Source organism: Ambystoma mexicanum, chromosome 2q (assembly GCF_040938575.1).
Source record: "Ambystoma mexicanum isolate Mex_15411 chromosome 2q, UKY_AmexF1_1, whole genome shotgun sequence".
NCBI classification, from domain to species: Eukaryota; Metazoa; Chordata; class Amphibia; order Caudata; family Ambystomatidae; genus Ambystoma; species Ambystoma mexicanum.
The window spans coordinates 1013872328-1015025760 of record NC_090924.1 but is presented as its reverse complement, the minus strand read 5'-3'; the positions used below and the strand labels follow the sequence as shown (position 1 = coordinate 1015025760).

At 45.6% G+C, this 1153433-nt stretch overlaps 2 protein-coding genes across 3 annotated transcripts; both read right to left on the bottom strand.

Moving 5' to 3' along the window:
• Positions 1-89084: 89084 nt before the first annotated feature.
• LOC138568828 (uncharacterized protein F54H12.2-like) lies at positions 89085-90389 on the bottom strand. The gene has a single exon (XM_069646599.1). The coding sequence runs from the start codon at positions 90387-90389 to the stop codon at positions 89085-89087; it is 1305 nt and encodes a 434-aa protein (XP_069502700.1).
• Positions 90390-231800: 141411 nt separating this feature from the next.
• ST8SIA6 (ST8 alpha-N-acetyl-neuraminide alpha-2,8-sialyltransferase 6) lies at positions 231801-796675 on the bottom strand. Of its 2 annotated transcripts, XM_069648347.1 has the most exons (9): positions 796320-796673; positions 710208-710336; positions 558031-558084; positions 504300-504392; positions 428738-428824; positions 344360-344504; positions 325906-326018; positions 306920-307012; positions 231801-239020 (listed from the first exon to the last, which is right to left on the bottom strand). In XM_069648347.1, the coding sequence occupies exons 1-9, from the start codon at positions 796613-796615 to the stop codon at positions 238543-238545; spliced, it is 1488 nt and encodes a 495-aa protein (XP_069504448.1). In that variant the 5' UTR covers positions 796616-796673; the 3' UTR covers positions 231801-238542. The 2 variants fall into 2 exon arrangements, with proteins under 2 accessions (XP_069504448.1, XP_069504449.1); XM_069648348.1 differs by lacking the exon at positions 504300-504392 and having other exon boundaries at positions 796320-796675.
• Positions 796676-1153433: the final 356758 nt, after the last annotated feature.

Genomic DNA, 1153433 nt, shown 5'->3' with positions numbered 1-1153433 from the left:
TCGGTTGCGGTACTGGGCCTCCATGGCATGTGGGACGACCAATTCCACATGGGTGCAGTCGATGGCACCAATGCAACCCGGTATGCCGGCAAGTGCATGGAATCCCACTTTTGTGTTGGTAATTTCCTGCTCCGAGCGTGGTAGGGAGATGTAGTCGTCTGCGTGCTGCAGGAGGGCATCGAGCACTTCCAATAGTGTCCGTGAGAACAGTGGCTGAGAAATGCCATGCAACTGTCCGACTGTGTGCTGGTAGGTGCCTGTGGCCAGGAAGTGGAGTACAGACACCTCCTTCAGTAGGGGTGGGATGGCGGTTGGGCTGTCTATCATGCTGACAAGGTCAGCCTGTCTCATGTCCACAATGGCGGCTATGGTGTCCCGGTCCAGACGGTAGAGGGTGTGGATCTGCTCATCAAATATAACGTACTATTGTTCAATGTCCTTGGGACAGGGGCCATGGCGAGGAAGCAATGATTGATATGAATGGTTTGGGATGCGCAATAGCGACATGGGCGATGAGGCCGGACGTTCCCAAATACATGTTACTTCACAACACTGGCATTACGGGCTGGGGCTCTGTGGATTTTGCAGGCTGTATAACGCACAGACTCAATGGATATTTCTAATGTTATGTGAGTAAATAATCTGGCGTTTTAATCCCGGGATGAGGGAATGATGAATGGATGCATGGGCCGGTGATTTGATACAGAGTTTGCCATGTACAGGGCTTCTTGGAATCTATACGCCTCCCCTACGCTATGTGATGCAGGGCTGCCATAGTGGGACCATCGTCTATCTGGCCTTGTTGAGCCCTCCCTGTCTCGACGCGCCATGCACGTTACCAATCCCATCTGATGGATTCTGTTTTGACAGACGCATGCACAGGTACACTCGTTTGTGATGGTGTTTACACCTCGATATAGATAGTTATGAGTCGCAAGTGGTTTTTGGGTGGTGATGAACCTTTGGAGTGGGCTAGCATGCATATGGCTGTGGATTTAGTGTGATCATTGAAGTGAGTTGTTCGAATGTAGTTCTGATGGCCATTCTGTTCTTTTTCTTTTCTTTTGGTTGACAGGTATCTCCTCCCCTTTTGCCACTGCCATCTGTATGCCACTCCTGCAGATGGGTTTTACTCCCGACACCTGCTGCTTCGTGTTAATCAGTGGAGCAGCATTACGATCTTATGGGACGATCGCCAATGGGCCACATGCCCTTACGCAGTACTGGTGGCTCGGAGCAACATTTCGGCCTTTCAGCTGGACTAGTGCCTCCCCATTGGGACGGCCCTGCGGTTGTGTGCGCTTCCATGTTGCCTTTTCGTACGTGAATGTGGCTCTGTGTACCATGATGGAACAGGGCGTCACACAAGTAGTGGCTGGTCATTTCTTGCGGATGCAGCCCACAATGGTGAAATGTGTTTCGGAGTTCATGGCCTGATGGCTGTATGGGCTTGGTGATTTTGTTGTGCATTAAATTTCTATTCTGATTTGGCCCGTGTAGCGTTCTTCTTTGCAAGTGATGTGGCATATTCCTATTTGGGGAGCGATGTATTGTGAGGAGATCTGCATTGGGTTCCAGCTTCGGAGTTTAGTTGCGTGGTACTGTACTGGACGCGTTTGCCTACGAAGCCCGTGAGGTCAGGGATGGGGGCTGCCAATATGACTGTTTGGATGTTGTCATGCTCAGGGGCGGGGGATTGGGTTTTGTGTAACAGATGCCGGTCAGCCAGGTGGACTGGTGGAATGATGTGATTTTCGGAATATTGCTGGTCACAGGTGCCTGTGTTTGCGTGCGTTTCTTGGTGGGGGACTGTGGTCATGTCCATTGGGATGGCTTCTGTACTCGTGCCATCTGTGCCCTGCAGCTCCCATTGGCCCCTCTTGTGTTTCATTTGTTCGTTGGCATGCATGGGTGACTTGTGCATTTCAATGGTTGCATTGTGACTTCATTGCACCTACGGGGAGTTGTACTTTGTGGGCAGGGAGCGGTGTACAGGCACTCAGTGGGGCCGTTTACGGTTGATTCGCGATGCCGTACTTCTCACCATGGCGGTATGGTTCATTCCGCCATGCTTGATGGCGTTAGGTACATGTCCGCTAGGGTCGGAATTGGCGTACCCTTGCGCCATGGTGGTGTTTACGGTTTGGCATGGCGCGTGCGCGCGTGCTTGGTGCAGTTAGCGTTGGCGTTCACTACGGTGTCGCTAATGGCTTCGTACTTTGCGGTGACGGGTCATAGTCGCACCGAGCGCTATTCGATGGCGGTATTGCATTTCCGCCATCGTTTTCCGAATTCCACCAGGGTCGTAATGAGGGCCACTGTGATTTATGCTGTTTTTGGGAATTTCGAATCTAGGTGAAACACAGCCTCCAGACTCATTTAACATTGTGTAACCTACTGCGATTTATGCTATTTATGAACATTTGAATCTAGATAACTGTGCAAAAATTGTTAACGTATCCATTTCTATAGCTCCCTCTGATTATCATGTTTAGCCTTGCCTAGCCTTACCTTTCTTAGTATTTAAGTCACTCATATGAACACACTATGCATCTGCCATTACTCTACACTGTTCTACTCAGAACCATCCTCCATTTGATTACCCTACAAGACCTGTCCATGACCCAGTCACAGAACCAACTGCCACATGCCCGTGCATCTCTTAAGTTTGCTGGCATGGCCACCACAACTTGTAGCCTCCTACAGAGAAACCATAAACTTCAGGCCAGACTCCCAAGAATCTATGATCCCCGAACCAATGCCCACCTCTCTATTAATCGCCCGAGGGACGTGCAGCCTACTCCCAATATCTCGCCATATAAAGATAACAATGGCCAACACCCACTTCAACTTAACTGTCGAATCTTCAGAGATCCTACCTCCTCCTCAAACTGCCAACACAAAGTTCAGCCTTTAGCTGCCCAACCTACCCAAATTGGCATAAAAGGAGCATTAATAAATGCCTGCTCCATGGTAGCCCACGCTACAGATATAGCAGACTTTATCCACAATGAAAACATTGACCTCCTGGCCATTAGTGAATCCTGGCTTCATCCTGCGCCAGGCCCTGCAATCATGCTAGCCACCCCGGACACCTATACTCTTATAAGATCGGACCGCACCTCCTCCAGAGGCGGGGGCCTTGCTATAATTGTTAAGAATAACCTAACGATAAGACTTTCCACATGCCATATTACTAATTCCTGTGAATCCCTCACTGCTAAACTCACTATTTCCAACAATCAAACTATCACCATCCACTTGATATACTGACCACCAGGCCCTTTAGGTTCCTTTGAGGAAGACCTTATGAACTTACAATCTGACAACCTAAATAACTCATCACAATGCCTCATCCTAGGAGACTTCAACCTCGGATTTAACAACCCACTAGACCCTAACGCCTCACAGATTAATAACTCCCTTGAGGAACTAGGATTTACCCAAAAGATTACTGAACACACTCATATTAAAGGAAGAACCCTCGATTGGGTGGCCGAACACAATTGCCCCACCATTACACTGCTATATTGCCTCTGCTTTGGTCCGACCACTACCTAATATCCTTCTTGCTAGAAGCCACACCTCCCACGAACACTAGCAGTGTAGCACCTGCTGTTCCCACCAGAAACAAAAGAAATATTACTCCGGAAAATCTTATCCCCCTCATCCTTCCTACACTGAACGCTATCGCAGACCAGACGGACCCATCCACTATGGTAGATATGTACAACAAAGTGATGCTCGCATCCTTAGATGTCATTGTACCATTGAAGGTTAGAAAGAGCAAACCGCGCCAACATTTAAACACTTGGTTCTCGCCCCATCTGAAAGCCATCAGACACGAGAAATGTCTAAGAGAAAAAATCTGGAGATCAGGCCCCTCAGACCTCAACAAAAATAACTTGAACAAACTTGCCACCCTCTACAAAAAAGAAATTATCTTAGCTAAACAAACCTTGTATAACTCCTGAATATCCCAAGCCAAATCAAATACCAAAGAATTGTTTGCCATCCTTAAAGAAGTAGAATCTCCCGTTCAAGCTCCCGACTCCTGCCTTAAGGACAAAAATTGGTGCACAAGCATACAGAATGCCCTGGCCAACAAGATCACAACTCTCCAGGCGAAGATCAACAATAAAAAAGATACCCTTAGTGCCACTAAGACTGGTATCAACGCTACTACGCCCAAGACTGTCACGAACATCATACCTCTACTCCAGACCACCCAGACCCCACCTACACCTCTGACCCCCAGCTTCCACTTTCACAAAGTGCCCATCAAAGAAGTTGGAAAAATTATCCTCACCTCAAACCGTCTAACTGTCATGGTGACTCATGTCCAGCCCAAATCATAAAAGACGCTGCCCGCGAACTCTTCCCATTCATCACTAAACTTATAAATGCCTCATTCACATCAGGCACCATACCCAGTAACCTAAAACATTCCTGGGTCCTCCCTCTCCTTAAAAAAAATAAACTCTTGACCCTTCCATCACTACTAACTATTGCCCCATAACTACAGTACCATACCTACTGAAAATCTTGGATAAAGTAGCAAATCTACAAATCCAGCACCACTTGGAACAAAACCACCTCCTAGGAGTGCGTCAGTCTGGCTTCAGACCTCAGCATTGCACTGAGACTGCACTCATAGACCACAAGGCACAAATAGACACATTGAGAGTCAAAGGTAAAACGGCACTCCTGCTACTCCTTGACCTCTCAGCTGCGTTTGATTTGGTAGACCACTCCATACTCTGCAACCACCTGGTCTCAGTGGCCTGCTTCTCTCAGGAGGCAGTCGCCTGGATCCAGTCCTTCCTTGATAATAGGACAATGCGAGTCTTCTCTCCTCTAGCAGCTGCGGACCCTACGCCCATATCATGTGGTGCACCTTAAGGCTCCTGCGTGTCTCCTAACATTTTCACAAAGCCCCTTTTCGATGATCTAGACGGTCTAGATATCACCTACACAAATTATGCCGATGATACACAGATCCTCATCCCGTTGACGGGAGATTATGACAAGGATTTGGCCTTTGTGAACAGAGTCTACCTCATCATCCAGGCATGGATGGCCTCTCACGGTCTATGCCTGAATGATGAGAAAACAGAACTCCTCATTCTAGGCACACCAGCCAACATTAAAAAACTCGGTCCTAACTACGCCTCCCTCATAATCGATAACAATAACATTACCGTGGCCAAGTTAGTTAAAACTCTCGGCTTCTACATAGATTCTATGCTTACCTTTGGTAAACAAGTAAACGCTATGGCGTCAGCTACCTCCTACTCCTGAAAGCTGATCAGGGCAGCTAAGCCTTTCCTCACACCCAACAACTGCATTACTCTAGCGAGAGCCCTAATCTTATCCAAACTGGATTATTGCAATGCCCTATATATAGGCAGCAACAAATATATTACGTCCAAAATTCAGACTCTCCAAAATAATGCCCTGAGAGATGCCCTAAGTCTCCCCAAAAATGCCAACAATCTGACCTTAGGAGATCCGTTAACTGGCTCTCTACGAAAGATAAAATCCTCCTCAAAACTGCATCCTTGACACACAAATGTCTCAACCAAGCAGCCCCACAATACTTCACAGCCAGATTCACTAGACAAACAGCCTCTCAGCCCCTAAGAAAAACTAACTCGAATCTACTACTAGTACCTAGATTTAAGCTTACTAAATCCGGAGGGAGCAGCTTCCCTGTCAAAGCAGCACAATGTTGGAATTCCCTCCCCCCCTGCTTTGAGGGAAGATTTACACTACCTACAATTCATACCTAGTCTTATTCACTGGCTAAAGGAACATGACATCTGACCTCACCTCATCTGTAATCCTCCCGTAGTACTTACTGTATATATGTGACTTCACTGTTCTTTGACTACACTTATTCTTGGCTCTTACTGTATATACCTATTATATCTACCCTGAATGTTGCTGTTGGTGTTGTTCATGCATACAGCATTGTAACCTTAGCTGTACTCATTCCTGTGTTCCATGTAACTTATGTAACTTAAGCTTAACAACCCTCTTTTTGCCTTCACGCCCGAATACCTCTGGGTCATGCGTGTACTATAAATAATAAAACAAACAAACAAGATGCGCTTCAGGCGATGGTATTGGTGGAGTCAGGTAAGATGCGCGTCCGGCGATGGTATTGCTGGAATCAGGTAAGATGCACTTCAGGCGATGGCATTATTGGAATCAGTGTAGAAGCACTTCAGGCGGCAGTGAGCGTTACGCTGCTATAAACAGACTAATGCAAAGCGCTTGCATGCGGGTGGGGCAGGCAGCCATACCCCTTTGTTCTGTCTTGTGGCACCACCCTGCCACTCCCAGAAGATGCTGCACGTGCAGCCCAATGTATTCATATGACCACGCCTGACCTGGATGCACGTCGAGGTCCTGCAGGGGAGGAAATAACACATGCACCAGAATAAAAGTGTGCAGAGCACACTTTCTCATGAGCCTGGTGCCAAAGGTGCCAGGACTGGGTCCAACTGGACCCTTTATGTGATGGAGCTTGTCGTCCTTACTCTGTGGCCATGACAGACGTCTAAAGTGTACGCTGGATTGTCTCGATGGCAGAGGAGGGGCTTCCGACATGCTAATGGCACACTATTGCAGCACGTGTCACTATTGGGCAGACTCATAGATGCACAACTCCCATCCACCGTAGCAGTCGTGAAGTGCCAGGCACACACAAGGGAGGAGGACCTGATCTCCCACGGCAACAAAGGCGCAGAAGCAGAAGCAAAGCATGCAGCATACTTTACAGAGATAGATGAGTTTGATACCCCATCTAACACACACTTATGCTTGCACAATATGATATTGAAGGAGGGGTATAGTTCACTACCTGCCGCACAGATAATGGAATTTCAGAGGAGAACACCACTAGAAGAAAGGGAGCTATGGGTGAGGAGAGGATGTTCAATATCCCATAATGACGCATTATGGTGATGGGAGAGTAGAGGCAAACCAGTGATCCCAGTAGCATTACTGAAAATCGCACTCACACAATTGCACCATCACACTCACTTGAGTAGGGATGTACTTGCAGCACATATTGGGGAACAGTGGTTCCGTCCAAATATGGAGGAGCACATAACTGCATTTATGAATAACTGTACTGTGTGTAAAAAATACAATGCAGGCCATACGTTGAGAGTAGTGCAAGGAGCAATTCCCTGCCCCATTGGGCCTTTCCAACACCTCGATGGAGACTACGTAGACATGATCCAGGTCTGCCAAGGGTACCGCTATATGATAGTGGCTGTGTGCCCTTCTTCCCAGTGGACTGAAGCAGGTCCCTGTTCACACCCTGATAACCTCAGAATGTCAAAATTATTTGTTAGAGAAGTTTTCATATGATGGGGGTGCGACGTCCTGCGGTCAGACAATGACCTCATTTTGTAAACAAGACTTTTGAACACAAAACAGCCCTGCTGGGAATTACGCATAAGCATTCCTGTGCTTATCACCCACAAGCGAATGGACTATGCGAGTGTCTCAATGGCCTACTAAAAGAAAGAATTGCCAAAATTATATCCACGTTAGAAAAGAAATGGCTTAATTTCCTACCCCTAGCCTTCTTCATATTGCATAATCAGCCTGGATCCGACCACCATTTAACTCCTCATGAGGTTGTGACAGGACTATGCATGCGACTCCCACTGGCTCCTCCCACCAGAGTGCTGGTAGACAGCCATAGTTCTGCCGTTGTCTTAGGTGATGAAATTCACCATTACGTTGCTTCAATGGTGGCTAGTGCCTCTTTTATCTCTCGACACCTGAAATCCTGGCGAGAGAGGTTGAAGAAGGTTGAGGAAGACAACACACCAGCATCGAGCTCAGAACTGCTTAAAAAAATGCCTCTTTATCAAGGGAATTCTGTGTATTTAAGGAACTTCATAAGGCCCTGGTTTAAGCTCAAGTTCGAGGGACCCTTTGCTGTAGAGCAGTCCACTGATCGAACAGTCAAACTAAGTGGCAAGAAGGCCTGATATTACATTGGAGATGTCAAGCCCTGCTGGGGTGAGACCTCCTCCCACCAAAATGATGATGGTTTGATGCAAGAAGAAGAACAAGAAGAAGGAGAAGCACCACAGCGAAGATTAACCCGGTCTATGACCAGAGCTAGAGAAGAGCAAAATGCAGAGCTAGATTAGGCACATTCTCTCACGCTAGGTATTCATTGTGAAAGTAAAGACATTGGTCTGAATACAAGGTTTTGTACCTGCACACACCTTTTGAGAAGCACTTTCTTAAATAAATTTGTGAACAAAACTGAAGGGATGATATCACCTAGATTGTTCTTCTATGCTTTTCTTCTTTATGTGGCACACACGCACCACTCCTGACACATGGAAGTCCATCCATTGTTACATAACTGAATAGGCCCAAAATCTGCTTGACGTGGGAACACTTGTTTTTTGCAGCACTTGCCCAATACTACAGGAGGAGAGCTTAACTAACTCACTAAACTAGTAACAATGCAGTTTTTGAGGTTTTTCAGGTGATTTTACAGACTTTTGGATGACACAGAGGACATCCAGTGCTACAAAAAATTGTATTTGTAATTCAAACTGTCATGTTGATGTTTTGTGCCAACTGCTGTCTCTACCTGTTTATCCTCTTTGCACTGTGCAGGATTCTATTTTTGCATGCACATACTATGGTTCCCACTAACGCAACCCCTATCCCTACTCTTACAGAAGCTATATCTGGGCAGTTGATTAATGCTGTCAAAGAAGTAACAAGACTCAAACGTACTACAGATGTAGATTTTGAACAGGTACATTCCTGTCTAACAGACTTGGCCCATACATCTAACAACATGTTGTATAAGCACATGACTAAGGTGGGGAAATAAACCATGAAGGAGAGCTGTTATGTGTGCTCTCTCAACCCCTCTGCCATGAGTACATCCAGAACATTCGTAACAACAGAAATTCTAGCAGGCAGGGCTCAATGCCTCATGCACATGTCACAGAGGCAGATTTTCAGGAAGATGGGCAACATTTAAATGGATGTCGCAGAAGACGTTCCTGTATAAAGATAACTATATCAAGACCCAAGAAATGATAGATGACTATTGGAGCACTGACAAGATAATAGAGTACATTCCTGATGGCCCACACAAAGGAGAAGCCAGAATATTGACACAAAAGGAATTGCAATACCCTAAGACAGAACAAAGGGAGACAGGAGGAATGTCAGGATGCTGGAGGTGACCCCAGTTACACAGCTGAAGGAATGAAAAAGGGAATGGTTGGAAGCAAAGCACATGTGCTCCTAACAGTTCCAGTAGAAGTGGTCCAGAGGGAGAATGAAGATTGCCTCACTGAATGTGAAGCAAGTGCAGAACTGCTCACCTGGGTGGAGAATGAAGCAGGTCCTATGCCAATTCTACTGCTCGAGAGTGGTTCATTGTGTTTCCAAAATGATGGTCCAGTGAAGGTTGGAGAAAATAAAGGATGCAAATGAATATCAAAGACACCAGGCATGAAGGTCGGCACTGCAGTACCAATGCACCACTACTGGGCCTGTGGGTCCAAGGCATATATGCAATTACCGCTGAATTGGGGAGGAGTGTTTTCTTTAGTAGAGTTGAACACAGCAGCATTAGTAGTACCTCAAAAAAGACATACAAGTGGACGCGTTCCTTAAGATGAATACTCATCAGAGCAAGAAGAGATCTGTGGAGCTGGCAAAATTGAAAAGTGGAAACTATGTGTCATCAAAAATGGAAAATGCGTTAGACACCATACCACAAGAGCACAGGCTGCTCATCAGAACAGAGATGTTCTTTGCATCCCTCGTTCCAGCCATTCAAGCAAATGTGAATACCAAGTGGCTCCAGATTACGCAATGGGAAATGATATAGACTCAACAGTTAAGAGGTTCAACGCCGTTAAGGAAGAGCTGAGAGATGTCTGATTAAGAACCCTGCTGAACAGATAGGTCCTGGACCTTCTCATAGCCGTGAAAGGAGGAGTTTTCACCAAGATCGGGCCTTCCTGCTGTACATATTCACCCGCTCATGATGAAGAAAAGGGAACCCTAACAGAGACTATCACACAATTATCAGACCTGCACGCTAAAATGGAGTCAGTGACAAATGCTATAGGACAAGACTACGACTGGCTGACATACATCTTCTCCTGTGTACTGTCTTGGATGGCCAACGGACTGAAAGTACTGATAGGAGCTTTGGTACTGGTGTTGCTTGCCTTGTGTGTCACCAGAGTAGCAATATCACAATGCAGGAAGACTACTGAAAAGACTATATGGATGAAGGTACTAATGGACATGAAGACGAAAGATGACAAAGAAACGCATACATTTTACACACTGAAAACACAGCTCACACAGTGTCCTCTGTACCCGCCAGGTGCAGTGTTAGTTTTTCCTCATGACTCACGTGACATCTTGGGGAAATGGGCATGGTGTAACCCTGGTGGTGATCTAGAGTTTGGATGAACAAGTGAAGTACCATGGACATCTAGGAGGAGTGACCAAGGTCTGGGTCCCGAAACTGTACGTGACCTGGGAGGCTTGTTTGAGGTGTCTGGTCAACTTGTTGACCAGAGGGGGGATTGAAGAGGGGAGCTGAAGTGTGGCCCTCATGGCTTCCACCTAACTCACAACCCGAAGACAAAAAAACAAGAGATGAGCATCACTCCTGGGCCCTTCCTCGCCATCGGTGATGTACCGCAGATGTGAGAAATGATATTCACTCAGAAAGCCATTTGAGCCATACCCGATTGACAACGTGGAGGAAATGCAGTTATCCTCGATCAAACAAGTTGACTGATTATAGCCTTGCAGAAGCTGAGAACACCATCACTGTCATCTGAGACATCATGGCATAGATGCGTTAGACATGAAGCATGTATGCATCCGTGCACAAAGCTACACAAACACAATATGTGTTGCAGACAGGCACAAAACAAATACTTATGACTCACATAAATAATGGACTGACACTCACGCATGTATATACTTTGCTAAGCGGAAACAGCAAGACGCCGAAGACTACATATACCTAGCTTGCTCATGCTTAATTGCAACTAATATGGACAGCCATACAAATAAAGATGGAAGCCATAGTTGCATTGAAGTGAATGGGGAAAGGATGAAAGATTCATCCATTCAAAGCACAGATAGGTTTCCAGCACAGACACTGTGCACAGCCCTGCCAAGGACGAGTGGAGATGGAATTTTTCCAGTTAGCCAAGGTGATAAAGCACCTGCGAGGGAAACAGCATAACATCCTCATAATTACAAGCAGAAGAGCTCCATTGCATGGATCCTCCACACGTGACCTGAAATCACAGGACAGAGCCCATTCATTTGAGGTGGATGGGGGAAAAGCTGTTCCCATCGAACCAGCGGTGGAAAGATACAACTATTATACAGGTTCAAAGCTGAATGTTCTGTCTCAGGTCTTAGGTGATCAGAGATGGCAACTTACTGTGAACACACAGCATCTTTTGGATCATTCCCAACCTTGTAGAGTTTCACTTGGCCTGTTAGCTGTTCAGTGGTCCCAAGGCTGAGAAGACCTGTTCTGCCCAATCCCTGACTGCCTTTCACATTAATCACACTATGTTGCATGAGCCAATTACCTTTATGGCAACCTGTAACTTTGAATTCCTGACACTTAGACATGGTCCTAGGAGGAGCCACCAGATATGGCGATCCAATAATCAGACTAACCCACATAGACCATATAACCCTTCACCACCAACAATCGGGCTTCCGCCCGCTCATAGCACAGAGACGGCTATGTTGGATCTATAGACCAAGATGCTTAATATCATAGATAAGGGAAAAGCTGGTCTTCTTATCCTTTAGATCTGAGCACAGTGTTCGACTTGTTAGACCATAATCTACTCAAGACAGCACTGAAGAAAACGGCAAATTTCTCAGATGAAGCGATAGGATGGATAATGTCTTTTCTTCAAAACAGAACATCTAGAGTACATTGGGGAAACATGTTCTACATAGAAAAAGAAATCACCTGTGGGGTCCCACGGGGCGCCAGTATGTCCCTGCTCCTTTTCAATCTGTATCTAAGGTTTCTCTGCACAGTCCTAGATAACATCAATACATTCTTTACCAACTACACGGATGACACTCAGCTGGTAATCGAATTAAGCAGAGACTATCAGAAAGATAACAAGCAACTATCATTGGTATACAACACTGTAGAGCAGTGGATGGATACGAATTGGATGTGCCTTAATGGCAAAAAAACAGAGCTCATGGTTTTTGGTACAAACCTAGCCAGAACAAAGCTCCATCCCTCATATAGCGCCTTCACAATAAAATATACCCAAATTCAAGTGTTGGGCAAGGTCAAGACCCTTGGGATGATGCTGGAAGCATCTCTGGGGTCAGAAGCCCAAACCCAATACATTAAAAAAACATGCTCATACCATCTTTGTTTGCTAAAAGCCATAAGACCCTACCTATCAGAAGAAAACAGCGCTGCTATTGCAAGAGCCAGCATCTTGTCACGCCTTGACTATGGAAATGCACTCATCCTAGGATCCAATAAACAATGCTTCCCTGACTATCAAGTTATACAAAACAATGCAGTAAGAATCATTTAACAGAAAACCAGAAATCAGCATATCAGTGAAGCAAGAAAAGGACTGCATTGGTTAAAAATTGAGGAAAGGGTCCAATCCAAGTCTCTCACACTGGTACACAGATGTATCTTTGGAAAAGCCCAAGCCTATCTTAAATCTAAACTTACTCTAAATGTGCCTAACAGAAAGCTAAGATCGGCGGATCAAGCAATGTTTGTTGTGGCCACCTACAGACGCAAAAACGGTGCAGGCAAGTCCTTCCCTGACTCAGTGGCTGGCTTATGAAACAATCTTCCGGTTCATTTAAGACTGGAAACAAACTATCTGCGTTTTCGTAAACTACTGAAAACACACATCTTTAAGGAAAAGCAAGAATTTGAATCCCGCCCTGCTCTCTTTTTATTCTTTTAATGTCCTGTGCTTTGTGTTCTGCATCTGTTCTTCTGTGTTCATGTATCTGCGCCCCGAAGCTTGCGAGCTACATATATAAATAAATAAATAAATAAATAAAAATAGATTGTATATGTTTTTTTCCTTGAATAACCAATTCCCTTCCGTGATAGGTCTTTTGGGTTGTAACTTGGGTTGTGATGTCACTAGCAGTTAAAACCAAGTGACACACGTTTGGAGAATGAGAGCTTGTGGTAACATTGTGTTTTTCCAGTTGCGATCCCTGTCATTTTGATTGGTAATAAAGACTGTAAACTTTGCCTATGTTGAGTCTTCCGTTCTTATAGCGGGTGATTTTGTTGGGGCACAAGTACCCTCTTGCTGGTAACCGGGGTAGCTGCTAAGAGTGCCCCTGCCGCTCCCTTACAATAAGGTACTAGGGATACAAGCAAAGGGGTGGGCTGAAATTCAGGCAATAATAGTGCATCATTGCAGGAAAAGGCAGGGGCAGGATAAGGAAACAGCAGAGCAAGCTGTGATGAATCAACGGGGCACCAGTGGTCCAGGGATAAATCTCGGTTTCTAAACGATCAATCAGCCCCACACCTCTAGTACAACAGAAGGGATCTGAACAGATAGGAAATACAAGTCAATTATAAACCTCCTTGTCCAATTTTGGTAATGTGGACGAAACGGCAGGCTTGCAAGGTCTTGGACCGTTGGTCAGTTGCAACACAGCAAAAATACAATTATCACCCAATGATAAAAGGGACTGTCCAGTCAAGATTGTATACAAATATCTACTTTATTATTATTACAACAGACAGTTCAAGCACAGTACAAAATACAAACCACGCTGTAAAGGAACACAGAGGACAGACAGTTTCACGAAGGAAAGGGATGCACTCTAGATACTGACAGAAGGATAGTTGGTAAAGCAATCAGTCTTAACTGTTCAAGGTTATTTGGTTAGAGGGTGCCAGGGAGCAAGGGGTTGTAAATGCCACTAGGGGCCTTTGGAAAAGGCCCAGGGGGACAGAACCACAATGTACATGGTGCTTGAGATAATCTTGATGCTGGACACTGTTGAATCGGTTCCAGGATGCTTTGTAGCTCCTGCGACAGAGTTCGAGACGGGAGACAGCTGCGGGTATCAGGCAGCAGGCAGTTCAGCAAGTGAGACTGGAGAGTTACATGCAGGCTGGCCCACATGGCAGCTCAGGGTCAAAAATCATTGTATCTTTGCTGGTTGGTGGATGTGGAACGCTTGTCGAGGCGTCTCAGACGGCTTTAGTGACTGCAGTGTGACAACAGTCAGTGGTGCAGCCGGTCACCGTTTGAGGGCTTGACTGCCTAGAAAATGTCCTTAAAATATGGATGCTGGTTGATGCTTGTTGTCGTACTTCTCCGAGCTTCTTCACTAGGAATGTGTCGTCCTTTAAGGTGGAGGGCCCAAAGCTGAGGAGAGTTTTTTGCAGGTAATGGCCTTGTCCTTTGTTCAGAGACTCTCTGGCACTTCCCACCTAGGAAGCTTTCTGGCAGAACATAGCAGGGCAGGGCATGCTGTGTGCTGGCTTGGTACAGGTTCTGGAGCTGCTGGATGTGTCCTCTGAATCTAGTATCTCCCTATGATCCCAGGGAGATGTTATGGGGAAGGGATCTTGCTTCCCTCTTGTAAATCATGGCCTTCCTTCACTGGCAGAAGCTGTAAAGCAGACTGCACCTTCAGCCAGGGTCCAAATAAGACCTTCTTACTCCTTTTGAAGTCATCGGATGGTCTGCCAAAAGAGGGGCTCAATCCTTTTTTAAAGCCAAATGGGCCTCAGTTATTGGTGGAGTCTAAGCCTACCTTAATGTACCAATCCTGGATCCCCAGCAACAATCTTCTGTTATGCGTGAGGTCATAACCAGCTTGCTTTGCAACAGTAAAGGAAAGGGCTGACAACATGTACTGCTAAGTCCCACCCATCTTTCTGTCTGTTGTGGACCAAAGTGTCTCTCTGATTAATTGAGCTCTCTGTGACTCCTGATCAAAGCGCAGGTCTTGAAGTTTGTGGTGAGAACAGACTTTCTGTCTCCATCAAATCACATACTTCTTCCCTCTGAAATGGGGTTCCCTCCAGGGGTTGCCTACTGTAAACAGTTGTCCCAGAGATGACATTCACTGACCTTCATACAGAGGGATGGGAGCGAGCTTCAAGTTGACACATTGCATATCAAAGAGGTGTTGGGTTTCCTGTCCCCTTTTGTCAATTCTGCAATTAAGCCTATTGCAGGCCTGCTTCAATAAACTCTCATCAGTATGCGCTGCCACCAGCAGAACCTAGAGAATAGAGAGGGCAGATCCATGGACCCTTTGGTATTTTAATTATGCTGGCCATAACAGGAGGAAGTTGTTGCCTTCCCATGACTATTATGTGTTTGTTGTGCGGTGAGCAGAGGAAGCTGCGTGTGGATTAGCCCCACACGTTTTATGAAGTTGTTCTCCCATCATTCATTTCAATTACAAAACTTCAAAAAAGCCCAGGTGAGCGCAGAAGGCTGAAGCAAAGTTAGTACAGAAGAAATTGGTGAAGTTAAGTGTAGAAGGGGTACTGATTACCAGCTCCCCAGAGGGGCAACAGGACACAAGACAAGCACTGGAACGGACAGAAGGTTACCAGGGGTACCCAGACTATAGACAGGGTGGGGGACGTTATCAGAGGGGAAGAGCAAGTTTCTAGGGAGGATGAAGATGTGGATTTGGGGGAATGAGGCAGAGGTTTGGGGACCAGGACCGTGTTGGAGATGTGGCAGGAGAGGACACTTTGCGTGAGAGTGTAGGAGCAGACCAGTATGTTCTAATGATCCCATTATTTATCCTAGTGGGCGTGTGCATGCACTTGCATACCATCTGCCATCAAAGATGAGGCCCCCAATTACCCCAGGCCACTGTGATGAATCCTGTGGAGTCCTCTCAAAGACCCTACCTAAAGTCTCCTCCCAGGCAGCCACTACCTGATCCTAACCCTGGGAGTGGTATTAGCCAGTAGGATCACCGGGGACGAGAAGGAACCCAAGGGAATGGAAGGACTCCGTTGGGAGAAACGCGGTATTTGTCTTCCTCAGAGGGAGAGATTTCAGTGATGCCAGAGTATGCAATGTCTTGCTGTTAGAGTGAGGTCTCCTTTCCCAAAGTTATCCATCTTGGTGGTTTTGAAAACTGTCATAATCACCATAGGAAACAAAATCCGTCGTTTATCAGGAGTAAGGCCCCCTTCACAAAATGTGTCCCATTTAAAGTGGTAAAAACTCTTGTAGTGAACAGGAGAATAATAAATATAGGCATCAGAACATTAACATTTTAAGTTCTGATAGAGCTAACTCCCACTTAGATCCGAACAAATTATTGAGCCCTTTTAAAACTCCTTTAGAAGATTAATAATAAGAGTGAAGTGAGTAATGTTGAGTAATATTCATAATAAAATGAGTAATTTGAACATTGGGGACCACAAGTGCCACAATGCCCAAAGAACTGGGGAGGAAGAGGGATCCAGAGTCACTAGAGGCAAGGTGGTTCTGATAACCACACCTGAGTGGGACCTTTGAGTATGTAAGGCTCCTCCAGGTGCAGGCCATCAGAAGTAGAAGGTGGAGTGATTGCAGAAACTCCACGTGACAGCGGCAACTGAAGAAGAAGGAAAACAGAGCCACTGCAGCTGCCATTATCTACAGAGCAGAGGATGGACTGAGAGAGTCTCCAACTGTGAGGGCATTGAATGCAAAGGTTGCACAAAAGGAAGAGTTGTTAACAAAAGCTTTCCCCCCTCTGGCGGCCTTGAATTCAGAGGTTGTGCAGCGGGAAGCATTATTGAGAAAAGCTTTCTCCACTTTGAAGGCCGTGAATGCAGAAACGCTGTCCCCCAAGAGAGAAAGAGACTCTCCACATTGGAAGGTGAGCTCAGTGGCAGGCAAGCACCAGTGTTCCTGGGGCAAGGAACGCTCCTCTCCCGATCGGTGCGGGCCGTGGGAAGTGAAACAAAGTAGTTTTCCATGCAGAAGGAGGCAGAGGAAGCAGAAGGCACTGTAGCAACAGAGCTAGCAGACACCACAAATACAGCAATCTGTGAGTTCCCCACTGCTAGGTAACGCTTGTACGGTTCGTAATTGCCCGATAACCATTAATGAGAGCTTTCAATACTGAACTGATATAATGAAGTTAAAGTGGCAGAAACAGAACTTTGGGAGCAGACAAGACGGTCATATTTTGTACTTATAAGGGTATCAGTCATTGCCAAAGCCACAAGAAGGCAATACTAGAGGAAGTTAATAATAACCATTATTGCCAAAGCCAAGAGGGAGCAATACTGACAGAAGTTAACAAGAACCATTATTGCCAAAGCCAATAGAGGGCAATAATAAAAGCCAGAAAACAAGAACCATTATTGCCAAGAGAGGGCAATACTGAAGCCAGTTAACAAGAACCATTTTTGCCAATGCCAAGAGAAGGCAATACTAAAGCCAGTTATCAAGAGCCATCATTGCCAAAGCCAAGAGAGGGCAGTTCAGAAGAAAGATAATTATAAACCCTAGTGCCTGGGTGAGAGAAAGACAATAGTTGGAGAAGACCTTAACAAGCAGTGTCTCAGCCAAAGATGAACAAATGTGATAGACAGCCATTGTCAGCATTTTTTGTTGTCACACTGGGAAAACAAGAGTGGTAGGAAGGACACCCTCCTGATAGAAAGTTTTTGTTATGAACACACGTGAAAAATTCCACACTCTCCTCCGGTATCTGAAAGGTGGAAACAGATCCCGGGGGAAAGCCTGGGAAAACCTCCTGGGGAATAAAACTCAATAGATGATCTGGAAACTGTTCTGACAGAAGCCGTTTGTCTTGGGAAGTGATCAAAAGAGTCCCAGTGTTTTTCTGGAATGCTGACAGCAGGAATGAGCAAATAAACATAGAACAAGAAGTATTAGTAAAGCAGACAATGCATAATAGGTGAGGGTAAAGCTCAGATAACCTGGGTAGGTTGTAAATGGCAAGGACCAGAACTCAGCTGGAGAAATGAAATACTGTTCACACACAATAATCTAGAAATGTAAACAAGAATAACAAGTGAAATTGGTATTTACTCTTCTTTGTGCGTTGTCATAGCAACGCAAGAGAAATTCCGGCTTGTGAGAGCTGCAGGGTTTTTATGGCAGCTCGAGGCCAAGATAATGCAATGCGTTATGCCATGAGGAAGTTCTTTAGGAACCACAATGCTCTGGCTCGCAGGAGCCGCAAGGTATCAAAAGGCTGTGGGTTTCGAAAAATGAATGCAGAGAGCAGTACTAGTTTTCCTAGGGAGTGCAAGTCTTCTGGTATGAATAAAGTTATACAGACAATCACGCTGAATACCAATAAGATAAGGGGAACGTTTTGCACGTAGAAGGGTAAGGCGGTCTTGCGGTCTTGGAGTATGGGTTGCACTGGAGGCTGCAAGGCTCGAGGAGATCCTGACGTCCCTCTGCGGCACATGAAACAAATAGAAAATGGAGATAGGCAACAGCGAGGCGGGTAGGGAGAAAGTATATAAACAGAGAAATACCAGGAAGGATTAGAAGTGGATATACTTACAAAGGTGCTAGGGTCAAGATTAAACCAACACACCAGGCTAGCTGTGTTGATCCTTTAAATAGACTTGCTGAGTGACTATGAGCCAGCACTTTTGCTAGTGGTCATTTGGAGAACAACTAGACAGTTGAAAGAGCTCCACATCTGAGGAGCACTTGACAGTTGTAAGACAGTTGAAAGAGCTCCACATCTTAGGAGCACTTGGGCACCATGTTGGATGAGTAACAAAGGGATCTTACTCTCATGTATTTCCACTTGCACCATAAGGACCATGGGGGATCATGATTCATGACAGTATTCTGGAGGAGAAGAGTATAACCTGCATTGCATGTGACAATCAAAGAAGTGGAACAAATAGCACCAATGTTTATCATATTTTCCTAAAAGAAGTACCCAATACTTATTTTGTTGGAAGTTAAAAGACTAAACTGTTTGAAATTAACTTTACCATCGAAGTACTTCTAGTGTTAGGAGCTTGCAATCCTGGCAGGTGATTATACCAGGACAGGGACTTTGTAGTGGTAGTCCTGGCAGGTGTGTGGACCAGGAAGAAGTTATTGAAGTACTGTGTTGTGGTTAAAGTCTGTGAAGAAGAAGAAGTGGCAAGACAACTAAAGTATTTTGTATACTGTTGTGGAATGATCCTGATAAGACATTGTTGGTTATACAGATGAATTGTGGAAGTGTCTTTGTTTCCTGAGAGGAAGTTGTGTTGAACTCTTTGCTACAAGTAGAGAGATAAAGACTTGTTGTCTAGTTGAAGTATTGGTCAAAGTCAAAAGTGGAAGAGCTTTTGAACAAGAAGAACTTTATAAACCGAACTTGTTTGCAAAATTGAACTTTTCTATTTTGAACTGTTGATTGAATATCCTGCTTTGAGTCTGGGGAAGGGGATCTCAGGCAGGTTACAAGGATATACTGTTATCAGGTTTCTGTTAAATGTAACTGTCATTTCTGTTGTCTTTGAAATTGCCATATATTACCCTTTTGAGTTTGATGTATGTTCAAGTGTGAGGGGCAGATTCCTTTTGTTAGATTGTTTATGTTAGTTTATTTTGATAGGTTAGGGACAGTGAGGTGTTTTCCACACCCTTTTGAATTAAATGGCAACCTATGAAAAACCATTACAAAATTGTCCATCTAACATTTCTGACCCCTCAGACCCCCCACAAGCGCCTAACCCCAAACTGTCACCACAGTATCAGTATCAAACACCTCCACACCAACAAATTCAGAACCCAGATCCGAATCCTGCACAAGTCTACATACAGCAGCAATCCCCATGCCCCCATCTCAGCCATGGGACAATAACCCCCTGCCACAAGGTATGGTAACCCATTACACCAAAGCGAGTTCCCACTTCTGGGGTCGACCACCTATCCCCAATAAGAAAGCCCAATAAAAGACTTGATGTGCCTAGTCATGTTAGTCACCGCCAACCTGGAAGAGGAACCCCAGTTAGATGTAAGGATAGGTAGTAAAACATTCACCTTCATGGTAGACACAAGAGCTACAAAGCCTTGTAGTAAGGAAGGTCACTTTCCCTTATCAGGAAAAGTGAAAGACACGCATGGGTTGTCAGGGGCTATAATGTTGGTTCCATTTACAGAAGACTTACCAATCAAGGTAGGTACCTGAGAGATGGTAGCCCTGTTATTATTTTCAACAGATACCCAGTGAACGTAAGGCAGGGACCTCGTGAGCAAGCTAAACATGACTATTGCATTTAGTGAGGACGGTGCAGTGTGCTCAACCCCAGGAATAAATCATGCTAGGGCCGCTGTTATAGCATGAGCACTTTATAGTGATGCCTCCAGGAGTGCCAATACATCCATATTTGTTTCTATATGGAGTAGCAGTGTCATTGGGATAGGGGCCAGGAATGAGAGACAAAATGTGGAGAGTGCCAGTGGAGTTTGTGTTTAGGCCAGCAGCCTCTCAAGAACATGCCCCAGGTACCATCCTCACATGAGATTTAGAGGCAGCAATAATAAAAAAAGATACAGTAGTACTGTTAGGGACTGACGAGGATGGAAGTGAGTGGTGCGCAGTTTTGTGTCTAGATCCCACTGAGCCATTGCAGAGGTTGTCCGACGAGGAGTTGTTTGAAGGTGTTGATAATGATGGAGAAATTATTTTTGAAATATGTATCCCTTGTCAGGTCATGGTGCAGCACAGACAAGTACTTCAAAGTACACCTGTGGCCAGACCAGTACCCACTTACTTACAGGAAGACATGGCAAAAGTACTGTGGGATATATTGACCCACTCAACAGCATTTCACCACATCACCAAGCTGCAGCTGTGCAAGAAACAGCAAATGGCTGTGCTGGCTCCTGTGCGCACCAGGACCTCAAAACTGCATTTTTGCAGCAACAAAAAGATGGCTGCACCATCCTGCCAAGCACACTTCAGGCAGAATGGAACAAGGGGACACACGAAAGGAGCGTGCCAGTGTGTTCTGAAACATATAAATGGAATTAAGTGAAAAGGCAGAACTGCTTTGCTGAAAACCCAAAATTCCCCTTCAAAATTAAACTTTTTTACCCTTTAAAAATTCTGCTTTGACGCGAATTCCTTCTTTTCCATCATAAACTACTATGATTAAAAAGGCCCTGCCATGCCCAGGATATTTCATTGTGCCTCAGCAAAACCAGGCATAATTCTGGAATGATAGGCCATGTCAGACCAACTCTGAGAGAAATCAATAAGGAACTTCACTTTTGCTTGTACGGGAACATGTGTTTATTTCTTTCCAAAAGTATCCAAAGCTCAGCAGTTCAAAGAGACTCTGACTCTCTGAGCCAGGTCAGTTTCAATGTATCTGTGCTTCAGACAAAACTCCTGCTTTAAAGAAAATGACTATGGCTGCAAAGACAGTGTGGGAATCTGATGGAGCTGCCAAACCGAATTTAACGAAAGAAATGCTAGCTTTTCACCACATTTGTAAAAATGGGCCTTTGCAAACTGAAGGAAAAAAATGGCCTGTTTGAAAAGTAAATTGTTGAATGAAAGCTTGCATTACCTAGCAATGTGAAGAGATTGTGTTGTTGGTGATAATACACACAGGGGCTATTTTATTCCACAGGTTTGCTTTAATTCAGGACCCAAAATAAGGAAATAAAGGCTTTAAAACATATGGGCTGAATTTGCAAGCTCTAAAAAAACAGTTATTCCAGAAGACAGAGCTAAAAGCTTCCCCCTAAGGAAGGGAGCCACACCATAAACTCTGAGCAGATAGTAACACCTAAATGATAATTGCTAGGTTATAAAGAATCGAGTCTAGGAAAACCCACTGACAATGGAACTCCCAGGGCAAGGAAGTTTGAAGTGTGAAGGGGCAATACAACCTTCAATTAAGATGAGAAACCGCCACCTTGCTTTGAAGGAAATGACAGTTGGTAACAGTTGAAGGAAGAAAAAAAATGATCCAGTGACAAAGGACTGCCATTTGTTTCCAAAGACTATTTCATAAATAAACTTTAAAGACTTTTATCTCTGCAGCAAGACTTTGTAAAAATGTAGAATTTTCGCAGTGTAAAAGTGAATTTTTGGGCTTTCTTTTAAGACATGGTAGAATTTGCTGACACCTTGGGGACAGAAATGTCCCAGTCTGGTGGATTACAAGAAAAGCATCCATGTTGCAAATGCGAATGTTTGTACATACATCTCTTATTATAATCCACACCCATGTATAAAGTTATAGAATTTTGAGTAATATAAATCCCATTGAAAAGTGCAAAAAACTGGTAGAAGGGCGAAACAAGGTCTCACGGACTGGAGGATTGGACTGCTATGTGCTGCACAAAATATGTAATCTGTGTATATAATTTGCTAAGAGATTTCAATTGTATAAATGTTTGTTTGTGGAAAAATTGGATTTTAGTTAAAGTAACTATGGGAGGTTTTTGGACATTATAAAACTCACATCATAAATGTGACATCATTTTCCTGAAATCCAACCAGCTGAGAGCGAGGCGGAGACTATCGCCTTTGTTCAATCCTGTTAGAGGCGTGTTTAATTAAGCCTGCCCAGTCATATACTTTGATGATGTCACCATGCTCTATATAAAGAGCCCCTGACAAGACACACACTCTTATTGACGTTCCTGCGCTGCGTTCCTGTTCCATCCAGCCAGACTCCAGATCCCAACTACAAGGCCAAAGCATTGCTGGCCATAGTAAGAGCCCACTGCAAAAACTCAAGCAGTGCTGATCCTATTCCCAGCAAGGCCTCAATTCTGAAACCCCACTAAAATCCCTCAATAACCAAAAGGGAAAGCTGTGGTGTTTCTGGGGAGCATCCTGATACCACTAACTGCATGCATCCGGCCATCCAGCTGACCTTTAGTATCCAGTGACCAGAATTACCAGTCCAGCAGTGCCTTCCGGTGACCAGAACTGCCCAGCTGTTTGCCACGCGCCCTGCTGTGTAGTGACCAGAACCATTGACTGTCCAAAATCCACCCAGAAGCAACCCAGAGCAGATCTTGCATTGTCCTTATCTCATTCTCTAAGTCATCCTACCCCTACTCTGATAACTTGTTAAAACTGTCAGAATCATTCTGGGAACCCTGCCTTTGATTTCTAGTGCTAGGGCCATCTCTTTAGTCATTTTGTCTTGTTAATCCTAAACCATTAGTTCTATTTCGAGTGATCGGACTGGTTTCGCCAGGGTCGGGCTCTGGGGTGAGAGGGTTGAACTCGTGAATCCACCCTGGAGCTTACTGTGTCCCTCTTTGGTTGCCTAGCCTGAATACTCTAGTGTACAGTAAAACTGTTCTTGTCAGAACTGATTTCCTTTCCTTTTTCACAGCTCCATTTTACTCAAAGCGCACCTTTTTATATCTTGCATAACTCATCCAATTTACCAGCTAGAGATTTAATTTCACTTCCATATTGTTCCTGTGATATACCTCTATCCCCCTCCAAATCAGTGTATTGCATCCGTTTTTATTAAAAACCGTTTGGGTAATTTCAGGCGGAAATTGCAAAATTTCAAAGTTTCTAACGTGTCATTTTGCTGCAATCTATTTTAAACTTTCCACTCATTTACGAACTGTCTGCTTTTTGTAATCCATTCTTTGTGATTGTTAGTGTATTTGCATTGTTGCTTTAGTGAGGAATTATATTTGCTTCAAGGTTTTTAACACGCATTCATTATTTACTTGTCCATTTCCGAGTATCATTTTATAACATTGCAAGAGGTTTGGAATCTGTTTTTCTCTCTTATTTGGGGAGGCGAGGTCAGATTTGGATTCTGATTCTTTCCTATTATTTCTGGTTACCTGCTGTGTCCCTTCAGAATTCAATTATTTGGGGGTTGAGGGAACATTGAAGGGGGAAATTCTAACTTGGGTGCTATCTTTCCTAAATCAAAAAGTACTCCTATTCCGCTGTGCTGTGTCTATGTTCCACTAGAAGGTTAAACCCAGTGCATTACTCAAGTTCGCATTGTAATTATCACCCCATTGATGATTGCTGCCCCATATTAAAAGTGTGTGATTTCTTTTGAATTTTAAAATAAATAAATATATAAATATTGTATTTTACCAACCAGCCTGTTTCATGGTCCATTGTGACCCGGGGTATTTGAAAAGGGAGTGTGATATGAGTGGTGTACCATCTCAATATTGAATCTATATATATAAAAAGATAAGCATTTCAGTTGTGCGCTGCATACTAGGCCGAGACCAAGGTGTGTGTCGCCTGATTGAAATCCTTAACAGTACCCAGCACATTGTGGTACAGTAACCCCCACGATGTGGGTTTATTGAAGAGCATAGGGGTCGTTCACATAAAGCTGCAGCAGGGTGCAATATTACGTAGAGTACTACAATGCCCATTATCCATAGAGGTAGATGAGGGGATTTATATCACCATCATGGCATTATGACAGCAGGCCATAATAGTGCCATCACAATCCCATGCAGCACAGCTATATATCCTGCCAAGAAAGCAAAGGGTTCAAGTTGGAATCTGATACAGAATCTCAGCCCTTTGAACAACATTGTAGAGGCAGAATTCCTGATAGTACCGAATGTTCCCACGATCCTTTGTAACATACCAACTGAGACCACGTATTTTACTGTAACTGATTTGAAAAATGCATTTTTCTCCATTCCATTTTTAACAGTGTATTGCATATGGATTTAGGTAACATACACGTTCAGACCATTATCATTCAGTATGTAGATGACCTCTTTAAGGAACTCATGGTGGCAACAGTAAAGACAGGCACAAGTGATCACAGTTCAAGGGTGTTTATTAAACTGTATGCATGGGTGAATAAAATGCCTAATCTAAACCTAAAGCTAAAATGGGAGCAAGCTACAACCATCAAATAATAATAAGGCAGTCCTAGTAGCATCTTGTCAAATAAAAAGAGCCTATACAAAAGAAAACTATTGCTATTCCTTACCACTAAGTTACAAAAAGAGTGTGAGATAATGTTCACTGAAAAGAAAGAAGTGTTCTCAAAATGATAAGTCAGGATGGTATGTCTGGGTCTCTCTTCCCCACGTTTTAAGCACGGGACAAGGCGGAACTCTTGAGCACAGCACACTCCTGGACCTCTCCCTCACAAGGCTCACAAGTCCATTCAATGATACCAGAACCATCAAGGGCCAAGTCTCTTTTCTACAAAGTCTCTTGCCTTAGAAGGCCAGCTGGATCAAAAACACAAACAACCAAAAGTTCCTTTGGTGATCTTGCACGATGGGTGATTGCGTTGAGCCCCTTGGATCTCCCTCTGCTGGGCTCGGATCCTTCTTGCAACATGGGCCTCCCTCTGCTGGGTTCACTATGGCCTTTCACTCTGAATATCACGATGCAGGATTTACTTCTCTCAACCTGGACCTTGGCACCCCTCCGTCGGGTTCACATAGCTATCTTTTAACACAGTTCCTGAATTTCTAACACAGTTCATGATTTGCTTCATCTCATCAGAAAGCGTGTTTTCCCTTCTCCTAGCTTCTCTTGGCAATGGATCAAAGACTTTTGATTGTACAAGGGGTTTGATTTGACCCTTGTAGGACCACTCTGATACCTCACACTTCCCTTTCCTAGAGCCTTCTGGTAGTTGCGTGTCAACACAAAACAAAAGGAGGCCAGCGAGAGTCCTTCGAATGAGCACTCCTGCGGCGCCGGACCACTCTGCAGCTGGTCCTTCTCTGGGCTTTCCCAAAAGTTCAAACACACACAAGTTCATTGTTCCCAAGTTCCTCACGTTCATATAATGTTGTCACTTGCAACCTTGGGCTCAACACAGTTTGGTTTGCTATCACCTTCCTCAGACTCACCGGCTGTGCTGAACCCGTTGACTTGTCTTGTTTCTGGAGTCAAGGATAGTACCATGGTAACCAGCATGCCACCCCACCTGCGCTATCCATGCAGGAGGCCCCCATGCACTGTTGACATCTGCTACTCCACACGCCAGCTGTAAATCCCAGTCTTATCATTTCGTTTTCGGAGGCTTTCCAGGTCTGAGCTGAAAAGGGCAAGGGCAGTTCCCCCTTCGGCGTCCCTCCAGGTCTCTGCACGTTTCTCCTCTATTTGAACTGCCAGTCTGGTGTAGCTGCTTCCTCGTGTTTTCGGCCTTGCTCGTAGCATGCTTTTGTGCTCCGCCTGTGGGGAAGGTAAAGGGCCATCAGGTATGCATGGTTATTGTCAATTGCCTGACTCTGCCTGACCCGTGTGCTGGGACAGGTCAGGTAAACGGCTCTGGTGTTAGTCCATTGTCTGTTACGGTGTAAGAAAGTGTTCAATTTCGGAAAGGGGGCGGGGGAGTAGAGCCTCTAAATATCTACAGGGTAGGATGAGCAAAAGGTATTTCAAGGAAGGGTGTACCGCGTCTCAAACTTCGGTGTCCCACTTCCACTCCCCAAAGACCCCTCATCCAAGTGATCCTCCCCCACTGGTCCACCCCCAGGAACTGGATCCAATGGCTATGGCCGTGTCCTGGCCACCTGGATGACAGATCTCCAGGGACTAGCGGGTGAGACACCTTCAGGTTTCTCACACCTCCAAGTGTGTAGTAACACCGAAGAGCAGAGCAGAGAGGACTCAGTGGCACTACTGACATTGCTTGCAGAAAAGATGCAGTATTTTAAGAATTAAGTGGTGTATTTAGGGAAAATCATATCCTCAGCAGGAAAAAGGGTAACCCCAGGGAGAGCAACTGCAGTACAAAACACACCACAGCCTACCACCATGAAAGAGATGCAATAGTTTCTCAGAATATGTAACTATTGTAAAGCATGGATTTTTGACTACTCTACCTAATGTGAGGAATCTGAGGGCGTCCTCACTTCTTTCCCCAAAATATCCTCCTCCCAGGAAGCCAGGGAAAGACTCAAAGGGAATATATAGTAAAAAAATAACAATTATTTATTCAATATCTAGTTATTCTAGGAAAGGAGATGTGCATTAGCCATGATGTCACATCTGGTATCTCGAAACTCAGTGAACAAAGTTGCATGAAATTATAAAATAGAGTAATGATTTTTAAGAAAAATGAATGTATGCCTTTATTATTCAGACACGTTTGAAAGGTATTCGTGGCATAAAATATAAAACACAGTTTTAGTGAGTGAAGAAAGAAGAAATAAAACTTAAGTTCATTCCGAATAAAAACAGTTGGTCAATACATTAAGACCAATTATACAATGCCAGAGGTGCAATTAGAACAATTATTGAGTACACGAAATAAGAGAGAAGAAACAAATCTGAAAATTAATTCATCCATTTTGATAATCCATAGAGGTGTGACTTTTCTCATCTAGAAATATTCATAAACCCTCTAGTGGACATGGTACTCAAATATCCATGTATAAGTCTGCCTACGTCTAAGTGGAAATCTTGATTTCACAATCGTGTACCTTCATGTCGTTTGGGCACATTGGCCTTTTCGGCGAGGAGCCAAATGCTTGACATTCAATACCACCTTCTCAGGGCAATAGAAAAAAACCCTAGAAGGAAGCAGACAAAATCTGATCCAGAATGCGTAAAAGTGTTCAAGTTAGGGGTTCTCTAATATGATTAAAACATCTGCCCATGAGATCGCAACTTCCCGGGTTTGAACTAACCCTTCACATAACAGAGGAAAAAGGGGAGGGGAGTTCCAAAAAGTAGAATCTTCAAGACAGGGAGAACTGTGCAGTGGATTTACAGCCTGTCGAATGAGTCAGTGATTTAATCTGGGCTGTGGTCTGATGCGTAGGCTGCTCGCATTAATTACACAATGGGTACCTTTTTGCTATGGTCAAAGTCCACTTCTTCTTTATAGAAGGTCCCCGAAAATGGTTGAGGGCCAGAGTTTCAGAGTCCACTAGTTGGGAGCCTGCAAGGAGACAGCATGTAGTATGGTGGTTACATGTGCGGCAATAATTCAAGGGAAAAAGGCGTGTGATCAGTCTATATAAAACACAAATATGTAAGTAGAGATGCATGCACACATACCTGAATAATCAATGGTTTGTCGTGTGGATGGTCTCCTATTGGGAACGGGCTTCCTCCTGTCCTAGTGGCGACTTGATCGTAAACTGCAGTCAGATTACTGCAACAGAGAACGCATGGAGTTTTTTCTTTGTTTAATTAAAAGTTTCATGCGTCCATAATTATGCTCACACTAAAGAATACTGTTAGATGTTTAGAAAAGCGCTTACCTTCCCATGTTTGAGCACACCAGAAAGCGTATCACATGGTGTTCCTCGGCATGGATCCCGATAGTCAGGCCTGGGTTGCCATTGTAATGTAATGCTTTTCTAAGCTGAGCTCAGTAATCACCTCTGCACCTCAGCTTCGGGTACTCCCATATCTGGTTCCATATTAAATTAACAACCACCAGGGTCCACGACAAACAAAGGCCCTTCGTGACAACTGAGGGTGGACCAGTAGAGGCCCTGTCCAACTTTAATATTAGTGTTTGACTTGGCCATTCTTGGCTGTAAGCATCTTTTTTAATAATGTTCACTGACGACTTCTATGTCTCTGTCACATAGAAGTGCGACTTGGTATGCACAAATACACATGCATCACAGCTTCTAACACCTTGTTTACTTAGGGCCTGATTCACGTAACGTTTTCCTATGGGATTGCACCTTTCTAAAAGGCTTCAGTGAATAAGGCATTTAGTATTTTGAAGCTGCTCAGCAAATGCCCAAAACACCTTCTATACCAACTTAACAGCAAATGTACCTAATAAGCAGCCAACTGCGTCTATGAGTTGCTTCATGAAGTGCCATAACCAGTGCTATGCGAGTGTAGAGGAGGAGTCAAGTACCCCCACACCACCGGCCCTGCCTACATTACCTGAAAAGTATGAACCAAAGTATGTGACGTGTACTGACCAGCTAAACCAGCAAAGAGACGAGCGTGGCCTCTGTGCAGTACCCATAAGAATACCTACACCTAAGAGAATATGGGAAGTGAAGTACCCATTTAGGAAACCATACCTACATTCAAGACAATATGATGGCCATTTGAACGCAATTCCTGACGAAGCAAAGAAACTGAATGACCAGGATGAATGGTGACGTCATACAAAGTTGACTCGACACCCAGATAGAAAGATAAACAGATCAGAGAGACAGACGATTTACAAGGAAAGAAGAGTGTAAAGGATAAGTGACATCTTGGGATCAAGATGAAGAAACTTATGCCACAAACATGATGAAGATTCTTAGTTAGTTTAAACGTGTAAAGATGCAATGAAGCACAAGCAGCAAAGCAATCATGAAGCTAGCAGCATGCTTTTAAATAGACTGCGGCAAGCGCCAACATATGCATACATACCTCATATATACATATGGATTAAGTAAAGAATAAATATTTCCACTACGTATAAAGCAGTCATGAACAACGAGGAAGGCCTTAAGTCAGTGTTGCAGTTACAAAAGCAATTGAATTAAACAGAATATATTTCAGCTAAGGAGTTCAGCCAAGAAAGCCACGGTCTTGTCAGAACTAGAATTGGCTGACATTGGATACAATTAATGTGAAAGAACAAAAGCTCCTGTTCAAGACGGTCAAGTGAAAACAAAAGACGTCAGGGGACTATTGGAGAATAAAATCAAATACAAGAAAAGGCTCAAATCATGGTATCAAGTTACGTGATGGAAGAAAGTTGGACGCATGAGAAGATCACACCTACGCACGGAAGCCAGACAGTACCCATACTCCTTAAAAAGTCCCATAGAACAGTACAAACTCAAGGCCAACTTCAAAGCACTAATTGACTCTGGGCCATTGAGGTGATGATGGAGTGTATTTTTAATTGGTGGGAAGCTGGTATCAAGACAAGCTCACCCCCACCTGGTTCTTCGGTCTGCGTGCTGCTCACGTAGGTGGAAAGTTATTGAAAGGGCTTAGAAGCCAACTAATTGTAGGGGACCACGTAGTTGAGGGTCCTATTGTTTGTATAGCCAATGGGACATTGTACATTTAGTGATGTTCATAGTGGCCATTTTGAAGGGAGGGCTTAGTTGCCCCACCTGATGTTAAATATCCAATTATTTCTCTTTGTTACTCTATACAGATATTACACCTACACTTAGTTGTTTACTTAGAACCAATCCCGCTTCCCAATAAGTTTCTGAGGTTTGCCACATAGGATGACGTTGGTAACGAAGCAGGTCAACACGTCAGCTATGACCAATTATGGGTTTAAAAACCCAGCTTTTTTATGAAATAATTGAGAGTTAGAGTATCGAGCGATTGCTGATGTTCGTTGTGCTCCCTGTTTTAAAGACTTGCATTAAAACAGACAAACTTTTTCCAAGCTATTTGTGTCATCTGAATTATTGATGTTTGATTAAAATCTGTATCCCCATCCATCTCCAGGGTATTGCTACTCATCTTAAAGAGCTGGAAGCATCCAGTTCATGAGCGGTTACCATGATGATACATCAACAATCTAGCCTTTCTTATGTTGCAAGGCATGGTTTCACAAAGCAAAACTGGGTTGCCATGATAATGCATAAACTAACCTGGATACGCCTTCTGGTGTGCCGCACGTAGGCCTCACGGCAACATAACACTCCCCCTAATGTTAAGCATTAAATTACAATGGCAACGCAGGCCTGACTATCAGAATCCAAGCCGAGGAACACCACGTCAAACGCTTTCTGGTGTGTTCAAACATGGGACGGTAAGCGCTTTTCTAAACATCTAGCAGTATTCTCTAGTGTTAGCATAATTAGGGCGTATGAAACTTTTAATTAAACAACAAAAAAACTCCATGCTTTCTCTGTTGCAGTAATCTGACTGCAGCTTATGATCAAGTCACCACTAGGACAGGAGCAGGCCCGTTACCAATAGGGATGCATCCACACGACAAACCATTGATTATTCAGGTATCCGTGCATGCATCTCTACTTGCACATTTGTGTTTTATATAGACTGATCACACGCCCTTTTCCCTTGAATTATTGCCAGACATGTAACCACCATACTACATGCTGTCTCCCTGCAGGCTCCAACTAGTGGACTCTGAAACTCTGGCCCTCAACTATTTTCTGGACCATGGCAAAAAAGATTCTAATTTTGTAATTAATGCGAGCAGCCTACGCATCAGGCCACAGCCCAGATTACTAGTTTATTAAACTAGGCTCCTTTCTCTTGACTTTCTCTTTCCTATAGAAATCACAGAAATCACAGACTCAGTAGACAGGCTGTAATTCCACTGCACAGTTCTCCCTGTCTTGAAGATTCTACTTTTTGCAACTCCCCTCCCCTTTTTTCCTCTGTTATGTTAAATGAAAAATGTTAAAGGTATTTGTACCACGCAACGTCACCAACAGAGTTGGCTCCCAGGGGCTCTGGCGGATCTGCAAATGAGAAGGTGGGATGGGTTAGTAGGGTGAAGAGGGAGTAGGATAGTGAGAGGAGTGGTGTTCTGTTGGCAGCTTCATATCGGTATACACTGTGCGCTGAGCTTTGGTGCGAGTATCGTAGCGAAGTCAGACCTCGTGTGCTGTTGGTGCGGCTTATGTGTTGTTGGGGTGTGGTGCATTGCATGCGGCTTGTGGTGCAAGAGGTGGTTGTGTGAGTTTTTTGAGAGATAAGTATGCAGAAAGTTGGAGCTTTTGGTTAGTGGGTTATATGTTTTGCAGCTAATCTTCACAGTATGGCTGAATGCCTAGATTTCGAGAATCCTGCATGGTGTGAAACAGCAAGATTTGAGAGTCCTGCACAGTGGGAGAGAGGCTCACGCCCAATCGAGTACAGTGCCCCACACAGGTGGATTTGAGAAACCTTGAATAATTCAGTACAATCCCAAACACAGCCAGATCCGAGAGTTCCATATAGTGGGAAAGAAGTCCACGCCCAACAGGAAAATTGGGGTTTTTGCACAGCGCCCTCCCTGTTGTGGTCTAATGAGCTATGTATAGTGTTGTGTTCTAGTGAACTAGGTATATTGAGATTGAAGTGTCTTTACTCCTCCTGGTATCACACAACACTAATAGATTGCATATTCACAGTCACCAGAGTAGGGCATAATGTTAATTGTTAAGTGTTAAAGGTATATGTTTCGCACACCGTCACCAGTGGAGTTGGTCCCCAGGCGCTATGACGGATCTGTAAACAAGAACTAAAATCCTGGTTGTAGCACATCTTGTTTGGTTTGGATTATATTACTACCGGTAGGATTAGTTACTACTATCCTTTCTTGACCGTAAGGCTGTAGAGGGTTTTAGTACGGCGCACTCCCTGTTGTGTTCTAATGAACTATGTATTGAGTTGTACTATGAGTTGTGGTGTCCTGCTATCTATGTGAATTTGTCTGCTGGAGCTTCAGGTGTGGTGTAGAGCCGGGATGCTCTGGATGAGTCGTCTAAGTGCTTCCCTCTTGGTCTATGTGTTCAGTCTTTAGAGTCCTCTTCTTGTGGCTCTCTCTCATTATGTCTTATGGTATGTCATGGAGTGCGTTCCTTTGGACTCGTTTGCTGGGAGAGAACTGGGATCAGTATCTTTATTCATTGTTGTTTTAGTGGTGTAGGTGTTCTTGTGGGTGGTCTTCTAGTTACGCAGTGAAGAGCCAGGATTTAAGCAGTTTCCTGAATACAAGATGGTTGCTTATATTACGTATATTCTTTGGTAAATCATTCCAAGTTTTCGGTGCCTGGTGAGAGAAAGAGGATCCTCCGACTTTTCTTCTGTTGTAGGGTTTCGGTACCAGGCGGATGTCGTTGCTTGATCTGATCGTTCTTGTCGGCTGGTGTAGGCGTAATTCATCTCTCAGGAATTCTGTGCCTTGGTTGTGTATTGCTCTGTGCGTGATGCACATTGATTTGAATTTTATTTGTTGTTTTATTGGTAGCCAATGTAGTATTTTTAGCGCGGGTGTGATGTGTTCTCTTCATGGTAGTTTGAGAAGGAGACTGGCTGCCGCATTTTGTATGTGTTGTAGTTTTTTAGAAATTGTTCAGGCATACCCAGGTATAGGCTATTGGCATAATCTACTCTGGACATGACCAAAGTGATGATGATAAGTGTTTTGTTGGCAACTGACAGGCACGGTAGGATCCTTTTTTGCCGCCCGCAGGAGAAAGAAGCATTTCTTGAGCGTTTACTTGTGGCTCTAGAGTGAGGTTGTTGTCCATCAGGACCCCAAGGTTTTTTCCAATTGGCGATGGTGCTGGGGTCGTACCGAGTTCTCTTAGCCCAGGGATGTAGTTGGTGTCTCCTCCATTTTCTGTGACAATCATTATCTCTGTTTTGCCTGGGTTAAATTTGAGGTAGTTCAGGTTCATCCAATTGAATATATCGCATTTCTCTAGTGTTGTGTTTTCTTCTCGGGTGTTTTGTATTTTGAAGATTATTTGTGTGTTGTCGGCGTAGTTGTAACAGGTGAGGCAATGTCTTTTGATGATTTTGAATAATAGATACAGTTAGATGTTGAATAAAAGCGGGGAGAAGGAGTTTCTTGGGTTGAACTTCAAAGGTTTCATCCATACGGTTTTGGTTCTGTTTGTTAGGAAGGATTTGATCCATACTAGGCCGGTGTCTGTTCTTGCCAGTGCTCTTTATGAGGATGTCGTGGTTGACTGTGTCGAAAGCTGCAGGTAGGTCTAGAAGTATCAAGGCAGTACTGTTGTCCGAGTCTGAGTTTGCTTTTAGGTCATCCCATATTGGGAGGAGAGCTGATTATGCTCCTCTCATTGGTCTGAAGCCAACTTGTGCCTGGTCTAGCAGGCAGTGCTCTTCTATGAATTCTTGGGTTGTTTTGTAAACGTACGTTTCTAGCAGTTTGGCTATGTATGGGATATTGGAGATGGGTCTGTAGTTGGATAAGTCCTCTACGTTTTCTACTATGTCTTTGAGTAGTGGCCTGATGTACGCCGATTTGAAGACCTGTGGTACTTTACCTGGTGAGATCGAAAGGTTGAGGACATTCCTATGGTATTCCATGGGAGTTCCTTGTTTGAGAATTGATTTGTATATGTCCGGGGGGGCAGGGGTCTTCAGGAGAGCCTGATTTGTTGCTTTGGTTTACCAGTTTGATGAAAGTCTCCACTGATATTTCGGGAAAGCTTTGTAGTTTGTTCGGATGGTCCGCGTGAGGATAGGTGGGGACTGTAGCGTGATCGCGTGGTCTGCTTTGTATGGTTTGTTGGATGGTAATGATTTTCTTTTTGAAGTCGTCTCCTAGGTCATTGTATAGTTTCATCGACGGAATTGGCATGTTGTTGCATCCTTTTTTTTTATTTTCATTTATGATTTTGAAGAGTTTTTTTGGGTGTTTGGTGCTTTGAAGATTCGGTTGTCGTAATGTTTCCTCTTCGCTTTTTGCATTTTAGCGGATCTGTTGCAGACATTTCAGTTTGTTTGCAGGGCTGTTGTTGATCCTCCATTCTGATTCTTGTTTTCTTTTTTTTCTTTTCATGGCGCTGAGTAGAGGGGTGAACAATTTTGCCATTGTTTTTTTACATGGGGGAGTGAAAGGTTTTTCTTTGGCAATGTCATCTAGGGTTGTTACGATCCAGGTGTGGAGTAAAGCTACTTTTTTGTCCAGGCCAGCTTCTTCCACAATGGTTGCTTGTGGTTTGCTGAGTTCCAGGAGTTCAGTTAGGTTGGAATTTTCAGATGGTTCTCCAGTTTCTTTTCATGGTGATTGGTGGTTTGTCTTGTTGCTTGTTTATTAGAACGGCCATTATGATTATGAATGGAATGATGAGGTGGTCGCTCCAGGGTATTTGAATTGGGGGTGCTGTCGTAATGAGTTCTTTATTGGCGAAGATTGCATCCAGTGTATGCCCTGCTGAGTGTGTTGCTCCTTTGACTAGTTGTTGTAGATTCATTGCTGCTAGTTGGACGGTTATAGATTTTTGTGTGGTTGTGGTATCTTCATCAAACCAGATGTTTAAATCTCTGAGGATAATCAGATGATTGTGTTTGATGGCTAGGATGGTGATTGCTTCCGTGGAGGCGTCTACAAAGGTTGTGTTGTAGGTTGGTGGTCTGTGTATCAGTATGAATTTAAGGTTTGTTTTGGGGTTTACTGATAGGCATAGTATTAAGGGTTCACATTTATCGATGTTTAATGGATCTTCCAGTTTGATAGCCAGGTGTTCCTCGTGCATGATTGAAAGCCCCTCCCCCTCTCTGGTTTGCTTTGATGCATTTGAAGTTTTCAGGCAGGCTGTTGCTGAGGGTGATCTTGTAGTTGTCATCTAGCCATGTTTCAGTTACAAATAGGATGTGGATACCTCTGTCGGATAGGTGGTCGTATATTTCGGTTGAATGTTTGGACATTGACCTTGCGTTTATTAGATTACAGTGGATTTTCTTGGTGTGAGTTTGTTTATTGGTTGTTCCTTGTTCTGGTTTGTAGTTCAGTCGTGGTGTTTCTCTATTGATGTTCATTGGATGAAGAACAGCGACGGCTGCTTCTTCATTGAAGCGGTCCACTAGGTTGATTGCATGGCTGTTCAATCGTAGTGCTTCTCCAGTGATGATGATTGGTTGAAGATCAGCGATGGCTTCTTCTTCATTGAATCGGTCTGTTCGTTTATTGGAGGGTTGTTGGTTACCAATGCTTCTCCGTCTTGTCTGGTATGTTGTGGGTATCGATGGGGGCCCTCTGTTCTTGTGATGTATGGGGTAAGGGGGTTGGAATCACCCCACTCTCTTTCGGTTGTTTCGGGGGATTCTTTGTATGTGTCGAGATTTCAGTGTTGTTGGGGTATCGACGCACCGTGGTTGTCACGAGGTAAGGTGTAAGAAATAAGGATTTTTCTCTTACATAGTTTGTTCTGGTGATAACCGTGCTGGGTGGGGTGTTTGCTGCATTTGAGGCTGCTTCTGCTAGGTGCTGTTGGCTTTGTGTGTCCATGGACATAGTTGCACGATCTAGCTCTCTTTCTCTGCGTCCCTTTCTGGGTCAGGTCATTTTGGTACACAGTATTGATGTTTCTTTAGTCTTGATATGCTTGTATGCTCTCGGGTTGAGTCTGTCTTTCCTGTCGATGGGTCAAGTGTGTTTCCAATGGGTGCGCTGAAGGGGTTTATGGGGTGTATTTGTATTTATTCAATTTATAGAGCGCTTTAATCCAGAACGCTTTACATGGAAACACCAAGATTACATAGAGAAATTGGAAGCATACTTAAAAACATGAGACGAACCTTCAAAAAAACAATATGTAGAATAATTTATTTAGGTATATAACAGAGAAACAGAGCAGGGATGGAGTAAGAGGGAAGTAAAGAGGTTAACAGGACGGGGAATGAAGAAGATGAGATTTCCAGGAAGAACGGAAGGAGGGGTATGAGGAAATGGAGCGGATAGAGAGAGGGAGAGAATTCCAGTTTAGGGGGGCAAGGAGCTAAAATGATTGGAAATGAGAAGGGGCAGAGGGTGGTGGGCGTTCAGCTGTCAGGTGGTTTAGTACTCAGTTAAGGTAAGTAGTGATAGATTTTAGGGTATTGGCAGGATATCGGGACTTGATTTCACCGCTGTGGATGATAAATGATGTCAGGCAGTGCTTAATGCTTCAATTGGAGCCCGGACGCACTGCGGGCTCTGTTTCAAACAGTCTCGGGCGGACGTTCAAGTGGCTGGTTTTGTGACCCCTTGGCAACTAGAGAGAGGTCTGGGTTTTAGGGAGTAATAATTCGGTGCCCCGATCTGAGGTGACTGGACAGGGGAGAGGCCTGGCTTCAGGTAGTGACTGAACACAGCTAGATACGAGGGTCCCGTATAGTGAGGGAGAGGCCCACGCCCAGCAGAACAATTGAGTACAATATCAAACACAGCTTGATTTAAGAGGCAATTGAGCAATAGTGTAAGAGACCAAATACAGCTAGATTTGAAAGACAATTGAATAATTGAATAATTCAGTACAATCCTAAAATCTAGCTGGAACCGAGGATCCCGTCCGGTGGGAGAGAGGCCAACGCCCAGCAAAGCAAATGAGTACAATGCTAAACACAGCCAGGATTGAGAGTCAATTGAGTAATTGGGCACAATACTGAATGCAGTTAGACCTGAGAGTCAGTTGTATAATTGAGTAAAATGCTAAAATACAGCTGGATTTGAGAAACAATGGAATAATTCAGTACAGTCCCAAGCACAGCCAACATTGAAAGCCAACTGAACAGTTGAGCACAGTCCCAAACACAGCTAGACCTGAGAGTCCTGCACAGTGGACGAGAGGCCCACGCCAAACAGAACAACTGAGCACAGTCCCAAACACAGCCAGACCGGAGAGTCCTGCACAGTGGGAGAGAGGCCCACGCCCAACCGAACAGTTGAGCACAGTCCCAAACAGCTAGACCCGAGAGTCCCGCACAGTGTGATAGAGGCCCACGCCCAACTGAACGATTGAGCACAGTCTTAAACACAGCTAGATTTGAGAGTCCTGCATAGTGGGAGAGAGGCCTACACCTAACAAAGCAATTGAGCACAGTCCTAAACACAGCTAGCTTTGAGAGTTAATTGAACAGTTGAGTACAGTCCTAAACACAGCTAGATTTGAGAGTCCTGTATAGTGGGAAAGGGGCCTACACCTAACAGAACAATTGACTACAGTCCTAAACACAGCTAGATTTGAGAGTCCTGCATAGTGGGAGAGAGGCCTACACCTAACAAAGCAATTGAGAACAGTCCTAAACACAGCTAGCTTTGAGAGTTAATTGAACAGTTGAGTACAGTCCTAAACACAGCTAGATTTGAGAGTCCTGTATGGTGGGAAAGAGGTCTACACCTAACAGAACAATTGAGTACAGTCCTAAACACAGCTAGATTTGAGAGTCCTGTATAGTAGGAGAGAGGCCTATGCCTAACAGAACAATTGAGTGCAGTCCTAAACACAGCTAGATTTGAGAGTCCTACACAGTGGGGGAGAGGCCCATGCCCAACAGAACAATTAAGTACAGTTCTAAACACAGCTAGCTTTGAGAGTTAATTTGAGTACAGCCCTAGACACAGCTAGCTTTGAGAGTTAATTCAACAGTTGAATACAGTCCTAAACACAGCTAGATTTGAAAGTCCTATATAGTGGGAGAGAGGCCTACACCTAACAGAAGAATTGAGTACAGTCCTAAACACAGCTAGATTTGAGAGTCCTGTATAGTGGGAGAGATGCCTATGCCTAACAGAACAATTGAGTACAATCCTAAACACAGCTAGCTTTGAGAGTTAATTGAACAGTTGAGTACAGTCCTAAACAGAGTTAGAATTGACAGTGATGGAGCAAGTGAGACAGTGATAAATAATCACAATGTTTAGATATGTTTGCTTAGCGGCTAGACTTTGAGGGTAGAGTTATTGCTCTACTCCCCACCCAGGCCACTCCTACCGTATTAGTCCTAGTAGTTGCTGCTTGACGGCTGGCCACTGGCTTCCCCTGCTGACACCTGCAGACACAATCTGGAGCCACTTCTTTTGGAGCTGCCCTTTGCCTCAGGCCCTTCGCCGCAGGGACTGCACTAGCAGAGTGCTGCCCTGGGAGGGTCACTTATGTCAGGAGAGTTCAACCAATCATGGGACGGGGGCATGCTGGGAGGCGGGAGGTGGGTACAGGGAGATGCGGAAGCAGCTGGGCCTGGAGAGGGGACACAGGTCGGGCAGAGGGTGCAAGAAAATTATTTCATGACCTAAAATGGGCACTGGGCAGTCCTGGGGCCTTTCCACTCACCTGTGGCTGAAAAAGCAAAGTGGTGAGGCGATGTGCAGGCCAGGGGCTAGGCCAAGACCAAGCACCGGGAATTCAGTTCAACCAATCGGGGGAAAGGGGGAAGGCTGGGAGGCGGGAGGTGGGTACAGGGGGATGCGGAAGCAGCTGGGCCTGGAGAGGGGACACAGGTCGGGCAGTGGGTGCAAAAAGATTATTTAATGACCTAAAATGGGCACTTGGCAGTCATGGGGCCTTTCCACTCACCTGGGGCTGAAACAGCAAAGTGCAGAGGCGATGTGCGGGCCGGGGGCTACGCCAAGACCAAGCATGGGGAATTCAACCAATCAGGGGACAGGAGAGGGCTGGGAGGCAGGAGGTGTTTACAGGGGGATGCAGAAGCAGCTGGGCCTGGAGAGGGGACACGGGTCAGGCAGAACGTCCCAAAAAACTATTTCATGACCTAAAATGGGCACTGGGCAGTCCTGGGGCCTTTCCACTCACCTGTGGCTGAAAAAGCAAAGTGGCGAGGCGATCTGCAGGCCAGGGGCTAGGCCAAGACCAAGCACAGGGAATTCAGTTCAACCAATCAGGGGAAGGGGGGCAGGCTGGGAGGCGGGAGGTGGGTACAGGGAGATGCGGAAGCAGCTGGGCCTGGAGAGGGGAAACGGGTTGGACAGAGGGTGCAAAAGGATTATTTAATGACCTAAAATGGGCACTGGGCAGTCCTGGGGCCTTTCCACTCACCTGTGGCTGATAAAGCAAGGTGGTGAGGTGATGTTTGGGCCGGGGGCTAGGCCAAGACCAAGCACAGGGAATTCAACCAAAAAGGGGGTGGGCTGGGAGGCAGGAGTTGGGTACAGGGGGATGCAGATGCATCTGGGCCTGGAGAGGGGACACGTGTCGGGCACAGGGTGCAAAGGATTATTTTACAACCTAAAATGGGCACTGGGCAGTCCTGGGGCCTTTCCACTCACCTGGGGTTGAAACAGAAAAGTGACAAGGCAATGTGTGGGCTGGGGGCTAGGCCAAGACGGAGCACAGGGAATTCGACCAATCAGGGGATGGGGGCGGGCTGGAAGGCAGGAGGTGGGTACAGGGGGATGCGGAAGCAGCTGGGCCTGGAGAGGGGACATGGGTTGGGCAGAGGGTGCAAAAATATTATTCCCCCACATCCTAAAATGGGCACTGGGCAGTCCTGTGGCCTTTCCACTCACCTGGGGCTGAAACAGCAAAGTGGCGAGGCAATGTGCGGGCCGGAGGCTAGTCTAAAACCAAGCACGGGCAATTCAACCAATCAGGTGACGGGGGGCGGGCTGGAGGTCGGGTACAGGGAGATGTGGAAGCAGCTGGGCCTGGAGAGCGGACACGGGTCAGGCAGAGGGTGCAAAAGATTATTTCACAACCTAAAATGGGCACTGGGCAGTCCTGGGCCCTTTCCATTCACATGGGGATGAAACAGCAAAGAGGCGAGGCGATGTGCGGGCCGGGGCTAGGCCAAGACCAAGCGCGGGGAATTCAACCAATAAGGGGAGGGGACGAACTGGGAGACGGGAGGTGGTTAAGTTCAAACCCGGGGAGTTGCGATCGCATGGGCAGATGCTTGAATCATATTAGAGTATCCCTAACTTGAACACTTTTACACATTCTGAATCAGATTGTGTCTGCTGCCCCCTAGGGTTTTTTTCTATTGCCCTGAGGACGGTGGTATTGAATGCCACATGAAGGGACATGATTGTGAAATCAAGATTTCCACTTACACGTAGGCAGACCTATACATGGATGTTTGAGTACCATGTCCACTAGAATGTTTATGAATATTTCTAGATGAGAAAAGTCACACCTCTATGGATTAGTAAAATTGATAAATTAATTTTCAGATTTGTTTTTTCTTTCTTATTTCTTGTACTAAATAATTGTTATAATTGCACATCTGGTATTGTATAATTGATCTTAAGGGGCCTCATTACGACCCAGGCGGTAAGTTACCGCCTGGGTCGTACCTTTACCACCATGGCGTAAACTACGTTTACGCCATGGTGGTTGGCGGACTTACCGCCCCATTCCGAGGTTGGCGGGGCGGTAAGTCCCCAATCCCCATTTACCCTTCCCCATTCCCATTTTTGCCCCATAGGGCATAATGGGAGTGGGGAAGGCGTTAATTACGCCACCGTAAATTACGGTGGCGTAATTAACAACAAGGTCCCTTAGCGCCATGGATTTTAACACCTGCAGGTGTTAAATCCGCCATGGCGCTAAGGGACCTCGGAATCAGGCGGTAAGGGTCGGCGCTGTTTACGCCGCCGTAGACCCCTTACCGCCTGGGTCCTAATGAGGCCCAATGTATTGAACAACTGTTTTTATTTCTTCTTTCTTCACTCACTAAAACTGTTTGGGTTTTATATTTTATGCCGCCAAAACCTTTCAAACTTGTCTGAATAATAAAGCCATACATTAATTTCTCTTAAAAATCATTACTCTAGTTAATAATTTTATGCAAGTGTTCACTGAAAATTCGAACACACATGACCACCACTTAGGTACTGGGACGAGGAGGCCACCATTAACACAGAAGAAACATGAGTGGTCTTGTTGTTGGCCTCATTGTAATGGAGCCAGGAACTTTAAAAATTGCTCAGCAGAAAAGCAAGGGAAGATGCCCGGAGAGAGGCACGGAAAGGTGCCCAGAGAAGTGTGCCAAGGAGAGTACCAGTGCTGATGCTATAGCGGCAACAAGGCACCTTCCTGAGATGCTGGAAGGTATAGAGAGCGTGGTCCAGTCCAGCGAGCAAGAGGGGCTTGTTGGCAGCCTGAGGCAGAGCTGAGGAGGCAGTGCGGCATAGAGCGAAGGTACCAGAGGCGTCGGAAACTCTCAAATGCACACAGGCGCAGGACCACTGAAAGCAGACTGGTGGGGCTCCAATTGAAGCAGCGGGGAAGTGAGGAAGCCGTGGAAGAAGTCGTATGCCAGGGGGAACTAGCAAGAGCTGACTGAGATTGGAGAAGTGTCTCCGGAAAGCCGCAGGAAGCAGAAAGCAGACCATGACAAGACTGATGAGTCCACCTGGGTGAAAAGGGGGCCATGGTCACACTGGATGGGCGGCATAGTGGAAAACAGTTTGAACTTTTATCTGAATTGAAGATAAACGAATCCTAAAGTGAAAACCTAATGATTGTATTAAGAAACCATGAAAGCCTGCATAATTAACAGTTGAATAAGCAAGCATTGCCAAGAGTAGAATAATCAAGCATTGCCAAGAACCAAGAAACAGGAGAAAACAAAGATAATGAAATATAGATGCAAAAGGAACCTTGGAGAAGGATGCCACGGGTTATAATTAAGAACTGACAGAGTGAATAAGCTTCCTAGCAGTAGAGAGTACTGGGAAGCTTATGAGGAATTGTGCACAAGAACTGTGCCAATAATTGGGTTTCCAGGCAGGAGAGTGTACTGGGAAGCCTATGTTGGTTTACAAGTGAAAGCTGTTGAACAAGGGAATGATGAGCAAACAAGTCATGAATCAAGCTTCAGGAGCACTTGGGGGGGGGGCTGGAGAGCCCGACTAAGATGTCAGTGAGCCTGTGAGCTCTCCGCACCACAATAGAAATCCGTTCAAGATCCGGCCGTTCAGAGGACCCATAACAATGCAGTGAAAGTGTGGCATATCCTGATGTAGCCTGGTGCGTTCAGAGCCCCACAGCACGGAGTAACAGGCGAGCAAATTTGGACCGCATGACTGGTGCGTGGCACATGGTGAAGGAGGAGGCGCTGGCACAGTAGATTCGGAGGTGACCTCTGGCTGTAAACTCCAACCAGCATGGGTGCAGCCGTGCTGGGTCAGTGTAGTGGGCTGGGGCGCTCCATGAAAACACGCTGCTGGAACACCAGCAAGGACAAGAACTGCTCAGGGGTCCGGAGCACCAGCGGTGAGTGACGAACAGCACTGCGTCGCCCCGTGAGGGAGAAGGAGTGCGGCATATGAAGCTGGGGCAGCGTGGTGCACCAGTAGATGGCGTATTATGCACCCTGCCTCTGAGCAGCCCCCCCCAGACCTCTGGGAGCATGGCGTGCAGGAACCAGCTGATCCAACCCCTGTCTGGAACGGGGAACACCTGAGGCTTTAAACAATACAGGAGGAGGAGGAGGTGGACCGAACGACAAGAGGGTGCAAACGCCTTGTACAGTTCTGACATGTTTCCTTTATTCATGTATACAAGAAAAGATATTGCAGAGGGATTTAGAGGAATTAAAAGCAACACATATATGTTGACAATCTATTCATGTTTATATTTTATTTCTATATATTTGATACTTATTAGGTAGGATTAAGAGGATATAGGTAGCTCAATGCAAAGTAGAAAGATTTACTCTGCCACCCAAATGTAACAAAATAAACCATTGCAACTAAAGACTTATCATTGAAGTACCAGCCTTAACCAGACAGCAGGTACCAGAGTATCTATGGATTCGGCTCTATGACTTCTAAATTATTTTAGTGTTCTGTCAAAACAAATTCAAAAGCTTTATTGGGATGGATCCAAACAAGCATACACATACAACATACACCTCATTAAAATCCCCCAAGCACTCCAATTAACATGCAATATTACTAAAACTCATGTAATACGAAAAACAACACTAGTAGAATACTGCGGGAACTGTAGACTAAACACCTGTATCACCAGCTTCACAGTAACTGATTACATTGTGATATTATCCCTTACTCTATCTCTTGACTCACACACACACACCAGGGGTCACATACAATCCTGTGCCTCAGAAGCCAATGATTTCCCTGCAAAGTGTAACAAAGTGGACCTCCAGTACTTCAGGTAAGTTACAGGTTCCTTTATTGTCCATGTCCAGTACTCTTCCTCAAGACACAGGGATGGTAGGGGACACAAGATAACAAGGTAAGAACACCGGGCTCACCCCCACACCCTTCTTCTCCGCTCACTCTTAACTCTAACTTCCAACCGTCACTCACAGAACCCTGCACACCAACATTCCACCTAAACATTCCAAGAGGTGATGTCACACACTGAAAGCAGATTACTACACTTCTCCCCCCCTTAGAAACACAAAAGCCAAATACTACGCCAACGCTTTCCAGGGAAGACAAAAATGAATGACAAGGTATTGTGACCAGCACGGGACCTTAACACCCCAAGACACCACGCTACCAGAAATGCCACAACACAGCGGCCGCCTATGTGTAGAACCTCTGGCAAAACCAAAACGGAAATCCAACAAAAGGACAGCATTAACTGGACACCAACGGACCAAGAAGGAAATGATTTCCAACGGCATGCAACCAAAACAAGACAACACCACCCCTCGGTCACACCTCGAGGCCACAAAAATAAAAAACAAGCACTTACGCCAGTCCCGAGCTGCCCCTCAGGACCTAGGGCTGCCACCCCTAGCCAAAACTATTGTTAGCGAACACTAACACAACTAACACCTAACCAACTTAGCCACCTTAGCACAAATCACCTTCCACTTCGGTCTGCCACCCCAAAGTCTCAGAGCTGCACCTCCAAGCGCAAACCAACACCCCCAAAGGAAGCAACAACAAATGCCTAACAACCGAGGGGCCACTTAACAACTTTGACAACAGTATGGGGCAGAACCACAACACCATGCTGTTACACTGGTCACAAAACCGTTGGCCATTCCCTCTATCCACAAAATCCATTTAGAACACACCAGGAGACAACCTGACATACCAGACACGGAATCAGGAGGCACACTGGCAAAGCAAAAATAGAACACCACCTCGTCCAATAGGATAACACTATGGACAGTAAGAAAAACTCCACTCAACTCAGGCATAGCGACCAAAACAGAGATTACAACGCTATGAATCAATACAGCGAACACTGCCCTGAGAATAACACTCCGCCAAAAGTGACTTATCCTGATATACGCTCAGGCACTAATGACCACAACATACAGGCCAAAGCGACCAAACCTGAACTATCAGGCACTAATCACTACAGTAATGAGGTGACCTACCCTGGAAAGACCAGGCACCCAAGAACATCTAAAGTGACCCACCCTGGACAGACCAGGCACCAAAGACCATAATCACACCTCACTCCAATGACACCTAACCTGAAACCACACAGGTAGATGCAACCAAAGGTCAAGAGATCAACAACACACGCAAAAAAAAAAATAGTGACCAACCCTAGCACAACCGATGCCAGGCACTAAACAATTGCAGTTCAAAACACATGACCTCAGATGCGCCAGAACACTTGCACGCACCCATACAGTGCACTCTCGGACGCAACACTGATAACATTAACCATACACAACATGACATATCTAAAAGCATTAATGCAGGCATCATAAAAACAGGTTTCAAAAACACATGTTGAAAACATTGCACAAAACATGTTATTAGAATAAATGATGACCCCCCCTGCAAAGTCCTCAGCTGTAAAATAGCACTAAAAATATGTGCAAAGACAATGTCATTGTTGCTTGCTAGAAATCAGTGTTCCCAATGAAAGTTGACACGTGGACCACCACCCACAAGTCCATGAAAATTGTAGACCCCGCACCTTACATCCTAAGTAAGAATGCAACCCAATTTATACTACTAGTGTATAACATTAGTCCCAGTAACGTTCCATCCAGCAGGTGAAACATTAATACAGCACTGGCAATTACAATCGCAAAAGTTGTTAATCAGTACACCTCCGAGGAGCATTTAATTACAAACCTCCCACACCAACCCTTCAATTTCAGAAAGGGACCACCCCGACCCCTCTATACTAGGGTATAGATTTCCCACAGGGCCACAACACAGTGACACCACAGGAAACAAACAACGGCCACCTACATCTAAGTGAGGGATATCCCCGCCTTGAGACTAATCAAAGGCGCTCATCTCTAAACAAATGGGCCACAACAGATACAGCACTCAAACACAGGCACGCGGCCCCACACTAACCTGACCCCAAATTTCGGCAATCCATTAATCAGGAAGTTGCTCCAAAGCCCGCACTAAATGAAACAGGCCTCATAGATTCATCACTTCCCGGCATATTTCCAAATGCAGTTTGAAAACCAGAAGAAACCATTCACCGCCGTGTAACGCTTCTCCGCTCTCTCTCTTTCCGGCACGTATTTTCCTCTTCCAACGAGCTGTGAACGAGGCTTGGAATGCAGGAAGGCAACGTCCGCCGCACACGTGACGAACTGGGCAAGCCTCTGCCAGCTGAAACGTCACCATTGCTGTTTGATGCATAGAACAACAACCAAGGATCACGCGACTGCTGTAGGAGCAGCGCCCCCAACTGTGACGTCACCACAATAAAGGAAGCACTGGCCAGGCCGCACCTCGGGGACTGCTGCCTCACCGACATCAGGCGCATCCTGAATGGAGCGCAGGCAAGGGCCCGATCCCTCGACTGAGACAGGACCGCCTCCTCCTTCATCCAGACCGCGACCACGGACCAGCTGACCACACGCCGGATGAAGAGCGGGATCTTGACACGATGCCGCTCCGCCCACCGACGCCGCAGCAGGAGCCGGCACCGCAAACAAAACGAACCGCGGGAACATGTCCTGCCCACACATCAAGGGAAGCACCATCACAAATTCACCGCCGTGCCATGAGGGGGAACAGCGGGGAAATAGTCCTCTGCGCCACGCTGCCGAACGCAGCCTCCTCCTCCGCAGATCAGCGCCCACACTTTGGTGCTCTTCAGGAGCCGCTTCCCCCTCCTGGACCAACGCAACACGGCAGGGCCTCCTCCAGCCCGGAGTGCGGAACGCTCCTTCTCCTGCCGACTCTGCAGCACAATAGAGTCGCGCTCCGAGTGAGCGGCGACAACACAACAGCCCGGGCCCGCTCCTCCGCATTAATACTGTCCACAAACTAATGAGGCATCACAGGCACGGACCTCACCGATGACAGCAATCTCGACTCTCGGCCAAAAGGACACAGGCCCGCCTGGGTGTGGGGGGACCATACGGGGGCGGTGTTCCAGGAGTGCTGCACCCCCCCCAGCAGCGCCATACGGAAGGCAGTCCACCTACCATCCCATCCTCGTCGCCAGTGTAACAAAGTGGACCTCCAGTACTTCAGGTAAGTTACAGGTTCCTTTATTGTCCATGTCCAGTACTCTTCCTCAAGACACAGGGATGGTAGGGGACACAAGATAACAAGGTAAGAACACCGGGCTCACCCCCAGACCCTTCTTCTCCGCTCACTCTTAACTCTAACTTCCAACCGTCACTCACAGAACCCTGCACACCAACATTCCACCTAAACATTCCAAGAGGTGATGTCACACACTGAAAGCAGATTACTACACAAAGCACCAGAGGTGATGGCCATCCACTCTAAATTTGCTAAACAAAACTTCCTCTGAGGGGTGGTCATTAGCTGCAAATAGTGCTCAAATGATCATGATGTTTTTAAATCAAACTCGGTGTGGAGCTTTGGGTTTAAGTAAGCCAAGTGCAAGATCTCATTGTCAAATTCTCAATACCAGAGCTTCAGTTCCTCGAGATCTTCCTTTAGAATGGACTTTGGGTGCTCCCATGCCCAATGCACCTGCAGTTTCTCAAGCCATTACTGAATATAAGATAAATATGCCAGTATTCCTATATCCCTCAGTTGCCACATCTCCCCCTAAAATGCCTTGTACACGGAGGGGCAGGACATGGCCCAGCAGCAAAACTATGGTGACAAGGCCTTTAGGGCAACACCATGGATAATTTTCCCAACCACCAGTCCCCCTCATGTTAAGATGAATGAGGTGCTCCCTGGCACTTGAAGAAGGCATTTTAGAAAATAATTTTCTTCAACAACAGAGCAGAGACATTAGCACCGCCCCACAGCGTTTTCCCTCAAATAGCCCCCAAGATTGTTTTCGCTTTGTAAACCTTCACTGGGGCCAATATCTGTGAAGAACCCAATCGTCTATGAAATGCCAATAACCCTCCAGATGCAAATGCCAGCAAAAGATAGCTTTTGACAACCAGGTGACTACATAAACCAGACGATGCCAAGAGAATGGCTAGGTAATCAAACCAGGAGACTTTCTTCAGACTTTACCCCTCAAACACGTTTTTTTGATGGATGAATGCATAACCATAAACTTATAGGTGTTAATAGATAGCACCGTATGCCTACAATAGGCCTGAAAACTAACAACTTTTCTCAGGCCATAAGGGGTAACATTACCAGAACATCTGCAACATTGCCCTTTGTGAGTCAATCAACCAGCTCCAGTCCCCTTTCAAATAGACCAGCTGCCTCTGGGGAACCACAAGAGGGTTCATGGAGACCACCTTCATTAGGGGCTGGCAGTTTATCCCCCATCAATCCCTCATGTTTCCATTTTCAACATATACCCTGATATAAGGGTAGGCGTAAGCGAGATTTAAGGCCCAAAATCATGTCCACCAGCCCTGGGTTAGATAATGTAAGATCTGAATGGCATCATTGTGAAAACCCCCTGCCCCTCATGACAGCAGTTAACTCACCATCCTGCCTATGAGTCATGATTTGTCCTGGAAGATTATTGATAGGTACTATCGTTTTCATCACAGGCAGTGAACCACCTTGTTTTTTAAACATTCAATGGATTTATATTGGACTTTATCCACTGCGCGGTTAGGCCCATTTACTAAATCAAACTAATGGAATGCCCAAACAAATCTAACAGATCTTGGTGTGGGAAGAGTTTGAGGCTTGTGGTGGTGCCTGATACTTGTGCCAGCATACTGTGGAGTTTACGGTGGATTTGAAAGGGTGCCCAGAAAAGAAGTTAGGCCTAGCCTCACCCTTTTGCTCCGACGATAAAGAACTCCCAGCCCATCCCAAGGCAACCCAAACATGGCTCTAAACATTGGTCTTTATGTCATGGTCAGGTGTGGAGCAAGATGGACTATATTGCACCACCTAGGTCACTGGCTTCCTGCATCCATCCTTCAGAAGAGGTACATTCCAAGGGTGACGATAGGGTCTGACCCCAGAGATAAGGCAACCTTGTTTTTGAAATCATGAAGAGCACATATAGCCTTTTTATGTCTTTTTATACCCTTCTATACTACACCAAAGGAGGCTTTCCATTCATTAATAACGCTGTGCATTAAAATCAGTGACTGGCCACATAAGCAGTAACTTTCTAGCAGCTGGGAACAGCACAGGTTGTCCGTTGGTGTCTATCTAGTGCCGGGCTGACTGAAGCACATTCCCTGTTGTGAATTCCCATTATGACAAGGCTGACAGCAGGTTGAATGAGGTTGAAACCCTGGGATACATTTAATAGGCCCCCCCTTTGGTGGTATCTGAGGGTGTATGGGTGTAAAGCCATCCTCAGGACCACTGAAAGGGTTAAATCTTCTTGTACCTGTCTCAAACAGGCAAGGTGTATGACTCCATCTCCCAGTCCAACCCCTTCATTCTCACTCAGTGTGGTGTCCACTCTGCTGGCATGAGTCACATGCTTGGTTTGAAATGTAGTTCACCTGCGTCCCTTAGTGTACAGTCCCACCTGATCTTAAGGACGTTTTAGGAGTGCTGTGAAAGATGTTACAATAGGATGACTATTTTCAATCTTGCCATTTCTTGTAGATGCCCCAGAGGGGGATTATGAGCAGCCTATCACTTGGCCACTCCCCCTAAATGAAAGAAGGCACCATTAACTCCTTAGGTGACAATGTGCCTGCACAACACTACTCCCAAAAGTAAACTCAGCTAAAAAAGGAGAAAAGCGGATGGAGAAGGTGATGACAGGGGTGAAGGCGAAGCAGGCAGTTTATCCGAGCAGTAACCTCAGCCACCTGTCTGTCTGCCTCCTACCTCCACTCCAATCCCTCAAGTACACGCGTCTGCCACACCACAAAACAGTATGCAGGTTTTCAGGGCTTACAAGACATTAGAGGTTCATCAGAAAACGTAGGAAACTGTGGCTGCTTCCAGTATGTGTCTAACCTCACTTCACCTTTCACGCCACTGATCCACACAGTCACCAAGATCTCCTGGAGCACCCCGAACCGACCTCGGCATTGGTGTCATCAGCACGAGCCCCCTTGTCAGTCAGCATGACTACCCGAGCATGGAAATGGGGAACTTCACTCCAGCACTGACCTCCTGCTTACATGTCAGCGATAGTTGACGGAGGAAGGTTAGGGGAACTGGGAGCAACCACAATGAGAGGACATCCGATACTGAAACTCACAGAGACAGAGGCCACCTCCAAGGCTCTCCCCTCGTGACATCCTGCATAAGACTACTGTTAACCTGCTGCATAACTCCTCAAATTGATCACCAATATTTCTCACGTTCATGGTCATTCACTACACAGGCCCTCATTACGACCCTGGCGGAAATCGAAAAACGATGGCGGAAATGCAATACCGCCATCGAATAGCACTCGGTGCGATTATGACCCGTCACCGTAAAGTACGATGCCATTAGCGACACCGTAGTGAACGCCAACGCTAACTGCACCAAGTACGCGCACGCGCGCCATGCCAAACCGTAATTACCACCATGGCGCAACGGTACGCGAATTCTGACCCTAGCGGACATGTACCTAATGCCAACAAGCATGGCGGAAAGTACCATTCCGCCATGGTGAGAAGTACGGCATCGCGAACCAACCGTAAACGGCCCTACTGAGTGCCTGTACACCACTCCCTGGCCACATTGCACAACTCCTCGTAGGTGCAATGAAGTCACACAATGCAACCAGTGAAATGTACAAGTCACCCATGCATGCCAACGAACAAATGAATCTAGGGGCTCCAAGTGCCTTGTGAGTGGCCATCCATATTTGCCATGGCACCATTGCCGCACTGATGCAGCACAGGCATGTGAAGGGTCAAGTCCAGCAACATGAACAGAAAAATGAGACAAACAAAAACAGGCCCCCCCATCGACTGACACCAGTGTAAGGCAACATTCAAAGCAGTATCCTGAGTGAGACTGCACCAGCCCTGTACTCCTGCCAGTAAACAAACCAACCATCAGCATAAGCATGTACCACACAAGTTGGCAGAGTGACTGAGCAGCCAGGCTCATCTCAAGAGGGGCCAATGGGAGCTGCAGGGCACAGATGGCACGAATACAGAAGCTATTCCAATGGACATGACCTCAGTCTCCCTCCAAGAAACGCACGCAAACACAGGCACCTGTGACCAGCCATATTCTGATAACCACATCATTCCACCAATCCACCTGGCTGACCGGCATCTGTTACACAAAAGCTAATCCCCCGCCCCTGAGCATGACATCATTAAAACAGTCATAATGGCAGCCCCTATCCCTGACCTCACTGGGCTTCGTAGGCAAACGCGCCCAGTACAGTACCACGCAACTATACTCAGAAGCCGGAACCCAATGCAGATCTTCTCACAATACATCGCTCCACAAATAGGAATATGCTACATTACTTGCAAAGAAGAATGCTACACGGTTAATATCAGAATAGAAATTTAATGCACAACAAAATCACCAAGCCCATACAGCTATTAGGTCATGAACTCCAAAATATATTTCATTATTGTGGGCTGCATCCGCAATAAATGACCAGCTTCTTCTTGTGTGACGCCCTGTTCCTTCATGGTACACAGGGGCTACATTCACGTTCAAAAAGGCAACATGGAAGCGCCTAGAACCGCAGGGCCGTCCCATTAGGTAGGCACTAGTCCAGCTGAAAGGTCGATATGTTGCTCCTAGCCACTAGTACTGCGTAAGGGCATGTGGCCCATTGGCGATCGTCCCATAAGATCGTAATGGTGCTCCACTGATTAACACGAAGCAGCAGGTGTCGGGAGTAAAAGCCATCTGCAGGAGTGGCATACAGATGGCAGCGGCAAAAGGGGAGGAGATACCTGTCACCCAAATGAAATGAAAAAGAATAGTATGGGCATCAGAACTTCATTTGTATTACTCACTTCAATGATCACACTAAATCTACAGCCATATGCATGCTAGCCCACTCCAAAGGATTATTCCCACCCAAAAACCACTTGCGAATCATAACTATATAAATCGAGGTGAAAACACTATTACAAACGAGTGTTTGTGTGCATGCGTCTGTTAAAACAGAATCCATTAGATGGGATTAGTAACGTGCATAGACACAAGTGTTTGAAGGCGCGTCGAGACAGGGAGGGTTCAACAAGGGCAGATAGACGATGGTCCCACTATGGCAGCTCTGCATCACATAGCGCAGGGGAGGTGGATAGATTCCAAAAAGCCCTTTACATGGCAAACTCTCCATTAAATCATCTGTCCATGCATCCATACATCATTCCCTCATCCCGGTATGAAAACGCCTGATTTTATACTCACATAACATGTGAAATTGCCATTGAGTCTGTGCGTTATGCAGTCTGCAAAATCCACTGTGCTCCAGCCCGTAATTCCAGTGTTGTGAAGTAACATGTATTTGGGAACGTCCGGCCTCATCGTCCACTACGCTATTGCGCATCCCATACTATTCATATCAATCATTGCATTCTCGCCATGGCCCCTGTCCCAAGGACATTGAACAATAGAACGTTATATTTGCAGTCAGACCTGTGGGCATCTCCTCGCCGCTAGCTGAAAACCGAAAGCGCCGTCCTTCGAATTCCTCATTTGCAACATCACGTCGAAAAGGCATCTGTGACCGCTTGAAATCACAAATTCATCCATGTAGTGCGGCAGTGTGTGAAAATGGCAACTGGCTTCACTCACAAATGGGACGCCCCGCCCGTCGGTGAACCTCGGTACAGTGCTGCATGAGGGCCCAGCGTTAATCGAGTACTACATTCCACTGACCCTTCACAAGTTTGTTCGCGACTGCAAAGATAGTATGTGAAACAATGGGACCATAGCAGAATGAACATATGAACCAATATTTCACTGCCATCGGGAACAAATACATGATTGTAATAGCAAGATGCCATTCGTCGAATTGCAGCGTTGTGTGCGGGACGTGCTCGTCCAAAGGGGATTGCAGCTTGCACAGGTGGAATGAATCACCACAGGTGGAGGCTATACAGCCTGAAAACACATAAATTGCACACCCAACCCCTTCCCACAACCACACCCACTCCAAAATGCTACCGGCAGGACTAGCGATGTTGGCCCTGGGGGACCTGATAGCACTGCAAGTACTCCAACTTCAAGAAGAAGACGAACACCAACTACTATAACAACCGGCCGCACAGAGGAGACGCAGGAGGAGGAGGAGGGCAAGGCAGGGCCAGCAAGGGCCGCCAGCACAGCCACTACCACCACGCAGGCAGCCCGCAATCCCACGCCTCCGAGCACATCCGTTCAACCTCACTGCTGAGCAGATCCACACCCTCTACCGTTTGGACCGGGACACCATAACCGCCATTGTGGACATGACACAGGCTGACCTTGTCAGCATGATAGATAGCCCAACCGCCATCCCACCCCTACTGAAGGTGGTGTCTGTACTCCACTTCCTGGCCACAGGCACCTACCAGCACACAGTCGGACAGTTGCATGGCATTTCTCAGCCACTGTTTTCACGGACACTATTGGAAGTGCTCGATGCCCTCCTGCAGCACGCAGACGACTACATCTCCCTACCACGCTCGGAGCAGGAAATTACCAACACAAAAGTGGGATTCCATGCACTTGCCGGCATACCGGGTTGCATTGGTGCCATCGACTGCACCCATGTGGAATTGGTCGTCCCACATGCCATGGAGGCCCAGTACCGCAACCGAAAACAATTTCATTCTCTTAATGTACAAATGGTGTGTGACTCCAACAGGATCATTACACATTGTTGTGCCCGATTTCCTGGATCAACCCATGATTCTATGGTCTTGAGGAACTCTACAATACCACGCTACATGGAGCGACACGCAGGGAACAGATCCTGGCTACTCGGTGAGTCTCATTTCATGCATGATAATGTGGGGTATGTGATGCGGCAATGACCTGGCAGGAAGGGGGGGGGTGCGTACGTAGCAATGTCATTCCACAAACATCCTTTATTGTCCACATACAGGTGATGCCGGGTATCCACTGAAGAGATGGCTCCTTACACCACTCCGGAACCCACAGAACCAGCATGAGGAGGACTACAACCATGCCCACTCACGTACCCGTGTAGTCATAGAACAGGCATTCGGCCTACTGAAGATTCGTTTCCGCTGCCTCAGCAGGTCTGGCGGGGCACTCCTGTACCGCCATGAGAAGGTTGCAAAGATGGTCATGGCATGTGTCATGCTACACAACATGTGCATACGTAGAAATGTGCCCATGCCCCCTGACGCAGAACTGCAAGCACCTGAAGATGGTCATGATGAGGGTGGGGATGTGGCAGCACCTCAAGGAGTCCGCGAGGCACAGGAGGGCCGTGACATTCGTCAGATTCTCATAGTTTCAGGCTTCTAGCACTCACGCCTGGTGGCTGATACATGGACACGGGACTTGTGGCACTGTGTGTGTCTGGAACATGCACAATATGGACTGTACGCCTATAAAGGCCTCGTACACAAAGATCAATGTCCACACATCTCATTGGATGATCGTGCATTGTTTATAGCATATGTGAAATTATGTTACACACCCCATCGACCCGCCACCCAAGTGAGCCCAACACACCCCCTCCACCCTCCTACCTCCCCCCCGAACACCAGTGTCCGAAGATGCTCATTGTCAGTGGGCAGACGCTATTGCAAGCCCCCTCTCCGGGTATCAGGGGCACCCCTGCCTGTGGAGCACAGGTTCCTCCCAGATCTACGTTGGGGGCTGCCCTGGACGGAACTTGCAACGGATGATGTCTCTGCCTGCTCACGTCCATGCATGTCCCTAAGGGTTTGTGAGAGCTCAGTGAGCACACGGCGCACAGCGGCAAATTCAGCACATACGTCTTTGGACGTCGCATGCAGTTCCCCCCTCAGGCTCTCGGTGCTTCTCTCCATTTGTGCCCTTAGTGTCTCTGTACTTCTCTCCATTTCTGCCCTAAGTGTCTCAGTTGATGTTTCTATGGCTGCCTTAGTACCCCCACATTCATCAGCATGTTCCTTGAGGAGCGTGGCCAGTTGCTGCTGTTGCACGATCACCTAGTCGAGGGACTGTTGCCTCTGCTGTGCCATGGCCATTTGCGGTGGTGTCACAGAGGGGCTGGTCACCTCATGTTGCCTTGCCACAGGGCTTGTGGGGGATGGCCAGTCGTCGTCTTGTGGGTGCCCCTGCGTGGTATCCTCATGGTGTACGGGATGGAACAAACAGGGGGATTGAGACAGGTCATGGATGGATCTTACTTCGACATCCCCGTTTTCTGTGTCGGAGCATGCTGCCATTAATGCAGTGTCACCTATGGTGCTGCTGCCACCAGAAGCAGTGCCTTCTGTGGCATCCATTGGGGGGACCTGTGGTGGTGCTTTTGTGGGCATGCTGGCTGCTGGGGTGCCTGTTGAAGTTCCCTCCTGTGTGCTGCCACTTGATTTGTGCTGCAGCCGTGTCTTGATCCGTGCAGCTGAGGTGGAGGGTCTTTGGCCGTTGGTCTTGGCCCTCTTTGCAGGTGTGCTGGTAGGGGTGTCCTGGAGCTCGTCGTTTGAATCGGACCCTCTGGTGGAGTAAAGGAGGGCGAGCGTTATTAATGGGTCTGTGGAAATTGGAATGGCAATGTATCACATGCATTGGGGTGGTACCTGAGGGTGATTTGGGTCGGGGCCTTGGAGGTGGTTTCATTTTTGTGTGGATTGAGGATGCAGTTGTTTTGCAGCCTGCAGTTAGGGTGTGCCTGCTGCACGTGTAGAGGGTGTTTTTAGGATTTTTAATTATTTATGTATTTAATGTGACTTTTAAAGTGCGCTATCAGGCCAATGTATGTGGACGTTCTCCTGGACATGTGTTTCTGTTGCACTATGTGGACACATGGTACTTCACATGATTGGACATTGTGGATTTAGCATTGTTTTATTTGGCCCACCTACCTGATTCTTCGGATGTCTGCACTCCTTTCTCCATCCCTCCGACTCCCTCTATACTCTCCATTCCAATGGTGGAGGCACAGATTTCTTCCCAGGGGGTCAACTTGATGGGTGATTCCGATCCTCCCCCGGTAGCTGTGGCAATGTTACGGTTGGCGGATAGTATGCTCCGCACACGTATCCGCAAGTCGTCCCATCGCTTTCTGCATTGCTGTGGGTTGCGGGGTGCGGTCCCCACCGCACTTACCCGCTGTGCCACCAGGGCCCATATGGCCTTCTTGTCCGCAAGTGCCGTCCTGGTCATTTGCGTCGAGAAGACGACGGCAGCATTCTCCTGGAGGGTCTCTGTGAGCACGGTGAGTTCCTCACGGGAGAAGTGGACCTGCCGCTTGCGGTTGCATGCTTTTTTCGCTACTTTTCCCATTTTTATTGCTTTCACTAGGGTGGATGATGGGTTGGGATGAGTCTCAGGGTAGTATTTTTAATGGTTGTGTGGAAATTCTGATTTTATAGGTGTACGGCGTGCTGTTTCCCGTTCCGGGACCATGTTTTTACTTCCGTTTCCGTATATTTACGGTCACCGTACTTTCCGATTGCCGCTCATTGCGGTGACCGCTAAGATGGGTGGCGGAATTGCACCTAGGGCGCCGTACGGCGGCGGTGAGGGCCGTTTTGGGGACATTTCCGCCATCGCAGACTTTGCACTTCCGCCATGGCGTAGTGCTCGTGCCCGATGGGTCAGAATTAGACGCACTTTGCTCCGTCGTGCAATGGCGGAAACGCTATTTACGCTATGGCGGTCAGGTCAGTCACTTTCCGCCAGGGTCGTAATGAGGGCCACACTCTTTTGTGGAGAATATCAATGAAGATGACAAATGTTCTGAAAATACTTCAGTACAATTGGTGTTGTATGTAGGAGAACTTTATATCTGACTATCAAGTGAAGGGATGCATTTGGTGTACACATACAATTTTAATGCAGAATTTCGTAATAACGTCCGACTAGATATAAATAATAAAAACAAATATACAATTCCTATCCACTTCCCAAAATAAGAAGGTAGATTTGCAAGTTTCTACACGTGTTTTTGTTCCATTTCTTTATATCGCGGAAGCCCGGGTCGGCAAAATACGACAAACGCTGTTATTATGCTGTTTATTCGGTGTTGCCAGGTTGGCCGCATATTACTTGAGTCCTCCGCTAATAGGTACTATTGACTTTTTATTGTCAACCAATTTTGGCAAAATTCAAAACTTAAATTCTGACTCATTGTGATTTATTCATGCATGCTTTTTGGATTGGCTGCTTTAAATTGGATATTTCAGTTTTACCTGGGATTAAAGTGGATTGGTCCTGTTCATTGCAATGGACTTAAACCGCATGAACACAATTATTCTGCCCTATAGAGGAATCTGCTTATTTTACTGCGCAGTCTGCAATTGACTTCATTGGTTGCAGGATAGTGAGAAGGAGGGGGGGCAGACTCGGGATGCCCCTTAGGACGGTCGGACGTTCCCCGCCTTCCTGGCATTTGTTACAGTTTGCACATATCTGCGCGTTGCGCGGCGGGCGGTTTGACTTTTTCCCTTCTATTTGTACAGCGCTGAATTGAACAATAAGTGTGGCCATTTCTTTTACCAGAATTACTGTATAATTGTATGTTTTTATTTGCAAACATCTCATAGTATTTTATTGTTTTACTTATATTGTTATCATTGCTCTTATATGGTCATAGCTTTATAGCTATAAATCAAATTATAAACTGGGCTATAGCATGCTGCAGAAAGTTATAGAAGTAAAAATAAGAAATATGGCTGCCTAGCTGTTTAGGTGCTTCTATGGAAATTGTGAAGACTGTAGTCCGAACACCGGGTAATTACTGGCTCCCATAAATATGTCCAAAAGGAAGGCTCCTACTTCTGCCTCTCTGGAAGACAGGCAAGAGAAAATATCCAGAATGTTCAAGCCAATTAAAGAAGTTCATATTATATTTGAGATTAAGGGGCTACTCAATGATATTGAGGGCTCTAATGGTAAAAGTTGTCTTGTGGCTAAGAAAGATACTTAAAGTGGAGGGGCAGGTTTCACTTGTGAGGCCCCTGACGGGAACTGTGATCACTCACTGATACCATTTGATCAACCCATAACACCAAAAATAAACACTTGCAATATGCGAGTACGCAGTCAAAGTAAGGACCTGCTTGATCCTTTTCAGGTAGAAAAAAGGCCAGCGCAGGAAAGTGGCAACAAGTATGTACTGCCTATTGTTGGGAGGGGTGGCGGATATGGCTCTTAAAGTATAGTAACAGGTATAATTGAGTGCCATCCCCACGGGGAAAGTGTGGGCCCATTGACTGAAAGAACTGAAACAGAAGATGAATCTGCGGAGAAGAGAAGTGGTCATTGATTATGTGAATTCCAATGATACCACTTAGTAATACATTCTTTCTCTTGCAGATAGAGAGCAAATAGTTTCCACTCTGGCTAATGGCCCCAAGAGGGCATATAAGAAGAGGCTTGCTCCAGAAATAAAAATGTAAAGGATAGAAAGCCATTAGGTAGATCACCCTTAATTGAAACTGATGCCCCAACGGACAAGAAAGTGACATGTGGGACTGTGCAGCCTGATAGCGCGATTCCCCTAGAGTTAAGAAGAAATAAAGTCATTGGTAGATGATGAATTGGGTAGTTGCTTGAGAGATCTGGTTGATGAAATTAAGGCATTAAATTAAGGAAAGTATTGCCTCTTTGGCGTCTATGATCGAAGTTAAAGAACCTAAAGAAGTATTGGGTCCCGTTTGCGGTGGGTCCCGGTCCAAACCCAGACAAGGAAAAAGTGAATCCAGTATTGACTACCCCCATCACCTCAGAATACAAAGGGGCAAATTCTAGAGATAACTATAACCGAGATCAGGCATGACAAGAACATGTTCCTATGCCTAAGACAAGCTTGGTACAAAACCATAATCTTCGGAAACGCTTCGTTTATTTGGGGCCTGTAAGAGCCGCTAATGAGCCAAGTAGAGTTGGGAACCCTCTTATTACTAGCAGGAATTGCTGTAGAGAAAAGCCTAATGCTCTGAGAAACCACCTTTTGTGACTATGACTAATGTGCAAAAACTCTTTTGGAACAAATATGGAACAAATATGAGGATGAGAAGGCTCTAAAAAATAAGTGCATTTTCTGGCTAAGACATGTTAAGGGATGTCTCTCTATTATAAGATCAGACATAGTGAGATGGTGCCGGGTTCCAATGCCTTATCAGTATGCTGATTATATTTAGGTGTTTTTGCGATCTTGGCACCTGGCTGATGGTATTCTGGCAATAGACTTCCGGACACTCCTGCCAGAAGGGACGACGATAGATTACATCCTGATCTCGGCTAAGGTTTGGGCAAATGTTAGTAGTTTTAGAACACATAAAAGAGCTGAAAGTGACCACAAACCTTGGAGTGCTTCAATCCAATTTGATAAGGCTATTCATTTATTATTAGGAAAACTAGGAAGGTAGAAGTCATAGCCCTTATGGTCATGCATGCAAATAGGTGAAATGGACTAGAGTGATTGAGCAAGACTTAAAGACCCCCATATATAATACAGTCGTGAACAAACTTGCAAACATTTGTGCAGATAGTATTTCCGATTGGGAAATATTAAATGAATTCAATAGAACAGTATAGAACTTGGTGCCTTTTTTGACCTGTGCACCCCCTACAGTTAAAAAACTTGCAACAACGAAATGACATTGGTATGATAGAGCATGTAGAGATGCAAAGAGTATGATAATGGAATTTTCAAAGGCTCAAGGGGTTGTGGATAAGACACAACTCTGTCTGTATAGATCTGATTACAAAACTATAGTAGCAAAGAAAAAGAAAGACTTTGCTACCCAAAGATGGGAGATGTTGTTATGGGCTCATTTAGAAGGGGACGATATGTCCTTCTGGAAATTGATTGTGGGGAAATAGGTGAATGGGGAATCCAGTCTGCAATGCTGTATTATGTCTGAAGCATGCCAAGAACATTTTGCAAACTTATGTGGTGATTCCGGTGTGATTGATGCTCAGAAAGATACATTGATCTCATGTATGAACCTTAACCTTAGAGATGAGATTCTTTCATTTAGTATAGGAGACGTTCAGAGGGCTATTGCAAGTCAAAAGAGTGGGGAAGTCTCTGTGTTGGATGGGATACCACTTGACCTTTATAAAGAAGTGCCATTGGTATGGGGTCCAATATTGTGTACAATTTTTAATGCTGTAACCAGATTGGGTATAGTGCTGATCTCTTGCAGAACTGCAGTAATTGTGCCAATATATGAAAAAGGGTGGGAGGGACTCACCATTCAACTACCGGCCTATCTCCCTTTTGGATAGCGTTGGGAAAATATTTACCAAGGCTGTTTTGTCTCACCTTCAATCTTGGGCCAAAGAAAATGAAAATATAAGCGACTTACAGGCAGGGTTCGGAAAAAATAAGATACTGTCGATCAAAGTTTTCAGCTGTTACGGTTGATCCAGAAGTACACCGTATTGTTGAAAATGAGACTGTATGCTGTATTTGTGGATCTCAGGACAGCGTTCAACAGCATCCCGAGGGAAACCCTGTGGCAGATAAAAATGTATCTCTGCCCATTCGGATGCTATATACTGACAACACAGCAGCTGTACGTTGCGGATTATCTGGATAAATATCCATGCCTTTTGATGTGGTGAAGGGGGTGAGACAAAGCTGTGACCTTGCCCACCTACAATTTAATATATATATTGAAGAAGTAATCAAGTCACTAACCCAGGGCTCTATGTAATCCCCTAAAATAGGCCAGGATTGTTATCCTGCTTTATGTTTAAAACTTTTTTTTGTAAGCTTTATTTAACTTTGCTTGACATTACAACAGAGAGCAATAAGCATTGTATGAACCATTGACATCTGGCATAGTAAGCACATAATAAGACAAAGTCGCAGTCTAGGGACTCAACAGAGGAACTGATAGACTTCACATCATAAAAGTGGGTGCCAAAACATGAATATGGACATATTAACAAGGGCCAGGATCAGGAGAGAGTTCAGTATCGCTGTCATCCCCATCTTCAGCAGAAAGGGAGTATAGATAGGATCGATAAGGGGCCAAGATGTTCATGGGTCTACTCGTTGCAGGCTGCATGGTGGACCAGCGCTACTCCACATCCGAGGCCCAAGTGACAGCCTGCAGACATTGGTTGATGGTGGGTGCACCAGGGCGCAAACCCGCGCAACAGTATACAGCGGGTTGCGAGCAACATGCAGAGACTGGCCAGCCTCCTAAGGTCACAGCCTGTACGGGGAAGCTCGTGGACTAGTCATGTCATTGGGGACGGAGTAATAGTACAATCTAGTATTTGAGATATCGCCTCACATACCTCCTCCCAGAATGATGTAAGTTTTGGACAGGACCAGAGCATGTGTATGGAATCAGCGTTGTCTGTTCTGCACCTCAGGCACTCAGAAGTCCGATCCCTCGACATATGATGGAGCCTAGTCAGGGTATGGTGATAGCTGTAGAGTACTTTAAACTGGATCAATTTGAACCTGGAATTAAAGGAATGTTCCTGGGTGCGAGCACACATGAATTCCCATTTCTGGTCGGTGATATCTATATCCAGGTCCTTATTCCATACACCTCGGAGCCCTTCCCATGAATGGGCTGCCCTTCCCTGAAGAAGGCCATAATGCCTGGCGACCCTCCCCCTGATGGTGGTACCCATCATGATCTCAACATCAAGCAAAGAATAGCACTCAAAGCTCTGTCCCACACCCATAAGTGCCTATCTAACCAGGCTCCTATGTACTTATCCAATACCATTCCACGCCACACCTCAACACAGTCTACCAGAACAGCCCAAACACACTGTCTTAACATTCCACGCTTCAAGCAGCAACGAGCAGGCAGGGTTAGCGTCCCTGTTCTCGCCACAAAAAAATTAAATGCTCTCCCTCTATCTTTAAGAGAGGAAACTTCTTACCCCCTAGTCTGGAAAACAGTCAAAGCATGGCTCCATGAGAAAGACCTCAATCCTGCTGCATAACCACGACCAGACTTGTACATACCTATGTCAATTCCTGGATTTTGTAAATATTGTTGTATTTATGTAATTTTGCATCATTATACTATTGTATACTTGTAACTTCTTTTGTATAATACAGTTGTATCCCTTGCTTTGCTTGTCATGTAACCTGTAAGCTTAGCGCCCCGATGCCTTTGGGCTCAGTGCGCTCTACAAATACATAAACTAAACTAAACTAAACTACAGAAATGCAACCGAGTGACGCCCCTGTGTTGGCACCGTGCACTCAGCAGTCTATGAGCACCACTCGCAATAGATACTGGAGCGGCAGCCGCAACGGCCAAGGCTAAATTGTTTAATCAAGGAGGGATGACACTCCCCACCACCAGCCTGGATAATGTCCCACGTACCGGGGTTTTAAGGGGACAGCGGTCATGTATCCCTGGGGCAGAACAGGTGTACAGTTCACATGGGTAATCAGGATGTCTGTATAAAAAGATAGAGGCAGCCAGCTAGGTATATATGTTCACAACAGATGTCGCAGTGTTGCTCCCCCCACAGTCCATACACAGTGGTCACGCTACACTCGCTACGTGGTGCCCCAATTTTCAGCACCATGTATGGGTCAGAATGGGTTGTATCCTCCCACGTGGTCAGAGCAATTCTCAGAATTCTCCGGTCCAAGTTGATCCTCCCCTCCTCTCTGTCCGGACAACTATGAACTGCTGCGACCCCCAACCTGCAGGCATTGGGTGCACTCAGGGTGTGCAGGATGGAAGCTCACCAGGCAAGTAGTGGTGTATGGAGAAGCGAGCTCATCAAGGAATGCGCGTTGGCCAGTGGAGTCTGGGCACCCCTCATGCGCCCCCTAAGCCAACCGCGGCCTCCCTGACTCACTCTGTGGCAGCAAGGTGGGCTGTGGTCATCAGCAATCAGAAGGTCTCATGTGCATTCAGTGTAGCCCACCAGCTCTCTCACCTCCTCATCCCGGGTTGCATATATTTGATCAGCCTACACTGGGGGTGCGGGACATGGCACCCCACAGGGATGGCGTGCATATATTTTTTGTGGTTACTAGAATGCAGCAGGGCCGCTGCAACACTCCTCCGTGATCATGGACGTCCCTCCGCCATAAGGGACAAGTAGGCAATGGTATCGGTGAATGGTATCCCGACCAGCATGATCCCACGGAGAAGGGATAGCAAATTCTCAGCAGTCCCATCGAGGGCCACCGGACCGGGAGCGGCCTACACACGTCAGCAGCCAACCACGAAATTGCATGTTTGAAGGAAGGCGTGGGGGTACCTGCTGTTGGGATCAGCCGGAGCCTCCTGCTCAATACAGCCGCCGTCCGTTCCTAGGGTTCTGTGGCAGACCGACACGTGAGTCCCCCCCAGCAGGGCAATCGCAGCTGGGCCGGCTCATGCCGTTGCCCGCCTCCACTGCGGTTGTTGGTGTCCCTCCCACTGGCAGCAGGGTCCGTCGCCTCAACCACACAGCCCAGGCATAGCAGTCCGCTCCACACCACGCCCTCCTCAATGTATGCCCGGAGAGGCCTGTGTCTGTGAGCGATGCGGCCACCTCGTCAGCAGCGGCGGTGTTGCAGTGGTCAAAGAGCGGGGGGGGTCCTCCACCGCTCGGCACTCCCCCGGTCTCACTGGTGTTGATTCCGCAGGATGGGGGATAACGAATGGGGACACAACTTACTCCGGAGAAGTGTTTCATTTGTGGCTCCTCCTCTGCCATGGCCCCAGGAGCCACGCTCACACCAACACCAGGACACCACGCTGCTCGGAGGCGGGTGGCGGATCACACTCCAAGCCTCGGCCAGCAAGCCTCGGCCAGCATGCCGAAAGATGTAGATATATCCAAATCTGAATGTCAAGAATGACCAGGACTGGAGCAGTCTCCGCTCCAAAACTTCAGGCACTGATCTGTCTGCTTTTCACAGGATAAGGTGGCACCAGTGAGGATTTTTAATAACTCATGATGTTGCCCACGAAGGAGCTATCGCATCAAGCAGCCATTGCTTAGCTGTGCAACAGCGCCCACCCCCACCCTGCTTTATTTTACGCTGATGATGTGGTGATATTGTCTACCTCTCCACAGAGACTAAGGATGGCATTGAATATATTTTTTTATGAATATGAGACTCTCGGATTACAATTGAATACTGATAAAACAAAGGTGTTTAAGCATTGCTCTCAAAGTTCAACAAATTGGATAGCTATGTTAGAGAATGTAAATTAGAACAGACAATGTTCTATGATTACTTGGAGTGGTGTTCACAACTTGCCGAAGCCTGCGCCAAACTGGGAAAGTATAATGGGGCTACCCACTCCTTTTTCGTTAAACATGGGAGAAGGCAATTTCGCCTGCTTTGCAGTTATATCGAAAGCAGGCAATATCATCCTCAAACGTTTGTGCAGAAATGTGGGGTTTCGGTACTATGCAAGCACTTGAGATAATGGAAAAGAATTGGAAATCAGCCCGTTAGTAGATCTGCTTGCTGTAAAATCAGTATAATATTGCCTCAGGTGATGAAGTATGGAAATACCAAGAAGCATTAAAACATCTCTAGAGCCTAGAGGGGGGAATGTATCCCATGTGTATTTGTATTTGTATTTTATTTATTTGTATAGCTCACCCAACCCATAGGTATCTGGGCGCTTATCTTAAAGGTTACATGTGTTGCAGGATACATACAAGGATATGGTATAGACATAGTACAGCATTAGTATATGTTACATATTTACATACAAATGGTACAATACAAGAAATAAATATGATACATCAGGATATGTACAGCGGGCAGTTGACGTAATAGTAGGAGCCTGTTCTTATTGTTCTTGAGATGTGAGCCAGGTTTTTACATTTTTTCTGAAGTTGAGATAGGATGGTTCTGCTCTAAGGGAAAAGGGCAGTACATTCCATTGTTCATCTGCTAGGACCGGGAAACTGCTACCCGGTGCTTTCTGAAGCTTGAATCTCGGTATTTTGATGCAATGTTGTTGCGAGGATCTAGTTGGGCGGTCTGAGAGGTTCAGTACCAATTTGTCATTCAAGTATTTAGGTGCTTGTGTGGAAAGACATTTATGTGTGAGTGAGAGTGTTTTGAAAACAATTCTTTGGCTGATTGAAAGCCAGTGTGCACTGCTTCTAAGTTCCGAGATGTGGTTGGATCTGAGAACGTTCAACGCTGGTCTGAGTATGTTATTTTGTAGCATTTGTAACGTATTTAAGTTCCGTTGGCTAGTTCCTGAATAGAGGGCATTACAGTAGTCTAGTTTAGATAAGCCCTAGCTATAGTAATGCAATTGGCCGTGGATAGGAAAGGTCTGCATGCCATCATTAATTTACAGTTGTAAGCTGTAGTCGAGACTGTCGCGCTAACTTGTCTAGTTAGTGTTAGTGAAGAGTCAAGGTACATGCCTAACGTTTTTACCCCCTTTGAGACTTTTATATTGTTTGCGTCGATAATGAATGAGTCAAATAGTTTGTATAATCTGTTAAGTCTGGTTGACATCTAATGAGGAGGAGTAGTACATGTGAAGAAGCAATTAATAGGGCTGAATGAAGCTGCACTATGGGAATTCCCTGACAGAATAGATACATCTGCTTGCCCCAGGATAAAGAGAACAAAAACATAGAGAGATAAAGAGCTGATGCGGGGAAAGGTAAGAAGCATCAAGCTCCCTCTTCCCTGCTAACCACCTCTTTCTGCTCTGTGACTTTCTCTCCTCTACTTCTGCTCATTTTTGCTTACTGGCTGCCTGGTGTACCCTCAGAGGCTCCAGGTCCTAAACTCTCCTCGCCAGTCCCCTGCACTTGCCCCAGCACTTCTGCACTTAGGTTACTACCCATGAGAGTGGTATCTCTCTACACTTGACCCATGTTCTGATTGGACTGGGTGCACTTGGTTCCTAATGCCCCTCCACGCACTTCCTTTTCCATGCACCCGCATGATCTGAACGTACAATACCTAGTAACATAGTTTGTCTTGTCTTCCTTATGTCTTCCCCTCCCGTGCATGGTTGCGCTTTGAAACACTTGTGTATAGCACATAATAAACAATCAATCAATCAATCAATCAATCAAACTGGGATCAGCCTACATTGAGGGCAAATTAGACTCCGGTTTTGAATATTATCTTTATCACATACAACTGCCATATGGGAAATCCCTGTATAGGCGTTTTAGGATGGGATTGCTTTACTTAGCATCTTTTATTAATCTTGGGACTAAGGCAGATCAGGTCTATTCCCTTTATGTGGTCTAGGCATGGGGACTGTTACTCATTTTTTGTTCATTTGTGCCCAATTGAAAGATCTGAGAATTTGATATTTAATACCACTTCTTAGGACAACCAGACCTTTACTGCTGAAGCAAATACAGTTTGTAGACGCTCTATTGAACTCCACATTGTATTTGCAGTAGCTCACTATATCCATAGGGCATGGCCACTCAGATTGAAGTTACTGAATAAGGGTATGATTTACGGGGGTCAAAATATTTCTATATAGTAGGTATTCACACTTTAGGATGCAGTGATTGATTCAATTTTAGGATTTTAATGAGGTTGCAAATATACTCTCCTCTTTATTTTAGGATAATTTAAAGGAAAATTTGAAAAATATCTGAATGTTTTATCGGATATTACTTGTATGTTTGTTTTTATCTATGTACTTTAGTTTTTTTTTATACCAAATAAAGTATTAATGACTGACTGACTATATCGTGGAGAAGAAAAGATCATGTAAAGCAATGTTATTAGTGCCTGAGGACCATATCTCAGTCATGAAAAGTAGGTCTAAGATGTTATCTAAGATGACATTTTTTATGAAGATGGATGAATCATGCACGTGCGCATCGCTAAGCATGCTTTATCCAAATGCTTGCGTGCCAGGGAAGTCATTTGGGGGTTGCCAGGGGTTGCATCTGTGGCCCATGAGGTCTCCCTTGCTACCCCCGAGGTCTCCGTTGCTACCCCTGTGGTCTTCCTTGCTAACCCTAAAAATATATACATATATTTTTTAAATGAAAGCTCATTGGCTGTGGCTAGCGCCATGTGGCTCTTTATTTCCGGAGTGGATGGCTTTCTTGTCTAAGGCCTCTTAAAAAAACAGGGGGTTGCACAAGTCTAACACTCTGAGCAGTGACCCTAAGGAAGAAAGAATAGGAATAACAAACAATTTGTTTTCTGGAATTCTATACAATATTTGCTAGACTCATTAAAGATTTATTTCAGGCCCATTCCAGGGGGTGAGTCAATGATTTAGTCTGTACTTAAACACCTCAAGTTCACAATGCAGACAAAAACCTCCAAAAAGCATTTAGAGTTTAATAAGCATCCATTTCGGACTATGTATTTAGATTTTTGCAAGTTGCAGTTATAGCATGTTTAGTTCCTACAGTTGTCTCTGTTACAATCATCACACGACATTCATCTCGTTGTCCTCGGTCACTTGACAAAATCTTTGTGACAAAAAGCTTATGTACAGTGTAGAAATGTTTGGCCATAGCACATGGGCCTCATCAGGAGTCTGGCGGATCCCGACGGTTATACTGCCAGCGCAAATAGCGTTACCACTACTTGGTCTGGTGCCATTAGGGCCGGATCATGAGTAGTGGTACAGCGTTAAGTTCCCATTTCCCATTGGGTCCACTAGACCCAATGGATTTGGGGGCCGTTATTAACACCAGCAGTAATTGCATCAGCGGTAATAGTGCCAAAAACGGCAAAAAGCGGGCAGTAAGGGGCCATTTTTACCTGATGGTAAAATTGCCACTCACTGCCCGACACATGATTGGGCCAACTCTTAAATGCAGCGGTAATAGCGTTACCACTGCATTTAAGGGCTAAAGCCCAACTCATGATGAGGCCCGAAGTGGTCCTTGATTTCATTGTGCCGCAATTAATGCTTTCTTGTAATGTGTCTATCTTTCCTATCTCCCTGGAATAATGTTCAGGATGTTTATTTATTTGTTTGATTGGGTATTTATAACGCACCTATGCACAAGTGTATGAGGTAACCGAGTAAGGGATGCCATGTGAGTACGCTGCTTTGCTTGTGCTACTTTAAATTCTTTACTACACAGCCATGAACCCTCCCAATGGTATGATTTTGCCAACCTCTGAAGCCGAAAAGTAGATCCACGCAGGCTTGACATGTGGCCAACTTTGCACCAGACGTGCAGATGAACTGGCCTGCTGTTATATCTCAGTTACCAGTTTAATGGTATCCACTACAGAGTGCAATTTGCTTTCTGACTTTGAGAACTTTTAGAATGCAATTACTCATTTTACTATAGCCAGTAAGATAACTCAGTGGGTTGAGCGCTTGATGTTGCGATGTGTGTGTCATCTGCAGGTTGCAAGTTCGAATCTCGGCAAGGCCAACTCAGCCTTTCATCCTTCTGAGGTCGATATATGTATATATGTTTTATATACAGCGCTTACGTGTAAGTGCTATATAATAACACAACATTATCATTTGGTCTTGGACTTCTGCTTGCATTCACAGTAATATGGTAATATGAGCCTATACACACTGATATTAATGATACATATGGTGGTCCATTCCTCTATGAAATGTATATAACATTACAGTGATATCGTAACCATTTTTTTCATAGTGTACTTAGTAACAATGCCATGTGATGCCACTTCCTGTTTTGCCAAGGCGTGAAAGGTTGTGTTGCATCGCTTCTCATGATGTCACTTTGGGGTGGGGTCAAAAGATATCAGCGGTCAAGGGTCGTGTGATATCACATTCGCTACTCCAGGACTTTTTGATAAATGACCGCCGTGTTGTGTGCCCCTGTGCAAGTGTTTGGATATGAATGTTCATATGTGCATGAGCATGTGCATTCATGTAAGTGCATGGGTGAGAATGGAGATAATGCATATCTGCATGTGTGTGAATGCATCTATGAATACGTGTGAGGGCATTTGCTATAACATGTCTATATATAGAGTATGGATGTAGTAGGTTGGCATGAAATATAAATGCCTGCCAATATCAGGAGGTCAGTTCTTGGTATATTGATTTATTCATTTTGTCATTTGTTATGGCGCCTCCACCATAATTATGGTCCCAACAGGCTTTTGTTTGAACTCCCTGGAGTGTTTGTGGGCGCAGCGGAAGTATACTATGGACTAAAGTGGGGATTGTGTTTAAGGAGATAGAGAGTTATGTGGGAAGTTACAGTTCGAAACGTATGTAATTAAAAGTAGCTTCATTCTTATGGCAGAGGTGATGTACAATAGTGTTTGTGTTATATCTGAGTGCAGGGTGTGTGGAGTGAGACTGCGTCTTACATTAAGTTGCGAAGGTGTGGTGTACGATGGCAGAAATGGGATAGCTGTGCAAACAACAATGTCTACTTCCAGGTTATGTATAAGGAGCAGTGCTACGTTTCACACTTGATCCAAGGACTAGATGAATGCATAATGCATATGTCAAGAGTCTCATTACATATGAAAACACAAAGGAATATAGTGAGATTAGATGGCATGTGTTTCTTTGTCCTGGGCATATGAGGGCAATTCTTGAACTATAGTATGAGTACCTGATGAACTGTGTCTTTTGGTGGCAGTGGGGATGGGCTGCGTGAGAAGAGTTTGGGACTTGTGGAAGACAGCAGATTAGACCTCTGGGAGAAATTAAATGCTTTTTGCCCTTGCCCTGATAAATACCTGATAAACACCTTGCCCTGCCTCAATGAGCCCTATCCTTGAAGTGTAAAAGTCCACACATTTTATGCTGCCCGTCTGCTGAACCTTAACTTTAAGCCTCCCATAAACCTTAGTAGGTTATGGTAATGTCTGGGTTTCCAAGCCACCCCTTTCCCTCTTTTGCCAACTCTCAGATGCTTGGTTTGCTCCTCAAGTGCTATATTGTATCTGTTTGAGACAGAGAGAGAGAGAACGTGGGAAAGAGTGAAAGAGAGATTGCATTGGGAACTAGGGAAATGGGGCCTGTCTGCAAATGACCACGGAAAAAAAAGCAGGGTTACAGGATATTTTGCCTTATGAGGACTACTCCCACCCTCCCTCGACTAACTGACTCCCCTCTTCTACAACCTTATCCTAACCGATCTGTGACTACAATGCCTTCTGAATTTTACATTTAGAATCATATTGTTGCTTGTAATTTTTGAACGAAAGGGCCTAGAGATGTAATATTTTCTATCAAATGTTCAGGGTGAACCACTCTATTGGCTGGATGTAATGCAATATTTTTGTGGTATTATGTTCATTATGTAAACAAGGTGAATGTGGATATCTTCGCAAAGCAACGATTGCCATATCGTAGTGTTCATACCGGTGAGCTCGTTATTCTGAGATGGGAGTGGTTTTTGTGTCATGTGTCAGCTGGAAAATGGTAAAATTCTGTAACTCATCCCCCATAAGAGATGAAAGTCACATCATTTGGGTTGTCTAGGTGAGAGTCGTCTGATGAACTGATTAGTGGGTTGATCACGTCAATTGTTTAATGTTGAAATCTCCAAGATGGCATCACATGAAAAGGGAGGGAAACTTGGTGTAGAAGTTACTCCCATTAAATAACCCTCTTCATTAATATGCCCAATGAGTGCAAAGGGGATGGATTAATGTGATGTCACTTTTGGAACATAATCAGTCACATACACTGATGAATTAGATCAGAAAAATTATACCTTTAAGGGGAGTGGTCTCTGCTCTGTAAAACTTAAAACCCATACATTCTGGGAACCACTCGCTCACTCACTGTCTGTCTGACAGAAGGAGAGAAAGGAGAATTGATAACAATAGAAGGGAACATGGAATTGTATTGGTTTCCTTTAGGACCCATTTTCGGCTTACTAGCAGTAGAATACAAACAAGGCCTACCTGGATTTAAAGACCTAGGCCTTCTTCAGTGAATGGAACAGCAGACAGACCCCCATACAGAAAGAAGACAGTCTGTAGAGGGAAGCTGGCCCCATTTGCTGACTGATGTCTGCCTGCTCTCAGAAGGGGAGAAGTGACCCAGGCCTTACTCTAAAGGTGAAAAGTTTAAATCCCAGCCCTTTTTATTAGTGAAAGTAGTGAGGGCGTGGGGAAGATACATTGACTATACATCCTGAGAAATTAATAAATATTTCAGAAATGTATGTGCTTCTGAAAATATATATTGGATATAGTAGGTCTAATTGTGTGTTTACAGGGTGATCCCCTGAATCCGTCTCTGTGTGATGTGCAAACACAAAGGAAGTATTCTGGTAGCCAAAAGAATATCTCACTGCAGGCATACTTCAAGAAATAAGGTATTTGAAGTAATTTCTGGTTACATTATCAAACTGAATTCTGTTACTAGTGCTGAACCGCTCAAGACAAAAGGGATGGTTATTAACTGTTACCCATTTTCCCACCTTTAAGATACTCATTAAAAATGGCGAATGTATACTTTTACATGGGAATGCAACATAAGCATCCTTGAAGGTACTCTAACAGACATACATTTTTATTTGTAAGTGATTCACATGCAGGAATGTTAAGTAGCTTGTGTCAATTTAGTTTTCTACAATTGTTATGGCAGTCTCAAAAGTCTCAAATAACCCAGAGGAACTGAGTCAATCCAAACCAGACTCAATGAAGGAGTAGACAAAGTGCAAGGCAAAATACAGATTTATTATCATCCAAATAAAGCAGGCACAGCATACAAGCATTAAATTCTTGCAGCTCTCAGAGAGCAAATACAGAGCACTTGTTTAAGTTCCACAAACGCGTCACTAATTACATAACATAATCTTAGGTACAGAACCTATTGGGATCACGTAATGGACAGTGGATTTTGCTACATACAGAACATATAGGTATTAAACATTTTATTGGGTTATACATATATGATGGCCCCACCAGAAACCACCCCTGTATTGATAAACGTAAAAATGCATCGTCTATGCATTAATGGATTGGTTGGCATACTATTTGCAGGGCGGCATGAAACTACAGGTTTTGATAGGTTGGCATCTTGCAAACCAGCCTTGGACACTTGACAGGTCATCAAGATATGAGCCAGACTGGGTGTAGGGAGAGAGAGGCCCATGGGCTGTCCATTATTCAATTAAAGAAGTAACCATCTCTCATTCGCAGGCCAGACTGGAAAATCTCTTTGTTCTCGACCTTGTAGGGCAGCTTGTATACTTTTTGGGGAGAATGGGAGGTGTCCTATTTTATGCTGGATCCTAATGAATAGCCACTGTTTTCCAATTATAAATCACATGTTAGAGGACCATGAATGAAATTGAATTAACTTCTATTTATTGGGATGTGTGTGTTATGTTTTCCGTTTCACCAGGGACACTCATGAGTTATTCTTCATGGAGGTTTGTTGGCTTGCTATTTTCCTGCACCTGGTTAACAAAGACTGGTTATTACCTTTCATTAATCTGGGAGTATGCTGATTGTGTCTTGGGAACTGCTATCTCGCGTCTTCATTCTGCTGTTAACATCCTCCCTGTTTCATTCTAGCCTTGGCACTACTTGCCAGCTACCATCTGAGCTCTGCACAGATCTGTATTTCTGTGGATTCAGCTTTTTGAGTTCTCTCGAAGTCTTGAGGCCTTTGTTTATTGAAAAGCATGATGCGGCTTCCATTTTCCAGAGTGTGGATGGCCAATTACACTCTGGCTTCTATGTTAGTGAGCTATACTCACATGTCATTCATGTTGCATTCTACTTATGAATTGGTTCAGTTAATGTTCTTCATGTCTTGTGGATGCTATGTTAATATTCTTCATATATGAATGCATATATTACCTAGTGTACGTGGTCTTCATGTAGAGTGTATCTTTGCTTTGTGTCTAATGCCTGTGCTTGTTACTGTTGCAACGTTAGCTCGACTGCTTTTGTCATCTTAAACTTAGATTGTCTCTCTGTCCGGTTGTACCTGCCTGGGATATGGGTGGTACGGTTGTCTTAGTGAGTAATGTTTCTCACCTGTGCGGTGGGGCAGAAGCTAGGGATGATGTATTCATCTGCCTCCCAACACAAAAGTGTTTGAAATTATGACATATTTATTGAGTAAGGGGGAGGTATCTATTTTCAATCAAGGGGAAGTTGAGATATTTAGATAGGTGGGGATATTCTGATTCAACTTGTTTTAATCATATGAAAGCTTTATCCTGCACTCTCATGCATTTTCCATCTGTGGTGCACCCAGAGTAAAAAAAGAAAATGGGTAGATGGTGACCTGTGTGTTTACAAAGGTCTATTCAACTAAATGTAGCATTAAAAAAAGTAATGCAACCACTGTATTGATCATTCTTTGGTGAAGTTGACATTTCTTAGATGCATAATTTGTTTATATTTAAATTGATGTTATTATTTCTATTGATTGATTATTGATTTAATCTATGCCCAGTAAAAAATAACATGGCTGTACCCTGGGACCCCAGAGTCTGACACACATCTGCCCCTTGGGCACCCCAGCGCCTTACACGCACGCACAAATACCATTATTGTGATTATATCTGATTGTGGGGCTCTGGCACAGCATGGGGCAGGCATGGCATTTTTTTACTGGCCATGGTTGATAAAAACAAGCATGTTAAGTGTTATTGTGTAGTTATACTATCATTTCTTATTGTGGTATGATATTTTATATTGGGCAACTTTGATAAAGCATGCATGATACATGTTATTACGAAGCTAGACTGGCATTTCTATGCAACCAGTCTACCCATTTCTTACTGTGGCATGACATTTTGTATTGGGCATCTTTGGCAAATAAAGCATGATATGTGTTATTACGAAGCAAGACTGGCATTGTTCATGCAACCAATCTAGACATTTCTTACTGAGGAATGTAATTTTGTTCTTGGCATCTTTAATAAAGCAATCGGGATCAGTGGTATTATTCTTACTGTGGCATGACATTTTGTACTGAGCATCTTTGGTAATACAAGCATATGTGTTATTATGTAGCTAGACTGGCATTTCAATGAAGCCAGTCGAGCAGTGCGTGCTCAATGCAGCCATTGCAGTCCGAGCTCAAATGTTTAACTCTCCTGATGTGGAAAAGAGGACGTTTCCTGTGGCGATGCAAGAGAAGGTCACCTAGGCTTTTTTTTCTTTGGAATTCTAGGATATGTAATTTTCTTAAATAGGAAAGAACAAAGTAAAAGCACCCGTATCCAAAGCGAAAATCGCAGGACCAGATGGCTTTCTCAAGCATGGACACATGAAGTTTGAGAGCTCTGGAATCACAAGTTTAAAAACCAGTACAATACTGAGATAAGGGGCTTTCTATAAACCACAGCTAGCGGCATGGGAGGTGAAGCTAGGAGAGGGATGGGGTGTGAGAGGGAAAGACATGCTGTGGGTATTGTTGGATTTATATTCCCCCATTGACAATCCATGTCCATGCTAGTCTCTGTGACCATTTTCAAGTACTACCTGCCTCATCCCATTTAAAACACCCTTAATGCAGGATCTGTTTAACCTAGCTCTGTGCTTTTTAGGGGAAGCTTCTGTTTTTGCTAAGCCGTCTTTTTTAAGCTACTATATACCAGCACCTCGTGTAATGAAAATGCTTAACCAAGTTGTCCCTCCAAGCATATAATCAATAAGCCTCTAAGATAATAATAATCAAAAAAAATATTATCTAATATAAGATATAATAATCAATATGCATCTGTTGCGTTGCACTGAATTCCTGTTCATAACAATCATTGACAAAATCAATAGTTGTGGCTCCTGTGTAGTAACTAAATAGCATTTGCCAGGCAGTGTCCTGATACCTAAATGCTAACACCATTTGCCAGCTGGTACCATCTTATCACCGGATAGCACCATTATGACAGTGCTGGGAAAATCCCCTTCCTGTGGTCACATAAAAGCCAACAGAGTTGGATTTTCCAATGCATGTTTGTTCTGCAAGTTGGCCCTCTCACACAAATCATGCATTTGTCCTAGTTGCTTGTGCATTTGTCACTATTTTTTTCAATAGGGACCAACATATTGGATTCAGTGTTGATTGTGGTTTGGCCTAGAAAAAGGTTTGGATTACATTGAAGACGATAAGGCATACATTATATCCACTCCGAACAGTGCGGCTGGCTACAGTCACTTTGAATCCATTTCCGTGCTCATTTCGAAAGTTATCGAAACACCGTGCTACAGATTAGTTGGTATGTCGTACAGTTTTAAAAACAATAACATATGAAACTCACATCAACAAATAATGAACTTTTCAAATAGAACCCTTCTGTGAAAGAGACAAAATAATGCAAACAGATCCCAGTCACTGTCATCAGCCTGGGTGCCAAAACTGATGCATCAAATGTGCCTTTGGGCTTTTAATCCCAGCTAATAGAAATGTATTCCTTTGGGTCTGGAATCATTTTCATGCCAAGGACACTTAAGCAATTATGCAAGGGCCCCGTGTGATATGCTCTGAGAAAACATGCACACCATTGATTGAAAGCATTCAAGGTACGTTAAGTGTTACTATCCCCCGAGGGATTGGAAATCATTCTCTAAGCATATTAGCATCTAAAAATAGAGTGACGCATCAGAATACAGTTAGAAAATGAGAATGTCTTGATCTGTTTCTGAATGGAGGACTTGAGAGAATCTTAGTTTTAACATTGCCAGAACTATTGCACTGGAGTACAGATAGGGAGGAGAGGAGGTGTGTGGAGGGACATGCAGCTTTTACGTATTGGGTGGTTATTTACCCTTCCAGTGACAGCCCATGGCCGTGCTAATCTCTATGGGCATTCTCACCCACTGTAAGCCCCTCCTCCTGAGATCTCTTAGAGGTAGCTCTATCAAGCAGTTAAATCTGCTTGATAGAGCACTTCAACAGCAAGACACAGCTTTGTTTCCCTCTCGCCAAAGGTGTGCCAATTTATCTGTGCCCTAGTACCTTGAAACATCTCATTTGCTTGATGGAATTACCAATAATGATCTCGGACCGAAATAACCATACAGACCCAAAGAATATGGCAAAGTACTACTTTATTATCAGCCAGCATAAAATAAAGTATGTTACATCTGTGTTTTAAAGGGCTAGAAAAATCTTCTGCGAGGTAATGGCTTAATTGCATCCTTAAATGCACTATTGGTGTAATAACAATGTCTGAACCATGTATCCCTTCAGCAGCATGATTTATAAGCACCAAAGTCCTGTTAAAACACGAGCTTTTTACCTTGTATTTTGGTATTAAATATGCATTTTCCAGGCTCTCATACCATATTCCAAGGTACTCACCCCTTATCCCAGCTGTTGCCATTTCATGGCGAGGTACTACCAATATATCAGTACCTCGTAAAGTCCTATCCCATACCTATATGAAAGCGAAACCTGCTGGCTTTGCCAGGGCTTGCTCTTTACTCAATGGTCAAAGGCTGTCTTTAAATAGAGCTAATTGTAGCACGACCTTGTGGACCTGCCCTGGGAAGGATTATGTCCTCCATGCTGACCACTGCAAAGGATTTCCCAACCGAGATTAGGGCTGGAGTCACTGTTTCCAGCAGCTTCACTTTCTCAGCCTATGCTGGAGCTCTTCAATGTTACAATGATATGTACTCAGAGGGGCAAGAGTTCCTGCTTGGCTCCTGATTCTATGTGGGTAAGATGCACTTAAAAAGCAAGACACAGCTTTGTTTCCCTCTCGCCAAAGGTGTGCCAATTTATCTGTGCCCTAGTACCTTGAATCATCTCATTTGCTAGATGGAATTACCAATAATGATCTTGGACCGAAATAACCATACAGACCCAAAGAATATGGCAAAGTACTACTTTATTATCAGCCAGCATAAAATAAAGTATGGCAATCTGACGAATAACAGTCAGTAATTCACATATTCACACCCAAATGTGATTATACACAGGTTTTATACCTCAATGTGCATTATTTATGATGTCATTCTATGTTGCAAACTAAAACCTATTGAAGGGAGGGATTGGTTAGGGGAACATATGTACCTATAGTATACATAAGTGTTAACTTCATTGGCTGCCCGTTATCTGGTGGGCAAGCCTCGAACTACCTCTAAATACCTATAATAGTGATTATAGTGGAACAAATGGCAGCGGGTTGGTCTCTGTAACATTGTATAGCATGTTGCTACATAGACCTCTGATTGGATGGCTTGCTTTCCCAACCTTGGACCTTTGGCTTGTTACCAGCACGTAAGCAAAATGAAACTCAGGTGCCGCAAGCAATGTCAGACTACTCCACACTTTCCCAATTAGTCTATCGTCTCTCATCGGTAGGCCTCAAGCCAACGCCTCTCCTTTGTAGTTGACCTCAAAGCCTGCTCTCTGTTCTGGGACATTCAAGGGAGTGTAGGCACACTATTATCTTCATTTGGGCTTAATGAATAGCCCTTGTTTTCAACTTCTGAATCACGTGTGAGTATAACACCAATGTATCCATCTCAACCTTCTATTTACTGCTATTTTATTCAATTGTGTTGGATGTCAGTAGTGGAGTAACCCCCCTTTCATCAAACTCAAAAGGGGGTGTGGTTTGCATAATGTGACAGGTGGCCACGCTCCCTTTACCCGGAAGTCCCGCCCTAACCGGATATCCCGCCCCTTGGGGTGTCCATGGTAACGCAGGTCCCTCCTTACCGGATGTCCTGTGCTGTAGTGACGTCATGTGTTGTGTTGAGGGGCGTGGTGGTGTAGGAAAGGGCGTTTCCCGGGGGTGATGTTGTGGGTGAGGTAATATTTTGGGGGCTAGGTGTGGTCCAGCATGGATGGTGACATCACGAGCGTGTCCCTGAAGTTTCCCCTAAGGCCTAACCCAATAGTGACGTAATGCGTTGTGTTGAGGGGCGTGGTGGTGTAGGAAAGGGTGTTTCCCGGTGGTGATGTCGTGCATGAGGTAATATTTTGGGGGCTAGGCGTGTCCCAGCAGGGATGGTGACATCACGGGCGTGTCCCTGATTTTTTTTTTGTAAGGCCTAACCTAACAGTGATGTCATGGCTTGTGTTTAGGGCGTGGTGGTGTAGGAAAGGGTGCTTCCCGGTGGTGATGTTGTGCATGAGGTAATATTTTGGGGGCTAGGCGTGGTCCAGCAGGGATGGTGACATCACGGGCGTATCCCAGATTTTTTTTGTAAGGCCTAACTCAATAGTGATGTCATGGCTTGTGTTTAGGGCGTGGTGGTGTAGATAAGGGCGTTTCCCGTTGGTGATGTCGTGGATGAGGTAATATTTTGGGGGCTAGGTGTGTCCCAGCAGGGATGGTGACATCCCGGGCGTGTCCCTGAAGTTTTTTCTAAGGCCTAACCTAACAGTGACGTCATGGCTTGTGTTTAGGGCGTGGTGGTGTAGGAAAGGGTGTTTCCCGGTTGTGATGTCGTGCATGAGGTAATATTTTGGGGGCTATGCGTGGTCCAGCAGGGATGATGACATCCCTCTGGGGTTAAGCTCCAGGGTTTTGATGAGATGATGTAGGTATGAAGTTGTGATGTCAGGGGGGCAGGCCGGGGGGCGTTGTGGGGGTGATGTAGTTGTGGGTCCTCCCCTAGGGGTGGAGTATGGTGTATATATACAGAAGGAGCACTGGAGAGAGGTAGACGGCGCTCTTGGAGTCTGCGCTAGTATGCATGGTCTGACCCTATGTTTAGGTGGGCTGTGTGTGTGTGTGTGTGTGTGTGTGTGTGAGTGTGTGTGTGAGTGTGTGTGGATGTGTGTTTGGGTGTGTGTGGCTGTGTGTTTGGGTGTGTGTGGCTGTGGGTTTGGGTGTGTGGCTGTGTGTGTGTGTGTGTGTGGTTGTGTGTTTGGGTGTGTGTGTGTGGGTGTGAGTGTGTGTGTGCTTAGAAAATAAGAAAAGATTAACAGTTATAAATGTTGAGCTGTGTTGTGGTAAAATGTGGTGCAGAAAAAAAAAAGCTTTGTTTTTTTATGGATGAATCATCCAGGCAATGTAGAGTTAACTGGAGTCTTTAAAGAAGTTTTGTGACGTTGAGGGAACGATCAATATTTCGGTCGCACTCTGATGTGTAGCATTGGCTCATGTTTGTAAAACAAGTCTTACTTTCGTTTTGTATGGAGCATGGAGTTTTAAGCCGTGCCATTGTATGTATTTGTAGAGTCTACGTGTACCATTTGGAAAAGGCCACGTCCGCAGATCTAAGAGGTTAGGGTCCTGTCTCTGACGATATACGTTTCTATGTAAATTGATATAAAGTGGGCTGACTAGCTAAACATCAAACAGTCTAGGTTATAAATATACCGGTAACAGGAAAGCAGCCTTTTCATTTACACTTTTGCGCCTGAAGTCATGGAGTTTGAAAACGAAGTAAGTGCATTTTTTTTTTTATCTTTAAAAAATGATTCAAGGTGTATAAGTATTGATTCGTTTTATTTAGAGATACGAAGCACCGTCCTTTTACGATGAATTTGACTGCCAAAAAATATTAGACAAGGGTATGTGTATTTTGTTTTATAAGTGTAGAATTAATGTTATACTTGGAAAAAGGTTAAATTGTTTGAAAAAGAGTCCCGTGAGTAAAACAAAAGGCAATGTAAACGTAGGAGGTTCTGCAAAACCAAAAGAATTGTATTTAGGGTTTGTGTATGAGGCTAATAAAGCTATACTGTGTGTTTTATTTATAATAGATACGACTAAAGATGAGAACATAGGCGCTTTACAAGGTAATCTGGATGCTTAAAACCTGTTTGTTGTTTGCCGCTTTGTAAAGGATATATGTGTAGGTAATCTCTAATATTGATTAGTTAGACACGCGGTGGAGAGCGAAGGACTTTGAGTTTTTGAAAGGTTTCAGGCAGTCATTGTTTTAATGAAAGAAAAAAAAAAGAAAACAGCGGCCACATGCTATTTTAGATAAAATAAAGATGTTTCAGATGCTTATGGGACCCGTGCAATGTAAAAAAAAAAGAAGCTGTATTTGACTAGCCAATCTATAATATTGATTTTTTCACTGACCAGGACACCGTGGATAAATATTGAACAGCAGTGTATAAATGAACATGGCCATCGTAACTTTTTAAAATGAATTATTTGGGTTACAAGTTAATGGCTTTTATGAAAATTATGTTTTTAGTTAAAACACTAATACAAGCAGGAATGTTAACATGGTTTGCTTATAAGTGGAGGGTGCAACCTTTAAACGGAATTTTCAGTTTGTATTTGGCTGTGGTGCGATTGTTACACTGTGTAAAGACACGATGCGACTTATGTATTTAGACACGTGTGTTTCTATAATATTGATTTTTCTTTGACCAGGACACCGTGGATAAATATTGAACAGCAGTGTATAAATGGACATGGCCATCGTAACTTTTTAAAATTAATCATTTGGGTTACAAGTTAATGGCTTTTATGAAAAATGTGTTTAGTTTAAAGCTGTAATAGAAACATGACGTTTTAAAGTGGAGGGTGCAACCTTTAAACGGTATTTTGAGTTTGTATTTGCTTATGGTGCGTTTGTTACACTGTGTAAAGACACAAGGCGGCTTATGTATTTAGACACGTGTGTTTTGTAAATGATATTTTAGAGCGTTTTTTATTTGAACACCTGAAGTCTTAGGATATTAGGGTTCAAGGTGTGATCACATATGAATTAAAAATGTATGCTTTTGTATTAACGTTATAGTAGACCGTGTCTATGGGAAAAAGGCTTCCCAAAAGAGGAAGCATGTAAATGCTGCAAATTCTAAACTTGTGAAAGATACACCGGCGTGTACGAAAGGTGATCCAATTAATTTTAATTTTATAGTGGTGTGTGTGTTTGTGTGTGTGTTTGGCTGCAGTATGTAAGGATTAATGTTATAATGTTTTTATGTAGATTTACATATGTTGGGAAAAGCAGAACATGTTGAGGGTCAGCCGAAAAGAAAGCGCTTAGAGGTGGATACGCATGGTACGTGATTTATGTTTGCTTAGCAGCTTTAAGGCTTATTATAGTTTATTTTTTTATTTTTTATGGGTTTTGTATGCTTTAGAAGGAAACAATTATTAGTATTTATGAGCTTCTTTGGTTATAAGGAATCACACTTATGTTTTAGTTTTGTAAACATGTATCTCATTATGTTATGGTCAATTTTTTAGGGTCTAGTGTTGTGAAGAAGTCTAAAGGATTAGCACATGGTACCTCTGGATGGCGGCCGCCGATCGTGTGAAAAAAACAGGCCAGAACTTAGAGCATTTTAAGGGGATTTTGAAAAGGACCTATTCAGGGGACAGCACCCAAGGTATGTTATTTATGCTTGCTAGCTTTATAGATTAAAGGTTTATAAAGGTATCTAGGGGATATATTATTATAGGTGTTTATGTGATTTTATTGTTTTAAAAGGAAGCATGTATTAGGTTATAGGATGGTGTATGTTTATAAGGAATAGGCTTTTGCTTCGAGTTTGTAATGTTCTTTAAATTATGTTTATTTTTAGGGTCTAGTGTTGCGCTTACGCCCTTTGCGGTCCCACCAACGACTCGTGTGAAGAAAACAGGTCAGCCCTACACAGAACACTTTAGCACAACACGGGAGGGGGGTTATCAGGAGTGTTTGGGGCTCCAAAAATGTTTAAAGAACTCTAAACTAAGTTTGAAAAAAGATGTACGGTTTACAGGGATTCAACCTGTTTTAAATATGACTAACTCTGAAGCTGTGGAAGATCAAAGTATTCAGGTAACTCCGGCTGATCCCCCTCAGGCCCGGTCTGTTAGATGTGATAAAAAAACAAGGTCTCGTGTAAAGGTTATACCACCTATAGACCCATCAGCTAATAGATAGCAGCTGGAGAGTATAGGTTGTGGCGATATTACCCCGTCTAATGTGCTTTCATCTTTAAAGGTAGTAGCCCCTTTAGACCCAATACAGGCCGTTGTTAGGGCACGGTCTCCTGATTATGGATACTGTACACCGCCCCATACCTGTTCACCCACAATCCCCAGCAGTGAGAGGTATGTTGATATTCCCCAAAATTTTGAACCAGCGTTGAAGGTACCAGGTGTACCAATAGCCCCTGATTCTGAAAATGTTATAATAATTATAGACTCCCCTATAAAAGAACCTCTTGGAGATTTTCCTGCTTTAGACCCAATACAGGATACCATTAGGCAACAGTCTCTGGATTGTGGAGATTATTCAATACCCCATACGTGTTTACCTACAAGCCCCAACAGTGAACAGTGTGCTGATATTTTCCAGAATTTCAAACAGGTCCCTTTGGTACCAGATATACCAACAGCCCGTGCTTCTGAACCTGTTATAATAATTATAGACTCACCTGTAAAAGAGCCTATTGTAAATCCACCTATAAAAGAGCCTGTTGTAAATCCCCCTATAAAAGAGCCTATTATAGTTAACTCAGACTCCCACATAAAATTAGCTTGTGAAGAATTTGTATATGCCTCTGTTATTTGTAGGTTAAATGACCCCCCTAAGCCGTTAGATCTTTCAAGCACAGGGCCAAATGGTGTGAACAAACGGGTGTGTGCAGTGAACAATTTTCACAAGCTTGATAATAAACCGTTGTCTCCCCGACATTCCTTTAAACATGTTAACACACCAGCCGCCCGGGTGACGGTTCCCTGTTATAAAAGGGGTGACACTGCTAAGCGATTATTTGAGGTAGATGTATTAAATAGTAAAAAAGGAAAACATTTACCAGGTATACAGAAGAAAGTAAACTTAGGCTGCCAGAGGTATAGATTAAAGCAAAAGGGTACTAAAAAAGCTTTAATTGATACACGTCGAGGTGTTTGTAAGGCCAAACACCTTTTGTTCAAGATGAAATCTAAAACCAATGTACTGGCCCAAGACTATAAAAAACAGTCTTTAAAAAATAAAGCTAGGGCTGTTCCAAATCAGTTGACAATCCCTATAACAGCATTAAGGACTGGGTTAGGTCCTGGGAAGTCCACAAATGGTATAGATGTAATGACACCCCCTAGCACCATAGGGTATGGTTTGGAAGATGTGCATACACCCCCTAAGCCTGTAGACACACCACATTTACCTGTAAAAGGTACAAAGGCCTTGCGTTTAAAATGGCTTCGCTCGAGGAGACAGAGGAAAATGTTTTTGAAATGCTTAAAAAAAGCAAATGCTATCATTACCCGCCGTGCAAAGAAAGATTTAGAGCTTCACTCTCCAGATACACCTGACACGTCTGATACAGAAACTGTTTTTTTACAGAGTTTGGGAACTTACCATCATGATATACCAAAATATAAAAGTGTTGAATACTATGAAGTTTTTCGTTTTATGAATCTAGATAGGATAACCTCAACAGGTCACGCACTATTACTGATAACAGAATCGGTTGAGAGGCTTGTTTCCCACATTTTGGAATCTGCTGGTCCTAATGACTTTGTCCAGATCCGTTTAGACAGTTCTACTTTAAATAGACCTCTTTTTACCAGACAAACCCACCGACAGGTGTTTGATGTTTTAGAGTTTTTAGAAAACATTGGCCGTTTGCTAAGTAAGGCTGAGCTTCTTGTAACGGAACCCTTAAGAATTGTAAATGTGATTGTTAGATCTAGAGAGGGTGGCGTGTACAGGCCTTTAAAGAAAACACTCTACAGTATGATTGTGGCTAAGAAGAAGCGTTGGCTTTTGGATTTTAACTATGGGGACTTAAATATATGTATGGCTGCCAGTATCATAGGTCTGCTGGAGCCTAGAACTGTTACTGACGGTTACATACAAAGAAAGGCTTTAGAGGTCCACCAGACTCTGGGTATACCCCCTGACATCATGGTTGGTTTTAATGAAGTGTGCCTATTTGAAGATTACTTTGGGGTGGCGATCAAAATTTTGTATAATGAAGACCGGATTTGGAAATATTTTCCCCAGGGTGACAATTCTAATAAAAACACTGTCTACCGTTTACATCATGAGAAACACTATTACGGCATTTTAAACCTACAAGGTTTTATAGGGGTAAAGAATTTATGTCCTTTTTGTTGTCATATATACAACAATCGAATGGCTCACAAATGTAGATTACATTGTCACATGTGTCAAAGAGATGGGTGTCTTGTGTTGGACGAATCAAAGTTTAAATGTCCCAAATGTAAAACTTTTGCCCGGTCTGAACAATGCCTTAAAAAACACATTGAGAAAGCAGCGCAGGGTTTAGCCCAATGTTATTTGAAAACGGACTGTGTTTCATGCGGTCGCTTTATAAATGCTAATCATGAATGCCGTGGTAAAATTTGCCCTAGATGTAAAATTGAAGTTGTTTCATTGGAGGACCATTTGTGTTACATGACAGTTCCAAAAGATGTGGCTAAAACTGAGGATTACATTGTGTTTGATATAGAGTGTATGCAAGAGACAGGCATACACGTCCCAAACTATGTTTATATCAAACATTTGACGGGTGATAAGACGTGGTCCTTTTATGGTATAGACTGCATTAAGCGTTTTATTACTAATTTCTTGGATGAAAAATTTAGGGGGTATAGCTTTCTGGCACACAACAGTCAGGGGTATGATTCCTTCTTTTTGATACATGAAATGATTAAAGAACGAGTAGCAGTCAAACAGGTAATGCATGGTGCAAAGCTAAAACTTTTAGAGGTAATACCCTTTAAAATTCGGTTTATTGACAGCTTAAATTTTTTTCCTATGAAGTTAAGTAAGTTGCCTAAAGCTTTTGGATTTCCAGGGTCGAAAGGTTATTTTCCGCATTTTTTTAATACCCAGCATAATCAAAACTATGTGGGTCCTATTCCTCCTGTGGAGTGCTATGGTTCAGAATTTATGATGTCTGAAGAAAAGGAGGCATTTCTAAAATGGTACTCAGAGACCCGTAAAGATGTTTTTGATTTTAAGAGGGAGTTAAAAAGGTATTGTCGCGAAGATGTTAATATTTTGAGAACAGCCTGTAACATTTTTAGAAACGGTATCATTGAGCTAACCCAAAAGAAGCACATTTTGAAACCCAATACTCCTGAGGAGTTAAAATATGTGACGTATGTTGATCCATTCACTTTTATCACGCTAGCTAGCATGTGTATGCATATATATAAACAACTGTTTCTTGAGCCTGAAACAATAGCCCTAGTGCCAATCGACTTGTATCATGGAAAACAAAAACGTTTTTCTACCCCTTCTATACAGTGGTTGATGTACTTGTCCCATCAAGATGGTATACCTATACAACATGCCCTGCGTGGAGGGGAAAAAAAGATTGGTCCCTATTTTTTAGATGGTTATGCGTGTCTAAATGGGGAGGAATTGGCCTACGAATTTAATGGTTGTTTTTTTCACGGGTGCCCCCGATGCTATAAGGAAAATGACTATAACACCATGATGGGCTGTACTAATGACCATTTACATAGAAGAACACTTTTAAAAAAGAATTTTCTTGAAAACAAGGGTTTGCGCGTTATTACACTTTGGGAACATGAGTGGACAGATATGCTTAAAAATGATGAGGGGCTAAACATTTTTTTGAAACAAACACATCTACCAGAACCCTTAGAACCCCGTGATGCTCTCTTTGGGGGAAGGACTAATGCTGTTAAACTTTACCACGCGATAGCTCCTGGTGAAAAGATACATTACTTTGACTACACCAGTCTCTACCCCTTTGTTAACAATTCAAAACCATACCCGCTAGGACACCCCAAAATTATCTATGAAGATTTTGGAGATGTTAAACAATATTTTGGACTGATTAAATGTCAGGTGTACCCCCCTAAAAAACTTTATTTCCCAGTGCTCCCTCAAAGAGTTTCTGGAAAACTAATGTTCCCACTTTGTATGACTTGTGCCACTACAAAACAAACTGAGAAATGCACACACAGTGACGAGGAACGCTCTATTACTGGTACCTGGTGTACTGTTGAGATACAAGTGGCCTTACAGAAAGGATACCGGCTTGGTAGGATTTATGAAATATGGCACTTTGGGAAAGCTACAGTAGAGCTGTTCACAAAATACATTTGTCTTTTTCTTTGAGACAAACAGGAAGCGTCGGGTTACCCCGAAAGTTGCAAGGATGATGAATCCCGACAGCGGTATATAGACGAGTATTACAAACACCAAGGGATACGGTTAAGACCCGAGTTTATTGAAAACAATCCCTCTAGACGTCAGTTAGCTAAACTGTGTTTAAATTCCTTATGGGGTAAATTTGCGCAAAGAACCAACCTTCCAAACACAACCATTATAACAGACCCCGAAGAGTTGACCGCTTATCTTTTTGATCTGGGCTATGACATTTTAAGCTTACAGTTTATAGATGAGGAAACAGCGTGTCTTTGCTGGAAGTATGCCAAAGAGTTCCCAACGTGCTCCAACAACATAAACATTTTTATTGCATGTTTTACAACAGCCCACGCCCGTTTGGAGCTTTATAAAGTCATGGATGCCCTCCAAGACCGTTGTTTGTACCACGATACTGACTCTGTTATTTTTGTCAGCTCACTCGGTGACGAGGACCCGCACCTGGGTGATTATCTAGGTAATTTAACAAGCGAACTAGCTCCGGGAGAGCACATTGTAGAATTTGTTTCTGCAGGTCCCAAAACCTATTCCTATAGGACATCCAACTGTTGTCTGTATGAAAGTAAAGGGTATCACTTTAAATGTTAGCAATAGTATAAACATTAATTTTGACAGTGTAAAGGAGCTGGTGCAAGAATATTCTTTAAACAACATAACCAAAAATATCACAGTTCATCAACCTTCAATAGTGCGTAAAAAGAAACAATGGGAGATTAGCAGTGAAACGCTGCAAAAAACCTTGAGGTTAGTATTTGATAAGCGTGTGCTTACTGCTAATTACAAAACATTACCCTATGGTTATTGAAAAGGGAACAACGTATACGATGGATACCCGGTTACAACACCCTTTTTCATGCGTGTTAGCGGGACCTTCTAGCTGTGGTAAAAGCTATTTTATTAAGCAGCTATTAGAAAACGCACCCTCTGTTATGAATACCATTCCTGAAAATGTTATCTGTTTTTTTTCTTGCTGGCAGCCCTTGTATAATGAATTGGCATCTAAAATACCACATCTGAAGTTTGTGGAGGGCTTACCAAATTCTTTGAATGACGACCGCTTGCTACCACCAAATCTTGTTAATATGATTATTGTAGATGATCTTATGATGGAATGAGGGCATAGCTCGGAAATCGAGAAAGCTTTTACACAATACTCACATCACAGGAACCTTAGCATTTGCTACATTGTTCAAAATGTATTCTATCGCGGAAAGGGCAACCGCTCCATAACATTAAACGCCAGCTATATAGTGTTGTTTAAAAACCCTAGAGATAAACATCAACTAACCATCCTAGCGAGACAGATGTACCCGGGTAATACCCGTTTTTTTATGGAGGCTTTTGAAGACGCTACCTTAAAACCTTACGGTTACCTCTTGGTGGATCTAAAAACAAACACTTTAGAAGACTACAGATTGAGGACCGGTGTTTTCCCTCCTGATATACCCGTGGTTTACGTACAAAAGACGTCTAGAAAACCACAGTGAAAAACAATCTTTCCTCATTAGCGACGATGACCAGCTACCATGACGGCCCGTATACGTAGGAATTTTGCTCTTCTTAAAATGCTAGTAACAGCTCCACCCCAACAACGGAAGGCCATTTTGTGCTCAGCCTCTGATGATCTAGTATCGGCTATAGCAGAGATTGCCTTCAACACTATAAAAGGTAACGTTCCGTTATCCACCCAGCAACTAGGCGTTTTAAAAAAGAAAAAACCCTCCTTAAAAAGCTGAGTAACAAGAGGTCGTCTATAAAAACCAAAAGAAAGCTTCTAAAACAATCTGGGGGTTTTCTAGGGGCACTCCTAGGTTTGGCATTGCCTCTAATTACTAGGCTTTTAGGGGGTGGTTAATGGAGCATGCCCAAAAGATGTATTTGGTTGACAAACGTCAGTTGGAGGGTATAAGTACCCCGAAGCGGGAAGAAGCAGATATCCGAAAATCAGCCACTTTAAGGCTTGACTCTGAAATGCAAGAGGTTTTAAAGCGGCATGATTTATCAGACTATGATAAAGTGGGGCTCTATTCAACTATTCTACAAAAATACTTAACATACTTTAGACAGGTCGAAAATGAGAAAAATAAACTGATGTTGTACATGCCCCCTGAAGACCCTGCAATTAGCTCCAAGCCCTCCCTTTCAACCTCTGCCCCGGATCCTATCGTAATGGAGGTTTTGGACACTATTAACCCCCGTTATCGGAAAAATGCAGAACTTTTGATGAACAAAATGGGAAGTGAAAAAAACGTGGCAACATGGAACAACAAGGGAGAATTTATCTATAAAGGAACAGTTGTTAAAGGATCAAATGTTCACGATTTAGTTCGCAGCATTACCAACCCTCAGGCTTTTGGAAGACACACAAAACCTCGAGGTTGGGACCTGTTTATGCAAGCAGCTGCCGATGTGAACCTGCCCGCAACTTTAATTGGAAATATGGGACATCGCGAACTGTTGGAAAATTTAAAAGACTCTGAGATCAAACCTTTAACAGCAGCTATTGAATCATCTGAAATGTCAATAAAAAAAAGAAAAAAAATTAAAGCCAGTAAACGAGCCTCTTGGTTTAACGTGTAACCTCATTTTTTTTTTCTTTAACAAAATCTTTAACCGTTGTAAAATATGTATATACATGTATATCTTTTTTTTTTATTTTTTATTTTTTTACTATTACTTTTCCAGTCTGCAAAAAAAAAAAAAAAAATAATAAGTTCATTGCAATAAAAATATTATTCATACTTTCAAAGGCGTTATGTCTAATCATTTTGATCATGTCTAACATGTTTATAAAATATTAAATAAATGAAAAAATAAGACAAAAAAGACTGTTTCAATTAAAAAGAAAATGTGTTGATTTATATGTGTACACAATTTAAGGTTTAGTAATAAGACTACATTTTTGCCAACGATCAAAAACATTTACAGGGGATCTCCGAAAGCTGTTCTTATTCACAAAAGCAGTAAACATGACATCATTTTGCCGGAGGTCCAGTGAATAGGTCTGCATAACCCTTATCAGCGAGTGTTTCTCAGACATGTTAGATACAAAGTAACAGGAGTGCTGGCTACATGTGATGTCTTCAGGATGTTGCACAGGTGTTTTATTATAATGTATAACGGGTGCTATATCCTTCGCATAGTCCAGGATAGCGCCTCTGTATATGGGGTGGCTTGGGAAACACCCCAGGCTGTCAAAGACTGTTATTGTATCCTTGTTTATAAACATACCTATCCAATGGGTGCCTTCCTGATCTTGGGGATCGGTGTTCGCCACAAGACTAATGTGTCGCTCATTACTTATGTCTCTTGGAAGGTTATCACATGAATACACACCCTTGAATGTTTTCTTAGCGTGTTTGTCTTTACTTAGAAAACGCTTGATCTGGTAAGTATCCATTACATGTCGTACAGGACTTGTCGTTGATTGTTGAGTTCCATAACCGAGTCAAATAGAGCCATAATAATTAGATTCACCGTGTTTGGTAAATTTGCAGCAAAGCGTACCTCTATGCCTAGATTACCATTTCTAATAAGATTATAATGGCCGGTTGATGTATTATCAGGTCTCAAATCAAAAGCTAAGAGAGTATAACCCCCATCATAATCGTCCCGGGGTATCACAAAACCTTTATCATGCAGATGTTTACCGCTGATGGAGACAAGTCCCAAATACTCCCTAATTGTATTTTTTTGTTGAAAACTGGGACTGTAGGCTTTAGACGGTATAACGACCCCGTCTTTAAAAAGAGATGCGTAGTTGATGTTGTAATGTTTAAAATTAAAAGGGTTGCTGGCGCAAGCCCCAGAAAAAGCTGTGTTGTCCACAAAACCAATGATGATTATTTTCGGTAACTTTCCAAGGAACAAGTTATCTTGACTGGCGACACGGCTACCCGCTGGAACACTGAAAATTTTCAAAGATGTCCGCTCCACCGGATATTTTAAGTTTGATACTTGTAGAGCATCAGCATGAGCTAATCTGACCGTGGGTGACACATTCACCCTTTTAATAAATAAACTAGCTGATACTATAATCAGCTTGTAGGCTTCAGCATCATCGCTGTTGAGGCAAAAAGCATCTTTATTTCTAGAAAGTTTAATTTTCAGATCAACGCCGTTTACCATTAGTTTCTCCTGGAAAAATAGATCGGAGTGTAGACGGCCTAGTAAATCAAAATTTCTGCTCCCTCTGGCATGTGTAGCTCTTTTTATAAAACCTGCATTAGCCCCATCTAGAGCATAATCCTCCATATGGCCTGCTGTGACCTTATAGAAAAGCCCCGCTGTAAACTGAGTGTCCAAAGCGTCATTGCTGTAGTTCAAAATGCTTTCTATATAGGTCCTGTACGCATACAAGTTGTCGCTCTGTGTAATCAGCCGGTCGCCTAGAGTAATATCCACTTGATTAAAGAGGGTAGCCACAGGGTAAGCAATCGTAGCAACTTTAGCCGTTGCGGGGATAGCTGATCCATCAGCTTTTGTTATTTTACAAGTGAGGTAAAGTAACGTGTCATTTAAATCCAGATACATCTCTGTTGAGCCTGATATATAAAACTCTATAGGCGCTAGCGGAGATAGTGCAGCAAGGGGAGCCACTTTCATGAAAAAGCTGTTTTCAATGCTAGTTTGTGTCGGGGGTACAGCAAACAGATCGAGTTCAGATTTCACACATTCCCCCGAAGCACAATTGATAAACGCCATCTTTTAGAAAATATTAATGCCGGGGCTGTTTTTTTTTTCTTGACCGATCTGTTCTTGCGAGTTCTTTTTCTCTTCTGAGCCGTTTTCGTTGCTGATCCTAGTTTTTTATGCATTCCTGGAGGGCCCCATCTGTGCAGTGATTTCCTTTTTCCTTTTTTTGTGTTGTTTTTCACATAAACCAGCCCATAACCCTCTTGCGGTGGTTGGTTAAAACGATTTGCGATGGATGTTGTAGCCGTAGACACCACATCTTTAGCAATATTTGTGGCTGCTGTTTTCACATGTGGTTTGGCTAATTCAAACCCCTTTCGTAGAAACGGCATAGCCCTTCGAAAGAGGCTTCTAAAAATACTTCCGAAACCCGCACCATACATAACGGGTGCCCCTTGAAAGTAAGGTTGATTGCCATAACCAGCTTGTCGGCGGTAATAATCCCTATAAACGTACGGCTCCCCATAGTTTTTCATAAATACCATGTTTTTAATAGTCTTTTTCTCGCCTAGGACGGAGGTGTAGTTTCACTAGGACCTTCCCGTATTTAAATGACACCAACTCCCCCTGATCATCCCTTATCTGTATATTGATGGTGTCAAAATGACTCTTAGAAACCGGTATATAATCAGGTTTAATATATTGTATATTAACAATGCCATTATTTTCACCTTTCACCTGGGCTGTTCTCATTAGCGGGGCGTACGAGTCACCGACCCTTTGATATTCTACTATATCACTGTAGATCATAAAACTGTAAAATCCCCCATCAATATCAGCACGTGTTTTGTCCAAATCTTTAGTACTTTTTACATGTTGAACGGTTCCCAAAACACGAAAAAGTTTCCCAGTACATATAAACTCGGTGGTAAGATCTGTCGATTTTAGAAATACTTTTCTCTGCACCTTATCCAGAAACAATTGTATATCAGAATAGCGTTCAATGTTTGCGAGACTTTTATTGATAGCCTCTAGCAAAACTTGTATACTGCTGTAAAATCCATGAGGAAAACCGGCGTGTACAGGTCGATAGGACCTTCACGTTCGATGGTAAATTTGGCCTTTCTTCTAGACACAGTGTCCCATGTATGGGGGTATTGAATCTCCATTAGACCCGCTTCCCACAATCCTTGTAAATCAACGGGTTTAGCCATTTTAACACAATAATTTGATATTTCATTGTTTGGGAATGTATCGTGAGAAGCGTTACTGGGTAAGGTGATATAAAATCCACTGCTTTCCATCTTCTCAGGGAGCGCCTTTGCTTTGTAGATCCTTTAGAGATGAAGCGCTAACCCAACTGTTAAATTTCTCAGGCCACCCTGTCCATTTTACCAGACTGTGTTTTTTATTTCCTTTACCTTTACTCTGAAGAATTTTCCTAACCCTATAAAAGCGTTGGGGCTCATTGGTGACCTTCTGTAACTCTTCGGTATAAAAATTACCGCTCACACCATCACCATCATAATCAACCAGCTGATAGATGTAAACCCCCTCTTTCACAGTTACTTTGGTCACTATAAATATTTCATCCGTAAATGATTGCTGATACCCCTTTGTAAAGACACCTTTAAGCTTAGAAACTCGGACATGGTGCCCCACGCGAAAGGATGGTTTCTTGACCTTCTTCTTTACCATGTCAGCGTACAAGTTTTTCCAAACAGTTAGAGAATTTTCAGACGTTACAGAATTTGGAGTCATTTTTATAGAGCGATGATAGCTATGGTTGTACGCCTCTATGAAACGTTGTAATACGTCCACATAACGATGTGTATTCTTTGCTGTAAAATATCGCCAAATCTTAGATTTTAAGGTTCTATTAAAGCGCTCAACAACAGCCACCTTAACTTCGTTATACGTTACAAAATGATACACGTTATGTTGTTTTAAAAGATTTTGGAAGGGTCTATTTAAAAACTCCTTACCAGCATCCGTTTGTAATTTTACAGGCACCCGGCCTTTGCTAAAAACATGTTTAAAAGCTGCCGTCACTCTTGATCCAGTCTTATCCTTCAAAACTTCGGCAAAGGCGTATTTTGATAAAATATCAATAACCGTCAAGATGTACTGCGCCCCGTCGTTCTGCTTCCCATAGGTCCGCATATCCACAATATCACCCTGCCATTGTTCGTCTATTTGGGAAACCACTGTTCTTCTTCTGTTAAAACGTTTTCTAGCATTTTTATGAAGACTATATGCCTCTTCACCAGATAACCATTCCTTAACAGCTCCGCGTGAGCTAGGTTTCTTGTCATGTTGTAATTTTTTATAAAGAGCATCAACACCCCCATAACTGCCAACACCGCTTTCATCATAATAGCTTTCATGCATGCTTCAATAAGAGATGTTCACCGCTGAAACACTTCAAAAAATAAACAAAGGCATAATGGGTGAAAGATGATTTTATTACAACTCTTATACATATAGCGTCTGGCACAACGTGACCCTTTTTGATATTTTTTCTGCAGCCTTATAAATAGCATTATACAAAACTCCCCGTTCCCCCCGCATATAACTCTGTATACATAAAACACTTGAGGCATTTAAAAGTTCATACAATTCGCGGTCCTGTAAAACGTATCCTTTAATGCTAAAGTAATGTTCATACAATTGCTCCAACAGCTGATGTAACACCTCTCTAGGGTGTAAATATAAAGAACCCACATCATATTTGTACAAATGCCAGTATTCATCCAATACCGGGAGCCATGTGTTGGTACATATGTTACCTATACACATCAAACTTTTACAAATAGGCTCTGGTCGGGGGGTAGGTATCTGTAGATATTTCAGGGTATCTGGGGCAATTTCCGATATCCGCTCTTTCAGCATAGCGTATAACAGTTTTTCCTCACATACACGGCCCGGTTTCAGTTTACGATCCACACGCCTTGCTGGCCCTTCAGAAATCTTATCCTAAAAACAAATATACACATATAAAAAACAAAACTCTGTTTATTTCTCCTCTCTCTTTAAAACAGTTTACGGCGTGCTACACAAGGCTTCAGGGGATTCCCAAAAGTGTATAGGTCACAAAAATCTTTATCCATTAAACGGGCTACCCTGTTTCTAAAACGCACAGGACCAGCCATGTGTAAAGATCTCAATTTTTTCTCGGGATTGCGGCAATGGTATATTTCTATCCATGTTTTAGATAGAACACTCTCCATACTAGCATGTACACGCATGCCCATGCCTTTATATACAGCTTTAAGCAGCTGAAAACCTTTATATGAATTCAACAGAAAACATATCCGACGTATTGCTCTAGCGTGATAATTCAGAAGTAAACAGTCATGAGCATCCTGTTGCGGGTCATCGCTTTTATGTCCATAACACCAGCGGTAATAATCACGCTTCAAACACACTTTCACTACACAGGCCGCAAAAGCCTGAACAGTTGAGGTTTCCAAAAAAGTCATAGCTTCCTCTTCTTCTTCATCAGAACTTTCAAAGCGCTTTAAACAAACACACTTCTTACACATATTGCGGGCTTGTGTTGCTGGACTTTCGATCATTTTTGAACAGCAGACACAGTAAAAATTGACGGTATTAAATGAAGACCGCTGACTTTCAGTACCGTCAACTTTATCTGCCATTTTCTGCAATTCAAAAAAGAAAGAAATGTAACTCTTCAATACATATATATATATATATATATATTTTTTAATTTTTTTTTTTTTAACACATAGTTCACACACACACACACACACACACCCCTTTTCCTACATACCAATTTACACAGAACAGGCCCCTCCGCCTCCGCCTCCATAGCAACAGCTGCATCCATAGACAAACCGGCCTCCACAGCATCTGCTGTCTCCATAAACAGCCTATCTTCATCAGCGCTTGTTTCCAACTCCGGGGTCATGGCTACCTCTGGAAACAGCTCATCCAAAACCCCCAGATCCGCATACAAAGGCTCTTCAAAAGTCTTCATAGATTCGTCCATAGCCTTCAGATCGGCCTCTGTATAGTCTGCATCCATTATACCAGCCTCTACACCATCAGCATCTTTAAAGGGATAAGATTCAGGAGGTCTCATATCACCCAGATTCATTAAAAAAATGCCCTGGCTCAACTCATCCTCATACGCCATTCCACTATAAGTGGGACCTTGCGATTCCTCATCAGCTACAGGAATTATTGTTGTCGGACTTCTAGGACTATCAGCCTTTTCAGCGGTGTTGCTGACGTCTTCCCCTCCTGTATTCTTAGAGTAGTAACTGTAACGCTTCATGATTCAGGGGTATTGTAAGCATTATGCAAATAGTACAGTCAGACTCCAAGAGCGCCGTCTACCTCTCTCCAGAGCTCCTTCTGTATATATACACCATACTCCACCCCTAGGGGAGGACCCACAACTACATCACCCCCACAACGCCCCCCGGCCTGCCCCCCTGACATCACAACTTCATACCTACATCATCTCATCAAAACCCTGGACCTTGACCCCAGAGGGATGTCATCATCCCTGCTGGACCACGCCTAGCCCCCAAAATATTACCTCATGCACGACATCACAACCGGGAAACACCCTTTCCTACACCACCACACCCTAAACACAAGCTATGACGTCACTGTTAGGTTAGGCCTTAGAAAAAACTTCAGGGACACGCCCGTGATGTCACCATCCCTGCTGGGACACGCCTAGCCCCCAAAATATTACCTCATCCACGACATCACCACCGGGAAACGCCCTTATCTACACCACCACGCCCTAAACACAAGGCATGACATCACTATTGGGTTGGGCCTTACAAAAAAAATCAGGGACACGCCCGTGATGTCACCATCCCTGCTGGACCACGCCTAGCCCCCAAAATATTACCTCATACACGACATCACCACCGGGAAACACACTTTCCTACACCACCACGCCCTAAACACAAGCCATGACATCACTGTTAGGTTAGGCCTTACAAAAAAAAAATCAGGGACACGCCCATGATGTCACCATCCCTGCTGGGACACATCTAGCCCCCAAAATATTACCTCATGCACGACATCATCACCGGGAAACACCCTTTCCTACACCACCACGCCTCTCAACACAACGCATTACGTCACTATTGGGTTAGGCCTTAGGGGAAACTTCAGGGACACGCCCGTGAGGTCACCATCCCTGCTGGACCACGCCTAGCCCCCAAAATATTACCTCACCCACGACATCACCCCCGGGAAACGCCCTTTCCTACACCACCACGCCCCTCAACACAACACATGACGTCACTACAGCACAGGACATCCGGTAAGGAGGGACCTGCGTTACCATGGACACCCCAAGGGGCGGGACTGCCGGGTAAAGGGGGCGTGGCCACCTGTCACATTATGCAAACCACGCCCCCTTTTGAGTTTGATGAAAGGGGGGTTACTCCACTACTGGTGTCATTACACTTCTTTGCCTCTGGAGACTTGCACACTACATCTTACATGGACTTTCCACATCTTTAATTGTCTAATACTTGGCTCTTGCAGATGTTTTCTCCTTTGCTTAATCCAAGAGAAATATGTCTTACGTATATGGCTTATCCTTTTGACTCCCTTTGTACATTTATTCCTTGAAATAGCATCCTTGATCCCAACCAATAGACTCCACTTTATTCCTCAAACAAAGCTGTTTTTCCAGAGTCTCCTGACTCGGCAGCCCTGCCTGGTCTGTCTCCAAGGTAGCTTGAATAGTTTTAATACGAGTCTGACGTCCATCTTCCCATCATGGCCGCTCGAGCCATGTTATGCTTTCCTCTGCAGCAAGTTTCCATATGTCTCCTCTACCTTGTGTTTCTGTGTATATACATTTATGAATCAGCAGGTTACTTTATCTTCTTTGCATATACGATTTCTTCATATTCGATTGCATGTTTCTTTTGTTGCTTCAGTTACATCTTTATTCTTTGAGTATTTGATAACATAGTTTATTTGGGATCTATGTGATTATTGCGACGGCTGAAAATGCCGACTTTTTTTTTAAACCCCTTTACACCACATATATATGCAGTTGGAGACCCCCCGTAGCCCTCCCATATTAATATTATATTCTATAGCCCCCAAATATATATATGTGGTGTAAGGGGGGGGGTCACAAAAAAAAGAGTTGGCATTTTCAGCCATCGTAATTCTGAGGGCAACATTTTGGTACAATTCTGTTTATTTGTATAACGCCTATAAACAATTTTTATATTGTTTCAGTGAGTCTCAGTATCTAACCTCTATGATGACACTCTGCTCTTGTCAGATTTCACTCATAGCTCTATGATGTGCAATGGTGGGTGCAGAAATGCTTCCACCCTCTCAGTGCGAGCGTACATTTGATACGGTTGTCTGAGTGCATATTGTCTCTGATACACTCAATGCAGTATTGAGATGATACCTGTTGTCCCACATAGGGCTCTTCTCCTATTTTTCCAGTATGACGAATGTGCGGGTGTGCGAGTTAGGAATAACATGTCCACCTGCTCCTCTCCAGATCGTAGCATGGGATCCAAATGTCCAGTGAGAGGCAGATTCTCCAATATCCTCCTGTCAGCTGAGCTTTCCTGCTCTGCAGGGTCAATGGACATCACACCAGAGGAAGCCTGGGATTTCTGCATACCCAGTGGAGAAAGACTACAGTCCTTTCAAGCTGAGGGAAATAATGAACAGATGAGAGTGCTAAGGAGATCGAAGATTGAAAGATAGTGAGAGAGGGCTAAAGGGAGAGAAAGAGTCGGAGCAAGAACGAGATGGGGATAGAGGAAGAGGAATTGAGTAGTGATGTGAACAGTAAGATCCAAGCGGGTAAGTTACAAAGACTGCACATTTGCACTACATGCCAGGCATCCATTATACACTGTATAAAATGGCAAACAAGGTATCTGGGCATAAAGGGAGGCTTGTGGAAATGCTAGAATCCTCAAATACTCATCTACCAGCGTATTCAATGAGAGGCGTGAGAGCTCACATTTGGGGCGTTTAAAAGAAGGACCGTCCTCTTGAGGCATTCACGTTCTGCAACGGAAATCTGGACGCTGCTTGGGAAGCAGGAAAGAAATGGAAACCTTTACTGATGTTGGTGGAAAAAGAGGTGAAAACTGCAGGCAGAAGATGTCCTTTCCCTCTGCTAAGTCCACGCGGCTGACAAGAAGTCACAGGTGGCCATCGGCATGTCCCCTTTTCATTGTAGACCCTGTATAGGGCTGCCCTTTTGTAACAGACTGACACAAACAGTTATTGCAGTGTCTTTAGCAGCCAATGTAAGATAACAGAAAAGATGTGTTCTAGCTAGGCCACCCCGATCATTTACAAGAAACAATTGGTAGAAAGCCAAGATGGGGAGCCTCTTCCGAATTGGCTACCTGGCATCCTTTAAAACACGGGCACAGGTAAAAACAGATATCAACCGTGGAACAGGAGCTGAGTGCCACAAAAATGATGAAGGCTATTGTGGTGTGCTGTGAAGAGTGGGATGAAAGGTGCACGAATTCGAGCAAAGCTTCAGTTGCAAGTTGGGGATTGAGCAGAGAGGTCGCCACTGCTCAGCATCCTGAACCGTTGCTGAAACTCACTTGGAATTACAACAAATGGCTTGGATGACAGGAGTTTACATGTATTAATGTGGATTAACAGCCTGTGTTGCATGACTATAGATATTGTTTCAATATCGTATATGAATTGAAGAGATGTGCATATAAACTCTAACGTAATGTGTTCAATTGTAGGATATGATGGGCCTCGTGATCAATATATCTAGCAATGTGAGTTTTAACATTAATGTTATCTGACACTAAGCTGTTAATGTTGTAACAGTGTAATAACAGTCCACGTGTGGTACATTATCCAGCTAGTACTGGCTTTTAGGGTTTAGTAACAGGACCATCTGATCCTAGAGGGAATTTATGATGTTATACATACCGAGCTTATTGAGTTGCACATAAGATTTTGTGTATCAGAATATCCCTTTGACATGGTACATAGCCACATAATACTCGGTATGCGTAAGTATAACAGGCGTTGACTGCGTCCATAGAAACGTAATAACAATGGTATAGAGCCACTCCCATCCTCCTGTTACTATGAGAGGGCAGGATGCAAGGCACCGTCACGACAGCACGTATGCTGGACGTGACGTGACACCTCTGGGGGTCTCCATAGCAACCATATAAACGGGTTTCCGCGATGCGCGCCCACGCGGACGGCATCGACATAGAGAGAATGCTGTAGCTGCTTTAGGTAAGTTTGACACATCAGTATATGGTTATGATATGAACCACGCATGGGCAACAAGGTACTAAATGTAGATCTACATTATTATTATTACCTTCACAGTTAATGGAGCATTTCGAAGACTGCGCCTGGATTGCCTAAGGTAACACTGTGACATGAGAGTGCAATTGACACGCTTGTACACACACTTAAAAGACTTATAACAGCTATGTATATATTCTTGATTCACAGCTACAAGGCTCATATAATAAGGTCTGATTGACTAGATTCTTAGACTGTGTGAAATATATTTGCATAACACATGACTAGGGCTCACGAACTAATGATGTATCCTAATACTACTTTCATATTTCGTTTTCTTTTTGTGCACAAATATGGCTGACTATGGCATGTATATAATACTATATGTAATATCACTTGATTTATTTTACTTATTTGGTTCTATCATATGTGTAGCCCTGAGGATGGAGCTAGACTCCGTAATGCATCAGCTTTGAGCCATATTGTTCCTGTCATAGAGAAGGTTCGCTTTTGATTGCTGCATACTTACCGGCTTGCTGCCGTAGCCCAGCGCCCTGAGCTGCAAAGAACTTGCGCCGAACAGCGCCTGCTTGCTTCCTGGAGGAGGCGGAGCTTGGTCACGTGACAGACCACGTGACATTTCATCGGCATAAAGGGCAGCACAAACCACCCTTGCGGCGTTAAGCCCGACGGAGTAAAGGTCGCTGGCTGTTGTGCGGCTGTTCGGCGCCGGAGGTGCTCATCCTGAAGTTAGACAGGAAGCGATTAAGGTGAGCTGAGCAGAACACTGCTTAAACGCAGTTGGTATCCTTGCCTATTGATAATATTGATCTGTAAACAGTGATTCTTCTTGATCATATCACATTACTGTAACAGCTGGGCCTGGGCCAGGGAGACTGCGGGGGGTTGACCCCTTTGATCCCTTGAACCCTGTGAGCCCAGCGTGCCCGGAGAGCCCATTGAGCTTAGCCGAGCTGACCCGGTTGGACAAACTGATTGAGAAAAAGAAATTTATTTTGGATTAATTGAGCATATCTGAGCTCTTACGCCCGGAAAGGATAGGCGTAGGATGTCTGCAACTTATGGCAAACCTAATACCGAACAGCTGGCATGCGGGAAACAGGTGCCTAATGCTCCAACACACACGGAGAACCAGATTCATCACCAAACTAGATTACAGCTGCGGCGATGGAATTCGCTAGCTTCCTCTAGCAAAACCACACGCGCCCTCGTAAGCAAGTCAGATTGTGACTACAAGAGTATGGAAAACAGCCTAACACCTGACTTTGCTTTCGAACATGGTCTAACTTCTGTTACAAATCAGATACAATCTGGGAGTCTACACTCCAAAACAGACTGTTATACCCTAACGAGCGAAAAGGAGGTCGCGGACCTTACTATCATTAATCACCAGGATATCACTCAACCACATGCTGCGAGTGCAAACCGGATGGTGAGCTGCCCGGCCGACTTGTGTCCCGTCAGTTTAAATCCCGATGGAGCCCGCGAAGGAGAATCACTCTGCGAAGCTGAGACCCAATGCGTGTGTGATCATGCGCGAGGACTTTCTGGTGCTATCTTCAGGCCGTCTTCAAATGATGGAGAGGGGGTGACTCTCGTCCCCATTGTAAGTGGAACCGTGCCTTCAATCTGTCAGACCGAGGATTCCACTTGAAGCTCGCTCACAACGGCCATAGAACTCACACAAACAACCTTAAAGAGCCCTCAAACAAACGGAGAGGAGGCTCCTTGTAGAAATTCAAATTGTTGGATAGACTCTGCACCCCTTGATGCCTTACCTGAAAAAAAGAGCCCAGCGCACGAAGTTACTTCAAATGACGATGAAGTATTCTTGCAAGCCCATCACTCCACAATAGAGACTCTATGCTGCGAGGAGATCAACAGTACAGGAATAAATAGACGGAACTCGTTGGAGGTCGTCAACAAAATTCTAAACAACATTTTCTCTATAAACAAATTACGCAGCTCTTTCAGTAAAGAAAATGTGGATGCCACGAGACAAAAGCCCAGTACCAAAGAGGCTATCATAAACATCATGGAGGTATTGCACGAGTCGCTGAGCGCATCGTCTATGCAGAATCGGAACAACACCTATGGGAAACGCAGGCGCATTGAAAATAGCGTATCCCTTACTCTGCCGTGCTCACAGAGGAAAGGCACGAATCCACCTGTCCTGACAATAAAGAGTATCGTAACACCTACTCATACGCATAGAGGTGCTCACAAGGCAAGAAAATCATCTACCTCCTCGTCCTCATCCCCTGACTCGGTTATCTCAGATCAAAACTACACCAAACCAAGATACTCTAAACCTCGACAACAGGCATCTTTTCAACAAAGGAACAAAGAGGCACGTTCAGAGCTAGTGGGTTCTATAATGAAAGAAATCCAACCCATAGTGATGTCGCTTGCCATTTCATTAGCTCCATTCATAAAACTCTACGAGCAAGTGGACAGGAATCTGAAGGACCTGACCACCCTGGTCGCAATGATGAACTCTCGCAATTGGTAGCCATGGACATGGAAATCACATTAACCAACCAGGTACAGCGCGATTCTAATAAAAGAATAGAGGCCTCCTTAAACACCCTGCTTGATCAAAGAAAAACTAATGGTATGGAAAAAAAGCTGCTGGTTGAAATCACGAAAGAGGCACTTAATTTATTAAAAGCAAAGAAAATTTCATCTGAGATCGCCAGAGAGGAGACCATGCCTGTCAATTCGAATCAACAGGAAGAGAGTGTGTCTTACAAGAGACCGAGTGGTCAGGCGACTCCAAATCTGGCACCTTCATCGAACACTGCAGTATATTCATCTGACCAGACCGCATGCATGATAGGTCGAAGACATGAACAGTTTGACCTAATGCTGCCTCCTATAGACCTAACTAAAGAGGAACACATACAGCAAGACAAAATACAAAAGAAAAAATGCCTGGATACTCAAATAAGAACTGAAGCACTGGATAACTCGATGGAAACCAACACACCATGCTCCACTGTATTCGAGGCTGGTAGAAGAGAGGTTCCCGAACCAAAAAACATGTCCTGCTTCGAAAGTATTTTGGAAAAAACGAGATCATCTGATAATCCAGCTGTGCTGGATCCACAAACACCAACTACCTCATCAGACGTAAGCAAATGCGGAACCCTTCAAACCAGCAAATTAACGATCCCTGACACAGAGGAGACAACATCTTTCCGATCTTCAAGGGAAACACCAATCAATTGCATGAAACACTTAAAATCCAAGTCAAAAACGTCACAATGTAAAAAGTCTAAAAACCAATGCAGCAAGAACTTTCGACGTGGTAATGACTCCAGAAAGTTCTTACGTAACATAAAGACTGTTAATGTTACTGTAAATCAAAATCTAAGAGCGGAAGATCAAAATCTAAGTGCAAAAACACAAACTCAGCACAAGGAAAACTCTGAAACGGCAAATGTAGGAGAATTAGATGTAAAATCACCTGTGGATGTTAACAAGGACGACGAGCAAATTAATGAAATACTGAACTTGTCCACCCATGAGGATGCAGATGAATTGGAAGCACCTGAATCTGCCTTACTAAATGGGCCACTGACAGCCCATAAGGTTCCCCTTCAAGAGAATGAATCGACTAACATCGAGCCAAACAATATGAACCCAATGTTGGCTCCCACTGATCCAATCCCTCAAAGAATATGTTCGCTGATACCGAAGTTGGCAAAAACAGTATACGAGCAGGCCCCTGAGACAAGCCCGATTTTCCTAACAATGAAAGAAAGAAGAGATAACCTCATCAAGAAAAATGCTGAAAGAGAAAAATGGGAGATGGACATAAAAAAAAAACACCCCTTACTCTGAATGCTCGGAGGAAACTCGAGGGGTGCAAGCGGAAGTTAGAAAGTTTGTACCCATTAACCACAATGGGAAGAGGTCCCTTGCAAGAAACAAATTTGTGCCGAAACAAATGCTCGAGGAGTCTAAAACAGGATCAATATTTCAAACACAAAAAAAGTCGGCAAAATTCCTGTTGTAGTGTACAAACTGAAACTAGAAAGAATTGAAAGTCGAGATGATCTGATCATGAACCGCAACAATGTTCTATGTCTCTTGCACTGTGTACCGCGTCTGCGAACCATACAATCGCTTGATATTCAAACGCTGGAATTCCCGCAAGAAGGCCTGAATGATCATGTGATCCTCCATCTGAAGTCAAAAATGATATTTAACATTATCTTAGAGGCAACTTCGGAGATGATGTCATTAGGTTCTGACATCTTGGAATTAACCGACAGAGACAATTATAACGAACACATACAAGAGCACACAGATGCTTGGTCAGCTTCTCCTGACAGGAAGAAATCCATCGAGACTCAGATTTCAGCATCAACGCGACAGGACCAGACACACCAGCTAAAACTGGATCATGAAAGTAGTCACGACATACAAAATGTGACATACAATGAAAGAGTCTTGGGGGAGCAAATCCAAATAACATTTGCTAGTAACGAAGCCTCCAATATGAAAAACAGCAAAAATGAAGCGAGAAACTAATGAGATGGAATAACCTGAAAATTGGGGGTGGCTCGCTAAGGCCCTGAATAAGACAAACCAAAGTTAATGCCAATCAGAGCCCAAGTTACAAACGATTAAGATTGGATCCTGGAATACCAGAGGATTCTCAAACTTGTTCCAAGAGCTGGCTTTCTGATTTGGATATTGTCTGTCTACAAGAGACGTGGATGGGCAACTGCCCTAGTTCTGGAGACTATGAGATTGCTTTCAATCCCGCCATCAAACAAACACTTGGTAGACCTATGGCAGGCTTTTTAACCTTGTTGAAAAAAATCTCTGGACACTATATTATCAAATCGGAGAATGTGTCACATCACATTCAGGCAGCCACAATTGCACAGAAGAACACAGATAACAGGAAAACGCATTTTCTAAATCTATACTGGAATCACAAAACAACTTGCGGCACTGGCTACATAGATGAAGTTACATCGGTCATAGACGAATGGCAAGAGGCTGATGCTGACGCCAATATTGTGATCTGCGGAGACCTGAATTTGAATTGCCTAGCACCAATTAAAGATCTTAAAGTGACCAAAACTAACAAATCTCAACTCGCTAGTCAATGGATGCTAGAGATGGAACTAAGAAACTTGACAATGATGAATGGAAATATCGCAGGTGATATCCCGGCCAAACCAACATGGTCCAGAGGCAATCAACGATCCACGCTTGATTATTTCTATGTCAGCGAGAAAGTACACCAAACGTCGATCTCGCTTGAGGTGTATCACACGTCCCTGATTGATTATAACTTTATTTATAAATTTTGTCACTTGCTACAACCAATGGACTTAAACGCCCAGCATGGAACTTTCCTCTACTGATCGAATCTAACAGAGTGAGACTGAGGCTAAAGAAGACGGAGGTTTCTCACATTATAACCTCGTATGTAGAAGAGCAAAAAGAAATCGAGTATACCCATCTGCTAGTCGATTATAAAGAAAAACAACAGGGCTCTAAAGCCTGTGGATTCGTCACAAAACACAAATTTAACCTAGAGGTGAGAAAAAGGAAGAGAGAACTGAGAGCGCAAATAAGACATCTGCCAAACTTGGATTTTAACATCTACTTAAACACGAAAAGAGTATGTAAACAAAAATACAAACACTGGCTACGAAACCATAAAGCAACTATGTTGCAAAATGACTCAGAATAAATAATGGAAAAGCTGCAAAACAAAAACTCCTCTGAATTCTGGAAGCTAATTAATAACAAAGGAATGCCGCAAATGGCTTTGCTGGCTAATGTTATAACCAAAGCTGAATGGGTTAAACACTTTTCGGAACTGTACAGCAAAAGAAAAACTGTAAAAGAGAGCTCACCACCCAACCTCGAAAGCTGGAATTTAAACTTTGAAAAAAGTGATATTGAGGAGGTAATAAAAAAAGCCAGCTCCTCCAGAGCTCCAGGTCCCGACAGCTTAACAAACCACACTATCAAAGAAAATCCGGAGAGGTGGACAGAATTATGCTATGCTTTGTTTCACAGAATATCGGCCAATTGCAAAAGCCCCGAATCGTGGAAATGTGCGATAATTATCCCAATTTTCAAAAAAGGGATCCCCGCGGATCCAAAGGACTATCGACCCATTGCGCTACTAGATGTGTTGGGCAAAGTGTATGCTACCCTATTACAGCAGCAACTAGCGAAATGGGTAGCCAAATCAAAACATCTCGACCCACGTCAGACTGGCTTTGTCAAGGGAGTTGGATGTGCCTTGAATTTACTACTGATAAATCTACTCAAAATGGAAGCCATAAGAACTGGAACCAAGATGTATCTAGCCCTAATTGACTTCTCCCACGCCTTCGACAGCATAAATCGAGACCTATTATGGGCCAAAATGAAGGCCTGGGAGTGCCCTGAAAATTTGATCGCAGCCATCCGTGAACTCCACACTGGCACAAGTATCAAAATCCGACTTGATCAAAAAGGCACCCTTTCTGAAGCTATCAACACCTTTTGTGGAGTCGAGCAGGGTTGTCCTCTGGCTGCAATAATATGTAATCTATTCCTATCAGATATTGGAGGTGCAATTGATAATGTATGATCCTTTTCTCCGAAAATACATAGCTCCGCAATAAGTTGGATGTTGTATGCAGACAACCTGATATTACTGGATACCACACCAATAGGTCTACAGCGTAAGATGGACGCTGTGGAACAGTACGTAAGAGCTAACGGTCTACAGATCAACAAAAAAAGTGTGAGGTGTTAACATTGCAAAACTTGAAGAACTCAAAGAAGAAGCCATTTAAATGGCACTTAGGGAACGAATGCCTAAGTAACATAACAAACACAAGATACTTGGGCAAGCAAGTTAATACCAATCTGAATGATAGTCCCTGGGAAGAGATCGTCAAAACCAAATGTCGGCAATTTGCTTGCCAAGGAAGCATCTTACATAAAAAGTATGGCAAATTCTCCATAAAACCGGTAAGGAACTTCTACTGTCAAAAGGTAGTGCCTGCACTCATATATACGGCGCAACAAATGCATTAGGTCGCTCCCCTGATGTTTGGTCGACTCTAGAAAATATCTTTTGGGTACGAGTCTTGCAATTACCGAAGGGAACCTCAACTGCTTGCATCAGATATTAATTAAATCTAATATCAATCAATGCACGAGTTAGTTGGAACATGTTGAGCCTCTTCCGGAAGGTGACCATGAAAGAAGTAGCCCTGCAGTTTGAGATACTCCAAAATCCAAGCAAGGGAAATCCTGAGTGCCTTCTATCACTATGGAATAAACGTTGCGAGGAAATTCTTGCCTTTTACAATGTAGACCTAAAAACTCTTTACGACAATCCGAATGCAGCAAAAAGCAAAGTCTGGTGCCTAGATTGGATTCTTACAGGGGAGCTTAGGACATCAAATAAGCTAATGAAAGACACCCCGCCCGAAGCCAGAAAGCTAAACAAGCTGCAGAATTACGTCGATATATATCCAGATAATGTGAGTAGATCGTTGAATATACTGTTTTGACTAAATGTCTTCAAAACTAAAGAGTGGCTAAGAGAGTTACGTAAAACAGAAGACTCCAATGCAAAGTGTAGATTCGGCAACCAGATGGACGAAACGCTAAAGCATCTAACACTCTTTCGTAATGGGCTACATGAGCAAAGATCGCTGACTAAATACCAAACACCAAGTGCTGATGAATTGTGGCAAGCCTTGTTTGATAGTCGTGAAAAGCAGCTTAACTATGCCTTAATCCGCTTTTTGACTCTGCTGGAAAAAGTTTTGACGTAGTACAGGACGTTGGATTGTTACATGAAAAACATATGTGGGGAAATATGGATATCTGTAATGCTGTAATGATGTACGTGTTTCTTTTTTTAAAGGCTAATTTTTGCCAAAAAAAAATTAAGAAAAAAAAATTGTGACTTACGAAACTGTTGTGCCTCGAAGAAACACATTTTTCATATTGGTCTATGTTGAATTAAAACATAATTTTGTTTTATGTAACTGTGGACACAATCCTATGCATTATAAGCTAACATAGAGAAATATTAGATGAATTAATTGAATTACACAAAAGGAATATAATGATAAGAATCACCACAACTTAATAACTCATTTTCGAGTAATATGAGAGCATCAGGCATTACTTGGTGGACACACCTGGTTCTTGTGTTTTAGATGACAGCAGTGTCTTGGGAGTCTCACAGGTCTTGCCTGTGGGTTCTCGAGATATCTCTCTTATTTATTTATAGGCGCTTATACAGTAAGTCAATTCTGTTTCAAAGCGCCCACAGGGCAACAGGGAGGGAACATGGGATTGAAAACAATGAATAAAGCAGAAGATAAAGGCAAACCTACTATGCCTTGTGAGTATTTAGAATGTGCAAGTGCAGCAAGAAGAGGGGAAGTGTGGGGATGGGGGGAAGTGGTGGAATGTCCTTGCTCGTGGCTGAGCAGCAGATGAAGTACATAGTATGGTAAGTGCTATGCACCCTGGAGCCACTTCGGGTAGAAAGTGCAAACCTACAGGATTGAGGCTGGTGGGTGCTGAGGGAGGTGCTGTGAGGTAGGCAGAGGCTGGGGCGATTGGGTATGGGAAGCCAGGTCCCCAAAGGAAACATAAGGGCCATGGCCACCAATCACAGCAACTGTGAGATTAGCAGAGGAGGGAATAAGGGAAGGAGGAGGTGAAGAGGAAAGTCTTGAGGAGCTTCTGGAATTTGAGGAAGTCCTGCTCAAGATGAAGAGGAAGGGGGAGACTGTTCCATAAGAGGAAGCTAGCTGAAGAAAGTGATGGATCTCTGTTTAGCGAAACTCTTTACACAGAGGGAGTTGGTGCCCGAGGACCGCAGCAGTAGAGTGAGAGTTTTTAGTAAGAGAAAGTTGCAGATAGCGTGGTCCCAGGCCCAGATAGCCTTGTGGATGATGCAGAGGGATTTGAATTTAATCCGTGCCACAATCAGTGAAGAGTTATTCGGGCAAGAGATATGCAGTCTCTGGGCTTAAGGCCAAGGATACGTCTCACGGTCCTATTCTGGATTAGCTGGAGGGGTCGTAAAGTGGAAGAAGGTAGATTTAAGAAAAGGCTATTGCAGTAGTCAAGCCTAGAGAGAACCATGGCTCCGGTGACATTGAGCTTCTGGGGGAAAGTGAGAAAAGGGAGAATTCCTTTGAGAAGGAAGAGTTGAAAGTGGGACTTCTTGGCAATGTCCTGAGTGTTATGGAGGAAGGAGAGAGAGGAGTCTAAGATGACCCCAAGGTTTCCGGATTCAGAAGAAGGAGTAGGAGGAGAGCCAATAGAGGATGGCCAGAGTGAGGGGACAAAAGAGGGAGCAGGGGTCCCAATGGGAATGATCTCAGTCTTGCTGGCATTGAGGCAGAGTTCGTTGGAAGTACACCAGGACTGGATGGCAGTTAGGTAGTCAGGGATGATGGACGATGCAAGAGGGTCTGCAGGAAGTTTGAAAAAGAGTTGTGTGTCATCTGCATAGCATTGGAAGTTGGCGGAGAAGAAGGAAATGAGGAGTGCTCACTGAGCAAGGTAAGGTTGAAGAGCCAGGGGAAAGGTTTAAGCCCATGAGAGACACCACAGGTGGAGAAGGTAATAGGTGAGAAGGTTTCCAAAATAACTTGGGACAAATGGTCAGTTAGGAAGCAGGTAAGCCAGTCCAGCGCCCGCTCCAAGATACCAAGGGTGTCATGGAGCCGTTTTATGAGGAGAGAATGGTTAACCGTATTGTGGGCACAGGAGTGATTGAGTAGAATGAGGACAACTGGAGAGTTAGAGTCCAGAGATGCAAGCAGTTTTTCACAGGTGTTCAGAAGAGCAGTTTCCATGCCTATGGATGCTCGGAATCCAGATTGATGGTCGTGGAGACCACCAATAAGTTTAGTGTGTGAGGTAAGTTGTGGAAAGGCAGCTTCTCCATCAGTTTCCCAAGGAAGGTTGTGATAGAAATGGGGTGGTAGTTGGCTCGACAGGTAGGGTCTACTGAAGATTTTTCAGGAGGGGGTGCACAAGGGAGAGCTTGAGGGAGGATGGGGAAGATCCTGTGGCAAAAGAGTGGTTGCAGAGATCAGCGAGTGCAGAGGCAAAAGAGCCAGTGTTGTCCTTGATGGTTCTGGGGGAGCAAGGGGAATCCTGTTTGGAAGAGACCTTCATGGAACGGACAACTCTGGTGACTTCTTCAGGTGTGACAGGGGAGAAGGGGGAGAGAGAGGAAGAAGGAGGGCGAGAAGCCGTAGGAGGCAAGGGGGTGAGGGAGAGGTTGGGCGGGAGGGTAGCAAGGGTGCTCAGGATGTCCAGAGTTTTAGTGGTGAAGTGGGTGGCCAGTGCGTTGCAGAGGGCTTGGGACAGAGATGGGAGGAGGAGACTGCAGAAGGGTTGGCTAGTTCCCTGCAGATTTTAAAGAGTTCAGCCGTGTTGTTGGATGCACCCGATACCCTGTGCCTAGATGTGGGCCCTTTTCTTGCACGGATGGAGAGTTTGTATTGCCTTTGGAGCAGGCGGCAGGCCAGTTTATCAGAGGGTGAGCCTGTGATGTGCCACTTCTGTTCCACACCTCTGCACTTGCATATCATGGTTGCAAGTTCAGAGTCATACCAGGTGTTACGTTTGGAGGTGGGTTTCAGGCAGATCTTCATGACTGGGGCAAGAATGTCAATTGTGTTGGTAATGGCCAAATGGAGGTTCCTGAGAGCAGAGTCAGTGGTAGAGTCTAGGGGGAGGGAGAGGAGGGATGAAGGTGGATGCGATGGCAACAGCTGACACTCGTTTCTTTTGATAGATGTTCATGAACAAGGTTGGCAGGGCTTTTGGAGGAACGGTCAAAGGGCCGAGGGGCCCCAGATGAGAGGAAAGGAGAGAATGGTCTGACCAAGAGAGTGGAGTGACCAGGGGGGGCCGAAAGAGAGAGGTCAGAATGGATAAGGGCGTCCAGAGTGTGTCCAGCTGAGTGGGTCGGGCCAGAAGAGAGAATGAAGGAACAGTGATGTGCAAAGGTCAAGGAAAAGAGTGGATGATGTGACAGGGGAGTCCAAATGGATGATATGATATGATATGATATGGTATTTGTAACGCGCCTATACACAAGTGTTTCAAGGCGCGACGAGGCAGGGAGGGAGGGAAACAAGGGGAAGACAGACAAACGATCCTACTAGGCCAGGTGTCATTCAGATCGCGCAAGTGCAGAGGTAAGGGGAAAAGGAGAAAGTGCAGGGGGAGGAGGTGGGGGGGAAGTGCAGTACAAGGTAAGTAGCGTAATAAAATAATAAATAATAAATAAAAAGGGCCAGCTGGTGGCAAGTGCGAGGTAAGTGCAGAGCAAGTGCTGAGAAGTGCTGGGAAGGGGGGCTGTAGGGATACAGTGACAGTCCCACAGTGCAGGGGGAGCTAGGGAGGCAGTGCAAGTGGAGAGTGGCTGGGCCCTGGACCGAGGTCGCTGAGAGTGGCCCAGATGCAGGTTTAGTGCAGAATTCAGTGGGGAGTTAAGCAGGTTTAGCAGGGGAGAGGGAGAGAGAAGGCAGAAGCGAAGAGGAAGGTTTTGAGGTACTTCCGGAACCGGAGATGGTTCTCCTCAAGTTTCAGGGAGGCAGGAAGGCTGTTCCAGAGGGAGGCCCCTGCTGCGGAGAGAGATCTACCCCCAGCTCGTTGCTTCGAGAAGCGGCTGACCATGAGGGAGTTGGAGACGGATGAGCGAAGGGCTCGTGAAGGAAGATATTTAGGAAGAGAGAGTTGAAGGTATTTAGGCCCCAGGCCCCAGAAGGCCTTGTGGACAATGCAGAGGGTTTTGAACTTAATCCTCGCAGCCATTGGGAGCCAGTGAAGAGATTTCAGTCCTGGAGAGATACGGTCCCTGGGCTTGAGGCCAAGGACAAGTCTCGCAGTTCTGTTCTGGATAAGTTGCAGAGGGCGGAGAGTGGAGGCAGGCAGATTAAGATAGAGGCTGTTACAGTAGTCCAGCCTTGAGAGAACCAGGGCTCGGGAGACAGTGAGCTTCTGGGGGAAGGAGAGGAAGGGAAGAATACCTCTGAGGAGGTGCAGCTGGTAGTGTGACTTCTTAGAGACGTCAGATATATGAGGAGAGAAGGAGAGTGTGGAGTCGAAGATGACCCCGAGGTTTTTAGCCTTGCAGGTAGGGGCGGGAAGGGGGCCAAGGGAGGCCGGCCAGAGAGCTGCAGGGAAGGAGGGAGTGGGTGTGCCGATGAGTAGAATCTCAGTCTTACTGGCGTTAAGGCAGAGGTCATTGGCAGCACACCATTCCTGGATAGCAGACAGACAGTCGGAGATGAGGGAAGGAGAGGAGGAGGCCGAGGGTAGCCTGAAAATGAGCTGGGTATCGTCCGCATAGCACTGGAAGTGGGGGCAGAGAGCGGCGCTGCGGTGGGCAAGGAGTGCCAGATACTGGTTGAAAAGCCAGGGAGAGAGGTTGGATCCCTGGGGGACACCACAGGTGGAGAAAAAGATGTCAGAGAGGAAGGAGCCCATTTGGACCTGGGAGGGTCGACCGGAAAGGAAAGAGGTCAGCCATGCCAGAGCCTGACCAGTGATACCCAAGTTATCACAGAGACGGTTGAGCAGGATGGCATGGTTGACAGTGTCAAAGGCAGAGGAGAGATCGAGCAGAATGAGAACACAGGGAGTGTTGGAATCGAGGTTAAGGAGCAGGTCCTCACGGATGTTCAGGAGAGCAGTTTCCGTGCTTCTGGCCGCTCTGAAGCCGGATTGATGGTCATGAAGATTACCAACAGATTCAGCATGGAGGTTAAGCTGGGAGATGGCCAGTTTCTCCAGGAGTTTGCCCAGGAAGGGAGTAATGGAGATTGGGCGATAGTTGGCCGGGCAGGAGGGGTCGGAAGAGGGTTTCTTGAGGAGGGGGTGCACAAGGGAGTGCTTGAGGGGGGATGGGAAGACTCCAGAGGCGAATGAGTGGTTGCAAAAGTCAGCCAGGGCTGGGAGCCAGTGAAGAGATTTCAGTCCTGGAGAGATACGGTCCCTGGGCTTGAGGCCAAGGACAAGTCTCGCAGTTCTGTTCTGGATAAGTTGCAGAGGGCGGAGAGTGGAGGCAGGCAGATTAAGATAGAGGCTGTTACAGTAGTCCAGCCTTGAGAGAACCAGGGCTCGGGAGACAGTGAGCTTCTGGGGGAAGGAGAGGAAGGGAAGAATACCTCTGAGGAGGTGCAGCTGGTAGTGTGACTTCTTAGAGACGTCAGATATATGAGGAGAGAAGGAGAGTGTGGAGTCGAAGATGACCCCGAGGTTTTTAGCCTTGCAGGTAGGGGCGGGAAGGGGGCCAAGGGAGGCCGGCCAGAGAGCTGCAGGGAAGGAGGGAGTGGGTGTGCCGATGAGTAGAATCTCAGTCTTACTGGCGTTAAGGCAGAGGTCATTGGCAGCACACCATTCCTGGATAGCAGACAGACAGTCGGAGATGAGGGAAGGAGAGGAGGAGGCCGAGGGTAGCCTGAAAATGAGCTGGGTATCGTCCGCATAGCACTGGAAGTGGGGGCAGAGAGCGGCGCTGCGGTGGGCAAGGAGTGCCAGATACTGGTTGAAAAGCCAGGGAGAGAGGTTGGATCCCTGGGGGACACCACAGGTGGAGAAAAAGATGTCAGAGAGGAAGGAGCCCATTTGGACCTGGGAGGGTCGACCGGAAAGGAAAGAGGTCAGCCATGCCAGAGCCTGACCAGTGATACCCAGGTTATCACAGAGACGGTTGAGCAGGATGGCATGGTTGACAGTGTCAAAGGCAGAGGAGAGATCGAGCAGAATGAGAACACAGGGAGTGTTGGAATCGAGGTTAAGGAGCAGGTCCTCACGGATGTTCAGGAGAGCAGTTTCCGTGCTTCTGGCCGCTCTGAAGCCGGATTGATGGTCATGAAGATTACCAACAGATTCAGCATGGAGGTTAAGCTGGGAGATGGCCAGTTTCTCCAGGAGTTTGCCCAGGAAGGGAGTAATGGAGATTGGGCGATAGTTGGCCGGGCAGGAGGGGTCGGAAGAGGGTTTCTTGAGGAGGGGGTGCACAAGGGAGTGCTTGAGGGGGGATGGGAAGACTCCAGAGGCGAATGAGTGGTTGCAAAAGTCAGCCAGGGCAGGAGCCAGGGAGTCGATGTGGTCCTTGATGGTTTTGGAGGAACAGGGGTGAACCTGTTTAGACGAGGCTTTCATAGATCGGACTTGTCTGGAAACCTCATCAGCAGAAAAAGGTGGAAAAGCAGAGAAGGAGGGCGGAGGGGCTGCTGCAAGAGAGCAAGAGGAAGAGCCGGGAAGAGAGGGAGGGAGGAGAGCGGAGGAGAGCGAGGATGTTGAAATTGCCCATGAGGAGGAGATTAGAGGTGGTTGAGAGTAGGGAGCAGCATAAATTAGCCCATTCAGAAAGGAACAGGGAAGTAGCGCCAGGAGGCCTTTAGATGGTAGCAATGGTCAGAGAGGAGGAGGGAGAGATGACCAGCTTGCAGACCAGGCTCTGAAAGGAAGTGTAGAGCTGGGTGGGTATGATGGAAGAAGGAACCCACTAAGGGAAGATTAAGGCAACCCCATCGCCAGCACAGTGAGGTTGTGGCTTGGAGATGATCTTGAAGCCATCAGGGACAAGCGAGTCAAAAGCAGGGACTGAGCTGGCATTCAACCATGTCTCAGTAAGAGCGAGAATGTCATGGTCAGTGTCTTCAAGAAGGAGGCAGATGTCAGTGGAGTGTTGGTTGGCTGAGCAAGCATTAATTGTAGCCAGGTGAAGGAGGTCTCTGCCTTTGAAGGTTTTCTGAGATGGAGTACAGGGAAGTGGTACACCAGTCAGAGAGGGAGGGACAGAGAGAGTGGTAGGGGGAGAGGCAGGTGAAGGAAGGAAGTTAATGAGGGATGTCAGGCGCCAGACAAAGAGGAGGAGGTTGGATTGATGACCCTCAACTAAGATAGCGCCTGTGTGGTAGACATTAATGATGCAGCTTGATTATGAGAAGCCGGCCAAGAGGACTTGCCACTTGATGCCACCATTAATGCAAGAGGATGTGAAAGAGAGGAGAGTGGAGATGAGATGAGGAGTCCATAGATCTGGAGAAGGGACAGAGAAGAGGATATTAGTGAAGACCTGTCTGGAAGTTGCGCTCACGTAGGTGTCTGTGATGGGTAGGCCAAGGTTTGTGGACAGGATGTCTTTTTTGTGCTTTTTCCTTCCAGACTTTGTGAGACTGGGAGGATAGGTGATAGTGTAGCAGTTAGAGAAGATAGGTGAGATGGTGAGAGTTATAGTGGTTAGTTGAGGAATGAACAATGAATGGCTGCAAAGCACAGTTCTAGCTAAACTCGCTAGGAGGCCCATTAGTCCCAAAAGGCACAAATGCCATCCAAAAAGGAAATTGAAATTTCAAGAAACAAGGGGCACAAACGCAATGCAAAGAGGGTGTAAAAGAGCAGAGATGTAAAAGCGCACACACCTAAGTTCTAATTTCAAACGCAGGGACACACATACAATGCAAAGAGGGTGCAGAGATGTAAAAAGTGCACACACCGAAGTTTTGATTTCAAAAGCAGGGGCACCAATGAAATGCAAAGAGGGTGCAGGGATGTAAAAGCGCACACACCTAAAATGGAATTTCAAAAGCAGCGACACAAATCCAATGCAAAGAGGGTGCAGGGATGTGAAAGCACACACACCTACATTTGAATTTCAAAAACAGTCTCACAAATTCAATGCAAAGAGGATATAAAAGAGCTGAGACGTCAAAGCACACACACGTAAATTCGAATTTCAAAACAGTGGCATACTTAGTTTAGTTTATTATTTATAGGGCGCGCCATACCCTGGGGCATCAGGGCGCACAGGATAAGAATATGCTCAGCTTAGTTACAAGTACATAATAAGTAGTAACAGTACAAGGGTATCATACAATGTACAGTATATAGTAGGCATATATATACACGGCCGGAACTAGGTCCAGAGCCAACACAGTTTTACAGGTGTGGATATACTATCGGGAGTATACAATAATATATACAGTAGTAATATACATACAATATATAGTATACAATAATATATACAGTAGTAATATACAGGTATCACTTGCAATGCAAAGAGGGTGCAGAGATGTAAACGTGTACATATCTAAGTTTGAATTTCAAAAGCAGTGGCACAGATGCAATGCAAAGAGGGTGCAGGGATGTAAAAGCACAAGTGTCCAGTCATAGTTTCGAAAAAAAGGCATTCGATCCTTTGTATTTCGAACAAGTCACCTACAGCCAAAAGCGCATACACCTAAATGCAAACCTCAAAAACAGGGGCACACATGCAATGCAAAGAGGGTGCAGTGATGTAAAAGTACACACACCTAAGTTCGAATTTCAAAAGCTGGGGCACAAATACAATGCAAAGAGGGTGCAGATATGTAAAAGCGCACACACTTAAGTTCGAATTTCAAAAGCAGGGGCACAAATGCAATGCAAAGAGGATGCATAGATGTAAAAGCGTATAGACTTAAGTTTGAATTTCAAAAGCTGTGGCACAAATGCAATGCAAAGAGGGTGCAATGATGTAAAAGAGCACACACCTAAGTTCGGATTACAAAAAGCAGGAGCACAAATGCAATGCAAAGAGGCGGCAGAGATGTAAAAGAGCACACACCTAAGTTCAAATTTCAAAAGCCGTGGCACAAATGCAATGCAAAGAGGGTGCAGAGATGTAAAAAGCACACACACCTACAATTGAATTACAAAACAGGGGCACAAATGCAGTGACAGAAGAAGTAGGTTAGGTGAGGCAAGAAAGGCACAGACAGGAGCCTTAGAAGTGGGCCTTGGGAGAATCTTCAAAACAAGTCACCGTTCCCCCTACACAATAGTGTAAGAAGCCACTCAAGCGTTTCACCTGGATCCGAGGTTGTGCTACTGCTTCATTGGAAACCCCAGTTGTCCGGATTCAGAATCACTGAAGCAAATGAACGCCCCCACCAGGAGTTAGGCAATCCAAGCAGATGCTAGGTGGCTCCTCCAGACCACTCCGTTATCGACACCAGAGTGTAGGTCACTCAGAGGGAAAAATGAATTGCACACATTGCAAGAACACAGTGGCTGATTAGTTGAAAGCTGCCTATTTTCATAATAGTAGGACTATAGATTTAAAAGCTTTACACTCAGAATAATGGTACAAACTAGCCTAATCATGTCAGTAAACAAAAGCAAGTGTTCCAGGTATGTGATGTCATCAGTGATGTCATCAATGACATTTGTGATGTCATCTTTCATGTACTAGTTGTTAGTATTAGAGTGCACAGTGGTGGCACGAGTTATTGTTGCTTAGCTTGCCATACCTGGTGAATTTCTGAGATTTTCGGTTTTACTTGGAACCATAACGTCCCTTTAATCAATTTTTTTCATTGAATTTCATAGGTTTTCATCAGTGCACCCTTAATTTCTTACAACTTACTAATATCATACTTACCCCAAAAGTTTCACCATAAAACTCTGCATTCCCCACTTTCTAGCATAATTATTAACACTTTATACACTTTTTGCAACTTTTTCTATGTTCGTCGATGTCCGTGAATGTCTGAGGTCATCGCAGACTTTTAGAATAGTGTCACGTGACTACGCACTCGGGTCCATGCTATGCGAACAGTTTGGAACAGACTTTTCTGCTGATCTAGGCACTTTCCAGCTCAAAATGTACACTTGCACAGCTCCTACTCCTTTTCTTACTCATTTTACTCATTATCCATTAACAATCTACCACAGAGCACATACTTGAAAGAATATTAGCAAAACTGCTATTTATCTAAAAAATGGCCTCAGCTATTACCATCCCTCCTCACCAGAGCCACTACCACCACCACCATCTGTAGGACCTACACAACAATAAAATCACAGTACTTCCAAAGACCATGAAGAGGAAGTGCCTACCTATAGCACCAAGAGAGAATCATGGGTGTGGCAGTTCTTTACCACTGTTGGGAATGTACCAAAGGCTAAAGCTACCAAAGTAAAATGCACTGAGTGCAGTGCAACATTGTACTCTGTCGTGGACTACTTGGACAGTACTCCTATCGACCACCTTCATGTGCCCCCACACCAAATCCAACCACTGCAATGATCTCAGAAAGGTTGTTCCTTTCTTAGCAAGTAGTAGGCTGTCTTCCTCCACCTCATCTTCCTCAACCAATACTGTAACCACACAATCTACTTCTGTGGGACACAAATTCCCACCAGATACCTTTCAAGTGATAAAAGAAGATGTTGATCCAAATCCTTCGAAGACAACGGTACTCTGTATATACTGCAACACACCACTCTGCAGGGGGCAGCAATTTCAAAGTGCTTTTGAAGCTGTAATCAAGGAGCCTGAGAAACACTGCCCCTACCTTAGATGTAACACACACACGCAACATCTTCCCCTGTCCACCTGCCCCTCCATATTAGTAGTTGGTGCCTCATGTCCCTCCCCACCTTACTTTCTGACCTCTCCTGCAAAAAAGAGGTTCTTTTTAGGAACCGCCTTTCACAGGTAAAAAATAGAATTAAAAAAAAATATTATAGACTCCATCTACTTTACATTTCTCAGTAGATTAGATAGACACATTTCATTGGCATTTTGTGTTATGCTAATGGTAATAATGTGGCGTTCATCCCCCGTTTCAGGGGCTCGAATTGAGAATAACGGCCCGTCAGCCCAAGTTATCGGCCCAAGTGAAGCGAGGGCCGATACCAAGGGCTCCGGGCTGTTATCCCCCGTTCCAGCCCTTGCAACAGGGGATGAAGGCCAATAGCACCCCGGGTTGCCAAACTGTACCCACGGTGCTAAGAAAAAGGATTTTCCTTCCTACAGCAGGACGCGTGTGGCGTCCCGCTATAGGAAGGAAAATCCTTTTCCAAGATGTCTGCCTTGGAAAGGGAAGCCTGCATGAGGTGAAGAGAAGAAGTGAATGTTGCAGCAGCACCCACCACTGCCGAAATAAGGTAAGTAGGTGGGGTGTGAAAATAAAATAAGACAGAGGGTGGGGGGAAGATGGCAGCTGGGAGAGCCAGCCATCAGGTGACTTGGAATGCGGGCTTGTCCCAGCAGTTCAAGCCTGCGTTCCTAACCACCTGATTGGCTGGCTCCCCCACCCAGGGTGTTAATGGACAATTGTATACTACAGAAAAATATAAAAGGACAGAAACAATTTTCTGTCGCAAATACTTTTGTCTAGCATACGGTAAGGCCCATAATCAATTAACCATTATAACTATCCACGGTCTCAAGAGTCCTCTTTCCAGGCCATGGATCATTAAAAGACCCAGGTGGCAGGTGCACACCATCGCAGAGGGCAGCCCTTGTACCCTTTTTAATTTTATATTTGTAACACTCCATCCTTGCCTGCTTTCAAACTGTCACATATCCATCCACCAATCACTTCCAAAAACTTTACATATAACCCTATGACCATACTAGTCTTCCACACACCAACTGCCACTTAACAATCTTCTACAAATCTTTTGCAGCTGCATTTCCCTTACTTATACAAGAATCGTACACAATGCTCCTATAAATGCACATGTGCATTGTGCAGTAAGAGAAGTGCATAAATAGAAGGGGCAGTACGAATGGGTAAGTGCTCATGAGAACCCAGGAGGGGAATGCCAAGGAATCCCAAGGTGGGACGCCACTGGCTAACTACTGGAGCAGAGGAGTCCCAAGGGTGGGATGCATCTTAACTGTAACATCCCTTTAACAAAGTTTTTTCTGTCAATTTAATCAGTTTTTATAAGTCAAAATGTTTCATGGAGTTACATCACTGCATATAACTTATCAATAATTCCTCTTTTCATATATATGAAAGATGGTTTTTTGCAACACATACTTATGTCTGTCATCATCACTAGTGCATGCTGGGGGTGGAAATCATTGTTCAATTGCCTACGGCAATAGGCTCCACCATGGCCCCAGCCAAACCAAACCACCCCTATTATTCACTGCACCTACCCTGCATTCTAGCTCAGTGTCCACTACACTCTAATAATATAACCAATGGCCAGTGCTCATTGCTTGCAGCCATGACCAGTCTCCAAATTCATGGGGCTTCACACCAGGCCGCATCCCTGAAAAACAGACAGACACTAGGTCAGGCAACAACAGGTGGTCTTATGTATGTCAATCCTTTCGGGGCGCAGCCTAGAGACCTCAATCAAGAAAGTCAGACTATTACATTGTTTCATTGACTGTGGTATAGTTGGACGATTCTCATGCAATGGGATGGAGCAGAATAAAATGTCACTAGGTGCAGATGGGACGACCTCCCCAAGCTTAATCCTAATTAAAGAAGGTAAAAAGGTTAATTCCAGCAAGTATAGCACAAACCTCTTGTGGTTGGTGGGACTTTACTACTGAGAAACTGGAAGACAAAAGTGAGAATATGGATAGAAAGTTGGATTATGGAAACACCATCCCTGTCATAATGGAGAGCGTAACTTATATGTTGCATGATAGGCAGGTCCTATTTGAGCAAATATGGAAGATATTCCTTGAGTCGTTTGGGTGATGGTGCTCTTTACCTTGGGTCTGGAACCTTTGGATGTGCAGATGTTTCCGACAGCAGCTCCGTACAGCCCTAGCCAGCATAGTTTATGGTGATGTATCTGGGATGTTGTACTCCAAGACATGAGAAGAACCTCAGGTTGTAGACTCTTGCTTTATACCCTACCGTTAGCTGTATTCAATGGGGCATGTGTTATTCCTTAATTAACCTAAAAGAAAGATGTTTGTGGGAATATGGTACGCCATGAGTTGATCATTTGCATTCTTTCTGAACATTGGTTTGAAGAGCTTTTGAGGGTATATCTTTTTGTAATGAACTGATCTTCCCTTTTTTGGATTCAGGAATTCTGAAATAGAGCAAATGAAAGTTACAAAGGCACAGTCAGTTTCTATACCAAATTACACCAGATTAATGAGTCTCTCAAAGTGAAGGATGTCCATAGACTCAGGTACATTTTCTGTATATATTTTCATAAATGAAGGCCCTCCTGTTCAAGATAGATCTGATTGTTGAACAGGTTGTTTCCTTATATATACACGGATATCAAACCTTTGCAGCTTCTAGGTTACCCAGGGCACATAATAACATGTTGATATTGTATTGGCGCATGAATGGCAACAACATAGACAAATACAGATTTCAATGTGTCATTTTGCCATAACATGTTTATGAATGCCGTTAACTGTTCCCAAAACATGTTTGTTTTCTACAGTTGCTTTTCAGTATCTCTAAAAATGGATTTCCTATATCTGATGCATGTGACGTTATAAGGTAGTCCTTGATATACATATGCGGTATGAATAAATAGAATAAAAAGCAAAGATATAAAATGAGTGTCTGGACCTTTTATGATGTAAATACATTTGCATAAAGAGGTCTGTGAAACCCTCTACCGGTATGAACATGGCCCATTGACCTGTTCTTGGGTGGATGGCCCTCGGAAGGTCTCAACCACACTTTAGCTCACTGTGTTTTTCACAGAGGACAAATTTCCATACACATATCAGTCTTTGTCCCACCCATAGGTAGTCCAGCACCGAAATAGTAGGCAATTCTCCTCTGAACAAGAGTACCAAACAACAGCAACCCCAGACACGTGTTTCAGCCTAGTCGGGCCTCATAAGTAAGGTGGAGCTGTGCCTCTCTAAGAACAGTGAGCACAGTACATTTTGAGTAGTATTTGACCACTACTGAGAATGACATAATCTCATGCTTACATATGGGTGGTGAGGTCTGCAGTATGGCAGTAACCAATCCTTCTCTGGGAGATATCCCATCACCTGATAAGAAATGTCAATCTGTGAAGTTCTAAAACAGCATTTTGTAAAGTTAACCTGCCCGACTAAGTTTGGCCAACGCTAACTTCAATTTTGCATCATAGTCCTTGGTAGAGGAACCCATTACTAGGATATCATGCTGATAGTAGAACACTCCAGAGATCTCACCTAACACCTCCTTCATTACACTTTCAAAAATGTGGCGGTAGATATTAGTCCAAAAGGCATCCTTTTAAATCTAAATGTGCAATCCTTAGTGATGAAAGTGGTGAGATCTCTGGAATCAGGATGTAGTTTGATCTGATGGTACGCTGATGCTAGATCAAGGGTGGAGAACACTTCAGCACCAACACTTTAGCACCAGCCATGAAACTGACCATCTCCCCAATGTTTGGAAGGGGAAAGCGGTCTACTACTGCACATGTATTTAAGGCTCTTAGATACAAATAGAGGTGAGCACTTCCATTGGCTTTCTAGCTACTACCAACAGGGAGCACCATTCAGAAGCCTCAACTGGTTCCATAATGTCCTCAACTGACCCTTTCTTTAGTCTAATTTTGTGGCACCTCCCTTTTAAGCAGCCTAACTTTTCCCTAATCACATAAGGTGCATTGTTTTCAGGCGCTACAGTGATGGTGTCTACACAGCCGGGAACCGTGGGGTTGATGGTCAAGCCCATGCTGCGCTGCTGGTACCAACCTAAGAAGCAACCTCCTTTGTAAGAGACATAAATCTTGTCTTTGGTCATTTTGATTTTGAACTCCCATGTTGCCAGAAAACACCCCAAGATGGTTATGTTTGAGCCATCGTAGGCACTTGCCCTGACATGAGATGATTTCAAGCTAACATTGGAAAATTTGGACTGCCACGTATCCCTATTAATGATGGTGTAGTCCGAACCTGAATGAATAAGCATTTTTACTGCTACACCATTAATAAGTACAATTGAGTGGGACGTCTCGTCAATTTATTTTACATATGGGCCCACCTTGCATACCGACCAACTGACACCATGGGCTCCATCATCAGAAAAAGATTCCTCTGGACATTCCTTCTTAGCGTTCTCATACATCTCCTTCACACCTTTCTGGGAGATATTTTGACAGCACCTGGTGAAATGACCCCTTTTTCGACATTTCACACACTGAACTTTGTGTGCTAGATGAGAGTAACTCCCACATCTGAAACATTTTCTGGGACCTGAAGACGCTACCGGTTTGTTACTAGCAGATCATTCATCATCCTTTGCCGCCCGTTCATCTCTTTTTGCTAGGAGTTTCTTGTTTTTTGAGATGACACCACACTAATGGTGTCTTTAGGCTCTTTTGAGTCAATTTCTAACATATGTTCTACCCATTTTGCAATTTACAACACATCCTCTAAGCTAGGGTTGCCCCCCTTGCCCAGATCTCCTCTCTTATTTTTATTTGTGTAACCTTTAGCATAAACTGACCACGAAGGCACTCATTATAGGGTAAGCCAAAATTACAAGTGTTGGCAGGCTCCCTAAGGACTGTAATGAAGGCTTCAATTGACTCATCTTTGGCATGTTCCCTTGTACTGAAGTGATAGTGCTGTAAGATAATGCAGACCTTCATTTCATAATGTTTATCTAATTTCTTTAAAATTCCATCATATGCAGTGGGTAAATCTATGCCTTCACCAGCTGATTGGGGAGTTGTAGCCAAGTCAGGAAGGCTTTATAAAAATCTGCCTGTTCTCATATCCCAAACAGTGCATCAAGAGGGCTCTTCACCTCTCCTTATTAAAATTCGGGCCATGGATTGCCTCCCTCCATGCGTCCCATGGAACCAATGGTTCACCAGGGGTCTGGAGAAAATTAGGAGGTAGGTTAGACATGTTTGTTCAGACAACAGCAGCTGTATGCTATTATGAGATGCGCTATAATACTGATAATCTCAATAGTATCGAGGGTTGGGGAGGAGGGGGCAGTGAAATGGTGACAAGGGTGTGTCTATAAAAGGGGAAGGAGGAAATAAAACACTGTCCTGTACATACTTGAACCAAAACACAGTAAGCAGTGCAGACCTATGACAAAGGTGAGAACTCAATCGCAAGGAACTACACGAAAACACCAAACACATACTACGTAAATCGAGAAATAGCCACATATCAATTAGGAAAGTAAACCTATAATAAAATGCATATAATAAAATGTAAGGGTTTGATGGACTCTACAACAGGAATAAATAATTATGATAACTTAGGTGAGGAAGTTGATATTCATAAATCGTAGCTGCGATAATGTCAGTCAAGTAACAGCACAGGATGCTCCGGACTCGGTGCTCGAAGTCAGTCAAGATAGTGACAGTTTGGTGGTACAGACAGTGGAACACAGATTTCCTTACTGGTAAATTCGGATAACTAAAGTTTAGAGAGCAGGAAGGCCAAAAGGGCACTGGATCTGAAAGTCTTTCATATGTCTTCTTGCGCCGTGCTGGTAGCAGGGTGGCGGAAGGCTGGGAGAATGAAGAAGCTGTACGGCCCTGCAAGGGATTTAGCTGCTCCGTAGCAGATGTGGGCAACAGATCGCTGCTTTGCCATTCCGGCCGTAAGGAGATATCCGTAACCTACGCGGAGTGCAGCGCGAGGAGCCTAGGGCAACAGAAAAGAGGCGATACAATGAGCGGTCACTATGCCTGGTTGCACAAGTGGCGTGGGGGCAGGAAGTGAGGTGACGGCAACCATGCAGGGAAGTTCCGCTTCTCAGGAGCTGGCAAGGCAGAAAGAGTCACAGAGGAGATGCAGTGCCAGAGGTAAACCTTGAAGAAGTCAGTTTTCTTCAGTGCAGTCAGGAATCAAGGCCACACCAGTGGATAAGAAGATGAAGCAAGAAGAACGGAGCAATGAGAAGGCAGCAGGAAGGAAGCAGGAGTTCCTCTCAGCTAGTTGCCATTCTGAAGTGAAGGATGCCTATAGACTCAGCTACGTTTTGTAAGTATTTATTGTTATAAATAAAGGCCCTCCTGTCCAAGATAGATCTGATTGCTGAACAGGTTGTTTCCTTATATATACACTGATATGGAACCTGTGCAGGTTCTAGGTCACCGAAGCAACCTAATAACATGTTGATATTGTATCGGCACATGAATGGCAACAACATAAACAAATACAGATTTCAACGGTGCATTTTGCCATGACATGTTTGTTCACTACAGTTGCTTTTCAGTTTCTCCAAAAATGCATTTCCTATAACAGATGATTATGGGCTTATAAGGTCATTATTGATATACATATGCGTATGCTATATAAATAAATATAATACATAATTGAGTAAATTTCAGCCTGAAACAGACACAATGGCTGAGTTTTGGTCTCGCATTTTGGGTGGAACCTCGGTTCACTTAACTTGTTCGGTTATTAATTTCCTAGACAAAGTCACAAAATGAAGAATAAGGAATTAGGAAAGATGGTTCAAAGACAGCAGTAAGAAACGTGAATGAAAGTAATGAAACAAAAAAAATTGTAATAAAAGTTTGAAATAAACTAGATGTTACAAAAAAAATATATATGTATAATACAATACACATACATAACATGAGTGTCTGAACATTTTGTGATGTAAATATATGACAGTCTCCCATCCTGCTAAAACATGTAAGGCACATCATCCATGAACATTGCACTCCAGCCTATAAATGCATATCCTCTGTCCGTTTCTCCACTGCAGAATGAAAGTATGCGGATTTATTCTTAGGCATTTGGTTTCAAATGGAGACCACTTAAAATATCCATTTAGTGGTTTGATGCTACAAGCATCATTCGGGTACTAGCGTTGTATTTGATTTGCATCAATTAATTTAGCATTTTCTCAGCTCTCTAAATCGTGTGATTATGTAAAGTAATCGAGGCCTGGAATTTCCGGTGTAGAAATGAAATGTAATGCATGAAATGAGAACAGAAATAATTCATCTCTATGTCTTTATAATGTAATCCCTTAGCAATGCTGCATACTTATATCCCTAGTGGGTTTTAAGGGTGGGTTTAATTGCCGATGGGAAGGGCAGGCGTTTCCCATTTATGCAGGAATTGGTCAGACGTCAATCCATTAGCGCTCATTGAGGCTTCAATTTCCATAGACCATTTTACAGAGATTAGGGACGTCTTTTTATGTACAGAATGCACAGGTCTTGTGCTGCATTTATGCAGCTTCAAGCTGCTGCCTCGCTTTAATGAGTATAACTGCATATAAAGAATAGTTCATCCCTTGCCTTCATCCAGGCTAAACAACGCTAACCCAGCTCCCTGCAACCCAATGGTGTTAATCCTTGTCAATAACAGGACAGGTTTTGGGAAAAGTTGCTGATTCCATCCATTTCTGCTACCAAGTTCAAATGTTCATAAAAAAAATCCCCAGATTTGAGTTTCGGAAGGGCTTGATTAAAAGGACGCAGGTTGCAGCAGCCATTTTGGGCACCATCAATTTATTGCTATTATCTTTGCAGCTGTTCTCAAGGACAAGTGGTTTTTCGAGACAGAACAAAAAGATGGATCCCTTTAAATACAGCGTTCCAGTTAAAGGTCATTAACAAAGTGCACGCCTCATGAGTCATCGCACCCTTTCAGACATGTGTGCCTTGTGCAACAGCGGAATACAGATGTGTGGCAGCGAAGGGAATCAGGAATTGACGGATATTGCTCCAGTTATTTTGAACTGATAATACGAAACGTAGGCATTGACACAGCCAGTGGTTTTGGTTTCGCTATAGTATGAATCTTCTCTGCTTCATGGCAATAGGCTAAAGGAGTGCACAGGACATAAACAAAGGCATGAGGACAACGTGTGCAATGCAGACAAAGATCATGCGGGAAGGGTCTGCAGGTGGGATCATGCACACGTCTTTGAGGGGTGAATCCGCTGGAGGGTGATTCTTAGGCCGAGAGCAGCCTCATATGGTAATGCAGTGTGATCAGGGGTGTTGCTATGTCTGGAATAGTTCCGGGGCTACGCTAATGTTGAGACTGTCGGGACTCGGGGCTAGCTAGCCTTTTGGTTGTAGCTCCTGGGCTTCTATCTGGTGCTACAAACAAAGGACCCGGCGCTATAGCCCCCTCAGTCCCTCCACCCCCCAGCAACGCCTCTGAGTGTGATCAAAGAGCCATCTTCTTATTCCCATGTGCTGCCATTATGGGTGGAGCTGCTGCCATGTAATGGCCAGGTATTCTCACAACATGCCAGATATTCCCATTCAGTGTTACAGGGAGTACTATTATTTGTTAGCATACTTACACATTTGCTCAGATATTGCTATTGATAAGCAGGCACTGCCATCAAATTCCAAGTAGCTGCAATCAGAAGCTGTGACACAGAAAGACACATACTACTGTCATGTGTCCAGCTACTCATCCATTGTGATATGATATGATATGATATGGCATTTGTAACGTGCCTATACACAAGTGTGTCAAGTAGTGGCATCCATAAGCGTAGACAGGGTAGGTCCTGAGCGGCCAAGGCCCATCCAAAATCTATGAATGTGCAGGCTGAGGAGCAGCTGTCAATCTGCAGCTCTTCCGCGCATGTCAGTAACGAGGAAGCTCTCCCTGCTTCATGGTTCCTATCTGCATGGAGTGTGGGAGCTGGCGGCCTACGGAGCAGCTGATGACATTGGGCCTCATTACGACCCTGGCGGAAATCGAAAAACGATGGCGGAAATGCAATACCGCCATCGAATAGCGCTCGGTGCGACTATGACCCGTCACCGCAAAGTACGAAGCCATTAGCGACACCGTAGTGAACGCCAACGCTAACTGCACCAAGTACGCGCGCGCGCGCCATGCCAAACCGTAAATACCACCATGGCGCAAGGGTACGCGAATTCCGACCCTAGCGGACATGTACCTAACGCCATCAAGCATGGCGGAAAGTACCATTCCGCCATGGTGAGAAGTACGGCATCGCGAATCAACCGTAAACGGCCCCACTGAGTGCCTGTACACCGCTCCCTGCCCACAAAGTACAACTCCCCGTAGGTGCAATGAAGTCACAATGCAACCAGTGAAATGTACAAGTCACCCATGCATGCCAACGAACAAAAGAATCACAAGAGGGGCCAATGGGAGCTGCAGGGCACAGATGGCACGAATACAGAAGCCATCCCAATGGACATGACCACAGCCCCCCCCCCCCCGAAACGCACGCAAACACAGGCACCTGTGACCAGCAATATTCCGAAAATCACATCATTCCACCAGTCCACCTGGCTGACCGGCATCTGTTACACAAAACCCAATCCCCCGCCCCTGAGCATGACAACATTCAAACAGTCATATTGGCAGCCCCCATCCCTGACCTCACTGGGCTTCGTAGGCAAACGCGCCCAGCACAGTACCACACAACTAAACTCCGAAGCTGGAACCCAATGCAGATCTCCTCACAATACATCGCTCCCCAAATAGGAATATGCCACATCACTCGCAAAGAAGAACGCTACACGGCCCATATCAGAATAGAAATTTAATGCACAACAAAATCACCAAGCCCATACAGCCATTAGGCCATGAACTCCAAAACACATATCACCATTGTGGGCTGCATCCGCAAGAAATGACCAGCTACTACTTGTGTGACGCCCTGTTCCATCATGGTACAGAGAGCCACATTCACGTACGAAAAGGCAACATGGAAGCGCACAGAACCGCAGGGCCGTCCCAATGGGGAGGCACTAGTCCAGCTGAAAGGCCGAAATGTTGCTCCGAGCCACTAGTACTGCGTAAGGGCATGTGGCCCATTGGCGATCGTCCCATAAGATCGTAATGCTGCTCCACTGATTAACACGAAGCAGCAGGTGTCGGGAGTAAAAGCCATCTGCAGGAGTGGCATACAGATGGCAGTGGCAAAAGGGGAGGAGATACCTGTCAACCAAAAGAAAAGAAAAAGAACAGAATGGCCATCAGAACTACATTCGAACTACTCACTTCAATGATCACACTAAATCCACAGCCATATGCATGCTAGCGCACTCCAAAGGATCATCACCACCCCAAAACCACTTGCGACTCATAACCATCTATATCGAGGTGTAAACACCATCACAAACGAGTGTACCTGTGCATGCGTCTGTGAAAACAGAATCCATCAGATGGGAATGTTAACGTGCATGGACACAAGTGTCTGAAGGCGCGTCGAGACAGGGAGGGCTCAACAAGGCCAGATAGACGATGGTCCCACTATGGCAGCCCTGCATCACATAGCGCAGGGGAGGCGGATAGATTCCAAGAAGCCCTGTACATGGCAAACTCTGTATCAAATCACCTGCCCATGCATCCATTCATCATTCCCTCATCCCGGTATAAAAACGCCTGAATATTTACTCACATAACATTAGAAATATCCATTGAGTCTGTGCGTTATGCAGCCTGCAAAATCCACAGTGCCCCAGCCCGTAATTCCAGTGTTGTGAAGTAACATGTATTTGGGAACGTCCGGCCTCATCGCCCACGTCGCTATTGCGCATCCCAAACTATTCATATCAATCATTGCATCCTCGCCATGGCCCCTGTCTCAAGGACATTGAACAATAGAACGTTATATTTGCAGTCAGACCTGTGGGCATCTCCTCGCCGCTAGCTGGAAACCGAAAGCGCCGCCCTTCGAATTCCTCATTTGCAACATCACGTCGAAAAGGCATCTGTGGCCGTTTGAAATCACAAATTAATCCATCTAGTGCGGCTGTGTGTGAAAATGGCAACTGCCTTCACCCACAAATGGGACGCCCCGCCCGTCGGTGCAACTCGGTACAGTGATGCATGAGGGCCCACCGTTACTCGAGTACTACGTTCCACTGACCCATCACAAGTCTGTTCGCGACTGCAAAGATTGTATGTGAAACAATGGGACCATAGCCGAATGTACATATCAACCAATGTTACACGGCCATCGGGTACAAATACATGATTGCAATAGCAAGATGCCATTACTCGAATTGCAGCGTTGTGTGCGGGACGTGCTCGGCCAAAGGGGAGAGCAGCGTGCACAGGTGGAATGAATCACCACAGGTGGAGGCCATACAGCCTGAAAACACATAAATTGCACACCCAGTCTCCTCCCACAACCACACCCACTCCGAAATGCTACCGGCAGGACTCGCGATGTTGGCCCTGGGGGACCTGATAGCACTGCAAGTACTCCAACTCCAAGAAGAAGACGAACACCAACTACAACCGGCCGCACGGAGGAGACGCAGGAGGAGGCCAAGGCAGGGCCAGCAAGGGCCGCCAGCACAGCCACTACCACCACGCAGGCAGCCCGCAATCCCACGCCTCCGAGCACATCCGTTCAACCTCACTGATGAGCAGATCCACACCCTCTACCGTTTGGACCGGGACACCATAGCCGCCATTGTGGACATGACACAGGCTGACCTTGTCAGCATGATAGATAGCCCAACCGCCATCCCACCCCTACTGAAGGTGGTGTCTGTACTCCACTTCCTGGCCACAGGCACCTACCAGCACACAGTCGGACAGTTGCATGGCATTTCTCAGCCACTGTTTTCACGGACACTATTGCAAGTGCTCGATGCCCTCCTGCAGCACGCAGACGACTACATCTCTCTACCACGCTCGGAGCAGGATATTACCAACACAAAAGTGGGATTCCATGCACTTGCCGGCATACCGGGTTGCATTGGTGCCATCGACTGCACCCATGTGGAATTGGTCGTCCCACATGCCATGGAGGCCCAGTACCGCAACCGAAAACAATTTCATTCCCTGAATGTACAAATGGTGTGTGACTCCAACAGGATCATTACACATTGTTGTGCCAGATTCCCTGGATCAACCCATGATTCTATGGTCTTGAGGAACTCTACTATACCACGCTACATGGAGCGACACGCAGGGAACAGATCCTGGCTACTCGGTGAGTCTCATTTCATGCATGATGATGTGGGGTATGTGATGCGGCAATGACCTGGCAGGAAGGGGGGGGGGTGTGCGTACGTAGCAATGGCATTCCACATCATACGTTTCTCGTCCACATACAGGTGATGCTGGGTATCCACTGAAGAGATGGCTCCTCACACCAGTCCGGAACCCACGGGACCAGCATGAGGAGGACTACAACCATGCCCACTCACGTACCCGTGTAGTCATTGAACAGGCATTCGGCCTACTGAAGACTCGTTTCCGCTGCCTCAGCAGGTCTGGCGGGGCACTCCTGTACCGCCATGAGAAGGTTGCAAAGATGGTCATGGCATGTGTCATGCTCCACAACATGTGCGTACGTAGAAATGTGCCCATGCCCCCTGACGCAGAACTGCAAGCACCTGAAGATGGTCATGATGAGGGTGGGGATGTGGCAGCACCTCAAGGAGTCTGCGAGGCACCGGAGGGCCGTGACATTCGTCAGCATCTCATTGATGCATGCTTCTAGCACTCACGCCTGGTGGCTGATACATGGACACGGGACTCGTGGCACTGTGTGTGTCTGGTACATGCACAATATGGACTGTACTCCTATGATGGCCTAGTACACAAAGATCATTGTCCACACATCTCATTGGTTGATCGTGCACTGTTTATGGCATATGTGATATCATGTTGAACACCCTATCGACCCGCCACCCAAGTGAGCCCAACACACCCCCTCCACCCTCCTACCTCCCCCCCGAACACCAGTGTCCAAAGATGCTCATTGTCAGTGGGCTGTCACTATTGCAAGCCCCCTCTGCGGGTATCAGGGGCACCCCTGCCTGTGGAGCGCAGGTTCCTCCCAGATCTACGTTGGGGGCTGCCCTGGACGGAACTTGCAACGGATGATGTCTCTGCCTGCTCACGTCCATGCATGTCCCTAAGGGTTTGTGAGAGCTCAGTGAGCACACGGCGCACTGCGGCAAGTTCGGCACATACGTCTTTGGACGTCGCATGCAGTTCCCCCCTCAGGCTCTCGGTGCTTCTCTCCATTTGGACTCTCAGGCTCTCGGTGCTACTCTCCATTTGGACTCTCAGGCTCTCGGTGCTACTCTCCATTTGTGCCCTTAGTGTCTCTGTACTTCTCTCCATTTCTGCCCTAAGTGTCTCAGTTGATGTTTCTATGTCTGCCTTAGTGCCCCCACATTCATCGGCATGGTCCTTGAGGAGCGTGGCCAGTTGCTGCTGTTGCACGATTAACTGGTCGAGGGACTGTTGCCTCTGCTGGGCCATGGCCATTTGCGGGGGTGTCACAGAGGGGCTGTTGACCTCATGTTGCCTTGCCACAGGGCTTGTGGGGGATGGCCAGTCGTCGTCTTGTGGGTGCCCCTGCGTGGTATCCTCATGTTGTACGGGATGGGACAGACAGGGGGATTGGGACAGGTCATGGATGGATCTGACTTCGACATCCCCGTCTTCTGTGTCGGAGCATGCTGCCATCAATGGGGTGTCACCTATGGTGCTGCTGCCACCAGAGGCAGTGCCTTCTGTGGCATCCGTTGGGGGGACCTGTGGTGGTGGTGTTGTGGGCATGCTGGCTGCTGGGGTGCCTGTTGATGTTCCCTCCTCTGTGCTGCCACCTGTTTTGTGCTGCTGCCGTGTCTTGATGCGTGCAGCTGAGGTGGAGGGTCTTTGGCCGTTGGTCTTGGCCCTCTTTGCAGGTGTGCTGGTAGGGGTGTCCTGATGCTCGTCGTTTGGATCGGACCCTGTGGTGGAGTAAAGGAGGGCGAGGGTTATTAATGGGTCTGTGGGTATTGGAATGGCATTGTATCACATGCATTGGGGTGGTACCTGAGGGTGATTTGGGTCGGGGCCTTGGAGGTGCTTTCATTTGTGTGTGGAGTGAGGGTGCAGTTGTTTGGCAGCCTGCAGTTAGGGTGTGCCTGCTGCACGTGTAGTGGGTGTTTTAGGGGTTTTTAATTATTTATGTATTTATTGTGAGTTTTAAAGTGCGCTATCAGGCCGATGTGTGTGGACGTTCTCCTGGACATGTGTTTCTGTTGCACTATGTGGACACATGGTACTTCACATGATTGGACATTGTGGATTTAGCATTGTTTTATCTGGCCCACCTACCTGAATCTTCGGATGTCTGCACTCCTTTCTCCATCCCTCCGACTCCCTCTATGCTCTCCATTCCGATGGTGGAGGCACAGATTTCTTCCCAGGGGGTCAACTTGATGGGTGATTCAGGACCTCCCCCGGTGGCTGTGGCAATGTTGCGGTTGGCAGAGAGTATGCTGCGGACGCGTATCCGCAGGTCGTCCCATTGCTTTCTGCATTGCTGTGGGTTGCGGGGTGCGGTCCCCACCGCACTTACCCGCTGTGCCACCAGAGCCCATATGGCCTTCTTGTTCGCAAGTGCCGTCCTGGTCATTTGCGTGGAGAAGACGACGGCAGCATTCTCCTGGAGGGTCTCTGTTAGCACGGTGAGTTCCTCATGGGAGAAGTGGACCTGCCGCTTGCTGTCGCACGCTTTCTTCGCTACTTTTCCCATTTTTCTTGGTTTCGCTAGGGTGGATGACGGGTTGGGGTGTGTCTCAGGGTAGTGTTTTTAGTGGTTGTGTGGTTTTTGTGGTTTTATAGGTGTACGGCGGGATGTTTCCCGTTCCGGGCCCATGTTTTTACTTCCGTTTCCGTATATTTACGGTCACCGTACTTTCCGGTAGGCGCACACTGCGGTGTCCGCTGTGATGGGTGGCGGTATTGCACCTAGGGCGCCGTACGGCGGCGGTGTGGGCCGTTTTGGGGTCATTTCCGCCATCGCGGACTTTGCACTTCCCCCATGGCGTGGTGCTCGTGCCCGATGGGTCGGAATGGGCCGCACTTTGCTCCATCGTGCAATGGCGGAAACGCTATTTACGCTGTGGCGGTCCGGTCAGTCACTTTCCGCCAGGGTCGTAATGAGGGCCATTGTGGTGTGTGGAGTCTGGAGGGAAACAGACAAGTAAAGAAAGCATTTTTGCTTGTGTGAATGTGTGACTGCGAGGATTGCATGTATGTATGTGTGCAAGCATGCAAGGGTGTGCATGTGCCCTTAAAGGTATGTATGTATGTTTTGCTATGGATGTTCTGTGAGTGCGCGTGTATGAAGAATGCAGTGTGAATGGTGTACATGGTGTACATGGGTGCGAATGCATATGTGAATAGGAATGCAATGTGAATGTTCTGGGTGCTAGTGTGAATGACAGAGAAACTGTATGGGTTTGTGACTGGCGGGTGAATGTGTATGAATGTGTGTGTGTCTGTGTATGTGAAACTGGGGCCCAGAGGGGCATTGGAGCATGAGAATTATTTGACAGAGCATGGTATGCTTTAATGGTTTTCTTTGAGAAAGCAAAGCCAACTTGAGTTTTATTAGGTGAAGGAGGGCCTTGGTTGGAGTGTGGGAAGGTTAATACAGTGGCCTTCATTACAACACCAGCGTTCAACCATGGTGCTATTAGCACCATGGTTGGTGCCGGTGTTGTAATGGGTCCGCCATGGTTCAATGGGGAATTACCACCCCATTCCGAGGTTGGTGGGGTGGTAATTCCCCATGCCGCCATGGCCCTTCCCCATTCCCATTTTTCGCCCCATAGGGCTCTATGGGAATGGGGAAGGCGCTAAGTACGGTACACAAATTGCGGTACCGTACTTAGCACCAAGGTCCCTTTGCTGGTCCCTACTTTAACGGCTGGTCTAGACCAGCCGTTAAGGTCGGGTCCCGCAAAGGGACCTCGTAATCAGGCGCTAATGAGTTAACGGCGCTGCAGCCTTTTACGGCGCCGTTAACCCATTAGCGCCAGGGTCGTAATGAGGCCCAGTGTGCCTGGTTGCATACTACTAGGGCATGGAATGTTGTGCTTGCATTATGGGCAAAGCCAACATGAGTGTTCTTATATTGTGGATGGAAGGGCATGTTTCCTTACTGTGGCATGGCATTTTCTATTGGTGTCAAGGTCGAAGGCAAAATGGTAAGTGCTCTTACAGGGGGAGGGGGCACATTTTTGCAGCCCACAACACATTGTTTCTTACTGTGTCATGACATTGGGGCAAATACAACATGATGAGTGTTCTTATATGGAGGGTAGGAATATGTGTACGCAGCAAGGGCATGTTTTCTTACTGTGGTATGTGTTTCTTTACTGGAGTTAAGAGAAAGACAACAGGAGTATGTTCTTACGTAGGGATACTGGCATATATTGCAGAGCCAGCATGAACATGTTTTGTTACAGTATCACTACTGGCATTATGGGTAATTATAAAGTATGTTACTGAACAGTTTTAGGCAGAAAAAGACAAGGTGGGACATCAGCGCTTGTACTGATAGATTGGGGGGTTGATTGGCTGCGGATGGAAGCACAATGTGGATTGCCTGCCTAGCAAGCCACAGTCACAATTGTAGTTCAAAAGAAGGGGTTGCTTCCACACTGCGTACTGATCATGGCGTCCACAACACAGACCGAGCGGAAACGCGGCCATCAATATATGGAAACTTGCCTGAATAACGCAACTGCGTGATACATAGTAGAGAATTGCACTTGCAAGCCAGCAATTATTACCATAAACAAATTGTGCTAGTGGCAATCACCAATGTCAAAAGCCTCAGAGGAAGCGCCTGAAGCTCGAAACACGTGTTAGGTTGTGTTGAAACCTATTAATATATACAGCTTTTGCAGGGATTTTTCCATAATTATAAAGCATGACATTTCTTTTTACACTGGAAGGGTATAGGCAAAATGTGGGGAAAGGCATAATGAAGATGCGTTGGAAAATGCTTCTGTGCATTGTTGGTGACTTGGCATCTCCTGGATTTTTTTAACGTCTTACCCTGAAAAAACAATTGTAAACTGTGTGGCTTTTTACCTAATTTTCCACAGAAAGCATACCGTAAAATGCACCATTATTGAACATTCGACTGGGGGCAGAACAAACCCTCTACATAAAGTGGGCTCCCCTTGGAGAGGGTCCTACTACATTAGCTACAAGCCCCCACTTGTTAGACAATCCTGGCTATGACTCTGGTGCCGTCCTGTGCACGTGTATTGGGGAAGGACCATGGGGGACAATATTGAAGGATGAGGGAAGGGAAAGGTAGTCCCATTATTGATAGGTCTTATCATATTAAGCATGTACTGCCATCATATGCTCAGGTACAACCATCAGGGGAAAGACCGCCCACAACATGCCAAGGGGCTCATTCCCTGTTTGGCGGTAGTTTGGCAGAATTACTGTTACCGCCACTTGTCACTGTGGGTTTTCCACAAGATTACAAGTGGCGGTAGGTAGTGTAAATCAACATTTTCGTGACTGCATAAAACTCTACAGGGATTTCAGTAGAATTCCACCAGTGATAATTCCGCTGAGTTTGATGATTATTCCTCTGAATTATTCGTTTTGCTGGAGGTAAATCCTCCACTTTATGGACAAATTCAGAGTTTGGCGTGGTGGGAAAAATGGCAGTGATGGAATTACTGATGGAATTACTGACACTTTTGTACCGCTCCACCACACTTTGAATGAGACCCCAAGGGCTGTCATCCAATGCAATGCCTAGGAGCCGCAGTTACAACTCAAGTAATGCTCTACCGCACACATGTGTCTATACAATGCCTTGGCGTTGTTTTGCATGATAGGTTCTTCCAGAACGTTCCAGGTAATGCCACTCAGTGTTGTTTTATGACCACATTTCCCACAAAGTCATATATTACCATAATTTACACTGGCCCTTATTTAGTATTCTGAAGCGGCCTAAAGGTAGTTTGAGTGTTTTATAAGAAGAGTAATAATAAATTAAAATGCCTTGCTTTGCCACTATTTTCAATGCGTTCACATCATTGGTCCAGGCACTGCCATACATCCACACACCTTAACTAACGTTCCCTCAAACACTCACATACCCTGGTACCCACTCGTATGTACACCCACACATATACAGGCACCCATTCAAATACATAGACAACACACGCTTCCCTCTGCTGCATGTTGCCTGGTTGAGCACTGAAGCCCTCTGTTACTATTTCCCCCGCCCCTCTGCACGTCCCCTCCTCTGGCAGATGAACCCTTCTAATAACAACCTAACTATGTGTACCCATTACTGCTAAGCTGGGAGGGGATAGGGGGGTGGGCAGTCAACACGACAGCGCCATAGAATAATGATTTCCCACTGGACAGGATCCAATACTCCGGCCCATAGGCACCACGTGGTATGAGGGAGTCTGGAACATTCCAATATTGTAAGCCACCCTGTCACAGAAATCTTCAAAGGCATAACACGTTTGCAGCCCCAGCTTTTACTGTCTGGCCTCTTAGCAGGAATTTGCTGCTTCAAGTTTCAAATGATATGCATTGCATTCATTTGATACGTGTAAAGTGAATTGTAATAAACTGGACACTGTTATAGACAAATAAACAAAAACAACTTTACTTCCGCATGGGAAGGTACGCAGACGACAACTGTAAAATAAGGTTGAATTTAGTCCAATCAATCCTCTCACACCCTCTAGTAACAACTAACAAAAGTTGTCCCTTTGTTGTACAATATATACCATTAGGCAGTAAAACCTCTCACACACCCCATCCCTCGCCCTGTAGCGCCCCCGAACGCCCCCGAACGAGGGTCCCACAATCAAGTACTTCTACCAAGACTTGAAACAGCAGGAGAGGGAGCGAATGATGCCTGCTAATGACATCAGAGCATATGGGGGGATTCAAGCTGCCTGTGCCTGCAGAGGACTGGGACAGGGAACATAAAGAGATCATAGACGAAAAACATAACGTGGACGAAAATGGCTCCCTAAGGCTGTGCAATAGTTCCTGGGAGAATGGGGAAAGTGGGCTTTTGAATTTAGTTGCACTTATGCAGATGATTCAGACTATGCCCAGTGAAAGCAGAGCCATGCCAGCTTGGAACAGGTGTAGAACCAGAGAAAGAGGGCACACACTCCTTGGAATTTCACTCAGAAGCTCTCACCTAGACAGAAAAGGAATTCTTGCTCATGTTTCCAACTCGTGGTCAGACAGGATCTCTGAAATGGTTGATTAATGTCTTTTCACTCCACCTGGCAACTGGATCCGTTCTGCTACAGACCCTTTGAATTGAATATAGAATGGGATAGAGGAAACAGGAAAAAAATAAAATAGATACACATTTGCAGAATTGGGGGTTGTTCAAGGGTCCATTCTCTTTTTGATGAAACAAATGTAAGCTGACATAGTATGACTGAACACTACATTTCTGTTGTTTTTTTGTTCCTGTGTCTTTTGGAGCACAGCAAGGCACATTGTAAGTCTCTGTACAACAAATCAAAACAAAAAGTCAAACACCTTCTTATCTAACACCCCCTACCACGACAATGCCACCCCAAAACTCTGGGACAAATAACAGACTATTCTTAATCTAAATATTCTGTTTTATTTTAAATACCTCAAAATAATGAAAGGTGGTCCCCTAACTTTGAATGGTTAGGATGTCACCTACAATATTCCATACAAATGCAGATAGTTTGTTTCCAGGAGAAATATAACCTGATTGCCATTATCTCGCCAATAATTACATCCAGGATACACACAAACATACACTCATTTAACAAGAAGTCTGAATAACTATTTTAGACAAACTGTGCAGCATTCAAATTATTACTAGCGTCATCATGACATTTTAATAAAAACATGAAATATTCTTATCAGAAATTAAATGTACTATATATTTCACATAATTTGCCCAAACACCATCAACAAATGATGGCATCAGAGAAAAACATTGGGGGTCATTACGACCTGGGCGCAATGGGATACCGGGCACCGGTAATGACACCAGTGCCAGTAATCCCTTTGCGCCCTATTCCGAGGTCCCTTTGCGGGTCCCTCCCTTAATGCCTGGTTTTACCAGGTGTAATGGATGGGACCTGCAAAGGGATACCGGGGTCAATAAGGGTACCGCAATTTGCGGTACCTTTATTGACGCCTTCCCCCTTCCCATTGAGCCCTATGGGGGCTCAAATGGAAATGGGGAATGGCTTTTCAAATGGGGATTTACCGGTCCCGCCAAGGTCAGACTGGACCGGTAAGTCCCCATACCACCAAGTCGGTGGCGGTACCGGTATTGGTGCTAGTCATGGCGCTAAAAGCGCCATGACTAGCACCAACCTCGGAATGAGGGCCATTGGATTCAGATTAAAGGTGTGCCCAATAGCAGATTGAGTGTTCGGCCGAATTCCGAATAGTTGACGAAGTATTCGGCCGGGGCCGAAGCCGGAGCTGTATACCTGCATTTATAAAAAATAAAGCTACACTTACAAATAAATATTTAGTACATTAAGCGCACACTTTTAAATATGTGTCCCTGTATTTTTTCTCTTTTTGTTAACTATAGCATATCTCTGTTTATATAAAAAAAAACATTTTGCGGTTTGTTTCTTTGTGCATTCGTGGCAGTAGCTTCACTGGACCACTGCTGGGCTGGGACACAGTTACTGAGAAGTACCAAGCACTAAGAGGGGTATTTGGCCTCAACTTATCAAATGTTTATTTTAGGTCTGCCCTTCTTTTGTCTTCTGGCTCTAGCAGGGCAATGCAATAGGCTGCAGTGATTACATCGATTAGCACCCTGCTGATGGCTAAAGAGCCACTGAATGCAAACAGTTTAAATGCTAAAACCAATGCATAGGGCCTCATTACAAGTTTGCCGGTCTGGAAACAACGGTACCGGTAAGCTTGCCGGTGCCGTTGTTTCCGGACCGGCAAACTACGAGTTCTGCGAGCGGGAGCCTTTCAGCCCACCAGGTCTGACCTGGCGGGTGGAATGGCACCCGCTCGCAGATCTTGGCGAATGCACCGGCACCATTCATGAATGGTGCCGGTGCATCCAACCTCCCCATTCCCATTGTGGCCAACGGGATTTAAATGGGATTGGGGAGTAGTATTTTCCGGCGCCTGGGAATGGGCGATTACCGGGTCTGCCGGGGCTGTAATGCCCCCGTTATTGCCCATTCCCGGGCGCCAGAAAATTCATGACTGCCGGTATTTACTGACACGGCTACCGCCAGAGTGATAATGAGGCCAGTGAATTCAACAGTGAGGAATAGACCATTTTCCTGTACGTGATTAGTTTGATATTCCTACACCTGAATGTCTTTAATTACAGAGTAAATGCTAAGCTTGAGGCTTTTCTTTGAAGTTTTAAAATAATAAAGCTATCGCTCGGCCCACTAAGCTATGTGTGCTTCTTTCTTTTCTTCTGCAAAGCATATGAAGATTACGGCGCATATTTGCACCTTTAATATTTATCCTTCTTCCTTTCCTAAATGTTACCTATATGCCTCTTAAAAATCCTTCCTGCAGATTGCTGGTTCTCCGTAGACCACAGCTTTTAACAACCAGAGGAGTCTTGGCCTGGGCCTTTTGTGCGGATCTTCTGGCATTTCCAGTTTTAAACATCCACACCTGGCCATTCTTTTGGTTTTCGCTTTTCCAGGAGTTATTTTATTCATTTTATCATACTATTTTTATTTCGCGCCCATTCTGCATTTTGTCAGGCTCAATGAGCTGAATGATAACAAGGATGCTAAAGGAAGTCCTGTCCGTGTTGACTTTTCTTTAGTACAAATATGATATGATAAGATATGGCATTTATAACGCGCCTATACACAAGTGTTTCAAGGCGCGACGAGGCAAGGGAGGGGAACAGAGGGAAGATAGACAGCGATCCTACTAGGCCAGGTGACATTCAGATTGCGCAAGTGCATGGGAAGGGGAAGGAGGGAAGTGCAGGGGGTGGGGGGTGGGACTGACAGTGCAGTACTTGGGATAAAAATAAATAACAAGAGTAAAAGTACGGCCAGCAGGTGGTCAGTGCAAGGGTAAGTGCAGACATCAGGTGTCAAATGCTGGTAGTGGGACTGTAGGGATACAGAAAAACGGTCCCCAAGTGTGGGGGTTGCCAGGAAGGCAGTGCAGGAAAGCGACTGTTGGGGAGGGGACCTGGGCCCGAGATCAGGGGGTGGCCAGGTAACCAGTACAGTTTCAGTATCAGCCAGGAAGTCAGCAGGGGAGAGGAGGAGAAAAAAGCAGAAGCAAAGAGAAAGGTTTTGTGGTGCTTCGGGAACCGGAGATGATTCTCCTCAAGTTTCACAGAGGCAAGGAGGCTGTTCCAGAGGGTTGCCCCAGCCGAAAAAAAAGATCTACCACCAACTTGTTGCTTGGAGAAGGGACTGACCCTGAGGGAGTTGGAGGCGGATGAGCGGGGCCTGAGAAGGAAGATATTTAGGAAGAGAGAGTTGAAGGTTTTGAGGCCCCAGGCCCCAGAAGGCCTTATGGACAATGCAGAGGGTTTTGAACTCAATCCTCGAAGCCACTGGTAGCCAGTGCAGAAATTTCAGTCCTGGAGAGATGTGATCCCTGGGCAAGAGGCCAAGGACAAGTCTCGCAGTCCTGTTCTGGATGAATTGCAGAGGGCGGACAGTAGAAGCAGGCAGATTTAGAAAAAGGCTATATTAGAAATATGTGTGTGACCAGTGACTAGGACATAAAATGAATTCTTAGAACTTTACATGTAAACTAATTTCACTAGCACTCAATTTGTCAAAATAAATCAAGCGCACATGTAACACATTTGCTTATATGTAAATACATCTGTAACTGCTGTTGTGAGTGTGTGAAGCCCACAGCTGCATAGATCGCCTCTCCAAACGTTGATTCTCCCCAGTCTCCCCTTTGTTACATTTGAAGTTGACCTTATGCAGCTCATCTCCACTAACCTCAAACCCACCACCAGCTTATTATCCTGGGAGACTTCAATCTCTGCTTCAACGATCTCGCAGACACAGATGCATCAGCTCTTGTAAAAAATACCTTTGTCTTGGGCTGTAGCCAATGCATCCTCAACCCCACCCACTTGCAGGGGACTACCTTAGATTGGCTGCTGGACCACAACTGTATCATCTCCATCCTCTCCACTCACCCTGTCTATGGACTGACCACCAGTCACCTACATGAAACACTTGTGTATAGGCGCGTTACAAATGCCATATCATATCATATTATATCATATCATATCACCACGACATCCCCTTCAACCTCCCTATTCCAAACAAACGTGCCAAAACCTTCACCCTTCTACCCCCACTTTAGCCTGCAGAAACCATAATCTCACTAGTGCTTGTCGTTGCCCCCTACTCAACAATCAACCACCCCCTCTCCTCCACCACGACATTAACTCCCTTGTCAACCATTGAAACTCTCTGCTAGCTAACGCAGTTGACTCCCTGGCCCCACATAAACCTTGCAAAGCAAAAACTAGCAGACACGGAAATTCCTGGTTAAACCTGGAACTCTGTTTCATCCATGCCAAAAAGCAGGCAGCTGGAGCTTTCTTGCGCAAGGACCCAACTGCCATTAATGAAGCCCTCTTCTCAAACATCTCACTGAAATGCACACAAGCTTTCCACACTACCAAAGCAATCACCTACAACAACAGAATAGTTGCCTCAACCTCAAGTTCTCGAGAACTGTTTACAATTCTCCATGAACTGGAATTCCCCATTACCCCCCCCCCCTCCACCATCTTGAAAGACAATCTCTAGTGCAACAAAGTCCAAGACGCCGTCATTGGTAAAATCTCACAATCGCAGGACAAAATCAATTCCAAACTAGCCTCAACTACCGCTGTCCCAGACCAGCACACCAGCCCACATACTGCCCTTCAACTTCCACCTCACCTCCGAACATTACCTTAACTTCTTAATCAAAGGGCTCAAATCTTCACGTTGTAAAAATGACACTTGCTCAGCCTTATTTGTAAAAGAATGAGCAGAACCTTTACTCTGACTTATTACCAATGTTGTCAATGCTTCCTTTGCCTCCTGCTCTCTCCCAACCTCCCTTAAAGAATCATGAATCACCCCTTTACTCAAAAAACGTTCTTTGGACCTGACCATCCCCACTAATTACCACCCTATAACCACCATCCCCTTCCTACTGAAAATCATAGACAGAGCCACCTACCACCAAAGTCAATCTGGCTCCTGCCCCAGATACGGAATGGAAACAGCTCTCTTCGACCTAAAGAATGAGCTTGATGACTTCAATGATGCTGGCAAACTCTCCCTCCTCTTGCTCCTAGACCTATCTGCCGCCTTCGATCTCGTTGACCACCATACCCTATGCCTCCACCTCCCTTCATCTGTCCACTTCTCCTCTGAATCTGTCAAGTGGTTCTCCGCCTTCCAGGCCAACAGAATTTCCAGAGTCTTCCCAGGTTATGCTTCTGCCCCTCCCACACTGATCTTGTGTAGTGTCCCACAAGGTGCTGGTGTCTCCCCTACACTTTACAATGTCTACACAAATCCTTTATTTGACCACATGGACTCCCTTGGAATTTCTTACACAAACTACACGGATGACACCCAAATTCTCATTCCCTTCTCCGGTGTCCATTCTCAAGACTCCCTCAAACTGAACACCATCTATGAAACGATCCAAACCTGGATGGCCTTGCACAGTCTTTGCCTGAACAATGAGAAAACGGAGCTCCTTCTCGTCAGAGCTCCGGCTCACCTCGCCAAACTCGACAATGCCTTCAGTTTCTTCAACATCGATGGCCACAAGATACCTATCTCTTCATCTGTGAAAACACTAGGGGTGTAATTCATAGAATTCAGCGCACAAGTGGTGCACGCGGCTGGCGCACCGTGTGCGCGTGCAAATCCCTGCGCCAGCCGCGTGCGCCAAAACCCATTTCCGCGCACAGCGTATTCATGGATTCCAGCCACCAAAACCAGCCGTGGCGCTTAGTGGCGCAGGGACCTTGCAGCAGCGCCAGTTACGCCCCCAAGAACGCCTTCCGCGCAGGGAAAAGCCATCAAAATCCCCAATCCAGGGCAAAGGGCTGCGCTAACCCTGTACCAGCACGGCAAGCGGGCTACGTGTATTTCAGGGGTTCACGTGAAGTTTCTCACGCGATCGGGCCTGGGGGAGCGTGCTACGTGTATTTCAGGGGTTCGCGTGAACTTTTTCACGCGATCGGGCCTGGGGGAGCGGGCTACGTGTATTTCAGGGGTTCGCGTGAACTTATTCACGCAATCGGGCCTGGGGGAGCGGGCAACGTGTATTTCAGGGGTTTGCGTGAAGTTTCTCACGTGATCGGGCCTGGGGGAGCGGGCTACGTGTATTTCAGGGGTTCGCGTGAAGTTCCACACGCGAATAGCCTGGGCGCATGTATTTCAGGGGTGCGCGGGAAGTTCCACACGCGAATAGCCTGGGCGCGTGTATTTCAGGGGTGCGCGGGAAGTTCCACACGCGAATAGGCTGGGCGCGTGTATTTCAGGGGTAAGCGGGAAGTTCCACACGCGAATAGCCTGGGCGCGTGTATTTCAGGGGTGCGCGGGAAGTTCCACACGCGAATAGCCTGGGCGCGTGTATTTCAGGGGTGCGCGGGAAGTTCCACACGCGAAGAGCCTGGGCGCGTGTATTTCAGGGGTGCGCGGGAAGTTCCACACGCGAATAGCCTGGGCGCGTGTATTTCAGGGGTGCGCGGGAAGTTCCACACGCGAATAGGCTGGGCGCGTGTATTTCAGGGGTGCGCGGGAAGTTTTACACGCGATTTCGGCAGGGTACGTGTATTTCAGGGGTGCGCGAGAAATTCTACACGCGATTGGCCTGGGTACGTGTATTACAGGGGTGCGCGAGAAATCCTACACGCGATTGGGCCTGTGCGAGTGGGGCAGTGTATTACGTGGGTGTGCAGGAAGTTGAAGAGGTGAATTGCCAGTGTGGGTCCTCCCAGGTCTCCCCTCTACCCCCTCCACGACCTCTGCAGGCAGCCCACACCACAGGGGACTACCCTGCACCCCTGGTCATGTCCCGCAGGCAGCCCATCCACCATGGGCATGCCCCCCAGCCAAGCCACATGTCCCCTTGCACCCCCACCCCCCAGCACTGTGGGGCACCTGCCAGCAGGCCCCCAACCATGTCCCACTCATGTCCCCTTGCACCCCCACCCCCCCAGCACTGTGGGGCACCTGCCAGCATGCCCCCAACCATGTCCCACTCATGTCCCCTTACACCCCCACCCCCCAGCAGGCCCCCACTCATGTCCCCTTGCACCCCCACCCCCCTGCAGGCCCCCACTCATGTCCCCCTGCCCCCAGGTCCTGACGAAACGCAATCATGGCAGTAATGGGCAGCATACCCAGCACAAACACCCAGCCAAGGATTGCATCCACCCACATAGTAGATGCAATTACATGATACAACCCCAATGGCAAGTATGTAAATGAACACATGTCCGTCACACACACATACACAATGGGTGCAAGTGAATGTCAAAACCCATATCATGACATGCATGAAACCAATGAGAAAATACCACAAATGTAAGTAATAAATATATGTATTAAAGATGAAAATGAAGTAAAGAAATAAAACACACAACAATGGAGATGACAAAACAAATGGTCCATGTCCGAGAACTAATAGAAAAAATCAAAAAACAAAGGAATCCAAAAACTAATGTAGTCCAAAGAAAAATAATGGGGGGAAAAAATAAGGAAAAACCATTGCCTCATGGTGAACACAAATATAAATCCAACAAATGTTTTCCAAACATCAAACTATGTACAAGAATATCCCAGGGTCCATGAGCCCAACACCATAAATGAAACCTACTACTACTAACTAATAAAAAAAATATATACAGAAAAGTGGCCATTGTCCGAGCGGTCCAAAAAAAACTTAAAAAATAAAGCAAACCTAACACTAACTAACTAAAGAACTATATACAATGGCAGTGGGCAAGTCCTGCGGCTCACTCTGTGATGTTGCCGGCCAGGGCATCATCGAACTCCATGTCGATGTCCCGGAGGCGGGACTCTGTCCTGGCCCCGAGGTCTCGCAGGGACAACCCCGTGTCCACCTCAAACTCCCTGCGAGCTTCCTCGAGGCACTCAGCCCGCCTCAACGCCCGACGCATGGAGAACTCCGCCCTGACCATGGTGAGCCGCTCCTCTTCCGCCCGCTGCCGCTCCGCACCTATCCGCTGGACCAACTGCTCCCACACGGAAGACACTGCCATCCCAGGGTTCTCCTGCCCTCCGGCCGATGCCTGCCCCTCTGATCTTGATGGCCCCGAGCCATGATGCCTCCCACGTCGAGCCTGCTGCTGCCTCCGACGCCACTGCCTCTGCCAGCACGACGTCATCCAGGCTGATGGAATCCACCGATGCCGTCGTGCACGTGCCCTGCCAGATGATGCCGGCACATCCTCCATCTGCAGGGGGACAGTTGCTGGTGTGTCCACCCCTGCTGGACCTTCGACTCCCGACTGTGGCAGGGATGGGATCCCCACCGAGCTGGCTGCATTGGTCAGGGCAGGTCCACAGGGGGCCCTGGTGGCATTTGGGCCGGAAGACGGCAAGGAGAACGACTGGCGTATGGTCTCAACAGAGGAGGAGAGGGCCGCCAGATTGGCCGACACATGCAGGAAACCCCCGAACATGGCCGATCCCAATTGGGCCACGTCGGCACGGTGCTCTTCGTGATGACGTGCGTGCTCCTCCTGGAAAGCACGCACGGCATCACGAATCACAGCCGTGCGCATCGCAACCCCAATCAGGACCTTCTCCACACGGCCAGGGGTCCCCTCGTCCGCAGGTGGAGGGGAGTCAGATGACATGGACATCCCCTCTACCTGCGGACGGGCCTGGGACGGGGCATCCCTGCTGGTGCAAGGTGGTGCACCCACAGGTTCAGGGACAGCGACATGCACAGGCCCCTCCACGCTGACCTGTGATGCCTCCTGCCCCTGCCCCTGGACTGCACCACTTGCACCAGCAGGGATGCCCCCACCAGGCCCCATGTGCGCCTCAGTGGCGGCCTCCTCCTCCTCTGTGGAAACCACCAACCTGGATGGCTCCTCGCCGTCTACCGCCGTAGCAGGCCCCTGTGGGGGCTCACCCACCCCTTCCGCTGCAGCCGTGGGGGCATCCCCGCCGCCTTGCTCCACAGCGCCGTCTCCGCCCTCTCCTTCACTAGTCGCTGCGTAGAGGGAGACATAGAACACAAGCATCAGGGTACTGTACAATGGTCCCCTAGACAGGAAGCAATAGCAGATGAGTGCCACTGTCAAAGTACACTTCCATCATGTCACACCACAACACATGTGTCAGTCCAGGCAAAACACACACAGTGACAGTCATTATGCGTGCCATGGACATTTCAATGCATGTCCAAGGGACTCTCGAATCATACAATGTAATGGGACTCACATGCATCATGGGTCATGCCTATCACATGCACACACTTCACCTCAGTCACATCCATCTGGCCCCGTACACCCCAATCACAGTGCATACAAGGATGACTAGGCTGCATCAGTGAATCTGTACATTGTCACAGACATGTGTCATGCATCCATGGCACTCACAAGTCACAGACACGCAGGTCAGGCACACAGACATGGATACCACATATGTATCTGGCATCAGCACCCATCCCTCGCCCCCACCCATGTCCAGGAACAGAGACTGCCATGCTCTCATGTGTGCAATCTGCACAGGGCTCCCCATGTCGCATTCAAACACATGCAACAACCGTGCGGTTCACAGATTACAGGTCGCACATGCATTCCCATGATGTCCCTGCACACATACATGCGTACATGGCCTATGTCACACATGCAGGCAAGTATCAGACAACCAGCACACTGCTACATGCCCTGTCTCACACAGCAATGCTTGGCCACTTACCGCTCAACTCCAGACGGGTCTCCCTCTCAAGGACTGGGCGTGGAGCGCTGGGTGTGCGCGTTCCAGGACCCTCAACTGGATGGAACTCATGCGGCCCCGGCCCCCCTCCACGAGGCGCCGGGCCTTCCTGAGGGTCCTGGACCTCAAGTCTTCCCAGCGCTTCTTGACCTTCTGGATGGTGCGGGTTGCCACCCCCTCCGCGTTGATGGCAACTACACAGTCGGCCCAGATCCTGTCCCGTCCTTCCTTGTTGGCGCGGGACGATCCGAAGAGGGCATCATACTGCCCCAGGACTTGCTCCACCAGGACACCAACTTCGGTGGCAGTGAAGCTGGTGCCCCTCTGCCCCTCTGGCTGGGGGTTGCCACTGGTGCCAGATGTTGATGTGCCCGACATGGCAACCCCAGGGGCAGGAGTGGGTGGGCAACTGGGTCCTGGGGCTGGGCTGTGGAGCGATGTTATCCGAGTCGGGCGTCTTCTGTTCCAGCAGGGGTGGACACAGCAACTGGACCCCTGCAGATGGCTGATGTGCAGGTACCAAATGGCAGGGCACGGTGGCAGCAGGCAGGCAGGCAGCAGCAGATGGCACGTGGGAGGCTGCTCGGGGCACTGGGGGGGCAGTGATTCGGCCTTCTGGGCAGGAGCGTGGTCTTCCGTGTGTTTTCGCGTGGCCAGCTTGATACGGAGTGATTTGGCACGTGAAAATCCTGCACGTCAGCGTGAAAATCGAGGAAAGGCCCTTAGCGCGTAAGCGCGTCAGCACGCGTACGCGATTTCATTAGACCCAAGGCCCTTGCAGCGTAAGCGCGTCTGTGACGTTTTGCGCATGGGCGTTGCCCTGGCAGGGCTTGGTGATCCCGCGTGCATTTATGTTCTGTACGTGCTTTTCGTGCGGTGCGTGTGTTTTCCATCCGTTGGGGTTCACACGCTATTACTTCACAGCGGGTGTTGGCTACGCGTTCTACTACACGCAAGGCAGACGGTGAGTGGTACCCCGCTCCCCCAGGCCCGATCGCGTGAGAAAATTCCCGCGCACCCCTGAAATACACGTACCCTGGTGAAATCGCGTGTAAAACTTCCCGCGCACCCCTGAAATACACGTACCCTGGTGTAATCGCGTGTAAAACTTCCCGCGCACCCCTGAAATACACGCGCCCAGGCTATTCGCGTGTGGAACTTCCCGCGCACCCCTGAAATACACGCGCCCAGGCTATTCGCGTGTAAAACTTCCCGCGCACCCCTGAAATACACGTACCCTGCTGAAATCGCGTGTAAAACTTCCCGCGCACCCCTGAAATACACGTACCCTGGTGTAATCGCGTGTAAAACTTCCCGCGCACCCCTGAAATACACGCACCCAGGCTATTCGCGTGTGGAACTTCCCGCGCACCCCTGAAATACACATAGCACGCTCCCCCAGGCCCGATCGCGTGAAAAAGTTCACGCGAACCCCTGTAATACACGTAGCCCGCTCCCCCAGGCCCGATCGCGTGAGTAAGTTCACGCGAACCCCCGAAATACACGTGCCCCGCTCGCACAATTGCTGTATGTTGCCACTTTTGTAATGCGCAGGGACGCTACCGCCTGCCTTCGTGTGGCGGACGTGTATCGGCTTGTGCGTGTCTTTCGCTGTGCGTGGTTTCGCCCTATTCGATTCTATGAATACGTGTGGTTCGGGTGCGTGTGGGCGTTCCGTCTGCTTCCCTGCAGTACATCCCCAGTTACGCCCTTGTTTTCGCGAGTTGTTCCCCATTCCGCGCGTTACGCCCCGTGTTCCGCCCACTTTCTGGTGTATGCGCCGAGGTTGTGCGCTTTCACTGTGCGCATCGCGCACGTCTTTTGGGATGTTGCAGTGACGTGTGCGCAATGCACGGGTTTGGCGCACATCCCGTGGTAAACACGCGCAGGGACTTCCATGTATCGCACGTTTTTTTCCGCTTGCGCTTGCTTGCGCCTGCTTGCGCCTGCTTGCGCGAAGATTTTCGGCGCACGTTTGTTCCATGAATCGGCCCCTAGGTATCCACCTAGATGCCACACTCAACATGTGCCGTAAAATCGATCACATTACCTCCACAGCAGCCTACACCACCAAGCTCATCTACACAAGTACACCATTGCTTTCCTCTGACAAGCACCTCAGCATTGCAAAGGCTGTCATCAGCTCAAAATTGGACTATTGCAATACCCTGCTCTGTGGGCCTTCTGAAAAAAATGTAAACAGGCTCCAAGTAATACAAAACAATGTGCTCCATGCTGCACTGGACCTGGGAAAGTGCAACCACATCTCTGACGACAGAAGAACTATTCACTGGTTTACCATCAGAGAAATAATTAAATTTTAAATTCTTTCAATCACACATCACTACCTATTGAACAAAGCACCTTCGTACCTAGCTCAGAGACTCAACAGACACATGACTGCCAGATCTCTGCATTCCAAACACAGCCATTGCCTCATTATACCAAGATTCAATCGGAAAAGAGCCAGGGATACAGTTTCCCGGTGTCTGCTGCTGCCCTCTGGTACAATCTACCACTTCCCCTTTGTGTTGAACCCTCCTACCTTTTGTTCAGAAAAAAGCTCAAGACCTACTTGTTCAACTAACACAATAATGTATATCCCCTTTCCCACTCCTCTCCACCTGTTATGACTGTAACCAGCAACTAGTTGCCCAAGGGCTTTGTGCGATTCCACAAATGTAACAAATAAATAAATAAACAAATAAATAAATAAATAAAATCAGATACCCTGCCTGCCCTGCCCCTGTAAACTCTACTCAGATTTATCTATTTAATGTCTGTGGGTCATGCACACTGCAATGCTGTTTTATACCTTTCTGACAGCTTTATTTTCTCACAGAATCTCGGATTTACAAACCACAGTGTGTTTTTAAGCCGAACAAGTGCCTGAACTAATTATAAACATTGAAATTCGGCTTTGAGTGACAAAATAAGCTTCTGCTGAATATCTTATTTATAGCCGTAATTCGTCCGAATACTTATATATACATAATACACCCCTAATTCAGATAGAACTTTCTTATTTCTCAGGGTAATTCTACACTAGATGAATGGCATTGTTGGTTTCTCCTTTGGGAATATATATAAAATACAAGGCATGTTATGTTATGTTTAACCACTTTGTCTACAAGCTTGGGTTTAGGATTAAAGTGCGTATTTTGGGAAGCACAAACACTGAATACATTTAAAGACTCACCCAAACAGGAGAGATTGAATTTGAGATGGCAAAGGAACCAACACTTCATTTGCACTTGCCAATGGCAGCCCGCTTAAGGCAGTTATTTGGTTATTTAAATTGACATTGTGTCCTTAAGAATAAAGGAAATACACTAACCTTCTTTCTGTTCCACTTTAAGAGGTTCAGCTCTAGTTGGGATGTCACAGGTCAAGAAGTCTATCAATTCCTGCAAATTTGAGAAGCGCATTGTACACCATGTCACAAATTTGGGCATACGTTATTTCAGTGAAAACATGATTTTTGGGGAAGACTATTTTACATATATATCCAACAGGTTTCCCTTATAGCCCAGTCACCATTCTTTTACATAGCTGGTAAAGGTTTCTCCTAAAAAAGTTTCACTTGCTATAAGTGGCTTTAACTAATTCTTAGTACATACATCCGAATACACCCAGATTTATTGTTCTCAATTTTGGTTTGTCTTTTAAAGGCGCAGGACAGGCAGGAACATGACAAGCTCCGGCCATCTCTGACAGATAAACTCTGCCCCTAGTCTGTCCCCTGATTTAAAAAACACTCTCAGGCAATCTGGTTCTGTCTTTGGCAAAGCTTCTGCACTAGGTTTTCTCTGGAAAAGCCTTCATAAGGGGGATTTCCATCAGTTCTGTCCAAGATGGAACCTCAAATGTTATGTTATGTTACTTGGCATTTATATAGCGCCTTATGTATCATTGGTATGATCTCAAAGCGCTGGTAGGTTTAACGCCCTCGGGAAGTCAGTAGAGAGAAAGAGTCATAAGGTGTGTGTGTGCACCGGATATGTGTACAGCTGGTGTGGCAGTTGCATGTTAGCTGCTTCTTAGCGGTAGGTGTAGTGGTTGGGAGGTCAGGCATATGTGTTCATTCTGGAGGGATGACGCCCAGACTGATTTGTGGCTGCGTTAGGCCTGAGGAGACGATTAAGCTAGCGGTGTGCTCAGCTTATGTTTAGTTAGGATGATGTGGAGTATGTGGCGGGTGTTAGTATGAGAACAGCTATACCAAATGTGTCATAGTATCGCTGTGTCATAGTTGCGTGTTGGTGTATAGGAGAGAGTAAGCGTGGTGGTGTAATATGGTGGTTATCATTTATGCACTTGAGATCGAGCACTCCAGCTGTACCATCTATTCTATCTGTTTTATTTACTCTGTCCGTTCATTCCACTTCATCTGATCATCCATTTCGTCTGTTGCATCCATTTGGTTATCAGTAAGGCGTTTAGGATCGGGCATTCCATCTGTTTCATTCATTTTGTTCATCCCGTCCGTTTGTTCTACTACGTCTGTTCATCCATTTATTTTGTTTTATCCATTTAATCTAATTCATCTTTCCATCATTCCATCCACTCAACCCATTGTCCACATAGCTTACTCCCTCCATTCCATAGACTCATTTCATCCTTCCCATCCATTTAATGTGTTCAATCAGTTTCATCCTTCCTATTCATTCGATCAGCTCAGTGCGTTCCACCCATTCAGTCAGCTCCATCCACTAAGTCCATTGCTTCCATACTATCGGTTCCAAGCACTCCATCCTTTCCATCCACGCAACCATTCCATCCACTCCATCCGTTCCATCCACTCTACCTGTTCGATCCACTCCATTTGTTCCATTCAGTCTATTTGTTCCATTCACTTTGTCCACTCCATCCATTCTATCCACTCCATCTGTTCCATCCACTTCATCTGTTCCACCCACTCCATCTGTTCCGACCACTGCATCTGTTCCGACCACTCCATCTGTTCCCCCCACTCCATCTGTTCCATCCACTCCATCTGTTCCATCCACTCCATTTGCGCCATCCACTCCATTTGTTCCATCCATTCCATCTGTTCCATCCGTTCCATCTGTTCATCCGTTCCTCTGTTCATCCGTTCATCTGTTCCATCGGCTCCATCTGTTCCATCAATTCCATCTGTTTCATCCACTTCATCTGTTCCATCAACTCCATCTGTTCTGTCAACTACATCTGTTCCATCTACTCCATCTGTTCCATCCACACCATCTTTTCTGTCCACTCCATCATTTCCATCCACTCCATCTGGTCCATTGACTCCGTCAGTTCCATCCACTCCGTCTGTTCCAACCACTCCATCCGTTCCATCCCCTCCATATGTTTCATCCACTCTACCTGTTCCATCCACTCCACCTGCTCCATCCACTCTACCTGTTCCATCCACTCTACCTGATTCCATCTGCTCTACTTGTTCCATCCACGCTACCTGTTCCATCCATTCCAGCTGTTCTATCCAGTCCATTTGTTCTATTCACTCTATCCACTCCATCTGTTCCTTCCGCTCCATCTGCACGTTTCCTGTGGGGCATGCTCTGGTTGTGTGCAGATTTCATATGTTTTACCCCCCCTTTATTTTGATTGGTCGCAACTATTTGTCCATGTGACAATGGGAGGTGTTTCTCACCTTCCATCTGAAGTTATGATCCAATTTCAATAAAATCTATTTTTATCCTTAGTTTGTTTTAGAACTGCCCATTATCGAGACCTTAATATTTAACATCACATGAAAATCCTGTACATGTAAACATCCTTCATGTTCCAATAACTTTTAATAGGAGAACCTCATAGAAATATGTAAACATATTAATAAATCACACATATTAATATATTGTTTTTATAATTGGAAGATGGCGATTGTTTATTTATTTATTCATTTAGCGCTACAAACCCTCAGGTATCTGAGAGCCTCTTATTATTACCCATGGTGTCTGGTGGTGCTCATTTATCAACCTCAGAAGGATGAAAGGCTGAGTTTGGCCCTGCCGGGATACAAACCTGCGTTAGCAGGCTCTGCACAGATGGCGAAGCGAGTGCTGTGCTATCGGACCAGCTTTACTACATTCAAATCTGTTTTCATTTGTTAAATCAATAAAAAAGTTTCAGATTTTATGACCAATACTGTGATTTAGTTTTTGATAACAGTTAAATCAATATATTGTTTTCATTCATGTTTCCACAAAAATGAACTATTAACTCAAAAGCTGCCTCAGTCACCATAACCCTCCTGGTCTTGAAGCAGACACACAACATATGGTAGTTTATGACTCTGCCCAAGGTCAACAGGTCGAGGACTCCATGAAATGTGCCTTATGATGCATTGATTCACTAAAAAACAGATCCATGACTGTGGTCCAGCTCCCCCTTATAAACTGTGAGACACCACAGAAATTGTGATTTTCTGAAATGTAAAGACCATATTTTTTAGGATTTTTATGAATTCCCACATGCTCTGAATTTTCCATCCGTATTTGTTTGGCTAAGCTAATGGATTAGTTACTGATTAAAGGTATGTTTTGTTACAGAAGAGAACAGACATTTGAACCTATTGTCTTTTGAAATCGGATGAATAAGCACAGGCTAGATTTCTACTGCATTTTGATAATTTTTCCCATATACAATGTTCCTTGGATCAATATGGTCTTTGCAATGCCCCCAACGTATTGGGGAGATGGCTGGAGTCCAAGTGGAGTGATTAGACTCAGAATGGCCTCCTGGAATTTAACTATTTCCCAAAGCAGAGGAGGTTCTGTTGGAGTATGAGTTTGGGGAGGGAGATTGTTCCAGGCCATGGGTTCTGCCACTCCAATTCGGATTCCACCTCTATGCATGCATTTTATTCTGGGTATCCAGAGAAGGCTAGTGTTTGAAGATTGCAGGTTTCTTGATGGAGCGTAGTGGCCCAATTCTTCTGTCACTGAGGAGGGCAACATTCTCACTATTGGTAGATGGACTTTAGAGAGAAGCCTGAAATCAATACTTTGTCCTAGCGGGAGCCGGTGGAGGCATTTCAGACCGAGCATATGCATTTCAGACTGAGCATCATTTTTGCCACCTCTTATCTCCCAGATGTAGGTGTCCAAGAATGTTTTTAGCATTGAAGTAGTCCAATCTGGATAGGACTACTGCCTGAACTGAGAATCAATAAATCAATAAAATGTTTATGATATGATATGATATGATATGATATAATATGGCATTTATAACGCACCTATATGCAATTGTTTCAATGCGCGATGACGCAAGGATGGGGAAGCAGAGGGGGGACAAAGACAACGATGTTGCTAGGCCAAGTGACATTGAGATATTGCAAGTGCAGAGGAGAGGGGACGGGAAATGTGCCAGGGGGAGGGGAGAATGGGCAATTGCCGAACATGGGATAAAAAACAAGTAGTGTGGCCAGCAAGTGGCAAGTGCGAGGGTGAAAGTGCAGACAGCAGGTACCTAATACGTGCAGGTAAGGGGACTGTTGGGTTGCAGATACAGACCTAAGTGCAAGGGTTGCCAGGAGGCAGTGCAGGGGTGCAACTGGGTGGGCAGGGAGCTGGGCCCAAGTTCAGATGGTAACCAGGTGACCAGTGCAGTATCAGACAGGAGATTAGCAGGGGAGAGGAAGAGAGAAGGCAGAAGCAAAGAGGAAGGACTTGAGGTGCTTCCGGAACCTGGAGATGGTTTCAGAGAGGCAGGGAGGCTGTTCCAGAGGGAGGTGCCAGCCGAAGATAGAGATCGGCCCCCAACTCGTTGCTTGGAGAAGCGACTGACCCTCAAGGAGTTGGAAGATATTTCCGAAGAGAGAGTTGGAGAGAGAGTTGGAGGTATTGCAGTCCCAGGACCCAGAAGGCCTTGTGGACAATCCAGAGAGTCTTGAACTTGATCCTTGCAGTCACTGGGAGCCAATGGAGAGATTTCAGGTCTGGAGAGATACGATCCCTGGGCTTGAGGTCAAGGCCAAGGACAAGTCTTGCAGTCCTGTAGAGGCAGGCAGATCTAAAAATATGCTGTTGCAGTAGTCCAGCCTACAGATAACTAGGGCTCTGGAGACAGTGATCTTTTGGGGGAAAGTGAGAAAAGGAATAATACTGGTGCAGCCGGTAGTGAGACCTCCTAGAGACGGCCATGATGTGAGGAGAGAAGGAGAGGGTGGAGTTGAACATGACTCCAAGTTTTCTGGCTTGAGTGGAAGGGGAGGGAGGAGAACCCAGGCAGGGTGGCCAGAGTTGATTGAGGAAAGATCAAACAGCAGTCCTTATCGAAAGGCTCTCAGTCTTTCTGGCATTGAGACAGAGTACATTCAAGTGAAACAGTTGAAATAATCATACCAACATTTATTGTTGAAAAATAAATAATTGACTTCATTAAAAAGCACATTTAATTTTATCAATTACATCTCAAGGCACATACTATTTCATTTTTTTACACTGAAAACTGCTTGCAGGCACTGTGTGGATGCTCAAAACTACCTTTGTTAAACATTTAAAAGGTTTTCTGTGTTTTTTTTTCCAGCAGCTGTAATTGTTTTCTAAATGGTGTTTGCTACGTGCCATACATCATATTGATGTTTCTATGTCTGGGAAGTGCTTTCACATAGCCCTGGCAATTGAAATGTGTAGTCCTCTCGATTGCAGAAGTTGAATGGATTTGATGAAACTATATTTTTCCATGGCAACAATAGATGTACATTCAGTTACTTGCACAACCACCGAACTCACTATTTTTTTGGTTTCCGTGTCTTGTAAATGGTAAGTGTAGTATATAGCAGAAAAACCAGGACTGTTGCACTATTCATCGTCAGCAAGCCAGAGACTTTTGGGAGCAAGAGCATTGTAAATTGACAACTTTTCGAGTGTCCATACCTTGCTAATAGCTGGGATCAAGAAATCCTTCTGATATTTGTAGTATTGGATTTTTGAAAGGAACTGGAGTCCCACATAGTTAGAACAGCTTGAAAGTGGACTGAATGTTGATCTGCAAAACAACAATGCAGATGAACAATGTACATTTCCAGCAGGCACCTTTCCAAGTATAGGTTGAGCAGACCATGAAAATGAGGTATGGTGGTATACACAGCTACCCTTGATCTGCCCACTGGTACCTTTAACTAAACGAGTAAACTTCACCAATGGCACCCCACAAATAGTTAGACGCAATTTATGATCGCATTTAACCATTTTCATGATCTCGAGCACACAGCAGTCGAATACAATGTATTTTGGTTCCTTTAACAGCCAATCATCTAGAGGTACAGTGGATTGCGATTCCATTGAGGGTGATAAGTCGTCAACACTAGGAAGAGTGTAGTCCACATCACGAGCACAATCGTCAATTAGTGGCGAAGATGCTTCAGTTATTTCTGTGTGATACTTCCGATATGTCCACATGTATTGGGGAAACGGGTAACATTTACAGCTTCCTAAAAATAATTTGTTTATAGGGTGTTGATTGTGTGGCCGGTTCTACAAGCAATTCAGCAACATCTACTGTGTTGTCCTTCTCTTCTATTTGATGTTGTGTGGTGTAACAATGATCCAGGCATACTTTGCATGGGTCACTGCTGACATTTAATTAAAATTCCAGCGCTGGGCTGCTGCATCACGACACTGAAACTTGCGTGAACCATGCTCAGCCTCAACATGTAGCTGCTCCCAAGTCATGTCTGTTTGGCAACCAACATCATTGGTTAATCTAGTTGTCTGAGTCTTTATGCTCTTCTTCTTCCTAGGCCTCTAATGCACGAGAAAATAAACATGCTTAATTTATAGCTCACATACAGAATAGATCAATTACAACTTGAAAATGTATTATCAATGGAGTAAGTCCAAAGCAAATTAATTTTGTCTAAATACCTTTCTGTTATGTAGCCTTGTTTTGCGGTTTTTCAAGAAACTGCCAAATTGGATTTGGCGACTACCAGACCAAGCTGAAAACAACATTTTTACATTGTATTAACCCTAAAATGTGCTCTTCCATCTAAAGATTCATACATCCCTATATCAAAATATAACAAAATGTCATTACGGAAGCAACTGAAACATATTAAATATTAATTTACTGTAAAAGTGGATGATAAGTGATATTTTACAATTTGTAACGTATACATCTTGTCCTTGCATCTCTTTAATTTTGGCCACTTCAGTAGCACAGTCTTTGTACATAATAAATTCAAAGAAAATTGAATACATTTTCGAATAATGTAATGTTAAAAGCTTTCCATCTCACAAAGTACAACTTGAGGAAGTGGTGTTAATGATTGTTGACCTTGCAATATGATTTAAACTCTATACAAAATTAAGTTTCATCCTCCAATTAACATTTCTAAATTAATAATAATGTGGAGACAAACAATGTATGTATGTGTAGCATTTTTAAAATACGTATATGAAAACTGTACATGATAACCTTCAGGGATGTCGCAGTGAGTTGGTTCGAGCTCACCCTGGAAAACATATTGATTCAATTGTGTCGCCTCTAAAGCCTTTTAATGTTATTTTGTTTCACCTATTCTATTTTTCACTAAGCAGCTATAGTTTCTGAACTAAAACAAACATAATTAATATGGTGAAAGGGTCACTTGGTTATTCAGTGGCAAAGTACATTTTTCTGAAGGTTTACTTTCATTGCTGCATGTGTTTCTGTTATATATACAGCACAGTTGTTGATTTAATGCTTTGCAGTTTGCTGACAGTATTGAAAATCACCACAGAAAATTTCAACTCAAATGGTTAAAAGCATATTGATAATCTATAACCATTAGTATAAATCAATACATTTTCACTTCTATTACCTCATCCTCCAGACCGGTTGCAGTAGAAGAATAGTACATTGTCGAAGATCGAGGCTAGGCCTATTTAATGGTAATTGAAATAACAAAGATGTACGAGCAAAATCCCCAAAAATTACATTGAAAAGGTCTTTATTGACAAAGTAGCTGAAAAGTAAACATGATACATAACAATAATCAATACGTTTTTGGTTGGAACGTGAACACATATATATTTTGTGTAGTCGCATGTGAAGGATTCTTCTAAACAATTTACTTGAAAGGTGATTAAGGGCACTGTGGACTCCGGAGTAATGGTTGATGTAGTATCATGGTCCTTTAATCAATGAAAATAGTCAAAACATTGTTTGTTAGAAAATGTACATTGGTATTATAACTTATACCACATCAAAAATAAAAAAAGAAGTTTGTGTGCAAGTCTCACCATTAGGATGTTGGACGTGTCTGTGATTGCTTGTACACATCTTCAAAGAAGTGCATACTGCAGACGTGGAATCGATTGCCCCTCAGGTCATCCAAGACACTTGGTTCTGCTTTTCAATTTCAGACACTGGAAATCCGCAGTTGGAGAACCATGTTCTTATTAAATTTAAATCCTTTGGAAAAACATGAAGGACTGTACTATCACTTTTAGCATGGCTGGTATTACTGCAACCAAAAACGATGCCAGAAGGCATTGTTCGATTGCCCTTAGGATAGCAGAGGGGGGACGGATGTGGATGAGGCGAGCGCAAATAGCCCGGAAGACAGTTAAGGGACAGCGACAAATGTTGATTGCAGGGACGGGGTCTTCAAAGGGGAGTCTGCAGACACCGGGTCTGGTGTGACCATGTGGACAATGGTCCCTGTGCGGAAGAACTCTTTGAGGTGTATATGTTATTCAGCACCTTGAGCATTCCCATCCACCAAGCCCCCTTGCGAGCGCACGCCCACTGGTGCGAACTGTCATTGGTAGTGGAGGATGTGGATGAGGTAAGCGCAGAAGGCCCGGAAAAATGTTCAAGGGACACAGAGATATGCTGATTGCAGGGACGGGGTCTGCAAAGGGGAGTTTTCAGACACCGGGTCTGTGGAAGCCATGTGGAAAATGGTCCCTGTGCAGAACAACCCTTTGAGGTGTACATGGTATTCAGCACCTTGAGCGTTCCCATCCACCCAGTGCCCTTGCGAGCGCACGCCCAAAGGTGCAAACTGTCATTGGTAGTGGAGGATGTGGATGAGGCAAGCGCAGAAGGCCCGGAAAAATGTTCAAGGGACACAGAGATATGTTGATTGCAGGGGTGGGTTCTGCAAAGGGGAGCCTGTAGACACCGGGTCTGGGGTGGCCATGTGGACAATGGTCCCTGCGCGGAAGAACCCTTTAAGGTGTACATGGTATTCGACAGCTTGAGCATTCCCATCCACCAAGCCCCCTTGCGAGCGCACACCCACTGGTGCGAACTGTCATTGATAGCAGAGGGGGGATGGATATGGATTAGGCGAGTGCAATAGGCCTGGGAAAGCAAGTCAAAGGACAGAGACATATGTTGATTGCAGGAACGGGGTCTTCAAAGGGGAGTATGCAGTCACCAGGTTTAGGGTGGCCATGTGGACAATGGTCTCTGTGCGGAAGAACCCTTTGAGGTGTACATGGTATTCGCCACATTGAGCATTCCCATCCACCAATCCCCCTTGCGAGCACCACACCCACTGGTGCGAACTGTCATTGATAGCGCAGGTGGGATGGATGTGGGTTAGGTGAGTGCAATTGGCCCGGAAGCCAGTCAAAGGACAGGGACGTATGTTGATTGCAGGAACAGGGTCTTCAAAGGGGAGTCTGCAGTCACCATGTTTGGAGTGGCCATGTGGACAATGGTCTGTGTGCGGAAGAACCCTTTGAGGTGTACACTGTATTCGGCACCTTGAGCATCCCATCCACCCAGCCGCCTTGCAAGCGCATGCCCACAAGTGCAAACTGTCATTGATAGCAGATGGGAGATGGATGTGCATGAGGCGAACACAGAAGGCCTGGAACAATGTTCAAGGGACACAGAGATAAGTTGATTGCAGGGACGGGTCGTCAAAGGTGAGTCTGCAGACACCGGCTCTGGGGTGGCCATGTGGACAATGATGCCTGTGCGGAAGAACCCTTTGAGGTCTACATGGTATTCGGCACCTTAAGCGTTCCCATCCACCCAGCACCCTTGTGAGCGCACACCCACTGGTGCGAACTTTCATTGATAGCAGAGGGGGATGGATATGGATTAGGCGAGTGCAATAGGCCTGGGAAAGCAAGTCAAAGGACAGAGACATATGTTGATTGCAGGAACGGGGTCTTCAAAGGGGAGTATGCAGTCACCAGGTTTAGGGTGGCCATGTGGACAATGGTCTCTGTGCGGAAGAACCCTTTGAGGTGTACATGGTATTCGCCACATTGAGCATTCCCATCCACCAAGCCCCCTTGCGAGCACCACACCCACTGGTGCGAACTGTCATTGATAGCGCAGGTGGGATGGATGTGGGTTAGGTGAGTGCAATCGGCCCGGAAGCCAGTCAAAGGACAGGGACGTATGTTGATTGCAGGAACAGGGTCTTCAAAGGGGAGTCTGCAGTCACCATGTTTGGAGTGGCCATGTGGACAATGGTCTGTGTGCGGAAGAACCCTTTGAGGTGTACACTGTATTCGGCACCTTGAGCGTTCCCATCCACCCAGCCGCCTTGCAAGCGCATGCCCACAAGTGCAAACTGTCATTGATAGCAGATGGGAGATGGATGTGCATGAGGCGAACACAGAAGGCCTGGAACAATGTTCAAGGGACACAGAGATAAGTTGATTGCAGGGACGGGTCGTCAAAGGTGAGTCTGCAGACACCGGCTCTGGGGTTGCCATGTGGACAATGATGCCTGTGCGGAAGAACCCTTTGAGGTCTACATGGTATTCGGCACCTTAAGCATTCCCATCCACCCAGCACCCTTGTGAGCGCACGTCCTCAGGTGCGAACTGCCATTGATAGTGGGGGGAATGGATGAGGATGGGGCTAGCGCGATAGGCCAATGCATGTGTTATTGCACACCAATATCGTTTTTTTAAAACTGTTTATTATCTTTTAAAACAACAACCAACAACAATAACAAATATACAAACAAACCATAAACATCACTCTGGCACTTTCAGCGGGAGTCCGCTTCTTCATTATCTTCATGGAGCAATTTGCGGCTATTTTGTCCTGGTCTGCCGCTATCCTTTGGCCTGTTCTCAAATCTGTTTCTGTTGCACATCCTCCCCTTTTTTGTGGCACGGCATATGTCTATTTATTTCCTAGTCAGTGTTCGTCTCTGCTGCCAGGGTCATCTATATTGCTCTCTGCTCCTTGTCCAAATAGGTCTTGCATCAGGGAGTTCCATGCCATCATCTTTTGCCCGCTTTCCGCTTCTCCTCTCTGCACCGCCCTTGTCCACACCACCATTTCTACCAGTGCCCACCTCTGAAGGTCTGACCACCATGAGTCTATAGTTGGGCCCGCCCTGGTGTTCCATGCCATCGCTATCTGTCGTTTGGCCAGTATGCACACCAAGTCTTTCATTTTGGCCAGATGCATCCTTTGTCTGTCTCCTCTTGGAAAAAGGCCCAGTAGGTACCACCGGGGTTCCATGCTTGCATTTGGATGCCACCTCCTGCCACTTTCTCCTTGATTCCTTCCCAAAAGGTCTGTATCACTGGACAGGACCAAAACATATGCAACATGCCTGCCTCTTCATCGGAACAGCGGGGGAAGTTACGAGGGTGTCCCAATTTCATCATGGTCATCCTTCTGGGCGTAAGGTATGCCCTATGTGTGAGGTGCAATTGCACTTGCCTGAACCTTGCGTTCCTGGACACTTTCTTCGGATATCTCAGCACTCTAGCCAACTCCTGCCTGTGGAGCTCCCCTCTCAGCATTCTCTCATTTGTAGCACTTGCACATTGTTGGGTTGTAACAGCTGTTCATATATCCTGGAAGTCATGTGCCCACCTTTGGAGATGTCATACCATGTGCCCAACCCTCCCTCCACATCCTCTTCCTCTGTTCATTCCACCCATCTCTTCTTGATTGTCGTCATCATGCTGTTATGTAGGAGAAACTGACCTCCCTGGATATCATAGTCCTCTACAATGTTCCGGAATTCTGCCCATTGTCACTCTTTCCTTCGATCACCTATCTGTGCTACTCCCTTGGGCTCCCACTGGGATCGATAAGTTGCAAGGTTTCTGTGTCTGGGCCTGCAAAGCCCTCCAGGGGGATCTGTGTTGACCTGGGATCTTTCCTCCCCTGCAGTTTCCACGCTCTGCCCCATAAGGTTATTGCAAGTCGGACCATGTTTGGTAGTGTCTTTATCAATGATTTTTCAATCCACGGCAGTTCCCTCAGGTAGTACTGTTTCAGCGCCGGCTGGAAAAGTATTGTGTCTATTGTTGTTTCTTCCTCCAGCCATTTGACCACAAATTGCAGTTGCCCTGCCAGGTAGTATCCGGCAATCGAATGCCTCCTGCGTCGTAGTCCCTTTGCAGAGTCATCATGGCTATCCTGCACCTCCACCTCACCACAGGAACGTTCATGCTAATATGTTCAGTTTTGTGAAGAAAGGCCAAGGTATGTCATATGGGATGTTCGTGAAATAATATAACATATGTGGCAGTACCACCATCTTCAAGAGGGCTGCCCTTTCCATCATCCCCAGCATTAGTGTCCCCCAGAAGTCCATAGCCTTCTGCGTTCTGTCCAGGGCTGCCTACGTGTTGAATTTGTGTGTGTCCGCTGTGTCATAATGTATTTCTTCCCCAGATATCGGAACGAGCGTGGTGCCCACTGAAGACCCGGGATTGGAAGTTGGTCCTCTGGGACCTGTCTTTGGCCCGCCATGAGGAACAGTGATTGATAGCTATTCCGGAAAGCCTACTGTACGCATCAATCGCTTCTAGAAAGCAGGGCAGGTTCTCGCGCGGGTTCCTGCCAAACAGGAGCATGCCGTCCGCATAAAGCGACATTTTATGCACCACTCCATCAATATCTATCCCTGTATCCCATATTCAGCTCTAAGGAAAGCCGCTAGTGGTTCTAAAGCCAATATATACAAATGGGTGAGAGTGGGCAACCCTGCTTGGTACCTCTATATATCCTCCAGACCTCTGAGACATGCCGTCCAGTTATAACTCTGTCTCTAGGATCCCTATACAGCAATCAATGATTCCTTCCCCTATACCAAAGTGGGCGAGGACAGTCAGCATCCACCCCAGTTCATGGAATCAAAGGCTTTAACAGCGTCTAGCGACGCTATAGCGCATTCACCCTGTCTTAAATGTGTCCAGTCCACTACGTGGTGCAGCCTCTGGAGATTCCACAATGTGTTCCTCCATGGTACATAACCCGTCTGATCCGAATTGGATCAGCGTGAGTATCACCCGTTTTAGGCGGTTAGCAAGGACCGCCATAAGGATTTTAACATCTTGATCAATGAGGGAAATTGGCCTATAGGAGGTGTACTCCAGTGGTGATTTCCCAGGTTTAAGGATCGGTTTAATCACTGATTCCGACATGCTGCCTGATAGCTGTTCTCTCTCATACGCCTCCTGATATATATATCAAGCAATCTCGATGCTATAGTGCCCTTGTACGTCTTGTAGAATTCACTTGTGAGCCCATCAGGGCCTGGAGATTTGCCTGACATTTCAGTGATTATTGACTCTATTTCTTCCACTGTAAGGGGTTCATCTAGTGGGTGGGCTTGTTCTCCTGTGAGTTTCGGCAATCTTATCTCTGCCAGGCCATCTGCTATATCCCCGGGTCCACGTCAGTGTTAGGGGCATACAAACACTCATAGAAGCGTGAAAATATTTAGTTAATGCCCTGCTGGTCTCTAACTTCTATCCTGGTATCATCGTGTACTGCAATAATTGGGTCTTTTTTATATTCCTGCTTAGTGAGCCTCAGCGCTGTTAGTTCTCTGGGTGCCTCCCCCATAATCCCTGCCTGGTGTTCCCCCTCTTCTATCTCTTTTTCCAGTTTGCCAGAGCCTCCCCTTTTAGTCCCCCCGTCTTCCCTATTGCTGCCCCCCTTACTACCACATTAAACGCATCCCATAGCATACCATTACCCTCTACACTTCCCTCATTGTGGTCAAAATACTCTTCTATCTCATCATGCAAGTATCCCTCGAATTCGCCCTCCTTCAATGCCTCCGCCCTTAGCCGCCATGTTGGTTTCAGAGCCCTTCTATGAGTGTGTGCCGTGCCCATGTTGCTAGTATTGGTGTATGATCGGAAAGTGTGCGTGCTTTAATATTTATCCCTGTAAATTCTTTCAGAGATTCCGTGCCCATGCCCGTAAATAGTCTATATGTGTGAATATTCCGTGGGGTGCACTATAATGTGTGTACCCTCTCTTCTCACCGTTTACCTTCCTCCAGATGTCCACCAGCTGTAATTGGGTCAGAATCGTTTGTAGCACCTTGGCTGGGGGTGCCGGCTTCTTGTGTTTGTCATCCGACCTATCCAGGAGTGGATTCAACGTGCAGTGGAAGTCTCCAGCCAGATGAACGTTGCGTCTCTGTATTGGGCTAGTTTAGGCGCAAGTTTCTTGAAAAATTCTGTTGCATTGTGGTTCGGTGCATATGTATTTATCAGGCATACTTCCATATTTTCCAGCATTCCATGCACCAGCACTAGTCTTCCTTCTGAGTCACCTTCTTGCTTTATTAGCTGGAATGGTACTTCCGGGGCCACCCATATCAGTACTCCGTTTGCATAGTTCGAATATGTGGAGCTGTAGATCTGGCCTCCCCATTTCTTGTCCACTTTGGTCTGTTTCTCCCTTGTTAAGTGAGTCTCTTGCAACATTGCTATTTTGACCTTCATTCTGTTCAGCCAGGCATATACTCTAAGGCTTTTCACATAGGCATTGAGCCCTCTAACATTCCAAGTTGCAATCGTTATCTCATCTGAGCTCGTAGTCGCTGCAGGCTTTCCGGCTCCACCGTCCCATAGCCATATGTATGCCCTCTGCTCCATGTCTCCATTTCAATGCTCCCACATAGAGTGGTCTAGCTTCTTGTGAACGGGTTTTCATCATCCTCTCTCTAGTATCCACCTGTATCTTTGACTCTATGGGTCTCCGGCCACGGTTATTACTGTGAGCCTCGGCCCCTTGCTCCTCATCATTCCCGCCGTCTTTTGCTCCACTTCCATTGCTCCTTTATATGCTGCTTCCTCCACTGTTAGTGCCATCTACCAACCAACCAACCACTCGATTAACTATAACTATAAATATAACTATCAAACCAATGCCCAGCCACCCTCCCCGTGCTTGGGCTCCACTGCTTCTCTTGCTCTTACCGCCGAAGCGGCACCGGCCTTCAGCAGCGTGATGCCGCAAAACTGACATCTCAAACTCATAAAAACACTCTGGGGTTGTGTGTCCTGTCGACCTCTGCTGCAGGAGGCTCTGTTGCTTCTCTTAAAATTCCTTCTGGCTTGCTTGATTCCATTGTCTTAAGTGTCTCTACTAATGTTTGGGTCCCATTCCTCATTGCCGGGGAAGATTCCCGTCGTCATTAGCATTCCTGGGCCCCTGCTGGGGGATGCCTTGCTGGTCCATCCATGTGTGTGCTACATCTGTTGTCTCGACGAAGCACATCCTTTCCTAGCGTATCACCTTGAGTTTAGCCGGATATAACAGCATGTAGTGCACACCTAACGCCCCAAGGCGTTCTTTTGTCGGGCCAAACCGCGTTCTCTGCTTCTGGACCATGACCGTATAGTCTGGGTATATGGTGATCCTGGAAGAGTTCCTGGTGATCACTCCCCCTTCTCTTAAAAATGTCAATATTTGAAATTCATGATCTTGGCGATCATTGATCTCGGGGGGCTCCTGGTGCAGGCTCCCTTGTCTGGGCTCTGTGTGCTCTCTCTACCACAAAAACCTGGGACAGCACACCCACACCGATCTCCTGGAGCAACTACATACTCTGTTGGGTCCCTGCCTTCTTCACCTTCCGGCAGTCCCACTATACGGATGTTATTCCTTCGTGCCCTCCCTTCTGCATCCCCCGCCCTGCATTCCAGGGTCTTGACTCTCTGCATCACTTCCTACATTTGCGTCTGTGTGATTGCGACATCTGTGGTATTTTGCTGCACCTGCTGTCGTCACTCGGTCCGTCAGGTTTCGCGCATCCTGGCAGAGGAGGCCCACATCCACTATGACAGTGACAGTGTCTAATCTATTTTCTAGGGACGCCTTCAGGGTGGCAATTGCCTCCAGTATAGGACCCTCACTTGCACTACCCACTTGTTGTGCGGCACTTGTTGTAGCCATCGCTGGATTTGACTGGGCCAGTTGCCTGTTTTTGGATTTTCTGGTAAAAGAGTCTATCGTGGTGTGTTTACCCTTTGTTCCATTGATCCTAATTGGCATTATTACCTGCAGGAGGCCCCTCGCTCACCTACGATCTGTTATGCCTTTTCGCAATCTTCCCCACACTTGTGGAAGGTGTCTTGGTACCCTAGTGCTGCAGACTGACCATCTGCTATGCAGTCTTTATTCAGAATGTGTACGCTCCCACCTCCGTGTCTGGGTGGGTCCTGATCTGACCTCTTGCGGCCATCAGATGGGCATGTATGAGCCAGTGTACTGTGGTCTCCCGCGTGGTACAGCCTGTCTTGCTGTTGATAGCCAATGTCACCTACTGGTCCAAATGCTGGTGGTAATTCTGCAAGCCCTCTGGCTATGCTCCTCACTAATTGTTCTCCTCCATACTCATCCTAGCCATCATACAGTGTGTGGACCTCCCTGAAGCAGTCGGACCTTCCCGTGGGCGAATAGACTTCGTCCTCGCACGTACAGGGTGTACAAACCAAAGTGATGTTTACTTTTATGTCAGCTATTCTCTGTGCCCTGCACCATGCATCATAGCGATCACTCTCAGTGAAAGGGGTCGCCCACATACCCCGGCACATGTCCACATCTCTCCTAACGGGCACTGAACCCCCGAAGTTCGAATGCAATCTGCCACAGTTTGTCCCTTCCCCAGTCCGGGGATATCCTGGCGCTTATAGGAGACTGCTCTGATCAGCCGTCTCAATGGAGCATTGTTTGCCGATGTTTGTCCCTTCCCCAGCTCGTGGATATCTGGATGCTTGTGGACTCTGCTCTGGCTAGCCGCAGGAATAGACTGCAGCCTCCCACGTCTCTGTATGTGGATGATGCTGTCCCCGACGTGGCACCTTCCAAGCAGGCCACCTGTTTGCACAGCCTTTTAAAGGTCTTCCCGGTGCCAGGCGACCTCAATCCGGCACCGCTCTTCGTTGGCAGTAGTCACAGGGATTGCAACACTGGGTCCTCTCAGATCTGTCTTGCCATGGTCGCCTGCCGGGTGTAGACCGGGCTGCCTACTTCACACAAGGGGCCGCTGTTCGTACCGTTACTGTGGCCCCTATTGAAGTGCTCTGGCCCCTCGTGGTCCATCCATGTCCTCCGCCTGCCTCCCGGCCTGGCCTCCTTTGTGACACTCCCCAGCGGGTGTGCGCCGCTCGATTCTCGGGTGTCTTGGCGCAGGTCGTATGCTGCTTATGTGCCAGACAGGCTATCTCCGGTCACCCCGGCAGCCCTGGGCTGTTGGGCCGTCCAATGTGGTGTTTGCTTCGATGGGGCCTCAGCGTCCTCCTCCTTTTCTCAAAATGTCTCTGTGGTTTGCACCGACCTCCAGCGCACTGCCGTCCGTCTCAGGGGCAGATGTCCCACGTTCCGCCTCGGTGGCTCTGTGCTAAGACAGCCTGGGACTTCCCTTGGTGTTCTGTGACCTGGAGACCCTCTCTGCTTCAGGTTCAGGACAGTCTCACCGGTCTGCACCCGTGGCATGATCACCAATGCCACTTGTGCCTCTGTTATGCTCACCTGGTCTCTGCGGTGACGTTGGGGAACAGTTGCAGCCCTCCCTGGAAATGGCTTCCCTTTGTCAAGCTTCGTCCCCTGCTCGTGTGTTGTGGACTGTGCTGGTTGTTGGCACTGCCCCAGCGGGAATATAAGAGGTTGTGAGAATGCTGTGATATAACTGTTGTGTCCCTCAAATCCTTCTTCCCAGAATGTGGTGAGCATGCGCCGACCCATATAATCTCACCTGTTTAATGATGATGGCAAGTTCTCTGTCCTGCTTCTCACTGCAGGGGCACTTTAGATGGACCGAGTTCCTTCGCTGGTCCATGTGCGTGGCAGCCCAGACCGGCTGTGGCTGAACCACTCCAAAGGTAAGTATCTTTTTAATAATGTCTTTCCTTGATTATTGTCCGTATCCTTTTATAATGTCTTTCCTTCGCTTTCTCCCAATAGGTGATATGAGGCCCAGCGGTATTTGCGGTGCAAGAAGCAAGCCCCAATGGAAGAGAAGGGAGTTCACGATGTTCCAATAGATGGTAAGTTTTGGTTTTAAGGTCAAGCGTGAGGATTTGTCTGAGCGGGTCCTTAGCGTAATGTCTTTAGCGATTTTCTAACCTTGTTTTGTCTTTTTCTCTTGCAGGAACTGTCTGTCGATGTCGGACTGAAGTGCTGCTATCCTGCCGGCGAATGAAGGATGCCTGGATCGCAATGATGCTGCCCGTAAGTGCTGTGGTTGTTAGCCGGAATCAGGTAAGGATGGGCTCTGGCGGCGGTTGCTGTTGGAATCATGTAAGGATGCGGCCCGACTGCGGTTGCTGCTGGAACAGATAAGGATGCGCTCCAACTGTGGTTGCTGTTGGAATCAGGTAAGGATGCGCCCTGACTGCGGTTGCTGCTGGAATCATGTAAGGATGCGCCCAGACTGCGGTTGCTGCTGGAATCCGGTAAGGATGCACTCCGACTGCGGTTGCTGTTGGAATCAGGTAAGGATGCACTCCAGACGGCGGTGAGCGTTACGCTGCCATAAGCAGATTAACGTGAAGCGCTTGCATGCGGGCGGGGAAGGCTTAAATAGCCTGGCTCCTGCCACGCCCATTAGTTCTGACTCGTGGCCCCACCCTATGACTCGTAGAGAATGCTGCATGTGCAGCCCAACTCTCTCCTAAGGCCACGCCTGACCTGGATGCACGTGGAAGCCCTGCAGGGGGAAACCAGCACTTGCACCAAAATAAAAGTCTGCAGGGCACACTTACTCATGAGCCTGGCACCAAAGGTGCCAGTACTGGGTCCAACTGGACCCTTTATGTTGTGGAGTCTGTGGTTCTTGCCCAGTGGCCATGACAGCACTCCCCCTCAAGGCCCCTCTCACGGGTGCTCTTCCTCCTGGTCCTGGCGTGGTGAGGTTGTTGTGATGGAATTGTCTGATTAGTCGTGGAGCATGGACAAACTCACTAGGTTCCCATGTACGGTCTTGAGGTCCATAACCTTTCCAGTCTATAAGGTAGTACAATTTCGATTGCACTATCTTGGAATCCAGAATAGTCTTGACCTCATATTCTGGTTCCCCTTCTATGATGTTGTGCTCAGGTGGTGCCTCAATCCGAGTACCTGGTTTCATTGGTTTCAAGAGAGAAACATGGAACACCGGATGGATCCGCATATTTGATGGTAAATCCAAATTCATGGCAGCAGGGTTAATTATGGTCTTGATGGGATAAGGTCCCAGGTACCTGGGATGGAAGGATCGTGGTCCTTTCAAGGGAATGTTCTTGGATGCCAACCAAACTTTGTCTCCAACATGATAATGTTGAGCCTCTCTTCAATGTCGATCTGCACATTTTTTCTGTTGTTCTTTGGCTCTGGTCAGATTTTCAGCTACTTCTTTAAGGATTCGAGTGATAGTTTTGTGCAAGGTTGTAACTGCTGTCATTTCTAATTCGTCAAGTGAATCAAAAGTGGACGTTCGAGGATGTCGACCATGCACTGTGTAGAATGGGGTCTATCCGGTGCAAGTGTGGATGGAATTATTGTAGGCGAATTTGATCAACCAAAGGATGTTTTTCCAGGACTCCTCAGTTTGTTGTAACATACACCTCAGGTATTGCTCCAAGGTCTGGTTGATCTGTTTGGTTTGGCCATCGGTTTGGGGATGATGACTAGTGGATAACCTGAGGTCAATTTTGGCTATTTTGCAGCACCTCCTCCAGAGTGCTGAGACAAATTGTGTTCCGCGATCTGAGATCAATACGGATGGGAATCCGTGTAGCTTGACAATCTGTTCCAAAAACACGGTGACAAGGGCAGAAGCAGTGGGAAGTCCCTTCAATGGAATAAAATGGGCCATCTTGGAGAATAAGTCCACAATAACCAGGATAGTGTTAAATACATTGCAGGGAGGAAGATCAGTGATAAAGTCCATAGACAGCGTATGCCAAGGTGCTGGTGGTACAGTCAAAGGACGTAGTAACCCTGCTGGACTTAACTTCTGAGATTTGTGTTGCGTGCAGACACCACAGGTCGCAATGAATTGGGCAATGTCTTTTCTCCAGGTTGGCCACCAATAGCCCTTTTGTATTTTAGCTCAAGCCTTGGCAATACATGGGTGTCCTTCCACTAATGAATCATGATAGTTTGCTATTATCTGGTGTTGCAATTTCTTGTCCGGAATATATAGTCTCCTTTGAAAATGAGGTAGATCATTTTTGATGGTGTATTGGTCTCCTCTAGCTAGCCACTCCTGTTGTGTTGCTTGGTTCATCCAAGATTGGAGATCGGTTTTCAAGTCATCCAAACAGGTGGTTGTCGCAATTTGGTTTTGGATTCATTCTTTGGGAATGATGGTCACTGGCTCAGACGTGGTGAAAGCTTCTTTGTCCTCCCTCATGCGTGACAGAGCATCTGCTTTACCATTGCGTACTCCTGGTCAGTAAGTGATGATAAAATTGTATTCCGCAAAGAAGAGAGCCCAGCGAAGCTGGCATGAGGATTGGGCGTTGGCAGTCTTCCGGTATTGTAGATTGTGGGGGGGGCACTGTTGCACTCGAAGAAGATGGCCGCCTGAGTGAGAGCTCCGAGCTGGGAGGTGACATCCTTGTGAATATCTGCGTTGGTGGACCACATTCTACCGAGGTGACACCAAGGAATTGCTGCTGGAGACCCCCGCCAAAGACCATCCGAGCCCTGAGCCGTCAATCGGCTCTGTGCTGAAGTTCTGGGCTGCTCTGGGAGACCGGGGGACTGCACCAGCCCGATCCGACCCTCGCTTCCAGAGGAGACGGCTTCTGAGGGCAGCGATACCGTGGATCTGAGGCTTGCTGTAGGGGTTGGGCGCTGCGCCCAACCACCTGTAAACCCTAACACGGGTTGTGCTGGAGACCGCTATATCCTGAAGGGGAAAGGCATCCCCCCGCTGCACGCCACGACTGTAACAACCCCGGCCCCCCACCACCGGATCCTGTGGTTCATCTCGGCGTGGTGGGGGCTGTCACCTGTGATCATCCCTGGGACATCGAGCGAGCCCGCTCTGCCGCCTTCCCTATGTTGACGTGCTGAGGCGGGTGACTCCTGCTGCAAGGCCACCGATAGCCGCGCAACTTCTGGGGGCCGCGCCTGCATGGCTGGATGGGTGCGGCCCGTGCCTCCAATATCAACGGTGAGTCCCTGGGGCTGCGGCGGCCTCGATCTCCCCTCCCCCACAGAGATAGCTCCTTCTGCTCCCGGCCTGGCCCCCCCTCTGGGACGCTACAATTTGCACCGGGACTCGCCATATCCTCCATCTATGTGCCGCAGCGCGGCGGGGGCAGGGCCTCATCCTAGCCCCCCAAAGTCTCCCTTACTGCTGCAGCTGGACGGGAGCTAAGCTCTCCCACGAGACCAGCCAAACGTTGTCACTGGCCATAAGGGACACAAACTGTACGGCCATCAGTATTCCATTACTCTAGTGGAGGGGCATCTTAACACTTGCTCAATGTTGGAGACCACAACCCATTCACATAGCCACAAAGCCTTCAACAATCACCAACTCAGATTGAATTACCACACCACCTAAAGGACCCTATCCAGCTGTACTGGTCCTGATAGAAGCAATCCTGATAAGGGCTACAGGTAAAGTTTCTTTGGATACCTGGACCCCTTCACCCCCACCCAGCTGCTGTGTGCCTACTTTCTCTACTTCAACAGGGTGGTCACGAACTTGCAGTGTGTGACATCAGCGGCCCACGACACGCAACACCTAAACTAACTACACCCCTATTATCCCTGCAACCCAGGAAACGGTTGCTGGCATAACTAATCGGCGCACACCAAGGACACCCACCTGCCTGTAATTCGGGGTTGTTATAATTGAATTCCAGCTCGCCTTCTTTCCCTCAACCACCCAGTGACTACCTTACCACCTTGATTACCCGACACCCTGCTACTGGACAGAAGGCAGCCCTTCCCGGTGCCCACAAACCCTTTGTATCGCCTCACTCAGTTGTTCAATACAGATGCCCCGGTTTCACACTCTAATTTAGTGAATCTCGATTCTGGTTCCACCTGGAGATTCCTGTCACCGGGCCCCCATCATACCTGCATAATTTACCACCTGGCTCAGTATCTCTGGCCACAGATTGGGTCTGTTACTTATTACTCCAAGACCCCACATTCAACCAACGTGTCAAGATCCCATAGTTCACTCAAAATCTGCTAGGTACCTCCAGTCACCCCCACCCACCCTCTTGACCATTGCCTGCAAACTACTTACCTCCTCACATGCTTTACTTCTTTCCTCTGGTTGCCCAAGTCTGCAGAACCGACCCCAGTTTATAGCATGACTAAAGGCACTGGGAAAAAGCAGAGCTCTATTAACATGTTTACTAAAACAGTGTCTAAACTGGCTGACGAGGCACCGGAGCCTGAACCCACCACTTCAACTCCCCTGGACTCCATAGACTCACAGAAAATGGTGGAACATATACGTGAAGGGTTTACCACTCTGCATTCCAAACTGGATGACATGAATGGCACCATATCCTCAATCAAAACACACATTGAGAAAACCGACTGCCGTGTTGCTGAAATTGAGACGAGGGTGGGTGCTACGGAAGACGACGTGGGCTCTCTATGTGCAGAAGTCTCCTCACTCTCTAGACAAGTACTTGAGGTAGAAAAAAAAATGAGGATCTTGAATCGCGCTCTAAATGCAACAATCTCCGCATAATTGGGGTCCCCGAGGACGGTATCAAGGAATCCATGGAAGACTATATTGCGCGCACTCTACTAACACTCTTGGACTCCCCCAAGCTCTTGCCGCAGTTTGCAATAGAGAGAGACCACCGTGCCTTAACAACAAAACCCTGGCCTGGTGCACCCCTGCGCTCCATTATAGCCGGGGTCCTAAATTTTCGTGATCGAGACGTCAAAGGCAAACTCTTCCTAGGATCCTCTAGGATTCACTTGTACCCTGACTTCTCTGTGGCTGTCCAACAGGAACTCAAAACCTTCCTGGCAGTTAAGAAGAAACTGCGAGATCTGGGGGTCAAATATTCCATGCTGTATCCCACCAAGTTGAGAATTGAACATTCTAACCAGGTTTTCTTTTTTACAATTCCGGAAGAGGCCTCCAAGTTCATAGACGACCATTTCCCCGGATGATTGATCATTGCCACACCACTCTGTTAGCGCTATGTATTCACTGTTCAACTTTTACTAGGCTGGACGTTCCCCCGGCCCATAGATATGGGAGATCTATCCTTTCAGTCATGTGCAGATTGTTTGACCTGGCTCAACGACGTTTTGGTCTCCCTGCCATAAGGACCTACCTATCTCACACATTGGGCCTCATCACGACTTTGGCGGTAACCCTTAAATCCGCCGGATTTGAGGGTCCGCCAAATCAGGACTTCGGCGGATTTGCCCCAGCTCTTGGCTGGGGGAAATCCACTGAAAATTCACGCTATTACCCCCGGCGGGAAATCCACCGGCGGTAAGAGCGCACATTTTCCCCATTGAGCCCAATGGGGAATGGGGCATTCCCGAATGGGCTCAATGGGGAATGGGGAATTACATTACCGCTGAACTTGTGATCCGGCGCTATTAGCGCCGGGGAGTTCGGCGGTAGGGCTAATACCACCGGCGTTAATACCACCGGCGTTACCGCCAAAGTCGTGATGAGGCCCATTGTCTTTTTCCAAGCACCATGTCTATCCTTAATAGGCCCCCAGCCCGGAGCATTACCGCCAGGCCAGCTCACAGGCCCCCAAGCATTGATGCCATTGGTTTGGATTTGGTTAATGGGGTATGGGGTTATCATTCCTCTGATTGGGGAAGGGTTGTGGATGGGTGTGGGTTGGGTTGGTTGTTATATTAAAAAAGGCTTAACGCTCACAGAGGAAGTAGAATATGGGACAGTGCCAGGACAGTCACATGCTGGGTGAGGTCTTGACTGTGTATCCCAGGCTTCGGGCCCTTGGTTGTCACCCCATCAAGTCTCAAAGTCTACTCGGCACCCCTATCCCAATGGGGGATGATAATTTAACATTCATGAGTTGGAATGTGCGGGGGTTGGGTAATTATAAGAAAATGCGACATTTACAGCTTCACGCTGAACGACATGGCATTAAAATCCTTTTTTGCAGGAAATGCACGCTCGTGCTGAGCACTGTGAGAAATGTGTTAAAGTGTGGGGTCCCCAAAGGTACTATACCAACTATTCTACCCAAGTTCGGGGAGTCATGACCCTGATCCACAGAAGCCTCAAATTTACCTACAGGTCTTCTCAGGTCGACCCACAAGGCAGATATGTACTGCTCCATGGTGCCCTACAAAATAAAGAGGTGGTGTTATTAAATATTTACGGTCCTAATGTGGATGACCCTGAATTTTACCTACACCTAGCCTCTCTCTTAGAAAGCTTCCATCTGATCCCGATCCTTTGGGGTGGCGACATTAACACCATACTAGATGTGAACCTTGACATATCGGGTTCCAGACCTCGCCAACTCTCCAAAGCAGCCCACTCCATTCTGGCATCACTTTCCCGGCTGGCGATCGTAGACGTATGGAGACTGATATACCCGACTCCCGGCCATATTACTTCTACTCCTCAGTACACCGACTCACACTCTAGGATTGACAAATGGTTGATATCAGATATATTGATAAGGAACGTTTCACACTTGTCGATTCTCCCTAGAACTCTCTCCGATCTCTCCGGTGACCATCTCCTCTGCTGGGGTCCAGATTACGATAGAACTCAGCAGTGGAAAATGAAACCTCACTCCATACTTGACACAGCCTTCAGTTCTGAACTGGAGACCGACATCAATGACTTCTTTGAAATCAACACTAATTCAGCCTCTTCACAGGTCACCCTTTGGGAGTCTGTAACAGGCCTCTTTTACAATAACAATAATAAACAGAGCCAATGAGTAGTTTGCATGGGTTGAGAAGAGAACCCGAATCTTTTATTAACAGTCTCTTTTACTTATATCTAGGTTTTATGAAAAAGGATACGTCTTTTAGGCTGACTTTTCGATGTTTGGTATCAAGATCTGCAGATCAGCAGGGTGAGGGTAAGTTCTTTGTTTCTTTATTGTTCAATACTGAAACCTTTCTCTATATCAATAGATGTTTTCCTTTTTGTTAAGCAACACTGAATAATTGTCTCTCTATTCACTTTCTCTTAATCCTCTGTTGTTATCTATTAATTTTTTTAATTCTTTTCTCTGTATATTCTCCATCACTCTGTTCTTCTTTTTTCCTCTTGTTTCTTTAATCTTTACTTCCTACAAGCTTAGTTCCTCGGTAAGTAAATAACGTTGGTTTCAGATTGTCCACCTTTGTTTACAGACGCTCCTTCAGAACATGTAATGATGAAGTCTGTGTAGTAATTCGTTATAGACCTCAATCTGTTTTAACAATATAAACTCCTGTGCGAGCGTTGTTTAACTTACAGAGTCTCTCTGACCTTTCATTAAAATATAGCCTTCTTATCATTGCCTCTTTGAACTTCACTCGTATCTTCAGATTTCCATATCTCCCCACCCCTTCACGTTCAACCGCTTCATAAACGAAAGGCCAGGCGTTCTGACTGAATACGGTCTTTGATGTAAGGCATACGCGGCTTCATGCACTCGCCGTCATGTCAACAACCCTTCTTCACGGCAATGCAGAAAAATGACTTGCCTCGCCGTTAGACGCTGCTCTGTTGGCCGTACATTCACTCGTTCAACTCGGCACACAGAGACCGCTTGCAACGACTCCACTAGCGCTGTCAGTCTAGAAAAATGGATACCTCTACTGTGTGACCGCAAACGTATTTTGATGGCCGTGGGCCAACCGTCTCATGCACGATATGACAGAATATAGGTTTCCGAGTTTGCCAATGAACGGCCCTTTAGATGTAACAAGAATCGCCATTTTGTTTTCTAACCATTGCTCATTGCTTTCTGTTCTTATTGCTTTGCAGTACATTTTCTGCTTACACTGCTCGACAGTAAAACATTGTTGTCTGCACGTAAAAGGACAAGGCCGCAGGGCCACGAGGATAACAAGAGTTTGTTGAAACACAACGTAGGCAGCGCCAGGAAGAATGCCCGGCTCCCTCCCGAATGTAGCCTTGAAGCAGGGCTGCCGGGCATTTAATCATTTCGCAGCTGCCAGCCAGTCTCGTTATATGGTAGAATATGTTAGAATAAAGCAGCTAAAGGCTTGAATTATGCTCTTTTTACGTCCCCCTTTGCTGAGCCCCGTTAGAGAGTGTCGGCTCCCAGGACACGAATAGCACCTCATAGATAGCAAGGTCTGGAATGCAACTCTCCCCCTGTATGTAGCTCGCTTCCAAGAACAGAAGCGCTGTGTTCTGTTCAACAACTGAAAGATGCCTCTGCACTCACAAATTGCAAATTGTTACTAGAATAGATGTTTGAAGGTGTCATAGTTGTCAAAAATGTCCATCATCACACCAAGTTCAAAGAAATCCAATAAAGGGGGGTGTTAAACATGTCATAGCTGATTGTTTGATATGCATTTTGTATATATGTAACTGATGTACGTAATTCACTCTCTTGCGTCCCTCGAGGTCTAGAGATACACGTCGCGGGGCGTGAGACTGAGTTGGCCAATTGACACTTTTGCTTTGCAATAAACCCTAGCTTTGGGAATACAACCTCATGTCTGGCGTATCTATTGTGTGTGGTGACTTGCTTTGTTTCCATAGACGTAAGGGACCCCTAGGTGCCCCTTTCAAGATGGTGCCCGAATAGGGACCCTCCCCCACTTGTTCCATCGCATACGTTGTAATTGAGTAAGGCGGAGAACGGCGAGGACGGGACGATCGAGCCGGGATCAAGAGGTGTTCGGGGCGCCCTTTAGAAGTGATGAGAGACTCCTTTGCAGATCTGCACACATCTGATCCCTGATCGACGTGCCTGGCTAGAGAACAAGGAGGCAAGTTTCCCGAAACGAGGCGGAAGCCAAGAAACGCAGACACGACGTCATTTGGTGCGTCAGTATACAGACAACTTGATTTATCAGGTGAGTCATTCCCCGATTCAAAGTAATCCTGATATTGGTTGAGAGTTGACTTTGCAAAATCAAACGCCCTAGGGAAGGTTGATTAACCAGGGGGAAGGTTGAAACATGCCTGGGGTATTATCCACCCTAGCAGGGTTTTTCTGCTGTGGTAGATAATCTTTGGAAGATGGCCAAATTGTACCACCTGGGGGAACGCCGGCGTATGAGATGTATGTGAAGTATGGAGTGGGTGCGAAAATATATTGTGAGATTTGGCATAGGCAAACCAGAAAGCAACAAGACCATCAGTGGCTGATTAATGGTAGTTTTGAGATAGCGAGAATAGATAACTTGGAAAGGGTGTTGATAAGAAAGAAAGCGCGTCCTGCAGCATTTGAGACTATTAAAGACTGGAGAGCAAAGCATGCGCGCAGGCATAAATCGAAAGGTGAAGTAGCGGAAGAGAAAGAAGAGGAGGAGTGGACTGAGAATGCAGGTACTACTGCAGCAAGTAGTAGGACACAATAGAGGGATAGGGAATGCACAAGGAAGGAGCAATTCGATTATGCATGGGGGAACAGTGGGACCAAATCAGTGTGCGTATTGTAAGGAGGAAGGACACTGGCGAGAGCAATGTCCGCATCTGCAGAATAGAAATGGGTCTGGTCAGAGAAGACAGCATAGAGGACACCAAGGAGCGAATGGACCAAATAGGAATAGTATGCAGCAGCACCACAATAACAGAGGTAATCAAAACCAAGCCCAAAACCAAAATGCCCCTAACCAGAGCCAGGGACAGCAAAACCAACAGTATATAAGCCAGGATGGGGGAAATAGAGGAAAGAGTGGGAACGTTTTTGATACACAGCCAAACACGTATTACAGTATTACAGTAACAGCAATGATTACACATCGGACAATGTGTTATTTCCCCAATAGGACAGCCCAGGACAGGGGTCGGAACCAGTGTCTATTCCCGTGAATCAGAGAGGACCCTACGTAGAAATGAGAGTTGGGAATGAGAAGCACCGCTTTCTTGTAGATACAGGAGCGCAGAAGTGTTCAATAGACCACCACTTGGTTCCGGATATACTACTGTCAGGGCAAAAGAATGTTTTTGTAGGGTTCGCAGGTACACCAGTCATAAACCCAGTGTCCCAACCAGTCCCAGTCACTATAGGACCATTCACTGAACACTGTCCTTTCCTTTTAACAGAACATTGTGGGGAGCACCTGTTGGGATTAAATTTGTTGAAAAATTAGGTTCCGTTATACATTGCACGGCAGACGGGGTTCCTAACGATTTGGCCACACGATGCCCCTGTGTCAGAATTTATGTCCGAAACTTTACCAGGAGAACTAAGTAAAGTGCCAACCTGTATATGGGCAATGCATGACAATGATGTAGGATGCTTGAAGATAGAGCCAGTAAAGATCATTTTGAAAGAAGGTGTTACCCTACCGCGAATTCCCCAATACAGAATTTCGGCTGAAGGTGAGAAAGGATTGAAAAGTATTGTTACAGATTTGGTGAAATTAGGGGTAATTGAAGAAATTACAAGCAGTACATGCAACAGCCCGATTCTTCCAGTTTATAAAAAAGGAGGCAATGAAGTACCATACCGTTTTATAATTGATTTGCGCGCATTAAACAAGGTAGTAGATCCACAATTTCCTTTAGTGCCAGATGTCACTACAATATTGACAATGATGCCTGTTTCAGCAGAATATTTTAGTGTAGTTGATCTGAAAAACGCGTTCTTCAGCATTCCAGTGGACAAGGACAGCAGATATTTGTTCGCGTTCACATTAGGAGGACGATCATTTACATTCACGCGGATTCCGCAAGGTTACACGGAAAGTCCGAGTGTTTACAGTAGAGCATTAAAAGAGCAGGTAGACATTAGTAGAATTACCAGTGGGTTGTGTACTCTTGCAATACATAGACGATCTATTGTTAGCTGCTGACACAGAGGAGATTAGTAAAGAAAGCACTGTATTACTATTGTCACACCTAGCGGCACATGGCCATAAAGCTAGTTTGAAGAAATTTCAATATAATCGAAAGGAGGTGGCCTATTTGGGCTACCTACTTTCGAAAGAAGGGAGGAGGCTAACGCCAGAACGCATAGAAAGTATTTCTTGTATGCCTATTCCAAAGACACAAAAAGGAGTCAGAGCCATAATAGGCATGGCTTCATATTGCCGACAATGGATTGGTAATTTTGCGTTAATTGTGAAACCGAGGGTGAATTTGACTAGAAAAGATGCGGTTATGCCGTTGCAGTGGGATGAGGAATGTCAGAAAGCATTTGATCAATTGAAAACTGCATTATGCTCGGCTCCAGTTTTGGGTACACCGAATTATGAGAAGGTTTTTAGACTGTTTGTGTGTGAAAGTGAAGGATGTGCATTGGCGGTTTTGACACAGGAACAAGGTGGAAGAAATAGGCCATGCAGCTATTTTTCTTCTGCGCTGGACTCTGTAGTGCGCGCACGATGTTTGCGATCTGTCGCGGCGGCTGCTGCGTCAGTGAAACAAACGGAAGGGATGATATTGGGGCACACTTTAATTCTGATGGTGCCACATGCCATAGACGTTCTATTAAATAGGACACAGACGCAACACCTCACCTCTGCTAGATTGACAAGATATGAGATTATCTTGTTCGAGCCCCATATCCAAATTATGAGGTGTAGCGCTTTGAATCCTGCAGAATTAATGCCACTACCCATAAAAGAAATTGGGGAGAATGAATCACCCCCCCACCATTGCTTAATGGTCACTGAGGAAGAAACCAAGGGGAGAGTTGATTTAAGTGATACCCCACAGAAAGAGCCAGATGGAGAGTTATTTTGTGACGGGTCATGTTTTAAATTACCAGATGGCACGACAACTGCCGCGTACGCTATCACTACCCTAGAGAGCGTTGTAGAAAGCAAAATAATCCCTTACAATTTGGGCACAAGCTGCAGAGATAATAGGATTAACCAGAGCCTGCGAGATTTCTGAAAATTTGAATGTGAATATATATACTGATAGTCAGTTTGCTTTTGGGGTGGTTCATAACTTTGGTCGACTCTGGGCTGAGAGGGGGTTTTTGACATCACATGGTGCCAGAATTCAACATGGCCCTTTCATTGTACGATTGCTGTCTGCACTCATGCTTCCAAAACGCCTGGCAATAGTGAAATGCGAGGCACACAAAAAGGTAACATGCAAAGTAGGAGAGGGAAACGCGTTTGCAGACAGAATTGCGAAACAAACTTCCACTGATTTAAATACCAAAATGATGACGGTTCAGACTGAGGAAGCACCCTGTATGATAGAAAATGGAGTTGCCACTGTCAAAGAAATGCAGGCCGAAGCTACGGCCGATGAAATACAAGCGCAGAGGGCTCTGCTGAGTTAGATCTGGAAGGTTGTTGGGTGGACAAGGGAACTAGAAACTGGATGTTGCCAAATTCCTATGTGACTGCAATGGTCACAATGGCCCACACCCCTACCCACATATGTGCGAAAAAGATAATACAGCACCTATCTATAGTATGGCAGAATGTAAACATAAAGAAGAATGCAGAGAGGTTGGTGCAGAACTGTATCACGTGTTTACAACACAATGTAAGAAAGGGAACAGTGACTCCAATAGGCAGTTTTGGCCCACCCTCTATGCCGTTTGAGGTGATCCTTTTTGATTTCATAGAGATGCCAAAACTTAAAATACGTCTTAGTGGTGATCTGTGCATTCAGTAAGTGGGTGGAGGCATATCCCTTGAAGGACTGCACAGCAATGAGCACGGCAAAAGTAATGCTTAAGGAATACTTTACCCGATTTGGCTTGCCCCGTGTCTTATGGTCCGATAATGGCCCACATTTTGTGGGTGCAGTGGTGTTACAGATATGTGCGGGTCTTCAGATTGATAAGAGATTCCATAGTTCAAGGCATCCGAGTTCAGCCGGTCTTGTGGAGAGGCACAACGGGATTCTCAAATCAAAGATCAGTAAAATATGTGCGGGAAGCAAGTTGAGTTGGGTGGATGCATTACCAATAGCACTATTATGCATGCGTACGTCTGTACAGGCTAAAACTGGGCTCTGCCTGTACGAAACCGTAATGGGGAGGAGGGCAAATGTTTGGTGCGCACCTCAGCCAAAACGACTTAGAGAGGTAGAACATCCTGTGCTTAGTACTTATTGTGGCCTTTTAATGCAGAAATTGCATTTGATTCATCAGCAGGTGCAGGAGGCATTACCAGTGAGATACACCGGTCCGGGGCACGCGCTGGAGCTAGGAGACTGGGTGCTGCTAAACATTTTTGAAAGAAAGTCATCGTTAGCACCCAGGTGGCGCGGCCCCTATCAAGTACTCTTGGCAACGCAGACGACGATACGGGTGGATGGACGGAAGTCGTGCATCCATGCCACCCATGCCAACTGCACTGAAAGACTTGCCTGACCCAGATGACCAGAAAGAGATAGCGGTCCCAGAAACGGAAGAAACTGTTGCCAGTAAGCAGCCACCAAATCTTCCCAAACGAGAAGTGAAACTCGAAACAATGCCTGAGACGATCGCCAAAAAGGGGGAAGGGCAAAGAGTGCCCCAACGTTGCCCAGCAGAATCGACATCACTTTTGGCCGACATGAAATCTGCCTTGCAAATACCAGCAGAAACGAAACGTGTACCTCTTTGGCGCCCACCAGCACTTGCCAGCACGCCAAAGACCGAATCTGCATCACTGGCGCGGCACACACCAGCACCTGCAGTAGCGCCACAGGCTGACTTTGAGCCTGAATCTGGAAGAGCACCGGCACTGTTCACGGATCACACGATACCAGGAGTGAGGCGATACGATTTGCGGCCTCGAAAGACAAAGTGAACCACAGTTCTTTGGTGTTTATGTCAACCTCTGGTTCTGCTCATGGACGGAGAAGGAACTAGAGGTGTAGAGGAGAGAAACGTGAGAATTGTGCAAGTCGGACAATTCAAGACTCGCGGCTCCTCGGTGCGATTATAAAAAGTACATGTGTCTGGAACCAGAGCGGACAAGCTGGGCGCACATGGTACTAAGGCAATAAGATAACTGATCAAGAGTCCTCCAAGCAGTATGAGAAAGGACAAGTGCCTGAAAATAAATAATCAAATTCAGGCTATAAAGGACTGGCAGAACTGAACTGTGACAATTCCGTTGAACTTATTGACATCAGAGCAAGTGCAACAAAGAGAGATATCCACGACAAACTGTAATAAGGAAGAAAAGGACGATGAGAAACATGTCGGGACCGGTTCCAGCCTCCTCCTGCACCACTGCTGAGAATGAGTCAGTTATAAAGACTGTAAGCTTAAGAAAAACATATGGTAAAAAAATTGTATGCTGGCACTGACAATAATTATGTGCTTTATGAGCGTGGTTTGATGGCTCTATGGGATGAAGCATGTGAAGTGGGCAGTCTTCCCCCTTCTCTCCGTGAAGCCATAATAACGGTTTTACTTAAGCCCGGCAAACCCCCTACCCAATGCGGCTCGTACCGCCCCCTCTCTCTCATTAACTGCGACATCGAAATTTATGCCAAATTGATAGCTCTACGTCTAGCCGCCTTTATGCCACACATCATCCATCCAGACCAACCGAGATTTATTCCTGGACACTCCAACTTGAATCTGAGACGCCTGTTTAACATTATTAGTAGAATAAACCCGGAAGTACAAGCAGTGGTAGCCATGCTGGATATGCAAAAAGCATTTGACTCTGTGTCATGGAAGAACCTCTGGCTGGTCCTCGAAAATAAATGTAAATTGGGACCCAGATTCCGCTCCTGGGTTAGGCTGCTTTATTCTGATCCGGTGGCCAGGGTCCGCACTGAGGACAGATGCTCATCCCTCTTTCGAATTGCCAGAGGTACGAGACAGGGCTGCCCCTTCTCTCCTTTAATCTTTGCCATAGCTATGGAACCGTTCGCTGATATGATGCGTCAGTCCCAGCTACATTGAGGTTTATGAACAGCCGGCCAGTTAGATATTATTTCTGTATATACCGATGATGCCCTGCTCTATATTCGGTGCCCTGCTATCAACCTTGCCCTGATACTGGAGGATGTCATCCACTTTGGACGCGTTTCTGGTCTCAAAGTAAGCTGCTCCAAATCCACCCTGTTCCCACTTACTGAGTGTACACTTCCCTCTCCTGATCTTATGGGGTTCACTTGGTCCCAGTCAAAATTCATTTACCTCGGTATAGAGGTGGCTCGCCGCTCTGAGATGCTGCTCGAGGAGAATTATCAGAAATACATCATTAAGCTTGCTGAAAAGGCTTCTGGCTGGGCGAGACTCCCAATCTCCCTGGCGGGCCGGATCGGTATCCTGAAGATGGTCGTACTTCCCCAACTCCTATATAGGTTCATAAACCTACCCTTGTGGCCGGGTGATGGTTTCTTTCAAACATTAACCGGTACTGTTAATGCCTTTCTGTGGCACTCTGGTGCAGTTCGACCTAAACTTGGGACATTGACCACCCCTATGGAGAGTGGCGGATTCAGCGCCCCCGATTTTCTCAGATACTGGTTGGTGGCGCAGGCCCAATTTGGTTCACACTGGTTCAACGCATTGGACCCTCCCCCACACGTCACACTTGAGAGACTGGCAGTCAGTGGACGAGATATCCGATCCCTGATTCTTACCCCTCAGCCGATTGTGCTAGATTCACTTGACCCTGTCGTTAGCACGTCCCTTGCCCTCTCTAAAATCTGGAAACTATCAGAAACGCCCTATCCCTTTCATAAGCATAGTCGCAGCTGGACTGGACTTATCCTTATCAGGGATCAGTGAAGGAACTAGATCCCATTCGATGCGCCCCTGCCAGAAGTAGCAGGACGGAGAGCTTATCTTCCATAATTCACAGGAGAGCTTTATGGGCTGGCGTATGCTCACAGAAACCGTACTTCGGGGTGAAGGGTTCGAGAGGAACAACAATCATAGGTTGGCGCACTCACACACTCTTATCTCCACGCAGGAGCAGTCTCACCACGTACCACTGCTCACAGCTTTTCTACTGAGGGAGAGGCCTCAAGGGAGGTGATTCAAGTCCAGGGAGGGCTGCAACTGTGCCCCAATGCCTCCGCAGAGACCAGGTGAGCGTAACAGTAACTTCAACTCCTCTAGGGGGAAGGTATCCAGACTATATGCTCTGCTACAAACTAGATCTACCCCTGTGTTTGACAAACTGAAACACACATGGGCAGAGGACCTGGGGGTGGAAATGACATGTTCAACGCTGGAGTTTTATGTGTGCACGCACCCATAACGTGTCCTTTAACTCCCGATTAAAGTTAATCCAAATCAAAGTCTTGCACAGATAACTCTACACTCCAATCAGGCTGCACCTCATGTCGCAGGATCACTCCCCAAGATGCCCCAGGTGCAGATCCGATAGCGCTACATACATCCACATGATCTGGTCTTGTCCTCAACTGGCACAGTTTTGGGAGGAGGTATGCTCTACTATGTCTACTATTTTAGATCACACTATGGCCCCGTCCCCATTACTATGTCTCTTTCATGACTTCCCTGATTTTGTCCATGACTCCAAAAAACTGGCTGGCCTCTGTATGCTACTCGTTGTTTGCTGCATTTTACTATGCTGGCTCCGCCCTGGAGCACCCTCACACATGCAATGGCTCAGGGCGGTTAAGTGGGCCTCGAATACTGAAGATTCCTGGTCTAATCAACAGCCAACACATTTTAAGCCCAGGAACATTTGGTCGAAGTTCTGCTCCTATATGGCCTCTGCATCTACAGACTCCGATGTTGTGTCCCCCGCACTCTCCTCTCCCGCCTCCACCACTACTTGAATCGACGTACTGTTGATTGTCCCCTTGTTCACTATCGTAAAGCATGTGCACACTTTTGAATCCGAACTGTATGTACTGCATATGTCATTGCCTGCTTCTAATGGTTACTCGCTTCTTCTCTGTGTTGTCAAGCTAAATAAATAAACGTTTAAACAAAAAAAGTATTGTAGATTGCGGTGATCCGTGATGACTGTGACCGTGTGTCTTGCCCCCAGAAGATAGTGTCTCCATGTTTTGAGGGCTCCCTTAATCGCTACCAGTTCCTTGTCAATGATTGCATAGTTCAACTCTGGTGCAGAAAACTTACGGGACCAAATTGCTCTTGGATGTAATTGTCCTGTGTCAGGGTTCTTTTGCGATAATACCGCTCCCATGGCTACGTTGGCGGCATCTGTTTCGACCACATATGGCAGGTCTGGTCAAGGGTGTTGAAGTACTGGTGCTGTGGTGAAAGCGAGTTTCAGCTCCTGGAAGGTGTTCACCGCTTCAGGAGACCAGAAGAATTTCTTATTTTTTCTCAGTAGGGAGGTAATTGGATGAACTATCTGTGAAAACCTTGGAATAAGCCGACGATAAAAATTGGTGAATCCGAGCACACTCTGTACTCCTTTTGTGGATGTTGGCGATGGCCATTGAAGGATAGCATCCACATTGCATGTGTCCTTGTGTACCCCTCTTGGTGTGAGCATGCAGCCCAAGAATTCAACTTCTGTAACATGGAAGAAACACTTTTCTAATTTGGCAAACAGCCGATGCTGTCGAAGTTTTTCCAAAACTGCTCTTACATGGCCGACGTGGTCCTCCTTGGAAGCCGAGTAGATAAGAATGTCATTTATGTAGACAAGTGCGCAAACGTCCATAATTCATGAAGCACATTGTTCATAAAGAATTGAAAAGCCGCCGGGGCATTACATAACCCAAAAGGCATGACCTGATACTCGAAAAGCCCATATTTGGTTTGGAATGCTGTCTTCCACACATCCCCCTTTTTAACTCTCACAAGGTGTTGTGCTCACCTGGTCTCAGCGGAGGTGTTGGGGCACTGTTGCAGCTATCCCTGAACTTGAATCACCCCATTCAGGCCTCTCCATCAGTAGAAAAGATGTGAGCGGTGGTACGTGATAATACTGCTCCTGCATGGAGATAAGAGTGTATGAGTGCGCCAATCTGTGATTGTTGTACCTCTCGAACCCTTCACCCCAAAATATGGTTTCTGTGAGCATACACTGGCCCATAAAGCTCACCTGTCAATTATGGAAGATAAGCTCTCCGTCCTGCTACTTCTGGCAGGGGCGCATCAAATTGGATCTAGTTCCTTCACTGATCCCTGATAAGGATTAGTCCAGTCCAGCTGCAACTATGCTTCTCTTTATGATTGGTAAGTCTTTCTTGAATTCTTGTGATGCTGTATGCTGTTCATTCCGTTTAATGTCTTTATATGTTGCTCCTATTTATGCCCGCAACAATGTCTCTCTTCTGTTTTCTTCCCTTAGATGGAAATGCGGCCTCAATGCAGCTGTGAGACGCGAGTCGATGCCGGATGGAAGATGGATGCTACCGCAATGTCCGACAGTAGGTCAGTGATGGTTTAAGGAAAAGCACGAAGTATGGCGAAGTGCAACCTTAAACTTACTGTGTTTACAATGTCTAACTGTGGAATCAGAAAAATACAATATTAAGGCTGTTACACCAAGCAAAGGGAAATACACCGACACAGGTTTGTAAAGATTCCCAGAATCTTTATTACAAAACTGAACAGTATTGGACAAAGTACACAAATAGCTATTTGGCTGTCAATACATCACAGAGACCACCAGCAGGGTTCAATGTGAGCAGTGAGCAGAATTTCCTAGCTGAACATCAGCGTATTTATACAGTTTGTTATAATGATGTCCAGCCTCTTACGAGTTAATTATACACTGGGCTAGGGTCGCGCCAGGTTCATTTCCTAATTTACATATCCCGTGCATGCGGTTTACTTTTAAATACATTTACTAACAGACATTATTATTCTCTAATTTAACGTTACACTCTTTACATATTGCTTTAATACAAATCAAACAAATGTTTCGCATGTCGTATTTGGATAGCATTATTGTTCTTGTATACTTGTAAGTTAACATTGCTAATTCAAGTAATCCCCTGATCCCGAGGTCAACAAAGGACAAGGTCTACATGACCCTAACATGTAGCCTGAAGGCAAGTTGGACATTAACCCTCCTACAGAGGCTGAAGAGGTTAAGGCAAGAACAAGAGCACACGAGACGGCCATTTTAGACTACAGGGTGACATTGTACAATAAACTAAAATGGCAGTTCTAACCTAAAATGGAGGCTTGATTCACTTGAGGTCACGACCTTGTAATACGGATATCCTCGCAAAGCGACTGGGCATAGGCCAACATTACAATGAGGATGAAACAATATTATATCAATTCTAACAAACCCTCCTTTTGGCCTATGCCAAGTGCTAAACTACCTTCAATCACTTTGCGACTAACTCCATATTTCAACATCTATACATCCCGAATCATTGTCTGACATATCTATTGCCATTAGATCTGACACCAGAGTTTCTTTTAACACATACTCTTTGGAGACCTTCTCTGGGGTGTATATTTTATGCCCTAATACACTTGTTGCTTGCGCGCAACATCCCCCTAATACTGAGCATATACCAGGGAGACACTGGGCCTCATTACAACCCAGGTGTTAAGGGTTTAACGGCGCTGTTGGCGCCGTTAACCCTTAACGCCTGATTACCATTTTAACGCCTGCTTTTAGCAGGCGTTAAAATGCAAGGCGCTAACCCGCCTTGGTGCTAATTATGGCACCGTAATTTACGGTGCCGTAATTAGCGCCTTCCCCACTCCCATTATGCCCTATGGGGCAAAAATGGGAATGGGGAAGGGTAAATGGGGAATAGGGATTTACCGCCCCACTCACCTTGGAATGGGGCGGTAAATCCGCCATCCACCATGGTGTAAACAGAGTTTACACCATGGTGGTAAAGTAGGGAACTTACCGCCTGGGTTGTAATGAGGCCGACTGTATACAACAGCAAAGAAAGAAAAAACTTCCCAAGATAATCAGCAGGGCCGAAAACAACTTCCATCCCCATGACCGTAGGAGGTCCCAAAACCATGCACCAAGTTCCCAGTTTTCCTCAGGAACATGTACTTCTGAACTAAGAACATGTAGATTTTGGATAGCCCTAAAGATCGAGGAGTCTGGTATGTAGACGCAGCAAGCGGTCCCCACTAATTTACATACTCCTCCACGCTCGGCCAGAATGACATCTAATGCCATTCGGTTCTGAAGAGCCACTAATCTTATTGCTTTCTGTTCTAACGTCATATTATAGAGTATGTGAGTGGTCCAATTGATGGTTCTCTCCAATACTCTCGCTAGTCTCCTGATATCTTCTGAATTCGTAATTTGCCCAAAAAATGGCACAAAGGATTTCATGATATCTCCTAGAGTTTGCGCTGGAGTATCCCCTTTCACAACTCGTTGTGGACGAGTTTTCGAAACATCTGCAGTACTGGCAATAAATACCCCAGGTAGTAGAATCCCTAAATAACAGGTTCCTTGCCAATCCCTGGGCAACCATGGAAATGCCACATTACCGCAAACAAAATAGACAGGTTCGCCTACGTACAGAGGTCTGTTCTCACTAGACAAATTTGCAATGTTGGCGCACTTTCTAAAATTACCCATTGACCGTGTTCCATTCCTCTGTATGCAGAAGGATACTGAATCGGGGCTATGGTTAACAGAATAAGATGGAGGCGTGGCATCCTTATTGCCTATAGGAGCCATTTTCAAAGAGATTCAAGACTGAAAAGGACGAGAGAATCTATCAGAAGGCCTAACAGAAGCAACGTTTGGCTTACTTCTATTTGCAAAAAGCGAGCAACCCAGGGGCATCAAAACATGCTTTTCAAAGCTATTTACATTTGTACCATCAGAGTTCCCTGAGATGCTGTCATTCCATCGGCCAAAAAATAGTGCTCTAAGAAAAGCGTAACAGGCAGTTTTCAAAGTTAAAGGATAAATATACCAGCCTAGCCCCTTATCCCCATGTTGCGGTAGATGTGAACAGATCCAACAATTGGTCTTATTTAAAATTGCATGAGTGGCATTCATAATTAACAAAAGGGTATTATTCTGATAGTTTAGTCTATGCAAAGAATCTCTAGGCGATAAAGTATGCAATTGCACGGAAGGAGTGGGGATAACAGATACATTTTCAATAGGTAAAAAGTCCTCTAGCGGATATGCTTCCTCCAGATACCATAATCCAAACCCAACAGTTACTAAAAATCCAGTAATTATCACAAAAAGGCAACAATACACTTTGGGGGTCCCGTTACATGCTTGATCATTGTCTCTGCTAGTCACATGTTTATCTAAAAGTTCGGTACGAGCGGTAGCGGGTGCAGGCATTGTAGTCTTCAACTGAAAAAACACCAATTGTTTGTTTGCTGGCGACTCCAGTCGCGTGTCTTCTTAATGTCTTTCCCACAACCCTCAGCCAACAGAATCTTCCCGTACAGTCAAGCCAAAAGACAAGCCCTCAAATGATTTTTTTTTTCAGTCGCACAGTCAGACCATGCTGTACGTTTACTTCCTTGGACGCAAAATATATTTCGCAGTTTCTGGTGAGGACAAAGTGTCGTCACTTCCTCCTGGAAGTGGTGAATGAACGGAAATGGGATCAGAAAAGGATTGATCCGGAAGTTCCACTGTTGGGGAGTGCGGAAACAAGATGGCCGTTCTGTCTGGCCTTGCGGATTCTGGAGCGGTCTCCGATTCTCCCTTGTTGGTTGTTGCTGTTTCAGGCACGCTAGTTACAGCAGTGGGAAGGGATTCTGTATCTTCTGTATCGTATGGCACGGGCTGTGGGATCCGTTTGGTGTGCATTGCATGGATCCAGTTCTTACGACCCGCTACCCGCACAGCAATCTGGGTGACTAGCAGGACTTGATAGGGACCCCTCCACCGAGGTGCAAGGCAAGACGACCTCTCTAAAAAGTTTCGTGAGGATCCAGTCGCCCAGTCGTAGACTGTGACCGGAACCCTCATAGCGTACAGGTAATGCCTCTCGCACCTGGTGATAAATTGAAAACAGATTTTTAGTCAACTGGTTACAGTAATCTGAAAGAAGCACATTTTCTATGTCCCGTAGTGAACTGCTTTTTGGCAAACCCCAAATATTAGCAGGTCTTCCCATTACCACCTCAGAGGGAGAGAGCCCAGTCTTAGTTTGAGGGGTTGTTCTCATCGACAGTAACACGATCGGTAAGGCGTCCGGCCATTTTAACTTGGTGCCAGCACACGTTTTAGCGAGCTTGTTCTTTATAATACCATTATGCCTTTCCACTAATTCGGCACTTTGGGCATGTCTGGCCGAATGGAACCGTTTGTCAATCTGTAATCCTTTGCAAATTTGTAGGATTACAGTAGCGATAAAGTGTGGCCCATTATCCGACCAGATGACCCTCGGCAGCCCGAACCTAGATAAAAACTCTTTCAAACGAGTTTTTGCTGTGGTTATGGCCGTTGCATCTCTAACCGGGAAGGCCTCAACCCACTTACTAAAGGCACAAATGACACACATTTAAGATTGTTACAACGTTCCATTTCAATAAAATCAAAGTGAATAACCTCAAACGGAACAGAAGGTGGAGCAAAACTTCCTCTAGGAGTCGAGGTACCTTTTCCTACATTGTGCAGCAAGCAGACCATGCAGCCTTGGACAAAATGCTCTGCAGTTTTTAAAATCTTATCATTAACCCATACACGGTGTAGCATTTTAGTCAATTTACGCGCACAAACATGTGTCAGACCATGAGCCATAATAACCATCATTGTAACGTAGGCATCAGGGAGTAACCATTTTCCTCCAATATTGTCCACCCAACACCCATCATCATCCAGTCTCCCTGCACCCTCGATCCATCTCTTAGTTTCCTCAATGGTAGCATCTGCTTGAATGTCTTTTACAGCATCGATACTTTTACCCAAAGTGCAAACATTTACAATTTCTCTTACAGCATACATTTCTGAACTGAAATCAGTGGCAGTTTGTTTAGCTATCTGATCGGCGAAAGCATTCCCTTTTCCTACATCATCTGTAACCTTTTGATGTGCTGAACATTTTATAATAGCTAACTGAACTGGGAGTGCGAGTGCTGAAAGTAATTGCACCATTAAAGTGCCATGCTGAATTTTCGTTCCGTGCGAGGTCAAGAAACCTCGTTCTTTCCAAAGTCTACCGAAATTGTGGACCACCCCAAAAGCATACTGACTATCGGTGTATATATTTACTGTAAACCCTTCAGAAAGTTCACAAGCTCGAGTTAACGCTATAATTTCTGCGGCCTGTCCGGAATTATGCATAATTCTTTTGGTTTCCACAATCGTGTTTAAAGTAGTGACGGCATAAGCAGCCGTGGATCCGTGGATGTACCGTCTGGAAGTTTAAAACAAGAGCCACCACAAAATAGCTCTCCTTGTGGGCTATTCAAAGGCGTGTCTTTCAGATCGATTCTGCCTTTGGTCTCCTGTTCTGTCACATAAAGGCAATCGTGTGACGTTTCGTCACCATCAACAGTATCCAAGGCCATCTCTGCTATCTACTCTGTCATCCATTCATGGATGAGTACGAATTTTATGGCCCTCAATGCCGATAAAACTGAGCTTCTCATAGCAGGTTCAAGCCACATGTTAAAAAACCTTTCTAAGGAATACGACTCATTTGCCATTGCCAATGTATCCATTCCAGTAGCACGCAGCGTTAAGACTCTGGGCGTCACTATTGATGCCGAGCTGTCAATGCGCCAACATGTTGCTAAAACCAGGGCATCCTGTTGCTGGATTAACAAGCAACTCTTTGCGTTGCGGCCGTTTCTCTCTGTCAGCAATATGTCTCTTCTGGCAACGGCCCTTGTTAATTCTAGGTTAGACTATTGTAACAGTCTCCTAGCAAATACTTCTGCTGCTAATATCACTGCTCTCCAGACAACCCAAAACGGCGTAGTCCGAGCCATGCTAGGTCTGGCCAGGCACTCTTCTATTACTGATGCCAGGAAGAAATTGCACTGGCTGCCCATCAAGCATAGAGTATCCTTTAAGATACTCACTCTTACCTTCAAATGTCTGATTGGTTCTGCACCCATCTACCTGACCCAGTGTATTCATTGCTACGTCTCCGGCCGTTCACTTAGGTCCACTGAGCAAGCCATGCTCACTCAGCCCCGTTTTCGAACTGCCAGGTTCGGCAAAACTATCTTCAGTGTCTCAGCCCCTACTCTCTGGAACACTCTTCCTCTCCATCTTAAGAGCTCCTCCTCACTGACTCAGTTCAAGAAAAATCTCAAGTCCCATCTCTTCAATGCTCCTTAAATCTTCATTTCATAGTTCCCCCTGAGATGTCCGCTTTTCAACTGTCTGTTTAGTATTGTCTTTTTTGTTTTGTGTGCGCCGTGAGGCCTTTGGCCGATTTGGCGAGTTATCAAGAATTAAAATAAATAAATAAATAAATGTTGCGAGACAGGTAAAAGTTCAGCCGGATTTAATACACAACACCTCTGAATTTGAATGTGGGGGGCAAACAAGATTAGTTCATATCTTGTCAATCGTGCAGGAGTGAGGTGTTGCGTTTGAGTTCTATTCAATAAAATATCTACAGAGTGAGGTACCATTAGGGTTAACGCATGACCAGGACCATTCCCTCACTATGTTTTACAGACGCAGCAGCAGCAGCAACAGCGCGCAAACATCTTGGCAAAGTGCATGCTACAGGATCAAGGGCGGAGGAATAGTAACCGCACGGCCTATTCCTCCCTCCATGCTCCTGCGTTAATACAGCCAAAGCACATCCATCACGTTCATGCACAAACAATACAAAGGCCTTGTCATAATTCGGAGTTCCTAAAACCGGTGCTGAACACAGCGCAGATTTGAGCAAATCAAATGCTGTCTGGTGTTCCAATGTCCATGGCAATGGCAAAGAAATGCCCTTCTTTGTCAAAGCCAGCATTGGTTTAATCGTTAACGAAAAGTTAGGGATCCACAATCTACAATAAGAAGCCATACCTATCAGGGCTCTAACTTCCTTCTGCGTATTTGGGACAGACATGCCAGAAATAGTCTTTATTCCTTCAGGTGTCAACCATCTTCGCTCCTTTGACAGGAGGTAGCCTAAATAGGAGACCTCCTGACAACAATATTGGAATTTCTTAAGTGAAGCTTTGTGGCCATGTTTTGCTAGATGACAAAGCAACAACACGGTGCCTTCTTTACAGGCGCTCTCAAAATCAGCAGCCAAGAGGAGGTCATCTACATACTGTAGTAATGTGCAAGTAGTAGGCAACTCGAGAGTATCGAGCTGCTCTATCAATGCCCTATTATAAATACTTGGACTCTCAGTGTACCCGTGTGGTGCACGAGTGAATGTAAACGAGCGTCCACCTAGGGTAAACGCGAACAAATACCTGCTATCCTTGTATATGGGAATACTGAAAAACGCGTTTTTAAGATCAACAACGGTAACTGAGTGGCAGAAGCCGGAATCATGGTTAGTATCGTTGTAACATCAGGTACAATAGGAAATTGAGGAGCCACAATTTTATTAATAGCATGTAAATCAATTATAAAACGAAAAGGGAATCGCATTATCACCTTTTTTGTATACTGGCAAAATGGGGCTGTTACATAGGCTACCCGTTATCTCCTCAATTACTCCACGATGTACAAAATCAGAAACTATACATTTCAAAGCCTGTTCGCCTTCAACTGAGATCTTATACTGCGGGATGCGAGGCAATTTTACTCCATGTTTCAAAATAATTTTAACAGGTTCAATTTGAAGAATGCCCACATCATTATCATCAATTGCCCATAAGCATTCCGGAACATTACTGAATTCTGGCGGCAAAGGTCGAGTCAAAAACTGAGAGGCGAGTGATTGCTGAGGTGAAATTGTTAACCGAACTCCGTCCGGAGAACAATGTATTACTGCATGCAATGCCTTCAACAAATTTAGCCCCAGCAAGTTCTCCCCACAGTTTGTGGTAAGTAGAAATGGACACTGTTCCGTGAAGGGACCCAGTGTTATCGGTACTGGCAAAGAGACCGGACAAACTACAGGTGTGCCTGAAAACCCTACGGAAACGTTGGACTGCCCTGACAGGGGAATATTTGGAACCCATGAATGATCAATGGAACATTTCTGTGCTCCCGTATCTACTAAAAATAGATGCTTCCTATTTCCCACCGCCATCTCAACGTAGGGGCCTTTCTGATGAACGGGAACAGGCGTAGGTTTCAAATCCTGCTTCGGGCAATCCTAGCGAAACAGAATATTATCAAAAGGAAGCTCTTCAGAGAGGTACGCGACAGAAGGGTGATCAAAAATGTTTCTATTATCCACATTCAAAACTTGCTTATCTTGTGAAGGAGGTTGCTGTGATTCTGGTGCAAACTGACCTCTGCCATGGCCCCCTGCACATGGGCGACCTCTGGATCATCTACCCATGTTCCCAAATGACCTTTGCTGCAAGGTCGGACATTGTGCGCGCCAGTGGCCTTCCTGCCGGCAATAGGCACACTGGTTAATGGTTACCGGAGCCAAGGGCGCTCTTCCCTGTGGAATGTACTGACCTCTAAATTGATTACCCCCTCTAGGGCTTCTAACAATCTGTTGTAATAAAACTTTTGTTTTCAGGTCACCCTTTTATTTCTCAAGTTTTTCCTTTTCAGTATTTACACGATTTTCATAGTACTGAGCCATATGCAGTACTTCTGATTGAGACTTTGCCTGCCAAGCGCTTTCAAAAGACATAGGCCTCATTACAAATCAGAAGGTCCGGAAATAACGGTGGTGGTAAAACCGCCGCCACCGTTGTTTCCGGACCGCCTGATCCCGACTCCTGCAGGCGGGAGGTGATGTTCCCGCCAGGTTTGACCTGGCGGGTTTAACACCGCCCGCCTGCAGGCGGACGAGGAAACACCGGCAGCATTACGAGATGCTGCCGGTGTTTCCATGATCCCCATTCCCATTGAGTCCCATTGGACTCAATGGGAATGGGGATTAACATCATTCCGCCTCCGTGATTCCCGGAAAACCGGGGTTGTAATGCCCCGGTAATTCCGGGAATCACGGAGGCGGAATGGTAATACGAGTCTGGCGGTAACCAGGCGGTTTTACCGCCTCAGTTACCGCCGGACTCGTAATGAGGCCCATAATCTGTAACTGGATGTCAGGCAGCAATCCACGTACAAATTTGTTGAAAAACAGCCTTTTACCTGACTCTGTGCCTAAGTCTTGTCCACTGAAATCTGAGAATACCTGCTCGAACCGATTGAAGAAATCGGTAGCACCCTCAGACTTTCCTTGGACACAGGCCGTAAGCTTGTCCCAAATGATTCTCTTTTCAGGAACTATAGTTTTCAATTTTACAATAATTCTATCAGGCAAGGTTAATATCACTTGAGGCGGTCATTCGCCAGCTGGTCTTTCTCTATCTAGCCTAACCATGTTATCCCATGTATCTCCCAACCCAGGTATGTCATCTATAGTCCTAATCTGTTTCCACAAATCGACTGGCAGGAGTACGGGAAATAATAGGTCAATATCACTTAAGGTGAATACCGACGACTGTAAGACCGACTCTATTTCTTTATAGAATCCGGTCGGATTCTTTGTTATATCGGGAATAGATTGCTTTATGGTGTTCACTTCCTGTCTTGAAAACGGGACGTGAACAAACTGTGATAGGTAATTTGCAGGAATTTCTCCAGCGACTATACCTCGTCCAGCATCGGCCGCAATCTCAACTTTCGGGACAAATGTCAGAGGGACCTCTCTCATAGGCAACTGAGAAGTAGGCAGCTCCGAACGCTTACTAAGCAACAGAGCCAAATCAAGCGCTAGGGCAGTCGAAGAAGTATCAATCAAAAAGGCTCTCTTATAAACACTCAACAATTGTGCGGGACAACAAATCTTTCTTTTTACACACTCATTCTGCAGGTACTCTACCATCACCTGTATCACTTTCTTTTGCATTTCTAACGTATACTGACTATATGTGTCATATACTTCATCTCTGGTTATTGACATATCCGAAATCCATCTTATCCCATCCTTTATACAAATTCGCGCTTCCTCACCTTTTAATTCACGGCGGGGAGAAAACCGTTTCTGTAAGTACATAATACCTAAACTACCACCATCTGCTTCCTCATTCTGTAACCCTTCCAACTCCTTCCTATACTCAAAAATCCTCTCAACATGCTCATATAACTTCTCCGCAGTATCTCTGGAGAACGCTAAGGCATTCAAATCCCGTAATCCCTGTGGGAAATCTTCATCGTTTAATCTATTCCACATTATACTCAAATGAGTCCCTAATCCTTCAATAAAAAGATTTTTCTCAGGAATACCTTTTAAATTTTCGAGTGTGGAAAAAACATCGGCTTGTTCACCCTTCTCCATACAATGTTTAGCCCAAGCAATCAATTCACTCCTTTTGTCTGGGGACACAGTATTATGAGTCACAACCCTTGGTCTTGCTCCCTGGTCTACTACAAGCGATACAGAATCACTTGGAAGAAGAAGAGTAGGCACATTCTGAATATCAATAGGTGGAGGCAAGGGTGCAGGCAAAGGAGCGACGGCTGGAAGAACAACAGGAAGAACGGCAGGGAGAACTGGAGGAACTATAGGAGGAGGAACAACAACGGGAAGGGGCAAAGAGCCAGGAGAGGGACGTACGGAGGTGGCGCGGAGGCATCGGGCCTTCGTTCATGCAAAAGTTTATTAATCAATTCATCTGACGTATGAAAATCTTTTGAAGGGTAGATTTTTTGAATGCCTAATTGAAACGCCCTGTCCGTGTTCCTAACTGACTCCAATTGTTTATTTTGATCATATATCCGTGCCTTTTCGACACTTGTCATATGTCTACGCATATGTTTCTCTCTACTGTTTTGTTGCTGCAAAGCTTCTGTTTTCCAACTGTGCAATGCATCAAATGCTGCAGGTCTAGCCTTTTTCTTTACTAATACAGACTCTAAATATTCTATGCGAGGGATTTCAAAACTACCATTGGTTGGCCACCGAAGATTAGAATTATGTCTGGTCTGTCTGTGCCAAATGTCATTAAATGTTATACTACCAAAGCCTTTCTTACAGTACATAGTACATGCCGGCGACCCCTCCTGTGGTGCGGGACGGCTATCTTCCAAAGATTGTCTGTCGCTGCGGAATAATGCCCTAAAGCAGGCAGACAATTTCCCAGGCATATCAAAGTTCTGGTGTTACCTGGTTAAATAATTGTGATCGCGAGTACAATGCTCCAAATTCAAATTGTCAGGGTAAGATTAAGAATCGGGACACGATTCACCTGACCAAAGGACTGGGAGGCCCGATTGGGTTACTAAGGACAATGTTAAGGACCCACGTGTCTGGTGATTTTCGGCAAATTTACCCACCTCGATACATGGACCCTCGTCAAGATAGCTCACCGTTCAGGGATCGGATCGTGCAGTTTCGTCGAGGAATTCGCTTCTCGTCTAGAGTGGCCATTTCTGTTGGCACCGTCCGATCCCGGTCCGATAGCCGAGCCAACCTTCAACGAGAAGAAGTCAATCCTGAGGGTCCCTATTCGGGCGCCATCTGTGGAATCAGAAAAATACAATATTAAGACTGTTATACCAAGCAAAGGAAAATACACCGACACGGGCTTGTAAAGATTCCCAGACTCTTTATTACAAAACTGAACAGTATTGGACAAAGTACACAAATAGCTATTTGGCTGTCAATACATCACAGAGACCACCAGCAGGGTTCAATGTGAGCAGTAAGCAGAATTTCCTAGCTGGACATCAGCGTATTTATACAGTTTGTTATAATGATGTCCAGCCTCTTACAAGTTAATTATACACTGGACTAGGGTCGCGCCAGGTTCATTTCCTAATTTACATATCTCGTGCATGCGGTTTACTTTTAAATACATTTACTAACAGTCATTATTATTCTCTAATTTAACGTTACACTCTTTACATATTGCTTTAATACAAATCAAACAAATGTTTCGCATGTCGTATTTGGATAGCATTATTGTTCTTGTATACTTGTAGGTTAACATTGCTAATTCAAGTAATCCCCTGATCCCGAGGTCAACAAAGGACAAGGTCTACATGACCCTAACATGTAGCCTGAAGGCAAGTTGGACATTAACCCTCCTACAGAGGTTGAAGAGGTTAAGGCAAGAACAAGAGCACACGAGACGGCCATTTTAGACTACAGGGTGACTTTGTACAATAAACTAAAATGGCGGTTCTAACCTAAAATGGAGGCTTGATTCACTTGAGGTCACGACCTTGTAATACGGATTTCCTCGCAAAGCGACTGGGCATAGGCCAACATATACAATGAGGACGAAACAATATCATATCAGTTTTAACATAACCTTGTCTTCTGTTTTTCCTTGCAGGCGCTGTTGTCGACAATGGAGTGTGTCATGCTGCGGTGCCAAGATGAAGATTTTGGCATTCCGGAAAGTGTAAAGATGAATACTTGGTTCACCGAAGAGATGTACAGGTAAGAACAGCTTCCCCCAGTTGGTAAGTATGCTGGCAGGAAACAGGATGTCCAGGAAGCAGGATCTTCAAAGGTAAGTCTGACCTCAGGTGATGGTGAGCGTTACGCTGCTTGCAAGTGCAGAATAACGTGAAGTGTCTGTCTTGAGGATCGGGGCAGTTTATATAGCTGAGATCATGGGCACGCCCATTAGGGCAGGCTTACAAGCCACACCCTGCCACTCCCAGAGCGTGAGCATGTGCAAAGGCAATCCATTAGCAGCCACACCCAAGAATACACCTGGGGCTGCTTAATGGACGGAATATTCAAAGTTAATGCATCCTGCTTAATGGATGGAATGTTCAAGGTTAATGCATCTGAAGTGCTATGTCCATAATAAAAGCTTTTTGGTGTTAAATGGATGTTCTTGTTTACTTTTGTTCATGAGCCTGTCGCCAAAGGCACCAGGACAGTGTCCACCCAGGTCTCCTGTGCATGTGACCCCTGCATGCCTGTGCCCCTGACTTCATGACCATGACACAAGGTGATAGGCTCCTCGTAGGTCCAGTTTTGTGTAAATTCTTCACCTGATCTAGAAGCTCTGGAATAAGTGGCAGGGGGTATCTGTTCTTTACTGTGATTTGGTTAAGCGCTCTATAATCTATACAAGTTCTTAAGTCGCCCTCTTTCTTTGGTATGAAAAAGAGAGCCGAGGAGGCAGGGGACTTAGACGGGCGGATAAAGCCGGTAGCTAGGTACTGATCCAGGTAAGATTTTAGATGCTGGTTTTCTTGCTCTGTTAGAGCGTAAATTCGATTGCAGGGAATTTGGGCTCCGGACACCAGATCAATTTGGCAGTCGTAAGGCCTGTGTTGAGGCAGGGTGTTCGCTTGCTCTTCTGGAAGACATCCTGGTATTCCAGATATTCAGGGGTTAGGGAACCAGAGAGTCCCATAATGGATTTTGCCTTGGGTTCCCGGCTCTTCACATTTTTGTTGTAGGAGATGTTAGCACATTCTTGAGGGAAGGTCAGCACTCGTTTTCGCCAGTCGATCCTAAGGTTGTGGGTTTCCAGCCAAGGCATTCCTAATATCATCTGGAACTGAGGAGCTCCAATGAGATCGAAGGAGATGTCTTCTTAATGACCATCCTGACACATCAGCATGACATTTTCGGTATGTTATGTCACTGGGCTGGATGACAACTGAGAACCATCCACTGCTGTGATGTTTTCCGATTTTAGCTTTTGCCAGAGAGGAAGGCCCATTCGTGCAGCCCCGATCTTGATTAATATAATTTCCTACTGCTCAGCTATCAATATATGCCTCCAAGGCATGTACCTTTGACGGTTGTTGGTGGTTGACCAAAATTACCGGAATGACGAGATGTGAGATCTGTGCAGATTCCTTCTTTTCGCTGGACAAGTGGACCCCTACGCTTGTCGGGCATTCGAGTTTTCTGGATTTTGTTCCTTTCCATTGTTGCCATTGTCCGTTGCACCAACCATCTTCTTAGGGGGTTTTACCGGGCATTCCCGGAGGAAATGTCCTGCTCTCCCACAAGATAACCAGATCTGTTGTTGTATTCTTTTCTCTCTTTCTGCCTTGGTGATAGGACTCCGTAATCCCCCAATCTTCATTGGTTCAGTTTGTTCGTGGGTTTTGGTTTGGTTGTCCCGGGGTCCCATATAGACCGACCTCCCTTTAGTTCTTGTTTGATCCATTTTTTTGTTCTGCAACCTATGGTCAAGCTGCACAGTCAGGTTGATGTATTCTGCACAACCCTCAGGGGTATTGACTACTTGAGCTACAACATCCTTAAGTTCCCCACGTAAGCCCTGATAAAAGAGTGTGGTCCTCTTTTCTTCTGGCCAGTTTGTCTGTGCTACGAGATGATTAGAAGAAGCGATGTAGGTCAGCAGGTCTTGGTTTCCCTGCCTGAGTGACAATAGTTCATTGTCCAGAGCTTGCCCTTGAGTATGCCTAGCAAACAATTTTTCCATCTCCCGCTGAAATTCCCCAAGTCTCGGAGTAGTGGGTCATCCTGGTTTACTAATGGTATCGACCAGTCCGCTGCGCTGCCTCCTAAATATGAGAGAACAAAAGCGACTCTTGCGCTATCGTTAGGAAAAGCCCCAGGCAGCACAAAAAATGGAGGTGACATTGGTTCATGAATATAGCGTATTTATAGGGGTCGCCGGTAAAGCGTTCGGGCGGGGCCAGTGGCACTGCACCTAGAAGAACCACTTGAACTGGTGGTGATGGCTGCGGCATGGGAGGATGGGCAAGCCCAGGTAATGGAACCTGACCTGCGTGGGTCTGAAGCATTTGTCTTGCCAAGTCATCAGTTTGTTCTCGAGCTACAATAAGGTCCCTTCTTAAAGCATTGGTTTCTTGTCTGGAGGCATGGACTTCTGTCTGTAATTCCCCAAGTAGCTGAGCCAACTGGTCTGTTTCCGAGGTTTCCATAACTCCCAGGCAGAGATTCAGAGAGGCTTTGCGTTATGTTACGCTCACCTGGTCTCTGCGGGGACGTTGGGGCACGGTTGCAACCCTCCCTGGAAATGGCTTTCCTTTGTCAGACTTCTTCCCCTGCTCGTGTGTTGTGGTTTGCGCTGGTTGGTGGCACTGCCCCTGCGAGGATGGTAGGGTTGTGAGAATGCTTGTGAGAATGCTGTGATATGACTGCTGTGTCCCTCAAACCCTTCTTTCCAGAATGTGGTGAGCATGCGCCGACCCATATAGTCTCACCTGATTAATGATGATGGCGATCTCTCTGCCCTGCTTCTCACTGCAGGGGCGCTTTACATGGACTGAGTTCCTTCACTGGTCCATGTGCGTTGCAGCCCAGACCGGCTGTGGCTGAACCACTCCAAAGGTAAGTATCATTTTAATAATGTCTTTCCTTGATTATTGTCTGTATTCTTTTATAATGTCTTTCCTTCGATTTCTCCCAATAGGTGATATGCGGCCCAGCAGTAGTTGTGGTGCAAGAAGCGAGCCCCAATGGAAGAGAAGGGAGTTCACAATGTTCCAACAGATGGTAAGTTTTGGTTTCAAGGTCAAGCGCAAGGATTTGTCTAAGCGCGACCTTAGCGTAATGTCTTTAGCGATTTTCTAACCTTGTTTTGTCTTTTTCTCTTGCAGGAACTGTCTGTCGATGTCGGACTGAAGTGCTGCTATCCGGAGATCTGCCGGTGAATGTTGGATGCCTGAATCCACGATGATGCTGCCCGTAAGCGGACTCCCGGGTAAGTGCTGTGGCTGTTAGCCGGAATCAGGTAAGGATGGGCTCCGGCGGCGGTTGCTGTTGGAATCATGTAAGAATGCGGCCCGACTGCGGTTGCTGCTGGAATCAGGTAAGGATGCGCTCCAACTGTGGTTGCTGTTGGAATCAGGTAAGGATGCGCCCTGACTGCGGTTGCTGCTGGAATCATGTAAGGATGCGCCCCGACTGCGGTTGCTGCTGGAATCCGGTAAGGATGCACTCCGACTGCGGTTGCTGTTGGAATCAGGTAAGGATGCACTCCAGACGGCAGTGAGCGTTACGCTGCCATAAGCAGATTAACGTGAAGCGCTTGCATGTGGGCGGGGGAGGCTTAAATAGCCTGGCTCCTGCCACGCCCATTAGTTCTGACTCGTGGCCCCACCCTATGACTCCTAGAGGATGCTGCATGTGCAGCCCAACTCTCTCCTAAGGCCACACCTGACCTGGATGCACGTGGAGGCCCTGCAGGGGGAAACCAGCACTTGCACCAAAATAACTCCCGGGTAAGTGCTGTGGCTGGTAGCCGGAATCGGGTAAGGATGAGCTCCGACTGCGGTTGCTGTTGGAATCAGGTAAGGAGGCGCCCCGACTGCGGTTGCTGCTGGAATCAGGTAAGGAGGCGCTCTGACTGCGGTTGCTGTTCAAATCAGGTAAGGATGCGCCCTGACTGTGGTTGCTACTGGAATCAGGTAAGGATGCACCCGACTGCGGTTGCTGCTGGAATCAGGTAAGGATGCGCTCTGACTGCGGTTGCTGTTGGAATCAGGTAAGGATGCGCACCGACTGCGGTTGCTGCTGGAATCAGTTAAGGATGCGCTCCGACTGCAGTTGCTGTTGGAATCAAGTAAGGATGCGCTCCAGGCGGCAGTGGGCGTTACGCTGCCATAAGCAGATTATCGTGAAGCGCTTGCATGCAGGCGGGGCAGGCTTAAAAAGCCTGGCTCCAGCCACGCCCATTAGTTCTGGCTCGTGAACTCACCCTGCCACTCCTAGGGGATGCTGCACGTGCAGCCCAACTCTCTCCTAAGGCCACGCCCGACCTGGATGCTCTCCTATGGCCACGCCCGACCTGGATGCACGTGGAGGCCTTGCAGGGGGAAACCAGCACTTGCACCAAAATAAAAGTGTGCAGGGCACACTTACTCATGAACCTGGTGCTAAAGAAAAGTTTGGGAATTATTGCAAAAAAAAACAATTGTTCGGACGATAAATCTACAGTGGAACACTTTGGCTTCATTCCACAATGAGTAAATTAATCAATTTACGGAAACATTATTGCGTCAGTGATTCGTCAAACTTACATTGATCTATGGGATCAACCTATTATGTTACCCGTCTCTATTGTCAAACAAATAAGATATATAGAGTGAACTTAACCGTTACTTGTATTACGAGTGGCAACTATAGCTCAAAATGTGTGCATAAGGACCATCATCATTTGCATCACAGATCTTGAAAGGCAGGCTGCTCTTCGGTAACGCATAGTGGTGGTGTGTCTTCTTCGTCAATGTAGTTCAAGCAGCCAGATGTTTCTCTGCAACAGCTGTTCTCCACCACAGTAGGCAAAAGCTCACAATGAAAGCAAGTACACCAGTTGGAAAAGTCTTCCATACGACTGGGTTCAGGCTCTGGCGATTGATCCTCATGACTTTCATCTGATTCCACATCGTCCCCACTTCGTTCTCTTTCAAGGATCTCCTCTTCCGAGCATTCAGGCCCATACATGTAGGGCTGACTTTTTGCCATAGTTCCTGAATAGTGAAGAAGCATAGAATCAATAGAGAGGTAAATAAACAACTTTGTGTTTGTGTAAAGCAATGAAAAGAGGTTTCCTATTAACATTAAATGTTAAAGAAAGACAAGCAAAGAAACAGCCAATGTCACAAAAGTGCACCGTAAAAAGGCAAGATTAGTAGTATCAAACTGAAGTTCCCATGGACACGTTTTTTAAATATGGTTTGGAAAAGACATCTGTACATAATATAAGAAATCAAAAGCGACTACTAGGTTAATTGATTTTAGGGTTTATAAGTACCTATTCTCAGTGTGTCGTACTTGGCAGAGAGGTGAAAAGAGCAGAAACAAGTCAGGGAGGCTTGAAATGAAATACACTGACACAACGGAAAAAGAAACTCCAATGATGGGTGATCAGAAAGGGATTGTTTATACTTGTAGAGGAACGAGGCGTCTTGCCATGTCTATGGCAACACGTCAAAAGATTGCACCCAGAGGACCTTGACATGAGACGTGCATTGGCATTGTGAAATGGGGTGTGAGCGTTTAGTGATGTCAGCATTAGGGGTGGGCGATCAAAATCAGTGCTGGGAGGGCACTTGAACTTAGGGTGATAGATCAATGGATAAGAATAGCCATGTCTGTATCCTCGGACCTGCAATCACACATAATCACATTCACCTTTAATGTCATTATGGCTGACTGCAAGGCACTGGCACACCATGGGGCAGGCATGGCTTTATTTTTACTGTGCATGGTTGATGAAGCAAGCATGATAAGTGTTATTATGTAACTAGTCTTCCATTTTAATGCAGCCAGTCTAGCCATTTCTTATTGTGGTATGATATTTTATATTGTGCAGCTTTGATAATGCAAGCATGATCCAGGGTATTATTCTTTCTGTGGCATAACATTTTGTACTGGGCATCTTTGATAAAGCAAAAATTATAAGTGTTATTATGAAGCAAGTCTGGCAATTTTTATGCAACCAGTCTACCCATTTTTTACTGAGGAATGACATTTTGTATTGGGCATCTTTAATAAAGCAAGCAGGATCATTGGTATTGTTCTTACTGCACAATGACATTTTTTTAGGCATCATTGATAAAAACAAGCATAAGTGTGATTATGTAGCTAGACTGGCATTCCAATGCAGCCTCTCAAGTCATTTCATATTGTGGTATGACATGTTATATGGCATCTTTGGTAAAACAAGCATGATAAGTGTTCTTACAAAGCAAGACTGGCATTTTCTATTCAACCAGTCTAGCCATTTCGTACTGAGGCACAACATTTTGTATTGGGCATCTTTGATAAAGTAAGCAGGATCAGTGGTATTATTCATATTTGGCATGACATTTTTTATTAGGAATCTATGGTAAAACAAGCATAAGTGTTATTATGTAGCTAGACTGGCATGTCAGTGCACCCAGTCCAGTCATTTCTTATTGTGGTATGCTGTTTTGTATTGGGCATCTTTGATAAAGCAAGCAAGATATCATGTAGCTCAACTGCCATTTTAGTACAGCCAGTTTGGACATGTTTTCATACTTTGGCATGCACTTTTAATGGTAAAGCCAAATGGAGTATGTTCTTATGTGGGGATACTGCCATATATTGGCAGAACAAACATGTAAATATTTTCTTGTAGTATCATTACTGGCATTATTCACAAAGGAAACTTGAGTATGAATAATAGGGTATAATGGTGCAGTCAGCATGGAAATGTATGGGCACAGCCAGTGTGAAACTGTTTTATACTTGCACATAATGTGGGAAAAGGCATCATGAAAATGTGTTGGAGAAATGTTCCTGTGCAATGTTGGCGACTGCATCTATTGGGTTTGTTTTCATGAGTTACCCTACAAAATCCAATTGCAAACTGTTTGTGAGTTTACCAAATTTTTCTAAAAAGTGTGCTCTAAAATTGCCCCATTTTCCCCCATTATTTAAAAAAAATTCTCAGGGGAAATGACCCCCCAAACCAGCCTTGAGTTGTGCGGGCTCCCTTGCTGCGCTCGATCGCTCTGGCATATGTGGGAAAAATATTTTACGCACCTCCAGTTAAAAAGTCACAAAATGTACTAACGTTCCATTAGACTACAGGGTTTCATTCCCTTTCCCCTGAGTCATTCCAGTTTTATCTAACTTGTCTCAGTGTCTTTAATGCTCACAATCAGTCTTTATCTTTACTTGGCAAACTTGACTTCAAGGCTTTGCCAAAAGGAAGAATGGCTTGGCTGGCATATCCAGCCTATTTGAGGGTCCCAAACCCGGATCCCAGGTGCTGCAGTGGGGAAGGACAGCCTGGTTCTCTCTCTCCCTAGCTGTGCTGAGGGTCCTCAACCCTTTCTATAAATTGTTGAGGGTCCCAGACCCTGTTCCTAGTACCCCTCCTCTTGGTCCACTTTCATGCCAAGTAGGGTACTCAATGTTCTTGGATTTAAAATTCTGTCTCTCTGTCGTCCTTTCCACCCATAACCTTGGTGTACTCAACTGGGAAGGACTCTGAATGTCACTGGTGTAGACAAACTTTGTATTTCTCTGGATTGGAGTTCGGAGTATACTTCCCCAACATGGGTCCCAGACCCCCTTCACTTGGTCATTCACAATGTTGCCTTATTTCAATCTATCTCTGATCCACAGCCTTGGTTTACTCTCCTGCTAAGGTCTGTGACTACCGCTTGTACATGTAAAGTTTGTATTCGCCTTTATTGCTGTATGGTATGCCTTCTTGTTTTGGGTCCCAGAACCCTTTCAATTGGTTAGTCACAACGTTCTCTTTATCTAGATTCTCTTTCTTCTACAGCCTTGTTTTACTCTCCTGCCAAGGTCTGCAGGTGTCACTTGAATCTGTAAAGTTTGTATTCCCCTTTGTTACTGGTTGGCGTATGCCGTCCTGATATGGGTCCTATACCCCCTTCCCTAGGTCACTCTGTCTCAGTGAGTATTCCTTCTGTTCTTTGCTCCTGCCCCCTTATGCTCTCTGGGCCTCCCCAACCCTGGGATCAGCCACCCTTGTACCTGTAGGGTCTTGGCTGTCACCCTCCGGTTGTTCGCGGGTGTCCCTGGATGGTCGGTGGCTTCTGCTGCACACTGCAACATTCTCTGGACTTCCACGCATCTTTCCTGCAGCTTGGCAGCAGTTTTGATGCACTCAGGTCACTGGTGGATATATTCCTCCTCTGGTCTGCCTTCTGCCTCCGGGGCCTTCCACGAGTATGCTTCCCTCCTGGACACCGTCTGCCTCTCTGCACTGTGGGTTTGCACGGGCCTTGCCAAGCTCTTGGTCAGTACTGAGTCATGAATTAAGATGCCATTCTTCTGTTCCCTCTCTGCATTTGAATGACAGCTGACCAATGGGATTACTAGAAAGACTAGAGGGTGTGCCTTTGTTCTTGTCAGTGATCCACATTAATCGTAGCCTATTCCTCATCCAAAGTAGTTCTTGTCTGAGATATACTACAAACACATAGGGGAATGGAAGGTAGTGTGGAATTGGAGGGGTTTTGAGGGAAGGTGGGAGGGTCAAAGGGCAACCGTGTTCCATTGAGTTGGTCACTACTCTCATTGGGATTCTCCCTCCCCATGAGATCCTTCTGCTGAGTACCACCCCCAGGGGGATTATCGGATAGTGGCCTCACCTTCCTGGCCTCATGGAAAGGAGCTCCCCCATCTAAAGTAGTGACAATACCTCGGGATACGTTACATATCGAATACCCAATGTCCAACGTGATTAATTCGAACACTCAGATGCCGGGGGGCAATATTAGCTGAATGAGGAAGATGGTGAGCAGTTAACTGGTGACTCATATATGTAGGCAACAAAAATATAGACTAGCAGGCACTGAGACCTTATGGGACCCTCTAGGGTGTCTGTGAGTGCCCGAGTAACTGAGTGTGTGAATGGTGCACATGTGATAGCATAATGTGCATTACCTCACCTTTGTGCTTTTGTTGTGCCCGTCAGTTGCATTTGTGCTTGTACGCCTACTAATTTGCCTACTAATGCTACAAGCATAAGACTAAAAGGCTTCATTTAATGTGTATACATGCAAAAGATGAAACCCTTCCAATCCCTCCAATACCTTCAATCCCCCCAACAAAACAGTTGGGATTGGTGGGTAGCTAGTATTGATTTTAGTTATTTAGTAATTATAGAAGTACTTGCAGAAGTACCCGTTCTCTGAACGGGTTCTGTAGACAGACATGATAACACTGATCCTGTAGGTCTCTGTTCCGATTCGCTTATCACACGATGTGCTTTGCACTCGGAAGTAAACTTCACTGAGTATAGGCGTTTGTGGCTGGCTGACATACCCCGGAGCAGACGTTGGGGGGGAGGCGAGAGTTGGTGTGTTGATGCATACTGGGAACTTCTGTGCTCTCTCCCCACCTGTCGCTTCATACTGGCGTGGTGCAGTTTGTTGCAGTGCATTGCAATGCACATATCCTGGAAACCATGCATTCCTTGTTTTGGGACCGGTCCTTCTACACCACATTGATGTTTCACAGATTTCAGACAACTGTCTCATGTGGAAAGGTGCTGAAATCCAGGGGACGGGGTGGTGTGTCCAAATGTCATGTAGCTAGTAATGTCTGGAGGATCCTAACTGGTAACTATGCTAACTTTGGTTCAGATTGGCGAAACAGTGTGGATTGTATAAGGAACAATGTTTTGCCAATCCACAAACCCACAAACAGATGTTGACTTGTGCTGAAATCCAGGGAACGGGGTGGGGTTTCCAAATGTCATGTAGCCAGTAATGTCGAGAAGGTCCTAACAGGTAACTATGTAGAATTTGGCACAGATTGGGGAAACAGTGTAGAATTGTATAAGGAACAAAGCTTTGCCACAAACCCACATACACATTTTGACTTTTGCTGATATCCGGGGAAACGGGAGGGGTGTCTAAAGGTCATGTAGCCAGTAATGTCCGGAGGGTCCTAAAAGGCAAATATGCACAAATCTCGCCACAAACATACACATTTTGACTTTTATATATATATAGGTTTAACAACTAGTATTTCAGCACAACAATGGTTCGGGTACGAGAGAGGGATTGGTAACTCAATCCCACTCCCAGCAACTAACTAACACTTGGCATAAACATCATCTCTAATTCAATACTGGCTTCCAATATTCTCTCGAGTATGCCAGAACCTTAATATGTAAAGCAAAATTGAACACAATGCAAGCAGCACAAATGGTTAACCTAAGAACTTAAGACAATGTGCACCATATGAAGATCTAGTCAGGATGAACAAAACATCTTTTGACTTTAATTTTAAATCAAAGAATGACTACTTACCTGAGAAAGAGGGAATTGAAAATATTGATGATAGAACACAAATTATGAAGAAGAAAATGATGGAGTTAGTTGCACAAATGGATTAAAAGGCCATTAAAGGAATAAGGCACGGAGGCCACCAGGGGGCGCGCTCATGGAAGCCGCCTGAGTGTGTTCTCTTCCCTATCCGGGACCGTTAAGTGGCATGAGCCCCCACTTATTGTACCCCCCTGCACGGAAACTGAAGAGTGCGTTGGTGAAAGGCTGTGGCACAACAGGTCCAAAAAGCGGAAAGAATCACCCCAGGAAAAGTGGAATACAAACCTGGTGAACTTTGTGGTGCGGATTTCCCACAGCGCTGGATCTGCAAAGCGGCGCGTGGTAACTGAAATCCCTCGGAAGGGACCAGTACCAGGAGAAGAGAGGAGGGCCAGCCGGAGAGTGCGAGGAAGGTGAGCCTGTGCACCCCACCAGATCCTGGCGGGTGCCTCACCCCGTGTGAGTGAAGGGCCGTCCCTCCCTCTGGCCCCCACCCAGCGGTCCGCCTAGCGAGAGGCCCGCAGGGCTGGGAAAGCGCGAGGACACCCAGAAGGAGGGGCCTTTGTGGGTGCACCAAAGAACCACAGGAGTGCAGCCCGCAAGCCATCCAAGGGGATGTGGACCGTTCCCATTGGCCAGGGACATGGACCCCCGCGGATCGGAGCACGAGAGGGATGGACTAGTGAAAGGATCTGGAGGTAATTGAAGGCTATGAGGTGAACAAGACAGCGACGGAGCTCCGACCAAGCTTGGGTGAGAGGAAGGAAAGTTTAAAGCCCTAACCAGATGGGGGGGAGGCGTCATGAATACCCAGGTCCCACAAACATTCCCTCGGCCTGCAGCAATGGGCTACGGTGCATGATATGATATGATAGGTTATTTATAACGCCCTTAATACCCAGAGGTTTCTAAGCGCGGACCCGGGGATCGAACCTGTGCTGCTCCGTGTCGTCTTGTTTCCAAGTCGAGCACGTTGCCTCTGAGCTATCCTCCCAAGAGCATGGAGGCAAAGCAGAGGTTAGCCACATATAAGTACACGCCGAACCACCCCGGACCTGAGACCCCAGGGCAGAGTAAAATGGCAGCAACATTGGAGGAATCAGCAGCTACCAAAAAGGGCGTGGCGGCCATAATGGAAGAAATGAGGAACATGAGGGAGGACATTGGAAGCAGAGTCAACAATATTACCCAGAGGATAGATAAGATGGAGGAGTGGCTGAAAGAAGTCAAGAACAATCAAACCTCCATGGACACCCTATAGACACATATGGACCTGCGGATGTCAGAAATTGAAAGCCGGGAGGAGGAATTTCGGATGAAGATGAACGATTTGCAAAATCTCGAAAGGCGGAATAACCTTAGGTGCTTCGGAATCCCAGCCAGAGAAGGGGAGTCAGAGCACAACTTGAAAAAACCTTTCGTGAGGTTACGAAGTTGGTTTTTGGCAATGACACGCTTGATGAGGCAAAGATCGAGAGGATACACCGGGAGTGAAGGGCTACTGGGGGCCAAAGGTAAGTCCTAGCTCGGTTTCATAATTACGCAGACAAAATGAAAATCCTTGAGAAAGCGAAACAAAAGGGCCAAATCACCTATGGCTCGGCTAGAGTTATAATTTTGGACACAAACACAGGCTGAAGACAGAGGGAGACATTCGCAGGGACATGAGCGAGCTGCTGGGTGGATCTGACGGCGAGAGGAACCAGGGCAAAAGATCAGATGACGATAGACAATGGTGCTTCAAAGGGCTGAGGAGGAGGTGAATGCCTGGACCCAGGAAGTACAGGAAACTGAACGCATCACCCGTGGTTGACCGTTGCAGTCCACTGGGGATACAGTTAGGTTGATAATTGTGAATTATGTGTGTTTTAAAAGGGTTTCAAGGTGGTGACGGGGCCTTGGGAGTGCCCCTGCTGGTTCATATTATCGTAATATGGCAGAGGGATTGCGTGGAACCCACAGGGGGCGTGGGTAGATTAAGCAGACGGGGCCCAGATTGAGAGGGGGAGGAAGGAGATTCAATGACAATGAGGATGGAGAAGTGACGGAGCGGGAGAGAAACGGTCCCAGCTGGTGGTCCGATCTCAGCTCGTTGATGACAACTGGGTGGTGTTGGGCACCCCTGAAGGGGGAGGAGGGTTGGGAGGGAGGGACGAAGGTGTTAGGAATAAGGTCTTCTTGAAGTTGAGTTTCATCAGTTGTGAGAAGGTGGAGTTGGGGACTTGGCTGCCCGGGGAGGGAAGGAAAGATAATGGTGGTGAGATGTTACTATAGCAGTAAATCTAGGTACCCAGGGGGGTGGACATCTCAGGGTGGGAACGTTGAATGTCAAAGGGATGGACTCACCAAAGAAAAGGTTGTTAATGGCCAGGGAGTTCCATAGAGCGGGTCTTGATGTGATGTTCCTTCAAGAGAAATATGCCAGGTGGTGGATTGGGACAGAAATTTTGGGGCTCCGGCCCTTTGAGGAAAGCTGGGGTCGGTCTTCTCATTGGGAAGGGGCTGAAAAATGGAGGTGACCAAGGTATAGGCAGATGTAGATGGCAGGGCCCTCTTGGTTGTTGGTACTGTACAGAAGGTGTGTTTTAAGTTTGTTACAGTTTACTGCCCTAACTAGGGCCAGCTGAGGTTTTTGTCGAAAACTCTCTCGAAATTGATGCTTGAGGCCACAGGCCATATAATATCGGGGGGTGACTTTAATATGTGGGCTGATATTAAATTGGATAGACAAGTGGGAGATGCAGGAACAGGGGACCCTCCTGGGAGAGGTTGTGGGGAGGTCCAGGAAATGATAGGGGTTTATGAGCTGAGAGGTGAATGGCAGCATCGTCACCCAAATGAAAAGGGGTATACATTCTACTCTGCCCCACACCACACTTTCACCAGAATAGGCTATGTGTACATTTCAAGGGGGCTGCCGGAGGAATCCCTGGGTTCTGAGATCACTCCGATCACATGGTCAGACCACGATATGGTAACAGTGGATCTAAATAGGCATGGCCTGGTACATAAGGGGTCGAAGTCGAGGTGCAATGAGTCATTGTGGAAGAACCCTGTGTTCCGCATGGAAATGATTATTGAAAATGTGGAATATTTTAAAATAAATAATAGGGGAGAGGTTTTAGAGAGGATGGTATGGGAGGAAAGGAAGGCGACATGGATGGGGATCCTGATTAGGGAAGGGGCAAGGAAGCAAAGGGAGCTGACATTAATTGAGAACAGGCTGAGAGAGGAGATCATCTGCCTAGATAGAAGGGCACGGAATGCCCCCGAAGAGAGAGACGATAGAGTTGGTGAGGCGAGGAAGGAAAGGGAAGAGCTTTGGCTCCTTGAAGAAGGGCAAACAGTCAGGAAATTACAGTTCCTGAAACAAAGGTTCTATGAGAAGGGAGATAAGGCAGATGCATTACTGGCAGTCAGGTTACGGGGACAGCGGACCGAGAGATGGGTGGCGGCCATAGAAGGGGGAGATGGGACGCGGACCAGGGGACGGAAGGGATTCAGGAAGCATTTGCATAATTTTATGAAAACCTATACAAATCGGAAGCCAACCCAGAGAGGGAGGACATGTCGACATGTTTGGCCAAAACGCAGATGCCAAGGCTTTCCCATGAGGAGGCTGAGGCACTGGAAGCCCCAATTCAATGGACTTTCACCTGGTCTACTCGCCTGCCAGGTCTACAACTGCAACGTTCTCTGTTCTGGTGTACTCTTCTGCCAGAACAGGATACATTGTTACAAGGTCTTCTGACCTGGTGTACTCTCCTGCCAAGAAAAACTACTAACTACAAGTACTTCTGTGGTAGCGGTCAACTTCATTTCCAATAATGTAGCAATGTCTCTTGCTTTACAACATCAAGCATGAGAATTTCTTCACAGGAAACAAGAACTGCACGGTGCAGTTTATAACACATATGTGATTGCCACACACAATACAGTTTATGCTCCACTTCTCTTGAATATCTTCTATCAGAAGGTCGGCCTTCCTGCCACTCTTTGTTATTACCTAAATGCTGATAGTGATTCTTTCTCGCTTTCCCACTTCCTTGACTCAGGCAATGTAGGTTTAAGCCACTTCCTTTTATGACTTCTTTTACAGATGGGCAATAGTCTTTCCAAACACTGAAATCCTAAATTGCCTTCTGTTTGCTTGGCCAATACTGGTTGTTCACAAATTGCCCTGATATTATCCTCTCTTCGCTTTGGCAATTGTAGATTTTATTTTCTTCTTGGTGTGTTGCCCTTTGCTGGCTTTTTCTATAACCTACTGTATTATTATCACACCCTTCTGGTTTGGTTATGAAGATCCTGCTCTGCCGTTTGCTCCCTTTTAATTCAGCTTGGTCAGAATAATTAACCTGCTTTACATAGGTTCAGCATTCAAAAAGTTTCTATTTTTGAGTTACTTTGTTTATCGTATTTTGGGAATTAAAATCACTGGATTTGGCCAGTGGGCTGTTACGGAGCGCTACGGTGTCACAATGCAACACTGAACTCACCGGGTCTGGCATGTGCATCCATTTTCCCGCTGCCTCCAGGACTTCTGCTTCAGTTTCCCAGTATGGTTCTGCTACTTCTTCTTCGCTGCTTCCCCGCATCTACCAATTTCTGAGCCCCCCTGGCTCCCACAGCTTTCCGATGCTCAGCTGCCACTGGTGTTCGTCAGACAGTCGGGAAAACTGCAAAATGGTGTGCTTTCCACTGCGTGACCTCTGCAACTGCAAAATCGAGCTAGCGATACCCTCTCAGAACCAGCAGTAACTTCAAACACTCCAATGGTCCAGGCGTCTCAGCTCTTCATCCACATCTGCTGCCATGTGGAGGTTACAAATCTGCTCCACACTCTGTTTATACTCCTCTCCTTCCTAATGTTCTGCACCTAAGAGGGCTTTTTATGCCTCCCAGTCTCCCTAAAGCGTAGGTCATTATTCTTAATGAGCTGCAACCTGCAGTGCTGTGCCCTGGCAGTCATCTTCTTTGTCCCCTTACTCAGGAAATTGTATTGCTTGAAGTCCCTAACATCGAAATTGGCCTTTTGAACAGTTTCTATTTTACAATAGGCCACTAGGAGGTCGGTGTCTTGGGGAAAGTTATACAAGGGGTTTTCCCATTCTTCCTGACCTGATGCCCCCCTCATGTGATCCTCCCACAGAACACCACCCTCTGGGTCAGGATCGGAAAGTGTCTGCCTTTCCCTAGCCACATGAGAAGGGCCCCAGGCCAGGGTCTCAGGGTGAATCATCTCTGATTCAAACATTATACGCACTAAAAACCAAAAACTCCATAGGTAGTCCCTGCAAAAATTAGTGGAATAGCAGAGGGAGAGAGAGAGATAACAGTTGACTCAGAGGAGAAGACATGTTGGAACTCATGCAAGTTCCATTTCGAAATCTGAATAAGACAGTTTTGGCAAAGACAGAGGACAACAATTTAGAGAAGGAAGAGCCCTCTTTTGCCTTCCTCAAGAGGAATGAGTAAGAAAGTATCTGCTATTTTTATAATTCATGGTACAAACAAAGGGAGGTAAGACTTTACAATATAACCAAAAGAGAAGACTAACAAATGAAAAAGGAAGACATTTCCATCTATAGCTGCGAGTTTTCTTGAACCATCAGTGAGTTCTATCCTCTAAGTACATGCATCTTGTATCATTTATGAAGCTGTCTAATAAAGATGTGAATTACTGTGCTTCTCAAGTGGCCTTTGTCACTCCATTGGTGCCCGAAATGATACTGGATTGCAAAAATAATCTAAAGCACAGTGGGGTCGTATTTTTACACAGGGATTAACTGAAGTAGAAACTGAACCACCTGTAATGCAAGGATCCCTCTCTTTGGATCCACTCAGCAATCTACCCATGCATCCTGTATCCAATCATCAGCTGGCAAATTAGTAGTTAATTTGAAACATGAAGACCGACACGTGTTACATCACTCATTTAATGAGAAACACTCTGTTAATCTTACTAAGAATATGCAGTCCTGATTTAACGCTGCTGGAGATATAGGACGAAATTTGGCACAGCTAGCAAATGACTCTGAGCTACGGAAAGCAAGCATTATTTGCAGCTAAGAATACTCGATGATAAATGACACTCATTGAGGCAACTTTGCTACTTATGCTAGTACAGCTAGAAAAAGTGTTAAAGGCGGGCCAAAGGCCCAACATTGATTTCTGTCCGTTTTATAGCACCTGCCAACCTAAATGTGCAGAAGGTGGTATAACGTATTCAAGCAGAGTCAGCCATGGGGACTATCATTATAAAAGAGTATGATAAAATGTTATGGGACTGGTTGAGGACATTCATCAATTTAAAAAATATTACCCGATTACACTGTTCTGTGGCTGGAGGATCCAACCACGCACCTGCTGGTATACAGGTTTAGGGGGGCAGACAATACACCTTTATTCCCCTTAAATTAATACTTGACCCACCTCTTACCTGTTTCCAAACCCTGATTACCTTAGCGCTAGATCACCTTGGTGGCCTCGACTGGAAATAGACAAGGGACGAAAAGGCAAAGATTAGGGCAGGATGGATTTCCCCTAAACCCCCAAGCAGAAAAATATGTGGTTAGAAAAACGTTCCACACAAATGAAAAGGCGGACAACAGAATGCTGGTCTATGGTTCTTTAGTTGTTTTTTAGATTATCTATAGATTTTACACGTTTTGTGGTAAAAGGGGGAATCAGAAGTATTTACAATACAAGCTAAACCTAAGCAGCTGTGTAACTAAAAAAAATGTAAATATATAACAAGTCCTTTTAAAATATATTTTTTTTCTTATTAGTGTGTTAAATCAATAAATAACTTTTCACACAATGTAATACAAAATCAATTTAACATTTATCAATAACATACCACATATTATTACACTAAATTCATTATGCAATTTATGACTTCAATTCCAAATAATAATAAATACTTAGCTTCCTAAATTCGTTTCTTAAAACCAGTATATCAAATTAAAACCTAATGTAAACATGCTACTCTCCATCTCCTTACCACTTAATACTGTTTTCCAACGTTCTATCTTACTTTTTATTTATTTTCAATAACCAACCACAACTGCCCAGAAACAGTGATCATAGATACTTGTACTCCATCTAGTAATCAGTCCCACCACAATGTAGGTTTAATGTATTCAACGTAGTACCCAAATGTCCCTAAGTGTAGCATATGTTCCTTAGCCCAAGTAGCACAACAGGTCAGAACATGTCTGTTGGTTTTCCAGCATGGCAAGTATTATCACAATGGGCCTCATTACGAGGTAGGAGGTAGCCATGGTGCTATCAGCACCATGGCTAGCCCCTTACCGCATTCTGGGTCCGGGTTCTCGGAATAGGGACTTACCGGGTCATTCCAACCTTGGAGGACCCGGTAAGTCCCCATTCTGAGAACCATTCCCCATTCCCATTCGAGCCCCCATAGGGCTCAATGGGAATGGGGATGGAGCTAATAATGGGCCCGCAAGTAGCGGGACCCGCTAAGGGACCTCGTAATGTTGTTGCCGTTAACCCCTTACCGCCGACCCCGTAATGAGGCCCAATGTCTACAATATCTCTGCACTTCTGCCAATCCGAGTCTTGGCCTGCATACAACTGATGTGGGAAGTTTATTTTAATCTTAATAATAAATAAAATCTCCTTAACTGTGGAGAAGGACATTGTATCAAGTACTTCTCAGGCTAAGTCAAAATGAAGCCCTGAAAAAATATTCTAACTTTTTAGGTGTGCTACATGATCGTGGCTTTTACACAAATCCCACCCCTTTGCATTTTTTGGTGTATTCCTGTTTCAGTCGATCATTTCCCTTCTCCCATTCCGGCTCCCATCCTATATCCTTTATGTAAGGAATGAGCTGTGTTTCTTGTCACTACTTCCCCCAATAGGCCTAGTAGAGGGCATTTAGGCTCTTTCATAGCTTTAATATACAAATGGCCTTGTTGTATTGTCACACACCCACAACGCGAGATCAGCCCCAATTCTAGGCGAATTGCTTCCATTGGTGTTCCCCTCGAAAATTCAATGTTTCCTCCTGCCCTTACCCTCAAGTTTGTTTAATTATCCCTGATGGTCCCGACAGGTGGCCTTCAAACCATACAGTATTGCTGCTATAAAACGTTGTTTCTAGACTGTTGTGATGCCTTTTAGGCTGTAACTAGCTATCTGTACTGCATATTCTTTTAGCATTGCCATTAGAGCCACACCCCACCTTTGTTTTATTTTGGCTAATTCTACGTTCTTCTTCACAACCAATATTTCTGTTGCTAGATAAATATGGGAAGTGACCTGCTCAATATTCCCATCAAGCAGATCTAAGGGTTGGGGTTTTCCTTTTCTTCAGGCCGTTCTCTGTGGTATATGTGTCGCAGTTTTCTTAAGCCCAATGTAAGTATAGCCGAAGATTTCTATTTTAGACAGACAATTGTAGACCTTCAAAAGTCGATCAGGCCAATTGGATATTTAAAGGTTGAGCAGCATAGGCACCAACGCACACCCCTGTTTCAGTCCTTTAGAAGTTGCTCTTTCTTTTGTGAATGTGCCCATGCTGTCCAACCTCACCAGTATCCTTGTTCCCTGATGTAATTGTATCAGAGGAGTCAATGATATTGAAGGGTATATTACAGCTCTTACATTGTGCCTATTATAAATTACGGTCTATGGTGTCGAAGGCTGCTTTAGGATCCACATATAGCCCGTACATGGGAGGTTTATTAAATGTATAATCCTCTTCAATTAAAACATTCACAGTCAAAATCTTATGGGTAGAAACCAAGTTGTAGTTATTTTAATTGAAAAGACGCAAAGACCTTTCTCCTTACATCTAATAAAGATGAAAGTCTATATAACTTGACGGATCTACTCAATCTGATTTTTTTATAAACTGGAATCAATAGGGCTTTCTGCCATTAGGCGGGTACTACTCCAACCTGGGTAGTTTTTTCAAATAGATCAAAGAGGATTTCAAAAATACAAAAACAGTTCTTTAAAATCATAAAAGGTCCTATAAAAATATATGCAAAGTCTCTATACAGTGCTCTGTAAAAAAAAATTACCTATATACTCCTTACTTGGGAGTATATCCAGCCTGTCCAGGGCTGTCTCAAGGTCCTTGTTGCTACTGTTGGATGTTGTTAGTGGTGATCAAAGGTTCTCTGGCAGGCAAACAGTACTCTTGATAGGCAGGCAGCAGCACATGTCAGAGGCCGCCCAAGTCTTTACTGTGACTGGGCTGCATATGTCAGATGAAGCCCAGCAATTACCAGCAGTGCAGAGGAGTCGCTTGATTCAATCTGGCCGGGATGTGTATGTTGGGTGCAGCCCGGTATTTACTGCATCAGTGGGAGGGGCCCCCACAATCTCCTCAACCCAGGCCACGTCTGCCAGGTGTGGCTTGGGGAATCTTGATTGGCCTCCAGGCTGGGGGCAGTCCTTTGTAAATTAAATAAGGAGCCCGGGAGGCCTTTGAAGTTGGGCGCTGCCCGCTGAGGGGAGCACTGGTAATTACAGAGCCAGGGCCTGCAGCGGTCACTAGAAGATTGACTGCGGGTGGCAGCTGTGATTTTGACTACTGGCCTGCTTCTCATGGGAGTGCCACCATGAAGGCCTGGGCAGTGGCGGTGCAGGGCACGGAGGGTCTCTCAACCCTCCTTTGTGAGGGTTGTGAACTGTTGTCCCAAAGGCACTCCACTCGTGCAGAGTGCACGAGGGTCCTTTATTGTTTTTCTTTTCCCCTTAAAGGACCCCTGCATTGCTTCTCATGCCAGGGATCCTTTTTTCCTTTTATTTTTTTATTTTTTCCTCAAAGGGGGGCTTACAGTCCTTTTAATGGGAGCTCTTAGGGCCTCATTACAGATTTGGCAGTGTTCCGGTGGTAAATCCAAAGGAATACCACCAAGCAGATTTACTGTTACTGCCACTTGGTCTGGCGGAATTACCGAAAGTTTCACAAGTGGTGGCATGGCAGTGTTAGTCTCCATTTATGGACTTCATGGGGGTTTCGGCGGAACTACCACTTGCAGTAATTCCACCTGTGGTAATTCTACTGATTTTGGAGATTTTTGGTGTTAAGGCAGCACTATTTTGCTGCTTCTTTCTCCTCTACCTCCCCTCCTAACCTATAGTATGGTGATGCAGTAATGCAGCATTAACTGAGTTACTGCTGTTTTAGCACCATTTGTACCGCACTGCAGTACTTTTAATGAGGCCCTTAATGCTAACATTTCCAGAGAGAACACTCCAGATGAACTAAAACATCAACATGAGCTCCGGTACATGCCAAAAGCTTCTGCACTAAACATCAATATGAACTCTGGTAAAATCCAGACGTTTGTGTACTAACCAAAAGACAAGTGGAAGGCCTTCTGAACATTTTACACATAAATAGTGTAATTTACCTTAATGGTAGAATTGAGGGTGACATACCTGCAAATGGGACTTTCAGAGATAGAATAAAAATGCATTTATCATAGACTATTGCATTATATCCATGAAATACTTTAGTAGATTTACTTCATTTTAGGTAGCATGTACTACTTGCTGTGTTCACATTGCTCTGGTCTGCTGTATATCAACCTCAGTTTTCCTTAGAGAACGTCATTGTCAGATGCCATCAGCTATGTGCATTAAGAAGGAATCGACTGGGATCCTTAGGCCTAACTAGATTTTGCTACTTTTGTATTGAGAATTATGTTACTCATTTATCAGTGGAGTCTGGTAATAAACTGATCAGGGTGTTCCAGGATTTCACTGAGTGAATTAGCCCATCAATTTCCAGTAAAATCAAAATGCCATGACGGAATTGTCAACCCTTTTATTTTAGTGAGTCGCCATGGTACTATAAAGAAGTATGATGATACTAATACTAATAAATTATTATGAAAAGTATATTGATGTAGAAATCAGGTTACTCATGCAAAATTAAGACCTAGCTAGAAATAATAAATGGAACAGAAAAGTCAGTGCAATTGGGAAGGACTACGGCAAAACAAGAATTCCAAGGGATTTAGGAGATCATAGCAAGAGCCCAAAGCCAGTTATCCCTGATATCTAGCACGCCTATATCTGAAGATAATTGGGACAGTTAAGACCGCGTCTCTATCACTCAACACCAACACAATTCAACGGAGATAGCAGTATATAGATTAAAGGAATTATACAGATCCCATCTGGTTTTATCAGTTATAAAGTGCAATCAACAGGGTGGCGAGGACTACTCACTGGAATACATTGAGGAAATGGGGTATACTAGAGCACTTATTAAACATTATTGAACTGCTCCCAGTTATGGCAGAATTCGATTCGATTCAGAAGGATGTTTAACAAAAAACGGGTTTGACCATCAATGGCCTCAGACAAGGGTGTACCCTGGACAGAAACTATTTTTGATCTACTGCACAAACTTACCTCTTGTATTGAGAAGAACCAGATCTTTCCCCTTTAAATTACATTGTGCTCAAAAACAGAAGCCGTTATACCCTGTGATAAATCAACTTCCGGGATACCAGTGATCCTGGTGTGAACCATCAATCAGCCCCACACCTCTAATACACCTGAACGGATCCAAACAGATTGGAATAACAGGCACATCATAAACCTCTTTGTCCAACTTTGGTAGTGTGGATGAAATGGCAGGCTTATCTCGGAAAGGTTGTGGATCGTTGTTAGTTGCAATACAGCGAAAATACAATTATTACCCACTGATAAAAGGGACTGTACATTTAAGGTTGTATCAAACATATCTATTTAATTTATATCACAACAGACAGTTCTAGAGACACTATGAAATAGAACCCACCTCGTAAAGGAGTGAAGAGGACAGACAGTTTCAAAGCAGGAAAAGGGATGCACTCTGGATACTGACAGGAGGGTAGTCGCTATGGTTAATAACCATACAACTTTACGGTTTCTTGGCTTCCACACAAACGGAGCACTGGGTCTTACTATGTCTCTAGGGGGACAGAACCAGAATGTTCCTTGTACTGTAGATATTATTGGTGCTCGACAGATTTTAGTCAGCTTCAAGGTGCTTTGCAGGCTTCTGCGACAGAGTTCGAGACGGGAGTCAGCTGTGGGTATCAGGCAGCAAGCAAAGCTGGATGACACAGCGGCTTGGGGTCAGGAATCATTGTCTCTGTACTGACCAGTGGATCTGACGCACAGTTCGAGACGTCACAGATGTCTTTAGGTGACGGCCGCTTGACAACGGTCAGTGTTGTCATCAGTTGCAGATCGAGGAACTCGACTTGCTCGAAAATGTCCTTTAAGGCAGACTTCAGTAGATGCTTGTGGAGGCACTTCTCCCAGTTTCTTCAATGGGCTTGTGTCGTCCTTTAAGGCAGACAGCCCACAGCTGTGGAGTATTAAGCAGGCAACTGCATTGTCTTTGATTGTAGGTTCAGGGACCTTGTGACACGTCCTATTCAGGAAGCTTGCTGCAGAGCCTAGCAGGGCACACTGTGTGATGGTGGGGTACTGGTTCTGGAGCATCCTCTGAGATTTATATCTCCCTCTGTTTCTCTGGGAGATGTTTGGGGGAGGGATCTTACTTCCCTCTTTGGATCGCCTGGGTTTCCTTCGCTGGCGGAAGCTGTAAGGCAGACTGTACCTTCAGCCAGGGTCCAAGAATGAGTTCTTCTAGCTGCTTCTTGTAATGCCTTCAGATCATCTGCTTAAAGTGGGCAGCCCTCTTTTAAAGCCAAATGGGCCACAGTGATTGGTGTAGGATAAGCCTACCTTAATGAACCAATCCTGGGGTCCCTACCAACAATCTCCTGTATGCGTGACATCAAAACCAGAGTGCAATGCAACAGGAAAGGTAAAGGGGCGAAAACAGGAACTAAAATGGTGAAAAACTTCTCTCAGCAGAAAGCTCTGGCCACACTCCCTGGTGAAACTAAGTCCCAATCACCTTCCTGTTGTGTTCAAATTGTGTCTCTGGTTAATGGTCCTCTCTATATGGTCCCTGTTAAGGCGGCAAGTCTCTCTTGAAGCTGCGGTGAGTCTAGACTATTTGTGTCCTGCAAACCATATTCTCGTACCTTATGAAGGGGGTTCCCCTAGCGGGGTGGTTTACTGTAAACAACACATGCTGAGGGCGGTAACTGTGGGCCTGTTTGAAGTACCCTCTATTGTTATGTTAATTGCTGCCACCAGCTGCAGAGCCTAACAAAAGATCAGGATGGATCTATGGACCCTTTGTTAGTTAATCAGGCTGTTCATGGCAGGGGCAAGCTTGGTCCCCCCCCTTCCGGAAGATGACATAATGCACTACTTGCTGTCACCTTCCAACTAAATATGACAGGGCGGACTGTGCCGGTTGGCTGTATCCACACAGAGTACACAGGTCTATGTGTTTGTCATGGTGTGAGTGTGATGAGCCCCACACAATTTCCTGAGGATGGTCTACCATCATTTAATTTAATAAAACATTTTAAAAAGCCTAGGGGAGTGCACGCCTACCACGCGGATTGTTGAATTCCTCACGTACCGAGACAATGCCATTACCGGTTGATCATCCAAACAGAGCCCTGTCAGCTTTTAAAGAGTATAGTCTGGAGAATAATATGAAAGTCGATAGTCAAAAGACGAAAAACAAATTGTTTTTTCAAGTAAACTATAGAAACGTCAAAGTACCTGGAAGATGTTCTCATACACTCTTGATCAAGTAAAGAATTACAAATACCAGGATACCATTTTTCAACAGACTCTAAGTTGTTTAAATCAATTTTTGGTACTGTCAAATAGAGAAGTTGTTGCCACCAATGGCACCTCGAAATAGCATAAAAATGCATTGTGTGATTTTTTACCTGTGCATCCCACCCCATTGATTCCCAATGCCAGAGCTCTGTGCCACAGAGCATCTTAATTAATGTGGGCTGGATCCACTTTGCTGATTCATGGGAAAAACTGGAGAAGTATGTAAGAGTCAATGAGGTAATCAAGACTGATATTTGTCACGTGGCCACCGCTGCTGATCAGAAATATTGTCCCTCAATGGATAACATGGTGGACATCATTGCCTATTGCTTGCTTTGAACTGAAGCTCTGTTCCTTTTTTGTTTTCCTGGCTAAATGCAAACAGTCATAGAGCAAGGAAATCAAGACCCTCAGTGAGGCTCACAATACGGATTTCCCTGTGGCATGGCTTATGGTTTCCCACAGGGTGTTCATACCCTTAGCATAGATTCCGGTTAGGGGTTCCCATACAATGTGTATAACCTGAGGAGGGTATGTTGGATGTGGTGTAAACTGGTCAATGGCTTTTTCTGCAGTTGTATCACTCATCGAATTCTAACATAAAAAGTGTGATCCGAATTAACCATTTTGATGACATGTGGCACATTAGACAAATCCACATCTATTGGTGTATTGATACATGTGCGCACACATATTGTATGTGACGTGTGTGTCCTGTTTGGTATTGACCTTCACCTCCTATCGCAACACCTCCAAAGTCCTCAATGACAGCCAGGTCAATTATGGTCATGGCCTTCTCAACCCATGGCTGCAGCACTAGTGGTGGAGGGTGGCATTCTGCAGCTAGGTGCACCTCCCTATATTCCGTTACCAGGCTTTATTAAAGGTGGACTGTACTTCTCCCCCCCCCTTGTAGCAGGCAGACAATTGCAGTTTATTCGAAGAGAGGCAGCTTCTTGATCTTACTGAGGCATTGTACTAAGGGGTGAAGAGAGGTTCAGCGTATGTTTAGGCTACATCATTTGTGCACAACTGTTTGGGGGGATGCAGCTTCTTCCTTACTCATGTGCAGGACACACTCAGGGGCTTGCAAGAGACATAAATATACATTTCACACAATGTGCCCAAAAGTTCATTAATGTTGTTCTCAAAATAATGCTACTTCTCTTCCTTCTCTATTCCCCTGCTCTTGTGCCTTGATCTCCTCCTATGATGTCTCCAAGCAACTCTTTGCTGATGACAGTCAGATCGTCTTACCCTCCTTATCTGATGAGCTACAGTCAAGAATTGATTTGTAGTTTGGGGGGTCTATGGATGATGAGTGCATGAGATGAGACGCTGTGTGGAATTTGATGATGGAGGTGGAACCTGGGAAGTGTCTAGGTTCCAGGAGTGTCAATTGAGGACTTGGAGATGGAGAAGGAACCATATACCCTTGGCTCCTGTTTCATACCTGAAACTGGAACTAAGAATAAAGAAGCTTTCCTTTTTCATATGTGCCTCGGTCAGTCTGGTTCCTGCTTCGAGTTCATTCTTACCTGGCCCAAGGTACATCATTTTGGCAACGAGTTTTAAAAGGAACCCAGAAGGAGATGGAGATCGTGAAAAGGTTGCAGAAAGCGAAATCCAAGAAGAGGTGAAACACTGTCAGTAGATGCAGTCCCGGGAAGTGATGTGGCACCAGCATTAGGACCCAACAATGAAGCAAAGAATCCTGTTAGGAAGAGGGAGGCCAGCATCAAGTTTATAAAGGCCAACCACCTCTAGTCAGTGCTACTGGAAGACGTCGCAGCGCATTGACAGTAATGGGGAATGTCCCTACTGCAAGGTCCTTGGCCACCAGTTTACAGGAGCTGATTGCGCCTGTTCTGGAAGAGTGCCGTAGCGCTCAGGAAAATGAGCATCTCGGGACACGTAGTCCCTCTCTAAACAGATGTGCAGAGCTTGGGAGGCCACCAGCCGAAAATGAAAGTTGGAGCCAATGCAGAGGTTTTTTGTAAGGTCAGCGTGGCACATTAGCAGCGCGCACCTGCCCGTTGCCCCTGCATTCCAACTTTCCCATTGTTGGAATGCACTGGAGCCAGCACCATTTTTGTTCCACGATCACCCGAGGAACATTCGAGGAAAGGGGGTTTTTGTGTGCGCTGAGCGTGGTGACGTGCACTGATGATCGGAGCTCCAAGCTCCGAGATCAAGCTTGACTGAGCAACCCGTGGTCAATTAAGGAGAAGCCACATGTTTGCAGCAATTATCACGCTTGGAAGATACATCAGTGACTAGAGATTAATGCACTTAAATGTGAAATGTGCAAAGGTGCTCAGCGGTGGCTGAAGATGAGGGGTTGGTGACATTTGGTAGCAGCAATATAAAGAAATCTTTCCAGACATGATGTACTGTGAGAACCCTTGCCACGACAGTAATGGGGAGAGAGAAAGCAGTTCCAAGACAAGGCACTGTGTTTTACTTAGAGTGGCAGCATCAGGCAGCAGTGGTACGCGGTCAAGCAGAATTCATCTTGATTTAATATGCCGGCTGTTCCGGAGAGGGTACTAACGCTAGTGAGAAATGTGTGAGGGGTCAGAAATGAGACATGGGCACAAGGTTGTTGTATTTTTCATTAAAGACATTTTATGAACTAAAAATGGGTTGGTAAAATGGCTTTCTAGCCTTATTTTAAAGAGGAACTTCCCTAGCTAGAAAGTAAAAACTAAGGATCTGTCTATATCAGGATGTCAATAACTGAAACAATGTCTTGTGTCCGAAACAACCTATCCTGATCCTCACACAACAAACAAACATCAAAAGCTGCAAGGCACATGCCTTTAACTTGATGTTTGGTAACGTGTTCAAAACCAAAAGTATCGTTTGTGTATCCTTGTCACCTTCTTCATGGTTCACCGCGTGATTTTAGATTTCGGGGCATGTCCTTTAGAGCAAATTGAGAGTGGTTGTTATGCTTGGCGGCCCCCAGTCTTTGTTTGGATCTTTAAATGACGCCCCCTGTGCCATACTATTAGATTTCCTTGTTAGTTCAGACATCGGCAGTGTTGTTTGTGTATGTATTTTTGGGGCCTCCATTCTACATGAGTCAAATTCACGTTCATGGTCTAGAGACTCAGAGTGTAGAAGTTCTAGAGGCTCAGGCCTCTGTAGTTCAGAAATATATGAGGTTGTACGGGCAAAGATTTCCAACGAAATGTTAAAGGGTAGTTGAGGGGGAGGGGCATTCCACAGAGCGTTCATGGGGTCCCTTCGTTCATCATTAATCCCTAATGTGATGACCGCCTCCCCTCTCTTGTTATGTGTATCAACATCCAAGTGTTGACTGTAATCCGACTTGACCAGTTTACCCGTATTTCAGTGCTTTAAGTGGTGTAAGCAATCGAGGGGGTCATTTGGGGGCGTGGCTTGTGGGAGGGGCGTGGCCGACAAAGTACACAAATCGTAAGGTATGCACACAAATATATATACATGTTATATATTTGTATGCGTACCTTACCATGGTTTGTGTACTATGCAAGCCATCTTTTCTAAACATAGAAATATGCAACATATTTCTATGTTTAGAAAAGATTTATTGCAAAGTACACAAACCATAGTAAGGTACGTACACAGATATATAACATGTATATTTTTGTGTGCATACCTTAAGGTTTGCCTAGTTTTCAGGCCATCTTTTTAAACATTTTGGGTTTATAAAAGATGGCTTTGAAAGTACACAATTCAAGCCATCTTTTATAAAGCTTTGACTATGGACAAAAGTGTCAGTCGGCAAAGCTTTATAAAAGATGGCTTGCATTGTGTACTTTTCAAGCCGTCTTTTATTAACCTCGAAAAATGTCGAGGAATCCCCAGGTTCGCCGATGGTTAAAGACACCTCGGTGACCTGGGGAAACAAAGCGACAGTAACTGCCTCTGATGACCTCTCACGCGAGGGATCACCAGAGGCAGTTACTATGACTGACGGAAGTGGCAGCCAGCCTCAGCGTCGCTGTGGCTGGCTGGCACTTCTGTCAGCTCGCCTGACTTCATGGCAGGCGCATCTCCCGTCGCGGCCGCAGCCACGACGGGATAATGCATCCTGCCAATGTTCCGGTGGGACTAGGGGGGCCCTGGCAGGGCCCCGGCTCATCCCCACTTTTTGGAGACTGCCGCGGCCTGGCCCTGGCAGGCCCCGGCCCACTTAAAGCACTGCCGTATTTAGTTGTTCGATAGATCTCGAGTCTATGGTCACTTTCTCCATGCAAACGTCTTGTGGCCAGCAGTCTGCCAAGTCGCCAAGGCCTGCCCAGACTGCAGAGACTGGGCCTCATTACACGGATGGCGGAGAACCATGGCGCTATTAGCGCCATGGTTCATGCCGGTAAAGTACCGGCACCGCCTTGGCGGAAAGGGGAATTACTGCCCCATTCCAAGGTTGGCGGGGCGGTAATTCCCCCTTCCACCATTGCCCTTCCCCATTCCCATTTTTGGCCCATAGGGCTCAATGGGAATGGGGAAGGCGCTAATTACGGTACCTCAAATTGCGGTACCGTAATTAGCTCCCTGGGTCCCTCTGCGGGTTGGTTTTTAACGCCTGAAAAAAGCAGGCGTTAAATCCCCCAACCCGCAAAGGGACCTCGTAGTAAGGCGGTAAGGATTTACCGGTACCGGTAAATCCTTACCGCCATCCGTGTAATGAGGCCCTGTCTCACCTCGTCTCAGCTCTATGACATTCTTACAAAGGAGAATTGCATTATTCGACCATATCCTAAATTGCTTATCGTTCTATAGTCCTGCATTGAAAGCTTGTGTCAAAGTCATATATTTCCTGACTAGGTAATCCTCACAGCTGTGCATTGCACAGGCTTCCCTTCGACCTGGTTTGCATGCATTTGAAAATAATTTATCATCAACCACTCACTCGATCCCAATGCTATCTTCTATACGTGATTAGCAGATGGAGGTCAGCAGTACTGTATCTGCATGAGGGTGGTGTTGATTCAGTAGGATCACATATGTCCCACAATTCCCCACCTCAGTAGGCTGCCAGCCCACTCCTTCCAAGTGTCCCGTTAAAGACATTTGCAAAAAAGGGACCAGTTGCACAAGAGTACAGCTGAACAAAGATAGAAGAAATTGCTAAAGAGCTAGCCTCACAAGCTGGAAAAGGATTTCTGCTTGTGTAGCTGGTGGGATTTTCTTGGAATACTCTATATCCAAAAAGGGAAACTCGCCCAGAATTCCTTTTTTCATAATGAATGCATGAATCTCTACTTTTGTGTCATTTGCTTTCATTAAAGAAGTGTATGTTCTGCCTCTCTCTCGACTAACCTATACTGTTTTATCGACACTAATGAATGCAACTTACTTGATTTTGTCCTTTTTTTCTAGGTTGGCTTTGACAGCATTTTTATTGTATAAAAGCTGGAACACTACCTCTGGAACTGCATGTGCCATTTTCTGACTGTGTAGATGGTACTACACCAATCCAGTGTTTAAGTAGTTAAATACTTAAAGAGGTCATCAACATAGAGGCAGTTGAACTGGCAACATATAGAGGAGCTCATTTTGAAAGAAATGCATCATTTTCCCGTAGGAGGTCGCTCATGTTTACACTTATGTGCAATCGGGTCCGACTGGGCAGTTTTCGTCATTTGCAGGAGTAAAGTGATGGTGGAAGGAGGTATCAAATGTTGGCGGTAGCTCTTTCATGTCAGCCTCTTGCACTCTAGATTCCAAAATGCCATGTTATCTTGCATTGTATAGCGTCTCCTGTCAGGAGTCGAAGTGCTTTTGTCTGTTTGAGTCGCAAATGAGGATTGTGATACAACATTCTGTAGTGGTAGGGAGGAGCAAAGTTGGCTAGATAGTTGGGATGAGGGTGACGGATAGATAAGATGATCAAGAAGGTGTGTGAAGGAAGAGATGGAGAAGCTATGTGTACAATTGGACCGAATTGAATCATGGGACTCAATGTTATTCTATCGGCTGCAGCGCCAAAAGGAGAGATAAATGGAGAGAGGTTTGCCAGGCCAAGGGTTATGTCTGGAATTGACTCCATAGTGAGCCTGAGCATGCTGCCCAAGAAAATACAGAGGGCAAAGCCCTTGTACTCCCTTCCATTAAGCAACATTAAGTGCTCTATGAAAAGTGCTTAACATTCACAATTTGGAGGTTGAGCCACCAAAGCCAACAAACTTTCCAGTTCTGTTTTGGAGGTAAGAAGCGTGCAATTTGTTGAGTGAGTTTATTGTTAAATGATTTATGCTTTGGCTCAATTTGTCACATTAAGGATTACTAAGTGCTCTAAAAGGTGCTTAACGTGAATCATCTTAAAGCAAAATTAGGTGTTCTACAAAAAGTGTGTTCATCATTTGGATGGCGAGCCACGAAAAGCCATCATAACTTTCTAGTTATGTTTAGGGAGTAGGGCACACACAATGTGCAGAGTTTCCTGGTAAATGTGTTCCCATAATTTGGCACATTAAGCAACACTAAGTGCAGTAGGAAAGAGTGCTTAATGTGAATAATTTGCAAGTTGGGCCACCAAAAACCATGGAACCTTCCAGTTATGTTGAGGGAGTAGGGAATGGGTAATGTGCAGAGTTTCGGGTAAATGGTTTATATTTTGGCTTAATTCGGCACATTCACATTATTAATTGCTCTAAGAAAAGGGCTTAGCGTGCAGGTGGAGCCACCAAAAACCATGCAACCTTCCAGTTATGTTGAGGGAGTAGGGAATGGGTAATGTGCAGAGTTTCTGGGTAAATGGTTTATATTTTGGCTTAATTCGGCACATTAAGCATTATTAATTGCTCTTAGAAAGGGGCTTAGCGTGCATTATTTGCAGGTGGAGCCACCAAAAACTGTGAAACATTCCAGTTATGTTTAGGAAGTAGGGCATATGTAATGTGTTCTATGTGAATCACAGACTGCCTCCTACTCCTGTGTTTCAAAAGTAAATGTTGTTAGACCCATACCAGCAACAAGGAGTTGACACTGCTATTAACTCCTAATGACCAAACTAAAAACTTCATGTTTTCAAACAAGAAAAGCATTTCATTTCACATCAGGGTTCCTGTGTTTTCAAGAAGTTAATTTCTTTTTAAAAAAACATATAACGTACCGTCTAACAACATTTTCTTTTGAAACACAGGATTAGGAGGTAGTCTGTGATTCCTATAGAACACGTTATACGTACCCTTTATATCACAGACCCCTCGAGAACAAAAAAAAAAATTGGCGGGTGAGACCTGTTGTATATATGGGCATATGTAATGTCCAGAGGTTCTGGCTAAACGTTTTATGTGTCAGCACAATTTGGCACATTAAGCAAGCGTTCTAAGTAAAGTGCTTTACATTCATCCTTTGTACGCTGGGTCATCAAAAATCATGAACGTTTCCAGTTATATTTACGGAGTAGCACAAGCAATCGGCAGAGTTTCTTTCCAGTTATGTTAAGGGAGTAGGCAACATGTAATATGCAGAGTTTCAGGTACATGATTTATGTTTTTGCTGAATTTGGCACATTAAGTAACATGAAGTGCTCTAAGAAAAGTACTTGGGGCCTAATTCACAGAGCGTTTTCCAATGCGATTTTGCCATTATAAACTGCTTCTGTGAATTAATGTGAATAATTTGTAGGTTAAGCCACAAAAACCATTATATTTTTCCAACTATGTTTATAGACTAGTACACTTGTATTATGTAGAGTTTCTAGGTAAATGAATTATCTTTCTGCTTAATTTATCATTTTAAAAATAAGTGCATAAAGTGGACCACCAAATACCATGGAACCTTCCATGTACATTTAAGAAGTGGGAAACATGCAATTTGCAGAGTGTAGGGGTGAATGACTTATGTTTTTGACACAATTTGGAACATTAAGCAACGTTAAGGGCCTGATTTACAAAGCGTTTTTCAGTGGGGTTTTCCCATTCAAAAGTGCTTTTACAAATCAGGCCCTAAGTGTTCTAAGAAAATTGCTTTACCTGAATAATGTGTAGGTTGTTCCACTAAAAAAACATACAACCTTTCAAGTACCTCTCGCCCTGGCTTTTCAACCAATACCTGCCAACTCTCGCCACTGCATTGCCATTTTCTGCTCAAGTTTCCAGGGCTACACTGATGACACTCCACTCATTTTCAGGCTGCCTTCGGCCACCTCCTCTCCCTCTCTCATCTCCCACTGCCTAACTGCCATTCAAGATTGGTGTGCCGCCATTGATCTTTGTCTGAATGCCAGCAAGACTGAGATCCTCCTCATCGGCACACCTTTTCCACCCTTTCCCCTCACTCTTTGGTCGGCCTCCTTTGGCCCTGGTCCTACCCCCACTTGCGAGGCTAAGAACCTTGGGGTCATTTTTGACTCCTCACTTTCCTTCTCCGCCCACATCTCTGATGTCCCCATAAAAGTCAAACTTCCTACTGCACCTCCTCAAAGGTACTCTGCCTTTCCTCTCCTTCCCCCAAACACCCATGGTCTCCCAAACTCTGGTTCTCTCTAGGTTGGACTTTTGTAACAGCCTCTTTCTAAATCTACCTGCCTCTACTCTCCGCCCTCTGCAACTAATCCAGAACAGGATTGCAAGACTTGTCCTTGGCTTCAAGCCCTGGGTTCGTATCTCTCCAGCCCTGAAATCTCTCCATTAGCTCTCAGTGGATGCAAGGATTAAATTCAAAACCCTTTGTATTGTCCACAAGGGTTTCTGGGGCCTGGGTCCAAAATACCTTCAGCTATCCCTCCGCAAATACCTCCCCCTCAGAGCTCTTTGCTCCTCTACCTCTAACTCCCTCAGGGTTAGTCGTTTATCAAAGAAACAAGCTGGGGGTAGATCTCTGTCTTCGGCTGGGGCCTCCCTCTGGAACAGCCTTTCTGCCACTCTAAAACCTGAGGAGAACCATTTCTAATTCTGGAAGCACCTCAAGACCTTCCTCTTTGCTTCTGACTTCTCTCCCCCTCTCCCCTGCTGATCTGTTCTCTCTTGGCACCGTGCACCTGGGCACCCTCTGTCCTCCGGGCCCAGGTACCTGCTCACCCTGCCACCCTCCCGCACTGCCTCCAGTCCATCCATTGCAATGGGGTCTGTATCTGTAACCATACAGTCCCTTCCCCCTTATTCTTCCTGCACTTATCAGACCTACACTGTCTGCTGTCTTAAACCAGGCACTTGCCACTTGCTTGCTGCACCACCACTGTTTGTTGCTTTTATTATTTATTTATTTATTCATTATTATTTATCTGTTTCTCCTTTGCTCCGCACTTTCCCCTCTCCCTCTCCCATGAACTTGCACGTTCTCAATGTCACTGGGCCTAGTAAGATTGTTGTTTTGTTCTCCCCTGTTCCCCTCCCTTGCCTTGTCACGCTCTGACACACTTGTGTATGAGCGCGATAGAAATATAATATCAATATCAATCAATAAGTATGTTTCGGGAGTAGGACACTTGGAATATGCCATTTACTCATGGGAGGCAGCATTAACAATGGATTCCAATGGAATCTGCCTGCTTTTTGCTGGTGTAAAAAGCAAGTGGATTTCATAGGAATCAACTGGTTTTACACCAGCATGATCTGCTGGCATAAAACCAAGTGGTTTTTGATGGCAGAGGGGAAATCGTAGGCTGACATGTAAACTTGTTCATCCCCACATCTCTCTTTGCCATCTAAAAGCACTAAAATGCCCCTGAGCCTTAGCAAAAGAGTTATGAAAGGAGTAACATCCCTACACCTGTCTTTGGCACCATTGTTTATACTCTGGAGACTTGGAAAATGAACCCCAGATTGCCACTGGTGTGACTGATGCTTTTCACTCGCAATGATCGCAACATAGAATGGTGATTTACCAACGTCTTTTTCCTGTTTTGCATAAGAATGAGGGACAACTCATTGGATTTTTTTGATTTTTACACAGACCCTTATGTTTTTGAATTTTAGTAAGGGAAATGCCATATCCTAACATGATTTTATTCTGAGAAATGGTTCCAAGATTGTGTTTATGTGGATACAATTGGTTAGAAGAATGCAACAAATCAATTAAATGTCTCACACAGACATACACATATAACATTTTTTCAAATTCATTTTTATTTTCAATTTGGTCCATCCCATAAATAGCAAAATAAAATTTAATATACATATTTGTTCAAGTTAACAAAAATAATTATCTTGTCAAAATGTTTAAATTTAAAAAAAATGAAAAATCAATATAAAAGTACAGTGAACAAGTGAAATACAATGGTTTCCTGAGATGATGAGTAATAAATAGCTCTGAAAAAGGCCCAAACAAAGGTTACTGTATAAAAAAGAATATGTACAATTCAAAGTGTACAAATTACATTGTCAAATTCCAAAAACAATTTCAGTGCAACAAATACTTTAGCAGTGGAAGTGCAGGGTTTTTAAAACCCACTCAGACAAATAAGCATCAAGCTTCAAGAACATTTAAAAAAATCTCTGCACAAAGGATTATATAAACACAAACACTTCATTTTGCTTTGGTTCTAGGTGTGTTCTTTCATAGAGAATCTTGATTACATACAATTATTTTTCCAATTGCAATCACTCTCCAATTGTCTATATTCTACTCAATGCAATTGGAAAGGGATTGAAGCCATAACCACTGTATGACAAAATGATTGACATCTATGTGTATTTTCATCTAGTGCATGTTCACTGATTTTGCTCATTTTCAGGGAACATGGGAAACAGATGAAAAAAAGGGCAAGGGGTAAAATAATAAAAAGGTAGGTGGGTATGGGATGCTTGCTCCTCATTTATGTTCAAAGGCAAGATGCAAATACACAGCTGCAAATGTTGTTGATGCGAATGTATGGAGATGTAAATTCAGTAGATCCAAAGATTCGAAACCTGTGCATTAAAATGCAATTTCCTGGAAATGTTGTCATTTGTAAATTATCAGCTAGAAATTAAACTGATTAAATTTAACTCACATTGAGGACACATCAAAATACTGCATCCAAGTCATCTTTTGGCTTCAGCATATGACAAATCAGATCGAAAAGCTATAAGTGAAAGTTTGTGAAATGGTGCTCAAGGCTAAAACCCCTTTTCAACTGAATTTACAAGCAATAGAAAGAGGTGCCACTGCGACCATCATTCCTAGACCTATCACGTCTAACTGAAGTGGGAACTGCACAGAATAGTTGATAATAGGTCACTTAAACCCACATGATAACCTGCTCTGCTCTATACCAAAGAGTAACATTTTACCACAAAAGTCCTTCCAAACTTCCTGAGGGTTTGGTGTCTGACTTTTGTGATGAGGAAAGGTAATTACATTAATGTAGCTTGCCAAAGACAGACACGCCATTGCTGTTGCCTCTGTCATTCTCATAGCAATATAAATACATAAATATTGGCAGCAGACTAAAGTCAACCACGTCCATATAGTTGTCAATATTCTCTACCTGTAATACCATCATAGATTCTACTTGGTGTCTATTTTTTGTGTGACTGGCGTAGCCTGAATGCATGTGCTGGATGTCAGGTCCATGATCTTGATGTTGTTTCTCTGAAGATCATACTTATGCCACCCCTTAGCACTCTCCCACCAAATATTATCTCATGACACGCTAGGGATTATGTTGTTTATTAAAATTTGGTATAACAATAAATGTATTTATTCCCCTTTATTTCTAAACGTGAGCATTAAAACTGATAAGGAAATTGCCAAAACAACAAGGGCCACAAGGAAAAGGTCTAGCCGAAGGAGTTGGAATGAGGGGATATGGGAGAATCTGCCCACACATGCAAGTGGCGGGTGGGGAAAAATGGTCAGATCGAAATTACAAAAATCAATGTAACCTGCTTGGGATGAATCAACATAGAAGCTACCTACTGTCTTATTAAATGTATATCTTGAGGTATTCAAAGGTCTATATGATATTAGTCATCCCTCTTTTCTTACCGAATATCACTCTAGCATTTTTCTCTGCAAGATCTCTGGGAAAGACAGTGAATTCTGTTGCTTCCTCACCTCTTGACCCTCTCTAATCGATCATCACCCTTCTATTGACACAGAATTCTTAACCGGACACAATGCACCATATCAGTCCTGATCAGTCATTTGTATTATGCGGGCAGAACTTACTTGTTGCTGCTAGTTAAACCTCCCACTACGCAAAAGAGCCATCATGCCTGTGGCTCCTGCTCTACCTTTGTATGCTGATTGAAATCTTTGAGGACATGGGACAGGTTACTTGGTAGATTCCTCTTCTGTGGAAAAGCCTCATGTACCCTTTTCTAAATTATGTGCATCTCAATACATTTTTCCTGTCCTGAAATCCATGACCTTGAAATAGACTGCACTAAATATTAGGTTCCACCAGTCATAAAATAAAACTCTACATGTTGTCTTACACTGTTGCACATTTTCATCTCTCCCTTTTGATGTATCAACGTTTGGCACATCTTAGGGTCACCTCCAGGATCTAGGTTGATTCCCTTCTGGCTCCCCTGTCTAATGCACAGTTAGCTGTGGAAGCTCAATCCTGAACTTTAGCCATACATGCACTGTGCATGTACAATATGTTAGTGCACAAGTGTGTGTGTGTGTTTGATTATTTAGCTTTCTTGATACTCTGATACATGTTTCCCCTTCTCCCCTGGCCAATACATTTATATAGATGTATCGCCCCCATTAGCTTATGTTTTAAAAATCCTTTTGCTCCTTTATTGACTTTCTGCAATGCTCTCTTTACAGCAGGAATGTCTTCTCCCATGTTCCCTTCCCCCACATGAGTTTGCTTTTGCACATCTTGGGCAATAATCCGAAAGCTGAGTTGTTGATCAGTGCAGCACACAGTTCACACTGCCCATGTGTTTACACGGGGAAATGCAAGAAGGCTTCTGATGCTTATTCAGCTGCAGAAATTCCTGCAGTGCAATGAAAATGGGACAAGCAAACACCACATTGTGCATGCTCAGGTCATCATGCACACCCTTTGAGCATGCACTACATATGCACAGGAACGAGTGAATGTGCAATGGAATGGTTTCTGACCCTGTCACCTCTACACCGCAGGAGGTTCTTTGCATGTACAAGTATCTGAAGACTGTGCGGCTTTCCATCACTGACACATGTTGAGTGTAGGCTAAAGATTGGTAATACTGCACTATTGATTTTGGCTCTGCTGCTTTTTAAAGTTCTTGGGTTTCTTCTGCTTATAAAAACTCTTCCACATTCGTTATATAGTATAATCATTTCTCCTTGTATTTAGTTGCCCAGTGTAGAAGGTTGATGCAGCTATAATGGAAGCCTTCATCGTCATTCCTGTAGTTGATCCACGCTCACTGCGCTAGTTGCTATCTGGTGAATTTCTTCATCTATTTAAAGTAATCATTTCTACACTTTACTGACCCTGCACTCCTCTGAAACACCTCGAATGCTTTTCTTAGACATAACTGTAAGATACAGGGATCTCCAGGTCACAATTGTGCTCTCATCTCATGGCCGGTTATGTTTCCCCTATGACTCAATGCAGGATTTACAAATTCTCCATCACAAAGAGCTCCGTCACTAGGGCTATTTGCCATGCCTTCTCCAAGCAATGTTTGGATCTTCATTGCCAGAATTTGCAACTGGGATGTTCCAGTCAACACGAGGAAGTCAAAAGTCTCCCAAAAGAGGTCTCTAAGATGTGTCCTCCATACCATGGACAGAGTCAACAGTCTCTGTGTCCAGCTCTAAATTCGAGGAAAGTGGTCTGTATAAAACACAGACGCTTATAGAAATCTCTTATCCCAACCCTGAAGAACAACCTTTTTTGCCCTTCGAACAATGACATTGCAGCTGCTTTTACTCTGGTGTTGCTATTTCATAGAGTTATTCTAATCCCTAATCACAACTCTGTACTTTGTAAATAATGTTAACCCGGGTATCCGAGCATTGATATAGGTACAAGGCTTAAAGTACACTGCTTTGAAGGTGCTTAGAATTGATTTCCCGCTCTTACGTATGGAAACACATACAAAATGAAATCAGCAGTGCAAGCGCGAACGCACTGTCAAAGTCACTGTCTATTCTCTAACGATCCGATATTCATGGGCTGTGCCAGCCCCTGAATTGGGAGGACGTAAGCCCTCCCACTTTGAGGCAGAAAGTAGCATTCTGCTGTGATGCTCAGACAGGGGCTTCCATGGGAAAGGGTTGTGAAGGCAAAAGCCTGTCAAATTTCTCACCCCGGAGAGTGGATTGTTAATGTTGCAGCAGCAGCAAACACAGAAAGCTAGAGGCCCAAGCCTGTCCAGGAGACATCACTGTATCCCCAATGATGAAGTCAAAGGCCTAACTGCTGCACTTAGATTTTAGATGACCCATGCCTGCAATAATTAGCATCTCTTTCTGACACGAAATAGCCTCTGAATGTGAGTGATGAAGATGCAGCTAACGGGCCAAAGGAAGGAAGAATAGCTATTCAGACTCCTGGACTCGGAGGAAGGTGGGGTTTATAGCCCAATAGGATAATGGCCCCACTCACGACCAGCTTTTTCAAAATGGTCATTCAGCCCCTCCACCCACGACAAACTTTCAAAATGGTCATCCAGCCCCTCCACCCACGACCAGCTTTCAAAATGGTCATCCGGCTCTCCCTCAAAACTTTGGGGCTGTCTCCGCCCCTGCTTCTTTGATGACAGTGAGTTGGGAAGGTATACCTTTGAAAATGCGTCTGCTGTACCTAATCTCAAGCCGGAAATCTACATAGAAAATGTATTGTTCTGACATAACTTTTTTTCTTCGCACAGGACTCAAATTCTCCCAGCATTTCAATATGCTTCTCAACATGTTAGACTCAGATATAGCCTTGAGGTGAGTGCTTTTAAATAAACAAGTAAACACATGTGCTTTGAAATGTGTGTGGCTGAACATATCCATAGACACACATTGACACAGCTCTGGCCATCTGGTTTCACTGATATCAATTTGGTATGATTTAATAGAAATGTAGAGCTTACCGAGGATTGGGGAAGGCAACATTTCAACAGTGTAGGCATATTTAGATGCAATTGTGAAATCTATGAAGTAGCTTTATAATTAAATTAAAATGATGTGCTTGAAATATCGTCAGAATTAGGAGCGTATTATAAGCTAGCACTATGATTTGGTATACTCCAATTGAAATGTAAATCTATGTGTATTATCTTAGCAAGTGAGATAGACCAGTGACTTAACGGCTCGTCTCCAACAGCTGCGTTTAACCTGCAGTCACAGGTTCCAGTCACAGTAGGGCCAACTCAGCACGTCATTATTCTGAAACTGATTACATGAGTTCCATTGCATTGGATAGCACTAGCACTTATTAAAGATTAACTGGAAGGGATACAGCATCAAATGCTAAAGATAAATGCATGCTCCCTTTCAATGACAAAGGTAATACAATATATTATGTGCCCCTGACTGCTTACGGAAAGTGCCAAATAGCCGGTAGGACATAGGACACAATGGGCTTCATTCACAAAAATTTTGTAGATCAAATGAGCAAATATCCATGTGCATCTCTGATTTACACCTGTTTGTTTATACCTGATTCACAGAGGTCAAAGATGTAGTAAATCTAAAGATGGCTGAAGGGCATCTTTGAGATGCTCATGTGCAAATGCGAGCCATAAAGATTTGTACAACGGAAGCTGAAATAGGACTAAGCATCTGCAGATCGGATCCAGTTTTTGGTTGTGTGGGCCAGATTCTCATATGCTTGCGCTGGAGAATGAGGAGATGCCTGTCACCATTTTAGATTTGCTCCAGCTGCCTTATTCCTGATTCAAAAAGCACTGGATTGGAGTAAATACAGAGATGCATGGAGCAAACCTAGTATGTCAGTATCTCAGAAATGATCTAGCCATCTCCATGATATGATATTTATAACGTGCTTAATACCCAGAGGTTTCCAAGCGCGGACCCGGCGATCGAACCTGTGTTTCACCCATCGTCTTTCAGACCAAGTCAAGCACGTTGCCCCTGAGCTATCCTCCCAAGACTCCAGCTTTTCTCTAGTTTTAGACCTGATGAATCAGATCTGCGCAGGAAGTGCAAATTAGAGATGCTCACAGTCATCTCCTCATTTGCTCCAATGCAAATTTTATAGAATCAGGCCCTGTGGATCCGGTGTATAGACACAGTTGCAAATCTGTGATGATTATGGATATCTACTCCTCTGATCCAGTGCAAATCTTTGAGAATCCAGAGTATTATTTTGTGTTCACTGACGTAACAATGAGGTGATATCAACTGACTATTCAACTGTACAAGAACGGTGTAAGTGTTACTAACCTCAAGTCAATTTGATGACATGTTTAATATCATAATGCACCTCAGACATTACATGTGGTTAAGAAGGGCCTGTGGCCCATTTTAAGCACTCGGTTGACACAGTTTTCTCAAATCCTATGCTAGCCATCTCTTGTAAACGATTGCACAGGCACTGTGCAAACACAGCCAACACACGTTGCTTGACTTTCTGCTCAGGACACACATATATGTCCTAAATGCAGATTTGTACACATATGCATCATAAAGATGATCAACTGATCAAATTACAACAATCAATTTTGCATTTCATTTCAAATCCTTATACATCATCTTTAGGACTTAATTGCTTTGCTCGTGTGTGCCTATGTTTGGATGACCACCACAGCAGGTTAGATTGGTGAAAATTCAGTGGTATAAATGTGACCCTTAGATATTTTAGAAAACACTAGGTTCAAAGTTGATCAAAGAAAGAATTTCATAGGAGCGCCCATAATCACACATCATCCCCTGTTGGGGGAAAACCTATTATAAAAACCCTTCAATCTTATATTTTGGTTTTATTTTCACACTCGCCAACCTGCAGCTTAAGTATTCCTTTGTTGTGAAGTTGCAGATACTGGATAAATTCTTTGGGCATTGCATGGAAGCCGGGCTTTGGCAATTGGTTGTCGTAATAGTGGTGACTTATTAAATTTCCTTCTGTATTTTTGGAGAATGGCCAGAACCCATACAGCTTTACATGGTCACAAAGTTCTATGGCTGCGCTTGCTATCATCAACCCCGTAGACAAGCGATATGCTCGCACACCGTTGGCTCTCCAGAACTGGCCAAGATTTTTCAAGTACTTGGGATGAAAGAAGATCGCCTTCTGGTTTGCTTTTGCCTCCTTTAGGGCATTGAAGACCTTAAAGCACACAGCGGTGTTGCTCCTGTAGGAAAATGCAGGTAGTAGAAAGTATGCATCGCCGTATTTTGATATGTTCTGAAGAAATACTGTTTTCTTCTGACTCAGCTTGCCATATCTGTTGAAGAAAAATATGACAAATATATACTTAATAGAATCCTCCAGTGAGGCCATGCAATCCAACCACAAACTGTATTGATAATTGCTTAACAGTACTTATAATTCATGCAGCTAGTGAAAAAGATTACACATTAAATTCAATGACCCTGAGCTACATCACCTGAGCTATTGCACCAATCAAATAATTTGTCTCTAAGAAAAAGTGCTAATCACAGGTACTTAGAGTTCATAGGATGCTTCCTAGAAGTCAAAATTAAGTTTTGAGTTGCGCAGAAGTATAAACGCTTTAACAATTACATGGCATGGCGCTGAACAAAGTTCTGGTCTTCTACCTTCAGCTGCATCCCGTCTCCGGCCTCCTAATATGTGCCATTTGGGAATCACCCCTCAATGAAAAACGTCAGCTATCTGTGCCTTAGTAACCAGCAAGAGCCATGAGAATTGGCAATGTGAAGACGACTATATAGACCATGGGTCTGCAACGTTTGGCTCTCCAGATGTTTTGGAATACACGTCCCATCAGCACTAGCCAGCATAGTCAACGGTGAAGGACTATGGTTCTGTAGTCCAAATTAGCTGGAGAGCCGCAAGTTGCAGACCCCTGCTTTAGACTAAGTCCCTCGTTATGAGTTTGGCAGTAATGTTAAAACAGGAAGTATTGTAACACTGCAATGTAGCCAGGGCTTGACAGCTGCATTTAAACATTTCAAAACGTGTTCCTTGCAGCACTACATCTGTACGCTAAACTGACATCAAGCACAGTTGCCAGCATCCAAATGCAGCAGCATGTGTTCCGGTGCTGGGATAATGATTTTTGAGCCTGTCGGTATGCAATATTTCAACTGCAGAACATACAAAACATCAGCTGTGAATACAACGACTACATTAGCGTTGTTGTATAGGGCAATAAACGGCCGTCTGCTTGTATGTATGTGTAGGAGGTGTCTGTGCGTGTTTGTATATATATAAACATTTATAGGATATTTCTCCTATGAATAAGCGGCAGCAAATCATTGACTGTTTTTTCCTGTGTGTTAAAGAGCTGGAAAGCAGTAAGTAGAATTAAATGGGCTCTCTTACGCACTCGCCTCTTGCATTAACTTCAAGTCTGTGATCTTGTAGCTAATTCCTGCAGCATGCACGGTGTGAAAGCAACAGGGGAAAACTGCCCTGATTTCGTACCGAGTGTGCTGACGCCTCAAATTATTTGCCTTGACATATTATACCTAAGGTTGTAAATAATCTGTTAAACATGTAATTTAACACTTTTAATTCAACTTCACAAGTTGCTAGAAGTTTCAACGTAACTTTGCAACTTCACAAAGTCGGAACCTTGCCGCATACCCAATACTAATGAGAGTCCTATTTCTATGACCTTTGGAATGTTCATGAATGTTCATGGTAGAGTGCAGAAGGAAATACATGCTGTCTGTCAGAATCAATAGCTGCTCGAAAAGAACTTGATTTGAAATCAGAATCAGAAAACGGTCTACTGCAGACAGTCCCGCTCCATTAATCGCATCTATAAAATGCAATCAATGTTCTTCAAAGAATGTCTTTTAATTGTTTTGGCAAATAGAAGCACACAATTAATCTGAGAGTGACGGTATATGTATCAAAAATAAAATACATTCAGCGAAAACATTGTAGGGATATTTCAAAGTGGTCAATATAGTCAAAACTTGTGCAAGGCACTAACTGAGATATACTGTAGCTGAAGCCCACAGCCAGACTTGTCTCATATTAAGGGAAACATAAAAAGCGGATCAATACGTCTGATTTCCAAACACAATCCACCATAAATAGAAACTTGTCAACCCACAGAAAAATAAAATTATAGATAATAATATATAATTAATAGAGTGTGATTGGAATCCATGGATAAATCACAAATAAAGCTGAATAGTTTGCATTCGCCAGATCTTAGTGGACCATTTCCTTATCGACTTTGGAATTTGAAAATTCCATGTGCAACTTCAGACTGTGTCCTCGTTTTACCAGCTGCTAATCCAGAACTCCAGAACATTAAGTGACTTAAAGAAAAACGTGTTGGTGATATACCATAGGCCCAATGTTTTGGCAAGAAGCTAAATACAACTCCCCTGAGCAGTACCCGGTACCACATGTAAGATGGGATTGTCCACCGCTTGTAGAGGTGCCACTTTGCTATACCCATGCAGCTCGTTGCTGCAATGCGCTATTGCTAAAGATCAGGGCTAAACGTAACCTCCATTATACATAGGAACGCTGCATGTAGCCACACATGACTAGGCCGTTAATGTGGCCTGCTTGTCTATGTGCAGGTTCTCTGATAAACACTAGATAGTTGAAACCCATGAAACCCAGATCTTTGAAAGGGTGAAAGAGTTCAAGTCCTTGCTTATGCTTCTGGGTTTAGTGCCCATGACACTTCACTTTGACACAGTTATGGCAAGGTATTGTTCGCCCATTCACTTCACATGGGCAGTGATTAAAACCTGTAATATGCACAGAGACAGAGTTCTAGATATCGAGAAAGCATTGTCTGCGCATAACAATGATCTCACATTACGTGATCCAGTCCTGGGTGTATCAACAGTAACAATGCTCAGTTCATTATTTAAGGAGTGAGTATGGATATTAAACAATAGAGCCACCATAATTCAACCTGTCTGACAACCCTACTACATGGAAAGATTTAGTTAGTTGTGCTTGTTCTATATGTTGAGCAGCGGGCATCATATCTCCATAAAGGTTTTGTAGAATGTCTATGAGACCAGAGACTAAACCCATATCCCACAATGTCAACAGCTTGCTTAATTTTCGCCCTGGAGGCTTTACCCAGGAAGCTTCCAGAGTTCTGTATAACATGATATAAACATTCAGAAACCTAGTAATAATGGGAAGAACAAAAAGGACATTCATCACATGTTTAAACCAGTTTAAGTTTACAACAGGATAGCAACTAGAAAATACCCTGCAATGAGAAAACCATCAGAAAAACATAGTCATAAAAATCAGAGAATAAAAATGGCATCACTCAGATAACAGAAACAGTAAAGTTTCGAAACTAAAACTAAAACTAAAAGAATAAATAAAGGGAGCCAATTTCAAGGATTAAGGTAGGACGTTCCGAAGGTGGCGAACTGCTACAGAAAAGGATGTTTTATGGGAGTTGTGGGGGACTTTTCTTGTCCTGGGATCCTGGCAACAAACAAGGTGAAGTATTCCTAATTCCAGAGACCTAAGCCTCAATCAGCAGTTTAAGGGAGGGGTCACTGGGCTGATGAAGGACTCCAAAGGTAACCAGTGAAGGGAGTGCAGAAGTGTAGTTTCATGATCAAACTGAGCTATATGTAATGATATCATCAGCTGCCATCACCAGACAAGCTTCTGAACGAAAAACCTACTTAATGTGTCATGCTACTGCTTGATAAAATTCAATCAAAAGAGCACAGACTCCATCCATATGAGACAGGACAAGGGCTTGCTATGTGGAATTAAAAGGATCCTCAGTAAAGTAGAGAGTTTATCGTCTCAAGCTGGACATGTTACAACTAGACCTTCTTGGATGCAGAGGCTTTGAGGGAATGTTTTGTGCTCAATACAACAATAGGCACATGCGGAGATCCAGTAGGTAACCAAGACCTTTCTGGTGCCAGGCAGATAACCAAATCATTGCCAGCTGCCTAGTTGTATCTGACGCAGATGAAAGGAATTCAGACTTGCTTGTTTTGAACTTCAAATTCGATAAGAGAGACCAGGTGGTGGGCATCCTACTCTGATGGCACCCATGCATAGATGTGGGAGGCATCTGCACACTGCTGCTAGAAGACCCTGCAGCCAGAATAAGATCCTCCAGCAGATCCATATATCAAATATACACTATGTGAGGAAGAATGAACCCCAGAGAAACTCTGAAGGCTACAGGGAGGGAGGAAGACCTGGTGAATCCTGTCTAAACGAACAGAAATGTGACAGAAAGGAACGATTGAAACCACTCCAGTATCACGTTTCAAGTAGCCATTCATGCTGTCTGAATGGGCAGGATTGTCTTGTGGTCCACCCTATCAAAGGTCACAGACTCAACAACACAAGCAAGCAAGCCCCCATTAGCAGTGATTTGGAGCATACAGCCTCCACCTTGACACCGACCTTCATAATGCTATGCCGAGGATGGACTGATAAAATCTTTGTTCAGTGTGGCCCTGCATCTGTACAGACACAGCTTTGTCAATACTCTTCCCTAAAAGGCTATACTAGTGATTGTTTGAAAGTTACTCAAGATGGATTCATCCAGGGAGTAACCAGGCCATGTCCCAGTTGATCCAGAAAAACATTGTGCCTTTAGAATAGACAACCATGGTTCTGACAACAAAGGTGACATAGTCAAACGCTGCTGTCTGGTCTATAAATCCGAGCTATGTGACCATTGCCTCATAACACATGTTTGCTTGGCAATGTGTGTAGGTTGAGGCACTTCTATGTTAGGCTTAGTCCTTCAGCTGAAACGTATTGAACATTGTCACTACCTACTTGCGCTACACTAATTTTAAAATCCTACAGAATACTTAAGCCAAGTAATATTAGATAGAGTTGGTGTTGCCCTGATCACCCTTTTCAAAAATTGCTGCATCCTTTATCATTGCATCAAAGATTTCTGGGCAAGTGGGTCCAAATGTCAGTACAATATTTTAATAAGTTCTTAGGCATGCCATAATGGCTTGGACTTTTATTCATTCCAGATCTAGAGATAGTCTGACAGTTTCCAAAACATCTGATTGGTGTCATATTTATTTTAAGGCTTTGGTTTATGAGACCTTCGGCAACTTGACTTAAAGGAATAGTGCACTCAATAATGTTATTCTCCCGAGCATTCAGGCATGTGGTTTAAAGCAATCTGTTATCGATCGTAAAAATACTTCCTATGCACCTTACCATATTTTTTCTCACTTTTACACATGCAAAATCAAGCATCGGGCGCGGCCATTTTGTGCTAATCTTATCCGTTGCCACATTGTCCTAAGTTGAACTGCCCTTGCAGCGCTAAATCATAGCCCCCGCCCCTGAAGCTGACATCCTTAGACGCTCACGGCCCATTTCACAATGCAAATGCATGTCTTGTTTCAACGTTCTCTGTGCGGCAGCTAATGACGCTTCTCCATGGAAATGGCAGGACGCCTCTTTCCTCAATAAGTATAAACAGACCACATCAGAGTTGCTTTTTCAATCATTTCACTGTCTTTTTTTCTATTCCCTGTGAATCGTTTCTGCTCTGTTCAGCTATCTTCGTTGCTCGTAGCCTGTGCAAACAGATACTAGTACTAGCATTACTATCAATTTTAATATTGTCCTATAATGGCAACAATACAGCCCTACCAGTACGAGCCAGAGTATTCCAAGGTGGAATTAGCTGAAAGAGAAAGATGCAGAAACGATGGGGCATCGGACGACAGTTGGGAGGACGAATCACTGGATCCTGAGCCAGAGCCTAGTCGCATGGAAGACATCTCCACCTGGTGTACCTACAATCGGTGCAAGATCATGCCAACCGAGGACGAGAACTACTGCTGCAGAGAAAACTCTGGGTGCTTGGCCTACATATCGGAAGACGAGATACGGCTGCAATGTATTACTGAGCAGCATGACTCACAAGGTCCGTGTTGAGGATTATGATGGTGCTTATGTACGAACTTCACGCAACAGTTCGCCCTCGCAATCCAAGTAACGAGTACGTGTACTCTAGATGTGATGTAATTTAGGCCACTAACATTTCATGTTTGTATCCTATATTGTCGTAACTTTGATCTATCACTGCCAAATGAATGTAGTCTGGCAATTCAATACATCTGTCGTGATTTGGGGAAACAATATTTCTCTGTCCCCCAAACGTTATGGATTGCATGGGTGTTCACATTTGTAATGTGTCTACACTTTAAAGCCCAAGTTGATTGATCAATGAAGTAACATTTGTACTGGCAACTATGCCAGTGGATACAAGATTGCATTTTCAACTAAGGTTTGTACACTTATCATGTTCATTTAAATACAGTTGGTATGTTTCTCTTCCAAAGGTGGTAAAGGCTCATGGCCTATTGTTTGTTTACATGGTGGCTTCATGGGAGGCTTTGATATCGCGTTCGACGAGTAATACCCGCCTGCGTCGTTGGTGCCATTCGAGTCAAATTCCCCAGTGACAGCGGTCAGTACAGGGGATTTTCCCACACTGTGCTGCAACCCGAAGTATACAATTTGTAGTACATTTGTGCCATCAACATCAGCAACAAAATAAAATAAAAATCATCTTTTATGAATAGTTGTTTTCATTTTTCATTGAATCAAGGACACTCTCACCTGTCCTGGCAGGGCTGGCAGGGTGGGAATGGCCAAGGTGCCAAACACCATGTACACTTCAAAGGTATCTTGCTCACATGGCCTAGCCAGACCCAGTGTCTCGAGGCAAGCTCCCCTGAAGCAGGCCACGCCCCTGCAATCCACATAAGTGTGTCTCCATTCAGCAGTTTTCCAGGCCTTTTCTGCATGCCTCATGCCCCTCCATCCACCCTCCAGTTTCAATGGATGTTCGCACATGTGGCCGTGCCCTCCCAAGGGGGCTGGCAGGGTGGGAACGGCCAAGGTGCCAAACATGATGTACATTTCAAAGGTATCTTGCTCACATGGCCTAGCCAGACCCAGTGTCTCCAGACAGGCTCCCCTGAAGCAGGCTGCGCCCCTGCAATCCACATAAGTCGGTCTCCATTCAGCAGTGTTCCGGCCCTTTTCTGCATCACATACACATCCACTTTTCTAATTCTTTATAAACCCCTTGATAGTTATCCTGAGAACATCTGTGAGCACTGGAACTCAACTCGTGATCGGGCTACCTGTTCTCCTGCTACTATCTACCCTGCTTGCTGAATCCAATTGTGTGTTAGTCAAGGTAAGGCAGGTCACCTAATCATCTCTTTTTGATCTCAAAGTTACTAACGAATGTACCTAGTAGTGTAATTTTCATTCATCTCAATGTCTTTACCATTGTCTACTGTTTTAAGTGTTCTTATCTCGATATATAGCAAATTTCATCAGTGTCAATTGTGTTAGAATTGCATCTTTCTTGAACCATGTCTATAAACATGTTTCCTTTTGATGCATGAAAGTACATTCAACGGACGAGTGACACGTTACGATTTACGTTGCATCAATCAATTCTGTATGAAAGTTATCCTGGTGTATATTCGACTACGCTACAAAGGTTTTGCTTCTTTGACCAAAAAAACATTGCATAGAAAACTTTGGAATGATCCCATCAATCTCATGCATTCAGTAGAATTGTTTTGTAATCATGTGTACTTTTTTATACAGATTTTTCAAGAATGCCTGCTTGTATGGTTTTCGGTTGTCGTTCTCGGAGCCATGTCAAAGGTATGGGCACTATCATGCATAAATTCTCGACAAATATTGATTTATTAAGAGAATGGGTTGGGCTTTGTGGATTTCCAGTGGACGAGCTTAAAAGTAGAGGCAAGGATGTCTTAGGAGACTCGAGGGCCAATTGATTCTGCATCTGCAGGCTGCACTTTACCCTGGATATGTATGACCAATCGCAGTACACAAAGAAAGCATCGACTCAGAACGTCTCGTAAATTGGTTCCAAATGCAATTCCAACTCTATTCCTGCACAAGCTGCCTCAGGTGAGTCCCGGATGATGAATTGCATATTTACCAGATTGTATTACTTTTTAACCATACCACATTTTATTACACATCTGTCCCTGTTTTATGGAGCATCATAGAAAGTAATTATGACCGTAGAAAACAATGCCATAGTGCCCTTCAAAAGAAGCATAATCTTTTCGTAATTGTGTGCTTAACATGTTCAGTTTTTTATGAGAACATACTGCGTGTAGCATAGACCCTCGCAAGTGACGACACCACCGACATGTACAGTATATCAATGGTGAGCCCTACAGACTTGCAGAAGTTCATATTATCAAGAGTTGGATCTTCCCACGTATCTAATGCAAATCTAATTTTCCCTTTTACCACTTTGTGACAAAGCACTGAAAATGAAGGAGCAAGATTTTGCATCCATTTCTTTTCCGGAGTCAACAACAACTTCTAGCGCCTATCAGGTAATTTTATTTCACTTTTCAATTACGAGAATGTATTATGCTTGGAATTTCAAATAGTATGAAATTGCTTATGTATCCTGTCAGTTGTTTACACTATCATTTAAGGGTTTCTCTTTATGTGTACCATTATCTGCATCCCATTATCTCTGTTCCATTTCACTGTTTTCATCCATACTAAAACAAGTACTGTGTTACAGGGGGATGCTGGTACTTTGACTACAATTACATCATCCTTTGGAGCTGGTCCAGAATATGAGGTATGCGTACTGACAGTTCCCTTGAATGAAAGAAAGTAAATCTTACATAGGATACTATTAGATAGTGACATTCTTATAAACATGCAGTCTTTCAAACTTTCATCATTTCAGCTCTAACATTACAATTTCTCCCTAATGCAGAATACATTGCAAAATGTTTGAGGGCAACATTCCAATCAGTATGTTTGGCACAGTGATCTCTTATCCAGTACACTTTCCATCAATCAGGTGACATTCGAAATGTATATTTTGACTAAATGACGTACAATGTTTATGAGGGTATGTATGTAAGTGATGTGTGCGATGAAGATTTTAATTTAAAACATGTTTGATTCTTTTTTTTTGGATCAGAGGTGGTGGAACAGCTTGCTGGTGCGGTCATTACAGAGAAGACCACGGTTTGCCAGAAAATCAAGAAAACAAGGGTAAATAAAACAATGTTGTTTTGTTTTCTCAAAGTGTTTTGGGCTGGTGTTTTTTTAATAACATGTTTTTTTCTTTAAAGTGCTATCTACTGTATGTGTGATTTACATTGAACTTGTTTTTACAACCCATCTCCTAGAGGCCCAGAAGGAAAAGAATACAAATGAAACCAAAGATACTGCTTGCAAAACAGATTTCACCATGGAGCAACTACTATTTGAGGCGCAGCGTGGTCCAGTCAATAAGCAGACTCGAGATGCTTATCTCCAATGGCCAGAAAATGAATTGAATGTGACCGGCAAAGCCAGCAAAGTGTTGTTGGACCATTGCTACAATGTGAGAACTTGACAAGATGAAGATGAAACTGAATATAATGAAGATGCATTGGAATTCCTTGAGGACCACTTGACACAATCTACACCCGCAAAAAAGGTCCACCCAATAAACATTTGTTGTTGACGGTTTCTCCAATTCGTGTGCAAATAACACAAGCTGAAATAACAGAGACTGAAGCTTCAATGCAATTGACAGAGGAACTGGCCAAAGATCTCAACTACAGTTTGCTTAGTTTGGGTGAATTGTTCACCACTGTTGAGTCACAAACCATAGTGGCACCTGTATATTGAAATGTGGGCTGCTTAGAGTTTCCCTCCAACTGAGGGTATTTGGCCTGAGGCTATTTTGGCCTCTGTTTGTTTGTTCTGTCTCTCCAAGGCAGACCTGCATCCACTCATTTAGCGAAACAGTAGTACCTGTATATTGAAATTTGAACTGCTGATTCATTTTCTTAAGGTACTATACATGTGTTTGCATTTCCCTCAAGCGATGGTTTAATTATTGCCTGCCTTTATCTTCTTGTCACAAAAGTGCACTGATTTGTCTCTCTGTTAGATCTTTCTTGTACTTGCAGTTCTATTTTTTATTGTCTTACTCTCATTCTAAACTGCATTTCCTACTCCTTGTATTTATTAACCTTATCCATTTGAGAACACAACAATAAATCACTTTGTGAAAATAAGGAATGTTTTCTGAGTACAAATACTGTGGCTAAATAATATTTGTGATTTCCTTGTTCTAGGTCACACTATTAACGTTGTTTAAACATATTTTTGCAAAATAACTTAGTTATATTCTAGCAGAGTGGATACTTTTTGGTATATAGATATTTCTTACATTAGTCCCAATCCACTTTCTGCTTTAAGGGACGACCTCGATATGTCTTTTTTATGAGAGTCACAAACCATAATCATGCAGGACGATTGGCTAATAAGGGAGCAGAAATACATTGTATTCGACAACTACCTGGTAGAGATTATACTGATGCTGAAATGTGTGCATCCGGTGAGGGGGAAAATATGCAGGGAGCCATTGGTGAATGTGACACGTGTATTAGAAGGCACTTACCTGAAAATCCAAGCCACCTGTGCCCACCTCCATGATATATTTTCATGGTCCGCTCAGCCGATGCTGGGCAAAGTGCCAGCTGGAAATCTACTGTGTTCAGCAGCTCTACTTTTCAGTAGCTCTACTTTTAGTAAGTTGTCCAGTTTCTGTCAATTTGTGGGACTTCAGTTCCTTGCTAAAATGCAGTACTACAAACATCAAAGAGAATTTGTATTCCCTGCTATTAGTCAAGCCTGGAAAATTGAACAAATGTCAATTGAAAGGACATTCTCTGGCAAACGGTTCAGGCGAGCTGGCGATGGACAGTGTGACAGCCCCGGATTTTCAGCAAAGTACTGCACATACCACTTTCAGGACATGGAAACTAAATAATGGTGAGTTTGGAGGTCCTCAGTGTCCATGGAGAAATATGGTTTCATAAAATCCCTCGAACATCTTCAATCGAGTGGAATGCAAATAGACCTCCTAGCCACTGACAGACATGTTTCAATAGCCAAGGGCAGTTTCCAAACATTTGCCATCAATTTGATGTATGGCACATTGCCAAATCAATCAATAAAAAAAATCACAGCTAGCTGCAGGTAAAAAAAAAGGGTTCTGAAAATATTTTACAGTGGTCCCAGTCTTTCAGCAACCATCTTTGGTGGAGCTCCAAAACTTGTGATGGGTCTGTGGAAATTCTACTTGAAAAATGGCAGATGTTGATGCACCACTGTTCCAACGTTCACTCATGGCATCAAAACCAACATTTTCACCAATGTGCACATGGACCTTTATCGGAAGAACAGGAACACAAGAAGAAGTGGTTGGTTCCATCTTCACCTCCACACAAAGCTCTTGAGAAGATTGTGTTTGATAAAACTCTTTTAAGACACCTGAAGAGACTCACAGAATTCTGTCACACCGGAGATTTGGAGGTGTTCTACAATATGTGCCTAAAGTACAGGCCCAAGAGTTTGCATTTCGGCATAGGCGGTATGCAATATCGAACATTACTAGCGTTATTAGCGCATAACGAGAACATGGGGAGAGAACAATCGAGAACTGAGGAAACTTTGGGATGCTTCTTTAGACAATGGCCTTTGCAAAAAGAAGCAAAAAATGGGTGGTCAAGCCAATATATCAGGAAATGGAATTCGATTTTGTGAAAGATCTCACTTTGACTGTGTTGGACATGCATACTCATGTAATCAATCATGATCTTGTTCCTAGGACACATACATTGCCACAAAACAATGCAAAACATTGCAAACGTACCCTGTCCATCAAAAGCGGACCTTGTTGAACAGTTGACTTCCCGGTATAAATGATTAACAGTGGTGTGTATATGTGTTCCACAATGTTTGTACATTGTGCATGACTAATGGAAATCTATGTAACTTGAATTTCAAAGCTATTAAAAGTATTAAGAAGTATTAAGCGTCCAAATTGTCTTTTCAAATGTATACTCTGTCAATTTATTTTGCAAGAAGTGCCTGTTGGAGGATGACATACAGGGGCTGATTCATGGAATTATTTGAGCCGAAAAACGGGGATTTGTGCGCCATTCTGGCCGCAAATCCCTGTTTAACAAATGGGGATTTGCGGGCAGAATGGCACACAAATCCCCATTTTTCGGTGCAAATAATTCCATGAATCAGCCCCAAAGTATAACTCTGTGTTTTCCCCCTTCCTGCTTTTGGCCAGCTCTTGTGGGTCCTTCACTGATCAGGTCATGGGAGGGTCAGATGGATATCAGCATGAAAGCAACTGCAGGGTCTGCAGTTGCATTAGCATGCACGTGTCCAAATAGACAGAATAAATACACATCCCACTAAGGAATATCACCTAAGCTGAATAACAAACGTGGCATGCAAGAACTAATGACTCTAAGCAAAATACTGCATGAAAGGGGGCTGTTGGTGTGAAATAGGTGCATTCTGACCTATATTTTTATGGGGGCATGTGTTAGGGGTCATTGCTTTTGGATGCCTTATCAGAAGGGCTGATCTTTGATTTGCGGCCTTTGGAGTTTTACGATTTCAAACACAGTGGGGATAGGTGTTAGTGTTACCCAAATATGTGACCACTCTAGATTAGGTATATGGTAGGTGAATTTGTGGTGGTGCGGGGATAGGGTCTGGTGACCAGAAGCATTCAAAGGGAATAGAGGTCATGGGTTCAGGGGATCATGGCCTGGCAGGGAGGGGTTGGAGCAGGCGTTGGTCTCACATTCTTGGATGAGCACATTTTGTCAGGGCTCAATACTCGGTACTTGCAAAAATGAATTGCTGCATTTCCATAAGAACAGCAGACGCGCTGAGCTGATAGAGGACAGAGGTGGTTGGGGCTGGCTGTGCACAGTGCTGGGAGAGGGAGAGTGAACAGTTCACCAGAGGGGCACGGGTCTCAAAAAATAAGGCGTTTTGGTAGGAAACAAAATGGAGTTCAAAGAATACACATTAACACAGCGTTAATACACTTATATGAAACATGGGTGATGCAAATAGGTACAGGAGGGGTGGAGATGTCTCCCACCTTAACAATGATATTGCTTGTGGGCTATTCACACAGATGCATCCTGTACAGTATGTTTTTGATTTGTGGCTTCCCTTCACCAAAAGGAAACTGCATACACACTCCTAAGAAGGTTCAATTGTTGTTCGTCCTTGGAAGAAAGGGAGGATTTGCTATGGATTGAATGACGGGAGGTGTGTAAACCCGCAAAAATGATAAGGTTCACCATTTCAAAACTGGACCAAGGAACATGTAATTTCATTTCATGAAAACGGTTGATCTGAGCGGACACTCTGCGTTACGCCAAGAGAATGGAAATATCAAATATAATGTACGTTTTACTGTAGACGAGTTTATAGACAAACGATTCAAGGTTTCATTTTATGACCGGTATTGTTGTCTTACATTGTAATGGGTTGTTGGTTGGGGCATATTATGATGACACGCAAACACAACCTGTATGTATTTGTCTTTGTCCCGGGCACATGAGCAGTCCAGCACCGAAATGCATGGAGTCCACGACTGGGTTCCCCCTGGTTCCACTAACGCCAAGTTTGTTGCTAATATTCCGTTATAATACTGTGTATGTGTTGTTCGAATTCTTCCATCAGCTTCCGCATCTGCATCCCATTGCTAAACATACTCCACAGCACTAACCTCTCACATCGTAGACTCCAATTATACACATTGTTTTCTCTGTGTTTCCATTGTGTTTTCTCTGTGTTTCCATTGTTTCTGGTTTGTGTTCATTATTAGGTTTCACCCGGTGCAGAATTAAAAGGTAAATGTATACATTATAATAAAGAACAGTGACTGAGATATATTTTTGTTATGTTTTCTACACAGCTACATCCCTCATTTCTATGAATGTCATCGATTCCAGATACCCAATGACGGGTTCTTTAGCAGGCAGTGGCAGATACACCTAAATGGCTGGCTTACAATTACTCTGATGTGGGATTATCGCCCCCCAGACCAATATGCCCATTTGTGGTACCAGCAACAAGGAGTAACCTGCCATCGTTTACGGTGGTCTAGCAAGAAGCTGATGCCGAAGCCTTGCGATTCAATGTGAGTCCAACGTGCTTCTTCTACCGAAAGGAACACTGTGTGCCTCATGTTAAAGATTTGATGTTTGAAAACAAAGAAATTAAAAATTCGGTTGAATATGGAAAATGGCGGATGTTCTCGGAGCGTTTATTGTGAAATAAAAGCACATTATACATTGCAGAGTATTAGTGTTTCCTTTAAAAATAGTGTTTTCTATTCCGATTTGGGATGCGCTGTGCTGTGAGAGGATGTGTGTGTTGATATTCCGGGTTCTGCGTCAACTAACGTTAAGACCTAGGTGATGACTGGGCAGATTTGGCTACGCTGCCCACTAACGTCATGAAAATAGGTGGAGAATATCGCTAGGAATAGTGATTTCAGCTTCATGGGCGGAGGATATGATCTAGTGCCACAAAGGCAGTTCAACTTAGGGCGATGCAGCAACTAATACGTTTACCACAAGATGGCCACGTCCCTCTGCCTGATTTCACATGTATAAAAGTGCTGAAAATTAAGGTAAGGTGCAAAGCAAATGTTTTTACGATCGTTCACAGTTTGCTTAAAACCACATGCCCGAACTTTTAAAAATGTTGAGCGCACTATTTCTTTAACTCCTCCTTGTTAGTTACTGGGGGGTCATTATTTTAAATACTATAGTGTTTCACCCACTAAGCTAAGATGTGGGAATGAAGAGGGTAGGCAAGAATTCAATAAATTATATGACACTGTTTTTGAATAGCCACAGGGTGCAGAACTCTAACAGCAACAAATTGGGACCTTTTCATTTTTCAATCTTATGTCCTAGATGGATGAAAGCACATGTTTATTTGAAATGGGGGAATCTTAGGGAAAATGGGAAAATGCATTAAGCCAACACTGAATCCAATGCTGATATTAGCTGGGCAGAATAAATAAGAAGCCAAAAAGGAAATACTTTGAAGAAAATGTAAGTGATAGTTACAACATCTGGCACAGTACACAAGAAAGTAGTCAAGCAACAGAACATCAAAACGTGCCACAGAAAATGATTTTAACATATAATTAGACAGGTTTGCCTGAGAATATCCGACTGGCTCATGTTGTGCGAAAACCTTGAAAGACCCCGACCCCACCTAAAAATCGCATGAGTTTCAGTGTTGGGCAAACTGCAGTAGACAATGAAATGCACATGTTTCAGGCTGTTGTGTAGCAGGAACTGGAGTACCGCAATATGTTCATATTTGTAGCTTCTGTTTAGCAGGGAGAACCCACACAAGTAGATGTATGAAAATTGCAGCCTTAAAGCAACGAGTGGTGAGTCCTTGTTGCGAATTAAGAATGATTGTAGCCGAGTTGTCTGCAAAAATGGGTTTCCAAATATTGAGACTGCCCAATATATAGAAAATTCTGTAATGAAAAACCTGTGGAAACCGTAATTTGAGCCAACACAATAATTGTACCAGGAAGATTGTTACAATATTTTGATGAGTTTTTTATTTTAATGAGAGACATTGGGCCTCATTACGACCCAGGCGGTAAGTTACCGCCTGGGCCGTGACTTTACCACCATGGCGTAAACTACGTTTACGCCATGGTGGTTGGCGGACTTACCGCCCCATTCCGAGGTCGGCGGGGCGGTAAGTCCCCAATCCCCATTTACCCTTCCCCATTCCCATTTTTGCCCCATAGGGCATAATGGGAGTGGGGAAGGCGTTAATTACGCCACCGTAAACTACGGTGGCGTAATTAACTCCATGGTCCCTTAGCGCCATGGATTTTAACACCCGCTAAAAGCAGGTGTTAAAAGCGCCATGGCGCTAAGGGACCTCGTAATTGGCGGTAAGGGGTCGGCGCAGCTAACGCTGGCGCTAACCCCTTACCGCCAGGGTCGTAATGAGGCCCATTTACTGTTATTGGGCCTCATTCCGAGTATGGCGGTAAGGGATAGCGGCCACCGCTAACGAGAGCGGTGGCGGTAATCCCTTACCGCCATACTCCGAGTTCCCTTTCCGCCATGGAGGTTTTAACACCTGCTTTTAGCAGGTGTTAAAAACCATGGCGCTAAGGGACCTTGATGTTAATTACGCCACCGTAATTTACGGTGGCGTAATTAACGCCTTCCCCACTCCCATTATGCCCTATGGGGCAAAAATGGGAATGGGGAAGGGTAAATGGGGATTGGGGAATTACCGCCCCGCCACCCTTGGAATGGGGCGGTAATTCCGCCATCCACCAAGGCGCTGCCGGTCCGGGTACGGCGTCAACCAAGGCGTTAATAGCGCCATTGGTTAGCGCCGTACTCGGAATGAGGCCCATTGTGTCTTAAGGTATTAGAAGGCCCTCGACACGCGTTTCCCCACTTGACAAATAGTGGTTCATCAGGACAATGAGTCATGAATTAACACAGATTGGTATTCAAATGTGTGATTCGCTGGGACTAAGTTTCCTCCTTATTGGATCATTTAAAAAAAGTGAAAGATGGATGCACGAAATTCTTGTCACCCTTCTATGTGTTCCTAAACTGTCCAAGAAGATGTTGAATTCGCCAGAATACGTTTGTCCTCGCTGCCATGCTGTTTTAGCCGGACAGATTATTAGAAGCACTCCTTGCTGTTCCCAACTTCATTGGGAAGCATTTATTTTCTTCCTCACACTTGGGAGTTTAAATAGGAAGAACATTTTCCATATGTACAACTTTTGTCAGAGAGTTGGTCTTCAAAACCTAAAAAAACCCCATCTGATACCTGTTATCGCTCCCAAAACAAAAGAGAAGAGTTTGAAGTTATCCATTCTCAAAGAAAGTGGATCCCAAGTGAATAATGGAAACGAGATGTATGTGATCCTTTCTCTTCCAGGCAGATGGTCAGTGGGCCTGCAATGTGTGACCAACTATGTTAAAGAGCGGACAAGCTTTTTGCCCAGGACATGGTCATGGTGAGGTTCCAATGTGCATGATCCTGGGTTGAAACAGACCTTGCACAAAAGTGGGTGTATTTTGGGATCCATGCCACCAACTGCTTTGTGATGGCTGTCTACAGAGCCGACTAGGAAGTATCTGATCATGTTAACTGCAAGGGGATGGCGTGGTAGGTCAGCTGGAAGATGGAGGGCCTGATTGTGGCCCAGTTTTAGGTGTTAAAGGAGTACATGCCATTCTGGGGTGCATGGCCTACCACAAAGTAAACTCAGGGCTGGCTAACATGCAAACAAGTCCTGGGGAAAGAGAGAAAAAGCAGCATAGAACATATTTCTATTTTTTTCTTTGTGTATTAATCAACTTACAAAGAAATGTTAGACCCTGCCAGTGGTGCTCCTCTCCTTCATGCTGCACTTCTTAATACCCGCTCTCTATGTCTTCACGGTGTGGAGATTCCTGATCTTCTGATGTCCATCAGTCCTGACTTACTTGATGAAGCCACACCGTCAGAAGCACTCCTTGCTGTTCCCAACAGCTACTCCCTTCTTCGTGCTGACCATATTAGTTGTCGGGGGTTGGGGTAGCTATTTTTAAAAATTCTCTTACAACACGTCACTTACCATCATTGTCATTTATAGACCCTCAAGGGCTCTCCCTTCTTTTGAAGAGCAGTTCTTAAACTTATTAAACAATGTTTCTCAGGCTTATTGGTTGATGTGGGTGGTGTCACTAAGTCCCAGACACCAGTCTGGGGGTTGGGTGATTTCAATTACTGGTTCAATGCTCCCCCGACACTGCCACTGTCTCATTAATGTGCACCATCGAACACTATAGGTTTCTCCCAAATGGTGTCTTCCCCACTCATATTGCGGGGCATACCCTCGATTGGCTTCTTGTTCATCATCTCTCATTCACTAATCTGATTGTCTCTCCCTGCATCTGGTCTAACCACTCCCTGTTGTCATTTGACATTATTCTTCCAGAACCCCCGCCAGACATCACACTAATACTAGATCTGTTGTGCGTATGAGGATGAAGGTATTTTCTTTTTGAACTACGCTGATGACACACAGGTCCTGGTCCAACTCTCTGGAGTGTACTCCCAGGATGAACAAGAGCTTAATAGAATTTTCACATTCATTGAAAATTGGATGATATAATCTGTCTCTGAACAAAAGCAAAACAGAGTTGATGATAGTGGCAAATCCCAACCACCTTGCCAAACTGGACCCCACATACAAATCATTTAGGCTAGGACTAGTGGAAATCCTCCATCAACCAAAATTAAAAATACTACGCGTGGTATTGGACCAGTCCCTCAATATGAGAGCACATGTGAGTAGCGTTGTCTCAGTCTGGTTTATTACGTGAAACTACTAGCCCATCTGAGAACCTTTATCTCGTAAGCGAATGCTGAAACCATCGCTAGAGCCATAGTTGATGCAAAGATCGACTATTGCAGCAGCCTCCACTTCAGTCTGTGCAAAGCTGACTCCAACAGACTTCAAGTAGTCCAGAACAGAGCAGTCCGAGTAACTGCGGGTTTATCCCGGCGGGATCACGTCCCAGCCACCACGGCGTGCCTTACATTGGCTGCCTGTCAAGGCACGCTCTAAATTCAGACTACTGACACTTGTCTTCAAATGTAGACTTGGCACAATGCCCAAATGTCTGCAAGATCACATCCTAGAGAAGGTCAACAGTAGGGCACTAAGATCAAGCTACCAGAGCCTGTTAGTACTCCTGCGATGCAAACTTAAGAAGGTTGAGAACAGGGCCTTCTACATTGCTGTGCTCAAACTCTGGAATTCACTACCACACACCCTCAGACAGCATGCCTCTATCACGACGTTCAAGAAGGCCCTTAAGACCTGGCTTTTTTATTGACCACTGAACTTTACATCTTCCACTTATCTGCCTGTTTTCTTCACCCGCCGATGACCTCGACCATTTTTTTGTTCCTTGTACTTGTTTGTCTTGTATGAGCCCTCACGCCTCAGGGCTCATGGCAGCGCAATATAAATTGATTAAAGTAAAGTAAAGTAAAAGTATGTGTAACCAGAAGTCCCTAACTCCTGAAAATTCTCTCCCTTGCTTCGCGGCAAGCTTGGTGTTCTGGGGGACTTTGGAAACGCTGATGAGCTAGCCTGTCACATCACAAATATTCTTGAGGAAGTTACTGATCAGTTAGCACCTTTAAACGATCAGTCCATTAAAAGTGAATCCATTCACAAAGGCTGGTTTAATGATATCATACTACAACTTAGGTTAAAGAAACAGACCGCTAAACGTTGCTCGCTAAAAATACCCTCATCGACGACTTTGGCCAACTATAAAATACTGCTCAAACAATACAAGGATGCGATTATTACAGTTAAATCCTCTTTGTATAATGACAGGATCTTGAATGCAAACTCTTTGCCATTCTAAGTGAGTTCAAGGGTAAGCCAGGTTCTGTGCAGGCCCCAGCGAAAGACAAAGATTGGTGTTGAACCATCCATGACTCTTTTATCAATAAGGTTATCACACATCAAACTAGCATTCAGTCCACCAGGGACACTTGCCATGGCATGGTTACATCTAATGTGGGCAGTACGAAAGGGGATCTTTCCACACCTACTACTCCTTTATCCTCCTTCGTCCCCTGTTCCGAAACGACCATCTCTCAAATTATGTCCAGTATGAAGCCCACATCCTGTCAGGGCGATGCCTGGCCTTCTAGCATCTTCATTAAATGCATGGATGTGCTCTGTTTCTGGGTTACAAAATGTATTAATCTTTCCTTTGCCAAGGGGTCTGTTCCATTATTTCTAAAAGAGGCCTGGGTCACCCTCTTTTAAAAAAGGAGAATCTCAATCCCTTCCCTGTGGATAATTATCATCCTATTACAAACGTTCCCTTTATCTTGAACATTTTGGATAAAGTGACCTATACCCAATTTCAGAACTTTATCGAGGGGAATGACAGTCGGGGTTCAGAATGGGGCACGGTACCAAAACTTCCATGCTAGACTTTAAGGCAAACCTTCTACATAGTATTGATATTGGGCAACCAGCAATATTGATGCTGCTGGATCTGTCCCCTGCTTTTTATCTAGTTGATCATGTACTGTTAGAGGATGGACTCTGGATTGTCTCCTGAGGCAACTCAGTGGATCTCTTCTTTTCTTGGCCCCCGGGTTGCAAGAGTAAGTGCTGGGGATGTCTTTTCTAAGCCTACCCTGACCACTTGTGGTGTCCCGGAGGGGTCATGTCTCTCCCATTCTCTGTTGAACATTTATATCACCCCCTTTCTGAGACTCCTTGACAGCCTGGGTGTCCACTATGTGAATCATGTAGATGACACCCAGGTTGTCGTACATTTCTCTGGTTCCTACTCTGAGGACCTGGCCAACCTTAACTCTATTTATGGCTCAATCCATGCGTGGATGGCTACCAATTCTCTTGTATTGAATGCCAAGAAGACAGAACCCCTGAATGTTGCCTCTAGCTATAAACTGAAATCTCTTTCATGCAAATACACATGCTTTCTTATTCTTGGCACCACGATTTTCGTGGCTAAGAAGGTCAATACCCTGGGTGTTGTTTTAGATGCTGAGCTCACAATGAATCAGCATGTCGCCCAGATTAGACCCTCCCGTGGCCTGATTAACAAATTGTTATGCAACATTTAACCATTTCTGATGCATGAAAATGTTGCAACTCTTTCTACCATCCTCATTAATTCTCGACTGGACTACTGCAACAGCCTTCTGAGTGGTTGTTCGCAGTCTAATATATCTTCTCTCCAAGTTACAAAGAATTGAGAAGTTTGTGCTGTCCTTGGTCTGTCAAGACGAGCTCATATTACTGCGTCCAGGCGGGAGCTGCATTGGTTGCCTGTGAAGCTCAGAATATTGCATAAGATCCTTACCCTGACACATAAATGCCTTCTCAATCTTGCTCCTAACTATCTCATGGCCCGTCTTCAACCAAATGCTCCGTCCCGTCCCGTACTCTCAGGTCACAGAACAAACTCAGACTTGCACACTTGTTAAGGCTGGTGGGCGCAGCTTTTATGTTCAGATTCCAACTGCTTCGAATCTACTCCCATACAGCCTTAGAGCTATCGCGACAACATTAGAGTTTTAAAAAAGTTGAAAACATTTCTCTTGAACCTATTGCCTGACTAATTGGTCTGGCACTTTTTCTTCTTACTGGCTTTTAGACCTACTGTTTTTCCTTTAATGCTCAGTTCTCTCTGTCTGTTGTGTGTGCGCGCTCTGAAGCCCACCAGTATGTGACGCGTTTACAAGAATTTGTAATAAATAAGTATTCATTCGAGATATATTCTTTAATTTCTTCAATTTAAAAGTCATTTGTTTCTGTGGCATGTATTTGGGCGATTTATCTTTTTATTCCCTCACTACTCCTAACTCCACTTCCATACATTAAATATCTTGTATACATCTTGATGCTGAAGGGCTTTGTTCTAGGTTTTCCTTCTAATTTTGTTGTAAAGGAACACTGCTCTCCATCACCTTAAAGTAAGAAACATTGCTGGGACCCCTAGCAGTATACATTGCACAGATATATGGGTTATGGAAATCTCATATCCCAATTCAGACCACTTTGCCTTGGCTAGGCCATACATTCTCCAAGCTTTAAGTGTTTTCATAGACAAATACACTCCACATAAGCCAAGAGCTCTTCCAATTTTGCATGGCAAGTGCTTTTCAAGACTCTCAACCCCACCCCCCTTTTTTTTGTACAAGGTCTGATCTTGGCTTGGCAGCACCACAGGTAATATGGCTCACAGGGCAAGCTTTATATGTTCCAACCACTCTTCTCATGTTCCAAGTGCTTGTCTCATCCACTCGGCAACGCTTGTACCGCTCTCGCCTTCTCATTGGCTCATGTGACTTGCCTGCCTGTTCAATACAGCATATGCAAATTCTCCTCTTCACTTCTTAGCACCTTATGTGGAAAGTGATAACAAACAATGTGGAGTCAGGGACCTGAGGGGTGGCGTATTGTCCCCTGTGTACCCTTCCTGCTTCCCAGTGTGTGCCGCGTGCTTCCAGCTACACTGGCGGTGCAGCTGAGGTTTACCCCATTAAAAACATGTAACTTTAAAAAAAAACATGTGCACAAGAATGAAGTGTTGATTCCCTGCTCACTGCAAACAATGCTGTAGGTTGTCATTGCTAGGCAACAGCGATTCAGCACTTTTCTTCCTCATCTTTTGGATTCCTGTGATGTGTTCTGCGATTTGCTGCCCCTATGCCCGACCGATCTACGCGGAATGTAATGCCTGAAGAGAATTAAAGTACATGTGAAGGTAGGTTTAATGTGTGTGTGCATGCACCAGTGCGTGTATTGAATGTAATGCAATGTTTGTGTCAATGTGTTTGTGAATGTGCTTGTGAGTGAGTCTGTGTGCTTGTATGTGTGTGCTTGTTCATGTGACTGACAGAATGTCTGTGTGCGAGTATGTGTGTAATTGAGTGTGTGTGTGTGTGCGCGCAGTTGCATGGCAGGATGTGTGTGCTAGGACAGGGAGCCACCCATTGCACCAGCAGCATGCAGGGGACAGACATTGAATATGCATTTTCTTGACCAGGCCTTGAAGAAAGTGCAGAGGGGACTTTTTAAAAGCACTTTTAGGAACTTCCCTTGTCTACAGCTAAGTAAATCTATCTGTATATGTAAACAACAGGAATGAATTAAAATGGTGTAGTTTAAAGATTTCAAAGGCAAAAGCGAAGTGGCAAAATAGTAAATATGGTGTTAGGGACGCAAGCATTTCAGTTGGTGCTGTCAAAATAAATGGAACCCAAAGGTATTCCACTAAAGGAAACAAATGCCGAACAACTGGACTGCTTCTTTTTAAGTTGGAAGGACAGCACTTAACAAGAAATAGGGAAAGTACCTAATTTAAAGTGAAGAGGAACCCAATAATGCATTGCTTTATTCATTAACATATCCCCCAGTTATTTGCTTCCAAGAGAGACCATGCACGACAGATGACACAGAGTTGCCACATGTGACAGTGTACAGAAAGCAAAAGAAAACCGGCGCCAGTTGCAAAACAGGTAAACATTATTAATGTTGAAAATAAAATTGGTCTATGTATTAACCTGTAATACTTTGAATCACAAATATTGGTATATGTGTTAAATGAAGCACGGCAGTGTATCCACCTTTCCGTTTTATTGACAGTGTTTAAATTGTGTTGTGATCCTTATTCATCTTATGTCAGACACAACAGAATGAAGTATAAAGAATATTTAGTCAGAATGGTTTACATTTTGGCAAAAGCATTCCACTAAAGGACACTGATACCAAAAAACTGCACTGCCTCTTTTTAAGTTTGGAATAGACAGCACCCAAATATTACATTGTTTTATTCATTAACATTTCCCACCAGTTATTTGCTTCCATCAGATACTGCACCCGACAAATAATACAGAATTGCCACATGTGAACAGTATATAGAAAGTTTAAGAAAACGGTTGCCAGTTTTAAAACAGGAAACATTATTAATTTTGAAAATCACATTGGTCTATGTATTCACCTGTAATACTATAAATCAAAAATATTGGTAAGTTTTAAATGAAGCACTGCAGTGTATCACCTTTCCATTTTATTGACAGTATTTAAATTTGAATGTGATTCTTATTCACATAACATTACTCCCCTGCCTCCAAAGCCCTCTTCTCCTCCCTTGCCAAAACTACAAAAGGAAAGTCCATGCTGCCAAAGTCAAAGCTACAATTCCAGAATTAGTAATGCCTCATCCAACTCCCGGGAACTTTTCACAATTCTCTGGGAACTACAGCCCCTTCCCTGCAGCCAGACCTGTCAGTAGACACCATCTGGTGCGAAAAAATCCAAGTAGCCCTCACTGCAGAACTCAATTCTCTCAAAGGAAAAATCATCATCACCAACCAACTTGCTATGCTCACCAAACCACCACTGCCCACAGCATCCACCCCCTTACAGACCCACACCAGCACCCCGTTCAGCTTCCATCCGGTCTCAGACATGGATGTCACCATAATTGTCAAGAGTCTCAAACTGTCATGCTGCAAAGGTGACAACTGCCCAGCTCCAATCCTCAAAGACTGTGCCAAGACCCTCATGCCCCTCTTTACAGCCATCATCAATGCTCTCCACCAACTCTGTGTCAACTTCCTTGAAGGAAGCATGGGTACTACAGCTCTTTAAGAAACCCTCCCTTGACCCATCCATTCCAACACACTACCGCCCCATTACTTTGGTTCCCTGCCTCCTGAAGATTCTGGATCGTGTTGCCTACATCCAGGTCCAACAGTATCTTGAGGAAAACAACATCTTGGGTACTCACCAATCAGGTTTCCGTCGCAAACGCAGAACGGAAACTGCCCTACTAGATTTGAAAATACAAATCGATGCTGGCAAATCTGCCCTCCTGATGATGCTAGACCTCTCTTTAGCATTTGATTTGGTAGACCACCAAATCCTCTGTTCTCAACTTGTCTCAACAGCAAACTTCTCTCCATCAGCCACCAATTGGGTGAGGTACTTCCTAGCTGACAGATCCTCTTGTGTCTTCATCAATGACTTCTCTTCAGAAACCCACTCCTGTCACTTGCGGAATGCCCCAAGCCTCATGCCCCTCCCCCACCCTCTACAATATTCACACAAAACCCTTCTCCAACCATCTTGACATACTAGGGATTTCATACACAAACTATGCTGACGACACGCAGCTCCTTATCCCCCTCTACGGATCATACACCCAGGACTCGGCAACCATAAACTCTGCTTACGAGGTCATACAAAATTGGATGGCTTCCCACCTACTTTGTCTCAATGACGACAAAACTGAAATCCTCATCGTCGGCACAAACTCCACACTTCGCAACACTGATCCAGTTTACAAGGAATTCATCATTGACGGAAACCGCATCACCACTTCTGCCACTGCCAAAACTCGTGGGGTCTACCTGGATGCCAACCTCAATCTCTCACGTCAAGTGAACTCGATCGCCTCAGCAGTGGCTTACGCAGGAAAACGCCTTCATGCCAGCAGTCCCTTCCTCTCCACTGCCAATAGCTTAATAATAGCAAGAGCTATCACTGGAGCCAAGTTCGACTATTGTTCACGGGCACGTCTGAACGCAATATGAACAAAGTCCAGACTATCAAGAATAATACCCTCCAAGCGGCCATTGGCCTCTACAAATCTGACCATATCTCAGAAGGAGAGCTGCACACTGGTTGCCCATCCGGGAAAGGATTACATTCAAAACATTGTCCCTGGTCCACCAATGTCTGTCCAACACTGTCCCGACTGGACCTTCCGCAGAAAAATAAAGACGTGGCTATTCAACTCACTGTATTACTCCTAAGAATATTGCATCCCCCCACTGCTTCTCCCCTCACCTCCCTTCCTCTCTTTTTCCTATTGTAACATGTAACTTTGTAGCTTTGTACCTCTTTTTCCTAATGTAACATGTAACTTTGTACCCTAATGTAACTGGCACCTAGATACTCGAGAGTTTTGTGCGTTGTAACAAATGCAAAAATAAATAAATAAATAAGCACAAAGGAGTGAAATATAAAACATATTTAATCATAATGGTTTACATTTTGTCAATACAATAGTATTAAATAAGCCTTCCATGCACATAAAATAAAAAAGGCATTGGATAGTTTTCGAAATGTTTGTTTGGTTGTCTTCTTGCTGAACTCACCAGAAGTAAAAACTTCATTTGCCCTACTTATATATTCCAATGAGGGTGTGTGGAGTGATTTATGTTCCCTTGAGATTGGCATTGGGCCTCTCGGAGTTGAACGATTCATGGTTTGTTGCCAAAAGAACCCATTTGGCCCACCATGAACAAAGGTCAATTTCAAATAGACCCCTTGCACAAGAGCCTAAATACTTGAAAATACATAAATTAAAATTATCCAAAAAATGAAACTTCGTAGTGTGCCAATTGATAACTTTCAGGCCTGTTTTTCTAAGTCCTTGCATCAAAGAGGTATTAATGCCAGTAATGTGTCCTTTGGACATGATTGCAGGCAATGATGCCAACCAGATACAATCTAATGGATATTCATTAAATGGAGCCCATGTGTCAATGAATCCTGGCTAATTATTAGCTAAGGACAAGCCTGGGCCTGTAAGTGTCCCATTACATTTAAAGTAGATAATATCTTGCAGTTTCAGCACAGAAAATTATTTTCATTATAAAATTACAACCATATGAGTTACAAGCAAGCCAAAAGGTATGTTTTAAAGTGTAGAACCTCCTCGTTCAGATGACACAAAATTGAAATGGTCTACCATCTTTAATAAGTAATACAATTATTACTATTCATGATGATATCTGACATAGCAATGCTGCACACCCGGATGTGCATCTGGGCAATGGGATTACAGAAATCCATGTTCTATTGACATGGCGTGTTGCTATGGAAACATATAAAAGGAAAACTGATTTAGAATTCAATATTAGTTTGAGCAAATGGGCCCTTTTTTCTTCACTTGCATAGAAATTATAATCAACCAATGAAGATTGGGGATATGTATTATGTAGGAGTGACGGACTATAAAGCAAGCCAATAGAAAGATTTGACCAATCAAATAGTGTGCCATAATCATGACAAACATGGCCATATCACACATTTTGAAAAGCAGAAACACACTACAGAGGGGAGGGATTCTTACTTTGGAAAGAAACACAGCACGGAAGAATATTAGCTGTCTCCACTATATGGGCATGGACACCATTTGGGGGCCACCAGGGGTCACAGCTACAATGACTGCTGACTCCATTGTAAACTCTGGCACTGCCTCAGACACAGAGCTTCTTATTTGGCATCAATTTCAATGTTTTATGTTTCTTAGGTATATTATTTTGTGCAAAAACGCTCCACGTTTTAATGTTACTGTGGCTTAGATTCTCATGTATTGAGGTAAAATAGATGGTACTATATCAGATTTATATGTATAGTGCTTCATGCCTGACTCCTCCTACTTCTAAGCACTGTAAAAAGAGGTGTTACTATTATGAAATGTAGGAATAATCAAATTATCAACCTCAGAAGGATGAAGGGCTGAAAAATAAACTTGGAAAGTGCAGGTGCCACAAGTCAGAGTTAAGCTTTTAACTTGCTGACCTATCCATTTGTGACGCAGAATGGTGTTTAATAATTGTGCAATTAAAAAGAAACATGTAATAGGATATCTAGCACCACCCTCCACTGTGCCCCTCTAGTCCTTTTTCCTTTTTAAAACAAAATATCACACTACTGTTATCAGGTTTACTGTTGGGCAAGGGCATATTGATCCTGCTTCTAAGAGTTCTTCTGCTTGGGTGGAGTAGTTCATTGGCAATCTTTTCATAATCAATGTTCATATTCGGCTGCCTCGAGGTGCATTACTGCGGCAACTGTATGTATTTGGCCTGTCTCTTGGTCAATAGTCGCTGACCCATTTATAAAGAGAATCTCACCTCCCTCTAATGGGCTGTCACTTGCCTTGGAGATGTCATCTTCTTCCCCTTCATAAGTGATGCAATCATGGTTTGCTAAGTCTGCGTGTGTGTACATTTCTTTTAGGAAGGTAGCTGGGTTCACTGTTTTGCATCGTACGATATAAATGTTTGAGCTTGAGAGGATAATTTGATAAGCCGATGCTCTTTGTGTGGTCAGGGTAGATTTCAACCTTTCAACGATGGTGAATACTGAGTGTTCAATGTTCAAAGTGATGGAACAGCCCGTGACAATAGTGGAACTATTTTCAATTGCGAACGTAGCTGCAGCAAGTGCCTGTTTGCATGAAAATTGTCCTTGCATTACAAAGTCTAGTGGGCCACTGTAATAGGCCAGTGGCCTGTGGGCCATGGCACTTTTCTGAGTCAATATCACAGTCATGAGTTGGCCATTAGAATGGGAAAATATATAGAACTCTTCAGTATAATCTGGGGCTGCAAGTTCTGGGGCTGTTGATATTACTTCCTTCAAATCGTTGAAACATTTTAACATGTCAGCTGTCCATCTGAGGCTGCAATTGTCTTTTTGTGCTTCTTCGATGGCTCAAAGGAGTGACCTGGTGTATGCTGCTTAGTCTAGGATCCATGCTCTGCAGTAGTTACACAGCCCTAAGAATGTGTGCATGTCTTTCACTGTGGTGGGCCGGGGATTGAGCTGACAGAAGCTGCTCTGTCTGGTATTATCCTTTTGCCATTTGCTGATTAACCGACCCATATATAACACTACTTGTTGGTAATATTGCAATTTGGCCTTGTCAACCTTGTATCCCTTTCGGGCAAATAATTGCAACCGTGTGATGGAATTCCTTCTGCAGTGCTGCTCACTGTTGCTGCATACAAGCAAATCCTCCATGTACTGGATGATCGTGCTGGGTACTTGGATGTTTCCTAAGTCAGCATGTAGAATCCTGTTAAGAATGTGTGGGCTCTCACAGTACCCCTGGGGCAAACGAGTATGTTCGTAGTGATTTCCGCCATTGGGAGTTGAGGTGTAAGGGTATCGAGAAGAAAGCATTTTCAAGTCGACTACAGTAAAGTGAGTTACTTGTTTGGGGATACTGTACAAAATGGTGGCGGGGCTAGGCACCACAGGAAACTCTTTGTGTACTACATCGTTTAGGGGTTGTGAATCCTGGATCATACCCCAATTGCCCCTCATTGCCTTTTTCACAGGGTATATAGCTGTGTTGCATGGGGATTTGGATGGCACTATTATGCCTTGATCAAGTAGGGCCTGAATTGTGTCTTTAATTCCTTCTTCTGCCTCTGTAGATAGTGGGTACTGTTCTACTCGGGACAGCACTGCTCCTACTCTTAATTGTATATGCACCAGGGTCACCTCTTGTAAGAGCCCAACATTGTGTGGTTTGGTGGTCAATAATTGCTCAGGTACATACTCTAAGTCTGTTTCAATGAACAGGCGCAAGGCCACAACAGCCATCAAGGAGCATTGCACTCTTCGGTACTGCACAAGGATTTCACAGGGGATGCACATGTCTAGTATTATTTCTCCATCATTGTCATTGTTCTCAAATCATTCTGCATCTGTTACATCTTTTAGGGGCACAGTGGGGCCAATGCAAAGTACTGTGCACCACTTGCACCCATTCCTGTCAGTGCCTAGCACAACCACTCTTCTGGCTGATATCAACAAGCCTTGCAAATCTAAAGACAGGATGGTGGCTGCAACCAATTCTGTTAACACCACAGGGTGGAAGATGAAATCTGTCAGCACTCTCCAACACCCCTTAGCAACCTGTGGCACTGCCTCGAGAAGCACTGTTATTCCATAGATGACCATGTCTTGGTCTACAGGTATTCCATAAACCACAACATCTCCTACCATTGCATGTATCACTACCATTGCCCTCATTGTGCACATCCCTTGTGTGGCGCAAACAATACCATGATCGGTAAATGAGATTGTCATGTTTGAGCAGATCCCTACCAAGCAAGTTGACAGGAGACATTTCAGAATAAAATAGAGGGGCGTGCACCACCCTTCCTCCCACTTTTAGGTCTAGATCTTTTGTATACAGAACCATAGAAATTGCCCCCAAGAACCCATGCATGTCAAGGGTTTTGCCTGATAATGGAAAGTCCCCTTCACTGATGCATGATTTTGCAGCACCTGAGTCGACCATAAAAATGAAATGTTTGTTTCCTATCTCTGCCCAACAAAGGTTCCTTATCAGGGTTGAGGATCAATGACAGGACCGGACATGCAAGAGTTCTCTGTGGGCTGTCCTAGTCAGAAAGGGGCCACTGTGCCATCAGGGTTCTGTTAAATGGGGTTGTTCCATTCCCTTGTTGTAATGCGGGCTGGGGTATGTACTGCTGGACCGATTGTTGCTGCTGCATGGGTGGGGCAGGTATCTGCGAGGGTAATTGTGAGTAGGCCTGGTGTATTTCATGAGGTATGGAATTTATTTTATTTTCTGGCCTTGCGAGGGTCCCTGAGGTGGTGGGTCATATTTATACCCCGTCCACTGCCTGCTTCTACACTCCCTTGAAAAGTGTCCACACTTCCCACAGGTCCAACATTGTGAAGGGCCCGATCCCACCTTCTCTAGGGCCCATCCCAGCGAAACTCTCTCCCCACACTCCCCGAAAACCCACCTCTTCCTCGCTGTTGCACTCCTTGTAGCCACTGTACGCCGGGGTACTGTGGACCTCCGCCCCACTGCCCTTGTCCTCCTTCTGACCAGACTGCAGCTATCCTAGTGTTGACAAAGTCTTGGGAGTTCACAGCCACCTCTGTTTGTGCCGGCGTCAATACTGACGCCTGTACAGTGGCCTTGGCTAATTTGTTTTGTACTAGTTTCACTTCCTCTGCTTGTCGTCTATGCACCATTTCTGTGACATGCTCTTTGATTCTCTTGCAAATAGGTATTATTATGCTCTGTATTTTGGCCCAACCCTTTGCTTCAAGGCCTAGATCTTATCTAATGCTTTTTGTACTTCTTTGGACAGACCCTTTTTGATGCTAAAATAGAAAATGGTTATCAACTGATCCCAAGAGTTGCCCCTTTCCAATCTCCACATCTCCTGAAGTCTAAGAATAAACAGAGAGGGCTCTTCATCATCGCCCATAGTGCATTGCATTATTGACTGTAGGTCGGGTGTGTCCGGGAATGCTCGCTGCAGCGCTTCCCATATCTTTGATCAAATCTTCTTAAAGGATGCTCCATCATGTGTATCGTTTCCCAGACTTACTCCTGGGTACCCGACTTTTACCCACATATCACCAGCCTGATCTCCGATAGTAGCTACCAATAGGCTTTTGATGTCCCCTAATCCTGCTGTCTGTTTTTCAAATGCATAGAACCACTTAACCACACCCGCCATAAAGGCTGGGAGCACTTTTATTAGGTTGTGTGTATCCATCTGTGCCCATGGCAAATAATGAGGCCTGTCAGCCCTCTTATGTATAAGAGGCATTTGCATTTTTGCTCTGTACCACTCAGGGCTTTTTCCACTTCCCTTTTTCCTTGCTATTGCTATCCGGCCAAACCTGCTCCTTAACCTCCCATCCCATAAGCTTTCCACCCAAGGAGTCTGTTCAGGCACTTATTCTATTTCCTCATTCTCGTCATCCTCAAATACATCAAATGTACTCCACCCATCTCCATCACCTCAACGAGAAACACCATTGTCGTAACCTAGGCTGTCCGCCCGTTCACTTCCTTCTCCCTCTTTCTATACATGTTATAGGTGTATTATCTATTCTGAATAGAAAGTCTCCTGCTTTCCACCCGTCTGATCCCTGCTCTACCGGTCTGTCAGCCTGCACTTCATTTTGTACTGTTCGCAGTCTATTAAATTCTGCTCTTGCTGATTCCAATGCCACCTCAAAGTCCCTTTTATTGACGTCAGCATGTGGTGCGGCATTCGGAGGGGACACATATGGGGCGGTGGGGCTATCACTGCTGTGGAGACATACATCGGGTTAGTGTATTCCACTATGGGGCGGGCTGTAAATTGGTATATCCCTCCATGCTCTGTTGTTGTCCCGCCCTCCCAGTCACCCTTTCTACCGTCCTGGCTGTCCCCTCCTTCACAATCTTCTGTGTCTTCGAACATCTTCCAAATATCTAGTATGTCCTTCCATTTCTGTAGGTGTTTCCCTTATATTTAGCTTCTAGAAATAGGGACATGTGTTCTAGCATGCTCTTGTTATGGGAGCCTGCTCTGGCCACGAGTGGGTCACCCCCCTCTTCTGGTTTCCCTCACACTCTGTTTATAGTATTTCTCAAGTCTGTCCCAGTACAGTGATAGGGCCCTATACATATACTCTATAGGGTTTTTCCCCACCCATGATATTGATGGTCATGCCCTTGTTGCCCTTACGCCTTCGCTAATGTGCTGCGCATGCTGCTCATCAAAAAAGGTCAGTTATTCATCCTCTCCCGCCCGTCGAAAAATCAAAGTACCTTTCCCCGACACCCAATCTCTCACATTATATACACTCAAAAAACTCACCACACCCTACGAAATGGCCCACCTTGGGCCTCCACCCTAAACAATAAAAAACACAAAGAAAACAAGCTACAATAAACTGAAATAAAAATAACTACTATTCCTTGGCCCAGTACTTAAATGGGGCCCCTATTTATTTCCTTTTTTCCTCCATTATACAATACTCGTGATACCACCTTCTCCCCTAGCTCAGGAAAGATCCCTACCTTTCCGTTTTCCTTTTCGTAGTATTCTCCTTAAAACCCTTATAGTACTAACAAATGAAACAAACCACATCCACTCCACACCAGCAACCTCAATTTGCATGTGCTCACACTCTTCACACTTTCCCATATACCTGTCCCCCACTTGTTATCGCTTGCAAGTGTATACTCAAATGCACGTGTTCACCCAAACTCCTCCGTCACAGGGTTGCAACAACACCAGCCTGCACTCTCCTCAGAGCCGTGCCCCGCTCCAAAGAGCAGACAGGCATTCTGCAAAGATGGCTCCTGTAAAACCACTCTGGGAAAAAGGCCCAAGAAACCCTGGCAAGGATAACATGTTTTTATCTCTACAAAAGTAGGTGTGCCAGAAAAAACTCTGCTGCCGAGAATGTTCTGACGAGAAGAGGTGCAAACAGTAGCTTAAAAGGGGGCACAGCGTCATTCATATACATTGAAAACCCACGTGGCTGGTTGGTACAAACCTATTTTGGGTCAGCCTACTTCATAGGGCATGCCAGGCTATTGGCCCCAGCCCAATCCGTCTATCTTCCATCACTTGGGGTCTGCTGGGCTCATTTTCTCCAGGAATCAAGTTCGAAAAGGCAATTAGCTACATTTGAAAAATACTGCTAATGTATCATTACACAGTGCACCTGGCAGGCTCGAAGACCGGCAAAGCGGGCGTTTCTAGGTCATAATAAACCACACACATCCCGATTACGTCTCTTGACTTCCAAGGTTTTCATCCTCACTTTAGAACTGTAAGTTATCCCTCCCTGCACCTGGTGTTACAAATCACGCTTTGGGAAGTAAAGGGGGGACACCATACTCTTAGATCTTTTATGGTTGATTGGTTTATGCTCGGTGGTCTGGGGTCGACTAATATCTTGGAATTCAGGGGTCTTAGGACTGGGGCAGAGGCAAGGGCCATAACTAGTGGTTGGCTGCGTGGGGGTAGGAGGCCTGCTTTGGCCTGACTGTGATAACACATACACCAAGGTGCCCAGAACTGTCTCGTGGCCTTTCAGGGAACATTCTTTCTTAGAGCAACATATTGGCACATTTTAGAACAATGGAGGATTTCTGTGAAAGTTAGCAGCAGCATGGGACCCTTTCCTTCCAACTTGCGGCCTTTGTTTAGCACGCTGAACACATCTTGGCCATGCATTCCCAATAATTTGATCATGGCTACAAAAATGGCATATATATATATATATATATATATATATATATATATATATATATATATATATATATATATATATATATATATATATATATATATATATATATATATATCCACGCGCCCTATATCCAAATCACACATAATATTATGATTGTGTGGGGACCTTTGGGACGCCCCCTACTCCTGGGCTATTACAGATCTCTCAAGGGGGCTCACCTCACTCTAAAGTGCCTGGGGGGGGGGGGGTTGGATCACTGCTTTCCCAACAAGTGTCATGTTAATAACAAATGTAGCCCCCTCTCAAACCAATGCATTATCCAATGATGTGGTATGTACATTTAAGTAGAAATGCCTGGTAAGATAAGCTTAGCGGGTTAAGTGCTCACTGATGGAATCTATGTGTATTCTGCAGGTCAAAGGGTTGAATTCTAGCAAGGTCTACTCAGACTTTCATCATTTTAGGTTGAGAAATTAGCATTAATTTTGATTTCCGGGTAAAATAATTGTATATAATAGTGTTTTATGTCAAATGTTTTGAGGAAAGTGCTATATAAGTAATGGATTATTACGAATGCCTAAGTAATAGCATCCATAACTCCAATGATAGGTTCATAGATGCATACATTAAGATGCCCTTGTTGCATTTAAAATACCAATTTCACAAACAAGATGTGCTTTTAAATGTGCAGAAATTAGGGTCATCCCCCTATGCCTGTTGGGAAATCTTTTTTAAGTGTGACATCAGAGGTGTAAACTGCTGCTGTCACACTTGCATTTCCATCCCCAAACAAGGGATCAAAATGTGTTATCTTTTAGCATTTCACAGAGACATGCCTGCAAAGAACAATTTGGTGGTTATGGATCATTTGAGGCTGAGCTTGGAACATGATGGAATCAATTACAGGAGGGGTGGCAAATATAGTAACTCATACCATGCATACATAGCATGGTATTTGAGTCTGCAGTGAAAATGTAATGGCAGCAATTAGGCATGTGAGGCTCTTCCTTACATATGTCGACCGTACACAGTGTATGAGGCATCAACTGACATTTGGTGGCATTGCTGGACATTTGAGGATGCACATGGCATATCATAGAGAAAGAAACAACTGGAAATATAAATCTGTAACTAATATAGTGTGACTGTAAGGCTATAACAGACATAAGATGGCAGTATCCTCAAATAGAGTCTACATTTACCATATGGTATTGTGACATCACCTGGACATGTGGGCCTTTACTTGACACGTGATTGATGGACCTGACATGTGCAACTATAGTTGGTCTAAGAAGGCAGTAAATGGTAATGTAAGGCTGCAGTGGCATAAGCATGGCAATGCCTCTGGCCTATGTTGGTTCGAACAGAGCTACTTATGGCATAACATAGCATGAAGCACGATCTAAGAAACCATTTATTTCTTTTTTTAATTACATGACCCTCTCCATGCAATATCAAAGCAGTACGTTAGTTCACATTTGGTTGGTAGCAAAAAAAATGTCATGTCTTCATTTTAGTATTTTATGAAATGTAAGCTTACGTACATATTTACACCAGTTAGTCACTTTAGGTTAGGATATTTGGATTCAATTACATGGTCTGTTATTTCATGTGATATCATCAGGGTCAAAAGTTGTATGACATCACTTCCTTTGATGTCGTTTGGTGTCATTGGGTGTGTGACATCACGTCTGCTACCCCTGGCCTTTTGGTGGACTGACGTCATTGTAGGGTGCTAAAAATGGAAGATGGCCCTTGTCCATGAGGGATGTTGAACAGAGGCAGACCTGATTCTTGAAAAAGCGGGCGAGAAAGCCACTAGGAGGGACCTGTTAGCTGGGAATTCCCTGGGAACATTTGATGGTGTCTGCTGGCTTCATCCACACATAATTATTCAAAGTAAATATTGGGATGTCATTTCCTCTAGAGGGTTTTCATTCCAAATAGAAAAATCTTGGTATTTTGTCTGAAGTGCAACACATTTTCCCATTATATTTAAATCTTCGTGAGATTTGACTGCATGTAGACAATATAGCGTTTCTGCTAACAGAGTGCAGGAGGTGACAAATTATTAGTCCTAGGAAGAGAATAGGATAGGGTAGTTTGCTAATGTAAGCTGCACCCTGTTTTCATTGTACCTAAAGACGAGGGAGATTACATTAAATACAAAAATGATTTGCAGGCCTACTCTAATTGCCTATGTCATTTTTTTCTGATATCGGTATAGGTTATTATTGGGATGACCTCTAAATAATGTAGTAGGACCATTTTTGACTTTATTTTATGTAAATACATGTAACCATAAAACACACAGGCTGTTTCTCATTCCAGAATTGTGGATTGGCACTATATACTAAGGGTTGTTAGATCAGTGGTGCCCACCTGGTGAAAAGATCATACGAACCAAAATTACTAACATTGCAGTTTTGCAACTCCTGATCTCATATCTGATCACACAAATAATAATTTATAATAAATAGGAAGGAGTTCAGTGCAACTTAGAAACATGTTGTCCTTGAAGTGTGGCAACTGTGTGGCGCATAGAATTTAATGCTGAATGTGTTTTCTCATGCAAATTGCTATAGCTATTCTCATAGCTTCTGAGCACTGTCTTTGGCAAATGTGCATCTCTCCTGCTATTCATCTCCAGCTGCCCACACGCAGCCCTCAGCATCTGTCTCCCAACCCAGAACAATTACAACTCCATGCATGCCTCTGCAGGCTCTGATTTAAACCCCTTTTGTCTGCATCGTGATTGGATTTTTAGGTTCTAATAGGTGGTCATCCCCTGATCGTCAATGGAATTGGACAGTACTCTGACAATCCCTCCTCTTCACAATGGCACCTTGCTACACGCATTAAAAAATGCAGTGTCTACCATTTTGATGTTCCACTTCTTTTTTAAATTTAATTGTTTAAAAAAGAAACAATTTTTACAAGATTGTTCCTTTTTTTTTTTTTTTTTTTTTTATTGGTTAATCATAGGTAAACCTTTAACAAACGCCAAATAAGAGTCCGAGAAACAAGATTCCAAAGTTCCTCAACTAAAGTATTATTTGAGTTCCAATCGTTTTAGTTATCCCTCCAATGGAAGCCTTCACCGCAACAGATACACCCAGTAGTCTTAGGGCTCCTGTCTCTCCTCCATTTCCGTTTCTTCCTGGTCCAGATTTAGGGATTCGACAAACTTTAGTGCGTCAATAGTTCGACCCACCTTTTCCGCTGTTAGAAGGCGTTCCCAGTATTCTTCTTCTGTTTCCATCGTGATGTTGCTTATATAGTTGCCCAAAAACGCTAATCGCTTTGGTACCAGAACCGGGCATGTTAGCATCACGTGTCGCACTGATTCAAGTTGGTCCTTCATTTTGCAGAACCTGCAGAGCGCTGATGCTTTTTCAATGAGCCGTCTTCTCAGCTTAACCTCTCGGGAATGCCAAATATTTAATCTACATCGTAATAGCAGATCTCTATAATGTTTAGATGGAAATTTCTGAAGGTATGGTGGGAGAATATTTAATGCTTTACGTTCCCAGACGATGTTGTGAGCCCAGTTTCCTGCCAATTTAGTGACCTGGGTTTCCTCCCAGTCTTTTTCCCGCAGGATTCTTTTGGCCTTGTCAGGATTACACTTCAGATTTTCCAGTGAGATACCTAGATGTACCAAGGTATCCTCACATCTCTTCTTCCAGTCTTGAAAAATTATATCTTCATTGGGCAGACTGTAACGCTCACCTGATTCTCGCAGAGGCGCCGGTCTTGACTGGGCGACTACCGTATCTTCAAAGGTGATGTGTAGCACCCGGTTGGCTCTTTGGGCTGGACCTCTGTGCACTGTATGCCTGACGTGTAGAGTAAGATGTCTGCAGATAGAAAATATGGGGTTAATGAACTGGGGTTATTGGGGTGTCCCTATCTCTTTCCTCTTCTCCTCTCCTGTAGACCCCCAAAGGTTAACGCTCTCACCTTAGGTAAGTGAATGCCGAGCTCTCCATCTGCCTCGGGGCAGGGTGCTGTAACCAGTTTCTTCACTGGATAGGTAGCGCAGGCCTCTTGACTTCAGAGGACTGCTGTCCGTCGTTTACTGCACGAACGGTAAGTTTCGAGTCATTCAAATGTCTTTAAAGTCTTTAGTAATGATGTCTCTTGTTTTGCAGGGTTCCGGCGATGGCGGATGACGGGCTGAAGTGAGTTGAAGATGGAGCCCGTGTGATGAATAGAAGCGCCTGGAAGCACGTAAGTAAGCGCTTGTTGCCTGCTTCACTATGCGCTCTAACTGTCTTTTTATTTTGCAGGTACGAGTTCGGAGCGGCTGCAGGGTGCCGGAATACCCACTGGATTACATGTGGAAAGGAGTAATGGCACGTGAGTATTAAAGTTCCCCAATGTCTTTAAACGCACCTTGTTTTGTCTTTCAGATGCGGGATGCAGCGCCGAAGGCCTCCGGAGCGTGCGAAGAGTTGGTAAACTTTTGTCTTTCAGATGCCGGAATGCAGTGTGAAGACCTCCGGAGCGCACTAAGAGTAGGTAAGCCTTTGCCTTTCAGATGCCGGAATGCTAACCTGTTCTTTCTTGTCTTTATAGGTGTTGCTGAAGACTGGATTCAGGATGGTAAGCCTTTGCCTTTCAGATGCCGGAATGCTAACCTGTTCTTTCTTGTCTTTATAGGTGTTGCTGAAGACTGGATTCAGGATGGTAAGCCTTTTTCCTTAGGCCCAGGACCGGATGCAGAAGACACGATGAGCGTTCTGCTGCAGAGGTTGCAGAATAACGCAAAGCAAGATTCATCCACCGGGTGTGGTTTAAATAGCCTCCTGTAGTGCTTAGGTGTCTCCTTCCACAGCCACGCCTAAGTAAGAAAAGAGTTCCTGGTGAGAAAAGAGTTCCTGCCTTCCAGAAGAGTTCCAGTGTTCTGAATCTAGGGAGTGGCTCCAGCCCCACCCAACAGGAAAAGTAGTTCCAAACAGAAGAGGATCAGAGGCTCAACTGGCAGGCAAGTAAGCAGCATGGTCTGCTGAAGGTAAGTCCACCCAAGCATTATGAGCCCGGCGCTTCCAGCGCTGGGACTGGGCATATTTATGAGCCTGGTGCCACTGGCGCCAGGACTGGGTCCAAAAGGTCCCAATTGGGACTGGTTGGCACTCGGAACCTGGGTTATGGATCTGCTTCCAAGGGAGTTGGGAAAACCCTGACCTTTTGGAAGCAGAGATCATGACAGTACCCCCCCTCAAGGCCCCTCCCAAACAGGGCTTCTCCGGGGGTTTTGGCTTGTCAGGAAATGTTCGGTGAAATCTTTTGATTAGGCGAGGAGCGTGGACATATTCAGCAGGTTCCCAGGATCTCTCTTGGGGGCCGTAGCCTTTCCAGTCAATTAGGTAGAATAGTTTAGATTTGGAGATCTTGGAGTCCAGAAAGCTTTTGACTTCAAACTCGAGTTCTCCATCCACTAGGATAGGTTTTGGAGATTTGGTTAGTCGGGTTTGAGGTTGCACGGGTTTTAATAGAGAGACGTGGAAGACCGGATGTATCTTCATGTGCGGGGGCAAGTCCAACTTGACCGCTACTGGGTTTACTATGGTAGTGATGGAATAGGGACCAAGGTATCTTGGGTTGAATGTGCGTGGCCCTTTTAGAGATAGATATTTGGTGGATAACCAGACTTGATCCCCTACTTGATAGTGAGGGGCTTCCTTCCGATGTTGATCTGCTCCTTTCTTGTATTGTTCTTTAGCCCTTTGAAGGTGAGAAACAGCTTCCTTAAAGGCTTGGGTGATTGTAGAATGCAGGTAGTCTACTGCTGGTGTTTCAAGATCTTGGAGGGGATCCAACTCCGAGGTTCGAGGGTGACTGCCGTACAAAAGAAAAAACGGGGTTTTCCCAGTTCCCGAATGGACAGAGTTATTGTAGGCATACTCGGCTATCCAAAGGATATCTTTCCAAGTTTTTTCAGTTTGTTGCAGCATGCAGCGTAAATACTGTTCCAGAGTTTGATTGGTCCTCTCGGTTTGTCCGTCGGTCTGAGGGTGGTGACTGGTCGATAGTCTCACATCAATTTGAGCCGACCGACAGCAACTTCGCCAAAAATGAGAAATAAATTGACTACCTCGATCCGAAATTAGAACCGAAGGAAAACCGTGCAGTCGGACGATGTTTTCGAGAAATTCTCGGGCCAGAGTTGCTGCTGTTGGCAAGCCTTTGAGCGGAATGAAATGCGCCATCTTGGAGAACAAGTCCACGATTACTAGAATCGTATTGTATCCGGAGCATGGAGGTAGATCGGTGATGAAGTCCATAGAAAGCGTATGCCAAGGGCGAGGTGGGATGTCAATAGGGCGTAAGAGGCCTGCTGGTCTTTCCTTTTGACTCTTGTTTTGGGCGCATACTCCACAGGACATTATAAAGTCTCTGATATCTTTTTTCCAAGACGGCCACCAGAAGTAGCGCTTGATCTTTTCTGAGGTCTTGGCTATACCGGGATGACCTTCCATTAAAGAGTCGTGATAACAAGAGATTACTTTTTTCTGTAAATCTGTGCTGGGTAGGTATAATCGTTCTTGGAAATACAATAAGTTGTCCTTTACTGCAAAGTCCTTTCCCTGCAGATGCCAATTCTGTATGTCTGCTGGAGTTACAAGTTGCCTGGCTTTATCCTTAACTTCCTCTATGGATTCTGTGGCGATTACACCCAGAATTCTTTGTTCGGGAATGATTGGTACAGGTTTAGGGTTGACCAAGTGTTCTTCCACTCCCATCCGAGAAAGGGCATCGGCTTTACCGTTCTTTGTACCAGGTCGATAGGTAATTATGAAGTCAAACTCGGCAAAGAATAATGCCCAACGGAGTTGTCTAGAGGATTGGGCTTTTGCGGTCTTCAAATATTGCAGGTTTCGGTGATCCGTAATCACAGTAACGGTGTGTCGGGCCCCCAGCAGATAATGCCGCCAAGCCTTAAAGGCAGACTTGATAGCCAGAAGTTCCTTGTCAGTAATCGTGTAATTGATTTCAGGAGGCGAGAATTTGCGGGACCAAAATGCCACGGGATGCAACTGATTGGTTACCGGGTCCTTTTGTGATAGAACTGCCCCCATGGCAAGGCTTGAAGCATCAGTTTCCACGATGTAGGGGAGTTTGGGGCGAGGGTGTTTTAAGATTGGTGCAGAGATAAATTTAGTCTTCAAATCCTGGAAAGCTTGTTCCGCCTCGGTAGACCATTCAAAACGTTTGTTTTTCTTTAACAAGGCAGTGATGGGCTGGACTATTCGAGAGAATTCGGGGATAAACCTGCGGTAAAAGTTAGCGAAGCCTAACATGCTTTGCACACCTTTTACGGAGGATGGTGATGGCCATTTGAGAACTGCATCGACCTTCTTTGAATCCATACGCACTCCGCCAGGTGATAATATGAATCCCAAGAATTCAACTTCAGTCACGTTGAAAACACATTTTTCCAACTTAGCGAAAAGTTTGTGTTGACGCAATCTTTCGAGGACCATTTTCACGTGTTTCCGATGTTCAGATTCCGATGAAGAATAAACGAGGATGTCGTCAATGTAAACAACAACACATACATCTATGAGCTCTCTGAGGACATCGTTCATAAAATATTGAAAGGCGGCCGGGGCATTGCAAAGTCCGAAGGGCATGACCTGATATTCAAATAGCCCATACTTGGTGCGGAAGGCCGTCTTCCATTCATCGCCCTCTTTTACTCGTACCAAGTGGTAAGCTCCTCTAAGATCCAGCTTTGTATATATGCATGCTTTTCTGACTTGGTCCAGGAGTTCAGGGATCAAAGGTAACGGATATCTATTCTTAACGGTGATCTGGTTCAGGGAGCGATAATCGATACAAGTTCTAAGGTCTCCTTCCTTTTTTGGAACGAAGAACAAAGCTGAAGAAGCAGGGGACTTGGAAGGACGAATGAACCCATTTGCCAGGTATTGATCCAGGTATTGTCGAAGGTGAAGGTTCTCAGGCTCGGTGAGGGCATAAATTCTACTACAAGGAGGAGTAGATCCAGGTATCAGGTCTATCTGGCAGTCATAAGACCTATGAGGAGGTAGAGAGTTAGCCTGATCCTTCCGGAAAACATCTTGGTATTCTAGGTATTCGGGAGGTAACTGGGGAGTCTCTGAAGAAATTGCGGCCAGTGCAACACCAGGTGGAGGGTGACAAGTAGAGACACATTCTGGAAACTGGACCGTTCTTCCTCGCCAATCGATCAGAGGATTGTGTTTCTCTAACCAAGGTATTCCTAGAATAATCTGAAACTGAGGGGCCTTGATCACATCGAACACGATCTTCTCATGGTGTCCATCTTGACTTACTAGCGTCACCTCTTGAGTGGTATGCGTTACTGGCCCGGAGGCTATCTCCGTACCATCCACCGTAGTAATGACGTCCTTTACAGCCTTGGGACAAAGAGTTAGATTCATCCTCAAAACCATTTCATGATCCACATAATTGCCGATGGCACCGCTGTCGACGTAAGCTTCAATTGCATGTAATCGATCCGGATTATCAGGGCTAATGAGGACCATAGGTATCACGAAATGCGAGGTCACGGAACTGGTTTTCACACTCGGCAAGAGGACCTCTATTCTTGTCGGGCGAGGTCGTTTCCCTGCTCAGAGTTTGTAACTTTGGTAACTGCAGCTCCTACTGCCTTCTTGGCAGGTTTCACCGGACAGTCTCGAAGAAAGTGCCCTGAGTTTCCGCAATATAGGCATAATTGCAACTGTTTCCTCCTTTCCCGCTCCCTTTGTGTTAGAGGACCTTTCAGACCCCCTATTTGCATGGGTTCCCCGGAGTCTACTCCTTTGGAAGGAGTTGGCGGTTTGGAAAATACTCGAGCATCAAACTTGGAACGATCGGCCTTCCTGTTCTGCAGCCTGTGATCTATTTGAACGACCAAGTCTATATAATCCGAACAGTCTTGTGGGGGATTCACTACTTGGGCTAAAACGTCTTTGAGCTCTCCACGTAGACCTCTATAAAACAGCGTAATCCTTTTGTCCTCAGGCCATTGAGTTTCCACTATTAGTCTATTGAAAGATGCAATATAAGCCAAAAGGTCGTGATTACCCTGTCGCAACGAAAGAAGCTCATTGTCCAAGGCCTGCCCCTGTGAATGTCTTGCGAACAGTTTTTCCATACTAAGCTGAAAGGCTTGAAAATCATGGAGAACCGGATCATCTTGATTAACTAGAGGGATCGACCAGTCTGCCGCATTGCCACTAAGGTACGAAAGTACAAAAGCTACTTTTGCTTGATCAGTTGGAAAGGCTGCTGGCCGGCATAAGAAGTGCAACCGGCACTGATTGATAAATACTGCAAACCTCTTTGGGTCACCAGAAAATCGTTCGGGCGGAGCCAGAGGTACATTCCCAGGTAGGTTGATCTGCACTGGATTCATAGAGGATGTTGAAGGAAGATTTGCCCCTGATGCGGGTAACGGGGTCTGTCCGGCTTGTGACTGTAGCACTTGTCTAGCAAGATTGTCTGTTCTCTCCTTGGAAATAATTAGTTCCCTTCCTAGAGCATTCGTTTCCTGACGAGCTGCATGCACTTCTGCCCTTAGTTCCCCAAGTAACCGGGCTAGGGGGTCAGTATCCGAGGTTTCCATAGCACCTGGGCGAGAGTTTTGCGGTAGGCTTTGCGTTCTGTAACGCTCACCTGATTCTCGCAGAGGCGCCGGTCTTGACTGGGCGACTACCGTATCTTCAAAGGTGATGTGTAGCACCCGGTTGGCTCTTTGGGCTGGACCTCTGTGCACTGTATGCCTGACGTGTAGAGTAAGATGTCTGCAGATAGAAAATATGGGGTTAATGAACTGGGGTTATTGGGGTGTCCCTATCTCTTTCCTCTTCTCCTCTCCTGTAGACCCCCAAAGGTTAACGCTCTCACCTTAGGTAAGTGAATGCCGAGCTCTCCATCTGCCTCGGGGCAGGGTGCTGTAACCAGTTTCTTCACTGGATAGGTAGCGCAGGCCTCTTGACTTCAGAGGACTGCTGTCCGTCGTTTACTGCACGAACGGTAAGTTTCGAGTCATTCAAATGTCTTTAAAGTCTTTAGTAATGATGTCTCTTGTTTTGCAGGGTTCCGGCGATGGCGGATGACGGGCTGAAGTGAGTTGAAGATGAGGCCCGTGTGATGAATAGAAGCGCCTGGAAGCACATAAGTAAGCGCTTGTTGCCTGCTTCACTATGCGCTCTAACTGTCTTTTTATTTTGCAGGTACGAGTTCGGAGCGGCTGCAGGGTGCCGGAATACCCACTGGATTACATGTGGAAAGGAGTAATGGCACGTGAGTATTAAAGTTCCCCAATGTCTTTAAACGCACCTTGTTTTGTCTTTCAGATGCGGGATGCAGCGCCGAAGGCCTCCGGAGCGTGCGAAGAGTTGGTAAACTTTTGTCTTTCAGATGCCGGAATGCAGTGTGAAGACCTCCGGAGCGCACTAAGAGTAGGTAAGCCTTTGCCTTTCAGATGCCGGAATGCTAACCTGTTCTTTCTTGTCTTTATAGGTGTTGCTGAAGACTGGATTCAGGATGGTAAGCCTTTGCCTTTCAGATGCCGGAATGCTAACCTGTTCTTTCTTGTCTTTATAGGTGTTGCTGAAGACTGGATTCAGGATGGTAAGCCTTTTTCCTTAGGCCCAGGACCGGATGCAGAAGACACGATGAGCGTTCTGCTGCAGAGGTTGCAGAATAACGCAAAGCAAGATTCATCCACCGGGTGTGGTTTAAATAGCCTCCTGTAGTGCTTAGGTGTCTCCTTCCACAGCCACGCCTAAGTAAGAAAAGAGTTCCTGGTGAGAAAAGAGTTCCTGCCTTCCAGAAGAGTTCCAGTGTTCTGAATCTAGGGAGTGGCTCCAGCCCCACCCAACAGGAAAAGTAGTTCCAAACAGAAGAGGATCAGAGGCTCAACTGGCAGGCAAGTAAGCAGCATGGTCTGCTGAAGGTAAGTCCACCCAAGCATTATGAGCCCGGCGCTTCCAGCGCTGGGACTGGGCATATTTATGAGCCTGGTGCCACTGGCGCCAGGACTGGGTCCAAAAGGTCCCAATTGGGACTGGTTGGCACTCGGAACCTGGGTTATGGATCTGCTTCCAAGGGAGTTGGGAAAACCCTGACCTTTTGGAAGCAGAGATCATGACACAGACCAGGTCTTGCTAAAACATTAAATGGCTGTGCCGGTTTGTCCAAAATACACTTCCGAAATAATGAAAGAGATTTCCACACCGTGATTGAAACCATAGATTGAAGTCTAAGTTCCGATCTTATCAGAACTAAGGGCAGTGAATTCGGAAGATGTAAAATCCTTCGCCAGAAGTAGGCCTTGCACAGATTCCAGCTTTCCCATCTCAAAGACAAAAGTGCCTCTGCTCCATATGTTAATACAGCCACCACCTTTTGCTTATAAAATGTGATGATTGGCTGCAATGAAAATTTTCCATATCTGTAGTGCAGTAGGATTCCTTTATTAGTTAACGCTGCAAGTTTCTCTCGAATAAGGGTGTATTGTGCTTGTTTATTGCAATTTTTATTTATCCTAATACCCAGGTAGATGGAAGTATCCACTTCTTCGAGTTTCTCTTGATCCAGCATCCATATCTGTCGTTTCCCTGCAGGTTTTTTCCCACGACTCGATTTAATGCACAGTATCATTGATTTCTTTACATTGATTTGCATGTCGTTTTCTTTCAGGTATTTGTTGAAAGCTTCAATTCTACGTTGCAAACCAATAGGGGTCTGATCTGCAAATACTGCATCATCTGCGTATAACATCCACGGGACTTCCATACCGTTCACTTTTGGAGGGAACGCACAGATCCTTTCTTGGGATGTCTTCATATCCGCCATGTAGAGAACAAATAGAAAGGGAGCCAGAGCACATCCTTGTTTGATTCCCCGAGTGGTATAGATTTTTCTAGATAACCCTCCATTAGCAGTAATTTGGACCTGGATTGAGGTGTTGGTATACAGCGCTTGGATTACTGCCAACAGGGCGTTCGGGCATCCCCAGCTTCTCAGTTTCGACCATAATCGCTCTCTGTTGATACTATCAAATGCCTGTTGAAGATCAATAAAAGCCAGATAAGTTGTTGCATTGTCTTTCAAAGCCTTAGCTTTCAAAAGGTTTAACAAGAACAGGTTTAGAGATGTCCCCACCCCGCTTATAAAAGCGGTTTGTCTTTCATCTAGGATGTTGATTCTTATGGCCCATTTTTTTAAGTTCATTAGTAGAATGGCTGCAAAGAGTTTCCCAATAGAGTCTAACAAGGCTATTGGCCTATAATTTTTGGGGTTAGATCGATCTCCCTTTTTGAAGATGGGAACTATATACGCCTCCGTCCATGTTGTTGGAATTTGCCTTTTTTTTGCTATTTTTTTGAAAAGGACATAGATCAAATCAGTCCAATCTCCGCAGTTCTCTTTTAGCTTTTTGCAGTTCTCTTTTAGCTTTTTGTTGGAAATGCCATCCGGACCAGTTGCCCTGGAACTGCTGAGCTTTTTAATAAGCATCCGTATATCTTCTCTGTCGAATTCAAAATCCCATGCTGATGTCGTATTTCTTTTTTCTAGGGGTATACCCATGGTTTTCCCCTTAAACAATGCATTATAGTGCCAATACCAGTCCTCCTCTGAGACTTGATTTACACCAATTGCCGACTGATTCAGATCTCTATTATTAATTAAGTCCCAGGTACTTCTTGAGTTGTTGGTAGATAGTGCCGCCAACATTTTTTCAGCGTCTCTTTGAGTTCTTAAGAAGCGGGTCGAGCACAGCCAGTTTTTATAGGTTTGCCGGCATTTCCTCAGGAGAATCTCTTTCACCGGGGAATTTTCCTTTTTAATACGTTTAAGATCCGCTCTATATTGCTTCCTTTTGGTGACCACAGAATCATCGTACGCGTGCTTTCTTTCAATTTTATTCACTTTTGCTGGATCATACTTAACTACAAAAGCTTCCAGGAGCCATTTATATTCTACTGTCTCATCGCCTTTGTTACCCGCTTCTTTAAAGTCTTTCACCAGCTTCGGTATAACTTGATTTTTAAGTCTCAGTCGGTTTCTTCCCCAGGATACTTCTGTTTCCTTCCATTTTTTCATCGATGATGTTAATGTGATATTCCATGCTAGTTCAGTTCTCAAGAGGCTGTGATCGCTACTTGCTTGTTTGATTATTGTAAATGTTTTGATCCAGGGTAGCGTGTTGTTTCCGACAAAGCAGTAATCTAAACAGGCTCCTGTTTTACCGCTATGCCATGTATTTGCACCCAATAGATCACCTTGGGTCTGACTATTTAACATCCTCATGTCACGAGTACACATTTCCTTCGTCCAGAGACTTTCTTTACCTCGTAGATTTTCTATATCTCTTATTTTTCCTTTCTTGTCAAGGAGTTTGATATTCAGATCCCCATTTAATAAAATTAGCCGTTCTTTGTCTTCAATCATAGATTTATCTATTGCATTCATGATGGTTTTTAGATAATTTTTCTGGTTCGGCATATTTTCACTCCAATAGGTATTGATTAGAGTCATCGTCATTTTTTTTTGTTGTTGATTATTTGTCATGTTCTCAGATTACTCCTTAATGTCTTCTTTAAGGTTGATTGTTAGTATCTGCACATAGGGATTTGGGGCCGCATGTTCCAAAACTTGTAGTGGCGAGTCCAATTTCTTTAATACCATGAGGCCTGCATAAGGTCTACCTCTAGGGCCTTTCTTAGCCGGATTAAAGTAGACTTCATAGCCTTCACACATAGGTGCTTCACGCAGCCACGACTCCTGGATCGAAATTAGGTCGTAGTCAGCCAGGAAGTCACTTTCCTTAGAGAATAAGTGTTGAAAGCCTCGGGTATTCCATGAGGCACAGGAGACCGATCTTTGCTGGGCCTCCTCACTCTATTGCTTCTTCTTAGTGGTGCTCGTATTCTTTGGTTCAGGCCGCTCATTCGCTTTCAGGCCTTTATGAGATTTACCCTTCCTTGGGTTATCCGAGTTGTCCACCGTAAATCTCAGATTTTTCAATTTCTCATCTGAGAACTTCAGCGAGGTGGCATTTGCTTTCTGAGATTTAACGTCACTCTTTATTTCCACCTCCTTCACTTTGTCACTTAGTTTTCTGGGCCTTTTCCCCAACTCCTCCATATCTCGTCCTTTATTATTATGGTCCTTCAACATATATTTTTTATTATTGCCGTCCTCCATCCACACTTCCCTGGGTCTCCCTTTGCCCCTTGTTGTTTCTTTTGGATTCTTCAGTTGACTACTCCAATCTACGTCCTCCAGTCGATAGCCCTTTAGTTTAAGGCAGTCTTCAGCCTTTAGGAATTTTTGTTTTACTTCCTTTGAGACGAGATGTAATATTACTTGATCCATCCTTCCTTCTTTTGGGAATTCCACAATTCTTATATCGTCAGCTGAAATCGCTCTGAGCGCTGGAGTTTGTTTGCATAGAGACATCACGTAGCATCTATTCAAGAGGACCTTCCTCGGCCCCCTCGATGTAGTTCCCAGTTTCACAAAGTGGTCTTTGGAGGAGGGTGTTTGCTTATCAGTTAACGACTTTCTACTATTCTTACTGCCCATACGATCTTTTTCTCTACTGTGACTTCTTTGTTTTAGACTAGGCTTCCTTGGTTCAAAGTGGACGGTGTTTCCCTTATGAGCCAACTCCCTCCTTTTTTCTTCTAGTGTTTTAAACCTCGAATATTCTATTTCCATGTCATAATCATTCCGAGGAGAGATCATACTTTTACCTGTTCCTTTCCTAGGCTTACTAGATCGATCCTTTTTCTCTGTCTGCTTGTCCTTCAGATGGCAATTCAGCTCGTCCCTATCCCAGTTGTCAATTGTTTTCCATTCTGACGGCGTGATGTTTCCCCACCCATCTTCATCGCTGTTATTTGAGAAAAGTTCGATTAAGTCACTCAAAACGGCTGATTGTTCCAAGTCCTCCATTTTTCTATCTGCTGATGGCACAGATGTTTTAGATGCAGTTTCACCCTCGGCTTCTATGCAATCCAAGACACCCATCACGAGTTCTCTTCTTGGCTTCTTGGTACACTGTGGGTTTTCCCTTCTCGGTGGTGTTCTTAAATTACTCAGGAATGCTCTTGATCCATTCACCTTTCGTTTAAGTGTTTCGTTTTTGGTTTTTTTCCCCTTTTCTTTAAAATTGTTTGCAGGCAAGGTTTCTGGTTGATGTTCCTTGGATTTATTACCCGTACCTGCAAAGATAGCAAAGCTCAATTGCTCTTTTATGGGGGAATTGTCTTGTTTTTGGCCCTCCTTACTGCTCGGGGAGATAAGAATTACATCTCCACATAGCTGTTCTGGTTCGATGGGCTTAGTGACTTTTCCTTGTTTCAATTTCATTGGCCCGTTACCTCGGTTAGGCTGTTCTACAACTTGCAGGTCCAATTTACTTTGTTTGTGCTGGGATCTCATCCATTTACAGTCTTCTAATACTGCTTCCATAAGGAGTGATTTATCACTAGCGTCCCTTCTGGCCAAGTCACCCAGACGATTTTGCCAAGTCTGAGTTTGTTCTGCTTCTTTATCTACTCTTGAGTTTAAATTCTGTAGAGAGAGACCCGTTTGCCGATTTGCTTCCTTAATTTGCAGAATCGTCGTGGTTACCTCTTGGACTGAATCTTTAATGACTTCATATAGTTTGAGAAAAGGGGCCAGCGAAATATTCAATGAGGTCATCACCACTTTTTGAATATGTTCACTGTCCTTAGCTCGATCGATTGAACAGGCCTCACTGATTAGTTGTATTATTTGATCTTTTTGAAGGAGAGCTGGCGGTGTCATTACCTCATCTATTATCGAGGTCTGTGTCATTTTAGATGCCCTATTGTGATCGTTGACCATTGATTGTCCCTTAGGGTCTTGATATCGCTTATCTGAAAAGGAGTTGGTTTTCTCGAAGTTGGTCATTTGCAGTGGTTTGATGAGTGATTGGGAGTTCAAAGTAGTCTCCGCGTCATCCGTCATGCAGGGTCTCCCTTTGGTTTGATCCCTGTCCAGGGCGGCCATACTCTCATTTATTAGGGAAAAGCTTCTCCTTTTTTCCCTTTCAATTTTCCCCGTCAGTATCATGATATCATACTTAATTTTATTTGCCAGGCTTAAGTTAGTCAATTTTATTGGTGATTGCATCAAATTGCTGCTAGTCCCCGGAGTACCTGGGAGGGTCATCCCTTCCGTTTCCGTTGGACCTCGCTTATCTAGACAATTCTTTGGAGGGTAGTTCTCATTACAAGCGGGCATTTCAATCGTTAACTTTTCTAAGTGCCCGTATGTACAACCCCTCTCGATAACTTCTTTTGGTTTTGAGTCTTGTTGTGCTACCTGGTTTCCATCTTGTGTTTTCTGAATACTTTTGACCTTAGCTAAGGGAACACAGTTATCTTCTCTATAAGGTTGAAAAATGTCAAAAGTTTCCGAATTTGACCCCCTTAGGTTCAATTGTGATGTTTTCCCCTCCTTGACAGTTGTAGAATCGACCTGGGCCTTTTCCCATTGGGCCAGTACATGGTCTTCCCAGGAGCCTCCAGAGTCCTCAAACACTTGAGAATCCTTGCTCATGTAATTGGGTGTTTCCCTCTCCACCTCCAGATTATTTGCTGGTTCTCTTGGTAATTTAGGGGAGGCACTTATACATGGCTTTTCCCCTACCTCTTGTGAGCCTTCCATACTTGCCTCAAGTTCGATGCCTGTTTGATTAGATCTTTGTATCGGGTCATCACCTAGTTCACCCGAAGAGGGGGTCTCTTCGCTAGGAGGTCCCGGTACCGCCTCTCTCACCTCTAGGTTGCTTTCAGGAACCTGTCCTTCGATTATTTCCTCAAATCCCATATTGTCCAGGTTATCCAAGGTCTCCCCTGGTCGATCTTCCAGTGGGAGATGGGGCTCAGCTGGATTAATAGTATAATCATTAGGAGGAGTACCCCTCTCACAATGGTGGTTTCCTTCTGGCTTCCCACTAAGGTGCGAACATCCCTTTACATAATCTAATGACCTTTTGAGTGTTATAGGTTGTGCTTGACTTCCGATTGTCTGGGGTGTAGGCCCACCATTTGAAGGAACCGTACAGGCCATTGGTTGAGTCGGGGTATTTGGCACTAATAAGAGAATGTCTGATTTTGATCTTATAGGGGGGCTAATACTCCCCATGTCTATAATATCCCCCACAGAACCGCTTTTTCGCTTTTTACAGAAAGGTAGACGAGTCTGTTTCAGCATTTGCGATTTTTGGGGATATTCATTGCTCTCAGTCACCCCTGGGAGTGACGCCAGTCTTTGCCTTACCTGCAGCCTTGTTCTCAACCCCGTCTCCGGCTTATTTGAAGCTGCAAGGAATGATTTCATCCCAGCGACGATTTTAAGTAGGGATCAGGTGAAGAGATATACGCAATCACCACGCCACCAAACAGCCACACAACAGCCGACGCCCTCTACTCCTATCGGGCTCAACGCCGCGAGGGTGCGCTGTCTCTGCTTTTGTGGCAGAGGATGTCACGTGAGCGGTCACGTGAGCCACAAAGCTCCGCCTCCTCCAGGAAGCGAGCAGTTGTCTGTGACTGCCTGTGGGTGCGCGAGTGATGACAACTCCCAGCGCTTACTCCAGGCACAGGCGCAGCGTCCTGAAGATCCCAATGCTCAGGTAATGCACAGTTAAAGGTCCGTTTTCAAAATGAGAAATGCGCCGCTCGGCAGCGCTGTCTCTGCTTTTGTGGCAGAGGATGTCACGTGAGCCACAAAGCTCCGCCTCCTCCAGGAAGCGAGCAGTTGTCTGTGACTGCCTGTGGGTGCGCGAGTGATGACAACTCCCAGCGCTTACTCCAGGCACAGGCGCAGCGTCCTGAAGATCCCAATGCTCAGGTAATGCACAGTTAAAGGTCCGTTTTCAAAATGAGAAATGCGCCGCTCGGCAGCGCTGTCTCTGCTTTTGTGGCAGAGGATGTCACGTGAGCGGTCACGTGAGCCACAAAGCTCCGCCTCCTCCAGGAAGCGAGCAGTTGTCTGTGACTGCCTGTGGGTGCGCGAGTGATGACAACTCCCAGCGCTTACTCCAGGCACAGGCGCAGCGTCCTGAAGATCCCAATGCTCAGGTAATGCACAGTTAAAGGTCCGTTTTCAAAATGAGAAATGCGCCGCTCGGCAGCACTGTCTCTGCTTTTGTGTCAGAGGATGTCACGTGAGCGGTCACGTGAGCCACAAAGCTCCGCCTCCTCCAGGAAGCGAGCAGTTGTCTGTGACTGCCTGTGGGTGCGCGAGTGATGACAACTCCCAGCGCTTACTCTAGGCACAGGCGCAGCGTCCTGAAGATCCCAATGCTCAGGTAATGCACAGTTAAAGGTCCGTTTTCAAAATGAGAAATGCGCCGCTCGGCAGCGCTGTCTCTGCTTTTGTGGCAGAGGATGTCACGTGAGCGGTCACGTGAGCCACAAAGCTCCGCCTCCTCCAGGAAGCGAGCAGTTGTCTGTGACTGCCTGTGGGTGCGCGAGTGATGACAACTCCCAGCACTTACTCCAGGCACAGGCGCAGCGTCCTGAAGATCCCAATGCTCAGGTAATGCACAGTTAAAGGTCCGTTTTCAAAATGAGAAATGCCTTAAAGATCTGTCTTTCAATCTAGAGTCAAGAAGGAAAGAAAAGAAAAGAAAAAGGTTCCAATTGTGCCAGCCTCTGCCATTCGAAGAGGAGAAGGAAGAAGAGGGGGAGTTTGATCGCCTCAAATTATGTGGTCTGTTTTGTCAGGTTCCTGGCGTTTCAGTAGCCCAAGGCTTTCGTAAAAGCCTGGCAGTGCTATGGTCCATTTGATTTTCGCTCTACTCATCAAATTATTCAATTTCTCCTCTTTGTCAAGATAGTAAAATTTGCCAAATAGATGACCCAAGTAGAGAATGCGGGCCCATCCACCCCTCTAAAAGTGAGCAGCAAGTGTTTGAGTGTTTCAATTGCATCTGGTTGGCGGCAGAACCGGCAGAGGCTGGTAGTCGCTTGTTTTCGCCTAGCTAATATCTCATTTGTATATAAGATATTCAGGCGGATACGCATGAAGTTTTCACTGAGCTTCTTTGATGGACACTTCAGTAGATAGGCACTCGTTTCGTTGACTTTTGCTGAATTGTCCGGCCTGTTCTGCATAGATTTTACAAGTTGTACTTCGTCTATTGTTTGTATCCACTCTCTCTCCATCACTCGCCTCTTTACTTTTCCTGGGTTACTAAGGAGGTCGTCTTGAGAACAACCTGCCCATTCAAGGCGTTGGTTGTTTTTCTCCTCCCAATCTTTGGCGCAATTTACACGTACCTGCTCTAATTTCTTGCTCAATTGCCTTGAGTATCCATGGTGGATATGGCAAGAGCATCTTTCGGTAGAGCATCAGTTCGTTCCGTATTACTATGGAATTTAGTGACTGGAGTGTTAGTTCTTTCCTGATTACCGCCACTGGGGTTGATTGTGGTAGATTTAGCACTTTACGCCAGTACAGGCCTTCTACTTTCTGCCAGAAGAGTGGCAGTATGTGAGGCATTGCTTCCGTGCCATATGTTAGTGTGGGGATGACTTTCATCCTGTAAAATGTCAAAAGCGGTGCTATTGAAAATCGGCCGAACTACTTAGACAGAATTCTGGTCTGTGTTGTTAGGAGGTGTAGTTTTTTCAGGATAGTTTTGCACATCGGAGTTTCTTTCGTGTTCTTACTCAGTATGACTCTGAGATACTTGAACTCTTCCACAATTTCCAGGGTTTCCTCACGTACCTTGCATACAAATTTCGTTTTTTCACTCGTGCCTTTTCCTAGGATCATGACTTTGTTTTTTTCTTGGTTCATTTGTAGATGGTTGACTTGGAGGTAGAAGTCGAGGTTTGTGAGTTGTCTTTGAAAACCTATCGGCGTTTGATCCATTAAGACAATATCATCAGCATATATCATTCTTGATATTCTCTCTTCACCTAGTCTTGGAGGGAATATGCATACTTTTGCTTCGTGTTCTTTATAATCCAAAGTATATGCGTTATGGAGTGCCGGTGCGAGAGGGCATCCCTGTTTCACTCCTCGTTCAATTTTTATCCAAGATGACAAAAGGCCCTGCTGGTTCAGGCGTACAAACATCGACGTGCCACTGTACAATTCCTTGATAAGATTAAGGATTTCTGGTGGGCAGTTATGATTTTCTAATTTTTCCCACAAAAGGGTTCTGTCCACACAATCGAATGCCTTTGTTAAGTCAATGAAAGCCATATAGATTTCTGGATGGCCCTCGATGACTTTGGCCTTCAGAGTACTTATGGCTAAGATGTTGGCAGTCGTTCCTAAGTTTTTTACAAAACCTGCTTGTAGCGGGTCGGTCATTTTGCCAGACATTGCCCAACCTTGGAAACTTTCCAGGATGAATGCAGCAAAGAGTTTCCCAATCAAATCTATTAGTGATATGGGCCGATAGTTGCTTGGGTTGTCTCTCGGACCTTTCTTAAAAATAGGCACAACTATCACCTTCTTCCAAGGCGGGGGGATGGTTGAAGCTGTGTTGCAATTCTTGAACACTTCTCCCACGAACTGGGACCAGCTTTCGGCCTTTTGCTTAAGATCGAAGTTGGTAATGCCATCTGGGCCAGCCGTGCGTGACCCATTGAGTTTTTTTATTTTGGTAATGATAGTTTCTTGATCTGTAGGGAACTTCCATTTTTACTTTTTTAGCAGTCAGTGAGGATATTAAAGATTTCATGGGGGCTTTGTAGAGTGCCTCGAAGTGTTTAATCCAACTCAATTCGCCCACTGCGTTGGTCAGTGGCTGGTTCTCACCCTTTATTTTTCCGTTGACGAGCGACCAAAACTCCTTTGTTTTCTTGCTGCAGATAGTGCGTAGCATCATTTCTGCATCGTCTTGATTTCGCTGATGTTTATTCTCTCTCAGCCACAGTTGGTATTTTTTGTCACTTTACTTGATTCAGCAATGTCAATTTCCAAGTCTGATTTATTTGCTTTTCTTTTTAGTTTTCTGTTAAGCTTCCTTTTCTCCACCAATTCTTTGTTAAAAACGTGAATTGTCAAGGTTGATCGTTGAGCACCTTTTTTTGCAGGATTTTTGTGAACTGCCAGGGCTGAAGAGTAGTCTGTGATATTCTCGCAGTTATGTCTGCCCCGACTTGCGCATGCTGCGTATTCTTTCGTCAATGTGTTGATTGCAGCAGCCGAGAGTTGGATACGGATACCATGTGTATCGGCTTCAAGAGATGCGTGTGTTCCTCGTTTGTCTTTTATGCTTGTGTACCACTCGTATAGCAGTTAAGTTTTGATCGCTATTTATTGTTCTTCTCACCTTGAAGACGGCGAAATGTTCTAAAAGGCTTCTTGACACATGAATGTAATCAATAACAGCCTCTTCGCCCTTTCTTTCCCATGTTGGAATGTGACTCGGCTTTACACCATTTATCAAATGCAGGTTATGCAGGTCTCTGGATTTCATGAGTCTGGACCACATCGCGGCCCTCCCTCGCAAATTTCCCTTGCCGGCTAATAGGTCAACGTTCAAGTCTCCTGCAATCATTATATGTTTGACATCTTCCTCAATTAGGGCTGCATCAATTGTCAATTCCAGCTCCATCAAGAATTGATCGTTCAATATTCGCAAGGGTTTCCAGTAGGTATTTAGAACCAGGATCTTTTCTTGCGACTCTTTTTTAGTGCTTGAGGGAGGAGCAGACCAAGTGATTCTCGATGCCAAGATGAATTCGGATCTTTTAATAACCTTTGTCAAGGTCAGGGTGCTTCCTGATTTGACAGCTGTTATTATTCCTGAACGGGGTCTTCCTTTGGGACCTTTGTGGGCCGGAGAGTGTGCCAACTCAAAACCGTCCAAAAAAGTTTTGCAAATGAGCCATGTCTCCTGCAGACATAATACGTCGAAACTGGACAAAAGCACATCCGATTTTGCAGTCAAATGGGAGAAGCCCCTCGTGTTACAGGATGCCAATGTCAATATAGGTGTAATGTCTGATCACTGGGGTTTAGAATCCAAGGCCCAGGTGTCCTTGTATGGTGGCTATTTTACTCTCAGCCGGTTGACTTGCTTCTTAAACCAATCGCTTTTTTCATTTGGAGTAGTGGGCAATTGCTCTCCGAAACTCCAGCCTTGTTTGCCTTTAGAGGACGGGCCAATTTCTGTCGTTTGGTGTGATCTTTTTAGAGTCGGTTTATCCAAGTAATCCTCCTTCCGGTGAGACCTATCTGCTAGATGGTGTAGCTTTTCTTTTGTCAGTTCTCATGACTGTATATGCTCGTTGGTTGTCCGAATGTTCTTTGCTGCTTTTTCCCCCACTACTCCACGAGACTGGGTTGCTCTCTCTGATGGTCCTTGTGGTTGCCTTGGGAGAGGGTGTCTCAATCTAGGCGAGTTGTAGTTCTGTTGGGACCTTGTAGTTCTTCCTTTCAGCAACACTTTAGAGCTTCTAGGCGAGGTCTCACGCGTATGTTTTTCCACAAATTTAAGCGTCGCATTTGTTGCAAGGCTAAGATCTAGGCCAAGGTGTTTTAAGTCCTCTTTAGTGCTCCATAGTAATTTTTGGGCTTTGGTCGAGTTGATATGTCCTTTCTTCCACTTCATCATTTTCATCATTTTCAGATTTACTGCACCTCTGACTCTCCCAGAGACTCTCTCACAAATTAATGAAATATTGCGCCTGATTGCCTGGGTACTCGTGAACTCTTCAAACGTATGGACTGGCAAAGTCCAAGTCCATTGTCTAGGACTAATACCAACTCCTTGTCACAAGTATTTGGACCAGTTGCATACCACAGGGTAGGCCTACGGGTGTTGACTGACCGATGTTTAGCTCCTTAGCGTACTTCCTAACATGCTCTCACCCTAAGCTTTGGCCTCTACTGTACAACAGAGGTGGTGGAGCTACATTGTGGCACTGCCTAGGCTTATCTTCTGAATTTCCTGGCTTGTGAGCATTTCACACAGCAATATACCATTTAGATATATTTTGCTGCACAATGTCACTGTTTGAAGATTAATTGGAGGATTTCTCATTTTCTTATATCGCCAATTCTCTTTTAGTCTTGATTTGATGTTCCAATTTCTTTAACTGGATCTATCGCTTTGGTTTTCATGAATGGCTCTGAATTTGGTAAACCAGTACCGAAAATGACAGGCTCGGGTGCCTTGTGCATTACGCTGCTCTCAGGAGTTTTCAGTCACTTCTTGTAGTTTTAACAGCTAAAATATAAAGGTAGTTTGTCAGCTGCTTCCAAAGTCCAATCAAACCAGTGTCCAGTAATCTTTTATATTCAGAGATATCTTGTATTTTATTATATTCGTTCTTTTTTGATTTTGGATTTCTCTATCCTTTTTCTGCATTTGCATCTTCTCAGGAATCGCTTCTTTCCCACAAACCAACAGGGAACAGTCTGACCATTTTCCTTCTCATAGTGTGCCCATTTTCATAGTTGTATACACATAGCGGCTGTTTTCTTAGACTATTCCCATTAAAGTTGGACTTAGTAAGACTGGCTGACACCACATTGGAAACGAAACGATATAAGCAGTACTACATATTGTATAACATTCCCACCGCTGCAGAATAGCATGTGAGCTGAACCACAAAGGGCCAAGAGAAGCTGCTTTGAAGTTCCTGTGATAAGCACGAAAACCGAAAGTGTACTCCTTGGGGATGATTTCGTGAGTGTGCAAGTCCACGCCTCGCTCACAGGTTTCAATATGTTCAAATGAATTGCTGCAATTTGGCAAAATTAGGATTGGGTTGGATTTTCTTCTTGGAACCTGCCCTGTCTATGTGTGTTTTTTTGTTCCTTTTGCTGTGCTGCTATTAAACATTTACCAAGCCTACCTTATTCATCTTTTGAATCTCGTGCATAGATTCATGTAGGTTGTAGGTAGTTTCTTGTACCTATTACTTTACCAGCTCTAAAGAGCTCAGGAGAAGTAAAGTATCTTCAAGTTGAAGGGCAAAGGTAAGGAGGGCAGAATGGTAACTTGCATCCAGGTTAACGTTTGGAGGAAACTTTGTTACTCGTATATGGTGTGCTTTTATCTTACATTATGTAATGAATGCACATTTCCAGGAGAGATCCCTAGGAGAGAAATACTGAGGGACTGACGTAGCAAACTTGGGCATTCACAGAAGAAGCCACCGGGAAGTGCTCAGACAGAATATGCAAAATCATGTGCCAGAGCTCTTTTATAAGAATGTTACTCAAATGCAGATGTTTTTTCATTGAGCTGCGAGCTCTTCTAGCGCCTATATCTGGTTGCAGCGTAAACTGACGGATTGGAAAATCCATCTAAGTGGTGATTTTGCTTTTCAGAGTTACCAAGAGATTGTGCTTATTGAATGTACACACAAATGGCAATGCAATTGTTTATTGGCATCAGATTTCAAATTGCAATTTCACAATGATTTATTTCATTACATTTTCTTTTCTTTTAATTTAAGGTCCAATTTTCCTTTAGACAAACGGTGTAGACTAAAATATATCACATTATTATTCATAGTTCCTTAAACTTAACATACCCAACACATTTAAACAAATGATGACATCCATGTATCCTAATATATGGCAGACATTCAGAACCCTTTCCGTTGTGCTGAAAGAAAAAGTTATGCTGATGTCCCTCATATAGATCCTGCGCACGTGCCGGATATGACTGAATAGTAGTTCCTGATGAGCAATCAAGTTGAATTAAAGTTGGCATGGTCTCCTGGACACTTCGTGGCCAGTGAACACAGGTTCTAAGGGGCACATGTGTATAAAATGTGCCTGGACGCATTATGCAATCGTTACCATGTCAAGATCCCCAGAACGAGGAACCCCAGAAAGGGAGATGGTGATAAGTGTTGCCAGCCAGGATATGGCATGACCTCCCACTGGCACTCAGAAGGGTGTCAGATCAAAGAACATTTAGAAGACATCTCGTTACACACCTGAATAATATCCTTCACCCTAACATCTCAAGTCAATGAACTGCTCTGACACGTGAAGCTGTTCTTCGGCGACAGGAAGACACATCAGGGTTGACAAATGCACTTAACAAGAATCGATTACCATAGCGGAGGATACCCAGCCACTTCATTCTCGGGCTTCTGGAGAATTGCCGGAGAATGGTGTAAGCGCGTCTGCACGGGTGCCAGACGTAATTCCTGTGGCATCTCCTGCTGTCCTGCACCTGATTGGTGAGGAGGGCTTCTTCCACAGGGCATCTGCATGCTGGCACAGAATCCACGCTTGCTCTCTGCTCTGCAGTGTGGCTGCAGGGAAAGGTAGGACAAGCAGATGCCTTTCCTTTGAATTAGGCCACGTATTGGGAGATCCTGTGCACCCTACACCATTATGCAGCACCGCAAAATCATTTCTAATGCCAAATATGTCCTCAAAAATTGATTTCTCTAGTCTTGTCACTGTGCTATGGTGCAAAGTTTCCCCAGAAAGAGCACATAACTATCACGGTTGACAGTTCGGCTGTTGGCCAGTCTGCAGGGTCTGCCAGCAGTGTGCCCATATGCTGCAGTAAATTGGCAGAGGTGGGCAGACGCTGCTGGTAGACCCTTGAAACGAGGTATATTCGCAAATGGGGGGAGAAAGTAGAGAAAGATTATTTTCCATATTTTTCCCTCATTTGGGAATTGAAGAATTAGTTCCATAGAATCTTCCCTATTCCATCCGAACATTCTTTCATCAATGCCAATAGGAATGAACAATTCCTCCAACTATGTAATCTTGTAGGGACTCATAAAAATGGCAAATAATTAACAAATACTTTTGTGTCCTCTATTTTGTCTGTTGTGTGGACACGCAATCAAAAAAAGAAACATGGTATGGGCAAAGCCATGATTCACCACCAACCCAGAGCCGGCTAGCACACTCTACACTATTCACAGTCAGAGCTGTTTAGCAGAGGTGGAAAACACCTGGACGCCCCAAGAAAACAGGAGTGGAGCGGGAAAGGCCTGGGGGCAGGGAGACAGAGAGAAGATGAGATCAGAATGGTAGCCGAGAGAAAGAAATCACTGCTAACCTGATTAACCAGGTAAAAAGCACACAGGAAGCAACCATCGATCCGCATAACTGCATCACAGTCACAAGAGGAATAACCACTTTGTACAAGAGATCAGCACAACAATGAAAAACCAAGAACGCCCACAGAAAATGTGTACGTGCTGTTTGAAAGCAGCAAAAAAGAGGAGCACAAATTGCCCAGACAGTACAATAAGTGTTTACTGGTGCTTTTGAAACACCACAAACCTCACCTAGAAAGAACACATTCACAAAGGAGTATGTGAATTTGGCTTGCAAAAACAAGTGAGGCTACATGAAATTAATATACCAACATAGGTTTCTGTGCTTTAAACACCAGAATTGTATTTCTATAGTTTTATTCAACCAGAAACACACTACAAGTTACAAACAGGCAGGCCTGCCTTAACCGAGTTATTGAGCATTTTTGGTTAGGGATTCTCAGAGTATGGAAGGTGTATTGAGTGGGTAAATGAAAACATGAAAAAACTAAATAAAATGGAATGCACACATTTGAGGTATATTGCGAATTACATCAAAAATAATATAATAACATATTTACTTAAAGTTTGAACAGGGCAGGATAGAGAGGGAAGACGGTGGGAAGAAGGACATGCAGATAATAGAGGAAACAGTGTGGAGAATGAGGGAGTATCTACAAGGCTAAATGTGTCAGAGAGATTATGTAGAGTGCAGATAGAAGAGACGTGCAAGTGGGAAGCAATAGTGAGCAACTCTGACAGACAAATGAGAGCTGCCTCGGGGGAGGGTTTTCTGGAAAAACCAGATTGGAGGGAGACACACAGAGCATTGGGCTCCAGTTAGTTCATGGTATGGCTGAAGACCAGGTTCCCAGGGATTTCAGAGTGGCAAAGGAGCAGGAAGATGAGTCAGTAGCAAAAGGGATCTGTAGGGCCAGCGGTAGGTTTCTTCAAGGTGTGTATGGCCGCGGCCACCTTGTATGAGGCTCGGAAGATGCCAGCTAACACAGAAAGGTTACAATGGAGGCGAGGTGAATGCAGGTATCTGATTACAAGCTCTTTGACTTTTTGGGGCGAAACGGGCTCAGTAGGAGCACAGAATGGGTTGCCTACATAGAGAATGCAGTACAGGTAAAAGAAAAGTGTGATATGGACAGGGGGTGGGGCTTGAGGGTGGTAGAGTGGAGGGAGGGAGAGATATACAAGATTGCACCATGAGTTCCATATTTTAGTTATTTTAGCAGAGACATGGGTGTCAAAGTCATCAGCGGAGAGGGTCAGAATGTGGAGCGAAGTTTGGAGGGGCAACCATGGAATGGAGGGTTATGGAATGCTTTAATTGTGAGTGGGAGAGGATATGCAATTAACATAACAGGAAGGTTTAGCAAAGTCTATACCAGGACAAGTAGAGATTCCATGAAGGCAGCAAGCACAGCAAGCGAGCAGGCATTGTGCTAGCAGTCCCATTGGAGGTGCATAGTGGATCCCAGCTTTTAGATAGCTGGTGAGAACCATGGTTGAGGATGAGAGGGAAGTAAAGAACAAGCCTTGCAAAAGGGGGCAGCCGGAGGTGTGTTTAACTCTATCCAAATACAAGTTCGATAAAGTGAGCACATGGAGGAGAGCTTGGAGGGCAGTTATAACATTGTCAGAATAGGGGACCATGGAATCAGGCTTGAATTTTCGTTGAGCAATAGGCAAAAATGTAAATAGAAAATGGAGGGCGGTGGAGGGTGTGAAGCGGATGAGTGTGAGAGGGTCACATAGAGAGCAGTGGAGTAAAGTGAAGCGGACAGAAAGCTGAGATCTAGCAACCTCCCATGGTTGTAGGTAGGAAGGTGCCTTAGACTGCCCAAAGAGTGGTGAGATAGAGTGTAGTCCAGCTTTACTCAACGGGCCTAGATCGTGTTGTTGATTTTAAGGTTGCCCATGATGATAGCAGTGACATCAGCTGGGAGAGTTTCGAGCATTAGGCCAAGATCACAGAAGAAAAGATTGGGGATGCCAGGTGGGCAGTAGATAAGTAGGAAAATGAGAGGAGAGGGACCGAGAAATTGAGCGACTATGTGTTTGAATGAAGGGGGGGGATAAAATTAGAGGGGTGAAGCTGGGCCGAAGGTGTTTTCTGAGAAACTGTAACACCAACACCACTTCAAAGGGAGTGGGAGAAGATAGTGCCAGTGGGGCCAGTGTCAAGCAGCCATCACAGAGAGTTCGGGAACAGTAAGAATTATTTCTTTATTTCTGAAAGATCGGCATTTCAGAAGGCCAGAGAGGGGAACCAGAGGTGTAGAAAGATTTCAAGTTGCCCCTTAAGGGGTACATTTGGGGGAAAAGAGGTTGGAATGGGTAGGGTGTTAGTGAGAAGAATGACCGGGGTTTTGTTTGAGAAAGCTATGAAGGACGAGGATGGGCGAAGAGGACAAGAGAGATGGGGAATAGCAGGATAGATCGTGCAGCAGCAAAATAGAGAGAAAGAGAGAGACAAACCAGGAGAGTCAAGTAAATATTTGGGAGCATGGTGGGTACATGACAAATGAAGGAGACGGTGGGATAAATTGTGGGAATGTGACCAGGGGTGCACAGAGGGTTGGCTTTTACTAGATCTGTAGGTTTAAAGTACAGCAGAAACAATGAAAGTACAGTGAGCAGGGTCACTAATAACCAAATTATATTTAGCTGGCTCACGAGTGACTAAAGGACTGTTTGTAGGGCCAGCAGCAACCAGTGTACAGTTAGCTGGGTAACTAGCAACAACATAAATACAATTAGCATTGTCACTAGTGACCAAAGTAATGTTATCATGGTCACCAGTGAACAGAGTACAGTGAGCACCAGAGACTAAAGAGCAATTTGTTGGGCCACTAGTAATCAATGTACAGTTAGCAGGGTCACTATCATCCAAATCACATTGAGCAGTATTATTAGCAAGCAAAGTACAGTTATAGGATCATTAGCAACCAAGTAAAAATAAGACTCAGCCGGCCACTAGTTTACGAAAAACAGTTCAACAGGCCACTAGCAAACACAATACACTTAATCAGCCCACTACTACTGATTGTAATGGTGCCATGCATGATGTAGCTTCTAAGATGAATTAAATAAATACGGCTGAATGTGCTCCCAAGGAAAGAGGTTGTAACGCGTTAGAAGCAGATGTCTGTTGAGGAAAGTGGCTGCAGATTCGGTTGTCCCCAGGGCAACCTGGAGACGATAAAGCATCTGCTACTGGAATGACCCAAACTACCCGAGCTAAGAGAGAGGCGCCATTAGAGGAATGGTGGTCCATTTTAATACAAGGGCATCCGGTTAGTTTGGTGTTATCAGCGTTGAGAATATTAATCAGATGTTCTATGACTCAAATCTACCAATTTAATACATTTTAGAATGTATGGTGCTAAAATGGATAACCTACCACTTGAATGAAGCTGAAGTAAGGATGTAGACACGTGTGATTTAAAGTAAGAGAATGTTAGATTTGTGATGTGCAAAAATAATTGTTAAAGGTGGGCCTTTGTTTTCCGTACTGTATTTTCTCTAAAGAGATTATGTAAGGAACATAATTTGATGTCAAGAAGAACATATTTAGGAAATGTTATAATAGCTTACTAATCCTCTTTTAATAGTTTTATAGCATTGTATGCCGAGTGTGTATGAAATGTTAAGATAATGCATTTTGATTGAGTTATATAATATGTGATGTGTTTAGCAAGAAGGTTTGTAGATCCAAGCCAATGTTCAATGAAACATTATAATAATAAATAAATAAACCTAATGATGAACTCTTCAAACGGTTGCCAAGAACTGATGTTAGCACTCTGCAGTCTTTTAAGGAATGTACTTCCCTGCAGCTCTCTGGCCAGCCTCTCTTGGCGCTCTTCCTGCTCCTACCTGCAAGGCAAAAAACCTCGGGGTCATCTTCGACTCCACACTCTCCTTCTCTCCTCATATATCTGACGTCTCTAAGAAGTCACATTACCAGCTGCACCTCCTCAGAGGTATTCTTCCCTTCCTCTCCTTCCCCCAGAAGCTCACTGTCTCCCGAGCCCTGGTTCTCTCGAAGCTGGACTACTGTAACAGCCTCTATCTTAATCTGCCTGCCTCCACTCTCCGCCCTCTGCAACTCATCCAGAACAGAACTGCGAGACTTGTCCTTGGCCTCAAGCCCAGGGACCGTGTCTCTCCAGGACTGAAATCTCTACACTGGCTCCCAGTGGCTGCGAGGATTAAGTTCAAAACCCTCTGCATTGTCCACAAGGCCTTCTGGGGCCTGGGGCCTAAATACCTTCATCTCTCTCTTCCTAAATATCTTCCTTCCCGAGCCCTACGCTCATCCGTCTCCAACTCCCTCAGGGTCAGCCGCTTCTCGAAGCAACGAGCTGGGGGTAGATCTCTCTCTGCGGCAGGGGCCTCCCTCTGGAACAGCCTTCCTGCCTCCCTGAAACTTGAGGAGAACCATCTCCGGTTCCGGAAGCACCTCAAAACCTTCCTCTTCACTTCTGCTTTCTCTCTCCCTCTCCCCTGCTAAATTCTTCACCAAAACTGCACTGATTCTGCAACTGGGCCACTCTCACCGACCTCGGTCCTGGGCCCAGTCACTCTTCACTTGCACTGCCTCCCTGGCAACCCCTGCACTGCGGGACTGTCTCTGTATCACTACAACCTCCCCCCCCCAGCACTTGTCTGCACTTACCTTGCACTTGCCACCAGCTGGCCCTATTTATTTATTATTTTATTTCTATTCTACTTATTTGTACTGCACTCCCCACCCTCCCCCTTCCCCTTGCACTTTTTCCCTTCCCCCTACCCTTGCGCGGTCTGAATGAAACCTGGCCTAGTAGGATCGTTGTCTGTCTTCCCCTTGTTCCCCCCTCCCTGCCTTGTCGCGCCTTGAAACACTTGTGTATAGGCGCATTACAAATGCCATATCATATCATATCATATCATATCATACTTGTATCATAGTTTTTTCTAAATCAGTAGACAGTGTAATAGGGCCAGAAGAACTCGACCGCTCCTCTCATCATCCAACCCCACCACAGACAAAAAGTAGAGAACAATAAGGATAGCTCCTAGCACTTTGGCATCAGGTTGCTTTCCCAAGGAAATCCCATAGTAGAGCCCATACCCCTTGAATGTTCATAGGAGGTGTTGATCAGAGGTGTTACAAATATAGCAAAATGAAAATAACACCTGCTTTGCATCTAAAACAACTGAATGAGGTATTCCTGGGAGAAATGCACCTGTGGCAAGGCAGCTAGCCACAATTTCTGATCAAGATGGCCGCCTACACCAATTGAGACTATACGAGGGGCACTGGAATCTGAGATATCAGTGGGACTGGATGTTTCGCCAACTAGAACCCAAGTGGACCTGAAACATAGAGCTAGAACCCAAAGACCTAACAAAGCCCATCCCAGACCCCACCAACACCACAACAGAAGGCCTGGACATCTCGGGATATTGATTGCTGGGTGGATGACCAAGGGTCGTTATGGCATGCCTCTTCACAACAATGAGGGCTGCATCGGTTGGAGAAAATGTAGATCAGTTATCTCGCCTAAGTTTCCCCCGCTCCCTCAGTAAAAATCCACCTGAACCTTGCAGCATCACAACTTCACGACTCCAACATGGTGATTGCTACATGAATATTTTGACATTATTTTACTTAACATTAATTTCAACATAATTTCCTTTCATATGTTATTGTTCGAAATTATGGAGATCCCTTCAAAAGCACCTAGCCCCCAAACCCTTCACTTTCCTTTTCTCTGACCCTTTTCCTCTTTAGTTTGTATCTAATGATTTCATGCCACTTTTAGATCTCAAAACTATTTTTTTCTTTTTCACTTAGGCATTTGTATCCGCACATCCCTTGATTTCAGGTAATGCAGCTTTGTTTTACTCTACAGCAAAATTGCCACACTAAAGCAAACTTCAGCAACGTATTGGTGTCCCCACATGACGATATTGTGTGGTCCGCGGTGCATCGGCAGAGCGGTTACAGAGCGCTCTGACCGCCGAGCCAAAACAGAAGCCATCTTTTATTTCATACTCTTCCATGGTTTATTAATTTCTGGTCCATGAGTGAGAGCTTTGACAGGTCCCCTATCATCACACCTTGACACCAAATGTTACTGTTAGTCCTGAAGAAGGTATGCAATTAAAATGTCACTATCCATGCTATATTAAAGGAAAAGTAAGTTGTCAGGATTGGATCAAACCCTTTGAACACCTCTGTGCGGTTTGCAATGCTTCCAGTCTCCTCTCTCCGTTTCAGGTATTTTGCAGCACAAGTCTTCTGCGTTCCTCAGGCTTTGTGGACCTACCTTGGCTTTTATAAGGGCATATTTCTCTTGGGTTGTATCACCTATCCTTGCTTAGTCTCATTTGGTTCACACATCATCTCCCAGAATGCACTATTCCCCCTAAATTTCCTTTACTGATTTAGGTTAGTTTCTGGGGTAGAAATTTGTTTACGAGATTGCCAAAAAAATCCATAGATTTCTTCCTGCTGCTACAGTCTCTCTCCTTTAAAAAGCAGATGTCGACGGTCGCCTTCTTCAAATGCCACCGTTACTTGGCATTGAATTCTGAATCCCAATGTATGATATTCCCATATTGGACTCTTTTTCTGTTTCTTGGAATTATGTGTTTCAATGTCTCCTCTCATTTTGGTAACATTGGTAACATTATCAAGTTCCCTCTTTGTGATGTTTTTTGCCTATGCCTTGTCTCCCAGAAAGCTGTGCCTCGCTTATTTTCTTTCCTATAATAGGCACTTCCTGTGCATCAAAATGTATTTCAATGTAACACTTTGAGCTGGCCTCTTTCTCCCAAAATGCAGCACATTTCGTTCTTCCTTATGTTACTTTTCTTTCTTGATCAGATTTATGTATTTCAATATTTCTGTGATTCTCTGGAAATAGGCTCTTTTTCCCAGAAGGCAGTGCTTCAGTTACCTTCCTTCTAACAATGAACTCTCATTATCCGAGTTCAGTATGCCAATGTTGTTTTTCTTGATTCCTTAATGCTTTTGGGATTTTACTCTGTCTCCCAGAATGCAGTGTGACAACTACCCTATCTCTTGCTGAATTCTCTTTTCTATTCCGTGCTCAGTGCTTCAATGCTGCGTTCCTAATTTTGAAAAGCTTCCTGGGATTGTATTCTGTCTACTAATGTCAATGACATGTTTTAATTCTAGTTCTCCTCGCTCTTTCTCTCCATCGCTGACCAAGCCTCTCCCCTCTGGGTTCCCCTGGTTAGCGCCCATTGATTTCTTGCCCTTCATACCTCACTTGTCTCTGAGCCCCCTCTCTAGTTCTATTGTCTCGCTCACATGTCTCTGATTGGCTCCATTATCTCTCTCACGTCTTTTCAGTTGACCAACTCTTCTACTCAGTTCTCATCTCGTCTTATGTCTTGTATTTGTGGGCCTTCCCTCTGATTCCAATGTCTTGCCCATGGGTCTCCTGTTTGCGAGCCCCCTCGTCAGCTTGGTTCAGAATCATCCAAAATGACCAAGATTAAAAGACTGAACGGGGGATTTGGCAGAATTTCGGCCGTTCGAAAATTCCAAACGGCCAAAAACTCCAACCAAATCCCCCATTCGGTGTCCCCCGCACCCTTGTTCACTATATTGTGAGTGGGGATAGCGTGGGTGTCCTGCCGCAGCCGACCCAAAAAGCCCCCCCAAAAAAAGAAGACCCTGCGGCGCCTGTTCCTGATCACGGAAGTGAAAGGGAACAGGCGTTGCAGGGACACAGCGAGTCGGCAGCCGCCGCAAGGTAAGTAGGGGATGGGGGTGTCGGTGGGGTCTGGGGGCATGAGTGGTTGTGGGGCCAAGTCAGAAATGTTCACGGGAGAAAAGACCAAAGGTTATTTCGGAAAAATAATCTTCGGTCTTTTCTCCCTCTAACATTACCTTTGCAGGCTTTCAATCCCGATCCCTCGGTTCCATCAGCACCAACAATAACTTTCATCTTGCTCTTTCGGGCCTGGGCTGAGCCTTTGGGCATTTGTAGTCTGGAATCTCTGAAACAAAGCTCACTCGATTGGGAACGTTCAATGCGTTTGTCTCCCTTCGGCATCCGGCGTCTGTGTTGCTCCATTCGTTCTTGCCCTACGTTACTGGCTTGATTTCTGACTTCACTAGCGGTATGATCTGTGGTTCTCCCTCTCTGTGTCTTGCTAACCACTCTCTGGACTCGCTGTTTCTCTGTTGCATACCAAAACCCTGCTGGGCTATACCTCCAACTCCACCTACTTCCCCACAGGCTCCCAGAATCCTTTTATTTATGGGCTGTGTTATAGAGCTCCTGAACATATGCAGGGTAGAAGACTTTTTCATGTTGTGGTCGTTCTCTCCAGACAAAGCTCTCCATTTCTGTTTTTTCGTTGTCACTTGATACACAAGCATTCATCCATTGACCACACTCTGGTCTAATGGATATCTGAGCTGTGCAGTGATTGTATATTCTGACAAGGATATAGTGCTGCAAAGTCATACCAACGATAGCTGTGTGCTATAGAAAACACCTTTGACATTGACATAATGCTTAGGTTGCAAAAAGCAAAATATCCAGACACCAAACAGTAGTACGACAACGTTAAGGTTTAGCAAACACATAAACAATATAGTGGTTCTTTTTAAAAGATCACTGTCTAGACAAATAGTGTATCCACCTGAAGCTTAGCTTAATGAACCCCAAGTCTGTTCTGCTATTTTATCCAGATGCTTGCCTTGCTGACCATATATCTAATCTTTACATAGTGTTGCTAATGGATATATTACATGCGTTGATAGGATTTGCCTAATACTTACCTAAGTGCTATGATGCTCGGATTTACAGTCACAACGTTTGTTTTGTTTCCAACATCCTTGTGAAAATCCCCATTTACAGGCGGCAGGTTGCATCTAGAGATTAGAAACAATAATTAAAAATGTCTTTTAGCTTTGCATACCACTTTTGCAGTAACTTTATCAACTTACCTTGCCTTGACCTTCAATTGAGTAACCTTTGAGTACCAGGAGCATAATGCTCAATTCAAATCCTGCCCCAAAGTCCCATAGCTGGACGTCCATTGCACAAATAGTGCTTCAGTTTAGTGAATTTGAAATAGGATTTTTTTAGATTTCAGGAAAGAGCCTAACATGTTCCTCTTCACTTCTTCTTTCTCTCTCCCTCTCCCTTGCTAACCTCCTCTCTTCTCTCCTGCTTCCATCCCTCGTTTGCGTCCCCAATCTGCTCAGCTAGCTGAATGGTAGTCTGGTACATCTCCAGAGCCACACAGGTCCCAGCCCCCCCCCCCACCGCGCCAGTCCTACACTTGCCTCTGAGCCTCCGCACTCTGCCTGTCATTACTGCAATCAGAATACGTTCCATGTGAGTGGCACCCTCCCTCGCACTTCTGTCTGCGCCCTTGCACAACCTTGAATGTACTTGCTTAGCATGTTTGTCTATCTTGTCTGCCTCTGATTTATTTATTTATTTATTTATTTATTTATTTATTTATTTATTTATATTAATTTTTGTAACGCGCCAACATGCCCGTGGGCCTCAGGGAGCACAAAGAACAAGACAAAGACAAACAAGCATAAGAGGCAGATGGAGAAGCGAGTCAGGAGATTATTCCAGGTTAAATAAGTGAGTCTTTACAGCACATTTGAACGCTGTATAGCTCTGGATCTGCCGTATACCAGCTGGAAGTGTGTTCCATAAAAGGGGACCCTGAGCATCCAATGTAGTACCTCCAAATTTGGCTGAATTTAGGATAATTGAGAGTGACCTCAGAAGAAGAGCGAAGGTTCCTCACGTTAGGTTTGATGACTATACGGGATGACAGATAGGTTGGGCCGCTGAGACTGAGGCATTTATGGGTCGTAGTAAGCATCTTATGCGTTATGCGGTGTTTGACGGGTAGCCAGTGGAGTTTTTTCCTAAAAGTAGAGATGTGTGTGCGGTGTGACTGATTGAAAATATCACGCACGGCATTGTTCTGTGCCACTTGTAAGGATTGGATGTTAGAGGCTGTGGTGCCCGCCAGGAGTCTGTTACAATAGTCCAATCTTGAATTTATCAATGCAGTGGACAATAGAGCACAGTTCTCTTCCGATCTGAATGGTCGAATATATCTAATTCTCTTGTTTATAGCACCACAACTAGATTTAATGCAAGAAATATGGGATTTCATGGAGAGTTCCTCATCAAGTACTACTCCTAAGGTTTTGACTTTCTTTTGAACTATGATGGTGTTATTGGCAATATGAAAAGAGGCGTAGTTAGGGTCAAGTTTTGCCCGGATGTTTTTAGATGCCACAATAAGGAATTCAGTCTTTTAATCATTAAGAGCAAGAGAATTACAAGCCATCCAATCTTGTATGGCCTTATATATTCGGTTAATGGTTTCTGAATCGCTGCTGTATGAGCCACTCAACTGAATAACACCCTGAGTGTCATCAGTGTAATTCGGATATTGCACTCCTAGTTTGTTCAAAAGATCGAGAAGGGGCCGGATGTAAAGGTTGAAGAGCAGCGGTGACAGACAGGAGCCCTGAGGGACTCCACATGTCTGAGAGATAGGAGAAGATTGTTTATCACCCACGCAAACCCTTACAATTCTGGGACCCAGAAAGGAAGCAATCCATTTGGATGCAATTGCAGAGCAATTGGCAACCTCTCCGAGCCTTGATACTAGTAAGATATGATCAACTAGGTCAAAGGCTGCGGAGAGGTCCAATAGCATGAGCAGAGCAGCTTGGTTTTTGTCAGCTATGCTAGCAAGTGTAGATTTGAGATCCAGCATAGCTGTCTCAGTTCCGTGACATGCTCTATATCCCGACTGACGGGTACCCAAGATGTCGTATTTTTCAACATGGGCCTGTAGCTGTAAGTAGGCCAGTTCGTCAAGTATCTTGAGAACATAGGGCACGTTAGTTATGGGTCTGTAATTCTCACTGTTGGCTGGGTCAAGGCCTTCTTTTTTCAGTTGAGGAGTGATCCATGCTGACTATAGCAGGTCCGGCACCAGACCCTCATCAAAGGAGAGGTTAACCAGTTTGGTAATCCATGGGACCAGGGTCTCTAAGGACTCCTTAAGAATGCTGGTGGGGCAGTCATCTGCTGGACAAGATGTCTGCTAGGGAAGTCATCTGCTCTTCCTTCCCTAGCTGGTTATGCATGCGTGCATAGGCGCACTGAAGACCTACATTTTGTTCTTGTATGCTCCTCTCCTGCCCCCCCTACTTTTTCCCCCACTCTTTGTTATGCACTTATACTAGTGGAAACGCTACTTTTTGCTGTTAGATCATTCGGAATCTTCAGGGCCTAAGAATGATTATGTTTATCCCCTTGTTCTCTTCCTGCCTTGAAGCGCTTTGAAGCACTTCACTTGTGTATAAGCGCTCTACAAATAAACAATTACAATTACAATTGCTTGCTGTTGCATTTTCATTTATTTACTATTTGGAAAATAAAATGTCGGAAGTATGTGAGAGGTTTAAATAATCATTGTGTGTTGCTGTACATCAGAGTAAATAATTAATTTTAATGGTTACGTTTTGTGAAACTAGGCATTTATCGTATATTTACCTTGTTTTTTATTGAGCACTTTTAATGGTCATGCTGCCTTAATGGCTGCTCCAAAGCTCATCCTGTAGGGAAAGTAGGCGAGGAGGGTGTGAGAGTAGAGGTAAGTGAGATGGGAGCAGGGGGTGCCTCAAAAAAAGTGATGCGAGAGAATAGAACATAATTCAATTTAATCAGAGGGACAGGCATCACAGGAGCGTTGTCAGCGTGTTCGTGCACCTATCATGATGACCTCTACTCTTACTGACGGTGAGAGAGAGTTCCGCAAGATTGGGCCCTACACATCAAATCCACTGACTTTCGGCCTCTGTCTACCAAGGAAAAGAGCAGGACGTTCAGGATCTTAAAGGTTGTAGCACTATCTCCTAATATCAACAAATTTCAGGCCTTTGTCACGCAAGTGTAACCACGTCTGAAGTGTTGGAGCTGTGTCCTTCTGGCAGGTATAGAGAGAGTAGAAGGCTTTTTGGAAGGGAGACTGAGTAATTATAATCAGGGGTTTGTCCCAGGAGGGTCCACGATTCAGGTGGCTTGCAATGGATAGATGTCATGAGATCATGGTATGGTAAGAGCAAGGAAGAGTGTGCACCATCATCCTCGAAATAACAACGCGTGACATAAGTAGGGCATATCACTCTATAAGCGGACATTCTAGATGCCTGAAAAGTCAGTGAAGTATACTGATAGGGAACAATACCTTAAAATGGCTGATGGGCAAACACCCCACCATGCCCATTGAGCACAGCAACCGAGCAAATTAGAGTGAGGTTTCAGAAAGGTTTCAGCCTGCCAACCAACATAGTAAGTAGGGTGCGCAGAGTGCCTTGAATTCATACCTCAGGCACTGCATTCTCTGAACCACAGGTGTATGCCACCATAACCGTTAGTACTTTGCGTATCGTAAGGACTGGGGTCTACAGACTGCCCCATCCCCTAATCTACCAATGCCCACATCATTGTTGCATACAGTGTCCAAAGAATATTTGAACGATTAACAGAGAGGAAACAGAGAAAACGAGAGAGAAAAAGAGAGGGACAGGGTTTGGCGGTGGCAAGGTGAGAAACTGAAATGGGAGTTGTCTGCTTAGAGCGGTGGTAGGAGTGTGGAAGGAGACATTGTTAAGCATGCTCATGCTTTGCTTTGACTTCTAATGCGTGTTTATGACTTTCAAGCCTTGTCATGCTATGTTATGTTTGCCTGTATGCAGCTTCATGATTGTGCCTCTCAATAACCTGCCTATCAAAGTATTCACTGACTGCTCCCCTCCCCCCCCCCCCCGCTCACATTCTACATGGAAACTGAACACCCCTCCAAAATGCGGCCAAACAACAGAACGCTACACCTCCACAGCCCACTTAAATACCACATCCCCAGCATATGCATTTTAGCAGCGCGGGGACACATTGCGCTCCTCCGACACAAATGCCTCAATGCTCTTGGCACAGAGCATCTAGAAACAGATCCACACACTGACCTCAAGGTACGTCCGGTCTACATACATCCACACAACCACAAAGCTATATGGAATTTCTTTTTCTCACCTCTAACTCATGCCCTTCTATTTCAGATCCACCAGAGGGAGTGAAGTGTGCCTGGCAGTGGAAAGCAATATGAAGCCCAGTAACATAGCATGTTGTGTATCCAGGTTGTGGGTGTTCACAAAGTCCAGTTTATGGCTAAGATTTTGAGTAGACCATGTAGAAAATGATCTTTAGTGAATGACTCTTGGAGTGTGCAGAGTGAAGGGCAAAGGACGTGGTGGGAGAAGTGCTGCGTTTCAAAGAGTGTAATTACACTGATTCCAATGGAGTTAAAAGCAACCTACTCTGTTTTCTTAAGTCACACATAGCACGGATGCTTCTGCTGTATGCGATAAACATAATACAAAAAAACTTTGAATTGTAATCGCAAGTGTCAAGAATCCACTTTGAAAATAACACACAAAACTACATCAGGCAAATAATATTTGTGTCTGATTGTGAAAGAATAAAAGCGCAAGGGGGAGGAATGACTGCAAGGGGAAGAATTACAGTGCAAAGGGGGAATGACGGTGCAAGAAGAGGCAAGAATGACAGCTTAAGGAGGGGGAAGAATGGCAGTGGAAGGAAGGGGAAGAATGACAGTGGAAGGAGGGGGAAGAATGACAGTGGAAGGAGGGGGAAGAATGACAGTGGAAGGAGGGGGAAGAATGACAGTGGAAGGAGGGGGAAGAATGGCAGTGGAAGGAAGGGGAAGAATGACAGTGGAAGGAGGGGGGAGAATGACAGTGGAAGGAAGGGGAAAAATGACAGCTGATATTGTGCATGTTCAAGAGCTTTCTCTTTTCTAAGGTTGTAAGTTAGACCTCATTGTTGGGTATCATTCCTCTGGGCAACCCCTCCCTTTGGAACAGCATTTTGAGGGCTTCTATCACCATGTTGGCCGTTATGGCAGATAGAAATAAGGATTTGGATAAATAATCTACTATTACAATGCCATAACTCTGTTCTGGTTCTATGGTTTCCAATGGACCTATGAAATCCAGACCAATCCTTTCCAATACCCCATTGAGGGTTTCTGTGGCCATTAAGGGTGTGTGCCTCACTCTTAGGCGTTTATCGCTGTTTATGCATTCATGTCATCTTTTAAGTGCAATTTTCACTTCATTATCCAAGTAGGGCCACCAGTATGACTCTCTATTTTCCCTTCTTTTTTTATTTTATTTTTTATTCATTGGGTATTTATAATGCGCCTATACACAATGTGTTCCAAGGCGCAACAAGACAAGGTGGGGGGAGAACAGGGATCACAAGTCCATATTGGTGCCTAGATGACCTGAATGAGCATGTTCTATTATGGTGCTTCTCAACATTTGTGGGGGCATCACTTTGCCATTTCTAAACAGCAGTCCATTATCTGAGTAGAGTTCACTGGCAACTTTCCAGAAGGGTCATAAGCTCTTCGGTACTGCTTTCTCATCGGGCCATCCTTTCCTTATCCATTGTACCAATTTGGGCAGTATGACTCAAAGGTCAGTTAAGTGTGGTGTTGGTGAAGAGTACAGCCATTACTCTACTCCAGAAAACCCACACTCCTCTTATTACCTGTTATCAAGTCTAATTATGTAAGGCAGCCATTTTAGCACTCAGTCTAAGTGTGTAAAATAACTATGCTCTAGATGTACAGTAGCCATACTTAACGCCCAAAATGTTGGTATAGCTTTGTTATAGGCCCCTGCTGCGCTCTGAGATATAACTTTGCTGCGCCCCATAGATAGTCATTATGTTCGGCACCATAGCTAATTTGTGTTGAACGTTGTCATGCCCTGTAACTAGCCATCGTAAGGCAATACAGGCGGGAGGCACAACCGTTACTGTGCTCCAGAAACCTAGCCACTCTTACACTAACACTACTCTGTAAACAGTGCTGACATAGTTGCCCTATGAGTTGAATTGTGCTATCCTCCAAAGTCAGCCATTGTGATACACCTCATAGTTTGGCCATTGTTCTGAATTGTGGAAGAAAATGGCAGACATAATGCAGGATTTAAATGTGTTTTGCGGGAAATTAAATGTGTTGCGGCCAAATGTATTTTGGGGGCAGGAAATGTGTTACAACAGACATATTAGGAAGATTAGCAATGCATTTAATTTGGATAGATCTGTGAGGAGTAGCCATGCATCACATTCAGGTAAATTTGCAGGAATAGCCATGCGTCACTTCTAGATAGAATTGTGAAGATTAGCCATGCGCCACATTTGGGTAGATTTGTAGAGAATAGTCACGCGTCACATATAGATAGAATTGTGAAGATTAGCCATGCAGCTTATCTATATAGAACTGTGAAGATTTGCCATGTGTCACATTTACATGGAGTTGCGAGGATTGGCCCTCCATCACATTTGGGTAGTATTGTGAAGATTGGCTATGCCTCACACTTGGTTAGAATTGAGAAGATTAGTCATGCATCACATTTACATAGAATTGTGAAGATTGGCCACGGATCACATTTAGGTCAAATTGTGAAGATTAGCCATGCATCACATTTAGGTAGAATTATGAAGATTAGCCATGTATCACATTTAGGTAGAATTGTGAAGATTAGCCATGCGTCACATTTGGGTAGAATTGAGAAGATTAGGCATGCATCACATTTACATAGAATTGTGAAGATTGGCCACGCGTCCCATTTAGGTCAAATTGTGAAGATTAGCCATGCATCACATTTAGGTAGAATTGTGAAGAAGAGCCATGCGGCACATATTAATAGAATTGTGAAGATTAGCCATGTGTCACATCGAGATAGAATTATGAAGATTAGCCATGTGTCACATTTGGGTAGAATTGTGGAGATTAGCCAAGATGATCTCTGATCGAGGCATGCTACCATGGGAATTGATGCCATAAACTCCTTCACCTGGGGCGCAATATCAAGTATGCATGGGTTGGACATGCTCATCTTTTGCTCGCAGACATTCACTACGCTCTCCAATCAGATGAGCTCCCTAGCACTCTTAGCTCTCAGAAGGGGCAATAATACGATATAATTCAGCAATTCAAACCATAAACTGCCACAGGAATAACCATCCACCCGCTATAAACAATTACCCTGGACCCGTAAAATAAGTCCACTGGCACTTATAACCGAGCTTCAGCGATGGACGGACTCAGTTCCATCTCAAGGGAATACGCCCTGAATCCGGCGAGGAATCTGGCACGGCAAGCTCCTGCAAGTGACATCGAGCTGCTGCCGCCTGTCATCAATACTCAGCGCACTGCAGATCAGGAACACTCTAACCCCTGCTGCATATATCGCTGCCAGTTCAGACACACCACTTACATCACAGACTGATCTGTTGCTTGACCTTCGGGCATACCGAGTATCGGTCTTCATATCTAGGATGTATTATATGTCCAATAGAACAGAACTGAAGTAAATGCACACTGAGAAGGTGTCATCCTATAAGCAATCTACATGCCCAACAAGACACAGGAATTGAGACCATGGTGGATGTTGCTGGTCCCTGGGCCCACTGAACACCAGTCATCGAATCTAGCTGGGACTCGTAAGTCTGATAGAACAGAACTGGATGTGACTGTACACTGAGAAGGTATCTTCCTAATAAATAATGGCACACTCAACGAGACAAAGGGACGACCATAGACAAGCAATTCGCTTAACTCAATAAAGATAAGCAAAAGGGCCAGTTAAAACTGATGACACTGACAAGCAGGCATAGACAAACTCTGCGCTAGACTGAGAATATCTCCCAGCGAACCAATGCTCCAAACCTCTAGAATAGACACTGTCAGCTCAGTGGGCACTGGAAGGTAATCTGAAATAGGGTTCTTCCACCAATCCGCACAGACACTCACACGTACCAATATGCTCACTCTCTCCTCTACACCAACAAACAATAGAATGCAGCTATAGCCCACAAAACAAATCTGCCTAGCTGCACACATAATCGCATACACAAGCTCCACCACCACCAGAATGCAAACTCCGAGGTCAACGGCCTTGCTGCACACATTCTACTGACCTCACACAACCACTGCACCACACCTAGCATTAGAATGCAGCTACAAACCACGTTAACCGCACTGGCTGCACACATACAGAGTGCACACAAGCACTATTTATTACCCTACTCTCTATACTGACCGGGACTACGATCCCCGAGGGCGTTCAACCCACAGCGCTTTGAGATCATACCAATGGTATATAAGGCGCTAACAAAAGCATGATAACATAACATAACATAGTTGCATCCTGCACTATCCAATGTTTTTTCACACATTTGAAGGCCACCTATGTTTTCCACAGTGGCTACTGCATTTGTCTTTTATAAATGTGCTGTCTTCCTTATTTACTAGATTGACATCTCTGCAGTTTTTCCATCCTGGTATGTTTCAGATGTCAAAGGCGTATTCTTCAAATTTGTATCAATGGCTTGTGATCCAACACTAAGTAGAACATGGTTTCCCACACATAGGTTCAAAAATATTCTACGGCCCATGTACAGGACAACATCTCTTTTAAAATGGTGCAATAGTTATATTTTGGTCCTGACAGTTCTTTGGAAGCGAAATGTGACTACATGTTCAGCATCCCCTTTCTTCTGTGTCAATGTCACTCCTATTCCGCATTTGCTGGTGTAAATGGTAATGTAAATGTTCCATTGTGGATGAAAAGGCTTTAAAGATGGTACTTCTACAATCATTCTCTTCGCCCCTTCAGATTCAATTTTGTACATAAGTCCAGGTGTAGTCAACAACTTTTCTGAGTAAACTTCCCATCTTCGCAGTAATTTCTGAAAACTGTGGTACAAACCTACTATGATGTTCGGCAAGTTCCAAAAATGATCAAAGTTTATCCTTGTTATTTGGTGTTGGGGAATCTACTATGGTCTGTAGGATATTCTTTTTCGGTTTTGTGCCATCTGGCAATATTGCGTAACTCAAGTAGTCAACTTCTTGAGTTTTGATTTTACACTTGTCATATCTGGATCATAGCTGTTTTTTTATTTTTACACTTTGTAGTTTTTCAAGTACTTCTTGAAGCACCTTGTTGTGGATTTGTTTGTCTTCAGCATAAAGTAAAACGTCATCTTGCAGGAAACATTCCTGATTTTATTCAGCAGTGATTCCATCACTCTTTGGAACGCTGAGGTGGCAGATGATAATCCAAGTGGCACATGCGTGAATTGATATGTACAAAAAGGGATAATAACGATGTGAGAGGCCTTCATACTTTCTGCAATTTGATTTGATGATAGTCATCTCTCATGTCTAATGTTGAGAAGAATGTGGCATCTTTCATCATCAGTTTGAGGTTGTTTATTCTTGAAATGGGATATCTCTTTGTAACCACTTCTTGGTTCAACCTGCTTAAGCCTATACAAATCCGCTATGCTTTGGACTTTGTTCTGTGTTTTTTTGTATGAGAACCACAGGACTCAGCCACACTGATGATTCTACCCGCTCTCTGGTGCCTTATTTTATAATTTTCGGCATTTGTTCTTGGAACGCCACTCAGGCGGTAGCGGGCACATGCCTGACTCTGTGTTTCACTGGAATCACACCATGTTTCAATTGTTTTCTATGTACATAATGTTTTATGCAAAAACAAAAGATGTGATGGCTGGAGGGTTTAGAATGAATCTTAACCTCTGTCATCGCTCTGGACGACCCTCCAGACCATTGTTCTTCATCTGCTAAGCCATTACAGAAAAGAGAAAGACCGTATGCAAATCAGGCTTGGTCCCACCCGAAAAGGGGAAGCTCAGCCCAAACTGCTAGATCACATGGCTTCTGCACGAGACCACAAGCATCATGTGATGATGTCATCATTTCTCTCGCAGGGATAGCCTCTTCACATTTGGCCAGGGGATGGCAGCCACAACCTGATCCTGACAATGGTGGCAGCTATTTGAGGGAGGATCCCATGGGAGGAGGCAACCCTCAGGGGCGGAGCCCGACATCATCAGATGTTACATGGTATCCCCCTTTTCCCTTAGACACTGACAACTTCTCTGTGATGCTGCAGGCCTCCATGGCATGCAAGCGACATCAATCGCAACAATGCACAAACCATCCATGTGAGTCAGAAGGCCACAATGACATGGGTCAGTGAAGCCATGACACCCCTTCCATCACTATCAGGCTTTATGGGCAGGGGATGACGTAGGCACGTATCACCATTGCACTGCAAGGTAGAAGGTACAATGCTCATCAGTGGCACACATCACAACCCAACCCCTTGCTTGCACACTGGTCACCCATGCACAGTGAACACAGTAATCATCGAATCAATCCTTGAGCCCATGTCCATCAATGAACAACCGTGCATGTGTGTGTCAGACCTACGAGCCCAGCAACTGCTGCATACCACAAAGGCACGCATCGAGAAAATGATGCCCAACATAAGTCAACATGACTCTCACATAACTTAATGCACACCAATCAGCCGACTGCACTACATGCAAACAAAGCATCAATGGTCCTGACGTACATGTGCACAGGTGACCCCATAGGACAATCAGGCCCAGTTCTGGACGTCCAAAGCAAGCAAGGCACCCCACACCTACCACATGGTCACCCTGAATCACTGAATGCTACATCCACACTGGCAGTTACATTAGGCATGACCTCCCGGAGGCCCAACAGACTGATGCCATAGTACAAGTGACAGTGAATGCTGACTCGGCATGCACCTCAACACAAATGTACTATTGCACGTTTCAATGTCTCCCAACAGGCACTCAAGAGATCCAGGAAACATCTGAGGTGGCTAGACCCTCCACGACACCAGCACCAATGGGTGACACAAAGCCAACAGGTTAAGACAGGGCACGGAGCGGGCCACCAAAAAAAAGGCCCCATGGAAGCGAGACGCCTACTGCCATGTCCACTAATGAGATGGATACGGCCACAAGGCCTCCTCCACAGGAATTATGGAAGCAGCTCCACCAGCAACAGGGGAAACTACCACCACAGCTGGGTTTACTATGGATACACACATGAACCAGAGTGGGGACGACAGCCTGCAATGTCAGCAGCCCACAGCAGCCACAGCAGACGTGCTGTCCGAATCCACTTCCCAGAGATCAAGCCACCTGTTCAGCATTTCTCCCCAGAATCCTCACCCCTGCGCAGCTATTGCCACTTCACTTGCCTCCTTCACACCAGTCCTGCTGTGCACTTGAGTCTTCATCCGATGAGCGGACTGAGCCAGATCGACGTTTATCACGTGATGTGGGCGATAGTCCTAGACAATCCCCACAGCCAGTGCCGGGCCCCGCACTGTAGGCTCTCTGGGAACGGCTCAACAGAATGGAGCTGTGGCAGTCTGAGATGCGCGCAATAGCCCAAGAACAATTGGGACATTCACAGGAAATGCGGGATGTCATACGGGGTGCAGCAAGACGGGTGTCCCGACGGGTTCATCGACAGCAATGCCAGCCACACCTGTGTGAGCCAGAGGCTGAGGGAGCTGGTCGAACAGTTATCGGCCTCCCATGAGACTAAGGCCTGGGGCATCAACCTCACCATGGAACACCTCCGGAGTAGTGGGCAGGGGAGTTTGGTGTCGCAACCCCTACTGAGGGGTCATTGGCAAGCACCCCACCCATGCGATCACAGCGCTGTATGTCACATGATTCCAAGCCTGCGAACAAAGGGGACAAGAGGAAGCGCTTGTGGTTGATTGTGTTGGGGCTGAGAGATTAGGGTGGGTGATGGTGTTGGGGCTGAGGGAGTGGAGTGTGTGATGGTGTTGGGGCTGAGGGACTGGGGTGGGTGATGGTGTTGGGGCTAAGAGAGTAGGGCGGGTGATGGTGTTGGGGCTATGAGAGTGGGGCGGGTAATTGTGTTGGGGCTGAGGGAGTGAGGTGTTTGATTGTGTTGGGGCTGAGGGAGTGGGGTGGGTGATGGTATTAGTGCTGATGGTAATTGGTTCTGTAGAATAAACACAGTTGATTCTTGATCAATTACAATGTTTTTATTCAATGGTCTTGGATATATGCACTCAGTGCATGTACAGTGACGTATGGGATGCATGTGTGCCACGTCAGAATAAATTGTCCTTGAGGTCCTGGGGGCCATTCTTCCTTCCCTTACTTCCCCACGTATGTCCTGTGGTGCTCTGTAGTCCCCTGCAACGTCTTCCTTATCTGAGCCTGGGGGAATGGTCATCATCTGGAGGGATTTCTATGTTCCTTTGTATGCACAAGGTGCGCAACATAGCACATATGACAACTATTTTTCTTACTTTCTATTTTGCCTAATTTCTCTGGGCTGTACATGAGGGCACCACCTGTGTGCTAAAGGCACCTGAATCTGGCTTTCAACAATCCGAATGAGCGCTCAATGCATCACCTGGTCCTCCTCTGGGCCTAATTGTAGGCTGTCTCCTTTGGTGTACCAGAGTTTCTCACACGTGTCATCAGCCATGATAACTGCAGATAGCCTGTGTCACCTGCAATACATGAATAGACTGTGTGAGAAGTGGCGTTGTGTGGGTCAGGGTACATGTATATGGTCCTGATGTAATGCTGACAAATATGCGCACATCATTGCATGTGGCCGGTGCACCCTGATTACAATGCAGTCGATGGGAATTATTGTATATGGTACACTTGCAGTCATGCACAGTGTATGGAGCATCATTCATCAATTTTTGTCTATGCAAGGTCATCAACATTGCAGTTGTCGCTATTGATGTGCCTGTAGACCATGTGCAGACCATTGTGATGCTTTGTCAGGGTATGGGTTTGACGGGTGCCCTGATTGCATTCTTTGGTATTGCATACTAGGATGTACTGCGTAGTGACATGAGTTCAGTCTGTGTGCTAGGGTAGGTCAGTCATGGTTTGTCGCCTGTTCTATGCTTTATTGTTGCTGCATCATGGGACTTGTAGTTGTGGCACATTACTCACCATTCCATTCCCCCATGTGTGTCACAGTGATATGTCTTTTTTGGATTGACTACTACTTACCCACAAGTCAGGTAAGCTGTCCTCTGTGTGTGTCCATGTACGCTGGTAGAGTGCTGTTCGGTGTCCAGTCAACTGGTCGACAACAAACTGGTCGACTGCAATTTGGTCGACACCATTTGGTCGAATGCCAAATGGTCGAATTTTTTTTTTTTATATATATGTGTTTTGTGGGTTTTCGTGTGGGGAAAAAAATAAAAAAGAAAAAAAGGGGGTTGGGGGGGGGCCCCCCCCAAAAAAAAAAAAAAAATGGGTAAAAAAAAAAAAATTCGACCATTTGGCATTCGACCAAATGGTGTCGACCAAATTGTCTGTCGACCAAATGTTTTCGACCATTTGACTGGTAACCGTGCTGTTCCTCAGTATCATGGCAACAATGGCTGATTGTGAGTTCGCCGTCACATGTCATTTGGACATTCATGGAATGGTACTGTTTCCTGTTCCAATATGCCTGATCCATTGCCTGTGGGGGCACCAAAGCCACATGTGTGCAATCCAATGTCACTATGGTGTCGGGGAAGTGAGGAATGGTGTAGAAACGTGCCTTTGCTGCATGCACCTGCTCTTGGGTGCTGGGAATGAAGATGTGCTGATGGGCATGCCTCATGAGTGCATCCAGGACTTGGTCCTGAATGTGGGCTGGGACATCCCATGCCGTGTAGCCACAGTGTGCTGTAATCTGCCTGTGGCACAGTAGTGTAGAACAGACACAAGGTTCAGCGGTAGACGGGGGGGCAGTTCTGATTGCAAGGTCACTCTGGAGATCGGCCTGGATCAGGGTGAGCAGGTCTGTGATGGTGGGATGGTCCATCGATAGAGGGTCATTGATTGACTGTCAGTGTCCATGGGGATGGGCAGACCAGTGGTATGGGTGACCTCTGCAGCACACATCTCCTGCGCCTTTGTGATGCCTGTCTCCCTCCCTCCTGGGGTCTTGCGTGCTGCTGTAGCTGGATGTATAGTAGTAGGTTGTGGATCAGACGACGTCTGCTTGGGGCTGCTTGTTGCTTGGATGTGTGTTGGGAGAAAGTGTGTCCATCTTCTGCTCCTAGAGAGTGGATCTGGTGCACCTGTGCCTTCATTTCAGTTACCTGTCTGCATTTTTGGTGGAGGTGATCTGATTTTGGCAGAATTTGCTCCAATTTCTGGAGGTAATACCACTGATTTTGACCTCGAAATTAGGCAGTAATAGGTTTGCATTTTTGGCAGTACTTCCAGGAATTATTGAAGTAATCACTGCTGGGGGTAATTCCGCTGGAGGTCATTCTTCCAGCGGGATAAGTGCCAAATTTTCTTAAGTCATAATTTGGCATAGTGGTAAAGTTGGCGGTAGCAGATTTACCACGTACTGTCATACTTATGAGGCCCATAATCTAAGGTCGTTGAGCAATTCCCATTTCACCAAGTGGGACATAGAGCTTTCCTTGTCTGGTCTTTCAGGTTCAGGCAGCCAAAGGTGTACATGTACATGACTCTACCCCATTCAAAGTACTCCGCCTTCCCTGCTCTATGCGGGTAGGAAGTATTGCTAAAAGTTGGGTCCCCATCGTTTATTAATAGGGAATAAGGATGGCAATGGGCATTAATATCACCAGCGATTATTATATATTAAAATGTCCTCCATGGATTTCATAACAATGGTAGCGTGCGCTCCACCTGGAGGATCGTACAAATGTATAATTAGCAAGTGATTTCTAGGTGTTAAAAATTGCTACAATACAGCAGCTAATCATGGTGGAATAGTATTTGAAGCGAGCACATGCCCCAGTAGCCGAGCCTCCAACTGGGCAGCCTTTCTCTTTACCTACTGACAGGGGATGCTGACATAAGAAAGAGCGAAAGCCGTGGGTGTTCCAGGAGAGCCACCTTGTGGGTTCATCTTGTAGAGGCCGTCAATAGAGTCTGCCTCCCAGGGGTTCAGGAACCCAACTTTCCTTTTCCTTGTGAGTCGTCTGTCCCATGCATAGGTTTCACGATGCTGAAAGACGACTTGCTTTTTTAGAGTTGTTATTACCCACCAAGAATTGGCCACCCACAGAAGAATTTGGGCAATCCACCAGAGGACCATTAAGAGATTGCATCCGACATACCGTTAGAAAATAGCCCAAAGTTTGAAGCTCCACATAACAGTTACTAAGCAATTCAACTATCACGGGTGAGACGAATTCAGTTAGAACCCAGTTAGTCTGGCAGTCATTTTCAGGAAATTCAATAAGCACAATATCTTCAGAATGGATGGACTTAAGCTGATCAATTTGTTGAAAAATCTCCAGTAAGAAAGATTTGTTTAAGAATGGGCTTGCAGAGGTCGGTTGAAGGTCCTCCAATTTTATCAATTTGGCCAAAGTTCTTTGGGCAGGTTGGCCCTCCCACGTGACAGATGTGGGCATTTGTTTGGAAGTGATCAAGTTGGAGCCTGGAGCAAATTCTGTGTTCAAAGGCAATCCAGAGTTAAGACCTCCATACCCTAATTAGTTTGGCACAATTGGTAGACAAGTCTGCTGATTACACGTGGGAATTGGCCCAGGGTTAGGGTCATCACATCCTTCATGGATGGCTACCGATGGTGGGTAATTCTGCAAATTTAAATTACCCATGGGTCCATTGCCAACTTCAGGTACCTGAGGGGCCAATCCCGGGGCGACTGATTGTTGATTTGCAGGGTGACCGGTTGATTCAGCTGGACCTTTGTTAGAGGTGAGCCATCGGTCTAAGGGGGCGCGCAGTTGTACCTGGTGAGTTTCACTGTCGGGTTAAGTATTCATGATCGTTAAGCACGGCAGCGTTTTTCCATTTATTTGACCATTTAGGGCTGGTGTATAGTTACATTCTTTCCCAAGATTGGTGGTTGGTGCGAAAGAGACCTTCTTGCGAATTCGCCAGATTGTGCACACGATTAGAACATTCCCGATGCCTCTGCCGTCTGAGATGCCCTTTCTTAATGGTTGGCGGAGAGTCGGTTGGGGCCATGATCTCTTCAATGGAAGGTGAGGACGAAGAAGTGCTGTTCAACTCTGCATCACACAATAGTGCAGCATTGACCCTTTCCAAATCAGCTGAGGCCAGAGGGCCAAGGGGAAGAGCAGAGGGAGTCAATTTGCTGTTTAGAGAAGGGAAAGTAGATGTCGCTTCACAGATATTAGTTACCGGTTCTGTACACGAAGTATCATTTCTCACATCCACTTTGTTATAGTTTTCTAAGATAATTTCCACCATCCTGGGCAGTATTGTCTTAAGATCTGGGTGCTCCTTTGACGTACCGGAGCATAGTCTGAATAATGTGTTGAGTGAGACAGCAGCTGCATTTATGGTGGGGGTGGGAGATTCTCCCTCCTTGAAAGTAGAATCTGAGGTGGTAGAAGATTCTCATCTACTTTCACAAGCTGATAAGTCAGAAAGAGAGACCAACCGCTCCACGTCAGTACTGGTAGAAAGATTTCTGTCTATAATATTGTCATATTGGGTGGAGATTTTTAAAGCTCTTCCATTACCACCCAAAGAATCATGTTGGTTCGATAACAAATCATTACTATCGATAGTGGGCGATGAGTGTTGAGTCCACTGGACAAGAGTATTGTCACAAGGCAAGTGTGAGGGCAATGTGGAAATGATCTCAAAGGCACTCGTAGAGGTAGACGGAATGGCATGAAAGAACCCAGTGATGATTGTCTGCGCCACAGAAGTGGTGTTCATCTTATTCTCCTTAGGATGGGGCATCTTGCAGCATCTTTCATGTTCTAAAGTAAGGGTAGGACTGTATCTTTGTTTCCCTTGACGTATAGCATTACTTCAGAGTGTACTGGTGAGCGTCTTAGTGGGTTTCGTGTTCTGCGAACTGAGTGCCAATCCCAGTAAGATGGTAGTAATGCAGCAGATGGGAATAGTGATAATGTTCATGCAAAGGGCTTAGCAATGAAAGAAAAGCAGCCTATCAGAAATCAAACAGTCAAAGTCGTGTATTATTAAAGTTCATACAGAAACAGTCAGCTCACTGTGTCGACTGCTCGGCTGCTAGACTGCACTCTTCGAAGCACTCCCCAACACATGCACTCATGCGCCTCAGACCCTTTTGAAGTCTTACTTCCTGTGCTGGCCCCGGCACTGGGAAGGCAGGAACATTAGTGGAGCTCTGAGGGATTGCCACAGTCAGGCTGATAGATCAATCCCAGGACAAGGGTTGAGCAAGATAGGTTTCGCCTCAGAGCTAGCAAAGCAAAATCCAGGTAGGAATAGAGCAAACAGAGCACTCTGCGAGGCACTCACCGATGCAAATTCATACCAAGGAATACAAATGCCAGCATTTTCACATAGAACCGCCCACTTCAGCCCATCTGGTGTTCCCCACTCAGCTAGTACCACCAGAATGAGGCTGAGACAAAACACATGATTGAAGTAGAAGTGAGGCTAAAAATTGAGGCTATGTCGAGTGGTGGATAGGCACCCGATACACAATGGCAGAAGGTTCTGTAAAGAGGTCCAGCAGCCATGCCTACCCATGTCCCCGGACATTGTCACCTCTAAAAATAAATTTGATCAAGTCCTTGTCTGGCAGAATGCAGTAACCGTTTACAAAAATGTATGTTTTTTTAGGGCCTGTTGGCAATATGTCCTTTCTTCAGATACTAGGGAGTTATCCCCATCCAAAGTCAACTTGTCGTCCCATTGTTCCACCACAATTGGTTATTGGAGTTTTACACAAGACCACTGACAGAGATCTCAGTATGCTTCAGTACTTCACTCAGTCCTGATAATATTCTTTGCATTCTGGAACGTGTAGCTTTGCTCTTCCCAGCTTAAATTCAGCACTAGTTTACACGTCCTAGAATTCAAAGGAAAAAAGGACTCAAATCCTACTGGAGCATTGAATGTGAGAGGATTGCACTGATGATTAAGGATAATTGTGAGGTCTTCAGCTATGTGAATGATGTGTTCCTCTGCCACCATACATAGTAACAGGCGTGGGCAAAGCCAACAGTTTTAACTTCAGTGTAGGCATGGAATATGCATCTGCCATGCACTGCCATAATGGCACTACCTGGCCATAATAGGATGGCAACAGCTGATAAATAGTGGAATTGCCAGGGCATATGATAGCAGTACCTGGAAAATGCCTCTATAATACCAAGCCAAAATTGTTGGCTTTGTCAACGTTCGTTTTTAAAAGCACTCATGGTTAAGATATTTTTATTAGACAAGCAGCATATTTAAAGCTACAATTAAGCAGTTAATTCTCGGCAGACTCCTTAGAAATAACACTGGCAAGGCAAAGTTTGATGTAACAGCTTAATAGAGCTAGCTCAAAGGGATTCCAGGAGGATATCTTTTGGACTAGGAGGGGTGGTCATAAGTGGGAATGTCATCTCCCTCCTACTGCAACACAATAGTTTTGGCTTCAAGGTGGTGCTTGAGCCCCACCTAAAAGCTACACATAAAAATAAAAATTCAGCTGGACCTTAAAAGCCACAGACCACAGAAAGATTCTAGCAATGAGCCCACATATAAGGGTCCCCCATAATAGTACATAGTTCACATAAAATCACAGCTTGCAACATAAAGCAAGTGATATGGAAGAAGGTTTTACCAATACAATTTATACCTAATGACACACCCTATGAACCATTTACATTACATTACAATCGAATATGACCACACGTTTTAAATGTCAGATATTAGAAAGTTGCTGAAACATGCAGTATAGCTGCTGTGCTGTACGTTGGAATTCAAATGAGGACATTTTGAGGCATACCTAAACACAAAATCTGACTCGTCAATTTCCGCTCCACAGCTGCTGTTCTGCAGAATTCCGCCATTCCCAACCACAGCGCAGTGCTTATAGGAGCGCTCCACAAACGGCTGTGACTAAGAAAACAAACAAAACAGGCGTCATAAAAGCACACTCCCTTTGGTATAGTGTTTTTATTTTTAGAATTTTTAAAGAACAATGTAGTCCAAAAGCTACAACTTAGATCAGAAGAAGAAATAAGAATAAAAATCATCGAATAATGTAAACATCACACTACCTGTGAACTCTTTCTATTTCTGTTAGAATGAGTGTGCACTCAGTATTCTGATACACTTACAATAGCTATGAAGCAAGGTTTATTTACAAAATGACTTCCCAGCCAGCCATAAAGGCACTTTGTTGTTGTAGCCATTAGGTGGCGCTGTGAGTGCTGCCTATCAGTCGAAACTAGGAGATACATTCGGATGCCCTTTCCCACTTCCTTTGCGCTTTTGCGAAAATAAAGGGACATTTCTGCGCATTTCAATGCTCATACCCAATCCACAAATCGGATGTGCTTCAAAATGCGAACAAATTAATGACCCACCCCTGTGTCTGTTTAGAATAAGTGCATGAGGAGGTTATTTCTGAACCTTTCATGGATTTTCTTTGACGTGGATAGAAACAGAAGTGGGAGAGCGGCGGTTCAGACCTGGGGACTGAGCTGGGGACCTCTCCCCATGGCGTGGATGATCACAACACATCCTCCCTCCATTAACATTTCAACATTAGATTTAGGATTAACATGTGTCATACATGACTAAAATACAGAGAACAATAGAAAATGATTCACAGCAATCAACAATGGATGTAAGCTTAACATATATATAAGAGGCACTCTATATTACTATTGCTAACACTATGAAATGCTACTCATAACCAACACTGTCTCCCTCCACTAAGATGTACGCAGGAATCCTACAACATCTACGGCACACAGTCCTGCCACTGTAGCGGAACTCTAAAATGACCCTAGCGCGTATTCCTTCAAATGTCGAGGAATGTTGTGTACTTGCACAGGTCGCCCCCTTCAGCGGTATCACATGCACTCTCCAGGATCATCCATGGCTTCTACTCTGCCATTGGCTCCTCCCTCTGAGACACTACAACACGAAAAACATTCCTAAATCTGGAGAGTTTTTGATGGAAAATGGGAGGCCCCCGGGTAGTGTTATCAGCTCTATTTTGTTTCTTGTAGCGGTGGATGGCTTTATAGAGAGAGTTCGGGAGTGTGGTTGTCAGGTGGGATTCTATGCAGATGATGGAATGATTTGGGTTAGGGGTAAGGTGGTAGAAGTGATTCAAAGAAGGTTGCAGGAGGCTTTGGAGGTAATGGAAAGGTGGTGTCAGGATTGAGGTTTTAAGGTGTCCTCCTCTAAAACGTTGTGTATGTTATTTAACAGGCGACGCTTTAGTGTCAGTTTGGATCTCAAGTACAGCGGGAATGTGTTGGTCCGGGTGTTGGAATTCCGGTATCTTGGTGTGCTCTTGGATGAGCACCTGTCATGGAAGTTGCAAGTGGAAAATACGGTGGTAATATGTAAACGGCGTCTTAATTTGTTGAAGGCGGTGTCGAGTCAAGAGTGGGGTGGAGGGTAGAGGAGTATGAGGATGTTGTATGTGGGGTTGGTCAGGAGTGTGCTGGAGTTCGGAGTACAGATGCAGTGCAATTATAGTAGGACTCAGCTTAATGTGATGGATGGTGTCCAGGCAAGGGCAATGAGAATTGTGACTGGGACTGTTCGTTCATCCCCCACAGAGGCTGTGCAAGTGTTGGCAGGGATGTTGCCATTGGATTTGAGAAGGGAGGAGCTGAGTGCTAGGTATTGGTTGCGTTGGAAGTCTCTCAGTGTGTGGCATACTGTGAAGAAGTGTATGGAGGTTAATTGGATGCATGCTTATAAGAGTAGGAGTTGGGAGAGGAAAGGGGGGACTTTTGGATTCCATGCAGACAGGCTGGTGAAACGATTGGGGGTGGAGGGGTTGTGTATGGTGGAAGATGTGGATAGGGTTGTAGGGCTGATTTGGATCTAGCATGATCCAATTGCCAGTTTGGATTTGGCCACAGTGATGATCAAGAAGGGTGGTGATAGAGGGGTGATTAAGAGATTGGCGGTGCATTATGTGGAGGGGAAAGTTGGCGCTCAAATATATACCGATGGTTCAAGGGATCTGGAGAGGAACAGGGTTGGTATGGCTTGCTATTTTCAGGTGGATGAGGAGTTTTGGGTGGCTAGCTTGTCGGATTATCTATCTGTCTCTACGGCAAAGTTGATGGCTGTTAATATGGTGGTGCTTCGGATTATGGGGAAACAGTTGGCTAGGGTGATGGTGTTTGTGGATTCGATGAGTGCATTGTTGGCTATCAAGGAGGGGAATTGTGATAGGAGGGATATAGTTGTGCTCATTAGACAGCGATTAGAGGAGTGTGTTGTAGGGGGTACCGTGGTGGTGTTGTCTTGGGTTCCCAGTCATTGTGGGGTCTTAGGTAATGAGTTGGTGGATCGGGCTGCGTATAGGGCCACGTTGCAGGGGGGAGGTGGATGTGAAAATCCCATGGAGTGTGGCTGAGGTACAGGTGATGGTGGCTGGAGAAATTAAGGATATTTGGCAGGATCAGTGGGATTTGAGTTCAAAGGGACAGCTGTTGTATGCAGTGTGCAGGGAAGTGCAGGTGCAGGCGTTTGAGGGGGGTGGAGTTGACACGAAGGGAGGAAACTATTTTGAATCACCTTTGGGTGGGTCATGTGGGGTTGGCGGGATGGAAGAGTTTAATGGGTAGAGTTGCATCAGAGGCGTGTGAGGCTTGCTGGTGCCCAGAGACGGTGCGTCATTATATGTTGGACTGTGTGAGGTTTGATGTGTAGCAAGAATCGCTCAGAGTCAGGATGAGTGGCATTGGAGTGGTTGCACAGGGGTTATCTGATCTGTTCTGTTGGGAAAGAGAGGTGTTGGATAAACAGTGTAGGTTCCTGCTTCAGTTTGTGCAGGAGACGGGGAAGTGGGATGAGATCTAGTGGAGGTGGATGGCTGATTGGTGCGTATTTTGGCGAACATCATCTTAATAGATGGAAATCGTCGACTTTGGGTTTCTGGAGTCATCACAACAAGAAGAAGGAGAAGCATCCATCATCGTTACAACCTCTTCTGCTTCAGGACATTGTTCAACTCTTTCCACATGAACTACTCTGTCTAGACCCCATCTTTTAACACTCTCCAACATGATAAACTCGCAACCAAACTAAATTATCTTCCTGGGGGAATATTAAGGTAGCCCTCTGATGGCCACCCCCTACCAGCACATAATCATCCACTCGTACAGCCAGCTACATTCTGCACACTCTTTTTGCCATCATAATATTGTTGATGTTTTAGTTTATGAGTCCTAATTTTCTCCATCACTACAGCACACTTAATTCCCTGCCATCCATGCAGGACACAGCCAATTTTGAAATATCCTATCCCACATCGTGCCAAACAGTGCTATTCCCATTGTCACATGCAGTGTGTGCCTATACGCCCATTCCATTCAGTCTAACTCAAATGTCCAATCCAACCGGCTGACCAGGGACAAATATAGACTGTCCTTTATGGGACGGTTGACCCTCTCCACTAGACCATTACTCTTGGGATTGCACAATCCTGTGTTCACTGCATGTACACAGTAGTCAGTTTAAGACTTTTTCATCATACTGGATGTGAGCTGGACTCCATTATCACTGACAATTGTGGCTGGTTCTCCTTCATGGTTGAACACCACCTGCATAAATGGAATAATTATTCTGAAAGTAGCTTCTGGTACAAACTCCTCTTCAATGTATAGTCTACCAACACAGTCCCAGACCCTATGGGCCTCATTACAACCCTGGCGTTAAGGGGTTAACGGCGCCGTAAAAGGCTGCGGCGCCGTTAAACCCTTAACGCCTGATTCACACTTTAACGCCTGCTTTTTGCAGGCGTTAAAGTCCAAGGCGCTAAGCGACCTTGGTGCTAATTACGGCACCGTAATTTACAGTGCCGTAATTAGCGCCTTCCCCATTCCCATTGAGCCCTATGGGCCAAAAATGGGAATGGGGAAGGGGCCATGGTGAATGGGGATTTACCGCCCCGCCAACCTTGGAATGGGGCAGTAAATCCGCCATCCACCATGGCGGAATCCGGCATGGACCATGGTGCTAATAGCACCATGGTCCAACGCCAGGGTTGTAATGAGGCCCTATGTCTATCACATTGATCCCACCACATCCAACACAACCTTGGACCAGACCTTCTCTAGTACCGGTACTGGGAGCAACTCTGGTGTACTCTTAATGAAACACTTGCCACTTCTCGTGCATGCTGTACATTGCTTAACCATCATCGCCACTTTAGCATGCATGGCCAGCCGCCAATACGTCTTCATGCAGCAATGTTTTGTTGCACTCCTTCCTAGGTGCCCTTCAAGGGGCAACGCTATCAGCTTAGACCTGATACCTCTCAGATGGACTATTCTATTACCTTTCACCTCCAAACTCGCGCTCTGCTAATTCATCTTTAATCACAGCAAAACACCTGTTGCAACTCGGTTGCGACGGCCATCGTTCACAAATGTACTTTCTAACATTTAAGAACTGTTCATCCTCCTGTAGGAGAGCTTACAAACTACTTTTTTTGTAAACACTTTATGTGTTGCATCCTGTATGGAGGCTACCACACTTTTCCCTTCCTGCCATACTGAGTCACCGGACCTTCACACGGCCTATAGGATAAAAAGTCAGCCACTGTTTTCTTGCTCACAGGAGGAAATTCCAATTCAAAACTGCATTCTTGTAATTTCGCCAGTAACCTCCCAAAGTGTGGCAACGCTCTTACTGACCCCTGGGTTGGGAATAGATGCACTATTGGCTTTTGGCCTGATGAAAGTGTAAACAGCCATCCTCAATTACATGTTCTAATGGGTACTTCAATGTCACGCTGCCTTTAAGTCAACATTGCTCACAGACCGCATTCAGAAACATCAGCAGTTACAAATGTTCTTGCACACAATTAAAATATATGTGGGTCATGTGTTCCCTCTTTTCTCAGAATTTCAAAACTCAAAGCACACTGTTTTACCACGCAAACTGCACTCCATTCTTCAACGATTCTCTCAGAACGTTTCTCTTCTCTGCACAATTTGCCACAAATGTGAAATAATACTCTACTAAACCTAAAAAATTACTGCAGCTGTTCATTGGTTTCCAGTTGTCTGGCTTCCGCCATAGATTTATTTATTTATTACATTATTAAGCGCACAAACAGCCCTCAGGCATTGTGGTGCTGTTACAAGAATACTTTCTTAGTTGGATTAGATACAGTGAGAAGTGCTTAGTACATGTAAGGGGAAAGCCTGCCCTCATCTTGCAAAGGCGGCCACATCATTACATGTGGTTACAATTTGAAAGGTCCAAGTCATGCAACATTAGAGGAGCCATACCGCATGTTGCAGGGCGGCTGCACACACAATGCACAAGAGTCAATTTGGTGGACAACATTAGAAGAGCCATATCCCATGTTGCAGGGTGGCTGCACACACAATGCACAAGAGTCAATTTGGTGGACAACATTAGAAGAGCCATATCCCATGTTGCAGGGTGGCTGCACACACAATGCACAAGAGTCAATTTGGTTGGCAACATTGGAGGAGCCATACCCAATTTTGCAGGCTGGCATCAGTATGCAAATGCAAGGATTAATTAGGGGGAACTATTGGGCATTGAACAGTGGGTTCAGGGGGAGGGAGGACAACAGGGCAGGAAAGGGGGTGGGGGGCACAGACATCATGGGGGACCAGTGGGGGGGCACACACATTATCACAGGTGACCGTTGGGGGGGCACACACAACATCACGGGCAACCGGGGGGGGGCCCACACATCACAGGCGACCGGGGTGGGTGGGGGTACACACAACATTATAGGCGACCAGAGTGTGTGGGGGCACACACATCAACACAGGTGACCAGGGAGCACACTCAACATCACGGACGACCAAGAGGTGGTGGGGGCACACTCAACGTCACAGGCGATCAGGGTGGGTGCACACTCAACATCACAGGCGACTAAGGGGTGTGGGGGCACACACATCATCACAGGCGAACAGGGGGGGTGGGGACATACACAACATCACGGGCGACCACTATACCCTTTTAAATAACAGGTTAACCGAACATCACACCAGGCTAGGTGGTGTGTGCTTTAGATTTCAGATTAACAATAATTACGCAACAAGGTGTCATTTAACACTGGCAAGTTAACCACACAATATCAGGGAGTCGGAACCGAAATGCGTGGTGGGCATAGCGGATACGTTTGTGAGCAAAAATGGTCGAGTTGGGGACAAGTTACTAGCATGTGGGTGAATGCGGGGCTATTGTGGAATCAGCCAGGCAAACATAAAGAACAGGGGGAAATGCATTCATACGAGTGCTGATGCGTATGTGTTAAGGCTGCTAAGATTTGAACAAGGCAACTCAACAATACAAAATGATAGGGACAGTGCTACGCTGTGGGATAGTTCAGTTCTCTTGTGCACAAGCGGCAATGCGGTCTCCTAAATCGCAGCGCCGGTGATCGCGGACTGGTGAACTTTGATCGAAGAGAAAGAGAGAAGGGGTTTGGCAGCGTCCTGTTGGTATGCTCGGGCAACTTAGGCAACAAAGGACATGCAAGGTCAAGCTGGGATTGTGCATCAGCAGTTAGGGAATGTCTCAGTGGTACTTACAGTCTTGAGGTCTCTGTCTAAGAGGCGCGTTTGAATGTTGGTGGTGACGTAATTGGGCAGAGGAGCTGGCCCGCGGCCCTTAGGCCCGGACAGGCACTGACAGGGAAGGCCTTGTGCTTGTAGGCCTTAGGCGTTGGGGGCCGGCTTCCACCTGCCGGTGCCCATCACTGCCCATAGGCCAAACGAAGAGCGGTTGCTAAGCAACCAAGTAAAGAAAAATAGCTTGAGGCAGCGGCAGCCATCTTGGGGGAAAACCCACAGAGCACCAGCTCCATGTGAGACGTGCTGGTCAGCCAGGCAGCCTGGCAAGGTGAAATCGAGTTCTCATCAAGTGGTGGGTCCCCCGAAGTCGGATGATCAGTGTAGGTGTTGGATTAGCAAGCAGGAGGATTCGAAGACTAGGTGCTCCTGATTTGACCAATCCTGGCTTAGGTTTGAGTTCCTCCACCCCAATTCGGTGTCCTAAATAGCATACCTCAAGCACCTTCATCTGACATTTTTCCAACATGAGTGTCATGCCAACTTACGCCAGTCTCTCCATCACCCTGCAAAATAATTAACCACATTCCTCTTCTGACTCAGCATGTAGAAAGATATGATTACAAAAGCATGTCATTCCTTTCCCCCAGCAAAGAGATTGTCCATCAATCTCTGGAATACTGCAGAGGCTAATGCTAAACCAAATGGCATCCACATAAACCGATAGAGTCCCAAAGGTACCACAAAATATGTTAATGGTCTGGATTTCAGGTGCAGGACTATCGGGTGTTATGCAAAAGACAGGTCTAGAGAAAACAAAACAGGTCTCCCTCATCATATCTATGTTATCACTTGTACTTGTGCATCCTTTCCTGGCTTCAGCTCCATCTTTAAATCCCCTTGGTGATGCCACCCCAGCAGGCTTCCACCTTTGAATACTTAGATATTTCACCTTTAGTAACCCTGTCCTTAAAAACGATTTCCCCTTCAAAATACCCCAGAACTTCAATGTGGTAGCAGCCATAAAATGATGGTTCAATATCTGATCTCACTGTTTTTTGCATTAATTTCCCTAGCCATTGTTGAAATATTTTGAGGGGAGTTATAGTGCATGGGAAGCCCGAGTGAACTAACACTCTCCACATTTTGTCATTTACCTACTTTAATCTCTGCTCAGTGTGCTCTAAATACTGCCATGGTTCAGTAATCTGTAGCATTACCTTACTGCTATCTCTGTGGTCTTCTACCGCATCTATCATTTTCCTTTTCATATCGTCTGTTGTAACCACACATAACCAAATGATATCCTGAGATAACGATACCTCTGTCCCCTGCACACCTTTTAATTGGTAAAACCAGTAAATTCTAACATTATAACATTATGGTTAAATATTCACTTTTAGATTCAATATTTTACTGTAGTTATGCAGACAAAGATGTTATTTGGTTATTGTTGGTGTGTGCAGTCTCCTACTGCATTTTACATTTAGTGCAGTAAATTCATGAGCTCTTCAAGCTAAGTCATGCCAAACTTCAGAGTAGGGCTTTCAGACACATAACATTAGTAATAAACATTTCTGTTCGCTCTAGTTTATGGAAGTATTTTAACTATGTCTATTACTAATGTTACATGTCAGCTAACACTTAATTTCAGAAATGTTTGTAGCTTTTATAGTAGGCATGCTCATTCAGGTGTGAGCTAATGTGGCAGGAAACAGGGTTGACGTGGGAGGGGGGAGGCAAGGGTGAGCAAGTAAACCAAGGGTGATCTAGTGTTGAAGGTGGTAGGCAAGGGTGAAGTTGGGTGGGCGTTGTTAGGCAGAATCCTGTGCAGTGCCCTTAGGGACCACTACACACAATTAAGACTTCAAGTGGTAGTACAAGTTCACCTTTGGTACAAGCCTGTACTACACTGTTAAAGTGGTAGCAGTAGCGGAGCAGCCAGACTTATCTCAAGAGTAAATGAGCAGTAGCAGAGATTACACAAAGGACCACAATTACTGTGACTCAAGCAAACACTGACTCAAGGTTTCAGGTAAAAAAATACAAGTACATTTGTTAAACCATCTGTTATAAAACACTTCACTTCTATAAATTCGAAACCACACATAAAATACACTACACACAACCAATTCCACTTGTGTCAGCAAATTCAAGGTAAGTACATTAGGATTTGACAGACCGGTGTTGCGATACTAACGTGTACCCGCGAATAGAAATGCTCACGAAGTTAAAACACACTTTGTACTTTAGAATTTCAAACAAGGGAAAAGTGAATAAAAATCATAGGCAATACTTTTTCAAGGCAGGGAGATTCGAGGACTTATTCAAAGATACAGATTAAAGTCAATAGGCCTGCACCAGTGTCAATGGATCAGATGCTCAGTTTTCGAGGATCACACATTGAACAATTCGAGATTCAAGTTGCCAAGAGTTCGTAAAGATTGTCAAATGGAAGGGAAAGTTATAAGAAGGAGGGAAGAAAGAGCAAATCTTCATGTAGGAAAAGGGTTCACCCCGATTCCGGCTGGTCAGACGAAGAGAATGACCAAGTGTGCATTATTCCATTGGAGAAAAGCTGGTGCCACAGCAGTTGTTGTTGGTAGTTCCTGCAGACTCACGGTTCCTGCGGCTTCAAACGTGGAGACAAGAAGGAAGAGATCTGGAGTGATCTGCACTACCCAGGGATGAGGCCAGCAGCAGCGAAAAAGACAACGATGAATAAAAGATGCGCTCCTTTAAATCAGGAGAGGGCTCTTCTGATGGCTATCCGGACCACTACAGCACAGCAGTGATTTCGACCCAGGAGAGAATTCTCTGACTGAAGAAAAGACGAGCTGGTTGGTCCCACCAGGCTCAAGGGAAGAAGACTCCGGACTGGATCTTCTCTGGACGTTGAAGGGGTAGATAGCTCAGGACTGCAGCAGGGCTTCACCGAGACTCGGGGTTGCAGCAGCTGTCTTCTTCTCTGCTTCTCTTCGGTTCCTTGCAGTTCCAGTGGCGACTCTGACTTCTAGCCCAAGAGTCCTGCCTTTTATGCCAAAATCCCCCATTCACTCAGCCTGGCTGTCAATCACTCAGCAGGGGGGTTGTCCAGCCCGGACAACCACCTCAGCCAATCAGCACAAAGTGCGACTTGGGTCTCCAAGGAGACCTTGTGCAGGGGGTGACTACACCCCTCCCTCACAGTCAGCCCACCTAGCACCCAGAAGCCAAAGGAGGGCTTCTGGTCAGAAGCCCGCCAAAGGTCAGCAAACAAAGGAGGCAAACCTGGTTTGCCGTGCAAAGAAAGACCCAAGAAGGGTGTTAACATAAAGAAATTGCGATTAAACCCAACCGGAGCCGAAATAAAAAGTATTTGGGCTAGCGGGTTTAAAGTTCGAGGCTACTAAAATAGCCTAAAACGTTACCACGTTATGTAATGTAATCGCGGTAGGAAAATTAGGGTAGGTACCACTGCCAGCAGCCAAGTCTTAATGTTAAGGGAGCGAAACAAGGCTCCAAGAGGTACAGATAAAAAGGGCTAAGAATTAACCCTTTCCAATACTCCATGTAAGATGGGGTGTACTGGATCTGTGGTTAAATGACTATGTAAAGTTAATGGCAACTTTACCCTTTTCTGGGGACAGTAGTCAGCCCCAGAAATGGAGTCGGTGGGAAGTCTAAAAGACAACCTTGTGTCACTGCACTGAAGGTGCTGTGTAACACACAAAAGAGTGGGGCTACTCAAGTGGTGTACTCCAGAGTCCACAATCACAAAAACAGATGAAATACACATGGCAAAACACAGGTAAGAGTGGGGGGAAAAGCACACACTCTTACCCAGTGAAAAAATAAACTCCAGAAATGCAGCAAAGCTGCTGAGGGACTCACGAAGTAAGGGAAATTAGCCATAGAATTAAAATTCTCCCTAACACTCACCACCTCCAGACTAAGGGACAGGAGGATTTAATCCACTCCTGGATGTATCTCATACCTCTAGTCGTTTATAAACATCCTAGAGAGACCATCAGCATTTTGGTGGTGACTTCCTGCTCTGAGCTCAATGAAAAAATCAATTCCTTGTAGGCAGATTGACCATCTGAGTAAATTTGGGTTTTGCTTTCATTTGCATCAGCCATCTCAAGGGTTGGTGGTCAGTCTGAATAATGAAGGTAGAGCCATACAAGTATGGCCTAAACCTCTTCAGTGACCACACAATATCAAAACATTCACGTTCTATTGTTGCCCACCTTGTCTCAGGATCCTTTAACTTCCTGCTGATGAAACAAATGGGGTGTTCCCTACCTTTCTCATCCAGTTCACTAAGGACTGCACCTATACCTACATTAGAAGCATCAGTTTGTACAATGAAGGGTTGGTGATAGTCTGGAGCTCTTAGGACTGGAGCTTGACAAAGGGCTTTCTTGAGACCTTCAAACGCTTGATTGCACTCCACATTCCACCTGACCTTTCAGGAAATTTGGGAGAGGAGATGACTTCAAGGGAGAAGCTATAGTCCCATAGTTCTCAATGAAGTTCCTGTAATACCCAGTGAGACCTAGGAAGGCTCTCACTTGGGTTAGAGTAGTAGGGGTGGCCCAGTTTTGTACAGCTTGTACTTTGCTAGGCAATGGCCTTATTTCACCTCCTCCTACCTCATGTCCAAGGTAGACCACTGTACTCTGACCAATTCGACATTTACTTGCCTTTATTGTCAGATGGGCCTGTTCCAGAGCCTGCAATACATATCCTAGGTGATCAATATGTTCTTTCCATGTAGGGCTGAACACTGCAATGTCATCCAAGTATGCCATGCAGAAGTCCTCCATCCCATTCAGAACTTGATTTACCATCCTCTGAAATGTAGCAGGTGCATTCTTTAATCCAAAAGGCATTACCTTGAATTGGTAGAGGCCAGCTGGGGTGGAGAATGCAGTTTTCTCCTTGGCATGGTCTGTCAGGGCTATTTGCCAATAGCCTAACGTTAGGTCAAATGTGCTGAGGTACTTGGCTGCACCATGTCTGTCCACCAGCTCATCTGTCCTAGGCAAAGGATGGGCATCAGTCTTTGTGACTGCATTTAGAGCTCTATAGTCCACTCAGAATCTCAACTCTATGGATCCTGCCTTTGGTACAAGCACAACTGGGCTAGACTATGGGCTTGTAGAGGGTTCTATATCCCCGAGATCAAGCATCTTGTTGGCCTCATTCCTTATGGGTTCTTACATTGTCTGACATTCTGTACCCCCTGCTTTGACAGGCAAACAGTCACCAGTGAGTATATCATGCTGGCCCCAAGGGGTCAAGCCTGGTGAAAGTGAGAACAGGGAGGCAAACTAATTTAACAGTAACTTGCACTCATCCTGCTGGTCAGATGTGAGACTGGAAGAGAGATTAACTCCTTCCACCTGCTCATCTAAAGGTAAGCCTCGGAGGAGGTCCGGCAGAGGTTCACTCTCCTCCTCCTCCTGAGCTGAAGCTATGAGCAATGCCCCTATGTCAGGTCTAGAGACATACAACTTTAAACGGTTGGTGTCAAAGACTCTGGGAGCCTCCTTAGGATTGCCTAAATCCACCAGATAGTTCACCTCTCCAAGTTTACCCACAACTCTGAAGGGTCCTATCCATTTTTCCTGCAAGGCCCTCTGCCTTGTGGGGACCATAACAAGAACTAGCTGGTCTTGAGTAAACTCAACCATGATAGCCTTCTGGTCATGCCAATGTTTGACCACAGCTTGACCAGCCTTCAAGTTATCACTTGCCTCTGCCATCATGTGTGACATTCTCCTCCGGAGACCTATCACATAGTCAGTCACTCTGACTGGCTTGAGGGAAGGAGCACTCTCCAACCCCTCCTTAATCAGGGCCAATGGACCTCTGACTGGATGGCCATAGAGAAGTTCGAATGGACTGTAACCTACTCCCCCCTGCGGGACTTCTCTAGATGCAAAGAGAAGGCGTGGCAGTAGAAGGTCCCACTTTCTTTTAAGGGGTTCTTCTAAAGCACCTATCATGCTCTTCATACTTCTGTTAAACCTCTCTACCAGCCCATTGGTTTGGGGTGGTAGGCAGTAGAGAACTTGTAGGTGACTCCACAGGTTTTCCACATGGCTTGCATGCAGTGGGACATTAAATTTGATCCCCTGTCAGATATCACCTCCTTAGGAAAACCTACTCTGGTAAAAATACCAAGTAGGGCCTTATCCACAGCCAGAGCCGTAACAGTCCTCATAGGTATGGCTTCAGGATACCTAGTGGCATGATCTACTATAACCAGGATTAACCTGTTACCTGAAGATGTGGGAGGGTCAAGAGGACCAACAATATCAATCCCGACCCTCTCAAAAGGAACTCCCACCACTGGGAGAGGCACCAGGGGTGCCTCATTCTTGCTCCACTCTTACCAGAGGTTTGGCAAGTGTGGCAGCTCCTGCAGAATTTGTCTACTTCTGAACCCATCTTAGGCCAGTAGAGGTAAAGAGATAGCCTTTCCTTGGTCTTCTTAAAACTTAGGTGATCAGACAAAGATATCTCGTGGGCTAACTGCAGAAACTGTAGTCGGTTCACTAGAGGTACTACAAGTCTTTTGCAGTCTCCAGGGGTTGGCTCAGTTGGTTCACTGTAGAAGAGGCCATCTTCCCAGTGCAACCTATACTTTCCAGGCTCAGTCCCATTGAGCTGAAAAGCTGCCTGTAGGCACCGCCCTTCAAGAGTAGGACACTCTCTTTGTCCTCTGCTGAAATCTGCCCTGTTGGGTCCACCTCTGCCAGTAAAGACTGCAGCTCAGGATGGTCAACAGGGTCAAGATCTCCAACCAGAGTAAGATCTTCTTCTAGATCTGATTCCTCAGTATCTAGTGGTATCATACTGGGTTGAACCTCACACTCAGCCTCAGCTAGTGGAGGAGTCCCCGATGTGACTTTGGACAGTCTTGGAGATGTCCTTCTGGGCACAGGAGTGCTTGCTGGTTTGATGCTGGCAGACTTGGGTTTCCCCTTCATCTCTTCCTGTCCTGCAATAGCAGTAAGTCCTGTGGACTTGGGTGATAGTTTCCTCTATCAGGTCCCCAGGAGAGCCTCTCAAGGTTCTCTCCCTTGCAGAACTTGTGAGCTCCTGCTTCCTTCTGCTTGGGACCCTGGGGGTACTAGACACAACTCAAAGAGTTTTAAGGTCATTACCCAGCAGGACCCTCCCAGGTACGTTATTCTGCACACTTACAGGTATTCTGACAGTCATGTCATTACACTGGATGAGAGCTGGTAACTGGGGAACCATTGGCACAGGGCCTCCAGCTAACTTAGCTAGGTGTTTGGGTGCCTTAGCAACATCCTCCACCTTGAAAAAACATTCATCAACCACAGTTATTCTGGCTTCAGTGTCTCGGATGGCAAGGGTCTGCTGACCATTCACAAGAACACTATCTTTGTAATACTCTTTAGTATTATCTGGAATTGAGTTATAGACATCTAAGTTATGTTGTTCCCAAAGGCTCAAGGACACTAAAACACTAGCTGAGACTCTCATTGGCTCATCAGCTAGTAGCTGAAAGTTTCCACTGGCTGTAGGTACTTCATCCACCTGGGAGAAGGCTAAGGAGACAGTGTGGACCCCTGAAGGTTTACCCTTACATCTGGGATCTCCTTTCACGTGGTCAGTTGACCCACAAACAAAGCATTTACCAAATGCTTTATTAAATGGAGGTTTGTTCTGGCCTCCATCTGGTTTGGGACCAGATGGTACACTACCCTGATTCGATTTCCCTTGTGGCTTACCCTGGTTATGTTTGAAGCACTCTTTTGTATTGGAATTATTGGAATTCTCCTTGGTGTCTTTCTCTGGCTGCTTTCCCTCATCCTCCTTCTGAGTTACCCCAGAATCCTTGTGAGTAACCCTGTTGGCAACCCACAAGTCAGCAGCCTTAGCCAACTTCTTAGGATCTATCTCCTTTGAATCAGCCAACTGCTGTCTAAACTCAGGGGAGCAGACATCAAAAATAGACTCCAACATTACAAGATTCCTCAAACTTTCATAAGAGTTTACCTTGTAACACTTAATCCAACCATCTAAGTTTTTCATTCACACACCCAGGTAGCCCAAGGGGTACCATCATGCTTTTTGAGGGTCCTAAACCTCTTCGGGTACTGGGAAGGGGTCTTACCAAATCTAGCTATTAATGGTAGCTTCACACTCTCACAATCCTGTTTATCCTCCTCCCCCAACTCCATTACAGCATCACTTGCAACAGGGGGAAGCCTAGGGAAAAGCAAAGGAATGAACTGATTCCCTGAGATACCTCGAATCCCATGATTGTACTCAAACATTGCTAACCAATCCAAAACATCAAGTTTAGTCTCATACATACCAATCATTTTCTTTGGCATACGGGGTCTCTAAGGGCTGGAAGACCTAGAAGACTGTGGAAGAGAAGCATTTTCCAAAGACAATTTCTTCATTTCTAGTTCATAGTTCAGCTCCATTTCTCTGACCCTTAACTCTTGATGTTTCATAGCAGTTTGAATATCAATACGTTTCACTTCTAACTCAAGTCTCATTTTCTCTAGTTTAATAAACTCAGGAGTAAGAGTAGGACCTGTGGGGGTCCCTGTGGACAGAGGTTGTGGTTGCTGAGCAGGTAAGGGGTTGGTAGGAACTCCTAACAAAGGGTTATCTACTTCTTCTTCAACACTCTCAGAATCAGAAACATCAGTATCCACATTTGCTGGAGGGGGTAGGCCCTTCTGTCCCACTCTCCAGACTTTGTTTTCCCAATAACTTAGCAACCAGTTCAGATTGTTTTCCTTTACCAGAGAGACTCCTCTACCTACACATGGTTCGCAAAACCTCAGCAGTGTAGTTGGAGAGACCCTCTTCAGTGTAGCTTTCCATATTTGACATGATTTCTTAGTTAATAGAATTAGTTGTGTTTAGCCTTGTGGTTAGTTGACCCAAAGCAACAGCAGCACTCTGTGTAATCACTATACTTCCAAATCCTCACCTCTGTACACCAGTGTTAGGCAGAATCCTGTGCAGTGCCCTTAGGGACCACTACACACAATTAAGACTACAAGTGGTAATACAAGTTCACCTTTGGTACAAGCCTGTACTACACTGTTAAAATGGTAGCAGTAGCGGAGAAGCCAGGCTTATCTCAAGAGTATATGAGCAGTAGCAGAGATTACACAAAGGGACCACAATTACTCTGACTCAAGCAAACACTGACTCAAGGTTTCAGGTAAAAAAATACAAGTACATTTGTTAAACCATCTGTTATAAAACACTTCCCTTCTATAAATTCGAAACCACACATAAAATACACTACACACAACCAATTCCACTTGTGTCAGCAAATTCAAGGTAAGTACATTAGGAATTGACAGACCGGTGTTGCGATACTAACGTGTACCCGCGAATAGAAATGCTCACGAAGTTAAAACACACTTTGTACTTTAGAATTTCAAACAAGGGAAAAGTGAATAAAAATCATAGGTAATACTTTTTCAAGGCAGGGAGACTCGAGGACTTATTCAAAGATACAGATTAAAGTCAATAGGCCTGCACCAGTGTCAATGGATCAGATGCTCAGTTTCCGAGGATCACACGTTGAACAATTCGAGATTCAAGTTGCAAAGAGTTCGTAAAGATTGTCAAATGGAAGGGAAAGTTATAAGAAGGAGGGAAGAAAGAGCAAATCTTCGTGTAGGAAAAGGGTTCACCCCGATTCCGGCTGGTCAGACGGAGAGAATGACCAAGTGTGCACAGTACCTTATTCCGTTGGAGAAAAGCTGGTGCCACGGCAGTTGTTCCTGGTAGTTACTGCAGACTCACGGTTCTTGCGGCTTCAGTCGTGGAGACAAGAAGGAGGATGTCTGGAGCGATCTGCACTACCCAGGGATGAGGCCAGCAGCAGCGAAAAAGACGATGAATAAAAGGTGCGCTCCTTTAAATCAGGAGAGGGCTCTTCTGATGGCTATCCGGACCAATACAGATCAGCAGTGATTTCGAGCCAGGAGAGAATTCTCTGACTGAAGAAAAGACGAGCTGGTTGGTCCCACCAGGCTCAAGGGAAGAAGACTCCGGACTGGATCTCCTCTGGTCGTTGAAGGGGGTAGATATCTCAGGACTGCAGCAGGGCTTCATGGCAGCCCGGACAACCACCTCAGCCAATCAACACAAGTGTGACTTGGGTCTCCAAGGAGACCCTGTGCAGGGGGTGACTACACCCCTCCCTCACATTCAACCCACCTAGACACCCAGACGCCAAAGGAGGGCTTCTGGTCAGAAGCCCGCCAAAGGTCGGCGAACAAAGGAGGCAAACCTGGTTTGCCACACAAAGAAAGACCCAAGAAGGATGTTAACAAAAAGAAATTGCGATTAAACCCAACCGGAGCTGAAATAAAAAGTATTTGCGCTAGCGGGTATAAAGTTCGGGGCTACTAAAATAGCCTAAAACACTACCACGTTATGTAATATAATCGAGGTAGGAAAATTAAGGTAGGTATCACTGCCAGCAGCCAAATCTTAATGTTAAGGGAGCGAAACAAGGCTCCAAGAGGTACAGATAAAAAGGGATAAGAATTAACCATTTCCAATACTCCATGTAAGATGGGGTGTACTGGATCTGTGGTTAAATGACTATGTAAAGTTAATGGCAACTTTACCCTTTTCTGGGGGACAGTAGTCAGCCCCAGAAATGCAGTCGGTGGGAAGTCTAAAAGACAACCCTGTGTCAATGCACTGAAGGTGTTGTGTAACACACAAAAGAGTGGGGCTACTGAAGTGGTGTATTCCAGAGTCCACAATCACAAAAACAGATGAAATACACATGGCAAAACACAGGTAAGAGTGCAGGGAGAAAGCTCACACTCTTACCCAGTGAAAAAAATAAACTCCAGAAATCCAGCAAAGCTGCTGAGGGACTCACTGGGTAAGGGAAATTAGCCATAGAATGAGAATTCTCCCTAACAGGCGTATGAATGGGTAAGGTAGGGTAGGTGGGCATGGCTGAAATGGGGCTGAGGTGGTTTAGGTGGGTATGGGCAGGTGTGAAGTAAGATGGGCTGATGAAAAGATGTGAGGTAGGATCAATGGGAATGGGCAGGTGTGATGCATGGAGGGTGGAGGCGGGCAAGGTACTTTAGGACTGAGGTACGGTGATTGGGGTATGGCAAGCACGAGTAAGGGCACTGGTGAAGTTTGTCCGGGTTGGCTAGGGAGTGTAGGTGGGAGGCACTGGAGTAGACAGAGCTAAAGATGGGTGGGGCAGGAGGAGGTGAGGTAGCGTGGTAGAGAGTGGTGAGATAATGATGGATGGTGGGTGGAGAGTTATGAGGGTGGCTAGAGGAGTAGGTTGAAGTTGAGGGGTAGAGAGGGATGAGGGAGCATGTGTATCAGGGATCAGGAATGTAGAGGCAGGTCAGACAGTGTGGGTGGGTAGGGTAGGCAAGAGTGTGGCTGAGATACTGGGGTGCGGCTAAAATGGAGGTGAAGCGAAATTCACTAAAAGCACAATAGACTATACCACTGTTTTAGAAATCTCTTCAAGGACTACCATTACAAGCAGTGTTTCTATTTTTCAAAAACTTGAAATATAAACCTTTGCAAACAGGTTAATGATAGTTTTCTTTTAAAGCAGACCCGCAATGCCAAACCTCTGTATAAGTGAAGGCAGAGAGAGACCATCTCACGTGTGATCCACATGCTCCAACTACACAGACTCACCTGCGGCAACATCTTGAAGATGGTCTCTGAAATGACTATGTTCTTTTTGGTATCCACTTCATAGCTCATGTTACTCCCCAGCGAGGTATTATTTTGTGAAACAATGAAGTTGTTGACAGCGTTGCAACATGAGGCAAGTTTCGACCTGTAAAAAAAAAAGAAAAGATACAAAATGATGTGTGCGCAGTGTGGACTATCAGTATGTGGCCAAGACACCAATTGTCGACATGCATTCGATCCCTCAAAGAGAAAGAGCATTATATTGTAAATACAAATTGGAAGGGGTGATTTGAGACAGACATTTTTAGAATACTTCTGTTGCATATGCAAGGCGTATCCGTTCTGCTCTGTGGCTTGTAGTATGGGCAGAGATCTTCTACACGAGTGCTAAACCCACTGAGTTAGCTGACTGGATATGTTACTGGGACTGAAATAGTCATATGGTGACAAGACGCTAAAAGGAATACCTTGTATAATATATCACTCAGTGAGCAATGCAGAATGCAGCGCTAGAACAGGCTGTTGCAAATATAATGGTCGAAACAATGGGCCTCATTACGAGGCTGGCGGCCGCGGAATGATTGGTGCCGGTAAGGTACCAGCACTGTTCATTCCGGGCCGCCACATTACGAGTTTGCTCGCGGGCCAGACCAGACGCGCATACCGCCACCCGCGAGCAGACCAGGATGCTAACAACGGACCCGTTATTAACGGGTCCGTTGTTAACATCCTCCTCATTCCCATTGAGCCCTATGGGGGCTCGAATGGAAATGGGGATGTACCAGGTCCGGGTCCTGAGAAAAGGAATTACCGGGCCCGCAAAAGTAGGAATGGGCCAGTAATTCCCTTTTTCCGGGACCTGGACATGAGTTTGGAAGCAGCCATGCCACTAAGAACGGCATGGCTACCTCCAAACTCGTAATAAGGCCCAATATCTAATGGACATCCAATGGACGCACATATTGACGCACAGACCTCACATTACTGCGCTACTGTTAAAAGATGCCAGCCCAAAGGCTGGCTGTCCACATCCTGTACCGCTGCTCTCGAGCTAGGTCCACGCTTTAAACTATACAAAATAAAATAAAAAAGAATGGGCCTCATTACGGGTCTGGCAGTAACCATGCCGGTGATACCGCCGGGTTGCTGCTGGACCTGTAATTATTTACTGGTGTCTGACTTCCCGGTTACGCCGGGGGATTACAACCTTGGTGGACCGTAAAGTCAGGCGCCGGTAAATTGTAAATTCCCATTACCGGCACCGTTGATTCCGGACCGGCAGGCTCAGAATGAGCCCCAATGTCTAACAATTCTATTTCCTATGTTTATAAACAAGATCTGGGTAAAATCATGTTTTTGAAGGCATTCTTCATGGTCACAACATAGTTATTCAATCCTTTATATCACTCTCTAAGGTTGTCTGTGCACCCAGCTTCCCCTTTCCGTCCAGCGCCTCTTCTAAAATTCTACAAAGCTCGAAGCAAGACTGACCTCTGAGCGGCCATTTTATCCTCTCATCATAATCCTGAGGTTGTCCAAATGAGCGTGTATGTGTACCATCACTTTCATGTTAAGGTGAGTGTTGTGAAAAATGAAATGAGTACCAGACCCAGTATTAATCAAGCAATCACTGATCCTTTTCTTAATTGAGTACCAAAACAGCATTTAATTTTGTGGGCTGGACACTGTTTGGTTGTCAGTGTTGCTGAGCTTTTGCATTTCTTACAGTATACATGAACACTAATAATTAACAAAAAATAAGAAATAACACATGCAGTGTTAAATCCCTGCACCATGATCCTCTAATCCCTTACACGAACTGCCAGAACTTCAGCACCATCCGCAGAGCCCATCTGCGTCCCCCTCAACTCCTCCCGTACAGATAATGAGCCCGCAGTGTGTAGGCACAATTCCGCATGACACACACAGTGGCAATGTATGTCTCCAAATTTTATGCTGATCACCAACTTTGGGGGAGCCTCTGTCGCTGCAGCTCTCACTGTACTTTTTACTATAAAAAATGCAGCAGCCCCCCTACAATATATTTTTGTTTTTTCTCTCGTTGCAACGGCTGGGGTGGCTCTAGCAAATGTACTCCTGGCAGCATGACTGTTACCCAGGAAGCCAGACAGAGAGAGAGAGAAAGGGAATGACAGACAGAGGCAGAGGATGAGACAGAAAGAGAGAGAGCGGTACAGTCCTAGATTGGCGCATGGCATGCCTGGTACAGCTCGAACTGATATAAACCAATTCTTAAATGAATGTAGGTCCTGCATGGTAGGAGCATGACTGCATTAGATAACTGTTATGTGTAGCTTTCACCATTCTGATCTTGAAGTGTTTTGGAACCCCCACCTGCCATGCTACCTACTAGCAAGCAATCCAGCTGCCATTCTACCTGCTAGCAAGCAATCCACCTGCCTTTCTACCTGCTAGCAAGCAATCCAGCTGCCATTCTACCTGCTAGCAAGCAATCCACCTGCCTTTCTACCTGCTAGCAAGCAATCCACCTGCCATTCTTCCTGCTAGCAAACAACCCACCTGCCATTCTTCCTGCTAGCGGGCAATCCACCTGCCATTCTACCTGCTAGCAAGCAATCTACCTGCCTTTCTTCCTGCTAGCGAGCAATCCAGCTTCCATTCTACCTGCTAGCAAGCAATCCACCTGCCTTTCTTCCTGCTAGCAAGCAATCCACCTGCCATGCTACCTACTAGCAAGCAACCCACCTGCCATTCTTCCTGCTAGCAAGCAATCCACCTGCCAATCTACCTGCTAGCAAGCAATCCACCTGCCATTCTACCTGCTACTTTTACATAATTCCCCCTACTTTGGAAATTAAAATTCCTTAAAGTCATGCAAAGGATTTAGATGCGTTCTCTAAGGAATTCTGAAATAGCCAGCAGAGATTGAATTAAACTGTTATGGAGAAGAGCTAACTAGAATATAGTATTAGCATCTTTGTTTCACTAAGCCAGAACATCTTCACACTTGTTCAATTTGATATCAGCTAGATGTAACATAATTAATCAACAAGCATCTCTGATTCGTTCAGGTGGATAGCTCAAGGGTGACATGGGCCATGCCTGCACTTCACACGTTCAAATCCCAGCAGTGCTGACTCAACCCTTTTTCCTTCTAAGGTCGATACATTGAGTACTGTTGCAATTGGTATAGTACAAGCTATAATTACAGTACAGAAAGAATCTGGCATGAAATGTGATCTAAAAACCTGGCATTTTTCCTATAAGTGTTGGAATGACCTCACATCCTGTAATTTCTGGGTTCCGAGAAACAGTGTCAATTCAGCCCGACTGCTGTCTCGTAAATGCAATTTAATTCTGTAAGCTGATTGTCTCTACATGACCATTCAATATAGGAAAGCAACCATTTAAGTCTAATTGAGGTATTCTAATGCATGCTAATCCCCAGTGCCCGTCCCCACCTTTTCCCACCACCATCAGCCTTCACCCACTCCCTCTCTCCTACTCTACTGATCAGTCACTCCACCACTCTACTTACACTTTCCCAACTATCTATAGGTAACGAACAGGAAGACATATAGGAATGGTTTATGTCATTTCACTGATCGTCGGAATTTCGATTTTTTTTCGAGTGTTTTTTTACCGAAAAAACGCATTGAAATTCTTTTCTTTTTATTTGTGTGGGTGTCCCCCTACAAGCCCATCTCCCTATTGTTCCCAACCCCCCCTCCGCTTAAATACACTTTCCCAACCCACCCCCTATATATTTCGATTCGTTTTTCAGTAAACAATACTCGTAAAAAAAACAATCGAAATTCCGATAGTCGATGAAAGGACGTTCTACCCATAGGAAGATGGTCCCTCCACGCCAAAGCAAAGCACGAGAGGCATGCAGTGGCTACTCTAGCAACCCACCACAGTAGGAATCTAGGCGCACCAGCATTTCATAGGAAGGCTGCATAGCGAGGGGTGACCTGAGGCCGGGTTCAGTGGAAGAGGGTGGTCATTGGAGTGGGAGCAACATAAGCACACAGGAGGACAGAGACAAGAGTGCTGTAAAATGTGCCTGTTCATAGGGGTCGGGGTATGGCCAGGAGGCAGCAGGCCCAGGAAAAAGAGTGAAAGGGGGGGACAGAAGGCATGGGCAACGAGAGGAGAAGGAGGGAAGGGATCATTGGGAGTGATGGGCATAAGAACATCAGAGTTTAAGGCTACGGCTCTATGGGCAAGCAGGGTGGCCTGAGCCAGGCTGCGGTGGTACGCAGGATAGGGTACGCCTCAGACAAAGCAGAAGACATGATGGGGAGAACAAGGTATCAGCCGGCAAAAGCAGAAAGGAAACTCAAGCAGCTCATCATGGCAGAGGTGGCCTATCAGGCCACCCAGTATTCCCTGCCTAGGCCACTTTCACCTTTCACTGGACCATGGCGGATGCTTGCTCTAACAAGGTTCACCATGGCATGCCAGGGGCAGTGGGCGTTGGGGTACATGACCTTCTCGGAGGGGCCTGTTAGAATCCTTTAGTGGGTTCTTGAAATGAAGACGTCACTCAAGAGACTGGGGCTGCCTGAATGGAGAGTCCGGAGCCCTGGGGGTTCTAGTCTCAAGGACATTAAGGAAGGTCGATCCAACCATCCCTGCACCCTGTATCATCGGCACACTCTGCTATTATACAAATGTAATCTAATAGACCACCTCGTAGCACGACGCCTTCTATTTGTTTGGTGATTAGCATTGCATGTTTAGTCCAAGCCTGCAATTGCAAAAATGAAAACGATTCCCAAGAATTAGTCTAATGGAGCTATAAGCACACGGGTGATCTGGAGCACCGTGATCCCTTTCACCGGAAGTTTACCCTCACCGGTATCAAGGTCAGCAGAATGACCTCCATATTACGAACCAAAAGCCACATGCAAAATGAGTCTGCACGAGCTGTTCAATGGAATGATCTGCAAAAACCATAACCGAACCATAAATCGGCCACTCCTTGGCAGATTTAACATTACAGTGAGTGCTTCTGAAAATGAAAAATGGACAGAATTCGAGTACGGTGCTGGCACAAACAGGAAACTGAGCGACAGGCATCTTTAAAAAGTCAGTCCATTGAAAATCACCAATTTCTCAAAGGAATCCAAGGGAGAAGGAGATGTTAATCATGCCAATGGGTCTGAATAAGGGTCTGAGCGCCACACTTTCCAGAGGCAGAGTTCAAAGAACATTTTATTTATATATTTATTTATTATTTAAACATTAGTTCAGCGCACTTAACCCGTGGTCGTCTAATCGCTGGTTACAGTTTAGGAAGTTTGTTACAGTTAATTGCAAGAAGAGGCAGGCGCCACAATTCCGTGCAGGTTGCATGCTACATAGTTTCAGGTGGAGACAGGTAGGAAATTACACGCAGGTTGCAAGTTACGAGGTGACAGGGGTAGCCAAAATTGCACATATACACGCAGGTTGCGAGTTAGGTAACTACAGAACGGATACCAGGTGCACATTAATTTGCAGCACTTTAAGGGCCCAGCACTGACAAACAAGCATCCAGAGGAAGACAGCCACCTGAACATACATCTGCATCAAGTGTTAGCTGCTTGGATGGTGCTGGCTAACACAAAGAACATAGAACAAAGGTGGAATGACCATAAGGTTAGGGTCCATAAATCTCCTGCTGATCAACCGAGCGATCCACTTGAGGAAGGCACTCTGGAGCCCCTAAACCGCAAGTGTACCCCACAATCATACGCTCCACATGCTTAAGTTATCTGTGAGGACGCTAGTTGAGTCTATCGCATGCTGTAATAGAAGTATGTGTCTGAAGCCAGCGTGCCCGGCTCGTATTAACCTGCTACCCGCGTTCACTCAAAAGGGGTCACCCAGAAAAGAGGCTAATATTTGATAAATGCAAATTTGTCACCGTTGCAAACCTGTCATGTGCATGTGGCATCTTGTGTTTGGAGTGGGAGTGAGCTTCCCAGTCCATTGCACTCCACGATAACTAGTCACCCTCTGATGCATGCAGTCCCCAATGCATGAAGGAGAACGTGCTCCACAATAGAAATTCCAGTGGGCCCAGCGGCCATACACTGGCCAAAGGACATGTACTGTGGTGAGTTGGTAGATGCCCCCATGCTTTTTTGTAAGGGGCAAGCTGAAAGGGACTGGGATAGTCTAGCCACTTCCCGATGTGCCTCCGAGAGGGTGGAAGGATTGGGATCCCACAGATTCAACACACCCACCAAGGAGCAGTATTATTTCATCTGAGGTATCCAAGACCCCACCGTCCCGGTTGTCTAAAACCTCACCTCTCAAAAAGGAATGTCAGGCAAAGACCCCATGGAGCAGAGCTGAAACAGAGCGTATGACAGGCCAGGAAATTGTAAGAAGCTCTCTATGTTCAGTTCTAAACCTGCAGAGTTCAAGCAACTGTTCCTGGGGGGGAGGAAACAGAGTGACTGTGAACTGCAGGGTCAGAGAGAGACAGTTGGGGAGACTGCGCGTCTGATTGTGGGGTACACAGACCACTATGTACCAAAAAGCCACTTCGAGAAAGAGTCAAAAACGGCAGATTATAATTACATGCCCTTAAAGCAGCAGAGACAACAGCTGAAACGAAATACATAATTAACCAAAGCAGAGACTCATTTCCACATGTTCAAAAATTAAACCCCAATCCAAGACTATGAGTCAAATCCCTAACTATCTGAGACAAATGACAACATCTGGTACACTTAAAGGAAACACATAAACCGTGCAATGAAAACCGGTTGAATCCAGTGTGTGCGGCAGACCAGGAGCAGAAGGACATCTTCCCTGCCACTTCCTGTTGAATCAGGCTGAGCGCCACTTGGTACAAGGTGGCTACATTGCTGGAGGAACTACTGGGGACCCAGACCCTGATGCAAGGGTGTGAAATCTGCAAGTATAGGAAAAACCTGAATGCTGAACACTGAGAAACCAGGTCGTGGTGAGATATGCAGAAGGGAATTCTGTGAAACCAGGTTGTGGTGAGATTTAAAGAAGTGAATGCTGGTAACCAGGTCATGGTGAGAGCTAAATAAGTGAATACTGGTAACCAGGTCATGGTGAGAGCTAAAGAAGTGTATGCTGGTAACCAGGTCATGGCGTGACCTAATGAAGTGAATGCTGGTAAGCAAGTCATGGTGAGAGCTAAAGAAGTAAATGCTGGTAACCAATTCATGGTGAGAGCTAAAGAAGTGAATACTGGTAACCAATTCATGGTGAGAGCTAAAGAAGTGAATACTGGTAACCAGGTCATGGTGAGAGATAAAGAAGTGTATGCTGGTAACCAGGTCATGGTGAGATATGCAGAAGTGAATTCTGTGAAACCAGGTTGTGGTGAGATTTAAAGAAGTGAATGCTGGAAACATGGTCATGACGTGACCTAATGAAGTGAATGCTGGTAAGCAAGTCATGGTGAGAGCTAAAGAAGTGAATGCTGGTAACCAATTCATGTTGAGAGCTAAAGAAGTGAATACTGGTAACCAATTCATGGTGAGAGCTAAAGAAGTGAATACTGGTAACCAGGTCATGGTGAGAGATAAAGAAGTGTATGCTGTTAACCAGGTCATGGTGAGAGATAAAGAAGTGTATGCTGGTAACCAGGTCATGGTGAGATATGAAGAAGTGAATTCTGTGAAACCAGGTTGTGGCGAGATCTAAAGAAGTGAATGCTGGTAACGAGGTCATGGGGTGACCTAATGAAGTGAATGCTGGTAAGCAAGTCATGGTGAGAGCTAAATAAGTGAATGCTGGTAACCAGGCCATGGTGAGAGCTAAAGAAGTAAATGCTGGAAACAAGGTAGGTCATGACGTGACCTAATGAAGTGAATGCTGGTAAGCAAGTCATGGTGAGAGCTAAATAGGTGAATGCTGGTAACCAGGTCATGGTGAGAGCTAAAGATGTAAATGCTGGTAACCAATTCATGGTGAGAGCTAAAGAAGTAAATGCTGGTAACCAGGTCATGGTGAGAGCTAAAGAAGTGTATGCTGGTAACCAGGTCATGGCGTGACCTAATGAAGTGAATGCTGGTAAGCAAGTCATGGTGAGAGCTAAAGAAGTGAATGCTGGTAACCAATTCATGGCGAGAGCTAAAGAAGTGAATACTGGTAACCAATTCATGGTGAGAGCTAAAGAAGTGAATACTGGTAACCAATTCATGGTGAGAGCTAAAGAAGTGAATACTGGTAACCAGGTCATGGTGAGAGCTAAAGAAGTGAATACTGGTAACCAGGTCATGGTGAGAGCTAAAGAAGTGTATGCTGGTAACCAGGTCATGGCGTGACCTAATGAAGTGAATGCTGGTAAGCAAGTCATGGTGAGAGCTAAAGAAGTGAATGCTGGTAACCAATTCATGGCGAGAGCTAAAGAAGTGAATACTGGTAACCAATTCATGGTGAGAGCTAAAGAAGTGAATACTGGTAACCAATTCATGGTGAGAGCTAAAGAAGTGAATACTGGTAACCAGGTCATGGTGAGAGCTAAAGAAGTGAATACTGGTAACCAGGTCATGGTGAGAGCTAAAGAAGTGTATGCTGGTAACCAGGTCATGGTGAGAGCTAAAGAAGTGTATGCTGGTAACCAGGTCATGGCGTGACCTAATGAAGTGAATGCTGGTAAGCAAGTCATGGTGAGAGCTAAAGAAGTGAATGCTGGTAACCAATTCATGGCGAGAGCTAAAGAAGTGAATACTGGTAACCAATTCATGGTGAGAGCTAAAGAAGTGAATACTGGTAACCAATTCATGGTGAGAGCTAAATAAGTGAATACTGGTAACCAGGTCATGGTGAGAGCTAAAGAAGTGTATGCTGGTAACCAGGTCATGGTGAGATATGCAGAAGTGAATTCTGTGAAACAAGGTTGTGGCGAGATCTAAAGAAGTGAATGCTGGTAACGAGGTCATGGGGTGACCTAATGAAGTGAATGCTGGTAAGCAAGTCATGGTGAGAGCTAAAGAAGTGTATGCTGGTAACCAGGTCATGGTGCGATCTAAAGAAGTGAATGCTTGAAACAAGGTCATTGCGTGACCTAATGAAGTGAATGCTGGAAACAAGGTCATGGCGTGACCTAACAAAGTGAATGCTGGTAACCAGACCATGGTGAGAGCTAAAGAAGTGAATACTGAGAGATCAGGTCGGGTGAGATTTAAAAGGTTGAATGCTGAGCAAGCAGGTTGAGTGAGATCTGACCAAGTGATTGTTGACCTGACCAAGTGATTGATCAAAACCAAGTCTTGTAGAGACCTGATCATGTGAATACTGAAGAATCAAAGTCATAAGGAGATGTGAAGCTATGAATGCCGAGCCCCTTTGGTCTGGTGAAGATCGTTCCTGATTCCTAGAGTCTAAGTAAGAATGACCTGTTGAGTAAACGGAATACCAGCGGTTGCAACAGAAAGAGGCTGAGGTGAAGCCAAAGAGAAGTCTAAGACGCCAGAGACCTTGGAGAACTCTAGAGGGAGAGACTACAAGTATGAAGCATGCCAGCGGGGTCCAGACTGTGAGTAAACCCTGGGAGAGCTTTCCCAGGAGAAACCTCTTCTGTTGTGTTATAACAATAGGTCTGGACATTGTAGAATGCATTTTATGACATGTTCTGCTGGCCAAAACATGACACAGGACTTGCTAATCATAGGTTTGGAACTTTCTGTTGATTGCATTTTTGAACATTGCTTTATAGATTAGGGGGGCCTTCGATGGACAAGGACTTGCAAGATTAGGTTTAATAAACCACTTGGTGAACCGCATTTGACATTTGTCCCGTGTGCCATTGCTACAACTCCCTGCATTATCTACGTGCTAACCACATGTATGTCAAGCATGCAGAATCACGGTGCCAATTAGCAGTTCCAATATGACTTGCATAACTGTATTTGCCATTTTTCATGGAACACACAACGAAAGTTCCACTAACAAGTGTGAACATCATCTTTACCCATTGTAGTGCAAGGACCCTATCACATCACCTACAGCATGAAGGGGCACAATGTGTGTTGGATAAACATTGAGAGAAACAGTAACGTCCATAAGACCAGTTGGCAGCAACTTCAATAACTGCCCAAACAAGCAACAAACAAATAATCTGGTGCATATATCCCAGGGTGCCACTCCAAGATCTACCATGTGTTAAGTGTACACCCTTCTTATCATGAGACTTATTCAACTGTCCCCACATTGCATGAGTGTCATGCATAACAATCTCCTGGATAACATTGCAAGTGGCAGCAGGTGACATCTCTCCCAACAGGCGTCCAAGCTGACCATGGAGAAGATGAAAGTAGCAGTACCGTTGGGATGTTGGCTGCTGCTACCCAGCATTGGCAGCGACCACCTGCCCCGAGGCTGCAGGACGCAGTACTTCAAGATGCCACACCACTGTAGGAAAGACACCAACTAGCATCTGGTCAGTCAAGACCACTACCTCTGCCTCCAGTGAGCGTCTAGCCACCCCCACCAATGTGGCCACCTCTATCTCTAATGTACATGTAGCTACACCCATCAGCATTGGCCACAACCACTCCTGCCTCCGATGAGCATGTCGCCTCGTCCACCATGGCTACAATCAACTGCATCCACATCCACACCCACCACTACAGCTATCACTATCTTCGCCTCTGTTGCGCCTGCAGCCACGCCAAACACTGTGGACTCCATCACCCCCGCCCCATGCCTGCCCGAACCAGTCCCATGACCGATCCCACACACTCCTGTCACTGCTAGGGTCATTATAAACCTGCTGGACTCATTTCAGCATCCTGTTCATTCCTCACTACTCTTTCAACCTTCTCCACTGCTCTGGCATTGAGATTTAGCTCATAATGATGATGAAAGTACAGATGATGGAGCAGGTGGAGTTGTGAGGATGCAGCACTATGACACCCACCGCCCTTTTCCCCCAACACACTGCAAATGCCGCCTGGAACAAACTCATCAGCATTGAGCAGCGGCAGTAAAGGATGGACAGTAAGAAACTCACAGGCAATGCGCAACATTGAAGGTTGGCTTGTGTCATGGACAGGCAGTAAAGGCACATCTCAGAGGCAGTGCTGTCATCACTCTGCTCAGAGGGTGCAGGAATTGGCAGAGACTGTGTATACTGACCAGACACTCTGCTGTTGGCCACGACCTTCAGGCCCCTGCAGCTCTGTGGGAGGACTCAGCCAGCTCCATCTCGGCCACTCCCATTTCGTGATCTATAGCCAGCAGCCCAGGTAGGCTTCTCAGTGCAATGTGATGCACTCCCAACCAGCAATACTGGGACATGTAAAGCATTCCCGACTTGATTTTCATCTGGCATTGGGTTGTTGGATGATGAGGGTAGAAGAAAGGCTTAGGTGCAGACTTCAGACTTTTATTTTTGGAGGTTAATTCCACCGGTGCTAATTATTCTAGAATAAGTGCTGTTATTTTAGGAGGAAAGTCTTCAATCAGTAATTCTGCCAACAAAGAGCACTACCGTTTCGTGGATTTCTTTTTAACAGTCCAGGAATTCCCAAACACAGAGAAACTGATGTGGTAAGAGGCATATCAATAACTGTGTTCTCTGGCGATCAAACTTTATGCTGGAGAAAGGAAGCATCATGTGCCCCGCTGGCACAATAATGCCAATGGATATGAAAATGAACAATGCTTGCTCAGCGTGTTCCCAATCTATAACACTCACATGTGAGACATCACTTCTCTTAGCCCAGGACGGACAGCCTCAGAGAGGGTAAGAGTATCACATCTAACCATGACGGCCAAGAGCCCTAATATAGGCTTTGGTCATTCCTCTGACCCTCGGTGCTCTCAGAGTAACCAACCAATCACAGTCCTCCCTTAATTACCCCGGACAGGTTGAAAACCCTGAGGGAAAGACCCAACCAGGGGGATTAGGGAGAGAAGTATATATACAGCTAGCTTCAGTGGATGAGTGTGGGCTTTTGGAGCAGCCTGTGGTTGGCAGATGGAGCAAGTTACAGGCACTGTGGAAGATAGGAGGCAGGTGGGGGAGAAGGAACCAGGAGGAGGTGGTAGGAGTTTAGAGGGGGTGGTAACATGAGATTGTAGGAGGTAGTAACAGCAGGAGTATGAGGGGGTGAAGAAGTAAAGGAGTTGGTTGTACGTGGAGGAGGTGGTGAGACACTGGAGGCAGTGGAAACATCTGGACAAGGAGGGGTGAAGACGTTGAGGTGGTGGCAACAGGTGAAAAGGTGTCAGGAATCTGAATGAAGGGGTAACATCAGTAGGGGGTAGTAGCCCAAGGAGGAGGTCGGGCCCAGTTGGGTCTGGGCAGAACCAGACAGTGAGAGGAAGAAGGAGACTGGCAAGCAGGTTACCATCGGAAAAGAGGGGCAATGGGAACACATAGGTCACAGGTAAGAATGCTGAACCTGGGCTATAGAGTCTGGTCACTAGCAAGTGGAGATGGGAACTCCTGGCTCTAAGGCGAGTCACACCTGCACTTGGTAGCGATGGCCTAGCAGGAACTGAAGGGGAGGAGCCTAACAGCAGAGGGCTGATCTCAGCTTGGAGGACAGAGGGCTGGTGTTTGATTATTTTTTGTTGTTGAACAGATTACCTTGTAAAAATAAACTACTATAAATGAGTTGTCATTTCCGCATCCAACGAGGACTCTGTGACGTGTTATTGTTGTATTAGAGCCCATATGCGAGTTGTTAGTGTATGTCCTTTACCTGCTTTTGTGCTGGTTGTCTGGTATCGATGTGCAAAAGGCTGTATGTAAGTTGTCAGCCTGTGTCCTCTACCGATTCATTTGCTGGCATTAGTATTCTGTGTTATGAACATCTCCAAATCTGCACTAAGAGCCCCGCTGAATCCAATGACTCTGGCTTTGCATATGTAGAGGGTCTGTTCTGTCCAGTGGGGGTTAGGGGAAAGTATTAGACCCAGGGTCTTTGGCAGTGCTTGTTGGTATGGATGTTTTCATTGAGCTCTGGCAACACGCTGCCTTTCCCAGACTAAGGCATGGATAGTGACAGTGGATGTTGGGGAGCAATGAGCCCATTCCCATAGTCTGGAGATATTCACAAAGGGTCTGGAGTAGTGGGCACTGCTCGGGGTGTCTTACAACAATTCTGGAGAACATTAAAAATCAGGCTTTAGAATACAAACCTGACTTATTATTTATCATGTGTTCTATGTCCAAGGTTTACCCACAATGTTTTATATCACAACACATGCAATGCATTCACAATTTATATTGCCTAGTATAAGCTGATTTTTAATATAGTTCTCCAGCTTGTACCATTTTGCTAGTTTACTTTTGTTTTTTTTATTCTGATTTTTAAGAAGGCATGTTAAAAGTTTCCTTAACTTAAAGGATTGACTTTTGCTTTTAATTTTTAAGACAACATGTTCCCATCACTGACATATATAGCAGGCAGTCTGAATGTTCTCATTAATACCAGCTATGTACATCATTTAACATGTGAGCTCTCTTCATATCATATATTTTACTTCAAAATATCAAAAGATACTCTTAAAAACAAAACAAGACTCAAGGCCCAACTAAAACACAAAGACGTCGACGAGCGAATTGCAGAAAGCAGTTGAGAACAATCAAACAGCCATTTTAAGCGACTCTATATTAGAGAACTGAAACCCAAAACTAGTACAGATGATGTCCGTGTGAACACACACATAACACCAACTTTGGTAGACTTTGCAGCAACACTAAGCACATGCACACCTCACACGATAATGTTGCCCTGACCGCGGGTATGGCTTGCAGTGGGCCTGAAAGCCTGTGGGACTGCTGCACCCTGCACTATAACCCCTACAGGATCCGGACTGATTGCCTTTATTGGTGACCTGGAAAGCAGAGGACAGAACATGAATGAGCCAAGAACTCTATACTACCACTATATCCCTCAGCATCTTACAACCAGACAGGTGTGAACTGTTGGGCTGGACAGGGGGGCCTACACTGGAATACCCCATAGAGCCACACTGCATCCTTATTATGGGGAGTAAGACATCTAGGAGTGAGGAGAATGGCCAAATTAGACAAACATGCTCTGTCGAAGCAATCAGACATGACCAGATCAGCAAGTGCTGACCCGGCAGAACCACAGTTACCTGCACAGGAATTATGGCAAGCTATGCAGGAGGGCATGCATCAGAAAACAACTGGTAGTGACGGGCCACTGGCAAAACTGTATACAGAATATATGGAACTGTTGACCCCTCAATCGCTGGAGGTCCATCAGGTGGCACAGACCACAGGTGTAGAGCCAGTGACTACTCTGCTGCTGAAACTGGGAAAAGAACCCTTGGAATGCTCTTCATATAGACCGCCGACACAACTTTCTGTGGATTCCAAAGTGTTACGTTAAATTCTAGCCTTCTATGGTGCATTAATACAGCATGACCAAGAAGGATTCAACCTCAGTGCAGTGGCACGAGATGATAGAGGTCGAAGAGGGGTCAGAAGGTTATGCAATAGCTTTCCTGGATGCAGAGAAAATGTTCAATTCAGTGAACTGGGCCTTTCTCTACCACCACATGGAAGCTACACTAGTAGGACATAAATTCCTTAGCTCAGTGTGATTGTTAAAGTCAACCGCTATTGCAAGAAGGAAGACTGGGGACATTTTATCTGAATCTTCGTGGATGTAGGGGTTATTCGGCAGTGCTGGCCTGTGTCCCTGCTTCTTTTCGCCATAGTTATGGAACTGCTGGTGAACAGGCTGATGGGCGCAATGGTTGCAATGGGAATTACATTGAGTGAGGGGGAGCTGATAGTAGCTCTTACGTGTTCCTTATCCCACCCCCTTCCCACCCGCTTCCCCCCATGGTCCGATTCTTGTTCGGCAATAAGTATTCATGTACACAAGTACGCACTCCACAAACATGCATACACATTCGCATTCCCCCCTTTCTAATCCGCTCCCTGACTCTCCGGCCAGCGCAACGTTTCCCGATCCTTCACCACATGTGCAGTAACGGCACAAGATGTGTTCCCCTACAGGCCATCGGCCAGTGAAATCGGCCTGTCGAGGAAATGTTTTCAACAAAACTGGCCAACTTCTGACCATGCATCACCTTAATTGCTCTCTCTAGGCAGGAAGATGTGGGCAAAGGTGTTTAAAAGCTTATGACATCAGATTCCATGTGCGAACCAATGCCCATGGTGGTCGCGTCCATAGATTTGGGCTTGAAACCTTGAACCTGAGAGGGCTCTGAGATAGCTGTTGACTATTGTGTGAATGGCTTCCTTATAGCCGATTGAATGGTCGCCAGTTATGAGGTACCAAAGGAAAGCTTCCTCCAGTTATATGGGCTGACCAAGGTTGCCTGAGAGAGCGAGACGGATTTTCCAGAAGAGCGGGCAGGTTCTGCAGTACCTCGTTCTTTGCGGGTCAAAACCAGAAAGACAATTCAAAGAAAGTAACAGGAAGACAAGGTAAGACTTATTGACCATTAATATCGTGCACACAATCCTTTCAATTGTTTTTGATCGTGTTTAATATCAAGTGTTGCTAATTATCCAACTAAGCAGTATATAACGTATCCACTTCACATTGATAAAAAGATGAGGCCTCTGTGCCCAGATTGGAACCCTGCGAACTGCATTTTCCCCACAGATCTTTAGAGCAGGCACACTAGCACATACATTTTAAGAAAAGTGAAGTTCAATGCCTTGTCTCCTCTGGGCAATGTATGCCTAGTTAGAATCACTCTTGTTTCCACTTGCGCCTTTGCTCATCACGCCTTCTCCAGCCCCATCTCCTCGTCTTCTCTATCCACCACCCCATGTCTATTGCAGCTTCCTGCAGCCTTTCAAATTCTGCCTTGAATTTGTCTTAATCTCCATGGCAGGTTTGGGCTGTGTACTGATTGTTTCAGAACGATCACTGAATCTCCTCAATTACGGTTAGAGATTTGAGGATCTCACGTTAAGAAGCAAAGATGAAGACCCTGTTTCTACCCTGGGCCCTGGGATGTCTAGCGCTTGAGTGAGAGGGAGGAGCATAGGGTGGCTGAGGTTGTGAAGCAGTACCAGCCAAAGGAGATTTGGCTTGGCTCCTAGGGATGGGTATACGGACGGCACATACAAGTGGTGTTGATATGATAATAAGTTTGTTCAGGCACTACACAGGAGTGTCTGTTTAGATTGCAAAGTTAATTCAGCTACGCTGATTATTCATTGTGGAGAAGCTCCCTTCATGTAGAGGATTTATTATGAGGACAACCTCATCTTGTAGATTTGATATACGATACCTCTGTTGGTGTTGATATGATGGCTGCTTCACAACAGCATCACTTTGATGCAACACGTCACATCTGATTCTTCTTTTCAGGTTTGCTAAGTGGGACCTTTCGGTGCTGTATCTGATTGGACAAAACACTTGCCCTGTGTGTAAAAGATACGGTGCCCCCACCTGGAGTGTAAAAAGGGAGCAAACTCCAGGATCCTCCTATGAATGAATCCAGATGATCACAAAACATTGGACAAAGTGGCAAAAATCGTGGATGCAACACTTGGAAAGTGGAATAACATGCAAAAACAAGAAAGTTGACTTGCAAGCCCTTTGAGGGTGTTTCTGTATTTCGGATTATTTTCTCCAACATGGTTAGGACATAAAGTTTGAACCCCTAGGCTATGGAATAGTGGTAAACACAACGCAGTGGTAAGGGGCACTCTAATAACACTTTCACAGAATGACCTTACAAATGAATTAAATACAGTTACATTGTGTACCATACCACATTAATGCGACTTTAGGTCAATGGCAGCAGTTCAATAACTCTAAATATGGTGAGGTAAATGTCAATAAATAACAGAATAAATCATCTTGTATCCTGCATAACCCAATTAGGGTTATGCAGGATACAAGATCAAACGAAGTCACCCTCTCAGCTCTCAACTTTGTATTAAACCTGTTGGTAAACGTGTTTGAAATGTTAAAGGGCAAAGTCCAGATTCATTCAGGGATATTGCTAGAACCAACTAAAGAAGTGGAATAATGTGAATCCTCAATGGTGGGTTTAAAAAATGTACTAAATACAACAATAGTACCATTACTAAAAAACACGTCAGAAGAGGTTGTAAAGCAAACCCTTGAGTCAACTATGATCAATGGGGTCCTGCAAGATTTAAACATTGGAAAAAAAGAGACACAGGACCTAATCATCAAACTTCTGAATCATATTATCGGAAACAATTAACCTGAAAAAGAAGAGGAGCCCGTACATTTGGACGACAGGCTAGGCTTAACTTTTGATGATAGCCCCTTCTCAGAATCAACCATGGAATAATTTCGCAGAATGGCACAGGCAGCAGAGAGTGAAATAGCAGAACCTTCAGGAAGTCACCCAGACATATGCTCCAAATATGCACAAGGGGAAAAGATTACTGAGAAAGTCTGGATGGAGAGCACGCACCAGAGCTATCGGGGGATACACCACCAGAAGGAAGGGCGGGGAAAAAAAATCAAACAACAAGGAATCAAAAAAATGAAAGAACACAGGGACGACAAGTGTCATCAAGGCCTTAACAGACCCAAGTTTGGCTGACACAAATGGACTAGAGAGCCCACAGAGGGTGGCGTATCGGACTGAATCAAGAAATCAGGAGCAATATACCACAGGAGCAATGGACCAAATCAAAGACAAGCAACAATCGAAGAAAGATAAGGCCAAACAAATTCTGATATACAAGTGGCTAGGCCGGGTATAGGCATAGAGACAGAGGAAACATCGGATCTTAAAAAGAATGCCACTATAGACAGACCTCAAAATCACAAGGTATTAACCCAAAAATAAAAGAACCAACAGCCCACCGCCAACCCCCGAAATTAAGACAGCGAGTAAGCCAATTAAATGGGGCCCTGTCTTCAATGTAGGGAAAAAACTGACATTAAAGCAATCAAGAGATCAGAGTGTGTTGCTTAAAACATTGTCATCCTTAGGGCTAAAATTGGTTACAATCTTTCTACAAGGAAAGTCAAAACAGCAGGAGGGGGGCCCAGAGAGTGATAAAAAGATGTCACCTGCGGGCCCACCACCGGAGACCCAAGTGGGTGGAAGGTTCACCATGTCAGACAGAGTCTCTCATAATATATCAGATAACTCAGTGAAAGGAAAAGAGTCCAGAGACTCACCTAAGGGGAGGAGAGAGGAGGAGGACACAGCAATACATCAGGACACAACAATAAAATTAGAAGAAATGGCTCTTACGCCTTCCCAAGACTCTGGCTCAAGAGTATAACAAAAACACTGAACTATAAATCATCAAGGTGCCATCCTGGCTCACCTAAAGAAAGTCCTAGATCTGTACCTGTGGCTGAGGTGGGTTTGAAATCAAAGGTGGACGCAAAAGGAATTTTGACAGTCTCTAAGGCACTGCAAACACATGGCCTAGAGGTTTACATGACCTTGCCTGAAAGAGACCTGTCGACATATACGAGGGACCAAGCCTTAGGGTTTGACCCCAAAGCAAACAAGAGAAATAACACCATAGAAATGTCACACACATAAACAACCAATGGTTGCTCGGTTGAGCAAGGCGAGTCCCAAAAGAAAGCTTGGTCTATGCTCCCCAAAATGTTAACCCAGGTCTTTCAGAAGCTAGGAGGGGGAATGGAATCCCGTTAGTCAGAGGGAATGACAAATTGTGAGTTGGAAGACACAGGGCTATAATTCCTTCAAAACAGTATGAAGGAGGAAATCTTTGGGAAAAACGACCTGATCTTTTTTCAAGAACCTTCCATCTAGAGGGTTTAACATTTTAGCTTGAGCAGGTGTCACTCTAAGGGAGGGGTAGGCCGTCTGGATGTCTTACTATATGATATGATATGATATGATATGGCATTTGTAACGTGCCTATACACAAATATGTAGTTTGCAGGACCTCCATAATAGTAGAATCAGAAACCATTGCTACCTCACAAAAGGCAATCCTAGCGACAAAATTGGGTCTACGATCTGATGATGGTTTGAAAACAATTATTGATATGAACATATCTTGGAACCCTGACTGTACCAACCTCACACATTTTCTGGAATCATTGGCATATTTCCTGACTAAAGTGAACTTAGAACACTCGGGCACTCCCGTTGTTATAGCAGGAGATCTCAATACACAATGTATTGCTACCACTGCTACGGATGACAGATTGAGAGCAAAAAGAGTTACTGCAGTGGGCAGAAGAAAGATGGCAGCCTTCTTTGCATAATGGAATATGAACATGATCAACAGTTCTTTAGAGAGGGATGTCCCACCTATGGTGACCTATAGATGGGGCAACTCCACCTCTACTATAGACTACATGTTCCTTTCCCCCAAACTATTTCAATATTTAAACATTTGAGATTAAAGACGGTGGAACAAGTGATCAAAATCGCCTAGAGGCGGTAATATCTTGGCACTCCTCCAGAAAAGTGGAATACCATAGTCAATCTCTTCCCATGAATAACGGTAAAAATAGATTGGCAAAGTACAGAAGAGAGGGAAGGTGCCGGAATGACAGGCTGCAAAGGGCTTATCAAGGTATGCCAGAAAATGCCCTGAAGCAAAAATGTATCCCGTTGTTCTTCCAGGATTTCTTATGACCCTAAGATTGCCTGATAAGACCAAATAAACACAAGCTGACAATACATTAGCACACATTTGACGAGCAGACCTGGGCAAAAAAGAGAGAAATGCGTAATGTCCTAAGGGACATGAGGACTAAAATCCAAGACCTGGATGAATATAAAAAAAGAGCAAATAAAATCCAGAATGCACCTAAAAATTGGTCCCGGGAACGTCAAACTCTACGCCTGCAAAAAGATGGAGAGCGGATGCTTGATGCATTGTGCAACAAAACCTCTCTCAACTTCTGGGCAATAGTTAATTTTGCTGAGGCTCCTCAAATGAATGCCCAAACAAATTTCTTACCAGAAATAGAATGGATAAACCATCTCATCTCCCAATATTAAAAGCCACTGGAAACTTCCAGCTTTAATATCCCTAACGTGCCCTGGAAGTTCAATTTTGCAGAGATTGACGTTGCTAAATTGATAAAAAATGACATCTTCCTCTCGAGCAGCAGGTACCAATGGCATAACCTAGCAGGTATTAAAGGGTAACGTTATCTTGTGGCCTCAGCTGCTAATGCGGCTGTCTAGAGAAATCTTGGTAAGAAGACTCTTTCCCCCATCCTGGAAGACTTCCATTGTTATCCCTATCTTTAAGAAGGGGAATCGAATGGGCCCGATTAATGATTGACCGATCACTCTCCTTGATGTAGAAAGCAAGTTATTTGCTGGACTTCTGTTGAGAGAGCTAGAGTACTGGGCGAAACAAAGAAACATTCTTTCCAAATTCCAAACCGGGTTCCGTAAAGGCCACTCAACATCATTAAACGGAACCATATTAGCGACCCTGAGGGATAAATCTGAGCTCAAAGGGGAACCAGTACTTCACAGGCATGGATAGGCCCATCTAAAGCTTTTGACCTGGTTAATAGGGACGGTCTCTGGGTAAAGCTCGAGAATTGGGGAATTCCAAAACCTTTACTGGCCATGCTGGCCTCTCTTCATAAGGACAACACAGTGATAGTGAGACGAGATAGTGGGGGCCTACTGTCAGAACATGTGAAAGTCCAGAGGGGAGTCAGACAGGCCTTCATGGTGGCACCCTTTCTATTCAATCTCTACCTAGCGGATTTGGGAAAGGCGATGTAAGTAACAGCTTTGGTGAGCCCAGATATCGGCAGTTGTCCGATTAGATGGTTGGCATATGCTGACAACATCGTCCTACTAGATAATATAGCAGTGGGCCTCCAATGTCTGCTGAATTCAATTGGCATCAAAAATGAAAAAAATATTGGTAAAATATTGCACATTTTCCATAATACACGTGATTAAATATTATACAGTAAAAGTGATCCCGATTATCTTATATGGGATAGAAGTGAAACCCCTGGCTTGGGAAATGAATTGGCAGGACTAGAGGGTCACATATGGAAGAAGGTTCTTGTCCTCCAGCAGGGTCTCCCCAAAAGCCAGCTTAAGATACTAGCTAGGCTTAAGATCACTTAAGTCACAGGCAGAATGGAAGCTAGTGTAAGAGGATTCAATTCAACACTACAGCTAAGTCAATGCCTAGTCTGGGATACTGAATGGAAACCCTTATTGATATATCTTTACGTCCAGTTCATGCGTTCTGGATGACTACCCCTATATAACACCCCTCTCTTGGAATCCCCCTGACCCCACTGAGCCAAGAAGTAGTTCTGTTTTGCAAGTTTAAAGGGTTTATTTAATAATTTAAACAATAGATATATATATCACACTTTATAATAAATTAATAATTGAATATCACACTTAATCTGAGCAGTAATCAATAATGGATAGTCCGGCACTAGCACACTTCTTTATAATCAATGATGACTGGTTATAGGATGGATAAGATAGCAACAATACTTTTATGGTTTCAAATGGATGCAAGGTGGAATGAAATTGCAGTACAGAAATACTCAATATGATTTCAACAAAACAATGTAATCACTTTTCTCTGGCAATCCACTCCCCCCTTTATGCAATGCAAGGAAATGGAAGGAAAGCACACAGTTCTCAGAAATGCAATCAAATGTAATTCAGTCCACCCCAGCAAGCTTAGACTACAGAAGTTTGAAACACAGGCCCAAAATGCTTTTATATGTGCTGGCAATGAAGTGAAAAATATGCTAAAATGCTTTTAATTCCCTCTAGAGGTTCAGGGTGAGTGGTATCTAGTTAATATTAGTCCAGGCTCACTCTAGCAATGATTCAGGGATGGTTCTTAAGAGGCAAACAAATTTTTAGCAAGGAAAGCAAGGAAGCTGCTGTTTTCAAACGTGGCTGGATTTTTAACCAAATCGCAAATCGGCAAAAGTATGAGGAGTAGGAAGTCGGTTCTAGACTTGTTGAAAAGTCGAGATTCTAAGCTTTCAGAGGAAAGTTAAACCAAGTTCCTAGCCCAAACGGTTCCAGAGATACGGACGATTAAATAAAGGTAGTTTTTTGGATTTGAAATTTTAAAAGTTCAAAGCGACAGGTTACAGCTTGCAGATAGAAAATGACAGGTGACAGCTTTGCAAATGACAGGTGACAGTTAGGAGGCAGTTCTGGTTAAATTAAAATAGATTGAATTATATTATTTTAACTAAGAGATTGGTTCTGCACAGTTCTGCTAGGTACTCACAATATATTTTTGAATTAGGCCTCGCCACGGATCTGGTCAGGTTTTGGACTGGACTCTGGTCTGGTCTCAGCACTTTACAGTGATCTGGGTCAGCCCTCTGGTTCTGCTAACAGCGGTCTCCGGTTCACCTGGTCTCTCTCTGGATACAACACTGCTCTCTGGCAAATGGCAAGAGTTCTTGCAAAGAATTCAAACATGTGGAGTCCCACAAGGTTCTTGTGTCTCCCCCACTATGTACAACATCTTCACGAAGCCCTTGTTCGATGATCTAGATGATCTGGGTGTTACCTACACTAACTATGCGGATGACACTCAGATTCTCATACCACTTTCAGAGGATTATGAACAAGATTTGGCATTGGTGAACAAGACCTATCTCATCATTCAGGCATGGATGGCCACCCACGGGCTATGCCTGAATGATGACAAAACGGAACTTATCATACTGGGGAACAAACAAAACATCAATAGATTAAAAGAAGAATACTCCTCCTTCGTCATAGACGGCAACACTATCAAGGTGGCAAAAGAGGTTAAAACATTAGGGTTTTACCTTGATTCCCACCTCTCCCTAACCAAACAGGTGAGCGCAATGGCATCCAGCACCGCATATACCTGCAAGCTGATTAGAGCCGCAAAACCATACCAATCCACTGCCAACTGCCTAACCCTTGCTCGAGCATTAGTGCTGTCGAAATTGGACTATTGCAACGCACTATACTTAGGGGCCAATAAACATACGTTGCAAAAGATTCAAACACTACAGAACAATGCTCTTAGAGCTGCCTTAGGAATTCCAAGAAGGGAGCATATTTCAGAGGCTAGAAGACAATCCAACTGGCTCTCCACAGCGGACAAAATCAAACTCAAGACAGCTTCTCTAACTTTCAAAAGTATCAACCATCTAGCACCCAAATACCTAGCTGCTAAATTCAACAGAAAAATCTCCACTAGACCCACCAGAGAAGCATACTCCAACCAGTTAGTGATACCCCCATTTAAACTAAGTACGGCCGGAGGAAACAGCTTCCCGGTCAAAGCTGCCTAGCTTTGGAACTCCCTCCCGCCCGGCCTGAGATCTACCCAATCCTACGCTCTCTTCAGATCTAACTGTATCAACTGGATCAAAGAAAATGACCGATAGTCCCGCCCTACACTAACATAACTACTGTCCTACAGACGTACTATGCACATAATTATATACTCTCTATCTTCCTACTGCATATTTCCTGTACATATTATGTTATATGTTTATATTATGCACAATGTATATTCTCCCTACTGTCCTGCATTATGTAATTTCTACGATGTATAACCACCACTTGTAAGCATGCGTAACCTGTAAAGTTTAAAGTATCCTTGAACAACGCGCCCGGTTACCCTCGGGTTTGGTGCGCGCTATAAATAATAAACAAACAAACAAACAAACAGCTCGCCTGGCTGTGAATAGTGGAAATGATTTGAGGCCTGCTAAAGAGGGATTTAGCTTGTAGTTGACCTCTCTGCTACAAATTCTGAAGTAAAGTCTTGGTCTCTGAAGGTGGATAGATTGAAGTCTCTGTGTTGGCTCTCTGGAGGTTGATGGAGGTAAAGTATGGATTTTCCCAGCAGAGCGTCCCGCAGCAAATGGAATTGAATGTCTCTATCTGTCCTGACTGTCTGCTTTTATGTGTTTTGAAAGTGGGTGGAGAGGCTAGCTTTCTAGGCCCTACCCCTCTCCACTTGTCATTGGCCACTTCCTCCTCTTCCCCTTGATTGGGGGAATGAAATGAAGTGTCATCATGATGAGGTCTGTTTATGATACAGAGAACCCACCCCTGTCAACTTTACACACAATCTATATCTGATCCTAATACATACTTCCCCGATAGACAGTTGTTTGGCATTGCATACACACATCATGCATTTACTGATGGTAGCCCCTGTTCCAATTCTGTCGTTTCTAGGAGCTTGGGTTCAAAAATGGCAACATATTTCACTTTTTGGTCGGGTTACCAATATTGGATTTGTCCCCGCATTTACACAAATGTTCGCAAAGCATGTGGGCATTAGGTGGTGGAGTGTCAGATTTTTAACATACATACATTTAGAGTAATATCCTCTTTTCCGCTAAAACCCCCCCTGAACATACCACCGGGTCCTAACACGTCTTCAAATGTGCACAGAAAAATCACAAGAATAATGATATCACTTATAAAATTTTCACAAGTCTGCTCTATGAATGATCCATCTTTTTAGATTTATGTTTTGGCCCCAAGGGGGTGTGGTTTCCCCCCAGCACAAGGTTGAATTTCTGGTTTTTCCAGTTCTGCCAAGCCAGCTTGCTCTCACAGGCAGTGCTCCTCCCCTTTCCTTCCAGGAGGAAGCCACTTTTACGACCCCCCACCCAATAAAACATTTGCCTGAGTAAGGACAGGGCTTTGCTCAATTTCCTGCAGAGCCCAGGTAATTCAATCAGAGAAGTGTCATATCCCTTTTGGTGGGAACAGCAAAAGGCAGCTAGGCCTGGGAACACAGCTGTTTTGCAAGTCTCAACTCGTGTCGGGGGTAGCTGGTGGGCAGAATTCAGTTTCATTAAGCCAGGTTTCAGATAAAATGTCACTTTTTGTTCCCCAGTTTAAGTCAAGACAATTTTTACATATGCAGCTAGAATGCTGATTCTAAGTTCAAAACTATGACATTTCAACAGTGACAAACTATGTGACACTCAAAAGTAGGTCACTCAGTTAATTTAAACATTTTCGAGTTTTGGTAGTTTTAAATCCAGTTTCAGTTAGGCTGCTGCAGACCTGCAGAGCTCAGCCAGTCTTGTTATGAACATTCAAGTCACTTCAGAATATAACTTTACATTGTATCCACCTCTCAGTAAGTCTTTCTTTGGCCTGCTTTGGGTTCAGTTATTCAGTTTTACACAAAAGTCTGGTGGTTTTAAAACGCCGGCTTTCTGATAGTGGTGAGTACTGGTAATGCAACCATTTTGGGGATTTACGAAAATGAATTCCCCACAGTTCTAGGTTGCTTTTGGCAATCAGCATTGCCATTCCCAATGGTTTCAGGCTACTGTGTGGGTAGTCCAATGGTGGTTTTAGGCAGTGCCCTTCTGTGCCCATAACATTGGCAAAAATGGGTGGCAGCCTATTCTTCATGCATTTCCCTGGGCATTTTCTGGGAAGCTCTGGCCATCATGATGTTTTCAATGCCAGTACTGCACAGTTTTTGTGGTAGGGCTCGGATGCATGGGTAAAAACATCCCACAAACCCCCCTCTTGCCATGGCCATTCTGTTTCACTGATGGAACTCGCAAGATCTGGGATGTTTCCCTCATCTTCTTCCGGTAGATGGCATAGTTCTGCATCTTTTCCTCCATCCGGTACTGATCGATCGGTTCTCCTCGCCGGTCCTGATGGGAAGATTGGGCGGTACCCCGGGCCCCTTGCGTCTCTGATCCCGGTCTCCAGATCGTCCTCCCTGGCCAGTCTCAAGGTTTTCTTTCTCCTAGGACGACAAAGGAAGAGCGGCAATACCTATTCATAGACATTTTTCCCCCACCATTGATATAGTGGGGTGGCATATAAATTTATAGTCAAAACATATGAACATGCACATTTCTTTTTGCATTCAAAAACGAAAACACCCACATTGAGAAACTCAGAATTTGATAGGCGATATATAGGATATTTTAAATTAGAACTGAATGAATCTGAGACAGTACCTTCTAGGATTCCAGAGGATTCCTCCAGTTGTTGCAGAGTGTGCCTGGGATGGCAACACTTCAACTGGTTAATGTGGACCCACTTGTCTTCCCCTTCTGCCAAACCGCCTTTGGGGATGCGGATCTTGTAGGCCACAGGGGAGATCTTGTCTATAATCTCAAAGGGTCCCTTCCATGTAGGCAAAAATTTGCGCTGTTTGGCCTGGTTCCTTTGGAAATTGTATAAATAGACCCGGTCCCCCACCTGATAGTCCTTCCTGGAAGTTTTCAGGTCATAGTGGGTGTAACGCTCACCTGATTCTCGCAGAGGCGCCGGTCTTGACTGGGCGACTACCGTATCTTCAAAGGTGATGTGTAGCACCCGGTTGGCTCTTTGGGCTGGACCTCTGTGCACTGTATGCCTGACGTGTAGAGTAAGATGTCTGCAGATAGAAAATATGGGGTTAATGAACTGGGGTTATTGGGGTGTCCCTATCTCTTTCCTCTTCTCCTCTCCTGTAGACCCCCAAAGGTTAACGCTCTCACCTTAGGTAAGTGAATGCCGAGCTCTCCATCTGCCTCGGGGCAGGGTGCTGTAACCAGTTTCTTCACTGGATAGGTAGCGCAGGCCTCTTGACTTCAGAGGACTGCTGTCCGTCGTTTACTGCACGAACGGTAAGTTTCGAGTCATTCAAATGTCTTTAAAGTCTTTAGTAATGATGTCTCTTGTTTTTCAGGGTTCCGGCGATGGCGGATGACGGGCTGAAGTGAGCTGAAGATGGAGCCCGTGTGATGAATAGAAGCGCCTGGAAGCACGTAAGTAAGCGCTTGTTGCCTGCTTCACGATGCGCTCTAACTGTCTTTTTATTTTGCAGGTACGAGTTCGGAGCGGCTGCAGGGTGCCGGAATACCCACTGGATTAGATGTGGAAAGGAGTAATGGCACGTGAGTATTAAAGTTCCCCAATGTATTTAAACGCACCTTGTTTTGTCTTTCAGATGCCGGAATGCAGTGTGAAGACCTCCGGAGCGCACGAAGAGTAGGTAAGCTTTTGCCTTTCAGATGCCGGAATGCTAACCTGTTCTTTCTTGTCTTTATAGGTGTTGCTGAAGACTGGATTCAGGATGGTAAGCCTTTGCCTTTCAGATGCCGGAATGCTAACCTGTTCTTTCTTGTCTTTATAGGTGTTGCTGAAGACTGGATTCAGGATGGTAAGCCTTTTTCCTAGGCCCAGGACCGGATGCAGAAGACACGATGAGCGTTCTGCTGCAGAGGTTGCAGAATAACGCAAAGCAAGATTCATCCACCGGGTGTGGTTTAAATAGCCTCCTGTAGTGCTTAGGGGTCTCCTTCCACAGCCACGCCTAAGTAAGAAAAGAGTTCCTGGTAAGAAAAGAGTTCCTGCCTTCCAGAAGAGTTCCAGTGTTCTGAATCTAGGGAGTGGCTCCAGCCCCACCCAACAGGAAAAGTAGTTCCAAACAGAAGAGGATCAGAGGCTCAACTGGCAGGCAAGTAAGCAGCATGGTCTGCTGAAGGTAAGTCCACCCAAGCATTATGAGCCCGGCGCTTCCAGCGCTGGGACTGGGCATATTTATGAGCCTGGTGCCGCTGGCGCCAGGACTGGGTCCAAAAGGTCCCAATTGGGACTGGTTGGCACTCGGAACCTGGGTTATGGATCTGCTTCCAAGGGAGTTGGGAAAACCCTGACCTTTTGGAAGCAGAGATCATGACAGTGGGTCTTCATACTCTCAGCTGATCTTTCTAGATTCCGCTGAGCATAGGCAAAAGCATGTTGAAGGTGTTTCCTTAAATTCTCCACATACTCATGAGTTGTGGAGGCATTTATGAGTGTCTGCTCTTGGGTCCTGTAGAGCAAATGCTGCGGAAGCACCATCTTGCGTCCAGTCATCAACTCAAATGGTGACATTTTGGTTGCAGATGAAGGGGTAGATCTGATGGCCATTAGGACCAGAGGTAATCGGATATCCCAACTTGGCCCAGAATCTGCCACAAACTTCTTTAATATGCTCACAATGGTTCGGTTATATCTCTCTACTGCCCCAGAAGAAGCTGGCCGGTAAGCAATATGCAACTTCCTTTTGACCCCCAGTATCTCCCACATCTTTGTCATTACTTCACTGGTGAAGTGGCTACCTCTGTCTGACTCAATCCTTTGAGGTAGACCAAAACGGGAAAAGATGTGGTTAATCATCAGGGCAGCTGGTTTTCTGCCTTGCAGTTTGGGGCTGGGAGACATTCCACCCACTTGGTAAACAAGCATGTAACGGTCAACATGTACTTGTTTCCTCTAGTCGAGCGAATCACAGGGCCTACAAAGTCGATTTGCAAATCTGACCATGGCAGTGTCATTCCCCTCTTTTGGAGAGGTGCCCGGTGTGTGAGGGATGTTGGCTGAAATTGTGCACACACAAGACACCCCTTCAAGTATTGGTCAAGGTCCTGCCCCATGTGTGTCCAGTATGCAACCTCTCTTAGATTTCCAGTGTTGTGTGAAACCCCCTATGACCGGTGGTGGCCGCATCATGGGCGTGACTTAACATCAGGCTTCGGAATGAGGTAGGAACCACCCACTGATCGTGGCCAGCTTTGGATTTCCTTACCAGCAAACCGTCTTGGATTCGGAACATTTTTGGACATTTCATCAACACTCTTAGGTCCTCTTTCCCAATGTAATCGGTATCCGTCAGGGGAAAGTTCTCAGGGTCCTCAAGGTGTTGGTAAAACTTACCAATAATTGGATCCCCCTTCTGAGCTGTAATCAAATCAGCATCAGGGGTCTCCTTGCTCCATTGGGCAGTTGAAAGATCATTGTGAGCATTTGTCTGGGACCTAGTGATAGCAGTGACCTGGATTTCCCCCAACAGGGACTCTATTTCTATTAGATTCTCTTGGATGGCCCGGGTTTTGGCCAGCTGATCAGCTAAGTCATTTCCAGTTTTGTCTGGTCCCTCTACTTTGGAATGACCGTTGATCTTTTTCCAGTAGATGGTCATCCCATTCGATGTGACCAGATCATCAATGTTTTGGATTAACTTCCCATGTTTCAAGGGTTTGTTATTAGCACATAACATGCCTCTGGTTTTCCAATTAACCAGGTGCTCCACAAACCCGTTCCGTACATAATCCGAATCGGTGATTATGACCAGTTCGTGGAGTTGATGTTGGACAGCAGTGAGGATGGCCTGATGCACAGCCATCAATTCTGCCACCTGACTGCTTCGGGGACCAATTTTGTATCCAGCGGAGGGTTCTGGGAACTCCTTCACCCATGCATTCCCTACGCCAGCCACCAGTTCTTTCTCCCCGTCGTTGTCAACATGGTACGAGCATCCATCCACATAGACAGTGGGCATTCCCTCACACTTGTCCTCTTCAAAGACTTTGTGTGGGGAATTAAGGTATGCCTCCGTGTTGTCCTTGATTTTTAGACTTTCGTCCTGGAGACAGTTTTCTCTGGCACAATCATGAAAGTCAACCAGACCTTGCGCGAGGGGACTCTTCTTGTTTTGGCCATATCTGACCTCCACAGGAAAGCCTTGCATTGACAGAATCCAGGAAGTAATTCGGGAATTACTCACATTCCCGGCTCGGATTCTGTCACTTTGGAGATATTGCAGAGGCTGGTGTGGAGTCTCCACTATGATGTGTTCCCCCTGGATAAACGGGCGGTAATTCCTCAATGCCCACACCGTTGCCAGGAGTGCCTTCTCACAATCGTTGAATTTTTCCTCCACAGAGGATAAAGTTTTGCTCGCATAGGAGATTACTTTATTGACCTTGTCATGCTTTTAGTATAATACTGCCGTCAAGCACGTATTAGAGAACCCCGTCTCCAGGAAGAACTCCTTGTTTCTGACAGGGTAAGCTAGGCAAGGCGCTTGTGAGAGGCTTCTCTTGAGTTGTTTTACCGCCTGGCTTGTTCTGGACCCCATTCCCACTTGACCCCCCCCTTCAGGAGATGAATCAGGGGTCTGGTGATCTCTGCGTAGCCCTCAATGAACTTTCTGCTGTAATTAGTCAGTCCAAGGAGGCTCCTTAGTTCCCGCAGAGTTGCGGGGTCTTTCAGTTTCTGAAGTGCTTCCACTTTCTTTTCCTGGGGACAGAGACCCTGAGGAGTAATCTCATGCCCCAAGAAATTAACACGGGTTCTACACCACTGTGCTTTCTGAAAGGAAAGTTTTGCTCCGGCGGCCCTCAACTGGGTCAGAACATAACGGATCTCCGCTATGTGTTCCTCCACAGATGAACTTTTGATGAGGACATCATCTACATAAGCCAGGTTACCCCTCACACCCAGGTCGGGCATGGCCTTGTGTAGGAAAATGTTGAATTCATTGCCGGAGTTGAGGTATCCGAAGGGAGTCCGGGTCCATGTGTACTGCTGGCCCCCAAAGTTAAAAGCCAGCTTGTATTGGTCCTCCCTACTGACAGGCACAGTCCAGTATCCATTGGTCAGGTCTATTGCAGTGAATACCTGTGACCCCTGGATCTGGGCCAGCCCTTGGTCAATGTAGGGCAGAGGCCATTGGGAAGTATGGACCCGTTTGTTGAGCTCCCTGAGGTCGGCACAGAGTCTCCACTGGCCGTTTGGCTTCAATATTCCCAGCACCGGATTATTGAAAGTGCTGTGGACTGGACGGATTATTCCCCGGGACTCAAGGTTCTTAATTATTTCAGTAAGGGACTCCATGGATGCGAGAGGCAAACGATATTGCTTCACAAACACTGGAGTCATGCCAGGGTCCGTGGGGATTGTTGTTGTGTGGATGTCGGTGCGACCACAGTCATATGAGTCTACCGCAAAGAGATCTTGGAAATCCAAGAAAACTTGTTTCAACTTTGGCTTTTGTTCCAGAGTCACACAGGGATCAGGTAGGTTGACTCTCTCTTCCACCATCTGCCTGAAGCCTGGAAAGACTTCTGGTTTGGCTATCTCAGCGGCCTCCTCCAGCTGGGTGGAGAAGTCCCTGGTCAGAGTGCTGATTTGGACTGGAGGCTTCAGGTGGGAAAGGCAACCCTCATGGACCTGGAAAATCACCTCATCCCTCCTGAAGTCACAAGTCACATCTTCCTTACCATAAGGGCAGGAAGTGTACACCAGGAAGTTCCCCCCATGCCGGGTAAACATCCTGTCGGGTGTTATATTGTCCTCCTGTCACTGTCAAAACAGTCCTTGGGGATTGGTCCTAACAGTTCATTTCCTAAATCGACGGAAAAATGACGGTCATCAACCGCCATTCCAATAATGGTGCCTGCGGCTAGAGTAATACTCTTTAAGTCGCTGTTATCCACCTCTATTAGAATGGTGTCATGTTCTATGTTGACTAATGGAGTTGGGTTTACCCCCAACCCTTGCTGTTGGAGAGAAGCATTTAGATGTATATCAGCATCAGGGTTTTTCAAATGTTGTCCTCTTTTAACTTTCACTTCCAGGGAGAATTGTCGGGTCCTTTCTGGGATGGTGACTTCCTCTTTGATCTGAATTTCAACTGCATAAGGTAGCAATTGAGCTGACCTAAATGCTTTTTATGGATCATCAAAGCCCATGGGATTATCCGCTAATCGGGACCAAGCTTTGAAGTTTATTAGGTCCAAACTAATGGCAAAGCGATTGAGAATGTCACTGCCTAAGTAAAAGGCGGCAGTGACGTCTCGCACGACCCAACAATTGTGGACTATGCTCTTGTTGCCAATGGAGATTTTGAGCATACACCTGCTTGGCAGGAGATGTTTGGAATTGGGTGCTTCCAGGTCCATTTCCCATTTGTCTATCAGTTTGAATGTGGGAATGGCTGGATCTTTTGGGAGTTGGCGGAACATGGCTTCGCTGATGAAGCTCTTACCGTTGTTCACACACACTCGAGCGAGAACAGAGTACTTCCCATCATTTAACTGAACAGGGATGAACAACTGCTCTCCAATTTGCTGAATATCAGCCAGGCTCTGAGCTGATTTCACATCTTTTTGGACTATAGGAGTGGGAGTTTCTGATTGTGGATTAGTAAAGAATTTCAAAGTGTTTCCTTCCAGCGTGGAGTACCACTTTAAACTGGAAGGAAGGTTGATTTTCAGAAATAGATAGGACCCCCCCATCACCAATCTGTTATCCTACTGCTATTACTGTCACGTCTGGAGTTTGGTTGTTCTGGAAGTGAAATTCTACCTGGTCAGATTTTTGTTCAACCATGTGGCATGTGCCGTTTAAACAAACATGGTTGACACACTGTTTTAATTTTATTGGTCGGCTAGTCTGGGTCCAGAGGACCTTGTTTACACAATCTATTAGAGGTGACAACCTTCTCAGGAGGTCATTCCCTAGTAAACAAGGGGTGCCCTCTGGAGTCACTACTATGACTGGGTGTTTCACCTTGTGTCGCCCAATTTTAATGTCCAAATCTGCAGTCCCCTCGACAGGAATTTCCTTCCCGTCAAAGTTCTGTAGTTGTCCAGGAAGAGAGGTGAGAGGAATTCGGTAATTCTCCCCCCTTCCTGCATTTAGTTCCTCAAAGGCCCTTTTGGACAGAAGGGTAGCTTGGGATCCAGTGTCCACCAGTGCCAAAATTGTACCCTGCCCCTGTACTTGCACCGGGGCATAGTATCTTCCCTCCTTCTCCTCAAGGGGGCACAGATAATGCACATTTTTGGACAACTGGTGGGCTAACTTTCTGGTTTTGGACATTGCTAGAGAAGAGATTTGGGCAGAATTCTCTGGAGAGTCTTGGGAATCTGAAAGACAGAGTTGGCAACTGGAGATCAGAGCCATTGTGGGTTCCCCTGGTTCCGGTTCTGGGCCGCCCCCCCCCTTCTTGGAGGCAGTCACCAGGATGGATTTGAACCAGGGAATTTCGGTATTGTGGGTTCTTGGATGAGATGATGGGCGGCGGTAGCTCAGTCTCCATATCTCCCCCGTCTGAATTGGCATCCCTTGGGACCCATTTTTCCTTGGGAGGAGTCCCCCCATCTCTGAAGGAGAAGGTCCTTTCCCCAGGATCCTCTGAGGATCCCTCTCCCTCAAATTGGAAGATCTGTATTTCTTCCACAAAACGGGTCTGTTTGGGTCCTTTGTTTCTCCTACCCCCCCTCTGCTCCTTGGGAGGCAGGCTTTCAGGGGCAGGAGATTTTGTTTCCGGTTCCTGGTTTTCCAGGGGCTGTTTACCAGTTGGGAAGGAAGCTTCCTCCAAGGCTTTACACCACCCTTCCCCTTGTGCCTCCTCCCTGGGAACCGGTGTGTTATCGGGGTGCTGCCCCGTCATTGTTCTGGAGCACCAGGTCCAGAGTTTGGGGCATTCTGCGGTGGCATGCTCATCTGAGGGTTCTGTTGAGCCCTCAGTATGTGACCCAGATCCCGTGCCATATTTTGGACCTGGCGCTCTAACTGGGAAACCCGCTCAGGCTGATACGGGGCTCTATTTTCTCCCCTGGGCTGATCCCGGGAAGGGTAGCTATCCCTTCTCTGGTAGTACCCCTGGTTGGGAAGATTTTGGTACCCCTCCACCTTTGGCCTCCCCTCTCCCGGATTAGGTTGTCTGGGCTCAGGGAATTGGGGAAAGAAGGGTGGAGGATTTTGGGGCTGGAAATTGGGCGGATACCTGGGGAAAAAGTTCTGCCCAGGATTTGGAGACTTTCTGCCCTCCTGGGGGAAGTTAGGAGGGAAGTTCCCCGGGTCAGGTGCTTGGCTGGACCCCCCCTTGGGCTGGAGGAGTCCACACATAACCCAGGATTGGTCGGTTTCCCTTGTAGCGGGGACTTACATAATCAGGAGAGCGAGGGACCCCATTTGTGGGGCTGCCTCCTTGGCTCCCTGTCTGTGACTGGCCCGAGGGCCTTCTGGGCTGTGAATTATTAGGTGCAGGTAGGTTTTTAGGCCCCCCCATCTCCAAATCCAAAATGGGGGTGACCTTTACCTCTGCCACCTTGGCAGCAGCAGGGGTGCTGTTGGTTTTGGGGTTTTTGGGCGCATTATTTTTATTTTCTATGGGCTTCTGCACCTCATAGATCCGGGTGGCCTGTTCAATGACCCAGTCTAAAGATCTTTTCTCATGAAAATCTCTCACGAGCTGGGTCATTATATATTTGGGCAAGGCATGGAAAAAAGTATTGACAAATTCTCTGCTGTCTGTGCGCACCCTTCTGGTGGTCTGCGCAAAGGCACGTTTCAGTTCTTGCACAAATTCTTGTGGGGCCTGATCCTCCCCACATTGCAAATTGTAGGCTGCCTTGCGAGCCTCTTGAGGATTTCTGTGGACAGAAAAATGTTTCAAGATGGCCGCCTTATAGGTGGACCATCTTAAATGATTTTGGTCCTCCAGCCCCGCAAAGAAACTGGAGTATTCTGGTGAGAAGGTCCACTTTACATTTTGGATACAGCTTTGGCTGTCCTTCAAATGAAAAGTCTCCATCATTTGCTCATAGAGCTCCAAGTGTTCCCAAACAGAGTACTTGGCGTTCTTATGATAAGGAGTGATGACACTCCTGATTGCCTTAATCTGTTTCAATGGGTCCTTAAGCAAGGCCCTTTTTGCCTTATTGGCCTTTTTGGTTCGGGTAACCCTGGTCCATTCATCCTCTGACTCAGAGGCACTGCTCCCAGAGGTTCCTGTCTGCTCTTCCAGGTTTTCCCAGATTCTGCGAGCCTGGGAGTGGCTGGCAGAATGTGGGGACCTGGTCTCCTGTGTCCTGCGCCGTTCAGAGGAGTCTTCAGATTCCTCCTTGCTACCAGGATTTGATGGGTACCCCCCCCACTGTCCTAACTGGGCAGAAGTTTTCAGGATGCCCTTAATGGGCCTATTCTCCTGGGGTTCCCCACTAAATTGCACTGTGCTTGGGTGCCCATACCCGGATGCCCGCCCATCCATTCCTGGGAGGTACTGGCCTATGAGCCCCATGCTTCTGGCTGGATAGTAATCTGCCATCCCTGTGGCCCGGTGCTCATGTGCGCCAGGGGACAGGGGGGTGGCAGAGTCCAGGGACTGAGAGAGATAAATGCCTCTGGTACTAGGGCTCCTGAGGTTATGCTCAGGAGTTTCCCTTTCCCAGCGAACCTGGTCTCTATCCGCCCCTGCTCCCTGTTGCAATGCAAGAGCCTGCGCCTTCAGTTCCTCAGTTAAGGCCTTACTAGACTCTATCAGTATCTCCTGCATCGCTACCTGTTGTTGGAGCCTATCATTGTGCTGGCAGAGAGCCTCATTCTCTCTCTGCGTTTCCTGATTGGTCCTGGAGCACTGGGCCAGTCTTTGCTGCAGGAGCGTTACCTCCTGAGCTGTGTCCCTATTGGCCTGCTCCTTTCTTGCCAGAGCATCCTCCACCTTCCTGGTGTGCTCTAACAAGTTCTGGTGTTCTTTTTGGAGGTCACCCAGTCCCTAGAGGGCCAGGTGATTTTCTTCCATTTTCCTTTTTAAGTGGCAGACTTCCTGGCCTAAGGTATCCCTTTCCTGACTAAGAGCCTGCATCTGTGCCGCCAGGTCGTCCCTTTGCCTTTGGAAGGCACCAGCTTTCTGGCGCTCCTGGTCAAACTCTGCCTGGGTATCCAGGTCTTTCAAAATCAGTTTATTGCTCTCTGCCTTCTCCCTATCTAGGTGGCTTTGCAGGGTGACTACCTGCTCAGCACATGCCCTATTGAAGTCTAACTGTTGCTCCAGCTTTTTCTGGCTCTGCAGTAGGGAGTCCAAACCTTCTTGGTACTCCTTCTGCAAGGCCAGAAATCTGGTATCCTGGTCCGCCTTTTCCTGTTGCAGCACATCCATATCCTCCTTTATTTTAGTGATGTACCGTCTGCTGTCATTTTCTGACTCCTGGCTCCTGAGCAGCCTCTGCTCAGAAGAGTCCAGATCAGATTGGGCCTTCTGTAGTGCCAGCAGTTGCCTACTCACCAGATCTTGGCCTTCAGCACATTTGTCCTGCATGGCTCCCATATGTAAATATAAATATGCCGCTACCCTAACCATCTTGTCTTGTTCATCCTTAGCTTTAGGAGCCATGTATAGTTCACTCAGGGCCACATGTAACGGACCCTGATCTCTCCATATATCTGACCCTGTTTCAGTGACCTGTTGCGTGATGGCCTGCAACCAGACCATGCGGTCTTGGTGAGTCCACTCACCTCTCACAAATAACTTATGTAAGAAGTGCTCTCTGGCTATTTTCATGTCTACTAAGGTCGTCATTCTAGAGATTGGTCTCTGTCCTGACTTACAGAAGTTTGTATTTTATTTTTGCAAAACAGACCTTTTCCTTAGAGCGTTCCTTTGAGGAGTGCTTTACGGCGTAACACAGCGTGGTGATCTGACCGGATATGTGTATCTGGTCAGCTGGCACTCTGTATTAATCTGCACATGTGATAGATCTAACCCAAACGTCCGGCCCGAGCCCCCAATTTGTAAGAGGATTCAATTCAACACTACAGCTAAGTCAATGCCTAGTCTGGGATACTGAATGCAAACCCTTATTGATATATCTTTACGTCCAGTTCATGCGTTCTGGATGACTACCCCTATATAACACCCCTCTCTTGGAATCCCCCTGACCCCACTGAGCCAAGAAGTAGTTCTGATTTGCAAGTTTAAAGGGTTTATTTGATAATTTAAACAATAGATATATATATCACACTTTATAATAAATTAATAATTGAATATCACACTTAATCTGAGCAGTAATCAATAATGGATAGTCCGGCACTAGCACACTTCTTTATAATCAATGATGAGTGGTTATAGGATGGATAAGATAGCAACAATACTTTTATGGTTTCGAATGGATGCAAGGTGGAATGAAATTGCAGTACAGAAATACTCAATATGATTTCAACAAAACAATGTAATCACTTTTCACTGGCAATCCACTCCCCCCTTTATGCAATGCAAGGAAATGGAAGGAAAGCACACAGTTCTCAGAAATGCAATCAAATGTAATTCAGTCCACCCCAGCAAGCTTAGACTACAGAAGTTTGAAACACAGGCCCAAAATGCTTTTATATGTGCTGGCAATGAAGTGAAAAATATGCTAAAATGCTTTTAATTCCCTCTAGAGGTTCAGGGTGAGTGGTATCGAGTTAATATTAGTCCAGGCTCGCTCTAGCAATGATTCAGGGATGGTTCTTAAGAGGCAAACGAATTTTACGTGATTACGGCAAAAGTATGAGGAGTAGGTCGGTTCTAGGCTTGTTGAAAAGTTGAGATTCTAAGCTTTCAGAGGAAAGTTAAACCAAGTTCCTAGCCCAAACGGTTCCAGAGATACGGACGATTAAATAAAGGTAGTTTTTGGATTTGAAATTTTAAAAGTTCAAAGCGACAGGTTACAGCTTGCAGATAGAAAATGACAGGTGACAGCTTTGCAAATGACAGGTGACAGGAGGCAGTTCTGGTTAGATTAAAATAGATTGAATTATATTATTTTAACTAAGAGATTGGTTCTGCACAGTTCTGCTAGGTACTCACAATATATTTTTGAATTAGGCCTCGCCACAGATCTGGTCAGGTTTTGGACTGGACTCCGGTCTGGTCTCGGCACTTTACAGTGATCTGGGTCAGCTCTCTGGTTCTGCTAACAGCGGTCTCCGGTTCAGCTGGTCTCTCTCTGGATACAACACTGCTCTCTGGCAAATGGCAAGAGTTCTTGCAAAGAATTCAAACAGCTCGCCTGGCTGTGAATAGTGGCAATGATTTGAGGCCTGCTAAAGAGGGATTTAGCTTGTAGTTGACCTCTCTGCTACAAATTCTGAAGTAAAGTCTTGGTCTCTGAAGGTGGATAGATTGAAGTCTCTGTGTTGGCTCTCTGGAGGTTGATGGAGGTAAAGTATGGATTTTCCCGGCAGAGCGTCCCGCAGCAAATGGAATTGAATGTCTCTATCTGTCCTGACTGTCTGCTTTTATGTGTTTTGAAAGTGGGTGGAGAGGCTAGCTTTCTAGGCCCTACCCCTCTCCACTTGTCATTGGCCACTTCCTCCTCTTCCCCTTGATTGGGGGAATGAAATGAAGTGTCATCATGATGAGGTCTGTTTATGATACAGAGAACCCACCTCTGTCAACTTTACACACAATCTATATCTGATCCTAATACATACTTCCCCGATAGACAGTTGTTTGGCATTGCATACACACATCATGCATTTACTGATGGTAGCCCCTGTTCCAATTCTGTCGTTTCTAGGAGCTTGGGTTCAAAAATGGCAACATATTTCACTTTTTGGTCGGGTTACCAATATTGGATTTGTCCCCGCATTTACACAAATGTTTGCAAAGCATGTGGGCATTAGGTGGTGGAGTGTCAGATTTTTAACATACATACATTTAGAGTAATATCCTCTTTTCCGCTAAAAACCCCCCTGAACATACCACCGGGTCCTAACACATCTTCAAATGTGCACAGAAAAATCACAAGAATAATGATATCACTTATAAAATGTTCACAAGTCCGCTCTATGAATGATCCATCTTTTTAGATTTATGTTCTGGCCCCAAGGGGGTGTGGTTTCCCCCCAGCACAAGGTTGAATTTCTGGTTTTTCCAGTTCTGCCAAGCCAGCTTGCTCTCACAGGCAGTGCTCCTCCCCTTTCCTTCCAGGAGGAAGCCACTTTTACGACAACCCCCCCCAATAAAACATTTGCCTGAGTCAGGACAGGGCTTTGTTCAATTTCCTGCAGAGCCCAGGTAATTCAATCAGAGAAGTGTCATATCCCTTTTGGTGGGAACAGCAAAAGGCAGCTAGGCCTGGGAACACAGCTGTTGTGCAAGTCTCAACTCCTGTCAGGGGTAGCTGGTGGGCAGAATTCAGTTTCATTAAGCCAGGTTTCAGATAAAATGTCACTTTTTGTTCCCCAGTTTAAGTCAAGACAATTTTTACATATGCAGCTAGAATGCTGATTCTAAGTTCAAAACTATGACATTTCAACAGTGACAAACTATGTGACACTCAAAAGTAGGTCACTCAGTTAATTTAAACATTTTCGATTTTTGGTAGTTTTAAATCCAGTTTCAGTTAGGCTGCTGCAGACCTGCAGAGCTCAGCCAGTCTTGTTATGAACATTCAAGTCACTTCAGAATATAACTTTACATTGTATCCACCTCTCAGTAAGTCTTTCTTTGGCCTGCTTTGGGTTCATTTATTCAGTTTTACACAAAAGTCTGGTGGTTTTAAAACGCCGGCTTTCTGATAGTGGTGAGTACTGGTAATGCAACCATTTTGGGGATTTAAGAAAATGAATTCCCCACAGTTCTAGGTTGCTTTTGGCAATCAGCATTGCCATTCCCAATGGTTTCAGGCTACTGTGTGGGTAGTCCAATGGTGGTTTTAGGCAGTGCCCTTCTGTGCCCATAACATCGGCAAAAATGGGTGGCAGCCTATTCTTCATGCATTTCCCTGGGCATTTTCTGGGAAGCTCTGGCCATCATGATGTTTTCAATGCCAGTACTGCACAGTTTTTGTGGTAGGGCTCGGATGCATGGGTAAAAACATCCCACAAGCGTATCCCTTTACCGATAGATTATGGTCCCACAGGTCAACTCCCTTTATGAGGATTTAGAAGTTCACTTGAAACACTCTTTGTTGATACTCTTGGCCAATTTACAGAAATTGACACTTAGAGCATTGACAGCGTGTGACAGTGATATGGATACCCTCATAAGCAACCCAATGAAGGCAAAACGGGCATTAACGCTCATGGATTGGATCCACACAATAGACCATATGTGCAAGTTAGCCCTAGCAGCTTCACTCTCGCAACTTGATAACAAAATCGGTTTTCTACCAAAATATTTGAGTAAGTTCCTGAGTCGGAAAGGAAGGCAGAACTTCCTAAGACTCCGTCTATACCTGATACACACTGGGGAAGTGCTATCCTGTTGGGGTCGGAGAAGAGAAGCAAACAAACTCTGTACCATTTGTGAGGATCCGAGAAGGCAGTCGATCAAACACATCTTGATGGAGTGCAAGACTACGTGGGATGTAAGACTAAGGAGCTTTCTGCGATTTGTAGAGACTGAGGATCGCTTGACTTCAGAAATGTTTAGGGACAGGCATATAGCTGGCCACGAAACATCGCTGACCATAAATGTAATACGGGTCCTAAGGACGTGTGGGTTTATACAAAAAGAATATTGTTAATAGGAAACATATATATCCCTAATCAATTGATGCGAAAGGGAAAGGATGACATTTTATTCAACATATGACATAAATTAATATACATACTGAACTTACATGCAATTTTATGAATTTGTTTTGTTTTATTTGTATATGTGAAAAAAAACGATTTCGGTTTTAACACAATATAAAAATTTTGTTTCTAAAAATCCTTTTGTCATGATTTATAGTTGTAGGAACTGTGGACGTTCTGCATGGGTATATGCATGACACTTGGGGCACTTCAACAGGTCATGATTCCCACTGGGCATGGCTGTAGACTGAATTTGGGCTGCAGAATACCCTTTCGGTGGTATGTATAGAGAGACAAAGCTTGGGTTAGTACACTACAGAGATTTATGGCCACATACCCAGTGGGCTTTGTGGTCAGCCTTAGTATGAGCCAGAGCCTGGCACACAAGGGTTTGATTTGGCCCAAGAAATAGAAATGTTTTTTAACTATATGGTTCAGTGAATCACAGTCGAATCCTAGAGAAACATCCCTACTGTTGAATTATCCAAGTAGATTAATAAATAATTGAGATGCAAGGGTCTGCAGATCTACCTCACTATCAGAGGATCACTGCCAACTAGCTTTGCAAGAATATGCATAATTTAACTGTTGGTGCATGAATGTGAGTAATAACAAAAAACACTGGAGAGAACCCCACACATAGTAAAGGCTCTTTCTCAGGGTTGTAAAGGATTGTAAGCTCCTAGTATAAAATATTTTTAAAGCTAATATGGAACAGGGACGTCATTTCACCAGAATGCCAGGGTGTTATGCCACTCAGCGGGTCTGGGAGGTGGGGTTGTCGGTTCCAGCAGGTCCCGACATGGAGGCTTTACCCTCGATGGTGCCTTACACTGGCCCGCCCAGTCTGGGTCTCCAGCTCCTTGGGCACAGCCATGATTGCGGGTCTGCGCATGTGCAGGCATCCATGCCGAAATCTCCACGCATGTGCCGTCCGCTTGGCAACCAGGGCTTGCGCTCCAAGCCTCGTTTTGGACCCGGTCCTTGCTTCCCTTGTTCCTTGTCTTTTGGTTGTCCCGCTCCTTGCTGGTTGGTCCTTGACCCTTCTTGGGTCTGTCTGGTTTCCTTCCCTGGGTCGGGTCCCAGCCCCCTGGTTTCCTGGCTTTCCTTTTGGGGGTTCCTGCTCTCTTTGCTGGTTTCCTGGATTCCCTCTCCTGGCACCCCTGGGCCTCTCCTGGCAGTCTCTTGGCTGTTTCCTGGCGGTCAGTCTCTTGCCATTGCCTTGTGCCTTGCTTGGTACCCTGCCTCCTGGCACCCGTGTACCTCAGTCTCTCGGAATCTCTGTTCTACATCTGAACTACAGTTGGACATCTCGGGGCCTTCTCTGCCAGTGCATGCACTGTCCTGACGTCACGCTAATCTGAGAAGTGCCGTCCCGTGGCGTTGGGAGCCAGTCCAGCCCCATCCTGTTTGAGTCAACCAAGAGTGTGTTGGGTTGGTGCCCCGCGTTGCTTGCTCTCGCCACAACTATATGTCGACATACTGGCTGCCTCTCCACATCAGTCACCAGGAAGAACAGGTACCCAGCATTCACGAGATGCCTCGTTTAACACAGGGGTAGCGGAAGTGACATCAGACGACCTTTGACCCCCTGATGGCATCGCCGGAAGTGATTTAGTTTGACTCCGCCCTAAGTGACATCACGGGAAGTGATGGCAAACGACTTTCAGATTTTTCAGATGTGTCTAGCACCCGTGTTTCCAGGGGGTCTCATTTCAGCCAGATATAATAACCGAGGCACAGAGGGAGGCTTGCTATGTCCACAATCACACATTTGGGGAATGTAATTATGCAGATTCGACGTGGGTCTATATGTAAAACATACATAATGCAGTATTTGTAACAGAGAAACCGAAATCTCTAATGCAGGTTATAGCTATTGTATGAAACATCTAAATATCAATGGACACAGAAGTACGCGTTATCTGTGGTGTTGCTGTGTTAAATAAGCCAAAAAGCACTGACATGGGAAGGTGTGCGCTGCTGCTTACCCAGGAGAAAAATGCTGCAAGAGCAAGGCCTGAAAATTAAACCATTGACCAAGATTTAGAATCAACAAAATTCCCTGGTTATAAATGTATCTATGATTCAGCTACCACTAAGATAGAAGAAACCTATTAGGCTGGTCTGTGTGGTCTGCGTGCACAGAGGGGAGTGCACCTGATAATCTTATCTTTGCTGGAGTCTAATACCTGGGAAAGGTTCTTTCAATATACCCAAGACCCCCCCATTTTTTTATTATCTAAGTGAAATACTGGGTGCCAGAGGACTTTAAAAAAACAGCATTTAATGTAATATCATTGCTGCACACATAAATCATGGCACCACACAGTTATTTTAAATTGAGGACACCCACCAGTTGCTTCTCACCTAGGACTCACTGGCAGACTTCAAGGCACGCACTGCACACTACCCCTTCGTCAGACCCGGCGATGCCCAATGGCGTAGCCCAACATTTGGAGGCTCCCCTGTGAGCCATGCTGTGGGGGCCTGCTCGAGCTTCTTAGCAAAGCACAGGGCACACTACACTCCAGGCCAGTCCGGCCCCCCACATGTGCACAATGTCCATGATGATTATGCCTCTGCAGGGGCATGTACTACTGCAAGTGAAAGAAGTAAATATGTTTTTAATCAACGCTTAAATGTTTAACGTAACATAGAAAGAAGGGCCAGTGCGTGGTCTACAAATATACGTGGCTGGTATATTTGTGGACCAGTGGTGGCTGGTGAGTTGTTTTTTTTGTGGGATGTAAATATTTGCCACAAGTATGTGATTGTGACCAAGCGTAGTGAGGGATTCCGAACTAATGAAAATAAAATGGTTTTGGGGGAGGGAGGGCGATCAGGGGAAATCTTCTCCCTCCCCTAAGAAAAAGTTTTGTATAATGGGTTAAAATGGTGCATTACACAGCAAACTTTCTGTGAAAATGTTGGTAAAAGGCCAACAATTTGGGTAAAAGGCCTACAATCGGTTTAGTAGGGTGTCGGGTAAATTATGAAAAAAAAGTACAAAAGATGCAAGTCACCAAAAGAGCACAGGGCATTTCCCAATGCATTATCATGCCAGTCCCTGCAATATATGCCAGTATAAAAATCATTTTCATGCTGGCTCTGCCCATACACTTCCATGCTGGTTCCACCAACATATGCTAGTATTCCCATATAAGACCAAACTCATGTTCGCTTTAAGATGTTTTTAATAGTATCATTACTGGCACTGGACACAAAACTGTCTCTGCAATATATGCCAGTACTCCTATGTAAGAACATACTCCCGTTGGTTTGGCAATTAAAAGTGACATGTCACAATATGAAAACATATCAAAACTGGTTCCAATGCAAGCCAGTCTAGACCCCTAAGAACACTCATCATGCTTGCTTCATCATAGATTCCTGGCCGCTACACCAAAACATCAGTCTAGCGGCTAGACTGACTGCACCAAAATGCCAGTTTAGCCAGGTATTGACACACATGAACTTGGCTCTGCCCGAAATACCAGTAAAACATGAAAAGTCAATCACTCACCCATACATCCCCTCTCACATTAGCTCACATTGGATTCACCACACAGGCACACACCAAACACACCCAGAACATTCAAAAACACACCATCACTTTCATACTCATTCACCCACCAGTCACTCACTCATACAGCTTTTCTACCCCCACCCACTGCATTTTCTACAGAGGCACACACCCAGCCACCCACCCACCCAGAACATTCAAAAACACACATCACTTCTCATTCACCCACCGGTCACTCACACCTTCTGTTACATCCACGCATTGCATTCTCTACACAAGCATCCACCCACCCAGAATATCCAAAAACACACATCACATCACTTCTCATTCTCCCACCTGTCAGTCACACCTTCTTTTGCATCCACTCGTTGCATTCTCAGGCACACAGAATAATATTCAAAAACACACATCACATCACTTCCCATTCACCCACCAGTCACTCACTCACACCTTCTCTTACATCCGCCGATTGCATTCTCTACACAGGCACACACCCACCAAGAACATTCAAAAACACACATCACATCACATCACTTCTCATTCACCAACCATTCACATACATACATCTGACACCCACTTCACACATACAAAATGCACATCATCATTCTTTTAAAAGCCTTATTACCTTTGTCTTGCAGCTCTGGTCCGTCCTTCCAGGCCACCTTTGGCTCCTATGTGCTGCTCGCAAACAGGAGCTAGGAAGCTGCAAGAGCTTCCTGGTAACTGTATGTGAGCTGCGAGGAAGCTGGGGGAGAAGGGGTTGGAGCTGAACGTGGCATGTGACATGTGCCACATGTCACAATCAGCTCCAATGCCAACGCATACTGAGCGCCGCCCTTGCCCAGCCTTCACCATGCGGGTGAGGACTGGGCCGGGGACCCCTGGCGACCCTCAAATGACATCCATGATATGGAAGCCAGGTGGGGCAAGTATTTCTGTTGCGGCATGCAATGGTCTGGCTATTTCTCCATCGCCAATGGGATCAGGGGAAACCTGTAAAACATGGGAACCCCCACCTCCCTGTTTGATTCATATGCAGAAAAGGCAAGACCCGGCTTCCCCCGTTGTCATTTTACAATAACCTACAGAAATATAAGTGTACACAAGGTGTATGTTCTCTCCTCCGTCTACCTCGACACCTCACCATCGAACATGAAATCATGAAATGTATCTAGTTTGGAGTCCAATTTCAAAACACATTTCCACCTTCACTTCCAGTGGCAGCCTAATGAGGTGTAAAGGGACGCTGTTGTTGCACATTAGTCATATTCTCCTCTACGTTGGTTAATACCGACAAATTAATTTGTGACACTTGTATTATTAATTTTTGGGGAAATGGATCCTTAAGAACACATGTGCCAATATATTTTAGCAACAGTTCACATTTTCTCGTTGAGAAAAGGAGAACCTCAATGACGTCATTTCCCATTGCATTGCTCAACGAGGAAAATACGGCCACGGTTGCTAGGGCAGTTATTATGTCCAGACTGGACTACAGTAACGCCCTGCTTCTAGGTGCCTCTAAGAAAGAAATAGAAAAGTGTCAAGTCATGGAAAATCATACCGTCCGAATAGTGAAGGGCATCAAGCAGTAAGAGCATACTATGGAAGGAAGAAAATCACTGCACTGGCTGAGAATAGAGGATAGAATTATCTTCAAATCTTTGACCATAGTTCACAGATGTATCTATGGCACAGCTCCGAAGTACCTAGAGAAACAGTTCTCGAGATACATTCCCTCCCGGTCCTTACGATCAGAAGATCAGGGCTTACTAAAAGTACTGTGATTTTGCCGGGCCACCGGTAAGGGTAAAACCTTTGCAGTACAGGCCACACAGTACTGGAACAAGCTACCTCGCTCCCTTCGGTTGGAGACGAGCCTGTCCTCTTTCAGGAAATCTCTGAAAACACATCTGTTTAGATGAGGAGGCCTGCTATTGTCCCGCTAAACCGCTTTGCACAAGCCGTGCAAATGATTGTCCTTGTTTGATGTTTTGTTCTTGTCCCACGCGCCCTGATGCCTGCAGGCTTTCGGCACGATATAAGTACACAAATACATAATAAATAGCTAAAGAGGAAAGTTGCTTTCTGCCAACACAAAGAAGAAAGTAACATTGCATTGCAGTAAAATAACATTTTTTTAATTTATTTTATTTTATTCTTTAGATTGCAGACCTAGCTCGAGAGCAGCGCAGCACTGTACAAAGTATGTGTAGGCAGCATTTGGGCTGGTATGTTTTAAACAATACTGCAGTAATGTGAGTTGTGTTTTCTGCATCCATTCAGATTAGTCCATGGTAAGATGCTGTTGAAAAAGCCATGATTTTAGAGGTTTGCGAAATTGGAGATTTGTGGGGATATTCCGATACCAGCTGTGACAAATCAAGGGTATTTTCCGCTTCTCCCTAAGGGTTGGCCTCTTCCTGTGAGGCTAGGCAGGTGAGCCCGCTCTGCAAATTCCTCCCTAGCGGTAGAGGCAATTGGGACATCACTGGGGGAGACTCCCCTTTGGGGACAAGGGCTCCTATTCCCATGAGCAACTCCCTCATGCTGGACACACCATTGGACTTCATGGGATGTTTTAAAAACCACGAAAATATTGTTACGCTTTAAATGAAGACGTCCATTTAACTAGGACGGGGATGTTAAAGGACATGCACCGAAAGAGGGATTCGAGAGACGTGGGCGAAGAGAGAGAAGAACGCTGACAGAGCCAATGGGAAGCCCCAAGCCTCATAACACCGGACGAGAATGATAATCAAGGAACCAGTGAGTTTCAAACTTGCATACATAGGGTATTTGGGATGCCAATGTTGCAGGGAACCTTAGACCCAAGAGAACTACAGGGTGAGAGCCAAAATCTGAGAGAAGGTGGTGGCAAGACCACAGAGGGAATTCTGTGGTGGGCCATTGGCCAGAAGAACGTCGGCGAGACCACCAACAGCAGAGGATTGCAGGGTCTCTGTGAATGCAGCCAGGCACAGGGACACCAAGAGAAGGAAAGAGTGGGCATTCAAACACCGGGGAAAAGAATTAATCCGCAAAACTGCAAGAAATCTCAAAGCAGAAACCCTTCAGCAATATTCCCCATAAGGACAGAAGGTAACCGGGAGAACGCAAGGTACGGGGAGATTAAATGGAATTAATATAGCGAACAACTATCTCGTCACAATAGAAGACATAAAACAAAGTTAGTTTTAAACTCAAATGGATATAGAGATGGTGAAGCAAGAGGAAACTATTATAATATACAGCTAACTCACCACAGTAGAAGACACAAAAAAATGTAGCCTTTAGCCCAAATGTCTATAAAGATTGTGAAGCAAGAGGAAATCATTATGATATGCAGCTAACTTGTCACAGTAGAAAACATGAAACAAAGTTAGCTTTGAACCCAAATGACTGTAAAGATTGTGAATCAAGAGACAGTCATTATAACACACAGTTAATTTCGCTCAGTAGAAGAAAGGAAACATAGTTAACTTTGGAAAGAAATAGATAAGAAGGTGGCAAAGTAAGGGAAAGGCAGAGGAAAACTTGGGCAACAAGAAAGACAACCAGTGTGAGAAAATACCCTGGGAAGGAGAGAAAACAGATCGCTATCCTGAACAATAACTAAGTCAAAAAGAAGAAAGACTAGGTGGTGACCCTATATGTATGAATGAAAGGTAAAATCCTGAGAGTCAGAAAAAATTGACCTGCTATAGAGTGAGAGTGAGAACCGACGGGAATACGAGAAGAAGAGAAAAAGTGCAAAATCCCAATTGGGGAATTGAAGGAATGAATACACAAAGTCATAAGAGACTATTTACGGATTGTGTTTCAAAGGCGGATACTAGCAGTTACCCTCAGGAGAAGGTAGTCATCTCCTGATTTAAGTTAGTTTTCTCTTAGTAGTAGGGTCAGTTAGGGTAGATTTGGTTACTTTGGACATTCACAACTGGCAGACGAGTAGCTTAGTTAGTAAAATAGGCAGAGACCACCCATAGTCATAGGGAAAGTTAGGCATTGTATATTTATTTTAATAAACTGTATGTCATGTCCTCTAAGAGACTGTGTCCTTCTTCTGACTCGCCACACAGCACTGTGAAAGTTCCCAAAAGAGCCAAGTGTCCAATTGATTAAACATTATAAACTGCCTTGAGAGCAGAGTAAGACACTTAGAGAGCACAGTGAAGAGTGACTTGGATAACCGCGCTCCATTTCAACCCCATCACATACTCCAAATCAGTCTGACCGATCTGGGCACTGAAATGTGTTGTCTGTGATATTCTATCGAGAACACAGAACCACCATATAGGAAAATGCGTTGACATCTTCTCAACAGGCCACTTCGTCCTCTACATTTAGTTTACAGATTCTACTGAGGGTCAAATCTGAGAAGTAGAAAGAAACTGTGTAAGGTGCAAAAAAGCTTCTCTTGTGGTAGACACTTCCCTTTCTGACCACACACTTATGTATTTTTCTTGACTTCAATCAAATGCACATTAACCAGCGGGTATGGACGTCTGCAGCCAGATACCTGTAAACACTGCTTTTCTCCTCAGAAAGCCCTAACAAATCATTGCATATAAGAGTTATACATTACTTTAGACTAAGATATTGGCCAATTCTCAATACTTTTTCCAGACCTTCAGGTGGGAGTCTGCTAAATATGTTTTAGGTATTCCTTGACAATGGCGTGTGTGGTGCAATTTTCTTCACAGCTGCTCAGTTTTAGATCTGTTCCCTTCTCGAATGTCCCCGGTGACATGTTGTGGTGATGGTAGATTGGACATGACATACAGTAGTAGGATATGGTGATGGCAATGAGGGAAACACCTACAACAAACAACGGACTGTGGGCACCATCCTTGGCTTTCATTGGTGGATTCGAGAGAAAAGACATAATCGCAGTTAAGGGTGAGTGCCTGTGCCATTCAAGAATACATAGCAGGGAAGGTTTTTACAACAATGACATTGTGATGTTGTTTGATGGGTTTCTGTTGGAATCACTTCTGAATGAGAAATGGGATGGCTGAGTTGTCAGCCCAATCAAATATGATTGATGTTAGGCAGTCAATTGTGGACACTGCAGTGGATGAGAGCTCTTGCTTTCTTTGTCCTGGGTACGATTGGTGAAGAGATTATTCTCTAACAGGTAGAGATCTCAGTAAAAGATGTTGTTGTAATAATTAATTACTATATTGGTCCTGAGAATGGTGATTTTTCGAGGAAAGCGACAGGTGTCCATAGGGATCTTTAGGGAGGCAGTGACAGGTAAGTGGAAGATTAGGAATAATATGGAGATGAGGTGTTAGTTTAAGATATGTGCATTGTCAGAAAGTCTTACGGATCAGTGGGAGCCCCTCATTGGTATTCAGGAATTCTTCAATAATGTACACCTTCGTTTGAGGAACCATCTTAGAGCAGTTAGATGGTACAGATTGAAGTATTTGGCAGTGTCAAAGCTGCTATGCAGGTTTATGGCTTTTTGATTGACACGCTGTAGTCTGTATCCAAATTCTTGCCACAAGAGTCAAATGGGGGAGGCTCTGGGTGATTGGCAGAATGATAGGTGAAATCAAGCCTACACAGTCTACTGTATACTTCAACTGGGATTTTCTGTCTCTTGGCCTAATGGCTTGGCGGTTGGGTGATGGTCTGGTGGAAGCACTGACCTAATGTCACAATATGCACACACACACACCCTCAACACCAAACACTTCAATCCTCATCACTAAATATTTTAAACCCAAACAATGTTCACTGTGGCACGTACAGGGGCACAAACCAAGCAAAAGAGCAATTCACATTCTCGAAATACATTGGAAAAACCATAATCCACCTGCGAGTGTAGCTCACTCAAAACCATCATGTAAACATACATAACACGTCCTTTCAGAAGCCACTGCCAACTATTAGATCAGCATCACCAACAATCCACCAAAGTCAAGGTTCTCTTTAAAGTTGTTCAACTCTGTATACACTAGCTCCTGTTTTCTGTCACTAAATCCCCAAAACGCAGACATTAACCACTTTGTTATCAACAGAAGTCCCCACCATCAGGTAAAACATACATCTAGCTAACAACCCAGGGGGAAATTATTCCCTCCTCCAACTCTACATCCATCTTGGCACAAGATCCCATCTCTCAAAATAGACGAGGGTACAAACATTCTTACCAACCTGAAGGCCACTACATAACAGGATGACGTTCTACCTTCCTCTTTGATCAAGTCTCCCTCCAACTCATCAGTATTGTTAGGAGAATTCCCTTTCTCACTCAAAAATAGCCAAACCCTGCCCCTCCTTAAAAAAAGCCCCACTCACCATCATGCATCCCCTCCATGGACCAATCACCCACCTAACATTTATATGAAACCTCGTTTAGTGAGAAAGCATTCACAATTCAATTACAGATTCACATGGACCACGGTAAATATGTGCACACCAACCAATCAGAATTCTGCATCAAATGCAACACTGCGACTGCATCCATCTATCAGGAAATGATATTTCAGCCACTTGTGGCCAGGTAAGGTAACATTAATGCCATGCAGCAAACAGTACAAAAGTGCTGCTGCTCAATTTTGAGCACTGGTGCAAAGGTTAATCCTGCACCTGGTGGAGTTTCCTGTGCCCTAAATGAAACATTAAAATCGAGGGGACTCCAGTTTCCAGTTTGACCAGAGACCTACCAGCCCTGTCAACATTTCAATTTTTAAGGAATGCATCCAGAATCCTCTTGAAAGTCTTTCACAATTATTTTTCAAAAAAACAAAGCAGGCGGTGGTTGCAGAATTGCATGTTGCAGGATACCTTTGGCTTAATGGTCCCTAAGGTCAGCATTGTCTTTTGCAACCACTCAGGGTATGTCTGTAACAAAAATGTCTTTAGTCTTGAGCTGATGACAAGTCTCTCTGCTTCCAACTGTAATAATGACAGACCGCTTTCTGCCACGATCTCATTTTTGGCTGCTTGTGATTCATTGTGAAGCAGGTTTCTTAGAGATCTAAAGATGCTTTGCAGCTGGTTATTCTGATTGTTGAAGGGGCAGTCTAGCTCTGCCTTTCCCTTGTGCCATCAGGGTGCTGCCTGTTTATGCCTAATCCTTGTGCCATCGTGGCACTGCCTGTCTTTTCCCACTGCCTATGCATGTCCCAATAGAACAAATCGTGTCTCTGCCTTTTCTCTGAAATGAGCCATAGGAGCACTGGCAGTTTCTACGGGTCCCTTTTCCAAATAACCACAGCCTCCTTCAGTCTGTTTCTAGTTAATCCTGAATTACCCTGGTTGCAAATTGGACCACTTCTCTTGCAACATTCTTTCATTGTGTTCCTTTGCTTGCCTTTCCTAGTCATGCCCTAATTAGTGATCCCTCTCACTTGGTTACAATTTGTCAAAAGACTTCCAATTTAGTAAAAATGCTGTAGCACAAATGTAATACCAAATACTTGGGTATGAGAATTAGTTCAAACTTAAATGACACGCCCTGGGCTGAAGTAGCTAAATCAAAATGTAGACAACTGGCATGCCAAGCCTCTATAATTAATAAACAGTTTGGAAAATTTTCTTTAAAACCGACCATAACATTCTACCAAAAAAAGCAGTCCCCGCAATAATTTATGGTGCGGAAAACGCCTTTGGATGTTCACACGAACTCTGGAACACTTTAGAAAATATTTTCTGGGTGAAGGTTCTACATCTGCCTAGAGGAACTGCCTCAGCATGTATTAGTTATGAACTGGGGTTAATCTCAATGCATGCCAGAATAAGCAGGAACCTTCTATTCCTATTCAGAAAGATGAAAATATCAAAACCTGCACTGCCATTCGAAATACTTCAGAAGTTACATAAAGGTTGCAGGCTTAATGCATTAACAATGTGGAATACACACTGTTTGGCAGTTCTCGATGAGCACGACATCAAACTAACAATGCTGTTAGAAAATCCAGAATTGGCTAAAGAGAAACTATGGAGCTCAGATTGGCACAGTACATGTGAGCAAAGGCAAAGATCCAGACTTCTGTCTGAGGTACCGGGCGAGGCAAGACCTCGAGGGACATTACAACCCTATTTACTGCAACTCCCTGATCAAAGAGCAAGATCTGTGTACATGCAGTTTAGACTCAACCTAATGAACACTAAAAAACGTCTGAGTCAACGCAATCTAAACAACACAGACAGGACCTGTCGGTTCTGCAAACATGCAAGGAGACTTTAAAACATCTAACATTGTTCTGCCCGAATCTACGAAAATTAAGAACTCGTACTCTTGGCTCTGTAATCTGGAAACAGCAGACACTTAGTGTTGCGGATTGGTGGCATTTTATGTTCGATGGTCTAAATCGAAAATTAATGTTTGCTTTGGTGATATTTCTTGAAGAACTAAAAAAATGTTTGGACATGATTGTTGTAGCGTAAGAACTGTTCGAATACAAATGTCTTGGGCCTTGAGAAGGAAGGCCACATTGAGGAAGTATGGCTGATGGGGCATATGAAGCGACAAGATGCGGAGGGTGTCACCAGGTGTTCCTTTGTATATGTGTTTTTTGTTTTTTGTATCTTCTTTTGTTAAGGTTTAAACAAACCGTATAAAAATAAAAAATAAAAATAAAACAAAATTAGTTTAAAAACATTTGTGATACACTAGTTGATTTTTGGTTTTTGGGTTGGCAGCTGAGTAATTGATGGAAATTGGCAGTCTCTTGTGCCCTAGGCAATGAGTTTAGAGCCTCAGCCGCACCACATAAAATATCCTGACATGTGCTATTTAAGTCCGGTGAACAATGGGATCTTACTTCTTCAGATCAGCTAGCCTTGTTGGGCCCCGTCCAAGGTGGGGGCCCTGGGCAAATGCCCCTTTTGCCCTCCCATAAAAACGTCTCTGCTCGTGGCCCCACGTGGCACTCCACAACTTGGAGACCATTTCAGTGGCGGCACCAGTGATGATGTTTAATGATGTACTGGCGATTTACACAGGTTACAAACAAATGCATGTGCTCTCGGATGCATTTACCCACTTTACGGGAAGTCCATACAATCCGTATAGTCGGATATGCTGGATGATAACAGCCCTCGAGTCACGGAAGGTCAGCTCCTCCGATTGGCAGGTGGAAAATATATGCGTCCAGAGAGCTGCGCTCTCCAGCATCGCTGCAGTAGCAGCCACTAGGTCCTGTCCAGGTATCCAGCGGTTCCTGAGCGCAGGCAGGCCAGCCAGGACTTGATGAGGGCCAGGCCGGTGCAGGACAGGCAACATCAGTAAACCTCTACTGTAAGCTGCTTCACGCATCCAAGAAGAATGGAATCATGTTATTACGATAGATTGATTGCATTTTTCTGGGCTGAAAGATGTGGGAAGATTCATTCAGCAAGCATCAGTGGGGGAACGCCCATTGGCAGATCGGGCTTTAGCCCCCCCTCCACCCAAAGTTGTGGGTTATGTTTACTTAACACGTCTGACCTGGCAGTGTCAGGACAAAGACAATAAACGGGGCCTGTGACTGCACAGTTATTAACAAACGCACAGCAACTAATGTAAAGAATTTCATTGTTAGCAATATTTGTACCGCGCACTATCACCACCCGAGTGGTCCCCTGGCGCTCTGGCGGATCTGAAAAGGAAAGGGGTGGGGCGGGTTAGTTAGTGGGAACGAGCGGGATAAGTTCAAGAGAGCAGTGATGTGCTGTTGGCATGATTGAGTGTTAGCACCTGCATGTCAGGCGAGTGATTTGATGGTAGGGTCGGGGACAGGAGACTGCTCATTCTCACAGCAGTTCTTAAGTATGTGGTTTCAGACGCGAAGGAGAGAGTTAACTGCTTGTAACATTGAAGCTGCATCAGAATAGCCTCATTACCATGTGCAAAGGAGTTAGATGCACCCACACAAGTATGTTTGTTCCTCCCCCACAGTCTCTAAAGTTAGTCCCTCTGCCAACAATTGAAGGCTTATAGTCTTGGTGCACCCAGGGACTTTGCCAGGGCCTTCGAACTCTTTCAAATGAAAGGGCCTCGAGCCTCATGGGGGACCCATCAACTGCCCTCATGTGTACCATCATTAATACCTAAAACCTAATACTTTTGAGGTCATGTTTATGTGGGTTGGCAGTAAAGTACACATTTTGGAAGCCAATTTTTCCAAACATTTCGTGGGGGTAAACCCTCATTTGCCCCCCTTGACGTGGGTCGGGCTTGTACGCAGTGTGCGCTCGCTTACAAATTCGGCCCCCTACATTTCAGCCCCACCACCTTTCAAAGTCGCCAGACGCCACTGATCTCTATGGCAAAAATTAGTTTGCATTTAAATCAACATTCACCAAAACAATTAGAAGGTGTACCTCAAACTTAGCACCTTCTCAAAGTGTGCTGACGTCACATGCTCCCTCGTCTTTGATTAAGTTGTCGTTTTCAAACAAAGAATCACAGATGTCGGAAGTAGTGTTACTGGACCATTTTAAGCGAATCATGCATAACGTGAATCAGTGTAACGCTCACCTGATTCCCACGGAGGCGCGGGTCTTGGCAGGAAGGTGTCTGTGACTCGAAAAGTGATGTGCAGGACTCGATTGGCTTCTGGGGTCGAACCTCTTCGCACTGTGTGTCGAACTCGAAGAGTGAGGTTTCTGCAGGTGAAAGAATATGGGGGTTAATGGCCTGGGTTGTTGAATGTCCCTCTCTCTCTCTCTCTCTTCCCAGATTTTCTGTAGAGCCCCCCCAGGTCAACGTGCTCACCTTAGATAGGTGAATGCTGGGCTCTCCATCTGCGTCTGGTGCAGGGTGCCGTTGCCAGTTCCTTCACTGGTGAAACATTGGCCTCTTGAATTCAGAGGATGGTTACCGTCGTTATCTGCACGAGCGGTGAGTTTCTGGACACCTTTTGTCTTTATAGTCTTTAAATGCGTGGCACGTTAATATTGAAGACTCTGTATATTGCTTTTCCCTTATGTATTGCAGGACTCTCGGGATGGAAGCGCCTGGAAATTCGTAAGTATGGCTGTAAGTATTTCCTTGCAGCTTAGTTCGTGTTAAAGAGACGCCGGAGTATTCGCAGGCGTTTTATTGCGACGAGCGTGATGGGCGTGAGTAAATACCTGCTTAATGTCTTTTTCTTTTGTCTTTCAGATGTTGGTTTGCAGCGCTGGAGTCAGCGGAATGCTAGTAAGTTTAAACTATACTTTGTCTTCTCAGGCGGCGATGCAGAATGAAGAAATCCGGAATTCACGGCGTGCCGGTAAGTATAACAATGCTTTTGTCTTTGCAGGCGAAGGTGCAGCGTGAAGACACGGCCGCTGCTGATGGATCAGGTGAGAAAGCACTGTGTGTAGAGTTTGCCTTGCTAACCTGTTGTTTCTTGTCTTTTGCAGGTGCTGATGTTGACTGGATACAGGAATGGTAAGTATAATTCTTGCAGGTTCAGGATCGAAAGAGGAAAGGCTGGAACAGACTCGGTGAGCGTTCTGCTGCAGATGCAGAATAACGCAAAGCACGTTTCATCTATCGGGTGTGGTTTAAATAGCCTTGGAGTGATGAGGCGTCTTCTTCCACGGCCCCGCCTAGGTAAGAAAAGAGTTCCAGTTTCCAGAAGAGTTCCAGTGCTGTATCCAGGGAGTGGAGCTGCCCCACCCAGGTAAGAAAGTAGTTCCTGTTAGCAGAGGGCTTCTAAGTGGCTGGTAAGTAAGCAGCATGGTCTGCTGCAGGTAAGTCCACCCAAGCACTCTCACACCAATTATGAGCCCGGCGCTTCCAGTGCCGGGACAGATGGTTTTGTTGAGCCTGGTGCCACCGGCGCCAGGACAGGGTCCAAAAGGTCCCAGTAGGGACCGGCTGGTGCCTAGGATTAGGGTTAGGGGCCTGCTTCCAAGGACGTTGGGCTGGTCCTGGCTCCTTGGAAACAGTGATCATGACAATCAGGTTACCCAAACAGAAACAACTACCGGCCGGTGGTCCGTTAGAGTTACTCCATCTACTCAATGCTATCCAAGACCTAAAGAAAAGCTCTATTTGTCACCATCCAAACTGGTAACTTCCTGTTACTTCAGTTATACCACAAACACAAACAGAGTGGGGCAACTTGGATAGCTCCTTAGTTATAACTTCCCACACAAGTTCTTTGTGCGGCACTAAAACGCCTATAACTCAAGATGAAAACTTCATGGCAGCTCTGTGCAGTCCTTACTATATAAAACTGGAGTTCCTTCTTGACTCGGAGCATCTGATTTTCTTTAAATCGGCAGATTGTTTAAGCTCTGTTGCATGAGATACCTCATTTACATCTTTTAACTTCAGTAGATATTGCCATATGATGAGAGACTTGACGATGTAAGATTAACGCTAAAATCCAAAATGATTGTGAACATGCTTTTGGCCGAAACTGATACCCTGCATCAAATGGATTACGAAATTACCCTATATGATGATTTAAAATCCCAAAAAGGAAAATCTATTAAGAGTTAGTTGGGATAGAGGAAGTTTTGGTGAATTATTAGAAATAAAAATTGGAGAAGGCCCCTCGGGCGATGGATCAGTAGAATTATCTGGGAATCACAAAATAGTGTTTAAACAAATGGATGATTGGTCCTGGCTTCCTCATATTTTAACTCCACATTTCAGGAAGCTTGATGTAATGGGTATAGGCCCTAAGAATAACTTAGGCCGTGGCAGCATAAAAATATTTTCGTGTAACTTCATAGGTTTTAATAGTTCTATCAACAATGAGGAAGTTGCAGAAATGTTTTATTGACATACCGTGATCCAGGAGGAGGCTTTGCTGACCACAACTGTGTACTCTGGTGGTATTGTGATCTTTTAACAGACGCCATCCCTTTGTAGGGAGGCATACCTTCTTTGGTTTAATGATAGCAGTAAGATCTAACGCGATTGCCAGACATGTGGTCTGCTCAAATAGCTATTATGGCATTCCTGCAGTTAAGTGCTCCTTTAAGGGAATTAAGAGAAATATAGAAGATCTATTGGTTTCCCTATACTGGAATCCTGCCTATATTCAGTAATCTGAATTTCTCACCCAATTTAACAATGAGCTATCTGCATTTAAAGAAGGGGCAGATGTCACTCAAGTTTATGCCATGATATGGAAGCGATGAAGGGTTAATTTAAGTGAAGTATTAAGAGTATGCAATATGGACATGGAGACATGTTTTCGCAGACTGAGATTTACATACGGTTAACGGTAACATAGTGGGATACATCCCTGCTATTGCTACTTGGTCAAATGGTTTGGGTTTATCATGCATTGATTATGTGGTTCTGTCCTCTGGCCTGTTTGCTAATTGTAAAAAAGTGTCAATGCTTGATACGAAGGCTAGCGATCATAAGGCACTCAGTACCACTCTTTCAATTGGCACAGGTCATGATGTAGCAGACCATATAAGTAACCTAACCATACAATCTGGTGGACTAAGATTAGCTTTTAATGCTAGATTGGGACATATCTATGACAATTCAACACTGGAAAGTGAATTATCAATGATTACCCCTGATGGATTTTTAAAATTATTAATAAACTGCAATAAAGCAGCTGGAATTTATAAGAATTCCCAAATGCAACGCATTCACTGATTCGATAAAGTGGTTCAAGACAAGAAACTCGATTAGTAATAATACGGTGGAGATTGCAGTTCTAGAGCAACTGGTCCTAATGGCATAGGTAATTACATACGAAAGGCCAATACATCAATGTTGGCTGGAATTTTCCCTATATTTAAGCAATAAGCCCGAGCCCGGGGGGAGGGGGCCTTGACAAAGGTCCTGGGGCATTACCTGAGGCGGTAATGCCCCTCTGGTGAGGGGCTCATTGATATTAGGACTCCGGATTGCGGGACCAGAGTACTAAAAGCATCTTGATTCAGTTGCAAGACGCTCCAGCGTTTCGCAACTGAAAAGAGAAAAGGAAAAGAAAATAAATGGCTGTCATGGACAGTGAAATGTAGTACGTTCTCCCTTTCCATGGTGCCCATTCAAAAGAGTAAATAAAATGAAAACAAAGAAGATGGCTGCAAAGGAAGGGGAGAAGGGACTACACGTGGCCCCTTCTGCCTTTCCAAGGTGACCATTACGATTCGAAAAAAAGAAAGAAGGAAAGAGAAAAAGGCCGCCATGCACCAGGAAATAAAGCCTGTTCTCCCTTTCCATGGCGCCCATTCATGAGAGAAAATAAAATGAAAACGAAGAAGATGGCCACTATGGAACAGGGAGAAGGGACTAGAAATAGTCCCTTCTCCCTCTCCATGGTGGGCAGTAAAAAGATAGTAAAAAAACAAAGACAAAGAAAATGGCTGCCATGGATCGGGGAGAAGGCACTACATGTAGTCCCTTCTCCCTTTCCATGGCAGCCAGAGGAAGAAAGGGATAGAACACTGCGGGACAGGCCGGACCGACTGGTTGAAGATGATTGTTTGTCTGGCTGGTGTGGATCCGGCGAGGGCCATTAAGCTCACTTCTTACAAGCTTATTGACCCTCGCCGGGCACTAATGTTCAATAATATTATAAATACCCAGTCTTTCTGGCCTTCATGGAAAGGATCTATTATTGTTCCAATCTTCAAAAAACGGGACAAGCTTGATCCTGCACTCTACAGCCCAATCTCTTTGATTGATGTAGATAGTAAGATATTCACCACTCTTGTAATAAATGATCTAGCAAAGTGGATACACGAAAATAAAATATTATCTAATTATCAGGTTGAATTTCGTAGAGGTATGGGAACGTTGGTGAATGGATTTCTGATGGGTTGTCTGCAAGAAAAGGGTTCTCCTCCAATCTATGCTGCTGCAATTGACTTCTCTCAGGCCTTTGACACAGTCAACCATGTATTTTGTGGGCTAAATTAAGGAAAGTGGAACATTCCTGAACATCTTTTGACCATGCTTGTTAATTTGCATGACAGGAATTACCTTCAAGTTTGTTTGGATAGGCAGGGAAGCCTATCAAGTAAGATCAATACACGTAGAGGCCTATGACAAGGTTGCGTCTTGGCTCCCTGCCTTTTCAATTTATATCTGGCTGACTTGGCGGATACACTACGAAGGGAGGATTTCATAACCCCATAAATTGGAAACCTGCCCATTAAGTGGCTTTCTTATGCTGATGACATTATTCTGTCATATAATATGCAGCGAGGCCTCCAGTATCTAATAAGGTCAAAGAGATCTATTCCCATAAGAATGAACTCAAAATTAATCCATGAAAGACAATGATCATTCGATTTACAAATGGTCCATGTAAGGGTTATAGCTGGCAAGTAGACAATATGTCTATAGTACCACCTAAGAAAATTATATATTTAGGCCTTACACTTAAAGAATGTGTGTTCTTGTACCTTGTGGCTGGATAGACTCAATAATGAACCCATTCAATTGCCCTCCCAAATAAAGCCATTCAATTGGCCTCCCAAAAGAAGAGGATCAATGTTGTTGTTTCACTTTGATGCCTTTAATTGTAAAAGCAATACCCTTTCTGTTGTATGGTCAGGAATTGTTTATGATAACTGAGTCTATAAAATGGGACATGATTGAATCACTGGTCTGGAGAAGATCTTAATGTCTCCTGCAGTCTTTGTCTAATGTTTTTTGGAGTGGAAGGTGCTATCTTTATATAAAAAAAACTCCTTTTGATTCTTGTGCCACTTATCACTTGTGCTGGGGAAGGCCGCCGGGTAAGGCCTCTTGCCTGTCTGGGCCAGTTCAGGCCCTTATTCTATCTTTTGTTGGCCGTCTGACTTGGGTTAGGCCTTACTCTACTGCTCCCCTTGTACTTGTTAACCTATCTTGCCTTTTTCCTGCCTTTGCTTTATGCTCCCTTCGTATTCGCATTCCCATCCCTTCCTTCTTCTTTTCTGTGGTCTCCAACATCTTCACTGGCTTGCCCCGCCCTTCCCCATTTTCACTTTCACCTCCCCTCTTTGCCACTTCTCTGATGGTTCTCCCCCTTTCCCCGCCATCCCGACTCGTTTTAGCTGCTGTCTCTGCTCTTACTTGCACTCTCCCCCTTGCTTACCTGAACCCACTAGGACTTAATTTGCAGCCTGGGTATCTTCGTGCTCTCTACCCCCCTCCACCCTACTGACCTCGGCTCACTTCCCTTTGCTCTGTTCTTCACTTCTTTACCTACCCATGCCCTTGGTTTCTTCCCTGGAGCCTTGATTTGTTGCATTACCTAGCTGCAACCACCGTTTTGACTCTGGATTCTTGTCTTACCTGCCACCACTGTTTTGACTCTGGGTTCTTGCTGTGCATTCGGATTTACCTGCAACCACCGTTTTGACTCTGGATTCTTGTCTTACCTGCCACCACTGTTTTGACTCTGGGTTCTTGCTGTGCTGTGCATTTGGACTTACCTATAACCGCAGATTGACTTTGAAACCTTGTGATGCTTTTTGCCTGTCTGCATGCCTTATGACGCCTCTTATCCCTGAGGCAAGGCTTTTTGAGTCTGTAGTCACTTACCTGCCAGTCTTAATTGTCTGCATGCCTGATGTAGCCCCTTATTCCCTGAGGCGTAGCGTGGCTTTCCCAGGTTCCAGTCATTGCTAGCTTGAATTGGTCAGGCAAAACCCCTTACAAGAGATATGTTGATTACACTAGAGGTGAGGCAAATATCATGTTGACGAACAGTGAAAGCTGGATGATTTTCATGCTTGTACGAGGAGGTAAATGAGTTCCGCTGTTATAGGAGCCAACTGAAAAACAGAGAATGGAGGTATAGATGACGCGTCTAACAGGGGCAGAAAACGTCCTGACTAGGAGAAATATTCATTAGCATTTTTGCACCTTTTTTTCAGGAGAATGTTGTGGAAATGATTAGCAGCCTGGGTATTAGGGTCAGGATGTGTGTAGTGGATCTTCATCCACCAACAAGTACACAAACAGGTACATGGACGAGTTTATTTATCTAACGCATAAAACATGTATGTGACAATACTTTTGCAGTCAATGACTCTAGGCAACTTACTGTAATTATTAAATTTAAAGAAATATAAGTGTTCCTTTTAATTAATAGGAACCATCCCAAAAAGGTTTAAAGGATAGTTCCGGGACGTTTTTTTTACTGTCCCTACGGGTCGGCCATGTGTTTTTAAGCATAAATCGGTAGATCGTAGAAAACTTTCCTATGGACCTTACCCGACTTTTCGTCCATTAACGCACTCGAAATCAGCCGCCATTTTCTGATAATCCTATCATTTCCCCCCATTGCCCTGGCTCACCTGCTTTTGCGGCACTAAATCAAATCCCCCGCCCCTGAGCCTGACATCAGCAGACGCGTACCGCCCATTTCCCAACGCCAAAGCACGTTTCGTGTCAACAATCGCTGCGCCTCAGCTAATGAAGTGTCGCCATGGAAATGGCAGGACGCCTCTTTCCTCAATAAGTATAAACAAACCGTTTCACAACACACAGCAGCAGATTTTCGATTCCATTATTCTCTCTGTGTTACTTTGAGTATTCTGTGACTCGTTTCTGTGCTCTGGTCAGCTACCTTCGCCGCTTTTAGGCCTTGTGAACACCTGTACCATCTCTGTAAATTATTTTACTTTCTTTACCACACAATGGCTACAATAATGCCGTATATCTACGAGCCCGAGTACACCGAGGAAGAACTACTGGAAAGGCAAGCACGCGAAAACGATGGGGATTCGGACGGCAGTTGGGAGGACCAGTCAACGGATGAAGAGCCTGGACCATGTCGCATGGACGGTGTCTCCACCTGGTGCACGTGCAATCGGTGCGAGCTAATGCCAACTGAGGAGGAGAACTGCTGCTGCCGTGAAAATTCCGGGTGCTTGGCCTACATTTCGGAAGGCGAGCCAAGTCCGCAATGCATCACCGAGCTGCCAGAGTTCAGGGAAGCCTGCCTCTCACGGACCGTGTTGAGGATGATGATGGTGCTTATGCACGAACTTCGCGGCACTGTTCGTCCGCGTAATCCGAGTAACGAGTAAGTATACTCTGGTTGTGATGTCAGTGATGCCACTACTATTTCATGGTCGTCTCCCACATATAAAATTACATCTACATATCATTCGAAGGCATTTAAATTGGTTCCATATTGTGCATTTTCTAGATAGAATTTTTTTCAAAGCAGAATGACATTTTTTTACCTGAATCGACAGTGATAAGAAAGTTTTGTCATTTTAATACAGTTTGCATCTTTCATTTTCACAGGTGGTACAGGCTGGTGGCCTATCGTTGCTTCACTTGGTGGCTTCACGGGAGGCTCGGACACCGCGTTCGGAGAGTAATACCTGCCTGTGCGGTACTTGCCATTAGACAACATTTCCCCAGCGACAGTGGACAATACCGCGGATTTTCCCTGGATGTGCTGCAACCGGAACTTTACAATGTGTAATGTTTATTATTTATGTTCAATTGAAATTAAGATCTAAAATAAAACCCAACATATATTTTAACAATGGTTGTTTTGATTTTTCAAATGAATCTAGTGTGTCTCCATTGAATAGTCTTCCTGTGCCTTGTCTTGTCACACCACATGTCTCCGGCCAGCATCCTCCCTCACGCTGGCCGCCCACCTTCAATCCACATAACCGTTGAACCCATATGCAGCAGACATACATATGTTATTTTGCGGGTTGGCATCAAGCCTCCCGGCCTTGCCTCCTCCCCCAAAAATACTTACCACACCACTTTGTTCAAGCGTTGGCAATAAAAGGCTGTTGGATTTTATTGATACAAAACATGGTTATAGGTAAATAATCAATATGGTTGATCATAATAAATCATCCTTTTGGGCACCGGGTACAGAGATGACCCCCTCTGGCCCATGCCGCCTTGCCACCACAGGCCAGCCTGCTGCTGACTAACTGCCTTGGCATCCAGGGTCTCCAGGGTGAACTGCACCCATATATTCTCCTGGGAGGGTGACGTATTTATAAACTCACCCCCTGCCTTCCATGTACTAGATCCTGCAGCCTGCCTCTTACATGCAGTTAGATGGCCTCTCCTTGGTGAGGCCCTGCGGCAAACGAGTCTTGTCTGCACGACCACTGCCCCAATCCACCCCCCTCCCCCGCCCTATCAAAGGCAGTTCGCACCGGGGTACTTGTGCTGGCAAGTGGAGCTGTCAGGGAGCGATAAAGGCCAAGAGGTGCCAAAGACCATGTACACTTCAAAGTGGTCTATAGAGCATGGGTTGTTGTTCCCATGTCTACCTCCAGACCCCGTGTCTCCTGCCAAGCATCCCCCCTCACGCTGGACGCCCCCCTGCAATCCATATAAGTGTGTCTCCATTCACGAGTCTTCCTGTGTCTTGTCTGCACGACCACCGCCCCAATCCACCCCCCGCCCTATCAAAGGCAGTTCGCACCGGGGTACTTGTGCTGGCAAGTGGAGCTGTCGGGGAGCGATAAAGGCCAAGAGGTGCCAAAGACCATGTACACTTCAAAGTGGTCTATAGAGCATGGGTTGTTGTTCCCATGTCTACCTCCAGACCCCGTGTCTCCTGCCAAGCATCCCCCCTCACGCTGGACGCCCCCCTGCAATCCACATAAGTGTGTCTCCATTCACGAGTCTTCCTGTGTCTTGTCTGCACGACCACCGCCCCAATCCACCCCCCGCCCTATCAAAGGCAGTTCACACCGGGGTACTTGTGCTGGCAAGTGGAGCTGTCGGGGAGCGATAAAGGCCAAGAGGTGCCAAAGACCATGTACACTTCAAAGTGGTCTATAGAGCATGGGTTGTTGTTCCCATGTCTACCTCCAGACCGCGTGTCTCCTGCCAAGCATCCCCCCTCACGCTGGACGCCCCCCTGCAAACCGCATAATGCCACAACATATACACGTCATTCACAAACACACACCTGTTTCGAATTCTTTATAACCCACTTCATATTTTTAATGAGAACTTCTTTGCGCTTTGCTAGTCAACCCGTGAAGGTGCTGGTTATCTGCTCTTCGTCTCTGTGAACTTCCGTGACCACTTCGAGGAAACTCGTCAGTTTGCAACCTGTGAACTGCTCCCTGTTCTACGACAAGAAACTACTCTGATCCCTGCATCTAACTGTTTGTTCGTCAAGGTAAGGCCATGTACCATAATCATTTTGCGTCCAATTTCTTTTCATTCAAGACAGCACATGCAAGGAACTAGTCACATGTTCTGAGTTTAGTGAAATTATTTTTCTATTTTTTTAAAGTTATTCAAATACTTATCCGCATGTGAATAACGTGTATAGTTCCAAGAACCAAAACGAACCTTGCATTGAACCTTTTATGTGTCATTTAATTTTTTAACACATTGGTATTCATAGAGAATTGTTGATCTTTACTTTTCAGAACTTTCCACAATGCCTGCCTGTTCCATTGGCGGTTGCCCTTCGAAGACTCATAGTAAATCTGAAGGTACTATAATGCATGTTTTCCCTAAGACAATAGATCAGATAAGAGAATGGGTCCGATATTGCGGATATCCACCGTCTGAGCTTGAAAGTAGAGTCCTAGAAGTCTTTGCGGACAAGAGGGGTGATCGATACCGCATCTGCAGCAGGCACTTTACCTCTAACATGTACTCCACATCATTGCTAATAAAGAAGAACACACTGCGAGCGAAGCGAAAATTGCTCTCAACCGCTATTCCCACTCTATTCGTCCACATCCCTCCACTGGTGAGTCAAGTTTACGTATTTATCTCTCGGCCTTGCGGTAGTGTGTAGCATTAGCTAACAATAATTTCCCCATTTATGTATCCACTCAATATGAAGGCGGAAGATTCTCCATCCGTGTCTAGTTGGAGTCATCAGCCACTTCAAGCGCCTAGCGGGTAATCTTACTTAGCTATTCTGCCACTGACTTGTTTTAGGCATGTAAATCAATAGTTTTAATTTTTCGTGTGATTATTTTACCTAATGGTACACCCTTGTACTCGTCCTCTAGTCTTTGTTTTCAGTTATAATTATTGTTATCCAAAATAATGCAAGTACTGTCTTTCAGGGAGATGCTGAGGAGTCCAACGCATTGACGACAACCGTTGATGTCACTCAGATGCTCGAGGTACGTTTCCGGACAGTTCCATCGATGGAGATCATCAGATCTTGCATTCTTGTAGCGTGATTGTTACACACAATGTTTCATTCGTTTTTAGCCATTGATATGTCCTTCTGTCGTCGCCCTCCTATGTGTCTTCTTTTTTCAATATTGTGTTCATTACTAATGAAAGTCCTATGTTTCAGGGAGTCGATGGAGCATTAGTCCAAGAAGAAGGGGGAGCATGCAGTTACGGGTCTGCGCAACAGCTTGCAGAAGTGTGCACCGCAGTTACATCGTCCCTTGATGTTCTTATGCATTTCGAGGTATGGATACTGACAGTTCGATCAAGCGAAATCATATGACGTGATTACATCCGCTATACTTCCTTCTTTATTAACGCAAGTACTATGTTTCAGGGAGATGACGGAGCTTCTTCTACAAGAACATCACCCCTAGTAGTTGATGCAGATCTCTGGGTGGTGATACTTCCAACGATCGAGCAAATCGAATCATATTTAGATATCCATTATTTATTTTAGACAACTGATCATTTGTGCAGGTCTATTTAGATGAGCCGTTGACGCCTGCACAAAGTTTATGTTCTTTTTAACAAAATAGAAAACCATACTAATGCAATTACTGTGTTTCAGGGAGTTACTGAAGCATCATCTTCAATAATATCATCAATGGAAATCTATGAGGAGCCCGAGGTATGGATCTTGACAGTTCCATCTAAATAGATCAACAATGCGTGAATAATTGTCGTTTGAATGTTCTACACAAAGGATTCATTCGTGTTTTGCTATTGAGATGTACGTGGGTATTGGTCCCCAAGTACATTTTGTGTTTTGAATATTATTATACATACTAATGAAAGTTCTATGTTTCAGGGAGTCGATGGAGCGTCAGTGCGTGATGGATGTGCTTATCATGAAAATATAGTCGTTGCAGCGCAAGAGGAAGTGGAGACATGAACACACGAGTCGGAGCAACAGCGTCCTGATGTTGAAGTTCGAGGCAAGAAAGTTTCAAAGAAAAGAAAGCAAAAAAAGGTTAGTGTCCTGGTCACTATATTATGTTGTTTTTCACTGTTAATAGTTCAATACTGTAACTTGTGTTTAAACTGAACATCCCTTTTCCAATCTGTCCTCTAGTTGCGAGTGGGTGTACGAACTAGATCTACACAGACAGTGAAGCGAACGAGAGATGTTGCTTGTCAAACCTTTTGGCAGGGACTTGAGACTGGAGATGCATCGTGCCAATGGGAAGAATATGAAGTGATTGACAACAGAGCTATACCACCACCAGCCATTGATAGTGAATGTCCTCCTGGTAGTTCGGATGCAGTCGGAGATCAATTCACAGAATCCACACCCGCAAAAACTAAGACCGCAAGAAAGTTGAAGAAATTGTTTTATTCACCCATCGCCGGAGAAGGAACATATGTTGCAATGGAAGAGAATGAAGTGGACGACAATGAAACACCATCAATATCACTGAACATAGCGGAAGACGATATCAGAGATTCTACCTTTCATGTGAGTGACATGTCCTCAACGTTACAGGCCGACCCAGCTGGGATGCAGAGTGACAGTATAAGGAAAGAGGCCAAATTCATTGTATTCGATAGTTGTTTGATTGATATTATTATTCGGATGAAATGTGGGCATTCGGTTGGTGGGGAAGTATGTGGGGAGCCATTGATTAATGTGACTCGTGCAATTCGAGGCAATAACCTTAAAATACATGCCACCTGTACAAAATATCATCCTTTCTCATGGTCTGCACAACCCATGCTGGGGCAACTGCCAGCAGGCAATCTACTTTGTGCAGCGGCTGCACTTTTTAGTGGTTCAAGTTTTAAAAAGTTAGAGTCTTTCTTTCAGTTTGTGGGAATCCATTTCATTGCGAAAACTCAGTTCTACAAATACCAAACCGATTATCTATTTCCAGCCATTAACGAAGCTTGGAGAATGGAAAAAATGTCTATTGATAGTACATTCGCGGGAAAACGGTTCGGGCTAGCCGGTGATGGACAGAGCGACAGCCCAGGATTTTCAGCCAAGTACTGCACCTACCACTTTCAGGACATGGAAAGTAAGAAAATTGTGAGTTCGGTGGTCGTGCAGGTGTCACAAAGTACATCCTCAGTGGCCATGGAGAAAGTTGGCTTTGTAGCATCATTGCAAGAACTACAATCGCGGGGAATGGTGATCGACCTGATAGCCACGGACAGACACGTTTCAATTGCCAAGACAATGAGAGAAGAGTACAAAAATATAAATCACCAATTTGACGTTTGGCATCTTGCAAAAACAATCAATAAAAAAATGTCGGCTGCAGGTAAAAAAAAAGATATGCAAGGTATTTCACAGTGGTCCAAGTCAATGAGCAACCATCTTTGGTGGAGCTCAAAAACATGTGGAGGGTCGTTGGAAATTCTACTGGAAAAATGGCGGTCAGTAATGCTACACTGTAGCAACGTTCACCGCTGGACCACAAACCAACATTTCCACAATTGTGAACATGGCCATTTGTCCACAGAGGAGGCACGGAAGAAGAAGTGGTTGATTCCTTCATCACCCACTCACAAATCCATTGAAAAGATTGTATTTGATAAAACTATAACAAGAAATTTGAGGGGATTCACGGAATTCTGCCACACAGGAGATTTGGAGGTGTTCCACAATATGTGCCTAAAGTACAGGCCAAAACGATTGCATTTTGGCATGGAGGGCATGATAAATCGGACTCTTCTAACGGTCTTGGCACATAACCATAATGTTGGCCGTCAACAAAGTAGGACGACCGGAACTTTAGGGACGCTTCGCTACAATAAGGACTTCACTAAAAGAAGTAAACAATGGGTTATCAAACCAGTGTTTGAAGATATGCAATATGACTTTATTGAGAGACTTATTGTTGATGTCCTAGATAGGCACATACATGGAGTTGTGAACGAACCTGTGCAGGGGACAACTGCATTGCCACCCAACATTGCCTCTGTTCCATGTCCACCTAAAGAAGAGCTCATTGAGAAATACACATCACGGTTTAAATGATTGTAATTTGATTGTCTGTTCTCTCGAGTCTCCTCATGTCGCAGGCCCATTGAATATGTGTAGCTATGTATTGTGTAAATAAAAGTGATTGCTCTGTGAGTCCTGTGAGATGGCCTTACACTGAATGTGGCTAACTAGGAATGTGTGCTCGTTCAAAGTGAAGGTCAGCTGCTTTGATTTTTTTCTCGGGTGCCGGAATGGCCCACGACTCAGTATAAGGTTCTATTGTTATTTGACCTTGACAGGCCGGGACCATCCCGAAAGACTTCTTTTTGGGGGTGGTGGGGCAATAACATAAGAAACGATAATGAATATAATTTCAGAAACGAAAGCCATTTAATGTTCGTTCATTAGAAGAAATAACGTCGGCATAGAAGGAGTGCATTTTGGGGTTGCCCTACGCACAGACACAATGGAAAATGCAAATATAATGTAAGTAACTCTTTAGATGAGTTTATACCGCAATTTAATTACTATACAGTAGCTTTAAAGACGGGTTAAGTTGTACTTGTTCGTTCTATGTGGCATATTGTTTTGTACCGCGCACTATCTTGAGGAGAACCATCTCCTTTTACGGAAGCACCTCAAAACCTTCCTCTTTGCTTCTGCTTTCTCTCTCCCTCTCCCCTGCTACAACTGGTCCACTGTCTGCGACCTCGGTCCTGGGCCCTCCCACTCTCCACCTGCACTGCCTCCCTGTCAACCCCTCCACTGGGGGACTGTCTCAGTATCCTACAGCCCCCCCTTGACGTATAATACCCAGTTGCACTGTCCTAGCTATGAAATAATTTCCCGACCTAATATATAAAATGAATAATTTTAATAAAGATCTGATGGTGAGACTAATTTCATTTTTTATGTTTTTAAAACAGGTACATCCTTCATTATTGTATGTGTCACGAGTACCAGACACCGGCGGACGGCTTTTATAACCGCCAGTTGCTTCTCCGCGTGAACAACGTTACCACCCTGACCATTTTATGGGACGATCGCCAAGTACAAGTATGCCCTTACGCGGTACTAACGGCTAGATGCAACATACAGACCGTTGTGGTGGCCTAGTGCCTCGTTGTTGGAACAGCCATGCGATTATCAGTGCGACCGAAGAGCTTATTTTATCGTAAACCAACACCCTGTGTACTGCACACGAACATCGCTTGCCTCAAGACGAACTATTTTGGATCGAGAGCAAAGAAAAATGCAAATCGCAGAATATTCTCTAAACATTTGATGTCCAATAAATGTACTTTGCCAAATGGACAATCTTGCCGTTTGCTTTTAAACCACAGTTTCATATTCCGAATTGTGGCGCTGTATTGTGAGATGATCTAAGACCCTGTGTACAGCAAAGGAACATCGCGTGCCTCAAAACAAACTTTTTGGAACGTGAGCAAATAAAAATGCAAATCGCTGAATATTCTCTAAACATTTGATGTCAAATAAATGTACTTTACCAAATTTACAATCTTGCGGTTTGATTTAAAAGTACAGTTTCATATTCCGAATTGTGGCGCGCTGTGTTGTGAGCTAATCTGTGTTAGTTTCCGGGTTCTGTGTGGAGTCGCGTAGAAGACGCCTGGGCGCGTTTGCCTACGCAGCACAGTCACGTCACGGATAGAGGTGGGGAATATGAATGCTTTGATAAAGTCTGTTTCAGGGGCGGGGGATTTGATTTAGTGCCGCAAAAGCAGGTGAGCCAGGGCGATGGGGGGAAATGATAGGATTATCAGAAAATGGCGGCTGATTTCGAGTGCGTTAATGGACGAAAAGTCGGATAAGGTCGATAGGAAAGTTTTCTACGATCTACCGATTTATGCTTAAAAACACATGGCCGAACCGTAGGGACAATAAAAAAAAAGTCCCGGAACTATCCTTTAATGTGGAAACACACATATTGAAACAATTAGCAGCTTGAAAGAGGTTTACAACTAATTGAGAATTAGGATCAGCAATGTTTTATATTAAATTATTTTACACAAATTAAAATCAAAAAGCCCCACTGGTTTTTAAGTCGAACAAAACAAGATAAATAGTAATTTGTTTAGTAAATCACCTAACTTATGTAGCTCGTCCCTGAGAAAGATTAGAAGTTAATGAAGCACTGTCACAATATGATTGACCAGCCCAGGTAAAAAAACAGAGCTCTCTCTAATCCTCGATGTGTCATGGGTACCTGGACTGATGAGTTCTCTATCAACCATTGATATGATATGATAAGTCATTTATAATGCGCCTGAACACAAGTGTTTGTGGGTGCGTCAAGACACTGGGGGGGGGGGCAGAGGGAGGACAAGACAAATGATCTTACTAGGCCTTGCGTCATTCAGATCCTGCAAGTGCGAGAAGTGCAAAGGGGAAAAGGGTGGGAGAAGTGCGAGAAAGAGAAGTGCAAGGGCAAGGGGGGGAGTAGTGCCAGGGAGAGGTACAGGAATAGGGTAGCGTGGCTCAGAGTAAGTGCAGCTCGGGGGCAGCACGGCTCTGAGAAAGAGCAAGGAGGCAAGGGACTGTAGAGGTTACAGTTAAAGCCCTTAAGCGCGTGGGAGCCGAATGCATTGCAGGGGTGACTGATCAAGAAAGAGCCTGGCACCCACTGAGACTCTGAGGGTGGCAGAGCAACCAGTCGGTGTGGCAGACAGGTAGGTCAGCAGGGGAGGGAAAGAGAGATAGCAGAGGAGAAGAGGAACAGAGAAACTTTAGGTGGTCCGGCTCAAGTTTGAAAGGGACAGGGAGGCCATTCCAGAGGGAGGAACCTGCAGAGGAGAGGGATATGCCCCCCACTCTCTGCTTTGAGAAGTGTCTGACCCTTGGAGAGTTGGAGGTAGCTGAGTGAAGGACTCGAGAAGGAAGGTACTTAGGAAGAGAGCGCTGGATGTAGTGAGAGCCCTGTCCCCCATCCCCAGAAAGCCTTGTGGGCAATGCAAAGAGTCTTACACTTGATCTTTGCAGCCACGCGAGCCAGTGGAGGGATTTCAGGGCTGGAGATATCCTGTCCCTGGGCTTGAGGCCAGGATAAGTCTTGCAGCCTGTTCTGGATTAGTTGCAGAGGGTAGAGAGCAGTGGATGACCGTTCATACAATTAGTTTGGATGTGGGTTCTCTTTCGTGAGCAACGAACTGCTAACGCTGCAATCCATATGCTAAAGACCTAAAAGACTAAGGCTTGTCTGAAGTAGGCATCTGCACTGATGATAGTCACCCAGCTACAACCCAGAAGTTACTCTAATGGGGGGTTGCTGTTCAATGAATATTCTTTGAGTTTAATGTGCCTAGCTAAAGTCTTACTGCAGGTCGGATATAGTTTTGCCATAGATGTATGTTGCATTTTGAATTTCTCTTTTGGTAAACTGTGGTTGAAGTGTTGTAGATCAAGGCTTGGGTTGTGCCTACCTATCAGAATTTATGTGGTAAAGAACTTAGGTTAAAAAGACCTCTAGTTAAGATCTGAAGTAGGTACTAGTTAGATGGACCTATGCCCCCTAGAAGTGGGTGATCATGTGGGGAGATGGAGTCTGGGTTCCTTGTTGACAACAGATGAAACCCATGTGTCCTTGATGATTCTTTCCTAAAGGTAACTCTCCCTTTCCCATCTGGGAGTCATGTTTCCCAAAAGTGACTTGATTTGACAAGAGTCACAGCCAGTCAGTCAGTCCTCCTTAATGGAAAACTGATCTGAGCCCAAGAAAATTCGATTACAGGCATTTTCGATTCTTTATTTGTCCACTGCCTAATCTCTCAGTGCCTTTCAGAAAGCCTGCAGAAGCCCTGTTCATGCCACCTTCTGTTCTAGGAAAGGATAAGGAAGGTCTATAGTGAGCCTTACCAGGGTTCTGCTACTGATAAACAACATAGACGTTGCTGTGATGACGCTGCTCTAGAACTAGGTATTGACCTCTCCCGTTTATAATAATCATTTATAATTTTGCATTTATATAGCGCTACAAACCCTCAGGTATCTGGGCGCTGCTTATTTTTGCCCACGGTGTATGGTACTCATTTATCGACCTCGGAAGGATGAATGGCTGAGTTTGGCCCTGCCGCGATTCGAACCTGCGACAGCGGGCTCTGCACGGATGTCAAAGCGAGCGCTCTACTCGCTGTACTCTCTGACCAGCAGTTTCGGGCCAAAGGGGGACTTACTCAACAATAGGAATATCAAACGCCCTTACCTGTATGTCCAATAACTTGCCACATACCTCGCATCAAAGCTCTCAAACCCTTGGCCATTCAATTAGCTGTTGTGTCCTTTTGATTAAAAAAAAGTGCTGGTATTCTCGCTATCCAGATAACGCCCATCGCAGATACTATGGAATTATTCCTTTAGCAACAGCATGGTCAGAGAGCCCTTACACATCTGCAATCCGACCTATATCTGTTAATTTCAGTATCCAAGAATGATGCTGTTTTTGGCCTATCTGAGTGAAAGCGCCAAATTCGGATTCACCCTTTTGCCAATGAGCTGCATATGCGTCTCCTGTTTGACTCTTTACTGGTGTCGCTATCAAAGAAGCAGCTTATAGCTGTATGTGTGCTTAAAGGGAACAAGGAAGCCATGCCACTCGACTCGACCACTGAAAGCAACATAAGAGGGACAGAGCATCACCACTGTAACCCTACCTTCCACTCCATCCTCTGTGATGCTACACTTGTCCTATCTATGGTGTCAGAGGCAACAAGCCCAGATAGGCAAGTGGTGCAGACATGCAAAGAGAGGCAAGTGGACACCATTGATGTATGTCCTATTGAAAACAGCAGGAAGTAGGTACTGAACCCCGGCTCTCCCTGTAGTGAGCTGAGCAAGACTTCCTGTACTCCACTTCCTTACCTGCTTCACTGTCAAACGCTGCATGCCGTGGTAGTAGGCAGTGGAGAGGGAAGCATAGACGCCAAACATCAGTGCTCCTGTACTCCTGGAATACACTTCCTGTCTTTCCCATTGTCAACGCCAAGAAGTCTGAAGAAGTGGGTAGGACATGGAAGCATATGGATAATCTAGTCCTCTCCCAACAACCACTACTCTCTCTCCAAGGTTCTGGCAGGAGTAGAGTGCAGCACCACTGCTTTTTCACCAGCACAGACTGTCTCTCCTGGGACTGATAGGGAGTCTGTGTGGGAATAGGAGCATTGAGGCACCACTCCCAATCCACATACAGCCATAATGCAGAGCCAGCTGTTTGGGTCGGGAGAGACAAGTGCACACTCGGGCATTAGATGGCTGTCCCTGGTATTGAGGTGAGTACATGTGAATTAGATGGTTATCCCCGGCAATGCAGTACCTGACCAATAGATGGCAACGATAGGATAGATCAGGGGCAACACGCTCGCCTTGGAAGCAAGATGACATGGATCAACACAGGTTCGATTCCTGGGTCTTTGCTTAGAACCCTCTGGGTATTAAGCGAGTTATAAATTACTAATTATAATTATATAATAATAGCCCTTAGCAATGGGTTGAGAGTTTTAGCCTTTGATGGCTATCCCTGACAATGGGGCAATATTCTGAGCATTTGATGGCAACCCCTAGCAATGGAGTGTGATGTAGGCATTCAAAGGCCGTCCCTGAAACTGGTGCAAGAAACTGCAATTTGGATCTCGATACCTGGTAAAAGTGTGGCTATCTGGTACTTGATGGCTATCTCTGTAGTAGAATGAGTCATTTACGTTTGAAAATCCTTGACTATGGGTTGAGTGCATGACAGTTTGATGACTATCCCAGCAATGCTGTGAGCATATGGGTATTTAATGGCAATCCTTGGCAATGGTGTGAATACCTACACATTTAATGGGTGCAATTATGTGAGTACCCGGAATTTGATAAACAATAGTTCATAGTTGTGTGAGTACCTAGAGATAAAATGACAACCCAAGCAAATGGAATAAACACATGGTCATTTGATGGTAGCAATGACATCAGTACCTGGACTTCCTTTTGGTTTTCCACACCTGCCAATGGTGCATTTAAGGCTTTGCAATATTGCACGTATCTATGCTTTATAGATGTCAATATTTTACTTTAATTTGAGCACCTCGTATGACAACTGTGGCAGAACCTTGGGTTTTGATGGCAGTACATGGTAACAATAGGAGCACTTAGGCTATTCATGGCAATCCGTGATAATAGTATGGGAACCTTGGGTTAAAAAGCTATAATTTGCAATGATGTGGAGACCTGATTCGAAAAGCTCTGCTTTTCATGGCAGCGTTTGGAACACCCATCATTTTGATGCCAACACCTGGTAATGTTGTGAATACCTGGGCTTGCCATGGGAACACATAACAATAGAAGGAGAGCCTGGGTATTTCATTACAAACCTGTAAATGACATGAGCGCCTGGACTTTTGATGGCAATACTAGTTATCTTACAGCAATACCTCTCAAGTTGTGCTAATACCAAATTATTTCAATCCCCAACAGCTTCCAAAAGGACACATGATGTCAATAGGCCTCATTACAAGTTTGCCTGTCCGGTGTAACAGCGTTGATAAGCTACCGGCGCCGTTACCACCAGACTAGCAAACTACGAGTTCTGCTTGAGGGTGCCTTTCCGCCCACAGGTCTGACCTGGCGGGTGTATCAGCACACGCGAGCCGAGCATGTCAGATGCACCGGCACTATTCACGAATGGTGCTGGTGCATCCGACCTCCCCATTCCCTATTGGGCTCAAATGAGAATGGGGAGTAATTATTACCGGCACCCGGCAATGGGGATGTACCGGGGCATTCCAGCCCCGGCAGACCCAGTACATCCACATTGCCGGGTGCCGGTAAAAAATAAAATACTCCAGCGGCAGCTGTGTCAATAATTACCAGCACGGCTACCGCCAACGTCATAATGAAGCCCAATGCCTTGCAAATTGGCACGCAATACGCTTCGTGAAAACTTGTTATGAAGGGAACAAAGATAGATATCAGGACTCCTTCCTCTGCTAAGGGATGACAACATCAAGGATGATGGTTCCAACTGCTGGTTCTCCACACAAAATGTGTCATTCCGAAGTGCGGAGGACTACGTCCTGTTCACTCTAGCAAGCATCAAGGATGAGCTAGGCCTCTATAAAATTGCTGGACCCTGAATGCCACTATGCACTGCACCAGGATGTGTGTGTGTTCCTACACATCCTAATGCTCATCATACTGCCCTGTAGGTACCAATAAAAGCAATTTCAATTTAAGGCTGGCATAGCATCTTGGGATGGCCTCTTGCTTAAAGGCTGCAGGTGCAGCATGCCGCTGTGCTCAGAGAGCTGTGCCATAGCGCAATGCATGTTCTGTGCAGAGTGAGCATGTATGGTATCCATTCGTCCTCTGCTTTCTCCGACTGGAGCTGTGACACTTGGTAGGGGCAGAAGCCTCCAAAAAGCTTTGTCACCAGGCCAACAAGTTACAAAATATCCTTTTTTTAAATGTTTTATTTTACTGTACATTTATTAGGCGCTTATACAATAAGTCAATTCTGTTTCAAAGAGCCCACAGCGCAACAAGGAGGGAACATGGGATTGGAAAACAATGAATACAGTGGAAGATCAAGACAAACCTGCTGTGCCTTGTGAGTACTCAGAACGTGCAAGTGCAGCCAGAAGAGGGGAAGTGGGAAGTGAGGATAAGTGTGGGAATGTCTGTGCTCGTGGGCAGATGAAGTGCATAGTAAGGTAAGTGCTATGCGGCCTCGGGCTGCATTGGGTAGAAAGTGTAGGCCTGCATGATTGAGGCTGGGGGGCGCTGAGGCAAGTGCTGAGAGGGAGACAGAGGCTGGGGCAATTGAGTATGGGAGGCCAGGTCCCTGAGGCATACAAAAGGGCCCTGGCCACCAATCACAGCGAGTGTGAGATTAGCAGAGGAGGGACGAAGGGAAGGAGGAGGTGACGAGGAAAGTCTTGACGGAGAGGGAGGGGGAGGTTGTTCCATAAGAGGGAGCCAGCTGAAGAAAGTGATTGGCTACCAGCCTTCGATTTAGTGAAACGTTTTACACACAGAGAGTTGGTGCCAGAGGACTACAGAGGTCTAGAGGGATAGTATTTAGTGAGAGAAAGTTGCAGATAGCGTGGTCCCAGGCCCCAGACTGCCTTGCAGATGATGCAGAGGGATTTTAATTTAATCTGTGCCGCAACCGGGAGCCAGTGAAGAGTTTTTAGGGCAGGAGAGATGCAGTGCCTGGGCTTAAGGCCAAGGATACATCTTGCTACCCTATTCTGGCTTAGCTGGAGGGGTCGTAAATTGAAAGAAGATAGATTCAGGAGAAGGCTATTGCAGTAGTCAAGCCTAGACAGAACCAGGGATCGGATAACATTGAGCTTCTAGGGGGAAGTGAGAAAAGGGAGAATTCCTTTGATAAGGAAGAGTTGAAAGTGGGACTGCTTGGCAATGTCCTGAGTGTGAGGGAGGAAGGTGAGAGAGGAGCTGACGATGACTCCAAGGTTTCTGGCTTCAGAAGAAGGAGCATGGGTAGAGCCCATAGAGTATGGCCAGAGTGAGGGGAAACAAGATGGAGTAGAGGTCCCAATGGGAATGATCTCAGTCTTGCTGGCATTGAAGCAGAGATTGTTGGAAGTGCACCAGGACTTTGAAATGTAGTCACAGATGCTGCATAAAGGAATTAGATCTAGCCACCTTGGGCACTACAGGCCAGTCACATGTTGAATTTGGAGTAGGAATGATGCAGCATAAAATGAGTACAGGAAGGTAGAAAGAGGAGTAGCAGGCTTATATCAAGCATGCACTTGGAGTACGGACCTGCTCTGATTCCTTGTGGTGGACAGGATGCAATGAAGTTTCAAGCTCTTATTAAAAAGCAGACCCCAGTAAATTAAATAAACATATATTTGAGTAGGATAATTATTTTTAAAGGTTCTTAAAATACTTAAAAGAATGAGGGGAAAAAATGAAAGATTCTAAGAACAGACTCAGTTGACCCTTCATGGTAGTCCTTCAAATTTGGAGAAAGTTTCTCATCTCCAACCCTTCTGGGCGCTCCCAGCTTCTACCAAAATCTTTAGGAGTGAAGTTTCCTTTTCTGCTATATCTTGATTATTGTAAAGGACTGCTTTGTCCCACTACAATACAGCCTCCACCTTTTTGTGAACACCATACTTGTGTATGTATTGTAGTACTTTTTCAAGTGTTGAATCATTGGGTCTGATAATCCTGACCCATTTATTTCACAGCCAAGACAACACTTTGTCTTTCAGTGTGTCTCATACACCTCTGACCCCTTCAGTCACAATATAGTTGTAATCTGGAATGTTTTACTGTTTAGGGAAGACCTTTGGTGTGGGTTTCTCTGGTGCTCAGAATGTTTAAGTGATCTTTTCTACAGTGGGCAGGTCCTCGGTTAAATCTTTATTCATCTTCATCATTAGACTTTTATTCGACTTTCGTCATTTGCCAATAAATACATAATACTTATCTTCAAAGCATTTAACAATAAAAAAATGCGATACGATTTACAAAATCAGTACAACAATTTTGAGACAAAGAATTAAAAGGGCCTGGTCTTCGCAAATATTCCAAAGTAAGTTGTTAGAGGAATCTCAATGGCTCAGCTGTATCCTGTGCAAAGCCTTCAGATAACATATAGACAAATAGTCAAGCTGACCCCGCTGGTTAACCCTCGAGATATGAGCGGTATACAAAACAGCAAAGCAAACTGAGTACATTGTTTAGCGGGATTAAACAACACAATGAATGTGCACACCAGTGTACAGTCCAAACGCACAGCATGGACAACTGAATGCAATATGCAATAAAAAAGACGAGAGCTATCTGATCTTGACGATAGATATGAAACCTGTGCAAAATAGCAAAGCAGGCTAAACACAATGTTGTGCTAGGCTAAGCAATACAATCAATGTGCAAACTAGCGTACAGTCCAGGCGCGCTGCATGTTCAAATGTACGCACTATGCAGTGTCTGAAGATATATACAGACTCTGGCAGGTCTCTTTCATCGCCCTCAATGATTTATGCAATACACAGTGATCTGGGCCGCAAAATGTATAGAAAGTCTTAATTAGTGCACATATAAATAAGACCAAATTGATGGTTAAATCTTTATGGAAATGAGTGCCTGACTGGGATGCCAAAGTGTCATTTGACTGGGATGCCGAAGTGTCATGTGAATGACCATCCATGGACCTTCTAACCCCTGCTTGAGTGATGGGGCTATGTGAAGCTATGTCCACTATGTCCCCCCAGCCTCCCTCAGGTGATTTCTTCTAATTTCAGCCCTCACTATGGGCCTCATCACGAATTGGGCGGTAACGCCGGCGCTAATAGCACTGGCGTTATCTGCCCTACTGCCAAACCCACCGGCGCTATTAGCGCCGGATCACGGGTTTGGCAGAACGAGAAATCCCCATTCCCCATTGAGCCCATTTCGGGAATGCCCCATTCCCCATTGGGCTCAATGGGGAAGTTTCACGCTCTTACCGCCGGTGGATTTCCCTTCTGCGTCTCCTTCCTTCCATTCTCCAGGCAATTTCTTCTGCTAAGGCTTCAGGCCAAACCAAAATGGTCTGTGCGAGATTTTGAGAGCCCAGTTGTATTGTGTGTTCACTGGGGATTTCCCAATAGGTTTTGTAGTGGAGTCGTCCTGAATGGATCTGTGATCTTCTGTGAATTGACTACAAACAACCCTGGATAGTTGCCTTTAGCCTACACTACTTTCCATTCTAGTTAAAGAGGTAACTCGTTGAACCACCCTGGTCTTTGAGCCTGCGGTGATAGGCATTATTTCTCCGTAATTTCTAATGTTGCTAATCCCTATTTCTGCATTTGCCAATAGGGCTAGGGGTCAGAAAGACAGGGAAAAGTGATAGAAGTTTACAGGAAAAGACGTGAAAACAATTAGGCAGCCTGGTATAGTAATACAGGGATATCACCATTTCCAACACTTTTCTTTCACAGAAGCTGCTCTGCACACTAACAGGGCATCACTGGTAGCCTGTCTGTACTTGCAGCCGGTTGGCAGACATTTGGTCGAAAAAAATTGGTCGACCAGACAAATGGTCGAACCAATTTGGTCGAAAAGCAAATGGTCGAAAACATTTTTTTTTTTATTTTAACCCTTTTTTTTTATTTTTTTGGGGGTGTCCTGGGGTCCCCCCCAACCCCCTTTTTTTCTCTAAAAACCCCTATTTTAACTAAACGAAAACCCGAAAAATAAATATATAAATAAAAAAAAAAATTCGACCATTTGGTTTTCGACCAAATTGCGTCGACCAAATTGCAGTCGACCAGTTTTTTTTCGACGAATTGACTGGACACCCTTGCAGCCCCAACTACTCTGACCGGACCCGCAAACACTGCAGATTTCTCTCCCTTCAATTTACTTTAGACCCTTTTCATTTTCCATTTCCCGCTGGGCGTTCTAGTTGGTTCCACGTGCTCTAAAGCTACACCCAAGTATTGGCCAGTCACCCACGAGCTTCCACTCCTCAGCCTAGACTTGGCGTACCTGCAGAACTCCAGCCCTTACTTTCTCCTCTGGGTTCCTGCATGGCCACTGCAACAGCCTCCATCTCCTGCCAGCTCCTGAAGCCTCCTGCAGGAACTCATTGCGATTTGGATTCTGCCTTGCAGGGTGGTGGCTCACAGTTGGTAGTGCTCCATGTGCAATGCACACTGACTCCAGAGTGGTGTATGCACGGTTTGGCCAAGTTCATCCCACTCACCTCAGGCTTTAATTGATTTTAATTTAGCAGGTCTTTGATACATTGGCCAAAGGAAGACCATGCCATTAAGTAATGGAAAGGTGGAGGGGAATGTAAAAATGACACCTCATTACAAGTATGGCGGTGCGTGTAAAACTTGGCGGTAACTGAATTCCTGCCACTTTTCCCACAGCGCCATACTACCACCCTGGAGTGGGGGATTTACCTCCAGCATCATGCTGGAGATAAATCCTCCCGCTTTCTGCCAAAAATCAGCAAAACCGGCGGAATTACCGGTCATTCTGGCAAAAGTGCCCCATAGATTCCAATGGACTCTATAAAAAGGGAGATTAACTCTGCCATCGCCACTTGTTATTTGGCGGTAATTCCTCCAGACCAAGTGCTGGGAACGGTCATTCCACTGGGCGGTATTCCGGCAGATTTGCCACTTGAATACCGCCCAACTCGTAATGAGGCACTGGCAGACTATGAAGCAGGTCTTTCTGCATCAGAGAGTCAACAATGCAAAAACAACTGTCTACTTGTGTCTAAAACAGCATATATGTGATCCAGACAAAGTCAAATGTTCTCTTGCACAAGCTAAAAATTCAAATTGTGACAGCACCAGAGGGAATTAGCATTAATTATCCAAGAAGCAGTTCAGTCAGGCCCCAATTCACAAATGAATCCTTTCATTTGTATTTACCAAATGTGCCCACACTTTGTCAGTTTTTAGCTCACAGGCGACCTCTGTGACTTGAGCATGTGCACGCCTGGCACATGCCATCTAGAACAGCTCCTTTATTCTCATAGGAATACACGCCTGAGGTCCTTGACTCAGCGGCAGTTCCGCGTGTTCCGGGACAGCCCATGCGTAGGCACAAGAGAGGTGCTGGTAGTCTCAGACCTATGCGTTAATGTATGTGCCACAGGTGGGAACGCTCATGCAATCCATGAGGGTTTCTATACATGTTACATATGTTTACCCTGTAACATGGGTTGATCTGTAAACATATTATTGTTAGTGGTGGGCCATGCGTCACTAGCAGTGTGCACCTGGCACCCATGGTTAAAAGGCTCGCTTCAGCCCTCCACCCACCTGAGTGATGGGAGCAGATGCATATATCTAAGTGCTGGATGAGCGCTTGTTACGTACTCATGTATGGCAGTGTGGGTACTGAGCACGTGTACTCATAGTCTCGCCCTACTGCAAACAAGTTCCCTTTCTGACTAGGAGCAGGGATTCTCCTCACCTGCGACTCCTACCATGTCTTGTGAATTGGAGCAAAAGGCACTGGTAGGTTTGTGGAAATCAACTCTCACACACATTTACCCGTGAAGGCAGTGCATTCCTGATGGTTGACAGAAATGAAACCGCACAGCACACAGGCGGCGATTCTCAGCCCTGTGTACAGTGCAAGGCAGATGTGCAGCTGCGCAACTCTCACTGTCACTCATCTCACATCACGAGGACGAGCCCTTTAAAGATGTCTTCCAGATTTTCACATTTGACAGCCATTGGGTGGAACCGCTGTTACGCAGGCGGTCCTATGCATATGCAGGATGCGTGAGCAGGCCCGGCTCTTGCATATATTCACCAACTGGCTGGCCTGAGTGGATAGAAGCCTTTCATACAGCAAGCATTTACCCAGGGGCAGATCTCTGCTGGCCCTTTGTAGATGGCTACTCGCGACGGAGATAGGACTTCTAGGTCTCTCTAGCGACCTGTAATTTGCTCACTCCTCACCAAGGTTTATCTCATTTTCTCTTCTGTGCTGCTCTCCTTTAATCCGTCAACCAACTTTACAGTAACCCCCCCCCCATTTAATCTCTCTGCTCCCTGCAAATAAATTAGGGGTGCCATCCTGCATTGCAACCATCGCTGGTGCCCCAGAAGGAAGCCCTTGGGTGTTGATTTAGTGTGTGAGTCACTGCAGTATCTGAAATACCACAGCTTAAAAGGGAAAAGTGCCTCAGGGATACATGTGACTTTGCTCTATGGCCTAAGAGTTAATCTTGAATTGGTGGCATGAATAGAATTCACATTCTTAAAAGATGCGCTGCCATATTCCATTTTAGAAACGGATGCTTTGTGTATTGGCTGCTCTCCTTCCTTGTCCCAGTCCTGAGTGTGCACGGCTTGAGACTGCCACCCCACTGCCAACCCAAATCACTGTGGGAGTGGCCATAATGTGCCACCTCCCCCACCATTGGCCCCGTTGTCTTTCTCTGCCACCTGGGCCCATCAGGTTGGAGAGCATTGCTTTGCAATCAGGTTCAGGTGCCGGGGATAGATCTTCTTCTAACCTGCCTGAGCTGATAGAGTGAGGGTCATCCGAGCATGGGAAAGACCCACTTCTCTGTGTTTGTGCCGGTACAGAACGTCCTCAATCTTTCTGCATGCCCTCATAATCGTACATGTTTAGGAGTGGTCCTGCACTTCTGCAGATGAAGCGGCGTAATACACAGCACATCAGAAGGAGACTGGGTGCAGCCAGTGGAGTAACTTTGCTGAAAATTTTGGGGGGGCATGTCTACTGAAAGTGAGGCGCAGGGTGGAGGAAGGGCGGACGGTGACTCTGAGGGATAACACTAAACTCCTACACCACGATAGTCCATTGCCGACGCTCTGTTATAACTTTAATAAGACTGGAGACGTATCTTTAAAACTCAATTCTAAAGACACATCAGTCTTCTGAAACGAATAACACCACAGTTGGTCTTTAGAATTCACTGCATTGATAACAGTATATAAAGCCTGCGCCCCCTCTACCTAAAGAGGGCCTGCAAGCTGGCTGAAGGGAGCTGGTGTTTGATTATTGCCAGCAGGGTACTGACTCCAACAAGCATATTGACATAATACAAAATTAAAGCAGAACATTAGGTTGCTTATTCTAATTTCATTAATTATTTGCAACATTCTGACTCATTAAAATGAAGGTATGTTGTTCTGTGTTCAAATGACCCCAAGCACTAGCGTACCGAGCGGGAGGCCAGGCCGGGACATTTGTCAGTGGGACGGCTTTCCCATTCACGGCTCAAAGACGGTGCCCAACGGGAAAAGTGTCCCACTGGCAGGACAATGTGTGCCGAGCAATTCCTGCCCAGCACGCTCATTGTCCTGGCAGCAGGGCACCTTACCCTGTCCGAATGGTAGAGGTGTCCCGCTGCCAGGACAATGTCCCAAGGAGCTCCAGGAAGCAGAGGGCCCTCACGTTTCTCTGTGTCAACAGAGCATTACACTGTGAGCCATTAGGCTCTGAATGGAGGTAGGGGGCAACTACTAGCATGGACTTTTGTCCCTTTAGAAATGTGTATGGGAGGGAGTGATCAGAAGTGAGAAGGGTACATGATGTTGCATGCTGTATGAAACAATGACTATGGCTTTGGGATTTCTTAGAATCACGTTAATCTGCATGATACTTTTGTGCCTTTGCATGCAGGATGGGGAGAATAAAACTAAAGCCATACTCTCATTCTTCAACATATTTCTCTGACAATGTATATAGTGTATAGTTTGTCTACTATGAAAGGCTAGCTTATTATGTAATGTGGTTTGCTTCCAAGGCACTGCTATACATAATTATTTAAGCACACGAAATGTAAAGCAAAACCTTAATAAATATCTATATCAACTAAACCTGGGAAGATGTGCACAAATGCTTACATTGTCCACATCCCAGTTTCACCATTTAACCAAAGTGTGTGATCCTGGGCAATTCATTTAATCCGAATGTGTTTTATCTGAAGCTCTGTACGTGATTCTGATTCACTTCAAAGCTTATGTTAATATATGATGCTATTATAATAAAAAAGCCTGATTACTTTAGAGCTCTATATATAACAATAGTGCATTTTAGGTATTTTGCACCATAAACTTATTTGCCACTTGGCTTACTTATGGCAACTTATCGTAAAGTCACTTCCATGGTGCCTCCACGTATCAAAGACTGATGATGCTCCTTGCAATGTCCTTTTCTGTGAAGTCACTTCTGTTGGTGCAATCCATATGCACATTTGGAGGTTTCCATATATTTTGCTCCAGAGGGCCTGGACATAGCTCTGATAGATGGGTTTCCTGCATCTGCAATGATCCTGCAGTTTTATGTGTAAAAATGCCATCTGCCACTAATGTTACCAAAAAGGTACACTGGGGCAGGGGTGGATGGTTTGGGGGTGTGACTGGGAATATCACAAGCATTGCATTTCGTGGCTCACCCCACCCCCCCCCCCACTCTTGCAGTGCTAAATACACCCCTGACCCCAAATGTGATTGTCCAAATGTGACCCCTCACTAGGGTCAGCCCACAGCCCAGCCCTCCAGCAAACATACACGCAGCTGAGCTCAGCTCAGCATTATGTAATGAGAGAGCGTGAGCCTGGCTGGGTAGCTCAGCCAGGCTCGCGCTGTCCAATTACATGTTCAATGAATGCAGCAGCCACAATGAAGCCCCCCCGGCCCTCCCATCAAAAGATGGGGGGGACAAAATGGCATGCCATAAAGTTTGGGTGGACATCTCCCCCTATACCCCCTTTTAATTACGCCCATGGGTGCAGCCCACGTCATCAGACACGCACAGCAGCACCCAGCCCGCATAGGGAAACACGCACGGGTGCAATGAGGACTACATAGCAGGGATTGGAAAGAAGGCAACGGACGCCACAGCCATTCTTCTGGACACCGTGGGTCCTCCTGAAGGATTTAACACAGCGCTCCCACAACTGCATTCTTCTAGGAATCCCTTGCCTCAAACTCGGGGTGATTGCGTACCCACACATTGTAGATTCTGGGAGTGGCAGCACTTTGGCTTGATTTCGGTTGGCAGCGGGGTCTCACCTCATGATTAAGAACTGGGATGAGGTAGGAACAACTGGAGTGATGTAAATTGATGCCTTTGAAGGGATTGACAATTTCAGGAAGCATTGCCCACAGTAGAGAGACAGTCGAGAGCCTGGAACTCTAGCACAGCTTTCCAAGTACTCATGCAAGGGCCTACTCACAAACATGGTTTTTAATATTTCTTGCAAGGATCAAACAATGGCACCCAGTCACAGATTGGGACAGCGTGTCCTTTTCATTTGTTTAAAGAGCATGCAGGATATTTGAACAGATGGTAAGAATTAAACAAACCTACCTGAATTTATAATATTCCTCTGGTCTTCGAGTCCAGGTGCAGTTTTGCACTTTGCGAAACGACTGAATGTAAAAATCTTCTGAATACCTACAAAATGAAAAAAACTGATATCAGGTGCTCATACAAAATAACCCAATGCAGTCTCCCTAAGGGTTAGGTTCCAGAGAACAGTTTGTGCCCGCCCTGTGGTGCAAGTCTATGCTTGATGTGTGTCCCACATGCTGCGCTTACTATTTAAATCTCCACGTGTTGCCGTAGGTAATGGAAGCAATTGGTTAGGCTTAAGACTAACATTGAAATCTAACATAAATAAGCGACCAGGTGGGGCTATACAGGGCCAGGTAATACCCCGGTGCAGCAGTTACAGGCCTGAGTGAAGCAAGGGCTTTAACGTAAGCTATTTCAGGATCGTGATATTGTTGGGTATTAATAGTCACATTATTACCCGCCCAAATGGTGCGCAGACATTTCTTTTGCAAAGAAGAAACGTTGAGCTATGCATTTTCAGATTCAGAATGGCTGCCTTCAAGTTTCTGATAGTGCTCTGCTGAATGCACATTGACCTATTGGACTATCTTACTAGCTTGTTTTATAACAAAGCACTGTTGCATGAAAAGGGAGGGTGATGGTCCTTCTGCACAATGCAACAATGGTCTCCTCTCTCCTGAGGACTACCAAATAGAGGCTGCGGGTGAGGTGTCCACTGTCTTGCCTTAATCCTGGGAGGCAGCCATCGAAAATGAGTCCATATTAAAAACAAACAGAAATTGTGTCTTTTCACTGTGGCTTCAGCAACTTCCTCTTGTACAAGATTACAAAAATCGAAAGAGGAAAGAGATGTTCATATTTTTCATGACTATGTCACAAGGTGACCTTGCAGCCTCATTTTCGTTGAAGCATTAAAGGGACGGAAGGTAATGGGTCGCACCTTTTCCACACCAATTAGTAAACAGGTGGTAATGGCAGCTTCCATTACCGCTTGTTTAGTGGTTGGGGCACAAAAAGTCACATGAACCCAGGAATTGTCCATGCCTTTTCCCTGCCCCGACCAGTAAACTATACAAATTCACCAGACAGTGCAGCCAACACGTCATGGAAGCTGTGCTTTCTGGGGGATTGTTGGCTAAAATCAGCCCCTTAGGGGGACTGCGATTTTGGTAAAATATATAAGACTAATGAAGGTGTAGAGAAGAAGCTAAGTACTCCCACCTGAACCACTTCGCCCATATTGCCTATATGTTGGGAACCAGAGTGTGAGACACAAGCAAAACCATTGAAGATACAGATACCAAGGAGAATCCTGGAAGCAAGGTTCCCATTGAGAAAACCATACCTGCATACGAGACAGTATGATGGCCATTTGAATGAAATCCCAAGAAGAAACAGGACAGCTGAATGGAAGAGAGGAATGGTGATGTCACCGACACACAAAGCAATACTGACGTACATAGAAGAGATGCAGAGACAAGAGAACGCAGATATTCTATAAAGCATCAAGAAAGTATAGAAGATAAGTGACATCTTGGGATCAAGATGAAGAAACTTATGCTACTGAACTGATGAAGATATCAAGACTTGTTTCACGTATACGTATGCAAAGAAACGCAAGCAGACAAAGTATTCTTGGGGCTAGCTTTATAGTGAATAGATTGCGGCATGCGCCAACATATACATGTATATATAGGAGTGAGTAAAGAATGGATGTTTTCCACTACGTATTATAGCAGAGCTGGGCTAAAGAAGGAAGGACTCTTTTCCAGTGTGTCACAGTTAAAACAATTGAATTAACAGGAGCGAAAACTCAGAAAGGCGAGGCTGGATGAGCCAAGAAGCCAAGGCCATATCAGGCTGGGGTGAGCAGATATTGGATACAAATCGTGTGAAAGAACAAAACTCCTGTTCAGAAGACATGGGCAAAAACAAGGAAGACGTCGGAGGTCTATTAGAAAATAGTATTTTAAATGCACTAAGAGCTCGATTTTGTGGTCTTCAGTCACGTGGATAGATGAAATTGGACGACCATGATGACCACACCTACGCATGAAGGCAGACCGTGCCTTCACTCCCCTGAATTCTCCACAGCAAAAGCACACTCCCAAGGACAAGTTCAAAGTCCTAATTGGCAGCAGACCACTGTGGTGATGATAGATGATTATGCTAATTGTTGAGAAGCTATGGTTAAAACTAGCTCACCAGCACCTGGAAGCCCAGTCTGCGTGCTGCTAACGTAGGTGGAAAAGTACTGACGAAGGGTAGAGTGCCAACCAATGGTAGAGGGCCGCGTGATTAAGGGTCCTATAGTTAGTGTAGCCAAAGGGGTGACGTGTATTTAGTGACGTTCATAGTGACCTGTTTAAGGGGAGGGCTTAGTTGCCCGACCTGATGTTAAGAAGCCTATCAGGTTCTCAGTCTAGTGTGGAACATATACTTAGATGTTCCCGTAGACCCAATAACAATAGCAACTAGGTTTTTGTAGTTTGCCACATAGGATGCCGTTAGTAATACGTAGGTTGACATCATCAATGATGATTTTTTGTTATAAAAGAATGTTTTTTTTTTAAGATGCATTGAGAGATCATGCGCTGAGACGTCCGTTAATGTCCGCTGTACTCCCTGTTTTAGATAATTGATATTCAAACAGTTACCCTTTTGCCAAATACCTGAGTCGTTTAGATTATTGATGTTCGAGTAACTTCTTCATCCCCATTCATCTCAAGGTTATTGCTACCTCGTCTTAAAGGGCTGGAAGCCCCCAGTTCAAAGTTACAAGCGAAGCACGCATAAGAGATATGTCAAGTATGACCTTATATCTCCTGCCAGACAAATCCAATCAAGGTTATTAAGGCCACGCCGTGGAACCAGAATAAAGCTTGGACTAAAACAGCTGATGGAATTAAAGTTTGACCAATATGTTGTATTGTTCTCATTAATAAAGAAAATTAAAATGTTGCACCTTTTGACTTGGGTTGCTCCACCACACCAGCTCTAATCAGCAACGTGGCAGCAAGAAAAGAGCAGTTCTGACAAAACAATGGTGGTGGTCTCATTTGGACAGCATCGCACCTTTTGGCCTTTGTCTTACATTTATTTAAATTCATATCGGTGTTTTCAATTGATGTTTGGTATTTAATCTTGTATCGATAACCAATTGTTGCATAGATGTAAAGGATTTTTCCCCAAGTGTTTATTAATAAATGATGTGCATTTATTGTATGGCGAATCACCATTCCCCTTTGTGGACCTGCCAAGACCTCTGTAGCAGCAGCTGGGCTTGACGAGTTCACCATTTTCCAGGGAAAAGCTCAATGCTAGTCCCAATCCTTCCATCGTAGTGTTTACAAGCCACCTTCTACTACCCCTACTACTAACACCTTCCCAGGGACCCCCCAGTCAAATACAAAGCCGGAGACAACAGAGGGACAGACCTCAGGGTCGAAAAATAGATCCAGGCAGCAAAAAAGTGGACCACACTTATAAATCAAATATTGTTCCTTTTCACAACATACCATTGTGGGTAATCCTTAAGCACACATTTGTCTGGGGACCAGCACCATTAATACAAATGCCAGATGCTCAGCACACTAAGACATTAAAGTGGTCATCACTGGCCAAGAAAGCTGGTTCACATGCACATGTCTGGCCAGGTATTCTGGACATGCTATGTGGGCACGTCCAAGCCTTATCCACCTCCCAGACAAAAAAACACTGTGGGTTGTGAAACTCCATTGGGTTGGAAATTGCTAGCCACAATTACAATGTGCTAAAAATTACTGTTTGAAGGCTATGGGTTAACTAGCAGTCAAGTGCAGTTGAGGTCTTTTATTTTGGGATGTTTCACTCGTGGATCTCTCACACACCATTCTAAGTGCATATATAACACTCTAAGGATGTCTGTGAATTAGGGACTGGGCATGTGCACAGCTCCAGATGCATGAACATCCTTCCCCTGCGTGTGCTGAATTGTGTTCTGCCCTGCAGTAGTACAAAGGTGAGTAGAGGCTAAAGCACCTACTCAGCCCTCACACTTCTACAAACTAAGAGCCTACATGATCATAAAGGTAAAACAGGCACAGTTAGGAGCTATACCGCCTTTGTCTTTTGTGGTAACATGGGCCGAGGGAAGGCTTTACTCTCAAGAGAGGCATTAATGTGATTCAGTAGTGACCCAAACAGTGGAGTATAACAGTCAAAAATAAAGGAATGGCCAATCAAGGTTTATATATATATTATTTAATTAAACACACCATGTACAATAATAGCTAACAAGACAAACACTACACAAAACCCACCCCTGAGGAAAGAACACAGAATAAGCAAAGATAGCAAGATGCAGCACTCTGCATAATGAATATGAGGTGTAAGGCAAGTAATAACCACAATGACCTTTAAAAGGATATGGTCTTGGGTACAAAAGGGATCCAAGTGTCCTAACAACTCTCTAAGGCCCAGAAAGAGACCAAGGGGGGCAGTTAGCAGTCAGTAGTACCCTTTTGCAGTTTTTGCTGGTCTGGCTGCGCCAAAACAGACTTCTTTGTGCCGTGCAAGCAAATCAAATATCAGGAAAGTGCAAAGGCAGTCCCATAGTGGCCTGGTGGTTCAAATTTGTCAAACGGTTTTTGAAACACAGCTCCAAGAAGTTCAATGGCAAAAAACAGTAGGATCCCAGCTGACCTGGCTCTCAGGATGCTGTGAGTCCCAATCCAAGATTAACCCTTTTCCCGTGCTCCCAAACCTGGGGAAGGTGGGCACACAACTGCATGCATTCTTAAAAACAGTGAGAACCTGGATACCACTGTGGCTGGCAGAGAGGCAGGTCTTGCTTTAACCGCAGGTCATTCCTCGGGTTGCTGTGAGTCCCACTCCAAGGACTATGGGACAAGATGGGTCCTTGTTCTTGGGCTCCCAAACACGGAGGAGGATGGCACACAACTGCAGGGGTTCTTCAACACTGTGAGGTCCTGGGTACCGCTGTGGTTTACAGAGAGGCAGGTCTTGTTCCAGCAGCAGGTTGTTCCCCAATGGTCCCTGGGGAATCTCAGGGGACAGAGCTCAACTCTGCCTTGAAAAGCCTGTCTTCAACTCACAACTGGAGGACTTTGGAAAGGACTGCTCTCCCAACAAGGTCCATTCAAATCTTCAAGTCCAAAATATTATTCAAAGAAGTGGTGGGGGATTTCTTCTTCTAAAGGTACGAGTCTGCAGGTGATTGGACAAAAGCTAGCCTGTCTTTAAGGGTCCAATCCCCGTTCTTGAAAGAAGTGGACTTTGCCTTCTGATGTCACACCCAAAGATCTTTGTTTTACAGGAAGTAGAGAGGACAGGTATGAAAGATAGAGGCAGCGAGAAACAAGATGGTGGAACCTTCCTCCAGCTGTAGAGAGCTCCTTCTGTCTACACTAACCTGCCCCATTCCCTTCTAACTAGAATGAAAGACCATTAGATATGAAGCACCGTGGTGTGCGGCTATTCCTGTTGTGAATGGGTGTACCCTTTGATACCTGTTATCAGGACAGCTTTCTGTGGACTGACAGTCTCTCTGCGGAGGATGTTACCTGCTCTAACAAAGGAACAATGAGTTACAATCCCCAAGGCAACAGTCCTGCTAGTAGTGGCAGGGCCAGCCAGCCTGCCTGTGGAGAACAGACATAATCCTTTCACATCTGAGATGGGCTCACAGGGCTGACATATGTGTGATTTTAAATTGCTATGGCTGGACCACTAAGGGGTGTGTAATCAGTATGCCAGCTCTAGCTCCATTAGATGGAGTCAAAGTCTTTGTCAACAATTTGTTAATTATGTATCTTCACAGATAAATTTGTTTCAATTCTCTAAAAATGAACTGGAAATATCAAAGCCCAATCACTATGTCAAGATAATTGAAGATGCACTTTTGACTTTTAGTAAAAAGTATATTAAAAACTTGCACACCCATCCTTTTGACGCTACCTGTAAGAAACTTAAGAGAACAAAACAGAAGGCAATTAGGCAACTTAAAACATCTGGCCTTGGAGTGGAGCAGTACCGTTATATGAGGTCCTTAATTTTGGAAGAATTCAAAAGGAACATAAAACACGCACGTATACTAAAGTTTAACAAAGACAACTGTGACCTCATACAAGCGATAATTTGTTACGACACAAGAACTATATGGCAGATGATAAAAAAGGATGATAAGAAAACTGCCTTAATTCCTGTTTGCTGTATATCGGATACTGTATGGTGTGATTATATTAAAACAGAATATTGCATCCCTACTAAATTTGAGTCAATCCCAAATATACAGCTGTGCTATATCAAAGATCTCACACTCTAGATCAGCAGGCCCTGGCGGTCTCCCTCCATGCCTTTATAAGGCTGACCCAGAGTTTTGGGTGGAAATTTTAAAAACTAAATTTGACACTATCATCAGCACAGGTCAGATCCCCCGTCTTGGACTACGGCGAATATCGTGCCAATATTCAAAAAGGGCGATCTTGCTCTCCCACAGAATTATAGACCAATTGCACTGTTTGACACTGATGCAAAACTGTTTGCCATTCTTCTCTTACACAAGCTTGAATTATTCATCGAAGAAAATGTTCTTTTTTCAAAATATCAAACAGGCTTCAGAAAGGGCATGAGCACCTCATTGAATGCAATGGTCATGTCGCACCTTATTGCGGCCACTAAAGAAAAAAATGCACAACCTATTTATGTGGCCATGGTAGATATGACAGCAGCCTTCGATAATGTGGTGCGAAAATTGCTATGGAATAAACTGAAGTTGATGAGTATACCACTGCATTTATTGTATTGGTTTATTAAACTCCATTCCAATACCTCATATAAGATAAAAATTTCGGAAGATGGCAGAACAACGGACAATATAAACACATTTATAGGCCTTAAGCAAGGTTGTAATTTGGCGGCCACTTTTTTCAATTTGTACATCGCTAACCTGGACAATCTATGGGAGTCCAACAATTTGTTCTCTGTAAAAATTGGAACAATTTGGCTAAAGTGGATAGCTTTTGCCGACGATATTATACTTTTCGATCCTACACCGGCAGGGTTACAAGCCAAATTATTGCTCTTTCAGGAATATGCGACTGCACATAATCTTACACCTAATCCCGCAAAAACAGTAGTTCTTAAATTCGTAGGGAAGCAAAATACTAAAAGATATCAATGGGAGATTATGCACAGTAAAATACAATGCTCCCTGAATGCAACATATCTGGACTACAACTTAACTACACAAAATTCAATAAAATATTGGACTGACTTGATTAAAAACAAGTCACGTCCTTTATTATCTCAATTGAAATTGATCTATACAAAATATAGTAAATTCTCATTGATACCTATGATCGAATTTCTAACTTTAAAAATAGAAGCTGTCATTTTGTATGCCATTGATATGTGTCTCAAAGATTTTACTGCCATTTTAGACTCCACACAGGAATCATTGTTATAAACTGCCATGCATTTGCCAATGTCAATACCCAACTCAGTGCTAAGACACGAGTTGGGGCTGATTGCGTTGTCTACACGTTGGAAATGGCGCCAATTATCAGCTTATGTAAAGATCTGTTTCCCCCCAAAAAATTAATTGTATGCTGATTTAAATGAGTTGTTGAACACCTCTTCTTCCCTGTCCTTCAAAAAATATCAATTGAATATGCAAAGTATGTTGAACAATTTGGGCATCTCAGTTGACGACCTATATTACCGTCCTGTATTTGCTAAAAAAAAGTTGTTCGAACAGGACTGGGGATGCACTATTGATAACATACATTCAGAGTATGGCGACTTTCTCAAACCACGGACACCTAGATATGACCATGTAGTCACTTTCCCATGTAACCACGTGAGACAAGCTTACATGTGGTTTAGATTGAACCTATTTCATACCAGAGAAAGGACAGCTAATTGGCTCAATCATGATGAGTCGAGGATAATGAAATGTCGCTTTCCTTCTTGTCATGAACCTATTGAGTCAATGAAGCCTCTTATCCTTGAATGTCCACATTTTAAAATCATAAGGACTAAGCGACTCTATAAATTTGTGAATGGAGACTACGAAGAGTGCTTGCAAATATTGTGGGTGCGTATGATGCAGGGTACGCACAAACCTTTAATATATGAATTGGTAAGCCTATGTAAATACATTGAAAAGGAGCTGATAAAGTTTAACCACAAATTATATCGAGGGCTTGATAATTCGCAATGCTCTGATTGTAAATACACATGTTTGCGATGCTGAATATTTTTGATCATAATGTAGATATTCCAATGTTTTAAGGGGTTTTTACTATATGATGTTTTGTAAAGGTTCTACAAATGTTTTTTCTTTGTAAACGAACCAAATACAAATAAATAAAAAATAAAAAATAAGGGGTGTGTACCAGTATGGACACGTGAGGATCGTGCTCTTGGCCAAGCCGTTGGGTTTACAGAGCTTATACCCCTTCCCCCTGGCAGAGACAGAGTGCCCTGGGTCGAACATGTGACCCCCGGGACAGTAGCAGAGCAGCACACAGTGCCCAACCCCCCTGCGGACCAGACCGGTACCAGTGCCTGGAGGCAAAGGGCCCAGTGCAGCACGACCTCCGCGGAACCCGCGCTGGCAGAGGCAGACAGGCCTGGGGTGACGGAGGCCGCGGGGGTCCCTGGATGGCTGGGAGAACCCTCATAATAGCAGTGCAGCAGCCCGGACAAGCAGCACCCAGGGCTGGGCCAGGCAACCCCCTGCTGCTGTGCACACCGGCAATGCCCGCAGAGTGGGGCTTACAGGAGAGGCACAGGAAGAGAGACAAGAGACTGGGCTCCCATTCCATGCACCACCAGAGAGCCGTCACCTGAATTCCCCGGGTGGCTGCTGCGGGTGCGCGGCCGTGCTCCCGGCCCACACAGCGACCCCAGCGGACATTTTACCGGCCGCAACACAGTGGATCAGACAAGGTGAGGAGTCCCGGGGGGTGTGGGGACGACCACGGGGCCACTGGACAGAAGTCCGACACAGAAGGGACTCACTCGGAGCACCCGGAACCACGAAGGGGAAGTCACCAGGAAGCGGGAACCCTGGGAAGAGATAGAGAGGCCTCACCCCGCTGGGAGCTCACAAGACACAGCCATAAAGCACACAGGCTGGGTCATGACGGCCAGACGGTGGGGAACGAGTTAGGAGAGCGCCGAAGCCAGGGGCCCGCCTTGGAGACCGGGACCCCTTACCCCCACTGACAACACGAAAGAGGACCATCCACCAGGGAGGAGATCCCCGAGCGGGCAGTGAAGACGGTAGACTTGCGGAGAGAGGGTCGGATCGAAGGCCCAGCAGAGGTGTGAGGAGCCTAGGAGAGGTTGGCCCACCCAAACTTAAGAGACCGAGGCATCATTGTGAAGGCTACCACCCGGGGGCCCAAGACACCACCAACAACAGGGCAATCGCCTGAGCCCCCCCAGTCAGAGAGGTAGGGGGCACAAAAGAAGTTTGGATTGCCATGCCACCCCACTAGGGGACAAAGGACACTGGCTCAGAGTGAGCGTGCTCTAGGCCCACTGAGGCACAACCACAATGCGTGATTAGTGTGGCAAAGGAGGAGACACAGGGATCCACAGACCAGGAGACCCACCAGCTTGAGACTGGAGACCAACAACCTGGACCAACTCCGAGGTGCATTGCCCTCCCTTTCAGAGGAGCGAGAGACAGCAAGAGGCCAATGCGGGACAGAGTTGAGTCCCAGTGACGGCAAACCGACTCAAGAAGGGAGGGCACCCCCCCCGAGAGGAGACCTATACCAGCTGCCCATAGGGTGGGAGAGAGGCCCCCCCGCCACTGCACAACCGCAGCAACATCACGCTGGAGGGGCCCACACCTTGGCTCCGGACACAGATTGCACGGTGAGTCGGACATCAAAAGCACAAAGAACCCGGCCCAAAGTGGGGCCCTGAGCCGGTGGTTCTGGAGCCCATACCCAGAAGGAGGCAGCAGAGCTACACTGGAGAGGCCAACCACTGGTCCCCCCACCGGCGGGACACCCACCCAGGGAATCCTTGTGCTCCAGAGCTTCCGGAGGCCACAACAGAGTAGGAGGAGAAGCCCGCCCCCACTGATACTGGCAGAATGGTATTGGGAGAGGACCCCCCTACCCCGCACTGCCTCTCACCAAAAATGACCTCATGGATGTACTCCAGGAGATCAAAGCGATCAGAACAGACATACAGGCCTCACTATGTGACCTCAAAGGCAGGGTGGATACACTGGAAGAGAAAATGGAAGGAATGGAAAATAATCACCTGCAAGTGGATGTCCTCGACTGTTACGCTCACCTGGTTCCCACAGGGGCATCGATCGGACCCGGACAGCTGCGGTCTCCACCAACGTGATGCGTAGTGCCGAGATGACTGTCTGGACTGGCCCGCCTAATCTCGTCTGCTTGATCCGTAGAAGTATTCTCCTGCAAGTGGAGAAAGGGATTTAGCCATCCGTGGATATGAGTGATAGCCCCCTCCCACTGTTCTCGTTCTCCCTTCTTGTCACCTCCGATATCCCCTTTTAGGAACCTCACCTTATGTTTTTAAATGATGAGCTCTCCATCCTGCGTCGATTGCAGGGGCGCGTTGATGCCAGTTACTTCACTGGTTTGAAGGCGTGGGAGAGTTCCGGAGAGCATTGACTCTGAGGTTCCTGGCAAGGTTCGGTAAGTATCAAGTTCATAGAGTTCAATATGTCCACTGATTCACTCTTGTTCCCCCCTTCCTTCCTTGTCTTGCAACTAAGATCGTGAGAAGATACCCCTTGTGACAGTTGGTGGCGCTCAGGTAAGAGTCTATATTACCCGATGCCGTCCGGTAAATGTTGCCGGTGTTTAACGTGTTGTTTTCTCTCTCTTTGCAGGTGCGGCACATGAAGATGTGGAGAGTTATAGAATAATGCCTCCGGTGGTAATCAGGTAAGTCTATGATGATAAGTGTTTTATTTGTTGGTTTTCTCGGCTCACCATGTTGTTTTCTTTTGTCCCTCAGGTGCCGGAGTTCGGCGAAGAAAGGCCTCACGTTGGCTTGGACTCACTAGCAGCATGGTCTGCATCAGGTAAGTAAAGTCTATGAGCCTGGCGCCTATGGCGCCAGGACTGATTTCCATGATGAGCCTGGCACCTAAGGTGCCAGGACTGAACCCAAACAGCCCCCAGCCGGGGCTGTTGGGGTTTTAGTAAGTATCTGGATGCGTGCTTCCGGAGCTGATGGGCTTGGTCCTGATGCCCGGGGGTAGGCATCATGACATCGACATGAAGTATGAAGCACGTCTCACTGACCTCGAGATGAGAGAAGAGGACATGTTATTGAAGCTGGACGACCTGGAAAATAGTGAGAAGTGTAATAACCTGCGAATTTTAGGGGTGAAAGAACAGATGGGAGAATCAGCAGCGGAGGTCGGATGGAAGGTATAGGGCCTGATAAACCAATTGTTCACCCTGGAGGGAGGCAAAGAAGTGCAACTGGAGGAGGCGCAGGGGGAAGGGTCCCGGGATCCATCATAGTACACTTCCTTAGATATAGGGAGAAGATGCAGGTGCTGGAGAAAGAGAAGCGGCAGGGGAGCTTCATCTTCGAAGGGGACAAAATTAGGGTATTTAGGAACTCTCGGCACTGACGCTCGCCCGTCGAAGAGAATGCCGACCACTCACACAGTGGCTCTCCGAGCAGGACATCAGATATAGGTGGTCCTACACCTTCACCTTGACCTTGAACGCGGCGATGTGGATTACCGGGTGACCGGGTGTAAAGAAGCACTCCAGGTGCTCCAGGTTATCAAGAATGAGGATGGAGCAGCTGAGGAGAGGGGAGAGGAGGCGATATCCCTAGAGCGCACGCGGGAACCCGAAGGCCCCAGGGCCATGAAGAAAAAGATGAAATGGAAAAGGAAGTTCAAGAAACTGAACCCGGAACCAGGGATGAAAGTTAAAAGTCCTGAGACTGACTGGCGGGGGCACCATAGTAGGTTGAACCACTGCGGGGGAGGCGAGCTGTTAGTGAAATCAATGAGGGGCAGCGTTTCTTATCCCATAGTGGCTCCCCTTAGGGTGAGTGTCTAGAACATCGGGGGAGGGATAAGGGGAGGGAAGGTGGTGAGGGCGGGAGTGGGGGGAAGTTGGTACAACAAAAGACAGATCTGGGTTACACAGGAGATTAATGAGGCCTCATAGCACCGGGGGTTTGGAGAGCATAGACATGGTTCTGGATGGCATGCCCTGAGTTAGGGGGCCGGGTTGAGGTCCTCAAGTTGGGCTCCTTGAACGTGAAATGCCTCAACTCACCCACGAAACGTTCCCTGTTGGGGAAAGAGATAAAAAAAACTCTGACCTGAATGTACCCCTGCTACAGGAGACCCGAATAGTGGCTGGAGAGGAGAGGTGCATCCCAGGTCCCCATATTGGCCAAGTCTTCTGGGCGTCAGGGCCTGTTAAGAAGGGAGGAGTGGGGATTTTGATCCATAAGAGGATCAGAATATCGGAACAAACGGTATGACACCGTACAGACGGAAGGGCGTTGGTGGTCTCAGGGAACCTAGATAACACCAGGATAACCTTTGCAACCCTTAATTGCCCGAATATGGGCCAGATGCAATTCCTAAAGGAGGCTATGTGGGAAGTACTAGACAGGGTAGAGAGTTTCCTTATTATGGGAGGTGATTTTAACATGTGGGCCGACAGGGAAATGGACCACAGCGGTGGATCAGTCCCTTCTGGGAGTAGGGGTGGGACGGCGAACTATGGGTTCATAGATTATATGTGGGACCAGTGGCTGGTTGATGCCTGGAGATACACGCACCCAGCGACGAGGGGGTACACATTCTACTCAGCAGTTCATGGCTCCAGAACCAGAATAGATTATATCTTTCTGGAACAGCAGTACATCAACAGGGTGGGCACTTGTGAACATCACCCAATTAGTTGGTCAGACCACGACATAGTGGGGACCGTTATTTGCCCTATCTGGGCTGAAAGCCAGAGACTCCCTATGGCGTTGTAACGTCCTGCTCCTGAGAGACGCGGTCTTCAAGGAAAAGATGGGAGAGGCCATCAGGGATTATTTTGAACTTAATGACACAGGGGAAGTGGAGAAGGGGATGGTATGGGATGCAGCGAAAGCCACTTGGAGGGGCCTCCTTATCAGGGAGGGCATGGAGAAAAGGAGAATCAGGGCCCTCCTGTCTCAAAACCTACAGAGAGAGATCTGCCTTCTGGAAGGGGTGGAGGGGAAAGAGGAAGAGGAAAAGGAAACCGGCTTAAGAATAGCGAAGAGGAAACACCAGGAGTTGAAAGAGATTGAGATGGGAAGAGTCCTGTCTATCATCCAATATTTAAAACAGAAATACTATGAAAAGGAAGACAAGGCAGACGCCCTGCTGGTGGCAAAGCTTCATGACCAGAGAGCAGAGAGATGGGTAACTAGGATCAGGGGGAGGGAGACCACGAGTGTTCGGGAGCTGAGGCAGAGGCGGGAGAATTTGCAATTTTCTATGAGAACCTACACGGGAGTGAGGGGGTCTCAGATGGGGAGGCATTAGACTCCTATCTCAGGGGGTTGTCCCTTCTGACACTCCAGTCTGCGGAGTCCTCCACCCTGGACGAGCCCATTACACAGGAAAAGGTGTTGAAGGCAATAGCAGGTTTGAAATTGGGGAAGGCACCAGGGGAGGATGACATATGGTAGGCTTCTATAAAACCTTCAGGGGACAGCTCTCTGGGTTAATGGCAGGCCTATTCTCAAACATCATGGCCTCGGGAAGGGTTCCCACATAATTTGGGAAGGCATTGATTACAGTCATCCTAAAGGCGGACAGGGATCCGGAGGACTGTAAGTCCTACAGACCTATCTCCCTGCTAAACGTAGATGCTAACATTTTCACCAGAATTCTAGCCATGAGAATGGAGGGCCTTATGCTGAAACTCATCCACTCAGACGAGGTGGGATTCATCCGGGGCAGGCAGGAAGCGGACTCCATGCGTAAAACACTACATCTTAAAAGGGTAGCGATGGCAGAGAAAAATGCGTTTGATCGAGTGGACTGGAAATTCCTCAGGGGAGTACACCAGAAATTTGGCTTTGGTAAAGGAGTTCAGCAGGCAATTCAGGCACTCTATGAGTGCCCCTCAGCCAGGGTCACGGTCAATGGACGACTGTCCCGGACCTTGCAGGTGCAATGGGGGACGAGGCATTGATGCACCCTATCGCCCCTGCTGTTCGCCTTAACGATGGAGGTACTCGCACAGTATCTGAGGGGCTCCACCCACGTGAATGGCATCAGGGTTGGAGAGAGAGAGTTTAAACTGGGGTTGTATGCGGACGACGTCATGTTGCATTTGAAACACCCAACCCAATCTATCCCAGCAGCGATGAGGGTAATCGAAAAGGTTGGGAGGTTCTCAGGGTTCAAGGTAAACATTGGCAAATCTGTGATTTTTCCCTTCGCCCTGATCCAGCCAGGAATTTGGCAGAACTGGAACCCCTGGGACTCCAAATTCAGACAAAGGGGCTGAAATATCTTGGGATTAATATTATCAGACCAGACATGGACCTGGGCGGTGCCAAAATCTCCCCCCCATTTAATAGTTTATTTTCAGAAATGGAGGCTTGGGATAAGGACCTGCTATCGTGGATGGGAAGGCTCAATGCGATTAAAATGAACTTTCTCCCAAGGGTTTTATACCTGTTTCAGATGTTACCAATCAAGGCCCCAGAGGAACTCCTGAGAGAAGCCAAGTGGCGCATTACGAGATTTATATGGCAGGGCAGGAAACCCATGGTGGGTTACGAGACGCTGACCCTCTCTAAGGAGAAAGGGGGGCGGGTGCACCTCCCAGACCTGCAGATATACCACAGGGCAGCCAAACTTAGGGCACTGGCTCCCCATTTACGTAAAGACACAGACATACAGTGGGTCTACCTCGAGAACCAACGCCTGCTCCCGGCAACGGTTGGGGAGTGGCTCTGGGTCCCGAGAAATAGACTCCCAGAGCGTATCAGGGAACACCCGATAGTGGGGACCATGTGTGAAGCCTTGGCAATGGGGGGGGCAAGAGAGAGGGGGCAACTACATGGCCCTCGCCGATGAATCACATCTGGGCCCCACCGGTCAGGGACCTAATACCAGAAGTTGGACAATACCAGTCCTGGTTTGAAGAAGGTCTCTGTAGGGTAGGCCAGTTGGTACACAAGGGAACTTTCATAAGCATTCAGAAACTGGAGGAGGCGCTGGGTATTGGTAAACTGTCGGTACTCCTCTACTTGAGGTTAAAGGGGATATTCATGTCAGAGAAATGGCGGCCACACATTCAGAGGGACCTAACCCCAGTGGAAAGGGTCCTAGACGGGCACGCTAAAGCAGTGTCCAGAAATCACAGATTTCGCTTTATACAACTGAATGTGCTACACCGGACATATCTGACTCCATACAGGCTATTGACATTCAACAAACATGCAAGCCCCAACTGCCCATGGTGCAAAGCAGACAAGGCAGACCTCATACATATGTTCTGGGAATGCAACATAGTACAATCCTTATGGGCAAGAGTCAAACAGACATATGAGAAAGCAGGCACCTCCTGTTACAGATGGTCACCCGAGGAATGCATCTTGGGAACGTATCCCACACCGGCTAAACTCAAACACCGGGTGAAGCTAATGGACTTACTGTGCATAGAAGCCAAGAGACATATCGCTATGTCCTGGAAAAAGCCAGCGGGGCCCAGATATAACGCTTGGCACATCGAACTAATAAGATGGGTTGAGGCCGAAACAAGGGCATGGGAGGATAGCGTCATCAGGTCAACCGATGAATCAAGCGCCACCCTAGAAGCATGGAAGGAGATAACCAGATCCATAATCTATCCTTCAGATGACAAACCCCCATGAGCATATTAACTTGACCTACCCAGTACCACTAGAACACAGAAACCTGCAAGAAAGACCTTGAACATTTAACAAAACTGTTGAAATTAAGTAACCCTCCATCCCTACCTCACGCCCTGCTAAGAACCCAGTATTCGAACAACGAAGATCAGACAAGGAGACAGTTATGTTATTATGTTAACGTTTGACAATGTTTTTCTCTCTTCCTTTGTTTTTTTCTGTTGGCACTCTTGACACGGTATATGCGATCACGTTATGGTAAATGCCAATAAACAAATTTGAAAATAAATAAATAGATGGGCACGCAGACAAAGAGGGGCCTCATTTCCCTCCTATATAAAGCCTTACTAGAATCCAAATAAGGGGTGACCAGAGGTCTTTGAGCAAGATGGGAGAGGGACCTGGGCTCTGAATTGGGGGAAGACCTCTGGGGAAGGTTGTGTAGAAGGGCTTTTAAAACATCAATATCCTCCCAGTACAAATTACACGCAATAAAGCTACTACACCAGTGGCAATATGACCCTGTATCACTCTCCAAAATAATCCCCACAGTAGACCCCCACTGATGGCACGGGTGCGAAATCAGAGCTGATTACTGGCATGTGTGGTGGGCGTGTCCCAGGGTATAGGTGTACTGGAACGAGGTCTTGGGCTGGATTAGGGGTGCAGGGGGTGGATTACATCAAATGGACCCTTTCCTCATCTTGTTTGGCTTGGAGAAATGCGATGAGCAATGGGACACGCCACCACCACTGGTACACTTCCTGCTACTTAGTGGCAAGGCCTGCTGAGCCGGTTATTGGAAAAGGAGGCTCCTCCCATCCGTACAGGAATGGGCTGCAATAGCCAAGGATATAGATCTCATGGAAAAGATTTCTGCAGCGATTCATGGCAGCAGCGCCCTAGTGGAGAATGAATGGCTGCAGTTCCACAATAACTTTTGAGCTTCAGGAAAGAGATAGTTTGGGAAAAAGGGGAACCCAGACCCGGCCCGCATTATATGGATTCAGAAGAAAAGGGTGGCATGTTGTAGAGGACACGAATTGTATCCATTTGGCCCACCAGGTCGGGGCCTTGTATAGAGGTGTGCTACATGAACCTAGGTCTGTTCAACTTGAGACTGTTAATATGAGGAAGAAGGGGGAGGGGTAGGGAGGGGTTAATAAAAACTTGGGATTTGTCAGTTGAATTGAGAAGGGGCACACACCCCATACTGTTTTGTCTTGTTTTATGGTTTTATGACATTGACAAATGGTAATAAAATAAATGTACACAAATAAAATTGCTATGGCTGTAGCAATTATGAGAAATACCATCCACCATAGCATAACTCATGTTTTGCTTATATTTGAAGATGCATTTTCCACTAGCACAATTATAGGGTTTTGGTGCAGGGGTGCATGTCTTAAATACAGCCCATGTGCTGCAGAGACCTGGCTGTCACTGCTGCTGTCAAATGGGCACATGTGTCCTCTGAACCTGCTCTATGCCATTCGTAGAGTAGGCCCTGCAAATCAGGATTCTGACACAGCAGGGCACATGCTTTTGCCAGGAGCTTGTGAAAAAAGGGGAATCTAACCAGCAGATTTCCCTTTAAGAGATGGAATTACCTACACCATTTCATTATTTTTCCCTCACCTCTAACCTGCCTCTGTCCTTCACTTTCTCTGCCTCCACTCTAGCACTTCATCCATCATGATCACATCCCTAACACAGCTGGCTGTACCTCTCACCTGCACTGTCTAATGTTGATTGTCCTTAATCTTTGTAAGTCCACCCACGTATTGACCCCGGTGACTGTTCCATTTACTCCCCTCCACAACCTGGCCATGTTACTCGAATGCACCCTGTTGTAGCAAGCTCACTGCTTCCTGTCAAATCTGAATTCCTATCTATTGTATGTTTTTTTGTGATCAAAAGAGCATTGTTCCTTCCTGTATATAACTATATAAATAAATACAAATAAAAACACAGGTCTTCTGCATCCTTGCAGATGGCAATTCCACACAAAATGCCAGCAAATAAACTGTTTTGATGACCAGGTTTTTACCTCATATGTTAGGTATTGCCAGCACATCCAGCAACTCCGGCATTAATAACACTTCCAGGCAGTCCAGTCCAGGACATGGCCCCTGTTAGAACTGCAGTTTAAAGCCCATCCTCGGTGAAGAATGCCTATAGTTCCTCCATACTTTCCTGTCTATAGAACCTCGTCGTTCATGGCCACTCAAGGCAGAGGGAGTAATAAGAAGTGCATCACTTCTGCTATCACGGCCACTCAGTCATTGTGGAAGACCTCAAAGCCTAGCCACCCCTGAGCCAAAGGGGGTCATTATGGTTCATGTGGTATCCAGCCGGTGAATCCGGCAGAATGCCACCAAAAATGAATTAGCATTCCCGCTGCCTGATATCCCGGTGCTCCCGAGATATTACAGGTGGTGGGAATGCTGGTAATTCCTCATTCCATGGGAGGAACTACCTGAATTACTGGCACTGGTATTACCGGTGCTGGTATTTCTGGCAGTTTTTTGCCAGTGGGGGCTTGATTTACCTCTGGCTATTGGCTGGAGGTAAATCAGGTAACCCCCACTGGCAAACCTGTAGTTTGGCGGGGCGGTAAAAGTGCCGGTAAGGGATTTACCATCATTTTTACTGGCACTTTTACCACTCTGCCAAACCTGTAATGACGTCCTTTTACATAGAGAAGGGTGGAACTCTGGCCAGTCTCTGTCTCCATCCACATTTACCTCTCACATAGTTTATTCTTGACTTGACAGCCCTTACTGCTAGGCTTGGTAGTCTCAGAATTACTATTCTGGAGTTTGGTTTGTGGGAGAGGTCAATAAAAGCAGACATGCTCCAAGGGTCTGCTTCAGCAGATCTTGAGTACTTCAAAAAGTCACACAAAATGAAGGTAGCCTCCGTTACGGAAAGGGTCACCATGGAGGGCCTCCTGGGTGCCAAATATAATCAAGGTCAACCTTGGTGAACAAGATCCAGGAGGTGGGTCTGGATGTCCTGTTAATACGTGCAGACCTAAGGTAAGTTAATGAGAGGGTTGCAGAAGTGGAACAAAGGATAAGTGACATGGAGGACTCGATGGCGCTCTTGCAATCGAAGGTGGTGGGACAGGCAACGGCCATGAAGGTCTTGGAACAGAGCCGATAATGCAGAGGGTAGGTCTTGCCATTGTAATGTATGGGTGCTCAGCCTGCTGCAGGTTGAGGAGGGCTAATATATGGAACTCTTTTTGGAAAAAGTGATGGTGGACACCTTTCATGTTAAGGGCCTCTCTAAATTCTTTACCATCGAAAGGGTGCACAGAGTGCCGGGAAGAAGGTCCCCTGCTGGAGATCCACCCAGGGCAGGCGTGGCTCAATTCCTTAACTTCTGGAACAGAGACCCCTTACTGCAGAAGGGAAGGAGACGTGTGAATTTTAGAGCTGTGATTTCCAAGATCCTGTTTTTTCCTGACTTCACTCAAGAAGTTCAGAAACAGACAAAATCCTTTGACACGATTAAGAAGAGGTTGCCAGACCGTAACTGTAAATACATGATGTTTTTCGTGGCTAAACTGAAGATATTGGCGGGTGGCAAATCATTATTTTTTGAAAAAAACAAAGCATGCATGGGATTGACTGGAAAGCAGACCCAGACCAAATTGGATACAATGCCTAAAACATCAACCAAGGGGTGACTGGTAGACACATGTTATGGAACCTTGATTGATAGACTGATATTGTTGGAGGGATGAGGGTTGCTACTGTTGAGGCTGTTGCCTCTTGGGTGGCTATCTTGCCGGAAGGCCGATACGTGAGGGTGGCTGCATGAGGCATGCAAAATTGTATTAGAAAAAGTATATTTTTCTGGTCCACTCCCCCTGTGACCAACAGCACCGGGTACTGAGCCCTCGCAAAGACTAACTGCCACTGACTCTTTGATACAAACATGTCGCCGTAAGTCTAGCAATTCTATTATTGATTACTTGCGCTACACTGCCTTGTTTTACCTATGCTCCAGTATCTACCTGTGCTATCTATTAGTATATTAGTAGTACCTATGCTGCAGTAGAGTTTAGGTTCACTGCACCTTATGCTTGTCCTCATATCCGTTCATTGCAAAGAACTGTAAAGGTGTAACTTGTTGTCTGCAAGCCACAATATTGCCCACCATGATTGTAGCTCGAGCAAAGCGCAATGCCTCTCTAGTATAATCTGCATCTAGCCTAGCCCTGCCTCTCATCTAGCCTATCCGATTAAGGTTTCTCATCCTAATATTCACCTTAACCTAATTGCATAGTATGCCTAGCTTGTATACACGTGATGAAACTGTATTTTGTAGCTCCCAGTATTCTGCTAGCCAAACTGTATGACTTGCCTACTGTGCTGAAACTGCTGTATCCTGTAGTACTTTTGGCAAACCGCATCTAGCCCACCTGCCAGAACTGTTTTTTGCACTCACACTGCTGAACTATATGATATGCCTTTGTTGCTCTGTCCTAGGCCACATCTGCCATTTTGAGTGTACCTATGGTCGCTTATAGGCCACATTTGCCCTCTTGACTGTGCCTCTTGCTGTTCGTAGGCCACATTTTACCATGCTCCTTACCAGGCTTACTTGCCACTGTGAACATATGCGTGTTAGCACATTGTATTGCCCACTACGATCTGTGACTACAGCACTTGACTCTGACTATTGCCTAGACTATTGACTAGCCCAGTAGCGAAGTTAGAACCTCTGAATAGTTGCTTTACCCTTATCCTAGTCCACTGTGACCTAATTGAGTAACCGCCTACTGTGCCAGCCTTAGGATCTTGTGCTCTCAACCCACTTATCTATCCGACATATTATATAGTAATACATCCTCAACTCTAGCAGAATGCATTTTAGCACAACCCTATTAACATACGCCCCACTGCTGTTATTACAGCTTATACTGGCAACTATGGACCAATTTAAACATGCACCCTGCCCTACTCTCCACAGAAACCCTAGGCTTCGCGCTAGACTCTCCACCCTCTACGAACCGCAGTTACCTAGCAACCCCTATTTGAATCGCCGTATCATACCCAAAAACCAGACTAGGAGCTCAACGCAACCTAAACCACAATTACCTGCCAGCACCTTAATGAAAGAACCCATCCCGGTTACTTCTAACACCAACTGTCTACCTAAAACAATCTCCATAACAGGAGCACTGATCAATGCTAGATCAGTCGTAGCCCACGCCACTGAAATAGCTGACCTCCTTACCTTAGATAACCTTGACCTGCTAGCAGTCACGGAAACCTGGCTACATGACGCAGCAGGTCCAGCCCTCTCCCTAGCAATACCCAAAGAGTACCAACTACTAAGATTAGACCGCCCTAACGCCAGAGGTGGTGGCTTAGCCATCATTGCCAAATCCAACCTGAATGTAAGGTTAACAACACTGCCCACCTTAAAATCCTGTGAACTCCTGGCCGCTAAATTACCAATATCCCCATGCCAAACCCTAACTATCTATCTCATTTACAGGCCACCAAGGCCCTTAAGCCCTTTCGAAGAGGAATTATCCAGCCTCTTAGCAGGCAACATAAAAAAGTCATCCCAGACAATGATCCTTGGTGACCTTAACCTAGGTCTTAACGACCCAAATGACAAACAAGCGCAAACAATCACTACCATGCTTGAAGGGCATGGCCTCACCCAAAAAGTCATCACCCCCACCCACGACAAAGGGAGAAAACTAGACTGGGTAGCCACCTCCAACTGCCCTACTACTATCACTAAAATTACACCCCAGCCTTGGACTGACCACTTCCTCATCAATTTCTACTTAACACTTAACAAGATGTCCTGAATTGAAAAAACAATGGCACCATCTCTTCCCACTAGCTCCAGAAAAAACATCACACCAGACAATATCCTACCCATGCTCCTCCCAACCATCAATGCCTTGCCATTTGATTCTGACCCAGACAACATGGTTAAAATATACAACGACACCATGGCCATAGCCATGGACACCATCGCCCCACTGAAAAACTGTAAAAGTAAGCAACAATCCCACCTTAATACTTGGTTCACCCCCCATCTAAAAGAACTGAGACTGGGATAAAGGAAGCTTGAAACTGTATGGCAACACTCCCCTACAGCTGAAAATAAACTTAAACTGAAATTGTGCGCTACACATTATAAGAAAGCAATCATCCAAGCTAAAAAAGAAGTCTATAACGACCGAATTTCCAAAGCATGCTCCAATACAAAGGAACTATTCGCAATCTTGCGAGAACTCGAATCCCCCATATCACCACCTGATAACGTACCCAAAGACAAGCAATGGTGTACAAATATACGTAATGCCCTCGCTAATAAAGTAAAACCACTACAAACAAAAATTGCTATAAAAAAAGCCTCGCTCCCTCTTAGTGAAATTCCCAGCATGCCCACGCCCACGCTCAAACCTAGCCTAACACCCTTCAAATTCTCTAAAGTTTCCACACATGAAACTGAAAAAATCATAGCCTCACTAAAACCTTCCAATTGCAAAGGCGATTACTGCCCAGCCCAGATAATCAAGGATGCCGCTAGAGACCTTGTCCCCTTCGTCACTAAACTCATCAATGCCTCCTTCTCATCTAGCACCGTCCCAAGTAGCTTAAAAGAGTCCTGGGTTCTCCCCCTGTTTAAAAAACAAACCTTAGACCCCTCCATCCCCACCAACTGTAGGCCCATCACTACTGTCCCTTTCCTCCTGAAGATAATTGACAGAGTGGCCTATCTCCAAATCCAAAAATACCTAGAGACCAACCAACTCCTGGGTATCATCAATCGGGCTTCAGACCGCAACACGGCACTGAGACCGCCCTTATAGATCTCAAAGCCCAAATTGACGAGCTCAACGATAAAGGAAACACAGCTATGCTACTCCTCCTTGATCTGTCGGCGGCTTTTGACCTAGTGGACCACGCAGTACTCTGCAAACACCTAGCGTTAGCCACCCACTTCTCAAGTGAAGCTATAGCCTGGATCCAATCCTTTCTCGACAACAGAAGCATGCAGGTCTTCTCCACCTTAGACTCTGCAGACCCTATCCAGACAAAATGTGGAGTCCCACAGGGCTCTTGTGTCTCTCCAACGATGTATAATATCTTTACTAAACCTCTATTCGACAAATTGGACAGACTGGGTGTCACCTACATAAATTATGCAGATGACACCCAGATCCTCATCCCCCTTTCGGGCAATTTCACTACGGATACAGCTTTAGGAAACAAAATGTACACCCTCATTCAGGCATGGATGGCAACCCATGGCCTCTGCCTGAATGATGAAAAAACAGAGATCCTCATTCTAGCCTCACCCAACAACCTAAATAAACTTGATTCCAACTACAGCTCCTTCAATATCGATGGCAATATAATCCCTGTCGCCAAAGAGGTGAAAACCCTCGGTTTCTATTTGGACTCCACTTTGTCCCTAAGGAAACAAGTGAACTCCCTGGCCTCATCCACAGCCTATACCGGTAAACTTATTAAAGCGTGCAGACCCTTCCTCTCACCAGCTAGCTGCATTATCCTAGCCAATGCAGTAATCCTCTCAAAACTGGATTACTGCAATGCACTTTATGCAGGCACAAATAAATACATCATCAATAAACTTCAAACCCTACAAAACAACGTGCTCAGAACGGCCCTGAACCTCCCAGCTAGAGAGCACATCTCGAATGTGCGGAGAAAATACAACTGGCTAAAAATTAGCGATAGGATCACCTTCAAAATTGTCACACTAACATTCAAATGTCTGAACAATGCAGCCCCCCCATACCTTAGGGATGGAATAATAAGAAAAACCACTGCACGACCAACCAGAACAGCTATCTCTTTCTGCCTCAAAACCTCTAGATTCCGACTAAAAAAAACAGGAGGTAATAGCTTCCCTCTGCAAGCAGCCCAGTACTGGAACGCCCTACCAGTTGAACTAAGAAGGGACCAGGCCTACAACAGCTTCAGGCGCCATACCGGCACCTGGCTTCGACGCAATGACCTCTGAAACCGGTGACCCTGAGCATTGTAACCTGATGACACACATACCCCTCGACTCTTACATGTAAAGAATGTACATAATGTATTTACTGTATACAATTTATGTTACCAACAACCTGTAATATGCAACCTGTAACCAAGTTCTAAGCATTCTTGTTATTCTGTACGCCCAGCTACCCAAGGGTTTTCGGGCGCCCTATAAATAAACAAACAAACAACCAAACAAACAAACATCTACTGCTGTTGATATTTATTGGGGGATACACCTCTGCATGGGGAGATGCTGAGATTAAGCTGATTAGATGTGTGCAATGGCTTGCCGCATAGTGGGAATAATCTATTGGGGGTACCATTTGACACCTGCATCACTCTCTTCATTTCAAAATGTGTTCCCGTTGCTACTCTATTCATGCCATGGAGTTGGTAGTTTACTATTATGTAAACAGGGGGGTCCTAAATGGGATTTTGATTCAGTGATAGGGCCCTTTGTTTGGTTCTGGGACGATACTGACATATGGGTTGTGTATGAGAGTGCGGATCCTGGTTTTACCCCACTCCACGGTTCCATTAGCCTTCTTTGGAGGTTATCTCTCTGTTGAGTAAATCTGATTCAGATTACAGTTATTCAGGACCAATTCTCCATAAGGTCTTAGGACCGGGTTCATTTGGTTAAAATTGAAGCTTCATAATTATTCACATGGAGCAAGTTAAAAGGGTTGAGAGGCGGGTGTTCGGGTGGGGACAATTCATTGATGGCTTGAATTTATCTTATACTATATTAGGATGAGTAGAATTACATATATCGGCTATTTGAGGATTGGAGTAGTTTGCTAAGGCGAGAGTACTTTATTTCAGAATGGAGGGATGATGTTGGGTAATGTGAGGATTGTCAAATGTAAGGTAGGGGGTTTGGTAAACAAAGGGAAAGAGGCCAAGATAGGGAGCTTTTTGAAAAGGAACAGGATTCTGGTGGCTCTTTTAAAGAAAACACACTCTTAAAGCCAGATTTAGTTACATTGTGAATGGGGGTTCTATGTATGGATCCCACTATTCATCTTACGAAAGGGGGTTCCTTATTTGGATAGCAGGAAGATTTCCCATACAAATTGATAAGAAGCTGGGGACTCTGCAGGCAGAACATTGATACTATTAGGTCAGCTAGAGGGTAAGGGAATACGTTTAACAACCTAGCGGGTGTTGCGTGATGTGGATTGGTCAATCTGCAGGCTATACGCACTGGTATAGCCCACAGATTGATTACAGCCCGTAGTTTGGGCTGCAAGGAGTTACCTTATCCCGCGGAGCTGTCGGCGGGCGGGGAAGCCTACAGAAGTGGACGCATTGGTCAGCGTGTAAATTCAGAATGGAAAGAGTTAACTTTCCGTTCCGCAAATACACGTTCCAAGACAAATGTGTCCACGTAGGCACGTTCACGGACATGAAACAAGGAAATGAAAGCAGAGGAAACGCTTCCCCAGCGTTTGAAATGAAAAAGGGGCTGACATGAGCTGCACTTCAGCGTTACGGGGAACATATGGAAAAGTGTATATTTAGCAACGAAATGAGACATGTTGCACACACTTCTGGACTTTCAGTGGAGCATGACAATTGCAACAGACAAAAAGGACACAGAAAGGTAAGTAAGTGAATTGGCTGTTAAATGAACGGATGTACATATGGAGTTTGCAGAAGTGCATTAACTTGCATGTTTGTGTGGAGTAACTGACACCTAACATTTGTGTAGTGGGGGGGCACACCTGAAATAAGCTTAATTAGAACAGGGGGAAGGCATACCCACACCTGATTCCACTTTAGTAGCATACTACTCCCACCCTAGCACCTTCCACCACCCTATAAAAAAAATGAGACATGTTTAATTGAAGTACAAAAAATATCTGCAACATTTATTTACCGATTTACCATTTATTTTCCAATGACTTTGCTCGGGCCATTAACTCAGTCTACAGGGCCCATAACGCCCTTGGTACGCCACTCTCTGGAGGTCTAAAAAGCTATATTAATTCATATGCATCCAATAAAAAACAATAATGCCTATCTTTGAGATATACTCGAATTAGCCAGGGATTATAAGCACAACCTTTTTGTTTGGAGAGGTGATGAAACTTGTTGAACGCATTGCTGGATAGGTTGTATTCAAAATGCTGACAACTTTGAATCATTTAATGACTGACTTAGACCAAGTAAAATTTTGGAAGGAGAGTCAAGGAGAGAGAAGGGGATACTCCTTTCACTCTCACCCTCCTAACTCCTACTCAAGACTGTATTATATTTTTGTGGGGAGGGAACATTTTTGGTTATTCAAGGACACAAAGTACCTGGGAAGGGTACACTCTATTCACTCCCCTCTTCCGACCACTTCAGAATGGGAAACACAGAGGTCTAATATTCCATCTTGGAAATTGGGAGCAGAGACTTCACAGGACGCAGCTTTCTGGAGTACGTTTCAAGAGGAGAGATTTTACTTCTTTGAATGTTATATTAATATGATCGATTATGTGGGACTGCTCTCTGAGACTTTTAAAGTTATGATAAGGGGGTTTGCACTTCTGACACTTTGGGGAACGGTCATCCCCACACAGCAGGTTGCAGATTACAGAACAGAATATAAAAAATTGGGGGGTGAAATGCAATAGGAATCCCATGCAGTGCAGTATTGTCTAGAGAATTAGGTCAAATTCACGAAACAAGAGACACTGATCAAATTTGAGTATAAGCAATGCACAGCCGTTCTCCATGGGGAAGGAGATAAGGCTGGAAAGTTGTTAGCATGGTTAATTAAACACCTATCCCTCGGGTCAGCTATTATGCAGATTTATGATAGTGTCCCCCATTTGGGACTCTTCATCGCATCACAGAGGGATATTAATACTGCATTACAGTATTATTACAGAACCCTGTACTCTAGAGAGGACACGTAACAAGACACAGTGGCCTCGGACATGCTTGAACAAGCTAGATTGCCCCACCTATACATGTTGTGATGCATCAAAGGAATGTGTTCTTTCTCTCCAAAGGGGAGCCCTCCCATGAGGTTAGGGTGGTAAACCCGCTCTGCGACACCTTCCCTAGGGGTTGAGGCAAGTGGGACCTCCCAGGGAGAGACTCCCCCTTTGGGGACAATGACTCCCATTCCCATGAGTTACTCCCTGATGCCCTCCATGTGATGGCCTATATGGAACTATATAATACAATAAATCATTACAAGTGCCATGACTGGGATGAAGATAAAGCAAATGTATACCATTATCAAAGAGGAAGAGAAGCTGTCACTTTAAATCCCAATTTCCAATGGACTGTGTTGAGTACGTTGAAGAGAGAGTAGACACTAAGGGGAGGCAGAGAAAGAGAGGAAGGCAGAGACAAGTAGGGGAAGCCCCTTGTATGGAAAACACCTGAAGGAGGTGGAGCTGACACGGACGGTGAAGCACTCAAAGTTCAGAACTGAAGCAGGACGTGCTGGAAGCCCAGCTTGACAGAGTAACAGGGACCAAGGCGGCTGAACCAAAGAGCTTGGTGGCGGCGCATTATCCCCTCTCAATGATTTCAACACCACCTCAAAGGGGAAGCACTGAACATACCGATTGCCTGCAGCGGTATCAAGAAGCCATACAGGAGATAGAAATGCACATGAAGCAGATATCGCAGAAAGCAAACCAAGAAGCAAATCATAGAAAGGACACGATCCCAAGTACCTAAGGGCACAGGAGATGTTCCTCTACAATACTGAAGATAACGGGGAGAATGGAAATACCGGGAAATGTGGCAGGGCAGAAGAAAGATGCTGGTTCTGATTTTCCATCTCACTGAAAGATGTGTTAAATCAAAAAGTAAACGCCTATCTTTCCCTAATGCAAGGGGATGCTCTACCTAACAAAACTAGCTATGGTGCTCATCAGTCATCAGTGAGAGTCTAAACAGAGTCTGTCCTCCGTCCCAACTAACCTATTCTAACCCTACCACAATTATAACAACAAAACCCAGGAGAATGACTCCCTTCTCCTGAAGACTTGTTTTTCAGTTCAGTAAACTATCCTTAAGTGACTGTTTTGATCAATTCATACAGTTCTATTACAGGGTAATTCAACTTCTCATTCTTCTCTTGACTATTCTCTGTTTCTTTCTTGTTCTTTTCTTGACTTATTTCACTTGTAGTTATCCTCCTTTAAAGGAGTAATCACAGGAGCGGGAGTCCCTGTCCCAAAAGGGGGAGTTTCTCCCGTTGAGGTCCTGCTTGCCTCGACCCATAGGGAGGGTGTTGTGGAGCGAGCTCACCTCATGAGCCAAAAGGGACTTGTCAGAGAAGTAATAAAACTTGTCCCAGTACAAATGACGAAAGTGTGGAAAATAAGTTGATAAAGTTGAACTATGTTAATGTGGTAATTAGAACTACAGAGAACACCAAGAGTGAAAGAAATGGAACTGGTGTGTTCATACCTTGGGGAAAGGGGAAGACTACCCAATATCCAAGATGGCCCTCATTACAAGTTTGCTGCAAAAACACTGGTATTACTGTTACTGTTACTGTTAACTTCAGGGCGACCACCAGAATTTCCGGCGCATTACAGGTCCTTGGGGACACACACCCCCCCTGCCAGAAACATAAATACTGCCATGCCAGAATTACCGGCATCAGCAGCAATATACCGGTATTACCTGCAGAAATGTTCCATTAATAGCGATACTAGTACCCAAACTGCCAGAAGTACTGCGCCAGAATTAACAGTGCCAGAAATAGTATCACCGCCGGAACGGGAAGCTTGCTGGTGGCCATTTTGAAAACTCAATCCACTTTGAATCCCCCACATTCAACTGCCATCCACCTAAACTGGAAGTGTCAAAATGCCTGGGAGCAAGAAATCCAGAGTCCCTGACGTCCCGCTAAGAAAGCCAAATTGTGCGAAGGCAGAGCTGGCTGCACTTGCAGACACAGTGGTGCAGCATGCAGAGGCACCCTTTGGGGCTGGCTACAGGAGGTGCCAGACAGGGTCACGGCTGTGGGAACTGTCTCCCGTACTCCCGTGTGCAAAGGGACTGCCACAAGTGGTGGGAAGACTTGTGCATGAGGGTCTTCAAACTCCTAGCCACATACAGGATGGACTCTGCTGCCACAGGATGAGGGACAGTGGCATCCCTGAACCTCATGCCCTGGCAGGAGATGTGCAACTCCATCATGCACATGGAGTGCATAGAGGGATTCCGGACAGCAGAGGCAGGAGCTGGGACCCAAGGTGATGTGGTAAGTACAACAAACCCGATGTAAATGCAAATGTTGGGCGCAAGTACATGCATCCCCAGGCAGAGAAACACCAAATGGGCAAGGGAACAGGTCCAACACGCGTCAGTCACAACAAATGGCCCGAACACACACATGGCAGGGGATGCAGGTAGATGTAGCCATGCCAAAGCACTGTTGCCAAAATGTACAGCCGAACATATGGATACATGGCGAGCGCCCACGAGTGCCAAGGAGGAACAGCACAGGAATCATAGGCCCACAGCATACACAACAAGCCACCTTGGCAGACCAACAGTCAATGCGCGCTCCCACAACCCACATGTAAAAGTACACATCAGATCAAACAGACCAAAGAATCTGCATGACAAGAGGAGGTCACATACAATGTAGCATGAGTGTAATGCAAGCCCGCAGATATGACTCCCAGAAGACTATCAGGATGCTCATCTCTCCCCAACAGGCACACAATCCTCTGACAGCAACGTGCCTAGACCGTCAATGTCAGGCCCAGCGGCTGCAGGCAGACCTGTAAAGGCCCCACCACCTCCAGCTGCGGCAGCCGCACCTCCTCAAGTTGTGGCAGCCCCATCACCTCCAGCTGTGGCAGCCCCACCACCTTCAGCTGTGCAGCCACACCACCTCCATCTGCGGCAGCCCCACCACCTCCTACGGCAGCCCACCACCTCTAGATGCGGAAGTCCCATCACCATCATCACCACCACTGCCACCCACTGCTGTAAGTGGCACAGCAGCAGCGGTGGATGTGGCTGCCGCCATCACAACACCCTTGGTCAGTGGCCCTATTGTCCCTCCTTTGCCCTCCACACCAGCACAGGCCCAGCAGCCACCAGGCCATCATGGAAGGTACAGCATGGACGAGGAGGAGGATGATTACACCCCCTACCCGACCCCATGTTTCAGTCCTACAACACCGCACAACCCCCTCCACTGCCACAGCCCAGCATCCGTTCACTTGACGAATGCCTGCATGCAATTGAGGAGCACCATGCCGAACTTGCATGCCAGTAGCTGGACAAAATGCGCCTCATGTGCGAATACCTGCATGTCTCCAGCCGCAGAAGTGCCCAATCCAGAGGCCATGCCACTGCCGTCCTCATCTCCATAGCCCAAAGAGTACATGAAGGCAATGAGAATGCCTCTGCTACAGCCGAGGCCATGACACATGCCCTATAGTTGACCCTGGGGCACATCAGGCCAGGGGTCTGACCCACCGTCATCGGTCGGAACAACCGAGAGCTCCCTGCATGGCAGCCAAAGCACTGATTGCAGCGACTCCGGACCCCAATGGTGTCTGCAAAGGGCCCCATGCCAAAGAGGGGCTGGAAGTGAAAGTACAATGACTGGGTGCTTCCCTGTGTGTGTTTGTTGAGGGGGCATGGGGTGTATAGGGAGTTTGGGGTGGGAGGTGTTTGGGAAGGGAGGGATGGGGTGTCTGGGATGGGGGAAGTGGCGGTGTTTGGGGTGGGGTAGTTGGGTACTTAGGGAGGGGGAAAGGCCTGTTTGGGGATTGCAGGAGTTTTTTTGGGGGTGAGGGGGGTTTTCGGGGAGCGGGAGAGAGTGTCTGGGGAGGGGGGTATTTGGGGACGGGCGGTGTTTGGGGAGTTGACGAAGGGGGTTGCTTGCAAAGGGGGAGAGAGGGGTTTGGGGAGCGGGATGTTTGGGTAGTGCGGGACGGGGTGTAGGGCTTGTGTGCATTTACATTTTAGTTAATACATAGTTGTCAGCTGCATCCCTGACTGAACATTCCTTTTTTCAAAACAAGTGTTTATTGTGATTGTGCATGATGACTATAAAGGTGCAAGGGGTGTACAGAGTGGAGGCGATAAATTCTCAATCAGTTGTTGGCGGGCCATGCGCCCATCCCTGGCCGCTATGCACATGTGAATGGGCCCGGCTGGCGCTCCATCATCATCCTCCTCCTCTGGTGGAGGAATGTCCAGATCTGGGGGCAGGGGTATATGGCTCCTGACGTAGATGTTGGGCAACATTGCACAGGCCAGGACTATCTTGCCCACTTTCTCTGGCCTGTACATGAGCGCACTACCGGAACGGTGTAGGGATCTGAAACGTGCCTTCAAGAGCCAGAAGGCCTGCTCGATGGTCACCCTGGTGCTCACATGGGTCCTGTTGTATGCCACATCTTGCAGTATTTGAGGATTCCTCAGAGGGGTCATCAGCCACGAAAGCAGCGGGTATCCAGAGTCGCCTACAAGTTGCAAGGACAAAGGGGTAAGTAATGATGTTTGGCAGTGGTGTTCCCTGTGAAAGCGGAATTCCAATGGTCAGTCTGTGCATGCATGTCCTATGTCTCATTGTGCCACACTGTTTCACCTTACAGTCCTTGCATGCGTATTACAATGCTCAGGGGGCTGTTGCAATGTGGTACCTGTAGTGCATTGCATGTGTATGTTCTGTTGGGTTTGAAATGGCCTGGTCAGTGACTGCTACTTCTCCAGTGGTTTGAAACTCCTGTGTGTTGTGGCCAGTGAATTGAGGGGTGAGCTGTTGGGTCCTGCATGTTCAGGGTGTTCTCCAGACATGCATTTGTGATATTGTTACCCCCCCACTTCGCCTGTCACTCATGCAGCTAGGCAGATGGGATTGTACATGTACTCACCCAACATCCAGGTCCTTTGTCCTCTGTGACCCTCTATGTAGGCCGGCAGCGTGCTGTTCTGAAGGACCATTCCATTGTGGGTTGATCCTGGGAATCAGGCGCAGCAGTGCATGATGGTAAGTTCGGCGTCACAGGTGACCTGGACATTTGGCGAATGGATCTGTTTCAGGTTCCTGTGGACCTCCTCTAAGGAGTGGGGGGCCACCAGCTCAACATGTGTGCAGTCCAATGCTGCCGCTACATTGGGAATACCTGCAATGGCATATAAGCGGGTCTTGGTAATGTTGATCTGTGTCTGGGTGGTGGGGAGGGTATTGTGCTGGCCCACGTGGCGCAGGAGGGCCTCCAGCACCTACACCAGCACTCTGGAGAAGGCAGGCTGCAAAATGCAGTGCAGCTGGCTCACAGATCACTGGAACGTACTACTGGCCAGGAAGTGCTGGACCGACACCAGCTTTAGCAGCGGTGGTATGGATCACCTGATGCCAATCCTGGTCTCAATATCCTCCTGGATATGGGTCAGGAGGTCAAGTATGATCTCCCTGTTTAGGCAGTACAGGGTTACTATCTGCCTGTCAGTGACGGTCCGGGGCATGGCCCTTGTGAGAGGGATAACTGCACGCTTCTGCCTCTCCAACTGTATACCCATCATCTTCATCTTATTCCTCCTCCTCCTCCTTCTCTCCCTGGCCTCCTGTTTCCTCTGCTGGTCCTCCAGCCCCTGCAGCTGTAGATTGGCATATAGCGCCTCCATCTCCATGTTTGCAGCAATAATTGGCAGCATGGTTGTGTTGGAAAGTATTTTTCGGGTATGTGTGACCCTTTTGTACTCTTGCTCTTGCTGTGCAAATGATGCACCTGGGTGGATTGGGTGCACCTGTGGGCTTATTTCCTTCACCTGTGTCCATTTACTGGCTGCTCTGAGGTGATGTTATCTCTGCCTTGGTTTTGCCGGTATTACCAGCAAAACTCTGCTGATATTACCAGCAAATCCAACCTCGTGATATGCCGTTGATACCAGTGTGCCAGTATTACTGGTGCAGGTTTCCAGCGTTGCCTTTATTTTTGTTGCATCTATTACCGGCACTGGTAATTCCGAATGAGGTGATATGGGCTTTGGTAATTCCCACAACTGTGTTCCGGCAAACTCATACTTTGCATGATCGGCAAAAGTGCCAGTAAACTGTATTACTGACACTTTTATTTGTAATGAGGGTGGAACACAAGAAAGAGAGACACTTGGGCCAGAGAGGTCCCTAAAATAAACCTTATACAAGAAAGACCACTTCGAGAAAACAGGACCCATAAGCATTTGGACAACATAAACCCCAGAGAAAAGGACACAATACAAGTGCATTCAGAATCCGATAAAAAAGAGAGAAGGATTCTGATAAGAGAAAGGAAGAACCCCTAACAACGAGGAGGAAAGCCAATCAATCCACTAAGGGAGCTGAAGGCACTAATACAGACAGTAACAAGAGGCTATTTAAGGATCGGATATTGATCAGATCTCTGGGAAGAAGAGAACATAAGTGCTTAACCACAACTACCAGGAGAAGGGAGTCATTTGCCTGACTTTAGTTGATTAAAATCGTAGTAGGGCCAGTTAGATTAGCTATGGACAATGGACTGATTAATTTGAAAATGTACTCATGACTGACGAGCACCTTAGTTAAGTAGACAGGGAACACTCCATGGTGATAGGGAAAGACAGGCTTTATTCTTTAATAAACGCATGACAAAAATGTCCTCAGAGAGTCCATGTCCTTCTTCTGACCCGCCACAGCAGCCAATAGGGAACTGCTGGGCAATCCTATTGACGAAGGCTCCCGGTTGAATTCTATATGACTTTTGCACTTAATGTCTATCACTTATTTTGAAATCAGTTTACGGTTACACGTTAGGGACAGCAATTCTTCCTGAATCTGTGCAGGGAGTGATCATCATTATTGTAGAAAAATCACAGAAAGACTTTACACACTGTGAATCGTATCATCCATTTACTTGATTAATGTTGATGCAAAAAGTCTAGGCAAGGTTATAGCCACTAGGCTACATAAAATTGCTCCAAAATCGATACTCCGGACCAATGTGGCTTTGTAGGCGGAAGAAACACATCCATCAATATCTAAATGTTACATCACGTTTCAGTCAGAAATCAGATTTAAGGGAAGCGATCGATTCATAAGAATAGAAATGGTTATTTGGAGTACTGGACTGTCTTTGGCCAGATGTACTAAAATTGATACATTTGTTATATAACAAACCCCCGGCCAGAGTGGGAACAGATAAATGGATTTCTCCCAGGTGGATCCAAAAGCGATGTCTGTGTCCTGGCCACCTGGATGACAAGTCCCTGAGGACTAGCGGGTGAGGCACCCTTTGGTTCCTCACAATACCCAGTATAAGTATTGCAAACAGCATGCAATGGGACAATAAGGATACTGAAGACAGAAAAACCAATGATGTAATCAGAGTAACATTCCTACAAAAGAACAGCAACAAAGGTGTTTTCCAGGAGAGATGTTCAGTCTGTGTACCCTAGCAAACACAAAACATCAAAGCAACATGGCAAGCAAACAAAGCCCAAGGTACCATCTGATCACAATTCCTCCCTTCTTGTTATACCAGTTTTCTCAATATGGTTTTCAAGGTCTGGTTGAACCTTTCTACAAGGACATATGTCTGTGTATGATACACAGAAGTTCTTAGAGTGGCAATATATAGGAGTTGTTTTACATCAACCTTTAATTTACTCATGAAGGGGGGACCCTGATCCATCATTATTTCCTTTGGAAATCCTACTCTAGAAAGAAAGATAGCAGATGTTTTAGGATTTGTTGGGTGGTATTGACTCAGAGGGAAAAGGCCTCATGGTATCAGGTTGCGTAATAAGCTTTAACTAAGATATATGTATTCCCCATCTTGGAGGTTTCCAGGGGACTTATAATGTCCATACCAATCCTAGAGAATGGAATTTCAATTATAGGGAGAGGTTGCAATGGCACAGGTCGTGGCAAGTGACTACTGGTCTTCTGGCAAATGTTACATGATTGTGCAAAGGTCTTGATATCTGCATGTATCCCAGGCCAGTAAACCTTATAGAGGATCTGTGCTTGGGTTTTTACCTGGCCCAAATGTCCGCCAGTTAAGTGCGAGTGGGCAATTTCTAAAACAACCTGTTTATGACTTTTCAGGATTGGGTTCTAACTATGGCATTCTTGAGCTAAGACAAGCTGAGCAGAAATGGCGTTGGACCTACAACCCTAATCTTAGACATCAATAAAGGCAATGTGCCAATGGCTACTTTGCAGCCATTTTGGCCACTAATAAGGCTTTTTTGCATAAGAAATTGAGCTAGCCCTTTGTAAACCCAGAGAACTCTTATCAGTGGTTAAATCTCTGACATCGACGGCTAATTACACCACCACTGTGATTCCATCTCAGGAACTTTGCGACTCATTGTCCCAGCTACGGAGGTGCCAGCCACAACTATTGAGGGGGATCTCCCAGAATGGTCTCTCTTCCCTGTGTTCACGGAGTCACTGGTCTCTGCATCCATCAACTAACTTATGTCAGCGGCTCCGTCTGACCCGGTGCCGCTGACGGTGATGAAGGATATATCCACTGCTCTGTCGAGTGAGATTACCCTGGCCATTAACACGTCCTGCCAATCTGGCTACATTACTCGGGAATTGAAAGTAGCTACTGTGATACCACAGCTTAAGAAGCCTTCTTTAGACCCCTCACTTCTTTCAAACTTTTGCCCAATTTCACTTCTTCCCTTTTCTATGAAGCTTTTGGAGGCTTTGATATCCCCACTTCTGTCATCTTTTGTGGAGTCTTATGATATCTTTGACCCCATCCAGTCGGGATTCCGGCCTGGCCGGGGCACAGAGATTGTCTTGTTATCAGTTCAGGATGATATGGCTAGGCTAGTCGATGCTTGGGGGGTGGGTGCCCTGATTTTTCTCGATCTGTCACCGGCATTTGACACCGTGGACCACCCCACCCTGCTAACCCGCCTGGCACAGATTGGTATTTCTGGCCTAGTATTGGCCTGATTCACCTCGTTTTTCGAGGAGAGAAGTCAAATACTCTCACTTCCTCCCTTTCTTTCACTTCCTTGTTCCCTTTCCTATGGGGTTCCGCAGGGCTCGGCCTTGTCTACCATCCTTTTAATATCTACATTCGGCCACTTGTGTGTCTCATCTTCTCCTTCGGCATCAGGTGCTACTCTTGATCTGGTCAGATCTTGAGCAGACTGAGATGGTGTCGTGCCTTCATAAGTGCCTGAATGCCGTGGGGGACTAGGATGAACCACAACTGGCTGAAGCTTCATGGAGACAAGATGGAGGTTATGGTGGTGGGTGCTCCCCCTTATCCTTCACTCTGGGTGTCCTCCTTCTATCAATCTTCGTTGGGTCCACTCCCTGTCCCTGTTACTATGGTTAAGAATCGGGGAGTTATTGTTTCATCTACTTTCTCTATGGACCCTCAGGTGTCTGCCCTGTGTAAAGCTGGTCACCTCTACTTGAAGATTCTGTAAAAGTTGATCCTCTTTATACCTTTGAAACTTAGGCCACCAGTGGTGGCCGCCTTGGTTCTGAGTCGCTTAGACTATTGTAATGCACTCTATTTGGTCCAGCCTAAGAGTTTCATCCAGCAGCTGCTGCGCTTGCAAAATCTGGCCACCCGAGTGGCTACGGGATCCCCTTATGGGGCACATATTACACCAGTCTTGCATGCCTTACACTGGTTACCTGTTGCCCAGTGCATTAAATTTAAGGCACTTTGGTTCATTGTGCCCTTCATGATCTAGGAGCCGAACACATATGGGTAAAATTTGGGTGCAGCGGTCCCGGGCCGCCAATCTGCTCTGTGCGCCATTTTTTCGTAGCACGCGTATTGGAGGCCGGGCTTTGGTTGGAAAGGCTGTGGTTGGAAATAAAAATCTTTGAAACACTCTTCAGTTCAGGAAGTCTTTGAAGAACTACCTTTTCTAGAACAGATTGTCCAGTCTGCTTTTCTCCCTTCCCAGCACCAAGATTCCTATGGGTGACTGTGCGCATTACAAGTTCTCTTAACATAACATAACATAGTGTGTACCTTCGGTATAGTAGGCCATGGTTCAAAAAGAAAAAAGGTGTACCCTTCTCACAACCCTTCTGTTTCTGTTATTGTTTGTAGGAATGCTTCAGCTAACAGTGGGTCATTCTGTTGGACAAAGGCAAGGTCGGTAAGAGTTTCAGGTTCCTCTTCGGTGACCCTTCTGGGCTCAGGTCTAGGTGGGATGTCATCATGTTCATCAGTTTCCCCAAAACTCCTTTGTGTTCGGTCTGTGACCTTTTTCCCGGCCTCCTCCTTTACCCTGGGAAACATAGCTCTATTGAGAACCCCTTGTGCAACTTTATCACCTTGATGGATTGGGAAGGGATCTTTTCCATTATTTTGTAATAGTACTTTCACAGCTCCCCTGTAATCTGAATCTATAACCTCTGCTAGAACATCAATGCCAAATTTCAAAGCTAACCCTGACTTGGGAGACACCCAAATGTAGATTTTCGGGTGTGGAACCAGAACCAGATTGCTGGGTATTAGTCTTCTTTCTCCAGGGGGAATGGTTTCATCCCTGATACTACAAATATCAAATCCAATAGAGCCTTTAGTGGCTACTAATGGATTTGATACTCTTGGACTCAACTTTTCAAATTTAAGAATTCCCCAACTTGTATCAGTTGAGCTGCATCCCGCTTCTAACACCATCTGTGAAGGCATCATGAAGCAGACACAGACACAAGAGATATAGTTGTGGCTATAAACTTTTATTGAAAGGAAAATGGGGTTGGGAAAAGGCCTACCTTGCACTATTCTAAGTGGGATTTTCCATACCTAACTCAAAATAAAGTCAGTTTATGTCAGGAAGTCAAAATCAAATGTTCTGTCTGTGTCCAAGCCTATTCTTGCCCTCAAAATGTATAAGGGTTGAGTCTCAAAATGCTAAGTGTTCAACAAATGTTCCACTGACTCTTCACAGCTTGTCGCTTGAGAAAGGATTCCCTTCCCCAAGCTTTCAGGCACTTCAAAAGGCGGTGCGTCCGAGCCCCTTTTGTCCAACTAAATGTTCTTCACTTTCCTCAAGACACGTTTCTCCGAAGTTCTCACAATACTTCCAACTGACAAGCAGGTGGTTCGTCCCAGCCCCTCTTGTCTTGCAAAGTTCTCAAAAACTTCACAAAGCAAATGTTACTTCATGTGGAAACTGGTGTATTCTCCTGCCAGATTTCCCAAGAGTACATCAATGTCAAACAAAACTATTCCTCTTCTGACTAGATGAACATGTGGCATACTTTCCTGCAAGGCTTCAGAATTCTTCCAATACACAAATCACAGGGTTTCTTCTTCATTGAGAACCTGGTACACTCCCTTGCCAGGTTACCAATTCTCAATTGGTTTGGGCAATGCTTGCTTTGGTTACTTGCGCTCAGTTTTAGCTTACTCTTGACAGTACTTGTATTTTCTTGGCTCTTGGCAATACTTGCTCTCTTGTGGCTCTTGGCAACACTTGCAGTCACTTGATTCTTGACACTTGCTCTCTCTTGGCCCTTGGCAATGCTTGCACCCTCTTGTCTCTTGACAACACTTGCTCTCTCTTTGCCCTTGGCAATGCTTGCACTCGCTTGACTCCTCTCTTGGCCCTTGGCAATATGTGCACTGGTTTTTGACAGTTCAGTATTCATACAACTTGTCTGCATTGCGCTCACTCACACAAGAGTGAAATGATCTGCGCGGCACACGCAGACACCCTCGGTGTGCCCAGGAGTCACACGCTTGCTACAAACTCACCGGGTAAGTCACGTCTCTGTGTTGCGCTCAGTGTGTAATGGACCTCGGCATGTGTAGCTCCTCCTGGCCAGGCACCCGACCTCTCTCGGGTCGCTGTTGCTTCCGTCCACGCTGAATTTGAGCCGCCTTGGCTCCTGAATGTCCCTGGTACAATCTAGCCAATCGGGCCAACTCGGCTGCTTACACCGTCTCGGCCTTCCACTGCACAAACTCTGCAAGCGGGACAATGAGAGGTACAGATGCTCTCAGGATCCACTGTGGTCCCAGCGTCCTCTTGCCTCTCCAGCCCTGCTTCAAACTGCTTCTTCCGGCTTCTTTTGCTTGTTCCCCTTCTCTCCAGTTGACACCTGAGAGGGATATTTAGACCACCCAGTCTTTCACAGGTGTAGGCGATCTCCACTAATTAGCGGATTATCATAATCTTGGTCCTTGGTATCCCTCTTCTTCGTCTCAGTACCAAAGTGGTGATTTGTCATCTTCTTCTTCCCAGTAACAAAGTGGTGTGTGTGCCTGCGGTTGTCAATGGGAAAACAGGGAAAGGACTCACAATAGCCCATGAAGGCCTGTGGAACTGAAGGGACATCAAAGAAGGGAAAAGGGGAATACCACGTCTCATCTTTGGGTACCCCATCTCCTCTCCCCTGGTCACCTCCCTCCAGGTAGTCCTCCCTCGCAAATCCACCCCCAGGGTCAGGATCCAGAAGCTTTGGCCTTTCCCTGGCCACGTGGGTGGATGCTATTTTAGGGAAAGGAGTGAGGATGTCCTCAGAATCATCACACAGGTAACAAATACAATGTTGCCCTTATCAGAAGCAGGAATACAATTAAAATGGTGTTTGGCCTACATCAGAGCCGATTTCATGTCAGCGACAGAGACATAATTTGTACCCCAGAAAAGATATGCTGGATCCTTATGCTCTGCTGCTTGCTATACATCCTTTACATTTGAACAAAAATCGCAGAACCCTTTGTGAACATTGACCCGCAGGGGTGAGGGAATGTGATTTATTTTGTGACATTTACCAAAATTGCACAAAATGGCAATGAACATGTAGGAGGACAAATTAGAATATAGGAAGAGTATGGGGAAAACATGTGAATACCTGACGTGTCACCGGTCATCTGAATACAGTCTGAGTGTTTATTATTTTACTTTAAATCCTAGTGGACATTGGATAGGGCAAACCCTCCTACTGGCTTTTGTAGTACTTGTCCCTGCCCCAACAGCTCATCTGTCCAAGCATGCACTGTAGGACTGCTCAGAAAGCGCTTTGTGGAGCTCTTGGGGATACTGGGTGACTACCAGTTGGGCCTCCATCTTGGATCCAGCCATTTTGGACTAGACAAAACAATGGGCTCTTATTCATTGCCGGAAATACTCCAGGGGGCAATGGCACAATGCCCATAGTTGGAGGTGTCTGCCAGATATCGTCAGACCAAACCAACCAACCCGGGAGAGGGAGACCACATGGTGAGAGGGATCCAGATGGAAACCGAGGACAGACTAATGTGATAAACAATAAAAATAACAGCAATGTCATGGGGTGGGAAAGGTCAAGCAGAAGTAAAGTATAATGAAAGGGGCCAGACCATGCTGGGATTTAAGTGGACAGCGAGTTGAGGCGGGTTGGATTAGATTGTGTGGTGGGCTAATGGGATGCTGTCCGTTTATTCAGTTTGTAAACTTTTTGAAAAGAATGTCTTGCTTTGCCCATTCTCTATTAGACTATTGAGTTTTGTATTCGATTTTTACATTCATAGATAGTGCTGTGACTTGGATCCTTTTGCACAACACCGCAGACCTCGGTCTCCCGAGGACCTCCGTCTGGACACTCCCACGAACGACAAAGACGATAAGGTAGGAGGTCTACTTACACATCTCCTTAGGGGAGTTTCCAGAGGAGGATATCAGGGCTGGTGTAAGTGCATGTGGGGCCTCACGGGGGACCGAGGATCCCCATTCGGACCGGGGAATGGACGACACAAGATAGGACGTTTTTAAGGCTTGTGTGGAAATGGAATGGACATTTTGGGCAGGACATATACTGTTGTTTGTTGTTTTTGCTTGATTTATTATTGTGATTTTGGTGGTTGTGTCTTTTCTTTATTCAGAAATGTATTTTGTGACATATCGAGCATAGAGATTAACTTTGGTATAGCATTTGGGTATAGGTTAGGGTATTAGGTTGGGAAAAAGGGTGAAGGTCAGCATTAAATAGGGAAAGGTGAATGAGAGAAGAGTGGGAGTCCTTATCCTTGTCAGGACCACTTTGCGGTGTCTCTAATTGTTAAATATAAACCCTTTCCTCTCAGGACTGCAAAAGGGTGGTGTCAAAGTACAAAAGGATCAGGGCCACCTGGGAAACTGTGCAAGAGAAGGGTGAATGGTAAATTAATTGGGGAAAGGAAAAAGGGGCAAACTGCAATCACAACAGGTGGAGGAACCCCCAAAGTGGTTGCACGCCCATTATATGTTTAGGCAGTTTTGCAGTTCGTCTTGTGATTATTTGGACTTGTGCCATTTTTTTGACTCGACGTATCAGACAGACTCTGCTTCCCATTGAAGGGACATTTAATTTAGACAAACTGTGAGCTCAGCAGGGCTTTGGAAGCAGAAGGGACCAAAATATCATCAGTACAGTGGGGAGTATTTACCACATGGCTGGAAGAGGCTTACAGCTCCAAAATGTGACAGGAGGATTAGAGGATTAGAGGACTGAGGGAAATTATTGACTGACTAAGGGGCGAATCAGATTTTTGAGGGGTAGGAGAGGAACAGATGGGGCAGATTGTGCCAGCAGTTAGTGGAGAAAGAAGGATCGACTGAGCCACATAAGATTGAGGAAGATAGAGAGGATCATGGCAGTGACACACCGGAGGATATACTCAAATTTCTCACCAATAGAAGACAATTCATAGGGCAGGGGTGGTGGAGGTTCAGGAAGGGGCTCTCATGGTAGAGCTACTGTATGTAATTATATGTAAATAGATTTTCTTTTTGGAACACAGCTCTTATTTGTATTTTTGTCTACCTTTCTGGTTTCAAAGCACATACACAAATGTTCGTATGTAACCAACGGATTGTATGTAATCAATCACCCAAGAATTTTCACTGATTATATGTCTAACGTACTAGCCTGTCTTTTTTAATTTAGTCACACTTTCAGTACAAGTGGGGTACTTACCCCTTAGGAGTGCACTAGAGGTGGCGCTAGTTATCAATAACCGGCTTATGGTACATTCCTCATTAAGAGTGTGGAGGTCTGGGAAAAATGCAGTAAAATGGCCAGTAATACCGGATCTGGCATTTTTCCTGGACCGGAACACTCTGAGTTTGCCGGTAGGGGCAGTGAACTACTGGCAGGCCAGACCTGTCGGGAGTTCAGGCCACTACGGCCAAGGAAATGACCCTATCACTGGCACCAATTACTACTGATGCCAGTGATCGGGGCAAGCCCATTCCATGGAGTCCTGTGGGACTCTATGGAATGGGAACTTGCGGCTGTTTTCGGCACCCCTATTATCCAGGTAATTCCGGGATATCGGGTGCCAGTAACGGAAAGGTGAGTTTGCCGGTAACCCGCCGGTGTTACCGGCGGGTTACCGGCAAACTCGCAAACTCGTAATGAGGGCCAATGTGTGCCATGATTTGGAATACCTGTGTGCATAAATACTGACCAGAGAACACATTTTGTAAATAATAGTATCAAAACGTTGTTGTCCACGTTGAAAATTCAGCATAATTTAAATTGCCCCCACCATCCTCAGTCAACAGATGCAGTTAAGGGACAGAATGGGGTTTTAAAGAATAAGTTGGCTAAACTGTGTCAGGAAACTGAGATGAAGTGGCTAGAAGCCCTTCCATTGGTTTTGTTTATTATGAGTAGTACTCATGTTGAGAAAACTGGTTTACGCCCGTATGAAATGCTTCATGGAAGACCTATGAGATTGCCTGTTGCTCCACCGGTGAAAACTGTGCCAGATAACTTGCAATTGTCAGATGATCGACTATTGGAATATGTCAAGACCTTAATGTCTTCTGAAAGTCTCATTCACAGTCAGGTTGAAGCTGCTCTGCCACAGGAAGCAGACTCTTCTGGTCATTCCCTACAGCACGGCGACAGTGCACTGATAAAGGTCCACTAGAGAAAGACAGCACTTGCCAAGAGATGGAGAGGGCCATTCATCGTGCTTCTCATCTCAAACTCTTCAGTAAGGGTTATGGGGCACCCAACATCGATGCATGTGACTCACTTCAAAAAGGGCAGTAACCCGTGCAGTGTACATTTTATTGCCCTATTGATCTGCTTACTTGTGCTGGCTTTTGCTAATACAGTTAGAGGAGAATCTTATTCAATTGTGCACACTATATAAGCTATGACAAACTTGACTAACGTAGAAACCACTAGCGATGTCAGGGCCTGGCCATGGTATGGGAAACAATCAATAGTGCACTGGCAAGGGGGAACCAGTGATTTGAATGGAGCCTGGGAATGTGGGGTGGATCTTTAGATGGGATTTATACTACAGCCAGCTGAATGCCCAGTGGGGGTATTACCATCTCCATGTGAGGCTCTACCCAATTGGATGAATGATAAAGATTATCTGAAGGTATTGAACTCATAATTGGAAGAGCCCACAGCAAGACCCCAGCCTAACCTTAGAGATAGAGAAATGAGTGCAACTACTAATGTACCTACACTGTAACTACTAAACCAACTGTGTTGTACCCGGGACCCTCACATGTTTTACTGTCAATCTGTCTATTCACTAGGAATAGAAATAAAATGATCTCCAAGTTGATCTATTGGTAAAGAAAGTGGACTGGGACAACAGTATTGACAATACTTAGAGAGCTTTGTGGCTCCAGATTTGGTAAACTTGCCCATGGCTATGCACAGAGTATTGGTACTGCGGTCATGTGAATTTTAAGACCTTAATGTAGGGACAGGTAAAGGAAAGAAACGTCCAGTATATTTATTTTGAGTGTTATTTATTATCAATGGTAGATAGACAGAACAATACTAGAGCAATGAAGGCGTTTTCTAACTCCACTGATGCAAAGTATAGAATAGAACATGTACTATGCTTCAGCATTTACAGTCCTCAGAGATGGAGATAGAGGAATGTCTTAAATATACTCAAGTGTATAATCAACGACTATGGTATAATTCTGTATTGAATCCAGAAAGAGCTGTTTATAGGTATATGGTGTTGAATGCAACAGGAGCCACAGTGTTGTTTACTGTTCCTATGTCTGCAATTCAGGTGACTACTCATTACCATAATTGTACCAGGGGTTCTGGAATTCGGCTTCCCCAGCAGGAAGATTTACTGGAAGGACAGCAGAAAGGGGAAGTACTAGATAAGGTCTGGAGCAGGGTTAATACGGCAATCGCAACGTAGAGGATTTATAAAGGTAGAAATTTAGAGGGTTGTGTTGACCAAATAGAAATGACAGATGGGCTCATATCTGGGGCAGAGATGATGACACCTGAGGCACAAATTGTTGAGTTACACGTAATTGGCACCCTCAGTCTTGGCATCCTCAGGAAGTTTACCAAGGGCGGAGCAGAACATTTTGGCGCGCCCGGTTCGGCGCGGGACGATTTTGGCACGGCCGGTTCGGCGTAGGAGCCGGTTCGGCGCAGGAGCCGGTTCGGCACGGCAGCCCGCGCCGAACTGGCCGCACATAAATGTCCTGCGAGTTCTTCATGCAGGCACCACAGCCACGCAGACTACACAGCCGGGCCCGCGAAAGTGGGGGCTGTGCTGCTCGGAGCAGTCTGCTCCGAGCAGCACAGCCCCCACCCTCGTGAGCCCGGCAGATCTAATCTGCCCTGTGCGCCGCACACCAGTGCACATTGCCTGATGTTTAGGGAAACGTTCAGTGCAGTGCACTGAAAGTGCGAGTTTCAACTTCATCCCACACTATTTAAAAATGAAACCGCTCTAGAACAGTTTCATTTTAAAACAGTGTGGGAGTAAGTTGAAACTCGCACTTTCAGTGCACTGCACTGCACGCTTCCCTAAACAGCAGGCGATGTGCACTGGTGTGCGGCGCGCCAAAACATCCCAGCGCCGAAACATCCGTCGCTGAACTGGCCGCGGCGAATTGGCCCGTGCCGAACCGCCAGTGCCGAAACGAGGTGTACCGTACCAAGGGTGCCCTACAAAGATTGATGGAGGAAGTGATGGAAGCTGGATGAAATTCGGAATAGGACTTGGAGTATAGGGATGTATAAAATTACCTGAATGCCCAGCTAGTGATGGTCCACGAAGATGTGAGGCATAATAGTTGGCCCAGATTGTTGAAGAATGACTCTGAAATACTAGAAGGATTGTGGCAATGGAGGAATTATTGGCAGTACAGTGGCTGGTACTGCAAAGAAAAGTAAAGCTCATTCACAGCATACAAGCTGATTAGAGGACAATGGGCACTGGCCAGCAGAATACTGCCCGGACCGTGGGCGTTGTGTAACTGACAGTGGGTGATCTATCATGAAGTATGGGAAATTAAGCTGCCCAATAATCCCTCTAGGTACCTGATCTCTGCGCCGGGAATGACTCCAGGCATATAGTTTAGTATTGGGTCCAACTGGGAATTATGGCCTTTACAGCCCCCACTGTTGCCTTGCTTGAGTAAGCTAGGGGATGGATAAATAGTATTGGATGGGAATAGAGTGTGCTGGGAAGGTGAAGGGGTTAGATATAGTTTTGTAGAAAGAAGATTGTTTCGGGGTGAGGATCGTTGTGTATAATTGATTGCCTCACCAGTGTCAGATGTATATGTTACTATTCACACAGGTACTAAGCAATTTACAATTTTCTGGCTGGCTACTGAGAAGAGGGCTGTAAAGGTATATGTCGATTTGTTCTTGAAGGGATGGCCTAAATTAGTACCCCATAGGTTTGACTATTTAGAGAAGGTGGAAGAAGCAGTAAGCCAGGTCACTAACATGACTAAGAGCTTGCAGGTTTTAGAAACTGTTTATAACAAGGAGAAGCAAGCATTTGAGGTAGCTCATCAATCAGTTAAGATGTGTGGTGCAGGAGATGTCATATGCGCAGTGAATCAGGAAGTGGCTAAGCAACCTATTACCATCATAGCGTGTCTCATAGTATTTTCTCTCATATTGGCAGGGGTTTGTGGTGCTGTATGAGATGTTGTTGCCATTCAGGAACCATGGCAATAAATAATAGACCCCTCAGCTCGCCTCTTCATCGGTCGGCTCCCGATTTCAGCTGCTCCTTTGCCCTGTTAGAAATATAGCAGGAAACTGTAATGCCGCAGAAAGAACTGGGGCAGCTGTTGAAAACTCATAGTGAGGAATGTACCTATTGCAAATAAAATGTTGGCAGTGATAGATGGTTTTCTGCCCAAATAAAATGCAGGATTGGACTATAGATTAGAAATAGACAGAATTCTCTCTACAAAGTAAAAAAATGCTTACAAAGCATCAGACCATGGAAAGGTTTAGTTAGAATAGTTGTGCAAAAGGTGGGCCTGTGAAAGTTGAGGACCCCCAGGGGAGGGGGATATGATTTCTGTTGGCACATTCGCCAAAATGGCACACAATGGTAATGAACATGCAGGAAGGTAAATGAGAATATGGGAAGAGTCTGGGGAACATATTTGAGTACCTGAAGTGTCATTCATCACGTGAATACAGTACAAGTATTTACTCATTTTCTTTAAATCCTAGCGGACATTGGGGAGTGCAAACCTGACTTGCCTATTGGCTTTTGTAGTACTTGACCCAACTCTGGGAGCTCTTCTGTCCAAGCATGCGCTGTAGGCCTGCTGACACAGCACCTTGAGGAGCTCTCAGGGGTTCTGAGTGAAGGTCACTTGGGCCTCCATCTTGGATCCAGACAAAACAAGGGACTCTTATTCATTGCCAGAAACACGTCATGGTGTGGTGGCCCAACACACATCGCCTGAGGAGGTGGATGCCGGATATCGTCAGACCAGAGAAACCGACCCGGAAGAGAAAGACAACGTGGTGAGAGGGATGCAAATGGAACCCGAGGACCGACTAATGTAATAAACAATAAGAATAATAGTGACATCATGGGGGGGTGGGAAAGGAGAAGCCGAAGTAAAGTATAATCAAACGGGCCCTAGTTTCAACACCTCTTTTGGTTTAAATTCACCATGAATTGGGGTATCCTCCCACTCTCTTTTCTTTTCCTTTTCACCATTTAAAGGCACTTCATCTTATTGTTTCTTCAATTATATTGTCATCTTTATTTGTGTTGTAAATATGGGCATAAACAAATAAATTAAAAGTTTTTATAAGTTTATAAATAATTCAGTGTCTATGTGATACCTTAGAAATAAATGGATTGATTCCGTTTTGAGTAAATGTGAAGTGACTTATTATTTTTTTTTCTTTATTTGTTTATAATCAAAAAAAAGATTTTTACAAAAGTGATTTCCAACCAGAAGGAATCTCGACGAAATCCCGATGGAGACTCCGATCAAGTCTGTTGATATTAAACAGGCGAAGCCCCGATTGTGATGTTCTGTTTTGTTCTGTCTATTGTCAGTGATTTATTAGATTATTTTCCACAAGGGACATCCTTATGTTATTTAATAAGAATATTAGTGACATTATTGGGGGGTGGGAAAAGTCTAGATGAAGTGATGTATAATCAAAGGGGACATACCGTGCAGGGATTTAAGGGGACGGTGAGTTGGAGATGGGGCTTGGGTTAGATTGGGTGGTGGGCTAGTGCGTTGCTGCCCGTTTGTTCAGTTTGCAAACTTTGTGAAGAAATGTCTGTCTTTATCCATTCTCTATAAGACTACTGAGTCTTCTACTTGATTCTTGCGTTGATACCTTAGACTCCATTCAGGAAGACCTTGATCAAACTGCTGTGTTGTCGAAGAGGCACAAGAAGGCTGTGACATGAGAGATGATGTCATTAGTGGGCTCATGACCTACAAACTGATGGAGGCGTGGGGGGGGTCTTACAGTTAAGGCGGCGTAGGTTACAACACTTGCCACATTTTAAGGGTTTTATTGGGTCAAACCATCACCATGACCTTTCTTCAAATAACTATGGCACACCAGCTGCAGCACTAAAGAGTTTTCTTTTCATATCATCGCAAATTTCATATTTAATGTTATCCGTATGTTTTTTAGCTATGCACCATGGGATTTTCCCCCGTTACAGGCCGGGGCCCACTGACGACTGCCTGAAGCCAAGGCCACTGGACACTTTGCGATAATGAGGAAACGTGAAAAGAATGTGTGCGATATTTGGTGTTTTAGTACACATTGTGGACAAGAGTGTCTGTGATGCCCCCTTTGCTCTCACAAGATTTTACCTGAACACTGGTAGGGCTTACTGTGATTTTTCAAGAGAATGTGCAAAGGTCTTACTCTATTGACGCACGCCAAAAAAGCGAAACATTTTCTCAAACGTAGATTACCATTCTCGTGAAAAGATTACAAGAAATAAAAAGAAACTCTATCCCTAGCCCACCACAAACTGTTAAACTGTCCAATCGCTACCATTTCAATCTCCCCACATCCACACTGAATGCATCCCCTTCACAGTCTCCTAATATCATGTTCAGAATGTTGACATTTCTCATTCATGGGTGAGTTCTCAAGAGAACGACTCACATCAGAGAATAAAATGGTAGCTTTTCATTTCTGAAAAGGCACAGTGACTGCTGTGCACCCTGGGAGATATCTAAAAGATTGTAGTACTGGGGACACTCTGTTCTCCACCTAATTTTTTTTAAAAAATAATGAACGGACATCGTTTAAAGCACCAAATGGCACATCTGCACTGCACTGTTACAGGAGGCCGCTGTGGTAATCCAGCAGGCGCCCATAGTGCTACAGACATCAGCACTCTGGAGGCCCAGTGCCTCTGGGGGTGTGGCCTGCTCCGGACATCCAACAGGCCCCATGGTGCTATGGTACACCAGCACCATCGGGAGTGGGGGCACAGCAAGCCATGCCCCGGACCATGTGGACCTCTGCCACCGCACTGGCACAAGGGTCCCACGGCATCAGGGCATGCAGGCCTGTGCTTCCACGTGTAGGCCTGTAGGCCTGCATAAATGAGAGACAGACTCAGTCGTTCCTCTTTGGGAGTCTGTAGCCGTTCTGATGCACGTGTCTGCAAAGGCTCCTTTCAGTCATGGCCCATGTTAAAAGGGCAATACACAGGGGGAGAGACACATTCCCTTAAAGGGGCAACACACTGGGGAGGGTGACACACCACACGCACTGGGCCCGAATTGTTTTCAATTTGGGGCAAATCCGTCCTGTGGTTCGGGTTGTGCTCTACAGTATGAGTGTATTCGCCTACGGGAAAAACAAGGCAAGCCGTGAAAACACCCCTTTTTTCAAAGCTTAATAATTTTAACACTGTTGCACTCATTTGCACCAAACTTTCGAAAATTGGGGAGCCTGGCTCAGAAAACATTTATGGAATATTTCATGCAGATGCGTCAAACGAGTCAAAAGCTATTAGTGATAGAGTTTTCCCAAAGTCTAATCTTAACTTTTGTGTGCTATATTGTAATCCTATTATCTCAGAGAAAGTGATCACATTTAATACAAACGAAGCCCGAGAGCTTACTTACAGTCATAAAAAGTGTATTTTCCCTACAAGTAATTAAGAACATTTCCGGAAGTCCCTAAATGACGCGAACGTGTTTTATATACCCCGGCCTCTCATTTTATTGTGGAGGGAAAATGTGAATTCAGAAATGCTGCAGGGGAGAAAACAACAGCCAGTTGCAAAGCACGTCTGTGCTGAAAACAGTTAAAAGCCAATAAAAGCTTTATTGAGGAAGCTACGAGGTGGAGAGTTTCTGAAAAGCACCAGAAAGTCACGCAGGAAAGGAGGAGAGGTTTTTGGGCGATTGTCTGTTTTAGCACTCGGCCGCTGCCAGCCATGTTACACCCTAAGCTAGCCTGGGAAAGGGGCAGGATTCAATAAAACGTCATGTCTCTTCGGAGAGACATTTCTTGCACATTCTTGCCCTCGTTTGCCCTTTCCCAAATACAAAACGGCTTCTATGCTCTCCGCAGGAAGGGACGACATCTGGAAAAGACTGCGTGCTGTGGTTAAATGATGGCGGGACGTGACACGATGATTTGCTGTCCGGGGAGAGACACTAGAAGCCAATGAGAAAGGCATCACACTTCTATCACCGTATAAATGTAAAGAATATGCGCCAATTTACGACTGGCCATGAACAGGCGAATTAATGTATCATTACTTATTCACAACACATGGGAGACCCTTGGCCTTGTAGTTTATTTTTCTTTTATAGGGACTTGTGACATCACAACACCCTAGTCAGAAAACAATCGCATCCTTAGTAGTTTGAACTATGTGCCATGAAGTCCCTCCACATTTACGTTACATGGATATTACATGTCACAATAAGAATTGTGACCATATAGAGTTAACCAGCCCCAGAGGCTTAGCTATTTATTCGATGAAAGAACTTTGAGGTGATTGATGGGATGCTTTCAATGTAAATGAGCAGCCAGAGGAGAGCATCTGGCCCAATCAGATGGCCAGGAATGCGGGCAGCATCCATCAGTAACTGCATACGTTCTCTTGGCCACCTGTATGCCTCGCCCAGGTGTCCACTATTTGTTTTTCTGGCCCTGGGGCCAGTTTCCTTCTCCCCCATTTGCCACCACACCCACTTTCCCCAGTCCCCATGGAATCCTGCACTCCAGTCCTTCCCCTCCACCTAGTTGTCTTGCCTGCTCTGATCTCTGCCCTTGCTCCTGCCTGAGGGAAGACATGGAAATAGAAAAGGGGCTGACTCTCAATACTATTTTCCATGGCGGCCATTTTGTAGGTAGTTTTTATTGGGGATAAAAACTGGGGTTTTCCATTGCAAAAAATGCAGAACCCATTCCCCCATAAAGAAAAATGTGCCCAGTGCGCTAATAGCAATAATCCTGTTCAGGGCAGACAGGGCAGATAACGGCCTGAGTCCTTGCAAAGCCCCCGCTTTGCTCAGGCCTACTTTGGATTAGGCTGTTGTTGCACTCTCAGTCCTGTCACCCTTCCACCGCAAAAACACAGAGGTTATAGCTATACTATACAGTGTTTTATTCCTTATAATACATGGTTGGCACCCTGAAATAGAGCTCCCAACCTGTGCTGTCATTTTCAACTCCTATTCTCTGTATTTTTCTTTCATCTTTTATTCTTCTGCCTTTCTTCTTTGGCATGTCTTTTTGTAACACAGTAACCTTTTTGCAATTTTGTCTTTCCTTTAATCCAGTTACTGTTTTAATTCCCCTCTTTTTTTCTATCTCTGCAGTTTTCTTTCGCCATTCAATGCTTATCTTATTAAATCCATTTCCTCTTTGAATTTCTGGTCGTCCTCTCTCTTCTTGCTATAGCTGTATTTTACTTCCACTCCTTTCAGGGTTCCACGCAGGGGGGGGTAGGAGGGGGCAAGCACGCAATAGCCCCCTATGGTGTAAAAATACATTGAAAAGAGAAAAACCTTCAGAATCCAGCCTCCCTCAAAAGAACTGAGTGCTGCAAGGCCTGTTCTGCTTCTGTGTAGATGGGGTGAGGCGCTCTTCTTTCTTTCGGCAATTTTGCGGATGAGCCTAGTTGGCCCCCACAAATGGGCCTTCACAGTGAGTGAGAAAGGGAGAAGAGCCTAGGCAGTAGGAGCAAGTTACACTCTGTCCAGTGGCAAAGAGCATATTTAAATGATAGGTCATTGAACAGTGGATGGATCATAACTGGATGTGTTTGAACGGGAAAAAAACTGAGCTGATGCTCTTCAGGTCCAAACAAGCCATGGCAAAATGACCATGCAGTTATGAGTCTTTATATAATAAAAGATAAAAGAGTCCCACATCCAAGTAGTGACCAGCGTTAAAAGCTTGGGCATGACTCTGGAAGCTTCCTTGAGCTCAGGTGCTCAAGCCTCCTATGTTAGCAAAAACTGTACTTACTACTTAAGATTGTTAAAAGCCATCAGACCTGTACTTAACTAATCAAACTGCGCTACCATAGCCAGAGCGACTATTCTTTCTAGACTGGACTATGGCAACGCCCTACTATTGTGTGCCAGTAAACAATGCCTGACAAAATTCCAGCATAATCAGAGTCATGCTGTTCGAATAATCAAGCATAAGGCAAAATCTGATCAGTGAAGCAAGGAAGGAACTACACTGGCTAAGGGTCGAAGACCGTGTAATGTTCAAATCAATGACACTCACAAACAACTGCCTATATGATAAAGCTCCGGCTTACCTTAAGTCCAAGATTGTGGGCAACATTCCAACCCATACTCTAAGATCTGAGGCTGCAGGGCTTATTCACAGGAAAGCGAATGGTTTGGGCAGAGCCTTTCAAATCGGTCCGCCCACCACTGGAACAAACTGCCACTGAACCTGAGAGTTGAATCCAACCTCCTCAGATTCCGAAAGCAATTAAAAACTCTTCTATTCAAATTAACTAAGCAACCCTGAGTAGTACCTGTTCCTATCTGTTCCTATCTGTTTCTTGACATGCCAAGCTTCTTGTGCCCTGTACCATGTCCATGTGTTTTGTGTAAGTAAACATCTTCATGTGGCGCCCCGATGCTTGCAGGCTTTCGGCGCCTTATAAACAAATAAATAAATAAATAAATGTAACCCTGAATGGTATGTTGGCACCATTGCGCCCCATGCACCATTGGTCTGTTACAATCCTCAGCAGCATATCACGACTCCTTCTTGCCAAGGAAGTAAGGGCCCATATCTTATTGGAGTTTCTCCAAGGTTTCATTCTGTAAAAATGACTCCTCTATGTTCTGGTGAATTTCCTGATTACTATTGAGTGTATTACAAAACAAGTTTAATAGTAACCATCGATGTGTTATATGGTGGTTATTGAAATGGCTGTTGGATTGTTTGTGGTACTCACTTTTGGGCACAGTTGAAAACCACATCAAGAAATGTGTAATGGTCAGGTATTAATAATGAATAGACTATTGGGGCGGGCGTCATTCAGAGTTGGGTGGATTTTTTTATGAAGTACCGCTGGAGAAGGTTTACAACTCTGCCGGTGGCATTTTGGAAAATCAACTTAATTTAGAATTTACCACTGGTGGATGTGCTATTTCTTGGATACCATCAGGGATATTGCTGAAAAACCACCTCTGCCAGGGGTAACTTAATGAAAGGTGTTCACATTTTTTTCCAGCCATTGACATCTTTAATGTGAAGTTGGAAATGGATTATGTACAGCAGTGATTCATACCACTACTGTACAGTTTTCTATGCACAAAAGGGACAATTTTGACACTTTTATGCATTACATGTGCAAAGTGGTGAGAGGGAGCATCAGAGATGCTCGCTCACCATGGCCCTTTGTAAAAACATTGTTTGCTGTTTTGAAGGTAAGCACTGTGCTTCCCTTCGGTACAACAAAAAATAATTTGAAACAAATGCAATAGGTTTTTCTTACTACCTCTCTATGACCAGATACTAGATATACTCACCTCAGAGTTTCCTCTGCTTCCATGAATTGAAATATGTAACCGGCTTTCGAAGAAAGTGCAACTCGGGAGCACAATAAAAGTCAAGTTCCCTCAGTGCCATTCACTCTGCGTTGTCCAAGTGCAGATGCCATCGCCACAATTACCAGCAAGACCCAGACCACTGCTTCTTGTAATGTCTTGCAGAGGCTGACTGGCACATCAAGATGATCTACTGTCTACACGTGCACTACGGCAATGGAAAGTGGTGAGTGACAAGGAATTGGTGACTGAGAAATGTGGGTAAGAGAGGGAAGGGATTGAGTTAAATTGTAATGGATAAAGCGAAACGGAAACAGAAGTCTGAAATGTAATTGAATTTTAAGGCAGGGAGGTAATGGGGCATTGAGGACGTAGTGTGAGGGAAGCACACCAGAGGGAGATGGGTAAGAAACATAGGGTAAATGAGACATAGCTACAAATCTGGAACAGTAGATTGGCAGGTTGAGTGAATGTTGCTGAGATCTGTGTCTCACATGCATGCTACTGCGCCAGATTGTGCAATTTTTCAGGTTGCTTTATCATGTGACTTTGTGCTTTGGAGGTACACACAATTGTACAGACTAAGATTATAATTATAGTATGTTTTCACTAAAGTCTCCCCAGATCTCTAAATTGGAAACTGTAGAACCAGAAAGACAGGGCTCAAATCATCACCTTCCACACTTCGCACATTATGAACACATCACTTTTCATCACTGCACCTGATTTTCCTTTGCTATCTATAGGGAAGTCTCACTTATATGGCTTTATAATCAATAGTGTTAATCCATAAACAATTATAATATTAACCATGTATATAATTGGTACTTGCGTGAAGTCAGGGTGCAAAGTGAGGGTCTTATGTTGTGGGTGGGGGAGTGGGCAGACAGGATGCCAGGTATCAGTATTGTGTTGTGGGCTAGGGAAGCAGGAAGCCAGGTAGGTGCAACGCCAGAACCCCCTCATTCAGCTACGGCTCGTCTCTACCAATTAATTTTCTAGCTTTGCCACCTCTTTACATTGGTTCCAAAATAAAAATGGGATCAGATGGGATGGGCGGAGATGTAGCCTGCTATGGAATTTCAAACTGGGGCACTATGTTTGGTATGTGGGAGAGTTTCCTGGAGCCTTTTCTGAACTTGCATTTCGCCCTGTTGACCATTAGCCCCGCTGCCTCTAGTGCTGAGCAGACCCTGTGTAGGGCTGCATCGTGTTCCTCTTTTATCTTGCCAAAGACCAGCACATCATCCGAATAGTTCAGGCAGTTCGGGACGTGGCAGTTGACTTTGTGTATTTCTTCTTGAAAAAGCTCTGCCGCAGACGAGATGCCGAAACTGAGCCATTCTTATTGAAATAGGCCCATGTGTGTGATGAAAGTGGTGATATACCATCACTGCGGCACTATCCCAATCTGGTGGTATCCTTTCATGAGGTCTAACTTTGAAAAGAACTTGGTGCTGTGCAGGAGGTGTATCATGTCCGTTATTCTGGGTGCCTGGTGCAGTTCCCTTTCTATCACCTCATTCGCCCTCCTCATGTCTACACACAGTCTGATGGAGCCGTCCAGGGATTTCTTCAGGACGGGTACTATGGGGGATACCCATGGGGTGGGCCCTGTCGCGGGCTCGATGACGTGTTGCTTTAGGAGTTTGTTAATCTCCTCCTCCACCGGTCTTTGGATACTGATTGGTATGCCCCTATAGTGTTGTGCAATGGGCTTGACCTCCTGGTTAATGTGGAGCTGGACTTTGCGATTTCTCAACTTGCCTAGCCCGTTAAACAGATGGGGAATGCCACTTCGATGTCCTCAGGTCTTGCAAAGTACTTATGGACCATCAGCTGGTGTAGAATGTGCACCAGTCCCATTTCCAACGCTGTCTTAAAGCTGAGTATACAGCCACTGTTCACTTTCATCTTGAGGACGTGCAACTGGATCGTTGCTGCATGAACCTTGTGTGTACATATGGCGGAGATGACGCCTTTACAGGGAAGTGGCGTGGTCGAGCCGTAGGGGTAGCTTTTCTGAGCTTTGGTGCATTGGGGAGAGTGTTATATGCCTCTTCACTGCTTATGTGAACCGTAGCTCTGGTATCTATCAGGAAGTCCAGAGGCGCAGCATTCACTTGTAGGGCCAGCACTGGACTATGTTGTGTTGCATTGTTGTTTAAGGTCCAGACATATCCTTTCTTCCTCTGGTCTTCACTCGATGACGGCAAGTCACTACTGGATAGGGACCACATTTTGATGTAGTGGATGTAGCAAATGTAGCGGATGTAGCGGATGTGGCATCTGCAGCCGCTCTGTCTCGAATCTTCGGCTGGCCTGTACTCCTCGGGTGTAGGCCTTCCTTCGGTCGCGTTCTTCATGTCGTTGCCATCTGGATTCTTGGTCAGGACCACCCTCTCGGTGGCTCGACGGTGTTGTCCGCCTGTGTTCCCTCATGCTCTTCCGACTACCTGGGGGAATGGGGGTGTTTTTGCAGACGGCCCTGAAGTGGTCATTGCCACCACATGCAGTGCATTTCAGTCCCATGGCAGTGCAGTCGCCTGTCTGCGGGTATTCATAACCACACCTGTAGCACTTGGCATCCATGCGTCTGGGTGGTATGTTCGGTGCGGTGAAAAGTTTGCTGTTGGGGTCTGGTTCAGGGGTCTCCGGCTGTAGTGTGTATTTGCCCAGGTTGTGCAGGACTCGACTGCTGCTTCCATGCGTGCCAGGGCAAGGATTTCTTCCAGCGATCACCGCTTCTGCAGAAGTTTCTTTCAAAAAGCCTGGGAGTCACACGCAGCTATGACCTGAGATCGTAGGGCTTCCTCTTTGGAGCATCAGTGGAATTTGCAGTGTTTTAGTTTGATGCACCGTCACCTTTCATAGTTGTTGAGGTACTCCCCTTTGTCTTGGCGTGTGGTGTGGAAGACATGCCTCTCATAGTCACATTTGTATGGGATGTAAAGTATTCAGACACTTTGGTGTGCAGATCATGATAGGATGTGGTGTCAAGGTTGACAAGCTCCCCTGCAATGTCTCTGACTGCCGGTCCGACGGCCATGCATAATGTGTTTTTGAGCCGAATTCCTCATTGAGTCCTATGGCCTCCACGTACAAAATCCCATAGCCAAGTTGACCATCTAAGGCCCAGACTGCTGGTGTCGTGTACATCAAACACGTGGGGTAGTTGTAATACTTGAGAGCCCCCGCCTGAGGGTCCTGCTCCTGACGTGGATGTAGCCTCCTGGTTAGACATGATTGTTGCTTGATTGAGCGTTGCTGGGCACCTCTTATTGTTTCACAACTGGTGTGGTGGTGGATGCAAAAACCAGCATGTGGTATGGGCGAGATGGGTAGGTTTGTGCCCTTGTGATTGTCCTTTTTTGGGCCTGCTGGCCAAGGTGAGGTCATCAGGTATTCCTTCAGCCCGTGCCTTGCCAATCCTTTTAAATGGGTTTGGCTGGAGGACTTGTAGGCTGCTAATGGTGCCGGGCTCCTTGCATATGCCTTTTTTATTGGATTCCCAGTGTGCAGCCCATACTGATGGCTGCTGGGTGTCATTGGCGCTCTGTGAGCAAGTGCAGGGGCGTGGCTTAATGGTGCCGGGCCTCCGGCCTTTGTCGCGGATGCAGATTGTCAGCAGCGCTCTGCGCTCGGGTATGGGGGCGTGGCTTAACGGTGCCAGGCCTATGGTATGCATTGTGGATGCTGAGGGACACAGCACGCTGCGATCGGGTGCGGGGGCGTGGCTTAACAGTGCCGGGCCTCCGGACTGTGTTGTCCCCTCACCGCCGTACCTGAGAGCCTGGGATGCAGAGGCGTGCTGATGCGCAAATAGTGTCCGACAACACCCTCTGGGCTTCCTTCAGGGGAAGGGGAGTGGGAGGCATGGGCTGCCTTCTCTCCCGCGTGCATGGCTTCTTCCAGTCAGCGGGACCTCCTAGCCAGCGCTGAACGTGGCGTGGGGTCATTGGATCCATCATCGCCAATGTCGGCTGGCAAGAGCGGACCACGCTCTACCAGTCACGTCTTCACTCACTCTCTCCACATATCCATAAATAACACGGCACAGGTGAGGTGCGGAGTGGAACCTTCTTTAATCAATATCACACGAAACTGAACTTGCTTCCCCTCCCTCGACCAGCCCCCTGCCTAGCCCAACGTCACTTCCCATTCAACAAGTGGCCCAAACGTGGAACCGCCAACATAATGATGTGGGAGGATACGGGTCCTGTCACTTCACAATGTGATAGACAAAGAACGGGAAATGCCTCTGATATAAGTTTAGGATATGAATCTAAACATACATCTTTTGACCGTAATCAAGGGTGTGATGCTATTGTGCTCTTGTAACACTCCAGCCACCACTGTAGGACATAAAAGGCTGCTCTTTGATACCAAGCATCATCCCACAAGCAGGAGGACCATCTAGATAGGTGCTAGTACATAGCATGCTGTACATCTAACTTCCACGGGAGATGTCTATACCGTTTTGTATATTACATATGCTGCCTTGTGCTTTAATTGTATTCTGTATATGCCCTAGTGTTCCTTAGCATGCATTCCCAAACACAGACAGTTAATGTCACATTGGTATGTTTGCATAGTGCTGGTTGGCATGGCAATCAAAAGTAGCTCCTGGTAGTTATGTATGTATTTATTTATTGGACATTTGTATGCCGCCTATACACAGGTATATTAATGCTATCAAACTAACTAGGCTATTCTGACCTTTAAAGAGACACTGAATATCTCCCTCACAATTTCATATGCAACTAAGCAACTTGTACCAAGTCATTCCTGTTGGGCCGCATTCTTGTAACCCTGAATCAAGCCTTCTTACATTCCCTCATAGTGCCTCGATGCCTGTGGGCTGTAGTGCGCTCTATAAATCCAAAAATTAATAAAATAAATAAATACAATTTCGATCCCTGCAACAAAATAGCCCCTTTATTCACAACTTGTCTGGATTATCTCAGGAAATTTACAGCATCTTTCACCAAATGAAGAGCTAACGAGACAGTAACAGATAGCCAAGTGCTTTGCGTTCCAACCTGCCGGCGTCAGCATAGGACATTGGGGCAATAACAGACTGCCCTCTATACCGCTCTGTCTAATCATCACATTTTTGCATGGAAGACATTCAATCACAGCATAGCTAAGACATCCCAAGGGGGTACAGATTACATTTGCTCTCACCTGCATGTCCGTGCCACTGTATATCCCATTCATGGTGTTCACAAAGGTGCTAACAATACATCACAGCACTATCACTGTATATTACTCAGAATACTGAACCCAACACAATATATGCTGTCGTTGCCTCTGTCCATATTTTATGTCCGCATTGCCACTATAATGTGTTCATTATTATTTGGTTCAACCCAGAACTCTCCTGCACTGAGAGTGTAATAGAGCAAATTCTTCTGGCGAAGCCTTGTCAGAAACTGGTAGAGCCCTTGTGGTTTAACTAGTTTCTGGACTTCATCTTGTAAGCCATTCTGGTTTAACTAGTTTCTGGACTTCATCTTTTAAGCCATTCAGGAACTATCTAAAAATCTTGAAAACCTGCATATGGAAATTGTTGAATCACAGAGAGATTTACTGAAGACTTTCAGCAAATCTGAGCTAGACAAAACAATTAAATTAGCTTAAAACAGTACAATAAGTAACAGTTGACGTTGAAGTCTATACATGGGTGAATAGAATAGATATAGACACACCAATACCACCAAGCAGAATAGTTCCAAAGATGTTTCAAGCTACGATTCAGGTGAAGTACAATCAGAAAGAGAGCATACTGATGAAGAATCAGACATCACTGAACATACTCAAACAGCAGGTACCTCAGGCATAACCCTAACATATTTAAGGCAAGGAGCGAAACCAGAAGGCCCTGTTGGGGCTGCACGAAAAATAAATCTCTCATGACTAGAAACATGAGAATATCACATAAAGGCTTAGGGCCTGATTCACAGAAGAGTTGTATAATGGTGGAATCCCACAGGAAAACGTTCTGTGAATCAGGCCCTTAGTTGTCAATGTATCAGATCGGATAATGATCACAGAAGATACCTTAATCCTCCAAAGTGGTTTAAGTTTTGGTCCCACCTATGGCTCTTCCTTTTTTGAAAATAAAGTTGAATTACACAAATTTGAGAGAACATTTAAATTGCAAGTATTTTTTCCATAACGTGAAACTAACATAGAATAAAGTCTAGGCATGGAAGATGACTTTGTGGAATTCAAAGCAAAGAATATTTTTATTCCTCCAATGCATAATCCTGCCATTGAATTCTTTCAGAATTTGGTCCTAGTCGATTTACAGAGAAGTTCTTATAAGAAACCTACAATCTTGAATATTAGCCACTGTGAATTTACACATTTCAGATCTTGATATAATGATGAACGTGTAGTTATTAAACCTGCAAATAAGGGAGGAGCTTTAGTGTTAATGAACACAGCTGGATATAGTGAAGAATGCACGTGTCAATTCAGTGGTAGAACAATGGAATACTTGGCGTGTCAGTAATGCGGAGGGGGCAACAGAGGGTGGTGCGGCTTCATGCTTGACTGACATTGGAGGGTCCTTACTTCGCTTCCCTACTGAGTGGCTGCCAGTGTATTTTGAGAGAGAGTTTTTGTCCCCTCCATGCCATGCAGAGGCTGCTTGTGTGGCTGTTTCTACTCCGCGCACCCAAAAACTCCCTTTGAGAGGTGGTGGTGAGGCTGTCTCAGTGCCTTGTGCCTTGAGCCTGTGCCTGTGCCATGGGCCATGGCCCGTGGGGAAAACAGCTTTGAAATAGCTTTGAATGGCCGAGGTGAGGTGATGTGAGGCATGGGGGGACTGGCAGCAATGGTGGGCTACTGCAGAGGATTGTGGACATCCACTAGCTCATTGTGCTAAGCCTGGACCTCTGTGGTCTGTTCGATGACCCAGTTATTAATATCTCATTCACTTACCAGAATCTAATATTTTTGGCACATTTGGGTACTTTTGGGTGAACGACGTAGCTCAAAAGCCTTAAAAGGATACGCTTGAACCAAAGTGCGTGAGGCTGTGGAATTAGTGTCATTCAGTGTTGAACTGCTATTTTTAGCATATTTGGCATATTTATTAACATAAATTCAACAGTGGTGCGCCGGTGAGTGCACACAGCACTGCAGACAGGCAGAGGGCGGTGATGTTCTGAGGCGGAAGACATAAGATCTGTACTGTGGGTTGGCACTGAGTATTTTGTGCTCAATTTTTCTGCTGATGTGTAATCTCAAGAGCGCAGCTGCAGTTACAGTTAGAACATGGGCTGAAAACAATAATGTTGGTCACACAAGATCTGGTGGCCTTGCTGGAACAAGCCCGAGCCCTTCCTCTACCATATTCTCCTGTGACTGTGGAAGGTCTAGGAATTACCCCAATAGCTGGGAAGGCCACAGTTTACAGCAGTGGAAGGGGGTCCAAAAGCCCCTGATGCCCCTGAAGTTGCTTCTACTGGTACTTCTACTAGTGCATTGACTGGTACTCGACCCCCGAAGGCAAGAGCAAAAAGCAAACGAAATAGGACTAAAATTACCTAATTCTTCTGTAAAAAGCCAAATGAGTCGGTGGCTCAGATAAACTCAGGCGAAAATAAGAGATTATCTCTGTCGGAAGCCGAGCTGTTGGATATTAACTTAAGCCATATTCGAGGGCTTAAAGAAGGGCTGGAAGCGGGAGTGTCTGATGACATGTCTCGCTTTACAGAAGAATCCCCTCCTGACACGCCACCCACTCCAGATAATTCTTTGGTAATTGATGACTTTGATGGCAATGACACTATGAAGGGCTCCACACCAAAATCCTTCAGAAGCAATGACTATAGCACTTTCGTGAGGAGCTTTAACCAGCATGGAGATGTAGACAGTAACAAATCAGATGCACCGTTTTACACACGCTGAACTATGTGCTTTCATCGTTCGTGAACTTGTACGAAAGCATACAAATAGAGGTGAATCTGCATTCTGTGATTTTTGACTCAATCAGTATGAAACTGGACTCGCTAATCAAAGCTGATAAAATCTGTGCTTCACATAGACACGATCTAGTGTCCTGACCAGGGGCGTAGGCAGGGTAGGACCAGAAGGGCAAGGCCCACCCAAAATGTGTAAATGCCTACTCATTAATAGATATTTTTGTCAGTGCAGTGGGCCCAACTACATTTGCTTCAGGCCCCATTTGCTAGACAATCCTGGCTACGCCTCTGGTCCTGACCATCTTCTTGATGCATTGGCGGTGCAGTCTCCCTCCGTAGCTGCTTGTTCATAGGGAGGGGGGTAAGGGAGAAAGTAGGAATAAAGAGACTCGGGTTCCTATACCATCTCCGATGCAGTTTAAAGTGGCTGAAATAGTGTGTGACCAAGTGATTGTAATATTGGAGCCAACTTGCCACCCCATACAATTGGTACAGCCCCTCCAAGCAACATGTAACACACATAATAAATTGTCCCAAATAGTCCTGGGGCTGATCGCCAAGAAAGTAGTAGATAAGAACAAAGAACAGGAAAAGAAAACGAAAAATCTGAGGAAAAAAATGTCAAAGGGAAATGTATTGAGGACATTTTTTAGATCTCTTTCTGGGTTGGTTAGGACCCCCAACCCCTGTGTTGGTGGACAAGGGGCCGTTGCTAGTTGTCCTAGTAACCCCCCGACCTCTGGCATTGCCTCTGGTCGTCCTGAAGTGCTGTGTGGGTGTATACAAAAAGCAGGTCATATTTCCCAGCAGAGGGAGCTGGGCCACTTGAGGTTGAAACCCACATATGCAGAGGTAGTAAAAGGGCAGCATAAGGTAACTAAATCCCTTATAGATAAACTAGGAAGGAGGATGTGGCCACTGTGCATACACACCAATACAAAGAACAACAAGTAATTATTTATTTATTTATTTATCTGGAGAGGAGGAAATAAAGAATTGCAAGAATATTACCCCTGTGTTATCCAAAATATTCCATATGCAGAACTGTTATGCATCAAGAGGAATTACACAGGGAATGATGAATTCGAAAAACATACCCAAGATTCCATTAAGACATTTCACGGAGGAGGATATAATCATTCACATCTTCGGGAAATCTTTCAAAAAACCAAACTAAGGACAAGAACGGAACTGCTCACAAACAAAACATTTCCACAGCCAATTCTGAGAAAGTTAGATGTATAACTATGAACAGCCCTAATACAAAATTCATGAGGACAATATTATCTAAGAACTGGCACATTCTCAAATCTAATGAAGATATTTATGGATTCTTAGATGATACTGCATGCCTCACCTCCCACAAGGACAGAAACCTCAATGACCTTCTGAGACATTCATACTTCACACAAAAAGTGGGGTTGGTGGGGGGAACAGGCCTGTCACAACTTTGGAACAAGCAACCACTAATGGGCAACTTTAAATGTGGAAACTGCATAGCATGTTCTCATTCTATCAATGGCAAACAAGATATCACACTGCCAAATGGAACAAAGAAAAAAATCAAACAATTCATTAATTGCAATTCCAAGTACGTTATATATGCTATCCAATGCATTTGTCTTAAAATATATGTGGGTAGTACCATTAGACCATTGAAAATTAGAATTCAAGAGCATCTACGTACCATCTAAAATGAAGATACAAAATTTCCATTAGGATATCACGTTCAACAACAACATCATGGCAAGCTAAAAGGCAAGATCAAATTCTTTGGGATTGAAAAAATCAGCATACCACCAAGAGGTGGCAACATAGAGAAAATACTAAGATCAAGAGAGGCCCAATTGATATGCCTAATGGACAGCTGCCACACTGGTCCAAATGATCATACTGAAATGACAAATTTACTGTAAAATGTCTTCGATTCTATCACAATTGAAGACATCCTACTGGACATCAACTTTGGTGACTTTAGTGATTAAGTGATGCTATATTGCAAAACATTTCTATTTCTGAACAATATGTTATATACACTGGGTAGTTCAGCCCCATTTAGCAATCAAGCACAATTGTATGCTCAGTAAACTCTTATTCCACGATTATAACTGAATTAAGTATAAAACACAGGCACATAGGTCTCCATCCTAAACTAATTCTAAAAATTATAAAAACAAAATTGTTTGCTCAGATGCAATTCGGTATCCAGACTGCCAATATCAAAGAAATGATAGTCATAGTGCAAGTTGGCCACAACCCTTTTTTAAGAAAAAGAATGTTATTTCATATTAGATATTTGAAAGCATCTTGCGTTGATAAACGTAACGGTTAATATCTCCCGATCCAATATGGCGGCTACGCAATGACATCGCGCAAAACGAATGCAATCGCATAATCGCGTAACTATACATAGGCGGCCATCTTTAGTCAATGCGGTTATCATGCAGACAACGCTTTGAAAATATACTTAGAAAAGTAAACACGTACGATGAAGGAATTCATCCTATGCTTTAAGGTAAGACTACTATTAGATCAGAATTCCGTCTAGCTTTATTGTGAGATTACTGATAAAATAAGAATTAGAACGACCATTTTTAGGACAGTAGAGTAAGTACAACATATAATTATTTTGTAGATTTTTTCAAAATCGACCACAGAGGAACCCCACTATCATGGCATCCATTTGCACTGATAAGCACTAAAGACAAGAGTCTAGCAGACAAACCCAAAACAAGAAAATACCAATTAGTAAGTATTTCTCTAAATATTTTGCACTATGAGAAAGATTGGACTCTGGATAACAGCAAGGGCTGTATATTTGTTATGTCTATTTGGAAAATTGATCGTATCAAACTAAAATCACACATTTTCTTTTAGGATCCATGTCAGAATCATGACTGTAACCCTCCTGAGGAACCGCTTCAATTTATGAGCGGGGAAACACGTGTCGAGGGACCATTTTCTGTTCTGTTTGCTAAATTGCTAGAAGGACTCCCCCATTTATTTTTGTTAACCTGTTCAAGAACTTGCAAAGGGAACTATTTTCTTCTTTATTTTTGTTTGACAACTATGCCAATCTGAAAAAGGGCCTTTATATGAGCATTTAAAGATCAAAATATATTGAAAAAAAATAAGTGGCACAACGTATCGGATCCCATCTGTCTTTTTGATATTTTTTCGATACTGGTCAGCCCCAGCATCAGGGATCAGAGTGCGACCACGCGTATCCTTTATATAACGAATCAAGTACAAGGAATCGTCACCAGCTGCTGTAAAGCTGAAGATATTCTAAATTGACAATTTATTTATTTATCGGTTATTTATATAGCGCCTATACACTTACAAAAAAGCATTTCAAAGCGCTCCAACGCAGGGAGGCAAGCATTCACAGGAAAAATAACATTCTTACTAGGCATTGGAGCATTCAGAATGGGCAAGTGCTAAGTTATGTAGGTACAACAAAGAGGAATACAAACATGGTACAACATTTAAACATAATTATTGTACGTGCCATGTGCCTGATGGTCGTTTCAAAAATGCAAGAGCTATAACTAAAAGAAGAGAGGGGGGAGGGGGTAGAGGGAAGGACAGGGACAGACAAACAGACGATGAGTCCATCATAGGTGCCAGATGGCATTTCTGATGAATAAGTGCATGAGAAGTGTATTAGGAGGAAGGGAGGATAGGAAGGGATGGGAGAGGGAGGTGGGGAGAGGATGTTAGGTACTAACGAGAGGCTGCAGGAGAAGAGAGGAAGCAGAAATAACGGTGGGCACCTGCACTGAGCAGTCGCTGCAAGTCCCTGGGCTTAGTAGATACACAGGGCAGCTGCATGGATATAGGTGTAGGTAGGGAACCAGCAGTGCTGAGCATATAAAGGGTGTAGAGATGTAAAGGGCACAGGGAAGCACCTACATTCAAATTTACAAAAACACAGTACAATGCCCAGTGCAGAGATGCAAAAAGGCACAGGGAAGCACCTAAATACGAATTTATAAAAGCACAGTACAATGCATGTCAAACCAGTAAAACTATAAATACCGGTTTGTCAGCTGAGGAGAATGAGGCCAGTGTATCTCTGTCTGACTCCACTTGTCATGCTACTGGCCGTGCTGTGGCATTGGCTGTGGCAAATAGCTTAGGTGGGTTTCTGTTACCCTCTCAAAAGATCAGAAAGATAATTTATCCCTCAGCCAGACTGGCCAGTTCCTCCTGCTGTTAAGATATCCTCATTAAGTAGTTAAGGATGCCTGTGATAGCTGATATTGCCCAAAGCAAGCTTGTTATGAACTACAGGAATATTGTTATCACAAATGTAGACAAGCCGGAGAGGGCTGAAACCAGAGAGGAACTGTGATGCTGGAAATGCATCGGAGGGACAGGGCCTCCATATCCTTGTCCTTTACTGCTTTTTATTGTGTGTTCTGTCATGTTTTCTGCAGCAGAGTTCATGTGGGACTCCTGCCGGTGCAGCTCTCTCTTTTGGTTTGGTGTACAGACCCATGGGATACCCTAAAGGCACCCATGGGTGGGGGTACAACCCTGTGCCCCTAGTGTATGTTTTTGGGGAACCTGTGTGTGGCCCACAGAGCAGGGTGTGGGCTGGTGGCAGCTCCAGGCTTAATTTGACAGGGGCTCCATTTTGGGATGCCCCGGCCCTGTCATTGGAATCAGTAGATTCCTGATGGAAACAAGATGGCCCCCGTGGTCTCTTGCCTTCCATCACCTGTTACCTTGGGTTTCCTGAAGTAAGGTACTTGTCCGAATCCACATTCTGTGTTGTGAGGGTCTGGATGGAGAAGAATGGCCTGAATGCCCCGTGCGCCTGATTGGCTGACTGCCTGAATTTCCTTCTGAGTGATTGGTTGCCTGAGTGTGACCCAGCAGAATGAATGGGAGGTCAGCAGTATATCTGCGGGCCTCTCACTGCTAGAAATCGTTCAGAAGCTGGAGTTGAAACTGACATTGAAACTGAAGCTTAACCTTGAAGCCCTGCTGGAAGAGAGGTAGTGCTCCTGCTCTATGTCATCGATCTGAAAGCTGCTGTGTCTTCAGGAACTGATCCAGCGAGAACCTGGTTAGGCGCCCTCTTCCCGAGCTACGAGGGACCATTGTGCACTGCTAACCTTTGCCGAAGTGCCCTGGAAGTAAGCCTACGAATGACTGTTAGCCGGAGACGGGGACCGCCGACGAGAAAGGAAGAGAAGCACTGGACAGCCATCCACTGTTGTTGACCAGGATTTGCAGGTTTGCTATAACCGATGGAGGCCCGTCGAAGTTATTTGCCCAGGAGCGGGAACTGCTTGACGCTGTGCTATCGACAACTGGAGCCACAACGCTCCTTTGCCTAAGACTTTTGATTTCTGGATGGGCTCGTCCGCACTGCCGACCGCCTAATCCTGTCGGAGAAGGCCAGGCAGTCCATGCGCTGAGGAGCATCCACCGGTGGTTTTCCCACCACCCAACGACCGTTGAGACATCGGACGACTCAACGCCCTTGCTGGGCCACAGTTCTTTGCAAACTCTTTGCGGTCCTGAACTATCGACATCAAGATGCCCTGCACGCCTCATCCTTGCAGGACGTCTTCGACTCGTCATCGACGAGCACCGTCAGGACCGAAGCTGCTGCCTCGATGCCATCAAACATTTCATCGAGGATCATCGATGTCAAGTTCACCTTCTTTCGAGGCCGTCGACGATCCGTGGCTCCTGCTCTAAAGGGAGTCACTCAAGAAGGACGCCTCCTCGAGGAACTCTGCTATTCTGGGTACATTGGGGTGGTAGAAACACTTTAGAAGGAAATAAGACTCATTTCACAATATATGGACTGGGCTTGTAATATATCTTTGTTTTACAGGTTGCCCAGGTGTGGGGATCTCCACACAGAACTGTGTCTGGTGGTAGGGGACAGTATTCTGCCAATTGTTCCAACCAACTGCTTTCCTCGTATGTCTATTGTTAGTTACCTTTATTAATTGATTTGTGTGACATTTGACCAGAGTACAGTTGAGGCACTTTAATGAAATCTGATAATAATTGTGGTACCACTTATAACTGTATATATTTGCCATTGTAGATTAACGGAGCACAAAGTGAGTTATTGTGATTGTATACATAACCTTGAACCTTAATTACATAAAGACTGTGTTTTCACTAATACAGTGTGTGGACATTCCTTTGTGGGTGCTTGGGGACTACATTTTACTTAAGAACCAGTCCACATCACCTCCTGAGAAGGTTGGCCTTGATTGCTCGAGCATAGCTACCGAATAGAGAATCTTGGCTGGGGTCTCTGTGCCTATCCTCTGCCATATAGAGAGCAGGAGTACAGACACCCCCCTCCAGTCTTTACAGGCACTCAGGAAAAATATCTGGTCATGGCTAGACTCCAAAGTTGGTCATGGCTGTGATAGAGGGTGGGATTTTAGACTTCTGCAAAGTTTGCATATGAAGAACTGGTGCAGCATGAATGACACAGATTGTATAATTATAGGATGGGGCCAGAGCAACCTCGACACATTTCTGAGCTCATAAAAACCTGAGCAACATGTCACCTGCCTCCACCTAAGGATTGTGCTTAATTAATGCATTCACATTTTTCTGTACTATTTTGATTGGTCTGCATTTTTACCTGTATTATGCCTATTCTTGTTTGCTATTGTCTGTTTTGTTCTTGTTCAGTGCCCTAATGCCTTTGGGCGTATATCGGCACTATACAAATTGATAAATGCGTATACAAATACAAACATACAGTATTTTGAGGGGGGCCCGATCCTCAGACATTACCACTAGTAAGTTACTGGCTATGGGGCCTATGCAGCAGAGAGACTGGAGGGCCTAGGGTAACGAAGTGTCAGTGGTCTCTTCTGGGAGTCCAGGAAGAGAGAATGCTTTGAAACTAGAATGTTTATTCAGAGAGCCCCAAACGGTGGCTATGAATAGAAAGAATGTGTTTACCTTGATTCGCTAAAATCCCTAACTTGCGGGTAATTTCCACCAAGGATATCGCAAGAGTAGACTTTATTGAATATACTGGGGTGACTTGGTGATGATATACGCTCAAGAATTATTTTTGACGTCATTATAAAAGAAGCTTGTGTTATGCGTCAACTTGGATATGACATAGATCCTTATGAAATCATCTTGAAGCAAGTATTATGGCAGAGAAATCATGTGGAGTTACCTCACACAAGAGAGTTGTTAACAGTAATACATTAGAGCGAAGATCCCCGCAAGAATTATTTGTGCCATTGTATGCTAAGCCCAAGATGTCTAAGTTGACTGATTGGTCATGGGTTTCACGTGCACTATGATTAGCTGGCACTGGGTCTAGTCCAGATAAACGTCCGCTTTAACCACTGTGTGAAATTAGTCTGTTGAACCTCGAGATGGCACTCACAATTGTACAATAACCAGTCCTCAGCGAAAGTATTGAAAGGTTACAATAGCATCCTGTCACAAGAGACCTGGTTGAGGTTTCCTCCAGCGTTAGACGTGCATATGATGCAATTGCAAAGTACAAGTCATAAGGAGTGAGGGCACCCGTCGGGGTGGGGAGGGCTGTTAATTGCGGTCAAGTTTTCACTGCAGTGGTCTGTGGGGGAAGAGTTTGAAATACAGGTAGGGGCCCTGGAATTAGAAGTAACCCGGAAACTAGCAAAGCACAGTATTACTATGCTTATTATCAATATCTGCTGGTACCCTGGAGTGGCCCAAACTATCAGCTTTACTGATGTCCTATATGAGTTAATTGACGATTGGTGTGCCATCCGCCAGCATGGCCATGTAATTGTGGGTGGTGATCTAAACTCCCACTGTGAGATGGGGGCATCCAGGGACAAGGGTTCGGGAATGCTAAGTGAGAACATCAATCAGTCCCGGAAAGAATTAACTGGGAAAGTATGGGGGGAGTGTCTTTCCTCATTGGAACTATTACATTTGAATGGAAACTACTTGGCACAATGGTAGATCTGAGTCAGTGATCTATTATATTTGCGTGGACCATTTCCTGCGCCAATATTGTGAAAGGATGTCTGTCTTAGGGACCACTACCAGTGATCGTAGAATGCTGTCCTTGTTGTTGTTAATGGGTAAGGATGAGTATCAAGATAGATTTAGGGTGGCTGCAGTGGTAAACCCTGGTAGAAATAGGATAAGATGGAATCCTTTGAATATGGCCATCTACAATGAGGGACAGACACATGTAATAACATCTACAAACTACAGGTGTGAATTGAGTATGTTTGCCCCTGACAACTTTCACACATTTGTGGAGGATTTAGTAATACAGAACTTCTCAAGCAAAAAGGTCTCTAGGGGGGAGTTTACTGCATTGCAAGAAACATACACATGCGTTCGATGTGGAGGTTAGGGTGATGAAGGCTTAAATATTGAAAGAGGTGAAAGGGTAAAGTAAAGTCTACCACTAGGGGAGATGTGTAATGTGGCTATTTTCTTTAATTAAATGAGGATGTCACAGCTGGAGAAAACATAGGTGGAAGATGGGTCAGCGAGACATGAGATCATGTTGGAGGTTCTTTTGATGAAGGAATCCAAGGGCTTTTGGGAACTGGTGAACAATCTGGACACTGGCCAGTCAATAGTTCAGTCCAATATGATTCCGGAAGTGGAATGCTCAAACTATTTCCAGAGGAAGTTTAGGGAACAGATTGGGACATGTCTAGACAGAGAAGTGCTAGACTTGACGCAAGGGGGTTTGTATTATGGAGTTTGATTATATGGACGTATTGAGGAAGATTAAGAAGTCCAGTGGCTCTCGGGCAATGGGGCCAAATATGCTGTCAAATGTCTTGTTTAAATTGGCCCTGGAAACTTGGGCAGCAATTCTACAGATGTTTTTAGGCAGATCCTCCGAATGAATGTGTTTCCAGTATTGTGGCAAACATTTTTTGTCACACCGATAAATAAGAAGTGGCCGCGTATGGATCCTAAGATTTATCACCCAATTATGATCATGGAACCGGATAGCAAGATATTCGTGTCCATGGCCTTAACACAATTTGAAAAATGTGCAGAAGATCAGATCATTATTCTGAAATATCAAACAGGTTTCAGGCGTGGTCACGGTACAGCATTGCATGGGTTCCTTTTGCAGTGTCTCCAGGATTTTGCCTGGAGCAAGAAATATGAATCTATCTACATACATGGCATCCATCGACCTCAGTGTTTAACCTGGTGAATAGCGTTTATGGGCCTAGCTAGTGGCTTTGGGTCTTTCTGAAGGGCTGCTATGCATATTGGTGAAACTGCATTTGGCCCCTAATATCCAGGTTAGGCTGAAGATGGAGGGCTCCCTGATTAGGAACATTCCCACTAAACTGGTGTTGAGGCAAGGGTGCCTGTTGGTACCCTGCCTTTTTAATCTATTTATGGCAGACATAGATGAATTGCTAAGACCCATGGCGTTTGTGCTGCCCAAACATGGAAATTGTAGGTACTGTTGGATTTCCTACGATGATGATTACTTACTGTTCAACTGGAAGCGCCTCAGTCTCCAAAGAGTGATGAATGTGTTTTCACTATATGCTGAGAAAAAGGGCTCCAGATTAACATAATTAAAACAAAAAAACTGGAATTTATAGCAAGGAAAAAGGGAAATAACGGGAGCTGGTTTTTAAATAAAGAGAAATTGGCACGGGTTGTATATGGGTTTTACCTGGGCTTCCCTGTTTTAAGTAAGCACACAAAGTATTACTTGTGGGACTATTTTAAAAGTAGAGTGAAGTCCCTGGCATCATAATTGGTAAAAGTAAACAACACATTTCGGAATTTCTCCTTAACTTCTGCTGTCAAATATTATGAGGCAAAAATCGTGGCTAAATTACTGTGCCCAATAGAAACAACGCAGTCATGGATTTGGGAGAAACTCATGATTTTGGAAGGGTTTATATGGCGGTGAACACTTAAACTGCCAAATTGTGTCCCTGTTTCCTTGATTAGTTATGAGTTGGGTATTAAATCTTTGGAGGCCTGGGTGATCTTGAAACTATTATGCCAGTATGCAAAGTTCTGTAAACCTCTTCCTCACTCTCTTTGTGGGGATATGGCAGTGTTGATAGATCAAGCACAGAATGTGACCATAGGGCGATTGGTTTACTGTTGTAAAGTCCTGCTGAGTAGACTAGGCTTGAATGAGGAGGATCTATTTTTGCAGCCTGGCTTTATTAAGCATTCTGTATTTCAGACCGATTGGATTGATACTTTGGAAAAGATGCTTCAGTATCTATCTCTTTCTCATCTAAGCTGTTAGCATACAAAATTGGGCATATTAGCTCCTTAATCACTCCATTGTCCGAATAGATATGTCAGAAAGATATGAATACATTTTAGATGTAATATTCTTGTAACTCGTGAAATTATGGCTCATAGAGGATTAGTAGCAAAAGATGTTTCCTACTGCCGGAACTGTGGTAACTTGGCAGAACCTGAAAACTGGAGGCACTTGATAATGCACTGTCCAGCACTTTTGTTTTTTTTTAATGTTGCACTTAAGACAGTTTGTTTTTTGCCCAAATGCTATTGAAAATGATTTAGTTTGGCAAATGCTTGTGGGACTTGGTTTTTCGAAGATTGTATTTGCTGTTTGGGGCTTTATCAATTGTTTTAAAGCATACACTAAGTTATTGATTTATGAATTGATTGAATTTTTTAGAAAACTGTTTTTTGGGTATTTTTAAAAGATGAAGTATGTTTTTCTGTGTTTTGAATGTTTTTATACTTGGACATCGATTGTATAATGTGGATTTTTGGTGAAATGTTTATCTTAAAAGTGTATTATTATGTGTAACAATGAATTTTATGTATTGTGTGATGTAATATTTTAAAGGTTGATTTTTTAAAAATGTAACCATACACAATAAAAACAAAATATATGTATATTCCTCTTAACCATGATCTCAAATCAGTGTAAAATTGCATATCCTATTACTGGAAGCCGAACATAAAGAGTGGATTACTGAACAAAAAAGAATATTTCTAACCAATTTCTACCCAACTACACCCAAGTTGTATCTTCTTCCTTAGGATTTTAGAAGAGACCAAAGTTGAGCCAGATAATAGTTTTATTTACATTCGGCATTAAGCATGTGTACACTTCTAGCCCTCATAATATGGCACAAGAAGCAGTAAAATAGCCTTTACTACAAGAAGAGAAACTGGGCGCATCTAACATTTTCATTATGGCACTTTTAGAACTGATAGCGGAACATTCATGTTTAGATGGAATGAACAGTTTTACTTATAAGTCTCAAGAACATCCATGGGTGCCCTCATGGCACCGTCATATGCAAATTGCTTTATGTATAAATATGAAAAGAAACACATTCTACAATCCCTGATTTGGCACAAATACCTTAAATTCTAGTTGTGGTGCGTTGATATTTTCAATATTTAGCAGGGTATCATATAAGACTTATTCCTCGACTGCATTCAATAGGACTACTGATTACTAATCAGAATTGTCAACTGATAAATCATGTCAATCTTTTACATAGTTTAAGCTTCCACCCACCAAACACATTAAGAGGTTTACTGTATAGTCAATTCTTGCAGGTAAAGCGGATCATCACAGACAAAGCATAGTGTTCTAGGAAATTAAACATGTCACTAAAATGTTTGGAGCGAGGCTAAAAAGAACAGGAATTACCTCTGGCACGCAATAGGCTAGAAAATATAATCAGGCATGAGATACTACATAAATCAAAACATACAGAACAACCTGATCTGGTTTATGTATCAAAGTTCTCCACACCAAGTTATAAAGTAAAGTATATAATAAAGAAACATTGGAACATTTTTTCCCATGATAATAAGTTGAGTACTTTTTTTACAGATCTTCCTATATTTGCAGTCTCTTCGGAGTAAACATCTTTAAGATATGTTAGTACACACTGAAAGATGCTAAAAGGAAAGTGACTCCAATGAGAACTGGTACTTTTCCTTGTTTACAGTGCACCAACTGCCTGCAATAACATAACAAAAGGCAATGTTGTACATCACCTGTGTTTTGGGGAGTGCCAAATATGAAAGATAACATGAAAGCTTGTATGTTATCTACAGCATAAAATGTCCATGTGGACTGTATTACATTGGACAATCTAAAAGAATGGCAAAATTCCAGTGGAATGAACACTGCTTTAATTTAAGAACCAAGAATTTGTAGTCACTGGTGGCCCGCCATTTCAATGAAAAGAATAATCAAATATCGCAAAAATGAAGTTCCAAATTCCATAGGTGAAACAAGACTAGGAATGAAAAATGTAACATTGCACAACACCTTGATCAGAGGGAAGCATTTTGTTTGATAGAATTGAGTCAATGATCTCAGAGGGCCTGGATACGAAATGTAATCTAAATTGATATATATAAATCAACACATTAATTCAGAAGATATTTATGGTGAAATAACTGTCCCTTTTTTATCAATTCCAATATGTAAAGATTGGATGAGGAATTGCGATGTATGACATGAGTGTAACACACCTTTCAAGATATTAACATGTTATGTTGAATCGCTAGGAAATATCTGAGTACTATGATATGTATCTGCAAATGTAATGAGATATGTTCCCATTTAATAAAAAAATAACTTTGGTATTATGAATTATGTGTGCACCAGTTGTTTTTGGGAAATAACATTGTCATACAAAAAAATTCTTAAGAAGAAAAATATGCTCAATCGTAACAAATCCACACCAATGATCTAATAATTGAACACATTACATTGACCCATATGCAATGCAATGTTTTATAAATCTATTATAACAATGAATTTCTTGAGATATATATTATTTACATGTGCTTAAAGCTTTAGCAATTTTTTCCTGACTTTCTATGCAATTTGAATGCACAAGTACTAATCATCTATTGCCACCATGCTAGCCCGGCGCATTGATGGCATCACGCCAATGATGTCATACCGCCTAACTGCACTTCAAAATGTCCAATGTTGGTTGTCCTTAATCTATGTATGTCCACTTATGTATTGTACCCGGTAACTGTTCCATTTACTTCCCTCTACAACCTGGTCCGAATGTCCCTCAAACTCACCCCATTGTGAGAAGCTCACTGCTTCTTGTCAAATCTGATTTCTTATCGATTGTATGTTCTTTTGTGATCAAAAGAGCATTGTTCCTCCTGTATATACATAAACAAATACAATATTTACCTCTAATACACTGGCCGTGGAAGATCTCTCTCGTACCAGACATAAAACCAAGTAGCCAAAATTAAAAATGTGTGATCTATTTATTCATCTAAACAAATGTAAAGACTAAGGGCCTCATTACGACCCGTGCGGTAACCATGGCGCTAGTAGCGCCATGGTTGCCACCGGTATTTTACCGATTCCGCCATGGTGAATGGCGGAATTACAGCCCCATTCCAAGGTTGTCGGGGCGGTAATTCCCCATTCACCATTGGCCCTTTCCCATACCCATTTTTGCCCCCATAGGCCTCAATGGAAATGGGGAAGGCAGTAGTTACAGTACCGCAAATTGCGGTACCGTAATTACCTCCAAGGTCCCTTTGCGGGTCCAATCCTTAACAGCTGGTAAAACCAGGACCCGCAAAGCGACCTCGTAATTAGGCGGTAAGGGGTGAACGGTGCTGCCATCTTTTACGGCGCCGTTAACCCCTTACCGCCTGGGTCGTAATGAGGCCCTAAGTGTTGTGCGTTCGTTAAGCTTTGAAGACATGTTGACCCAGGCTTCTTTAGATAGGTTTATTGGTTGGCAGGTACACATTAGGTAAGTCACATAAGTAGGTTCCTGGACAGTAAAAACACTGGCACATCCACATTTTCCAGCTCCTAGATGCAACTGCCACATTTAGAATCCCCCACAGTCACACACACACACCGCATTCTTTAATGACCTCCCCCCATTCCAGAGCGCCTCACTGCATTCCACAAATATAGCACTTGCTACACCAGAACCAAATCACCAGAGTAAGCATTCAAAAGCCCTATGTAAGTTTTGCCAGCAGGGTGGCAGAGGACTGCGATGCAGCGGCTTCACCACATGCCAGGTGAACGGCTCTTGCAGGAGCTCCATGGCACTGGCACTCACACTCAAAAACAGATACCATCGTAAAAAGACATCTCACTGACATGCAGGTAACACTTTGGGGTCAAAAGAGGAGGACCCTACAAATGCAAATTACTGTTGCCAGGATATGTGTTGCATTAAAGGTTAAAATAAAACGTTGGATTTGGAAGTCTAACCGATTTAGCACGATTACATAGCTGATGTTTCTCTTCTTGGATTATCTCGAGCTAGTTGACCAGAATGAACACGTCATGTCAGCGGGCGAATCAAAGTAAACATTGTAATGTCATTAGGGACTATGATGTGCAAAACAAGGACAGAGTGTACGATATGTGCTTAAACGATGAAAACGAACGATTCGCATTAGTACCTTTTTCTTAAAGTTGCGGATAAATATCTGTCTTGCGTTTCCTTGCACAACTGCACGTTTGCCACGGAGTTGCTCTGCGCGTTCGTTTGCATGCTGATCAAGAAGAAAGCAGAAGGTCAGCTTGCATATTTGGAATGTGATATTTTGTACATAGAACATAACGATTGCACAATATACTCAGGCAGGGGAGTGATCAATGGAAGGTTTTCTCATTCTCACGCTCAAAGCACCATCGCCATCCTATCCTGGCCCAAAACAGCTTTAGAAACACGGCTAAATGCAGACATGTGCACTGCACATATCTGTCGAGGGTCCAACCCGCGCCTTTGCTAAATGCACGTAAACTACTTTACACGAAAGACTTTCAAAACGCATTCTGTACACGAGGAGCATCCATAAAGAAGTTTGAAAATATCAGAGCGTCCATCACAAACTTTGCACCTGCACCTGAAAAGAGTCAGTTCGTTCACATATTTGGTATCAAGCAAAGAACGCTTTGTGGAACACGTGTTGATAAAGTCGCCTGAGGCAGAACGAGGTTATTATCTTTCATAGTCACCAACATGTGATTGCATTTGAGATTGCATTAAGAAAACACATCCTGCATGTCAGCCACATTGTGTCATCTGATTATTCTTTTCAGTGTTGACTCATGCATAACTCCTACTTTGGCAATACTGTTGGCATGGCAGTGTGCATACAATGGAATATGGCAATGATAAGGGATACGCAGCCTGCGGGTATTGGATTATTGCAAACAAATAGGGTGGCAACCTGTTCGAATGGATACTTTTCCAGCCTAACCCTAATGGAGTTCGCGATGGTGAAGCATCAAATAAAACAATGGGCCTCCTTACGAGTTTGGAGGTAGCCATGCCGCTTTTAGCGGCATGACTACCCCCAAACCGGGTACCGGGTCCGGGTCCCGAAAATAGGGAATTAACAGGCCATGCCGACTTTGGAGGGCCCGGTAATTCCCATTCTCGGGACCTGGAACCTGGTACATCCCCATTCCCATTTGAGCCCCCAGAGGGCTCAATGGGGAGGATGCTAACAATGGGCCTGTTAATGACAGGCCCGTTGTTAGCATCCTGGTCTGCTCGCGGGTGCCGGTAAGGACGCCTGGTCTGGACCAGACATCCTTACCACCACCCGCGAGCAGACCCGTAATGTGGCGGCCAGTAATGAACGGTGCCGGTCCCTTACCGGCACCGTTCATTACGGGACCGCCTACCGTGTAATGAGGTCCAATGTGTACCTCATTTTGTTTGTTGACACCAATATTATATTTGGTATTTCTCCTATCATAAAGTGCAGTTACAAGATCTACACACACACATGCACTCATATACACACATTACCCCAGTAATGAACTGCACACAGACACCCATACACCACCAGCACTGCATACACAAAATGCTCCTAGCACCTCAGAAACAAGTTACCCCAGCACTAAATTGCTCACATACACCATCCAGCACTGTACGTGCATACATACATAAACAAATTCAAACACTTAACCGAGATCCACACTGTACATACATACATGCATCAGTGAAAGCAGACAGAGATGAACACACACACACCCACAACCCTAAGCTCATCTCTGCATACAGACACACACACACACATTGCCACCAGCGTGGCATACACATCTTCCTTCACACACCATGCCAGCACTCCACAAACATCGTCCCAGCACTACATACACACACACACACATCACAACACTGCACATACACACACATTTCCTATCACAGCATACATTGTCCATAAGACTGCATGTGCCCACTGTACCAGCACTGCACAAATACTGCTACAGCTCCACGCACCCACAGATGCCACAATGGATCTGGCTTTGAAGTACTAAATCGACCTACTGGATTCTGGGATTACTATGCTTTCTGCATAACAATCACAATGGGAATGCATCCTTACTCTTCTTATTGGGCATATTGGAATCTGGCACTGCTGTTGTAACTGGGCATAATAGTGTCTGGCATTACTGCGATGAACAGGTAAAATCAAACATGGCATTGAGGTCCCAACTGAGCATATTGGAATCTGGCTCTGCTATGTCAACTGGGCACTGATGATCCTATGACCTAAAGCTAACTGGACATAATATAATCTGGTACCTATATGATAATTGGGCATAGTGGAACATGGTACTGATCTGATAAATCCACATATCCGTACAGGAATTTGAGAGGAGCAAGGGCAGGAAATAGGAGTGACTTGTGTGTTGCTGTTAATACTTGGTAACAGTATGAGTCACTGAGTCACTGGTGATTTTCAAACCAAAACTGTAAAATAGTGTGAATACCGGGGCTTTTGATGTCATTTCCTGGCATATCATAGCAATAATGGCCCTATGAGTACAAGAGAAAATGATGGTAGTTACTGGGTACATGATGAGATGAGCTGGTGAATTGGGTGAGTACTTGGAGACATGATACCAGTGACTATTTCATCCAAATCTATCGGCTTAGTTCAGGCTTGTTTATGTTTCTATGGGAACGTATTCTGTGGAAAAGGATTAAGGCATCCCGCTGAAAGCACCTTCACTCAGGACACATATTTGTGGTGTGGAAAATGAATGGCTCATGGGTGGTGGAAACATTTGTTGTATGGCCACGAGTCGCACTGGTGGGATGTAGGGGGATGTCTCAACCTACACATTCACGACCAGTGTTTTCCAAAAGGCAGGTTCACGATTTCGTTTATCCTGCCAACCTCGATCTAGCCTGCATGACTTCCTCAGGGGCAGGGCGGGGGCAACGGGGGGGTATTCAACCAATACCGTCTGGTCTCCCCGGCCATCCTCTATTTAACCCTCTTTCCCATCTAACCTTTTTATATATATTTTTGTAAATCGTCAATGTTGCCATTTGGGATAACCTAGTTAGTGTGATCCATTTAGCAGGAAAACAAGTGAGGAAAATATGCCAGAGCAGAGGGCTCTCTAGCATTGTCATACTGTTTGATTAAAGTAAATGTTAGGCATGAGAATTATCCTGATTTAATGGAACCACCATTTGCACAAACTTTCTGCATGCCAAGGTGTTGTGGTATTCCTCCTTTGCCGATAATATCGAATACCTTGAACACTTCATCCACAGATCAGTGCTCTCCTTGGGATGTTAAGGAGACGTTCTAGCAGTTTCCTTTGACTTGCCCTTTAATATATATTTCTTTGTGTGTACATTGTTATTTCTCTTTGAACCTATATTATAAATGTACATTTTGAATAAAATGGTTAAAAATAAAATATAAATGGGCATGCTGTGACTCCATTTAAAGACGTGTCTAATACATTTTAGTTGTAAATATCTTAACCATGCAAAAGAATTGTGCAAATTAACTTTGCATCCAGAATTAACCAGTGAAGTGGCATGTTGTCTTTATAAATCAGGGCATCCTAGAAGAGTCCCCTATAGAAACGAATGATTTAACATTATTATTGAAATTAATTGGTCATTGATGATGGTTTTAATATTATGGAGACATGTAGTAATCTTCTGTTCATTGACAATGGGATGTGTTAAAATATGTTGCTTTATTAAGACTGTCAAATGATGCATATTTGATGATGGTGATGAGGAACTGAACATTCAGAAATCTACATCCCCTCCATGGAACGCTACTCTTCCTTGCTGATTACCAATCTGAATAAGCTGAACACCTGTAGTCAACTTTGATCTACTGTGTTTAATGCTGCTGGTTTGCGGCTTGGTCTCCTCAACAACTGTTGCCCGCCTTTCATGTAGGGGTATTGCAGAGGCTGAATCCTTCTAACCCTCAGCATGCTTTGGTTAAGTATCCTTTGCTGTGATTTGTAATGATACACTGTCTACTCATATGTTAATATTGTACTCTTATAAGACAGACTCTTGATGTATTCTCAACAGACCATGCTAGCAAAGGAACAGTACATCAATGATTCCCACTCTTCCAAGCTAATGGTGTAGCTATTTGCATTCATGATAAGGATTGCTTTCAGCTGACCAAGACAATATGTGTTCTGAGGGAAGGTATGTAATACTCCAGAAACTCGTAGAAGATACAGCAAGTCCAATAATGTATATGCCGCCAAACTTTAATGCTCTTACGTTTTGTGAGAAAGGTATTGGCAAATTCAATAAGTTCATCAGTTATGACAGACTCATCTGCAAGAGACTTTAATATGCTCTAAAGTTGAATGGTGACAGGTCTGCTGCTTTCAGGATGCGTACAAGTAGAGCTGCAGGGTTTTTTGTTTTTGTTTATTTGTATTTACATATTTATTGAATTTTCAACGAAACAAACATAACATTAACATTCAAATTTAAAACATATATACATAACAATTACAATTCATTTCTTCACAGTTAGGTTGTGTAACATTTGCAAATCATCAGAATCCATCTAGCTGGACAATACCTTCGAACAATTAATTTATAATTCTAGAAACTTATCCAATGTTTGTTCATACAGACTTATTTTCTTGTCTCTGTAAAAAAATAACTCTCTCCATCCTCGAATCTTGCTGCAAGTCCAACATCCATTCTGACACATATGGTAATTCCTCACTTTTTCATTTCTTTAGAATTATCATTTTTGCAGAATTCGAAGCTCTGAAAAACAAACAACAAGAGATTCTCTACTAGATCCTCTTCCCCAAGAATAATACTTGAGTAATCATGATCTTCGTCTAGCAGTAGAACCATATTCATTCTAAAGGTAACCTCTCTCCAGTGGGTTCGCAAGCTGTTGCTTTCCCAAATCATGTGCTCCAATGTGCCCACACCATGTTTACATCTCCAACAGGCCTCTGATTGAATTAATCCTCTTGTATAAAGTTTCTGCGGAGTCCAGAATACTCTGTTCAAGATGTTGATTTGCCTACTTCTTTCACCTAGATTCAAAGATGTTAATGCCACATTCTTATATACATGGATCCACCTGTTTTCACTCATATCAGACCATAGCACCTCTGACCATTTGTCAAGTAGCTCTTTATTTGGATATTTGGATTTCTCCAAAGTTTGTAAACTTTAGAGGCTATGTGACCATCTAACTTATAGTCTTGCAACCATTCAAGCCAGTCTTTGTCTTTCTTTGGTACTCTATCCTTCACTGCCCTCTTCAATTTCCTGTATTCCCCTAGGGAGCAGTCTTTAAGATCCTTTTCTACAGTTAATCTTTTGAAGCTAATCCATTTCTTGTCCTCAAATAGGTCTCCGAGCCATTGTATGCCACACAATAGCCAGTTTGGCAATAATAGCATTTTTCCTCCAAGTTTAATGTCTGGATTCAACAACAGAGAGGTGCTACTAGAACTAGATACATCTTTTTTAGTTTTACTCATCCGTTTTTTCCAGCATTCCCTTATAAATTTGGTTGGTGCATATGACTGGCATCCTGCTGCGTCTTCTGAGGACAGTATTGCTCTTGGTGTTAATGGAGTACATCTACTAGTCTCAGCTTTTGTCCAGATAATTGACACCCAAACCTCTGTTTTCGGATGATAATTGAAGTTTCCATAGTTTTAAGTGCAGTTGATTTCCATCCCACAGAAAAGATTGTATCAGGCTTAGTATTCTCGTTATAGCTTTCTTCTTAGCCATCAGGGGGATCATACTAAGAATGTAATTAATTTGTGGAGTTGACGTCATTTTTATTGCATTAACTCTCCCGCAAAGGCTTAGTCTCAGCTCGGTCCATCTTTTTAAGTCTTTTTCCAGATTCTCAATAACATATGAAAGATTAATGTTCATCATTTGATCTACTTCTTTTGTTAGCCAGATACCCAGGTAGCGCATTTTATCAAAACACCATTTGAAATTGTAGGCACGGAGCTGCTGACTTGTACAAGTTCTTGAAGCTTTAATGCTTCTGATATTGACCAATTAATCTTATACCCTGAGTACCTGTGAAAGTTATCAATTTGATTAATTAGCGCCGCAATAGATGTACCAATCCATCGAATCATATTTTCTCCAAATCCAAAACCTTCTAGTGCAGCCATGAGGTATTCCCATTCGATTTGATTGAACACCTTCTCTGAGGAAAAGTGCTGTAGTGTTGTCTATGCATAGTCTCTGAGGCATGCCTCCCTATAATAAAGCATGCTTGACTCTGATCATTATTGGTTGGCATTAGGTATTCCAATCTGAATGCAAATGCTTTTGCAAGAATCTTATTGTCAGTGTTTATCAAGCTTATAGATCTATAGCTGCTCGTGTTCACTGATGGTTTCCCTTGCTTTAAGAATAGGGAAATAGTGGCGTGCCATGTGGAAGATGGAAGAAAACCTTCAATCAATAATGAACTCAGCGTTGCCAACATTAGGTTAAAAACCTCGCCTGGACGGATTTCATATAGTTCTACAGGGAGGCCATCCAGCCCCAGCCTTTCCCTGAATTTAAAAGACTTGCTGCTTGTTTAAGCTCTTCTACATTCAAATCCTTTCCAAGCCTCACTCTTTCTTCTGACTGTAGACTTTTCAAATCACAACCTTTAATAAATTGTTTTATACGTTCTTGGTTCTCATGTAATTCTGAAGAATATAAAGTTGTATAATACTCCTTGAACGTGTCATTGATCTCCTTAGGCTCATATGTCATATTACCTTCCCGGTTTTCAATAGCACTTTTTGTTTTTTCTGTGTCCATTACTCGTAAGCGATGGGCCAATAGCCGGTCACAATTTTCACCTCCTGCAGAATATTTGCATTTTTATTTCTGCCTTCCCTGTAAGAATTTCTTATAGGCCCTTTTTTTCTCTTCTGCTGAGTACATTGTAAGTGTACACAGAATATATTAACATATTTTGTTTTTCAAGTTGATCAATTTCTTCACTCAGGTGCTTTATCTCCTTTTCCTTTTCTTTTTTCTTTTTGCTCGAGAGGCCGATGAGCATACCCTTCATGTAAGATTTGAAGGCCTCCCACACAAATTCCACTTTCACATCCCCAGCCCAATTGGCTTCTACAAAAAACCTTGCCTTCTTAACTATCTTATCCAGTATTTCTGTGTCTCCAGTAGTGTTACATTCATTCTCCATGTACTTGTTTTGGGCATTGGGAATGTTAACTTAATTTCAAGCGAGATAGGTGCATTATCTAATCTGAAATCAATACACTTTTAATTCTCCCACCCCCTTTATAGTTCTGTGTACATAATCCTGAGGTCAAAAGCAGATCAATCCGAGAATACATTTTATGTCGGCCAGAGTAAAAAGTATACTGTCTGATTAAAAAAGGCTGTTGTAACCGTCACATATCTAGTAAATTCCATTCCGCCATAAACTCTCTTAAGGCCTGCCGATTCTTTGCACTTTCACTACCCATAGTGACACAACTCTTGTCCAGCTTTGGTTCCAGCGTGACATTAAAATCTCCCGCTACAATGAGATTTGTTTGATTTTAGTTTGCATACAATGTGCAAGAGTAACAAAAAAAACTCCCATCACCTCTATTAGGAGCATAAACATTGCATATGCAGTTTATAACATTTAGAATTCCCTCATTATCCCTTTTACTCGACATTTCCGAAATAGGTAAATGTTTCCTAATCAGTGTACATACACCCCTAGAGCTTGAGGTAAAAGCAGAGCAAAAATATCCCCTACCGACCTCTCTTTTCGATTTCTCTGCCTCCGCCTTAAGTGAATGTGTTCCTTGAAGGAAGGCAAAGTCCGCCCCCAATTCATTCAGTGTGTTCAGAATTATTTTCCTGTTATTTATACAATTTGCACCATTAACATTCCAGGAAATCACTTGCAAATCCAGCATACACGAACTTGCCATGTTAACGCTGTTAATTACCAACCGTGTGAAAAGCCTAAGAACGTATTAAGAACAACACTAAGAACATACAGACACAAAAACAAAACAAGAAACCCCCTGGCTTTGTCCGACTCAAACCACTGGTATCTCTCTTCTGTATTTCATGTAAAGAGAACTTCGCCCCACTCCCTCCCCATTTTGCAAATCCCTTCTTTGCAAATCCACCATTCTCATTTTATCAATTCATTTATCAATCATTCTTACAGCAGACTGTTAGTACCTATTCATAACTCATGTAAATTACTCTAGGTTATTTTATACTTAAGTCCAAAAACTCTTAATGCATTCATACCAATATTCTCCCAATAGTATTTCCTATCGTGAAATATAATCAAATTACTTTCCTTTGAATCACCTGCTCTTAATCTTATAGCTTGGTTGCATACTTGAATTACATATTATACCCTACCAAATCCCTTAGCAGCCTATCACCACTTAACTATTTAAACTCTTTAGTCCTCATATCTCATAGTAACATCAAGTGTTAAGCCACCTCCCTTTTATCTTCATAAGCCTATCCCATATCCACATTTCTCCATGTACAGTTAAAAAAAAAACAATGACGTCCCATGACAAGCGTATCACTAGCTGATTGGGAATTAGTTCAAGTACAGGCCAACCGTGGCAACAAACGTAATACACTTCAAATTCCCAATCCAAAGGATCTTATTCTGCTTATTTGAACTGTGCATTTGATGAGGGAAAAAAGTACGACAACATTAGTTCTACAAATCCCGAATTGAGACATAATCAGCATCAAACTCTAATTATCTAATTATCCTAGGAGGAATGATATGTGTTATATTGTAAGTAAACCAACATAGATGACACTGTTAAGTGGTACTGTGAAGTGACTGTGTTCCCCTAGTGGTATCCTACTGATCCCTTGTGAATACACTGTCAGAAACTTGGAGTACCCCACATGTGAATTACAAATATTACACATATTCCTTATCTGTGCATTACACAGACAACAGAATCAATTATTGGCTTATGCAGAAGGTCAGAAGAAGGAGATAGACCAAGGGAAGGCATTTTTAAAGATATTTTATTTAAATAGTAGGTGGAAAGGATTCTCTATCCTTAATCTATGGATTTCCGTACCTAACAGTCTGTTCTGCGTCCAGGGCTAACCTACACTTACACTACCACTAAGAGAAATGAAGCAAAAGGCCAGGTGAATTATTCCTTTCTCTTGGATAGACTTCGTCAGCCTCAATATATAATTTTTGGCTAGCTCCTATGTTAACTTTTTCAGTTCTTTCCAGGTGATTTGCCCCTGGTTCTGTATTCCGTCTTCCTGGAGTTTGTAACCTTCTCCTACTGGGTCTTTTGATCTCTCTTCTTATTTTTGTCTCAAACATCTCTGATAGTCTCTCTTTCTCTACTGTCTCTGAGGAAATAGAATTTCTCTTTATGTGATTCATCTTCTCTGTATTCTTGTAACTGGATATTTTCTTACTGTATTGATTTTCCTTTGTATTTCTGAGACAAGTATGATTAGTCTTGTACTGTATTTCACTCGCTTGAATCCTTCCATATGACTGGTACGAGTAGGATGAGTTGTGATATATTTTTCACTCTCTCTGTACTTGCCCCTATCACTGGGATGCGTAGGATGATTCTTGTGATATGTTTCACTCTCTTGGTTATTTTCCGTGTCACTGGGTCCGATAGGAATTGTCTCAATATATTTTTCATCCTCTTTGTTCTTTCTCTTATCACTGGAATCAGTGGTATGACTGCTGTGATATATCTCACTCTCTTGGTTTCTTCTCAAATCTCTGGGGTGAGTAGGCTGAGTCCCGTGGTGTATTTTACTCTCTCAGGTCCTTCTTATATCACTAGGATGTGTAAGCTGAGTTCCGTAGTGGATTTTACACTCTCAGGTACTTCTCGTATCACTGGAATGAGTAGACTGAGTCCTATGGCGTATTTTACTCTCTCGAGACCTTCTCATATCACTGGGGTGCGTGGGCTGAGTCCTGTGGTGTATGTTACTCTCTTGGGTCCTTCTCATAGCACTGTGATAACTAGATTGAGTCCTGTGCTAGATTTTACCCTCTCAGGTCCTTCTCTTATCACTGGGATGAGTAGGCTGACTCCTGTGCTGTATTTTACTCTCTCAGGTCCTTCTCATATCACTGGGACAAGAAGGCTGAGCCGCATAGCGCATTCTACCCCCTTGGGTCCTTCTTGTATCACTGGGATGAGTAGCCCGAGTCCTCTGATAAATTTCACTCTCTCAAATCTTTTTCATGTCATTAGGATGAGTAGGCTGAGCCCCATGATGTATTTCACTCTCTTGGGTCTTTCTCGTATCACTGGGCCGAGTAGGTTGAGTCCTGTTATGTATTTTACTCTCTCCGATTCTTCTTGTATAACTGGGATGAGCAGACTGTGCCATGTGATGCATTTCACTCTTGAAGGTCCCTCTCGGATCACTGGGATGAATAGACTGAGTACCGTCATGTATTTCACTCTCTCAGGTCCCTCTCATATCACTGGGATGAGTAGGATATGTTTTGATATATGTTTCACTCTCTCATTTCTTTTTCTTATTACTGAGACAAATAAACGGACTCTTTGATGTATTTCACTCTTCTTCGTATATGTCCTTTCACTGGGATGAGTATGATGCAGGTACTTGTTATTCCTGTCTTCACTCCGAAGTCTCCCGCCTTACCCGTTACATTATTTCCCATGGGTTGGAGTTACTGGGTGTGTCTGCAGGATTGGGATCTCACTCTGCTTCATCCGGGCTGCTACCGGTTGCTCTCTGTGTCTCTCTGCCTCTTCTCCGCAGCTCTGCAGGGTCAGCATTACAGCTGGCTTGACATTGTTGATAGACTGCATAGTCCACCTCTTGCGGATCATGCCTCCGCTCATGACTGGTTCTTCCTTTAGGGATTTCCTTCCCCTGATCTCCTCTGCCTTCAGCTCCATGGTGTTTCTCGCACCCGCCAGCCGGTTGCTTCATCCACTTGGAGGATCTCCGGGTCTCAGTCAGCTTCCAACAACACGCTGCTGCTTTGAAACTCCTGGGTTTGACTTCTCACTGACAGTGGTCCTTCTTTCCTGCTTGTGTTGCTTTGCTGGGTCCTCCCCAGCTGAAAACTACAGTCCTTTCTCTTTTCTAAGTGAGCATTCTTCACTACTCCCTCACTGCTCCTCGTCCCAGTATCATTGATTTCAAACCATTGGGTAAACGTTGTTACTTGTCCATTTATCTTCTTCTTCACAGTGGTTTTTGCAGATCTTTCTTCAGGTTGAGTTGTGGATCTCATGGTACAGAAGCAAACCGTGGCTTGATCTACTGAGTCTTTCTTAAGCCTTTATGTTACTGTTGGTCCCAAAGAAAGGGCTTTAGGGAGTTCCTGTGTGAAACGGGAGACCTTGTTCTCAAGAGAGAAGTCTCTCCCCGTGATGTCCCTCTTTGTGCAACCGCTAGGGAGGGTATTGCGTAGTGGGCTCACCTCCCTAGCCTCACAAGGAAAGGCTTGACCCCCTGCGGAGACGTGTCTGAATCACTTTATTTATGAACCCTCCTGCATAGAAAGGTGCAATGTCTTTGTTAATGTAGGGCACAGCCCACTGATGTGCATGGAGATGTCATTTCCAATGTGCAAACGCTCACACTGCTAGAGCGCAAATCATTAGTTAAAAGAGAGCTTGTGCTCTCCCACTTGGACATGCCATCTTCCAGGCCAAGGCCTTTGTACACACAGTAGGTTACTTGATTCGCCCTAGCGGCCTCCTTATTGGCTAAACTGTCTTCCTTGAATCCCACTGGTTAAAAAGGGGGTGACAATTGTGTAAGCATAATATAAACGAATATTTGCAGTGCCACCTGTTTCTGAAATGTGCAGGTATGTGACGTAATGGTACTAACTGGCCACTAATGGTAGCAGTTGCAAAATAGGGCACGTACCTTTGCATATAATTACAGTGCCTGGAAAATGCCTATCTAAGACCTGTTGGCTTTGATAATGCTTGTGTTTAATGGGGCTACAGTGAAGGACACACATACTGCTCATAAAGCATGTGGTTTAAGGTACACTTGGTTATGGAATTTTTATTACACCAATAGCTCTAATTAAGACATTACATCTCAGAAGTCTCTCTCAAAATAGGGCTGGAAAGCACTTTGAGCACAAGGTCTGATTCGCTTCTTGATGAAGATAGCTCAAAGAAACCCAGGAGGATGTGTTTTCAGTGGAGCAGTGGAGGAAATATGTGGGAATGGCCATAGGGATTAGCCTGGACTTGGGCAGTGAATGGGTGGGTAAATAACCAAACACCACCTACAGGCTTTGTGTCCCTACTCATATCCCATCTCCCTCCTAGCTGTACTCTGATGCAATAATGTTGCCTTACAGGTGGCGCTTTTGATAGCCAAAACTAAAAAGCAATAGAAGGGTGCTCAGACAAAAACAGTTTGCACATTTGGTCACAGACATGGTGCTGGCCTTTGTTGCTTATTTCTAGCTTGTAGAAATGGTTTATTGTTGTACATAACTACTGCTACGCTTGACAGAGTCACGTGTGCCTCTTAAAATACTGAAATATTCTGGCATTTTGGTGAAAATTGATTTGGCCTTTTCAATGGCAGATAAAGTTACTATTATGATCAGTTTGGTACTTCTATTTGTAATGTTCATTACTGCTGCTATGTTGTCAGAACCCGCGACACCGTGACAGGGGTGAACACTCTGGGCTTGATTTACAAAAGTGGGTTACAGTGTCGCAATCACATTGAAAAATGCTCTGTGAGAAAGGCCATGTTGGTTTGAAGTCTCTTCAACCATAACTACAGAATGCTCATATGGTGTAGCACATGCTTTCCCTCATGACCACCCCCACACAACTGCGCACCACTCCAACTCCCTTCACCAATCAAACAGAGGGCGGGGAGGGTCGTTGGTGCAAAATGTGAACTATGAGAGTAAACCTAACTTTATATGACTCTTGTAACCGGCTCACTTTTTGGACACCAAACTGGATCCCAGTTTGTTAGCTATAAGAATAAGAAGAAGTAAAAAGAAAGAGAGAGGCAGCCCACCCCCACCAACATCTGGACATAAGCAAGAGGTCGCAAGTACTTCCTGGTTAAAAGTTACTCTACACTAGGAAAGGCTTCCAAATAAAATAGTTGCATTAGGTGTAGCCTGTATAGCTAGCCTGTAGACTGAGTTGATGGGCTATGTTTCATCTACCGCAGATAACAGTGGCGAATGAAAGACTCTACCCATCTCAATGTGGTTGCTTTTGCAGCACTGTTACTAGCTTGGGTGCCATCATAATTAATAATAATAAAAGGACAAGAACAGAATCTGAAAAAAGGAAGTTCTGATCAGTTAAAAAGGAAATGCTCCCACATACAAGGCATGTGGAACTTCCTTGTCTCTTGAGGCGCAGGAAAGAATGTGAATGTCTTGATTGATATATAGAACAATTTTTGAAACAAATATCGGTACTTCATTAACAGCACACTGCCATGATGAAAAAGAAATAAAATCGTGAAATCCTATCAATCGGGTGTAAGAAGTTTAGGAAGTGTGACAGGACATTGCATCCAGGCGGATATGAAGGTAACGACGGAAAGAGACCTCCATAATAGAGGAGGCACCCCGATAACCGGGGCAGGGGCCTCCCTCCTCTTCTCTCTCTCTCTTCTGATCTCTCCCCTTGACCTGACGGTCAGGGGGAGAGGTCAGGAAGCCCAAAGAGCGCCAAAGTGCGCAGAAAGCCCGCAAAGGGCGAACAAAAAGAAGGGGCGGGGCAAGCCCCATATAAGCGGCAGGCGTCTGGCTAGAAAAGAACTTCCAGTTTCCCAGCAGCCGGACGTCTGCCATCAAGGAGAGGATTTTGTTTCGTTTTGCAGTTTTCCAGCTTGCAGTGAAGTTCCGGACATGGAGGAAGGAGGTTTTCAGTTTTGGAGCTGACCGAGATGCATTTTGGGGTTCCCCCTTTGTTACTGTTGTTCTACGCTTATTTAGAGTCATTTGAGGGCTTGCACATCATCCCCTCCGGGCGGGATAGGCCCAGGACAGGTGAAAGCCACCATGGGGCGCCAGTGGTGGCTTTCTAGAAACAATTTGCGTTAGGACACCACTCGGCTGCCAGTATGTGGGGTGGGGGGTTAGCCGGACACCTCTCATCTACCGTTCTTGGCCTCCCAATTCACGAGTGTTGCAAGTGTAGGACACAGGCAGGTTATCAGGGTTGCTAGGTTTAGGAGCGCACTTCACAATTGATTGGGGCACATTGTAGCTGAAAGGGGTCTCAAATTGTGTTGCTCTCATTTAATGGTCCTTTTACATGGTAATTGCCACAGGGAAGGCGGGCAAAATACTGGGGCAAGTGGATCAAGGCCCACGTGGCAAGCAAGTGTTTACTGTGAGGACTCACACAGTGGTCACGGTCAGTAATAGTGAGTGCGCTCAGACGGTGAAGAAGAGGTTGATCATTTGCAATATGTCCTGGGAGGATGGCGCAGCAACATTCTCGCCTGGAGAGCAAGATGTCAGGGAACAGCACAGGTTCAGGCACCGAATACGCTCTGTGAAACTTCTGGGTATTAAGCATGTTATAAATAACGCATCATAGCATATACCAATGGAATTCAGTTAGTTGCGGTTAGTGCTTTGGCTTTCAGGGCCCCTCCTTCACCTCACCCACACCCGGGGAGGTAATAAGTGCACGTAGGTAGATGGATACCCTTGTAGGCTACTATATCTGTGCAGAAACTAGTGTTCACGGTATGGGGCATATCTGAATTGGCCAGGGGGTGAAGGTTGCTGAGGTGCTCAGGTCAGTTGCTGATCCAACGAGGTGGATGCACAAGAGGGAATACCTTACAAGGCAGGTTGTCCAGGTTTGGGACATGGTGGGGTACCATATCACTGCATGGTCTGGTAGATTCAATGGCACTGAAGCGGGGGAGGAGCTCAGGCTACCCATTGAGCTGCAGAGGTGGCCATGAAGGATACTAATATACAACTCAAAATATTATGGATTGTGCACGGGGGTCGGTTAAATTGAAACAATATAACGCCAGCAGTATGAAGCAAAAGGTAGGATAAGTTTCGATCAATGATATCAAATAGTTAACTCCCACGAAGGCCAGATTGCATTTTAGGGGGGGAAGAACTCAACAGACGATTGATGGTGCACAGAGGGAGGTTAAATTGGAACAATATAATGCCATGGGTACCAAACAAAGGGTTGGATACGTTTCAATCAAGGGGGTCTTGTTGGGAGCAAAGGAACAGGAGTAGAATGAGGTGGTTGGTCACAGGTTTTGCACACTGCCGTATGAAGCACTATCCCGTACCTTTCTGTAGTTCCAGAATACAAGATAGTATGTACAGTAGCCTCGTCTTTAGTCTACACTAACTCAGGAGGAATGCCAGGGGCAGAGTGGATTTATTGAGATTGGTGCGCAGAGGCTGTTTAAAGGTGGCAGGGGCAGATGTGTACAGGCCCACCCTGGTTAAGGCAGAGTCCCAAGCAGACAATGCAAGGGGTGGAGTCGGACTAGCGCCTCTTGGGAGCCTAAAACGGCAGGGGCGTCTGGGGGTGGCAACGAAGGCTCAGCTTCTTCGAAGAAATGGCGCTCTCTCAGCCCAAAAACCCCTGCAGGGGCAGTGGGTATCAGGCACGGAGGGTTGGGAGAGTTGTGCCTACTAAGGAGATGGTTGGAAGAAAGGGGAGGCAGTTGGCCTCAAAGCTGTGGTAGAACCGGGAGCCGGTGGTGCGAGAGCAGGTCAAGGTAGGACGGAAATGTGGATGGGACTGAAGTACCCCCTAGATCAGGCACAACCGGCAAAGGTGAAATCACTGGTCAAAGAAGGATAGAAGGAAGTGCGCTGGGCAGCATGGTGTACAAAGAAAACAGAACTTCTAGAACTACAAAATAGGAAAGGGGGAGCCACGGTGGTTGGTAACCCACCTTTGGCGAGGCAGTGTTTTGGCGACCAATGGTAAGAGACAGGCTCCGCATGAGCCATTGCTAAGCCAGAAGGATCTTTGCTCGTTCGGACCAGCGCCTCCTGGGAGCCTAAAACGGCGGGGGCATCTGGTGGTAGCAATGAGGGCTAAGCTTCCCCCCAACAAACGGTGCTCCCACAGCCCAGAAACACCTGCAGGGGCAGGCGCTTCTCAGACACGAAGGGCTTGGGGGAGTTGGGCCTATTATGGACTTGGAGAAAATGGGGGAAGCAGGTTTTGGATATGGAGCAGTCGCTGCACCTTTGGAGCTATTTTCACTATTTGTTTGCTGTGGTTATTATGTGTGAAAATAAATCTGCGGCCTTTTATGCCAAAAAGAAAACATATCTCATTATGCACCTTACTGGAGTGGAAAGAAGGGGGCATAAGCGAATGAGTAATTGGTATGTAATGTGGCATAACTAATAGCCAAATGCCCAGGTTATGAAGGTGACAACGGAAAGAGACCTCCATAATGTAGGAGGCACCCCGATAACCGGGGCGGGGGCCTCCCTCCTCTTCTCTCTCTCTCCCCTTCCCCCCCTCGGCGTCAGAGGGAGAGGTCAGGAAGCCCAAAGAGAGCCAAAGCACACAAAGCCCGCGAAGGGCGAACAAAAGGAAGGGCCGAGGCAAACCCCATATAAGCGGCAGGCGTCCGGCTAGAAAGAACTTCCAGTTTCCCAGCAGCCGGACGCCCGCCATCGAGGAGAGGATTTTGTTTTCCGACCCACCCACCCTACAGGAGGAACAGCTACGGCAGGGCCTGGCCAACGACGTCGCAGGACGGCGAGGCGGTGTTTTGGTGTCCAATGATAAGAGACAGTCTCCGCATGAGCCATTGCTAAGCCGGAAGGGTCTTTGCTCGTTTGGACCAGCCCCTCCTGGGAGCCTAAAACAGCGGGGGTGTCTGGTGGTAGCAATGAGGGCTCAGCTTCACCACAACAAACGCCGCTCCCCCAGCCCAGAAACACCTGCAGGGGCGTTTCTCAGACACGAAGGGCTTGCGGGAGTTGGGACTATTATGGACTTGGAGAAAACGGGGGAAGCAGGTTTTGGATATGGAGCAGTCGCTGCACCTTTGGAGCTATTTTCACTATTTGTTTACTGTGGTTATTATATGTGTAAATAGATCTGCAGCCTTTTATGTCAAAAAGAAAACATCTCTCATTCTGCACCTTACTGGAGGGGAAAGAAATTGGCATAAGCGAATGAGTAATTGGTATGTAATGTGGCAAAACTAATGGCCAAATGCCCAGGTTATCCCTGGTGGTCCAAACTGTTCACTACCTCCATTCTCGTAGAAGCTCGTAAAATAATGACCTCGTTTATGGCTTAATGAATAAATGTACTCCTCCATACTGGTGCATCTTTCTTCTAAATTGGACTACCTTGGGTCTAAACTACGTATTTTTAGTTGTGTCTGCTGAGACGGAGACGCCTGTGACATGATATCCATTAGTCTGTCCTCTCTTTCGTCATTTGGACAGGCACGCCTTGCACGACAGTTTCTCTCTTGAGACTTTTTCTTTTCTGTTCACCACAAATCCAGGTTTTAAAGCCCCTCCTCATAAGGAAAAGTAGGGGCTAGTAAGGTAGCCCAAGAGGTTTAAGGGGGTCTGTCTCTACGCCAATTCCCGCCAACTGCCAGTTATAGACAGGAAGTTATTGAAACTCACTAGACGCACATTTTACTTGGCCTTGCTGAGCTAACTCATTATAGCCGGTCCGATAGCACAGCGAGAAGAGTGCTCGCTTTGACATCTGTGTAGGTTTGAATCCCGGCAGGGCCTAACACTGTGGGTAATAATAATCAGCACTCAGATGCCTGAGGGTTCGCAGCGCGATATAAATGCGAAATTAAATTATTATTTTTATTATGGCTTTTTTGCTGCTACATATTATTACTTAGTTATACTTCATAACCAGTAGTCAGCATGCATGATGTCCATTCTCACACAGCTGCAATAGAATGATATTCTGCCTGCACTGTCATGCACTGACGTGCATGTTGTGTAGAAAAGCAACGCCCCTGGGGAGGGAGGAGCTCTATAATTAGATTAAAGGGCAGTGGCCTGCGATGCACGGTATCAGGCCCCAGATGCCAGCTTGCTGGAGTGGGCGAGCTTGGAAAGGCTGCAAAAGTAAATGATTATTAATTCAGAAGGCGGAATGTGGCATTCAGATGTGCAATGCGCTGCGCATTAAAGATTTACACCACGAGATGGAAGGTCACGCGAAGTTTAGGCACCAGTTGCAGAGAGTAGGAGCCGGTGTGCAAGAGGTTGATTTAGACAGATTATGTGCACACTTTAAACCCCCAATTTCGATAGGGTGGGTGAGTTGCATTGTGGGTGGGCAGGGTAGGAAGTCAATGGGGTGCCCTAGGTCCGCGAACCATGAATACTCTAATACTGCAATAATTACTGCTGACAGAGTGGAGAGGCAGGAACGCAGAAACACAACGAGCTGCAACTGTGCTAAGGCACAGCAAATGTTGGGCCTCATTTTCAAAAGCGTTTTACAATGACGTTATCCCATTGAAAAACGTTTTGTAGATCAGGACCGTTATGCCCTCATAGCATATCTCAGACAATAAACACTGGCGTCCTATTGGCTCACATGTACAAGATATATACATAAATATGACATACGTCATAAATAGATATATTATTTAAAACAGATTTTACATATTGCATATATGTATGCATCTCAAATATGATGTAGGCTTAGGTTAAAAGTTCATTACCACCAGTTCTGTTTTGTGGAGCATTCATAGTATTGCGGTCCAGTACTGGCGGGACACAAACCATTTGCCTGGCTTCGGATGATGCACAGGGCAGTACCCAGAATCGAAATATGGAAAGAGCCTGTTTATTTACTAGGCATATAAGGTTATGACGATGTGTACTCAAAGAAGGTACTATAAGCCCTAACTAGCAGGGTCGGATTGGCCCCTCGGCCTTTCTGCCCGTGGCCGGCCCAAAATTGTCCCTGGGGAGTGGGGGCCGGTTTCTGGCCACGCCTGGGGCCGGTTTGAAAAAAAAAATGTGGAAAAAAATATCTTTTTTTCAAATGTTGCTTTTTTTTTCAAAAACCCTTTCATCCTTCTTAGGTCGATAAATGAGTACCAACACAGGTTGGGTGATATTGTATGCATATTTGTTCTAAAAAAAAGAGCTTAAGCGTAAGTGCTATACAATAACATATCATTTGGCCTTGGACGTCTGCTTGCATTCTCACAGTAAATTGACAATATGGATCTATACACACAGATATTAATGATACATATGGTGATCAATTCTTGTATGAAATGTATATCACATTAGTGAAATCATAACCATATTTTTCGTAGTGTACTTAGGAACAATGCTATTTGATGCCACTTCCTGTTTTGTCAAGGAGTGAAAGGTTGTGTTTCATCGCTTCCCGGGATGTCACTTTGGGGTGGGGTCAAATGATATCACTTCTGGTGATGTCATCAGAGGTCAAGGGTTGTGAGGCGACGAGGGGCTTTTTTGAGGAGAGGGGTGGGTCACTTTTATATGGGCGACCGTGCCTATTTCTTGTCCCAGTCCGACCCTGCTAACTAGCCACCTTCGTGGGTTTCCATGCCGACATCAACTATACCATTACAGTCTAGTGCAATGGCAGCTGGTGAATTTGTAAAGTGGAGGGGTGTAAATATTTTTCCAGAATTAATTCTAGTCCACACACCTGCACATATCCAGTAAGGTTTTAGCTGTGCTTCATCTTAGAAAATAATGCGTTGAAATTGTGCCTTTCACAACAGAAATTTCAGCAAAATTGGGGAATTGTAGAATTTACACTCTATTCGGCAGGTGGACATGAAACACTCCAATAGATGCCATGTCACCAACAGTACACAGGAAGATTTTGTAAAAGGTATAAATGCTGGCTGACCCCAAAGAAAAAATAGACGGCCTCCCTCAACCATATATGCCATCATTAATCCGCTTCCAATCAGGTTCTGCCCAAACAATAGCATGCGCTCTGCCCCCCATTGAGGCTTTTTGCATCCAAAAAAGGAAAGAGGCTTGTTTTTAACAAGACATGTCAGCACTGCCCTGTAAACCACATTTTCATGCTGCTAGTGCTCAAAAACGGCCTGTCCCAACAATATATGCATGCACAACCCACCTTTCATGCTGCTACTGCACAAATCACATCCTGCAATATAGGGCTACACTGCCCCCAGATCGAAATCATGTTACTCTCACTGCCCACAAACTCTGCATTTGCCCAAGTCAAATACATATACACAAACACATTCACATAAATACGCATGCAAACATTTTTAAGCATGCCTTTTTTCTATGGAATAGACCTAATTATTTCACAACTGACATTGGGAATTTTGAGAACTCCTTAAAGACTTAGACACCCCCAGTAGCGCCAGGGACCTCATTTCACCAAAATTCCAGGGTAGCAGAATTTATTTATTTATTCATTTGTTTATTTATTTGTTTTAATCAAAAAGATTTTTACAAAAAAGGGAAGAAGCATAGAAGTGATGTAACAAAATCGATAAGTTAATTTATACAGTTTTCAGTTCAACCGAAATTTCCAAATATTGTTCAAGAAAAAGGAACTGTTGTCAAAGGAACTGTTGTCAAAGATGACGCATTTGTCATGATGTGTTGCAGAATTTTAGATGTTGCAATTTGCCAAGAGCACTTGTCCCCACCGATCAGCCTCGACCACCAAGTCTCTTCGTCCATGAATAAAGGGTCGGAAAGGAAGCAGTTTAGATATTGCATTCTTAGGTGACGGGTGCCCACACATGACAGCAACAAGTGACGTATGGTCTCTATTTCATTGTCCAATTTGCAAAAGCAGCATTTGTTGGTAAGAGAAAGACCTCTAACTGGAAATATTTTGTTGGTTTCTAAAAGATTGAGCCGGGCACGCAAAAGGAGGTTGCTTGAGGATCTGTTCGGAAATTTCACAATGAATCCTTGCAGTTCGTGCAGTTTTTTAGTGTTGCCTGTCAGATGGGATGTAAGTTTGTATCCTGCCGCTGTCTCCAGGGTCAAAGTCCAGTCAAGTTCCTTCAGTTTCTTAAGGACTTTTATTCAGATTTTTGGTCAACTCATCTTCGCAACTCTGGATGGAGTCGAATAGATCTTTAGTGTCTATTGTCCAAGTTTCAAGCATTTTGCAGCTTTGCCCAACAATTTCTTTGTTAATCAAGCTGTATGCATATCAGGGGGTTGTTTGGAAGCAGGCACTTTCTATACAGTATCAGGGAGTTGCAGCTGATTGATCCCTGTAAAGACAGTAGACTGAGCTCTCTTCTAATTGATGCCACAGGAGTAGATTGTGGTAGCGGAAATTACATCACACAACCCTTGACCTCCGATGACATCACAGGAAGTGAAGTCTTTTGGCCCACCCCAAAGTGACATCACAGGAAGCGATGGAACATGACCTTTCACCCATTGACAAAACAGGAAGTGGCATCACATAGCATCGTTTCAAAGAACACTACAAAAAATATGGTTACAATATCACTGTAAAGGGAGATACATTTCATATAAGAATGGATCGCCATATGTATCGTTAATATCAGTGTGTATAGGCCCATATTACCAAATTACTGTGAATAAACAGACACCCAAGGCCAAACAATAATTATGTGTTATTATATTGCACTTACGTTTCAGCGCTTCATATAGAACAAATACGCATACAATATCACCCAACCTGTTTTGGTACTCATTTATCAACCTCAGTAGGATGAAAGGTTCAGATGACCTTGCCTGGAGTCGCACATGCAAACTGCAGATCACACACACACATTGCAGCATTGAGCACTCAACCCACTGAGCTATCTTACCGGCCATAGCTATCAGAAAGCCAGCCACGCCAGAAACAAAGAGCCACATGCTGCTGGCCAAAGCTCAGGAGCCTCAATTTAAAAAGAAAAAAGCTTCTTTTTTACCATTTGTTTTTTAGGGGTAGCAAGGGAGACCTCAGGGGCGCGACCCCTAAATGGCATCCCAGGGTAGAGCATTTGTGATACACCCATTTACTTGTAGTCATTTTTTGACAAAAGTATGCATAATGCTCTAGGGATTTGCATATCAGGCAATCACCTGTCACACCTGTCGCACTTAAGGAGAGCTGAGATTTTGGAGAGAAAAGCGCTAACCGTGAGGGGTGCAACTGCATAGAAACTCTGGGGTGTTAGGGTGGAGACTAATTCATGAAATGGTGGGGAAAGAGAGCCTTCGATGACTGTGCGGGCAGGGCAAACTTGCGTGTGTGGGACCTTCTTCCCATTCTCACCAGGGAATGTTTTTAGGAGCGAGTTAATGTTAATGTTAATGTTAAAGGATATTTGTACCGCGCACTATCACCACCGGAGTGGTCCCCTGTCAAATTAGCCACAAATGGTGCAATTTAAAGCACATTGGGTGAATATCATTGCCCCAAAACATATTAGAATTTAAAGAAAAATGCACATTTTAAACGTGACCTGCCAGGATGGTAATCCTGTCTTTGTGGTGTGTTGAATGGTTGACATTGTCAACTGCAAGTTCATTGTGCATGTCAATCTGCATGTTACCTCAATCCCATGTAGGACTGCATTGGAATGCCTCGGGGGCGTCAGTGGGCAGTCACAATGGAGGTCCTGGGCAACTGAATTGAAACTGTGGGACCTGCCAGGATGGTAATCCTTTTGTTGTGGTGTGGTGAATGGTTGACATTGTCAACTGCAAGTTCATTGTGCATGTCAATCTGCATGTTACCTCAATCCCATGTAGGACTGCATTGGAATGCCTCGGGGGCGTCAGTGGGCAGTCACAATGGAGGTCCTGGGCAACTGAATTGAAACTGTGGGACCTGCCAGGATGGTAATCCTTTTGTTGTGGTGTGGTGAGTGGTTGGCATTGTCAACTACAAGTTCATTGTGCATGTCAATCTGCATGTTACCACAATCCGATGTAAGACTGCATGGGAATGCCTCTGAGGTGTGAGTGGCCTTCACAATGGAAGTCCTGGGGCAAATTCATTGAAACTGTGGGCCCTACATTTGTGGCATGGCATAATGCTTGCTGCCTGACGTACCATTATGTAGCTTACCATCATATAATATGGCATAGGAAGCCCTTCGGTCTACGGCCCTTCTTGCATCCGGTTTGGGGCAAACCTTTATTCGTGGGGCCCTATCGGATTTGATAATGGGAGGGAACAATGAATACTGCGTTATATTTTTTTACCATTTTTGGGGGAAAGGTGATTCGTATTCAGAGGGATTTGTCGTTTTATTGATGCTTAGGAGGCAGGGAGTGTCTGGCTGCTTTGATAGGGTGGGCTATTTCTGGGATTCCCTCCTTACTGGAATGTATATTGTATAATGTTTATTTATATATTTATTGATTGTGTTAAAAAGCTCTCATTTGTGCTGCTGTATGACAAAGGTTTAATACAACAACAACAAAATATGGCATAGTAAGGCATAAAAGCTGGGGAATTGATGGTCTGCATGGCTGTAAACAAATAAATGTGACCAACTGTGACATTTCCAAAGTTAAACATGTTTTCCTCAGTTATTGAGTAGTTTGTTGGGCAAGACATGGTACCAATAACCATCTCAAAATCATTCTCCCACCCTAACCTACAACACATCTTGACACACAATTCAAGTACCAAAGCAACACAGGTTACACAATGGAACATAAACCACCTGAAGACACACGTCTATGCTATATTTCCCTATACACCAAATTAACTCACCACAGATAGGCCACCACAACTCTCCACACTCCTTAAATACCCCTCTGAGAGACACCATAGACAACCGCAGAAACAATGTCCATTAGTAAGTGGAGTGTACATTAACCACTGCCCTAAACGACTCACAGAATATTTAAAACGTACACAACACCACGGAAAGTTTTATCTTTTCAGATCTGCACATATTAACATTGCAACAAAGAAACAGTGCACCCCTTCTTCTATGTTAGGCCCTCACCCCACCTCTTTCAAATCATGAAGTTTCAAAAACCTGTGAAAATGGCACAAGTTGTACTATGCAAAACTCAATAACTTATCAACAAGTGGCACAACAAAGAGTTTCACTCGTTCTTCTGTGGGGTAGAACACTGGGCGGTCTACGCAACTGTGATGGTTGGAGGCAACAGGGGAGAAATGTAACATTCTGCATTGGTGAGATACTATAGTAGAATCTCTGGTGCACTGACCAGCTGTTGAACCTATGGGCCCGATTCATGGAATATCTGCCAGGTTCAAAGTAAATTTGCACTGCTGAAAAGTGACTGCACTGCCGATGCAAACCCTGATTCATGGAACCATGCAAAATGTATTTTTGCCGTGCAAAGTCTGCACCAAGTCAGCGCATAGTCATTTTTGCAGTACAAAATGACTTGGCCCGGACTTTGCACGGCAAAAATACACTTTGCACAGTTCCATGAATCAGGGTTTTTGTCAGCAGTGCAAAGTCACTTTTCAGCAGTCCAAATTCACTTTGAATCGGGCAAATATTCCATGATATTTATGTACATTTGTTCTATATAAAGCGCTTAAGACTAAGTGCTATATAATAACACACCATTATCATTTGGTCTTGGACTTCTGCTTGCATTCACAGTAATATGGTAATATGGGCCTATACGCACTGATATTAACGATACATATGGTGATCCTTTCTTGTATGAGATGTATATCACATTACAGTGATATCGTAACCATATTTTTTATAGTGTAAGTAGGAACAATGCTATGTGATGCCACTTCAAGTTTTTGTCAAAGGGTGAAAGGTCATGTTCCATCGCTTCCTGTGATGTCACTTCAGGGTGGGGTCAAATGAGATGGCTTCCTGAGGTCAAGGATTATGTGATGTCACTTCCGCTACCCCTGGCATTTTGTTGAATTGACAAATACTGGTGGCAACAGTCATTAAATTAAACTGCTGCCCATTAGAAGGTCATTGCTAGAAAACCTTGACAGGTGGAAAAACGACGTTGCCCACGACATCAGAGAATGAGCGGCACAGACATTAATTCTCAGTCGCAAGGCGCTACTGACAATGCATCATCTGTTTAAAATGTCCCAGACTCCTCCAGAACGTCACAGTTTTCTGTGCTGGGAAGCCCTGTGAGGAGGAATGCTACTCCCAATGCTCCTATGGTCGGTACGCTACTGGTGATGCAAGTCAGCATGGCAGTAGGGCATTTTCCCGCATAGTTGCTATGCATGTCACAACATGTTGCTATAATGGGTTGCAGAGTACCCTTACCCCAATACTTTTGGTGCAGACCTTATGCCTTTGGCAATTTTAGGGCTCACGAAAATACTAGAAAACCATAACATTGGCAGAAGCAACGGCTGAGCTACAATCGCAGTGCAACAGCCTCATAAAAAGGGCGGCCTCAGTATTGTAACCTTACGCCTCATTACAAGTTTGGTGGTAATTTGGCAGTAATTTCTAGAAATTACTGCCAAATTTGTTTACTGTTTATACCACTCAGTCCTGCAAAATTACCATGGAATCATAAATGGCGGTAAGGCTATTTTATTTCCAATTTTTGGAGTCCATTGGACTCCATGGGATTTGCGATAATTCCACTACCGTAAAATACCATTTTGGGAGGTATCGTGGAGGATTCACCTCCAGCAAAAGGCTCGCTGTGAATCCTCCACTTCACCTCCAAACTCGTAGCCTGACAGTGCAGGAAAACGGCAGTAACATGGCAGTAATATCTTATCTGCTTTTGTATTACCATCTTTCCCACACTACTGTACTTGTAATGAGGCCAACAAAGCCTCATAATGACTTTTTATGGTAATTCGGCTGTAATCCCTCAGAATCACCAACCAAACGTATTTACTGTTACCACCACTTGGTCTCCCAAATTTACAGAAGGATTATGAGTCGCGGAAATGCGGTGCTAGTTCCGAAATTTTAAGTCCATTGGTCTCCATAGAGATTTTTGTGAATTACTGTGACCGAGAATTAAACCTCATACATAAAGCCACTGATTTCTGGCCTTGAAGTGAGGGACCTACCGTCAATATCTTGCTGGACGTGAGTCCACCACTTCAAGGTCAAACGTTGAATTTGGCTGTGCAGTAAAAGTAGTGGTTATTCCATTACTACAAAAAAAGTGGCGGGAGCAGAATTACCGCCACTTTTCCACCACACTGCTGAACTTGTAATGAGATCCATGGTGTTGCTAGTATGGCTCTCTGTCCTAATTTATTTGTTTTATAAATTAATATTGTCAATGTAGATTTATGTCGGTATTTTGTGCAGCACAGACATGCTGACTTAGGCGGCTTCAGGGTACTTTCAAGGGCGTAGGGAGTTTTGGCCGCAGAAGATTTCATCAAAAAAGAATTCATCGAATTCTTGACAACAGATTTTGCTCCAAACATATGTGGGGGATGGGTTTAGTCAATTAATGTTGGGGTGTTAATGGGGCCTGTGGGGGACCTCCCCCCGCACATATTTGCGGCAAAATCAACCAGTAAAAAAAGAAATAATTCAATGAACATTTTTTGATCAGATCACATAGAACCCTTTGAAGCCATGTAAGCACACGGAGAAGCACCAACATGAATTGGGAATTAAGGGCCAGAAAGTTGAAGATTCTGTAGTTTTATTGTTCAACACTTCAATAAAGATGGCCGATGGTTTGGTTGCTCCATGAGATACTTCTCTGAACCCAGCTATCATTCGCACAATTCCCATCTGATGGAGAAATGCTACAATGCATTACCGGCCACTGATCTGCTAAGCAATTTACTGCGCTTCTCACTGCTCCAGATGTTCTGTGCTCCAACACACTCTTCATCAGCCCTCCTCCCAGAGTCTAAACTTCGGTGTGGCGGTCACTCTTAAATCTCTGGTCATGGTTTCACTATCCTAAGCATCCTGGACCTGATGTGTGGTAGGCTGCTTTGGAGAGGACACCAAAGGCGTGTTTTGCCTGATCCTGATGCATGTACTGTAGTGACACACACTAGAATTAGTGCTTATCACAATTGGGATTGTGCACCAGAGGTGTTCACATTAGAGACCGCTCGCACCTTCAAGACAAGCATTTGCCAAATAACAAACACTTGTGTATCTGTGGAAGGGATTCTAGAAGTATTTTAAAATACTGAAATATCAGAAAGCAGCAAAAGACGTATTGATTGAAACCAAATTACTGTAACTTTAAGCGTGTGAGTTGGTTGAAAGCCCAGCAATCCGATGGGACAATATTTAAAAAAGCTAATGCATACAACCATTGCCCAAGCCAAGAGAGACCAAAACCAAGGCAATTCAAATCACAGACATTGCCAAAGGCAGAAGGGGGCTAATGAAAGGTCCAACGGTTGTGAAGCTTGTTGCCCATATTCTGAGAAGCATACACCAAAAGCTTGTATAAACCCACATTGCCAAAGCCAATCAAGAAGCAGAATAAGATCATATTATTTTCAGTATTTGGTTACTTATACAGTGGGGAAACGAGAGTGGGAAAAAGGCTGCCATTCTGAAAAAGGTTATTCAGAAGGAGAAGAGCATTATTTGCAGAGGAGTATTAAAGAGCACCAATGGGAATCTTGTTTTCCCAAAAGAGTTGCTAAAAGTTTGATGTTGCAAAACAATGAACATTGTGAAGCTGTTGTAAAGCTGCTATAGGTTTATCCTAACTACAGAAGCATTTTCTGTGCGGTTTGTAAACCGCTGTTTGGGCAGGAGCGTGTACCCAAATGGCAAACCTTAGTAGTAGTAGGCCTGAGAGTAAACCAGGTGTGGTTGAGAAAGTTGGCCTGGCATGGAAGTAAACCAGGTAGACATTGTTGAAGTGCTATAAAGTGGTGCTGACAAAAGACAATGGCCCTCATTACGAGTTCGGCGGTAACCATGACGCTATTGGGCCCGGGTCCTCGGAATGAGGACTTACTGGGCCATTCCGAGTTCGGAAGGCCCGGTAATTCCTCCCTCCAAGGACCCGGACACGGTCCTCCCCCATTCCCATTTCAGCCCACATAGGGCTGAATGGGAATGGGAGAGGGAGCAAACAACGGGCCATTACGAGATGGCCCATTGTTTGCTCCCTCTTCCCCTCGCGGGACCCGGTAAGCATGCCTGGTTTTCCCAGGCGTGCTTACCATGTCCCGCGAGGGGAACTCGTAATGAGGCGGTACGGAGGGAACAGCGCCGGCACCTTTTACGGCGCTGTTCACTCCGTACCGCCAGGGTCGTAATGAGGCCCAATGTATGTTACTTATGTTGTTGAAGAAAGAACTGTATAAAACTGCTAAAGAGTTATATTTCTTCAGAAATATTCAGTTGTGGCAAACATCCTGAGAAAGACAATTTATGTTGCGAGTTGTGCTGAAGAAAGAACTGCGCAATTCTAAATCTTATTCTTGCTCACGGAAGAGAAAGAGCTTTCTATTTTCTTTGTTGAAATACTGGAGTGTTGGAACTCTCTGTTGTCAAGTTGGAGTCACAAAGATCTGTTTTGGAACTTTATAACAAATCAGGATTTCCTTTATTTTGGAACTGTGGAACAGAATCCCGCTTGAATCTGGGCAAGGGGAATTCACCCCGATTATAAGGAGAGACTGCTGTGATATTAAGAATTCAATTGTTATATTTGTGTTTCCATTGAACTGCCATATATATCTATATTACTTCATTTATATTGTATATGTATAAGTGTAAGGGACAGACATCATTTATCACTGTGTTTCCTTTGGTTTATTTTAGGCAGGGCAATCCTTGTCAGAGTAGGGTTGGTGTTTATCTAACTTTTTAATTTAATAAAATGGCATCTTTTGAAAAACCTTCACAAAGTTGTCCGCTTCACATGTCTGACCCCTCACAGGAAGGATCATGAGAGTCATAGCCCAATACATCTAGAGAGCTGCAGGTTACATATCACTGCACTACATGATAGTCTGCTATACCTTGGCTTGGTGTCCGGTCAAAGGATTGAATGCAAAAGGATGGAATGCAATAGGGTCGAGTCAATAGGACCTAAAACAAAAGGGTTGAATTTTTTTTTAAATTTATATTTTTTTGGGGTTTCCGTATATAGGAAAAAAAGTGATTTTTACACCAAAAACGGTGGTATGGGGGTTAAAAGGGACCCCCCCCAAAAAAGAGAAAATTCGACCCTGTTGTTTTCGGTCCTTTTGATTTGACTCTATTGTATTTAGATCATTTTGATTCGATCCTTTGACCTACAACCCCTAGGCTTTGCCAGCGCTCCATTTGGCATAGATGGAAAGAGATTCGTGGCATATTCATTTCCCTTTGCAAGATGGCGCCCACTGTACCACGTGCCAGTCTAGCTACTGGTAGTGATGCTGCCTCCTTCCTGTTTCCGCATTCTTCCAGTGTCAGAACAAATTATATTCAACCAGCGGATGTCCTTGGTGCGTCGCTACTCCTTTCCAAGACGCTTCGTAAGTTTGTTCTCTCTTCTACTAACAGACCTCATGGATTTCTAGCTGACTCCTCGCTCTTTCCTTATTTTCACTGTGGTATCAGAACGGAAGGCTTTAGAACTGCTAGTTTCTCTCTCACAAGCACACCGTCTGCTCCCAGACTCCTCTCCTGCCGCGCTCCATTGTGCCACCAGGGATCTCACTACACAAATAGAAAGGCACAGAACTGACTTTGGCACTGGGAGAGATTATACTTCTTACTCTCTGAGCCAGAGATCATCTCAGAGGTAACCACTGACACCACTTTTTGACCTCAGATCATGTGTAGAAAGTATGCCTATTTAGCAGAGCACACTTTCTTACAGAAAACGACCATAACTTTGTTTAAAATAAAATAAGCACTGGAGAGTACACCTTCACTGATGGCATTCAATCACACGCCCACCCCACATCACCCCCACCAACAGCTAAAAATAGTACATGATACCCTGCTAAGAAACTGTCTTATCTTCTAAGTGAGGGTCTCTCCTCAGTGTCTCAGCCTTGGTGTGTTCTGGTCCAAGCTTATTTGGATGTGCATTTGCAATCTCTGTAGGATTGTGTAACAACACAATAGCTTACCATGCAGCCCCTGCATACCCATTGATCAAGTAAGAAGCAGGGGTTCAATCTGAACCATTCAGTGGGACCCAAAGATAGGGCATAAGGGAAAATGCCTCTTTGTCAATGGTGGACTGTCTCTTTGTCCACCTTCTGCTAATGAAGCTATCAGGTAATTCTACCCACCATAGTTTAGCTGTACCAAAACCGCTCCAGTTACAATATTAGTAGTGTCTGTCTGCATAAGGAACAACTTACCACCTTGCCAAACTATTAGCTGTCTTGGTCACTCCTAAGTGACCAGCCAAGGGTTTATGTTGAGTCAAGCCCAGCAGTAACCGCCTGCCTGTGCTATTGAAGGACAACCAGACTTCTTCTGTTTCCTGCTTGAGGATTCTTGACTCACTGAACAGGAGATCATTCTTACAATACACAAGGAAGAGGCAGATGCTTCACCCAAAGGTTTCTCTGCTTTCACAGACCTGATAGAATAGCACGATCCTTATGGGCCTGGCAAAAGACAGACTGACCTGGGCATCAAGTGTATTACAATGTAGTCAACTCTGGCAGTCCCTTCAAGTATCATGTTCCTCTCCTTCAGAGGCAATCAACACTGAGGCCTTAGTAACAGGTTCTATTTTCTCTGCATAAGGAAGCTGATTACCCAGACAACCTCTTACTAGAACTGAATCGGTAACATCTTTATAGTTCTTGATGATCTCTTCCCTCCAACTAAACTCTACCATAGCCACTGAGTATGTTCTGGGATCATTCAACCTGGTAACCCCATGCTCCTGGCGTTTCATGGTCTACTTGGGTTGCATGCACCCTCCCTGGATTGTGAATACTTTAGCTGCCATGTCACAGACAGCAGAAAAGTTGTTCCCATTTATGAACGCATGCATCAAAAACACCAATGTGTTCTCTGAGTGAAGAAATCTATAGATCTGTCTCAGTGAGAGAAAACATTTCACATTCTGGCACTCATATGCTTAAAGAGAATTTTCTTCTAGGAATTCACACTGACTAAAGTAATACTGACTCAGCCCTTCAAAGCTACACCTCCTAGTCTATGGCACACACCTCCACAAATCCAACACCACCTGAGTTTGATTAAGGGTGGACTCAGTGATAGGAGCGCCATCTCCTTTTATTTCTGTATCAGATTTCCTGTCATGTATTCATTGCCTTTATTGAACTTAGAGTGCTTACCTTAGTCCTGACTTGCTTTGTTCAGACAGACCTTCTGGTTTAGGTGTATTCACCTGAGTTGTCCTTTGGACTGAAGTGCTCATTAATCTGTCAGCATAGTTGGCAAGCTCACTGGGGTCTGTGATCATAACTTAGTGTTGTAAACGTTTGCCTCATAGTACATTATATGCTAAGTAGCAGCCATATTCGTCAATCCATCATATGCATCCAGATCATTAACCCTTACTTAGTCACTCAGTTAGCCAAATGCTAACTGGGCAAAAGTTGTGTTTATTTCTCTTTGTGAGTTCTCTAAAGAAAAGTATTTCTCAGCTCCTAAGGAATGCTGCTTTCATTTTAGAATAAATGGGCCTATCCTTGGCGGTAAACTGAATGATAGCATCAGTGCCCTGTTTTGGTGACTAATTGAGACTGACCTCCACAATACTCCACTCACACCTTGAAGCTGGAAAGCTATTTATAGTTCTTAAAGTCAATGACAGACATTCCCCATTTTGTAGGGTTAAAATAAGTCCTTGGGTGTCTTTAAGCCAGGCTCCTTGGTTCTCAGTAGTACTCTTCTCATTAGGGAGGACCCCAAGTGCTTGCACTGATCCTTGCACTCTAGCTTGTTCAGCTCAATAGGCAACACCTCTAAGGCCACATGACCAACCTGCTTCTGTTCGTGTAAGACTTGTTTCCCTTATTGTGAAAGGTACTTTATGGTTCCTAAAGCAGCTGCCGTCAGATTAACCTGGATTTAACGGAATCTCATGACCTGCACAAAGCAATGCTGCTTACCCAATGGGAGGCGTGGCAGGAATCGTGGTCCTCTTCACGGTCCCTGTTTTCTTCTCTCACCTGTTCTAGAATGGGCACAGTCAGATTGGGCACAGAATTGTCCCACGAGCCAATGAAAAAGTGCCCCACAGTTGCAAATAGAAATGTGGTCCTTTTGTGAAGGACTGTTTCAGTAGTACCCAAGTGTGATATTTTGGGTAAAATACTTTGCAAAGTATGCATTTTAATTAATATTTGTTCAGTAACAATGACCAAAGCGTTTAGCTTTACAGTGAAGTAACTGATCAAACTCGCTCACATTTTCTAAAAAGCGGTCCCACTTTGACCAATAAAACAGGTGCGCCCTAGCATGGTGTTCATGCACTTCTGGCATTGTCCTGGTTGCCCTATTAGCCAGTCCGAGCTTGATGATGGGTCCCTCTTCTCATGGCTTGGAAATCCCACCTGCCCCAGAGACACCATCTGCCTGCCTTACTTCCGCAAAAGCTTGCTGCCTATTGAACAACTCCTGTGTGGCAGCTCATCTTTGATAAAGTTGTCCTGTGTCCTGACACAGGACACTTCACAATATCGACATCAAGTTCCATGTCTAGGACATGCTTGTTCAAGTGCTTTTATCATTGTCTGCAGTTGTTTTATTTATTTGGGCCGAATAAACTCAGACCAATACTGAATCCATCTCACTGCCAAGTTTGAAGAAATCCTGTTTTGGCAGGAAGTAGTAACTATGTGCCAGAACTTGAATCACCACTTTTTATTCAGTCATAGCTTTGGTTTGTATAAATGGGCAGGCTATACTCTCCAGAGGTGGGCCTCAGCCTGTGAGGAATCTAAATGACAGAAATATGTTAAGTAGCAAAATAAATGGTCAAAGGTATTCACGTGGAGATGTAAGGAAGATCCTGAGACCACCCCACATAATACCCTGCGCTAAGTGACAGAGGCATTCAAACCTTTCCCTCCCCTAATAATAGGCAGGATCTTCAAGACGGCAGTCCCAGGTAGGATCACCTTTCTACCAACCCTGCAGTGTGGCAGAGACCCCAATGGGATAGTCACCACGTCATTCATCCGCACGCCACCATTTTCCTTAGGCCTGACCAGGATAAGGAAAGGGGGTTGCCCATACACCTTAGAGAAACGCCTTCCCGTAAAGTGGATACTTTCAGAGAGCCAGTCAAGCTTCCTAACCATATCCAAAACTCCTGCATAGAAAGGGTAGACACTCCCTTTAAGGAAAACAATGTTACGACACTTCATAATCCATGAAGTGTGAGGAAATAACTTTTTCTTACTGGCACGGATAAACACAGGAATCAGTTTCTTTGAATTCATGGGTGTCTTACTGCACATCTTTATTGTACTCTCTTGAAGCTCATCAACTGGACTTGATATCTAATCCAACTTGGATGAAAAAGAAAGTCTGGTCTCTTGATTGTATTAAAACTACAGATATTCTCATGACGTACCATGTATTCTCTTAATCCCTGTTGTAGATTAAATCCTTCAGCACAATTTCCCGATATTTGATTCACTTTCCTCACAGAAGAGAGTGAAATAATTAATGAGATTTAAATGTAATTTATTTTAATCAATGAAGTTAAGGGAGCTCGTGCAGTAGCACCTGGAGCATTCCAAGTGCTGGATGGGATTACCACAATAACTGATCTCAGGCCGGAATACCTGGCCAGACTCAAAGAATATGGCAAAATACTACTTTATTATCAGTTCAATAAAGTAGGGAAACCTGACAAAACAAACGGATTGTAGCTCACATACTCTCGAATACATTTCAGTTACACAAACGTTGTATACCTCGATGTATGTCATCTATGGCATCATCCTACATGGCAAATAGTAAACACCTATTGGGCAGAGAGATTGGTTAAGGGGACATATGTACCTATACTTCATTGAAGTGTTAGTAACATTATTGGATGCCCCGTATCTAGTAGGCACACCTTAAACTTCCCTCTAACTATGTATAGCACAGATAATAGCAGAATAACAGCAGCAGATTGGCTTCTGCAACAATGCATAGTTCACCATTGAATAGTCCCTCATGATTGGTTGGCACTCTCTTCCAATCTTGGATATTCAGCTTGTTAGCAGCACATAAGGAAAATGAAACCCAAGTGCGGGGAACGTTAGACAACTGCCCACTTGGCTAATTAGCCTACCATCTCTCATCAGTTAAACCCTAAGCCAAGACTTCTTCTTTGTAGTTGATCTTGCTGGCTGTTCTCTTGTCCGGGAACTTTAAAAGGAGTTACGATACAAATGCTATCTTCATTTGGAGGTTTATGAATAGGCTTTGTTTTTCTGTCTTACACCACAAGTGAGGAGACCATGATTTTGTCCATTCTTCCTTTCTATTTAGTTCTATTTGTCTCATGCATACTAGGTGCTATTACTCTCTTCGGCCTCAGGAGATTTGGTTGCTCTGTCTTGCATATGCTTTTGATGTCTTAAATTGTACAAATGTTGCCTCCTTTGCCAAATCTAATCAACATAAGTCTTACGTTCATGGCTTATCCTCTCAGACTCCTTTCATGTCTTGCAGTTGCCTCTTGCTGTGGCATCCTCTATCCTTAGACAAACACATATTCTTGGTTCTTGCACAAATCTGTACTCCAGTGCCTGTCAGCCCTGCAGCCTTGGCCTCTCTCCTTCAGACTTTGCGCTTAATGTCATACAGAGTCATGCAGAGTCGACGTCCATTTTCTCATCATGGCTGGTTTACTTGTGTTCTATTTTCTACTGCAGGAAGCTTCTATGTGTCTCATCTACCTTGGTTTCTGCATATATACATCTACTGAATCTCTTCTTACTTGTCTTCTTAGTATATATGATTTCTTCGTATTCGCATATATGTTCACATTGTCACTTCAGTCACATCTTCATTCTTTAAGCATTTGTACATCGTGTCAGTGGGCCATCGTGTCTTCTCTCCATGTCGTCACTTTACACCTGTCAGATTTCACTTATAGCTCTTTGATGTTGAATGGTGTCTGCAGACTTCCTTCTACCACTTAATTCCTAGGGTACATTCGATACAGTTGTCTGAGTGTCTCTTATATACAATGCTGTACTGGGATGATACCTTGTGTCATGCACAGTGTCTTCTTGTTATTCGTCCATTATGATGGAGGTCAGGGGGCGGGCTCTGTAGATGATGTGTACATCTTGCGCCTAGAACCACTTGTGTATAGGTGTGTTATAAATGACTCATCATATCATATCATATATCTGCCTCTCTACAAACTTGTCTCAAAATCCCAAGAAATCCGAGATTTTGCAGATTCAGCCATCTTAGTTTGGAGACATTAAAAAATCTGTATATTGAATGTTCAATATTATCAACGAAAAGAGAGGAACATTTTAAGCGTTTTGTACACTGTGAACTCAATGTATCAACTGAGCAATTCTGGGCACTATTCCTAAAATTGACTGTAACGTCCTTAATAATTGCGTTTTTAAATGTTCTATGTCTAATTTTAATCCTCACTTAATTAAATGACAGTATGCTTACTGATATTGATGGTTTGAACTGTGTTTAAAGCAACTGCTATGAACCTATAACTCTTATTTTGTTATTTTATAGCATATGGTTTATTGCAAAACTTTGCCACCAAATATGAACTCTAAAATACACAATTTACAATTCTATACAAAAGAAATGTAATGCACTAGGATGGTAAAGTTCACGTATTGATTGAGTCTTGAGAACATTTGCATGGTACTTATATATTATTTTTGTAGATTTGTCATATTAAACTGCTTCACTTAGAGATCCGACTGTCCCATTGATCATTAGTGAATATCTCTTGAAGCATTTTTCAGAGTACCAAAATTATTTTACAGTTTTTGCTCTCTCCAACCTTGTGCCACCAGAAGTCAGCTTCCCTTATATGACAATCACTCATAAAGCTTCCTAAATCTTTTGTTTTCAATGACTCCAGCTGCTTACACATTAGCACCACGTGTTTTAAAGTTGCATTAGCCTCATTACATAAACAACACAATTTATTGTCCTCTTATCTGTTTCCTGGATGCTAATATTTCTTTAGTTCGATATAGATTTAATCTGAAGTGCTTGAATAGTGCTCAATATAACGTGCTGGGGAATTTGCTTAGATAGCATGCCAAGCTGTTTAAGGCTTTCACTTCCATTGCGACGAATGAATTCAGTTTTACTTTTGATCTTGCTTCTTCTGTTCTAATCCAAGCGTTGGTCCAGATTTTTTTTTCTTGCAGCATTAGGGTTATTCCTAAGCAATTACTTTGTGATTCCAGCGTTTTTCCATAAAGTCGAGCAGCGTTTAGTCCAGGTCTCTATTATCCAGTCATTTTGTTGGTCAACATCGCATTTCAAAATCTTGATCAAGATTTCAGAATTATTGAGTAGGATCTTTCTGAAAAGCGTCAATGCGTTCCACTCAACTGCTGCTTGTAAGGAACGCAGTCCCAGTTCATGGTGAATTAGTTGCACTGGCAGACTTTGTGGAAGGTGAAGAATTTTCTTCCAAAAGTGCCCCTCGATTACAGCCCAGATTTCCCATGATAGGCATAATGCGCACTCTGCTCCGTATGTTACTGTTGGGCTCACTTTCTGCTTCTAGAGGCATAATATTGGGGTTAACGAGTATTTACCGTATTTTCAGTGAATTGGCCTGCCTTGTGTTGTTAGCACTTGGATCTTTGATTTTATAGCTGGTTTGCATCAACCTTGTCTAGAATGACTTTCGACTCCCAAGTATTTTCTCTTTTGGGGCTTGTAGTAAGGATTGTTTTGCTAGATGCCATTTGAAATTCGATTTTGCTGATCTTCCTTTCATTGATTCAAAGACAAGTATTGTTGTCTTTGCCGTATTGATTCTCAGACCGTTTTGCTCAGTGTAGGTATTTAGAAGATTTAACTTCCGTTGGAGGCTGATTTTGGTCTGGTCCAATAAGATTAAGTTGTCCGCATAGAGGAAACGGCCTATTCATTGGCCATGTGTTTTCAGAGAGAGCAATGTTTCCTCATGAACTGTGAGGTTCATATCTGATATGAACAACTTGAAATGCTCCACGGCCAGTGGACAGCTGTCATGATCTCTGCTTCCAAAAGGTCAGGGTTTTCCCAACTCCCTTGGAAGCAGATCCATAACCCAGGTTCCGAGTGCCAACCAGTCCCAATTGGGACCTTTTGGACCCAGTCCTGGCGCCAGTGGCACCAGGCTCATAAATATGCCCAGTCCCAGCGCTGGAAGCGCCGGGCTCATAATGCTTGGGTGGACTTACCTGCAGCAGACCATGCTGCTTACTTGCCTGCCAGTTGAGCCTCTGATCCTCTTCTGTTTGGAACTACTGTTCCTGTTGGGTGGGGCAGGAGCCACTCCCTAGGTTCAGAACACTGGAACTCTTCTGGAAAGCAGGAACTCTTTTCTTACCTAGGCGTGGCTGTGGAAGGAGACACCTAAGCACTACAGGAGGCTATTTAAACCACACCCGATGGATGAATCTTGCTTTGCGTTATTCTGCATCCTCTGCAGCAGAACGCTCATCGTGTCTTCTGCATCTGATCCTGGGCCTAAGGAAAAAGGCTTACCATCCTGAATCCAGTCTTCAGCAACACCTATAAAGACAAGAAAGAACAGGTTAGCATTACGGTCTTCAGTGACAGCGCTTCACTTACCTGGTCCATCGGCTGTCACCAACGCCTCGCGCTGCATTCCGGCATCTGAAAGACAAAGGCTTACCTACTCTTCGTGCGCTCCGGAGGTCTTCGCACTGCATTCCGGCATCTGAAAGACAAAAGCTTACCAGCTCTTCGCACGCTCCGGAGGCCTTCGGCGCTGCATCCCGCATCTGAAAGACAAAACAAGGTGCGTTTAAAGACATTGGAGAACTTTAATACTCACGTGCCATTACTCCTTTCCACATCTAACCCAGTGGGTATTCCGGCACCCTGCAGCCGCTCCGAACTTGTACCTGCAAAATAAAAAGACAGTTAGAGCGCATCGTGAAGCAGGCAACAAGCGCTTACTTACGTGCTTCCAGGCGCTTCCATTCATCACACGGGCTCCATCTTCAACTCACTTCAGCCCGTCATCCGCCATCGCCGGAACCCTGCAAAAAAAAGAGACATCATTACTAAAGACTTTTAAAGACATTAGAATTACTCGAAACTTACCGTTCGTGCAGTAAACGACGGACAGCAGTCCTCTGAAGTCAAGAGGCCTGCTCCCCTTATCCAGTGAAGAAACTGGTTACAGCACCCTGCCCCGAGGCAGATGGAGAGCACGGCGTTCACTTACCTAAGGTGAGAGCGTTAACCTTTGGGGTTCTACAGGAGAAGAGAAAGGGAAGAAGAGAGAGACATTCAATAACCCAGTTCATTAATCCCATATTTTCTATCTGCAGACATCTTACCCTTCGAGTCAGACATACAGTGCACAGAGGTCCAGCCCAAAGAGCCAGCCGTGTGTTACACATCACCTTTGAAGATACGGTATACGCCCAGTCAAGACCGGCGCCTCTACGGGAATCAGGTGAGCGTTACAGAACGCAAAGCCTACCGCAAAACTCCCGTCCAGGCGCTATGGAAACCTCGGATACCGACCAGCTAGCCCAGTTACTTGGGGAACTAAGGGCAGAAGTGCATGCAGCCCGTCAGGAAACGAACGCTCTAAGAAGGGAACTGATTATTTCCAAGGAGCGAACAGATGATCTCGCTAGACAATTGCTACAGTCACAAGCCGGGCAGACCCCGTTACCCGCATCTGGGGGAAATCTTCCTTCTACATCCTCTATGAATCAGGTGCAGATCAACCTACCTGGGAATGTACCTCTGGCTCCGCCCGAACGATTTTCTGGTGACCCAAAGAGGTTTGCAGTATTTATCAATCAGTGCCGGTTGCATTTCTTATGCCGGCCAGCAGCCTTTCCAACTGATCAAGCTAAAGTAGCTTTCGTGCTTTCGTACCTTAGTGGCAATGCGGCAGACTGGTCGATCCCTCTAGTAAATCAAGATGATCCGGTCCTCCATGATTTTCAAGCTTTTCAGCTCAGTATGGAAAAACTGTTCGCAAGACATTCACAGGGGCAGGCCTTGGACAATGAGCTTCTTTCGTTGCGACAAGGTAATCAAGACCTTTTGGCTTATATTGCGTCTTTCAACAGACTGATAGTGGAAACTCAATGGCCTGAGGACAAAAGGATTACGCTGTTTTATAGAGGTCTACGTGGAGAGTTCAAAGATGTGTTAGCCCAAGTAGTGAATCCCCCACAAGATTGTTCGGACTATATAGACTTAGTCGTTCAAATAGATCACAGACTGCAGAACAGGAAGGCCGATCGTTCCAAGTTTGATGCTCGAGTATTTTCCAAACCGCCAACTCCTTCCAAAGGAGTAGACTCCGGGGAACCCATGCAAATAGGGGGCCTGAAAGGTCCTCTAACACAAAAGGAGCGGGAAAGGAGAAAACAGTTGCAATTATGCCTCTATTGCGGAAACTCAGGGCACTTTCTTCGAGACTGTCCGGTGAAACCTGCCAAGAAGGCAGTAGGAGCTGCAGTTACCAAAGTTACAAACTCTGAGCAGGGAAACGACCTCGCCCGACAAGAATAGAGGTCCTCTTGCCGAGCGTGAAAACCAGTTCCGTGACCTCGCATTTCGTGATACCTATGGTCCTCATTAGCCCTGATAATCCGGATCGATTACATGCAATTGAAGCTTACGTCGACAGCGGTGCCATCGGCAATTATGTGGATCATGAAATGGTTTTGAGGATGAATCTAACTCTTTGTCCCAAGGCTGTAAAGGACGTCATTACTACGGTGGATGGAACGGAGATAGCCTGCGGACCAGTAACGCATACCACTCAAGAAGTGACGCTAGTAAGTCAAGATGGACACCATGAGAAGATCGTGTTCGATGTGATCAAGGCTCCTCAGTTTCAGATTATTCTAGGAATACCTTGGTTAGAGAAACACAATCCTCTGATCGATTGGCGAGCAAGAACGGTCCAGTTTCCAGAATGTGTCTCTACTTGTCACCCTCCACCTGGTGTTGCACTGGCAGCAATTTCTTCAGAGACTCCCCAGTTACCTCCCGAATACCTAGAATACCAAGATGTTTTCCGGAAGGACCAGGCTAACTCTCTACCTCCTCATAGGTCTTATGACTGCCAGATAGACCTGATACCTGGATCTACTCCTCCTTGTAGTAGAATGTATGCCCTCACCGAGCCTGAGAACCTTCACCTTCGACAATACCTGGATCAATACCTGGCAAATGGGTTTATTCGTCCTTCCAAGTCCCCTGCTTCTTCAGCTTTGTTCTTCGTTCCAAAAAAGGAAGGAGACCTTAGAACTTGTATAGATTATCGCTCCCTGAACCAGATCACCGTCAAGAATAGATATCCGTTACCTTTGATCCCTGAACTCCTGGACCAAGTCAGAAAAGCATGCATATATACAAAGCTGGATCTTAGAGGAGCCTACCACTTGGTACGAGTAAAAGAGGGCGATGAATGGAAGACGGCCTTCCGCACCAAATGTGGGCTATTTGAATATCAGGTCATGCCCTTCGGACTTTGCAATGCCCCGGCCGCCTTTCAATATTTTATGAACGATGTCCTCAGAGAGCTCATAGATGTGTGTGTTGTTGTTTACATTGATGACATCCTCGTTTATTCTTCATCGGAATCTGAACATCAGAAACACGTGAAAATGGTCCTCGAAAGATTGCGTCAACACAAACTTTTCGCTAAGTTGGAAAAATGTGTTTTCAACGTGACTGAAGTTGAATTCTTGGGATTCATATTATCACCTGGCGGAGTGCGTATGGATTCAAAGAAGGTCGATGCAGTTCTCAAATGGCCATCACCATCCTCCGTAAAAGGTGTGCAAAGCATGTTAGGCTTCGCTAACTTTTACCGCAGGTTTATCCCCGAATTTTCTCGAATAGTCCAGCCCATCACTGCCTTGCTAAAGAAAAACAAACGTTTTGAATGGTCTACCGAGGCGGAACAAGCTTTCCAGGATTTGAAGACTAAATTTATCTCTGCACCAATCTTAAAACACCCTCGCCCCGAACTCCCCTACATCGTGGAAACTGATGCTTCAAGCCTTGCCATGGGGGCAGTTCTATCACAAAAGGACCCGGTAACCAATCAGTTGCATCCCGTGGCATTTTGGTCCCGCAAATTCTCGCCTCCTGAAATCAATTACACGATTACTGACAAGGAACTTCTGGCTACCAAGTCTGCCTTTAAGGCTTGGCGGCATTATCTGCTGGGGGCCCGACACACCTTTACTGTGATTACGGATCACCGAAACCTGCAATATTTGAAAACCGCAAAAGCCCAATCCTCTAGACAACTCCGTTGGGCATTATTCTTTGCCGAGTTTGACTTCATAATTACCTATCGACCTGGTACAAAAAACGGTAAAGCTGATGCCCTTCCTCGGATGGGAGTAGAAGAACACTAGATCAACCCTAAACCTGTACCAATCATTCCCGAACAAAGAATTCTGGGTGTAATCGCCTCACAATCCATAGAGGAAGTTAAGGATAAAGCCAGGCAACTTGTAACTCCAGCAGACATACAGAATTGGCATCTGCAGGGAAAGGACTTTGCAGTAAAGGACAACTTATTGTATTTCCAAGAACGATTATACCTGCCCAGCACAGATTTACAGAAAAAAGTAATCTCCTGTTATCACGATTCTTTAATGGAAGGACATCCCGGTATGGCCAAGACCTCAGAAAAGATCAAGCGCTACTTCTGGTGGCCGTCTTGGAAAAAAGATATCAGAGACTTTATAATGTCCTGTGGAGTATGCGCCCAAAACAAGAGTCAAAAGGAAAGACCAGCAGGCCTCTTACGCCCTATTGACATCCCACCTCGCCCTTGGCATACGCTTTCTATGGACTTCATCACCGATCTACCTCCATGCTCCGGATATAATACGATTCTAGTAATCGTGGACTTATTCTCCAAGATGGCGCATTTCATTCCGCTCAAAGGCTTGCCAACAGTAGCAACTCTGGCCAGAGAATTTCTCGAAAACATCGTCCGACTGCACGGTTTTCCTTCGGTTCTAATTTCGGATCGAGGTAGTCAATTTATTTCTCATTTTTGGCGAAGTTGCTGTCGGTCGGCTCAAATTGATGTGAGACTATCGACCAGTCACCACCCTCAGACCAACGGACAAACCGAGAGGACCAATCAAACTCTGGAACAGTATTTACGCTGCATGCTGCAACAAACTGAAAAAACTTGGAAAGACATCCTTTGGATAGCCGAATATGCCTACAATAACTCTGTCCATTCGGGAACTGGGAAAACCCCGTTTTTTCTTTTATACGGCAGTCACCCTCGAACCTCGGAGTTGGATCCCCTCCAAGATCTTGAAACACCAGCAGTAGACTACCTGCATTCTACAATCACCCAAGCCTTTAAGGAAGCTGTTTCTCACCTTCAAAGGGCTAAAGAACAATACAAGAAAGGAGCAGATCAACATCGGAAGGAAGCCCCTCAATATCAAGTAGGGGATCAAGTCTGGTTGTCCACCAAATATCTACCTCTAAAAGGGCCACGCACATTCAACCCAAGGTACCTTGGTCCCTATTCCATCACTACCATAGTAAACCCAGTAGCGGTCAAGTTGGACTTGCCCCCGCACATGAAGATACATCCGGTCTTCCACGTCTCTCAATTAAAACCCGTGCAACCTCAAACCCGACTAACTAAATCTCCAAAACCCATCCTAGTTGATGGAGAACTCGAGTTTGAAGTCAAAAGCATTCTGGACTCCAAGATCTCCAAATCTAAACTATTTTACCTAATTGACTGGAAAGGCTACGGCCCCCAAGAGAGATCCTGGGAACCTGCTGAATATGTCCACGCTCCTCGCCTAATCAAAAGATTTCACCGAACATTTCCTGACAAGCCAAAACCCCCAGAGAAGCCCGGTTTGGGAGGGGCCTTGAGGGGGGGTACTGTCATGATCTCTGCTTCCAAAAGGTCAGGGTTTTCCCAACTCCCTTGGAAGCAGATCCATAACCCAGGTTCCGAGTGCCAACCAGTCCCAATTGGGACCTTTTGGACCCAGTCCTGGCGCCAGTGGCACCAGGCTCATAAATATGCCCAGTCCCAGCGCTGGAAGCGCCGGGCTCATGATGCTTGGGTGGACTTACCTGCAGCAGACCATGCTGCTTACTTGCCTGCCAGTTGAGCCTCTGATCCTCTTCTGTTTGGAACTACTTTTCCTGTTGGGTGGGGCAGGAGCCACACCCTAGGTTCAGAACACTGGAACTCTTCTGGAAAGCAGGAACTCTTTTCTTACCTAGGCGTGGCTGTGGAAGGAGACACCTAAGCACTACAGGAGGCTATTTAAACCACACCCGATGGATGAATCTTGCTTTGCGTTATTCTGCATCCTCTGCAGCAGAACGCTCATCGTGTCTTCTGCATCTGATCCTGGGCCTAAGGAAAAAGGCTTACCATCCTGAATCCAGTCTTCAGCAACACCTATAAAGACAAGAAAGAACAGGTTAGCATTACGGTCTTCAGTGACAGTGCTTCACTTACCTGGTCCATCGGCTGTCACCAACGCCTCGCGCTGCATTCCGGCATCTGAAAGACAAAAGCTTACCAGCTCTTCGCACGCTCCGGAGGCCTTCGGCGCTGCATCCCGCATCTGAAAGACAAAACAAGGTGCGTTTAAAGACATTGGAGAACTTTAATACTCACGTGCCATTACTCCTTTTCACATCTAACCCAGTGGGTATTCCGGCACCCTGCAGCCGCTCCGAACTTGTACCTGCAAAATAAAAAGACAGTTAGAGCGCATCGTGAAGCAGGCAACAAGCGCTTACTTACGTGCTTCCAGGCGCTTCCATTCATCACACGGGCTCCATCTTCAACTCACTTCAGCCCGTCATCCGCCATCGCCGGAACCCTGCAAAAAAAAGAGACATCATTACTAAAGACTTTTAAAGACATTAGAATTACTCGAAACTTACCGTTCGTGCAGTAAACGACGGACAGCAGTCCTCTGAAGTCAAGAGGCCTGCTCCCCTTATCCAGTGAAGAAACTGGTTACAGCACCCTGCCCCGAGGCAGATGGAGAGCACGGCGTTCACTTACCTAAGGTGAGAGCGTTAACCTTTGGGGTTCTACAGGAGAAGAGAAAGGGAAGAAGAGAGAGACATTCAATAACCCAGTTCATTAATCCCATATTTTCTATCTGCAGACATCTTACCCTTCGAGTCAGACATACAGTGCACAGAGGTCCAGCCCAAAGAGCCAGCCGTGTGTTACACATCACCTTTGAAGATACGGTATACGCCCAGTCAAGACCGGCGCCTCTACGGGAATCAGGTGAGCGTTACAACAGCCTTGTTTGAGGCCTTTAGATGTTGTTATATCTTTTGTCAGCAATCTATCGCAGATCAGTTTTATCTGGATTGTTGTTCCTGTATAAAGGGCCTTTATAGGCTCTAAGATGTTCTGAGGACAGTTCCACTAGGTAAGCTTTGCCCAGATTAGCGACCGGTCTACATGGTCAAATGCCGGGGGCAAAATCAACTAAAGCAGTGTATGTTTTTTCTCCTTTGTACAGCACTCTCATCTTCAGTATGTTTAATAAGAAGAGGTTTAATGAGCATCCAACTTCTCTTACGAACCCACATTGCCTTTCATCTGAGTGGCCAGAGTCACAGCTCCATTGTTTCAGCTGCTCCAATAGCAGCGAATTGTAGATTTTGCCTAGCACATCTAATAAAAAAATGAGGCAGTCGTTTTTTTGATCCACCCTAGATCCTTTTTTGTAGATTGGTATAAGCTCAGATCTTCTCCAAGATGCTGGCAGGCTTTTTGATACTCCATTTGTACTGAAAAGTGCAAAGCAAAAGTTTGCCCATTCCTCAGGAGCCTTTTTTATCATGTAGTTCGTTAACCCATCTGTCCCAGGCGCTCGAGAAGCTCGGGCTCTCTTGATTAGAGTTAAGATTTCTAGTTTAGATAATTGTAAATCTTATCCTTGGATATTTCTAGTGGATGTTTCAGTCATTTGGCTGTCCAGTTCATTGTTGTATAGGGATGAGCAAAACGAAATCCATGTTGTTTCCGATACAGCGTTGGTGGTTACAGCTTTCTGTGTTGACAAAGTTTTATTTAGCAATGTCCACAGATTTCTTATGTTTTTGTTGCAAAGGTTTCCATCCTTCATCCTGCATCATTCTGAAGTTGGATACTTTTGTGCGAAATTAGCCAGTTCTGAAATTTCTGGCAGCATTTTGTGATGAGTGTGCTCTTTGATCCACTATTTCCATGACGGATACTTTGAATCTTGGCACTTAGAGTAAGTTTCTTTGCATGGATTGCAATGTCAAACACGTGTTGGTGTTTGAAATAAGGTTTTACACCTTTGTTGGCTTTTTCTTGCAACCCTTGCGGTAGGGGTAAATAGTTGGATCCTAGTTTTTGAACAATTGCATCACTTATTTATTTGGCACAATTTGATGACTTTGTCACGCGTAATGCGTAGGCGGTTTCTGCCAGCAGTAGGTTCAACTTGGCATGGGTAGCTCTGTTTAGAATCGTCATGTGTCCAGCTCATTGAGTTTGAGTAGTTTATGATCACTCTTGGGCATTTGCATGGTTTCTAAACTTTGTACATAGTTTATTAAGTTGTCAGATACAAGGAAATAATACATTGTTGAATGTGACTGGCCATTACTCCAAGTGGCGGATGTCAGTAAATCCCCCTCTATGTTGCCATTTAGCATCTGGATGTTGCGTGCGTTTATTTCTTTCAACAGGCTTTCTGCCCTAGCTGTTTTGTCAGCAAGGTAAATTGTTATTTGGTTTTGCCCGTTTCCCATATTGCCAAACATTGATTCAATTGATACATCATTATGTCGATGAAACTTTCTTTCTTCCAGTCCATGGGGTTCCAGTAGACGTTCATTAATATTATTACTTATTCCTTTGTAAACTTGTGGAAGTTAGATTTCAAGGTCAGGACCTGTATATTTAGGCTTGGATTGTCTATGGGGTGAATTGAAAGGTTTAGGTTCTTATTAATCAAGATTAGCAATCCAGAAGATGGTCGACTTTTTTGATTTTTTCGTGCAGGATTTAAGAATATGTCGTAACCATGGTCAGCCACGTTTCCTTGAAACATAATATATCATATGTTGCCAAAGTGTAGCAATTGTTGTTGAATAGGTGAGTGTAGCCCCTCATGTTCCAGGAGCCTAAGATAATTCTATTTGTCATGAGAGGTGCCTCATTCTAATTCAATTTTGTTCTATCTATGGCTCCCGGTAGCCAATCCCAATTTGAACCGTTGAGATTTACCTCTGTGTTGTTATTTTGCATACTAACGGCACGACTCATAGCTCCTGCTTGTTGAGTTTGGAATGTTACTTGCATGCACATTCTGTTGTTACTGTCAATTTCTTCCTGTGTATATTGTATTTGCTTAGGGTGTTTAGATACTTGCTTTGGTTGGAGATTGTGCTCTGTAGCTGAGTGGCTTGCACTATTTAGCTCTCTTGTTCTGGGATGTTCGGTCTGCATGGTTCTGTCATGTTCATTTGTTGAAGACAGGTGCTTATGTCGAAGCCAAGGGGCCATAATTGATTTGCACAGTTCAACAGTAATTGGGAGATTAGTTTTGATGAAATCTTCATGCACACTGCATCATATTTGAACGGTATTGGAAAATACACTGCTTGGATGTCACTTGAATCCATTGATCTCAAGATGAGAATGTGATGAAACAGCTTTAAGATGTTTGTACAGTTCATTTTCAATTAATCCTTTGTATGACCAATGCTTTACAGGTATAGTTCTATTTTTCTTTTTCCCTGTTTACCTTTTTTGTTTTATTTTGTTTGATTTGGTTTGTTAAAGTTTTACGTTTAAAGTGATTTAGAATAACAATAGAAAAAAGGAATCGGTTTCTATTATGAGTCATAGTTGTGCTGCCCGCTCAAGTCCCAGAGTTGAGCCTGAACAATGACAGAGAGAAATAAACACAAACTATTATTTCTGAGTCATGGGAAATAGCCTGCAACAAAGGAAGATTAAGTGTGGCAAACAACCTCTCCTACTTATTTTCCAAATCTAGATCTACATGCAATTAGTGCAGAGGGACCCACATGGACAGAGGCAATGTCATCAGTGCTTCTCTGGGAGGGGAGTTAGACTTCACACTTACCCAGGGGCTTATAGAATTGAAGATAATGGCAGGCCAAGTTACATGACTACTACCCCCAAATCCCAATCACACAACAGCACACTTTACAGCACACAGGGGTCTACACAATCAGTAAGCACCACCCCAGGGGTGGAGAGAGCCTACTGTATAATGCAGCCCGCTCATTGTGAATGCATGGGGAGTCCAAATACGACAGGAGATTGGTGGAGGGTGGTGAGAGAAAGGAATACTGAGATGAGAGTAGAAAGAGTGAGCTGGAGATGGGAGGGAGAGTCTGGCACATGTTGAAGGAGACAAGGAGGTCATCAGAAACCAGGGAGTTGTTGCGGATTAGAGAGGGGTGGAGAAGGAAAGAGGTGTTGTTAGGAGGCAAAGACTTGTTGGGTAGTGGAGGACGTTGGCAAAAGTGAGAATTTTCATCCGAGGAAACTGACATGTTTCAGAGTGGATGATTTGGACCATCAGTAAAAGGTTGAGAGACAGAGAGAAGATGCAGGAAATTGATCACGGAGGTCAGAGGGAGAGGTTTACATGAAGCAGATGGAGAGTTGCCCTGAAGTGGAGGAAACCTGTGTGGAGTTTGGAGATACCATCAAGAAAGAAATAGAGTAGGAGGTAAGTTGAATTCTGCTACAAAACCACTGAGCAGGAAGGGGGAGGAAGGGGGAGGAGCTAAATGCCATTAACATCAGCGGTAGAGAGAGAAGAACTACAGGTGGAAATAAATCTATAAGACCTGAGGAGGAGGAAGGAGAGCAGTTAATGCTAAAAGGAAAGAATAAGAAGGTTCTGGTCGACCTGATCAATCCAGGGCAGCGACACCACCAAATTCAACTCCTGGATGAGTTTTTCTGTTCTGCCCACCAAAACCATACATGTTGGCCACTGAGCTCAAGACTACTGTATTCTACCAACAAGTGTATGGAAAGCCCACAACATAAAGCAACCTGAGGACAACGACCAGCGTTGTCAACATAACGTTCAGACAAGATCAGGTCAAGGATAACATGAATAAGAGACTCTGAATTTTATTATCACTTTCTTTGAAGAGAGGATATCAAGAGGAGTAAACGTGTAAAATGGCTTAAACTTCCCTCTCTAAGAGGACTCAGGAAAAGATCCCTACAGATTCAAGTTAACTTGGGTTATTTTTGGATTTCCTTATTGGCACTCACCTTACACACAGTTGTTTCCCTACACCGCCCCTACATGCATCACATTATTCCCTGTGTTTATGGCTAAAACATGTCTCATCGTGTGTATTTTGTGATAATAGTTATAGGCTGTCTCTTAACTAGGAGTTCTACTGAAGAATGGAAAGCAATATGAAAATCATTTAAAAAGGAAGGTGACAAACATTACCCAGACAAGAAAAAGTCTTTTGCTGAGGCCGACCCCAAATGGCTTGTATTGAGTGAAACTCAGTACCAGATGGCGAATACACAAGAGGCCCTGACAGGAAGTTCACTAGAAACCAGGCTGGCATTAGAATGTCACCAAAAGGTTTTACCTAGTTTGAACTTATACAACTCTGATCTCCCAGAGACAACCATTTCATGATCGGACATGGCTTATATTTAGTTACCAGCAGAAGTGCCCGTTCTCCAAACGGGTTCTGTGGACAGACATGATAACACTGATCCTGTAGGTTTCTGTTGCAATTCGCTTGATGTGCTTTGCACCCTGCAGTAAACTGCACTGAGAATGGGCATGTGTGGCTGGCTGACATACCCGGGGGGCAGACGTTGGAGGAGGCGAGAGTCGGTGTGCTGCTGCATATTATACTGGGACCTTCGCTACTCTCTCCACACCTGTTGCCTCAACCTGGTGTGGTGCAGTTCGTTATGGTGCATTGCAGCACAAATATCTTTGAAACCGTGCATCCTAGGCATGGACATTGAATTTTGTTCCTCATGTCGGGACAGGTCCTTCTACGACCACATTGATGTTTCACTGATTTCAGGCAACCATCTCATGTGTGAAGGTGCTGAAATCCAGGGAAAGGGGTGGAGTGTCTAAATGTCACATAGCCAGCAATGTCTGGAGGGTCCTAACAGGTAACTATGGAGGATTTGGTGCAGATTGGTGAAACGGTGCGTAATTGTATAATGAACAACGCTTCGCCAAGCCACAAACCCACAAACAAATGTTGACTTTGCTGAAATCCAGGGAACGGGCTGGGGTATCAAAATGTCATGCAGCATGTAATGTCCGGAGAGTCCTAACAAGCAACTATGCACAATGTGCTGCAGATTGGTGAAACGGTGTGGAATTGTATAAGGAACAATGCTTTGTCAAAAATGCCACCACAAACACATTTTGACTTTTATATATATAGATTCAAGGAAAAAATGTTAGTTGCAGGGACGTTAAGATGAGAACTTAATGCAGCATAACCCTGGAAATTCAGCAAAAAGCCACCTTAACTTCAAGCCCCCTGTTGCGCAGACTATGACCACAATGATAACATCGCAGATCACATCACTGATGACATCACTAATTACATATTGTATGGGAACACTGATGGCATTGCAAATCACATCACTGATGCCATGACTGATGACAACACTAATTTCATTGTATATAACTGATTAAATAAATAATGGAATTAGACATAACATCATTTATAAGTTAGCTCATGAAAATTTGATTACCTTAATAACAATTTAAGTGGTGGCCTTGGCCATGATAAAGGCTGGGATCACTGGCCAGCACCAAAGGCTGTAGCCAGTGGTCGGTTAGTGTTCAAAACTACCAATGTGCATGGTTAAAGGCCATGCCTTGTAGCCTGTCACTGTTTTAAAATATACAGTGGACAACGTTGAAGGCTGTAGTCAGTGGCCATGGCTAAAGGCCATAGCTAGAGCCCATTAATATGTCAGAATATACAGTTGGCAGAGCCAAAGTCTGTGGCCACTGACTAGTATTGTGTTTAAAACCGTGGCTAGTGGCTGGTTAGTGTATATAATATATAGTGGGCATGGTCGAAGGCCATAGCTAATGGCTGGTTAGTGTTGTGCAATACACAGTGGGCACGGCTAAAGGCCATCGCTTATTGCATTTTATTATTTTTAAACTTACAGTGGACCTGGGCAAAAGATGTACAAACTGATCAAGGTCCAAGGCCATGGCCCATTCATATGCTAGAATATATAGTGGGCATAGTCAAAGATTGTGGCCACTGGCCAGAATTGTGCTAAAGTCCACTGCTAGTGTCTGTTCAGTGTATATTATGTTGAAAGCGGCAGCCCCTGGTAAAGGCCAAAATCTATGGTTGGTAGCTTGTTAGTGTTTTAAAATAATCAGTGCACATGGGTGAAAGTTGTGACCACTGTCCATAACTGAAGGCCATGACTAGTACCCATTCATGTGTTAAAATATATTTGGCCATGCACACTGACCATGGCTGAAGGCCATGATTAATGACAGTTACTGTTGTAATGTAATTAGTGATGTGATCTGTGATGTCATCATTGTGGTGATAGTCCGTGCAACAGGGGGTGTGAAGTTAAGGTGGCCTTAGCTGAATTTCCAAGGTTTTGTTGCATTAAGTTCTCACCTTGACATCCCTGCAACTAAAGTTCTTTCCTAGAAATGTCAAAGGTTTTCTTACAAAGTATTGCTCACCTTAACGTCCCTGCAACTAAAGTTTTTTCCTTGAATTTCAAGGGTTTTGTTATTCCATGGATTTTAGAATGTTTCCAGACTACTTGCATGGTCTTCAGCCATGGTCAGTGGGCATGGCCTTTGGCCGTGCCCACTCTCCATTTTAAAACGCTACCAGACCATTAGGCATGGCCTTCGGATTGCAGGCTTTCATAACTCACAATGTTTTTAGGGTATGCGCAGTGAGATTAAATTATTCGCCATGGAGCACACACTTTGGTTAAGCAGCGTTCTCCAAGCGGTACACCCCTTTTTGACCCAATCATTTTGGCGCGGGATGATTTGGCATGCCCATTCCACCCCAACGCCCGTTTCGGCATGCTCTTTTCGTCACGAAAGCCATACCGGCACCCTTATTTTGCCGCAAGTGATATTTGGACATGGCTGACATTGTAACCACGTATAAATACCATCATGCTAAATAAGCTCACAGGATGGCACTGCAATAAACCTCGCCACCTCCCACTTGCATTGCTTTACTTTTAATTACATTTTTTTTTACACATACAGCCTTGAACCCTGGTCTGCCAAAGTTCAGGGCCAGCAGTTAACCACTTGACCACAAAAGCATGCTGCTTTGATGGGGCATACATTTCATACTTAGCCTATAATTTAATATGTGCAATGATCAAAGGCTAGGTATGAAACTTGTAAAAATCCAAACAATAACATCATTGTAGCATAATAGTACACAGGGTTTTCTGATAGCAGTGTTCAGCATAAAAGTGATTTTTTAATGTCATTTTTTCTGTTTTTATAAAATGCGGATGATGTGTTTTATGAGATATTTAAAACTAAGAAAGCACACAGCATTCAGGAGTGTGGACTGTATGCCATCCATGCAGTAACTGGGACCCACCCTGCTTAGTTTCAAAACGAGGAAGGATCCAGCCCCCTTAGGCACTGTTTCTCTGAGTGTTCTTTTAAGGGGGGGGTCATATATTAGGAAACATGGCCTTAGTGCGCTGATCCCTTCCTTACTTTGAAACTAGCAGGGTTTGTCCCAGTTACTGCAGGGATGGGAAACCCACTGTTGCTTCAAAAATACCTGTTTTTTATTTTTTTATTAATGACTGGGAGACTACAAATACCAGAATGCAATTCAGAAAAAGGCAAACAATTGTCTCAGAGTGCAAAACATTCAAGGACTGACAGTAGCACAGTTTAAAAAACAGTAAATAATTCAGATGTCCATTTGGTCGCCCATCCATGCAGTAAGTGGTGCTCACCCTGCTTATCTTCAAAGCAGGAAAAGGGCTGTTGCAATCCTCTAAGTGGTCTTGTAAGTTTGGCTTATTTATCATGCAACATGGCCTGAGGAGGCTGGCCCCATCCTCACTTTAAAGCTAAGCAGAGTCTGTTCTGGTTACTGCATGAAAAGCCATGGCCAGCGACCCCCGGCACCACTATAGTTATATAAATATCTTTTTTTTTATTTAAAAAGTAACCGCGGGTACCCAACTATACAAAGCCGCGGTTATCTGTAGTCCTCGGATATAGACGCAAATATCGGCGAAAATGCTTCTCTGCCGCCCCAGGCCATCATCAAGTGCCCCGCAATCTGTGCCAGCTCCCCCCACTCCCAGAGGGCCTCCTTAACTCACCTGCCCTCTCCCTTTCACCTCAGAGCAGATGCTGCTTCTGTGACACAGTTTGCTTTCAGATGTCAGCTATTTGCGGCTATAGCCGAGGCTACAGAAAGCTTTGTGTTGCAAACTCGGTCCCTGGACCCCCTCCAAATCCCAAATTTCACTCAGTGCTTTATAACCATCCCCCCACATCTACCCTGATGGCATTTGTATATTTCTTGACCTGCAAATAGCTTTTTACTGCGTTTCATTTTCCCAAAACCTCGGCTATAGGCGCAAATATCTCTCGCATTAAGCGAAAAACAAGATTGCAGGTCGTTTCATTTCTGATAACCATGATCCTGCAATGCACCATAGGGAGATATAACTATACTTTTAGGGGAAGAGGGGACCCCCTTCTCCGTCAAATTTGAAAATAACTAAGGCACAAAATAACCCCAAACTAAGCATGGATCGCGAATCAACGTTTCGTACCCAAGTTGTTTCAGATCTGTTCCAATCTGTCCAGCAGTTTAGGCTGTGTGCTTTGGCAAAATTTACATGTTTTGACGCTTAATAATGTTTTTATTTTTCAACAAATCTTTACGAAACTTTGGAGTCTGGGGGGCTGCAGACTTTTAATCACTTTCGACATTTCGGCCAAATCCGTTACTTGAATAAAAAGTTATTAACAATAGAATTTTGAGGGGTTCCTATGTGTCTATGACTCACTTTAACTATAGGGCGGGCTGCCCTTAATAGATTAATAAACTGCCATCAGGTATTATACATTTTAGGATCAGTACTACCTGTGGTTAAAGGCAGATCGTGGTCACTGGAGATGTGTTGGCAGGAAAGCACATGCCACATTGTACTGACACGTTGCCAATCTATGAGGCAACTGATGAGGAGTGTCAGTAGACAGGCACAACACTATGTGTGCACTATGCTTTTCTGCATGGAGCAATATGAAAGTAGTGGGGTGTGATTAGCAGAACTCACTTTTAGAGACTGATCTAGCTGCATCATTTCATTAATAAAAATAATAAAAAAGATTAGGCTATTTTGCCTTCCCAGATGGCATTCCGACGGGCCATTCCAACAGGCTAGTGTGGGTCAGTTTTGTGGCTACTAATCCCTATGTACTGATCAACAGTTGTTTTATGGAAAGTAGCAGATATTATTTTACAATGTGTGTCACTGTTCTTGGCGTCCAGGCCTATTTTCTTTCTCAGCCCAATCCTATGATTGACATGCAGAGCAAGGAAAGGACCCTTGAATGTATCTTTACCGAACCTATAATGAAACCAAAACGATATAAATCATCGACATTTTCATGGTTGAAACATAATCATGCACATCACATTTACCCAAAATCAGAAACAGATATAAGCAGTTGAGATGTTTACTTAATGTGACTTACAGGTATAGCTTGTCTTGCTTCAGAAATCGAAATGCTACCGAAGAGTTGGCTGACCTACAAAAAAGCAAGAATGACAAAATTATTAAACTTTTACACTTTTGACCAATAGCAAGAAGTGTAATCTTCATACAGTTAAAAATGTAACACCAAACCATCCATAGCAATACGACTTGCCTATTGCATGCAGTACACGAGGACAGTTATTGTTGAGATGTTTGCCGAACTGCGGTTTAGGCAGACATGGACTGTTCTACAGCAAGGTAACTCTAGCTGTCTTCCTAGGATACCACCAGGAGGGGGCACAAAGCTGTTGTTATAAACATTCATTCTACCCCATTGCAAAAGAATGAAATATGAAGATAGCATTTTGCCTGAGGCCATACAAATCCTTGTCTTCCTGGCGCTGTGTGCAGGAAGGCTAAGCAACAGTTTAACTGGTGCCAACCTTTCTAGGAGAAACACACAATTACAAAGGTAGCATTGTGGCCTCCAACTCTGCTTCATTCCACACAGCTACATTACCTACACCGGGGATCTGCAACCACTAGCTCTATTGATGTTTTGGACTGTAACTCATATCAGCCAGCATTGTCAATGAGGAGTCATGGGAGTGGTAGTCCAAAACATCTGGAGAGCAGCAACTTATTATTATTATTATTAATAAAGTTATTGAGCGCAGACCTAGCTTCGAGAAGTAATGGAGCACTTTACAGAGGTATACACCAATACAGATACATAACCTAGCACTTTACAGAGGGGTACAACATTACAGATGCATACCAGAGCACTTTTCAGTGGTAACAACAGAACAGATATACAGCGGGGGGTAGGATACAGAGGGGCACAGAGGAGGGATACAGCTATAACGGTTGGCAGGGAGGAGTGGGGCGAGCCCCTGACCTAAACCAACCCTGCCAAGGCCAGACATTGTATGTTCATTGGCACTGAAGAGTGCATTAAGCAAAATAAAAACACTGACAACTTCACCAAGTTTGTTTGTAATTATACTTATAAATCTCTGTGCTATCATCCAAAGGCATCTAGGTGCTGAAATTAGTCGGCTAGATCAGTATACAAAGGCACACAAACTAGAACAGAAAGGTATTAAGGGCTTTACGAAAGCTCAGGTGATCAGTGATCTCCTGAAGATGAAAAGGAAGGGAATTCCATAGTGATGGAGCAAGCACAAAGAAAGAGCGGCCACCGGTATGCATTTTGCAAAACCTCTGAACATTCAAAAGAAGCTGGGAGGTAGATCGCAAAGATCTTGAGGGGGTGTGGAGGGTCAGTTTGAATCAAAGGAATAATGCCCCCGAAAGGTGAAAAGTGCAATGTGTAATACACTAAATGTTAAAATGAATACTGCTTTTCACTGGAAGCCAGTGTTGTGTTTGAAGAAACAAAAAAAGTGAGCCAGCCTGGGTGCACCCAGTGCTAAGCATGCAGCCGATTTCTGTAAGATTTGCAGGAGCTGAATTAGAAAATCAGGTTGGCCCGGATATGTACAATTATCAAGAGAATGCATGATCAATGAGGTCACAACCGTGGAGTGAAACTTGGATGGTACAAAAGGGGGAATCTTTTTTAGGAGTTTCAGTTTAAAGAAACCAGAGTTACACACTGATGAGAGGGAAGACGTTTAATCCCAAGGCTTTTGACAGATGCACTAGGGGCAGTACAAGGTCCCCATGAATCAGGCCAATACTGCGACTTCCAAGCCTCAGAGTTGGAGGAGCCCATCACCAAAATCTATGTATTGTCCCCATTTAGTTTCAGGTAGTTATTCGACATCCAATTCCCATTGGCCGTTAAACGTGCTCTGAATTTCTAGAGGGGGTGAGTCTCAGGTGCAACAAGGTGAAAGAGCAGCTAAGAGTCATTGGCGTATGTATAAAAAGACCCATCATGTTCCACAATAAGATCAGCCAAGGACCGAAATAAAGATTAAAGAGAAGAGGAGAAAGAGAGGAACCCTGGGGGACACCACATCTTAGAGCTACAGTAGAAGAGTGAAAAGGAAAAAAGAGATACCATGTGTAAGAAAGGAAGAAAGCCATGAAAGAGAAGAACCAGATAGACAGCTCGAGGTGATGGAGGAGGATACTGTGATCAATGGTATCAAAGGCCACAGAGAGGTTCAGGAGAATAAATACTCCGGTCTTGCTGCGGTCCTGGAGCAAGGCCAGATCATTCAAAATCAAAATCATAACTGACTCTGTACCCATCACGGGCCTGAAGCCAGACTGGAAAGAAGATGATTACATTCAAGATAGCGAGAGAACTGAGGAGTAACAATAGCTTATATAGGTTTCATCAAAATTGGAAGAAGAGATATGGGACAGTAATTAGATGAAAGGGCTGGGTCCATATGGGGTTTCTTTAAAAGCAGAATAACTAAGGCGTGTTTTAAGGAAGCTATGATTGCTCCAGTAGAAAAGGAGTAATCAAGGGCCGCTGTAAATAAAGGAATGATTTCTAGGCCTAATGACTGAATAATATAAAGGGGATAGGGTCAGTTGGGGATGCATATTTAAGACTACGCAAAGCAGCACAAGTAGCTTCATCAGAGACAGGTTCAAAACAAAACAGCTCTGCAGGGTCACCAGAGAGGGAGATTAAACCAGCTTGAGTATATACTGAAGACTGAACACTGTCAGTAGTAATAGGCTGACGAATCTTACAGATTTTCTCAACAAAATAAGTGCTGATAGCATCACATCAAGCTTGAGAGCAACGGGGATCTGCTATCGGCAGTGGAGGGGATGAGAGCTTCTTAACAACTCGAAACAGTTCCTGTGAGGAACAAGATGAAGAAATAATGTAGTTGCATAGCATTGGGACTTTGCTTCTTTAATCACTGCATGATAACATGAAAGTGTCTGTTTATCATTTTGTTTGGATACAGACTTCATAGTAGATTGTTTACGTCTTCTAAGATCAGGAGAGAACCAGTGAGCTGAGGGCTTGGTACGACTGGCGATGGACTTATCTGGGGCCAGTATATCCGCTTCCTCTGACATAGCATTAAGTACAGTAGTACAAGGTACCAAATTGTTTCATTCAATATGGCGGGATGTACTAACCATTAAACAGTCGGCCACTGAGGAAGGCTGAACCCTACCCCTGAGACGACGTAACTGCTGAGCGGTAAAGGGTGCGAACAAGGAAGGAACATACTGAGTGGAAGAAGATAATGAACTGACCACAAAACCGGCACAGGATAAAAACAGCTGTCAACACTTTGTCTGAAATGATCAAATCAAAGACATTGGCCCTCATTCCGAGTTTGGAGGTAAGTAATTTCTCTTACCGGCATGGCGCAAATAGCGTGTCCGTGCTAGCACCAGTCCACTAATTAAGGACTATTACGACTTTGCGTGCACAAGCTTTGCGCCATGCCGGTAAGGTACCTAGCGCCATGCCGCAAAAGGCTCCCAAAAAGCCCTTACCTGCATGATGCTAGGCGCAGATTACACTTCCAACATAGTGCAATGCGACATTAGCGGTGACCGTAAATAGCGGTGACCGTAATTAGCGAACACCGCTATTTACGGTCACTGCTAAATAACGGAACTGGAAATAGCGTCATCGCACAGGAACGGGAAGGATCACGGAAGCCATCTTTAAAAACACAATCCATTGCCATCCTCAGCACACAGGACCCCTGGGACACTGCTGATTGAATGAAAAGTACCCCCTACAAACCAAGAATGCCTAAAGCTCTGAAGAAGGGATCTGCCTGCCTCTGAAAGGAGAGATTTAACCAGGACGAACTGTAGATGCTTGTGGACACTTTGCATGAGCATGCAGCCACAGTCTTCAGCAGCAACATGAGGAGAGAGGCAGTGCTGCGTAAAAAAGAGATCTGGGCACTAGTTGCCCAGAAGGTTAGCGCAGTGGGCAACACACCCTGCACGGTGAAGGACTGCGGTAAGCGGTGGGATGATCTGCACCTAAGGGTGCACAACATTTTATCTGTAAATCGCACTCAGGCCATGGAAACTGGAGGGGGACCTAGTTAACCCATAAATCTCACCCCGTGGGAGGACACATGTGCAAGCACGATTGGGTCTGAATCGATTGAAGGCGTAGGTGAGATGGAGTGTGGCGCCACGACATCTGCTGATGGAGGTGAGTGTCCAAAGTAAACACTGCTAAGCCAAATCTGATGAAAGACAATGCCAATGTCTGTCCAAAGAGTCACGCCATGGTCGGCCACACACACACACTCCCTGTAAAGTAGGCCGAAGCAAGTGAGACACATGCTGATGCCTGCTGCAAGGCCATATCGTACATGACACATACCACACAAAGTAGGAAATTCCACGAGGCACACAGCGTGCATGACCAAAATAGTGATCATGTCAGACAGCACTGTTCCTGGCCAACATGAGTGACTCTGACATATGGCTGCATTTACCACCCATGTATGAAATGAAGTGCCCTTCCCAACACAAATGCCTCTTACCCAAAACTGTGTGGATGAGCAATTGTCCCAATGTATGTCTGATGCCTATCCAAACATCACTCATGCCGTCCCTCTCTTCCACCCCCACAGGCAGTGAGCATGACAGCAAAGAGCAGGACACCACCTCTGCACAGGCCACATCCAGTAACAGGTCCCAGGAGGACATCAACCGTCCGTCAACTTCCAGGGAACAAGCCAGGGGGCACTGTGTCCCAGCAAGCAAGCCACCGCAGGGACACATAGCACCTGTACCACCAAGGCCCGTGGATGGCACACCACCCCCAGCACCCCCGACCCACTGTTCTGGCTGGAGACACCTGTCAGACACCCCATTCAGAGGAGTCCAATGTGGCTGGGGAGGTGGCAGCCACGGCACCCCTTACAGTGGAAGACAGCCAGGATGCCATCTAGGGCACCATTGAGGATGATACAATGGATGTTGCCCATGCCACAACCCAAATTGCATCCCCCCAGGTATCTACGAGCGATACCGTTAACACCAACACCCCAGAGCAGTTTGCCCATGACGACACCCAGGGACATATCAATCCAGTATCCAGTGTTGGGGAGGATGAGCAGGCTGGGCATGCCAGCCACATACCCAGCACACCCACAGGTGCAGCTGAAGGACCACAGCGGGCTGCTGTGCTCACTGCATTCATCTGAGAATTTGTACAGGACAACCGTCAGGCCAGAGTTGAGAGGCATACAGAGTTGTCAGCACTGGGCCGGTCCTTTACAGACAACACCAACCGCCTCTGTGAGGAGGTCTCGGGCCTCTGGCAGGTGCTAGGGTGCATCGCTGATGCCTTGGAGGCAGGTTGTCCCACCCCACCACCTCAGCAGGAGGCCACACCATCCTTCAGCAGTTCAACCCAAACCAGCCCGCTCCGTCGGTCAGTCCGTGCACTGTGCTGACGGGACATGCCACCCCCTGGCTCTGGGAGTGCCAAGTGAATGTTATGGCAGCCTCATGTAGGCTTTGTGGACTCAATGGGACTTGTGTGGGGGAGTTGTGGGGGGAGGGGGTGAGGGTGTGTGGGGCAGTTGTGGGGGGAGTCAGAGGAGGGTGAGGGTGTGTGGTAGAGTTGTGGGGGGTGGGGGGTGAGGGTGGTGGAGGGTTTTGACACTTACGTTAATATTGTTACATTCAATACACCAGTTGTGTGAAAAAGAAGACCTGAGTGGACATTAATCATTGTGCATGTGTCATTTAATCATTCACAGTGCATACTGTACATGTACCCCCACACCCAGTGCTCTATGTCCAAACATTATGTCACCCTCTGCTGACATGTGTGTCAGAAATATTGTGCGATCAATGACTGACACACAACACGTCCCTCCTGTGCATCGCCACCGTGATGAGGTCTTGCCACAGCTTCCTCCTCCCCTTCATTATCATCAGGTGGTAGCAGTTCCATGTCAGGGGGCAGGGGCACGTTCCGACAGATGCACATATTGTGCAGCATGACACATGCCATGATAATCTTGGCCACCTTCTCATGCCTGTAGAGGAGTGCCCCACCCGACCGGCTGAGGCAGCGAAATCGTGCCTTCAACAGGCCAAAGGTCTGCTCGATGGCCACACGTTTACGGGTATGGGAACGATTGTAGTCCTCCTTGTGCCTGTTCTGTGGGTTTCAGACCGGGCTGAGGAGCCACGGCTTCAAGGGATAGCCACTATCACCTGTATGAGAGAAAAATGAAGGTAAATGTCAGGGTAATCATAAAGGACAGCTGTACTAGTCACACATGCCTGCAGTTTATGGCTGCCCATATGCACATGTCCCTGGATGCATTGCCGCCATTTAATGTCCCTCCATGTGTCCTGTGCCATGTTCTAATGGTGTGGGTTTCATCTTCAAGATGATGGTGTGAACTGACGTCTAGTTGCACATGCATGGTGTATGAATACAGCTGTGTGAGTGTCAAAATAGTGAGGTGTTGTTTCCTGTGAGAATTGGCAGTAGTCTGTGCAATATTGGGCAATCAGCATTGGCATTCCCATGGTGACATGCAGCACTCCTGTGCTTGTGCCGGCCCTGTGCCGGACTGTGGATTCCATAGTAGGTTCAGTATGATGCACTCCCAGGGATGCTTGTCCTGTGTGGTCATATGCTGGAGACATCAACATGGTGCATATGCACTGCATGGTGCAGGATGGCGTACGGAGGCTGAGGGTCGCTGATGGGTGGTGCACGTGTCTTGGGTTGTGGGGTGGTTTCCTGTCAGTCATGTCTTGATAGGTGTGGACCTTACTTCATTCATATTGGATTTGTGTGTCTTGTACGGTACGTGATGATTTGGGGCACAATGTTTGGTGATGTGTACATCCTGCAGTCTCATCAACATTGGCAACATGGTGGTGTGTGCATCTCTCCCCCCTTTTCAATGCCATGTGCCAGTCCTGCTACTTACCAAGCAGCTAGGCACGTCGTCCAGCATGTCGCTCCACGAAGCGTGGTAGCGTGGAGTTCCCCAGGACCAAAGAGTCATGAGTTGATCGAGAATATCGGGCACAACAATGTGTGATGATCTTGCTGGTGTCGCATACCATCTGCACATTGATGGAGTGGTATTGCTTGCAGTAGCGGTACACCACCTCCATGGCATGCGGGACCACCAACTCCAGGTGGGTGCAGTCGAGGGCACATACACAATTTGGCATGCCTGCCAGTGCATGGAAGGCAACTTTTGTATATCTCCTGGGGAGTCCGTGGTAGGGACCATCTTGGTGTGGGAGGGGGTGTGGTGTGTGGGCATGTCGCTAATGCTGGCATGGTGGGTCGCGTGCGTGCCCAGCCCGCTATTAACGGCATCGTACTTTATGATGCCGCTAATAGCGGTCTGGTTGGTCAGAATAGCCCATAGCGGTAAGCGATGCCGCTAATCCTTTAGCGGCATCGTTTTTCCCTTACCTCCAAACTTGGAATGAGGGCCATTACCTTTACAAGAAGTAGGAAGGTGGCTGAGTACATGAAAATGAATATCAGCCAAAATAGTAGTCCAATTAAGAATTAAAAGTCTTTAGGATTGCTATGCCAAATGTTAAAATCGCCCATTAAAACAAGCTTCAAATTATCCATGGCCAAATCTGAAACGAGTAGAGTGAATTCATGGACAAAGCTAGCTAAGGAATGAGAAGTGGGGCTGATAAGCAGTATATGAATAGTAACATTTAATGTCATTTGCATCCGAATTAAGAAGAGTTCACAAGGTAATTGATGTATCAATGTAATCGAAGTAATCGAAGTACAGTTAACAGCATTTGAATAAATGAGAGCCAGGCAGCCACCGACGACAAGTGGAGGGGTCCTATCCAGATGTAAAATTCTATATTTTGAAGGTAACATATGCACGATATCCAGATCGGAAGTAGGAGTAAACCAAGTTTCTGTTAGACAAAGGATATCAGGGGAAAAGCCACAGCTGATCTGGCATTGATTAGGAAGCTAATAAGAAAGGGTAATGGAGAAACTATAGTAGAACATATTTTAGCAAGGCAATTGGCCCGTCCCTCTACAGAGCTGTCATTCATAGATCCTGGCCCAGACGAGAGGGGAGGAGACAATTCATGGACAAAGCTAGCTAAGGAATGAGAAGTGGGGCTGATAAGCAGTATATGAATAGTAACATTTAATGTCATTTGCATCCGAATTAAGAAGAGTTCACAAGGTAATTGATGTATCAATGTAATCGAAGTACAGTTAACAGCATTTGAATAAATGAGAGCCAGGCAGCCACCGACGACAAGTGGAGGGGTCCTATCCAGATGTAAAATTCTATATTTTGAAGGTAACATATGCACGATATCCAGATCGGAAGTAGGAGTAAACCAAGTTTCTGTTAGACAAAGGATATCAGGGGAAAAGCCACAGCTGATCTGGCATTGATTAGGAAGCTAATAAGAAAGGGTAATGGAGAAACTATAGTAGAACATATTTTAGCAAGGCAATTGGCCCGTCCCTCTACAGAGCTGTCATTCATAGATCCTGGCCCAGACGAGAGGGGAGGAGAAAAACTCAGCGTAAAGCAAGTGTTCAACAGGGCCAACGATATCAAGTCATTGAGAGAATAATAATGCACAGACTCAGTATTAGACTGAGCCTGTTGCGATACCAAGGGCCCAGAGCCTTCAGTGATATCTTGACAGGACTCTAAGGTCCATGTACCGTCCGGACCATGGGCAGGGCAGACAGGCTTGCCCCGGCATGTAAGTCATTGAAACCACCTTGGGGGGTGTCACAAAGCGGAAGAGCAAATGGAAGAAATACTTTCAAAAGTAAGAACTTTCTTTTAGCCGAGTTGTAAAATATTTACCAACATTAAAAACAATTTTTAATTCAATACATGGAATAGTCCCTATACACTTAGTAATTCAGCATTCACTCAGACTAAATAAATCACAATAAAGGCAACGTAACGGCAAGAGTGCACAGAGCATCAGATCTCACCCACTGCTGATGCACAGAGGCCAGCCAGAACATAAGTGCTCGAGACCATGTCGCGCCGCGTCACAAAGCGGAAGAGAAAATGGAAGAAATACTTCAGAAACTAAAAGCTTTCTTTTATCCAATTCTAAAATGTTGACCAAATATTAAAAACTATTTTAAATTCAATACATAGGGCCTCATTACGACCCTGGCGCTAATGGATTAACGGGGCCGTAAAAGGCTGCGGCACCGTTAACCCATTAGCGCCTTACTACGAGGTCCCTTTGCGGGACCCGACCTGAACGGCTGGTCTAGAACAGCCGTTAAAGTAAGGACCCGCAAAGGGACCTTGGTGCTAAGTACGGTACCGCAATTTGTGGTACCGTACTTAGCACCTTCCCAGTCTCATTGAGCCCTGTGGGGCAAAAATGGGAATGGAAAAGGGCCAATGTTCAATGGGGAATTACCGCCCCGCCAACCTTGGAATGGGGTGGTAATACCCCATTGAACATTGGCGGACTCGTTACGATACTGGCACCAACCATGGTGCTAATAGCGCCATGGTTTAGCGCCAGTATCGTAATGAGGGCCATAGAATAGTCCCTATACATTTAGTAATTCAGCATTCACTCAGATTAAATCTCAGATTCAAAATAAATCCCAATAAATGCAACATAATGGCAAGAGTAGACAGGGCATCAGATCTTACCCACTACCCACCATATACAGAACATGTGAAAGGACATGAAAATGTAATACCACAATACCAGAGGATAACCTGCACGCAAACACACAAACGAAATACCAACCACAAATACAAGAAAGCTTACTCAAGAGGTGTACTTAAAATGGATGCACCATGTTTGCATGACAGATAGTGGTGGAGGTGTACAACACGTATGAAACACATACACATTGTAGCACTGTGTGGGAGCATCATACCAGAAGACTACAATGCACCAGAAGTGTCTTTGTCATTTTGGTCACTGCGCTAGGATGCCTATCAGGAGAAACTGCAGGATATATTACCACATGCGAAGGAGGGAGCATCACAGAAGCAGACTGCACATGCTCCAAGCCAGGGAGAAGCTACACTAGGACAGCATATGTATGTAAATGTCCCCTGTCCCTTCCATGACTCACCATGTGAACACAACATAACATCTCATGCAGCCATGCCTCTGCCCCTGCTTTGGCACAGAAAATACACACATGTGAACATCAGAAAAGGGTTTCTTATTGCTAGAGACCAACGTCTCCCTTGTGCTATGAAACTGCTCAATTAATGAGGGGCCAAGGTCAATTACATGTCCCTAAATCAGCTGGTGGACGACATATGGGATCATGGCACAGCTTTGTGGTGGTGTGCCACATTCCTCGCCAGATGGGGTGCCTCAGGGGTCAGCTCTGTTAATTATGTTTTTAAAATATATATGGTCCTGCTGGCACAGTATCAGCAGCTAGAACATTGCTTTTCACATCCATACCCGCTATATATTGCACACCAGAAATGCTGCAGTGATGGTCACTGGGTTTGGGAAGGCCACTTCACGTTTCTGGTTGGATGTCTACTAATTACTTCTGCTTAAACACCTCCAAAACCTGAGACCTGTGGACCTGATCTGTCTTCCTTTTTCAAGTCCACCGGTTCTGAGCAAGCCCACTACCGCCATGCCCCACATCAGGAACCTGAATTATTTTAATCTCTGATCTGCTGTTGTGTTTTAGAGATGGGGGAGCAAAAGAATTCCTGGGTACATCTGAGGTGGGGCCGAACCAGGGGGCTCACCTGGCTCTAATGGGAAAACTTGATCTGAGCCAGGAAAAGGACTGCGTAAAACATAGCATGGAATACATTAGTGCAGAGACCCTGCTGTGACCGGGCCAGCCCGAGCCTTGCCTGGTTCGCCCCTGTCTAAAATGCATGACATCATAAGATTCAAGCTGCATAAGATGTGGATGCTGGATATAATATGACTGCATATATAACAAGGGAGCTTTAATAGTGTTTCGAAAAGGTCATGAAAATATTAAACCCTGTGCAAAAAATGCAAATAATGGTTTTGAGAACCTTCTATGCGGAAAGACAGCATGAAAAGGAAGGGCTTCAATTGACGCCGGGAGAATGAATAATTTAAAGATATGCATATGCGTACTTTAGTTCAACATAGCAGAGTATAATGAACAGGTGTATTTGTAGACCCCATGCTCATCCAGATGGGGTATGGTGGTGCTGCAGATAACACATATTTGAGTTCAACAGAGCAAAAGGCAAGATCCCCAGGCTAGCTGTGGTTTCCGTGTATGATGTGGTCTGCCATCACTGTGGATTTCAATGTCTGCGTGGCTTCACACAGCACAGAAAACAGCCTCTCATACATGTGCCGACGCTCATGGGCACTTCGAACTGAGATCGGAATGTTTGCATGGAGCCATGGCTGAGTTCATGAAATGGGAGGCATTTGCTGGTAGAACGTTTTAGGAGACAATGTGCCAGCTGCCACCTTCTGCCCATGCTGGGTCACCGGCAGAGGCGTAGCCAGGATTGTCTAAAAGGTGGGGTCTGAGGCTAATGTAGTTGGGTCCATCACAGTGATATTAACATCTGTAAATGCCCACACATCACTGCCGAGTAGACATTTACAGAGTTTGGTGGGCCTTGCCCACTCAGGCACTACTCTGTCTACGCCTCTAGTCACCGGTGAAAGAATGGCTGTGCTCAGGGTGCTAGCAGAATTGAAGCAGAATACGCCATGCAGTGCGGTTTTAATGCCCTTACTGGCAGCAAGACATTCCGAAAGAGCAGCCCAAGGCAAGAGACAAAACGCAGAAGAAACTATGACTGCACCACCAACAGTGGCTGAGCATCAGGGCAAGTTTCGGTCCACGCACACCTGCCCACGCACTTGCGCGATCTGAATGACATCTGGTCTAGTAGGATAATTGTCTATCCTCCCTTTGTTCCCCTCCCTTGCCGCGTCGCACCTTGAAACACTTGTGTATAGGCGCGTTATAAATGCCATATCATATCACCCACAGTCTGTAACAACATTGCCATGCACAACAGCACAGCTCCTCCCACATGCACTGCAGGGAGGACATGATGAGCCACTCTTCAAAGGCGACCTCGTCAATCTCAGATATTGTGCCCCAACCATACCACCTTCTCCCGCCTCATCCTGCCAGCTATCTTCATCATTACTCCACGCCTCCTCTCTTTTAAACAGCATTCAGTTGTTCCACAGCTAGATGTTCAGTATAGAAAAGGCTCTCCTTGCACCCATACTATACATACGTGCAGAAGCGTTGCTAGGGAGTGCTGAGTGGGCTATAGCCCCAGGTCTTTTGGTTGTAGCCCTGGATAGAAGCTCAAGGGCTACAACCAAAAGGCCAGCTAGCCCCAACACTCCTGACATTAGCTTAGCCCCTGATCATTTCCAGACCTAGCAACACCCCTGCATATGTGGAGGGATAATACTGAGTTGCACTGCCTCCTTCCTTCCTTCCTCGGCATGGCATTCTCCATTGCTTGAGGCAACAGCAAACACATAGGTTTGTACACATTAATGTATAGTCGGATATAAGTGATATTTACATAGCACTGTATCACTAGAGAGAGAGAGAGAGAGAGAGAGAGAGAGAGAGAGAGAGAGAGAGAGAGTCTGTGTGTGTGTGGGTGGGTGTGTGTGGGTGTGTGTGTTTAATAAAAGCCATTACATTATCAACTTCATTCTGCTCAGGTAAGCGACTGGGATTTTGCAATGGCTGCCTTAAGCAGACATAATTAAAATCTGTACATCACAGCATTCACCCACTAAGCAATCCTGGTAGCTGCACATGTACGGCGCTGAAACTGGAGACAAACAGACCAGCGTGGGAGGCTATCTGGATATTCCACCCAACAAATGAAAACCCAAATATCTTTAATGCACTCCAGGTTTGCAATGCTTCTTCGGTAACTGTAGAGCATTTTATTGTAAAGATGTAGGAAGCCACACCTTCCTTTCAGCCTCCAAGGTAATGAAGGAGGGGCAGGGGGAGGTGGGATTGGAAGGAAGGGGTGGGGGAGGGGGGTAAATGGACATATGGACGAAAATGGAAGAAACAGAGCATGCATTATTTTGTGACTACAATATGCTCTGCTGAGTGTGCCATATAGTGGTGCTTTCCAGATGTTATTACAGCTCAGTCTGTTCCCACCTCATCCAGAGGCGCATCCCCTGGGAAGTCAGTCTAGGATCCCATCCATTGCAGGCGCAGTGCATTTATGATCCCAATCCCTGCATTGACCCATGTGCAAAGCTGCCTTTATTATAAGGATCCGCACTGGACACATGCCCATGCCCCCATGACAGTCCTACAAATCCACCTTCAAAAACCGCACAAATCTGCTTACAATGTGGCTCGTCTACTCAAAACGTAATCATGCTACCTGTCTCTGAAAATGTCGCACAGCCAGCTCCTGTGCACCCCAATCCTCCCTCCCCGCGCGCGCAAGAGACTGGGGAGTGCCTTATCCACGCCCCTGCCCGGCCTGGCTGCAGCAGCGGCCCCTATCTGATGATCCCTTCAGATAGCAAAGGGGCGCGTGCACACCATGCTCATGCTTCCAGCTGCACGATAATGACGGTGGCCACGCCCACTCCCCTGTCACGGAAACCGCCGCCACAGGAAACCACGGTATTGCTACGAGACAGGGCATATTAAACATTTCTAAAACCATTTAGTTACCAATTATTTCAAAATGTTACAACGTAAGAAAAGTCAAAACGCTGCGATTTTTATATGGTAAGCAATAATCAGAAAACCCCGATAGGGCGCCGCAAATCTGTGGATGAAAAAATAAAGGCCAATGAAAATTACAAAAATGCGCACTTACAGAAAGTGGGTGCGTAGGTAGAAAATATTGATTCCAAGGCATGGAATATTAGTTCAATACAAATAAGTTTCTTGTGGTCGATTTTTGGACCAGTTTGCCATTACTATTGGCTGCCTAACAAGCCGATTTTACTCTTTCATACTGTGTCAAAATTCACCCTCTCATTTTACACAACCTAAGCGCTCCCCTTTCATTGGTATCTTCCTGCTGCTCATAAAACACACCATAATAAGCAGGGTTTTAAGTGGACCAGGGCTGGTGAGGGCAGACTCCTGGCAATTTGTCCCAAAAGTGCTCCCGAGCCGAGGCCCTGTCGGGGCTCATCCCTGACTAGTCTTTGCCACGCCGACACCACAGACAGCCCATGAAGCCAAAGTGCTGAACCATGGGCTTAATTGTAGAGGGAGGCGAGGGTGTTTGTCCCGCCCCAACTTTCATGACACGCCATTTTGTCTCCCTCAGTTGGCAGGGGCCCCTTTCTTTAATATGTCATGCATCCCCCTACATTTTAAGCAAAGTTACTCCACTGCGCTGCACGGTTAACAAGCTGCCTGCAGATGTCAGCACTGAGGATTAGAAAAATGAAAAGGCAAATTTTTCTAAACCAAAGTACTGACACTTGCAGTCAGCTCTTTAACCATACAGCCTTCACCTAAACGGACTGCCTGCTGCCTCTGCACTCAGAAACAAGAAGAGGGCCCATGCAGGAAGAGTCATCACGCATGAATCTTTACAGAGAAACAAAAGGAGTGGCCACCACTCCAGCCCTCCTCCTGTCTCTGAGTACAGAGACATCATGCAGCAGGCAGATCTTTCACTCAAAGAGCACCTAGTTAAAGGGTTGCATGCGGGGGTCCACTGGCAACCCATTAACCAATGGCTCCTTGAATGAAAGGGTTGCCTACTACATGAGATAGCTGGGGCGCACTGGTGTCACACCTTTGGTGCGCCCAGCCCCTCCTTTTGCGGTGAGTAGTTTGACCAATGTTCCTGAATAAATATTCTTTCAAATTCACAATTTGAATCACATTTTATCACAAAACTCCCCCTGGGATACTACTCAAAAAGTCTGTCACAAAAGGAATTAATTTCCTTTTGAAACTGAGGGCCACTTTTTCATTGGTACGCAAGACAATTTTATACTCCAGTCCGACCCTAGTGACTGATGAAAAGGATGTATCCAAAAGGGGCTTGGTTTGCTTCTCTCCAACAGATCATGCCACCCAACTCAGCACTGTATTCTATTTAAATGTCTTCAGTTGTGGTGTCCAGGACCAGCACTGGTTGCCACATTCGCACTGTGACAGGATGCCATCTGCAAAGGCGTGCAATCCTAAGCGTTGTTCTTATTTTTTTGCCATGCTAAAGGTTGGTGGTTTTCTCTCTCAGAATGTGGGCTTTGCTAAACAGACCATACTTTCAAAAGGCTCCATGTTGACAAGTATACTTCACATATGTGTACTTTTCTGGGAAGCCTACTGACAACCCAGCAGTTGCAATGTGATCTGGCAATACAGCAATTTCAGAGTAATAAGTGCCTTCCTGAAACATCCTGCTGGAACCAAATTAATCCCAACAGGCCATGGGCTGCCTTTAAAATACTGGCACCCACGTTCCAAATTGATTCTCCTGCAAATCCTCATTTCTCCCGTGACTGAGCTTTGGCTAAAGATAGACAAAGATTTATATTGTTTGCTGTAGCATCATATGAGGATATACAGTTACATTTACGAAAAGCCAATCTGTCGTCATGTATTATTTCCAATTGATTGAACTGGAACTACAGGGCAGGCACACCTGTTATTGCACCTGGCCTGGAAAATGCACATATCGTGGGCCTTACCCAGGATGCACTTGGTTCTCTGCTGCAAAGCTGCAACACCTTTCCCAGTAGAACAGGGCATACCTCCTCTATGGGTGGTGTGAGGGCTGGGTGCTTCAGGGGGATCTCTGCAACACAATGGGGAAGCCAGACCAGAGTGATAATTGCAAAAAGGGAATGAGTGCATACACAGTGTAGTTGGAGAGGATCTTCACACAAGGGATAGCACCCATCTTGGGTTTCCCAGGCCTCCACTTCCATTCTGAGAAACCACTAACGTCCTGCAGACAAGACAGTCTGGGAACTCACATCACAAGAATAACCCTTGTTAGAACAGCCAGGATTTACCCTTACAGAGGCTTGGAATGGACCAATTGACTGTGGAAAAGTGACTACCTAAGGGTGTGAGACCACCCCCGGTAAGGGAATTATCTTTGAGACTCCTCTTGGGGCCTCATTGAGAAGACCCATCTGGAAAAATCAGCTGGCAACAATCTTTAGGAAGATTTCATTAGAGCCTTGTTGGGGTAAGGGCTTCCCAAAAGTCCCATCTGTTGGAAGAAAACAAGGATTTCCAAGGAGGTTGTAGAGCCTCTCCCTAAATGAAAACATTTGAATTGACCTGTTGGGGTAAAGCTTCACTGCAGTTGGGCACTGGTATCCAGGACTTTGCTGCCATTCAAGTGTCCCTGACAATGTTGCTGGATTTGTAAGGCAGACTACTGGCTCGCCTTTCCTCGAGGACACTGTGAAGAGCTCCACAGCACCCTAAGGTATCAAAACATCATTGCCTGTTCCAAGATTTTCCAAGCCACAAGCCAGATTTGCTTGTTTAACCATGCTGCTTTGTAGGATCCAGTTGAGCCAGCTCACCACTGAAGCTCAATCTCTTGTTTCCTAGTATTGAGACCCTTTGATTCTTCAAGCTACACCGACTCAACTTGAACTGCCCATTCCAAACTTCTTTGAACCACAAGCTGTTGCGACTTGTCAAACCACATTGCTGTGTTGAATCCCATCAAGCCTGTTGACCCATTTGAACTCGACTTGATGAACTGGAAAACACGCAGAAACCCATTGCGATACTGTTGAGATTGTGAAGGAAGACAAGAAGGTATATGTCTGTGATCTATCCCCCTGGCCTTGTTCTAGGGGCACTAGCGACTATTAAGACCCTATTTCATACCTTAAAGACATTGGGGATCATAACGAGTTTGGAGGCAGCCATGGTGCTATTAGCTCCATGGCTGCCTCCAAACTCGGGTCTGGGTTCCTTGAATGAGGAATTACCGGGCCATTCCAGCCTTGGAGGACCCAGTAATTCCTCATTCAAAATACCCATCCCCATTCCCATTCGAGCCCACATAAGGCTCAATGGGAATGGGGATGTAGCTAATAACAGGCCCGTTAATAACAGGCCCGTTATTATCTCCCCAGTCCTTTAGAGGCTCCTGCTAAGGGACCTCGTAATGCGGCGGTAAGGGGTTAACGGCACCGGCATGCTTACCGGCGCCGTTTACCCCTTACCGCCGCAGTCGTAATGAGGCCCATTGTTTTGAACTTGTTTGACATTTCAATAATACAAATGTGGGTCTCATTTCAATTGAACACTTAAGACATCCAGCTGTACATTCAACTTTTCTGTATTCTGAAGTGAGTATCAAAAGTTTAAGAACTGCATCCTGGATGTCCTTAAACTCTGCTGGCTTTCACTGAACTAGGCCAAAATAGATTAGAAGTTCTACGATCCACATATCCCCTAAGAACAAAAGATTTGCAGTGGAGGCAATCGGAGCGGCCCATGAGCTTCTCTAATTTGCCCCTGCTACATTACATCTGATTCACGAGGGCCAAACATGAAGCGAATCCAGAGATGGCTGGATCATCTTTTAGATGCTTATGTGCAAATGGGATTCAGAGAAAATGTGCTCCCGGGCCTCTAAGAGATGTTCCAGGCAGCTATGGATTTACACAAGTTTAAGGTGTCAGGAGAAAATGAGAGATGCTCATGGGAATCCTGGGTTTGCTCCAGTCCAAATCTTTATGAATCAGGCCCCATACATTTCCAGAAAAGATGCACACGTACCACTTGTTGAAGTTAGAAGATGTTTGCGTGGGGTGGTCACAAAATGTCACACTATGAGTAGTGCCCTAGAGAGCATCAGAGTGCTTAGAATGAAGCAATGAATTGTTGCATGCTTACGAAAGAGATGGGCAGCAGTGTTTAAAGAGCAATAGGCTGTCTGAGCAAGTGTGGTTTTAGGGACTAAGGGGCCTGCCAGCTGGATGAGAGGCAGTCATGAGAAATTAGCCACTGTGTAAAGTACAACTTGTCAGCGCAGCTCGCTCTGTTCTAATGAGCGGAAGCGGGAAGGATCCTATCACCCTAGTACACCGTTCTGGTTTCCCTGAGGATGGGGGAGGGTGGCTGTAACTCCCAAAAGCTAATTCATTGGGGTGGGAAGTGCGGAGACAAGCAGGAGGGGCTGTGAACAGTCAAGGGGATGAGTGTGCAGCTCCCTGGCTCCGAGGATCTCCATGGTCATATTACAGCACAAACACCTGCTCCTCTACCCCACCTCCTATCACTCTTTCATTTGGTTTCTGGAATGCACAATCCCTCCACAATAAGCCTTCCTACATCACTTACCACTTTGACTCTTATCGTCCTCAACTTTTCCTTCTTGATATCGCAGAAACCTGGATCTCCCATCATGACTCTGCTACACTACTAGACTCTACTACCTTCTCCCACTATCCCCAACCTGTTGGGAGGGGTTGCTGTGGGAGGTTTCATATAGAATAGGCACTGAGAACTGCCTGCCTTCCCCCGCCTGATATCAACTCTTCCTCTTTAGAATATGCCACTATTCAACTCCTTCATGCTATTCTTCTCACTGTTCTGGCTCCCTATTCACCCTCTCAACTCCTTCCCCGATTTGACCCTTCTCCTTGAGTCACTTCCGACTGACATCCCATTGTCATACTGGGGGACTTTAACCTCCCCCAACCCTGCAGCCACCTGCCTTGCCTATCAGATCACTCCCTGTACTCCATCTATGACCAGCCTACCCACTCTGGTTGGAACTCTCTTGACCTTGTATTTCTCTCTAATTCACTCTCCTCTTCTGGCCTCTCCATTGACGCCTCTCCCTCTCATCACTCCTTGGTTCACTTTAACATCTCAATCTGTCCACCTTCTACTTCTCATGTCCTCTCTTAAATGACTAAGAGGAACTTCAGGCAGGACTCTCTTGCCCATTGCATTGATCATCTGAGGACCTCTCTCCTGTCTCTTTCCCCTCTTCCATTGACTATACTTACCATGGTTTTCATTATGCACTTATGACTCCATTTGACCAACACCATCCTGCTGTCACATTCACACCTTCCCATCCCTGTTCTCAGCCTTGGATCACCTCTAAAAGTCAGATTCTCAAAACAAACATAAGCCATGACCTATGATGCTGGCACAAGTTACAGACACCTACCCTACTCCTACCCTACACAAATGCTCTTGCTGCCCTAATTTTTGTACTCTACTCTGACAAATCCTCCTACTTCACAAACCTAATCTCTTCCCTTCACAATCACACCCGCAAACTTGTCTCTAACCTCCACTGTTTGCTCACATCTCCCAAGCCAATATCTCTCCCCTCCTCCATTTCTGCTAATGACTTTGCTCACTACTTTTCTTCTATAACCTCTAAAATGTGTTACACTCTTACAGCCACACATTCTCTCCCTCCCTAAACTTCCTTCTGTCCACCATCTATCTCCTACCTCCTTTATACTTCTCCCCCACCTCTCCTATGGAATTGTCCCCCATCCTTCACAGTGCAAATCCATCTTGTGCTCCTACCAACCCCTTTGCTCCCTAAATGGCCAAATACTTAGTCTCAATCACTTGCCCTTCTGGCTCCAAACTCTTTAACATCTGTCTCTCCCATGGACTCTTCCTTGCCTCCCTCAAAACTGTAACCGTCTTGCCCCTATTGAAGAACCCCTCTGCTGACCCAAATGTTGTAGCAAACTGTTGCCCGGCTTCTCTTCTTTCCCCTTATTCAAAAGTCCTTGAGCTGGTGGTTTTCAAGCAGATCACTTAGTACCACAACGATAATTGCCTTCAATATCGACGTCAATTCCTTAGCAAACACTCCACCAGGTCTGCACACATGCATGTCTCCAATTTTCTCTCTAATGCTCACCATGCCAAACTCTCTTATATACTTTTGGACCTGCCTTATGCTTTCAGCGCTGCCACCCACTCCTCTGTGTTCCTCACTCTACAGGACCTTTGGTTTTGCAAGTCATCACCTCCTACCTGGAAGGTCTTTCAAAATATATTGGAACTCGCAAAGTTCTGACCCCGCCCCTCTGCTTGTTGGCATGCCCCAAGGATCAGTCCTTGCGCCACTGCTCTTCACCCTCTTTACCTCTGCCATAGGAAGACTTATCTCATCATTTGGCTTTCACTACCTTTTTGCTGATAACACTCAAATATTTTTCTCATTTCCCTCCTTCACCCCAGCCATCTCAGAACGGATTAAAAATGGTCTCACTGCAATTTGTCACTGGATGGCTCTCCGCTGCCTCATGCTGAACTCTTCAAAAATGGAAGTCATCTTTCTCCAAGGTTCCAATACCATCCCTACCCACACCATTCCTATCTGTTTCCTGCCTGACCTTCTTGCTCCCTCACCCAAGGCTCGCAGTCTTGGGGTCCTCTTTGACAGTGGCCCTCAATTGAAACAATTCATCACTATCTCTGCCTCTGCTGCTCATATTAACCTCCTCAACATTTGGAAAATGTGTCCTTTTCTTACTATCCTCTATACAAAAGATCGAATCTCCAATCTCATGCTCAGCAAACTTGCCTAGTGTTCAAGCCTACTCCTAGGCCTTCCTCTCTACTCCTTCCTCCCTCTAGACAACGTCCTCAACTTTTACCTGCACTCCCTACAACCTACCCAGTTCCTCCCCCACTTCTACCTACCAACACCATGCTGGTTAACTTTTCTTGTACAACTGCTCTTTTTTCAAGTCCCTTTACCTGGTCTACAAAGCTACCAATACTTTGATCCTCGGTGTCTGTCTGATTGTATCTCAGCTTCCTCACAATCTCATTCCTTCCGATCCTCGTCTGCACTCACCCTCACTGTCCCACACCCTCCCTGTGCCTTCTCTTGCTTCCGCTCTTTCTCCCTGCTCACCAAATTCCACTGTATCCCTCTGCCCATGACAATCAAAGCCAGCCCAACTGTGGATCTCTTTAAAGCTTGGCTTAAACCTCACTTACTTACCTGACCCCATCACCACCAGTGATGATTAATAATGAAATGTTGTATATTTAAGTACTACTCCTCATTAGTGTGAAGCACTTACCCCATTAGGTTAATGTTACCTTTATAAGTCACCTGTTTTATTAAATTATTTGTTTGGTTTGTTTTGTTTTGTCACTGTTATAGTGTCACACTTGTTGACACCCTCGTAAAAGAGGCTCGCAGCTTGTTCTCTACTGTGTGCTATTGTGCAAGCACCCCTCATGTTTTATTGTAAGTAATTTCTGATAGAAACAGACATCCCTGTGCTTCAAATAAATACAAATACAGGATTGAAACTTTGAGCCTGAAGGCAACTTGGTGCATTTGCACTCCTGAGGCGAGTCACATGGATTGTGTCACTGCCCCAAGCCTACAGCCACCTGACTGAGCCTATTTGGAGTAAATAAGGTCCCCATTGCAACTAGGAACAGGAACACATATTTGAATCGCTGCATATAGGTGTGAATCGAAGACGCTGCACTAATCTACAGAAGAATATCTATAGTCCCATTAAAAGGTGACAAGTTCAATTAAATGCACAAAAATAAAAAATAAAACAATATAAAATAGTCCCATTCATGTCCAAAACTCACGATAGCCTTTGGTACTGGGGCATTAGGAAGCACCTCACCTTCATTGTTTGCCCATAATAAGGGATCCGAGACATCCCTCCCATCCAACCGCAAAGTCTATATTCATGCCCAAAGAAAAATCTGTACCAGGAACATCTGCGTGACAAAAACATAACTGAAATGTTCAGCAAAGATAAAATGATTATGCTACTCCAAAGATTTAGAAGGCCAGTTACCATAAACTCCTTCTGAATCTAGAACAGGGACCACACGAGAATCAAAAGAACCACACAAATACCCCCATTTAGAAGCAAACCTCGGTGGCGACTTGTTTGTTGGTGCTTTTATTAAGGACAAAAGCAGCCAAACAAACACCTGCGATTTCAGAGTAAAGAAAGTTCCACAGAAAGATAGGAATTTGACGTTAATGGTCCTGCTGCTCTAGGAAGAGAAAGAAAGTCTCATGACTTTCGCACCACATTTACGTGCACTGAGAGCACAGTGAGGCAAGATACAGGAAAGCAAAGTATGTCACAGGAAGGAGCTTATTCTCAGTGCCCTCTATTACAGCGTTGCCCTTGCATCGTGGGCCTTTACCAAGATAAGCAGGGCCTAATGTGTACATGACAGGAAGGTGTGCGCTGAAAGTGGGGTGGGAGGGGTTTGGAGAGGAGGGGCACCGGGAGTTGACGAAGTGGCAGGAGGGGAGGCAGGGTGATACACTGGGGTGTTAGCTTCAGAGTGAGGTAAGTGGGGGGTTCGATAGGGGATAGAGGTGAAAGGGGGAAACTACAATTTCTGGAAAAATTAGACAGGGCAGTGGAGTTTGGTGAATTGTTTAAATGGAGGGGCATATATATTTCCCCCAAATATTCCCCAGTGACCGATCATGCCGAGGGAGCCCAAACCGATCAAGGGTGAGAAAATGTTTTAAATAATGGGTTAAAATTGAGTGTTTTACAGCACACTTTTTTTGAAAAATTGGGTAAAAAGCCAAACAGTTTGCAATTGGTTTTGTAAGGTTTTGTAGGGTAACTCATGAAAAATCCAATCGATGCAAGTCACCAACAATGCACAGGAGCTTTTCTCGAAAACATTTTCATGATGCATTTGTCCACAAATATGCCAGCATAAAAACATGTTCACGCTGGCTGTGCCCCTACATTTCCATGCTGGCTGCACCAATATAAGCCGGTATTCCAATATAAAAACATATTCATCTATGTTTTGTGCATAATGCCAGTAATTATACTATAAGAAAACATGTCCACTGTTGTTCTGACAAATATGGCAGTATTCCCATGTAAGAACACACTCCAGTTGTCCTTAACAATAAAACTGCATGCCACAGTATGAAAGCATGTCCAAACTGGCTGCACCAAAATACCATTCTAGATGCATAATAACACCTATCGTGCTCGCTTTATCAAAGATGCCCAATACAAAATGTCATACCACAATAATTAAAGGCTAGACTGGCTGCATGATAAAACAAAACCAAGTAGGATAGAAATTACAGAGTGGATGCCATGATGAACACTGACACATTTAGAATCTAGGCATGCCAGGCACAAATATTCCTGATTCTGGACAAATGCAGGCCATGCCCTTAGACCCAGTGCCAGCAGACATCATAAAAAGGCTTCAGAGTGGCAATGTCTGCATATGTAATGTGGCCACAGGCAACATGATCATGTGGCAGTGCTCGCATATTGCGGGCACAGGATCATATGAAAGTGTTTTTCAGTGAAAATGCCAACATATATTGCAAGCATCATGAAAGTGTGTATCACAGTAGGAAGGGTGACATATATTCTGGGCAGAGACATAATAAACATGTACTTTACCATGGCAATGCTGGTATATATCTTGGGCATCACATCATGAAAGCATTTTACATTGGTAATGCTGACATATATTTAGGCCTCGGCATCATACAAATTTATCGCAAAATGGTCCTGTTTACTGCTGGTGACCTTGCAGGTTGTTTTTTTTCTCCATGACCAATTGACTTATATTTGCAAAACCCATTTCAAACCATTATTTTAGCAAAATGTCAGGGGGTCATACCGACTACTCGTGGGTTGTTTTCGAACCCTTTGCTATGGTTGCTTGTTCCAGTTTCTGGGAACTATTAATGCCCTGCACCAGAAACACCTGGTGTTTGAAGTTGAAATTATTGGCCTATACTTCTTGCTTGCTCATTGGCCATCTTTGACTGTGCCTCCTTTCTTTCCTTCATCTCCTTGGCCTCTTTAACTCAATATATATTTGTGTAAGCATAACGGGTCATCAGCCTCTGCATTCATCTCATTAAAACAACAGAGATGGGCACTTGCGGTGCAATTCATGATTAAGCAACTGATAAAGGGGAATGAGAGAATGCAAACACATATCCATAGGTTTAGTACTAGATTTGGATCAGATCATCAGATTTTAAAGGGGATTGGCATCTAAACAATGTGCATGTGCCCCCCACTGTGCCCCTGAGCTGCTGAGCAAGAACAGGGTACTTGCAGCCAGCAGCAGCTGCAGAGTTCTATAGATAGCCCTCACTTGCACCCGCTAAGTAGATGTACATAGCATATGGCACTCATGCAGCAACTCTGCACTCTGGGAGTCGATGCCACGAGGGGCAGCAAAAGCCCATGCTCCTTTCCCAATGACTGGCATGGCCTGGTTTGCCCCTGAGGTTTGCTGATCCTCCTTGTGCTCACTGCACAGCACTCGGACTCCTGCCTGCTCCGATCTGCATGTCCTCATGGCCACCTGGCTCCACCTAGGCCTCAGAGCTCTTTCGCCATAGTGTGTGGCTTTTCTCCGGGAAGTGTTGTGCTCTGCAGAGAAAGTCGATCATTTCCCAATAAGAGCATCCTGCTGTGACAGGTCTTGTGAAATTCACTGGCCGGCATCTGCACTGAGGAGAATGGCGCTCTTCTACTTTGCAGGCAATCAGGGCACTCCTAGGGCCCAGAATGCTCTGGCATGAACCAGTCAACCTAACCAGGATAATAATATATGAATACAATGTTCTAGAAAATAAAGTCTTTATTCTCTTCCTTGGATGAATGGTATACTTGCATTATCTTTTGTAACATTAAACCAGTAGCCCATGATTTCTCCATGAATAGGGTCGGTGTGCGGGGGGGCGTATTCATGCCACTATTTAAAAAGATAACCAAATTCCACAAACCATTTGAGTTACCGATTAACTTGCACATGTGTAGAAAGAGTGGCAGAAGAAGAAACGATCTAGCATTATGCGAAGACCCCACCACCTGGAACGCCCCCCGCCCCACACACGCATGTTGCATATCTAGTAGGTACTGATCCCGTTCATCTGCAAAAGCACAGCCAGGCTCTTGGAATGTAGCACTACAAAATAAAACAATAAACCATGTTAAACAAGAAGGGATACGTTTTTCTGGGGATACAACAGTAACTTGTGGACAGCCATTCAGTCATTAGAATATAGCAGCTCAGGAAACCCCTAGATGGTAGATGACATTGTCCATGTGGGATCAAGAGTAGTCAATTGCATTGACAGTGCTGGGCCTAGGGGCTGCCTGTGATGCAATTGATCTGGCAGAGATGGATAGACCATTAGTTTAGTAGTACTGGCTTGATAACCCAGACTCCGATACCCCACATATATAGATGAAAGGGCTCGTATATAAAAAAGAATTATCATTGCTATTGACCTCTATCCCCCCACTAGGCGAAGAGAGAACAAACCTTTTTTAACTATATTCTTTGACCTATGGTCTTTTGAATATTTTTGTGATAAGACACACAGAGTGGAGGCGGCAACATTAAACATATATACCGACCCCCAAAAAAGTGTGCACTTACTTTTAGAAATCAGGAAAGTAGTGAGAGAGGAAAGGGTCAGGACCTCCACATACCATTTGTAGTCGGCACACCAGTACCAACTAGGGCTGGCATCGACAACATAGGAGTTTCTTTAACACAGGGCTAGTAAGATTATCGCTAGGGACCCAGCAATAGGAATCATTTGTTAACAATCATCCTCCTGTTATTTGTGTGATATAGAGATGGATAGAGGTCTAGGGCCTCAGACGGGAATCTCAGGCGCAGCTGTGTCACGGTTCTACTCAGTTCTCTTTTGGAGGAGAAAGGTGTACACGTTGGGGATTTGTTCATCAGAAAGGACGACGGACTATATAGTAGGATTCCATAGAGAACCACCCTCTAATTCCCACCCCCACCCTGATGATCTAGATTGCAGTCTTTGGTGTCAATGATATGCAGAAGAAGCTGAGATCTTACGAGACTACTTGAGAATGGTCCAATTAATCCCATGTTCAGACTACCGGCAGACTTCATGTGAAACAGTCAGGGTTCAGGAGTTATCATGGCACCGAGAGTGCACTTCTGGACTTACAGACACACATGCTTTCCAAGCTGGAACATAGCAAGTCAGGGCTGCTGATGTTGTTAGATCTGTTTAGAGGGCCGCCAGTCACAAGTACATTAGTGTGACTGACTGCTTCCGAGTCACAAATTATCACAAATTATAACATGTGGAGTCCCCCAGGGAGCATGCCTTTCTCCCTTGTTATTCACATCCTCCCCCTGTGTGGTGACCTAGAACTACTGGAGATATTTTTCTGCAAGTATGCTGATGATTTCCAATTGGTCCTAAATATTACTGGAGATCACAAAAAGGATCAACGGACGTTGGAGGCGTATATCACATTATAAAATGCTGTATGTCTACTAATTGGCTCTGTTTGAATGGGGCCAAGACCAAACTTATGTTATTCGGTCCTCAGCAGGCTCAAACCAATTTAGATCAGAGGTATGCCAGCTTCATCATCGACGGCAGCCAAATTAAGGTAGTGCAGAAGGTAAGAACGCTTGGCACCTATATGGAAGAAAGCTTGGACTGTGAAACCCATGTAACAGCTATTACCACTAGTACCAACTATTACCTTAAGGTACTCAGGCAAGTAGCACCATTGGTCTCAATAGAGAATCGCATTAAACTTGCAAGAGCAGTGATCCTCCCACGTGTAGATTATTGTAACAAACTATTGGGAGGTGCAAATAAGGCCAACATCCAACAATTACCGAAAATTCAAAATGCTTCAATACGTATCATCTTTCAGATGAAACGCTTGGAGTCTACAACTGCAGCAAGGAAAAAACTACATTGGCTCCCAGTGGCAGCCCGTATCCAGTTCAAACTGTTATCCACATGCGACAAGTGCTTTTTTGGTAATGATCCAGCCTAGTTGAAGGATAAGGTTAATATTTACCATCCTAAGAAAAACTTAAGATCAGCTGAGGGCTTTCAACCTGAATTACATCGGGTAAAATGAGCCCGCGGGCTTGGTCGGGCATTTCATGTGCAAGGAGCCAAGGCATGGAATGCCTTACCACTTCAGCTGCATAAAACAGAGAACCACCTTGCTTTTCGGAAGCAGTTAAAAACGATCCTCTTTATGAATGAATGTCTACTGAGCAATCTCATTCATCCATCTATCTGTCTCTCGGCGCCTTGATGCGTATGGGCTTTGGCACGGTATAAGCTCAATAACAATAACAACAACAACAACAACAGTGGATGAGGGATACGTGATATAAATGTGGCGGGCAGAGGCGTTGCTGGGGGGGAAGGTGCTGAGGGGGCTATAGCCCCTGGTCTTTTGGTTGCAGCCTTGGATAGAATCTCAGGGGCTACAACCAAAAGGCTAGATAGCTCCGAGTCCCGAAAGTCCCAACATTAGCATAGCCCCAGATCTTTTACAGACCTAGCAACACCCCTGGTGGCAGGGCACCTCCAGGTACACGGGAAGTGGATTCCTAGGTTTTCTTCATTTCGCATAATTCATGTTTTAATTATTCCATCTTAATTATTCAGTTTTAAATATGTCCCATTTCTATCTTTTCATTACTCATCATTTCTGTTCTCACTTATTTGTATTTCTTGCTTGTGTGATTATGTTTTCTTTTCTGCTTGTCACTCAGGGAGGAATTCCCGCCGCCCTCATCTTCATTGGCCTCCATGTTGCCCTTCACACACTGTTGTTCACACTTGTCCCAGCGCATCTGTACCGTTTTACATTTGTACTACCTTTCCCCAGGGACCAGCCTCCTTCTCCGCTCTTTCCTCGGTCTACTTTTCCCTGGTGTTTCCCTTTTTGGTGTGTATCTCACTGTTGCTAACATGCTGTCTTCCCTGATATCTTCCCAGCATAGTCGCATTACCATTAGACATATATAGGCCTGGTCCTTCTTCCTTCGTCCTTGCTTCATAGGGCCCTCCACTAATGTTTTCTTGTTTTATACCACTGGCATAGAGTGGGCACTCTCTGTTTTCGGCTTTTTTTAAAAAAAACATGGTTGATTTATGTTTGTATTTCTTGAATCCCCTGCAGAGGTTTTTATGCAATTATTTTTTGAATGTGAAATATTTAGAGCAGACAATTATGATGTCAGGTCTTTCGGTTGAAATGCTTGCACGTTCTGGAGAACGATACATGGCATAATGTAGCGTTTTAATTATTAGGGCCCGATTCATGGAGTTTGTGCACGGTTCAAAGTGACTTTGCACTGCTGAAAACTGACTTTGCACTGCCGACATCTTGTTGCCACCTAATTCCTGGCCCCTGCCAAATGTTGTTGCCGTTTATTTCATTCCTGGCCCCTACCACAGATGCTGCTCCTAATACACAGCTGTGCTGACCACACTTTCCCATGTGTGCGACCCAGCTACTATGATTTCGCCTCCTATATTCAGGGGTCCCCCTGATACTGCGCCTCTCTCCCTTCCCCTCTTTCCGTCAGCTGATCTCTGCCACATGCCTCCAGCATTTTGCCCCCCCCTCCCCCCCGGCGCAGAATTTCCCCAAACTCCCTAACTGCACCCCACCCCTACTCAGGCCACCTCCTTGAGTACCAAGTTATGTCTCGTTTACCCGTTGTAGCCAGGTGCCTCCCCTGGATCCAGCCCTCGCCAGTTCCCTTCAGACTCTGGCGCTGCGTGTCATGAAATGTCCTTTGTCGCTGTTGCTTGCTGAGCGGTATATATTCCGAGCTGCATTTTGTGGAGGTGGCGCGCACTTGTAAACTGCTCACCATAAACCGGGGGTCGGGTTTGATTTCAAGATTTCCTGTGAGCTGCAAGACATGACCCCTTTTCACTTTGAAACCTTCCGCAAGTATGCGCCCCTTTTTAACATGGGCTAAACATCTGCGCATGTTGTTGTTTGAAGTCACAATTCTGCATGTGAAATGCATTTTTATCCTAAGGGCCTTTTTCACAAACTAAAGCTGGTCTAAAGTAGGGTCATTCGAATTATTTCGGACCCTCAATGGCCTAACTCAGTGTCAGTGCAGCAGGAGTACACATGGCCGGCCATGGAGAAGCAGGACGGGCCCGGGGCCAAATAATCAATCTGGGGCCACATTTGCACTCTGGCTTAAAATGGAGCACTTTTATTTTGCGCCACATTTGCTGTTTGTGGTTATATGGAATGGGGCAAACAGGCCTCGCCCCAATCTACAGTATATAAAAATGATTGTAAAATATGATTCAGGCTAGGTTTTTTTTTTTTAAATTTTTATTTTTGTCGGCAGAGGTTCACAAGGCACATACGTCAAGGCAGCAAACAATTAAATCAAGCACAGCATAAAGCATCGTAATGGTTACAGAATACAGTTCCAACAGTGGATATAGAGCATCAACAATACAGAAGTACACAGCAAAAATCACGGTGCATGGATAGAGACCGGAGACAAGCAAGAACCGGGCGTGTTCTCACTTTGATTGTTGAGATATGTATTACATTTGCTCCAGATGTTCCTGGGGCGAGATTGGGCGGGCAGCATTGTCAGGTATTCCTCCTCACAGTTCCGCGACCATGTGAGCATACCCAGCCATTTCTGAGAGGCCGGTGGGGAGGAGCGCTTCCAGTTCTGAAGTATACATTTTTTGGCAATCGTGCAGCTTATATTCAAAAACTTTTTCAAGCGCTTAGTTTCGTCAGACCCCCAGACACCAAACAGAACCGCCAAAGGATCGGGATCAATTACAGTTTCAGTTACCGCACTTAGTGTATGGAGGACACTGTCCCAGAACCGGACAATTTGTTACAGGTCCAGAACATATGCAAGTGATCAGCATCCACCGCCCTACAGCGTGGGCAGAGGTGCACCTCAGAGCGAGCAAACCCCAATGTCCTGCATGGTGTATAGTAAAGCCTATTGAGGAGCTTGTATTGCATGGCACGAAAACGAAAATTGAGAGACACTTTTTGTGTGTTGCAGCACATATCCTCCCACAATTGATCAGAAATTTCTAGACCCAGTTCAGCCGACCATCCGTTGCGCGCCCCAAGAGTAGGAATGGGGATGATATCTAGTAGGATTTGATACAGTGAAGAGAGGACGCCACGTGCACCGCCCGAGTTGGCGATGTAGGCTATCGCCGGGTTGTCTGGGGGCTCATCCGGAAAGGAGGGCCACATGGTGCGGAACGCGGCGCAAAAGCCTGTAGTATTGGAGAGTCTCTAGGGGGGATCTGATGTGCCCCGGTCTCCAGGTTTGGGGGCCTATGAATTTGCCCTCGGGATAGAAGTCGGACAGGGCCCGATACCCCAGTGCACCCCAATGTCGGGCCAAAGCGGTATCAAGCGTGGGCTCCAGGCCCGGAAAGGCCCACACAGGAAGCCATTTGTAATATGGGGAGCGCCCACTTGTCGAGCGTAGCAGACGTGACCAGGCATACACAGTCGCAGCAATGGGGTCAACGAGGGAATCAGATGTGTAGCGTCAATGTAATATCAGGGACATTAAGATGATACCAGCGGAGGCAAGCCGCTCAAGTTTGACATGTGGGCGCACTGGGGAACCCGGGTAGCAATGAGTAGCATGCTGGGCCGCGATCCAGTATAGTTCTAGGTCAGGAGCAGCAATACCACCCAATGACAAAGTGCCATGTCAGTCCACTTCTTGCGCACCGCACCGGAGTGCCAGAGAAATTGCACGCAGAGCGTATGCAATTTAGTGAAGTAAGCCCTCCCGGGCCATATAGGAATGTTGCAAAAGGTGTATAAGAGCTTGGGGAGCAAGATCATTTTAATAAGGGATAGACGACCAGCGACGGACAACGGGAGAGTGCGCCATCGTGAAATTTTGGTCTCAACTGCTCGTGCTATAGCTGAGTAGTTATCGGTAAGCAGGGTGGGCTTAGTGAGAGACATCTGCACCCCAAGGTATCTTACACCCTCAGGGGCCCAGTGCAGGGGATACTCGGTGGTGGGCTGCAGGGTAGCTTTAGTGAGCAGGAAAATCTCCGATTTGGAATAGTTAATCGTAAATCCGGAGTGGGTGCCGATCTGGGTGATGTCTCTCAGTATGGGATCCAGATGGGTTGTGGGATCTCTGACGTATAATAGGACATCGTCAGCATATAGGGATATTATTTCAGGATTGTCAACCAATCGTACTCCTTTACGCACGTGCCGTGCTCGGATAAAGTCCGCCATCGGTTCTATCACCAATGCGAAAAGGATCAGGGAGAAGGGGCAGCCCTGTCTGGTGCCTCTGAATAGAGTGAACATCTCGGATGTTAGTGAGTTGACTCGTACCCGCGCAACGGGGGAAGTGTACAATAGTTTAATGAACCCTATCATGTTAGGGCCGACGCCCATTGTTTCGAGGACCAGCCACATATATTTCCAAGAGACCATGTCGAAGGCCTTCTGAGCGTCCAGCGTAACCGCTACGGCCTGGACGTCTTGGTCTATACGGGACATGACATTGAATAGTCTCCTGATTTTATGGGAGGTGGACCTGCCGGGGACAAAGCCTGCTTGGTCCTCTTGTACCAAGTGCGTCATGATGGGCAGAAAGCGGTTAGCAATGATCTTAGTAAAGATCTTTGTGTCTAGGTTCATGAGGGAGAGAGGTCTATAGGACCCGCACTCGTCCTCAGGTTTACCTGGTTTGAGCAGTACCGTGACGGCCGCTTCCCGCATGGAAGGGGGAAGGATAGCGGCTCGGAGTGCCTCATTCCAAACCTCCAACAGCGTGGGGGCCAGAATAGCCACGTGCTCTCGATAGAAGTCTGTCGTGAGGCCGTCAGGTCCCGGCGCCTTGCCTATGGGCAAGTCTGAGATAGCCGATACTATCTCGTCTACCGTGAACGGGGTATCCAGCTGGTCTTGGGTCTGTGGGGAAATTTCCGTGGTGGGGATCTGGTCAAGGAGTTCTCGCATATGTTGTTCAGTGTGCTCTACGGGCTGGGAATAAAGGGATCTATAGAACTCGGTAAATATATCAAGTATTCGATGGTCCGCCCATTGAGCGTCACCGTTCTGATCTTTTATGGAAGTGATCTGCGTGCGGCCCAGTTCCCCAAGTGTCGCAAGTGTCTTGCCGGGTCTGTCCCCCTCTCCATATTCCCTAGCGGCCTGCAGGCGGCTGAAATAATGAACTTCGCTGGTCGCTAAAGTGTTAAACACCTGGAGCTCGTCAGAGATTTGGGCCAGAGTGGTGGGGTCAGACCCGGAGGAGCAACATTGCTCCAACCTTTTCAGTTTGGCCTCAGATCGCCCAAGGGCGGCTCTAATAGCTTTCAGCACCCCTGCCTCTCGGGAAATAGACATGCCCCTAATGTAAGCCTTAAAAGCCTCCCATCTGACCGCGGCGGTCGTGTCTTGAAGAGAGTTAAGCTCAAAGAAGGACTCAATGTCCGCTAGAATCTCAGATTTAAACACAATGTCTTTTAGAGCTTCGGACTTAAAGCGCCAGGTGCAGAGTGTTGCGATGGGAATTCCCAGCCACAAGGACAGTATGATTGGAGAATGATCCGAGAATGTGCGGGGCAAAATGCGTGTATCCTCCACCCTACCCATGACCTCCCTCGAGACCAAAAACAGACCAAAAACAGATCTATCCTGGACGAACTATTGTGTACAGAAGAGAAATAAGTGTAGTCCCGCTGCTGGGGGTGAAGTGTTCTCCAGGCGTCACAAATGTTGAGCGACTGCATGTGGCCATGCAGCCCACGCGCCATGCCAGACAGAGCTCTGGGTGTAGTGGCAGTTCTGTCCAGGGCAGTGTCCATTATAAGGTTCAGGTCCCCCCATATGATCTGCACCCCCATGAAGCCCAGTAGTATGGTAGTTACAGTGTCAAAGAATTCCGCAGAGTCTACATTGGGACAGTAAGTGTTAACCAGCAAGTACTCTTTATTGACCAGTGTGCAGTGTATTTTAACATAACGACCCTCAGGATCAACATAGCTTTTATGCAGCACAAACTTAATTGATTTGTGGATCATTGTGAAAACGCCCCTAGATTGTGTGAAGTAAGAAGTAAAGAACCTGGCAGAACCCCATGATGGGGCAACAACCCTTGGAATGAGGCCATCGGAGTGTGTCTCTTGTAAAAGCAATATCTTGCAATTGTGTCTGTTGGCATATGCAACGATCTTGCGGGCCTTAGTGTGGTTGCTCAGCCCCTGAATGTTCCAGGACATTATGACTGTAGCCATTTCAGAGGTAGGTATATACAGACACAGTACCCATAAATCAGTGAACATCCCAGCTCCCGTGATGGTATGAGCTCCCAGAGTTGGAACAGCAAGTGGGCATGGGGCCCTTTAGCATGCGCACCGCGAAACCTTGTGTGCCTTTTTGTAAAACAACCCCTTTCCCACCCCCCACCCTCACCACTAACCATGGATCAGCAGTGTAAAGATCACCCACCCCTGACAACGCACAGTTGGGCCGTCCCCAACCTGGCCCAATCTGCCCCAAAGCCCAACTGGGGCCAACACACACCAAAAAATTGAGAAAAAACAGTGCAATTGCAATGGGGTGCGCCGTTGCCGTGCACCAGCACGCTTGGAGCCAAATGGCTCAGTTGCAAAACGAGCAGTGGTGGTGAACTCGCGGCGCAGGCCCCGCCCGCGAAGCGGGTAATCGGGGACCGCACACGAGCCCCTGCGGTTCCGAAATAGACCAAAACAGTTTCGACAGTCAACTATTGTACATCCCCTCTCAAATGCGGGGAACGGGGCATATAACTGAGAGATTAAGGACCTGAACAATAGGAGGACAGAAATTGAGATAGGACAACAGAACAATGTGAGACCAGCTCTGTGAATTGCGTAGTAAGGATGTGTGCACAAACTCTGCAGCACGCAAGGACTGCAGGGGCAGAGTGTCACAGTAAACAGAGCAGCCTTACCAGTACCACAGTGCAGATTGAGTAAACAAGTTCAATAAGTGTCCACAGTCCGTGCCATTCACAGTTGATTAGCGTCCCTGAAGCGGTATTTGCATCTCGATGAATTTCACTGCCTCGTCTGGGACTGTGAAAAAGTACAATTTGCCATTATGAGTGAGCTTGAGACGAGCCGGGAATAAGATGGCATACGGTACATTGCGTTCCCTGAGCATTTTCTTGACGCCAAGAAATTGGCGTCTCTCCTGCTGCACCCCCACAGAAACGTCTGGGAAGATCCTGATGACATGAGACTCCAGTCGCAGCTCCCCTTTCTCCCGCGACAGGCGAAGAATGAGGTCCCTGTCACGATAATTAAGAATCTTGGCTATAATGGGTCTGGGGATGTCGCCAGATCGGGGTCGCGGGGCAAGGGCCCGGTGAGCCCGCTCCACCGTGAAATAAGGGGAAAGGTCTGGGTCCCCCAGTAAGTCCTTGATTAGTTGTTCGACTGTATCTTCCATGCGCCCCTTCAGGGCAGTTTCAGGGACCCCAATGATGCGAAGATTGTTTCTGCGGGAGCGGGACTCCAAGTCATCGCATTTTTCTTTAACACTCTTCATGTCGCGCGATTAGGTGGCCACTGTGTCCTGAAGTACGTGTATCGCACCTTCATTAGTGGAGATCCGGTTTTCTGCCTCAGTAATTCTCGATCCAGCCTGATCTACCCGGGTCTTGAGCGAGGCGACATTCGCATTGATATCGTCAAGCTTCTCATGAAAGGAGGCAAAGTTCTTAGCCATCGATTCCATCATGGCAGTGAGGTCTGGTGCCGCCACCCCCGGATTAGGGTCGTTGTCAAGTTCTTCCTGCGGAGGCGACGTGTGGCCCACCTCCGGTCGAGGGACCGTCTTAGTGAATTTGTCCATGGCACCCCCTTTAGCAGATCCTTTGGAGCGACTCGATATGGCCGGAACCAGAGGGCACGACAAAGCTCGGTCGATGAAGCCAGTGAGTCGGGTATTGAAGAGATCCCGTGAGGGCACAACAGCAGTCCCCGCCGGCTCGCACCAGGCAGCCCAGCCCAGGCCCCACGCGGTCGCAGATGGGGCACCGGCACGCCTCGGTCATCAGCGGCCTATGCCCGTAGCGGAAAGGACCGTCCGGCGGGACCGGGGCAGGAGTGAGCCGGCCCACGAGTGTAGTGTGTGCCCCAAGGTGCCAGGGGCAGAGCAGCCAGCAGCGAGTCCAGCGGGAGGCACCCGGTCAGGTCACGATGAGAGCAGGGCCCAGTGTAGGCCCATTGGCGGCGAGGCACGGCGGGCCAAGGATTTCCAGTTCCGAGAGTCCGATTTCTCCCAGAACTCGACGTGCGGATAGGGCTCGATGGCCACAGTGCAGGGATCGTAGCAGGTACACAGGATCCAAGGCAGAACCGCAGATGTCAACGGATAAGAGGCGGCTAGGCACGGAGCTCTTACGCTAGCAGCCATCTTGCAGGCAGCTCAACAGCGCCCCCCGATTCAGGCTGTTTGGTGCGTAACATAGAAAGAAATGTGCATACTGCACAACTGTTAAAAAGAGCGTCTGCTTTTTTTTAACAGTGCATACTGTTAAAAAGAGCGTCTGCTTTATTTGTGCCATCGTGAAAACATGTTTAACCAATACGGATTGGGGCCAATATTGTTTGCTCCCTTTCCTATTTTACAAGCAGCAACAATGGTGCTACATTGATTTGCACCATTTTTTCACAAGGGCAATGTTTAGATAATATGGTCCCAGTCTACTGCTATGCATCAGAAACTTAGCAGATCAAAGGTTTACACTCCAGCAGTGTTAAATTAGCCCTTCACCGAGCCCTTCACCGAGCCCAAGTCTATAAAATCAGTACTATTGACATGGGCAAAAAGAGTATCTGTTATATGAGTACTTAGAGAGAATTCTGTTTGACGTGTGCATTATGGAGCTGCTCGCTTTACCCAGCCAACATACGTATGCCATGAAGGCCCTGTCACAGGTCCCGTCGCCAGTGTCCTCGCTAGGTCATCTTCCGCATCACAAAGTCATGCAAAAGGCAGCAGTGCACTGTATAAATCCCACGTAACATAACATGACATCTTACCGATTGTAACCTGAAACACAGAACCTACATAGTCTCTAGCTTTGCCCTTACCAAACAAGGCACAATCCTCAACACGCTGCATGTACCACACAATGTACAACACTAAGTAGACCTACCACATAATGCAGACATTCTCCCACACAGTGCACAGGCATTTTAAACACGATGTTATGGACTCCATTAAACCTGTAGAAATAAGCTCCTAGCAAAGAGTGATAGAAAACCCTGTGCACCACAACCTGCCATATAGTCATGCACTCGCACAAAATGAGTTTAATGCACATAAAATACAATGCTTCCATCTCAGATTTCTAGGCACTGTATAGCACCTGTCTGTCAGGTTTCGAGGCACTGTATTCATGTGAAAGGTTGCATACGTAAGGATTCTAGACTCTATATAACACTTGTGCAACTATGTAACTATGCAACCAATGTACCTTTGTATGTCAATTTCTGTAAGAACAGCGCCAAGATGCCTCCGGGTTGGATGCTCTATACAAATTGCTCAATAAATAAATAAATACATATGCTAAATGGAATAGTACCATGGTCTCATTGTATATCTACGTATTAAGCATGTCTCTTCCGAGACCGTATTACAGAGCATTTACAAAAGACTGTTGACATTGCGCTTATTAAAAAACATTTCATTCTCCATTGGTTGGAAAATATCCCAGAGTATTATTGCTTTTAAACTTTCCAATAGAGAGCTCAGCCAGGTGAGATTGTTTTTTAAATTGACAACGTCGCTAATCCAGCCAACATGTCAGACAGCCTTAACATCTTTAAGCCTTTCACTGTAAGATTCTCCTAAATGACAGCACGCATGCAGTACTGTACAATCACTTTATATAAATATTATCACACTATCAGAGGGACAGGTTACAAAACACCGTATCATTTTGTAGTCCATAATGGCGGAAATAAGGTGATCCCCATTGATAAAAATAGCTGCCCCCAACCTAACCTGTCACACTACAGGCTAAATATGCAAAATGAAGCATCTCCATAGCAAAAAACCTGAGCAAACTTCAAACTGTTCAGAACAATGCACTGCGAACGACCCTAGACACTGGGAAGTGTGAAGACATCACTAAGGCACGAAAAGCCGCCCATTGGCTCCTGGTCAAGGACAGAATCAACTTCAAGCTCCTATCCATCACTCCTCGCTGTCTGACCAATTACGCCCCACCCCACCTTGTTCAAAAACTCAAAAAACACACCTTGGCAAGACCGTCGAGAACTCCCTACAAACATTGTCTCATCGCCCCGAGATTCAACCTCAAAGGAGTGAGAGGGTGGCACCTTCCCGGGGCCGTGCTTCCCCTCTCTGGACCAACCTGCCCCACCCCCGCCTTTGAAATGAACTATCCTACAACAGCTTCAGGAAGAAGCTTTAACCGACCTCTTGAACTGACTTTCCCGCACTTCCAACCCTGCATTTACTGTATGTTGTTTATATCTGTTTTTGACTGTAATCAGCGCCTACATGCCCAAGGGCTTGGTGCGCTTTCATAAATACTTAAATAAAATAAATACATTAAATAATTCTCCTACACTTTAACATTAGAGGTAAAAGTGCACAGCCTTTGGGTCTCTGCCAGAAATAACAAAATGTCTAGTTATAATTGCATTCGGTAAATGACTCTTGGGGCTCTCTGCCAGACAGTAGTTTAAAGCTGTTCATTGGAAAAAAGAGGACCCTTATTCGGGGATGTCAATTCAGCAAAAACGTCACATGTAGCGGAATTACATATTATACCCGATAACCAGACCTTTGAGCCTGATAACGTTGCAGAAAGTGATGCAACATGTCCTTTCGTGACACACCCATAAATAACATTGCAGATATAAAAACAACTTACGTAGGCTTATGAGTGAACAAATAAACAATTACGAAAGCAGACAAAAGACTATTTTAAATAACAGCCATGTTATAACGAGATTGCTGACTTTATATGCAATGAGTGGCTTAAGGATATTATAGGCCCATGCCCAGCAAAACCAGAGGCCAAGCCTTCATTAGCCAATACATCCATGCAGGGCCAGTTGATGCCATTGAACCCTAGAGGCCTTTTTAATCAAGTTAACACATCGTACTATGGATGGGACGGAGAATAACCTTCGCATTAAGCAAATAAAACTGACTCAGGAAGTTGGCAAATAACTCTGTTTTATTTGCAATTATCTAAAACAGGGAGCACGACGGACGTCTACGAACATCGCACAGCATGATCTAAAAGTTTATCATGAAAGATCACACTTATATAACAAACATTTGTCATATGTAACGTCATACTACGTGGCAAACTAAGAAAACCTACATGGAATTGTGGTTGGCTCAAAGGGAATGTCTAAGTATACTTTCTATATGTGATAGGATTGTGATTGGTTTTCTACAGTCAAGTGGGCAACTTAAGCCTGTCTGTAGTGCAAGTCAACTTCAAAAGATACACAACATATTATTGGCTCTCAAACTATAAGGCTCTTTGTTATATGGCCTTCTACAATTGATTGGCACTCTTGTGCCCTTCTACAACATTTGATTCTCTAGCAGCACGTAAACTGGTACCCCAGGTGCTGGTGAGTGGACTTGACTGTGTCTTCCCACCCAATTAGCCTCATAGCTCTCATCGCTAATGCCGTCTGCCATTCACATTGTCTTTCAACCTGGCCTTGTAGTAGCTTCTCGTCTCTGGGAATATAAGGGAGTATGAACGCTTGCAATCTTCAGTCTAGTGCACCATGCTCTTCATCTATTTTCACCCTCAGCTCATGTGATAAGAGACGTGAATTTGCTCATATTATAGAATTTAATCTTTAATAAAGAAACTTGGCACTCATAGTGTTCTTTCTTTGCAACTTAACAAGGGATGCCGTAGCTTCTCACGTATGCTTTTCTTCATAGGCTGATAGCCAATTCTTGGCTGCTTCCAGTCTTTGACATCAAGCCAGATAGCCTGGTTTTGCTTCGAATTTGAGCCTATTCTTTGCTGCAACACACGCGTAGCTTTCAATCCGTCTTTCTTCATGGAGATTTGCTTACTAAAATTGAGATCTCGAATGTCCAGAATTATATATAAATATTGGCGGCACCGCCTGAAGTATATGTACTACATATAGCTAGCCTTATGATCACTTAATCTACTTGAATTACGGCACCTTTACAATTGTAAAACAGCTTGTTTGTTTGGGGTGTTCTTCACACGTGCAATCTTCATTTCGCACATGAAAGTCTTCTCAATTCTTTACTTCACCATCAGATTCTTCGCATTCAGATTCTATATCGCCTACACATTCTCTTCTCAAGTCATCATTCTCAGTGCGTCACTCATCTTTCATGACGTCATCGGCTTCTTCTTTTCACATCTTCACACTTCTTCAGACTGATCCCTTAGGAGACCACCATTCTTACAAGGATACTTCATGTAGGTTCTTCTCAATGGATACCTTATCTCAAAGACTCTTCGTGGTATAGGTACCATTACTGGCGTTGCACATGTCACAATTTCTGGTTTCCAACATATAAGCAAAATAGGGGCAGGACGTCCTGTAGAGGCATTCGGCTGCTCCTCTACATTCCCCCCTCTGGTTGATTCATCAATCACTCCTTCATTAGGATTTGCATCTTGACATCCTTTCTTGAATAAATGCTTCTTTGCAGTCCACATTTTCATTACTCCTTTCAGGAATCCTGCTAATTTGACATGTTTATTGACACTCCAGGTCATATGGCTGCATCTGCTATTCGGGTTTCAGTAACTCCATCGTCCCACATACTTCTTGTGGTTTCTTAAATACAGGAACTTTGTTCCCTCTGATGCTAAAATGCCGGCCTTAACGTAGTCTCTGATTTCTTCATCTGTCAATTCCTTGGGTTCAAACCCTGATTCGACATCTATCATGATATTCATTCCTACTGCTTTCTTCACTGTCTTGCACAGTGTAATTATTATCCTGATTACACAGAATCCAAAAATCATAATTTCTAGTATTGCTCCCAGGAGTTTGAAGATGTTTGCCATCCATTGTGAAACCCATGAGAAGATGGACGTGAACCAGCTGTCATCTGCAATATCTTCTGTCTCATCTTCCATCTTGGTGCGCAGGTTTGTCAACAGTGTTATAGCCTCCATCAAGGTCCCATTCTCGTTATCATGAGAAGGTCTGAACATGCAACTTGATTCTCCGATTTTGGCACAAACACCTCCATCCAATGCTGTGATCATGTCAAGGACATATCTATTCTGGAGAGTCTTCAGTTTTATGGCTCTCAACTCTTCCTTGATCGCATTGAATCCCTTTATAGTAGTGTTGATCATATGCAGAAGTTCACATCTGGTGATCTGTAGCCATCTAGCATTGGCCATCGTCTGGATTCCTGGCATAAAGGTAGTTGTGAATATCGCTGAGGTCTGACTGAACAATCTGTGTTCGTATGGAATGTCATTAAAGGCTTCTATTGACTTGGCTGAAAAGTAATTCTCTCTCCTTGCTTGATTGAGGAACTCAAGGGATCTTCTTTTCCTCAGATTGGCATCTGCCTTTGGAAATTCTCCAATATTCAGGTAACGTTTTGGAATTACTGATGCTGGAACATGAATAAGCACTAGGGAACACATCCCTTCCCAGTCTCTGGGCAGTTTCATGTAAGCTCTGGACCCACGTGCCCAGTAGTGCTCCATTAGAACTACTGTTCCATCCTTTATGCCTTGTACATCAAAGATTCTGCCACACTGATGATTTACTCCAACCTTCCTTGTACCATTATTTCTGAAACACAGGCCTGCACTGGCCAAAGGCACTACCTGCAAAGGTCCTCCTTTATCGTTGACCCATGTCAACAGCTTCAAAATCTTCAGCCAGTGGTGCTTGCATTCATTCTCTGCAATATTTATAACCGGCTCATAAGATCCTGTTATTGCTGCTGCTCTGCACACAATCAGGCCTTCTGCCCATCTTTCCAGAGTCAACGCTATCCCTTTAATTTGTAATTGGCCCCTTTCCTTACAGCTCTGTATCTCTTCCAACTTCTTGCCTTTGCAATCTAGCATCTTGTTTTCTTCTCTTCTGATGCCTGCCCCATTTATTCCAGACTGTTCATATTTTATCACTAGATTTCACGTTTCTGGTTTTTCTCTTGTCTTCAGCTCTTGTACATAGTTGTCTTCTCTTGGAGACGTCTTTTCATTCACCCATATCAAGGTTGCTGTTCGACCCTGGAACTGACCTCATGTCTGGCAGAGTTCAAGATGCATTGGTACTTCTGTAGCTATGACAGTTTTAGAGGTCCCCACAGCATAAGGTATGAGAGAACAAACATAGCAGCTTTCCTTAGAAGCTTTTTCACCAATCTTTTTCATGTGCTGATACCACATGTTATAACCCAAATGTGCTGTACTGTCTAGATGTGTAAATTTAAAAATTTTTTTTTTTTTTTTATTTGTGTATGTTCGTTAAGAACTTTACAAAAAGACGAGAAGATAGTTGCGCAGAGAAAACAAAAAACAAAAGTCCAGTAACTGCACAAGGGTGGGACCATCAACCCTCTATCCTCTGCAGAGTATGTTGCAGTATTTTGATTGTTGCTAGGAGCCAGGAGGTTGGGTCCCCTCCTATCAGTCTTTTCCAGCAGATGTCTTCGTCCCACCCACATTCCTCTGAGCTGAAGTGCTTTATGTAGGCCGATCTCAGATCTAGGGTTTCTGGGCATGAGAGCAGTAAGTGCCTGATGGATTCTGTTTTGGAGTTTCACAGACGACACGTGTTGGAGTCTGATAGGCCTCTGATGTTTAAAATCTCGTTGGTTTCGAGCAGATTCAACCTGGTTCTTAGCATGTAGTTTCGTGCCCCCCTGTTTGGGAATTTTCAGAGGTATTGCATCGGCTCGTTTAGTTTAGAGAGCGAGGGGGGAAGATGAAGAAGGAGTTTATTTCTGGTGGCTAGATCTTGAGTCTGGATCCAGTGTAATTCTTTCAATTTCTTGTAAAATCTCGAAGGATTTGTGATGAGGTCAGCTTCCGAGCACATCACTGAATCCAAAAGGGACGTGTTTTTGCCTTTCCAAGTTGTTAGCATTTTGACTTTGCCACTTTGTAGTTCTTTGTTCAACAGGCCAAAGATTTGCTCACTGTCGGCCGTGATAGATTTCCTGAATAACCTGAGTGAGTTTAGGTTGACTGTAGCTGTTAGTGACAATAAGCTTAGCTCCCGGCGGATTGCAGCAATGGATGTGGAATTTGGAAGACCCAGGACCGTTTTCCAGAACTTGCTTTCCAGTTTTTGCCAGGTTCTTTCTGGGATTGTTGGCATAGCCTCAGCTCCGTAGGTAATTGAAGGGACAACTTTTTTCTTGTAAAAGTCTATTGCAGGGATGCACGAATATTTGCCAAATTTTGAGTCGATCGCCTTTGCTTGAGAGGCTAATTTCTTTAGCTTGTTTTCCAGGGCGCTCTGCATAGCTAATTCGTTTTTCGAGGGGTCAATCTGGACGCCTAGGTATTTATAGACGGTGACCCTCTCGATCTCTTTTCCCTCAAGGAACCATTTGAATTTTTCAGCGGTTTTGTTCTTCTTCTGGCCTCCTTCCAGTATCATTATTTTTGTTTTTTCTTGGTTTATTTTTAAGTTGTTTCCAGCAGTGTAGTTCAAGAGGTTGGATAGCTGTCTCTGGAGGCCGATCTGGGTCTGATCCAGGAGTATTAAGTCATCAGCATACAACAGATGGCTTATTTTCGAGGATGCGAGAGCCGGTGGAAAAGTATGCTCCAGGTCTTCTGAGTCCCCGTAATCGCCGATATATGCAAGAAACAGTGAAGGAGCTAGTGGGCATCCCTGTTTTACCCCCCGCCCAATCTGAATTTCATCCGATAGGGTGCCTCTTTGGGAAAGTCGAACCCTGAGGGAAGTGTCCGTGTGGAGGGCTTTGATTGGTTGTAGTATTTCCTGTGGGCAGTTCCACCTCTCCAGTTTTTCCCATAAGCGAGATCTTTCGACAAGGTCAAACGCCTGTTGGAGGTCGATGAAGGCAATAAAGATTCGAGATTTTTTTTCCCAGGCTTTACTTTTCAAAGTGCTGATCGCTAAGATGTTCGCCGCCGTGCCCATGTTTTTCTTGAAGCCCGATTGGTATTTGTCGTTACATGGGGCAGATTCAGCCCAAGATTGAAAGCGGTTCAGAAGCAGACTTCCAAAGACTTTGCCAATGCAGTCCAACAGTGCAATTGGACGGTAATTTCGGGGATCAGTAATGTCCCCCATTTTGTAGATGGGAACGATGATTGCTTTTGTCCAGGACGGCGGCAGGGATTTCTGCTCCGAGCATTTCTGAAAGATGGAAGCTAACAGCGCTGCAAATTCCTGACAGTTATTTTTCAGGTCGATGTTTGAGATCCCGTCCGGGCCCGCTGCTCTGGAAATCTTCAGTTTTTTTATATGGTTGCTGATTTCTTGTTGGTCGTCCAGTTGGATCCAGGCTGTCGTCTGGTTTGTGATATCCCGGCAGGTGGTTTGAGCGGGGACTTGGAAGACCGTAGAGAAATGTGTGATCCATTTGTGCTCCGGCATGGCGTTGATTGGAGAGTTGTTGATTGAAGGCACCACAGATTTCAGCAAAGACCAGAATTCTTTGGCTTTGTTGCCACTGATGGCTTTTAGCATGATTTCCGCGTCTTGTTGGTATAGTCGGTGTCGGTGTTCTTTCACCCATGATTTGTAGGTTACGATTGCCGATTTTAGTTTTTCTTTATTTGACGGGTCGTTACCTAGTTGTCTTTTGAGTTTTCGGAGCTCCCGTCGTTTTGCCACCAGGGTGGTATCATAAGTATGCTTTGGAGATGTGGAGGGCGAGGCTTTCTGTTTTAAGTTCACCCGGTGTTTTAACAGCAGAGGTACATAGTCGAGACTGTTTGCGCCCTTGGATCTTTCTTCCCCAGTATAATTTGCCAACAAAGATTTAACCGCTCGAGTTGTCAGGTTTAGGCGGTTTCCACAGGCGTTTGATTATACTTCCATGGTGTAGGGTTCAGACGCCTTGAAGTGGTTTACCAGAGACATCGTCAGCTGATTGTGGTCGCTGGCTGTGGTCTGTCGGACTTCAAAGGTTTGTACTTTGCTCAGGAGGGGTCTGGATACATAGATGTAATCTATGGTCGCGTTTAGTGAGCCTTGTTCCCAAGTCGGCAGACGATTCTCATTTGGGAAGACGAAGTTCAGGTTATCGAATTTTCTGGAGGACATCAAGGAAGACCATAGGTAACCTCTTTTCGCTGCTGTTGTGGTTTGAGAGGATGCATCCAGTATTCGCGCTTCCTTGGAGCATTTGGCGTTCAAGTCCCCACAGATAATGATTGAAGAGACCTGTCGTGTAGCTTGAATTTCGTCGACCAGGTTTTCCATCATTGAAAGGTAGGTCTGGTGATTAATGGCGGCTGGGTTCCAGTAGGTATTAATCAACGCTATTTGCGATGGACTGGAGAAGGGTTTTTCGGCCCATTCGAGTAGTACTGCTAATATTGAGAGATTCGATTGAAGGGTGGACTTGAGTGTCAGCCCAATTCCCTGTCTGCAGGCCAGAAGGAGACCTGATGTCGGCCGACCTAGGGCTCCTTTGTTGGCTGGGGCCAAGATTGTATCATATCCATCCATAGCTGGATTTTGTCTGAGCCAGGTCTCTTGGAGACAAATGATGTCAAATGAGGCTAGGTTTGCATCACCCGTTGTTGTAAGATGTAAGTATCCTCTCGTGTTCCATGAGCAGAGATGTAGTGAAGATATGAAGTGGTCGACTTTACGTTTTCCCGTGGGCTCAGCGGGCCGACCTGCGGATTGCTATTTTGTGGCGTGGGATAAGGCCTTAGGGAGCCAGGCCCACAGCCCCTGTAGTTTCACGACTTATTTTGAGGATGTAGAGGCACTCTCTGTTGGGGCTCCGATGTTCGTCCTGTTTTTCTGCGCTGTAAACACGGTCTTGGTCAAATTGAGTAGGTCTGCTTTTGGCTGTTTAGACTTCAAAGTCGTCGCTTCTATGGACTTTTGCGGCTTTTCGCGCCTGGGGTTGACTTGTTTGTTTTCTCGGTGGCTCTCATGTGGCTTTGAGGATGAGTTTACCACTGTTCGAGTGAGTTCTAAAGGTCTTCGTGGCTCCGCTTTCTTCTCTTTTTCAGGGGGTTTGTCCTTTCGATCCGGTTTTCTTTCCGGTTGAGCCTTCTCCCGACGTTGGGAATTTTGAGGATCCCTTTGCACAATGTAACCTAGCGCAGCCAGGTCGTTTGATGCGTCTGCAATTTTCGTCTTGGTGCTCCTTGATACTGGATGGATATAGGCTTTCGCTCTTTCGTTAGAGTGGTATGGGTCCATGACTTTTAGATCGGAGGACTTGATCTTCCGGAGGGTTGGGATCAGGCTGAATAGCGTGAGAATCCCTCTTCTATTCAGTATGATGTCGTCGTCGTTTTCAGCGTGTTGTTCAAGCTTGATGGGGGACTCCCTCGCGGAGCCATGTCATTTCCGGGGTTGTTCAGTCCTTGAAATGAAGTGGGGTCGCAGGTGTTGCCCCCTTTTGTCGGTTTTCTTTGGCTCCAAATGTGTGTCCTCTTTGGACTTTAGATGGAGGTCCTGAGTTCGTCGCGTCAGCTGTAGGCTGTGGTGGGCACCGGAGGCTGACTTTTTACAAGTTGACCCCTCGTGAGCTGGTGGGTATGTGAATGACACCGCTCGGGAGCTCATAGGGCTGCGGGAGGTAGCGGGTTTCCGACATTGGAGGATTTTCCTACGCTCTTCCAAGGTGGTAAAATTGTATGGGGAGTCCTCTTCTGACGATTCGTTTGGGTTTTCTTTTTTAGCATTTTGATCACCTTCAAGTGAAGGAGTCTGCGGATTTGGTGGTTGGGGCATTTTCCCACTTTTGTCCGGTGATGTATCTTGAGTGTCCTCTAGGTGTTGAGAGATATTCATCAGGACCTTGTCTGCCAGAAAGTCCTCTGATGTTCTGGGAGAGGATTTTGATGCTTTTGATGTTGTTTGGTTTGCGGCCGGACTCCGGGCCAGATTTCTTTCTTTCTCTTTCTTTTTAGATGAACATAAACTTGGTTGCTTCGCTGAGTTTGGATTCTGGGTTTTGGTTTTTCCCCCAGGGGGTGGTTTTTCTGGTCTCGTGCCTGTAAACAGGGGATACCAGGGGTCTGCCGCCCTCACTGGCGGTTCCGAGGGAAGCGAAGCGTTAGCTGTTTCGTCTGTGATATCAATCACCTCTTGCGTTTCAGCATTTGGTGAGCCAAGGTCCAATAGCTGGTGGGGGACTGTTCTAGAGGGTGGAAGTGAAGGTTGTGCTAAAGAGATTTGGCCTCCCTGTTTGGCCCCCAAGTAGGATGAGGTGAGGAGGTTTGCCATGTCTTTATGACCTTGTTCCATGTCCAACTTTAGGGTTTTGAATTTGTCGTCTAAGGCTGTGATGTATCCTTCCAGGAAGGTTAGTTTCGAGAGCATTGTTGCTTGCATCGCGGTGTTGTCTTTCAAATTTTCGTTAATGCCTTCGTATAGTTTGGTAAACGGGTTCATTGAGATGGTGACAGCTGACATTATTGAGAGAAGGTCTCTCTTGTGTTGCGCTGCAGGCTCCATTGGCGAGCCCTGGGGTGGGGGGCGCTGTTTTGGAGCTGGCGAAAATGAGTTGGATTTCATTAGGATCCGTCTTACTACAGGCGAAGGATGTAGATCAGGTGGGCCACCACTGAGTCGCCCTGGAAGGTATGATTTTAGTGGAAGAACGGTTGGAGCGCCGTCCTGCCGGGTGCCAATCAGCCTTTCCTTGTTTATTCTGGGTGAGGCTGCATTGTGTGAGGGAGTTTCAGGCTTTTGTTCAGTTTGCGGGGGGGTTGGCCTCTGTGTTTCGGCTGCTTGATCTTGAGACGACTGTGTCCCTGACTGCCCTGGGGTTTCAGGGAAAGCATTTGGATTCGGTTGGGTTGGATGTGGGGAGCCTTTACTGAGGATTTGTGAGGCTTTAAGTTTGACCAGAGCCGAGTTTTCTCTGGGTGAGGCTGTTGGCGTCACGCCAACGAGCTTTTCTGTGGCTACGATAGCTCGATCGGTTTCTGGGGTTTGTTTTGACGTATTTTCCCTTTTAGATGTGTGCTGGGGCCCCAGTACTCGGTGTGGAATCGGGTCAATTTGCTTTGCTGATTTCTCCTCGGGCCCGTTTCGAAGAAGAAGCAGATTGTATGTCGTTTGCAGAGTTTTGGGGCTGAACACTCGGATTTGTCGGTGGGTTTATTTTCCTCGCTTTTTCAGGGGGTTGGCAGGTTTTTATTGCCTCCAGTATTTCCTCGTCGGTAAGGTCGGTTTGCCTGGAGTGGGGCTCTGGCGCGAAAGCATGAAAGAAGTCGGTTACGAGGGTAGCGACCAATGGCTTTATTGATTCCGAGCCCCCAGATTTTTTTGGTGCTTGACCACTTTTTTTGTTTTTTGACATCTGTAGCCTGTTTGTGCGTTTTTGTGTTTTATTTGCAGGTTTTGAGGGTACTTTCTTCCTGGAGGGTCTTGAGTTTCCTGTGTCGGGGGACTCTGCCTCTTTCCTGCTGCGTTTTTTTTTGTTTATCAACCCTGCCAGGGGCGTAGGCAGGGGGGGCGTAGACTTTTCCAGGCCTGAGACCTGGTCTTCGTTTCCTATGGTCCCCGAGGCTCTGTGCTCATCTACCGAGTTACGAGGAAAGACTTTTGATGGCTTGCTGGAATGCACTTGAGCTTCGGTTTGTAATGACACATTGGTGTCCCAGTTTTTCTTGGTTGATGCTGCATTACTTTCGGGACCTCTGTGCTCTCCTGAGAGGTCTTTTAATCCGTTTCGTAGCGGACGAGGTGGCTGCAAATCCTCCTCAGTGGGGGGCGTGGCCTTGTGACCGACGAGCCTTTCCCACTGTTGATCGCGTCCTGCAGGGGGAGGAGCGATGGAGCCAGGCTCCTCCCCCTGAAAGGCCCGCGGATGCGCAGCCTCTCTCGGGGCCATTTCCGGGATGGCCGTTGCCGAGGGAGCAGGACTTCGTTCTCCCTCCGGGCTGGCTCGCGGCATCTGGTCCGTGCTTTCCACAGGTGCGGGCCCCCCCCCCGCTCACGGTCCTCGATCCTCCCTCCGGAGGTCATCGGGTCCCGGAGCTGCGAGGGTGGGGGCCGCAGGCGAGGGAGCGCTGCCCGGGTGCTGGCGGAGTCCGTGTCCAAAGCAGGAACTTGTTGGCGCGGGCGAGGGAGCGCCAGCGGGACACTTTCAGGATCCGAATTCAGCGGATTCAGCGCTGGAGGCGCGGTTCCAGGTATCTGTTGGTGCTGGTCCTCTGCTTCTTCTAGGCTTGTTTTTTGGCAGTTTGTTGCAGATTTTGAAGTTTTTAGCCCAGGTTGTTCGAGAAGGTCCCGTTTCAAGCGGGCGTTTGCAATTGTTGCTGTTGGGGTTTTTAAATGTTTATAAGGTAGACCCAGTAGATCGTGTAGTTGTGCGCCGCGATGTTGTAGGCCTTTTGCAGCGGGGCGTGGGCACGCGCTTCGGAGCAAACGACCCTCCTCTATTTCCGCGGGTTCGCAGTCCGTGGCCATGTCCATGGGAGAAGGGACCGCTGATGTTGAGGCCATTTCAGTTGTTTCAGACGTGCACAGACTGCCACAGACTGCAACTCTGCAGCCAACTCCGCGGCCGCTCCGCGGCTGGGTGGGGGATTTATGGGTCCTCCCACGTGTAAAGACTGGAAACAGTAGAGAGACTCCTGCCTCTGAGAGAAGGATTGGAGTGACTGCCACAGACTGCAACTCTGCAGCCAACTCAGTGTCAATTCCATTATCATCATCCTCGGTACTCCTTTTGCATCTTCCCAATAACATGGTAGCTGCCCATGGAAACAAATCTAAAGCATCTCTGCTCTGGGCGGAAATCACTGGAGACATAGGCCATTAGTAGTAGGTGACTCTACAGGAGTTACTGGTGTGGGTATAATCAAAGGAACTTTTATTCTATTTGGGCCAATGAAATAAAGAGTATGAACTAAAAGAAATAGGAAAACAAAGATAGACAATGCACATGCATATATAATATACCAGAATATTAACCCACACCATTTTTGGCATTCTGGAATTTCTTGAACTTACTTGTTTTTTTCGACACAGCTCGCATGTTTCAAGAGACCAGCGCTCTTGAATGTCTTGAATATAAGCAAGCGGATCCTCATCTTCTTTCATCTTTCGTGTCATAATCGCACCCATATCTGACACGTCAGGATATTGTACTCTCAGGGCTCTCCAAACATCTGCCCTACAATTATTAAATGGCGCTCCATCGTGCTCTTTGTTTTGTGTCGTAACACTCGAATAACCTGCTCTCGTCCAAATGTCATCTGCTCTTTCCCCAAGAATAGCTGCTAGGAGACCCTTAATATCCCCTATTGCTAAAGTATTTCCTCCGGTCATTTTCTCAAACTCATACATCCATTTTCCCTTACCTGCCATTAAGCTGGGAAGTTTGCACCTTACATTATCCTTGTCCATCTGCGGCCATGGAATATATTGTGGTCTCGCCCCTCCCTTCTCCAATAGGAGAAACTGCGTAAATCCTATTCTGCAATCCGCTCCCATCATCTGCCTGTCCATAGTAAGAAACAACAGTTCCTGATCGCCTTCTTCCTGGCAAAAACCTTAACCGACTTACATATGGCGGCGATTCTCTCCTCTCGCTATACGATCGTCCTTTAGGGTGCTCTGGGCATGCTATGGGATCTGGTATCCTATCCTTAGGTTGTTCTAGATCAGACCATCTTACTCCCTTGTCTATCTGTAAGCCTCCCTCAGGGCCTACACGCTCTTTCCCTCCCCACTGAAGGATTCTCTCTCTTCATCTGACATGTCTAGTCCCCAGCTAGTGTGGCTTTTCTCTCTTTTACCCTTGTCTAAAGTTAACCTACTTAAAGACAGCGCTTTATTCTCAGGACCAAGCAGGCTTTCCTCATCACCTCATGATTGGGAGATTATAGATAGATCTCCTTTTCCTTGGCTTCCCGATTTACATCCTTCTCTTAAATCCTGATAGTTTTTATCAATCCTATCTCCGATGCTCCCTATATCGAATTCCTCATCTAGTGTAATCTTAGATGATCCTGAAGTTGCTCCCTGTAAGGGCAGGAACTCTTCTCTGTCACTCCATCGTGTCACTGGGCTTGGCTCCCTTAATTCATTTTGAATGCAATTAATTACACGTTCCCGCTGTCTCCTTTTTTCATTTTAATTCTTCATCTACTTCTCTATGCTTTCTTGCTTCCCATCTAATTCTTTCCTCTTCCCTTCTCATTTCTTCTTTCCTTTCCTCTGCTCTTCTTTGTTCCTCCTCCTTTCGTCTCTGTATTCTCTTATCTCTTAATTTGTGTGCTTCTTCTTCTTCTCTCTGTCTATCCAGCATATCACGCTCTTCCATTGCTCTCTGCCTATTGTCGTACTTCCTTTGTTCCTGTGCCCTTTCTTCTTTCTTTTGTTGCTCCTCCTGATACAACTGTTCTCGCCACTGACGGCTCTTCCTTTTCTGCTCATCTTCTTTTAATCTCTTTTCTCGTTCCTTGTCTTTCCTATCTTGCTCATCTCGATCTTGCCTTTTCCTAACTTCCTCAATGCTTTTTCCATCTAGTTTAAGCAATATCTGTCCTCCCTTCCATTCATTCTGTACGAGTGTTACTTCGTTAGCTTTATCCCTTTCTCCTTTCCATCTCTTGATTTCCTGTTCTATATCTGTTGATACATTTGATCGCTCACCTTTCTCTTCGCTATTCTGTAAAACCTTAAAGGTCTCCTCTTTTTTCTTAGTTTCCTCTGCACTATCATCACTGCTGTAAGCAGGCGGTTCGTATATCGGATTACTATACCCCGTTGCCGCTTTTAGTTCCTTTAATGTATACAATCCTGCGCTTTCTGTACTAATGGTTTTTTATCTCAGGGGAGGCAAGGGGAGCAGAAGGCTCGACACCTTCCTCCTTACACTGGTTAAACATCCAATCCTCAGGTGGCGGATCCTCTCTCTCTTCCTGGTACATCTTCCAAAGCTCTAAAATAGCTAACCTCTTCTCCAATTTCTTTTCCGTGTATGCAGCGTGCAAGTGTGTGGCCATGTGTTGCAATACTGCTTTTGACAAAGATCCCCCTTGTGGCCACGGCATGAACATCTTATTTGACGTGCCTTTCACCCATACCGCACTGTACTGTTTGAGCTTGGGCATATGTTTTGGGAGGGTTTTGCACAAATGCATCAAAGGAGTAACATCTTCCATTGTGACAAGTCTCAATTGACTGTCAATACTTACCAGTGCTTTACAACAAATACTTTTATAAAAACAACAAATAAGAGTGCGCTCTAACGATCGCCGCTCAAAACCTCTATTTTCCAATAGTCTCAGTCTAGCTTTAAGTCGGTACCAACAACTTCTCTAGACAGATGCTATATCTCCTCAACCTTTTCTTATTTTTCTTACACAAATGTCGCTCTTTGACACCTCAATATCTCACATATACACAAACAGACATATTAGTCACTCTTTACATTAATCCTCAGCGCTTTATTCCTCATCTCTGCCCCTAAATATACCCTGATCACAGGATGTAAATCATCATCTTACAGGGACCTGTCCTCTGCGTCGCCTAGTCTACTTTTCCTGAAGTGTATGATGACTTCTTCTGAAGTCCCCTTGGACCAGGATTTCCCGGGCCTTTATCTCCTTATCTCTTATCTATATACACAAAAAACACCACTCATTATCTTTTCCACACTATTTTCTAAATCACCTGTGACTTTTTAAACTACCATAATTCCATCCCCTCAATTTGCCATTCCCCTTAGTCTACTCACCATTCGCTCTTTCAGCTCGAGGCCTTTGTTATCGACTCCCCTCTCCAATCGACCACTTTCGCCTTCTGTCAGCAAAGCGCCTGTGGAGACCAGGAGGGATTTCGTCAAAGAGGAACCTGTCCTACCTATCTTGATTTTCTTGCAAGAATTCTATATCGGCCGCTCTCCACAGGAAACCTTGCGATCTTCCCGCTAGATGGCAAAGGGCACTCGATCGTCCGAAACACTGGAGTCTATCGGTCGATGGGTCTTTTCGTCAACCATCTGACATGCTACCACGTGAACCCTAGAGGCCCTTTTAATCAAGGTAACACATCGTACTATGGATGGGACGGAAAATAACTTTTGCACTAAGCAAATAAGACTGACTTGGAAAGTTGGCAAATAACTCTGTTTTATTTGCAATTATCTAAAACAGGGAGTAAAACGGACGTCTATGGACGTCAAACATCATAATCTCAAAGTTTATCATGAAATATTATACTTATACAACAAATTTCCATTATACGTGATGTCATACTACATGGCAAACTAAGAAAACCTATATGGAATTGCGGTTGGCTTAAGGGGAACGTCTAAGTATACCTTCTATATGGGATAAGATCGTGATTGGTTTTCTACAGTCAGGTGGGCAACTTAAGCCTGCCTGTAGTGCAAGTCATCTTCAACTGTTATAAGATACACAACATATTATTGGCTCTCAAACTATAAGGCTCTTTGTTATACAGCCTTCTACAATTGGTTGGCACGCATTTGATTCTCTAGCAGCACGTAAACTGGTACCCCCGGTGCTGGTGGGTGGACTTGACCGTGTCTTCCCAACCAATTAGTCTCATAGCTATCATCGCTCATGCCGTCGCCATTCACATTGTCTTTAAACTTGTAGTAGCTTCTCGTCTCTGGGAATATAAGGGAGTATGAACGCTCGCAATCTTCAGTCTGGTGCACCATGCTCTTCATCTATTTTCATCCTCAGCTCACATGATCAGAGACGTGAATTTGCTCGTATTATAGCATTTAATAGTCTTTAGTAAAGAAATAAGGCCCTCAGTGTTCTTTCTTTGCAACTTAACAAGGTATGCCTTGGCTTCTCACGTATGCTGTTCTTCGCAGGCTGATAACCAATTATTGGCTTCTTCCAATCTCTGACATCAAGCCAGATAGCCGCTTTGGTCTTGCTTCGAATTCAAGCCTATTTTTTGCTGCGACACACCTGTAGCTTTCAATCCGTCTTTCTTCATGGAGACTTGCTTACTAAAATTGAGATCTTGAATGTCCAGGATTATGTATACATATTGGCAGCACTGCCTGCAGTATATGTACTACGTTTAGCTCACTTAATCTCCTTGCATTACGGCTTCTGTACAATTGTAAAAGAGCCTGTTTTCTGCAGTGTTCTTCACACGTGCAATCTTCATTTCGCACATGAAAGTCTTCTCGATTCTTTACTTCGCCATCAGATTCTATATCGCCTATACATTCTCTTCACAAGTCATCCTTCTCACTGCGTCAATCTCATCTTTCGTGACATCATCAGCTTCTTCTTTTCACATCTTCACACTTTATCAGGCGCCTCCCTTAAGAGACCACCATTCTTTTGAGGATACTTCATGCAGGGTCTTCTCAAGGGATACCTTATCTCATAGACTCTTCATGGAATAGGTACCATTACTGGCGTTGCACATGCCGCAATTTCCGGTTTCAAACATATAGGCAAAATAGGGGCAGGACTTCCTGTAGAGGCATTCGGCTGCTCCTCTATACCATAGTTATAGCCTCACATTGCAGGTACAATCATTATGTGCTTAATGCAGCCCAACACTCCCATGTGTTGCCAGAAAAGCCCAAGTGTATCCTACTTTATTCAGATACTGGGCCTCATTCCGACTTGGGCAGTAAGGGTTAACGGTCACCGGTAATGATGCCGGTGCCGGAAAACCCTTACATACAATTCCGAGGTCCCTTGGCGGGTACCGCAAACGACGTGTGGTCTGACCACACGTTCTCTGCGGTTCCCGTTAAGGCACTATGGGCCTCATTACACGGACGGCGGTAAGGGTTAACGGTCACCGTTAATGGCAACGGTGACCGTTAACCCTTACCGCCGTACTACGAGGTCCCTTTGCGGGTTGGAGGATTTAACGCCTGCTTCTTGCAGGCGTTAAAATCCAACCCGCTAAGGGACCTCGGAGCTAATTACGGCACCGCAAAATTGCGGTGCCGTAATTAGCGCCTTCCCCAGTCCCATAGAGCCCTATGGGGCAGAAATGGGAATGGGGAAGGGCAATGGCGGAAAGGGGATTTACCGCCCCTCCAACCTTGGAATGGGGCGGTAAATCCCCTTTCCGCCAAGGCGGTGCCGGTATTTTACCGGCATGAGCCATGGCGCTAATAGCGCCATGGCTCACCGCCTACCGTGTATTGAGGCCCAATGGATCTAATAATGGTACCTCAATTTTCGGTACCGTTATTAGCGCTTCCCCATTTCCATTGAGCCCTAAGGGGGCTCAAATGGGAATGGGGAATGGTCTACAGAATGGGGACTTACCGGGTCCTCCAGGGTCGGAATGACCCGGTAAGTCCCCATTCTGCCAGACCGGACCCGAACCCGGTTTGGGAGGTAACCATGGTGCTAACAGCACCATGGCTACCGCCCAACTCGGAATGACCCCTATTACCTTCTTAAACCTTTTCTAGCCTCATATGCCAATGATGTCATAACATTTGAGGTGCAGCCTGAAATGCAAACGTGCTGTCAATCATATGCTTTCCAAGACCAACGAAGAGCCATTTAATGCCATTTAATGTGTGAAGTCTTGATATATGCAGATGCTCTGATCATATACCAAATGCAGTATCACAAGTTTCAGAAATGCTATTGGCATGGTACGGTCACATGCCTAGGTTCTGTCATTGCATGCATGCGCAGCCTCAAACGTCCCAGCAATGTCCACCTAATGATAATAAATTTGCCATATGCCTGGTAAACTCACCATATGAAAGGTACAGACTGACAGGTGGACGTGCTGTCTTAAAGGCCTCAATAGCTATCCATCTTGTCTTCCTTCTCTACTATCTCAGTTGAGGAAGTTGGTTGCCAACATGGCCTACACTAATCAAAGCCTCGGCAAAGACTCCTACACTTGCGTACATTCTTTATGAAGGGGCAGCTCACCATATTGGCACCCACCATCACCATCCCCTGCAATGCCTCCGTCCACAGGGACTGTTCCTTCCACACTGATGAGGGCACGAGTGCTGCTCTTCTAAAGAAACTTCAAGCCGGTCTCAACATCTCACCCAACTTCATATTTCCAATTTGCCTTTTGAAGCCAAAATCCTTGAAAAACTCATTAAAGACAAGCCTCAAAAATACAGTTAAGAAAACTGCCTGTGCCATGATTCAAACCCACCAGAGGCCCAGAAAACACACAGTTTGGCGCTAGTGAGGAGATGCTAAAATCTCTGCACACTGAACTGCCCCACATGGACCCATTTTCGCAGCATATGATACGGCGGAACTTAACACTCTTGTACATTGCCTTGAAACCCACATGGGATTACAGGAATAGAGATGATTATGGTAATGTAAAACGATCAGCTAAGCTTTAAATTCGAAAGGAACCGTTATAGAACGGTGAAAATGTTTGCAAACAAGTAGTGAAACTAGAAGCAATAACAGCAGGAGTAAAACTCAGTTGACCGTTTATTCCTGATTTCGACCTCTGGGTTTGCTCTAGTCAGAGCCTGTGTGTCTACCCTTTAAAAGGCAATTGCTTCCTGAGCATTCACCTTTTTACCAGTGGCGAACCAGATGTTTTTGTAAACCTCACGTGTTGACATTGGGTTAAGAATTGTGTTTGCTGGGCGAGCAGAGAGCTTAAGGAGGACCACCATTGATCTGCCCCAAACCTCACTCGGGTTTATACACCAATTCCCATTCTTGCATAGTTTTCGGGTATTACCCAAATTTACCTTTTACAATTGACCTTTTTCACAATTGACCTAATTATAGTGGTCCTAATTGACCTTCTGCACAATTGACCTTTATATTATTTTAGTTATTTTTATATATGTATTGGGTTGGTTTTGGATTATAAATAATATAAGGGGATTGGGTGGGGTGTTGCAGGGGGTTTTGGATTGAGTGGAAGGGTTGCGGGGGGTTTACCCACGCATATATGTCCTAATTGACCTTCTAAATTAGGTCAATTCTCCCGAGGTCAATTCTCCCGAGGTCAATTGTGAAAAGGTCAATTAGTATACAACCAGTTTTCATGTTGCATTTCGAATAATTAGCTCTTTATGTTACTCTTTTTTATATATTCACGCTACATTATGTGGCAGGACACATCATTGCTTCTTCTTCATGCTGTTTGTGTGAAGGTCATGCATTTATTTATTTATTTATTTATTGTGATTTGTAAAGAGCGTGCCTCCCACAATGTTCTTCGCAGGAAGGTACGTGACAACAGTTGTTGCCCATGAACCGATTCAGAAGGAAGGCGATAATTACAGATGATTAAGAGGTAGTTGTATTACCCAGCCATGTTAAATGTTAAATGTTAAATGTATTTGTACCGCGCACCGTCACCAACGGAGTAGGTCCCCAGGTGCTCTGGCGGATCTATAAACAATAAGGTGGGATGGGTTAGTAAGGAGAGGGAGTAGGATAGTGAGAGGAGTGGTGTTCTGTTGACAGCTTCAACTCGGTATAAAGCGGGGGCTGAGCTTTTGTGCGGGTATATGATCGGTGTCAGTCCGCGTGTGCTGTTGGTGCGGCTTATGTGTTGTTGCAGTGTTGTGAAGTGCGTGCGGCTTGTTGTGCGACAGATGGTTGTATGTGTTTTTGAGTGAGATAAATGCACTAAAAAAGACCACCAACTGCTCTGATGAAGCCATCGGCTGGATAATGTCTTTCCTAAAAAATAGGATATCTAGGGTGCACTGGGGGGACAAGTTCTCCTTGGAAAAGGAAATCCTCTGCGGAGTCCCCCAAGGGGCTAGCATGTCACCACTGTTATTCAACCTCTACCTGAGGTACCTATGCCTTGTCCTCGATCATATCAACACCTATTTTACAAAGTATGCTGACGACACGCAGCTGGTGTTTGAATTAAGAGGCAACTATCAGAAAGATAGTGAGCAACTTACCATGATCTACAACAACGTGGAGCAATGGATGGACTCCCATTGGATGTGCCTCAACGGGAAAAAAACAGAGCTCATGATATTCGGCTCATCTTAAGCCCAAGCAAAACTATCTTCCTCCTACACGTCCTTCCAGATTAAAGATACACCCATATCGGACCTGGGTACGGTTAAAACCCTTGGTATGATGCTAGAAGCATCACTCGGGGCAGATGCCCAAGTACAGTACATAAAAAAAAACTGTGCTTACCACTTCAGACTAATAAAAGCTATTAGACCCTTCATATCAGAGGACAACTGCGCAACTATAGCAAAAGCCACCATCATGTCGCGCCTTGACTATGGCAACGCTCTAGTTCTGGGTGCCTCTAAGCAGTGTCTGCAAAGCTACCAAGTTGTCCAGAACAATGTGGTAAGAATTGTTAAGCACCAAACTAGATCAGAGCACATCAGCAACTCCAGAAGGGAGCTTCATTGGCTGAAAATCGAAGATAGGGTGCATTTCAAGACCTTAACCATCGTTCACAGATGTATTTACGGAAAAGCTCTGGCTCACCTAAAAACCAGGATTAAACCATATGTTCCAAGTAGAACATTGAGATCGTCCCAACTTGGTAAAATCTCAGCGGCCCCACACAAACTTAAAAGCGGCCTAGGCAGATCCTTTCCGACCCGACGCAGCCAGTCTTTGGAACAATCTTCTGGACCACTTAAGAATGGAAACCAACTACATCCGTTTCCACAAACTGGTGAAAACCCACATCTTCAAATAAATGACATCCCCAGCCCATGCCTATTTCAGAGTAAATTTATATGGTTGTCCCATCCTCCCTGTCTAGTCACTGTTTGTCTGTTTTTGTGTCCTTGTATCTGCGCCCCGAGGCTTGCGAGCTACCGGTGCATTATAAATATTAAATAAAAAAAAGTATGCAGGGAGGTTGAGCTTATATTGGTTAGTGGGTTACCTGACATTTAGCATGCTAACATTCACAGTTTTGCTATTTGTAGCACTTGCTGACCTTCACAATCCTATCTAGATGCGACGTGGGCCAATGTTCAGAATTCCATCCAGGTGTGGGCATGCTAACATTCACAATCTTATCCAGATGCTACGCAGGGTAATGTTTACAGTTCTAAGTGTGGCACGTGCTAACATTCAAAGTGCTAGCATGCTAACATTCACATTCTTATCTAGATGCTACGCAGGTTAATGTTCACAATTCTATCTAAATGTGGGCATGCTGAAATTCAAGTTTCACCTAAGGTGGGCTGCTAACATTTGAAATCCCATCTAGATGCGACGCAAGCTAATGTTCAGAATTCTATCTAGGTGTGGGCATGCTAACAATCAAGGTTCATCTAAGTGTGGGCATGCTATCATTCAATCAAAATCCTATCTAGATGAGATGCAGGCTAATGTTCACAATTCTATGTAGGTGTGGGCATGCTAACATTCAAGTGTCACCTAAGTGAGGCGCTTGTTGACTTTGACAAGTATGTTAGTATGTAATGCAAGGCAACTTCTACAATCTTGTCATGAATAGGTTCAGTCTGGTGGTCACAAATCTTTCTAAGTATGCCTGGTGTGAGTCTGTGGCAGTCTATGTTATTGGAAGGTAAGATAGAGTGGCAGGGGTTTTCTGGAGTAGAGTAATTGCTCTACTCCCCACCCATGCCACACTCACAGTTTTTGTTGGTGTCTGTTTACTGCTGGCTTCATTGGCTCCCCCTGCGGACACCGGCAGACACATCTTGGAGCCGCCAATGAAGGAGCCGCCCTTGGCCTTGGGGCCCTTAGCCGCAGGGGCTGCCGGGCAGAGGGCTGCCCTGAAGTGTCCTTGATGTGCTACAGGTGGACCAATCAGGGCTGGAGAGGCGGGCTCGAAGCAAAGCAGGAAGCGGGCAGGCAAGGGCAGGGGAACCGTGCGCCGAGTGCACTCTAGGTGCTTTTAAGCACAATTTAGGCATTTCTTTGGGAAAGTATGCATGTGAGGGTCAGGAGACTCTTACCACAAGCAGCCTCACTCACCTGGGGCTCAGGATGGCAGAGAGCACCCAGGTGGCCCTACGGTGTATACACCGAGCAACGTGGATCTCAATCCACCAATCAGGTTCACGAGGCGGGTTGGAAGGCGGGGAGAGGGATAGGGAAGTGGGGAGCCAGGGAAGCTACGCTGGGCAAGGCCACAGCACAGGCACAAAGGGGCACCCAGATGGCAAAGGTAGGCCCAGGAGGGTCACCACGACCAGCCTCATTCACCTGGGGCTCAGGATGGCAAAGAGCACCCAGGTGGAGCTATGGTGTACACACCGAGCAACGTGGATCTCAATCCACCAATCAGGTTCACGGGGCGGGTTGGGAGGCGGGAGGAGGGATGGAGAGGGAAGTGGGGAGCCGGGGAAGCTACGCTGGGCAAGGCCGCAGCACAGGCACAAAGGGGCACGCAGATGGCAAAGGTAGGCCCAGGAGGGTCGCCACGAGCGGCCTCACTCACCTGGGGCTCGCGATGGCAAATAACACCCAGGTGGAGCTACGGTGTATACACCGAGCAACGTGGATCTCAATCCACCAATCAGGTTCACGGGGCGGGTTGGGAGGAGGGAGGGAGAGGGAAGTGAGGAGCCGGGGAAGCTATGCTGGGCAAGGCTGCAGCACAGGCACAAAGGTGCACCCAGATGGCAAAGGTAGGCCCACCTGGGGCTCAGGATGGCAAAAAGACTGACAGGCGCAGGCCTGAAAGCGTGGACACAATAGGAAAACATTTGGAGGATAAAGTAATACAAGGCACAAGCAGTCTGTTAGTGGTCACAGTGTTCCCCAGGGGCGCCCTAAATTCTACACAGGTGTCTTTGCGTGATGGATGAGCTGCAGGATTGTCACTCCAAATACAAATTGGGATCGATTGAGCCTCTCCTTTTTGGGGTGCTTGTGCACTGTTTGCTATTCTATTCAAGTTCTATCTACAGGTTTCATTGTACTGCTTCTTCCACATTTCCTAATAAAGGCGGGGAGGGATTGGTCAAGGTAGCCTTGTCCAGGAAGGAAGCAAAGGTGCCATATTAACTAGTTAATGATCTATGTTTCAAATCGTGATTTTGATAAGGATGGAACAGTAGTTATGTCATTTATTTATTAATTTCTTTAAATACAGGAGGAACAATACTCTTTTGATCACAAAAGAACGTACAATAGATAAGAAATCAGATTTGACGGGAAGCCACAGGCTTCTTACAATGGGGTGAGTTTGAAGGACATTCTGACCAGGTTGTGGAGGGGAGTAAATGGAACAGTCACCAGGGACCATACATAAGTGGGCATGAATAGATTAAGGACAAGAAACATTGGACATTTGTAAGTGCAGGTAGGCGGTACGGTCAGCTGTGCTTGCGATGTGACCATGATGGGTGAAGTGCTAGAGTGGAGGCAGAGGAAGTGAAGGGCAGAGGCAGGTTAGAGGTGAGGGACCAATATTAGCTAGCAGGCAGGTGAGAGGTAGGTTTAGAGGGTAACTTAGAGGTGAGGAGATAAGATTTTTGTGTGGTTTTGAACAAATCCATGTGGACTGTTTCACGGATATCTGGGGGAAGAGAATTCCATGCAAGTGGAGCAAGAAGAGAGAGAGAGATGAGGTGAGAGGAAGCACAGGCAGCGCAAGGAGCCACAAGGATAGTCGAGGAGGCAGAGCAGAGATTACGAGAAGGCTTGTAGAGTTCGATAGAGGATAGACACAGGGGTGCCTTACCGTGGATAGATTTGTGAACCAGGAGAAGAAATGTAAATCTGGCCCAGTTTTTCATCATCAGCCATTCAGCCTAGTGACAGTTAAGGAAGTAGGTGTGAAGTGAGAGAGTTCAAAGAGAGTCATGGTAGCGAGGTTAATGATCCTGTCACGAGGACAGAAAGCATTGTTGGGGAGACCAAAGAGGATGCTGGCACAGTAGTCCAGTTTATAGGAGACAAGAGTGGTTACAAGATGCTTGGCAATGTTTAAAGGAAGGAAGTGCCCGATTTTCTTAATATTTAGGTACTTGAGGCAGGCTGCTTTTCCAGTTTGGCGATGAAAGTAGAGAAGTGTCATAGATGAAGCTGAGGTCATTTGGCGGGGAAGTAGAGAACCACAGTTTTGGTAGAGTTTAACATCAGCGAGTGCAAAGCCATCCAATATTTAATGGCAGAAAGACAGTTGAACAATTTGATAGAGTGATCAGAGAGTTCAGAAAAAGAAAAGAAGATTTGGGTGTCATCCACAAAGAGTTGGTATGAGAACCTAAAGGAAGAGCATAGTGTCCCAAGAGCAGAGGTGTAAAGTGTAAAGAGGCACGGACCCAAGACAGAGCCTTGTGGAACACCAACAGTGAGTTGAGAGGTGTCGTTGCTCCACGAGACAGCGAATTGGCAAAGTGCAAGGTAGGATTCAATCCAGGCAAGGGCTCAATCGCGAATCCCAAGAATAATGCCAGTATTAAGGAGATTAGAGTGATCAACAGTGTCAAAGGCAGCAGACAGGTAAAGAAGAATTAGGATAGAGGATAGGATTGAGTGCTTAGTAGAGGCGATGAAATTGGACGCATTCATGAGAGCAGTTTCAGTGGAGTGACAGGAGCGGAAATCTGGTTGGAGGGTGTCTCGAAGGTTGTGGATGTCTAAGAAATTGGTAAGACGGTTGACCACAACCCTTTCAAGCACTTTAGAGTAGTGCGGAAGGAGAAACACAGGGACAAAGTTAACTGGTAGATTCGGGTTAGCCTCTTGCTTTTTTAGGAGAGAGATGACAATGGCTGTTTTGAAAACAGAGGGAGAGCAAGCAGTGTCGAAGGACAGGTTGAAGAGTTCAGTGAGGTGGCAGGCCACTAAAAGGGCAATAGGCTTAGTTACCCTTCATCATTAGAGATAGCACTTCATCATTAGTGTGACTAAAGTGGGAGATAGAGGCAGAGGATGAAGGTAGAGTAGGATAAGTGTAAAATGTAGGAGGAGGGAGTGTGAGGCAGGTCACGAGAGAGTCTCTAATTCTGGACATTTTTGCAGTGAAGCATTCAGCTAGGTCATTAGCTGTGAGAGTCGAGTTGATAGCCGTAGACTTAGGAGAGGTGTGTTTAAGGTGCCCTGTGGGCAGCAATGATGGTTGGAGTGAGAGTCAATGGGGGTTAGGTAGAATTCCCTTTTTGCTCTATCAATAGTGGACTTGAGAGAGTTCATGGCAGAGGGGTGGGTCCTCATTCAAGTGGATATGGCGCATTTGCGCTGCTGTTGATGCATGTATATGCAGAGAGAGTGTATGAATGGGGTGACCCATGGTTGAGGATGCTGAGACTAATGGGTGAAAATAAGTAGTGGTAAGTGAGAGGAGAATTAGTCATATTGTAGGGATTGGACGCTGGAGAAGGCAGCGTTGGTGGAAGAGGCATCAGGTGTGAAGGAGGAGAGTTAGAACTATAGGCCAGAGAAAAAGGGGGAATGGCAGAAGGTTTGCATTTCCTTTTAGTAATAAGTGAAGCAAGTGGTGAGGAAAGGTCAGAGGTTGGAAAGGAGATGGTGGTGGAAACAACTGAGAGATTAGATATGGATGGTGTGACAGTAGTATTAGTGGCTGAGAGAGAGGTGGAGATGAATAAGAGATTCAAAGAGTTACCCCCTGTGTGGGTAGGTAGGTTATGGATAGAGTGGAGAGCATGGTCACGAAGAAAAGACTGAGGATCAGATTTCTGAGAAGTGGTTGAAGAGGGAAGGTTAATGTCACTTAAGAGAATTGGGTGATGTTTAGTGGAAAGAGAATCAAGTAGTTGCCCAGGATCATCAAAGAATGGTCCAGTGGGACCAGGAGGGCGATAGATGGAGATGATGTGAACTAGGTGAGGCAGAGCAGCAGTAGAGATTGTGAATTCAAAAGAGGTAGGAGAGGACGTAGCATTGGAGATTTTTGACGCATTGAGGTGGGAAGAGAGTAGGTGGCCGACGCCTCCACGTCTGCCAGTCAGTCGAGGAGAGTGAATAAAGGATAGCTTGGAATCGTGGAGGGCCGCCAGAGTGACAGTGTCAGGTGGTGACATTCAGGCTTCAGTGATAGCAAGAAGGCCTAGGGGGGGAGAGCTGGAGTGAAAGTAGTCAGTGATAAAGGAGGTTTTGTTGCATACAAACAGAGCATTCCAGAGTGCAATGATCAGTTGATGAGGTAAGAAAGAGTCGAGAAGTTGAGTCTCAAAGTTAGGGCGGCGAGGTGAAAAAGTGTTAGAGGAGGGATGGTTAGCTCATGGTGTTTGTTTGTTGGAAGGAGGTGGAAGAGAGATGGAGTAGTGGGAGTTTCAAATTGTGATTTTTATAATAGGGATAGGAAAGGAGGAAGTTGTAGAGTTATTGGAGAAAGCGTAGGGAGAGGTAAGTAGGAGGAACAGCAGGTTTAGCAGGGGTGAATGCATTATAGGTGAGTAGCACAGTGTGGAGAGACAGTACAGTAATTAGGAAGCTTCGGGTACTCACAGGTGCAACAGCGAGAAAGGCAAAAGCAAAGGCTCACAGGCTAAGATGCAAACAGGCTGGTCAATGGCTGGTCCTCACCCTTCACTGTTACGCCTTTAACTGGGACATCCCTGGGAAATTCACTAATCACTAATACAATCTTTATGTCCAGGAACTTCTTTATCAATTCCTTATTTTAACATAATACCACATTATATGTACTTCCCTTAAACCCCATAGCATTGTGTACTTTTATGGGGCATCATTGATGGATTTGCATTATATTTGCTACTTTCCTGTCTTGTTGCAGGAGCATTCCAGGCTGCACAAAGTTGGTGTATCAGGCCAGCTCTTTTTTGAATGTATCCTGCCATTCCATCTAGGTGAGTCTTGCAATTCTTATTACGTTCCTTTGTCATGAGTTGAATCATGTTATCATTCTTGATCTTTGACAATGCAGCGCTGGCTATTGTGATGGTCCCTGCCTCTATCATTATCCTTAACTCAAGCCCATGGACTGCATCTCTCCAGCCCTATAATCTGTCCACTGGCTCCCAGTTGCTGTGAGGATCAAGTTCAAGACCCTCTGCACCATCCACAAGGATTTCTGGGTCCTGTGACCCCTCTACATCCAACTCTCTCTCCCTAAATGCCTCCCTGCTAGAGCCCTTCGATCGTCTAACTCTAACTCTGCAGATCAGACGCTTTTCCAAGCAAAGAGGGGGGGGGGGGGAATTCTCTCTCTCCTTTGCAGGTGCCTCTGGAATGGCCTCCCTGCCCGTCTCAGACTTGAGCCGGATCTGCTTAAGTTCCAGAAGCTTCTCAAAACCTTCCTTTTCTCTTCGTCTTTCCCTCTACCCCTCCCATGCGGATGTCCATGTCTGTTTCTTGACTGGCTGCATGGATCCTTCAGAGTCTACAGGGCACCAGGCCCCCCTAATCCAATCTACACTTGCACTTGGTCTCCCCTGACCCCCCACCCTCAACCTGCACTTGCCCTTCCGGGTCTCTTCTCCCGCACTAGCCTGACTGGGCCTGTACTCTCGTAGCCCTTCCAGCCACTTACTTCACACTTAGCTTGTGGACCTTCCTTCCCCTGTACTCTATGCTTTCCCCTGGCACTGTCCACCGGGACTCCCTGGCACTCGCTTCTCATGGGCCCTGCCGCCCTGACCTGCATGTCCCCCTTCCCCTCTCCCCTGCATTTCTCTTTAATGCACTTGCACTATCCGAATGTTACAAGGCCTAATAAGATCGTTTGTTTTTGTCTCCCTTTTTCTCCCAACCTCTTGTCTTGTTGCACCCGAAACACATTGTGTATAGACGCATTATAAATACCCAACAGATAAATGAATAAATAAATAAATAATCTCCTTGACTCATGGAAATTTGCTCCTGTGATGCTTTTTCTTTTTATGGACATGAGCACTGCTTTGTGAAGTTGCTAGAGAGTTGTGGTGTCTGTATTTTGTTTACTCACTTTTTCAGGAACAATCCAGGGTCACCCCACTGATTCTTCTTGTTTTGGTTTTCAGCATCTGTTGGGCCCTGGTTAATTCAGAGATGGTGAGAAAACTGTTTTCTCTTTTTCTTTTTGACAGGGCCTGTTCCCTTTCCACCAACTGCACTTTTACTTTCTGAAATTTGATTTTTGATCCACAACTATCCTTGGTGGTTCCATGTCAGCTAATATTTGCTGTGTGTGTCATTGCTGCACAGAAAATGCCATGGAGCACCTTCCCTCACTGCCCGCCTTCTGCCCTGCCGGACCCTCTACTATGAAGGACGGCTCTCTCCTTTAACCCAGTGACAGCTTGTCCATAATGGGCGAGGGGGGGCCAAACCACCTGCAACCTCGCCCATTATGGAGAAGCCGAAGAGCCAGCGCAGTGTATACACTGAGAGCTCCCTAAACTGCTTTTTGTAGCTGAGTTAGTGCTCCTGGGCTGGCTTGAACTGTCAAAGGGAAACATTAGTTTCCCTTTGACGGTTCTGTTCCTCAGCGGTGCATGCTCAAGCTGGGGCGTTTTTCTTCTCCAGCCTTGCATATCCTATTGTGAACTCTGGGTGGGGAACTGTTTTGTGTATGTGCAATGGGGTGCTTCTGCGACTTCCCACCCATACAAAGAGAGCAGGGCACTTCATCAACAATACACCTGCTCCTGCGCGCATGTGCAGGAGCCAGGAAGTGCTTGCTTCCTAGCTCCTGTTCATGCTACACGGAAGCTGGAGCGCTGGGAGGAAACTTCAGGACCAGGGAACAAGGTAAGTGAAGTTGCATATGTCTATGGATGCCGGAGTGCTTGTGTCGTGTGTTATGGGTGGACGCTCATGTGAATGAGTGAGTGAATGCAGCATGTGAATGTTGTGTGAATGTGTTCTTGTATGGGACTGGGGAGCTGATTTTGGCTAGTGGGGAGGAGGAGGGTTGCACAACAAAAGCATTTTAAAAATGCCTTTCTTGCACAACCCTCCTCCCCATTAGCCAAAATCAACTCCCCTTCTGAGGCGCTGAGGGGCCCAGGGCACCAGCATGGTATTTTTGTACTGGGCATCTATGATAGATGTCTAGTGAAAAAATACCATGCCTGCCCTCAGAACCCCACAGTTACTCACATACACACATAATCAAATTGACTGTGTGCATGTGAGAGGTTCTGGGAGGTCCAGGCAGCAGGCAGGTTCTTTTTTTACTGGGCATCTATGATAGATGCCTAGTAACAAATACCATATCTGCTGCCTGGGCTTGCCAGCGCATCTCATACCCACATAATCACATTGGTTGTGTAAATGTATGAGGAGCTATGGTGCTCCGGGGATAGGCTTGGCACTGTTCTTAATGGGCATCTCTGATAGCTGCTTAGTAGAAAATACCATGCCATGCCAGACTCCTGTGCTCTCCAGTGCTTTGCATACACACATAGTCATTGATTGTGTGTGTGCTAAGAGCTGAGGGGCACAGGGGGCAAGCATGTCATATTTTACTGGACATCTATGATGGATAACAAGCACAATGGGGGACTGGGAGTGGATGTCAAACCATGTACATTATCCTAAAAGATATTTTGACACAACTGTACAGGTAAGTCAACTGATAGTTATTTATCATATATTTTCTTTTGAATCTAAATGACCCTCTAATTGAAATGGTATCAGGGAACACTGCACGCACTGTTCATCAGCCGCGCGGTGCAGACCCGTTTTCCCATTGAATTGAAGCAATCAGGTAAGCGATAATCACAGGGCTTGGTGCACAGTGGGCAGCAGATCATTGTTAGGTTGTGCCCAGTGATTACTGACACCACAAACACATAGGTCGCCCTGCCACTGGACTGGGCGCTGCCCGTGCCACACTTGGGGTGCACAGACAGCCCATCCCCAAGCAGATATAATGATTCTCGACAGTAAATGAAGCATCAGATGTCCTGAAGAAAGTGGTCACACTAACGTGAGCCACTGAAACCGGTGGGCCAATACCATTCAGGGATTTCCCAGTAATAATGGCGTACCCCAGTTGAAAAATATGTGTACTAGATTAGTCCACATTTTTATAAGTAAATGTTTTTAAAGAGTTGCAGTTGAAGAAAGCAGGACAAATAAATCAATTGAGGTCCTTGCTAGAACTCAGTACATTGGACACATCGCAAAGTGTATGTTTGTTCTTTTTAAACAAATTTGAGCAATAGGGTCAGCCTCTCTTTTTCCCCTCACCCTAGATAGGCAGTACATCACTGGGGCACCTAGGGGCAGGGATCATCTTGAGGGTCCAGACAGTATAGTTGGAGGGTCATTTAGATTCAAATGAAAATATATGATGAATAACAGTTGACTTAACCTGTACATCTATGATAGATGCTTAGTAATAGAAAACATGCCTGCCCTCTGGCCCTCCCAGTGCCTCGCATACACACATAATCACATTGATTGTGTGCCTGTGACGTGCTGGGGGCCCAGGCAGCAGGCACATCATTTTTTTACTGGGCATCTATGATAGCTGCCTACTAAAAAATACCATGCCAGACACCTGTTCCCACCAGCGCCTCACATACACACATAATTACATTGATTGTGTGCATGTATGAGGTGCTGAGGGGCCCAGGTGGCAGGCATGTCATTATTTTACTGGGCATCTATGATAGATGCCTAGTAACAAATACCATACCTGCCCCCTAGGCCCTCAGCACCTCGCATACACACATAATTTTATTGATTGTGTGTGTGTGAAGTGTTGGGGTTAGGGGGTATGCGAGGAATTTTTTTACTGGGCCTCTATGATAGGCAGGAAGAGGGAGGATTGAAGGGGCCTTCATTGTGATCTTAGGCAACAATTGTCCGCAGAGTACAATGAAGGCCCAGATGTCAACACCATTGGTCTCTAAGTCTCTCTCATGTCTTGCACAATGTTGTGCATGTGTCGGAGCCTGGGCAATTGATATCTTCGCCTTGGCGCATGCTCAACACGTGCAGGTAGTTAGGGTCACCAGTCTTTGCATTTGCAATTAATATGAATAGGTTTATATGTTAGATTCTTTGCAAATGCAAAGGCAACCTTTCCTTTATGGAATGACTAGAAGACGTTTATGCCATAATACAAGCTGCTACTTTGCAATCAATTTCCAAGACCCAGATGAACACAGCAATCACCCAAAAAGTGCCCCTGATAGACAATCCATCACTGAAATGCAAGCCTGCTGGACGAAGGTCTCGAGCACAGAAGAAGAGCACAGATATGTTGAGAGGAAAAGCATTTCCAGCGTTCACTCGCTTCATAATGCAAATGTAGTTCCTACATTTGAAAATAATTTAAAACTATAATTAAAAAAATGCAAAGACTGGTGTGATGCTCCTAATGCCCTTCACAGTGCTGTGCAGGTGAAAAGGCCGGTGACGTGACACACTCATACCCAGATTCAAACTCAGCTTGTGGAAAGCACCAGTCTGGTGCGGAAACTGAAGAGCTCTTCACCCCTCCCAATCCCTGTATTACTCAGGCAGTAGGCGGGGTCAGGATTCTGATGCCGCCCGCCCCCAGCCTGCAATAGGCAGAGAGAGGGCAGGGTGAAGGGCGGCTCCTGCATAGCATTTTTATTGACATGTTCTCTTACAGTGGCATGGCATTTTACTTGAATTATGGATAAAACCAACTTGAGTGTTCTTCCATGGTGCTATAGTCCTAAATGGAAACAGCCAGTGTAGACATGCCTTCTTATACTATCATTACTGGCAATATGGGCACAGCAAACATGAGTATGTTCAAGTGTGGGGATACCAGCCTATATTGTTGCAAGAGGCATCGACTTGTTTAAACACAGCCAGCATGAAAATATATCATTTTAAGACATTTATTTAAATCTTTTTCAGCGTGAAAAAGCCCCACCTGAAACCTAGTTGGTTGGTAGGTACTTTCAGATTACTTTGGGAATGTAAGCACTTTCCTTGGGGAATTCACTCGCCAGGGTGTCCAGAGCAAATGACTGACAGAGCTACTAGTTCTTGCAATTATCGTTTTACTTTTTCATTCTTTGTTCCCCGTTAGCCCATGTTTGCCACCGGATGGCACTAAACATGACAGAAAGCACACAAACAACATTCAAATCAAACTCCACTAAAGCACCCCAATAAAACAACTATTTCCATACGCCTACATTCCACTTAACTGGCACTCTGCACTTGGTCACACACGAAATCAATGAATTCATTAGCAAGCTCTCCCCACACATACTATTCCTTGCAGAAACAAGGCTCAAACACCACCGCGCATCCATTATCCTTGGCATGCTTCCACCACACTATCTCATCCACCACAGAGACCACCCACGCAAACAAGGTGGTGACATTGCCATCATATATAAAGATGCACTCACACTTAGCTATCCCACACACACCCATACACATTCTTTCTGAAGTCCTGTTAAAAGTAAGCATTGGCAAAGCCAACAGTTTTGTCTTTAATTATTAGGCATTTGCCAGGCACTGCTAATATAAGGCCATGGGCCAGATTATCAAAGAATACACGTTGTGCCCTCTGAGCAAGTGCAATTTATCATGGAATCACTTTTTTGTGATTATCAAAGAATGCGTTGTTTATAAGCACAAGCCGACCGCAAAGAAGGAACAATTATCAAAAAGGCGCTAAGTTCTTCTTTGATAATTGCTTACATTTGTGCATCTGTGATAAAAATGAAGTCATTTCAGGCTTGCCTGCAGGGGTCAATTATACTAAAAAGACAAACAGTGCATACTGACATCTGCACAATGTAGCAGAAAGCATATGATTTAAAACACAGTGGGCCTCATTATAAGTTTGCCGGTCCGGAAACAAGGATGCCGGTAAGCTCTATGGGACACTATGGAATCAGGACTCACATTTTACCGGCGCCGACTTCCCAGGCTGCCGGACTTGGAATCTCCGGGAGGCACCGGGAAGTCTGGCGCTGGTAAAATATTACGAGTTTGGAGGCACACAGCCAGTAGTGCCGGCAGAGTTACCAACGGACTTGTAATGAGGCCCAGTGTCTGTTACTTTTGTGCAAATATGCAGGGTCACTTTCAATGAATTTTGCGTTGCTTGTGTAATATAACTTGTCAGCAGTGGCTCATACTCACCCGTATCTCGATTGTAGGAGGGGTCCTTGGTGTTTTTGGAGAGTGCATTCCTACTCATTTTCAGCCCACTTTATTTACAAAGTGCAGCAAATAAAGATGACTTTGCATGTGCCCAGAACTCGTGCCCCACCCCCTCTTCTGAAAGCTCAATACCCATTCACTCATCCCACACCCAGAGAATGTCTAAGAAGGATTTGTATGCATGGGCGGGATATGTGCAGTTCTTACATGGTGTCAGAGACACTGGTATGCAGGGACATGTTAAGTTGTGCAGCGCACATGTGTGTGTCCTGGGCGGTTGAGCCATACAACAGTTACTGGCAAAGTCGTGTTTGCAGAGAGATTGGGAGATCTTGTTGGTATTGGCTCCTCTTGAGTGTCACATGGTTTCTTTTACAGGTGCCATTAAACTTACAGCAGCCTCCACTGGTTTCAAAGATTGCCACTCCCTCACCTGCACCCCAACTGCCCCCTATACCCCCACACCACTACATACAACTAGCCAGAAAACACATCAATGTCACATTAGTGTTCTTGTGGTGAGAGGACAACAAATATTAATTTCACATGCCCATTTAAATGGGAACAGATGAGTGAGACTCCAGCAGTTACGTTGGAAAGAAATGTGCACATGACCCTTGGCATTAGTTATTTAGATGCTACACTCCTTTGCTCCGCTGACAAAGACAATGGGCCTCATTAGGAGTCTGGCGGTAAGAAGCAGCAATTACCGGCATGCCGGTACTAGTGTGTCCGTGTTGCTCTGTCCCCGTAAACAACGGTTGAATAAGAGTTTGCATGCACGCATGCACTGGCATGCTGGTAATGGCTGCACCGCCATACCGGTAACATCCCTAAACCCCCCCCGATAGCGGCATCAACAAAGGCGCTGATACCTTCTCCGCCATCAATGTCGCTCTTAATATCGGCACCGTTATTACCATTACTGGAAGTAATGTCACCGCCCCGGAATGGGAAATGCGCCGGCGGCCATCTTGGAAAACACAATCCATTGCAATCCTCTGCTGACAGGACCTGTGCACAAAAACTCTGTACCCTTACTGAAAGCGAATGTCGAACCAGAAAAGGCACTACTCACCTGCGAAACCCCACTTCAGTGATGACGAACTGAAACAGGGGTGAGGAGCCACGGCTTCAGGGGATAGCCAGCATCACCTGCATGGGAGCATGGAAATGTAAGTGTGAGAGTATTTTTTCCATTCCATTTGTGCACAGCCTGTACATTGTTCATGTTCCTATGCACTGATTTCCTATGGCAGCTATTGCCATCACAACTGCGCACATGTCAGGCCTGTGTAATACTCGACAAGCCATGGTGGGGGCATGTGTGACGTGTGCAAATTAGGGGACTTGACATGAGATACACCACTCACCCAGATGGTGTATGGAGGTCCATGTTGTACTCACATGTGAGGGGTGTGTGGCAGGAGATGAAACCAAATGCATGTTGGCCACTGTATGATGCATTGGGCTGATGTCCAACATGATACGGGTGGGTTTGACCATCATGCCTTCAATGATTCGATGACGCCATGCACATGTCCCTCAATGCCTTCACCCATGTGAACATGGCACAATGTGATTGGTGGTATGGTCCAACAGTGTCGGGATACGTCCCTTTACTGATGCAGGGTGTCAACTGGCATGCTGGTACCCCCCCCGGAATCAACCCCATGGCCCAGGAAGCTGACCGGTCGCATATGCATGTGATCACCCCGCCCCCCCCATATGTTCACCATGGCCCTGTGGTCAGACTTACCCAGCAGCCAGGCAAGTGATGTGAGGGATTGGCAGCTGCCTGTGGGGTATCACTGCCTGCACTGGTGGTATTTGGTGGGCCTGTCTCACCCTCCTCCTTCTCCTCCTGTGTCTCCTCTGTAGTCCCTGGTGTACTGCCTGCTCAATGAGTAGAAGTGCAGGCATGTCCTCCAGGCCCTGTATGGCAACAGCAGGTGGAATCATATTGGTCTTGGAAGGGGTGTGGTGTGTGGGTGTGCACCTTTTGTGCTGGGCAAAGACTCCATTGCCTACACCTGTGCTGATTGTGTGCACCTGTGGAACTTGTAGTATTGAAGGGACTTGCATTGCAAAATGGACAGATGGTGGCAGCCTTGGGCCCCAACTGTCTAACAGCCCAATGCTGGGTACCCTGGCCCATCACTCCCACCTCAGCCAAGAAATCATAATTCCGTCTCCCAGTGACTGCCTGCTGACATGAGACAGTCGAGAACTGAGAGACTCATCACTCTTTTTGTTGGGGGTGGGCAGTCTTTACATACAAAATCGTGGAACAAAATATTCTTCAACAGGAAATCACGCCCCATAAAGGCAACATGTTTTTTCTTATTTCTTTCTTTTTCTAAAGAGTTTCAGTACACAGCTCAAGCTGCAGGAAACTCTAAAAAAAACAAAGTAACCTCATATATAAGAAGAAAGGCAGGAGGTAATGCGCCTCCTCTGCATTGGCCGAAGGTGGGACATTCTAACAGGACTCTATCATGGGGGACATGTGTAAAGTGTCATTCAGTGTGTAAATTAAGAATGCACTCTCTGCTTGTGCCAAAAACGGCCCCAGGGATGCAACAGCAACACAAGTCAAACAATACAATTTTCCTCGCAAACAAAATGTAGCTGCTACTGTGAGCGCATTTCTGTTAATCCGAAAGTGAGTGGCGCAGTAGGCTCAAGCATACAGAGAAAATGAAACGCAAACCTTTGATAATCTGGCCCCAGATGCTTGCACCATTCTGCAGCTGCTACCATCGATGGTCATTTAATACCACTATGGTAGTGCCGGGCAAACCCCTTTCCAATGCCTACATAAAAGTCAAAACTGTTGCCATTGCCAATTATTGTTTTTCATTTCTTTCTGTGTCAGAGTCAAGTGAAAAGCAGCTTCGATACCTTCAAAAATGTCCAAGTTGCAAACATTCATCTGGTAAATGCGCATCCAGGCATATCTTGTTGACGTGGTAGTGTGAGGAATTCGACCATCCATACGGGGAGTGTGGCTCGCCTGGGCTTTTTGATTTTTTAAAAGTGAAAATGAATGATGGGAGATCAACCTCCGAAAATGTGTGGGGCTAATCCGCACACATTTTCTAATGCTCGCTGCACAACAAACAAATAGTCCAGTGTACTCTGGGGGACACAGCCTACAGACACAGTCCTCCCTGTCACATTTATTTGACAGGTGACAGCGAGGGGTGCACGAAAACATCCAGAAGAAAAGGGCAACACCTTTGAAACCAGAGGTCAAAAGCCAAATAACCCTCTGACTGGTATTTGTCAAAAAACAGACAACACAGAGTGATTGTTGTATGCCAAATGCAAAGTAACCACTTTATTGCAATAGACTGGGGAAAAGGCAAGTTAAAAGCCAAGCGCTCACTCCAACATTCTCCAACTTTTGAACAGAAAATGGGAGTTTATATAACATGAATGAGTCATTGTGATGTCACAATTATGAAAACCTATCACTCCTAATCATTGGCTCCCTTTACTATGGAACCTATATGTGCAAAACTAGGGATTGGACAATCATTATCTAAGATCCCACCCGTGGACCTTCCCCTATAACAGTGTGTTACTCATCACATTTGATTGTTGGTAGGCCCTGAACTACTTTTGCAGTGAAAGAAGACATGAGCTCATCAGTTTAACAGAGGGTCACAACTGTCCATGAACTGGCTGCATGCTGACATGTTTGCGTGGATGAGACAGAGAGAGAGAGAGAGAGAGAGAGAGAGAGAGAGAGAGACAAGCACATTGCCTTATTTTAATTAACTCAAATAGCCCATGTTTACCTTGATGAGGCAAACATGAGTTACCGAGGCTCAAGGCCTTGTTCGCAATCCGTGATCGCCATCCTGCTCTTGAACGATTTATGAATAATTATTTGTGTGAGTCATCCTGCTCTTTAAGTCCTAAGAATTCATCGCAGCATTTAGTTGTTTTTTCTTTAGCTGTTTCTTGCGTCCTCCCTTCACGCCTACACGGTTGCAGAATACATTAATCTGCCAACTCCTTCTGATTTCCTGGGATGCCCAGTTCGTCCCATAAACATGAAGGTTTGCTGTGTCTTTGCAACTTGATTTATCAGACAGCTGACCAAACACAATAATATCTTATTCCCCCATGTACACTCCTTGCAAAAGCTTGGCCTTGACATTCCTTTGGGTAGCTAACATCTAGCCGACTACAGCATTTTCCCTGATTTGTTCAAGCATGCTCAACTGGGCTTTTCTTAAAGTAGCAAGCTGAATTCTCTGCTGGTGCTATTTTAACATGGCATGTTATGTTTCTTCTGCCGGACACATTTGCTCTGCATTTATTTGCTGCCTACCAAGAACCTGGTGCATGCCTGGCACATAACATTTCTACATATAGGTATGCTGCAACCTTATCCCTAGAAATACTGCCCTACTAGTGTTGTGAGTCCCCCATCCTTGGTACATGCTTACCTGCCACCTAGTATATTCTATTTAAAAAGACACACCAATTGTGCAAGCTAATGACTCCTCTGTCCCTACTTGTGTAGCGAAACTAACTATTATTTGTTTGAGCTGCTTTTCCAGGAGGATTTTAAGTGCTCAAGATTTCAAATGATTTCAAATGGGTCCTTTCTGATTTTGTAATTCTGTTTTTTTCTGGGGAAAGCAAGGGGGAACCTGCTCTCTAACCAACAATTGCCCCACTACACCTTCCTCCTCCCATGGCCAGTCTAATTAAATATCAATGGCTCCCTGGATCCGCCCTGTTCTATTGTCTAAGTTCTGAGTGGTGGTGGCGCATACTGAAGAGAGTTAATTGAAGCAGGCCTGAAAATAGGCCTGGTCACAGAACTTAACAATGGGCAGGAAAACTAACACTTCTTTGATATGCAATGTGTCCACTTGGAGCTAGTTCCCACCCCTCTGTATGAAGGACAGTGGATAGCATGTCTGGTTCCACTATTTACCGTAGGCAACCCCTAAAGGGGGGAAAGTATGTGATTTAAGGGAGACAGAAAGTCTACTCTTGTCACAAACTTCAAGGGAGACCTGCGCTTTGATCAAGAGCCACAGAGGGCTCAGTTAACCAGAGAGACACTTTGATCTACAACAGACAGGTAGATGGGTGGGGCTTAGGAGTACATGTTGTCAACTCTTACCTTTCCTGTTGCAAAGCACTCTGGTCCTGACCTCACGCATAACAGAAGATTGTTAGTGCGGACCCCGGATTGCTTCCTTAAGGTAGGCTTAGCCTGCATCAATCACTGGGGCCCATTTGGCTTTAAAAGAGGGTTGAGACCCTCACTTACCAGATCATCCGATGACTTCGAAAGGAGTAAGAAGGTCTCATTTGGAACCTGGTTGAAGGTACAGTCTGCCTTATATCTTTTGCCAGTGAAGGAAGGCCAGGATTTCCAAGAGGGAAGCAAGATTCCTCCCCTAAACTTCTCCCAGGGACCAGAGGGAGATCCCGGACTCAGAGGACCCGTCCAGCAGCTCCAGAACCGGTACCCAGCCAGCACACAGCGTGTCCTGCTAGGTTCTGCTGCCAGCCAGCTTCCCAGATGGGAAGTGACAGAGAGTCCCTGATCAATTGACAAGGCTGTTGCCTGCAAGCACTCTCCTCAGCTTTGGCCCGTCCACCTTGAAAGGATGCCACCAACCCTGTGAAGCAGCCAGGAGTAGTGACAGACAATCATCAACCAGCATACATATTTTAAGTACATTTTTGAGGCAGTCGAACCCTCAAACTGCGGCCGGCAGCACCACTGACTGTTGTCACGCTGCAGTCACTCAAGCCGTCCGAGTCGCCTCGACCAGTGTCCCAGATCTGCCAACCAGCACAGAGACAATGATTCTTGACCCTGAGCCGCTGTGTAGCCCAGCCTGCAGCCATCCACCTAGTCTCACTTGCTGAGCTGCCTGCCGCCTGATACCCGTAACTGTCTCCCGTTTTGAACTCTGTCGCAGGAGATGCAAAGGGTCCTGGAACCGACTCGACGACACTGTCGAGCATCAAGATCATCTCAAGCACAAGGTACATTGTGCTTCTGTCCCCGTAGTCCTTCTCCGAAAGGCCCCTAGTGACATTTATGACTCCTTGCTCCCTTGGTGCTGAAACCAAAAAACTTTGAACAGTTAAGACTGATTGCTTTACTGACTACCCTCCTGTCCGTATCCATAGTGCATCCCTTTACTTTGTGAAACTGTCTGTCCTCTGTGCTCCTTTACAGTGTGGGTTGAATTTTGTATTGTGCTAGAACTTTCTGTTGTAATAATAATAAAGTAGATATTTGTATTCAAACTTGAATGGACAGTCCCTTTTATCATTGGGTAATAATTGTATTTTTGCTGTGTTGTAACTAACCAATGATCCACAACCTTGATGAGATAAGCCTGCCGTTCCATCCACGTTACCAAAAACTGGGCAAGGAGGTTTATAATTTTGTTGTGTTCCAATCTGTTCAGATCGCTTCTGGTGCACTAAAGGTGTGGGGCTGAATCATGCTTTAGAACCCGATATTCATCCCTGGACCACTGGTGCCCCGGAAGTTGATTTGTCACATTGGTGGCAAGCGGTCGTATCAATTGGAGCCCTGCGCACAGCCTATTCATCCAATGATAAAAGTACTGTTGCAGGGAACGTTTAGTCACTGCTAAGTATTAGTAATAGTCATGGAGCTTGACATGGAGACTGTAAAAGGCATGACCAAGGATGTCCTGTGCGCCTTATGTCAAGAGAGGGGACTTCCCGACAGCACTAAGGTTAATACACCTGAGTTGCTGACCAGCCTCCAAGCATGGGTAGAAGCAAGGGCGGTTGGGGAGAAGATCCCAGGGGACGGGCTAGGCCCCATGTACCCAAACGGACAAGACCTTCCAGAGCGGGAAAATGACAATTGCGACTTCATGAGCAGTGTTTCTTGCAAATCATCCCGCTGGGGGGTAAGTGTAGTTTCTCAACACTCGAGAGTGTCAGTGAGGACAGGGACTAGTGCGGCACCCCACAGGTCCCAGGCTTCAGCACAGTCTCTAAGTAGCCCAGTAACTGATCCGGCTGTTAATGAGGTAGCGGCTAGAAAGCTCCTGATCGAGGAGCGGAGAGTATCGCTAGAGGAACAGAAACAGTGGGACAAGGTCACCATAGAACTGCTCAAACTGGCGCTTGAAGAGAAGAAGGAGGCCAACAGATCCACCTCTAGCAAAAGCAACAATAGTGGTTCAAAAGAGACTTTTTGACTGATTTGAAGCGCTCTAGTTGGCTTTCCAGCTACAGGTTGGGGATGAGGTACTATGGGGGCAGCCCTGATGAGTTGCTTATCGACACCAGGGACTGATGCAATTCTTCAGTTAACTACTGAGGAAAGGCCTCTTTATGAGAGCATGAAGGCAGCCCTCCTGAGGAAGTTCTGTAAAACCCCAGAACAATATCTCAAGAGCTTCAGAGAGCTAAAAAAAAAGGAAAGTGGGCAGACATTTGAAGCGTTCACACACTTGTTGAAATATCTGAGTGGGTGGGTGGCTGGTAACAAAGTTGACAGGACGCCACAAGCCCTGCGAAGCAGCTATGAGAAGTGCCACACAAGTTTCAACCAGCGTCCATCTTTTAAGAACATTTTCGAGGCATTCGAGCCCTCGAACCTCGACCAACTGCACCAGTGACTGTTGTCAAGCTGCAGTCACTCAAGCCATGTGAGACGCCTCAACCAGCGTTCCAGATCCACCAGCCAGCACAGAGACAATGATTCTTGACCCCGAGCCGCCTGTTCTGCCTCGCTTGCTGAACTGCCTGCCACCTGATACCCGCAGCTGTCTCCCCTCTTGAACTCTGTCACAGGAACTGCAAAGCATCCTGGAACCAACTCAGGGCTGTCGAGCATCAAGATCATCTCAAGCACCAGGTACATTCTGGTTCTGTCCCTGTGGTCCTTCTGCAAAGTCGCCTATTGACATGTACGTCCCCTTGCTCCCTTGGTGCTGAAACCAAATAACTTTGAACAATTTAGACTGATTGTATTTTCGCTGTGTAGCAACTAACCAACCTTGCGGAGATAAGCCTGCCTTTCTGTCCACGTTACCAAAAATTGGATAAGGAGGTTTATAATGTACTTGTGTTTCAATGTGTTTGAATTCCTTCTGGTGTACTGGAGGTGTGGCGATGATTGTATGGTTTAGAAGCTGATGTTCATCCCTGGAGCACTGGTGCCACGGAAGTTGATTCGTCACAGGTAGCCTGCTGTCTCCTGGCAGCTTTCCCTATTACGTTCATCTGGTTAATGCACATCCGGGCATATCTTATTGATGTGGTAGCCTGACTTCTCCTGGCAGCTTTCCCTATAACGTTCACCTGGTTACTGCGCATTCGGGCGTATCTTAATGATGTGGTAGTCTGCCTTCTCCTGGCTGCATCCCTGTAAACACCTTCCATGCGCAGGCATCAATTGGAATTGGTCGAGTGAAGACGTTCTTTCAGCACGGCGCCTTGTGCTCATTAGGCGCGGGGATGTCGTCCAATAGTCTCCGAAGCAGGCCCCGGCCAGGGACTGCGCAGGTTCGACGGCATCAATAGCGTTTATGGCGGCGGGGCGCTATTGATCTGCGTAATTAGTAGCAGGTTTGTTTACTGGCGTGTGAACAAGGAAGCGAGGACAGCCTGCAAAAGCGACCTGGCGCTCTTCCCTCGCGCTGGAGGGCGTTACAGCTTCTTATATATGTTGCCTTTTCAGAAAGTCTTTAAACAACGGGGCTACACACCGCTACACTTCAGTAAAAAAGTACACTGTTTGATAAAAAATAATCGAGGTACACAAGTCAGTGAGCGCAAAAGTGCAACATCCAGACAAAAACACATTCACCAGCTGCAGCACCAAGACTGGGCATCAGGAAGTGGCAATTAGCCGTTCTCAAAAGCTCTTTTGCCCAGGGCACATCCATTGAGCACAAGAATGCACTGCCTTGGTTAGTTTATGCTCTACTTACTGGGGAATGTTAAACTCAAAGGATGGAGAAAATGCTTCAAGTCCCCTGGAAGTGCCTTCTGGCAAAACGGTTTCAGGGGGAATGGAATTAAAGGCTATTTTCATCCGTTTCAAAATATGCTGGTCTAGTTAATTTGCTGTTGTGTGTTTCCTCCAACGTCTCAGGGAGATAGCTCAGGGCAACGTGCTTGCCTTGGAAGCAAGACGACACAAAGCAACAGAGGTTCTATACCCGGGTCCGCGCTTAGAAACCTCGGGGTGTTAGGTCCGCGCTTAGAAACCTCGGGGTGTTAGGCGCGTTATAAAAAAACCTATCATATCAATATAGAGGGAGGAGGGTTATCAATTCCAACAGGCGGGATGTGTGGGGTGCGAAGTATAAATCCCTTCTTTCAGAAGTGTAAGTTTCCTGGATAATCCAAGGGCTGCCTTGTCTTTCCTCTTGGGTGACCTACACAGTGACGTCACTAAAGCACCTGATTGTTTTGTATATGGGGCAGACTTTAAGCTGTGGCTGGAGCTGCGAGCAAGGGAGTTATGTATGTATTCTCTCTCTCACTTCTTTTCCCTGCTCTCCTTGGATAGCACCCAGCCTTACGTGTGGATGGCTATGGGTATGGCCTTTCAAGTAGTTTAAGTAGTTTCAGGTAATCATTGTCTTCCAGGTGTATTTTAACCATTACCTTTTAGAAGAATTGTATTTACCGGATTTTATTTTTGTGTGTTTTCATCTGTACACTCTATTTTTTTGCACTTTCTGTCGCGAAAGCTAAATCAGGCGAAAATGTTCATTACATAATCTAATCTATGTTTCGGTTTTCTGCTGCCAATGTCCCACACTAGTCCATTGTGTTATGGACTAGTGTGGGACATTGGCAGCAGAAAAGCGAAACATAGATTAGATTATGTAATGAACATTACCGTACCAACCAAAATATCAGCTCTATGCCTTGTGGAAGTCATAATGTACCACTGAATGCCTCTTTGCCTGTAACCAAGCTCTTGCAAGTAACAGCGCCTCAATGCCCATGGGTTACTTGCGCGCTATATAAATATAAATAAATAAATAAATAAACATTTTCGCCTGATTTAGCTTTCGCGACAGAAAGTGCAAAAAAATTAACGAAAACAATTCAAAGCAGGTAAAACCAACAGTTTGGGTGTTTGGACAGTGAAAATGGATATTGCCAGATAAGGGTATTGCTATGGAACGGGTTCAGTTTACAAGCAGAGGTAGTGGTAAAGCAAGGTGTAAAACCAAGGCGTAAAGTGGCTGAAGCTTCCTTTACAGCTCTGGGAAGTTGTACTTCTATTTGAAGGCAGAGCAGAAATAACGCTTGCTGCGTGTGTTCCTGCTCCGCCTCCAAAGAACGCATGGTTTACCACCAGCGTGTGTTTCAACCTTGGCATTAAAAATATTGGATTCTTAGTGAAGCCACATTCATTTATTTGACACCTGCTAAAAGCAGGTGGATTCCATCGGGATCCAAGGCAAATGACATTTGCACAACGTACTTTGCAGGCAGCAATTTACAAATTTTACAAAATGGAGCATAAAAGCCAGGAGTAAATGTATAACCGCCTTACTCTTTATTTTTGCACTCCGCTTTGTAAAAGTTTTAAATTGCACGCGAAGGACCCAACCGCACTTAAATGTTAACATTGACGGTTCCGTGCATGCAAATTGGATTTGATATAAAATGACCCATAATGCTTTGTAGCTATCGACATCCTATCCCCCAACATCCCGAGCATTGGCCAGGAATGTCCATCCCTCGCCCTGCTACTTCCATCGTAAACCCAGGTGTGCACAGGAGTGGGAGGACAACAAGCATTGCAACACTTTTATAATTCCTGACTCGTGTTATGATTTCAAGTTGTCACACTTGTTCGCGGTCTATTGAAACTGGGGTGTGCTATGTTACGCACACTATGTATTCCGTGGGGAAACTGTTGAGACACTGCTGAGAGATCTGCACTCCAAGTTTAAGGGTGTATTATGATTACTTTTCATCTTTGCTCAACAGACACAGGTGCTCATTTTACAATCAGTCTCCTACATGCAATGCTCAACGTGTGCAACACAGTGTGCAAACACAGAGCAAAAACCAGAGAAATAGGGCCCGATTTATGGAATTTTTTGCGTGGTGCAAAGTAACTTTGTACTGATGCAAAGGGACTTTGCACTGTTCTGTTAATCTCTTTTCACTGAAAAAGTACTATTCGCACCTTGAATGAAGCCCCTTTATCGCAGGAAAGAGTACTTTTTCATTGCAAAGCGTATTTTTACAGTGCAGAGTAACTTTGTACTGCAAAAATACACTTCACACTGTTCTGTAAACCGGGGTGTTTGTTGGCAGAGCAAATCCACTTTGTACAGCGCTAAAAAATTCCACAAATCATGCCCATAGACTTCACTACGTGCTTTTATGCTTTGGTTTGTAAAAAAATGTAAATTCTGCCTGCGAATTGTGCTTTAGAGAGGGCATTTACAGCGGATTCCAATTGAATCCACCTGCTTTCCATGTTAATCATCTGTTTCACACGTGTATGAAAATGTCATCATTCAGGAGTGAATCTTCTGGCATTTGGAAATCGAGAAGGGATGTACAGCGGGAACATTGTTTCTGCTTCGCGTCCCATCTCCGCCTCCAGAGGTGTAGAAAGACCGTGGCATGTAATAGGGAGGTGTAAACGGCTTCCGCCTTGTTCTTACACCTCACATTTGCACTCTCGGTCATGGAAAATGGCTCCCACTGTTATTGTGACTGAGGTGACTCACAGAGAAAGGTTTTCCGTGTTTTTCCTCTACATACACCCCAGTCTCATGCCAGCCGTAACCTCACATAGTAACTCCACAACGGGGTTCCCATGTGGTGTTCTCGCATCTTGGCCGGTCGACTCCTGCTCCATTGCAGGATAGTTACAAGGCACAACACCAGAATGCCAACCCATAATGGAAACCCTGGACTGCCACCCCATACCAACATTAAAACATCATTTTATTATAAATAAAAAGTGTGTGATATTATGGGCGAAATATTGCATTTGGACCTATCTGAAGTTCCATGTAACCTATGTACCCTTTAGAGATGTTTTGTTTTTTCAGTCAAAAAACCTTAGTAAAATAAACGTTAAGGTTCCAGTTGAACAAAACTCCAGAAATTCAGCAATTAAGGAGAGCTGAGCAACCTTAACCCCAGTGCCCTTCTTGTGTGGTTAATCATCAACAACTGTACAGATTAATTCACTGCACCTGACCCAATGAACTTAATTTCCACTACAGAGTGCTGTAGTGGAGATTATTAAAAAATGCATCTCGCACACTATTAGGTGTGATCCTCACCACCATTTGTGATGGCATCGTTGTGCTCATGAGCTGCGCAACCCAGGTCCTATATAGCTATATCAACCATTACTTCTACTACTTCTACTTTGCTGTTTCTCCTGTTTGTCTTTCAAATGCTCACACAAGGGTCAGATAAATATGTACAAGTATTACCACTATGCCTTGATGCAATGCGCTTGCGCAATAATGAACCATTACTCGCCAACCTCAATCCTTGTCAGAATTCATAGTGCACGGATAATGGAAAAGTGTGCAGAGATCCCGCAAAGGCCGCGTGCCAAGAACGCCTCTGCACAAACCTGCTCGCAGAAGTTTTTCTGCGCGCTCTGCGTATTCATGGAATTGTTTGCGCAAAGTGACCGTACACGAGAGTCGCGGCTGTCACGCCCCCGACACGCCCTCACGCAAAGCAAAAAGAGTCAGATACAGCTATCTTTGCGTGCACCTCAGGCACGAACACAGGCACCCTTAGAACAGTGCGTGGGGTGCCCCTTAACCAGGTCCCTTGTAACGCTCACATTTTCCCATGTTTTTCCCCATTTAATGAGCAATTCTGTGATATGATATCGCCAATGCTTAAACTTGTTCCTCCAAACTTGTTATTCTTGGAGATTAAAATCTTTGGCTATCTGATTCTGCGACTGAATCCACATTGCGCGATCTAGGCTTAATCAATCATGTCTTTGACCCGACACACATTAAGGACAAGACGTTAGACTGGATTATCAGTTACAATGTCCACATTGATAATATAGATCCTGCCCTACGTCCATGGTCTGACCACAGTTTTGTTTATTTTAATATTCTTCCTGCTGCGTAGCATGCACAGGCTAAACTTGAGCGAGCTATCATTACCCCCGGGAATGTGCGTAAATTGACCTCTGAGGCCATGCCTTCCCACGTTGAAGTTGATTTGTGCAAATATAATTCTGACATGGAAATTGCAGAAGTCTTGCTAGAACAGTAAAGATGGTTGCTCCCTTTTAAAATGCACTGTGTCTTAAAAGGAAATCTAAGTCTTGGTTTTCACCAGAATTACATGAATTTAAATAAGCCAAGCACAAAGCATTTAATGCATGGCTGAAATTCAATTCTGAGGAGAACAGGGGCATTTATAATCACATCCCCAAAGCCTACAAATCTGCCATCATACAGGCTAAACAATCTACGTATGATGTCAGGATTGGGATTGCTAGTTCTTACGCCAAGTAGTTGTTTAAAATCTTGAAAGAGCTTGAGACTCCATGTCCGTCTACATCCAAATTTATCAAGGACAAGGCTTGGTGTACAAACATTCAGGAAACACTCACCGAATAGATTAAAACGATACATTAAAATATCTCCTGCAAATGGGCTACCTTGGATGGTCCTTTGCTGGAGATAGATACAGCTAAGCTGGAGACACCTGAAATCTTTTCTGAGTTTAGGAAGGTCACTGAATTGGAAGTTAATATCATTATCCACCACCTAAAGACTACTATTCTGCAGGGGAGACGTATACCTCGCGTCTGTGGTTAAAACATGTGCATTGCTGCTAACCCCCATTATTACTAAGTACATAAATAATCTTTGTTGGAGAGCACTGTGCCATACTGCATTATGGATTTCCCCGCTTTTGAAGATGACTACTTTGGATCCTAATGTACCAACTAATCACAGAATTATCACAAATGTGCCATTGTTACTGAAAATCCTGGATCGGACACATATAGTGAAGCTCTGGAGTGTCTGAACCACAATAACATCTTAGGTCTTTGACAATCTGGTTTTTGCACTGATCATGGTATGGAAACAACACTTCTTTGACTTAAAAGTGAGCATCCTGCAGACAATTGAGAATGGTGGTTCTGCACTGCTTATAATCCTGGATCTGTGTGAAGTTTCTGACCTTGTGGATCATGATCTGCTGATAAAAAAAGGTTAATGCACACTGCCTTTTTTTACCATTGGCAGCCAATGGAGTCAAGTCCTTCTTGACTGGTCGCCGTGCCAGAGTTTTCTATGGTGATGCCATTGCTGATGTATGTGAATTCATGTGTGGGGTCCCTCAGGGATCACATAGGGGAATAGATTGCCAGAAATTGGTTAAAATTTTATGGAGAAATAACAGAGACCATGGTCAGAGGTTCTGTCACAGCGCAGACTGCCTGGACCAAGGATTTCTGATCTGAATCTTTCAGACCGTGCCCCAACCCAGTAAATCAGTTAAAAGCTTGGGTATCAACATTTTACACTCATGTTTACGGGAGTTTCAAATCTCGGCGGTTTACAACTCAGGTTTTGTTTAAGTTAAAAATCCTGAAAAAAACACTTCCTTTTCTTCCGCCAGACTCTCGAGCGAAATTTGTAGCAGCTTTAGGATCGACAGACTTTTGCAATTGCATCTATGTTAGCCAACCAGCTTTTTAATTGGGAGGTTGCAGCTGTTGCAAAATGATGCAGCCAGGCTGGCCCTGAGAGCTTATGGCTCACTCCCAGGACCTTCTTCGGCAATTGCACTGGATCCCGGTTTTCAGTTGCGTGAAATGTAAGATTTTCTGCACTGCTCACTGTGCTTACCATCATGCTGGTGTGGAATTCCTTCAGGAGAAACTGATTCCATGATTCCTGCCATGCAAGGGCGGGGGACGAGCATTCTCGTCTCTGGCACCGGCTAAGTGGAACTCTCTTCCCGGGCAGCTGCGGGAGATAAAGGACCATCTAAGTATCCAGAACGTTTTAACAACGTACCTTTTTTAACAGAACGTGCCTTTTTTTCCATCTCTCTGTTCAGTGCCGCTCTGTATATCAGCTGTTTTTCTCTTAGCGCCTCGATGCCTCTGGGCCTTTGTTTGTGCTCTACAAATCTTTACATTACATTACATGCCTGTCCCTCATGCTGCATAACATTTTCACAAAGCCATTGTTTGAATTACTGGACGCCAGAGGACTCACATACACAAATTATTCTGATGATATGCAGTGCTTAATACCACTCTCTGGGAACCATGTTTGAGACACAGAGACCATTAATGTCATCTACTCTGTGATCCAGCAATGGATGGCTTACAACGTTTTGGCAATCAACGACTCCAAAACAGAGTTGACGATTGCTAGTACGGCTGCTCAGCTCAGAAGGCTGGACCCTAAATTTGAGACATTTCACATAGCAGGATGTGCCGTTGCCACATTACCAAAAGTTAAAACTTAAGGCGTTGTGCTTGACCAAGATATAAACATGAAGACACATGTTAATATCCTAGTAGCTACATCCTCTTATTACATCAAGGTGCTCAGCCAACTAAGACCTTTCTTGACGCATAATAACTGCACGACTATTGCTAGAGCCATCATCTGGGCCAAATTAGATTACTGTTCCAGTCTGCTTCAGGGGATTGGAAAAGGAGAGATAACAAAGCAATTGGTTATCTAAAATTCTGCTGAGCGTGCAGTTGTAGGCTTGCGCAGAAGAGAACATATTTCCGAGTCCAGAAAGCCCTTACACCGGCTGCTGATTCAGGCTAGGACTAAGGTCAAATAACACGCGCCTGGTATTGGTGCCAAGATCTAAACTGGCCCTTGTTAGCCAGGGGGCATTCCATCATGCAGCACCAAAGTGTTGGAATGCCTTACCCCCAGACCTCAGGCGCTGCGTCTCTCTTGATTGCTTGAAGCATGGATTGAAGCCTCTCTTATTTGAAGGATCCTCCCACCTGCCTTCTCCTTCTGTCCTGCTGATTTTGCCTGTCTGATTGCCATGTTATCTGTTATTTGTGTGTCTGTCTTGTTAGCGCTCCTATGCCTCTGGGACGAATCTTAGCACTTTAAAAATAATAAATAAATAAATGAGCTTGAACAAATCAGCTAATCAGATTATACTTGTGAATTCTTTAAACAAAGTATGACTGCTCTCAAATTAGTCAAATATATTTGCATGCGCACACCGAGCATACTTTATTTAAAATCTTTTTGTTTCGTACATATTGCTTTCTAAATTAATTTCTTTCTAAATTAATTTATGCATATTTTAAAACGTTTTTTAAAAATCCACATACAAAATCTAGAAAATTAAAATACTTTTGTAGGCCACCAAAAATTAACAAACCTTCACAAATCCTCCTTATCTTCCTGCCTGTGTTCAATCATTCACTTCAATTAAATAACATTGCTCATTGCTCATACTCAGTTTGAAGTAAAGTTTTAATAGTGCATGTGAAAATACTGCCTTGCAGGCTGGCTGCAACTGAAAACTGGAAACTGAAAACTGTGCTAAATGGGATAACGTGCAAGTTTTAAATAACCAGTTTTGCAAGTACCCATGTTTACCCAAAAGAATTCAAATTTAAATGTATACTCAATACGTGTCTTTTTCATCCTTTAGTATGTAGTTCGCAAATTTCTTATCAATCCCAGAGCATGTTTTGGATTATCATCCCTTTACCAAATAGCATGAAACACAAATTTAAAAAAACTTGCCTGTGATTTACGTTTCTGAAATCAAAAGCAACAACATGTAACAGAATCTTGTCTTAAGCCACAGTTAGGCCCCTTATGCTGTTTCCAGAGTTCAAGGAAGTCAAATGCTTTCAGAGGGAGCTTTGTCCAAGTCCACAGTCAAACCTCTGTGAAATGCTTGTAAATAAGGAAGACAGGTCCATTGTGACTAAGATGGATTGTTCTTCTAACAACGTTTCACTGATCTTCAGTATGGCTTTCACACATCAGTGATGGGGCAAACATGGCCAGGTAGGTCCAAGGGCTGTGGGCCGTTACCGGCCATGTCCACCCTCCCCCCACTGCCCGGGCCGTGAAAGCCATTCATACCCCAGTTTTCATCTGGGGTGCGAATGGCTTTCTTTTTTCCCCAGAGATTGGCTGCCGTAAGCGACGCAAATCTCAGAGGGAAAATCCAAGATGGCCACCACCATTTCTATGGTGGTGGCCGAAGTGAAGGGTGGATCATAAAGCTGCAGTCCTGCAAGTAAGTGGGGAGGGAAATGAGGGAGATAGGTGATGGGGATGGGGTTGGGATTGCTTTGGGAGGTAACAGGCTCCCTGTTGCCTCCCCACAGTAAAAAGAAAAAAGATGGCACCACCTGGGGAAGAGCCTCGGGTGTCTGGAACACTGGGCGAGGTAAGTGTATTCTCGCCCACTGTTCCAGCCACCTGATTGGCCGAGCGCCCTTCCCCAGATGGGAATAGAATATCTGCCATTCCTTTGGTGAATTGCTCTCCATACAAAATCAGTTTTTGTAGACAGTAATTTATCGGAAACTGACACAGGTTCAAATAGATTTGTCATGTTTATTGATTTATTTATTGGGCTTTTATAAAGTGCCATTTGTGAGCACTGCCCCTGCATAATGCCTCCAAGGCAAATGTTAGTGAAAAGTTGTGTGAGATTTACACGCTTTGGAAAAAACATTCAGATAAGGTAAGTGAAGGGCAAGTGCAAGGAGAGCTTAAAGAGCAAATTACAAGACGTAGATAACAGATACTAAATGATGGAGCAGAGAATGTGACTACAACTGGTAGGGAAGGAACAACATCATCCCTCTATATTTTTTTATTTACATGTTTATAAATTCATAATCAAAACAAACAGCAATCAAGCAATCTTAAACTACATAGAAAGAACATATGCCTAAAACTAAGTTCATCACAAAACGGGGTACCCCAACACATTACATAGGCCAGAACCTATAATTATATTCTGGAAACAATCAAAGGTGAGCAAATTGACATTAGTATTACAGGTCTAAAATTCTGCCCCAGATGTCTTCAAATAAATTCTTTTTCTTGTCTCTGTAAATGATTATCTTCTCCAATCTTGACACTTGTTTTAGATCATCCAACCATTCTGATACAACTGGTCTTTCCTTACTTTTCCACTTTCTCAAGATTATTTTTTTTGCGGAATTCGCCACACTGAAAAACCAACATCGCTGCAGGAAAGAGAGATCTTCCACCATGTCATCTTCTCCCAGTATTATAGTCTTATAATCATAGTCTTCATTCAACAACAGCACCTTATTTATTCTCAAAGTGACCCCCCCTCCAGAATGATCTTAATTCGTAGCAATCCCAAATCAGGTGTTCAGAAGTTCCTCTGACATGCTTGCACCTCCAACAGGCCTCTGAATCAAGTAAACCTCTTGCATGTAATTTTGCGGTGTCCAAAGTACTTTATTTAAAAATTTGATTTGGCGACTCCTTTCACCCAGATTCAAAGAGGGTAGAGCCACATTCTTGCACAAATTCCTCCATCTGTTCTCAGTCATCTCTGAACCAATTGTTCCTGACCATTTGGTCAACAAGTCTTTATTTGGCTCTCTGTACTGCTCCAGATTCTTGTACACGTTAGAGGCCAGGTGGCCTTCTGGTTTATATTCTTTTAACCAGATATGCCACTTTGCAATACTCTGGAACTTTGTTCACCAAAGCTTTCTTCAACTTCCTATTTTCCTCCAGTGTGCAATCTTTGAGATCTTTTTCCAGAGATAAATGCTTAAGGCTGATCCATTTTCCCCCTTCAACAAGGTCTTCCAACCACAGCACACCACCCAGCAGCCAGTTCAGCCAGAGTAGAGCTTTCCCGTCCAGCTTTATGTCTAGATTCAACCAAATTGATGTAATACAGCTGTCAGTAGCATCGTATTGCTTTTCCTCAAAAGATCTTTCCAGCATGACCTTATAAATGCAGGAGGTGGATACGGTTTACAGCTTGCTTCATCCACCGATGTTAGAATTGCCATTGGGGATAGAGGAGAAGATCTACTCGCCTCTGCCTGTGTCCAGAAATCTGTTGATTCTTCTCTGAAAGGAACTAAGTGTCGAGCACCAAACGCCAAATCATTGTTTTCAAAATCTGGTGCCCCCAGACCACCACCTTCTTGGGACAGTTGTAGTTTCCATAGTTTTAAACGTGGCTGCTTACCCTCTCACAGGAAGGTTTCGATCAAGCTCTCAATTTTCTTTAGGAACCCCTTCTTGATCTGCAAGGGGATCATGCTTAGTACATAATTAATTTGCGGTGTTGATGTCCTTTTAATTGCATGCACTCTCCCCCATAGGCTTAATCTCAGCTCATTCCATCTTTTTATATCTGACTCTAAATTTTGGACAATTTGTGATAGATTGACCTCCATCATTTTAGACACATCTTTAGTCAACCAGATCGCTAGGTAACGCATCTTGTCAAGGCACCAATTGAAACCATAGTTTTTCAGTGTCAAGTTCAAACAGGAGTATGATGCTGGTAAAACTTTGGATTTCGACCAATTGATCTTGTACACCGAAATCCTGTGAAAGATATCAATTTGGTCTATTAGTGCCGGAACAGAAGTCTTGATGTTTTGAAGAACCAGCAGAATATAATCGGCGTAGAGCCAAACATTTTGACAGGCTTTACCAACCCCTTCAATTGCCCTGTCTTCTCTTATTTTCACAGCAAGGAGCTCCATTGCAATGACAAATAAAATGGGCAAGAGAGGGCACCCTTGTCTTGTCCCTCTTTTAAGCACTAATTCCTCTGATATAAGGCCATTTGTGTTCAAACTAGCTGTTGGACATGAGCCTAATAGCCTTATCCAATCCATCTGCATCCAACAACAACACCACCACCTCCTTCAGATGTTCCCTGCTTTCGAACAAAGTCAACAAAAGTCTCCTTATATTCTCTGAGGCATGTCTTCCTTTTACGAAGCCTGTCTAACACTGATCTATAATATCCGGCAAAGAAAGTTCAATTTTCAAAGCTAAGGCTTTCACAAAGATTTTATTGTCCGTGTTTACCAAGCTTATTGGTGATTAGCTGCTCGTTTTGACTGGCGGTTTCCCTTCTTTCAGGAAAAAGTATATAGATGCGTGCCTTGTTGTTGCTGGAAGCCGACCGTCAATCATAGATGAGCGAAGCATAGTCAGCATAAGATTGAAAACCTCCTCCGGGAAAATGTTATACAGTTCGGCTGGCAGACCATCTGGCCCTGGGCATTTGCCTGAGTTTAAAGCATCAGCTGCTCTCTTGAGCTCCTCCACACACAAGTCCTTCTCGAGGCAATCTCTGTATTTTGACTTTAGACTTTTTAATTTGTAACCTTTAACGAAGTGCATCACTTTCTCATGACTCACATGCACCTCTGAAGAGTATAGGTTGGAATAATATTCCTTGAACCTTTTGTTTATTTCAACAGGCTCAAAAGTCATAATCCCATCTCGATTTTCAATAGCACTAATCGTCTTTTCGCTATCCATGACCCTTAAACGATGAACTAGTAGCCGATCCCATTTTTCGCCTTTTTCATAATACTTGCATCTCGTTCTGAAAAGGAGTCTTTTAGCTCTTGTAGTAAGCAACTCCTCCATTTTTTTTTCTTTTGCATAGAATGAAAAGAACTCAAGAACATTTTTTGCATGTTTTGTTTTTCAAGATCTACGATTTCCTTATTTAGCCTCTTAATATAAGTTTCTTTCTCTCTTTTCTTTTTGGTCGAGAGGCCTATCAGCATTCCTCTCATGTACGACTTGAAATCCTCCCACACAAATTCTACTTGCACTTCTCCAGTCCAGTTCTGAGCCACAAAAAACCTTGCTTCTTTAACTATTTTGTCCATGATTTCAATGTTGTCAAGAAGTGTAACATTCATTCTCCAAGTATTTGTTTTAGGTAAAGGAAAGGATCATTTCATTTCCAGAGTGATAGGAGCATGATCTGAAATTAAAATGGCTTTAATATCACTCCCATTGAAACTCTGCGTGCACAATTCCGATGTCATGAGGAGGTCAATCCGCGAGTACATTTTATGTCTGGCTGAGAAGAAGGTATCGTCTGTGTAAAGGATTCTGTAGTCTCCACACATCTGAAAGATTCCATTCAGCCATACATTTCTTCAAGGCCTCCCTTTTCATACTGTTAACATTGTCCATAGACCCCCCGGTCTTATCCATCTGTGGATCTAGAGTAACATTGAAAATCCCCCCACAATAACATTTCCTTCTTTGACATAATGCAAAAACTATGCGAGGGTAACAAAAAAAAAAACATCCCCAGCATATATTGCAAACACAGTATGTTACATTTTGTATTTTCATATTTACACATATTTGCCCTCCTCATCTGTTTCACAACTCATTCCAGAAGTCGGTAGGTTCTTCCTAATCAAGGTACATACTCCTCTAGAGCTAGAAGTGAAAGCCGAACGAAACACATTACCAACCCATTCTCGTTTCCACTTATCTGCTTCCACCTCCAACAAATGTGTCCCCTGAAGCAGTGCAATATCTGCCCCCATCGCCTCCAGTCTATTCAGTATCATTTTCCTCTTATTCACACAGTTCGCCCCACTAACATTTCCAGGAAATTACCTGTAAACTCCTCTTATAAAAGGTTGCCATGTACGCACTGTTTAGCCCCCTTGTGATGAAACCTAGAAACTCAAAAAAAACCTCACTTAAAACAAAAAAAAGAACACAAATACCTCCTTGGATTTGTCCAAACCAAACCTCTGGAACCACCCTTCCACAATCACGTAGTAAGCCCTGCTCCCTCCCATATTTTCCCATTGTGCCACCCCCGAGTTTTGGGAATGTTTAAATTATTAAGGGGCATAAGTGCTAGTCCACTCCCGCCATAGAATTTACACTTGGTTGTGACCACACGCTATAATCCCGGCACAGAAATCAAGCCCAGGAAACTAGCCGACCATTCAGAGATGGTGTTCTATTCAGCATGGCCCATCCCACTGCGCAGCAAAGTTTGTTTAGCCTCACAACCGCTACCCATCTTGGAATAGGCAACAATCACCTTCAGAGCCCAGTAAACACCAACCATACTTCAAACAACGAGCCCATGTTAACGACTGCGAGAGAATTTGTTCTAATCAATCCAGGACGCGTTCCGAAGACCCATACATATTGCCATCTCATACCATAAAAACAATCACTGCCAAAAGAACCCCCATCCAATACCCTCCCCACTCCACCTGTACCTGTGCCGACTTAATACTATACCACGCTCCTGGTGCCCATATAGCACAAGCATGGCCCTAAGGCCGAGTAAACTAATTAGAACATATATAAACCCCTAATCATCAGTATTACCGCTAAACCATTACCCACCAGTTGCAGCAGAACAACCATGCAGTGTATCACACTCTTAACTGTAACCCACTGACATATCATATTCAATAATAATACAATCTGCAACAGAGATATTGATTGAGAGAACAGACACTTTAACCATGCGGCTGGGGGCCGGTGCCACACACTAAAAACAGGAGGAAGCCCAGGTTTCTCAGCCTTTCCCTCTCTATCCAAGTGAAGGATCAACACCCAGCAGGCAGCCTGCTCAGCTGGACCACAGCAAGGCAAGAGGGCCGCCCGGAGGCGCCTTCTCCCCCGACAAGACTAGGTATTGATGCCTCTATTTCCTAATCAAGAGCGCCGACACCCCCAGCCAGCCCCCCAACCAAGCAACGCCCCAGCCAAATGGGTCGCCTGAGTGGCCAGCGCAGCCAGCCCCACCCCACTGAAAACCCTGTTCACAGTCATGCTAACATAATGCCACTGCATCGAGGTTCAGACGGCTCTGTGATGTCACTCCCCCACATGAACACGTCGGTTGGTTTCACATTGCACTACGGAACTGCCGAGCGCAAACTATGGATGGTCCAGTAGCCTAACCGTCACCCTTCATTAGCTACCACATTATAGCAATGCATTGATGGCCCAGCCCTTTTGGAGGCTTGTCTGCCCCCTCCCTGCAGCAGCGCACAGGATGTATGGGCCTGGCCTTTCTCAATAATGCTTCGTTTGAGCCATGCTACTTCCATGGCAAGCGACCCTCATCGCAATAAGCAGCTTCACTAGTACATGGCATTCAAAAGTCTGTCGCTCTCAAAATCATCTCCCTTCTAACACAGCCGCTAAAATACCTCGGAAATACGGCTCCGCTCTTGTGTCAATGTATCTAGAAACAGCACAATGAGTCCACAGAGTCATAAGGTGATTAGAGGTTGATCAAATAGCAGCCCTCCTAGAGTCCAAGCCAAACAAACTCCTGGAAAACGAGGGGTTCATCCTCCTATGGAAGTGCCAAAAGTTCTCCTCAGCTCACATGGTTTCTGGTAGGTTATTCCAGAGGTTTTCTTTACTAGAAAGACGGACTCAATGTCTACACAAAAGCGCACAGTTCTACATTGTTAAATTGATCACTGTTTGGATAATTTAATTTGAGTTCTTTCCTTTTCGGCGACCATGGTTGACGACCCCCCCCTTTTTTATTTATGGGGGTGTCCCCCATATTCTCCCCCAGACTCTACCCCCTGCCCATTTCCACACCATTCCCCTTGCTGTCCCCTAACCCAAGCATACACGTATATATATATGTTCAAAGTGGCAACTCAGAGCAAAGAGTGGCCAATTTAACAGTGGGATACCCAAGAGTAGTAGGGAGGGGGGAAAGAGGCCTAACCTGACTTGGATCTCCTTGTCTGCTAGGAACGATGAGATGAGCTAGATCGCTGAGCCATGAATGCCAAAGGAAGACCTGAGGTGGTATTATTAACAGGATCAAAGGCCACAGAGTTCGATGAGGATGAGAATAGTTGGCAGATTGGCATTCAAAGAACGTGGGATTTCATCTATCATGAAGAACAACGCCAATGAAGTCCCTCTGGCTGGCTTGAACCCATTCGCATGAACATGAAGGAGATCAGGTGCCTCACTGTGCATAAGCAGTTGTTGGGTCACCACCTTCTCATTGCTTTTGCCTAGAAAGTGGGTATGAGCAAATAGACAATAGCTTGCTGATATGTGTTATAATGTGTAATGGCTCTTGAGTTGAATTCTACTTTGTAGAATTCCACTCTTGTTCTGATGTCATGCTTGCATTTGTTTAATGTTCCACATTCCAAGAACAACGGTTATGAGTTAAGTGGAGAGCTGTAATGTAGGCTGAGCACTGCTGGGCTCAGGCTGGTTGCTATTAAAGGATCTTCCCTTACCTACGGTGTACGCTTCCTTATTACACTGGTGACGAGAGAAACCAGCCTCCAACCCACGTAGCCACTCGCCGCCCAGCAGTTGCCTACATTCCCTTCCCTGAGGCCGGTCTGTTTCCCAAGTGCTGCCCAGGCCCGTTAAGGGAAGAGTTCTCCGGCCGACACTGCCTGCGTCGAGCGAGCCCCTCCGACGGAAGAGGAGCATCTCCCGCATGTCCACTTCAGCCTGGCCTGCGCTCTCCAGCCAGGGTCGAGCGCGGTCTCTCCGCAGCATCAGGAGTCTAGGAGAAGGAAGGCGGGAGGAGGCCTTCCCACGCACGCAGACAACCGTAACCAGCATACCTGGCCAGCACTCCCCATCCGGGATCGAGCGCGCCCCCGCTGCAGGTGCTGGAGTGCAGGTGAGGAGGAGGAGGGCTGCCCCCGCGCGCCCGGCCTGCGCTCCCCAGCCCTGGTCGAGCGCGGCCCCGCTGCAGTAACTGGAGTGCAGGTGAGGAGGAGGAGGGCTGCCTCCAGGCGCGTCTGTGGCCGAAGTCAAGCATGGGCCTCCCGTTGTGAATGGCGGTCCTAGAAAGGAGGCAAAGACCAAGGGGGGAGCACAGGGGGCAAGAAGCTGTAAGCTCACACGCATCAGCATCTGCAGCCGGAGTGTCGAGAGGGTAACGCGTGACGTAGCAGCATGCATCAAGGGGCGTTCCCGCTGGATCCTGTTGAAAAGTTAACCCCGTGTGAACAATTCACGAGTTTGTGACTGTGTTAACCTTCTGATGCCTAAGATCTGCAGTATTCTGTGATTAGTGACAATTTAAGTTAATTTATTTACCTGGCACTAACGTGAAGTTATAGACCTACATTGCCAATACCCAAACCCTGCTCAACATGCAGCATAACAGTGCATGTTCGCCTCCTGCATTTCTGGCCAGTCCGGGTGAACCAGCAATTGTGTGGGACTTATGGGTCGACACCTTCAAAGTATATGTTAAGGCAGCAGGTGGTGCCAAGTTCACGGACGATGAAAAGGAAGCAGCTTTGCTCAACTGTTTGGGAACTGAGGGTCTAAGGCTGTTCAGACATCTCCCTGGTCCCAATGTGCACGCTGCTCCTACTGCCCCCACAGAAGGGAGTGATGGGGGCGATGCCGTACCAGGAGTAGTGTTAGTTTACGAAAAAGCCTTGGGCAAATTGGAGGCACGATTCGGCAAGAGGGCCAATGTGGTGCTCGAAAGGTACCACTTCTTCTCGAGGGCTCAAGGCTCTAATGAAGGCATAGATGCTTATGTGACTGCCCTGCACACTCTGATTGCGACGTGCAAGTTCACTGGTACCATTGACGAGTACATCCTGGATCAGGTGATGATGCGGACATGTGATGTGCGCGTTAGAGAAAGGTTGTGGATAGAAAAAGATCCACCCCTGGAGAAGGTCATTGAGATAGCTTGTGCCATTGAGGAGTCCAGGAAGAGAGTCAGAGAGATGTCCGAAAAGGGAGAAACGCTGTGATTTCCCGTAAATCACTTGATGCTAGAGCAAAGAACAAGGACAGTAAGCCGATACCCTCGTCAAGGGAACTGTGTAGGAGATGCGGTTGGCGGGGACATGTGGCAGGCGCAAAAGAATGTCCGGCTGCAAATGTGGAATGTAGGAGATGCAAAACTAAGAGTCATTATGCGCGCATGTGCAGAGAGGTTGTGTCGGTTAAAGAATCGGTGAAGTTGGTGGACACTAATGATGATGAGGAAGGTGTGACAATTGTGGGGTACATGGGATGTTCCGACAAAGACAATGATAGCACACCTGAAGGATCTTTGTTAAGTGTGGGCCGTTGCAAGAAGAGAGCGTGGGCAACGCTCATGGTCAACGGAGCCCCAATGGAAATGATGGTGGACACGGGGTCACCATACACAATGATATCCCCTGAACTGTATGAATCTAAATTCCACAAGAGGGTGTCTGATTTGTTGTGTTCGGACATAAACCCATGTGCTTATGGGCGAGTACCCATCAAGGTTCTTGGCTACGAGTGGGCTGATATAGAGTTTGAAGGATGGGCGGAGAAAGGAAAGTTATATGTGGCTCACAAAGGTGACCCTGTGATAGGGTGGGACGAGCAAGCTGCCCTAGAACTAGAAATAAGACCAGGGAAAGCAGTCCCGATGATGTGTGTGAGGGGAGAGAGTGATGGAGCTGAGTTGCATGAGAGACTCACAGCAGAAGTGCTGGAAATCAGATTTCCTTCTGTTTTTACTCAAACATTGGGCAAATTGAAGGGTTTTGCGCACAAAATATTTCTCAAGAGGGGTTCTGTGCCGGTTTTCCATAAAGTCAGGAGGGTTCCTATCATGGCTCGTGATGCCTTGAAGGAAGAAATTAATAAACTCAAAGAGTCGGGAGTTATAGAGGAAGTAGAGAGTTCGGAATGGTTGGCCCCGGTGGTCCTGGCACGTAAGAGTGATGGAGGCATGAGAATGTGCGTAGACCTTAGGGATCTTAATTCATGCATATGGGTTGACATACACCCTCTGCCCAATATTAATAAAATGCTTTCCTTGGTGTGTGGTGCATCCTGCTTTTCGACGTTTGACCTGTCATCCGCATATCATCAAATAGATCTGCATGTTGACTCCTGCCCCCTTACATCTTTCGTCACTCCCTTTGGCGCATTCCAGTTTTGTAGAATGCTCTTTGGTTTGGCATCTGGTGCCGCTGTTTTTCAGAGGACAATGCAGAAACTCTTTGCAGGTATACACGGAGTGGAATGTTTTCAAGATGATATTCTGGTGTGGGGTGAGTTTCAGGTTGAGCATGATCGTAGAGTTCTTGAGGTGATGAATGTCCTGAAAAATTGTGGTGTCACGGTCAAACTTAGCAAATGCAAGGTGGGTGTCCCCAGCGTGACTTATTTGGGACACTCTCTGGATGCCAAGGGCATTCACCCTAAGATTGAGTTAGTGAGGGCATTGAGCGATGCATCGTCCCCGGCTAATAAAGAGCAGTTGAGATCGTTCATGGGGCTCGCCGAATATTACAGCAGGTTTGTACCTTCTTATGCCGATAAGACAGTAGGTATGAGGTCATTATTAAAGAAGGGCATGCATTTTGTGTGGTCTGATCAGTGTCAGGCGGAATTTCTCAAGTTGAAAGAAGCAATTGAGCAGGCTACATCCTTGAGTTCATTTTCCCCTGTCAGAAAAATGTTTCTTACTGTAGATGCGAGTGAGTATGGCATAGGTGCTGTACTGGAACAAAGGGTTGAGGGAGAACTTCGTCCCATAGCCTTTGAATCGAGAGTGCTCAGAGAAGCTGAGGGCAGGTACGCTGTCATAGAAAGAGAAGCTCTTGCAGCTGTGTGGGCTTCTAAATATTTTTGAACCTTTCTGTGGGGAATTGAGTACACCCTTCGTACTGACCACAAGCCGTTGGTTCACGTATTGACAACGAAGGGGTTGTCTCATGCGTCTACCAGGATCATGAGATGGATGGCCGATATGTCCGAATTTAATTTCAAGGTGGAGTATGTCCCTGGTGTGAGAAATGCGGTAGTTGATTGCCTGTTGCGTTTTCCGAATTCTAGCAGTGATGAAGAGTCTCCAGGTGTGGTGGGGGACGAATGTTCCTTGGTGGCTAGTGTAGTGCCCGCTGTGTCGGAACCAGAATGGAATGCTGAGTGTACAGAGGATCCCGAGTTGCTGGAATTAAGAGCAGCACTTAGAGGTAGTCTTGTCAGTGCTAAGTTGTCCAAGCTGTATGGGCATGTATGGCAAGAATTGTCCGAAGGTCCATGGGGCATGGCCAGAGGTCTGAGGTTAGTTCCCCCTTGTTCCCTTAGAGGGAAACTTGTTGAGTTAGCACACGAGGGGCATTTGGGCAGGTCTATGACCAAGAGGAGACTTAGAGAGGATTATTGGTGGCCTGGTATGGACACAGACGTGGAGGATGTGGTAAAAGATTGTGCAGCATGTTCCAACAGTGATAAAAGCAAGGTTACAGTTCCCCAACCAGTCTATCCTGTTGAAGTCCCCCATCAAGTCTGGTCCAAAGTAGCGCTGGACATAATGGGACCCGTAGATTTGTTAGGAGGAGACTTGAGATTCATTGTAGTTATAGTGGACTATACGTCGAGATGGGTCGAGGCCACTGCCTTATCTACGGTTACTGCTGAGAAGATTGTGGGGTTTCTCTCTGCAGTGTTTGACAGGGAGGGTGTGCCTGCTGGATTGGTGACCGACAATGGGTCTAAGTTTGTGTCACATTATATGCAAAAGTTTCTGGATGATCTGGGCATACGTCATCATAAGGTTGCTGTATATAATCCTCAAGCCAACGGTCTAGTGGAACCTATGAATCATTTTATCAATGGGGCCATCCAGTTGGCTCTTGCTAATGGTCTTCCGTGGGGAAAGGTAGTGTCGTAATCTCTAAAAGCTTACAGGCTGACTCCCTCTATTGTCACTGGGCATTCTCCTTTTGAGTTTATGCGGGGGAGGAAACCGGGCTCCAAATTGAGAGTGCCTGCCCTGGGCGGGGGTGTCCAGTCACAGGTGGATATGTAGGGAGTTTTGGATCGAGTTCGCTGTAAGCAAAGGCATTTTTTGAGTGAGCAACTGGCCGGTAGGAAGCCCCTTTCGGTGAAGATTGTTGATTGGGTTAAGATCAAGAATCCCAGATTTGTAGCCAAAGGTCTCAGCAGGTACTTAAACCCACGCAAAGTGGTCAAGCGTGGTCGTGGGTATGTAAAACTTGATGACGGATCTACATGGAGTCTCAGGCGTGTTGTGGTGGTGGGCCAAGAGAAAGTCGTTTCTACAGGTGGTGATTCTGGTGGGCCTAGTGGCGTTTCAGGAGATGCTGGTGTAGGGTGCAATTCCCCCTTAGAGGGCTCCACGATCCGGGAAGACAACAAGGAACTAGTTAACTTGCAGCCCATGGTTAGAGGGGCGGCTGTAGATCTCCGGGAGGTTGAGGAACATTCCATTCCTATTTATGCGCATGATTCTGATGTTGGAAATGTTCCGGTTGATGAACGTTAGGTGTCCACTTCTGGGGTGGCCGACCCTGCTCTAACTCATGCCCATTATGTCAGGGAGAAGAAGGTTCCCTCCAAATATAAAGATGTTGTTTTGGGTGCTATTATTCGTTAGCGCAGTTTGATGTTTTCTTACTTTTGAGGGCTCTGTAGCTTTAGTTGGGGCTAGTGTTTGGCTGGGTACGTGTGTCTGTGTACATGATTGCCTGTGTGTGTGTGTGGGTGTGTGAGTGTGCATATGTGTGTGTTTGTGGCTTCAACAGGGTTGTTTCTTTTGTTGAGTAAGGGGGGGAGTGTTATAATGTGTAATGGCTCTTGAGTGGAATTCTACCTCGTAGAATTCTACTCTTGTTCTGATGTCATGCTTGCATTTGTTTAATGTTCCACATTCCAAGAACAACGGTTATGAGTTAAGTGGAGAGCTGTAATGTAGGCTGAGCACTGCTGAGCTCAGGCTGGTTGCTATTAAAGGAACTTCCCTTACCTACGGTGTACGCTTCTTTATTACAATATGTTAGGATCATCATTAGGTTTCTTGATAAATGGCGTGATGCAGTTTTTCTTCAAGTATTGATGGAAGAAGCCCAATTCTAGTAGAGCAGGACAGTTAAGGATGGACAGTGCAAAACAAACTTCTGTGTAAAATGTGAGAGCAGAATAGGCCATAATGCTGACAAGTCACACATGCCATGTCACCAGTAGCCATCCCCGGTCGCTCACCTGCAGTTCGGAAGCCACTGAGCAAATTAGCTGACAATCACACATTTGTGCTCTGAAAAAATGTATAAGGCAGTGCTATTTTATAAATGTGTTTATCAACCCAAGGCAGACAGCTCTCAAAGAATGCCACTCAGGGGAACTTTGCATTCTTCCATATAAATCATTGAATCAGGTCAGTAATCGTCATTCATCTCGGAATGCAATCAGCAGTTGCCAATAAAAATTACTTTTATTTCATAAAGTCAAAAACGGATATCTTCGTCCTCTGCTCCTGACAACTCAGCCATCTTCATTCTTTCATTTCCTATTGTTCTAAAATGATAATTCTCATATTTCTCTACTTTGATGCCTGTCCTTTGTACGAGATGCCTTTTTCCTGTTGCCAATAGCAACATTGAATTGATTTGCCATCTCCACGGTTAACCCTTTGTGCCTATCCCCTGCTTTCTAAGGTCACGTCCCTCCCCCCCCCCCCCCCCCCGATTTCTAATATGTGTATTCCACGTTCGGCAGGGTAGATGCAGCGCAGCATATGTCCAACCTCAAGATTGCTGACTTCTGCTTCTAGCACCCCTTCTCCTTCCTGTCTGTTCCACGCTCGATGTACTGCTTTGTGTCTCTGTGATCGATTAATGGTCCCAGACCTACAGTGCATCACCTGATGATTTTGCTCTTGCACCATCAACGATGGTTTACACATCATCTCTGGTTTGCTCTTCTTCCACGGTAGCCCTGGAATGGCCTCTCAATAACCTCATGTGATCTTCAAGTATAATGCAATGCGCAAGATGATATTTCTGCAGGCCGGGTTGTAGTACATCTAGCTTTAGTACTAGGCCTTCTTCAGGGAACAGGATTAACATTTTAAGGAGTTTTCATGGAAGACTATCCTCTCGATTCTTCAAGACAGCCGTTTCCCGCAAATCACTGAAAATGATGTCAGACCTTTCCTTAGACGAAAGAGGGATCAGTAGGCAGGAAAGGGACCTAGGCCACAATTACCATATTGAATAAAAGGGCTTGGAAAATAAATGGTGTCCAAACACAGTCTGTCAAATCAGGCATTCATGCAAACAGCAACAACATTGAAATGACCAGAGAAAGGCGCCAAGCATTCAATCTTCCATCAAAGATGGCATTTCGGGCGGGGGGAAACTGTTGGTATGTTGTACGAATGTTCTCAAAATCAATAAAATATGTTATAAAAAAAAGATGGAATTTCATTTCCCATGCTCCTACCAATGAAGGATAATGCATGCAGTACTCTGCAAATAACAGCATTAAATGATGCACTCTTTGTTATCTTGTTGCCTGTGAGCAAAGCCACATCATTTCATTTGTATTCGTCCGGTCCATTACTGTGGCCTAAATACATAAACATGCACTTATCCATAATAAAACACATCTGCTATTTTTCTGACCAGAGTCCAGATCTCTTTGTAATGTACTTTTGTATCATCATCAGATGGAAATATGGCAGCATAAATAACTTACAACACATTACAACACATGTTGGAAACTCTGCCATATGCCCACAGCACTCAGAAAGTGAAGCCTGCTTTTCAGTCAGTGTCTTAACCCTTTTCACATTTGATTTGTCATTCCCATATTATGCAACATAAAATATAGTTATTGTCTTTCAACTAAGTTTCTCGTGGAGGGGGTGGCCACTAAAACTCCTACACTGTCATGCTGCCATAGCATCCCTTTGTCTTTCAGGTTTCCATAACTGCTCTCTGTGCAAGCCTCGTAGTTCCAGCTTTCAATCAAGAATGAAAACATGCTTCCTGAGTTTTCATAGGACAAAAGGGTATCAGGTAAAAATATCCCTATATATATGGTCGCCGTATATAATGTCGCCGGGAAAAGGTTGTGGAGATATTATATAGGTGACCATATATATAGGGACAGGGGCAGCGGGGGTTGCGGGGGTGTACCCCTGCTCCCCATGAAAAATAAAAAAGGGATTGGGGGTTGCCTGGGTCCCCCGCATGTTCCATGTAATAATGTCCCCACAAAAAACAGCAATTTTTCGGCTATTTCTTTGCATGGCGATACGTTTGAAGGGACATTATTACATGGAACCGACAAAAGCTGCAAAATGTGGATATGGCAACCTCTATTGGATGAGAAGTTCCCGAATTGGATTAAATGACTGCAACTCCTGTTGGGGCGTGAGGTCCTTCCCTTGAAAAAACAATCCCCATAAAAGTAAATGGTCTGCTTCAGTGACGTGTAGCACTTTGGAGAGAAACCTTGGGACCAGTGTTCGAAGTGCACGAAAAGAAGTAGCAGAACTATGTTCCCTGCTGGCCTGCCCCCGCTCCCCATAAATCCCATCGCCACGCCCCCTCCCAGGTGCAATCCAAACGCCAAAACAAGCACGCCTGCTGTTTAAGGGAATGTTCAGTGCACGTTTTTGTCACCTTCTTCCTACACTTTTAATTTAAAACGAAACCCTTTCAGAACAGTTTCCTTTTTAAAATAAAAAGTACAGGAACAGTAAAGCTTTTTTTAAAGGAGAGGAGCACCGATCCCAACCGCTCCCACCCACTTCCACCACTGCTTGGGACAGGGAAGAAATCACTGACATGCAGATCGGACGTGATCACTCTCCGCTGGTACCTGCAGTCTTCGCGGAACCTGCGGATGGCAACGCTCAGTCCAGCATCGTCTAAAAGCTGAACCTCTTCTAGCAGGTTGAGATCAGACACTGGGCTCTTGACATAGCTTGGCCAGCCTTGCCTCGAACCCTATTCCCTCTAGAATCCTTGCTCACCCAAACACTGTGCTGATCTGTAGCACGATAGGCTGGCAACGAACAGAGCCAGAAAGCCGCTGTATTAGGCAGAGATCCCTAACCTATACTGAATATCAAGAACCATTGGCCGGCTCTTCACAGGGTAATCCTGGACTATTGCATTAGAAATTCAACTTCAGTGTACCTGGACTGTATTAGAGCTATTTGCCCCTGCCATAAACAGCTTCCCTCTAAAGGAGTGACAAACTAGTCAGGCTGAATGCCTGGTTCACAAGATTCTTGCTATAATACCCTATACCTACAATACTACACCTACACGGAGGACATTTTCTCTCTGTTCTTCATTCCTCAGCTTTTTCAGTTACAAAGAACAATCCATGCACAGTGTGGAAAACCCTTATTTTTTTTTTTTTTTTTTTATTGTTTTATCAAAATATGATTTTACAATTCTAAACTTTTTGTAGTGAACTACAAAGGAAGACAAAAGGAAGACATGTCTTTGTTTTCTGTTTTGCAGACTTCTGTTTTGCTATTCATTGTTCGCGTTTAGTAACTTTGCATCAATATGTTCTAGCATTTTTGCAGTTGCTATTTGCCACGTTGTTTTGTCTCCCCCGATGAGTCTGCACCACCACAGTTGCTCTTCTGGCAGTGCGTTGAAGTCTGATATCATTGGCAGATAGCACTGTCTAAGTGCTGCGGTCGCTGTGCATGTCATGAGTAAGTGTCTTATTGTCTCCGTTGGAGGTTGTGCATCGTTGGAGCAGAATCTGCAGATGTTTGACTGTGTTTGTCCTCGTACGTATCTTATTTCGTTTGTTTTGAACAGGTTGAGCCTAGCGCGTAGAATTAAGATCTGTGCTTGCCTGTTTGGAAATTGCTTTATATAGTTTTGTAGTTCATTTCTTTTTGCAGTGAAACTTGGTAGGTGAGCAATGAGTTTTAACATCGAGGTGTCATCGATCGTTTTGGCCCAGTCCATGTCTTTTATCTTCTTCAGCACTTTGCATGGATTTGTGATGAGTTCATCTTCATCTGAGTTGATTGCCTCTAATACTTTTTGATTTTGTCTTTGCCAGTTGGTTATCATGTTACACGTGTTGTCATTCATTTCTTGTTTAATGATGCTGAAGATTTTGTTTTTGCTGTCCATTCTGCATTTGCGGTATAGCATGACTCCATTACAGGTTGCGGCACATTCTAGGGATTGTAAACTAAGTTCGCGTCGTATTGCTGTCCCTGGAGTCGAATTTGGTAGATTGAGAACTTTGCGCCAAAAATGAGCTTCTAGTTTGCACCAGACTTTCTGTGGAATCATTGGCATGGCTTCACTGCCGTATGTGATGGTAGGTACGACTTTCATCTTGTAGAAGTTTATTATTGGTTTCAGGGAGAATTTTCCAAATTTGCTATTGATTTTTTTTGCTTGCGCTGTTAGTTTGTTCATTTTTGTGTGTAGTTCCTGCTGCATTGTGGTCTCATGGTGGGAACTGTCCATGTGGACTCCTAGGTATTTAAAGTTTGAGACCACTTCGATTTTGGTTTTGCCCAAATGCCATTGAAAGTTTTCCTTTCTTGGATGGGATTGGAAAATCATGATTTTTGTTTTATTGATATTGATTTCCAGGTGATTGCTATTGGCGTAGGTTAGAAGGGCATCAAGTTTACGCTGCAGGCCAATTTGGGTTTGGTCAAAAATCGTTAGGTCATCAGCGTAGAGTAGGTGTCCAATTTGTGTTTTACCTAATGTTGGTGGGAAGACTCGTGTTGGACTTTTCATATTTTGAATGTCACCTATATAGGTGATAAAGAGTGCTGATGCTAATGGGCAACCTTGTTTGACTCCTCGCGTGGTGTTTATTTCGGATGATAGGTCACCTTCACGGCTGAGTCTGACTCTTATGGATGTTTCCTGGTGCAGAGCTTGAATTGGCTCTAACAGAGCATGGGGACATTTCCATGCTTCAAGTTTGTTCCACAGGAGAGATCTTTCAACTCTGTCAAACGCTTGCGAAAAGTCAATATAAGCTGCAAATAGACGGTGCTTCTTTTCTAGGGTTTTTGCTTTTAGTATACTGCACACTAGTATGTTGCATGTTGTGCCTGTGTGTTTCTTGAACCCCGTTTGCATTTCATCATTACATTCTGCAGAGGCCGCCCATCTTTGGAATCTCATCAAGAGTAATGAAGCGTATACTTTCCCTATGACATCTAGTAGGGCGATAGGTCGGAAATTTGTTGGATCCGTGAGACTACCTTTTTTGTAGATTGGTACCACAATTGCTTTGGACCAGGATTGTGATACTGATCTCGTTTCGTTGCATCGCTTGAAGATGACGCTTAGCAAGGTGGCCCATTCCTCTGGAAGGTTTTTTAGTTCTGCATTACTGATGCCATCTGGGCCTGGCGCACGAGAGTTTTTCAATTTGTTGATGATGTCGATGGTGTCTTCTTTTTTGTCTAAGTTCAACCATTGTTCACCTGTTGGTTGTTGTGCCTGTGGTTTTGCGTTTAGATCGGATTTGAAGACTTTACTGAAGTGACTTTCCCATGTGTATTGACTGATGTTATTTAGAATTTGATTGTCCTGGGATTGTTCAACGTTATGTATTAAGGACCAGAAGTTCCTGCTATTGTTGTTGATGAGCGCTTTTGTTATTTGTTCGGCGTCCTCTTGGTACAAATTGTGTCTATATGATCTTACCCAGGCTTTGTATTTTGTTTTGATATTTTGCATCTCTGATGTGCCATTTGTGGGCATTTGCTTGGAGGCTATTCGAAGAAGTCTTCTGTATTCGCGTCTTTTATCAATTAGAACTTTGTTATATGCATGCCTTGGATTTTTGTTTGTTGCATTTCTTTTTCTTTTTGTTGATTGTATATACGGCAGCAGTAAGGGTTGGTAGTCGATACTGAGGCATGTCGCTGAGGTGGTAATGGCCTTGTATTTTGCTGTGATTTTGAGAATTTCAGCAGTGCTTAATTTGATTCTGGTGCCTTTCGCGTTTGCCTCAATTTGTATGTTCATTTGACGGTTTTTGTTGGTTTTGAGGTTCCATGCAGTTTCCAGCAAGTTGTGGTCACTTGTTGGAGTGTGCCGTACTTTGAAAAATTGTAGGCGTTGCAACATGGATTTAGATGCATAGATATAGTCGATCGTGGAGGCTGAGGATGCTCTCTGCCAGGTTGCTATTCTATCTGTTTCCACGAACACTTCATCCAAGTTGTGTAGCTCACTCGAGTCGGTGAACTTTCGCCAGATTGTGCCACGATGTACGGATGCCTTTTGTGATTCCGTTGCGTTCGTATTAATTGTTTGGGTGACATTTAGATCTCCGCATATCAGGATGTTCTCTATGTCGTGCTCGGTTCTTATTGCGTCAATTGTTGTTTCACAAAGGTTTATGAATTTTTTTGTAGTGATTGCAGCTGGGTTCCAATAGAGATTTATTATAGCCAGTTTTGAAAAATCTGTCTTGTAATTTGCGCCGCCTTGCCAGGCAATTTCTACTGCCAAAATTGATTGATTTGCAATCATCGTTTGTACAATGGAGGCTCCAGAACCGTTTCGGCAGGCTATTAGGAGACCTGAAGTTGGACGTCCTTTGGATCCTCTTGCAGCAGGGGATAGAATGATTTGATAGCCTTCTAGTGTAGGAGTTTGCTGCAACCAAGTTTCCTGTAAACAGATTATATGGAATTCTCCAAGATTGGGGCCTCCCGGTGCAGTCAAATGTACATGACCTCGTGTGTTCCATGAACATAACTTGATGTCATTGGTGATTTCTGTTGGTTCGTTACATGTGACTGCTTCCGCTATCTTGAATGGCTATTGTTTACGATGTAAGTTTAATGCTCGTGGCAACCAGGCCCAGATTCCTGTTTTGTTGCTCGTGTTTGAACTTTGTTTGCGTTGAGCAATGGGTGTTGAGCCGACTCTTTGCGTACAGGTTATTTTTGTGGTACCATCCATAGTTAATTTCTGTTGTGGCGTTGCCGTATTTTCTTTCTTCGTTGTTTTGTTGTGTACTGAGTCATTCTTGGTTTTATAGTGCTCATTTTTGCTCTTATCATGATGTGATCTCAGATGTTTTTTTGATGTTTCAAGTTCCATTATTGCTTTATGGTCTTTCTGAGGGTAATCCTCTGTATCTTTTGTGACATGCTTCTCGTGTTTCGTGGTTAGGAGTTTGCTTTCTGTGGCATCGGTTTCTCTGATCTTAATTGATTCAATGCATTCTTCGTTACTGTGAGTTGTGAGGTCTTCCACGTGGAAACCAGAATTGTAGATATCTCTTTTGTTATTTAGAATTTTTTTGAATGTTGTTGAAGACGTTAAATGCAATATTGTAACTGCCCCATGTTGCGTGTGCCATGGTTCGACAATTTTCAAATTGTCTGTGTGAAGTCTCTGCAAGTCTTTAACTTGACGTAATATTTTTAAGACCGTTCTTCGATTTAAAATGATCTCTTCTTTTATGCAACTTCGTTGGGTCAGTCTGATGAAATATCTTGAAACATTTTTCGTGGAATGTAGCTCATCGTTTTCTTCAGTTTCTGTATTTCTTGTTTTTGAAGCATGAGATGCTCGTTTGTGTGACTCGTTCTGTTGTTTAAGTCTTGAGCTTGGATTGTATTTGGTGTTATTGTTAGATCTTCTTACTTCGTAATCTCGTTTCTTGGGTGTTTCTTCGTACACCTTTAGCTTTCGTTTTTTGTCCACTTGAAGTTCTTGTGTTTTGTTTTGTACTTGTGAAGTGGTTATTGGCTCTCTGTCCATTTTCTTTTTCTTTTTTGTAGAAAATTCTTCTGATTTGTTTCCGATATGAGTTGTTTTGTCGATGTTCTTGCTTTTGTTGGTTTCTGTGTGTTTATCTGCAGTATGTATTTGCTTGTGCTCTTTTTTGTTCTCACGGGATGCTGCGTACTTTGTTAGACGATTTCGTTTTTGTTCTAGAGTTTCAAAGTCACGTTCTTGCAGCATTTTCGCGTGATTTTCTTCTGTAGTTGCTGTAGTTTTTTGTTTCAGTGATTGTGTTTGTTCTACCTTTTGATTGACTGTGGTTATTGTTGTTGGTGAATCACTGATTTCATCCGAGTATGTGCTCAGATTCGTTAGGGGATCTGTTGAATCCAATTTATCCTTGAAATTCTGGTTTTTGATTTGTTTACTTTTGTTGTTTATTGCGCTTTCCGAGTTACTGTTTTCCCCTGTTGTGGTGGGCGTTGAGCTACTCGTATTCCATTTTGGTACTGCGACTGGTGCTATTATTTCAAGACTTGGGTTCGATTCTTTTTCAATGTTATGATTATTGGCGGTGGCTTTTAAGACATCCTTGTTGATGCAGGTTGAGACTGTTTTTGGACCGTTATTCGGTTTGTCTTTTCGGCCTGTTGTTTCAAAAATGCCAAATGAGGGTGTTACAAGTCTGGTCTCGCGTTTGTCATTAGCGTTTGCTTGATTTAGCACCAACATTACCGATGGCGTTTGGTGTTTCGTGGACACATTGTTTTTGATGTTTGTGGTCTCATTATTGTTTACTGTGTTTTGCTGGGTTTTTTCTTTATCAATTACTTTTCTGTCAACTGTTAAGTCGATGATGGTCTCTGTTTGTGTTCCTACTTGATATGTGTTGATAGACTTGTTTGGTTGATTAGACAGTGTTTCATTTATCGTTTCTGTGCGGTTGATGATCATGTCATTGCTGCTTGACTCTATTGTACCTTTATTGTTTGTGTAATTTCCTTTTGCTGTGATGTAACCTTCCAAGTATACTATTTTTGTCAGCAACATTGCTAGGATGACTTGTTGATCTTTTACTGCGTCATTCATGGTCTCATATAATTTGCAGAAGGGATTGAGTGAAATAGTTATGACAGACATAATTCCTTGTAGGTCCGTTTTTTTTGAGGATGCTTCTTGTACTGCGTTTGGCGTTTGTGGGCATGAGGTTCTGCCTGACTGATGTTCAAAGTCACTATGGCTTCTCCTGGGTGTTCGTGGATGATGAGAACCTCTTGCTTCCGTTTGTATTATTTTTTCTGTCGGAAAGATCCATTGAGGTCGATCTTTTATTTTATCCCCTTGCATGTCCAGTTCCGCTATCTTTAAATGTTTGTTTGGTTCTTTTGTTTCTGTCGCGTGATGACTGGTTGAGCGTGGGCTGAGACTTTGACTGGATGCAGCTCGTGATGGGGATACTTCTGACACAAGGGTCTGAGGTAGGCTTTCTTGTTCTTGTGTTTTTGCTATGACCGCAATGGCCTTTTGAGGCTCTTTAAGTTCTTTACTGCTTCGAATCGGTTGTTCATCGCTTGTCGCGCTCTCCTGGTCTGTGTTAAACGATGTTGAGTACACACCTTCTGTGGTGTCTTGATAAGGTGCATTTTTTCTGTTAGGTGTGTCTTCATCTATATTCATGGAGGGGCTGACTTTTGCCATTTGGCCTGTTGCATTCTCGTTATTTGCGTTTGTTTTTTTGCCGTCCTCAATAGTTGAGTCTGTTGATGTACTTCTTTGAACTGCGGTTTTGTCTGCTTGTGGCGATCGAACTTCAGGTGTGAGGTCCATTCTTCGTTGTTTTGCGTGTGGTATGTTTTCGCTTATGGCTGTTAACATTTCTGCATCAGAAATTTCCGTGAAGTTTCGTGATTTCTTCAGTAGCTGGAGTTCAAAAAAGTCAGTCAACATTCGCATAGTATTTGTTTTTTTTGCTTTCGCGATGCTTGCGCTTTTGCTCATCCGCTCTTTCACAGTGAGTGATGCGTTCTTAATGGATCGATTCACTTTGGATCTTGCATGCGTATTTGATTTAGTATTCTTTTGATTGGTTAGTTTGTGCAAACTTGATTGTCCGAATGTGGTTTCGCAACTGTCTCTGCTTCTTTTTTTCAAGTTTCGCTCTGATGTTAGTGCGCTTTCTACGCAATTCGTTTCTGGTGGAGCGTGTTCCGTACCGTTTGTGCTTTCCTGGAGGTTTTCTTCATTGTTTGAGGCGTGCACTAGGACTTTTACTTGTTGATGGGTCTTCGTTGATAATTGGTCATGAGTCTGTTTTTCAGGTTTTTTCTCTTTCTGTCTATACGGTTCACAGCTCTCTACTTCGATTACGGGTTGTGTGTCCTTCATGTGCACACGATCTTCATCCTCTGACGGCAGGTCAGAGGTGACTATAGACAATCCAGAGTTGGTAGAGCTTGATTGCAGCGTTTCTTCGACGTCTTCATTTTGAGGGCGTGTGTCTGTTCCCTCACTTTGCTCCAGGCTCTCTTCATGCATACACTCCAACCCCCCTCCGGGGGTTGGTGGTGTGGTTTGCTTGGGAGTGCCGAGTTGTGGGGCTGTAGACTTCTTGCCGTCCTTGCCGTCCTTGCTCTCTTCGTTTTCCAAATGTTTGCGATTTTGGACGCTGGTTATTGTTTCCTCGTTCGCGGTAGTTTCAAAGATTTTAGTGGGGGTGTGCGCAGACTTGTGGTTTCTTTCTAGATTGACTGTCCGCGGGCCGGTGTGCTCGCAACTTGTTTGTATGAGGGATATTGACGATGCATCGGTGACTTCAGAGGGAGCATCGTTCTTCTTTGTCGATCTATTTGTCTCGTCTCTTTCAATGGCTGCACCGGTTCTGGGCCCTCCTACTCCTTTCCTCGAGCTGCGAAGACGGCGCCCGTCATCTTCATCCATTTCTGGAATGAACAGATTTTGTGCACTGGGAACTTGGGTGCGTGTAATGAGTTAGTAAACTTCAATGCTAATGATTTTGAGTGGGATGGGTGTTGGAATTGGAGTTTATGGGCTGGATGCAAGGAGAGAAGGCTTAAGAGCTTGGAAGGGCTTACCGTGTGAGCTTGAGCTTCTCGGTCAGGTCGCTCCCGCTGCCCTCCGCCTGACCACGCCAGACCACTTAGACACCACTTCGCACCGCGCGCGCTCCGCGCCGCGGATGGTGTTTTGGAGTTGCTGCAGCTCCTCCTTCAAAATCGTGGCAATGGATAACAGACTCTGACCACGCCAGACAACTTAGACACCACTTCACACCCTTATTATGGCACTGTGCATGGGATGAAGTACCCCCTACATTATCTTAAAAGGATATTGAAGTCACAGAGGAGTCCCGTGACCAAACAGAGAAAACAGGCCAGAGGCCAAGCTCCTTTACAAGGCCACAGAACTCTAAGGCGACTTGCAATATAATGTTTACATACGGTAGGGGTATTTTATTCCTGCTCATACATAGCCACCACTGTTATCTCCTTTATCCGTGATCCCTTGCTTAAACTAATGTAAGAGATCTTACAGTTGTTGATACAATAATCAGTGCACAATCTGTTCGGATTCAAATTAATACTAATAGGACTGGCAATGTGCTGCAGTTTAAAACAATGCATCTAAAACCTATTTTGTGAGTTAACATAAATTATGCCATGCAGAAAGATTCTTGCTCCCCCATGTTAAACTCAGACAGTGCTCAAAACAAGCACACGTCCATATGTGTTTCCATGTCAAGGAATGGCTGCAAAGTCTCACAAAAAGATATTCCAGAAGAAGGAAATACTGAAAAGCTCATCACGGCTTTACTTAAGAGCTTCAGGGACAGCTTGAACTCTGGTTCATGCTGGCCCAAGCAGCAGGCGTTGTGACTTCTCAACTCTAATAACTGATGGCAGTTACAGTGGTGACACAGCAGCCTTACAAGTCTGCATAAGAGCCTGGAAATGATGTTCTTATTGCAGGCTAGTTGTGACATCACAACTGGCCTGCAATAAGAAAATGATATGATGGGTTATTTATAACACGCTTAATACGCAGAGGTTTCTAAGCGTGGACCCGGGGATCGAACTTGTGGTGCTCCGTGCCGTCTTCCAAGGCGAGCACTTGCCCCTGAGCCATCCCCCCGAGAAAATGACATCACAACTGCTGCATAATCAAGGATTTTGCTTGAGTTTTGACATCACAATGCCTGCTGCTTAAGCCAGTACAGATCACAACTCCAGCTGTCAATGTTGCTCTTAAGGTCATGGCAATCTTTTCAAATTTTGTGCTTGATAAATAGTTTTCTGTGGCACTTTACGGGTAGTACTCGACAACGACCCCTTTATGGAAGATTGTTTAATTTATGCACTTCTGCGGTTTAACACAGGTGAACACGAACTAGCATGGTTTGACTTATTTTAAAGCAAATTAAAACGTTTTTGTTAGATTCGTTTTATTAACCTGCTCAAACTATTTTTATGAAACACATTACAAGCTGCATGTTCGCTTTTTTAAAGCCAAACACATTCTACATTAATGACATGGAACACCTCTCACGGTAGATTAAGCAAAAGGCCAGGTAGTAAAGGAAATGACAGCGGGTGGCTATGTATTATAAGGAATAAAATACCCCCAACTGTACATAAAAAGGAGATTTACAATTCTCCTCGTAGTTCTATGACCTTACAAAGGAACTTGACCTCGTTCCTCTATTTGTTCAGGGACTGCAATGTCCTTATTACGCAGGGTAGGGGGGATACGTTCTCCCATATATCACAGGTCAGTAATGATGTGACAGACTGCAATAAGAACATAGTTCACAGGCGCTGATACAGGTGTTGAAGGTTGGCATGTATTATAACACCATTTCACCTTTGCTCTTGACACCAATATATCAAACACAACTCTTGTAAAGTCACTCCCAGGATGCAAGGACGACTCTACAAACCCTACTCACAGGGAATGCACCAGTTTGAACTATAACCCTGCTGTTTTCTGCAGCACATCACCCAGGGTCCACCTCCCTTCTATGCCTGCCAGGCCGGCGTGACTAGCAACTGCTTCATCATTTCTTACACGTTATCTCATCACACCAGAAATGAAGGCCATGGAGAAGCTCGCGTCCTATCAGCAGCAGGGCCGTGCTCAGTGTTCCTTGCAGCACCGTCGTCTCCACTTCCGGTAAAGCCAGGAGAACATCAACCCGCAAGCCTGTGTTTACAGTAAGGTTCTTCGATTCTTCTCTACCTCAATTACAGCAGGGAGTCTCCATGGAAACGGCACACTGCAGCCAAGAAGAAAATGGCCGCAGAGGCACCAGCAGCCTGTGCAAAACAGGCCCCTGACATGACCTAGCAAAGTGCAAAGTCCTGGAAACAAATTAGGAGCGAGCAGGAAAAGTGAGCCAAGCCACTACATCAGTGAACATTTTAAACCGAATGGGTCAAAATAAAATATTTTACATCGAACGTTTCTGAAGAAATTGGATAAAAGGCCTCCCGATGAATAGGCAATTTTGAGTGGAAACACGCGTTCAGATTCCACTTCTGCTACAGCAGACACCAGCTGTTCAAAGCAAAACTCTATTTATGAGTCCATCTGAACATTGTGCAAGGGACAGAAAGTCTGGATGCATGTCCAGTAACATGTATGCCCCATCACTGAAGCTGTACCTGGTAGAGCGCAGCACTACCGCATTGGGGGAAATGGCAATCATAAATCATGTGCCAGCAGAAATTCCCACTAACACCCCACCCCCGCCCACGTTAAGCCCACTGTCTGGCTGCTTTCTAACTGGGTTCCTCGAAAGGCCAATGGCTGTTTCACATCACCCTTAGACAATTGTCCTAGCAGTCTCAGCAGTGCCATGGTAGTTTTGCCCCAGTTCAGTACATTGACCATGCATGTTTCACAATGCCTCCATGCCACTAGAAAACGATCATTTAAAAGAAAGATGGCATACATGTTTTGTCAGTGTAAAAGTATTTATTTATTTATTTATTTGTTTGTTTCAGTTGTCAAACCGTCTTTCTTGGTCAGGGTTCCGTGATCAGAGATCTCAGAAACACCTGCCATGTTCACATTATTTCATTCCCTCGTTCTCTTCTTTCATCAGAGAAGCCAGGGGATTTGTAGCCGCCCTTGCTTGCCATCATATTCCTATTTTATATGTGCAAGTTTGTGGGTGTCGACAACTTCAGTCTTTGGTCTGATTTTCTTGACAAAACAGTTCACGGAGTTTCTGATGCATATATCCAGCCTGGACACTGGAGCCTTTTCACTTTCAGTCTTGCTTAGACATTGGCCAACAGGCAACCAGCATGCAGTTCAATGACTGTCACTTCTTAGACCTGGGGTGTTCTTCTAATGCATCTATCAGCCTGCACTTCAATGGACTCTTATCTTTCAGACCTACTAAGTCTAGTCCTTTTTAACCAACCGTAATTACAGAGTTAAGGTGAATAACCACATGTCGGATCCTGAGGTTACGTGGTGTTCTACAGGAAGCGTATATTTCTCGATTAATGTTTAATATCTAGCTACAGCCTTTGTATGACCTTTTATTAGACCTTGGAGTCCCTTTTCAAAATGATGCTGGCGACACGTAGCTTGTTTTCAAAAGAGAGGGTCATCATATTGACCATGTCAAGCATGTTTCATTCATCTTTCAAAAATGTGTAGTTGGACGGCCCCTAATTGGTTATGTCTGAATATGATGGTAAAAGCATTTGCTCCCCCCAAAGAGTTTAAAATGATAAAGTGAAATCTTTGGAGATTTTGTTGGATTCGTCCCTATCCATTACTTCTCAAATCAGAAATGTAGTGAGTTCCTGTAATTGGCATCTGATGACCCTCACAAAAATCTGACCTCTATTATCTGACTACCAGCATAGTACTGTTGGGTAAACATCGATTATCAGTTCAAAAATCGACTATTGCAATCCTTTGCACGTGGGTTCTACGATGTTTGCTGTCAAACGCTTGGAACCTCTTCAAAACATGGTCACAAAGATCGTTTCAAAAGGCCACAGGTGGCACCATATGATCGTGGTTCCTAAGAGGCTGCCTTGGCTCCCTGTGAACATTAAGTTCAAACTATTAATGATGGTTCACAAAGTGCTTTATGGCGCTGCTCCTCCAAGTACCAAACATCCCTTCCATTGGCATGTCTTCTCGACCACTACGCTTGAGTTTCCATTCTACATTTATCCTTTTAAAAAACATTGTGGTTATTGCTTGCCTTACACCCCAGATTCATTAGGCTGAGTGCTGCATGTTGCTATATGTGTTTATTCTGTGTTCTTTCCTCAAGGGTGGGTTTTGCCTAGTGTTTGTCTAGTTAGTTATTGTACATGATGTGTTTAATTAAAGTATATATATTTGAATAGAACCTTCATTGGACATTCCTTTATTTTGGACTGTTGTACTTTGCTGTTATTCACACCCCTATTGAGAGTATAGCCTTATCCCTGCCCACGTTACCACAAAAGGCAAAGGAGGTATATCTCTTAACTGTGCCTATTTCACCTTTATGATTGTGTTGGCTCTTGGTTTGTAGCAGCGCGAGTAGTCGCTGGCCTCTACTCATCCTTGTACTCCTGCAGGGCAGACGTCAATGTGTCACACTGATGCCAAAAGCCCCACAGGAAAACTGCAGGAAGGGAGCACCAGCTCCATCCGATGCAGAACATCAGGAAGAAGCTGGAATGCAGAAGCCACATCGGCCTACTGGAAGGCCTATGCGGAAGAACACCACATGGAGTTTAAAAGTACGCGGCCTCTCCAGGGAAAAAGGAGGAGGGCGAAAAGGCCAAACGAGACACCCAAGGCAGGGTGAGAGAAGCCAGGCCCCCACCCCCTTGAGTGTGAGAGAAACCAGACCCTGGGTGAGGGAAAGGGGAGGGAGAGAAACAGCACCCTAGGGCAGAGTGAGAGAAACCAGACCCCAAGGAGGGGAGATAGAAACCAGATGCCAAGGCAGTTGAGAAACACCTAACCCCAAGGCAGGATGGGAGACCCCAGAGCCCAGGGAAAGAAAAAAACTAGGGAACAACTTACTGGACAAAGTCCCACAGGATTCCTTGGTGGAGAGTCCAAGGAGAATTGCTGGTCTCGATAGGTCAAAATAGGTTTCTGGACAGAGACTTTGTAGGCCATTCAGACAAGCACTCTTTTAGTCTTCTTTCTTTTCTTGAGAGTAGGACTGAGACACTTAGGGACAGCTTACATTTTGGGTGTTCAAATAAGCAAATACTTAACCCAAAATGCCACCTTGTCCGTCTTATGAGTTAACACAGTAGCCGGGTACATACAGGCAACTAATTCACCTTTCCTGAGCACTTATGGGGGAACAATGTTACATGTCATTTGACTCTGGCAGTCATCCTGCTGCAGTGGGAGCTGAGTTCTGGGGGCATGAATGATGGCACATTCTGGTCATGAGAGCTCCTCACGGCTGTGGGTTCCAGGCTTGCAACAAATGCTTCAAGTGGCCCATGGCATCTCGTCCCTCTCTTTTGTTTTCCAACTATATTCACCTTTTACATAGTTTATTTGTGTCTGAACCAAACCTTCAATCTATGCTGGGCAGTTCCTGGATTACTATTCTGGAGATTTCCCCAAGGAAAAATATAAAGGCAGTCCCGGGTCACAAGCCACCACGATTTAAGTGGGTGGGTAGATCACATATCAAGCCCATCACACACCCGAACACTCTTGGGACCGTTTGTGTCATTAAATGGAGGTGTAAAAGCAAGGTGCAACGCTTGTACACCCTCATTTAAGGGAGTGCCCCATTTCCTTACTTTTCTAAGGCATAGGTTGGCAACAAAGCAGAGTTTGCATCTGCACTTTGCTTTCCTCCTGTGTCTCGGAAAAGCACTTACGCCTGCAGGAGATTTTCATGCAGTCGTAACACCAATGGATTGCAATGAACTATGCCTTGCATTGCACCTGGTAAATAGCAGACAGGTTCCAATGGAATCCATTATAAAACTCTGCCTGCAAAGCCTCATTTCCAGACAGCGTTCTTTATTTCTCAGAAAGCAGAGAGTGAAAGTGAAGCGTATAGGTGATTTCATCTTCATTTCAAATAAGATGAAGAGGACCCAACAGCATGTAAGTACTATCCATTTAGCTTTTTTTTTAATGACCCCCTATGTTTTATTAACTACCTCCTGCGCTTTTTAACTGCCTTACATAATAAATGCATGTCCGTTTTAAATCCAAAAACTGATCTATGGTCCACGTTAAAAGATCTGCATGCACTGAATCCATCACAAAACATGCATGTGTCGTCTTCATCATGTATTCTCTAAGTCTGCAGCATTTGCACGTTCTTTCTCTTCCCCTTACTTTTTCTCCAATCTTCTTCCTCCACAGACTGAGGTCAGGCTACGCCGGGTGCAAGGTACAAAATGCTAACGTACAGAAAAACGCAGGCACTCTGAGATCGCTACGGTAATGGTTTGGTGCAGTTCAAAAGCCTTGTAACATAACATAGCATAACATAACAGTGGCTGGCTTTTTTATGGAAAGCATGTTACAGCGGTATCAGGTATCAGGTAATAATATCGCCACATATATGGTCGCCGTAAATAATACAAAAACAAAAAATGTGGGGGTTGCAGGGGTGTCCCCCGCATGTTCCATGCAATAATGTTGCCACAAAAAACGACCATTTTTCGGCGATATTTTTGTATGGCGATATTATTGTGGCGACATTATTACATGGAACCGTTACAGCCTACAATTCAATATTCCCTTTACTCTTTCAATACATTTTAGACTTTGGCTGGTTTATTGGACCACACGTTGCAGCATGCATTCAGTGACATGTGAACACCTGCCGCAAAAAACAGGTCAGTGCAAAACATTGCACGAAAGAACATCGCAGTGTATAAGACACCACCAGGAAAAACACTGCCTTCAAAAACACCAACCCTTGGAAAATCATTGCAGGCAGAAAGTGGACACATTGTCAGCAGCAACAGCATGGTTTCACATCTGCAGACAAGTTAATAGTGGGCAAAGTGCGTATGGCACAGAGGAGATCGAGAGGGAACACGAAGGTAGACGGGCAGAATCAAAGGGAGCAAAGGAAGAAAGGTTTTTTTGTGCTCTACCGTATAAAGAGAGTAACATTAGGAGCCATGACAAGATGGTAAACGGGGGACTGTAGAGGTATTTTTGGTTGATATATCATTCTTTTCACTAAGCAGCAATCACTTATCTAACAAAACCTAGTTTAAATGCCCACGTAACAAGGGCACAAAAAACAGGTTATATTTTATGATTAAAACTCAAATGTATTAAAATACATCAAAGATGGTCCCCTTACATAATGCAGGAGAAGTGACCATAATACACAATGATGATTTGTTTACGCAATTAGAATCGACCTTCCTGTGACAATCGCTCTTTGAAGTAGCACACATACATTCAATCACCATAATGTCTAGTAAATATATTTATAACATTGCTAATCCCACATAATACAAGGCCATTTCTAAGCATTACTTAATTCTATAATCATAATGTTGTTTATCAGCAGTAGGTTACATCTCTCTTCAGTTACCATTTACACTAAATCAACTTCAACAAGTTAATAAAAAATCAAGAACATTCAATGTATTGTATTCATTTTCAAAACAAGTATTGGTACTAGAGATAATTTGCACACAAAAATCACATTGATATGCATATATTTACATAATTTTGCCCCCATATATGAATGCAATGTTGTGGGTTCCTAGCCTATTTGCATGCAATATAAATGCAGGCTAGAATGAGTTTGATTTAATTCAGCAGGTTTAGGTTAGAAACGCTATGCTATCACTTTAGAATGCACATGATATTGGTTCACCCACCTAACCTAGGAGAGTATTCGGGGGATTTTCTAATGTAAGAATTACGTGAGGGGTCAGAAATGTGAGGCAGACAACTTTGGGAAGATTTTTCAAAAGACGACATTTTATTAACTCAAAAGGTTGGACAAACACGTCACTATCTCTATCCTGATGAGGATTTCCCTGCCTAAAATAAATTAAAGAAAACACTCCAACAAAAGGATTCTGTCCCTCACACTTGTACATGCAATAACTCAACATGGTAATATATAGAAATTCAAACAGGTCAAACGGATTAGTAATGTTCACAACTTGATAACAGTTTCTCCTTATGATCTGGGTGAATTCCGCTTCCCCAGATTTCAGCAGGATTCTTTTCAACAGTTCCAAAAAGATAAGGAAGTCCTGTCTTGTAACAAGGTTTCACTTCAGTTCTTTTAGTTTCAATTTGTCAACAAAAGTTCCAACTTGACACAAAAAGTTCCTCCTTGAATTCAGTTCAATATGATCCAACAAGGTTTCCTTCCTTCTTCTTGTGACGAAGAATTCAAAATAACTTCTTCTCATCAATAAAAGAATGTTTTCATAGTTCCTTAGGATAAACACAAATGTCTTTGTTAGGATAATCCTGCAATCACTCCCAAAACCTCTGGTTCCACGATGTTAGATGAATTTGCAACAGTGTATTCACACTTGCTTCAGTGATATACATTTTGTCATGATGCTTCAATAACAGTTCAACAAAATATTCCAGTGGTTCTGCTACTTCTTCTTCAAGACACACCAGAGTACTTCAACGAAGTGCCGGAAGGCACGAGCCGGCAACCCCTTGTTTAAGGCACCCCTTTAAAGGCACATATCTTGTCTGTGCCTCCAGTTTGTAGACGCTGCGGAACGGGCAGGAGCCCCTTCCATTTGCTGCATGCTCAGCTAGGAACATTTAGGAACAGCTGATTGTATTCTGCGTCCTCCTTGAACGACGGAGCTTGCCTTACAAGGCCATCCAAGCAGCCCCAACGAATCAGAAGCCCCAACCCAAGAGGATCGCCCATCTGCTCTACCTTCTTCATGTTCGATTCCAGCCTGATGCAAAATGACATTTGTTTTCCTTTCGGCTACGGAGAAAACGGCATGATGCTCCTTAAGATTACTGGCGCTCCGATGTTGTCTTTGGTCGCCTAGCAACTGCGCTTGCAGGCCATTGGTGTTGGGTCTGCATATACGTGGCACGGCCCCGCCGGAAGGCGCGAGCCGGCAACCCCTTGTTTAAGACACCCCTTTAAAGGCACATATCCTGTCCGTGCCTGTCGGTGCCAGGAGGCTCCGAGGTCCGCCCGCCTCCAGAACACTAAATATCCCTGTCCACGGAGCTAACCTCACCACATTGGCACGGAGCATTCTCTCAAGGTAAGAGACCGCTAGCCTGTTATGACCAAGCCACCGCCCACTGCTACATTCTGAACGAGCACCGAAAACGTTACTTGTACTAACATTACCGGCTGTACCGACGACGCGAGGTCTGGTATAGCCCCCAGCTACGCCCATTGACTTATACCTCAAGCTACCTTCCAAGTACAGCCCCCCTACATCCAATCTGTGTAAAGCTACTTATTTTTCTTTCCTTTATGTTAACCTATAACATTTGTAACCGTTGTAAGGCCACTTCACAAACTTCCAGGGCACATCTTGCATAATGGACTAATTGTCAACGATAGCTTACCAGCTAGCTCATTGTTGTCCTTACATACTTCGGGTCACTCCCGAATAATCACGTGCTCATTACCAATGCTGTCGCTCATCTGTACGTTATCTACGTAATTCCTCATGCAACTGCCATACGAATCGTAGACACTATGCTCATAACAATAGCTCATATATGGCGTGTGAATGCTAATCAACCTGCACATCCTATTGTTAGGCTCTCGCTCACACTAGCCTTTCTCTGTTTACTATTGTCTCACTTGTATGTATGATTTCGAACTAGCCTATGTCACCAACCTAGATATGCTACATATTCTTTAATATTAACGTATGCTCACTCAATTGCTAATATACAGTATTCAGTATCTGACCTGCGCCCTCTTAGCCTCAGGTGCACTCTTAGCCTCAGGTTGCCCCTGAGCCAATGACACGCTTGTTATTGAATGTAACATATGCATAGTATTTACATTTTACCTATATGTCGCATAACACCCCTGAGGTGTGGCCCTCACTACTGCTAGTTGTGCTATTCACTGTTAACAAAATATCCATTCTGATCCTACTCAGGACACAGCGATACTAGACCACCTGCCCTGAGTGAAATTATGCTAAATTCGGAACTAGCCTATTGGTAAATACCACCACTCCTGGCAAGCATCACGTAATCACTTGCTATGAATGTACCTATCTGCCTACTTGTAACCTGCTAACCTGTGACTGCCACTTTACCAAATGTACTTTTGCCATTAGGGGTCCATCTATCATCTAGAGCCCTAAACCCTATTCTATCGAGATCCATTAGACCATTCCCATTGAGTCTATCCACCTTTTTATTTTCTTTTCTTTCCTACTCTCCATATCGCCATTGCCATAACCTAATCCAGCTTGGCATACAGCCTACAATATTATTACATTACAACTATAACATTGTAGTACAATAAGTAATATGCACACCATAAAGATTCATCTAACTTATACACTCTTCACCCTACTCTGGGCCATCATAATAATGACCTGCATTAACCCCACACCCTGCCCTCTGCAGGAGAGAAACGCCCGATTCTGAGCAAGACTGCCATGGATCTACGAACCTAAGATTAATGGAAGCAGACCCCCGATTATCAAGCACAACTCCCTTGCCACTGACCTAAACCCGTCTGCTCTAGCCTCTGAAGCAATGCAAAAACCTCAGACCCACTGCATCACCTACTCGCTTCACAACCAAAAGAGAACTAAGCATCCTAAAATAAGACCCATCCAAGAGCGGAATAAAAAGACAACTATTTCAGGAGCCGTCATCAGCGCAAGATCTCTTAATGCGCATACTACCGAAATTGCTGATATACTCACCACTGATGACCTAGACTTTATGGCTGTCACTGAGTCCTGGCTTCATGATGCAGCAGGTCCCACACTCATGATATACCAGACAATTACCATATACTCAGAGTTGACAGACCTAACACTAGAGGAGGCGGCCTCGCTATCATAGCCAAAACCAAACTGGCATTCGGGCTAACCACACCCCCTGAAATTAAATCATGTGAACTACTAGCAGCCAAACTACCCATCTCCAATAATAGCACACTAACTATTCTCCTAGTGTGCAGACCACCCGGACCAATAGGCACCTTTGAGGACCTCTCCAGTCTCCTCACTAATAATACTAAGGGCTCCAAACAGCTCTTATTACTAGGTGACGTCAATTTGGGCTTCAATGATGCTGAGGACAAACAAGCCCAATCCATTGAAACTATTTTACTTGAACATCGCTTGACCCAAAAAGTCCTCGCTCCAACGCACATAAAAAGGCGTACATTAGACTGGGTAGCCAATCTGAACTGCTCCATCACCATTACTAAAACAACCCCACACGCTTGGACTGATCACCATCTTATTGTTTTTTCGTCTACTATAGAGCCTCAAAAGCTGAAAAATCTCAAAACAGTACAACCACTCCCAACTAGAAGTAAAGAAGAAATTACTGTTGAAAAATTGCTTCCTCTCCTCTTACCAGCTCTCTCCGTTAACACTAATAATTCTAAACCGAACACTCTAGTTGAGACTTTCAACAACACCTTGTCCAAGGCCTTGGACACTATTGCTCCAGTCAAACTACGCAAAAGCAAACAAAAGTCCCACCTCAATACATGGTTCACACCCCAGCTCAAAGAACTACGGATCCAAAAAAGGAAACTCTGAGACATTTGAAGACACTCACCAATGGTTGAGAACAAAACCCTACTATTTAACTTTGCCAATATATACAAGAAAGAAATAATACAAAACAAAAGGAATACATTTAATGATAGAATCATCAAGGCCAACTCCAATTCCAAGGAGCTCTTCACCATCCTTCGGGAAATGGAAAATCCTATTGCACCTACAGATAATGTATCGAAAGACAAACAATGGTGTACTACTATCCAAAATGCCTTATCAAATAAAAAAGCATCCCTGCGCTCCACAGAGATGCACACTACCCCACCGGCTGAAACACAGAGTATCGATAAACCTTTCAGATTAACTAATATTTCCATACTGGAAACAGAAAAGGTTATATTATCTCTGGAACCGTCCAATTGCCAGGGTGATAGCTGCCCTGCACAAATAATTAAGGATGCAGCTAGAGACCTAGCACCCTTTATCTCTAAGCTAATTAATGCTTCCTTTAAGTCGAGCATTGTCCCTATTAACCTCGAACAGTCCTGGGTGCTACCACTCCTTAAGAAACAGTCTAGATCCGGCTATCCCTACCAACTATAGACTCATCACTACGGTCCCATTCCTCCTCAAAATCATCGATAGAGTAGCCTACCCCCAAATCCAAAATTACTTGGAGGCTAACCAACTACTAGGATCTCACCAATCCAGATTCAGACCACAACACCGGATTCAGACCACAGCACAGCACTGAAACGGCTCTAATTGACCTTAAGGCACAAATCGACGAGTTGAAGGATAAAGGTAAAACAGCTATGCTACTCCTCCCTGATCTATCAGCAGCCTTTGACCTGGTGCAGTGTTATGCAAACACCTAGCGTCAGCTGCCCATTTCTCGGGTGAATTTATAGCTTGGGTACAATACTTCCTAGCTAACCATACGATGAGAGTGTTCTCCCCCTCAGCCTTAGCAGACCCAATCCAAATTACCTGTGGTGTCCCACAAGGTTCATGTGTCTCACCGAAAATGTATAACATTTTTACCAAGCCACTCTTTGACAAAATGGACAGACTGGGTGTCACATATACGAATTATGCCGGCGACACCCAGATTCTCAAAACCCTTTCGGGCAACTTTGTCGAAGACACGGCTCTGGTAAATAAGATATACCTCCTCATTCAGGCATGGATGGCCTCACACGGCCTTTGCCTAAATGATGACAAAACTGAAATCCTGATTCTGGGTTCTGACTCCAACCTCAAAAAACGAAGCCCGAGCTACGCTGACTTCAACATTGATGGCAATGTTATCAAAGTAGTAACCGAGGTAAAAACACTAGGTTTTTAGCTTGACTCCACATTATCTCTCAAAAAACAAGTTAGCTCCATGGCTTCTTCTACAGCATATGCCTGTAAATTGATTAGGGCCAGCAGACCCTATTTATCCAAAACAAACTGCATTACGCTTGCCAATGCACTAATAATGTCCAAGCTTGATTATTGTAATGCCCTATATGCAGGCGCTAACACAAATATCAGAAACAAAATGCAAATACTGCAAAATAATGCCCTAAGAGCAGCTCTGCACATACCCCCTAGAGAGCATATATCTAACATTAGAAAATACCACCACTGGCTAAAAATTTGCGATACAATACTCCTTAAAACAGTATCCCTTACTTTCAAAGGACTCAACAATGCTGCGCCTTCCTATATCGCTGCCAGACTGACCAGAAGAACCTCTACTCACCACACTAGAGCCTCTAACCATCTTTGCCTAGAAATTCCAAGGTTCAGACTGTCCAAAGCTGGAGGAGCTACCTTCCCAGTCAAAGCAGCTCTCGCCTGGAATGCACTACCCACTGCCTTGAGAGAGGACCAGCTCTACTCTAGATTTAGACGCAACCTTCTGAACTGGCTTCGCACTAAGGATATCTCATATGAACCTCCACCCACTACTGAACGCCACTCTGGACTCTATCTTTATAATACTCTGTTAATATATTTACCTTGTATTGAAGACTATCTACCCTCCAACCTCAACTCTATGTACCATGAATATATGTAATGTATGTATTGTAATGTATGTATGTATGTATTGTATGTATGTATTGTAATAACCATATGCTGTAACTAAGATTCAAATATTCTTGTAACTGTTGCGCCCTGCTACCTGAGGGTTTGGTGCACATTATCAAATAAATAAACAAACAAACGACTTCTGCCTGGTCTACTCATCTGCCAGGCCTATACTATAGGGTCCTTTGTCCTGGTGTACTTCCTTACCAGGACTGGAAAAACGACTACTATTTCTACACTTACTCTCGTGGTAAGGTTTATCTTCATGCAACTTACATTTTAAAGCCCCTCGCTTACTTAGAACTGGGAATCTTTCACATTTGATTGTATTTTAAAGTGCTTAACTAACGTGATGTGATGATGTTTTAGAAACTGTGTCCTACGATCTTAAACGTTTTTCGGGACACCGCTGAGGTGGACAGCCCTCTTTCTACTTCCTCGAATGGGTGGCTTGGCATTTATGTGCCAGTGCACATGCCCGCGCAGTGGACGGGCGCAGCGGGAGCACCGTCAGCACACCAAAGGCGCGCTTAAGGCAATCCTGTCTATGCCCGTCCATCTCCCGGATGTGCAGGATGAAAGGCTACATTTTACTGGAAGGTCTCTCCTGGACCTTGTTCCTATGAATACTATCCTCCCCAGTGGCTGGAAAGGGGATATGGAACTAGTAAAGATATGTAAAAGACAACTCCCCACCGTGCAGGCTCCTAGCCGTAAAGATGCAGTGCTGATGCTGCTTAATACTCGTTCCTTACCTGCAGACACAGCTGAGGTCCATGACCTCCTGTTAGATCATCTTCCGGAGTTTTTCACTGGCACAGGCAATTCCGATGATTATAAAATAATTAACCTCTCATCACACGTTGGTGGTGGGGTGGCAGTTATTTTTAAATCTGTATATATTGTCTCCAGACATAGCCTCAATCACGATCTAAATATGGAAGACTTGTTGGTTAAATGCATAAATACTCTGCGTCTGACCTATCATCTCCTTCTTGTCTATCATCCTCCTGGCTCATATGTAGGGTTTCTTGACGCATTTGTTGACCTGGTGGCTGAACGTCTGTTGAAATATACTAATTTGATTGCTCTAGGTGATTTCAACCTAAAATCCAACACCCCAAGACATCCTGTGCTTGATCATTTTTTCACTAGTCTAAATGATCTTAACATCCAGCAGCTGGTCGCAGAACCCACTCATAAATTGGGTAATACTCTAGACCTAGTGCTTGCTAATGTCAGCCTGGTGGCCGTCTCCTCTGTAGAACAGATACTTTGGTCCGACCATTTCTTGGTTACATGTACACTTAAAAACAACCATGCCCTGCCTAAAACTCGCCCATCGCAAGTTTGCCAACGTGGCTGGTGTTCTGCAGATCTGCAGGGTTTCTCTAAACTGGTCAAAAGTAAATACCAGGAATGCTCTCATCCCTCATTCTCCACGTTATCCTGCTCCCTGAGCGAAGCTGCGGACATATTCGCCCCTAGTCGGCTCATCCAACCACACAGACTTCCCACTCAGCCCTGGTTTACCCCCACACTTATCGCTGCACGCCATAATCTTAAGCAGACAGAACGCAGGTGGCGCATTGTTTATGACCTCAATCCTAAAGCTCAATACAAAGCTTGTTCTCCTGCTTATTTCTCTGGTATTCGTAAAGCGAAAAAACTGTACTTCACTCAGACTGTGGAGTCGGCCCTCTGCCAACCCAAGGCTCTTTTTTCGGCAGTCAGCTCTTTATCCTCCTCTGAGAAAATCACACCTGTTACCCTCAACACAGGACTGCTGCAATTCCTTAGCCCAATTTTTCATATCTAAGATTGAGGCTATTCGGTCTACCATCCAAACGTCCCTGGTGACTTCCACTCTCAATGACGGGCCCACCGTAATGGGCAGGCCACCTGAAGTAAAATAGTGGTCTTATTTTCAACTCTTCTCTGAGGGAACAGTCATGGGGGCAATACAGCACATTAAATCTGGCTCCCCCTCTGACGTGGTGCCACTAGTAGTCATGAAAAAAATCACTGGTGACATCTCAATGGAATTTACCGCATCGGTCAATGCTTCTTGTCAGATGGGGGTCATCCTGGCTGAACTTTAAAACGCCACTGTGATTCCCCTTCTGAAGAAGCCTTTGCTTGACCTCTCCCTTCTTCCCAATTTCCGTCCTATTTCCCTCCTTCTGTTTCCTATGAAACTGTTGGAATCCTTGGTCTCCCCCCTTCTCTCCACCTTTCTAGAGTCATCCCCATTGCTTGATCCTGCCCAATCCGGCTTTAGGCCTGACCGGGGCACGGAAAGCATATTGGTGTCGGTTCAGGATGACATGGCCAGGCTGGTTGATGCTGGTGGGGTGGGGGCTCTGATTTTGTTAGATCTTTCAGCAGCCTTTGCTACTGTTGACCACCCCACCCTGATGACCCGCTTGTCCCAGATTGGGATTGCAGGTCAGGTCCTAGCATGGTTCTTGTCATTCCTGGCCGACCACGCTCAGGTTCTCTCTCTTCCACCCTATCTCTCCTGTTCCTTCCACCTCACTTGTGGCATTCCACAAGGCTCTGCCATATCGCCCATTCTCTTCAACATATACATCTGGCCCCTCATTTGTCTCATCCTCTCCCTTGGCGTCAGGTGCTATTCTTATGCCGACGACACCCAGTTTCTGATTCTTCTTGATCTAGCTCCTACTGAGGTGTCGTGCCATCAGTGCCTGTCGGCTGTAGGTGAGTGGATGGGCTGAAACTGGCTGAAGCTGAATGGGGACAAGACAGAGGTGATGGTGGTGGGTGCCCCCCCCGACCCCTCACTCTGGGTGTCCACTTTCTGGCCCTCCTTTCTGGGCCCTTTACCTGTCCCCGTGACAAAGGTTAAGAATCTCGATATAACCCTCTCTGCTTCGCTATCCATGCATGACCAAGTCTCAGCTGTGTGCAAAGTAGGTCATTATCATCTTAAGATATTGAAGAGGGTTCTTCCGCTTCTACCAGTGTCTCTCCATCCTCCGTTTGTTGCAGCCATGGTGCTCAGCCGACTGGACTACTGTAACTCATCATATCTTGCACACCCCAAAGGCTTAATCCAGTAGCTTCAGCACCTTCAAACTCTGGCTGCACGTGTTGCTACCGGTGCACATATCACTCTGGTACTTCGTGCCTTACACTGGCTCCCTGTTGGTCAGCAAATTGAGTTTAAGTCACTCTGCATAGTCCACCGAGCGCTTCATGGACTGGGGGCAGAATATCTTCAGTCTAATGTGTCCGTTACTATCCCTCCCAGCCGTTGCGCTCTTCAACAGCCAATCTGCTAGTAGTTCCCTCATACCATCGTGAACGGATAGGAGGTCGGACTTTTTCGGTGGCTGCGGCTCAAATGTGGAACAACCTACCACCTATGATTAGGGCTATACCTAACCATTTAGCTTTCAGAAAATCTTTGAAAACCCTGCTATTCTAATCTTGTATCGGCATATAATTGGTATTCCTCCCTCTCTCTTTCCTAGCACCAAGATACCTCTGGTGGCTTTGTGCTTTAAATGTATACATAACATAACATAACTTAGAAGACTTTATAATGTGATCAACAACAAATTCCACTAGTTCTTTGGGGAAAACACTTAACATATTGGGGCAGTTTGCTTCACACTTCTGTTTACATATTGGGGCAGTTTGCTTCGCACTTCTGTTTACCACATGCAGTGCAGGATTGCTTCTGTACGCCTTTTGTAAGACGGGCAGCCTTCCTCTCACTTTGGTTTTCCCCCTCTTGCATCAACCAAGTTCTTATATTGGCTCCTTCTCACTTCTGCTCTTTGTTTGTTTAGGCAATGCTTGTTTAGGTCATATCCCTCTATTTCCTCTTTCCTCTTCTGACAATGGGGTTTCCAGACAAGTGGAGTGTTTAGTGTTCCCTTCTGGCTTCGACAACTATGGTTTATGATCTTTTCTAGCAAGGTCACCCCTTTGTGCTGTTTGTAATTATTCAGATCTTTTAATTCACAGTTACAATTGGCTGATTTGTTTGCCAAACTCGGATTCTGCCCCTTTAGCCACTTCACATTCCCTTGGTATGCAAAAGAATTATCTGCATGTTTTACATCAGTTCAATATGCTTCAGATTGGAGTTTCTTCCACTCTACTGCTTTTACATTAGTTTGGTATTCAGAAGACCCGCTGTGAGCCAGTGGGCGGTTACAGAGCACTCTGGGGCCACAATGATTAAGTGAACTCACCGGCTTTGCTTGACAGGTCCACTCGCCTCACTGCTCTTGGGTTCCTGGCTTCCTCTGCTCCCGACGTCAGGGAAAACCATCTCGCTTAGTTTCCCACATTCCGTGCTGAGCAGAATATGAGCATTCCATGCACGTAAGGATCTCCGGTGCTCGCCTTGCTGGGGGAAGGCTTCTTGGTTTCATGCTTCCCGCCACGCTACCCCTGCAACCACGATCTTCAGGGTGGAAGTTTGAAACAATAACACGTCCTGCTGCGTGTGTTCTGCAATGACGATCTCTTCAGGAGGAAAGCTTGTACTGGTAACGCTTTGCGCTTCACAATCTGTTCACCACAGGTCTCCAAAGGAAAATACTCTCTCAGAACCGACATCTGTATTCCAAGCCAAGCTGGTTCCGGCATCTCTGTGTTCTTTCAGCTGCAACCCCTGCACTGTGGAGTTTCTGCCTTCACTCCACCTGCGACTGCTCCTCCTCTCTATGGCCTGCGCCTCAGGGGGCCTTTAATGCCTCTCAGTCTCCCTCAGGTGTGGGTCATTACAACTAATAGGCTGCAACTTGCAGTCTCTGGCCTCTACAGTCCTCTTCTTCGTCCCAGTACTTTGGGAATTATGGGACTTGGAGGCCATAATGTGAACATTATCCTTTCTAATGGAAATATCAACACCATGTTAATTTCTGTCCTTTTTTATATTTCTTAAGGGAATATTATAAAGATTCCAGGGAAGATTTGGCTTTACAGAAGGATTTTCAAGAATATTTAAAAACTCATCTTTATTATTCCCCTATAGGTCATAGGAGTCTCGTTTTTAAGAATGTCAATGGCTTCAAAAGCGTTTTTCTTACTCCCAACACATAACTGGTGATGGTGGTTTTCACCGACACTCAGGTAGTTAGCTTGGGAAAACAAAGCTAACTGTGTGAGGCAAAAAACCTGGGTGTCATCTTCAACTTCTCTGTCTCCTTCTCACCTCATATCGCTGATCGTGTCAAGAAATTTCATTTTCAGCTTCACCTCCTTAGAGGCATCTCCCTTTCCTCACCTTCCCCCAGAAACTCAATGTCTCCTGAGCTCTGGTTCTCTCCAGGTTGGACTACTGCAACAGCCTCTTCTTAATCTGCCTCATTCTTCCATTCGCCATCTTCAACTAATCCAGAATAGGACTGGAAGACATATCCTTGGTCTCAAGCCCAGGAACCACATCTCTCCAGCCCTGCGGGTGCAAGGATCAAATTCCAGAACCTCTGCATCATCCACAAGGCTTTCAGTGGCCTGGGACCTCACTACATCCTTCTCTCTCTCTCTCTCTCTCTCTCTCTCTCTCTCTCTCTCTCTCTCTCTCTCTCTCTCTCTCTCTCTTTCTCTCTCTCTAAATCCCATCTTCGGTCTTCTAGCTCTAACTCTCTGCAGGTCAGATGTTTCACCAAGCAGAGGGTGGGGGTAGATCTCTATCTTGGGCAGGAGCCTCCGTCTGCAACAGCTCCCCGCTCCTCTCTGTCTTGAGACTGACCTCCTTAATTTCTGGAAGCTTCTCAAGACCTTACCTTTCTCCTCCTCCTTCCCTCTCCACCTGTCCTGTTAGTTTCCACCTGCCTCTATGTCTGGTTGCATGTATCCCTCCTGAGCCTTACTGCAGCCAGGCCCTCCTTCGACCAGTCTTCCCCCTCACCTCTTTTACTTGCCCTCGGGCACCCTTCCCTGACTATCCTACTGAGGCTGGTTCACCCCCCTCTTTCGCACGAATTGACCCCCCCTTCTTCCTCGAGCACTTGCTCTCCTGGGCCCCCTTACCATTTTCTCAGCCCTGTACCCCCTCTCCCTTGCACTTCTCCTTCTTCCCCTCTCCCTGCACTTCCTGTTACTGCACTTGAACGATTCGAATATCACAAGCCCTAGTTGGACCATTATTGTTATTTTCTCCTCTGTCCCCCTGCCCCCCCCCCCCCCGCTTTTGGTGCCTGGAAACAGTATTTGATGTATAGGCACCATACACATGTTCAATAAATAAATAAATAAAAGCTCTCTCTGACAACACGCCATTACATATTCTGGTATCAATTATCTTTCCTTCCTTGAGGAAGACAAATACTGCATCTCATCCTACAAATTCCTCCTATTCCCCTGAGGACCTTCTCCTCCAATGTGATCCTCCCGGCTAATACCGCCCCCAGGGTCAGGATCAAGAAAAGTCTGCCTTTCCCTGGCCACCTGGGAGGGGACTTTAGGCAGGGTTTCTGTGAGGACTCTGCAGAAGGCACAGCAATGGGTTCCCCTCTATTTTCACTCCACAAAGCATTTCCATTGGCACAGGATTCTTTTTTGCTCTACTATATAAGGCCAAGAGACGCCCTCTCATTCTCAAATTCCTTTGAAGTATATATGGCTTTTACAGATCACATAATTATCAACCATTTATTTATTAGACTATGGTGCGTGCACATTCGAAACACAGCCCAAAATCTACTATATTTGTGAAAAGGCTTTCAGATGCAATTGAATAGGATTGAAATTTACAAACAACTGCACTTAGGCTGCACAGAAGTGCTTTCAGTATTACACTATGCAATACAATTCAAATGTGTATTTTTGATTTAGAGTGAAAAGATATCTCACTTGGTTTTAAATGATGTGAGAATGCAGAGGGAATTTGCCACAACAATACCAATATGTTCTAACTAGAATGAGCACCCCTAGTGGAAATCCCCTTCCAAATTGCCTCTCAACCCAGGGACTTAGCAATGCAATGATTCTAGGTGGTTTATCTATTTGCATGTGGGAAATTTCCATGCTCTGTTTGAAATATTCTTTAGGGCACTGAGTCAGAATGTGCACTCATGAGTTTTCAAAATAACTCCCAGTCAGCCTCTCCTCCCTCTTGGAAAGCAAGTCTGCTCCAAATAATAATCTCCTCATGGATAGGGCCCAGTTTTCCAGTTAATGTCCAGGTTCTGCATTCAGATATCTAACAGCTGGGAACCCTTCTGTGCAGCGCTAGGTTGCAGAGTGAGATTCCATTCCCTTTGTGATCCTGCTTTTTATAATCAGTCAGCTTTCCATGCTTTGTCATGATTATGTTTGGTTGATGAAATCTTTTTATTGGCTTCCTCAATAGCCAGACACTCCACTAGAATACATATACCCATGTCTTTTCATAGGCTAATCACAATTTTCTATATATGTGAACAGACAATAAAGTGGGGGCTAATTTGCTCTTAATTCTTTTGAATTCAAAATCATTTGTATGCCATATTTTCTTGTGGCAAATCTAATTAGTAATGAATAAGAAGAGATTAGTAATATCCGGACTACTGAGGACCAAACAGCCAACTACTCAAAGAACACCAATGGTTAATAACATTGAATCTCTAGGAAAACAAATCGCTTTTTTAGAAGATCATGACACACTAGAAGAAGTAAGAAAAAGAAACCCACCTTGCAAACCACAACAGGTGAAGAAAATTAAATGTAAATATTTCTGACCATCAAGTAACTCGATTTCAGACACAGACTCTACAAAAGGGACTTTCCTTTTTCCCATCACATAATGCAATGTTCTTTCAAGAATATATAGGGCCTGATTTACAAAAATGTTTTCAATGGGATTTTCCCATGTCAAAACATTTTTGTAAATGAGGCATATAGACATTTTCGAATTAATGAGGAAACTGCAATTACAACTATTCTTTGCTAATCTAGATCATTTCTACAAAAAATTTTCTACACAAGGATAGTACAGAGAATTTAAACCAAGGAGTACCTTTACTCTTCATACTCAACATAGATCCCTTAATTTACTTGAACAAGCCCTTACAAAGCTCCCAACATTTAAATTATTAAAGAAAATACATAGGGAATCTCTCTAGGAATTAAACTATCGAATTAAAATGATTAACAACAACCCAAAATTGTTCATCAAACAGGCAGTCAAAGGTGGAGCTACTACAAAAATGAACCGCAAGTACTATGAACATGAATGTTTATGACATGCAAATGGCACAGATACTTATTTGCCAAAACATAATGATCGAACACACTCAGTAAGTATATTAAGAATTTCAAGAATTTATACCAACTGGGTTTTGATTCATCAATATCCCATCATGCCCGACATGATGTCTACATCTTACCTAAAATCCATAAATCATTGACCCAGCCACCAGGACGTCCCAATTTTAGAATCAATGAATAGCCTGTTAGAACCATAAGCTCAATAACTTGATGACATCCTTCAAACGTTTGTTCAAACCACAGAAGCATACATAAAAGATACCACTGACTTTTCACAATTATTGAACAGAGATACATTTTCGGATAATGATCTGTTAGTAACGAATGACGTGGCAAGTTTATATACATCAATACCTTATGACGAAGGCTTGGAGGCCATGGATTGGCTCCTTTTAAATCATGACATCATAAGAGCAAAACCCACATTCTCACTTTCCCTTCTGAAATAGATACTCAAGAGCAACATTTTTAGTTTTAGAGACCAACATTATCTCCACATTTTGGCACATCAATGGGTGCAAGCATGGCCCTGGCATATGCCAATATTTTCATGTATTTTGTCAAACATCATTTTATCATTAACAACACCAAATGGCAAGGCTACACAAAGTTTAACTGGAGAGATATAGATGAGAAGTTCTTAGTGTGGCAGGGACCTGAACATCACAACAATTATTTGATGTTTTGAATTCAATACACACACACATATTAAATTTACCATGCAATACAACATATCTATTAATTATTTTCTAGATGTGAATGTTGTATCAAATAATCAATTAAACACAATGGCCCTCATTACAAGTCAGGCGTTAAGGGCTTAACGCCTGATTCACATTTTAACGCCTGCTTTTTGCAGGCGTTAAAATGCAAGGCGCTAAGCCACCTTAGTGCTAATTACGGCACCGTAATTTACAGTGCCGTAATTAGCCCCTTTCCTCATTCCCAGTATGCCCTATGGGGCAAAAATGGGAATGGGGAAGGGGCCATTGGTGAATGGGGAATTACCACCCCACTCACCTTGTAATGGGGCGGTAATTCCGCCATCCACCATGGAATTAACGTAAATTACGCCTTGGCGATAAAGTTGAAAACTTACCGCCAAGGTTGCAATGAGGGCCAATGGCATTCACAAAAATAACTTACTACATGCAACCAGTTTTCAGCTGCCGAAAAAGCTTCAAAATTTGCCATTTAGTCAATATTTGAGAATTAAAAGAATAACCTCTACTTGAGAAAAAATGGCTTCATAAAGTGTAGAAATGACACCCTAACTGTTTGGCAAGAGGTTATAAAGAATCTTAATGGCTAGAAATTTGAAAAACAAGTTTCCAAAAGTAGATTGCTCGATGTTGTTAAAATCAAAACCACCAAGGAACACTTTTAAACTGGTGCATGTCACAACCTACTCACATCAAAGTAGTGTAATTAAGAATATTGTTACTTCTAGTTGACGTGTTTCACAGTAAGACAATCTGGCTGCTCAGTTATTTCCAAATCTCCCAATGTTTGCTTCCCTGAATGGCACTTCCCCAAGAAAATGGCTTATAAAGCCGAGAGGCATACTGGAGAGAATTAATACTAAAAGGAAAGGTAGTTATCCTTGCTTAAATGGCTAGCATTGCAACAATGTAAGCAGGCTGTCAGAAGCGGCTGACTGGTTCAGTGCAGCTTGACGGCATCCTGCACGCTTGAAAGACCTTTTCTTGAGGGCCTCCCTGATCATCACAGGCTGAGGGTTCGTGCTTGTTACTAATGGCTGCTGTGCGGGGCAATGGTATAGCTGCAGCAGAGGGGCGAACCATTGCTGCCATGTGGGACAAGGGTGGAGCGGCACCAAGGGGTCTCTATACCGTTGAGCAGTTGACCAGTGGCAGAGTAACTGTTTGCTGCTACTATGTACAGTAAACCTATGGAGCGCTGGAAACCCTTCTGTGCAGCGCTAGGTTGCAGAGTGAGATTCCATTCCCTTTGTGATCCTGCTTTTTATAATCAGTCAGCTTTCCATGCTTTGTCATGATTATGTTTGGTTGATGAAATCTTTTTATTGGCTTCCTCAATAGCCAGACACTCCATTAGAATACATATACCCATGTCTTTTCATAGGCTAATCACAATTTTCTATATATGTGAACAGACAATAAAGTGGGGGCTAATTTGCTCTTAATTCTTTTGAATTCAAAATCATTTGTATGCCATATTTTCTTGTGGCAAATCTAATTAGTAATGAATAAGAAGAGATTAGTAATATCCGGACTACTGAGGACCAAACAGCCAACTATTCAAAGAACACCAATGGTTAATAACATTGAATCTCTAGGAAAACAAATCGCTTTTTTAGAAGATCATGACACACTAGAAGAAGTAAGAAAAAGAAACCCACCTTGCAAACCACAACAGGTGAAGAAAATTAAATGTAAATATTTCTGACCATCAAGTAACTCGATTTCAGACACAGACTCTACAAAAGGGACTTTCCTTTTTCCCATCACATAATGCAATGTTCTTTCAAGAATATATAGGGCCTGATTTACAAAAATGTTTTCAATGGGATTTTCCCATGTCAAAACATTTTTGTAAATGAGGCACATAGACATTTTCAAATTAATGAGGAAACTGCAATTAAAACTATTCTTTGCTAATCTAGATCATTTCTACAAAATGTTTCTACACAAGGATAGTACAAAGAATTTAAACCAAGGAGTACCTTTACTCTTCATACTCAACATAGATCCCTTAATTTACTTGAACAAGCCCTTACAAAGCTCCCAACATTTAAATTATTAAAGAAAATACATAGGGAATTTCTCTAGGAATTAAACTATCAAATTAAAATGATAAACAACAACCCAAAATTGTTCATCAAACAGGCAGTCAAAGATGGAGCTACTACAAAAATGAACCGCAAGTACTATGAACATGAATGTTTATGACATGCAAATGGCACAGATACTTATTTGCCAAAACATAATGATCGAACACACTCAGTAAGTATATTAAGAATTTCAAGAATTTATACCAACTGGGTTTTGATTCATCAATATCCCATCATGCCCGACATGATATCTACATCTTACCTAAAATCCATAAATCATTGACCCAGCCACCAGGACGTCCCCATTTTAGAATCAATGAATAGCCTGTTAGAACCATAAGCTCAATAACTTGATGACATCCTTCAAACGTTTGTTCAAACCACAGAAGCATACATAAAAGATACCACTGACTTTTCACAATTATTGAACAGAGATACATTTTCGGATAATGATCTGTTAGTAACGAATGACTTGGCAAGTTTATATACATCAATACCTTATGACGAAGGCTTGGAGGCCATGGATTGGCTCCTTTTAAATCATGACATCATAAGAGCAAATCCCACATTCTCACTTTCCCTTCTGAAATAGATACTCAAGAGCAACATTTTTAGTTTTAGAGACCAACATTATCTCCACATTTTGGCACATCAATGGGTGCAAGCATGGCCCTGGCATATGCCAATATTTTCATGTATTTTTTCAAACATCATTTTATCATTAACAACACCAAATGGCAAGGCTACACAAAGTTTAACTGGAGAGATATAGATGAGAAGTTCTTAGTGTGGCAGGGACCTGAACATCACAACAATTATTTGATGTTTTGAATTCAATACACACACATATTAAATTTACCATGCAATACAACATATCTATTAATTATTTTCTAGATGTGAATGTTGTATCAAATAATCAATTAAACACAATGGCCCTCATTACAAGTCAGGCGTTAAGGGCTTAACGCCTGATTCCCATTTTAACGCCTGCTTTTTGCAGGCGTTAAAATGCAAGGCGCTAAGCCACCTTAGTGCTAATTACGGCACCGTAATTTACGGTGCCGTAATTAGCGCCTTTCCCCATTCCCATTATGCCCTATGGGACAAAAATGGGAATGGGGAAGGGGCCATTGGTGAATGGGGAATTACCACCCCACTCACCTTGTAATGGGGCGGTAATTCCGCCATCCTCCATGGCGTTAACGTAAATTACGCCTTGGCGGTAAAGTTGAAAACTTACCGCCAAGGTTGTAATGAGGGCCAATGGCATTCACAAAAATAACTTACTACATGCAACCAGTTTTAAGCTGCCAAAAAAGCTTAAAAATTTGCCATTTAGTCAATATTTGAGAATTAAAAGAATAACCTCTACTTGAGAAAAAATGGCTTCATAAAGTGTACAAATGACACCCTAACTGTTTGGCAAGAGGTTATAAAGAATCTTAATGGCTAGAAATTTGAAAAACAAGTTTCCAAAAGTAGATTGCTCGATGTTGTTAAAATCAAAACCACCAAGGAACACTTCTAAGCTGGTGCATGTCACAACCTACTCACATCAAAGTAGTGTAATTAAGAATATTGTTACTTCTAGTTGACATGTTTCACAGTAAGACAATCTGGCTGCTCAGTTATTTCCAAATCTCCCAATGTTTGCTTCTCTGAATGGCACTTCCCCAAGAAAATGGCTTATAAAGCCGAGAGGCATACTGGAGAGAATTAATACTAAAAGGAAAGGTAGTTATCCTTGCTTAAATGGCTAGCATTGCAACAATGTAAGCAGGCTGTCAGAAGCGGCTGACTGGTTCAGTGCAGCTTGACGGCATCCTGCACGCTTGAAAGACCTTTTCTTGAGAGCCTCCCTGATCATCACAGGCTGAGGGTTCGTGCTTGTTACTAATGGCTGCTGTGCGGGGCAATGGTATAGCTGCAGCAGAGGGGCAAACCATTGCTGCCATGTGGGACAAGGGTAGAGCGGCACCAAGGGGTCTCTATACCGTTGAGCAGTTGACCAGTGGCAGAGTAACTGTTTGCTGCTACTATGTACAGTAAACCTATGGAGCGCTGGGAAGTTGTTCCGGTAGGTCCTGCATGCTCGTGGACTGTTTTGCCAATTAATTCTATGTGCAGAACACTTGTCTGGACTTTTGTTTGGTTTCTGTACCGGTTGGGGCTTCTTTTGTTCCACCGGGCTAAACCTGTCCCTATTTGATGTCGGACGGATCTTAAACAGTTTCCGGACTAGTGGTCTGCAGGGCTGCTGTGCCAAGTCTCTCTTCAGGCTACCCCCTCTGTTCCTCGCCAATGCCGTTATAGTGGTGCTGTGCTTATTGGGCAGTTGTGGTTTTTGGGGCTGTTGCTTCACTTATGTGGCCGTTTTGGTATTGTGGCAGGGGCTTGGATACAAAAGGTCACTGAACTGGTGGAACTGGTGAAACACTGGTGGGAGTTGCCAGCTGCAGGGAGTTGAATGCCCCGTGGGATTGACTGAAGAAGGGAGTAATTCTCTGTCAGCACTGCCAGTTAACAACACTGAAGTCGCTGTGGTTGCTGCTGAACTCTTTGTGGTTCTAAGTGGAACTCGGTTTTTGCAGTTTGCCTATGCCATATATGCCAAAAGGGGCTTTTGTTGACTTTACCTGACTTTCCTGATTCCCCATTCAAGCCTCGCAATGTCATCCCCTGTTCTGCCTGCCATATCTACAGTATTAGAACCGGCCATGGTACCTTGTCTAAACGGAAATTGATGACTGTGAAAAGAAAAATTCCAGTAACAGTTCCAGTAACGGTTTCATAATTTTCATCATGCAATGTTGAAACTAGTCTTCTTAAGCCCCCAAGGCCCCATGGGGACGCCCATTCTCTAATAAGCGAAATATTTTCGTTTTTGGTCTCATTTAATGTCCCTGTCAGCTTGGACCCCTGGGGCGGGGAATACTTCATGTAACCCTGAGTCTTTAAATAAAACCGACAAACCCATATGTCACTCCAACTGTCAGCCGACAGACCCTGGGCCAACTAGCGGGATCGATCTGCTATCCTTTACTACGGCTGGAACTACTGCCCAGATTATCCAGACTACTGCGACTTCCACTAATAGCCCTGATACTGTGTCTATACCCACTTCTGCTGCTCCACCTCGCAGCCAGTGCTGGCTGAGCATTTTCACTCACCAGCTAATGTTGAAAATGTTGTGGCAAATGGAGGGAGGGCCTGATGACCCTTAAAATAGACACTTCTGAAGAGTCCCCCGGTCCTAATGAGCACAAACTGCGCCCGCAGGGACCACATAATGGGCCATTGCCGGATGGAGAAATGTGCACAACTGAAAACAGAGGAATTGTGGCTGGGTGGACACAGGGAATGTTGGTGGGAGTAACCAGCCATGATAGCTTGGAGAGTGGAATGTCCAGTATACTTCCACCCTGTGAACAAGTGGCAAAACGCTCACCCAAGCATTCTATTGAGTGCCAGTGTAGTTCTGTTCTTGTTGAGCTCCTAATTCTAAAGAAACTGGATCTACCACTGGTGGATGATTTTGAGAAAGGGCTGAACAATGAGGAGCTACTGCATGATCAAGAGGTCGAGAACAGGGCTTTAAATAATCTGGTGGAAGCAGAGCCCGACCTAGCGTCATTGGAGTCACCAAAGTCCCCAATACTACCAAGGGTGGGACGGGGTTGTCCAATGGCAATAACTCAAGTTCGAGCTTTGCAACTGCTCCTGTAGGCAACTAGCCTCTGCCTAAAATGGAAATAACTAGTTGTAATCATCGCCGGAGCGATCAAGAATTAGCCTTCCCTATACAGTTGCAGAATGCTATCTTGCATGATGACAGGGTGCCCAGGTCTAAACCCGCTGGTGACAATACCAAAAGTAGTATGGACTATGCCTGAATTACCCCCAATGTAAAACCTAGAAGGCAAATATCATCTCGAGTAGGGGGGTCACTATATTTGTAAAGGGTCCCCAAATTGGCACAAAATGCTTATGAACCCAGGGAAGCACTGGTTAACAAATGTACACATTGTATCTGGGTAGTGAGGGGATGTCTTTTTGCAACCTGAGATCAAGTCGTGAGCTGCACTAGGGGAGTAATACCCTTCACTCTATTAGAATTTACTTTACGGACCCAAGCATTGCCAGGGGCATAGTGAATTTTATGGGGGGGATATCAGCCCCCGGGGAAGAGTGTAATAGAACCCAGTGGCTATGGCCTGGCAAATGCCCTGAGGAGGCCAGTGCTCTCAAGATCGAACACTATTGCACTTGGTAAAAGGCCCATAGCTGATATTCCTCGGCCAAGCCCCCATATAACATGATAAATGGATGCTACCATAATCTTACTCCTGGCCATCTTAGTTACGAATTAAACTTTAACTTCATAGTTTAAAATCTTGGGCCCTGGGTTTGATGTATGTAATTCTACTTATTTAATTTGGTTGGAATGTTTTAGTTTAAATTATTGTGTTGTTTCATATTCTTTGTGCAACATTTTTATGGCTTAACACCAAAATAGAGTTATTGGGCCTCATTATGGGTCTGGCGGTAACCGTGCTGGTATTACGGGTGGGTTGCCGCTGGACCCGTAAATATTTACCAGCCCCTGACTTGCAGGTAACACCGTGGTATTACAACCCCTTGTGGTACGGAAAGTCAGGCGCCGGTAAATAGTAATTTCCCATTCCCATAGAGTGCCATAGGACTCTATGGGAATGGGGAACACGGAATCACTGGCACTGTTGTTAACGTTGCCGGTGTTTCCGTGGCGATCTACTTCCCATGGCCGCTGTGTCCGCAGGGTCAGACCAGTCGGTCACGGTGGCTCCAGCAGGCAGAGCTGTAGTACGCGGTCCAGAAACAACGGTGCCGGTAAGCTTACCGGCACCGTTGTTTCCGGACCAGAATGCTTGTAATGAGGCCCGTTGACTGCAATCAAAGGACCCTCTGTTGGACACCGTTATTTGGTTAAACTGATTGCCCTACGTAATTATGCTACATGTGATTCATCAAATGTAATCTATGAGATTCAGTCCACCTGCAGCATTGTGCATGTTGGTATGACGTAAGCCAAAATTACGACGGACCAAACATAAATCCAACATTAGAATAAAGAATTTGAAATCCCCAGCTGCCACACATGGAGAAGGTGTTTCTCCACAAATCTCAAGAACTTGGCCCCCCTTTGTACAAAGGTACCAGGGCATTCTATCAGAATATGTCAAAATATCTCTACATACCCAAGATCCCGCCATTTGCATTTGTTATAACTATTCAAACACTTATGTCCAGAATAGGGGATTTCCCTCGTTGGTAATAGACTAAGGGCCTCATTACGACCCTGGCGGAAATCGTGGTGCAAAATGCACCATGGAGCACGGCGGAAAGCTGCCGATAGCGCCATGGGGGTTGGCGGATTTTCCGCCCCATTCCGACCTTGGCGGGGCGGTAAATCCCCATCCCCCATTTTACCCTTCCCCATTCCCATTTTTGCCCCATAGGGTATAATGGGAGTGGGGAAGGCGTTAATTACGCCACCGTAAAATACGGTGGCGTAATTAACAACAAGGTCCCGTAGCGCCATGGATTTCTCCGCCCGGAAAAACCAGGCGGAAAACGCTCCATGGCGCTACGGGAACTCGTAGTAGGGCGGACGGGTCCGCCGCGAATACCGCTGGCGTAAACCCACTCCGCCAGGGTCGTAATGAGGCCCTAAGCCTAAATCTTAAAAAATAATTTCGAACTCTTGCACTTGGAAAATAAGTGAAATAGCTAGGTAGAAATCCCTGTGGTGTATCGTATGCTAGGTTGGAGTTAGACAATTTTTTTGATCTCATATCATCAATAGTTTTTATCCAGTCCTGTCATTTTAGGCGCTTTTGTACGAATATAGGATTGTTAATGAGGTTGCTAACTTCACTTTCACAAGAATTCAAAATTTCGAATGCGTAATTTGCCAAACCGGATAAGAAAAGGGTATCTTTTTTTCTAATTCTTTTTTCAAATCTTCAAACAAGGTATTAACCTGTGGTTCACTAGATTAATCGGAAAACCAATAGTATTTCCCACTCAATATATGAGCGGAGAGATAACAGACCTAATTCATATCTCAAAGTGGAGATGGGAAGGGACTGAGGTAGGGATAAGAAATGTTTTCCACAGCAAGCCCTCTAACCTTTCCCAGTTTATTGTACTGATAGTAGGATTAACATCTACTCCATATGTCAGGATAGGAATCACTTTACTGATGTAATATTTAATCATTGGTGTTAACGAGAACTTACAATACTTAGAATTCAGCTTTTTCATTTGGCTCCCTGGTTAAGTAAGTTTGCCCTCTATGATATCCTCGACACATCCCTGAGAAGGAAAGGATAAAATGTTAAATCCCAGGTGTACTACCTACTTGCCGATTTCTACTACTTGGCCTTACATTCTCCAGGTGAAATTGGACTCCTTTGACGAAGGGCATTTAAACATGACTAATTTGGATTTGGTGGGATCTATTCTTAATTTGTTTTTTGCAGCAAACTCTCTTAGGGCATCCAGAAGACTCTGAAGCCCAATGGGGGTGAAATCCAAAAGCACAATGTCGTCTGCGTAAGCCACCCAGTTCAGTCTTTCCGATCCCACAACGGGACTAACTAGTCCCTGCCCCTGCATGTTTCTGGCTAAATCGTCCAAATAGAGATTAAAGAGGCAAGGGGCTACCATACAGCCCTGTCTCACTCCCTTAAAGGTTGGAAGCCAAGCCGATAGGTTGCTTCTAGCATCTAATCTTATTCTCAGATAAGATTTCCTATAATTATTGCTAGCAGGGGTTCAGGGAGGCCCCACTGTCGCAACTTCTGCCATATCTGACTTCGATTGACTGTGTTGAAGTGTCGATCTAGAAAAATAGACACCCCTCGATCAGAAGGCTATGTATTATGTTGGCCAAAGACCAACCGCCTCATGCATTTAGTATTAGAAATATATAGCCATAAACTTGACTAAGGTGCGGCCATTTTAAAAGCGACTGCAATCACAATTTTGTTTTCTCTAACGTTGCCTTTTTGCCTCATGTAAAACTGCTTTGCTGAAATATAATTCTGCTTCACTGGTGCACAATGCAAGGCCGCGAGTGGCATGTTGAAACATAATGCAGTAACCCAGACAGAAATGCCCGGTCCTCTCCCTCGCATATCCTTGGAGAGGGAGCAGCAAGGCATTCTAATCAGTACAGCAGGTGCCAGCTAGTCTCGGTAAGCACAGTAGAATGCTAGAGCGAAAATTAAAAGACTTGAATTATGCTCTTCTTTGTGGCCCCCCTTCCCTGAGCCCGGTAGAGTCCTGGAGAGCCAGCTGACCCCCCGGCACACAAATAGAAACTAGGAGATAGCAAGGCCTGGAATGTGCCTCTCCCTACACACAGCTTGCTTGTAGAAACAGAAGCATTGTGTTCTTTAAAACAAAGACTTATGTCTGTGAGCTTACAAAATTGCAAACTGTTACTAAATGAATGTTTGAAGGTGTCATACTCGTCACCATTGTCAATCATCGTGCCTAGTTCAAAGGAAATGCAATAGGGGCAGTATAAGTTGTGACACTACTGATTACTAGATGCTTGTTTTGTATATATGTAACTGTTGTACGAATTTCTCTCTCTTGCGTCCCCCGAGGTCTGGTAGACCCGTCGTGGGGCGTGGGACCAGTTGGCCAACTGAGACTATTTGCTTTGCAATAAACCCTAGATTTTGGGAAAACAACCTCGTGTCTGGCGTATCAGTTCGTGTGTGGTGATTGTGCCTTGTTTCCATACGCGAGGGTCCCTCAGGGGCCCCTTCAGAAGGCCTGGGAAAGATCAACCAATGCCCCAAAGAGTCTTGGGCCTCCCTTCTGAAACTATTTGGACGACATTGCACTTATAATCAGGCTGTTCAGAGTAGTAGATAGGCCTCTGCACTACTGTATTTAGTTCTTTGCAAGGCTTCCCTGTTCCTTTATCCAGCTTTCCATGTCTCTCAAAACCAGACCTGCAAATATTTTACTATCCGCATTGAGGAGGGAGATTGGGCGATAATATAGCAGTCTGCCCGATTGCCTTTCTTGTAGATAGGTATTACAACTGCTTCCCTCCAATAGTCTTGTAGTGTATCTGCACTAGTTATCTCGCCAAGAAGGTTGTTTAGAAGGGTTGACCATAGAGGATGTCTGAAATAAAGATTTGGTTTGTAAGCCCAATGAGGCCCAGAGGCTCTAGATCCCGACGACCTCTTCATGGCGTCCTTTACTAGGTCTAAGGTGAGATTTAGGCCCCACTTACTTTTTTCCAATACTAAATCCAGTCCTCCAATGGTCCATATAAGGCCATAAAGAACTTCACCCAGACATGCTCCTCTGTGACATTACTCAGTTTGTTAGCCTGCCTTTCCTCTGCCCATTCACTATAGCCTAGAAAATTCTAGTGTTATGTTTCGCCAGCGCTCTCAACATCTGTTCGCCATTGTTCTGTTGTCGAATATGCCTCTGAGATTTCAACTAGTGCCTATATTTGAGGCAAAGCCTTCTTCGTTCAATATTTGCGTCTTCCACGCTTAGATGTTTTTTCTTTAGCCACCCGAGATCTTTCCTTAGTTCTCTTTTTTTTTGTTAAAGTTTCTTCGTTGAAACTATGCTGATGATCCTAACGGCCCACTCCCCCACTTTTCTGGGAGTGTCTACATCCCATAAAAATGACACAAACGTTGTGGGATTAAAGAGGAAGCGGTATTCGGAGTCCTTTAGGCTCTGAACCCTTTGTGTAAGTTCCTTATTTAAACGTGAGCCTCCCCATTCAAATTTTATTAGATGGTTTTTCCCACTATTCACTTTTAAAGCCAGTGCATATTTTATAACCGTGGTTGTAGTAGTTACTACCAAGGAGCAGATTAACATGAGATGGTCACTCCAGGACGTTATCCTAATCTTAAACTCTTTGCACAGACTGAAATGATCTTTTGATAAAAATAAGTAGTCAATAGTAGACTGCGTGCCCCTCTTCCATGAGGCTGCTGGTGGAACATCCCCCTCAATGTTACCATTCGCCATGCAAAGATTCCAATCATTTAAAAATGACGACCACTGTAGGCCCATCAGTGTCGGATCCCTCCATAGGTCTTTCTCTATCTGTGATTTAATGCACTCGGCATTCAAATCTCCAGATAATATAATGCTGCCCGGCCCATTCCACAAACCTTTTTTTCCATACATACTCCACAGAAGGGAACAACAAACAAATATTCCCTTCATTCCAGTCCCCAGCAGTCCTCGGGTACCCAACATTCAGTGCAAAGGCATGCGTTGGTTGGGTGACTCATCTCCTGGTCAGGGTTGGTAAACCAGATGGGTCCAATGGAGTGGTCTTTAGGTGCCTCACTTCACTCTGCCCTGTTCCTGCTTTTACCTCAGATTCGGTGGGATCAGCTTGCTTACTCCACCCCCTTACTGTGACAGGTACTGTAACCGGGCAGGGTGAAGGAGCCTCATTCCCTGCACTGGATACAGTATGGAGAAGCTATAGTGAGGTCCAAAAGGAGAGACAGGGATAGGAGCAAGACGGGCAGATTTTGAGAGAGAGAGAGAGAGAGAGAGAGAGAGAGGATGGAGAGAGAGAGAGAGGATGGAGAGAGAGGATGGAGAGAGAGAGGGCGAGAGGGAGAAAGAGAGACAGATTGAGAGAGAGAGAACATTTGAAAGAGGAGGAGATTGGGAGTTAAGCATCTTAGAATCAATTCAACACCGGCTGCCAGTGGGATTGCATTAACTCAAATGTCTCAACATCATTTCAACTGTGATAAAGCAGCCCCATGCGATGCTGCTGACCACCCCAAGAACACAATAAAGGTGCTGTGAAGAGGCCCCGTCATAGACCATCATAGACCATAGACCGTCATAGACCATAGTGACTATTAAGCCCCCCCCCCTTCCAGGCCCGGTCTGGCCTATAGGGCAACAGGCCCATGGCCGAACCAAAAACACAAAATGCTCCTGTGGGCCTCTTGGTCTGGTCAAAGTGGGCCACATTTTGGGCCAATTTGGGCCAGTTTGATGAGTTAATTCACTCTGCAGGTAGTAGTTTTGACCAGTGTTGCTGAGTAAATATTCTTTCAAATGCACAATTTGCAGCACACTTTATCAAAAAACTCCCCCCTGGCCAGTATTCAAACCTTGTTACAAAAGGAACGAATAGTCATTTGCTACTGTGGAACACTTTTTCATTGGTGCCTGAGACAATTTTATGGCCTAGTCCTACCCTACCCACACGGACGTGGCAGACTTGGCTTGCTTCCTCATCCAGGGAAGCCCATCGGCGGTATCCGGCTGCCAGGGACGCTGCCTTCCAGTTTGTAGTTCTTCAACAGAAAAATGCAACGGACAAAGATGCCTCTGGCTCGGTGACCAGGGGCAGACTGACCTTTAGGGAACTCTGGAGATTTCCCGGTAGGCCGCTGCACCTTGGGCTTCATTTGTGTGGTAACCTATTTTATTTCCAAATGTTCTCATAGGAAAAGGGTTGGGCTTGCTGACAATGTGTAACATGGGGCCACTTTGAACATTATTTCCGGGGCCTCTTTTGTTCTCAGTCCACCCAGGCCCCATTCTCTGTATTTTGATTAAATAACTTACATATGAACTTTGACATTGTTGTCCAATCTGATTGGTTGAACAGCCCTGCTCATCTCCCCATTCACAAATCTAAATTCACTGTGCTTTTTCTACAGGGATGGGTGTTCCTAGTGTTTGATAATTGGATTGATTACATTTTATTGTTTGATTACGAGTCGATGTTTTAATAGAACCTTGATATAGAACCATTGTACTTAAGTTGCTTGGATCGCCACCGTTGTTAGCTCACACTTCTCCTGGGGCTACAGTCTGCCGTTTGCTTTGCGTGGTAGTGCAGGCTAAGGAGGAATACCTTTTGGGCTGTGCATGCCTCACCTTTATGACTGGGATCACTGCTGGTTTAATAGTAGTGTGGGGCTGAGCAGGTGATTTCACCCCCACTGATCACTGTATCCATGCATAGCAGTAGTCATTTTGTCATACCATGCATAGCGCCAGGGAATTACTTCCCAAACATGTAAGTGGTAGCTGAAGTGACATCACACACACAATAACATCTGAGGACGTGACATCACATGACCTTTGGACCTCAACCCTCCATGACATCAGAGAAACTGATATTACTGACATAAAAATAGACTAAGTTTAAGATTAACAGAATAAAAAAGTAAGAAGCCAAAAGACTAGTTACTAACCGTCTATCAACAAGGGTGGTAGATTAAAATGCCAAGAGTACATCCATGGTATGCAAGGTGCACGCCCAACAGAGCAAGGCACTCTTTTCATATTATAATTCTTTTATACTCTTAATACCAGAGACCAGTTTCTAAGTGTGAGACCGGATTTGAACCTGTGTTGCTATGTGTTGTCTTGCTTCCAAGACAAACGCGTTGCCCCTGAGCTATCCTCCCGGCCCATGCCAATGCAGCCTCATAGGTCCAGTTAGCGCCATCAGTGGCCATCAGTGGCCAGTGATTAGTGGCATAAAAACGAGAGGGTGAGGGACTTAAAACGCCAGGAAACAATATTTGCTTGAGGTACAATCTGAGAAGATTCTACCCCATTATACTAAGGAATCTTTATGAGTGGTGTGTACTTTGATCTAAAGGGTGTGCTAGAGTTTTCTATGAATTGCAAAATAAGCCAGGTATAAAAGGGACGATAAACTATAAAAGAAAACAAGTCCTCAATGTAATAGTCAATAAAATCTGCTAAGAAAAATATTCAGATACAAAAAACAAAATCAAATCAAAATAGATCAGTGCAGGTTGCACTTCATATAAAATAGCCCAGATTGTTAAAGTGCCTGCTGCATAGATCCTGTTGTTCCCCGTAAGACTAAGGGCCTCATCACGACCCACGCGTAATGGGTTTAACAGCGCTGGTAAAGGTGCCTGGTGCCGTTAAACCCTGGTGCCGGGACCCGCTCTGGACGTCTGGTCAGACGGGAATGGGAATGGGTACATTGAATGAGGAATTACCCGGTCCTCTAAGGTTGGAATGGTCTGGTAATTCCTCATTCAAGGAACCCGGACCCGAGTTTGGAGGCAGTCATGCCCTACCTCCAAACTCGTAATGAGGCCCTAACTCCTCATACCACTACGGGCGCTCAGGTGGTTTTGTGCCACCTGCAGAAATCTGCATCTAACATGCAGGGCACACCTCCCTACAGCAGAACAAATAAAGAACAGTGGCCTTATTCACTATTCTAGAAAGGTGGGGAAGCACAGGTGTCCCTTCTAGTAGTACTCTGCATTAATCTTTGTGATGTTACTGTAGCTCATTGACTCTTTTTCTGTTTCACTGTGCCCAGTCACTGAAGTGCACGGCCTGCCTCAGCTGCGCGTCCGAAGAGGGGGGGGAATTTGCCTCCGGGCTCAGCTCGGCCGAGTCTCCAGGCTGAATTTAAATCCCTGATCAGGCCCGGTTCAGCGGCGCTCCAGCCGACTCAACGGCTTGCCCTGTGCCCGTAAGAGATCACATGACAGGTATAGTCATCAAGGGAAAAGTGCAGCTCCACAGGCCCAGGTGCTCCCATTATAAGCTAAGTGCAGCCTTGAATGCTAAATACTGTCATCTTTTACCATATGCAGCCTTCTCTGCCAATTATAGCAATCATATGCAAAGCAATGCCTGAACGCCCCAGCTCCTGAAATCAGATACCAAATGCAGTCTAATGTGTCCAAATGCGTCCATCATATTCTCAAGCGCTGTCCCCATGAAAATAGCCTGGGCACCCCATGGTTATTATTCAGCAAATAAGGAGCTGCGTTACTGTGTTACTGGACACCGCACCTGGGTCTGTGGCACACGACGATGACACCCTTCTATGCCCATGTCCAGTACAGACTCATATCTCCAGCCCGTCCTCCCCTCACCCCTTCCTTTGGCCTCTTCTGCCCTTTGCAGAGAGGGAGCAAAACCGGGGCGACCAGGTACAGCACTGGCAGCAACTATGCCCATGTGACCCTCACACGCTGCAGAGGTACAGCAGTGCAAACGTCAGTGCCACCGGGCAGGGAACAGTAGGATGTGGGTCTAAAAGTCAAAACTGGTAGCTTTTTTTTCATAATGGGGCATCTTGAGATCCTCCCAAATGGGTTGTACTGCGCTCACGACTTATACACGGCCCAGAAGAGCTGTGTGATAGTATCAGATGCTTGTAGTTAAACAGGCGTGCAGCTTGTGGTATGCATAACTGTTGCAGTTCTAATTTAAAAAAAAAAAATGATTTAGCAAATGTTTTGCACACCAAAAAAAGCAAATATGCAAAATCACTGTCAGCAACAAGTCTGAGCGCAGCTGAGCTATGGCCAGAAGGACCAGCTGGGCTCTAGGACAACAAATATGGGCCCTTACCCCTAATGCCACACCATGTCCACTCACTTTTCATGGATGAGGTAGAATAAGGCAGTGGCCTTTCAATGAAACATGCAAACAGGTCAGGCAGCACGGTATAGACAGGGGCAGTACAATCTTCCCTCATATAGAGCAGAAGCCCAGACAGCTTCCTTGGCATGCACATGAGGCTCGCCAGCACAGGCAGAAGAACTGCAAGCTCCCCTTACCTACATAACAGGCACGGTATGGGAAGATTATTACAACTCTCCATTAAATAAGGGAAAAGAATGATCTGGAAGAGCATACATTTCCCTCACAGACGAGGTAGTGCACAATTCCACCCAGGATTGGTTTGGCTCCTCGGACTTTCGGCCCGTGGTCGGGCCGAAATCGTCCCTGGGGAGTTGGGGTCGGTTTTTGGCCATGCCTGGGCCAGTTTGGAAGAAAAAAAATTAGAAATTTTCATTTTTTAGTTTTTCTCATTTTTTAAAATTTTTTTCAAAAAGCCTTTCATCCTTCTTAAGTCGGTAAATGAGTGCCAACACAGGTTGGGTGATATTGTAAGTGCTATACCTTAACATATTATCATTTGGCCTTGGACGTCTGCTTGGATTCACAGTAATTTAGTGTACTTAGGAACATTGCTATTTGATGCCGCTTCCTGTTTTGTCAAAGGGGTGAAAGGTCGTGCTTCATCACTTCCCAGGATGTCACTTTAGGGTGGGGTCAAATGACATCACTTCCGGTGATGTCATCAGAGGTCAAGGGTCGTGAGACGAGGGGTGGCCACTTTTTTTGAGGCGAGGGGTGGGCCACTTTTTTTTGGTTGAACGGACCTATTTCTTGTCCCAGTCCGACCCTGATTCCACCACACATATGAAATATGACCCGGGCATTGCCTTCTTCTGTCAAATACAGTCAGGGATGGCACGGGCATCGCAAGCTTCTACCGCATACGGATTGGAGACAGAAATGGCAACAACACAGAGCGCTAACTTCACGCATAGGCACTACTTTGCTGAAGTTTCTCGTTTCAAGCCACATATGTTCTGTTAATTATTTGATTCCCTAGTAGCACCGCTTCAAAAGTAATAGGCATGAGAGTTATGAATATTGCATTAGTCTCTCTCTTCTGACACCTGCCTGATCTGCAGCAGTTACCATCCTTCATTGTGGCATGCGACGACAATGAAAGCACACCCTTGGTTTCACACTTGCACGTCTCCAAGCAATGACCATATTAACTGCACCGCCGGTGACACCGCAGAGCTCTGAGCACTGGGAGTCTCTTGCCTCGCTTCTAGATAGGGATTCTCGATCAGGTAGGACCAGGATATATTGCTCGCCCTGAGGTTATTGTACAGTGGCAGACCAGGGCATGGTGCAGGTCATGAATGGCACAGAGCAAATAGTGCACAGGTCTCTATGAGAAGGCATAGACATTTGCTACTCTAACTTGATGGTCCTCCACTTGTGATGCAAAGGCTCTTTTTGTATTTCCCCCCTTCCTACTCCCAATCTGAGGAACAAGTCATGGTAACCATCAATACAATACCCATATATCCATGACTAGGAGAGAGGGATGAAAGGTATGACAAGGGGGATAAGGGAGTACCACTTGCATATGTGGGGACCCACAATAAGGTTCCCTCTGGCCAGTATGATCTGAAATGCAGCTCGAAGGCGGCTAGAGCAATCGATCTGGCTCGAAAACAGCTCAAGGCGGCAGAACAAGATACCAGCTGATTCTGGGCTACTGAGTTTCTAGGAGGCCCAATCCAGGGATTCCAGAACAAGGTAAATCCTTGTGTTCTGCAACCCCACTATAGGGAGCTTGGTTGGCACCTGCAACAGACCCCATACCTCCAGTGAGGAGCTTGGTTCCAGTGCAGCCAGCAAGGAGACAGGCCTTGGTTCACAGCAGTTCATAACCACTGTTCACTGAGGACAGTCAGGGGACAGAGCTCATATTTGCCTTATATGCCTTCTGTCTTCACTTCCCTGGCAGAGAACGTTGGGATAGCTGGTATCTCCAAAAGAGGTCCAGCGAATCCTTTTTGCTTTCTTGATAGTCCAGAGAGAAATCAAAAAAGGAGAGGATTTCCTTATAAAGACAAGATGTCACAGGGGATTGGTCAAAAGCAAACCTGCTGGAAGAGATCCAATCCAGACTGTTGTTAGAAGTATCCCTTGCCTTAACGAATCACACTAAGAATGCTTTGTCTGCAAGAATTGGGGGGATGGGAAGAGATACAGCACCCAAAATTGGGGGGATGGGAAGAGATACAGCACCCTAACAGAAATCAGGATTATGGAAACCTTCCTTTATACCACCTTTCCCTCCTGGCTACTCTAGCCCCAGCCCATTCCCATGCATGCTAACATCAAAGGGAGTCTAGTGGTCAGCACCCTGTGATGAGAGTGCCTTCTGTTATGTCAGTTCATGCATGTTTCCCTGGAGACCTCCTGGGGAAGTTAATGAGGCCAGAGAGGAGGGTGTTTCCCTTCCTGCGTGAGAATTAAAGATGCAGCATCCCGGCTATTGCTCCAGATAGCTGTATTGCACACAGTCAGACTAGACACCAATTCACATCAGTCCCATAATAGCTGGCGCTGCTCAAAAAGTGGATGCTAGTGTGTAAATTGTGTGCTCTCCTCAGTAACATTGCCACGACTAGGCATGGCTTATATTTAAAGATGTGCCTGCCACCGACTAAGGCATAACATTATTGGAATTTTGATCAGAGGTGCAGACGAGTAAAAAGCCAACTCTGCCAGCAGTTGTCAGGGGTGCACATGTGACCTTTGACCCTGCCCTGTGCCACTACATAGCTGGGGATAAGGGTACCTGTAGACTATTCCAGCAAATACACACGTTTTGGTAGGGGGCATGGATGAAAGGTGAGGCTGCTCAGCACAGCTCTAGTCCAGCTACAGATTACCCACATCATTTAATTAATAAAAAATAAAATAGACAGGGCTTTCACAACCTCAAAGATGGACATCTATCACAGTTAGTCTTCGTATTTGCAATGCATCTGCGTGCAGGTCCATTGCAAATGCAAAGATACCGTACTGCAGAAACCCTCATTCTATGAGGTAACTTAATTTACAGTGTGCTGGGATCTGGGAGAGGCCTGAAACTATCTTGGGGGAGGAGCCTTCTGCCCCTCATTGACAAGAAAGCTGTGTGCATTGCACACGTTTACTCTTATGTACTCATAAATCAGTGGCAGAAAAGATTACCTTTCCAGGCTTTTCTACGAGGTAATCAAGCCCATCAACAAAAAGTGGTTCACTTACAAATAATACAGAAAAGATGTTTTTATGGCCAAATAAGCTTTTGTATGTATATATGTTATTTCCAGAGATGCATTGTTAAAGTGAACACAACATGTTCTTGCATCCAGCAAACAAGTGAGAGAATTGTGCTACTTACCTAAGATTGGATCGTGACGTGTGATGATCTGGTTTTGATGTAGTTGCTCCTCCGTTTCTTTTTAACTGTTGACTGTGTCCGGGTTGTGAGTTGTTTGTGAAAATATTTCTTTCTTTAGTTTGCTTATCTCTAAATGAAGAAAAGAATGTCAGGCTCATTCTCATTACAAAAATAAAATCCAATACTAAGTTTTGCATAGTTACTTGTTAGGACCCTCTGGACATTACTGGTTACATTACATTGACATTGATTGATGTGACATCCCACCTCTTTCCCCAGATTTCATCCTCTTCAAACATGAGACGGTTTCCTGAAATCAGTGAAACATCAGTGTGGTCATGGTACCAAAGAAAGCTAATTTTAAGCGCTTCAACGACAAGAACAAACCTCAAAGGCCTTGAAAATCAGGTTTCAAGGCACTAGGACACACCGTTTCTGAGATATTTGCACCGCAACACACTGCAACACACCACAACGTACTGCACCGCCAGGGTGAGGCGACAGGTGGGGAGAGTGCACAGAAGGTCCTAGTATGCTGCAGCACGCCAACTCTCGCCTCCCCTCCACATCTGCTCCAGGGTATGTCAGCCAGCCACACGCACCCATTCTCAGTGCAATTTACTGCAGAGTGCAAAGAACATCAAGCGATAAGCGCCTTGGAACAGCGACCTACAGGATCATTGATTTTCAAAAATTGATGAGTGTTATCATGCCCATCTACAGAACCCGTGCAGAGTGCTGGTAGTTTTTGCTACTGATATCCTTAAGGACCACAAGAGTGAGTGGAACGAACCCTTTCCTTTTCAGGGTGTTTTACAAGTTGAACAAATTGAGACCAGGGTGGTGGTTGGGAATGTTTCCAGTGGGAACATGGACTGAAAAACAGAACTAAATCATACACTGTGTACATTACAAACAGGTATTAATATATTATATCCAGTTATTTGCATTTTGTTGCAATGCAGGGGGAAGTGGGTACTTGATGAGAGGTGATTCCTCTGCGGGACTTCAGTGCCTCGTCCCAGGAATGCTTTATGGAAATCTCGAAGACCAGAAGAGGGGCTATGTTGCTGACTCCCATGGGTAAGGAGATATAGTAATTTGACACCGGGGGAGGGAGAAGCAGAAGCGGAAAACAGCATTGTTGGGGTTACAGGAAACAGTCATAAAAAGAGCGTGAGCTGAAACATTAAGGAATAAAGTATCTCTAAAAGACACTATCAGTTTCATTTTGTAAAAATGTTACTTGGATGCATAGGAAAACCAGTTTTAGCACTTACGTGTGATCCCCACCATGACATTTTAAACCTTCATGAGGTGGGTGAGAAAAGGAAAGAGTAAAAGCGAGGTCACTTTTATTTTCCCTGCCGACTCATGAAAAAAGAACCAATGCATTCCTATGATATCCATCTGCCCTTAACCACCCGCCTCCGAAATAAGGTAAGTAGCGGGGGTGGGAGGGGTGCAAAAATGTATAAAAATGGGGAGGAGGGCGGGGGGAGATGGCGGTGCGGGGAGCTGGCCGTCAGGCGGCTTGGAACGCGGGCTTGTACCGGCAGTTCAAGCCGGCGTTCCTAGCCAACTGATTTGCTGGCTCCCCACACCCAGGTGCTAATGTGATATAAATATACAATATGAGACATGATTGAATGATCACACACAGGGCATTTCAAATAGCAAGAACTGCAATAGGTTTTAAGGTTTATTACATCATGTTCCTTTTAGCAGATACATGGTAGATGCTGATATTCTGTGATGAATGACAATGGGCCTCATGACAAGTTTGCTGGTATATTGGCTGTAAATCCACCAAGATACCACGAAACAGATTTACTGTTACCACCACTTGGTGCGATGGAATTTCCGCTGGATTACGAGTGGTGGCAGGCGATGTTAGTCTCCATGTATTGGAGTCCATAGGACTCTATGGGGATCTCGGCGGAATTACCACCTGCACTAATTCCGCCAGCAGGTAATTCTGCCGTAGACCCAGATATAGGCACCAACTAGCCTATGGACATGATCCTAAATCTGAATTCTCTGTTCTTTTCGTTAAGCACGCATTAGTCACGCAGTGACACAGGGATTCCATGACACCTAACTTGCAGGTGTACAATTGGAAGTTGAATTAGCCTTCCAATTTACTCATGTTTTGTGTTAAATTTTGTATTTGGTTTTCATGTTTATTTATGACCACATTGAAATGTATTACAATTTAATTTGTCCATTGTTCTGTTTTTTCCTCTCGAGACATTTCTTTCAAATATTGTATTGTTAAGTCAACCCATTTTTTTATCTTTTTTCCACTATATGTGAATTAAAACACTCAATTAATTTAATATTGTTTATTTGTTTCAGAATTTGTATAGTCTCCAATCATGACAACAGGCTAAATACTGATTAGAGCAGATGTTCCCTCTCCAATAACTTCAACTGTCCATAGACACTCTTAAATAACTGGTCTGGATATTTTGAAGATACATAAGTTAGACCCGTGAAGCAACAGTTGGGTCTTCGCCACAATTAACCCCCTTTCTATACCTTTTCTTATTCTGGTGGGATACACCATTTTTTATATACAATTCTGCCGATTTGGCCATTTTTTGGGCTGTAAAGAGGAGGAATTACCTCCAGCATTCTTCTGGAGGTTTTTCCTATGCCTTACCTGCAAACCGTAGTTTGGTGGTGTGGTAATGTAGAGGTAATTCACTACATTACCACCATTTCTGGCCACACTGCCGACTTTGTAATAAGGCCCAATGTGTCCAAAATACATTGGATTCACGCCTGCATCTGTACCGGCGTCTCTAAAGGTTTTTGATTTATTGAAGATTGTGGTTCAAGTGTCCTTTTTTAAGAAATGTAGGAACTACTCATTCTCATTGAGGAGAATGAATTTAACCCTATTGATTACCTAGGAGAATTGTGGATAAGTGTGGCTATCACAGGGCCTCACCCAGCTTCTGACAAGGCTTTTCCAGATTGGCATTTCTTTTACGATTATGGCACACTTTTTTATTGGTACCCAGGCCCAGTACATAGCCTACCCAGACCCCCGAAACAAAGTTCACAGATGGCATGGAGTAGGTATGAAGAGATCACTGTGTTGCAGCTGAGGATCGGATAGTAGTTATCATCGCCAGAAGGGCTGTCTTCTGTTAGGCAATATATTTTCCAGGTAGGACTTACATGTTTTCTTTGACCCAGATTGACATCAATCTATGAATATCTTGGCCAATCTCAAGATGGGTGCACCTTTCTTTGATAATGCTTAGTTCCCAATTACAAGATGGTAGACGGCCACACAGGTCATGTGATCATATCATTTGATCAAAGAGAGGGGGATACGAAGTGCTATCACTTTCATCTGGGATGCAGGTGGACAGTGAGCACACATCTTTCGGTGGAGGTAGTGTAGTATATATTCTATTCTATCACAGAGGAGTGTGCACAGTTTTTTACGAGTTACCAAAGGTTTGGGGAGGGGAGTATTGCATTGCTTTATTTTTCCTTAGTTGTTTTAAAGTGCACTGCACACTGTAATGTGCATGTGCTCAAAGAACCATTGATATTGGTGTTTTCGAACTGTATCTACTACACAGTCCTGCACGCTCTGTCCCTTTATTATTCAGTCACCTTGAAGCCCTAGTGGATTTCTAGCTCACAAGTGGTCTTATGTTGTCATGTCCAATCAATTTTTAAACTTAAGAGTTTCTTTTAAAAACCTTGTCATGTTCAGTACGCTGTTGGCCCAGGAGCAGTCTACTGATGTGCATTCTGTTTGTAGTTCTAATCCTTCAAGTGGGTGAGAGAATAGCGGAAAAGCCCTACAATACGCCGGAATATGGTTCTGGATCAATAAGTTGCAAATACAGTTTGGAACTTTTCCTCACAGGTCATTTACATGGATTTGAACATATCAGTTGATTGTGCATTAAGCAAGCCGCACACATCTTTAAAAAGACATCTGTTCCTAAAACGAAACAGTTTGATAATCTTGTTTGTGCGCTTCACTGACAGACGTTCTTTGAAGAGTTAGGCGGCATCAGTCTGTCCATCACCGAGTACACCACCAGCCCTTGAAAGAGTTCACTTTTCCAAGAAGCACAAGAGCGTGTTTTCCAAGCTTTGAAATGTTGCATTCAACAACTACTAGCCTATATGTGGTTGTGCTGTGTGTTTTAATTTGTAATCCTTCCCAGAAATGATGACAGCTGGTGGATAACAAAATGGCAGAAAGCAATCATGCCATTTTTACTGGAGCCATATTTTGTCACAAAAAATGCAGACAGGTGACGTGGTTAAAACCATATTCTGGATGTGACCACGCTGAGAAAAATATATGAAGCCCCTACTGAAATATTGTTACGCTCTGCGACAGAAGATAGGAGGAAACATACAATAAAACTTCATAAAGAACAGACTGAATAATGAACCGATATTGCGCCTCAGTATGGATTAACTAGACTGCATACAATAGATGACGTGTGGACACTAATAACTTCAAGCTGATCTCTCAATTCGATTGTTTGCAATGCTTTGACAAAGCACCTTAGTGTGACACATGAACCACGTATCTCCATTAGGGGTGTAACGGTATAATGGTATACCGTTATAGATACTGTGAACAGCTTAATTGAACTATAATAACCATCACGTTGTTTATACCGGTTATTCCGTTTTAGGGCCTGCAGCTATTAAGTGAGATTTTCAATCTGATTTGGAAAGGCTGCAGTAAGCAAGTGCTGTGCATTCCGGATCTTGCACTGTGGGATGTGGCGTTTGGCAGACAAGAGCATAAGGAAAGTGATGCCACATTAGTAAATGCAGCTTTGATGCTGTGAACGCTCTTTCTCTGAGATCAGTAGAGTCGGGTTAAAGATCAGCTGATTTGTAGTTTTCCCATCAATGTGAAAGATGGGGAACTACACATCCCAGAATTCAAAGGGGGGAATGAAATGGATGCCCTTCTGATGCATGTCCACAAAAAAACGTTAGCTATGTAGACTATATGAACAATGGGCCTATCAGTGCTTTGTGCTAGTATATAAACTGCCCCAACCCCACCACACTGTCCTCTGTGTAGATTTACACATTGGCACTTGAGTTGTTGCTTCCCTTGATCCTTCACCTGCCTTCTGCATATGGCACTGGACCTAAGCAGGCAGGACAGATTCTACATTCAATTTGAAGTATCCAGAGCAATGGGAGTGAGATATTTCTCAGGTCTATCCTCGATTTGTGACACCACCCATGAAAGCATTCCTCTCTTTCAACTCACACGACAAGGGTCCTAATGCGCTCAGACCTGGGGAAAATGGTAATGATAGGGCTGTGGTGATGTGGTGGTCTAGGCCATATTTGTGCCGAAATGTATTTTAACTTTGTCATTTTCAAAACGTTTGTGTGCCACTATCTTCAAGAAGGTAAATGAACATGTATTGCAAGAATCAAGAAAGAAATCAAAAGTGCCCACTGAACGCTGTCCTGTTAAGATTACATGGTCAGTGGTGACTCCAACATCAGACCTTTATAATACACCAGGCAGATGGTAAACAAGCTATAGTGATTTGATCAATATGCAACCTTTCCGTGAGTGTGTGTTGGCTATGACATTTTGACAAAAGAAACACAATGACATGGGCTTTCAGACCTTACATGAGTGACTTTTCTCCCTTTAATGGGATAAAGCGTTATCAACACAAACTTTTATGACTGATCGCAGCGAGGGGTCATGATGCCCATGCCATGTGGTTCCAAAATAATGCAGGTCGAGTCCGATTTTCAAAGCGATGACCTGTGACTGAGCAGCAAGCTCATTGCTCAAAATGTGCATTTTAACACTTTCACTAGTCACTCTTTCATTCAAGGCGATCAACGAGTGAGCGCCATGAAAGACCAAATCTGCAGCCGCCTTAGATTCTTGGAGGTTCAGTTAAAAATGTGCAGAGATGGGGGCGTGGCCAACTGCACGATGCAGTAGACGTGTGCCTTCGGAGCTCCCGCTGCCGCGGCCTAACATCCTGCTACAGATGACCACTTGAAAATATCTGGTGACCCCCAAAGCAAGATCCCCGGTGCCTGATACCCGGGGGCACATTTGGGGCGAATCCCAGCCCGAAACGCGCAGGGGCTTCAGGAGCAGGAGCGAGGGAAAGAGACGCTGGTGCGGTTCGCGGGCAAACCAAGATGGCCGCCGGAGCACTGGGCGCGCTCTGAGTGGGGAGCGGAGCATCCACACATCCAGCGGTGACGGAGCTCCGGTGTACTGGTGGGAGCCGTGAGCGCAGGCTCCGGGGGAATCTGAGAGGGGGAACCGCCCGCCCCGCTCCGCCCGGACGAGGAGGGATGGGCGCGAACAACAGAGTGCTGCTACGGAGACCCGTGCGCTGCGGATGCGGCCCCGCCGGTGAGTGCCTGCTGCTGAGCACCAAACCCGGAGCTGGGAACCACCTTGGCCCCCCCCCATGAGTGATCACTTTGGGGGCTGCTGGACCACTGAAAGTGCAACGGGTGTTGGAACTAGCGGTGAAGCTTATACCTCCGGGGCTTCCCACCCCCTCTCCACTACAGATACTCCGCCATACCGGTGACAACATTAAGGGGGGAAGCGCCCCTAGTGCGTGCCACTGTACAACGCCTGGAGAAGCACTGGCGCAACCCCCCCCTTTTTTCGAGGGGGCAGAGGGCTGGCTTGAGTCTGCCGCTGCAACTAGAGTGGCTGGGGAGGCCCGCCGCTGTCTGGAACGCCTGAATGGAGCGAGGCCACCCGGGTCTCCCCTGCCCTTGGTGGTGCGGGCACTGGGGCTCCAAAAGAAGACTTGGTGGCACGCCGGCGCGCCGACTCCGAAGGTGCGCGAGCACCCCCGGCGCATTACAGCAAAAAATCCCCAACGTCTGTGGCTGGGCCTACACACCCACTAACACGGGCTCACCATCCGGCTCTGTGCCCTCCTTTTCCCCACCGGCTGGGGGGAGTGCCTAAATCCACAGGGCATGGGCAACGTTTACCGACCTGTGCGATACCCTGGTGAGGCTGGGCCAGTGTGTAACAGGACCGTACCCAAGACACAGGAAGGCGCTCGAGCGGCCATGGGGAAGGACAAAACTAGAAGGCCCACCATGCAAAACAGAATCGACCAGTACACGATTCCTCCATCGCAATCTCCTGATTCTCAACCGTTGCCGTCGGTAGAAGTGGACTCTGCATCTGGGCTCTCCCTAAGAGACGTCATGGCAGCTATAGCGGATTCCCGCTCGTCGATGGAGCAGAAGATGGACGGAATTAGCCTGGATGTGTCCTTCCTCCGACACGACCTGCAGAAGTTGTCGGCACGAACAGGTGAGGCGGAACAGCGTATTTCCAATACGGAGGACGGGCTGCACGTAGTGCAACAACAACTTCAAGGAGTCTCCGCCAAACTTAAAACTCTGGAAGCCAGAGTCGAGGAAGGGGAGGGCAGGTCCAGGCGCAATAACATTCGAATTCTCGGTATCCCTGAGAAGGCTGAAGGCCCCTGTATGGAGCTTTTCTTGGAACAGTGGCTGATGGACCTCTTCGACCAGCGATCCTTTTCCAAATTCTTCTCTATAGAGAGGGCACACCGAATGCCCACTGGCAGACCAGTGCCTGGTGCTCCGCCGCGAACGGTGATAGCAAGGCTATTAAACTATCGGGACCGAGACACGCAGCTGCACCTTGCACGAACCAAGGGTACGACCACCTTTAATGGGTCCAAGATAGCCTTCTTCCCGGACTATAAGCGGGAGGTCCAGAAGGCAAGGCAATCCTTTGAAAAGCTTAAAAGACAGCTGCAAGCGATGGGAGTCAAGTACGGCCTGCTCTTCCCGGCCCAGCTGAAAATATATCATAAGGGCACAACAGTCCACTTCAACGACCCAAAGGAGGCCTGGCGATGGGCAGAGCAACACATTGAGGAGAACTGGTCGGCACCTCGAACCAACAGGGACAGAAATCCTAGACCACCACCAGACCATCCTCCGGAGCCGGACCAGCCACCCTCACCGAACCAACCGGCGGAGGCTGGAGATTGAACATGGCTGTTTCTTGTGGATGGGTCTGGTCCCACGAGCGGGGGCACGACCAAACTGATGCTACAGAAGTTACGGGGGGTGCCACAAAGCTATTGTAAGTCGTCTATGTCATTAATAATGTGGCTTGCGGGGGCATATCTCCATCGCACCTGGTAAAGGCAACGGGGGCTCCCCCCTCTAATTTTTAATCTCTTTAGTTTTAATGTGAACAAGGGTTTGTAAAGCTGACACCTTACAGTTGTTGAGGGTCAACGATGTTGGGGCTACAGGTACTTCGTGTTGGGGTGGAGTATGGGGAGAGGGAGGGAAGGGAAAGTTTTAATGAGTTCTTTGTTACCCTAGGAGCAACGCGTCACCGCGGGCTCCGAAGTATGTTGAGGTTCATAGTAGGACAAGGCTACAGATGGTCCAGGCAGCACAGTACTCAGCATTCCAGACACACACCGCAATACATCACTATTGACGGAGACACCCTCCTCGTAAAACACCTGCCCAACCATTTACTCCAATCTCTGGATGGCACCCTCACAACCCCAGTCGATCCCGACTGAACGCCCCAAGTCTCTCAAGGTGCTCACCTGGAATGTAAACGGGATGGGCTCTGCGATCAAGAGGCACTTGATTAAGCAAATACTCAGTAGACACTCCCCCGACGTGGCCCTGCTATCCGAAACACACCTAGTGGCCTCGAATTGTTCTTATTTCCTACGCACAAACTACAGGGCGGCCTTCCATGCGGGATACACGATGGGATCCAGGGGTACTCTCATTCTCATACACAAACGTGTCCCTTTCACCCTCCAATGCTCGGAACAAGACCCGCGGGACCGTTACGTGCTGATCCTTGGTACGCTGTGGAAGGAGAAGGTTGCCTTCGTCTCGGTGTACTCCCCGCCCGGACTGGGGCAGGAGCTACTGGACGAATTGACTGCCCTCATAGGTAAACACCAACCTGACAAACTGTTTCTAGAGGGAGACTTTAATGATGTCATGTGCAATTCCACTGACCGTACACATCTCAGACAACGCAACCCAGACACCCCCACGAAACTGTCTAACTTTGCGTCCGCCTTGGGTTTTGGTGATGTATGGCGAGAGTTACACCCGGACGCTAGGGGGTACTCCTTCCACTCTGGTGCCCACGGCTCCCTTTCCAGGATCGACTATCTTTTTGTCCCACACACAGATCTTTATAGGGCACTGGCTGCGGATTTCCTACCCCGGGGCATCTCAGACCATTCGCCCCTACTTGTGGAGATTCGCGCACAAGGCGCTTCCCCCCCTAGGACATGGAGACTAAACACTTTCTATCTGGGTTTCCCCGAGCTTGTTGACCACCTCACTGAAGTCTCTACCGATAACGTAATTAATTAACGATAACGGAGAACAAGATCCGGTGGTGATCTGGGAGGCCTACAAGACCGTTTTGCGGGGCGCCTAAATCTCCTGGGTGGAAAATAGAAGGCGGGAGAGACTCCAAGATATAACGAAGGCGGAGGACGAACTGGCCCAATGTGAGAACGAGCACATCCTTGGCCCATCCCCACAGACCCAGCTCTCCCTTAAACGAGCCACTGAGCGGCTCCGAAACATCTTATTAGACAATGCCAAACAAGCCCATTGGGACTCCAAAGCCAGAATTTATGAACATGGGGACAAAGCTGGTCGAATGCTAGCTTGGTTGGAGAGGAGGGATGAGGGACAACGATGTATTTGCGAGATTGTCACCCCACGGGGTGAGAGGTTCCAATCGTACGCAGAGATAGCTGAGGCCTTTGCCCAATTTTATGAAGCACTTTACCGGGCTCCGACCTCGCGGCTGGACCCAACCCTCCTAAATGACATAATATTCCCAACTCTCTCAGTGCAGCAAAAAGCGAGTTTGGACTCTGATCTCTCGGAGACCGAGGTGGCTGAAGCACTAGCCCAACTACAGACCAGGAAAACGCCAGGCCCGAATGGGTTCCCAGTTGAAACATGGCAGAAGTTGGGGGGGGGACAACATAGCATCTTCCCTCCATAAAATGTTATTGACGGCCCGGGAACAAGGCGCTCTCCCGCAAGACCTGTGTAAGGTAACCATCGTAGTCATCCCTAAACCTGACAAGCACCAGGAGCAGTGTGCCTCCTATAGGCCAATCTCGTTAATTAATGGCGAGGCTAAGGTCCTCGCCAAGGTCCTGGCCAACAGGTTACAACCGGTGGCTGATACCCTAATACACCCGGACCAATGTGGCTTTATGCCACACAAATCGACCCGGATTAATTTGCGCCAACTTCACTTAGCGTTAGAGAGGGCTCCTACCGTTGACAATCCGCTTGTCCTTCTAGCAATCGACTTCGAGAAGGCTTTCGACTCGGTCCGATGGGATGGCCTCTGGGAGATCATGGCACGTATGGGCTTCGGGGAGGGGTTCCTGGGATGGGTGAAGCTGCTGTACACAAACATCTGGGCGGAAGTCAAGGTAAATGGGTGGACCTCTCGCTCCTTCCGATTGGGCAGGGGTACACGGCAGGGATGCCCCCTCTCCCCCCTTCTCTTCGCTCTGGCGATAGAGCCATTGGCCATATGGCTTCGCCAGAGCACATCCTGGATGGGATTCAAATGGCCAGAGGGTCACGAAGATCGGATATCCCTATTCGCGGACGACCTCCTGATATACCTGGGAGAGCCTACCCAAACCTGCCCCATAGTGACCCAGATTCTTGTCCAGTACGGGGAATTTAGTGGTCTAAGGTTCAACTGGAAGAAATCTGTTTTCTTCCCGGTGAAGGGAGGAGGACAGCCCGACCCACGGGAATGCCCATACCAAATAGAACAACTTGGCTTCCGATATCTTGGGATCTGGATAACAACGGACTTAACTAGTTATAGTAGGCACAATCTCAAACCAATCCTGGACCGATTCTCTAACGACGTACAACATTGGAAGCTTCTCCCCCTGACCCTCATGGGTAGAGCCGCTCTTTTTAAAATGTTGGCTCTCCCGCGATTCCTCTACGTCCTTCAAAACGCCCCTTTGCAGATCTTGTGGGCTGAATTTGGCCGGGTGGAAACCCTCCTTAGGGAGCTCTTGTGGGGCGGAGGACAGGCGCGCATAGCCCTGGCCACACTTCAGAGGTCGGTCTGGGAGGGTGGGATCGGAGTGCCCCGCCTTCAGACCTTCTATTGGGCCTCACAACTGGTGGTGATCAATGACCTACTACACGGGGACCGGGAACTACCCCATATCAAAGCCGATGTGGCAGCCATGCATGACACCGATCCAATACAGTTATTGTACCAAGCCCCCCCTACACCATCCCCACTAACAACAAGGGCACAGATTACCACCACTTGGAGGAACGTACACAGGTTTGTGGGATGGGGAACAAGATATCAGCGGCGCAGCCCCTATGGCGAAACGCCAACCTGAGAGAAATTGCGAGGTTCGAACCTTGGCCATGCTGGGTAAGAGCTGGGATTCAGAAAGTGGGGGATGTCCTGAAAGATGGGAATCTTGCCCAGTTTGCGGACCTACAACACAGGTTTCGGCTCCCGGACACCGAGAGATACCATCATATGCAAATGTCCCACGCCCTAAGAGTCCACATAGCGACAGAAGACAACATCCCGGAGTACTCACCTATAGAACGTAACATTTTCCCTGAATACATCCCCTCCAAATGCACATCCATTCTTTATAATGCCATCACATCCTTCGCGACTCCTGAATTGACCAGTTTAAAAGCCAAGTGGGAAACAGATGCAGGGGATATCGACCCTGAGGACTGAATACGGGTACTAATGCATCCACGGGAAACTGCCATCTCCTCGAGACTCAGACTGGTGCAACTTAAAATACTGCACAGAGTGTACTACCCTAGAACTGCACTGTTTGGGTGGAAGAAAGCAACGAACCCGAACTGTCTCAGGTGTGGGGACGAGGAGGGGACCTTCTTTCACATTCTGTGGTCCTGCCCCCGCATCCAAATTTTCTGGGAGACCTGCTGTCGGGAACTGGCCCGGATACTCTCCAAAACAATAGAACTTGACCCGAAGGTCCTACTCCTGGGAGTACCAGGGGAGTACGAACTGAATAAATGGTAAGAACTGTTACTGCATACGGCGGTCGCCCTAATGAAGCGAAATATTGCACAGAAATGGGGAGTCCCGGAGTCTCCGACAATGGAGCAATGGGCGCTGGACATGGACACATGTGCTATGATCGAAAGACGGATCTATAACGCAAGAGGCGGTCCCAACAAAGCCTCTAAAATATGGGCGGCATGGGAGGAGGGAGGGCCCTGAAGGATATGGACTCGGGGGACGCTACTTTGAACATTTATACTGTGAATTGTAGTCGTGTTCCATGAGAATGGTGATGTAAGACTTACTATTACTACTGCTGAACGGGCTGTGTCGGCCTCATTTGATGTAGCTGCCTCTTCTTTCTTTTGTTCCTCTCTTTTGGTTTTGGTTGTTTTGTCTATGTTATGACTAATTGATAAATAAATAAATGTTTTATCAAAATAAAAATGTGCAGAGACAAGTTTCAAAATTCTGACAATTTATGACCTTTAAGAAAATATTTGTTAAGATTAGTTAACGCCACCTGCTATACCGCGATAGCCATGATATACCGTCATTTGGCAAGAAGGTTATCATACCGCCATAAAATCAATACTGTGACACCCCTAAATTCTTTTGCGACAAAGTATGGCACATTTTGTGACAAGACACATTTGCAATTAAAATATGACAATTGGTTGTACAATGTATAGAGGCATGAATTAATCTAAAGCTATGATGGCTTTTTGCATTGATTTTGACTCACATCGATGTTTTAAGAATCTTTGTAATAAATATATGTCCATGGCATAAATTTTGTGGTAGAATAACGGATCTCTTGTTGAATCATTAACTAAAACTACCACTATTTGCATTTAAAAGAAGTACCTCGTTAAGGGATAAAGCCACATCAGCAAAATAATCTACACACACTAGGGGAACATTGAAGCTGTGAAGTGTGCAAATATACCACAATAACTGAATGTATAGATTTAGGATGCCAAGGACCTTGGAAACAAATGGGTTTCAAAAATTGTAACACCACAATGGTTGTTTATGACATTTATTGTCCGTGCAATTTGATATACATTGGGAAGACAAAAAGAAAAGTGAAAAACAGAATCTGTGAGCACCGTAACTGTATATGTTACCATATCCTAACAGCTCCCCTTGTCAGAAACTATATTGAGGTTAACTACAAAGAGGACGACCTAAAGTGGATAGTTCTCCGAAACTTTGTCCAAATGATCGAAGTGTGGCAGAACGCACCCTAACTAATGAAAATCAGAAAATGATTTTCTTGACAAAATGCCACATTTTAGGGCTAAATGACAAACTAGAACAACTTTGCCAACATTACACACTTGAATTTTAGCGAATTAAGAATTGTTCTTACACATATATGATATCATGAAACCTTGTTTTCACTTTGAGAACACATTTCAAGAGAGAAGAGAGATGCTGATTTTTCTAAAAACTCTAGAATGTATTCCCATATACGGGTCTCTGCAATACATACGCCTACGTCATCACTATGTGGACGAGAGACACAGGAGAGCAAAAAAGATGCTTGGGACAAATGCATCATTAGACGTATACACTATAATGTCATACAACAGATGACGTCAGATGCAGTTAAATTTACGCATGCTCTGCCATACCTCTATAGCTTCTGGTCAGGTAGCGGTGAACCACGGCTAGCCTCTTTGCCGGTTTGATTCTATTCAATAGTGTGGTAAGTCCAACCAATACATTATAGATCCAGCCCCACTGAATAAGTTAATGCTACCCTCACAGACCTTAATAGCATAATATGGTTCCATACTATTATTACAACAGATTTGGGCGCACCGCTCTCAAGACTGCATTTGAATGCCAAGGATGCCATTTCTGGCTTTAGGAGCCTTTAAACTGCACACCTGACCAGAATACCCAGCAAGGTCAGCATTTGTATTCACTCAATAAAAATAATGCTGCTGTGTATAATTCTCACAGTAGTAGTATGATATATGAAAGCCCTGTTCTTACAGGGAACTGACTTGCTATTCAAGTCACCTCTATGGACACATATTAAAATAGGATTGAATCATTTAATCCATTCAGGGTTACAATGCAGGACCCCCCCCCCCCCGGAAGGACACATGCATTCCTTCCTACCGATCTAACACAATAAGCATCACAAGTCAATCTTTTCAATAGTTTATTCTGAATTCAGATTTTTATTTTAAGTTTAGTGACTTGGCTACCTTTTAATGATAATGAATGATATTAAGGAATGAAACAAGTTAGGCCACATGATACGCTTTTATCTGAACAATCCCTTCAAACATCCTAGAGGCGTAGGCCTGATTTATACAGATGTTTGAACATGGGAAAGTCCCATTGACATTATTTTTGTAAATCAGGCCCTAAGTGGACATTGAAGGCAATTTACACGAATGGACTGTTTCGTCAAACTTCTTAAAAGCCGGGAGAAGTATCCCCAAAATTGCACTAGAAATTGCATACAGAGGTGATGGGAATTGTCTTTGTTGATTATAATGTACCAAACGTGTGTGTGTGCATCTTCATAAATATTTTGTGTGATTTGGGTGATGAGATACACACACTATTAGTGGATTATGTCTGGTTTATAATATATGTACTGTTATCTCAAAGTTTAGACTTCTTCAAAATCATAGTATATATAAAAGCAATTTATCACAAGTATAAGTGTTTTTTGTTACAATAAATACTTGGGCCTGATTTACAAAAAAATGTGAACATGGGAAAGTCGCATTGAAAACATTTCTGTAAAATAAGGGCCTTAGTATGTGTGTAAATATAAGGAATGTCTCTATCATTTATAAGAGGTTGTATTTGCTATAATATGTGTAATCACCACGGTAGCCCACCTTCATTCATTCACTGCTATTAGATAGTAACTGGGAAATCCCCCCCCCTTCAGTAGCCCATCCTTAATGTTCTCACATTCACTTCAAAAGTATGCGTCACACATAGACAAACGTGTTTAAAGTTGTGTCATGTATCATTTACTTGGAGTGGCCTGGCTAGTTTTCCAATTAGTTACACCCAAGTGTACAGCCCATACTTGAGTAAGCAATCATTTCTAATTTCTCTTTCGGTTTATGTTTTGTTTGGTGTAGTGTGGATAATATACATGCAACTTACCAGTATATGTGTACACCACACACCTTGGGGCTCCTTTCTTTGTAGTGTGTAATGTTTTCATACTAGATAGTAATGTGTGTTCTATTATGGTATGTACAGGATGTTTTTAACTTTCACATATACTCTGCAAGTACATCTGTTGTATTCTACCAGTGTACTCCCTTGCATAATGTCTTTAAAATGGCTTAGCTGGTGTCATCTCTAGCGTCTGTAACCAGTTGGTACACAGTACCCGCAGCACTGAAATCCACTCGGGCTCTACTTCAAAATATATATAGAGCTGGAACAGGTGGCATAGAGTTTGGAGCTACAGGCTGGAACCTACAGGTTCCCCTCAACTAGGAGGCCCCTAGGCATGCGCCTAGTGTGCCTATTGGATAATCTAGCCCCAGTCACATCCTGTTCATAAGGTCACTTACAGTGGGTGCTCTGAAATGGCTTTAAGACTTGAATGAACATGCTACAAATGATCAATAAATAAAAATACAAAAAGAACTCCAACTCTGCTTAGTTTTTTTCCTTTTTGTCAAAGTTTTTACAATGTTTAACTTCAAAATCCCATTCCTGTTCTCTCCTTACTTGAATGTACTGTGCAGCCTGACTACAACCCCTGGTTCTCTCTGCGCCATACTTTGAGCAAGCGGAATAGACAAGTGGAATAGATATCATAAGGGGGACATGATAGAGGGGTCACCACATGCACCAGTTGCTACCCAGTGATTCCCTTGCATGCCGGTGAAATGCTCGGTTCAGGGATTGCAGGGACAGTGATGAAATGAAAGCAGACAGGACACTAGTGAGAGCCATGTTCACATTCGCTAGTTCTTACCAGGTGTCCCTCCTCTGGCCCCTCAGCAGCTTCCTAATGGCTGCCGAAATGCTAGAGGAGGGATAAAGGGTGGAACTCCTGTCCCCCATGCACACCTCTTCAGCGACGTCTCAGAGCAGCGTGAGCAGGTTGGGGAGCTGCTGCATGGGATTCTGAGGCAGGCAGCCTGTGTCCATCAGCCTGGAAGTGGCACAGTGCGGGGGATGGAAGTAACAGCAATGACATAGATAATAACTTCTCCTACTATACATGATCTGTTTCGCAATAAATCACCAGAGGCGAGGTAAGGTGGGAAACATAGGCTGTACACTTTATTGTACCCAAAAAACATAATAATCATAACATTAAATCACAAAAAAATGAAGATGTGCTTTTGGGCATCATGGGATCAGGTGCACAGGGGACCTGATGCTGCTAGTACCATCCAAGGCCAACTCGAGGCTGATCCATGCCGCCATTTCTTCTGCCTAGCACTGCTGCCCAGCGTTGAGCTGTGCAATACCTTGTCTTCCTTATTTTTATCCAATGTGACCCCGAGTGATCCCTTTCCAGTATTTTGATTCCCGGCCTGGCAAACTGGTCGGGATAGGGTGTGTTTTTCGCACTTCTCTTGTTCTTTCATGAGATGCCTCTCCATGCTGAGGGGCAAACGAATTGTGCCGGAGATGCAATTACCCTTTCCTCCCTATAGTGCAAAAGCTACCAGAGGGCGTGACAGGCCCCTTAGGTGCTAATTGGGGAACCAGAGGCCCAAACCCGTTCAGTTGGTGGCCCTCCTTTGGTCTCCTTTCCTGTTCTCTGGGGGTTGTGAGCCCCTGGCAGGCTCCCATGGTGCTAACTTGTCAGGCCTCCTACTCCCGGGCCAGGCTCCCGGCAGTCTGCTGGCTCCTTTGTTTCTGGCCGGCCAGCTACCAGTTGGTGTTGGTGTCACTGGAAATGGGCCATCTGTTTGGCACTTTCGTGTGTTATGGGCACTTCCCTTCCTGCATGCCAGCACCTTACTTATGGTCCTGTGACCTCTTCCTCCAGGGGCTGCCCCTTGCGCGTCCCAGTGAAAAAGAAGAAGAGGATGGCATTTTGTGTCAATGAAGTAGAACAAGGCGGTTCTTGGGTGTCAGAAGAACAGGGCAGAAGAAGGAGGAGCTGTGCACGAGGAGTGGGGTAGGTTTACGTCCAGGAGTGCTGGGGCACTGCAAAGGGTCACGTGAAGCTGCACATTACATTTGGTAACTATAAAATGCACATGAGGCATCAATTGACATTGGATTGCATTACTGGAGCATTTCAGGTGGCAATTTGCATACGATGGTAAAACCTGGGGCTGCATATTACATATTGTGACAATACCACACATATGACACATTCATCAGCATCAGATGTCAACTCAGAAACATTTGAGGGTGGATTTGCAATTTGATGGCTGTGCAGGCACTTCTCAGAAAGGACTTTGCATATGGTGACTATAAAGGATGTGAGCCATCAAAGAGCAGCAGATAGCCATTCTGAATACCTGTACCTGTCAGGCTGCAACTTTCATATTAATGCTGTAAGTGGCGTGTAAGGCTATAACCGCAGTACCCTCATTAGGAGACTTCACTTGCCATACATACCTGGATTGTGGTGTACAATTTAGCATATGATGACAATACCTGGTATGTGAGGCTATCGCTGGCATGAAATAACACCAATAATTGCCAATATGTGGCTGTACTTCCCCTTGTCTGTGTTCCGCTGGGTGTAGCCCTGCCCTTTCATCATCCCACACTACTTAACACATGCTGGATAACCAAAGTAGTCATGTGTATATGCTTGGTTCATGAATGGAGTTTCCACATCTGAAGTTTGCAATGCCCGCACTTCCTACATTTAGAAATGTACATAGGTTGCTTCTAACAAATATTGTAATATATCATTATAAAAAATGATAACCCTTTGCATTTTTGTCTATCCAAGAGGGGCCTACCATGAATAGCTAAAAAGCAACACTAGAGTACTACGTGCGCTAGGTTTTCTTTGTATTTTGTATTGATTGTTTACTTGTAAGGCGCTTATACAGAAAATACATTCTGTTTCAGAGCGCCCAGAGGGCAACAGGGAGGGAACATGGGATTGCAGTACAATTAAAATATACAAGAAAACAGTGGGGGAAGGGACGGACGAACCTGCTGTGCCTTGTGAGTATTCAGAACGTGCAAGTGCAGCAAGGATGAGCACGGTGGGGTAGGTGCCGGGGTGTCCGTGCTTGAGGGTGAGCCACAGATGAAGTGCAAGGAATGATATGTGCTATGCGGCCAGGAGCCGCGTTGGGTGGAAAAGTGCGAGTCCCCAGTGCGGAGGGTGTGCCAAGGCAAGTGCTGAGGGTAGACAGAAGCTGGGGAGATGGGGTGTGAGTGGGCAGAGGCCCGAGGATGCATAAGGGTTCAAGACACCAATGACAGCAACTGTGAGATTAGCAGAGGAGGGAAGAAGGGAAGGAGGAAAAGAGGAAGGTGTTGAGGTGCTTTCGGAACTCAAGAAGTCCCTGCTCAAGATGCAGAGGGAAGGGGGAGTATTTTCCATAGGAGGGATCCAGCTGTGGAAAGCGAACAACCTCCTGCCCTCTGTTTAGCAAAACGCTTTACACACAGGCAGATGGTGCCAGAGGAACGTAGAGGTCTAGAAGGAGAGTATTTTGTAAGAGAGAGTTGCAGATAGTGTGGTTCTCTTTTTGTATTATGTAACTTAATGATGTAAAGTTGTATTATATTTTATGAGGTTGTATACATGTTTGATGGATGTGTAAAAAGTCAAAATAGGTCTGGCTAATGCACAATAAAAACAATTTTTTAAAAAAGATACTGTGGTCCCCGGCTCCAGACAGCCTTATGGATGATGCAGAAGGATTTCAATTTGATCCATGCAGCAAGAGAGATGCAGTCCCTGGCTTAAAGTCAAGGATAAGACTTGCTGCTCTATTCTGGATTAGCAGAAGGGGTTGCATAGTGGAAGAAGATAGGTTGAGGAGGAGGCTGTTGCATAGTCAAGCCTAGAGAGAACCAGGTCTCGAGAGACATTGAGCTTCTGGGGGAAAGTGAGAAAAGGGAGAATTCCTTTGAGAGGGAAGTTGAAAGTGGGAATTCTTAGCAATGTCCCGAGTGTGAGGGAGAAAGGAGAGAAAGGAGTCAAAGATGAAGAAGGGAAGAAGGATGGAGCAGGAGTCCCAATCAGAAGGATCTCAGTGTACTGGCATTGAGGCAGAGATCGTTGGAAGTGCACCAGGCCAGGATGGCAGATAGGCAGTTAGGGACGAAGGAAGGGGCGTGTGAGTCAGCAGGAAGCCTGAAAAACAGTTCAGTGTCATCTGCATAATACTGGAAGTTGTGGGAGAAGGAGAAGATGAGGAATGCCAGCTGAGCAAGGGATATGTTAAAGAGCCAGGGGGAGAGGATGTATCCCTGGGGGGCGCCACAGGTGGAGAAGGAAGTAGGAGAGGAGAAAGTGCCCAAGAGTGATGGAGGGAGAGGCAGCAGAGGGAAGGAAGTATAAGTAAGGTTGGATTGGCCCCTCGTAGCCGGGCCGAAATCATCCCTGCGGAGTGGGGGCCGGTTTCTGGCCATGCCTGGGCCGGTTTGGACAAAAAGAAAACATTTTGAAAACATTTTATTTTTGAAAAAAAATTATATATTTTTGAAAAAGAAAATACCTGCAACGGCATAATTCATCAAAGCAAGGTAACACATGATTTATTTGCATGCATGATGTGTGCATCATAAATTATGATGCATGCATCATTCACATGCTGCTGCAGCATGCAAAGTTGAGGGGCTGGGGCTGCCGCTGGGCCGGCGGCTGTCACTCTGCCGCCTCTTCATGGGGAACGGTGCCCCCTGGAGTTGCAGTGCTGTTGTATTAGTGATAAATATGTATTAGTGATATTTGTCATAAACAACCAAATTTCAAGTAGAATAAGCATCCATTTCAGACTATGTATTTTGCCTTTTGCAAGTTGCAGTAATACATGTTTTTTTCCTCTGCCGTTGTCTCTGTTATGATCATCACAAGACATTCCATCTCGGTGTGCTCGGTCACTTGACAAAATCATTGTGCCTAAAAGCTTCTGTACAGTGTATAAATATTTGACCATAGCACATCAAGTGGCCAATGACTTAATTGTGCCACAATGAATGCTTTGTTGTAATGTGTCTATCTTTCCCATCTCACTGGTATGCTGTTCAGGATGTTTTTCTGCATGTATGAGGTAACGATGCTCAGAGTATGGGATGTCCTGTGAGTGTGCTGCTTTCCCTATTTGGCCAACCTCCGAAGCCTGAAAATAGATGCATGCAGGCTTGACATGCAACGAACTTTGCACCAGACCTGCAGAGTAACTTAACTGGTGTGCTGTTAAATATCAGCTACCAGTTCAATGGTATCCACTACAGAATAATTGCTCATTTTTCTATAGCCGATATGATAGCTCAGTGGGTTGAGCGCTTGCTGCTGCAATGTGTGTGTGATCTGCAGGTTTGAATCCCAGCAAGGCCATCTCAGCTCTTCATCCTTCTTAGGTCGATAAATGAGTATCAATACAGTCTGGGTGATATTGTATGCATATTTGGTCTATAAAAAAGAGCTTAAGCGTAAGTGCTATACAATAACATTATGATATGGCCTTGGATGTCTGCTTGCATTCACAGTACTTTGACAATATGGATCTATACACACAGATATTAATGATACATATGGTGATCCATTCTTGTATGAAATGTATATCACATTAGTGAAATCATAGCCACATTTTTCATAGTGCACTTAGGAACAATGCTATTTGATGCCACTTCCTATTTTGTCAAGGGGTGAAAGGTTGTGTTTCATTGCTTCCCGGGATGTCACTTTGGAGTGGGGTCAAATAACATCACTTCCGGTGATGTTATCAGAGGTCAAGGGTCGTGAGGCAAGCGGTGGGCCACTTTTTTGAGGCAAGGGGTGGGGCACTTTTTTTTGGGTGTCCGGGCCTATTTCTTGTCCCATTCTGACCCTGAGTATAAGAAGGTAGGGAGGATACAGTCAAAGAGAAGGAGGTTGGGTTGGGAACCCTGAATCAGGATAGTGCCAGTGTGGTAGACATTAACGATGCAACGTGAGGATGAGAAGCCAGCCAGGAGGACTTCCCACTTGGTGCCACTGTTAATGGGAGAGGAAGAGAAAGGGGAGAGAGTAGAGATGAGAACAGGAGTCCATAGATATGGAGAGGGGACAGAAAAAAGGATATCTGTGTAGAGCTCTCTGGAGGTTGCACTGACATAGGTGCCTGTGATGGGAAGGCCAGAGTTTTCACACAGGAGGTCTTTTTTGTGCTTTTTGATTCCAGACTTAGTGAGAGATTGGGGGTAGGAGATAGAGTAGCAATTAGAGAAGATAGGAGAGATGGTGAGTGCCATTAGGGTGGTGGAGGGAAGTAGAAAGGAGAAGGGTGACTGCACTGCACAGTTCTGGTCTAATCTAACAGGTGGCCTAGTAGTAACAAGGGAGAACAAAAAGCAATGCAAATTTGAGCACATGACTGCAAAGCTAAAATCGGTTTCCGAGGAGGATGCACAAATGCAGTGAAATGAGGGTGCAGGATGTAAAATACATACAGCTAAAATCGGTTTCCAAGGAGGAAGCACAAATGCAGTGAAATGAGGGTGCAGGATGTAAAATATGCACAGCTAAAATTGGTTTCCAAGGAAAAGGCACACATGCAGGGAAATTAGGGTGCAGGATGTAAAATACACACAGCTAAAATCGGTTTCCAAGGAAAAGGCACAAATGCACTGAATTTAGGGTGCAGGATGTAAAATACACACAGCTAAAATCTGTTTCCAAGGAAAGGGCCCAAATGCAGTGAAATTAGGGTGCAGGATGGAAAATACACACAGCTAAAATTGGCTTTGTGCAATGAACACAAAGCAGAGAGAGGGTGCAGAGAAGGAGCTGTGGAAAAGGAAAGTGAGATAGTCACAAATATAGGTCAGGGTGCTGGTGGAGGAGGCAAATTAAATGTTCAGCCATCATTCACTGGTGGTTCAACAGTTGGAAGGGGTGCTGAGGCCCAAGGTCATGGGAGAGCAGGATGTACAGGATGTACACAGCAGGCTGCAGCATAGTTTGTGGTGGGGGTGAAAGGGAATTGACCCTCCCAGCCCTCCTAGGCCCGGACAGGCTCAGACAGGGCCTAGACGAGGGCCTTTACTGGATGAGCCGGCTTCCACCCGCCGGTGCCTTGGATAGGCTGTTAGGAAAGAGGCTGCGCAATCAGAAATGTGCTGCTGGCTGGCAATGGATGGCTCATCTACAGGAGGAGGGGTCAGCCATCTTGGAGGATGCACACTTAAAGCATAGTAGTATAGCCAAATGGCTATAAGGAAGGTTGTGCACCTACAAGATTGCAGCCCCACATGTGCGCAATGCAAAGAAAGGGATTTGCACTTCTTTAGACGAATTATGATGGTGTAAGGTGCTTGCCTCTGAAAAAATGCAAATTTTGAACTTTTTCTCTTTTTTTTCAATCCCACAGTTCAAAAAGTTAGCCCACTAGGGCTTACCTACTTGGATGGTGCAGAAAAACGCTGCTCCAGCTGCTCCACTCGAGCTCAAGGTGGTGGAGGGCTGCTCGAGGCTTCTGTCCTTCCTTCTGCTGATGTAACTGAGTGCAGGCACAGACAAAAGTCCTAGAGGGGGTCTTTGTTGGAGGGGCAGAAGCCTCAGATTAGCTGTTAGGAAGGAGGCTGCACAATCAGATCATTTTTCACCCTCATATAGCAACATTAAAAAAAAAAATCACATTTCATTGCAATGTGCAGTACCGTCCAAGTCTGCTGACCATTCTTGCCAATTGTTAACCTATGGATCTTTCTTTGAGCACCTGCACATTCTCCCTCATTCGTCTTGTGGTGCAAGAACTTGAGTTGTGATGGCCATTGGCTGCTGTCTGAGCTAGCACAGAGCAGAATTGCAGCTCCTACTGGAGCACTTAATTAAGGCTGTGATTGGCTTTCTTTTGAAATACCTTTCTGTGACACTTTACCGCCACCATGTTTTTTCTCTCACACTGTTAAGCCCTCCCAATATATCCTAGAATCAGTATAAGCATATAAAGAAACTCCAGTCTCAGAAGAGGTGGCAAGAGCAGAACAGAGGAAGAATAACGCCTCTTTCTCTTGAGCAATGCTAAATAGGTGCAACGTTTGCACATGCAAAGATGTTTACAGTAGAATGCGTATTTACTGCATTGTTGGAGTGTAATGCAGGAGAGCAAGATGATATCAGCCTGCTATTGCTTATCTTATTTTAAACCACAAAATAGCTTTTAAATGCATTGTATAAAACTGCTTAAACAGTTCTTTGCAGCACATTACAAGCTGCGTGTTGTTTTGTTTTTATCCAAACATATTCTTCGTTGATAATTTCCATCAACAACTGGAAGATCACTTACATTTAAGAAATTAAGGGACCAAATATTATAGGGGATGATGACAGGACCCTGTATAATGAGTAGCAAAATACCCACTGCTGTAGGTAAGAAGGATATTGCAAGCCACCTTGGATTCCTAAGACCTTACAAAGGAACTTGGTCTTCAGTCGCATTCCTCTATTTGATCAAAGAACTCCTCGACGACTTGCAATATCCTTTGTCATCCCAAATGCCTCCTGGTCTTTACTGTGGCATGTGTCACTTGTCGACTGGAACCAGGTAAAATATTCCAGTGTTAATTATGGAACTGGTCAGCACTAGTCTAATCCCACTTGTTGGTGGAGTCCATCAAACTCTGCTTGGCATGCTGGAGAACGTGTGCATTGAGGTGCTGCGCTGCTGCTGCATTGTCAATGGAAACAGCCACCGGCTTCATGACAAGTATCTGTTCCAAGTAGATCTCCTGTTGGTGGGCCTCCATAACTTGCTGACGTAGCAAGATGTCGCCCTGGGATGCAGCACTGCTCTGTTCACGGTTGGGCATATTAGCATATTCTTTCTTCTCATTAGCACAACTGCCCACCTGGTCTTTCCTCTGGGTCTTTTTCTGGAGGTGTGGCTTACCATCACGCCTAATACCATTCACCAGCTTTGACCAATTCCTGAGGGCGGTAGTGTCCTATTCCTCAAGGTCTGCCCGGTTGCAAAAGCATAGCGCAGGCCCCTCATTTGTAGTGGCTGTAGAACACCTTCTAACCCTAGGTTTGGGTTTAGCAGACCAATGGGAGCGCATATTCGGGATGCAGTGAGGGGCCTACCAATCATGTAATACTGTGCATTGCTGTCACCTATGAACTGCCTCGATAGCCATGTCTTAGGTTGGCAATGGTGGTGGGTGTGGGCGCAGTGCTGGTGATGTTGGCAGTGCCAACTGTGGTTGTGTGTGGCAGGAGTGCAATTTGGTTTTGGTCCCCCATCTGCTGAACTTTCCTCCACATCCTCCGCCTCAGCACCCAGTTCAGCACCCGAATCGGACACAGGAACATTGTTGTCAATTGGTATTTTTGCATGCGAAGGGTGAGCATTTATCAGCGTAATACTACACTTTACTGACCAAACTGTTCATACACATGACTTACAATCACCACTTCAACGGTAGGTACTCTAGCGCCACTGTCCTCAGTTCCAAAGTTATCCAGGCCATCTCTATGTCTATGAAGTGTAGGCATTGCCCTCCCAGCACTGCCCAGTGCCACTTCCCATTGTCACTGACTCTTTACTCTGCCGCTATGGCAGTCCAATGTATTGAGGTAATTCCACTATTTTGTACTTCTTGCATAAACCGGCTGCTACTGCTCTGGCCACTGGAGTAGTGGGCTCTCGGGGACCAGGAGCAGTTGCTCAGCATTCGACCGTTAAGGATGTGTATTTACTGTTACAGGTATTCTTTAAATTAGGATGACTTCCATCATCCTCTGATACCATTTTGTGTAACGCGATAATTGCTTTTCAAAAACACCCCTCTACTTGTCACCGACCTGAATATGGTTGGCTTAAAAACTATAGTGTGCAAAAGGGAAAGGGTTCAAGGAAAAACGTTCGAGAAGGGGCCACTGCTCAAGAAAAGAAAAACCACCAAATTGGGTCATTCTAAAGTATAAAGTCGTTTTCAGAAACGCTATTATCACTTGCAGGTCCCTGGCCCAGAACGTAGTGCAGTGTTAAGCTCCACAGATGCAGCAACAGGGCCATTTTAAGCCCTTTCGGGGCCCTGGGCATGGACATCTTTGGGGCCCGCGTCCACCAAACCATCCCAGTCACGCTCACAACCTATAGGTTGATACGTTGTCTTGCAGCATAATAAGCACGTTTTCTCCCTTTAAGTCCCCTTGCCCTCATCATTCTTCTCTAATCAGAATGATAAACAAGTAGCATTTGAAGAATAACATTACCAGTCTAAAAGGGGTTATTGTTCTACTAAATACAGAATACTTTTTATCAATAACATCCAGGAAGGTAGATGTAGTATTAATGCAGGACAGTATGTAAAAGGTACATGTAACCCATAATAGACAGAGAACTCACATTAGCTGCCTCAGAGAATGCAAAAGAGCCCATGCATGGATAGAGACCAATTGGAAGGAAGGGGAACGCTACACATACCGTAGCATGGATAGTGGAGGCAGATTAGAAGCTACCAGGAAGGTGTCTTTATCCAGACAGACTGAGATTAGAAGTGGGATATAGTTTTCAAATAGCGTTGCCATTAGATATCAAAGGAACAAATGCCTGTGGTGTGCAATATGAATATGCTCACTATTAACATAGTGAAACCTTGAATAAGGCTTTTATGATGATCATACAATGAGAAGTAAATCACTCGTAAGGGCTGACAATTTTAGGGACTGGCAATATTGAGAGGTTCGGCAATACAAGATTAAATGAGATGCCCAGGATCACATATTGGTTAAGGGGTGGAGGGGTGAAGCTGGGATTTGAGCCAACTCTGGAATTTCTTCATTTGAACACTTTCTTTTCCAGTTCTTACCATGAACTGAAACAATCTAATTTTTTCATTAAAAAAGGGATTTTGAAAGTACACAAATCACATTACCAAACATGACCATTTTTAAACAAAATATCATAGAAGGGTGTTACGCAAAATGGGAATGATTCTAGCTTAATTCTCTCCATCATGAAGGGAAGTATATAAGAACCAGCATACCAATCAATGTGATTTAACAAATTTAATTTGGGTTTGTCTTTTGTATTTTAAAGCTTTAAATACTTCCAAAACAATGGCTTGTGACATTTACATTTATAAACGTACATTAAAACCTTTGACTTTTACCAAAACGCAAATAGTTTTTTGTGTCAAACAAGCAGACCTTAAAATATGCTTGCCATAGGTCTGGAACATATGGTCCGCTCTCTTCTGTCTACCAACCCTTCCACGCAAATGGCCTACATAAGAAGAAAGATCAAGTAATGGGCTAAACAATACCAGCAGCATGCAAGAAGGCAAACCTCACAGAATACAGCACAGTAATGTAAGAGATATTAGATGATTTGTCCAAGATCACTGTTTCGTCTGCTGGCAAATCCAGGATACAAACATGAACGCTGTCGTTCCATAGTCTTGAATTTGGATACTTATTCACCTCTTGGACTTACAACACCCTATCTGAACAAACCAATTTCTAGACCTTCACCATACAGATGATATGTTCGTTTTTATAGCAACCACTATCTGGTACAGGTACACTGCTGATAGTAGCAGATGTTGTTCTGCAAACCCAAGTACAAATGCAGACAGGTTTATAGACTTCAGACATAGGAAAGGCTCAGCCAGCCTTGTTGGAATGTGATATTCTAATTTTGCATATGACAACACATCTCTGCAATGGGTGCTTCACATACTGAGCTAACTTGAGAACCATTGCGGCACTCAATTTATCAATATGGATTCCACCATTGCCTATCGCACATGATCAACATAATTCCCACAGGAAGGAAATAATGCTACCGAGCTGTACCATAAGGAACACACAAACTATGTATACCACAGTGAACACAGAAAGCAATACATGATGAATTGATCAAGGCAAAATGCACTTGCCAAAACAGAAAGGCAATGGGTTTAGAGCCTCAGCAGCACCCCATACAATATCCTGACATGTGCTATTTAAGACTGGTGAACAATGGAATCTTACTTCTTCAGATCAGTTAGCCTTGTGGGGCCCCTCCAAAGTGGGGGGCCCTGGGCAAGTGCACCTTTTGCCCTCCCATAAAAACGTCTCTGTGCAGCAAACACTCAGACAGCAGGTTCCCTGGCCCAGAACGTAGCACAGTGTTAAGCTCCACAGATGCAGCAAACACTCAGACAGCAGGTTCCCTGGCCCAGAACGTAGCACAGTGTTAAGCTCCACAGATGCAGCAAAAACTCAGACAGCAGGTTCCCTGGCCCAGAACGTAGTACAGTGTTAAGCTCCACAGATGCAGCAAACACTCAGACAGCAGGTTCCCTGGCCCAGAACGTAGTACAGTGTTAAGCTCTACAGATGCAGCAAACACTCAGACAGCAGGTCTAATGGGGATATAGGCAGTCTGTATGAAAAGTACATTAAAGAATGTCTGCAGCGTGATATTACCAGATGAGATTGAAAAGCTTTCAAAGTGTAAAAGGCATGTTCATTAGCGAGACGCCGCGTCTGTGGAGACTTGTGTGGCGTGCTAGCAGGAAGCTACTGACCAGCTAAAATAGCTTTGCGGTGAGAAGCTCCTACTTTGGTTCCACTTTGCATGAGGGTCCTTGGATTCCAGGGAAATGTGTGGTGTTCGCGTGCGTTTACACCTTCCAAGGTGGTGCCCCCAAATGTGTGTTAAAAATGAGCAGCATTAGCAAAGCTGAGACATGGCCACATGCAGACTGCGCTAAATATACTGCCCCATACAAAAATGGCGGCACCAAGAACATCGCAAGATATCATGAACCTCGAGTCTTGCACGCGCTATATATAATCAGAAAGAATATCGGATCCGAAAACAATGATCGACATTGAAACAGATCAGCTAATCTGTGTTTGCTTTGCACCTGGAGCAGACCCTTTTTTTTATCAAAGAAGGGTGCAATATTTGCACGTCTCAGGCCCTTCAGCGTTTCTTTAGGACTGTTTAAAAAAAATCCGTGCTGAGCTTTGTGAGGGGGCCATTCTTAAAAGTGGTGGGGTCAGAGCTAATTGTAAGGGTTGGTGAGCAGTATTGACAAGAACCAAGGATATCTCTGGCTGTTGTGCAGAGGCATTACTTAACTCCCACAGGGGATTTATTTATTTTCTATATTTATTTCACTGTCATCCTATGTACTGCACCCTCCCCTTTCCCCTGCACTTTTCCCCTCCCCCCTCCCCTGCACTTGCGCGATCTCAATTTTACCTGGCTTAGTAGGATCGTTGTCTTTGTCTTCCCTCTGTTTCCCCTCCCTTGCCTCGTCGCGCCTTGAAACACTTGCGTATCGGTGCGTTATAAATTCCATATAATATCATATCATATCATATCATTTCGATCTTGGGATAGTAGGGGTAGCCGGGGGAAACTAGCATTTAAATCTGCGGTGAGTGTTGTGTGGGTGAAGGGCTCCATGATCTTAGTAGCTGCAATAGAGTGCATGCCCACGTTTGATGCCCTAGTTGGAATATTTGACTTTTCCAGAAAAGAAGATAATTTCTTGTCTTGGGTCTCAGTTAGGGTGCCTTGAAGAATATGACATGATCTAAAGGTTGTAACATGCGCTTAAGTTATGTTATGTTATGTTAATAAAACTTGTAAAGCGCAGCTGCCGCCCGAAAGCATATTGGCGCCGGGGGAACCATAGGTGACCGACAGAAGCAGAACCACAATTTTAGAACAGGAGAGTCTTCAGGGCACCACGGAAAGACAGATGGCTATCCGTAGCCCAGAGGGCAAATGGAAGGGAATCCCAAGCTTTCGCTTCAGTAACGGAGAACGCACGTCCCGGGTGGCCCAGGATGTATACGTAAAAGTGTCTACACCCTCATATGATGGCGAGGGCATCTTTTTCTATGTGCGCTTAATTTCTCTCTGTGGGAGCGAGGACTCGGCTGGCGAATGCAATGGGGACAATGGTCCGGACTCGGTCAGTCTGGGTAAGGACTGCTCCAAGGCCAAGGAGACTGGCATCCACTAGTAGTTCTGTCTTTCTGGACATGTCAAAGAATGCCATGGTGGCGGCGCTGGACATTGAGTCCTTGATCTTTTGAAATGCTGTCTCTTGGGTCGCTCCCTACTCCCATGCTGTTTTTGCTTTTGTGAGCTCCCGCAGTGGGGTGGCAATGGTGGCTAGGTCGGGGATGAACCGTCCTCAGTATGTTGCCATACCTAGGAAGCTGCAGACTCCGGTGGCTCTGATGGGGGCTCAGGCATTTTTGATGTCTTCTACTTTTCCAGGGTGCGGGGACACACCTTTCTCATTGAAGACAAACCCAAACAAACTTAGTATATACTTCCCAAATTTTTCTTCATGGTGGTACCATAACCTTAAGTCCAGCTTGCTGAAGACGGTGGCGCCTGTCAGGTCCACAATGAGTTCATCTACTGTTGGCGTTATGTGTCTTTCCCGCCCAATTGCCACATTTGGCCGACCAATGGCAATGCATATCCGCACCACTTGGGGCTGCTTGGTTTTCGCAGTCATGACCATTGGGTTGAAACAAAGGGTGTGGGGCCTGTGGTCTTCTTGATTATTCGAAGGTCCTTCAGTTTGTTTAGTTCTGCCTCCACTGCCGCCTTCATATGGAAGGGGACCCTTCGGTGCCGGATTGCCCTCAGTTCAACTGTGGGGTTAATGTGGAGCTTTACTGTCCTCCCTTTTAGGCATCCAATGCCCTGGAATGGCTTCCTGTGCTTGGCTAACAGGTGGTTAATTTCTCTGGAGTGGATGGCGAAGGCAAACAGGATTAATTATAACTTCTCTGCCGTTGGGCAGCTAAGTAGCGTTTCGATTCCTGCGTCGACTACGCAGATGTGGGTTCTGCAGCTCTTCTCATTGTGTGTGAGAGTGGTCTTGAAGTATCCCATGACTGGGAGGGGCTATTTGCATCCGTATGCAAATAGTTGCACAGTTTTTCGCCGTAGGGGTGGCCTGGGGTCAAGCTTGTCGAACTGTGTGGTCTGCATGATATTCACTGTTGCTCCCGTGTCAATCCTCATCATCACTGGGATGTACCCTACGGTGATGGTGCAGCTGTGGTGTGATCTGCTGTCATTATTAGGTCTGCCGTGGGTTGGCTTGAGGCTGGAGATCATGTAGGCTTTCTCATGCCATGGTCTGCGGTACCAGTTTGTGTGGCTTGAGGACTGTTCTCTGCTCGGCTGATTGTAACCGTTGCTGCTGCTTCCTGTGTCTTCTCCCTCGATAGCTTGGGCCTGTCCTCTCCAGGTGTCACAGGTCCAGTTGGGTTGTCTCTGCTGGCAGCGGTCGGGTTGTCTTGGGCAGAACGTTTATGCGTTGCTGGGCCTTGTGTCACTCCTCCAGTCTTGAGCTCTCCTCTGGGGTGAATGGTCTTTGGTTCTTTGGGAGTTTAGGCATACTGACGCGTAATGGTTGACCTTCCCACACTTGTAGCACGTGGTGCTGTATGCTGGGCAGGGTTCTCCTTTGTGTTGCTGTCCTCCACACCACAGGCATTCACTGGGCTGGTTTGCTTGCTGCCTGTCCTTGTGGGGATTCGTTCTGCCGCAGGGCACTGATGGTGGTCATGCTGTTGCGCGGCGTCTCCGTATCTAGTGGCAGGTGACTGATCATTTGCTCCATTTCTTCCACGTGTTCGTTGGTTCTTTCTCAATGTCGCCCCATGGTCAGGATGGTGTCTAGCGGGACATTCGTCTCTGACAGTATGGACCTCCAGAGTTCTTTGGAGGAGAGTCCATGTATGACATGTTGTCTCACTGCAAACTCGTCACCTGGAAAGTCACAGCCGATGGCCATCTCCCACAGCCAGCCATGGAAGTCATCAATGATTTCCTGGGGGTGTTGTCTGGCTTGGCTCATTTTGAACCGCTCAAAGTCTGGGCTGACCTTGGTCTTGAATTTCTTTGTGAGGACTGCCTTCGCCGTCTCATAGTCGTCGTCTCTGCCTCGGTTTGGGAGTGTGTTGAATAACCTAAGGGCCATGGTGCCAAGGCTAAGCATTAGGAATGTCCCTTTCTTCTCATCCACTTTAATGTCCCGTTAAAGGACAAATTGCTGGATCCAGAGCCAAAAGGTTGAAATGGCTGCATTAATGTTCCTTGTGTGCTGTCTAGCCATGTGTTTGTGTCGGGATTCTGGCCTTGCTGCCTCGGTGGAGTTGCTGTGGGGTCATCTGCCATGGTGCGTGGTTCACCGGTAGGCATGTGCGCTTAGTGATCGTCCCTCTCCCCTCAAATGTGCCTTTGCTGTCGCTGCCCAGCAGCCTTGCTGGGTGGGTGTCCTGTCAATGGCTGTGTCACTTGCCAGTGATGGGTGCAGCACCAGCTGCCATGTTTAGTGGTGATTCACTGCTGGTGGGGCCACTGGATGAGGCTCGGGGCTAGTGCTGTGCAGTGACTGGTGGCTGTGAAAGCTTGGGGCCAGAAGCGTTATCCTGTGCATTGGGTGGGTTATGTTGTGGAGGTTTGGGCTTCTTGGCCTTTTGTGTGCCTCTTGCTGATGGGGGCGTAGCAACTGTGTTGGTTGGGGTCTTGGGCTAAGGGCTGGGGGTTTCCAGAATTGTAGGCAGTGAGGAATGAGGGAGTCTGCCTTTTGTCAGCGCACGCGCATGCAGCGCACTTTCTATCTTTTATTTTCTTCCGCCTTTCCACCGATGCCCAGGCACTGTGTGGGGAGGGTGCAACATGAGTCAGCAGGCCCTGGATGCCTGGGGCGCGTTTCCGGGTCAGAGTGATTTGCTGTTGCGAGTGGAGCTGCAGCAGGTATTGGCCCAAACCCCACCCTCGTCGCCAGCGTGATGCTCGCTGCGGCAGGGCCGACGGGCTTGAGGGGTAGCGGGAATAGCATGCGGGCTTCCAAGCTGGGCGCGCTGTGCAAGGCAATAAGGGGACACAACATGCGCACTCTGCTCTAGTGTCGGAACCGGAGACTGCCTTGGCGGGCTTTCTCGCTCCCTTTTATGTACTTTACCTCACGTGATTTGTCCTGACCCTGTCAGTCACAATTCACGTAGACATCACATCTGCCTATGCGGGAATATTTTATCCGGGGTACTTGAATCGTCAGAGACGATAAAGAGCGAAGTGTAAACATCACACGTTTCCTACAGGGAGCCAGTGTAGCTGATGCAGAAAAGGGATCCTGTGAGAGCCAAAAGGAGGATGAAGCACAGCTGTTGCAGCCAAATTCTGCAAGAGCTGAAGTCAATGAATTAAATGGGCAGGTTGAGCCAAATAGAGCACCTTACAGAAATCAATGCCGCTCATTACCAGGGCAGAAACAATATAAGGTAGGGCCTTACGAAGGGTCCTTAGCTTAAAGTGGCCAACTTGACAGAGAAATGCCACCTGTTCAGACATCGACAATGAGGCTGGGATTTTAACACCCAAATCGTTCACTAGAGTAACCGGGAGTAGAAGCAGTCCAAGACTAGAGGGCCAGAAGTCAGGAGTTCAGAAGGACAGAAGAAAAGCCAAACCCACAACGAGCACCTCTGTCTTTTCACTGTTCAGTTTTAGCCACTTCCAGGTAATCCATCCACCCATGGCCTCCAAGCAGTGCCTAAGCCTAGCAGCCATAACGTGAGGGACAATAAGCAAACTGGAGAGATGGACAGATGGACAGATGTCCGAGGGATAGAGGCAGCAGGCAGAGCGTCACGGGCTGCCTCGGGGGGAGGGAGGGATATAAACATTCTGGGAAAAGGAAACCTACTGCGAAATCTATCCCTTTATTAAAATAAGCAAGTTAGGTTCAGTTAAAGTGCTTATTTCTATATTTATTTCTATATTAATGTTACAAAGTAATAATCATGTGAGGTGTGAATGCTGACCTGTACTTTTTTCCTCCTATACAATACTAAGTAAGCTGTGGTTGAGAAAAAATGAAGAAATTATCATTTTTTTTATAAACGTATAACATTTGTACAACGCACATATTTCGTTTTTAATTGAGACAATGCAGATGAATGCACGCATAATAAAAGGAACTGAGCTGTAATTGTGCACCTAGAGCCAGAGGGATTTTTGTGGTCATTGCTCATTCCCAGAAGTAGCCTTGCAGATTTCTGTATGTCAACATGAAGCATGACAATAGGATTTCTGTATGACATGAAGCATGACAATAGGTCCTATGTTATATTGATGTATTTTATTTATTATTATATTTGTAAGGCGCACCTAACCCTCAGGCATCTGGGCACAAAGACTATCTGGGCGGTATAGTCTTTGCCAATGGGATTCACCACTGTTTAGTTTTTCCTGGCACTGAAACATCAGAATGCCATTTTTTAGGCCCAATTGGAAAGAGAAGTAAGCCTAAATTTAGGGATATCAAGGGTATGGGGGTCCTTTACGAAGGGTAGTCCTAGAACTACGCTTGATACAAAGTTTCTAGGCTAAATACGCTGGTTGGGGCCAGAGTCAGTGTTAAAAAGTGATGCAAGCAAACGTAAATGAAGTATGATTGTAGTGGAAGCCAAAATGAGAGCGGAAGTGTGTTCAAACAGTTTTGCCCCAGAATTCAAGCGGGCCGTGCTGTAAAGGATATACTCTAAGAGGGCCAGATGGTGAGGCTGCTGCTCAGCTCACTTGTTTTAACAAGTGTTGTTTGCAGTTAAAATTACACAGGGGCCACGCAAAAGGCAAGCCCATCTCTGCTCGTCTGTGCTGAGGACGGCGCATGGGCTGCTGACGCTTGCCAACATTCTGATAACATGTTCGCTCAACCTGTACTTGCTGCTAGTTGTGCGAGGCTGTTACTCCTGCAGTGACATAGTGGCTCGAGCCCCGCCTGACACAGGTTTCTGCCCAGGCTAAGTTTGAAATCCCAGGTCATTGCTATGGACGCCTGTTGCAATGTGCACGCGCGCGGCATCTGTGGAATGTTGATGCATGTTCAGCTATGAACATTCCACAGTGGCCGTTGAGCTAAGGACGCTGAAGGCAGGAGCCTGCACTTGTGGGGTCCAGCAAATAAAGTGCGTAATATACTTACCTGTGTCCGGTGAGATCTTGTCATTGTCGACGAGAATTTCGCTGGACCCCGGTCCCACGTGTGCGCCGGCCGGGTTGTCCTGGTGCCGCCGGCCTATCTCCGGCATTGCTGTTGCCGGGACGTGGATTGCTTCGGTGCCGTTGCTGTGCACCCCGCTCATCGTTGGGGGCAGCGGTGGTTGCAGGTGGGCTCCGCTTGTGGGCCAGCGGTTCTTCCACGGTGCACGGCTGCCCAGGAGCCCAGTCGGGGCGTTGAAGGAGGGGACGACGATCCATTGGCGGATGCTGCGGACGCGCCAGGTGTTGGAGGATTGGTGCTGCGTGCCGCCTATCCCGTGACCCTGTGTTTTCCTAGAGCAGTCACCCATAGCTCAGCTGACTTGGAGCCCAGTCGGGGCATTGGAGGAGGAGCAGCCGTCATGGGACACGGAGGCGTGCATGCCTGCCGTATGTCCTTGATAGGCCACTGAGTAGCCCCGCCCCCGGCAGCGTCTGCGCACCCAGCTGCTCACCTCTTGTCCTCCGAGGGAAGGAGGAGGGGCTGCGGTGGCGCTGCGTGGTGCGGATCACGGGTCAGCTGACTGCGGCTCGTTTATCAGGAGGAGGCAGGAGGAAAGCAATTGAGGATAGCTGCTGGACGACCAGTGTCCTCACGGACAACTCGGAGATTTGACTTTCCACTAAGCACACTACATCTCTTCTGCACCACCCGAAGGGGCCACCGTGGTAAGGTTGGGGCATACGACTGCTGCCAGGTGGGGATTGGTGCATGTTGGCTGCACGTTTCAAGGCTCGCTTTTAGATTAGTTTGGATTATTTTTGACTCACCCGGTGATAAACATACTGTTGTACTGCATTTAACGTGTGGGTGCACGTGACCAAGGTGACAGTGAGGGGACACCCACCCACTTCAAACGAGCAAGGATTCGTGGGGCTCACACAGTGGTGGGCGAGCTCCTGTTGGGGGCCTAGTGAACAAGGCATGCTATCCAGCCATGTTGCATACGGCTGCCAGGCCTCCGCCTGCCTTTTTGACAAACCCTGGGGAGCCTGTTGCTCCTTGGGAGCAGTGGGTGGATGCCTTCAAGGTGTACTTCAGGGCTGCTGGTGGGGCAAAGTTCAACGACGATGAAAAGGAGGCTGCATTACTAAATTGTATTGGTACTGAGGGGTTGAGGGTTTTTCGTCATCTGCCTGGAGAGAATGTAATGGTTCAAGGGGGTGGTAGGGAGAAATGGTGATAAGTGCTTATGAGACTGCTTTAAGGAAACTGCAAATGCGTTTTGATAAAAGAGTTCATGTGGTTTTAGAGCGGTATAAGTTTTTCTCTAGGGCGCAAGGTTCCACGGAGAGCATAGATACTTATGTTACGGCATTACGTGCACTCATGGCTACATGCGGATTTCCTGGCAATGGGGATGAGCACATTAGGGATCAAATTTTGATGAAGACTTCCAATCAGAAAATCAGAGAAAGGCTGTGGATTGAGAGTGATCCATCACTTGATAAGGTGTTGGAGATTGCTAGAGCAATTGAAGCTTCTAGGACGAGTAGGTGCATGCTGTAGGGTCAAGGAACAAGAAAAGAAGAAAGGTTTGGATAAAGCTGTGGTGCAAGGGAGTAGGGGGATCTAAGAGCAAGGAGGGATGCAAAAATTGTGGTTGGTCTAGTCATACTGCTGATTCTAAGTCCTGTCCTGCTTGCAATGTGGAATGCAGAAAATGTAAGCATTTGGGCCACTTTGCACGCATGTGTAAGGGGCAGATGGTTGCTAGTGTGGCTCCAGATGACTCTGCCATGTTGCTAGAAGGTGCATCAGGAGGCGGATCTAATCAAAGTGTCATATTGCATGTGGAGGGAGGTGGGCGGAAGGGTCCATTGGTGGATCAGCACCCCGTGGACATGCTTGTGGATTCGGGGTCACCTTATACATTGGTGTCTCCGAAAAGTGTATCAAGAAGTTTTGGGTAAAAAGGTTTCTGCTTTGCTGGCTCCGGACATCAAACCATGTGCATATGGGCAAAGTCCCATTGACCTACTGGGATACAATTGGTCAAACTTTTCTTTCAAAGGCAGGCAAACATTGGGGAAGCTGTATGTGGCTTCAAAGGGCACGAGTGTGTTGGGTTGGGATGAGCAGGCTGCACTAAAGATACAGATTCATCCGGGTGAGAAGGAGAGGGTTCTCAGTGTCATGGAGGGTGCAGGGAAGAATGACATCATGGTAACTCCTACAGTGCTCATGAGTGAGTTTCCGGAGGTATTTTCTGACACCCTTGGCAAGCTCAGAGGTTTTACCCATCGCATTGTCCTGAAGAAGGGTGCAGTTCCCAAAGTGCATAAAGTCAGGGGAGTGCCAGTTGCGGCAAGGGAAGAATTGAAAGCGGAATTGGCTAAGTTACAGTCAGCAGGGATAATTGAACCTATCGAGTCCTCGGAGTGGTTGTTTCCTGTGGTTTTAGTTAAGAAGGGTGACGGGAACATTAGAATGTGTGTAGACCTCCGGGAGCTGAATTCTAGCATATGGGTGGATCGGCATCCTTTGCCGAATATCAATGAGTTGTTGTTGACATTGGGAGATGCTAGAAATTTTCCACCTTTGATCTGTCAACGGCATATCATCAGATTGACCTGCACGTGGATTCTAGACCCCTCACTTCATATGTGACTCAGTTTGGGGCATACAGATTTTGTCGCATGCCCTTTGGCCTTGCGTCGGCTTCTGCTGTGTTCCAGCGGTTGATGCAGCAGATGTTTGGAGGGGTGTTGGGAGTCAGTTATTTTCAAGATGATATTTTGATTTGGGGCAGTAGCAGGGAGGAACATGATGGCAGGGTTAGGAGGGTCATGCAGATTCCTAAGGAGAGAGGTTTGACCGTAAAGTTAACCAAGTGTCAGGTGGGTGTGGAGGAGGTCACATAGTTAGGACATACATTGAGTTCGCAAGGTGTGAGCCCCAAAGGGGAGTTGGTACAGGTGTTGAGGGACACACCGGCTCCAGTCAATAAGGATCAGTTAAGGGCTTTTCTAGGCCTTGCGGAATACTATGTTAAATTTGTGTCTAATTATGCTGAAAAAACGGTGGCCATGAGAGCCCTCATGAGGAAGTGTGTAAGGTTTGTGTAGTCTGAGCAGTGTGCGGCAGAATTTGAGTTGGTCAAGAAGGATGTGGAGAAGGCTCCTTGCCTAAAGTCATTTGACCCAAAAAAAAAAACTGCTCTTACTGTGGATGCAAGTGAGGTGGGGTTGGGGGCAGTGCTGGAACAATGGATAAATGGTGAATGGATGCCAGTGGCTTTTGCCTCGAGGACGTTGAGAGATGTGGAAACCAGGTACTCAGTAATTGAAAGAGAAACTTTGGCTGTGTTATGGGCTTCAAAACATTTCAGGACATTTTTGTGGGGCATACCGTATATTTTCAGGACGGACCATAAACCGTTAGTGCAAGTGTTTTCTACTAAAGGCGTCATGGCAGTATCCCCGAGGATTGCGAAATGGTCAGTGCAGCTACAGGATTACATTTTCTCTTTGCAGTATTTTCCTGGGAAGTTTAATATTGTGGCAGACTGCTTGTCCCGTATGCCTGTTGTGGAGGTGGACAGTCAGGCAGGGCTTGTGAAAGAGGAGGACTTGCAGGGGTGTCAGGTTGCTTTTGTGGCTTCTGCTGTGGACAAGTCGCTGTGGGATGTGGAGTCTGAGGCCAATCTTGAGTTAAAGTGGATTAGGGAAGGTTTAGACAAAGGTTGGCATACTGTCAAGGATAGGCCTGAAGAGAAAGGTTATGGCCAGGTTCTGCATGAATTAGCCGAGGGTCCCCGGGGTGTGTCTAAGGGAGGTAGGTTGATTCCCCCTGTAAGTCTGAGAAGTAGAATGGTGGAATTGGCACATGTTGGTCATTTGGGTCGATCCTTGACCAAGAGGAGACTTAGGGAGGAATACTGGTGGCCGTCCATGGACAAGGATGTTGAACAGGTGGTGAAAGACTGTCAGGCATGTGCTGTCAGCGATAAGAGCAAGGTTCTGCATCCTCAACCTGTACACCCTGTAGAGGTTCCTGAGAAAGTATGGTCAAAATTGGCTTTGGACATCATGGGTCCGTTTGATTGTTTACAGCCTGAGTTTAGATACTTGTTGGTGTTGGTGGACTATACATCCAGATGGATAGAAGTAGCAGCATGTTCCAGTGTTACTACCGATTCTGTTATTGACTTCTTGAGGAAAGTATTTGATTGTGAGGGATTGCCTGCCTGTTTAGTTACTGATAATGGTGTGCAGTTCACATCCAGAGCTATGAGATAGTTTTTGGAACAGCATGCCATTTCCCATTATAGGACAGCTCTGTATAATCCCTCTGCAAATGGATTAGTTGAGAGGGCCAATGGTACAATTAAGTCAGCTATACAGTTGGCTTTGGCCAATGGTTTGGATTGGCAGGAAGTGGTGTCACAATATCTTGCTGCATATCGGAAAACCCCTGCTGTGGTTACGGGGAGATCTCCATTTGAGCTCATGAGGGGCAGGAAAGCAGGTACAATGTTGAGAGCCCTGGCCATAGGTGGTGGCGGGCCATGTAATATGGATCTGCAGGCTATTCATCACTATATTCTTGCACGCCAGGAGGCCACAGTGTTTTCACAAAAGTTCATGAAGGAATTGAGTATTAAGCCTGGGGATGATGTGTACATAAAAAAATCTCAGGATGGTTCACAAAGGATACAGCACGTTTTTGCCTTCAAGGAGAGTTGTCAAGGTTGGGAAAGGTTATGTACAATTGGAGGATGGCTCTGTCTGGAGTAAGAGACGGGTGGTGGTGGATGGCTGCAAACGTGCTGATGGGTCCAATGTCGAGTATGATCCGGAGTCTCAGGAAACAGTGTTGGATTATGAGCCTGTGGGTTCACAAATGATCAGGTTAGAACAGGAAGAGGTTGTTCCACTTCCAGGCCCGTCGGGCGCGGAAGTGAATGTGAAATGTCAAAATGCTTCTGATCTGCAACCTGATATGGGACAAGAAAGGGGTCGTCTGGCCAGGAGGCGTGGTCCTCCCATAAGGTTTACAGACTATGTTTGTTAAATATGCGATGTTACATAACATTTTATGGTGGGTTGCTTACATGCGGGCAAGGTCATCACATGTTTGAAATTAATTTATATATATGATATTTCATGTAAGATTGTGTTTATGTTTCCATTGTTCAATTAATATTTTCACTTAATATTGTTACAGGGTGTTAACATTTTGTTATGTAAGGGAAGAGGATATGTTGTAATGTGCACGCGCGTGGCATCTGTGGAATGTTGATGCATGTTCAGCTATCAACATTCTACAGTGGCCGTTGAGCTAAGGACGCTGAAAGCAGGAGCCTGCGCTTGTGGGGTCCAGCAAATAAAGTGCGTAATATACTTACCTGTGACCGGTGAGATCTTGTCAACGTCGTTTAGGGCCATGTTAATTAATCTGTTCAGGGCAATGAGCCTTTCACGACACCTTTAACATTTCGTTTAAAACTTGCAGGTTTTCTGGTTAATGCCAGATCAGCAGTTGCACATTTTCTCCTTTCTGCGGTTCATGGAAAATTGGTTTACTCCCGCCTCTGACCCTGGCAATAAGCATGCGCTGCCTCCAATGTATCAACTATTACATCTTGATAGACCCCCGCCGTTTTTAGGAGCCTGGATTCACTGGGCATCTATCAATTGCACCCCAATACCTCTGGCACACAATGTACTGTGTGAACTTTGCTTATTCGGACTCCAGTCTTTGCCGAACACCTTCACACATATTCTATTAGTGTACAGTCCTCCGTCCCAATCTCTGGCTAGCTTTGTTAGGGCTCTCGCCCAAATAGTTGCAGAATTGGCTTTCACCTCTGCAAAGCTCATTCGTATGGGGGATTGTAATCACCATCTGAATGAGCCTGCAGATCTGCAAGCAAAGGACATAGTTGCCACTCTGCCGGATATTTCTATCATCCTTCGTAATCACAGTCCTACTCATCATCTGGGAAATGTTCTCAGTTTAATATTCTCTGAAAATTCACTTACAGCCACCTTTAATCCAATACCGGTGAAGTGGTCGGACCATTTTCTTCTTCCATTTATTATCCGACTCTCTGTACCCTGACTCTGTACCCTTGTGATCGACTTCCAGACTCTCTCACAATCTGTGCCACTGTGGTAGGGTTTCTCTTCCCTCTTTGGATGGGTCACTGGCCCGCCAAATAGCTTTACTGATACAAATGGGCAAGAGCTGTGTACTGTTCTGCTTAACTCTCTGAGAGATGTAGCTGACACTTTTGCTCTTAAAAACTCAATTAAATAGATCTAAACCCTCAGCCCGATGGTTCTTTCTGGATCTCTGTGCACGTAAGGAGGCTTACCGGTGGTCAGAACGCAAATGGCGTATAAGCTATGATCCAGACTGTAAGCGGAAATATAAGCAGGAGCTTTTACAGTATCAGAATGCAATGCAAGCAGCTAAAGCTCTGTTTTATGCAAATCATATTATATTTGCTTCATGTTTCTCTCATGAACTTTTTAGAGTAGCGAGGGAACTTTCCTCCCTGCCCCTTCAAGAAATGAATTTTTATTGGCCTCAAGCTCAGTGTGATGCTAGTTCACATTTTGTTGAGATGATTGGGAAAATCCAACAAACGATCTCCAATGAAGGTCTGATGACTGTGAATGTTTCAAATTCAGAACAAACTATCTCAGAGGTGAATCCTTTGGATTTTTTCATTTTCCACCTGTTACGGATGAAATAGCATTTTCTGCATTGTGTCAGCTTAAGTCAGCTTCCCCAGCGGACCTTGTCCCGCTTCATGTCATCCAGTCTCTTCCCCAAAAAATAATTCTGCTGTTCACAGCAGCTCTTAATCGCACCTTTATTTCAGGAATGATGCAGGTTTCTCTGAAACACATGGTGGTTACTCCACCTTTGAAGAAGACCCATCTGGACCCTACGTCAGTTGCCAGTTATCACCCTATATCCCTTCTGTCAGTCCTTATGATGCTCATGGAAGCTATCGTGACTCCTCAACTCTCCCAGTTGTTCAAATCTAAACATCTTTTACATTGCTTTCAAACTGGATTCTGGTTGCTTTTAGGCTCTAAGTCTGTTGTGGTCTCTCTTCTAGATGATCATGCAATGCTTATGGACTGCAGTGGGGTCGGATTGTTGGTCCTCCTTGACCTCTCTGCAGCTTTCGATACCATTGAACCATAGCATTCTCTTGGGTCGACTGAAACAGGTGGGGATATCTGGCTCCACTCTCACATGGTTTTCCTAATTTCATAAAGATTGCTTGCAGATTTAGGGCCTCATTACGAGTTTGGAGGTAGCCATGGTGCTATTAGCGTGTCCGGCAACTAGCGGGCCCATTATTAGTCCCTTGGTCCCTTAGCGGGTTCCGTAAAGAACGCATGCCCAGACCACTCGTCCTTTACGGTTCCCGCTAAGGGACCTCGGAATTGGGCGGTAAGGGATTACCAGCACCGGTCTCCTTACTGGCCCTGTATCTCTCTACCCATTTCAATCTACTCATTCCAGTCTCACTTGTGGGGATCCCCAGGGATCCTCCTTGTCTCCTCTTCTTTTTAACTTATAACTTCATCCACTGGCTGATCTCATTTCTGAGCATGGGGGAAAATTACCTTTTCGACTAGATTTCTCAAAAGTGGAGCCACCATCCAAATTGCGAAAATTGCTTAGCAGCAAGAGGAGACTGGATGGCTAGGAACTGGTTGAAACTGAACGGTCCTCGTGATTGGTTCTCCTAATTACAATGTGGCCTGGAGCTCTGAGTATTGACCGGACTCCCCAGTCCCCAGTAATGGGGTAAAAAGTCTGGGTGTGAAACCTTTATCATCAGGCTCTCGCGAAGCCCAAGTCTCCTCTGTAATGCCTGCTTTGCAAAACTGAAAGATTTAAGGAAGATTTTACCTTTTCTTCCATCAGAATGCATACAATGGTGATCACTTCCTCCCTCATGGGGTCACCGGACTACTGTAATGGTATCTTTCTTGGGCAACCAGCCTTCTTAATCCGGAGTCTGCAGAGACTTCAAAACTCTGCAGCGTGACTAGCTGTAAATGCTCCTCTATTGTCTTATTCCTTGCCTTTGTCACAGCAGCTCCATTGCTAGCCATGAATGATCAAATTAAATTTAAGACCCTCTCTATCACACACTGCGCATTCTATAAAACAGGTGCAGTATATCTGTAATCCAAAGTGGTTCACTACTACCAGGCTAGATGCTTGCATTCAGCCTCCAAAAACATATTTAAAAATCCCCTTAAATCGCTGGGAGCATGCAGGTGGCAACTAGTTCTCTGCTCTGGTCCGGCTCTGTGGATCTACCTCTCCACCTGGCTGCAGGACATCACTGACCATTTCAGCTTTCGGAAGGCTCTGAAAACCCATTTGTTCTAAATTTATATGTTTCTCCTGTTTAGTTGACAACCCATGTTTTCCTCGTCATAGTTCTTAGATGCCTGCTGGGCCGTAGCTTTGCACTTTACAAATCTTTTTACATTACATTACATACAAGGTTGAAGCATAAGGGCTGATAACACAACATTTCCATGGTCCAGATTAAAAATAAACAGAGCAGAAGCATGTGCTTTGATCTTCTGACGTAAGGGCTTCTTTAACTGCTGTTTTGCACACATGGGACCCAATATTCTAAAAGCAGTTTAGGGGTCAACAAAGAAATCAATCAATCAATAGAGTTGGAGGCAACCCAAGTGGAGGCAATCCAAGGTGGAGGCAACCAAAGATTAAACAGCAAGTACGGAACGTGAGTGTGTGAATAAAAGGAACTTCATTTTAGAGAGATGAGTGTAGGTGCGTGAACGGACATCCAATCTTCTATGACAGTAAAACAGCCACACAAGTGACACTATTTGATATTAAATCTAATGTAATAGAAAGTGTTCTTGCCTAGTGCAGATTCTGCTATTTTGGTGGCTTCTTGGTGCTAGGATCTTCAAGGGCAGGGAAGAGGATATTAGTGGGATGAGAGAGGGAGGTAAGGGGCAAAACCTAACATGTAGCTAAGTGCAGATTAGCAACACCTTTTTTCCATGTGAGTTGTGTTGAAGAAGGAAACCCCAGGTGTACGTGTCCTGCTTAGTTTGCTATTAATTATGTCTCACTGAGAGCAAGGATGGATTGTGGGTCACAAGCTTATTCACGCTGGAGGATGGTGTTAGTGTGTGCAGGGGAGGGTACTGGCTGGATTTCTCCAGCAGTGAGTGTCTAGTCAATGTGTGCTCTATAATGTACAAGGTAGAATGATGAGAAAGACATTAAGAGGAGTAAGGAGTCCAAAAGCCATATGTACAGAGGCAAAACATGGCAGAGCAAGACATACAAAGGCTTGACAAGGCTAAAAGGACTACCACAACATTAAGATCAAGGCATACAAGGGCATAACAAGGCACCACATAGCTTCATACCCACACACATACCACAAACCTCTACAGGCAGCTCATATTTTTACCTTCCCACTCAATCATGAAATGGCAGATGAGGGGGAGGGTATAAGTAAAGAGGGGATGGTAGTGTCGTGGGGAAGCATGAACCTTTAGTCTCATAGAAGGAATTGCCAAAAGGGAGAGCCCAGCCCCACACCATTCAGCGTCTCTATGTAGATAAGCCCAGCTGGTAACAAGATCAGCCCCTGGAGCGCTCCACACGGGAGAGTGTTGAGTTTAAACCTTGAAGCTCCCATCTGAACATTTTTGAGATATTCCAGCCAGGAAGGGACAAACCAATCTAGAATGGTACCAGCCAACCACATGGGCTCTGCCTAGATAGAAATGAGTACCTCATAAGTGATTGTGTAAAAAGCTGCAGAAAGGTCTAAGAGCTCTAGAAGACAGGAGCCCCCAATCTAGTGTGACAGTGAAATCATCGATCCCCTTCATTATGCATTCTGCACACCATGTTCCCCAGCATTAGCCATGCATTATCATTTAGCAGGTATACTGCATCCCACTGTTGTAATGTGTAAGGTGTCTTTGTGACCTAGTCCATATAGTCATACAGTAAGGGTCATTGTTCCCTCAGAATAACAGCAGACTTTAAATGATCTGTTCCGTTTTAATTTCTTTATTTTGGCATGGTCTGGGAAATGGCAAAATCAGGAATCTGCCCTCCATCCCACACTGGTAATTATGTGGCAGGCTCTCTTCTAGCTCATCGTTCCCATCCCTCCAGACATGAGTAAACCATGTGTGAAACCATGGCTACAAGCAGGTGACCTAATAATGCATTTTCTTGCAATGTTATGTTATGTTATGTTATGTTATGGTATGTTATGTTATGTTATGTGGCATTTATTTAACACCTTATGTATCATTGGTATGACCTCAAAGCGCTGGTAGGTTGAACGCCCTCAGGAACCGCAGTTCAAGTCAGTAGAGAGAGATTGTCATAAAGCGCATGGGTGCACCGGATATGTGTGCAGCTGGTGTGGTTGTTGCATGGTAGCTGCTTCTTAGCGGTAGGTGTGGTGCTGGTGAAATCAGTTTGATGTGTTCAGCCTGGAGGGTGGACACCCAGACTGAGTTCTGGCTGCGTGAGACCTGAGGAGACACCTGAGCTAGCGATATGTACTCAGCTAGCTGCGTTTTATTAGGATGATGAGGAGTCTGTGGGGTCATGTTAGTGTGAGAACAGCTATACCGAATGTTTCATAGTATAGTTGTGTTCTACTTGAATGATGGTGTATAGGAGAGAGTAAGCGTAGTAGTGTGATATGGTGGTTATCAGTAGAGCGCCTCCGACCAAGCACGAGAGCAGGAAAGGGGGCGTACATAGCGGCATACATATATAACGGGATAGGATGGATAGGGTAAACATGTGATATGGATAACATGGGGATAAAGGTGCATAGCATATACATAGCATAAATATGAGATACAGAGATATATCGAGGTATATCCACTCCATCGACTCTGTCCTTTCCATCCACTCTGTTCACTCTATCCTTTCCTTCCACTCCATTCACTTTTTCCATCCGTTCCATCCACTCCCTCCACTCCATCTGTTCTATCCATTCCGTCCACTTCATCCATTCCATACGTTCCATGCATTTCATTCACTCCATCCGCTCCATCTACTCCATCCTTTCCATCCACCCCATCCTTTCCATCGACTCCATCCTTGTCATCGACTCCATCCTTGTCATCGACTCCATCCTTTTCATCCACTCCATCCTTTCCATCCACCCCATCCTTTCCATCCACTCCATCCTTGCCATCGTCTCCATCCTTTTCATCCACTCCATCCTTTCCATCAACTCCATCCTTTCCATCCACTTCATCCTTTCATTCTACTCCATCCTTTCCTTCCACTCCATCTTTCCATCCACTCAATCTTTCCATCCACTCAATCTTTCCATCTACTCCATCTTTTCCATCCACACCACCCTTTCTATCCACTCTATCCTTCGTATCCACTCCATCATTCCATTCATCACATCCATTCCATCCACTTAATCCATTCCATCCATTCCATCCACTCCATCCTTTCCGTCCACTCCATCCTTTCCGTCCACTCCATCCTTTCCATCAATTCCATTCCATCCTTTCCATCGACTCCATCCTTTACATCCACTCCCTCCGTTCTATCAATTCCATCCTTTACATCATTTCCCTTCTTCCACCTAGACCATCCAATCCATCCACTCTATCATTCATCCACTCTATCTTTTCCATCCAGTCCGTACACTCCAATCTGTTCCATTCATCCATTCCAATTGCTTCATCCATTCCATCTGCTTCATCCGTTCCATCCGCTGTGTGTCTTTAAACCCCATCAGGATGGGGTGAATAAAACTACAACCATACCCTTTTTGCCCACCATGACTGTATAATGACTTATATGTTGTCAGGCTGGTTTACTATGTGATATGTTAAGTGTTCAGGCTATCTCAATAAAACAAAACAGTATTATCAACTGTAGCAGGGAAGATATGTGGTCAAATGTCTAAATTGCACACTGGGCTAAAAGACCTACTTCACAAATTACATAAGTGTGAACTTGGGCAAAAAATGAAATCATACTTGGCTTTGCTGCCAAAGTTGTGAGTCAGTCCTTATAAGTGATTCAGATTGCAGTGCATGCTGTTAAAAAAAATCCTCACTCATCGTTTACAAGACTATAGCATAGCATTAACAAAGTGAAAAAATATAGCCTGCAGAGAGTGAGTATATTTTTACGTTACAACGTATTCACCATGCAAAGAAATATTTTATATTGTCAAATGTGTGGATCACATCAAGGATCTTGGTTAAAGTTGCTCTTGTAGAATGTTGAATGGAGTTTCAGTGAATTAAAACTGATAACAAGATATTTATTGTCTTCAGTTTTTGTTTATACTGCAATGACTTCACAATGTTGCAGTGCATGGTTTGCAGTATGGGGGCACTTTCTTGTGTTTCTCCCTGGCTGCAATTTTGCCTAGACACTTCTGGGCGCATGGTTATGAGTTTTTGTTAGTCCCCTTTGTTAGGACCCATTGCACAATGTAGGCATTACCTCCAGAGGCAATACCGTGGTAGGTTATTGTATTGTATTGTACTTGTCATTTATATAGCGCCTTTTACCATTATTATAGTCTCAATGCGCTGGTAGTGGGAATGCCCTCTGAGACTGAAGTCCAGAGTGGTGGAGGTCACAGAGTAAGATTATAAGGCATGTGTGCATTTGGCCAAATAAGGCTTAGCAATGCTGGACAGGCTCTGGTAAAGAACAACCAATGAGGTCAGGCATGTGGATGGGTGCTGAGAGGAGTCAGGAGATGGCATGAGTGCTAGAGACTTGCTATGTGTTCAGCGTACCCATACTGTCATAGGAATTCACTGCATACTGATGTTAGAGCTGTTCAGGCGTAGTCTGGTGTAAGTAGGCGGAAATCTATGTGACCAGCAAGACCAAATTTGTTCATAGTCCTTGCTGTATTCTGGTGTGTGTGGGTAGCCATGCCTGCGTTCATTGTCCACCGGAGTGGTACATTATAAGTACCTAGCAGATTCGATGGTGATGTGCACCCGATCAGGTAGTGGCTACTCTGTTAATTCTTGCGGTTGCAATACAATGGTTAGTGACAGCAACGGTCTGAAAAGAGCTAGGACAGGGTACGGGGTGGGCGGGGACGGTTGGAGAGGACCGGGAGGGAGAGCATGGGCTGCCTAGGGACAAGATGGGGAGAGCAATGTGTTGGTGGTGGCCCACAATGACCACGGCCTGCAAGATTTGTGGGCCACTTTCAGGGGCACAGGAGTGTGTGAGAGAGTAGGAGGATTGATCGACAGGGTTGTGTCGCCAGAGCGACTCGTGCTGTGCTGAGGGTGGGGAAGTATGATGAAGTGAAACTTTTGCGTTTTCTACTCTGTCCAAATGTAGTAATGAGTGGCTAAGCATATATGTTTTATATTTCTTAAATATGAGGAGGTGTTTTGTATTAATTGATGAAGATGCATTTAGCTATCCTCCTTTTATAGTGTATAATAATCACTTGAATTTGTATCTGTACTTAATTTTCTGTAAATTTGAAAAGTTGATTAAATTCAGCTATAACAAATAAAAACATTTAAAAAAGAGCTAGGTGTCCAAGTGGGGGGGCGTGTGTCAGAAGCCGAGGGATGATGAAACACCACCGTGGAGTGGGCGATGGTGGGCGAGGCGGGGGCTGGTAGCCAACAGTGAGATATACGCTAGGGTGCAAAGATGGGGTGAGGGAGGGTCACATGTCAGCGAGCTGCCCCATTCCCACGGAGGTGTGGGGAGTAGACTTGAGGGGTCGGGGTGAAGCCAGATGGATGGGGTGAGCCGTGTGAGGTGCGGCTGGTGAGTACTGAGGGGTTCTGGAGAGTGGAGTGCCAGTGAGCTGCCCGAGTCGCCTTCCCAATACTGAAATGTTGGCTGCAAGCGGGGGCCACGGAGAGAGGGGAGAGAACAGGGGGGAAGGGGAGGAGTGGATTAGGGTGGGTCACGTCTGGGGCTGGCATGGCAGGGCGAGGAGCAAAAGCCAGACTCAACCAGAATCACCTATGGCACAGCAATGGAAAACACTCAGATTCAACTTTGGCACAGCAATGGAGAATCACCTAGAATCAACGTTTGCTCGAGCAATAGGACACACCCAGGTCCAACCTTAGCACAGTATTGGAGAAACCACATAGAATCAACTTTAACACAGCAGTGGAAACCACCTAGATTTAACTTTGGTGCAGCAATGGAGAATCACCTAGAATCAGCTTTTGCTCGAGCAATAGGACCAACCTTAGCACAGTAATGGAGAAACCACAGAATCAACTTTAACACAGCAGTGCAAACCACCTAGATTTAACTTTGGTGCAGCAATGTAAAAACATCTAGATCCAACTTTGGCACAGCAGTCAAAAGACACTCAGATTCCACTTGGGCGTAGCAGTTGAAGAACACTTAGATTTTAACTTTGGTAGAACAAAGTGAGAACACCTAGATTTAACTTTGGTGCAGCAAAGGAAACCATTCTGATTTAAGGTTGGCACAATTATGGAAAACACTCATTGAATGTTGGCACCGCAATCGAAAACACCTTGATGTAACCTTGGTACAGAGATGAAAAACTGCTTAGAAGCAACTTTGGCACAGCAACGGCATTGGAGCACACCTAGACTTTGACTTTGGCACAGTGGTAGTGAGGCACTCAGGTTAAACTGGGGCGCAGCAGTTGAAAACCACCTAGATTTAACCTTGGCAGAGGAATGGGAAAATGCCCCGATTCAACTTTGACAGAGCAAAGGAAAACACTCAGATCCAACACTGGCACAGCAGTGGAAAACTCTGATATTCAACCTCGGCACAGCCATGGAAAACAGCTAGATTCAGATTTGGCACAGGAGTGTAAACACTTTGATTTAACTTTGCGCAGCAGTTGAGAACCACCTAGATATAACTCTGGTTGAGCAGTGGGAAAAAGTCTATGTCCAACCTTGGTACAGCAATGTAAAACACTCAGATCGAAACTTGGCACCACAATGGAAACCACCCAGAATCAGCCATGGCACAGGAATGCAGTCCACCTAAATTTAAGTTCTGCACAGCAATGGAAAAGCACCTGGATTTAACTTTGGCACAGAGATGGAAAGCACCTAGCTGTAACTTTGGCACAGAGATGGAAAAACAACCTAGAATCAACTATGACACAGTAATAGACACGGAGCACACCTAGATTGAACTTTGGCACAGCAATGGAAAAACACTCTGATTTAACTTGTACGCAGCAATGTAAAAACACTCAGATTTGATTGTGTTGCAGCAATGGAAAAACACTCAGATTTGACTTTGACGCAGTAATGGAAAAACACTTCCAACAGTTGAAACCACCTAAATGTAACTTTGGTAGAGAAGTGGAGCACACCTAGGTTTAAGATGTGCACATTAATGGTAAAAACACCAAAGAAAACACATTCAATTTTGGAAGTACAATGAATACCAATTACGTTATTAGGCTAGGTGCATACAGGTATATGGTATTAGGTAATAAGAGTGGCTGGGTTTTTACTGGAATACAGTAATGGCTGTACTCCCCGACCAGACCATACGTACCTTATCAGTCATTGTAGGTTGTCTGTGTCAGGTGTCCCAGGTGAACACGGGCAAACACAGAGGGGAGCTGCTCAGTAGGGAACTGCCCTTTGCCTCAGGCCCTTAGCTGGCTGCCCAGGCAGAGACTGCCCTAGGGTGCGCCATTAGAAATCCTTCTGGACAAGTGCAATCGACTTCTAGTAACAGGGAAGGGGCAGAGGGATGAAAGAAGGGACTGGGAACGGGTCACAGAGGCAAATAGAGGGGTTTCAAGGTTCGCCAAGGGCAGAAAAACAAGATAAAAGGCATGCTTGCCAACGAGACTGCAGCGTCTTTACAGGCAGCATTCTAGATTCCCAACTAACTCAAATATTTGGAAGGTAGTATCATTATTTATATGCAGGAGGTATTTACCAACCTGTGGTTTTACTAATTCATAATCAGGAGGACTGAAAAAACATCAAGTAATACGATTACTATATCCTGTTGCAGTTACCTCCAACCTTGTAAGGAGTCCATTTGTCTGCCTTTCATGCTTCTGTAAGAGTTTCAGTAAGGACACTTTACCAAGGTATTTCGTTGTGAGGCAGGTTTCGGAGGGACTGAGATGAGAGTGTATCCTTATGGCACAATAAGGACCAGAAGTAATTGGGTTTTAGTAACATTCTGGCTTTGTTTATTTGCAGCTGTGTCCTCTTTGGTGGATGGCAGCATTGGAAAATATCAAGGGTTCTCTCCAACACCTTTTTGTAAGATTAGGGACATCAGCCATACATTTGAAAGCTTATCAGCAGTTCTATAAATGGAAAATAATGTAGTTTGGAAATCAGAATTGGTAAGGGGTGCTGACCACATGGAGCGGGGGTTGGTGGGTTACGGTGAAGGGCAGCTAGTAAGCTAAGTGGGTGAAATGTTCTTCAAGTCTCCATCATGTGGTCATCGCATTGGTACTTGCCCTTCCCAGCAGTGTCACTTCACTCTTAATCGACAGTGCCAGCTCTTCTAAGTGGGGATGCTTTACTTTTAATTGACAATTCCATTGGGGCTCCATGTGTTTGAATCTGATAGCACCATTATTTCTCAGTAGAACTGCTCTATTTTTGGTGGTACACTGTTGGCCTTTCACAGCACTTCAGCATTGTATTTACAGGAAAGGTTATTTTTCTCTCATAGCGCTGCAGCAGTTCACCTAGTAGTACAATGAGAATGCTAGTCCCCCTCTGCAGAAACACAGACTTTAATAATAATAACTATCATTATACTCAGTCCTGGTGCACTTGCAACAATCTCTGCATCAATGCCTGTAAAACTGAGATCCTTCTCATCGGGACCACTGCTCCCTCCTCCTTCCCTTCACTCTGGCCTTCCTCATTGGGCTCTCCCCCTCCTCCTTCACCTCCTCCTTCTTGTTAAGCCAGAAAACTTGGAGTCATCTTAGACTTCTATCTCTCCTTCCTCCCTCACATTCAGTACATTGCCAAAAAGTCCCACTTTCAGCTCTTCCTTCTCAAAGGAATACTCCCTTTTCTCACTTTCCCCAGAGGCTCAATGTTACTGGTTCTCTCAAGGCTTGACTATTGCAATAGCCTCCTAGTGGATTTTCCTTCCTCCACTCTGCAACCCCTCCAGCTAATCCAGGAAAGGGCAGCAAGACCTATCCTTTGCCTTAAACCCGGAGACTGCATCTCTCCTGCCCTAAACTGTCTTCACTGGCTCCCGGTTGCTGCACGGATTAAATTCAAATCCCTCTGCATTATCTACAAGGCTGTCTGGGCCGGGGGATCAAACTATCTTCAACTTTATCGTACTAAATACTCTCCCTCTAGACCACTGCGTTCCTCTGGCACCAACTCTTTGTGTGTAAAGTGTTTTGCTAAACAGAGGGTAGGTGGTTGATCGCTTTCCACAGCTGGCTCCCTCCTGTGGAACAGCCTCCCCCTGCCTCTGCGCCTTGAGCAGGACTTTTTTAAACTCTGGAAGCTTCTAAGGACTTTCCTTTTTACCTCCTCCTTCCCTTCTTCTCTCCTATGCTAATCCCACAGTTGCTGTGATTGGTGTCTGGGGCCCTTATGCATCCTCTGGCCCCTGTCCACCCACACCCAATCGGCCCAGCGCCTGTCTACCTTCAGCACTTGCCTTGGCACACCCTCCGCCCTGGAGGGTCGCACTTACACCTAACGTGGCTCCTGGCCATGTAGCACTCAACAACCCAAGCACTTCATTTGTGGCTCACCCATAAGCTCGGACTCCCCAGCACTTAAACCCTCTGCCCACTTCCTTGCTGCACTTGCACATTCTGAATACTCACAAGGCATATTAGAATCGACCGTTCTTCCTTTTTCCATCCACTGCTCTTATTAAATATTGTGTTTTAATGTATTCCACTCCCTTGTTCCCTCCCCTCGCCCTGTGGGCACCTTGAAATAGTATTTACTTGCTGTATAAGCGCCTAACAAGCAAACAATAAATACATTTAAAAAATACTCTATTTTAATTACTTGGAATCATCAACCATTACGGACCTGATTCACAGAGCATTTTTCAATGGGGTTGTGCCATTATAAAACGTTTGTGAATCAGGCACTACATATCTTTATACATTACGTACCATCTTTATACATTACGTACCACAAATCAATAACTGTAAGCAAATAATGTAGACTTGTCGTAATTACTAAAATAAAGGCACATTTAGTATTGAATGCAGCAGGCAGCAGAGCAAATTAAAGAAAAGCTCCTTACCTACCTCGTTACCCTATTTCACCCTACCCATTTACTCCATCCTCCCAGCTTTTCCTCTGTATGCGGGCCGCCCTGATAGCACATACACCTTTTACCTCAATGATAAATTCGGGAAAAACAACAAAAACGAGTATAAGGTGCCCATTAACCTCCATTGCTGTGGTTGTCAGCAGCTCCTACAGCCCAAACAAATGTGCATTGTCTTCCTCATCACAGCACTTACTTATTAAATAGAAACCTCCATGACAGTAACCCATTCATTTTTTTTACTTTCATAGATCTCGTCTTTTTTCACTGAAAATATAATCACCCCAGTATCCCTTCATTCACCATTTATTTTGAACTTATCAGATCATGGCCCCATTAGTCTCTTGTGAGGGAGGGAGAGTGGGTATCATACGTACTCTGACAAGGGAGAGTAGGACTAGGATTAATAAAGATTACCGGTAAGTAATCAGAGCATTACCACCACGTCCGTCTTTCTCCTCCCATTATGTATTTATAAGAAATACCAAAGAGAGTGATGCATGGGCCTGTGAAAAACTACTCAGACAAATATGAATGCTGATCACACACCCCATCGCTGATTTATTTATAATTTCTCAAGCCACACACATCTCATTGTACTGGAGGGTGGAGTAAGCACACTTGTGGCAACACTAAAAGTGTGTATGTGAAAAGTGTATACATGAGGAGACATCCGCATCAGTGTAAAGCGATATCGGGTCTAAGGGCAAGTAGTTTGCCCTGTACAATACTGTACTCAAGGTTTAGCCATAGAGAAACCCTTCTGCAATCGTGTCACCAGTTTCTCACTGTCTGAACGCAGACTCCATGGCTCCCTGAATGCTTGTATGGCCGCCCGCCCACTGAGACCCCAGAGTGGAAACGACACAGGGTGGCTAAGGACATAATCCAAAATTCATAAACATGCCTGGTAAAATGAATACATAATACACTGAAATGTTTTGTATATATATATTGCAAAAGAAGTATATGGCCCACTCTGAATTCTTTTGCAAAGTTTGGTGAGGATTCGTCCAGGGGGGGAAAAGTTATAAGGGGGGTCCCAAAATGTTTTTTCCCCATAGACTGAATGGGAAAAAACTTTGCGCACGGCTACAGCCCGAACCGCTGGACGGATTTACACCAAATTTGCGGCAGGAGCGGCGGCCTGGTCCCGAAAGCGTGCTTTTGCAAATTTGGTGTAAATCCGTCCAGTAGTTTTTTAAAAAATGACCAAAATGTAAGGCAAAAAAATTAGTGATATCTGTGTTCGCTTCGCGGACGGACTTCCCTGTTCGCTCCGCGGACAGCAACCCGATTGGCCCATGGCCTTGCGTCATGTCTGCGGACATGCGACGTGTTCGCTGATTGGACGGCGAGGGGCGTGGAGCGCATCAGATTTTCTGTGGCGCCCGCCATCTTGTATTCGCCGTCAACCGCGTACAGCGCAGTGAAACGTGGATAAAAAATCGTATTTAGTGCTGTGTGTTGGTGTGTAAGAGTGTTTGGGGAGGGTGGGGGAGTATGAGATAGGTACAATGTTTTGTTTTTTTATGTGCTAGATGTTTTTGTTGCGTTCGATTTGTCCGCGGAGAACATGGCTGTTCTGACATTTTGTAAATAAACTAAATGGTGGGGTGTTTAGAGGACGGAGTATGTGTCATTTTTGTTCGCAAGGAAGGTAAAAATGAGCTATGAACACTCGCGGTGTACTTAATTGTTCATAAATACACAAACTGGGGGTGTCCTCAGGACGCTGTCCGTATTGTAATCTGTCTAGTTGAATGTGTTCTAAGAACACTCGCGGTGTCCCGAAAAGGTTGCAATTACACAAAATGGGGGTGTTCTGAGAACGTTGTTTGTATTGTTCGTTGTCAGGGTGAAAGTGTTTTAAGACCACTCCTTTTGTCCGCTAATAGTACAATTTCCTATGGGCATCAACCGACTTTTTGTCCACTAAAGAAACGATAAATCCGGCTGGTGTGCGCTGACATTATGTGATAATCCTATGACTGGCGCTAATGACCTATCTGACTTGCTTTTGCGACACTAAATCATATCTCCCGCCCCTAAGCCTGATATTATCAAAGCATTCATATTCCCCGCCTCTCTCCGTGACGTTACAGGGTGCGTCATCAAACGCGCTCAATCCTCTGCAGTCCTAAGTGACTTTAAACAGAACCCAGAAGACAACACATATTATGTCACAACACAGCGCGCCACAATTCAGAATATGAAACAGTGATTTCAAAGCAAACAGCAAGATTGTAAATTTTGTAAAGTACATTTATTTGACATCAAATGTTTTGAGAATATTCAGCAATTTGCATTTGTCTTTGTTGTCGATCCGTAAAAGTTCATGTTGAGGCACGCGATGTTTCTTTGCGGTACAGAGGGTGTTAGATCAGCTTACAACTCAGTGCGCCACAATTCGGAATATGAAACTGTGGTTTAAAAGTAAACAGCAGGATTGTACATTTGGTAAAGTACATTTATTTCACATGAAATGTTTAGTGAATATTCATCGATTTGCTATTGTCTCTGCTGTCGATCAGCAAAAATTTATTATGAGCCACGCGTTATTCCTTTGCTTTAGATAGGCTGTTGGTTTATGATAAAAGCAGTAAATGGTTGCTCTGATAATCGGAAGGTTGCTCCAACAACGAGCCATTAGACCGCCCTATTGGTTGGTATGTTGTTTGTAGCCGCTAGTACTGCGTAAGGGCATATTGGTCCTTGGCGATTGTCCCATAAAATGGTGAGGGTCATGAAGTTGCATATTTGGACCTGCACCTGGCAGTTGAAGACCCCATCCGCTGGAGTCTGTAAATCGTGACATAGGCAAAATGGGGCCACATACCTGTTTTAAAAAACATAAATTAGTCTCACCAGCCGATCTTCATTAAAAATCATCATTTTATTTATTAGGGCGTGAAACCATTTGCTATCGAAGATAGTGCAACGGAGTATGTTAATAATAAAATAATAATATTTTCCCATTCATATAGCGCTAAGAACCGTGAGGTATCTAAGCGGTGCGTATTATTAACCACGGTGTGTGGTGCTCATTTATCGACCACGGAAGGATGAAAGGCTGAGTTTGGCTTTGCCAGGATTCGAACTTGCGTTAGCAAGGTGTGCACGGATGTCAAAGCGAGCGTTGTACTCGCTGTGCCACTTGACAGGCTACAGTGAAGTGGCACAGCGAGTAGAGCGCTTGACCGCCTATAGACCGGTTAAATTATTTCTATTAACCCACCCTGTGTCGTCTGCCTTTTTCAGAGGCCTCTAAACGACAGGGGATCAATTCGGCGGTGATAGTGCACGGTAGAAAACATTAGGCCACTTTCAACGAACAAGTTCAACTTGAGCGGTCTTTAATGCTACGCTATTGTAATTATTTTTCATATAAAATAATCTAAAGGGTTACTTACAGTACAATTGTAATTTCCATTGTCTACGAGTAGTGCAGTCCCAAAATACGACTCCGCGTGTGCGAACGATCTTTCGCATAGTGATATAATATATAAAAGTGGTTTCGTTTCAGAAATGTCATCCTTATCTTCTCTTACGTTTTAGCAACACTCCTTCAAGAGAAGTCTTTCATCACAATCTCTGTCTGTCAGGGTCAAAACACAATACAACCTTATAGTCCGCTTCGTGAGCCTCTCCAGGGCCCGAGAACAAAAATGGAAGCAGCTGACCTTCACTGTGTTGGTGCATAAATTCTTACTTTGCAACATTCTGTGTAAAGCCATCTGTGAGAAGTTGGTTTTTGCACGCCATGTTTGTATATTGTTTGCGTGATATTAAAAAAGTTTGTTTAAGGGACGTTATGGTTCTAAGTACAGCCGAAAGACCCCTGAAAATCACAAGTTATGGTAAGCTATGAAAAATAACTCGTGCCACCACCGTGCACTGCTAAGACTAACACCCAGGACATCAAAGATGACATCGCAAATGTCATTGATGAAATCACATGTGTATGTACTTTTCATGGAATTTGTGTACTAGGGATTTTTATTATAATGTTGCGAAAAAAGTGTCAAGGATATTGCAATAAATATCATACCGTTATTAGTGCTTTGAACGATGCGTTGATATAAATAGCATTGTATTATGGGATTCTATCTAGTATACTGAGCTACTAATGGAGAAACATAGCATTGTGTGCAGAGTACAAGATGAAAGTATAATATTTGTAATGTTAATATGTTGAATAATGAAATGATAATTGTCCTGAAATGTTCGAAAATTCACAAAATGGGGGTGTTCTGAGGACGTTATTCGTGTTGTGTGATTGCTTAGCTGTATGCAATGAGGGAATGGCACAGAGAGTAAAGTGGACGCCGTCCGCGGACACCGCGGCTGTTCGTGGACAGGGCGTGCTACATCCAGGTTTTTCCAGGAAATCCAACATGGAAAGAAGACTGTACGGATCAGCCAATCAGATGTTGAGGTTGTGGATTTGTGTTGAAAGAGAATGTGTGTGGTGAAGATGGCAGAAGTAGAGAAAGTCAGGGTGTTGGTGCTTGGAGATATGTTTGTGTATGGTTTACAACAGTACGCTCAATGCAGGCATGTTGCAAAGAACTTTGATGTGAAAGGAGTGGAGGTGGTGTGGAGCACTGTGCCTGATTGCAATGTACAGGGAATTGTACAAGTTTGTGAGGATATGGCCACGATGAACAGTCCGCATGTGGTAGTTTTGCACTATGGTGCTTTCCATTTGGGCAACGTCAGTGCCCCTACTTTGTTGGCTGATTTGGAACGCTTGGTTCAAGCCGTAATGAAGATCCTTCCAAATGCGAAAGTAATTTTTTCTGGATTACTACCTAGGGCAATTAGGGACAATAGTTCAGTTTTTTGTCCTCAGCAAAACATTGCTAGGTGTGTCATCAACCGAGGCATGTGTGCCTTCATGCTTAGAGCTGGCATGTTCTTCTGTAATAATGAGAATATTGATGCCAGTAATGCTGTTAATTTTAAAGAAGATGGCATTTCATTATCTTTTACGGGAAATGCCTTTCTATTTTGGAATGTAAGGGTTGCTTTGGAGAAGGTTATGTGAAGATTCTAGGAGTAAAGTAAGAAAAAAAAACAAGAAAAAAAATACTAAATAACAGGTGTCTGTCAAGCATCTGTAAAAAAAAAACGACTCTTTTCAGAGCCAACTTCAAAGGGGAAATGGGGCACACTATTTAAATTTACATTCACCACGCTCAGATTTTCGATATGTCCGCGGACATGGCGGTAGTCCGCGGACATAAAAATCACTACGAGGAGGTTAGTATGTTCTATGTTACATGTATATGAAGTCAGGGATATTATGGTTAAGTTGTGCTACTAAAAACCTATGAAATTCAGTGAAAAAACTTTGTTAAAGGGACGTTATGGTTAAGTTGCGCTATTAAAAACCTATGAAATTCAGTAAAAAAACTTTGTTAAAGAAACGTTATGGTTAAGTTGCGCTACTAAAAACCTATGAAATTCAGTGAAAAAGCTTTGTTAAAGGGACGTTATGGTTCAAAGTAAAACCAAAAATCCCCTGAAATTCGGCAGTTATGGTAACATAAGCAACCATAACTCGCGCCACCGTACACTGCTAAAACTAACTCCCAGGACATCAAAGATGACATCACAAATGTCATTGATGACCTCACTGTTGACATCACATGGCTGGCTCTCCCTTTTTATCCTTTACTGACATATCGGAGCCACATAGTTTTCTTCAGTAACAGTCAGGAAGTAAAAATTGAAAAGGTACTATATTTGTAGACTTAGGGTCAAGTCACATCATATGAAACATATACATAGCGGAAGACACAGGCTTGCAAGAGAGCAATCCTTTCTGTGCATGAAGATAATCATTAGGGTCATCAGCACTTTCTCATAGTTTTATTTTTATTACTCTACCTTCCCTGTATATATTCATATTTGTATACATTATACACACTCTCCTTTCCTTTGGGTGCAATCACATCATGTGATACACATACCTATGGTAAGTAGCAGCTTTGAAACAGAGCAATAGTTTCTCTGCATAAAGACAATCAGTTAGGTTATGAACTCTTTCTGCTACTACTTCTGCTTTTTTGTTTACTTCACTGTCCCTGTATATACTCATATTTGTATGTGTTGTTGTCTCTTTGTGTTTTGTCTGTAATAATTATGTATTAAGTGGGTTTTATTATCTACTTATCACATGTTTCACAGTACGCAAAACTCTAATAAGAAAGCAGTTATCATTTCAGTATTCAACATGGAACGATTATGAATATGGCACCTTCATCATGTATGTTGCACACACTGCCTATGTTTCTGCATGAGTAGCTTAGTATACTGGATAGAACTTCATAATAGAATGCTATTTATATCAATGCATTGCTTAATGCACTAATTAGCTCATGATATTTATCCCAATGATCCTTGACGGTTTTTGGTCAGCATTATAAGAATCCCTTGTACAGAGTTTTTATGAAAAGTAAATGCACATGTGATGTCATCAGTGATGTCATCAATGACATTTGTGATGTCATCTTTGATGTCCTGGGTGTTAGTGTTAGCAGTGCACGGTGGCGCGAGTTATGGTAGCTTATGTTACCTTAACTGCCGAATTTCAGGGGATTTTCGGTTTTACTTTGAACCATAACGTCCCTTTAACAAAGTTTTTTCACTGAATTTCATAGGTTTTTAGTGGCGCAACTTAACCATAACGTCCCTTTAACAAAGTTTTTTTTACTGAATTTCATAGGTTTTTAGTAGCGCAACTTAACCATAACGTCCCTTTAACAAGGTTTTTTCAAGGAACAATCTTTAGTTGCAAGGACGTTAAGGTGAGAACTTAACTCAACAAACCCCATGAAATTCAGCTAAAGCCACCTTTACTTCACGCCACTTGTTGCACTGCCTATGACCACAATGATGACATCACAGATCACATTACTGATGACATCACTAATGACATTAAACAGTAACTGGCATTAAGCATGGCCTTCAGCCATGGTCAGTGTGCATGGCCAAATATATTTTAACACATGAATAGGTGCTAGTCATGGCCTTCAGTTATGGACAGTGGTCACAACCTTCACCTATGTGCACTGGATATTTTAAAACACTAACAGACCACAAACCTTAGATTTTTGCCTTTACCAGTGGATACAGCTTTCAACCGTGTCCACTTTATATTATATAAACAATGATCGGGCACTAGCCATGGACTTTAGCACAATACTGGCCAGTGGCCACAATCTCTGACTGTGCCCACTATATATTCTAACATATAAATGGGCCACTAGCCATGGCGTTTGACCTTGAGCAGTTTGTACATCTTTTGGCCATGTCCAATGTATATTTTAAACTAATAAAATGCAATAAGCAATGGCCTTCGGCCGTGCCTACTGTGTATTACACAACACTAACCAGCCACTAGCTATGGCCTTTGGCCATGCCCACTGTATATCATATACACTAACCAGTCACTAGCCATGGCCTTTAACACAATAACCAGCCAGTGGCTACAACCTTTGGCTTAAAACAACTATATATTCGAACACGTAGCAGCCATGGCCATTGACTACAGCTTTCAACCTTGCCCACTGTATATTTTAAAACAGTGATGGCTACTATACATGGCTTTTAACCATGAACATTGGTATTTTTGAACACCAACCAACCACTAGCTATGGCCTTTGGTACTGGCCAGTGACCCCAGCCTTTGTCATGGCCAGGTCAACGGCCTAAATTGTTATTAAGGTAATCAAAGTTTTCATGAGCTAACTTATAAATGATGTTATGTCTAATTCCATTATTGATGTAATCAGTTATATACAATGTAATAAGTGTTGTCACCAGTGATGGCATCAGTGATGTGATTTGTAATGGCATCAGTGTTCCCATAGAACATGTAATTAGTGATGTCATCAGTGATGTGATCTGTGATAGCCTTTGGCCACATAGGGAGGTATTTACAGAGGGATAGTTGAAGGTATTTCAGGCCCAGGCCTCAGAATGCCTTGTGGACAATGCAAAGGGGTTTAAATGTAATCCTTGCATCCACGGGGAGCCAATGAAATGATTTCAGAGCTGGAGAGATACGATCCCAGGACTTGAGGCCGAGGACAAGTCTTGCAGTCCTGTTCTGGATTAGTTGTAAAGGGCGAAGAGTGGAGGCAGGTAGATTTAGAAAGAGGCTGTTAAAATAGTCCAACCTGGAAAGAACCAGCGCTTGGAAGACAGTGAGCTTCTGGGGGAAGGAGAGGAAAGGCAGAGTACCTCTAAGGAAGTGCAGTAAAAAGTTTGACTTTTTAGCGATGTCAGAGATGTGTGTGGAGAAGGAAAGTGTGGAGTCAAAGATGACCCCGAGGTTCTTAGTCTCGCGGGTAGGGTAGGAGGAGGGCCATGGGAGGCCAGCCAGAGAGTGAGGTGAAAGGATGGTGAAGGTGTCCCATTGAAGAGGATCTCAGTTTTGTTGGCATTTAGACAAAGATCGTTGGCAGCACACCAATTTTGAATGGCAGTTAGGCAATCAGAGAAGAGGGAAGGCAATGAGGTGGCAGATGAAAGCCTGAAAATGAGTTGGGTGTCATCAGCATAGCACTGGATGTTTGAGCAGAAAATAGAAATGCAGTAGACGAGAGTTGCCAGGTATTGGTTGAAAAGCCAGGGTGAGAGGTTAGTCCCCTGGGGAACACCACAGGTAGACAGGGAGATAGAAGATAGGAAGGACCCAAGTCTTACCTGGGAGGGTCGATCAGAAGGGAAAGAGGTCAGCCAGGCCAGAGACTGATCGGTGATACCCAAGTTGTCATAGAGACGATTGAGCAGGATGGTATGGTTGACTGTGTCGAAAGCAGAGGAGAGATCAAGAAGGATGAGGACGGAGGGAATGTTACAGTCAAGGTTAGAGAGCAGGTCTTCACAGATGTTCAGGAGAGCAGTTTCCGCGCTTCTGGCAGCTCTGAATCCAGATTGGTGGTCATGGAGAGAGCCAATAGAGTCAGAAAGAAGGTTAAGCTGGGAGATGGCCAGCTTTTCCAGGAGCTTCTCCAAAAAGGGAGCAATGGAAATTGGGTGGTAGTTAGTCGGACAAGAGGGATCAGCTACGGGTTTCTTGAAGAGAGTATGCACAAGGGAGTGCTTCAGTGGGGAAGGGAAAGATCATGAGGCAAAAGAATGGTTGCAGAAATCCTTAAAGTACTAGATGAAGTGCAGTGATCTACCCATTCTACCGCCCTGCAATTACTTTATAATCATGTACTCTGATTTGGTTATTGGGGCATGCAACATGGCCGCACCCTAGGTTTCAATGGGAAGACATATTTTGCTTGTGGCTACAGGATGAAGTGCTGTACTGAATGACAAGAAACCTGTGCGAAGACCTGAAAGCATGGTTTTGCTAATGTGATTTGTGTTTTATTTTCCAAAGTATGCAAATGTAAGCACAAAAAATAGTGATATAGGTTTGGTGCATGGACAATGGGCATTGCCTTCGGTAAGGACGAATGCCTACTCTGAGTTACTTATTGGGGCATGCGGCATGCCCGAAGTTGTAGCATTAAATGGGAGAAAAAAATCAGCTTGCTACTGCAGCCCGCAGTGCTGGACAGGATTGCAGCAAAGTTGTAGACATGCAGCATTGCCAAAGCTGTAAGTTTCAATGGGCAGACATATATGCTTGTGGCTGCAGCCCGGTGTGCTGAACGGAATTTGCAGCAAAGTTGTGCGAGGAGCATCAGCAGAGACCTCAAAGGATGCTTTTGGAAATCTATCCTGTGTTTTACTTTTTTGAAATTGTCGAAACGTAAATACATAAAATAGTGATATAATTTTGGCAGAGAGACTGGCCTTCGGCAAGGACAAATGTCTACTCTGATTTGCCTATTGGGGTATGCGCTGCTGATAACGACTTACTAAAGTATGCGTTGCAAAAATATGTTGGTTAAAGAAGGTTTATAGTTGTTTCATATATGTTTAATGATAATAACTTATATACAGTGATGTAACATTATGAAACATTTTCACTTATAAAAACATATTCAATTGATTTTGTTAAAGGGACGTGACGGTTAAGATGTACCCCACCCGTGGGATTCCTCTGCCCCAGCAGGTAGCTGGTGGCCTCCCAGCTTGGGATCCTTTGCCACTTCCCTCCTGAGCTCCTATAAACACTTGTCCATTTGTACTGCCCCTTTTATTTATGCACTTCTGTCACTGCACAGTGCATATGTGCATTTATATGAGCACTATATAAAATGTTATGGCATAAGCATGGAAAACGTAGATGAAAAACATTTGTAGAACATTGTTAAGTGGCAGTTGGTGGGTGGAACTTGAATATGTTGATAGGCTATATGTAGAGTTTTTTAAAGTGATTGGTGGATGGTGGAGCCGGCCTTCCCAGGTTGAACTTGGGACCTTTCTCTCCGCTATCACTCTCTCTACTTATGCTGTCCCCCAGGCATATAATCTATCCCCCTGGTTTTTCAACATCTACATGACCCCTTTAGCCCACACGATCTCTGCCTTCACCTCCAACTTTCAGTGTTATACGGACGACACACAGCTCTCTTTCAGGCTAACCTCGGCCTCCTCGCTCATTCCAGACTGTCTGTCCGCAATTCAGTCTTGGTGTGCTGCTAATGACCTCTGCCTTAATGTAAGCAAGACAGAGATCATCCTCATTGGGATACCCGCTCCCACTTTCCCACTCTCACTCTGGCAGGCCTCCCTTGGTCCTGCACCCCCCCTACTGGTGAGGCAAAATATCTGGGAGTCATCTTCGACTCTACTCTCTCCTTCTCTTCTAACATCTCGGACATGTACAAAAAATCTCACTACCAGCTGCACCTCCTCAGAGGTATTCTACCTTTTGTCACCTTCCCCCAGGTGCTCACTGTCTCCAGAGCCCTGGCCCTCTCCAGACTGGACTACTGCAACAGTCTCTTTCTCAATATTCCTACTTCCTCTCTCCGACCTCTTCAACTTATCCAGAACAGAACCGCAAGACTTATCCTTGGCCTCAAGCTAAGGGACTGGATCTCTCTGGTGCTGATATCACTCCAATGGCTCCCCATGGCTGCAAGGATGAAATTCAAGTCCCTCTGCATAGTCCACAAGGCTTTCTCGAGCCAGGCCCCTACTATCTACAATGCTCTCTTCCCATATACTCTCCTTCTAGAGCCCTATAATCGGCTTCCTCCAACTCTCTGCGGGTGAGCTGTTTTTCCAAATGGAGATTTGGGGGTAGATCCTTATCCTCTGCAGGTGCCTCCCTCTGGAACAGCCTCCCTGTCTCTCTCCATCTTGAACAGGACCTCCTTAAATTCTGTGAACTCCTCAAGGCCTTCTTTTTCTCTTCATATTTCTCTCTCCCTCTCCCCTGTTAACGTCCTCTCTCTTCACTTCTTTCCCACCTTCCTTTCTCTTCCCAATCTGCTCAGATTGCTGACTGGTTGCCTGGTGCACCTCCAGAGCCCTACATGTCCCAGGCTCCCCCCAGTCTTGCAATTGCCTACAGTCCTACGCACTTTGCTTGCCACTTCTGCACTATGCTCCTTGAGAGGAGCAACCATTCTGCACTTAATCCGGGCCCCTGTTGGACTGGGCACACTTGTCCATCTCCCACACACTTCCTGTCCCTGGCACTTGCATATTCAATTGCATGCATGTACTAGGCCTAGCAAGTCTGTCTGCCTGGTCCTCCCTCTGTCTCTCCTCCCCAACCAGGACTAGTACTGCAGTTTATGTACTGCCCATTCCTTTCCCTCCTCCCCTTCTCTCTTCTCTCTCTCTGTCACACACTTACACTAGTATATACGCCTCTGGTCTACTATGCTAGTTATTGTTATTGTTGTTTGATCATTCTGAATCTTCAATGTCTAAGAATGACGACTTTAATCCCTTGTTCCCTTCCCACCTTGAGCCACTTTGAAGCACTTCACTTTTGTATAAGTGCTTTACAAATACACAATTACAATATATGTGTGAATGGTTTAAAGCAGGCAACGAGGGAGTGTTACCAATATAACAGTAAAAAAGTAGAATGGCTGTTTTGTGTGATGGTGTGCATGTGCAATTCGGGTTTTCTAATAAGGCATGGGCTAGACAGGGGAATGCAGAGACTGTGCATAGTTATAAGCGGCAATGGATTATGGTGATTAATGTATACTAAAGAGAAGAATTTGTTTCTGTGTTGTTTGTTTCCTTTCTCTAGTATACTATTGTCCATTATTTCCATTAGCATAGTAGAAAATCCTAATGGGAATGTTGGAGAATCTTATTGAATCTAACTACTTTAGAAAACAAATCTATATTTTTGCTCTGAAAGGTGGTATCTAAAGGAAACTTTTTTTATATTTATTTTTTTTTTTTTATTTTTGCAGGAGAGCATCGAAAGTAAGGTGGGGAGGGAAATGAGGGAAGGTGCACCAACCACACATATGGAGGGGCGGGTGGATAGGGGAAGATGCTGCGTGTGTGTTAAATCTAAGGTAGAGGACAGTGCTTCTCATGCTCCTCGATTACAGCTTCAAAAGCACTTTGATATTGCTCCCCCTGCAGAGTGATGTGTTGCAGTATATACAGAGTACTGTTGTTTTCAAAAGATATGGATCAACAACTTCTTTTATTGCTTGCAAGGTATCTGGAGGGATTGTGTGTCCCACAGAAGTAGGCTGTGTGGTTACAGGATTGGTTGAGGAAGATGAGGTAGAGGAAAACAGCCTACTACTTCCTAAGAAAGGAACAGCCTTTCTGAGAGCATTGCAGTGGTTGGATTTGGTGTGGCGACGTATGGAGATGGTCCCATAGGAGTACTGCCCAGGTTGTTCGTGACTGAGAACGATGTTGCACCCAGTGCATTTTACTTGGGAATCTACCAAAGGCTAATGCTACCAAACAGTGGTAAACAACTGCCACACCTATGATTCTCTCTGGGTGCTAGAGGTAGGCACTTCCTCTACCTCATCTTCCTGGTCTTCTTGATTGTCTTTTGAAGTATTGTGCTTCTTTCTTTGTGTAGGTCCTTCAGCTGGTGGTGGTGGCTCTTGGGGAGAATGGATGGCAATAGCTGATGCCATTTTTAAGATAAATAGCAATTTTCCTAATAGTCTTCAAAGAATGTGCTGTGTGCTAGATTGTCAATGGATAATGAGTAAGAATAGGTGTAGGAGATGTGCAAGGGTAAATTGGGATCTTCAAAGTTCTTAATAGAGATGAAAAATACGGCTCCAAGCTCTTTGTGAAGCAAAGACCCGTTCGCAGACGTATTTGCGGACATGTCATAATGCAGCGCGCGAGTGCGTGGTCACGTGACACTGTCTAAAAAGTCAACAATGGCGTCAGATGTTCGTGAACATCGACGAACACAAAAACAGTGGAAAGAATTGCAAAAATTGTATAGAAGTGTTAGGAATTATGCTGGAAGGTAAGGCAGAGTTTTAAGAGGAAACTTTCTAAATTGGAGAAATATTTTGCAATATTGCAGTAAGTATGATATTAGTAAGTTGTAGCAAATTAGGGTGCACTGGTAAAAACTCATGGCATTCACTGAATGTTTCTTTGTAAAAGGGACGTCATGGTTAAGTTGAACTAATAAAAAGCTGTGAAATTCAATAAAAAAAATTTGATAAAGGGACTTTATGGTTACAATTAAAACCAAAATTCCCCAGAAACACACCAGTTATGGTAAGCTAAGCAACCAAAATGTGACCACCGTGTACTGGTAAGACAAGCACACAGTACAGTGTCAAGAGGTGGATCGGTCTCACACAGGATCATGCACTCGTATCGATGTGCTTCTCCAAAGAAATGGACAGACACTCTGCGGTTCGATCAACACGTCTTTATTCAACAACAGCTACTCAGGAACTGCCTGAGTGAACGTACTTCCCGCCCCTCCCCTTCCCGTTGCCCCGTGTCCTTTCCCACGTGACAAGCGAGCAAATGACAACATCACACCCCCCCCCCGATACTAAACATAAAGTTCGGTATTATAACATTTCTTCGATGAGGCGATGTGGTTTTCTGCGAGTCCTTTGGGGTCTCCAGTCATTTCTCTCACTCGATTCTTGGGATAGCCAACATGGCTCCTCTGCGCCGGAATCCTCCCTGTCTCCTTCGTAGGGTGCATCCTTTTCCCATGTACTTCGTGGTGTACGAGGTTCAACTATCGGTACGATCCCAGGCATCTTTTTGAAGTGAGAGCTGTTTCTTGTCAAGACATGTGTACTGCCTTCAGCCGTGATGAGAGACCCTTTCCTATGAGTTATGGTGAGGGGTTCTTCTCCGAAAGCTGCCATGTTCTTGCGGTTTTACGGCTGCCTTCCAATGACGATGTCTCCTGGTGTTAGATGATTCTCTTCAGCCCTTCTTTTCTTGTCAGCTGTTTCTTTCATGTCCATTTTCCGTGATGCATCCTGCTGTCTCATTTCAGCATCACCTTTGTATCGTTTCTCTTCCAGACCTATGTGGAGTAGTCTGGTTCTTACATTTCTTCCAAACATGACTTCGGACGGTGATTTACCTGTGGTACTGTGTGGGGTGTTGCGATAGTCCCTCATTAATTGACACAGTAATTTTCCCACCGATTCTCCTGTCAGGCGAGCTATCTGCGTTTACATTTTTCATGTTTCGTTCAACCTTATCATTTGCCTGGGGCCACAACGGTGTTACTCTCCTGTGATGGAAACCCATGTATTCTGCGAAGTTTCTAAAATCTTGTCCAGTAAATGGGGGCCCGTTATCTGATTTCAGTATTTTTGGAATGCCATAAGTGGCAAACATCCGATCCAACGCGGGAATGGTATGATATGCCGCTGTAGATGGTATGATTTGTACGTCTGGAAATCTTGAATATTCATCAATGGCTACAAGGATATATTCACCTCCTTCTAATGGGCCATAGTGGTCTACTGCAATTTCTTCCCAGGTCCCTTCAAGCAATTCAGTCATTCTGAGTGGTCCTGGTCTGGTTTGTGGATTAAGGACCACACAAGTGGGGTAGTTCTTAAGCAGTTCTTCTACTTGGGTATCCAATTGAGGGAACCATACCCTTTGTCGCAATATCCTTTTGGTGGACATTATTCCTCGGTGTCCTTCATGCACCAGCTCAAGGACTTTTTTTCTCAGAGTCTGTGAAATTACCAACTTGGTTCCCTTAAGTAACAGTCCTTCCTCTGTTTTGGCGAGCTCCTCCTTTACGGCTAGTAGACATGTAATATCTTGTTTAATCTCATCTCCTACATTCTCTTTGAGTTGTTTTGCATGTTTCCAGCGACCCTTCTCGAGGCATCTCATGATGATTTGTATTGCTTGGTCTGTGTTGGTTTCTCTGGCTATTTGTTCCATGTCCAAACCTTGTGGGGCATTTTCTTGAACCACATACATGATGTATTGATCCGCTATGGATGGGTCTGGGCTGCAATCTTGACTGGGGCGACGCGAGAGAAAGTCCGCTGGATTCTGTTCCTTCCCCGGCCGGTGGATGATGTCAAAATGGTAGTCTTGCAGCCTTAAGGCCCATCGAGCTATCCTAGGAGGCATTTTGGCCTGAGCGTTGCCGTAGATGAACAGTAATGCCTGATGGTCGGTGACTATTGTGAAAGGTTTTCCATAGAGAAATAAGTGGAAGTGCTCACATGCCCAGACTACAGCCAAACCTTCCTTTTCAGCCTGTGAATAGGCTTGCTCGGTTTTTGAGAGGCTGCGACTTGCATAGGATACTACATGTATGGCTTGACCATCTTTGCGATCAAGTTGAGTCAAAAAGGCCCCTCGGCCAACTGGGCTTACATCCACAATTAGTTCTGTGTGTCTCTGGGGCTCGAAATAGGCCATGTTTTTGGCATCCGCAATGCGATTTTTGATGATTTGGAAGGCTTGTTGGCACTCGTCTGACCATCTGAATTCTGCATTGAGTTTGGTGAGGGCTCTTAGGGGTGCGCTGACCGATGCAAAATCTTTTATGTATCTTGTGCAATAGCTTGCCAAACCCAGAAATGATCGCAAATCGGTGACAGAGGTTGGTGGTGTGGTGTTTGTGAGGGCACTGACCTTCTCAGGATCTGGTGCCATTCCACTTTCAGAGAAGATGTGTCCGAAAAATCGTAGTGTTGTTTTCCTGAACTCACACTTATCCTTGTTCAGAGTGAGATGTGCTTCCTCCAGCGCCATGCACACCCGCATGAGTGTATCATTGTGCTGTTCTTGAGTCTGTCCGAAAACTAAGATGTCGTCGCTATAATTCAGGCAATTTGGCACATGTTTAATTATGTTATGAATTTCTGACTGAAACATTTCTGCTGCTGAAGAGACTCCAAAACTGAGTCTCTTGTATCTATAGAGACCCAGGTGAGTAGCAAAAGTGATGATGTACCTGGATCTTTTGTGGAGTTCTAGTTGATGGTACCCTTTGTTGAGGTCCAGTTTTCAAAAGACGGTGGCGCCTTTGAGCAGATGTACCATATCTGTGATCCTGGGAGATTGATGACGTTCTCTTAAAATTGCTTCATTTGGTCTTTGCATGTCCACACAAATGCGAATGTCTGGGGAGTATTTTTTTGATATGGGTACTATGGGGGACACCCAAGGGGTCGGACCTTCTGCCGGTTCAATTATGTCCACTTCTAGGAGTTTGATCAGTTCGTTTTCTACCTGTTTTTGTATGTTAATAGGAATTCCTCTATAGTGTTGGGCTACAGGCGTGATGTTGTCTATGTGTAGTTCAATTTGTCTGTCCTTCAATTTTCCTAGTCCTTTAAATAGTGCAGGGAAGACTTGATCAATGCTTGCAGTGGGATCCAGATGCTTGTGCATCATGAGTCTGTATAGAATATGTATTAGCCCCATGTCGACGGCCGATTTATAGCTGAGAATGCATCCACTGTGTGTGGCGGCTTCTAGAACATGCATGGGTATTTCTTTTACGTGATCTTTGTATTTACATGAGGCCGTGAAGAAACCTTTACACGCTAGGGGTGTCTTGGAGCCATATGGAAATATGAGCGCTCGGGCTGGCTGCAGGCGTGGTGCGTTTGGCATGTTGTTATATATCTCTTCACTGACCACGTGGACCGTGGCTCCTGTGTCCACCAGAAATTCAGCAGTCACCTTGTTGACTTGTATTATGAGAGTGGGGCTGTTTTCTTTTGCAGTGGGGTTCCCGAGTGCATATAAGTAGCCTTTCACCCTTGGTTCCCCTTTTTGTGGTTTCAGTTCATTCCTGGGATTCTCCTCTGAAGAGGCGCTGGAGACACTGTCGGATTGTGATTGTTCCACCAAACACCTGACATATCTCCTAGGGCGCCTTCTTTGCCCTGAGGATGCCGATTTGTTGTCTCTCCATTCCTGTGATGACCTTGCTTGTCTTCGGTCTGTTGGTTCTTCATGACACCTACGGCGTGTCGATTCGTTTTTGTTGTGTGAGTCGCGACTGGGACTTGGACGTCCCGGCTCTCTTTCTGGTGTGGATCTTCTATTTCTTCCACTTCCTCGCATTTTACTGCGATATATGAAACATACAGCCTTATAATGATTTTCTCCCCCACATGCAGAGCAGATTTGACCCATGGTGGGGCATTCATGCCCGCAACAATAGCAAAATGGATCGGTGTTCCCTTTTGGGGTGTTCTCCAGTTTATGTAGACTCTCATGTTATCCGTGCGTGATGGTGATGCCATCAAGACCTTCCACCTGTGCTGTTAGGGCTGCCTCTGATCGGGTTAGGCGTAGAATCTCTTCAAGGTTTTGTGGTTTTTGCAATAGTCTTTTCCTGAAGTCACCACTTTCACATCCTACTATGATTTGCGAGTGAAGTGCTTCGTCATTTGAGTACTTGTTGAAGTCACAGTGTTTCATTTTGACTCTTAGTCTCATCACGAACGCGTCCATTGTCTCGCCTTTCACGTGTTTCGTGGTATGAAAGATGTGCCGTTCATAGTCCACATTGGTGTGTGGTGTGAAGTAGTCGGTGCGAGCCGTTTTTAAGCTGGTGTAGGTTTCTATGTTATCTTCAGGAATTTCATCTAGAATGTCTCTTACGTTATACCCTATGGCGTGAGTGAGCAAACTGTGTTTCCTTTCATCCTCCAGAGGGACCACTGTTTTGAGGCATACTTCAAAGTACCTCAACCATTTCTTCCACCTGGGCCCCAATGTGCTGGTGTCAATGAGGTCAAAATTGGGGGGTCGTTGTGAGATTAGGCTGTCGGCCATACCTGTGCGAGTTACCCTGACAGGTGTTGGTTGTACAGTAAGTGAATCCTCTTAAAGTTTTATACTCGTTCACTTACTGTTTGTCGCAGTAGGTGGCAGCAATCAGGTCCCTCCTCAGTATCTGGTTCTTGTGTGTGGTGTTTGCCAAAAATACACAAAATCTTTCTTGGTTCACTATGAATATGCAGATTCACTGCTTGTGCAGTTGGTTTGTATTTGTTAAAGGAGATGTGAGGAGCCGCTGTGCTCCACCCACGTGAATTTTTGATTTAATGCGAGACGAAAAGGAGGAGAGAAGAGAGAAAGAAGAAGAGAGAAAAAAAAAAACATTATTTTTTATTTTTTCAATCCCGTGGGGAGCCGATGTTCTCCACCCACGTGCGTTGCCGCCAGTAGCGGGATTCCGTTTGCATGTGGGGAGCCGATGCGCTCCACCCACTTAAACCACAGCTTTCTTGGTGGGAAACGCTGTGAGGAGCCGATGCGCTCCACTCACGTGTGTCCGACTCTGAGGAGAGTATGGGGAATGACAGCCTACCTTCACGTGGGGAGCCGATGTGCTCCACCCACCACTGTCTTACTTCCCAGACGTGGGTCTGCCTTCTTCTATCCCCGGGCCCAAGCACCGTTGATGGGATGACCCGCCCCCACTGCAGGGAGCCTACGCGCTCCACCTGCCGGGTGTTTCGTTGCCGTTGGCGGGTACATGCGGTACCCCGCCCGGAATCCTAACGAGGATTGTGGCTGGCGGGGAGTCTTCTCACTCCCACCCGCCTTACCTTCACCGTTGCGACTTGGCAGGGCCGCAGCCTGCTGCTCTTCCGACACTCGATGTCTCACGAGCGCGAAGACGCCGGGATGTGTGGCTGTGTTGGCTGCGGTTCTTCCGCTTCATCGCCAATGTCAAGAGGTGGATCGGTCTCACACAGGATCATGCACTCGTATCGATGTGCTTCTCCAAAGAAATGGACAGACACTCTGCGGTTCGATCAACACGTCTTTATTCAACAACAGCTACTCAGGAAATGCCTGAGTGAACGTACTTCCCGTCCCTCCCCTTCCCGTTGCCCCGTGTCCTTTCCCACGTGACAAGGGAGCAAATGACAACATCACATACAGTACAGTGAATTTCACAGCTTTTTAATAGTGCAACTTAAGCATAACGTCCCTTTAACAATGTTTATTCAGGGAATATATATATTTAAACATAGAAATGTGCACAAAGGTACAGGGGCTGCACTCCACAACACAACATTGCAATAAATCCCAACACACGGAAAAAAGTTAAAATGCTGTGTTCTTTTATTAAAGGCATAAGAATCACCTGCAGGCTACAGGGAGCTAAAGAAAACATCAGAGCAACGCGTATCGCGCCTCACAAAGCACTTCATCACACAATGAGTGTGTCTACAATGCAGCAAAACCATTTAAGAAGCTCGAATTCCAAACTACCCCAATCACATTGGACTTTAAGCATTGATACCTTTGACAGCTCAGTCACTGTTTCGGCCATTTTAGCCTGCTTTCCTGGTACAAAACGGCATTTGTGCTTAGTGCAAGTCTGTAAAACTGTAAAAATGTGGTGCGAAGTCTGCTTATTATTACAACGAGTCTACAATAACAATTACAGTTATCTAGAATAGTGTGCTGCATGAAACGTCTATACCACTTGTAAATTCAGGCTAAAAAATGACGGCTGAGTGAATGGTAAGTAGTCCACACAGCAGCCAAAGATCGTTCTGAGTGACTGAATAATAACTCAGTGTTTGATATATTACAACACTAACTGGCCATGGCCAGTGGCCACGGCATTTGGCTGTGTCCACTGTACATTTTAAAAGACTAACAGGCCACTAGCCATGGCGTTCGCCCATGGCAAGTGGCCATGGCCTTCGTCTGTGCCCACTGTATATTTCACAACACTAACCGGACACTAGTATCTGTATGCCGGTTGCATTAGGTACCATAGCAACCAGTCACAGCAAATCACACTACGAGTTGCATTAGGTACCATAGCAACCAGTCACAGCAAATCACACTACGAGTTGCATTAGGTACCATAGCAACCAGTCACAACAAATCACACTACGAGTTGCATTAGGTACCATAGCAACCAGTCACAACAAATCACACTACGAGTTGCATTAGGTACCATAGCAACCAGTCACAACAACTCACACTACGAGTTGCATTAGGTACCATAGCAACCAGTCACAGCAAATCACACTACGAGCAACGTATTTAAAAGAAAGATAATGGCGGCCACGCGTTTTATTTATGTGCGCGGTCACGGGGAGAACTGAACTCCGGGAAATAGGTAAGGCTCTGACCATGTTAAATGTGTTCTGAAAAGGCGATGTAACACTCTTTGAACATAAACGTGTAAAAGCTGGGCTTGAGTAAATGCGGCAAGGAAGTAAGTTAAATGGTATGTGTTGATTAATAGTGAGCACGCAAGTAATGAACGCATTGAAAGTAACCCCATGCAAGCAAACTCATGGAAACGCGGTAATAAAGTGAGATGCCCTAATCCATTAAAGTCAGAGCACTGACTTGCTGACCTAGAGGCAGCGTGTGGATAACAGACACACTGTAATCGATTATGCAGGCAAGGGGCCAGTAAACGTGAACATGAAGCAAGATGGTTCACTGTAATTACGTCACAACGTCCACTTCATAATTTGGAGTGAACGTGTTGATACTGTGTACATTGAATGACACTTTGCTGATAACGTGGGGTTTTTTTTAGATTCAAAACGAGCAGGAGGCTAATGGTAGCTTTGAAACGCATGAATGAAATGTACCATTGTGAAAACACATGTTGAAAGGAATGATGTTTAGCACATTGCACTAAGGAATATAAACGGGATGGTGGAATTAAGAGGAAGCTTGACATCTCGATTTGGCCTTAAATAAGAAAGAGAGAGCTTCATTTTGCACGAATGGAATGTGATTTCATAGTATGAATGGGATGTTTTTTCGGCAATGTTTGCACGCACAGGGATGATACACGATTACTGAAGTCTGAATTCTCATTAGTGACTTATTGGGTAAGTTAGATGTCTATTTTAAAATGATGGGATGCATTAAAGATCTCCTCGCAAGTGGTGATGGCATGAACACTAATTGATGATTTGTGAAAGTGAGCTGTGGGGCTCACAAGGGAATGTGAAAGTACTTGACTTAACAAAGCTAGGGTACAACGGGCTTTGGTATTGACACCATGGGACTAGTATAGACTAACAACTTTTGTTCGTGATTGTTAAAAGATATAAGGATGCTATTAAGAAATTAGTTGTTTGAAAACTTGATTTAAGTAAGGAACAGTAATTAGACATTTAGCTAAACTGTGATTTGGCAATGATATTACCGTCTACAGACATAACTAAAAATTGTGTTTTTTTGTCTTTTGTCTTTTATTTTGTTTATACTACTGTTTTTTTGTTTGTTTTCAAACCCAATTTATCCTACCCTGGTCCAAGCCCCTAAATCTCTTTCTCTATCCGGTTGAAAACAATGTGTAATGTTGTTTGTTTTCCCTTTTTCTTTGGACGCACATGAATGTGCTGTATTACCACATGGTGTACTATATGGTTTGTAATGTTTATCTGACATTCTTATTTAAGTAGTTGTCCGGCTTTGAAGAAGGCCTAGGGCCGAAACACGTGTCGCCTTATGGACAATGCTAATGTTTAAACAAAATTCACATAGGAAGTTACAACTAGCAATTAAATAAAAGTTCAACTGGCGCAACTGGTGTGTTCGCACTTGATGCTACTAACCGGACACTGGCCATGGCCTTCAGCCAGGCCCACTCTGTGAGGCCCACTAGCCATGGCTGAAGGCTGTGCCAACTGCATATGTTAAACCATTTGCAGCCCACTGGACATGGCATTTAGCCATGGCCATAGCCTTCAGCTGTGCCCACTGTGAATCACACCCACTCGTTCATCCCCACTCTTGACTTTAAAATACTACCGTGCCGTGAATTTACACGCCCAATCTCACTAAATCTCTTAAAACTACTTAAATCTTTTTTTCATTAGAGCACTGGGATCATACCAGAAATGTAAACCATATAGGGGCATAATATATATATATTCGGTGAAAAAACGTTGTTGAAGGGGCATTATGGTTAAGTTGCACTAATAAAAACCTATCAAATTCAGTGAAAAAACTTAGTTCAAGGGACATTATGGTTACAAGTAAAATAAAAAAAAATAAAAAGAAATTCGGCAGTTATGGTAAACTAAGCAACCATAACTTGCACCACCTCCGTGCACCGCTAAGACTAACACCCAGGACATCCAAGATGACATCACAAATGTCATTGTCCCCTGAAATCCATACACTCTGCCTCCTGAAAGACATAGCCTTAGCCATCTGCAGTCCTCTCAACAAACGAACTTTGTCTTTTGTTGTCAATGCTCTGCACAGCTCCTTTACCTCCCAAGTATATGTTGACTCTGCCCCCTGAAAATGCCATATTCTCTGAACCTGTACTCGCAATCCTACAAGCATTCGGAAGCTGGCCAGGACATTAAGGGTGGTTTTATAGAAACGTATCACCCATGGGAGTTAAATAAGAGCCAGTGCAAACATCTCTGTAGTGCAAGAAACACCCTTTCAATGAATGTTTGTATCAGGGGAAAGACTGATGAAAAAGGCAAACATTGCCCTGGTGCAAAAATCCATCGAAAGAGGGTGTTTTTGCACTGACAATTTTGCACGTCCTTGCCATTTGCGCGTTGATTGGTGGAACGTTTCTGTAATAGCACCCCACTTGTATGTGTGGCACATAGACTTTATTCACCATCCCAACTGCCAGCGTGCATTTCTGGGCTGTTGCAGTCTGAACTGATCATCGTATGCCTAGGGCCTGCACCCCAAGGAGAGCCCCTGGTCGGGTGGTCGACCCGATCTCAAAATGGGGCATTATTTCACGCTTGTACGATTTACAAAAACGAAAATGGGAGCTTTGTACATTTTTTCCAGGTCCGTAGTCGTGCCATTAATTACAACACCAAGGTAGGTATTTAAGAAAGTTTGCACTAGTGGAAGAACAATTATGCAAAAAGCATATGTTTCCAATGTATATTTGTACCAGGGCAATGTCTTCCCTCCTCCGAGTCCTTTGCCCTTGTGCAAAAATGCACTGAAAGAGTATGGATGATTTACAAAGCGTCTTTCAATGGGGAGGGCCACCATTTAATCAGGCCCATGTGTTCTGCACTAGTACTTTTCTTGCCCAAGTGATAATAATAATTTCGCATATAGCGCTACGAACCCTCAGGTATCTGAGCGCTGCTTATAATTACCCACGGTGGTGTGTGGTGCTCATTTATCGACCTCGGAAGGATGAAAGGCTGAGCTTGGCCCCGCCCACGGATGTCAAGGCGAGCGCTCTACTCGCTGTGCCACTTGACCGGATGATTGCCCTTGCGCCAGTGCAAAGTGTCTGTAACCGGCCTCGAAGCCAATGGCTCCCAATAAGCGCGCGCTGCTATTTCGAAGTCAAATGCAAAGTTTCAAACTCCTCGGAATAAAAAAGCGGCGTGCCAGAGTTTGCCGGTGTCCTAAAGCATGGGTAGCCTTTCCCAGCCTGCTCGGAAAACATTCAGTAGCAGTACATGGGTGGTGTATGCGAAGTCACCGTGGGGTTGCACTCATACACCCGGGCCCACCCGGATGGGAGGCCCGGGGACGTAAGCTGGGAGGTGGGGGATTTGTGTGAAGTCCCGTGGGGCAGCGCCTGTTTGGCGCTGCCCCACTTAGCATGCACATGGTGGGGTCGGGCTGCTGGGTCCCGTAACAATGGGAACCCAGACAGCGCGTCTCCACGACAGGAGGGTGAGGTGAGAGGGGCAGGTGACAACCGGTAGTCACTGCCCCTTGTCACCTTGCCCTCCATACTTCAAAGGCCCCCCTTCCCAGCCTGCGGATGCTGGGCGGGGGCCTTTTGAAGTTCAAAGAAGGGGCCGCCTTGCCCCAGGCCGAATTTTGCCTTTATCTGGCTGGGGCAAGGTGGCCCTTCTCATTCTTCCTCCCCGTCAGCCACGAACAGCAGCAGGACGGCTGCAGGTCTGCACAGCAGTGAGCAGCTACAGACGGAGCTCGAGCACATCACAAGAAGTGAGCAGAACCCCAGCAGCAGAGCCTCCGTAGCACCGCAAGCAGAGCGTCAGCCTCGGGCATACAAGGACTTCGGTTCAAGCCCCAGGGAGAGCGCAAGAAATTATTTTTGGCCAAACAATTTTAAATTTCTCTCCGGCTCTGGGAGGACACTGGAATCAAGTAAGGCAGGCTCCGAAGTGCTCGAGGAGGTCTGCACGCGGTGAACAGCCGCACATGGAGCGAGTAGAGCCCAAAGAAGGCGGGTCTTCGAGCACAACACAAGGAGTGAGCAGGCCTGCAGCAGCAGAGTCTCCATAGCACGGCAAGGAGAGCATCAGTCTCAGGCACAAGGACATTGGTTCAAGCCCCGGAGAGGGTGCTAGAATTTATATTTTGCCAAACAATTTTTAAATTTCTCTCCGGCTCTGGGAGGACACTGGAATCAAGTAAGGCAGGCTCCGAAGTGCTCGAGGAGGTCTGCACGGCAGTGAACGGCCGCACACGGAGCGAGCAGAGCCCAAAGAAGGCGGGTCCTCGAGCACAACACAAGGAGTGAGCAGGCCTGCAGCAGCAGAGTCTCCATAGCACTGCAAAGGGAGCGTCAGTTTCAAGCTTACAAGGACATTGGTTCGAGCCCCAGAGAGGGCACAGAAATTATACTTGGGCTAAACAATTTTTAATTTCTCGCTGCAGAGGACAGAGGTCAGCTGGAATTCCCAGACGCACATATCGACAGACCTGCACTAGAAGGAGACTGAGTGAGAGCCACAGCATTTTACCTCGCCTGGGAACTACAATAAGGGGGAAGAGGACCCTGACCCACACAGCAAGTTGGGAAACACTAGGACAACCCATTACGAACCAGCACGCAGAGACCCAAACAGGCAAGAGATGGCCAACGCCTTATCCCTGAAAGACACATTACTCCTGGAATGGGCCAAAGCAGCGGAAGCCGTTCATGGCATGGATGTGGTGCAGGAAAGAATGGCAGAGCTCGCATCCACCAGTCTCAATGAAGATGACGCAGACGCCTTGGAAGAGGAGGTCGACGGCGAGGAGGAGCCGGCAGAAAGGGAGCAGCCAGCTAGGAAGAAGCAGCGCCTTGATGTCCGCAGCATGCCCGCCTCTTCAGACACCCACCCAGGCACCAAAAGAAAAGCAAAATCAGGTACTGTGAAAAGCAATGATTTGGGGCCTATGCTTGAACAATTTTTAAAATGGCATAAGGGTGTGGGTGCTGGGAAAAAGAGGAGGCACAGGGATGACTCGAGCAGCTCCAGCAGCGAGAGTGACAGCACAGACACAGAGTCGGAATCGGGGGGCGAGGAGGACCAGGGCCACCTTAAAGCATGGGTTGGGCCTAGCCAAGATGTACCGTCTCCAACCCCTCATATGACTAAATATGGGAGGCGCACTGCCGGCAAAAGTGTAAATAGAAGCCTAAAGAAGACCATTGCATGGCACATTGAGCGGAAAATTAAGAGAAAGATATGGAAAAAGCAATTTATTGACATTTTCTGCCTATTGGAATATGAAGATTTAGGTTTTGGCATTTCAAAAAGGGATAAGAAAGAGGAAGAAAAAGAGAGAGCAAAGAGGCCCACACTGGAGAAGAATATTCAGAACTGGGAGGCCTCTTTCCAAATACTTTCCACAATAATTCTAGAAAAATTCCCTGAAGAGGGCACAGCACTGATTGCCTACCACCACAGAATTTTGGAGATTCACAATACCTTTGGGGGGGAGTCTTGGCTGCACTATGATAGAGAGTTTAGGAAGGAGATGCAGAGATTCCCTGACCTGGGCTGGGAGGAGGAAGACCCTAAATTGTATCTTTTTCATGTCCTAAAAGAAAACTCAGCTAAGAGCGCCCAAAGCAGCAAGGATTATGAGCATCAGTATAATAGAAGGGGTAGAAACAGGCAACATAACCAGCGCAGGGCTCAACAGGACAGTATAAATACTAACAAAAACAAACCTCCCTTTCGAAGAACGCCCCCAGGGGGGCAAAAAACAGGGCATAATTAGGGGCAATCTGGCAATCGCAGCAACGGGGGGGCCAAAGGAAGCACTCCGGGGTCCTGCTGGTACTTCAACAGAGGGTCATGTAACAAGGGCACAGAGTGCAGATACAAGCACCAATGCAGCACATGCAGTGGTGGCCACAGCAGCAACAATTGCACAAAAGCCTCTCCTTCCAGGCCCAGCCCAAAAGTCACTGATGGCAAAAACATGCACTAGCTAAAGATTAGGCGCCTCACCAATAAAAATCGACCAATTGCAAAAAATGTTAGATAACTACCCTGACCAAGCAGCTAGAGCATCCCTGGCTCAGGGTTTCAGAGATGGCTTCCGGATCCCATTCAAGGGCCGGGGATCTCCCACCATACCCAAGAACCTAAAATCGGCCTCATCCCTAGCTACCATAATAAGCCAAAAAATTGATAAAGAGTTACAACTAGGGAGGATTGAGGGCCCCTTCCAACATCCCCCCTTCACTGAGTTTTTATGCTCCCCCCTGGGCATCGTGCCCAAAAAAGAGCCGGGGGAGTTCAGGATGATCCATCATTTATCACACCCACCCGGTAGCTCTTTCAATGACGGCATCCCTGCCACGGAGGCCGCTGTCTCTTACAGCTGCGTGCAAGATGCGGTCGACCTAGTAAAACTGTCAGGTAGACACGCACTCATGGCTAAAGCAGACATTAAGTCAGCCTTCAGGCTGCTGCCTGTGCACGAGAGCACCTACCAGTGGCTGTGTTTCCATTTTGACAATAAATTCTATTTTGACAAATGCCTTCCCATGGGCTGCGCCATTGCGTGTGCCTATTTTGAACAGTTCAGTTCTTTCCTACAGTGGGCGTTCCAACAGGCCATGCCCAGAGCCAGAACAGTACACTATTTGGATGATTTCTTTTTCACCGGCCCAGCTGGGTCCCTCCTATGCAGCTCATCCCTAAAAACATTCAGCGAAACCATGCAGGAGTTAGGGGTTCCGCTGGCACCCGAAAAAACTGTAGGACCCACCACCACCCTGTCATTTCTAGGAATAGAGATTGACTCTTCCATGGGCGAGTGCCGCCTGCCCAGGGACAAAATAGAGGACCTTCTTCAGACAATAAGGCAGATAGCAGGCAGGGACAAGGCTACGCTGCGTGAAATACAGTCCCTTGCTGGGAAGCTGAACTTTGCCACCAGAATCATGCCCCAAGGCCGGGTTTTTCACAGGAGCCTGGAACTAAAAATGAGGGGGGTTACAAAGCCACACCACCACATCAGACTGGGCAAGGAAATAACACAAGACCTGGTCATGTGGGAAGCATTTCTTAACAACTTCAATGGCCAAGTGATATGGCGCAAACCCATGAATGGGGCAGACAAAAGGTCCCTGTTCACGGATGCGGCTGGCAGCAGAGGCTTTGGGGTATGCTTTGGTAACAAGTGGTGCGCCGGCCACTGGCCGCCCTGCTGGCAGCAGAGGGGCTGGACCAGGAACATCACATTGCTAGAGATATTCCCCATATGGCTGGCACTCTACCTATGGGGGGACCTGTTGGCCAACACAGAGCTGGTCACATGGTCAGACAACATGGCGGTTGTACACATTTTAAACAAGGGTGCTGCCTCCTGCCCTCTGGTGCTAAAAGTGTTGAGAGAAATGACGAAAGTCACCCTGAAAAATAACATCGTTATAATTGGACGGCACATTGCAGGCAAAGATAATAAGGCCGCTGACGCTCTGTCCCGTTTTCAGTTCTCCACTTTCAAGGCACTAAACCCACAGGCAGAAGCCAAGAGGACAGCGGTTCCGGAAGAGGTTTGGGCCATCATGGACACACCCAAGGCACCACCCGCCAGCCAGCCGGTAACAGCTCTTCCCTGAGATGCCCGCCCCCAGCTCTACCCTCACCCCCGGGCCTGGACAAAAGGGGTTGCCTTTCCCGGCACCACACCCCTACAGGTGAGCCTAAAGGCGTTTTAGGGGAACTGGCCAAAAAGGCGCTGGCACAGAAAACTGCCAAAATGTACAATAAGTGCTTGACTGATTTTGGAAGGATCACAAAAGTCACCAACATCAGGGATATACAGGAGTGCCATGTCAATGACTTCATGGAATGGGCTTTCAAACAAAGCAAAAAGAAGGCATGGGCTTCATCCCATCTGGCAGCAGTTTCATATTACACTAGATTAGCGGGGGCACCCGACCCCACACACGGCGCACTAACCAGATATGCTCTCAAGGGTTGGTCCAAAATGGAAGGGGTCAAGACAGACACCAGGCGCCCCCTCAATTTTGCTAAACTAAAAATTCTGCTAGACACCCTCCCTGCAGTATGCAACAATGCCTATGAGACCTCACTATTTAGAGCCGCCTTCACACTAAACTACTTTGGGGCGTTCAGGATCAGCGAGATAGCCTCCAAAAACACAGGATCAGAGGAAGGGCTGGATATAGGCGACATCCACATGGGGAAGGATTCCATGGCTGTGAAACTGTGCAGGTCCAAAACTGACCAGTTAGGAAAAGGGAGGATCATCAACCTGTACTGCATTGAGGAAACAGAATATTGCCCCATTTGCACCACCAAGGCATTCATGAGCAAGCGCACCAGTCGGGGGGGGGCAATTATTCACACACAAAAATGGGTCTGCCCTCAGTAGATTCCAGTTGAGGTCTGTCCTCAAGAAGACTATAATAGCTATAGGATGGAATCCTACCGAGTTTGGATCCCACTCCTTCAGGATAGGAGCAGCCACCTCAGCCTGGATGGGGGGGATGCAAGAGAAAGCCATAAAAGGGATTGGGGGTTGGAGATCGGGGGCTTACAAAAGATACATCAGGAAAGACTTGATCTAATAGTGTCCTCCATCTCCCCCCCCCCCTCTCTATTTTCCCCATAACACAGGCTACCCCCCATCCCAGACGGCCTGGATTGTGGGTCACTCTTTCATTACCAGGGCCAGCAGATGGCTGGAGGAAACCCAGGACGGCATGCATTTCCAAGACACCATCACCTACTGGTGGGGTAAGCCGGGCATGCGCTGGGGAGACCTACACGACAAACTCGCCGGCCTACTGGGGGCCTGCTCACCTCCTCCCGATTTTCTCATCATCCACCTCGGGGGCAATGACTTGCCTCAGCTGGGCAGGAAGCTTCTCCTGGCCGAAATCTGCACCTCCCTCAGATCCCTGGCACACATGCTAAGACTTCGAACAGAAGTGATGATGTCAGAAATCATCCCTCGCCAACATTGGCATGGGGCGGAGTGCAACAAAGCCATGGAGATTTCTAGGCGCAAACTGAACAAAGCTGTGGCCAATTTCTGCCTTTTCTCAGGCCTCAAATTTATTAAGCATGGGATCTCGGTACACAACCAGGCCATGTTCTGCAGTGACGGGGTTCACCTGTCCATTGAAGGCATGGACATCTTCACCAGGAATATTTTCTGGACCCTTGCAGCCAGAGGCTGTACTTAATCTATAATCCCTTATTTTGGGGGGACCTGGGAGACGCCGGTCAGCATCCCCTCAGGGTGGCGGCGGGGAACAGCCTCGAGCGGCCCCTAATTGGGATTAGGGCCCCCTGCTCACCTGTTCCCTCTGTCCCCAAAATATTTTTATTGTTATTCCTTATGTGATGTTATGGCTGGTTTTTCTTTCGCACCATGGCTGGTACAAAAATAAAGCTTGTGGCCAAAGTTTTTTCCACCTCACATCCTGGTCGTCAGTCTCCTCACTCTTGCAACTGTCATTTCTGTATTGCCTGTCTTGTCACACTTGTCATCCATCCATGTCACTCGCATGCCACTCCCCAACACAAAAACACTTCCAGGCTTATACACCCGGGCCCACCCGGATGGGAGGCCCGGGGACGTAAGCTGGGAGGTGGGGGATTTGTGTGAAGTCCCGTGGGGCAGCGCCTTTTTGGCGCTGCCCCACTTAGCATGCACATGGTGGGGTCGGGCTGCTGGGTCCCGTAACAATGGGAACCCAGACAGCGCGTCTCCACGACAGGAGGGTGAGGTGAGAGGGGCAGGTGACAACCGGTAGTCACTGCCCCTTGTCACCTTGCCCTCCATACTTCAAAGGCCCCCCTTCCCAGCCTGCGGATGCTGGGCGGGGGCCTTTTGAAGTTCAAAGAAGGGGCCGCCTTGCCCCAGGCCGAATTTTGCCTTTATCTGGCTGGGGCAAGGTGGCCCTTCTCATTCTTCCTCCCCGTCAGCCACGAACAGCAGCAGGACGGCTGCAGGTCTAAAAAACCATCCCTCCCACCCTGCAAAAACTGTAGGGAAAGGAATATCGAGGGCCAGATAGAAGATGGAACACAATCATATTATTAGGGTAGGCTAAAACGCCTCACTTTATAAATTAAACATAAACATTCAACTCCAAGAAGGGCCTCCTTCTAAAATACCGGGGGGTCTTGTATCTATTAGTTAATATTCTAGGAAAAGACAGTTATAGAAGACCCAGGCGCTCAGAATCCACCAGAGAACATCAATACAGGTGGGAGCGCTAAGGGTTTTACAAAACTGAAAAGGAGAGAGGAACTTGAGCATAAGCTTGTACTAGTATGCCTCAAGTATCCACCCCCACGCTTGCAGAAGGGGGGGTCTCACCACAAGTGGATCAGGAGCAGGGTAAGTACCTAGTAAGGCTCCGGAACCCACCCCCCCTCACATTTTTCTATGCAGGATAAGCACACTGGGGTACGCAAGTGGATCGTGGGCAGGGGAAATTCCCAGCTATGCCCTTAGAACCCACCCCAGTGGCGGAATAGTATAACACAAGCACGGAAGGGGTTTTCACACAAGTGGTTTGAGAGCAGAAAAAAATTCTAGTAAGGCTCTCTTTTTGAACCCCCCCCCTTTTTTCCAGCTCGCCGAGGGGGTCTCATAACGCAAGTGGATCGGGAGCAGGGGAAGAAACCTAGTAAGGCTCTTTGAACCCACCCCGGCTGTAAAAACAAGCAGCTTTAAGCGCTGAAGGGGTTTCACAAGGCAAGTGGATCGGGAGCGGGGTAAAAACCCAGTAAGGCTCTTGGAACCCACCCCGGCTGTAAAAACAAGCAGCTTAATGCGCGGAAGGGGTCCCGTGGCACAAGGGGATCAGGAGCAGGGAAGACCCTAGTAAGGCTCCAAGAACCCACCCCTGATGAAACAACTAGCCCGCAAACGGAGCGTGGGGGCTTCAAAAACTCAAGTGGATCATGTGTGTAATAAATGCCAAATTCATCTCCGAAGAGTGGACCAAGAGGCTAAAACGCCTCCATCCATGGAAAAGTACAGAACACACAACCCAAAAATAAAAATGGCTCTAAGAACACATCCCGCGGATGATCAAGTGAAAGGCTTCACAACGCGGGGTTCCTGTTCTATCTAGAAATACGGATCAAGAGCCATAACTTCAGCGGAATTCACCCTGTGAGCGAGAGAGGGTGCAAGTGCTAAACCCGGTCGGGTTGGACATCAATAAAGGCACACAAGCGCACACCTCCCCACCTCACAGGGAAAGGACAAGAGAAAGCAGGAGGAACCTGCTCCAAAGACAAACAATTACGAACATGTCACAGCTCACACGCTGTGGCCAAACAATTGTCACAAGCATTCATATGAATGGCGGCGGGGAACAGCCTCGAGCGGCCCCTAATTGGGATTAGGGCCCCCTGCTCACCTGTTCCCTCTGTCCCCAAAATATTTTTATTGTTATTCCTTATGTGATGTTATGGCTGGTTTTTCTTTCGCACCATGGCTGGTACAAAAATAAAGCTTGTGGCCAAAGTTTTTTCCACCTCACATCCTGGTCGTCAGTCTCCTCACTCTTGCAACTGTCATTTCTGTATTGCCTGTCTTGTCACACTTGTCATCCATCCATGTCACTCGCATGCCACTCCCCAACACAAAAACACTTCCAGGCTTATGCCGGCTGCCTGTATTTAGTAGGGGCCCTGACTGTAACAGTAGAAAAATTGTCATTGTAAGTTCTTCTTTTACTTTAAGTTAAAGCACTAAACCATCACCTCCGTGTAGCCCTCTGCCGTACCTTGTGATCGTGGACAAATGTAACTTTAAATGGTTTGATTCTAAATTATAACTAAAGGGGTTACAAACAATTGTCCTAGGCAGCCGATGCCCTTTCCGAATTCGGTATTTCAGGTGTATCTTTAGCATTGCCGTTGCGGACTGCTCTCAGCCAATACCAGTGTGAACCAGACATACACGACGCCATCTGCAGGGCAATGCTACCAACGGAGAATTGTGCCACAGTGCCCGCTCGGACTGTGCAGACGCACCGTCTGTGGGCCGCTGGGGCACGCAGCCCTCGGCTGCACTGTAGCCAAACTGCCCGTGTGCCAACTGGTAAGGGCGCCGCGATGCGCCGTGCAGCAGGCACAGGGGGGTCCCTCGCATACAGCTCGTGTGGAGAGTGTGCAGCAGGAACAGGGGGGGTCCCTCGCGCCTACAGCTCGCGTGGAGAGTCTGCAGCAGGCACAGGGGGGGGTCCCTCGCTCCTAAAGCTCGCGTGGAGAGTCTGCAGCAGGCACAGGGGGGTCCCTCGCGCCTACAGCTCGCGTGGAGAGTCTGCAGAAGGCACAGGGGGGATCCCTCGCGCCTACAGCTCACGTGTAGACTCTGCAGCAGGTACAGAGCCCCTGTGACAGCGACTGCTTTTAAAGGAAGCGCGCTGCCTCCTGCTGTGGCTGTCGCTGTAACAGGGAAGACACCCCTGTGCCAGCCATTGCGGAGCCCGATGACAGCTAGCAATAATAAGGGAGGCATAGTGTCCGCTCCAGCAACTTCAGAGCCGGTGTGACAGATACGCTACCCCCTGCTGCCCCCGCAGAAGGGAAGCGCCTGGCGCTCTAGTAGTTATTCTGACCTGGTTGTGACAGGTAGCTGTAGCACCCGGAACAAGAGACACGCAGCCCCCTCGGGCTGATACTGAGACCCCCCAGGAGCTGATAAGGGGGAGCCCCGGGTGTTTCGATAGATAGCAGTGGTAGGCAAGGGAGTCGCAGCTCTCACTTTCCTGGGAATAAAGACTACGGCTGTGGCAACTACAGCTGGTAAGGGTGGACGACGGGCGTGCCCATCCTAGTAGATCCAGAGACTCAGGTGCAGGTGGCATTGGTCAAAGGGGGAAAGGCTCCCCCCTGCAGCAGGCACAGACACCCTCTGCGGCCGGTACAGGGTGGGCATCCGCTTACCTGGACGTGGGCAGCTCGCCCGACGTGATCCAGAAGGAGAGGAGCAGCAGGCAGGTGGACAGGAAGACGAGGAGGGTGAACATCTTCATCCCGCGCGCGCCCATGCCTGGGACAGCGGGGGCAGGCGTGCGCCTCGGGAGCCCCTCGCCAGAGGCGGGGCAGGAAGCGGCGCCGAGCTGCGGCGGGTGCAGGGGCCCGGGGAGGAGCGGCTGAGAGATGTGCGGCGGCCGGGGCGGCGCACGCTGTGTCCACCACCGACCTCCATCTACCGCCGCCGCCGCCGCCGCCCCCCTCATCGCTGGCTGGCTCCCCTCCCCCCGCCGCCGCCCCCTGTCTGGCTCTACCCAAGAAGTCACGGCCGCTTAGAGCCCCCGGCGATACAGCCCGAGCCGCCTCCTGACTGAGCCAGAAGACAACAGGCCCCCGCCCCCTTCCCCCGAACCCCCACCCGAGGCGCTCATCCCTTTGTCCCTCACCTCTAACGTTGTATTGTGTGGTGTACTGCGCCGCTGCTCCGCTGTCTGGGGGTGAGGACACCCTACCCCCAGTAGCGCGATACATATCACCTCACCCGAACTCAGTGAGGTGGCCACTCTCCCTCAAACCCCCCTCCCCCGCCCCTCATGGTGCTCTCTATAATAAACGACCCCAATATTACACGTTGGCTTGCTACTCACCCACCTTAAATCTTGAACCCAAGCAACATTTCAGAATGTCCGCTGCCCTTGCTGGGTCGTAGAGACGGGGGCAGGGCTATATTTATTGACTACAAACCACCACCATTGAATGGCAATCATAAGAAACACAATGACACTTCAAGTTGTTAATTCCCATTTTGTGCAATCTACACAAAAAGATTTTGGACAATTCTTTCTTTCCTGCGGTATTTTTTTTTTTAAAATCTACTCTGGACTTCCTACTAGCCTCACAGATAGACTGGCCCATTCGAGTACAGAGGTAGGGGTTTCCCCCCATAAAATCACATACACATGTACGCGTGCACAACTGAAGGCAATTGGTTCCTCTATTTGTTCGGCCCCTAAAGACGCACCCGCAAGTCTGAACACGTTTCTCAACCTTGAAATCAAGGTAAAAATCACACAACTTAAATTAGTGAAATTGTGAAAATGATGAAATTCCAAGAAGACAACCAGCGCTTTACGCGGACAGTTTTATTTCCCCCCAGGGGATTTTCCCCTCCCTTTGGTATGGCTTCTCTTTCCACTGAAGGAAGTCCTCGACTCAACAAAGACTGAAATATGTTGGGGCAGCTCTGCTTGAAAGAATATGGAGAAGATGTTTAAGTTGCAGTATTTTTTTTTATCTTTTAGTTTTTTATATACAACACTGCAGTCTGTATAACTGATCGCACACACACACACACGCACGTTTGTATAGATTTACATAGAGCCAGTGGGTTTTTCACTCGAGGTAATGTTTCTTTGATGATGAGAATATCAATATGCATTGACCTGTATCATGGTTATTCATTATTTGGCCCTCCAGATGTTTATGGCCACAGTTCCCATGATCCTTCACCACTTACTAAGCTGGCTAGCGCTGATGGGAGTTGGAGTCCAACACATCTGGAGTGCCACACATGAGCAACGCGTGTTACTGTATGGGATGTAGAAGCATGCCCTAGGAGTTTTTTTTTAATCTCACATATTCTTCCCCTGAGCGTCCCTAACTTTTCTGAACCATTTCCCTGCCATACACAGATTTTGTCTTGCTTAAGACAGTACACAAGTGTCACTTCCCCAGGGAATATCGTTTCAGATTGTGACACCATTCCCACCCAGGGAGAAAGCAAGGAGGATGTGGCTGACTGCAGAGATTCTCACCTGCTCAATTTTTATGCAGAGATTTAAAGACATAGAAGTCCATTGTGCCCACCCTTTCCTGAGTTATTTTAAAAATTGTCTTATCATTTTAGTGTAGCACACAATAGTATTTTCATTTCAAAGCTTTAAGAGCATACTTGAACTTTAGTGATGTGCTGTGTGTTTGGGATAGCAGAAGAGAATAGCTAATATAGGGGGGCGGGCAGGGATTTGGGGGGCACTCCTGTTACTTCTGTTTCCTATGTCCCAGCTCTAATGACTAGACTGAATACACAAGAACTTCCAAATATTGGATGCACATTATTTCTGTACTTTCTCAAAGGGATCAGTTATGGACGGAGGGGTGGTAGTACCTGGTGTTGTCCTATTGAGTCCATGTAATCTTTGTATTCCGGACTGGGTGGTGGCAAGCATGTGTTTTATCGGAGCACGGGCCAACCTATCGAGCAATAGAGCAATGCCCAATTGCCAGTCCAACATGCTAACGTGGGATGGTTTGGTGTACCAGTGAGGGCCAGTTTCATCATTTAATGCACTGTGGTGCTACTGGCTTTGACTCATGCCAGAAGCCCATAGTCAGTTTGTTGTGAAATGTCACAAACCGCAATTCTGAACATGGGCAACTGTCTTGAGGACCGGAGCATGTTCCCAGTCTGTCCCTGGTTCACTCTCTTGGATTATGGGTGTATTACAGCGTGGCACACTGTCAGTCTGCCTGCACTCTTTTTCAATATATACTAGGAGCAACCCAGAACAGCACTGAATAAAGACTGTTCTCTTCATCTGCTTCACCAAGGGCACGCTGGCTGAGGCCTGCACGAGTGGCAGGATTTTGGGGCTGAGGCTTGCACGAGTGGCAGGATACTGGGAATGAGTCCTCCATGAGTGATAGGATTCTGAGGGTGAGGCCTGCATTTCAGGTGCAAGTGGATCTAGGTCACCTGGCCTAAGCCCCGCCCACCTGTCAATCACTTTAAACTGTTGGTGCCTTCCTGGGTTGCCGCTTTTTTTCACTACTTACAGCCCTCCAGACTACTTTCCTTTGCAGTGGTGAGCCAGTGCAAGTGGATGTAGGTCACCTGGCTTACGCCCCGCCCACCTGTCAATCACTTTAAACTGTTGGTGCCTTTCTGGGTTGCTGCTTTTTTCACTACTTAAGTAACCCTCCACACTCTTTTGCTTTGCAATTGTTGAGCCAGTGCAAGTGGATCTAGGTCACCTGGCCTAAGCTCAGCCCACCTGTCAATCACTTTAAACTGATGGTGCCTTCCTGGTTTGCTGCTCTTTTTCACTACTCAAGCAACCCTCCAGACTCTTTTCCTTTACATTTGGTGAGCAGGTGCAAGTGGATCTAGGTCACCTCGCCTAAGCCCCACCCACCTTCTTAGCCCTGCCTCTTCCTTCTGCTCTTAACTCTTAGATCAAGATTGTCTCTTGCCCGGGTGTCCGAAGCAAAGAGCAATTCCTTTTTGGACCTGTTTGGACCAGGAGGACCAAAGGCTCGAACCCCTGCTCAGACAACAGGTAAGCATACACCGACATGTGTTTTCTCCCTCTGCCCAACAGGCCATCCCCACCATCATCAGGCAATGCCAGCATCAATTTCTCCGATGCTGGGGTGAGGAGAGGTGCTCCGTGGCAAAGCAAGTTGTGCATTTGTAAAAGTTGTATTCTCGCACTGCAGCGTGTGTGTACCCACTTCCCCCCTCCCTTGTCCCGATTGCTTCCTTGTTGTTGGCACTCCCTCCCACCGGGCTCCCATTAGTTGGTGGGCCCTTTAAATCTGTCACCCAAGGCACCCGCTGCCGTGGCAGCCCCTTTGGCCAAGGACCAGAGGCTAAGGGCAGCTCCAGTGGTGTCTGCTGGTGTCTGCCATGGTATCACGTAGCCTGCAGCCATCGAACTGCTGCGACGGATCAGATAAGTTGAATCTGGGTGTGTTGTATTGTGCTGTGCTAAAAAACATAGCCTTTTCCCCCCTTCTATGAAAGTCGAATCTGGGTGTTTTCGCATTCCAGTAATTGTGGCATTGTTGCTGGTTCTCTCTAGGCTACCACCTAGATCCCCCCGCAAGGTGTGCCGTTCATAGTTTTGAGTTACTTGTACCCCTCCTGTGACTTCCTTTGTTGTGACCCCGGCTCCCAACTCCTCCCCCCTGCGCATTCTAAGTTGTGTGCCACAGGGCTGTGCATCTCTCTCTCTTCTCTCACCCCCTTCTCCTCCACCTACCTCCTTCGCACCCCCTATGGTGCTTTCTCTCTCTCCCATCTTCTTCAACTGCTACTCTACCTCTTAACCTATACCTCTCACTAAGTCTGGAAGGAAGACGTTTAAGAGGGACTTCCTGGTCTTCAACCCAGGCCTCCCTATCGCTGATACCTACACCTGTGCTTCCTCCAGACAGACTCTCACTGACATCCTCTTTGTCATCCCCTCTCCAGACCCACATGGTCTCTGTTCTCTATCCTTTCTCCTCCTCTCCCATTAACGGTGGCACTAGGTGGGAGGTCCTCCTGGCCCCCTTCCACTTCTCCAAGACCATCATTAATGTCTATCTGAACAGCACCTTCTTGGTTCAGGGCCCTCAGCTCAATCTCCTCCTTTTTGATAGGCGTTTCCCATGTCTTATCAAATTCCTCCCTTCTCCTGCTACTCCTTCCAACACCTCTCTGGCACCATCATCTTACTCTTCTGCTCACCCTCTGGCCCCTCTACCAACTCTGCAGGGTGTACCGCAAGCTCTCGTTCTGCTGTCAAGCACTCCTCTGACATCTGTCACCTCCTCGAAGAACTCAACCTAGATGTCCTTGCTCTCACCGAGACATGATTGACGGCCAGTTCTGTCATGAGTTTTGACACTCTCCTCCCCCTTATGGCTGAAAGATCCTCTCCGAACCCAGAAACAACCAACCTGGAGGTGGAGTAGTCCTGATCTATCGAGAGTGGATCCCAGCCTCTGTCATCCCTATGCAGGCCTAATCCTCCTTTGAATGCCTGGTCTGCAGGCTCTCTATCTTTCCTGGCCTCTCTCTAACTGTGGCCACGATCTACAGGCCACCTGGTCAGGTCACCCTCTGCCTCTCTGAATGGGCCAACCTCTCCTCTTATCTCCTTGTCTCTACTTCTCAACAACTTCTCCTCTGAGATCTCAACATCCACCTGGATGCTTCTTATCCCGCCTCTGGGTTTTTCCACAACCTATGCGACTCTCTCTTTCCATTCTGCCTTCTGGCCCAACACGCTCTGCCGGACATACTTTGGATGTTCTCTCTTCTCTCTTCTCTTGGACTGACAACTTTCTACTCCTCTCGTCCGAAACTCTCTATCCCTCAGTCACACCTCCCCTCCCCCAGCACTGCCACCTACCTTCTCAGTCATTTGGCCCATAAAGCATGTGTCTGTGGATGCCTTTGCCGCTACTTCTCTGCTCCTCCTACTCCTGTGGCTGACTCACACCCTGACACAGCGCTTTCTAATCTGCATCTTTCTATTTACAACACCCTGGACATCTTTGTCCATGTCATGATGAGAATCCAACTAAAGCCTACCTCCAAGTGCAACTCTTGGTATGATTCCGATCTCGCCGTCCTAAAAGGCAAGTACAGGGAGTTTGAGAGGAAGTGGAGGGTTGTGGTCGCATCCTCACATCCTGTGACAAACTGGCCTGCCGCCTGCTCCAAAGGTAGTACAGACTCTCTGTCTGGTCCAAGTAGGGAGCCCACATTCAAGCCCACATCTCTGCGGTCTCTAACAACACGGCCAAACTCTTCCAAATCTGCTAGAAACTGGTCAATCCTGTTGCAGTCTCTACCTCTCCTGTTCCCTCCCAGTCCCTCTCTACGGCTATGGCCTCTCACTTTTCCGCTAAATCTCAGGACATCCTGTCCTCTATCTCCTCTTCCTCTCCCTCTTCTTCTCTCGGACCCCCTTTGGCCATCTCTCCCTCTCCTCCTCCTTTCTCCTCTTTCTGTACGAAAACACCTGACAAGGTTTCTAGACAAGTCTGATCTATGAAAGTGTCATCCAAACAGGTGCTACCATGCTCCTCCAGAACCATCAAGGACCATATTTGTTAAGACGGATTTCTGAACTCTGTCCTCAATTTTGAATATTGACACCCTCGGATTTTTGTAATCACTCTTTCGGCACTGGAACTTTGCCATATCCCCTTAAGCACTCCCTTGTGCACAGCCACCTCTCAAATCCATCTGCTGATCCTACCTGCCTGGCAAACTATCGCCCAATCTCCATCAGACCATTCCTGGGCAAACTCTTGTAAGAGCTCGCCATCTCCCGGCTTACTCGCCACACTGAATCTGTTGGTTGTCTCCATGACCATCAGTCTGGCTTCAGAGTTGCCAGAGGCATGGAAACTGCTCTCCTGAACACCCGTGAAGATCTGCTCTCTAACCTTGATTCCAGCATTACTTCTGTCTTCATCCTCCTTGATCTTTCCTCTGCTTGTGACACGGTCAACCACACCATCCTGCTCAATCAATTCTGTGAGAAACTTGGAATCACGGATCAGGCCCTGGAGTGGCTGACCTCCTTCCTCTTGGACCGCCCCTCCCAGGTCCAACTTGGTTCCTTCCTCTCCGCCACCTCTCTCTCTCTCTACCTGTGGCGTTCCCCCGTGCTCCATACTCTCACCCTGGTTTTCCAACCTCTACCTGGCCCCTTTGGCACACTAGATCTCTACCTTCTCCTGCGGATGACACTCAGCCTTCCTTTTGGCTCCCTCTCAGCCTACTCTCCTCCCTTCATCATTTCTGACTGTCTATCCGCGATTCAAGATTGGTGCACCTCCAACGATCTCTGCCTTAATACCAGTAAGTCAGAGATCCTTCGCATTGGGACCCCTGCCCTGCTTTCCCTTTTTCATTTGTTCGCCTTTCTGCAAGGCAAAAACCTTGATGTCATCTTTGATTCCACTCTCTTTTTTTCTCCTCACTTCTCGGACATCGCCAAGAAGCCCTGCTACCAGCTGCACCTCTTCAAAGGGACTCTTCTCTTTCTCACTTTCCCCCAGAAGTTCACGATCTACAGAGCCCTGGTTCTCTCTAGTCTGAACTACTGCAACAGCCTCTTTCTCAATTTGCCTTCCTGTACTCTCTGCCCACTGCAACTAATCCAGAACAGGACTGCAAGATGTATCCTTGGCCTCAAGCCCAGGGACTGTATCCCTCCAGCCCTGAAATCTCTCCACTGGCTCCCGGTGGCTGCAAGGATCAAGTTCAAGACCCTTTGCATTGTCCACAAGACTTTCTGGGGCCGAGGCACGCACTACATCCAACGCTCTCTTCCAAAATACCTTCCTCCTCGAGCCCTTCACTCAGCTACCTCCAACTCTCTAAGGGTTAGACGTTTCTTCAGGCAGAAAGTGGGGGGTAGACTCTCCCCTCTGCAGGTGACTCCCTCTGGAATGGCCTCCCTGCCCTATCAAACTTGAGCCGGACCACCTGAAGTTCTGGAAGCAGCTCAAAACTTTCCTCTTTTCCTCTTCTTTCTCTCTCCCTCCCCTGCTGACCTACCTGACCTACCTGTCTGCTGTACCAACTGGTTGCTTGGCTACTCTCAGAGTCTCACTGGGTACCAGGCTCTTTCGTGATCAGTCATCCTTGCACTGGCTCTGGGCCTACCATGCACTTAGGGGCTGTAACTGTAACCCTGCAGTCCCTTGTTCTCCTTACACTACCCAGAGCCGTGTTGCCCTGGCAGCACTTACTCAGAGCATTGCTGACCTATTTTCCCCTCCCCTCTCCCTTCCACGTCCCCCCTCCCGCTTACACTTCTCATTCACAATTCACACACTTGCACGATCTGAATGACACAAGGCCTAGTAAGATCCATTGTCTTGTCCTCCCTCTGTCTTCCTTCCCTTGTCTTGCCTAGAAACACTTCTGTAAAGGCACTTTATAAATGACATCATATCATATCACGAGTGACAGGATTCAGGGGATGAGGGATGCAGGAGGGACCAGGTTTAGGGGGCTGAGGCCTGCACGAGTGACAGAATCCAAGGCGGCATGAATACCACTCAATACACATATCAAAAACCTCTGGTGCAAAAAAAGACGAGGTCTAGCGACACACAGACCCATTTCCTAAAACGCAACAATTGAAATGTCTGAATTGTGTGACTGCATTCAACTTCCCTGAAATAACATAGGAAACGACACAGTAGGTGTCAGTGTTGCATTTTACGCGCCTGGGTACATACACACATCGCTCGAATGGACTCTATACTGAAGGTGGGGGTGATCATGTGGCACACCCGCCATCCACCCCCTCTGATGGAAGGAAGGGTGTACTCCCCACCCCACCCCCCAGCAGGCGTGGAGCGGCGCATCGGCCTCATCCAGGAGCCGCCTCGCCTGTTAAATTACAGCCCTCTCCCTCTGCAATCGGAAGGCCAGCATCGACCAGCTGCCACGGGCACTGTGATCAGCATGACCGATGGCACTCATATTTACATTCAACGCCAGCAATACGCTCCCCGGGAGCTTTCGAGCAACAGTGGCAAATTAACTGCTTCCGATCCAGCTTCATCTCCAAGCCCCAGGGGGCTCGAAATGCCCCGGTAACATTCCGCAGCCTTGCAGCGCTGCCCGGGAACCAGGTTTGCCTGCTCTAATTGAGGAAGGCCGCAGAATGTTTGCAGCGCTCAATGGGTGTGGAGGGCGGCTGGCCCCCATTTTTCGCCGTTTTCTCGGAAATTGTGTACATTTATCCTGTCAGGCACAAATGAATGCGTGCCCCACATTTCAATGAGCGGCGACGAGCCACTTCGCAGCTTTGAAGCTAGATTCCATTGCCTGTGGACACTGCTTGGATTAGCAGCGTTGCCGGTGATTTGTGAAACAAGCACTGGCAAAGCCAACAGTTTGGGATTTTACATCTGATCGCATTTTATGCGTGATTTCTTGTCAGCCCCACAAAGAAAGGGCCAAGGGAAAGGGCGCACCGTAAAAAGCACGTAGGCTGACTGTGAGCTGTTCTGGTCGCCACAGCTAGCTGATTAAATACTTCTCCCATTTCACACAGGCAGGAGAGTCAGGAAGAGTGCTGCTTACACAGCTTGCTACACAGGTCCCCAAATGTCTTTGATCACTGTAGCACCTGGCATTGCATTAGGAATAATGTTAAAACACACCTTTAAGCTCCAATTAGCCAGCAAAGTAGATCATGTCCAACGGAACTGTGTAAACCCCAACCTCCAACGGAACTGTGTAAACCCCAAGCATCTGTTTACTGCTGGGCTAAAAATGAGGATTGGACCCCTCCAAAATAGAATACCGACCTACATTGTATAGGACACTATGTGTAGGGGGCATGTACCACCTGATAACTATTGTTTGCAGCAAGATGAGAATATTGTGCTGTGCTAAAACCCGCGACTAGTTTGCAAGCCCCCATGCATTGGGCATCGATATAAATATACTTGAAATGACGCATGCAAGGGAGATCCAATAGCAAGAAGGGATTTCTGGCTGAGAAACATTGAAGCTGCATTCCTGCCTTACCGTTTACCCCCATGACAACAGAAGCAACTGTTCTACTCTAATGTAGTTGGGCCCACTGCAGTGACAATAGCATCTGTAAATGCCCAATCAGCGCTGCTCTGACAATCTGCCCCCAGAAGCAGTTTAGTCTGCCCAGCTCCTCTGTCATAGCTGATATGCATACGACAATTAACGCAAATCAAAAGAAGCCCGCACGCTACAAGCCTAATATTAGAGCTGAAGTTCCATGCATAACTGAAACTCTCCAACCATCTGACGCCTTAGCTGCGAAATGTAGAAATACTATACACACATCCATATGGGTTTTTTCAGCATGACAAAGCAACATTTACATTTTACACTTTCAGCCTAAAGACCCCTTACAAAATCTCCTGGCAGCTTGTAATTCCTTCTACACTTTCTCGTCCTGTCTTTTTTCCACCCCTACTCGCGCCACACTCCCCAGAGAAAGGAAGGGAAAGTGAGGAGAACAGAGAACAAGCAAGAGAGAAAGAGGGTGGATGAAGCAATGCAAGCTGCGGAGAGAGGGAGGCTACAACTGTGCCTGAGAGACAAAGGACTAGGATGAAGCAGAAGGAGTAGGATGGAGAACTGCTATGAATTAGAAATGAGAAGAACTGGGATGAAAGAGAGGACTGGGATGATGGAGGAGAAAGGGAATAAGATAAAGGACTAGAACTGATTACTAAGATGACAGACTGCAATTAATGGCTTGGTTGAAGGATTAGGAATAAGGAGAAGGACTGTATTGAATGGTAAACTGTGTCCAATGCTACACATCACATACCTCTCGCAGCACCTCCCCGGTTGGGTGTAGATAAATGTCAATGTCAAGGAGGAAAAGGTGGGGAGGAAACAAGGCCCAAGGATACACAAGAAAAACCCATTCCCCTTCAATGAATGTGGCGCACAATAAAATGCTTTTTTTTTTTTTAGCATCCTGCAGTTTCTTTTTGAGCAGGCCTCCAGCCCGTCTCGCACCCAACCTCCACAAACACCCCATGTCGCATTGGACTAGGAACCAGGCCGTTGTGCATCAATAATATATTTATTATTTAATGTCAAAGGAAAATCAACCAATTACAACAGACACTAATGTTGTGGCAACACAAAATTCAATGATCTCTACAAAACAGCAAGGTTAAGATGCACTGTTGTAGAGGAGGTGCCAAGCTCGATTCACACTCCAACCGCCCATTTTGAAGTACCAGGAACGTTCAAGCCGAAATATGTGACGTATGATGAGCAAATAAACCAGCAGAGAGCTGCAATTGGGCTCTGTCCAGTACCTATCAGAAAAACAGCACCTGTTGAAGTACCGACACCTACGAAAACCAGGATAGTAAGGTACCCATTGAGAAAACCATATCGACACGTGAGACAGAATGACAATTGTCAGAATACAATACCTGAAGAAGCTAAAAAGATACTAAAGGAAGATGAATGATGATGACATAAGAACCCAGACTGACTCACATAAAGAAGATATGACAACCTGTAAATGATGAAAAGAGACGAAACACCATAGATAAGTGACACCCTGAGCCTAAAGTGGATTAATTGATGTCAAAATGTCGGAAATTATGCCATATGCACGATGAAGATATTCAGTTAGTTTAAACGTGTACATATACAAAGTACCCACAAGGAGCACAGAAATTGTGAGGGTTGCTTATGCTTAGTAGTAAGATAGATTGCAGCAAGCGCCACCTATACATATCTACCTCAAAGAAGCACTTTATATAAGTATACTTCCACTATGCACAAGAGCAGAATCAACCAAAGGTTACTAAAGGTCTCAAGACCTTCGCAGCAAACAAATTGAGAATTAAAAACAGAGAGAAACTGAGACGAAGGTAATCATGCAAAGAATCCAATGTTGTATCGGCTGAACTAGACCAACAGTGGATACAATTAATGAGAAGAAGAACAGAGTATCCTGTTCTGAAAGGTCAAGATAAGCCACAGATGGCAGACGACTGGCAGAATTAAATCAAATACACGAAAGTGCATGAAGGAAAGGCCGATTTCACGGTGTCGAAATCACGTGACCAGACGAGCAGGAAGGGATGAAACTTTCACACCTATGCATGGATCTTTGCCATGCACAGACGCCTTAACTTTCTCAGACCAAGAAGCAGACTCGAAGCCAACCACAAAGAAATAATTGACACATCACCACTGAAGTGATGATTGATTGTAGCAATAATTGGAGGGAAGCTGGAGGTGCAGATAAACCCCCTGCACCTGACCGGCTATTCTGCATGCTGCTAAGCAAGTGGAAAAGTATGAGTGGGGTTGATGCCAACCCAATCATAGTGGACCATGTCATCTAGGGTCCCATAGTTAGTAGAACCAATGAGACGTCGTACTTTTAGTGATGTTTACAGTACCCATTTTGAAGGAAGGGCTTAGTTGCCCCACCTGACATTGTTTATCCATTTCCCTCTCCCCGTTAGCATATACATATATAGTGCCTATATTAAAGTTACCTTCCTAGAACCAATCAAGTCACATGCTAAATTGTGTGCGTTACAGGTCAGTGATGACAAGTTTTTGGTATAAATACTATGCTTTTCTGAAATTAGTTGGAGTTGAAGCGAGAAGGAAGATTGAGCGATTGCTGATATTCATGAACTCCCCACTTTTTGTACTTGTCATTAAACGGACTCCCTTGGCCAAACTATTGAGTTGTCATTATTGATTTGGTGCAAGAGTATGAATCTGCATCCCCATCCATCTCAAGGGTGCTGCTGCTCATCTTAAAGTGCTGTTTGGAAACCCCCAGTCCTATGGGCCGGCTGGGGTACATCGAGCACACTTGGTAGCAGAAATTGATGGTTCGATTAGAATCGATTAGATAAGATACCCGTTAGCCGTTGACCTAAGTAACTCTAGGTCCTCGGCAATATCACAAGTCCTTTGCCATCCGGCTGAGTAGAACGAGAGGCTCCCTGTAGATAGTGGTTAGTCTAAGTAAAAACCCTGCAGGTTAAGGTCTGATAGGACCCTTGCTTTCTCCCATAACCCCTTCCGACTTTTACGAGAAGCTAATCGGACGAATGGCAAGTAGAGGCAGTAATGAAAGCAGTGATCCCGAGCATCCAGAGAGGAAAAAAATGTGAACGGTGAGTGGAAAAGACTAAATGCTTTGGCAATAAGTTGCATGCCTTAGAAGAAGTAAGGGAAGGTAACGGAGGGAGGTGGGACAAAAATAGCAAGAATATAATATATATATAAAGGGAAAATATTGACTCGAGGGTGGCCGAGCAATAGAGAGAGATACCGGGAGGATACCCGGGAATAGAGAGAGATACCGGGAGGATACCCAAGAGATAGAGAGAAGAGTATATGCCCAGATACCTAGGTTTTAATATAGCGCTAGAAGAAGCCTGCATTTAAAGTCCTGCATTAATAGGACGATGTAGACGACCAGAATCGATTAAAAAGGCTATCTGAAAGAAATGGGCTTACATTCCATGTCAGAATAATAATGGGGCAGAAATGCATCTGAGGAAGCAGATAGCATGAGATTCATGTAGCCGAATGAAGTCTGTCTCGTTTGTCGTGTCTGTCTTGTGTTTTTCTTTTTTCTCTGACATCACGAGGTAAGAACATTTTGGGGGGAAATAGCATAAAAATTGTGCGATTGAATAGGAAAAATGTTGTATGACATGAATTGATGATTGTTGTTTGAAAAAGTAAAAGTAACATTTCTTGTGAAAAAACGGGATTGGAGCTTGCGACGATTGGTGCTCGCTCATATTGTTGATTTGTTTGTGAAACGTAAAGCATAACAAAGTGTTATATAAGGAGAGGATATAAAAGGTTAAGCATGGAAGACGTTACATCGTCAGTACACTTGTGCAAACAGTTGCCAAAACATGCACCTAAACTGAAGAAGTACAGTGCAGAATGGGTTAAAGGAACTGCAAATAAAATGTTTATGCCATGGCCCTAAGGCGGATCGTTATCTAAAGCGGTCCTGCAGCACATGACGAAATATTTGCACGCCACGTACACTGGCAAAAAGCTAGATAAACGCCTAGCTAGTTTAGAGCTTTGGAAGATGTATCAACAGGAAAAGGAGGTGGAGCCACCGTTAGATTGGATATTTAACATATGCACAGAGGGGGATGAAACGCCTTCTGCGCCACCCGCCCCGTCTGAAACAAAAAGCGAAGCTAGTAAAGACAAAGGATTATACCCGTTGAGGGAGCTTAAGGCAGCCACAGGATATACCCATCATATGAGTCAACTACGCAAAGTAGTGACGAAAACCCAGAGAAGGATAGAAACAGAGATATTGCCTCCAAAGTCCTGAGGGACAAGGAGAGACGCGAAAAAGAAAAAGCAAGTACATCTCTAGATACAGGTAGAGAGGGAAAGAGATGGAAAGGAGATGAGGACAGAACTGATGAGATGGCATTCACACAGAACGAATGGATGGGAGGTATGATTTTGTTGAAACTTGATGGTAAAGGCATTGAGGACGTGGGACAAAAGGAAGAGCTAGACAATTCAAAAAGGAAAGAGAAGGAAAAGGAAAAAGGATTGAGAGATGAAAGAATCAGAAAAAAGATAGACAGAGATGAGAGCAATTGTATCACGAAGAGCAAGAAAGGAAACGCGATCATAAGCCAAGAACAGCTAATGATCAGGACAGGCAGGAACAAAAGAGAATAGAAGAAGAACAAAAATACTGGAAAAGAGAATAAAGAGATGAAGGGATGAGGAAATGCAAAGGGCAAATGAACGTAGAGATGTGAGGAAACAGGAAGAAGATGGGGTCAGAGAGGAAGCACAGAGAATTCGATGATGACATAGAACGTAAGCGAAGACAGAGAGCACAGGATCTTGAATATCTGGAAAGAGAGGTTAAAAAACCTGATCCAGTAGTAGACTGGGAAGACATAGAAGAATTCTTTCCTGAGTACGATTCAGTACCAGGCAGGTCTACGGCAAATATGGAAAATAACTTCGACACCAGAAGCATCAGAGAGACGATCGATAGAATATATGATGAAATGGGGCTAGAACAGGTACCCGAAGGGAGGGGAGAGGACGAGCGTCTGGAGAGCACTCAGTTGTACGACACTGAGGACGCCTCCCAAATTAGCAGAACTAGAGAGCTGTCCCTAGATAGGTTGACGCTAAACAGGAATGAGGAGGATGAGAGAAGTTGCATGAGTTGGGCACAGACAATATCAGACGCAGAGAGAGAGGAATTTGAGGAAAGAGAAGATGAGAGAAATGCAAAAAACACTTCTCTGGAGGAAAGGGAATAAGATGGTCAGATTCTAGTGGATCTGCACCTAAGGCATCAGTGTCAGCCACACAATCAGACCGACACGAAGGAGTATCTTACGGCCAGAGGTGGTGTCTCCACCACCCGATATGAGCAGACTAAGGACATTGCCAGGTAGACGGCGATGCAGGAATATTACCCCTGCAGTGAACAGGAAAATGATGAGGGAGGAAAAAGACTGCCATGTGTTATAGTTCCCGCTACTCGAAAAGGGAGGAAGGAGACCACAGTACATACCCTGGCCACACATGGATCGAGAAAATCGGAAGAATAAGCTTCTGGAGCCAGAAAATGGATATATGAGTTAGAAAAAATGACGGGAGGGAACACGTTAGCCATCAGGGATATTACAGGTCTTTTAATCGCCATATTTGGTGGTAGAGCTGACGATGTGTGGACACGTGCAGGTTACCCCGGCGTGACTACAGTTAATACTGCGCATGATGGAGCGCTGTTTAACAATTGCAGAGCCGCGGTATGGAAAGCCTTATGATTGCTATACCTGGACACCTCAGACATGGGAGCTATAATGACATGTAAAATGAAGGAGTCAGAGGATCCTTTGATTTACATTCAGAATTTCCAAGACACCTGGGTGCTGGAAACTCGCTAATCTTAGGGGAAATCCATACCCCTGTTTTACCATATATTATGCCAAGGGCTGCAGATCAAGTACAGAAGCAGCTCAAGAAATTGGTAGGAATAGAGGCCAAACCGTGGTCTGAAATACAGTTGACCATAGCACACTATTGCAGGCTGCTGCAAGAGAAAAACCGCAAAAAAGAGGCTGCACGAAAAGCCGAAGAGGCAAAATGAGTACAGAAGAAATTGTCAAAATATGCCATCGAAGGGGCAACGATAACTAACACAGACGGATCAAGCATGCAGCAGGCCAATAATCAATAATCAAGGGCAGGGTGATCAAGGCAATAACGGGTTTTACCCAAGGGGGAGAGGCTTTCGAGGAAGACGATGGCAGAGTAATCAGAGAGGTTTTCAAGGTAATCAAGGAGGTTTCCAAAACATGCAAAACGGCAATCAGGACATGTCAAATGGGTAAATAATCAGACCACCGCCAATATGTTGGACGTGGGGATGACAGGGCACGTAGCACGCACATGCAGAAGTCAAGGCATGGTGCAAAATGAACAAGGAACAGGAGTAGGGATGGCAAATCCACCTTTGTTTTTACAGCAGGGTGGAAATAGAGTTGCACAAAATCACACGGTGCAGCAACAAGCTCCGGGAGCACAGCAAAGCTTGCAACCTCTGAATATGACACATTTTCCTCAAGGACAGTCTCAACAGTCGCTGATGCAACTGTCACAAACAACAAGTACAGGACAGGTACTGAATTCTGGAATAAGAAATAACACTGGTGATGGAGGGAGTCCATTCACTCAACATGGGACACAGTTATAAATGGATTAGGACAGCTCAATGGGTAACCTGATGTGTTCTATCCTATAAGTGACACCAAACCCCCACGAGGAACCAAGGGTAGATGTCTGTTTAGGGGATAAAGAATATTCCTTCTTAGTGGACACAGGTGCAACACGCTCATGTATACGTGAAGATACGTTTTCTTGGTCCGGCGATGCTATAAATACTCAGGGCTTCACAGTAGCAACAAGTCGTGTTCCTTTTACAAATGAACTTCCAGTTTCTATAGGAGAATGTGACATGAATGTGCCACTGCTGCATTCACGGCAAATCCCAGTAAATATATTGGGACAAGACCTAATGACGAAGTTAAACATGACAATCTCGTTCACGGAGAAGGGGATAGTATGTTCAACTCCAGGAAAGCATTATTTGAACGTATGCTAAATGATTAGAGCATATGCAGGACAAACGGCTATGAGAGCTGCTCAATTGGAACCAGAAATATTCACGTGGGGGGCGTGTTTATTAATGTCATGGCTACCAGGCCTAGCAGACAAATCAATGAGGACCCCAGATGAGTTTCTATTTAGGCCAAGAATACCTAATTTCAGCCCAGCAATAGATCGACATTTAGCCGAAACCGGCACTGTCTTGCTTGCTCCCATTGTGTCCTTAGTATCAAAGACACAACGTATGTACTCTGAACCTAATGTATGCCTTGTCAAAGACCACCTTGTAACCTGGTCCCTTATACTTCCCTCTATACTGACATATGTACTTTGAATCTAATGTATGCTCTGTCAAGGACCACGTGTAACCTGGTCCCTCATACTTTCCTCTGTACTGTTTTATCTGCTTTTACACAATTTATGTGCAACCTTCTCTAACTACTGCCGTTCTAATGATAAAGCGCCCAGTTACCCGAGGGTCCGGCTGCGCTATACAAATAAACAAACTAAACTAAACCTATGCATGAGGAAAAGGGATGAGTGTTTCTCTTGGCAATACACACAGCCATAATGCGAGGAAAAATGGCATTGATCGATGGTTGTGATGACGATGACAGACAATGGTGCACAGTAATTGCCCTTGAGGAAGGATATAGATTTACTGACATCACTGATGACGATCTGTTTGAAGAGCAAACAGGTGTGGATGAAATGACAGTTGAGATTAATCTCACTTATTAGGTGAAAATAATCAAAAGATAAGTGCCCCAGAGAATGATGCTGGCACAAAAACGTCCTGAATATTTTGATGACGACATGGCAAAGGTGCCTGTCTCAGTGTGGACTACAGGCCCTTATGACGTGGGCTTGTTGAAAGGGGTCGGAGATGTAAAAATTAAATTGAAGCCAGGAGCAATTTTACCAAACGCACAACAGTATCCGATGTCCAGGAAAGCAGATGAAGGGATTTTCAAGACAATTTCCGCTATGATGGAGCAGGGTATTTTGGTGACGTCAGAGTCATCATGCAATACCGCAGTTTACCCTATAAAAAATTCAAAGGGAGGGTCTTGGCGTTTAATCCAAGATCTAAGGCCGAAAAATGATATTGTACAGGCCGAGTTCCCTCTAGTCCCTAACCCATCCACAATCCTAAGTAATATACCTGTTGAGGCAAAGTATTTCTCGGTGATTGACTTGAAAAATGCATTTTTGTCAATCCGATTGCACAAAGACTCACAAGAGTTGACGATATTCATGTTCAGGCAAATGCATCTGAAAAGTACCAGGTTACCTTAGGGGTACTGTGAGTCTCCTTCGATTTTCAACAGAGTCCTACAGATGGACTTAAACAATATTGCATTCGAGAGTGTTGTCTTGCAATATGTGGACGACATCTTAATTTGCAACATGACAGAGGAAACGTGCAGACACGATTCTATTAAGCTATTGGGTATATTGGCTGCGAAAGGATATAAAGTTGACAAAGAGAAGTTACAGTATTATCAGCAAGAAGTGCTGTACATAGACCAGCTAATCTTAAATGAGGGGAAAAGGGTTTACCCCTGAAAGGGCTGAAGTCATATTGAACACAGCCAAGCCACACACGATAAAACAAGTGCAGAGTTTTCTACGATTATGCAATTATGTCAGGGCATGGGTCTTCGACTACAGCTCTTATACCAAGCCCTTGTTACAAGCCCTAAAGAAAGCACAGGTGACAAAAGAAAACATTTAATGGAACGAGACCATGGAAGAAGGGTTTGTTGAACTCAAAAAGGCCATTTGCACGGCACTTGTTTTAGGGATTCCCAATTATGCAGAGGAATTCTACCTGTTTTCACACACAAATGGCAGTGTTATGACAGCAGTACTCTCCCAGAAAACCACGCTTGGGTACAAGCCCCTGGAATACTACAGTGGGAATCTAGACCCAGTGATGAGGGGTCACTTCCCGTGCAAACAAAGTTTAGCTGCCGCAGCGTTCGCCATAGAGAAGGCTAGAACCATTGTGATGGGATGCTCAATGACGTTATTCGTCGATCACACACTATTTGCCATTCTAGAGAAACCGAAAGGCACATTGACATCCCAGAGAGCTTCTGCTTATGAAGTGATCATATCAAATCCATTCATTAAAATAATTTGATGTAAGATAATGAACTCAGCTATGTTTATAGCAGATACAGTCACTGACGGAGACCCAATCCATGACTGCGCGAACTATGAAGAATTCTATGATGAGATTTCCAGAGTAAAAAAAAAAAATGCACTAGCAGAAGGAGAAATTGTCTTGGTTGACGGTTCTTCGAGAATCGATCAAAATGTTGGGCAAAGATATACAGGAACCACTGTGATGAAGCACACAGCAAATGGAGAATTTTCGAATACTCATTAGTTCATGATTACCATCTCATTATTCAGTGCAAGAATCATGCAGACCAGGAAGTGACGATGTACAGTGACTCTGCCTAACTGACATCGACAGTGCACACAGGCTTAGCGTGCTGGATGGTCTACCTCCGAGCCGACGGCACTCCAGTGCAGCACACAGCCTTATTGGATAGGCTCATTAAGGCAGTACAACTCCCAGGGGGCACAGCAGTCGTGAAATGCGCCGCCCACACGAAAGGGATAGATTTTTATCTCACATGGAAATCAAGCAGCAGACACAGAAGCCAAACGTGTGGCAACCAAAGACGAAATAATAATGAATGTGGAAATAATTGATGTGCATGAGATAATGATTGTTGCACGAAGTGAACCTGAAGGTTATAATAATATGGAGAAAAACCAGTCAATGGAGCTCCAAGGGGAGGGCCCACAGGAGGAGAAAACCCTTTGGAAGCGGCAAGGGTGCTCTTTAAACCCCTCTGAGAGCTTGTAACAACAAGGCAGCACTGGTAAACCGGTAATGCCCATAGCCCTATTGAAAATAGCACTGGAACAGTTGCACTATCCAGCACACATGACAAAAGAGAATCTAGCAGCGACAAATGCCGAAGACTGGTTTATACCGAACTTGGCAGAGCACGTTGCATTTTTTATAGTGAACTGTATAATCTGCCAACAGTTCACGGCTGGGCATACACTACTTGTAACGAGAGGAGTCATCCCAAGGCCCGATTGCACAAAGACTCACAAGAGTTGACGATATTCATGTTCAGGCAAATGCATCTGAAAAGTACCAGGTTACCTCAGGGGTACTGTGAGTCTCCTTCGATTTTCAACAGAGTCCTACAGATGGACTTAAACAATATTGCATTCGAGAGTGTTGTCTTGCAATATGTGGACGACATCTTAATTTGCAACATGACAGAGGAAACGTGCAGACACGATTCTATTAAGCTATTGGGTATATTGGCTGCGAAAGGATATAAAGTTGACAAAGAGAAGTTACAGTATTATCAGCAAGAAGTGCTGTACATAGACCAGCTAATCTTAAATGAGGGGAAAAGGGTTTACCCCTGAAAGGGCTGAAGTCATATTGAACACAGCCAAGCCACACACGATAAAACAAGTGCAGAGTTTTCTACGATTATGCAATTATGTCAGGGCATGGGTCTTCGACTACAGCTCTTATACCAAGCCCTTGTTACAAGCCCTAAAGAAAGCACAGGTGACAAAAGAAAACATTTAATGGAACGAGACCATGGAAGAAGGGTTTGTTGAACTCAAAAAGGCCATTTGCACGGCACTTGTTTTAGGGATTCCCAATTATGCAGAGCAATTCTACCTGTTTTCACACACAAATGGCAGTGTTATGACAGCAGTACTCTCCCAGAAAACCACGCTTGGGTACAAGCCCCTGGAATACTACAGTGGGAATCTAGACCCAGTGATGAGGGGGTCACTTCCCGTGCAAACAAAGTTTAGCTGCCGCAGCGTTCGCCATAGAGAAGGCTAGAACCATTGTGATGGGATGCTCAATGACGTTATTCGTCGATCACGCACTATTTGCCATTCTAGAGAAACCGAAAGGCACATTGACATCCCAGAGAGCTTCTGCTTATGAAGTGATCATATCAAATCCATTCATTAAAATAATTTGATGTAAGATAATGAACTCAGCTATGTTTATAGCAGATACAGTCACTGACGGAGACCCAATCCATGACTGCGCGAACTATGAAGAATTCTATGATGAGATTTCCAGAGTAAAAAAAAAATGCACTAGCAGAAGGAGAAATTGTCTTGGTTGACGGTTCTTCGAGAATCGATCAAAATGTTGGGCAAAGATATACAGGAACCACTGTGATGAAGCACACAGCAAATGGAGAATTTTCGAATACTCATTAGTTCATGATTACCATCTCATTATTCAGTGCAAGAATCATGCAGACCAGGAAGTGACGATGTACAGTGACTCTGCCTAACTGACATCGACAGTGCACACAGGCTTAGCGTGCTGGAGGGGCTACCTCCGAGCCGACGGCACTCCAGTGCAGCACACAGCTTTATTGGATAGGCTCATTAAGGCAGTACAACTCCCAGGGGGCACAGCAGTCGTGAAATGCGCCGCCCACACGAAAGGGATAGATTTTTATCTCACATGGAAATCAAGCAGCAGACACAGAAGCCAAACGTGTGGCAACCAAAGACGAAATAATAATGAATGTGGAAATAATTGATGTGCATGAGATAATGATTGTTGCACGAAGTGAACCTGAAGGTTATAATAATATGGAGAAAAACCAGTTAATGGAGCTCCAAGGGGAGGGCCCACAGGAGGAGAAAACCCTTTGGAAGCGGCAAGGGTGCTCTTTAAACCCCTCTGAGAGCTTGTAACAACAAGGCGGCACTGGTAAACTGGTAATGCCTATAGCCCTATTGGAAATAGCACTGGAACAGTTGCACTATCCAGCACACATGACAAAAGAGAATCTAGCAGCGACAAATGCCGAAGACTGGTTTATACCGAACTTGGCAGAGCACGTTGCATTTTTTATAGTGAACTGTATAATCTGCCAACAGTTCACGGCTGGGCATACACTACGTGTAACGAGAGGAGTCATCCCAAGGCCCAATGGACCTTTTCAGCACTTGCATGTCGATTATGTCGATATGATTCAAGTATGTAACGGGTACAGGTACCTAATTGTTGTGGTGTGTCCATTCTCTAGATGGATAGAACTGGGTCCATGTACACACCCAGACTCTACCTGTGTGTACAAATTTCTGGTAAGGGAGGTATTTCCCAGATGGGAAGTATGCGAGGTCATGAGGTCAGATAATAGTCCTCACTTTGTTAATGCAGTATTTGAACAGAGCAGCTTGTTGCTTGGTATAAAGCACACATTTGCTTCGGCGTATCATCCTCAAGGAAATGGGATATGCGAGAAGTTCAACAGCTTGTTAAAGGAAAGGATAGCCAAGTTGAAGCTTACTCTAAAGAAGGGATGGCTACACTGCCTTCCACTGGTACTGTATGCGCTCAGAAACCAGCCTGTCTCTGACCACCATCTCATGCCGCATGAAATCATGACAGGCAGAAGAATGCACACGCCATTGACACCTCGAGATAGAGCTAGATGTAATGCTCAGTCAACAGGGGAAGTGTCAGGATCAGAAATGCAAAATTACTTGAATTGCATGAAACCTTGTTTTACTGTAATTTCAGGACAGCTGCAGCGATGACAAAAGGGGGGCAGGGCAGCACAGAACACAGAAGGAGATACTACAAAAGACCTAGTTCAGGGTTTATGTGTTCCACAACTGTTCCCTGGGGACACGGTCCTGGTGAGAAACCACACAAGAAAAAAGTGGGACAAGCCAAGGTTCAACGGTCCTTTTAGAGTGGAGGACGTCACTCCCTCTGCAGTCAAGTTACAGAAGAGCTTGGGTCCTCTTCAGTGACATCAAGCCATACAATGGAGAAGACCCTCTGCCCTCACCCCAACACATAGAGACTACATACAACGGGGAAGAACCACAGCATGTGGAGACGAAATCCATGATGAGGAAGAAGGACGCATGACCAGCAAAAGCAAAGGCAAAGAACTTTTGCACAAAGTTGTGATTTAATTTTGGACATTTCCTCTGAGCAAAAAGGGGATAAGGACATACACACGGACACTCTGTGCATCCTAGTTGCAGGGTGAAGAAGAAAATTACACGTATAAGCCACAACATGGTCTATTGACTTTGAACTTTGGACTGAGGCACACTGAAGCCTTGATAAGAAAAGGATATGCCACATTTTGATCGAGGACACATACATTGGAAGGAAATACAGTATCCAGACTCTTTTAACACAAAAGACTTATTTGGACTCACTTATGGTGTCGCACACTAGTGACATCACTAGAGATGTCTTAATCTATTTCGAATTAGTATTGAGATTGTACTCGTCGTTAGTGGGAAGGCTCACTTTCATCACCGAATTTCTTCAAGATCCTGAAATCGAAAAGACAATAAGGAAGCTGCTCACTGTGATTGCCGAGCAGTTCCTTCTGCTTCCAAAATACAGAGAGGACAAGACAAATGTGCCTGTCACCAGAAGATAGCAGATTAGCAAGCAATGTATTTTTACGCCCAATTGAGGACTTTCCAGAGCTTGTGGGGAGATCTGCCATTGTTGATGTCCTCACTTTCATCAGAGACCCGGCAAACCCTACACAGATGAGCATGCTCCTGCATGGTATTGTAATGCAAGTCGAACTTTCTAATCATTATCAGAACTATCAGAGAAGATTGGAAACTTTCCGACGAGGGACAGATCAAGAAAGTGTTGCCAGAGACTTCACTCTTGTTTTGCTGACAAGGACACGTCATGTCATCTGGAGTGAAACAGATAGAGGCATTGACTGGGAGCTTGTTTATTTTGAACACGCACATTAAAGACTTGCTGAACTTATTACCTTATTTAACATTTGCATATACAGAAAAGAGAACTGTTTCCAGAGACAAGAGACAATCTATTATTCAGGCAAAGAAGTACAATTGTTCCAGTATCTGCAACCTACGAACAGAGACAGCAGATCCCAGAGATAACGACATTACCTAGAATGTATTAAAGAGTTTGTTTTATTTCCTTAGATGACCGAGATGGGCAACCAAAACAGTAATCTTGTCATCCCTCAGGAGGAGAGGTGCTTTTATTGTCCCAGAATTAAGTGTTGCAGGTTAACCTATAGAGGAATCATGTACCTATGCATTGTATTTGCTTGCTTATTTTTAGAAAGACAGGCAGGGTTTTTAGGGAATACTAATCAGCACACAAGGAGAAAATCGATTTTTAGAATATGCAACTCATGGGAAAGGGAAAGCAAATGGAAAATCGTTTTCAACACCCAATAGGGATAGAGGAATAGAAGCGGAAACATGTTTTTTGGGATGTTAAGCTTAATTTCAATGGAAACGAAAATGCAAATGGAATACATCTTTTACTGAGGCAGCAATTGACAGGTAGGCTCTGGGAAAGGGGTTATCTCACAAAAGGAAAATTGGTTTTGGGTTAGGATAGCAAATGCAAAGAGAAAATACAGTGGTAAATGGAAATGCTTTTATCAGGGCCCAATTTAAACACAGGGACAAAATTGTTTTCCAGATCACAATGGGATTTATTCTTTTGGGCAACACTTTATAACTATAAGAATTAACAAAAACACTGGGAAAAATATTGCTGGTTTCGCATTCCACCAATGCCGATCCCGTGAAATTCAATGGGGGAATTAATTGATCTACTTGCAAAAATACAGTGTTTTTCAATGGGGATTTCCTAACATACGCAGGCAACCAAAAGATACTTCCATGGGGAGAAGACTGAACTACACAGTCAAACAAAGGATTCTTCAATGGGGAGATGACTAAAATGCACTGTCAATTGGGATTTTCACTGAGGAATTTCAATGGGGAAATATTGGATGCACTGCTACAAGAATAAAGGGCTTGTGCAATTTAGGGTTTAACCTCCCTCTCTCCGCCCCCAGTCAGGATTGGTTTAGGGGTTTGGAGCAACATCTGTCTTTTCCCATTTGTCATCATCCTTTGTTCTCGTTTCAACTTTTTGGCAAAAACTAGTTGTGTATCGCAACTTCATAATTGTATTAGTAACTGGCATACTAAACATGTTTTCTGTTTTAGCTGATCATGGGGAATTAAATAAGCCAACTGCCATATCCATACGATGTAGCATGTCCATGTGTCCGATTTTTGTCATTTCCATAAAATGCAAGTTATTAGGCATATCGATAATTTCATTTTCCACCTTTTCACCAACTCTCACATTTGAAACATGTTCAGATCAGCCAGAAACCTAGTCTAATTGGCCATTACAGTTCCCAGAGTCACAGGTAGATGCATTCTACATCCCCAAAACAACCTGGAAAGTACATGAAAAATTGTCTAAAAATGATATCAATCCACAGTATGGTTGCTGCGCAAAATGGTTAAATGAAAATAGTCTTTTAAATTAATTGTGAGTGTTCCTGTTCAGCAAATGGGAGGGCTGCTTCATCCAGCACCGCCATCTGTGCCCTTGGGCCAGCCTGTGACCAGAGGTTTTTATGAGTCTCTTTGAAGTCATTGTGTGCTGTTTGAAGTGGGTGCAACAAGGATTCACACCTTTTAGTCAGGCTGGAGCCAAGGATGGCTTTCTTTTGAAGTCCCTGCTTTCCTGTCAGCCGGTCTGGAGGATACTGCATTTTTACACCTTTTAGCAGCGCCAAATTTATTTGCGGGGTTATTAGAAGTTAGATGTGACATCCAGGCCGAAGTGGGGCTTTCCTTTGTGAAGTTTTGCCCTCAGCCAGAACAGGTTTTTCCTGAAGAATAAGTTCTCCTCAAATGTCACGGGAGTTTTGTGGGTGAAACAGAATATACATTGCTTTGGTCAGCCCACACATCATGTTTTGCTTTCCTGACATTCTTCTGTGAGCAGTGATATTTTCACAATTTTGGCCTTTTAAAGCTGTTTTTTTATTTGCAAACACATGTGCAAGCCGTTTTTGCTTTCACTGTTTAAAAATCTGGTTTTCCATGTCACTGGATTCTTTGATTCCTCCTTCCTTTGTAGATTAAACTGCTGCTGGTCCATTCGTAATGCCAGGTATGCCTCTTTACACATGGCTCTCTAACTTTAAATGAAACAAAAACAAAAGCCAGGCCATTTTTGTTGCAGTGTTTAAATGCCTGCCATTCATGTGACAAACAAAGCAAAAGCCAGGCCGTTTGTGTTGCAGGGTTTAAGCGTCTGCCATTCATGTGAAAGGGACTTCTGTTTGGGGCCTTTAAATGCACCCCACAGCCCCCCTGGCCTTCCCTGACTCTTCATTGGGGAAGAGCAGGGCAGAGTGAGGTTTCCTTAGGCATAATTTTCCTTCATCAGGGAGTGGGCACTCCAGTGTCTCCTTCCGTGTCTGGGTTGGGGGTATGGCATGGCACCCCCTTTTCTTCCTTCTTTTGGGAATGGGCACTCCAGCCTCTCCTTCCATTTTTGAGTTGGAGGGTATGGCACAGCAGCCCCTTTCTTCCTTACCTTCCAGGTCCCCGGGGTTCTCATCGGGCTCCGCTCTCAACTCCAGGCTGGAATTTAAGGAGGTTAGTTCTCTAAATGACGATAAAAAAAAAGTTCAGTACTTTTTTATACACATTTTTCCCGGACGATTTCCAAAGAAGTTACGACAACAACCTACAGTTATACATCACCTTCTTGTTTCATAAACAATTTTCAAATGTTTTTATTTTCTTCATTTGTACAATAACACCAAGTAAATTACTCCCTGATATATATATATATATATATATATATATATATATATATATATATATATATATATATATGTGTATATATATTTCCATCTGATTTTTCATCCTTCCTTTTCATTCTTCAGATGGTTCCTCTGCTCAACTTTCATTTGGCTCACCAATCAGTCGCAAAATGTGTCTGGGATTATAGCTTTTCAACGGATTGATGTGGACCTATTTTTCTTCTGTCAGTTCTCCTTTTGGGATGCAGATCTTATGGGTGACAGGTGAGATTTCATCTACAATGTTAAAGGCGGCGCGCCAGGAGGGGAGGAACTTCCTTTCTTTGGCCTGGTTCCTTTAATTGTACAAGTAGACCCTGTCTCCTACTTGGTACTCTTTCTTAGTGGTCTTTAAATCGTAGTGGGTTTTCATCACCTCTGCCAACTTTTCCAAATTTCGCTGAGTGTATGCAAAAGGAAGGAGGACAAGCGGAAGTCAGATGTCCCAACTAGGCGCAGAGTCCGCTACAAATTTCTTTTGGATGCTCGCAATCATTTTATTGTACCTCTCAACTCCCCCACTAGAGGCTAGGTGGTAGGAATTTTGGAGTTTTCTCTTTACCCTAAGTATCTCCCACATCTTTGTCATCACCTCGCTGGTAAAGTGACTTCCTCGGTCCGGCTCAATCCTTTGGGGAAGGCCAAAACGTGAGAAGATGTGATTGATCATCAGGGAAGCTGCTGTTTCTGCCTTGAAATTTGGGGCCGGGAGACATTCTACCCACTTGGTAAACAAGCATGTAACGGTTAACATGTACTTATTTCCTCTAGAGGAGCGAATCACAGACCCAATGAAATCTACTTGCAAATCTGACCAAGGCAGTGTCATCCCCCTTTTTCTGTAGGGGAGCTCAGTTCATGAGGGAACTTGGCTGAAATTGGGTACACACAACAAGACACTCCTTCAATTATTGGTCAAGGTCCTGGCCCATGTGTGCCCAGTATGCGACCTCTCGCAAGATTTCCAAAGTTGTATGAAACCCCCTATGACAGGCCGTGGACACGTCATCAGCATGACTTAAAATCAGGCTTTGGAATGAGGTAGGTACCACCCACTGGTCACATCATTTTGGAAAACTTCATCAACACCTGTAGATCCTCTTTCCCAATGTAATCGGATTCGGTCAGAGGAAAATTCATGGGGTCTTCAATGTGTTGATAACATTTCCCAATAATCAGATCCCCTTTTTGTGCCATAATCAAATCAGCATCAGCAATCCTTACTCCACTGTGCAGCTGAGAGTTCATTTTGGGCAAGTGTTTGGGACCTGGTGATGGCAGCGACCTGGGTTTTCCCCAACAGGGATTCAATCTCTATGAGATCCCAGTGGATGGCTACAGTTTTTGCCAACTTGCCAGCCAAGTCATTTCCGGTTTTGTCTGGTCCCTCTATTCTGGAGTGACCCTCAATCTTTTTCCAGTAAATGGTCATCTCCTTAGAGGTGACCAGATCATCAATGGCTTGTATTTATTTCCAATGCTTGAGCAGTTTGTTGTTTGCCCACAGCATGCCTCGACCTTTCCAATGTATCAGGTGCTCGACAAACCCATTCCTGACATAGGGCCTCATCACGAGTTGGGCTGTATTCCCGGCTGTAATACTGCCGACTGTAATAGCCCTAGCACCGACCGGCCTGGTGGTTTTACCACCGGATCACGGGTTGTGCCTTAACGGTAAATCCCCATTCCTGATTGGGTCGATTGGATCCAATGGGGAATTTTCTGTGCTAATACTGCGGGCTAATACAGGCAGCTGTAATACCTCCAAAAACAGGGATTTTCACCTCCAGAAAAAAGCTGGAGGTAAAACAGCTGATTTAGTGCACAACTCATGATAGGGCCTGCCTTTAAATGTGGCGGTAAAACCGTTACCACTGCATTTAAGGGCTACTGCCCAACTCGTGATGACGCCCATAATCTGAATCAGTGATTATGACCAGTACGTGGAGCTGGTGTTGCATGGCAGTGAGGATTGCTTGAAGTACCGCCATCAACTCGGACACCTGACTACTTCGGGGACTGATCTTGTACCGAGCAGAGGGTTCCGAAGCATCATTCACCCAAGCATTCCCAATGCTGCCACCACCCATCCACATGAACTGTGGGTATTCCCTGGCACTTGTCTTCCTCATAGACTTTGTGTGGGGGAGTCAGGTACACCTCCATGTTGTCTTTGGTTTTTAGACTTTCGTCCTCGAGACAGTTTTCTTGAGCACAAACATGCAAGTCAACCAGACCTTGCGCGAGGGGACTCTTCTTGTTTTGGCCATATCTGACCTCCACAGGAAAGCCTTGCATGGACAGAATTCAAGAAGTAATTCTAGAATTACTCACATTCCCTGCCCGGATTCGATCACTTTGGAGATATTGCAAGGGCTGGTGAGGAGTCTCGACAATGATGTGCTCCCCCTGGATGAACGGGCGGTCATTTTTCAATGCCCACACTGTTGGCCGGAGTGTTTTTCACAAACGTTTAATTTTTCCTCCACAGAGGTCCAAGTCTTACTCGCATATGAGATGACTTTGTTGACCTTGTTGTGCTTCTGTTATAATACTGCTGTCAAGCAATTATTTGAGAACCCCATCTCCAAGAAGCACCCCTTGTTTTTGATGGGGTAAGCCAAACAAGGCGCTTGTGAAAGGCTTATCTTGAGTTGTTTTACTGCCTCGGCTTGCTCTAGACCCCACTCGCACTTGACCCCAGCCTTTAGTAAATGGACCAAGGGTATTGTGACCTCTGCGTAGTCCTCCATGAACTTCCTACTGTAATTCGTAAATCCAAGAAGGCTTCTTAGTTCACGCAGTCGTGGGGTCTTTTAAGTTTAATAAGGCTTCCACCTTTTTTGACTGAGGGCTGAGACCCTCAGGGGTGATTTCATGCCCTAGAAAGCTCACATGGGTCTTACAATACTGCACCTTCTGGAAGGACAGTTCTGCTCCGGGTTCCTTCAACTGGGTCAGAACATAGCGTATTTCAGCTATGTATTCCTCCACAGTTGAGCTTTTGATTAGAACATCATCTACATAGGCCAGGGTTCCCCTTTCACCCAAGTTGGGCATGGCCTTGTGCAGAAAGATGTTAAATTTGTTGCCGGAGTTTATGTATCCAAAGGGGGTTCAGGTCCACGTGTACTGGTGACCCCCAAAGGTAAAGGCCAGCTTGTACTGGTCTTCCCTATTCACGGGTACTGTCCAATAACAATTGGTCAGGTCAATGGCGGTATACACCTTTGACCCTTGGATCTGTGCCAGTCCCTGATCGTTGTAGGGAAGAGGCCATTGGGACATGTGGATCTGTTTGTTTAACTCCCTAAAATCTGCGCAAAGCCTCCTTTGGCCATTGTGTTTTAGTATCGCCAGCACCGGGTTATTAAAGGTACTGTGGACTGGATGAATTATCCCACGGGATTCTAAGTACTTTATTATCTCTGTGACTGACTGCATAGAAGCGAGGGGCAACCAGTATTGCTTGACTGTTGGTATGGAGGTGGAATGTATCTCGGTGCAACCACAGTGGTACAAGTCCATGGCAAAGATCTCTTGAAAATCCCAAAACACCTGTTTGAGCTTCTGCTTTTGCTCCTCGGTCTCACAGGCATCAGCAAGGTTGATTTGTTCCTCAACCATCTGTCTGAAGCCTGGAAATACCTCAGGTTTTGCAATTTCTGCAGTACCCTCCAGTTGCGTTGAGAGTTCCCTTGTTATGATGTTGGCCTGGACAGGTGGTTTCAAGGGGGACGGTGGGAACACACTAGTGACTTGAAATATCACCTCATCCTTCCTGATGTCACAGGTTACCTCTTCCCCCCGAAGGGGCAGGAAGAGTACACCAAGAAATTCTCCCCTTGCTGGGTGAAAATCATTTCCGGAGGTATTTCATCATCAAAGAGGTAACAGTAATTTGGAATCTGTCCAATGATCTAATTCCCTAAGTCAATGGAGAAATGTTCGCCATCAACCGTCATTCCAATATAGGTGTCTGTGTCCAGAGTGATACTCCTGGGGTCGCTGTTATCCACCAATATTCGAATGGTGTCGTCTTCTAGGTCAACTAATTGTGTCAGGTTCAAATACAACCCCTGCTGTTGGAGATTATAATTTAAATTTATATAAGTGTCCGGGTTTTGGAGGTTCTATCTTCGCTTAATTTGTAGGTGAACAGTGAATTGTCTGACCAGACCTGGGATGGAGACCTCTTCTCCAGTTTGAACTTCAACTGTATGCAGCAGCAATCAGGCTGAGAAATGTTTTCTCAGGATTGTCAAAGCCCATGTGGTTACCTCCCAGTCGAACCAGACTTTATAATTGATTAGGTCCAAATTAATTGTGAATCGATTGAGAATGTCACTGCCTAACTAAAATGCAGAGGGGATATCTCTCACAACCCAACAATTATGATCTATGTTTTGTCACCAATGGACATTTTTAGCATGCACCTGCTATGCAGGAGATTTCCAGGCCCATTTCCCACTTGTCAATCAATTTAAATGTGGGAATGGTATGATCTTTCAGGAGTTTCCTGAATAACGCTTCGCTGATGAAGCTTTTTCCATTACTCAGGCATACTCTGGCGAGAACAGAGTCCTTCCCCCCATTTACCTGAATGGGGAGAAAGAACCCTTTTTCTGGATATCAGCCAAGCTCTGAGCTGGTTTTTCATCATCTTTTGTCATGGGATTTGGGTTCTCTTCAAATTGTGAATCGATATAACATTCAGGGTATTTCCTTCCAATGTGGAATGCCACTTAAAACTGGAAGGAAGGTTGATTTACTGAGATGACAGTGATGTCAGGGGCTTGATTGTTCCTAAAGTGGAATTAGGTTCTGTCAGACAGCTGTTCAATCACGTGTCATGTGCCATTTAGACTTTAGATTGTGCTTTGTTTTAGTTTTATTGGCTGGTTAGTATGCGTCCAGAGGACCTTGATCACACAGTCGATCAGGGGTGACAACCTCCAGAGGTCGTTCCCCAGGAGACAAGGTGTGCTCTCTGGAGTGACGACTTTCCAGGTGTTTCACCCTATGTCGCCTAATTTTGATCTCTAGATCCGCAGTCCCCTCGATGTAAATGTCATTTCCGTTGAAGTTTTGTAGTTGTCCAGGAAGAGGTTTGAGGAGAATTTGGTGACTCTCCGTCCTTCCTGAATTAATTTGGTCAAATGCCTTTTTGGACCGAACGATAACTTGGGATCCTGTATCCACCGGCGCTGAAAATGCACATTGGCCCTGGACCTTGACGGAGGCGTAAAATCTTGACTTCTTTCTCCTGAAGGGGGCAAAGGAAATGTGCATTTTGGGCCAATCAGTCAGTTAATTTCTTTATTTTGAACTCCGACCCAGTGTGATCTTGGGCAGTTTTCTGTGTCGGAGTTCAGGAATCTGTAAAGAAAATCTGGCACCCAAATATCTGTGGGATTTCAGAATCCTCTTTTTCCCCTAATTCCCTGCTGTCCCCATTTTCCTGGGGATAGTCACTTGAACCGGTCATCTGGGTGACATCTTTGGGGTTCAGGAATTGGTGGTTCTGGGTCAGACCCCACACTTACCCAGTCTGAGTTAGGGCCTTTTGGGATTAATCCCCCCATTCCTGAAAGAGAAGATTTCCTTCCCTGAATCCTCCAGGGATTCTTCCCCTTCAAACTGGATGATGCAGACTTCCTCCACGGATTGGGTTTTCTTTGTCCCTTGGTTTCTCCTGCTTACTCTCTGGTCCCTAGGTTGCAGCTTTTTGGGGTTAGGAGATTGGGGTTCAGAGGTTTCTAGGGGTTTTTCACGGGTGAGAAAGAAAGCTTCCTCTAGGGGTTTGCATCTCCTTTCACCCCTGGCCTCCTCCTCTGGAACCTGTTGGCTGTTGGGGTTCTCACCCTGTCATTGCTCTGGGGTACCAGACCCTGGGTTTGAGATGTTCTGGGCAGCCATGTTCATTGGACGGCCCTGCTGAGTCCTCAACTTGCGACTCATGTCTGGGGTCAGACTTTGGACCTGTCGCTCCAGTTAGGACATCCTCTCTGATTGATAGGGGGTCTAGAGTCATACCTTTGCGGCTCTCGGGAAGGGTAATTGTCCCTTCTCCCAGAGTAGCTTGGGTAATGAGGCTACCCTGGTAGTCCTCCATCCTTGGTCTCCCTTCTCCCTGATTTGGGGGTCTAGAATCCTGAAAGCGGGGAGAGAGAGGAGGATTATTCTGGAAGTTGGGGTTTGGAGGGTACCTGAGGAGGAAACTTAAGTTGGAGGATGGAATATTTCTTTCTTCCCCTCCAGGTTTATTCTCATGAACCAGGTGTGCTAAAGAGCTATAGCCATGGAACCGATCCATTGTGGCTATCCAGTCGGCCTCATACAGGGCCTTTTTTACTTTTAGGAGGTTTGTTTTTAAAATGTCAAGGTCCAAGCTTAGTTCTTTCAGTAAATTGTTACCATACACAGACGATTTGCCCAGTAAACAGCATTGTTATTAGGCAAAATCAACCATTCCCTATACACATTCAGATCCCTGACAAGGGACTTCTTGTGTCCCATAACCAGGCTAAAGAGTATCATCGTCAATTTCCATTGCACTCTTACTTTTAAAGATAATAGTCCCAACTCGTATCGAATTGAGGTCAATGTACACAGTGCGGGGGCCCTTTAACAACCGTCTCCAAATCGATCTTGTCTAATTGTCCAAAGGATTCTGTGATCCATAATTCTAGGCCAAATGTTAATTTCTTTGAGCGATCTTCCCTTCATAGAAGCTAATGGCAGGTTGCAAAGTAAATCACCCAAACTTACCATCCACTCTTAACATTTGGTTTGACAGTGCAATAGCCTTTTGCTTTTTTACAATACCCAGATTCCTGATACCTTTATTTGCTGATATCTGGATACCCAAATAAATTACACTCTTAACACATGGTATTAGGACTTTTTCCACTACCCTTTTAAAGGTACATGCTCTTTTATTGCTTAAAAATTGTAAAATCTTTGTTTTTTTCTGGGTTCATCACCAGGCCATTTGCTTGGGAATAATCCTTAAATGCCCCTAAGAGACGCTGGAGGCCAATCTTGGTCCTATCAAAAAAAAGAAAATCAGCGTAGATGATGCATGGGATTTTTAAACCACACAATCTAGGGGGAACCAACCCTTTATCTTCCAAGAAATCACCAACATCTGATACATACAAATTATATAGCTAGTGGGTCAAAATGCATCCCTGCCTAAGTCCAGATGTTGTTCCTATGTTACTCAAAAGGTCCCCTTCTCTGTTGAGCCGAACCTTTATCCCAAAATTCTCGTGCAGCTTCATTACGAGTTTCAATAGACCCCCGGGCAAGCCCCATCCGGATAGTTTACCCCAAAGTCTCCTCCGGTCAAAGGCCGCAGAGGGGTACATCAACTCGATGATGATGCACCCTTCCTTCCCCAATCATGCCTCCGCCCGGATAGCCCGAACCACCAGGCCATTCAGGCTCGTTGAGCAGCCTTTTGTGAATCCTGATTGCAACTTGGTCGGTCTACCCACTGACTAGGTCCCTTCCTGGATGAATGCAGCAAAAATCTTGCTATCTAGAACCAGTAGTGTAATTGGCCTGTAGTTCTTTGGATTTTCCTGAGCACCTTTTTAAAATATGGGTACCACCAAACCCGTGTTCTAAGATTCGGGTACACATCCCATCGCCACCACATCTCTGAAGAGGAAGGTTAACAGAACAGCCCATTGTTGTGGATTTGAATTTAAAATCACATTTGTCAAACCGTGGGGTTCCGGTGGCCTTGATAATCTGCTCTTGCCTATCAGCTCTTCCATTTGGTCAAATCATCCTTTATACCAAAATGTCCCCCTTGCCGACATTATTGGTTGTCTCTTGCAATGCGTACATACTTCGAAAATGCTCTCGCAGACGGCTTCTGAGACAGCATTCAATTGTACCAGCTGTGAGGTCTCATCCTGTGCAATGACAATTACCCAGAAGGCCCTAGAATCTTTCCCAATCAAAATAGTCAGCATTCATTCGGCATCCTTCTGTAATAACGTAGTCCGGTGCCTTTTACAAAATCTATTATGTGACTGTTTCTCTTTTTTGATACATTCTTTTTTCCACAACTTGGTATTATTAGTGATTTTAATTTTCCTAATATTACGCTGCATTTCAGCCTTTTGAAAAGCCACACTTTCATCATATTGATATCCATGTACCCTTTTTGTTCTCATCCCCGCCCCCTTTCCTACGCCCCTTTGGGCTTTAGACAAACGATCAGCAGTAACATAATCAAAGTTAGCAACGTTAAATACATTCATTTTCCAATCAGACGTTCATTTTTTGATACGTTCCACCACACTTAGAAATCAAGAACGGAGACCAACGTAATCTAGTTCCAGCCACGTTTGTCTTTAGGTTCCTGAAAGCACTGGGCGTGACATTGCACAATGAAATAGCACAATCAGCCCGCGATATTTGGTGATCACTCCAACATTTTTTGAAGATGTCCAAACTCGAACACAGATACAATAACTGGGCATTCACAAAGACATAGTCCAGGGCTGACTTGCTATTCCCCCTATCCCAGGTAGGCTGCATTGGGGGGTCCTCCTGTATGTTAGCATTGAGTGTACTCAGACACAAGGGGGCCAACGCAACCATCCATTCTCTCCCAGCTTGGCTTTTATGATCACTACTGGTCATGTCCCATTCATCCCCCACAAAGTCAACCACTTGGCAATTGGCAGTTAGGTCACAGGCCAGCATGAGATAGCCTCTGGGGTTCATACTTTGCCAGGCAATAATAGCCTCAGTCAACACCATCAGAAATGTCTGGAGCACAGCATACCCCTATAGCAGTATACGTTAATTATGGTTTCTCTTTCTCTCTACCCATCAATTCAATTGCCAATGCACCAAACAGGAGGTTAAGTACCTCTTTAGCAACCGCACCTTGACCTAATTGTATTGCCGAGATCAGCCCCCCCCCCCCGTATTACGAACCCCCCTCACTCGCACTTTGATGGAACATTGTGTATCCATCTATGATCACACCCGATGTTAACCAGGTTTCCTGGAGGAATATACAACTGTTTTGTTTCAGGTGTTTTATAGCTGTTTGGTCAGTAAGTGTGTATTTCCTCTTGTTTTCCTTGAGGTCAAACATCTGACCCATCCTCTTGTTAAAAACGCGCTGTAGCCCCCCGTGTCGGACCCATTTCCCATGTAAAGCTGACATCACCCCAGACCAATGTGCCGCCAACCTCATTCCACCCCCTCTACATTCGCTAACCTCCCTAGCCACTCCTTCAGCTAAGTTAAGCACCACCCGAATTTTCACTGATGCACCTGCCCCCTCATTTTCAGGTAAAGTCTTGATACCCTCCACCCGGAGCCCCAACCTTTTAGGTTTCCCTCTTCCATTTGTACTAGGTCCCTGCCTAGCTTACATTTAAAATGTAAAATGCATTTGTCACTGTTTGTCCTGTCGAGGAATGCCACCCTATCATTGTCACTCGAAGATATTGCTACTAACCTCGTCACCTCTGTAAAAATAATCAGAACATTTAGACGATTTAGATATACAGTAGTGTCAGCTCCCAGAATGCTAATTAGGCAAAGATTGAACCCATTGTTGCCCGTTTCCTATACTAATCCTTCTTAATTTCTCCCCCGGTTAACCGCCCGCTTCAAGCTTTGGTCACCACTCCAGGCAGTCTTCAGGATACTAAATGGGCAACTCTCATGCTGTTCCCTCTGTACAATTCTTTGAGAAGATCCCAACCTTTTGTTCACAGTTTCTGGTTCTCTGGTATTCCTCTGGGTATTATGGGCATCGTGTTATTTAGTGCCGTTGTAGGTTGCCCTAGGCGGCCAATGTAACTTTTCCAAGAGTCCCTTAACCTCTTGGTCGGTGTTGCTGTTTACCATCACTGCAGAGCCCTTGTTGCCGTGGTCGCTGCCCCCCCATCTCCATTCCCCTCACAATTATAGACAGGATCACCTGCAATAGCATTTTGTTTACCTGTCTTCACACAGGAAAATAGATCTTTACAGTTTCCCCATTTGACATCCATCTGTACTGCTGAATCCATCATACTCGGTGGGACCTCCCACCTCCCCCCCTTGGCCATGACTCACGTTCTCAGCATTTTCAATCACAATACACCCTTTTACCCTTCCTTCCTCTTCTCCCCATTCTCTTCAAACACTTCTTCCCTTTCGTTATCAAGCAAGTTCATATTCTCAACCACAGGTCTTTGCCCATTGTCAACTTGGTTTGCCTCAAATATTTAAGTTCCTCTCTTCTTTTTACGTTGCTGAGGGAGGTTTTGGGCTTCCATTTATCATCGTTAGATAATGCAAGAATTTACGCAAGGAAACATTGATCACTTTCCTCACTTTTATGTTCTTTGTGTTCTTTTCCCTTGTGGGAGTGGCTTCCACGTCTTGTGATCCACCAGCCCTCCTTCAGAGTCAACATTTACTGTGCTTCCCGCATCGCCCAATAGTCCATTTGTTATTGTATCTTCCCCTTTCCCAATGTTATTGTGGTAAGTCCGTGTTTCCTCCCTTCTCGTTCCTGGCTGATCTAAATTCCCAAGGCCCACCGGGCTCAGAGAGGTGGGCTTGTTGTTACTTCCTTAGTCCTGAGTTCTAATGGGTGAGGCGCCGACCCCGCTGTATTACATCATGCTTCATACATCCATTATGACATTAATGACATCTAAGCAGCTGTGTATCCTGAGTCAGTAGTTCCAGATTCACCTTTATTTCACTCAGACTATGGGTGTGGGCCAAAACCTCATTCCATATGTTGTCATATAGATCGAAAAATGAACTTACGACCGCATTCAAGGCAGATATCGATGGAGAAGTTAGTCGATGGAGAAGTTAGCCTTATACAGTCATTGGCTTCTCGTAATGTGTGGTGTAGAAGTGCCTGGGGCCCCTCACCACTCTTCCCTTCACACTCTCTTTCCATAAAGTCTGTCAATTCCCCCTTACTGACGCATTGTATGTTTGTTGCATCAGACTCTCCCCACTTCCGTTCACTTTTATCACCTCTTCGTCTGTTGATTTGTTATCTGCACACAGGCCATTGGTGTTTAAAAATGCAATCATGCTAATGTCATGGATGTATGAGTGATCCACGACTGCTGTGGCTCGTGCTGAAGTTGCCACTCTCAATTCTTTGCTGGCCTGCAGTTTAGGGTAGAAGTCAGTCATCTTACGTGCAGCTACTGGAGAAGTTTGCGGGCCCTCAGGTTCTACGCATAGCTGACTCCCCCCGCACACCCAGCGGCCGCATACCTCGTTCTGCAAGCCTGGCACCCTGCTTTGGCACTATAGTACATTGTGATGATACATCCATAAGGCTCTGTACTATTTCCGCTACTACGTCCTCTTCTGTGCATCTCAGAGGGGCAATTTCCTCTATAGACTCCTCTTCCCTAATTGAGTCAAACACAAAACCCCCAATAAAAGAACTGTCCCACACATACTTTGATCCCTGAGGGTTTGATTGGCTTCTAAACGGACTGCCGCCTTTACACAACTAAAGGATAAAAGGTCAAATCTTTATTTTCCAAGTGTGATAGTCTGCGTGGTGCTTATTTGACGGGTGGGGTCTGTTAGAGTTGCCTAGATTTGATTTAATTTAATTTGGACCCAAGTACGGCAGTTAAAGGTCCCCAAACTGCGAGACTTGAGAGTCAGGATAACACTTTATGTAAAGTCTTGACTATTTCACTCACCGCCAGGCCTACGCCGACTGCCTCCCTTCTTCCAGGCCTATGATTCGCCCCTCTGCAGCCCCTTGGCCCCCACCGGACCACTGCAGACTCCTTTCTGCACCACTTCGGCGCCATGCTGCATTAATATCAAAGTTTGGGCTTTGTGATGTCCTTGTTGTGTGGACCTTTGAAGATTGGTGATTTGACACTCCTGTCCCAAGAAGAGGAAGGTACCCTCCACTGCCAGCCCATGGTTTGATGCTGCTCTGGACACTTAAGGTATGACAGACTCTATAGCAAATGTAATATCCATATAATTCCGGTCGCTATAGAGTCCATGAAGACTGAAGCAGAATGTGCCTTCTGCCCTGGAACGTTATATCTTCATATGGAAATGACTATTTACAGGATCTGAGGCTGGAAGGATATTTTCACATATTGTGCTCATGCATGCCACCACTTCTATGAATAGGCATTTGAGTTTTCTACTGGCTTCTTTGTCTGGTGGGTGTAATCACTTATATAATGACTAAGCATGCCACAGTAAATACAATCAACCACGGCTCACCATTTCTCTCTTTCAGCTAGTGTTAGAGGACCTCTGATGCCCCCTGTCTCAATATGTTTTGGGGATTTCACAGGAGCATGTGTGGGGGACCACTCTCTTCTGCTAGAGGTACGCATTTTGGGGTTATAGGCGCTTCTGGTGCCCAGTTACAATGCTAGATCTAGGAGTTTGAGATAGGAACCTGGCAAAGTGGGCACGATGGATACGGCATCCTGAAAGCTATTATTAAGGCCACTGTAGACAAATGTCTGCCTACTTTTGCTGTGTCCATGCTGTTTCTGCAGGACATCTGATTAAAGCGGGTGATACATTCAAGTAACCCCTTTTTCTCTAAGTGAGGTGAAGGAGTTGTAGGTCATTTACCTGAGCCTTGCAACGAGTATCGAACACTCTGTCCAGAGCGGCTATTAGAGCATCACATTTATACAAGAAAGGGGTGCTTAGACTCCAATAAAGGATATAGGCAAGCAGCTGCCTTGCAACCCAAGTGCATGTGGCGGCATTAGAAAAAGCCATGGGTCAACAGCCAGCCAGGAGTAGGGGGAGTTAGGTCCATGGACTGCTTCCCTTTCAATTAAAGATGGTTCCATCCCTCATTCCTAGGCCATGAGCCAGGATGATTCCTCTGTAGTTGGCCTTGTGCAGCGCCTCATGTCTGGGAATATGCATAAGGAGTGAGGCATATCGTATCTGTGCCTGTTGCTAATTAATAGACAGTTTTCTTCAATCATGGGTCACGTGAGATGAATTATTATTTCACCCTGCACTTATGGGGATTTTAGTTAAAATTAGTGCGAATGTTATGGTTTTCTCTGAAATCAGTGTCGCTAATGATCCTTTTTCTATGAAGGTTTTGAACGTATAATTATCCTGCACCTGGCTTACAAAGGCTGGTTGTTCTTCTAATTAGTCTGAGAATAAATGGCTTGCGCCTTGAGAATGGTTATCTCATGTTCTCTCTGAGATGTTCGGAACCTCCTTCATTTCTCAGTAACCTTGGCTTGGCCTGCATAGCCACTGTCTGAGCTCTGCACATATCTGGATTTCTGTAGATTCAGCATTTTGAGTTCTCGTGAAGCCTTGAGGCTTTTCATTTACTTGAAACTGTATTGTGACTTCCATTTTGGAAAAGATGACCACCCATTACTGGTGCGTTTCTATGTGAGTGAGCTATATACAATTGTTATTCATGCTGCATTCAGTTTATACATTGCTTATGTTAGTATTGTTCATGTCTAAATGGATGCCATGTTAATATTCTTTGTGTATGAATTCATATTTGACCTAGTGTCTCCCTTCTTCATGTCCTGTGCACATTTGCTTCATGTCAAATAATCTTCTTTCAAAAATGAAGTAGGCTTTTATATTGAACAATAACACAGCGAGGCAGACTTTCCACACTCCTAAACAGGGATAGGTGTTCATTAATAGGACAAGACCATAAAAAATATTACTGTTATAAGAAGCATTTGTTCCTCTTCTTTATGCTGTTTAGGTGTCACACTTTGTTTCTGCACCTGTGGCTATAAAAATGTTCACTTAATTGTCTGTGTTTCTATAGAGGAATCAAGGTATTTGCTCTTCTTGCTGCTGATTGGCTCTCATCATGGACATCTTCTGAACTCTTCTTATCTCCTCTTCACCTTCGCGCTCTAGGCTGGCAGGCAGGGGGCCCTCTCCTTTGTAGATTTTGATGTCACTGATGTGCAGCCAGGCCTGCCTTCCGTGTAATCTAAGTGCTTTTGGTGTAACTGCCTCAACTAACTGTGGTCCCTGAAAATGTGGCTTGCGCCATTATCTGGAGAAACTTGTGAAGAGTATGTTATCGCCAGGGAGCAATGATAATGGCTTCAGCAGCATTTTCTAATCAATTTGTTTAGTTGCTTCATCAGTCTTCTTAGACTCCCCTTCTACGCTCGAAGCTGCCGAGACATACATTTAAGACTCGTCATCATAGCCATAAAATAATCATGCATTTCACTCCCTAACACAGTAGCCACATTTTCTGTATCTGCATGAGCTCAAGTGGGAGGAGCAAGGGTGTATGCATTTGGCACCCCATCACCAGCTCATGTTAGAGGATGGTCGGAGCCGGGCTGATTGCATAATGCAAATAAGGCTAAAGAAAGACAATGGAGCCATTTTCAAATGCTGTTTGTTTGCGGGTGGTAAGCAGATGAAAATGTATGCTTAATACCCAACAGAATAGTGATGTGCTCAAATACTTCATTTACAAAAAGCAGTCCATTGTCAGATCGGAGCACTTTGTACTCTCCCCACCTTGGGAAGACCTCATGTATGAGGAAGTTCACACCACATGTGGCATGTACCCGCTTCAGTCCATCAGGAAAAGGGACAAACGACTACTAGCATATATTTATAAGCGTTGCAAATTTGGAGCATATCTACATAGTCGATATGCAAATGTTGAAATGGTCCAGTAGGACGGGGTATTGCTCCTCTCACTGTTTGTAAAGTATGACCAGCTGTACATTTCTGGCAGTCATACAACATACAATAAAATGTGCAACATGTTCTGCTAAGTCTGAGACAAACAAATACTCTGAGATCATTACTGCAAGACATTCTCTTAATGTATGTGCTAGGCGATGCAATTGGTCTAGTGCTACTTTAAGCAGGACAGAGGCATGAATGGTTTCCCTGTACTGCCCTCCTGTCACGTTGTATCTGTAGGGGACAATGATCAGTCCCTTCATTTTCATAACATTTGCTCTTCTGGTGGTGCTCTTCCCTGCAATTCAGTTATCTGTGCTATGGATAGTGTATTAAACCCCTCCTACATCATCATGTTGCATGCACGTGTGTATTTATTAGGTGCAGTTGCAAAATCAGATATTTCAGAAAAATGTGTTGCTCTTTTTGCTTGAAGATCGCGAGCCGTGTTGCCGTGAGGAATCAAATCCACACCCCTAGTGTGCGCTATGCACCTCACCACAGCGATGGCCAATGGGAGTCGAAGTGTGTCTGTGAGCCTGTCCAATAATGGCACATGTTGCACTGGTGTGACATCTGCGCACAAGAAGCCCTCCTCTTCCAATGTGACAGGCCTACATGTACTGTTACCACAAATACAATAGAAAGACACTGGGGACAGTTTTAATGGCCCAGAGATTCGTCCCCAATTACTAGCATGCCATAGCTCCTAGACTTTGGAATCTCGTTGCCTCCATGCTGTGACCCTTCAAAGAGAACAGAACACTACTTTGTATACAACCGCATCAGCTACAACAATTCAACTTCTTGACTTAATCATTTGATTACAAAACTTTATTTTATCAATATGTAAAAAATCAGATACACAACAATAAAAAAGACACAGTACAAAATATTTGCTACCTAAAAAGGATTCTTTCTTCTTATCTCACAAAGTGCAAATGTTCATTTTCACAGTCAATATCTCATACAACCACTGACTGACTAAAACACCATTCCACCCACACTCATTACACGTACATCTGTCGAATACACAATTAAGAGAGCTCCCAATTTGCAGGTTGCTCACTTCAGACAATTCGTGTCTTAATTGAGTGAATCCTTATATTTAAAATCGCAAGCTTCTACTTGACTAAACGTTCATTAGTAAATGCTGTCATAATGTACACCATCAAAAACACCCAACATGTTTCGTTCTATTTGCAACAGTATGACAAATGTTAGCACTTTGTCAGGGGAAAGTCAACAAACATGCCTTCTCTCTCTTTCTCACTCCTCACAATAGTTTTCTTCTTGAACTATGAGAGAAACAGCATGAAAAAACAGCCATCAGTAATGCTGTAAATACTTCAACTTGCCATAAATTAAAGGAGCTAAAAGTCTCCTGCAATTGGCTCACCGTGGTAGTAATAATCAGTTACACTTCCAACGGTTTTGTAGGCACGTCTTCAAAGTAGACTGCAATCTATTTATACAAACACACCAATCAGTCACGGCCGTGCCGTTTGAGCTAAATATAAAACAATATACTTTATAACTTGAATCTTCCTCTAAATGCCACCCATAAAGATATTAACCTTGAGCTGAACATCTCTCAAAACAAAGCAATGTAATAAGCAAGTCCAGGTGAGGTACTATATGGAGGTATGCTGACTTTCTACCCTGCACAAACCTGCACTTTTAAAAGGTCGTTTAAATGTCTAAACCAAATCAGTCCCTACCTGATGCATATGGGAGGTTTACACCAATGTGACATTTATTTTAATACAGACACTAAAACCTCACTTTCCGGCTAATTTTATAACCGTTCGTGTTGCCTTCGTTTTTATTATACAATGCTGCAGTTAACGGGAAACAATAATATTACACATTCCCACTTACTTCTCGCTCGGGAACGTTCAAAATGGCGCTTTGTATTGTTAGCATCTGTCAGTCCTTGTTTAGAATGCCCAATTCCCTCTCTTGCCGCAGACCTCCTCACTGTCTGTATGCATTCACAGTTCATACCGCAAATTGCCTAGACAGCGGAGTGTAAAACAAACGGGCGATATTATTTCCCCCTTTTTTTTAACGCGTCAAGACTTGTCATTATCCTTTTGCAAAAAAGACAATCATCGGACGAGCGACACCTCGAACAACAGCCGTTCGATACTTACTCAAAGTGCATTACGGTCATTCCGTCACTTCCACTACTGACGTCTCTCTGTGCCGTGAGTCACCTGGTCCTCTGGCATTGGAAATTGGGGTTGCTTTTAAATGCTGCCTATCTACACAGCTGACCATAACAAAGCCACTTGACCCCAATTACCTAATCCTCTGATTTTTTCTTCATTTCGGTTTCCTTAAAAAGGAAACCTAATACGCCACTCGTGGCAAAATTCATTGGCACAGCTATTCGGGTTGCTCTAACAATTGACTAAAATAGACTTTTGTGTAAAAATCTACTTTTGTGTAAAAATCTATTCTCAGGTATGGTCAAACCGAGAGTTTCAGAACCCTCGCTAACCCACCCTACTCGGTGCTTGTCAATCTTTATATACCGCAGCATGTAATGTGCAGCTGCCCCTCCTGAGGGAACAGCTGGGGAGCAGGTGTAAGTGGATCTAGGTCCCCTGGCCTAAGCCCCGCCCACCTGGTACCATCCTGGTTACCACTCTTTTTCACCACTTAGCAAGCCTGGCCCACCTGGTGCCTTCCTAGTTGCCGCTATTTTCCCTACTTAAGGAGCCCTTCAGCCTCTTTTGCTTTGCAGCTGGGGAGCAGGTGTAAGTGGATTTAGGTCACCTGGCCTAAGCCCCGCCCACCTGGTGCCTTCCTGCTTGCCGCTCTTTTCCCTATTTAAGGAGCCCTTCAGCCTCTTTTCCTTTGCAGCTGGGGAGTAGGTGTAAGTGGATCTAGGTCACCTGGCCTAAGCCCCACCCACCTGGTGCCTTCCTGCTTGCCGCTCTTTTCCCTACTTAAGGAGTCCTTCAGCCTCTTTTCCTTTGCAGCTGGGGATCAGGTGTAAGTGGATCTAGGTCGCCTGGCCTAAGCCCCACCCACCTGGTGCCTTCCTGCTTGCCGCTCTTTTCCCTACTTAAGGAGCCCTTCAGCCTCTTTTCCTTTGCAGCTGGGGATCAGGTGTAAGTGGATCTAGGTCGCCTGGCCTAAGCACCACCCACCTTCTTAGCCCTGCCTCTGCCTCTGCTCTTAACTCTGAGATCAAGGGCGTCTCTCGCCCGGGCGTCCAAAGTGAAGGACAGTCAAAGAAAAGGGCAATTCCTGTTTGGAGCTGTTCGGACCAGGAGGATCCAGGACACGAACCCCTGCTAAGACAGCAGGTAAGCATGCACCAACATGTGTTTACACCCATGTGTCATCACCATCCTCTCTGGTCCCCCCGAGTTGTTCCCTTGTGCCCCCCCTCCTGCACACAGGAGTCTGTCCTGCTACATTCTGGTTTCACCATCACCGTCTTGGGGCAATGCTGGATTTTGCTTTCATGGACTTCATTGATTCAGGGTGCGTTACCCTTTCTCAACTCTCATGCTGGACTTCCTTTGCATCTTGTACTCATGGTGGCCCTGAATCCCATCTTCATCTTGTATCCTGGCTTGCAACATTATGTGTTACTACTGACTTCTGCAATTGTATTCGCTCTCCCCTCTTGCTTCTCCACTCTTTTTGACTGCTTACTGTCTGTTCTCTCCTCCTCCCTTTCTCCCTTTTCCTATCTCCTCCCCTCCTCCCCTTACTTCTTCTATGCACTTTCTCTATCAGAATTGTCCCTGGACCTAGTATGATAGCAACCTCGTCTGTCGCTCCCGCATCCCCTTACTGCCCCCCCCTCCAGCACTATCTGAAACATTGTCAGGCCTAGTACGGTAGTTGCCTGTCTGTTTCCATTTCCTTCCCACTCTCCCCCTCCCTTCCTTATCAGTGTCTTAGCTCTTGCACTATCTGAAATGTCGTCAGGCCGAGTACGATAGTTAATTTCACATCCTTACTGTTTATGGCCTGTAAGAATGTCATTGTATTTTCCCTTGTTCCCTCTCTTGCCTTGAAGCACTTTGAAACACATTGTGTATAGGCGCTATATAAATAAGCTATCATATCATATCAATCTGTATTAACTCTCCCTTAGAGATGGCTCTAAAAGCGGTGAAATATACTTTATTCCGTTATAGGTGAGAATAATATTTGGACAGAAATATATATACTCCATCGAATACCAAATGGATAAGTAGCTCAAATTCTAGGTTTAACAATTGAACCTGTTGTGTGCCGAAATCACTAAGAGACTGGACCTCCATTCACCAGGTATATATCAGAAGGAACGGTAGACCAAATTCTGGGCTACCTCCCTAACCTAGACTGTTCCAATCCACATGTACATGTACATGTACTGTTAACATCAAGTAGGCAGAGTCAGAGCACATGGTTACTGCCTCTTCATCATGTGTTTCGAGTGCCAAAATCAGAGCTACCAATTCTGCTGCTTGTGCTGAGAAATGCGATGGCAATCTCACACTTGTCACTGTCTCAAAGCTATCATCTAGTTTTGCTTTTATTACTGCTGTCCCGATGTGCCTCTCGCCTACGCTATTTTTGATCGACAAGGACCCATTAATTAAAAGGCTTTTCAAGGATGGCATGCTTAGCAGTTATTGTAACTGCGAATTGCATGGTTATGTTGGCAGATTTCTCAATCGCAAAGGCTGCTGCTGCCAATGGTTATTCGCATGGATAATGTCCCTTCATTATTGGGTCTAAAATCCTGCTATAGAACATCAGTGGCATGTGTCGCATGGTAGTTTTCTGTGCAAGGACAGCCATCATCACTACTCCATCTGAATGAAAAATTAAATAATTAATTGTAATAAGGGATCCCTAACATGGGAGCTGTGCTAATTGCAAAGTTCAGTTCATCAAAGGCAATAATCATCTTGCCTGTCCAGGTTACATCACAGTTTCTCTCTGTGCCTCCTTGAGTCTTTTTAAAAGTGGCCTTGCGTATGTGCTGTAGTCAAAGACCCATGCCCTGCAGTAATTGCAAAGGTCTAGACATTGCTATAGTCCTTTCACTGTCTCTGGTTTGGATATTTTCATTATTGCTTCTGCTCTTTCAGGTGTAACCTTCCATATTTTTTTTTATTTGAGCTGACATATGTATAGTATTTCATCCTGCTAATAGTGCATTTTCTCTTTGTCAAACGTATACCCCTTTTCTGCCAATACTGTCATCAGTTTTATGGAGTCCTTCCTGCACTCTTCCTCTGTAGTGCTACACAATAGAATGTCATCCACATATTGTATTACTGTGCTGTAAAGTTGTGTGTTGCCCAGGTCCATCTGAGACACTTGGTTAAAGACTGAAGGGGACTCACAGTACCCCTGAGCTAAACAAGTATGTTTAAATTTAATTCTGCAGTAAGTTAATATGGTCAAAGACTGGGACTCTACATGCATTGGGATGGAAAAGAAAGCATTTTTTTTTAAATCTATCACTGTAAAATATTTATATTTGAATGGTATATTACACAATATTGTGGCTGGGTTTCGGAAATGTTGGGGTGGTCAGCAAAGGTCCCAATGATAAAGAGGGGTTCATGTTGCATGCACCATATTTGTGACTGGGGGTTTGGCAAACTGGGGGCTATGTTGCAATTTCGTACGTATCCAGTGTAGTTAAATGGGAATGGGATATGGTACTTAGTGTTTCAATTTGGGTAAATTGATACATACTAGCTTTGTAGGCGCATAGAAGGACAAAACCAGCAAATGACATATAAAACACAGTGAACAAGGAGTTTTCATAATGAGCATGAAAGGAAGAGGATTGGTCATAGATAACCCACTGTGAAGAAAATATGACAGTTAACCATGCATGCACACTGATATACATACACAGGGAATGTATAAAAATCTACATGTAGTGGGCCATTTTTACAAATGGATTAAAACACGCCAGACAGTTTTTGACTTTGAGAAACTTGGTTTACAGAGTTACAGAGGCAACAGGATGGATAAATAAGTAACTATGACCTTAGCCGATGGTCAGCTCAGCTAAAGAAACTCGTCACAGTTTTTGTGGCCTGGTAACATCCCAGAAAGCAGATGTAATCTTAAGTACATGAGAGCATTCAGAAGGGTTTCATCTATTTGTTTTGACCAGCAATACAAATGGGGTGAAGTAGCACCCAAGGCTAACGTGTTTGAAAGCCAGGAGTTTCAACTGTATTCTCACATGTGATGTGTGTGATGAAATGACCATTATTTGGATTAGAATGTTTCAATGGAGCCAGTAAGCCAGGGCGGATGAGATAGCTATCATCAGTTCAAAGAGAACCTGTTTACTCAGCCTTCTTCATATTGCTTAAAGTGTCTATGTGTACCATGTGCAAGTATGTTTAAGGTTAAAAGGGACCAGGCCAGTTGTTACTAGTAATTAATTATGTTTGCTCACAAATGTTTAACTGTTTGATGATGTCACAACCTACCACTGACTAATCCCAAGAAGGGATGTGCTATGAATATGATATGAAGATGGTAGTTAAGATAATCAATGACAAATGAGAATGGAAGAATTGGAGGAAGATGGGATTTCTTTACACATGTTCTGTCCAATCATGTGTGTGGGGTGGATTGTAATAAAATATATGGGAGTGTTTAAACAGTTACAAAAATGTAACTAATGTGTCAACTTATGTGGTTCGTTGAGACTTGGATTAGTTTGGCTCAATAGAGTAATCTAGCTGCTCTTCTGGACGATTGCACAATAAACTTGCTTTACATACAAAATGTGTACTTGCTTCTTAGGTGGGGGGCCAACTATGTGTTAAGGTGATTAGGGGCCTGCCCCTACAAATTTGGCGACCACTAAGGGACACGAGGATTTGCGAGAAGTTGGGGGTCTACTGTCCACACAACTCTACTTTGGCACCTCTCTGCGGGGACCAGTGTTCTGTGCACAGTGAAAAAGAGAGGTTTGCGGGCACCATTTTGGTTAAAGGTACATCTGTTCCTCGGAGGTGTGGTGCTGTGTCCCACTGTGCAGGATGACTTCAAGGAGCATCACATCGGAGCGCTTCGGGTTCAATTTAAGGAGTTTAGGCTTGGTGTGAGTGTGTGAAGTTAATCAAGGTAACATGGATTGAAAGGGTGAGTGCTCTGAAGGAGTGAGCAAACTGATTTACTTTGTAAGTTGCATGTATATATTTTTACCTAGTTTGTTATTTTAGAGGTGTGAGGTGGTTTCTCACCCAGCATGGCCATTGTGATGTGTGTCTTGATACCCTTTAGTTTGCTTGTCTGGTTGGCTGGAGCCCACACCTAGAGGTGGGGTGGCATCCTAAAGTAAGTCCAACATTAGATAACTTCCTGATGTATACCCTTGGCATTCTCATACGGTATTGACTGTGCAGGTGGAGCCCTCGACTTGCTTTTCTTGGTTATCTGAAGTAGTGAAGGGGAAACTTCCTGGAGTCAGGAAAAGACGGGTTTGTTGTAGTGATGAAGAGAGCCAGAGAATCAGTGTTGTAGTGAAAAGTATTGTGCTCCTTCTATGCTTGAGCGAAGGAGATATCTCGGAAATATTGTCTGGCAAGTGGTTTTTGACAAGATGCTGTCTTTTGTGTGAGAGTGAGAAGTAGAATTCTAGTGATTGTGGTGAAAAGCAAGTACTGTGAGTGATCATGGGTAACGAGTAATAAACTGGGAAGGGGAAAGAAGGGGGTTCTTTGGGTGGAGAGTTTTTGTGCCGCAGATTCGGCTTCAGTATTGTTTTTGTGAAATTATTTTGGATAATTTGGGTTGGAGTATGGAGACTCAGTTGAATCATGTGTGGGGGTGGATTGTTATAAAATATATGGTAGTGTTTTATATGTTACAAAAATGTATATAATGTGTCAACTTATGTGGATCATTAAGACTTCAGTTAGTTTTGCTCAATAAAGTCATCTAGCTGCTTCCCAGACGATGTACAATAAACTTGCTTTACGTACAAAACGTGCACTCACTTCTTTGGTAGGGGCCTTCTTTGGTTTAAGGTGATTTGGGGTCGGCCCGTGCACATTTGTGGAACACGAATGTACCTTAGGCTTTCCGAGACGTTGGGGCTCCTATCAGCACAACACATCTGCTGCAACTCTCTGTAGGGACTAGTCTTTCATGGACTTGAAAAAGAGAGGTTTGCAGGCACCATTTTGGTTAAAGACCCATCTGTTCCCCGGAGGTGTGGTGCCTTGGCCCGGCTGTGTAGGGCGACTTGACTGAGCATCACATCAGAGCGCTACGGGTTCACGTGAGTGCACTTTTGGGGGTAAAGCAAGAAGGGACATAGGGGTAAAAGAGGGTTTTTCTTTGATTTAAGGGGTTTGGTAAGGGTAGACCTGGAGCGAGAAAATATTGTCCGGCAAGTGTTTTTTTGATATAATGCTGCTTTTTGTGTAAGAGTGAGAAGCAGAATTAAAGCAAGTGGCTGAGTGGGTAATGGCTAAGAAACTTGGAAGAGGAAATAAGGGGGTTATTTGGGTGGAGAGTTTTATGCCGCAGGTTCGACTTCGGTGTTGTTTTCTGTGAAATGATTTTGTATAATTTGGGTTGGAGTATGGAGACTCTGTTGGATCATTTGTATCAGGTGCATCCCGGTTATAAGGTGAAGTTTCTATAATACCATTGGGAATGGTTGCGGGAAACTAAGGGTAAAATGCTCCATTCTTGGCCCATCGAGGGGCCTATGATAAGGGCAGATTCAAGAACCTGCATACTTTTTTAACTATGAGGCACAAGGGTTTGAAACTAGAAAAGCGGCTCAATATTTTATTAGAGCTATGGAGGATGAATGAAAAAGGCGGGAAGGCCCATAGTGTTAAAGTCTCAGAGGAGAGGCTGAAGGATGAGGGCATATGAATTCCTCCCACACCGCCCCATTGGAATGCTATCATTTATCGCCCGCAGACGGGTACACACACCCTGAGTTCAAACCTCCATTTTCGCCAGCGGCCATTCCAGTGGTTGCGAGACAAACACAGCTCCATGCCTCCATCAGCTGTGATGCCTATGAAGTGGGATAGCAAGGAAAGTGGAAGGGTAACTCCTTCAATAGTTAGGGGTACAGAAAGACTGAGAATGGGGAGCGTAAAGGGAATAACTCCCCGGCTGCTAGTTTAGTAGAAAGAGAGTGAGGCTGGCAGCCAGAAGAGCAGATGAAGAATTGAGAAGGAGGGAGAAGGAGGACGTTAGGCATTTTCCTGCTAGGATAGAGGATAGGCTGCGAAGGGTGGTAGAGACACAGGAGCAGGAACAAATGATGGACGTGTTTAGGCTAGCGGAGGAAGAGGTAATGCTGTTACAGCAGAAAAGAAAGGAAGAGCGGGAAGCAGTGAATAGACAGGCAAAAGACATAGATGAAGGAAGGTGGAGTCACAGGCAAGTTCTTGTTAGATTAGATAATTTGGTTATCAAAGAGGTCTATGTGGACATGCAGGATAGAAATATTGCCATGGGTACAGGGTTGAGCAGGGAGGATGAGAGCTGGCACCATCTGATAGTGCTGAGTATGTCAGGGGAAGGAATAGCAAGAGCAGAAAATAAATGAAGAGGAATGGGAATCAGATGTCGATCAGGGAGAGCAGGGTGTAACAGCCCTGTCTCCCGCTCCAGTAGTAGCAACAGAGAATACACCATAGGGTCTGAGAATCTGCCAGGGTACTCGCATGGCCATAACAAGTAGCAGGGGAGAGATGGGGAAGCCCCAGTGAAAATCATTGTAACTCAGTTTCCATTGCTTCAGAAGGGTCTTGGAAAGGCGTATTATTTCTCGTGGTCACACATGGACCGGAATAACTTGATGAAGGCACTCTCTTTGCTCACTGCATGGGGAAGGGCACACTGCCGGTATCATGTTAGCCATAGGGGACATGAAGAACTTATTCACAGCTCGAATGTGAGAGCAGTCAGATGAGCTTTGGAGGAGATTGGGTTATCTGGGAGTTTAGTTGGATACAAATGACCATGATGGAGCAGCTTTTAATAATTGCAAGGCGCAGGTATGGAGGGCCTTGCAGATTATGAATTCCGATATGTCTGATATAAATTCAATTCTATCCAAAACAATGAAATTGCAGGATGATCCTGCCTCACACATCCAGTTGATTCAGGAGATGTGAAGGGCAGAAATGGGAGAATTGTGGGACAGACATGCTAAAGAAGGGACTTCCAAAGGAAGTCCAGCACGATTTAGATACAGAGGTAGGGATGGAGGCCCTAAATTGGCTTGTAATTCAAGGACACATTGTGCATTTTTGCAAGAGAAGGCACGAAAAAGTAGAGTAGAGGATAGAACAGGTACAGAAAGCATAGACCAAGCTTGTGCAGATTTTGTTTTCCAAGATTTGTTTGGTAGGGGCATTAATAACCAATTCCATGGAGGGACAGCAGTGGCAATTGGGGCAATAGAGACAGGGTGAGTCAGGTATTACATATGTTTGGATGGACAGGTATGCCCCTGGTTCAAGGCAAATTAGAGAGTTTCTGAGAGATAGGGGAGGGTTTCCACGAGGAAGTGGGTCATTTAGTGGGTTCAGAGGAATGGGGCACTGGTTCAGTGGGCCAACGGGAAACAACTATGGAGGGTTATATGGGATTTAGTGTTGGTCATGTGGAAGGTTGGGACACGTGTCATGAGATGGTCCAGACAGGTCACAGTATTTTAATGTGGGAGCTCAGCAGATGCAATCCCTGATCCTGCCATATGCCACAGGCTCTGTGAAATCAAAGCAAGCATGGGTTAAACAGAACCCAGCGACTGGGGCTGCACAAACCTAGGGGATCCCACTGGCCATGCCAGCATAATCACTGGTGTAGGCATGGGAGAAGAATCCTTTACTCTAAGGTACGGTTAATCATTACACTGGAGTAAGTGTTTTTGAGGGGAGTCCTTTTTTGCTCCCCAGTGCTAATGTGTACCAGGAGTAGGACAACTCACAGGGGTCTCTGATGTGTCAGGTTCTGTCCATTACCACCGATTCGGAAGAGAAACAGGAGTGCAAGTAGGTGACCGAACGTTCTCTTTCATGGTCGGCACAGGGGACCACACAATCTTCCATTAAGGAAGGTGAGTTCCCCTTGTCAGGCAAAAAGATGGACACACATGGATTTTCAGGGGCTATCCTGGGGCTATCCTGTCAGTTCCTTATACTGAAGATCTACATATCAAGATAGGTACACAAAATGTATCTTTTCCTTTGCTCTGAAAAATCTTCTAGGTAGAGACCTCTTGAGCAAGTTGCAGATGTCGATTGCTTTCGTGGAGAAAGGTATAGCATGCTCAACTCCAGGTTTGTATCTAGTAAGAGAAGCAGCCCCTCTGCATGCATATTGTAGTGACAGCATGATCAGGGGGGTTCCTGTCCATTCAACGTTGTTTATTTATGGGGTAATATTTTTGTTGAGTTGGGTCTCGGGGATAATCATCGGACATGGTGGGTCCCGATTAAGTTTTTGTTTCAGCCTGTTTTGCCACAGGAAGTAACACCAAGCACTATTATTGAGATTCCTTTAGAGGCAGTAGTGATCAAGAAGAACTGGGTGGTTCTCTCATGCACAGATAAGGAAGGCAGAGAGTGGTGCACAGTGCTGTGCATCGCCCAACCTTATCACTAAGGGACATTATCTGACAATCAATTGTTCGAAGACACTGAAGACACAGGAGAGATGTTTTTTTAAATTGGGGTGCCTTGCCTGATAGCGATAGAGCAAAGATGAGCACCACAGACCATGCTCATCATTAAAAATACATCGCCATATTGGAAGGAGGATTTGGAAAGGGTGCTGGACAATTTGCTCCTCATTTTTACTGTCTTTTTCTTGCTTTAACCGACAATGGTGAACAATCGTAAATTGAATCTCTGCCCAGGGTTTCGCTTCCATCCCCCCAATCTTTTTCAATTGTCTTTGTATTGCCCCGGGAAGCCCTGGGCATAAAATGTGAAAAATAATCATTTTGTTTTTATCCCACGGTTGTCTAGTTTCTAACATCCACTTTTCCAGAATTTCCTGAATATACATCATCAGATCTTCGTCTGCTTTCATTTTACAAGTCATAATAGCGCTCATGTCTGACAAGTCTGGCTACTGAACCCTAAGTGCTCTCCATACGTTAGCTTGACAGTTATTAAAAGTGCTCCCCCAAGGTCAGTTTTTTATGCTGTCACTCCACGATAATACGCCCTTGCTTGCTCCGCCATAATATGTCAGCAAGAAAACTTGTTATGTCACCTACTGCTAAGGTCATTCCAACTCATTCTCTCTAAATTCATGAATCCTGATGCCAGCATCAGCAGTTTGCAAACCAAATTATTTTTGTCCGTTTGCAGCCATGGTATATATTGCAGCAGTCCTTCCCTTACTCTAATAAGGACAACTGTGTAAACATGGCCCCCTGTCCGAGTGCAGCTGCACCCTTTGTCTTTGTCACTGTATCTGTCATACTAATTCTCTTCGTGTCGGTAAACTTCTGAACCTATTTACATATTGCATTTTAACTCTTGACATTGCTTAATCACTTTTTCTGGTGTTTAGGATATTGACTGTGCTCTGACCTCTTCACAGGTTCTTCCAATTATAACCATGCTATCTCTTTCTCTAGCGTTATGCTTGTAGAAGGGGCATGTGCAGCTTTCCTCTCTCTTGTCATCGTCAAACATAGTGTTGTCACTTTCACCTCCTTCATCATCTTCTCTGTCTTCAATGTATAGCCTCCCCAGGAGGCTCATCTTATATGTTCCACTCACCTTTCCTCCCAATATGTTCCTCCCTCTATCTTGCAGATACCCCCTTTACACCCCATCATGCTGCCGGTACCATCCCTTGAGCTCCTACACAGGTTCACAATCCTCCTTCGTATGGCCCCTTCCTCTCCTTCATATGTAATGGTATGCTTTTTAAGAATCTCATCTCCATCCTTGTGGTATCTTTCTAAACTTCTCTCTCTTTCTTTCTGTTCCCATCTCTGGTCCCTCTCCTTTTCTGGGAGTGTACATCCCCTAATAATATCATCAACTTCTTTTCTCAGTCTTTCTCTGCTTCTTTCCATTTCTCGCTGTCTTTCTCTGTCCCTCTCTTCCTCCTTTTGTCTTTCTCGTTCCCTTTCTGTATCTCTCCATCTCTCCCTTTCTCTGTTTTTCTCTCACCACGTCTCCCTTTCTCATTATTCTTCGTTTCTCCTTTCCTTCTCTCTCTGTCCTCTTTTTCTCACTCTCTTTCCTCTTGTTCCTTTTTCTCTTCTTCTTTCTCTTGCCATTCTCTGACTTCACTTTCTCTTGCTTTAAAATCGTCCATGCGCTTTCCATCCAATTTGAGCATTATCTGGCCTCGTACCTATTCATTCGGCACAATCGCTGTCTCATCTTTGTTGGCCTGCATGCCCCTCTATCTTTGAAGGTCCTCCTCTGCTTCTGTAAGTCTTGCCTATAACTCGCTCTGCTCATCATGTTCCACGTGCTTGTACGCTGACCTTTGTTTGTTGATTTTTTTCAAGAATTATAAGGTCTGCACTACTGTATGCGGGTGGCACATATACGGAATTAGTGTACCTTGCCGCTACTTTTAATGCTGCTAATGGATATAATCCCTGTGTTTCCGAAGGTGGGTCACTACTCTAGGGAAGGGGAGGAGGAGCCGTGGTCCCTGTGACCCCTTCGTCATGCTAGTTAAGCATCATTCTTTCGCAGGTGGCTAGCACACATCTTCCCAATACATTTTCCACAGTTTCAGAATGGCTAGGCAATTCTGCAACTGTTTTCCCTTGTACGTGGCAGATAAATATGTGTCCATGTGTTGCAGTACTGACTTGGAGTGAGTGCCCTCCTGCGGCCAGGGCATAAACATTTTTTCTGCGGTGTCCTTCACCCACTGAGTGTGGTACTTAACAATTTTGTCCTTAAAACAAGGTGATGCTTTACACAAATGAATGATGAGAGTGTCTCACATGATACCACGTCACAGTTTAATTTATGACTACTTACCAGGATTTTATGTCAGTTATCGCTCAGCCTCTTTTTACCTGCCTTTTTGCACCCTTCCCCAACAATACTTCTTTTATGCGTCTTTCTGTGAGACCACGTCTTCCACATCACTTCGTACTCGAAAACAAAACCACAACTGCCACTCACCCTGAGCAGCCCCACACCGGACCACACTGCTTGGTCCATACCACAACTTCACATCCTCCAATATATACATCAATATACACAAAAATTCACTTTTCACAAAACCTACACTGCCTTAAAACACAAGGCTGGTGTCAGAAACTACTAAACAAATAAATACACTATGGCCGTCTTCATAACTCCTAGTGAGGCAACCCTTCTCTTATTATTATTGCCACGTAATCAGGTTTTCCAAGTGATCTTTCCTGGGCCTTCCGCTTATCATCTTCAATCTTTTCACTTCATTATTACACTTCCCAAATATTCAAAAAAATCCCCCCTCATTTTTCCAGGCCTGGGTCAATACTTACAGCCATGGATCCATTAAGGGTCTTCGGTATCAAGTCTCTCCTAACAGCCAACTTGATAAAGGCGAGAAAACATCATCTCTACAAAACCCTATTAGTTAGCCTAATATGTACTCGGTGGCCTAACATTGGGCATTTTGATTGGTTGGCTTTCTACTGACCAACCTTGGACAACTGGCTGGTCGTCAAGTCATGAGCCAGACAGCAGTGGGGCAGAGATGTCTATGAACTGCTTCCCTTTTAATTGAATAAAATACCATCCCTTATTCTTAGGCCATTAGCCAAAATGATTCCTCTGTAGTTGGCCTTGTACGGCATCTCATGTCTGGGAATATACGTTATGAGTGAGGCAGGAGTCGTACCTGTGTCTGTTGCTAATGAATAGACAGTGTTCTTCAATTATGGGTCACGTGTGATGAGCCCACATTGGGGATTATTTCATCCTGCACTTATGGGGATTTTAGCTAATATTAGCGCAAGTGTTAGTGTTTTCTCTGCTATTGGGGGAACTTTTGATCCAGTCCGTATGGAGGCTTTGACCTTATAATTATCTTGCACCTGGCTTACAAAGGCTGGTTGTTCTTCTAATTAACATAATAATATATGGCTTGGTATCTCGTGTTCTCTCTGAGACGTTTAGACCCTCCTTAATATCTCAGTAACCTTGTCTTGGTATGCATAGCCACTGTCTGAGCTCTGCACAGATCTGCATTTCTGTAGAGTCAACATTTTGAGTTCTCGTGAATCCTTGAGGCCTTTCAGTTACTTGAAAGAGTACTGTGAGTTCCATTTTGGAAAAGATGGCTGCCCATGACTGGGGAGTTTCAATGTTAGTGAGCTATATACGCTTGTCGTTAAAGTTGCATTCAGCTTCTACATTGCTTATGTTAGTATTCTTCATGTCTAAATGGATTCCATTTTAATATTCTTTGTGGATAAATGTATATTTGACCTTGTGTCTCTCTTCTTCGTGTTGTGTGCATATGTTCGTTACATTATGCTCATCTCCAGCTGTACCTATCTGGGATACGGGCGGTACGGTCGACTTAGTGAGTAACGTTGCTCAGCTGCTCGGTATTGAGCCGGGGGAGGAGCAGTAGCTATGGATGACGTATTCATCTGCCTCTCAACAACATATTTTAGATTGTAAAGTAATGAGAGAATGAAGTAATCTCATCTGGGTTTTACTAATGTGATTTCAAGATTTACAGTTACAATGTGAAAGAAAATACACAAGATCACCTGCTAGTTACAGAGTGTGCCACATGGGTTTGCAATGCATAACTAGGACATGCAGTGTAACAGATGATGATCCAGACAGAAATGAGCAGGGAAGTGGCTACAAGTTATTTTGTAAAGGGATTAATTTACAGTCACTTCATTTTGGTAAAGAGAAATATCATGGTTTCTTTCCGCTTCTTTTCTAAGCAGGGCCACCGTAACGCAAACTGTATTTCCGACATTCAAACAAAGTACAAAAGGCCACATTTTTCAAACGTATGGATGCACTAAACAAAGTAAAACACTTAGCCATTTTAAGATGGGCTACATTGGCCCTAATCCCAAAAAATTTCTTAAATTGCCGAGGTTGTGGGTTTTCTAGGTTCCCAAACACTCTCTGTTGTAGGCTGGGGTCCCGAGCTTCCACGGCTACCATGGTAAGGGGTTGTAATGCGCCATGGGGAACCAAGCTGCACCTCACTGATGAGGCCCAACAAGGCCGAAACATGTCTGGGGTTGCTTGTGTTTCCGTGCAGAGGGTACCTGGCCTAGCAGTTTGGACTGGGTTGCTCCCATTGGTGGCAGTACCTGACTTATTTGGATATGGCATGACCCCTTTTGCAATGGCGCAGACATGCTAAAAATCAGTTGTGTGGAAGGTTGTCCAGAGCAGTGCCAGTGGTTCAGATTAATTCAAAACCTTCCACTCATCACTTTTTTGGTTATAGTTGGTCTTCCTATGTGAGAGCGGGTATGCCCAGACATGGGTCCCTTACTCACTGCGCCATAGGGAACCAAGCTGCACCTCACTGATGAGGCCCAACAAGGCTGAAACATGGCTGGGGTTGCTTGTGTTTCTGTGCAGAGGGGACCTGGCCTAGCAGTTTGGACTGGGCTGCTCCCATTGGTGTCAGTACCTGACTTATTTGGATATGGCAGGACCCCTTTTGCAATGGTGCAGACGTGCTAAAAAACAGTCGTCTGGAAGGTTGCCCAGAGCAGTGCCAGTGGTTCAGATTAATTGAAAACCTTCCACTCATCACTTTTTTGGTTATAGTTGGTCTTCCTATGTGAGAGCGGGTATGCACAGACGTGGGTCCCTTACTCGCTGCGCCATAGGGAACCAAGCTGCACCTCACTGATGAGGCCCAACAAGGCCGAAACATGTCTGGGGATGTTTGTGTTTCCGTGCAGAGGGGACCTGGCCTAGCAGTTCGAGCTGTGCTGCTCCCATTGGTGGCAGTACCTGACTGATTTGCATATGGCTGGACCAATTTTGCAATAGCGCACACAGGCTAAAAAAAGGTGGTGTGGAAGGTTGCCCAGAGCAGTGCCAGTGGTTCAGATTAATTCAAAACCTTCCACCCATCACTTTTTTGGTTAAAGAGTTTGTAAACAGTCTGGTCTCCTCCATGAGGTGCAGGCAGTGAATCTTCCCAGCACTGATTCACTCTCCCAGGATGGGGTTTCAGGTGTTCTCTGTCCACTGACTAACTCATTTCAGAAAGGTCACAGACATGTGTCGGGTCCCCTTTCCTCCTTGAATGCATGCTGCCATTGTCTGCTTTCCACCTGCGCAGTCCACCTGTAATCTCTGCTTGTGTATCTGAAGTCGATAAATCCTCTGCTAAGCATGAGAAGCAATTCATTACTGTATAAGGTCTTTGTTGTGTGGAGTTTGCAACATTGTAACAGGAGAATGATTTTTGTTTATTTTCTCCCTTGCATAGTCCACGTTAATCAGTGCTCCATTATTTAAGTGCAACCTTGTGTCAGAGGCACTTCCCTGAGTTGCGCCCTATGAGTCATAATGAGCGCTAATTCCTTCGCTAACAGAATCTCGTAACATTGGTGCAAGGAGTGGTTGGTGGTTTGGCAACCAGATGCGGCAGCCATTGAGAGTCTGGCATGCTGCAGAAGAATTTGTAATGAAGGTGGAGTGATCCGCTTTGTCGCAACTATGGACCTGCAACTATGGGCCTGCACAAGAGCGACACTGTGAAATAATGGCTGTAGATATTCAAGTCCGCGTTACTACTGCTGGTCGCAGAAATGTGCTCAGTGGCAACTGCAACTGCACATGGAGGATGAAACTTCTTCAGATGCGAGTCTCAGGTATCTATAACAGACTCGTGATCACGTAAGGATGTGGCTCATATCCTCTGGCAGCACATTTTGGGACTATTTTCATTTATGCAGGAGGATGGATCCACTACTGCTCTGAGCAATCCTCATCTCCCACAAAAGGTCTGGAAGGAAATCTAGAACAAACAGCTCATCATCCCCTGCTTCATCTGCCTCTGGTGCCCTTTTTAGTGGAGGATAAGAGGGGGTATGGCATGCACAATTCATGGGGTGTTCCTGCCTTTTCTCCCCAACACATCAGGGAAGTTGACCATGTTGCAATTGGTGAAGCCAGAGCATATAATAAGAATCCCTATGTGCATGAGAAATCTTCCTTATCTTCACAGTCTCCTCGTCCCAGTGACTGAGCTGTGTGAGAAACCTGAGGGTATTCTCCTGAGTAGACCTCGAGAATCCCTTATTCAGGTGGCCAGGGAAGGACTGTTGTTCTAAGATCCCAACCCTGGGGGTCGGACGAGCGAGGGAGGATCACCTGGGTTGGGGAACCCGGGGATGTGCTTGGAGAAATACACTAGGCGAGACGCAGTATCATACCGGAGAAGAAGGAGAGGAGGACAGCATACCTGAGGCCTTTGTAGGCTGTAATACATATACCCACCTTCCTCCCGTTAAATCTATCTCACCCAGAAACAAACTATCTCTCCCAGAATCCCTGTCACCCTGTTCCCTACCCAAACACTCCCGAGCATTCTTTTCCCCATTCCTGTGGTTAATTTTTCCAGAACACCCAGTCTACTCAGATGAAACACTGCCGTTCCAAAAATCCCCCTTGTTTATTTCAGCATAATATTCCCAGTCATACCCAATCTACCTTGACAAAACCCAACCAATCCCGTCCCTCTGATTATAATTTCTTGCATTCCCAGCCTGCTCAGACAAAACACTATCATTCCCACAAACTCCCCTGTTTATTTTCCGACAATAATCCTGGTCATTCTCGTTTGTTCCACACACCCTTCAAATCTCACCCTTCCGAACTAACCCAAACCCCTAGCAAGAAAACTATAATCCCATACAACACCTCTTCCTTTCTACACCCCGTAGAATATTCGAACACTCTAACTCCCCCTCTTTCCGTCATGAATACGTTCTCAAAACACGAAAGAGAACGGACTAGTTGGAGAGCTGTTTACCTGACATGTCCCAAACTAAGGGTCAGGCAAATTCAGGCAATTGACCAAAATCACACACCTGACGTCCCATTCCTTTCCCCGCAGGGATAAAAGGTGGAGCACAAGAGCACAAGGAGAGTGATGCAGACAACAAGACGAGACAGCTATCCAGATGCAGCAGTTCAAAAGGAGGAGACAGCTGGCAAATATTGAGAGGCTGACAAGGAGAGATGCAACCTTGCCCTTTTCGACTCAGACCTGCAAAACCTCCACAGAGGGAAGCCTAAGGCTGTGGACAATAACCCAAGTGTCTTGCAGCAGATATCAATTGTACACAGAGCGTGACTAGGCTGATAAGCCAGATCTAGGGAATCTCCTGTTATTGTGGTACCAGCCTTGAACCAGATCCAAGGAAAGCCAAGCCGTTCATCACAGCCGGTGAGTCAAAGCGAGAAGCAATAAGAATTGGGCTGTGTTGAATGAAAGTTGCAAATTGGCATATGGCAAAGAGTTCAAAGAACTGTAAAAGTCTTAAGGGAAGACTAGTTGCAGAGGGAACCAGCACCACGTGGATGCTGACTCGAGAACCCCTTGTCGATCCCATGTTGATTATGACACCTGATACCAGAAGGCGGTAGGAGAGCCGCCAAGACAGGTCAAAGCGGTCATAAATTAGGTCTAGCAAAATCCCAGTACAATCGAAAGTCTTTGACCGACAAACTGTTCAGAAAGTAAGGGAAGTGAATCCTGCAATCATCAAAAGTAAAAGGAAATTGAGAATTGGCAAGAGTGAACCCGGTAAAGAGAAACCGATAACCAAAGGTCAATGAGAGTGAACCCAGTAGAGGGAAACCCTACAACCAAAGGACAGTGAGAGTGAACCCGGTTGAGGGAAACCGACAACCAAAAGGTCGGTGAGAGTGAACCCAGTAGAGGGAAACCAAAAACCAAAAGGTGGCAAGAGTGAACCCAGAAGAGGGAAACCAGGGACGAGGGTAAAGCCCGAAAACGTGTTTTAAAAAGACATTGAACTGTAAAAACAAGAAGTATTGCAAGACAAGGGGAAGGAAAGTGTCCCCCTTGTCATTTGGGATCTGAGCCCAGCCGAGGGAGATCCAGGGTTGAAATGCTAGCACCCAAAGTTCACTGAGAAAGGAACTGTAATTGTGAAATTACTATCCCATACTTTTTCTGTCATTAGTTGTAAGGAATTGGCAATAGTTATTTTTTTTAGTATGGGCCCATTATTTTGACACAACACCACTAGGACTGCCTTATTTTTCATTTTATGGTCGACGGTTGCTCCCATCTTAGATTTAGGTTTAGGTTTTTCCACCTGCTTTTATAGTTCAATAAACACCTTTGAACTGTGATCACTTGTGTCTGTCTTTACTGTTGCCCCCATGAGTTCCTTACAGCTGAGCACACATAATCTATAGAGTGGTTCATCACTAGTGGTGTCCAGTGTCAGGGACAGCAGATCAGCAAAATGCAAGAATCCCTGCATTTTTCACAGAATATATAGTCAACTCTTTCCAGGATGGCCATCCTTTATGTTATGCTATGTTATTAGGATTTCCTCTGCACACTGGTGCCATTTGCATGGTGCGATGACTCTTCAGATGGCATCACTACTCCACAGGGGAGAATTCCTTCCCATGAGGCTAGAGAGGTGAGACTGCTAACCAATAGTCCCTCTTGGGGTGGTAACATGCGGGAGGAACCCATGGGGAGGTAATCCTCTCCTGGGGATTAGGAAGCAATTGGGAGACACAACGCCTGTGAAATTCCACTATGTAGGGTGACGATAACGCCCAAATCCTATCAACATAAGATCACCTCCGAAACTATGTGTTATTGTCGAATATCTAACCCATCTGATGACAAAACTACTGAGATGAAGAAGCACTCAAAAACGCTACATTTGAGCGAGATGCAATCTAGAACAGCTGCTGTCAAGTGGAAGGACATTACGCTGAGGCCGTTCCAACTATTCAAACTGAACAGCAAAGAAGGACTGTGTCTTCTTCATCCTCTGTCCCATTCAGCAATGGCCTGTGCAGTTCTGGTAAGCTTGAAGCTGTGATACAACCAGAGGGCGAACCAGGAGGCCACATTGAAGCCCGGAAAGCTGGCAGAGGGCTTCGGGTGATAGCCGTGAGGCTTGTTTCCTAGGCTGAGAAGAGGAATATCTGGACACCCGAGAAGTGTCTTGCGAGTTGGTTGGGAACCGGCATGAAAAACTTGCAGAGACTGAGAGGTGGTGACACAACCTTTTGTGGGTGGACCATTCGGTCTGACAATGGTGCTGAGACCGCCTACCATTGCCTACAACATAGCCGCATAGCTGACTATCAGGTGAGAGCGAGAGACTGTGGAGGAGGTGTAACTTGTCACGGCAGGAACAAGGGGTCTGACAGCTACACCAAGGCAGTCCACAATAACTCGAGGTGGAGAGAGGTGAGATGTGCAGGACTACTAAAGGAAGAAGTTAAACTAAGAATGGGGACCTGTGACCCTTGGCGAAACCGGTGAAGAGTTCCCTGGGAGAAGGTAACAGGAACATGTACCAGTCCGTGGGGAGCCCGAGAGCCCCAAATGGGAAAGCAGATTCAGGCAGAAACACAACGCGGTTGTGTTGGAAAACGCTGCGCTTTTTCTTTCCGAGTTTCTCAGGCTCCAGCTGCAGCTTTCCTGCTCTGGTCTCTGGTCCCCGTCCTCCGCGTACAGCACTAATGAAGGGAAAGCCACCCAGCGGTAGCTTTTGTTTACTACAGCTGGCTGGCTTTTCCTTCATTAGTGCCGCAAAAGCAAAAGCCAGCACAGGAGGGCATCCATTTCACAAAATGGATGCGCACATGTGCTTGCTTTTGCGAATTTTGAGCTTGAATAGCTCAAAATTTTACATAGGAAGTTTTAAAAAAAGAGAATGCTGGTATTTTTTTTTTTATGTTGCCTATCTATTTTTGAAATAAAAATTTTTACTAGACCATGCCTTTAAGGTAATGGAACCATGGGAGTTGTCCAGTTGTTTCAGCTCAACACTATTATAAGCGAGACAGTTAATTATATATTGCCTAGATAGGTGTGTCTCTTATGTTACTATAGTTGAATAGAGTGGAATAGCCACCTTGAAAGGAACTTACCAGATGTGGACTGCAAACGACAGCATTTCCTGCCGACCGCAGACCAGGCAGAAACAGGCTGAAACAGGCTGACGCGGACCAGTTATAGCCTGTGTCACGTCCCGATGACACCACGGGTACGCGACACGAGGGGCTGCTGGGAGTTGTGGTCCTCACGCAGCTCGCCTGTGTTGAGAGGTAGACTTTGCGATCACGGCGATCACTACGAGTTGCAGAGAAATACTCTTGACTGCACTCGAATAACAGATGGCTCACTAGGCTTGCCCCTCACTTAATCACAACAATTTGCAGTATTATTAGTTGTTAGCACCCTTAAAAATATACTCTAGGTGATTCCAAATATAAAATCAAATAAATCACTCCTAGTCTGCTTGACTACGTTAAAAATCAGATAGAACAATTTAACAATTTAAAAGCACAATAATTAACTCAACATTTTTAAAAGCCTTCACTGAAGGATAACAATGAGTTTCTTTAACTGGCCGCACTGACGTGGACCAGTTATAGCCTGTGTCGCGTCCCAATGACACCACGGGTACGCCACACGAGGGGCTGCTGGGGGTTGTGGTCCTCACCTTTGCCCATTGATTAACCTCAAAAAATGTGTGCTGCTGCCACCCTACAACATGGTGTAGGCACCATATAGCTGCCTATTGCTGGACATTCGCACTTGTGTGCTACTGCCACCCTGTAGCATGGGGTAGGCACCATGTATTTGCCCATTGATTTACCTCAGCATATTGTGTTGCTGCCTCCTGGCAACATGGAGTCAGGCCGAATGGACGCGATCTCCATGTATTTCTCTTCTGCACTTGGCATTTGATGTATTCCTTTTGCACGTTCCATGTTACAACTCACATCTTATGCTTCCATTTCTGTAACCTAAAGCACTTAGTGTAACCGTGTTCTTAAGTGAAAAGCTCCTATATACCTCTGTTTTTGTGCTTTATAAAAGTGTCAAAATAAAAATAAAATAATATAATAGTGATAGGGATAGAGTAGGAGCCTTGGTGACCGGGATGGTGCCTTTTTTGTTTTAACTTACATGGACTTCTTAACAAGCACCTATGTAGGTAGGGAAATCCCCTTAGAGTTAGGGATAGATAGGTGTGGTTTATCATTTAATAAAATTCTATAGCAACCACTATGGCATCACTTGGTCAGTCTCTTCATACCTTGTCACAACAATGGTTTCCAGGTGCTCTGGTGGGTCTGAAAGAAAGTCAGTGGGATTAGATTAGTTAGGAGATGGGAAAGCAAGATTGTAGTCCTTTATGTTGAGGTTGCAGATCAGAAGCACCATGAGCTCTGCATGTGTGTACACTTTCTACGTGTGAAGTGTAGGATGCATGAAGAGCTTTGTGTCCAGAGACGCAGCCTGGTGCTTGTTGTGTGAGCATGCATTGGTGTAGATTTTGTGTTGTTCAAAGTCTGTGGGAGAGGGTGTTTTTATGAAAGCCGATTTGCATTTGTGTATGGAGATTAATGTGGAGAGATATTGAGGGTTAGCCAGAGGGTAGGGAGTGTTATTATGGGTTTCTGAAGTGTTTTTAAATTATTGGTCTTGCTGGCAATTGAGTTGAAGTGAGAGATTTGTGGCTTTTTTAGTTGGTATTTTCTAGTCGAATGTGATAGTGTGTCTATTGTGAGGTGTTTCATCTGCTGCTTGGGGGTGTAGGTTAAACTTTCTGTCCATTAAGCAATGAAGAGCCAGTTGTTTCTATTTCTCCTAAAATGTCCCTGCTCCGAGCACAGTCTCATGGCCAGTGGTGGCTGGTTTTAAGTGGAAGGGCATAAATATTTCCACCAGATATGCCATAGCGACAGAGCACGGAGCCTGAACCAATCAAGGAGGGTTCAGAGGGTTTTCCCCATTAATTATTTTTAAATAATGGGTAAAAAAGTTGCATTTAGAGTATACTTTTAAAAATAAATGGGTAAAAAGCCAAACAGTTTTCAGTTGGTGCAGGGGGGCCCAGGTGCCAGGCATGATATTTTTTATTGGACATCTATGATAGATGTCCAGTAAAAATATACCATCCCTGTCCCCTGGGCCCCACAGTGCCTAACACAATCAACATGATTATGTGTGTATGCAAGGCGCTGGGGGCCAAGGGGGAAAGCATGGTATTTTTGACTGGACATCCATGATAGAAATCCAGTAAAGAAATACCATCCCTGTTCCCTGTCCCCTGGGCTCCACACTGCCTCATAGGAGAGCTGATTTTGGCAGGTGGGTAGGGGAATTGTACAACAATAGCATTTTTAAAATACCTTTGTTGTACAGCCCTCCTTCCCCCCTCTACACCCCACTTGCCAAAATCAGCTCAATGGACCCAAACAAACACACACACATTCACACAGCAATGACTCTATCATTCCCACGAACACCCATCACCATACACTCACTCATAACACAAGCATACACGCATCCATACACATATTTGAATAAATATGGGTGCTGAAACGCTCGGCTCTAGGCTGCTCTGTATGTATGTACGAGGAGGCTCAGGAGCTCCCCCTATCATATACAGACATGCAGTGCACCAGCCAGAATTTCCAATGAGCTATGCAAGGCTGGCAAAGCAAAAGACCCCCAGCCTTGAATGGCTCAGTGAGCATGTGCAGCTGGGGAACTTAACTGAACTGTCGAAGGGAAACATTGTTTCCCTTCGACAGTTCAGCCAGCCCAGGAGCACTCCCTTAGCTGGAAAAAGCAGCTGAGGGAGTGCTCATTGTTTCACTGGGCTAGCTCCTCGTTTCGACCATAATGGGTGAGGGGGCCACTGGGTGGATGCCCCCTCGCCCGTTATGGATGAGCTGCCAGGCTTGGACTGGCCCATAGGCCATACCAAAAATGCTAAATGCTCACGTGGGCCTCAAAATAGACCACCTTTCTGGCCAATGTGGGACAGTTTGATGAGTTACTTCACTATGCAGCTAGTAGTTATGACCATTGTTGCTGAATAAATATTGTTTAAATATCACAATTTGCTTACATTTTAACAGAAAACACCCCTTTGGGTACTATTCAAACATTCTGTGACAAAAGGAATGAATACCCATTTACAACTGAGGGCCACTTTTTCATTGGTGCCTGAGACAGTTTTATGCTCCAGTCCGACCATGTGAGTCGCCCCTGCCCATTTACTCCAAACTAAAAAAAATAAATTTCAAAAAAATGTTTTACATTTTTTTTTTTACATTTCATGCTGGGATCAGCCGCACCAACCACCACCCCAACCCCCCACCCAGTTTGAAATCCTCTGTCGTAGGCAGTCCTGAAAGCTTTTGGTACCTTCCTATTTCGAGTGAGCCATTCAGTAGCTTGTGGAAATGGAGTGCTGCTGTTCCTTTGCTTAGTATCGCTTTGCAGATGTTCGGGGGCAGTGGTCCATCTGCGCAGCTTGATCTGTTGCTAAGTTTCATCCATTTCTTTAACTCTTGTTCAGACATTGTTTTGAAACTGTTTGTCGGGGGGAATGTAGGCTGGGTGTCATTGCCCAGGGTTTGATTGTTTCTTCCAGTTCGATTTCTTACTGCAGCATTGATGGCTTGTTGTGTGCTTAATACTTTGCTTTTAAAATAGTTGTTCATGTCAGGGCATCGTTTTTGTGGTAGGTGAGGCTACTTTTCTTGCAGGTCTTGGGTTTCTCATTTCATGAACCATTTGGTCCAGCTCTTTCTCGGGATGAGGTGTTTTATTGATTCATTTGGAATAGTAATGTTTTCTTTGGTGTAAGGATTTCTGCCTGGTTGGCGCAGACCGGTCTTTGGTAGGTGACTTTGTCTTGCAGCGTTTCCTCCGTGTCTTTCCTAGCATTCGACTTCTTTTTTTTTTTTTGTGGTCTGTTGGCGGGGTTGTGAACTATATTGCGAAAGTTTTTATTTCCGAGAAACGGATGCGCTTTAGTGTGGTGAAGGTGTCAAGCAATCTTCCTCGTCTTCCCTAAGGGAGGGCAAGGCTTGCTCTCGTGTACACATTATTTTGGAATTTCCTGCTCTCCCTGAACACATGCAATCTTTACGAATCCGTATAAAAGCACTTTTTACACATATTTTAGCTAAAAACAACAACAACATTCTACTTGCATTTCTAAGAGACTTAATGTACCAGTCCACAGCATCAATATCTACCACAGGACATAGCAAAAGTACTCCTGTGCAGCAAAACATACATGCACATGCCAACGAAAAGCATTGCATGTGCAGTCAAACCACTGGGTTTATTTGAGGTTACTCATTCTTCAAGTAACAAATACTGCTCAGAGGTAATGCGAACATGTTTTATGCCATTGCCCAAAAACGCTAATGTTTGTTACAGAGAATACATATCGCTTATAACCTGTGCGGCAGGTAAGGAATTAAGACATGGCACGTTATTCGGCTGATGGAATCAGGGGAGTGTGCCAACAAGCTGGCAGGGGCCACTAGAATGAAGTCATGCAGGAGCCCGCAGACCACTCCTCTCATAATGCACGCATCAGGAGGAAAATGGCATCAGGATTGCTGCACCACAGACGGTGATCATCAGAAGTCCTGTTTCGCTGCTTACCAACAACCTTAGCTTGCTCACAGAGTCCCACGGCGCCATGGTGTTACATGGCTAGACTTGTTTTCGTTGTTGTTTGCAGAAAATGTTCAGCTGAATAAACTCATTGAAAAATATGGGGGAAATGGGTAGGGGATATAATGGTCAGGGGGTGCGGGGAACAGGGACTAGATAATAGGAAAGGGGGTTTTGGGGTGAGAACCCCCCAAATATAACAAAAATGTGCTGAGTTTTTTCGGCAATAAACATTCAGCAAAAAACTCAGCAAAAAAAACATGCCATCTAAGAACATTGAACCTGTCAAACCCTTGCTCATGCCCAGCCCTACGAATATGTGGCACACCAGCCACTTTTATTGCACAAACACAGGCAAATACTCTGAAAAAATAGTGTACAATACATTTAAAACAATGGACTCATAGGAACCTACTCCACCCACAGAAACTTCATTGATAGCTTCGGATCACTAATACCAGCAGAGCAGATGCACAGGAAGAGCATTTATAATATTACTACCTGAGTTGAAAAACTACAAGGGAAAAAAACATGAATTATAAGGATGAAAGAAGCTTGGTTTAAAAAATATCTGTTTGACTGTTAAAAATGTGTTTCCACTTGTCTAAACAGTGACCCCTTTAGCAATGCAAATAACTTTTTTACTCCCTGAAAACTACAGACTGCCAAAAATATAGAGTAACCTCTTATCGGAGCCATGCTTGTAACCCTTCCTTACTGAGATTCCTTAGGGAGCCTTTTTCAAATAAAGATCACAGAGGTGTGCTTTATATGTCAATAACAGCCCTCCTCACATATATACCAGATGGGGTGCCTTATCCTGTAACGAGGGCCCCACTTCTGTAATTCACTGTTAACTGTTAATGTTCTCTCCCTGCAGCCGCTTCCACCTCGCTGACTACATGCAGACTCTTGGGTCTTTGAAGATGGCCGATCGTGCGGCACACAACATCAGCTGTTCTTTTTTTTTGCCAAAGCCCACGTGTCCCGTGCTTGCCACCATGATTGACTAGTCAGGACTACATCTGTTACTGCCTCAAAAGGGCAGGATGGCGATCGCCGGCCCCCATCTAATAACCCCCATTTAAGGGTCAAGTCCTGTCTGTTCCTGTCCGGTTCTGGCAGGGCCATGGGCCACGCAACTCCGACCTCCCCCTGTGCGTCTTCCCACCAATTTCATTGAGTATGTGTGCCTGACTTCCCATCCATGGCACAGTAAGGTAAGATGGCATTGCCATTTGCTCACTTAATTATCTTTGTGCTCTCCGGGTTCATTGCTTCCACGGCACTACTCCACTCGCTGCCCCTTCCTCTGACCATGTTCACCAGTCCTTGCATTATTGTTGCCCACCCATACCCCTCCCCTCCCACCTCATTTATCCGGTGCTCCTGGTCCACCGGATGGTTTACTGTCCCCTCATATCCTAATCTTCAACACTCTTCAATTTCTCAGGCGGTCCCTGCCTCGCTCAGCAACCTGAAACAGTTCCCTGAAATCGATCACCATCCACTTCGCATTGCACCTGAGTGCTTTCATGGTTTCCTGAATCATGTTGTTCTCTCTTCTTGGCATCACCCATCTCTCAATGCATTTTGCTCTCATGGACATGCTGTCGTGCTTTCATGGACCCTTGAATCATGTTGTTCTCTCAGCTTGGAACCACCCATCTCTCGATGCATTGTGCTCTCAAGGACTTGTATCATGTTGTCGTGCTCTCATGGACTTGAATCATGCTGCCATGCTCTCAAGGAATCTTGAATCATGCTGTTCTCTCCTCTTGGCACCACCCATCTTTCAATGCTTTGTGCTCTCATGGACTTGAATCATGTTGTTTCTCAACGCGGCATCCCCCATCTGGCACTTCACTCTTACAATCTCTCATTCAATTTCTTTTCCCTCCTCCTCCTTATTCTTATGCTTTCTACTGCTACCCCTCTCCTCCCTCCTCCTATTTGTTCACAGCACTTCCTTTTCCACCCATTGTCTGTAAGTCGCTCCTTACCCTCCCCCCTGTCTCCTCTTTTATGTATAGCTCTTGCATTATTGAAACGACCGCCAGGCACGTACAGTAAGTTTTGTCTTGTGTTGTTCAGCTTTTATGCCTTTTGTTTCTATGTTGTACCTCCAAACATTTAGCACATGCACATTCTGAATGTTCCAATGCTTACTAAACATGTCAATCCTGTTAATCTTCTTTGCCCTCCCTGCATTGGAGTGTTTTGAAATGCTTGTTTAAGTGTATAGGCGCTATATGAATGACCAATATTAATAACAAATAACTAAACTGTTGAACAAGAAAGATAAAGGGGATGATAGAAAAATAGTACATGATTATATTGAAGAGCCGTCAGCAGCTAAACACATAAATGAAACAGAAGGTTGCCATCCTTAAATGCAAACAAACAGCTAATTTCCTTCACTGTACTGTAATGCCGAAACATCAGACACAGTTTTTAAACGTTGAGACGTTGAGCATTTGTCCTCCAATCTCAGGGAAGGTGTTCCTGTGCCCTCAGGTTTCTGTGCAAGCCTCCAATGCTAGGTAATAGCAATCAGTAAAAAGGGTGGTAGACGCTTCTGGGAATTGAAGCAGTAAACACATACAATGGGATAGTTGCATACCCACAATAGTTTTCCTGCAAATATACCTAATACCTCACTATGATATTATAGGCGGCTTATTTATTTATTTGTTAGGTGCCAAAAGCTGCAGGCCGTGTGATGAAGCCAATGATGTCATCACTCCTTTCACAGAGGTAGCCTCTCCTCGTGTGGCCATTGGACGGCAGCCACTGCCTGATCCTGACCGTAAGGGAGGCAATTTGAGGGACAACCGCATGGGGGAGGAGACCCTCAGAGGGGGGTGACACATTGTCGAATGAGACATGGCATCCCCCTTTCCCTTTTAGGGATATCCCCTCCATTCCACATACGTTGATGGTATCTTGTAATACTCCCCCCCAAACCCCAGCAACCCACAAAGCCTCTTGACAGTATCCTTCAATATTCTGAAACCAACCCAATGGCAAACACTGACAAGAGGAAGAGGGCAAACAGAATGAAGATTGCACGAATGAAGGAAAACAAGCAATCTTGTAGTTGGAGAAATATGATTGGCTCTGAGCACCACTCTTTCTCAGTGCGGGAGTTCAAAGATGGAACAGCTGAGCAATACGGAGAGATCTGACCGGCTAGCCTCCGCCAGCTAAGCCAAGCTGTCAGGTGGACAGCCAAGCACAGAGATGCAAGTGACCCATGGAGAAAAAGAAGGGAGTAAGTGAAGCTGAAGAGCGGAATGGAGAGCATGAAACGTGGAGTCTTTGTTGGTGGCACACTCTCACAGGCACAAGAGATGCTGACGAGGGACACGAAGCAGAGAGGAATCTTCGTGCTGGCAACGGAAGCCGGTATACATGCAGAATGCCATCGGCATCAGAGCTGAGGTGTATGTACCGAAGAGAGAGAGCAAGCGTGAAGCAGGACCCGAACGAGGTCGGAGAAGCTATGGAAGCCATTCAAGCACCAGTGAGCCCATAGTAGAAGGCTGGGGCACCGAGAAGCAGTGGGAGAAGACTCTCCTAATCACGAGTGGAAGACGAATCCCTATGGCTTGCAACGTGGCTAATCTTCATAGTCCCAGTACCTGGGGATGATGAAAAATACATGTATCTAAAAAGAAAAGAGGAATTGGGGGAAGCAAAATACCCCCTTGGTCCACAAGCTGTTGACTGTTGTGATGAAAGTCCTGGCAGGACAGTACACCAGGTGAATGGCGAGTCTCAGACTCGCAACCTTAACAGTGAAATTGATAGCTCTGGCAGGAGAGACTACCAGGCATGCTAGAGAACTAAAGCAAAACAGAAAGGAAGAGCAACACCCCCTCTTGAAAGTAACTGTACAAAAGACCTGATAGGGGAGTATACCCGGTGTGTGTGTGTGTGTGTCTAGGACGCACACCCAAGTTGTGGCATTTTAAAAAAGGAATCCAAAGGAAATTTCATACCCATAGGATTTTGAACTGCATTGCATGAGGAGAAAACCTGGGGAAGGGAGTTATTTCCCCTGGAGTGAATTGCAATACCCAGAGGAGGGAGTTATCCTCTTGGATTCCCTGTGTATGCCATCTTCACACAAAGCAAACCAGGTTACGGAATGAGCTAGGTATGCTGGTGTTAAACATATTAAAATTGTCAAGACTGATTTCTCAGCAGCCAGCCCATTTTTAAATCGTTCCTGGTAATTAGAGTTATTGCATCTTATTCCAGATGTGCGCACAATTTCTTCTGTGGACATTGAAAGACTTGAGTTGCCTATGCTGCATAGCTACACAAATTGGGCATTGGTCAACCTTGTATCCCCTTTAGTGGTAGAGGGAATCTGCAAAAATGCCAATTCACTATTAGAGTTGGGCTTAGAAGTGTTTATGTTTTACCCCTCCTCTTTCCCAACAAGAGACTCAATGCTCAGTTATAAGACTGTGAGGAATTATTGCTCCCTTCCACATTTTAGTCAACATGAAAATTCTTACATAACTGCAGTAAATAAGCAGGGTTATAAGTCAACACAAAGAAGAGTCCCGGGTAATTGGGAAAAGGCGTTAGAACAGTCTGCTTGACAGTGTGCTCCTACAAATGTTTCCCTTTCTGTTCTTTTCTACTCCAGAAAACATGGCTGACTGCTTCTTTTGTCTTGGACGGCTATTCTGTGATCTTTTGTCTACCCCTCCACCCTCATTAGCCAGCCGCCCCAAGGGGGGCCTCTGCATTGGTGCCAAGAGTGAAAATTCATTAACCCCCTTTGATGGAGGGAAGGAACATGATAATTTTCTTCCTTCCTTGCTATCTCGGTTCCCTTTAGGATCTGGTGGTACGTTAGTGGCTACGTTATATGATGCCCTGTGGGTAATTGTGCTAGTGAATTTAAGGACGTGGTCTTAGATACTCTACATCTTTGGTCTACTCAGTCACGTAAGGGGGGAATAATTGTAACCAGGGATTTCAACGCTGATTCATCTGAATATATTACGGGTGAGCTTGCAGCACCGGCGGTAGAAAGAGTGAAGGGGTGGTTGGAGAGGCTGAATTTGATCTAATCTCCTTAGTTACTAAGTCGCCAGAAATGCACTTCACGTGGTCTAATGAGATTCACAGCAGCTGCATTGTTTTCATTTTTGTAAATCACGTTATTTTGGACCTCCTTCCCGAACTACAGGCTCACCGTGTTGAAATGAGTGACCATGTAATGTTAAGGATGAGTTGTAAAGAGGATAATGTTAAAGTGCATGAAAGAGTGAGCTATAACCCGATGGTGAATTTGCAGGGAAGGGGTTCCTGTGGTCGACTGTCAACATCAACAATCTTAATGGCTAATTAAAGTGCTGTGTGCAAACATGTGGTGAGATTATGCAGGCCTGTTACTGGGACTTGAAGATCATGATGGATACCTTATGGCCTCATGAGTATAGACACCATGTTAGCAGTAATCATATTGGTAAAGCTGGGGTGCCTTTATATATATGTATTGCAAATAAGAAGAGAGCTTTAAATGCCCATCTGCTCAGGATAAAGAGAAGACGGTCATTGATGGATATTGATAGAAAGAAAATGGTTATCAAAGCAAAAACTCAATATAAATATTGGTTGAGTGAGCATCAATTTAAAGATTTGTCTGGAAGAAGGAAGTTTATCACTGTTCTGATAAGAACGCATGACATGAAACAAATTCTGGCATCTGTTAAGGTCTCATAGAGGGGGTCCTGCGGCACTTGAAGTTTGCGGCATTTCTGCGGTGGAGTGGAGCTTATTTATACATGAGAGGTACTGGGACAAAAAGGAAACTAGCCTCTGTGACTCGGTTATAGGGTCCGCTGTCTGGTATCAAGTGAAGGAAAGAGATCTGGTGGGTATAATTAGCAGAATTAAATCATCTCGGGCCATTGGCCCAGATGGACTATCAACATGATACTTTAAAGGGACCCCATGCTCTGGGCAGCTCTCTTAAAAGAGTTCTTTCTTCACATATGTGAGATTTGTAATATTCCATGTTCTTGGTGTAAATCCATAATGATACCAGTATTTAAGCAGTGCTCTCGTCTACAGCTGGCTGTTATAGGCTATTGGCAATGCTTGATTGCAGTGCCAACGTCCTTGCTAATCTTTTACTTGAAATGTTCCTAGCTCGAACCACAGCAAATCATTTATTGCATAAACATCAAGCTGGTTTCAAGGAGTGGTTCAGCACTTCGCACTCCATTTGGGCCCTGCTTACATTAATATCTGACACATTTCACAACTCGGAAACCTCGCTCCGTTAATTATAGCGCAGCTTTTGATAGTGGCATTCATTCAAAATTGTGGGGAGAACTTGTAAAGTGGGACATCTATCCCTCCCTGCTGTATTTATTAAAATTGCTGCCTAGTGACACCAAAGTTAGAGGCATAATGTCACAGGAGGGTGCAGTATCTCAGCCCTTTGCCACCAATATTGGGCTCCTCACTTTGGTAGTGAGGACATACGCGATGACACTGTCATCCTGGATAGAACTGCCATGGGCCTTCAGCATACTCTGAATCTTCTACATACTTATTCGTAAACGAATGGCCAGACTATTAATTCAGGAAAAACAAAGATTATGACCTTTGGCCTATGGGGGTGCATCCAACCTTTAGCTGGTGCATGGGCGATATCTGTCTGGAACAAACAAATATCTATAAGTACCTGGGGATTTATATTATGGCTTCTCCTTCTTTTGTGTACTTGTCGGACATTATTCCCCGGAAGGTTTGGAAAAAGTGGCTGCCCATTAGAAAAGTGATTGAGAAATGCGGCGGCCGCTCGATAGAGGCAAAGATTGGTCTCTATAATACCGGGAATCATGTACGCAGTAGATGTTTTGCCCGAGACAGCTATTTCCTGCTTACCTAAATTAGAGGCAAAAATCATGCGTTCTCTATTGGGACTCCCGGGAACAGTGCCCGTGGGGGCCATTACATTAGAATTGGGATTACAATCATTGTCTTTGTGGAACATGTCGATTTGTAAGTTTTGGGATAACATCAAGTTTAGTGTGAGTGCTAATGATTTTTTTTTGTATTTTACGGAAGAACATGCCAAGCCCTACTCTCGTAGTTCATGGTATAAGGACATGTAGAATGCAGTACTGACTTCTTGACAGTGTGACTTCTTTGGCGCGGCGCGTTGAACTACGTAAATTCTTTGTTTATGCACAGCAGGGGCTCTTTAGCGCGAGCCCTCGTAAGCACTTGGTTATACTGCGTTTACTGGCATTGATCCACTTCATTCTGTACTTACGATTTGATATTCTACCTGTGTTTGCAAATACGGGAGCTTGGAAGGGTATCCCTCGGAGCGAGCGTATTTGATGCTTATGTAAGCTTAAAGGATAGTTCCGGGACTTTTTTTTTATTGTCCCTACGGGTCGGCCATGTGTTTGTAAGCATAAATCGGTAGATCGTAGGAAACTTTCCTATGGACCTTACCCGACTTTTCGCCCATTATCGCACTCGAAATCAGCCTCCATTTTGTGATAATCCTATCATTTCGCCCCATCGACCTGGCTCACCTGCCTTTGCGGCACTAAATCAAATCCCCCGCCCCTGAAACAGACTTTATCAAAACATTCATATTCCCCGCCTCTATCCGTGACGTGACTGAGCTGCGTAGGCAAACGCGCCCAGGCGTCTTCTACGCGACTCCACACAGACCCCGGAAATCAACACAGATCAGCTCACAATACAGCGCACCACAATTCGGAATATGAAACTGTACTTTGAAATCAAACCGCAAGATTGTAAATGTGGTAAAGTACATTTATTTGACATCAAATGTTTAGAGAATATTCAGCGATTTGCATTTTTATTTGCTCATGTTCCAAAAAGTTCGTATTGAGGGAAGCGATGTTCGTGTGCAGTACACAGGGTGTTGGTTTACGATAAAAATAAGCTCTTCGGTCGCACTGATAATCGCATGGCTGTTCCAACAACGAGGCACTAGGCCACCACAACGGTAGGTATGTTGCATCTAACCGTTAGTACCGCGTAAGGGCATACTTGTACTTGGTGATCGTCCCATAAAATGGTCAGGGTGGTAACGTTGTTCACGCGGAGAAGCAACTGGCGGCTGTAGAAGCCGTCCGCCGGTGTCTGGTACTCGTGACACAGACAGTAGTGAATGATGTACCTAAAAACATAAAAAATGAAATTAGTCTCACCATCAGATCCTTATTAAAATTATTCATTTCATAGCGAGGACAGCGCTACTGGGTGTACACAAGTGTTTAAAGGCGTGGCGAGGCATGGAGGGGGGGGGAGTGGAGTACAAGGTAAGTAGCATAAAATAATAAATAAATAGGGCCAGCTGGTGGCAAGTGCAAGGTAAGTGCAGAACAAGTGCTGGGAAGGGGGGGGCTGTAGGATACTGAGACAGTCCCCCAGTGCAGGGGTTGACAGGGAGGCAGTGCAGGTGGAGAGTGGAAGGGCCCAGGACCGAGGTCGCAGACAGTGGACCAGTTGTAGCAGGGGAGAGGGAGAGAGAAAGCAGAAGCAAAGAGGAAGGTTTTGAGGTACTTCAGTAAAAGCAGATGTTTCTCCTCAAGATAGTGCGCGGTAGAAAACAATATGCCACATAGAACGAACAAGTACAACTGAACCCGTCTTTAAAGCCACTGTATAGTAATGAAATTGCGGTATAAACTCATCAAAAGTTACTTACATTATATTTGCATTTTCCATTGTGTCTCTGTGTAGGGCAGACCCGAAACACCACTCCTTCTTTGCCGACGTTACTTCTTCTAATGAACGTGGCTCATCGGTTCGTTTCTGAAATTTTATTCATTATCTTTTCTTAGTCTTTCGGGATGGTCCCGGCCTGTCAAGGTCAAATCACAATAGAACCTTATACTGGGTCGTGGGCCGTTCCGCCACCCGAGCAAAACATCAAAGCAGCTGACCTTCACTTTGAGCGAGCACACATTTCTAGTTTGGGCCTGCAACATGAGGAGACTCGAGAGAACAGACAATCAAATTACAATCATTTAAACCGTGATGTGTATTTCTCAATGAGCTCTGCTTTAGGTGGACATGGAACAGAGGCAATGTTGGGTGGCAATGCAGTTGTCCCCTGCATAGGTTCGTTCACCACTCCATGTATGTGCCTATCGAGGACATCTACGATAAGTCTCTCAATAAACTCATATTGCATATCCTCAAACACTGGTTTGATCACCCATTGTTTACTTCTTTTAGTGAAGGCCTTATTGTAGCGAAGCGTCCCTAAAGTTCCGGTCGTCCTACTTTGTTGACGGCCAACATTATGGTTATGTGCCAAGACCGCTAGAAGAGTCCGATTTATCATGCCTTCCATGCCAAAATGCAATCTTTTGGGCCTGTACTTTAGGCACATATTGTGGAACACCTCCAAATCTCCTGTGTGGCAGAATTCCGTGAGTCCCCTCAAATCTCTTGTTATAGTTTTATCAAATACAATCTTTTCAATGGCCTTGTGAGTGGGTGATGAAGGAATCAACCACTTCTTCTTCCGTGCCTCCTCTGTGGACAAATGGCCATGTTCACATTTGTGGAAATGTTCATTTGTCGACCATCGATGTACGTTGCTACAGTGCAACATTACTGACCGCCATTTTTCCAGTAGAATTTCCAACGACCCTTCACATGTTTTTGAGCTCCACCAAAGATGGTTGCTGATTGACTTGGACCACTGTGAAATACCTTGCATATCTTTTTTTTTTCCTGCAGCCGACAATTTTTTATTGATTGTTTTTGCAAGATGCCATACGTCAAATTGGTGATTTATATTTTTGTACTCTTCTCTCATTGTCTTGGCAATTGAAACGTGTCTGTCCGTGGCTATCAGGTCGATCACCATTCCCCGCGATTGTAGTTCTTGCAATGATGCTACAAAGCCAACTTTCTCCATGGCCACTGAGGATGTACTTTGTGACACCTGCACGACCACCAAACTCACAATTTTCTTACTTTCCATGTCCTGAAAGTGGTAGGTGCAGTACTTGGCTGAAAATCCTGGGCTGTCGCACTGTCCATCACCGGCTAGCCTGAAGCGTTTGCCCGCGAATGTACTTTCCATTGACATTTTTTCCATTCTCCAAGCTTCGCTGATGGCTGGAAATAGATAATCGGTTTGGTATTTGTAGAACTGAGTTTTCGCAATGAAATGGATTCCCACAAACTGAAAGAAATACTGTAACTTTTTAAAACTTGAACCACTAAAAAGTGCGGCCGCTGCACAAAGTAGATTGCCTGCTGGCAGTTGCCCCAGCATGGGTTGTGCAGACCATGCGAACGGATGATATTGTGTACAGGTGGCATGTATTTTAAGGTTAGTGCCTCAAATTGCACGAGTCACATTAATCAATGGCTCCCCACATACTTCCCCACCAACCCAATGCCCACATTTCATCATCATAATAATATCCATCAAACAGCTATCGAATACAATGAATTTGGCCTCTTTCCTTATACTGTCACTCTGCATCCCAGCTGGTTCGGCCTGTAACGTTGAGGACATGTCACTCGCATGAAAGGTACAATCTCTGATATCGTCTTCCGCTATGCTGAGTGATATTGATGGTGTTTCATTGTCGTCCATGTCATTCTCTTCCACTGCAACAACTGTTCCTTGTCCGGAGATGGGAGAAAAAAACAATGTCTTCAACTTTCGCGCGCTCTTATTTTTTGCGGGTGTGGATTCTGTGAATTGATCTCCGACTGCATCCAAACTACCAGGAGGACATTCACTATCAATGGCTGGTGGTGGTATAGCTCCGTTGTCAATCACTTCATATTCTTCCCATTGGCACGATGCATCTCCAGTCTCAAGTCCCTGCCAAAAGGTTTGACAAGCAACATCTCTCGTTCGCTTCACTGTCTGTGTAGATCTAGTTCTTACACCCACTCGCAACTAGAGGACAGATTAGAAAAGGGATGTTCAGTTTAAACACAACTTACAGTATTGAACTATTGACAGTGAAAGACAACATAATATAGTGAACAGGACACTAACCTTCTTTTGCTTTCTTTTCTTTGAAACTTTCTTGCCTCGAACTTCAACATCTGGACGCTGTTGCTCCGACTCGTGTGTGCATGTCTCCACTTCCTCTCGCACTGCAACGACTATATCTTCATGATAAGCACATCCATCACTCACTGAGGCTCCATCGACTCCCTGAAACATAGAACTTTCATTAGTATGTATAATAATATTGAAAACACAAAATGTACTTGGGGACCAATACCCATACGTACATCTCAATAGCAAAACACGAATGAACGCATTGTGTAGAACATTCAAACGACAATAGTTCACGCATTGTTGATCTAGTTAGATTGAACTGTCAAGATCCATACCTCGGGCTCCGCATAGACTTCCATTGATGATATTATTGAAGATGACGCTTCAGCAACTCCCTGAAACACAGTAATTGCATTAGTATGGTTTTCTATTTTGTTTAAAAGAACATAAACTTTCTGCAGGCGTCAACGGCTCATCTAAATAGACCTGCACAAATGATCAGTTGTCTAAAATAAATAATGGATATCTAAATATTATTCGATTTGCTCCATCGTTGGAAGTGTCACCACCCAGAGATCTGCATCAACTACTAGGGGTGATGTTCTTGTTGAAGAAGCTCCGTCAGCTCCCTGAAACATAGTACTTGCGTTAATAAAGAAGGAAGTATAGCGGATGTAATCACGTCATTTGATCTCGCATGATTGATCTGTCAGTATCCATACCTCGAAATGCATAAGAACATCAAGGGACGCTGTAACTGCGGTGCACACTTCTGCAAGCTGTTGCGCCGACCCGTAACTGCATGCTCCCCCTTCTTCTTGGACTAATGCTCCATCGACTCCCTGAAACATAGGACTTTCATTAGTAATGAACACAATATTGAAAAAAGAAGACACATAGGAGGGCGACGACAGAAGGACATACCAATGGCTAAAAACGAAAGAAACATTGTGTGTAACAATCACGCTACAAGAATGCAAGATCTGATGATCTCCATCGATGGAACTGTCCGGAAACGTACCTCGAGCATCTGAGTGACATCTACGGTTGTCGTCAATGCGTTGGACTCCTCAGCATCTCCCTGAAAGACAGTACTTGCATTATTTTGGATAACAATAATTATAACTGAAAACAAAGACTAGAGGACGAGTACTGTGGTGTACCATTAGGTAAAATAATTACACGATCAATTAAAACTATTGATTTACATGCCTAAAACAAGTCAGTGTCAGAATAGCTAAGTAAGATTACCCGATAGGCGCTTGAAGTGGCTGATGACTGCAATAACGACACGGATGGAGAATCTTCCGCCTTCATATTGAGTGGATACATAAATGGGGAAATTATTGTTAGCTAATGCTACACACTACCGCAATGCCGAGAGATAAATACGTAAACTTGACTCACCAGTGGAGGGATGTGGACGAATAGAGTGGGAATAGCGGTTGAGAGCAATTTTCGCCTCGCTCGCGGTGTTTTCTTCTTTATTAGCAATGATGTGGAGTACATGTCTGGGCTAAAGTGCCTGCTGCAGATGCGGTATCGATCACCCCTCTTGTCCGCAAAGACTTCTAGGACTCTACTTTCTAGCTCAGAGGCTGGATATCCGCAATATCGGACCCATTCTCTTATCTGATCTATTGTCTTAGGGAAAACATGCATTATAGTACCTTCAGATTTGTTATGGGTCTTCGAAGGGCAACCGCCAATGGAACAGGCAGGCATTATGGAAAGTTCTGAAAAGTAAAGATCAACAATTCTCTATGAATACCAATGTGTTAAAACATTAAATGACACATAAAAGGTTCAATGCAAGGTCCGTTTTGGTTCTTGGAACTATACACGTTATTCACATGCGGATAAGTATTTCAATAACTTTCAAAAAATAGAAAAAGTAATTTGACTAAACTCAGAACATGTGACTAGTTCCTTGCATGTACTGTCGTGAACGAAAAGAAAACATGGATGCAATTTGATGACTACTAGCAAATAGATATAAATTAAAAAATTGGACGCAAAATGATTATGGTACATGGACTTACCTTGACGAACAAACAGTTAGATGCAGGGATCAGAGTAGTTTCTTGTCGTAGAACAGGGAGCAGTTCACAGGTTGCAAACTGACGAGTTTGCTCAAAGTGGTCACGGAAGTTCACAGAGACGAAGAGCAGATAACCAGCACCTTCACGGGTTGACTAGCAAAGCGCAAAGAAGTTCTCATTAGAAATATGAAGTGGGTTATAAAGAATTCGAAACAGGAGTGTGTTTGTGAATGAATGACGTGTATATGTCGTGGCATTATGCGGATTGCAGGGGGGCGTCCAGCGTGAGGGGGGATGCTTGGCAGGAGACACGGGGTCTGGAGGTAGACATGGGAACAACAACCCATGCTCTATAGACCACTTTGAAGTGTACATGGTCTTTGGCACCTCTTGGCCTTTAACGCTCCCTGACAGCTCCACTTGCCAGCAGCGCAAGTACCCTGGTGCGAACTGCCTTTGATAGGGCGGGGGGTGGATCGGGGCGGTGGTCGTGCAGACAAGACACAGGAAGACTCGTGAATGGAGACACACTTATGTGGATTGCAGGGGGGCGTCCAGCGTGAGGGGGGATGCTTGGCAGGAGACACGGGGTCTGGAGGTAGACATGGGAACAACAACCCATGCTCTATAGACCACTTTGAAGTGTACATGGTCTTTGGCACCTCTTGGCCTTTATCGCTCCCTGACAGCTCCACTTGCCAGCAGCGCAAGTACCCTGGTGCGAACTGCCTTTGATAGGGCGGGGGGTGGATCGGGGCGGTGGTCGTGCAGACCAGACACAGGAAGACTCGTGAATGGAGACACACTTATGTGGATTGCAGGGGGGCGTCCAGCGTGAGGGGGGATGCTTGGCAGGAGACACGGGGTCTGGAGGTAGACATGGGAACAACAACCCATGCTCTATAGACCACTTTGAAGTGTACATGGTCTTTGGCACCTCTTGGCCTTTATCGCTCCCTGACAGCTCCACTTGCCAGCAGCGCAAGTACCCTGGTGCGAACTGCCTTTGATAGGGCGGGGGGTGGATCGGGGCGGTGGTCGTGCAGACAAGACCCGTTTGCCGCAGGGCCTCACCAAGGAGAGGCCATCTAACTGAATGTAAGAGGATGGCTGCAGGATCTACTACATGGAAGGCAGGGGGGTGAGTTTATAAATACCTCACCCTCCCAGGAGAATATATGGGGGTCATCTCTGTACCCGGTGCCCAAAAAGAGGATTTATTATGATCAACCATATTTATTATTTACCTATAACCATGTTTTGTATCAATAAAATCCAACAGCTTTTTATTGCCAACGCTTGATGCCAACCCACAAAATAATATATGTATGACTGCTGCATATATGGGTTCAACGGTTATGTGGATTAAAGGTGTGCGGCCAGCGTGAGGGAGGATGCTGGCCGGAGACATGTGGTGTGACAAGACAAGGCACTGGAAGGCTATTCAACGGAGACACACTAGATTCATTTAAAAAATCAAAACAACCATTGTTAAAATATATGTTGGGCTTTATTTTAGATTTTAATTAAACATAAATAATAAACATTACACATTGTAAAGTTGAGGTTGCAGCACATCGAGGGAAAATCCGCGGTATTGTCCACTGTCACTGGGGAAATGTTGTCTAATGGCAAGTACCGCACAGGCAGGTATTACTCTCCGAACGCGGTGTCCGAGCCTCCCGTGAAGCCACCAAGTGAAGCAACGATAGGCCACCAGCCTGTACCACCTGTGAAAAAAAAAGATGCAAACTGTATTAAACTGACCAAACTTTCTTATCAATGTCGATTCAGGTAACACATGTCATTTTTCTTAGAAAAAAATTATATCTAGAAAATGCACTATATGGAACCAATTTACATGCGTTCGAATGATATGTAAATGTAATTTTATATGTGGGAGACGACCATGAAATAGTAGTGGCATCACTGACATCACAAACAGAGTATACTTACTCGTTACTCGGATTACGCGGACGAACAGTGCCACGAAGTTCGTGCATAAGCACCATCATCATCCTCAACACGGTCCGTGAGAGGCAGGCTTCCCTGAACTCTGGCAGCTCGGTGATGCATTGCGGACTTTGCTCGCCTTCCTGCAGACTTTGCTCGCTTTCCGAAATGTAGGCCAAGCACCCGGAATTTTCACGGCAGCAGCAGTTCTCCTCCTCAGTTGGCATTAGCTCGCACCGATTGCACGTGCACCAGGTGGAGACGCCGTCCATGCAACATGGTCCAGGCTCTTCATCCGTTGACTGGTCCTCCCAACTGCCGTCCGAATCCCCATCGTTTTCGCGTGCTTGCCTTTCCAGTAGTTCCTCCTCGGTGTACTCGGGCTCGTACATATACGGCATTATTGTGGCCATTGTGCGGTAAAGATAGTAAAATAATTTACAGAGATGGTACAGGTGTTCACACGGGCTACAAGCGGCGAAGGTAGCTGACCAGAGCACTGAAACGAGTCACAGAATACTCAAAGTAACACAGAGAGAGGAATGGAATCGAAAATCTGCTGCTGTATGTTGTGAAACGGTCTGTTTATACTTATTGGGGAAAGAGGCGTCCTGCCATTTCCATGGCAACACGTCAATAGCTGAGGCGCAGCGATTGTTGACACGAGACGTGCTTGAAATGGGCAGTACGCGTCTGCTGATGTCAGGCTCAGGGGCGGGGGATTTGATTTAGTGCCGCAAAGGCAGGTGAGCCAGGTCGATGGGGCGAAATGATAGGATTATCACAAAATGGAGGCTGATTTCGAGTGCGATAATGGGCGAAAAGTCGGGTAAGGTCCATAGGAAAGTTTCCTACGATCTACCGATTTATGCTTACAAACACATGGCCGACCCGTAGGGACAATAGAAAAAAAAGTCCCGGAACTATCCTTTAAAGTGGAAACAGCTTGCCGCACTGTACATTTCTAAGTATGCATTATGAAAAAGGGTATGCCAAATGTAAGCTTTATGGGTCAGATCAGTTCTGGAGCATAATATATGGGACAGAGTGGCTTGTCGTAACATCTGCCGCTTATCACAAATGACTCAGGGCCAAAGAAATGTTAGAAGGTACTTTTGGGTAAAGTAAGGACAGTTGTGTTAGAAGTTTCTACTAGTTAATGAAAGTGTTAGATATAACATTTTGTATTTTATATCCTTTTTTAACTTACACTCATATTCTTCTTAAAATAGTAAATATATTTTATTGAAATATGTTGACGATATCTTATATTTCATATGGATTGATGAACTTAATTGAGATGCATTTGTGAGGTTGTATGAGGGTTTTAATATTGTGAATGATATGTATGTTTTATCTTAGTGTAAAAGGTTGTCCATAATACAACCATATGCAATTTAATAAATACTTTTAAAAAAAAACAATATTTCCCTATCCATAAATACTTTGCAGGCCAAACAAATGATATTGCTCTCCCCTTGTTAGTGTAGGAGAGGCTCACCATGAAATGTACCTACTGTAAGGGTTTCGAAGAAGGAAGCTGACACAAAGGTGGCATGGTTTTGGTTACAAACCTTTATGTGTGAAAAGGGTCCTCACTATCCCCAACTTCTAGTAGGGGGATGCCATGCCTCAAAACTAGTTCTAAAAGGGTCTGCCAGAATGTCCATCAACCTAAATTTCACTGGCCTGTGTCAAAACCTACTTCTATCCCTCACACTATATAATTAAAAGATAAACTAACTAAAAGTTCATGCTTTAAGGAGAATGTGTCCCTTGTCCTTCTTCTTGGGTAATGTTCAAAAGAGTGTTCTCTCAAACCAAAGTTACTATGGGGAATGACCCCCTTCCCTGGCTTGCGCGTTTCACTCAGTCCTTGAACAACGTTACCTCCAGATCAATGGCTTCCGTCTCCTGGTGCTGCTCCTTATATTCTTCAATAGAACAAGAGGGAATGACTCCCTTCCCGTGGTATGATTTAGTACACTTCACAACAATGCCGGGGGAATGACTCCCTTTGCCTGGTGTTTTTATCTCTACTTTCAGTTCAAGGCCAATAGAATGCCTCCCTTCTCTTGGTATGCTCTGGCACAGTTTAACACAATGCCAGGGGGAATGACCCCCTTCCCCTGGCATCTCTGACTTAAGTTTCAGTTCAGTAACAAGAGAATGCATCCCTTCTCTTGGTATGCTTTGGCACAGTTCAACGCAAGGCCAATGGGAATGACTCACTTCCCCTGGCCTCTCCGCTTCAAGACTCTGTTCAGGACCAACAGTATGCCTACCTACTTTTGGTATGCTTTGGTACAGTTCAACACAAGGCCAGGGGGAACGACTCCCTTCACCTGGTATTGGTAGCAGAACTCCTGATGTGGTACCAGGAGAATGACTCCCTTCTCCTGGTATGGCTCGATACACTTCTCTCTTAATGCTTTCAACTTCACACACACTTTACCACTTTGACTTGTTCTCAAGTTCCAAATATTGTCAGGGTCCCAGAACCTTCTCTGATCATCAGTGGTTCTCTCTCTCCCACTGTGGTGAGGAAGATTTCCTCTGATGCTTTCCATCTCTAGTTTTTGGTCCCAGACCCTTCTCTGGTGGTCAGTGGTTTGTCTTCTCACACTGTGATGAGGAAGATTTCCTCTTATACTTTCCATCTCTAAGTTTGGTTCCCAGACCCTTGTCTGGTGGTCAGTGGTTTTCCTTCTCCCACTGTAATGAGGACGATTTCCTCTGATGCTTTCTGTCTCTAGTTTTGGGTCCCAGACCCTTCTCTAGCATCCAGTGGTCTTATGAGCAGTACTGGGACAACGAAGCGTTCCCCGGATGCTTCCTGCATCAGCAGTTCCCATTGTGTCCCCACTGGGCCTCCCGTACCCCCTTTACCTTCACGCAGGTTCAGACACTACTCCTGTTCTTCCAGGGATGGGTTTTCCGCTCTGCTGCTTCCAGGCACCTTTTCCTTCAGCCGGTGGGCTCCACAGCGTTCTCTCTGATCTCCCACTTTTGTGTTCTCTGCATCTCTGTGGGGCCCATCAGTCCACCAGGCCAAGGTTACTGCTCTCCTCTCCAGGTCAGGCAGAGGTGTCTGCTCCTGCATGGTCCCCGGTTGACTCTCAGTGTCTCGCCGGCGTCTGCTGCTCCACCTGCTTCTGTTGGGAGTCGAATCTCCAGGTTCCCGCACCTCAAAGACAACATAGGGTCTGTCTTCAGTTTTTATCATGTAGGAATGGTCACGCCTCCAGCTATCATCAACACCTTCAGTGCTTGATCGTGGTGCACTTTTCATGATTCCGGTGAGCCGCCTGGTGGCAGTACTTGAAGGTGTAATCTTCATACTAGGTACTCTGGCATTAAACTACCCCTATTGGGAAGTGGCCTCACCTCCCTAGCCTCATGAGAAGGGGCTCCCCCTTGGTGAGAAGTGGCGACACCTTGTGAATCGTCACACTACCCAAAATCTTTAGATGGCAAATGAATCTGTTTGTACAGGTATCCTCGCATCTTTGGGGGTACTGTAATCAGAGCTAGACCAGAATATCGAGAGCACTTAAAAAAATGTAGCTTTCTTAACAGAGAAAGCAAAAGGCACATATCTGCTGTGACCTTTGCATCATGAATGAAGCCAAATGTGGAAATTGTCTGTCTGTGTGCACTGCTAATGCTCTCCTGAATGGCACAGAGAAAGAAGATGGGCAAGCCACATGTGCCACATTCAGAGGGAACATAAGTGTTGAGTACCTTGGTTGTCCAGTTTTCTAGTTCTGCTAATATTCCTTGAGGTAGTAAGAGATATGGTTTGTTGTGATCGGGCTTGGTCTTCTCCAAAAAATTTCTGAGTTCTTCCAGGTTTAGAGTTTTCCAGCTTCTCTTGTTGGTGGTTATTTGTCCTTTGTGAATCAGAAGTTGATGAATTGGCATGTTGGTGAGTAAAGAGTAATCATTAGATGGTCGTTCAATAGTACCTGAAAACAGAGAGGTGGTTATTAGGCATTCTTAACAAAAGATGTGTTGAGTGTGTGCTTTTCAGTAAGGTCACCCCTTTCACCATTCCTTCAGGTGAAAGCTAGCCATGTAGGAGCTCAAGCTTTTGGGTTTTGTCCTTGAAACCAATTTTGATGTCTCAGAGGACCGTTGGATGGTTGTGTTGCTTCACTGGGTTAGCGATTACGTCTCGTTTTCAGTAAACATTGGGTTATATGATGGATTCCTTTAAATGAGTAGGAAGGAGAGGTTGGTTTGATGGTTGAGTGAGAGGTGAATTAAAGAGTCCTTCACAGTTCTGGAAGTACATGCCGTGTGAAGTCAAGATTTTGAGGTGTCCCTTGTGTACCGAGGCAATACCTCCTATTTTGCCAGTCCAGTTGACTTGGGTATTCTTAAGAAGTTGTTGGGCATGGATCTGTGTGCTATTAACATCTAGGAGTGGGGTGTGATAGTAAGTGGAGCAATAGCGGTAAACACAGCAGGTTTCTAATCTGGTTTGTAGTCTTTCTCCCCCAGACATGCATGGGTCACTTCTTGCTGGGTGTTGTATATGCAAGCCGGTCAGTGAACGGTTTGGTGGTGTTTGTAGTATTGATAATGTTCCTGGTGGTTATTACCCTTTTAACTATCTAGCCATCTATATATTTTTTGCATTGCGCCACTAACCCGAAGGCCTCAGGGCACTGATAAGACAAACAATAGATGGAACAAAAGGCGGGGTCTATTAGGCAAGCTCATACATTGTTGTATTTCTTTTTATTATTATTTCTTTTTTAGGCTTTAATTTTGTTGAAGAGGAGAGTCCTTAGGCTCTTTTTGAATTGGGACATTGATGGTATTGTCCTCAGTGGGATAGGCAGTGTGCTCCATATAGCTGGAGCGCATGCATCTAAACTGGTGCCTCCTAGCTTTTTGAGGTTAAAGTATGGCCATGCCAGTAATCCATTTCATTAGATCTCAGTGTACGTTTGATGGAAGCTTTTTTGACATGTGAGCAGAGACACAGGGGGCATTACCAGAGAGGCACTTGTGCACAAGGGAGTTTGCCTTATGCTGGATTCTTTGCTCCACTGGGAGCCAGTGTAGTTTACGGCGTGTTTCAGATATATGAGCTCGCTTCCCAAGAACACATAGCACACGCACCGCTCCGTTTTGAATGGTTTGACATTTTTTATATTTGTCAATGATGTGCCGACGTTTAGGCAGTTGCACTTGTCAAGCTTAGCATTGACCATGGAAGAGGCTACTGTAGCCCTGTTCTCTTCCGACAGGTATGGTCTGATTTGCCACAACAGTTTGTTTATATAAGAGCGCAATGTTTTAAGATATGTGACCTGTTTATTAGATGCTAGATGCAAGTCTAAGTAGACTCCCAGTGTTGTCACGTGCTGGACCAACGTGATGGTGTTACCCAGTGCTTAAAGTGGGCCGGGGCCTGCCGGGGCCGGGCCCCGGCAGTCTCCAAAAAGTGGGACTGAGCCGGGGCCCTGCCGGGGCCCCCGCCCAACCGCAACATTGGCGGAATGCATTATCCCGTCGCGGCTGCAGCCGCTACGGGAGATGCGCCTGCCATGAAGTCAGGCGAGCCGACAGAAGTGGTAGCCAGCCACAGTGACGCTGTGACTGGCTGCCACTTCTGTCAGTCATAGTAACTGCCTTTGGTGACCCCTCGCGCAAGAGGTCACCAGAGGCAGTTACTGTCCCTTTGTTTCCCCAGGTCGCGAGGCGTCTTTAACCCTCGGCGAACCTGGGGATTCCTCGACGTTTATAAAAGATGGCTTTGAAAGTACACATTTCAAGCCATCTTTTATAAAGCTTTGTCGACGGACAATTTTGTCCGTAGTCAAAGCTTTATAAAAGATGACTTGAATTGTGTACTTTCAAAGCCATCTTTTATAAACCCGAAATCTTTCAAAAAAAAAAAAAAAAGATGGCCTGAAAACTAGGCAAACCGTAGGGTATGCACACAAATATATATAAATGTTATATATTTGTGTGCGTACCTTACTATGATCTGTGTACTATGCAAGCCATCTTTTCTAAACGCAGAAATATGTTACATATCTCTATGTTTAGAAAATATGGCTTGCATAGTACACAAACCATAGTAAGGTACACACACAAATATATAACATTTATATATATTTGTGTGTATACCCTACGATTTGCCTACTTTTTAGGCCACGCCCCTCCCACAAGCCACGCCCCAAATGAGGGCCCCCCCTCGATTTCTTACCCCACTTAAAGCCCTGGTGTTACCAATGATGTGATAGTGGCTGTATTAGGGGTCCATTTTTTTAATATTGGACCAGTGCCCAGGTTGAGTAGCTCCGTTATTTCATTGTTAAGGGCCAGTGAGTTGCTAGCCATTCATGACTGTATTGCAAAGAAGATTTTGTTCACTCCTTCCAGATCTGTGGAATAAACCCCTAAGAGCTGAATGAGGATGTGTGTCATCTGCATAGTTGGCGAACTGCACACCCAGACTGTCCAGTAGGTCACACAAGGACCTGGTGTACACATTGAACAGTAAGGGGGAGAGGCGGGATCCCTGTCGCACGCCACAGGTCAATGGTATAGAGGATGATTGATTGTCATGTTTTGTTACCCTAGCCTGTCTTGGTCTGAGGAAAGATTTGAACTATTTAGCAGTAGACTCAGAGCATTATTGTGACCAGGCGGTCAACTAGTAGCTCATGGTCAACCAGGTCGAAAGCGGCTGACAGGCTTAGCAGGAGTAGTAGTGCAGTTTTCCCCTCATCCACAATTTCAATAATATTAGATTTAAGATCTAGCAGTGCTGTCTTGGTCCCATATTTAAAGCAAAAACCAGATTGTACTAGGCCAAATAGTTTATGTTGTTTGGCATATTCACATTACTGTATGTAGGCAGTTTTGTCAAGAATTTTCAGTAGGAACAGTAAATTAGTTATGGTGCGAAATTTGGATGCTACTGTTGGCTCTAGGTTGTCCTTTTTTTGTCCTTTTTTAGAAGAGGAGTGATCCAGGCTTCCATTAGGCATGAGGGAACCTGGGCTTCTGTGAAGGACATGTTAATGATTTTATTCACCCACGGAAGCACTGGGATAAGACAGTCTTTGAACAGTGATGCAGGAAAGATATCACCATTGCAAGACACTGATTTGAGATTTTGCACAATGTTTTGTACCTGCAGCTCTGATATTCCTTTTAATGAAAAAGGTGTCACAGAGTTACGCTGTTTAACCTTGTTTTTTTCTGCTTGTGGCTCAGCAGCTTGCTCCCGCAGCATTGCAACACGTTTGGCAATAGCGTTTGGTGGCATGTGACTTTCATGACAAATTAATTTTGGACGTTTTGACACCATTCATCACTTGCCATGTGGCAGGTTTCGGTGTTCTTTTCCTCTAGCTCATGAAGGATGGAAAAAATCTCACATGAGCTAGATTTGGTAGTGATGATTCGGTCATTGAAGTTAGTTTGTTTAGCTTTTAGGATACCTATTTTATAATTGTTGACAGATGTTTTGTATGCTGTCATTGTGAAGTAGCAGGAGTTTTTCCTCCAGCTTCGTTCTGCTTTGCGTTTGTCTTTCCTGAGAGCTATGATCTCAGTATTGAACCAGTAGTTGTGCTTGGTGATTATTTTAGGTTTCACAGGGCGTAGAGGTTCCATATTGTCAAGAGGATTGTGTCACTAGGAAGTTTGGTTAGTTCGGGGAGCACTACAGAGCAGAAGGCTTCAAGGGTTACTCTTTTTGTATTTCTGATCATGACAGGCTTTGATGTGACCTCCACTGTGTGTGGGAGTTTTATCATTTTGCGAGAAGCCTATTGCCTCTAGTAGGTTTAGTAGCAAGACAAAGTCAGAGTATACAGGGTTATCAGCCCAGAGATTGAAGTAACCTACAACCATGACATGAGCAGATGACTTCTGAGAGGCACCCAGAAAAGCCGGTAGTTGTTCTTTAAGCTCTGCTGTTTTGTTAGGTGGCCTACGCAGGATTATTATGGAAATGGTGGTTGTCACATTGATGCTTAGTTTGACCAACAAAGATTTGCAGTTGTCCAGGTCAAGTATCATTGTTCTATGGATTTTGATGTAATCTTTATAGATAAGTGCGACCCCACAACCCAGACCAGTCTCAGTCCATCTGAGTGTATGATGTTATATCCGTCAGGGGTTGCTGCAAGCAGGGCGGGGGTGGCTGACAGCTTGAGCCAGGTTTTCGTGATCGCCATTATGTCAATCTGAGATTACACCTCGTAGTCAGTGATCTGGAAGGCATGGCAGACAAGTGATCTTTTATTCAGGACCGCTGTCTTGAGATGTGCTTGGGGGTTAGGGGGTTAGTTAGGGGCTTGGCAGTAGGAGAGGTTTGTGGGTGAGATCTCTTCTGGCATGGCTCTCCTTCCTTGGGTATTCCCGTGTCACAGTAAAGTGTTGTATGTTTAGTGCTGAGAGCTTTTAGATGCTGACAATATTTTACTATTGGGGATCTCTTTTACTTGTGGGTGTCTAGTTGCATGGAATGAGATAGCACACACAGCGCACTTCACTCTAAGAATATTTGGGTGTGGAATATGAAATGGTGGAGATAGTATGTTGAGTCCGGTACTTAGGGATATCTTGATGTGAAACACGAGAATGCCCATTACACAGCAGTGCAATGTGCGTTTTAGTATCAGTAACATGAAGATACAAGAACTGTAATTACCTAGTTATGAAAATAAAACGGCAACAAAAGGAAATGAAAAAGTAGACAACCCACAGCATTATAATTCTCTGCAAGAGCTGTCACAGTGTCACAATAACTACAGATGGCTACCAGGAATTGGAAATTCCATCCTTCAAAATCCACAATCAAAAATGAGGAAGACAATTTGGGAGCACAAAAACATCAATATAAGAGAAAGCTAGACAGACACTTGAAACCAATAAAATTAAACCATAGCTATACGTGGATCGAAATAGCTGGAGTTTTAACTACCATTGAACAATTATCTTTGTGAATTGTACCCTCAATTTCTAAACCGGAGGGAGCATCCTAACATGCAGTGCCCTAAACACAAGAGCGGACACAGAAAAATAATTTCTCCTCAATGAAGGAGACACAATGATCATCAGCAGCAATGCTACTGATCTAAAATCCATCATCAAACAAATATTTATTTCAACCAATACCTGCCACCCCTCGCCCAAGTCATTGCTGCTCTCTGCTCCATCTTTCAGTGCTATGTGGATGGCACGCAGCTCGTTTTCAGGTTCCCCTCTGCCACCTCTTCTCCCTCTCTCATCTCTGACTGTCTGTCTGCAATCCAATAGTGGTGTGCTGCTAACAACCTCTGCCTTAATGCCAGTAAGACAGAGATCCTCCTCATCATGACTCCTGAACCTTCCTTTCCTGTCACTCTCTGGCCAGCCTTCCTTGGCCTTCTCCCTGCTCCTACCTGTGAGGCTAAGAAACTCAGGGTTATCTTCAACTCCATGCTTTCCTTTTCTCCACACATCTCTGGCGTCTATAAGTAGTCAAACTACCAACTGTACCTCCTGAAGGATATTCCTCAGGAAAATCCTCAGGAAAAAAGGCTTGCCGATATGGAAAAACTAATGCTGCATTTACTTCTCTGGTTCTGGAAATGCTGTGCAACCAAAAGACAACATAACTATGCCTGCTGCACAAGTTCAATCTCTTATACATTCATGAGATGTACTGATTACTGAAAGCAATCAGTATACACCTAGTATAAGGCAGAAGGAAAGAACACACATGGAGCATAATACTAAACCGATGCAGGATTCTCGTCAAGCTCCCAAAAATGTTCCACTACACACACTAATAATACAGTGTATAGACATCAGTCTTGAACATTCTAGCGCATTCACGTTAGAGGACTTAACAACCTCTGACATAGAGCGGGTTGACTTCTTACAGGAAAATGACTTAGCGAGTTCTAGATTATGGATTCGTTCAGGTGCTATTTTAAATCTTTTTTGGCAGGCTAAGGATGAAATATTTAAGTTGGGTTTCACATTGACTTATGAGCCCTATCAAGATTATAACAGTATGGAGGAATATTCCAAGGGAAACCCGACATCAAAGGTGCGCCAACAAACTGGAATTATCAATAGACAAAATGATTCACAGTCATTAACCAGAACTTATCAAAGTCGAGTTAACACCCACCAATGATGCAATGAGGATTTGTGCCCACTAAAATTATAATCTAAACCATCACTATCTCCTCTATCCTGGAACACCCGTGGACATAGTCATCTCTGTAATCTATCCAGTGGCCTAGATGCTTTCGATATAATAGTATTGCAGGAGATGTGGTTAGCCACTCCTGTTTTTAATAACCATTTGATTCTTATTAATCCGGCTATAAACCGAAAGAAAGGTAGAGCAATGGCTGGCCAACTGGTGGCAGTCAAAAACTCCAGTGGGCTAACCCTCACTCACTGGACTCACCCCAATCCTTTCATCCACTTGGTAAAAATTGCCGCCTCACCACTCACTATTGCATTGGTAAACATATATTGGAACCATCTGGCCATATCGGAGGAGCTATTTTTTGAAGCAATGCAGTCAATTATGGATCTCATCATGGTTGACACGACCATTACGTCCACATTCATTGCAGGTGATTTAATTTACTTGATCTGCCTAATACAAAATTATGTATCGATGCTCCACTTATTTGCTGAGGTCAAAAGACAATGTGATAAGCCTATTTTCCGACATAAGCATGAATATGATCCAGAAATAAGGATGAGGAAATCACGATTAAGAAAAGAAATAAGGTTAATTTGTAAACCTTTTAACTATCTATCTTTAATAAAGACAGCTAAAAGTGATCACAAACACTGGATTATGTCTCGTAAAGCATTTTTGCTTCAGCATGACAGTGAATTGTTGCTCCACGCACTTGCTTCCAAAAATTCAGGAGCAATTTGGCACCTCTTGCATCGTGCCTCTCTAACCTCTCAATCTTCATTCCAAATAAACGCTGTTCCAGAATCTGTATGGAACAATAATTTTACAGAGTTATATGGTAACAAAGATGAGGATCCATACTTAATTAGAAAAGGTGGACCTTGTAAGATATGGTTGGAATTTGACACAGATGGCATAAAACTCATTATAGCAAAACTAAGTACCTCGAGGGCCACGGGCCCCGATGGTCTTTCAAATGTCATTCTCAAGGTACACCTGACGCATGGGCACAAATACTTACCCTGATATATCAAGAAGTGTGCAACACAAAACAAATTCATGCTAGCTGGCGTAAGTCTGTCATAGTTCCTATTTTTAAAAAAGGTAACAGACAATTACCTTCCATTTACAGACCAATTGCACTGCTGGACATTCCGGCTAAAATATTTTCGTGCATAACATTGAGACAGCTAACGTCATGGATTATTTATAATAGTCTCTTTGATCCACACCAAATAGGTGTTATCCCTGGAATGGGTACATCCATCAATCTTATCACCATAACTGCAATACAACGACAAATTATTCAAACAAAACAACCGGTAAACATGGTGTTTATCGATTTCAAATCAGCCTTTGACTCCATTAGTAGATCGGCAATGTTGCAAAAATTAGTAACTGCTGGGTGTCCGGATGTGTTACTCTCCCTGATCACACAGCTACATACAGACACCACTGTACAGATTAGACTAACAACAGACGGCAAACTATCAGTGCCTGTCCCGGCGTATCATGGACTGAAACAAGGATGCGTCCTTGCGTCAACCATCTTTAATTTCTTTATTGCTGACATGGGTGAAGTATTTGCGTCTGAACAATCAGACCCCCCGAGGCTTGGTGTTCTACCGCTTCCATGGTTATTTACGGATGATTTGCTTTTACTATCTAAAACGCCGATCGGATTACAGAAACTTCTAACAGCCCTTCAAAAATATGCCACCGTAAATCATCTGGAAATTAATATTGAGAAGACCAAGATTTTATGTTGCCACCCTAATTCACAGAACAATTCTCAAAAATGTGGGTGGCACCTAACTGGCAATTCTCTTGAGACTACGGACCATTACAAATACCTAGACACAAACATTAGCAACAATATCATGGATCTACCATATGTGCGATCTATAGAAATAAAGATGGAAACAGCAGCATCTCAAGACAAGGTTATCCAGGCAAAAATGGGTAAATTCACAATTTCTGCCATAATTACATTCTATTTACAAAAGGCTACAGCATTTACACTTTATGCATCTGATAACAAAACACCTAGGACAGAGCAGTTCTGGGCAAGAATCGAGGGCATTTTTTGGAAGAAAGTTCTTAGTCTACCTAACAGCCTTCCGATGCCGATTCTGAGACATAAATTAGGTCTACCTTTGTTATTTGTCATGTATTCATGGAGAGTTCTCAACCTTTATAGGATGATGGTCAGGGCCTCTCATAATGGGTTGTTATTAAATAAAATAGGTATGTATATGCTTACTTTACATCATACTTTTCCATACTTGTGGAGGAATCATGCACAAACTGTAATGGATGACGCAAATATCACAATGGACCTCTTAATCTTAAATCCAACAAAAGCAAAAACTAAGTTGTGGGAAACCGACTGGATCCACACACTAGAACGGTGCAATCGGTATATCAAAGAAGATCCATTTGAATACCAAAAAATAGGGACTACTGAGCAGTAACTCTTAAAGTTCCCTTCTACTTATCTGAGACGAATTTATATGCGGTTTCGCTTGAATTTATGTAACACAAAACAAATACAGGCACGTAAAAGGCTCATAACAGATTTGGAGAACTTTTGTCGATTTTGTGGTGTCCAAAGCCAGAAAGAGACCATGCAACATCTATGTACTGAATGTACTGCTTTACCGCTGTAACATTTTCTCTATTTTAAACCTTATTGTGAACAATATAGACTATTGACATCTAATGATCTATGGACTAAGCTTTACCACACTCGCCTTATTAAGGTGCAGCTAGCGATTGTGAAATGTATAGCTCACATTGGTATTGACAATTAACAGACTTGCCGGCGAGTGTGGATGTTATATGATGTCTGCCGATCATCAGTTGCAAATGATCTTGTAATCACTGCATTTTATATGAATTCATTTGTTTGTTATATTCTGTTATATACTTATCTGTTATATGTTTTTATGTTATGTATATTGAGTTGTATTGATGAATTCTGAGAAATGCTTTTACTATGTTAAAAGTTTTATTTATTGAAAAGTTGAGTTTCAACTATATCAATAAAAACAAAACAAACAAACAGCCTCTTTCTAAATCTGCCTGCTACCACTCTCTGCCCTCTGCAACTCATCCAGAACAGGACTGCAAGACTTGTCCTTGGCCTCAAGCCCAGGGAACGTATCTCTCCAGCCCTGAAATCTCTTCATTGGCTCCCAGTGTCTGCAAGAATTAAGTTCAAGACCTTCTGCATTGTCTACAAGGCCTTCTGGCATCTGGGTCGCAATACCTTCAACTCTGCCTTTGGAAACACCTTCCTGCTCGAGCTCTTCGCTCCTCCACCTCCAACTCCCTCTGGGTCAGTTGCTTCTCCAAGAAACTAGTTGGTGGTAGGTCTCTTTCTTCGGCTGGGGTGTTCCTATGGAACAGCCTCTCTGATGCTCTGAAAATTTGATGAGAACCATCTTCAGTTCCAAAAGCACCTCAAGACCTTCCTCTTTGCTTCTGCCTTCTCGCTTCCTCTCCCTTGCTGATCTCTGTCTGTTTCTGCACTGGGCACCTGACTACCCTCTGAATTTGGGCCCAGGTCCCTGCCGACATAGCTGCATACCCACACTGCCTCCTGGCAACCCTTTGTACTTGGGTATGTATCTACAACCCTACAGTCCCCTTACCTGCAAATATTAGACACCTGTTGTCTGCGCTTAATTCTTGCACTTGCCTCCTGCTGGCCACACTACCAATTGTTGTTTTGATCATGTATTCAGCCCTTCCCACTCCTCCCCTGCCCCTTGCACTTTCCCCCTTCCCTCTCCCCTGTACTTGTGTGTTCTCAATGTCACTGGGCCTAGTAAGATTGCTGTTTTGTCCTCCCTTGTACAACTCCCTTGCCTCGCCGTACCTTGAACACTTGTGTATGGACACGATAGGAATAAAATATCATATCATATCCTTTATTTATTTAAACTGTTTTTATTATTTATCGTGCATATGTTTAAAACAAACCTTGCATATAATAGTAGAAAACACACAGCAATAGAAAACATCCAAGTTACCACAACATAAAAACAAAATAAGCTATTAATACATTATTGATTAAATGGTATATAGCACACTTCCATATGATAGTTTCATCATAAAACAATTGATGCAATAACCATTACTCCCCCAATCTTACTAAAATTAATCCCCCCACCCCAATTACATTACAAATCAAGGAAAGTTGTGTGTCATTTAAAATCCTGCCCATAAAGCCAGCCACGAAGTTGCCCAACTTTAAATACAAACTTTGCAACATTTTTATATCTTCGCTTCCTCAAAGTGGTACAGAAAACCAGAAGATGTTCTAAGTCCAGACAACATAACCTTGAATTTCACAACAAAGGGGATTGCCTGATGAGATCCTGCGTCCTTCAGGCTAAATACTTATCAAACAACAAAAGTGGACCCTTGGATAGAGGATGACAACATATTAATTTCTCTTTTTTTACAAATATCGAAAAATGATTCTTTTCATATCTTTTCAATCTTAACCTGATATTTTAGGTCACAATCTACAATTTTAAAAATGAAGAAAAATAGGTCTGACCTATTGCGTGATTAAGGACAGGCAGTTAATTGAATCTAAGACTGAACTGAGGGAATCTATTTTTGTTCATGTTTAAAATTGTAGATTGTGACCTAAAATATCAGGTTATTTTGTATTGATGTGATTGATTGTATGAGAACAAAGTGTGTGAATGAATGGAATGTAGGGATGAATGTTGATGGATCCAAAGTGAGAATATAATGTTTTTTTATTGTTCAAAATATTTTACACTAAAGTGGTGAAATGTATTAAAGAAGATTGAAAAGATATGAAAAGAATCATTTGATGATATTTGTAAAAAAGATAAATGAATATGTTGTCATCCTCTATCCAAGGGTCCACTTTTGTTGTTTGATCAGACAACATAACCTACAAGTTCTTTCATTTTTTGTTATTTTTAAACGCAGGTTTGGAACCTCTAAAAAGAGGAAAAGATTAAAGCAAATCCTCATGTATTGTTTCCTCTAGAAATGATGAGGACTTTTTTGTAAATAAAATGGGAGTTGACCCAATTTCTTTTCTTGGGCATTAAAATGCTTGTACAGTTGGAATTTGATGATTTCAGCTTTAGCATTGATCCATTCTAATTGACCATTTTTTTGTTTAACCAATGTTGGGTTACTGACCATCATATCCCTGGATGTGTACAGACTAATTAATATGGACTGACACTTGTTCACCCAGAAATTCAGAACGGTCGATGTTTGATCGTCTACAAGATTATTTAAATCTACATACAACGAGCTGCTGGGAGGATCCATGATTTTAGCAAACAAACCTAAAATTGTCCATTTGACTAAAGAATGAATCAAACTAAGTCAGGCCCAGTTTAAACCGAATCACTGAAATCAACATACAACCTAGCAGACCCAATACTTTCCTCCCAATGGAACCTTCAATATGCTCCCAAGGAACTACATCACTGAGACTAACAGTCTCTGCACCATACAGCAAGGAGGGAAGAACCTTCAACCTAAAGTATTTAATTGCTGGCAGCAACAAAACCCACCCATATTTCATGTTTATTCTCAACATTTGACCCACAAGAGCCATAGCCTTGGCCTTCAAGCTACTGACTAGATCCCTATTAGCGGGACGATCCTTAAGAACAAATCGCAAGTAATTCAGTTGTTGCACAATTTCCAACCTTGAAATATCAAAACAACAATTCAAATATTTATACTTAGGAAATTTCACAAATATCAGAATGCTGGTTTTACTCTTATTGATCTGCAGGTCATTAGCCACCATATAATTGTTTAAAGCTATGAGCGATCTCTGTAACCCTATAGGGAGATAATCAAGGATGACTAAATCATCTCCATTTAGGAATCAGCGTACTTTGGTCTGACCTTGTTTGGGAAGAAACGTTTTAATCTTACCTAGACTCTCATTCATGTCGGAAATGTAAAGATTGAAGAGTGCCAGCACCAGGACAACCTCCTGGCAAATGTCCCTAAAGGTTTAAATCTCTTCTGACATCAAACCTTCACTGTTAAATCAGACTTGTAGGTAAATGCCCTTGTGTAATTCTACACAGGGACCTAGAATACCCCGGGAAGACCCCACTTGGATAATGTATCGCACAATCTGCTTCGGTTGACCATGTCAAACACAGCCGTCAAATTTATGAACGCTGCAGACAATGGTCCATTTTGTGCCCAAGCCTCCCCTTGAAGAACATTTACTATCACCCCATTTAGGGATGTAACCATGACTTTTCTAAATCCAGATTGCTGTCTATCAAATCTCAGTGTCCATACACATCAATAAATCAAGTGGCCCAAAATAATTGAAGAAAATATTTTCCCTGCAATATCTCACTCACAGTACAATGGGGCGGAAATTCTGGAGAGATAGTTCATTACCTTTCCTAAATATTAGGATAATATACGATTTATCTTCTCCAAGAGACAGGAAGCGCACCCCACTCGATGATATTATTAAAAAGATTCAATGGAATGGCTGCCAACAGAACTGGGGAATTTTTGAGGGTTACATTTGCCAGGCTGTCCGGGCCTGCCACTCCTGATCTCATTAAGCCCAATATTAATTTAATGATCATATCAAAATCCAAGTTCCACTTAGTATTGTGGAAAGGGGAATCAGAAAATGACTCTTGTTACCACAAACAATAAAGAGAGACTTGTAATAAGAAGCACTGACCTCAGGAGTTATAGGATTAAGTTGAAAACCAGTTTGTGGATTAATCATTTCATTTGTGATTAACCAAAAGTTTACCTTTTCTTGTCACCACAATAAATATCATTGATTGGCTCTCTCTTAAAAGCCCCAGAAATGTATATCCCTTTAGCTAGTTTTTAAAGTGTTTGTTTTAACTGTCAAATCATCTTAAAGGTTATCTTTTAAGCACGCTTATATGAAGATTAAAATCTCTTTTTAGAGATTGAATTAAAGGATCGTACTTCAGAGCTCTTTTTCATGGCTACTTTTAAGATCTGTTTCTCACCACATATTTGATACACACGCCTCTTCAAAAAGGTGGTGAACAATTGAGGACAAGCCGGATCAGTCTTTAAATGGGCAGCGGTATGAAAAAGTGCCCTTTCCAGTTGTATATTAAACGTTTCGACTAACAGCAGGGACCATTTTATTCTAGTTCCCAAATTATTCACCGATAATATGGTTGGCCATGAACCATTAGTTGGACTTAAAAGGGGCATATTAAAATTACCATAGAACTTAGTATGGTCAGTAGCTGTTGTGAGTAAAATTTGAAACTCAATACATTGATTAAATGTAATAGAAGAGCAAAACATCTAATCCAGAGTTGAGGAATGACCAGAGACCGGACCAGGACCAAGTTGGTTGAGAAGGAATCCCCTACAATATTCCCATTTATCATAATCTGTAGCTCCCAAGACAACATCAAAGCCATCCAAAAATTACTTAGAGTCAACGTGAAAGGTTTCCTACTATAAAAGTAGGTTTTGCATTCAACAAAAACAGAGAATTTATTAATATACAAGCAATTGAATTCACCAGCTACTGTTACTTCCTGGGAGGAAGAGGCCTCTAAACAATCCAGTGTATGAGAGACTGTGCGGACAAACATATTCTGTTCCGGGGCAGCTAGATTCCAGTAGACGTTTAATAGAAGGATATCACTTGGTAGATTTCTTAGAGCCATGGGCACAGAAATACGAACAAAACAAAACCATATGTCACTGTATAGTAACCCCCACGGTGCACTCTAAAAGGGTCCCTCTGAACCCACAGTAAGTATGACAATATATTGAACCGGAACTTTGAACCAAATCAAAGTCCCCACCTTGTGTAAATATGAGCAATATTCTCAGGATTTATTCAATGATATTCAAAAGAACATAGTTCAAACGGTGATTTTATTTCAAACACAAATGTAATATCATAGACTTCAAACAATAACACTTTCAAATTAATTTCAGTTAATTCACAGATGAAAGGCACACTTCTCACTTAACCCCTATTAACTCATAGGGCTCATATTAATATACAAGGTGATTTCAAGCAGTACTTTGCTTTAAATGATTCCTAGTTCAAAAGTCCAAAAGATGACTCTGACTTGTTGCTTAAATTCCACACAGTACAATTCCAATTTTTTTTACAAAAATAATTTTTGAGCCACAATTAACAGCAGTGGTCTCAAGTGACTTCTTTTCAAGACTACATATAGCCTCAAAGAACTTTCTTTCAAAAGTACATCCAGATAGGCTTCGCTTGGTATTCTTATACAGCCAACGCATTTCGGATTGGAAAACAATCCATCTTCAGGGCATGGAAAGCCTAAATGTTCCACAGGTCAAATCCACTTGGGAGGGAGCACCTATCAGAGTACAGACATGAACCCATTAAGGCACTAGTCAGAACGAAACATTCACAGCACCTTAATCCAACTACACCCGATACCCACTTTAGCGCTTGGCACAGGGAGTAACCGTCTTCCAACAGAATCCTAATGAAACAAAACCAATAATAAAGAGTGTAACTCAAGTGGTGCCAACCACATTATCTCCTTTGACACAACATCAAGCACTGAATCCTATACCAAAACCGAATCACCACACCGTGTAAGTAATGATCAAATTGCCCCTAAGGGTGAAAATGACTACACAATTAACAGAGGACCACAAAGCCCATAAGACACCACAGTGTGCCATGGCAGCATGCTCTCATCACCACATGGAGGGACTGTAAGCCACCAACAGAGAAGGTAGTTAAAGTTCAAAGTACAGAAATGTAAAATCTCCACGTACCGAAGGGACCAGACCTCCGCTTTCATACTGTACCACAACCGTGGTCATCACCCGCCTATATCAGCAAAACACAAGTATTCCCTATCCGCGAACCCACCATATTTTTAAAATTCAATCCGGGCCCCCAACAGGAGAACATCTGCACTTACCAACGTAACTCCTAAACTTTCTTCACTCAGGTTCAAGTTGCAGGAGCCGATAGCAGCACGCCACAGCCCGACAGGCAGGTTCACATCGCCAATGCGAGTGCGCATGCGTGAGATTCACTGACGAAGTCCGACGTGAACGACAGACCAAACAACGTACACGTAGGTCTTTCGCCATCTTGGGTAGGTAAGGAAATGTGCACCCAATCCTCAGGCCTCTAAAGCGAAACCACAACCAGTTCAGTAGCACCACCCACTCATGCCCCGGTGCAGCACAGGAGCCCGCCCCAAAGCAGACCCAAGGGAGGTCCAAAAGGTTAAAGAGCCAGGCAAAGCCGCGTGTATTCAGAAATACGAACACCTAGAACCACATTAGTTTCCACACCCCGTTATTCCACCCTAATCTTTGGGAAATTCATAATTGCAGTAAGCAAACCACCATAAAATCGCCATCGCAACCTCTTTCTTGCCGGATGAAGAATGTATCGAGCATCCATTCAGCAGGGGCTGTTCTCTTAGCCACAAATGAAAATAGCTGTGGTGGTCAGATTTGTATAAACTGTGCCACTCCTGTTATTATTATATGTAAGGTTAATGGAGAGCTACTGTGGTGCGCGGTGAATAGCACATAACTACACATGCAAACCTTCACAAGAATAAAACCCCAAATGCAGGCGTTCTGTGCTCAGGTTCTGCAGGTCTGAACAGTTAGTGTGTTTATTCAATCCACATAGGTAGCTATAAAACATAGCCCTCAGGTACATAAAGATAATATGAAGAGAGTGCAAATGTTAGTAAAGTGACTGTACTAGTCTCAACATGTTGGCACTAAATAAATATTGAATGACTAGTCTCAACATGTTGGCCCTAAATAAATCTTGAATGACATAATTGGACCAACCACCATTGTGGTCCCTGAATTTAACATTTCATAACTAAAATGCACAGAAACCGCCAACTACATGGCCATGAGATACACCCATCTGGACTTTGTCAAGGCTTAGAAACCGTCTAAAACCATTGGAATAACAATTAGAATGTACATGTGTCCCATAGTATATTAGGGAGCGGGGGACGGGTGTGCATGGTGTACAGCGGAAGAGAGAGAAAACATAATGAAGAGAAGAGAGCAAATGAAAATAAATAAGAGCAACTATTGAAAATAATTGTTAGCATCTGTCACTGTATTACACACCAAAGAATATAAATGAGTGGCATGATTTAAAGTACATTTTAACCCACAATGTGTTCCGTTGTATTATTGTTCGGTATCTTGGAAAGGGAAAATAGAAACACATCAATAGTAAATACCAGAGAATTGCTCTTATAGTTGCTGCAATCCGATTAACTTCTAAGTACAAAAAGGTCAGCAAAGTCCCTAGTTCTGAGCCCAGTAAAAGGTTCCTTAGTGTACATAAGAGAGGCTATCCGAGCACGTGGTGAATACAAGAAAGTAATGCATGCCGTGTGTGTGGAGGACAGACTCTCAGCCACAACTCCTGCAACAAAATGATAAAAGGGGGATTACCGTAGGGATTCCTAATTAGATCAGAAAACAAGTGTGATAAACCCGACTCACAATGTCAAAATTGGTATCCCTAATGACTGTTCGAATTAATCACCATATTCCTAAAGGTGGGTTTCAGTGTTGCTGCCACCCAAGCCCACTCCTTTAATTTAGTTCCACACAACAATGTCTTTGGATGCTGGTAGGAAACCATTCTCTGCCCCATTATTGCACAATATTTTCAAAGGCAACTGATTATGGCAATCCAAAGAAATCAGAGGGAAACTTTGCCCTCCTTCCTACCCTCCATATTATCACACCTCTTGAAGGAGAACAGTTCATAACCTAAGCATCAGTTTTTAAGACCACTATATCATAGATAATTTTTTGAATTCAGTTACACCTTAACCAGATCTGGTCTCTTATCATCATTCAAATATATCAGAGTAGTATCTTTTGAATTTATCATACTCAAGGTCGGTATGTTATGCACCAACTCTAAAACATTCAATCTGTTTATAATAGGCCTAGCATTATATTGTAATACACATTCTATAACAAGCCAATAAAGGCCTTCCTCATTGATCCTGAAATGATCATTCCTTTACATGAATCTTGGTTTTGACAATTGGTCACTAATAAGTCGGTGTGATTCTGATCTGATTGGTGTAACACCTTTAAAAGTCACTGTTTTTGACAGCAAGTGAGAGTCCTCAGCCTCAAACTATATATCCACCCCCCACACTGAAACCTCCAACGAATCAACCGCTATAGAGGCCAGCCAGGTTATGTTTTTATCATAAGATAAAATAGAGGCACCCTCCACTTCCCCACTCAAATTCTTGGGTTTAATAAACAGGAGAATGCCCTCCTGAGATATCTTCTTTTTCTTCTTCCTTTTCATGTTGATATTTAGCTGAGACTCTTTTTCCAGGTTTTTCCAAATCTGGTCTAGTGGTTACCAAAGCCTTATGTGATGCTTCCCCAGCAGTTGACTGAGTCATTACCATCAGTAAGAGTCTGCAACGAGATTTTCTTGATCCTTTATTTTTATTCAGGCCAACCAACTTCTGATTTTCCATTTCTTACCAGGGAGTTGAGAAAAAGAAGGCCCTGTCATGCGTGTTGGCTCCTGGAAACATTGGCACCATTTTAGGTGGAGCGGCCATTGAATGTCCCATCACGTAATTCACTTGGGGGAGGTGACGGTCTAGTCTTTTTCCTTTCTGTTACTAGTGCACGGCTGACTGGGAGGTATTTATTTCCGGTTTTCCCAGCAAACCGCGCATTGCAACATCAGAGTTTTTGCTTCCGCACGCTCCTGTGTTTTGTTCCAGCGCTCACTTTCTCTCTGGTGCATTTTCTCCGCTACTTCCTCTCGCGTACTCTTACGCCTTGCCCGCTTGCCTTTTCTCTGCCTTCCTCTCTCCTCTAGCGTTTCTGCGCACCCTGACTCGTTCTATTTACTTTCTCCCTTTCTTTTCGCTTGTATCCTTTTTTCTTCCTATATCTTTTCTCTCTGATATTTGTCCTTCCAGTATTGCCAACTTCCTGCCTGCACTTACCTTCACGGAACTACATTCTTAGGAGCTTACTTCCATCTCTCCTGATCAGGCGCCTTGCTGCCTGGAGTTGTTCACTCCGGAACTACGATTCCATCATACTTACCATCTCCGGATTGGTCCTCGGATCTTTCATCACCTGTTCTTCGTGCTACTTCCAGCTACCAAGGAGGACTCACTGGCAGTGTTTTTTTTTAGCCTATGGCTTTTTCCCCATAATTTTTGCCCACCGCGGAGGAGGGGCCACAGGGACTACAACTCACCGGTGGCCATGTGGCTTCCTATCGCGATAGGTACTCAGCTCCATCTCTACATCAGTACCGAGAACAAGTTCCGTTCAACACAGATTCCAGCTCAACAGGTGAGGAGTTGTAGTGGGTCTGAAGAATTCCAGTTAGCAGTTGACAGATTGCAATGCCTACAAGGCATGGCGACCCCAGAACAAGTCCAAGAACTTCTGGAAGCAGTACATACGCTTTCACAGGAGGTACAGACTTTGAAAACCAAAAATCAGGCCCTCCAACAGATGTCACAAGAAGTTCAAACCATCAAGGCAGAAAATCTAGTACTTAAACAAATGATTACACTTCGAGAGGCTCAGCCTGCGCCTCAATTACCCCGATGCCTCTTTCATCGGGTAAATTTGATGGAACTTTTAAGAAGGTGAGAGAATACCTGGACGCTTGTAAGGCGTACTTTACTTACAGGCCCACTTTGCATGCCTCCAACCAAGCCAAAGTGGGTTTTCTCATCTCCAATATGACGGGTAATACCTTAGCCTGGGCGACTCCTCTGGTCACTGGTGAAGATCCCGTTTTACAAGACTGTGAAGGGGTCTGAGCTTTCATTCCTCAAACTTTTGAAAGATCAGAGACCTTGTTCTCTGCTTGTGAGGATTTGTTAGAGGCACATCAGGGAGCAATGGATGTGTTGTCCTATATTTCAACCTTTAAGACCTTGGCCGCTCAGGCGGGGTGGCCGGAACAAGCCCAATATGCCATTTTCCGGTGAGGACTGAAAGAAGAAATCAAAGACGAATTGGCAAGAACCCCCTAGACCATCCTGTTTTGCGGATTTATTGTCTTCGGTACTCCAAAATGAACACCGCATTGCAGAGAGAAGGAGCGAGAACGCAGAAGATTCAGAGGCAGATCTTCCATGGGTGGACCCATACCCTACTCTCCGACACCCTCCTCACAGGGCACGAGGGAAGAACCGATGCAAATCGGAACAGCTAGAGGACCGCTCTCTGCTGAGGAAAGACGCCGCCGCAGAGAAAGGGGTTTGTGCGCCTATTGTGCCTCAGATAAACATTCTATTCAGGACTGTGAAGAGCTTCCATCTCGCCGGTCAGGAAACGACAGCCCTCGGAGCTAAAAGGGACAAGCATCCGAGGGGCTACAACTAACACCAGTGCCTATGTCTCTATGTCCATCTCACCACTCAATCAGACAGAAACAGAAGATTCCCGACTTATGGTAATCACAGTACATGTTAAAGGCAAACTAGATTGGATCGAAACATTGGCATTGTTGGACTGTGGAGCAGCGGGTAATTTTGTGGATACACACTGGGCCACACAGATGGGCATTTCTAGGGTAGAAAGGCTCGAAGGTCAGAAGGTGGAAGGTGTTGATGGATCTCCCTTGTCCTCGGAGCCCATCACACATAGGACCGAAGATTTGCACCTCAAGATATTTCAACATACAGAGTCCATTACATTTGACATTATTCGCGCTGTCCATTTCCCAATTAATCTTGGTGTTACCTGGCTCTGCAAGCATAATCCTCATATCGACTGGTCTCGGAACCAGTGTCTTTCATTTCTGGATATTGCAAGGAACATTGTCTATCCCAACCCAGTATCACCAAGGTACAGGCTGCCAACTTTGACCCCAGCACAACTGTGGGGATTCATGCCTTACCCTCAGAGTATACCCAATTTGAACAGGTCTTCGCAGATGAAGCACCTCTGGAACTCCCTCCACATAGACCTGAGGATTGCATTGTAGATCTAATTCCTGATGCTTTGGTGCCCTTTGGGCAGATGTTTCCTTTATCTCTCACAGAAAAGAAAGCACTCCGTACTTACATAGACAAAAATCTACAAAACGGTCTGGGCCAGCCATCCAAATCTCCCGCCGGAGCTTTTCTGTTCTTTATTCCCAAACGAGACTCTACAGAATTGAGACCGTGCATAGACTACCAGGGGCTCATCCGGGTTACCATTCGAGATCGGTACCCAATGCCACTCATTACAGATATTTTGGAGGCGGTGCAGGGAGCTAAAATATTCACTAAGCTGGATCTTCGCAGTGCCTACCATTTGCTTCGCATTCGCAAAGGAGACAAATGGAAGATGGCGTTCCGCACTCCATTCGGCCTCTATGAATATAGAGTTATACCCTTTGGAATGGTCAATGCCCCTGCAATTTTCCAGAGGTTTACGGATCGAGTGTTTTCCGATTTGATGTTCATAACAGTCATCATATATCTTGATGATATCCTAATATTCTCAAAGGATCCTTCAGAACATACACAACATGTCTGGGAGATATTGCCTGGACGAAAAGAAGACCACCGCTATCCTAGACTGGCCATCCCCTAAATCTGTGAAAGAAATCCAAAGGTTCCTAGGACGAGCGAACTTTACCTTTACCACAGATTTATTCACAATTTTTCTGAAGAAGTTCTCTCCATCGCCACCCTCCTAAAGAAGAGTTCAGGTCCTTTCAGATGGACAGAAGAGGCCGAAAACTGTTTCCAACATCTCAAAACCTTATTCTGCTCAGCCCCTATCCTCAAACAACCCAATCAGTCCAAGCAGTTTATTCTCGAGACGGACGCCTCTGAAGCAGCCATTGGAGCCGTACTCCTGCAGGAGGAAGATGGGATCGAACATCCAATTGCATATCTTTCCAAGACATTGAATCCCAGTCAAAGGAACTATTCCATATTGGAAAAAGAGCTGCTCACGATGAAGCAAGCATGCGAAGAATGGCAACATCTTCTTCAGGGAGGAGTCCAACCATTTGTCATTCGCACTGACCATCGCAATTTGAAAGTACTGGAAACAATGGCGTGTGTAAATTCCCGCCAGGCCAGATGGGCGCATTTTTTTGCCCAATATGATTTTTCAATTACTTACTATCATGGGAGTCTGAATGTACTAGTGGACGCATTATCCCGAAAAATAACCACAGAAGACGCACCTGCAGCTAATCCAGAGCGCATGTTTCCCAACAAGCTTCTCATTGCATCTGTGAACTCCTTTCTCCAGCAAGTCAGACAAGCTACAACCCAGGAACAGGAGGAGCAACAATCCTTGCCCAAAGGCATGACTGAAGTAGATGGACTCTGGTTTAAGCATGACCTCCTCTATATATAGGGGAACGCAATATACTTCCCGATTCTGGAAGGAGGTATGCCAACAGCTAGAAATAGAAAGAGCTCTCTCTTCAGGATTTCATCCACAGTCCAATGGACAGACTGAGGGAGTTAATGCCACTCTGGAGCAGTATCTTCACTGCTATTGCAAACAACAACAAGACAACTGGGTGCCTTTGCTTCCCACAGCGGAATTTGCGTACATTAACTCAGGACACACAGCCATTGACGCATCTCCTTTCTACTGTACTTATGGTTTGCATCCAAGAAGCATCAACCCAGTGGCAAGAAGACAAACCAATTTACCGGCCATAGAGATTATTCTCGATAAGATCAAGGAAGCACAAGTGGCTGCCAATGCCAGCCTGGAAGCAACCGCTCAAACTTACAAGAGGCAGGCGGATGCCCATCGCCAAAAAGAACCTGACTGGTGCATTGGTTCCAAAGTTTGGCTTTCCACTAAATTCCTCCCTAGATGGGGTCATCCGTCTAAACTATCTCCTTGGTTTTTGGGACCTTTTCCTATAATTTCTAAGATTAATCCGGTAGCTTTTAAACACAAGTTGCCTCCTAATCTTAAACGGATCCACCCTGTCTTTAATTCTTCCTTACTCAAACCTTTCGTAGCACATTCTCATGGACGCTCTGATCCTGATTACAAACATTTGTCGGCAGACTCCGAGGAGGAGTATGAGGTGTCCCACATTTATGATTCCAGGTATCACAAAGGAAGGCTGGAATACCTGATCGGTTGGAAAGGGTACCCCAGATCGGAAGATTCGTGGGAACCCTCATCCCATGTTCATGCTCCCGCTTTGCTGAGTAGATTTCATAAGTGCCATCCGGGTAAGCTGGGGGGAGTCGGCATTAGACGGGGGCATACTGTCATGTGTGCCGGCTCCTGGAAACATTGGCACCGTTTTAGGTGGAGCGGCCATTGAATGTCCCATCACGTAATTCACTCGGGTGAGGTGATGGTCTAGTCTTTTTTCTTTCTGTTGCTAGCACGCGGCTGCCTGGGAGGTATTTATTTCCGGTTCTCCCAGCAAACCGCGCGTTGCAACGTCGGAGTTTTTGCTTCCGCACGCTCCTGTGTTTTGTTCCAGCGCTCACTTTCTCTCTGGTGTATTTTTCTCTGCTACGGTCTTTGGACCTTAGCCCCTCCTCCCTATCGCATACCCTTACGCCTTGCCTGCTTGCCTTTTCTCTGCCTTCCTCTCTCCTCTAGCGTTTTTGCACACCCTGACTCGTTCTATTTACTTTCTCCCTTTCTTTTCACCTGGATCCTTTTTTCTTCCTATATCTTTTCTCTCTGATATTTGTCCTTCCAGTATTGCAGACTTCCTGCCTGCACTTACCTTCGCGGAACTACATTCCCGGTTTAGGAGTTTACTTCCATCTCTCCTGATCAGGCGCCTTCCTGCCTGGAGGTGTTCGCTCCGGAACTACGATTCCATCATACTTAACATCTCCGGATTGGTCCTCGAATCTTTCATCACCTGTTCTTCGTGCTACTTCCAGCTACCAAGGAGGACTCACTAGCAGTGTTTTATTTTTAGCCTACAGCTTTTTCCCCATAATTTTTGGCCGTCGCGGTGGAGGGGCCACAGGGGCTACAGCTCACCGGTGGCCACTGTGGCTTCCTATCGCGATAGGTACTCAACTCCATCTCTACATCAGTACAGAGAGCCAGTTCCCTTCAACACGGATTCCAGCTCAACAGGTGAGGAGTCAGAGGAGGGTAGTGGGTCTGAAGAATTCCAGTTAGTAGTTTACAGGCCCTTTTTTGATGTTTTAGTACCTCTCTTTTTTCTTTTCGCCAGCTCCTCATTGACTGGCACGCCTCTGGAATTAACCTGGAATTAACCTGGTTCCCTACTAAAACCACTTCTAAAACCACTAGTTATCAATAGAGGAAATGTTCAGAACCATGATTGAAACTTCCGTATGCAGGGGAATTGCCTGATCACAGACCCACCGCCGCTCCAGCCGGCTGATCGTAATAATATTGCAAAATCCTGCCCCAGCTTTCATCACTCACCGAAGGAGAGACAGATGGGGAATTAGCAACTAACTTCTTCTTAATCCACTCCAGCAAGTCTTTATTGTCCTAGTTATTTCAAAAATATTGTCGTAAAGCCATACCAATGAGTTTAGGACATTGTGACTTCACAGCCGCACCCATGGTAAGTGAGGGAAAGCCCTGCTGGGGCAAAGGGGAGGGGTGGTGACAGTATTGTTCGAAAAACAGAGACGGAGAATCCAATAGCAAAGAGCCAATGAAACCTCTCCCCTCCTCTGAAGAACTCCAGAGGACCATCTCTGCTGAAACGTGGCCAATAGCAGGGGGGAACAATACCACTAGCATCCCCTCTTTTGCCCCCGATACCACTGCAGTGGAAGATTGTAAAATAGGCAATAATTCTCTGGCTGGCGCGCAATAGTTGGGGATTTTTCATTCATTGGGTCAGAGGATTTAGAATGGAATTAAGCCACTATCTTTTCCCCAGATCGCCCCCCCCCCCCCCCCGTTCGCCCTCCAGAGCAACCGGATTTCTCAACCCCTGGACTGGTGACTTTCTAAGCCTAGGGGAGGGAACACCTTGAGCTTCTCCTTTCAAGGGTTCCTCATTTCCCACAAGGGGCACCCAGGTTTGCTTTCCCAGCCCCTACTATTTCGCTTCTGAGGTCGTACATAATGAGGAAGCACATAGGAAAGCAATTCTATCAAAATCACCACATTTACAAGTGACAGAGTTGTTTAATGAATGGGGCCGCATTACTCACCCCGCCGGCCCCACTGCTCCAGCTGCACTTCTGTTTGCACACGTGCTTTGTGCGCCAGGCTGAATATATAGATGGCCTTCTTCGGTACCAAAAGCAAAGGCCATGTGCCGCTCCTCAGAATACATCGGCTCACCAGAATACAGTCTTCCTTAGCAACTGCACTTCTGTTGCACTTGCGTTTGTGCAAAACAAATATGCAGCACAAACCCAGTAAACAAAAATACAAAGCACTAGGAATCACTTCACTTAATGCAATAAAAAGACACTCCCTCGGACAATTCAAACACAGCTTTCTCCCAAGCAATATGCAATAGATTATGTGGTCGTAGATATACCAAGATCCCCACCAAAGAGCATTCATTGTAAACCCAAAGACCCACGTCTCTGATCATAACCAAACCATTCTGTGGGCTACATCTAGAACAGGAAAGACAGAGTCTAAAGTACTAAAGCACTTGTAAAATCTCCTACCAAGTCTCAGACAGGCAAACCTCAGCAGAACCCAACTAGAGCAAACCATCAACACTGGGGCGACAGAAGCACAACTCTCTTCCTACTACAGAAGTACAGACACATTCAGAAGGAAAAGTATGAGCCTCTATAGACATAACAAGAATAATAAAAAAGAAAGCAAGCTCAGCCATAACAGTGACGCAGTCATATGAAGAAAAGCAAAAGAGACTGGCCTGCCTCTGATTTCAAGGTGCTATGCATTGAAATAAGGAAGCTCTCTAACCAAAAGAATAGAAATCTTGGAAACAAGGCCTTACGAACAGAATACTGGACAACATACAAAGAATGAAGACACTGGCGAGAAAAAAAACAAGCTTTGAGCACATAAACAAACTACTAGGTATTGAAGATGTCATCTCATTTAAAACATTCTGCAACAAAAGGAAGAATATGAACACAAAGGAGGGAGAAAACAATGGGCATACTGTAAGGTTCATCAACTCGCCTAGGCGCATGGTTTATTCTGCAGTATTTTATTAAGCTCAATGTAAAAGCCTCTTCTCCAGGCAATCCATCCTCTATGACAAATACTGCTTCCTTTGATCAAGCCCCCCTCACATTCCTTACAAGCATTCTTGAGTTACCAAGGAGCAGAACAGTGCTTTGGTTAGCATAAAATACAACCCATCCCTTTTCTCACATAAGTCTTTTTTTTTCTTCAAATCACAGTTATTAATTTCACTCCCAAGACCTCTTTGGGAGTAGAACTGAACTATCTTCCACACCTGCCCAGATTCTAACATCACTGCACCACTTACCACTTCCCTGATCCCCTCAGGAGTGTTATGTCCTCACCCCCAGATGGTCGGGTGAGGCGCCCGCACTCACTCCCGCATGCACGCACGCACACTCGGCACAGAGGCAAGGAAGACGCGGGACGCGGTGTTGCTTCGTCCGCGCCCCGGCGGGAACTGCCGCACGGGCGCCGTTTATTCGCCTGCGCATGCGCGGCCGGGAACGAGGCTCGCGCATGCGCTGCACACTACTGGGACGTCAAATCCCTTCTTTTTTTATAACAACAAACAGCAGTGTAGTATGAACAAATTGTACTCACGTGATCACCATAACTGTAATACAAACATTGCACACATCGAGTGTAAGCTTCTGGACTACCTACTTCAGTCATCAGAGTCCATGACGTAATCTTTGAAATGGGCCGGAAGTCTCCTTCCCCCTGGAACTGGATATCTTGGCGTGACCGTGGGCACGAGGCAGTCAGCGCCATGGGTAGGGTCCGGATCTCTTGACGGCTCGCTCTCCTGGGCCTTAGGGCTTGCTCCCTGCATTGAGAACTCCCCTGATGTCCGAGCTTCAGCCACAACGTCCACTTTCTTGAAGAACGATCAATTGCGGGTGACGGTGCCGCGTTCGCTGGCCGCAGTCACCATAGTGCCTTTCACATGGGTCACCTTCCAGGGACGTGGTTCAAATGGCAAGGATAATTTCCCTTCCGGGTGCCGATTCTTGACGAGCACTGAGTCTCCGACTTGCACCTCCTTTTCTTGCAGCCCTCTCCGTTCTCTCTCCTTCTCGTTGATTTCCGCCCGTTCCTCTCGGACCCTTTCGTTGTCTATGACCCCGGGTCTCTGGTCATCCATCTCCGGTATCATCCCTCTCGGGCAGCGCCCGAATAGTGCTTCGGCTAGGGCAACCCCAGTGGACTGGTGAGGGGTTGTGCGGTACACTCGAAGGAATTCCACAATTCTTTTTTTGAGAGGTTCACCATGGCTGGCTGAAATTCGCATCACCTTATTGAGCGTACGCATCATTCTTTCGGCCTCACCATTTGCACGCGGCCATAACGGGGACACTCTCCGATGTTTTATCCCTCTCACTCAGGTACTGGGCAAATTGGCGGCCTGTAAAAGGTGGTCCGTTGTCTGAGCACACGGTGTCGGGAAACCCATGCGTTGCGAACAGTCTGTCCAACGCTGCCGTGGTGTACTCGGTAGCCGTCGACTCGACCACTTCCACCTCCGGGTACCTTGACCATTGATCCACGGCTACCAGAAAATACATCCCCCGACCCATCACGCCAAAGTCCACGTGTACAGTACTCCACAGCTTTGTGCTGCGTTCCATCGAGCTGATTGGTGGTGCTTTGTCCCCTGGCGTGGCAGCTTGGCAGACCAGACATCTCTTTACAAAGCCCTCCACCCTTTCTTCCAAGCCTGGAAACCATACGTTTGGCCTTAACCTTGCCTTTGTCTTCACGACGCCCTGGTGTCCAATGTGCGCCAACTCCAGTATCCGCAGCCTGAGCTCTCGTGGGATGACGATCTGTCGTCCCCTGAGTAACAGCCCATCATCATAGATCAATAACTCATCTCTCACCCTCCAGAGTCCCTGTAGGTCTTTCTGGGCTTCCTCCTGGCGCCGCGAGTTATTGCGCAGGACTTCCCTCCAGTCTCCACTTCTCACCGCAGCCTTGATGATGTCGAAGACCTCATGCTTAGATGACTCTGTGGCGATCGCTAGTCTCGACAGTGCCCTGGGGAGCGCACCTTCCACTATCTGACAGAGCAGACTGTTGCATTCCACTTCACTGCAGTCCACTTCTGCACTTTCCTTGTTGGGATGCCTTGACAAATAGTCTGCGGGGTTGTTGGTCCCAGGTCTGTATACCAGCTTCACCCCGTACTCCATTAAGGCCAGCATCCACCTCTGAATGCGGGATGGGGGTTTTGACGATGCACCCGCTAGTATAGGCAGCAGCGGCTTGTGGTCTGTGAAAACCACTACAGGTTTGCCCAATATGTACAGGCGAAAGTGGCGACAGCCCCATAGGATGGCCAGGGCTTCCCTTTCTATCTGGGAGTATCTCATCTCTGTGCTGGAGAGTGCTTTGCTAGCGTAGGCAATCAGTCTCATATCTCCACGCTCATCGGGTTGTAAAGCACTGCTCCCACACCGACTGGGCTCGCATCCACTACTACCTCTGACTCCACAGCTGGGTTGAAATACGCCATGGTTTCCCCATCCGACAAGGCATTTTTGAGGGCCTGGAATGCCTCTTGTTCTCGTGACTTCCATTTCCACACTGCATCATTTCTTGTTAGTGCCCTGAGAGGTTCCGCCATCGATGCCAGTCCCTTTATAAAGTGCCCGCAGTATGTCACCATCCCTAAGAATCTCCTTACTTCCGTAGGGGATTGTGGTGCCGCCACTTCTCGAATGTCTCTGACCTTTTCCGGGTCCGGTGATATTCCTGCTGCCTGGAAGATGAAGCCGAAAAACCCTATCCGGTCCTTGAAGAATTCACACTTTTGGCGGTGTAACGTGAGCCCCAGGTCTTTCAATCTCTTTAGAGTGCTTTCTAGACGTTTTAGGTGCTCTGCTTCTGAGTTTGCAAATACCAAAATGTCGTCACTCATGTTTAGGACACCTGTCAGCCCAGCCAATGCTCCCCTAATTGTGTTCTGGAATACCTCCGCCGCAGATGATATGCCAATAATATGCCTTAATTGCCGCATTGGGGAGGCGCATATCTACGCAGATCCTTATTGCTCCCGGCTGCTTTGGTTTGGGAGCAACTGCTATTGGTGAAACCCAGGGTGTGGGCCCTTCCACCCTCTCAATGCTGTCCATGTTAAAGCGACCGCAGCTCTTCTTCTACTTTTTCCCTGAGATGGAAAGGAATTTGTCTGTGTTTCAGAGCGGTCGGTCTGATGGTGTCGTCGATGTGCAGCCTTATCGGCGGCGCCTTCGGTTTCCCTACTCCTTCGAAAATGCCTGCATATTTGTCCGGCAGGCACTCAATGCCTACTTGATGTACTTCCAGTGCGAAATGCACCAAACCAAGGGCCTCAGATGCTGCACAGCTGAGTAATGAATGGAGACTCATGTCCGTGACAAAAAAACGTGCCTTGATTGCTTTGTCACCCTTGGTGACCGGCGTGACAAACACACCCTTGATGGGTAACGGGGTGTCCCCTCCAAACGTGAATATTTTAGCCGCGGAGCTGTCTAGCTGGGGAGGTCCCGGAAGTTTTTGGTATTGTTCTTCCGCCAGCACACATACAGAGGCCCCAGTGTAAATTAGAACCTGTGTCGGCACACCTTGTATGTCCACCATGCATTTGGGTTGCCTCTTCTTCCTGGTTCCCGAAGCTAGGTTAGATATGAAGAACACTTCTTCATCATCCTCCTCCTCTTCCTCAGCTAGCTGAAGCCTTTGTATTTCCTGTTCGAGAGCAGCAATGCTCCGTAGTCTTCTGGACCCGCCACCGCGACTTCTTGCTGGGCCTCTCTGTACAGATATCGGGGCTGGGGCACGGCACATTCGGGCATAGTGTCCTGGTCCATTGCACCGGCCACACGATCTTGATTTGGCCGGGCATTCCTCTGAATGTGGCAGGTCATAACCGCAGTATTGACATATTGACTCCGATAACCGCAGTATTGACATATTGACTCCGATCCTGGGATGGCGAGTCTCTAGTCTTTTCTGGCCCCACTTTTCTTTTGTATCCCCACGTCTGCTAATGGCAAACGCCTCATCCGCCATACCTGGGCGCCTAGCTGCGTCCATCTTCGCGCCTCTCGATTCCGCCAGTTCAACCGTCCTGCCACTGTCCAGGATTTGTGTTAGTGTCCATCCAGGTTCTCGCAACACTTGTCTCCTTAGCTTGCTCGAGCTACAACCCTGTATTACCTGGTTCCGTATCATTGACTCTTCATTGTCCCAGCGGCATGCAGTGGCCATCATTCTCAGCCTGGCACAAAACTGATCGAGGGGTTCTTCTTCTTTCTGCTTCTCACCACAGAACAGGAATCTCTCATAGTCCATATTCGACTGTGGTATGAAATGGTTTTCCAATGCAGTCTTGACTGTAGCATATGTGACCACCTGCAGATTGCATGCCTCAAAAATGCGGATGACGTCCAACCCTGCAGAGTACAGCAAAGTCGCCCTTTTCGCGTCATCATCGGTGAGGCCGGTCGCTGTGAAGTACATTTCGAGTTTTTTAATCCAGAGCAACCATCTTGGCCCCAATTTGGATGGGGGTCCCGATATATCAGACTCCTGCATCGGCAATAGAGATCCTTGTTTTGGCCCCCTTGTGCCACGTGCGGTCTCAGCTTCCCCATCACTTTCTGCCATTGTTGCAGGTCGCACAGGCACCTCTTGGTGTAACAGAGGCCGCAAAGCTGATATATATGGATCACCAACGACGTGTCTTGGCCTTTCCTTTCTGTGTCAGAAGTAAAGGGTCGTCCCCAGGTGGGTGGGAACGACCAAAGTTCCAAAAATTATTATGTGGTAGAAGCGCAGCAGCGCACGAGCACCTGTGCAGGCCGCTACTGCTGCGACACACCTTAATTGTAGCGTTCGTGTCATGCCATGATACGCAGCGCCGCTGATCCGACGTTCATTATGCGTCGGGGGCGAGCGTTGTCGTGGCGCTACTCCTCGTCGCCAGTTGTTATGTCCTCACCCCCAGATGGTCGGGTGAGGCGCCAGCACTCACTCCCGAATGCACACACGCACACTCGACACACAGGCAAGGAAGATGCGGGACTCGGTGTTGCTTCGTCCGTGCCCCGGCGGGAACTGCCGCATGGGCGCCGTTTATTCGCCTGCGCATGCGCCGCCAGGAACGAGGCTCGCGCATGCGCTGCACACTACTGGAACGTCACAAGGAGGACCACGCCTGACATCCACCTCACTCCCCGTCACACCCTTCTACTCCCTAATAATATCTCCCTTCTCTGCACTCATTGTTTTTGCATTTGACTCTAGCATAACTGTGTTTGGCACACATCTTGTTATGGGCAACTTTTTTCCTTGATTGCGGTTTCTTTCACCTTTCTCCTCCCTGATCTCATTAGCCTTCGGCGCCACACCCATTTATGGCCCTTTCTTCCGCTTGTTAACTCAAATGGTACTACCCTGTCACTGCATGCAGTGTTTACCTTAGTCCCTTAACACTTTCACACACTACTTCCTTCCACTTGATTCCACAGCTTTGTGCTAAATGACCACTTCCATGAGACATATGTTAACCCTCTCAACCACGCTATTGGTCTGGGTGTGACACTGCACTGTTTGTTTGTGCCTTATTCCCTGCCTCTCGCAATATCTTTAAATTTCTCACAGTTGTTTCTTTGACAATTTTTACCTCCACCCATCTAGAAAATGGGTACACCAACACATACTTCTTTGCCTGAGATCCCCTTCCTTTGGGACCTAGGATATCCATGGCAACCTCCTCTCACACTTACTTTGGCAGTTTTGGAAGTGGAAAGGGCTGCTCCCTAACACACAGTCCTTTTCCTTATTCATATCACCCCCACACACTCTTTTAATTTGTGCTCAACATATTTATTCAACCCAGGCCACCAATAATCAGCAAAGTGGGCGTAAAGTGGCAGTCTGCAGTGAAGTGGTGTGCTGGACTGTTTGCTATTGAGACGCTCATTCTCTATTCTAAACGTGCTGTTCCTTTGATTTGGCAATGCTCTGAATTATGGTGCTATAACTTTAAGGCCCGGGCTGGGGATGCTGTATTTGACCCTTGTTGCAGTTTATAACTAAGTCGGAACCGTGAAGCGGCTGCGAAGTGAGCGTAAAGTGGCAGTCTGCAGTCCGCAGCCTGCCACCGCCACAAGCTTATCTCTGTGAACCCAAACAAGGATCAGTAAATCGAGTCTGTGAATACTGCTAATCTCAGCTGTAGCAGCTGAACTGTCTAAATCCCCTGGTAGACGTGGACAAACAAATCGGCCTGCACAAAAAGAATTCAGTTGACGACTTGCTGAAGACCACGGGCGGTCTTTGCAAACATCAGTCTGGACTTTGTTTAGATTCTGCTGGGAGTCGGCAAGGTCGCCATACCGGCAAGCCGCGTAGTGGTCCCCTTGCTTCCAAGTGCCTGGCCCTCTCTCGACTCAGTGTCTTTGCAGGAGAGGCCACAGCGGAGAACCCAACGAGTTCCCAAGTAAATTCCATTGGGGAGAGTCGTTGGACAGAACCTCATTTACAGTTCCCCAACCCTGCCTTTACATAGGAGAGGAAAGAGGATGTCAGATATTCCAACAAAGAGCAATATTGGGGACAAGGATCGAAGGCTGAGTCAGCTGTCGTCGGAATCAAACCAGGAAGGGGTGGGCTGGGGCCAACCAGAAGTCAAAAGCAGCCCTTTTCAGAATTGGGGCCCAAGGATGAGGCAGACCACAGGCCACGGTCGAGCCCGATCGGCATTAAAGCTGAAAATCGGTGCTACAACGGCCTCCTCCCTGACCATTCTGGAGTAAAAAGGGGTTGGGACATAAATCTACAGTGCTGGGGGAGCTGATGTTTGTACCATAAGTGTAGTCAGGGAGTGTACGAGAGTGATGATGAAAGGTCTATTGCAGAAATCTTTATAAATGGCAAGGTAGACCACATGATGGCTGATTCAGCAGCGAGAGTGTCACTGATTTTGAGAGAAGTGTGGGAGAGGGTGCTGGGAGATATTATAAGAGCTGATGCCACCACACATAAATCCAGGAGGGCATAAATTGAATAACATTGAGATATTGGTGTATTACCCTGTGACATTGGAGTTCACAGGTAGGGAGGCAGTAGGGAAGGTTTATGTGACAAAGAAAGGTGCAGCTCTTCTAGGTTGGAACGAGCAAGGAAAGTTGAGAATAAGGCTGCATCCAAATACCCATGAGCAGGTCCTGGCTGTTATGGATGGACATAGTGCTGTAACTGAAGTCCGTAAATATTCTGAGTTTTTTTAGACCGGGTGAAGATAAAGGGAATGGTACATAAGATAGTCCTGACGAATTGGCCCAAGACTGTAGTGGCTACATTGAGGTCAGTACCAATGGTTCTAAGGGATCAGTTAGGGAATTAATTGAGGATATTGTGTGAGGAAATTGTGTGAGAGTGTAATTATTGAATGTGTGGGGGCAGTGGAGTGGGTCTCCCCATTAGTAGTGGTAAAGACACCTAACAGTGATATAAGGTTATGTGTAGTCTTACGGCAGTTGGATACAAATTTTGTTGAGGAATGCCACCCGTTGCCCAATATGGGAGAAATGCTGAGTTTAGTGCGTGATAGTAAGTTATTCACCAAGCTTGACCTTTTGTTGGCATATCACCAAGTAGAGTTACATCCAAAATGCAGGAAGTTTACTGCATTCATTTTACACAGAGGGATCTTTCAGTGTCAACACATGCTATTCGGGCTAGTGTCGCAGTCTCTGTTTTTCTAAAAGTTATGTATAAATTATACCATGGAGTAAGATATGTGTCCTGTTTTCAAGATGATGAGAGTGGTGGTGAACTGCTTTGGGACCAATATCTGCATTCTCTGCCATCTACATGTGTACCCAGGCTCCTCGCTAAAGTTGAAGGACTCCTGCAGGTGCCAGATTACTTCCCCTGGATGGGGGTGGAGAGAAAAAGTACCAATCCTGCTCTTTTGATCCTGGATTGGGACTTGCATTTCCAGAAGATACCAAGCAGATGGCTTCCTATATTCTGATGCTTCAAACCCATCCTTGCAGGTGAGTCAACCGCATTTGAATGTCATTGAACCTTTAGGAATCTCAGGGCTGCCTTTTTCACTTCTTCGAACCTCAAAATGCTGTGTTGCTGCATCGCCACTGCGTTGCACCAGCTGAGCATGTCACCTGCTTCAGCTTGAACAAAAAGCTTGTCACTGCAGAAGTCTTTGAGCTGCCACATCTGGGACAGTGCATCTAGCCAACAGCATCTTCGTCATCGACCTAAGCTCGACCTTTAAACCTACCCGTGTCCTCATCGAATCTTCTCTCTCAAACGCTGCTTTGAACTGCACAGAGCTTTATCTTGAACCCAACTCAATGCTGACGCCCCACCTAAATCACTGCGGCCTGCTGCATCCAAACCTGGCTTGACCAGCACACACAGTGGTGAGAAGACTGGTTCGAGGCCGTCAAACTGCCTGACAACAGTATCAGGTACATTTGAGATGGACCGCTCCCTTGGTCCACTTTTGGGACCCTAATGACTGGTAAGCTCCAAATTGCACCATTTCTACCAACCTTGCACTCCTGCACTATCTGAAATGTTGTCTGGCCGAGTACGATAGTTAAGTTCACATCCTTACTGTTCATGGCCTGTAAGAATGTCATTGTATTTTCCCTTGTTCCCTCCCTTGTCTTGAAGTGCTTTGAAACACATTGTGTATAGGCGCTATATAAATAGACTATCATATCATAACCGATAGTCTTTTAAGTCACATAGTTTACAGTTTCTTGTTTTTCACCAATGCCATCTACCGTTCTGCCTATTCTGTGTTCTTTCCACACGGATAGGTTTTTTTGAGGGTTTTTAAAGACAGTTATTTTCGCATATTGGTGTGTTTAATTAAAGTATTTACATATTTATTGAACATTGATTGGCCATTTCTTTATTTTGGAATGTTGTACAATTGCTGTTTGCGTTGCTAGTGTCATTACATGCACACCCCTCTTAAGAGTACATCCTGCCCTCAGCCCATGTTACCAGAAAAGGCGAAAGAGGACTATCTTTTGATCGTGTCTGTATCAGCTTTGTGTTTGTGATCACTGTTGTTTTTTAGCAGCCTGAGGGCTGAGTATGCGGTTTAGCCACTTCTCCCTTTGGACAGTCATTTCGTCACGCTTCCTTTTCGAGGAGGTACAGTTGGGCTTGACACCTGCTACCATAGCTCACAGCTTACCGTGTGAAGCAGGAAATGGCCACACCTCTGTTTGCTGTATCCTCCCTGCCATGTGTGTCAGGTGAAAGAGCAGCCTGTGCCTAACTTCCTCTTTCACTGCACTCCCCCTGCAGCGCTACCAACTGAAGCACTTGCTACTAACTGCAGCACTTGCTCACTACGCAGCACCCTATGCACCACTGAACGAGTCAGCAGCACCCTTGGACTTAAACAGCAGCCGAGCACCCCAAGTACCTGCTGCAAAGCAGAACACTAAGCCAGCGTGTCCTTTACGTATTTACTTCCATTTTAGTGTGCACATTAAGCACTTCAGGCCCATTGGTCTATTCCTTGGCTTGGGTTCCTCTGCTGCAGGTGCTCAGGGAAGGTACATTATGGAAATGCCTTCATTGTGGGTGCCAGTTCTCGAGTTACCCATGGCTAACTTCTGCATGCAACACGTCGAGGTGTTTCCCATGTTTTGTGCACGTCATCGATTTCAGATTGAAGAATCAGGATCCTATAAGTTTGGGATTCAGGTTATGCAGGTGGTTTCAAAGTGATGTCATTGTTCGCTTGCAATCTATCAACTACCGGCAGTTACTTGGTGGGTTATTATCATGTAAACGTTTTACATGCGTGTCAGAATTGCAAAGTACGATCATGTAGAAACAATGCCAGTCCAAGTTAGGATTCTTTTCCTAAAGAATGTGAGCTGAGATTTAAAAAAAATAAATAAAATGAAAAGAGCATTTGATTAAATACATGTCCCCCCACTTGTGATCTGAGAGGAAAAATCTACCACATCAGAGGAAACGGGAGTATACAGGACAGGGGAGTCCTAGCGACCCTGCGCATAGCAATGGCTGGTTAGGCTGGCAATGATAGCCGTGCTAAGTTTGGCTTTAAAGGTATTCTTTGTATAGAAGAATGGCATGGAAGAATGGCATCTTTCAAAAATGCCCTTTTCCTGCCCGGCTACCCTGGCAGAAGCCCATATGGCCTCTCTTGCTGGCTTGCTTATTGATAGCCTGCAGCGTGTGGGTTACAGGGGATATTTAAAGTTCTTTGGTTAGTTGTTTATTGCGTTGTTTGTGATGGGTTTGGTGGGGGTGGGGGGCTGAGTCACAGGTGAGTTGGTCCGTGTAGTTAGGAGGTTACTTAGTGGAGGTACAGAGAAACACAATGTGTAATCGATATGGCGGTTTGAGTTCACAGTAATGGCAGGGCAAGCTGATGACAGGTGCACAAGGGCAAAATTAAACCTAAATAACATGGAAGGTTAAATATTAAATCACTGTGTTAAATGTGGGAGGGTCATGCTAACCTGAATCAACAGTATCCAGTCATTTTACCGAAAAGAAATCAGAGTGGTACGTTTCACTGAAGTAAAAATACCAAAAATGTTAAATAAATATATATTTTGTAGTGGGGTAAGGCGTTAAAATGGGCAGGGATGGGGTTATAAGGATAGAAAAAACAGGGGGGGGCTCTGTATTTTTCAGTATATTGGCTGCGGTGAAATTTCATTCGGTAATATCACATATAACCGAAACAACATGTGGTGCATGCAGTTATTGGTGAACTAATAATCCTCTGTGTGATTTCCATTAGCTGCAGGTAACAAAGTCAGTTTATTGTCATTGCAATGCAAGGAAACATCCCGACTGAGTATACCCACCAGAAGCAATGAACCCCCCATCATACATAACAGACCCATTAGATAGGATTCTTCACAATTAACAGAGACTAGTGAGATAGTGGTTCTCATGACCTTGCATAAAAAGAAACTCTGATAATGGTGCTGCCTCTTGCTAATCCCCACTTGCACATCGCTGCCTTTATAAGTCACGTGTTATAATGTTTTGCTTCATAATTTTGGCTACACATCGTCACTCTTTCTTATGTGCCTTCTTGTGATGAAATTACTACTGCTCTGCGGGAGTGCAAGGATGCTAAGTGTGTTAACCGCCTACTCAGCCCTCACACCTCCAAAACACAGCAGTATTCTTAATCATAAAGGTGAAACAAGCACAGATAAGAGATATACCCCTTTTGCCCTCTGTGGTAATGTGGGCGAAGGGCAGGCTATACCCTTAAGAAGGGTGTGCCTGCGAGGCAGTAGCAGCCCAAACAGCAACAGTACAACAGTGCATAATAAAGGAATGTCCAAGCAAGGTACTATGTAGGCTTATTTTCTTGTTTGTGGGATGTTTTTGGGCAATCATATAAGTGATTCCATGTCATCCGAAACCCACTGGAGTACCTTTTGAAAATTATTGCTTTATGGTATATTAATCCATTTGAAATAAAAGACTACAACTCCCAGTATGCACTGTTCTGTTAAACCTAACCTTACTTAATGTAGCTGTGAACTCTTTTCCTTTATTCGAGAGCTATTGGCTCTTGTTACACTTTCAAATGAGAGCAACATTTCTGGAAAAATAGATTATAGCAGCAGCAATTGAAGCTGTTGCAGAAGCATCATCTAGAACAGTGCCCTTCATTTAGAGAATAAACAAAAACAGGAGATAGAAAATGTATTCCTGTTTAAAATATATTTGTGTATGTTCTCCATGTATTCCATTTAGGTAGAGGGCCATCTTAAGCACTTTGGGGGCCTGGGTCACAGACACATGTGGGGCCCCCCTCCAACAGACCAAAGGAATTAAGGGATATAGAATATCTAGTGCGCCGCAAACCAATGTGACGATAACAACCAATAGCTTCATATGCTGCCTCGCAGAGATCAAAATAAGCATGGATACTCCCTTTCAGATACCTTACACTCTTCATTCATGTTGTAATAGAGTGATAAACAAGTAGCATTTCAAGGGCAACATTAGCAGTCTACGACGAGGGTACTTGTGTTCAAGCATAGGTACAGCAAACATTTAATCAATAGTAGCCTCGTGGAAGGTATACTGGACATAGTATAACTGCAGGACACAGATTTTATGAGAAAGGTGCACATAATCCAGAATAGTCAAAAGATTTAGAGATTAGCTGCCTCAGAGACAGCAAAAGTGCTCAAGTATGGATACAGGCGACCAATGGGAAGCAAGGATAAAACTCCACATACAATAGCATAGAGATTGGGTGACAATTTGAAGATACCAGGAAGGTGTCTGTAGTCGGACAGACTGAGATTAGAAGTGGGATATGGTTTTCAAGCAGTGTGTGATCTTAAAAGATTTCAGATAGGTTTCTCTTTTTTATTTTAAAGCTTTAAATGCATCCCAAACACAGGCTTTGGCAATGGTATTTAAAAACGTGCAGAAAAACCTTTGGATTGTACAAAAAACAAACCGTTTTGTTGTGAAATAAGCAGACCTTCAAATATGCTTAAACAAAGCCTGCAATATCTGGTCTGCTCTCTTCTGTCTAGAACACCTTCCACTCAAATGGGCTGCATGATAGGAAAGATCAGGTAATTGGCCAAACAATGCCACCAGAATGTGAGAATCAAACCTTTTAATAGAAGGCAGTACAGTACAGTCAGTGATATAAGATTTGTCCAGGATCACTATCGTCTGCTGGTAAAGCCAGGATGCAAGCATGAATGCTTTGGTTCCACAGTCTGGAATTTGGATACATAAACACCTCTAACACTTTATTGTCATCATTGGAGGTGCCTGCCTAGGTTTTACAACTCCCCATCTAAACAAACCAATTTCTAGACCTTTCCCATACTGACGCTATGTTAGTTTCTATAGCAACCGCTATCTGGTGCAGGTACATTGGTGATGATAACACCTGGAGTGCTATAAAACAATATAAATATACATGCAGGCTTAACAACTTCATGCATTCGAAACACTGAGTCAGCCTTTCTGGAATTTGGTATTGTAATCTTGCATATGAATGCATATCTCTGCAATGAGTGCTTAACACACTAAGCTATCCTCTGAACCATCCGGGCCCTCAAATGTGTCAACATGTATTTCAACTTTGGCTGTTGCACATGATCAACATAATCCCCACAAAAATGTGAGAATTCTACAGGTGTTGTGCCAGGCAAACTCTGTATACCACAGTGAACATAGCATTACAGGATGAAAAGATCAGAACAAAATGTACGTGTCAACAACAGACAGAAAATAAGTTTTGCCTTAGCAGCACACCATAGAAAAACCTGATGTGTGATACTTAATTTGTTTGACTTAGGGAAACTGACTTTTTTTAATAAGGGTGCTTGTGGGGCCCCCTCCAGGATGGGGGCAAGGGGCAAGTGCCCCTTTTGCCCTCCCATAAAGACGTCCCTGTTTAGGTACAACTCACTAAAGTGGTATTTTAATGGCAATGATTTAATGATTTTGCAGCGGAAGTGCAGAGTGGTTTAGCAGTAGAGGAGCAACGTGGCAGGGAGTGGGGGCACGTATTCTGGTGTTTAATCCGGGCACGTATTCTGGTGCTTCATCTCGGACACAGTATTGTGTAGAAACTGGCCTGCACAATTCTACTTCCATATGAACGGGATGGACTAGTCGCCCCTCGCCTTGAGAAACATTGGCTATTCTCACAGGCAGGATATGTACCATTCTGGTATAGAGATGCTGCCGGACATGCCCGCATCCTCATAGAGATACTGAAGGACATGCCCGCATCCTCATAGAGATACTGCAGGACATACCCGCATCCTCATAGAGATACTGCAGGACGTGCCTGCACCCTCATAGAGGTACTGCAGGACATACCAGTCTGGTATAGAGATACTGCAGGGCATGCAGGCATCCTCATAGAGATACTGCAGGACATGCACGCATCCTCATAGAGATACTGCAGGACATGCCTGCATCCTCATAGAGATACTGCCGGACATGCCCGCATCCTCATAGAGATACTGCAGGACATGTCTGCATCCTTATAGAAGTACTGCAGGACATACCCATCTGGTATAGAAATACTGAAGGACATGACCGCATCCTCATAGAGATACTGCAGGACATGCCCACATCCTCATAGAGATACTGCAGGACATGCCTGCATCCTCGTAGAGGTACTGCAGGACATACCCATCTGGTATATAGATACTGCAGGGCATTCCTGCATCCTCTTAGAGATACTGCATGATGGGCCTGCATCCTCATAGAGGTGCTGCAGGACTTACCCGTCTGGTAAAGAGATACTGCAGGACATGCGCGCATCCTCATAGAGATACTGCAGGACATGCCTGCATCCTCATGGAAATACTGCAGGGCATACATATCCACATCCTCACAGAGATACTGCAGGACATGCCCGTCTGGTATAGAGATACTGCAGGATATTCCTGCATCCTCCTAGAGAAGGCTTCTATTGACCCTGCAATGATTGGCAACTTCTGTGGTAAGAGAGTAGAATTTGATACAATAGTTTCAAGAAAATAAAGCATGGTAGGAGGCTGCAGAGTGGTTGTTTGCTGAATATATCTCGATTTGTGGGATAGTGGGATCCCCTTTCTTTGCAGAGGTTCCTTTCATCGAGCTAGCATAGACAATGGGTACATGCATGTTTGGAGACCTATTTATTCACATGGGAATTCATGAAAATGCAGACCTTCAAGGCGGGAGGTGGTGCATGCACACATTCGAGACAAGGGGCCTCATTAAGAGTCACCCGGTATGGAAATAACGGTGGCGGTAAACCCGCCGCCACCGTTGTTTCCATACCGGGGGATCTCGAGTCTTGCAGGCGGAGGTGTCATTCCCGCCAGGTCTGACCTGGCGGGTTTAACACCACCCGCATGTAGGCGGACGTGGAAACACCGGCACCATCACGAGATGGTGCCGGTGTTTCCACTTCCCCATTCCCACTGAGTCCTATTGGACTCAATGGGAATGGGGATTTACCAAATTCCGCCTCCGGAATTCCCGGGTCACCGTGGTCGTCATGCCCCGTTATGTATGTATTTATGTGCGCAGGCTGATACAGGTTGCATCCATCTTGCTTCACAATGTCTGCCTATTTCAACATTCTAGCATCAGTACTAGTACAGGTTTAATATGAGCCTGCATTAGATGGCATGTAAAAGTACAAACTTTTTAAATTTATTAATTATGATTTTAGCTCAAAGAGCTCTAACATAATATAAAAACAATTAAGTGCATGCAAATAATACAAATACAGATACAAAATTCCATAAACAATTATATAAATATAGGAATATCATATACACACAGCACAGTTCATTACAATTCATACTTAAATAACTGAACAAACAAAGCACCAATTCACTCATTGCATCCTATATTACACAGTTAAAATACAAATACATCAACAGACATTTAAATAATTCAGGCCTGATTCTTCAAGTTGAGACATATTTTCCTACCTTTCCTTTCTTAAGAAGTGTGTTCCAAATATTGAATAATGCAATGTGCATAGATCTATGACCGGAGTTCAAACAGTATTGCCAAAACGACTCACTCTAGATACTGTTGAAATCAGAGCCATAACGCCCCAGCGTATTTACATATAGAGGACCATGTTCTTTGCACTCTGTCAGAAAAATGCTGGGCAGTCTCAAATTTGTTGACAAGCCCACAGGGACGACAATGCCTCGCTTCTTTAGGCATTCCCTGTTCTGAACCAAACGAAGATAGCACTGTCAATTTCCCAATTCTCAACAGGAGCACAAATCTACACAGTTTGGGGGAAGGACAGAGTAGCATATAACATTGAGGGGTTTTGTATATATGGTCAAGCTATTCAATAATGGTGCGAAAACTGGCAAGTTTAGCAAGATGTTCATAGTTTTCACACCAACCCCATTGCTTAAGTTTGCAAGTAACTTTCCTAGTTCATTCTTGCAGGCTATCATCCCATACAGGCATCTGACCCATAGTTCCAAAGTGTGCATATACAAGTAAGGCCAGGGATTCAAATGTAATATTGGATTGAAGTTGGCCCAATAGGTCTAACAATGGGCAGACAGGTGTCTTACAGTATTGTAAGTATAAAAGGCTTCTCCTTTTGATTTCCATCGCGGGAAGAGATGTAACGCCCAACTCTAGGCAGATAATTTCGATTGGGACACTGGGTCCCAACCCCAACAGTGCACGCCAGAATCTGCCCTCAAGCACATTCAGCCAAGAGAAATCCACCATACAATAGTGAAGTGCAGAGACATTGCCTGTATAGAGTGAAAATTCCTTTAAAACTAAAGCCTTAGGCCGCTCTTACACGTTGGTGTATCATATTTAGTTTCGATATGGCCTTGGGTTTTCTGACTGTAGTGAATTCAACTCCTAAGTACTTATAACTATGCACTCACTCAATGACTTTGACATTGATAACTAGATTGGGAATCAACACCCGCTTATGAGAGAAGTGCATTACCTTTGTATTTTCAAAGTTCAACATAAGATCATGTTCCAAAGCATAGTTTTGCAGCACTTCCATAGATCTTTTAAGTCCAGCAAAGGTGTGGTTGAATAGGATAAGGTCATCAGCATATGAAAGGCAGGAAATCCTAATCCCCATTATTTTAGGCTGATAGGCGTGGGCCGTATCCAATGCTTTAGGCAGTTCTGATAGGTAGATATTAAATAAAAGAGGCGCAAGAGAGCACTTTTTTTTGGGCCATAGTTTGCCCCTATTGACAGTATCGAATGCAGCCCAAAAATCGATCATAGCCACATAGAGGTCCGGTTGATCTTTGGACTTGGCCGCCTTGGTCAACAAGTCTAATAGCCAGATACAATGGGTAGGACCCGGGGCTGGCCAGAAACCCATTTGAAAATTACGCAATAGGCTAATGAAGTCAACCCACTTTGTCAATCTTCACAGTGTTAGAGACGCAAACATTTTACCAGTTGCATCTAACATGGTAAGTAACCTGAAGTTCTCAGGGCGCGTTATAGGCCCCTTTTTGTGAATTGGAACAAGATTCGAGCCACGCCATGAGCTAGGGATCTGCCCTTTCTTGCTTACCTTAATAAATAGCCAATATATTAATTCACTCCAAAATGTCTTATTCGTTTTTATTATTGCGTTAGGTAGCCCGTTCGGGCCAGGAGCTCTACAATCTTTTAGAGCGTACATTTTCAGCATAATCTCATCACGAGAGAATCTAATGCAAAATGTGGCTCCTGGTAGGGAGGGGTTCTCACTTAAGACCGAGGGATTATAGAAACGTTTACGAATGTGGCTCAACCACTCATGTTCCCCAATGGCGCAGATCTCAAGGGATGGTGTATTGGAGTTAAAATCACTGAACAATTTACAGAGCTTACATGAATCCCTAGTTCTTGAAATAGTGACCAAATATTGCCATTATGCATTTCTGCCCGAAGCTACCCAATCCTTCACCCATCTTCGGTATCTATTTTTTGCTTTATTCATTGTGGCCAAGGTTTCTACAGGAGTAGTGCTATTTTTCTTAATCATATTTAATTCCCTCCTTTAGGATTTCTTTGACTCTTGCATAGCCCTGTCAAAGCGATATTTCTTATTCCTTGTTCTAAGCATGGAGTAATAGCTTTTTTGAACTGCCAGTGTTTGAGTACTGTCCTTAATCATTTCCTTGATTCCATCGGCCACTAAACAGGCCACAATACATAGCCATTTTCCTCCCTGAGAAAGGAAGTAAATTCCAGCCTTCTCAACACTCTTATCTGACCAGTGAATCTACTGCCAGCAAGGTTCCTTTCGAGGTTCCCAAATCATCCTAGATAACATGGGCCTTGGTTCCCCATTATGTATAAAGTAAGTATGGCATGATCACTGAAGTGCGTGTCAGTGATTTCAAACTTCCTAATATATGGTAGAGGGGGTGGGTTAAAGAAAACATAGTCAAGTGAAGATCTCCCCCCAAGTCTCCAAGTGCTTTTTCCCGGAATATCACCCGTAAGTCTTCCATTCAAAAGAAATCAATCTCAGTCAAACATAGTATCCACCCAGATGTTCCCTTTTTGCGACCCTTTTTCTTCAGTGACAGTTACCAAATTACTTTTAACAAAATCAGAATTGCTAATTTCATTAGTACAGTGACATCACACATTAAAATCTCCCCTACATATATCTGGGCTTGTTCATCAGAATTTTTAATACTACCTATAACATCCAGTACAAAGTCCACAATGTGAACTGTTTTGGCTGGAGGGCCATATAAATCAATAACGTTTAAGGAGCCAGCATCTTTATTCATACTCACTCTGAACGCCTGGACATAAGGACTATCACCGTTAGTATGAATTCTTGCTGCCTTTAAGTTATTTTTGACTCCAATGATGAGGCGTCCATATGGGCGGCCTCTAGGCTCTTTTTTTGCCATTACTTGAAAAAAGTGGTAGCCATCAATCGGTAAATCAGAGAGTAACCAGACTTCCTTTAACAGGAAGATATCCTTCTGCAGCAAAAATTTCAAAGACCCTCCAGTCTCCAAAAGGTGGACAAAACATGAGTATTCCAAGTTGAAAAGGCCAGATCTCAATTTCCGGCTGCTTGGCCATTGCCATTACTGAGAACCAGCCAATTCAATATACCCAGGATATTTGCTTGTAGTGCAGTGTTGATACTAGCACCGGCACCATTATTACCCATGGTGACTATTTTATCTTCAATCTTTGGTATATCAAGCTGCTGAGTTGGCTCAATTATCAGGAACATCTAAATTATAGCCTAGATCTGCATATCAGTCTTTCTAGGATCAGATCATTTGAGCAGTTTCATTAGTACTGCAGTAGATTCTACTAAATTGATGTTTAGGGTCCTCAATTAGCTCAATGAAGTCAAAATCCTTATTGTCAAGTATCCTTAATGGGAGAATTTTTCGCGTCAGAGTCAAGAAGTCTGCTCTATTAATGTGTCGATGCGACTTCGGTTTACACAGTGATTTCTTTCTTACTGTTATTGTCCGAGGTAGGTTAATCAAAACTTCCTCCAAAGTTGTGTCAGAGACAATATATTCCTCTTTTGGGACTCCATCAGAAGGTGCAAGTACAGTACCAGAATATTTAAAATGCTGAGATTGCATCACTAAATTGGTTGGCATACCAGGTAGTCGCGAGAGAAACACTGTGTTCAAAGTTTGTGCAGACATATCCTGCACAACACGTTGATGTGTATCATTCAACACCCAGCTCGTAAATGTACCTTTAGGGCTAAACTCTTTCTTATTTTTTCTATTGGATTTTTTTATTTTCTTAATAGTTGGTTCTGTGATGAGTACTACCTCTATGCTTTCACCCCTTTGTGAATGTGCAACTTCTATTTTGTTCTCGGCTACCTTATGATTTTGTCTCTTCTTTTTCCTACGCTGTTTGCAGGTCAAGTAGATAGTCGAGGACTCACTCGGGAGTTGAGCCATCTCCTCTGCCTCAGATGTAATAAGGCTGGCATCGACAACTATACTGGTGGCCACCAATGGAGCAGACGCAACAAAGGAGGTCTGATTGTCAGATGTATACAGAACTGCTACAATAATCATTTCATCTAGGTATCTGTCTTCATCAGCTCCGGGCATACTTTGTTTTATCAAGACAGAGACCTCCTCTAATATCCTACCACACATCTTTAAAAGTACTTTTACAGCAAATTGTAAGACAGGCAATTGTGCTAGAGATGGACACTGTCCCGGTTGCTCATCAGTTGAGGAAATCACCCCCATCATCTATTGGACACATATTAGGCGAGGCCGATAGTCTTTGCCCCGAGTACTCCACAGCATCCAGTTTGGGGTCACGTCTCATGGGCAGATTTCCCACCGGGCTATTTGTTCTGATAAGATAAATAACTTGGTCTTGTGGCTCCTCTTTAGCCAAGGGCTGTTGAAGTAGTTGTTCATTGGAGGCGAGCAAGTCTCAATGCGAATAGCACAAAGCCAACAAAGAGTTATTATTGTCCATCACAGAAAAGGTAAGGTCCAAATGGGATATATTGTTTTCCCTGCTTGGTTTCTCACCACCAGAGGGTGAATTGTCAATTACCAGGAACAATGGTCAAGGGGAATTGTTTTTTGGTTCAGATGTGAAGTAAGAGTCAATAGTGCCAGTTCCACATTCCCTATTATGTTTACCACGAGGTGAGCTTGTTGGCTGTACTCTAGTGGAGCTCACATTATTTTTTTTAGCTTGATTTTGGGCACCAAGGCCCACCTGAGTTTTAGGATAGGGAGCAGTTTTACTTTGTTTATGGTTATGGGACCTCAGACTTATTTTTTCAGGCCTGTTCAGTCAAGTAATCAAATGAGAAATTACAAATTATGTATTATAGTGTATTATAGTGCTTATCTGCAAAAGAAAACCTCCAAATAACAAGCTTAAAGACAGATAAAGGTGTATCTGTAATTGTCACAGTATATCTTCAAAATTAATAAACAGCGTAAAAAATAGCAGCAATTAGGGATAAAACGAATTATAATATTTTTTCTTTCAATGAGGAACAACTAATTTTAGAATCCCAACACTGGCATTATGCAGACAGGCTACCAAACTGTAAAGGCTATAGGAGGAAGGGCAGCTCTGAGTGATGAGAAAACAAAGCTGCCCGACACGCTCTAAAAGTCCTCCATAGAATAGTTGTGTAGTCCAGATGTTGGAATGTCTACAGGCAGGCTGCAGTGTGCTATGGAATTCATACAGCACAGAGAGACCACACTCCCGCAACACACTCCTGCGATAAAAATAAGTGGGGGAAATGGACTTACATGGAGAGCATGCTAAGTCTCTGAACCTTTATCTGTACCACTGGAACATCGAAGGGGTGCCTTGAGTGCCTCTGAAAGTTGGTAAAAAGTAGCATGTCAGTATCCATGAGAAAATGTAAGTCAGCCAACATTCACCCTTTCCAACACTTTTCATTTCTGCCTCCATCTACGTATGAAGTTCAGAGAGCCTGGTGATGGCATCTGTCAATATCCCATTGCCTTCGTCATTGGAAGGAACAAATGTAAGGAAGGAAAAAGCAAGAAGACCAGATCTTGGCGCAAACGCCTCCCTCCATGGCTGTGAGGAGATCCAGAACATATCTGTTCTGGAGGACCACCAGTCTAGCTGCTCTCAGCTCTTCCCTGATGGCGTTAAACCCCTTCACAGTTGAGTTTATTGTCTGCATCAGTTCCCACCACATAATCTGGAGCCACTTGGCATTCGTGTTTGTCTGCACTGCTGGAACAATGGATGCAAAGAACATCTCAGTGCTGCTGCATAGCCTGTGCTCTGGTGGTATCACAACCAATGCCTTTTCCATATATGATCAGGCATAATTTCTCCTCTTCACTCTGGTCAATTCCTCAGATCTCTTCTTCCTTTTATTGGTTTCCATTTTAGGGGAACCCTTTAACTTGTATGTCCTTCTAGGGCACTGCTAATGCTGGATTGTTCAAATGTACCAGTGAACATATTCCTCCCCAGTTGGGTGGCAGCTGCAGATATGACTTTGATCCGCACTCCTAATAGTGACCCATGAGGACTACTGTTCCAACCTTCATGCCTGGTATTCTCAATAGCTGCTTTCATCCTTCATTTTCTCCAACCTCTATTTTATCATCATTCTGGAAACATAAAGCTGATCCCTTGAGCGGTATAATGGGCATGGGCCCTGCTTCGTTTTCTACCTATGTGAGCAGTTTTTCACTTACTTCCCATTCCTTGAGGCACTTGTCATTTTCTTGATGTACTACTTCCACTGGAACTGTTAGGAGAGCATGTGCTTTGCTCCCCTCCACTCATTCTTACCATCAGTCTGTTGTGTAACCTTGTCCATACACCAGCATCTGCGGTTTTTCCCAACATCCTGGTATTCCTCCTATATCTGCATGCTCTGTTTTAGGACAGTGTAACTCCTTCTGCGTCACTGTTTGTATTTCTCCTTTATGTTGCCCCTCTGTTAAATACTCTATAATTTTACCTGTATTCCAATACATATCTAGCATTTCTTCCATCTTTATGTAATTATCTTCGTAGTGGAATGTTTTCTTGGACATCCACCTTAGCGTGGCACGCGTCCTTTGAAATCATCCTTTTGTGGTGTATAGCAATAAATGCATGAGGCATTGTGCTCTTGCCGCTGGAACTTCATTGTCTATGAATGTTCTAGATCCACTCATGGCATAGGGGATGAGAGAGCAGACATAACAGCTCTCCTTTGTCGTTTGTTTCCCCACTTTGGCCATGTTGTTATACCACATGTTATTTGATATATGGGCCAAATCAGTTATGCAGGAATTTAGCTGATTAAAATCTACTCATGCACTGTGTCAAACTCTTATTACTTTTTTAGCAGTGCTTGCTGTCTGCCCATAGATGGCTTCCATAAGAGGATGGATCAGGGTTACATTATTAAGGGTCAAATCTAGTGCATGTGCGGACAACAATCTTCGCAGAATGAGGAGTGTAAAGATCTAGAGAAGCAGAAGACACAAAACATCATCACAATATGTCCCCCATGTTGTTATTCTTGGGTGCTTCTATGCGTTGGTCCAAGGGCTTGTTCAACTCACCAGAAAAGCCTGAAAAATGCATTGATGTCATATTAGTGTATGTTAAATTAAGCTCTACATCTATAGTATTGGGCAATTGCTGCGAAGAACAATTGCTCCCAAACTATTCAGATTCTTGAATCCCCAAGCAGAGTGATGACAGATGGGTTTCCACAAGTCAGTTGTGGCTAAATGAGGGTAAATGTGGGAAACGTATAACACGAAGGCATGAAAACAACTGTGGTGCTATCATTCTCATGTTCTGTCCCTATTACAAAGCATATGAAACTGGAATGGGTTACGTCTATTGAGCATCATATAGCTAGAATTGTCCTTACTTCCTCGATGAATACCTTTTCTAAGCAAAAAGAGTTAGTGTGCCCATTCTAGGTGTGCGTAATGTCTCTGCCTAGCTCTCTTTCTCTAGATTGCGCCATGCATGGTTTTTGTTCTTCTTCTTTGTCTTTGTCTTCTCCTTGCATCAAATCGTCATCTCTCAGATGGGAAGAGGTCTTGCCTCTGCAGAGCTTAACGTCTCCAATGCAGTACCATACTTTCTTCGCAGTTAGTTTTATTGCATGCTCTGTTGCTTTCTCTACAGTATAGGGGCCCTCAAACCTGGGCTTGAACCAGGGTCTCATGAAGTTCCGGAGTAAAACTGCGTCCTCCGGATAAAGGAGTGGTCGCTTGACGGGTTTTTCACTTGTGGCTGGGATGATATCTTCCTCACTGTTCTTTGACCTCTCCGTTTGTGCCTGCAGTTGACGAGAAATAAAAGACAAACAAGCCATCAAAGAAGCCACATATTTGCACATTTCATTTCCCAGAACATCAGAAATTGCATTTGCATCTGTCAATACATTTAGTGATGGTTGGACTCAGCCTGATTGCGCAATGCGAGCAGAGCTAAGGGTAAACAATGAAGCCATTCCCTTTTTAAAGTGGCTTTTATTTTTTCTATCTTTTCTTAGAGCGGGCCATTGAGGAGCTCACACACCCAGTTCGCTTGCGGGTGGTAAGCACAGGAAAATTTGTGCTGTATCCCCAGTAGGGTTGTGATGTGCTCCAGAGTCTCATTTACAAAATGAGGCCCATTGTCTGACCGCAGGACCTCACACACTCCCCATCTTGGAACACCTCTCTAACGAGGAATTGCGCAACCCTGAGGGCATCGGGGTGTGAACAGGGACCAGCTTCGATCCATTGGAAGAACTGGCACACAACCACTATCATAGTAGTGGTAGCCCTGGCACACCTGGATTATACCGACATAGTCTATGTGGAGATGATGGAAAGGCCCAATTGGTCTGGGTATGGCTCCCCTCACTACATGTAAAGTATGTCTTTCAGTGAATGTTTTGCAGGAGACACAATTCTCCATGAATGTCATTATATGCTCAGTCATGTTAGGATAGAACCAATCTTCCCCAATGTGAGAAGCAAGTACTTCTTTACCCATGTGGGTGGGATAATGCAGTTGCGTAAGTGGAATTTGCTCTAACGCTGTTGGAAGTACTAGTTTGCCTGTGCTTTCTTGTCACCACAGAGTATCCGTGATGGATATTGTACACCCCTTTTTACCCATATGTCCTTCTGCCCAGTTGGAGCCCTCCCCTGAAACTCCATTATTTGCATGGCTGCTAATTTATTATAGCCTTCTCTTATAATCATATTGCGTGCGCAAATACATGTGCTTGGTGATATTGAAGTCTGTAATCCCTGTGGAAAATGCTGCACGCTTTGCTTCTGCATCTGCTGCTTCATTGCCCTGGGAGACTGCGCCCTCCCCTCTTGCATGGGCCTGGCACTTTATGACTGCTAATGCTGCTGGGAGTTCAAGCCCGTCTATGAGCCTATCCAATAGGGGCATGTGATGCACTGCTGTGCCGTCAGCACGTTTGAAGACCCTCCTCTGTCATCGTGACAGCCCAGAATGTACTGTAGACAGCACATAGGCTGAATCTGAATACGTTGTGATTTCCCTGTCCCTGCGTGCTTCCAATGGCATTATATGAGCTGCTAATTCTGCCACTTGTGCTGAAAAATGTGAAGGCAATCTTGCGCTGGCTGTTATTTCTGCTGTACCGTCTGATTTCAGTTTTACCACTGTCGTTCCTGTATGCCTTTCCCCTGTTGTCTGGTCTATTGTCAATGAACCATCAATATAAAGCACTTCTCCCCCTCAAGTGGCTTCTCCCCAACCTTGGGAAGGTCATCATACTGTTCCATGTATGTAGTACAGTCATGTACATAGTCTCCCTCTTCTACTGGCTCAGCTAAAAATGTTGCCGGATTGATAGTCCTGCACTTCACTACCTTGATTTCTGGGTTTGAGATAATTACCTCATATCTGGAAGCTCTCTGTGTGGTCAGAGTACTCTTGGGTCTTTCATGAATTGCAAAAAGGGGCATGAGCCACATAAAGTGTGGTGGTGCCCACCAATGTTCCCTCTAATTATTTTTCTCTATGTGTGGAACTGGTTTGCTGTTGTGCGCAAATTATTTTCCATGTGCGCAACTGACTAATGAGGTAAGGCACTTTGTGAGCGTGCGCATTTGGTGAACCTCCGTCGCAGAAGAGAGTTTGGAAAGGAATTTCCTCTTCCCAGCCACTGCAATTCATGACAAATCTTAAAACACTTTATCCAAACACAGGCTAAAATAGAGTATGTCATATGCTATTAAACAGAAAACACATCAACCAGTCCAAGACTTCAATATCTGTCACAGTACCTTGCAAACGTTTTATGCTAATGGAAAATCACTCATGTGTACTACAAAACACAAATATCTCTTGTCATAAACTGATGTGGCCGTCAAGAAATTTGCATAGAATACATTTGCCGATGGATTAATGGCAATTAAAAGCAATGTGTCAAAAAACATGCTGATAGGAGTTCAAGTGCTAATTTAATGAAGTAATTCAAGGGCCAGGAGCACATGCTTCTAATAATTTCTGTAAGTATGATAATTACATCAGAACAACTGCACCTCAGAATAGGATGATCAAAGATTCCTGGGCCTCTGCTTACTAGCTACATTATGTTGTCCTTTGGGTAGTGAAAACACCAGCCTTACAGCTAAGAGACATATACACCATCCACTTTTACTCCCTAAAAAATGAAAATGTGCCCATCAAAAACGAAAAACAATGAACATGTTTCTGCTTCACCCCACAAAGCTCCACTGATATTTTTTCAAATTAGTGACCAGTAGAGCAGTGGCATAGGAAGCAACTCTAATAATATTAATGCCTCATCTCAATTTTAAGGGGAAGAACATATTTTAATGAGCAGAAAGTATCCCCATTGGCAAAGCTAATTACTTTTTTTACTCCCTAAAAAATCAGTTGACTCTGAGTAGGGAGCAAAATCTGATTAGAACCCTGCACCACTGACATAGGAAGTTAAATGGCAAGGCACATAATAAAGTCTATAGTTTTGCCCCCCCTTCCGCACCACAGCCTAGATAAAATTAATTAAATAAGAGCATTACTGAGGTTTATTATAGAGCCCCCTGAAGAAAATCATATATATATATATATGCCTTTTAAGTTATTATCATCAATTCGTCAGAGGTACAACGGACTGAGTGCCTTCCTCTGTAACTATGGATCCCTCTTCTGTAATTCTTTGTGATCAGTTAAATAAAATGCGGAGGGATGCTAGAGACGATAGACACAGAACACATGGTTATATTGAAAAGCCCTCAGCAGCTGAGCATGGAAAGAAAACGGAGGTGCTTTTGCCTAGACAGGTACTAGAATGTCCTATCCTTTAGCAAACACGCAACACATTTTCTTCAGTGTACAGCAGAAACGTCTGACTTGGTCTTTGAAATGTGCTGCTTTGTTCATCACCCGCAAGGAGTGATGCTTCCACCCATAACCTTCCCCGGCCCCTGTGCTTGCCTCCAATACTAGTTGATAGAGCACTGTAAAAAGTGAGGGATTGTAGCAGTAAACACTCACTGGGATATTTTCAGAGCCGCAATACTTTGCAAGCAAGGCATATTTAATGCCTCAACATATTATGTGCATTTTAAGAATGTTATGACTCTGCATGTATGCAATTCTTTTGCAGTGCATACAAGATTGTTTGCAACATACCCCACCCTTATATCACCTTATATAGTGCATAGTGAAACCGTTTTTGCATAACAGCAAGTTACCATATGATGTGTGAAGGACTATGCTCAAAGGAACTTTGAACACTAAGGAAACAAGGCAGATTGTGTGACAAGAATTCTCCTGTCTGAATATCCGGTGCCCTGATAATATGGACGAGTAATACCAGGCATAGTCCATACCCAGTATTCCTTGTAGGCTAAGTAAATAATATTGCAATGTTGCTCTCCACTTATAGGGTAATGTTAGTAATGCTAAAGTAGGAGATGCTGAGCATCACAATTGTCTTCTCAAAATCCTTACAGGGCAAATTAATATTTGAGATTTATAATGCTTTAACTTGCAAGGGGGCTGCTTCAAAGCCCTTGCGTGACATATGTACAAAGAAGAAGTATGGGATAAGATTACACATCCAAGTAGTCTGCTTCTTTACAGTCAGTATCCAATATTTTAGCTGGTAGTTCGATTGTATTGTGTGGGTGACGCTTTTGGTAAGGCACAGCAAGTAACAGAAATTCTGGCACGTGAACGTTATTCATATTATTCATATTACAACAAACATAAAACAAGTGGATGTAGGTAAACATCTGCTAACCGTTCGCAGAGCCAAGAGAGGAAGAGTCAAGGTTGTCCAGTACTATCTTATTGTGTTCTGGGGCGAAAGTTAGAGTCATAAGGTAAAAGTGTGGTAGAATCAAGATTAGGAGTCATGGGTGGGGAAGGAACATTATTTGGTTAATGTGTGCATTCATATCTTGGCTAGATTCATGGAGCCAGTTTTTCATATTAGTTTTTAACCTCTTATGTGTGTATTTTGCTGTTAGGGATTTTAGATGTTTACGGTCACCCTTGCATAGTACATTAATGCAAATTAGCAGAATATCAAGATCAGTTGCTTATTTTAAGAGAAAGCAAATGTCAATTAATTGCTGTGGCTTGTGTCTTATTAAATATTTTTGAATAGGTGAGAATTGTCTGTGTGCGCTGCTAAAAACTTTCTGAGCGGCCCCCAGAAGGAAGCTGGGCAAGCGCACATGCGCACAACTTAGAGGGAACACTGGTGCCCACCATTGTAATACTCGCTGACTTCTCTACCGCGAATGCGACAGCAGCCAGAGCTTGCTCACAAGGGTAATGTCTGCTGATTACTGGGTCTAAATGTTCGCTATAATAAGCTAATGGCTTGTGCCCTAGAGTAGTCTTCTGGGTGAGTGCCACAGTCATCACTACTCCATTGGAGTGTGACAACAAATAAAATTCATTGTGATAGTCTGGGATCCCTAGTACTGGACCTGTGCTTATTGCTTTCCTCAGCTCTTCGAAGACTTCAGTCATTTCATGTGTCCATACCAACTTACCATTTCCTCTCTGTGCCTCCCTAAGCCCACTCAACAGGGTTAAATGTTGCATTTCTCTCACTGTCTTTGGCATTGGCGTTCTACTGATCGCCTCAGCTCCTACTGGAGTCACTTTTCACTTTTCTTGTGATATCAACTGTCCTATATATGGCACTTGCCTTTGGCAATATTGTAATTTTGACTTGTTCATCTTGTAACCTTTTTCAGCCAATACTGTCAGCAAATATACTGAGTCATTTTGACACTGTTCCGCTGACCTACTGCATTTTAAAATGTCATTTACATATTGTATGACTGTGCTTGCTATCTGTATGTTGCCTATGTCCATCTGAAGGACCCTATTAAAGATGGAAGGTGACTCACAGTACCCTTGTGGGAGTCTCGTGTGTTTCCACTTCCAGTTTCTAAATAGGAAGGAAGTTAAGTCCTGTGACTCTTCATGGAGTGGTATAGAAAATAAGGCACTCTTCAAATCTATTACCATGAAGTGCGTAGATTCCATTGGGATGCTGCACAAAATGGTTTCTGGGTTCGGAACTAACAGGAATTCTGCTTCAACAATTTGGTTCAATGGGTGCAAATCCTGAATAAAATGCCATGATCCCCCGTCGCCTTCTTCACCGGATACACTGCAGTGTTACACTGTGAGTCTGAAGGCACCAGAATGCCTTGCTTCACTAATGCAGCAATCATTTTATAAATGCCCTTGCCTGCTTCCCTCGTTAGGGGATACTCTCTGGCCCTTGGTAAAATAGCTCCTGGTTTAAGCTTTATCTTGATCGCTCCGTTCCCTTTCAGCAGACCCTTGTAATAGGGACTATTAGTCCATAAGACACTGGGTACCCACCCTAAGTCTTCTTCGTGGAATGGTGGTGGCAGTTTTCGCAACACAGCCATTCTCTGTGGTACTTTCCTGTAATGTATTTGCACCCAATGTGTAATGCTTATGTCAAACACCACCTCGTTTTCGGATCAGTCATCTTGGAATAACTCTTTAACTGTCACTTCAGTCAACCTGCATCCTTCCCACACTGCAATTAAAGTTCTCCATGATCATCCTGTATCATCAGTCCCATGCAGTACTATCCCATTGTCTCTCACTATAACTGCCTCAAATTATGGGGATCACTTTCCTTTTTTTCTCATCTAAAGGAACTTCAGGTCTGTGATTAATACTTCTACCCATATGAAAACAGTTTGGTGTCTACTGGCACCCCCCTCTGTACTGTTAGGCTGCAATAAGCTTGGATGAGTTCTCGCACATTCATGTAATCGATCCCTGGTGTTGAGCACACCATCCCTTGGTCTGTGAATGAAATGGTCATATTAAGTCGGCTCAGCATGTCACTACCCATGATATTCACTGGTGGCTCTCGAGAATATAACAGTGGCATGGTCAGGTTGTGTTCTCTCACAGAAAATTTAGTTTAGTTTAGTTTATTATTTATATTGCGCACCCCACCCTAAGGTATCTGGGCGCATTACAAGAATATGCATGTTCATGGTTACAGAGTAGATAGTTCATGGTTACAGAGTAGATAATGCACATAGTAGATACAAATAGAGGAGTGAGGCAAGAATAGGAAGTACATACAATAATTACATAAGGGGGAATGTGGCAAGAACACATTTACACAATTTCAGCAAGAGGCGATAGTTGGGCAGCCATTAATGGGAAGCTGCTACCCCCACTCTTTTTGCTTTGTATCTTGGCACCCTTAGGCGGCCGGTGTTGGTCGTCCTGGTGGAGTTGTTTTTGACAAATCTTTCTGCCAAGGATTGAGGGGCAGCGTCTTTAAGGCATTTATAAGTAAGGGAGGCTGTTTTGAGCTGGATTCTTTCTTGGATAGACAGCCAATTGTTGTTCCGTCTGGTTGCAGAGATATGTTGCCATCTGGGGATGCCCAAGGCAGTTCTGAGGGCTTTATTCTGCAAAATGTGTAGTTTGTTGATGGTAGATTTACTTGCTCCTAAATAAAGGGCATTACAGTAGTCAATTTTGGATAAGGCTAGTGCGCGCGCTAGGGTCATACAACTTTCCAGGGAGAGAAAGGGTTTGCAAGAATGGATGAGCTTGCAGTTGTATGCAGTGGGGATGAGTCTAGGTAAATGCCTAATGTTTTAACCTTGTTGGCCACCTTTATATCATTACCATCGATCTTGAACGATCGGTATAGGTTGCTCAGTTTCTTCATGTTGGTAGGGGAGGCTAGCAGAAGTAGATCGGTCTTCTCATCATTAATGCAGAGACCATGAGTGGCCATCCAAACCTGAATGATGAGGTACATTTTGTTGACACGAGCAAGGTCTGTGTCATACTATCCTGACAACGGCAAGAGGATCTGAGTATGCATAGTTAGTGTAGGTGACACCCAGAGGGTCCAGATCAACGAACAGGGGCTTGGTGAACACATTGTACTTGGTAGGTGATACACATGAACACCACAAGTGATGGGGATAGGGTCAGCTGCTGCAGAGGCAGAGAAGACTCTCATGGATCTATTATTGAGGAAAGACTGGACCCATGCTGGATCCATGCTGTTGCTTCTGTTGAAAAGTGAACAGCAGTGGATAAGTGTCTACAGAGCACCTTGTGATCAACCAGATCAAAGGCGGCTGACAGGTCCAACAGAAGCAAGAGGGCAGATTTCCCCTTGTCCTTCGGGTCATTGATCTGGATCTTCAGATCGATCAGGGCAGATTCTGTCCCATGTTGGGGTCTAAATCCAGATTGTTGGGGTCCAAGTAGCTTATGGGCCTCGAGGTAAGTTTGAATTTGGTTATAGGCGGCCTTGTCATTGATTTTAAGGAGAAAAGGTACTGTGGTAATAGGACGGAAGTTAGTAGGGATGCTGGAATCAAGTGTAGGTTTTTTAAGTAGTGGGAGTACCCAAGAATTCTTCAGGTTGGATGGGACGGTGCCTGTGCAGAATGAGGCATTAATGAGGGTGGTTATGAAGGGGGCCAATTCTTTAGCTGTATCTATTATGTCCGAAGCTGCACATGAGTCATCTTGGCAATTGGAGGGTTTCAGTGAGGCAATAATGTTAATTACTTCTTGGGTGAATACTGAAGCAAATTTTAATTGCTGTGGTAGTTTTGGCAAGATAGGAGTAGGTTTGAGCATGGTCTGCTGTGGAATCAGGGTCTGTTTTTTTAGCTACTATTTTCTTTTGAACCAGGGCGATTTTATTGGTTAAGGCTTCTTGAATTTTGGTGCACCAGGTCTTGTCTTTGATGCAATTATCAGTAGAGGGGATGGGAGATTCAAGCTCTCTTAAGATAGTGAACAGTTCTCTGGAGCTTGAGCTCACCTTTTCAATCCTATTATCATAGGTTTCTTTTTTAGCTGTCAGAATTTCTTCTTTGTAGCTGGCTGAGATTTTGACCCTAATGTCTTTATTGACTGGGGAAGGGTTATTTCTCCACGAGGTCTCGCATTTTCTTTTTTTTGTTTCTTAGGGCTTTCAGTTTCGGGGTGTACCACGAATTGAGGTGTGCTATGGGCTTTCTTTTGCACATTTTGTAAGGGGCAATGCTGTCTAGCGCCATGGTCAAGGTTTTGTTATAGAGGTCTACCAAATCGGATGGGTCGAAGGAGGCAAAGGTGGGATGAAGTAGAGGTTGGAGGAGAGGCAAGAGCTTGTCTGCAGTAATATTCTTTTTGTTTCTGGTCGGCATGAATGGGGCAATGAAATGGTCAGTGTTAGGATGGATGTGATCTTGGAGGTTAAATGAAAGGAGGGAGTGGTCAGTCCAGGATTGAGGCTCAATGGAAGTGATGATAGCACTGCAGTTAATATCCGTTATCCAATCAAGGATTCTACCTTTGTTATGGGTGGGCAGAAGGACTCTTACTCCACTAAGGTGCTGGCAGTGGATGAAGCATGCGTGTCAGATGGGTAATTGAAACCTAGGTTGAGGTCGGCTAGTAAGAGGATTTTGTAAGGTGGGTTTCGCATTAGTGGACAACAGTGCATTAATTTCTTCCTCGAAGGAGCCCAACGGTCCAGGAGGTCTATACATTAGATGCATTGTTATGGTTCTGGAATTAGTAAGGGAGAGTTTTACAGTCAAAAGTTCACAGGAGTTGGTAGGAGTGTGTGAACCGACTCTCAGTCGCAGTGTGGTTTTGGCTATGAATGCCACCCCACCACCTCTGGCGGAATCTCTGTCTGTTCTGAGGACTGTACAATTGGCCGGGGTTGCTAGAAGGAAGGATGGTCCAGCTGCTGCATGTAATCAGGTCTAGGTTATGGCAAGAAAATCCAGATTCTTTTCTAGGATAAGATCAGCAATATCCACTGCATAGGAGACAAGTGACCTGGCATTGATCAAGGCACCTAGGATAGTATTAGGGTTGTTGTTGTGGACAGAGAGTAAGGGTGTGGCTGCGGTCAGTCTAGTCTTCTTCACCAGTTTAAGTTTTGTTTTGGGTTTTTGTGTGGAGGAGAATTATTTGTGGACAATGGGACAGAGGGTTACTTGTAGGATTTACCGAGTCTGTTACCAAGCCTTGCAGTGCGGATCGAAGAAGGGCACGGAAGATTGGGCATCAATATGGTGTATGTCTGTGGAGGAGGCCTAGAGTTCTTAGTAGCATGCGGTATGTCAAGTGGCGGGCACTAAATTACCAATGGGTAATTGTTTGTATCAGTTACGGTGGGCAATATGTAATTACTGGTTGAAGGTGTGGTATGCAATGGCTTCAGAGGTGGCAGGAAAGGAGTTGGTTTGATCAGAGTAGGCAGGATCAAAGGTGGCAGAAGGTTAGTGGGTGTGGTGTGTTGATCAGGGTTAGAAAGGTGTTTGGCCATGGTAGTATGTCTCCTGGGTGTGTAGGAGTGTAAGTTAGGACTAGTAGGTAGGGATGAAGGTAGGAGGATACTCCTGCTATTGATAGAGGTAAGGGTGAGGAGGCTCCCCAAGGCTAGGTTTCTGGTGGGGGCATACAATGTCGTGGATAGCCACGGAGTGAACAGATACTGTGGTGCTGCAGAGGCCGTCTAGGAGACAAAGGGCCTCATCACAAGTTGGGTGCTACCGCCGGGGCTATTAGCCCTACCGCCAAACCCCTGGCGCTATTAGCTCCAGATCACGGGTTTGGCGGAACGGTAAGTCCCCATTCCCCATTGGGCCCATTTGGGAATTTCCCATTCCCCATTGGTGCCAATGGGGAATGTTCGGCACTATTACCGCCGGCGGTATTACCACCAGTGGTAATAGTGCCGAAAATCAACAAAATTGCTTCATATTTGCCCCCAGCTCAGTGCTGGGTGTAAATCCACCAAGCCCGTGATTTGGCGGACCCTTAAATGCGGCGGTAATAGCGTTACCGCTACATTTAAGGGTAACTGCCAAACTCGCGATGAGGCCCAAAGTCTGGCAGGTGACTCAATAATAGTTGCTAAAATATATTGCAACTAGGTAACGTTAAAGAGGAGTCCTAGTGATACAGTTTAGTAGTGGGCATGAATCAGGACCATTCATGCGCTTGTCTGTGTGCTCAATGAGGGCAATTTAAACAAAGGCATTCAACAATCACTGTAATAATTAACAAAATATGTATTATGGTAGCGTTTACAAAAAGTATGCATTTAGGTGGTAGACAGAACGAGGTCATGGGGTGGCAGTTGCAGTTAACTAATAGCAGTAAGCAATGCAAAGTCATAGATAAATGATAACATAAGCAGCAGTGTTCAAAAATAAAGGTTTTGGTGGCATTAAGCAAAAATACCTAAGTGAGTGGCAACAAAAGCGGCAGTATTTAAAAATAAACGTTTTAGTGGCATTTAGCGTGAATGCATTTTGGAATTGGATGGATAGCGTTCATGGGGTAGCAATGACGCTCGTTGTTAGTTATTCATATTAGGCAGAACAGGTATAGTGACATGGGCTGAATGATGGCCTGGTAAGAGCCGGAAATGCAGGCCGGTGAATGCACAGGAGTTATGGCAGTGGATCATACGGCATATGTGCGGGTCTTTTGCAAAGATTAGCGAGAGCCAATGTTAACAGGACAATGGTGGCCTTTACGAGGTAGGCCTTCTGTGATTAGAAACATTCGTACTAATTGCAAATGGCCACAATGGGGTGTTTGTGAAGCTTGTATTTGCCTGGTGCGGCCAATAAATATAAGGCGGATTTATATGATTCCAATTCAACTGCGGCCGGCTGGGCAATGTGTCAATTCGTCAGTTAAAGGAACCAAATCCATGTCCCTAGAGAATCCCTGCACATTCATGGCAATGCCTGACATTGAGTATCTCCCCTCCCTGATATAGGACCTCGTCAACCCAGTGTCCACAATAAAGGAAAAAGTCTTGTCAACTATAGTTTCCCCAATACCTGTTTCCTCAGCCGGATTAGGTGTAACAGATAGGATTGAAAACATCAGGTCCGCCTGTGGGATGTTCTATTGTTGATATAATGACATTCCGGTCTCTGTAAATTGATTCCCCCCTACAACAGTCGCCCCACCAAGCTTTCGGACAGGAGCTGACATTGTGTGGCCTGCATGTGTGGTTGTTATGTCCTGTTGAACCGGTGTCTGCTGTGCTGGTTGCAATTGCTCCATGTGTCCCTGCATCTGTAATGCATGTGTCATGGGCTGGTATTGCTGCACTTGCGTGTTTTGGCTATGAATCTGTTGTGGTGTGTACCTCTGTGGTTGTGTGTGATCTTGGTCATACTAGTCAGTCTGCTCTGTCTGGTATGTGGTCTGTTGCTGCATTCCCCCGTTCCAAGACATCTCGCTCCTGTATCTACATACTCACGAGATATGACCCATTGGGCAGCACACCCAACATTGTGTGGGACCCCCATCAGTCTTTGCTGTCCACCAGGAAACCTTCCTGCATTCTGCTGCATTGGGTGTCCGGACCCTCTTCCCCAAGGTATCCCCCCCTCGGCCCCTCAGCCACTGATTCATATTCCCTCACCCTGCAAAACCTCCCCCTGCCATTTGTGGTTGGTTCTGCCCTTGCTGAACAACTACTCCTCTTTGTTCGTCAACATCGCCCCTTCCATTGTATACTTAGATAATTTCTACTGCACTAACTTTGCTTCTTCTTGTTTCCTCTCCTCACGCTTCTTTCTCGCATTCTCTGGCATTAGCCTGCAATAGTGTACTATAGTAAGCTGGATTTCTGACCATGCCTTAGCCTCCATTCCCACTAATTTCTTAAGCTGCTTTTCCACTTGTTCAAGTAACCCCTGACATAATATGTGATTAACCAACCTCACTGTTTTGTCCCACGCTTCTCTCATTTCGAGAACCCATCTCTCTTGAATTTGTTGAATGTATTGAAGTGGGTCTTTGTCCTCACGCATTTTGCGTGCCATAATCGCACTTATGTCCGACGTGTCTGGGTATTGCACCCTTAGAGCCTGCCAGGCGGCTGCTCTGCAGCTATTTACCGGTGCACCATCGTGTGCTGTGTTTTGTGCAGTCACTGTGGGATATCCTGCCCTTTTCCATACATCATCAGCTACTTCCCCAAGAATGGCTGAAAGTAAACTCTTCATGTCCTCTACCGCTAATGTTGTTCCCGCTGTCAGTCATTCGATCTCATAAATCCATTTGCCAGCCCCGGTGGTAAACAAAGGCAGTTTACATCTTAGATTGCCCTTGTCTATCTGCTGACATGTCCGTCCTGGCTGGGCCCTGAGTCTCTGTGTGTATGAAGTGATATTTTCCATGCTTACGACCCGCTCTCGGAATGTGGTAGTCACCCTGCAATGTCCTCCTCTACTCTACCCATTTTCCCTTTGCCTCCCCATATTGGGTCTCTGTCTGGCCTTACTTGCCTGGAGCACCTAGAGTGTCTTCTCTCCTCCTTGTCTTCGCTCCCCTGTGAATCCTCGTCAAAGCTAAGTCTCCTTAACGTCGTGCCTACCTGCTGTTTCCCCCTTGTTTGGTCTGTAACTTCATGCTCCCCCTTACAGAGTGTTGAGGACTTATGTCTGCCCATGGGGCAACTCTGCTGCTTCTCCTGCTCATATAGAGTTCTCCTTTCCGTCTTTGTATACCTTCCCCATCCTCATCATATAAACATGGCAAGTCCATCTAAATTTGTACTGCTTTCGAAGAGCGTATTTCTCTACTCTTGCTCGCTTCTGTGCTCCTCTCTTTCCCTGTGTCGGCGCTCTTTAACAAGCTGCTTGATTTCTAACTTATCTCCTTCTTTATTTGCAGTTGGTTTTTTCACTCTTCTTCTGCTTTTCTCCTTGCGATATCTTCTAGCTCTCTTTGTTTTCTTTTCTCCCTCTCCTCTCTCTCTCATGCTGCCATTTGCTCCCTTTCCTTTCTTAGCCTTTCGCTTCCTTTTTTAGTCCTTCTCTTCCCATCACTTCTTTCTACTTCCTCCTTTATCTCTGCCCACTTCTTTGCTTCTTCAACCGGATTCTTTGTTATTTGGCAATTCCTTCCCTGCATGCCCTGTCTCGCTGACTGGTTTTCCATCCAGTTTAAGCGATATCTGTCCACCTATCCACTCATTTGGTGCCACCAATTCTTGGCCTTCACTAAGCCCTGTTTTCTCCAAGTCATTCTCTTTTAACCTCACTTGCACCTGGCTGCGCTCCAGACATTCACTGCTACTGTCTCGCGCTGGTTTGCTCACTTGCTTAGTACCATCAGGTGCGCCTTCGCCACTGCGAAAGTGGGACTGGTGTATCCTGCCGCTGCTTTACATTTCTTCCTGAGGTAAAATCCCTTGCTTTCCACTGCTGTCCCTATGTCAGCTGTTTGAGGAGGAGGAGGGGGAACAGAGGGATGTTCGTCCCTCGTGTCCCGTTGGCTCAGCATACAATGCCGCTGATCCGAGTCCCCTTCCTCATCCTGAAACATTTTCCTTAACTCTAATATGGCTAATCACTTGCTCAGTTTATTCCCCTAATAAGCTGCCTTATAGGCTGCCTGCAAATAAGTGACCATTCGTTGCTGAACATATTTGGAAAAACCTCTGTATCTGGGCTATGGCTTTGCCAACTTGTCCACTGTGTCGCAAGTCCATTCCATGCAAACTTGCATATTTTGTCCTGATACCGTGGGAGGCACTTGCACATATGTTGAAGAGGTGTATCCCGCATTTTTGTCACCTTTATATAGCACTTTATTAATACTTACTTGACCTCAAATCGGGATTTCAACACATCCAATTGCAATTAATACAACATAACAATCATTTTCTCTAGGCTCTCCCGCTCACCATCAAAGGAAAAACACAGATGTGCTCCGTGCACCGCCCCTCTTGCTGCTTCCTCTGTCCTGAAGCCTCAAAATACAACTTCACTCACAAGCTTCTCAAGCTCTGCCCTAATGGCGCAACATGATTTTTCAACATGATAACAAATTCGGATATGCATTACAAGTTAAAGATCAGTTGCGATTGATGGACCAGGACTCAGATCACATAAAAATTCTGTAGATGGGTCAAGACGGCAAGAAAAACAGCTTTTTTTTTAAATGGACTCCTGAGTACTTTTATTGTTAGTTGTCTAAAGAGCCTGTATCAAATGAAGTAAGGTGGTGAAGCAGGGGCTGTATAGTAAACATACAACCTCACAGGCTTGCAGGGCCAATAGAACAGCAAAGCGGCAGGACAGGATGCTGTTGAGGTGGCGGGCTGCTGCAGACTGGCTCGTCCTTTTCCTCTGGCTTCTCTGAGGGCTCGATATCCGGCCCCTAAATTTCTGCAGCAGTTGGCCAACCTGCTGAGCTATCATACTCTGAATGGTGCATGTGCCATGCAGGTTATAAGTAAGTATATTCACTGTGGGTGCTCAACCCATGAACAGTTTATATTGAACATATTTATAACATGAAACATTCACCCAAAAGGTATGCTGGCACTGAGTGTTTGGACCACAGGAGAGTGCAGCAGGGCTGCTTATGCAGGACTTCCAAGATACCCAATGGATCCGATTATCATCAGGAAATGGAACAGTGGTTAGAAGGGAATTCCACTTTTTGGCCCCCATATCACCTCTAGCCTTCAAATGCAAATGTTCTATCATGCATATGGAAGGTTCTTCCACTGATAAAAGAAATTTGTTTGCAACTTGAGCACCTCAACAACCTGCAGAGCCACGGCGCTGTGTGTGTGTCTGCCTGTGACTTGGGAAACTGGCAAAGCTTGAATATCCGACCTGAGCCAATTCTATATTTGGCTCTGGAGAAATAGAAGTATCCAGGATTCGTTTTTTAAAGCGTACCAATGATTTCCATTATACTTCCATCTCTGATTGTCATGATGAGAAGCAAGAAGCTAGATGAGGTATCAGTAAGGGCCATAGAGAAGGCAGTCGGTGAGTCTCAGGGATCCTGAGCAAGCAGAGAAATTATAGCGAACTGCTGGCCAGGCTCAGATGTGGCAAGAGCACCAGAGCGCCGACCTGTGGGTGCATGGCCCTGTGCTGATCTTCGAGTGTTCAATTTATCAATTTAGTGACGTTGAGATCAATCAAGTGAAGTCTTTTATGGTGGTTTTGAAATAGGACTATGCAGTAGCTGCAGAGCTTTGCTCTTCTACCTCTGGCTCTCCAGAGGTTTTGGACTACAACTTCCATATATGCTCAAGACATCATAGTCAATTGTGAGGAATCATGGGTGTTGTAGTCCAAAACCTCTGGAGAGCCATGGGCTGCAGACTCCTGTAATTCAGTTTCCCAGAGGGCTGTGCCTCTCCAAGTTGAGAGATTTAGTCAACCTTTTCGTATTAGGATGATATTGACCATACATAATGTTTGATTATGTTTCAGCAGACTGAAGTGTTAAGGGTTTGGCGTACTGGGTCTCTAACTGTAGTAACCGAATTGCAGCACTAGTAACTAGCGGAGAAGACAGCTCCTTGCTGGATACACAGGATTTGTTCTTCATGCAGCTTCCTAACATTTTCAGAGGACAAATTGGGCCGAAGGTTGTCATTGCATTGAGTCAGGGCTGATTGGCCAAATCAACATTCATAATTGGAGCCAGGAGGACTGAGAGAGGGAAATGATCTAACCTTACGTTACGGAGAGGAGGGGTGCACTAATCGGAATAGATAATAATGCAGGTGTTAGGTCTTCCTCATCTAATGCCACATTGGTTTGAACCTCTGGCTGCAAATGCGGCTTGATGTTGAACTAATGGTTGGGCATGGATAAAACGTGGACTGGGAACTCATGGTAGTATTATTATGAAGAAAGAAAGCATTTAATAGGGCCATGGGAGGAGTAAAGCAAGTACTTTAAAATTGCGTGAGCAATGCAAATTATGGCCAGAGGTTCTACTAGCATGCCGTAGTATTATGGCGTTTGGATGCGAAAGCTGGGGGCAAATGGGGTGCAGAACAAAAACCTGGCAAATACTATTAATCAATTGGACGCATTTGCATGTGTTGCTTAAAGGTGTTTGCCGTTGCTGTAACAGTAACTTAATTTGCAACCAGCACATTTTGAATATCCCAAATTATTTATTTAGACAGATGGGGGTGGTTGTTTCTGGTGCTTATTATGTAGTTCATCACCTCTACAAAATTCTCCAGATTAGCCCAATTCATCAAGTGGGTCATTGGCTGGAGGCACACTTTTTGAGGCGCTCACACATTGTTCACACTGCAGACCCCCCCCCCCTTCTTCAACACTGAAGTTATGAAGATTCTTCACGGCACGTGGGATAGTCACTTGTCAGATAAAACAGTAATCTATTGCATTAAGAGACAATCCGGTTGTGTGCTTCCCATGCTTGTCAGGAACTGTCATTCACTGATTATCAAAGAACATTTTACAGGGAAACTGACATGATTCATTTTTATTTTAAATCATCGAAGTAATTAGAAGTGGCAGTGCACTATGAAGAACACTAATGGAACTGTCAAACATGTTAATTAGTCCCAGGACTCCTGTTACAAAGTATCAATAAAAGACTCAACTGATCCGAGCAGGACAATTTCTGTGGCAAGAAGGGGCAATGACTGCTTCAACAACTAACGGACACATTTTTCAGCCTAGAAATACAGTTATGCACTTCTGAAATGCACTTCACAGTAGTACGTGCACAGAACTATTCGACAAGGATAATATGAACCTGGTTATGCCTGTCTTTCATTCTTTCGATCTTTCTTACCCTTTCTTCAGTTTTGTTAATCATGTTACTTCTCTTTCCTTCTTTCATTGTTTTGTTCGTTCTTTCTTCTTTTTTCCTATCTTTTATCTATCCATTCTCTCTTTCGCGTCCTATTTTTTTCTTTCCAAATCTCGCCTTCTTCTGTCTTAATATTTTCTTCATTCCTTCCTTTCTCTCGTACTTTCTTTTTCATTTATTCTGCCTTTTTATCGTTGTTCTTTTTTTCCCTCTGTCTTTCTTTCTCTCTTAGATTCTATCTTTCCTCATTTCTGTCATCTGTCTTTCTGTTAATCGTTCTATCCTTTGTTCCAGGTTTTCTTTTCGTCTGTCCATTGTTCTTCTTGTATTTGTGTCCTTCATTCCATCTATCTCTTTTTGTCTTTCTGCTTTTCTTTCAACCTTTCTTCCCATCATTCTTTCCCTTCTTTTACTTTTATCTTTATTCTGCTTCTTTGTTTCTCTTTCCTTCTTCCTTTCTTATGTTCTTCTTTTTTACATCTCACACTCTTGCTTTAGACCTTCCATTCTTTTTCTTTTGCTCCCTCTCTTTCTTTCTGCTCCTCTTTATCTTTCTTTCTCTCTTGTTCGCCCTCCTCCCCTCTCTAACCTCTTTCTGTGTCTCTCCCTTTCTTTCTCCCATATTCTCTTCCATTCTTTTTGCTTCTCGCCTTCTTTTCCTTTCTTTCTGTCTTTGTGTATTTAGTTCTCTTTTTCTATAAAGTAGCCTTTATTTAGTTCATTCCACTTTCATTTCTTCTTTATTCTGTAACCATGTCCGTTTCATTCTTCTTTTCTTTCCTCCTTTCTTTTCTTTGTTTCACCTTTACCTCATTTCTTTCTTTCATTCCACCTTTCCTTCTTTACAAATTACCTTCATTCATTTTTTCTTTGTTTACTTTCTCCTTTCCTTCTCTTCCATCTTTCCTTGATTCCATCTTTCATTGCTTCTTTCCTTTGTTCCACCCTCCATAATTTCTTTATCGTTTGTTCTTTGCTTCCATATTTCCTCCCTTCTTTCTTTCATTCCATCTTTCTTTCCTTTTTATCTAGCATTCTTTTAATTCTTCTACCTTTCCTTCTGCAATTTATTCCTTTTTGAATCGTTCATTCTTTGCTTCTCTCCATCCTTTCTTCCTTCTTAACCCTTCAGTTTTTTTCTCCACATTTTGCCCTATCCTACTTTCATTTTTTCATTGCCAGCTTTCTTTCATTGGTTCCACTTGTAATCATCACTCCAACTTTCTTGCAGTTATTGTCATCAGTGCAGCATTAGAACATCTATAAATAAATTAACTGAAATATTTGCCATTCTTGTCTTTTAAAATGAAGACCGGTCTTATTGCTTGAGTCGAAATATTATGATTAGCTAAATCACACATTAGTCCTTCCTAGGCCAGGTATCAAAGTAGTCCCCCTCTTCCAACCTGGAAAAAGATGAAGGTTCAAGGAAACTTAAAATATCACTCAGTGGCTCACATTGTAGCACACCCCTTTCCGGTTAGTTGTTATACTTCTTTTTATCCATCCTCAGTGGACGGTCACAGATTCTCCATATTTGCTTGTAGTGGGGTAGGTCCTACGCGAAAGTAGCAAAGACTACCAGCCTCTGTCCATGGAAACTAAGTTTGAAATCCTAACATTGGGAAATTTGGAGACAAACATACATAAGGAGCTTATTACGTAATGTAACACCAGAGCCATTCATGTAACGCTGCTCCAACTTAGCATTGATGGCTCTAAAAAAGACCAATGAAAAAATCTCCACCAAGATCTCAAGATTATGGCTTTCACCCCCGCTGTGGGGGGCGGTCATGGCCTTAAACCAGCCCAAGCACAGGTAGGTCCAATCAAAGCAAGGGCCTCAGCGAGTGCTGGGGCCATTAAAGGCCATGTCTGCCCCCACAGCAGGGGTGGACGTCATTCACACCCCAGGGTTTAACCAGTGTTGGACCGGGGTGTGAATGGTTTATTTTCTGTTCCTCAAGAGATTGGTTCGCAAGCAATGCCAATCTCCGGAAAAAAAACAAAAAACAAAGATGGCAGCCGCCATAGGGAAAGGGGATTAGGCCCCTTTTACATTTATATGGCTGCGTCTAGGTGCAGGAGGCGCATCTGGTGTTGCCTCACCACATAAAAATAATGGCACCACCTGGGGAAGGGCCTCGGGTGGCTCGAACAGTGGGCACAGAATGTGTTTTCTCGCCCGCTGTTCCAGCCACCTAATTGGCTACTCACACTTTCCCGGCGACAATATGTATTAGTGACCATTTAAATAACAGAGGCCACAAACTAATTATTCTTTGATGTATAAATGTGAACACCAGAGAGGGAGAAATGACTAATAGAGGGGGCGTAATAATGAATGGGAAAGATTGTGGTGCCACGTGTATTAGACTCCCTTAAGCGGTAAAACCTCTAGCCATTAAGTTATTCCAGGTTGTAGGAGTACAACTACTTAGCTGCGAGTCAAAGAAAGGGCTGACATGTCATTGTTCTGATCCAGATAAATAATGACAGGAAATAAGGTCGGTCTTCCATTAATGAAAAAAGATTTGCAAAGATTTCAGTTCAATTTGTCAGATGTTCTAAGGCATCATCCACTAGAACAATGTACAGATAACAAGAGGAAGGTTGTTCATGGTGGAGCTTGAGTTATTTATCAATTGAAAAAACAAAAGAAAGAAGGCATGAGACAATGAAGATGGAAGAACCAATGGTAAGATGGAATTCAGTCTAGCCGGCCTCCAACCCTGGTAACAGGAGAATAGATACATGATCCTCACCCCACCTGAAGGAGGTTCTGACTATTTTTGAATTACGAAGATTATGTATTGGCTCTGATAAGGAGACTGCCAGAGAATGATGGCGCCATTTTACAGCAGCAGTTTAATGGCCCACCTAAATGTTGTAGGATCCCTCGCTTGACATCACAGAGACATGGAGTAGCGCCGGGAGATACACGGATGTGGAGTGTGCTCTGGGGCCACTGAGCAGAGAGCCCTTTTCTCAGCATGGAACACCACTTGTATGCCAGCTCAGAGGTGCATTCCAACGGAGTAGCACCGGCAGGCGTGCAAGTGTCAAGCATGCACCAGAGTGACTGGACATGTTTTCCCTAACTCAGTGGAGGGCCCACGCACTTCACATAAAGACGTGCTACCACAGATGGTAATGGAATCACACCAGGACTTTGATATAGTTCAAAGGTTTTTATTGTTTCTTCAACGGGCCTTAGGGCTAACCCTTTCTCTCTTCTTGAAAGACATCTCCTTCCTGACCCTGGGTTAGTAGACAGAGAATGTTTTATTTTTATTTATTGGGTATTTATAAGGCGCCTATGCAGCAAATGGTGTTTCAAGGCGCAACAAGACAAAGAGAGTGGGGGGGACAGGGATGCAGAAAACAAGAACGGTCCTACTATGCCTTGTGTAATTCGGAACGTGCAAATGCAGTAACATGAAGTGCTGTGAAGAGGGGAGGGGGAAGTGCAGCTCAGAGCAGAACGTGCTAATGCTAAGGAGGGAAAGAAAGTGCAGGTCGCAGTGGAGAACGCGCAATAGCTTGGAGGGGTCGAAAGGGGGAAAGGGGAGGCTTGGTAGAAAAGTGCCAGGGGAACGCAGAGAGGCCAGGGGAAGAAGGTCCACGTGCTAAGTGCGAGGAACGGGGCTGGATGGGCACAACGGGTGCAGGCCCAGCCAGGCTAGTGCAGGGGGGGGGAGCCGGAAAGGGCAAGTGCAAGTTAGGGGGAGGAGAGGTCAGGGGAGACCCAGTGCAGGTGTAGACTGGTCGAAGAGGGCTGGTGCCCTGTATGAATCAGAAGACACCAGGCTGCCAATCAAAATGAAGCAGAGTGGGACATTAGCAGGGGAGTGGCAGACGGAAGGAGGATGAGAAAAGGAGGGTCTTGAGATGCTTCTGGGACTTAGGGAGATCCGGCTCAAGTCTGAGAGGGCCAGGGAGGCCACTCCAGAGGGGCGCACCTGCGGAAGAGAGAGAGCTACCACCCACTCTCTGCTTGTAAAAGTGTCTGATCTGCAGAGAGATGAAGATACAAAACCAAAGGGATCTAGCAGGGAGGTATTTAGGAAGAGAGAGTTGGATGTACCGAGGTCCCAGGCCCCAGAAGGCCTTGTGGATGATGCAGAGGGTCTTGAAATTGATCCCCACAGCAACCAGTAGCCAGTGGAGAGATTTTAAGGCTGGAGAGATGCAGTCCCTGGGCTTGAAACCAAGGATAAGCCTTGCAATCCTTTCTGGATTTGTTGAAGGGGTGCGAAGGGATTATTTAGGCAGATTGAGGAAGAGGCTGTTGCAGTATTCCAGCCTAGAAAGCACCAGAGCTCTGGAGACATTGAGTTTCTGGGGGAAGGTGAGGAAAGTGAGAATGCCTCTGAGGAGGTGCGGCTGAACGTGGGCCTTCTTGGCAAGGTCTGTGAGGAAAGAAGGAGAGAGAGGAGTCGAAGATGACACCAAGGTTTTTTGCCTCACAGGAGTGTGAGGGGGGCCCATGGAGGACAGGCACAGAGTAGCAGAGAAGGAGGAAGCTGGGGTCCCAATGAGAAGAATCTCAGTCTTACTGATATTAAGGCAGAGATCGTTAGCAGCATACCATGCCTGAATAGCAGTAAGACAGTCGGAATGAGTGAAAGAAGAGGAGGCAGTGGAGGGAAGATTGAAGGAGAGCTGTGTGTCATCCGCATAACACTGGAAGTGAGGAGAGAAGGCAGAGATCAAATGGGCTAGAGGGGCTAGGTAGATGTTGAAGTACCACAGTGAGAGGATAGAGCCCTGAGGAACACCACAGGTGGAGAGTGTAATGAAGGAGAGAAAAGGGCCCCATTGAACCTGGGAATGGTCGGTCAGAGAGGAAGGGGGTCAACTAGTCTAGTGCCAGGTCCGTGATGCCAAGGGTAGCATGGAGGTGGTTTAAAAGGGTGACATGATTGACCATATTAAAGGCAGAGGAAAGGTCAAGAAGGATGAGAATGGAGGAAGAGTTGGAATCAAGACTTGAGAGCCGTGCCTCTGGCTGCTCTGAAACCACATTGGTGGTTGTGGAGACAACAAACAGATTCAGTGTGTTGGATCAGCTGGGAGATGACCAGCTTCTCCAAGAGGCAGGTGGGTAATGGAGATAGGGTGATAGTTAGCTGGGCAGGAGGGGTCGACAGAAGGCTCTTTGAGTATAGGGTGCACAAGGGAGTGCTTTAAGAGTGGCGGAAAGGAGCCAGTGGCAAAGGAGTGGTTGCAGAAATCAGCCAAGCATGGAGCAAGGGAGGCAATGTTGACCTTGATAGTTCTAGAAGAGCAGGGGATCACCTGTTTAGAGGAGACTTTCATAGAGAGGACTCATCCAGTGACATGGGCGAGAAAGATGAGAGTAGAAGAGAAGGGGTGAGGGGAGGCAAGGGAGGTCAGAGAGCGGGTGAGGGAGAAGGGAGGGGTGTAGAGGAGAGTGAGGACAGGATGTTAATCCCTACTGTCTTATCTCTGCCTTATACTCGAAGGGAAGACCTAAAGGCAAGGTGCCTGAGATACTCCCTACTCTATCCAGTGATTGGTTTTCTGTAAGGAAAGGGAATGTGCCTTACATTTACTCCGGTCGATTTACTCTTGAGTATTTTGCACTCACGCACTCCTCTCCCTTCTCCTCTCTGTACCTTCTACTGCTCTCCTCCAACTTCACCCCCTCCTGTTTTGTCCAACCTATTTATCTATTTATTTATTTTTACATTTGTAGGAGCGCACCTAACCCAAAGACGTCTAGGTGCTAGTCACAGGCAAATCACAAATGTGCAGAAGTATAATCAGAATCAGGTAGTGGTGGGCACTAGTCGAAGAGGTACGTCTTCAGGTGTTTCTGGAACAATTTGTAAGAGGGTTCTACTCTCAGGGCTGGAAATGAGTTCCAAAGTGTGGCTGCATTAACAGGAAAGCTGGAGCATTCGGCCTTGGAGCACTTGAACCTAGGAATGGTCAGGCGGTTCAAGTAGGCGGTATGTGTCGGTCTGGTGGAGGCCGGTCTGGATATCATCTGGGTCAGGTAGTTGGGGGTAGTGTTAGAGAGGCATTGGAGTGCGATGGCGAAGATTTTGAACATTATTGAACATTATTCTTTCTCTGATGGGTAGCCAGTGTGCCTTATTTCGTGCTGCTGTGTTTATTGAGGCTGAGGGCAGCCCAGATGCCATTGTTTTGTATGGTTTGCAACTTGTTTAGGGTTTTTCTCAGAGGTGCCCCTGAGGAGCATGTTACAGTAGTCCAGCTTGGAGCCGATAATCCCACAAGTGATGAATAGACAGTTGTTGGTGGATAGGATGGGTCTACTGGTATTAATCCTCTACTTTCCTTTCCCTCAAATGTCTCACACTCCTTCTAGGCCTTTCCTCTATCCCCTGATGTTATTCCTCCATCCACTACTCTACTACTCTCTCCTCAACACTACTACTCCCATCTCCACTATACTACTCCCTCCCCCACCTCTTCAGTACTGCCATCCACTCCATACTACTACTCACTCCATCCAAACTACTACTAGTGCTCCTCCCTCCAACTACTCAAACACCCTCCTTTCACTCAGCACCAACCACCTCACAATCACTCCTTAAACTAAACCTTCTAATCACACTTACCACACAAACACTCACACTCACACAGCATTACCCCATCCACTCCTTAACCAGCACCTCACCTTCTCCAGAATTTGCCTCCACAGCTCTCTGCTCTTTTCTCCCTCCTGCGGGTCTCCTAGTCCTCCTTCAGCTTTACTTTATTTTATGCTTCCTGTGGCCAACGTCTATCCCCCTCCCTCTGCTGGCATTTTATCTCTCCCCCTGGCCAATCGGGCCCTCTCTTTACCACCTGGGGTGCCTTGAAGAAGCAAAAAGTCATAATTAGCGGATTACGCCCTACCCACTTTTCCCATGCGGGTCTGCTGTGGAATGGCAATAGCAGCCCAGGAAGATAAGGGTTTGTGTTTGTGATCTGATAGACCGTTCTGGATGTGTGCATGGTAAATTCAATGGGTGGGTATTCCTCCGTTCTTAGTCTGTGGTGTTTTACGAGTCTTAAGGCTTATTGTGAGGGCATGCCAGAATCCTTCAGCAGTACTGCGATGACCTTTCGTCAGTTGCGTAAGAGCATAGCTTCACTCCTCTGGTGAAAATCAATGAAGCCAGTGACGCAGTGACACAAGGCCGTCACAGCTTCCCTCTGTGGGTCTCTTTCATTCTGCTACTGCCTGCTGAGTCGGGTGGGTAGTGACCAGGATTCAGCTCACTCATCCGGAATGTGGGGTGCTGAACCTCGTTCCACCTTTTATGTTTCTTCTTGACTTCTGGGCTGTACAATGTCTCTGAGATCCTCATATCCTCCAAGCCACCTGGAAGGCCCATAATGGGTCATAAGGAGAAAACAAGCACAGCACATTTCACATGTCTGTGAGAAACTGGACAGCATGACTGATGCTGTGATCCTCCAAAGACAGTATATGAGGGGAGCACTGAGGCCACCTCCCTCGGCTTTGCATTGATGTGTGGGATTTTGGAGCATGTGCAGGGGACACTAGTTCAATTACAATCTTTGGTCCAAGCCAACCTAACACCATCCACCTCTGTCAACTCCAGGGATTCATCTGTTCCCTCAAGCCCATCCGTTAGGTCTACCAAACTATTACAACCCCACCCCACCTGGTCCTGAGAAGGAACCTCAGCTAAAAGGAGGACTGTTACCTATTGTTTCATAATGTTGAGGAGGTAGAGTGGTGTATTGGGGAGGGAGGAGATAGAGGGCTGTGCTGATGAGGTAGCAGTAGAAGTGTGTGGTGGGGAGGGGAGTGTTGGAAAGTGCGGAGGGGAGCGATTAGAGTAGGAGTGCATATATAACTTGATGGCCTGCTACATAAAGGATATTATCCTGCAAATTACATACATGTCAAGTTGTATTCAATAAACTTTAGCCATGGGACAAATCAGGTTGCATATATTGATGTTACAGTATTCAAATCATACTTGTAATCATCAGACATGCATGGCACGCACAGTCTGATACTGCCCAATGAATGCACATTTCTGTTGCGTTGCGATCTGAGACACCCACGCATAGACTGCCTTATGATCTGTTCGTCCCAGGCTGGGTGTATCAATGGAGCTTCTTTTTCATCCTCATACTTGTCAGTGCCATGTGGAATAATCTCATTCTGGGCCACTAGTACATTATGCCATTGGAACAGATTGTGGAGCATGCGACATGCAACAACAATGTGTCCAACCTTGTTGGGGTCATACATCAGTGTTCTCCCAGTACTCTGTAGACAACAGAGCCAGCCTTTCAGTAGCCTGATGCTGCATGTTCGAATGTGTGCCACATTGTGCGATTCTCTGCAGGCCTCTGAGTGTTTCAGTATGGAGTCAGTAGCTATAGCAGGAACATTTCGCCAGCATCACCTATAAGGATGTGGGTGAAATTTCGGTCAAGGCATACTTGATTTTTGGATGACCAGGCAGCTATTGGGGTGTAATCAATGCATCACTGGGTCACTGGAGTGTGGGTGTGGGTTGTGAGCGATAATCGGGTTCTACATTTGTGTCTTTGTGTTGTGCATGGGTTCTATATTCGCTCTGCCAACACCCGTCCCCTTCAAAGTGGCAAACAACGACCGGGCAATGATTGCCTAAGAGCCATATCCTTGATCCCCTGCGTAATGCCATGTACACATTGATGGTACTGTTGCGCATTACCATCAAGTCATGCTTAGAGCGAGGGAACCTTCGCAAATCAGTGCAAGATGGTCATGTCCGCATCACAAGTCATTTGCACAATAAGAGTATGTGGTTCCAAAAAACCCGCTCTGTTACATGGGGGACACATATGGCACATGTTTGCAGCCCACAGCACCAATTATATTTGGGAATTGTGTGACATCCTAGAAGCACCCTGTCATTACATTTTGGCCTCTTGGGTTGTTGGAACAGAAATGGGTGCTGCTACAATGCATAGCAGAGTATCCAGCACTTGCATGAGTATTCATGAAAATGTGGGCTGGGCCATGCCCTGCACCATGCCCAGGGCGTGCCTGTTGTAAGAAAATGGAGTACAGCTACTAACGTCTGAAGGGGGATGACCGTTTGTATGCCAATTTGACTCTGAAGGTCACTCTGAATGTACTAAATAATGCATTTACTACAGGCCACCCTACGCCTCCAGTAATGTGTGGATGCAGGAGTAATGCATGGTTACTGCATCCGTTACTTTCGAGAGCTTTGCATCCGGTATTATCGTGTGCAGTGACTGACTCATGCCTGTACAGTGTTGTAAATCGGCTGGTATTTTTTGATACCACACGTTTTTCAGTTACCGCAAAATTCGTAATCAGTCCTTTAGAGGTTGTATTGCTGGCATTGACGGAGAAGAGCAATGTTTTCAATTAAGTCTCTGGTTATCCAAAACAGAGGCCCTGCCAGTCTCCACAAAGTGATATTGTACGATATGCCTTCAACTGGTGTCCCTTCAAAATTAAATACTTGGACATGATGAGTGTGAATATCTGCCTTGAAGCTAGAAAGATGAACAGCACTCAATCTACCCCTCTGAGGGAAAATGAGTGCCTTGAAGGAGACAACTGCCCTAAGTAGCAGTAGTACTTCTCGAACATGCTACAAATTGGACAGATAAATCCCTACCCTTTTGTGGGACAGGATACCACTGAGGCTGGCATTAAAGAAACTGTAGCTGGCAATGGAGAAAGGCTGACTGAGTGGCCTGAACTTTTCCACATATCATCTTGCTTTCTTGGCACATTATGTACTTGCATTTCTGGAGGCGGAGTCTAATGCATGGACAAAGGCAGAGGGAAACATGACTGGACCAGTGGAACAAAGGGGCAAGCTAATATCTGTAGCCAATAAAAGAGAGAGGAGATAAGGAGTGCAACAGAGTTCTTGAGGCAATGTTGGAAGGAGATGTCCCGAGTGCTTGGCCACAACTCGTGCTCTGTAAGGAAGGAGTCGTTCTGGCTTAACCTGACTCTGTGAATTTAGATAAAGGTGTTTTACTGACCTGCATGGTGCCTAACTTGGATATGGTGGATGGATGATCTGATAGGTCTTGGGACCTACCTCCATAGAGAACAATGGAACTTGAAGAAAATCCAATCCGACCTCTACTCAATTTGTCTTCAATTCTCTTCACTCTTCCAAAGTCTCTTCTTTGCTTCTGACCTCACATTCTCTCTTACACATCATCCTCATCATCTATTCCAAAATATTCCCTGCCCCGGCTCTCTTCACCTCTCTTTCGCTTCTCCTCTTTTGTCTTCTCAATTTGCAGACCTTTTCACTTCAGTTTCCTATATGCAGTCTTCCTTTACCCTAACCTCATCCTCATTCTCATTCTGTCTCATCTCTTCCTTGCCATCCCTCTCCAGAATCTTCCTTTTCCCTTCTTATTGACTCAGACAGTGCCTTCTTCCTAACTCGTGCCCATCGAACATCCTTTCCTCTTAACCCCATTCGATCTTTCCTGATTTCTTCTGTCTACCCTCAATGTATTTCCTATCTCACTTGCCTTCTTAATATCTCCCTCTCTATATTCTTCTCCCTTTTATTGCATCATTCCTATATTTAAATAACCCTCTCTTGATCCGACACTTCCAGGGAATTACTGCTCTATGCCACATCTGTCCTTCCTTTCTGAACTGCTGGAGCATGGGGTCTATACATATGTATCCACTTTTCTGAATCTCCACGCTATTTTTCCTCTTTTCCAGTCAGGTTTCTGGCCCTCAACTGCACGGAAACAGCCTTTATTCACATCTGTAACTCCCTTCTTTCTGCCTATCATACTAAACTTTCCTTGATACTCATTGCTGGAAAAGATTTCTCTTTTAGCAACTTTCTCTCCAGAGAACTACCGGAACACTTGTATAGTGCAGACAGATGCCTCTGACACTGGTATAGGTGTTGTCCTTTCACAGTTAGATGACAAAGGCAGGGAACATCCTATATGTTTTATCAGCCGCCAGCTTAAAGACAGGGCGACTGTGAAAAAAAAGGAATGTGTTTCCATCGTGAGAGCACTTCGGAAGTTGATGCCCTACCTCTTTGCGACTCACTTCACTGTGTAGATGGACTATCAGCCCGTAACATGGCTAAAGAGAATGAAGGAAGAGAATCCAAAGTTTCTCAGGTGGTCCATAAGCCTTCAAGGCTTTGACTTCACTATTGACCTTAGGCCAGGTGCACAACAGAGCAATGCTGATGGACTGTCCAGAATGTATACCCGGCTGGAACAGGGAACCCATCCAAGGGTGGATTAGACCCCCCTGTCCCTAGTCTGGTGGCAGAAAGTGTTAGGAAAGATTTCTCTTTTGGTATCTTTCCCTCCATATTCTATGGACCCTCCACATGTGTTGCTTTAGTTTTTTAACCTATCCTGTCATTTTACAGTGAAGGGAAGCCTTCAGCTTCCCTCCCCTGGCATGTTGCTAATTTTGATAATTCTGCACATTTTGTTATTAGCCCTTCAGACTACCAGTACTAGGAAACTATGTTTCCCTTTTGTCTTTTTACCTTTTACATTTTAGGTAACTTTTTAACAGTGCACACAGCATCTTAGAATGCAGTGCAGTGAGGATACTTTTGTATAACCTTAGTGTTTTACACTTGGGATTTTTGGATACTATTATATGTGCCCGAAGACAAGCTGGTGGCAACAATTACATTTTTACAATTTTTGCAGTATTTTTAGTGTGCACATTTGTGTTTACCGTGTATGGCTACTCTCAAATCAGCTTTGTCCACAGTGGGGGATTCACAACTTCTTACTCTATGGAGAAGTACTTATATTATGCAAAAAGAAGTTCAATAACAAAAATTGCCTATCTGAATGGATATCCTGTTTCGCAGTCAATACCATTATATATTTTTCATTTCCATACAATTCAAATTTTATTAATCACACACAATAGAATTATTAATAAAAACAATCATACAAATGATCACATCACATAAAACAAATACAAAAGTAAAAGCAACATAAGCGGATCTATATAAGTGGTTCCTAATAATATGATTTATCTTAGGTCAAACAAAGTGTAACTCATTCACACACAGATACTTATGCCGTAAAAATTCTGGCTATTTCATATTATTTGTTGTACTCTATATGTTCCAAACTTGTGTAAGTTTCTGTCCCTTAAACACAAAAAATCGAGGACATTCTTCAGGGCTATAAAATGTCTTGTGTCGGTTCTATTCAAGGTAACTCTGAAATCCGCTAGAAGAGTCTTCTAACAATGAAGGGGTACCCTATTGATCCAAAAGGAGGCACTAATTAATGCAAAGTATCACAATGCTGGTCTTTTTACTTTAACCACTTTAAAACCCTAATCCCCAAGGGTAAGAGGCATGTTATTATTCACATACCTCTCTGTCTCATGGGGTTGTTGACCCGGAGTCTCTTAAAACCTTGAATGGTTTATAAACGGCAAGTTCCAATTAATTGTGGAATTCTTGCCTTCTTTTCCTCTATCTCCCAACCTAATGCACAACGAATAACAGACTAAGGGCCTCATTATGAGTTTGGCGGTAGCCATGGAGGTATTAGCTCCATGGCTGCCGCCAAACCGGGCTCCTTTACCGGGTTCCTGCAATGAGGAATAACCGGGTTATTCCAACATTAGAGGACCCGGTCATTCCTCCTTGCAGGAACCATTCCCCATTCCCATTGAGTCCCTATAGGGCTCAATGGGAATGGGGATGGAGGTAACAATGGGCACATTATGAGTGCTCCGTTCTTACCTCCTTCTTCCCCTCGCGGGACCCGGAAAGCACGCCTGATTTTACCAGGGGTATGATCCGGGTCCCACGATGGGAAGCTTGGAATCAGCCCTGTCGGAATGAAGGGGGCCGGTCCCGTACTGGCCCCCTTCATTCCGACACCGCCCGGGTCGTAATGAGGCCCTTAGACTCTTTGATTTCAAAAATGCGTACTTTTACTGCACTACTTAAATTGAATTCTTACCCAATGTATACTGGGTCGTGGGTTATCCCATCTGCATGTGTAAGTAGCCTACTGGTTGGCTATAGTATGGAGTGACACACTGTCGTTCTTACAGAGGTTCTTACTGTTCTCTGAAAATCAAACAGAAAGACCGACAACTAGGTCATACTCAAAAGCATAAGGGGATAAAAACACAATATGGGGAATATCCCAACTAGTTCTCACTCAGGAAGGGGTGGGACTGCCTCGTCCCACTCCACATCCATGGTGCTTGAAAGAATGAGGGTGTGACCTGAGTGAAACCCACAGTGGTCCCTGATTGGACCCCTGCTGGTTTTTTGAATGCTGTAGATCCTTACCATTGGTGGACCTGGACTTGCTTCCGGTCAGGATTTAGGATAAGAAGTGGACTCCTGCAGCCATTTCTTCAAATCAACATTGGGGTCAAGTATCCTGTGTAGAAGAGCAGCTGACTGAAGATCTATGGGTGACCCCCAAAGAAGCCCAGTATCCCCTTCTTGCATTTGGCCCGGTGAAGCCCTGCTGCACTACCTGATCTGCGAAGGCCATGTCTGCTGCTTCAGCCCTTGGACTGGTGGGACCAACCAGTCTCAATGCATTCACAAGGATTCAGCTGTCCTGAGCCTTCGGAAGTGTCTGTGGACCACCCAGTGGACTGACCAGCTCTCCAGTTGGCTACATTGGTAGAAACGTCACTGTTCTGTGTTTGTTGCCAGAACTTCACTGGTTGAAAGCACGTGCCAACGTTGCCTTCCTGCTCAGTTTCCGCTTCCCAGCTTCAAGGGAGCCTGCTCTGGGAGGTCCTCTTCAAACACGATTGGAGAGACACCTACCATCGTCGCTGCGCAGTTACCGACAGTGAAAGGCCCTTTCCTGTGTCCGGTGAGGTGTCCAGAAGAGTCCTGCAGTGGTGAATCCTATTTGCCTTTTTTGTACTACCTGTCTAAATTGAATTATTTTGTTTTTTACTATGTGGACTTATTGTGGACCGCTGACCCGACTCACACTCGCCTGAGAATAGCTCTAACTGGGGTGGCCGCCAAAAATCTGTCCACAATGCCAGATTCTAGAAATCTATTTTAACACTCATCCTCTTACAACTATCTGCAGCTTTTGATATGGTCGATCACCCTACTGTCCTTTCTACACTTACTGCTCCTGGTCCCTGCAAATCTGTTCTTCGATGATTTTGCTCCTACCTCTCTGAGAAACTATTCAGTGTTTTGGGCTGGTCACATCTCCTCTTCTCAATGGTGTTCCTCAAAGCTCTGTACTTAGCCCTCTGCTGTTCTCTCTTTATACTATCCCTCTGTCTTCTCTAGTCACCTCATTTAATCTTTCCTGTCACTTCTTTGTGGATATTTCTCAGATCTTCTTCTCCCTTTCTTCCTTTACTGACAATCTTCATAATACTGCCTCTAACTGTCTTTCTGCCACTCAGTCTTGAATGCTTTTTCACTTCCTTCACCTCAGTCCTACTAAAACGTAAATCCTCTTTTTTTCCGCTACCTCTCTTCCCCCCTCTACCTCTACCTGCTCTTCCTATTCCTCATTCCCTAATCTCCTTCTCTACGTCTTCTCCAATATTGGTGTCACATATGGCTCCTCTCTCTTCTTTTCCTCACACATCTCCAAACTGAGTGTGTCTTTCGAATTTACATCTGTAAAACATATGTCATGCTCATTCATTTTATTTCATTCCAGTCTACCAAAATTTTAATTATCTGCCTGATTTTCTCTCACCTCTACTATTGCTCCATACTTTTGTTTGATCTACCCACTTCCCTTTTTACCCCCCTTAGTTCTATCTGTAATTCAGCCATCTGTCTTTCCGTTCTTTTTTTCATCACGCTCTTCTATCAGGTTTTCTCTCCTTTCTATTTATTTTCCCCCGTTCAACTCTCTTCTTCTTTTTCACTTTGTCTACTTTATTTACAGGAGTATCCATTGTCTGGCTCTGCTCTATTTTTCCTCTACAATCTCTCCAGATTCTTTTTCAAGATCTCTCATTTCTCATTCTCTACATCTACTCTCTGTTCCTGTCACACCGGTTTACCTTCAGGAGCCAACCGGAGCGACACAGACCCACCACCTCCTCCACTAGGTCTTCCGGGGCCGAATTGGTATATCATATGATAAGTCATTTATAACGCACTTGTACACAAGTGTTTCTAGGTGTGACAAGACAAGGGAAGGAAGAGAGAGGGAGGACAAGACAAACGATCTTACTAGGCCTTGTTTCATTCAGATTGTGCAAGTGCATGAATGAGAAGTGGAAGGGGAAAGGGAGGGGGGAAGTCCAAGTGGGAGGGAAACACAGGACATCAATGCTCTGAGTAAGTGAAGTCAGGGCAGCAGTGCAAGGTGAACAAGGAACTGTAGGGTTACAGTTACAGCCCCTAAGTGCGTGGGAGGCCCAGAGGCAGTGCAAGGGTGACTGATCAAGAAAGAGCCTGGTACCCAGTGTGACTCTGAGGGTAGTCAAGCAACCAGTCAGTACAGCAGACGGGTAGGTCAGGTAGGTCAGCAGGGGAGGGTTAGAGAAAGAACAGAAGAGGAAAGTTTTGAGCTGCTTCCGGAACTTCAGGTGGTCCAGTTCAAGCTTGAGAGGGGCAGGGAAGCCATTACAGAGGGAGGCACCTGCAGAGGAGAGAGATCTACCCCCACTCTCTGGCTGGAGAAGTGTTTAACCCTTAGAGAGTTGGAGGTAGGTGAGCGAAGAGCTCGAGAAGGGAGGTATTTTGGAAGAGAGCATTGGGTGTAGTGCAGGCCCCCGGCCACAGAAAGCCTTGTGGACAATGCAAAGGGCCTTGAACTTGATCCTTGGAGCCACTGGAGCCAGTGGAGACATTTAGGGCTGGAGAGAAACAGTCCCTGGGTTTGAGGCGTAGTGTAAGTCTTGTAGTCTTGTTCTGGATTAGTTGCAGAGGGCGGAGAGAAGAGACAGGCAGATTGCGAAAGAGGCTGTTGCAGTAGTCCAGGCTAGAGAGAACCAGGGCTCTGGATACAGTGAGCTTCTCGGGGAAAGTGAGAAAGGGAAGAGTCCCTTTGAGGAGGTGCAGCTGGTAGTGGGACTTTTTGTAGACGTCTGAGTTGTGAGGAGGGAAAGAGAGAGTGGAGCCGAAGATGACATACATTTTTTTTGCCTTGCGGGAAGGTGAAGAGTACCCAAGGCGGGTGGCCAGAGTGAGAGAGGGAAAGCAGGGTCAGTGGTCCCAATAAGAAGGATATCCGTCTTACTGGCATTAAGGCAGAGATCGTTGAAGGCGCAACAATCCTGAATCACGGATAGTCAGTCAGGAATGAGCGAGGGAGGAGGCTGAGGGGTTATTCTGATCATTGGGTGCGAGCGCATTGTGTTTTGAAAGCCTCAACGTTCCACTTTGCTTTCAATGTAACTGAATTGGGCAGCACTGCAAGCCGAGCTCTTGCTGCTCCCCTGCTTCCTGGAGGAGGCGGAGCCTATCAGGGACACGTGACTCATCACGTGACTGCTCCTTGATACAAATTGTTGGCCCAACCACCCTTGTGGCGTTAAGCCCTGGAGGCAGTAAGGGCTGGAGCCTCTGTTTTGCTGTTTGGCTGCAACGGCACTGTGAGTAACCCAGACCAAGGTTTAACGCTGCTACATTAGCCTCATTTCAACCAGCATTTAGGGTAAGGGGGGAGAGTCGGACTCCGGCAGCTCCTCAAGCTGTCAGGCGTTCCTTACCCTAAGACCAGGTGCTCCTCCAGGTTTATGCTGTTTCATGGACTATCACTCAATTTATGACCTCTTTATCGGAACAATTAACGGACATACTTGTTGTTACATTCACCCGAAATCTTTCTTCCCCATTCTTGAAAGAGACCCATATCTATTTGGATTTTATTATTGTGTTTTTTAAAGTGCACTAGGTGTAGTATTTAATGTGTTTAAGCGACTCCTTGTATTCAGTGCAATTTTTAAATAGTCTGCTATTCAATTGGTCTTAGAATTTCTGATCTTTTCTGCTTGTCATACTTATTTTTATTTTAACTCTAGGAGTTTCCGCACTTTACCACCCACAAAGCTCCTCTGCTGTTAAATCCTCCGGTTCCCTGCCTCTCGCCCCCTCGTTTCTCCACTTGTTTGGATGACACGCAAGGGACTGAGGAGTCAGGCAGCTATGGAGGTTTCTTTTGACTCTACTCTCCCTGTAGTGGTGGATCTCTCTCCTAAGTCGATAGACTGTATTCCACCAGTGAAACACATCTCTGTCTCTTTGGGCAAGACACAACATACATTAGTAGATAGTTCTGAGGATCCTGCTTTTCAACAATCTATGGCTCATACCCAAATCCATTCACAAGATAGGACAAATGTACTTAATGTGATGGGTATTATCCCACGTACCCCAGCCAATAACAGCTGCATCTTCACTCAAAAACAAGATATTTCCATAGATGCACAGGAAGAACGTTTAGCAGCCACTATAGCTTTGAATCTGGAGGAAGGTGGTAGTTTACTTAGGGCAAGGGTGCGCACTGATCACCTGAATGATAGTACGGTGAACTCTGCGCACCCAACGCCCGTCCTACCACAACCTAGGCTGCCTTTACCTGCCTCATTGTTGGATGACTCTGTTGCGAATGCTATTGATTCTTCTGTTCTATCCAAAGAGCCTACTACGCAACAACTTCCCCCACCAGAGGCCAACAGGAACTATGGTATTTCCCCCATCAATTTATCAACAGAGGTATCTTCCTCTGGTAGGGCGGTCAACCATACTTCCTCTATTCAGGTTAATCTCTCTGCTACTTCTGTTGGCACTACTAACACTCCCACAGTGAAATCCATATTGTTTAAAACTCCACTCACAAAAACCCCAATCTATACCCCTAAAATAAAATCCAATACGGGTACTCAGGGCAAACCTATTCAAGGGAAAAAAATCTCTAACTTCTTCGGAAAAAGGACTGCCACTAGTACCCTTTCAAACCTCCGCATTCAGTTTTAACAGTGGCCACCCTGGACCAGACGCATCTGGCAGATATAGTAAAGAAGTTGGAGACTGAAGATCCCAGAGATAATGATATTGAGGATATTAGTATCATAGAATGTGCAGATAAGACAATAGCCGAGAGCCAGTTGGATCCTAATTCCACTAACACAAACAATGTAACTCAGCAAACTTGTGATGCCTCTCATGTGGGTTCTCCTTCTGAACTCACTAATTTCATTGTTGAGTATACAGAGAAGCAAAATTGCCTTAGAGAAAGGGGTTTACTCCCAGATACACAAAAGGACCATGCTAGCCAGTCTATTTTGCATCATACCCTTAAAGAGGCGGATGATAGAATAAAACTAACCCAATCTACTCTATCTGCATTGAATATGGTTCTTAGTTCTTTTGTGAGTCTCTATGACAATATATGGGCAGAGGTTAGATCACATTCTATCTTACTCTCTGAAATCTATAATAGGCTAGAAGGTCTAGATAGATTTGAAGAGTTGATTAAAATTATTAAGGAAGACCATCCCTCAATAATAAAACAGTCTCCAGACTCTACTTTCCCAACCCAACCTACTATGGAAGGGCCTCCGGTTAAGAAAGCCCCTGTCGTGCAAACGGCTAGCTTCCTGGGGGGCCCCCTTAACAGGGTCCCGGGGACTACTGACCCTTATTGCGCGGACAAGGGAATTTCTGATCAATCTTCTCTGATTCCCCCTATGAACATTGAGGCTGTACAAGTGGGCCACGTCCCAGTCGTAGAACTCCCTACCACTTCCACAAAAGTGACTACTAAACCCTTAGTGGAGAAAGCCCAAGAGGGGTTGACTCTCAATTCTTTAAGCTTCATTCCCAAGGGATTATCTTCAGAACCTACTATACTAGAAATGGCTGAATCACTTAAGGGAGACAATGTTGCCCCCTCTTTTGACTCTAAATCTGATCTTATTTTGGAAAAGCCGCTTGACATTATTGACCTTCCAAAAGAACCGGTACAGTTAAAGGGCTTTGCTCATATAGTTAAAAAAAATCATAACCAACAAATAAAGAAAACAAAAAATCAGAAGAACATGAAAAAAATAAATTCTTTTACTAATCCATTTTTTAAAAATCTTTTTTTGGCAAGTGCTCCTGTGTGTGTAGCAATTCCTACCCCTTCTAAGGGGACCAAGAATCCGGTGGAACCAGCAGCACTATCTCAAATGTGGCCGCTGCTTCTGCTGGACTAACTTTTTTACCTTTTACTCCAGCTGTACCTAGTCAGCCTGATCCCTTGGCAGTTAGTCCTATGCCAAAGGATAATATTCCTCCGGTAGAGGTGGGCAATATTGTCCTGGCTGAAGAAACTCTTGTTACCTGCCTTCCAAAAATAGTCTCAACTGGAGCCTATAAATAACACTGCTCCAGCTATACTGAATATCCAAACTGTATGTAACTCGATGGCATCAATCTTGGACGTTGTTCCCCCAACTACTCTGTGCAATCCCTTAACTAGTTTAGATCCTACCCACCCTGAGCCTACTACCATTCCGTTATCAGCGAATTTGGTCAACCTCAACATGGTAAAACAACTATTTCAGGAGCTTCTTAGCACAAACACATCTACTGGGGGGGTTCCTAATCCAATTATTGGCTCAACTCAGGATGGGGCCCCCAATATCTCTTCTCCCTCTATGGATGGTCATCCATTTTGTCAATCTGATGGTCATTTGACCAATACAGAGTCTATAATGGGGGAGCGTGTTACGGGATTTAGACCAGTGGAGGGTCTCTATGTTCCTAACTCCCTTATCTCAGCTCACCCTAAGCCGCCAAATGGAGGCTTATTTAATGGTCATCAAGGCTCTTCCACTGGGCCAGAACTCTTTTAAAATAGGACTTCTCTCATCCGTCTAAAAGATTTCCTTTGGGACCACATGCAACCCAAAATAGGACTATATTAAAGGGTGCTAGGGGTACTGATCTGGAAGTTTATTCTCTAAGTCAGTTCACAAAAAGTATAACTGACTCATTACCTCACTCAGCGGAGGCTAAAGATTCCCTGGGCGTCCTGCAGCTTATTAGCCTTTGGGGTCAGGATATGCCTATCTGTCTTAACCGCGGAAATATATTAAAAATCTTCCATCAGCTCCCTTCTCTTTCACTCATTTCTAGCTACGATATGAAAAGGATTTTCTTTCCCACTAAAGGACGCGTAGATATGAGTAATATTATTCTGAAATCAAGAGTGGTATTAGAACTAATAATGGGCCAAAAGGAGGGTCTAATGCAGCTTGGTTTTGAAGTAAATTTGTTACAATCTAATCAGCCTCCTGGTAAATATGGAGGGTGTGAAGAGTATAGGGGAAGCCTTACAATGGTGTATCATCCGGAAAGAGCTCCACAGTACCAACGGAGGCAATTTACGCCCAGATTCAATGGAAACGCAAGAAATTGGGCCCAGGCTACCTCAGGTCTGTGGAAATGAGCTCTCTCCTAAGTGCCCTGCTACATCCATTTATGCTCCGGTCCCGAATAAATTCATTTGTCTCTCCTGGAACTCCAGGGGAAGTACTCATCTCTTCACAAATACTGACACAGTACTTATGATTAGTGCTTCACACTGTTTCTTTTTACAGGAAACCTGGTTGCTCTCTTCTCCCGTTGTTGATGGATTTGATATCCATTCTCAAAACGCCAAATCCGGCTTGGGAGGGAGGGCCTCTGTGGGCCTTCTCATTGGAATTAGAGCTTCTTTTGGCTTTAGGAACAAGGTCATTGCTGACACGCTATTTGGTATTTTGGCTCTGGAGGTCACTTCCCTGGATCGTCTGGTTAATATTCTCCTGATTAATGTATATTGGCACAAGGGCATTGCTGCACTCAAGCCATTCTTGGAAAGTATTACGGATATGGTACTTGCATGGAGAGCTTTACATCCCAGGGGGAAGCTGATCTTGGCTGGTGATCTTAACTCCGACTGCTCTATTTCGTCCGAGGCTAAATATGACGATCTGGGCCTGGCTTGGCGAGGCCAGAAATAAGTTTGGGGTAGACTCTGGAATCTCGCTTTGGACTTGGTTGGGCTAACTTGTCTCAACAGCTTTTATGATGCTACTCTCCCATCCCGCCCTACTTGGCATAGAGGTCTGTCAACGTCTACTATAGACTATGTCTATGTAGATCACTCTCTCTCTTCTCTTTCGCCTAAGGTTGAGGTTTCTTTTAACCCATGGAGTGACCATGGGTCTCTGTTGGTTTCATTTCTTTCTCCCTTTCCCATGAAGTTTTTGCCCGCTGGTGGGCCACGCCATCTCAAAACAGTGGGACAAGGGACAGGGATATGTTGGTCACCTGCCAATATTAATCTACTTAACTGTAAACTGATTTCTTTGTTTAATCATACTTCTTTCTCGTGGAAACTGGCAGTATTTAACACCTTATACTTTGATAGCTTCCTCAACGCTCTCCATAGTAGTATCCCTGGCTCTCTTAGGAAGGGTTTCCCTAAAAAATCCCATGCTCATAGGTTTGATCAGGAGCTGGCCAATGAAAAGGCCTATACTCGGAAACCTATCAGAGAGGTTCAAGTACTCGATACTGACTGGGATAACAAAAAAACAAAAATCAACACTATCCGCAAAAAAAATATAAAAACTACTGCAAATCAAGAAAATCCAGTTTGCTACAAAATGACGCAGAGCTTATGCTTAGAGTACTTGTTAAGAGAGATTTTAGGGCATTCCGGGCTATTTTTTCTAGCCAAAATGATGTGATGGTGGATGACCAGCTGAATGCCATTCCAGAGGTTCAATGGGTAGAGCATTACACCGAACTTTTTGGCACAGGGGAGAGGGGCTAGAACTTTGCACAATGGGGGAGAATGCTCCAAATGATACCTGGGACCCCCTCATTGACTAGACTATGAGACAATACTTGGCCTTATTGCCAAAGCTAAGAATTCAAGGGCCCCTGGGCCTAATGGCTTAACAAATAATACATTCAAAGCGGAACCAGAAATTTGGGCTAAACTCTTATGTCTGCTATTCCAAGACATTGTCAACTCTGGTAACATTCCAACCAGTTGGCAGACTGCACACATTGTCCCGATCTTTAAGAGAGGCCAATGAACTTTGGTCAAGAATTATAGACCAATCTCCCTTATCGATGCGGACTATAAGCTTTTTGCCTCCATGCTTCGCTCCCACCTGACTGTTTGGATTAAGGAAAATCATATCCTCCCGAAGCAACAAACAGGTTTCAGGGTTGGCCATTCAACCAATCTTAATGGTATCATTTTAACTGCCGTTGAAAGCTCAACCTGGGGAAATTATGGTGGTTCTCTGTATGTTGCCTCAATCGATCTGTCAAATGCTTTTGATCTGGTAATTAGGTCAAGACTTTGGGGAAAACTATCTAAGTGGGGGATCCCGGCAGGTCTTCTCTCTCTAATTATGGCAATGTATGAGAACTCAGGGGTCCATATTAGGATCGATCTTGAAGGAACGCTCTCTAGAAGGATAAGGACTTGTATTGGGGTTAGACAGGGCTGTTCATTAGCCCCATGCCTTTTTATCCTGTATCTTGCAGATGTTAGGGAATTCCTTGGAAATACAGGCATGGTGAATGCAAAATTGGGGGATCTTAGGCTCTCATGGTTGGCATATGCCGACGATTTTCTTCTCTTTGACCATACTAAAGTCGGCCTGCAGAGGCTCATCTGCAAATTTGAAGAATATGCCATTCTCAACGGGGTAAAAATTAACCAGAGCAAAACCCGAACAATGGTCTTCTCTAGGGGGAGAAATTGGAACAGAAAAGTGTGGAAAATCGGTCGGGAAAACATTATCAGAGCACATAAAATTGTCTATTTGGGATTCCTTATTCTGGCCCAACCATCGGCCACCGAATTAAGACATTCCCTTAGACATAAAATACTCCCGCTTATCTCTCAATCGATCAAGCTAGACAATAAATATGGTATGTTTTCCTTCAAACCTATCGTAGATTTCTTCAAGGGACAGGTGATCCCAAAACTAATTTATGGAATGGAATTGCACTATCTAGCCCTCCTGACCTTTTGGGACACCCTTGAGGGTATCTATTAGAGAAAAGTTATAAAACTGCCTAATTGTGTCCCAATAGTGGCCATAAGATATGAACTGGGCTTAGTTTCTCTGGGAGTTAGAATTCTTTGGAGAGTCCTAACACTTTTTTCTGCCCTGCTCTCTCCTAAGCATGACACCCTCTATGCTGATGTGAGTAAAATGCTCTTCTCGCAGGAATCCCTAGATCGAAACTTATATCTTACTAGCTTTTGCGACCTCTGCGACAAGACGCTACTAGATCTTTCCACGGATAGGGATACCCTGTTAACCAACCCTAATAAAGTTAAGGAATCTCTTTTCAGTTCTGATTGGAGTCACACGCTGGAAAAATTGCATGTTTATCCATCTCTTAATGACCTACAATTTGACCATAAGAAGAGAGGCTGCCTGTCTTTTATTCTGACTCAATTCCCTAACCGCCACTATCGCTCACTTCTCCTCAAGCTTAGATGGAATCTCCTCCCTACTAGGGAAGTTCTTCATAGAAGGAAGGAGATTAGTGATTTGGATCTTTCATGCCGTTCCTGTCATACTCCTGGGGTAATTGACTCTACACAGCATTTTTTTTTAGACTGCATAGCTTTGAAAGGTCCTAGGGATATCTACCTAGGCAGATTCAATACTCTGGGTCTTTTGGGGGCAGAAAACCTTATTTGGTCTCAGTGTCTTGCCATCTCTAATACTAAAGATGGACTTGCTGTGGCGGGATTTATTACATTTTTAGATCGTTATGCCCCTTCCCTTTGATTAATTTGTATTATGAATTTTTCCATCTTATATCACTGACTTATATGACTTATATCATGTATGTATATAAAAATCTGTAACCTTTTTGACATTTTCGCTAAGATCTGATGATACGTAAAAGGAAGCTGCTTTTTAATCGTTAAACATTGTGTCATATTTTAACTTGCACTGAATTCTTTCTTTTAAATTGATTTGTACTATGTTTCTGATTCTTAAAAAGGGATAATTGGGTCTTTAAGTATCTTTTAACATATGTGTAATGAAATCCTTTTGTAATATATGTCTTTTTTTGTGCTTTTTTTAATTAAATGTATTTGTAAAGGTTTCTTTTGTAAACCAAATACAATTTTTAAAAAAAGAATGAGCGAGAGAGGAGGCTGAGGGGAGACTGAAGTAAAGCTGAGTGTCATCTGCATAACACTGAAAGGAGAAGGTAGAGATCAGGTGGGCCAAAGGGCCCAAGCAGAGGTTGAAAACCCAGGGTGAGAGTATAGAGGCCCTGAAAACGCCACAGGTAGAGAGAGAGTTGGTGGAGAGAAAGGGCCCAAGTTGGACCTGGGAGGCGTGGTCCAAAAGGAAGGAGATCAGCCACTCCAGGGCCTGATCCATGATGCCAAGGTTCTCGCAGTGTCGATTGATCAGGATGACGTGGTTGACCATGTCCAAAGCAGATGAAAGATCAAGGAGGATGAGGACAGAAGGAATGCTGGAGTCAAGGTTAGAGAGCAGATCTTTTCGACTGTTCAGGAGAGAAGTTTCCGTAGATCTGGCAGTTCTGTAGCCAGACTATTGGTCATGGAGACAACCAACATATTCAGTGTGGAGAGTAAGCTGGGAGATGGCCAGCTTTTCCAAGAGTTTGTCCAGGAAAGGGGTGATGGAGATTGGGTGATAGTTTGCCGGGCAGGTAGGATCGGCTGACAGCTTCTTGATGAGGGGGTGCACAAGGGAGTGCTTAAGGGGAGAGGGGAAGGTTCCAGTGGTGAAAGAGTGATTACATAAATTGGTTAAGGCTGGAGCAAGGGTGTCAATATGGTCCTTTATGGTTAAGGAGGAGCAGGGGAGCAACTGTTTGGACAACACTTTTGTAGTCCTGACTTGTGCGGGAACCTCGTCAGGTGTTGTCAGAGAGAAAGAGGAGAAAGGAGGAGGAGAGGGCGGGATGGTCAAAGGGGGACTGAGAGAGGAAGAGGAGATAGAGGACAGGATGTTCTGAGTTTTAGAGGAGAAGTGAGAGGCCAGAGCCATACGGAGGGCCTCTGTGGGTGACAGAAGAAGTAGAGAGTGCAACAGGATTGGCCAGTTCCTTGCAGATTTTCAAGAGTTGTGTCGTGTCATTAGAGCCTGCAGAGACGCAGGCTTGAAATTGGGCTCTCTTCTTGGACAGGACAGAGAGTGTGTATTGCCTTGGGAGCAGGCGTCAGACTAGTTTGTCAGAGGATGCGCCCAAAGCCCTCCACCTCCTTTCAGCCAACCAGCACTTGTGTTTCCGGTTGGCAAGATCGGAATCATACCAAGAGTTGCACTTGGAGGTGGGCTTCAATCGGATTCTCATGACAGGGGCAAGGATGTCCAGGGTGTTGGAAATAGAAAGATGCAGATTAGAAAGGGCTGTGTCAGGGTGTAAATCAGCCACAGGAGTATTAGGAGTACAAAAAGTAGAGGCAAAGGCATCCGCTGACACACGCTTCATGGGCCGAATGACCGAGAAGATAGGTGGCAGTGCTGGGGGGGGGCAGGGGGCTTTGCCTGAGGGATAGAGAGTTTCGGATGAGAGGAGAGTAGAAAGTGGTCAGTCCACGAGAGAGGAATGGTAAGAGGGTTACATAGTGGAATGTCTGAGGTGATGAGAACATCCAAAGAATGTCTGGCACAGTGTGTCGGGCCAGAGGGCAGAATGGAGAGAGTGTGTTGCAGATGTTGCGGAAAAGGCCAGAGGAGGGATTAGAAGCATCCAGGTGGATGTTCAGATCCCCGAGGAGGATAAGTTGAAAAGTAGAGGCAAGGAGAGAAGCAGAGAGGTCAGCCCATTCAGCGAGGAAGAGGGTGACCTGGCCAGGTGGCCTGTAGGTGGTGGCCACAGTTTGAGAGAGGCCAGGAGAGATAGAGAGCCTGCAGACTAAGCATTCAAAGGAAGAGCAGACTTACATAGGGATGACAGAGGCCACAACCCACTCCAAAAAGATCAGGGCTACTCCACCTCCAAGACGATTGGTTCTAGGTTCGGAGAGGATCCTGTAGCCCACAGGAAGGAGAGTGTCAAAACTCATGACAGAACTGGCCATAAACCAAGTCTCGGATAGAGCAAGGACATCTAGGTCGTGTTCTTCGAGGAGGTGACAGATGTCAGAGAAGTGTTTGACACCAGCACGAGAGTTGAGAGTCGCGACGTGGAGCAGGTTGCCACATTTGAAAGACTTCCGTGGAGGGGTACAGACTTGAGGTACACCCTGTTAAGGTGTTACAGGGAACTAAGGGTGGTCAAAGGAGGAAAAGGAGGGTGCCAGAGAGGTGGCGGAAGGAGTAGCAGGAGAAGGCAGGAAGTTGATAAGATGCGGGAAATGCCTCTCAAAAAGGTGGAGATTGGGCTGAAGGCCCTGAACCAAGACAGTGCCGTATAATACTGAGCTTGAAGAAAGCCAGGGGAAGGGAATCATTCCCTCTGCTACTGTACAGTGCAAACCTAAAGAAGGTCATAGGAAGGTAGTCATTCCTCTTGACGCTGGGAACTGTAACAAGAAGCCTGAGAAAGGCCAGGGGAAGGGAGTCATCCCCCTGTCAGTGTGAATTGTGAAAGCAAGTTGCAAAATTGACCAGGGAAAGAGAGTTATTCACCCTGCAGTGTTGAGAATCATGAGAAAGACCAGAGGAAGGGAGTCATTGCCCTGGCAGTGTGAATTTTGAAAGCAAGTTGGAAGACTGACCAGGAGTCATTCCCCCTGGAGTATTGAAACTTGTGGGTAAGATCCGGGGAAATTAGTCAATGCCCTAATGGTCTTGTAAAGCACATGAACAGTTGGGAGTAAAGCCATACCCTCTAGTGTTGTGTACTGTGAAGCCAAGAGGAAGGTGGCTTTACTCCCTCCTAGTGTTGTGTAACATGACACAAAGCGGAGGAAGGTCTGGTGGAGGGGAATATTCCCCTGGCACTGTGAAATTATTAAGAACACGATACCTGGAGAAGGGAGGCATTCTCCAGGAACCCAATAGTAAGGAAAACTATGGGCAAAAAGGAATGATGTTTGAGTCAGAACCTTTGAGTTTAAACTGAGAACTTTACAACACCTCAAGCTGGAACGTTGTGTTATATCCAAGAAAGGAACTGAGAATTGGAGAAGGGATTCACACTCTAAGGCACAGTTCCCACCTACCAGTTGGAACTATAATCCTGTGTCCAGAAGAAGGGAGTCATTCTTCTGGACCAAGAAGATCAAGTATCTCTTTAGCTTAGCTGCTAGTGTAAGCGATAGAGGTAGGCATTTTGACACACAACGAAAGAATCTTTTTTATTTACTTGGACATTCTGACAGATTCTTTAGTTCCTTAGTAGAGGCAGGGAAACCCCTTTTAGAGTTAGGGAGAGATAGGATTCCTCTGTATTCTTGAACAAATAAAAGTCTTTGCCAACAATAATCCCACCTGTCTGTCAGTCTCCTCCTACACCTTCACACTAAATATCCCCTGAGTACATGGTACATACAGCTAATGGTGGACTGGGCAATGGGGTCAGGCATGGGAGGGGCAGAGCTTCCCTGGCCTATAGCCAAGCTGGATGGAATCTGGATTAACATGTTAATACAAAATAATTTGAGAAAAAATATGGGAGGAATTGTTGCTTTACTGGAGACTAACATGATAGCTGAAACCCAGATTGTTATGGGATCAGATAAATATGGCTTACCAACAAAGCAAGGGTCTGCCTTGTAGTTGTCCTTTCCAGATTGATATGAAAGTACTCTTACACTTTTATTGTTGAAATGTCTGAATACTTTTAGAACTCCTGCCCCTATATCTTTGGGTACTTTTCATCTGATTTTACAATCCTATATATAAATATGTGTCGCAACAGCTAAGGAGGAGGCCTCACATACAGACTTCTTTAGCGGTGATTTAATATCTGCACTCTCACTGATAATGATATTTTGAATCTAATAAAAGCAAATACATTAATTGTAGAGGATGCTCTCCTAAGTCATATAGACTCTCCATCTAGATTGATTGAGTATAAAGGGCCTGTGAACTCATGTAGATTAAGTGTCACTCCAAGATTATTGTCTTGTCTAGATAATAGTTTAAAAGCAGTGTAGGCCTTACAAGCCATGATTAATTATCAACAGTGGTCAGATAACAAAGCTTGCCTACAAGCTACTGAGATAAGTATAGTCCAGGCCCGTTCAAGTCATTAGAGAATTCACCATAGACAACATACGAACCAGCCCAATCTCAGAAATAATGGGAAAGTGAAGAAGAAATTGGAAGAAGTGATTATTTCGGAGGCTTTAAAAGTATCACTGGTTTTCAATGATTTGAATTCTTATCAGCTTACACCCGTGGAAAGAAAGGGCAAAAAATATAAAAATAAAAATAAAGTAGTGGGCATGCTGAACAACGACATAGGGGTAATATTGGAAACCTCTTGTGCCCAACTGTTATTGCAATTCTAGATTCTTCTTATACATCAGTGAAACAAGATCAGACAAGGCGCCCGAAATGGTGCAAGATCCAACGGTTAGGTTTACTGAGACAGCATGTGTGGATTTAAACTGTTGCTCCAATCTTTCAGAGGAGAATAAGGATTTGTGTCTATCGCTCCTCTATAGTAGTTTCCAAACATACTTCTATTCAGTCACATCTTATATATGTATCTTTAATTGTTTGTATGGACATTTTATGGGGAGGAACTGGGTTAAGCTACACTCAATAGATCAAGGAGTATACATATTTTCAATGATGTTTCTAGTCTTCATTTTCTGAACTCACATGACATCATATTGACTGAGTAGAATTTGTGTACCCCAAATGTACATCATCGGTAAATGTTCATGTCAAATCAGTGTATTTTGGAAGAAATTGAAGCAAGACCATGGACTGCTAGACGTATAAAAAATGGCCCCTCGGGCCTTTTAGAATACAGACCTCGTCATTACGCTTTGAAGATGTAAAGAATAACAAACACCAAATAGTTGTATGTTTTGAGAGAGCTGACACGGACCTTTTTGAGAGAGCTGACACGGACCTGAGAACAAAATCAGAAACAGATTGGGCATAGCTAACTACCAGTCTCTCTACTACTCCACATTTTACTTCCTGATGCTAAAAAGGGAGAATTCTCTTTGGCCTCCTAGGTTTGTGTGCTCATAGCGGCTTCTTAAAAACAACTGTGAACTGGGCCTCTTTAAGAAATCACAATATTCGCTGTTGACAAGTGGCCTGTCTGACAATGGTACCGTATATTGATGGTTATGCAATACAGCCCATGCATGGCCTAAGGCGACGTCCATCTCAGGAGGGGGGCATTACTTGCAGCTGTAAATAATTATTTATTTGTGAGTGTAGCAGTTCTGCCCACGCAGCGTAGGGACATCTTGGCTGTGTCCTTAACATGGGATAATAACATTTGGCTCATTTGAATGTTTATAGCCATCCTGACTCGGTGGGAAGTCAAAAGGTTCTTGCACTGTGGGTAATATTCTAGAAAAATGGTCCGAGCAGGCAACATTTCTTGATGTGATACTTTTAGGAGATTTAAAGGGTAGATGGGCCGATGTTGTGAGTAAATGCTCCTGATTTCTTCCCCTTATTAAACGTCCCAACATCTAGCCTATTTCCCCAAAGAAACAATAGGGAGGGATGTTCATGGTAACAGTTGCTTCACACGTGGGACTATGTGATTTTAAATGTGAGAATTAGGGGCATGTACAAGGCTCTTGAACCTAGCAATTCTTTTTGTTTTCAACCTTCCCTGGATTATACATTTTCCCATATCCTTGTTGGATTTGGGGATGTGTTCATTTTATGTGATACCAAAGTTATTGACCATAAATAGCTTTCAGCTATTTGAAATATTAATGTGGGAATGGTTTGTATAAATATACTCATACTAATTTTCATTCTATGAGTCTTAGAATTCAGGACTATTTCATGGAAACAGCTTCTGATGGTATAGGTTAGCTCTATGCTCTGCAGAATTGTTTTTCAGAATTGATGTTTGAATCCGCCTCTGCCTCTCTCCCTGCTGCTAATATCTTAGATCCTAATAATGCTAAGCATGAACATGTTTTTTTTGACATTTGTATTAAACAGCATGAATGCTTACTATGCAAGAAGCAAGGAGCTTGAAGTACTCTGCTAGGCCCGGAGTTTCCTATTTTGATGCTGGACAATTTCTACATCACAATTATAAAATTATGTGTAGGAAAACTCTTTATTTTTGTAGAAGCTGGGGCATGCTAGTTATTAGAAAGGGTCATGATTTTCAGAGATTCTGGGCTATTGTGTCTAAAGTGTGTGGCGACACAAAAGAGTACAGGAGATTCCAAAATCAGAGCTGTTGTAGTAAACACCATAGTCTTTTAGCGTTTTTAGAGACTCTAGTGGGATGTTCATACTGCCTATAGGTTATTAAAATGGAATTATACCATGAATGCACAGTTGAACTATGTTACAATTGTTCTCTCTCCCATTTTTAAGTATGACTGCTAGAGAGTGATTGATGTGGAGAAGAGGAGAAGGTCACTAGAAGAGTATCCCTCCAAGTACTTAGTAAAGAAAATACCATATTTTTCTTCCTTTCTTATTCTGTCCACTGTTAGATAAGGGGCACACCAGCAGAGCCAAGTATTAACATCATTCAGGAAGTTTTAGTTAGACAATCATGCTATCCTTGTGTCTCATTCAGTGTGCATATTTCTAGGTTATCTCCTCTTCACGATCATGATGAGTGTGAAGCAAGTTGCAATTCATTATTGTACAGATGTGGTAGCCCTCCTTTTGTGTTAACAATTGATTGTCAGGGCAGACCCTGTTCATTTGTTTATTAGGCACCCCCTTATGATTTTTGCTTCCCCCAACTGACCCAACACACTGAGTTTGTTGGATGTTTACATGATCATCAATCTGGATTCCGAGCACAGAAGCTGCTCTCCTGAACGCCCGCGAAGAACTGCTTGCAAATCTTGACTCTTACTTTCCTCTGTTCTCATTCTCCTTGACCTCTCTTCTGCCTTTGATACAGTTAACCGTTCTATCCTCATAAAGCAGCTCCAAAATATCTCAGGACGGGCACTGGATTGGTTAGGCTCCTTCCTTACTAACTGACCTTCCCAGGTGCTCCTGGGCTCCTGCTTCTCCTCCACCGCTCTCTCTACATGTGGTGTTCCCCAGGGCTCTATCTTGTCACCTTGGATTTTCAACATCTACCTTGCACCACCTGCTCACCTGATCTCTGCCTTCTCTCCTAATTTCCACTGTTATATAGACGACACACCACTCTTCTTCAAGCTCCCCTCTTCCTCCTCTTCCTCCTCCATCATCCCTGACTGCATGTCTGCTATTCAGTCTTGGTGCACCTCCAATGATCTCTTTCTTAATGCCAGCAAGACCGAGATCCTTCCTATCAGGACACCTGCTCCCCGTTTCCCTCCTGCACTCTGTCCTCTATGGGCTCACCTCCCTCTCCTTCCACTGAGGCCAGAAACCTTAGGGTCATCTTTGACTCCTCTCTCTCCTTTACTCCTCACACCTTGGACCTTGCCAAAAAAAGGCCCCCTTTCAACTTCACCTCCTTAGAGACATTATCCCTTTACTCACTTTCCCCAAGAAGCTCAATGTCTCTAAATCTCTGGTTCTCTCCAGGCTAGATTACTGTAACAGTCTCTTCCTCAACCTGCCTCTTTCTTTGCTCCGTCCTCTTCAACAAATCCAGAATAGGGCAGCAAGACTTATCTTTGGCCTCAAGCCCTGGGACCGTATCTCTCCAGCTCTAGAATATCTCCACTGGCTCCCAGTTGTTGCGAGGATCAAATTCAAGACCCTTTGCATCATCCACAAGGCTGTCTGGGGCCTGGGATCATGCTACCTGCAATTCTCTCTTACTAAATACTCTCCTTCCAGATCCCTTTGAATTTCTTGCTCCAACTCCCTGCTGATTAAATGCTTTTCCAAGCAGAGAACTGGGGGCAGATCTTTCTCCTCATCTGGCTCCCTCCTACGGAACAGTCTCCCTCTCTCTCTCTGTCTTGAACCAGACCAGCTCAAGTTCGACAAACAACTCAAGACCATTCTCTTCTCTTCCTGCTTCCCTCTCACCCTCCCGTGCTAACCATCCCCTATGTCGCTGAGATTGGCGTCCTGGTCCCTCAAGAGTCCAATAGGGTCCTGGTTTGAGGAATTTGACCATCCGCACGGGGAGAGTGCGCTCGCCTGGGCATTTTTTATTGTTTTAATAATGAAAAGGAATGATGGGAGTCCAACCTCATAGGACTGTGTGAGGCTTTCCACCCACAGTCGATCTGCTTCCCGCACAAAACACATAGTCACATGTACTCCGGGAAGACACAGCCTACAGGCACCGTCTTCCCCTGTCATATTTAGCTGGAATGTGACAGCCCCAGGTACATCAAAGCATTTCTAGGAGGGGGAAGGCACACCTTCCTCCAGCATGGGAAGCCTAATTTAAATAACAAAGGACCCATGGACCTGCATTCCTTTTGTACTCTGGCTGCTGGTGGCAGTGTATACTAATGAAATAATTGAAGCAAGCCTAGAGGAGAGGTTTGGTTGCCGGAAGAGACAACAGGAAGGCAGGACCAACACCCCTTTGGCATGCAATGTGTCAGCTTGAAGCTAGTTCCCATCTCTCTGTATGAAAGGCAGTGATTGACCTGTCTGGGTCCAGCAGTTACCACAGGTGTCCAGGGAGGAATGATGTGATTAGGGAGAGACAGGAAGTCTGCTCCCAGCACATACTTCAAGGGGAGCCTGCGCTTTAATTAGGAGTCACAGGGGGCTCAGTTAACCAGAAAGACACTTTGATCTACAATAGACAGGAAGATGGGTGGGACTTAGGTATCTGTTGTCACCCCCTTGTCTGTCCTGTTGCAGAGCACTCTGGTCCTGACCTCATGCATAACAGAAGATTGTTGGTGGGGACTCAGGATTGGTTCATTAAGGCTCGCTTAGCCTGAGGCAATCACTGGGACCCATTTGGTATTAAAGGGTGGGCTGACCCTCTCACTTAGCAGATCATCTGAGGACTTTGCATGGAGTAAGAAGAAGGACTCATTTGGACCTGAGCTGAAGGTACAGTCTTACCTTACATCTTCCGCCAGTGAGTCCCAAGAGGGAAGCAATATCCCTTCCCTAAACATATCCCAGGGAACCGAGGGAGATACTGGACCCCTCCAGCAGCTCCAGAACACGTACCCAGCCAGCACAAAGCATGCCCTGCTAGGTTCTGCCAGCAAGCTTCCTAGGTGGGAAGTGCCAGAGAGTATCTGAATTAAGGACAACGCTGTTGCCTGCAAACACTCTCCTGAGCTTTGGCCCATCTGCTTTGAAAGGACACGAGCCCTGCAAAGAAGCTAGGAGTGCCATACAAGCATCATCCAGTATCCATCTTTTAAGGACATTTTCAAGACAGTCGAGTCCTCGAACCAAATCCAGTTGCACCTCTGTTGTCATGCCGCAGTCACCAGAGCCGTCTGAGAGGCCTCGCCCAGCATTCCAGATCTGCCAACAAGCACAGAGACGATTCTTGGCCTGAGCAGCCAGGCCGGACAGCCTTCAGACGTCCTTGCAGCCTCGCTTGCCAACCTGCCTGCCGCCTGGTACCCGCAAATGTCTCTCACCACTAACTCTGTCTCTAGAACTGTGAAGTGCACTGGAACCGCCTTAACGCTGTCGAGCACCAAGAACTTCTTCCGTGCAAGGTACATTGTGGTTCTGCACCCCTTGTCCTACTATGAAGGCCCCTAGAGACAGTTACGACCCTTTGCCCCCTTGGTGCTGAAACCAAATAATCTTGAACAGTAAGACTGATTACTTTACCAACTACCCTCCTGTCAGTATACAGAGTGCATCCCTTTCCTTCGTGAACATGTCTGTCCTCTGTGTTCCTTTACAGGATCGGTTGTATTTTGTAGTGTGCTAGAACTGGCTGTTGTAGTAATAATAAAGTAGATATTTGTATACAACCTTGACTGGACAGTCCCTTTTATCATAGGGTACTAATTGTATTTTCGATCTGTTGCAACTAAACAACGATCCACAGCCTTGCGAAGATAAGCCTGCCGTTCCATCAACGTTACCAAATTGGACAAGGAGGTCTTATAATTCACTTGTATTACAATCTGTTTGGATCCCTTCTGGTGTGCTAGAGGTTTGAGATTGATTGATGGTTTAGAAACCGATATTCATCCCGGGACCACTGGTGCCCCAGAAGTTGATTTGTCACACAAGGCCTTTGTGCCCAATATACCCCAGCACTGCCCCCTCTGGGCCCCACCCACCTGTCGGGTGGTTTACCTCCGCCATGCACTTACCTGTTGGGCGGCAGACCTCCTTCTTTGCCTTGGATGTCTCCGCCCATGCACTTACCTGTTGTCTACCCAACAGGAACCTCCGGCACTTCCTCCACTAGGGCACCCTAACAGCACTTATCCCCCACCTTTTTTCTTTTTTGTTTCACTGCCCTTGCACACTCCGAATGTCACAAAGCCTAGTAGGATCGCTATACGTTTTGATTTATTCATTGTTACTTTCATTGTTTATTTGCTCCCTTGTTCCCTATCCTTGGGCCTTGTGCTGCTTTGCAACACTGTCTTGTTGTATGAGCACCTTATAAATATCCTATAAATAAATAAAATAAATAAATCCACCCTAGGCAGTTACAGGTTCTTTATTTTACAGATGTTTGTAGTGATGTTGTACATACAATAGTGAGTGTAATGATTGTGGAGGATGGGGGGTAAGGAAATGATTGTATTTACGATAAATGTAGGTACCTTAATGACATTTTAAATGTTCAACAAAGGATTGATTGATGATACATAGGGCCCGATTGACAGAAGCGTTTGATGATGGCGCAATTCCCCTGACAAACGCTGTGTGAATCGGGCGCATAATAAATAGATAGATGCAAGAATTCAATTTTAATACTTATTTCTGCTGGCACAGTCTGGACAGTGTATTATGAATTAGAGTTTTAGAGAATGCTATAGAAAGCCAACCCGTTGAACTCAGCAGAAAAATCTACCTCCATCTTGAGGCACATTGCCTCGTCCCCAGTCTGCAAATCCCAGGTTCATCTTCAAAGAAACGAATTAATGGCACTAAAATGTTCATGAATAAGAGGAGAGTGATATTTCCATCAGAACAGTTTTTTGAGGTGTAGGGCAACGTACTCGAGCTTGGACCCGAATGTCAAAACATGTTCTATTTGTGGTATAAACCAAGAATCAAAGCTTGCAAAGCCAAGAAGGGGGCCATTTAACTAACAACGTTGCAGGTTTCCCTAAAGTTCTGTGTGCCTATGTCCCAGGCACAGTAATCCAGGGGTTAACACTGTCGTTGCCCCCTTGCCTGTAGCATCTGTTTTGTGCTATCGGACGGTATTGCAAATTCACGTTTGGGGGTGCGGAAGTGGTCCCACTCCATCAAAACTCAACTATCGGAAACCATTCACAGAAACGCACAATGACATCTTCAAAACTGTCTCTAATTAAGATTATGTAGTACACATGTACTGTTTCATACTTTTGGAATTTTAGAGTACCGTATGTATTATATTTCACTGATCACGCTCGGATCAGACACGCTGTACCTGAGGATGATTGCAGTTAGCCGAGCAATCCCTATGCTGGGTATTTAACAACAGCAGTGATAAAGCAGGTAATGAATGATTCATAAGGTCCCATATCAGAAGAGAAGTACACTGGCTCCCTATCCAAGCGAGAATTCTTTTTAAGACTCTGACCACAGCACATAAATGTATTACTAATGAGGCCCCATCTTACCTGAACAATCGTGTAACACAAAAAAGGTTGACTAGATCTCTAAGATCTGGATCCAGCATGCACTTCCTAGATTCAAGAGTAAAAGGGCGGGAGGCTCCAGCTTTCCTGTAGCAGCCCCTAAACTCTAGAGCACCCTCACAATCCACATTAGAAATTAACCTTCGCACCAGCGCTTCAAGTGATCAAAACCTGGCTAATAAAAATACAAATAGGTTATTACCAGCACGATGCGGACACTCCTACTAAGTCTACGTCTCCCACTCTGTGCATGAAAATGTTTGTATATATGATTGTAAATGTCCTTCTCTGCTGTAACATAACCTGTAACTAGCTAAGCTTTCAAGTTAACTACTACACCTGATACCTTTGGATTTGGGCGTATAACAAACACAATAAATAAATAAATAAAAAGGTGAAAGGGAACTTCTCGCAGGAATAGACTGTGGACAGCAAACACAAACAACATAATTTTCATGCAATATATGCAGATAATCCGATATACCATTCAGGGTAATGCTCTGCTAAGAAGCGCCACATAGGCTGGGACAGCCAGCTAAAATGTCCCTCCGGGCAGGGGATGGAGGGATCCTGAAGGTCTCTGCAGGTCCTCATATGGGCAAACAACCAGCAGGGATTTGGGAGAATGACGTGAGAGCGCAGGGGAGTCAGTGGTGACTGATTGCTGGATTAGCCCTTCAAAGGCAACTACACAAAAAGCATTGTGCATGGTTTAAACACAAAAGCTGGCAGTGGAGGAGAGGTTATCTGCCAAATTGCAAAGTGTGAAACCAGGAAAGCTAGGATCAAATCCTGACTTCTCCACTGCACCAAATTAAGCAATCCTGGTTAAATCGCTGTGCTTTTAAAATTGTTTTCAGCTAGAGGGGATTTTATAAGCATTCACTATACAAACAGCCTCATCCATGCATTCAGTAATACACTAAAGTGTTGCTTCATTTAGGGCAATATAAAGAGTGTACAACACAGGCTGCACTCTGCTACCTCACTTGAAAGACCTACTGCCTCCTTCTAAATATGGTGGTCATTCTGTGATGTTTTCATGGAATTATTGCCAAACTGGAATACTGCTACCCCCACTTCATTTGGCAAAATTACCGCTAGATTAAGAGTAAGGTAATTCCCATTTTTGTAGTCATAGGACTCCAATGGGATTTTGGCAGATTTATCACAAGTGTTAATTCCGCTGCTGTAAACCCTTAAATTTCTGGAGGTGAAGTTGAGGATTTATCTCCAGCTGTATGCTCCAGACTGGGGATTCAGGGGCGCATAAAAATAAGGGTAATTGCATCACCGCCAAAAATTAGTGAAATTGTCACCATTTTTTTCTGCACTGCCAAACTCATAATGAACCTGATAGATCTCTCACGGAAAGATGCATTCATATGATGGACTATGGCAATGCGTGATAGGCAGTGGAACGTCTCCAAGAGACAACAAAATACCTGAACGATATGTTGTTTCTTGACCACATATTAAATAGTATTGAAATTAGACTAATTTATACTCAGTTATTACACAGCCTGCGGTAGCGGCCGTATAGTTATGGTTAAGATGCTCAACCCATAGGAAGAGTACTTTGTGGGCGGCTTCTGACGAATGCTCACCAAACTTTGCAAAAAAGTATAGGGCCACTTCCGAATGATTATGCATGTTTGGTGTGGTTTTGTCAAGGGGGGCAAAGTTATTAGTGGACCCAAAACGTTTGAAATCCTCGTAGATATAAAGGAAAAACAGTTTTACTCACACCTACAGCCCAAACCGATGGAGGCATTTGCACCAAACTTTCAAGAAGCATGCCGGCTTGGTCCTGAAAGCATGCTTTTGCAAATTTGGGGTAAATCCGTCCAGTAGTTTTCTTAAAAATTGCCAAAAAGTAGGTAAAAAAATGTGTCACCGGTCCGCGGGCCAACTTCCTGATTCGGTGTAATATACATTTGGTGACTGAGGTATATATAAGCTGTGGCCATGGGCAGTGCCAGATTGTCAGGGTCAATGCCAAAGGCCAAAGGCAATGACCCGGACAATCGGGCTTCTGGCCATGACTACGAGGGACCGGTAATTTGATTAAAGTAGGCAGGGCCACCAGGGACCAGTTTGTGGTAACGTTTTTTGAATTCAGGATGGGTTTGAATGGGAAAAAGAATCCTGCTTGTGGCTAAAGCCTGAAAGGCTGGACGGGATTGCAGAAAACATGCCCTAGGAGCATCAGCACGCACCTCAAAGCATGGTTTTGCAAATCTGTCCTGCGTTTTATTTTCAAAGTGTCAAAATGTAATTATGCAAAAAAAAGTGATAGAACCTTCATGCCTGGGCAATGGGCCTGGCCCTGAGCAAGGACAAATGTGTACTCTGGTTTGCTTATTGGGGCATGTGGTATAGCTGAAGCCCTAGGTTTGAATGGGAAAACATATTCTGCTTGCAGCTACAGCCTGAAGTGCTGGACTGGATTATAACAAACCTGCACGAGGAGCATCAGCAAGGACCTGAACGCATGTTTTTGAAAATCTGTCCTGTGTTTTGAAAGTGTCAAAAAGTAAGTGCAAAAAATAGGGAAATAACTTTGCTGCCGAGGCAGTGGGCTTGGCCCTCAGCAAAGACGAATGTCTACTCTGATTTGCCTAACGGGGAATATAGCATGGTCAAAGCCCGTGCCCCATGGATTGTGGAGGCTAGTCATGGCAGCAAGCCAGGAGCACTGGTCATTGATCACATTATAAGGGTATAGTGGACATTGAACTAGGATGCAGGGTAGGTGGAGTGGATAATGGCAATTGTTTGGTGGGGTTGGGATCATGGTCGAGCCTTATGGTCTCATGCCCTATGCAATTCAACAATGAATTGCATCCTCAGCGCTGCTGATGACGACACATATCAGTATGCATTGCAAAAGATGTTGAAGGAGGTTTATAGATCTTTTATATATGTTAAAAGAGGAATTATTAATAACTTATATACAGTGATGTAACATCAATAAAACATGTTTCGGTAGCACAACGATAAGTCAATACATATCACATTCTTGAGAAATGTATTATCTGCATGGGACCTGCTTCTTGTTCTATGTGTGTGCATTATGACCTCAGGGTAAGCCTTAGGGTAAAGAACTTCAGAATATAGCACACGGTCAAGCTCTACATGCACAGTACCTTTATAGTATGTGTATCATGGTTTTAATGTAGTATAACCAAATGAAGTCCACAGCTTAAAATTAATACTGTCACTGAACAAAAACAACCACCCCAGATATGTGATGCCATCAGTGATGTCATTGATGATGTCATGTGTGACCTCATCTTTGATGTCCTGGGTGTTAATGTTAACAGTGCATGGCAGTGGTGCAAGTTATGGTTGCATAGCTTACCATAACTTCTTTTTTTCCATTTTACTTGTGACCATAATGTCCTTTTAACAAAGTTCTTTCCCTAACTTTGATAGGTTTTTATTAGTCGAACTTAACCATAACATACATTTACCAAAGTTTGTTCACTGGATATAATAGATTTTTGTTAGTGCATCTTAGTCATAACATCCCTTTAACAAAGTCATGTTTTTTCATTGACTATATAGAGATATGTATACATTGAAAAACATGCTGTTAAATGGACGTTATGGCTGCAAGGTAAACTGGTAAAGCCAAATAAATGTGCCAGTTATGATAAGCTATGCAACCATAACTCATGCCAATGCCATTCACTGCTAAGACTAACACTCAGGACATCAAGGATGACATCACAACTGACATCATAGATGACATTACATGTCTGGGGTGGTTGTTTTTGTTGAGTGCAGTACACATTTTAAGCAGAGGACTTTATCTGTTCATACTGCATTGGAAACATGATACCCATAATCTAAAATTGATGTATATGTAGATCTTATCCTTGTACTATGTTCTTAAGGTACTTTCCATAGGGTTTGCCTGGTGCTCATGATGCACATGCATGGAACAATAAGCAGGCCCCAGACATACAATACAATTTTCATAAATGATGATGAATTCTAATCTTAGTGTAATTTTCTGGTATAGTATTTGTTTCTTCCTTACTAGAGTTTCCCTGTATATGCCTCTGATCTGTATGCATTGATGCTCTCCACACATATGTTTTGTACTAACACATGTGTGCAATAATTTTTGTATTGTTAGCTGTTGATTATAAGTTTAACATTCGTAAAGATTCTGATAGGCTTGGACTTATGATTCTACTAGGCAAACATACCAGATTAACTATACTATAATTTTATGGTGCATGCTGCAGCCATTGCCTATGTGTATGTATTATTAGATTGCTGTATTAATAAGAACACTTCAGTAGATTGTTTCTGTTTCAATAAGTACATTTTGTAATACATGGAGTAGTTCATGAGAAGCCTCCCAATCACCCTTCATATGTTGCCTGCAACACTCTAAACAGAACACCTTGTGGGGACTTTCCATCAGGATTGTTCCAAAGGAGTGGTGTCAACCGACCTTCAAGAGGAGGAGGAGTAGCGATCGCTTTCAAGTCACACTTCTCTGCCTCAATCATCGACGGCCAGCCAACCATCCCTTCCAGCGAATCGCTTCTCGTCAAACTATCCCTCCCCCCAACGTTCTCCCACATCTTCCTAATCCTCTACAGACCTCCTGGCTATGACACCCTCTGCGATTCGATAGCCACCATGCAACTAAACCATCCCACCCTCACTCTTCTAGGAGACTTCAATATCTGTCTTGACATCCCCATCAACCCCATGACCCACTCTTTGGTCGACTGTCTAGATGCGATTAGCCTCCGCCTCCACACAAACGGCCCAACTCACTACAAAGCCATACCCTCGATGTCATCTTCAGCTCCCACGGCCAGATTCATCTAAACTCCCCGACCCCTATCATCTGGTCTGATCACTTCATTGTTCCTTTCAACATTTGCTCACCCGCCACCCCTCCCCGTACCCGAACCAGAACCTCCAAATCTTCGCAAATGCTGGAAGAAACAAAAAATCCTTCTCGATCTAGCCGACAGGCGCTCATTCGGTCTCCTCCCCTACCTCCTCACGCAATGACCACTTAAACACTGATGCCTTTGACTCATGGCTCAATATGTCATTAATCCCACTCACTCCCACTTGCCAATCATCTGCCCGCCACGGCCCTTTTCCAAGATGGTTTACACCAGAACTGAAGACTGCAAAACAACTGTATTAATCCCTCAAACGCAAATGCCAGAGAGATAAAACCACCCTGAGCAGATCCACCTTGGCCTGGCACCATGGCCACTACAAAGCCGAAATCCGGAAAGCAAAAAAAGCCCATCACAACTCTCGAATCCTCAACTGTGAAAACCTCAGCAAGGAACTCCACAAAATCATCTCTGAATTCACCAAACCATCATGTACCACCACCCAATCAACCCCATCTCAGCCACTCTGCAACTCACTCTCTCTCCACTTCTACACCACTGCTCTCGAAAGAACAAATTATCTAACCAACAAACTGGCCCTCTTGCACCCACCACATAATCCACCCACCTTACCTGCCAACCCACTGCCTGCAACTGCAACCCAACCGACTTTCGACTAATTCACACCAATATCAACAGACCAATTTCTCAAACTTCTCTCCACCCAGAAACCATCCGGCTCCCCGCTAGAACCCTGCCTAGCCTCAACCCTCAAAGAAATATTTGCATCCACATGCGCAGGAGAATACGCGAGAACCATCATAAATGACTCCCTCTCCTCAGGTTTTTGTCGACGCGTTCAAAACTGCTCAGGTCAAGCCTCTTCTAAAAAAAAACTTCCCTCAACCCTCTCGACCCCAAAAACTACCGCCCCATCTCAAACACCAGGTTCCTTGCTAAACTCATCGATCAAACCGCTTACACCCAACTAAATGCCTTTGTCGAAGCCAACAATCTCCTAGACCCCGCTCATGCAGGTTTCAGACCCCGACACAGAACCAAAACCAGAAATATAGAAATGTAGTTCAATTGACCTTCCTCTTAGAAAAAAGTGTGTAAGACAAAATAGCATTGGACTTTAAAAAAAGTAATGAACACCAGAAAAATAACCTGAGAGAGGAAATGTTCCAATAAATATGCTGGCAAAGTATAAAAGGTGCTCACCTTTTAAACCCAGCAATCTGTCATCCCTGGAAAACAAAATCCCAATACGAAACAAGTGCGTTTGGTCTTGTGGGTAGCGTCTGCACTGGGAACTTGACAACCTGAGTAAAGTCATGGCAGCCAAATACTTGAGCAAGCTTGCCAACATGAAAAAAAACCAAGGGGTTGCATCTGACCTTTGAAAAATTGTTACGCTGTTCACCCAGATGTGTCATTTACTTGTGCCCTGAAAAGCAGCCACAATCAGGGAATAATAACTGCACCAGTGTCCAGGATTGTAAAATCCCTTGCCACATCGTGGGCAAATACTCATGACTTCCTTGTAATCTCATCATTTACCCTACTCACCCCCATGTCTGGCTTTCAACAATATTCTTCTTTATAAAGATAACTTGAAAAGTACACATATCATAGTGGCACTCAAATATATAATCCTTATAGAACCATGTCATGCAAAAAGTGTACAATTGTGGCATTATTCCCCCATCTTGATTGGGCGACTACAAATACCAGAATGCAATTCAGCAAAAGGCAAAGAAAAATGGTTTCTGAGTGCAATACTTTCAAGGACTGACATCAGCATGGTTTAATAAAATGATAATGCGGATGCTGTGTGTTTACTTAGTGTGTTATGAGATATTTCAAACAAAGAAAACACATAGCATCCGGGCCTGTGGACTGTCTCCCATCCATGCAATAACTGAGCTGACACTTCTTAACTTCAAAGCGAGGATGGGGCCAATGCCCTCAGGCCATGTTTCCCTAAGTGGTCTTGTGACTTGGGCTCACTTAATAGGCAACATGGCCTGAGGGAGCTGGCCCCTTCCTCAATTTGAAGCTAAGAAGGGTCGGTCCCAGTTACTGCATGGAGGTGGCAGACCGTTTCAGTGACCATGGCCAGTGATTTTTTTATCGTTGATGTCAATGTATCTGTAAAAATATAAATTGTTTTTGTTATATATAAAAAATTGCAGGCTTTGAGAACTCACAATGTTTTTAGGCAGTGAGATTACATTACTTGCCAAGGATTGCCCACTTTGGTTAAGCTGGCACCCATAAATATATGCACAATAAGTGAACATATATCTTAAAGTGAAATATACAATTGTAGTTCAATTGACCGGCCGGCAACATTAGGTACTTGTGCTCAGTAATTCTGCAACATGGCCTGAGGAGACAGGCCACTACCTTGCATTGTAGTTAAGCAGGGTCAGTCCTGGTTACTGCCTGGATGGGAATCCAAGATGCATATAGTGATTTTGCCCCCAACGTCACTTTAGCTGTACAAATAACTATTTTGTTTTTGTAATGTTTTTTCTATAGCCGCTGGTGCAGAACTACAGATACCCTAGCTATCTGCAGTTATATAGCTGCAATTATCAGAAGAACAGCCATGGAAAAATGCTTTCTTGCCCCCCCAGGCCCTCACCAAGTGTCCCCTCATCTGTGCCAGCTCCCCACACACCCCAGATGGCCTCCTGACCTCTCCTGCCATCTCCCATTACCCTCACAACACACACCGTTTCTGTGACGCAGTTTGCTTTGAGATGTCAGCTATTCATGGATGTAGGCGAGGTTACAGAGAGGCTTTGTGTTGCAAACTCAGTCCCTAAACCCCCTCCAACTCCTAAATTTCACTTGATGTCTTGTAGCCACCTCCTCACCCCACCTCTAGACTGATGGCATTTGATTTTTTTTGACATGCAAATGGCTTTTTTCCTGCATTTTGTTTTCTGATAACCTGGTCTATATCCCCGGCTATCTCTCACATTGAGAAAAAACAAAGATGGCTGCTGTTTAATTGCGGTTAAGCGTAGTTGGCACCTTGTCTCTAATTCTGATCTTATAGCTTCCTTCACTTCTCAATTTGCCTGTAATACGCTCTGCTCTCTTCTTACCTTGGATGCATCCTTTTGTGCAGTAGCTGATTCTTTGGCCTCTCTTAGGCTTTGCAAAAAGAAAAATTGTCCCTCTGAGCCGTGGTTCTCAGACAAACTCAAGGCCCATAAACTTTTTTGTAGGCAGTCGGAAAGGAAGTGGAGAGCCAGCTATTCGCCTGCTGATTATCAGAAGGCAATTATTTCTGCCAAACAATCATTTCTGATCATGAAAGTGGAGGCAGCTATCAATCAGCCTAAAGTGCTGTTCCATCTGGTTCACACACACTCTTCCCCAGTCAAGTTAAGCTCATGTGCTGCACCCTCTCAGGATCTTTGTGATTCTCTCTCTTCTTTTTTCCTCATTAAGATTGATACCATTCGTCAGAATATTAGCAATGTTGCGGGGTAGTCTGCTATTCCTGCCTCTTCTGCTACTTCTTTTATATCTAAAGCTAATTGGTCTACTTTCCCACCTTTTCTAATCTTGACATTCTTACTGCAATTCATAAGCTTAAATCTGCTTTACCCCTTCACCCTATCCCTCTCACTCTCCTTAAAGAGATCTTGGGGATATTGTTACATTGATTACATCGGCTGTAAATACTTCTTTTTCCTCTGGACATATTCCCAGCGCCTTGAAGCATGCCCTGGTTATTCCTTCTTGATCCTTCTGCGATTTCAAACTTTCATTCTATTTTGATTCTTCCTTTTCTCATGAAGCTGCTTGAGTCTTTGGTTGCTCCTTTGCTTTCTTCTTTTCTTGAATCTTCTGGTTTCTTTGATTCTTTTCAGTCTGGTTTTCGCCCTGGGAGAGGTACTGAATCAGTCCTCACCTCAGTGATTGATCTGCCTGGTTGATTAGGGGGATGTTGGGGCACTGATTTTATTAGACCTATTTGCTTCCTTCGATACTGTTGACCATCCTACCCTGATCTCCCGGTTATCGGTTGTGGATTTGTCAGGTCAGATTCTGACTTGGTTCTCTGCCTTCTTGGCGGACCGACTCAGTCTATTTTTCTCTCTCCTTTTTGTTCTAAGTCTGCTCCTCTAGTATGCAGGGTTCCACAGGGGTCTGCTCTCTCCCCTACATTATTTAATATTTACATCAGGCCACTTATTTGCCTTATCCATTCCCATGGCTTCTGGCTTTACTCCTATGCCGATAACACACAGATTTTGGTTCGTCTTGACCTTACCCGGCCTGATACTGCTGCTCGGCTTAAGAGCTGCCTTGAAGACTTGGGCTCTTGGATGGCCGCAAACTGGTTGGAATGAAATGGTGAAAAAACAGAGGTTCTTGTTGTCAGTACCTCCACTCCTTTGTCTTTCTGGACGCCAGATTTTTGGCCTATTACTCTTGGACCATTTCTGCCTCCTGTGTCTTCTGTCAAGGATCTTGGGGTAAATAATTCCTCCTCTCTGTCTATGAGTGATCAGGTCGCCTCAGTCTATAACTCTGGTCATTTTAAACTCAAGGTTTTACGGAAAATTCTTCCATTTATTCCTTCTCAATTTCAGGCATCTGTGGTGGCTGTTCTTGTTCTCAGTAACATTGAATATTGTAATACCCTTTACCTGGGTCAGCCTGCCTATCTTGTACATCGCCTTCAGCTTCTCCAGAATGCTTTGGCTAGGTCTGTTCTTCGCCCTCCGTTTGGTGCGCATATGTCTCCTGTGCTTCACCAGCTTCATTGGCTCCCTGTCGAGAAGCAAGTTCTTTTTAAATCACTGAGCATTGTACACAGAACTTTATCTAAATGTGGTGCAGAGTATCTGCACACTAAACTTCTTCCCTATGCTCCTATGCTCCATCGCGACCACTTTATTCTCAGTCTGCTCTCCGGATTCAAATTCCTCAGGTCAGACTCTCCCATATGGGTGGTTGCACCTTTTCGGTTGCTGCGGCCAGGGCATGGAATTCCCTCCCCCGTCCCTTCCGCGCTCTATCGGATCATCTTCCATTTCGTCGGGCCTGAAAACGTTCTTGTTCTGAACTTCAACTGTTCTCCTATTGGGTGAGCGGCATGATGCCTTAGGGTGAACGTGTGCTGTATAAATTCCGTGAACGTACCATAACATAGCATAACATGCAAAACCCCGGTTTTGGCAATTTACCGAGGTACAGTTATCTGTTTTGGAGAAGAGGTCATCCACTTCTGCCTCAAATATAAAAAAAACGTTTGCACGCAATAACCCCAAAACACAAAGAAGCCCCCAGTAAATGCTTTGTGCCCAAGTTGTTTTGGACGTTGTCCAAATCCTTCCATTGGTTTGGGCTGTGCGGTCTGGCAAAAATTGACCTTGTTTGTCAGTAGGAAAATGAAGGGGAAGATATTTTAACTAATCTTTCCCAAACTTTGCAGTCTCAGGCAGAGGGGAGGGAGGAGGAGGATGTGGGTGGTCGACCTTCCCAAATTTACTTCAAAAGTTCAACCAAATCCGTTACACACATCAAAAGTTATTAGCAATACAATTTATGAGGTTCCTATGGGAGACCGACTCACCTTAACTATAGGGCGTCAACCGCCACCCTATAATACATATCTACTCAAGGAAATAACTTTAGCTGCAGGAGTGTTAAGGTGAGAATTTATGGCAACAAAACTCAATTCAGCGAAAGCCTCCGTAAATGTGTGCCCCTGTTGGGCAGCCTATGACCACAATGATGACACTGGCGACATCATCTTTGACATCATTGATGGCATTACTGGTGGCATCACTAATAATATCATATATGACATTTAACTAATGGCATCAGACATAAGATCACTCTTGGTATTTGCATATATTTAGACAACCATTAGGTTTCTATATATGTGACATTAGCAATTTAGAATATGTGACAAATCGTAAAACCTTCGTCACTTAGTCCCTAGAAGGAAGTGTCTCTTACATGGCAAGGGAAGGGCTAGCAGAAGCAACCTGACACCAACCCTGGGGGTGACTATCTGCAGGACGACCAAGTGGGAGTGGAAAATCTCCAGTAAAACAGGAAAAGACTGAGGGCCTCATCACGAGTTGGATGAATCCCAGCTGGGATACTGACCAACTTTATTTGCGTTAGCGCCCACCCGCCCGCGGTATTACTGGCGGATCATGGGTTGGCCGTGAAATGTTACTCCCCATTCCCCATTGGACCAATTGGACCCAATGTGGAATTTTCAGTGCAATTACTGTGCAATAATACCGCTGGCGGTAATTGCAATGAAAATTGGCATTTTTCTGGTGTGTTTATCCCCAGCTCTAAGCTGGGGGTAAACACGCTGGACTCGAGTTTATGCGGAGCGGTAAATACGTTGGTAACCCCGTTACCGCAGCATTTAAGTGCTACCGGCTATCTCGCGATGAGGCCCTGAGTCAAGAGAATCCTTCAGTCCACAGTTTTAGTGATAGCCATGTGCCTTTGCAACACTCCTACATGGCTTATTGTGATATAGACACTGATTTCCCAGTTTTTCCAGCCCAGAACCGCACTAATCCCCAGCCCCTTTTGTTGGTATTGAAACAAGGAAGGGGGATGGATTAATGAGGATGACTAAACACAGGAAGCCAACCCTGCTTTCTAGTCTTTGGAAGCTACAGAGAATGCCCGGTACATTTAAAAGCAACACAGGTAAACCAAATGAGAAACGAATGAGCCAGGCACTTGAGAGGCACCTGACTGGTTTGGAAGTCATGAAGGATGCTGAGAGTGAGCAGACTGCAGAGTGCAGTGCAACGGACGCAGTGTGCTGAGAAACCAGGTCAGGAGAAGTGTACTGCTTTTCTGCAATGGGCAGGAGGAGCTGCCGACCACAGAGGAAGGCAAAGCGGGAAACAATTTGAAAGGCACACTGCCAGTCAATGGACCGGGAGGGCAGTTGCCAGTGAAAAACACGAGAAATGCCAAAGATGCCACAAACAGCCAGTAAGCCCAGGGAAAGTGAGCGGGTTGCTGGGGTGTTTCTGGGCGAATGCCGTGTACCGCATACTATGCGAGAAAGCCTAAGTAGAGGCTGTGCAATCATTATGGACATTAATATGAAACAGTGCCTAAGTAAAGGCAAAGCAATTATTACTGATACAGACATTACTAAGAGAATGAGCCTAAGTAAAAGCAAAGTAATCATTACGGATACCGACAGTGTTGAGAGAAAGAGCCTAAGTAAAGGCGGTGGCATTATTTATTTATTTATTTATTAGGCATTTCTGGAGCGCTCCAAACCCATAGGCATCTAGGCACTAGTTACATAGAAGAAAAGAGGATGAAAAAAACATTGAGGTAGGTAGCCCTGTAGTCAGGAGGCTGGTTACATAGGTGCAGGTCCCTGATTGTAAATGCTATCACTTGTAAACAGAGGAAGCTGATTCGCATGCACAGCTGGTCGACAAGAGGCCTGCGAATCATTGATCTTGCGTAAATAGCAATGTTTGAGTTTCCTACGGATGTACCAGTGGGAGGTGTCTTATTTAAGGAGAGCAGGAGTGTGTTCCAGTGTTTGTTTGCTATGACCTGGAAGCTGCAGCCCCTTGCTTTTTTTCACTTGAATCTAGGGACTGAGAGGAGGTGTGAGTAGGCATATTGCGTAGGTCTGGTGGATTGTGGCTCGGTGAATTTTAGCAGTGTTATCCAGTTATGTATGCGTTAGTGAACATAATGCGCTCACAAACTGGCAGTCAATGGGCATTTTTTCTCGCTGCCGAGATGTGTTCTTTTGTTGGAATGTGAAAGGCTGCTCTTAAGGCATTGTTTTGGATTACCTGGAGTTTTGGGATTTTATGTGCGGTTGAGCCTGCAAACAGGGCGTTACAATAGTCTATCCTGGAGAGGATCAGGGCTCTGGCTATCGTGATGCATCTCTCCGTGGTGAGGAATGGTCTGCAGGCGTTAATGAGTTTGTTTGTGTATGCTGCTGCAGAAGTGAACGCATTCACTTGTCTTGTTAGAGAGAGCGAGGAGTCTAGCTAGACCCTGACGGCCCAATTCATGGAACGCAGTGCAGAAATACCGCAAGTGCTGCGCGCCGGCACGCATATTCATGGAATTTGTGAGTGATCAGTAGCCGTGGCACAATGAACATCAAGCAGTGCCAGTAACGCCCCCAACATGCCCCTGTGCGCTGGAAAAAGCCAGTGAACTGCCTAATATGACGCAAGGCCCTGCGCCATCAGTGGGCCAGCACACAGCCCCCCAGCGTAATCGTGTACCCCGCTCGCACCAGCCAAATCACGTGGAAAGGGCAGTGCTTACCCCGTCTGCACCCCAGCGTAATGTTAAGGATTTCAATCAGGCAATACACCCGGGTCTCACCTAGCATGTAGTGCGCAAATGAAATACTTATTTATTGTGTCTATAGGTTCAATATTCTGAGTGATATACCACTCATATCACACCCTTCTCAAAATACCCTCCAGTCACACTGAACCAGGAATCAAGCTGGTTGGTAAAGGTATTATTTATTTATTTATTTAAAATTCAAATCAAATACAAGTTCTAATATATATGGGGCAGCAACCACCACTGTGGTGACAATACAAATCAGAAAGTAGGTAATGCAGTGAAATCACTTTTGAGCAGCACAGAATGTAAAACACAGAGAAAAGAATAGTTTTGGATTGTGTGAAAAGATAGCGTTTAAGTTAAGATTTCCCCCTGCAAAGTTCTTAATTCACGAATGAGCAGTTCTACAAAGATGTGAGTAAACAGCAGGTATTTAGGAATGAAGAACAGTGTATATAGAGTTTGAATACAATCTTCCCTCCCCAAAGAAGAGAGAAAACGTTTTTGGAACTTTTACACTTTTAAAATGACAGTTGAAAATGGCTTTGTAAAACAATGAAACGTGTGCAAAAATCCTGAAATTGATATAAATTCCTATGAGAGCAACACTGAGCAGGTCCTAACAAACATAAGCTACAATATGAGCAACAATACACACTTTAAATCAGAATGGGAGTTTGGAAAGACTTTGAATGGGAAAACACAGGTGGAAAACTTTTGCAAAATCGCAAATTTGCGCCTAATTTTCACTAAGCGATTTTTAATAAAAACGGGTCAAAGACATTGTTTCGGGACGCGGTTTTTGGTTGCGGCTGTAGCTATAGGTCTTAGGTTTAACTCAGAATTGAAATTAAGGGCCTCATTACGAGGAAGGAGGTAACCATGCCGCGTTTTGTGGTATGGCTACCTCCATTCCGGGTGCCGGGTCCGAGTTCCATGAATGGGGAAATACCAGGCCATTCCAACCTTGGAGGGCCCGGTATTTCCCCATTCAGGGAACCCAGACCCGGTACATCCCCATTCCCATTTCAGCCCCCATAGGGTTCAATGGGAATGGGGATGATGCTAGCAAAGGGCCCGTTAATGACGGGCCCGTTGTTCGCATCCTGGGCTGCTCATGGGACGGCAGGTCCCGCGAGCAGACCTCGTAATGGGGCGGTAAGGGGTTAACGGCTCCGGCACCTTTACCAGCGCTGTTAACCCCTTACCGCCATCCTCATAATGAGGCCCTAAGTCTCTTGCTATAAAATTGAAGAAGTTATGCAAGTTTGACTAAGAGGCGTTTTTTGAAAAAATAGAACAGAGAAAAACAGAAAATCGTTTTTTAAGATGACATGTTGCTTTTATTTAAACTATATTAATGACTAAGAAAAAGAAGAATGCCACCCGGGAATCTCCACGGTTACGCACGGCCACTTGTAACCCTTCACGTGGCCGATACTCAATTTTTCTTTTATGGGAATTACTTTATTTAATTCAAATCACTAATGGCTTATGGTCTAGCAAAACAAATGAGAGAAATCAGCACTAACACTAGGGATACAAACAGGGTTGCAAGAAGGGTTCTGACACTATTGGAGGTTCGTAAAGTTAAAGATGGGATAGTTTGAGAGATGGGGATAGGACAAGGCAAATATACTGTGGGTTACTATGATTCCTATTTATGTTTACAGTCCACTGTAAATTAAGATTGGACCGTCAGGTTTTGGTCATCACTGATCGGTTCTACAGGCAGCAGGGCGCTTCTGGCGGGATGGTCAGCTGGGCAGTTCTGGTCAATTGGGCTGGCACCTCAGACTGGATTGTATTTGATCGGCCCTTCTGGTCACTGGACACTGTAGATCAGCGGGATGGCGAGTTTCAGCAGGCAAGCATGAATAGTAGCAAGCCAAACTGGATCAGAATTATTTCCCTTAAGTGGGATCGTTAAGGATTTGGGCCTAGCTGAAGAAGAGTTCAGCAAATGCTGAGGCCTGGGTTTTGAAATGTATTCTGGATCAGGACAAGATGAAGAATTCTGCAACAGGATGAAGTCAGGAGCAGGGCGCCGCGCGGAAATCAGGATGTAGTCAGGAATCAGTGTCCTGTGTGTTGTGAGGTTCCCATATTTATCATGCCAAGTGACATCTCTAAGTTTATGGTAGGGGCAGAGTTACAATCCACACCCACACAGCTGTGATAGGTCAAAGGGACTTGCCTTTTTTCTGGTTGGAAGACAGAAAGGGCTGTCATATTTTATGACATGATTTGGAAACTTCCACAGTTATTTGAACCAAAATTTAACTTTCCCATGAATACACATTTCTACAATGATGCCCTCTAATAAAATCGGACACATACATTACATATTTTGTGGGTTACATATGCAACCAACTCCCATGTCAGTGAGAGCTGGCTTTGTCTTTCTGTGGAATTTTGTCAATTTTAATCATAAAGATTTGGTCTTACAATTCCGAATTCGGTACATATCTGTGCAATTACCTCCAGAACACGGGTATACAATATTAGGTGTGCAGCATTAATAGTCTTTGCGCAATTAGTGTTTTTGTGTAACTTTGGTTTCTTATGCAGTACAGGGTTCAATCACGTCTTCAAAGAAAGAGCATAAAATTAGATTTACAACTACCAACTTTTAGATGTATCCTCCTTCTTGTGGCAAAGTTAAAAGTCTTTAAAGCTTAATTACAAATAGGCATTTAAACACCCAAAATCCTTAGCAGTTTTTTCTTTTCTTTCAACTGGCAACAGCTGTCAAATTCCTTTGATCAGAGTGGGGCCCTCTTCCTTGAGTGGGAAGTTTCCTGCCCCTCCCCTCTGGGGTGAGTGTTCAAGCATGCCATTGTCTTTGGCTGGGGTCCAGACAAAAGTCTGATGACTTCTTTGTCACGAGTATCCGAAAACCTACCAGTAGCAATTAGTCCTTTCCTGCCAGCAGTGAGGTGTCACCCATTCCCAGGCTGAGGATGTCAGATCAGAATTAAATAGTTAATTAACTCGGGACTGGGTTTTAACTTACATCTTTCATGAAACATAGACACAGTTTATAGTTGGATTTTGACATTTAGCAATCATTTGACTTTTTTTTTACAGAATTAGGCCTTTCAACAAAACATGCTTTTAAACATGCTATTTTGCACTTCCTGCAGGGAAAAAGCACATTTAAACTGAGTGCTTTACATCAGATTTTCCTCTGCAGCACACACATTTTATTCAGCCCCAGTTCTTTCCTTAGGTGCTGGGATTTATTTTGCAGTCTGGGTATATGTATCCAGGCTTTTGTTTGGAGTTTCTGCCTGCACAGTTGACATTGTTACATGTTGCCATTTTAGCCGCATTTTTCCTGTGGAAATGGAAACAAATGTTGTTGGGCTGATTTTTCATGAGATACATATTTTAGCTGCTGTCAGTCAATGAGGCCAGGCTCCTCTGGGCCACACTGGATGATCTGTAATGCTTTTACTCTCAAGGATTCACTGGAAAATAAATGTATCTAGCACCAAAACAGCACTTTGAAGGTTGAAAAGCTACATTTGAAAATGCATTTTCGATTTCAGGACAATTCTGCCGCCTTTCTCTATGTTGAATGTAACAGAATTCTTTCTTCACCTCCCTTGACTCTGTGTGGCAGCGTGTGCAGCCTTTTGTGGTTGTGACCCCCATGCAGTTTTTCGTGCGCACAGGGTTTAGCGCATCCATTTTTGGCTGTTTCTTTCCCTATTTGGAAATTGAGGCAGTGGGGCACATTTGAATGGGTAAAAATATCCCACACCCCACCTGACTTCGGCTTGACTTCCAGTCGTGGGGAAGTCGGGCACGTGGGATTTTCCTTTCTGTCCAGGTGAAGAACACAGATTTCTTCAGGTGTTCGTTCTTCTCCCTTCAGCGAATGATGCGTCAGGCTCTCCTCGCCGGCTCTGGATGGAATAGGGACGATACCCCGTCTTCTCTCATGCTTTCTTTTCTGGTGTGTGGAGTGACACTCCGGATCTCTCTGGTTTTTCCTCCCGGGTCCCCGAGGAGGTCCTCCTTGGTGATTATGTACACTTAGTGCCAATACTAGAAGACAGAACATACCCAGTTATGGAAATTTTCCCACTACTGCCCGCCAATAGGGATGACAGCCGTGGGATATACATATGCATTCAGTAACAATTTACAATATTGCATGTATTTAATGTCAATTTCAAATTTTCCTAGGTTTCCTCATTCTCTCCGTCTGGGTTTTCTGTAGGCTCTTCTATTTGCCGCAAAGTATGCCTCGGATGGCAACTCTTCAGTTGGTTTATGTGGATCCACTTGTCTTCTCCTGTCAAATCACCCTTGGGGATGCGGATTCTGTAGGCGACTGGTGAGATTTTGTCCACATTTTCAAAAGGTCCCGCCAGCTGTAACGCTCACCTGATTCTCGCAGAGGCGCCGGTCTTGACTGGGCGACTACCGTATCTTCAAAGGTGATGTGTAGCACCCGGTTGGCTCTTTGGGCTGGACCTCTGTGCACTGTATGCCTGACGTGTAGAGTAAGATGTCTGCAGATAGAAAATATGGGGTTAATGAACTGGGGTTATTGGGGTGTCCCTATCTCTTTCCTCTTCTCCTCTCCTGTAGACCCCCAAAGGTTAATGCTCTTACCTTAGGTAAGTGAATGCCGAGCTCTCCATCTGCCTCAGGGCAGGGTGCTGTAACCAGTTTCTTCACTGGATAGGTAGCGCAGGCCTCTTGACTTCAGAGGACTGCTGTCCGTCGTTTACTGCACGAACGGTAAGTTTCGAGTCATTAAAATGTCTTTAAAGTCTTTAGTAATGATGTCTCTTGTTTTGCAGGGTTCCGGCGATGGCGGATGACGGGCTGAAGTGAGTTGAAGATGGAGCCCGTGTGATGAATAGAAGCGCCTGGAAGCACGTAAGTAAGCGCTTGTTGCCTGCTTCACTATGCGCTCTAACTGTCTTTTTATTTTGCAGGTACGAGTTCGGAGCGGCTGCAGGGTGCCGGAATACCCAGTGGATTAGATGTGGAAAGGAGTAATGGCACGTGAGTATTAAAGTTCCCCAATGTCTTTAAACGCACCTTGTTTTGTCTTTCAGATGCGGGATGCAGCGCCGAAGGCCTCCGGAGCGTGCGAAGAGTTGGTAAACTTTTGTCTTTCAGATGCCGGAATGCAGTGTGAAGACCTCCGGAGCGCACAAAGAGTAGGTAAGCCTTTGCCTTTCAGATGCCGGAATGCTAACCTGTTCTTTCTTGTCTTTATAGGTGTTGCTGAAGACTGGATTCAGGATGGTAAGCCTTTGCCTTTCAGATGCCGGAATGCTAACCTGTTCTTTCTTGTCTTTATAGGTGTTGCTGAAGACTGGATTCAGGATGGTAAGCCTTTTTCCTTAGGCCCAGGACCGGATGCAGAAGACACGATGAGCGTTCTGCTGCAGAGGTTGCAGAATAACGCAAAGCAAGATTCATCCACCGGGTGTGGTTTAAATAGCCTCCTGTAGTGCTTAGGTGTCTCCTTCCACAGCCACGCCCAAGTAAGAAAAGAGTTCCTGGTAAGAAAAGAGTTCCTGCCTTCCAGAAGAGTTCCAGTGTTCTGAATCTAGGGAGTGGCTCCAGCCCCACCCAACAGGAAAAGTAGTTCCAAACAGAAGAGGATCAGAGGCTCAACTGGCAGGCAAGTAAGCAGCATGGTCTGCTGAAGGTAAGTCCACCCAAGCATTATGAGCCCGGCGCTTCCAGCGCTGGGACTGGGCATATTTATGAGCCTGGTGCCACTGGCGCCAGGACTGGGTCCAAAAGGTCCCAATTGGGACTGGTTGGCACTCGGAACCTGGGTTATGGATCTGCTTCCAAGGGAGTTGGGAAAACCCTGACCTTTTGGAAGCAGAGATCATGACACCAGCTGGCCAAAAATGTGCACTCCCTGGCTTGGTTCCTTTGGAAATTGTACAAGTAGACCCTGTCTCCTACTTGATATTCCTTTTTGGTTGTGTTAAGGTCATGGTGGGTCTTCATACTGTCTGCAGATCTTTCTAGATTCCACTGAGCATACGTAAAAAGCATGTTGACAGTGTTTTCTCAGATTCTCAATATACTCATGAGTTGTAGAGGCATTTATCAATGTCTGCTCTTGGGTTCTATAGAGCAGATGCTGAGGAAGCACCATCCTTTGACCAGTCATCAGCTCAAATGGAGACATTTTAGTCAAAGAGGAAGAGGTAGATCTCATGGCCATCAGGACAAGGGGTAATCAAATATCCCAACTTGGCCCAGAGTCTGCCACAACTTTTTTTAATATGCTCACAATTGTTTTATTATATCTCTCAACTCCACCATTAGAGGACAAGTGGTATGCAATGTGTAATTTCCTTTTTACCCCAAGCATCTCCCATACCTTTGACATCACTTCGCTGGTGAAGTGACTACCTCGGTCTGACTCAAACCTTTGGGGTAGTCCAAAAGGCAAGAAGATGTGATTGATCATCAGGGCAGCTGCTGTTTCTGCCTTGCAATTTGGGGCAGGGAGACATTCCACCCACTTAGTAAACAAGCGTGTTACGGTTAACGTGTACTTGTTCCCCCTAGAGGAGCGAATCAAGGGCCCGATGAAATCTACTTGTAAATCTGACCAAGGCAGTGTCTTCCCCCTCTTTTTGAGGGGAGCACGGTGTGTGAGTGATGTTGGCTGAAATTGTGCACACACAAGACACCCTTTCAAGTATTGGTCGAGGTCCTGCCCCATGTGTGGCCAGTATGCAACCTCTCTCAAGATTTCTAATGTAGTATGAAACCCCCGATGACCGGCTGTGGCCGAATCATGGGCGTGACTTAGCAGCAGGCTTCGGAATGAGCTAGGGACCACCCACTGGTCACAGCCAGATATGGATCTCCTCACCAACAAACCATCTTGGATTCGGAACATTTTTGGACATTTCATGAACACTCTGAGGTCCTCTTTCCCAATGCAATTGGTATCCGTCAGGGGAAAGTTCTCAGGGTCCTCAATGTGTTGATAAAACTTACCAATGATTGGATACCCTTTTTGAGCCGTGATTAAATCAGCATCTGGGGTCTCCTTGCTCCACTGGGCAGTTGAGAGTTCATTGTGAGCATTTGTCTGGGACCTAGTGATAGCAGTGACCGGGATTTCCCCCAACAGGAACTCGATGTCAAGGAGTTCCCCTTGAAGGGATCCGGTTTTCGCCAGTTGATCAGCTAGGTCATTTCCAATTTTGTCTGGTCCCTCTACTTTGGAATGACCTTTGATCTTTTTCCAGTAGATGGTCATCCCAATAGAGGTGACCAGATCATCAATATTCTGTATTAATTTTCCATGTTTTAGTGGTTTGTTGTTAGCACACAGCATGCCTTTGGTTTTCCAATTAACCAGGTGCTCCACGAACCCGTTCCGGACATAATCTGAATCAGTGATTATGACCAGTTTGTGGAGTTGGTGTTGGACAGCAGTGAGGATGGCTTGATGAATTGCCATCAGCTCTGCCACCTGACTACCATGGAGACCAATTTTGTACCCAGCGGAGGGTTCCGGGCATCCTTCACCCAGGCATTTCCTACGCAGGCCACTAGTTCCTTTTCCCTGTTGTCAACATGGTAGGAGCACCCATCCACATAGACAGTGGGCATTCCCTCACACTTGTCTTCTTCATAGACTTTGTGTGGAGAATTGAGGTGCGCCTCCATGTTGTCCTGGATTTTAAGACTTTCGTCCTCGAGACAGTTTTCTCTGGCACAATCATGTAACTCAGCCAGACATTGCGCGAGGGGACTCGTCTTGTTTTGGCCATATCTGACCTACACAGGAAAGCCTTGCATTGACAGAATACAGGAAGTAATTCTGGAATTAGTCACATTTCCGACCTGGATTATGTCACTTAGAAGATATTGCAGAGGCTGGTGTGGAGTCTCCACTATAATTTGTTCCCCCTGGATGAACGGGTGGTCATTTTTCAATGTCCACACCATTGCAAGGAGTGCCTTCTCACAATCATTGAATTTTTCCTCCGCAGAGGATAAAGTCTTACTTGCATAGGATATGTCTTAATTGACTTGTCATGCTTTTGGTATAATACTGCGGTCAAGCATGTATTGCAGAACCCTGCCTCCAAGAAGAACTCCTTGTTTTTGACATGGTAAACTAAACAAGGCACTTGTGAGAGGCTTCTTTTGAGTTGCTATACTGCCTGGCTTGTTCTGGACCCCACTCCCACTTGACCCCCCCTTCAACAGATGGATCAGGGGTCTTGTGATCTCTGCGTAATCCTCAATGAACTTTCTACCGTAATTATTCAGTTCAAGGAGGCTCCCTAGCTCACGTAGAGTTGTGGGTCTTTTAGTTTCAGGAGTCCTTCCACATTTTTTTTCCTGGGGACAGAGACCCTCAGGAGTTATCTCATGCCCCAAGAAATTGACACGGGTCCTGAACCACTGTGCCTTTTGGAAAGATAGTTTTGCTCTGGCAAACCTCAACTGTTTTAGAACATAATGGGTTTCCGCTATGTGTTCCTCCACAGTTGAGCTTTTGATAAGAACATCATCTACATAGGCCAGGTTACCCCTTTCACCCAAGTCGGGCATGGCCTTGTCTAAGAAAATATTAAATTCATTGCCGGAGTTGATGTATCCAAAGGGAGTCTGGGTTCAGGTGTACTGCTGCCCCCCGAAGGTAAAGGCCAGCTTGTATTGGTCCTCCTTACTGACAGGTACAGTCCAGTACCCATTGGTAAGGTCGATGGCAGTGTATACCTTTGACCCCTCGATCTGGGCCAGGCCTTGGTCAATGTAGGGAATAGGCCATCAGGATGAGTGGACCCATTTGTTTAGCTCCCTTAGGTCAGCAAAGAGTCTCCACTGGCCGTAGGGTTTTAAAATCCCCAACACCGGATTATTAAAAGTGCTGTGGACTGGACGAATTATCCCACAGGACTCAAGGTTTTTAATTATTTCTTTGAGGGACTCCATGGATGTGAAAGGCAAGCAATATTGCTTCACATACACAGGGTCCGTGGGAATTGTTATTGTATGGATTTTGGTGCAACCACATGAGTCCACCGCAAAGATATCCTGAAAATCTAAGAAAACTTGTTTAAACTTTTGCTTTTGCTCCAGAGTCTCACAGGCATCAGCTAGGTTGACTCTCTCTTTAACCATTTGCCTGAAGCACAGAAAGACTTCTGGTTTGGCTATCTCTGCGGCCTCCTCCAGCTGGGTGGAGAAGTCCCTTGTTAAAGTATTGACCTGGATTGAGGGTTTCAGGCAGGGAAGGCAGTCTTTGTGGACTTGGAAAATCACCTCATCCCTCCTGAAGTCACAGGTCACCTCTTCCTTACCATAAGGGCAGGACGAGTACACCAGGAAATTCCCCCCATGCCGGGTGAAGATCCTGTCTGGTGTTGTGTCATTGTCGCTATCACTGTCAAAACAGTCATTGGGGATTGGTCTTATCAGTTGATTACTTAAATCTATGGAAAAATGTTGGTCATCAACCACCATTCCTATAATGGTGCCTGCGCGCTGAGTGATACTCCTAGGGTAGCTGTTATTCACCAATATTGGAATGGTATCATGTCCTATATTGACTAATGGTGTTGGGTTTAACCCCAGCCCTTGCTTTTGGAGATGGGTGTTGAGGTGAACATATGTGTCAGGATTTTGCAGTTTCTGTCCTCTTTTAATTTTTACTTTAATTGGGGCTAGTTGTGTCCGTTCTGGGATGGTGACTTCCTCTCCAATTTGAACTTCAACTGCATACGGCAGCAATTGGGCTGACCAAAATGCTTTTTCTGGATCATCAAAGTCCATGGGATTACCTCCTAATCGGGACCAGGCTTTGAAGTTTATCAGGTCCAAACTAATGGCAAAGCGATTGAGAATGTCACTGCCTAAATAAAATGCAGCAGGGACATCTCGCACGACCCAACAGTTATGTACTATGCTTTTGTTGCCTATAGAAAATTTGACCATACACCTACTAGGCAGAAGATGTTTGGAATTGGGAGTTTCCAGGTCCATCTCCCATTTGTCTATCAATTTAAATGTGGGAATGGCTGGGAGTTTTGGGAACATGGCTTTGCTGATGAAGCTCTTACCGTTGTTCACACACACTCGGTCGAGAACAGAGTCCTTCCCCTGATTTAACTGCATAGGGATAAACAACTGATCTCTAATCATCTGAATGTCAGCTAAACATTGAGCTGGGTTCTCATCATTTTGGACTAACGAAGTGGGATTTTCTGATTGTGAATTAGTATAGAATTTCAGAGTATTTCCTTCCAGTGTGGAATGCCACTTGAAACTGGAAGGAAGGTTGATTTTCAAAAACAGAGAGGAATTCTCATCACCAGTTTGTTGTCCTACTGCAATTACTGTCACGTCAGGGATTTGGTTGTTTTGAAAATGGAACTCAATGTGATCCTGTGCCATTTAAACTAACATGGTTGGCGCTATGTTTTAATTTTATTGGTCGGTTAGGCTGGGTCCAAAGGACCTTGTTTACACAGTCTATTAGGTCGAGACAATCTACGCTGGATGTCATTCCCCAATAAACATGGTGTGCCCTCCGGAGTCACGACTTTGACCGGGTGTTTCACCTTGTGGCACCCAATTATAATTTCCAAATCCGCAGTCCCCTCGACAGGAATTCCATTCCCATCGATGTTCTGAAGTTGTCCAGGAAGAGGGGTGAGAGAGATCTGGTATCTGTCCCCCTTCCTGAATTCAGTTGATCAAAGGCTCTCTTTGACAGGAGAGTGGCTTGGGATCCAGTGTCCACCAGTGACAGAAATGTACATTGCTCTTCTACTTGGACCGGGCATAAAATCTTCCCTCCTTCTCTTCATGAGGGCAAAGATAATGCGCATTTTGGGCCAGTTGGTGGGTTAGTTTCTTGACTCTTGATTCCGACACAGGGGTAGTTTGGGCAGGATTCTGTGTGGGGGCTTGGGAATCTGTAAGAAAAATGTGGCAGTTGGATATTGGGGGAGTTTTGGGCTCCCCTGGTTCTGATTCTGGGCTGCCCCACCCCCTTTTTTGAGGCAGTCCCCAGAATTTGTTTGGGCAAGGTGGCCTTCTGGCTTATCAGTCTGGGTTTCAACAGATGGGCGATCCTAACTCAGTCCCCACATTCACCCAGTCTTCATTAGGATCTCTTGGGACATATATGTTTCTTTGGGAGGAGTTCCCCCATCCCTGAAGGAGAAGATATTTTTCCCAGAGTCCTCTGAGAACCCCTCTCCTTCAAATTGGAGGATACTAACCTCCTCCACAAAATGGGTGTTTTTAGGTCCTTTATTTCTCCTACCCGCCCTCTTTTCCTTAGGTTGCCGCCTTTCGGGGGCAGGAGATTTTGGTTTCGGTTCCTGGGTTTCCAGGGGCTTTTCACAAGTGGGGAAGGAAGCTTCCTCTGAGACTTTGCTCCCCCCTTCCTCCTGCGCCTCCTCCTTTGGAACAGGTGAGTTGTCGGGGTTCTCTCCCCGTCATTGTTCTGGAGTACCAGACCCTTGGTTTGTGGAGTTCTGAGCCGCCATGTTTATCTGAGGGTTTTGCTGAGCCCTCAACATGCGACCCAGATCCTGGGACAAGTTCTGGACCTGGTGCTCCAGTTGGGACACCTCCTCTAGCTGGTACAGGGGTCTCTGTTCCATACTAGGTGGATCACGGGAAGATTAACTGTCCCTTCTCCCATAATACCCCGGGTTTAGATAGTTTGGGTAACCCTCTACCCTTGGCCTCCCCTCTCCCGGATTCGGCTGTCTGGGCTCAGGAAAGTGGGGAAAGAACGGAAGGTTGTTTTGTGGGTTGAAGTTTTGAGGGTACCGGGGAAAGAAGCTCAACCCGGCATTTGGGGATTACTGCCCTCCTGGGGAGAGTTAGGAGGGAAGTTTCCTGGGTTGGTACCTACCTGGTTGGATCCCCCCCTCGGGCTGGGGGAGTCCACACATACCCCAGGATGGGTTTGTTGCCCTTGAATCCTGGGGTTAGGGGTCCCATTTGTGGGATTACTTCCCCGACTACCCATCTGGGATCGACACAAGCACCTTCTGGTACTTTAGTTGGGTAGGTTCTGTAGAGGTATATTTTTAGCCCCCTCCCCATCTGCAGATCTGAAACCTTCACCTCTGCCACCTTAGCAGCAGCAGGGGTGTTGGCTGGTTTGGGATTTTTATTGGTATATTTGTTCCCTACAGGTTTCTGCACCTCATAAATACGGTCGCCTGTTTTATGACACAGTACAATGAATGATCTCTTCTCGTGAAAGTCCCTCACCAGCTGGGTCATGATGTATTTGGGGAGTGCATGGAAAAAGGTGTTAATGAACTCCCTATTGTCTTTGCGCACCCTCATGGTGGTCTGCGCAAAGGCACATTTAAGTTCTTGCCAAAATTCTTGTGGTGCCTGGTCTTCCCCACACCGCAGATTGTAGGCCGCCTTGCGGGCCTCTTGCGGATTTCTATGGACAGAAAAGTGTTTTAAGATGGCCACCCTGTAGGTGGTCCATCTTGAGGGGCAATGAAGCTGGAGTACTCAGGGAATGTCCATTTCACATTTTGGATGCAACTCTGACTATCTTTCAGATGAAAAGTATCCATCATCTGTTTGTATAATACAATGTGTTCCCAGACTGAATGCTTAGCATTTTTGTGATAGGGAGTTATAACACTCCTAATGGCCTTGATCTGCTTCATGGGATATTTTTGTATAGCTTTCTTGATTTTGTTGGCCTTTTTGGTCTTAGCCACCCGTGTCCACTCACCCTCTAACTAAGAGGCACTACTACAGGAGGTGGCTATTTGATCCTCTAGGCACTCCCTGATTCTGTGAGCTTGATAAGGGCTTGCAGAATGTGGGGGCCTAGTTTCCTGATGCCTGTGGCACTCAGAGGATTCTTCTGACTCTCCGCTGCTCCCAGGATTGGCAAAGTACCCCCCCCCCCACTGCCCTACCTGGGAAGAGGTTTTTAGGATACTCTTTTTGGGCTTGATTTCCTGTAGTTTCCCACCAAACTTTACAAACTGATCTTTTGGTAGGCAGTATTTTTGAAGATCCAATTCCCTGACTCTCCCCTCCTCTGAGTCTTCCTGATCAGAGAGGTTGACCCTAACATTTGGGGATCTGTACAGAGATGCCCAACCATCTATTTCTGGGAGGCGCTGATCTGTCAGTCCCATTTTACCAATTTTGGTGAAGTCTACCATCCCCATGGCCCTCGGTTCCTATCAGTCAGTGGACATGAAGGTGGCAGAGTTCATTGCATTGAAGGGGTTAGAGTCGCCGAGTACAGGGGTTTCTCTGTCCCTCACTATCTCTTCTCGTTCAGCCCCTATTCCCTGGTGATATGCCAAAATCTGAATCTTTTGTTCCTCTATCAGGGCCTTACTGGTCTCAATAATTCACTATTGCATGGTGATCTGTTTGTGGAGCACATCATTCTTTTCACAGAGAGCCTCATTGTCTCTCTGTGCTTCCTGCCTGGTTTTAAAATACTGGGCCAATTTCTGCTGCAGGAGATTTACCTCCTGAGTTTTAGCATCATTGGTCTGGTTGTTCTTTTCCAAAGCATCCTCCACCCGCCTGGTATGCTCTAGTAGCTTCTCATATTCTGTTTTAACTTCCTTGAGCTCCTGGAGGGCGAATTTTCTTTCCTGTAGCTTGGTTTTATTTGGCTTACTTCCTGGCCTAAGGCGTCCCTCTTCTGACTTAGAGTGCCCCTCTGTTCAGCTAGGTCATCCCTTTGTTTTTTAAATGCACTAGATTTCTGGTGCTCCCCATCAAATTCCTCTTGAGAGTGAAGATCTTTAATAATTAATTTATTCTTTTCCTCTTTTTATTTGTCTATTTGGTCCTGTAGGGTAACTATTTGTTCTGCGCAGGCCCTATTAAACTGTAATTGTTGCGCCAGCTTGTTTTGACTCTGTCGTAAAGAGTCAATCCTTTCCTGACACTCATCTTTCAGTGCCTATCTTGCTCTGCCTTCTCTTGCTGTAGGAGAGCCAGATCTTCTTTTAGTTTTGTCAGATACTGCCTATCTTCTGTCTCTGATTCTTGGCTCTTCTATAGCCTTTGCTCTGCAGAGTCCAGATCTTTCTGGATTCTTTATAGTGTTTCCACTTGATTCTTTGCCAGAACTATGTTTTCTGCATGCTTTTCCTGCTTTACTCCTATGTGGAGGTACAGGTAGGCCGCTATTTTGGCAAATTTACTCTGCTCCTCTTTCGCTTTTGTGGCCATGTACAGTTCACTGAGAGCTTGGTGTAATGGGCCCTTGTCCTGCCATGTATCTATGTCCATGGCAGTGTCCTGTTCTTTGATTTCCTGCAGCCATACATGTTCATTCTGTTCGGGCCACTCACCCCTGACAAAAGGTTTGTGCAGGAGGTGTTCCCTAGCCATATTAATTTCTACTGGGATCGCCATTTTGGAACTATCAATTTCTTTATGGATTATTGTAGGGTTAATTTACCTTTATTTTTATACACAGGCCTGATTTTGGAGTATTTATTTTGAGAGGTGCTTGTACAGTGTAGCACAGTACACCAACCCAACAAGCTGTCTGTACCCTGCAGGCTAGTATGCTGTGTTAGACTGTCACGGGTGGTAACTCGAACTAGGAATCACGGCAAGAGCCCCCAAATCTGTTAAGGATTTCAATCAGGCAATACACCCGGGTCTCGCCTAGCATGTAGTGTGCAAATGAAATACTTATTTATTGTGTCTATATGTTTAATATTCTGAGTGATATACCACTCATATCACACCCTTCTCAAAATACCCCTGAGTCACACTGAACCAGGAATCAGGCTGGTTGGTAAAGGTGTTATTTATTTATTTATTTAAAATTCAAAACAAATACAAGATTTAATATATATGGGACAGCTACCACCACTGTGGTGACAATACAAATCAGAAAGTATTTAATGCAGTGAAATCACTTTTGAGCAGCACAGAATGTAAAACACAGAGAAAAGAACAGTTTTGGCTTTTGTGAAAAGATAGCGTTTAAGTGAAGATTTCCCCCTGCAAATTTCTTAATTCACGAATGAGCAGTGCTACACAGATGTGAGTAAACAGCAGGTATTTAGGAATGAAGAACAGTGTATATAGAGTTTGAATGCAAACTTCCATCCTCAAACAAGAGAGAAAACGTTTTTGGAACTTTTACACTTTTAAAATGACAGTTGAAAATGGCTTTGTGAAACAATGAAAAGTGTGCAAAAATCCTGAAATTGATATAAATTCCTATGAGAGGAACACTGAACAGGCCCTAACAAACATAAGCTACAGTATGAGCACCAATAAACACTTTAAATCAGAATGGGAGTTTGGAAAGACTTTGAATGGGAAAACACAAGTGGAAAACGTTTGCAAAATCTCAAATTTGCGCCTAATTTTCACTATGCGATTTTTAATAAAAACTGGTCAAAGACATTGGGGCTCATTACAACTCACCCGGTATGGAAACAACGGTGGCGGTAAACCAACCGCCACCGTTGTTTCCATACCGGGTGATCACTACTCCTGCAGGCGGAGGCATCAATCCCGCCAGGTCTGACCCGGTGGGTTTAACACCGCCCACCTGCAGGCGGACGAGGAAACATCGGCACCATCACGAGATGATGCTGGTGTTTCTATGATCCCCATTCCCATTGAGTCCTACGGGACTGAATAGGAATGGGGATTTACACCATTCGCCTCCGGATTTCCTGGGTCACTGGGGTTGTAATGCCCCGGTAATTCCGGGAATCACGGAGGCGGAATGGTAATACCAGTCCGGCGGTAACGAGGTGGTTTTACCACCTCGTTACCGCCGAACTCGTAATGAGGCCCATTGTTTCAGGATGCGGTTTTTGGTTGTGGATGTAGCTATATGTCTTAGGTTTAACTCAGAATTGAAATTAAGGGCCTCATTACGAGGAAGGAGGTAACCATGCTGCTTTTTGCGACATGGCTACCTCCATTCCGTGTACCGGGTCCGGGTTCCCTGAATGGGGAAATACCGGGCCATTTCAACCTTGGAGGGCCCAGTATTTCCCCATTCAGGGAACCCCGACCCGGTACATCCCAATTCCCATTTCAGCCCCCATTGGACCGTCAGGTTCTGGTAATCACGGATCGGGTCTACAGGCAGCAGGGCGCTTCCGGCGGGATGGTCAGCTGGGTGGTTCTGGTCAATTGGGCTGGCACCTCAGACTGGATTGGATTGGGATTGCCCTTCTGGTCACTGGACACTGTATATCAGTGGGATGGCGAGTTTCAGCAGGCAAGCATGAATGGTAGCAAGCCAAACTGATCAGAATTATTTCCCTTAAGTTGGATGGTTCAGGATTTGAGCCTAGCTGAAGAAGAGTTCAGGAAATGCTGAGTCCTGGGTTTTGCAAAGTATTTTGGATCAGGACAAGATGAAGAATTCTGGAACAGGATGAAGAAGTCAGGAGCAGGGTGCCCCGCGGAAATCAGGATGCAGTCAGAAATCAGTGTCCTGTGTGTTGTGAAGATCCCATATTTATCATGCCAAGTGACATCACTAAGTTTATGGTAGGGGCAGACTTACAATCCACACCCACACGGCTGTGATAGGTCAAAGACACTTGCCTTTTTCTGGTTCAAAGACAGAAAGGGCTGTCATATTGTATGACATGACTTGGGAACTTCCACAGTTATTTGAACCAAAATTTAACTTTCCCATAAATACACATTTCTACAATGATGCCCTCTAATAAAATCAGACACATACATTACATATTTTGTGGGTTACATATGCAACCAACTCCCATGTCAGTGAGAGCTGGCTTTGTCTTTCTGTGGAATTTTGACAATTTTAATCATAAAGATTTGGTCTAACAATTCCTAATTCGGTGCATATTTGTGCAATTACCTCCAGAACACGGGTATACAATATTAGGTGTGCAGCATTAATAGTCTTTGCGCAATTAGTGTTTTTGTATAACTTTGGTCCTTATACAGTGCAGGGTTCAATCACGTCTTCAAAGAAAGAGCATAAAATTAGATTTACAACTACCAACTTTTAGATGTATCCTCCTTCTTGTGGCAAAGTTAAAAGTCTTTAAAGCTTAATTACAAATAGGCATTTAAACACCCAAAATCCTTAGCAGTTTTTTCTTTTCTTTCAACTGGCAACAGCTGTCAAATTCCTTTGATCAGAGTGGGGCCCTCTTCCTTGAGTGGGAAGTTTCCTGCCCCTCCCCTCTGGGGTGAGTGTTCAAGCATGCCATTGTCTTTGGCTGGGGTCCAGACAAAAGTCTGATGACTTCTTTGTCACGAGTATCCGAAAACCTACCAGTAGCAATTAGTCCTTTCCTGCCAGCAGTGAGGTGTCACCCATTCCCAGGCTGAGGATGTCAGATCAGAATTAAATAGTTAATTAACTCGGGACTGGGTTTTAACTTACATCTTTCATGAAACATAGACACAGTTTATAGTTGGATTTTGACATTTAGCAATCATTTGACTTTTTTTTTACAGAATTAGGCCTTTCAACAAAACATGCTTTTAAACATGCTATTTTGCACTTCCTGCAGGGAAAAAGCACATTTAAACTGAGTGCTTTACATCAGATTTTCCTCTGCAGCACACACATTTTATTCAGCCCCAGTTCTTTCCTTAGGTGCTGGGATTTATTTTGCAGTCTGGGTATATGTATCCAGGCTTTTGTTTGGAGTTTCTGCCTGCACAGTTGACATTGTTACATGTTGCCATTTTAGCCGCATTTTTCCTGTGGAAATGGAAACAAATGTTGTTGGGCTGGTTTTTCATGAGATACATTTCTTAGCTGCTGTCAGTCAATGAGGCCCGGATCCTCTGGGCCACACTGGATGATCTGTAACCCTTTTACTCTCAAGGAGTGACTGGAAAATAAATGGATCTAGCACCATAACAGCACTTTGAAGGTTGCAAAGCTACATTTTAAAAGGCATTTTCGATTTTCAGGACAAGTCTGCTGCCTTTCTCCACGTTGAATGTAACAGAATTCTGTCTTCACCCCCCCTTGACTCTGTGTGGCAGGGTGCGCAGCCTTTTGTGGTTGTGACCCCCACACAGTTTTGCAGATTTTCCAGTGCACAGGGGTTAGCGCATCCATTTTTGGCTATTTCTCTCCCCATTTGGAAATTGAAGCAGTAGGGGCACATTTGGATGGGCCAAAATATCCCACAGTAATCGCGTTCCCCGGTCGCACCAGCCAAATCGAGTGGAAAAGGCCACCCGCACCCCTTCCACAGCCCAGTGTAATCGCGTACCCTGGTCGCACCAGCCAAATCACGTGGAAAGGCCTGCGTGTCCCCATTCCGCACCCCAGTGTAATCGCGTACCCCAGTCACACCAGTCAAATCACATGGAAAGGGCCGTGCGTACCCCATCCGCACCCCAGCATAAACACGTACCCTGCTTGCACCAGCCAAATCATGTGGAAAGGGCCGCGTGCACCCCATCCGCACCCTAGCGTAATCGCATACCCCGCTCGCACCAGCCAAATTGCGTGGAAATGGCCACGCGTACCCCATCCGCACACCAGCAAATTCACATACCTCATTCGCACCAGCCAAATCGCGTGGAAAGGGATGCACATACCCCTTCCGAACCCCAGCGTAATTGAGTACCCCGTTCGCACCAGTCAAATCACGTGGAAAGGCTTGTGCGTATCCCTTGCGCACCCCAACGTAATTGTGTACCCCGGTCGCACCAGCCAAATCACGTGAAAAGGGCTGCGCGTACCCCGTCCGCACCCCAGCATAATCGCGTACCCTGCTCGTACCAGCCAAATCACGCGGAAAGGCCGGTGCGTACAGCCATCAGCTGCAAACACACCACGCAGGCACCCTACACCACATGGCCCCCCATCACCCGTGGCAATACCCCACAGTCAGCCCACACCACATAGGACACCCCATCATCCGGGACCATACCCCGCAGGCAGCCCACACCACATGGCCCCCCATCACCCATGACCATACCCCGCAGGCAGCCCACACCACATGGGATCCCTTCATCACCCGTGGCCATACCCCGCAGGCAGCCCACACCACACGGGACCCCCATCACCCATGACCATACCCCGAAGGAAGCCCACACCGCATGGGACCCCATCATCTGTGACCTTACCCCGCAGCCAGCCCACACCACATGAGACCCCCATCACCTGTGGCCATACCCCGCAGACAGCCCACACCACATGGGACCCCCATCACCCGTGGCCATACCCTGCAGGTAGCCCACACCACATGGCCCCCATCCACCGTGACCATACCACGCAGGCAGCCCACACCACACCACATGGGCCCACCATCACCCGTGGCCATACCCCGCAGGCAGCCCACACCACATGCCCCCCATCACCCGTGACTATACCCCACAGACAGCCCACACCACATGGGATCCCCATCATCCATGACTATACCCCGCAGGCAGCCCACACCACATGGCCCCCCATCACACTTGACCATACCCTGCAGGCAGCCCACACCACATGGGACCCTCCTGACGCCTGTGACCACACCCCGCAGGCAGGCCACACCACATGGAACCCCCCATCACCCGTGGCAATACCCCACAGAGAGCCCACACCACATGGGACCCCCCCATCACCCGTGACCATACCCCGCAGGCAGCGCACACCACATGGGACCCCCCATCACCTGTGGCCATACCCCACAGGCAGCCCACACCACATGGCCCCCCATCACCCATGACAATACCCCACAGGCAGCCCACACCACATTGGACCATCACCCGTGGCCATATCCTGCAGGCAGCCCACACCACATGAGACCCCCCCATAACCCATGGCCATACCACGCAGACAGGCCCTGCCTCATGTCCACCCCCACACCTGTTACGGCAACCTGCAGACAGGACCTGCAGACAGGACCTGCCTCATGTCCACCCCCACACCCGTGACGGCAACCTGCAGACATGCCCCACCTCATGTCCACCCCCACACCTGTGACGGCAACCTGCAGGCAGACCCCGCCTCATGTCCCCCCACACCCATGACGGCAACCTGCAGGCAGGCCCTGCGTCATGTCCACACCCACACCTGTGAGGGCAACCTGCAGGCAGGCCCCCCCTCATGTTCCAGCCCACACCTGTGATGACAACCTGCAGGCAGGCCCTGCCTCATGTCCCCCCATACCTGTGACGGCAACCTGCAGGCAGGCCCTGCCTCATGTCCACCTCCACACCTATGACGGCAACCTGCAGGCAGGCCCCGCCTCATATCCACCCCCACACCTGTGACGGTAACCTGCAGGCAGGTCCCGACTCATGGAACACCCCCACCCCCAGCACACTGTGGACCGATAGACATAAATGCAGCAGATGTCATGAAATGCCACCACACGCTGCATACTCCAAGTGCACCTTAACACCCATCTATTGTTCTTGCACACCACAACATGCCACATGCCATTGGAATTCAAACATGACACATGCATGCATGTGTGCACACACATGAACAACATAGGGCAGCATCATGGACATAGAACAGAGTAAGCAAGAGCCAAACATGGGCAAAACCATCAAGACCAGACACCACTTTGATTTAGCATGAAAAAAAAAATGTTAAAAACAGTATTCAAGTCATACTCATATAAAAAAATTAAATAGAAGCACCATGAAATGAGTCAATAAATAAGAGTGCCAAAAAGCAAAAACATTGGCTGCGAACAAACTAAAAATTAAATCAAAGATGTGGTCCATGTCCATGAATGTATGTCCAAATGAAAACACAAATGAAAAGAAAACCATTCCTTCATGGTGAACATAAATAAATTGTGAAAAAAGAGAGAGAACTATATACAAACAACCAGGGTCCATTGTCCCAAACCATGTGCAATAATCCAGAAGTATATAATCAAAAAAGAACCATGTACAAAAAGAGGAGCAAAGTCCAATAACTCCAAAGAAAAAAAAAAGGAAACTTACACCTGAAGAATTATATACAATGGCAGCGGGCTAGTACTTCGACTTACCATGCCCCCTCAATGTCTCAGCCAGGGCATCATCGAACACTGCATCCACTTCTCCTAGGCTGGCCTCAGCTCTTCCCTCAAGGGCTTGCAGGGACTCCAACATGCTACTCCGTAACTCACTGCAAGTCTCCTCAAGGACCTCCGTCCGCCTCTCTGCCAGACGCAGTGTTTTCTCCGCCCTGGCGATTGTGAGTCTAGCCTCCCGTTCCCGCTGCCGCTGTGCTCCGATTTCCTGGCCAAAACGCTCCAACACCGAAGACATCCTTTTAGTAAGGTCCACGTTTTCCTCCTGCCCGATGGCCGATACCCGCCTGACTTCCATTGGAAGCCTCGAGACCTGTTGCCTACTATGCTGAGCCTGCTGCGAGTAGCCTGGTACCTGCGCCTCAAGTACAGCCTCTGGGATGATGGGGCCGTCGTGCATGTGCCCTGCTGCTTGGTGCCTGCTCTTCCTCCATTGCCACGTGTCCTGTCGCCTGTTGGATCTCTGTGGTGACCACCTGTGCTGATCCTCCTTCGACTCCTGACTCTGGCTGGGATGGGATCTCCACCAGGGTGGCCGCTGGTGTTGGGATAGGTTCACAGGGGGCATTGCTGGTATCTGGGCCGGAAGACGGTAGGGAGGACGACTGGTGCACAGATGAGGCAGACGAGGGGGGGTGTCACATAAGTGGCCAGCCCACGCACCCATTGCGATACCAGGAAATGTGCTAGCCAGTCAATAAGATGGCAGATCTCTCTGTGATGACATGCAAGCCCCAAAATGGAAGCCTGCACATCTTCACGAATGGAGTCTGTCTGCCTCCTGAGACCGGCTAGCACTGGTTCCACCCTGTACCGAATGGCAACATCCGCAGGCATTGGTGTTTAGGTCTGGGTGGAAACATCTGCCGCCTGCGGATGGGGCCGGCCTGGGGCATGCCCTCATGTGCATACTGGTGCAGTCGCAGTGCCAGGGACAGGATTAAGCACAGGCACCTCCACTGCAGCCTGCACTGCCTCCAGCCCCTGACCTTGGACTGCACCAGTCACACCTACGTCATCACCTCCGCCGGCCGCATGGGCTGGGCTGATGAGGCCTCCTCCTCCTCTCCCTCCACTGCCAACCTGGATGCCTCCCCACTGTCTTCCACAGTGTCTTGCCCCTGTGCGGGCTCACCTGTCCCCCCCCCCACTGCTGAGGAGTCCTCCACCACCTCTGCCCTCTTGGACCTACCCTCAGCAGCTGCGGCCGTTGACTCAGACGCAGCACCAGTCTCCTCACTCCAGGAAGATGACAGCACCTGGGAGGATGACTGGGCCTTGCGTCTAGGCCTGATGGAGGCATCCCTGCTGCCGTGCTCCACAGCGCCTTCTCCGCCCTCTTCTTCCATCGTCACTGTGGATAGGGAAACATAGAACACAAACATCAGGGTACTGAAAACATGTGTGTTTGTCACAATGCTAATGTACATCAGTGGCACGGTCAGTGGTCACAAGCATCATCACCGTCCACTACACATAGGGAAGTGCTATTCACACACATGTGCAATCATGTCTCTCATTCACAACAGACATTCACATCCTTGGACAAGGCACTGGCAGCACCTGCGAATTGTGCCTCCAGCTCACACGCATCATGTTTCATACACATCCCATTCACACACATCACCTGACAGTCATGAAGCAGGCCTTTGAGCTGTCACGTCACAGTGCACTCAAGGGCAAATTGGCAGCGTGAGGCAATTACAAAACAAGAACTCAAGTAACATACATCCCGGAGTGTTGGCCAGTCACACACTCACTACTCAGACACATGCACATGTGCACCATGCATGTCCATGATGTTGAGATAAGCACCCATGTGCCACACCTCTCGCAAGCCCCAGTCCAGACACAGGTATGCAAACATGTGCACATTGTTACATGCTGGTGCGCCTCACGCATTGCAACACAGACACCATTGATGTGGCACATGCTTGAATGGACTCACATGCAGCACTGTCAGGGACATGCACACAGACATATGTACAGGAGGCATGCCAGACATAAGACCAAGGTGCACACTCCAGCCACACGTCAACATGCACATGCACTATAGTGGATAAGAACACATGAACACTTACCAGTCGACTCCAGACAGAGCACCAACTCCAAGACCTGGGCGTCAGCGCTGGGTAGAAGCGCTCCAGGACTTGCATCGCGTTGGTTAACCGCCCCACTCGATCATCACTAGCCTTGAGGAGGCGCCGGGCCTTGTTGAGGGTCCTGGACTTGAAGTCTTCCCAGCGAGTGTAGATGGTAGTCGCGGGGTGCCACCCCCTCTGCGTTGATGGCACCCACGGTGTCCGCCCAGATCTTCCTCCGTCCTTCATTGCCGACTTGCGATGGTCCATGGAAGAGGGCATCACGATGCCCCAGGACTTGCTCCACCAGGATGCCAACTTCCCTGGCTGCGAAGCTGGCAGCCCTCTGTCTCGCTGCCAGGGGGTTGCCACTTGCCTCAGATGGAGTTTGGTCAGACATGGCAACCCCTGAGGCAGGTGTGGGTGGGCAATGTGGTCCTGAGGCTGGGCTGTTTAGCGATGGTATGGCACGTCGGGAGTCTTCTGGATCAGCTGGGGTGTTCACGACGACAGGAGCACTGGTAATGGCTTCTGAGCAGGCACCAAAATGCAAGGCACATGAGCAGCAGGCACACAGAGTGGGCTGGCAACAGCAGATGGCTCATAGGAGGCAGCTCGGGGCACTCAGAGGCAGGTAAATTGGCTGATGGGCAGGAGCGTGGGTCTCCTGTGTTACTCGCGTGGCCAGCCGGATACAGAGTGACCCATTATTTTTTCACCACGGGTTACATAGAGCCTTGCTGGAGCACAGTGGTAAATATCACGGTTTAGGGTCAAAGATTCGAATACAAAGGTTCGAATAACAATACATTTGAGTCAAAAGGACCGAAAAAAAGAGCGAATGCACTTTTTTTTGGGTGGTCACCCCCCAAACCACCGTTTTCTGGACAAAAAACATTATTTTTACCTATACCAAAACTAAAAAAATACATTAAAAAAAATGCATTCAGTGTTTTTTTTCGGTCCTTTTGACTCAAATGTATTGCATTCGATCCTTTTGTTTTTGAATTAATGACTGGACACCAAATATCACATCACGTACCCTGCCCCCTCACTCCAATTGCCCAGGACAATTGATAGCTGCACCTCCCATTGCACTAATCCATCAGTGCCATGACTGGGAGGGCAACAAGTGAGAAGGGAGGCAAAGGTGGGTGAGGTGGGTGACGTGTGGAAAGTATCCGAGGTGTCCAGACCCGTGCAGGGAAAGCTATGTCCACCACCCAACAGGGTCAGGGAGATGCAGCCGATGCTGACATCCCCAGCACCCGTGGTCCTGGGCCAGCAGTGTCATCTGCCGTCCAGAGCTGTCAGGGTGTAGAAGCTGCAGGGGCAGCTGTGGCTACCGCCACCCAGGCTCAGGGTCAGCCAGCCCAGACTGTAGTGGTCCCGGCCCAGGCCCACAGTAACTCAGGGGCAGATGTCCTTGTCCGTAAGGTGCAAGGGACATGTGGTGCAAGTTACTGGCACCAGCACCCAGGGTCACAGACCAGCAGTGTCATCTGTCCAGAGCTACAAGGGTGTGGAATCTGTAGGGGCAGCTGTGGCTACAACCACCCAGGCTCAGGGTGAGTCAGCCTGGACTGTAGTGGTCCCAGCCCAGGCCCACAGTGACTCAGGTGCACATGTCCTTGTCCGTAAGGGCAAGAGACGTGCGGTGCAAGTTACTGGCACCAGCACCCGTGGTCACAGACCAGCAGTGTCATCTGCTGTCCAGAGCTGCCAGGGTGTGGAAGCTGCAGGGGCAGCTGTGGCTACCACCACCCAGGCTCAGGATCAGCCAGCCCAGACTGTGGTGGTCCCGACCCAGGCCCACAGTGACTCAGGGGCAGATGTCCTTGTCCGTTAGGACTGTCCCCAGCACCCTGGTACGGATACCTGCAAGCCAGCCTAATGTTGTCCCATCAGTGGCTGAAGCCATTGGCCAGTCCACCAGTACTCCAGCCCCTACTGGCCACTGCGGGTCTGCACAACCTTGCAAGAAGCAAAAGTGTTCAGTAGCGGGACAGGCTCCAACCGAAGGCATGTCACAGAAGCACCACACATCAAGGAAGAAGAGCTTTTGTAATGAGGAACTCAACATTCTCGTGGACTACGTGTTGGAGCACGAACGTGACATGCTTGTGCGGGCTGGGAGCACACATTTTTCTGCTCAGCATGTGGTCCACTTGCAGGCCATCAGGGATCATATTAACGCCATGGGCCATGAGAGGCGCACAGCTCGGGAGGGGGTCAAGCGTTGGAATGACCTCCAACGCAGAGCCAAGGATAAGCTGGGTGCCGCCTACGCTTCTACTCTGGTGACTGAAGGTGGGACACAACCAAAGGACGAGGAACTCACTCCACATGAGGAGACTTTCAGTGATCTCATTGATGTGGATCAGATCCAAGGTGTGGCAGACGTGCAGATTTATGAGGATTCGTCAGTAGGTAGTGATGCATGTGTGTCCGGGATATGTGTATGTTGCTTGGATGAAGTGGAAGGATTGTTTTGCAGTGATTTCCACATTTTCATGATTGACATGGGTTGCCCATGTCATGGTGGACTGGTATGTGCTTGTTGACATACAGAGTGCATACAGACAATGTGCTGCACACTGGGTCAATCGTCATCACCACTCCTGCTCCCTCATTCCATGTCACTCTCTCTCCAGCCTATCTTGGCCCTCTTCCAGCTGCAACCTGTTATGGCCTATTGCCTGTGATGATCTTCCTATGCACAATCGCATCCTCTCCTTTGAGAGGTCACCCTGACAGCTGTACATCCCCAGAGGTATCCTACCTTTCAGCTCATTCCCCCAGCAGCTCACTGTCTCCAGGGGACTGGTCATTCATATGCTGGCCTACTGCGACGGGCTATACAAATATTTCAGTGCTTTTACTCTCTTCCCTCTGCAACTCATCCAGGACTGGACTGTGTGAATGGTCCTTTTGTTTTGCGGTGTCACGCTCACCTGATTCCCATGGAGGCGCAGGTCTGGCTTCGAGCGCTGATGCTTCTTCAATGGTGAAGCGCAGGACTCTGAAGATGGACTCTCTGGCTCGCAGGAATATTCCCCTGTGCGTGAAAAGGGAGTATTACCCACTGACGGAATATTGCTCAAGCCTCCCACTCTCTTCCAACCCTCCACGATACCCTTCCTCGATTCCCCGTGAAGTCTCACCTTAGGGTCTGGAAGGATGAGTTCTCCATCCTGCTTCTGATGCAGGGGTGCGTTGAAACCCAGTTACTTCACTGGATTGAGGTTTGATGGGATTTCAAATAAGCTTGACTATTCTGGTAAGGCGCTGTAAGAGTTCTGTAGCAAGTTCAAAAGTTGAAGCTTAATAATAATGTTCACTGTCTTATTGCAGCAAGCGCTAACGCTTATGTCTTTTTCCCCTTAGGGGCCGGGGTTCGGAATGCCGGAGTTATGGCGCCGACCCGAAGTGAAACGTGCAGTTCCAGTAAATGACAGGTAAGTTCTGGATGAGCGTTCGGGTAATGTCTTTGCATTCGCTCATTCAATGTCTTTGTCTTTTTTCCCCATAGGGGCCGGGGTCCGGAATGCCTGGAAGCGGCAGGACCCGAAATGAAATGGGAATGACCCAACAGGTAAGTCTTACAAGGAAACTGAGCTTTTCCTATTCCCTTCCTTCTCTCACCTTGTGTTCTTGTCTTTTTCTCTCTAGGCTCTGGGAAGTGGCTGCGGATCCAGATGATCGCTGCTGAAGATGGAGGTGCCCAGGAAAGGTGAGTGAAATGCAGCGCTGCAGCGATCGAAGCGAAATGCTTTTAAAATGATGTCTTCCCTTTCAGGATTGTCGGTGTGATGTCTCCGTGATGCAGCTTTAGCAGGTAAGGTCTTCCTTCTCTCCAATTCTCTCTTAGCAGGTGACCCAGGATGCTGACAGGCGTGGCTGAAGTCCAGATGCAGGAGCTGACACGGTGAGCGTCCAGCTGCGAGGAGCAGAACAATGCGAAGCGTGAGTTGCTGATCGGGCGTGGTTTAAATAGCTTTGGAAGAAGTTCCAGGTATGTATCCTTCCACCGATCAGGTATGTATCCTTCCCCGACCACACCCAGGGGAAAGTAGTCGCACAGGTAAAGTAGTTCCATTCAGGCCTCAAGAGGGCCTGGATGTAGCAGCATGGTCTGCACCAGGTAAGTGCACATTAAAACACTTGAACACTTGACTAGCTTTATGAGCCTGGCGCCTAAGGTGCCAGGACAGGGGTCCAACATGAGCCTGGCGCCTAAGGCCCCAGGACTGTGTCCAAAGGGCCCCAGTTTGGGCCCGCTGGCACTTCCCTGGGGGGAATGATGCCTGCCTCTGGGGTTGCTGGGTCGGACCTGGCTCCTTGGAGGTAGGCATCATGACAGTACCCCCCCCTCAATGCCCCTCCCAAGGTTGTTCCCTCCGGGGGTTTTGGCTTGTTCGGAAATCTCCGGTGGAACCTTTGTATTAATCGAGGCGCGTGAACATGGTTACTAGGCTCCCACGATCTCTCCTGAGGTCCATATCCCTTCCAGTCAACAAGATAGAAGAGTTTGGACTTTAACACCTTGGAGTCTAAAATGTCTTTAACTTCGAATTCTAATTCCCCATCAATTTGAACTGGGTCTGGAGGCTTGGACAGTCGGGTCCCTGGTTGTACTGGCTTCAAAAGTGATGCATGAAAAACTGGATGAATACGCATGTTAGACGGTAAATCCAGTTTAAAGGCCACGGGATTGATTATAGCCTTGATGGGATAAGGTCCTATGAATCTGGGATTGAAGGTTCGCGGGCCCTTGAGGGGTAAATGTTTCGTTGCTAGCCATACCTGGTCTCCTACTTGGTAAGGAGGAGTTTTACTTCGGTGCAAATCAGCGTTTTCTTTATACTTTTTCTTGGCTTTCTGTAGATGAGTTGCAGCTTCTTTGAAGGCTTGGGTTATTGTGGAATGCAGATGATTTACTGCGGGCATTTCCAGGGTCAGAGGTGGATCTAGATCAGAGGTCCGAGGATGGTGACCATACAAAGTATAAAAAGGAGTTTGTCCGATTCCAGAATGCACTGAATTGTTGTATGCATATTCTGCAATCCAAAGGATGTCTTTCCAATTTAACTCGGATTGGTGTAACATGCACCGAAGATATTGCTCGAGAGTCTGATTGGTTCTCTCGGTTTGTCCGTCGGTCTGGGGGTGGTGGCTGGTGGATAACCGCACATCTATTTGTGCTAGTTGGCAACACTTCTTCCAAAAATGGGAGATAAATTGACTTCCACGATCCGAGACTAATATGGAAGGGAAACCATGTATGCGAACTATATTCTCCAGAAATTCCTTGGCCAAGGTGGAAGCTGAAGGCAAACCTTTTAACCCTTTAAGTGCCATGGGTATTTCTCCCCAGTGCCAGAGCCTTTTTTGGTGATTTTGGTATGTGGCCATTCAATGGCTTGTAACTTTTTCGTTACATGAGATATCTCGGCCAAATTTGGCTCCTTTTTTTCCCACATGTAGGCGGTCGTAACGCCACCCAGGAATCCCAGGTTGCTGTAGGGGGTGAGAGAAAATAAGGAAAATGTGCGAAAATTTTGGGTTTTTTCAAAAAATGCCAATAAAATGATGTACAAAGAAGCCTGTGGTTTTTTCCTTGTAAGAGCTAGGAACAAATGGTTTGCTGTGCTGAGTTCCTCAATGTGTTGGCTTTCAGGAACAGGTTGAGTGGAAATGGAAAAAAATTATTTTGATGGGGTTATCAACCGTTTGGTGAGAGGTAGGCGATTTTTGCCATTTTTGCCAATTGGACATGCATGGACGGAATGGAAGAAAAGGGCAGGAAAGCCAAATTGGAGGACAGAAAGGCATATATTTCTGAAAAGTAGACAAAATTCCAAGTTTAGGAAGGGGTGATTTGCATAGGTCAGCCAACAACTAGGTAGGGGAAACTGCCATCGAATGGGGGAAAAGCGGGAAAATGACTGAAAAAAAAGGTATGTGTTGAACATGGTTGGCTTGGTACGGCAATGGCTTCTATGAATTTTGAGAAAAGCAATGCTCCGCTACATTCCCCCGACTCTTGCAGTTAGGAGAGCATACCATTTTTGTAGTGTTTGTACAAAACAAGCAATACCACAAGCCAAACACTGAGCCATGGTACACAGGAGTTTTACGCTCACGGCCTGACCAGACGCACTTAGCATGTGTAAATTGGGAAAACCAATGTGGTGAGGAACGGCAGCCATACATTTTTTGAAAGAGCACAGGCAGACCTTTTCAAGGGTAGGTGACTTGTGCAGGTTACAAAAGTGTATGGTGGCTAAAGCAGCGACTAAATGTAGGTCACATTTGGGAAAAGAAAGGGTTGTGAGACAAAGGGCTCCAGAAAATGGGTCAAAACGTTATGAAAACCACACAAACACAACACATGGCCTACCGTCCCGCGTTCCCACAGGTGTCCCGATGAAAACGGTACCTCACATGTGTGGGTGCACCTACCTGGCCGCCAAGGGGAAAGCCTAAAACACAAGTAACCCCAAGTCTGTTTTCACACCGGAAATGTCACACTCTCACATCATACAGATATGGGCCTCGGGTGTCCAAGCCACCGAGGAAAACAGGGAACCCCATGCATTTCCGAAAAGAGGACACCCGTGGGAATCCGCAAAGGTATAATATGCCCAAATTGCCCGAGATTTTATTACCCAGACACCCCCGCAAAGTCCGAAATGTGGGAAAAAATACACAATTTCCACACATTTTGCTCGGCTCACCCATCGAAACACGCCCCCAACAACATATGGCCTACCGTCACGCGTTCCCACAGGTGTCCCAATGAAAACGGTACCTCACATGTGTGGGTGCACCTACCTGGCCGCCAAGGGGAAAGCCTAAAACACAAGTAACCCCAAGTCTGTTTTCACACCGGAAATGTCACACTCTCACATCATACAGATATGGGCCTCGGGTGTCCAAGCCACCAAGGAAAACAGGGAACCCCATGCATTTCCGGAAAGAGGACACCCGTGGGAATCCGCAGAGGTATGATATGCCCAAATCGCCCCAGAATTTATTACCCAGACACCCCCGCAAAGTCCGAAATGTGGGAAAAAATACGCATTTTCCTCACATTTCGCTCGACTCACCCATCGAAACACGCCCCCAACAACACATGGCCTACCGTCCCGCGTTCCCACAGGTGTCCCAATGAAAACGGTACCTCACATGTGTGGGTGCACCTACCTGGCCGCCAAGGGGAAAGCCTAAAACACAAGTAACCCCAAGTCTGTTTTCAGAGGGAAATCTCAGACATTCTGCCGACCGGCACAATGTACAGATATGGACCTAGGGTGTCCAAGCCACCGAGAAAAACAGGGAACCCCATGCATTTCCGATAAGAGGACACCCGTGGGAATCCGCAGAGGTATGATATGCCCAAATTGCCCCAGAATTTATTACCCAGACACCCCTGCAAAGTCCGAAATGTGGGGAAAAAAACATTTTTTCCGCACATTTCGCTCGACGCACCCATCGAAACACGCCCCCAACAACACATGGCCTACCGTCACGCGTTCCCACAGGTGTCCCGATGAAAACGGTACCTCACATGTGTGGGTGCACCTACCTGGCCGCCAAGGGGAAAGCCTAAAACACAAGTAACCCCAAGTCTGTTTTCACACCGGAAATGTCACACTCTCACATCATAAAGATATATGCCTCGGGTGTCCAAGCCACCGAGGAAAACAGGGAACCCCATGCATTTCCGAAAAGAGGACACCCGTGGGAATCCGCAAAGGTATTATATGCCCAAATTGCCCCAGATTTTATTACCCAGACACCCCCGCAAAGTCCGAAATGTGGGAAAAAATACGCAATTTCCGCACATTTCGCTCGGCTCACCCATCGAAACACGCCCCCAACAACACATGGCCTACCGTCGCGCATTCCCACAGGTGTCCCGATGAAAACGGTACCTCACATGTGTGGGTGCACCTACCTGGCCGCCAAGGGGAAAGCCTAAAACACAAGTAACCCCAAGTCTGTTTTCACACCGGAAATGTCACACTCTCACATCATACAGATATGGGCCTCGGGTGTCCAAGCCACCAAGGAAAACAGGGAACCCCATTCATTTCCGAAAAGAGGACACCTGTGGGAATCCGCAGAGGTATGATATGCCCAAATCGCCCCAGAATTTATTACCCAGACACCCCCGCAAAGTCCGAAATGTGGGAAAAAATAAGCATTTTCCTCACATTTCGCTCGACTCACCCATCGAAACACGCCCCCAACAACACATGGCCTACCGTCCCGCGTTCCCACAGGTGTCCCGATGAAAACGGTACCTCACATGTGTGGGTGCACCTACCTGGCCGCCAAGGGGAAAGCCTAAAACACAAGTAACCCCAAGTCTGTTTTCAGAGGGAAATCTCAGACATTATGCCGACCGGCACAATGTACAGATATGGGCCTCGGGTGTCCAAGCCACCAAGGAAAACAGGGAACCCCATGCATTTCCGAAAAGAGGACACCCGTGGAAATCCGCAGAGGTATGATATGCCCAAATTGCCCCAGAATTTATTACCCAGACACCCCTGCAAAGTCCGAAATGTGGGGGAAAAAACGCTTTTTCCGCACATTTTGCTCAACGCACCCATTGAAACACGCCCCCAACAACACATGGCCTACCGTCACGCGTTCCCACAGGTGTCCCGATGAAAACGGTACCTCACATGTGTGGGTGCACCTACCTGGCCGCCAAGGGGAAAGCCTAAAACACAAGTAACCCCAAGTCTGTTTTCACACCGGAAATGTCACACTCTCACATCATACAGATATGGGCCTCGGGTGTCCAAGCCACCAAGGAAAACAGGGAACCCCATGCATTTCCGAAAAGAGGACACCCGTGGGAATCCGCAGAGGTATAATATGCCCAAATCGCCCCAGAATTTATTACCCAGACACCCCCGCAAAGTCCGAAATGTGGGAAAAAATACGCATTTTCCTCACATTTCGCTCGACTCACCCATCGAAACACGCCCCCAACAACACATGGCCTACTGTCCCGCGTTCCCACAGGTGTCCCGATGAAAACGGTACCTCACATGTGTGGGTGCACCTACCTGGCCGCCAAGGGGAAAAGCCTAAAACACAAGTAACCCCAAGTCTGTTTTCAGAGGGAAATCTCAGACATTCTGCCGACCGGCACAATGTACAGATATGGGCCTCGGGTGTCCAAGCCACCGAGGAAAACAGGGAACCCCATGCATTTCCGGAAAGAGGACACCCGTGGGAATCCGCAGAGGTATGATATGCCCAAATTGCCCCAGAATTTATTACCTAGACACCCCCGCAAAGTCCGAAATGTGGGGAAAAAAACGCTTTTTCCGCACATTTCGCTCGACGCACCCATCGAAACACGCCCCCAACAACACATGGCCTACCGTCCCGCGTTCCCACAGGTGTCCCGATGAAAACGGTACCTCACATGTGTGGGTGCACCTACCTGGCCGCCAAGGGGAAAGCCTAAAACACAAGTAACCCCAAGTCTGTTTTCAGAGGGAAATCTCAGACATTCTGCCGACCGGCACAATGTACAGATATGGACCTAGGGTGTCCAAGCCACCGAGAAAAACAGGGAACCCCATGCATTTCCGATAAGAGGACACCCGTGGGAATCCGCAGAGGTATGATATGCCCAAATTGCCCCAGAATTTATTACCCAGACACCCCTGCAAAGTCCGAAATGTGGGGGAAAAAAACGTTTTTTCCGCACATTTCGCTCGACGCACCCATCGAAACACGCCCCCAACAACACATGGCCTACCGTCACGCGTTCCCACAGGTGTCCCGATGAAAACGGTACCTCACATGTGTGGGTGCACCTACCTGGCCGCCAAGGGGAAAGCCTAAAACACAAGTAACCCCAAGTCTGTTTTCAGAGGGAAATCTCAGACATTCTGCCGACCGGCACAATGTACAGATATGGGCCTCGGGTGTCCAAGCCACCGAGGAAAACAGGGAACCCCATGCATTTCCGGAAAGAGGACACCCGTGGGAATCCGCAGAGATATGATATGCCCAAATCGCCCCAGAATTTATTACCCAGACACCCCCGCAAAGTCCGAAATGTGGGAAAAAATACGCATTTTCCTCACATTTCGCTCGACTCACCCATCGAAACACGCCCCCAACAACACATGGCCTACCGTCCCGCATTCCCACAGGTGTCCCGATGGAAACGGTACCTCACATGTGTGGGTGCACCTACCTGGCCGCCAAGGGGAAAGCCTAAAACACAAGTAACCCCAAGTCTGTTTTCAGAGGGAAATCTCAGACATTCTGCCGACCGGCACAATGTACAGATATGGACCTAGGGTGTCCAAGCCACCGAGAAAAACAGGGAACCCCATGCATTTCCGATAAGAGGACACCCGTGGGAATCCGCAGAGGTATGATATGCCCAAATTGCCCCAGAATTTATTACCCAGACACCCCTGCAAAGTCCGAAATGTGGGGGAAAAAAACGTTTTTTCCGCACATTTCGCTCGACGCACCCATCGAAACACGCCCCCAACAACACATGGCCTACCGTCACGCGTTCCCACAGGTGTCCCGATGAAAACGGTACCTCACATGTGTGGGTGCACCTACCTGGCCGCCAAGGGGAAAGCCTAAAACACAAGTAACCCCAAGTCTGTTTTCACACCGGAAATGTCACACTCTCACATCATACAGATATGGGCCTCGGGCGTCCAAGCCACCAAGGAAAACAGGGAACCCCATGCATTTCCGAAAAGAGGACACCCGTGGGAATCCGCAGAGGTATAATATGCCCAAATCGCCCCAGAATTTATTACCCAGACACCCCCGCAAAGTCCGAAATGTGGGAAAAAATACGCATTTTCCTCACATTTCGCTCGACTCACCCATCGAAACACGCCCCCAACAACACATGGCCTACCGTCCCGCGTTCCCACAGGTGTCCCGATGAAAACGGTACCTCACATGTGTGGGTGCACCTACCTGGCCGCCAAGGGGAAAAGCCTAAAACACAATTAACCCCAAGTCTGTTTTCAGAGGGAAATCTCAGACATTCTGCCGACCGGCACAATGTACAGATATGGGCCTCGGGTGTCCAAGCCACCGAGGAAAACAGGGAACCCCATGCATTTCCGGAAAGAGGACACCCGTGGGAATCCGCAGAGGTATGATATGCCCAAATTGCCCCAGAATTTATTACCTAGACACCCCCGCAAAGTCCGAAATGTGGGGAAAAAAACGCTTTTTCCGCACATTTCGCTCGACGCACCCATCGAAACACGCCCCCAACAACACATGGCCTACCGTCACGCGTTCCCACAGGTGTCCCGATGAAAACGGTACCTCACATGTGTGGGTGCACCTACCTGGCCGCCAAGGGGAAAGCCTAAAACACAAGTAACCCCAAGTCTGTTTTCACACCGGAAATGTCACACTCTCACATCATACAGATATGGGCCTCGGGTGTCCAAGCCACCAAGGAAAACAGGGAACCCCATGCATTTCCGAAAAGAGGACACCCGTGGGAATCCGCAGAGGTATGATATGCCCAAATCGCCCCAGAATGTATTACCCAGACACCCCCGCAAAGTCCGAAATGTGGGAAAAAATACACATTTTCCTCACATTTCGCTCGACTCACCCATCGAAACACGCCCCCAACAACACATGGCCTACTGTCCCGTGTTCCCACAGGTGTCCCGATGAAAACGGTACCTCACATGTGTGGGTGCACCTACCTGGCCGCCAAGGGGAAAGCCTAAAACACAAGTAACCCCAAGTCTGTTTTCAGAGGGAAATCTCAGACATTCTGCCGACCGGCACAATGTACAGATATGGTCCTCGGGTGTCCAAGCCACCGAGGAAAACAGGGAACCCCATGCATTTCCGGAAAGAGGACACCCGTGGGAATCCGCAGAGGTATGATATGCCCAAATCGCCCCAGAATTTATTACCCAGACACCCCCGCAAAGTCCGAAATGTGGGAAAAAATACGCATTTTCCTCACATTGCGCTCGACTCACCCATCGAAACACGCCCCCAACAACACATGGCCTACTGTCCCGCGTTCCCACAGGTGTCCCGATGAAAACGGTACCTCACATGTGTGGGTGCACCTACCTGGCCGCCAAGGGGAAAGCCTAAAACACAAGTAACCCCAAGTCTGTTTTCACACCGGAAATGTCACACTCTCACATCATACAGATATGGGCCTCGGGTGTCCAAGCCACCAAGCAAAACAGGGAACCCCATGCATTTCCGAAAAGAGGACACCCGTGGGAATCCGCAGAGGTATGATATGCCCAAATCGCCCCAGAATGTATTACCCAGACACCCCCGCAAAGTCCGAAATGTGGGAAAAAATACGCATTTTCCTCACATTTCGCTCGACTCACCCATCGAAACACGCCCCCAACAACACATGGCCTACTGTCCCGTGTTCCCACAGGTGTCCCGATGAAAACGGTACCTCACATGTGTGGGTGCACCTACCTGGCCGCCAAGGGGAAAGCCTAAAACACAAGTAACCCCAAGTCTGTTTTCAGAGGGAAATCTCAGACATTCTGCCGACCGGCACAATGTACAGATATGGGCCTCGGGTGTCCAAGCCACCGAGGAAAACAGGGAACCCCATGCATTTCCGGAAAGAGGACACCCGTGGGAATCCGCAGAGGTATGATATGCCCAAATCGCCCCAGAATTTATTACCTAGACACCCCCGCAAAGTCCGAAATGTGGGGAAAAAAACGCTTTTTCCGCACATTTCGCTCGACGCACCCATCGAAACACGCCCCCAACAACACATGGCCTACCGTCACGCGTTCCCACAGGTGTCCCGATGAAAACGGTACCTCACATGTGTGGGTGCACCTACCTGGCCGCCAAGGGGAAAGCCTAAAACACAAGTAACCCCAAGTCTGTTTTCACACCGGAAATGTCACACTCTCACATCATACAGATATGGGCCTCGGGTGTCCAAGCCACCAAGGATAACAGGGAACCCCATGCATTTCCGAAAAGAGGACACCCGTGGGAATCCGCAGAGGTATTATATGCCCAAATCGCCCCAGAATGTATTACCCAGACACCCCCGCAAAGTCCGAAATGTGGGAAAAAATACGCATTTTCCTCACATTTCGCTCGACTCACCCATCGAAACACGCCCCCAACAACACATGGCCTACTGTCCCGTGTTCCCACAGGTGTCCCGATGAAAACGGTACCTCACATGTGTGGGTGCACCTACCTGGCCGCCAAGGGGAAAGCCTAAAACACAAGTAACCCCAAGTCTGTTTTCAGAGGGAAATCTCAGACATTCTGCCGACCGGCACAATGTACAGATATGGGCCTCGGGTGTCCAAGCCACCGAGGAAAACAGGGAACCCCATGCATTTCCGGAAAGAGGACACCCGTGGGAATCCGCAGAGGTATGATATGCCCAAATCGCCCCAGAATTTATTACCCAGACACCCCCGCAAAGTCCGAAATGTGGGAAAAAATACGCATTTTCCTCACATTGCGCTCGACTCACCCATCGAAACACGCCCCCAACAACACATGGCCTACCGTCCCGCGTTCCCACAGGTGTCCCGATGAAAACGGTACCTCACATGTGTGGGTGCACCTACCTGGCCGCCAAGGGGAAAGCCTAAAACACAAGTAACCCCAAGTCTGTTTTCAGAGGGAAATCTCAGACATTCTGCCGACCGGCACAATGTACAGATATGGACCTAGGGTGTCCAAGCCACCGAGAAAAACAGGGAACCCCATGCATTTCCGATAAGAGGACACCCGTGGGAATCCGCAGAGGTATGATATGCCCAAATTGCCCCAGAATTTATTACCCAGACACCCCTGCAAAGTCCGAAATGTGGGGAAAAAAACGTTTTTTCCGCACATTTCGCTCGACGCACCCATCGAAACACGCCCCCAACAACACATGGCCTACCGTCACGCGTTCCCACAGGTGTCCCGATGAAAACGGTACCTCACATGTGTGGGTGCACCTACCTGGCCGCCAAGGGGAAAGCCTAAAACACAAGTAACCCCAAGTCTGTTTTCACACCGGAAATGTCACACTCTCACATCATAAAGATATGTGCCTCGGGTGTCCAAGCCACCGAGGAAAACAGGGAACCCCATGCATTTCCGAAAAGAGGACACCCGTGGGAATCCGCAAAGGTATTATATGCCCAAATTGCCCCAGATTTTATTACCCAGACACCCCCGCAAAGTCCGAAATGTGGGAAAAAATATGCAATTTCTGCACATTTCGCTCGGCTCACCCATCGAAACACGCCCCCAACAACACATGGCCTACCGTCGCGCATTCCCACAGGTGTCCCGATGAAAACGGTACCTCACATGTGTGGGTGCACCTACCTGGCCGCCAAGGGGAAAGCCTAAAACACAAGTAACCCCAAGTCTGTTTTCACACCGGAAATGTCACACTCTCACATCATACAGATATGGGCCTCGGGTGTCCAAGCCACCAAGGAAAACAGGGAACCCCATGCATTTCCGAAAAGAGGACACCTGTGGGAATCCGCAGAGGTATGATATGCCCAAATCGCCCCAGAATGTATTACCCAGACACCCCCGCAAAGTCCGAAATGTGGGAAAAAATACGCATTTTCCTCACATTTCGCTCGACTCACCCATCGAAACACGCCCCCAACAACACATGGCCTACCGTCCCGCGTTCCCACAGGTGTCCCGATGAAAACGGTACCTCACATGTGTGGGTGCACCTACCTGGCCGCCAAGGGGAAAGCCTAAAACACAAGTAACCCCAAGTCTGTTTTCAGAGGGAAATCTCAGACATTATGCCGACCGGCACAATGTACAGATATGGGCCTCGGGTGTCCAAGCCACCAAGGAAAACAGGGAACCCCATGCATTTCCGAAAAGAGGACACCCGTGGGAATCCGCAGAGGTATGATATGCCCAAATTGCCCCAGAATTTATTACCCAGACACCCCTGCAAAGTCCGAAATGTGGGGGGAAAAACGCTTTTTCCGCACATTTTGCTTGACGCACCCATTGAAACACGCCCCCAGCAACACATGGCCTACCGTCACGCGTTCCCACAAGTGTCCCGATGAAAACGGTACCTCACATGTGTGGGTGCACCTACCTGGCCGCCAAGGGGAAAGCCTAAAACACAAGTAACCCCAAGTCTGTTTTCACACCGGAAATGTCACACTCTTACATCATACAGATATGGGCCTCGGGTGTCCAAGCCACCAAGGAAAACAGGGAACCCCATGCATTTCCGAAAAGAGGACACCCGTGGGAATCCGCAGAGGTATGATATGCCCAAATCGCCCCAGAATTTATTACCCAGACACCCCCGCAAAGTCCGAAATGTGGGAAAAAATATGCATTTTCCTCACATTTCGCTCGACTCACCCATCGAAACACGCCCCCAACAACACATGGCCTACTGTCCCGCGTTCCCACAGGTGTCCCGATGAAAACGGTACCTCACATGTGTGGGTGCACCTACCTGGCCGCCAAGGGAAAAGCCTAAAACACAAGTAACCGCAAGTCTGTTTTCAGAGGGAAATCTCAGACATTCTGCCGACCGGCACAATGTACAGATATGGGCCTCGGGTGTCCAAGCCACCGAGGAAAACAGGGAACCCCATGCATTTCCGGAAAGAGGACACCCGTGGGAATCCGTAGAGGTATGATATGCCCAAATCGCCCCAGAATTTATTACCTAGACACCCCCGCAAAGTCCGAAATGTGGGAAAAAATACGCATTTTCTTCACATTTCGCTCGACTCACCCATCGAAACACGCCCCCAACAACACATCGCCTACCGTCCCGCGTTCCCACAGGTGTCCCGATGAAAACGGTACCTCACATGTGTGGGTGCACCTACCTGGCCGGCAAGGGGCAAGCCGAAAACGCAAGCAACCCCCAGTCTGTTTGCAGAGGGGAATCTCAGCCATTTTGCCGACCGGCACAAAATACAGATATGGGCCTCGGGTGTCCAAGCCACCAAGGAAAACAGGGAGCCCCATGCATTTCCAAAAAGAGGACACCCGTGGGAATCCGCAGAGGTGTGAATTGCGCACATCGCCCCAGATTTTTTTACCCAGACACCCCTGCAAAGTCCGAAATGTGGGGGAAAAAACGCTTTTTCCGCACATTTTGCTCGACGCACCCATCGAAACACCCCCCCAACAACACATGGCCTACCGTCCCGCGTTCCCACAGGTGTCCCGATGAAAACGGTACCTCACATGCGTGGGTGCACCTACCTGGCCGGCAAGGGGCAAGCCGAAAACGCAAGCAACCCCCAGTCTGTTTGCAGAGGGGAATCTCAGCCATTCTGCCGACCGGCACAACATACAGATATGGGCCTCGGGTGTCCAAGCCACCAAGGAAAACAGGGAGCCCCATGCATTTCCGAAAAGAGGACACCCGTGGGAATCTGCAGAGGTGTGATTTGCGCACATCGCCCCAGATTTTTTTACCCAGACACCCCTGCAAAGTCCGAAATGTGGGGGAAAAAACGCTTTTTCCGCACATTTCGCTCGACGCACCCATCGAAAAACGCCCCCAACAACACATGGCCTACCGTCCCGCATTCCCACAGGTGTCCCGATGAAAACGGTACCTCACATGCGTGGGTGCACCTACCTGGCCGGCAAGGGGCAAGCCGAAAACGCAAGCAACCCCCAGTCTGTTTGCAGAGGGGAATCTCAGCCATTCTGCCGACCGGCACAACATACAGATATGGGCCTCGGGTGTCCAAGCCACCAAGGAAAACAGGGAGCCCCATGCATTTCCGAAAAGAGGACACCCCTGGGAATCCGCAGAGGTGTGATTTGCGCACATCGCCCCAGATTTTTTTACCCAGACACCCCTGCAAAGTCCGAAATGTGGGGGAAAAAACGCTTTTTCCGCACATTTCGCTCGACGCACCCATCGAAACACGCCCCAACAACACATGGCCTACCGTCCCGCGTTCCCACAGGTGTCCCGATGAAAACGGTACCTCACATGCGTGGGTGCACCTACCTGGCCGGCAAGGGGCAAGCCGAAAACGCAAGCAACCCCCAGTCTGTTTGCAGAGGGGAATCTCAGCCATTCTGCCGACCGGCACAACATACAGATATGGGCCTCGGGTGTCCAAGCTACCAAGGAAAACAGGGAGCCCCATGCATTTCCGAAAAGAGGACACCCGTGGGAATCCGCAGAGGTGTGATTTGCGCACATCAACCCAAGATTTTTTTACGCAGACACCCCTGCAAAGTCCGAAATGTGGGGGAAAAAAACGCTTTTTCCGCACATTTCGCTCGACGCACCCATCGAAACACGCCCCCAACAACACATGGCCTACCGTCCCGCGTTCCCACACGTGTCCCAATGAAAACGGTACCTCACATGCGTGGGTGCACCTACCTGGCCGGCAAGGGGCAAGCCGAAAACGCAAGCAACCCCCAGTCTGTTTGCAGAGGGGAATCTCAGCCATTCTGCCGACCGGCACAACATACAGATATGGGCCTCGGGTGTCCAAGCCACCAAGGAAAACAGGGAGCCCCATGCATTTCCGAAAAGAGGACACCCGTGGGAATCCGCAGAGGTGTGATTTGCGCACATCGCCCCAGATTTTTTTACCCAGACACCCATGCAAAGTCCGAAATGTGGGGGAAAAAACGCTTTTTCCGCACATTTCGCTCGACGCATCCACCGAAACACGCCCCCAACAACACATGGCCTACCGTCCCGCGTTCCCACAGGTGTCCCGATGAAAACGTTACCTCACATGCGTGGGTGCACCCACCTGGCCGGCAAGGGGCAAGCCGAAAACGCAAGCAACCCCCAGTCTGTTTGCAGAGGGGAATCTCAGCCATTCTGCCGACCGGCACAACATACAGATATGGGCCTCGGGTGTCCAAGCCACCAAGGAAAACAGGGAGCCCCATGCATTTCCGAAAAGAGGACACCCGTGGGAATCCGCAGAGGTGTGATTTGCGCACATCAACCCAAGATTTTTTTACCCAGACACCCCTGCAAAGTCCGAAATGTGGGGGGAAAAACGCTTTTTCCGCACATTTTGCTCGACGCACCCATCGAAACACGTCCCCAACAACACATGGCCTACCGTCCCGCGTTCCCACAGGTGTCCCGATGAAAACGGTACCTCACATGCGTGGGTGCACCTACCTGGCCGGCAAGGGGCAAGCCGAAAACGCAAGCAACCCCCAGTCTGTTTGCAGAGGGGAATCTCAGCCATTCTGCCGACCGGCACAACATACAGATATGGGCCTCGGGTGTCCAAGCCACCAAGGAAAACAGGGAGCCCCATGAATTTCCGAAAAGAGGACACCCGTGGGAATCCGCAGAGGTGTGATTTGCGCACATCGCCCCAGATTTTTTTACCCAGACACCCCTGCAAAGTCCGAAATGTGGGGGAAAAAACGCTTTTTCCGCACATTTCGCTCGACGCACCCATCGAAACACGCCCCCAACAACACATGGCCTACCGTCCCGCGTTCCCACAGGTGTCCCGATGAAAACGGTACCTCACATGCGTGGGTGCACCTACCTGGCCGACAAGGGGCAAGCCGAAACCGTAAGCAACCCCCAGTCTGTTTGCAGAGGGGAATCTCAGCCATTCTGCCGACCGGCACAACATACAGATATGGCCCTCGGGTGTCCAAGCCACCAAGGAAAACAGGGAGCCCCATGCATTTCCGAAAAGAGGACACCCGTGGGAATCCGCAGAGGTGTGATTTGCGCACATCGCCCCAGATTTTTTTACCCAGACACCCCTGCAAAGTCCGAAATGTGGGGGAAAAAACGCTTTTTCCGCACATTTCGCTCGACGCACCCATCGAAACACGCCCCCAACAACACATGGCCTACCGTCCCGCGTTCCCACAGGTGTCCCGATGAAAACGGTACCTCACATGCGTGGGTGCACCTACCTGGCCGGCAAGGGGCAAGCCGAAAACGCAAGCAACCCCCAGTCTGTTTGCAGAGGGGAATCTCAGCCATTCTGCCGACCGGCACAACATACAGATATGGGCCTCGGGTGTCCAAGCCACCAAGGAAAACAGTGAGCCCCATGCATTTCCGAAAAGAGGACACCCGTGGGAATCCGCAGAGGTGTGATTTGCGCACATCGCCCAAGATTTTTTTACGCAGACACCCCTGCAAAGTCCGAAATGTGGGGGGAAAAACGCTTTTTCCGCACATTTTGCTCGACGCACCCATCGAAACACGCCCCCAACAACACATGGCCTACCGTCCCGCGTTCCCACAGGTGTCCCGATGAAAACGGTACCTCACATGCGTGGGTGCACCTACCTGGCCGGCAAGGGGCAAGCCAAAAACGCAAGCAACCCCCAGTCTGTTTGCAGAGGGGAATCTCAGCCATTCTGCCGACCGGCACAACATACAGATATGGGCCTCGGGTGTCCAAGCCACCAAGGAAAACAGGGAGGCCCATGCATTTCCGAAAAGAGGACACCCGTGGGAATCCGCAGAGGTGTGATTTGCGCACATCGCCCCAGATTTTTTTACCCAGACACCCCTGCAAAGTCCGAAATGTGGGGGAAAAAACGCTTTTTCCGCACATTTCGCTCGACGCACCCATCGAAACACGCCCCCAACAACACATGGCCTACCGTCCCGCGTTTCCACAGGTGTCCGGATGAAAACGGTACCTCACATGCGTGGGTGCATCTACCTGGCCGGCAAGGGGCAAGCCGAAAACGCAAGCAACCCCCAGTCTGTTTGCAGAGGGGATTCTCAGCCATTCTGCCGACCGGCACAACATACAGATATGGGCCTCGGGTGTCCAAGCCACCAAGGAAAACAGGGAGCCCCATGCATTTCCGAAAAGAGGACACTCGTGGGATTCCGCAGAGGTGTGATTTGCGCACATCGCCCCAGATTTTTTTACCCAGACACCCCTGCAAAGTCCGAAATGTGGGGGAAAAAACGCTTTTTCCGCACATTTCGCTCGACGCACCCATCGAAACACGCCCCCAACAACACATGGCCTACCGTCCCGCGTTCCCACAGGTGTCCCGATGAAAACGGTACCTCACATGCGTGGGTGCACCTACCTGGCCGGCAAGGGGCAAGCCGAAAACGCAAGCAACCCCCAGTCTGTTTGCAGAGGGGAATCTCAGCCATTCTGCCGACCGGCACAACATACAGATATGGGCCTCGGGTGTCCAAGCCACCAAGGAAAACAGGGAGCCCTATGCATTTCCGAAAAGAGGACACCCGTGGGAATCCGCAGAGGTGTGATTTGCGCACATCGCCCCAGATTTTTTTACCCAGACACCCCTGCAAAGTCCGAAATGTGGGGGAAAAAACGCTTTTTCCGCACATTTCGCTCGACGCACCCATCGAAACACGCCCCCAACAACACATGGCCTACCGTCCCGCGTTCCCACAGGTGTCCCGATGAAAACGGTACCTCACATGCGTGGGTGCACCTACCTGGCCGGCAAGGGGCAAGCCGAAAACGCAAGCAACCCCCAGTCTGTTTGCAGAGGGGAATCTCAGCCATTCTGCCGACCGGCACAACATACAGATATGGGCCTCGGGTGTCCAAGCCACCAAGGAAAACAGGGAGCCCCATGCATTTCCGAAAAGAGGACACCCGTGGGAATCCGCAGAGGTGTGATTTGCGCACATCAACCCAAGGTTTTTTTACGCAGACACCCCTGCAAAGTCCGAAATGTGGGGGAAAAAATGCTTTTTCCGCGCATTTCGCTCGACGCACCCATCGAAACACGCCCCCAACAACACATGGCCTACCGTCCCGCGTTCCCACAGGTGTCCCGATGAAAACGGTACCTCACGTGCGTGGGTGCACCTACCTGGCCGGCAAGGGGCAAGCCGAAAACGCAAGCAACCCCCAGTCTGTTTGCAGAGGGGAATCTCAGCCATTCTGCCGACCGGCACAACATACAGATATGGGCCTCGGGTGTCCAAGCCACCAAGGAAAACAGGGAGCCCCATGCATTTCCGAAAAGAGGACACCCGTGGGAATCCGCAGAGGTGTGATTTGCGCACATCGCCCCAGATTTTTTTACCCAGACACCCCTGCAAAGTCCGAAATGTGGGGGAAAAACGCTTTTTCCGCACATTTCACTCGATGCACCCATCGAAACACGCCCCCAACAACAGATGGCCTACCGTCCCGCGTTCCCACAGGTGTCCCAATGAAAACGGTACCTCACATGCGTTGGTGCACCTATCTGGCCAGCAAGGGGCAAGCCGAAAACGCAAGCAACCCCCAGTCTGTTTGCAGAGGGGAATCTCAGCCATTCTGCCGACCGGCACAACATACAGATATGGGCCTCGGGTGTCCAAGCCACCAAGGAAAACAGGGAGCCCCATGCATTTCCGAAAAGAGGACACCCGTGGGAATCCGCAGAGGTGTGATTTGCGCACATCGCCCCAGATTTTTTTACCCAGACACCCCTGCAAAGTCCGAAATGTGGGGGAAAAAACGCTTTTTCCGCACATTTCGCTCGACGCACCCATCGAAACACGCCCCCAACAACACATGGCCTACCGTCCCGCGTTCCCACAGGTGTCCCGATGAAAACGGTACCTCACATGCGTGGGTGCACCTACCTGGCCGGCAAGGGGCAAGCCGAAAACGCAAGCAACCCCCAGTCTGTTTGCAGAGGGGAATCTCAGCCATTCTGCCTACCGGCACAACATACAGATATGGGCCTCGGGTGTCCAAGCCACCAAGGAAAACAGGGAGCCCCATGCATTTCCGAAAAGAGGACACTCGTGGGATTCCGCAGAGGTGTGATTTGCGCACATCGCCCCAGATTTTTTTACCCAGACACCCCTGCAAAGTCCGAAATGTGGGGGAAAAAACGCTTTTTCCGCACATTTCGCTCGACGCACCCATCGAAACACGCCCCCAACAACACATGGCCTACCGTCCCACGTTCCCACAGGTGTCCCGATGAAAACGGTACCTCACATGCGTGGGTGCACCTACCTGGCCGGCAAGGGGCAAGCCGAAAACGCAAGCAACCCCCAGTCTGTTTGCAGAGGGGAATCTCAGCCATTCTGCCTACCGGCACAACATACAGATATGGGCCTCGGGTGTCCAAGCCACCAAGGAAAACAGGGAGCCCCATGCATTTCCGAAAAGAGGACACTCGTGGGATTCCGCAGAGGTGTGATTTGCGCACATCGCCCCAGATTTTTTTACCCAGACACCCCTGCAAAGTCCGAAATGTGGGGGGAAAAACGCTTTTTCCGCACATTTTGCTCGACGCACCCATCGAAACACGTCCCCAACAACACATGGCCTACCGTCCCGCGTTCCCACAGGTGTCCCGATGAAAACGGTACCTCACATGCGTGGGTGCACCTACCTGGCCGGCAAGGGGCAAGCCGAAAACGCAAGCAACCCCCAGTCTGTTTGCAGAGGGGAATCTCAGCCATTCTGCCGACCGGCACAACATACAGATATGGGCCTCGGGTGTCCAAGCCACCAAGGAAAACAGGGAGCCCCATGAATTTCCGAAAAGAGGACACCCGTGGGAATCCGCAGAGGTGTGATTTGCGCACATCGCCCCAGATTTTTTTACCCAGACACCCCTGCAAAGTCCGAAATGTGGGGGAAAAAACGCTTTTTCCGCACATTTCGCTCGACGCACCCATCGAAACACGCCCCCAACAACACATGGCCTACCGTCCCGCGTTCCCACAGGTGTCCCGATGAAAACGGTACCTCACATGCGTGGGTGCACCTACCTGGCCGACAAGGGGCAAGCCGAAACCGTAAGCAACCCCCAGTCTGTTTGCAGAGGGGAATCTCAGCCATTCTGCCGACCGGCACAACATACAGATATGGCCCTCGGGTGTCCAAGCCACCAAGGAAAACAGGGAGCCCCATGCATTTCCGAAAAGAGGACACCCGTGGGAATCCGCAGAGGTGTGATTTGCGCACATCGCCCCAGATTTTTTTACCCAGACACCCCTGCAAAGTCCGAAATGTGGGGGAAAAAACGCTTTTTCCGCACATTTCGCTCGACGCACCCATCGAAACACGCCCCCAACAACACATGGCCTACCGTCCCGCGTTCCCACAGGTGTCCCGATGAAAACGGTACCTCACATGCGTGGGTGCACCTACCTGGCCGGCAAGGGGCAAGCCGAAAACGCAAGCAACCCCCAGTCTGTTTGCAGAGGGGAATCTCAGCCATTCTGCCGACCGGCACAACATACAGATATGGGCCTCGGGTGTCCAAGCCACCAAGGAAAACAGTGAGCCCCATGCATTTCCGAAAAGAGGACACCCGTGGGAATCCGCAGAGGTGTGATTTGCGCACATCGCCCAAGATTTTTTTACGCAGACACCCCTGCAAAGTCCGAAATGTGGGGGGAAAAACGCTTTTTCCGCACATTTTGCTCGACGCACCCATCGAAACACGCCCCCAACAACACATGGCCTACCGTCCCGCGTTCCCACAGGTGTCCCGATGAAAACGGTACCTCACATGCGTGGGTGCACCTACCTGGCCGGCAAGGGGCAAGCCAAAAACGCAAGCAACCCCCAGTCTGTTTGCAGAGGGGAATCTCAGCCATTCTGCCGACCGGCACAACATACAGATATGGGCCTCGGGTGTCCAAGCCACCAAGGAAAACAGGGAGGCCCATGCATTTCCGAAAAGAGGACACCCGTGGGAATCCGCAGAGGTGTGATTTGCGCACATCGCCCCAGATTTTTTTACCCAGACACCCCTGCAAAGTCCGAAATGTGGGGGAAAAAACGCTTTTTCCGCACATTTCGCTCGACGCACCCATCGAAACACGCCCCCAACAACACATGGCCTACCGTCCCGCGTTTCCACAGGTGTCCGGATGAAAACGGTACCTCACATGCGTGGGTGCATCTACCTGGCCGGCAAGGGGCAAGCCGAAAACGCAAGCAACCCCCAGTCTGTTTGCAGAGGGGATTCTCAGCCATTCTGCCGACCGGCACAACATACAGATATGGGCCTCGGGTGTCCAAGCCACCAAGGAAAACAGGGAGCCCCATGCATTTCCGAAAAGAGGACACTCGTGGGATTCCGCAGAGGTGTGATTTGCGCACATCGCCCCAGATTTTTTTACCCAGACACCCCTGCAAAGTCCGAAATGTGGGGGAAAAAACGCTTTTTCCGCACATTTCGCTCGACGCACCCATCGAAACACGCCCCCAACAACACATGGCCTACCGTCCCGCGTTCCCACAGGTGTCCCGATGAAAACGGTACCTCACATGCGTGGGTGCACCTACCTGGCCGGCAAGGGGCAAGCCGAAAACGCAAGCAACCCCCAGTCTGTTTGCAGAGGGGAATCTCAGCCATTCTGCCGACCGGCACAACATACAGATATGGGCCTCGGGTGTCCAAGCCACCAAGGAAAACAGGGAGCCCTATGCATTTCCGAAAAGAGGACACCCGTGGGAATCCGCAGAGGTGTGATTTGCGCACATCGCCCCAGATTTTTTTACCCAGACACCCCTGCAAAGTCCGAAATGTGGGGGAAAAAACGCTTTTTCCGCACATTTCGCTCGACGCACCCATCGAAACACGCCCCCAACAACACATGGCCTACCGTCCCGCGTTCCCACAGGTGTCCCGATGAAAACGGTACCTCACATGCGTGGGTGCACCTACCTGGCCGGCAAGGGGCAAGCCGAAAACGCAAGCAACCCCCAGTCTGTTTGCAGAGGGGAATCTCAGCCATTCTGCCGACCGGCACAACATACAGATATGGGCCTCGGGTGTCCAAGCCACCAAGGAAAACAGGGAGCCCCATGCATTTCCGAAAAGAGGACACCCGTGGGAATCCGCAGAGGTGTGATTTGCGCACATCAACCCAAGGTTTTTTTACGCAGACACCCCTGCAAAGTCCGAAATGTGGGGGAAAAAATGCTTTTTCCGCGCATTTCGCTCGACGCACCCATCGAAACACGCCCCCAACAACACATGGCCTACCGTCCCGCGTTCCCACAGGTGTCCCGATGAAAACGGTACCTCACGTGCGTGGGTGCACCTACCTGGCCGGCAAGGGGCAAGCCGAAAACGCAAGCAACCCCCAGTCTGTTTGCAGAGGGGAATCTCAGCCATTCTGCCGACCGGCACAACATACAGATATGGGCCTCGGGTGTCCAAGCCACCAAGGAAAACAGGGAGCCCCATGCATTTCCGAAAAGAGGACACCCGTGGGAATCCGCAGAGGTGTGATTTGCGCACATCGCCCCAGATTTTTTTACCCAGACACCCCTGCAAAGTCCGAAATGTGGGGGAAAAACGCTTTTTCCGCACATTTCACTCGATGCACCCATCGAAACACGCCCCCAACAACAGATGGCCTACCGTCCCGCGTTCCCACAGGTGTCCCAATGAAAACGGTACCTCACATGCGTGGGTGCACCTATCTGGCCAGCAAGGGGCAAGCCGAAAACGCAAGCAACCCCCAGTCTGTTTGCAGAGGGGAATCTCAGCCATTCTGCCGACCGGCACAACATACAGATATGGGCCTCGGGTGTCCAAGCCACCAAGGAAAACAGGGAGCCCCATGCATTTCCGAAAAGAGGACACCCGTGGGAATCCGCAGAGGTGTGATTTGCGCACATCGCCCCAGATTTTTTTACCCAGACACCCCTGCAAAGTCCGAAATGTGGGGGAAAAAACGCTTTTTCCGCACATTTCGCTCGACGCACCCATCGAAACACGCCCCCAACAACACATGGCCTACCGTCCCGCGTTCCCACAGGTGTCCCGATGAAAACGGTACCTCACATGCGTGGGTGCACCTACCTGGCCGGCAAGGGGCAAGCCGAAAACGCAAGCAACCCCCAGTCTGTTTGCAGAGGGGAATCTCAGCCATTCTGCCTACCGGCACAACATACAGATATGGGCCTCGGGTGTCCAAGCCACCAAGGAAAACAGGGAGCCCCATGCATTTCCGAAAAGAGGACACTCGTGGGATTCCGCAGAGGTGTGATTTGCGCACATCGCCCCAGATTTTTTTACCCAGACACCCCTGCAAAGTCCGAAATGTGGGGGAAAAAACGCTTTTTCCGCACATTTCGCTCGACGCACCCATCGAAACACGCCCCCAACAACACATGGCCTACCGTCCCACGTTCCCACAGGTGTCCCGATGAAAACGGTACCTCACATGCGTGGGTGCACCTACCTGGCCGGCAAGGGGCAAGCCGAAAACGCAAGCAACCCCCAGTCTGTTTGCAGAGGGGAATCTCAGCCATTCTGCCTACCGGCACAACATACAGATATGGGCCTCGGGTGTCCAAGCCACCAAGGAAAACAGGGAGCCCCATGCATTTCCGAAAAGAGGACACTCGTGGGATTCCGCAGAGGTGTGATTTGCGCACATCGCCCCAGATTTTTTTACCCAGACACCCCTGCAAAGTCCGAAATGTGGGGGAAAAAACGCTTTTTCCGCACATTTCGCTCGACGCACCCATCGAAACACGCCCCCAACAACACATGGCCTACCGTCCCGCGTTCCCACAGGTGTCCCGATGAAAACGGTACCTCACATGCGTGGGTGCACCTACCTGGCCGGCAAGGGGCAAGCCGAAAACGCAAGCAACCCCCAGTCTGTTTGCAGAGGGGAATCTCAGCCATTCTGCCGACCGGCACAACATACAGATATGGGCCTCGGGTGTCCAAGCCACCAAGGAAAACAGGGAGCCCTATGCATTTCCAAAAAGAGGACACCCGTGGGAATCCGCAGAGGTGTGATTTGCGCACATCGCCCCAGATTTTTTTACCCAGACACCCTTGCAAAGTCCGAAATGTGGGGGAAAAAACGCTTTTTCCGCACATTTCGCTCGACGCACCCATCGAAACACGCCCCCAACAACACATGGCCTACCGTCCCGCGTTCCCACAGGTGTCCCGATGAAAACGGTACCTCACATGCGTGGGTGCACCTACCTGGCCGGCAAGGGGCAAGCCGAAAACGCAAGCAACCCCCAGTCTGTTTGCAGAGGGGAATCTCAGCCATTCTGCCGACCGGCACAACATACAGATATGGGCCTCGGGTGTCCAAGCCACCAAGGAAAACAGGGAGCCCCATGCATTTCCGAAAAGAGGACACCCGTGGGAATCCGCAGAGGTGTGATTTGCGCACATCGCCCCAGATTTTTTTACCCAGACACCCCTGCAAAGTCCGAAATGTGGGGGAAAAAACGCTTTTTCCGCACATTTCGCTCGACGCACCCATCGAAACACGCCCCCAACAACACATGGCCTACCGTCCCGCGTTCCCACAGGTGTCCCGATGAAAACGGTACCTCACATGCGTGGGTGCACCTACCTGGCCGGCAAGGGGCAAGCCGAAAACGCAAGCAACCCCCAGTCTGTTTGCAGAGGGGAATCTCAGCCATTCTGCCTACCGGCACAACATACAGATATGGGCCTCGGGTGTCCAAGCCACCAAGGAAAACAGGGAGCCCCATGCATTTCCGAAAAGAGGACACTCGTGGGATTCCGCAGAGGTGTGATTTGCGCACATCGCCCCAGATTTTTTTACCCAGACACCCCTGCAAAGTCCGAAATGTGGGGGAAAAAACGCTTTTTCCGCACATTTCGCTCGACGCACCCATCGAAACACGCCCCCAACAACACATGGCCTACCGTCCCACGTTCCCACAGGTGTCCCGATGAAAACGGTACCTCACATGCGTGGGTGCACCTACCTGGCCGGCAAGGGGCAAGCCGAAAACGCAAGCAACCCCCAGTCTGTTTGCAGAGGGGAATCTCAGCCATTCTGCCTACCGGCACAACATACAGATATGGGCCTCGGGTGTCCAAGCCACCAAGGAAAACAGGGAGCCCCATGCATTTCCGAAAAGAGGACACTCGTGGGATTCCGCAGAGGTGTGATTTGCGCACATCGCCCCAGATTTTTTTACCCAGACACCCCTGCAAAGTCCGAAATGTGGGGGAAAAAACGCTTTTTCCGCACATTTCGCTCGACGCACCCATCGAAACACGCCCCCAACAACACATGGCCTACCGTCCCGCGTTCCCACAGGTGTCCCGATGAAAACGGTACCTCACATGCGTGGGTGCACCTACCTGGCCGGCAAGGGGCAAGCCGAAAACGCAAGCAACCCCCAGTCTGTTTGCAGAGGGGAATCTCAGCCATTCTGCCGACCGGCACAACATACAGATATGGGCCTCGGGTGTCCAAGCCACCAAGGAAAACAGGGAGCCCTATGCATTTCCAAAAAGAGGACACCCGTGGGAATCCGCAGAGGTGTGATTTGCGCACATCGCCCCAGATTTTTTTACCCAGACACCCTTGCAAAGTCCGAAATGTGGGGGAAAAAACGCTTTTTCCGCACATTTCGCTCGACGCACCCATCGAAACACGCCCCCAACAACACATGGCCTACCGTCCCGCGTTCCCACAGGTGTCCCGATGAAAACGGTACCTCACATGCGTGGGTGCACCTACCTGGCCGGCAAGGGGCAAGCCGAAAACGCAAGCAACCCCCAGTCTGTTTGCAGAGGGGAATCTCAGCCATTCTGCCGACCGGCACAACATACAGATATGGGCCTCGGGTGTCCAAGCCACCAAGGAAAACAGGGAGCCCCATGCATTTCCGAAAAGAGGACACCCGTGGGAATCCGCAGAGGTGTGATTTGCGCACATCGCCCCAGATTTTTTTACCCAGACACCCCTGCAAAGTCCGAAATGTGGGGGAAAAACGCTTTTTCCGCACATTTCACTCGACGCACCCATCGAAACACGCCCCCAACAACAGATGGCCTACCGTCCCGCGTTCCCACGGGTGTCCCGATGAAAACGGTACCTCACATGCGTGGGTGCACCTACCTGGCCAGCAAGGGGCAAGCCGAAAATGCAAGCAACCCCCAGTCTGTTTGCAGAGGGGAATCTCAGCCATTCTGCCGACCGGCACAACATACAGATATGGGCCTCGGGTGTCCAAGCCACCAAGGAAAACAGGGAGCCCCATGCATTTCCGAAAAGAGGACACCCGTGGGAATCCGCAGAGGTGTGATTTGCGCACATCGCCCCAGATTTTTTTACCCAGACACCCCTGCAAAGTCCGAAATGTGGGGGAAAAAACGCTTTTTCCGCACATTTCGCTCGACGCACCCATCGAAACACGCCCCCAACAACACATGGCCTACCGTCCCGCGTTCCCACAGGTGTCCCGATGAAAACGGTACCTCACATGCGTGGGTGCACCTACCTGGCCGGCAAGGGGCAAGCCGAAAACGCAAGCAACCCCCAGTCTGTTTGCAGAGGGGAATCTCAGCCATTCTGCCTACCGGCACAACATACAGATATGGGCCTCGGGTGTCCAAGCCACCAAGGAAAACAGGGAGCCCCATGCATTTCCGAAAAGAGGACACCCGTGGGAATCCGCAGAGGTGTGATTTGCGCACATCGCCCCAGATTTTTTTACCCAGACACCCCTGCAAAGTCCGAAATGTGGGGGAAAAACGCTTTTTTCGCACATTTCACTCGACGCACCCATCGAAACACGCCCCCAACAACAGATGGCCTACCGTCCGGCGTTCCCACGGGTGTCCCGATGAAAACAGTACCTCACATGCGTGGGTGCACCTACCTGGCCAGCAAGGGGCAAGCCGAAAACGCAAGCAACCCCCAGTCTGTTTGCAGAGGGGAATCTCAGCCATTCTGCCGACCGGCACAACATACAGATATGGGCCTCGGGTGTCCAAGCCACCAAGGAAAACAGGGAGCCCCATGCATTTCCGAAAAGAGGACACCCGTGGGAATCCGTAGAGGTGTGATTTGCGCACATCGCCCCAGATTTTTTTACCCAGACACCCCTGCAAAGTCCGAAATATGGGGGAAAAAACGCTTTTTCCGCACATTTCGCTCGACGCACCCATCGAAACACGCCCCCAACAACACATGGCCTACCGTCCCGCGTTCCCACAGGTGTCCCGATGAAAACGGTATCTCACATGCGTGGGTGCACCTACCTGGCCGGCAAGGGGCAAGCCGAAAACGCAAGCAACCCCCAGTCTGTTTGCAGAGGGGAATCTCAGCCATTCTGCCTACCGGCACAACATACAGATATGGGCCTCGGTTGTCCAAGCCACCAAGGAAAACAGGGAGCCCCATGCATTTCCGAAAAGAGGACACCCGTGGGAATCCGCAGTGGCTTGGACACCCGAGGCCCATATCTGTATGTTGTGCCGGTCGGCAGAATGGCTGAGATTCCCCTCTGCAAACAGACTGGGGGTTGCTTGCATTTTCGGCTTGCCCTTTGGCGGCCAGGTAGGTGCACCCACACATGTGAGGTACCGTTTTCATCGGGACACCTGTGGGAAAGCGGGACGGTAGGCCATGTGTTGTTGGGGGCGTGTTTCGATGGGTGCGTCGAGCGAAATGTGCGGAAAATGCGTTTTTTTCCCCACATTTCGGACTTTGCGGGGGTGTCTGGGTAATAAATTCTGGCCCGCTTTGCGCAAATCAGACCTCTGTGCTTTCCCATGGGTGTCCTCTTTTGGGAAAGGCATGGGGTTCCCTGTTTCCCTTGCTGGCTTCGACACCCTAGGCCCAAATCTGTAGGTTGCCCACATGAACAAATTGTGCTGTGGCGAAAGGCTTGGGGTTACCAGCGGGTTACCCTTTTCCTTTTGCGACCCCGGTAGGTGCACCCACACATGCGAGGTACCTTTTTCGTCGGAACACCTGTGGGAACACGAGAAAGTATGACATCTGCTGTTGGCGACGTGTTTCGGTGAGTGGACACAGGGAAATGTCTCTGAAATTGGCCGGAAATGAAGACAAATCTCAGACATTTCCCTCTGGCCACTCACCGAAACACACCGCCAACAACACGTGGCCTACCTTCCCGCATCGCCACACGTGTCCCAATGAGAGGCTGACCTCTTTTGTGCAGGTGTGGTACCTGAGTGACAATGGGTACATCTTTAGTATAGTAACTTCGCTGTAATGCGCTTAGGAAACAGTAAAGTACTGGCAGTAAGCCATTTCACATGCACCTTTCCTCACACTTCCCATACATACCAGACGCAATGCAGTTAGACACGCAAGGTGGGATTTAGCACAAGGACAAACCTCCTTGTGTTGCACAAGCAGGTTTGTCCTTGTGAGCAGTGATGCCACGACAAGGCACCCACCGTATCACTGGCCATTCGTATCCCTTTCGTGTCTGCAGTCAGTTGGCATCCATTTCAGAAGTTGCACTTCTACCAAATCACTAACACCAGAGCAAGTGTATCTACACATGAGCATATCTACACACTTATACCACATGGACATGTGTGTACAATGCAACTGTGTCTCTAGCAATATCTTAACTATCATTTGGCATCAATTTCATAGCAACTGTGTCTGCATGCAAACTTTATGTGCCGGCAATCACATTTGGACAGTGATAGCAAGTGCATACTGCCTGACTTCGCTACCCTGCCCTACAGGCGCTATTTTCCACACCAGCTTTCAGTATGCCCATAGCAACTATGGGCAAACATTCTTATGTTCCACCGTACCCACACAAAACAGCCATCCTGCAACATGACAATCATTTCGGCAGTGCTGGAAAAGTCCATTCACAGAAATTGCATCTGCATGTTCTTTGTATCTTTACCTAATTCACACACCAAACATATCCAATTCATTCCTACAGAAGACGTGTCACTTACACCACACATAACATTACTCGCAGTAAAACAATAAACAAGGCAGGATCTTACGAGGTACGCAAGACACCGCTGCCATATAGTTGGTGTCCAAGTACCACTTTCATGACACTTAGACCTCAAGGGTGGGAGCCAAAGTGGCGTGTATTATTTTGAAAAGACACCCCTTGAGTGGATGGAACCTGAATGGTGTTCTGGTCTTCCACAACGCACGGCTTGAGTAGAGGGAGCGGGACTGGCCTTTCTTTGCTTGCCAAACCTTAGGTGGAAGGAGCCAGATTTGGGTTCCTGTCCAAAGTACGCCGGAAGCGGATGGGGTTTTCCAGACGTTTTTTTTTGTAAGGCAATCCCGAACAGGAGCAAGCTGCACTCCCATAGGGGAGTGACCCAGAGTGCTCCACCCTTCTTCTCCATGGCCCGCCTCAACTAGAGGCGGTGGAGTGGCATTCCTTTCCAAGATGCGCCTTCTTTGGAAGAAACAAGCATTGCGTTACTTTGCAAGGCACACCACGCGCAGAGGGAGCTAGACTGCCTTTTCCTTATGAGGCAGACCTGAAGGGAAAGGTACCAGGGGTGATGTCTCTTTCCCAGGCAGGCCTCAAGTGGAGGGGGCAGGACTAGCATTGCTTGCCAAAGCATGCCAAAGGGGAGTAAAGCAGAGTGCTGTCCCCACCTACTCCAAGGCACACCTCAAGTGGAGGGAGCTAGAGTGGCATTTCTTTCCAAGATGTGCCTGCTTTGGAAGAAACAAGCATTGCGTTACTTTGCAAGGCACACCACGCGCAGAGGGAGCTAGACTGCCTTTTCCTTATAAGGCAGACCTGAAGGGAAAGGTACCGGGGGTGATGTCTCTTTCCCAGGCAGGCCTCAAGTGGAGGGGGCAGGACCAGCATTGCTTGCCAAAGCACGCCAAAGGGGAGTAAAGCAGAGTGCTGTCCCCACCTACTCCAAGGCACACCTCAAGTGGAGGGAGCTAGAGTGGCATTTCTTTCCAAGATGTGCCTGCTTTGGAAGAAACAAGCATTGCGTTACTTTGCAAGGCACACCACGCGCAGAGGGAGCTAGACTGCCTTTTCCTTATGAGGCAGACCTGAAGGGAAAGGTACCGGGGGTGATGTCTCTTTCCCAGGCAGGCCTCAAGTGGAGGGGGCAGGACCAGCATTGCTTGCCAAAGCACGCCAAAGGGGAGTAAAGCAGAGTGCTGTCCCCACCTACTCCAAGGCACACCTCAAGTGGAGGGAGCTAGAGTGGCATTTCTTTCCAAGATGTGCCTGCTTTGGAAGAAACAAGCATTGCGTTACTTTGCAAGGCACACCACGCGCAGAGAGAGCTAGACTGCCTTTTCCTTATAAGGCAGACCTGAAAAAAAAGGTACCGGGGGTGATGTCTCTTTCCCAGGCAGGCCTCAAGTGGAGGGGGCAGGACTAGCATTGCTTGCCAAAGCACGCCAAAGGGGAGTAAAGCAGAGTGCTGTCCCCACCTACTCCAAGGCACACCTCAAGTGGAGGGAGCTAGAGTGGCATTTCTTTCCAAGATGTGCCTGCTTTGGAAGAAACAAGCATTGCGTTACTTTGCAAGGCACACCACGCGCAGAGGGAGCTAGACTGCCTTTTCCTTATGAGGCAGACCTGAAGGGAAAGGTACCGGGGGTGATGTCTCTTTCCCAGGCAGGCCTCAAGTGGAGGGGGCAGGACTAGCGTTGCTTGCCAAAGCACGCCAAAGGGGAGTAAAGCAGAGTGCTGTCCCCACCTACTCCAAGGCACACCTCAAGTGGAGGGAGCTACAGTGGCATTTCTTTCCAAGATGTGCCTGCTTTGGAAGAAACAAGCATTGCGTTACTTTGCAAGGCACACCACGCGCAGAGGGAGCTAGACTGCCTTTTACTTATGAGGCAGACCTGAAGGGAAAGGTACCGGGGGTGATGTCTCTTTCCCAGGCAGGCCTCAAGTGGAGGGGGCAGGACTAGCATTGCTTGCCAAAGCACACCAAAGGGGAAAGACCCGCATGGCACAACTCAAGTACAGGGACTCATAATGATTACTATTTCGTAGGCACGCCTCCAATGGAAGGAGCCTGATTAGCGTTCCTTTGCAAGTCACGCTTTGAGCTGAGGGATCTAGACTGATGTACATTTTCTTGGCGGGCCTCAAGGGAAAGCTACGGCTGTGGTTGCCTTTCCAAGGCAGGCCTCAAGTGGAAGAAGCAGGACTAGCGATGCTCGTGAATGCACGCTAAATCAAGTGAAGTGAGTTGACATCCTGTTGCATTTTCATTGAAGGTACTCCTCCAGGGCAGGGTGCAAGAGTGTCCTTTACAAGACATGCACGATTTCAGTGGCTAAGGGTCCCTTTCAAGGAATGATGGGCATTTTCGGAAATCAGTCGATCTCCCAATAATTTTCCTTTGTATGATACAAAAGGAAACAAGGCTGAAAGCAGAGGGCAGGCTGGGAAGGGCGTTGGGGACAGTACACCCGAGTATCCTTCCTCTTTCCTTGTTTTGTACACACCTTACATTTTCGGTACGGTTGTGCCTTCGTGGCAGTGGGAGGAACATAATCACCAAAGTGTCGCTCTTGCAATCTGGCCACATCTTCGACCTCTGGAAAGGAGGGAATTTGTACATGAACATTAGCCAGAGATTGAACAATTTCTAATTCAAAATCCAAAAAGGAGAGCTTGTTTTGTGGAGTAGCTGCACGGTACACCACATAAGCATTGTACGTTGCCATATGCACAATGTGTGTGGCTAACATTTTGTACCAGAAACGCGACTTGCGTTCAGCGTGGTATGACTCAAGCACTTGGTCATTTTTGTCTACTCCACCCATGTACTTGTTGTAATCCAGAGTGCAATTGGGCTTCAACACTTGCTGAGTCTGCCTGCGCAGAGGGACAGCTGAAGTACTTTCATCATGAATAGTACTTAGCATGTACACATCCCTTTTGTCGCAGAATTTCACTGCTAACAATTCATCCTGCCGCAATGCCATACATTGTCCCTTGGCCAACTTCTTACACACAAGTTGTCTGGGGAAGCCTTTGCGGTTACTGCGGATTGTACCGCATGCCAGTGTGCCCACATTGAAAAATTCCTTGAACAGTGGAATTCTGGTGTAGAAATTGTCTACATACAAATGATGTCCCTTGTGGAGCCATGGTGTGAGAAGATCCCAAACAATCTTCTCACTTGTCCCTAAATGGGCTGGGCAGCCCGGAGGGTTTAGGGTAGAGTCTTTACCGGTGTAGACTCTCATGCTGCTGACATACCCAGTGGTACTTTCACACAACATGTACATTTTAATCCCATATCGTGATCTCTTGCTAGGAATGTATTGCCTGAATACAAGGCGACCTTTGAACAACACCAACGATTCATCAATGGATATGTTCTGGCTAGGAACATACACCTCTGCAAATCGGTGAGTGAAGTGGTCCAGAAAAGGCTTAAGTTTGAACAGCCTATCAAAGTTTGGGTCCGTTTTGGGTAATGCTGCCGAGTTGTCATTGAAGTGCAACATACGGTGCAGTGCTTGAAAGCGATTTCTGCTCATTGTAGCTGAAAAAAACGGGCAATAAAGTGGTGCTACAGTAGTCCAGTATATTGCGACAGACGGCTTGTGTCCAATTCCCATGAGCAAAATGAGACCCCAAAACTGTCTCATTTCAACATCGTTTGTGGGTACCCATGCTTCTGCTCTGGAGTGGGGTTTTAGAGTGGGACCCCTAGACCTCATGAACTGTGCAGCGTATAAATTGGTTTGCTCAACCACATCTGCAATGAACCCATCATCAACAAAAAGGTTGAAATAATCAATAGGCTGAAACCCTTCTGTATTCACTGTGCACCCTGATATACTAGTGAAAGGGGGCACAACAGGCTGAGCCATTGCTGGAGGCACCCAGAGCGACTCTTGAGTCATGTCAGGAACTGCCACATTGCGTGGCCGTCTTGCACGTCCCCTCCCCCTTACAGGTCCCCTGCGTGTGGGAAGTGTGCGAAAAGGTGGACGCACTCTTCCTTCCTCTTCATCATCAGATGATGACGATGATGAGTGGGAGGAGGGACTTTCGTCAATGGCCATCTCACTTCCCCAATCACTTCCCTCGTGCCCCTCAGAAGCACTATCTGTTTCAGAATGCATGTACACATCTGTGCCTTGCTCTGAGCCAGACTCCATCACTGCAGCTAATGCCTCCGCACCAGACATTGATCGCCGAGAAGCCATGAGTACCTTCGCTATGGAACCCTTCACTGCCCAAAGACCAGATGAAGACTGAAACAAGAAGTATGTGTGCTTCTGAAAGTATGGAACGTAGCACAGTAAGTGGTATTCAGTGCCACAAACCTACTCCACACAAGTACACCAAAAGGTCCAGACTTTGCTCACAAACTGTAGCAGCCCTCTGCAATATGAAGTACTCCCTGCACGCTACAATAAACGGAGTAGTACTTTGCAAACACTCACGTGAAATGCTAAGGACCAGCTGACTGCTTTCCTACAAGTGGGTAGACAGCTACAACACACCTGCACCTAAAAGAAAGAGAACAAAATATCTATGGACAATGTACTATTCCGCTAAACTGTACAGAAATACAAGCGTGGGGACGAGGATTTCAGCCACACTACCTATTCAGAAACAGCCAACATGCTTTGCACCATGCCCTCCTCCATGGGATGCTCGTGGATGGTAATTCGAGGTGAGAAGGAACCATGCAACGTATTAGTAATAGGGTGAGTTGAAAAGCCATAGGCAATGAAGAAGCAGAAAGGGAAGATAAATAAAGTACACGGCTGGCCCTTCCGGGCAACTGCTGGCACACTTTTGACAAAAACACTTGCTCATTCATATAGGGGTGTCTATTGTAAGGGGAAAGCTCACAAGGACAAAATTATTGCAAGACCAAGCAAATTGATGTAGGCTGAAGCAAGTAGTGATGGGTACCTAAGAATTAAGTAGCAGAAACATACTGAATGCTTTGACATGCCATGAATGCAAACAATTGCTAGAAAGTGGAAGTCTCACTGCCAACATACTTACTACCATTTCTATTCACTTTTCACATCTTCCAGTGTGTCCATCAGTCACTGGGCAAACTCCCCCTAAAATAGCGTCTGGGCAAAATCCATTATGTTTCCAATGAACAGCTCCATGCCTGTTTTGGAAAGGTGCACCCCATCTCTGTGAAACATCACAGCACCTTTGATATTGCCATGGTGAATGGTGCGTAATCTGGTGTTGCCCTCTGTCAGTCTAGTGAACTCACCATTCATTTTCCACACCGAGCGGTTGATGGCCCTTCTATTCCCTTGAGTTCTCCAATCCATCCTGGGAATCATCTGGGACCAGGCCACCACAGTGTTTGGAAACCTCTGTGCAATCCATTCAAGGTCTGCCATGAGCTGCTCCCGTACCCCCTTCCGTCCCACAGACGCAAAATAATTTCCTCCCAGGTGAACCACTATAAGGTCAGGGGGGGGGGCCTTTCCTTTTGCTTGGGCAGCGATGATGGCTCCTCGGAGCTGGTGAAGGCGCATCCCCCCCACCCCAAACCAATGCACTGCAAGGCCATCCCTTCCAGACCCAGATGTAGGTGGCCCTCGGAAATGTCGTGCAGCCCTTTGGATATAAGAGTGGCCGAAAATCCACACAACCCTCATCCTCACTAGGAAATGGAAACAGGAAAACCCCCATGATTATGGCTACACATACATTTTACCACATTACACAACAATTGCACCAATACATGACTCTTGTAACAATCCCAGACACACACTTCACCCATTCGGAAACCACCTCTCATTTGAGATAACAGTAGGTCGACACATAATTGCCACATTATTTTCAGGGGAAGGAGGTAAAGAAGATAGTATGTCACCTTGTGCCAATAACACAGTTGTGCTGGTGCAATTGTAATCAGTAAAAGTTGTCTGCTCCTGTGGCCCACCGCCTGCCCAGCACGGTGGTAAGGTGACTTGCACATGCTACATCGTTACAATTTGGCAGGGTGACTAGTCTCACAGAGGATATGAAGTCCACAGGAAGTGTGCTTTGTATGCTCTCTGAATATAGGTACCCTGACAGAATGTGCCACATTTACCACAAATGGGTGCACCTTCAGACACTTTCAATGTGAGTGTTTCGGCCATAGCTCCAGGACCACTAGTGACTTTGGGGGCACTTCACTACCAAGGAAGGGAGGTGGCCAAGGTCACACCCATCACCCACCACTACCCTACATAGCTTCCTGGTCAGCACTACAGCTTTTCTCTCCTGGAAGGGATTGGACCCTGCCAGGGCACCCTGCACCCACTGCTGAATTTGGAGGACAAAATATCCACCTGGGGGACGGACGCCCAAGGCCAATGACACCCCCCTCTCTAGCTACCCTGCGTTACAGTTTTTCCCCCTGCAAAAGGATGGGGACCCTGACAGGGCACACTGGGACCACTGCTGAAATTGGACCACAGAAATGGTGAACTTTGCAGTGAAAGGAATGACCTCTGTAACAAGTGTGCATGGCATGCTCAGAAAAAATGACCATCTATATAACTACTGGAAAACATTTTTTAAAATTTGCTGCTACTTGTCGGCCAAACCTTTCCTTCTGCAAAGCAGCTGCCTTACTCAATGCAAGGCACACCCATCACTGGCCCCCGACCCTCCCCACTACCCTTTCCCACCCTTATCACTGACAATGCAGCCACAATTCCTTCCACCACAGTAACCCTCCACCCCCACATTACCGAGTAATTAATGTTGTACTTACATAAGTCAGCAATAGCTTTTCAGAAACGCCGCAACTGCAAAGGAAACATAAAAGAATTAAAATCAATGCTTTGCCTACCAATTACACATCCAAACTGTCTGGCTACTATCTGTACATTTTTCACTTCCTTCCACCAGTTCCATGACACTTCTCAGTCATCTACCACTACGGAAGGCTAGACTGCACACGGATTGGAAATGGAAATAAGACAAGTGGGCATATGGCATCCTGCAGAAAAAACATAAAAATAAATAAATCCCAGAAATCTGGCACCAAACCATCACTGTTTGGAAACATCTGTGCTATCCATTCCAGTTCCTCCATTAGCAGCTCATGTATCCCTTCCCCTCCCACAGACGCTAAATCTTTTCCTCCCAGGTGCACCACTGTAGGGTTTTGGGGTTGCATCTCCTTTTGCATGGACATCGCTGATGGCTCCTCTGAGCTGGTGAAAGCACTTCCCCCTAACCCCAAACCAATGCACCAGGAGGGCATCCCTTTGAGAGCCAGATGTGGTTGGCCCTCGGAAAATCGTGCAGCCCTTTGGGTGAAAGAGTAGGCAATTATCTACACAACCCTCATCGTCACTATGATATGGAAACAAGTTAACCCCCATGAATATGCCTATACATACAGTTTACCAACTAGCTGAATGATTGTGTGAACACATGGCTCTTGTAACAATCCCAGACACACACTTCACCCATTCGGACATGCACCTCTCATGTGAATTTACAGTAGGTCATTACGTAATTGGCACTTGTGTTTTAGGGGAAGGAGGTGGCAAAGAGGTGAGGAAGACAGTATGTCACCTTGTGCCAATAACACAGTTCTGCTGGGGCAATTGTAATCAGTAAAGGTTGTCTGCTCCTGTGGCCCACCGCCTGCACTGCACGGTGGTAAGGTGACTTCCACATGCTACACCATTACACTTTGGCAGGGTGACTAGTCTGACAGAGGATATGACCTGTGCAGCAAGGGTGTTTTGTAACCTCTCCGAATATAGTTCCTCTGACAGAATGTGCGCCATTCATTACACATGCATGCAAATTTGGACACTTTGATTGTGAGAAATTGGGGCGCAGCTCCTAAAGTACTGGTGAACTTGGGGCCTTTCAACTACCAAGGCAGAGAGGCAGCCAAGGTCACACACATCAACCACCACCACACTACATCTCTGCCTGGCCAGCACTGCAGCTTTCCCCTCTAGGACGGGATGGGGACCGTGCCGGGGCACCCTGCACCCACTGCTGCTTTTGAGGGACTAAATATCCATCTGGGAGATGGACGCCCAAGGGCAATGACTTCATCCCCCACCCCTCCTGCCCCTCTAGCTACCCTGCGTTACAGCTTTTCCCCCTGCAAAAGGATGGGGAGCCTGGCGGGGCTCACTGGGACGACTGCTGGAAAAGGACCACAGAAATGGTGATCGTTGCAGTAAAAGTAGTGTTCTCTGTATCAATTACGCGTACCATGCTCAGAACAAAATGACCATCTGCATTACTACCGGCAACATTTTTGAAAAGGAGCTGCTACTTATGTCGGCCAATTTTTCCTTCTGCACAGCAGCCACCTTCCTCAATGCAAGGCACTCCCATCACTGGCCCCCGAACCACCCTACTACCCTTTCTCACCCATACCACTGACACTGCAGCCACAGTTTCTCCCACCACAGTAACCCTCCACCCGCACATTACCAAGTAATATATGTGGTACTTACATAAGTCAGCATAAGCTTTTCAGTAGCCGCAACTGCAACAGAAACATAAAAGATTTACATTCAGTGCTTTGCCTACCAATAACACATCCAAACTGTCTGGCATATATCTGTACATTTTTCAGCTCCTTCCACCACATACATGAAACTTCTCAGTCATCTACCTCCACAGAAGGCTGGACTGCACAGTGATAGCAAACTGGCCTAAGACCAATGGGTGTATGGCAACCCCCAGCACACAAAAAAAACATTGCACAGATGGCTAAGTGGCAAACTTCCCTCCCAGGGAAACAGCACTGTTCAGCTGCACTGGGGGGGCATTTTGTCCGCAACCCGGGCAAGTGTGTTCCTGGCCACCCCAATCCCTCCCCAGAGCACCCACTTCCTTCACAACAGAACACTACAGGCCCTGTTCACCCCCAACCCAATAGCAATGTGCCCTCCACCCACTATAAAATGTTGGAATAAGCAAAATTTCATACGTACATAACAAGGGAGAAGCTTGAACTGCTCAAGGCCTGTAAAGGAAGAACAAAACATATATTATCTGTGTCAGCCCACCCAAATACCAGACCACCCATATTGGCCCCCCCTGTTGCATTGGCCTGTACGTTTTGGGCACCCCGGCGCCAGACTGGCACACCAATGTGCCCCTCTACGCCAAGGCAGGTATAGTAAACGAAGAACCCAATTCAAAATGGCAGGCTGCCCTTTTGTGGGGGCGGAGGGGCCCCCTACACCGCTGTGGAATTTCCTAACGTGAGGGGGGTTGCACCTCCCCACCACCACCCCAATTTGAGGGGCGGCCCATCTCATGTAGCCCTCCCAAGGGGCAGATAAGGGGGAAGGCTGTCCTGCACTCCTCCCTAGGCTCAGGCGTCCGTTCTAGGAGCAGATATCTGGTTCCAGTTAGGGCTGCATGACATGGCACCCACTCCATTGTGGGCAGAGGGGGTTAACGCCCCATTCCTTTAGAAGCTTTCCCAACCCTTTGGGGTGCTCCACCGCCCCCCCTAAAAACCTTCCAACAATTTCACTGTTTTCCTTTGGTAACCCAACTCCCCTTTGTGCACAGGGGCACATTGGTGTGCCAATCTGGCGCCGGAGTGCCCAAACCCTACTGCCCCATCTATTGGGGGTCCTGCCCCACCTTTTGGGGTGCCCCCCCCACCCCACCCCCAATGGCTGGGGGACACACCTCATGCAGGCCTCCCTGGGCCTCCTCCAAACGGCTGCATGAGGTACACCCCACCTCCATTTGGGGTGAGGGGGGAGAGGGCCACCCCAAAAGGTGGGGCAGGACCCCCAATAGATGGGGCAGTAGGGTTTGGGCACCCTGGGGGCAGATAGCCACACTAATGTGGCCATCTGCACCAAGCAAAGTTGGGTAAACAAAAAAAAATATACAAAACCACAGGCTGCTTTTTAGGGGGGGCTGAGGGCCACCCTAAATTGGCAGCGCATGATGTACCACAACGGGGGGTGGCCCTCAACCCCCGCCACCCCAAATGGAGGGCCCCACCTCATGCAACCCTCCCTGGGGGCAGATATCTGCTCCTAGGAAGGGGCATCTGACCCCAGGGAGGGATGCATGAAGTGAGGCCCCCCCTATCTGCGCCCAGGGAGGGTTGCATGAGGTGGGGCCCTCCATTTGGGGTGGGGGGGGTTGAGGGCCACCCCCCGTTGCGGTACATCATGCGCTGCCAATTTAGGGTGGCCCTCAGCCCCCCCTAAAAAGCAGCCTGTGGTTTTGTATATTTCTTTTTGTTTACCCAACTTTGCTTGGTGCAGATGGGCCCATTAGTGTGGCTATCTGCCCCCAGGGTGCCCAAACCCTACTGCCCCATCTATTGGGGGTCCTGCCCCAGCTTTTGGGGTGCCCCCCCCCACCCCACCCCCAATGGCTGGGGGACACACCTCATGCAGGCCTCCCTGGGCCTCCTCCAAACGGCTGTGTGAGGTACACCCCACCTCCATTTGGGGTGAGGGGGGAGAGGGCCACCCCAAAAGGTGGGGCAGGACCCCCAATAGATGGGGCAGTAGGGTTTGGGCACCCTGGGGGCAGATAGCCACACCAAGCAAAGTTGGGTAAACAAAAAAAAATATACAAAACCACAGGCTGCTTTTTAGGGGGGGCTGAGGGCCACCCTAAATTGGCAGCGCATGATGTACCGCAACGGGGGGTGGCCCTCAACCCCCCCACCCCAAATGGAGGGCCCCACCTCATGCAACCCTCCCTGGGGGCAGATATCTGCTCCTAGGAAGGGGCATCTGACCCCAGGGAGGGATGCATGAGGTGAGGCCCCCCCTATCTGCGCCCAGGGAGGGTTGCATGAGGTGGGGCCCTCCATTTGGGGTGGGGGGGGTTGAGGGCCACCCCCCGTTGTGGTACATCATGCGCTGCCAATTTAGGGTGGCCCTCAGCCCCCCCTAAAAAGCAGCCTGTGGTTTTGTATATTTTTTTTTGTTTACCCAACTTTGCTTGGTGCAGATGGGCCCATTAGTGTGGCTATCTGCCCCCAGGGTGCCCAAACCCTACTGCCCCATCTATTGGGGGTCCTGCCCCACCTTTTGGGGTACCCCCCACCCCACCCCCAATGGCTGGGGGACACACCTCATGCAGGCCTCCCTGGGCCTCCTCCAAACGGCTGCGTGAGGTACACCCCACCTCCATTTGGGGTGAGGGGGGAGAGGGCCACCCCAAAAGGTGGGGCAGGACCCCCAATAGATGGGGCAGTAGGTTTGGGCACCCTGGGGGCAGATAGCCACACCAAGCAAAGTTGGGTAAACAAAAAAAAATATACAAAACCACAGGCTGCTTTTTAGGGGGGGCTGAGGGCCACCCTAAATTGGCAGCGCATGATGTACCGCAACGGGGGGTGGCCCTCAACACACCCCGCCCCAAATGGAGGGCCCCACCTCATGCAACCCTCCCTGGGGGCAGATATCTGCTCCTAGGAAGGGGCATCTGACCCCAGGGAGGGATGCATGAGGTGAGGCCCCCCCTATCTGCACCCAGGGAGGGTTGCATGAGGTGGGGCCCTCCATTTGGGGTGGGGGGGGGGGTTGAGGGCCACCCCCCGTTGCGGTGCTTCAATATAGGTGCAGAGGTGAATTTGGTTTTCAGGTCCTGAAAGGCTTGTTCGGCCTCAAGAGTCCATTCAAAGCGTTTGTTTTTCTTTAGGAGAGCTGTGATGGGTTGGACTGTTCGGGAAAATTCCGGGATGAATCTTTGATAGAAATTGGCGAAGCCGAGCATGCTCTGAACTCCCTTCACCGAGCTAGGAGATGGCCATTTGAGGATGGCGTCCACCTTTCGCGAGTCCATTCGGACTCCTTGAGGTGTCAGGATGAATCCGAGAAACTCCACTTCTGTGGTATGAAAAACGCATTTTTCGAGCTTTGCAAATAGTCTGTGCTGGCGCAATTTCTCAAGAACTGCCCTAACATGTTTTCTGTGATCGGATTCTGAAGAAGAGTACACCAGGATGTCGTCAATATAAACAATGACACAGACGTCGATAAGTTCCCGGAGAACATCATTCATAAAGTACTGAAAGGCGGCAGGTGCATTGCACAAACCGAAGGGCATCACCTGATATTCGAAGAGCCCAAATTTGGTGCGGAATGCAGTCTTCCATTCGTCGCCTTCTTTTATACGCACCAGGTGATAAGCTCCTCGGAGATCTAACTTGGTGTACACACAAGCGTCTTTCACCTGGTCGATAAGCTCAGGGATCAAGGGCAGAGGATAACGATTCTTAATCGTTATTTGATTTAGGGCGCGATAGTCTATACATGTTCTAAGGTCGCCCTCTTTTTTCGGCACGATGAACAGAGCTGAGGAGACAGGAGACTTGGACGGGCGAATAAAACCATTGGCTAGGTACTGATCTAAATACTGACGCAAATGTAGGTTCTCAGGTTCCGTAAGAGCATAAATCCTACTACAAGGTAGTTGAGCATTGGGTACCAGATCGATTTGGCAATCATAAGACCGATGGGGAGGTAACGTGTTAGCCTGTTCTTTCTGAAAAACGTCTTGGAATTCTTGGTATTCTGACGGTAGCTGTACAGGGGTGGAAGTTGCTGAGGCTAGACCCATAACTGGATTTCTTGGGTAACAAGTTGGTTCACAATCAGGAAAACTTATCTTCTTTGCTCGCCAGTCAATTCTGGGATTATGTGTTTCTAACCAAGGAATTCCAAGAATTACTTGAAATTGTGGGGCCTTGATCACATCAAACACGATTGCTTCCCGATGTCCATCCTGACCCACCAGTGTCATCTCAACAGTGGAATGCGTTACAGGCCCTGAGGCTATTTCGGTTCTATCTACTGTAGTAATGACATCTTGGGTTACTTTCGGGCGGAGAGGGAGCTTAATCCTGGAAGCCAATTCACGGTCTATGTAATTTCCAATAGCTCCACTGTCGATGGATGCTTTTATAGCATGCAACAGCTGAGGCTGTTTTGGGTCCACGAGCACCATTGGCATGACAAAATGTGAGGTCAAAGAGTTTGTTTTCAAGCTCGGCAAGCGGACCCCTACGCTTGTCGGGCTAGGTCGTTTCCCGAATCAGGTGTCAAAAAATCGTTATCAGTGGCTCCAACCACCTTCTTAGGTGGTTTAACCGGACAATTTCGAAGAAAGTGACCGGAAGTCCCGCAATACAGACAAAGTTGCATTTGCCGCCTTCTCCCTCGTTCCTTCTGCGTTAATGGTCCTTTAACACCGCCGATTTGCATAGGTTCAGATACGTCGGTACTCTTGGAGTTAGCGTGGGTTTTGATCGGTACTCGGGTTTCGTACTTGAACCGATCTGCTTTTCTATTTTGAAGTCTGTGATCAAGTTGAACCACCAAGTCTATGTAGTCTGCGCAGACCTGGGGTGGATCTACTATCTGAGCTAGAACATCCTTAAGCTCTCCGCGCAGGCCTCGATGAAACAATGTGATCCTTTTGTTTTCTGGCCATCCAGTTTCCACAACCAGTCTATTAAAGGTGGCAACGTAGGACAGGAGATCCTGATTACCTTGTCGTAAGGATAGCAGTTCGTTATCAAGGGCCTGTCCTTGAGAGTGTCGAGCAAACAATCTTTCCATGCTGGCCTGGAAACCCTGAAAATTCTGGAGAATGGGATCATCCCGATTTACCAATGGAATAGACCAATCGGCAGCACTGCCACTGAGGTAAGATAGTATAAAGGCTACCTTGGTCTGGTCGTTAGGGAAGGCCCCAGGTCTGCATAGAAAGTGTAAACGACATTGGTTCATAAAGACGGCATATTTATTGGGATCCCCCGCAAAACGTTCAGGCGGGGCCAAAGGCATGTGTCCAGGTAGATTGATTTGTACCGGGTTATTCAAGCTCATTGATGTGGAAGTACCTCCGGAATTAGGTAAAGGAGTGTGCCCTGCCTGGGCCTGCAATAACCTTTTGGCCAGGTCATCTGTTCTTTCCTTGGATAGGATCAGTTCTCTTTTGAGAGCGTTAGTCTCCTGGCGGGCTGAGTGCACTTCTGCCCGTAATTCCCCCAAAAGCTGGGCCAGCTGATCTGTCTCGGAAGTCTCCATAGCACCCGGGTGGGAAATTGTGGGTAGGCTTCGCGTTCTGTCACGCTCACCTGATTCCCACGGAGGCGCAGGTCTGGCTTCGAGTGCTGATGCTTCTTCAATGGTGTAGCGCAGGACTCTGAAAATGGACTCTCTGGCTCGCAGGAATATTCCCCTGTGCGTGAAAAGGGAGTATTACCCACTGACGGAATATTGCTCAAGCCTCCCACTCCCTTCCAACCCTCCACGATACCCTTCCTCGATTCCCCGTGAAGTCTCACCTTAGGGTCTGGAAGGATGAGTTCTCCATCCTGCTTCTGATGCAGGGGTGCGTTGAAACCCAGTTACTTCACTGGATTGAGGTTTGATGGGAGTTCAAATAAGCTTGACTATTCAGGTAAGGCGCTGTAAGAGTTCTGTAGCAAGTTCAAAAGTTGAAGCTTAATAATAATGTTCATTGTCTTATTGCAGCAAGCGCTAACGCTTATGTCTTTTTCCCCTTAGGGGCCGGGGTTCGGAATGCCGGAGTTATGGCGCCGACCCGAAGTGAAACGTGCAGTTCCAGTAAATGACAGGTAAGTTCTGGATGAGCGTTCGGGTAATGTCTTTGCATTCGCTCATTCAATGTCTTTGTCTTTTTTCCCCATAGGGGCCGGGGTCTGGAATGCCTGGAAGCGGCAGGACCCGTAATGAAATGGGAATGACCCAACAGGTAAGTCTTAGAAGGAAACTGAGCTTTTCCTATTCCCTTCCTTCTCTCACCTTGTGTTCTTGTCTTTTTCTCTCTAGGCTCTGGGAAGTGGCTGCAGATTCGGATGATCGCTGCTGAAGATGGAGGTGCCCAGGAAAGGTGAGTGAAATGCAGCGCTGCAGCGATCGAAGCGAAATGCTTTTAAAATGATGTCTTCCCTTTCAGGATTGTCGGTGTGATGTCTCTGTGATGCAGCTTTAGCAGGTAAGGTCTTCCTTCTCTCCAATTCTCTCTTAGCAGGTGACCCAGGATGCTGACAGGCGTGGCTGAAGTCCAGATGCAGGAGCTGACACGGTGAGCGTCCAGCTGCGAGGAGCAGAACAACGCGAAGCGTGAGTTGCTGATCGGGCGTGGTTTAAATAGCTTTGGAAGAAGTTCCAGGTATGTATCCTTCCACCGATCAGGTATGTATCCTTCCCCGACCACACCCAGGGGAAAGTAGTCCCACAGGTAAAGTAGTTCCATTCAGGCCTCAAGAGGGCCTGGATGTAGCAGCATGGTCTGCACCAGGTAAGTGCACATTAAAACACTTGAACACTTGACTAGCTTTATGAGCCTGGCGCCTAAGGCGCCAGGACAGGGTCCAACATGAGCCTGGCGCCTAAGGCGCCAGGACTGTGTCCAAAGGGCCCCAGTTTGGGCCCGCTGGCACTTCCCTGGGGGGAATGATGCCTGCCTCTGGGGTTGCTGGGTCGGACCTGGCTCCTTGGAGGTAGGCATCATGACATGGGGCCAGGTATCTCCCTAGGACTGTAATAATGGCACTGGGTCCTAGACGCAGCCCAAAGTTGGGGGGTATTTGCTAGATCCCTACAACCCACTGACGACACTTGACACCTGATTCATGCACTTGCCCTTACACTGCCATTTGCCTGCAACTTTGCATTTCCGGATTATGCCATTTTATTGTATGTTGAGCACATTCCCATGTACTGCAATGAACCCTCACAGTTCCAAACCCCTGTCTCACCTTCTACATGCCTATCCCCTTGCGTTCTGTCATTGTGACCTGGTCTCATGGAATCAGTATGCCTGCCTTCACTCTGTCCCACCACCCTAGCATCTTAGCACCATGTGACACTTGTGTTTTTGGTAATTGGTATTTCCATGTCATGTCATGTCACAAGCATTGTACATGGATCAGGGACAGTAGGCATCAACATACATGTCATGACGTTTGATGGTTCAGGCATGGGCATGTTAGTGGCATCTGTGTGTGTGCATCAGTGATGCTAGTCACTCAACTATGCCAGTCTGGTGCTTGTGTGTGAAGCAGGTGCGCCATGCACTACATGTGGTGTTGTGCCTTTTGACACACATCCATGTCTACTTTCATGATACCCTTGCCTTCCAATGACACTGCGTACGTGCCAGAGTTTGTGACCTCACTGACATGGCAGGTTGATATATAGCATGACTACATTGTGATACCTATGTGTGTGGGCTATGCTATTTCAAAGTGTCTTCATGTATTTTTCTGTCCTTCTGCAGGTGATGAGCCACTGCATACAGAGGAGGAGGTGGAGGAGGTGCAGGAGAGTGGGCCGCAACCAGGCACCAGTGGAGGACATGGTGTGGTAGCCCATGAAGATCCACTGGTGCTACAGTCCATTCGGGCCATTACTCACTGTGCCTCTGCCTCTCAGGAAGCCTATGGCTCTGGTGGTGAGTCGGACATGGATTCATTGAAACTGTCGCAGGTGAGTGAATCATCTGTGGGCGCTGTATTATCCAACAGGCGATAATGTGTGGGAGCAGTCCATGTATTCTGTTGCACAACAGCAGGGGGGTGCAAATGAGATGTTGGCCCAGGGCATGGATAGGGTGGCCAATTCCATGCTCCCCCCAGAGAGACAGATGGAGCTCTGACAACAGGCATTACGGTCCACATGCTGCTCACACATGCTCCAGATGCAGGCCAGCAACAGGTGCCGACGGGCAGAAATGTGGTCTCTGAGAGCAGCCATGGCTGCAGAGGGTCGGGCCCACAGGGCTGCCCTGTGGGAAGAGGCTAGGTCACTGCAAGTTACACTGACTGCACTTGAGGCAGCACGCAGTAGACGGTCAGGAGAGCACATGCAACAGTTGACGCACACCATCTCTGAGGAACTGCGAGCAACCCGCGAGGTGTTGCAAGCAGAACCACATGCATCCCGTGAGGTGTCGCATGCAGACATCCGTGCCATCATGTTGCAGATGCGCACATCTCTGTCCTGCATGGCCACTGCCATGGAGGACCAGGCCAGGGCTATACGTGGTAAGCCTCCCTTACCACTGACACCTTCTATTGCTACACCAGAGGGTGGCGACAGCAGCAACAGCTCTCCCAATTCATGATGGCCATGCGGACCACGAACCCATGGAGGGGTTTTTATTTTCCACGGCATCAACACATTTGAGTGTTGAGGTACACCCTGCCCCTTCACCCTCCTGGGTGGTCGACCCCTACCCCAGTCCACCATGGGCATTTTTGATTTATTTTGATTTTTTTTTGTCTATTGTGCATTTATGTGACAGTGTGTTCCTTTGTGTGGCATCCGAGGGCATCCACTATAGGTTCCAGCTGGGCCCATACAGGCTTGTCTCCTGTTGGTACTCTCCTTGTTTGTGCCTTAGGGTCCAGACACATATGCGACTCCTGCTTCCCCTTTCCATGGACTTGCAAGAAGTGCAGCGTGTGAAAGTAACGTAGACAGAGACATTGAAGTTCTGTTTCATCTGTGGGCAGTCTCCAAACTGTGTATGCACCCCTAGTGGGACTCATGATTGTTTGTCCAGTGCATGGTTGCCATCCTTTTTTGTTTTGACATTGAGATACATCCTTTGTTCATGTTCCATCTTCATCTATTTGCTTGCCCGTCTCCATTGGTGTTGGCCTTCCTGCTGTATGCGCTTCCATGCCACCTTTAGTTGGCAGGCCAACACTACTAATGGAAGGGTGCCATGTGGTAGTTAGGGCACATTGAGGCACTTGTGGTGTTCTGATTGGTGATTGTCAGACATATTCACTGTTGTGTCCTGTGTTTCGGGTGTGTCCTGAAACACAGGGAAATCATACTGGCCAATTGATGTTCCTGTGTACATGATTGTTTTGATGTGTGAGAGTGAGTTATTTCAGTACTTGTTCAGTTTGTCGTTGGGTGCTTTGTGACAATACTGTTATGCGTTGGGCATGTATGTGTCACTGTTGCCGTTGCTTGACATGGCATGGCGTGCCAAACAGGTGACATGTAGTTTGGGAGGCTTTAGGGGACATGCCGTCATTTGGATGTGTATTTCTGCATATGGTTGGTGGCATACTGCATCTTTCATGTGTGCCTTTTGTGCACACAAGATTGGTTTTGTTTTAGTTGTAAGGGATGCACACAATGTAGCACTTCCAAGGACAGATTCTCAGGGTGGTAAGGTTGTGACATATGATTGCCCCTTTGTCATCATCGATTTTCACCTGGAATGTGTCAGGGCTGTGGGCACTCAGCAGGGGTTGGATTTTAGGTTTAAAAGTGTGCCACAAGCTGGGTAGGGGCCGCCTCGCCACATGCCCTTTCCCCTCCGATGCGCAGTGGCCATGCATGTGGTTGGGGATGTGGGGGCACCACCATGTCCACTGGTACGCCCCGCCGTGTTGCAACATTGTGCAGGACACATGCTGCCACAATGATCCTGCACACTACTGGTGGTGCATATAGTAACTCTCCACCAGAGTGGTCAAGTGAGCAGAAGCGTGACTTTAGCACTCCGAATGTGTGCTCCACTATGCCCCTAGTTGCAATATGGGCTTCGTTGTATCTTATCTAGGGTGGTGTGGTGGGGTTCCGTATTGGCGTCATCATGTAGGTGCTTAGTGGGTAGGCACTGTCCCCTGTGGAGGTGAAATGGCTTGTCAGTGGTGTGGCTCAGTCTGTGTGAGACATGCATGCATCTGCAGGGCAATTTGTACTCACCAATGAGCCATGTGTTGCCATGCCTCCCAGCTTCCAGGGCCCGGTGTAGGGGTGACATTCTGTATATGAAACTATCGTGGGTGGAACCTGGATAGTTAGCATATACAGAGGTAATGATTCCCTTGGCATCACATACAACTTGCACGTTGATGGAATGCCAGCGCTTGCGATTCCGATAGATGTTCTCAGTGGCCCTAGGTGGACGAAGGGCCACATGTGTGCAATCAATGGCACCGAGCACTTTAGGAAAGTGGGCAACCGCGTAAAAGTCCTGGACCACAACTGTCTTTCTGCGGGTGTTCTGGGCATGTATATGTGCCTGCGGACTGAAGTGACTATGGTCATGATTGCCAATACCTGGTGTAGGCAGCGTGGCTGCATGGCCTGTGCAATGCCCCCGACAATGGCAGTTGTCCGCTGAAATTACCCAGTGGCCAGAAAATGCATTACATTGAGCATGTTTTCCAAGGGGCTCATTGCTTGGGAGCACAGGGTGGGTGATGTGAGGTCATCTTCCCACTCCCTGACCAGGTCTAGGATGATATGAGTTGGGAACCTGTACCTGCCATAGACCTGGTCATCAGGCATCCCAAAAAGGCTGGTCCTGGGTACAAAATGCTTGCCCTGGCTAGCCTCCTCCTCCTGCGGTGTCCCACGATCACTGCTGCGAGAAATGGCACATTCATCATAGCTGTATACGCGCGTTTGTGTGTTGCGTGTCTATTTATGCATTGTATTTGTGCACAGTGACACTTACGCCAGCTTTCGCTTCGCAGACATGTTTCCGGATTAGCGTGTCTTTTCCTGTGCGCCTGTGAGCCCTATTTGATTCCATGAATATGTGTTGTAAGCGCGTGTGTGGGCGTTGCGAGTATTTTACTGTGGTACTTCCCACACAGCGCCCACATTTACGCTTGTTGTTCCCCATTCCACGTTTTCCGCCCCCTTTTTAGGTGACTATGCAAGATGGTGGGCCCCTTAGCTGGGACTCATGCGCAAGGCGTTCGTAGTGACGTGTTGGACCTGCGTGGATTCATCTCCAGTAAGCCAGTGGCAGTGAGTGTCTTTACTTTTTCAGCGACTAAGATGATGTTTTCATCTATGATGAAGGATTTATAGCTGTTCTTTAACTTCTTTAGTCGTGCTCGAGTTCCAACGAGAAGTAGCTCTGTCTTTTCATCATTTAAGCAGAGTTCATGTTGAGCCATCCAAGCTTGAATGGTTTGGTATATTTTGTTCAGTTCGGTAGAATCGGAGTTGTTGTCAACAGAGATAGGGAGGAGGATCTGGGTGACATTCGCATAGTTAGTGTAGAAGACACCTTGTTCATCCAGTAAGTCAAAGAGGGGCTTGGTGAAGATATTATACAATGCAGGGGAGACGCAGGAGCCTTGGGGAACTCCACAGATGACTGGGGCTGGCGGGGCTGCTGCAATATTGGAAAAGACCCTCATTGTTCTGTTGGACAAGAAGGATTCTATCCAGGTCATGGCTTTGGGTGAGAAGTAAGCTGCTGAGGTTAAGTGTTGGCAGAGGATTTTGTGGTTCACTAAATCAAAGACCGCTGATAGGTCTAGTAGTAGTAGGATGGCCAGGTTCCCTTTGTCTATGATTTCATCCATTTGGATTTTTAAGTCCAGTAATGCAGATTCATTTTCATGACCTGTCGGAATCCTAATTGACGTAGGCCCAGGAGGTTGTTTGTTTCTAGGTATTTTTGTATTAGGAGGTAAGCGGCTCTGTGTAGTACTCTGAGGAGAAAGGGCACTGTTGGGATGGGGCCATAGCTAGTAGGGATTTTGGGGTCTAGAGTAGGCTTTTTTAATAGTGGGAAGACGCAGGCATCCTTTAGGTTGTCGCGTATATTGCCCAAGGCAAAGAAATTGTTAGTAAGGGATGCAATGAGGGGAGCGAAGTCGGCAGCACAGTCTCTAATAAAGGATGCTGGGCAGATGTCCCCTTGGCATTTGGAAGGCCTGAGGTCTTTGATGATTTTTGTGACTTCACGGTCGAGACTGGGTTAAATTCAAAAAGATAGTGGGTTTGTGGTGGTGGAGGCCTAGTAGGCAGTGATGCCTTGGTTAGTGATAGTTTGTGTTTTTTGGTCTCAATTTTGGTTTTGAGTAGAGTGATTTTGTCCAATAGTGCCTTTTGAATATTGGAGCACCAAGTGGTGTCTTTGTGGCAGTTATCTGGTGAGGCAACTGGTGATTCGAGCTCTCTTGACCCTGATTTGGCCTTTTGTATTTGCTCATTGTAAGTTGAGTTTTTGGCTAGGAGGATTGCTTGTTTGTAGAATTTAGATGAGTAGATGAAGTGTTCTTTATTGGCAGCTGAAGGTGATATGTTTCATGTTTTTATTAAAAGGGTGAACATTGTTGAATGCAAGAGCCTAAGCAAAGGCTGTACAACTATTGCAGACATGGACATTGTTGAGAGCAAGAGTCTTAAGAAAGGCAGTGAAACTAATGAGAAAGGGTCACTGACCCAATACTGGAGAAGTGTTATAAATTGGATGACAGAAAAAGTGAACAAAGAGAAGAGAAGCCCTGGCAGGTTAGTGAACCAGGCAAACAGTGAGTCTGGGACTCACATCCAAGCAAGAAAGTGACAATACCCTGGCAGGTGAGCAAACCAGGGCTAAGAAGAAGCAGTGATAAGAAGGGAAGGTAAAATCCCCCTTTTGAGAACAAAACGGAACACCCTGGCAGGATAGTATACCAGGGAAGGAAAGACAGATAGCCAGGAGTCAAAACTCCCCCATATATGAAAGTGTGTAACAGAAAAGAGAAGACTCATTCCCCTTTAAGGATTCAACATAATTCTGCTCTGTTGTGAACGGTATTGTGAATCAAAACACAAGAGAACTGTGCCCTTTTGGAGGGGACTCAAGTGAACAGTTTTCTCCTTCAGCAAGTTGGAACTGTGTTGTGATTCAAGTGAGCTATGTCTGATGCAAGAGATCTGCGAGACTCAAGGGAAGTGTGTTCTCCCTTGAACAAGTTGGAACTTTGGAACTGTGATGAAAGCATATGAAACCACTCAGAGGAAAAGAGAGAGTGTGAGATCAAAATGTATAAAGCATTGGAACATTAAACGTGAATCAGGGGGAACGAGAAAACCCACTCCTTTTGTTTTTGTAATAGTAAGAATTTCATCAGTAGAGGATAATCTGGAGGAGTGAAAAAGGGAAGAATCATTCTTCTAAAGATTGTAACTTTATTTTAAAGAGGAACAGAAAAACATGGAGATCCAGGCGAAACATAGGGGAAGGGAAAAAAGCTTTGCCCTGTTGGATCTTTACTTCTTTTTTTGCCACACTTGAGTAATTTATGTTTGGAATTTTGTTAAAATCCCCATTCACATATTGTATTTAGTTTGGCATGTAACGGTCAGTTTAAGGTTTTTGGGCAGATGGCAGAGGATGCTTTACTTTGAATAGCATCCTGACAAGAACGCTCCTTAGTTGTGTGGAAGCAGGGACCCCCTCTTAGGGTTAGGGAGGGATACGACTTCTCCAACGCCCCCTTTTTATTTTAAGATAAATAAAAGCTCAAAATGAACAGAATAACTATTAACGTGTATGACTCTTACTCTTTACCCCTTACAAGTAGTTCACAATAATGAGTACAATGTTTAAAACAGTAAACAGCTACAAATGCATCACATCACTACTTGTGAAGCTTTCCTTTGTAGTACTTTGAGTAAAGGTATCTGAATTATAAATATGTAATATTTGTCAAACATGTTTAATTTCAGCAATAATGTAAAAAAAAGTTCACTGCGTAGAATTTTCCTGTTTGTGCCAAATATATGCAAGACATGTTAACTATAATATATGTGTATACAGTTACAAACAGAATAGTAGCAATAGAGACACATGTGGAACCCTAATTATTTGCTAGATTTTAAAATAAACATATGTAAATACTCAATTGTTTGATTGTAAGAAAAATGTGTACGCATATAATGTTTTAATTGACATGAGAAGTGAAAAACATTTAGTTTGGGGAAGGTAATTGTCAGTGCAAATCAACGAATGTTTCCACAAGTTGTAATGTAATATGAAATGGTTTTTGAAGCAACTCCTAGCTTTTCGGCTGCCAAAATCCACACTGGCAAAAGGCTTAGGTTTGGGACTACATATTTGCAGTAAAACACATTTGTGTTGTGACAGGTTTTAATGCAAATCCGTCTTTTCCTTTGAAAGGGATTCCAAGTGCATGAACTCCTAGCTAACCATTTCTCTGGCTTGTTGGTCTGTTTTTGGAGCATGTTAATTTATGTTTCAAGACCGTTTCCTCCATTGTGGGACTGATGACTACTCTGTGCTGTAGAAAGAGCAGGTTTTCCAAAAAACGTATCTATTTTCCTAAAGCTATCTCGGATACTCCCTACTGTCACCTATTAGCCTAATTAATCAACTGCAGCTGAGGGGAGGAGTTTGAAAGGGATGGTTTGTAGGCAGATTATTCCCAGAGCAGTCCAGCAACCAACTTAGAGGGGACCAGTTTCCACCCAAAAAAAAAAAATCCTCCAGGCTTACTGGCAAGGCAAGACTGCTCGGACAACAACCTTAGAGCTTTATCCTCAGCAGGGAACCCTCCTACTGTAAGTGTTTTCAGGGTCACCCACTTATCCCTACTATAGAAATGACTGTTGATGGGGAAGGGCCTCTCAGTGCTGCTCTTCAAATACACTGATGCTTACATTGATAACTTGCAGCATGAAGGATTCCTTTACCCTCCGCACTCCTTGTTGCTGTGAGGTGGTGTTAAATGATATATAGCACACACTTATTGTTTACTTTCTATATAGGGGCAGACATAACCTATTTCATTTATTAATGATTTCCATCCCACTTCCTTGACTTTTGTTATGACCCATAGTCACTTCTCACACACCCTACTCTTTGATTAGGCCTCTTTGTTAACTGGCCTGGCCGATCCAGAATTATTATTCGGGAATTTGTAAGTGATACCATAAATAGACACAGCATGTATTTTAAGCTGTCCTATCTACTAGGACGTTCTGAGCATGATCTCAAGCCCCTCAACACAGAACACTACGTGATCTGTATCTTATAATACTGCAAAACTGCCTTTAAATGTCAGTGCATTTATTCGTTCAACAAATACATTTCTGTTTAATCTCTGTAAGGAGTCAAGAGAAAGTGGCATATTCGATGTTGGTTAAAGACTTTTATTTCTCAAAACAATAAGAGGGTTGAGGGAAATCCTACTTATCCCTCCCTCGACAAAACTAAGGAAAGTCTGTGTCAGGATGTTAAACAAAACAAAAGTGTTCTCCATCCTTGTCCAAACCCTGAACTGACCTTTACACTCTATACCCAATATGTTTACAAGGGAATTCACGTAAACTATCACTCGTGGCTTTCTTTCCAAGTTCAAAATGGAAAAGGTTGCAAGGTTTTAAAAAGGAAAAGAATAAAGTTCCACCAGGAAAGGGGATTTTCCTTCCCCTAGATTTCTTCTGGTAATCAAAAGGTTATTAATCAAAGTTCTGGTTTACTCTCTCCTACTTTGTATTTCCAAAAAGGATTACAATACTTTCCTTCTTCAAAAATTATTTCTCGTGAAACTGAGGATTTTTATGTCTTTCTCGTTGATCCTCCAAAAAGGGGCATGCTTCCTCCCTTTTACATTTTGCTTCTCACAGCTTTATATCATCAAGTATATTCTGCTTTCCACTCCTGGTGTACTCCCCTGCCAGGATATTGCTTTGTCTCACAGTTCCAGTTTCCTTTCTTTCTCACTCCTGGTATACACTCCTGCCAGGATAACACTATTTTCATAAATGCAAGTTCACTTTCTCTTTCACTCCTGGTCTACTCGCCTGTCAGTATAACACAATTTCTTTAAGTCTATTCCTCACTTGTGTAGGTGTGAGTCTAGCCTCACCATTTGCATGGTTCACTATCCTGCCGTGCTTTTATTCCCTCCAATTATTCTGCCTTTGATCCACGATTTTAGGCATATCCAATATTGGGTTCCTAACCCCCTCTTGTCAAAGTTCTTAATACTCTTTTCACAGTTTTGGGCTACTGGCCCCTTTTTACCATTCATAGTGATTCCTCTTTTCGTGTGTTGGGACACCAACCCTTTCTCAGCATTATTTATCAATATTTCACAGTCTTGGGTTACTGGCCCAGCTTTACCATTAACATGAATTTCTCTCTTCATGTATTGGGTCACTGACCCTTTCTCAGCATTATCGGAAAATATCCCAACTTCTTCAAAGACCTTGTTCTGCCTTTCTCGCGTTATCTCTGCAACACATCATTCATTCACAGGCGCCCCGGTAACCCATTCAGCTTCTTTGGGCCTTCCAGGAGTCTGTTGTCTATCTCTCGTCTCAGTCTCTATGGTTTCTTCACTTCGCTGACTCAGTGTGCATCCTGTCAGCTAAGCGGCCTCACGCTGATCCTTTCTGCAATGTAAGGCTCCCGCTGCAGCGGGCATCCTTTTCAGTGGCAGCACCAGTCACCAACTCACTTGGTTATTGTCTCTCTCTCTCTTCGCTTCATCAGCTGTGGCAGATTTAAACCTCCAGTTCCAAAGACTAGACCGTTATATTGGCTTACCAGTCCTAGTCATCTTCATTGCTCCATTGCTCATCCTCGTCCCTGTGCTAAAAAGTGGCAGCAAGGGGGCTGATAATGTGCTTGACAGGGAATACCTATATGTTCTTCATCTATATCACAATAGGCCATATAGGTATGTTGTATAGGTAGGCATGGTTCCCATCGACTACTGTCGTAACTAGGTCATTTTGGTCAAGTATTGTCTTATCACTCTGGAGCTTGTCTCCTCCCACATGGTCCTCCTGCAGAAAGCAACCCCAGTGTCAGTGTCAGGTAGCTTCTGCCTTTCCCTGGCCAGATAAGGGAAGCTTCCCTCCAGAGAATCAGTGATGACAGTTCCAGATTCGTCACAGCCCGTTCCCCTTAAGACGCTGGCCTCCTTGTTCTTCAAGGGAGAATTATCTAAGCGGCCCAGTTTTCTTCTTCTTTGTACTCTTGAAGATATCAGCGCCTTATCTGTCTGCCTTTTCTTTCAAAGAAACAGGACAGGGTTTCTCCTACCTGTGAGTTAGACGATCCTTTCAAACAGGGTGGTTCATCCCTCTGGGCCCTTATTTTTATTTGAACAAGCTTTGAGATCCATTGGTCAAACTGGGGAATGTTACCCCCTATATCTAATGGGCTGGTAAATTGGGGACCACTGCTAATATGAGACAAGGATTTGTGTTTGTAGGTGTCTTTCAACATGGCCATGGACACAGCTTACTCTTTCTTTTCCTATCCTTATCCTTTTCTAGGGAAGTAGTTCTGGTCTAATAGCACACCCCTTACTCCCGGTATCTAGTGGAGCCCATATGGATTTTCCAGCTAGGATGGTTTTGCCTCCTGTACATAAAAAGGTGTTTTTTTCTGTTCTTATATTTCCTCCCTTTTGGGAGCCATCTCTCTGAGTTCTCCTCCCATTGTGCCTTTATCTCACTATGTTGGGCGTAGAGGGTATTTGCATAAAATGGCTCATCCCTCGTTACCTTACTTTGCCCATGCCAGCTGGGTGGCTTTTCCGATAATATGGTAACAAGATAAATCTTGTTCGAGGGGCTATCTCTTACCGGATGACTATATTCACCATAGGAATATGTGGGAGTATACTAGACGCTATTTCTCCTGTTTCACTCTCTATCATGTTAGCATCCAAACCGGGTTCATTTCGTCTAGGTTTATTGGGTTTCTCTGATCCATGTATGTCATGGTGGGACACCTTTGGGGTAGATAGTTCTTGTTCCTCCTGTTCTACTGGGTAGTACTTTGGAGGAAATCCAACTTTTATTTACACATGGAATCTGGTTTGTATTTTATGGTGGATGGGGAAAGGTAGAGTGGTACCTTTTCCTTTTTCAGTTTTTTTATGAACCCAGGTGGGGATGAGACTTTTTCATCCGTGATAGGGATGGTTTCCTGTCTATCATCTGCCAGAGAGAGATCAGAAATCTCTTCCAGTGATATGGAAAATGGTATTTGGGTAGACCTATTAGTCAAAAGGGGATTTGGATTTTCCTGATTTTCGGATTTCTGGAGACAACAGGGTGTTACCTCTGGAGTGGATGGTTCCTTTTTTTCTAATTCATCCCAAAGGCACTCTTGGTGTGGGTTTTCTGAATGAGGGTTCTAAGAAACCTCTTGTTTACCAAGGGAAAAACACCTATGACTGGGGTCTTCTAAGGTTTCTGAAGAAGGTGGAGAATCAGAAAGGGTAGTCATTTCCCTAAAATAGGTTTTAACCAGTACCTTCATCTATTGGAGGGTTGGTTGCAATATCTCCGTCTGATGGATTATAATTATAATAATAATAATATTTTTATAACACGCTTAATAACGAAGAGGTTTCCATGCGCTGACCCGGGATATGAACCGATGTTACTCTGCGTCGGGGATGAATTAGCCTTTTTACGATATTGAGTGGTACTTTCCAAAGAGATTAGTATATTGGGTGAGTTAGTTTTTCCATTACCAAAATCCTGACCCGGGATACATGGAGATCTCTCCTCAAGGCAAGATAATGAGGAGGAAGTGGTATCTTGTTTGCTATTATGTTCTCCAGAAGAAATAAACCTATGGAAGTCCTTCTTAGGAGAAGTAGGCTGGTATTTTCTCTTTGGGTATTTTTAACCTATTACTTTGGGGAAGGGTATTATTAGTTATATCACCCTTTAGAGGTGAACATTTTAAGACTGTAGTTTCTAGACTGTTACACCTTTTTACCCTCAATGGGAAATGGATCACCTGTGAGATTGGTTAATCGTAGAGTTCATCCTTCTCATGAAAATCCTGACTCGGATTGATCGCAATTAGAGTCAGGGCTTAACTCAGTCTCTACCTTGCAGTTACCCCACCAATTTTTGTGATTACATTTCCCACTGTTTTGGTTCTATGGGTTCTCACAACTCCCTTTCTTAGAGCTTTGCTGGAAGGCAGGGTCCAATAGGGTTTCATACACTAAACGTCCCATCAATTTGCCCCTCTTAACCTGCATCATGCCAAGTGACCCGTTTAAGAGAGTGATTTTTATCTCAACTCCATAGGCCAGGAGAGGTAGTACTCTCAATTTCCCTATGCAGTCCATCTTATCAAGGGGCATGAGAGAGATCACTGAGTTGGTGGGGGTCTCCACTCAGAGATCTAAAGAGATAATGATTCTGTCCCTACTCGGAACTCTGTACTTGTTGGGAAAGAAAAGGTTATGCGTATTTCCCTCCACCTTTTCCCTAATGGGTAAGATGGCTTGGTCAAGAAGAAAAATCTGATTCCCATTATATGACCTGGATGATAACTTGTGTCTTGGTTTCTCCATATAGGTCCAGACCTACTGGTGGAAAAGAATATTGGAGCTGACCTTTTCCCCGATGTAGGACTTGTGGGACTGGGACTAGTCTTAGTTAATTTGGCAATTTTTGGGATCCCACAGTTTGTATTAGTTGAGCCAGATCCCACTCTGACACCATATGTAAGGGGTGATGAGAAAGAGTTGGACACAGTGGCATAATCGATTTTGGCTAAAGACTTATTTCTCAAAACATTAAGAGTGTTTGGGGAAATCCTACCTATCCCTACTTCTATGAGAGGTTCCCTGCTACAACAAAACTAAGGCATGTCTACGTCAGGATAATAAACAAAACAGAAGCATCGTCCATCCTATGTCCAAACCCTAATCCGACCCTTACATTCTAAACCCAATATAACGTGTACAAGAAAAAAGCGATCACTCGTAGCTTTCTATCCAAGTTCAAAATGAAAAAGGTTGCAAGGTATGAAAAGGAAAAGAATAACAAAGTTCCACCAGGAAAGGGGTTTTCCCTTCCCTTACATTTTTTCTAGTAATCAAAAGGTTATTCAATCATAGTTCTGGTTTACTCTCTCATGCTTTGTATTTCTAAAATATTTGATGTCTTCCATAATTATTCATCTTCAAACTCCTAGTATTCCCCTGTCAGGATGTTTATGTCTTTCTCATTGATCTTCAAAAAAGGGGCAGGCTTCCTCCCTTTTATACTTTCCTTCTCACTGTTTTATATCATCAAGTTTATTCTGCCTTCCACACATGGTGTACACCCCTGCCAGGATATTGCTTTTTTACACAGTTGAAGTTTGCTTTCTTTCTCACTCCTGGTTTACACTCCTACCAGGATATTGCTTTTTCACACAGTTCAAGTTTACTTTCTTTCTCACTCCTGGTTTACTCTTTTGCCAGCATAACACTATTTCATAACACTAATTCCACAAATCTTTCACTCCTTGTTTATTCTCCTGCTAGAATAACACTATTTCTTTAAGTCTCTTCCTCACTTCTGTAGGTGTGAGTCCTGCCTCACCATTGGCATGGTTCACTATCCTGCCAGGGCTTTTATTCTATCCAATTAGTCTGCCTTTGAACCACGAATTTTAGGCATATCCAATATTGGGTTACTAACACCCTCTTGTCAAAGTTCTTAACACTCTTTTCACAGTTGTTGTCTACTGGCCCCTTTTTACCATTCATAGTGATTCCTCTCTTCATGTGTTGGGTCGCCGACCCTTTCTCAGCATCATTTCCAAATATTTCACAGTGTTGGTGGGCTACTGGCCTCTCTTTACCATTCACATTTATTCCTCTCTCCCTGTATTGGGTCGCCAACCCTTTCTCGGAATTATCAGCAAATTGTTACTCACCAGTCGGGGAGCAGCCAAGACAGGAGACCAAGAATGTCGGAACTTGGAAGTTGATTCAAGAGCTCGGGTTGGAGCCTCCACCTGAGCCTCCTCTCTATGAGGGAAATAACTCTTTTTGATGATGTGACTCTCTGCTGTATGTTGAATCAGGCAGAAAGACATATCACCCAAAAGAGCTGGGAGAACGCACCACCACAGACCCAGCTGTAAGAAAAGACAGAAGGTAAGTAACCGATGAAACCGGGATCCACAGCAAGCAACAGGTGTACCTGTACCACTCTCTCCCTTGGTTTCAATGGAACACACACACAGTGATTTCCTACAAATGCAAAAAAGGAGTGAGAGTCTACCCCAACCTCAGATAACAAAAAGAATTAAACAACGGAAAAGGTCTTACCCCTAGTGGTTTTGAGGAAGCTTGTAATCCAAGAGAGGGCACAACGACGATAGTATAAAATAACAAACAGGAAGGTTAGTAAGGTGGCTAATCCCGGGCGGAACGAGGGACGCACTAGATACGGGTAGGTGCACTGCCAGCAAAGCGTTCTTGTATGCACTTGAAGGATAGATGATGGACCAGGTATGTGCACTATCAGCAAGGCATCCTAGTGTGCAATGGCAAGACCGTGGAGTAGGCAAACCCAATGGAAATGGAGTCCAAAACACACAGTGTTTGTTGGCAGGTAACAGAACTGGATGGTGAGCATGGTAGTTTTCCCACAGCTCAAAACGGAAAGAAATGGAATACCAGTAATCCTCAACTGAGAGAGATTTAATACCACCAAGGCAATTTACTAAGGAGTGTTAGAATGGTTTGTTGCAGCCACCCAGGTTAAGATGATTGTGGTCCCCAAGGATGATGAATGGAACGTACACAGGTAAGGGTAGTGCCCTGGCGAGGTAGTTAACTTAATGAAGTCTGTAGCAAAAACAGTCTAAGGACAGGCACGTGTTTGGAACATGAATGAACACCGACAACAGAAAACTCAGAAACAAAGACAGTGCGTGGAGCGTAATCAGGTTCAGTATGCATGCAAGCCTAGAAGGCAGTGGATTTGGGAGCAAAGCAGTCCATAAAGAGTTGCCAGAGGTTCGGGACACATGCGAGCGTAGAAAGCAGTGGATTCAGGAACAAAGCAAGCCGTAAAGATGTGCCAGAGGTTCTATACACAGGCGAGCGTAGAAGGCAGTAAATTAAGAAGCATGGCAGTCCGTGAAGAGTTTTTCAGAGGTTTGGTACAGATGAATCATAGAGAAGAAAAACGGGCACGGAAGACGGAACTTCAAAGTGCCGACCGTAACTCTCAAACAGAAGCTGCGTTTCCCAAGCTGCCGTCGATTAAATCAAACAAACAGGCAGAGCTATGCGAAAGTGAGGCTGCACTAGGACTACACACCATGTTCAGGTGTGCTGTGATATGTAGGCAGAAGTAGATCTTGACAGCACTGCTTTAGCCAATCGCCATGGCAGTTGCAATGTGACAAAAAACGGCACTGCAAAACGCCGGACACCAGGGCGGAGCTGTTGTATATTAATACCTGAAGGAAGACAGGAGCCAGGCAGGGATTTCACCAGGGCTTTATTTTCCTGATAACACTGGAACTGATCTTGCACAAATAACATCCAGAATTACAAAGGCCAACGTGGCCAACTGGGGCTGGGCTGCATTAGAAGAAAAGGTGCAGCTATAACGTTAAATTAGTCCTGTGCTCGGAGGAGCCGGGAGGACGCAGCTGTCCGTGTCCTCAGCTCGTCCCGTAATGCGCGCGTGGGGGCGGAGCCGAGGGCGTGAGCGAGATCTCGCGAGAGCGGGGCTCTCGCAACATCTCTACAGGAGCGCAATGACTCTCCTGAAAGGCACAACATTAGAGGATGTCCAACTGCCCTGGTAGGCAGCCCGAGGAGCAGCGAAGCAGGCAGAGGTGTAACACAAATATCCCAACTTCTTCAAAGGTCTTGCTCTGCCTTCTCCCGCTATCTCTGCAACATGGCATTCATTTGCAGGCACTGCAGTAACCCATTCAGATTCCCTGGGCTAACCGGGCATCTGTTGTAGCTTTCGTATCTCAGTCACTTCGGCTTCCTTCGCTCTGCTTTTCCCACACGCCTCCTGTGTCAGCCTCAATTGCTCTCTCTTCGCTTCGCTCACATTCAGCGTCTTCAGTGGCAGCCCCAGTCATCAACTCACTTGGTTTCTTTCTCTCTCTCATCGCTTCATCATCAGTGGCAGATTTAAACCTCCCTGTCCTGCCAAAAAGTTTCCAAAGACTAGACTGTTGTGTTGGCTTACCAATACTAGTAATCTTCATTGCTCCATCGCTCTTCCTCGTCCCAGTACTAAAGGGGGGCTGATACTGGGCTTGACAGGGAATACCTATATGTTCTTGATCTATAGGACAATAGGCCATATAGGTATGTTGTATAGGTGCATGGTTGTCATCAAATACTGAAGCTTGGGATCATTAGTGTTAGTCTGCTCACCTTGAAACAAGTCACATGTAGTCTACATTAACTCCGGACTCCTCTTCTCTGTCACAGTACGAATATGGTATTTGGGAAGTTTGTTTTAAAAAAGGAAGTGTGCCTAACTCCGTGTTATCTCCTCATTCCAGTACCTGACAGCTGTGTGTCTGTATTAACAACATAGGGCTGCTATGTGATTGTCTCACCCAACTAAGGTTGTGTCTTCCTAGTTGGTCTCTTCTTTGCCCTAGTGTTGTGTTGGTGTTTCTGGGGGACATTTTGGGAAGAAAAGGGAAAGGGCTGACAGCCTAGAAAGGGGTAGAAGGTTCATTCTGAAATGGGAATTGGGATAGCATGTGTCACCTATGGACGTCCTCTCCCCACTCCCCACGTTCCCTCCACCCAGGTGATCCTCCCTTGCATATCCACCCCCAGTGCCGGGATCCAAAAGCAATGGCCTTTCCCAGGCCACCTGAGAGGAGGATCCAGGGGGAAATGTTACCGGTTCCCAGGTAACGAGAGGGATAGCCCTTAATGCGGAGGGATGTAGAGCTATTCTAAAGTAAGAAACAAAAGGGGGGGCTCCAACCACATATCAACTTGGTGACAATACATTGCTATTTGTATGTCTACTGAGTTTTACTAGTTAAATTGCATAAAAATGCTTCAAAAGTAAGCTTAGTATCCCTTGATTTGGTAGTTTCAATGTGGACTCAATCCATGCACATATCTCTAGGCGACAATTTAGCTCATGAGACTGCTTTATTGTTTTAGCAGGTATTCTGCGGCCTGCTTACTAGGCAGACATTTTTAGTATCGTCACTTCATACTTGTAGAGCTAAAACCATATTCAACATAAAAGTAGGCATAAATGTAGCAAAAACATAACAGACAATATTTGAATAATAAGTGTGTTAGATATGTGCTCAAATTAAATATGACATAATATTTAACAATTTCAAGTATGTAAGAACCAACTCTTTTTAGTTGTACGAAAATAAATGAAAAACAGAGCAAAGAAGGGCTAATGATCAAGTATTTCTTTGTGACAGTTTGAGAGGAACATGCTTAAAACCTGTGTCATTGACCAACGGTTTGGTCCTCTGTTGGGACATTTAGTCCACCCTTAATCTGGTCCCCCTAGCAAGGTCCAGCTTCCTAGCCTGATTAAGATAACAGTCTAGCATCCACCTGTACCTGACACGGATTTCAAGCATGTTCCTCTCAAACTGTCACAAGGAAATACTTGATCATTAGCCCTTCTTTGCTCTGTTTTTCAAATGTCAGGGTTCCCCAACTTGTATCGGTTGAGCTGCATCCCCTCTGACACCATTGTGAGGCATCATGAAGTAGACACAGATAACAGATTAAAATTTGTATTCAAAGGTTTTATTTAACTTAAAATGCAGGATGGAGTAAGGCCTAACTTGCCCTATGCTAAGGTGGGATTTCCCTACCTAAAGAAAACTAATGATAGTCTGTGTCAGAATGTCCAAATCAAATAACAGTTGGTGTCCAAATCTTATACTTGCCCTCATAACTAACTGTATACAATGTGTAGGGATGTCAACATCAAAACAATAGTGTCCGGAATAAAGTTCGGAGCTTCTTCCAGCTCTTGGCTTGTAATCAGCTTTCCCTTCCCCAATTTCAAACAGTTCACAAATTATCAGGGTTCCTTTCCCCAAGAGTTCAACTCTTCCAGATTTTCAAAACAGTACATTTCCTTGGGACACTTCCCAGCTTTCCGATCATCAGCACTTTTCACTGGCTCACAAAGATTAGTCTATTTCTTGACTTCAAAATCACATAAGCAGCTGTTGGCTACTTTCATGGGCCTTTTCCAAAAGGGGGGCACTCAGTCTAGGTGCAGTTGTCGGACCACACAGTCCACCCATTACAAGTCATGCAAGTGATACCTCTTTCTATCTGCTTTTCATCAACATGTGTCCACTGCTTAACTTTGTCAGTGAAGCTTGTGTCAGTATCACACTTTTCCAACACGTTACCGTGGCTTGGTTGGCCACCATGCGCTTTGCTACACCTCCTGTATTCTTCTGGCTCTTGCCAATACTGGGTTTCTCTTAACCTGCAGTTCATTAACTCTTTTAGCTTTGTCCAATACTTGGTTTCTCCTCTCATACCGTTCTTCGTGTTCTCCTAGCTTTGTCAACGCTTGGCTTTTCAAGCCATGCATTCCGTAGTATCTGCTTCTGGCACCATCTTGCTTTTTTTCTATTCACAAGTACTCATAACTTGTTTTTGCTCTCTGTGCATTCAAAAGTGCTTGAAATGTCTTTTCATCCGTTCAGTATTCAAAAGTATCTGTTTAAGCTTTCAAAAGTGCTATTAGTACCCAGCGAGGGCGCAATCAGAATGAAACAGCCATTCTGATTGGCCCTTGCCGAGTCATTACCAGGCTAGGAATCCCTCTGTCGGGATTCCACAGCCTTTTTCCCCGGCGGGGGGCGTGGCAGCCCCTCAGCCAATAAGGATGCTCGAAGCTGGGCCATCCCCGCTCCGAGCGTCCACACGGCTGAGAGGCTACCTTCGACCCCTGCCGGGGACAGAGGTAAGACTTTTTTTTCCCTCCCCTTTGCTCCCTCCTCCCACCTCCCTGCCCTCCCCACCCCACTTACCTTCCATCACTTGGTCCCCCGCGGGGGACGATGGCAGCCTCCTGCTGTGTGGAGACTCGGAGCGGGGCCCTCCCCGCTCCGAGCCTCCACACGGCTGGAGGCTTCCATCGTCCCCTGCCGGGGACCCAGGTAGGTTTTTTTTTTCCTCATTTTTTCCCCTTCCTCTCCTTTCCGCCCTCCCAAACGCACTTACCTTCTTTTTTTTCAGGAGCGTAGGCGCTGGAAACGCTTCTGTTTCGAGTGCGTCCGCTTCCGATGGCCGCCATGGAAAGGGAAAACGGACTCCGTTTTCCCTTTCCCGGCGGCAATTTTCTTTGTCTTTTTTTTAATTTATTTTTTTTCAAACGCCACTGCATTTCGGGACAAAAAAAAAAGCTTTTAGTGCCCCGGTCACGCAGTTACGAGCTACGAGGGACCATCATGCAAAACTGCTACTCTTCATCAAAGTATCCTGAAAGCCAGTCCTGTGTGCCTGCCATCCGGAGAAGGGGTCCAGAAGAGGAGTGCCAGACATCTTGTAACGCTCACCTGATTCCCGTAGAGGCGCCGGTCTTGACTGGGCGTATACCGTATCTTCAAAGGTGATGTGTAACACACGGCTGGCTCTTTGGGCTGGACCTCTGTGCACTGTATGTCTGACTCGAAGGGTAAGATGTCTGCAGATAGAAAATATGGGATTAATGAACTGGGTTATTGAATGTCTCTCTCTTCTTCCCTTTCTCTTCTCCTGTAGAACCCCAAAGGTTAACGCTCTCACCTTAGGTAAGTGAACGCCGTGCTCTCCATCTGCCTCGGGGCAGGGTGCTGTAACCAGTTTCTTCACTGGATAAGGGGAGCAGGCCTCTTGACTTCAGAGGACTGCTGTCCGTCGTTTACTGCACGAACGGTAAGTTTCGAGTAATTCTAATGTCTTTAAAAGTCTTTAGTAATGATGTCTCTTGTTTTTGCAGGGTTCCGGCGATGGTGGATGACGGGCTGAAGTGTGTTGAAGATGGAGCCCGTGTGATGAATGGAAGCGCCTGGAAGCACGTAAGTAAGCGCTTGTTGCCTGCTTCACGATGCGCTCTAACTGTCTTTTTATTTTGCAGGTACAAGTTCGGAGCGGCTGCAGGGTGCCGGAATACCCACTGGGTTAGATGTGGAAAGGAGTAATGGCACGTGAGTATTAAAGTTCTCCAATGTCTTTAAACGCACCTTGTTTTGTCTTTCAGATGCGGGATGCAGCGCCGAAGGCCTCCGGAGCGTGCGAAGAGCTGGTAAGCTTTTGTCTTTCAGATGCCGGAATGCAGTGCGAAGACCTCCGTAGCGCACGAAGAGTAGGTAAGCCTTTGTCTTTCAGATGCCGGAATGCAGCGCGAGGTGTTGGTGACAGCCGATGGACCAGGTAAGTGAAGCGCTGTCACTGAAGACCGTAATGCTAACCTGTTCTTTCTTGTCTTTATAAGACTGGATTCAGGATGGTTAGCCTTTTTCCTTAGGCCCAGGATCAGATGCAGAAGACACGATGAGCGTTCTGCTGCAGAGGATGCAGAATAACGCAAAGCAAAATTCATCCATCGGGTGTGGTTTAAATAGCCTCCTGTAGTGCTTAGGTGTCTCCTTCCACAGCCACGCCTAGGTAAGAAAAGAGTTCCTGCTTTCCAGAAGAGTTCCAGTGTTCTGAACCTAGGGAGTGGCTCCTGCCCCACCCAACAGGAAAAGTAGTTCCAAACAGAAGAGGATCAGAGGCTCAACTGGCAGGCAAGTAGCAGCATGGTCTGCTGCAGGTAAGTCCACCCAAGCATTATGAGCCCGGCGCTTCCAGCGCTGGGACTGGGCATATTTATGAGCCTGGTGCCACTGGCGCCAGGACTGGGTCCAAAAGGTCCCAATTGGGACTGGTTGGCACTCGGAACCTGGGTTATGGATCTGCTTCCAAGGGAGTTGGGAAAACCCTGACCTTTTGGAAGCAGAGATCATGACAGTACCCCCCCTCAAGGCCCCTCCCAAACCGGGCTTCTCCGGGGGTTTTGGCTTGTCAGGAAATGTTTGGTGAAATCTTTTGATTAGGCGAGGAGCGTGGACATATTCAGCAGGTTCTCAGGATCTCTCTTGGGGGACATAGCCTTTCCAGCCAATTAGGTAAAATAGTTTAGATTTGGAGATCTTGGAGTCCAGAATGCTTTTGACTTCAAACTCGAGTTCTCCATCAACTAGGATGGGTTTTGGAGATTTAGTTAGTCGGGTTTGAGGTTGCACGGGTTTTAATAGAGAGACGTGGAAGACCGGATGTATCTTCATGTGCGGGGGCAAGTCCAACTTGACCGCTACTGGGTTTACTATGGTAGTGATGGAATAGGGACCAAGGTATCTTGGGTTGAATGTGCGTGGCCCTTTTAGAGGTAGATATTTGGTGGATAACCAGACTTGATCCCCTACTTGATATTGAGGGGCTTCCTTCCGATGTTGATCTGCTCCTTTCTTGTATTGTTCTTTAGCCCTTTGAAGGTGAGAAACAGCTTCCTTAAAGGCTTGGGTGATTGTAGAATGCAGGTAGTCTACTGCTGGTGTTTCAAGATCTTGGAGGGGATCCAACTCCGAGGTTCGAGGGTGACTGCCGTATAAAAGAAAAAATGGGGTTTTCCCAGTTCCCGAATGGACAGAGTTATTGTAGGCATATTCGGCTATCCAAAGGATGTCTTTCCAAGTTTTTTCAGTTTGTTGCAGCATGCAGCGTAAATACTGTTCCAGAGTTTGATTGGTCCTCTCGGTTTGTCCGTCGGTCTGAGGGTGGTGACTGGTCGATAGTCTCATATCAATTTGAGCCGACCGACAGCAACTTCGCCAAAAATGAGAAATAAATTGACTACCTCGATCTGAAATTAGAACCGAAGGAAAACCGTGCAGTCGGACGATGTTTTAGAGAAATTCTCGGGCCAGAGTTGCTGCTGTTGGCAAGCCTTTGAGCGGAATAAAATGCGCCATCTTGGAGAATAAGTCCACGATTACTAGAATCGTATTATATCCGGAGCATGGAGGTAGATCGGTGATGAAGTCCATAGAAAGCGTATGCCAAGGGCGAGGTGGGATGTCAATAGGGCGTAAGAGGCCTGCTGGTCTTTCCTTTTGACTCTTGTTTTGGGCGCATACTCCACAGGAAATTATAAAGTCTCTGATATCTGTTTTCCAAGACGGCCACCAGAAGTAGCGCTTGATCTTTTCTGAGGTCTTGGCCATACCGGGATGTCCTTCCATTAAAGAATCGTGATAACAAGAGATTACTTTTTTCTGTAAATCTGTGCTGGGCAGGTATAATCGTTCTTGCAAATACAATAAGTTGTCCTTTACTGCAAAGTCCTTTCCCTGCAGATGCCAATTCTGTATGTCTGCTGGAGTTACAAGTTGCCTGGCTTTATCCTTAACTTCCTCTATGGATTGTGTGGCGATTACACCCAGAATTCTTTGTTCGGGAATGATTGGTACAGGTTTAGGGTTGATCAAGTGTTCTTCCACTCCCATCCGAGAAAGGGCATCAGCTTTACCGTTTTTTGTACCAGGTCGATAGGTAATTATGAAGTCAAACTCGGCAAAGAATAATGCCCAACGGAGTTGTCTAGAGGATTGGGCTTTTGCGGTTTTCAAATATTGCAGGTTTCGGTGATCCGTAATCACAGTGACGGTGTGTCGGGCCCCCAGCAGATAATGCCGCCAAGCCTTAAAGGCAGACTTGATAGCCAGAAGTTCCTTGTCAGTAATCGTGTAATTGATTTCAGGAGGCGAGAGTTTGCGGGACCAAAATGCCACGAGATGCAACTGATTGGTTACCGGGTCCTTTTGTGATAGAACTGCCCCCATGGCAAGGCTTGAAGCATCAGTTTCCACGATGTAGGGGAGTTCGGGGCGAGGGTGTTTTAAGATTGGTGCAGAGACAAATTTAGTCTTCAAATCCTGGAAAGCTTGTTCCGCCTCGGTAGACCATTCAAAACGTTTGTTTTTCTTTAACAAGGCAGTGATGGGCTGGACTATTCGAGAAAATTCAGGGATAAACCTGCGGTAAAAGTTAGCGAAGCCTAACATTCTTTGCACACCTTTTACGGAGGATGGTGATGGCCATTTGAGAACTGCATCGACCTTCTTTGAATCCATACGAACTCCGCCAGGTGATAATATGAATCCCAAGAATTCAACTTCAGTCACGTTGAAAACACATTTTTCCAACTTAGCGAAAAGTTTGTGTTGACGCAATCTTTCGAGGACCATTTTCACGTGTTTCCGATGTTCAGATTCCGATGAAGAATAAACGAGGATGTCGTCAATGTAAACCACAACACACACATCTATGAGCTCTCTGAGGACATCGTTCATAAAATATTGAAAGGCGGCCGGGGCATTGCAAAGTCCGAAGGGCATGACCTGATATTCAAATAGCCCATATTTGGTGCGGAAGGCCGTCTTCCATTCATCGCCCTCTTTTACTCGTACCAAGTGGTAGGCTCCTCTAAGATCCAGCTTTGTATATATGCATGCTTTTCTGACTTGGTCCAGGAGTTCAGGGATCAAAGGTAACGGATATCTATTCTTGACGGTGATCTGGTTCAGGGAGCGATAATCTATACAAGTTCTGAGGTCTCCTTCCTTTTTTGGAACGAAGAACAAAGCTGAAGAAGCAGGGGACTTGGAAGGACGAATAAACCCATTTGCCAGGTATTGATCCAGGTATTGTCGAAGGTGAAGGTTCTCAGGCTCGGTGAGGGCATAAATTCTACTACAAGGAGGAGTAGATCCAGGTATCAGGTCTATCTGGCAGTCATAAGACCTATGAGGAGGTAGAGAGTTAGCCTGGTCCTTCCGGAAAACATTTTGGTATTCTAGGTATTCGGGAGGTAACTGGGGAGTCTCTGAAGAAATTGCTGCCAGTGCAACACCAGGTGGAGGGTGACAAGTAGAGACACATTCTGGAAACTGGACCGTTCTTGCTCGCCAATCGATCAGAGGATTGTGTTTCTCTAACCAAGGTATTTCTAGAATAATCTGAAACTGAGGAGCCTTGATCACATCGAAAACGATCTTCTCATGGTGTCCATCTTGACTTACTAGCGTCACTTCTTGAGTGGTATGCGTTACTGGTCCGGAGGCTATCTCCGTTCCATCCACCGTAGTAATGACGTCCTTTACAGCCTTGGGACAAAGAGTTAGATTCATCCTCAAAACCATTTCATGATCCACATAATTGCCGATGGCACCGCTGTCGACGTAAGCTTCAATTGCATGTAATCGATCCGGATTATCAGGGCTAATGAGGACCATAGGTATCACGAAATGCGAGGTCACGGAACTGGTTTTCACGCTCGGCAAGAGGACCTCTATTCTTGTCGGGCGAGGTCGTTTCCCTGCTCAGAGTTTGTAACTTTGGTACCTGCAGCTCCTACTGCCTTCTTGGCAGGTTTCACCGGACAGTCTCGAAGAAAGTGCCCTGAGTTTCCGCAATAGAGGCATAATTGCAACTGTTTTCTCCTTTCCCGCTCCTTTTGTGTTAGAGGACCTTTCAGGCCCCCTATTTGCATGGGTTCCCCGGAGTCTACTCCTTTGGAAGGAGTTGGCGGTTTGGAAAATACTCGAGCATCAAACTTGGAACGATCGGCCTTCCTGTTCTGCAGTCTGTGATCTATTTGAACGACTAAGTCTATATAGTCCGAACAATCTTGTGGGGGATTCACTACTTGGGCTAACACATCTTTGAGCTCTCCACGTAGACCTCTATAAAACAGCGTAATCCTTTTGTCCCCAGGCCATTGAGTTTCCACTATCAGTCTGTTGAAAGACGCAATATAAGCCAAAAGGTCTTGATTACCTTGTCGCAACGAAAAAAGCTCATTGTCCAAGGCCTGCCCCTGTGAATGTCTTGCGAACAGTTTTTCCATACTGAGCTGAAAAGCTTGAAAATCATGGAGGACCGGATCATCTTGATTTACTAGAGGGATCGACCAGTCTGCCGCATTGCCACTAAGGTACGAAAGCACGAAAGCTACTTTAGCTTGATCAGTTGGAAAGGCTGCTGGCCGGCATAAGAAATGCAACCGGCACTGATTGATAAATACTGCAAACCTCTTTGGGTCACCAGAAAATCGTTCGGGCGGAGCCAGAGGTACATTCCCAGGTAGGTTGATCTGCACTGGATTCATAGAGGATGTAGAAGGAAGATTTCCCCCAGATGCGGGTAACGGGGTCTGTCCGGCTTGTGACTGTAGCAATTGTCTAGCGAGATCATCTGTTCGCTCCTTGGAAATAATCAGTTCCCTTCTTAGAGCGTTCGTTTCCTGACGGGCTGCATGTACTTCTGCCCTTAGTTCCCCAAGTAACTGGGCTAGCTGGTCGGTATCCGAGGTTTCCATAGCGCCTGGACGGGAGTTTTGCGGTAGGCTTTGCGTTCTGTAACGCTCACCTGATTCCCGTAGAGGCGCCGGTCTTGACTGGGCGTATACCGTATCTTCAAAGGTGATGTGTAACACACGGCTGGCTCTTTGGGCTGGACCTCTGTGCACTGTATGTCTGACTCGAAGGGTAAGATGTCTGCAGATAGAAAATATGGGATTAATGAACTGGGTTATTGAATGTCTCTCTCTTCTTCCCTTTCTCTTCTCCTGTAGAACCCCAAAGGTTAACGCTCTCACCTTAGATAAGTGAACGCCGTGCTCTCCATCTGCCTCGGGGCAGGGTGCTGTAACCAGTTTCTTCACTGGATAAGGGGAGCAGGCCTCTTGACTTCAGAGGACTGCTGTCCGTCGTTTACTGCACGAACGGTAAGTTTCGAGTAATTCTAATGTCTTTAAAAGTCTTTAGTAATTATGTCTCTTGTTTTTGCAGGGTTCCGGCGATGGCGGATGACGGGCTGAAGTGAGTTGAAGATGGAGCCCGTGTGATGAATGGAAGCGCCTGGAAGCACGTAAGTAAGCGCTTGTTGCCTGCTTCACAATGCCCTCTAACTGTCTTTTTATTTTGCAGGTACAAGTTCGGAGCGGCTGCAGGGTGCCGGAATACCCACTGGGTTAGATGTGGAAAGGAGTAATGGCACGTGAGTATTAAAGTTCTCCAATGTCTTTAAACGCACCTTGTTTTGTCTTTCAGATGCGGGATGCAGCGCCGAAGGCCTCCGGAGCGTGCAAAGAGCTGGTAAGCTTTTGTCTTTCAGATGCCGGAATGCAGTGCGAAGACCTCCGGAGCGCACGAAGAGTAGGTAAGCCTTTGTCTTTCAGATGCCGGAATGCAGCGCGAGGCGTTGGTAACAGCCGATGGACCAGGTAAGTGAAGCGCTGTCACTGAAGACCGTAATGCTAACCTGTTCTTTCTTGTCTTTATAGGTGTTGCTGAAGACTGGATTCAGGATGGTAAGCCTTTTTCCTTAGGCCCAGGATCAGATGCAGAAGACACGATGAGCGTTCTGCTGCAGAGGATGCAGAATAACGCAAAGCAAGATTCATCCATCGGGTGTGGTTTAAATAGCCTCCTGTAGTGCTTAGGTGTCTCCTTCCACAGCCACGCCTAGGTAAGAAAAGAGTTCCTGCTTTCCAGAAGAGTTCCAGTGTTCTGAACCTAGGGAGTGGCTCCTGCCCCACCCAACAGGAAAAGTAGTTCCAAACAGAAGAGGATCAGAGGCTCAACTGGCAGGCAAGTAAGCAGCATGGTCTGCTGCAGGTAAGTCCACCCAAGCATTATGAGCCCGGCGCTTCCAGCGCTGGGACTGGGCATATTTATGAGCCTGGTGCCACTGGCGCCAGGACTATGTCCAAAAGGTCCCAATTGGGACTGGTTGGCACTCGGAACCTGGGTTATGGATCTGCTTCCAAGGGAGTTGGGAAAACCCTGACCTTTTGGAAGCAGAGATCATGACACATCTCTAGTCAGAGAAGTCCAGTGAAGTCCATTGGTCTCACCCAGGGTCCGGAGGTGCGTTTTGTGACCGTTGTGAGTCGTTGCTGTCTACTGCCCAGAAGAGGGGGTACCCTGACATAGTGCTGTTGGACACCCGGAGCTCCAAAAGTTCCAAACTGCCTAAGAACATATGAAAGGACATCCTTGCAGTCACCTCTGGCCACTTTTATTGCCGCCAGAGAGAGCCCAGAGTCGTTGGGTGCTGTGGAAGGTCCGCTGGTGGGTTTCCCACCACCAGAAGCCATCGAAGTTGTCCCGAGGGTCCAGACTTGGTGAGGGTCCAAGGACCACTCCAATGGTTGAGCCCAGGTCACCAGAAGCCATCCAGACAAGAACCGAAAGTCTGAAACCCGCAATATTCCATAAACTGACATCAAAAGTGACCTATGTACCTGTCGCCGCTAAAAGTTATTGAAGGGTCCCCGGGGTCTTATCTTCATCCACCAAGCCTTTAAGGAGACCAGAGCAAGTTTCTCCTTCATAGGACTCCTACAGTCGGAGAGTTCGTCAACCAAAGGAGAGCACTGCGAAGAGCCAAACTGCTGCCATTCCGAAAGACTTTGGTTCCTTCTTATTCTTGGACTCAGCATCCCAGTGGCTCCTTCTTCCAAAGGGGGTCCATCCTCGGAGGGAATCATCGAGTAAAGCCGTGAAACTCTGCCACTTCGCCTGCCATGGAACCAGAGGTACTGTGATGAGGAAGAGCATCTTCTAGCCTCAGGAGTCATCAAGGGGTCCTGATTTGTCTTGGATCCTGTTCTTCTGTGGCCTCTCAGGTACTTTGGGGGTGATAGAACCTTTTAAATGAAAGCACAACATTATTGAACAATATTGTACTGGTCTCAAACAATTGTGTATAGGCGCATTATAAATGATATTTCATATCATATCTGTAAAAGACAACATAGGTTACTCCCTAACTTTTCTATTACAGGTTGCCCAGGTGGGGGGATCCTCACTCCGAATTACTTGTCTAGTCTAAAGAAAGCATTCTCTGCCACTGTTCATAACTAACCTGCCCTTCTTTCCTATTCTATGCTGGTTACACCTTATTTAAGAATTGACCTGCCATTTAAACAGTCTGCAGTTAGTGCAGTTCTTATTGAATTTAAGTAGTGTGTGGTACCACATAGAGTGTACATATTTACCAATATTTGAATAAGTATTCCATGTACAAAGTGTTATTATGTATATGTATATTTGGTAGAGGTAGCAAACCTTATTTTATATAAAGAAGCTGTGTTATCACCTAACATAGTGTGTGGACATTCCTTTGTGGGGGCTTTGGGGAAACACTGTACATAAGAACCTGCCTGCACCACCTCCTGAAAGCTTAAGCCTGGCTGCTCGCCACGTTTACCAAATTGAGAGTCTTGCTGGGGTTGTTCTGTGCCTTTACCCTACCATATGGGGGGCAGAAGTACAGATACCTCCCTCCAGTCTTCACAGTATACAATAGAGCATATCATCTGGGGCTCATATGGCAATACCAAACCCCCAGTCCAACTCTCTTGTACTCACACCACAAACATATGGCAGGTAACACTGAATTTACAAATATCGATGCAACACCCCTGCCTCCCCATACACATACTCTTGCTTGCAGATCATAGCGGCCAAAGGCTGGCAAAATGGGAGAGTGTGCACTCTACAAGATCAAATTACATAACAATACATTACAATATCTCCCATAAAGCCTCTCAGTTTTATGAAGATTTGCTTCTATGTATAGGTTTCCCAGGAGTATCCTCACCATCATCCAGGTTGATTCCCCTCAAATCCTTTTTAGCTTAAGTGCAGAGGGAAGCCACATGACTGAAAGTTTGAGACATATGTTGGGGTGTATGTACAGCATCCCAGCCAGGCAAAAAGGTTCAGGTTAAGGGAAAACCTAAAAGAATATAACATTGTGGGAGCAGAGTGAAGTTTGCGTCGCAGACAGCGCGTTTGTTGTTTTAGTTTGGTTTGCCACATAATAGATATTTACATATAGCAACACAAAGAGGAACAAATTTATTAATTTTGTGATTTCAGAGGTCATAGACAAAGCAGCATTTAGGCCCGGTGTTTAGTTGTTGTAGCTGTAGTCACATAGGGTAATATGATGTGCGGGAAGGAATTAAATAAGTAGATAATGCTGTCAGCAAGGTAGTGTGGTAGAAGCAAGGTCAGTGTGTTAACTTGGTAGAAGTGTCCCGTTTTTGATGTTAGTCCTAGCACATGATGAACAGAAGAGAACGCAGGCCTTGGTGTGGAGCTGCGGCTCTGGTAGTTTAGCTCCAAGAACAAATTCCCTTTTCCCGTTCCCCATGGGAGAAGCCGAGGTCAGAGTCACCATTGTGTGCAAATAAGCACTAATTGTATCCAGCTGCACCGCCTGAACGTGGTGGGAACGGAATGTTAGTTGGTAGAAGAGCAGAAAGAGATGAACCCTTTGAAGGACAACATTCATGAGAATAGGGCACAAGGGTTTGTGATGCCAATGGGTCAGGCAAAGATTTAGAACACTACTGCACTTACCCTGGGGTGGCCACCCCATATGAATTACACCTAGACACACACCTTAAGCAAACAAATCCTCGAAACCTAGTCAGGTCATTCTTGAATAACTGGGGTTGGAAGGAGATGAGGGGGGCGTTGTGTCTGGAACGTCTTGTGATTCGGGACAGGAGGAGTGGAGGTGATGACAATAAATGTAGTACAAGGTTGGGGGTCCAGCTTGTGTGCGCCATGGAGTCTGGGTTCATGAACCTATTGTCTTATCAAAGAGTTGGCCTCTCCAAATTTCTTTGATCACATTTGGAACGCGATGGTCCCGAATTTATTAACCTATCGATAAGAACCCACCAATCATATACCTGGCTTCAACAGTAACTTTGTATGGCACTATGTGTCTAGTGGACTAGGCTTAGATAGATGTGGCCAATTGCTCTAGGGACTATGGGGGGGATTAGGATGTTCTATAGGTGATAGCCAATGACAGTGTGGGATTATGTTTTACTCATTATAATGCATAGTGTTATTAACTTGTAGAATTTTCGCTATATAAGCTGTAACCCTTTGGGATAAGACGAGCTCCATGTCAGTTCTGTTCTATAGGCAAGCCTGAGACCCTGTTTGCATGTAACAAACCTTGTTTTCCCTTGCAAAGAGGTGCAGTGATTCTTTTGTCGTTTGGATTGTTTTTATCTGCCATTTTTTGTGCTTACATCCTTTCAATTTTTTGACCCCAATGTGATTCCAGACTTTTCATGCGGTCGGGGGTGTCCCAGCCATGCATTCTGGGGTACGGCGTCCATCTGCAGAGACCAGTCCCCATGCATGAATTGAAGAGAGGTTTGCAGGTGCTGTGTTGCCAGAACACCTGCCTGCTCTTTGGAGTGGGGCGATGCTCCCAGATTGTACAGGGCATTGACAGAAACTTGGGAGAACTCATATATGTAAGCGCACCTTCGTGGGAAAAATAACAAATGGAGAGGGTGTATGTGTGAAGTAAGTTGATAGTGAGTGAGTGGAGTGTGAAAAGATCATGTGGCAGTACATAGCAATGTCATATAATGTGACATCACAGTATATATTATGAGGTAAAAGGTGAAGAGAGAGTAACATGAACTTCTCTTATTGTGAAGGAAAGGCAGAGCTGCAGAATAAAGTAAGAGGTGAAGTCCAATAAATGGAGGATTTAGGATTCCTCCACTCGGAACAAAGGAGTGTGAGGAGGTAAACTCCTTCTTCCTGTGGCAAGGGCAAAGAGGAAGGGTCACACCATTTTTTAAATAAGTGTGATTTTGTTGTATATGCCCATTATATTGTGTGCCTGGGATACCTTTGCCCAGTAGAAGGAGGCGTAAAGAGGTAAATTCCCTCATCTTAAAGTGGAGATCAAGGAAGGGTCTAAACTATTGTGTATATAATTGTGTTTTATCGATTTGTGGTTTAAGGTGTTTATTGAGTTGTTGCTATCTGAAGTGGTGTATGTTGAGTTCAGTAAAGAGTTGTGTGGAGTATTTAGTGTGTAGTGTGTGAGACAACGAGGGAAGGGAGGGGTAACAGGAGGTGGGGCAATAGTGAGAGGGTGCGGAAATTAATACCACTGGATCGGTGTCCAGGGAATAAAATAGTGTCATAAGGATAGGCTCAGGACAGAAGTTCCTTGATGCCCCTTCAATGTATGTGCACAGCACTTCTGCTTTATTGGGAAAAATGATTAAGTATCACGACGAGTGGGTTGATACGAGAGGGGGGCTGTATAAGCTCTGATTCCAAGAAGTAACAAATAACAGAGACATTTTGGGTCATATGTACACTTATTTGGCGGCAGAATATAAGTGGAAAAAGTTGAGGAATAGAAAGGGCATTCTTGAGCTCTGGAGAATGGTAGAGGATTTGACAGATGTCTCCAAGGATCCCTAAAGGGGAGAGATAATAATACAAGTGCCTTGCATCACTACTGCAACACCTAGTGCCACAACGGTGTCCTGTGAACTGTCCGTAATACCTGCAACACCCACCGCCTCCCAGCCCTGCCGCACCTACAGGGGTGTTACCCCATACAAGCAGCTGCAGGATATACTAACACCTAGTATGTGCCCCATGCAACTCCGCGACAGCAAGCCACTGCAATTTATGAAAATGTCCTGCAGGCCCTAGCAGCGAGTGCCACGCGCAACCCAGTAGTGATGGAAATAGAAAATAGAACACAAAGAGATTTGGAAAAAGTACTCCGGAGGACAGAAGCAGAGCTTGCGAGAGTAACACAGGAGAGGCAAGAAGGGCGAACAGCGTTAATATGTACCGAAGAGTGGAGAGCAGGTGTTATTTCATTCAGAATTGACAGCACTGCGATCAGAGATGTACATGTTCAAATGATGGAAGATGATTGCAATGACGAGAGATATAGGAGGGGTGACCACGAGTAGATTGTTTAGATTACGAATCCATCAGATCAGATGCTGATGCAGATGTAGTGGAGGAGGACAGATGAGGAGCAGGGAGATGAGGTGCAGCATAGAGTAGCGCCAAGAGTAGAACGTTTGAGGGGCCCAAGGTTAAGAGCGCAACCAGGTCGTATGGCAGCGGTAAAAGGGAAGCAAGGAGGGAGGAAGGTACCAGAGAACCAGGTGGGAACACAATTTCCATTGGTACATAAAGGTCCCTCCAGAGCACAATATGTGCCTTGGCTGCACATGGATAGAAACAATTTCATTAAGGCGTTGCCCTCACTCGCCGCAGGAGCTTGCAAGTGGATACATGCATGTAAGAAACAGATCGCAGATTACATTGGCAGTAGAAAATCTGAAAAGCTTGTCTGCCACAGTATTGGGGGACCAAGCAGATGACATTTGGAAAAAAGGCAGAATATTCAGGAGTACGGATGGGTGATGACAATCATGATGGGGCACACTTTAACGAGTGTCGGACTAGATGCGGGCTGCATTAAGAACAGCATATTTTGACACACCGGACATACATTCAATAATGGCGTGCACTATAAAGGAAGATGAAGATCCAGCACAATGCATAGCACAGATTCAGGAGATGTGGAGGGCTCTGACAGGGGAATCATGGGACAAGACAATAACAATATTTTATCATGTGTTAAAGTAGGACTCCCAAAAGAGGTGCAGAAGGATTTGGATAAGGTAGTAGGGATCGAGGCCAAAGGATGGTAAGAGATTCAGGCAATTATAGCACATCATTGCAAAAGGCAGCATAAGAAGGAAAATGAGGTAGCAGTGGTCAGTAAGTGTTTGTATAGTGAAGAAACCACCCCACGAGCACCACCCGAATTGGCGATGTAGGCAATCCCAGGGGAGTCCTGGGGTTCATTGGGGAAGTCAGGCCATGCATTTCGGAAAGCAGTGCGGAGTCTGTAGAACTGCAGAAGTTCCAGAACGGAAACCGAGTGACCTGGCCTCCATGTCTGCGGTGTTATAAACTGCCCCTCTGGATAGAAATCAGTGAGGGCGCGGTATCCCAGGGCCTCCCAGTGTCGCACCAGGGTGGTATCATGTGTGGGTTCCAACCCGGGAAAGTTCCAGGCGGGGAGCCACTTGTAGTACGGGTATTGTTCGGCACAAGTTTTGAACATCTGACCCCAGGCTTGCACCGTAGTTTGAACCGGGTCAATGGGCGAATCCGGTTCGTACTGCGGTTTAGAATCAAGGACATTTTGTTGGTGCCTGCCGCTGCCAGAGCCTCCAGCTTGACGTGAGGGTGGGGTGGGGGCCCGGGGTACCAGTAAGATGCGCACTGTGCCTGTGATGCAGTCCAATATCCTAGCATGTCTGGGGCGGTGAAGCCCCCTCTATCGTAGGGTATGACATGTCTGACCACTTCTTATGCACCACGCCGGAGTGCCATAGGAATTGAGCGAACAACTTGTGCAGGTTCGTGAAGTGTCTCTTACCCGGCCAGAAGGGGACATTACTGAATATGTATAACAACTTGGGGAGTAAAATCATTTTGACCAGCAAGAGTCTTCCGGCTAGTGATAGTGGAAGGGTGCGCTAGCGCGTAATTTTGGCGTCGGCTTGCTCTGCCACAGTCCAGTAGTTGTCTGCTAGTAGCGGATCTTTGGTCAGGGACACCTGGACTCCCAGGTACTTGATCCCATCGGGGACCAGCGGAGCGGGTACTCAGTGGTGGGTTGTAGCGTGGAGCTAGTAAGGGGGAAGATCTCAGATTTAGTATAGTTTATAGTGAACCCGGAGTAAGTACCTATACGGGTAATATCGCGTAAGATTGGGTCTAGATGAACAGCTGGGTCTCTTATGAAGAGTAACACATCATCCGCGTAGAGTGAGATAATCTCAGGGGAGTCTTTCAACCGTATCCCCTTGCGTGCGTGCCGCCCCCTGACGTAGTCAGCTATTGGCTCTATTGCCAATGCGAATAGGATCGGGGAAAACGGGCATCCCTGTTGGGTGCCTCTAAAGAGAGGGAACAGACCGGATGTCTGGGAGTTAACTCCTACCCTGGCCACTGGGGAAGTGTACAGCAACTTAATATATGCAATCATATTAGGCCCTATACTCATAGTTTCCAACACCAACCAAACATACTTCCAGGACACCATGTCGAACGCCTTCTGGGCATCCAGTGTGACCGCAACTGCGCTTGCACCTTGGTCGATGCACGACATGACATTAATCAAAGTTCTAATGTTGTGGGATGTTGATCTCCCAGGTACAAAGCCGGACTGGTCGTCATGGACCATGTTTGACATGACCGGGAGGAAGCGGTTGGCAATTACTTTGGCGAAGATTTTGGTGTCCAAATTCATTAGCGAAAGGGGCCTGTATGATCCGCACTCATCAGTGGGTTTACCGGTTTGAGTAAGACCGTAATGACGGCCTCACGCAGTGTTGGGAGAAGGGTGCCTAGCCGGAGTGACTCGTTCCAAACTTCAAGTAGTTTGGGAGCCAGAATGGCCACGTGCTCCTGATAGAACTCTGCTCTCAGCCCATCGGGACCAGGTGCTTTCCCTTTGGGGAATTTGGATATAGCCTCAACTATTTCGTTCAACAGGATGGGGGAGTCCAGTTGGTCTCTGGTTGAGGGGGAGACGATAGTCGTGGGGATCTGCTCGAGGAGGTCACGCATATGGGACTCACTGTGCTCCGTGGGTTGAGAATACAGTTCTGAGTAGAAGTCTGTGAAGACTTCCAAGATTTGCTGGTCGGACCACCGTTCCGACCCCAGGTTGTCCTTGATGCAAGTAATCTGAGTTTGGCCCCACTCACCCCTAGCCAATGCAGCCAGCGTCCTGCCGGGTCTATCCCCCTCCCCGTATTTACGGGCCGCCTGTGGACTGCTTAAGTATTGAACTTCCCTGGTGGCCTGTTCGTTAAAGAATTGGAGTTCGTTGCTGATCTGGGAGATGGTGGCAGGGTCAACGGATGAAGGGTGAGCACTCTCCAGTTCACGTAATTTGGCTTCAGAGCGGGCAAGGGCCACTCTTATGGCTTTGAGAACTCCCACCTCCCTTCCTTGATATGGACATTCCCCTGATGAAGACTTTGAAAGCCTCCCAACGGACCCCCAAGGAGGTGGACTGGGGTGTATTAAGCCCAAAATAGGATTGGATATCGGAAAGAATATCAGCCTTAAACACTATATCCTGTACGGCTAAGGACTTGAAACGTCATGTGTCAATGGTAGGGGCAGGCACCCCTAATTCTGGGGATATCCGGATCGGTGAATGGTCTGATAGTGTGCGCCAATATCTGAGTTTCCACCACCCCCCCCAGCAGTGCACTAGACAGACGGAACATGTCAATTCTGAAGGAGCTATCATGCACAGAGGAGTAGTGGGGGTATTCACGTGTCTGTGGATGCAGTGCCCGCCATGCGTGTCGAATGTCAAGTGTTGTCCTGTGTACTAGGAGTCTGCGCGCTGCGCTGGACAGCGGTCTGGGAGCTGTGCCTGTTCTGTCCAGTGTGCTGTCTAATATAAAATTCATGTCCCCCCAAGATGATCTGCACCCCCACATAGCCCAGCAATATGGATACCACCTGGTCGACAAAGTCGGGAGAGTCCACATTAGGGCCATAAGTATTCACTAGTAGGTATTCCCTGTTAGCTATTGCGCAATGTAGAATAATATATCTCCCCTCCGGGTCTATATAGCTCTTGTGGAGTACACATTTAAGTGACCTATGGATCATTGTCAACACGCCTCTGGCACGGGTCGAGTAAGAGGTGGAATATCTATGGGGACCCCATGATGGTGCCATGCACCTGGTCAGAGGGCCCTTAGAGTGCATTTCCTGCAAAAGTAATATTTTGCATCCATGTCTACTGGCGTGGGCCATGATTTTTAGGGCCTTGGTGTAGTTACTTAAACCCTGGACATTCCAGGACATCACTGTTGTAGGCATTTCAGGAGACTAGAGTACATCCCACAACTGTTGTCGAAACTTACATGGAGAGTGAAGAAAGACCCCATCCCCGTGGGGGTGTCCCGACGTTGTGTGTTCTGCCAGTCTTTTACAATACCGTTACCCCGATCCCCAACAATACCAACCCCCAACCTCACTGCCCACCCCCAACTTGCAGTGGAAATCCCCCCACCCCGGATGCAGGTGCCACCAACTAGACCGACACTCACTGAGAAGTAGAGGTCAGAGGGCAAAATCCAACAGCGATATGCCCCTTCCAAGGCCCAACTGGGGCCAACAAGCAGTAACATCCAACAAAACATAAGCATTGCAATTGCAGTGAGGTGCGCTGTTGCCACGTGGACGGCTACTTGAACGTTATGTAAGACAGCGTGTGCTGTCAGAGATGGGTTTCTGCGGAAGACAGAGCCTGTGTAGGGCACCAAAGCCAGTAAGTTATCGGAAGCAAGGTGAGGCTGAAGAGGTATCCAAAGCCAGAGTCCAGTTCCACTCCCTCGGGGGGAGAAAGAGGTCAATGACCACGGCACCAGCGCTGGGCCATAGCCCGGACGTATGTAGAGGGGGTCTAACTTGCATGGTTAGCAGTAGATTGTTGCCATCATCATATACAAAAGCAAGGATTACTAGCCAAGATGAGCCACGTCGGGCTGAGTCGCATTCGGTTAGTCATCGATGGCACGGTCACCTCCCGGATTATGAAGTGGTATGTAATTTTGAGACGTGCCGGGAACAGAATGGCGTATGGGACATTACGTTCTCTAAGCAGTTTCTTAACCCCAAGGAATTGGTGCCTTTCATGCTGCACCGCTATTGAAAAGTCTGGGAAGATCCTGATGGTGTGGGACTCGAGGCGTAGGTCTCCCTTCTCACGCGACAGGCGGAGGATAAGGTCTCTGTCCCGGTAATTGAGAATCCTGGCGATGATGGGCCTTGGGATATCCCCCGGCTTGGGGCACGGTGATAAGGCTCTGTGTGCGCGTTCAACAGTAAAGTACGATGAGAGAGCCGGATTGCCTAGTAGATCTTTGAGTAAGGCCTCGACGGCGTCCTCCATGCGCCCCTTAAGAGCGTTCTCAGGGACCCCAATAATGCGCAGGTTATTTCTACGAGAGCGCGATTCGAGGTCATCACACTTAGCTCTCACACTCTTCATGTCGCGCGACAAAGAGGCGACAGTGTTCTGTAGCACATGGATCTCATCTTCATTCGTTGATATCCTGCTTTCAGCTTCAGTGATTCTGGTACCTGCCTGATCCACTCGGGTTTTTAGGGAGGCAACAATAGCGTAATGTCATCTAGTTTCTCGTGGAAGGAGGCAAAATTCTTGGCCATAGACTCCATGAGTGTAGTCAGATCGGGGGACCTCGCACCAGAGTGGGCATCAGTTTCAGGGTCCTCCTGCAAGGATGATGTGTGCCCGTCTCCGCCCTCGAAACAGACTTGGTAAATGTATCCATGGCTCCCCTCCTAGAGGCCCCTTTAGATCTATTTGGCATTACTGACACAAATCTCGGAGATGATGGAGGCCCACCAGAGCAGTCAGTGAAGAAGAATGGTCAGCCAAGGGTCTAGGATGTCGGAGAACACGGGCACCACCCCAGTGACAGCCAGGAGGTCAGACTCTGGCAGCAGTAGAGGCGAGGGGGGAGCAGCTGGGTAGCGAGCGTTGGGCCACCCGTGAAGCCAAGTAGGAGAAGTCGCCAGCCAACAGTTGCAAGTGGTAGTTATGGAGTGAGGATTCTCTTCTTCATATGGATGGGAGGCGCTGTATGAGATCAGCTCACTAGGGTACACCTCCCCAGGAGCCCAGGCGCCGTAGATTTGGGAGTAAATGGGTGCTGAGTGCAGTCTGCCCAGGGGGGCTCCAATCTAAGAGTGTTCACCAGCCTGTGGGGTATGCCGCAGCCCAGTGCCCCAGTGCCAGGATGTCGTGGGGTGGCCACCGCCAGCAGCACGATATCCCCTGGGGGCTCCCTCAGGTAAGGCAGGGGAAGTCTTATGAGCCAAGGTTGAGAAGGAGGAGAGGTCCCGCGGGCCCAACACACAACTGGGCAGCGGACCAATTAAAAGTCCAGGAGGGGCCGCGGCTCCCCCAATGGAGGCCCCCACCCGCTCCTAACCTTGTTGGCGCGAACTTCAGCCCACTGCGGCAACCAGGCTCCGACCCAGCCGCTTCACGCAGCTCAATGATGAAGTTATCCGGCAGTTACAATCCAGGAAGGGGCCAGGAGGCGCTCCAGCGCAGGCCCCCATGGTGGACTCGCCGCGCAACAGCGCACTCCAGGGGAGAGGGCCGCCGTAGCCAAAGGCGCCGAGCCACCCCCCGGGGCCAGACGCTGTCAACACAGTGAGGCCCTCGGAGGAGGGGCGGGGGCAGAGCAGCCGGGCGCCCCGTCCCGCTTCCACGCCAGTTGTGGGCGCCGGGAGCCATAGCAGAGGGGGAGGGAGCCGGGCGCGTGCCACGGCCCCAGCAGGCTAGGAGGCCGCCACTGTCGAGGGTCTGTTCATGGGCTTCCAGGATCCGATTCGGGCCAGAATTTTCCAGGTTGCAGCCAAAAGTGTAGAGGCATCAGATCAGGCCAGTGGGGGCTATTTAGAATGGAGTCAGCCGCGGTTGAAGGCGGATTTTCACCGGAGCCACACGGAGCTCAACAGTTAAGAAGCCATCTTGGGCTGCTCAACAGCGCCACCCGAATATCGATTTCTAAACCATCAATCAACCCCACACCTCTAGTACACCAGAAGGGATCTGAACAGATTGGAATACAAGTGAATTATCAGACCTCACTGTCCAATTATTAGTAATGTGTACGGAATGGCAGGCTCATCTCTGCAAGGTCGTGGATCGTTGGTTACTTGCAACTCAGCGAAAATACAATTATTACCCAATGATAAAAAGGGACTGTCGTGTCAAGGTTGTATAAAAATATCGACTTTATTATTACTACAACAGACAGTTCTAGCACACTACAAATATGCCCCACACTGTAAAGGAACACAGAGGACAGACAGTTTCATGAAGGAAAGGGGTGCACTCTGGATACTGACATGAGGATAGTTGGTAAAGTAATCAGTCTTATAGTTCAAGGTTATTTGGTTCTAGCACCAAGGGGGCAAAGGGTCGTAACTGTCTCTAGGGGCCTTCGGAGAAGGACCAGAGGGGCAGAACCACAATGTACCTGGTGCTGAAGATGTTCTTGGTACTCCACAGCACCAAGAAGGTTCCAGGGTGCATTGCAGCCCTCGAGAAAGAGTTAGTGGCGGGAGACAGCTGCGGGTACTAGGCAGCAGGCAGTTCAGCAAGCAAGGCTGGATGGATGTATGCAGGCTATCCGGTGCGGCAGCTCGGGCCAAGAATCATTGTTTCTGTGCTGGTTGGCGGACCTGGAATGCTGGTTGAGGCAGCTCGGACGGCTGTTGTGACTGCGGCATGACAACAGACAGCGGTGCAGCCAGATGCGGTTCGAGGACTCGACTGTCTCGAAAATGTCCTTAAAAGCTGCATGATGCTTGTGTGGCACTCCTCCAAGCTTCTTCGCAGGGCTTGTGTCCTTCCAAGGCGGACAGACCAAAGCTCAGGAGAGTGATTGCAAGCAATGGCCTTGTCCTGTGTCCAGAGACTCTCTGGCACTTCCCACCTAGGAAGCTTGCTGTCAGAACCTAGCAGGGCATGCTGTGTGCTGGCTGGGTACAGATTCTGGAGCTGCTGGATGGGTCCTCTGAGTCCGGTATCTCCCTCTGTTCACCAGGAGATGTTTAGGGGTGGGATATTGCTTCCCTCTTGGAACACCTGGCCTTCCTTCAAAGGCGGAAGATGTAAGGTAGACTGTACCTTCAGCTAGGGTCCAAATGATTCCTTCTTCTTACTCCTTGCAAAGTCTTCAGATGATGTGATCAGTGAGGGACTCAGCCCTCTTTTAAAGCCAAACGGGGCCCAGGTATTGGTGTAGGGCAAGCCTAACTTCAATGAGCCAATCCTGGGTCTCCACCAACAATCTTCAGTGATGCTTCAGGTCAGAACCAGGGCACTTGGCAACAGACAGGGGAAGGATGACAACATATACTTCTAAGTCCCACCCATCTTCCGATCTTCTGTACATCAAAGTGTCTCCCTAATTAACTGAGCCCTATGTGGTGCGTGATCGCAGCATGGGCCTCCTTTGAAGTAGGGGTTGCAGGCAGACTTTTGTCTCCTACAATTCACATACTTCCCTGCTTTGAAAGGAGTGGTTCCAGACAGGACATTCACTGCACTTTCATACAAATGAGGGGTGTTAGTACCAAGTTGACACATTGCATTACAAAGAGGTGTTGGCGTTTGGTCTCCATTGTCACTTCCTGCACCCACACCTTCCTTGAGGCCAGTTAATTAAAAATGTTTAGTATTTGCTGCCACCGCCAAGGTTTGACAATGGAGATGCAAATCCATGGGTCATTGAAATTCTAATCAGGCTGCCCACGGCCAAAGGCTTTTGATGTACCCACGGCTGTCAGTTACACATGACAGGGAAGGGCGGCGCTGATAAGAATTGTCCTCCCAGAGTACAAGACTATTTTTGTTGCTGCGCGGTGGGTATGGAAAGTATGTGCAGGAATGTCCCCATATATTTTCGGAAGTTGTTCTCCCATCATTCATTCTTTTAAATAAACAAAAAAAGCCCAGGTGAGTGCACTGTTGCCCTGCAGATGGGTGAATCCCTCACATGCCCCCCAGCCTCAACATGTGGACCACCACCCCACTGAGGGTCTGGTTCGTCATCAAGGAGAATGAACCGGCTGACGCCATCTGCATTTCCATGCTGGGAGTCTGGTTTGTGCTGGATGTGCATATCTAATCCCTGTAGGGATATGGCCCACTGCAAATGCTTAGGGTTCTCCCCTTGCATGGCTATTAACCACCGCAGACACCTGTGGTCTGTCTGTATCGTAAAGTGAGACCCAAAGATGTAGGGTTTCAGCTTCTTTACAGCCCACATGACTGCATACTCCTCTTTTTCTTTGACAGCCCCGTTCCTTTCGCTTTTTGTCAACCGCCTGCTAATGTATGCGACAGGTTGTTCTACCCCTTCAAAGTTCAGCTGCGCTAACACTGCTCCAATTCCAAAATCACAGACTTCTGTCTGGATAATGAATTCCTGACCATAGTCGTGCACTTTCAGAACTGGGGCACTGCACAATCCATCGTTTAAATCCTGAAAAGAGGTTTAACAGGCGGGGGTCCAAGTTACCTTCTTTGGCATCTTTTGGATATTACATCATTCAGGGGAATGGCAATGGTCCCATACCCTCTGATGAACAACCGGTAGTACCCGGTGAGACCTAGAAAGACTCTCACCTGCGTCTATGTGGTGGGGATGTCCCACTCCTTCACAGCCTGTACCTTCGTTTCAAGAGGTTGTTTCTTACCTCCACCGACCAGGTGGCCTATGTAAGTCACGGTACCCTGCACTATCTGGCACTTCGTGGCTTGATAGCCAGGGCTGCATTTTGCAGCACCTGAAGCACTTGTTTCAGGTGGGATAGATTATTCTCCCAGGCGTGACTGATCACAGCAATGTTGTCTAAGTAGGTGACACTGATAATGTCCTTCCAGGGCTGAGAATGCCAACCTCTCTTCCACTCCATCTGTCAAGCCGACCTGCCAATACCCTGCTGTGAGGTCAAAATTACTTGTGCACTTGGCAGCGCTGAGCTTGTCAATGAGCTCATCTGCCCGAGGAATGGGGTGAGTATCTGTCTTCATGACAGAATTGAGCCCCCTGTGGTCTACACAAAAGTTAACTTCAGTCTTCCCACTACTGGTCTTTTTAGGGACCAGTACCACTGGGATAGCCTAGGGGCTGTGGGGCGGCTCTATCACTCCTAGGACAACATCTTGGAAACGTCCTCCTTGATGGTGTCCCTGACTGTATCCAAAATCTGGTGAATTCTACTCTTCATCGGTTTACTGTCTCCAGTGTCCACATCATGGGTGCACCAATCTGTGCGACCGGGAGTCAGCAAAAACAGACCGGCAAACTGCCCCAGTAAACGGTGACAGTCTGTCAGTTGCTGGTCTGACAGGTCTGTTGCAAGTTTGACACCTTCAACTGACCCATCTGTGGCCCATCAGTCACTAACGCCATGACCAAGTCATCTCGGCTATAATGGGGTTTTAGCCGGTTGACGTGAAAGACCCTGCACATCTGTTTAGGTCCTTTCACAGCAATGAGATAATTCACCTCACTGACCTTTTCCAGCACACAGTAAGGCCCAGTCCACTTGTCCTGAAGGGCATTGGTTGACAGGCTACATAATCCACACCCACTGGCCTGGAGAATAGACTGTCACAGTGGCCTTCTGTCGTGCCAGTGCTTCATCAGCTTCTGACTGGCCTTAAGATTCTTTGTTGACTGTTCCATGTACTTTGCCATTCTAGGCCAAAGGCTGAGTACATAGTCCACCACATCTTGTGATGGAGAAGAAGGTTTCCTTTCCCATCCCTCCTTCACTAGACTGAAGGGACCTCGTACAGGGTGTCCAAATAGAAGCTCAAAGGGGCTAAACCCTACTCCGTTCTGTGGCACATCTCTGTAGGCGAAAAGAAGGCATGGCAGGACAATATCCCATTTTCTCCTCAGGTGCTCTACCAAGCCACCTATCATGCCTTTCATGGTCTTGTTGAACCACTCAACAAGCCCATTGGTTTGAGGATCAAAAGAGGTAGAGAACGGTAGGTGACTCCACACTCTTTCCACATAGCCTTCATATATGCTCATATGAAGTTTGATCCCCTGTCAGAAACGACTTCCTTGGGGAATCCAACACGGGAGAATATCCGAATCAGAGCCTTTGCAACCACGGGGGCTTTGATGCTTCTCAGAGGGACAGACCTCAGGGTATGTTGTGGCGTGGTCCACCACCAAGATGTATCAGTTCCCTGAGCTGGTGTGAGGATCCAAAGGACCCACAATATCCATGCCTATTCTCTCAAAAGGCCGCCCAACCACAGGTAGTGGAATTAAGGGGGCCTTTGTGGCACCACCTGCTTGCCAGAAGCTTGACATGTCAGGCAGGACTGTACAAATTCCTTATCTTTTGCGCTAAAAAGGGGCCAGTAAAAGTGCACAGACAATGGGCCCGGTGTCTTAGTCACTCCCAAGTGACTTGCTAAAGGAGTTTGGTGAGCCAAATCCAAAAGGAACTTTCTGTGGCATTGGGAAACCAACAACCTTCTGGTGTCCTCGCCCTCAGAATCCGTTGGCTCACTGTACAGTAGTCCATCCTCCCATTACACTTTGAACAGTCCATGGGTCTTGCCCTTAGTCTGCTCCTCTGTCTGCTTCGGCATACCCGCCGGAGTGGGACACTCTTTCTGTGCTATGTAGTAGTCAGTCTGATCTGGGCCCCCAGCTGATGCGAACTTATTCAGCGTGGGCAGACCCTTCAAATCTGCACCCACCTGGTACTCCACCTCAGGTTCGTGTGCTGTGCCAGGCAACTCTGCAGTCACGGAGTCCCCTGCTACCAAAGTATGGTCCGCCATGAAAACGCGCCTCTCTCCTGCAGGTGTAGGTGACTCAGTAGTCTGTGGAACTGAACTACGGGCTACCAGCCATGCCGGTCCTTCCAATAAGCCCTCTGGACGCACTCAAGGCCTTAAGGCTTTGAAAGTGTTCAATCTTGCATTCTCTTTCACCCTCGATCATGTAGCCTTTGCTATTATTTCGGGATCAGGAAGATCATTACCCAACAGACATGGGACAGGGATGGAGTCTTTCATGCTACACTGCCGGCTGACAGAGGTGACGCTAGCCACGGTGTCTCCGACCGCAGGAGTTTTGTTTCCATTGATGTACACATGCTCTAGATAGAGTTGAGTATTATTGGGAACTGGGGTCTCTTCTGGAGATCCGATACCGTTCCCACTCAGTGTAACCAATCCACATTTGGCCACTCCCTGAGCCTCTGAGAGGCCCATGCTAATAATGGCCTCCACTATGAGCCCAACATTCACTATGGCTTGCTTCGGTAAGCCCTTGCAAGCTGGATCCCATTTCCTATGGCCCAGCTCCTTACACACGAAACAACTTTTGGGTGGTGAGAACGCAGGTGTCCCAGTGTTAGGGGTGCCTGCACTCTTCTTTTCGGTATGCATCGGTGTAATAGAGTTTGGGGGTTTCCCTTTGCTCTTTTGGGGACCTGACTTTGAATACGATTGGGTTGGACCTTTGTCCTTCCCATCCTTGTTTACTTTTTTGTCTGCCAATTTCTCTTCCGATTTGGGTGTGCTCACCTGAGCCTTTTACTGGACTTGAGTACTCACAAATCTGTCGGCAGCCTTTGCAAGCTCCCTAGGGTCTGTGATAGTCTTGTCCACAAGATTCTGGTGTAGGTCAACCTCACCATTTTTCAACACATGCCCAAACGCAATCAAATTGTACATTTAAATGGGTCAACATTGTCACCAGTTACCCATCCGCGCAGATATTTCAATGTCAAGTGTGTGAACGCTTCAAATGTCTACCCACTTTTCTTTCTGAGCTCTCTGAAGCTCTTCAGATACTGTTCTGGGGTTTTACAGAACTTCCTGGGGAGGGCTGCCTTCATGCTCTCATAAACGGGCCTTTCCTCAGGAGTTAAATGAAGAATTTCATCAGTACCTGGTGTCGGTAAGCGACTCATCAGGGCTGCACTCCACAGTACCTTATCCACTTACTGTAGCTGGAAAGCCAGCTGGAGTGCTTAAAACCAGTCAAAAATATCCTTCACCACTTCATAAGCTTGTACTTAATCTTTGGCGATGTGCCATTGGGGTTTATTTCAGGCACTCTGCTTTGAGCCACTGCTGCTGCCTTCCCTAGAGGCAGATCTAGTGGCCTCTTTCTTCTCAAGCACCAGCTTGCGCCACTCTCTGTCGGCCCTGTCCCGCTCAATGGTAACCTTGTTGCGTTGTTTCTGTTCCTCTATCGCTAGTCTCCTCTCCTCGAGCAAGAGCGTTCTAGCCGCTACCTCAATAATAGCCGGAACAATTACGTGGTCCCTTAGAGACTGTGCTGAGGCCTTGGACCTGCGGGATGCTGCACTAGCCCCTCTCCTCACTGACACTCTCGAGTGTTGAGAAACCACACTTGCCCCCCGGCGGGGTGATTGGCGAGAAACACTGCTCATACGGTCGTCCTCATCATTTACCACATCTGGAAGGTTTTGTCCGTTCGGGTACACAGGGCCTAGTCCATCCCCTGGGGTCTTCTCTCCAACCACCCTCGCTTCTACCTAAGCTTGGATGCTGTTCAGCAACTCAGGTTTATTAACTTTAGTACTGTGGGGAAGTCCCCTCTCTTGACATAAGACGCGCAGGACATCCTTAGTCATGCCTTTTATAGTTTCCATGTCAAGCTTCATGACTATTACAATTACCTAGCAGTGACTAAACGTGGCCTGCACCAATACTTTTATAGTTGGGCTCCAACGGATCCGACCACTTTCCACCAATGTGACAAATCAACTTCCAGGGCACCAGTGGTCCAGGGATGAATATCGGTTTCTAAACCATCAATCAACCCCACACCTCTAGTACACCAGAAGGGATCCGAATAGATTGGAATACAAATTAATTATAAGACCTCCTTGTCCAATTTTTGGTAATGTGGACTGAACGGCAGGCTTATCTACGCAAGTTCGTGGATCGATGGTTAGTTGCAACACAACGAAAATACAATTATTACCCAATGATAAAAGGGACTGTCCAGTCAATGTTGTATAAAAATATCTACTTTATTATTACTACAACAGACAGTTCTAGCACACTACAAATATAACTCACCATGTAAAGGAACACAGAGGACAGTTTCACAAAGAAACGGGGTGCACTCTGGATACTGAAAAGTCCTTAAAAGATGGACGCTAGATGATGCTTGTGTGGCACTCCTAGCTTCTTTGCAGGGCTCGTGTCCTTTCAAGGCGGATGGCCCAAAGCTCAGGAGAGTGATTGCAGGCAACTGCCTTGTCCTTTGTCCAGCGACTCTCTGGCACTTCCCACCTAGGAATCTTGCTGTCAGATCCTAGCAGGGCATGCTTTGTGTTAATTGGGTACCAGTTCTGGAGCTGCTGGACGGGTCCTCTGAGTCCGGTTTCTCCCTCTGTTCCCTGGGAGATATTTAGGGGAGGGATCTTGCATCCCTCTTGAAACTCCTGGCCCTCCTTCACTAGCTGAAGATGTAAGGTAGACTGTACCTTCGGCTCGGACCCAAATGATCCTTCTACTTCCCTGCTCTGAAAGGAATGGTTCCAGACATGACATTCACTGCCCTTTCATACCAAGGAGGGGTGTTAGTACCAAGTTCACACATAGCATTACCAAGAGGTGTTGGCGTTTGGTCTCCATTGTCACTTCCTGCACCCAGGCCTTCCCTGAGGCCGGCTCATTAACATTTTTCAGTATTTGCCGCCACCAGCAAGGTTTAACAATGGAAATACAAATCCATGGGGCCTTGAAATTCTAATCAGGCTGCACATGTCCAAGGGCTTTTGATGTACCCACAGCTGTCAGGTGTCAGTTACACATGAGGGCAACGCTGGTAAGCTGTGTCCTCCCAGAGTACAAGACAATTTTTGTTGCTGTGGGTGTGGAAAATATGTGCGGGAATGGTCCCACATATTTTCAGAGGTTGTTCTCCCATCATTCATTCTTTTAAATAAACAAAAAAAGCCCAGGTGAGCGCACACTTCCTATGCGGATGGTCAAATCCCTCACAAGAGGGTATCAGGGTAGTTATCAAGGTGGGAGCCCAGGTTTTTATTCACAGGGAAGAGGAGGTTTCCAAGGGGGCCAAGGATTTGGTGGGATGGGGCCATAGTTTAGTTTTGTGGGCCAGGACCATGTTGGTCATGTGGGAAAATGGGTTATTTTGCATGAGAATGTAGGTGCAGGCAAATTTATGCATATAATCCCACAGTGTATCCTAGTGGACCCGGAAGCCCCAGTTATGTATCAACAGCAGCATAGGATGATGCCCCCAAGCGTCCCGTATGGTGCGATGCCCGCACTAACGCCCCAACAGGTACAGCAGCCCTGACACCAATATCAAGCACCCTTATCCCAGCAATGCAGCCTCCAGCACCCAATAATGCACCAGTGTATGTGTAGCAGCAGACACAACAACCAGCCCCACAGGTTTAGGCCAAAAATGCTTTGCCACATGGCACAGTGACACCGTACACAGAGGCAAGTGTGGTGGGCGGTAACCCTTTTGTATTCCCATGGTCGAATACATATCTTGATTAGGACAGCCCACAGAGAACCCTGATGTGCCCAGTCCTGTCAGTCACTGCTGACCCGGAAGAGGAACCCCTAGCAGGTGTGGACACAGGTGCAACCAAATCATGCATTAAGGAAGTATGCTTCCCCTTATCAGGCAAAGTAATGGGCATACAAGGATTCTCTGGGCAATACATTTGGTTCCATTCCCAGAAGACTCACCCATCAAGGAAGGTAACCAAGTATCACAAGTGTTTTTAAAGGCGAAGCCAGTAAATCTGTTGGGAAGGGATTTGTCAAGCAAATTGAACATGACCATTTCATTTTCAGAGGAAGGGGTAATGTGTTCCACACCAGGAACGTGTTACGCTAGGGTCTTAGCAATAACAAGAGCATTGCTCAGTGATGGCACTACTAGGGGAGTACCTGTGCACCTGGATTTGTTTATGTATGGAGTAACACTGTTGTTGAGTTACGTGTCAGCTGTCCAAAACAAGCCATGGAGAATGCCGTCAGAATTTTTCTTTAGACCAGCAGTGCCCCAAGACCATGTGTCAGGTACCATTATTACCTTAGATTAGGAAAGAGTATTGACTGTGGATTATACAATAGTGCTTATAAGGATGGATGAAGAGGCAGGTGAGTGGTGAACAGTTTTGTGCATTGACCCTGCTCAGCCATTGAGTGGGGTGTCGGATGGAGAGTTGTTTGAAGACGCTGACAATGATGGTGAAATGATTCTAGGTGTGTGTGTTCCCTGTCAAATAATTATTCAACATATGAATGTACCATGTCCTGTACTTATTGCTAAATGTAAGCCTGCACACTTACAAGATAATTTACAACAGGTCCCAAGCACTTAATGGATGCACAACCCCCATGACGTAGGGTTCCTGAAGAGCATAGGAGCAGTACTTATTAAGCTGAAGTGGGGAGCAGTGTTATCTAGAGTATGACAGTACCGATTATCAAGAGAAGAAGATAAAGGGATATATGACACAATTGTCTCAGTATGGCAGCAGGGCATTATAGTACCCTGAGAGTCCCTGTGTAATACAGCGATATTCCCTGTCAAAAAAGCAAAGGGATCAAGCTGGAGGTTCATACAAAATTTACTCCAGTTGAATAACATAGTTGAGGCTGAGTTCTCAATTGTATCAAATCCCACCACGATTCTTTGCAACACATTTTACTGTCATTGATTTTAAAAATGCATTCTTTACTATCCCCTTACACCCTGATTCTCAATATCTCACTGCCTTTATTTACCATGCAGAGATTTCAACACACCCGACTTCCCAAGGGGTACTGTGAGTATGCTAGTATTTTTAATAGAGTACTAAACATGGATTTGGGCAACATACATATACCAAGTATGATCACTCCGTATGTAGATGGTCTTTTGTATGAAGCACCACAGAAGAGATGTGCAGAGCAGATTCAATTACACTACTAACATTGCTTGCATAAAAAGGATATAAGGTAGCCAAGGAGAATATGCAATATTGGCAGAAAGAGGCTGTGTATCTGGGACAGATAATATCATCAGCAGGGACAAGAGAAACCCCAGAAAGGACAGCTGAAGAATACACCACAACCCACTGCCGTTAAAGAAATGCAAAATTGTTTGGGTTTGTATAACTAGTGTAGAGTATGGATTTTCGACTATTGCAGTTACACAAAACCTCTCCTGCCGGGACTCAAAGAAACGCAGAAGAGGAAAGCATAATTAACATGCACAGGTGAAATGGTCGCAGAATTGAAAAATGCTAAAGGCAACGCTCCAGTATTAGCAACCCCTGATTACTCAAAAGAATGTTATCTATTCTCACATTTTAATGGACAAGTAATGATTGCTGTATTAGCACAGCAGACATCCTAGGGGCACAAGCCTTAAGCATACTACAGTGGTATCTTAGATTTAGTGATGCAGGGCCAATTCCCTTGTGAACAGGCCTTGGCTGCTGCAGCCTTTGCTATCAGTGATGTTATATGTAGAGCACGCAGTGTTTACAATTCTTGAATGATCTAAATACACATTTTCTACACAAAGGGCCTTTATGTATGAAGTGATTTTGTCCAGCCCATCCTTTCACATTGTAAGATGCTGCACAGTAATCCCTTCCATGTGTATTGCAATACTTGATGAGGAAGGAGAGGAGGTATTTGACTGTGACACCTATGACAGTCCCGAAGATGATGAGGAAGGGGGGGGGAGTCTTTTCATTGATGGTTCATCGACAATTGATCAGGAGATTGGCCAAAGACACAGGTGCATAAGTGGTAAGCCTTGTAGATAGGGAATATGAGATTTTTGTTCAGAAAAGATTACCAACACATTCTTCTGCCCAGGATGCAGAGCTTATTACAATAATTGAAGCACTAGAAGCATCCTAGGGATGCTTGGTGACCAGTTACTGCATTCATCATATGTGACCACCATTGTACTTTTGGGGTTGTCCAGGTGGAGAAGGAGAGGGTTTGTAGGTTCGATGGTACACCTGTACAGCATGCAGCCTTGTTGGAAAGATTGATTTGTGCTTTATCCTACACCTCCTTAGTACCAGTGGTTAAATGCATTGCCCACACTCAAAATACAGACCCCATTTCACCCGGGAATGATGCTGCAGCGCATTTAGGAGACCCATATGTTACTGCCTACCCTGAGGTGGCCAATCAATAGCCTGCCCTGCGGTGGCCAATCAATAGTTGAAGTTAGCAAGTCCATACGCTGCAGTACTGCTTACGGAAATCCTTGAGCTACACGGATAGGCACCCCAGGAAGAGAAGCAATTGTGGGTGAAAAGTGGGTGGTTGCTTTTGAGCAAGTGCTCTACCCAGCGTCTGTTTCGAAACAACATATTGCTGCTGATATTTAAGAGGACTGGTTTGTCCCCAATCTGCAAGAATTTGTCAACACATTTGTGGAAAACTGCACAACGTGCCACCTTTACATCACTGGCCAGACGCTTAGGACCTTGTGTGGTATATCGCCCCATCCCACTGGACCATTCCGGGAGCTTCACATCAATTACATGGATATGATTAATAGGTGCAGTAATTACTGTTATCTTATTGTTGTTGTGTGCCTGTTCTCCCGTTGGGTTGATGTTGGACCCTGCGCACAACCTAATGCAAAATCAGCAGCAACAATGTATCTGACAACGGAACTCACTTTTTAATGATCTGTTTAAAGAAATAGTGTCCCTATTGGGGATAAAGCACACACTGTGCTCACTCTACCATCCTCAGGCCAACAGGGTGTAGAGAAGATCAATGGACTGGAATCAACAAATGTCTCAGGGCCTCTTCACTGTTATCTTTGCGAACCCCTTTTCTGTTCGAGTGAAGGAGTTGCAGTATTGGGTTCACCTATCTGATGTTCCGAAGGCACCCGACACTGCTGCACCTCCTCATGTAATTGATCCCCTTTCTGACCAGAATTCAGGAATAGTTTTACCATCCCATAACAGTTATCCATTTGCTAAGTATAATAAGAGTACATTGTTCTCCTGTTCCTGTGATACAGTAAATTGTTGATTGGGATTAAAAGTGCATTTTACAGCACATTTTTATTAAATTCTGTAGAGGACCCATTCAGCATAATGAAAGATTTACAATTGTTTGCACTGATGTCTGTTTTTTCTTTCCACCTGCAGGTGTAACACTACAGGTGTTGTGTAATATATCTGTTTTGCTGTAAAAGTTGTCTTATTTTTGCTATATTTATATTGTCTTTATATGCTTATTTTATATGGTGGGGACATATAAAGGGGGGGTTGAGGATTATTGGAGGTTTTTGATTTGAAAATGATGCACATTTGGGGATAAGACGAATTGGGAGGGAAACTGAGGAAATAATTGGGTACAACCAATATAAGGATGTTGTATTGGATACCGTGGCCAATGTGCATCACCCCAAATCAGAAAACATGAGGTTCAATTGCATACACAAAGTGCGGAAGGAGCGGTCAAATGAGAGCTATGTATGCTCTTTGATACCCCATGCAACGGGAGCACCCAAGTTGTTTATACCCCCAAGAAATGCCACCTCTTATAGCTCAGTGTCTGGTAAACTTAGCCCTGTGCCGGGTACAGAGTCTCTGCCAAGGGCTCAATGTCCAAATGGTTATCATGGACAGAGATGATGAGGAATGTACCAAGAATAAAAAACAAGTGTGGTGCAAGGAGAAACCAATGTTGAAGATGGAGGGAGCATTGTTATATGACAATAGATGAGTGGCAGGAGTAATTAGCTGTGCAGCGGGGGGGTTACTGGGGTTTCCTGAAGACATGGTGGCACGCGTGAATCAGAACTGTGGCAAAGTATGGGTTGACTATGTGCCAAAATTGACAGTGAACTAAGCAAAACACCATCCAAAGTACAAAGGCCAGTAGAGTACTCATTTTGCTTTTGAGGAAATGGCACTATTCCCATAGGAACGAAATACCATTGCAATAAAACATTGTTCATCCCTCACCTAAATGAGGGTACGGCAGCATTCATGGATGTGTATTGGGTGTGTGGACAATATGCATGTTTACACCTCCCACCATCATGGAGCGGTGTATGCTCCCTGAACACCTTACACTCTGCGGTTCTAGTAGTTCCTTAGTCTCACCCATCAGTTATAAATGTGCCGGACCCAGAACCATCTAAGCCTCCATCCGTCAAGCGTGTCCATGCTCATGAAGAGGTCATCGTCAGAAAAGATCGAACTACCTGTCTACAAACTCTTCCCAGAAATGAAAGCCGATTCCAGTCCAATATCAGTTGTTCATGAAAACAGAGACACTTTTCACCTCTTCTGTATTGAGAGTAAGTCCTGGCAGGAGAGTATATCAGGCAGCCTGCTGTGAGTCTGGAGACCTGCATCCCAAAAAGAAAGAAAACATTGAAAGTAAGCCCTGACACGTGAGTAGACCAGGCCAAATGGGATTGCGAGTTTTGAAACCCGCACCCGGAAGGAAAGTTGAATGCTGTAAAGTTCTGGCAGGAGAGTACACCAAGCAAGAGGATTGTGAGTCAGGGACCGGATTCCAATCATAAATAAAGACATTCAAGAAAGCCTCTTCAATGGGTGAAACTCCAGGTGAAGGGAGCCTTAAGCCCTGGGCTGGAAAAGTGTGTCTTTTGCTAAGGAAAAGATCTCTGGTTGAAGGGAAGGAAAAACCTGCCCCCACCATTCTGAAACCCAGTTGATCTTTAATCATGTATTCATTTGTGCACCTTTTTTTGGATCTTTACATTGAAACATTGAAAAGCATTACAGATGGCAGTTGAATGTTTTTTACCCCTTTGCAAATTTCTTAGGTTTACCTTGTAACAGTCATGATAGGAATTTGGACACAGGACGGAGAACTCTTTATTTTCTTTGGACATTCTGACACTGACATCCTTTAGTTTTGTTGAGGCAGGGAAACCTCTCATAGTGTTAGGCTGAGATCAGTCTTTCTCCAACCCTTCTTTTACTTTAATAAAAGTATATAGCAATCATCACAGTGTCTCTGTGTCTTAGTCTTACTCCTGATTCATTAGAATCTGCTCACGGCTATGGAAGGGGTGAATGTGAGAACATTGGACTGTCTTGTTGCACATATATATCCCCCATATGATGTGGACAATGGGTCATTATCCCACGTGATAAGGGCCCTCTAGAATTTGAGGACTGCCATGGAGAAATAATAATTCACTCCAGATTCTAATTATAATTGTTATTTTTATAGTTGGTTATTTATAACATGCTTAATACCGAAGAGGTTTCTAAGCGCGGACTCGGGATTCAAACATCTGTTGCTCTACGTAATCTTGCTTCCAGGACGAGCACGTTGCCACTGAGATATACTACAGGAATACACATGACTGTTTTGACTCCATGTTTTAATGGGCCCCATCATGGTTAGAGATAGCTATAGAAATGCTGGTGCCCATCATAGATTTTTTCCTAGTGCTTTTTTGTTCATATCAGATGATCCTGAGGTGCTGCACGAAGATGTTGCCGAAGAGCGCTATGATGATGGTGTCGATACGAGTGGGTAAAGCTCATCCTCTCAGAAAACACAAGTACACCCAGACTCATAGATGGTGTGGGGTTGTAATGCAAAGAATGGTGAAAATAAAGTGGCCTTTGGAACCCTTGGGAATGTTTACCCCCCCACCTCCAGACCCAGAGAATTATACCAAGTTGTGGGTCGATCTAGCAGGCGATGGGGGTGCTGTTTTATGACTACTACCCGGAAGAATATGCCCGAGGGGAAGGAGTTTACGTCATGTGTATAGAGCATGGATACCTATGGATGACGAGTATAGAAGGAAGTAAGCAGAAGGGTTAGTTAATAGATTCTTACATATAGCAAAACAGGAAGAGCAACACATTTATTAATGTTGTGGTTGCAGAGGTCATAGACAGGGCAGTGTTTTAGGCCCAGTGTTTCATTGTTGTAGCTGTAGTGACACAGGGTAGTGTGAATTGCAGGAAAGGAACAAAATAAGCAGAAGATGGAGTCAGCAAAGCAGTGTGGTAAAAGTAAAGTCAGTGTGTTAACTTGGCAGAAGTGTCAACTTTTTTGATGTTAAGGCCTCGCACACGAACAGAAGAGAACGCAGGCCTTGGGGTGGAGCTGCGGCTCTGGTAGTTCAGCTCCAAAAACAAATTCCCTTTTCCCCTTCCCAGGAGAGAAGCCGAGGTCAGAGGCACCCATGTTGTGCAGATAAGCACTAATTGTATCCAGCTGCGGGGCCGGAATGTGGCAGGAATGGAATGTTAGTTGGCAGAAGAGCAGGAAGGGATGCACCCTTTGAAGGAAAAAATACACAAGAATAGGGCACAGGGTTTGTGATGCCAATGGGGCAGGCAAAGATTTAGAACACTACTGCCCTCATCCCGGGCGGCCACCCCATATGAATCACACCTAGACACACATCTTAAGCAAACAAATCCTCAGAATTCATACTCAATAGCGGTGCCCTACTCACATCATTCCTGGACCCCTGGGGTTGGAAGGAGATAAGTGGGGATGTGTCTGGAATGTCTTGTGATTCAGGACAGGAGGAGTGGAGGTGATGCCAATATATTTAGTACAAGGTTGAGGGGTGCAGCTTGTGTTGGTTAATGAGGAAGCCTATTTTCTTATCAAAGCAGTGTTGGCCTCACCATGTTACTCTTATCACATCTGGAACGGGAGGGTGCATATCATGTGATGGTCCCAAATTTACGGAACTATCGATAAGAACCCACCAATCATTTACCTGGGTTCGACAGTGACGATGTAGAGGACTACGTATCAAGGGGAATGGATTTACATAGTTGTGGCCAATCTGTCAAGGGACTATGGGGGGGATTAGCATGTTCTATAGGTGGTAGCATTATGTTGTGCTCATTATTATGCATAGTATTGCTAACTTGAAGAATGTCCACTATATAAGCTGTAACCCTTTGAGATAAGATGAACTCTGTGTCAGTTCGGTTCTACGGGACCATCTGAGACCCTTTTTGCATGTAATAAACATTGTTTTCCCTGAGTTGCAGTGATTATTTTGTCTTTTGGATTGATTTTAGCACCCTGTTTTTGAGATGTCATCCTTTCACGTATTGCATGCATATGCTAAAACGTTCTATATATTATTGTTTGTATTTGTATACCTTTAATTAGTTGAAGTGAGGGTTTCAAACCAATGGGCCTCACATCTCGAGTCCCATGTTGTTTCTTTACCCATTCCCAAAACCTCATTGTAAAAGATAAGTTAACATTAGATGTGAATAATATTCAAGTGCATGAAGCGACATGCGGACGATTAAAAGAGACACTGTCGAATTATGTTTCATGAGTTCAAATATTGTGGCTTCAGCGGTTTGCAATGCAAGTCTGAACTTTAAAAAAACAGGATAAGGTCACATTTAATAGCAAAAAAACGATAATAGATCAGGAGAGGGTGGTTATCTAGACTGCACAAAGTAATGCTACAATCTGCTTTATCTTACTGTTTCTCCAATTAGGTGTCAGTCTGCCTGCCCCAAAGCACTCCTTCATGCAACTGCAACAATCAAAATGTTCCTTAGCCCTCAAAAAAGATTTTAAGTTGAGGAATTGAATTCTCATAAAGATATAAAACATGTAGTAAGCCTCCAGTAGAAAGAATTGTAGGCGTCAATTAAAATGAAACATTTTCAAATTAATAAGTGAAGTATTACTTGCAGTGTAACATATAATATCTACCCTGGACAGGCCCTGAAGAATACTGATAACCTCGCACGCATGCTTCACGCATTCTGTTCCCCCCATTGGAATTCTTATTGGTCTGTGTTTTATGATATCCGGGGGCAACCGTTGCTCCTGAATAGCATTCGCCATATTAGAATCTGAGGCAATCCAAATGTCACATAACGGCCAAGAAATGTCTTAAGCATATGCATAACTTCAAATACCATTTATGTCCCTAAAACATAATTTGGATGGTACTGCATTGGCTATCCACACATGAACTTTGTGCTGCAAAACGGTTGATGCACTAATATCGATTTAAACTGGTTAGTGTTATGCACATTTTCAATCAACAATAGCTTGATTGCACCACTGCATATGCCAAATAGCACATCCTGTAAACGGAAGGGCATATCAACTCCAAAATAGTTGTAGTTTTGTAGGGGGCAGAACTCAAATGTTCTTACATGTCTGCAATGTATGTGCTGCAGAGAAGACAAAGGCAAGTCCAGGCACACTTGTGCGAACAAGTGTCACCTTTTTATAACACAGGGCTGCAACCTGGGGGGCCTCATTATGAGCAAGCTGGTGAGGGGAAAAAACACGCACTGTTTTAATTACATCCCATTTTTAAAATACCACCTGATTTGAGTTGGAACCGAATGGGATATTTGCAGAATCAAATACAAAGAAAAGGTATTTCAGTGTAAACAAGCCATACCGTTTGATTTTGTGAGTGTGTTGTCATCTAAGACTTCTGGGTAACAAGCGGATGGATTTCTAAAGGCAGCCTGAGAGAATCAGCCACTGCGCCGCAGGAAATGCTGCCAAATTGCTAAATCAGTTAGTTTAGTTTCGATAAAAGCATTAGTGCATTGTGTGACCAGAGGCATATCGGCGCTATAAGAAGCAGAAACATTTCCAGCCGAAGATCAAGGAAGATGTGTCCTTTCCGGAATTGGCAGGTCTTGATGTGATGAACGTGTTGCTTTCCTGCTCTAAAACTAAAGGACTATAACACTCATGAAGCATGCAAACTTGATGGAACCCTCTGCAAGCAGAACAATAGGTTCTGAAAGTAGACATCTGGGGTTATGGAAAGAAAGCAAAGTTGTACAGATGTGTATCAAAAACCTTAATAATTAGGCATCAAGGTCTCATTCAAAATACGTCTTATTATGAGTTTGGCAGCAAATTGGTGGTAAATCTACTGATTTACCGCCAAACTAGTTTACCGTTACTGGCACTCGGTCCAGTGGACTTACCACGGGACGAGTCAAGGCCCTAGGGTGTCTGTAGTCACCTTTTTAGGAGTCCATCGACTCCAGTGGAATTTTTAGCAGAGCTGGAAGCAAATCGTCCACCTTTCTACCAGAACTCGTAGTATGGGGTTCCGTAATGCATCTGTACATTTGTTGTAACAGAATTGCCGCCACTTTTTGCTGCACCATCCTACTCGTAATATAGCCCAAAGTCTTAAAAGTTGCACAGTCTGGTTTGGTTTGTACACAAACTGAAGGCCGTTGTGAGACAAGTACTGCTGTAAATCCTCGATAGGCAATTTTACAGGACCCATTGGCTGAAACAAAATCAAGTCTCAATTCGAATTCTAAAGGCAAATGTTTAATATGATGAGGAGGACGTTTCTGCCCATCTGCCCACATCGGTTTCACTGCATGCTGGTGTGAGACATCGCCCTGCAGTTTACCGCCATTCGTTTGGGGTGGCGTTAGGATATAGTGGGGTAATATTGGGGTTACATGACGTGTTGGGGTTAGTGAAGGAGTAAAAAGGGGAAGCGGGTGCTGCCCCCCCTAAAAAAAAGACAGCTGTAAAGCACACTGAGATGTCCAATGCGGGCAGATGTACCAGGTCTGGGGATTGAGAGGGCACTGCACAATTGCAAAATCTCTAACAAAGAAAATCAAATTAGTGGCAAAATAACCAGGTTACTCACCGTAGTGATCACCTTACTCCTAGTCCATAGTCCCCTTTCCTCCATACTTATGGGACATCTCTCCATCCTGTGGGACGGGACCGGAGCACTTTGTAAAAAGCATCAATATTTTTTTTTTAAAAATGTGTCCTTCCTCTCTTTCTTGCGTGGGGCCCGGCACGCAGCCGTAACCCCACCCACCTTGGCTCCGCCCCGCACATCGCCCATCAGTCCTTTTCTAACGCCAGGTCAGAGACCTATTAGCAATAACAGAGGAACCTTATTAGAGGGGACGGCGGGCGGGCGTATGGAGGAAAGGGGACTATGGACTAGGAGTAAGGTGGTCACTACGCTGAGTAACCTGGTTATACTCCTACGTCCCGTCCCCTTTCCTCCATACTTATGGGAGATTCCCAAGCACTCCTAACAGGAACTACGGGTGGATGGAAATACCCCTTACTGAAAAAGGTTCCTCAGCACAGCCTGACCAAACTGAGCATCAGCTCTTGAGCTCATGTCAAGACAATAATGCTTACAAAAAGCAGATGGGGAGGCCCAAGTAGCTGCCCTATCGATGGACTCCCAGGGGACATATTTCTGAAAAGCAACCGCGGCTGCCTTGCCCCGCACCAGGTGCGCATGAATACCCTTAGGAGGTTTCAGCCCTTGGATGGTGAAAGACTCCGTAATGCAGGCGGTGATCCACTGGGAAATAGTCGCCTTAGACGCCTGCTTACCCTGAGGGTTACCAAAAGTCACAAACAGTTGAGAAGAACTCCTAAGCTTGGAAGTTCTGTCCAGATAGAACTTTAGAGCCCTTCTGACATCGAGACAATGCAGAACCCTGTGAGGTAGGGTTCGGAAAAAAGACTGGCAGAGAGATCGACTGATTCAGATGGAATTCAGTTACCACATTCGGCAGGAAAGCATGATTCGTCCGTAGGACTACCTTATCCTTGTGAAAGACCAAAAAGGACTGCTCCACCGACAAGGCCTGGAGCTCACTCACCCGCCTCGTTGACATAACGGTGACCAAAAAGGACACTTTCCAGGATAGGTACTTGAGGTCCACCGTGCCCATTGGTTCAAAAGGCTTATGGCACAACGCCGTCAGGACTACATTTAGATCCCACGGCGGGTGCGGACTACGAATTGGAGGGTAGAGGTGTGTCAAGCCTGCAAAATGCCTCTTAACCACTGGATTACACAGAGAGTAAGAACATTGGTCCGTAGAAAGATAAGCAGAAATCGCTGAAAGGTAAGTACTGCATGACAGCACGTGAACACCTGACTCTCCTAGGAAGGATACGAAGGACAGCACTGTGTCAATCGTAGCCCCCCTTGGGTCCAACTGTTTTTCCAAACACCAATGACAGAACCTGAGCCATTTACTTCTGTATTGGGATCTAGTCGAGGGTTTCCTGGCTGCATGGATAATACGCATGTTATCCGCAGACAAGTTAAGATGTTCTAAAGACTTGAGCTCAGGCACCATGCCGCCAAGCTGAGCGATTGTGGGGAGGGGTGCCACATCTGCTGTTCCCCCTGATGAAGAAGATTGGGGGTCACTGGGAACCTGATCGGCGGATACACCGACAGGTGTTGAAGTTCTGAGAACCAAAACCTGGCCGGCCACCAAGGGGCTATGAGTAGAAAGGAACAGCTCACTGAGTTCTTCAGCTTCCAAATTGCTCGATGGACTAGAGGCAGGGGCGGGAAGGCCTAAGCTCTCAAGTTGTGCCATGGAATCTCGAGAGCATCCCCCAGAGAGGAGGCTCCCAGCCCCCCTCTGGAGGCATACTGAGGAAGCTTCTTGTTTACCGCCGTAGCGAAGAGGTCCACCTCCGGTGTGCCCCAACACAAGAAAATCCATGAGGACCTCCGCCTTCAACTCCCACTCGTAGCTGAGCACTGTCCGCCGGCTGAGGGCATCCGCTGTGACATTCAGCTGGCCCCGGGATGTGCACTGCAAGCAGCCAAACACCATGAAGCACAGCCCCCTCCCAAGGCTGGATGGACAGGTCCACGAGATGGGGAGACTTGGTTCCCCCTTGCTTGTTGATGTAGTATATCAACACCACATTGTCCGTGCGTAGGCGGACCACCTTGTTGGCTATGATCGGTCTGAACGCCCTGAGCGCTAGGAAGATTGCCAGAAACTCTAAATGATTTATGTGGAGGAGCTTGTCCTGAGGCGACCAGAGATCCGAGACCTGAAGAGGATCTAACATCGCACCCCACCCCAGGAGGGAGGAGTCCGTCGTGATCGTCACCGTAGGGGCTAGGTGCTGAAACCCTGCACCCACCGACAGGTTGCTGAGAGATGACCACCATTCCAGGTCCACTCTCATGGAAGCCAAAATCATTATCAGCTTGGAATCAAGGTCCACACGCTGACGCCAAGAACTCTGAAGAGCCATCTTTGTCCGCCTCATCTTGAGACGAGCAAGAGGAAGAGCCAACATGCATGAGGCCATGACATGCTCTCCGACTGCGCAAACATCTGACACGTGGCTAACAGATCTGCCATCCTGTCCCCGGTCAGGTACACTCTGCAGTCGATCGTGTTCCAGCGAAAACCCAGGAAAATCAAGTCCTGCGAGACCGTCTTGGAAGATTTCCACCAGTTCACCGACAGCCCAAGATGGAACAGGAGCTGAAGGAGAGACTGAAGATTGCCCGCTGCTTTCAATGTACAAGGGCAGTCATCCAAATATGGATACACATGGAGACCCTGCAGACGAAGATAGGCCGCAATCACTGACATCATCTTCGTGAAGACACGCGGCGCCAAGCTGAGGCCAAAAGGAAGCACTCAAAACTGGAAGTGCTCCTCTCCCAAAGAGAAAAGGAGATATCTCCTGTGTGGATTCCAAATCAGAATATGCATGTACGCATCCTGAACATCCACCACACTGAGCCAATCGCCCATCTGCAAGGAGGACCGTATCTGGCTGGGCGTGATCATCTTGAATTTCTCTTGGGGTAGGAAAAGATTGAACTGGGAAAGGTCTAGGATGGTGCGCAGGCCAGCCTGGTTGGGTTTGGGCACCGTAAACAGCCGGGAGTAGAAGCCCTCTCCTCGTTCCCCGAGGGGAACGGGTTCCACAGCTCTGAGGTACAGATGTTTCTGAACCTCGGGTTTGAGGGAGGGCGAGCCCGACAGCTGAAAAGGAGGGTTGAAGGGTGGGGCTAGGGGTAAGCGGAAGCCTGCCCGAGCGACTGACAAGACCCATCTGTCTTCGGTGATGGTCTGCCATGCCTCCCAATGAGACGCAATGCGTCCTCCCACCGGGGTCTCGTGCGAGCGCGGAGAACCCTCATTTTGTAATTTTTTTCGGTGGTGTTGCCACCTGAACCTGATGAGGAGGCTGAGGAGCGGGAGAAAAACCGAGTCCGTTGTTGCCTATGGCAGTTATTCCCCGAAGGGGTATCAACTCTGCGAGATTTCCGGTCAAGGAAGCCCCTAAAGCCAGAGGAGGGTCCGTTATTGCAACAACGGTCTTTGGGTTTTGAAAGGGGACAAGGACTGACAAGGACTTAGCTGTCTGAGTGCTATCCTTCGTCTTAGTGAGCCCTACATCTGTTGTAGAATGAAAGAGCTCCTTAACATCGAACGGAAGGTCCAACACCTTGTCCTGCACTTCTTTTGAGAATTTAGTGGCATGCAGCCACGCCTGCCGTGAGGTATCAACCCCCAGCATAAGGCCCCGAGCTGAGGTGTCTACGTGATGAGCCCCAGTCTCCAGGAGATCCTGGGCCAAGACCCTGGCATCAGATAATCCCACCTTAAAGTCTTCCAGCTTCTCGACCGAGGTGAACTCCTCAAACTCCGACAGACCTTTCCACATCCGCATATTAGCCCCCGCTAACGCCAGTTCGGCATTGGCCTGCATGGGCTGCAAGGCCGAGTTGGCAAAGATCTTTCTCCCAAGGGAGTCAAGGAGCTTATCCTCCTTTCCCAGAAAACTGAGTAGCCATCGTGGAAGAGGATGCTGCAGGCCTGGACTGCAAAGTGGCCGCAGCCACCACTGTGGAGGAGGGGGGCGGACAAGATGACAGGGCCACCTCTTCCAAAGAATGCAGCCTGTATCGTGCGTCAATTTTTTTATTGACGAAAAGTCCAGAGTGTGGCTTTTCCCAGACCCTGCGGACCTCAACCAGAATGTCCTTCTGCAAGAACAGGCCAGTACGCTCCAAAGGAGACAGGGTGAACGCCCCAGAAAGCACGCCCTCCTGCGGAGCGGGTGCCTCGGGCACCGGAACATCTAAGAAGCACATCATGTCCAGTACCCGGTCATGAAAAGCTCTAATAGAGCGGGGCAGGTCCTCGTTGTCCTGATCGCCTTGCGCGTCGTCCGACAGGTCAGGATCCTGCTGAGCCGTGTCGGGCACTGCCTTGTCCACGGGGGACAAGGCGGAAGAGTCGGGGAAGGACCAGTAGGCAAGGGAGGCGCCGGCGGAACCACCAGAGGAACGGGTGGACCCAGAGGCGTGGGCGGACATATCTCCCTAAAAAGCACTTTGAAATATTCCCTCATGGGGTCGGTACAATGAGTGTTTGAAATTTACCGAAAAAGGCGTCCTCTGGGGACTGCTTTGGAACCTGAGGAGGCCTCTCATGAGGAGGATAATTCCAGGGACGTAACGGGGAAGGGTGCCACACCGGCCGCTCCACCGACGTATCCACATAAATCAAAGGTGCCGACCCCTCAGGCAACAAAACATTGTGCGAAAGGGGCATCCGGGCGTTCCAATCATAAACTGGCCGATAAGGATACGCACAAGGAACTCTATGTTCACCCATGGAGCCAAGCCCTACACCTGAGTCCGATGGCGTAGTTGTAGGGGTAGCACCCAAAATGGCCGCCGCGGTCATGGCGGGAACGGGCACCATTTTGTCATCGCCTGAGGGGAACTGCGGCACATGAGGAAGTGAGGTAGGGGTCCCCGTCGATGGATCAGGGGTCTTAACTTTAGCCTTAACATAAGGAACCTCGGCAGAGCCGGTACTATGAGGCCTGGAATGTTTCTGCGACATACCAACCGCCAAATTAGCCTTCCCAGGAAGGACCTCGGCACTGCCGGTAAAAGAAGAATTTTCCTTCTTTGCCCCCTCAACAGATCTGGTGTCACCGCAAGAGCGGGAACGGTGAGAAACAGCCTTTAACGATAAGGCCTTGTCTGGCCTCTCAGAAATGTTGGTAGCTTTATCCTCTGTACGAGGGACCTCGGACCCAGGCCCGGTAACAGCCTTATCCGCGCGGACCTCGAACATCTGTTCGGTGACACCAAGCCCAACCAAGGTCTTGGGGCGCACCCCGGTCTTATTCTTGAGGGAAGCCGATAGAGAGGCCTCAGAGCAAGCTCCGGTAATCGACGACTCAGTAGAACTGGGTCTACAAACAGCCCCCACAGGAGGGGCCTCGGAGCGTGCTCTGGTATCCACAGGCCCCTTACGGAGACCCTCAGAGAAAACTCTGGTACAATTATTAGGCCCAACGGGCACCTCAGGGCAATCCCCGGTGACAGAACGATCAACGCTCCTCCCGGCCCGAGAGGAACCTGGAAAGGTATCCCCCGGCCGTAGTGCTCTGAAAAGTAAAGAACTTACCGGGCATTTCTTCTTTTCGTCGATGAACGCCTGAAAGTGCGAAGGAGGAGTTTGTCGGAACATCTCCTCCCACCGCTCCAACCGACGTTGACGTACCCGGACCGAAAGGGAGTCGCAGTAAAAACAGGAGTCCCAACGGTGATCCGGACCCAAGCACTCTAAACAAAGAGGATGGGGACCCGCCCTCGCAAAGCGTCGGTGACACGATGAACAATCTGGAAAGTCTAGTTTGAACGACATAGACAGACTAGTACACGATCGCTAGCGAGAGCCAGAGAGGAAAAAAGGGAAGAAAATCTTCAGAGGATGCAAGTGCGTCCAGTCCCGAACGAGCGGAGAAAAGGACTGATGGGCGATGCGTGGGCGGAGCCAAGGTGGGCGGGGTTACGGCCGCGTGCCGGGCCCCACGCAAGAAAGAGAGGAAGGACAAATGTTTGAAAAACATTTTCTGGATGCTTTTTACAAAGTGCTCCGGTCCCGTCCCACAGGACGGAGAGATGTCCCTTAAGTATGGAGGAAAGGGGACGGGACGTAGGAGTATATAGAGAAGCTGCATGTGCATAATCACTTTTTGCACATGTTGAATGGATCTGTCAATGTGCAAACGGCATTACCACCAGTGCAAATACAATGCATTATTTTCTGAAGTTGCCTTTATAAATCCATGTAGATATATTTGCCTTAGTGCTAATGAAGATGCATCTGTTAATGCTAATGTAAACACATTCGCGTTACTGCTAGTGTTGTTTGCACATGTAAAAACTGTGACTGTGCATGCACAATTGAAGGTAATGCTTCCCCTACTTGTCTACATAAGGAGTATGTTATTAGTAGCCGTATTACAGAAACACACTGCACGGGTGTAAGTGCAGTTTTGCATGGTATTAGCAGTAGGCATCATTTGCACCAGTACAAAAAATAAATCTTTTTATGTATTTTTGCACCAGTGCAATGTTTGCCCCAGTGCTACTACAGTGCGGTAATAGCACTAGCAAACAATTTGCTCTCATGCATATATGCATGAAAAGAATACTTTGTTTGCACCATGGCTATTATTGCCTTACGGCTGGTTCCATGCACAGTCGTACACATACAACGTTTCTGTACCAGCACCACAGAGGAGTGAACTTTATTTATAGAGACTATCAAGTAAGCCAGAAGAGAAACCAGAGGAAGGAGGCGGGCAGAGAACAGGCTGACCTGTGGGCGTAAAAGCACATTTCCTCTCTGAATGCACACATTTCTTTTACCAACTCGATGCACAATTCGCAAGGGTGTATATTTTCCTAATATCACTAAGAGCAACCTAAGAGTGTACACCTATCAGGGAGCAGCATAGGTTATTTATAAAGCGCTTAATACCCAGAGTTTTCTAAGCACGCACCAGGGATCAAACTTGTGGTGCTCCGTGTGGTCTTGCTTCGAAGGCGAGCACGTTGCCCCTGAGCTTGTGCAGCTTTTTATTAGTGAAGGGCTCTCATGGTCACAATATCGTTTCTAATCACTGAGCTGCACCTCTGATTGTGTGAAAGGAAAACTAGACGGATAGTAGCTTGGAATTCACGTTGACAATAACAAAGTTACTCACTGTAGTGACTACCTTACTCCTAGTCCATAGTCCCCTTTCCTCCATACTTGTGGGGACATTCCGTCCTTCGGGACGGGACCGAGCACTTTTGATAAAACCATCAAAATGGAATTTTTGTTGTCCTTCTCTTTTTACGCAGGGTACCGCACACGGCCGTAACCCCGCCCTCCTGAGCTCTGCCCCGCGCATCGCCCTTCAGTCGTTTTCTATCACCAGGTCTATGACCATTTAAGCAATAATAGAGGATACTTATTAGAGGGGACGGCAGGCGTATGGAGGAAAGGGGAGTACGGACTAGGAGTAAGGTAGTCACTACGGTGAGTAACTTTGTTATACTCATACGTCCCGTCCCCTTTCCTCCATACATGTGGGAGATTCCAAAGCACTCCCCACAGGTAATACGGGTGGATGGAAACTCATTACTGAAAAAAGTGTTTAAGAACAGACTGACCAAATTGAGCATCGGCCCTGGACCTCAAGTCCAAGCAGTAATGCTTACAAAAAGCTGACGGGGAGGCCCACGTAGCCGCCTTGGCAATGGTCTCCCAGGGAACATATTTTTGGAAGGCAACAGCAGCTGCTTTGCCACGTACAAGATGGGCATGAATGCCCTTCGGAGGTTGAAGGCCCTGAATGGTTTCCCTTTCAGGTCTCCGAACGTAACAAAGAGTTGGGAGGAGCCCCTGAGTTCAGTTGTTCTGTCCAAATAGAACTTCAGAGCTCGTCTGACATCTAAATTGTGTAATACTCTTTCGGCATCTGAGGCCGGGTTCGGAAAAAAGACAGATAATGATATAGATTGATTCAAATGAAAATCTGTCACTACTTTAGAAGGAAAGAAGGATGAGTGTGGAGCACATCCTTATCCTTCTGGAAGGTGAGGAATGGGTTTTCCATAAAGCTTGACGCTTGCTTACTTGCCTTGCCGAAGTCACAGCAATCAGAAATGCCACCTTCCATGAAAGGTACTTCAGATCCGTCGTAGCCATAGGTTCAAATGGCTTATTGCACAAGGCAGTCAAAACCACATTTAAATCCCACTTTGGGTGAGGATTACGTACAGGTGGAAAAAGATGTAACAAACCTGTGAAATGCCTTTTAATGACTGGGTTCGTCAAAGAAAAGGAACAGCCGTCAGTGGACAGGTAGGCGGCAATGGCCAACAAGTAAGTCCTTTAGGATAAGACATGAATGCCCGAAGCAGCCAGATGAGAAATGAACAAAAGGACAGTGTCAATCGTAGCATGTCTGGGGTCTAATTGCTTAGCTAAACACCAGTGACAAAAACGGAACAACTTGCTCCTATACTGAGACCTCGTAGAAGGCTTTCTGGCCGCTTGGATAATGCACATATTGTCTTTGGACAGGTTAAACTGCGCTAGGGATTTGAATTCAGGCACCAGGCCGCCAAGCTGAATGATTGTGGGGGGGTGCCACATCTGCTGATCGCACTGGTGAAGCAGGTTGGGAATCAACAGCAGTCTGATCGGAGGACAAATCGACAGATGCTGAAGTTCCGAACACCAGAATCTGGCTGGCCACCAAGGAGCTATGAACAGGAGAGTGCAATTCGATGCATTCCTGAACTTGCAGAGCGACCGATGAGACGGGAAGGCATATGCCTTCATGTGCCACAGGATCTCGAGAGCATCCCCTAGAGAAGAGGCCCCGAGACCGTTCCTGGATGCATAAAGAGGAAGTTTCCTGTTTGTGGCAGTCGCAAAAAGGTCCACTTCTGGGGTGCCCTACTGGCGAAAGATATTGGATAGGACTTCCCACTCGTAGCTGGTCGCTGTCTGCCGGCTGAGTGAGTCTGCAGTCACGTTGAGTAGCCCCAGAATGTGTACCGCCAGCAGCCAAATGTCGTGCTGGATGGCCCATTCCCATATCTGAATGGCAAGGTCCACAACAGGTGGAGACTTGGTACCACCCTGCTTATTGGATGTAAAACATGGATACCGAGATGTCAGTGCGGACGTGGACCACCCGGTTCGTGATGGATGGTTGGAACGCTTTCAGCCAGGAGTTCCAAACAATTTATATGAAACTGCCTGCCCTGCTGTGTCCATAGATCGAAAACCTGGAGATGATCCAGTGTTGCTCCCCAATCTAGGAGGGAGGAGTCAGTGGTAATCGTCACTTGTGGGCAAGGCTCCTGAAAGGAGGCCCCCACCGTATGATTGCTGGTCGAGGACCACCATAGAAGGTCCGCCATCATGCAGGAAGGAACTGGTATCATCTTGGAATCCAGTTCCGAAGCTTGACACTAAGAATTCCGAAGAACTAGCTGCGTACGCCTCATTTTGAGGCACGCAAGAAGAAGAGCCAGTACGCACGAGGCCATGAGGCCGAGAAACCTCTGGAACCACCAGGCGTCATGTGCTCTGACTGTATGAATAGATGACACGTGGCGAATAGATTTGCAATCCTGTCTGCCGTCAAATACACCCTGGAGTCGATCGTGTTCCAACGAAAACCCAGGAAGATCTGGTCTTGGGAGACCGTCATGGAAGATTTCCGCCAGTTCACCGAAAGCCTGAGGAGGAACAGGAGCTGAAGGTGAGACTGGAGATTGCTAAATGCCGTCTGTGGTCAAGGGCTGTGTAGGAGCCAGTCGTCCAAATACGGATATACATGAACGCCCTGTAGCCGAAGGAAAGCTGCAATGACCAACATCATCTTCCTAAAGATGCGCGGTGCCGAGCTCGGACCAAACAGGAGATCACAGAACTGGAAATACTCCCCTCCCAGGGAAAACTGCAGATAACTTTGATGCAGCATCCATATCAGGATGTGCAGATATGCATCTTGAAGGTCCACAACACTGAGCCAGTCGCCCTTCCGAAGAGAGGACCTTATTTGGCAGGGTGGCAATCATCTTGAATTTCTCTTAGGGAAGAGAAAGATTGAACTGGAAAAGGTTGAGGATGGTGTGCAGGCCAGCCTGGTTGGGTATGGGCACCGTGAACAGTCTGTCATGATGCCTACCCCCGGGGAACCAGACCAGGTCCAGGAACCCCGGAAGCAGGCATCACGTTATTTTGAGCAGCCCCAAAAACCCCTGCTAGGGGCTGTTTGGGAGCGGTCCTGGCGCCTATGGTGCCAGGCTTATATGGAGAGTCAGTCCTGGCGCCATAGGCACCAGGCTCATAGAGTAGAACTTACCTGATGCAGACCATGCTGCAAGCTCCAAGCCAAATGAGGCTTGGAAGGGACTATTTTACCTAGGGACTATTTTTTTACTTGGGTGGGGCTGGGGAGGAATACTTACCTGGGACTACTTTGGAGGCTATTTAAACCACGGCCAAAGAGCAGCACATGCTTCACGTTATTCTGCATCCAGCAGCGTAACGCTCACCGTGTCTGCAAGCCTGCATCCAGTCTTCTGCCACGCCCGCCTCGAGTCTGCAGCTCCTAGAAAAAGGGAGGAACAGAAGGAGAAGAGGTTAGAATAAGGGCAAAACCTTCGTTCTTTACCTGAATTCCGGATCCACTGCGCCTTCGAGCTGGAAGAAAGAAGCATTTTACGCACGCCGCCTCGCCTGCTGCAGCGCCGCGCTGAACTCACCGGCCTTCGCAGCATCCTCACGATCCAACGCATCCTTCTGCACATTCCCGCCGCACTCTGGCACCTGAGGGGAACACAAGAACAGCAAAGGTGAGCCGAGGGAATAAACAGAGGCAATAGTAACTACCCCCATAGATTTACCTGATTACCACCGGGGGTACTATTCCTCTTCATGGGTCGGCGCAGTCTCCATTGCATCCTCACCGTACCCCAGCCCCTAAGGGGAACAAAAGGACAACAAGGTGAGACAAAGGGACAAACAAGGGGAACTCTTCTCACCACAATAGACTAACCTAATTTTACCGCCGGAGGCATTATTCCCTGAACTTCATATTTTCTCTCCACGCCTGAATAAGGGAGCAAGCAACAGGTTACATTCTGGCCTTATTTTTATTGAACTGTGTAGGATAAGCCAAATCCTTACCTGAACTTCGTCAGCTACCACGAGGAACTCTTCGCTGGGGTCAAGCTGGAAACTGCAAGGAATCGGACAAGAGTGAAAGTCAGACATGTGAACTCTTACGAACTACATACTTTTCGGATCCCCCACCCGGGCGTTATGGATATCTCAGAGACTGACCAATTGGCCCAATTATTAGGGGAACTGAGGGCTGAAGTGCATTCCGCCTGTCAAGAAACCAATGCTCTTAGGAGAGAACTGATTTTGTCAAAGGAGCGAACTGATGACCTTGCTAGGCAACTATTGCAAAGCCAAGCTGGACAAGCACCCCTACCTGGTTCCGGGGGAAATCCAGCTCCTGTGTTATCGAGTAACCCTGTGCAAATAAACCTACCAGGAAATATTCCATTAGCTCCACCCGAACACTTTGCCGGAGATCCCAAAAGGTTTGCCGTGTTTATGATCCTATGCCGCTTGCACTTTTTATGCAGACCTGGAGCCTTCCCAAACGATCAAGCCAAGGTAGCCTTTGTATTGTCATATCTCAGCGGCAGTGCAGCTGATTGGTCAATTCCACTAGTTACTCAGGATGACCAAATTCTTCGGGATTTTCAGGGCTTTCAAACTAGCATGGAAAGACTATTTGCCCGGCACTCCCAAGGACAGGCCCTGGATAACGAACTTTTGTCCCTACGACAGGGTAACCAGGACCTTTTATCCTACATCGCGACCTTTAATAGGTTGATAGTGGAAACTGGATGGCCTGAGGTAAACCGAATCACGTTATTTCATCGAGGGCTTCGAGGAGAACTCAAGAATGTCTTGGCTCAAGTCGTGAACCCACCTCAAGACTGCGCTGAATATATAGACTTAGTGGTCCAGTTAGATCACAGACTTCAGAACAGAAAAGCTGATCGAGCCAAGTTTGAGAATCGGGTGTTGGTCAAAACCCACGCTAACCCCAAAGGAGCAGATTCTTCAGAACCCATGCAAATCGGAGGGGTTAAAGGACCCTTAACCCAGAAGGAAAGAGAAAGGAGATGGCAAATGCAATTGTGTCTATATTGTGGAACTTCTGGGCATTTTCTACGGGATTGCCCTGTAAAACCACCCAAGAAGGTGGTAGGAGCTGCTGATAAAAGCCATATGGCGTCAGACTCGTGAAACGACCACGCCTGACAAGCGTAGAGGTCCGCTTGCCGAGCTTGAAGAAGGATACTCAGACCTCGCATTTCGTCATATCAATGGTCCTCGTAGATCCAGGGCAGCCTTCGCGTATGCACGCAGTAAGGGCATACATTGATAGCGGGGCCATAGGAAACTATGTGGACTATGAATTGGCTTCCAGGATGAATCTACCTCTCTGCCGAAAAACCACCTCAGATGTCATCACCACAGTCGATGGAATTGAAATTGCCTCTGGGCCTGTAACTCATTCCACCGCAGAGATGACACTATTGGGTCAGGATGGGCATCGAGAAACTATTGTGTTTGATCTAATCAAAGCCCCACAGTTCCAAATAATACTGGGGATACCTTGGTTGGAAACACATAATCCTTGTATTGATTGGCGAGAGAAGAGAATAACCTTCCCGGATTGTGCACAAACCTGTTACCCAAAGAAAAATCAGAACGCAGGCCAGGCCACAGTAACCACAGCAGTCATGCAACTACCTCCAGAATACCAAGAATTCCAGGATGTCTTCCAAAAGGAACAGGCAAACACCTTGCCTCCTCACAGATCGTACGATTGTCAAATCGATCTCATACCCGGTGCACAACCCCCTTGTAGCAGGATCTATGCCCTTACGGAACCTGAGAACTTTCACCTACGACAATACTTAGTACCTTGCTAATGGCTTTATTCGCCCATCCAAGTCCCCTGCATCTTCAGCGTTGTTCTTCGTGCCCAAAAAGGAAGGTGACATCAGAACATGCATAGACTACCGCGCATTGAACCAGATAACTGTTAAGAACCGATACCCATTGCCTCTGATCCCTGAACTACTAGACCAAGTGAAGGACGCTTGTATATACACTAAATTAGATCTCCGGGGGGCATACCATCTGGTACGTGTAAAAGAGGGCGACGAATGGAAGACTGCTTTCCACACTAAGTATGAGTTATTCGAATACCAGGTGATGGCTTTCGGGTTGTGCAATGCACCAGCAGCCTTTCAATACTTCATGAACAATGTCCTTCGTGAACTCATTGACATTTGTGTTGTCGTGTATATCGATGATATTCTAGTATACTCCTCTTGAGAATCTGGCCATGTGAAGCACGTTCGAGCAGTCCTTGAAAAATTGCGCCTGCACAAACTATATGCAAAACTAGAAAAATGCATTTTTCATGCCAGAGAATTTGAATTCCTTGGGTTTATCCTGAGCCCAAAAGGAGTCCGAATGGACTCACGAAAGGTGGACGCAATCCTTAAGTGGCCATCACCAACTTCAGTTAAAGGAGTACAAAGCATGCTCGGCTTTGCCAATTTCTACCGCAGATTCATCCCAGATTTTGTTAAAGCACCCGCGCCCTGAACTTCCATACATAGTGGAAACTGATGCATCCAGTCTAGCCATGGGAGCTGTCCTGTCTCAAAAGGACCCTGAAACTGGCCAGCTTCACCCAGTAACATTTTGGTCCAGAAAGTTCTCGGCACCCGAGTTAAACTATGCGGTTACCGACAAGGAGTTATTAGCCATTAAATCCGCCTTCAAGGCTTGGCGGCATTATCTTCTTGGTGCCAGGCTTACCTTTACTGTGATAACCGATCACCGGAACTTACAGTATTTAAAAACAGCCAAGGCCCAATCGTCACGTCACTTCAACGATGGGCATTGTTCTTTGCCGAGTTCGATTTCGTGATAACCTATCCACCAGGTTGTAAGAATGGTAAAGCAGACGTCTTATCCCGAATAGGGATGGGAGAGGCAGAAGTGAACCCAGAACCAGTACCTATAATTTCCGAACAAAGGATTCTTGGCATGACTACTCTACAGACACTAGAGGACATTCAGGTAAAGATCCAGCAACTCTTTGATCCTACAGCCCTGCAGGACTGGGTAAAGAAAGGCCCGGACTACTCTGTCACCAATGATCTGCCTTATTAACAAGGGCGGCTATTTCTGCCACACAAGGAACTACAAGAGCTAGTCATTTCCCGTTATCATGATACCCTAATGGACGGGCACCCGGGTATTGCAAAAACTGAAGCTAAAATTAAAAGACAATTCTGGTGGCCCACCTGGCGAAAGGATATTAAATCATTTGTGATGTCTTGTGGAATTTGTGCCCAAAACAAAAGTCAAAAGAAAAAACCAGCTGGACTCTTACAACCTTTAGACATTCCGCCTACACCATGGCACACCTTATCGTTAGACTTTATTACCGATCTACCTCCTTGTAATGGGTTTAACACCATTCTAGTTATTGTAGATCTTTTTTCCAAGATGGCCCACTTTATTCCTTTAAAAGGACTACCTTCAGCCTCAATCCTGGCCAAAGAATTCCTCGAAAACATTGTTCGCATACATGGATTTCCGTCCATGTTGGTCCCTGACCGGGGCAGTCAATTAATTTCACATTTTTGGAAGAAATGTTGTCAATTGGCGCAAATCGACGTGAGATTATCGACCAGTCACCACCCCCAGACCGATGGCCAAACGGAGAGGACCAACCAGACTCTTGAGCAATACCTGCGTTGTATGTTACATCCGACTGAGAGTAATCGGAAGGACATTCTTTGGATCGCCGAATATGCATACAATAATTCAGTACATTCTGGAACTGGACAAAGCCCTTTTTATACCCTATATGGGCACCACCCTCGAACCTCAGACCTTGACTCACCCCAACACTTAGAAATGCCTGCAGTGGACCATCTACATGCTACGATTACACAAGCCTTTAAGGAGGCAACTGCACATTTAAAACAGGCGAAGGAGAAATATAAGAAAGATGCTGATCGGCATAGAAGTGATACTCCACAGTACCAGATAGGGGACCAAGTATGGTTGGCCACAAAACACATACCTCTCAAGGGAACGTGGACCTTTAACCCTAGATATTTGGGACCCTACTCTATTAAGGCCATTATCAACCCGGTGGCCGTCAAGTTGGAATTACCTGCTAATATGCGAATTCATCCCGTCTTTCATGTGTCACTTTTGAAGCCAGTGCAACCAGGGACAAGACTAACCAAGCCACCAGACCCCATCCTCATGGACGGGGAACCCGAATTTGAACTTAAGAACATCCTGGACTCCAAGATGGTGAAGTCAAAACTTTTTTATTTGATCGACTGGAAAGGTTACGGACCACAGGAAAGGTCTTGGGAACCTAGTGACCACATGCATGCACCTCGATTGGTGAAAAGATTCCACCGAAACTTCCCAGACAAACCAAAACCACGGGGAAGAACGACTTTAGGAGGGGCCTTGGGGGGAGTGCTGTCATGATGCCTACCCCCGGGGAACCAGACCAGGTCCAGCAACCCCGGAAGCAGGCATCACGTTATTTTGAGCAAGCCCAAAAACCCTGGTCAGGGGACTTAAGTAACATTTTAGCCTTGACACAAGGATTCCCGCTGAGCCAGTACTGGGGGGCCACGGATGTTTGCTTGATATCTTGGAGGTGGCCCCAACATTAGCCTCCAAGTAACAGAGGAGTTATGGTGCATGACCGCCCTCGTTGCCCCCTCGACAGAACCGTTATCATCGCAATGATCGTGGGAAAACTGAGGAGACAAGACCTTAGGAGCCGGTCTCTCGGTTTTGTCGGTACAGACCTTAGCCTCAAGAAGAGGAACCTCGGGTTTCGTCCCAGTATGTAGCCGTGGCTTGGTACAGAAAGCTCCAGAAAAGGAGGCCTCATGGCGTACCCCGGTGTCTGTGTGGAAAGCTCCAGAAACTGAGACCTCAGAGCAAACTACGGTGTCCAAAGCCTCAGACAAACTGGGCCAACATTTAGCATCTGACAGGTGAACCTCGGAAACGTGTTCAGGTCTTGGCAGGTCCGTCGTGGGAACCCTCAGAGAAAACTCTGGTACGCCTATTAGGCCTGTGAGGCACCTCAGGAGAAATCCTGGTTGTAGAGCTACTGGAGCCCCTCTGGGACCGAGAAGACCCCAGAAAGGAGTCCCCTGGCCGGGACGCCCTAAAAAGTAAGGAACTTATCGGGCTTCTCTTCTTTTCGTCGATGAAAAGCTGAAGATGAGGCAGAGGAATGAGCTGAAAAACGTCTTTCTACTGAAGAAGTCAGCGCTGGAGTGCCCGGACGGAGAGGGAATCGCAGTAGAAGCACGAATTCCAACGATGGTCGGCCCGAGACACTCTAAGCAGAGAGAATTGGGATCCGCCCCAGCGAAGTGACGTTCCCATGAAGAACAGGACACAAATCCCAGATGCTCCGGGGTAGACAGAGGACTATGCGACCACAGAACCGGAGCAGGAGAGAAGGACAACGGGAACAAAAAACTCCCGAAGATGTGAGTGCATCCAGTCCTGACCACGCGGAGAAAAGGACTGAAGCGCGATGCACAGGGCAGAGCTCAGGAGAGCGGGGTTACGGCCGCGTGCGGTACCCCGCGTAAAAAGAGAAGGACAAACAGTTTTCAATTTTTATGCTTTTTATCAAAAGTGCTCCGGTCCCGTCCCGAAGGACGGAATGGCCCCACAAGTATGGAGGTGTTACGAAGTTAGTTGGTCGTGTAGAGTATGAACAACCCCTCTGTCCCCAAGAAACACCCTGACGATAATAGATATATTGTCAGTGTGAATATTAAGGCCACAGGTGGAAGTCCGGAAAACCAGGACGCGGGAACAGCCGGAAGAACCCCTTGAGCGCTGTAAGGCAAGGTACAGTGGTTAAGTAAAGAAACAGGGCCCGAATACCTCCATGTGCATAAACCCAAAATACCAGAATACCTGTGAGATCTTGGGTCAAGGCGTGGGTCTCCTAGCTGTAGCTGGAACGAGCTGTAGGGTAGAACAGGTAACCACCTATTTGCAGGACCGAGGTCCTAGCCAGTGAAGGGTTAAGCAAGAACAATCCGTGGAGCAAGCGAGAGTCGTAATAGGCAAAATCCAAAAGCACTTTAAGCAAGAGCAATCCGTGGAGCAAGCGAGGGTCAGTAACAGGCAAATCCAAGAGTACTTGAAGGGTTAAGCAAGAGCAATCCGTGAAGCAAGCGTGGGTCGGTAACGGGCAAATCCAAGAGTACTTGAAGGGTTAAGCAAGAGCAATCCGTGAAGCAAGCGTGGGTCGGTAACAGGCAAATCCAAGAGTACTTGAAGGGTTAAGCAAGAGCAATCCGTGAAGCAAGCGTGGGTCGGTAACAGGCAAATCCAAGAGTACTTGAAGGGTTAAGCAAGAGCAATCCGTGGAGCAAGCGAGGGTCGGTAACAGAGCAGGTCCTTGAACGAAGAGAGAACGTCACGTGATCCAAAACGAAACAGCTGTGAAGCAACGCCTTTGGTTCACAGACTCCTTTTATCCTTGGAAGGGACGCACGTAGAGTCACGTGTGATGCGAACCGAAAGCGTTGCAATGCTGCTAGGCAACCAAAGTCACGTGATCCGTGTAGCGCCGGGAGGCGCCGGTCTCTGCAAGGGATGTGAGTTCCTGAAATGACGGAGCCTCCAGTTGATCTGCCACCGCCGTGAAGGGCGATAAACACCCACTCCCCAAACATGCCATGCCGTGCCCTGATGTGTGCGACGTGAGTGGGGAGCATAATGCACGAGTGTCGGGGAGTGCGGGAACGGATAGACAAGGAGGGGCGAGCGGAAAGGTGTGTCCGTGGTCTAGGAAGCGGTGTGACAGAATCCCCCCCTCAAAGGCCCACGACCCCGTGGGCTAGTAGGATTGTCCCTATGAAACCGAGAAACCAGAAGCGGAGCCCGAACATCCCGGGAGAGAACCCAAGAGCGATCCTCGGGACCATAGCCCAGCCAGTCCACCAGGTATTGAAGACGACCCCGATGGAAACGGGACCCAAGGATGGCACTGACTTCATAAACATCCTGGGAAGCCACCGAGACAGGAGCGGGCGGGACCAGGACACGGGTAGGAGCAAGGTAAGGTTTAAGGAGAGAAGTATGGACGACCGGGTGAATCCTCCAAGAAAGGGGAACCGAAAGCTTGAGAGCCACGGGATTCAAGACCCTAGAGATCCTATAAGGACCCACAAAACGAGGCAACAACTTGCGACATCCAGGGATCCGCAAATGCCTGGTCGAAAGCCACACCCGGTCGCCCACCGATACTCCGGGGCTGCAGCCCGTTTGCAGTCAGCCTTTGTCTTCATAACTGTCTGGGCCTCACGGAGATGGACCAAGGTCTGGGCATGGACACCGGCCGGATCACGAACACAGGCATTAGCAGCGGGAGTAGTAGAGGGGAAATCAGGAAGTGGAAGGGCACGTGGGTGCTGCCCGTATAGAGCATAAAAGGGCGAGAAACCAGTGGTCGAATGACGGGAGTTATTATACGCAAATTCAGCAATATATAGCAGTTTGGCCCAGGAGTCCTGGTACTGGAGGGACAAACACCGCAAGTACTGCTCCAGAGCCTGATTCACCCGCTCGGTCTGCCCGTCGCTTTCGGGGTGATAAGCCGAAGAGAAGCGAGCATCGATCCCCAGAAGTTTGGTGAGAGCGCGCCAGAAACAGGACGTGAATTGTGACCCACGGTCTGATATGATGACCTGCGGTAAACCAAAGAGGCAGAAGACAGATCTGAAGAACAAGCGAGCCAGGGTTGGAGCAGATGGTATACCAGTACAGGGGATAAAGCGGGCCATTTTGGTGTACGAATCGACAATAACCCATATGGTATCGTAGCCCTGTTTGTGGGGTAGGTCAGTGATGAGATCCATCGAGACGGTGTGCCATGGTCTGGGAGGTACGGGTAGCGGTAAGAGTAGCCCTAAAGGTCGTCCTTTGCGTGGTTTGCATTGGGCACATATGGAACAAGTGTTGACGTAATGTTCGACATCTTTTCTCATGGAAGGCCACCATCACCAGCGTTGCAACAGGTCCAGAATACGCTGTTGCCCGGGATGGCCGTTTACAGCAGCATCGTGTGACCATGTTAACGCCTGGTTGCGTACGTCACACGTAGGAGGGAACAATTTGTCGTGGATAAAAGGTAACCCCTCGCGAAGGGCAATGTCCCATTCATTGAGTGCCTGAGGATTCTGGGAAACCCAACGCCTGATGTCAGTAAGCATGGTGGGGGATGGAGTACAAGTACAGATGACATGGCCCTCTCCTAGCAGTGTGTCGGGGTACACGGACAAGGACTCCCCTCCGGGAGAACGGGATAAGGCATCAGCCTTGCCATGAATGCGACCTGGTCTGTGTTTGACCACAAAATCAAACACGGCAAAAAACAAATGCCACCGCACCTGTCTGCTGTTTGCACATTTTAGAGAGGCCAGGTCCTGTAGGTTTTTGTGGTCTGTATATACCACTGTCTGATGTTTTGCTCCCATGAGATGATGACGCCACGTTTGTAAAGCATCCTTGATGGCCAATAGTTCTTTTTCGGTTACTGTATAATGTGATTCGGCCACCGAGAACTTTCGTGAGTGATAGGCCACTGGATGTAGACCTCCAGAACGTAGGGGAGATCGGGATCAGGATGCAGCAAAACAGGGGCGGACCGAACCTGGCCTTGAGTTCCTCAAAAGCCTTCTGATGAGCGGAGGTCCAAGTGAACGGGACAAGGGGGCTGGTCAGAGCGGTCAGTGGAGAAACAATAGAAGAGAAGCCGACGATGAATCGCCGGTAAAAATTTGCGAAGCCGAGAAAAGATTGAAGTTGTTTCAGATTAACGGGAGTCGGCCATTCCGTGACGGCATGGACCTTAGATAAATTCATGGACAGGCCTCCAGGGGATATGTGAAACCCCAGAAACTCCACTTCCTTGGAATGAAATAGACATTTTTCAGGTTTGGCAAATAAGGCATTAGCCTTAAGGCGAGAGAGCACTTCCCTAACATGCCCGACGTGTTCCTCCAGGGAGGATGAATATATCAGAATATCGTCCAGATAAACCACCATGAACGTGTCCAGGATGTCCGAGAATACGTCGTTGACAAAACGTTGGAACGTGGCAGGAGCATTACAAAGCCCGAAGGGCATTACAGTGTATTCGAATAAACCCTGTCGGGAGCAAAACGCCGTCTTCCACTCATCCCCAAGCCGCATACGAATTAGATTGTATGCCCCTCTGAGGTCCAGCTTGGTAAAAACAGATGCTGTAGTCAACCTGTCCAGTAGCGTGGATATGAGCGGAAGAGGGTACCTGTTTTTTATGGTGATGGCATTTAACCGTCTGTAGTCCACACATGGACGGAGATCACCCTCCTTTTTTGGCACAAAGAATATCGGACTAGCAGCCGGAGAACAAGAAGGACGTATATGACCCAACTCCAGAGCCTTTTGTATGTAATCCTTAAGGGCTTGCTCCTCTGACCGTGACAACGAATAAATCCTACCCCTGGGTATAGGAGCATCCGGAACCAGGTCAATCGGACAATCGTACGGTCTATGAGGGGGAAGGCCCTCAGCAGTAGCATTATCGAACACCATGTGAAAATCGTGGTAGGCCACAGGTATGTTGGCTGTGACAGCCCCCACAGTGTGTGAAAGCACAGGGTCCGAAACACTGTCGTTGATATGGGTGGCAGCCATGGCACCAAGAATCGTGGCAGGAGTGGACAGTGAATCTGTGTCGATGAGACAGAAATGTTGACACACATCCGACTCAAACATGACCTGTCCGTTGCCCCAATTGATCAATGGGTTATGTTGTCGTAACCATGGTATTCCCAGTATGATGCCGAACAGTGGTGTATTAATCAAATCAAACGCCAGGGTTTCTCTATGGATTTTTTGAATCACCACTTCCATAGGAGCAGTTTGGAACCTGATCGGGCCGGAAGATAGCGAAGTACCGTCCACAGCATGCACTGGTTCTGGATGTTCCTTCCTAACCAGGGGCAGATTGAGACGACGGGCCAGGGAAATATCGATGAAACAACCAGTGGCCCCAGAATCGATCACAATATGGACTATGTGTTTGATCTCCCCAGTGGGTTTTAGCAGGGCATGGACCACTATCGGTCTAACAGGGCCAAAGGCAGGTTCGGAGGGGGTCGAAGACAGGCTCGCCGGTGCCCCCTGTGTCATGGGCGAGCCTTCGGAAAAACTGATGTTTTGTTCTGGGGGCGTCGGGGGCATTCCCTTACAAAGTGTCAGTTTAACCCGCAATAAAAGCAGGCCTTGTCGTTTCTCCGGCGTTCTCGTTCGGATGGGGTTATCGGACTACGGATACCTCCTATTTGCATGGGTTCAACAGGGGCGGTGGATACGGGATGTCCAGAGTGGGCAGAGAAAGATGTTTCGGCCCTTCTCTCGGATCTCCTTGCGTCTACTTGTAAAGCAAGATCCACCAAATCCGAGAACACTGAGGGAAGGGCAGGAATCACTGAGAGAGCATCTTTCATGGAGTTGCATAGGCCCCGATGGAATACGATTGCTTTTTTCTCCTCTGGCCAGGATGTCTCAGCAGCGAGTTGGTTATACTTAGTGATGTATTCTATCAAAGTTTGTTTGCCTTGTGTTAGATCCAGGAGTTCGAGATCCCTAGAGTGGGCTTTGTACCGTGTATCAAAGACTTTGGCCATTTCTGATACAAGAAGATCAAAGTCATAGAGAGCGGGATGGTCGTTCTCTAGCATCGGATTGGCCCAGGTGGCCGCTACCCCAGACAAATGGGACAGAAGAAATGCGGCCTTAGTAACAGAATCGGGGAACGCTAATGGTTTGCACAAGAAATGTAACCTACATTGATTGATGAAAGTACGATACTTCCGAGGATCCCCCTGATAACGTTTGGGGGCAGCAAGGGGAACAGGCATAGGAAGCAGTATAGGAGTGGGTGCAGGGACCATGACCGGGGCTGGTTGGTCTGAGGGGACTGTGTCACCGAATTCAGCATCCGTGGGTAAAGGAAAACGTGTGCTTTGCAGGGCATCCAGACGGTGGTGTATTGCTGCCGTGGCGGTAGTCATGTCGGTCCTAAGAGCCGCCACTGCTTGTAACAAAGCGGTCACTGAATTCCCGGCGGAGGGATCCATACTCTGGACGACCAAAAAAAAGGCTTCACAGTCTGTTACGAAGTTCGTTGGTCGTGTAGAGTATGAACAACCCCTCTGTCCCCAAGAAACACCCTGATGATAATAGATATATTGTCAGTGTGAATATTAAGGCCACAGGTGGAAGTCCGGAAAACCAGGACGCGGGAACAGCCGGAAGAACCCCTTGAGCGCTGTAAGGCAAGGTACAGTGGTTAAGTAAAGAAACAGGGCCCGAATACCTCCATGTGCATAAACCCAAAATACCAGAATACCTGTGAGATCTTGGGTCAAGGTGTGGGTCTCCTAGCTGTAGCTGGAACGAGCTGTAGGGTAGAACAGGTAACCACCTATTTGCAGGACCGAGGTCCTAGCCAGTGAAGGGTTAAGCAAGAACAATCCGTGGAGCAAGCGAGAGTCATAATAGGCAAAATCCAAAAGCACTTTAAGCAAGAGCAATCCGTGGAGCAAGCGAGGGTCAGTAACAGGCAAATCCAAGAGTACTTGAAGGGTTAAGTAAGAGCAATCCGTGAAGCAAGCGTGGGTCGGTAACAGGCAAATCCAAGAGTACTTGAAGGGTTAAGCAAGAGCAATCCGTGAAGCAAGCGTGGGTCGGTAACAGGCAAATCCAAGAGTACTTGAAGGGTTAAGAAAGAGCAATCCGTGAAGCAAGAGTGGGTCGGTAACAGGCAAATCCAAGAGTACTTGAAGGGTTAAGCAAGAGCAATCCGTGGAGCAAGCGAGGGTCGGTAACAGAGCAGGTCCTTGAACGAAGAGAGAACGTCACGTGATCCAAAACGAAACAGCTGTGAAGCAACGCCTTTGGTTCACAGACTCCTTTTATACTTGGAAGGGACGCGCGTAGAGTCACGTGTGATGCGAACCGAAAGCGTTGCAATGCTGCTAGGCAACCAAAGTCACGTGATCCGTGTAGCGTCGGGAGGCGCCGGTCTCCGCAAGGGATGTGAGTTCCTGAAATGACGGAGCCTCCAGTTGATCTGCCACCGCCGTGAAGGGCGATAAACACCCGCTCCCCCAAACATGCCATGCCGTGCCCTGATGTGTGCGACGTTAGTGGGGAGCATAATGCATGAGTGTCGGGGAGTGCGGGAACGGATAGACAAGGAGGGGCGAGCGGAAAGGTGTGTCCGTGGTCTAGGAAGCGGTGTGACAGGAGGAAAGGGGACGGGACGTAGGAGTTATGGCTTTGTGCCTAATTCCCCTTTGATGTTTTAGTAGTTTTATTTTGCTTTCCACCTCCGACTCATCCTTTAATAAAAATGTTCAGCAAAAAAACTAATAAATACATATTTATGAGATAAATCTTCCCAAACTTAAGCCAAAAAACAAGTGAACATTTTTGTGAACTTTACCAAATATTTTCTAATCATTGAATGTATACACAAAATAGAAATGTATTTTCCGTGCTAGAGTTTCAATATAAATGCTTCATAAAGATCTGTTTTATTAATTCAAAATGATGGATTTTATTTTTATTGTTGAATGCTAATATTGTATCCTTGTATTTTTATTACAATATCAATGTTGTGGTTGTATATATGTATGTACGATCATATTTTTAAAATAATTGTAATAATATATTGAACTCAACTTACCGAAATTCGACACATAAGTGCACCACATTTCTGAAAAACGGACCATGTACGTACATACGTACGTATGTACGTGCTTGTTTCCACCTATATGCATCAGAAACGATCACCATTGCAGGTGTATGGGCTTTTCAGCTCAGTCTTGTTTTTTGTTTCCTGTGCATGCAGAGAAACCTCAACATGTTTCTAATCGACAGGCCAATAAAATAACGTATTCAACGTGGCTCTGCACTATCTGATCACTTCAGGGGGTGCTTGGAAGAATCAATCTTTTTCCTGTGAAAATGAGAAACAGTAGATACTTTTTGGTGAAGTGAGCTTCAAAATCTCAGCCCTCTTCAAGGATTGTTAGCGCTGCTAAACAATCTGCATCCTGTAAAATGGCATAACTATATATTTAAAGTCATTTATTTCTTCCGTTTTCTGACAATGGAGAGTAAATAACATAGATAACTTACCCAAAGTGGCACCAGTCCTTTTGACATGTTAGTACACGCCTGGTGGGACACCACCCACTCTTGCTAATTGATCATACGTTCAAATGTGGGATGCTTATAGTTAAGTAAGACAGAATAATATTTTACTAAGGAGAAAGGTGATATTTGTATTTTTTCCAAAAAAAGAAGAAAAAAATGCTAAATGTGTTATTTAGGATGTCTTCATTTATTTTGATACATAAACACCAAGTGAATGTTATTTATATTTATAAGTACGTTTTTTTTTACTTTTCTGATAATTGTACAATAAAGTAGGGATTGCTAATGTTATTTTGTACTATTGTTATATTTTTCTAAAGCAAAACAGGCTTTAAATACTATATAGATGTTTCCACTTATTTTCCGGAAGAAAAATACAACAAATTGCCATTTTCATTGGAAAACGTTCCCACAAAAGCATTTTTGGGAAAAATTGATTATTTTAAAATCCGGTTTTCAATCAACACAGGGCATGGTTGTTTGCAGAAACCTGTCTAAATTAGCCAGAGTGCTTTTCTAAAAATGCTGTCCATGCCTAGCCAGAGTATATAGGTGTATTTGCATCAGTGAAAGGCACCCAACCGTGTGCACTATCTTATAAAGATCAGGATGCACCTCTGGCCACAGGGTTCATCTCAGGGGCACATTTCACCAAAGTACACAATCGGACTGCGGCGACCATCAAAATGGACAAAGCCCCACTCTTCCAACAGAGGACCATTTCAACAATTCCTAGACTTACTAGGAGCTAAATACATATGCATCAATCCGAGGCGGCCTCAAGACAATGGAGATGCAGAACTGTTCATGAGGACCTTCAAGGTCCTGCGATTTGCACTTGACCAGCATGCTGACATCAGAAGAGCATTATCTGTTCCTGTTAGAATACCCGTCAATGCCCCATACATCAAGAAGATGCAATGCGCCACATGAAGCAGTCTCCAAGAACCACCATGTACACAAAATCGTCATGAATCCCACAACCTGAAACAGCGCAGAAGTAACAAGAAAGCACACACAACTCAATGAAGGAGAGCGCATACACCAACATGCCAAGGTAGCCCATCCCAAATCCGCAACCCCAGGCCTGGTACAAAAGCAAGCATACACACATTTATCGCAGCTTTCATTTGCTCATTCACACAGCATTCACACGTCCACCCATACACATGCTCATTCACACAAGCATACATACAAAAATACATTCATACTTTTCTTTCTTTGTAACATTTAGTCTAGGTTCGGACTCTGCTCTTCCTGCCTTCTCACATAAAGGACCTCCGGCTCCCGTGCAGCAAGAACAATAACCATTGCTTCCTGCTTCCTGCACATGCTCGGAGGAGCCGGAGAGCTCCAAGCACCATCCCATCTGAATGTGCAGAAAGGTGCAGAAGCTGCCGCCATGCATATGTAGACATCCAGTTCCCCAGGCTGTATCCTCAATGGGCCATGCAAATCTGGAGAAGCAAAATGCCCCCGTCTTACATGGCTCGTTGGGCATGCACGCTGGGGATTCCGAACTGCCAAAGGGAAATATGTTTCTCTTTGACAGTCAAAGCAAGGCCAGGAGCGCTCTCTTAACTGCTACAATTCTAAGCTCTGGAACTCCCTCCCTGCTACAATTAGAGCTGAAGAGTCATTTTACACTTTCAAAGCCAATACTAGGTCCTGGCTTCTCGACCAGCTTTAAGTCCCGCTCAGCGCCTCTGTCTTACTTACCCTGACCTGCCGATCTCGGTTATTACTCAGCGGCTCCGGTACCACTGTATTATATGTATATAGACTCCTTTAAGTCGCCTAATATCCTTATTTATCTCATGTATTGTTATTCCTTTTGTGTAAATTCCTTTGTGTACATTTATGTATTGCTATTCCTGTGTATATGCATTTCTGTAACCTTGTATAAATTGCGCCCTGATGCCTCTGGGCCTGCGGGTTTTCGCGTTATAAATAAAAATAAATACAAATACAAATACAAGCGGCAGTGTGCGTGCTAGTGTTTTCACTGGGCTGGCTTGGTTCGTCTGGAATGGGTGGCGGGTTAGCACCCCTTCACCCATTATGGAGGAGCCAATCATGTATATGCCTCATTTTTGAACTTTCAGGACTTGTAAAATGAGATTGTTAAAGGCAATGCTCATCAGAATATAGATGTAATGTCCAAAGCTGACAATAATCAAACCTTTTAAATTCTTATCAGTGTGAGGTATGTCTCATATGTTAATATGTTCTTATCGGTGAAGTGTAAACCTCTCCTCTTCACAGCTAATCATTGGACGTGCACCCAACCCAGTAATGCAGGGAAGTCTGGCCAGCATACTGTACAGCACTTGAGCTAGCTTCCCGAACCTTCATCAGCATGCAGGCCCATTTTGTGAATAGAAGCCTTGTGTGTCATATGCAACTAGTCACACATCTGTGATGTGGAGTTCATCCAAGACATTGATCTAACCTTTCTGCATGTCTGCATCATTCTAGTATTGTCTGTGTACCACTGCAGTCACTTCTCTCACTAGCATTCTTGTCGGTCCCCTCTCTGAGGGTGATGTAGTGCCTGTGTCTTCTTACTGGCTATTTTTTGTTTCTTGTTCCCTGGCTAGGTGTGTGGCTATCTGTATGTCCCTCTCTCTCTGAATCTGCCAGTGCGTCTTACGTTCTTTTTGTGTTCCTCTATGATTGTCTGTGCCTTTCTATGTTATGTCCCTTTAAGCGTCACTTTCTTTTCACTTTTCTTGTGTGTCATGCATTGTTTCTCAGCCTCGCTCCTTGGTCCTGTCTATATTACTCAGGCTATATGTCTCCCAGGCTCTTCTTCCACTCTGTGGCTGCACGACTAGCTCTATAGTTGTAAGTCTGTACTACTCTAAGTGGATGAGTATGTGTTTCTTATTTGGGGCGTCCCAATATCTCTTACACACTATGCAGCAGTCGGTGTGTGCCTTTCTCTGTCATTGCCTGTATCTCTATCTGTAGGTGTCCCTGGCTGTCTGGTTTTCAATTCCTTGCTCTGGATGTCTCTGTTTGTGTCTCACTGTAGCTCAGTTTCTCTACGTTTCGAAATACCTGCCTCTCTATTTGTCTGCTGGTTTGAGTTATGCCTTTTTGTGGATCTCTCTCTCTCTCCCTCTCTCTCTTAGACCGTGTCCCTTCTAAATGCTAGTCTCTGTGTTGTTGTACCTATCTGTGTGCTTATCAATGTGATGTGCATGGCTTTGTGGTGGTCCCTGGATGGATCCCGCTGTACCTGGCTCTGCTCTGTGTCATTCTAGGTTTTTCTCCTACTATTGTGTTCTCAGTCTTTTTCTGGCTCCTTTGCTGTCTCTCAGTTACTGTGTGTTTGGATATCTATGGACATCACTTTCGTCTGTGCATGTGTGTGTGCAGGTCTCTCTATCACTAACTTTTTCCTCTTACCCGTTCTCTGGCTAGCGGTCACCCTATCCCTCTGTTGTTCTCAGCGTGGTCTTCTGCAGCTGCCTCTCTGGGTCTCTTCAAGGGCATGCCTCTTTGCTGCTGTCTCTAAGCATGTCTGAGAGTGTGTGTGTGTCCCTGCTCCATGGCTGTCTCTGTGCATCTCTCTTGTTGTCATTGCCATGCTCTCTTTGTGACTTTCTCTGGGTATCACTTTATGGGTGATTATGTGACAGTAATTCTCTATAGCTGCGCCAGGATGAACTGGTTGGCATGATCAGCTCACTTCTCTGTATTATATTCACT

What these genes read in the sequence shown, in the direction of transcription:
- LOC138568828 (XM_069646599.1), bottom strand. Translation starts at nt 90,389, where the DNA reads ATGGCGTTTATCAATTGTGCTTCGGGGGAATGTGTGAAATCTGAACTC.
- ST8SIA6 (XM_069648347.1), bottom strand. Translation starts at nt 796,615, where the DNA reads ATGAGGGGGGCGGCGGCGGCGGCGGCGGTAGATGGAGGTCGGTGGTGG. An exon ending in ACGTCACGATCCAATCTTAG is followed by an intron (nt 558,085 to 710,207) that starts GTAAGTAGCACA and finishes GCTTTTTTGTAG; the next exon opens with GTCAGCCAACTCTTCGGTAG. An exon ending in CCGAGCATCATAGCACTTAG is followed by an intron (nt 239,021 to 306,919) that starts GTAAGTATTAGG and finishes TTTCTTCAACAG; the next exon opens with ATATGGCAAGCTGAGTCAGA.